The sequence below is a fragment of the Cygnus olor genome, chromosome 5, assembly GCF_009769625.2.
Source record: "Cygnus olor isolate bCygOlo1 chromosome 5, bCygOlo1.pri.v2, whole genome shotgun sequence".
In the NCBI taxonomy this organism is placed as follows: Eukaryota; Metazoa; Chordata; class Aves; order Anseriformes; family Anatidae; genus Cygnus; species Cygnus olor.
In genome coordinates, this window is record NC_049173.1 from 55,245,433 (window position 1) to 56,377,936 (window position 1,132,504).

The window sequence follows — 1,132,504 nt, forward strand, 5'->3', positions numbered from 1 at the left end:
CCAGTTTTGCTGCAAAATAGTCTTGGTTGTCAAGAAACTGTTTGAAATGCTTGCTGCACTTGAGAAACTATTTTCACTGAAAATAAGCTATGGTGATCCCTTTTGATCCATCATTATGTGACAGGATACTTACTCAGGTTTTTGGAGATACTTTTTTTTTTCTTTTTATTAGTCCAGATTTTTCAGTATTCTCCTTGATATGGGAAAAGCAAATCCTTGTCTCCCTTCTACATAGTGACTGCCCTAAGCACCATGGTGTAAAACAATGGAGAGGGCAGGGGAGAGGACAGGGGAGAGGAGGCGAGCTTCCCTTCTTTCTTGTAGGTGGTGTTTCATTGTGTATTAAATGAATATTTAGTGAGATAGGAAATGTAAAATAAGAATTGATGAACCTCATGATTAAGACACTGGTCTCAGAGAGTAGATACTCTGGATGCCAGCTTCAAAGGACCATTGATTTTTTAATGCATAATAGAATTGCATTAATATGAGCAATTGGCAATCACAGACTCTCCATGTCATCATATTGCTTGGTAGTTTTAGTGCTTTCTTTAGAAGGCCTTCAGGGCCTTTCAAGAAAAGGAGGAATTTAAACTTAGTCTCCTGAGTGACCTAACCACCAGGCTACTGAAGGGGCTGTAGACATATATCAGCATTTCTCTCAACACAGCCTTTCCCTTTTGTCATCTCCCCCTCCACCCCCCCTCCACCCCCCCACCCCCCCCCGCTTCTTAAAATAAATGAATAAATAAATATTATTCTGAAACATTTCATTTTATCTCTGAATATATATATATATTAATGAAGAAGCTAAAATAATAATAATAATCTAAACTGTACTCTTTGTATCAGTTGAACTGAAAAGTCAGTTACTTGCTTATTTGAGAGGATCAGGCTCCTAGCAGAAAAGCTTTTAGTATGAGGAATTCTCAGTCCTTTCCCAGCAGTCCTGTAGTAAATGTGGATCCTTTCTTCCTTGGGCAGCAGTCCCTGATTTCTCTGGTTGCTGCAGGACTCAGCAGCTTGGGTGAAATTCAGGCCCCACAGAAATTTTGCCTTTGACTACTGCAGGAGCAGGGTCTCAGCTTTTGTCTTTGCTTTGCAGTTTGATAGTGAGGGGGAGGGTAGCAGGAGACACACAAGTTCCCGAAGGAAAGAAAGAAGCCAATTTTTATCTTTTTTCTATTTTTTCTTTTTTCTTTCTCTTTTTTTTTTTTTTCTGTGCAGTTTTAAGACTTGAGTGATTGACTACAAGATGTTAAAAAAAGGCGGGGGGGAATCTCTCTCCCTTGGTTTGCTGTTTTGCCTGAAACAGAGCTTCCAGTACATTTTTGCCAGTGGAAAGAAACTCGAGATGCAAATAGGAGTATGCATAAATTTTGTTTTCCTTTGAAAATGTGGAAAATGATCAAATCTTCTTTTTGAAAAAATTGTGAATGGTCCAGTAAACAAATTCTCACAAAGAGGAGGGGGAAAAAAGCAAGCCAGAAGAATTTGGCAAGTTTGGCTTTTGCATGCAAGGATTTGTAGCACTCTGGTGGTGATACCAGAGGAGTTTTGCAGCTGTAAGAAATATTTGCTCTTTCTACGTTCAGTTTTGTGAGTTCCTGAGTGTTCTGTCTCTCATGGACCAGGCTGTTTCAGGGTACGTTATCTCAGAGATAACCCCTAATGTTGGAGTGCTTTCCTAAATAGGGGTTGAAATAAGCACCGCTGAAGTCTGTGAGGAATTGTGGTGTAGGAGATGAGAAGCAGCATGGTGCCTGCAGTGAGATTACTCAGAAACTGGAATGTGCTTGAAGCATCATCTGGACGTTTCTTCAGGGCTATCTATCCAGTTAGATGGATTTCTAATCATTTTGCAACACTGAAAAATGGATATTGTATGCTTATTCAGGAAAAAAAAAAACAAAAGAAAAAAACCCGCATAAATTTCAGGAGTTATTTTATTAGGTTGTTTTCAGTCTTACTTGCTCTAATAAGCCAAAACTGTACCATAAACACATTTCTTTAGTAGTAAAAACCCCCAGAAAATCAAAAAGATGGATATATGTGAAAGATACATTGTGCAACTGCTTTGAAAGAGAGCTTAAAAGCAGCCCGGCAATACGGCCAGAACAGGCTCAGCGGCTCGGCACATCGCGTGGTGTATATCTACATACATATTAAAATGCACTCAGCCTCAGAACGGGCTTTCTGCACTGCTTCTACCCCACTACCCCCCCATTCTGTGCTGCCTGACAAAAGGTTTTCAACAAAAGAAATTCTTCCTGGTTTGTAAAACAGTTGTGTAAAACTTGGACTGTAAAGCCACAGTTGACTGCTTTAATGTGGAACAGTTGGGAGGGTGGGGAATCGCTGGCAGGTTGGGACAGGACACAGCAATGGTGCCCCTATTCTGTTGAGGGTCTACTTAGTCACACCACCTGCTCCCCCTATTCTTTCAAAGGCAAACCAGTCACGACAGTATGAACAGACGGATGTTTAGCCTCAATACCTTGGACACACGGCACCAGACGGAGCAAGGGGAGTTAAGAAAAGATAAATTAAGTGATCAATAAAGATAAGGGACCTGTTTAGCAGTAAATGGTGGGGATAGAGCCGGCAGAACAAGGGGCGAACGTGTGTTAAATAATGCAAGCGTGTGTTCAGCTAAACTCAAACTTTTGAAATCCATGTATTGTTCCCCAAAAAGCCTTTTTTTTCCCCAGCATTGGTTAATTGTGTTTTAGGTAGATGCAGTACAGTGTCTGCAGGCACATACGAGCTCCCCGGGCCCACGTCTCCTCGGAGTCAGCTGCACTCTTTGGCACTTGGCTCAAGTGCGAGGAAAGGGAAGGGAAGAGAAAGGGGTCTGTGTCTGGGGTTGAGTCAGCGACCTCTTTGCACCTCCTATCTTCCCTATAGAAGGGAAAGTATAGTAAGGAGCAATGAAGTTCTGACAGAGAATAAATAACAGTGTTTTGACAGCTGATTGACAGGTAAATGATCCAAAACCATGGGCTTACTCTAACTGGCTATCACACTCTTTGTCTCAAGGGCACTCCTCTTGTTCCGTCCTTCTGCTTAGCATAGTCAAGGTCTTGACTTCAGGCTTAGACTTAAAGCGTGACTGTAGTTTAATAACAAGCAATAAAATCAGCCTACGGTGTTGATTCACCTTTGGGGTTAAAAGCATTCAGTTGAATAGCTGCAGAAAACTGTGTAGTCTTATGTACCAGTGGTCTGTGCCCCAGAAGAGGTTCTTCCAATTGTTGGTGCCTATGAAATAAGCTACCAATGTAAAGGACCATGCAGAACCCGAAAGAGAGTTGCTTGGGGTTAGGAAAAATCTGTTCTCCTCTAATGCCCCCACAAAATGAGGTTCTTCTTTCTCTGGGAGATTCAGTGTTGAGGCGATTAAACCCACTATCGTGATGCAAATGTTGGTGCATGTTTCCATGCTTCAATTAGTCTGTGGCGGCAGCATGAAAAAGAGAAGCTACCTGGCATTTAGCAGGGATAACGCTGGAGTAACTGTGGGCATACAGGAAGGTGATAGGATGCACTGTAAGTTTATAACATTGCTGGTCTCAGGGCACTTGCTTTGTGTTTTTAGACCACCAGTATCACTCCCTAATTCCGGAAACTGCACTTACTACTAATCTTCAAGTGTCAGCAAGCAACAGGTTCAGTGGGCTAGGACCTTGTGGCTGTCACAGCTGTTATGTTGTGGTTAAAAATAAAATGACTTACGTGTTCCAGACTTGTTGCAAAACAGGAGTGATTGGAAAAACCTTCAACTGCTAGTTTCCCACAGTTAACTGGACTGTCAAAATAGAGAGGTATGTGTGTGTGATTGAATTTCAGCGTCATAGGTTTCATTTTTTTCATGAGAAAAAGCTAATCACCTGCTTCCAAGAGTTTTTGGTTGTGGTTTGACAATTCATTTTTTGCATGCATATGAGAAAAGCTGCTGATAATAAACTGTGGCCTGACAGGTTGGTCTTGAGCCCATACAGAATTAGCTCCAAACCTCCAAGAATTGTCCTCTTACAACCACTCTTAGCAAGCTGACTAATACAGCTACCTTTTCTGCTTGTTGTTATCCTAATATGATTCAAGACATTGTAATTCTCTTTAAATGGTTAATTGCCAGACCATGTTAGACTCTCCTGATTGCACTTCATTGAGTAGATCATATGGGTCCTGTGGCCTCAGCTCCCAACCTTTATCATTTTATCGGTGTATAATGCTACAGCAATGAAATGATACAAGAAATAGAAAAGTACTGTGAGGTTTTATGGTGACGCTTGCCAAAATATCCCAGGAAGTGAACTTTGCCTTGAAGCGGTAAGATGGGATACACATTTCTGTGTTACAGAGTTACATAGAAGTCCATTACTTTTCACTAGGTAAAAGCAAACACAGAGCCCTAGAAGTCATTGGTGGGGACTGTCACTAAAGGGACAGGGAGAAACAGTCAACTCAAAGAGAAGAATGTAATGAGCCACGGTGATTTGGTGATGGCTTGAAAGTGAAGCTGAGCTTCAGCTGTTCTCTCTAGTGTCATCCTGAACCGACACTTTGATTTTTCTTTTAGAGCTGAAATGATTCTCACAGTGTCCTCCCCAGCTGATCCTGAGCAGCTGCGGGGACTTGGGCAGTGGGAACACCCTTCCTGCAGGGAGGGACGCCAGCACAGCTGCACGCAGACAGCTGTCAGCCTTGGGTGGCTCTCATCACTCGGTGAATATGGAGGTGTCCTCCACAAACTGCCCCAGCACTTCATGTTGCAACACGTGCCTCCAGCCACCCTGCCTGTCTCCCTGTGAACCATTCATGAAAATAAAATGCAAGTCTGTGGAAATACTGGCTAGCTCAGATGAGGATTTTGCCTGTGCCGCCAGTAGTGTGCTATCACAGCCTTTCTCTGTTGGCTGCACCAGGTGGTGTGGGTTGCAATGTAAGACAGCTGTTTGAAGGCCCTGAGTGGTGCAGGGGCCCTTTATTTTCATGGTACACAGGTTTTACTGATAATGACAGTTCCAGCATAAGGATGGAAAATGAGGGTAACCTAGAGAATGAGCCTTTTAGGTGGGAGCTGTTAGTCACACTAGGGGTAGCTTGGTATCCGCGGTAGTGATGGAAAGCTGAGTAAGTGTTCAGAATTATTCCATTGCCTGGGGGAATTGATGGTTCTGGACCAATGTCCTTGATGCTGCTCCCTTGTCTTTTCCACCTAAACATTTTTTTCCCCTTCATGAGGCAGCAGAGCTTTCTTTTTGTGTGAGTTCCTTGGTGGCCCGCAGTTGTAGTGCTCAGCCATGCTTGGAGACATGTCTAGATGGGATTTGGTAACACATTTTCCCTGCTTGTATTTTTAATGACTTTCTTGGGCAGCTGGGGTATAAAGGAAGAGGGTATGAAAAAAATCATGGGGAGTGAGGGATATGAATGGTTTCTTGCAGTGCTGTTAAACTCTAGTGTTGTGTCACAGCAGTGCTTGAAAATGGGATGGTGATGCTGACTAGAAACAGAAAATGAATTGTGGAAGCTGGCAGAAATGAAAAATATTAGCAAATAATTTAATGCGAAATGTTTCCAAATGTCTGAAACTGATTTCAGTCTTTGTACAGAAAGGTTTTGAAGAGGGGAGCAATGTAACCCCTTGCCTTCATTCCATACTTGACTCTGTTGTTACTCACAAGGAACACAGTCTGTGGCAAAGCCCAGGGCTGAAAATTTCCAAAACGAGGTTTCTTTCATACCCTTGGGATGAATTAAATGGACAGAAAGACAACAGCTCTGTGTGAGCCAGGCCGTACCGATTTCAGAATTGGGCCCCGTTAAGTATAAGCATGCAGTGAGGATATTTTTTGTTCTTTCCAGTCATCAGTGTTAAGATGTCTGCGTTTGTGCTAAATAAAAGTGGCAGGAGAACGTTCCATGCTGGCAGTTCACTGCCAGTGCTGTAATGAACGTGGGTTGGCTGAATATTGGTGCTCTGTTAGGACCTGATGTGTGCTGGTACAGAGTGATTTCAGCAGCAGGCAACTGCTGCCTGCTTTGTGCAGCAAGAATGTAATCTAACCACAGCCCCATACTCCACAAAACAGATCCCTGGGTTGGTAATTACCTTGCTACATTCTGTGATTAATGATTTGCATCTGTGGGATTATCGGTCATGAGCTTGGCAAGAAAGCTGTTTATTTTTATGAAATATTTTATAATTCCAGCTCCGAGAATGGCATGGTACATTAGTGTTGGTACATCAGCTAAATGTGCACGCAGCATCGTAAGATGATTCAAGCAAACAACTGGGAGCATTACTGTGTGCTCTGGAATTTACCACAGCACAGCCACAGCACGATTCGCTTGGCAGCCTTCTCCTACAGCTTACGGCAGTCGTTTTACAGGGCCATAGGCCTTTTTTTCCACATACAGTCAGCCTGGTAGCAAGATGTATCCCATGAATGAAGTGTGTGACCCTTAATATTAATAGTAATAATAACCAACTCCAAAGTCATTATGAATTCTTAGCAAAGAAATGTTGAAGACAGGCACAACTTCCTTCGCTTCAGAACACAAAGAACACCCTTGTTTCCCCTAAGTAATTTTATTAATTTAAATAGTTTGTTTTTCTGAACTCACTGAATTACGCATTCTGGATTTCAGCTTTTCTTTTTTGGAAAGGTACAGCCCTGATTAGGGGGTCTGAGACCTTTCTCTAATGAGGAGGCTGGTCTCTGCAGGCAGTGTCCTGTTGCTCAGGCTCTTTCTGAAGCTATCAAGTACTTTTGCGTTAACCTTTCTTGCCAGAGCACTCTGTATCGTTCACAGCCTGCTGACTTAACTCTTCTTTCTACTACCTCACTGGACGTAGAGTGAGTGCTGCCATGCTGTCTGTCAGCTGGATCAAAGCTCTGATCCATGAATACCCAAGCAAACCCCACCCCTGAAATCCCCAGGTTTCCTTTGAGCTGGATCAGTTCCTTGATCCAGCCAAACACCTGAGCGCGAGTGCCAGAAGGAAGCTGGAGTGCGATTCAAGGGGTGAGTTGGAGCAGGAGCTGGAGCAAGCTGCGGTTAGTTGGGCTAAGGCAGCAGTGAGACCGCAGGTGGCCATGGCGAGCTCTGTCAGCTCTCTGTGTCACGTCTGAGCTCCGTTCTAATGACTCTGTTCTCTTGTCTAAATCCAACTTCTCACGGGAATTTCACCTGAAGTTTAGCTAGCTGTCTTGTCTGGAGGTGGATCTGCAGGAGTAGAAACCTCAGAGCCTGAGGCCCCAGGAGCTGAGGTTGTGGTACCAGGAGAGTAGAGCCATGGGAGTAACGTTCACATGGATAGGAGGCCGTGAGACCAAAGGCTGTGGGAGTTGAAGCTTAGGGGCTGGAAGCTATTGGAGATGAGGCCAGGGTATTGGAGGCTATAGAAAGGGAGAATGGTATTAAAGGTTATGAAAGCTGAGACCATGAGAATGGAGGCCCCAGGACCAGAGGCCGTGGAGCTGGAGAACATGCAAATCAAACATAAGGGCGCTGAGGTCACAGGCCTGGAGGCTGTGGGATTTGAGGCTAGGGACTGGAGTTTCTGAACTCCAGAGGCAACGAGGGCCAGGCACACAGGAGTGGAGGCTACAGGACCAGAGGCCATGAAAGTTGAAGCCATGCGATGGGCATCCACAGGAGCAAAGGCCATGGGATCAAATTCTATGGGATTGGGGGCTGCAGGAGTGGGAGGATGTGAGACCAGAGGTCACGGAATGGGAGAGCATGGGGCTAGAGGCTACAAGAGTGGAGGCTACGGGAGCTGAGGCCATGGTACCTCTACCATATGTTTCATATTCTGCAGAATAATCAGCTCTAATTCAAGAGGTTACATTATTTCACTAAAAGCTGTATAATAATCCCAAGTGGGATTTTGCAGGCAATGTCTTCTAAAAACACGAGTGCTTATTTCATGCTTTCTCTTTCTTTATGTAATCCACGAAGAAAATGTTTGTAAGTTAACAATTTAACTGGCTTCTTTACGCCATCGCTGGCACTGAGATATTTAGATAGTAATTTGGAGTAAATGGTGAAAACATGCCTGAGCATTTGCTCTTATACAAACAAATGAGAAGTCTTTTTTATTCAAAAGTCACAAAGTCTATGAATTCCTGAATGAGTTCCTCTTGCAAGAAAGGAGCATCAGTTTGGAAGAGACAGAGCCAACCCCAGAGTCTGGTTGCAATCTCCTCTGGTTTTGCAGTAGGTGCACAACGTGTCTGGCTCTCCAGCACAGCACGACTGGCTCAAGGAGTATTTACCTTCTCAGTGCCCATTCTGTTAGGGCAGTGAATGTACTTGTTGGGGCTATGTTATAAACCCAAACACTAAAATAACTGGATTTAAAAGTAAACTTTTCCTGGGGGAATGAGAGGTAGGATGAGAACTTCTAATGCTCCCTTGTCCTTTGGAGCTGGGACCTTACTGGATTCCCCCAGCAGCGACATAGAGCAGAGCACCTAGGGAGCTGTTGAAACATGTACAGCTACAGCTCACCCCAGCACAACATCGTTCCTCTTTGTCACTAGTCCTGGCTGAGCTTGAGTTTCTGGAAACATAATATTTAGACAAATGCGCGTTGTCCTTTCAGCAGCAGTTTGGCAACCACTGCCCTTTCATTAATCATCCACGCGGTGTAGCAGAGACTGGGTTTCCCACAGCCGTGGGGTCGGGCTGTGTGTTATGGACAGCGTTACCCTGCAGGCAAAACCACAGTGGTCAGAGCCGCTGCAGAGGACCTGGCTGGCTGTGTGTGCCTGCTGCAAGAAGGAGAGAGTAGGAAGGAAGGAAATGAAGGGTGCTGCCACACAGGGAGGCAAGCGGTCACTTGCAGAAGCTGCCGGTACCTTGCGTAGCTTCCTGAGATCATCACAATGTCAAAGACAGCCTGCCCAAAGTCTCCCATCTAGCCAGGGATGTGTGGAAGCTGTAAATGAGAAGTGGGTAAAGCCATGGGGAACTGCTTGTTTCTGAAGGCAGATGGGCTGTAGTCAAAGCAGGGAGGGGACAGTACAGGGCAGTACTGTGAAACCTTCTAGAGATACCTGGGTGCAGATACTTTTTTTTTTAATGCAATTCCAGCATTTAATTTTTTGTGGGGGGAAGGAAAAAGATGCAGATTTTGATTTGGCCTTTTGGCTGCTATCTCAGCTGTTGTTTTAAATGAGAAACGGTCAGAGCAGGAGTCCTTGTTTATACACACACATACAGAGGAGCACTGTATTGGATATGATTGTCACCTACAGGAGGCAATGGAGATCGAGTGCAGAGGCACATGAAAATCAGCTCCCTGTACTGTGGGAATCCTCACTGTTAGTGCTGGATCTCGCACTGCCGGTGCCTGGGCATGGGTATGTTCTTGGGGACAAAAGCTGTAGCAGGAGAGCTGCTGTTCCCATCTGGATTTTAGGGGCTCCAGCAGCCAGGTGGGTTGGTCATGCCTGTCCTTGTCCTCTAATGGCTTTGGAGAAAGATGCACTCAGGTGAGATATCTTCTCATGCTCCTGAGCTTCTCACACCACTGGGGCAGCTCACAGCCTGATGCAGGCATTAATCAAACCCATATTACTCAGGTATGGATCACAGAGTAAATATTGGGCTGTCTCTGAGTGAAACGTTCTCCTTTGGATCTAGTGAGGAACACAGTACAGCCTCACCTGGTAAAATCCAGGTGAAAAGCAATAAATGATCATAGTGTCACAACTAAAAATTACACTTGAAAAAGCATGTGATTATATTGACTGTGTACGGAGTTAGATTGAATCGCTGCTTGATAAATAGGCTCTGTGTCATTGCAGTTTCATGCTGTTAAAACTGTTCCAGTGAGGAGATCCTGGAGTAACACAAGGGCAAATCACATGTTATTCCTTAGTGCTGTGCTGCCCCCATGCTTTTGACTTTTCTGAATATTATGGTCTTTAAGGATAAACACATTTTTATTTTATTCACGTTTAACTAGAAGGACTTTTAGTTTCTCTTATCCCATGATTGTCTGCCATTGTCTAGGATAAAAACACTAAATAAAGTGATTATAGAAAAGAAATACTGACTTTACTAGCAAAATGCAGGTAGGTGTAATTACAGAATGTCAGTGTTAAGCTTTAGGTACAGAATAATACTTTTAAAAATCAAGAAAGTGTTGTCTTTGCGCATTCCTTCAGTTATTCCTATTATATCTGAATACTCCCAGCTCCTCTGTGCCCTACAGCTTTATCTGCATGGTGATTTTGTTAAGCTATCCTGATCAGAAGAAAGTCTTTTCCATCTCCAGATTGTTGGCGGAGTGGTGTGGCCGTGCTAGAATGTTTAAAATATTTCTCCCCGAACTGCTGCATTTCTGATCAATATCTGTTGTGTTCAACTTGTGGCTTCACATCCTGTTAAGACTGTCTTTGGCATCACGCTCTTCTGAACTGTTTAGCCTGTTTTCTTGTTGCTGTTGCTGAAGGTGCATTGTTGGCAGTATGGGAGAGACTATCTTGTTGTGATTTTTTTATCATCATCTGTCGCACAGAGTGATTACTCCAGCTGTACAAATAATGTAGGAAATGGATTTTTTTTTTTTGCATCGGAATTATGCAAGCCCAGCAAATACTCTCAACAATCGCTTCTTAAGTCAGTGAAATTTAAAGCCATTCAGTTTGCTTGTAAGGAGCTCACGGCCTCTTTGATGATGAGGTTTGTTAAGCTCAAATGTGAAGAACTAATAAAATAATAAAAAGGCTCCAGAGGTGTTTATAGATTCCAATTATCTCTTGCTTTCTCTCCCAGGATTGGGCTAGGCAGGATTGTGCTGCCCTCAAGTAGTACTTGAGTCCGGGCTGCATTTTATGCTGCCTGTCTCCGAGGTTTCTTCTTTGTGGCTGAATTGCCTTAGTGCGGGTAGTGTACAGAGGTGCTAAGGGCTCGCTGAGACAAAGCAGACATGCTTCACAAAGGCAAAGGAGCAAAAGGAAGCAAAATTGAATCTCTAGCACCCAGCTCCTGGGCAAACAGACAAAACTAATGGATCCACTCTCGCTCCTCCCATCCAATTACTGTGATCCAGTAGAGAGAATATGGCAACATCGGTTCACACAAACTCTAATGCTCTTAATCCTTTCCATACATATAAACCTCACATTCACCAGCGTTGCTTCATTATCGAGCCACCCAGGCAGACGGAGTGTTGGAATGGACCCACCGGCTGCAAAAACCTGCCTCCTTCAGGTTTTAATCAGCTAATGAGGGATATGCAAATGACGAGCTTATGGGATTACAGCTTGTCTAACAGCAGCCCTCCCCACAGTGATACAGTACTAATACAGGTGTTGGTAAACTGGTTATTAGGTGCTGGCTAATTTAGGGCCATTCATGCTGTGATTGCGCTCGCAGCCCTGCCATTTGTAGTGGTGTTTGTGGCCCAGCAGGAGATCTATTAGTGCTGCGGTGGGTCCGACAAGAACTCCTTGCTGGTAGATATGAAGTTAATAAATCCCGTTGGTTTGGGGTTGAGCCATACACAGCAACACATGGCTGAAATGGTGATTGCTCCTCCGCCCTGACTGCCTGGGAAATTGCTGTGGGAGGGCAAAGGGGGAGTTTAATTAACAGCTGCTTAACATTTATACGGACTGCTCGCATACTTTTGAACAAAATGTAGAGCGCAGTAATGTGATTAACCTATATTTTCCCTTGGACACAGCTAGCCAAGTGTCTTCTGTGAACCGGCAAGCAGCCTCAAAGTATACGGTGAGAACAAAATACGCCGCTTCTAGGGATGAGCAATCTATCTGGGGTTTTGGCTGCTTCAGTGGTTCACTGCAACGTTCTGCTTTTTTGTGTTTCTTATTCTGAAGTTTTTTGTTAAAAAGATCCTTCGCTGTACAAGGAATTCTACTTTGCCAAAACTGACATGGACAGTAAATGAACTGCAAAATTTTCCAATGTGGGTGCTATGCCTAAAGTGGAGGGTGACATCAGTACTGTATCGGCATAGCACAGCACGCGGTGTGCACAGTTTGCTGCCTGATACCCCTGCTATTTGTCTAAAACTCTCTTAAGGATACTCATTTCAGAAACAGCAAATATGTCAGACGTGTAAATATACGATGCCAAGTCTATTGTGATTTTCAGTATTTGTCCAAAGGACTTTTGTACAACCCTGCAATAGAAATTAAGATAGGATTAGAACATAATTTTAATGACCTGTGCTTCATGAACAATGAGATGTAGAAGCATAGCTGTGTCCAAGCATGGGAGACCCAGACTACAGTAGAAATCCACAAATGCGTCATTTAGAGAGTGTCGAAGTTAGATAAATAGAAGATGCCCGATGAATGATAACTTTTATCTTCACCATTCATCAGAGGAAAAGATGGATTTAAAAGCAAGTCTTAGTTTAAAGTATATTTGAGGATTTTGTCAAAAAGATGTGATGCTGTGGGGCTTTGTTTTTATTACAATAGCAGCTCCAATTACTCTTTGCTTGATTGAAATAATACTTAAAACTCAGGGACCTCAATAGGCTGTTGAGCTGTCCTCGGAGAAGCTGGATATTCAGGTAGCCTTAAATGAGTTAAAAGCTTTGAGTTCATCTTCACAACTTCTGAGCTGGAATTGTTGTCATTATACGTGGGGAGCCTGAGACAAAGGTTTAAAGGGTAAAGTGTTCAAAAGTGGGTCCACAAATGTAAATACACAAAGCCTCTTAGATTTAATGCATACATAGCTATTGTTCATCTGTTTGTTCTGACTGCCCCTACCTAAACGTATATCTTTAGAAGAAGGTTCTGCATCTGAACTCTTTGTGTCCCTTTCCACATTAAGACATTTGAAAATCAAGCAGATTTTAATTTGTCCAAAATGCGCAGATATGGCATCTTTAGAAAACCCAAGGATTTTGAATAAATGAGGCTGGCTCATCTACTTATTTGGCATTTATTGGAGTTGTCTTGATTTCAAGCCTGTAAGCTGGAAACATCAAGAAGAGATCCCCTCAGCAGGCTGCTGAGGATGATATACAAGCGTGATAGGTGCCTGTGCTTGCATGCAAACTCCTAAATACGGAGGAAGCACAACAAGGAGTCTCACATCGATTCCAGCCCAGTGGAGTCCTGCCAGTGCAGCAGCAGGTTGTTCCCATGCTCTTTGTGGGTAATCAAGGCATTGTGGTCTATTTATCCTTATGCTTTATAGCTGTGCGTTATTGCTTGGAATATAGAGAGGATGAGGAAAGCTTATCTAGTTAGGACCTATTCAAAATCCCAGTATCCAGAGTCCTTGAATGTTCCCAAAGGACATGAATCACCAAAAAGATTAAAGAGGTCTTCAGAAAAGGATATTTTCCTTCTAATGGATATTTCAGTGAAACAACAATCTCTCTGGATGTTGCTAACTCTGTTTTACTTGACAGCGTAGATGGTGAACGATGCTAAATTTGTGAAATGCAATGGAGTTGAATGAATGCAGAAGGCATGGCAGAAAAAAGCCTGGTTGTGCTTTGGCAGAACAGACCAGAGGTTCTGTGGAAACTTTGCTGATAAGCACTGACAATACTGTGAAATTTGTAATAGTTGCCGTAAGCGGGAGCAAAATAATTGTTTCTAAGAGTGCCGAGGTCCACAATAAAGGTGCAAATCGGCCCTTCAGGCTTCCTCTACAGCCAGGTTCCTCAGATCATCTTCTTGACTCAACAGACAGTGATCGCTCACGGTAAATAAGTTAGCGGTCATAATTTGCAAACAAAACCAGTACTGGTACCAGTCAGCTTTGCATGCCAGAGGAGTAAGTCTTAAAAGTCTTAAGAGGCTGGAGGAGAAGGGGTTGTGTGTACTTCAGCTTCTCTCTAGGGACTCCTGTCAGCCTAGCAGTGGTTCAGTTTGCTCGGTAATGTTCATTTGTCCTGGGGAAGTGAACCCTTCAAATGGCAAGTGTCCTTGATTTACTCCTACGGTGTCACCACAGGACTGGTGTGATACTGTCGCTTCAAGAATTCTGCTTTACCCTGGTTAATTGCAAACGCTCTTTGAGTTCTACATAGTGGGCTCTAAGACAGAAACAGCACAATGATAGTGCCATGGTTCACAGCAGTCTTACTGTAAACAGCAGCCTCTTCTAGATTTCAGGAAAATGCATTTTTCAGCCTTCTTACTTTAGGTAACAGTTCTCTTCTTGGTCACCCTCAGAATAATATTTTTTTGCCAGTACTAGTTGGGGGTAGATGAATCCTGCATTTGTTTCCAGGGTTCAATAGTTGTTGGTGTCTATTTATCACCAAATTATTTCCATTTGCGAAGGGAATTCTCCCCTTCACTGGTGACTTTCTAGCTCCACTGAAGTCAGTAGCAGAATTTCCAGTAAGTTCAGCAGGGGCACCATTTCACTTGTTCTTTCAACACAGTGGTTGGAAATGCAGTTAAAGAGAAGGTGAGACCAAAATATACTGATGGTATTTTCTAATATGAAGTGCCAGAAGAAAGCTGTAACTCTGCATCATACGTATAGGTCTCACAGCTCCTTTCAGCACCTTCACTACTGCAACCCAGGCACAAGATAACTGATGTTGGACTCTTTTTCTTATTAAAAGAGAATTTAATATGGTGTGGTAGAGCTATAACTACCTTTATTAAAAACAAAAACATGTTGCCTTATTTGCTTGCAGCAGTGACATTGTTTATTTGTTCTAGATACTTGGTTTATGTTACATAAAAATGTAATGGCATCTGTCCATGTTATATGGGTTGATTTTTGCTGCATGCCTGAAGCAGGACTGTACCTAACTTTTCACCTTTCCCTGTGAACTGACTCTATTATTTGGAAGATCAGTTGTCAGATAAAGTTTACGTTCCCTGTCCCAGGGAAAGTAAATACAGCTTCTTAGGCACTTCTCAATTCTAAATTATTAGTAACTCTTTTTTTTAAAAAAAGGAAAGAAAGAACAAATGAAAAAAAAAAAAAAGACATCAGTTTTCCCACTGCTAAATGGGAACACAAAAAATGAAAAGAAAAAAAAAAGGACCGTAAAAGTTGTTTAAAGCATTGTTTGCAATTGGAAAAAGATGTGAGAAAGTTGCACGCAAAAGTTACCTTCAGAAAATCCTGAGGTCAAATAGCCTTAATGCTACTTCTTGTGTATCTTTGCAGGGAGAATTTTAAGCGGATTCCTCCTGCATGGCAGTACATAGGGTTAAAGGTTAACAACTGACCAATTCCTCGGACAAGGTGTTATTCAAAATCAGGTACTTAAGACATTTGCTAGAGGACTTAGCCATTATAGTTGTTTGGAATCAGTGCATTTTCCTGCAGGGAAAGTATTTAGGGGAACAAAAAGAATGTAGAGATGTGGAATTCCAGAAAGCCTGTCACCACATAAACTAAAAACCACCATTAGGAGCTGAGTTTTCTTTACAAAAATCTGACAGGATCCAAATAGGTTGTGTGGAAATCGTGGTCACTGGAGGACAGGAGAGCTTTCTCTGCAAATAGTTTAGCTTGGCTCTGTTTAAGCTCTGCTTTCAGTGTACGTGAGTTCTCTTTTCCCATGTTGCTTTCCTTTGATGTAGTTATGCATTGATGAGATGCGGAGTTTGTAAAGCAAGAATAAGTTTAAAGTCAGATGGGAGTAAAAAGGAAAAGCTTGTTGGAGGCTTCTGGTCCTGCACTATTTGAAGCAGTATCTCGTCCAGGATTGGATATTTTCTGGGGGAATCCTGAAGTAATAAAAGTTCTCCAGGTCACGTTGTCCTGTTTTGAAGAAGAGTCTATATAAAGTGGGTGGCCAGAAAATATTCATATTGTTTAGCCAATGAGTTCAGCTGTTGGATCTCCTTTCTGGTTTGGGTTGCAAGGTTTCTCTTCTGATCTTGTTTGTGGTCCTGGATCTTCTGGTTCTCGAACAGGTTGGCCATTACAGACAGCATGGCTGTTTTCTTCACTGGATTTGCAAATGTGTGCAGTGGTTTGGGGCAGGGTTTAGGGATGTAATGACGGGCACTTGTACAGCTTTCAAGTAGTAGCAAAATTCTCAGGACTAAAACATTGTGTGTGTAAAGATGAGCATTTTGGAGCCCAGTGCAATGTTTATAGTAGTACTGCTGCTGTTGTGTTAGGGAAGATGTTCATTCTACTTTCTGCTGAATCACTATTTTGATATAAGGAGAGAGATATCAGCCATGCTACTGCTTGCTTTTAGGTACGAGACAACTGTGAGTTAAAAGCATCATGTTTCTAAGGAAGAACAGAAAGTGTTATATGTAGATGTGTTTGGACAAAAAGTGAAGCTAGATAGCAATACAACGCACATGCATGTTTGAGAACTGAATTTATAATTAAATTGGTCCCTTAATGTGCTTGCTTAACGTATTTTCATAGTTGGAGGAATTTTGAAACCCCAATCAAAACCCCAGTTGTGTCTCTAAACAGAGTATAAGAAGACTTCAGTTCACGTATGATTGAAAGACTCACCAAAGTTAACCTGGTGTAACTTTCAAAATATCTTACCGTTTTTTGTCTCAGACTCCTGTCACTATGGAAATAAAATTTACAATACACCTTTCAATGAGACTTTTTAAACCTCTTTATCTCTTCTGATGGCAGGTGTGAAAAAATGAATAGAATGCCAGTCTTGGATATGACTGCCGGGAGCTGGTGTTGTTCTACTGGGAAGTAACCGATAACCTTGGGTGCCATCCAGCTTTGAAATGCACGACATCCATTAAAAATATAATAATAAAAAAATGAAAACCCTAGAACAATTGTTTGCAAAATATTTATTTTGGGAAGCAATAGTAATAATATATAGCTTTAGTTTGCTTTAAAATACTTGGTAGAACTGGACATTCAGACAAAGAAACAAAGATAAAGATAGAGATATAGCTTACCCAATGTCATATATATAGAAAAACAGTGCTGGGATCAGAAACAATAGGCTGGGTTTTGTAGTGTGTAACTTACTTTTTGTCTAAACAGTTATTAACACTGTTGAATGAGATCAGTGTGCCCCATCTTAGCAAGCACAGCAGAAGAATTAGTGGGAATGTGTGTAGAGCAAAGATAAAAAGAAACTTCATCTAATAAGTATTAATTATTTCACTCTATGAAATAGGACCCCGATCTGGATATTCCAGCTCCCCAGACTTGGATGAAGATTTGGGCTCTACCGTATAAAAATATTTTATTTTTTTCTGTTACTATGATCTATAATTTGGTTGAGGTTTCTCTTGCTTTCTTATTGCTGAAGAATGGTCATCTAGAGCACTAGTAATTAAAAAGTTTTTAAATCTCTTTTTACCCCCTGAGTTATGAAGATGATGTGAAGGGAATTGTGGCTTATAGTATAGCTGGACAAGATCAGCAGACAAGGTTAAGCAGAATCACATAACATAGCTAAGGCTAGAAGAGGCCATCTAGAGAGTTGGATGGATGCTCCTGAGTTGATGGGTTTGCTGTTGACTTCAAAGGCCCTGTCTATGTATGTGACACTATTTTTCTCAAGTATTTTTACTCCAGGCTAACCAGGTTTTTAGATCAGAGGGGCGTTGCAACAACGATGCCATCCTCATAGAGGAAAACTGAAGGATGCTGTAGTGAGACATTTGCATGTAGTACACCCTGCGTTGCCCTGCTGCCGTCCTGCAGCATTCCCGCAGCCAGCACCGACAGGAGCTCTGTGCCAGCTGAGGCTGGTCCTGCAGCAGTGGTACGTGTGGATGGGGCGTAAGGGTTATCACGCATGTTGTTGTGAGGAGCATCTGGAAGGAGGAATTCTCCAGGAAGGTGTTGCTTGTTCTGAGACAGGAGCACTGGAGGTAGGCCACCTGCAGAGGGTTTGCAGGGCGAGTTGCGTGCGCAGGTGTGCTGCCCCTGCTTCCCCACTGTCCTCGGCTACATCAGCTAGCTAGCGTGGTTAGAGCTGAACTGGCATAGTGAAGACGTGAGACTTTCCAAAGAAATATAATCTGAGCAGTGCCCAAGAAGCGGTGTGTTTACAGGCTATTGAAGAGCTCACTCTAGGGAAAGTCATGATTGTAGTCCTTTATTTGTAGGGCAATTGGTTTACTTCTCCTAAGACAGTTGTCTAGCTGGAGAATGTGGTTGGAGAAAGGTGAATAAGTGGATTTGTAGAGAGCACGATGCCGCCTGTTGCCAGGGAAGAAAGAGCTAATATGCGTCCTCTGCCAGCATTAACGTTTTCTTAGGTTATTTGGACATGCATCATCTAAATATCTGCTCCACCGACGAAACAGATGCCATCCCAGATGAATAGTTCTTTGGTTGTTCCTTGAAGTAAAGCTATTTCTGCTGTATAATTATGATGACAAATAGGCAAGACACAAACAATTTTGTATGTCCATAACACAAACTAATGAAAAGTAAGAATTATGTCACTTCGCAGCTGAGGGAGGTTTGGATATTGCTTCAGCACAAATCTCCAGGGTGTTAACTAGTATGAATATCATCCTAGATTTAACTTTCCTTTAGATCATTTGTGGTGCTAGTCATATATTAACGTTTCAAAAGTGACAAGAGGAAAAACTACATGCCTTACCAGTGCTGTCCGGAGTTGTGCTCTGACCTCGCTAGGATGTCTGTTTGCCAGTGCAAGGCACAGAACTTGGCCTTCTCTCAATCTGTTATTTTAATCAAAACAACAAGCAATAAGCTCTGTGCCCACTTGCAGGGATGAATTTAGGCATTTACAGTTGTTTGAGCACATAGCTGTGGAGATGACACATCCAGCACAAACTTCAAAACTGTGCAGATGGGCAACCCTGTTCAACACCCGGGTCCTTATGTATTTTCTCCTAAACTCCCACTGCTGTTTTAAAGTGCTTAAGTACCTTGAAAAATTACATAGGAGACTACATTTTCCTGATCCTAATCTTGTCGTCACGGTCACTGGTTTCAAAAGACTGGTTGTGCAAAGAAATTGGAGACATCCTTGGTTGAGGTGGGACCAAACCCTGCAATGGTTGGGCCAGGTACCGACTGTCTCCAGCCTGAGCATGCCACGCTGTTTGCTGGTGCCTCTGCGAGTCCCGTCCAGCTCTGAGCATACTGTCTTTGCCCAGAAAATGAAAGGAAGCATTTCCAGTTGTGCTTATTGTCAACACTATAAGAAAACATTTCTTTGAGGCCACTGTGAGAAAGTGGTGGTGGCTAGGTGTTACTTTTGCAGTCTATTAAGAGCAGTGGAATTAATAAAGCCAGGTGAGTTTTCACCGTTTGAGTCTTGCAGGTATTTTGTCTGCTTTCTCCGTTGTTCTTCGACATTATTAGGGGTATTTAAACAGGTTGGTGACTTTTTTTTTTTCCTCCTGCAGTTCCCCTGCTCCCTGCCAGAGGAGCTAAAATTATGTATTCTTTCCTGCTTTCTAAGAAGATTACCAAGCCAGCTGACCCAAACAGCAGTGGCACCAATTAGACATCATTCAAAATTAATAACCACTATGATGATAACATAAAAAGATTGATTCTTCTGATGTGAGAATCATTTTAATTAATTTAATCCATGTTGAAAGATCAGCTGTGCCCAGTCCTGCTCACCAGTGGGGCCCATTTGTCCCTGTCTGTCCCCATCACCTAAAGCCAGTGAATATGATCAGTAGCCAGCACTTAGGGAACAATAAGAAACAGATTGTACTGTCAGGCTTCATTAAAGATCATCATTAGTATTCCAATTTGGAAACAGTCAATCTATCCCGACCTTTTACCAATTCTTTTCGGCTGCTTTTGTGAAGTTTGGTTCAGCTGCTAAATGTAAAAACGCTGTGCAGGCTTTTTTTCGAGAGCAGGCTGGCTCTGGCTGATGCCTGTCAGGCTGCAGCTTAAGGACAAAGCTCGGGGGAAATATGCGTTATGCAACTGCGCTCCAAATGATATCATGTGCAGCTGCTTATGATTTGAGTATTTATGGGCAATGAAACTTTCTTAAACTGAAGCTTAACAATGATGAATGGAAATGAAATTGATATGGCACTTTCTTTCATCCCGTTGCTGAGCGCGTGGGTCACAAGGGTGGTTGTGCAGGGATGGCTTTCTGGCTGTGCTCTCCGCTCCTCTCCCGAGCGGGCTGCAGAGGGCACTTCGAGCATGTTGATGAGGGAGAGGGAATTCTAGATTTGTTTGCAGTTCACTTTATCTTTTTTGCTAAGGTTACATTGCTTTGTTTATTTGCTCTCGATTTTGACGACTGGAAATAGTTATGGACAAATGGATTATAGGATTTCAAATATATTTCTGTATGGCCATCTCTTTATCTCAGCCGTATCCACTGGCTGCACAGTATTATATGTATCTTGGATTTTAGTCTTCAAAACAGTTTGTCTGCCAGGCAATGATCTCATTACTTCAATATTCTTGACATTTATTATTTGCTAACCTTCACAGTTGTCCAACCAGCTTCCTGAAGATGGTGGGAGGGCATGGCTGTTTCAGGAATGTTCTGCCTGAAATACCAAAAGAAAATACAGTCCTGTCATTTTGAATAATATCTCGCATATATTTTTTGAAAGAGTCTCCATGCTTTTTTCTTTCCTTTTTCTTTATTTTTTTTTCTTTCCTGAAATGTTCTTATGTACCAGGAGTGATTTCGCAAAGATTATGAATGAAAGAAAAATTAGGCCAGTAAAATAGGGGAGGAATGAAAGATTACTTTTCACATTTCATTAAAAAAAAAAAAAAAGCAATAGTTCTTTCTCCAAGTTTGAGTAACAATTACAAATGTTATTATGATTAATGTAACAGAATGACAAGAAGCTAAAAAAAAAAGTTTGAGTCAATGTAGCCTCTGTAAAAGCTCTCATAGTTTTCTGGAGCTTAGTACTCTTATTTTCTGAATGTTTTATACAGCTCAGCAACATACTTAAAATCAATTACTTCAAATAGCTTGTTACTCATTACATCATCATGAAGATTTTGGCTATTTAATTCCCCAAATAAGTGGGTCTTTCTCTACAAAAAAAAAAAGTTGTAGTAAAAGTATGTTTAAGGTTAAAGGAAGCTACTTAGGAATGATGCCCAAAATATAGTTCTGCCACCCTGCCATCTTTAAAGTTTTCCAAAAACAACTAAATAAGTTAAAACATTTTCTCCCCATGGTCAACTATATAAATATGGAAGGAAAAAAATCCTTTAATAGCTAATAGCAACTAAAGCCAATGTTAATGAAGAATCTGCATGAAATTTGATCAATTTTTTTTTTTTTACAAAACGTTGTGCTTGCTGTCTGCGAAGAAAAGCTCAGAGACATCACCTATTTGCTTTAAGAAACACGAAAACTTAATTTTCTGATAAAATACGATACAGAGTGAGCTGAATTTCAGATGTTTCGGTGTACGCTTTTTGCTATAAGTCTTTGTATAATGTAGCTTAATTTTATTCTACCAACACGGCTTTAGTCAAAATTCAAAGGAATTATAGCATCCTACTGAGAAATGACATTCTTTCAAACTACTAATATATTGTGGTTCCTTCCTTTTTTAAACTTGTTTATAATTTTCCAGTGACTGTTTTGATTATTTTGTTCAATTTGCACATTAGAAACCAGTTGCAAAAGGGAAGGCTGGGGGAGCTGCTCCATGTTTTTATACTAGTGAAGCTGATTTCCAAAGCCATAGGTTCCATAAAAGTTCTTTGGTTGTTTCTTCAAATATTATTTTTGATCTGCATAACTGCATCTTCTCAGTTTATTTTTTGTTTTTAAGTTCTTGATTTTGCTGTGATTTTTCTTTTACCACTTGACCTTTAGCCATTTCTTTCCGTATTTTTTATGTCATGAACATATTCAGTGGAATATTATATATTCAGAAGAATGTAAATACACTGTATTATTACCTTGACATTTTCCAAATAATTGTATTTGTGGATCGGGACTTGATGAGAAATTGGTCTCAGGGTTACAGCAGCCAATCTGAGATGCTGCTTGTAAAAGCAGTTCGGTGCTCCCCCCCTGCCCTTAGCAGCACTGTCCCCCCTCTCCTCCTTCCCTGGCACCAGGACGTTTTTAGCCACATGTTGAGGCTGTGCAGAGCCCAACCTGGCTGATATATTTTCTGCAGGTTTTGTTTTCAGATGAATTAGGTTCTCACTCCTACTGGATTGTGTCTGGTAGGAATGTGAAGCTTGGAATGGAAGCAGGGAACCTCCTCTTTTGTTAGAAACACAGAGATCTTGGTTTAAACCTTATGAAGTGCTTGTTTCTCAGAGGTTAAATCATCTGAAGCCAGTGGGAGCTGTGTTTTTTCCGTAAACAGCAGAAAGAGGATTCGTGTCACCACCAGTCATGCTGTACGGTGTCTTTGTAGAGATGCAACTCTATGATTTAAAGCTTTGCTTTTGCAAACCAAAATCTGGCTCCCTGACAACTGTCCCTTTCTCAGCCATGCTGAATGTAGGTTTGTCTTTAAACGAGCCATTGTCAGCATTTCCACACTGTGGATCTTTGTGGTAGATGATTTAACTGTGCTCAATGCTGCAGGTGAAGGTTTCATCCCCTACTGATGTGTAGTAAGCAGGGTCACTACGCCCCAGGACAGAGCACACGGGCGCTTCAGGTCCCAGCTGGGTATAAGGTTGAGCACCTACGGCGCCTAAGAGCTCTTACCTCCACGCTATTGCTCCTCCAGGGAGTTCTCTGAGAGGCTGGTCTGTAAAGATACTCTACTGTTCCAGTAGTGTGTCTTCCCTTTTTTCCCCCTGAGCTGTGTAACTACTTGAAACTCCTTGATTTATTTCTATTTGCTGTAATTTTTAATTTATTTGCCAGAATCATAATGCTGCTTCACAGAATCATAGAATTATAGAATGGCTTGGGTTGGAAGGGACCTTAAAGATAATCTAATTCCAAATCGTCTAATTCTTGCTTCAGGCTAGCGATGAATCAAGGACACCTCACTCTAAATAGCTAGTAAGCTGAAATTAGAAATACAGATCAAGTAAATGCAGAAACATATATTAAGATAAAACGTAGCTGGCTGATATATATATATATATATATATATATATATACACACACACACACGAAATGTAGCTGGCTGCTATAAAACAATATAATGACTGCAAATATCATTAATCATTTCTAAAATTTCTGTATATCTCTCTATGAACATACACAATCCCAAGGAGCAAAACCACCCGTGAAAAAGGTCAAACAGAAAAAACCTAGGAAGTACCACAAATGGATGAGCTTCGGAATTCAATGAAAACTTTTTCCTGAATAAGAATTATTTCAGCACAAACCCTTCTACGGTGATGTCGCTGCAAGAGAGTCTGTGAGATATTGTGTAATGTCAGAGCACGCTGTGCATGCTCTGCGGTACTGCTGGTAGAATGCCACCCCACTCATGGAGCTGTGTGCTGTGGCCTCGAAGCATTTCTCAACGCTGCAGTATGCGCCAGGATCCAGACCGTGAGTAGTGCTGTGGAGGTTTCAAAAACACCACATTCCTCAGGTTCTGCACGCGGCAATGGGGTTTCCCACAGAGCCTAGTTAAAGTCAATATCCTGCTAACAACAGACTTTTGTTCACACTAAATAGCTTCCTTTGCCTCAGTGTGCTGGAAAAAAAAAGTTCTTAAAAAAAAAAAATCACAACAACAGCTATCACAAATTATTGCACCAAACAGGACAATCTTCATTGCCACAAACTACCCAGTCACTTCAGTGACTATTTTGTTTGGGTTGCATTAGGTACTTACTTTGCAAAATGCCTTTTCTCTAAGATATTTGGTTGGAAGGAACGCTGTAAAACGAATAAACTTACTTAAACACAATGAAATACATTTTACAGAGGAAGTTTGAACTTGCTAGCTGGCCCATCAGAATAGAGAACAAATCTGCTCAAAGGGCTATCGGGGAAAAAAAAATCACTTCTTTTTTTTTTTTAAGTGGTTATCTCCTTGACTTACTTCACACATTTTAAAACCATACAACTATTGCTTCTACCTCAAGTAAAATTTCTAAATTATGTTTACACATCAGTTTGTAATCCTGACTGATTGTTTTATGATGTCTTTGAGCCCAGCAGTTTGTTTATGTGCAGGGCAGTTAGGTCTAAAACACCAAACGGGCACAGCGCTGGTATGTGGCACTTCCAGAGTGAGACACATGAACAAAGCTTGAAGAGAGAGCATTACTGTGAGAAGTAAGTCTTCACTGATGTCTGCAACGAAGTCTGTGAAAGCAGACTTTGCCTGTGAAAATATGCACCTCTTCTTTGGTTTGGTTTACTAGTTGTAGTAATGGCTTTTTGACCAATAACAGAAGCTTTTATCTCCTCGGTAAAGATGACATCAAATTGTGGGCAGAACTTTTAGTCTTTCTTTCCAGTAAGCAATTAATTCCATTAGCAATGAGTTTTTCTCAGAAAAAAAACAAAACAAAACAAAAACCAGTACCCTGGCATCCTTTAGCATTGCCTTTTTATTACAGTTCTGAAGCCTCTTAAGCAGCTCTGCCTCTGTATAACTCTATCACGAGTTATACAGTTGTTTTAAGATGTTGAAAAAGGCTGAGGGACGTGTGAGAAAAGGACGTGATTTTTTTCACGTTCACCTCCTGACCGGGACTGGCTGCAGGTGAAAGGCTCCTGCAGTAACCCCTGTCTCAGGGTGACCTCAGGTGCAGGACTGCGGGATGAGTGTGAGGAGGAATGGTGAGTGGTTGCTGCGGTCCCAAGGAAGCTCCAAGAGCTTTATCCTGCTGAGCTGTTACTCAGGGCATTGAAAAGGTCTATTCCAGTCGTGCTCGGTCTGCTTTTGGGTACTGACCCAGGAGGTCTGAGCACTTGCAAGTGGTGATGGCCTCCAAAGCGATTGTGGGTGATCGGCACCTTCCAGGACTTGGTCCTTAATAGCACCAATAGATCCCCTTCATTGCATTTAGGGAAAAAGAGTATTTGTTGATTTATTTTTTTCCCTTTTAGCATTAAATATATTTGGTACAAATGTGGAGGTTGAGGAAGACATCTCTATTTGAAAAGGTATAAATACTTGCGGGTTGCAGTATGCAGTAGTGAGGGAAATAGTAGAAATGATCCTTTAAATGGGATGGGGGCTTTCCTTGGATTTGGGCTGAGCTTGCTGTATGTTAAGCAGACCATCTGTCTAATAGATGTTTGAATCCAAATTAGAGCTGCACTGCCCCCCGGTGTCCTCAAAGGAAGACTGTGTGTGAGAAGGAAAGCGATTAGGGAAAGAAACACTTTCAGGGCATGGAGTTGAGTCCAGTTTGGTACAAAGAATGCTTAAAAAAAAAAAAAAAGAGCCCGGTGATTCCTGTGCCCGGCTGCTTAGGAGGACATATAACCAAATCCGGCTGCTTAGGAGGACATATAACCAAATCCATTTAGTCTGTTCAGGGCAGATTCTGCTCTCAGTTTCACCCACACCATACAGAAAATGTGAAGAGTCAGACCTAACTGCTTGGAGTGTTAACTCCAAATCTTGCTTTCCAAGTATGCATTCCTTGCTGAAATATTTTGGAAGTTATGCTTGATCTGCTTTTATGGACAGCAAATTCAAGCTACAATGAAGCCTTGTGAAAAGACCTTGGGTATGCAGACTGCTTTCTGGCTGTTCGGATTGTGAAGCCATTGCTGAGACTATGTGCAGAGGTAGAAAGCTGCTGGCGTGAGGTTGCCCGGTTGTATCTCGTGATCGTCCAAAATGCTGTGTTTGGGAAATTTAGAAATGTCCAAAAAGTAGAAAAGGCTGAAACCTCTGTAAACCAAAACGGTACAACACAAACGCAGGTGCCCACGCAGCCTCCAGGCTACTGCTGCCAAAGCATGCAGCCCATGGGGTTTAGCCAAAACACTCCTGCGGCATTCACTGCGTCAAGGACAGCCGCGTTTGATGGCCCAGAAGCGAATGGCTTGGCCAATTCCAGCTCAGGGCAGAGCTGCACAGGGATACAAAATGCTGGGGTGTGGAGCGAGTCACCGGGTGACAGCCCCCGGGTGTGCCAGCAGCCCCTTCCCCGGTGCTGCCCGTGGTGGGGCAGGCCCCTGGCCGGCTCCCTCCACTCATGGCAGCTCCGGCTCGCTGATGGCTGAGGAGAAACCTCACCGACTGTTTCTGAGCATTAAAAAAATGGGCTTTACAACACAAACTTGAGCTTTACAATAGATTTACAGTCTGTTCCTGAGAGGATAGGTGTCAGAAGAGCAGCTCACTTTAAAAAGGCAGGTAGTACACTTAAAAGGAATCAGAGTGGCCTGCATGAATAAGTAGATCGTATGGGAAAATCGATGCCACTATATGGCAAATTGTTGCTTGTTATCTGGTGCCCTCTGGTGCTGTGTACAAATCAGGGGTTCACTGGAGGGTCACACCCTCTCTCCTTTAAGTAGCTCAAGCTGCATATTGAGCAGGGCTCTCCTCCCTCTTCTGTGCCTGTATATTTCAGTAATTTCTCTTTCCAATGAATTGGGCTTCTGAAAGGCAAGCACAGAGACCTGTATCTAGCAAAACAGAAATAACGACAGCAGACAGCGAGAGACGGAGGCAGGAGATGGAATGCAGAAATCTGGTAAGGGGCATACAGGCTGCTGGGGCGAGAGGGCACAGATTTGGGATAAAAGAGCAAAGTATTAGTAGTTAAACAGCCTTGTACCCAGTTTGCTGTAGTGGTGACATAAAAGTGGCAATCTTAATTCTGCTGTTTTTTCAAGACAGACTCTTTCATGTTGTTGCACTCACAGATTTTTTTCTAGGGGAAATGTGTGAAAATAACATTAATAGAATTATTTGTTGTCAGATACTTCAACCTGGAAGCTAAAAGGCAAAATAAAACACTACTTTTAAAGCCACTGAAACTCAATTGTAGTTTTATTGAGTTACTATATATCCAGCTGAACCTGCTTGGGAATTATATTTACTGCCGGCTCAGTGCAGTTCTGCCCTGGATCTGGATCCAGATTCAGTTTTGAGCTTCTCTAAGTATCACGTTGTTCAGTTCTAGGATTTTGAAGTTCAGAAGGATGAAGTTTGGCACACAAATGATACAGCCATTAAGCAAAACCAGTCGTACCTACCCAAAACCATGGTGAAGAAAGGCAAATGCCCGATGAATTAATAGGAAAACTGCATAGCTGCACTGTCCGCTGTGCTCTGACTGTTGCCATACAGATGAAGCAGGGGGTTGGGCAGCCCGAGCAAGGCGATAAATCTCCTTCCTGCCCATGTAACTTGGACAACAGCTGCTGAGCATCTGCCGTAGCTTCCGGATGTATGACTTGGCTACCAGTCAGAGAGTTCCAGTAAACAAGTAGGGTGACCTAAACTTGTACCAGGCGTGAGCATCAACGAACACTAAGGCTCAGTTTGTGGAGGCAGGTGACCCCTAGCACCCACCAAGTGAAACGCTACAGGAATTATTCTAAATTGTGACAATTTACAATGATTCACATGGATTATTCTTCCGGGGAAGAACTCTTGACTAACAGTGTTTCTCAGCCTCACAGAAAAAAATGTTATATTTAAATTTGTAAGTAAGTTGTTAGGGGCAGATCAATAAAGAGAAGTGAGATGTGGAAAGTCTTAGAGCTACAGCACATGAAATTTAAGAGGTTTATACACCAGCTCAGATTCACTCTGGTTCCCTGCATTCTCTATGTGCACCACATGTATGGTTTGAAGTTGTCTGAACAAGATGTCAATGTTTTGGTGTTGTTTCTGCTGTTGGAAGGTATTTGCTGTGCACCTGGGGTGGCCACTGTGTTTTAGCATCTTCTCTGTGTCCACCAAGCGGTCTGCAGATCCAAACAACAAATAACAAGTGGGGACTGCAGGAATTCACTTCAAAATCACAGGGCTGGTTTCCAGCTCAAAACAAAATGCTTTGGTAGATGCAGCCACTTCAGGCTTGACATACAGTCAGTACTTGGCAGACTAAGTTCTGTTTTCATTAGAAAATTCACGCATTTGTTGTTTTTCTTTTCCATTGAAAACACTGCCTTTAATGCAAAACCCTGAAGATCTTTTAGGTCAAGCATTTTGAGCAAGAATTGAACAGCTGTCTGTTGCTGGTGTATTAGAGTAAATTGAAGAGTGTAGAGTCTTGTGCTACTCTGGATGGACTTCCTACGCCTCAGTTTGCTTTTATAAACTGCTGCACGTGGGACATATCCAGACCTCACAGTACAGCAAAGGAACTCTTTCTGACTGCCGATACTGATCACCTCTGAATGATAAGATGATGGGTTTCTTTCTTTGCTGTAAAGGAAAATCCTTTCAGGCTTTATTCCTTATGCGTTTTCAAATGTTTAATACTTACAAAGTAATTAGGTGAAAGGAAAAAAAAAGATATTTTAACAAATTATTAGATTAAAATAATTCTGTAAAAAGCAGCTAACCTTTCCTCGAGGTTTCAAACAGTGCGTGCTATTGCACAACAGACCATTTGCAGATTTAATTGTAATTTTTAAAAAAAGAACATGATCATTGCTATGCAGAGTAGCCAGCTTGAGAATGCACTGAAGGCCTGGAAGAGTTTGCACAAAATGCTTATTGTTTTATCCTAGAATGCAAAAGCAGTACAAAGATGTTCAAATCTTGAATTGGCAATAATTTTCTAAAGCTACCCTTAGAAATGCAGCTTTTTGAGAAGGATTTTAAACTACATAAAGTACTTACTGTAGTAAGGTGACTATTAGTGTTAAAAGTCTTTCTTGCTAATCCTTGTTGTTAAGAATGCAAAACTGAAAAACATTCTTCAACCCTTTAAGCCCATTTTTGCCTCTGGCAAACAGACCATACACAGTAGCCAAAAGAGAGTGGAAACAGAAAACACCCTCTGCTTTATTTGGCTTGACAAAAACTTGTATGTTCTGGTCAAAGTGCCTGAGATTTAAAATGTCAAACTTTTTGAAAATAACAAGTAGGTGTATTTTCTGTCAGCATGTTCCAGTCTTTTGATGGATAGCTTTGATAGGATAGATATTTCTCATAACAATAAAAAATATTGGACAAAGAGCGTGAGATAAGGCCTTGAAAGACCTGAGCTTATATGAAAGAGCCATTTAAAACAGATATTATACAGTCCACTCTGGAGCTCTTTTAACATTATGCTCTGAGCAGAAGCATTCACATTTATTGTGCCTGGATATGGAGGAGCACTTCTGGAAGTTACCAATTAGATACTTTGCCTCCAAAACTTTACTTTGATAATCCATTTCAGAACTGGCACTTGGTTGTCAAGGCTGATGAAATAGAAAACCTGTTTTTGTTTCAGTAGATATCCCAGAGGATATAACTTTTCTTCTACTTCATTCAAAATTTGGGCATGTAATGTATGTTTGGGTATATGCAGTGTGTACGGCTGCACAGTGAGCATAAAATGTGTTTACTCGATTTTGGTTTTCAGATAAATCTTTCAGTGCCAACAAGGAGGAGACTAACCTGTTACTAGTTAAGTTTTTCCTACTGAAGAGTGAAGACCACCTATTTCAAGATTTGTTTTGGGCAGGATATGTGCAGTCATTGCTGAGGTGTTACCTCACAACAGTCCTTCTTTTCCCCTTGTCACAGAGGAAGCATGTCCTACAGAACCAGCAGGTAACCCATCGGACCATCGTTTCATTACCAGCTAGTGTGGTTAACATCTCTCAGGTGAAGGCAGGCAAACAGTAGGCAGAAGTGAAGATGGATAAACCCCAGAGGAAGTGCGTGTTTGATGCTGGTCCCCGTGTGCCTTAAAGTAGATATCATCTACTACTACCCAATCAATACACAAACAAAAGGAACCTCAGAGTGTACCTGTACCGAGCCTGCCCAAGGGTTTTGGCCGTGACTTGCACATGAGTGGTACATCGTTCTGTGGTGCAACAGGTAGCTTTGTTAGCATTTTATGTATTGCAGATCAAAGAAACTGACTTTGCTCTTTCTTGCTCCTTATTTGCCAGCCCACAGACTGAGCAAAAATTTGCCATCTTGCCATAAAATTAAAAGGAAGGCTCAGAAGCTCTCTTATTCTTAAGTTTCAAACTGATAGAAGGGAAGTGGAGAAGCTAGTAAATATGCTGAGGGCTTGGTAGCATAGGTTTGATTAGGTTTAAACTGCAGAACTGTGACATTTGTAAGCGTCCAGTTAAAGGCAACGTTAATGACAACAGACCCCTTTTGCTTTTGTGGCTTTGCTTGCCAGCTACAACGTCCCATATCAGAGTGGGAGGGTCAGGAGGAGAGGAGAAAATCCTTCTGAAATTTAGCAGCTTGAAAAAAACCCAAACGTTTATAATCAGCTTGAGAGCTCAGTGGATTTGCGAAATCGTTTGGGATTAACAGGCTATTGATTGCTAATAAAACAATATTTAGCTTTGTCTGATGAACAGCAATGGAGAAAGGTGTGGGCACCTTGTCAAACAAGAGCCATTGAGGATGGATGATGGGTTAAGTGTGGGGGTCTGAGTGGCAGCGTGGGTGCCCGTTCTTCAAGGAGAACTTGTCAGTTGTTAGTGAAGCTGGTGAAAGGAAGGACGCCAGCGCCTGATGGCTGGGGTAGTATTGATGCAAGTTAGCTGACTAATCAGATTGAAAAAGTCCCATGGTATTTATGTCACTTTAATTTTCATCAAACAATTGGAGACGACAGCACTCTATTAAGAAGAGGTTGATCCAGAACTAAAGCTAAATAAATTAGGGTCTCAGTTTAATCAAATTATCCCTCTACTGGCCTTGGATTAGCTGAGGGAGACAGCGTCGGTCTAGGCACTTCTGATTGGCTGATTTATTTTTTTTTAAAAAGGAGCTGGTGCAAAGAATGGGAGATTTAACACACATAGCTACTACTCATAATACCTCAAACAAGCACTTTAAAAAAAAAAGTGGAAATTAATATTTATCAGGACAACTTGCAGTTTTACTGAAGGATGTTTCCATTTTCATGTTAGTGAAATGAGGCAAAAATCTGTCAAGAGAAAAGCTAAAACAGGACAACTTAGAAAAACCTGGCATAAAAATCTAAATACTAGCTAATGCTACTTAATATTTTTGATTTACAACAGATACCTTAGTTTACCTACTTTGTTTTTATTTTATTTTTTAAATCTTTTGATTACACATTTACATTGTGCTATTGTTTACCCCCATTATTTGTTCAGGTTTAAACAATTCTTCCTATTTTCTTTAAACCTCTGAGAGAAGCTTTTGGGGTACCTAGGTCATCTCCAAGAAAATAATTTTCCCAAACTGTCTGGTATCTTCTGGAAAATGTTTTCAAAGTTTTTCAGAGTGTGAAGCCTTGAACTCCTGAAATATTCCCAATTGGTGCATTGTCAAAATCACTGTGTAAGTTCTGTCATTTTTCTAGATACGGAAGCACAGGTAAAATAGCACATCCTTGCTGCAAATAACTAAATTAACAGCCTGTTAACTAAGAAACTTATTTATAAAAAATATAACATGTTTTATACTTCCTGATGTCTTTGTTGAAAAAGCAAAAGCAGTTTTGCAAGAAAAGTAGCGTCAATGGATCTGGTCCTACACTCGATTGTGCTTTTTAATTTTTTTCTCTTTCTCTGACTTTTTCTAACTTGTTTTTGTCTGCTTATGTTTATCAGCATTGTTCCTCATTCTGCTGGGGCAGTCATAAGTTAGGGAGAGTGGAGCTATACAAAGAAATTCTTGTATTTTTATTACATCCAGCAAAATGGAGAGAAAAGTCTGCGCTGTGATCTAATGCACATCAAAGGTAAATCACACTGCATTTGTAAAAGACATGAGAAATATGACTCTATTATGTGGTCCCTCCCTCTTATTCTATAACATTCTATAATCTACAAAATTTCACACTCTTCCTCTACTTCCATCTCAGGTGTGCTTTTAAAGATATCCTTATCAAACCCTGGAAATTTAGGCATTAAGCACTGGATTCCCTAAATGTCTATGAAATACTAATGTTCTTTTCATTTATGATTTCTAATTTTTTGTTCAGAAAAAAAATATTGCTATCTAGGGTTCAAACAATTTGATCCCAGTTTTTGGCACAACTAAAATTTTTGCTTCAGTTAGTTTCTCCCCATGAATACAGAGCCAAGCTGTTTGTGGTGGGTTTGATGTTCTCAGGGCTTAGGTTTCAAAGGAACTTTGAAAAGGTGTTGACAGACAGTTTGTCAAAATACTTAGCATCCGCTATTGTGACACTAAGTATCTCGTAGTTATGTTAAAAATATTATGTCCCAAATAGTTATTTTTGAGGGTTTGTTTTTAATGTACAGAGCTAGCAGTTCCACTAGTTTGACCTGTTAGCAGATCTGAATGCCACAAAATGCCCGTCCTCACTTGTGTTCTTGCTGAGAATGAATTGAGACCATGTTTTTTTCCACAGTAAGATGTGTCCTAACGGTTGATTTTACTTCAGATGAAAATAGGATTTCTTTTGTAGTTTACCAAAACGATCTTTTACTCTGAGTCCAAGTATTATTTTTTTTTCCCCCCTGTGGAAACACAGATATTTAAAGATGAAAAAGAAAGTCTGAATTTGTTACTTAAATATAATCTGTCTTTGAACACTGGCTCATCAGTAACGTGCTTACTTGTAGTTTAGTCTGCATTTACCTTTTGGACATCAACAGTGAAAGTAACTGTGAAGTTCAGTTACTTTCTGTGCCCCTAAGGTTGTTGTGTTTTTTTTTTTTGTTTGTTTGTTTGTTTTATGTTAACTGATAGGCATTAGCTCAGTTGGGCACAGCCTGTGTGCCCAAGCACCTGAATTTGTCCTGTGCTCCTCAGGCTGCTGCACAACGCACGTTTCACGGAGGCACTTCTGTAGTTGTGTGTACTTTATGTCAAAGTAGTACAACTTTTTCTTCGCCATAGTTTTGCAGAGACTGGTTTTGCTCAATCCCTCATTGAAAAATGCTCAATAGCAGTGTCTGTAGAAACAGTGCTACATTTCAGGCTGTACATTCCTGTTATTTGCCATTCCTCCATGCTGAAAGTGAACTTTGCAACTGGGGAGCAGGGAGAGGGACACCGGGCCACTTCAGCCCCTCTGCAGCAGCCGTGCGTTTCCCTGTGCCACCTTGGCAAGCGCAGGTCGCTGGGTGTAAAAATGGCTAGGTTTTGGCCCATTTGGAAGGATAAATCAGGGTAGCAAATGGTCAGATGAGTGAATGCTGGAGATGGTAGGACTCCTCCGCCTGGTAGCAAAAAGGTGTTGGATCATCTTTTCTAATTGTGCCTCGAGACAACATTCACACGTAAGGGTAAAAGCTATGCTCTGAGTTGCAGAGGGACTGGGTGATGGATAGGAAGAGATGCTCGGTGTTTCTGTTGATTTTCTGACAGGTTGAGAAATGCTGCTTGAATGTAAAAACAGAGAAAATAGAGAAAGAACAGTGAGTGATTGGTGAAAATGATCTGTGTAACATAGTGAGTGCCATACTAGGTAACTTAACCCTAACCATAATTTCGGGGGGAATTGTTTTTTTTTGGGAAAAAAAACAGCCAACAGGAACCTGCTGAGATGAAAAACTTAACAGCATGGTTCTTTTTGCATCCCGTACTTTCCACTGGCAGCCCCTGTCCAGCCCCACTAGCTGGAGACGTAGGCTTGCTTTCTCTCTCTTAGGCCTAATCCTCACCCTACCCTAATGTCTGCACGAGCCCTACACAGGGTCCCCTGGGCGTTTGCCCAGATGAAAAAATATCTTACAGCCCACTTATCTCCTTTCAGAATTAAGAGGAATATGGGCACCATTATCAAACTTCTAAAAACTGACTGCATGTAAATCCAGATTAGTGATCCTGCTTTCAATATTAATCATTTTTCCCCTGATGATAATTATAAAAATATTTTTATTACTCTTCTCTGTATCACAGCTTGTTCCCTTCTGCATGCTAAATGGCACTAAAATTTTTCTGATTTATGCTTCATTTAAATCTTTCCATGCTCGTAATTAACAAAATCTAAACTCACCCTTCAGCTGAGAGTGAATAAAGGCGTAAGGAAATCACTGCAATTAATGATGCTTTACTTGCAGTGATGTCCCCCTGCAAAACATGAGGTTTCTGCACCTTCTTCCATTGCACCTATCGCTGCTGTACCTACGCTTTCCATTATAGTGACAGCCTAGTGAGAACCTCCTTGTTGCAACGCATCACAAAGACATACTGGAAAAGGCATTATCTGCTTCTAGACCCCAGACTGCTTGCTACAAAAACTGTGCATAATTAGTTTAATAAAATGTGCAACCAACTGGGATGGGAAGACTGAGTACAAACAGTAATTCCCATCATACTTTGTGGTTTTGAGAGTATCGTTCTTGGCACATACATGTAGCAGGCTGGGTTTTTAGTATCAGAGGATTATAGGATAACATTTCAGATCATTTGGGCTTTCTAGATAGAAAATGCTTCTGAGAAATTGTTTTGAGTCTTGAGCTTTATATTTCCATGTAAAAAATTTCTGTGTTTCTGTTCTGCTGGATACCTTGAGTGGTTAAAACTGAAGAATGTAGCTGATTGCTATGTACGTTTAGACCTATGCAACTAAGAAGCAATTGGGTTTGCTATCATTAATTCTTTTTAACACCCCCCCCATATATTTTACAGAGGGTAAAGTAATTTAATAATAGTTTTCTCAAAAATGTTTTATTTGCTCTGTATGCAGTTTCTGCTAACACACTTTCTGTGCTTTTGAGTAATGACAAGCACTGTGGTGATGCAGGTAGAAAATAAAGTTACATGTGCTTGGAAATCCAGATGAAATACAGCCTACAAGCGATATGACAAGACCATATTTTGTGCGTGAACACCCTCTGACAGCCTGCCCACTGCTGCATTTCCAGAGCTTCAAAAAAAGTTTGAAATGCAGTAAAAAATTGTAAATATTTTAAGTTTCTTCCCCTTGGTCTGGATTATAAAATAGTAATCCATTACATTGTAAATCTTCCTGTACCATGCAAATCCCTTTATAAGGATTAGGAGATGGTAACAAAGATGATCATATTTCAAGAGGTACTGGCGTAAACTATATGCTTCTGCTGTCATACAGTCTTCATACAGTCTTAACCCAACATGTTATATACTTTGTTCCAAATGAACAGGTGCTTTACATTTATTGAGAATCTTAATTCATGCAATGACAAAAAAAAAAAAAAAAAGATTTGGTTACAAGGCTGGGCAGCACATTCAGTCTGTTATTCTCTGAGCGGATTCAACAATAGCTAAGGGCATGCAATGGAGCAAAGACTATGCAATCAGTGACCCCTTGCCCCTTCAGTGGGGGAGAATTTCAGTAAAACACAAAGAAGCTGCTGTTCCTGCTTTTGCTGCTATCAGCCCAGGGACTATGTACAGAACAGTATTGAATCTATTTCTGTGATTAGCTCTTTGAGCAAGAGTGGAGGAAAAGTGTGTTTTATCGTTGTGCCATTTTTCTCACTGGATCAGACCCTGCTTAGGGAGAAGGCAGAAGCATCTGGCTTGCCTAGATTTCTTGTGTACATTAGGGGTATGCAGTGTTTTGCCAGCATTTCGCACTGCTTCCTTGTCAATGAGTACTTAGGAATTGCTATGAAAGGAAAAAATTCTGCGAGGAGCTTCATTTTAGACCGTTAAACAGCATTTGCAGAATCTGTGTTATACTGCTGTATCTGTAGAAGTAATTCTGAATGGATAGGGAATTGAAAAACAAAGCCGGATTTGTGAAGGAGTCTGATTTCATAGCTCTTAGAACAGATTTGTTTTTAAAATCTGTCATTCTGGTCATATCTAAAATCAGTTTCCATGTTTAGATTTTTCATGTTGCAAGATCTAGGCAAGTCTAATCTCTTTATCTAGTACTGTTTTGAAAAGCCTTTCTTGTTAGCTGTGAGACGTAAGCAAATGCAGTTCCAGTATTTCTGGAAATGCTTGTACTAGCACAGATGGGAATTTCAGTGCTTTTTGCTGCTTGAGGGTGGAAATCTGTCACTCTGTGAGCCTGGGGCACGCCATTGGGATGCATGCAGTGCCCCGCTTGGGGCAGAAGGGACAGGTGTGTTTCCCTCAGGCTCAAATTGTGGTGAGGAAGCAGAAGAGCTCTGGTGTAACCTGTCCTACCCACTGTGACCAGTATTATTAGCTGCTTTGAGCCACGAGCTTAGCTTTTCTGTATTTAGGTGCTTCAAACCACTTTTCTGTATTTATGTGAGGCTCGCTGCTGTGGAAGCCTCTGGGTGTGCTATGCTGAGGGGTCACCGCGGGTAGGAGGGCACGATGACGGCACCCAGGTGTGTGCGAGGGGCTGTGCCAGGCTCGCCCCACAAGATGGCGCCGCGGCGGGGGAGGGCGGGCGGCGGCGGCAGCCGCGCGCTCGGCGTTCGAAACGCAACGGTCGGCTCCGCGCGCGGGAGGCCGCCGCTAGGGGGCGCGCTCGTCCCCCCTCCCCCCTCCCCCCCCCACTCGGTCCCGCCCCTGCGGGCGCGCTGCTGACGCGCGGGGCCCGGAAGCGGCGCACGTGGGGCGCGGCGGGCGGATGGGCTCCAGGGCGGCGGGCGGCGGGGAGGGCTGGGGGGGGCAGGGGGGCGACGGGCGGGAGGAGGAGGAGGAGGAGGAGGAGGAGGTGGAGGAGGGAGGCGCCGAGGGCCCGCCGGCACAATGCCTCTTCTGCGCCAGGTCCGCCTGCCCCCCCACTCCACCCCCGTAGGAGCGTCGCGGGCGGTAGGTGCCGGCGGCTAACGGCTGTCTGCCCGCAGGGTGTTCGGCGCCGCCGAGGAGGTGTTCGCGCACTGCAGCGCCCAGCACGGCTTCGACGTCCGGGAGGCGGCCCGGCAGCACGGTGAGGGAAATTTAACGTCGGGTTTTGCTTGAGGCTGCCGTGTATTTAGACCAAGGTGGTGAGTAGAGGGAGGTGCGTGTAGAAGGGTGTGTGTAAAGCTGGGGGCACGGTGATTTGGACTAGTTGAGTGCCAGACTGCCGAGCCTCTAATTCATATCCTGCTGCCTGTAGAGGAACAGTAGAAAGCAGGGGAAGCAGGATTGGAAAGAAAACTTTTCTGAGAGTATGCATTAAAAAATGGAGAAAGATGATGGCATGGGAGCTCTGCAAAGCATTTGGAAATCTGCATGTAAAACTGTAAGATCTGGTCTGCTTGCAATCTAAAACCCACTGGAAAGGATTTTGAGTTTAGATGGTATCCTCTGTTTTCAAGGAAAGTAAATAATTACATGTAAACTATCGCTATTTCTGAGCTAGGAAGCAATTTTAAATAAAAATCAGTGTGTATTCTTGATGAGTAAGAACAGCTTAATTTTCATTAAGTAGAAAGCTGAAAATAGGAACAAAGGAGTACAACAACCTAAAATATCAACAAGGCAGCCTAGTAGGAGATAATGTCCTGATGTAGAGTTGCTTGCCAAATGAAGGAAATCTTTTCTCATAAGCCAAGTTTTCATGTCTTCTGTTCTTAATTTGTGGCAAAGATATCTGTCCTGAAGGTGCACATGTCATGGTTTGCTCCTAGAGAGTGAAATTGTAAATGGGAAATTGAGATAGGAAAATGACATTATTTAATGACGTACATCCCAAGGGGAAGCTGGCCAGTTAAACAAGTAATTAGTATTCATATGATAGTAAAACTTGTGAATTTTCTGTAACATGCTGTCTCTTTTTTCTTTCATTCCAGGACTTGATTTTTATGGATATGTTAAACTAATAAACTTTATTAGACGGAAGGTAAATGTGCCATGTATTACTTTTGTAATTTATGTCTAGAGAATGCAAAATCAAGGTGTTATGTTTTCAGCTTGCTTTTTTAATAATTGTATGAAACTTTATATGCTGGAAATAAGAATTGACCAAAAAATAGCAATCGATTGGTTTCTTTAGGTGCAAGCATAACTGTGAAGTTGTTTTAATTTTAAATGTACTTAATTAATGCAACGTATATCGTTTCCAGAAGAGAATTTTCATATTTGCAAGAAGTCCACGCTATGTTATATCACATTGCTTTGTTAATTCGTCTTGGCCTTCAACTTAGATGTCTTACTCCAGTTACGGGTTCACTTCTTGATGACTAAGTTTCCTAGCTCTCGTGTGTGCTGGTGCAAAAGAATCTTTTCTAGGAGTGTGAGCACACTTCCAGGAAGGACAGCACTTGATCACAGAATGTAAAAATAATCTCTGCTAAAATATCAGAATCAGAAAAGCTGATGTGAACCTATAGGTTTAAGTTAGACTTGGCTACATTTTGTTTTTATCATGACTTTGATGTATGTTCTTTGGTTGTTTCATGTATCTTTAGGTCTATGCTGAAAAGCATCTATACAGTTAAGCGTTTTTTACTTGAATCTTCAATCTTTTACTTAAATCCTTCAACAGTTATTTAAGGTGTTATTAACTACAGAGTAAGTCTTGCAAGTGGAAAAACTGAGGTCCAGAATCTGACCTCTCATTTTCCTAAAAAGTATTACCTGGCCAAATGCAAATACGAGACAATGTAACATTTCTGTAAGGTGCTGTGCATGTAAAAAGACTTAATGCAATTGGGATGTTAGTTTCATTTATTAACTCTGTTGTAAACTGTGAGGCTGACACAGCTGAACACCTGTGTAAACTTGGTTTATGTAATGTAATCCTGAAGGTGTCCTTCAATGTCTGGTAGTCTGCTGTGCTTCACTGCTTGTACTGAGTTCCACAATCCTGTAATTTTCTGGATTTTGCAACACAGACTAGCTTAAAAATGTATTTTTATGCTCATCTCTGGTCGCCATGGTTGTAGTGTCACTATGCTAATGTGAATGCTTGATGTCAGAGCCAGGATGAAAGCTAGAAGTTTATTTCTTTATTGTTCTTGCTAGTTTGGCTTTAAAGCAGTATCTTTCTTGTTATTTGCTATAAAACTACTTTTGTAATACACAACTTATTTTAATGGGTGGAAGAAAAGACCCGTGCCTTGTTTTCTTGATTGGAATTGAAGGTCTGGTGTTTTCAAAGAAACTCACAAGCTCTTCTCCTTTTCTCTAGAAACCAACAGCAGAATATTTGAAATCACTCAGCAGCCCAGTGCCTTGGGATGGAGAGGAGTATCTGAAACCAGAGCTAGAAGATGATCTCCTGCTTCAGTTTGGTAAATAACTGCTTTTCAGTATGATTACACTGTGTCATGGGGTAAATGTGGTATTAAGAGTCTGTGTCACAGAAAGCATCATCGCTACTCCTAAATTAACTTGAGTACTTGAGAAAGTCCACGTAATAATTGAACTAAGGACATTCAGTCACTCTGATATTTTTACCACACATTGTATGCTGATTTTTAATGTCTGAGGTGTTCATAGCTCTGTTTATTATCTGCATTCACGTATAAATATGATGTTCATAGTTGAGATGCCGTATGTGGTAATGAAGCAGGTCAAAGAGGCATTCTACGTAAACTTCAGTGGAAGATGTATGGGGCTTATAAAGCGTCTAAATGCAAATACTTAAAATCAGGTGCTTTGAATCAAAAATGTACAAGTGAGGAGCAAGCAATCTGCTGTGTTTGAAGAGCTTCATATTTTTTAGGTTGGGTCTTCGGACCAACCAAGTGTAAGATAATACAATTGCATAGAAGAGTTCTGCCTTTAGCGGTTCTAATGATCTTTTTGTTAGAAAGTCTTGAGGGAATTCAGTTTGACTTTTGAACTTACTTTTGCTGTCTATGGTCTTCCAACTCTGTATCTGTTTGGCACTTCGCTGTGCATCTTTCTTTCCCCAAAACCATAAGGTACTCAGGGCTTGTGGAATTTTTCTACTCCATATAGTCTGCCCTTTTCTAAACAAGCCCTGCTGCCTGATGGCACAGATAATGTATGCTAGATGCATAACGCATGCATGTCCATACATTGGTTACATCAGGGTTTTCACGTTTCACTGTGTACTTTCCAGCCTAATGTGTGCTCTGTGCCCGTGTTACTGTCTTCTGTAGTGCTTGGTGCTTTCAGCTACCTTAGTGGTTGCTAAGAGTTACAGATAATATGAGCATCTGCAAGTTTTGTTTTAAATATCTGCTTTGTTTCAATCTCATGGAACAATAGTTTGTTTCCTATCATTACAAGATAAGCATAGCTGAATTTTGTTTCAAATTTTTAATGAAGTCTTGTGCCTGACAAGCTGGCAGTAGCTTCATACTACATCCAGAAACATAGCAGCACTCTTTTTTTATCATCTGACATCTTTTGATAAATGCATCTGGTGAATTCAAGAGGTGAATGGGTCCTACTGCTGAATCTAAGTTGTGGTACTTAAAAACAATGTTTCATCTACATTTCTTCTACTTACACTCTTCTGAGTTCTCTGTGTGGAAAAATAGAGAATAGCACTGTAATTAACTAAAGCTAAAGCTAATGTCTTATTTATCAATAATCAAACGCAGGTATCTGAAGAAGTCCAAGTTGTGGATTTATTTGCTTTAACTTTGAGCTCATGTCTGACATCATGCTTTTAGTGAATAGTATTGTGTTCTGCAGTTAGTCCTGTCAAACTCAGTGATGTTTCTTCTAAAATACACTATATTTGCAAACTGTTCAAAGACAGAAATAGTAATGTTGGTAATGTAATGCGTTTATGAGCATATTTTCTTCTCCATTTCATCAGATATAGAAGATGTATGTGAACCTGCCAACACGTGTTCTAATGGTTCAAATGATACAACAGTGCTTGAACAATTAAAATGTGCAGAACACAGAGCAAGACTCGCAGAAGCAGCCTTGGCTAGAGCACAGGAAGATCTTCAAAAAATGAAGTAAGGGCTTGAACTGAGGCTTTTTTTATTTGATGTTTTAGGCATGGTGAGATGTTCATGTTGAAATACCAACAAATTGAAACAAGTGGTAGAACGTAACTATGAAATCAAATTAATATCTTGTGCTGGGAATGGATGTTGGCTTCACTTCTGTCTTGTAGATTATAAGGAAACTAAAAACTGCACGATTGAAAAGAGCAAAGTTAGGAAAGCTGCATAAGCACATGTTTGAAACGCATATTTTGCTCTTTTTTTTTTAAACACGTTTCCGCTAGTCCTGTAAGTCTGAATTTAAATATTGAAGGTAAGCACAGTGGAAGGTAAGCACAATTCAAATAAAGGACTTTAAACATTTTGAAAGACAACTGCAAAAGTTGGAAATGTTTTTTTTCTTGTTTTTTTTTTCTCCACTTGTTTCTACAGTGGAATCTAGTTCCGTCTTGGGTTAACCCTTGATGAAATTTAATAAACCAACTTTTCAGCTACTTTTATTTTTAAGTGTGGGTTCAATTAGTAAGAATATTAAATGTATCGCAAACAGAAATCTAGGCATCCCAATAGCTGTGTCTGATACTTCAAAATCTTGAGGTCTTCAAAAAAAAAACAGATTGATGATGCTCATGCATAAAATGGGAATTTAATGTTCTTTTGAGATTACACAGGATTAAATGTTGTATGAAAACATAATTTCAAGATAACAGCTACAGTGATCAGGGACTGAAAAACTGAAAATGTATTTAACAGACCTAGGAAAACAAGATTTTCTGTTGAAAGGTAAAGCAGAAAAAAGCTTGATTTGTAAAATACATTTGAGGGCTTATTGTATGTTCTGAGAGTACATACTTGATATTGTTAGCAAATAAGTATACCAAACTAAATTAGTTTTATTCAAATCCTAACTACTATCACCAGTTATTTAGACATGTACAAAATGGACAGTTTTGTCTTAAGCAAGGTTTAATTTCTGCAAGTAGTACTTTAAAGCATATGGCACTTCTCTCATATGTGTGTGCATTATGCATAAATTCATCATAAACAATGAGAATGAGAGAAATTTTTCAGTATACGTAGCAAACTTGTTCAACTGGATGCCGTCTTGCCTGACTCTCTTTACCTTGGTTCTTTTTCATTTAAAGCAAAAAGAACATTTTCAGGTCTTCACTTGCCATTTCTTTTCAACTCTCTAAACTTAAATCAGCCTTATATATTTCTTTTAGAGGTTAGCTTATCAAATTATCTGTTCGTGTAAAAGGGACTCCTTAGTTGTTCTTTTTCAGTGCAGGCTCTTTGACTCAGCAGGGATGGGCTGGCAGCAAAAATTAGCCAGATGTAGATCAGGTGAAGCAGACCAGTTGTAAATTATGGGCAGTTGCACTGTAGTAGGCTACATGCTGTAATTCACAGTGATGCTGATTTCTGCTGTAGGTTACTCTATTGAAAGAGATGATGTACAGATGTTTCCTTTCAGGTAGATGATACAGTGCTCCCCTCAACAAAATAAAAGGAGCTCATAAGTGGAATGGAGCAAGAATAGCAAAAGGGACCTTAATCTATGGGAACTTGTTTTTCTGCCGTCTTCTGTCATGGAAATAGGTGTATACCAGTATTTAGAAGGCTGGTTGACTGACGGGCTTCAGGAGTTAAAGCTAGGTCCAGGAGCTTTCTCATGCTTCACCTATCTACAGACCCTTCCTGGGAGACTAACTGTAACTTGTTTCAGTTGCAGTGTGATTGTATTATGCAGATGTTGCTCTTTAAGGTGTGGAAAAAATGTTGGGTGTTTTAATGACTGGTCAGGATCAGTCATGCAGCTCCCTAGACGTTGTTGCCTTCTAAGCATGGGAGTAATAGTATATAAGGACACGGACTAAATGAGTATGAAATAATTCATGCAGAAAGTTTCTCCAAGCTTTCCAGGCTCAGCAGACTTGTTTGTGATGAAATGGAGGGGGATACAATTTCAAGAACAGGTAGCTGGAGGTGTTTTTTTCCTCACAAATGGTAACAGTTATTATATAAATCAGGTCACCTTTAGCATTTGATATAATTTAGAGATAAAAGAGCATGGCTTGTATATCTGATTTTTTTTTATTCCATCTGTGTCCTGTTTAGAGATAATGGCTTTTATTTGTATTTGTTTCTTGATTAAAAAGGTAGAGGGAATCTCCGCATCTAGAGTTCTTGTTTGGTACTTGTGTTGCATGCGTAGGCTGGGGGAACTCTTGGCTGAATCCAGTTAAAGTAATTTCAAATCTGAAATTAAGTTTAAGTTGTACAAAATGTTAATTTTAATCGTATGCCATAGAATTTAAGTTTTATAAGTTGCTATTTTTATAACTTCAGTATTAATAAAAAGTAATAAAACACAAACTAGTATGGTAAAGACCAATATTAAAAATAAGATCTGTGTCCTACCTATATGTCAGGAAGTATAAGAAGTTTCTAATATCAACAGCCTTGTAGTGTGAGTTCCCTTACCACCTTCTCTTCCCCATCCAAACTAAGCACAGAAGTATTTAAAATGTTAGGACTGAAATAGTAATTTTGTTGTCCTGTAAGGATGGTATTGGTAACGAGGTGTTACTTGGAGCTTGTGTAGATTCCTACGTAAGAAAATACGGCTTTAGTTAAAGGTCAGTGTTGGCTGCTTTAGATTGGTCTAGGTCAGACTGTAGAACTTGAAGGAATACCGTTTGGCCAAAGCACTTTTGCTCTTCCGCTTGATTTTATATTGAATTGTCAGTTACAACATTATAGTATGAGTTGTTCAGTTGTCAACCTTTAATTTTAGTTTTCATGATAAAACCGTAGGTATGGGTTCTTTCATCCAAAATTCTTCTAAAATGTTCATCAATTCTTTCTTGGAGAAGTGAGAACATAGCATACGTATAAGGAGTACAAGGCCATGGAAGAGGAAAGTAAGCATGGAATGTGATTAAAAACCAAATTAAAATAACATGAATTTAAAGCTCAGAGTTAGCTTCACTCTGATACTTCCATTTTAAAGTGCTTTCTTCAACCTTCCATGAGTCATTCAGCTATACGTGATTTATAGTTCTGAAGTGTTGTTTGTGGTATTGAGTCCATAACTACATTACATACACAAAACATACGTTGTTGCCCTGTAGACTTTTACCATGGTGGTACTAGCTTTTGTACTAGGAAGTGCCAAACAAGGAGTTGCAACTTAAAAATAGAAATGAAATCTGAATTGGATTAAACTGTGGCTGGCACACAGATGAATACAGCAACTGTTTCACTACTAATACTGCTTAAAATAAGAGAGAAGTGTGGATACCTAATGCGGCAAGTGGTGGATCATCGTGCAGGAGCCTCCAGGAGCCAGCAGAGGGAGATAGTGCACATTTAAAGTCGAAGCCGGGCCCATTGTTGTAAAAGCCCCTGTGCAGTCTGGATTCCTTATCTCTTTCAAGCTCCCTCCCCCCCGCCTCCTTTTCATGGTCCCATAAACATGTCTCAAGGGTGTATTTCAAATTGATTACAGACAATTTGCACAAGATTTCGTGATGAACGTGGATGTTGGTAGCAGCTCGTCATCCAATGCCATTGCAGACCTTCACGAGGATGAGGATGGTGTTTACTTCAGCTCCTACGGGCATTATGGGATACACGAAGAGATGCTAAAGGTTAGAAAGTGATCTCAACTGCATCTGAGTAGGACTAAAGAGGAAAGATGGGATGAAGCGGGCTGTGTGCCTGTAAATATACTGCAGAGTAGCTGCATTTTTAACCCTTTCTATACATGGTATTTCTTTTCCTAGGAGTTGGGCTGAGATCCTTTTTTCAGTTTTATTTCCTTTCTGTGAATCCTTTTCACTGTACAGGAAGCTTTAGGAAAAAAAAATCATTTACTCTAGAGACAGGCTTCAAGGTGCTGCAGTATCTTCCACAACTTTACCTTGCCAGAAGCAGCTTTTTCCTGTATGCTTAAAAGATACATGATATAATGGTGTGGTACAGATGATTAATATTTTTCCTCGGTTTATTTTTCCCGAACAATTAAAATTTGTCAGGCAAGTTATCGTGGTTTCCTATTGCATTAAGTAAAAGCAGAGATTGGTGTCATTTGTATGCCATCCAGCATATTTATAACACGGCATTGAATAGCTGGAAAAATTGTAAGCTCCTTTTTTGTGATTAAGATTAAAAAAAAAAAAAGCCTTAACCCTTAAGGGGAAACATCTTCCTTTTTAAATTAAAAAATAAAAAATAATAAAAATTAAACATCCAATAATTGGCTTGTAAATTAAAACCCCTCGATGCTTCCTTTCTGAGAAAAGGTCATAGTTAGGAAAGTTGTAAGCAGTTTTATCATTTTTATGGCAGAAATAAATGAAATTCCTGCCTAAATGTGTGGATAGAATATGGAGTTGCAAAGTAACTTTGTCCACGCAGGTAGCATATAAAATTTTCTGCTTTGTAAATCATTTAATGGCCCTAATGTAGAAATGTACCTGAACCTGTGTTAAGACTAGTATAAGTGTGAGGTAAATTTCAAGGGAGAGGGAGTGCTGCGGAAGCACAAAGGTCCCTGCAGAGATAGAAGAATGTTTTCCTAAATGAGTAGTCTAGAGAAATATATTGAAAATCTTGAAGATAAATGATAGGAGTTGGTTTTTGTAGGTCAGTTGTATAAATAAAGGTGTCATTTGAGCTGTTAAAGGGTATAGATGAGGAAGTCTTTGATTATGAAGTTCTTTATAATTGTGCATTTCTGCAAATGGAGTTTGGTTTCAGGGAATGTTTGTCAGAATGTTTTTAAGAAGACTTCAGACTTTTTTTCTAACCATAGGAAAACATTGATTTTTACCACACATATATGGAATTTTTTGCTCTATGCCAGGCTTTCACTTTGATTTTTTAGTATGTCAGTATTATATAAATAAATCAGTTTGCTACATCGAAACTTTTAAGAAAGGGGATTTGCTGTGTGTTGTCAGCTTGTTTCTGACAGTGTTATATTTGGAAACCTTTTTTTCCTCATGCCTAGTAGTGTCAGGCTGAAGTTCCGATTTGTTTCTTTTGCTGCAACTACTTCAAAGCTAGGGAAGGATGGTTGTTACTTTACACTGGTCAAATGGCTGGTTTTCCCCCTTGTCTTTTCTCTTCAGAATTTCTTACTTATTGTCTTAATAAGTTTCCCTACCATTTTATTTAAAAACAAGAAAAGTATTGCCTTGAAATGGTGAGTGAAAGAACAGAATTGATGAATAGAGAGACCTGAAGTGAATGACCGTGACAGTAGTGCAGTAGTGCATATAGTAGAGACATGAGCTAGAATTGTATTGATTTAGGTGGGGCAGTGCTGAGGCAATCTGAGTGGGCAGGATGGAAAGCTGAAAGCTTTCCAGCTGGCTGCTTTCTTGATTGATGCTGAACCTTGTGATTTTTTTATACTATTTTGGTTGTTTCAGCAAATCCTATTATATACTGCGATAGAAGTGAACTACTAAAAATAGTTGCTCTCAATGAATTGTCGTAGTAAGCCAACATAATTTTAAAGGATCTGTTTAATTGCATACACTTTGAAAGTAAAATTTTGTAAAATACTCTGTGACTGTTTGGGCCATGTGTGTGGTGATCATCTTAACCGTTAACTGGATTTTAGGGTTTTCAAGCATCAGAATAACCTGGTTTGTCTATATAATTTTTATGAGCATATTCTTTGTTTTGAGTCTCTTTGTGACCTTCTTTCCTAATAAAATAGACTTTGTTCTTTCTCAATATAGAAAATTTCTTTAGTTTTGTTACTTTTTATAAAAATTCTTATTTGCTACAGTAGAAGAATGTAATCTTGAATATAAACAATTCTATTTTCTACTTGAGTATTATTCGTAATCCATCTTTATTAGATAAAGATGACTTAAAAGATACTATTTTGCTTTGCTCTAACATCTGACCTGCAACAGCAATTCCAAAACATATGCTTGGCTGTCAGTTTGTGCACCTGGTGATGCATATTAAGAGGATCAATATATTACCTTGCTGATGGATCAGGCTATGCCACTAGCTTTCATACACGGAGATACTGTAAACGCTTCGTTACATGCTTGAAAACATTCCAGCTTCTCAGATCATGTTGAGTTATAGTTAGATCTCTATTTATTTAATTTAAGCTTTCATAGGATGGGCTGTACAACTTTAATTACTGACTTGTGTTCAGGCTTTCAGATTTGTAGTTTGTTCAGAAATAGAAACAGTTAATATGATCCATGACTCCTTTTGAGGAATCTGCGTGTCATGCAAGTTAAGAGCGTAGAATGATGCAGAAAGTTTTATGAGCTCATCAGTCAAATTTTTACCATCGTATAGAAGGCTGTTGTGTAAAGTTGATGTAGTATTGTCATTCTATTACTGCTGTTCGTGCAAGGTGATGAAGAGGTATTAAGAACTGTGAAGCATCCAAAATCCAATGCAGCAGGTCAGAATAGTGAAAGCTATTTATTTTCTCTTCCAGAGGCTCAGCTGGCTTTATTTGCTTAGGGAATAAATGTTAAAGGATTTTAGTATGGAAAATATCATTATTGGAGAATCCTTATTAAGTACAGTAGCCACAAAACATCTTCAGGCCAAGTTAAAAACAACTTTCTCAGCAATTTTGAACAATATCGTGTATATAAATAGGCCAAGTGAACATTGTTTTTTCTGCTTTAAATCATAGGATAAAGTGCGTACAGAAAGCTATCGTGACTTCATATATCAAAATCCACATATCTTCAAGGACAAGGTAGGTAAAACAGCTCAAAATTCAGTAATTTCTGCAATTTGTTTTTTCTTAAGTGGTAGAAATCCTTCTGACTGGCTACTCTGTAGCTTTGGGTTGGAATATTGCACTGACAAGATTTGATTTAATATACTCTGGCTTTATTAGGTGGTAGAATGTTATTCAGCTGCTGGAGGGTGGACAGTGCTGATAACAGAAGCGCTGATCACTGTTGTCACTGTTATGTGTGCCATGTTGGGATGTTCATTAATTATGTTGGCGGGGTGAAGTTAAACCTTTCTCATCTGGTATATTAAGCAGAATCTATCTTAGAGGCACTCTTTACCAGAATTTAAGTGAATTTCTGTTTGGGCCTGATTCAGTAAAGACATCTTAGAAGCACTGTACAATTAGATCTGGGGAAGAATTCACATGCAACTGACTTGTTGAGTTGGTAGCGTTTAGTATATCCAGACAAGGCTCTTGTTCAAGGACCTGGAACAGGGAACTGCTATTTCCTGTGCAGTGAAGAGAAAAGAGGCCTGTGGATGTTTATGATCCTACTGCGGTTATGACCCCAGTGCAGATGTAATATTCTTCTTGTCTTCTGTGTTTCTGTTCGCTATTTATGATGAGTTTGGTGGCTTCTGTTTTGTGCCGTGTGGACTTTTATTCTGGATTAGCTTTCTTCTACTTACCGCTTACCGTTATTCATCTGACAGGCTTATGGAAGGAAATCACTTCAGATTTTTATTTCGGTTCTGATAAGAGACTTTGTTAATAAGTGGTAACGTAAGTTCTTGAGTTGGAAATTGTCCTAGGTAGTTTTACAGGGGAGGTATTTCTAGGTGGATAGTGCATGCTCTTGATATTTCTCACCTCAGATTTCTTTTAGCAGCTACAGTGGAAAATAATGGTTTGATTTTTGCCTTGGTATCATAAGCCTGTTTCTACTAAACATTGTGAAGCTTCTAGTGATAATGAGAGAACAAGCAAAAGCGTCATTGAAACATGATACTGCCAGTTACTTGAAAGATATGGATGATCAAAGAGCTGGGCGGCTCATCCAACAAAGCAGAAAGATCAATAAAGAAACAAAACTTTCTTTTGAGTAATTAAGTTTCACAGATGCCCCTAGAATTGATAACTACGAATTTTCACAGGATGTGATTGGTCTTAGGAATGTATGTCCTAGTGGAACAGTGTGGTTTGGGTTTCTCCTCTGTTGTATGGACACATACAAAATGCAGGTGAAGAGTTCTAGATAATGTTGCTTAAGACCTACCTACAGATGCACTGGCTCAGGCATTGGCTTGAACTTGTGTGCTTACTTGGTGGTTTTGCTTCGTGTGAAAGCATTCAACTCCTATAGAGAAGGTCATTTATTACTATTACAGCATCTACAAACCGATTTCTGAACTCTGTTTTTGTGGCAGTTTTTTCTTAAAGATAGCTCTTGCCTCAAATCATAGTGTTTCCATCCAAACCCTATGCATAAAGGTTGAATGGAAAGAAAGGTTAACAGTTGCATTGAGTTCCCAGTAGTTTGCATTCAGCTGACCAGTGCTTTTCTCAGTATCTGACCAAATTTTGTGTAGCTGTTGTTTGGTATATTGTTATGGAAAACATGGGATTTTCTCAAAGATCTAGCATTAAAGTGAAATCTGTTGCATATTTCCACTGAAGAAAGTGTTCAATTGTTTGGCTTAATTTATATATCATATGACGCTCTCAGAATGATATCAAGTGACATGCCCAACCTGGGAAAATAGGCTGATTTCCTTTAGAAATTTGATTATAATTAAAAAAAAAAAAAAAAAAACAGCTTCATGTTTTATTTCCTAGACTCCTGTAATATTCTTAGAATTCCCATATGGCATTTCTCGTTAGAAAATAGGTGGCAATGTTTTTCCTTGTTTCTGAAAGGACAACTGTGAGGCTGGCTGTAGAAGTTGATTCAAACAGCTTAGGTGACGTTACTGGCTTTTAATACAAATCTGCAGTATCCCTAAGAGGTGCGTTTGTGTGAGTGGGATGATAACACAGCATCTGTTTGTTTGTGCATACTACATTCAGAACCAGTCAGCTTATTCTTTCAGCCTTCAAAATAAATTATTAAAACTTGAATGAATCCTGTTCTTGTTGTCTTTGCTATAAACCTGTCAAATGTACTTGAGGTGAAAATAGGACAAATTCCTGCTAGGACAATTCCTAACAAATAGTTCAAGTGATCTGTCTTGGTAAAAGGAAATGTGATCCATTTTACAGAAAAAATATTTTTGGTTAAAAACAAATGGTATTTTCATGCTTAAGTTTCTGTTGTGGAATATAAATTCAACACAGGTATCATTGGGATATTGAGGAGAAAAATGTGTTTTTAAACATTATTGCTACTAAAAGTTCATTGATGGAATGAATTAAATTGACCAAATTACTTGACCTTCTGTCTTTCTGAATTTGAAGTAATATTTTCTGTTATGAAAGCTAGCCTATCAGTTTTGATTAGATGGCAGAGAAGGATGTGATGCTGCAGTCTGTAATGGTGTAGTCAAATCACCAGTCCAGCTGTTCCAGATCTCTGGTGAGAGGCCATATGTGATCACTGCAAGAATGCGTTAGCTGTAGACCCTTGTCCTTAGGCTAATTGGTGATCATTTTGCTTGTCTTTCAGTTCCTCAGATGTGTTCCAGCTTGTACATATTCTCTCCTCTGCCTGTTTCTCCATCCCCGTCCCCTGCCTGAGGCTAGATGAGTTCCATCTGGGTTTCTAAGTGACCAGGGCAGCTGTCCAAAGTGTTGTCTGTTTTGATTTTTTTCCTATTTGTGGTGATTGCTCTCTTTCATGCAACTGCACATCAAGAGCATTCTTTCACAGAGGTTTGTTTTTGGCTCTGACTTCCAGCTTTCATGGCTCAGCAGTTCTGTTAACTACCATGTGTAGAGCGCTAGAAGAGATGGTGTTATGGAGCACGAGATATCAACAGCTGCAGGAACGTTGGTTTTTACTTCTTATTCCTGTCTCCAGAAGACTTGAGCCCAGGCACTTCTGTAGCCACTACTACTCATGTGTAACTTGCGAATGGGTCATGGAATTGACTCCCATTAGAACAAAGCTGCAAAGAGTTCAGTCTATCTGCAACTTCTGTTGCCAGCCTCCATGCAAGATGCTGATAAAACCCCATTATGCTAATGTTCTCTTGTCTGCTTCCAGGTTGTAAGTTGGCCTGTGAAGACAGGTGGCATTCAAGTCTCAGTCATGCTTCCCAGTACACCACAGCAGAGGCTAACTTAGATTGTGCTGCGAAGGATAAACGGCTATTTTTATTCATGCTGACTTCAGTTTCATTGCTTTGTATCCATCCTCAAAGCATATAAGTTGTATGCAATGCTAGGCAAACACACCTGATGGACAGAGCATTCATGTGCTTAAATGGGTAGCATTTGTAAAATGAAATTTACAAGTGTAGATGCAAGTTCCTGTTGTGCCAGAAAAAGAGTTCTCAATAGCTCACGAATAAGAGTGCATTATTGCATTGAAATATTTTTGAAAATGGGGTTATAATTCTCAAGTGCAGGATTGATTACTGAGTGATTCAATGCCTCCTTTAGAAAAAGAATGTCATGAAAGCTGTGAGGACTGTTTCACAACACTAGGAGCTGTGCTAAGGAGAGCCACTGAAATAACTTAGTACTCCTTTCTAATAGATGATTTTCATGACTAGTAACTCTGACTTGATATTTGTCTCATCCTAGAGTTATTTTAGTAACTTATATGTGCTCTCCTGTGTGGCAAAGGAAGTCTGTCTTTACAGCTCGGAGTCTGTTAATGCTTAACTGCTGTGCACAATCCGAGTGACTGCGTACTCTTTAGGACTGTACTAGTGTTTTCAGTTTTGAGAACATTTTTGGATCTAGTGATTAGAATTTTTTAAACACCATTAGTAAAGCTTAACTATATTAAGAAGTCTGATAATATGACCATTAGTGAACCGGCCAATTTACAGAACGCACCCTCAGCCAATCTGCAGATAATGCTAAACTGAGAGATGCTTCGTAACCCCCTTGGTTGTGCTGCTGCTCAGAGGGACCCCCACAGGCTGGAGAAGTGGGCCAACGGGAGTCCTCTGCAGTTCATCCAAGGGCTGTGCAAACTCCACATGTGGGGAGGAATAACCCCCCCCCTCCCCTCCCCCCCCCCCCAAGTACAGGCTGGGGACCTGCTGGTTGGAAATTTAGTCATCAAAGCCATGGCTGTTTTGTGGCACTGTGGCCATTTCTAGCAGGGGATTTATGAACTCTTTACAAGGAACATAAAATGATCTGTAGAAGTTTTTATGGACAGTAAATATGAAGAAAGATTCGTCAATCTCGTCTCCTTACAGTTCTTTCCATATAATGAAGTTGGCACGTTCCGTTCTAGAGGCAAAAGGATAGGACACCGCTTTGTTCCTTGGTGTTATGAATGACTAGGGATTTTCTTTCTTTTATATGCTTCTAAAGAAGAATACAGGACTATATGCATCTGAAGAATCATATCCAATTCTTATTGTTGAAGGGGAGAAATAAAAGCATGGAAGTATGACTTAGTCACAGATTTTAGCAGGCAAGGCAGGAACCATTTGTGTAAAATTACTTTGGACCAAGAAGGATTTAGCCAGTGAAGAAGATAAATATATTGATACCGTAAGAATGTTGTGAACGTGCATTCTGAATGTTGAGCAGTCAGAGTGGCTGTGACATTTCTCTTTGGCAAGTAGATAAAGGTAATAAGTGATATCAGATACATGCATATACATAATCCTCCTCTGTGTGCTGTAGTTGGAATGAAACTACTGGAAAGAATTAAATTTTTTGAATAGTTTTAATGAGAAACTGCAGAGGTACAGTATATTTTTTCAGAGTCGATGCTAAATTCAATTGTTAGAATGTTTCATTGATATTAAAATTCTTCAGGCTCTAATGTTCTGTTTCTCCTGTTTATGTAACTTCTTAGTTGTTGCTTAAGTAACTGCTTGCAATTATTTTGCTCATGTGGATGAGTTCATCTGCAGCTGGAGCTAGTCTGCCTCATAGCCTGTCTGTAAAAGGTGGTAGAGGGTACGGAGTTATAAATATGGTTTGGCTTGCATATCTCTGAATATAGCAGTAAGATTTGATGCTGCTACCTTTTCTTCCTTCCTTTAAAGTATGGTATCTCACTGATGTAGAAGGATGTGGGAAAAATCATAGCAAGAGAAATAAATGGGAGCAAAACTAAGTTGCTTACTCATTTCAGGTGGTTTTGGATGTTGGCTGTGGAACTGGAATACTTTCTATGTTTGCTGCCAAAGCAGGTGCGAAGAAAGTGATTGGAGTCGACCAATCTGAAATCATTTATCAGGCCATGGACATCATAAGGTAGGAGAAGTTCTGGAAAAAGTATGGAAATACCACTGTAAAAAGTTATTAAAATACCAGTCTGAGTTAATGATCACATATCACTTGGTAGGTCTTCTATTGAAGTCCTTCTTTGTTCTAAGAACTAACACAGGTTTTGATGCGCAATCATGTTTGCTGTTCTGATAAAGGTAGTAAAAATAGAGCACTAGTTGAGGAAAAATATTTCCCAGATGCTTCTTGATATTGGCATTGGGACCAGCACTGTCACGCTGTGGAGGCTCTAACTGGCTGCTGCCAATGAATTTCCTGTTTTCACTTTGTTCGCTTGAAATGTCGCTACTGGTAAAATTGTTATTTTTTTAAACAACAAACATTAGAGTTGTGACACCTACCTAGACGATATGAGGAACTTCTCTGGCTGCAAAATTTTAAGTTAAGTAAACAGAACTGCTGTAGGTGAACACAGTAAAAGTTTAGTTTTTTATCTAGACGTACACACACACGCTACTGTTTAATTTTATATATATAGAAAATTTCAATAGTTATATAATGTCTATAAATTAATCTTCTAGATTACAGAAAATTAAAATGCATTACTGGGTCCATCTAAATGTATATTTTTTTAGATCGTTGTGTTGGTTAGAACTGTGATGTTTTCAACTAATACATGACACGCTTTTATTTTTTTACCAATTTTAACACCTGCAATGGAGGTGTGAAATGTAGCTTTCTTTGTTGGCAAATTTTGTAGTTATATGGTATTAACCTGTCTTTAGTAAGGTTCTATACACTAGTATATTTAAGGGACACTATGTTTGTGGAGAGTAATAAATGTCTACTACCCCATATTTTGTTTCCTTGGAAACCTCCTTTGCTCTGTTTTTCGTGTTAGCTGGAAAGTGATTACCATTGCACTGTAATATTTTCTATAGTATGAATAAAAAATCAATTTAACAGCATGTACACAGACACATCAGCACACAATCTGTGGGGTCACTGAGAAAAGATGTTTTCAGGAAAATCACAAGGTGTGTGCTGTGTAAACCATCACAGAACTATACAGAATGGAAGGGACCTGTGGAGGGAATCTGGTTCAGCTCACTTTGAGAACAGGCTCAGGTACAGTAGGTGGCTCAAGCATTGTCTGGTCAAGTTCTGAACATTGCCACTTTTGTCTGAACTTCTCTGGCAAATAGCTTGTTTGATTATCTTCGCTTGTGTTTTTCAAATAGCAAATAGAAATTTCCAGGGGTGCAGCTTATGTCCATTGCCTCTCATCCAGTCCCTGTAATATCAGTCAAGAGCTTTGCTTGGTCTTCTCTTCTCCCACACACTAGGCAGAGGTCTTGACACGTTCAAAATGGTTACGGATGTGAATTAGTGTCTTATTTCTAATGTACTATGTGACAAACTCTGGATTGTTCATCTCTTACATAACTGTACAAAAAGTTCTATATGCTTTATACTCAGAGGATGATAGAAGTATCAGCCAACATGTTACCTTTAATGAGGAGAAGGGTGAGCCTTTAAGAAAAACAACAAATCAAAAATGTTTAACTCTTAAAAGTGGTAAATGACCATTTGAATTAAGCAGTGAACCGCCACTAAAGCTACGCATTTGTAGGTAACTGGCTGTAAAAGGTTCAATTCACATTGAAGTCTTAGGTTCATATCAAAACAGTTTGTATTTGCCTTGTTAAACCTCCTTTTCCTAAAGGAATGGAACTGACAAACTTAAAATGAAATAACAAATATTTATGGGAATACTAAACAACTCAGTGTTGCTTAAAAGTAATTACTGCAGTGTGCCTCCACCTATGATTAAAGTACGTGATCAAAAGCATGAGTCCCGTACAGAATTCAGGTTCATTTCTAACACGCTTTAATAAATGCTAGAAATGGTGCAACCAATGTGTATAAGTAAATGGGAATAAGTGGCCGCCGTGGCATTCCCACAGGGCATTTCCTTCTTTCCCAAGGTTTCATAATAAATTTATTAACTATTTGCCCTATCTTTTCTTAATGGGAACAAGAAAAAGCAAAAATTTCAAGTTCAGTGAAGGCTTGATTTTTGTCATTTGTCCTGGTACGCTAGAATAAAAAGTGAAAGTATACTTCTTAATAGCATTCAAGCAGTCTTTCCTACAGTTTGTCGTCTATATTGATGACTTTTTTCCTTTATACATTAAAATTGAAAACAAGTATGTAATAAATTAGTGTTTCTACTCTCTTTGGTTTTAATTATGTCCTTGTAAATGGTCATTTAGGGAGTTATCTGTATGTGCTTTTTTGTTCTTAAAATATTGATATGGTTGATTGCTCTTCAATGTTTTATTTCTCCCTTGAAACTTCTGTTTTAACTTCTGCTTACAAAACTAAATGTGATATTAACGGTGAACTGTTACCCTTCTAAGGGATGACTGTCACACGTAGAGCTTAATTGATGTTTCCAACAGCCCATGTGTTCAAGTAGCCCTATGACCCTTTCCTTTCCCTCCCTATTTTTCTGATCTTTCTCCTATTGTCTTCTAGATTGAATTTTTAATGTGATTAGTGGTCTGCATTGAAAGGCAGACAGCATGCAAGAGTAAGATATCAGGATGGGGGGGGAGGGTAGGGGCAGAGAGATGAGAACTGCTGTGGATAAATAGTTTTTTTTGGTGGGAATACTTTTGTACTCTCTGTAACAGCAGCTATCGTAATAATGGTATACGCAAGAAAGGCTAACGTGGTTTGCCAAGGAGAAAGTACTAAATTTCAAGTATTCAAGTATCTAGCAATTCAACTGTCGTGCAGTTTTTGTTTTTTGTTAGGTTTTTTTTTTTCAGAAAGCTGTGGTCATGTCATAGAAACTTCCTCTGTATACAGTTTGTCCCTTTACTTGCATATGAGGTGGTACTGATGGCTGCAGTTACTGAACAGTGCAGATGACTCTGGCAAAATCACAGTAGGGATGATGCCTTTTTCTGTGGAATAACTATAATATTGACTTACAGGGAATGTTTGTTCTCTGTGACTTTGCAGCTGGTTTTGTTTTTTTTAAAAAAAAAAAGTCATGCAAAATAGCTTTGTATGAAGTTAATTTCCATTTGTATCCTAGTGTGATGAGTAGGCTCTAATCACTCTAGACTTACACTACAAAGGTCAAAGGAGAGCTGGAAACAAGCAACTCTAAATGAAGAGGAGCATCATTTTAAGTTGGCCTCTTCTGTATTTTCCTGGGTTCTGAAGTCTACACACTTGCATTCACAGCACTCGGGAGGCATACAGATCTACTGGCTGCCACCTTTGCTTGGCTCTTAATCTCCTGAAATTTTTGGAAACTTAAAACAGTACCATCTGACATAAAACTGAAAAATAATGTTACATTGTAGTACTTTCCTGATTATTTTAAAAATAATAAAAACTAAAAATTGTTGTTTGAGGGGGAAAGAAGAAATGCAAAATACAGACATGAATACATCTCTTGACAGCATAAAATGGAAATATAAACTAATTGTTTTATATTATTTCTTGCAGATTAAATAAACTTGAAAATATTATTACACTAGTCAAAGGAAGAATTGAAGAAGTAGATCTGCCCTTGGAAAAAGTGGATGTAATTATATCTGAATGGATGGTAAGGTGTATGAATATTCTTTTCAAGACACAGTTTTGGGGACAAAAAAAATTGCATTGATTGATTCAATTTCAGAAATGATTCTTTAAGTGTTGCTATTTTTTAGCCAAAAATTTTTTGTTGCAGCAGTGGTTTTGACAACCTGGTTGATGGGATGGCAGTCTTGATTACATGGTATTTGAATACAACTCCTCCTCTCTGTTGCACCTGCTGTTTCAAGTCAAGGTTCTATAAGTAGTTAAGCTAGTTTGGGTACAGAAGTAATTTTGTGTTATGTGGTTAGTGTGCAAATGTATAGAAGTATTCTGTGCTTCTGAATAATAGTATTGCAGCTGCTCATGTGAAAGTAAAGGAGAAATTTGGTGTTCGTCATGTAGGTAGATCATTCTGATATGTAAAATACCATTAAGTCCATGAGGACAACTGAAGACCATCCTGACCATGCAGGAAAGGTGACAGGAAGGAGCATATACACTGGGAAATCTGTGAATACATGGAGGGAGCTTGAAACAGTGTTTCTTCTGATTGCAGGCTTTTTAGTGTAAGAATGAAATAAAGGTGCATAATGATGATGATGGCCAACAGAAAATGCTCTATGCAGTGCATAAAAAAAACATTTCCTGGAGTCTGTTGGATTTCAGCTTTTGGAGTGTTGACATGCTTTCATGTGTGTGCTTTCAAGCACAGTTGTGCTTACTGCCTGCCACTGAGAAAGAAATCTGTGTGACAAGACCCAGTGCAAGGCTGAATTCCATAGTTGCTAAGTTTGTTACCTGTCAGAATTGTGGTAGGAAGCATCATTTGACCTCTGTTGTGGACTTCTATTCGGTCTCCTGTGTCACAGATGTTCAAAAAGCTCTTCAGAATGGTGTTTTTTCATACTAATCCCCATTGTTTGGACTTGAAGTTAAAGGACAGAAAAGCTTGCTTTTAAGATCAGTAGTGAAAGCTTGTATGTGAAGTTACTTCTTTTTACTTCTAATTAATTTCCAGGTAAAGGTGAAAGTAATTATCTTTTTAAAATATTAAATATTTCAGTGTGCTGGCAATCAACAGATTTTTTTTTCTACAGCCTTGTAAAGAATGTTACCAGAAGCATGAGCTTCATCTAGTGTTGAGGTCACTAGTTTCAAGGGAGACTTAAGCATTTGGTTCTAGTGGATTAAAGCTGGTACGTTATCATCGGTGATCTGTGACAGTATATGACTTCACTTGAAATGTAATTCCTTTTTCAGGGAAACTTCTGATCACTTGCCTAATATGTGCACCGAGAATAATCCTCCCAAAATCAGACTGCTTGTTCTAGAGCGCAGGATTTGTATTCTGAAAGTCACTTGGCCACTTAAGAACCTAAGTCCTGTTGTAAATTAGTGCTTCTAAGGTGAAATAGAGGACTTAGAAAAGCACCTCATGTAAGAAATGACGTACTGAATGTTCTGTTTTTCCCATTTCGGTGCTAATTTACCTTTAAATATTATAATTATATAGACATGTGCATTTCATTTAATGAGGTATTCTAAATGTTTAGGGATGTTAGCATTTTTATAGGTTGCTGCAATACAGAGATAAAGAGGACAATGCTGTGAAAATAAGATTGATAACTGGACAGCACGCAGACTGTTCCAACACTGTCCGGAAAGGAGCATTAGGTTTCCCAGATGCAAATGAAGATTCCTCTTTGTCTATCTTCCTCATGTTGTGCATTTTCACAAGTGTGTGAATTTGCTTTTTTGTTTTCCTTCTCTACATGGTAGTGACCAGTGTGAAATCTTTTTTGTTAAAGTAAGAATGTAAGTGCTTAGAAACAGACCACTAGCTTGAAAATGTTGTAAATGCGCAGTGTGGAACAAAAAGGAGCTCAATATATGTCAGCTCTCAATTCTTTATTTGGAGCACTTGTATAGACTAGCAGGAAACCTCCAATGGGAACAACATTTTTTCTTGGTAACTAAAATATGGAAGGTTGCTGTTCTGCTTAGAAAGCAAACTGCTCATATGCTAGAAAGTACCAAATTCTCTTGTGTAGCCATTGTTATGTTTTGCTTGGTACAGACCAGCGTTAAAGATGAGTACCCTGTAGGCATTTTAGAGCCACGCGTGGAGCATAAGAAAATTATGAACAAGCATGAAGCATTAGAATGGAGGCTGGAGAGAGGAAAAGATGCTACATCACCCTGGCATGTTTCTAGAACAGGCTTTCTGAGAAAGATGGCACAGCGAAAGAGTGTATTGTAAAACGTGCGGGGTTGCTTTATGAACGTTTCCATTGTAGTGGCTGATGATCATTCTGCTTGTGTAAGTGATCTGTGGATTCTGCAGACTGATATTCCTACTTGGTTAATCTTTCAATTTGTTGCCTTAAAATATGCCAAAATGGGACAAACACCTTAAGTGTATGACACTGTGGATAGGTGTGTGGGTGTATAGGTGTGTATATCAGATGTATATGAAGCCAAACTATATTTCACATCTATACTTGTCTTCCAAAATAATGTGTTTCAGTTGTAAAATTGATCTGGATACGTTTTGGTCATGTTCCGGGTTTAGAGGCTGAATTATGAGCAACTGTCTCTTCAGTGGCTTTTATTTTCTTTTTTTTTAGGTCTAGGAAAGAAATTAGCAGACAGGGAACAGTGATCTTGCTTCTGATGTAAAGAGTAAATTAATTGTTTGTGACATTTGAAGTATGTGTGTTAGACATCTTTAAAATCAGACCATAAGCAGGGCGTCTGTGTAATTGCATTCTACTAAAACCAGCATGGAAACAATTTGGAAAGGCAGTGTGGTGAGCTCAGAGCTGTTCTGTTGGTTTCTGAAAGGCAGATTGGTGGAGATTGAGGACCTCTTGGATTACTGGATACCCAGATAAATAAATCCATCTGTTTAGATGCTTTCACTCTGAGGACTGCTGTGAATGCCTTTTAGCAGAACATTGGCTGAGTATGCAGCCTGACACGAGCACTTAAAGGGCTGCAGGCCTGGAGCACAGGAGAGAACAGGTGGACCAAAGACCCATCTCTACTAATGAACCACACAGTCTTGAGGAAGACACAAACGGACAAGTAATAGCCTGTTCTGCTAACCGCACTGATTCTGTAAGATGAAGGTTTTCTGGTTGTTGAAGATGGGTTGTTAGAATGTAAGAATGGGTGAATTTTATACCCGAGCTGACCACCGGCCTTGCTTATAGAAGTTTCCCTGTACAGGATGGTCTGATAATCTGTACCAGGCTGCAAGCTTCTGATGCGTCATCCTGCTTGGAGCTCAGAGGTATACAAAAACATGGTCAGTTAGTAACTCGATCTGAAAATGTTTGGCAAATGACTAAATTTCACTGGAAGTTTAGAATTTTGACTTGAATGCGGTGCCATTTGTATGCAGGTAGAGGGAAAGCATTTAGGTTACCAAGAATCGTGCACACCGTTGCTCTCAGTCAGGATCCCATATATGCCTGCTCTCAAGAGGTCCGGATTTTTAGCAAGCAATGAAGTTTTACTGGAATTAATTTTACACACAGCATATAAGTTTGAAATGGGAGCTGCTGTGGAAAAGTGCTGAAGTTTAGTTTTTGCTTAAATTGAATGTTTGATAGAATGAGATTTGCTAACCATACAAATGTAGCTGGGTTACTCCACATGTGATAACTGTGTAGGCTGGTTATTAAAAGGAAAGGCGCAGAAAACCAGAAAATATAATGTTTTTCTGCGGTGTTCTTGAGCTGCATCCATGTACATTTTTTTTGTCATTATGCTTCAAGTTCTGTTTCTGTAGCTAAGAGTACGAAGCTAGAGGTTGAGAGTTTTGTTCCCTTGAAAAATAACTGCGTTTCTTGACTTCTTTTTTTCAACTGTGAGGGACAATTGTCCGAGCTGGTTGTCTCAAATACAGTGTTAGAACATACTGCATTCTCATAAATGGCTGCCTTATGTAATGCTTTATGATACTGAATTTAATATAATATAGCCTTACTGAAGGAAAAACTAGGAAAGAGATGGATTCTTAATAGAAGCCACGAATAGAATCTGATGCTTGTGTTGTTCAGGTAGCTGATATCACACATTCATTTACTTCGTTGCTTGCTTAATTTTGGTGATTTTGGAATGATATCATGATGGGTCTTGAATGCGAGGTATTCCAAATCTTGGGAGAAGTACTAGGAAGTAAGTGTGTCTGAAGTACTGGAAGTAATCTGTTCTCTGCTTTCTTCCATTTTGATGATGAATATACAGTGGTGGTGCTTTTCTAACACTTAGTAGTATTTCTGTTGTCTTGATATTCTGTATTGTTTCTGTTAATATTTGAGGGATCATTTAGTGAAAACATCCAGTTCCCATATCACAGTAAAAATATAATTTAAAATTCCATGTAAAAACTCTTTTATGCAAAGGAGCATACTAAGTAGCACAGTGCTTTCATTTCTCTACAGTGAAATTTTTTATTAAAGGAATTGTATTTCCTTTTTGTCTGCCCTCTTAATAATGGGTGTCATTTGTCCACTCTTGACATCTTCCCTTTTGGTGTTCTTGCTCATCTTGCTTTTGGTTAAGGGCAAAATGGGGTGTACATAATAAGAGTCAAGCTGTGGTTTTGCAATGTGTGGGCTTGCTCTGACAGCAATGTGTTTTGTTTTGTTTTTTTTGTTGTTGTTGTTGTTGTTTTGAGTTAGAGCATACATTAGAGATCAGCATGAAGGCTCACTTAGTGTGAGGGAAATGGTGCTGCAGCAGACCATGCAGAAGAGTTCACATGTAGCTGCTGCTTCTCATTTAAACATGCAATGTTTTATTTTATTTATTTTGTGGGGTTGTGTTAAGTAAAAAGTGATTTTTCACAAAATCAAGCAGGCCCCATGGGTTTTGTTTATCTATTGATGTGAGACAGCACTTTATGTTAGAAAGTAGAATCTGTTAACTACTGTTTTAGGTATTCTGTAACTTGTTTTACTTTGCAGTCCAATGGAAACCTTGTAGGTAAAAATTTGATTTAAGAAGAAAATGCACATTTTATACTGACAGGGTTTAAAAAAAAAAAATCCACTTGATGAGGCAGTGGTTTGATAGATGCCTTTTATCTCATTAAACATTCAGTTTTGGGCCTTAATGAATCTGACTACCAGACCAGGTTCAGTTGTGTTACAAAAAATAACAAAATCTCTTTGATAAGAGGAGAAAAAGCACCACTTCTTCAAGTAGGTAAACATCGCTTCTCAGTTTTTTCATTGCATGTTTTTTTCTGCTGTACTAAAAATTGTAACGATTTTTGCAATTGTAAGCATGCTAATACCACTTCTTGAAAAGAATCTTTCATTTATATTGATTTCACCAACAAGCAGAAAATATGAACAGCAAAAATGAGTTGAAATAATGTATTTGATAGGAATGGATAAGGGAAATGTACAGGAGGAGATGGTCCTAAACTGAGGTATTTTTTTTTTTAGGCATAGTATTTTTCTTTGGGTGCTTTCCACACAACCAGGTATACTTATTTGAAATTATATATTGTTCTCGTGTCTTAATGCTTTTAAATAGTTTAATCTCATTTTTCTCCATGAAGAATATAACGAATACTGAAGCGGTCTTGTTAAAAAAAAAAAAAAAAAACTTCCCATACTTATATTTTGATCTATTTGCAAAATATTTTACCTAGTTTTGAATTAAAATGAAAAAACTTCAGAGTGGTGTAGTCTGTTTGAATAATTAAGAAAATTTAACAGTACAGGGTATTAAACTGTCCAAGTTCTGTGAGCGTTTTATAATCCTGTTGCAAAACACAAAATATGGATAAAAGGGACATGAGATGTTTTTAGGTGTATTTAGCTACTAGCGGGATGAAATTATTAATATTCTAGAGATCTCTTTGCAATCATTTAATTTTGAGGATGCTAATACACATTGAAGAAGAAAAAACCCCTGAACGTTTTTTGGGGTGGAAGCAAGAGTGCTGCCCCACAGCATCACGGGGACAAAACGTCAGGTATAATTCTCTTTCCAGATGGCACCCTTACAGGTGAGGCAGCAGCCTGTGAAATTGCATTCTAAATTACACTGCAGATGAGCACAGCACACAGAGCAAAACGCTTTGGTATAAGTAATAAATGACTTCAGTACCAGCGATGGTTTACGTAACTTGCAGGAATGCGAAGTTGAATTGGGGATGGGGGGGCAACAGCACTGCTAAAATGGAAGGGTCAGGGAAAGGACGGTGAGAATTTCACTGGATTTCTTGTTAAAAGGTGTGTCTTCAGCTGCACTCCTTAGGCTTGGTTGGCAGGCATTTTAGATAACAGTAATTCTAGTCAGGAAGAAATAAGCAAGGAATTGATCCGTAAAGATGTTGCTTTCTAACTCACTGACTGTTGCTGCTAACTAATCTTAGGATGTATCCTGGAGGTCACATTTTCAGTTAAAAACATCTTAAAAGAATTTCTATGAATCAAACATATCCTATTGTAAAACTGTAAGAATAAGAATTAAAAAAGTGTTTACAGCCTGTGCTTTTGGCTTGCTGGAGGCGTAAAATACTGTCTGTCTGATGCCGTAGGAGCTCCTGGCCTTTTCAGCCATTTTGCTAAGCTTATAAAAATCGTATTGCTCACAAAGCAGTAGTGTTTGTTCTGGAACTTATTCTAAGAGTTTTATAAAAGTTAAGCAGGAAAGTGGCAGAACAGGCAGCATTTGGAAGAAAAGTATGCAGTAGAGCACTGTCCTCTTACCAGAAGAAATAGGATAAGAAGAGGACGTTCGTGTTGTCGTCATCAACACAAATGCATTCTGCTTCAGGTTTCTCATTCTCTGGTTTTGTTTGTTTTTTAGTTCTGAAGGCTGCAATGTGGATGGGGACGTTTATGAGAGCAATCATGAACTTGCTGCATTTTTTAAATTTAGGAACATTAGACGATTAAGGTAGAAGATGACGTAAACTTGAAGCAAACTTGGTATCTTAACAATGCAGTTCACATGCAGTGCTGTCTTACCTTCAGTAGGGTAGCTTGATGAAATGAAAAACAACAGCAACTAAACAAATCACAATTCCAAATACAGAATTGTAGGAAAGATGATGAAAGAAGTCTTTGTAGCTTTGCTTTGTTTGATTACAGCTAACTGGGCTTGTAGGGCTGCAAGTCCAGAGTCTGGACTTGCAGTTATCTTTTTTGTTCTTTCTTACTGGCTATCGGTGCATAAATCAAACCCCATGGCGAAGCAGTGTTTTAAGCCAAATGAGAATTTGGACATAAAGTGAAAAAATGAAATGTATGTTGGTATGATTTGTCATTAAGTGATTTGACGTCCTAAGAATGTGGATGAAACGTGTTGAGAGTATTCAGCAGGAGTAAGGATCATACTCAACCTTGCAAGATAGGAAGAACGTAAAATAGTAAATCCATTGATAAACAAATGGCCATATATCTCTTAGAAATTTGGACTTTAATTTGAAGAGTTGAAACTGAAGGTTTAATTTAAAAGGCTAATTGTATGTAATGTTGTATGTAATGCCAAGGGGAAAGGGATTTTCTTTTTTAATTTTTTTATATGGCACTTCAGAGTTGTGACTACAAAATCGATGCATAGAGCTTTTCTCTTGGGTTTAAGGTAAATTTGATTTCTTTGGATGTTATGGGAGTCAGGTAATTGTTGGATATTCATTGCCTACAGTTTATGAATTTAGTAGATGTTAAGATTTTTGTAGCGTGGGAATTAAAGGTGATGTTTATGTAATTAAACTCTGAAGCGACCATGCTGGTGTTGAGAAACTCACCAGGTGCTGACTCTTACTAAGGGGTATGGGCATGTAAAGCTCTTAAACTGTATTGATAAAGTCAGTCTGTATATTGATTAAATATGCTATGTAAGAAGTGTAATGAATTCTAAATTCTTTCCCTCTTCTGTGAACAGGGTTATTTCCTTCTCTTTGAGTCTATGCTGGATTCTGTCATCTATGCAAAGGACAAGTACCTGGCAGAGGGAGGCTCAGGTTGGTGCGCGTAATTCTTTTAATAAATTTAGCTCTGGGGGAAAGCTAAATGAACTCAGAGACTTGGAATAAGCTATGCATGGATGAGAAAGTTGCCAGTCTAAATGAAAAATGTTACCATTAGTACGAGCTTCGAGGCATTAATTTACTGTATGGGTAGTAGAAGAATATTAGCTGGGGTATCAAGGTCTCAAGTTAATGGTGTTTTTAAGAATAGAAGGGGGTTATTTATTCTTAAGCACAGTCTAAATTTTTCCTCCCTACTTCTTCCCACACCTCTACACAGGAGGGAGGGAGATGGGGGACAGTAGCAAGTTAATAAACTTCATTTCAAGAGTTAACTTCTGTGTTGAAAAATATTATTTTGTTAATCACAGGAGTTGGATGGTAACCTCAAGCTGTAGTACTTAAAGTTAAGACTGGAATGCTGTCTGTATTTTTCCCAGATCCTTTGAGTTGAAAAATAATCAATGTAGCCTATCTGGACAAATAAGGTTTAGAAAAAATGTCTTAAATTACGGTGTTGGACTCTCAAAATCTATGAGGCTAAATAGCAGGTATCAGAAAAGCTTGCATTCATTTTCTTTCCTATAAATACCGGTTTCTGCAAAACTAGAAACAGAGGAATACAATTTTATTGGGTAAGATATAGTACTGTTTGAGTAAGCTACAACTTATATGTAAGATGAAAAGTTCATAATTTTAATCTGTTTTCAGATGAATTAGAGGGAAAGGGAATAGGGTGCATTCCAGGATGGCAGATGATGTGTGAGGAGGACATATAGTTTCAAGCATAAGAAGCCACATGAAATAACTAATGGAATTGCTTTGTTTCAGTTTAGGATATTCATTCCCATTAGGAATATATCTTTTTCTTTGTGGTTGGAGGTTGGGGCAGGGACAGAAGAAAAAATTTATTTTGAAGTAGAGTTCTTTTGTCCTTTTTAAGTAATTAGCTAGAATCATCTTAAGCAGGGTTTAAATGCCTGTGAGTATTTATTACTCATGTGATGCAGCTTTCTGCACAAGCTCTGCATATGCATTATTCCTTTCAGTTAATTCCTTTGTCAGTATTGTATTTCATATTGACCTTTTCAATCGTAGTCATCGGTCTGTTTTTTCCCCCCTTTTGTGCTAACCATGCACATAGTTAGTTTCACTACACTGACTTAATGATTGAATTAATGACTATGTAACTGCGCTTGCTGCAGTGCTTCACTTTGATTGCACTGAGCTTTTGTATGCTAGAGTGCAGCAGAAAAAAGGCTTTTTTATGCAATTGTTCAACATCTGATCGCAAACCTGAATATACAAGGAAGAGATTTACTGTTCATGTATTAAAAGATTTAGAAGCCTCTTGAACAGCATAGCAGAAGAGGAGCTTTTTTTCAGTATTGTAGAACACTGCAGCCATATCTGGAACGCAGTTGGGTGTGTTCTGTATAAATATATGCTAGTCATTTTACATCACAATGTAATTACTAAAATTTTAAGGAATCATTTCCTGTTTAGCTAGTGCTTCCAAAGCTTTCTGAAAAGGGCCAGACGTTTCTGACCTCTGCAGAAACTTTGACAGCATCTTGTTGTCTAGCATCTTCCTGTATTGGTGGTGTGTTTACTAGCGGCTCGAGCCTCCGCAAGTTTTCTTTGAGAGAGAAGGTGTGCTGGCTCTGCAGTGCACTTAACCTTTGTGGTCTGAGAAGGATCTCAGGTTCTTAGTTCACTCTTCCCAAGGCATACTGAATTACAGAGTCACTGATTGGTGCAGCCAGGTTTTAAATAGGACGCTTTTTCCTTCAGATGCTTCCTGTTATTCTCCTCTGCCGGTTTGCATAGCAGGTAAATGGCTGTGCCCGAGCTTTGTGCCAAAATTGCTCAGCAATCAGCAAGACTGCTACTATGCAGTGTGGATGAATAGCAGAACTGTGGGCACATCCAAACAGGGATGAGCTGAAATGAAGAGCTCGTTCTGAGGTGAAGTCGTAAGAGAGAAACTCCTGAACCTGCCGTAAAGCTTAATTCTGTCTCAAGCCACGTAATACTATTGAGCCCAAGATCATTATTTATTGGGGCTGTTTGAAAGCTGAGAACAGCGATAGGAGCAGCTGTGATTTGGCCAGATCTTCCAGTGACTGAAGCAGGAATAGAATCCAAATTTCCAGATTTGTGTGCAGTCAGTCATGTTGTGGCCACTTCAGTTAAGCCTATTGGCATACTGAAGTGTATTATGTCAAACTGTCTAGGGTAATGTGTACAGTATACAATAGCATTGTTTGGGAACACAAAATTCTTGCTGTCCAGGACCCATCTGCTTGTTCTTTACAGCTGTTACTTGCTTGGGTGTATATTTTTCCATATACTTGAGCGTAGCACACATTGGTGAGGGGGTGACGTACGTAAGGAAGTTGTCATTCAAAATGTAATACTGTTAACTTGTTTGAGTCAAAAACATGGTGGTGTTCACTTGGAATTCCTTCTGCATATCCAGAGGACTACTGCCTTACCCTTCAGTGTCGTGAAGTTTGTGAGGCATTGCTAAGGGCTAAAGGATTTCCCCTCATATTCTGTCTACCACGTGAGCTGCTACTAGTGACAGATGACTTGAGGGCACTCAGTCGAGAAGGACACAGATGTCAAAACAATGAATCTGAGGGAGCATGTGCTTTTGTCCAGTCAGCATTTTAGTTGTTTCACCTGTGAGAAAGAATAATTATTAGATTATAGCCTTAATCAGGAAAAAAAAAAGACAAATCTGTCAGGATTGCACAGGCAAATGTTATAAGGTTGCAGGAAAAGCAGAGTTTTTTTGGAGAAACAAGGATTTTTGGTTGAAATGGAAAATGCAGTTTTTAGGCAGGTGATTTTAAACATTGACAAAACTCTGCTGCTTTTAGAAGATTTAGTCTGATACTTAAATAACCTGTTTAGATTTCCAGTCAAACTTCAATGTAGTGTAAGCTTCTGAACAATGGTTGGGTTTGTAAATTTAGAAGTGGATACGTGACTGTAATCTCATACCTGTGCCTTGTTTGTGGAACTCAGATTTATTTTTCTGAAGTCTAACCGGGCTTAGTTTGCTTTTTTATTGCTGTTGATAGAATAAAAATGAAGATAAAATTTGGGCATTAGTTTTTGCCATTTTGCTTGTTTTTAAACACTTAGTATAATCAAACAGAAGTTATGCTCATAATTGAAGGATTGGCTGTGTGGGTAAAGTGATTGAACAAGAAGGGATTACGGTCCCACTCAAATATTTCATGCTTGATAGATGTAGTAAACTTTTTCCTGTTAACACAATGTGCCAGACAGTCAAGCTAGTCAAAGAAAGGAATGTTATAAAACAAATATTTTTTTGCTGTTTTTGTTTGCAGTTTTGCTACCTGTAGCTTGCTATCTCATTTCTGTAATAATGTTCTGTAACTAGAGACATCAGATCTTTTTGTATCCTTTTGTATCCTCTTGCTACCGCCCTTGCATCCTGTAGTCACTTGCTGTTGTTGTCTGTCCCATGCTGTCTTTGGGATGACGTTAGTGGTGGCTTTTGGAGGTTTGCAACACCGAGGTAAAGCCTAATATAACGCAGTTCTCATATCAGTAAACAGTAAATGAGGGCTTTGAGAATTGCAAAACCTTTATCACTAGCTCCAGAAACTACTTGCAAATACTCCTACCGCCAGATTTCTGTGCATGTGACAGCTGTCAGGTGTGCTGGAATCAACTGATCTGTTTCAAACAAGATAGTTGAATGCCTCCCTGTTTTGATTCTCATCAAATTACTTTTTCACTGCTGAGTTAATTGTAGGCTGTTCCTGGAAAAACCTTCTGCTTTCAGTTCTCATCTGCAAAGTGGAGATGGTAGTTTACCAATGGGATTCCAGTTTAAGCTAGCTGGTATTTATTTAGTATTCTGGCTTAAACAGAATGTGAGAAAAATGGCAGTGTGCGCTCATATTTTGCATGATCTAGTCATTCCAGCTGTAGAGGTGGTTGCTTGCTTTAATCTCTTCACATGGAAAAGAATAGCTTCTTTAGAGAAGACTTGCCTTTATAATGTGTATAAGATAATTTCCTTTAGGATAGACATAGTCTCACTATATAACAGGTCTAATACCAGTTTTCTACTTCTATCTTTGCTATTTTACAAGGCAAAAAATAGTACCTTTCTGACCAACGCTATACCAACGCTTTATCCGCATTAGTTTTGATAAACTACAATTTCAAACAGAGCTGAAGACAAAATTAATTTTACACTTCACCAGATTTTTTGGAAGAAGAGAGAAACTTAGCTTCAGTTTCGCTAACACTGCCACATTGATGTATCAGTAAGAAAATAAAGTAAAAATAAGGTGCTTAATAGTAAGCATTCTGCTCTGAAGCCAGATCAAGAATTCAACTTGTGTGACTTGGAAGGCTTTAAAGCTCTAATAGAAAGTGGAAATTTCTTTTTGGAAAGAAGCCTAGTTAAATAGAAGCTTTAAGTTGAGCTTCTCTTAATAGTTGATAGTGCTGTAGACAGCCATATTCAAGGCAGCTGTTCTGTGTGTCTTCGCCAATCAGTAGTGGAAAGAGATTGGCTAGCTTTCCTGTAGGAAGATGTTGAGAAGGAAAACATCAGCCTTGTGCTACTATTTCGAATAAGTGTTCTGAAAATATCCTTGCAAGGAGAGAGCTCAAATGTGAAGACAATGTAAGAAGGAGAGCTGTCATCCTCTTCAATTCTTCCACACAGTTTTAGGAAGTTGTCTTCTGTGTGTTAGATTGCTTCCATGTTGTTCGGGTGCAAATAAAAGAAGAGTGTTCTTTCTCAGTACCCAGAAATCATGTTTAGGTTCTAAGGCACGTAACAGCCAAATAATGACAGGAAACAGAAATAAAATACCCAAGTGAAAATATTTGCTCTGTTCTGGAAATAAGGTCTTTTGGCAGAGATTACTTGTTACTTCAGAGCCCTGACCTGAACTTTCCTCTGGGTATCCATCTGCCTAGTAGTTATTAAGTATGTTTCAGGGCAGTCTCTGTGTAGAAACCAGAATAGGATGTTCCAAAAAACTTTCATCAAACATGAAATTTCCAGTCATGTCCTGGCAGTGGGATTCAACTAAAAGGAAATGTTCTCATGAACGGTTAATACTGTTAGCAGAGTAGCGTGGCAAAATTGAATTTTAGTGTCTAGTCTCTTCTGTGGAAAAGGTGATGCCAGAAAAGAAAGCAGCAGGAAAAGTGTCTTATCTAACAACTGAAAAAGTTCTTTTACGTGTTTTTAAGATGTTAATCATTTAAAAAGAAAAAATGCAAAATTTTTTTGCGTGTCTAAAAATCAATTTTCTCTAATCTGTGTTTTGTTGCTACAGTTTATCCCGATATTTGCACTATTAGTCTAGTAGCTGTAGGGGATATGAATAAACATGCAGACAAGCTGCTCTTCTGGGAAGATGTATATGGCTTTGACATGTCCTGCATGAAGAAGGCTGTAATTCCAGAAGCTGTTGTGGAGGTGCTGGATCCATATACGCTTATATCTACAGCCACTGTTATTAAGGTACCATACCAGATCCTTCTTAATAGTTCAGTAGTCACATCAGAAGTTTCCTTCTATTATTTGTTCTTGTGTGCATCTTTTTTTTTTTCCTCTAAGTATTCCTTATTCATAGATGATAGTCATTATGGATGCCTTACGTTTTACTGTCTCGGCTTATTCGCTAGACTCCCTCTTTAGTCAGTGTAATACACGTTAAGGGGCTTGACATATTTTTGTCTTGAGGACACCTCTAACAACTTGTGTGACTTCAGGTTTACACATATCTGCTCTCTTTGTATGCAAGGAGAGGATAGAATGATCAACACAGCTGTTGAAATATACTTTGTAGACCTGTAATTATAGGGAATGTTAGTGAATTTATGCACACGAAACAGTAGTGTTGAGATAGAGAAAGTGAAGCTGTAGTTAGCTGAGAGGTTTGCTTGTGCTATAGGTGAGACAGAGGTACTTCTCACCTGCATACACCTGTATTTATAGCACTTTGTTATGACTCAAGTGGAAATGAAGTTTGAAAACCTCTTGCAAATGGGTCAAGCTTGGCATGCTAAATGAAGAACATACAATGTGCTCTAAATGAACAACTGGGTGGAAAAGTTGAGCTACTTCAGTTTATTAGACAAGAAAACAACGCATCCTAGCCCAGGAAGTTGATAATAACTATAGTTAAATTTGCCCAGTGCAGCCTACAAGCTGCTGTCATTTTAAAAATGTCCCTTCTTAAGTCTGTATAATTATGAGCAGTCGCTGACCAGCACAGTATGGGCTCATTGAAATTTGTCATTGTATAGCATTTCTAATAACTTCTGTACGTAATGGTTTTATACTCATTTGTTCTCAGTAACAATCATGGTTTTTAAAGTAAACTAAAGGCTATGTATGAGCTCATTGGCTGGAATTACAGTAGAAAGTAGTAAAATTAATGAGTTGAGCAACAGCGGCATTACAGGTAAATTGTTTTAATCAATAGCCATTCCACATAACAAATAGATTGTATTTTTGAGGGAAAATTTAAAAATGTTCCGATTTATCATATGATGATTACCAACGATATTTTAGTGTACTTGTTCGTACTAGCTGCTGCTTGTTTTGAATAGTTAATAATGTAAGTTTTCAGGAAGAAAGATAGTCCCTGGAGAAAGCTGAGGCAGCATCAAGAAATACTGACTAATATTGTATGTAAGATTTAATGTCAACAAAATATGACATTCTTGGATAAAGCATTGTAGGTAAGTAGGCAAACTAAAGTATTTCATACAGGGCTAGTGTGATAGAATTTTCATGAACTGAAGACTGAGGATTTTAACTTTCAAAAATTGATACATATGTCTTTAAAAAAAAAAAACGTTGAAATGGAGGTTGCAGCTTGATCTGTCGGTTTTTATATGTACTGGATGCCATTGTTTTGTGATAAGTGAAAACAAAGAAGCAGTTTTCTGCACCCTGTGCTCTTTCTCATCTGTTGTGTCACACTCACAATTCATATGCTGATACCCCCCCAGTGGTTGTGCTGCTGTTTGGTGGGACCCCCGTAGGCTGGAGAAATGGGTCAAAGAGAGTCCTCTGCAGTTCATCCAAGGGCTGTGAAAACTCCACACCTGGGGAGGAATAACCCCTCCACACCAGTACAGGCTGGGGACCTACTGGCTGGAAAGCAGCTTTGCATAAAGGTGGCTGTGGGCCCTGGTTAAGACCAAGCTGACCGTGAGCCAGCAATGCGCCCTCACAGTAAAGGCAGCCAGACAGCCCCGTGGGCTGCACTAGGAGGACTGCTGCCAGCAGGTCAAGGGGGATGAGCTTTGTCTTCTCGTCAGTTCCAGGGAGCTCACTGGTGGAGTGCAGTGCCCGGTGCTGGGCTTCCTGGCGCCTGAGCGAGCTGGATGTACTGGAGGGAGTCTGATGAAGGACTGCAAAGCTAGTGAAATGACTGGAGCTGTGTCTGTCATGCAGGGATGCAGTTCCACTTAAACATAAGGAAACTTACCTTACTGTGAGGACAACGGAACACTGGCACATGTTGCCCAGATAGGTTGTGGATGTTCGTCCTTGAAGATGCTCAGAAGCCATCTGAACGTGAGCTGGAGCAACCTGCTGTAGTGGATGTGACTTTGATTAAGTGCTTGGATGAAGAGATTTCCAGAGATTCTTTTTGACCTCAATTATTTGGTGATCAATACAAAACTAATCTCACAAATAAAATAATAAAAAAGTTGTCTTCTAACCCAGATCAGTTTCATACTGTAGTCTACTGTGTGGCTACAGGAACAAGGAGTAGAACCGGTGAAGGTAAAGGGTGGGAAGAGGTCTCAAAGAACGCTAAGAGTGCTTCCTCAACAGAAGCGACTTGAGAAATTGTGGCCATATAAACTAATTGTTGTTGAGGATATGTGTATGTATGCCTGTGAATGCTCGTGAATGTCAACTACAGGGAGCTGTCATCAAGAAAGTTACCTAAGAGCAACTTCCTTGAACAGAGTGAGCTACCATGCCTAGTTCCAAACAGCTGCTAGTTGGTATCTGTTTATGTTGACATTGAGGAAGAGCGATTTTATGTATTTGGTCAGTGTGCATATATGATTAGGCTGTTTTTAAGTCTCCTCTTGGCATTTTAAAGAGCTGTATAAGTATTGGTCTGTAAAAGTTGTCTTTTTATGGAGCAACTGAAAAACACGTAAAGGTCATCCAAAGAGACGTGTTAATTTCTTATAAGCACTGTTACTGATGTATTGTTTTTTTCCTTTCAACAGCGTATCAACTGTAATACTGCATCCACTTCAGATTTAGAATTCTCTTCGGAATTCACCCTAACGATTACAATGAGCACGAAGTGCACAGTAAGACAAATTTTATTTCTTTATGCATGGTCAGTATCACATTGAGCTAACAGACAGTGTATTTATCATCAGTCCTTGGCTTGAAACTTTCACTTCAACTTTACAGAAGTGTGAAATGAGCCCTCTCTCTAATGAGAGGTAAATGTTAAACTCCTATAGTGGTGGTATGATATACAGGTACAGGTAAGATGAAGAAGGGAAGGATAATGGGTCTTAGCATTGTTTTTTTTGTTGTTGTTGTTGTTCTCTAGCCCATTTTTGGAAACACAAGATTTCTGTTCAGACAGGTTGTTACCATTGTGCTGAAGAATGTTACAGTCAGTGTTCTCCGAAGAGCTTTTCTGAGTTGAATAAAAATAGATGGGAGACAGATAAACTACAGTTCTTGCAGTAAACACATAGCAGCTCATATGACAAACACAGTTTCTCACACAGGGAAGTTCCTAATCTTCACGTGCAAACACTGAAGGGGAACAAACATCTGGGTGATAGAGTTTTTATTGCGTCTGTCATATGTTTTGTATTTAAGTTAATATATTTATTTGCTGTATGTAAATTAATGACTTACATTCAAAAGAACACTAGTTCTAGAAAGGCTGTGGAATTTCATTGAAGGGGTTATTCTAATAACAGGAGATATGAGCTTATTCATCTTGATATTACAGGCTATGCTGCATTAAATTGAGTGAAGACACTCCAACAAATGGGAGACTGATCTTACCGAATTGAATATTATTTGTCTATGAAACACTAGTCAATATGAAAAGAAAGGGGGAAAAATGTTTTCAGTCTGAGCTTTAGAATGAAGTAAAATCACGGTACCAGGGCATGTTCGAAATACTCTCAAGTTGCACCTACATTGTTCAGTATGAATTTACATAAACGTGTTCATTTTGCTGCTTTTTTTCTTGGTCATTGAGTATCAGTTACTAATGAGAGAACAGAGAAATACTCATTTTTGGATTAGTTGAAAGTGTTCTGTCTTTCTTTCCGCAAGTGCCCATGTGATTTTTATTGTGTGTATTGTTCTGGTTTTGAAGTCAAGGAAGATATTCAAACGCAAAGCTCGTAAAATAAACATTTGAGTGTGAGTGACTTCTGAAGTAAAGATATTTTGAATGTGTTTACATATTCCAACCATAATAATTATAGTTAAAATAGTTAGAAATGTGTAGTTAGGTACCTATGTGGGGATACCTTAGGAATTTGACTTAGTTTTGATGCACAGATTGCATTGTTTACTGGAGTTGCGAAGGAAAGAATCACGTAGAAGGGTGGGTTTTTTTTTTTCCTCTAAAGAAGTTTTAATGAAAAGAATATAAGCGTAGAAAAGGGTGAACATTCCAGTGAATTCTCTAAATGTGAAGCTTGTGAGACTGCAGAAGTATCTGCTTTCCCAATTGCTGGACTATTAGAGGAAGAACAGTTCTGAACTAATTCACGAAACCAAACATTCAGGTATCACAAAGACAATGAATTTTTATGAATAAGAGAAAAGATGAGAACTGGAATTTTCCATCACATTTTGAAAGATTGGTTACATGCCTAAATTTATACAAATATCGCAGCTGGAACTGTCATGTTTCTCAGTCCAGCCTATGAAAGTCTCCAACTTCTTACATATGTACATTATATCTATACTACTTTTGTTTCTGTGATCCAAGGAAACAGCTTCACTTAGGATAAAAAAGTTCAATTCACTGGTTACTTGAGAAAACAAAGGAATAGGGTCAAAACATGTTACTTAGCGTGAAGTGTAAAGAAACATTGGAGAATCCATATGCGGCAGTGCAAATAAAATTTTGCAGTTCAAAGACAGTCAAGCTCATCTCCCACTTGATACCTACAACTTTGGTAAAGAAATGATTTATCCCAAAAAAATGAGTTCTGTTTTTATTGATAGCTCTCAAATTCAAGAGATTATTAAGCAGCTTGCATCAACTTTCTGTGATATCAGAGGGGTTGAGAATGAAGACAAGGTTTGAAAGAGGTATAAAAAATTGAATAAAGAGGAGGAAAAAACAATTATTTGAGGTTAACAAAGGTAAAATCTAACGTGTCTGGAAACTCAGCTTGTACCAATTATCTTGTTGTTCTGTTAACTAGGAATACTAGGAGAAGTTGGAGTCTCAGGTATAGTGGAGGATTGGCAATTTGCCAGTATGTGTTTGTCAGTTCTAAAATATTGAGAGAAACCCTTCTTTTTAAATCCATTCAAGTCTTGGTCAATTAAGAAGCAAGATAGACTGATAGATTTTATATATGTATATATATATACATACACACACAACCACAGAGACTTGTTTACTTTTAGTACAAACCATATGATTGAATTGGCAAGACATACAAATAGGGTAGTGGAAGGCAGACTGAAAAAAATAGCTCCTGGAAACATCTTGGAGCTTCATAGTCAATTATGTATGTATAATATGTTTCCCTTTTTGAATTACGGTGAAAAATTTAGAGAATTACACAGAGTTTTACTGTTTTTTAGTTAGTCATAGATTTACAAAATAAGTCTAGTTGCCTCGGCATGGTCAGCTTTGATTTCAGACTAAAGTCTACTGGAGCCCTGGACTAGTTATCTTAATTTGGCCACTTTTGAATAAGTGATTAGTAAATGGAAATCATTACAAAATCTTGGTGATATTTGATGTTTGCATAGAGTAAAATAGCTTATTTAGTAAAAATCATTTACCCTAGCACTAGACCTTTACAAAAATATAATTTCAATTCTATGCTCCTGATTATGGTATCACTGACATAAATCAAAATGCACACCTGCATTTTACAACTTGAAGGGTGAAGGTGTGGGGAGTAGGGAGAGAACTATGTTTCTGAAATGTTGCAGTGAATGCAGGTTCTAAAAAATGACCAGAACTCTGTAAAGTATTTTGCACTTCATCATTTAGGTTTATTGACACTTTGAGTGAAATTTCTTCTCTTTCTATGATGGATTGTACAAGTTTAGTTGTGAGTTGACAGTTCATCCATCACATCAGGCTGCCTAACCTTGCAGCAAATGAACAATGAAAGTCCATTATTTATATTGAGAATTTTGAGGAGATGTTTTAGGATTGCAATTTGTCCTTTGAAAATAACATTTGACGCTTTTCTTGTTTGCATCTGTTTTTTGTTCTACTGGCTTTTTGTTTTGTTTTTTGTTTTTCTACACAAGAAAACAAACACATTTCCCACAATTCTAGCTTTTTGTACTTGTCTGCTCTGTTTTGTGAATTTTTTTTGCATGTTTAGGTATTAACATTTGAAAATAGTTACAAAGAAAATATTTCACCCAAAATAGCAGTTGGAAAACAAATCCTTGTATGCTTGTGTGTTTTTATTTTGTTTTAGTTCACAACCTAAAATTGATTTCAAAGGAGCTTTTTCTTGGCCCTTTTTCTGTCATGTAGGTGTGAAAACAGATTTAATTGTCCTTTTCCAAGTGCTGCAATCAACAGGAAAGCTAAATTCATACCACTGTTATTGTCAAAACTTGGACTGCTCTTAAACTGGTCTGACTGTTTAAGAAACAAACAAAAAAAAAAAAAAACAACAAATGAAAATCAACCGAAAGACTTAGTTACACTGTGATCTGTGATATATTAGCAATTTGATGGATCCAGTTGCAGATCAGCTACTAGTTCACACTGTTGTTTGAGTTTTGGGGAGTGGGTTTGTGTGCTGCTTCCTTCCAAGGTACTATGTGGGTGCAGAGGAGTATACAATAGATGTTCTTCCATGGAGATGTATTGACAGCTTGGACGGCGTTGTTGCTACTGTTGAACTTGTTTTAGCAGAAGCATAGCGCTGATGATAATTAATTTAGCAAGGACTTGTGGCCTCAGCCAGTTGCACTATGTGATACAAAGTTAATCATTGAAAAGTTGAACTTTTGGCCGGCAATCTGTTGCTTCCTCCCATCAACCTGTTTTCATTTCTGTGGTAACAGGACATTAAGTAGTAAAAGCTGACAGGAATCAAAGCAACAAAGCAGTCTTTTTAGCAACTAATTAGCACATTAGCTTTGATTATGTCTTGGAACAACAGCAGGACCCCTCAAGGAGGAGAGGCTGCCCTAATTTCAGTGGTAAGATGCTCAATACCTCCAAAGTCTGACCTTAGTTTCTCCTTGGTCTTGTTTTTTATCCCCTTTAGCAGATAGTATTTGAAATTGTGCTTGTTTATTTTCAGTCTTGACAGAGAAATTGACCTCTTTATTTCCCCCATACTTAATTCCTGTTGTTGTGAACTGTTCCAGTTATAGCATCTGGATGGGTTTTGTAAAGGCTGAGGGAAAGCTGTTCCATGTTGCTTTGGGGACAGTTAGGAACAGAGTTTTTTTCTGTTCTTTGGCTGGAAGGACCACAGTCAAGGTTCTTTTCAGAGAGGAAAAAAATATGCTAATTTTTATTTTTTCTTCCTGTGGTTTGTTGCTTAGTATTACTTCCTAATAGAAACGTATCTGAGTTGTCTGTCCTTCCATCTGTAAAGGATTTTGAATTACTGTCAGAGTTGGTGTACATATGAGAGAACATAAATATTTATCTAGTAGAGTATTAAATCACACTTAAAACAAATCAGCCTAACATCTCTATATGTGCATCCTAAATGTATCACAAGTGATCCTGAGATGTATTTGTTCAAGCCATACCCTCTAAAAAAGTTTAATGTTCTAAATAGCTTTTCTTCTAGGTGTTCAAGCAATTTGATGAGTCTTCAAGGAAAGAAATCCATATTATCCTGAGAAATATGGAAAGATTGAGTGAAAAAAATTATTTAAGTCTGACAGTGACCTTGTGTGTGATCTTGAGGATTTCAGAAGTTACTCTGGGGTGGGGAGAAGTCAAGGTTTTTCTTGGAGCAAGTATTTTTCCTGTTAATTTTTCTTTTTTTCCCTTCCTACAGTTTACTACTTAATAGTACCTTCTTAGTAGTATCTTAGAGGTATTAGTACTATCTCAGTAGTATCTTAAATGTATTAAGCTTCTTTATCGTTATTTTAGTTTTCAAAGATGGAAGATCTTCGAAGCATGAAGCGACTGCTTAGAATCATTATATTAAATTGATTCGAGGCACTTTTAGTGCAGGTTGACTTGATTTCAGTCTTACGAAGATAATGGCCAAAAATAAATTAAATTAGCTAGCAGAAGTGCGTTTTCCTGGTAAAGAACTAGGGTTTGTCACTGCTGATTTTAATGAGACATCTGGCTAATATCAGTTAGTAGATGCTGCTAGGAAAATATTCCATTAATTGTATTCTAAGTTGATCACTGTGTGAGCTTTTGAGATAAAATATAATGGTGATTACCCTCAGTGCAGAAATCAATTGACAAACTTTCTCTTTTGTTTGCAAGTGTTTCCCCTGTGAGTCCATCAAGGTTGATCTTTCCTAGCTGAATGACAATATCCCTTGGGAGGAAAATGGCAGTCTCTCTTCATTGCTCCCGGGAGATCTTGTCAAAGAGCAGAGGATGCGTATAAAAAGTGGGAGGGAGGAAGGGGATGAAAGAAGGATAATGAACCAGAGGACGTGACTGATATATTAAAACCTTCAGGAAGAGAAAGGGAATTAAGTTGACTCTGGAGAAAATTATTTTGACTACGGAAAATGTATGCTAAAGTTGTCTTATATTTTAGACAGTTTCATTCTTTAATGTCCAGTCTTGCACTTGGGAGCCAAAAGTAACTACTAGCATATCAGTCTTAGGTGACAAACAAAATTTTTTAGATAGCAGTTGGAAATCTGGCTTAGGGTACTGCTGCAAAACACACCTTTAATGCATGGTTTCTGTTTAAAGGAAAGACTACCATATCATGTTATGAAGCAGGATTTGGCCTTTGGAGCTGTTCAGTTATCTTGTAGCCTCCTCCACAGTTGTGTCTGGATTCTTAATTCTTTCTAAAACCCCAAATTGTTAATTTTTTAGTAGCGAGGGTTTTTCATTTTTTCCCCCCTGTGATAAAAACACAGCAACTCTGCCGCATGGGTTACAAACATTCCATCTCCGTGCTTGGATAAACTCCATCAAAAGCATATTATCTCCCGCTTCTGTGGCCAGCTGTCTAATTGTATTTGTTGTAGCCACTCACTGTTGGAACATGATACTAGTGAAGAGCAAGAATGATAAATTACTCACTGTAGGTGATAGTGATGATGATAATTTTTAATTTCCTTGTTCCTAAGTGAATTGGTAAGGTTGCCTTTATGAGCTCTAATAAGGAGTCAAGCACTGTCATTTGTTTTATCCTGTTAAAAAGCCGTATAGAACAGACAGCCATTTTCTGCAGAAAAAGCCTTAGTATTCAGATATATTTGAATTAATTTGATAAATTTAGTCTCTTCTTCCCATTCCAGCTAAGGCTATAAGTCGAAGAGTATAAATAAAGAATATGTACTAATATTCATCTTTTACAGCTGTTAAAGCTTTTTATGATTCAAATATTTTGTACGTGTTACATGAATAAATGAAAATAGGTTCAAGATGAAATTACCTTGAAGGCAAGGAGAGTTTGTGGAAAAAATGAGTCACATTGGGAGGAAGTGCTTCATTTACAGTTCTTTGTATGCTTGCATGAACACCTTAGAAAACCTCTATGATGGGTGAATACATTAAGCTATTTTATGTGAACTCTTTGTCAAAATTGGGTAGATGTTAGTGGCTGCTGTGATGATTTCAGGAATACTTGATTGTAAGTTGCTGAGTGAACTCTTGCTCACCTTGGTAGGATGCTGATTGGCAGTCTCAGTAATGCAGATAGATTCTTAATTATTTCTTTAGCTCTTTATTTAGTCTTCTTAGTTCCCTGCAAAGTAAGTGTAGGCAGTTAGTTCTGGGGTTAGGGTTTTTGTCGTCACAGCTCTGCTTTCCTCCTGGCAATTGATTTGAGAACAGGAAAAATAACATTTCTGCAATGTTTCCCAATAATTAATATCATTTGAGCCTAGACTGGGGCTAGACGCTAGGCTGGAGTTTCAGGGATTAATTACCAGTTTATAAGTCATTATTTTTGTTTTCCTCTTTCATGGTATTCAAGAGACTGGTACTTAAGAGATTCTTCCAGAGAAGGCATATATTACTGATGGTTGATCATTGCTGAACTTGTAAATAAGTTGTCAAAGGTAGAGTGAAAAGATGAAGAAAATCTTCCATCTGCCATGTAAGAAATAACTGTTTATTGTTATGCTTAAAAACAAAGGAAACCAAGGCAGTAGTTAGAAAATGTCACCTAGAACTTAAAGACACTAGTAGCTGCTTTGCTTTTCTTTAGGTTGACTTCCTATAAAAAACAAACAAAAAAAAAACCACCAAGATGACACCCTAAATAAAAATCTGGCCAGCCCTTTATTCCACTGTAATATGCTTGTTTCTGTGAGATGGTTGTGTGTCTGTCACTTGTAAATGACTTTTTTCCCCTTACATTTTGCTGCGTAGATGCAAGTTACATTTTACAACAAAACAGGAGGACTTATTCTTCCTTCAGTCTGTAAGCACTGGCTGGCATTGTCTTAATTTGTAATACTGCATGTTTAATAGAAGCTTGTGATTCACTGTTGTGGCTACTGCACACTCGTTTGTTGTGCTCTAAAGTGAAATGAATGGAAAATGCTTCTAACTTCAATTTTACAGAATTATTTCAGTGAAACATACTTAGAAGTGGAATACACATTGTGCATCTCAGCATAAGTTTTTAATGAAAAAAAAAGTTGAGACGTAAGAGAAGATATCTACTTCTAAAAAGACAGTAATCAATACCTAGCTTTGCATCATCAGTTACTTCAACTTGTTGATTTGTGGAGGTCTTTAAATTTTTGAGATTCTGTTTTCAAATATACAGGATTGTAGACCAAATCACAGAAAGCATTAACTACATCTACTTCACTTTTTTACAAGATATTAGCGTGGAATACAAGAACATCACTGTAGTGGTGCAAAGCTTAAATGTAACTTGAGGATGTGGTGGTGGTGGTTTTGTTTGGATGGTGTTTTTTTTTTGTTGTGTTTGGGCTTTTTAAAGCATTTGGGAGTATTAAAATGGGCTTCTGTAATACTGTCAGAGATTTTAGGTTTTCATAGCTCTTCTTAAAGTGCTGTGTTACTGGCAGGGGAACTCATGCAACCTAGCAGATGAAATCTTCCATGTGAAATCAAGAGGACTAAAGGAGGAGGGTAGAAAATGTAGGCTGGAGATACTGGGAGGCTTTGGGGTAGACTTGACCCCTTAACTTGTGTTTTGGTTTATGCTAAGCCTTGTTTTGTAGTGGTAAATAATGTGCTTCCTAGATCAATGGCTTCGTAGTCTCAACAAAAATCTTAGTAAAAACCTAAACAATTTACAGCACTTGTTAGCTAGGTTTTAATATATGAAAAATGTACTGAAGCTCTGATTACATAAACTGAAGAAAATCTGTTTAACTTAAGATATTCAGACACTTAAGGTTTGTGTGAACAGCGTTTTGTTTAACTTTCTTAATCTTATCTGCAGTTTGAAACCCCGAGATATGCTTCTTATTGGCATCCAAAGAGTTGTGAAAACAGTTGGAAAAAAACACCAACAAACTCAACTCCTTAGATTTCTAAATTGCAATATCTGGTCTTAAAGTTAGTTTTTAAATACTGTATAGACTCTTCTCCTCTGTTTTTAACTTAAAGCGTAGAATTACTATTTAGCTATACATGACTAGGGTCTTTGCTGGTTTTCATAGCTCACCAAAAAGGTGGGACTTTGTTTTTTGTTGGCTCGTTTTTGTTTGTTTTCTGTCAGGTTTTAACGTTCTGGAGGCAGTGTATTGGGAAAGGGATCCGTGCTTTCAGTCAAGAGATGTCAGATCTTAAAACTGAGGAGTTTTGAGGAATGTCTGAAGCTGTTTGCTAGAACTTACCCTTAGGATCTTGGGGAATTATTTTTGTTAGAATATTGTTTTGTTTTGTTTTTAATTTCTGGCTCAACAATTGCTTCAGTAAAGGGAGTAGATCTATTTTAGAACTTAACAAAAAGAATTGAATGGATCAATGTAGAAAAGACTAATTCCTGGAACTCTGCGTAAGATAGTCTTTGTGATGTGTAATACTGTTACTACCTCTTGATTTAAATGGTCCATGTCAAGGTTTCAGTTTTTTCAGTTGCAATGTTTTCTTTCCATTTGCAGTGTAAGGAATAAAGTAATTATTTATCCTGGTCATTTACAGAAGGTGTACAAAATCCTATTTCTCTGAGCACAGGAAAGAAACAGGTAGTAGGGGGATGGTTTCTTTGCTTATAGCTGCAGTCTCCTTTCAGCCTGAACTTGATCCCCCCCAAATATTCATCTGGTGGGGACATTTTCTCAGGGTGGCATGTTGGATGTTTCTGTTACTTCTTGCTGCCAAGCGTATGGCTATTTGTATTTCCCCTAACTGTGGTATGTCTGCTTGGAGTTTTGGGCACTGTCTTTGCTTTTTGCTTGGAAGCGTATCTTGATAGTCTCATTTTCTCTGGAAGCCATTTTTACCCCCCTCGCAATTCTTAATGTATTTTTGTTGTCTCAACCTTTATCTTTCCTTCCCAGTAATCTTATCCTGAATTTTATCTGCAAGCATATCAACAGTATTGACCTGATGATTAAGAGGTGTTTTTGCGGCTTCGGAGATGTCTGACTAGCGTCCAAAAAGATGGTGCATCAGTAAAAGTAGTCTGATGGGTCAATAAAAAAAACTTTGTCAAAACCTCAATCTTCACTGAAAAAGGAATGTTAGAGACAGGGCTGTAATTCAATTGGGAACGAGTTTCTCAACATTGAGTGATAGGGCCTTATGTAAGGGATGGAAGAATCACCATTTCCAACATCTGGTGCTCATTTGTCACGAAGGTCCCATAGTATCTGCGTGGTTCGTTTTGGAGCTTTCCAAGCTTCTCTAGAGTGCCATTAGTTGAAAAGCTAACACAAGTAATTTAACACTTTTTTTTTTTTGCTTTAAGTTGTACTCACATCCGTGTTGTCTGTTCTGGATTTAGACTGGAAAGGGAAAATACCAGAATGGGTTAGCTGTCATTCAGATTACCTAGTACGTAATGATAAAGCCAGATGCCATTCAGTTGTTTTGTTACCGTGATTTTGTAAGTGCGTTTGATGTCTTTATCTTTTTCTTCACAATCTGTCTGAATCGATGTAAAGAGCATGCTGCAGAACTTGGCCTTTGTAACTATTCAAAATAACCACTTTAATAGACTTAAGAGAAAAACACTATTGCTGTGGGAAGAAGGATACAACCATTTGCAGTAAGTGTTCATGCAGCAGGCTTTCCATCACTGAATTGGACAGATAGCTTGTTTGGATATACCGTAGTTATCAGGAGGAGCAGGTCATCCTGCTATCAGAGGGATTGAAGTTCCCTAGCATCTATAGTAGCAGTTTTTCAAAATATCTGTTCTGAGTCATTTCTTCAGACTGACAGAGTAGAAAAGCTTAACTGCCTTGGGTCCGTTTTCAGATTTGCTTTAGCCTTTTCGTAGGAGACAGTAGGAAGCAAAGGTGAGCGTGGATAGCATTTCAGAGTTGAAATGGTGTAGCTGATTGTCTTTTATTAACATCTTCCAGTTCTTTCTTGGAATTTATTTGAATTCTTTGAACTTCTGGGAGTCTAAGGCTTTTTTCATCAAAAAAGCAGGCCATCATTAAAAGGCTGTGTAACTAATAGTGTGGGTATATTTTTTGTGTGCAGATACTTTCTATTTCTTTTCCTACTGAAGCTGGAAGACAAGTCCCACTAGTGAATTATGCACTGAAGAGACAAGCTCTTTGAGGCTAGGAGTGGGATGACAGGAGGGACAGAGCAAATGTTCCAAGGAATCCTATGGAGAGTTACTATTAAAAACTGCTGAAAGGGCCAGCATGAGGTGTTTGTGATTCTTTTTCCTCATCTGTGTATGTAATTAGTGGAAGAAAAATATCCATTGTCTGGTTATGCTCTGCTTCTGTTCTCAGCGAGTTTTTATGGACGATGGTGTTAAGCTATGCAAAGAGTGAATACGTCCCTCATTTTGTATGTCTATTTAGTGTGAGGGTCATGGAAGCTATAGATGACAAGGACTGAAGGACTGAAGTTTATGTGCTTGTGGGCTTGCACGTATAAAAAAGTACTTTTTCATGTGTAATTTCAGTTGTAGTTAGGGTGTGGAGGTTATTTTGGAAACTTAGCCTAAGATTAGATTTGTAATAAAGTGCAATTGCAGGCTGAATATTCTTGAGCAGAAATCACAATAAATAAATACATATATATTCATGATAGTCTTTTTCTCGAATGTCACTATTGCTCCTTTGTCATATTTGCCTTTTCCTATTTTTTACAGGCAGTTGCTGGTTATTTTGATATATTTTTTGAGAAGGATTGTCACAACAAGGTATGTGGGGTTATGGATTTTAAAAACAGCCTTGAAAGATGAGGATTTTTTTGTATGGTTTTTCTACCTCGAGGTGTTTGGCAGCGAGTTTTGTTGTAGAAAACACGCATGTGTGCTTGGTAATTGATTGATGTATTGTGGTATTAAAAATGGTGTTCTTTAATGAAACTCCTGAACTCTTCCAATGCAGGTCTTGTTTTCAACTGGTCCCTGGTGTACCAAAACACACTGGAAACAAACAGTTTTTCTGCTGGAGAAACCAGTTCCTGTAGAAGCAGGTATGTTTAAATTCAGTTGTGGTGCAACAATGGTTGTGTTACACTGCTATTATCATTTAAATGTAAAACAGTTCAAGAATTGTGTGTTAAAAAGAACTAGTAAATACATCTTTCAGCTGCTGTTTAAAAACTTTCTTTGCTTAAGCAAAGCAGTAGGAAATATGTATCTGTATTCTATAAAATCAACGTTAAAAGTATATATATGTGTTTGCACATGTATATTTAAGTGAGCATATGTCTAATGTGTAGCTCCATACTGGTTTTTTATAAGGAATTGGTGTCTCAAAGGATTTCTGTCTGGCACAGGGGAGATGAAAGACTGCAACACTGTTAATAAGGTTCTCTTAATTTTAACGTTAGTTACGTTCTTAAGCATCATATCGATCAAATGATTGCATAGGATTTTTTGTACCACTCATAAGCTATGCTCTATTTCTTGTATAGGTACATGCATGGGTGTGGTACCTGGCACTTGTGGGATTACTCTGTAAATAGAAAAGGGTTTTAAAGAGCTCACAGCCATGAACATGATCCACTGAAGTGTGGGAGATGTGATTTTGATACGCTGAACGCTTTTATGAAGTGAATAACTACTGTAATGTGTTCAATCTTGAGTCTGACACAAGTAAACAAAGCTTTTGTTGTCGCCAGGATAACCCAAAATTCAGATGATAAATTGTTGGAGTAAAGTTTTGAAGATTAAAATGATATGTTAGTGGTTTTAATTAACTGTATTTGGTAAGTTTTGAAAGTACTTTTCCGTGCAAGTAGTAAAGCGTTCCCTGCTTTATAAACATAGAAGTGTGTCCAATGACCATCATGGGTCATCGTTTATAATCGAAGGAAGTCAAATAGCTATATTTATATGCTTGAAAAAGGGCACATTATTTGTCTACGTATCTACTAAATATGTGCTTACCACTATTGAACTCCTCAGCTCATATTGAGGGCTGTTTTTCTTTACAGACTATCAGGAAGGACCTAGAGAGGATCTGGCAATGGGGCTCAGTTCTGCTGGTCAGTTAATTAACTCACAGTATTCCATGGCCTTGAACTGAAAAGTTTACAAATAGGCCAGACATACAGGGGAGAAAGAGCACAGAAACGTATGCGGATCTTGCGAAAGAAATTGAGGTCAAGAGGTTTAGGGATGATTTGGAGGAGTATTGAGGTAGAAGGGGATATTGTCTGCTCTTGATAGATGATAATTATGAATGTACAGTGGTGATAGCAGCACCAAGCCTCAATTAAAACAGCTTTTGTGATTGCTTCATCCATCTAGTAGCCATCACAGCGTTTTAGCAGGAGCGTCTTTCCTGAAGGCATTAAGGACTATGTTATATGACTAATCTTTTTTTTCATCCTTGGAGTTAAAGTTCTTAAATGATTTTTACTTCGCATATTTTTAGATCCTTGGGATGCACATGTGTTTTGGTGCATTTGTGCTTGGCTTGTGTTCTGTTCAGTTTCTCTTTCTAGATGAGGCTAGCTAAGGTCTCCTTGCTGAAATTCATTATATTTCGATGTCATAGTGTGTGAAATGATTTATTTTTTTAGAGTGCAATGACATTTGTTAGAATATGCTCGTTATTTAATATTACATAGATCATTTGACATTTACAAAATGCCCAAAATTACTGGGAGGTGTGTCTGGATCTAGAGTTCTAGTCTAGGTGCTGTGACTTTCTGAAGATAACTGCAGAAACAATGTGCTTTGAAGCAGTGAACACAACCCGGTTGACCTTCAAGATCACTTTTGCCATAACTTCTTTCTTCCTCTTTATAAACTCACATTTTAAAAAATTATTCCTGTACCAAATCTTGTTGCTGCTGTGCTTTTCTTTCTGCTTGCTTCCTTCTCTTAGTAGTTATTTAAGTTCCCGTTTCCCATCTTCTTCTGTTCTCTTTTTATCTTCTATAGAAGATAGAAGTCTAGTTTTCTCTGATTTTAAGCGTAAGAGAAGGTTCTGAGAGAAACACCGACATAATCTCCTTTTCCTTTGTAAATTCAGTGTTAATTTCTGTGGAATTTTGGTTTTTCATGGAGGATGTAACTGCATCAGGGCAAGAAGGTATTTCCTGATAATTATATAAGAATGTTCCTTGATTTGGGTGACTTCTGAAAACATCTTGTTTCTGACTTGGATTCGTTATCATTCCAAAAATCTCTTACAGTAACATGACTTGAATAAAAAGAGATTTCCATATCTTTCAACTTTTCTTGTTTTTTATTCTTTTCAAAATAGTGACTTTTTACTATTAATCTCTGGTAATTCGTGGTTAACCATATTCCTTGATTTCTTCAGTCTTTCTCTTTCTGTTTTACCAGGTAAACTAACTGCTCAAGTCTGTCTTGCAGTATGTCTAAAGTTGTACTTCCAGCTGTTTCTTGTCTGTCACTGAAGTTAATTGATAAATTAGCACAACTTGTCACCATTTGGCCATGTATTGTTTCTGTCTTGCATGGTGAACTGAACTCTACTCCAAGTATTTAGCTTTTTGGGGAGATTTTTTGTCTTCAAATTGACTTTTCTCCATGTGAGTTAGCTGAAGAAAATGGTAAATATATTAGATTAAACACATTTGAATCATTGAAAGACTTGGCTTTTTTGCCTTTCCCTGTACTTACCAATATTCAACTGTCTTATGTATAAATTCTTAGAATAAGGAATTTATGGCACTGGGACACAATGAAAAAGACCCAATTGAGACCAAATAAATTGTTCGAGCCAGGACAATCTCTTCTCGTAGTGCACAATGGAAAATAAATAGAACTAATATCATTTGAATCTTTTAATAATCTGATTAAAAAACAGTGAAGCGCAGTCATAATGCAGTTAAGGAAAGCCGAGGAGGTAAACAGACACACAGAATATGCAAGCTTTGTTCCATTTTTAAAGCCAATATTGAGACAGCTGCTTATTTCAATATTTGGCCAGCTTACTGTGGTGGCATTTGCTTCCAGTGTTTTAATAAGCTGTGAAAGAGGGATTTGTTGGTATAAATACTTTGAAAACATTTTCCTGTTTTGAAAACATGTCTTTTAGGCAGGTTATTTTTTATTTTTTTTCTTTCCCAGTGAAGAAAAGTGGTTCCCTCAAGTTTTTAAGTCTGACTAATAAAGCTGATTTCAAGTTTGAGATGCTTTATAGCTTTTGGGGATATGCCTGATCTGGTCATAAAACTTGATGGTATTTGGATTTGCTCTGCAAAAGAGGTTGAGCTTAGAGCTATCTGAACCTGTTGGGTATTTAACAGAAAAATGCTACTTTGTGCCATGGTAAAATTCCTTTGTTCTACTGTGGTAACTATGTATTTTTTTTCAGCTGTTTGACTCCATGTTATTTTTTGTAAAAGTAGCTCTATTTTCTCATCCGTGGAAAAAAAAAAAAGTGATTTTGATCTTGTTTCTACTAATAACAGAATGAAGCCATTACACGCCAAAGGATGCAGCGTGGAACTAATCCTCCCTGCGTTGCCGTTCCTGCTGCAGCCTGTGCTAGGTGTGCAGGATTTGCAGATCCTCTGAGAGGAAATGGGAGAAACTTAACCTAGTTCCAAAGATCTGGAGACTGGAGCAATAAGAATTGCACGTAATTAATAGAGACTGGAGCAGTAAGAATTACACTTGATTAATACATAGGATTTGCTACTGAATTTCAGTTTCATACATAACTATGATAGATAGGTTTGTGTACAGCTTTAATGGATAATTTTTGCTTATTTTGGTTTAGTTAGGGGACAGGGCAATCTTTTGCTACTAACATATTCTGAAAAGCTAGTTTTCGTCCTCACGGACTGTGACGAGAGACTTAAAGCTCATGTGCGATGAAGTAAAAAGAGCGTCAGCACGTTGGATAGGCTTTAACTGCTTAACATGCAGTAAAAATAAAGAAGCTAGAAAAAGAAGCCAGGTGATATTTTATTGCCAGAAAAATGTTTTTTCTCAGACGAGTATTGTATTGCAGACTCCCTACGGAGTACAAGGCTTCACTTAGCAGCCCTTTGAATAGCTTGAAAAAGTCTTTATTTTAAAAATTGAAATTCAGATGCCAAAGTCGTGTCTTTCTCTTATTAATGGTCCAAACATGGATCTTGTTCTTCCATTTTATGTTGTGATATTGCTGCTAAGTTTCATAAACAGAAAATTACATGCGGAATGTCATTCTCTTTTGGTTGACCGAAGGGTTTACTGAACAGATAAAAACACATACAAGAATGATTTCAAGGGGGTGACAGAATCTGTTTGGTAACAGTGCGTTAAGTTAAAACCCAGATCTGTATGCGAGCAAATTCTATTAGCAGTAAAACAGCATATTGTCAACGTTCTGTGTTCTTGATAGTGCCTTGCAGTGGAAATAAAACCTTGATTTGTTTGTCTGTGGAATTAAAAGGGGCTTGCGTAGTGAAACTGAAGAATGCATATGACTAAGCCCCTGTAAAATCCATGATTATCTTGAACTCCCCAGTCTCCACAATTGGGTAGTTGTTTGTAAGTTTACAAACTTGAAAACATTGATGCGGCTACCTGGAGAGTTTTTTATCAAAAACAAACAAACAACAAAAAAACACTGGCACAAATAATCTGTTTTGATTTTTTTTACTGGAATACTTCAATATTATGTATCCCAGTTGGATCATTTGGTTCAAAATTAAGATTTTACTGTTTGTTTTGCCTGTCTACAGTTGCAATGATGTTGCTTGCTTTTAAAAATTAGTAACTGTTAAAACTTTTTTGAGGTCTGACTAGATCTTGCATGTCTTATGATGTAGCTTCTGAAATCTGATTAAAATCATCCTGAAATCATCCTGCTTACTTTGCAGAAACATCTGTGTGTACATCAGGCACTAATTGGAGAGAGTCTCTTCTCATGGCCTATTTATCTCACTGTAAGTTAGTAAAAGTTCAGTATTTATATAGGAAAAGTTACAGGGGCTTCTTGTGCCATTCTGTGTGGTCCCCTTTGCATGCTCTTGAGACAGCAAGGGGATGTGATGAGTACGGCAGGAAGAACCTAGTTTTCTCAGAATTTTGTTGCAACTGCTGAGAGGAAAATAGAGATAGGATACACAACGCAGGATCTCTATTTCAAAATGTAGTGAATTGAGACTATTTCTAGGTGAGTTAGTTTTGGCTCGTACAACTCTACGTGTTGGAGGACCATGGAGGGGGCCTTCAGTGTTTGTTTCATTTGGCGAGTATTTCTGGTACCTGATCTGTTTTGGGAATCTCGCTGCTCGGCCAGGTGTGGGGTGTACATGTTATCTTAGGCAGCCATACAAGGTTGTCCTAACTGACTCAGCAGGCTGTATAGCCTTCTTCAGAGGTGCCTAGTTTGTGGTTTGACTTGCAGAGTTGAAAGAACAAGTGATAGGAAAACTTGCCAAGGAAAATGCTTAGGGTATATGATGGGTACAGACAGAACCTCAGTATAGTTTCAGAGCGGGGCTATAACAGAAAGGAATCAGTAAACAACTGCTTAATTGATCAAACTAACTGGCCAGTGTAAGAAGGGTGTCACAGATCAGACGTCATCACTGACTTTGGTATTGCTCTGCTCAGTACAGAAAGTGCTCATTGGAAATTACTGGGTTGGTGATGCAGTAAAAAGAGACATGGTCAAATGGGAAGGTGAGCGTTTGTGTACAGCTGCAGGTGCTTGCAGTTTAATTAGATGGGGGGATTAAGGATAAATTACTGAGTTTAAGGAAAATGCTATTGGTTCTGCAACAAATCAGTTGTCTTTCATTCTTTTTTGTTTTCTAAAGATAGACGGTATGTAGAAACTGCTTCCTAGCCAACTCATCCAAAGTAATGCTTTCAAAACTTGTTTTTTACAGTTGCTTGCTAGCCCTCAATGTTATTTAAGATGGTGACTCCAGTGTGTCTAAACTGGGGTGGAAAACGAGATAATGTTTAAATTGTCAGTCTCGAGTGAGCGCAGCCTTATCTTGAAGAGAGGTGTCAAAATGCACTGGTATATAACTGTTAAGGCAAATCTGACTACCCCGTAAAGCCTGTGGTTGTTAAAATGTGGGGGATTGTCACAACCTCAGAGCAGGAATTTGTAAAAGATATTTCTCAACGGCAGTTTGGAAGTTGTCTTTAGCCCAAGTCTACTGCAGTCTTATAGGAGCTCTCTTTGAAACAATTTCAGTGAGATCTTTGAAGTCAAAGGTGTTAAGCTTTAAGGGGGGGGTCAGAAAAAACAATGCTTTGAGTATGTTCATACTTGGCTTGCTGTTAGTTTCATAAAGGTCTTCCACAAGAAGAAAAGAAACAAACTTTGAGAGATCTTGATTGCTAGCTGCTTTCATTAACTCGTTCAATCTTTTTCATAATCAAAAAGTGAGAGGGCACCAAGCTGTATTAAAGGGCAGGAAGCATTACAGGTTCATTGCTATGGATCATGTCAAGCTTTGCATAGATGCTAAGGGTATGTGTGCAGGAGACTGCGCGCAATCTTTGGGTTCAGTCAAGTCATTTCAGGTGAGTCAGGTTACAGACTGAAAAATACTGGAAATAACTGAAGTGACAGAGGCTCTTGCATTGAGAGGTATCTGATCTGAAGAACTTGCCCTATGGATGATGGTGTTGCACAGAACTAAACAATGTTAGTTACAGTTACACTGATGATAAAAGTCAAAACCAAAATCAACTATTTTGGGTGTTCAGAGTTAATGTACACAGGGAGTACTGTAGAGCAGGTAATAGGATGTGTGGTACTTGGCAGTGGGTCAGTATGGAAGTAGGGATGCATTTTTTACCCTGCGCTAGCAAGCTTTTGCGGCGGTTCTGCTGAATTCACTTTCTTTGTGGGACGAATTTCAGGACTCCCCAAAGGCTAATAAAAATGCTGGAAGAGGGTCGTAATGAATTCAGTTTTGTCCTAATCAAACTGCAGTGGCACTGTGTAGTTTACTCGCATTCAGCTGAGCGTGATAAGAGCAAGGTGATACAGCTGAGTCCCCCAGACAGCTTCCTCCAGGCAGTTCATAGGACAGCAGAACGGTGAAAAAACATCAGTCATTTTATATCTACATGACATTGATTAATTGTTCAGAATTGTCTTTCTGTTACTTGGTTGCACTGCTGTTGCTTGGTTCAGCCCTCAGAAAAGACTGTTTAGAAAGGCAGATTTAATGTGGTTACTGCATAAGAAATAGCTGAGAAAAAGGGACAGCTTCATTTCACTAAGTGCATTTAGAAACAGAATCCGAGGGTTCTGTTCTGTAAAGTCAAATGTAATTTTTGAAATTATATTTACGTTTTTACCTTGTTTATTGTACTGTTTTGTATTAAAATGCTTTAAATTATAAGACTGTTACAGGCTGATAGAAGAAGATTTTAATTCTGTTCCTAGATGTTTTTTAGTCTTCTTACAATTTCAAACAGATTCCGTATTACAGAATGTTAACATAATCCAAGTAATTCATTTTGCAATGCAGTTTGGGAAGTCTTTGTGTTGAAACTACCCTAAGATTCCCAGCTGGAGAGGGGCTATAATGCTTTTTTCCCTTTAATTTATTCATGTACTGGTCAGATCTGTCAAAGTAAACTATGAAAACATTCTTTCAATTCTTTGCAAAACACATGGTGTTGTATCAGTCACTTATGTCCTAACAATAAAGCTGCACAGGAATGAAGCTAAATCTGCAACTGTTAAATTATCAAACAGAAGAGCTTTTGGATGTCCCATACAGTATTGCTACCACAGTTAATCTTGCTGGAAAGGTTTTTCTGTTGTGATGCTTAATAAAGTGGATCTTGTGTCAATTCTTTGTTTGTATGCAACTGAGTAACATGTCAAAAGGAGACAGCTAAAAATCTCACATATTGAAAACTGGCCCGGTTTTGGAATTGCTATTTGTTTTTTTTGTTTTTTTCAGTAAGAATATTGAAAATACCCTCTTAACAGGGCATGAATAGTTGGTTTTAAAATCACATTAAGAAACAGCTGGGAAGTACTTGGTATCCAGTGGGATAGAAAAGCAGTAACAGTGGCTGTGGCTGGTGTGAGGGTTGGAGATGGATGGAGTGGAGTGTAATAGAAGAGTAGCAGAGAACTTGATGCTGTAGGCCTGGGTCATTCCTGCTATAGGGTGTTCTGTAGAATCATCTGCTTAAATGCAGCTGTTGTATTTCTCAAGTGATGGTATAAGATGGCTCAGCGGTGGGTTTTTTACGTATTTACAAATATAATTGAAATTACAGGTCTTGTTAAGGACTGAAAATACATCGGGATTTTATTAATTATTTTTTTAAATATCTGCAAGCAACAATCTTTGCAAAAGCATTGTGAAATTGCGAGCTGAGAATTGTGAATTGAGAGCTTCTTGTTAAGCTCATTTGAAAAAGAACTAAAAAGCCCATATAGGTCCTATTTCCTTACAGTGTGAGACAATATCTATATTAGTGGTTTTCTTTCTTGACGTGTTAGAATATTCGCCAATGTATAGTTCGCTCAATACCAAAAAAAAAAAAAAAAATGCAACTTGTACAATGCTCATAAGGCCAGAGCTAGACTGCCCGAACAGAATTTGTAATTCCAGAGCTTTCACAGTGACATGGAACTTGCAGATAAGTTCGAGCCTTAACAAAACCTTAGAGTATCTGATTGAAAGCCACCAAACAGAGTAAGATAGCTTGATTCTGGGAGTACCCCCAACAAGGTGAAAGTCCTCTGACCTCAAAATTAGTCTCTTGCTTGAGCGCTTCATTGCAGAAACCTTCCTTGAAAATGTTAATGCTATTGGCTTAATGGTGCATTTCTTTCTGACATAAACATGACGTTACTTAAAAACCTGACACACTGTCAGATATAAAAAATTAAGATCCATTCTGCCTCTCTGCAGTCCAAGCCTTTGAATTTCACTTGTTCATAAGCAAACAAGTGAAACAAAGTTTTTTTTCCCCCATTCACAGGTAAAATTGTCATATTGGTTCTTTGGGTGGGTCAACTGAGAAAGCATCTACATAACTCAGCACCTCACCAGGTCTAACTGCAGTCACTTAAACGTACGTTCATTTTCAAAACCGTTGGTTGGAGCTTTGGAAACGTATAAGAAACCTTTGTAGACCTGTTTAATTCTGACTAATTGGAAGCAGCTTCTTGTACAACATAAGCATATGTAATGCATCTGTCCGGTTACGTAGGATACACGTAATACACAGTAATTATGCACAGTAATTTCTTTCTTTTTTCTTGCAGGGGAGGCCCTGAGAGGAAAGATAACAGTTCGCAAAAACAGAAAAGATCCGCGATCCCTCTTTATAACTCTTTCGGTGAAGGACACAAAGCAGACCTACAGCCTTCAGTGAAAGTTCTGCGTATAGCTTTGAGAAATGTCAGATATAACTGTTAGATTGAAGAGTTGATAACTGTTTCTAAATATCCAAAAATGGTAAACTCTTGGATTTCTGTATGTGCATGAGAATATGAAAAGCGTACCTGGAACTAGGAGAGTACTGTTTGGATGCTCTTGCAGTGGCATATGGCAGCTGGTGACACAGTGAGATTCTGCTGTGTCTCACGGGATGTGGGGGAAGGAAGGAAAAGCTGGATTTGAGTTTGATGAGACTGCTTGGTGAGAAAAATGCCTTTAAAGTCTTGCTGTGAGGAGCAGTGAGTATTATCTCTGAATATTGTTTTATTCTCCAGCTGGCAAATTTTACCATTAACGAGTAAGCAAAATCCTTGTGCAATTTGTTTTAGGAAAAAAGCTAAATGATGTGCCAGAGCAGTTCAGCAGTAGCTGGAAAATCCCGATGGGAATAAATTTGGATTCCAATTGCAGGATCGCAGCAACAAAGACTTTATTTTTATTACACTTCTATAATTAAAAAGTTGTATCACGTTTCAGTTACATTTATCTAAATAAATGATCCGAGTATGTTGTATAACGCAGTTGCCTGTTTCCTTTTTTTTTTCCACTTAATTGGAAATTCTTTCATCTCTCCAGTGATGGCTCATTTATTTGTGGCTGGTTTTTTTTCCATAGTAGCCTATTGGAGCACAGGTGGATGGAAGCGTGTATTTTATCAGTGTTATGGAAAATACTATGAACAGATAGCGGCAGGTGCTGCAACAGTGGATTTTGTTTGGCTGGTTACAGAAAGTGGCTGTGAACAGTCAAGGATTGATGTGTGTGTCACAATGTTTAAACACCAAACTGCAATTGAGTTTGTACCAAGTGTAACCATAAGCAGTTAATGTGCTTGTATTGTACACGTATTTGTATTGAATACAAATTCATTTTTATGGAATTTTTAAGTTGTTGTTTCAAAAATCATTTCAAGAAGCACAAATGACAGTTTTGCTATTGATCTCCAAACTTCTGTTAAAAAAAATAGATTTTTTTAAAGGACTAAGAAGAGAACAATTCATTTTTTTTCCCCTTGGAGTCTGCTCTTTAAAGTTTGGGTAATTCTATATTGTGTAACTCTTATGCCTGTAACTAAAGATAAGTAGAATGTTATCAGCGATTATGCTAATTTGGCAGAAAAGTGCAAACTTGTATTCCAAAAGCTGAAATTCTCCTGCAACGCAGCACTTTTTTTTTTCCACAGCGAAATGGTCGTTGAATAGGAAGTCACAATCGCTACAGAGCTTCAACATTTTCAATTGAAAACAGACCTGTGGATTTCATTTCATCTTACACTGTTTTATCCTTTTCTGTGGAAACACATAGCTTACTAATTGACATCCAAATAATTTTCTAGGCTTGGGAGGGTGGGGATTCTCTCCTGTGTGAAAAGTATTGAATTACCATTAAACCTATAAATGTCCCGATTAACATCTAGATGTTGGAAAGCTCAGCACACACATGCAGCTTAAGAGGGATGTTCAGGAGTTGAACGCTTACGCTGGTTAACTCATTCGAATGCTGTAAATGAGAGCTTGACCACCAAAAGGATTTAGAGCCATATCGACACCTGGGCTGTTGTGTTCGCCTGGTAATGAGTGCATCATTTGCACTGATTTTTAGATCCTTCCATTTTTTTGAAGTGCAACTGTATGCAGGTGACAAACCAGGTATTTTCAGAAGTTTGTTTTCAGGATAGGCTTAACTGTAAAAAAATAGCAAATGAGAAAATTGAATAAAAGTAAATCCAAGATGCATGATTTATTTCACAGGAGTATCTGACAAATATGAATACTCTACAGTGATATAGCTGATGTATAAATCTGTGTGACCTGCCAGCATTTTTCTAGCTCAATGATGTATATGCCTTTCAAAAACTCATTGTTTATCTTCGTTAAAATGCTTGAGCCTGGTTAACTGAAACTCACACTGTTCAGCTGTGCATAAAAATTTACTGTACAGATGAAATGCCAGCAGTTAGCATTGGACTGATTAATGTAATTTGTGACATAGTTGTCAATATTAGACAATAAATATGCAGGCTGGGGATGGACTGCTACTTTTGTCCTTTTCTGAGAGGCACTGTAGAAATGCAGGATATTGACAGACTAAGCAAAATGCTCATACGGTGTTCTCAGCACTATGCCAACTAGAAGTTGAAAGTATCTGCATCTGAATTTGCTTGTCTGGTATGTAGTTTACTGTGGGAGTTTTGGGTGCTTTGACTGTGACTGATTATTTTGAGATGCTGGCATTGAGCTACACAATGTTGTGAGGTTCCTTCCAACATTAACTTTTCAATGATTTTGTAGAAACGTGTATATTGTGTTTGTGTAAGTGTTGAGATAGAAGACCTACACAGAGCTTGCGTAGCATTTGTTTACAGGTAAGCAAAAATGAAAAAATGGTTGAAGAATGTTTAAAAGAAGAGAAAATGTTAGGTAGCTAAGATGAGGTGATTTGGTACATCCTTATGTCTGCAGGAACAAGGAAGAGTAGGAGATGCACCAAAGAGAAGTTAGACTGATGGACCAGCATGATCAATGCATGTAGCAGGCAGCAAACAAGCAAATAAGGCTGGCTGAGAATCACTTGGAATGCAGTGGTAATATTAGTTAAGAATTTTGGTGCTGTTGGGTATTTACATTTGATAAATCCAGATCTGAAAGATATATGTCATGTACCTTGTTTCTTGTCAAAGCTGGGACAAGGTGTGAGGGAGAGGTTAAAGGTGCTAATGAAGATAACACTTAAGTAACACAACTCAAAGATGGATTGATGCTACTAGGAAAAATGCAGTGTTGTTTCAAAGAACTTCAAATACATGAGTGGAAATTGATCCAATAGCTAATGTTACGCAGCAACCTGTGGGAATAGCCCATCCATTATGGAAGGCTTTTCTCAACGTAGAAATCAAATAATACAAGATTCATCTGACAGCACAATTTGTTACTTAACTTTCCTCATTGTAATACTGAGAAGAAAATATTTTAAGAAATATGATTGGTAAACACTCTTTTAAAGGGACTTCAATGAATGATTCAGAGGCAGAAAATTGGAAAGTAACTGTTTGGAGTAAAACACCCCTGAATGTGTCTGCTCAGAGATAGTAACACTTCATGCAAAATGTGATCCTTTATCCCAAGGCATGTGGTCAAAGGTGCAAACAATTTGTAACTGAACAGGAAAAAAACACTGTGGCAACTTCTCCTCCCCTTCCTTTTGGTGTACTGATAAGTACAGATTAAATTTTTCATGCACGTAACAAGCCCCACTGGTGGTTGGCTGCAGTCCTGTTTACACCATTCATTTTTTCTCTTGTGTTTGTTGTCTGATGTGTTAAGTAGAGATTTTGGCTGTTAGCTTCATTTCAGAGCAAGTCTGTTCTGTCCGTGGCCTCTTGATTTTTTTCCTTTTCTGATTCTGGATTTTTTTTTGGGGGGGGTGGGGTTAGGGGTGGTGGTGTTTGAATTCCTTGCACTGTGCACTTATTCTGACAAGCTTCCTCATGGCTGAAGGCTCTGGCATAAGGCTGTTGCTGGACGGCTTCCCTTCTCCTTGCTCCTTCTTTCGTTCTGAATGGTTGAACGTGCAGTTTCATCCTAAGAGATGCAAAAAAAAAGGCATACGAATGTATGCTTTGATTCAGCAACTGGCACTACGCAGACTGCTTGATTTGCACACCTAGCAGGAACAGGATGCAAATGCAAGTCAGGTATGGACAAAGGGTCGGTACAGGTTTGGGCCTTTAGAATTTATGAATTAGTTCTGGTTGCTAATGGAGAACTGTTAAATTAAAGCATGCTAAAACACACAACTGATTCAGCCTGTGATGCACCTGTAGGGTGATATCAAGAAAATAATACAGATATCCACAATTCCAGGTCAGTGGTCAGATGCATGAAGTAATATGAAACAGTATTATCGTACTTGCTTAAGCTGTGTGTGCAGCATAATGTCAAATGTGGAGCTCAAATCAGGAGAGCAGAATTTGTGTGTGATGAATGCTTGGTACACGTTGACTGGATGACAACGTGCGTTTATCTTTAGATCCCCTAACATTGAGAAGAGACAGAAGATGAGGGAAAAACGTGTAAATCTGGAGAATTGCAGTGGAATTCTGTTGCTGTTGTAAACAAGTAGGGTATAAATGTAGGTGTTTCAGATCATAACCCATCAGCTACGTGATTGCTGTAGATCTTTTTATCGGGTCAACAAATAAGTATTTTCTGATTAATACGGGTCAATCTTAGTCACTTCATGTTTTCCTGCAGTTACTATTGAACTTGAATAGTTATAGTAGTGCTTTAGTGTTCAAGTATTTTCTTTAAATAAAAATCTTGGCGACATTTGGTAAAAAATAAAAAAAAAAAGAGATGTTGATAAGCATTTCTAACTTCGGTCCTAACTTGATATTTCTCTGCAGAATCAAAAAGTGACTGACAACTTCTTTGTTGTAAATGAAAAGGCAGGCTTGGCAGGCTGGGCATTTTAAACATTTTTTAAAATATATCTTGAATGCTCTTAGAGGTGGAAAGCTCTTGTACATTTGTCCATCTGCTCTTTTTAGAGATATTAAAAATATGTGAAGTAGTACATATTTTATATTTCAAACTAAACCATGTAGTTTATATATGATTTTTTTCTCAAAGTTAAAAAGATATTCTGATTTGGCTGTAGGTTTACTTCATGTACTTGTGTTTAAAAAAAAAAAAAAAAAAGAAAAAAAAAGGGCAAAACATTGTCAGTAGTAAAGAAGGTCAGGGTAATTTCCCAGACAAAATCTTTAGCTGCTCAACATGCAGTGTCTGCAACTGGTGAACGTTTTTGTCCATTGTTATAAGTAACAGATTAGTTTTAACATCCCAGGAGAGTAGCTTGGTATTTTAAGCAAGATGCCTGAAAAATTAATCATTACTGATATTTAATGATTAGTTTGCAAGTTAATAACTCAAAAAATGCTGTAGGCTGTTTCAGCTAGCAAATTGATAGACACAGACATTGAAGAAAAAGTTACCCTATTGAAATGTCTTTAACCCATAATTATTTCTATGCTTGCTCTAATGAATGGGAAATCATTTGGAAAAAATGCTTGTTTGGCTATAAATAACAGATTTAATTTTTATTTTGTTAGGAAAGTATGGTTTTGACATGCTTGTATAATGAAGTCCAGGAGTCCTGAAGAACCTTGAAAGTGCATAAGTTGTAAAAAAAAAAAAACTAATCTAACAGCTAATCTTTTTCCCAATAAAAATACTCAAGTATCAATCTTTTTTCATGCTTATGTAGTTTACATTATACTTAGCCCAAGGTCACAGGTGTTAAATTGCCTGGTGAATCTTCAAAGTTCTTCTAATATTCAGATGAAAATGAAGGTTGGGTTCCATTGTCCTGCTTGCACATTTGTGTCCTGAAGTCTTTGTTTATTTACTTGCATATAAATAACTCCGTCTGAAAGGAGTATAGATGCTCACGATTTCATTTCTTATGTAGATGTCAAGCTACATTTTTCCCCCTTTTTGTGATCTGATGTTGATTTAATCTTTCCTGCTTTCTGCAGTGCTTTTAAATGTTTATTTAGCTAAGCTATAAAACTCCCTTCGTGTTTCTACCCATCAGAGAGCAGGTGAGCAAGAAAGACAAACTTGGAAGCTCCTGGTCTTTCAGTATTGAATGTCTCTTGTGTGCACGTCATGCTGGGGTTGCTAATAGGATTTTTCCAAGTGCACCTTAGTTTGATCTTCTCAATTCTGTTCTATGGGGTGTGCTGTAATGAGATAGATCCAGCTTCTGTGATCCAGATAAAAACAAACCCTCAACTTCAAATAGATAAAGCTCTACAGAGGACTCAGAAAGCTGATTAGGGAGATATCTGCTAACTAAAGAAGGTAGGCTGCTAGTTTTTAACTTTTCTTCCAAGGAATTTTCTCTGCCATCGATTTAGTAGTGCCTGAAGTTCCCTTTAGTAATGACTGAACGTTTTCTCTCCCTGGTTGAAATTATATGAAGAAAAAAATCTGGAATGGTGTATCTTTCAAGTGTAGTGGGATGTCACAACCTAGCTATGACTTACTTTCTGAAGAAAGTAGAAAGAGCCCACAGCTATACTGGAAGGGAAGTAGAAGACGGAGAGTTGAAATTAAAGGCTTGTTTGAAGACTAAAGTGGTGACAATTTGATTTTTAGATACCAGATTCTGTATGAAATTTGTTCCTGCTTCTGCAATGTTGATTGATTGCATAGGAATGGGACTTAAGGGTTTTCAAAAGCAACCAAAAGTACATTCAAATCCTGTGCACATCTCCTGATATACCCACTTTGAAAGAGATGTCAAAACGATTTTGTTCTACTCTGTTTATACAGGCATTAACAGGTGCTAACACTAGTGAAAACCTGACATTAGGTTCTAAGACAAATATTGTGTTATATGAGAAGACAAGGGAAAATGTAGGGAATAGCTAACACTTAATGTTATGACCATGGCAGAAAAATTTGCAAAAGAGCTTATGTGGTTTAAAAGGTTTAAAAAGCAGTCAGTTTGAGCTAGGTTTATGTAGTTGGACTAGAAAGCAATCTGAATGTGGTTCAGTTTCCAGGTTCAATAAGAGAGTCCAAGTATTTACTATGTGATGTATTATTTGATGTTGTGTAAAATTCATAGGAAGGTTATTAACTTGACTGTTAAAAGCAGTGCTTTTTAATGACATTGTTTACCAGTGAAGACAGAAGAGGCTAGGAGCATATACGTACTGTTTATATGGAGATTACGTTCCGTTAATGGAATATTTCAGAAGACTGTGCTTTCTCCATATGCAAATCAGTAAGTAGTAGTCTGTTCCTTGATGTGTACCGACTGGTTCAGAATTTTTATTTGCTTTGCTACTGCTCATATATTGAGACAGAAACAAACTTGGCTTATATCCCTTTCTGAATGGCAAGCGTTACTCTGTTTCCTTGACTTACTAATGCCTCTAGCTTCTAGTACTCTCTGGACTCCACCACAATAAATGAAGACGACTCACCCAATGAAAAAATTGTCCCATGTAACAATCAACTTAGAGTTTTATAATGTTTCTATCACTGTTTATGTAACAATTAGCCAAACAAAAATAAAAGACTCTTAATGACAGCAATAACAAATTAAAGAGGAATAAAGCTTACTCAACATGTTAATTCTATTTTCCGCTTGGGTACTACTCAAAACAGCAGTGGAAAAAGAGTGATAAAAAATACGTCCCACGGAAAACAAACAAACTAAAGTTCTTTTCACAAGCAATAGCAACAACCCAAATAAAATAATTCTCCTTGGATTCAATTGGCAGATGCTAAAAAATCCTGTTTTACATGGTGGTTGAGAGGCTTTTCTGATTTGTGACTTTTTTTTTTTTTTTCTCTTCCAAAGGAAGCTAGGCAGAACTGGGGATGCCCGTTTTCATTTTTCTTACTATTCTTGCATCTTGGTATGGGTTACAACATGCGGGAAATGAGGGACAGATTTCTCCAAAGGGACTCACATTATATGGGAGAGATCACACCTTTACACTATAGTAACACACAACGAATAAAAAGGAACAGTGAAATGGGCCATTAAAATACTCTGAAGGTTGTCTGCATTTGGGAAATTTCCAGTGGTGAAAACACACTTCAGGTATAACGCACCATTAGGAGAACGCAGTTTGTGCTATGTAGGCTGCTCTTTGTATCATCACTCTGGGCTTAAAACTATATGCACTTTAGCAGGTGGTTTTCACACCATATAAGATATTCCATGACCTACTAATATGTGAAACTAACAAAATAAATGAATCTGTAAAATAGGGAAACTTCATTTAATACTGTCCAAATGAATCAATTAAAAATTAAAAAAAATAAATTTAAATTAAAAATTAATTAAATGAATTAATACAAATCTGCACCCTCTCTTTAGTACTATCACTCTTCACTACTGCTGTTTGCGGTAGTTTTCATTACAAAGTCAGTTTTACTGTGGACTAACTTTTTATTGCCTTGTATTTCCCTGAGTGTTGCGGCCTGTCTGGATGAAAGGAGGAGTTATAGGTTGGCAGGAGAGAAAGAAAGGTCAGCTGGTAGGAGGGCACACTGAATCTACAGGCCCTGGGTGTCATGTACCATAAAGAGTTCCCTTGAAGCAGTGTTGCTCCCATTTGGATACTGATGGCTCAGGTAATTAAGCCTGCAATAGAAGTAGGATTCAGTAAGTAGAATTGAACTTTGATTAAACCTTCTGATGGGTTATGCAAAGAGAAGAGCACTGCAGAGAAGGAATTTCCTAATAATATTGACTTCTGTCACAGCACTGGACATTGGTGAAACCAAGTCTACTCAACTGGAAAATTGGATGTGAGGAGAAGGACTTCTCTGTAACTCACATGTTACAGTGGCACTACGCTTGTCTGGTTGTAAATTAATATGAAGTCTTACATTGAGAACAGAAGGCAGTAGGAAACACTCATGTTAATGTGTGCATTGCTGTTAATTTTGGAAGCTCTGGGTGTTTATAGCATTCACAGCTATTTTATCTACTTCGACTCTAACATATTTGTAACTTAAACAACAATAGATACCATGCAGTGTCCCCAGAGAGAGAAATAGTGCTCTGGTAATTGATTTGAATGTAATTTTGACCAACTTCATGGCACCAGATGACAATGGCATTAGGCTGTGCAACCTAGCTGGGGATAAGTTGCCCCCCTCTTTTTTTTCTTCTGCCACCTAGAACAGACCAACATCTCTTGGGAGTGGCAGCAAAGAGCAGCAGGGAACGCTACCATATGAAGAAAATGGAAGGTGAATGGTTTCATGTAAATATGCATGTGCCAGGGAAGGTTAATGCTGTCGAAAGAATGTTGAGGAAAAAATGTCAAGCTCTTTAACTAGCAAACTCTTCAACTGTGATCTAAAATTTCTGAAATACCTAGTGATTTTCTTTTCTTTTCTTATTGCTCTGTTGAAACTTCTTTTTCTCCCCCCAAGAGTTTGTCTTTCTGATGAAAATCCTAAATGAGAGCTCCTTGGTAGTGTCTTAAGTGAAAGACAACCATTAGTCTTTTTTGAGAATCAAGGTCATGAATTTTCAGCATTTTTGGACACTTCTCTGATATTCCTGCAGGGGTGACAATAGGTTGCTGTTGTTATGAAGCTGCCAACATCTTGAGAGAGACAGAGAGAATATGGTGAGACATCAAATGAAATTTCTGGGGTAAAATAGAGATTTTAATTCCTGTACGTATGTTAGCAAGGGAAGCCTTTTTTTTTTTATAGACCAATAGTTTAAGATTATTTTCGCTAAAAGAGACTTCCTGAATATTTCTTCATAGCAATCTGCTCTGTGTTTTACTACTTAAAAGATGTCATACTTTTTCTCATCTTCCTATATTTAAAAAACACACACACAAAAAAAAAAAAAAACAGGCAGGGCGACAGGTGATTTAGTGGCTGTATTGAAGTCTGAATTTTTCATGGGTTTTCGAGTGCATTTTAGTCCATGATTTCAGTCAACTCCTTAAGTTAAAAACTGGATGCAATGCCTGGCTAAGGAATATATTATGAAGTTAAGGTGGTTCAGGCCATTCCTTGATGGTATTTTGTTTTTCACACACAAGTATTTTTTAAATCAGATGTTTCATGCCTGATTTAGTCAGCCGTATGACAGTTAATTACACCTGAAGCAATTGAGACATTGCTGAAGAAAGAGAGCTGTCAACAGAAAAGCCTTAGTAAAATCAACACTAAGACCATCTTGTAGTCAGCTTTTGTATGTGCTGTTTGAAACCCTTACTTCAGTCAGCGGAATAAGCAAGCAATGGCTGAGCTGTTATGACCGTCTTAGTGTTTCTCTGAGAACCTAAATTTATTCCTAGCAAGAAATTGTCTTGATAGTCTATAGAGTTGGGAAAAGGCTTCTTAAAGGTGATAAGTTAAGGCAATAAACTTATGGGGGAGTTCAAAGGGGTTTTGGTAAAATATTACTCGTTCATATGTCTGCCGGAACATAGCTGGTTTTCCTGAGTTCTACCACGGCTCCTCTGGGACCTCTCTGTGCTTGAATGTTTTGAATAGCTTGTCGTGTTTGTACATCTGCTTATATAGCACTGCAAACAAAATGGAAGTCATACTCATTAGTCAATATGCCCAACTAATGTATTACCGTACTGTGACCAGCAACGGCTTACTAAAAACAAGGTTTCATCTGTTTTTCAGCAGATTCAGTTATTGTCAGATGTATTTTGAGAGCATTGGAGTTTATGGATCTTTTGGAAGAGGACAGCTATGTATTTTCAAATTATCTTCCCCATCTGTATTCTCTCTATTTGGTGTGTGTAGCTTTCATTATCTGGAGGATAAGAAGGGGTGGTCTGTAATCACATGGATTCGTTGGTTGGGTATTTGTTCTGCATTAGACAATACTTAACCAATCTGTTGGGAAACATGCTGGAACGAATGTTATCTTGTTCCCCTTTCTTGGTTGCTGAATTTTGAATTAGGAATCCAGCGCAGTTTACTGGATTTTCAGGATGGCAGGGCAGAATGATGAGGTGGCGGGCAGGCACTCTGCTGCTGCAACACGGCTGGGGTCTGAAACTAAGCCTCAGCGATGGTGGGAAGGAAAGAACCTTCCAGTCCATACAGGGGGCTGTTTAATTTGTTACTGCCAAGGCTAGTCTTCAAATAAATTCTTTGTTCTAAGAAAATGAAGGAATTGAGATTGGACTTTAGGGTAATTGTTCCCTTAAAAGAAAAAGGGGAGCTGATTCAAATCCTACCTCTGGATCTAAGCATCTTCCCTTTTAGGATTAATTACATAATATTACAGCAGAATTTCAAGCTCTTCAGGAGCTTCTCAGCACATAAAATTCACTTTGGAAATGTTCTGTGGTAGATCCCTCTGCTCTGTGACTATGATGAAGAAAGGTGTGAGAATGTTATAATAATTTAGCTGAATTTTTAGGGACATATCAATTTCAGTGCTTGAACTTTAGTTGTGATTTGAGCATTGAGCTCAGACCAAGAGACAGTACCTGATGTGAATTTTAAGTGTCTAGTGCACTGCAGAAATATTTGAAAACATCTGTAGAGTGGAAGTATGGCAAGATTGACTGGAACAGGCAATTGCACAGTCTAGCACTTGGGTTTCTGTGCGAGATGGGGGCAAGCTGTCATATGTGGCTTGTGTAAAAGCCTAGTCCAGAGGTATAAAATCAGGATTGCTGATGGACAATTATGTAATAAAGCAATGGTCAGAATTTATTTGTAGGTTTACACATTGCTCCTCATCCATATATTTGAACTCCAAGATGGTAAAAAGATATTTGGTCATAAGAATACCGTGAAATGGGAAATGGAAAAGGCCACAAAAACATATTAATCGGCCAACAGGAACAGTGGTAAGTAAAGCCAGTTCTTGAGTGTTGGAGTTGTGCAGGGTGATGAAAAGATGGCTGGGTGTGGAGGAAGAGTGAGGGTGGGGGACTAGGTAGATATATTGTGTGCATTTGCGCATAAAATATCTTCAATAGACAGTCTTCTTCCAGAGTGTCTCACCTATACCTGCTTTTTCCTCCTTTCCCTGGATGAAAATCCAGATGGCGTTAGTCAAATGCAATTTACATTCTCTGTAGAACTGAAGATGAATTAAGGAAAGAGATGCATAAGCCTAGCTCGTAACGAGCATAGATGGTAGGAGGCAATAAAACATCTTCCTGGAACTTGATACAGCAATTATCTCAACTTAGAACTCAATGTGGTTTAACAAAATGTCACCAGATCCTATTACATTTTCCTGTACTTCACAGATGCCTATACAAGTAGATTTTTTTTTCTTTTCACTCCCTACCAACCTCTTGCGGTGTACAGGGAGAAGCTATTTTTCATGATCAGTAGCATGGAAACAGAAGAGAAAGTATGAGCCATCAGCTGGAGGATTTCTACAGGGAGTTAAGGATGAATATGATGAAAGGCCAGCTGTAGATTGTACAGATGACACATAATTGTTGTAGTGCACTGTCTGGACAGGAGTTTGCACTTGCTTGCTTTCCTCTAGTTGTGTGAGATTTAAAAGGGGTGTAAAAACTTGCCGTAAGCGTTAATAGTATTGGCTTCACATGCAAGCTCTCGTAAGCTCAAGGTTTGGTGGTAATCACAACAAAAGTAAACACAGACTGCATATATCTCTCTTTGTTGCTATATGTCAGGTCTGCTTGCCTCTCGTGCAAGGTCTGGGGTTTGCAGCAGTTCTCGATGACCTTGCTAGGTTAAAAATGAGATGAGGAGATTCAGGGTGCCCTGTTTAAACACTGATGACTCTGTTAGCTGATTTGAGCTGTTGGTAGTTTGCAGAACATCTCTGAAGAAAAAACAGTGCCGTCTTGCACATCTTTTTCTACTTCTTGGATTGCACATTCATTTCTAGCCTGTAGGCTGCTTTGTGTTTTTTGTTTTCTTTGTGTCTGACACATGCTCTCAAGCTATGTTTCTGTCTCAGTCAAAATTGCATTAAAGTGTGTGCTTCTATGCTCCTTCACTTGCTCTCAGGTTCTTTGTTTTTCCTCAGCATCAGGGCTGTGTGATATCTGTAATTTGCCTCTGTCTGCTACAGACCAAGCAAACTTGTTTTCTTTGTCTGAAATGAGTCCACTAATAATTGTCAATTCCAGTGGGAAGCTGGAGGAGGGAACGTCTGGTCAAGTTCTGTGAAATTCTCCAGGTTAGTCTCCAGACATCAAAATCAATTTCATTTGTCTATCTAAATGTTACTGCTTGAAATTGAGTAATGATATGTTACTTGAGGATGAGCAAATTGGGTAGAAAGAGGCAGGAGCCTTCCTCTAGATCAGAGGTCTGTTTTGTTACAACTCCTGTAAAGTAACGACTACTGTCCTGAAAAATTTCCTCTGACATAGGAGAGATGAGAATACTGACAGTGAAGTAATTGGTTTGTCTGGGTGGATATATTGCATACATTTGTGCAGGCATAAACCATCTCTGGTCGTTGACCAAACAGCTCACCATACCCTAGTTTAAGCGTCCCTGTAGCCATTTCCTATTCAGTGATGGGAATGGTAACAGTGCAGAAGACTCAGCCCACCTCTTTCTCCTCACCTGGCCAAATCCCCCACCTAGGCTGAGGTGCCAGAACCAGCACTCCCTGACAGAAAAAGCAAATATCTCCACTGTCAGCAAGTCTCTTCCAAGTATATGGTATGACTAAATGCATAGTTTCTATCAGTTTGCCCTGTTGCAATTAAGGGGAGTTGGGGGTGGAATGTGTTTGTGAGTGTAAGAGAGATTATTGCCACAGTGCAGGAGATGCAGGTATGTGAATTGTAGGTTATCCTCTGATTTTTTGATCAACTTGAAGAGGATAGAGAGGTTAGAATAAAAGCAGCAGAGCAAATGATCTTAAGCAAAAAATGGAGAGCCAGGAGAGGAGGAAAAAAAGAAAATTATTCATAGTATCGCTCAATGAACCACTATAATTGAAACCTGTCATCCAAAAAAAATACAATTCTGCAGTAAGGATATCTGGAGATGCTAAGATTTAGCAAATGTCCTTACAAGGCAAGAAGAAACAAAAGTGAACTCCTGTATCTCATACAGATTCATGTCGGCAACCTTACTGCAGATGCCATAGGCCCAGTACACAATGCTATCCGTCTTATAATGTGGAAAATGTCAAGTGCCTAAGAGTGCCTCTTTCACAGTGGTCAAAAGTCTGTGACCATGTTCCACCAGCTGGGCCTGAGCTGGTAAGCCAGGCATTGCAGAAAAGGACTGCAAACTACAAAAAAAAAAAAAAAAAAAAAAAGTAGCTTTGCCAAAGCTGGTGGAGTTGGGCTTGTTGTCAGGATCTCTCCGAACCTTTCTATCTAGGACCAAGCTTCCAGTTTCAGCCAGACAAAAATCTGAGACCTCAGCATATGGAAGCACTGGTTGTTGTGGTGCTAGTTCTTACTCGTTTGAATCCGTTTCTTTTGCCCTAATGCCACTTGACAAGCTTGGCAATTAAGGACCATGAGCAGGGGCAGACGGAAAGCTACTCTTTGACTGCTAAGGTCTAACTTCCAATATGACAACTTCTCCATTAATTTCTAGTACATTTCTATGTTTAACTCTGCCTTAAAGCTCTAGAATATTGCTGACTTGATGGAAACTGCATGAAACAGGTTGATCTGGGCTACTGTTACTTGGGACGAACTTGAAGTTTTTTTGTCTTGTGTTTTGCACTCAAGATGACTTATAGCCTGATCTTGGGATCTGTACAGAATTGGCTGGTGGAATACCTTTTTTTCTCTTTTTTCTTTTTTTTCCTGCAACTCTGAGTAATCAGATTGTGTTGATTCTGATTGTTTTCTAATAATGTCCAGTTATTTTTGGACCTGGTGTTAATCTCCGATGTCAGTGTAAAATGCTACAGTGAAGGGAGAGTGCCAATAAAGCCAGGTCAGCTGATGTTCTGTGCAAAGGACAAGAAATAAATGGACAGATTGGAAGGGAAACATTTAATGCCAACGTGACAAAAACGCTGAAATTTTGAGGAAGGTTTTCTTGCAGTGTGATACAGTTCAGAAAGCACAGTGTGGGTTAACCATTGCACAGTGGCCTCGAGACATAGTCGTGTCGCAGTGTTATGTATCTGGAGATTATAAGGTTATGTAATAAGGACTGATTAGTAAACAGTTTTTATACCAATTTTTCTTTCAGTTAGGGATGGACAGAAGGGGGTTTGGGGGATGTATGGGAAGGAGTAAACTTAATTTGTTAAACTTGTGAAACATTATCCGGGCTGCCAGCATAACAATACTTTATACTCATGCATTTGCCTACAAACTGTAAGATGAGTAATATCTTTAAAAATCATTTACATAATTTTTTTTCTTTTTTTTTTGTTCCCCCAAAACTGTTTGCATCTGTACTGAGAATTCACACAAGAGGGCATTTAAAACTTACTTGGTACCCAAGTGATACCACATTCAGTCAGTTTGAGGCTTCTGGCAGAGCTGAACTCCAGATTCACATTGCCCTTAGTAGGTTCTTCCCTTCTCCAGTCTCATCCATGGGCTGCCTGTACTAGGCCTGTTTTATCTGCTTCTTGAGGTGAAGAAGAGAAATTGTGGTATTTAGCTATATTTTGTTAAGTTCTTTGTGATACGATGTAAAACCATGCTCTGAGTGTCCTAGATATATGTGCCTTTATTTGGAGAGGGTAAAGTGAAAGTAAATGAAAAGGGTATGTGAGAGAAACTGGCTACTGAAATACCTCTGGTGATCTTTTTTCACGTCTTACTGACAAATGTAGGAGTGAGCTTGGAAGCATAATAAGAAAATAGTCTTGACACTGAAGTCTGAGTTCAATTTCCATCCTTCTAGATAGTGGATCACCTTGAAATTTTGATATGACTGAGGCATTAGGTATACTTGGAGCTCAGTGTTGAAGCTGTCCACAATTCCAGAAGATAACCATAGGAATTAGCAAAGTGATCATTTAAACAACAAATCTCACACCTTAGGAAAGTACTGTCATCCTAATTACTCTGAGATGCATGCCCAAGAGAATACTTAAACCTGATTTCTACATGTAGACTGGTAGAAGCTTGCTTGTTTTTTTCTAGCTATTTTAAAGCAATTAAATGTCTTTGTTTTAAATTCAATACACTGAATGCACAGGTTGTCTTAAGGAGTAAATTGAAACTTAATTTTTTGTTGCCAATGTTGTTGTTGTCTGTTAAGAATTAAAATTGAAGGTATGCTGCAATTCGAGGCTGGTTCAGCATGACCAGAAAAACAGCGTGGTTATAGAACATAGGTCTGCTTTTAGTGAAGTGCAGACATGATGGGGTTACGTAGCTTTGACTAACAGCTGAGAAGCCGTTGAAAAACAGCCGCATGTGTACAAGCTGTAAGCCAGATTCTCTGCTGTGATGCCAGCCCCTTTGAGCCATCTGACAGTGTAATGAAGCTGAAAAGTGGCTATGTAATATATCCCTATCTTCCATTCCTCAACCACAGGGTAGTTCCCAGCTGCCACAGTGTTGGCATGCCCTACTCTTTCTCACCCAAGGCTTAGACTCTACTAAAGGGGCTCCGTCTGGACTTAGACTGAGAGCCTACTAAGCAGGATGTGATTAGGTGAAGCGTTTCCACCAGTATATTCCCGCAGAGCTGCTCTGAGTACAGTGGTGGGACTGGTCGGTTTCAGGACGGAGTCGTAACTACGTCTGTCTAATGGATGTGTCCTGGTGACGGTAACTAGCTGAAAACCTGTCCCTAGCATGTACTCTTCAAAATGAAGGAAAACGATTCAACCTATGACCCTGACAGTTTACTGCTCCTCCAAACTACTCACTGACTGAGATTTACATCCCAACATTGTGTTGACTGATCAACGCTGCGAACAGATGGGTTTCTTTATTTGGCACGCTATAGGAAGAAGTGTAGGATTTTGTATTTCATGCTGACAGAGGGATCGCGGTTCAGTCATTATCTCTGTATAACAATCACCATGATCCAATTTGCTATGAATTGGGGGATTTCCCCTTTCACAATGAAATGAGGGAAAAGTCAGTGAGAAGCACTCAACCAAGCAGCTCCTATGAGAGAGCACAGAAAAAGTTTAAGGATTTTTTTTTCCCAGTCAGAAATTCAAAGGATCCAAATGATGATCATGATGTGTCATGTGGAATACTGAAGCAGTTTTATTAGTATATTTGATGTCTTTTTCTTAAAATGGGACTGCATAGTGTTGTGAGGTAGCCTCACGGAGGTGCATGCTACTATTTTTCATTCCTGTAGTGTTTGACTCAACAGTCAAAAGTGATTAAGATGCTGAGTGAAAAGTGCTAAAATGGATGCTATCTGCTAGAATCTGGTTTGTTTTCCCTGTGGTGGTTATGGTGCCCTTCCAGAGGCATCTGACTAGAAAATCAACATTATCTCATTTTTAGGGAAAAACCCTTATGATATTTTTTGCAAACTTCTGATCAGGAATTCAGCCCTGCATATGGTGTCTTCACATGGTAACAATAAAGCATGTGGTGTTTCTGCAGCTGTCCCTGCACAGAGCTATGGTTTAAGGAAGAGCTGGCTTAAGGAAGCTTTTTTTTGTCCGTTCTCTGCGGTAACCATACTTAGGTATTTCTACAGTTTAAAAGAAGCTACTGCTCTTAATCCAGTTTTCAGCACCATGAGTTCCAACAGATGTATTTCTATTGTTTGCAGTGCAAGGACAGGTCATCCTCACCTGAGTCAGGGGAGTGCTGAGGGCAGGGACCGGCTGAGACAAAGCCTGCAGCTCACTGTGGCACTAGAAAAGCTGTGTCCTTGTCCTGATTGCACCGGGGTACATCCCGGGAATATATTTAGAGCTCTAAATAGTTTCCGCTTTTCATTTTGTTCACTAAATATATGTGCTGTTGGCTTTTAAAATATTTTTTCTTAATTTTATTACTTTTAGCCCTTTCCTATCAGCAAGTGGAGGTTCAAACCTGTGTATGTTATGCCCTAGACTGAGATTATGCCCCACAGTTAGGGAAAATGGACAAATGAAGAAACATATATGTATGGGTTAAATAGCTGTTAGGAGCATAAATGCTTGGCCAGTGGTGCAGAAATTTCCTCCAGATGCTTCTGTTCCCCACCACCACCTGATCCCCCTTTCTTCTCATTTCCATTATTTACAGTGGTCTCCACTGAAAGAGTTAAATCTGGCAATTTACGGACTCCTTTTTGGTGAGGATGCCCGACTTTGACAATTTATTGAAAATCCACGGGCCATCCAGCGAGTTATCCAGGTTGGAGCAGATGGAGATGAGCACATCAGAAATTGTACAGTATAGCTAATAAACATCAGGATGAGCCCGAGGCGTTCACGGGAGAAAAATAACAGGTAATTATCACTTTATAGATTTTGACCGTCTCTTCATTATTTGGACATAATGAACTGAGAGAGGCAAAATACTGCAGCCTGGTACGGGGAATAGTTGGCTTAAGAAAGGGTCCGTGGAAAAACGGTGTCCAGCTGAATTAAGGCTATAAAATCAAGCATGTGTGCTTAGAATGAGAAGGGAAAGAGAAGCAGGTGAAGGTGAATATCGCTGTGCAGGAGCTGGCTTCTGGAGACGCGTTTTCCTCTGGGTTTGCCTCCTCGTTGAGCAGGGTGACTGCGATGTTGTGCGGGGCTGCGCCTTGCGCACTACTGGAGTTAAATGGTGACAGCGGGTACAGCCACAGCTATGCGCCAACAAAACCAAAAAAAAACCAAACCCTACATCATCTCAAGGCACAGCACTGCCGTGGGGGCAGTACCTCTGTGCACGGTGGGCAGCGGGATGGGGCCGGGGTCCGTGTTGAGGGGCAAGGAAAAACCCGCAGGGGGCTGCGGGTCGCTCCCCAAAATGCGGGGGGCGGCCGGGGGCGGCCCCTTTTGGCAGCCGCCGTTTGTGCGCATCCTTCCACCCCAGTCACCTTGAATAACAGGGCCGGGCGGTTCCCATCCTCGTTGGGAGGCTGAAATTCGGCTTAAATTCTGGCACCCTTTCCTCCCCTTGCCCCCGGCCTCCTCTTTTCGTTGCGGGGGGGGGGGGGGGGGTGTGCACCGCGGGGTTGCCGAAGGGGGTCCCGCCTCCCCTCTCCCCTTCGTTTGCTTATCTGTAAAAAGGGGGGAAGGAGGAGGGGTGGCGGGCATGAAAAAAAAAAAAAATCAATTGCTATTTTTCATCTTTGACAAAGTAATTAAAACGGAGGCACTCGTTCTTCCGCTCCGCAGGCCGCGGTGGGGAAGGGGGGAGAGTCCCCCTTTTTGGACAGGCTTGTGGGGGGGGTCCCCTTAGTCCCTGTGGGCTCGGGGCTGAGAGGGGCCTCGGAAAACCCAGGCGGAGCTCGGAAAAGCCGCTTTAATGAACTTTCTGGCAGGCGGGGGGGGGGGCAGACCCCCGCTTCTGGGACTTGGCGATGGACCCCCCCTCCCAGCCGTGGCTGAGGACTGGGTGATGGAGACCGCGTCCCCTCCTGGGGGGGACAAAACGGAGTCTGGGTCTTTGGGTTGGGTGCTGCTGGGGAGGCAGGAGCAGGGCTCGGGGCAGGATGTGGCTTGGGATCGACCGCGGGGTCGGCCCGATGCCGCACCAAGAGAGCCCCGCGCTCCTGGAGGAGCTGCGGGGGCTTCCCGACCCGCCTGCTTCTTGGGGCGCTGCCGTGGCGTTTTGATTCGCCCCGTGCCTTCTTCAGAGGCGTTAATGCAACCTGAAGGGCAGCATAACGGGGCTCCCGCCTTGCCCAGGCTGTGGGCAGCCGGCTCTGCGGCTCTCTGCAACAGCGCAGAACCGCTGCCAAGCGCCGCTCGCCTCCCCCCCGAGCCCTGCTCCTGGGGGGCTCTGTGCTGCATACAGGGAGGGGAAGAAACGGGGGAGAAGTCTGCTGGAGAGAGGAACAGAGCGCAGTCTGTATGAAAGGGTCTATGCACAAAACACCTGTATTTCGGTACAATTATGTGCGTGGAAAAACAGATGCTGATGCTTAAGTATATTTTCAGCAGCTGCAGCAGCAGAGGTTAAGGCTAGCTGCGGCGTAAAAACGCTCAGGAGCTCTGCTGCCAGGTGAAAGCATTTATTTTTCCCACCTGGGAAACGCGCTGATCTTTACTGCAGGGGAAAAAAAAAAAAAATTAAACGATTTTTTTAAATGTTCGGCTTTGCTCGTCCCCCTCCCCTCGGCTGTTGCGGTGATCAGGGTGGCACTGCCTGGGGGGGACTTGGTGTCCCCGGGGGCGCGCCGAGCCCCCGCAGTAGGCAAGGACGTACAAAGATGCGTTGGGTGCCGGGGAGCTTAGCCCCCTCCTTCCTCCCCCTAGTAGGTGCACACTGCTTACGCTAAGATGTAAAATAGCCCCGGGAGAAGCTGACGCTAGCAGAGTGTGTGCGGGGGAACAGCAGCTCTTCCTCTGACGCTAAAACAACCAGGAAGGTTGCTTAAGGAGCATCCCGATTTGCCAACGCACTTTTTTTTTCTTTTTTTTTTTTTTTTTTTTTCAGGGTGAAAAAAACTGACTCGTGAGCAACAAATCTCCGAGAAAGCCCCTCAGGTAGCAAATAGCGCGGGAGGTGGTGATGGGTGGATGACTTCGTTGGAAAAACGATTCCAGCGCAACTTCTGGCTTGTAGTGCTGAGAATCTCCCCCCAGTTCTCAAACAAAAAATGCTTTGATGGGTGAGGGCAGAACACCGACGACCTTACTGCAGTTGCCGTCATCTTTGCTCCCTCTTAACTCTTCAGATATCTTTGGTGAAAGAGGAGATGGCTTTATGGCGGGTGTCGTCTTGACTGAGTTGGGGCTGAGGACTTCCCCCATGAGGCATGGTGAAAAGAGAGGGTATGGTGTTGTACGATGGTGTAGGGAGACCAGGGAACACACAATTAAAATGTGTTTGTGCACTATATACGCAGTGAACTTCTCTCTCTGGAAATAGCTATACGGAGATATATATATATATTTATACACATTATATATATATATATATATATAATTTTTTCATATATATAAGCTATTTTAACTTTCGATCCCGTGTGAACTGTAGGAATGCAGAAGACAGATAATGGGATGAACCACACGGGAGGGGGGAGAGGGGCAGAACTGGCCGGTTTCTCCCCCTTTCGCTCATCTTTTGGGCGCAGTAGTACGTGTTTCTCGTGCTGCCCCTAATAACCAGCAAGAAAGTTGTGTGCTCCTGCAGGATCTGGTTTAGTAATCAGCCCCCCATGAGTCACACGGGACACGCAATCCCACTGCCGCATGAGTGACAGCTAGCCGGCGCTCAGGCTTCTGGTTGTCCCTTTAAAATCTGAATCCATGGGTAATGATTTATCAAACTCTTATTATCACGAAAATGTCAAACGAAGGGCACCTTGCTATGCACTGACGCAAACCCAGGCTTTCCCAAGGAAGTATAGAAGCTTTGCTCTGGACTGAGCAAAATCCAGTCTGTCATTTGCCTCTACTGCTGTTTTTACCTCGACCGACTCGATTTAAGACATGGTAAGCGCTTCATTTCTTTCCTTCGACACTTAGAAAGGCTCGAGGGGAGGCTTCGCCGGTGAGTTCTGTGCAGGCTGCCCTGTGCCCGCCTCGCTTCCCTGCCGCTGTCCTCCTTGCCCCGCAAGGCAGAGGGGCGGCTGTCCCCGCAGCCGGGGTAGGGCTGCAGTCGGGGACAGGGGCGTTGCTCCGTGCCCCCGCGGGCTGGGAGAGGAGCCGGAGGTGCTGCAGGTGCGGCCAGGACTTGCGGCAGACACGGCGGAGGCAGTGCTGGGAAGCCTTGCGGAGTGGGGGTCCGGAGAGAGGGTGCGTTGGGAAAGAGAATTTTTAAGGGATGGGAAAGGGAGGCATTGCCCGCGGGGTCCTTAAGGTTTTAAAAAAAAAAAAAAAAAAAAAAAAGACGATACGTTGTGAAATATAATTTTAAACTGGTGGGAAACAGGGGTGCCGTCAGTAATCTATTTAGCGTACAGGAGAACGTTTCAAAGCAATTTTTAGAGGAGTGTGAGTCGAAAACGTAAGAAAAATGAGAAGGAAAGCCAGCTGCTGACGGCCGTGGTTCCGCGGTGGTGGTGCGGTTGTTTCCCCGTTTCCCCGACTTGCTGTCGGGTTGTAAGAGGTGGCAGCCAGCTCAGAAACGCTCCCCAGCACTATTTCGCTGGGTTTTTTAACATCCCTGGCTGCCTACAGGGCAGCTTGTCTATTGCCTGTATGGAAAGAAAAAAAAAAAAAAAAAAGGTTGGGGGGGAGAAAAGCCGATGTGCATTGTTGAATGACAGAAAGGAAATGGGGCGTAAAATTAAAGAATCTTTCTACACTGGTGATAGGGAAGGGAGCATCCTACGCTCGTGATGTGCAATCTAACGAGGTCTGGCGGCGCAGTGCTGTAAGAACATTTATCTAAAACTCCAATTGCGGGTTTGCAGCCGCTGTTTGTTTGTTTGCTTGGTTTTTCGTTCCTCACTGATTTCTCTGCCAGAATATTAACGCTGAACGAGAGGGCAAGCTGGGGAACCGGGCCCCTCGAAATTCACCCACGTTTTAATCCAGATTTTCTAGCAGACACGTTTTGCGTACGAGAGAATCAATCGGTAAAAAAAATCCCTGGGGTTCAAACGTTTTCTTATCCTTTCGGTAAAATATGTGATATTGTTTTAGGATTACGCCAGTCAAAGGGAGATGAACAAGCAGCTCGCGAACAGCCCCGACACGGTTGCTCCTGGACCAAACGAAGGTGCGGGAGCTGGAAGAGGCAGCCCCGAGGAGGGGCCGCAGAATGCCCCGCCGCAAGCCCCCGCCGCGATGGCCAGGCTGCCCCGCTCGCTCTCCAACGACCCCAAAACGCTTCCCTCCGAAGAAGCTAAGCCAAACGATTTCGAGAGGACCAAGGTCGGCATCTGCAAGCTCAGCAGCACCCCGGTGCAAGCCAACTCCACGGTGCGGAGGGAATCCGGGGAGACCTTCCCCTACAAGCACGCCGCTGGGGCCGGGGCCGCCGGGCAGGCTGCGATCCCCCCCTGCAAAATTCCCGCATTGCAAAGCACGGACGGGGACGCTACCCTGAACCTTGGGAAGGGCACGCTGGAGCGAAACAACGCCAAAGGCGCCTGGGTGACCTTGAGCCAGAGCACCGTGGTACTGGGCACGGATGGCAACACTTCTGTCCTTCCCGGCAGAGTGGAGGGGGTAAGAGCCTCCTTCCCGGGGTTCTCGGCCCCCGGGAGTAAGGGATTAAGGGATGCTCGGCCCTCAGCACCCGCTGGGGGCCGAGGCTCCAGTGGGAGAGGTGCGGGAGCAGGTAGGGGATGGGGCTGAGCCGTGGGGCAGGAGCCGGGAAGAGAGGGAAATCCCCCGGTGCTGAGTTACCGCGCCGAGAGCCAGCCGAGGCTCCGGTCCTGCGGAGAGGAGGGGGCGTATGGTCCCGGCTGGGTCTGTCCCGAGAGAAATCGGGGGCAGAAAGCCCTCCGCTGCAGGAGCAGAGCCTGTCCCCAGGGCATCGCCCCCGGCCGGGCGCGGCGCATTGCAGGGGCTGCCCCCCGGGAAGGCAGCGGCGAGCCGAGCCCTGCGCGTTTGGCCCCCGGAGGAGCCAGCTGGGCGCCGGGGGGGCGGGCAGGGGGGACTGTCACAGCCCCCCCATCCCAGGGCTGCAGCAGTCGCTTCCCCTCCCTCGGGAGCCGCCGGAGGGGGGTCCACGACGGAAAAGCCTAATTTCTCCTAATTTCTCGGGCAGAAGCAGCCGCAGGGGAGGGTGCCCCCGGTGCGGCTCCGCGATGCTCGTTTGCAAACGTGGCTCTTGTCTGATCTCTTTTCTTTTTTTTTTTTCCCCCTTTCCCCCCCTTTAGGAAGACGATGTAGGGGATGAAAATAAAGCCCGAGGGAACTGGTCTAGCAAGCTGGATTTCATCCTCTCCATGGTGGGTTATGCAGTGGGGCTGGGCAATGTCTGGAGGTTCCCGTACCTGGCCTTTAAGAATGGGGGAGGTATGATGGCTTTTTCCTGTCTCTCTACCTGCAGTTCCGTACGTGGCTGAGCCGCCCCCCCCCTTTGCGGTGGGGACAAGCACGAGGGGAGCGGAGGTCGGGGACGCCGAGCCGGGCACCCCCGGGACCCACACTGTGCCGTCACACCTGGCGAAAATCCTCACTGGGGGCTTTTTGTTGCTTTCCTTGGCTTTGGTTTGGGGGAAAGCTGGTGTTCAGCAGTCAAAGTAGGCGAGTTCCGACAAGATTTCGTTATAAGGTGGCGCTTGCCCTAAAAAAAACACCTGCAATGAGTTCTGGCCAGGGAGTGAGCAGCTGGGGAGGCCAGCGCGGGGGGCTCTGGACCTTAGAGAGGTCATGCGGGCTCTTCTGAGCTGTTGGAGGTGAGAACTCGCCATTTGGAACACCTCAATATTGAAAAAAAATAAATAAATAAAAGGTAAGCTTGCCTTTAAACATACAAAATAAAAGCATGTGTGGGGGCTGTTCTAATACAACACTGCTGCCTCGAGCAGATGCTGGAAATGCAAAATCCTGCTCTCCCGTTCCTGCCCGGGCTGGGGGTGGCAGGGATGGCTACCCAGGCTGGGGCTGAGCGGGCTGTCATTTCTCCCCCCAAAAGGTGCGTTCCTCATCCCCTATTTGATGATGCTGGCGCTCGCTGGGATCCCCATTTTCTTCCTGGAGGTCTCCCTGGGGCAGTTCGCCAGCCAGGGCCCTGTGTCGGTGTGGAAAGCCATCCCTGCCTTGCAAGGTGAGACCCCCTCTGCCACCTGCACCCCCCCGCGGCTCCCTGTGTGGGCGGTGGTGACGGTGGCCCCCTCTGGGCCCTCTCTGCTCTTTCCTAGGCTGCGGCATCGCGATGCTCATCATCTCCGTCCTGATAGCCATCTACTACAACATCATCCTGTGCTACACACTCTTCTACCTGTTCGCCTCCTTCGTGCCCGTGCTGCCTTGGGCTTCCTGTAACAACCCCTGGAACACGCCAGATTGTAAAGATAAGAACAAACTTTTACTAGGTGAGTTGCTTTTGGGTCTTCCCACCTCTTTCCCTGCTGCCGCTGGGGGCTGTGGTGCCCAGCCCAGGGCAGGGAGTGCCACCCAGGTGGCTTGGAGCAATCCATTTGCTACCTTTTTTTTTTTTTGTAACTTTTTCACCATCAAGGGTAGATGTAAGTTTTGAACTGTAATGTCAAAAAAACAAACAAAGAAATCTTTACAGCTGAAAGGTGCCTGCGCCAGTGCTGTGCAGGTGTTTGGCTTCGGGTAAAATCCTGTCCAGTCTCATCTCCTGTTTCCAGTGACACTGTTTTGGAGCTGAGCTTATGCGCATCCCTGTAGCTGTGTCGACATCGGTGTAGAAAGGAGGACTAGATAGTGACCCCTTTTGCAAGCCCTCACCTGTAACTGCTTTTGGTCCAGACCCTTTAATACCTTGAGCATTTGGGTGTAAAGGGAAAAACCGTGAGACATTTTAAGACCTAGTACTCTCAGAGCCTTACAGCTTTGGCAAATGAGGTACTACAGAAACCTAATGCAGAACTGAAACTCAAGTGATGTGTATGATAGAATGCTTTTTATTGCTGTTTTGCACCCAATCTGTAAATCCAGGCAAGTTATTTTCTTCCTCTTTTTTTTTTTTTTTCCTCTCACAGATTCATGCATTATTGGTGACCAACCAAAAATACAAATCAAGAACTCGACTTTTTGTATGAGTGCCTATCCAAACTTGACTATGGTTAACTTCACCAGTGAAGGAAACAAAACATTTGTCAGCGGAAGTGAAGAATATTTTAAGTAAGATCTTTCATTTGAAATATTATGTTACTTTCTCTAAAATCTCTAGTAAAAATCTCTAGTAATACAGATAATCAACCAGTAATAAAAGAAGTAACTATTTAGAAGACTAGAAATAAAATATTTAAGAATGATAAATGATACGCACTTCTATGCATATTAACAATGAAGGCTAAATTTTAAACACTGCATTATTTTTGTTCTTTTCCTCTGGTGCTTAGCACAGCTGGGGTGTTGGCCCGTGCATGGCATTTTTATCTCCTACTGCAATGCAGACAAATAAAATAATACATGGTGACATTCACTCGAACCTTCTGGAGAAGCCACTGAGAACACTAAAGCAGAACTACGTGCTGTAGGAATTTGCACTGAATTACTGCCTGCAGTTGCTGTCATTATTTTTTTCCTTTTTAATTTTTTATTTCAATTTTATTTTTATTTTAATTTTTAGGTACTTTGTATTGAAGATTTCAGCTGGGATAGAATATCCTGGTGAGATTAGATGGCCCTTGGCATTGTCTCTTTTCCTAGCCTGGGTGATTGTATATGCCTCCCTTGCTAAAGGAATCAAGTCATCAGGAAAAGTAAGAAAAATATTTGCCATCGTACACTTAGAGGAAAGCAGTATCCTGCTTTGAGGGAAATCATGCTCTTGTTTAAGGCACTGAACTACTGAAATTTGGTTTCAACAAATGGCTACGTATTAGTGAAATGCCTTTTTTTTTCTGTTCATGTTTTCCTATCTAGCTAAAATGTTAAAAAGGTAATTTTGGGAATCAGGTTTAACATTTGATCCCTAATACTCAGAAACTTGAAAATGAGCCCTTGAGCTGCGCTTAGCAGTTGGATGGCAGGAACGGTGCCTTCCCTAGTGTGTCTGGCGTTCATCAGAAATCCCCCAGTCACCTCAGGCGTCACTGTAATCTGTGAAATTATGATGTACACTAAGATGTTAAGCAACATGTTTTAAAATCAGAACTGAACTTAAATAATTCTGTGGTGATTATGAGCTGTGACAGTATGTATCCTGTTTTCCCAACTACTTCATGCCTCTTCCTAAAACTTCTCCTTGCGGTAAACCAGCTCCCTTTTTCTGTTTCTGACATCTTCCATCTCCCTCCTATACCTCTGTGTCATGTTCTCCTCTGCCTCTCTGATGTTCAGCTTTCTGCCCTGTATCCTAACCAGCAGCCATACAAAGAGGGAACATGTGCTCTCATGGACATGCAAGTGCAGGCATCCTTATTGTCTCGGCAGCTGTCTGCGCAGGGAAATGCAGCCCTTTTTTTTTCAGCAGCAGCACTGTTTTGGGTGATTTTCATGGCACTTGCAGCAATGCAATATCTGAGACTTCTACTTCAATGCCATTGTAATTAGCTTGTAGGTTAAAAGGTTGGATGATGCTATAGCATAAATGCAGTTTATTTAATAATTGTAGGCTGAAAAAATTCCTCCCCCCAAAAAACAAACAAACAAAAAAACCAACACATGCCAAAAAGAGCTCACAAATGAAACAAAGCAAAATGCCAAGACTGGAATGGAATAACTATATATTTTCTGTGTTAAAGGTAATGCATGTGCAGAGGCAGCTATCAATTTTCTACAATTTGTCACCGGGCATCTAATTTCAAGCCATCCCTTTGCATCTAGAAGCTGACAACATCTGTTGTGAGCTAGCTTGGAAATGAGCAGAAAATCCAGAGACTTGAGTACAAGGGGAAAGTTGACTGTTTTTTGTTTTTTCTTGCATGTAGTGTGACAGGAAAAACTGTTTCATGAAAGGCCAGAGCCAAGAAACAGAAGATGTAGGGGAGAATAACTTGGGTTTGGATGGGGTGGGAGATAGTTAGGTAAGACAGCTGTAGCGGCCAAAAGAAATACTGGCTCCTTGGTGCCAGGGATAGGAAACTGCTATCGATGCTTAGATGATTGTGATGAGGGGGCAAGTGGAAATCCTTCAGGTAACTGTCAATACGTGGCCCTGTGGTTCTTGCTGCCTCCTAACAAAAGCTGTCAGTCTGCAAACAGTTGTCTCTGGCTCCTCAGGCAGCTCTCAGGAAGGTGCCTGCAGTGGTCAATTGCAGCCATGTGGGTCTGTCTATTTAATATGCTGGGGATCAGATGAAGAAAGTCAACTGGTCTTGGAGGACTCGATATTCTGGTTATTACAGTACCATGCGGGGACAACTAACCTACTGAAGAAGTTGTGTAGGTCCTATCTAAGTGACAAAATGGCATCTAGGTTCACCATAAAAACTAGTTGAGCAGGCACAAATCCCTGAGCTATGTGTACCAGGATAGCTTAATTATGTTCCAATTTATTTAAGAATCCTAAAGTAAACTTAATTTAAAATGAAGAGTGGAAACGACGCTCTGCTGGACTAGCTAGATGAAGTCTATGTAAAATCTTTCTTGGGGCTGAAGTAGTGTGAATGCTCCATACAGTCAAGCCTTCTAGATAAGAGTTTCTCTATTGTTTGAGCCATTTGTTTTTTTACTGAAGTTGGAGAGAGACGCTAACGTCACTAAGTTTGATTAGCTAATAGGGGAAAAGCTCTTCTCTTGAAATGAGTGTCTTCATTTTTTTCCGAACGTCGACTTGAGCGATTATAGTAATTTTATTGAACCTTAACAGCTGGTTTCCACTTGCCATTATTGATTTAAACTTAGTTCCTTTCTTAATGAACAGTGATTACATATTAACTGTGTAATGCTGTTTGAGTATTACATTGTTTAAATACCAGTCATAGCAGAAATGATACATTTAAGTACAATAAATAATAATAAAATCCTATCTATGAAGAAAGAAGTAGCTTCCGAAATACAAATGAAGACAAGAATGTGTTATGTCTATACAGACACGTTGCTTCATTGATGTATTTGCACTTTGCTTTAAACTCTGAAGGTATTTCCCAGGAATACTGTTTAGATAGAAATGGATTGATCTCTTCTGACAACTGAGTGGAATTTCATTCACTGCACAAAATGCAGCTTCTTGAAACAGCAAGGAGGAAGTTCGGAAAGCAGTTTCAAAAGCCACCTCAGCTCAGAGGATTCTGGCCCCTGTAAGGCTGCGAGCCTGAAGTGCAAAAGGTTTTTAAATGTTTTTGAACAGAGTGTGCAGCCTAGCTCGTTGCAACTTAGCCATTTTATTTGACTACAGAGAGAGCTCTGCTCTGTACTAGATAATTATGAAGACATTAAGCACACAACCTCTGTTGTGCATTTAACAATCATTTGGTGTATCTTGATTGTTACACTGACTTTTTTTTTCATTGGGCCCATAAACATTGTCATGGTAATATGTAATTATTAGGAGGTACAAACTAATACAAAATCTTTAGGTTGAGTTAAATACAGAGAAATACATTGGGAAAAGATCAGGGCTTTAGGTGTCATTGACTGGCATTGCTCATTTCGTTTCCAGTGAGCTGTGTTAGTTTTTTTCTGGGCAAGGATCAAACACAGTATTTCCATTCAGCTTTAACTTAATACTGCTCTCCAGTCTTTATTCTCATTTTTTTCCCTCTCTATCTAGAATCCCAGATATTATTACCACTGTTGCTATTGATATTATTCCTGTTACTAGCAGCAAGAAGTGCTGTAAAAAATGTTGACTCTGTTAGATATTCTGGGAAATAAGCCTGTTGCCTTGCTAGTCTTATCCCCTGTTGTCTCTGATCCTGAGTAATTACCCTTTTAAGGCCAAAATGGAAGTGCTTCCATTTTTCCCCCCTCTCTTCTCATATAATCCTTTCAATAATCTCTTTGGTCTCTGCAGGTGGTGTACTTTACAGCTACGTTCCCCTATGTAGTTCTCATCATCCTTCTTATAAGAGGTGTAACTCTACCTGGAGCTGGAGCTGGAATCTGGTACTTCATCACACCCAAGTGGGAGAAGCTAATTGATGCTATGGTGGGCTTATTATTGCAATTATAACTCCTGATGGCATGAATAACTCACACAAATTTCTCATTTAGTGTCTGTTGCAAGCATTTTCTGTGTGCAGAGGCAGTATTGTCATCTGTGCAATCTTGTTCTTCACCTCTATGGAGTGCTGTTACAGTGGATGTTTGTCATTTGTGTGCACATACCTTTTATAATTTATGTTGTTATAGATACGGTATTTACTTCGCATTTAACATTTCACCTGAATCTCTCAGACTAAGTGCATTTGGAAAAAGGGGAATTAAAAAGGAGGTACAGATTTTCATGTGTTGGTGTCTGAGTGGATGCTGCTTTGATTTGAGCAAACGCGTGAGGTTTTTAATAGGTAACATAATAAGCCTGTCTGCATTTGTCTGGAAATTTCTTTAGAGATGCTGAGAATATAATGCAGTTCTGAAGACTGACCGTGAGACACGAAACAAAATCAAATTATACAACCTACTCTAACACCTCTTCCCTCAACAGCTGTGATCATTGTACTACCTGTATTATAAGAAATAATGTTATTTTCTGTGTAGTACAGGACAGAATTAAGGAATTTGGTACCTGGCTTTGCTCTTTAGAAAGGATCGACTTGTATGAGTGCTTCAGCTCTGCTTTCTCATTCATGATTTCTACTGAATTCTAAGAGGCTGTTTGTTGCCAATTAAACCAGTAAAACATGCTACAAAAATACACATGGTTTGTATTGGTGTAGACATGAATCCACGCATGGATCGCATACTTGTCTGAAATGCTGCAGGAGCATTTGGCTTCCTAAATTTTATTCTTAACTGTCCTGAGGCTGGAGACTGAATTGAAGCCTGAGCTGAAACTTGGAATTCAGACTCTGTTCTGTAGAAAAAGCAACTTTTAGCAACATCTCAGGAAATCTGTTTCCCCACCTCCTAAGAAATTCCTTCCTCTGTCAATAGCAGTGGGGAATTTTGCAACTGCTAATGTCCTTATCTCTTTAAACAGCAGGTATTTAGGTATTTTAATCCTTTGGTGATAGAGTATTAAATCTTTTGCAAACAATATAGACTTTATGCATTAAGTATGAGCATTTTTGGATTCCCTGGGGTGCAAAAATGGATGTGAGAACTGTTGCCTTTTGCAAAACGGGTCTATCTGTACACACTAGGTGTATAAACCTAGGTAAGTGTTCAAGAACATTCAAGAGAACTTCTGCTTTTAAATTTCTCTGTGGTGTAACATGAATTAATAGCTGTATATTGCACACAGCCAGATGAACCATTGACTCCTTACAGGCTGGTGTCTTTTGAAGTAGCGTCCAAGTAGTACCTTCAAACTAGTTAGTGTGCACAGGTATACCTGAATTTTGTGCATACATGTCCAGCTCCATTTCTGCACTACACACTTTGGTGGAAAATCAGAATTTGTAGGAAAGCTTGTAAATAGAAATACCAGTGCTTGGAACATTTTGAAAATTTTTCAAAAATAAGACCAGTTCCTTGGAAATTCTAGTCAGTTTAGAAATGTTTTATCTAAATGCATTTAAGGCTTTGAAGAACCACCAATATCAAGCAGTATGGAACAAGCAGTACTTTTTTTTTTATTAATTTGAAATTTTATATATTTTTAAAGAGAGACTTGGCTGAGCGTGTGTTATCTTCTGAAGGGAGGAAATAAGGTCCAGTCTGAATGGCCCTATCTTATACTATGCTATGTGATGTACACCTCCCGACAGAAATTTACCCTAATTGGAATGTAATGTCACTCATAAGTAGTACATTCAGCAGTGCTGAGGTTCTTGCTTTTATCAAGAAGATAATGTAAGTGTCGGATAAGCCATCAGTGCCCAATACAGGTTTTTCCTCTTGATTTGTATTTCCTTTAGGCCGATATGTAACAAGTAACATATTGTGTTGAATGGCAAAGGTAATGTTATCATTTCACTTTGGGTGAACAAGAAGAGTACTCCTAATCAAATGGACACTGTGTAGGAGGGCAGGATTTCGCTTGTAAATGCTATTTTATTTACATCCATTTCTCTAAAAGTTATTTCAACTTTTTGCATGTTAATCCCCAACAGTAACAACTAGTGTTACCGGTCTTTCTAATTCTTCTTCCTGAAGCCAATGTTATTTCCTCTCCTCTCTTTCTTACTTAGGTTTGGAAGGATGCTGCCACGCAGATTTTCTTCTCCTTATCTGCAGCATGGGGAGGTCTAATCACTCTCTCGTCTTACAACAAATTCCATAATAATTGCTACAGGTATGTAAGAGTGAAATCCACAAGTCTTACTAAAAGAGTCTTGTCCAAAAATGCCAACATCTTCCAGCTTGCAGCAATCGGATTTGGAATGCTCACCTCTCTGTCTTTTTTCCTTTCTTTTTCTTCTTTTTTTTAATCATGTTTTTGTTGTTTTTTTTTTCTTGGTCCTAATCTACTAGTCTCAGGATGAGCCTTAGCCTTATTATAGTCCCTGTTGACTCTTAATGTTCAGAATTGGCAGTTTTAGCTTGAAAGTCAATCTGGGAAGCTGTCAGCAGCTTTATGAAACATTATGAAACCACGACAGTTGGCAATGTCTGCTGAAGGCAACCAATGTGTTGAATAAGCTGAAGTTGGCTGTTGTTGTACATGCGTGAGTTCAACATGCAATTTCTGTATGTGATTCTCACGTTTTTAATTGTTTTATACGTGTGAATGTATTTCAGGTTGTAAAACTCAAAATCAGGTTTGTTTGAAATCAGTGAAATTTATTTTTGCAAGTAAAGTCATTTCACTAGCGGCATAGTACATTTTTTCAACGAGAAGTGTGCCAGATAAATATCAGCAGACAGAAAAAAACAAAAGCAAGTGACATTAGCAGAACACTTAACTGATGTTTGCTGTCTTTAGAGTAGGTCTTGTTTCTATTGAAGCAAACCTTCATTGATTCCTGTGCAAGGATGCATGTGCTGATTCAGGACAGCATATGCTGCTGGCTAGGCAGGGACTGTCCAATGGCATACTTAAAAACTTTCCTGAATCAAGGCTTAAGAGCACGTGCTCCTTGGGTTTTGAACTCCAATATCCTATCAATATCCTGTAAGTTCTAAGTATTATATACGGAACATACACCTAGGTATCTTTTTTTTAAAAAAAAAAAAAAAAAAAAAAAAGTGGTTCCACATTTTAAAAAGGAATTCCAAAAATATTTGCTACTAGTTTTCAAAACTAATTTTCAAAAGTACTTGAATATACCTTAAAATATGGATGAATAAGTAAAAGCGTTGTTTATTCTGTTACTCCCACCTAATTGTCTTTTGGGTCCTACTTCTGAAAATGCTTGTCCTGTGCTTTGATTTTCTTGGTGATGAATGAATACATTCAGAATATCAGGGCAAAAAATGGGACAGGTGTTATGCTATCTTGCTGCATGAACTTAGCAATGTTTTGTGGCGTTTGAAAATATTAATGACAAATTTGAATGAAATATGTGGTAACAAAATAGAAAAATAATATTATGCTTCTAATGCTGAATTTGTAATTTACCTGTGTTAGAGAGGGATGGGGAGACTGAAGCAGAAATAATTAGAAAAGCTTAATTACTTCTAATGTGGTTAATTTTGCAACACATCTTGAATACTGAAATGAACCTTGGCTATTTTTTCCCATTTCAATTTTTATATCCATTACATTTTAATATTGCGAATAGTATTCTACTTTTCAGTTACATATCCAATTTAAACGTCATCAGATAATCTGTAATTGCAGTGAATTTATATACATTCATTGCATAACATGCACCTAAAATATTTGCTTAAAACTTACCTGGGTTTTGGAAGAAGATTAACCCATAATAATTCCAAACAGAATATTTTTTTTTTTCCTATAAGCCTGAAGAATTAACCTAATCATTCCTCTTGAGGGATGCTCTGTTAGTTTCCAGAAGCTTGCCAGCTCAGTGAGCTTCTTAACAGCTTTTCAGATTGTATTTCATTCTGTTCCTGACAAAGAAATAGCAGTAGGAATAAGCATTTGTAGCCAAGTTTGCAAAACATTTAAAGCAAGTGACTTTCGTTCCTCAGCCCTAGTAGTTCAAGGGGTGTTTTTTGGGGAAAAAAAAATAAAAATTCTAGAACGAATGCAATAATTATGGACAGAGACAGTGATGGCTGGTTTCCTGTTGTGTCACATGGACTTAACCACGATAGCATGGCATTCAGATATGGATTTCTTGAGATTCCCATCCCACCAACAATCATCGAGGGCTGTACCTCTACAGACGGGCAGGTGCTGAAGGGTTCAGAAAGCTTTACCCTGAATGTTGTGTGTAGAAAAATACAGGACAAAAAAATATTTTACCTGAGCAATGGAGGTTAGTCCATATGTAACGTAGTGAGCAGATGGCCACCTTAGGTATAGAGTAAAGCACTCTATTACAAACCTTGTTGTCATTGCTGCTGTCTTCAGAGATTCCAAGAGCAGAAATACTCAATGTCCTCTTTAACCCGTGGCTTCCTTTATGGCATGTGAATGATGGAAACTTGAACATCTGATTTCTGGTGGTGGTGTGAAGACTTCTGCCGTCTCTGAGCAGCATCATATTCACCTGATAAGTGTAAAATTTGCCTTTGTCAGTGTTCCCACAGAATGTGTGCACGCACGCGAGAGACTTTTGAAACATGTCCAATCCCCTCCTGTGTATTACAAACAAGGTGATTGTCTTTTTGTGTTTTCTTTGCAGGGACACATTGATAGTCACATGTACCAACAGTGCCACAAGTATATTTGCAGGCTTTGTCATCTTCTCAGTTATTGGCTTCATGGCAAATGAGCTCAAAGTGAATATTGAAGCTGTTGCAGACCAAGGTAGGGTACACTGCCATTTCATTTCTTAGACCTGATTCTGAAGTGCAGGCACCTGGTGGCACCCTCAGCTCTATTATTAATGATGTTGGCAGTGGAGATGGGAATAGGGGCTTCACAATGCAGTGGCTTAGTAAACCACTTGTGTGCATCTTGATCCAGGAGAAGGTACAGTACTCGGTGTTCCTGGGAAGTCAAGATACTACTTGAGGCCTCCTTACCACTCATTTGGTAAGAGAAAAAGCAAGATGAGACTCATTTCAAATCTTTGTGAATAAATGATTGGGGTGAGATGTCTCTTTCACATAGTGCAAGCAGTCACTGGGTTTCTCATTTGTCTCTGCTGCTGCCTTGTTAGGTCCTGTTCAAGGTAAAAGTCCTCCCTGAGGGGAGAAATCTTGGATGAGACAGTGCTGGGCTTTGCAATGTGGAGGTAGGAGAAGTAGAGCCTGAGATGTGGATCGAGCTTCTGAACTGTGGGGAGCAAGGAGATGCCCCTACAGGGAAATTAAAAATTCCTGCAGAACTGTTACTGTACTGGAGCAGATGAGAAGGCCTTAATGAAGTGAGATGGTTAGAAATGGGGTTCCGTAATGCCTTAATGGGTTCAGCTAAAAGTGGGCAAGAAGAATGTGACTGATGGAAGAATTGGTGCTGTCATGTATGATGTGCTATGAAGCAGCAGGAGATAGGAAGGGTAACTGTTGAGAGAAGCTTGAAGAATTGTAAAAATCTGGTGGAATTATGTAGGGGTAAATATTACCCTAGTTCAGTTCTGTTTCCTGTGAAATGTACAGTACTTTGACTCTAAACCAACCCTGATCTTTAAGATGATTTCAGACTCGGTTAAAAAGATGAATTTGTAATACTTTTGGAATAACATACGTTTTTTCACTTCCCCACCACAGCCATTTCTTTATACACATGAGGGTGCTAAATATTGTATTGTAGTAGCCTTTGGCACAGATACAGCCATTTCCAAGCACTGAAGGAAAGGGATTAATAGATGGAAGGCTTTCCACGCTGTCCCCCGGTTCCCTGTAATAGCACAGAGTAAAAGGAGGCTTTGAACTGGAGGAAGCATGGAGAGTTCAAAAAATGAACATCACATACAGGAGGTGACATTTATACACGAGGTGTCTTGCTGTCTTCGTTAATGTGAAGACACACAACATTTTTCTGATATATTTGTTGTGTACTTAAATTCAGTGCTACACCCTTGTGTTTGAAAAACTCTGTGAGAGTTAGCTAAGGGTCAATCTTCATCTGATAGTTGTATTAAGCTTTTCTTGGCTACATGTCATTTGAATCCAGTCTTGCGACAGGGCTGTAAGACTGGTTTTATCACTGTATGCAGTCTTACCAGCTTTCTGGTTAGCATATCTGTTTTTCACATCCTCACATAATGCTAGTGCTCTTTTGTTAAAGACACACAGAATAACTGTTTGCCAGCAGTTTTGCTCTTACAAATGATGTTCTGAGAGCTTTGTTATGTGCCAGAGGAAGCGCTCACCTCCCAGTTGACAAGGCAGTAGAACATGTCAGGATATCCCTTTTTGTACTTGAGAGCTTTGAAGGTTACAAATGACCAGCTTTTCCTCTAGGCAACACAGAAAGGAACACAGTTCTGTCCCACACAGTCAAAAAACAGGCTATATAATGTGTTTCTGGCTTAGCATGGTAGCATGGGTTTACCCTGGTCTTGCATTCTCAGTTTATGACTGCTCTTCCCTCTAAGGGGCTTCAAAAAAGACACTAGATGAGGAATCACCTCACAGGAGCAAATCCCATCAGTTCAATGGTGAGGTGAGAGGGGGGCATGACACAAGGGCAAATATATCCATCTCTGCTGTATGCACTGCTGTTGGTTAGGAACAAATCCTTTCCTGAAATCTAGAAGGCTCCAAAGGAAAAAAGGACCAGGAGGCACCTTGACACCCAAGTTCTGTGCTATGATTCAGTATAAGGGCTACATAAAATGAAATGGGGAAGTGGAATGAGTATACAGGGAAGTGACCTTGAATTGTTCTGGTATTTTTGGTGAGCCTTTCAAAATGATTATGACTGCAGAGCAACTTGAGCCAGCCTCTGTTGAAGAGCTGCAACAGAATTTATCTAATGAGCGTTTAAATGGAAAGAGCAAGGGTTTTTTTTAGGAGCACCAAGGAAACGTGACCTGAGCAAGTGCAAACCACAGACGCAAGATCTGGGGTTACCTAGCAAATACACGATCCTTTTTCTCCATGTAATTGATGGGAAAGAAACAAAGCAAAACAAACAAAAAACAAGAAGAAAACAAACTAAAGGAGTATTTGGGGTGCAGAATAGGAAGAGAGGGAGAGTTAGTATTTCAAAATATTTCTTACGAATTTGGTTTTAAAAACAGACATCTGCATTTTTGTCTGTGTTGCTTGAATGTGGTTCTCCTTTGTGTTTATTGGTGAGTTATTTATTCCTCTAGAAGTCCACTGACAGAAGAAATAAAGGGCAGCCATTGGGAGTAATTGTTTCCTACAAAATTCAGAAGTCAGCTATTTCTGAACACCTTATTTATCAGGTGCTTTTCTACTGACTGTCAGAAGTATCCTCAGAATCCTTTATGCCTTGCAGAAAGCATTTGGGATGCACTGAAATGGATCACAAAAAGAGCAGAAGCTGTCTGAAGTACTGACTGTGCTTACCAGTGTGGTCCGGTAGTGTACAAAACTTCTGAGGAAAATAAGTTTCATTTTTGGTGTATTTATCTCTTCACACCTTTTTATTCTGGTCTAGCTCTCAAAATTATTTAGATACGTGTCTGTCTTCACTCTCTTGTGCTTATGTAGTCTTGATTCTTTCCTTTTAGTTTGCTAGAAAAATCCATGTTAGAAGGCCAGGTGTTTTAGGAGTAATGTTTCCATTAAACTTTTTGTTTTAGACTTTATGTCCATCATGAAAAAAATAACAAACAAAGCACCCTCAAGTCCAAACTACAGTGCAGTCAGATTATTGTAAGGAGAGCTGTGCTTGGATGAAGCCTCACTGGGAGCTCTGAAGCGACTACAGAGGATGGATGGAGAAAAGTAGCTGGTAGGGGTGGTTGAGGAAACGTTTGTTTAAGTTGGTTCATCTCCCTGGGGATGGCATAATATTTAGTGCAGTAGTTTGCCAACCCTTTTCTGTTGAGTGCTTGCTGGTGGTCTTTGAGTGAGTGACTAGTCACAGGCTGGAGCTCTCTGTTCCCAGCTGTTTCAGCAAATGTTCGAGGGAATGTGGAAAAAGCTGTCACAAGCCAATCTTATTGTAGGGCTGTCAGTTGATCTGTAAAACCCTGTTTAGGCTGTTGAAAATTGTTTCACAATGGTGATGTTGCCCTACACTCTGTGATAGGTGGAAAGAAAATTTAGTCTCACGATAGAAAATTGCATGGTAGGAAGAGTGAAAATGAAGAAAAAATGCAGACTGAGTTAGCATATTGAATTAGCAGAGTTAAGAAGCTGACTCAGCAAGAGGGGAAAAGAACCTCATCCCTCCCTATCTTTTTTTTATTCTAAAGTTGTACTTCTTTTCACAGAGGGGGAAAACAGCAAAAAGTGTGATGATACGTAATCTGCCTTCAGACATTCAAAAAATTGAATGAAATGGTTAATGGTTTAGGGAAGGGATTTTATTTTCTTTTTCCCCCCTAAAATATTAAACTGAAATACTGTGTATTATTTTCAGTTAGAACTTTGCTTTCAGAAAAAAAACATCCTGATGAAAAAATAAGAGCCGTTTCGAAGAGGCAGTATGTTTTGGTTCTACTCTCACAGTTTGATTAAGAATATGCCACAATTGAAAGGCTTTAGTGATTTGAAAATCACTAAAAAGTTCAACGTCATTTGCCTTTTCCATTTCAGCACATGCAAAACCTTGGGAATTTTCCTGGCTTTAAGAGACATTTGAGAGGAGTTAATTCCTGCAGAAGTCTCTGAAGATGGCCAGAGTGGGAGTCAGCCTCCCTGCGCCTGTTTACCTGTGCTTGGATGCTACCAGGCATGTGATACCTTAGAAAGTTATCAGGCGCCAAGATGGAGTGATTGCAATTTCATATTCTGTAATTAAACTTTTCCTAAAAGCGTGATTAATGGGAGATTATTATTTCAAGGCTTAATTTGAACTTGTAAATGCAGGAAGGTGCTGCAAACAGCCTTTATCTCTAACAGTCAAGAAGAAATCTTTAATCAAGAGATGAAAGAACATGTTCATGAATACAAAATTTTTCTTCATTGCACTATCCTCTTCTGAAAAGCCATTTTTCTGCAGCATGTTTTAAAGACAGAACAGCACTGAGTCACGCACAGCGTTATTTTTTTACACTGTTGTTAAATTTAATATTTGTCTTTCGTTCAGAAGAAACTCCTTCAAAATTAACCTGTGGAGATTATTTCATATGCTGCTAAAACTGCATTTTTTTTTCCATTATGTGAGAAAGCAACAGGTCTCCCTTGAAAAGAAACATCATGGGTAGCTACAGGAAATCAGATCCAATAATCCAGATTAGAAATGGCCAGGACAGGGTGAGCTTGGACTCCCCTTCTTGTGGCACAGGTCGTGGAACCAGCACAACTTCTCTCTCATTTATATCTTGCCTGAAGGGAAATATCCTTCAGAGCATTTTAAGTGGGCACTCCTTCAGCTGGGATAAATAGAGAAGTGTCATGTACTGCAATGCTACCATCAAATTCCTGCAGTGTTTTCTCCCAGGCAAATCTAAGCATACTTGTGAAAATAATTTTTCTTGACAGCCAATAAAAATTGTAGTCTAAGATATCAAACTAACAGAAAGGAAAACTCCCAGTTAAATCTTAAAAAAAAAAAAACCAAACACAAACCACAACTCCTTATTCTTTCTGCTGTGTGTTACCTTACCTTTTTTTTTAGTAGTTATTACTACTATGTTATAACACTATTAGATTTTTTGTATTACTACTATATTATAATACTATTAGATTTTTTTTGGTAGTTATTACCACGTGCCAGGTATTAGTTCTGTGCATGTATTATGTTCTCTGTTGCTCATTTGGCTGTGTGTTGCTGCTGAGTTACAGAAGAGCGTTTTCTTTTCCAGTACTGAGGTAGGGATGATTGCTATGCTGGTCAGAGGTCAGGTTGCAAGCTGACAAGGACAGTGGTAGGAATTAGATCGCAGAGCAGGAAAGAACAGCCACAGTGCATGGTTTTGTTTGTATTTGGATCAGCGTATTAGTCTAATGGTTAAATGTGTATTCTGCAACATGGAAACTGGGAGTGTAGAAGTGTTTTGAACCTTATAGCCAAATTAGAAATTATTTGTGTGAGGTCAAATGTTAAGATGGATAAATATTTCTGTAAATACCAGAGACTTAATGTGATCATTTTTACTTTTATCAAGCATAGTAATAGAGCATTATACTTGGAAACGTGTTTTCACATTTCCCTTTTTTACCCATATTTTTTTTCCATACAGCCAATGATGTTAATGCAATAAAAGATATCACAGCCTTTATTTTTATTGTTTCCAGGTCCTGGAATTGCTTTCGTGGTTTACCCGGAAGCCTTAACTAGGCTTCCGCTTTCTCCGTTCTGGGCTATAATTTTCTTTTTGATGCTTCTGACACTTGGATTGGACACGATGGTAAAACTGCTTTCATTTCCTATTCTTTTCTTGTTGCTTCTCCTATTTATTGGTTCTGAGGACCAAGAGATTGCTCACAATTTTCCGTGTGGTCAGTGAACTGATTTGCAAAGAGAGGACTGAATTAAGGCCATCAATACCAAAAAGATGTGGGTGAAGCTTTGGCATTAGCATCTGAGTGTTTTAACACCCAGGATTCTGAATCCTCTGTCTCACTTTCCAGCATACCCAGCTGGACCATTTCATTTACATTGTGTGCTGACATTAATCTTTTTATTTTGTGTTTCAGTTTGCTACTATCGAGACTATAGTGACCTCTGTTTCAGATGAGTTTCCCAAATACTTACGTACGCACAAGGCATTGTTCACTCTTGGGTGCTGCATTTCCTTTTTCATCATGGGATTTCCTATGATCACTCAGGTAATGATACTGTCGTTGAGCATCACTTTCTGTCCCCAGTCCCCCTCTGGTGGCCATTCTCTTCCCTTGCAAGAATCAGTTGCAAAATAATAAGCTGAATTGCACTGAATGAGCGAAGACTTCAGCTGAGTTTGAAAGCTTTTTTTTTGTGTGTGTGGACGCTCTGGCTGAGATGTATTTAATAGACTTGGTTGCTCAAATCTTTCTGAAAACCTGAGTCTCTTAAAATTAATCCTTAGTCAAACATCTCTGAAGTAGTCATATGAACTTTTTAGAAAAATGAATACCTAATTTATATGTCATATAAACCTGCACAATAATTTTGGGTGCCTTCCCTCATGTACAGAGGGGATGTTTACTGATAGTCCTGGCAAACTGTGGAGTTAATAATGAAATTGTCATCTACCATTGAGATAGTCTTTGCTGTCTTTTTTCCACTAGTTCCTCTAGCATTGTAAACACTTAGCAATTTCAAGAGGATGTGCACAGACTCTATTTTTACTCTTTTCATCATCTATTTTTTCTGCCTTTGTCTTTCTTTGCCTCACCTCATCACTCACCAGCCCAACTTTGCTGTTCCAAAGCCTAGGATGGATTCACTCCTTCCTTCACTTGACTTAAACTGCTTAACCTTTATCCTGAAGGTAGGGCATGATGTCCTTTCTGCTAAAGGAATGAATTGGATTCACTACTATTACAGCGTTTCTGGTTTCAATGGTGATTTTTCCTTGGATGCCATACTTAGTGGTTAGACGCTGCAGGTGGAAAATCCAGTTGCAGTTCATTCCTTGATCTGAAAGGACTGAAACCAATGTCTCCTTCTTCACAGGAGCTTTGAGCTAGCAGACTCAGGCATTCCCTCTGCATTTTTCTTGTTGAGGTGCACTGTCATGCAGAAGAAGATTTGATGATCATTTAGCCAGAAGGAAGCAACAACACTGTGGCTTGAGCCTCTGTCCCATCAATGCCTGATGTGTACTTGGGAATGGAGTCTTGCGTCCTGCTCTTGTCCATTTTGCCTACCTTAGTGCTAGCTAGAGGATAGGGATATGAGGACATATGTGGAGAGAGGCTCAAGATTGCTTACCACAAGTAATGGTTCTTTTTTCCTTTTTTCTTTAGGGTGGAATGTATATGTTACAGCTCGTGGACACTTATGCAGCTTCTTATTCTCTTGTCATCATAGCCATCTTTGAACTTGTTGGAGTTTCCTACATTTATGGTAAGAATAGATACTGTTATTGGACCACCTGTGTCAAAGTAGCATTTTAGCATATGGTCAAGTAGATGGTATCTTGGAAAGGTGTAACGTTTCTTTTTATTTTTTTACTAAAAAACCTGAGAATCCAGAAACATGATTTTGAATGGAAGCATAATGGGACTTCATTGCTATAGGATTCCTTTAAATGTGTATATTCAAAAGACCCTTTTATACAGCCTCATGTCCTTTTTCAATCAGTAGCTTAAAGCTGATGTTTTGAGAGTGTATGAACATTCTTAGCAAATAGTAAGCATTGACCAAGCATTTCGTGACACTTAGCCAGGAGCTCTTTTGACACACGAACTGTTTGAGGCTCAGACTTCTTGAGCCAGAGTGGTATCTTGGCATTTAACAACGTTTGAAGGATTTATTTTCCACGCACACATCCAGTTTTCCCTTTAGCCCATCTCTACAACATAAAGTCAAGACTATGCTGCTACTCAGTGATTTATTACGCACAGTGGTAACTGTAGTTATATCAATCCATGTTGACATACATTAAATTTTTAGGAGGATACTCAAATTTGGAAAGCAATGCAATTACTTCGATGCCACTGTAGCTGTGTCAGCTGGTATTAGCTGGTAACTGTTTCCAAACACGCTCAGTGCTTTAAGGAAATTGATTCTCGGAAATGTGGGATCCCAGATGATTGTAGTAGGAAATACAGTGATTTCCTTACATAACAGGTTATTAATTTATGTCTGGAGTACGTTGGTGTCACCGAAGACTTGCCTTCAAAAGTGAAAGAAGTTCTGAGCCTTGGTGTTAGAGAAAACAAAGATAAAGCTGTCTCTGCTGTTGCTATGGCCAGGAATGAACACTATATTTTCTATCAGCTAGTTTTAAACAATTCTGAGATTTTTTGTTGAAGACGTTTACGTATCAGGATGATCTTAGGCCTTAGTCCTGTGCACTGGATACTTAAATCTACTGATGTTGTAGAGTCTACTCTAATATAAATGTATGAAAAATCAGGCATAACTCAAAACATGCAACATCTGCTGCTCTTCCTTGAGGAATGAATATATGGAAAGGACAGGCAATCTGTCCTTTCCTGTTGTCTCAAATTTCATGGAAATGCAGCAGCGTATTTTATCTCCGGTGATATCCAATCCTGTTAGTGGGCTCAAGTGGTTGTAAAGGTACTTCAGGTATGACCTAGGGAGGGAATGTTACAAGACAATGAAAAAGATCAAAACAGAAAGCAAAAAAATGGTTTAGACCATTCATATTTTGGTCGATTTAATTGCTTTTTGGTTTTTAGGTCCCTGAAATGCAAGTATTTTAATTAGAGATGGGTTTAGAAGTGTAATCTCTGTGAGTGAGATGATATTGCTAACTGCTGTCAGCTTTACATTCAGTCTACTCAAAGGACCTGAGTGTAATGCTTTGAGATATCTCCTGAAGTGAAGAGAGAGATTTTTGAGGATTATAGAGCAGAAAGGCTGGTCTGGAAATTGCTGCTGGCCAGTTGCATTGCTTTTCTGTTCTTCAGTTTCCATGAAGATAGGCACAGTTGTCACATTCCTTCCTCCCAGTTTCCACAAGGCTTAGCATTTACCTGTTCCTGTGGAAATATCACGGGGTATGTGTTGCTTGATAGATTAGGTTGGTTACTGTTCCGACCAATTTCCCAGCATGCTTAAAATTAATGCTGTTCTGTAAGAGATGGTGAGTGGGAATGCTCAAGAAGAGTTAAGGTTTTGGGTTTTGTTTTTTTTTCCTTCTTCCTCCTCATCCATTTGCTGAGAGCATGTCTGAACAATGCTATGCTAAAAGTGCTTGATGTCCCTCTTCTTTCCAGTGTTGTCAGTAGCATTGTTTAGTCTGTGTCAAAATGATCATTCCCTCTAAGCCATTGCCATCATGGTGCAAGCTAAAAATTCCTTGCATAGAATATTTTTAAATAGCTCAAAAGCTACTTAGATCTGTGGAATTTCTTTGTTCTGCATGTTCTTAAATAAGTATGAAGATAAATAGGAAGGAAATATTGGCTCTATTCCTCCTCTGAACACTGAGTGGCAGAATAGCTACAAACCTGCCTTTATGGAACAACTTTTTATTAGATTTGCAAACAAAATTGCTCTGGGTAGTGCCTGGTTTGTCCAATGCGTTCAATATTGCTTATAGTTTGAATGAAAACCATAACATAATACAGAAGAGTTACAGCACTCTAAGGAAGGACTTTAGTGGAGGAGTTTTTTTTTTTTTTTTTTTTTTTAGTTACATATTACTTGAAAATAATCAGATGTGGCAAAGATTTGATGAATTGCAAATCATTGTCTCTGTGCTTTGTGTACCAGCTGATTGTTAATCAACAGATGCCAGTCAAGTCTTTGATCTAAATGATTTCAAAGATTATTACCTGGAATTAACCTTTTATTACACTAAAGAGCTTCCACTCTTAGCACAAAAAATGAAGGATTTATTTTACAGTCATTATCCACTTGACTAATGTATCATAGCTACTTCTACCACGTTAAATCTATATACAGCTTGTATATTTGTGATTTGCATGTTGCAAATACAAATGAAGCTGCTGCTCTTGTTCTATTCTTTCAAGCAGTGCTTAAAATTGGTATCATATATTTTCAAGCTCAGACAATTGCTTGTTTTACACTCCACTGACACCTTTCTCTGTATGCTTGTACTCTTTGTAGCAAGCAGGTTGGCATAATAGTGGCAGGCGCTTTTATGATGAAATAAATCTGTCTTTAGCTCTTGTTACATGTTCCACTTGCTGAGCTGGTTGAGATTTTTAAATTAAAAAGAGGCACACTTGATTATTTTCTTGCAATCACTTATTTTTCAGTAGAGTCAATGCTACATTATCCAGTCAAATGCAGTTCTTTATTTCACATGCTGCTATAGATGTTTATTCTCTGATTGTTTAGATTATGATGTATGATTGGTAAAGAATAGCTTACAGCTCTGGGTATTAATTTAATCATCAGCATAATTCCCACTGCTGCATTTTGCAACGCAAAGCTAAATACAGAGATCTTTGTGCTTGAGTGAAACACCGTAGGAAACTGCTTGAAATTGAAAATGCATTACCTTAACTTTATTCGTGCTCCTTCTAGACCTGTTTTTTGACAGTCTGTTGTTGGGAAGGTTCGTCATCAGAGTGAGTGGTAACGGCTGCAGTGTATATGTAGAGAGTATGTTAGTAATTCTCAATGTTTTACCTGTGGCAGAATATTCAAGTAGATGTCTGTCTTAGCTTGCATTCCACTTTTTAATGGATTTTATATCTGCAGCACTTTGAATGTATCATACTACCTTTGAGAGTGGAAACTGAAATATGGAATATCATATTGTTTATTTACAAAAGTCATTCAACAGGCTTGACTGATCTGAAAGGGAAACCACTAAGATTTAATCAGTGTTTTATTAACTGAAGCATCCTTTGCAATTTTCTGTGGAACTTTTGAATCTATTTTCAATCATTCACTGAGAAATAGATGCCTACTGTGTAATCTCTGTATCTGTTTACATACATTTGGCTCCTGAACCGCTAATGTTTAAAAATACCTGAAGCTCAATATCTGCCAACAATTCCAAGAAGGAACTATCTTTTCTTTTGGAGTTTCAGACAAATCTGTGCAGATCTGCACAGAACTTGCTCAAATTTTGAAGGCAGAAGCCCATGGTAACCATCCAATGAGGTATACCTCCATTGCAGCAGCAGCAAGAAGGGACAGTGGGGGGCGGGAGGGGGAAGAAGTATCACAGTCCCTCTGGATTAATTTTCTGATCTCATATCCGCTGCAGGTTGTACTTCTTTCCCCAAATGCAGATCTTGCAATACCACCTTATTGTTTAACTTTGAGATTTTTCTCCTCTATTTCTTAAAATAACACTGTTCTTAGCTTTTTTCTTGTATGATATCTGCCTATGCTGGCTTACTCTGTGCTCACCCCCCCAAGCTCGGTTCTAGGGCTGTCCTAGCACCTAGCCCTGTTGTTTTCTTAAAGGTGCATCAGAAGATACTGAACATGGAGTCGTTACTTTTTATGTGGTGGTCCATCAATTCTTAATTCTTAGAACAGTCAGGTGGATAGTTTAATTTCTTTTCCGTATCAACAGAAAGGCTTCAAAATTAGGTGGATCAAGCCTGGGGATTATCCCTTCTTAAATTCAGCAGCTGCAGTGACTGACTATAAGGGCATTAAGAACATAAAGCGGTTTATTACTTCTCTTCCGAGTATTTCCTCCCTTACCGAATGACTTCTCTCGAATATTTAAGCTCCATCCCTGTCTCCACATCACACAAGTTAGATGAAATGCTGTAGTACAATGCTGAGTAAAATCTAAATGGCAGAGACAATCACCTGTTTTATCGAATAAAATTGGGCCGGGTTTGAAATGTTTGTGTGACGGGCGAGCTCAGCCTTGGACCCCAGACTTCCCGCTTCTCATCACCGTTAGAAAAGCTGGAGCAGGCTTCAATTTCATTTTTATTACTTTTGGGGAAATCACTAATGGATGTGCTAGTGAGTAGGGGCTACTGACCTAAACAGTTATGCAGAGGAAGACTGAAATGTAGGCTGGCTTTTGTTAGGTGGGTAATGGCAGCAGTGGGGCTAGCATGCCTTTTCCAGTCGCATGGCATAACCAAGGAGCTAATTGCAGAAATGGCTGAAATTGCATTTTCCAATCCTGTGCATTTTATTAACTCAAGTAACTACACAGGTACAATCAATACAATAATGGGAAGAATTAACATGTCAGTCAATCCATTTAATCAAATAACATTAAATAGAATTTTAAATATTTATTGGTGCTCTCTAATAGTTCTAAGTATTGCTTAAACATCAGTTGAAAAATAACAGGACATTATCATTTCCAATGTTAAGTGATATAATCATACTCCAGTCACATAGTTGGTATAAAGAAGCTCAGATATTGCCTATGCTGACACAGGTATGCAGCTGGCAGTTTTTAATGGCCATGTATAGTGTATGTAGGTCATAGATAGTTTATTTTAAAATTAATAAGGTTTTTCTTTACAGTGAAATAGAACAATGATGCATAGAATTGCAGCTAACCAGCACGTGCTATCAGTACCTCAGTCTGAGATGTATTCAGTATGTAATACATTTAATCTCTGTGTAAAAGGTCTTCATGTTTATTTTTATTTTTACTCCATAGGAAGTAAATATTTTATCTGAATGGTTCCCAATATAACGGTGTCATTTGTTACTTTGTGGTTAGATCTTTCATTGAAGTTTTCAACAAACATATCAGGATTTGTTATTGTAATTAGACACAAGGAAAATCACAAAAGCTGTGTTGCGAATTGCAGCTGTTTGCTTTGACCCCCCCCACAATTGCATTTACGTTCGCTGCTTACAGGATTGCAAAGATTTTGTGAAGATATAGAAATGATGATTGGATTCCAGCCAAGTAAATTCTGGCGAGTCTGTTGGGCTTTCGTGACCCCTACTATCTTAACGGTAAGCAAAAACATTGTGAATGTCTTCTTCTAAGATGTTGTTGTTTCTTGGTTGTCTGTGATGTTTCTGAATGGTAGTAATGACCTCTTGGGTACACGTACATGGATAGACGTGCATTTGAACGTGTTCTTGTATGTTTGTAGTGGATGAAATAGAGCTTAAGTTATGGTATTTTGGTAGAGAGGGACAGTAAGTCTCCAAATGCTGCTATTGTAGTCTTTCCATCTGTACAAAGTGCTGGGATGGCGTGCCATTGCATGCCTGCAGTTTTTCATTGTTCTGTACATGTCTGTGTGTAGTATTTAAGTGTGTGTATTTATTATATACAGGTATATTTACACATACACTTAAATATGTGTGGAGGGAGAGAGAAAGTGACATAATCTTCCTTTCTCTTCTCAGGTTGAATCATACAATCCTAGTTAGGGAAAAACATTTTACGGACTCATTTAACTAATCTAAGAGACAGGCTTTGGAAAGACTTGTGTGGCAATGTGAGTGACGTGATCTTGCTTGCAAAGATGGAGCTATTTCTGCAGAGGTCGAAATATTTACGTTCTTAATAACGCCTATAAATCAGCCCCGCAGTTTCTCTCTTCTTTCCCTCCATCCTTTTTCAAAAGGAGCTTTTCTTTCCCAATGCCTAGGCCCGAGGCGGCCTGCACTCGGCGGGGCCGCGGGGCCGGGCGGTGGCGCTGCGCCACTGCGGGAAGCGGCTGCGGCCTGCGCGCACGGCACTGCACGGCCCGCGGGGCACAGCGGGGCGGAAAGCAGCAATATAACACCACAGTAATACATGTGTTATATGGTATTTCCACATCGCAGTCTAGAATAATGCATTACTTCAGATCTAGAGCTCCACTGAATCTAAAAGAAGGCATGCTCTCAATTTTACCCAAGCACGTTTTCTTCAGGTAGTCCTCGAAGTGTAACAGCTGTGTGGTTCCTGTCTGGTGCTCTAACACAGCGTTCCTAAATTTGCATTTCTAAATGCAGATACAGTCCTTGATTGTGTCATGTTGTGGCACTAGAATGAAATAGTTCTTTTAGCTCTCTCGGAAACCTCATTATTTTACAGGGAGCTACACTTCATACAGGTATTCATAGATGTAAATATGCAAGATAAGCACAAATACTAGAGCTCCTGAAGGGACTCACATTTTGAAACGATGAGTATGATGTCAACTGGGTGAGGTAGAGACGCAAAATGGTGACTGATTTTGTCGTTTAGTCATTTGCAGTCACTTTGTTCAGAGAGGTTGGGCCTCAGCTTACGTGCTGGAAAGCTCCTGTGTTTGTAGTTCTTGAGCAGATCTTGTTGGTAAGTCTTTGTTTCAGGATAGCCATCTATCCTGAAATAGAGGCCGCTTGGGTAGGTAGTTACTTCTTTCAAGTGTTTGTCAATTTAAGAGTGACGTAATTTCTTCTGAAAACTGAAAAAGGAATACCTGTGTGAAGGGACTGGTTTCTTTTGGTTTTTGGTTAACTCAACAAGATCCTGAGTTGTGAGGGAAAGAAACTTCCTGTGCTGAGAAGAATTTCTCCAGCAGGCCTAATGCAGGTATTGTACCTTCCTGTGCAGATTTTCTTGACCAGTTCGTTGTCATCACTCAAGTGCAGTGGTGTTGTGTGTGGAAAAGAGGTAGATCAACCTTACCTATGTGTCGGTGACTGTTCTTTGATTTTGGCAACATTTAGGTATAGTTTGTGAATCCATTTTTGAAAAGTTTGAAGGCGTAGCTCAGTTTAATCAATAGTATTAGCACAGCGTAAATGGGAACATATGTTTTCTCGAGGGCCTTGTTAAAATGAAGATGTGTGCATGTTTTTTTCTCTGATTTCTTCCAATGGCTGTTTTCAAGATCCTGTCTTAGAACCATTGTTAGACTTCTGAGGGGAATTATAAGGCTTTTCTGCAAATTACTTGGTTACTTTACTGATCAGACTTGCACGCTTAGCTACTGCCAGTAATCACAACTAGGGAATAGGAAATTATGTTGTCTCTTACGGAAAGCAAATTTGGAAAGCAAACGAGGTCCAGTCAAGCTTGCATGTTCTGTTGCTGTTCCCTCAAACTGTAATATTTAGTCAACTTAGGGTAAGAAATAATTTGAGACTGATCAGTCATAATTCAATTTTTGTGGAATGGAAATGGACAAAGCAAACCCGACCAATACATTTTTTTCTATTATGGCCTCTGTAAAGCTAATATTTGATACATTTGTATAGTCTAATATTAGACTTACAATTACTCCACATATCTGGAAATAAAACTGATCGTTTTATATGTGCCTTCACCTAGCTATACTGCTATAAATCTTCTGCGTGCAATTATTGTTAGCACAGGCATTTCCCGAAAGTTACTGAATTATGCACAAATGTAAGCAGATGTATTGCTATTCATACTGTAAATGAAATGGACTAACTTAGCATAATTACATTAGGTAAAACTGCCAATAGACCATGTAATAAAGCCTGTTACTCTAGGGGCAAGATTCTAATTTCAGTTCTTCTGCCATAAATGCGGTAATTTTTGTGGGGTTTTGCAGGATTTCCACAAAGCTCATTAGATTCAGTTTCAGACCTGTTTGTTACAGTTGGCAAGAGCACCCTGCCTAGGTTCATGTACTTTTATCTATATTCCACATAGAGCAGCTATGTGCGTGAATGCTTACTGAGTGCTGCAAAGCAGGTTTGTTTTCCTTACTCAAACATTTATTTTCCTTCCTTGTTTCCAGTTTATTCTTTGCTTCAGTTTTTACCAATGGGAACCAATGACTTACGGAGCTTACCACTACCCGGGCTGGTCAATGGTGCTTGGATGGCTGATGCTGGCCTGCTCGGTTATTTGGATCCCAGTTATGTTTGTGATAAAAATGCATCTAGCCCCGGGCAAGTTTATTGAGGTAATTCTTGTGTCTTTTTGCTGCTTAAAAATATGGTCACAGGAGACTGTCTGTTTTATTTTACATTGATTTTTGTAATATTGAATGGCTAATGGTGATAAGATTGCTTTCTGGTAAGCTAGTTATTGTGTTGCAAAAAGATGCTCGGTTGATTTAAAATGCAGACCTTCTATTCCCTATTCCTCAACAAAATGCTCCTAAATTGTTAAGTGATTGCTTTTATGAGAACTAGAAGAAGTCACAAATTTCATAAGCCCTGAAAATGGTGCCAGTGGAAGAAAGTTGTTTTCCTAGCTTTGCCAGCCTTTTTGCAAAGTCATGCGGGGGGCAGGCGTTACAGAAGGTTGTGCCGCTTCATGACATCCAAGAATAAGAAAGATGAAAAGACATCATGCTCTACAGCTCAAACGAGTTATTATAAACCTTAGCTGACTGAATAAACTGTTCCTCTCTGGCACCTGGGCTTGAAAAACAAAAGAACAGGTGGCATTTTATTTTTATGCTGTGGTATGCAGCAGGTCCATGCTGCTTCCCCACACCACTCCGAAAGTGTGGCGGTCCCCTTCTGCTCTGTTTCTCTGTGCCCAGCACTGCAGCTGCTGCCACCACTGCCTCTCCACGAGTGTTCCTGTCCTGCTGGCTCCCCAATTCCTTGTGGGCTGCAGCACAGAGAAGTCTTTCCCACGTCAGCATTTCACTCCTTCATTGCCTTCACCTTGTCATCTGAAGAAGTTCAGTGCTTTTGTTTGTGGCCTTAGAGGCTTTCTCAGTTGTGCCCTCTCCTCGCTGCATGCTGCTTGTGCTGTTCCCGCCTTGGGATAAGGAACAGACAGTCATCTCCTCTTTTCATAGCAGTTTTTGCAGTTCAGCTCTCCTGCAAAATCCATCGGGGCTGTTATACGCCTAAAAGATGGAAAGGAGAGAAAATGTACTAAAATAGAATAATCTCTTGGTCTCTCAATATGTCACGCTACAATGCCTAAGGGAGAAGATCATGTTTTTCCATTTCATACAGAGCAAAGGAGTTTAATATTAAATGGCAGGACACCCTGGGGAGAGCATCCAAGTACACAGTTGGCACTAGGCAACAAGGCCACTTGTCTAAAGCTTTCAGCCCTTGTGTAGAGCATGTTGGAGCACATAGGGCAGGAGAGATAACTACTCCTACTGGAAATGAGCTGATATGAAATTAGACTTGTTTGTTCATCTATTCATAAGTCTCTCTTACTGAGATAAATAGCTCTCCTTCAAATCTTCCAACTCACCTGTGTGGGACGGGAGTATGTAATGCCTCAAAAAATAGGATGCTTTATTTACTGTCCCTCCAGTAGTGCACCCAAAGAAACACCAAAAAGTCTGATCTATTTTGAAGGGGCTTTTGCTGCACTTATTTCAGCCCTAGCCCAGTATTTTTTGAACATGGAGTCTGCTGCATAAAATTATTATGGTTGATCTGGGAGGTAAGGGTTGCAAACTGGTAATTAAGCAGAGATTAAAATAACTGATAGAGAGGCCTGATTCACTTTATTAGGTAATAAACCTATAATTGTTCCCGCTTAAGTCATCAGAAATATGTTTTCTTTCCTTTTTATCTGTAAATAGCCAATCATATTATATATTCAATAAAAAAAAATCAGCGGAAAGATGAGAAGATTTTGGTTGTTTGCCAGATTAACGTTCTCCTCTTTCTTTCTGCTGCAAGTAGAAGTGAAATAGTTTGTCATCTCAAAATTAAAATTTTTGTTTGTTCATAGCATTGTACTACTTTTTGGTCATTTGTATACTTCTGGGAAATATGCTAAACAGAAATCCAATTATTTTAATGCAGTTACCCACTGCTTAGACAATTGGGCTAAGTAATTGTGCACATGTCCTTCAGCAACTGAGCCTGGCAATCTGCAGCAGTAGGTCTGAGCTCCCCTCATGTGGTGTGAGGGAGAATGTATAATTAAAATCTGGGCACTTTATCCTCTATTAATCTTGCAAACTTTGTGCAAAACAAACACTGAGCAGTGGAGCATTGCAGGGTCGTTGTCAATAACCTCAAATGAGCCTCCTCTTATTTCTTCCGCACTGTAATTCTGCTCAGTAACTTCAAATGAGACTCTTCTTTCTCTCTCTAACATTGCAGCGACTCAAGTTGGTGTGCTCTCCGCAGCCAGACTGGGGCCCGTTTTTGGCCAAGCACCGTGGTGAACGTTACATGAATATGATCGATCCACTGGGAACATCTTCCCTGGGACTTAAACTGCCAGTGAAGGATATAGAATTGGGGACCCAATGCTAATAATTATTACATTGGTGACAATAACATTGTCAGCCTTTTCAGCTATTTTTTCCAATTTATTTCCCCGCCATTTTTTCCTGTTTATTTTTCTTCTTTTTCCACAGTGCCTGAAAGTGGCTGCTTAGGAAAGTAGGACTGACTGTTGCATGCCATAGGGAGACCTATCTAGACCACTTCCAGGTGCAGGTGACGCTCATTCTGTTTTGGGTGAAATAGCAAAAGCATGTTGCACAGTGGGTTACGTACCAGTATTTTTCAGGTTATATGTAAATAAACAAACAAACAAAAAAACAACAGAAAAAACTTTAAAGGAAATTATGTGCAAAATTTGACCAGTTTCATGCAAGCATCCTTGTAACAGCCAAAGATGGGACTAGGATTTTGTTTTTGTTACCCATGTAATCAATGGGAGGTTCAGCTCTCAGGATGGAAGTGAGAGCAGGAGGAGATCTCCTGTAGCCCTGGTGTGAGTCCAGCATGAGGCTGTTGTGATAAGTGGAGTCGCTTTGTCTACACTGACAGCAGGCCTTGACTCATTGTCACACACTTTTTGTGTAAGTATGAATTATACTAACTTTGAGGACTTGCTGAGGACTAGCAGACACCCTTTAAATAGCATGCCAGTAGGCAATATGTGGGATCAGAACAGAAACACAATGGTCCGTTTGGTGTTTTTGAGTAGGAAAAAAAAAAAAAGCAAAATTTAGGAAAAAAATCATTTGAGATTGGGGTAAACTGTATTTGAACCTATAAGTGGTTTAGAAAGCATGCCAGACAGGATTATGGGCATCAGTTGAAAGTACTGTCATACGTTTCTTTCTGTAATTTGATATCTGTCATTTCAATTGGAAATGACTCAGTTACACCATGTGTCCGAAACCTGGCTCCGCTGGCAAACTGTATGTACTTGAAGTGCTACTGCGGTTTTACTCACTGAACTCCAATACTTTTGAACATAGCTTTCCTTGTTTCTCTGCTTTTGTTTACAGTATCTCCTCAAGAAGCCATCATATAATTTGTGCCTAACTTTGTATTCTTACAGTGGTAAGTGTAGTCTGGTTACCACCTGACAGCAGTTATTAGAAGTTAGATGTGCTGTTCAGCTTTGTTACTCCCCATTCATTCTCTTTACACAACCTTTAGATGTATTCTTCTCTTTCAACCAACGGGGAAATAGCAGAACCCCAGTTGTCTATATATTATATATATAGCACGTAAATTCTTCAAACTGGTATCCTCTGGAATGTACATAGTTTTCTTTCTATGTTTTTCCATTTAGAACGCCTTCATCATGTAGAAACAAAAAACCCCACAATAATTAACAAATGCAGTTATCAACATGGATGCAGCATTAGATATACAAAATGCAAGGGCTGGAGGGAGAGGACGATATATTATACGGCCATGGTAACACTGAAGAGCGATAGGACATTCTAAATCATTACATTTTAGACATCAGATACGTGGCAATATGAATGTTAGACTCAAATAGTTGTTACTTACTGGGCAGAGTAAAAATAGAGCTTTTTAGGAGCACATTTATTTATCTGAATAGAAAATTAGCCCATTTTTATTGTAAATGCACTAGAATGAGGGAGAAAAATATATCTTCAATAATTGGCACAACTGTAACCTTTACGATCTTGTTAGATCCTATACATACAGATATGATATTTTTTACCAGTGATCAGTGTTCACATAGTATGTATTAGTGATGTTTTATGTCCCTATAAGTATCTTATCGACCAGTGTAGAGATGGTGAGCTTAGAGTAGTTTTAGCCTGTTTTCCCTCCCCACACACACTTGTAGTAGCCAATAAATGTTCTTTCCTTTCAGGGGACTGTTTCTATCCTGTTCTTTTGTCTGTCTGTCTGCATATTACAGGGTCTCAGGTAAATCCTCAGTTAATGTGTGTCTGTAGATCAGTAGCTGTGTTGTTTCATCCTGTTGAAGAAAACAAAGCAAAAACTAAACCTTAACGTAATACTTCCACAAATCAACTTACTTTCTCTGTGTGTGTATATATATATGTATATTAAATATATTAATCATTTTGCTGAACTTCCTCTTTCACGGGGCAATTAGTGTTGCCAGTTATAGGCACTGCTGGAGACCTTTAATCCTCATGCAGGACAGGCGGAATGCCATCAGGGGTTGTCACTGAGCGAGACAAGGATGGATTTTGCCACAGTTTGGGCTGGCCCCTGAATCTCTGCCCCAGGGGCTCTGCCGCTCCTTGTCTCGCAGGGCAGCAAGATGGGACCCTTCTGTGAGTTTCTCTGCCTTAAAGCTGTTGCCCCCTTGTTTTGGCTTTGCCAGCTGTTTTAATAAGGGTGTTACTATTCTTTTGCCTCTTATTTTCTTGGCAGAGGCAGGTGTGAGAAGCCATACTCTGACACAATGGAAATTTGGCCCCCACGTCTAATTGGGGCTGAGGGCATTTCTCTGGGTGAAGGAAGGAACTTAAGTCAGTGAGCAGTGGCAATTACACATTTTTGTCAGGATAAATAGCTTCAGGCCTCTTTACCAATTTTACCTAGCATCTTGGTTTGATATCTGGAGTCCAGTCTAGTTTGCTTTTGTTACTCTTGTGACGAAAAGTAATGCATGTATAGGTTTGTTCCCCTTAAAAAGGGGAAGAAAAAGGAAAGCACCCAAATCGCTTAATAGCTCTGAATCCTTTTAACTTTGTAACTTTTTGTCTCAGTACATGCATTGGAACTGGAATTAACTACTTGCAATAAAATGGCCTCAGTATAAGGATGTCAGTTACTGTCTATGCTAAGTGTAAAAGCGGTATCTTTTGAAGGAGTACTGCTAGGTTATGATATCTTACCTTTGGCTTGGATTACCAAAATGGAATGCATATGAAAAATTGAATTGCTTTCCATGAGTTAGGTAATTAACATGCTTGCTTTTAATTTAGGTGTTGTTCCTGTGATTGTTAGTTAAGTCATTAGCACAGGATTAGTCCTGACTTAGAAACTCTGAAAGCAGATAATAGAGAGTGATTTTTTTTCTGGTTGATTTTTGTCTTTAGCTTTGACGTTCAATGCTGGGCTTGCAAAAACATTTGGAGAAGGGGGAGAAATGAATTCAAAAGTCAGAGAAGACATGAAGTTTTTATAGTATGTTAAAAACAGAAGTTTTTTTCGTGCTACACTTCTTAAACAGTATTTTACTGGCCAAATCCGAGCATTGAGATTAAATGAACCAGCAGTGGCCTCTTTAAATGAGAAGTAACCTTGCAGTTTGGGAATGCACTTCATTTACTATGTTCTAGAAAAGTTTGCATGTGCTTTGATAATTTTCTAAAAATAAATTTAATAACTAATTAAGTACCAGTAAAGATCTTTACAAATAAAAAGGAGGGGAAAAAGCCATATTAGTAAAAATGTGATGTACGTACTTGCAGATCTATCTAACTTGTGAGTAAAAATGTTCAAATTTGGTGAGAATTACTTATGTTGCATATTTTTTCTTTGAAATGAAATTGAACTTCTGGATGAGCTGAGACACACTGTTGTATGCATTAAAGATCACACTTAATGCAAATGCTTGCCATCTTCAAATCCTTTGGGGTCTTCCTAGTGTTTTTAATATGCAATGTTCAAAACCTGTGTTTCAGCTAGACATGGCAGCACTTTGTTCCCAAAAGAAGGGTTTAACAAAATGACCTTTAAATGAGAAAGACTTGGATTGTCTTTATATGTTTCAATTGGGTCAAAGTATTCTTTTGATTAGGTTCTGCTCCACTGACCACATTAGATGTGCCTCAGCACTGAAGATCATCGCTTCCGATACACTGTGGCTATCCTGTACCATGAAATTCCAAATACTGATTTATTTTAGATATCTTCTGGCCTTTTTGAATATATGTACAGTTGTATGGATAGTATGATTTCTTGCTGCCTATGGTAAAAGCGATTGCTTATTTGTGGCAAAGATCGGTTTCCTATTGGTTTCTTATTCTGCAGCTCCACTTTTTCTTGCAGTCAAAGAAAGATGTGAACGGAGTGTGGGTTGCAGGCTGCAGATCTTTTGGCAAGTGGCCTCCCAGAATGTGCCTCTGTTTTGCTAGTAATGCTGTTCTATCTGGCATGATTACGAGACACTTGTTTCTTAGTTTGTAGTTAAATGGCGTGCACATAGGATAATTGTCAAATGGTCAGATCTTGATATTCCAGAGGGACTCAGGGTGTTGATTTGAGGGGGGAGGGTAGGGGTATTTGTGGTTTCTGCCTTCATCACCCTCAGGCAGCCTATCACCAAAGAGAGAAGGTTTTCCTGATGGGTTTAACTTAATGCGAGAACCAGGCTGGACCTTATAGCTTGCAATATTATTATTTGCCCATAATATTTAAATACATCATCAGGTAACCATTTGCCTTATAGCTATCTTCCATTGTTAAGAAAATTATTGATCGACTAAAACACGTTGTTATCTGTCATTTATATTATATAGTATTACCTTGTAAGGTGGATGCTTAGCTGGTCTAAATTGTCACAGCTTGGTTTGGAGCTGTGACAGTTTATACCAGCTGAGAATTTGCTCCCTGTGTCCTATGGCACTTTATTACAGACCCATCGCTGATGGGTTAAATCTTAATTACTTGCGTAATGTCATATATAAATATATATATATATTTACAGGCATTCTATAGGGTACTGCTGCCTATGGATAAAGATTTGTACCCTAACAAGGTCATTTATTTTTTTCGTTACCTATATGTGGAGAAGATGCATTATGTTACAAAGGATGCACCATATATATCTCATGTAGTGCATATTATAATGCTGTATGTTATTCATTTAAGAAGTCATTATTCTTGAGGCCCTACCTCAAATTTTGTATTTATGTGTACAAATGCAATTTATTGTATTATATATTTGCCTATTATATTTGGATGTGATAAATTAAAATTATTCAATAATGTATGGGCTCCAAGTCTCTAAATAAATGTCCAGTGTTTAAAACAAAATATGCTAACATGTTCTGGTGAATAGAATTTCTCTTTTTCAACACTCTTTGCCCACCCAATGCACACCACAAACATCATTCTTACTTAACACACGGCCTTAAGGTATCTGCAGAATTGATCCATTTGATTGTTAGAAACCTTGAGCAGCAACTGGAAACAGCCCTCTTGGGAAATGGAGATATTGCACGGCTGCAGAAACAAGTATCAATTAAATGGCTGGATTCTTAACTATTTGAGTGCTCTGTAGCTTGTAGAATAATAGATTGCTTATCAGAGGACTTACTGGATTTCTTTAAATCCTTTTTATCCTCTCAATTCAGTCACCCCAAAGACAGTTGAACTGTTAAAACAAGAGAGGTTCTGATGGAGACTTAAATGAAAGGCGGAAGGGACTAGTAAAGAATGAAAGCGTAAGCAGATGTTTGATGATGTTATGGCACCTTTTGTTTAAAGCTGAATTTCTGCAGCGTGGTGAGTGTGATGCAAAGCAGTGAGCGTGCCACAAAACCCATGTGCTAAGCTGACTCTGCGTACCAGTACCTTGGTATTGAAATGGTACCGATCCGACCTACTTCTCTGCTGGAAAACAAGAGCATTCCCCAGATATGATAGATGAAGTGTGATACTCGATCACAACGTGGCATCAAGCACGGTAGTGAAAGATACCCTAGTGCTATGCCAACAATGGGATAGCAATTCCAGGCAAGGGCCTAGTCCAGAAGGTGACTCAACAGCTATGTGGCAGGACTGCTTCAGCAGCTCTGGTAATGAGTTCCCAAAGGAAAAAGCACTTTGTTCTGTCTGTAAACTTGCCTTTCTCTGAGATGTGTGTGTGCAGATGAAGGAGGAGGCAGGACCTAATGATGGAGGACTACAGGAATTCTTGGTGCGTGTAAGACAGATTTCATCTTGGAGAAGGCTGCAGTTGTCAGCATGCACCGTATGAGCCCTGGGAGGTAGGTAAGTGTCATTAGTCCCCTCTCCAGGAGGCAAATGGGAGGCACGTGGAGTCTGTCAGATCTCCAAAGTCAAACAGTGTGAGTCAGTGATACAACACATTGATTTGGGGACTAAGAGACAGTCCTTTGCTGTCACCTTTAGGCACTATTGCTTTAAATCTTTACGCTCATGGGAGCAGATAAAAATCCATGTCCTTTTAACTTGGTTGTATGGATTCACCCAGGCTGCACTTGAAACCAATGTACATTATGTTACATAGATGACTAGAAGACAGGCACATCCTCTGTTGCGGTGCTAGCCAGACGCATTTAGTTGGAAATAATTTTACTCCTTTGGGTATTGAAATGGCAATATTCAGAGTGCAGACCCAAGGGCACATCTTGTATCCACCTAATGGATTAGTCAGTTGCAAAGTTTAATTTAGACTTTACAGTTATCAGACATTACCTAGCCATGCACTTGGAAATTAAAAAAGCAGTAGGTAGTGCTCCATGACAGAGTAGTGAAGCAGACAGAGTTTCTCTTGGCAAGGCCTCATTCTGGTGGATTTGTTGGCTGCTTACATAGTAATACAGCTTAACGTGGACACTGCCAACCTGCTGGACTGATACCATACAGTCCATTACAACTGTTTGGTAGTGGGTAGGACAGAACGGCAGGCAGTATTCATACAGAATTTCCCATCCCCTCACATCCTCTTCTCAGTATTTAGGTGTAAGTGCTATTGCGAATTATTGCCCTCTGCTGGCTGCGAAGTATGCTTGGCCCGTGTGAACTGCAAGTTCCCATTTGGAAACTGGCTTTCGAGGACAAGCCTTATTAGTTATGAAAAGCAAAGATCTGCTATTCCATGAGGTACGAGGTGTTTTTTCAGGTGTGACCACAGTCAGCTCTCTAGTGTGTGCATTTCTGCTGGTGGGTGAGCCCCCCCGTTCGGCTGCGCTTAAAGTAACACATAGCACTTGTAATTTACTTTTGTCCAGGGGATGCAAACAGCATTGCAACTGCGATGAGAGATATCGGGCCTAGTCAAAAATACTTCATCAAGCTACGAAGTGCCACAAGCTTTTTGGCTGAAAGGACTAGCAGCTTAACACCACAGTTAGCAACATCACAAAAATTTAGGTCACAATCAAGAAGCATCCAATGTCCAACTGGGAGTGCAAGAGCTATCTTTCACAGGAATATTATTTGAGCTGAAATCCATCTAGCTTGCCAGGAACAACGCTTTCCTCTTGTAAAAGTGCCATCATTTTTTTTTTTTTAACTGCTATGAATGTTCAGGAACACAGCTTATTTAAATGTCATGCCTTTTGGCTATTTTTATTTCCAGCAAGATCATATCAGAATATCAGATTTTTTTGGGTGACGAAGATGATGCGTTGCCACTACAGGAAGTGTGAGAAGCGTGTTGGCTGGGAGAATTTTTTTTTAATTATTTTTTTTATTTGTCCATCCTGTCTACCCTTTTCTGATACAAGCTGAAAGCGCTTGTGAGGTAACTGATGCTCTCCCAGAGCATGACCGTTTGAGCACAGTGCTGGTCTATGGGAGGACCAGCTTTTGTGGACCAGCTCAGTTTGGAGCGCTTCTGGCCAAGTTGGGTGTTACTTGCCGCAGTGCCTGTGGGACATTTGTGGCTAACAGAAGAACAAGACAGGGATGGTGAGAGCAGTGCCTGTCCATAACAGAGTTCAGGGTGTGCTTGAAGCTATGCTTTGAAGCCAAAATTTTGCTTGTACCCGTTGTAATTTTTTAAGTAGCATTTAATCCAGATTTAAGTTAAGCTAATAACCTGTTTGAGAATCTATGTCTGATCAACTGAGATTGTATAGCCACTAAAGGCTCTGCACCAGTTCAGTTTAAGACTGGAATCTTCAGTGAAACTTAGTTGAACTTAATTCAATTTTGTGTGTAGATAAACCCTAGATTTATCATTAGATAAACACAAACATAGCTAAGCTAACGTGAATTGAATGTATAGTTCATTTCATAGAAAGAAAGTTCCTCTTAAATCAGGGAGTAAAGCTATGCAGAAAAATGATTTTATCGGGATGGGATAGAAGGCTGTGCCTTCACCTGAGGATGTGCTGTTGCCTCCTGTTTTTGGTGCTGTGGATACATAATGTGTACGTAGTTGTATACCGTGTATATGCATGTCTCACGGCTCACGGCTAAAAGCGGTACTAATAACACGACACCCTAGACGAAAGTGAGAATATACCAAGTTATATTTGGACTAGAGCTACTGGAGATGAATTAGGAGATGCTTTTGGAATGACCACCCCAGAGATTTCCTGGAGTGCATGCCTTGCTTACAGCCATGAGCAGCTGTTTTCAGTGATCTTACTAAATTAGTAATTAGGCAGTCATGCTATACTCTGATCATGCTATTGTAAGTGTGCACAAGTGCAACTGCTCCCTAAAAAAGGCTTTTTTTTTTTCTTTTCTTGGTGTCATCCTTACTTTATCGAAATGTACAGGTTAATGTTTTTCATTTCAGAGGGCCTAAATTTGCATTATGCAGAACCGAACCCAATGTGATGAGAGGAGGCAGCAGCGAGGGGGATCCTGTGGCTTTACAGCCGCTAGGGTTTGGTGTGAACTGCAGTAAAACTGGATCAGGTGCGAATCTCTCTCTGATTCTGGTCATTGGGATGGGAGCTTCAGCTGGAGCCAACAATCTCTACTTCAAATTTAGATCAGGCGCTCTAGGGTGGAGAGTCATTAAATATAATCGATGAGGGTGTGTGTGTGGGGGGTTGTTTCTTGCCAAGAACTGAGCCAAGTTCGGGGCTGGAGAGGAGAAGTGTTTAAGTGTAGAACAGCTACGGGAGTAGATTCTGCGCTGGCTCTTAGGTATCCTTCACTCCTTTCCCTCTTTTACCCTTCACAAACGCAAAAGCGGGGAACTGACTTGAGCAAGGACGCTCCCTCAGCCCGAGCTCGGGTCCAGATTTCCGCACCGCCTCCCGCACCGTGCGCTGGTTACTGCGGCCGGGCACGCGTTACTGCCGAGCGCCGGGAGCTCCAGAGGGTCGCTTCTCCCCGCTTGTGCCCGCGGCGGCGGCAGGGCGGTGCGGAGCGGGGCCGGGGGTCCCGGGAGCGCTCCCCGCTCCGTGTCGCGGCCGGGCGGCGGCGCTGGCGAGGCCCGGGGGGGCCGCGCGTCACGGCGGGGGGCGGGCGGGGAGCCCCAGCCGCGGGGGCGTCGGGGCCGCGCCTGGGCAGCGGGCGGAGCCGGAGCCGCTCCGCGCCTGGGAGCCTGCGCTCGGCTCGGCTCGGCTCCCCAGCAGCTTGCCGGCACGGAGGGAGGCGGGCGCCGCCGCCGCGCCGCGCCGATGGGTCTGCTCCTGCTCCTCTGGGCGTGGGCGGCCGCCGCCGGGGCAGGTGAGGGGACGGGATGGGACGGGACGGGGGTTGCCGCCCGCTCCCCCGGGAAGAAACTTCCCTGGGTGCGGCGGGTCGGGCCCCCCTTGGCCAGGCGCGGTCCCAACGGGGGGCTCCGGGCGCGGCCGCTCGGTGGGCGTGGGAAAGTTTGCTGGGAGCGGCGCCCCCCGGGGCCGAGCCGGGCCGAACTGACCCGGGCTGGGGTCCCGGAGCTGTCCGCGGTACCGTCCCGGGGAGCCGCGGCGGGGCGAGAGGCGGCCGCCGGTGCGCGGTGCCGGCCGGTGCCGTTCCCGCTGCGGGGCCGGGCGCCGTGCCCTGCTCCCGGTGGGGCTTTGTTCTCGCCCCTGCCCCGGGGCCGCCCTGCGTCCCTCCGTGCTGCTCGCGGCTGTGCCCGGGGAAATCGCTCTACGCGATTATGGGAAGGATTAAGCGATTAAGGAATTGCTGCTTTAAAATCGTTTTTAGGGTTACCTCGCCAAAACGCACCGATCTTGAGAGGTACGGCATAGAAGTAGTTGGGAGAAGGTAGCGCTCACCCTTTGCTCAGTGGCGTTACCGCTAGGGAGCAGACAGACGTTTGGAAGGGTCAGCGGCTCCGAAAGTCCTCCGCTCGGCATCGCGAAGCCACTCGGAAAGTTCTTTGTGTGCAACAATTGCCGCCGAAGCTGCGAGAGGGACGAGCAAAACGCCCCTCGCTGAGCCTGCTCTTTCCCGTCTGAACGACCGTACATGGATGGGGGGGACACGACTCGGCTGTGCCGAGCTAAAAGTTTCTCCATCCCCAAATAGCTCCTGTATAGAGTGCCACAGAAATCAGGAGCGTGCTGCATACATTGCGTGGCTGCACGCTGGCTAGATGGAGCGTGGTGTGACTGCTAGTGTTTGGGCTCTGGTGATAAAGGCACGAGCAGAGAACACGAGCTGTCGGAGCCGTAAGGCGGAATTAATTTCGTTTAGGGATTTCCTAGTGACATCATTCATAATTATACAGCTTAATCCTCTAATCTACTGTACTGCCTTCGGTTCACGTTGGGCCAAATCCACCACGTCCTGAGATGATTTCTGCACCCACCCCCTGTCTGAATTAGTTGGAGTCTTGCTTGTGTAAGCACGTAGTTTAAGGAGAATGGCCCAATTACTTTAAGTAGGAATTGAAAGCAACATCAGTCAGAATCAGGCCCGAGCTTTGCACGGTTCTCCAGTAAGAGCTTACAGGTTGACGGTTAATTTTTAGTTCAGAAAGGAGGAGTATTTCCAGCCTCCTCTTTTGCTGAAGGGAGGCAGCATAAAACACTAGGTGTAAGTGCCATTGATGTGCCTGTGGTATCTTTCTGATAGACTGTGGGAGACCACAGGGGAAAAGGAGACTTAGTTATCGCACTGAAGCTGCTGATTTGTTGTTTATTAATTATTAACTAGGCTTTTGAGTGCCTGCTGCAGCTTGAAGAGGCAGCACAGGAAAATGACTAAAAATGACTAAGTATTTAAAGCAATGCTAGGCTCTTGCTAAATAGTTGCTGTGACATTAAAGATAGTCTTTTTTTTTTTTTTTTTTGGAAAGCATTTCGAAAGCTGGAAGGGGGCACGCTGAAGTTGTCACACAAGACCCTTCACTGGCATAAATTGAAGTCTGTGGAGCCACAGTGGTCTATGTATACTTGTTGAGCTCCAGGTACTCAGGCTGGAATAAACAGCTTTAATGGAGTAACGGAGCTACTGTGATTTATAGGAGGGCATATGCTTGCTAGATGCGGTTTCTGTCCTCATCCTGTTGATGTCAGTGGCGGAGCTTTCACTGATGTTAATGGGGTCAAGATTTGTCTTGCTGGATGTTGTTTGTCCTCTCCATTGAGCAAGTTTTAGTCCCTGCTCAGTCTGCCTTCGTATCAGTAGGTTCTTGCTGCTCTGGATAGATCTAACCCCTTTCAAACAAGGAACAGCATAGTCTGCTCTCAGCAGGGAAAGCAGACTCTCAGATGAGTAAGTTCACACAATTGACAGCGTGCTGCTTTTCTTCTGAATAAAATCCTTTGGTAGAAATAAGTAGTTGTTAGGTTTTTATTCTAAAACATCCTTTGCTTTTATGATTTTGGCCAGAAAGGTTGCTCCCTCTAATAATATATACAAATCTGTGTCTGGGGGTCACAGCCCTTGCATTAGAAGAGTTGCTGTGGGTTGGGAATTGAGCGGTAGGTAGGTTCTCTCGATGACTGGAGGCAGGTGTGCTAAAAGCAAGTAGTCGCTGGCTAATGTTGGCTACAGCAGGACGTGTGTGTATTTTCAGTAGCATTTTGACTGTGTGAGGGCGGTTTGGGACCAGAAGAGCTGGCTGGCTGTGCTTTCCGTGCCTGTGTTTTTCCCAGAAGGGGAAGGTGTTCTTGGTCCATCAGCGTGCACAGCATCAGTGGTAGCTTTTTGCTGCTTGAGCATCTGATAGTAAAACCTGATGACGTTGATGGGTATCTGGGAAGATTTTGCTTTTGGAGAAGTCCATCTGGGGTCGTATTCTCTAATTTAAAGTTTCTACAAAAAGGTACTTATCCCCACATCCTTATGAAAGCACTGTATATGTCTGCACTTTGACATGTCAGCGTTCTTGGAGGTTCAGTTTGGCTAGATGCTTCTAGGTGTTGATTTTCATTGTAGAGTAAGGTTGATGGAGACCTTGTAAAGCTGTCTTTTCAAGGTTTTTTGCTACTCAGCTCGATGTGCACTAGTGTCCTCTGTATTAGTACAGCTTGCTATCCTGACAAGTTTTAATACCCAAGCAAAAGAAAGGAGAAACACTGTGGTACAGTGGATTTATGAGTAGAATAGGTAACTTCTTGTTCATTCTGTATACCTCAGTAATTTCTTAGAGCCTTTCAAAGAATCAAAGTAGAGTATTTGCAGCTTAACTGATCCAGAAGCATAGTACTGGAATACTAAACGAATCAATTTAGACCTGAACATGGCGTCCACTCAGTGGAAATCAATCTGGATGTGCTTTGCAGGTAATATCCTTGCTCCTCAGAAGTCTGTGGGAGTTTTACCATTGACTTTGGCTGTATCAGGCTTTTGTTCTCAGATCCTGTAACTAATGATGTTAGCAAAAAAAAATAAATCATTAGGAAAGCACTTGGATCTTGTATGAGATTTTTTGACCTATGTCTCAGGCACAGGTCTCATATGATATTTATTGCTATGTTGAGAGGGACCGTGGTAAGGCTGGCCTCTTTCCATCCCTTGAAAAAGGAGGTAAGTTGAAAGAATTTGGTGTGCCATAGCCATAACGTTGCCCTGAACTTTTGAACATAGTAACTTCAAACTGCTTGAATATGTGTCTTTTCTGTCAATTCTATTAGTTCTCCCGTCAATTCAAGGAGCAGCAGCCTTTTCCTGGGCATGAGCCCTTCCTAAATCTTGGGCTTATACTGGTGCTTCTGCAGTATGTGCTACTGCAGACCAGAAGGTGCTACTGCTGGTTTAGGTAAATGAATGTCCCATATTTGTAGGTAGGCTTTGACATGCTCTGCAGGCACTGGCTGTGCTTAAATGCAGAAGACACGGTTCATAAGTGTTATCAAACAATTTTGTGAATCACTCAGGGCTCTTTGATTATGGAATCTTTTGTCCTGCTACCATATCTCCTCCAGGGTCATTTTGTCCAGTTGGGAAAATAGATAATGTTTATACCGAGCCGTAGGGCCTGTTCTGTTAGTCACAGCTAGGTATGAAATGTGAGAGGAATTTTCAGCCCTCATGTCTCCCTGGAAATCATGTAGCCAATAGATGAGTGTTGCAAATCTCTTTCATCTTTTTGCATAGGTGCTTATGCTTTCATTTATTTATTACTTTTCAGCCTCAAAAAGATGCTGAATTAATGTACCAGTTTTATAATGTTTTAACTTGTGCACAGTAAAATCTGTAGAAAGAAAAGAGTTTAATTGAAAGAATTAGAAAAGAATATCTTCTCTCTTTTCTGCAGCAGAGTTACTGCCTTGTAAGCAATTACTGTATACAGTGTGTGTGTGAAAATACTAGAAACGCCTGTACTTCTCCCTTCTTTTCATTACCTGATTTGAAATAAAAATTTATCTAACTTCAAGTCTCTCTCTCTTCTTCTCTCCCTCCAACAGCTGTGGGATTTGGAATGGATCCTGACTTACAGATTGATATAATCACAGAACTGGATCTTGTGAATACAACCCTTGGGGTAACGCAAGTGTCAGGACTACACAATGCCAGCAAAGCATTTTTATTTCAAGGTAAGACACACGTCCTTGGTTCTCTTTTCCCATTTCTGCCTTCGTGAGCTCCTAAGAGCTTTGGTGCCCGATTCCCTGTAATGGTAGTCTTAACTGTCATTCTTTTGCTGAAATGCATGTGGCGTTTTTTTTGTGGGCTGTCAGGTCACTGAGATTAGAGGTCTCTAGGGGAAGTAGTTTGAGTAGGTTTACAACACTTCCAGTACTTTTTTTCAGAGTAAGCATGTCCAAGTGCTTCCAAGGAGTGGACTCTGTTGTATTCTTTGGCACTCTCTCTCTGTCATTGTACAGATGCAAGAGACACACAGAGCTGAAGCTATGTAGGTAAGAGAAGGCAGTTAATGTTTTGAACACCAGTTAGTAACAAGTAGCAAACCTTTCATCAACTTTGTGAGAACTGTTAAAGTGAGAAAATTGGACCATGCTTAACTGTCAGAGATCAGTACCAGGCACAGAATAAGTCACTTTGAATTGTAATATGATTCTTCATTCAATATTCTAAGATAATGCTTGTGAGGTGTTCTTTTTTCTTCTTTTTATTTTTTTTCCCCCTCTTCTCTAAGTGGGTGAAATGTGGCATATTTTATGGTGGTCTTAGGTGAGACCGAGATGAAGAGACCAAGTCCTACGAAGTGGTAGACAGGTTTTATTAGGGTTTATTACAACAGGGTTTATTAGGGGAGAGAGACATTTATATCACTTGGGATTAACAGAAACATTAAAGCACAGTTAGGAGCACTTATTATTGTGGAGACTTCTTATGTTTGTTTTTTCTTTACTGTGCTTTTATTATGTATTCAGGTGGGTATGTTAGTGTCTTAATTTTTGATCTCTCTCCTCTGTAGCTGTTCTTAGAGGCAAAAGATTATGATCTCATTTTGTTTTACTTCTGGATTTGCAATACCAACTGCCTTTATTACAAGTAATAAGAGAAGTGGGTCTAAAGTCTTAGTTGACTTTTACCTGGCCAAAGCCGGTTTAGGTGCCATAGCAGATGCTTCTGGAGACCTTTGAAGATCTTGTTAGTCATATTTCCAATCTGTGCTATGCTGAGTAGCAGAATTTTCACTGTTTGCCAGATCGATGCCCAGAAGATGGGCATTAAGTTAATCATAGAAAGTTAATCATAACCATTTAAATATACCGATTGTTTTGCTTCTAATACCCCTGACTACAGCTTTATGCGTCGTGGATGAACAATATTGAAGTACAGTCATTCCTCTAAAGACTGCAAAGGCCTGACTGACTTCAGATATGTTAGTATTTCCAATTGCTGTTCTGTGCAGCTAATTACAACTGCCCTGATGAACTCTCACAGTGAGCTTTCACAGATTGGTGCTCAGAGCTGCAGAGAGAAGGACTGAGGCGTGTTTCTGGGGACTGAAACCCTCAATACTGAAAGTAGTTTTGAAAGGCTAGAGGTGAAGATGTTATGCTTATTTTTTTTTTTTTGACTTGAAAGACTGCACCTGTAGTTTACAAACCTAAAGGCCAGTTTAAAAAACATACAGCATGTAAAGTTCACGTGAGCAGATAAATACAAAGATAGATGTTCACAGAAGGACTAAACGGAAGTTCACAATATGAAGTGAATATACAATTCAGAATCTCTAAGTAAATAAAGTTGTTTTCTAATTCCTCAAACAGAAATTCTCCTTGTAAATGCACACAGAAATAGCTGTATGCTTGGATATTGCCCCCATACACAGTTTCTTGGAAGATGATTTGGGAAAGATACCGTCTTCACTTAAGCCCTTGGGCTAGGAGACGACTGGAGACCTTTGGAGTATTACTCCATCCTGATAGAGGTCTGTGAGGGATCTTTTGCTACTGCCGTCAGGCAGGATGGAAGTCTGAGGCTGCCCGTTGGCTGCTTCCCTTCTTGTTCATGTCTGTTATTTGTTAAATGTCACCAGTATGTCAGCAGCTGTATGAATTCCCTTTTAGTAACAGGTGACTTACTTTACAGCTACAGTTAGGCTGCGTGCCAGGCCTTTGCCTGGAACCTGGAGATACTTATACTTAATTTTGATTCTTATCTTGCCATACAGTAAAACCAGTACAGAACCCAGAGGGATGTACGGGCAACTGCTATGTCTCAGGTAGAAGGAATCATACTTTTTCCTGTAGAGGTTCGCAAAAATCCCGACAAGGTGACAGTCCCGGGGAGAGGAAAGACTGGAAGTTAGTGCTTTGTTCAGAAACGTCTGTATCCTCTTGGACCTGCTGCTCCAGTGTCAAAGAGGGAGCCCTTTCTTTAAGCAGAGCTTTGCTTTGATCAGTTCTCACCGCATGCCAGTAGTCGGTGAGCGCTGTGCCTCGCTGCTCTGGCGTCACCTCTGGGGCTCTGGGCAGGGGAGATCTTGCCTCACCTGGCAGGCTGATTGCTGAACAGGGAGCTGCGGCAGGAGACCTCTTCACTTGTGTGCTTTTACCACTCAGGATTTCCTAGTTTAGGAAAAGAAAAGACTATTTTGTGAGCGTGTTCTTTGGCATACAGCTTTCATGGGGCAGTTTTGCCCCCCTTCTTTTGCCATGTCCTTCCAGCAATGTAATGGGACTCTGAGCTTACACAAAGGCTCCCCAAGGAACACTTTGTCTTGTAAGATGTATTTTCTAAAATGACTTTACTAGAGCTGTTCAAACTGAGTGTGTTGCTTTGTGCATCCCTGGAAGTCTATATCTGTGAGGGAGAGAAATGGTAATTTTACCCCCACCCAGACAGTTCTACATACTGTTGTAGTGGCAGTGTGAATTGTTTTCCTAGGCAAGATTATTTTTCTGTGAATTGAGCTTTTTGATAACGAAAGCTTTATGAGTTTTGGGCACTCTCTGAGTTGTGTTTAGAGGCCCCCCCCAAAAAAAAAAAAAAAAGAAAAAAAGATGATGGGAAGAAAGAAAGGCATGGGAGAAAGTGAAACTATTATTTTTATTAAGACTACCTTTTTTTTTTTTATCTGTGATGTTAGCTCTGTTAAGGAAAGTGCTTTGTTTGTTACAAAGATTCTGGGGAGTACCTCATGATTTGATTGGTACTAGAGAAAATACAGAAGGACTCTTTTCCCTGGAAGGTTGGCAATTTCAGTCCAAGGTGACCTCAGTGAAGTATTCTGATTTGATAATAACATTGGTAGTAAGAGCTGAGACTCAGATTTCCATGTAAAACAGTTTTACAGGCAAAGAATCAAATTCAGCTCCGTTGCAAATTGTGTGACAGCGAGATAGAACCGAAGTGGCAATTGAGAGTTGTGGGTTGCCTTTGGACAAGCAAGTCTGTTCCTAATTCAGAAAAACATAGAAACCTGTAATTAAGTGCAATCATCTGAGTGATCCTGTTGGGCTTTATCTTCAATTATTAGAGTCTTTCAGCTGGATTTTTGATTGATCAGTTCAATTATTTGTGTTTCAGTTCCATTCTCTGTGAAATGGGGGTGAGGGAATAATAATAATAATAATAAAAAAAAAAAACAAAAAATGCCAAACAAAGCCGTCTGAGTGCTGACAGTGAGAATTAGATGAAATCTGGTTATCTAACTCACAGTTGCAATTCTGAAAACGGTCTAACTCATAAGATCCCTAAAATTCTGGTCTTACTTATCATTAATTTTACAGAAGGAGTGGGGAAAAAATCTTTGTGTCCAGATTGGTTGTCCCAGCAGGAAGGGACAAAGGAGAGTGAGTGAAGAGTTGTGACTGGAGTGCTCTTGGGAAACGGGGCTCCCACAGTCCTGGTGTCCAACCCCACATCTCCTTGCTTCCAGCCAGAAGCCGAAAGAATTCAGGGAACCAGTTATGTGGGTGGGCTGGAAATCTTTCTTAAAGAAATATATTGAAAATATTGTTCATCCACATAAAGCATTGAGACAATGTCTTACAAACACTGCATAAAAACATTTGTGAATCCTATCTTTCCAACGTCACAAGAAGATACTGAATTTCCTCGAACAGGACCACGGTATACGTTTTAGTATGTCAAGAAGCAGGCTGAGCAATGGCCTGCGTAGCGGAACTCAAACCCATGCTCTGTTTCAGGTAGCAGAGAAGTAGGGCTTGTTTTGCACCTGTAGGTGGAAACCTCAACAGAACCTTGAGTTCAGTGGCAGAGAAAGGCTTTCGTCATAAATCAGGCAGGAGTTGGTGTTGAACTGGTCATCCTGCTCCTAGGCAGTGAGCCCAGACTTCAGCCTAACTGTTACATTATGTGATTATCATAAGCAGTGACTTTTGTTCAGTGCTCTCTTCTTGTGGAAGTAAAATTTTATTCCTTTTATAACCTGTCAGCTGCGCACATTTCTTTTTAATTCTTCTTCCCTCAGCATCTCTTTTGAACTGATAGAGGCTTAAAGCCTTTACTTAAAGAGCAATTCCCACAAGAAGTTTATCAAGGTTTTCTTGTTCCCCTTCTTCACAATCTGGCAGTATTTTTCAACTTTGCCTTTAAATTAGGAACTATCTTTTTACTATGTATACTATATGTAGCACTTGGCAACTTAGACCACCAAGAACTGTCCAAAGTCTACCTATATATAGTCCTTTCTCCCTTGTCTGTTTCATTTTTTTTTTTGTATTAAACAACTGCTGGATTTATAAGGGAAACACCCAGCCTGCAGGTCCTGCAGCATAGAATTTGGTTGTGCTCCTTCTTCCCACTTTACTGGTGACTGCTGTTTTTTTCGGTACAGTCACAGCTCGGACAGGAAAGGTGAAAGAATGAGTATCTTGAAGAACAGAGAAAGGTGATCTTTTTGTGAGAAACGAGTGAATCTTGATGTGTTCCTGAAATGAGAGGGCTGTCCTGCTTCAGGCCAAAAGAGAGAGCAAAGCTGCAGCCCTGGGGGGTAAGAGGTGCCTCCTGGCAGGCTCCCTTGCACTTCCAGATGTGGTACATTGCTCTCCGTAGGTGTTTCCTCTCAGGATGTTATGGATTCTGATTTTTAGTTAGCTTCCTCCTTGACTTGCTAATGACATGCTTAGAGAGTGGAGGTGTTTCCAGACCCCATTCAAGGGTCAGGAGAGTAGGCTGCTGCCTTGGTTTGTCAGTGTGTGTGTCTTCTCACCTGAGCCTGTGGGCTGTGCCCTTCAGCTGAGGCTTTGTTCCACACCAGGCATTGAAGCTCAGTGGTGCCAGTGTGATGTGCAAGGTGTGTCGGCTGCGGATCTCAGAAAGGAGCCAGGGACTGCATGAAAGCCAGCAGATAATGGCTCAGGGAGGAAACGTGCAATTGCTCTTCCTGGGGTGGACGGCACAGAGAATTGTATTGAGCGGGAGAGGTAAAGTTTAATTTTAGAGTTTAGGGTGTTTGTACCTTCATACATAAGGCAGTCAACCAGGGTCATTGGTTTTGGTGATCTCTCCGGTATGTTTATAGCAAATGAGAAGTGTAAGCAATATTGTTTTTACAAAGCAGGAATCTTTCAGAAGAAGCAGGGAGGCACACCATGGCTGGCTCAGTCTTGATCCTGCCTTCAGCTCCGGTGAGGCAGAGCAGCTCTGTTGCTGCTTCCTCGCACAGTGGTGTCTGAGGCATCCTGCCTCACTGGGGTGCTGCAGAGGTTTTGGGCAGCACCGGTGCTGAGCCTCCGTAGGCCTCTCCCTGCTGTGTCCCTCCCTTCTGTGCTCGGGAGAGCTCTCCAAAGCACACAGGTGCTCTTGCATGTGTGGAAAGGCAAGAAACTTCTTTTTTTATACTTTTTTTTTTTTTTAATCAGGTAGAGCCCATCACTTGCCTCAGCTCATAGCTGAGTGCCTGTGTGGCCACTTGCTCATGGCACCCCTCATGCATGTGGGTTTTTGCCCTTTCTTCAGCACACTTTCCCCAGGGCACCACCAACCTGAAAGAGGGGCTGAGTGGGGCCCTCGGAACGTCCAGAACCTTCTGGAACCGGCTGCGTCCAGCAGGGGCAGTCCCATGTCTCCTCACAGAGGCCCTGCAGCCCCTCTGCTGCCAGCCCCTCAGCACTCACCTCTGGTACAGTTATATCTTCATGGAAACTCTGAAAGCTCCTCAAACTTGTGGAGTTTTTATTTATTTCTTTATTTATTTTTTATTTGAAGGTGGGCAGTGAGGTGTTTTCCTCTCTTATGTGCCCTGTTGTCAGTCAATGCCAGTTTTGACTGGGGTGGTGTGGATTTTGGATTTTACCTCATGTTTGCTGTGATGCCCAAGTCTAGAGTTAAAGGAACCTCAGGAGGGAAGGTCTGCAATGGTAAAAATAAAAATCCTTTCTATTTGTATGTAAAAACAGTATGTAAGCCAGCCTCTTGCCCTGATCCTGCAGTAACGTTTCCTTCAGAGTTGCTGGAGAGTTCCCTCCTCTTTCAGCTCTTTGTCAAAGCTGTGCTGTAAAGAACTGATAAATTAAGAGTTGAAATAAATACCAGAGGGTTTTAGTGGCTAAATACAAGAGATGGACGGTTTGTGCGGCTGGGTGTGCGTTGTTCTTTGGTGGCTCTGCACGCCGCTGTTCCTGCGGAGCAGCTAGGCCAGCTGTGCCTGAGGGTGATGGAGCAAAGTGTGGCTTGTGGCTGTCAGCAGGACAGAGAGCAAGGACTTGATCTCTTTTGGGGATTGTGGTTGTTCTGCAGCTTTCCACCCTTCCTCCCCAGACCTCTGTGAAAGCTTGAAAAGAAGAGGAAATCAAGCTGGGAATTTAGGGGCGAGGACTGGGTGTGTGAAGAGACGATAAATGCAGCTGGGGTGAATGGGCTCCTCTGAGAGCTGGTGAGGGACACAGGCTGGTGCTGGGAGGTTGGTGGTGAGCAGCAGTCAGATGAGATTAACTGTGACAGGCAGGGCAGGAAGACTGGGACTCAAACTGGGAGGTGGAGGGGAGAGGAGAGAAGCAGCTGTGGTGAGGAGCATGAGGCCAAGAGGCAAACTGGTGACGGCCGGGCAGAGCAGTGACAAGGACGGTACAAGGACACTGAGCTGAGGGGAAGGGAGTCGGGTGCAGGGATGAAGAACATGGTGAAGGGAACCATGGACAGTGGTGGGGAGAAGCAGCTTGAACAGAGGTGAGGGGCTTGTGCTCGAATGAGAAACCTGAGGGCTGAGGTCTCAGGCTGGCTGGGTGAGACTTGGGTAAAGGTTTGTTTACAGCAGAGACAGTGTCAGGGCAGCGTAACAGGGAGCAAGCACTGGAAGCTCAGATTTGGCAGTGATTTAGGGTGTCTGCGATGTGCTAATTTTTAACAAATGTTTTTGGAGGATAAAACTAGGATAATGTGTATTTAATTAATGACTTGGAACCTTAATTTTGCTCTGCTTGGGTTGTTCACCTGTAAAGCTGAGGTACTAATACCCTTTCCTCTAACAACAGTGGTGTGAAAAGAATTAATTAATTGCCGAGTTCCAGATACTGCGCTAGAATAATTAACTTGGTAATGGTCTGTTCCGTCTTCAGAGAAGGATTTGAATTTGGTAGATTTACTGTTCAAGGTCTGCCTTGAATAGTAAAAATAAAACATCAAATCCTTGTTTGTCACACAGGTATTGTTTTCTCTTTGTTCTTTACTTTGTGCACTGACTGAGGCAGGGACCCTCTGGAAAGCAGCATGTGATCCTGCAATTGAAAGTGGTACTGTAATGCGTACCTCTGGAGGGCTGAGCTAGGTGTCCCTCTGAGACTTGAAAGCTGACATCCATCGAACTTCTTGTTTATATTTGTTCTTTTAATATAGCTAATCTTTTAATGTGTTTTGTATATGCAGTGTAAATTTTTTTTATGTGGCAATGAAATAATTAGTCAAAGTGGGTTTTTATCTTGTGTAAAACTGACCCTTTTCATCAGAGAGAAATGACTGGAGTCAAAATAAAGTGAGCTGGGTGGGAATGAGTGAAATGAATTATCTCTCCAGTGGAAGAAATTAAAGGTCACTCGAGACATAATTATTAAACAATGCTCTGAGGCTCTGAAGATAGATAAACTATTGCTAACTTTGTCAGTGCCCAGAAGTAGTTTTTAGAATACTCATATATACCCATCCAGTGCTGGCTGTTTCCACTCTTGTTCAAATTTGAATTATGATAGAGCCTTGTCTAGGAGGAAAATGTATCCAACACACTGATATGAAGATATAATTATAAATCCTTGCAAAGTTTCTTGTTCAGTATACCCTAATTTATCCCCCCCCTCCCCTCCAAAAAAAGCTAAGTGTAAACTAAAACAAACTTAGTTGCACTGAACTACAGTGACCAATTTCCAATTTTTTTCCCCATCCTGAATGTTGTCATGCTGCCTTCTGTTACTTGACATTTTTTGGTTTTCCCATCATGTCTGTAATGATTAGGAAAGAATTCTGAGCACACATTGACTCTGTCCTTGGCAGTTATTTTTGCTTTCCTGGGAGACAATAATTGTGCTGCTTGTCTATCTTCATTGCCACTGTGGTAAGTACAAAGGGGGATGTGGGAGAAGCACTTCAGTATTTCTGTAATATGCTAAAAGCCTCAAATGCTTCTGGCAACCTGTTGACAAAGTCCTGTAATGAAGATAAGCAGAAAGAAAACAAAAGATCTCGACTCTTCGGTGGGCAGAGAGGGGGCTAGAGAAATTAGTTCCTGACTTTACCAGTGAGTGTCGCATGCTTCCCCACGGCATTACCATCTAGGTCCCTAAAATGGAAGTAAATCAATTTAGATAAAAGAAAGAATAACAGTCTGAGTTTCTTCTATCTTTGTCAGAATGGAAACACAACAAAAATTGCCTCTTTTCTTCAAAGGATTTTGGTGAGCTGATGCTCTTAAGTCTTATCATTCTGCCTGCAATCAGGTTTTATTAAGTACTTGTTTAGAAAGGGAGGTTTAAACCAGAGGAAGGATGTCATTCTGAAATATCGTACAGTGCAGGCTTGAGTGCCAGCCACAGCCCTGGGGGGCTATGGCGCCAGAGCTGAGCCTGCTCCTTGGAGCGAGTACCGCACAGTGCCGAGTATCTCTTGGGGGGAATCCTGCCTGAGCTCAGGGCAAGCCCGTGCCACGGCCTGACGCTGCGGGTCTGGGCTGCTGGACGGGCGCTGGGGTAAAGGAGAGGAAATGGAGCGGTGCTTGGCTCTGTGGAATGAACACTTCTCAAAATGCAGAGGGAGGGAAAAGCAGCGCTGAAGAACTGGGTTCTCGCTGCAGGCCATGAAGGCAAGTGGCCCTTTATGGGTGCTTTTGTCCCCAGGAGGGGACTTCTAATTTTCAAAACAATTTGAACGGAAATTTATTAATATCTATTTGAGAGGAGTATTTACGTTTGTTCTGCTTGATTAAATTAGTTCTAAAGAGAGCTACATCTTTTGCCTGGAAAGACGTGATGCTATTTAAAATTACTGTCAGATGAATGTAATGATGATGATGATTGTTTTTTAAGATTTTGTGCCTTAAAAAGGTACACAAAGGCAGATACAATCAGACTAAATGCAAGAGCCAGGCATGGACCACTTCCCATGGTGAAAAACCCTGCTGCTTTCAACTAACTATCAAGAATAAAAATTAGATGCTACTTGAGGCCTCAACCTACTCCTTCTATGCCAAATTTTAGATTAATCTTGCCACCTGCAGTGTGGGTGTATAAATGACACGAGGGGGACGTTTTCTCTCTTATTTTTCATTTTTGCCACATAAATGGTGTGCAGTAATCATATCATACTGTGCTGGTTTGTGGCATTATATCATGTGATCGTCTTGCATTTTGTAGCCTATTCAATGATATAAAATGTGGAACATTAGAATTTTTTTAATAAACGGACAAAAAGTGCTTTTGGCACCTGGTGTCCACTAAAACATTAATCTAAATCAGTAGTTATGTAGGCTGTGTACCTGCTAAAATGAGAGAGCTGATTCTGTGGTTCTGACAACAGAGGGATCTGTGATCATTGATGTGACTGCGGTACTTGACAATAAACCCAATAAACCCTGTGGCTGAGCGCTGGTGTTCTCGCTTCTCCAAAATCTCACATGGCAGTCTTCTTGTCCCCCATCCTCCCACCCAGCTTGATAGTGTTTCTTGTACAGTTACAGCTGTGTCTCCCATTGATCCACCATGCTATAAATAGGAAAAAATAGTATAGGATTACTTTACTGAGCCCAAGCCCCCCCTGAGCATCCGGGTGACTCCTCCCTTTGAAGCTGGGAGTTTTCCACTTGGCATCAGTGGGAACAGGCACCTCCTGCAGTGTACAAGCTTCTGTTGTAAAGCTTTGTTGTGTTTCTTGCTCCCCATCACCCCCCCCCCCCCCCCTTTCTTTTTCTTTTTGTATTTTGTAACCCATAAGGCAGCAAAGACTCTCAAGAGTGCAACAAGCATAAAACCGAATCTCAGAGGTTAAATGCTCATTGTTTCTATGACGAAAGACCATCTACAGATGGCATACAGACCTGCCTCTGCTTCTGTCTCCCCACTTTGGCTCATTGTGCATAATGATATTGAAATTTTAGAGCCTGTTCTTGGGAGTAGGGAAAATAACCAAGCCAAGATGTGTGGGAGGAGAGTGGGCTTTATGCTTGTGTGTCATGGTTTTTCTTGGTCTGTGGAGGTCTCCACAGATATTCATCATGCTGTTTAGAAAATGAAGTGGCACAGCCTTAAAATGTGGCATCTAGAGAATAATTTAGTAAATGCTGATGATTTGGAAACCTCACATACTACACTTTATCTCAAGTCTTTCTCTTAAGGCAATCTGCTGACAAGTTGAGGGAGCAGGGCTCTGTGCAGTATTGGTTACAGTCATCTTCTTATGAAAATAAGGGAAGTTATTTAGGTTTACTTCACTGTAATTAATTATGAAGCCAGGAAAAAATGTTCCTTTTTTTATAATAGCATTGCCCACACATTTAAAAGTCACGGTCCTCTGTGTTAGCCTTTTGTTCTCTGATGCCGGTAGTGCTTTTAATGCTTTTTGATGTCTTGTGAGTACCAGCTTTCAGATGGGATATTCTGCTTTTCTAGCTTTATGCCATCCTAATTGTTTCAAAATGTAGTCATTAAAAGAAAAGTAAACATTATTGCTGGTGTTATTGCTAATGGCAAGAAATGCAAAAAAGGGGGACACATGTGGTGGTTCTATTTAAATAAAAGCTTATTTTCAGAAACAAAGGCTTATGGAGCAAAAGGGAGCTGTTAGTACCCCAAGCACGTTTGCTGTTACGGATGAACCCACAGCGATGGATGCTATCAAAGTTGTCATATTTTATTCATGAGTTGTGGTATGCTTGGATGAAATAAGAAAAGCAATGCTCCAAATCATAATTATGGTGTAAAAAGATAAAACAGTTATTATTGTGATATTTTTGAAAATTCTTAAATCTCTCAAATAATTCACATAAAACTTGTGGAGAATGACTAAGTATGTTAGCTGTGGCTACGATTCTTTGTTGGGGGGTTGTGTGGAACACTTCACAGAGGTGGAATTTATACAGATTTGGGGAGAAAATATAAATGTGTGCTTATGTGTGTTCCAAGAAACAAAGACAGCTAGAGTGTTGAATATAAACATAATTGTAAAGAGGCTGACAGCTGAAATTATACTTCAGTAGAGAGGGGCTTTGACAAATGTATTATGCCCCATGTTGTTATCACGCAGTTAATAAATAAAGCAGACACCCAGGATTTAATTTTCTTTAGCAATACCGCGGAAGTGATTTTTCTGAGGTAAAGAAAACAGAAGGGAAAATTAATTCATGAAACACATTTGGTTAGTGTTTGTACAAATTGCAGAGAGAGAATAAGGAAAAAAACCATAAGATTTGAGTAATAAATGAGCTAAATGTTTTAAAAGTAATTAAACAACTGTTTAGAGTGTCACATCACTGGAATTTTTGAACCATGAGCGCACATCAGCATATGCTTACTTTGAACTTTACGGATAATTTCATTGCCTCGAGTTGGGTTATTCTTGTGATATGGACTGGAAATTGGGAGCTCTGGGTAGGCGTAGGCAGGTCTGTTAGCTGCCATAAGCAGCATTAGGCATTGTAATCTCTCTCTGCACATGAAGAAACTGAGTCAGAGGTTGCTGAAACTTCCCTGTTGACGAACTACTGAATTCTGGTGTTTTGAAGTGTGTCTTTGAGAACACAAGTCTTCAGCAGGGAGGCAAATTCTGCTTTCTTTGTGGCCCTGCTGAGCTAGACTGGGATTCTCAGCACAGCCAAAATAATTTGGGCATTTTGGCCTCTTCTGCTTCTCTGGGATCTGGTACTTAAAATTCCTTTGAACGTCTAGGTTCTGGGTTACCTGTGACTCTATCTCTCACATTCCTGTTAAACTTTGGAAACTTAAAGCAGGTGTACTTGATACTATTTATTTTTAACACCTTGTCACAAAGTATGAGCAGCGTTAATTATCACCTCAAAGAAAGAAGAGTACTAAATGAGAAACCAGAATTATTACATATAGCTTAAAAATACGAATAGATCGTTCTCTGTACAGTCTATCGACAAAGCTGAAATTTGTTTCCAGATTATAAAGCGCTAAGGGTTATAGTGGGAGTAAGGTGGTCCAAGCTGCAGTTATTTGTAAAACTTACCTTCTGTGTCTGATTTTTGGTTCTAGATGCTCCTCACCTTCTGGTACTGTCTTCACTTAGATGTGAACTTGTTCTAAATATGGCTGAAGAATATGTTTGTCAAGTTCAGTATGTGTTTGCATTTTTCAAAAATAATTTCCGATTTGTTGGGACTGTGATTTTGAGCTTATCTGAAAGTGTTTTGTGGAAGGGGAGTAAAAATTGCTTGGGTTTGCTTTTGCGCGAAGTCAGAACAGGAACAGTATTTTTAGGTGGCTCATTATCTTGTGTGGCATTAGCATTTAACATACTCTAAAATAAATCCCTGAAATGGACAGTGCTTCTGCAAAACGGCCAGCGTTTCAGTAATGAGTCTTAGGAATTACTGCTCCTTCATGCTAACGTTGCAGACATTGCTACTGGCTCTGTTCAGACTTCTCCTCATGACTGGATTGCTACTGTAATCCTTACTTTTTTTGTTTAACTGTGGTTATTTTCAAAGTTTGAAAATAGCAACCTTTACCTTCATAGTCACAGTGATGTGACGTGCTAGCTAATATAGATAAACAGTGGAAAAGAAGTTATAATCAGTGACTCCTGCACTAATTAACTAACAAGGCATGTAATTTGATTAACTCACATGATTTAAGAGCAGATGATGTGCTGTTAGCAGTAGCGTAACTTCTGGAGCATTTCTACCAGCACCAGAATAAGCAGTTAATTTAAGGGATCATCCACTTGTAAATAGTCTTGATTTCAGCACGAGTCCCTCGAGGAAACAGCTGAGCCAACTTGAGAAGGCAAGCCTGAGCCTAGTAGCTGCTTAAAATGAACCAAGGGAAAGGGGCTGCCCGAGCAACAGGTGATGTGTAGCGCTCCTCATGTTGAGCAGCGTGGCTGTTCGTGTCAGGAAGCCTGGGGCAAAGCCAGTTGGCTCACTCAGGTTGTCTGCTTTTGCTCTGTACGAGCCACGTGGTCTGAAGTCGGTGTCAGTTCCTGTGTGATACACGTGCCCGGGCCTGCTGCTCATGCGTCTGTTGCCACAGAGACAACTCCAACGCTTGCCTTGGTTGTTTGGTCTGTCTGGGTGGAAAGACAAGGGCCCGGGAGACAGGAAGCCCATAGGCAGCAGAAGAGGGCAGCCCCTGCAGCGTAGGCTTTGCTCTGTGCTCTCTGCTCTACCGCTCTCTGCTGCCTTGCTTTCTCTGTCCCCTAGAGGACCTTGTTTTGGCTGGGACTTGAGGAAGCAGGTGGCTGCCTTCTCTCATGGCACGTATTCATTTCCAAGTCTTGTGCAGTATCTGGTGCTGTGCTTGCTGCGGAATGCTCAGTTTCCTTGGTTCAGTTAGAAATGCTGATAAAACAAACAAGAGACTTAGACTTTGACAACTACCTTATGAACTGCAGCGTGGTCATTCTAGCCAGTGCTCAAGTTGGGCCAGCTTTCAGGAAGTGAAGAGTCTGACATTAAGCTCCTAAATCAACTAAATTATTGCTGGGGAAGAAATGGTGAATTGATAAGCAGTCCCTGATTTTGGTAGCCACTCAAAAATCTGACTTTTAGAACTGGGTTTGCAATAGCTTTGCAAAAAGAATGGAATATCTATATAATTTCAAATGCTAGATGAATGTTGTTAGGTGAGGCCTAGTCATAAAGTAGTTTACAAATGTACATCACCATGACAGCAATATATGAACACTTACTGCTAGGGTAGTTTTGCATCATGCAGAAGGAGAGTTTACTTTTGAATTATATTGTTTTCCCACCTTCTTTAGCAGAACTGCTTTTGCTGTATAGTCATGGGAACTTACCTTTGTAACATTAGCTATTCACCCTGGTAATTGCTCCATCCTCTAATTTAATGAAAACCCATTAAACCGAAACAATAATTAAAATGAGACATCATCTCTGTAGGAGGTTTGCATTTTAAAATCACCGAGCATTTCACTGCAGATGGATCTTATTCTTGAGAAACAGTGTTTGAAGCAACGTGTAAAAAGTGATTTATAATGAATAATCATAATTTAGAAAGCTGTGCTGTTGAACATAATTTCTTACTGTTTATTACTGACTCTGAGTGGAGCTAGCAAGGCAGAAGCAAGTAGAGCATTTAGAATGACTTTTCGTGCTGGTGGGAACACCTAGAAGCGAAGAGGTACTGGTGAGAAAACGTCCTGCCTTCTTTGAGCCTCTCTGGTAGCATAGTTTTGAAGAGCAGGGAGGGGATTTTTGACCCCTCCCTGGGTTACTGGCAGGGGTCCCTGGGGAGCAGCATGATGCCTGCTCAGCACCTGCACACAAGCGTGCGTTTGTTTTCCTCCCCTGCCTTGGAAGCAGTGCGGGCGATCAGCAGGCATGCTGTCGGCTCTGCGCTCAGGTGACAACCAAGCACGCTGCTGCGCGGCCATGGGCTCTGCGGCACCGTGGGGCTGTCTCGGGCCCTAACGGTGACAGCCGAATCGAGCTTCCGAGGTGCTCTGAGGGATTCGTGCCTCTCTGCCTGTTCCCGTGACAGGAGTATATTGCCAAGTCTTGCCTTCTGTTGGCATGTGAGGAGAAATGGTGTGAATCTTCCTCCTGCAGCTTCAAAAAAAAAAAAAAAAAAAAAGCTGTTGTCTAGTGAGAACTGCATTTTGCCCTTGCTAGGCAGGGAAGGACAACTACCTGAAGGGTCTTCCTGCTTGGCAGTGAAATGACTTCTTCCTGAGGAGGATCCCCGTGGCTGCTGTTAGCATCCTTCAGTAGACTTCTGGATCAGTTTGTGGCCTGTCTGGGCCGAGGAAAGGTTTTAGAGGAGCAGGAAGCAATGGGCATCAGGAGCTCTGTCACCAGTAGTGTGTGGGGGTGGTTTGTTTGTTTTGTTTTTGTTTTTGACCATTTGTTAGAAAGAAGAATTGTGTGGACCGATGTGCAGAAAGGAGTCTGTGCACTGGATCCTGCTTGGACATGGAAGCTTTGATGAAGCTCCTGCCTTCATTGAGAAAGGGTCACAAAACCTGTCTTGTGTTTCCATCCTGGGCAACTTCTGGAAATGGCCTACGCTTGTTTTGGATCCCATTTCTACTCTGTTCCATTTTTGGAAAGCTGGTGTCTTAAAAATTGAGCACTGTGTTTTTTCTTTTTTTTTTCCCCTTTATGGGGAGATTTAAGTCTTATTGGATCTTGCCAATAGCAAGGTAAAATCCAATATGCTGCAATATTCAGTTCTCTAATGGCTGTCACTGAGATCTGGATTCTCTGTTGTAGGGTTAATTTCTACTTGCTTGGCTGGTGTGACTGTGCAAAGGCTATTCTGAAAGTGTATTTAAACACCTAACTTTGAAATGATTGAAGTTAGCAATAAAGCACTGTGTTTTGCGTTCCCTACCAAAGTAAGGAAGTAAAAGGAAAAAGTATTCAAGCAGGCTAGTTAATGCTGAAACATATCTATTGTTTCAGAAAATATGATCTGGTTTAGAACTGAATTTCAGTATTTTCCTCTAAAGGAAACCTTTAATAAAGAATAATGATTTCTCGGCTGGATTGGGATTCAGCTTGCAAGAACAGATGTATATTTTTCTTTGCTTAAAACTCTAGCCCAAATGGTCACATAATTCCCTTCCCCTTCATACCATGGATTATTGACAGTGACATCCAAGTAAGCTTGGCAAGAACTTTGCCTACTTTCTTTGCATCATTTTTTTTTTTTTCTTTCTCTGACTGCTTTTGTCAGCTTCTTTGGGGTGTTTGTTTTCTTGCCCTGTTTCCAGTGGAGCTGGAGCCAGCATCTCCCTCTCTCTTACTTGGGCCCTCTAACTCAATCGAAGCTACAAGTGACAGAAGTCTGAGGATTTAATTCTTAGTTCCCTGAGCTACTGATATGTAGAACAGTGGAAACCCCCAGAAAGATGCAAACTGAGGGCAAAAATCAGCTTGCAAGAGCTGATCTCAATCCCGAGTAGTGAAATAACGGGAACTGGAGTAACCCATGTCTGATTCAGGCAGGTGGCTGAGCGTGGGAGCTTGCTGCCATGCAGCAGGGGCTGGCAGCTGCCTCCGCTGATCCCAGCCACAGTCCCGGTGCCGGATCCTGTCCTGGCTCCTTCTGGCCTGGGTAGGGCTAGGCTGGGGCTGAGCCAGCTTGTGGGGTACCGGGCAGCCGGGGAGGCACGGCTGTGTCCCTGGGGATGGCACCCGCAGGGAGGTGCTGGGCATAGCTGGGTTGGCTCTCCTGGCACACTGTGCACGCTTTGTGTTTGGTGCTTCTTCCCTGGACCTGTGGTTTACATGGCAGGGAGGAGGTATGAAATCAAACAGTGGATATGCGCTCTCTTTGTCATAGGGGTGTCTTCTGCTTCTCTGTTTTGCTGAAGGTAGAAAGTTTACTTGATGCTCTGGATGATTTCTATCTGTTGAACTTTAAAATAACTGTGTAAGCCTAGTTTTTTTTTGCTTGTTTTCTTTTAGAAGCATTCTACTATGTTTAAAAAAACCCTCCAGACAGTCAGTATTTCAGATTAAGAAAATATAATCACATAGAAGGGCATATGAAAGTCGTATCTACTTTTATTTATTTATATTATTTATTGCTGAGATTGTATTATCATTCAAGCATGAAGCGGTGTTTCACCGAAGATTACTGTATAAACCTATATTGTTCTATATTATGTAGGAAATACGGCATTTCATTACAAGCAGACAGTTATTTTTATAGACAGTATAAAATGTATTTTCCCCCTCAGGCACCTGCAGTGAGGAGGTGTATCCTTTCTCAGGTTGGTAGTGTTGTTGTTTTCTTTTTTAAAGCATGAAAATCAACTTGCAAATAGAAAGCTCTTACTCCAAGTGGATCATAACTTCCAATTCATGAGTGTGGTACTTTCTGCAGAAATCAAGCAGAACACAGCCCAGTGACATACCAGGAGGTGGTGCAGTACTGCCGGAGAGGTGCCAGGGCGCTGTCCCATGGGGCAGGGGACTGGGGCCGATGTGGAGCCACCTGGGCCCTGTCTTCGATGAAGCCTCATGCAGCTCCAGACTGCGAAGAGTGCGCTTGGCACCCCAGCAGCCCGTCACCTCCATAAAGCCCCATGGAAGCAGATTTCTACATCCTCGCAAACCTCCGTGGGCTCCTCTGCTCACAAATCCAAGCGCCAGCTATTGCGTTGCATCTGCCACATCACTGCAGAACTGCTGGGGAACCCCCCCTTGTTGCAGTTACTGAGGTTTCCTTATGTTGAAGTAATCTCTGCTGGGGTTTCTGTCCCTGCGAGTGTGGTTTTTTGGCTGTCCAGCGAGGGGATGTTCCTGTGCACTGGGACCTCCTTAGCCTGGCAATGAGTAGAGCTACTCCAAATGAGTAGCACTGGATTTAGAAACGTGTTAATTTTAAAAAGCCCAGTTAAATAACCACCTTCTTATGGATTATATTAGAATAGTGTTGCAAATCAGGACCTAAGTAATGTTTGCTGTTTAGTGGTTTGAACCCAAGATTCTGGAACTTGACGATTGCAGATCTATGGCATATACTGATTTTAACCAACAGAGAGCTAATGGAAGGTGTATTTATGCTGTGTTCAGGACTGTGAACTGGTCTAGAATATAACATGGTATTTCAAAGTATGTTTCTAACTGGAGTAGTCAGTGCTTTGGTTATTCAGTGGTGATTCTGACTAAGGAGCCCTAGGTTTTTTGTAGAAGGTTGGGTGGATAGATGAGGGGATGTGGCTTTATAACTTGGTCCCTCTGTGATGAGAAAATACTGGATTTTTTCCAAGGCTTGACTGATTTTTTTACATGTATGTTTCACTGACAGCACTGCCTATGTTTTCATGTGAAAATTTTTTTGAGAACTTCAAATAAGCAATATTTTATTTCTTATGATTGTAACACTTAAATAAAATAAAAAAAGGAAAAAAAAAACACAAGATTTTGTAAGATATAAAGGTTCTTAACATTCAAAACAAGAATAACTCTCCTCAGCTCTCAGTATTTGGAAATTCTGTCTCTGAGTCTCAGTTGCATCTTGGTACTTGGTTGTCTGTCTGTGTAGATAGCCGACTGTCTGTGTGTTTTAAATTGGAGTCATTTACAGCCAAAAGTGAGTTAAGTTAGTGGGGTAGAGAGTACGCTTACCCGTTCAGTGTAAGAGGGGAGAACTTCCTGATTTATGAGACACAGTTCTGTGTATCCTGTCAGCTGTTCCAAAGAGGACTAGGGAGTATTTATGACCACTAATAAGATCTGCTAGGTAAGGATAGGTGAGGATAATGATACAGTTAATGAAATCTTGTAGGTGAATGCAAAATCTACTCTTCTGTGTTGGATACTTTCTCCTTCTGTTCCCCTTTATGTTGGCTGTGGAAACTATTTCTGTTCTCTGAAGCTTTGTCCTCTTATGATACAAGTGGCATTGGAGAGACGAATAGCTTGATGCTGTAAAGTGGACCTTATATTTATTTATCAGGTGAATTTGAGCCTCTGGCAAAGATTTTTAAATGATGACTGGTGATTTTTGATGTCTAATTTGCAGTACTTTTCAGAGGTGAGCTTCTCAAAGCACAAGTGCGTTATGCATTCTGAGTGTGTAGGCTCATTTGAAGGGCTGTAAGCTGTGCGGAAGAAATGGAGACACCCAATTACAAAACATACTTGAATACTTTTTCCTTGGAGTTTGGTTTCAGTCCATGGCATTCCCCCAGTAGTCTGTATTTCTGAGTTTCAGGCAGTTTTCAAGCCAGTCTCTTCTCTTTCAGTCTGCAAAGCCTCATTTAATGATACTTTTTTTTTTTTTTTTTCCTCCCCTGCAGTGGAATTCTGAATTGTAAATCTTGTCACTCCTTTGTGTGTTATGGCATTCATGCTGGGCCAGATTCTCAGGATTCAGTAGAGTTATATGGTTTTCTACCAGCTGAGAATGTGTGTTGGCATTTCTGGCTTCAAAGTAAACCTTTCTGAAGGAAGCGCACTGGGCTTCTAATTGATTGTGACATCCAGAAACTGCGAGTGGCACAGGTCTTGCAAACATGTGACAAAGGCCCAGCATGCAAAACAAGGCAAGGGGTGGGAAGGTTGAAATGCTGTGATTTCTCCTTTTTGTCATTAATCATAAGTGGTGGTGATGGTACATTGCAAATAAAAGGATGAAATAAAAATGAATGTGTTGGGAGACAGTGCATTTGAATCTTAGAAGATCAAATATGAGAAGGCATGCTGCCGCTTGGACATCAGAAGGGTTAGTGAGGCTGAAATATTTCTGGATCTGCCTGGTCAGACTGTAGTTGAATAAATATTGCATGAGCTGTCACGCTTTGCTTGTTTAAACTGAGAAATCCCTGAAACGGTAGCAGATTGCAAGCGTGTCTTGTATTTATTTCTTGGGCAGAAGCTCAGCCATATAGCATTATTAGCAATAATACATCTCTGCCTTACACAGTGCAAGGACAAGTTTCCTCTGATGTACGATGGAAAGATGGTAACGGATTTGGTGGTAAAAACTGAAACTGGAGCTTGGTGAATTGTGTTGGGAGAGGCAGTGCCTGAGATTTCTCAGAGTTTAGGAGCACATTTATTTGACTGCAGCACACCTTCTTTACAACAACTTAATCTGCTCACAGCAGACACAAATGGTTCAGCATCCCATTAAAAATTGTCAGAAAATCAGTAGCTGACCAGTTGTGAACTTGTCAAAGTGACAAGTGGGAATGCTGACGGAGGCAACATTGGGGTTTTTGCACTAAACAACTGCAATGGTCATGTGTGGTAGGTGACTCTCAAAAATGAAAAATCTCGACGGCAAAATGAAAAATGTAATCTGAATCTTTCTGACTTAGCACTTCTACTGGACTGTTGTTTCCACTCTCCTCCCCTTTTATTTATTTATTTTTTTTGAATAAAATTCTTAGATATAGAAAGAGAAATCCATGCAGCGCCCCATGTGAGTGAGAAGTTAATTCAGCTCTTTCGGAATAAAAGTGAGTTCACGTTTCTGGCCACCCTGCAACAGAAGGCATCGACTTCTGGAGTTATACTGTCCATCCGTGAGTTAGAGCACAGGTAAGAGGAAATTATTTCTATCTAGTAGTTGCAGTCTAAACGGTACTGAATGCTCAGTACTCCGTTGGTGGCTGTGTTGAAATGGTAGGTTTATAATCTGACATGTAAGTTAAAGCCTCTTGACGTAATTTGTGACTTGCTAGTTTTTTCTTATTTATTTATTTTTTTTTAGCAGGAGGAATGCATTATTTATGTATTCTGGTCTGTAAAATAAATTAAGAAACAAGATCAAAACCACGTTGCATAGACAACATACATTTTGGAAATTGCAAACCTCGTAATGCAATTTCTCCTATTTATCATGTGCACTCTGGAGTTTGCTTTTTCATAAAAGTTAAACTTGCATTCTCATGTTTTTCTGTGTTTTTAAAAATGTTTTAAAATATGTTTGCTTTTTTTGAAATTCAGCTCTTATGCTATATTTCAAACCTGTGCTTCCATATGGCGATGTGTATGTTTGCTTCCTGGCATGAAAACAATATATTCTTTTTTTTTTTTTTTATTGTCAGTGTTGGAGAAAAAGAAGAGGTCATTTTCATTAGCTGTTATAGTGGCAGACATCAGTTTGTTTAAAAACAACAACAACAAAAACCACACCAAAATTATACCTTCTATTATAGGTCATAATGATTTCTCTGATGTTTTAATGTTTCAAACTGCGTGTTGTGTCAAATAGTCTCCTGCTATCTTGAACTTCTAACTTTGGAAAGATCAGTTTGCCATATTAACGGATTTTTTTTTTCCATTTTTCATTTAAGAAAGAGTACACTGAGGATAGCCATTGATACAGTGTCACGTTTGGGGACACATACATGTACTTGTCAATCCAAGGTCATTCTAGACAGGCAATATTATACAATGGAAGGCACATAGTTTTTAAATATGGCCTCTACTGAGTTTAGCTGCTTAACTTCTCTCTATTGGCGGTCAGAGACAGCGGCTGGTAGAGAGATGCATTGTGCAGGAGTAATCTTGATTGAATAAAATGCACTGCTGATGTCCTTGGCCCTGAGGTTATCTCTAGTATTTCATATTAATAGACATCCATTTAAAACTATGTATAGTTGAAGGATTGGATGCTAGTCTCACTTAAATCTTTGTACTTGTATGCAGGAGCCAAAGTAGTTTTAAAGTCTGTGTAGTTCTGTGTAATCGCCAGAACAGACATGGCCAGCATTGCTAATGACTGCTCCTACATTCTGAAAGTCAGATGGATTACTGCAATTATCCGTCTTTTCCAGGCTTACTGTGCATCACTTAAAACAGACTCATTGTTTCTTTCCCCAGTGTCTTAAGTTGCTACTTGAACCTTGATAAGGATAGTGCTTCCAGACGCGTGGGTCTGAAATGACAGAAATTAATAAAGTGGAAGAAAATGGAGGAAAAAGCTTTTTAAGGCTGGAAAAGAAGAGTGGAGAACAAAGATTGGGGGCACCGCTGAAAAGTACCCTGGTTACATTATAATCAGTGTAATGGCAGAACATTCAGCTTGTTGTTGTTTTTATATTTTTGGGTGCACCAGCTGCTCAGGTCACCCTAGACTTCAGCCTCACATGTGTGCTGAAATGTGCCCAGGCCACTGACGCACTGGTAAACATTTTTAAAAATTGTTGCTCTATTTAAATTACTGTTGCTCAATCAAAATTACCGATTTTGATAATTATTTTGATAATCTGTTCATGTTCTTTTTTAAGCTTTTTTCATCCTTCTATGTGTCTGTGAAAATAGACAGTACAAAGAGATTAGTTTAAAAAAAAAAAAAAAGATTGTTACATTTCAGTGTGATTAAGACCTGTGAAAACAAGTATAAGGGTATCTTATTACCTAGCCAGTATAGTTTTTGACCATGGAAATGCGATAACTTTCCTCTGATGTACAAAATAGGAAATATTTTAGTTATGGCATAGGGATTTTCAACTTATTAGTATACCCCAAATTGCACAATTAAAAGTTTGAGACTACAGGACATGCAGGAGGTCAACAAGACCTGAATAAAAGCAGCAGCTGTGTTAGTTGTTGGTACAGGAGTTCGTATCTTATGCAAGACCTTTTTTTTTTTTTTTGCACACAGGTTTAGTAGTTGGCATAAATATTTCATGGACTAAAACCTATTTTATATATAAATATATATAAAATCTAAGTTACATATGCCAGCGTAATTAGTTCAGAACGCTGTTTTACATGATGTTCAGAGTGGAGATAATCACCATAAGGTACAAGAGAGAACTTTTTGCCTTTCTGTAGTGCATATTAGCAGGAGTTTGTTCTTCATAAATAGCATGGAACTTTGAAACCAAGATATCTACGGTGTTTTAGAAATACGTAGGTAAATGGATCTTAAATCTTGACAAATAACAAACAGAAATTGAATGTAAAAGGTATTAAAATAAGATGAAAACACCTTTCCTTGAAGTCAGTCATTCAGATAAGCTGTTTTGTTATACTAAGTGGGTATCTCTCAACATTTAGAGATTAGTTGTTAATTTATATGATCCTTTGGACAGGATTTATATTGCATAGAAGATGATAAATGCGTCTTTGTTAATATTTTATCTTGTTGAATCAGCTTGATGATAAAGATTTTGTTTTCATGATCCAAATGTATTAATATACAGCTTGGGAAATGGAAAGCTTAATTAACACAGATTAAGTCTAATTGAACAGTCTGTTAGTATGTGCAGACTGTACTAGTTATCTGGAATACAAAGGGAAATCTGCAGATTATATTTTTTTTTCTAAATTTCAGAGGACAAAATGTAATACAAGATGTAGAAACATGTTACTTGGGGATGCAGGAACTATTATCTTTGTTGGATAACTATGCTAGCTTTTTCTTTCTTGAAGATCTCGGTGAGATGTTTTGATCACAGCTTTTGATTCCTTCAACCACCAAGAAGCTTGGAAAAGGCCATTGAGATAATTGAAAACCCATCCATAAAGAGTCCTTATTTGAACAGTGATTTAGTATAGTTTCACCCAAAGTTGTATGGTTGCTCCTTACATGCTTTGGTCTTGCATGGTCCAAAGCCCCATAACATAAATTAAATGGGAGTCAGCATTGCCTCTGTGCTGTTTACTCCCTGGACTTGAGGCGTAGTCATAGCTCCATCCTACTGCTGTCCGAGATGGGTGTCTGGAGAGATCTGTCAGGGATGCTCAGTTACCCAGGCTAGTGTCCTTCTGGCTGTCACCAAAGGAGCTGACTATGATTTCCTGACCTCTCGGGGGCACAATTTAAAAAGAATTGGCTGCTGTAATATTTTTTTCTTGCTGCTGTGAAAATTTTGGCCACAAATACTAGTAATAAAATAATTAAAAAAAAAAAAAAAGCTATAAACTTTTCATTTAATATTGGATGACTGAGTGGGCAAATAAAGCATTTGTTTACTTAGCAGACACCAAGAATGTACAAAATGAAGAGTTTTGGTGCTTGGAAAGAGTGGGTAAGGCACCCAATGAAAACAGTGAGCATGGGTCTGTGTTACTGGCCATCCCACTGACTAGCTTATAACATTTTCAAATGATTTACTGCCTAAGTTTTCAATAATGATATTTTAATGGGTTTTGTTCTGTGTTAGAGAAACTATTATTCATGTCCTAGGCCTCTTTGGCCTTAAGGTATCAGGAAGGTTTGAATCCAGAACACTTTTTTTTTTTTTTTTTTTTTTTTTGCTATTGTACAGATCTGAACCTTCTCAAATCACATGGGTAGAACAAATACACATCCCCTGTGGTTCTGGTACTTGCCTGAAAGGAAGCAAGAGGAAATAGTCTTGACTGAAGGTTACCCATGAGGTGGCAGCTGGCAGCCAAGCTGTTACCTGGTTGTGATGTGGGAGGTAATAACTCTGAATCAGATTTTCTAACCTTTCATCAGACAAAATTCCCTTTTGACTTTTTGAAAGTAACCTGTCAGGTATTTGCTTGCTCTGTAACAAGCTGCCCTCCAAAGAAAGATGTTCTTCATAACCATTGGTTTTATTTTTGTGGAAAGCAGAGAAGTTGGACATTGTTTTGCATAGTGAGTGAAAATAAACTAGTAAGCGAGTAAGGAGCCATCGCCCAGGAGATACTCATGAGAAATAAAATAAAACTCTTATTGACCTTCTCCTCAAGGTCTTGTTATACACATTTTTCGAAGTCCCTGAGTCTTGAGTGGAACTTAGTTTCTTTCCCTCCCTTTTCTTCCCACAGAACCTATTGTTGCTTTTGTCAGTCAACTAAAGAAGCTGGAAGAAAAAAAAACAACTTTGTTGTACTGTTTTGTGTGTGTGTGTCCTGGGTCTCTCTTCTCTCTTTGCTTTATGTTTATCAGTACTAACTTTCTGTCCACATGTGGTGTTATTATTTCTGTAGGGTTTTCAGAATTGAGAGGTTCCTCCCCCTCATGACAGAACTAGAGAGCGAGTTATGAAAATGGATGTTTCTATGATTGTCTGACAGGGAGCACTAAAAACTTTTTATTATTTTTATGTTTTTATTCTTTTAATTTTTTAACATGAACCTAAGCTTAGGAACTGACCTTCAGAAACTTTGTCATGGCAGATATTTGGAAAGTTGCAAGCTAATTGTACTGCTATAGTGAAATGGATTTACTGAGTGGAGAATTTGGCCCTTCGGTATGTAACAGCCAGATGTATTGGTATAAATATTCTGAGGGATGCTGATAAATGTGTTAGGCTGGGAGTGAAATAGCAAGTCAGTTTTGGGTGGGGAGGGGAGACGGGTGAGACTTACTAATAAATTAATATTTCCCCCCAGTTACACTGTAAACAGCTTCTCAGACTGTAGAGGAGTAGATAGAAAGCTCTACATTCAAAAATAACAAATGGAAGGCTCCTGGGCCTTCCATGATGTTAGATTTGAAACATAAATGGGAAACAATCTAGTTAAACACTGAAACCTAATTAATAGAAAGAAACCTGTGCAAGTGACTTCTGACCCCAGTTGTAAGCCTGAAAGACTGGATGTACTCCATGCTACATTTTAGATGAATCTCTGCAAGATGTGTATTAGCATAGTGGATTCTGAGATGCCCAGTATTCAAAACAAAGGGAAGGAAAAACTCTGAAAATGCTTCCATTTTACTTTATCTTTTAGGGTAAAGGTCACATCTTCATCAATATTGATTTGTAGAATTGCTAAATTGGCAAGCTGATTAGAGAATGCAAAGATCCAGCTTTACTTCTGTCCCTCTGAACTAGGTAATGTGAAATATGAGAGGCACCTACACACTTTCCCTCGTGCCTCCCAGAGAGACACAAGCAGGTGAGTTTGTTTTCTTCCAGATATTTTTTTTTCCCAAAAGCATTTTAGAGATGCAAGCGGAAAGAGAATTGTGCCCTCCTGCTACTGTCCTCTGGGTTCAAGTATGCAAAAGAGAGAAGTGAAGCAGAAAAGTTATATTATATACATGTTCCACTGATTTAAGTGTTGTGAAGGAGTTACTGCTTGAGGAGCTACCTTCCGTCTTGTGGCTCCCTGCTGAGAGCAGGTGTTTTATGTACCATAGGATGGCAATTGTTGTCTCTCGGAAGCATTAACATGCTGCTGATAACCAGCTGTTGAAGCACATTGTTTGGACCTTGTTAGCAATTGAGGCAGAATGGCTGATAGTTGGAAACTCTTTAAAACTGGATTTGGACAGTGCAGAAATGTTGTGGTTAGCCACGAGCAGGATGTGTGGGTCCCCTTGGAGTCTTCTCCAACATGCCGAGTTATTTTGTTTGCTTGTTTTATGATCCTCTGATAGAGGCAAGGCACTGAAATGTTTCTAATTTAGGCTGAAGGCAACTTTCTGCAAACTGCATCCTCTGAATTTTGGCTGCTCGCTGAGAATGTAACTTTCCTAGTTAACAGGAGGCTTAGACGTTCACAGGACATTGTTCATGGAGGGTCACTTTCTTGGTTGGATGCTAGGCAGGCACTGCACTGTGGACAGGAGAGGGTCACAGTGCCTGCCTGAAGGACTCCCAGTTGTGGCAAGCTGCCAGTGCCTTGGTGGCACTGGGGAGAGTAGGAGGGAAGCTGGTGGGGCAGCAGAGGCTGGGGGTGCCCTGAGCAGAGCTGGGAGCAGCCATGTTGCTGGGCCTTAAGGGAGTGGAGTGGGAAAGGTTTTTGCTGGGAATCTAGCAGAAACGTATGGCACTTGCCATAACGCAAGAAATCACTGGAAAGCTGCTGAATTTCAGAGCAAGATCAGAGGGAAGAACCTGCCTTCTAAGCACATACCAATTAGGACAGGATAATTTGTTTTCAAATATTTTAGTTTGACTCTCAGGTGGCAGATTTCATTAGTTTAAAAGGCTATGCTATTCTCTTTTGTTTCATTAAAATCTGGTATTTAAGGATTGTGGGTCTGGGGATCCCCTGAGCTGAGTTCTTGCCGCAGCGGTGGGCGCTGGGGAGGGACTGAGCAGGGTTGTGCTCTGCTTTGCTTACAGCTCTGCTGGGGGCTTTCTGGTCACGCTGGCACCTCCAGGCTTCTGCATACCCACAGTGACCCTTCAGCTAATGCTGCCTTGGAGTCCTGTGGTTAGCCTCAGAAAAATTGGCAGTTCCTATTTAGAAAGCCCTTAGATACAAATACTTCGTGGACTGCAGATGGTCCGCTGGAGCACTGGGGAAAATAACCCTCAGTCCAGGCATTTTAGGTGATGAGCCCTTCAAGGACCACTTGAGTAACCCACAGAGTGCAACTGTGGATTGCATTCTTTGCTACAGACACAGTGATTGTGAGAGTGCTAAGTGACCTGGTTCTGGAGCAGTGATACCTGAAGAAGTAATTCTTTGTTGTTGTTCTTGTCGGGTTTCTTTGCTATCGGATTAGCTCCTCGGGTTGACCTGCCTTAGTGCAACCGAGTGGCTAAATCTGGTGCAAAGTATAAGGTAGGAGTAAGCATGCAAGAGAGTGAGGCCATCCCTTGCGGGGTGGTTACACTAGGCTGCAACCTTTACTGCAAGATCAACACCTGCTTTTTGTGAGGGGACGAAATCAAAATTTCTCCCATTATTTGGCTGCATGGTCACTTCTTGCAGGAACTTAATTTAGCAGAGATGTCTTGATTATTGTTTCTGTTTATATGTGCATGAGGACTATTTATTTATTTATTTATTTATTTATTTATTTATTTTGGTTGTAGCAGCCTAAGGAGTTAGGATTTTACCATACTTCAAGTAATGGGCTCTCTTCAGCCCTACTGACTGTGCTAGTTCTGAAGCCTGCTGAGATGCTGTACTATTATCAGGTGCATTGTGTTACTACCTACTAGTTTTGCTATGAACAGGGGAGGGACCTTGTCTTTCAGACAGTCGGCAGGTAGCACCCACAGCGAAGACAGATGTTTAGGCACGAGAAATGGAAACAAAAATGAATAAGTGCAGTCCTTACAACACATGCCACAGAAATGAGTAGCTGCTTTGTACCTTGAGCTGCATTTTAGCTGGCAAGCAGATGTTGGGGTCACTTTTTTCTTTATCTGATCAAAGAAGAAAGTAAATTTGTATTTGTCTGACTTATGCTTAGTTGCAGGTACACACATACATATGTTGAACATTGTAAGTGTTCTAATGCCTTGCAGCTTGCGTGCCCAGCTGCTGTGTAGATTTGTAGAACAAAAGACAAAATGTTTATTACAGCACATGTCACTTGTGGGTGGTTATTGGTAAGTTTTTCAAGGTAGGCTGATGTAATGCGATTCCCATTGTCCTCGGAGTAATCAGAATGGAAAAAGAAAGATGTTTAATGGACTGGGTTTTGTTCCTTGTATTTGAAATAAAAGGATACAAATGTTTGAAAGAATTGTGTTTAGGTAGACAACAGCACAGTGAAGTTGAACTTCAGTGTTTTTGGAGATTTGAAAGAAATTAACATTTTAACTTTTGGCTTGTATTGGATTTGCTGGTATAGGAGTAATACTTTGGAGTTGTAGGTGATCAGAGTCTTTGTGAAACGTGGGATTTTGCATTTTCTTTTGTAGAAAGTTTATCTGTTTTTTCAGCAAGATACCTTCACTGTTACAGATGATCCCTTTTCTATTCAGCATACCTTTTGTGCTACCTGATGGCAGTCTGATTTTGATCAGAGGCTTTGATATCAGTACATAATCTCTGCCATTGTACTAAGTCTTTAATGCCACGTAAGTGAAGATTTGCTATGCATGGTTTTGCTATGCAGCCTCTCAGTCTGTCCAAATTTAAAACCAGCTGCAGAAGGTAGCTGTGTGGTTTGTGAGTATGCATATGTAGCAGAGGACTAGATCTATACACTTGAGCGTGTAAGAGCATTTCTTGAAAATCTAGTGGTTGACAGTGCTTCAGAGCTTGGGATCTTGATCCTGTCACTTTTTAGTAACTAGGGGTACAAAAACAGTGCCTGTGGAAGCAACAGAGATATTTGCCTTGACAGCTGTAGCTTGCTCTAGTTTTTGCATCCTTATGGAACTGTGGTGACAACTGCAAGGTGAGTGTTTACTTCTGTTTGAAGTCAGATGCCTGTCTTGTTTCCGAGACACTGCTCCTGCTCAGTATGGCTTCATTGACAGTGGTGATAGTCTTGGGCACAGGCCTGCCGGTTTACCTGCAGAATTTAGCATAGCATTGCGAGTGCCTGCTGTCAGCCTGACTTGCTTTCCACCAGGGGAGCGTTAGAACAAGATCTCAATTTATTTTCTGCTGTTGTCCAAGCTGAGACACTTGGCTGCCCAACCAAAATAACAGTGTGTGTGCGTACCACTGTGCACGCAGACTCAGTGGTCAGGAACACTAAAAAGCCAAAAGCCAATGATCTGTGATTCATCACAGAACTTCTGTAGATGGAAAATCATGCAGTCAGCGTGGTAATGGGTAGAGATTGTTGGCTGTTGTTTCTGAATACATCCAGAAGTGGTTCTGAAAAGATGTTAAAACACAGTCTTGCCTGAAGCCATTTTGATTACTAAACATCATTAAATGTTCTGATATTCTGCTTGGCATAATGCTATTAAATGAGGAGGCTGCATGCACAAACACGTGCAAAGAGGCAAATGTGTGTAGAAGCTTCCTGAATTTAATTTCTAGTTGTTGACGTCAAATGGGCTGGACTTAGGACTTTCCTTGAATTTGTTTTGCTATTTAAAAAAGAAAAAAGGGGAAAACGAGTGCCTTGATCAGACTGACAGAACTTGCCAGAATCTTGTGTTCAATAACATCATTGAACAAGCCTGATTCTTGTTATGGCAGTGACTTTTCCAGCAGTTGAGAGAGCTGATGTTGCAGTGTCGCTGCAGCACGTGCCAGGTGAACGGTGACTCCATCCTTGAACTCCTGTGATTTTTGTGACCTTATCCCATTAAGCAGATGCACAAGTGTTTTGACTAGATGATAACCCCAAGTTTGTACATAATCGCAGGGATGCCATCTGTGCCTGCTGCCTTGCCCTGGGACATCTGTTCAGTAGCTCTAAGAGCATCTGCTGCAAGTGCTGGTGCTGCTCCTTGAAAGAGGCTGTGGGGCTTCATTTGGCACTTGATCAGGGATGACGGAAGTTGTAAAGTCAGAACGAAAACTCTGCTTTATTTATGTTTGGAAGTGATAAAGGGGAAGATTTCCTGAATGAAATGCAAAAAGTAGTCACGCCTTAGTTCTTAGAGCTCTTATTGAAGCACTTAATCAGGATTGCGCTTACCAGATGGTGCTCTGTCTTCATTGTGCAATGTTTTAGTGTCTCATGATAGGTGCTAGCGTCATAGGCATCAGAACAAAAAGTGCTGTACGCACTCTAAAGGTGTTCACAAGAACATGTATCCTGGAGCTGTACTCAGGGTTCTGTCTTGTTTGGAATCTGTGAGCCCTCCCTCCTTTGGCCACTTTGACACCCTGAGATCAGTAACATCTTTGAATGAAATGTCGTGTTCTTTTGTCACAGGTAAAACTCCCTGCTCTGGTAAATATGATGAATGCATGAATATGTTTCTTTAATGCAGATGATGGATTAAAACAACTCATAAAAAGACTTGGGGCTTTCAGCTTCAGGTTTCTTACATGTTTTTACTTAACATCGATGCTGACTTTTACGTTTTCTGGGGTCATGGCATCCACATCATCTGTTTCCAACTTACTGCGTACTTTTAGGAACCTGAAGCCTTTTTTCCTCATCTGGAAGTGAAATGAGCTGTCAAACACACAGGTAGATCTTTGCTATGATTGTGGAAAAATTAAAGAGAAAAAAAGAGTAAACATCAGTAAGTCAGGCATTATTTTCTCCTAAAAATAGCCAGGCATTATCTTCTCATAACAGTACCCTTATGTAAGGTACGTAGGGGTTGAAAAAATTGTCAAGAAGAATTGTAAAGCAACTTGAGTTGATTGTGGAATGATGTCCTTCTGTAAAGCACATTCCACGATCTTAAAATAACCCAGCTTTTTGATGTGCATAAAATTCATCTGAATTTAGAAACATGTTTTTTCTTTTTTCTCTTACACATCATGATTTGAATGAGAGGGACTGCTGACAGATATAGAGAAGGATTCCAATTCTATAATTGTGTAAAAGAAGCCAGTAGTAACCTACATGCTTAGCAAATATGGATATTATAGCAGTGGAATAGTTTCAGCCAAGGTCATATACTCCTCTGTATTGCTCTTCCATAAACAGTGTTTTTTCTCGATACATGTGTTCTGAGAATTTAATCTGTCAAAACAGATGTTTCTTTTTAAACAGACATGATCAAAAGTAATAAAATACAAAACATTGAGAAATAACAAATGAAACAAGAAACCATCCCTTTGTGCTAACAAGCTGACAAATAGGTGACTGTCGCACATGTCTCTTGGAAAAGGTCGCAATGAAGGCAGCAGGGAGGCTAACCATAGCAGGAAGTTGACACACAGAGATATCTTAGACCCATCCCAGACTTCATGCGGTTGTGATGCAGCAGCAGAACTGGTTGTAACACTCAGCAGTCTCCCTTGGGCTATTGATATGGATCTTATAGCAACATGGAAAGTTCACGCTTGTCTGCTGCTGATGTGTTTATTCAGGCAGTACAAGTGTGGAAGACCAGCATGATTTTTCCTAGACGCTTTCATCCTTTCAGGATCCCAGACTTGTTTGGTTCCTGCATTTTCTTCTTCCTGGTAAAATATTGGGAAGAACCTATAAGAAGGTGTGCATGTTAGAGACTAATTCATTTTCTTTCCTCTTGTATGGTAGCTTCTGTTCATGTCCCCCCTCCTCCCATTTACCTGTCAATTTACAGTAGATGAAAACTTGTGCAACAGCATGCCAAAAAGCTGAGATAGATTTTAAAGAGTAAAATAAAAAATCATTTTCTCACAGGTTGATGATTCCTTGCCTGAACTTGTGTTTTGCCACTCATTTGCTTTCCATTCCACTACTTGCAGATTAGAACTTGAACACAGAATAAGCACATTTACTTCAGCAGTGAGTGGCCTTTATGTTGTAGCTTTTCTCTAGAGTCTAGCTGGAGGAGGAAAGAAAAGATGTTTGCTATTGAGAAAGCTATTTGCAAATCAATTATGTTCATATGGTATATTCAGAGAATAGACAACCGCATCTTCTAAGATGTGAACGTGGTGATGTGTGTGTATAGTCAAGATGTTTGTGTGAATTTGTACATCTCCCCTCTCCTCATCCCCCAAATAAAATAATAAATAAATAAAGGAAATCAATGCAGGCATGCTGGCTTATGCTGCCTTGCACTATTTAAATACTAGAGAATACAAACGGGGCTATCCAGCCAATTTCTCCTGTTGGGGTTTTGTTGACTGTTGTTTGCTGATGTTTGAGTGTAACTGCTTCTGATTTGCACTTGTTGAAGGGAGGTGAAAAATAGGTGCAGAATTTGTTTGCTGTCATCTTCTTTTCACATAGCTGAAGAGGTAAAATATGGTGTTTTATACCACCCTGTGGCATTCAGCCACAGGTGTAGGTGTACATATATAGTAAGCACTGGCTACTGCAGTAAGCTTTAATCACTTCTGTCTTACATAAAATGAGTCCAGAGACTGACAACAAGCTCTGTGCATAAGCAACAAGCTGTTTTTAGTCCAGAAGTAACTACTGACACTAAAGCTTCTGAGATGGGAAACTATGTTGCTTTGCAGTTTCCTATATAGTTCACATGATAACGCATACATGATTAAGTACAGTGTCTGACTGACCTTTCCAGGGCTGGCATACTGCCTTTTTTATTAACAGATGAAGCGTTGTGTAGTAAATGATCAGCTCCGTGGCTATAAGGCAGTATGAAGAATGACTGCAGGAAGCCAAGTGCTTCCCATGACAGAAGCTTGTCTTGCTCTCAGGCTCTTACGCCTCTATTATCAGCCATGTAAACATATGTATTTATACTAATACTTTGTATGTGAGAAAGATGTTGTGTAGATCTTCTTTTGTCTTTTTTGATTTTTTTTAGTGTCTCGGTGTTGCTCATTTGAACAAGAGCAAAAGAAGTTCTTTTTAATGACTTCCATTTGTGCTTTGACAGCAGATGGCAATTAAGGAACATGTAACTTTTTAAGTATGACTTCACTGATGGTACTTGCCCTAGTACTTTCCTGGCTTGCAAAATACCAGAACCAGTATCTTCTGTATGTTGACTGAGCTTTTACGGAATATCAAGACAAAATAATAAAAACATCGTCTCCAAATTTCTATGAGTGTAATTTAGGTATTTTAAAGGTATTTAGGTGGTGGAGGTTATCAAGATTCTGCTCTTCTGTTTAGAGAAATCCTGTTCCTCTGCTCTCCTTATGCTTTTACGTGTATGAAACCAGCTAGTTCCTTCACAACACCGGCCTTTCCTATTTTTTCGTCCCTGTACTGAATATATTTTTGTACGTCTGCCTTGCTTTCATTCCATTTTAGTTTTGCCTTTATCTGCCTGTGACTGTTTTTACTTTGCACTTGGGTCTTTGATTCGGGTGACCTGATAATGCTCATGTTGTATGTGAAAAATCTTGCAATCTTCCGGCTGTCTGAACAGCAAGGCATTGTCAGGATGGAGGAGGGTTTGAGTTTTGCTTTGGGCCAAGCTTTGTCTTGATGTTCCCCTTCCCAGTCTGTTGTGATCTGTTGCATATGTCCCCAGCTACCATTTTATCTCAGAACCTAGTTCCTCCCAAAGATCTCCATTCTTCAGTTTTTGTGTTCTAAATAGCCTCCGCTTCACTGGTGAGAATCATTCTTGAAGTACACACACCTTGTGAAGAAATTCTTGTCCATACTGGCTATTAAGGTCTGTGAAAACAATAATTGACAACTGGGTGTTGATTATTTTGTGTTGTAGTATTTTTATATATGTATGTATTAATTTATTTTTTAAACCCCAAACTAGCATCCGTCTTGCAACCGCCATGTTAAATTGCTGTTGTCCAGTAGGGAAAAACATGACACTTTAGAGGCAGACAGGGGTAGGGGATAGCTGGAAAACCTAACATCTGTACTTAGTTGTAGAGGTTTCTCTGCTCTAAGAGAAGGTCTGTATAACCACCTTTGTATATCTAGGACTTCGTTTTGCAAGAAAAATGAGCACCTTGATTTCATAAGCTGTAAATTTTCTGTTATCTGAGGGTCAAGACAAGGCTTCGCTATTTCTGCTACCAATGTGTTGCCACCAGGGCAAAATTCACCCTAGAAAGACAGCTGCCTTCTCCCGCCAGCATGAGGCCAATTAATAACTTTACTTTGTTAACTCAACAGTACTGTCCAAGGGCTGTTCCCTTATGACAAGTGTGTGAAGGTTTTGATTGCTAATGCCAGGTGTTGAGACACCTGATCTATCCAGGAGGCTTTGTTCCCTTGTAAAGCTGAACAATTACAGCTGTAAAAATAAAATTGAGAAAATGAATTAAACACAATTGCATGTAGGGGAGTCCTAAAAGTAAACAATTTTTAAAGTAGATTTGCAAATAGTGAGTACAAATTCCACAATTACTTGATGCTTTCTTACCTTAATGGCTTTTTGTTTTTTTCATTGGTAATGATACATATGGTCCTTTATTTTTGCATTGCCTACAAATCCTGCATTCATACAGAATGTCTTGGTGAATAGAATAGGGATCATTTTCTTGTCATTGAACCTGTTCTGTGGATAAAAAGAGGACTTCAATTTCCAGGACAATCAAATGGTTTTGAACATGAGCTGTTTTCATGTAAATGGTATTGTGATTTTTATAATGCGCTGAATGCGTAGTACTTGTCTCTCTACTTCTTTTTAAAAAATGACCTAGTAAATCCATGCTGAGTAACGTCTTTAGATTGTGACCTTCCGTGTGGTGTTTGCTTAAGGAACTCTACGAACTAAGAAGAAAGTGACAGAAGCAATGAATAGACCAAAAATGGAACTAATTCTTCATGTTTTACCTACAGCTATTTTGAACTGGAGAGCAGTGGACTACGGGATGAGGTTAGGTATCACTACAGGTTTAATGGGAAGTCAAGAACAGAGGTGTTCCCCTACCGGCTGGCAGATGGACAGTGGCACAAGATTGCTGTATCACTTAGTGCATCTCACCTTCTGCTCCACGTGGACTGCAACAGGTAAGAAAACGTCTTCAGTAATTTAATTCTTTTAAAAATGCTCTCTATTTACAGGGCAAGACTAAAACTGCAAAAGGAGATTAAAAAATGCTTAATTAAAAAAGTGCAGCAGACTGTAATAGAATAAGAAAAGGAAAATAAAGCATTAAAATATTACATTACATTGTGATTATGAACAAACGTGGAAAAGGTTGATTGCTGACTGGGGAGTATTAAATGCATCTCTGTTGTTTAGGCACTTGCTGATGTTATGTTTGACTGTGATTACATTTAAGAGTGATAGATTGCTGTGCAGTCTGTTCTGTTCTGAACTGCTTCACTCAGCATACCTGTAAACTTGAAGAATAGATAGATGTGTCAGAGGCATTTTAATTTTATATTACATAATCAAGCAATGCACTTCTTGCTGATTTTTCCACCCACTGCCCTACTTGGAAAGTTCCAAGAAACCTGGCAGCTTCTTTTCACATGTATAGAACTGACGCTGCGTGTTTTTGGAGGGGTGTTCTGTCTGTCATTGAACTTTTTTTCCTTAAAAAGTTGCAAAGAGCACAAGAACAAGATGGCGGATTGTCAGGATTTCAAGGCATAAAAAGGCAATGACCCAGGAATCTCTCTTCTGTTGGGACGTGATCTCACAACGTATTGAAGACTGGCTTTTGCTAACTTAGTGGTTGATGAGGGAACTCAGAAAACTCGAAATTGGGACCTTCGCAAATAGTCTTAAGGAGTGAGGAAAATGAACTGTTACTTTCAGATATTTCTGCACTGAAACAAGTGTGAAAATATTTTTTGTATTTGGTGAGAGGATCAGTCTACTGTATGCGTTTTGGAATTGTTGGACTTAAATGGATAGGGTGATGGTAGCTGATATTTCTTCCTAAAGTCCTCATTTCAGGCAGGCAGAATAAAGTTACGGGACTTTTATGGCAGGACGTGCTAATTGGAACATTTGGCAAAGTTTTAAAACTGCCCAAAGTAGTTATGAAGTACTGTCTTAAAAGGAATGTTACAACCATTTTCTGCAACTGCATTAACTACTGACAGTAAAAACCTAATCTCAAGGAAGGTTGCTTATTGAATCTTTTTTGTTTGTACCCTAAAAACAATTATATGCCTAGTGCAGTTTCAATTTCATTCAGGCATGAAATTTATGATTTTTAAAGATTGTCTTCGTTTTGGTCTTCGGATTTGTTTATCTTACCATTATTTTTTTATTGGTTATAATTTCTATTTTCTTTTCTGTTTATTGACATATTGGGTTTTGGGACAGATTCCTCATCTCCTATGTTTTATTTATTGTTTGTGTATATATATATATATATATATATAAAAGATATATTTATGAACAGCAAATGTGTTATAGGAAGACCTGCTTAGATTTTTTTTTTTTTTCTGACTGCCTTCTTGCATGTGATGTTAAAGGAAGATGACATAAAATGCCTGTCTGGTACAGAAGTCTATCCAGGGACAAGAGAGCTGCATAGTGTCGTGGTTGATGTTCTTTACAGTAACAAGAAGCAATAGATAAATACAATTACAGAATAAGCTGTGCTGTCATATGAGGTGATAAATATGTATAGATGTCTCTGTCAGGTAGCCCTAAAGAGGGCTGATGGATCTAAGAGTGTCCCCTTGGCTGCTCCCAGCATAGCTCCATACCTAAATATCTATTTGGCCGTGCATTTGTGGCAGTTTATGACAACTCCTGCATAAAGTAATAGGAATAGTTTTGAAAGCAAGACTTGTATACAAATCATAGTAAAAATTTAAATGGTGAGGGAAAAAGAAAAAAGAGGTTTTTAAGTTCCTGACTCAGCTGTGTCATTTCTGTTCAGTTAATTAGAGACTTTTTTGAATGTTGGTGTTGTGGTTTGTTTTTTATTTTAGCCCCCTACATCTTTGCACTCAAAGGAGGAGTCAACATATTTTTTATCTTTGCACTGGCATTTCTGGTTGACACTACAATAAATGTCAAAAGATGTGAAAATGAAATGCTTGGTCTAAAGAAGGGCAAGCCAATGAAGCATATTTCTGAGCCACTAACAAAACCCCTAAGTCTTCCTAAAATTAGAGTTAAGAAAACTGCAGCTGAAAGTATGCACAGAATCCAGTGTTAAGGACTGTAGACTTTATATGTAAATGTCACCCTTTTAGGCTGTGCGCAGATGCCTAACGAGAAGCGATGCTTTTGCAGACTTAACAAGTAAGTCGCAGGGAAGGAGAATACAACTGCATTCAATAGATTCACCTGTCCAACCTCCTGCAGATATTCGGGTTTTGCTTCTCTTTTGGAGAGTTCATCGGAACAAAAACTAGCTTCAAGTGTACCTGTGTAGTGAAAGGGGTTCTGCACTTCCGTCTTACTGTTTCCCCACCCTTGTTTAAGGGGTGGGGTGGGGTGTGGGGATAAAAATGATGAAAAAATCACAGAGAATCACAGAATGGTTGAGATTGGAAGGGACCTCCAGAGATCATCTAGTCCAACTCCCCTGCTCAAGCAGGGTCGCCTAGAACATGTTACACAGGATTGCATTCAGGCAGGTTTTGATTATTTTCGGAGAAGGAGACTCCACAGCCTCTCTGGGCAGCCTGTTCCAGTGCTCTGTCACCTGAACTGTAAACAAGTTCTTTCTCATATGGTGATGAAACCTCCAGTGGTTCAGTTTATACCCATTACCCCTTGTCCTATCACTAGCTACCACTAAGAAGAGTTTGGCTCATCATCTTTACATTGTCCCCTCAGGTATTTGTAGAGGTTGATAAGATCCCCTCTGAATCTCCTCCTCTCTAGGCTAAACAGGCCCAGCTCGCTTAGTCTTTCCTCATAAGACAGATGCTCCAATCCCTTCATCATCTTCATGGCTCTATGCTGGACCCTGTCTAGAAGTTCTGTGTCCACCCTTTGGATTCCTATGGGATTTCTTTAAGGGGGTTGCAACTTTGCATCCTTACAAATGTGCATGAATTTGTATAAACGTGTTACTCCTTTTGTTTTCGGCTGCAGTAATATACTATATGTTTGAAAGACTATTCTGGATAAGTGACTTGTGAATATGGTGTTATTAAAGTTAGCCTGCATGTGAAATTGCACTGAAAGTATTTGCATTGGGAAAAATATCCAGACATAACATAATTTTGCTACAGGATTTACATCGATACCCAAATCCAGCCTCTGGCTTCTAAAAACTGCAGTGCATCGGAAAGCAATTGGATATGAATCTTTTAAGTTGTAAAGAGAGTCAAATCTACTTGTATTCTTCCCAGTCTTACCACCCGCATTAATCTGGTTTGTAAAATTGCTTTGATATTTGGTACTTGATTGTCTTTTGGATTCAATTCAAAGTTTTTTCTGTTTTTCACACCTAGATAGGTTAGGGTAGGCTACCTGAGAACTGGTAAAAGCCTTTAGTGCTTTTAAGAGTCATTTTTAAAACTGTATAATTGCCTCTATTCTAATGATACGTAACATGGTGGGGGAGGCATATGTATCAAAGGAGGTATATCTGCACAAGTACAAAAGTGTCCTTTTAAAATCAGCTCCTACTGTGCCTTACGTGCTGCTTTTGGTGCTCTTTGATGAACAGGGAGTAAGAATTGTTGCTAAGTTTGATGCTCAAGCTTAGAGCTGCTGGCACAGGAAAATGCTTGAGAGTCCAGGCTAAAAACCCACTGAAAATCACTGGACTCTTTTTTCACTGACATTGAGAGCCGTTGCATCGGATCTAGGAGGTAGCCTCTAGCCAGGGATACAGTTCAGACTTTTGGCATAAGCAGTGGGTGTATATGCACACCTGTAACATTTTGGTAAGGTTCAGAAAGCTTAGAAAAAATGAAAAGACTATATTCATTATGAACGTCCAACTGATGCACAAATAAAACCTATGCTGAAAGCAACACGGAAATGAATTTCACTGCTGTTGCTTTCCTTCCTGATGTTACACCTTCAGCGCTAAGTCCATTAGTGGTATGCAACTCTTGTTTTGAAACATTGGTTATGCTTTGGATCTGTGCTTTCTTACTGCAGAGAAAAGGGAGTTGTCACGGGCTGTCTTTCTGGTGAACACTTAGGCTGATCTAGAGCAACTGTCAGAGGGTCCTGTGGTCCTAAAGGGTTATTGTGTTGTGAAATAGGCTCTGTCAAGCACCTTCCCAGATTTGTTCTCTTTGGGGAGCAGAGGTAAGGATCCTGCTGTGCATAGCTGCATTGTCAGGAGGTTTTCAGCCCCAGGAGATTGTCAAGGCCTATTTTAAGTTGGCATTTGTTTTCAGTTTGATGGGAATTAGTTTCAGCTGTAGAAGGTGTGTAATGTTGCCCAAGAGTGAGGGAATAGCATCGGGGCTACAATGTAAGAGGTGGTGGGAACTGTATTAAAATGCATTTATTGATAATTTATTAAAGAAATATAAATTCCAAATAGTTCTCAAGGTATCTAATTCATCTGGGGAGGTGATCTGAAGGCTGCTTGCTTTTTATTTTTATTTTTGCTGTATTTCTTGTCAACCATATTGCTGCAAAGGTATGCACCTGTCCAAAGAGCATAAGTATTTCTTTCCTTGAACTCTGTCTGCAGGCATAAAAGGTAGAAGGCAATTTGATGCAAAAATAAATGCTTTCCAGTAAAAATATGTGCTAAAGTGCATTTTATTATGAATACAGCCTGTAGTTTTGATGGATACTCGTAGCTGTTTGATGGGAGGAGTTGGTAAGTGTATAAGAGAATAGATTATAAAACTGGAGCAGGCTAGGAAGTAGTCTTCCTCTGAAAAACATATTGTTGTCTTTTATATTTCTTCTGTTAGAACAGGGCATTAAGGAATAAAAAATGCATGAGCAGTGAGAACTTTTTAATTGGAAAAATAAATAAATTAAAGCAATGTTGTCCAACTATGGGAACCCAATACCTCTGAGTCCTTATAAATAAAATCTTCCAGCTGCCAGTGTGACGTTTTTAACTTCTCTAGATAAACTCCAGTGACTTTGATTAAAGCATAATAAATAAAAGAACATTTAAAGTGATCCCTTTGAAAGAGATTCACCACATTACTTACTGTAAAACACTTGCTGTTGAAAGAGGAGATGGCAAGGTGGTAGTGTTATGGAGTCGGGTAATTTATTCTCAAAACAGTTGAATATGATCTTGTGACCGAGATTGCTTCTCTGCTCTATGCTGTAGCAAAAACTGTCACAGAACTGGTTACTTAGGTAGAGTACTATAATTGTGCATTACAGGTGCACCCAACAGCTGATTTGTGGTATTCTGGATTGGAAGTTAATTTTCACCTACTGATTGTCCCTCTTGTTTGACAGAAAGGCAATAAACTCTTTAGCATAAGAGAGATCTCCATCTGGCTTATCACGTCAGCTGCTGTCAGGCCTGTATCATTATAGTTATTGTAGTTAAGCTGCAAGGAAGTGTTCAAGATGCATTCAGTGTGACTCAAGAGAAGATGTTTTCAAAAACAAGGAAAAAAGTTTTTTTTTAATTATTTTAATTATTTAATTTTAATTATTTTTTAATAGCCAGGGTTTTTCATTAGATAGCCAACACAGCAGAATGGTAGTATGGATGTGATTGAAGACTGAAAAATGTTCTCTCTTAACCCGGTCTCTGTTTATGACAAATTCTTTTTAAATCCTAGATGAATCAGGAAAAATTCATTTTTATTTGTGTACACTGCATTGATAGAATGGCAAGAAGATCATGAGCATGCAAGTGCTGAAAATGTACTGTAGAAAACAAAAACAAATTATAATCTGTGGCTGTGCCCGGCTGTCTTAGATCCTTTGCCTTCCCCTAGAAGAAGCAGATAACACGTGGAATTGGTACGAGCAGTGTCATCAGCTGGCTACCGTATGCGGGGCACTGTGCTGCAGCAGAGGGGCCTTACATAGCTCCCTGTAGCTCCTGTTGGGAGCAGAGAATGTAGCTGCTTTGGTTGCGTGAAGGAGTTTATCCAGGTCCTGCTGATGTTGGTTATTGAAGAGGCTCCAGGGTTCAGTTAAGGGCCTAAAATGGGACCTTGTGTCAGTCCCCAGAGTCTGACAGTTTGGTGGAGCCAGTGTTTGGTAGCTGCAGAGCCCAGCTGCTGCTGAATACTTAACAGTGTTTCTAATTGCTTTTTTACATTTAGATTTGGGGCTTGTGGTGCTATCCAGTGAAAATGTTGACAGACAGGTTCACGACTTCAACAGGGTAGGAATGATGTGTTATGCTTTGCTATTGGCATCTTGCATTCATCATATTTATGTGCTGTGGGTGTGTCAGAGGATGGAGAAGGGCGGAGGAAATCATTCTAAATCAGAACTGGCAAGCTTCAGTTGAGTTTGTCATTTCCTAAACCATGTGAATAGGTGTATTATCCCGTTCTCTCTCTCTTTGTTTTTGGTTGTTTGTCCAACATACTTTATTTATTTTTAACATCAAAGCAATAATCCCTTAAATTGGGGGTGATTAATTACAAGAGCAGTCCCTGAAAAATTTAGCATGCATGTATGCAGAGAAATGTATGTGGAGCTTTGTTTCTGCAGATATTTTTTTTCAGGGCAAATCTCCTATTACTTGACTCTATTTTCTGTTCATTTGTCGGAGTGCTAATGGGGTCATATGGACAGAAAGATCATCATGATTTGAGAATCAACCACATAAAGAAAATATTTTGGGTTTTCCCTTTCAGATTATAGAAATGATTGTCTTTCACCAACCGGGCAGATCAACTGAGATCCAAAACATAAATGAACTCTCCCTTGTGAAATGATTAGCTAAACTCTGGAGTTCACAACTGGAAGTCACAGAGGATAACACTGGAGCTGAATTGAAAAATGGTTGTGTAATTTCAGTAAAATACTTTTATAAAAAGCGTTGGACCTGGGCCAAATTGCAGATGAGAACCCCTCTGAACTCTTCAGAAGTTGTCTTGAGATCTGAGTCTCCGTATAGCAAATAATCCAGTCTGAGCACTGTGGGGTGTGAGAGAATGACTGAGAAAACAGCGGTGAGGCTGCTCAAGTCTGTGAAACTAACCCAGAGTTTTCTGAAGTGTTTTAGTTCTTGGGGAAACTTTCTTTGACAATTTGAAACAGGAATAATTCCCAAAAGGTAATTGTTTTTGGAAATCTAAACTTGTCAAAATCCTCAAGTTGCTGCAGCAAGGTGGAGGCTGCTTGAATCGGTTGCTGCTACCCAAAATCTGACGTTTCCCATTGCCGTACTACTTGGTGACCAAGCAAACCAGCAGTGGTGTAGGAGCGGTCACCTTTGTTCCCCAGCTGCAGGGAGCTGGGAGGCAGTGGGGTGCTTGGAGGTGGAAGGTGGCAAGGCTTGGAGATGCCGTGTGTGTGGCCATCGTGGCTCTGGGTGTGAGGTGGTAGCAAGGACATTGGTGCAGTGGTGGTACGCTGTCCTCTCGTGCTTCGCATCACACACACAGCCACTCAGCATATTTGCAGACTTCGCTGTATGTGGGAGAGCTGTGTCCAGGCCCCCAGTATGTTTAAATGGTCTTGGTGAGTCCAAGGGGCGCAAGTGGGCTCAGCACTGAGTGCGGGGGCAACTGAGTGCCTGGTTCTGCGCTGTGAGGTGAGAGCTGCTTTGTAGATATGCTGACTGAGAGAATGGCACAGGCAGTCCAGCCTCATGTTTCAGTACTTCATGGGTAAGTGTTTAGTGAGCTGTGTCTTCTTCTTTCTTCTTCTTTTTTTTTTTTAATAAAACATCAGATGTTGGCTACTGTTTTAGTTTTTTAATAATATGAAGAACTGCTGTTAGTATCAATGCAATGATACTCGAAGGAGCAGTGAGGTGAAAGCTGGTAGCTTGATCCTCAGCACTGCAGTAAGGTAACATGCTCTTTCTAGTTCTATGGCTTGTTTTCATATCTCAGTCCAGTCTCTAATGAAAGAATCAATAGAAGCTGCGTTACATAATTGTGCTGCAATTCTAGCGGCATTCCCTTCAGTAGGACAAAAATGAAAGCAAATAACTGTGTCAACTAATGCAACTAAAAGAAATTCTTCAGCCCCAGATGACTCTTTCTGTGTCACGCCAGCCACTTACCTTAAGCTTGACTAAAGGATGTGCTGTGCAGTGTCCCTGGGGTGAAATTCTTGCCCCATTGAAGTCTGCAGTGCAAACTCTCATCGAGTTCAGCTGAGCCGTGCATTCAGCTTTAGAGCATGTCAGATGCTGAGAGAAATGAGCTCCAAACCCGAATGTTGTCCCTGGAGAGTGCTTTTCTGTCTGTCTGCCTGGCAGTTTCCATCAAAACTTAATTTTAGAACCAATATAATGGCTTGTTCTGTGTTTACTGTATGTTTCATGCACTTCCTCAGTCATGGCCAATTAGTTATTATGGGGAGAGAGTAATGTTATCTTTCAAACCACCGAGGCTAAAATGGGCAGTTGAAAAATACCATGGGAGAATGGAGATGAGGGTTATCTGATGAACCTGCAGTAAGAACTGGGGAATGTGGAATGAATCGGACCTCTGTGGGGTTACCGAAATGGCGGCTAATGGGGAGTACTGGCAGCTCTGGGGAGAGCCACGTGCCATTGCACAGTGCTGAGACAAAACTAATGAGAGGGCTCTGGTGGGAGCGTGGAAGCGAAGGCAGAGCGTTAACAAGCAAAACTTGCGGTCCTCAGCCTGTAGTTACCTTCAGTCGTGAACAGAAATTGGCTATGGAATATGGCTGAGATTATTTTATGATGATGTACAAATCATTTAGTGATGACATATACCCCTTGACGAGATGATCCTGTGACAAGGTACTCTGCAAGGCAATTAATTCTCAGCAGACTATTCTTTTGGGGGTAGGGAGGGGGGGAAGAAGCTGTTTAGTAGAAACGTTGCTTGTGGCTGGCTTATTTTTAAATTTACTTTTTGTACCTGTGCAGAAAGGACTTGAATCTTCTTGCAGTCGTATCTGTCTTACCATACTAGATAAAGTGACTTGGGTGTTGAGAATGAAACAGAAAAGAGGACTTTTGTGAAGAAGGGTTGTTTCTAGGCAGTAAACTTAGTGTGCTTTAGTTTCTGTTCTAAGTGCCAGCTGTGGAGGCCTGTGTGCTGCAGATCTCGGGCCAGGGACCAGCATGTCCTTGTATAATTTATGTAGATGTAATGGAAGCAAAATTTCTGCACTGCCAGTTCTCACTTAAAAAATGTTTTATGAAAAACACCAACAGTAATCTTAACTTTTCCATGACAAAAACGAGATGAAATAAGCCCTGTAACCATGATTTTACCTCTTTGTTCTGGTAGAATTTTATATATGGGTTAATTTTGCTGCGAGATCTGAAGTACCAGTGTCGCTTTGTGCCATTATGATGATGAATGTTTCTACCCTATTGCTTTTTGATACAAGATAGGCTTAATTATTTACTACTTGTTTCATAGATACTTCAATGTAGTTTTTTTTTTTAATCTTGTATGTATCTCACTTTAAGATCTTCTTGTTCAGTTTGTGGGGAGAAGAGCTTTTCTTAATATCATCACTTGGAAGAACTGATTGAATTCATTTCTCCCTCTTTCCAGAATCTTTTTTAAATGCTTAGTCTTCTGTTACTGATACTTGGCAGCTGGGATGTGTATGAGCTTTTGGTACGATGTTTAGTAGGGTAACAAGTGAGAGTGCTGTGCCTTCTTTTTAACAGCCTGCTTTAATCAGTGTTGTGGTTTAGAAGCTGATTCAAAACTTGCTGATGTTAAAAGGTGTCTTTTAGTGACCCTATGAGTTTGTCTTCTATTTATTATAAGTAGAGTTGTCTCCTTGTGTGTAGTGGATGTTTGTGCACATCATATAAACCCCCTATTGCTACATGTTTTATGCTCTGGTACTCAAATAGCGATAGTTGCTCACAAGTGGTAAAACAACTGCCAAAATATCTTTGGTAAGTTAGATATTTATTTGAGAGGTGGTATTTGAGCTGTGCGTCCCTTGACTCTCTATTGAGATGTTTAAAGATAAGTAAACTAAACTGAATTTGTGGGTGGTGGGTCTTGATTTTTTTTGAAGAAAAGTCTGTGCGTGTAGATGACATCTCTTTCAGCATTCACAGTATTTTTTTTTTCCTTTGGACCCAAACACTACCTTATGCTCTGCTGTGGCCAAGCAGGTTGAATATGGTAAAGTCAGCATCTTCACCAGAAACAGAGGCAACTGCATTTCTCTTACGCTTCTGCTACCTGCAAATTATGTGCAAATTTTTTGGGCAAAACCAAGATCATGAGCCACATGCTGTTGGCCTCAGGTGTAACAGGTCAAGATGGACTTCAAGGAAAGACATAAAAAAAGAAAAAGGTTGCCAAATCTGAAATGTGCAATAACCATCTGGGTATCAAGTTAACGGGTTTTATACTGAGAACCCAGTATTTTTATCGGGGGGGGGTGCGAGGGGAATGGGGTGGGGAAGGAAAGTGCAAAGTGTTCTGAATACATCATATGTAAGACACAGTTGACCTCATAGTTTGCCCTATTTTTTTTCCCCACAACTCTTGAAAATCCTAATCCAATGGCCAAATTACTATTTCCAACTAGAGTAAACTTTCTGGGGAATGGAGGTACTTGCCATCTCAGTGTAGGATCTGTTTCCTTATATGTTGTAGGCATTGGCATATTTTTGCCTCACTATGTTTGATTTTGGTTATTTTCTGGATTTCTCATACTTTCAGGAGTGCTTGTTCATTATATGAAGACAGGCAAGCACCATAGCCTTGTAGGCAGGCTGTTAACCTGGTACTGAGGCACTCCGAATACTGTTACCGTCAGGAACTAATTGTATCTTTTTTTTCCTATCTTCAAATTAAAGTTAATAATACTGACCTCATTTGTAAAGATGTCTGAATTCACCTCAGGATTTCTAGATGTATGATATGCTACTGAGTGTTCTGAGGAAGACTGATTTCTGTCCTTCATGTGGCCAATGCTGTGTAACTTAATGGGTCCACTCCTCTACTTTGAATCAGTAACAGCGATCCGTTTTAGTTTAATGTGAAAAATCATTAATAGTTTTGTAGAAAACTGCAAAGCCTATTTTATTTATTTATTTATCTTAAAGAAAGCTTCATGTAGACAGATAACATTTACCTGTGGAGATTGTGTGGAGAAGGACCGCCCGAAACCTGACAGCAAAATGTGTGCTTCTAACCATCTTTCCTTTCATTTTTTTCATTTCTTCCTGTTGCTGGAGGATCTTAAAAGTTAATTTGCATCTCTTGAATGAAAAAAGAGGTTACTTACAGAGGTTTAATTACATACTTTTTTGTTTTTCAGTTTAGATTTTGTAGTCAAAATAATAAAACTGAGACGTACATTCACTTATCTCAGTGATTATATAGGAAAATCAGTGAAATCATTTGGGTGCCATAGAATTTGAGAAGAACTCAAAAACTGAGCATGAGCTCTTTAGTCTTTTACCTCACATATACTGTTACTGGACAGCTATTTTTTTCTACCAGAGCTGGAAAGTAACTTTTGATTAACTAGTTTGCAGTTACTATAGTATGTTCAAAATTTAATAACAAAAGGCTTCCCTCAAAACCTGATATTTTAATCTAAATTGCTTTTCCCTGTTAAGTGTTTTGAACTCCTATCTTATGACAGAAGAGAGAGCACGAAAAATCAAAATTTCCCTCAGGAAAATTATTTTTCTGAAATACAGTGCTGGAAAGTGAATGAATAATTTAGTTAAAGTTGCTCTAGAGCTGAATACTTGTCAAATAGTGCATCCTGTCTGTAAACACTATTAAAAAAAAGTCATGTTGGTGTTGACACATTTTCACTGGGAAATATATAAGAAAATGAAATGAAAATATCTGATATCCTCGTATTTCTTTTCAAGACTTAGACTAACGCCAGTGTTGTCTGTTAAAGCTAGGTACTGATGTATCATCAGTTTCTCCATGCAGCTGGGATCCAGGAAACACGTTGGACAAAGTTTTAGAAGTGGCTGGTTATTTCATGCAGTGGGCTGTGTTAGGAGGTATGACGCTTGCGCTGTCAGATGTATGGAATTTTTGCAGCTTCAGCTGGAGATCATAGCAAGGATCTAGGTGGTCCGCATCTCTGTGAATTACCTCTGGAGGAAAAAAACTAGTGCAAAACATGGGGGAACCTCCCCATCTCCCAATTTATTTCTGTTTATTAAATTGAGAAAGTTTAGAGCGCTATAACAGTGCGTTGTTGTATGTGACTTACCCCTACCTTCTGGGTTATTTAAAGGATCTGAGGATACAGTTGGATCTATATAGGTTGAGGGAATGTCAGTTTTGTTGAGGATCAGGTTCTGAATTGCAAAAATGTGCTTCAGTGACTCACCCTGATGTCAGAATGTGCTCCTGTGCAGGGGCTTGCAGAGGCTGATTAACGTACAGTAAGATGAATCATACCCTAGAAACAGTTATGTCTCTTCATTAACGAAAGTGAGTCTAGAGGATGAGCTCCACTGCAGGTGTAAACTTCTGCAGCATCTAAAATGGGGTGTGATTAATTCAACACCTGGTTGCTACATAAATATTGATAGCTTTATGTGAGTAAATCAAATATATAAGCCTGTTCTTTGATTAGTGGAGACCAGAGGCTGGGAAATGAGGTTCCTGCCATGCCTCAGTCACCGCAACATTAGACTGCAACTATTAGTTTCTTAACGATACCCCTAATAGAAGACATCTCTTGGGCTTGAATCTAGCCTACAAATTGGATAATGCATATTTGTATTTGAGCAACCTACTCATGCTTTAGACCTGAAAGAATTTGGAAATTCCATGATTTGCGAAGCTAGTTCGCAAGCAAATGTTGAAATTAGAATCTATTTTATGTTCAGCAGTTGCATTTCTTGATCAGCCTATGTTGATTTATGCATTCTAATGCAAACAGACACAAAGTTTATTTTCTTGTTCCACTAAATATTTCAGCTATTTCTAAAATGCTTCTGGCATGGCAAATATTATATGTATAAAGTAGATACTCCACCTCAAAAGTGGACATACTCACCCAAGTGTGAACTTTCACTTGTTAAAGTTGCACGTAAGAAACCTACTTTAATACATGAGAAAACTGTCTTTTTTTTTCTTTTTTTCTCCCCAGAAGAAACATGGCCTAGTGTGTGAGATGCTCCGTCTAATGTCTGAGATCTTGAGCAGTGTCCCTCTCTGACTCAGTCTTTGTGATCTTGGTTAATCAGTTGGTCTTTCTGTCTATCAGTCTGCACACATGTAGAATGAGGGTAACAGAGTTCCCCTATTCTATATATATATAAAGAATCATTTTAAATCGAACGGAAGGTAACTGTCTCCTTGCTTGATTTTTAGAGGGTCTTCCTATATGCAGCGAAAGGTTTGTGTCTGTGTATTTATTTCCATGCAGATATTTTAGATATGCTTCCCTTCAGGAACCCACTGATTCTTTTCCAGATATTCTTTCTGTATTACTGTATTCATTATGTCACAGATGGCTCTTAGGAATGCGTCTTTGAAAAACGTGTTTCTGAGGATTCCGTAAGAGTACTTCATAAATCAAACTGCAGATAGAGTAGATATATAAATTAAAACAAACAAACAAAAAAGCAAAACAAACAAACAGAAAACAACAACAACAAAAGACCACAAGGATATCATGGGTCTTTGTCAATTAGTTTTTTTTCTTATTATGTTTAGCTAAGAGGGTCAGCGGTTAGTAAATATATACTGAGCATGGGCATTTCAAGAAAGGAATGGTTTACAGTTGTATTCTTCTGTGTCTATGGTTTAGCTCCTTTGAAATACATTGACATAAAGTAGGGACAAAGCAAACTCACTCTTGGAAAGTGAATGCAGTAGTCATAAATCTGAAAGTCTAAAGCTTCTATTAACCTAGAGACCTGGGTCTCCTGATGCTGGAGGGTCTGTTCAGTGTGCAGTAATTTGAGAGACCACAGTTCCCTGGATTTTTTTAACTAAAAAAACCTGTTTTTGTGAAGTGTATTGCATATTTCTCCATGTGAGTATCAAAGCCAAGCATATTGGGAACTGATATCTCAGGAGCTCTAGACCAGTACTTAATAAACTGGAAGTGTAGTAGGTACAGTTCAGCTACTTTTATGCCAAATACAAAGTATTGGCCAAACTGACCAATAGTGATGCTCCTCTGTCCAGAAAATCAAGTAAGGAAATGAGAATGAGGTGAAAGCTTAATGGAGCTGTAAAAACAAACAGACAAAAGAAAAACACAAAACAAAAAATCCATTTATTTCTGTTCAGCCTGAAAAACACTTTTTTCTTGCACAAGAAAATCAATGCAGGAAAGGGGAGTGGAGAAAAGTCTTTTTTCCTAATTTAACAAACAATAATTGAAATAGAATTTGATCTTTAGGTAGTAACTTCTGTCATTATGCTTTGAGATAGATTACAAAATGTTTGTGCTCCATAGGTTTTTCACAGTGTAGAAACCGCCTGAAAATAACCTGAACGATCACTAGCTCATGATAGATTTCTAAGTGGTGTTTGTCCATGGATAATCTAAATGTCTGGGTGATACCCTGTTCCCCACAACTTACACAAGTAACACCTTAATCTTTTCCTGTGGACAGGGGTCTTCAGTACCCACTTAGTCTCTCCCCTTCTGAAAAACCTGCTTTAGGAATGGTGCACCACTTCTGTTCCTGTGATTTTAAACAAGACCCTGGCAGCCAGGAGACATGCCCAGCTCCTGGATTGGCTTCAGTTGCACACCCATGAGCCCCGTTGGTCTCAGTTGCCAATGCCTGGAGCTGGTGCTGCATTGTTCACTGATGTTTAAAAACATTTATTTTTACCTTTATGACATCCACTGATTGTGAGTGAGTAAATTTGACGTGTTTCTTGGCTCATACTGATTGAAAAGCTGCTTTTGTTTGGTTCCAGTTTTTCTCATCTGTGGCAGTTTTGCATTTGAGTAGCTGCTTCTAGCCTTGCTGGGAAAGTCCCATGGATTTATTTATTATTTCTTAATCACTCTACCTTTTTGTCAGGAGTTGCAGTTTTTTTAATTATTATTATTTTTTTCTTCATTTTTAATTCATTAGTGAAGTAGTATGTTGTGAGCCATGTTTTTGGTAGTCTGCTACGGTTTTTTATTCACTGTTACGAATTCACATGCACTTTTTGACCTTTTCATTTGCCAAGACTGTAGAGAGTATTACAGTGATAGCAATAGGCTGTGTGCCTGCTTACTGGGGCCTTTTTGCTGATGTTTAACATCATACAGTAATAAAGTTCACATTGTTCATGAACCCAGTAGTATGATCCAAAACATCCTTTTATGTAGAAAGGTAAGTACTGATCTACTTTGCTTGCATCCTAAACCTGTTACTTATTGGGCAGATCCATGGAGAAGATATATATATATATAACTGCAGGCAGGTATTGTAGAGTTCCTTTATAACCTTTAACTTGGGGTAACTAAAATATTCTTCAATAAGTAGTGTTGTTGAACCTGTTTTGTTGCTTTTTTTTTTTTAAGCATTGGGGTTTTGCCAGAAGTGGAGTTCTTGATGGAATACTGACTAGTCATGCATTTATTTATTTGTTTAGATAAGATGTTTTTCAGTGAGGACATTATTAATCTAAGTCATGATTGAAGACATGCTACGTATCTGAAGAGAAATTCCTAACATGGTAGTGTAATTCATTGATTGGCTTTCTTGAGCACCTTGATTCTTTGTTCCTTGTTCAGCATTTTACAGCAGTTTTGCATTTGAGTAGATCTTTAATTTTGCATGAGGTGTGGCAAAAAAGGTTCTGCTTACGCTTTAAAATATTGATAGAGATACTGCATGTGAAATTCCTATAATTCTCAAAACGTGGTTTAAAAGAATGCCATCTTGTTTTTGCTATTTTAACAGGTAAAACAGCTCAACGTGGTCATTTTTATAGATAGTAAGTAATTAACTAGTAGAGGAAGAAATTTCCAGGAGCTTTGAATGTATCATGCTGATGGAAAGTGATGAATTGGGGCTGATTATAATAAATTTGAACAATAAAATGATAACTATTAGAAGTCTTTTGACTACTTTGCTGACATTTTAAAACTGGAATTTTTACTTAACTGTTTGTGGTGGTGTTTTTTTTTTTTAAGGAAACAATAAGTGGTGTTTTGTTTTTTTTTTTGTTTTTAAGATTGCTTCCATTTAGTTTTGGCAACTGATGACCTTCTTTTCTGCATTAGCAAAAATGAGTGGGATATATGACTCTTTGTAGTTAACTCTGTAAGAACTTCCTTGAAGTTCTTAATACTTGGAGGCCATTTCAGGCCTCTGCAAATCTGTAAGTTTTTCAATGGCACGGCAACTTACAGTACAAAAATTGATGATTATGCTAGGTGGGCCTAAGCTAGAAATGCTTGGAGTGTAAATGGGAAGATAACTGTGCAATGAGTTGTGTTGAATGACTTGTATTTTTTCTTGGTGTTCATTTTTCATGTTCATTTTAAAGCTTTAAAGAAAGGAAAAAAATCCCCACTCTAAGCACATAAATACTTCACAGGACTTGGCATGTTAAGAGTCTTTTCTATTGGCTGTCATGCTGGTGTGATTAAAGAGCAACACGTAATCCCTTTGAGCTGGACAGTAATGGAAACATATTTCATCATCTTCTCAGTATTCCTTATTAAAAGTGCTGGTTTTATTATGGAGCAGTAGGTTCATGACTCTCACCTGTGGAAGATGGCAATAGGAGAATCCATGGTCCGTGACTTCTTTGGTCTTGAATTTTTCATAATCTAAAATGATGATATTGTCATTGTAGTAGCCTGAGTTCCTGAATAAGGTATTATGTAAACTTCATTACTGCTTTCTTAAAAATAAGCAATTAAAAAAAGCAAAACCTTTTAACAATTACAGATATTTAGTTCTTGAATTTAAAAAAAAGAAATGTTACAGCTGTTTATCATGAATTAATTTTAGAAATTTGTGGTGGATATTACCGCATTCACGTGCAAGTTTATGCAGTATATAAAGCTTGCTTATGGACCTGATGTTATTTGTTATTTATTATTGCTATTATTTGTAGATCCTTGAAAAACAACTGATAAAATATCTCTGTAAGACTAGGTACTGAACACAGACAAAGAGGTCCTGCTCTGTACCAGACCTGTGCCAGTGACATGGGCAAGCTGGATGTGCAGGGGTGGAAGCACACATGTGGAACACCCAGGCCAAATGAATTCAGCAGAAGCCAAGAGGGAAGAAGTGCATAAAGTGAAAGGTCCAGGCAACAGGGACAGATAAGGGATGCAGAGCCAAAAAGGCTGTGGGAGTAGGAGGTGGAATAAACTGTCTTTGTGGAGTCTATTCAAGATTCTGAACAGTATGAAAATCCCACGGTGTTGTTTCTCTGGTTGTATCTCATTTGTGACTGCTCTTTTTTTTCCTCATGACTGGTAGTTGAATTTGAAGGAGGCTCTGAAGATAGGATGGTTCTCCATTTTATTGTTTTCCCTAGCAGGGTGGGTTCTGGCATTGTGTTTCTTCAGCCTAATTCTGCACAGTTGGAGAAGAGAAATTGCAACTTTGTTCAGTCTTTGTTTTTTAACACATCAAGTGGTTTGAAAAGTTTTTGTTTTCCTGTTTCATTGTTGCTTTTAAAGTTATAATATGCCTTCAAAAATATCGATGATAAACATGAAGCGTTTAACAAAGGTGTTTTTGTTTTGTTCTACTTTGCATCTTTTGTTGATAAATGACTTGGACTAGCAACTTTTAAGAGGGAAAATATGATTCGAGTAACGGCACTATATTCCCTCTACAGGATTTATGAACGTATCATTGATCCCCCAGAAACAAATTTGACACCTGAAAGCAATTTATGGCTTGGACAGAGAAACAGGAAGCACGGTTTCTTTAAGGTAAGCAGATATGAAATAGCCCATGAAGGAAATCAGTAAGTAGGTGGCCAAATACTCCTGATTAGTTGTCTTACACTCCTGAAGTCTGATTTGTATGAATTTCAGTGTAAACCATGGGCCTGGGTTTTGAGGCAGGTGCAACACTTAGAGAAAAGAATCTGTTCTTGCAAGGTAGAATACTGTAGTTACTGACTGTAGTGCCCAATATTCAGGTTTTTGTTTGGGTTCCTTACTTTCGGTTTCAACCAACTGCTGTGCACCTCCTTGCCACTCCTGTGGACGTAATGAGACAGCATTGGAGTTGATTCTTGGCTTTCAGCTTGAAAACTTGCCAAAGCAACAGCTGAGCCACGGTCTTCTGGCTGAACAGTAGTGTCCTTGACTGCTCTTGGAGGCCAGGCACTCCTTGATTTTGTTTGCATAATACCCATGCCCTGATGCTGTTTGCCTCAGGTGGCTTTTTCTTGTTGCATCTGTCAGCATTGCCTTCCAGAGTAGAGGAGGTCTTCTAGCCTGTGGTCCTTCAGGCTTTGGCATATGCTAGCTGTTGTAAGAAGCGTGTGTGCCTTGCTGTAAAACAGTAGATTTTCTGTTTCTGGAGTCTGCTGTACTTTCCAAAAAGTTCATTTCTCTATATTTCCCTCAGATAAGGATGTCACTGTATTTCTCAGCAGTGAGTTGATAATGGGTCATTGGGTTTTGCTGATAAGCTGCTTTGTCCTTGGGAGCTTCTGTTCCTTCCAAATAGCCCACGCTGTTTGAAAGGCTGACTTGCTGGCAGGACAGGGGTTGCTCCTACCTTCTAGTAGGAAAGCCTTTTTTGCCATTAATGAGGCTCCCCAAGATACCATTATTGAGTAGGCCGGTAGGGGCATGAGAATTAAAAATTGCAAAGAAAAGAGAAATGACCTAAGACTTCAGAAGTCCTCACCTGTGTGTTTTCTTCCATTGGTTTTGCCCCCTGGTGAGTCTATATGATGTTATGGTTGAAGCTGAATTGCAGAACCAACCAACAAAAAAAAACACACCCCTCCCCTATAAAAATTAACACTTCAGCTTTATAAGTAATTTACAGAAAAGCTGCTGATAGTTCTTAAGGTTTTGGTTAACAAGCCCCATGGTGTTTATATCAATAAAAGAGCCTATAGTGTAGTGATAAGCCAATGTGTGTATCCTTGATATTGGCATGGATTTGTTGCCAAGGTGATTTACCACCCACTCAGTTTTCCTTTGAAGCAGTCAGTTTGTAAGATGCTTCTGCAAGTTGCTGGTTTTCTGAGGACCTCACCTCAAAGTCCCTAATTTTTAACGAGCTAGGGAAAATATTTTATGCTAAAATAAATTAGGGTAGGATTGTTGCAGTAACTAACAATTTTAATTAAGAAAAAGAAGTTAAATCTAACTTTTCTTTTGACTCAAACTATGGTTTGAGAGTTGCTGTGAACCCAGAGTTCATTTCATCTTCTGGCAGCTGAGCTGTCACTGTGAAGTGAAATTGATAGTATTATTTTATTCTACAGCTGTTGTTTTTTTACCTCAGCTGCTTCCCATAATTCCACAGATGGTAAACATATGTTTATAGCGACATAGGAAAGAAAGAAGTTGTATTGGATTCGTCTATCTTAAATTCTTATTTTATGCAGGCAGTCAGTGCCTCAGAACTCTGGGATATTATATGTTGGTAAATTAATATTTCTACGCATTAACACTTTGGGAACAGCAGGGTAGCTAATGATATGCTAATGAGCTGACAGATTTTATTGATCGTAATGAAAGCCGACAAGTGCCTTACTTTGCTTTATGCATGCTTGAATATTTTACTAACTTTCTTCAGGGCAGAAATATAATTGGTTGCATATTTTTAATTCTGCAGGCGTGTTTCAGAAATCTTACATTTTTATGTTACACATTACAAAAACTTGGGATTTGGGCAGTTTGTAAAGAGTACACATCTCTTTCCATATATTTACATGCTCAGCAGGGTCGCCCATTCTCTTTTAAAGCAATTTGTTTCACCATTTTAGCGTATAAATAAATAGATCTGTTTTCCTTAATGTAAACAGAGATCTGCAGGGAAATAAGAGCATTAAAAAAGAATTAGCATTTTTGGATGTATGTTAGATTCATGATAATGTATGTATAAAAAAGCAGTGGATATTGTTCTGAACATCATCTTCGCTGTTCCAAAAATATTCTTATTTTAATGGCAGCTAGTTAGTTAATTGTTGTGCTTGTCCTTGCTCCACTCCATAAACATTATCAGGGCCCTTTCTGGGCCATATTCTCATGTCAAATTTAAATGATAATTCTTCAATATATCAGAAGTTTTGTGTGACCCAAAAGCAAGCTGTGTTTTAGTGCTGAAGAATACTGTTCTAATTAGATTGGGAAACAAAAGTAAATGCAAATGAAAGGAGGAAGATGGTGATACCAGATAGCCAGGGGACGCTCAGTCTAGGATGGATCTGATGACTGTTGGTATCAGAATTTGCAAAATTTGTTGTATTGTTGAGGAGAACCCTTTCCCCTGAGGGTCCCTCCAACAGTCTGCTGCAGAAATGTCAGTGCATTGCTGTCTAGGTGATTCGTGTCGAAAGATGGTAATACTCATGCCTGCTCTAGAAGGCTCTGTTAATCTTACAGCCCTGCTGCTCCATCTGGGGACTGTACGGCTAGTGGTTGGCATTCTCATTGCACAGCATCAGGTGTACATTTTGGGCCTCTGTGGCCATTTGGTCTAGGAGTCATACAGACTAAGGTGAAGTAAATGCAGTGCCAAGGGCAACTGTTCAACTGCCTGGCATGGGGCACATCTGCCCTGTGTAAAGGAGCATAACGCTGATGTGATGGCGGTCTGGTGGGGTTGGTGTAGCATTGCCCAGACACAGGCTTTGGGAACATCTGCCGGTGCATCTTTGAAGAGCCGTTTACCAGCTCTGGCCAATGCAACTGACACAACTACAAGGCACGCACCACCTTTGGGGCAGAAGCAGGCTTTAAAGAGGATGACAGGTAGTGGAGGAAATCAAAATGCAAAAATGGAGAGGTTGTGGAATACATGGGCCTTTTCACAGAAAGTCGGAGAAGTCCTCCACTTAATAGAAACTTGAGAAATGCAATAAAGAGGGCTTTTGTATTTGTACATCCTCACGGGATGGGCTTGGTACTTACTGCTGCAGGCCTGAATTTAGTCTTAGAGCTGGTGCACAGATGAAGGATCTTCAAGCTAGTGCATCCTGAAGCTTTTGGTTGTAATTAGCCAAATGCTTAAATGGGTAAGATAAATGGTGATGTCCATTTGGGAAAAGAAAAGAAAACAAACAAAAATAAAACAAGATTTTGACCACTGACATCTCCCTGTCGAGGCCAAGGTTTCATGTCTTTCATACAATGCGGACTAAAGAACTCTGCCCTGTGCCAAACTGGACCAGAGTGCTGGGCTTGCCCCCAGGGAAATGTGCATGCTGATTCCCCTTCTGGCTGCGGCTGTAGAAAGCTCTCAGCAACTAGATTTAATGCTGAAGGAGGAATAGTCCAAGTTGGTTCATATGTGTTGCAATAATTGTGGCCGTAATAAACATTTGTGTATAATGAAGTCTTTCTATTAATAAAATACGTCAGTGAAATCTGGGCTCTATGAAGTTCACCTCTGTATTTGATCATATTAATTCTGTTTGTTTCAGAGGGTTTATGGACATAGAAGACACCTATACCTGTGAATTGAAGTTTATACAGTTTCCCACAGTAACATGTTTCATGTAGCCAGAAAAAGGGGGAAGAAAAAAAAAAGGTTGTTTCCTCTTCAGGTTTTAGTGTTGGAACTGCTAAAGCTCACAGAAGACAACTTAAAAGTTTTAGCAAAAAAGGTTTCCTGCCCCCTCCCCTTTTATTTGTATTTAAATGCGAATCTATCCAAATAACAGTAGAGCAGTGGGGCTCTGATGCAATAAACATAATTGAAGTTCCATGTGCACTTAAGGAGAAAAAAAAGAAAAAGAGGAAAACATCACTTCTCTCTGGGTGATGTCTCGTTAGCTGTGTGATATGGTACAGTGAAACACTGTAAACTTGTTTATTCTTGTTTAAGCTTTTCACTAGAGAGACTTAAGCATTGAAATATGTTTTTGTGCCTTGGCTTCTAATTTCTCACTGATGACTACTAGCAGAAAGTGTATAAAATGGCTTTCAGAATGTTTCTTTTCCAGTGACAGTATTACTTCTCATTATTATGGTGGTTTATTATTATGGTGGTTTCATTTCATAGATGAAAATGTTAATAAATGTATACACTTCTGCAAAAAAGACAGTGTGATCTGATTATGTCTTAATATTTTCAGTTAATATTTCATCATAAAACAGTAGGCAGGGAACAGTGCTGCTGATTACCTTCTGTTGTTTTAGAAAGTGAATATGTAAATGTGAAATGTTACTGCATTTGCAAGGCTTCAAGCACTATCTAAGGCCTATGTTTTATTTATGGATTGAGATGAACATTTTGAGCAAGTGACTGTCCTCACTCTGCAAAATTTACTTTATTGCAATTTAACTGAAAACTAAAACATAGGCTTACAGATCACTAATTTAATTAGATAATAACTGCTGCCATCTTTGATTTGAAAGGAAATTGATCAAATTCTTCTGTGTCTGGGAGGAGATGGAACCTTGTCACTCTGTCTAATTAATGGTCAGGGAAATGCAAATAGCAACACCTGAAGTCCCTTGGTTTTCTTTGCCCCGCCTAATTAATGACTATGACATCATTAAAGTTACTGGATGTTACAAAGTAAGTATGTTACGCAGTAAAAGATGGAGCAAGAGCTTTGCACTGAGTGAATGTGAGCCCCAGCGTTTTCTGGGCTTTCCATTTTCTGACAAATCTAGGGTTCCTCAGGAGCAAGGTGTGCAGGGATGTCAGGCAGTCCTTTCTGTCTCCTGCCTATGTCAGGGACGTCCTTGCAACTCGGGGATAATGAAAGACACAGCTGGCACTGGACCTTTTGGTCCTTCTTCTCTTACATCCTGCTTGGTTTGGTCTCTGGGCCTCACATGACCTGCACAACCTGGTTCTGACCTTACAGCCTGATTTCTGCCAGCTCTGCACAGGGGATCTTTCCATCTGCCTGGGTTAGAGAGAGGGTTTAATCCAACTGATGGTGCGATTACATGAACTGCCTGTTCAGATAAAAGCTAGCAGGCTACACCAAACCAAACAGTCAAAGTACAGACTTTTACTTACCTCTTGCAGTAGATAGTTTTCTTTGCATAATGCTAGATTTCACAGTCCTGTCCAGCTAAATCACTGAAGAGTGTTGCTGTGGTTTTGTGTGCGTGTGTCTCATGGGCTTGAATAATGGATATTACTTCACAGCTTTTTTCACTGGTTTCATCCCATTTTAAGACGTTTAAGCAGCTTATGTTGATTGCAAAACACAAAACAAGCAAACAAAAAAAGCATGTTATGAAAGTAAATATCCAAATGCGCAGGAAGATAGGGAGGTGTTGTTATATTTTGTCCATCTTCAGTTATTCCCCTCATGAGTAGACTGAGCTGGTACCCACTGAAGTGGGTACTTCTTTGTACCCGCTCAATAAATGACTTGTGCCATAGCTTGTACAGATCAAAGTGAATATTTGTGTTCTGTATTACCAGCTATCTCTTCTTTTACAAAGGGTGTGATTCAAGATGTGAAAGTTGTCTTTATACCTAATGGATATATAATGCAGTGTCCTAACCTGAATCGCAGTAAGTAGCAGTTATTATTATAATATCAATTTTAGTTTTTTTTAAATGTGAATTATTTCTTTATTTTAAAAATAATATTTTCAGGCTTGCCATTTTTGCATGTGCTGACTTCCAGAAGGCAAAAATTCTGTGTAAACAGATTGAATTTAATATTCAGATAACCAGCATTTGACATTTTAGCTACATGACAGACTTGATTTATTTACGGGTTATTGTGTCTTTTTCTCTCTTCCTTTCCTTTTCTTTTCAACTTCCTTTTTTGAGCATGCCCAACCTGCAGTGATTTCTTAAGTCTGGTGCAAGGAATCATGGATTTACAAGAACTCCTGGCAAAAATGACTGCAAAAGTAGGTACCTAAGCTTCTTGTCAATTCTGTTTTCTTCTGGGCTAAGACCAACATAAAAGTATTTATTCCTCTTGCAATTATTTTCAAGGTAGAGCTTTTTTTTTTTCCCTCTTTCTGCCAGTAGCCTTATATGCAATGGGTTTAAGGAGATAGCGTCACAAATGTTGTGTCTCATACAGCTTCTATTGGCTGCCTCCCTATTTGGTAGATAGTGACAAGATGCCCAAGGTCTGATTTCTGTAAGAAGCCTTAGCGTGATTTCCCTTCCATGCTGAGGGATAAATGCAGAAACAAAGGAGTGAAATCCCTCAACAATTTCCTCACTGTGTGACGCTGTCAGAGGGTGTGATTTTGCCTGTGGGAAGTCCTGTGAAATCTTCAGGACTGGCATAGTAACTCCCTGGGAACTGAATGAGGCCCCAAAATGGAAATGCCTATGAAGCTGCAGGCTGTGTTGATCTCGACATCACCTTTGATCAATGGCTTTTACAGTGTAGAAGTTAACCAATCTCTATGTTATGTGGTTTGGTGTTTTTCTTTTTGTTTTCCCCTTCTAGTTTGGGTTTTGAACATGATGAATGGAAAGATAGAGTGATTTTTGCTTGGGATTTTGGGGATTTTCCTTAGGCTGTGCTCCTATACTATGCAGTCAACCTCTGCCTTAGGCAAGGCGCTTCAGCTAAGTATTGTGGTCAAGTTCCAGGTAGGAAGCTGTGTTTTAGAAGTGACTGAACCTGGTTTGTACGAAAGGGTCTGTGAACACTTTTTTAGGTTAATGTTGGTGAACCATCTGTTCTGTGGTAAAAGGCAATTAATTGTCTCATCTGAAACAGCATTTGCGTGCTAATTACTTGTAGATTTAACTGCAACAAAAAACAACCTCTGGTACCTTTAATCTCAGTGTTGTTACAGAAAAGGAGTTTCAAAAATGGGATTTACGTAGTAGTTCTACTAGCGAAAAAGCAATATATGCGTGATACTTGTTATTGTGCTGCCTCTGAGTGCTCTTTTTCTTCCTAACAGGGGAGGGGAAACTTTTTTTTAAGAGAGTGTATGCATTATACTGACAATCCACTTAGCCAACTGATGTGCTTTGGCCAGGCTGACTCTGAATAAGAAATATGAAGCTTTTAGTTCAGTTTGTTGCTTATACTGTGAAACAGAGGCAATTATTTTGAGCCCTGCTGGTGGCATGAGCAAGTTCCAATTATGCACTGTACTGAGTAACTTGCTTTCTCTGCTGTTAATTATATTTTTGCTTGCTAGTGCTTTACAAGGGGAAGCAAATAACACAGCATTTGTACTGCAAAGACTCTCTACTTCCAGAAAGTGGTGCTGGGATAATTCTTCATTGCATGTTCCTTTTCTGTTATAGTAGTGCCCTGACTGTTTTGTTGCAGTGGGTACAGAAATACTGTTCAGGAAAAATGCATGCAATAGGAATGGAAGTTAATTTGGTAGACAGATGCGAAATAAATAGAGGGGCTTGAGAGAAGCATTAAGGATTTTATCTGTCTTTTCAGTCCTGGGGTTAATAGCCACAAGTGATACTAATGTAAATGCAAGTATATTATATGGGGTGATGTATGGCATGCAAAGAGCAGGGTTTAGAAGGGCTGTGGAGTGGCCTGTAGAGTTCTCATTTGACAGGGCATGTGGTCAGGGACCAGCTTGCAGTGAGGCAAGCAACCTACATGAGCAGTGATGCTTGGTTCCTGGCCCTGCACCGAGATGCAGAGAATGAACATGTTTTGGAAAAGCAGGCACTATTTCAAGTCCAGCTGTAGCTTTTAGCCTTAGCTCTGTCTAGAGTTTCAGTTTCTCCCTCAATCTGTGCTTGGTTACAGATGTATTACAGCACTGAATAAACCAGTGAATGTTGTTTGCAGCGAATATTTATGTGCAGTTTATATAATGTAAAACTATGAAGACTCAGTCCAGGGCTTTTTTGGGAAGAAAACATCAGACCTAGTGGCTTTGGGGCCAACTAATTTTGGTAGCAGTACAAATTATGCTGTACACAGGGGAAAGGAGTACTCTCTCCCGTGAGCTATAGCTCAGGGCCCCAGTATGTTGTGCTGGCTCAGCATGGGACATGGGGGCTATGAAAGGGGCCTAGCAGAGTGCTGTCTACAGCAAGCTGTCATGGAGTGCTGTGTACAGGAGGAGTATCTGATGATGACCTGTAACCAGCTAACCATTGTTGTATCCTCTTCCTACCAACATTTTGCAAAGATGTAGCTTTTTAAGCCTGTGTGATTTTTTGACGTCATTTGAATGAAGTCTGAGTCTTTCCAGTAAATAAGTTTAATTGATTTAATCTTCTGTCCTTAAACAGAGAAACACTGTAGCTCAGTGTGTTAGGAATCCAGCTGAAATGTTAATTTGCTGCAGGTGGGAATGGATTGTGTTATGTTTTAGCCTTTCTAACCACTATGCTGCAATATTGTTGGTTCCTCTTTAAATACGGTGGGTAAAATAGTTCATGCAACTTTTAACAGTCTACGGAATTCAATGTGGGCATCTCTTGCATTTATTTCAGTGGAATACAATGTATTTTTGGTAAATTATGGGCCCACACTAGGGTGTGCTTTTATGCAGATGTGATGGTTGTTGGGGCTGGAGAGATGCTCTGAAGACTTCCAGCACAAAAACTTTAGAGCAACTTCTTCCTTCACTGAGGTCAGAAAGGCTGAGGCTTGAGTTTGATTTAAAACCGAGAAAATCAAGCTCTTGAGTTCATTGATGGAATAGTTTATCTGGGTTGTTTCTAACATGGATTGATATAACCACAAATACTTCCATGAACAATTTTCCTTGTAAAATTTGATATTTTTTTGTTTGTTTTGGATACATTTGTTACTGATTTTGCCAGAAGCAATACATTTTAAACAGAAATTTGTCATCTTTTGGTTATTTTTATGGGCAGAGGAGAACCAAGGAAAATAAGCTATGTGAATAACAGATAATATTCCTGAATGTTAAGAACTTAGATATTGGTTAGTATATGGAAAATATTTGGTATGGTATGGGCTGCTTCTCCCTCATTAGTGTATTTCTGTTCATATGCTAAAGAATAGGAGAAGCTTCAGGATTTTCCAGCAACATTTTAAATGTTTAACAAATCTAGTTGTGTGCATTTGGCAACATTGGAGAAAATATATCAACTAATTTTAAAGAATTCATTGTTTTATTGATTTCAATAGAAAATTGTCAATTAACAGGATGTTTCTAGTCACTCTAGTATAGCAGATAACATTTAATTGATCTAGTGTGTTTAAAGATGCTTCTTGGAATAGTATGTAAATGATATTGAAATAAATAAAACTTACTCAGCAAGATAATTGAAATGATTGTCCTGGTTTCAGTTAGGATAGAGTTAATTTTCCTCCTAGTAGCTGGTAGGGTGCTATGTTTTGGATTAGGATGAGAAGAGTGCTGGTAACATGCTGATGTTTTAATTGTTGCAGAGCAGTGCTTACACTAAGCCAAGGACTTTTCAGCTTCTCGCTCTGTCCTGCCAGCGGGCAGGCTGGGGGTGCAGCAGGAGCTGGGAGGGGACAGACCCAGGACAGCTGACCCAAACTGGCCAAAGGGGTATTCCATACCATCTGACGTCATGCTAAACAATATATAGGGGTGGCTAGCCAGGGTGGGGGCCCGGCTGCTCAGGGATAGTCGGGGCATCGGTTAGAGGGTGGTGAGCAATTGCATTGTCCATCACTTATTTCGTACACATTATTAGTAGTAGTACTATTATTATTATTATTGTTAGTATTATTTTCCTGTCTTAATAAACTGTCTTCATCTCAACTCATGGGCTTCACTTTCCCGTTTCTCTCCCCCATCCCAGAGAGGGAGGGGGAAGGGTGAGCGAACGGCTGTGTGGTGTTTAGCTGCCAACCGGGTTAAACCACAACAAATGATATAAAAAGCTAATAAATGGAAAATATTCTCTCATTTTATCATTTTCCTGGAATAATTTATAAAGGATGATAGTACTTACCATTTTCAAAAATGGGTATTCCAAGAAACCTCTATTTTAAAAATGTGTATAGACCGCTTGTATGGGAATGTTCATTTTTAATTCATTTGTTTAAAAAAAAAATACAAGGTACGTGAATCAAGTAGAAGCATAAGACAAACCAAACACCCTTTTAACAAATCTGAATGTTTTATACACTGTAAATATAATGACTAAATATAATGACCTGAAAAGAAGTTCTGCTGAATACAAGCAGTTTAGTAAGACAATGTTTTTGCCTCTAAAATGCGAAAAGCAGTTTTGAAATCACCAGATCATGATGAGTTTGGGGGAGATGAATATTATCTCAGAATAACAACTTAAGACATAACTGTTATTCAGAGCTTTCTCTCATGAGGACTGCAGAGGAAAAAAAAAAAAAAAAAGAAAAAGAAACCCACAGCAACTTGCCAAGTATTTCTTTGCTTTTTCTTCCCCTAAATATTTTGCTCTTTTACTGGCAGATATGAAAAAAGACACTAGAATACTTTCATGTAAAGTGGATGGAATTTTAGGGGATGGAAATGTGTGAATATCCGGTATATGTCGTTATGTAAAAAATAACTTAGAGCACTGTGCATTCATTTTTTTTCAAATTTTCTACTATTAAAGTGTAGCAACCTACGATGTAGAATAATGGAATTGTATTTATAACAGAATTAAGTATGCATTAATTTGTTCATGTGCCAGATTCTGGTAGCCTCTCTGTTTGCAGCGGCTTTAGTGTGATGGCTCATATACATAAGACAAATGTCAATGTTAAAAATAAAAACCTTGAGAAACTCTTATAAAGCTGCACCAGGGCAATTTTTAGAGCAATGGCAGTTTTGGAGCCTGAAGAACGCACATATTTACTTCTAAAGATTAAGACTTTTTTTTTGTAAATGAGGAAGTCACTTGGAATTCTGTTAGGGTTTAGAGATGATGGCAGGTATACAGGCATACCAGGTATGCATAGTGGGAAGGGTGTTCTTACCTGGAGGAATTCCAGTTTAGGATCATCCCTAGGTAGGTCTGTGATGGTGGGGTGGTTCAAAAAGCCTTTTCTACTTCTACATGAACGAGCATTTCCCCTGCTAATTATTACGTAGTATCTCATCAGGAAATATAGCAATTGCTAGCATGCAGATGTAACACTTGGAAAAGGTGCATCAGTTTTAACTTCTTTATATGCATTTTAGTAGCTGGAGTTGAGGAGGTAATGGGAACAGCAAAGAACATTAAGAGAGAGTCACCAGACTAGGGCTTACTCCAGGAACATGACTTTTCTCCATGAATCAGTCTTGGGAATACTCATATTACACTATGTTAAAACGCTGTAAATGTTACTTATGGTTATAAGGTTAAGACCTTTGTGAAAGCTAGAAAGTATTAGTTTGGCTGTTGCTTGACAAAGAGGAGGTGGAAATAATTAGGAAAAGTCAGTCAGCCAGTCTTTATGCTTTATGATTTATAATCAGGTTGATGGACCATTAAGAATTTTGATTTAAAAACAATTGTATTTGTGTGCTTTTAGTGGTAGTGCCTAGACCTTCCTGAGGAGATCTTAGTGGCGTTCATTAAAATACAAGAGACACTTGCATAAATCATAAGCTGTTGTTAGTTTGCACAGGTAGCTCTGTCAAAGTCAGAGGAGTAGTGCTATTTTATACCTGTTGACATCCTAGTTCAGCATTTCAAAGGTAGTTAAACTTGGTTCAGATAAAAATAACTGTAATGTTTTCTTACACTTGCGTTTTAAAAATCGTGTTTAAATTGCAGAAATCTCATCAAGTTACTTTCGTTTATAGCTAAATTATGCAGAAACGAGACTGAGTCAATTGGAAGACTGTCACTGTGAGAAGACTTGTCAAGTAAATGGATTGATCTATAGAGACAAAGACTCTTGGGTTGAAGATGATCACTGCAGGAATTGCACATGCAAAGTAAGAAATTTTAAAGAGTTTAAGGAGAAGGATCTAATTAAAATGTGAAAATGGTCCTTGAATACATAGTGTGCACTCTAAAGAATTTGTATGTTTTTAGTATGTATCTAGTGACAGTATTACCGATAGGAAGGGAAATGGTAAAAATAAATAAGTGAAAAATTGACATTTCCTGTGTGGAAGCTTCATAAATAAAATCTGGTTTCCCTTGACAGTGCTGTCTTATTTGTTCTATTTATATCTGTGAGGACTTCATGGTTTTAGAACGAGATCGGGCGTTGTCTGTATTTGGTTTGGAATTGTTTCACTGCATTTTTTTTTTTCTTCCCAAAAATGGAGGCATTATCTTAATAGTATTCATAGGTGCTCGGTTCCATCTTGAATGGTAACAACTTGCAGATTCTGTTTTCAGTGTTTATCACTACGAAAATGGAGGAACAGAAGAGTATTAGTATGTAAATCTTGTCTCGTTGAAATTATTTGATAAATATCTGAAGAGAGTCTGTATTTGCTCATGAAAAATAGAAAACTGTTAAAAAATCTAGATGATGATTGGCACAGCTTACAGAGCGTAGTGTTTATGTTGCTGTAAAGATGGGCTTATGTTCTCTATTTAATGTGCTTTGTTCAGGGAAAGTGGGATAAAACTAGTAATAAGTACCAACACATAGGGGTGGTTCACCTTCAAATGCATTTTGATTCAAGTCTGTAGTTAGGATTAAAGTTGTTACGCAAGTATGGGTCTGAAATTCACAATGCTAGTTTCATTTACTTAGTTTTCTGTATGCTCTATTTTGTAAAAAATAGTCACCAGTTACAACAATCGTAGCTGAATCTTGTCTTAAAACATTTGTTTAGAGTGGAGTTGTAGAATGCCGAAAGATGTCCTGTCCCCCTCTCGATTGTCCTCCTGATGCTCTCCCAGTGCATGTGGAAAGCCAGTGCTGTAAAATATGCAAGGGTGAGTACATCACAGAGACCCTCCCCTCCCCCCCCTGTTAAGCAGATTTGAGTTTGTCCTGAAAACAGGCATATTTTATAAAGGCTTTCAAAGGTCCTGGTAATTCTGGTAACAGGAAACACAGTGGCAAACTTGCCACTTAGGAAGAAAATAAATACTTGCTGAAAAATGAATAAGCATTGTAAATGTTTAAGATTCTCTTGCTGTGTATTGTCAGTATAAAAGTATTCTTTTACTTGTTTTTGGAAAAGAAAAACCACAAAAACAAACAAACCAGACTTGGCTTCAGCTTGTACATCCTGCTGATGTTGAGGAGCAGCAGTCTTTTGGTCTAAGCTCTTCATAGTGATTAGTAATAAACTGAGGTGTTATCTGTGTTTTTGTGTCTATGTTTTTCAGGTTGGAAGATTGTTGTTTAAAATAAACATGATAGAATTTCAGACCTTGAGTTAATATCACTGTGTAGAGTGATAGTTTCTTTTAACTCATTTTGAAATAAGATAATGAGAAGAGAGAAATCTTGTGATTAGTTTTATTATCAGCCTTCTGGAAATGTAAGCCATAAAGTAACATTGCTGGAAGGAATAGTTAATATTTGATGCCTTAATGATAGTATAAGGGACAGAGGCAATTCATATATGGAAATTTTGGCTGAATACTGATGCTAGTCTTGCCTTAAGTAGCAGCATTTTTTTCCCCACTTTCTTCTTGGAGACTAGTAAACTTCATGCATGAGTTTTGCTATAGTTATAGGAGAGGGATGTTGAATTATTTAAAGATTTAGTTGGAGAAGAATAACACTTGTCTAGACCTCTTTTGGCTTTCTTCAGTCAGTGAATTAATTAGTCCCAAACACTAATGTCTCCGAGCTGTGATTTTGCACTTGCTCTTGTTTACTTGTGCTATCTCATTTCTCTGTTATATTTTGTCATGAGTATTCTGCTTATGAAAAGACATTTACGTACAGAGAACTTAGGTGGAAAAGCAGCCCTGCCTGAATGATTTTTATATGTTTTCTTTTGTCTCAAAATATTTTTATTTGTAACACAGTCTAGAAATTTCCTTCACAGACCTGAGGTGCTGGATGCTTCCCTTGATGCTCATTTGCTGACAATGAGTGTAGGAACAACAGTCAAAACTGGACATGAAAGAATTGCAAGGCACTAAATTGTAGATTCAATGTATGTCCCCATGAATAAGCTGTTCCTGGTATTTGTAATGGAAAGATGAACAATCAGACTTGCCTTTTGTCAGTGATTGGCACAAACTTGACTTGTTATTCTGACAAGAACTCAGTGTGTCAGTCAATGGGAAGAGATGTATGGAAGTTGATTGAAATTGATTGTAAATGCCAGCTCCTTGACAGAATGATATGCTAGGGCCGCAGTCGGTCACTTTTTGGTATATAGTAGTAATTGCAGAGAGTTTCCAAAGAGCTGCACCACAGGTGTTAATTTCTCTATGCTTTTCTTATTTAGCTCTGATAGAATCATCTGTTGTAATTTGCTGTCTCTAGGGATTATTGAATGGCTGGATTATTGAAGTTTCCTGCCTCAGCTGTGGGTTAACGAACAAAGTAGTTCTAGTGTGTGATATGTTAAGGGTTTTAAAAATGAGGTAGTTCTGTTTTGATCCCTGCCATCTTGTGTTAGCCTTTAGATGACTATCTGACAAAAGGCTATAATTCTGTTTAAAATCTCATCATTTTTCTGAGTTGTGGATTAACTCGATTTGCTTTTCTGGTGTGTCTGTGATTTTCTTAAAAGCAGTGAAGTCAGGAGAATAGACAGAATGAAAAAAGAAATTTCTCTAATTCATTTTCTCCCAAAAAAAGTTTATTGGATTCCTAATTGAAACAAAGCTTCCTGATCAGATGTTTTTCTCATAAATGAGTTCACAACTCAGGCATATAAACTAGGGCAGCTTGGAAAAATCAATAAAACTGGGATACCAAAAGAAAGAAGTCTGATTTTAAAATGTGTTGTGGACAATTAAATGAGTTCTTTTTGTAAACTTTTTTTTTGAGCAGTTTTAAGTGTGTAAATTTAAACAAGGTCTTTAGAAACACACTTATGTACTAAAGATTCTGAAGATTGATCTAGTACTCATTTTAAAGTTTTTTTTGGAATCAAACTGGCTATGATCACGCTATCTATATTTGATTGTGAGTACTTATTTTCTTTTGTGTTATGCTTTGCTTTTGTTTACTAATTAAAAACTGTATTTATTGATTTATTTTTAATCCCTCACCTTCTCTTCTTAAATTACAGCAAAGTGTATCTATGGAGGCAAAGTGCTAGCGGAAGGTCAACGAGTATTAACCAAGAGCTGCAGGGAATGTCGAGTAAGTTTCATTTGTATAATTTTTTTCTGATTTTAAATGCATGTGTGGTGTTCAAAAGTGACAATGGTAAGTTAGTGTATTTTTTTAGGCTTTCTTCACGTAAAGGTGATGTCCATTGTCTTGAAACGGTGACCGTGAAGTGACTGAAAGCCACAGACATGTAAACAAGGCAGGAATACGCCTCTTGCAGGGTAATAACAACATGCACAATGACTTGGACAGATATTTTCTCTTTCATCTCTGGCTTTCACGGGGTCTAGAAAGAGGCAGAAGCATCTTGAGGCTGTTGCTAACTTAAGCTATATCTTGTAAAATTTGTAGCAACCTGGCTTTCATTGTTTGAATTACTATAGGCTTTCCCTAGTATTACTTGAACTATCAATCTGGCCTTACTACAAGCTGAGGTAAATTACTAAAATTATTAAGAACTGGACTGGGGTCTCTGTCAAATTTGTAATGCTTCTGCAACTACAGTCAGTATTTAGACAAAAGCATTCATAATAGGGAGTGTTAGTGAATAACTAAGTGCTGCATGTGGTGTGTAAGTGTGGCAGAAACCGATCTTTGTCAAGACTTGCCTTAGGAGAAGAGAGTAGTAGTAGATGATGATAAAAGGCCCATTGCTTTGCTGAGACGTGTTTGTTGTAATTTGAGTATGTCTATGCCTGAAATATGATTTATAGCTTCAGAAAGGCACAGCTATTTTAAATATATTTGTGCTCTCATATAATTTTCAAGTATTTTTGTTTTTTACATCTTGTTGAATTTGTGGAGGGGGAAGGTGATAAAGGGAAGGCTTACAAATGTCATTGACAGATCAGTATGCTAGAACAATTATGAAAAACATTTGGAAAAGATTACAATGATCTGGTTATTGTTGTGCTTGTGGCTGAGTGTACAGAGTAGCAATTTTATGTTCACTAATGGAAATGGACAATAACTGGTTGCAGATGTTGTGAAAGCAGCTTGTTGTGAGAAATTACTTAGCTGCTGTTAGTGTTTGGCTGTGTAGGGGTGCTCAACATTGTATATACAAATATGTGGGCAAGGTCATTGCCTTGAAGACAGACTAAGGTGCCTGTTATATTTATAATATGACATAGAATGTTTATTTGGGAGGGAAACTGCCTGTATGAAATAAGATGAGAATGGGAGGATTTTCGCATTAAAGTGAAAACAGAGTGATCTAAATTATGGTTCTGGAACTCCTCTATGCTATCAATAAGAGCATTATATTCATCGTTATGAGTATGATAAAACATTTGTGAAGATTAAAAGCAAACGCTGACCATAAAATATTTCTCATGTTAGAGATGATAGAAATAATAATGAAAAGAGCTTTGCATTTTACTTATTGTTGAAGGAAGTTCATATGGCAATGCTAATTGCAGTAATGTTACAGTTTGTATTATCAATACTCTTCATTAAGATATAAATAAGTATTTGAAAAAACATATGCTAATGGGATATCTCAAAAAAATGGGCTTATGCCTCAAAAAAAAAAGATATTTCTACAGCTGTGTTTCAAGAAGACATCAAACCTCACTGGCAAATCTTGTCATTCTGACTTTGGAGAGTATTTAAGTGGGTGCTTACCTTTGCTTCTACAACAGGACCTGTATGTAGACAGGAGGATCATTCAGTGTGCCTTAAGCATGACCTCTTAAAGCCTTAAGCGAAACACCTGCTTATTTACTGCCTCAATTAAGGAATGCTTGCTAGATGAAGTTTGAATGGTATTGAGTTGCACTGTTGCTGTAGTAATCGTTTTCTATTCCATGCAGACCTGCTGGTGGACAAGGTGAGGAGATTTTGGCTGCTTTTGCCACTACTGTTGAATAACTAAAGAAAAGGCTTTGTGCTAGCGGAATGACTCATTTAAAAAAAAAAGTGTGTGTGTGTTAATTTTTCAGACTTGAAAAACAGACATCAAGTTTGAAAAGCTGTTGATCAATGAAAGACATACAGCAGGGGATAGAGGTCAACTGTCAATTTATGAGGGAAAAAAGTCTCAGGGAGTAGTTCCTGTGTCTGTAAAGGAGGATGTATTTGTAGGTGCATTAATGTGAAGTCGAAGTTGAAATTTCATGTTTTAATTTTTATTTGAAGATAGAGTTATTTTATTTCTTGCATAGGTACTGATCCAAGCTTAAGAGGCTTTTAACTTAGATTTATCCTATCTAACAAAAATAATAATAATGATGGATCCAGATGGATCAAAGTTTTTCTTTATCAGGCTGTGAGCAGTTCTTTTTATTTTTGAAAACTAATCCAGACTAAAAGATGTATTTATGGTGCACATCCTCTTAACCGTAAGCACAGATGCTACTGATAGACAGCCATTTGCTTGTTCCCAGCTGGAATCCTGCCCTCTCTCTAGATTAATCTATAAAGAGAAAATGATGAAAATGAGTGCACATGTGTTCCTAAGAATCATGGAACGGTTGAGGGTGGAAGTGACCTCTGGAGGTCACCTGGTCCAACCTTCCTGCTCGAACAGGGACACCCAGAGCAGGTTGCTCAGGACCATGCTTTTGAATACTCCAAGCAGGGAGACTCCACAGCTTCTCTGGGCAACCCATGTCAGTGCTCAGTCACCCCCACAGTAAAGAAGTGCTTCGTGATGGTCAGAGGGAACCTCCTGTGTTTCAGTTTGTGCCCATTGCCTCTTGTTCTGTCACCGAACACCACTGAAAAGAACATGGCTCTGCCATCATTGAATCCTTTGTTCAGATAGTCATACACATGAATAAGAACCCCCTGATCCTTGCCTTCTGTAGGCTAAATGGTCCTAGTTCTCAGCTTTTCCTCACAGGAGAGACATTCCAGTCTCTTATCCTAGTGACACTTTGCTGGTCTCTTCTCCGCTGTTTCATTTCTCGTATGTACTGGGGAACTGAACGCAGTACTCCAGGTGTGGATCCAGCAGTGCTGAGTAGAGAATACCTCCCTCCACCAACTGACAATACTTGGCCTAACACAGCACAGGATACCCTTAGCCTTCTTTGCAACGCAAGCACGCTGCTGGCTCATATTAAACTTGGTGTCCACCAGGCCTCCCAGGTCCTTTTCTGCTGAGCTGCTCTCCAGCCGTGCATCCCCTAGCATATACTGGTGCATGGGGTCGTTCCTTCCCAGGTTCAGGACTTGGCACTTCTCCTTGTTTTTGAGACTCCTGTCTGTCCATTTCTCCAGCCTGTTGAGGTCACTCTAGAAAATGCAAGTGTGTCAGTGATTCAGAAAACAGCACCTTGATGTATTCAGTGAATGGTTATTTCACTTTGTGGATTTCAACAATGTGATAGCATGGCTCATTTGAAGACAATGGAAAGAATTCTATAACGTTTGTTGGATTGGGAATTTCCAGCTGATCAGCTGACTTCTGGGTTAATGCCTGTGAATTACATGATGCCTATTCAAAACTGGCCAATGTGTGACAACAAAAGGTGCAAGAACAAATTCTTGCTCATTGATGGCTGGGAGTGGTGAGTTGGAATGCCATACAAATGCTAGAAAGATGGACAGGGCTCTACTGACTTTGAGAAAGCTGAATTTAAAAGCTTTTTGCAAAAATAAGGGGCAATGTGGTGCCCCCCCCCAAAAAAAAAAAACAAAAAACCCTGATATCTGGCTATTATTTTCCAAAGTTAGTCATCTGAGCCTGTGGTTCCAATTTCCAGTGCATGTCACTGTTTAGGCTTTGACTCTTTTTTTTTATTGTTATTTTTGTACTTGTCCTTGTAATTACAAGAAACGTAATTGTCTTGTAAATGTTTGATTCCAGATCTCATTGTTTGTAGACTACATGCCACAGTTGGAGCTTGACCTATTTATTCCAGAAGATTAGGGCTTTTTAACATCTATGTCTGTCCAGATTCTGTGAATACATATGTGGACAGAGTATAAGAAGTCAACCATTTTTCGAAGGCATCCTGAAGCAGTAATTCTCAAGTGTGAACTACTCTTATTTATCTCCGTGGATAAAATCTGAAATCTAATGATGATAATTCTTATAATTGGATCTGTATGGGTTTGTACCAAATTGATTGTAATCCAAAGAATATTCATCATGGAAACATTTTTATTATTCTATAACATTTGTTGGATTTGTTTTAACCAGCTGCAAGTTTTGCAGAAAACAGGAAACTTTAGGGAAATAAAATCTTAGCTGTCAGTTAATAGAATTCTCATTTTTTTTAAACCTTCTTATGATTCACTAAAGAGCATGAACGTGGCTTACATTTCTCTCTCTCTCTCTCTCTCTTTTTTTTCTTAGCATTTTGGTTTATCCAGATCACCGATTTGACTTTCATACTATTTCTTGATTTCTTGCTGTTTATTTGATTGGATTTATCGTCAGTGAACACTTTGTTCATATGATGACATATTGTACCCCTTCTGTGATTGTCTTGTCCAAGCTTGAATAAGTGATAAGTTATAGCTAGAGCTTTTTCAGCTGGTAGTTTGATAACATGATAGGAAATGACGGCTCACTGTGTCTGGTTCTTTTATCACCTTTGCTGCTGTTGTTGCACAGGCAACCATGGGGGATTCTTCCCTTTCACTTATGGAAGTGAGATCAGGAGACCTAATACCTCCATTAACTTCATTGCTCTTGTGTGGGCACTTGCTTGGATGATGCATGCTGAATGATACCGTAGGGAGACTTTAAAAAACAAACAAACAGAAAAACACAAAACACAAGGAAAAAACTAATGTGGGTTTATTTTATTTTATTTTTCATGACAGCAACTTGCCAGTTAAGACAAATAGGCAGCAAGAAAAATGACTTGACCCTGCTTAGGCTTAAGAATGCAGTCTCATGGGCAGTCACTAGCTGTGTCTGTAGAACGGTCACTTTTCACTCGCTGCTGCTGCAATTCTCAGTTTTAAGTCTTGCTAGCTACTGGGCACCTTGTACATCATTTGCACCTTGTAGACTCAGTAAGCATTTCTGTGTTCATAACTGTGTAGGACAATTTGATGCCGTGAAAGCTAATTCTGGAGTCTGAAGTGACACAGCTGAATCAGCGTGGCCTTGTTGGTGAGGTTAATTACCAGCAAAGAGTTTTAACCGTACGGTTTCTGACACCTGAGCTAGTCCTTCAGCATGGTGTGGCACAGTGTCTTGTAGATGAAACAAGCTTCGGGCTAGCAAGGGTGTCTCTCCATAGAGATGTTTCTTCATACCAGATAGATGCATAGGTATTATCAACATGTTCTCTGCAAGGTCATGTATCTGACCCCTCGGATTATGAGATTCGTGGCTTTAGTAACATGTTTTGTCTTTTTTTTTATAAGTTGTCCAATACTTTCTTAGCCCTAGATGCATTTGGGTTATATTTTTAAAGTTTCTTCTGCAATCATGATAGCTAGAATGTGTCAATTTATTTTGAGAAAGCTCAAACTCTCAAATCATCTTTTTGCTCTGCCATGTGAGGCACCACGATAAGCATTTTGGGAGAAGTGTGGCTAGGTTCATATTCAAATGGTTTATTGGCAATATAACAGGCTACCTGTGTTCTTAGTAGAGGTTCATAGTGCTTGGGAAAATAGAATCACTCAAGTGTGGACAGTCCTGTGGGATAGATAAAGATGTTTCCAACTCAGCAAAGAATTGGTTGTTGGTCTCTGATCCATGAGGTAAATAAAGGTATAGGGAAGGCTGGAGGGTGAGAAAAGAAAAGGGAAGGCTGGAGGGTGAGAAAAGAAAAGAGAAGGCTATTTTGGGGCAAGATGTTAAGAGTCATCTAACTGAAGAGCAGGAGATCTGTTTGGTCTGCAGTTATAATGAAACTGATTTCCTGGTTGGGAAGAAGATGGAGTAAAATTATGGTGCAAAATCTCCCCAGCTCTGTTCTTTGTCAAGTACTTCAGAAAATCCCTACCGGCAACTAGACCTCCTGTACAATCTAAATCTACCAGAAATCAAAGGCATGGGAACGTCTTTACCTTGTTTTACATTTTATATGGCTATCTCTGTATGGATACCTCAAGATGGGATTTCTGCCTTGCCATAGCTTTGAAGGACCTGATTTGTGGAAATTAGGTGATCAGTACTTCTAAAGAACAGACCTTTTAATTGGACACAGAAGGACAATACATGACATCTGAAAACATCTATCTGTTGTGAGTGCTTGAGCTTAGCAGTGAGATATGTAGAATATGAACTAAGAGGAGTTAAACTTGGACTTGCACAAAGCTGAAAGGCTGTCTTTAACAAAAACCTAGAGAGAAGTTCTTTAATTTCTTCAAATACTTGTGTCTTTTTTTTTTTTTTTTTTTTCCAACTGTGGGCATAGACATCCAATGGAATTACTTGAGATTCTGGTTTATGGTATAAAAATAAATTTAGCTTGCTGCCTACTAGTTTACTCTTGTTGTTATTAGAGGTTGCCAGAGTTGTAGATGGAAAATTGTGATCCTAGCCATTGCACGTGTTTTCATTCAAGTCATTTAAAAAACATGTTATTTGTTTTCAGAATGGAGTTTTAGTAAAAGTAACAGAGACTTGTCCGCCATTGAACTGCTCAGAAAAAGATCATGTTCTTCCAGAGAACCAATGTTGCAGTGTTTGCAGAGGTAAGCCGGAGACTATGCATGCTTAGAAGGAATGTATGTTGCTGATTCAATGGGGGGGGTTACACTGGAAGGAACAATTCTTTTTAATGAGATATTAGTTACTCCTATGAACCCTGAGTCTGTAATTAGCCTTCACATAAAGCCAGTCTGTAATATTCCTTTGAGTAGAAGACTTACCAGCAACGTAGCTGTAATTGCTCTGAATTACAGAAGGGCAGGGAGAAAAGAACTGGGGAAGAAAGGGTCCAGTATCTCTTATGAATTCCCATTGTGAATAAATTGTTTAAAATAGGAGGTACCTTACATTGCTTGAACTTGCAATTGCACTAAATGTACAGGGTTCCAAGCTTTTGGGGAGTGAACTTTTGAGCGTTCTCAATCCTAAAATAACAATAATAATGTTAAGATGCCAGTTTGATGCATGCTTTGAAGCTGATTTAGTTTTGAGTTCTCTCAGGACTCATTTATGGATTGAGCTGGACAATTACAGAATAAAAATGAAAAAATAACCTTAATGCCCAGAATCCCTTTTGTTCTTCTTCCATTGTGGTGTTGAGATGCAGGTTCCTCTTGTATATTCCCTTGCATCCTTGGTGAATCGTGGTTGCATGCTGGATCAGACTGAACAAGCCATGGCTAATATCTTAGCTGAGGAAATCACTTCAAGTGAGGAAAACGTGGATTTCACAAGGCTAGGGAACTTGAATAAGCTTTCTTCTTAAAGTGTGTTGTAATGAGTGAGCTGCTGGGTGAAAGGTGTTACAATCGTTCCTTGGATATGCCTGTATGGTACCTCTGTTCCATACCTTTCCTTTGGCACTGATTCTCAGCTGAGCTTAAGGGGACTCTAGTCTCTCAGAGCAGGTCTTGTGTGCCAGCTGTTAGTGCTGAACCTCAGAAATGCTCAAGCAAGAGGCATGCCAAATGAGCATTAGATATTTCCAGACTTAGATGGTTATCTTGGACTATGGATATGGATGGACTGCTTTCTTGCCTGTATGAAAATTTCTCCAGTGTCATTGTAGATGCCAAGGAACGCTGAATCTGTCCCCTCTGGTCAGTAAAAATTAATTAATAAATATGTGTAGTTAAATATTTACTAAGGCCTTGAACTTGGAAGTGAATGCCGGGGCCAGCATGTTTGAGACTGCTTGCTGGATGATGGACTAAGAATATAAACATGATTTTTTTCAAGCACTTTCTAGAACCATCTGTAACTATTTAAGCAAGCAGTAAATGTTACTTCTCTGTCCCTTAGAGGGCTCAATGTCTTAATGATACTTCTTAACAGATGGCCTAGTTTGATGTAGTGTAGTACTGAAAAATTAGCTTCATTACTTAAAAGTGTTAGAAAGCTGAAAGCTTCAAAGTTGATGAAAGATAAGTTCTATAATTATTCAATCCTATATTATTGTTAATGATAGGTACTCCTTTTTAGATATTCATCCCCAGACTGTTTTTATTATTTATAAAATAGCATGAATATGTATACTTACGTGGTGGTCTCCAGAAGCAGAGGAAGGAATTGTACTTTCACTTCCTATGAATTCTGATAAACTTTCAAACTGATACACCAAACTTCCATGCCAGTTCTGCTTTTGCTTTCTACTAAAACACTATGTTCTTCATTTTATTTCTTGCTTTTTAAAATTATTTTCAAAATTATGCTTAAATTTGTGATTAGTTTTGTCAATGTTGTAAGGCGATAAATTGAAGTTAGCACTCCTCAGTTGCCTTTTAGATCTTGCAATAGAATATATGCTTGACATTTTGGCTTTGGTTCCATGCAACCTAAATTAGTAGTGTATAATTTCATCATATGCAGAGCACTGGTGTTTAAAACAAACAAAAAAAAAAGGAATATTTGTTCAGAATTTCTTGTTTCTCATGGCTATAGTTTCTGGTCTTGTCATGTTCCAACATGTCCTTTATTGGGAAGGGATAGAGTACTTCTCTGTTTTGTAGTAATGATTTCCTTAAGAGACTATGTTTATCTTTCGTTGTCCAAGAAGAAAAGCAGTGAGGAAAAAACACAGTAGTAAATATAATACCAGGTAATCAAAAATTATTGGAAACCCACACGGATCATTTGCACATCATGTGCAAATTTCACATTATATGTATGATGACAAATGGCATTAGAGTTTAACTGTAACAGTCAACAAGATGATTAGTAAAACTTTAATAGTAATGTTAAATGAGACCAATGATGCTATGCAAAGTTTATCTGTACGTGCTATTGACTGGAAGGTTTTGTTTTTATATTGTTTTTATATTTTATTATTGTTTTTAGTATCTAGTTGTTGAAATATGGAAAACCTCTATTGAATTTCATGTTCTGTAGAGTTATAAAATACCTTTGCTGAACATTTGCTAAAATCCCTTTGCTCAGTAATATCTACCACAATAACAGCTAAATGCTTAAAATAAAACAGGTTATGCAAGGGAAAAAAAAAAAACCACAAAAAACACCACACAAAAAACTGTGGTGTTTATGGTGGTGGAAACTGTGAGTCAGCAAAGGACTGAATTGAATACTGTAATGTACACAGCTGGTGAGCTTCCTAGATAGTCATTATTGGTCATAAATGGTTAGAAAAGTAAAAACAGCAAATGACACCATTTCTTCCTCAGGTTTGCTACATGATTTTAAAATATGGTAGAAGTACTATTATGAAACTAATATGATAAAAGTCAATGTATACATTTCAGTAAAATGTCTGTATAAGGAGTGCAGCAAAGTGGACATAGTATGGAAGTACTTTGCTGTACAATGACAGTTTATTTTTGTGATTTGATGGGCCTGAACGCAAAAATGGGCCTCAACAGATCTGTACGTAGGGTCTCTTCCTGACTGTAATGTGGACTACATGTTGTTTTGCCCTTAATCTGAGTGCTTTAATACAAATATCTGTTTACACGATGTGGCTACTTTATACTTTTTAGCAGGACATATGGTATTATTAAGCTCTCTTTTAGGCTTACAAAAAGTTTAGTTAATTGTAAAATTTTACAAAGAACCATTGTGTGCTAAAATATATTTTTTTTACTCCCTTTTTGCGAATCACTCTTTTTCTTACAGCATGCTTACTACATTTTTTATGGCCCAGGGACAAATCTAATACAAAAAATAGTGTCATAAAAGTGTTTTATTGTTCCCTTCAGCTGTTTTTCTCCTTGCCAAAGACAGTGTATAATTTTTGAAAGAGTGGATTTTTCCTCTTTTGAATGAGTGATACAAATAAATTTCATGAGAGAATTTTTATGTTGTTATGCTCATAATTTTGGTATGTTAGAACAGTCTCAACAGCCCCTAGCTCCTTCAGTCATGCTCTCTAAACGAGAGGGTGTGAGGAAATAATGAAGTAGTGAGAGCTGTTTGCTTTCTGGAAAAAGTAATTTTTATTTGCTATCCTGTAATATGGTTTGGCTGATGGATTTAGATAGACTGATACTGGTTAGCAGGAAGGGGAGAATGCTACTGATGAGCTGGAGCATGCATTTCTGCAGAAACAGCATTATAGTCTAAAAATGAGGCTTCTGCTATCCTCACTTGTACTGCGTGTTGTAAGGGGATTTCAGTTCTTTCAGTTGGAACATGAGAAGGCCCTTCAATTAGCATATTTCTCATCTCTCCCTGTCTAGCTCTGAACCTGAGGTTTTTTTTTTTTTCAGAAATAAAATGTTTCTCTTTCATTGCTGTAAAGTATGAATTATTTCGAGGTTTTACTTTTATTAAGATATAATGGAGGTTGATAAATATGAATTAGTTACTTGCTATGCTTAGTTATAACAATATTTAGGATTTAGAAGACCTTTATATTTGCAAAAAGAAAAAAAATCTTCAGAAGTTTGCTAGGCCGTGCAGTGCCATTATTCTAATGCACACAAATAAACAGTGCATAATAAGGTCTGCAATCATATAGCAGCTTAAAAGAATTTATGAAGTTACTGCTTTATGTCAGACCACTATGTTCTGGGACCACAGTCTCAGAAGACATAAAAACTGCTTTTCAAAGAGTTTCATTGCTCATGACTCATTTAAAAACTGATTCAGATCATGAAAGGGCATAATTGCTAGTGCAAATTTTATGACTCTTCCAATGATTTGTTCCCCAATTTTACTTTATATGTTTACATGGTAAGTGTGGGTCTAAACCGTAATTACTGTGAAGATTTTGAGGGTGAAATGACCTTGGACCTTTTGGGCATTACTCATGCTATTAATGTAAGTAGCCCCAGCATTCTTTTAAGAAGCCTCTAACGTGTGAAATAATGAAACGTGGTTTGCTGAAGGATAGATTCTTGAAGAGCAAGAGAAGGGGAGTTTAGAGTTTCTGAAGTAAGCAGCAAGGGAAACTGAATGTACAAAAAGCATTACAGATGTTTTAAGGAAACCATCAGAAAAGTGGGAGGCGCAGCAGTGCTGTCTCTAAAAAAAACGTGAGGAGATATAGGATATATATTGACTCCAATAATACTTTTGAATGTGTTCTTGCATTCTTCAATTGATAATTAAACCAAATTACTAAACATGTCAGGTACTTAAAAAATCCTCAATGAGAGCACAAAACAGTTGAGCATACTGCTCTGGGAAAGCAGATTCTGGGAACCAGAATGTGAAGAGGTTAAGAAGGCTGGAAAAAATTAGAGCAATTTTTAGGTGACTCCAAATGGAATAAGTGATTAATTTTAGATGATTTTACTTGGGACAGCCATGTAGTGCACTTTCTGATGGTGCAGAAGGGATAATTTTATGTCTGGTATCATGAAATCTGACCTCTTTCATACTTGTTTTAGTACATTTATGAATGGTCTTTTTACAGTCAAATATTGGGAGTTGAAAGATATGAATAATGTTCTATGATCCCATGTTCTGTAGAAAAATTGGAGCAAACATTACAGCAGCCTTGATAAAGAAGAGAGTAACATTGTCAGAAATGTTTCGGGAAGGAACAGAGATCATCATGCCTATCAAAAATGTGAACAACTCTTCGATATTTAATTCCCCTGTTGGTAGTATCTAATTTTATCATGAATGACTTGAATGACTTTGCAGGGCTGTTGTGAACATTGACAACTGTGTGCGTATGTCTGGGGAAAATGGTTTCTGACATCTGTTCTGAATGTGTTTGTCTGTAATTTTAATCCATGCTCGTTTGCCTTGTCATCTGAGTTATCCTGAAATGAGTTGAGATTATCAGAACTATTTAAGCTTTTCCAAACTTCTGTCAAATCCACTCCAATTGTCTGCTTGCTCATGTTTGATGATTCTATTTTAAACTTTTTCTATATTTAGAGAAGAGCTGACCATCTCAGACAAGACTTGGCTGAATATTCTGAAGTCTTGGTAATTCGGCTATTTTCACCTGGGCAATAGGAATGAATGCCCTCAGCTAGCTGCCATCCATGATTGGCATTCAGACACCTATTGCAGTATCATCGAGTGGTTTTGACAACTGTGTTGGTATTTTGAAGGAAACTATTGTTGCCATTTCGCAGTGAAGAACTAATAATTATCAGATATTTGCATTCTTTTCCATTGTGCTTACTTGGCAATAAGTAATTGCTTCCATCAATAGAGTGACATTTTAGTCAGTGCTTAGGTCCCGCCCTGCTTAGTCAGGAGTATGTATAAGCAGTCTTAATTGGTCAGTGGCCCTGGATGCATTCCTGGCGGTTTTGCTGAATATGAATGAATTTAAATGTTTATCTAAATTAGATGTTGAACTGGGGTTGTTAAAGGTGGAAAAAACAGGTAGCTTACTTTTTCACATTAGAGCCAAATAACTAGTTGGCCTTTATTGCCCGAAGAATAGGAAAAGCACTCAGATTCAATATCACCTAAGAAAGAGTAGGTAGTATTTTATTCTTTGTTTGCTTCCAAAAATACCAGCTGGAGATAATGCAGACTGGGGTCTAGGAAATGTAAGAACCACACTTCTTGAGTATGTGACTCTTGGCTCTTTTAAAGTGCTAAATGTGTGTCTTCACTTAAAAAAAAAAAAAAAAAAAAAAAAAGCACTTGCTAGAGCCTCTGATCCAGTGGCATGTCTACTCTGACCCAGGCACAGTGACCCCTTGCCATTCTGTACAATCATCTATGTTCTGCTCGTCAACCTTAAATTAAGTTTGTTTTGTAAAAGCTTGAAAACTTAGAGAATTGAAGCACCATGCATGCTCTTAACAGGATAGACATGCTACTTTCCACTTGTGGAGGTGTGGAACAAATTTTCTGAAATGCTGTGGGAAATAGAGGTTGAGTCACTTTTAGTCAACATTTTTAAAGGCAAGAAACAGTGTTTCACACGTCTCAAAATAACAAATGCTAAAGCAATCTAGAGAAGTAGTAGGTGTTCTCTCATTGTGTATTCCTAATGAGAGGAGAACAAAGAAAAGTTCTTCGGAGCCCCCAGTTACATATACCTAAGTTATAGAACTGGAGCATTACTTTTTTCTTCTATGCTCTTTTAACAGCATTCAAACTTGGAAACACAAGTCTGCTTCTGAATGGAGAAGCAGACTCCAGTCCGAGGAGGTTCATGTTGCATACAGTTGGTAATAAGGGAATGAAAGCGATATAATTTTTTTCTAGAAAGTTTAAAAAAAAAAAAGAAAAAGGCAGCCTTACTGGTGCTAAATGGATAGTTAGTGTAGTCATAGTATGTACTGATGAATTTCAGAGGTGATAAAATATAAACAGTGAAGAATTATTAGAACTATTCTAAGCTTGTCAGGGTGTTGTGCTTTGGAGCAAGTCCTGTTAGAAATGCATGGTTGACTTGGGACTTGTGATGAAAGTTGACCCTGAGGGGCTTTCCCATTGGCTAATTATGAGTATTAAAGTTGTCAAAAAATGATCACAGGTTAAAAGATGGACTCTTTGGGTTAGACAACCTAAATCATTTCTGTATTATTGTTTATGTCTATATTAGATAAACCTCAAATCCTAGTACAATAGTAACAATACACACTAAATTAAAGTATTTTATAGTGCTCAGGCTAACACACTGGTATTATCTTGGCTCTTAGTTGTACTATCTACCAGTAATAATTAAATACAAAACTAATACTGTGTATGAGTTCAAGGGAGGATTATTATTCTAAAGGAGCAGGAAATAGTCTAGGATGTCACAGTCTTAGGGGAAACAGCGACAAAGGAAATATTATAAAAAAAAACACACAGTTGTCTCTTGGATATTATCCAGAATGCTAACAGAATAGTAATCTTGCTTGGAGAGTATAAATTAGGTGCTGAATGGAGAAGTTTGGGAAGATGAGTTCTGGTGTTCAGTTTCAATTAAAATTATAAAGGTAGAAACAAGAAGGCAAATACTGAGATTGCAGTTACGCTGCCTTTAGCCATTTATACACCCTTTTTTTAAAAAAACAAAACAAAAAAACATGTAAAATGTACCCAGGCTTGACAAGGCTGTATCTGGAATACTTGAGTGTTTTTTTACCAGACTGTGAAATAATGAAGGTTAGAAGGAATATCTGCAGTTGTCATTAACAGAGACCAAAGGAGATGCAAAGACATCATTTTTTTTTAAATGCAAGTTAGATTACAGTGAAAGAACAACTTAGCACAAGGAAGATACCCTTGTTGCTAGTAAAATTAAAATGAAGTTTAAGTGCAGAGTTGGACATTAACCCCGAGAATGTGTTCTCATTACTGATAAGTATTACATTTTCTTAAGGTGACCTCACAGCCCAATATTAGGTGATCAATCCTGGCCAGACTCATAGAATCTGAGTTCACTAAAGTGACAAAATCTGAGTTTTAAGTTAATAGATGACTGAAGTGCGTGTTTAAAAACAAATATAAACCCATGAACAAAAAACAGCTTCAGGGTAGCTCTATGAAATTTTGCTTATGGTAGAAAAAATTGTATTTAGTACAAGCTAAAGTCTTATGAAGTTCCCTAAAGAACATCAGAGGAAAGGATATGAATGAAGATCTGCACCTGGCAGTTAGGTCTTAGAAGTCTAGATCAACTTTTTTTTTTTCCTCTTAGCTGTCTTTAAGGGATTTTAGAAACTTTAGGATGAATGAACTGGAACTTTCAGTTTGCTCCTTTATGACCAATCAGAACTGGCAGAAACTGTTCTTGTGTATTGATATAAGAAAAATTAGAGTGCACGTAGTCTGAATTTCTGGTATAGCACACACATACCTGTAAACATTTCTGTTTTCTTTCCGCAAAAATAAGGCTTTTTTTTTTTTTTTTAAAAAAAAAAAGGCTGAAAAACAAAACAAAACAAAAAAAAGAATTTTTCCCTCCTCCAAGGAGGGAAAATAAAGGAAAAATAAGTACCATGCTGTTTATATGTATCAAGGAAATAAAATAGATTCCTGGATGTTAACAGAGAAAAATCCACCAAAAAATACTCTGGTGAGGTGGAATTCCTGTTAAGTTCCGTAAGGTATTTAGTTATCACTTACAGTATCTCCAATGGAGTGCCTTTAAAGGGTTAAAATTACAATTATTTTCTTTTTAAACTTCAGCAGAGAGAGATTTTGATACATCTTAGAGAACTATTGAATGAAGAACTTCAGCCAGTTGTGAGTTTTTCGGAGAGACTAGGAAAGTTCATGATGCTATTAGAAATGTCAACATGTGGGATAGAAGAAGGTGTTCGCAAAAAAGCTATTGAGAATTTGTGTCAAGGAAAATGAGAGATAAATAAAAAATCTGCACTACAAAACATGATATGTGGATTAATTATAGACTGCAAAAACAATCCAGCTAGTTTTTCATGGCAGGATTAAAAGACAGTGCTTGCGATTGTCTTGATTATCAACACAGTTTTGTGTTCTAATGCAAGGTCTTGTTTTGCTCGCCTGAACAAGTACTTGATTATGCACAGTAAGAGAATTGTGAACTTTTTATTATTACACTTGATTATACTTTTTGGTGTAAGTTACTGTTATATTTTGTGTCAGTCAGAGATAATCCTGCATAGATTCTGTTGGAGACTAATGTATTGACATGGTTTCCTGCTTTGAAGTTCTTTTCTCCTTACTAAAGTGAGTCATACAAATATGTTTTTGAACAAAATGACTTTACTTGAGTACAGATTCATTGGAGGAATCCAAAAAGCCTGTTTGCGCCAGATTGGTTTATAGAGGGAATTTGTACTAGGTAGCATGCCAAAGCTTCTCAGAGAATAATACAATCGATATAAATATAAAACCTTAATACCTGAACTAAACATATTTTAATAACTTTTTGTATGTTCCTTGATTTCAGGCCATAACTTCTGTGCAGAGGGACACAGATGTGGTGAAAATTCAGAGTGCAAAAACTGGAACACAAAAGCTACTTGTGAATGCAAGAATGGTTACCTCTCTGTCCAAGGGGACTCTGCATATTGTGAAGGTAAACAAAATGCTAAAAGGCCTGTCCCCTTAACAATGTACTTAGAAACATAGTACTGAACAAATGGTTGAAGAATGAATTCTATTGCAAAGTTCGGTTTCATGATGGTAAATATCATAGGGACCTTTTTTTCCAACATATAAATATGAATTAGGCATTACAAAAAAAGGTGAAAGTGATGCTGGACTGTTCAGATTACCTACCTATTGCTGTACTTCATTGTTGTAGTCTTATCTTGGCATGCCATGGTCATGCTGTCATTATAAGTTTCAAAACACCATTTTTTAGACAATAGCATCTACCTTGTAAAGTATTTTCTAGAGAGCGACGTCTTTATGAGATGTATTAACTTCGGAAGAGGATATTTTGCAGGCAATTGTGAGAAAGGTAAGTGTGAAGGGGTGTTGAGGCTTGAATACAGAAATGGTATTACACATCTGCAATGCTTCCTGAAGTACTTCTGTGGGTCGGGTACTTTACTGAAATGGTCTTCCTATGGTACAAAAGAGACCTGTTTCTGAGAAGAGTGTAGCTGAGGTACTTCTGTTGATGTATTATATCACCATAGGAATGGCTGCAATGGAGCATTATTCTTTCTGTTTCTCAGTGTTTTCTATAGTTTGCTGTTGTTCGTAGCTATGATCTACTTAATAAAAAATAAATTGATTAATCAATGTATACCACATTTCTTCCTGCCTTTGCCTACTGTTTTTTTTTTTTTTGAATGCCCTTGTATATATTAAGCTACAATATGTAATCTTTTGGCCATCATAGAAAGTTTTAGAACTACTTTGTCAAAAATATTTCGCTAGGTTTTTCTTCCAACAGTAGTGGTGATGAAATGGACATCTTTGACAAGCTGTTAAAATTCACTAAGAATTGGAAGACTGGATGGAAGAATAAAAAAGGCATGCATGGACTAGGCTTAAATAATCCCACTTCCATAAAAAGACTTTTTAGTATGCATAAGTGAACAAGACTGCTTTAATATTTCATAAAGCTATTCAGTAACTTGCAGTTATAAATCTCATGGCATTTAGTCAGTTCTCTGCAAACTATAATTTGAATGGTCCTATATGTGAACTTTCACTGACTGGGAAAACAGTTGCCGAGTGTTTTTTTTAAAGGCAGGCAGCAGAGATACAGTACCTTATGAATCTTTTTTTTTCTACAAAAAGAAAAGCTGCGAGAAGAGCTGCTATATAGGTACTGCAAGACCTATTCAGAAATCAAAAGACAGTAATGAGGCACTTTATCAGCCATGATGCAGAAATCAGTACTTGTTATTTTTTGCCTTTTTAAGTAAAATCAATGTTGAGTGTTTTTATTAATCTAGTAGCAGATTGTCTCTCTTTTCGTTTTTTCTTCTATGGCAGAAGTTTAAAAACCTTGACGCAAGTAATTTTGGAGATGTTGCCAGTATATTACTAATGGCAGTGGCGGTCCTTCTTTTTGAAGAAATTAGCTTGAATTATGTCTCGTCTGTGTTGCATTGAGTTTTGGAAGGGCAGCCCGAATCCCTGGCTGCTCTGTGTGTGGTTGAAGCATGAGGCAACTGAATAAATACTGCTTTTCTGCTGCCTGAGACAGTGGGATAGACAAAAGTGTATTTATAGCTGTTATGAAATGATAAATTTGCTAGATGTAGAGTAGTTTTTAGGAGGTAATGTCAAGAAGAGAAGGGGCTTTAACAAGGGCAACTACAGATTGACAAATCAATTAGCCAAGAGGTGAAGCTCTGTGAAGGGCTTTCTTTTGCTCCTTAGAACAGCTTTCTGCAAAATTGCTTTATGTGCCTTTCTAATCTAATTTCTCTCATCTGTGTTTAATCTGCTAAACAGAATAATTTCATAGTTGGCTGTATAATGTGCTCAGCTTCACGGTGAAGCTGTTACTCAAATCAATGAAGCCATAGGCATGCATCTGATGGTAGAATTTAGCAGGATGTTAGTATAGTATGTGTTGCTTCTGTGTGTGTGTAGTTCTGGATTTCTGTGTTATTGTGTAAGAACTGAATACAAAAAACACCCGAACAGGAAGTAATAAATATACAAAACATCAGTGGAAGCAAGGAAGATATTCTCAGCTGTAATTCTGATTTTGTCTTTGTGATTCCTAAGCCCTTAAACTTAAAAGGCGTACAAGATTACTATTTCCTTTCAGAAGGTGAGGTTAAACTAGTTTGTATTTGTGACATGTACTGGTAGGTGGCACCTTAGTTCAGAATGCTCCAGATCTTTAACTTGAAAGCACTTTCCACATTTCTTGTGTCTTCCACTGTACTTGAAAAAACTTGTGCATGCGAATTCTAATGTACGGTGTTATTTTACCTTCCCTGGGTTTTTTCCTGTTATTTGTGCTCACTCTTATTCACTTTTATCCTGGCTGGACCTCATGGCATCATTTCAGTCTTGTAAGATCTATGAAGAATTGCATTTGAGTCCCCTTTATGTTTTCACATGTATTTGTGTCCTTCCACCCTCTCCCCTCCTAACATTCCATATTCACATTTGTAGTAGAGTGGGAAAAAAAATAGAAAACTTCTGATGTTTGTCAGGGAGTTGGCATTAGCAAAATTGGGAAATAAATTACAAAATTAATCCTGGAATGCTCTTACTGTTCATTCCCACTAATTACTCTTAAAATGGTTAGCAGCTCTTCATGTCAAAATATACAGGTGGCATAACTATTAGTATTCCTTTTTTTTTTTTTTTGAAATAACATAGGTGTCTTTAGGGAAGACAGTTTCTGAAAACAAATGCATAAAGCTTGTAATGAATGAAGGCGGTACTTGGAGGTTCTGTGTGTTCTGTAAATGCAATATATTCAATTTAAAAATTGAAAAGCAATTTTCTGTTAATTTGCCTGTTGCATTTTTGTTATGTAGTTATAGCATTTGCCATTTGCAGAGAGACGTATAGAAATATTTCCATTAACCACATTGATGGAGGTTCAACTACAGATGGGATACTTAGGCAAAAGCATTAAACCAGTGTCTGTTTATTTCTGTCACATATGCATGGATAAACTCTGGGAATGGCCCAAATAGCCAGAGAGCCCAGTGTCTGCAGGATGCAAGCACGGTGAACACTTGCAGCTATGACTTCTTAGCATATGTCATAAAAGCACCTGTGTGAGGGCTGCAAGCTGCATGCAGGAGCGTTAGTTACAAATGGTGCGGTATTTCAGTCGCAAAAGCAGGACCAAAATGGGTAATTCATTTGATTTTCTGCCATGCTGTTTCTTCCAGGCATGTTATGTGATGTGTACAGTAGACAAGCAAATTGTCAATACACTGTTAAAGCTAGAAAGCTCTGGACTCTGTGACTACTTCACAAATACCAATAGGACCATCCTGAAAATGCTAGTAAGAGAGAGGAAAGTGTTTGCAAATAGGAGAGTCTTGAAGTCTAGAGATGAAATGAGAAAAAGCAAGCCAAATCAGCTAAAAGTAATGCTTGTCTCTAGTATGATTATCCTTATGTTCTAGGTGCTAAGAAGCAGAGTGACATCTTTCTGAAAATAATTCTGTGAGATTCTGCTGTGTATTTCCTAGTAAACAAAAGCAAGAATCACTTTTTCCCCCTCCACATATCAGTTCTGCATTCTTTGCTACCTTCTGCTTGAATACTAACAGTCCTTTTCTGCCTGCAAAGTTAGGTTGGTGCAAAAGTGATTATTACCTAATGGAAGTTGAGTTCTGATTCATTGTAAGAGCCGTTTAAATCTGAAGTGGGATGAATCTCCCAGTTAGGATAATGCATGTCTATTCTTGCTGACAAGAGTGCATCAAACAAGAAAATTAGTATATTTTTCGTTCATATGCGCAACTACTCGTCCCCCCAAGAAGCAGCTAGTAAAAGTGATAGGGTAGCATACCACGAGATGTCTTGTCATGCTACACAGCAGTATTTTTCCCTTTTCTGGTTCACCACTGTCACCCCAGAACACTATTGTGGTGATGGATATAATATAAAAGTGGATCCACTGACTGAAGTGGGCCTGTAAAGATTAATATTCTCACTGTATTACTTAATTGTAGGGCTTCTTCCCCCTTTATACTGCAGTGGGACGACACATGCTCTCTAGGATATCTTCTAGTTTTTGGTGTTAAAGAGTATAAACAAGCTGTGTGAATCTGAGTTGTTTTTTTAGGAGCAGATGACAAAATAAAGCTGTTTTATAAGAATATAAAGAAAACGTGTGGCAGAAGCAGCTTGTTGCAGTGTTTAGGACAGGATGTCTTGGGTGAGACTGTTTTACCCTTAAAGAAGCTGAAAGTTCTGAGGCCAAATGTACTGTTGAGAATGCCTGGTGCTGCTTTTTTTTTTGTTTGTTTGTTTTCTCCTCCTCCTTTACTGGTTAAGTTGCTAGTGACAGAAGATAATCTGTGAGAAATGTGTTTATGTGAGATTAATTCAGGCAGCATAGCTAGTTTCCTTATATGCCCTCTCAAGGTCACCTTGCTGATGTTACCTCAGCTTAAAGAGTTAACAAATTAAATGCCTTAAATTTTGTGAGAACTGTTCCCATATTTTGTCCTGATAGTGTGCTCTAGGGTCCCTCAAGACTTTCATTCAGAAGGCATGTAACTAAATCACTCTTGCCCTTTCTGTACGCCAAACATTTTATCTTAATTTGTTATAAAATTATTGCTCATTATTGCTCGTTTCAAAAACATCACAGAAGCCATGAATTGCTACCCAAAGACTAAGTACTTGTCAGAAAACCTGCTCATTTTGTAGTAATGCAATGTTATTTTCCTTATATACTTTTTTCCCGTTACAGTAAGCTAACTAGTACTGGAATACCTGTGCTTCAGCACAACAATAAAACACACCTACAGAAGTAGGCTGCATACAACCTTTTCGTAGTTGATAGTGTACTCAGATCAGTCCATGATAGGCTGTCTTCTACAGAATATTTGCCAAGTTAGGAAGTAGAAAAGAAATTGAGATAGATGTGTTTTTTTTTTTTAAACACAGAGAAATACTAAATTGCATTTTTGATTTTGAAGCATTTATTACCTTTTAGATCACTTATCTATCTGTGCAGTGAAACATTAACTACATATTGAATCCTGAAAATGGATGATTGCCTGTACTTAAGTATGTTGCTATATTCTCACTGTATAACACCTCTGTCTTGCTTAGTGTGTCCTTCTATATGCAATTTCATAATCACAAGGTTAGAGGCAAATATAAAGAATTAACAGAGAGACTTAAATATGTTTTTAATCTTTTGTTATTCTTAGTTGATTAATTCATTGTAACTTGCCACATACAGAAGTGTTTCAAAAGTATTGATCTTTCCCCACTGTCTCTTCCTGTTAGTTAATAGGTGGATGTAAATTAGAGGATTAATGGGAAATTTCTAGGTCCTTCTGTGATCTTGCTGACTGAACTCGGTCTCTATTTAACTCAGTGTCTTTTTTATATTCAATACTGCATAGCTGTTGTACTGCTTAACTGTTGAACTCTTCCTATCCATTTGACTTATAAAACTTTTAAAATTGTGGCCTAGAATTATGTGCCTAGAAGTGGAATTTTTGTAGATGATAACATAATTTCTTGAAGTAGGCTAAATGTCCTGAAGCTGATTGTTAACATTTCCGCATATGTTCACAGTTTAATGAACAATCACTCATTTGAATATACCTTCTATAATCTGAAATGCTAATTCTTTATTTATGTTTATGCTTATCTATGTTAAAGTTAGCAGTTACTATGCTAGTAGTAGTGCTTATTAAATCTTGTTGTGGTAATGAGATGGCACAGGTAGGGTGAAGTGTGATCATTAGATCCAGGTTCTTTGTTCCCATTTGAGGCCCTAAAAACAAAAATCCCAGTCTTTTCTGAAGTTCATTCAGCTAAAGATGTGAAAGAATTTTAAATAATTTATTGTTTTACAATATAATTCATCATTATGTAAATTACAGTGGTCCAAGTTTGTGGCTCATAAAATCAAAAAGAGGGAAACTAAATGAAAGCAAATTGGAGAGTCGTGCTTGAGAGGCCAGAAACGGAATGGCATAAAACTCTTTTCAAGCTTTAAGCAGTTGATGTATGTCAGCTGTTTGGGGTTTCTTCTTTGACTAATGATCAAGTATAGCTGTTCATAGAGTTTGTAACAATCTAAATTGCAGGAGACCTTTCTTAGGACATTGCAGTCCCACCAAAAAGAGTATAACATTTTGCAGAATTATGTCCTGAATAATGAAGAACAGGTTGCTGTAATCCCATTATCCTCATCAATGCTGCCTTTAATCTCACACCTGAGGCCAATCCTGTTAAGATTCAAGCTAATATAAGAGAAAAACATGAGCGCCTTGAGGTGAAAAATGAGCACTTATATGCCCCTGCGCATGGACCCAAACATCCAACATGGACAGACCAGGTAAACTGTCTGCCTGATGTACTATACTGCTGCCTTCTATAGCTTCTTCTCCCTTACTAGGCATTTGGTCTCTTTTATGCCACAGCCTGATACTGCACATGACATCATGAGGGCTGTAGGCAGGTGGTGTGCATAGGGTTAGAGACATCTCCACTTCATGGTGGGGCTGGAAGCTCTGCTCTTTGCCCTAGGCCTCTGATGGCAGGCTAGATAAAGCTTGGTGTCTCACTTATTTAAGAACACAACTCTAAGGCTAATACTTTTCTCTTTCTCTCTCTCTCATTTTTTTGTTCCTCTCTTCTCATTTTGTGCGTTTTGATTTAGAGCTTTGCAGGTGAATTATTTAAGTATTTAAGCTTGTAAAGCAGGTGATGCCATTCTTTCTTATTTTAGGTTTGCGGAACAATATTGTTTCCTGTGAGGTAATGAGATTACACAAGAAAATTGTTTAACTTACATACATAAGGCTAGTTAGCTCTCAGTCTGAGACAATAAGCTTTGAACTTGAGGATTCTGCTGCTAATTTTCAAACTAAAGCAGCATTTAGTTTCCTTGTAACTTGTGTGTCCCAGACACACATGGAATCCCTTTGCTTTGTTTCTTTTCATTTGAGCTTAATGTTGTTAGACATAATCAGGAAATCATTTACAGAAAGGTAGATATATAAATATGTTGTAAAATTCCACTCTGAAGATGCTTATGTTGATGGAGGTTTTGCCAGAAAACCTACTTGTTTTCTGAAAGTCATGTAGAAAGGAAAGCAAAATGCAGAGGGAAAAGATTTTTTTTTTTTTTGGTTGACCCCATCCTCATCAAAATCAGGAAAAAATAATGGCTTGTTCGAAATGCAAAGACCAAATGCAAAAACCAGCACAGTTTTAATGAAAAAAAAAAGTTTTTCTGTTGCAAAACACACAGGAACAAGGAAACCTTTCATCGTAGAATCTAAGTTCTGCTGTGGTTCTTAAGATGAGAGAGTTTCATAAATCTTACCTCTTATGTGTAATTCTTTGACCATTCTCATCCTGTAGCCAATGACTCTTTAGTGTACAAAAGTTTTCACAAGCAGTTTAAACCGAGTAAGAAGTAAACTCCAGTGCATATGGCCTTCAGAGCACAAGTCAGATGGGAAACCTCAGCTGATGCTTTTCTTGCTGTAAAATTAATTAATCTATTGTGGAATTCCACATGTGCACGCACTGTTTTCATTGCATTTGTTTTAATTTCACTTCATTGTGGCTTGGGAAGTGACATGAACATTATGTAGTATCACATAAACCTGCGTGGCATTGATATATGTCTATGGTTTTGGATCATTTCCATCGACTTGACTTCTGGATCAGCTTTTAATGATAATTTTTCTCTTTGTTGTCTTCTCAAAAAACCTTTCTCACAAGATGCCAAAACTCACAATTGTTATTCGCTGCATGATGTAATAAGCTTATGTTCTGTGCTGTATAGATGCACATATATGCATAAGTGTATGCGCAGGATACTTCATGAAATTACACAAAGGTAAGAAAATGGGACTTCTGTTGGTGGGAAATCATTGTGTTCATTGCAAATATATTGTATTTTTCTCTATGTTGAAACTGAAACAAAGAGAAGAGTGGGAGAAGAGAATGTGAAAGTGTTACAGTTGAGATCACCATCTGCTGCAAAGAGTACCTCAATGGCGATGTTTCAATCAGCCCTCACGTGGAAACTTAATAAATAAATAACGTAACAATCAAAAAAACTACTCCCCTGTTTCATAAATGTGGGACTTGAAAGCATTTTTTTTGTATATAGTTCATAGTTTCTTTAAACAACGCTTATTAACCTACTTTTCAAGACTTCAGTTACTTGGCAGTGCCCATTTTAAATTTCCACTCATGTATGTAATTCTATTTACTGGTGAAAGTCCCTTTTCTTGGTGATAGAACCCAAATTGTACTTTTTTTTTAATGTGCTTTAGTAAATGAGATTGCAGTTTCCTTGTACTATGAGCTGTTACTGGAGGAGACAGAATTTAAAATGAAACAAACATCCTTTCCCAAGGTAATTACATACATTGATAGGCAGAGATGATATACTTGCTGGTGGACAGAAAGTTTTCGAAGAGAAAATGTCAACATTTTTATACTAAGTAGATTTAGAAGCTTGTTGGAAAGTGTTTATGTGCTATATGACTCTAGATGGATTATTTGTGTTGTCAAAACTGCTTTTATACTTAAAAGAAAATTAGTTGAAATTCATATTCCAACTAGCAAGCTGTGGAACAGTATAAGTGAAATTACTTGCCATCCTCTGGAGTAACTTAAATTCTTTTGGTGTCATGTCATGCTGAGATTTATATGAAAATGAATTTTAATTTCTAATAAGGTAACCATATGCTTTAGAGTTGTTGTAATGAAGTGTCATAAATAATTATGGCTCCTAAGAAATTCAACTTTGGAACTGTCAGTTCTTATGTTAGTAAGTTGCATTTGAATACATTATAATCATTGCTATTAAAGGAGATCTCACCCCCTCAGAATGGCAATGAAAAACCTATTGTGAAGCTGTTGAGAGTTTTGTTCATATGGAGAGGCATGGGGATGCTGTCTCCCCTTCAACAAACACTCTTACATGTCAGAGTTCCATTCTCCTGAGTTGTATTGAACATAATTGGATATCTCTTATATAAAATTTGGCTTTTTTACCTTATTTTTTCTTTTTTTTTCTTTTGCCAAGAATAAGCTAATGACTTCTAATATACAATGGAACAAAGGTGTTCATTGTCAGTCGTCGCTGTTTTTCCAATCTATAGTTGAATTCCCCCTTCAATGTGATAGCTCAAGATGTTTTTGTGTTCCAAGACTCCAGATTAAGGGACAGAGGTACGTTCGTGTCATTTTGGATTTGTGGAGGGGGTTAGGTAGGAATAGATGTGGAGCAGATTACATTATAAACTGCGCTTTCACAGCCTCCATTTTTATTTACTTTTGAAAAAATAACTTCATCTCACTTTTGAATGTGCTAAACAAAAACCTGGTGATGTTGTTGGTTACTAATTGTAAAAGCTGACCAGTAGGAGAAGAAAAATATTATTGTATCTTCCTGCTGGGTCAGCATCAGTATCCTTACTCTGTAATGACCCTTGTAACAAATTGTTCTCATTACATGTACCAGCACTGAAAGAGCGAGAATTTCATGCCAGAAATGGTGGCATTATAAGTCTTTCTTAGTCATCGTGAGCAGAAGGAGCTCTTGCTGCTCTTTACCCATTAAGACCTTGTATGCATCCTGATATTGCCAACATTCTTTCTTCAAATTATTAGAGAAGCTCCTTACCTCATGCAAACTCTGACATTTCTGCTGACATCAGTGGAGAAGGAAAAATCTGAAAATTTTTAGTGGAGCTGTGTCAGTTTAGACCAAGTAAGTGTTTGTCTCAAACAGATGGAGCAAAGCGAAAACAAAAGTCTGAGTGCTTTTTCCAATGACCATCAGAAGTTCGCTTATGGCTGAGCCAAACTATAAAATGTTGAAGTATTTGTATATGATGAAAACATTGTTCGAACTTGAATCGAAGTCACCAGTACCTTTATACAAGTTGCTAAAAATTGTGCACTTAGCTTGTAAAACATAATTTTTGTTGTGCTGAGGTTTTGCCTTTTTTAAATTTTGGAGTATAACTGGAATTGATCAAAAATGACACAAGTTTTGCATCTGTGATGTATGTGTGTGCATATATTCAAAACTGTTTTCCTATTGTAGCACAAAAGATTTGAGTTATACAAGATATGACCGAATAGCAACTTTCTCATACACCTACGAAGTCAACGTGAAGACTGCAAGAATTGCATGTGGATTGTGTGTTTAGGAAATTCTGTGGACTAGTAAAGTGCTTTTGAGTCATAGGGTCCTATCTTTCATTGGCTTCTTGTGTTATAAAGCCAAATTTTACGTACAAATTTTATCCACAGATTACATATGAGGCACTATATTTGGGAAAAGACTGTGACAGGACAACAGTCTCTTAGGTTGCTGTGATTTGACATAGCTCCAAAGCCAGCTGTTTTCATCTAGAGGTCTCCCCACTTCAGAGAGGAATTCATATCAGATTTTTTCCTTCCTCCTTTAAAGTACTTTTTTTTTTTTAATATTAGAAAGTGTAAGAAATCATATTATCTTGAGGCCATTTTCTCTTGATAATAGCGAAGAGCATTAACGATTAAAGTTGATCTAAAATCTTTTGGGTTGCATACTAAACGAGCTGTCTCTGAATTCCCTTTTGAATGCAGGATAGTCAGAAACCGTAGCTTCTACTCTGAGGAACATACAGAGTGGGCTCAAAAGGGCTTGTACAGATGCTTTTACCGATCTATACAGTCTGAGCATTTGAGAGAAGTGATGGGATTAAGTACTACAGCCAAGTCCAACTAGCTACAATAGCACAAAACAGCAAGAGCAATACATTTTCAGGACATGGTTTTAAGTTGTAGGAAATGGAAATGTCAATCAACACAAGATAAGGTTACTTTGGCTGTCCTTTTCTTTTGTTATGATACCTGTTTTGTGAAGGAAATCATTACTCTGGAGTGTATCACTAATTGTTTTTCACTACCTGGAAGGTCATTTCTTTTAAAAGCTAGCGGATATTTAACTTGACAAGAAACAAGTTCAATAACAAAAGTATTAGATGAAAAACACTCACAGGTAACGGGACAGTACATTTATTTTGGATGACTGAACAAGTCTTGTCTAGCATGATTTGGAGGATATTTCTGGAATGTATTCTGGCTGTGTCTGGGCAGTTGCTGTAATTTTAAAGAACTGTGTACCTATGGTTAGATGGACCCTATGTAACCAGATGTCCAAAGTTAGCCCAGCTTTCTAAAAGAGGTCGGACTAGGCAACCTCTGAGGACCCTTCCAACTTTTTTTTTTTTTTGGTGATTCCGTTATCTCTTATCCTATACAGTATTGTATTTTGCATCAGGAGCACTGGAGGGACATCAGATGCTGTTAATTTTCTATGGATACTTCTTGCAGTGTTTGGGAGTGCAGAGAGGGTAACTATTTTGCACAGGTGAAAGTTTAGAAATGAGAAGAAAATCTGTTTTAATCACTAGCACTTGTAAACTTTGTCAGCTACTTGAAAGTAACTTGATGTTCAGTTTTGGTGCTCAAGCCACTGCTCTTTAACAGTGGCTTTGGTGGCATGGAAGCCTTTGTCCAAATAACAGCCTGTTCATAAACACATTGTTGGATGGGGCTTCAATTGTGGTTGTGAAAATGAGCTTGTAAATGATGTCTTCTAGCTACTTCAAGGTCTGTGCTGGCAGTATGTCAGTAGAACAACAGCTCTGATTTTAGGTAGTCTAAACTATAAGGTTGTCATGGGCAGGCCAGAGGAGGGAAGGATGTGCTCTTTTCCTATAGCTATTATAAGCTGAAAAGGAAAAACAAAACAAAAACAAAAAAACCACCCACCACCACCACCAAATGCTGATCAGTTTTGGGAATGCAAGAAAAAACTTAATTCATTAGAGGACCCTTACGAAGGACTGAGGATTCTGATTTGAACCTAGAGTATCGGTTGAGTCCAGAGGAAATGGAGGCAGTCAAGTATGTGTAGAAAGTCATTTTGTTCAGCTTTGTTCAAAGATGTTAGGAATCATGGGAAAAAAAATAGCATCACACTCCTCAGGGAGGATTTTAGGAACAGTTCTGATTACTGTGGTGTGTCAGAGAAACCTTTGTTTTTTAAACTGTTGTAAGAAGTTTCAACTTTTTTTGCACAGGTGAGTCTGAGGTTCTGGTGCTTCTTGAACAGACACTGGACCACAAATGAGTAGAGATGCCAGTGAGGACAGTGGCAGAAGGACAGGCAGCCAAACCATTCCCCCTCAGTTTGGGAGAAGGTTACTGAGATGAGTGTCTATAAAAAAGGTGGAAGTGAAAGGCTAGGGGGGAGGATGATTTTGGGGAGCCAGGAAACTTAGAGTGCCCAGGGTCTGTAATGTTGGGTCTGTAATGTTGGTCACAAGCTTTGCTGCATACAGAGAAGGACATCTACCAGGTATTTTGTGTTCACCGGTTGCAGGATTAAAATTCAAGGCCTTGGTATACCGTGAAGCTAGTTTCAAAAACAAGCAAGCAAACAAAAAATGCCAACAAACTAAACTTCTCCCTACAACTTTAAAAAAAAAAAAAAATAAGTAAAATAAATTAAGTTTTAACATTTGGTCAAAAATACTAAATGGAGAAATCATTCAGTTTCTTGTCAAACTACTTATTTTCTATTATTTTTAATAGAAAATGTGTTTTGCCATTGTTAATAGCATAACTGAAGGCTATTTCAGCAAATATTATCTGTTGCCTTTTTCTTTGTGTGTATATGTATTGTTTCCAGTAGATGGAAAAAGAAATTTGTTTAAAAAACAAACAAACAAACCACCAAGCCACAAGTCTAAATCCATGATATATGTCAGTTTGTACTGACACGTTTTCTCCACAAGATCTAGTGAGTGTCTTACTGATATGGTTCTGCTTATTCAAAACTGATGTGCATTATAAAAACAAAGCAAAAAAGGTAAGCAACTATTGGAAAGTAAATTATTGCTAACCTAAGGCTTTGCTCTATGGTTAACTCTATTTCCTTTTTCAAATTTCAGCATGCACGCTTTACATCCTATCAGGGCATTTCTCCATATGGCTTTTTTTTTTTTTTTCAGATAAATTTTGAATCGAGTGGTGCGCTGATTGTACAGAGTATTTAAGTGCAAACCACTCTGCTTTTATTAAGAAGAATTCATCTTTTGACATAATCCAGATGTAGTAGAGTTACACTAGTTTATAGCAATTTTAATACGTTTCTCCTCATTACTGAAATTGAGACCTATTTGTTTTATATATTTGTATTAAGTTTTATTTCTGAATAATCAGTTCCATGCTTTTTCAGTGTAATTCATTTATGGAAACACATAATTTTAATAAAGAAAAAAACCAATATGTTACTGTATTACTGTATCGCATGAGAAGCCGTATTGGAACTGAAACTTAAAATGAGACTGGTTTGTCCAATTGCACTGTCCTAATAAGAAAAGGAAGCTTTACTGTGGGTCTTTGTGGATGTAGGATCTCCCCATTTTCTTGTGTATCTCTGTGCAGGTATTTCCGTTTTGGTTTTCTGTCTGGAAGCTCTGATAATGGTGTTAACAAAATCCTTCGTTGTCTTCCTGGGGTATTGTGAGGCTTACTGGATGACGGTGATTGATAACAAACAGCATGGTAATGCAAGGAAGTAGGCTGAAGTAGGTGTAGAAAAGTAAGCTAACTGCTTATACAATAAGAAATAAGTTTTCTTTTATATTTCTTTTTTTCCATTTTTATTTACTATATGTTATTGACAACTGAGGAAATGTATTCAATAAAATATTGAAGTGTATATTTAATTTGTGGAACAATTCCTCTTGTTCTGTAAGATTTTTGACAGACAAATTTGGTTTAGGTATTTAGGTGCCTTAGAAAGTCTCTCAAAAAGTACATTTTTCTAAGGCATCTACGTTTATTTAATCTTCTTTGAAACTGGAAAAAAAGTTAAAAAGAAACAGAGATTCAAGTAATCGAATTGAGTACAAAAGTGCTTACAGTATCTGAAGGTAACTCTTACATTGTTTCCTATTGATCTGTGACTCTTACATTTTTTTAATATTCAAATTTTTTTTTCCACTAAGGTACCCTGCCATTCTTTGAGTTAGCATGGCAGTTACCCTAGGTAAAGGGTAAGTGTCTAAACCCCCTTTGGTTATTCTAGGAACTTCTTCACTGTCTTTCTTGTTTTAATTTCGTCCTTCAACTTCTTGATTAGACATCACTGTTTTTGTTTTTAGTATTTCTGATTACTTGCATTTCATTAATCTAAAATTGTTTTTGTTTGTTCTGTTGAAGATTTTTACTGGCTTTTATGCCTTGTCCTGAACTCTCTCACTGAAACTGCATATGCCTCATACCAGTTGTATCACTGTATTTCAAAGGTAGAAAATGATTTTCTTTATACTTACAGGCTTAAGAAAGTTCTTCAAAAATTATTAGGATGAATTTGGCTATGTTAAATGTGACCTAGGTTTACATGTTCTCAGTTTTAATTTTTTTTTCCTTTCTTCGGATTCCTTTAAATATATTATTGTTTTGCTTAATGTGCACTAAAACAAAAAAAAATCCTTTCCCCTGAAATTCAAACTCTTTCTCTCTCTGATCTTTCTTAGGATTGTTTACCTCTCATTTTCATTATTTTGTTTCCCTGATTCTTATGAGTCATGTATTCCCTTCAAGCTTTCACCAGAGAATATATCTGTACATATTGGTAGCTATTAGTGCTGAGATAATTATATGAACACAGAATAACATCTTCAGATGTGAATGTGAGTTAGTGTTAGCTCAGAGATGTACTGTGTTCTGCAAAAAGAGAGATCTAATTTGCAAAGAGGTTGTACTGAAAAAGTACTGGCTGCTTCAGGGCTGGCTCTAGGCACAGGTAAAGCAGGAAATTTCCCAGGGCAGCAGACCTTCACAATGGCTATTTGGCCATGCACCTACTCTCCCCTTTCCGTGCATAAGACACAAGACTTAGTTTGGTGGCGCTTTTGCTTCTGCTGCCCAGGACAGAGATGATAAAGTTGGGCTTATCACAGGTGATGTTCAAGAAGTAGCTGATGTTTTTTCCGCCTTCTTTGTTTTCTCAGGAGCTGATTGTTCAGACCTTTGTTCCCTTGCTTTCCAGTCTCCATCCGTAAGGAAATAAACCTCCATTCTGTGCACAGATAATTCTGTGCTTCACAATGTCATGACTATGCTGCTAGTTGTCTTATATTTCTTTTTCTCCAAACTGTCTCGAAGACTACAGTACAACATTGGGGCAATGAGGATCCCATGGCACACTGAAATTGTTATTAATGCATTCCTGTTTCCTGAAGTAGGAGCGATCCTGATTATTTTCTCTCCACAAAGCTCTTCCTTGCCATCTAAAATATGGGCATTGTTTTCCATTGTGAATTTCTTAAGCAAAACAGAAAGGATTTTGTGGTACTTATATGGACTTGTAACAACTGACAGAAAGGAAGACTGCACAAATATATTGGGGAGATGAAGATCATTGCTAGATATTAGTATCCAGGTAACTGACATTTAGGCTGATACAGACTCTGGCTTTAGAGAGGCCAGGTTCATGCACACAAATTATTTTTTCAGTTAAAAATGCTGTTTCTCTGGAATTGTAATTTCTCTGTAAGAACAACTGCATTGGTAATGAAAAGTTTCCTCCATTTACTTTGGCACAAGTGATGTTAACCTTTGAAGGTCAGGCCTTCTGCTCTGTTCTGCAGCTTGCTTTAACCTGTTAGCCCTTAGGGGTGACTTTATTTGCTTTTTGGCTTCCAGTCTAGCTAGTTGAATCAATGCTGTTGTGAAAAGGTCAGCAGCCATCTGAAGTCAGTTTATGAAAGAATGTAAGGCACAATTGCCAGTCTTTCTTTGCTATGAGAATCAATTCAGAACCTGGCACTGCAACTGTGTGGTTTTCATATAATGATTTTTCTGTACAAACAGTAATATCAAATTTGGGTAAAACATGACACATCTTTGTGGCTGATAGGGTAGCTGATGCTTGTCAACACAATGTCTGCAGTGCACCAACATACCTTTTAGTAATTAGCACCTTGCTGTCTTTGTTTTTACTGTCACTGCTATTCTACCTAAAAGGCTACAAAACCGGGGGTTGTATAAAGACATCCAGCTTTTGCTAGTGTAGGAAACTGCATATTCTGTGCCAGTTGGCTGGAGTACTTTTGTGTCACAGGCATGCAGGGGAAGGGGCAACTCACCTCTGTCTGTGCGCTAACAGATTCTGGCAGTTGTTTCTCAGTTAGTATTGACATTATTGGATATTCATTAATGTGCAACCGATGATGAATGTGGAGGTGGACTGAGCCATCCTCTCCCATTAAACACTGGGAAACAAATGAATTTTCATTTCAGGTGAGTAGAATTATTTTTTGCTTAGTTAACGCTAAATAAATAACTGGAGCTCGGTTACATCTCTTTTGCAATTCACATAAATCTTGAACTAACGAGGAAGATGGAAAAGGGAACCGTATCTTGGACAAGACAGGAATCTAATCAATATGAGTTCCCATGAGCTGTATCTGTTCTGTGCTAGGTTCCCATTGATTTTGTAAACATTTTAGTGTTAGCCATAATCCCGTTTGAATATAAATAATTCCCTGGTAGTTTCTCCTGTATTTTAATTAATTCTAAAGTGACTGACTTGAGAACTCTTCCTTTGGTGTTATTACTAAAAGAACGAAATTCTCACTCATTGTTTTTACAGCCCTAATCTCTGACTGCTGTGAAATCAGTAAGCATATTAGGTTTTCAGGAGTTGGCGATTCTGAGAAAACCACAGACAGCTAGGAAGCGTCCAAATTGGATGCTGCAAGAAAAGCAGAAATCTTGAGGGAAAACCAATCCATTTGCAGTAACGAGTTGTATTTTATTAATTTGTATAGGTTTGTATAGTTAGTAACTCCCTGTCCTTCTAAAGAAAGACCTGAAGCAGATTGAGATGGCATCCAGTCTGGGACTGAAGATCTGAGGCATTGGCATGGTATGCTCCTTCTGGACTAGGGATACGGGGTGGGGGGCATGAGCTGTCTCTTGCCTTTTGAAATTGAATTAGTTGAAAAAATGTTTTTGAATCTATAACCTGGTTGATTGGTTCAACTTCAATTGGTTCAATTTCTTTGACTTCAAAGTCTTGGAAAATAATAAAGTTCAGGTCACGATACTGAAATTGTTTTGTTGTGACAGAGAAACAAGCATCCAGCAACTAATGTAAGTTAGCTGGTGTTGTTTTCCTTGAAATATATGTACATATAATGGCAGGTGGTGTTTTGTCCTGTAAATAGAAGGACTTTATCATCTGTTAAGCAGTTTGGAGCTACAGGGGATAAACCGAGTTAGGGATGTTTTAACTGTGGCAACAGTAGATGCTATTCTTGATGTTCTTGATTAGGGCTGCATTTATACCCTAGGAGATATTTTTAACGTATGTCTGTTGTATGTCTTATCATAGGTTGGCTTTATGTAGTGGGGTGTATTAGATTATTGCTTGGCGCTATCAAGAAAAAATGCTTCACTTCTTAGAGAAATTGCAAATATATTTCTGTTCTAGTTGTTGAAACAACAGCAAGGCTAAACTGCTGTGTCATGCTTAGCAGAGTTGCAGGAATAATATGAATTTTTTGTTAAGTGTATAGATAGGAAAACACCCGTATATTTGTAGAAGTTTACATATTATTAACTTAACCTGGATTGATGTGCTCATGGTATGCCACTGAAGTTCCAGTGTTTTGGTTTTGCTTGTTTTATAGTCAGCCTCCCTTAAGAAAAGCCACTGTAGATAGAGGTTAGCTCTAGGCCCATTTTAGTCTTGGGGTCTTCTCTTACTCATGGTTAGATATATCAGTAAGTGTGTATATATCGTACGGCATGGGAAGACTAAAGATAGAAGAGCTATAAAATCGTATAGCTGCTTTTATTTTTACAGTGTCTAGGACTTCTGTTTTTGCATTCAGGCTATCACTGTGGTAGGTGTTACTCAGATGTATAATGAAAATGAGATCTTTTCCAGTAGGCTTTATAATCCAGCTGTAAGACGAGAGACAGTATCCTTGGTAGGAGGGAAAAGAAAATGTGGGAATGTGATTTGAAGCTGAAATCCTGGAACAGCCCCTTTTTTTTTTTTTTTTATTTTCCCATTATGTAGAATCCTATTTTTTAAGTGAGTAAGTTTTGCTTTAAAATATATTTTTGTAAACCTAGAATAGTTGCATTGATGTGTTGGTTATGGTAATGAAAGGAAGGCAGAGGTGTATTTCTCTCTGAAAAGCAGGAAATTGTGCTGAATTGCTGAATGAAAGCTGCAAGCCTGTCCCCAAGTGAAGGAGCCCCTGATGCCCAGTTTAAGATCGGATCTCAGCAAGGGTTTCCTGTCCATCCTGCTCCGTAGGGCTGGCAGTTGTTTGAAGAGAGTAGCAGCTCCCATCCACCCCAGGGAGAGCTGCAGTATTTGTCAGGGTTTTTAGGCACCATGGAGAAGGATTATTCCAAGGAGGTTTTGAACGGAATTATATGCTTGTAGTGATACTGTTAACTCCGAGCTAATCTCAAGTACAATGTGAGAGACTGAGTGACTGTGCTTGTGGGATTTTTGGTTGTTTTTAGCAATGAATTGTCCAAGGTGATTGTCATGATCTAATTCTAGTTGCAAGTCAACGTCTTGGTGCCAAATGAATGATTATAGATAAAATTGGAAAAGTCCATGGTAGCCCTTAAAAGTGAAGACAAACATGATAGAAAATGGTTCATCAGTCAAGGAAACTATAGAGAAGGTATGATTAAATCTTTTATTGAATCTAAACGGTATGAACTTGGACTCACATATCGACTTGTATAGAGTCACATGATTCAACAGATAAAAATGGTGAGAGTAGGGCTGATAAGTGCTATGCGGTATGTCCTCTCCATGTGTTGCTTCCATGCTGGCCACTGAGGAAGAAGCTAGAGCTGAAAGCTGTTTGCTGTTTCACTTCTGCTGATTTTCTGATATGAGAAGTAGCATTGGTTAGACTTGGGAGGACTTCTCTGCAGCACACAGCTTCTTGATTTCTGTAGCCTTTCTGGGCTCAGTTTGTATGCTGGTGTCTTTATTGCTCATGAGATGGCTTGTGGTAATAGTGTGTGGACATGATAGTCTATGTGCAGATGACGTACGACTTAAAAGTTTTTTGAGTTTTCTCCTGTGAGCGTCTGGCACTGTAGTGCAGAACAGAATCACAGAGCAGAGCCCTTGGTGTATAGTGAGGTGGTGATTATACTTGGATTGCAGCTGTGAAGTAATGACCTGAACATTTCCTAAAGAGTTCAGATACATTTTGGCTTAAATGCAGTGTTTTGTTCTCATGTTCTTCTGTACTTAGAGGCTAACTCTTTTAATATTTAACCATTATGGTTGGATCGAATGATGTGTGAACAGAGAGAGGTAAGCGTGAGAATAGTTGTTAGTGTATGATTGAATCATTACGTGCTTAACAGTTGGTGTGTTGCTTGCTACCATTTAAGGACTACAACTATCTCGCACCAAGTTTCATGAGTTGTTACCTTAGTCACTTTGTAGTGAGGAGGAACAATTCTGAAGGCTGTTTGCAAACTAAATGTGAAGGCACCAGAAAAGGTGCTTAAAATAGTTCTAAGCTTTGATCATAGGAGTTGCTTATTTATGAAAAGAAGCATCATCCATCACTGCACGCGTACTCATGCATATTTATACACTAGTATATTTTAAATGTTAGATACATCCGTACCTTTAGGCTGTTGTTTTGTCTGTTATACTCATGTTGCAATAATTAAAACAGAAACAAACAAAAACTCATTTTAATGTAGTAGAGCTTACGAAGCCTGACAGACAGAAATCATTATTTTTTTTCATGGAAAGCATACAATAAGACTGCTATCAAAACTGTACTGTAACCAAACTGTGTGTCAAGGAGGTACTGAGTACACTTGAACTGTATTTGTTGCATTGTTTACTAACTTCTCACTTACTGCAAATGGTATCATTCCATGCAAAAGGTGCCAGTCATTTTTTTCCCTAAGTGTCTCATCCAACTTTATGCAATCCCCAGAGTCTTAATTTGTGATTGACTTTTATTCATTTGGACGGGTTACCTGTGTAGACTTTCCATCAATTTGTATTTTTTTTTTGATTTTTAGCTGAGGTTTATGAGAACTTTGTATGCTATGATAAACATATATTTACACCTTAGACCAGTGGTTTTACCCATTAGTCACTGGCCCTAGGACTAGAAGTAAATTGTTAAGCATTCTGCTTTTAGCTGTGCTTGCTCTCCTGCGTATTGGTGGGCATGGTGTGAGAGTTAAACTATTTCTGAGTGGTTCAAGCAGAATACACACATTTTCCCAAGCTGTTTATCATTCTTTTTTCCATTGTCTGTGCATTGACATTATTTTTCTCGTGTCTTATTTTTTTGACCAGTCACATTAAATACTGTTCTTAAGGTCAGCAAATGAGTTTTTTTTTCAGGAGTTCAATATATAATAGGAAACTATTATTAAACTCATAACAGAGCATATCTGTTCACAGTTCCCTGATTTGGCAACTGAAATGAAGTCATTCTCTGTTTTGTAATGTGTTTCTTTTCCTCTTATCTTCAGTATGTTGTTATGGTGTTTTGAACATGTGGGTCCAGATCTTTTAAAAGAACTTCTATGAAAGTTTTTCCAGGCTACCCAGCTAAGCAATCGCTCTGTTTTTGTTTCTCAAGAGGGTGAAAATTAGTGAGAATGGCCGCAGCCCATTTAGGATCAAACTTTTAGTAGCCAGAATGTGTTTTATCAAGAGGAGAAAACAGTTGAGTTTCTTCCGTACAAATAGTGTACCAGTTAAAGCATGAAAATGAGCACAGCATAAATATAATGTACAATTCTCATGCTAGAGACCAGCTGTCAGTGCTTTTCCCTTGCCTTGGTAAATGCCTTGGCCATTAGCCTTGCAAGGCAAATTTTCTTCTCTCCTGATGAATCTTTTTATGAGCAAATATAAAACAGCTCTAACTTCACCTGCTGATGAGTTTACTTTGTTGGAATGGTGGCTGGGGAAATGGCAGTTTGAATCCCCCGAAATGTACGAGTGACCTGGACACTAAGCTTGTCTGAACACATTAAATGGCTGGGCTGTAGCACAAACAACAAACTGCTGCTTTCTCCTCTATTGAAAGGTGGTGGTGGGAGAGTTGTTGCCTTTTGAAGGGGGAGAGAGAGGGAGGGAGAAAGGGAGGAAGGCAGGATCAAACCCTAAAGATATTTCAGAGCTTTATCTTCTATTTAAATCCTTGAATTCTCATGACTTGAATGGGTTTTAAGTGCTTAAGTAGGAATTAGGAGCCTACATGCTTTGGCCTGTTGTGCTTAAGTTCTCAGGAAAATGTTAAGTGAACATAAGTTTGAATGGAGTGAGTCCTCTAAGCCTTGAGGAGAGGTGGAATTTCATCCAAACTCTTGTCATTATGGTTTTCTGTCGACTAACGGGGGCAGCTTCCCACTCAGCTGGATCACTGATGTGAATCCCATGCTGTTAAACATCGTTTATACATGGATCCTGGATATCTGTCTTAGGGTTACTGATTTTGGTATAGAAACTAGACACCTGCACATCTTAGGAAGCTAGTAATACTTAGTGACCTCTAAAATAGCAGTTTAGACCCAAGCATTTGTTATGTTCACCACTATGTTATTTGACTGAACAATTCTAATATTTGGAAAGACACTGTGTGTGTGTGCATATGAGACAAGTTTTATTTATTAATACCCTAAGGAGTAAACACTTGCAGTAATTATCTGAAGTGTCAGTTTAGCATTGCTCTTGGCCAGCTCAGCATAAAGATCAAAATTAGGGTACTAATTTAGGAAAGCGTATAATTTTTTGTATTTAAAGATGACGAAAATAAGCTGAAGTGAACCAAGCCTTTTCTGAGGTTTGTTTTCTACTGAAAAGGTCATTCATTCCAGCAAATAGATTTCATTTATATATCTCCATAAATAAAATCAATGTGTGATTTATGTATGCACTCATATTATCAGCTGATGCAGTCAGTTTTCCTGGAATTAGAGATGAAGGTAAATTGAGGGCTGTCCTAGTTAAAGATCTTAAGTTAGGCGCACAATATAGATTCTTACATTCTAAATGTTATAGCACATTTGGAGAATTTGTTGCGATGTGAATTAATTTTAAGGAGATGTGGGAGACCTCTGCAGTATATTTGAGTGGTGGATGATTTAGATGCATGAATAACATCCTTGAAACTCGTTATTGAGATTATTGAAAGAAGATGATGATAAGAAATAAGTGCATCAAGAATAGGCAATTTCAGTGTGCATTGTTTAGAGAATTGCCATGTGCAATATTTAACTACTGTCCTTAATCATTGTATTTAATTGTTCAAAAAGGTGAAGCCCCATCCAGAGGGAAAAAAACACACAAGGAAACAACAGCAACAACAAAAACAAAGCCAAAAACCAAGCTAACAAACAAAGCCAAAAATCTCCAGTGAAAGAAAACTAGAAGTATGTGTCTGTGTGTGCTGGTATTTCTTGTCTGGAAGGGTGATGTTTCATTCACCTCCATTGAGACGACAAATGCAGGTATATGAGTTTTCTGATTGGTGGCTTTAGAAGCAGTAAACAAGAGAAAGTAGGAACTTCATTTTGAAATAGAAGCAATAGGAATCTGGTGTTATGTTGGAATTTGAATTTCATCAGACTTCTGTAATATTCAGCTGTCTTATAGCTCATGCTTCATTTACTGTCTTCATTAAAGGCTGAGTAACTTTATATTGTAACTTGAAAAAATTTGCAGAAGTTAAAATTGAAATTGTTTGGCTCAGAGTATTTATAAGCTTGGTTGTTTGAGTTCTTTTATTCCATTTGAGAACAGAATACTCTTTTTTTTAATGCCAAGTTTCATGAGTTGGATTTAAAAAGTGCTATTTTTTTTTACCACCTACAGAGATCCAAGGTCTTTCAGAAGTCCTTCCAGTTTTTCACAGATCATTTGAAATAGAATATTGGGGACACTTTTGCAGCACAGAGTTCTTGTCTGTACTACGTTTTATCCATTACAACACTGTCTAAGCAGAATCAACACTGGTATCCAAGATTTTGTACCTGTTCTCACAAATTAGCACCTACCACACTACTTCTGCAGCCTCACCTCCATAATGAGATCTGAGATTTGTGAAAATGCCAGTAGATGTTCCACCCACACATCAAAGTTGTCTTTCTGTTGAAGTTGGCTCCTGAGGAACTGTATTAAGTTCCTCATAATTTCTTGTAATTTATACCTCAAACAGCTATTTGCTGATCATCTTCAAGGGGAATTTAAAGAAACAGCTTTGTGCGGAAGGGGGAAAAGGGACTGTTTGCCAGTGTGTGTGTATATATATCTCTTTATATATATATCTTATAAAAATATACTGAGTTTTTGGGGTCATGCTGATATTTCCCTTATTTGCTTTTCTGTTAGGGTGTTTGGGTTAAATTTTGATGATTCGTACAAGCTTTCAAGAGTTGGTTGTATGGTTGTCCCCTGTTTGGGCAGAGAATGCTCAGGTGCACTGGCAGAGCCATGTAGCTATGAAGGATGAACAATAATATTAATCAGCCTCGCTTGTCATTTTCTCCATATATTTTTTTTTTGTATTTCCACTTAAGCTTTTATGTGAGAAGCCAGTGCTGAAGGATAGGAAACAGGCCTGAGAGACCAGGTTTGTACGATTTGCTTGTTCAGCAATGGATTAGCTTAACAAAACCACTCTCATATGTTTGTCTAACTTTGTCTTAAAACACTTCTAGAGATGGAAACTCTACAGCTTCCCCTCAGAAATGTGTTCAACTGCTTTTGTGCTCTTACCATTTGATAACTTTTTCTAATAACTAATGTATGCTGCAGCATCAATCCTAATCACCATAGATACTTAAAATGGACTATTTCATACTTCTTCGCAGCAGCCTTTTATGCACTTAAAGATTGTTACCATGAGTCCGTGTTTTCAGAGCCTAACACCCCCAGATCTTTCAGTGAAGGTTATATTAGCTTATTGTCTAGATATTCCCTGGATTTGTTCCAGTGAGTCCAAATCTGACATGTAGTGTCTGAATCTGGAGGAGATGCTCTAAGCAATGTGTTCCAATGCTGAGGGGAGCAAAAAGATGTATTACAGTTTGTGCGTCTTTCATGATTGCCTAATTAGGCAATAGTATGATACTGACTCATCGGACTATTTGATATACACTGACTCTCAAAACCCTTGAGAGACAATTATTTTTTTTGCAAAATGGCTCTTTTTTTGCTCCTATCCAGTATCAGTGTAGTTTATTATTTACGTGTACACATATAACCTTTCCCTTTTTGAATTGCATTCTGGTTTAAGAAATTGGTTCTCCAGTTTGTCAAGGTAGCTTGGAATTCTTGTGTCCATCGCCACCATTCCTGTAAGTCCTGCCAGGTTAGCATTGCTGGTAAATTTTGTCTGTATACTCTTTATTTCATTATCTAGGTGAAAGCACTAAATAATATGAGCATCAAGGCTAACTCTGTGTAAACAGTGTTTAATAATACTGTTGTATTAGTAAAATTCAGGTTTCACAAACAGCTGAGAAATTGTTTTAGAACAAAATGTATATCACAAGCTAACCTTGGAGTCTTAGTTATCTGTTAGTGTCTGAAAATAACTATGGGGTCATCAGCGGCAAATGTAAGATGCAAAGGGCTAAGATGTCCTGTATCCTATCATGGTTAAAGTAACTTCTGTGCTAGGACTTCCACATAATGTTCATTCTCACTTCAAACTATATATATTTTATTGACTGTGTCCATTGCTGTATAAAAGCTTATTGCGATCACTGCAACCTTAAGGAGTTATGAAGGTGGCTGCTCAGTTGATGCAACTGAATCATTGTTTCAGAGTCTGACTCCGACTCCTATGTCTCAGTTCAGGTATCTGAGTCAGGTTTGGTTTTAGCTTTTAATCTTGTGAATAGTCCCTCTGAGTTATCTGGAACCACTCAGGTACTTAAAGTTGAATACATGGTGAAGTGCTTTGCCAGTCTGTAGCTTTGCACTTCATGATTGTTACGCACTTTGAAGATATTTCTGCTGAATGAAGATATGGTCTTGAAAACTTTCAGCTTGGTGGAATCACGACTTTCTGAACGTCGGGCATTAGAAAACTCTTGTGCATGGGACCCTAAATAGTTTGCAACTCCTGCTAGCTGCTGTAACTTCTACTGTAAAACCTCATTTTGTAGTGGTGCAGAGAAAGCTGGAGTCATCTTTATACTATGTAGAAGCTGTATCTTAATTTACTCACCTTCTGTTCATTCAGTCATTGTTGAAATGCATTGGGTTTGTCACCAGTATCATCCCTTTTTATAGCTTAATCAAGCTCACACCTGGAAGCAGTTTGAAATTTAAAGTAGAGTATCTTTGAGGATTAAAATGTATTAATTATGCATATTGGTGAAGATGGCTAAAGATCCTTCTGGATTTTGAAGTCCGACTTGGACTGTCGGTTGTGGTTGTCAGGCTCGAAGAAAGTCTGTACAGCAGTTGGTTTGTATTTGGAACCTCCCTGTGCTGCATTGTTAAAATAAAAAAATGATCTTATATATAAGCAACTGCTATTTTTTGTGTCTTGTATGGCTTAAACTTTTCCCATTTAAAATAAAATGAAAAATTCAAAGCAGTGAATTCTTGATTCAAGAGTTGCATACTGAAATCTGGTTGAAAGAAAATATTTAATTGTAGGCTTTTGACACAGTGATAAGAGAATCAGTCAACATGTAAGTTGTATGTATTCATTATCTTTTCCATATGGTACCTGTTAATAGCAAGTCTCTAATGATGCGTCAAACTGTGGTTTTAAAGTAAGTTGAAATGAAAAACAAAAACAACAAAACAAGGAATACCTGTTAGAAGTGAATGCTGTGCTATTCCTGAATGCCTGGTTAGAGCAGATTATTGTTTTATCTTCTCAAAGCACACAAAAACACCCTCTTAAATTAAGTGGAAGGTGGGCATGACTAATAATGTTTAATCTCTCAAATTCCAATGTGTCTTTGTTATTAATGACACCAGCCTGTTTGGTGATTCCAAGCAACATTTTAAAGTTAAGGTAAAAGGTGTTGGTAGGGGGAAAATAGAAGAAACTTAATAAAACGTTAGCATGACAATAAGTGAATCTGCTAGAAACACAAAAGTCAGCGACATTCATAAATTGCAAGTTAAAAGCACTGGAAGCTTCTCTCATATCAGAAAAAGAAAATAATTGGTGTCTGCTATTGTCAGCAGTATTATTTATTTTCAGTATTTTCCCTTTTGTTGCTTGAGATGATCCATGTAATTTCTTTCTCCCTTAGCCTTGAAAATGGAGAACAGAAGGAAAGCCAGAAAAGCAAAGGAAAGGAAGCTTTGAGTGGTGTTATAACTTGGTGGTGGTGTATAATATAATTTCTCCAAAAATGAGAGTTGAGATAGAATGTACTCAGGAGTCATGCATTATATAAACTTAGTTTTCAGAATAACATGAATTTTGAATTGCTTCTTCTCAAAAGCTGACTTAATCGCTACGTGCAGTCTTCTGTAGAAAAGAGCTGAGCTAAAGCATGTGCACTGTTGGTCAATTCAACAGAAAAAAACCCCTCTCTATTTACAGCATTTTTTTCTGTGTATAAAAGTATTCTTACGTGCACATGGATCTATAGCTGAGATTTTCCTTTTTCTTTTCCTTCCTCTCTTCCTTGATAACTAGGTTGGGTTAGGCTATTTCTGGGTATAATATTTCAAAACTGCACAAAGAAATATTGATATCAGCTTTCATTTTGCAATTTAAGCCATCCTCACAGCTAGGAAGTAAGATACATGCCACCTTATGGCCCTCTTTTAAGGTCTGTTAGCCTCAGTATCTTGGCTAGTAACTGGGTTTGGCCATTTTGTTGTGGCCCATTTTTATTCTGTTTTTGAAATTGAACCTGCATCTAGTATTACCGACTTCATTCCAAAAAGCACTGGATTGTCCTAAGTGGAGAATGATTGCTTTATGTTTAAAGCATACGTTTTGCAGTGCTGTATAATCATAGCTGGGCTTAATATAGATATTACTGGGTAAAGAAACAGAATAATAGATGGGAACCCAATTCTGGAGTTCAGGGGCTGTAGTGAAGTTACTTTCCTTGTCTAAAAATTACTTTTCTGTTGTACCTTTGCAAAAGTATTTAATTTCTCAAGGGAAGGTATTTTGTTGCTCAGGAGAATGCTGTACCCCAGGTGCTATTGTGGTTGCCATGGCAGTTTGCTAGCAAGCAACCTCTTAAATACATTACCACTGGCAAAGAAATGGTGTCTTTTTGATTGCTTTGACAGATGCTCATTTTATAGAATATTCTACACTGAGCAGTTTGATTTTGGGGATAAAATATCCTTTTTTTTTTTCTGAAAGGTACTTTTAGATAAGTAAGTTTCTGAGTAAGCTTTCACATTATTTTATTCAATTTATACAGAAACCACCTATCCTCTTTCCCCCAGTCTGTCTCATTTTTAGCATCTGCTTTAATAACTGATATACAAGGGTGATTGAGCCAAGCTGGCCTCACTTAAATAATCTTACTAGGAAATGAATTTTCAGACATGTGACTTGCTTGCTGAGAATACCTGCTTTTTTTTTTCTTTTTTTTTTCCTTTTTCCAATCGGTCCCGTTTCCATTGCTAAGTTCTGGGATGTAAAAGAGCTTGTGTGCACACGTGTATAGGTGGCTGTGGAGACAACACGTTGGGTAGAAGGAAGTGGGCTACTTCTTGTTTAATAACTGAGCCTGCTTTTTTCTTTTCCTCTTCTGAGCTGCCTGAAAAAAAAAAAATTAAGCTTATTTTTTTTCAGACTAATGTATAACTGTCGTATCTTAAGCAAAGAAAAAGATGCGGGAATTTCTTTTGAAAGTGAGGATATTAGTATTCTTCGCACCTAAGTATCCAAGGTAATGGAATTAAAAGGAAAGGACTTAAGGATAAACTGTCCCTTTTGACACTTGCCTGAACAAGAAGTGCTACTTAGACCAAATAGCTAAGGATTATCACAGAAGGTGTTGTGGCCCAGGAACCTCTCTCCCGGAGACCCTGTTCCCATATTGCAGGGCTTTGCAAGCAATGGGGAAATGAAAAATGACAAACCTGCAGAAGAGTGCAGAGGGAGGACTGGCTCCTGTGTGGAGAGCTATGGAGGTGGGATATTTCATTCTTCACATTTCTAGTCCACCTCCTTTAGGTGGGAAGGTGTTGGCATCTCCTGCAAGAGTGGATTTATTATGCCATATAGCATAAGTTGAAGTCACAGTAAAGCCCTTAAGCGAGGTTTGATTTAGCTGCTCACAGTTTTCGATGAGGGCTGTCATGAAACTTAGTCGGAAGGTTATTCTAATCCTGTTCCACAATATGAAAATAGAAGTGTAATTTAAAACAAATGACTCACCAGACATTGAATGCCTGGTGAACTTCTGCTAGTCCCTAGTGAAGGAGGTCATCAAATCAAATATTGTGGCTGAATTCTTGAAATGCTTGAATAATTTTATGACCAATAGTAGCATTTGTAGTTATGAAAGGTAAGATAAAGATCATCAGCTCTCATGCTTCAAGGCATAAGGTAATCACTGCAGTGTTACAGGAGGGATATTTCCCTGCTGAGCAGCATTACACAGTTGGTTATGTACATTATGAGGTGTGTTCTTTCTTTCGATCTAAGCCATTAGCCAAAGAGGTGACACTTGATGTGTGAACAGGTTACTAAGAGAAATCTTCTATTTGCTGTAGAGGAGATATATGTTTCCGTATGAAAGGATTTTGTTGGATCACAATTCAAGCTGTTGCGTATGGGAATGTTGATTCACTAAAAATCTTAGAAAGGTGAGGGATTCCCGTTTTGGGCTCGGTAACACTGTAGCTGCTGTTGAGATGGTTACTGTTGTTATATTAAGTGCACCATTGTTTGTTTGCTTAGTTGATGCTCTCTCTTGCCTTACTCCCATTTGGAGTTTCAGATCACAGTCTGCAGGCGTTCAGTTTTTGATTTCACAGTAATTGGTAGATAGACTCTTGGTGGGTCTGAGAGCAGAAGCTAGATCCTGACTCTGGATGTGGTCACTGACAAGGTTGTCAGGTACTGTTGGTTCCTGTCCAAGGTCTTCCCTGCCCTGATAGATTAGACTAGGCTTCCAAATGACTATTTAATACTTCCGCATTCTGTCTGTATTTAGAGTTAGACATGAGGGAAAAAAAAAAACAAACAAAAAAAACCTGATCACAGCTCCTGCATTGCATGAAGGAGTCCGAAGTGCTACATCAAAAGCTAAACTGGGACAACAATACTTCCTGTTACCTGAGCCATTCTGAGGTGAGAATAAAAGATTCTCTGTGGTGAAGAAAAAAATAGACAAGAAAAAAGCCATGTAATAAGAAGTGGGATTTGCTTACTAGAGCATGCTTTGAAAATTGTTCATCTGTTTTGAATCTGAGTCGTTGAATAAAATGGTAACAGTATAGGGACTAGGATGCTGAGCTTCATCTTCCCAGTATTTGGCTTGTATATCTTTTCCAAAGCTTTGCTCATTGATTAGATATTACCTTCCAATTTGTAGTCTGTTAGTTCATACAGAAGCTATGGCCATTTGATCATGTGCCAGAATTGGTCTTTTACTGTCTGTACTTCTCTTCTTCCTGTTTTCCGCAGGATTTATCCTTTGATATAATAATAATGAAAAATAATTATCTATATTCTGAGTCTTTCTTTAAATGGGCTAACAGGGCTAGGGTTTCATTGATTCTTCTCATGAAAGTTAGTTTCCCACTTTGTAGTCACCACAGAAGCCCTTTTCTGGATACATTTACTATTATTATTATTAATAATGAATTGAAAACAAATGCTAGTTTGTATGATATCTGATAACTCCTTCTGAGTAGCGTGAAGATGTCTTAAATATCCCAGAATTTTGTTAGACCTTTTTACAGCTGCAGTACCTTGGTACCTCAAAATCATTCTATCGACCAGCTTTCTTCTCCTCCATTTTTTACAATTTACGAACCTCCATTTTAAAGCAGAAATCCTTGTTTATTAGTTTGTCTTGCTGTGATGTTGCACTTATTTGCTTCTAAATTGTCTCATTCATTTTTTTTAGGTCACAAGGTCATCTCATCCATCCTGTTGGATGATCGTGTCCTCTTCCATGGTGACAACTTTGTCATCTTCGCATTTCATAATCTAGCCCTTGAACCAAGGTTACTCATAAATATATTTGGCAGGATCAATTCCAAGAGTGATTCCTGGGAGATACTAAGTTTTCTCCATCTTGAGACCTGCTTTGTCAGTATAGACTATAGTGCACCGCATAGATAATTTTCTGTCTGTATTATGATGTATTCTTATATTATTTCACATCACCTGCATTTTAAGTTATTATTTCTTATGGGACACTATCAGATGTTCAGTTTAAATCTATTGTATTGTAAGATGTACTGGATGCCCTTGATTGCTGTCTCTTCCAAAATCTGCCATATTCAGTGTCAAAACGAATATATGTTTACCCAGATCACTTCTCCCTTCTTGGAATGTAGGTCCTATGTTTGGTATTCTCCAGTGCTATAGTTGCTTTAGCAATGATGATCTGTGAGGCACAAAACAATTTTCAAGTAAAGGTTTGTGAGACTAACTAGTGTAATAGGAAAACTTTGAAGCTTATGGATTTTGTTAAAAACTTGCTATTGAATTTCTATATTGATGTTCTAGTTCTTTCAGTATGCTGGAAATGCTCTTTGTTGTTATGAGAAAATAGGTCTTTCTTGCAGGTTTGGGTCTACACAGAGATAGCTTTTAATTGGATTTAAACTTTGGTAACTAGTGGTTCTGTTTATTTTTCTCATTCTGTTCTGCTTAGGTGAAAAAGAGCCTTTCACCATTCATTCTATTTTCCTTTGAAAGATCCAGCTCAGGTACTGTTTCCACCCTGTGGCTAATTTAGGACGCATGGCCTATCTTGTTAGTCAGTCTCTCTTTTGTATCCTTGTACGTTTTTTGCTTACTCCTCTTTGAAGTGCTTTTGTGATCCTTGTGTGTGTTTTTTCTCACTTATTCCAGATAGTTGCAGTCTTTTATTGAAGTAATTTCTTTATGTTGTCCTCGTTCAAATTCTTGAGCTCAGTGCAGTCCAATCAGTTTCTTAGGTACTCAGTTGACCCTGTTAAATACCAAACCTTTTTTGTTTCGTAGACTCATTTTTATATAGAGAGTCATAGAATAGTTGGGAATTGGAAGGGATCTTAAAGGTCATCTAGTTCCAACCCCCTTGCCATGGGCAGGGATACCTTGCATTAGACCTGTGATCAGAGGTAAAGAACAAGCCTCAAGACTTCACCTCATGGGTAAAATAAAGTAAAAAATTGCAAACTGTCAACAACAATAACAAAAATAACCTAAAAAAAAAAGTTTAGTTGGTTCTTGTTTGATTTATTTCCAACAAGTAGGACATGATGATAGGGTTACTCACAGATTCACATGGATTAGGACAGTTTTCCATTTTGTACTTTGATTGATAAACATCACAAGTTGCATCTTTTAATAAGATATTATATTTCATTTAGAGTTATCTTCATTTTCATTTCAGATTTGTAAATATAGTTAATCAAATTCTGCTGCATCTTAATTCACATTGGAATGTTTTTTAGCAATGAGATAATGAATTTACACAATCTGGTCATGCATAAGAGCTTCTTATCTGAACCACTTGTAGTTTTACAACATGACCTGAATAATGGGTGTATCATTTAGTACTAAGACCTATCGTTAAAAATGAGATAAGTGAGAACAAATGGCTTATAGGCTTATTTGAAGTGCTGTTAGAAGCAGAAAAAATATTATAATAAGGGTCTTCTACATAATTATTGTATCCACAATCAAAGTATTTCACTTATTGGTACAATTCTGTCATTTCTGTGGAGGGCCATGGATAGTTGGTGCGACAACTCTGTGGCTATGCTGCATCATTCTTTTTGTTTCCTATTGAAAAACGTCAAACTCCACTGAATCAGTTTGAAAATTAGATGTTAAATGCTGTAATAGAGATGTTCCAGAAGAAAGGAGACCCACTGGCTCTTATTATCCTTTGGAATTAATTGTCCAGCTAAGAGAGCTGATTTCCAGAACAGCTCTTTTTCAGATGAGGCAGGCATTGCATACTGGCCATCTTTGTTTTTTTTTTTATTTTTTTTATTCAAGATTTATCCTACCCAGATTTTGGAAAGCTTTCTATATAAATTCTGACCCAGACTTCCCTGCCTCAGACTGTGGAATCTGACAACTTCATAGACTTACATGTAAAAGCTTTTTACATGGAAATCTGCCATAATTTTTCCTCATAAGCCATATTTTGAAGACTAGGTTAGTAGTGACAAACTCTAGATCTTAAAACATATAAAAAATCAATATGTAAGTCTTCAGGAGAACAATCTGCTCACGAATTACTCAGGTCTCCGAGATTTGCCCTAACCAAGGGAATTTAAACATTCAGGTTTTAGACGTTAGATTTATAGAATGTCTTACATTTTTAAGCAGTTTCTATATCTGTAGACTGGACTAGAAAGAAGAATATAAGGTTAACATTACCTTTGCAGGCAGGTTCCCCTTGAAGAGAAGACAGAGACAGTTCAAAATTCATAAAAGACTGATGAAGAAAGCAATGCAGTGCACAGGATGGAGGTATTGGATAGACAGATGCTGTGGAAGTCTGTCAGATCAAAAAAAAAAAAAAAGTCATGCAAGAGGAGTAATAACTATAAGGTGACCTGAGTAATGTGTATGTTTCAAGGCTCATAATTTGGTGTCATGAGAAGGCCAAACTTCCAATTCTTCTAAGAACAGTAATTAACTTGTGTATGTGTCTATTTAAATTACTTTTGTTAATTTCTATAAAAAAACAGCTGTGACTCCTTAGATATACACCTATGAAATGTGTATCAGAAGATTGATCTGAAACTATTATTCTTCAAGTTACGCTACAGAATCAGTAGCACGTAATTCAGTTTATAAAATAGGAAGGTGTTAAGAAATGTATAGAAATGGGATGAAGAATTATAATTGTTTGGGGAATGTCATAAACCAACAAACTAAAAGTCCACTACAGAGTAACGTCATCACCCCAAACAGGACGACCTTCTGCTACTGCCTCCAAAATGTGGTTGGGATGATGTCCTGGTGGGAGAGACCCTTGTTCAAGCCTGTTGACATCTTCTTTTGTGTGGTGCCACTTGTTCCCTTACAAGGCTGAAAGAAGTTATTTCAGAAATATCGCACCCTTCAAAAACTATTTTATAATTTATATTATGAGCTCTGCTTTCTTACTTTGTTCTAAATTCATGAATGATTTCTGGTGAGCTGGAACTATATAACTATATTTTTGGCACATGACCTGTTCACATAAAAAAAAAAAAAGTTAACAGTCATCCAGCCCTGCTAATACCGCCCCAAAATCTAATAAATAATTGTTAGCACTGAACTTTTTTGCTCTTTTTGATTTGTGAGAGATTGATTCAGGTTTTGTGAGCTGTGTGTTCCTGAAAAGCTGCCTATACTGCATTCCACGTACAGACAGTCTGTATTTATATTTTGTTTCTTCTTGTACCAAATCTGTCTGCATCCATTCCTCAGGGAGAAGCTGGAGGTTTTGTCCGTGGTCTTTGGAAAACTCTCTAAAATATTTAGTAGTTTGGAAATGACTGGCAGTCTCTCTGTTCGTCATGGTACGAGTTGGGGTTATTAGATTGATAGGGAATCAACATTATGCTTTTTCTTTGTGTCTGCATTGAGTTGCTACAGGCAATTTTTATAGGCCCTTTTCACGTAACTAGCTAATAAGGAGAAATAGATGTAGAATAATGAAAGTTTCACACTTACTTGCTACAGCTATGATAACACACACTACAGTAGACTGTGAACCTTACTACCCTGGAAAAAAAAAAAAGCTATGGAGAAATAGTCGGAGGAATAAAGCAAGGTCTTGCTACTGTCTGGCAGTAAGTGTCACTTTTAATGTGTGAGTATTGATGTTTCCAAAAAAAAAAAAGATAGCCTGATTAAGATCTGTGAGTAAATCTGCTTATTAAACACACACATATAGCTATCAGCTCAAAAATTTGAGAAGTTGCCAGATGAGAAAGAAAAATTCCTCCCCATCTGCCTTTGCCCACTGAGAAAAAGAGATAATGGCAGTGAGTGTGAAGGACTGAACAATGCTGAATCTTTTGATCTTAACCTCCCTCTTTTTCTGTAAAATGAGAGGTTTTTTTATCTTTCATTCAGAGGCTTAGAGGAAAATAGCATCTGAGCAGAGGCAAATATACCTTACCAGTGGTCTGTTCATTGCATTTGAAATAGTTTCATAGTGTGGAAACCATTTGCTGACATGCTTTCAGAAGTTGTCACTTCCTCTGCGAGATCACAGGTACTGTACCTCATAGAGCACTGTGTTTGAGACACAGAAGTGATGGCAGACTGTTTATACAACTGCTCTTACTAGCCATGTTGATAGGCTAAGCTGTTGTCAGAATTCAGGGAAGACTTACAAACCGATTTCTGCTGCAAATATGTGGTCATGTGTAGGTTGCTTTTTCCTCTCTCGAATTTGGAAGGGATTACCCTAATTTCTTCCTGAATTGCGTGAGACAGCATGTTGACTTTTGGGCCATTCTAGGTGGTTTGTTTTCAAAGGAAGCTGATGGTCCACAGCCTCCTGCCAATGTAAAGACAGTTGTCTTTAATGTTGGAAAAACAAAGGTATGGTTAATGTAGTCAGAAATGAGAAAGGGGTCATCGCGTTCCCCCTCTGGTGCTGTTGGCATGATTCTCTACAGTGTTTGGTTCATTTTAAATAGCTGTTCTCAGGGAAGTGCTCCCTGGAGCCATTCCCAGGGAGCTGTTCCCAGGCTGGTTTGCCACATATGCCACTGTGTTCAATGGGTTTGTCCTTATAGTTAACTTGGCTTTTGTGGAGGACTTAGGATCTCCTCTGTTCAGTTGTTAACTCCCTCACTATAGGGCAAGTAGATGATCTGAAGTGGGTGGGCCTGTTATGCTCCCTGTCTTCATTAACTGGAGAGTTCCCTGGGGCAGGCCTTCAGTTGAAGCTTTCAGGCTAAGCAGAACATCATGATCAACTTACGCTGGTGGAGCCTACGGAGTCTAGACTCAGGCTGTTACCACATGTCTTGCAGTGTATGTGCCCCATTAAATTTTTATCCAGGAGTACATCTCATGGGAATTACAGAAGTCTTTGCTACATCTGGCAAGGCTGGAATATGCTTACATGGTTTATGATCCTGTGTTTCTGCAATGCAGACACTAATCTAGGCAGCAATGGCAGTCAACATAGCAGCTCTGTTCTTTATTGTGGAAATGTTGTTGTGAATACTGTGGATTTGTTTGAGGCAAACAGTCAGGTAGCAAGGAACAAACTAATCCTTAAATTGTGTAATTTTTCTCTCTAACAATACAATGAAGTGATTTTGTCTTTAAAAGTATAACTAAGACATCAAAAGCCATCCTGTGGATACCAGGACTTTCCTTTTTCTTTATACTGCACTGTAGCGGGTATTCGTGCCACTCTGACACCAATACTTGGATGAATAGTCTAGTCCGACTAGGTGGAAGATATCAAGCTGGAGAGCCTGTCTCTGTGGAGGACATCATGGCTTTGGTCTGCAGCTGCGTAGACTTCTCATGGAAGGCTTGATTTCTTTGCCTGCTTGTTCGTCCCGTTTTACTGGTACCGACATAACTGCTTGCAATTATCTCTTCTGAAATGAATACAAATGTATCCGTCCAAAAGTGTTTTTGAGTTCAGAAATGTCTTGTGTGGCTTATGGCTAATTTGGAAGTCTGTCAGTTTCTAAGAAAACGCTGCTGGAAGACAATTGTTTAAAGCCATAATATGCGTTTCTTCTTATTGTACATCGATATCTGTTGTCAAACCAATTCCTTTATGCATTCAAGATGTTTGGGCCTTTTGTGTAGAATGTAAGACATCACCTGTCACTATTGCCTTACATGGACTCTAGATAAAACGGCACGTTAAAGATTGTTAAATTGCAACACTGCAAAATATAAACCAGTGAGATGCTGTGAGCAAAGGAAGAATTTCAAGGCACTAATAAGTTGGCTACGTCTAAGGGAAATTCAATAAGGAATATAAATCACTTTGGTCACCTTGGAAACCAGCTGCTCATCTGTCAGTAGCTATTTGAATTATTATTTAAATATTTTATTATTATTATATCAACAACAAGACTAATCATATGCTTTAATATGTGATGCTGTAGCACATTAATTTGCTGACACAACACCAAATATGGAATTTAGCATATGTGTTATAATGCTCTTTGTATTTACTAGCCAGTTCTTAAAAACTCCCTGTGACTGAATTAAGATGGATGCTTTTGAATTTTGTGTCAACTTTGTGTTAGTGCTTCTTTTGTTGCTGATTCTTGAGCAAATTACAGTATTTGGTGTCCCTTTAATTATATGCCTGTACTTAGGATATCAGGATAGAGACTTGCAGGGTTTTAAAGTGAGAAAGAACACCTGTATTTAAAATGAGCATGGCATGCACAGGTAGCATAGCTTCTTCTGCACCTACTTGTGGGAATTAAGGGTTTTTTTAATTGACATATATTTGAGTGTGTGTGTGTGTGTATACACTGATTATTTAAATAGTACTGATGATAGCTATTACTTTTATCAGCTTGAGATTTTGTGTGTGTGAATTCTAGTGTGCCTCATGGTCTGAGTCTTGTCCTTAAGTCAAAGAGAACATCCTTGGGATGGTACGTTTTCCTTGTGTTTTAAGTAATAGTAGTTTTATGGGAGATTTATCAGATTACAAGAACCTTGTACCTAGTTGGAAAACAGGAAGATGATTTGTATAACCTAGAATGTGTAGATTGCGTGCTGTATTATTATACTCTTCTTATAAATACGATCATGTAGCACAATTTGTTTCAGTCTTCCTTTGGTTAGGAGTTCTTTATGCCACTGCATAAACCTCAAAATAATTTAAGCAGGGATTTCAATATCCCTATATCATTTAAAAAAAATTTTTTTTCTTAATGCTCTCTCTAAAATCATTTTAACAGTGTCTGGTACTGGGATAATTTTCTAAAGTCGAAGTGGCATAAAATTTTACCCTTCTAAAACCTTTGTGATGCTTCAGAAGCAGAGTTCAGAGCATATGACAAGTTGAGGCAAGTGGCATGTGCAGTTAAGATATTTTAAAATTAATAAACAGAAAGCTATTCAGAACAGACTGTAAAAAAATGATGAAAGGGTTGTAGGGACTGATTTATGAGGCAAGACTAGAAGTTAAATGCATATAGTTTGGTTGAAAGCATAGAAGGAACATAAGTATCTTCAGGAATGTACAGGAATAAACAATTGGAATGCATTTTTTTGTAAATTCAGGATCAACGACTAGACAAAAGAACCATTTTAGGTGCTGAGATAATGGGAAAGTAGAACTACGGAACATTTTTTAATTTTTGAGGTTTCTGAAATACTGGAAGATAAGTAGAAACTGAGTCTTAAGGAGATATTTTCAGCTTTGTTAGGTCAGAGGATTGATTAGTCTATTGTGCTGATAGATTATTTCACTTCTTCATATTTGGATTTGTGAAAGCACTACAGGAGGACAAGAAACTGTTCTTTGTTGCAAGAAAGCAGATGACTTTAAAACAAAGTATTTTTTTAATCTTGAATATCAGTGTTTTGTGAGAAAGCAGCATGTGTTCTGTGTACAAATCTTGTTATTGTGCATTACTCATTTTTCCTTGACATTTATTGTACTCAGAAACAGTGATGCAGTCTAGATAGGGTAGTCACACCTTTCCCTTTGATTTAATAGAATGTCAAATGAATTATCTCAAAAAGGCTGCTAGTTGTATTAAATGATGCTTTTATGACTCAATAGGGTTTCAATGCATCACTCACCGTAATGAAAAACAATGCCTAGCTAATTAAAATTGCATCTATCAGCTGTTAAAATTACAGTTATTAGCATCATTCTTGCAGGACTTAAGTAGAGTGGAAACTTGAAAATTCTTGAGTTTGCCTTTCCATCTTAAATGGCTGTCTGATTCTTTGTTCTTTAGTACTTAAGAAATACCAAACGTGGTAATACAATTGGTTAGATTACTTTTTCCCTGGCTAAAGGAAATAAAGTTCTTAGTGTAAAATCATAGAATCACAGAGTATCCTGAGTTGGAAAGGACCCACAAGGATCATCAAGTCCAACTCCTGGGTCTGCAGCCAAAAATCAGGCCGGACATCTGAGAGTGTTGTCCAAATGCTTCTTGAACTCTTAGTCCACCTGGGTCACAGAGGCCATTATCAGTGTTGAAGACAAAGGCAAAGAAGGCATTGAACATTTCTCCTTTGTCTATGTCCCTGTTTGTGAGGTGATCATCCTCATCAAGTAATGGACCAATGTTTATTCTGGTCTTCCTTTTGCTGTTAACATATCTAAAAACAACAACACTTTTTGTCTCCCACAGTACTGGCCAGTATAAACACTTAAAATAAGAGAGTTTTGCTTAGAAGTACTACTACTTTTGGTACTATTGTTACTATTACAGAAATCCTATTAAACCAAAAATGCTTAGACCAAAACACAGAGGATGTATTAAGGTGAGTTCAGTTGTTAATTTTTACTTAGGTTGTAACCTTCTTGGTATAGGTATAATTGTATGTGGTGTAATTGCCTAAAGTAACTAGGAAAATAAAACTAATATTCACGTTAAAGAAAATGTACAGCATTGAAGAGGCTTTCAGGGTAGGGCGTAGCTGCATTACCTGAGTGTTCCCTAAGCTTCCAACCTTAGATACTGTCGCACTGGGGGAACCTGGTGTGCTGACTCTAAGGAACAGTACAGAGCACAGAGTGGAGTGGAGACACTACAGCTAGGCTCTGTAACTAGGTGGGGACTTGATTATTCTTGTGCATACCGAGACCAATATGCCGCACTTTTTGCTACCCTGAGCCAACAACCTGTCATGTTTTGACAAATGCTGTACTCTAGTGTACTTTTGTTCATTATAATATCATTATAATACCAAAACACATCTCCATCCCCAAAGCTACCCGCATCCAGGGCGCGACCACCCCTCACTGAGCATGCGCTCTGAATTTCTCGGGGCCTATTCCTTTAAAAGGAGACGGGAAATCTTTTCACCAATCATAACTAAGATATGCTTGACTAGAGTCACTCAAGCTCCACTTTATATTTTATAGAATATAAATTGGCCTAAGAGAGAGGGGATGTTAGGGAAGATTCCATCGTTAGGGAGGATACCACCATCACAGGAGATACCATCACGAGGGAATACACCATCCCGAGGACCTACTGACTCCTGGTATCAGTTGACGGGCTGAGCCTCTTTTCCCCCCAAATTGTGGGATGCCTTTGGGTGAGATTTGAATGCTTTATTATACTGTGTGTCTCCGCGGAAACTTAGAAATCTCTATAGAGTCTTTGTGTCTTTTAACGCATTAATTTCCAGGCTGCGCACAAGTGTATGTGATGCATGCTAGCTTGCATTTGTAGACAGTAAATTATCGCTGGCAATCCAAAGAGCCTGTGTACCTGTTGCTGTAATAAATTGCACTTGATTGCATTGTTCCTAGCCGTGATAGTTCTCATTGAACGCGACTAGAGTAAGGGCAGTTATATGTTTTTGGTGAATCCGTGACCATGGTAGTTCAGTGCTAAGGGCGGTTATACGTTGTTGGTGAATCTGTGATTGTGATTGTCAGTTTGGACTTGATTGGAGTTGAACTTGATGATCCTTATGGGTCCCTTCCAACTCGGGATATTCTATGATTCTATGATTGTGATAGTTCAGTGTCCTGAATACGACCTGACCCATAACGGTTAATCGGCTACACCCCTTAACGCAACATTGTAGCACTTTGATATAGTGAAGCTATAGCTGGTATCTTGCTTTGTCTTGGACGTATGTGGATTAAAGCCACGGAATTGCTTCCGTGTAGTAGTTTGACCATGACTGCACGAGCTAGCATTAGATATAGTTGAACCAAGCCCAGGAATGTGTTAATTATGCTTTTTCCTCTTAATAGTGTCTTTCACACACACAATTGTATGAAGATCTTCCATATATTCTCCATTTTATACCAATAATCAGAGATACAATTATAGGTCCTGGGTAGGTAGTCAAAACTTAGAAATCTGATGTGCTGTTATGATGGCCACTAGTAGTTAAACACAGTGATTATTTTCAAATAATCTCAGCAATTTTAATGTGGAACACAGGAATAGAGGAAGTTTCAGCTTCTCCAAAGGATTACATAGATTTGGGAAAGCGAAGAGACAAGGTTGCATTATGTGAGAAACTAGATGTAAGGGAATTGTTCATTATTCAAAGACACTAAGTATGAAGAAGAACCGTCCTGTAGGAGAAAGAGAAATAAAGGCTATACATTCGTAGAGGAAAAGTACTATAAACCGCAGGGCAGAAGATAAATCACAGCTACATGCATTTAAAGGAGCCTGGAAAAAGGAAGTCAGATTTCATGGACTTAAATGTAAAGCTGGTGCTAATTCAGTATCTGGATCACTATATATTCAAGCAGGAGGAAGCAAAGGTTAAGGTGAAAGTATTTACAGCCTTTCATCTCTAATGACACTAGTATTTATTTCCATATGTGCTTCTCTGAAAATTCTGCAGAAAGCCACGTGTCTAACTGATCGTGACATTGCTTCTGAAATTGTTCTTTTTCTATGCTTTCTCAGCAAAATGACACATTCTAATTACAGTTTTGAGAAAGAAAAACATCCTTGGACTGTGATACAAGGGCTTTCGATTGTGTAAATGGAATGTCTTGAGTTCATCTCCTTCCTGTTATACCATCTCAGTCTTGTTTTACAGCCCCTCACCAGAAGTTGTAGTCTGTCTCCTTTGCTCCATAACAGTCTTCGCATATGTACTCCTTGTTGTTTTTTTCCTAATGCCTAGACCGTAGCTTGGTTTCCTATCTTTATTTTTGTTTATTGTCTTTGTCCAAACAGTAAGGTTATTTCTCCTTTTTGGTTAACGTTCTCACTTTGAACTTAATTGAGAGGCTCCCTCCCTTTTCTCTCAAAGGATACACCTTAGGGATGGAAACAGTGATTTCTTGTTCTCGTCTTTACCCCAGTCCTAAAAGGGCTGTTTTTCCTCTTGTTAGCAGAAGAGGAGGTTTCCATAGTGTGTCTCCTTATCTTTGCCTTCATGGAGGCCATTCTGTGCAGCTGTGCAGGGATGTGTGTGTATTAGAGAGTTTGTCCTCTATGCCTGTGCCTGCTTTTCTGCTCAGTTTTTGCTAGGTGCTGGTGAATTAACCAGCTGTCATTCTGTTTAACCTTTCACCAAAAGCTCATTGAAAGTATAGGTTCTCCTGTATAAACAGAGCACAGAATTTAAACCAGTAATACTGGCTCAACTCTTTTTTTTCTTTTTTTTTTTTTTCCTTCTCATTCAGTGTGAGATCTTTGTAGACTAAGGTTATTTTGACAGCTGTTAAGCTAGCAATAGCAGCCGTACAAAACCACACACAGATAAGAAGCAGTTTAGGGGTGCAACGGATAAAAACGATAGGGACAGTTGAACAGAGCACAGATTTGTGGCACAGTGTACATTAATCCAGGAACTTGCTAAGGTACAAAATATGATTTGTGAAAAATGTTTTGTCCAGGATTCGAGGGCAGTGTAGTCATTTGCAACTTCCAGGCCTGTGAGGGGACCTTGACGTGCCAGTTCCACTTAGTTCTCTCATCTGGTCTTGGCAGATAAAAATTGGTATTTCTGATTACATCCTGGTAAAGTCATGTTGATTTTCATTGATAGAGGGTTTGTATTATCAATTACTTTTTCAATAAGAAAGATCAGAAACTCGCGTTAAGAAAACAACTCTCAAAGATACTTCAAAGTGTGGTCTTCACAATCTTGTGAATTCTGTGGACCACTTTACTTTTGATAGTCATCACCTTTCTGGCTTTTAGATGTCTCTGGCAATGCTAGTATGTTTTCGTAAAGCAGAGAGTATCCTGTCTGGCTGTACTATATGGGTGACTTCTTGTTTTTGGTTAAAATGTGAGTAGGTTATATTGCTATTAATTAAAAGAATAATAGTTGGAAAAATTTGTGGAGGGAAGAGAATATTGGAAACTGCTGGAAATGAGTATTCTTTTGCTCAGCTTTTAGATATTGCCGATCTAGTCACAGCTTGTTTAGTTGTGCTCTTTCTTTAATTTTTCATAGTTTGTTTACAACTAATGCAGAATCACAAAAGAAATCAGACTAGAATTTTGCTTTTTAATAGAGATGGTGTAAATGCATTTCATATATAAAGAGAAATCTCCACCCTTATAGAGACAGTGGAAGCTCACATTTTTTTCGTAATGTTTTTCTCTATTTGGGGGGAAAGAAAACCATGAAGTTTTCGTCAGCTGCAGTCTGACTGTTTTGCTTTTAAATAAAACTTAATCTAGCTTCAAAAATTGAGATACCTAGCTTTGGAAACAGACCCCAGCAGTTGAAACCAGTGATGCAGATTCACCTCTCTTTTTTTTTTGTTCCCTTCCTTCAGTGGGAGATTTTTCTAGACTGTTTACCACCTCAGCAGTGTGCTTATGTGTATATGTGCGCATGCATATGTATACACATGCTCTTTAACATATCCATGAATTGGGATTTATCATCATTTGTTTTTTGTTTTTTTTTTTCAGTGCTGCAGGTTGATTTAAAGATCATTGAACTTAGAATATCTTCCTCTCGAATTTCACAAGGATTAGTTCAACCTGCTGTGTGCTTCTGACACTGTCCTTTATTTCAGAGAATTTCACTGCGTTTTGATGTTGCTGCTTACAGTTGGTTAGTCAGTGCTTATAGGTGAAAGCCTGCCTTGCTTGCTCATGCTAGAATTAGGCCTTATTGCTGGTAAAGTGCTCTGAAATGTACATAATGGTATCAGTAATAAAATAATAATAGAGTATCGTGAGTAACACTGTAATACTGACTCTGTTCCAGACCTCCACTCTCAAAGGTCAGGATGCTGTGTACTGGAAATTAAAATTCTGCTTCTGGGAGGGTCCCAGAAAGCTTGTTTGCATTAAGACTCTTTTCCATTATTAGACATTGAATTCTCACCCAAACAAGACATGCTTACAGTTAGCTTTCACGGACAAGGAGGGTTGGGTTTGCATCTCTCTGGTGATCTTTCATTCTTTGTACTCTGCCTGCTCGTCCCAGTGGGACTTGACGGAGTCTGAGTGAATGAATTTCTCAGCAGGTGATACTGTTAAAGGAAATGGGAAGGAACACTTTATTGACTCCTTATGATGATACCGGATATGGTCATTCAGAGTTATTAGAATGGAAAGACTAGGGGCATGTGTTCCAATTTCATGTTACTTAACTGCAGCTAAGCTTGGACTATGTTATCAAAGGGGAAAGCATTAAATCACCAGTTCAATTTCATAGCCAAAAGCAAAGCAATTAAAATAAAATTTAGTACTAAGCATTGAGGCAGGAATTAGGGTTGCAGGTGAAGAATATTTTTTATGATCATCTGTTGGATATATTTCTTTCTTTTACTGCTCCTCTTGTTTAGCTCACCTCAGGTTATGCCTAAGGAACACAGTATTGTTACAATCTCCAAAGCAGAAATGCCTCTCTCAGTAACTTGTGCTGTAAATCACATCTGATTACCATATTTGCTAGGATGAGAAATACATCTTGCATTTTCCAATTATGTCAATTAAGGTTATGTTTGTAAGGAAAAATTATTTATAATACCTAAAATTAAGGGGTTTTGTTCTGCTGCTGTCTTCTACGTATTTATTTTTACATTACAAATTAAATTTAAAAAAGCACAAACAACAAGACTAGATAGTATAGTAAGGACATAGAACAAAGAAAGGTGTTTAGCATGGCTTAGAGGTATGCTTGGAAGAGAACTGATCTGAAGTGATCTATAATTTTCTTACCTGAATAAGACGTTTGTCTCTAATCCTCTGTGGAACCTGGTTAAGACAGAATAGTCCGTACCCATGAAAATAACATCACTAAATCCTCTGTTATGTTAAACCAACTGGTTTAGCTTCTGCAACATTCTATCTGAATATTGGAAGGCACTTTTTTTACTGGGAGGGTCACAGAGCACTGGAACAGGTTGCCCAGAGAGGTTGTAGAGTCTCCTCTGGAATTATTCAAAACCTGCCTGTGTGCCATCCTGGGATGTATGCTCTAGATGATCCTGCTTGGCCAGGGGGGTTGGACGAAGATGATCTGGAGATCTTCCCTTCCAACCCCAACCATTCTGTGATTCTCTTGAAGTGGTGTGGTTGCCAATTTAACAATGGTGATGAGTATGCCACTTTAAGTCAATATTTCCACAAGTATTTTTAGCAGTTGGGGACAGGAAAAAAAAAAGATAGAAATATATGAGTAATAAATGGTTGAAAAGACAGAGAGAGAGAACATGTAGGAAGATGCAAATACTATTGTGAAGGCCATAAATAGAGAAGATAGGGCACTGTGTGTGTTTACCAACACGGGAGAGTACTTGTTATTACCTGTGTACTGCTTTGCGCTGCACAAATGATCACGGAGTGAGCAAATTACTGTAGTGTGAAAATAGCAGATTATTAATTTTGTGTGACTTTTTGCTGCAAACATATCACAGGTCTCATTTATTTTAACAGTGTATATTAAAAGTCATTATAGAATGCAAGAGCAGTAGTTCTGTAGGGACTGTAGATATTTTTAGGCATGGTAAAGACAAAAAAAAAAAGTTGTCACCAGCATTTAATTTTTCAGAGAGATGTAGTGTCCTTCAAAATGCCACAGTAAAAGGTTGCCGTGGGCACAGGGATTCTAGATCAATTATATGGGTAGCTTTCTACAATTTATCATTTGAAGATAGCATCTGTGTGGATTTGAAAGAGTAAGCCAGTCAATATCCCAGGACATAGATAGGACGAGACAAACTGGGTAAGAGTATTAGGGATAAAAATAGAGCAGTGAAGTAAAAATTGTGGACGATGGTATAAGACAAGTGCTAATGGAGTCAGGTATTTAATGTAATTGCTCTCAGTATAGCAGCATGAGGAAAGAATTGTTCATTTTGATACAGTAATCCATTGTTAACCCTTAGCCATTAGTACTATCTGATAGAAGAGACTCAAAAGGTAAGGTAATAGCTGAATGAAAGTGGATATTATTTCAATGTATCATATTGCTTGGCTAATGAAGGTGAAAGGAAGATTACAGAAAAGCAACGCTCCCCTCGCTTCTTGCCTGCTGTGCCCTCCCCTCCCCCTCCCCAATATAGGCATGCACTGGTATTACTAAGGATGTTTGGAAAGGTTTTAAAAATAACAATAAATAAGGAGGTGAATCTATTACAGAAATCTGACAGTGCTTTTCCAACAGCAGTATTTATTTTACTAGTGAGTACTGAGATCCGAAAGGGGTTTCTTTCATAAGTGAAATCAAAGCCAAAGCAAACAGGGCTTTGGGACTACATCTATATAATCAGTAAACCAGAGGCAATCTTTCTAGGGAACAGAGCTATTTCTGTAAGAATGAGGTGATTATATTGCTTTGTTTTCTAATGGGCTCTAATATATTTGGGAACAGTAGTAGCATAACCTTTTATTTGACGTAGACTTATGTAATGGTAACTGTTACAGCCAAGCATGCAGTAGTTAGATTTAGAATAAAATCTCATGCATTAAGAACCTTTGAAGAAGAAAAATGGGCAAAAGATCGGTACTAAATACTAAGAGAGAGTAGTCCAGTTAGATTTGTTATGTATAACTTCCTTCTTCTGTCCCTGTGGTAATTTGTTGAGGTTTCTGTCATGGGTTCTAGCCAGGGAAAGCAGTTAACTCTCTGTGTCGTGAACAGGCCAGCTGTATTGTACTGATGAGTACCAGTTGTGTAAGTGAATAGACTTTACAGATGATTCACATTTTTGTTAGCTATAGGTTCGTTGAATGAGCATGGTGCAGATTGGATCTTCGTCATCGTGCTCAGGGTTTTAGCAAGGCAGTAATGGAGAGCAGTGTCAAACTGCTGATGCCAAACTGGAAAGCTTGCAGTTGACCATGGCTGTGCCATGCTGATGGACCGTGGCAGTACAGCTGTAATTTATTGTTTGCCTTATGAAATCATATTTGATGGCAAGAATTTCCCACGTGGGCCTTGTGATGAGCCTTGTTTTTTTCACCACCTTCTCCTCAACATTTAGGAGATTCCCAAAACATCTCAAGCTGTAAGGAAAGCTATGTAGAATGCCTAGGGAGGAATATCATCATTTTTTCATCTTCTGTTGCCTACAGCAGGATGGGAAGAACCAGTAGCTTTTTATGTTTTGTGTACTGTTTCATTTGTGATGAACTGCCAAACATGACTGTGTTGAAGTTAAGCAATCTTTTCTTTATTGAGATACATGTTACCATAACCATGCAGCCATTTATGCCGTTTAAAAGGATGAAGCTTGGGTAGCCCAACATCTTACCACATTTAGGAATTTTTTATTCCTAAATTAGCATTTGGAGTGAAGCTTAACAAAACTTCTGATCTGAAAGAAGGGTAGCATGTACAAATGTGATTATTTCCTAACTTCACATAGTTGTGGGTAATGAATGAATGAATTTATAACGTAAACTAGTGAACGTGCTACTCCTAAAAAGGACGGTAAACAGTTTTTCAGCTGTTTTTTAAGGCAAGGCTAATAGGAAAGAGCAAGCTGACACCATCATGGGACTTAGAGCCACACGGGCTTACATCAAATTTCATATTTTTATAAGAGAGGAGTTCAAAATGCATCATACTTGAATTGTATCCCTTTTTGAGCTTATCTTTCATCATTCTCTGAATTTAACCCTTACCTGTTGCAGTGTTCTTGGTAATATTGTCAAGAAGATTACTCTGACTATAGGCAGAGATAGTGTTTCACTATATAGTCCTGTTCTTGAGTGATACAGCAGTAGTTCTGTATCCCGTGAAATCCCTTGTGTACTGTGTCTGAGAGTAGACGACTTCTCTTGTTGTCAGTTTGCTCCTGCAAAGTTCTGAGAGCCAACTACTCCTGTGGGGCCAGCACCGGCTTATACGGGATCAACTCCATTTTAGTTGAAGTGGTCTCATTATAATCAGAAGCAGTGACATCTCACTTATTACTCTTCAGAGTGCTTTATACAGCTTGAGAGGGCATAGTAGTGTTCTTTGTTTTTTTTTTTTTTTTTTTTCTGGTAGACACCAGGTCACTTCCCTGAAATGCAGATTTCTTTTCTTGAAGTAGCTGCTGGTATGCCTGAGTTTGTTAAAATACCTTTGGATGATGAAGAACTTTTCTGTGTGCCATAATGGCCATGAGAGGACGCTATGAACGTTACTCAGAATCCATGAATGGCACAATGTTGCTCAAAGACATTGGTCTGCTCTGGATCAGCAGCTGGAGAGCAGGGATGGTGACACTTAGGTAAAAGCTATGAATCCTCCTGGCCTAACGGACTGTGAAACTGAGAAGAAGCTTGCTTGCTGCATAGTCTGTCATAATCCAGTTAATTATAGAGCTGATTCAGTAATGTATTAAGAGAAAAGTCTCTACACCTACTCAGGCACACTACTTAGTAATCTCATTGTGCTGCCTTGTGTTCTAAGTACAAGTATCAGTATCTTTTCAGAGAATAATTAGAAAAAAAAAAAAAGGCTGAATAATCCAGGGTAAGGCAATCTGGATTCCAGTAAATTCTAAACATCATAGTGTCTGCTGTTATACAAGATGAATCTTGTCTTGTTTTTGCTAGTTGCTTTGGCATGTTTGAGCGAATGACAAAGATGCTGTTGTTAGCCAAAACCTGTTCCCCCAAATGTTCCATTCTGCTTTTTGTGATTATTTTTAATGTGTTCTCTAAGCTACATTATCATATGTGAATTCTGACTGAATATTTTAAAAAATAATTTATTTGCAACTGTCAGAGTTGCCTTATGAATAAATTATCAACTATCCCTAAGAACTATAGCTGCACACATTAAACGAAAAAATTATAAGACGATGAACATTTTCTGTTAATGTATTTATCAAACGAATGAAGTTATTCGCTTAGGGTTAAGAAAACAACTCCTTTCTGTTACAAGTAATGCGTTGTTTTTATTTTCTTCACTGTTAACATGTCAGTGGCAGCTTTCTAACTGATTTAAATGATCTCTTGCAGAAACCTCAGTTTAATAGACAGCTTTTATCCTAGGAGATGTCAAGGCTCTTGAGGACCATACCCCCAAACCAACCACAGACGTTTAATAATACACTGTAAATTGCCAACCTAATGATGGAAAATACAAGGGAGGAGTGGAACTGCAAGTTTTCAGTTTGGCTGACAGGAGCCAATTCAGTAGAATTGTAAAAGAAAAATCTTCTAACTAGAGGGACACTAGATAGTCTGGACAGCAAGCATTAAAGAGTCTGGTACTGACTTTGATCATACGATGGTGGTATTTTGAGGAATGATGAGAAAAATTACTGTAGCTGAAATATCTTGGCTCCAAAGATTTGGTCACATTAGTGAGGACTCAGGTTATGGGAAGCTCTATTTTTTAATTTTCATAGTTAAGGCAAAAAAATGTAACATAAAGCAATGAGAGTAATGATTTGTATATTGGTGAAAGCATTATCAGGGATGGTAAAAAGGATCTCATCTTGTGTCTAGGCAATGTTTTAATGTCTAGGGCTTAATTTCACCAGAGGGGATTTTAGAAAGCAACCGCTTTACCGTATGACTGCTGTGTGGACAATTTTCTAATGTAGCTGGAAAAGACGTACCGAAAGAGTGCTTGTATTGTGATCTTGGAGAATGAAGAGTCACTTGCTAGAGTATGTTTGGTTTAACCCTAAAAGTGGTGAAATAAACAGCTGGGGCTTTGGGGTGGAGAGGGGAGGTGACTTTACTTGAATATCCTGTTGTCCTTCTCAGGATTGTTATGTTAGTTCAGACATGGCCTGCTCTGCTCTGGAAAGTATGACTATTTGAGTGTGATTTGCATGTAAATGTATGTTTTAATGCTTATTTGTGTGTTTAACCTGATAGTTATACAGTTGTAATCCCTAGAGGGGCAGTTAAATTGATAGAACGCAGATATGGAATACTGATACTTGTCTTGATCGTAAAATAGGTATATCAGTGTAAAGCACTTTTACGCTGCCCAGAGGAAGAGGTTACATTGTTTTAATGAAGCTCTCAAAGTGATAGTACTTTCTGATGGTATATTTATAGTTATTATTATTGCTTATGGATTCCCAGGTGATGCTACACCAGCCCTAATTTACAGAGGCATTTTCAGCTAGCTACTTACTTTTGACGCTAGGGTAGCATTTCTCAGCCTTGTTGAAATGGAGGTTTTCCTTTGGCTTATCTGCTTTTGTTAGTTTTTTCCCTGTCTGTAACTGGCCAGCAAGTCTGTCCCTCTAAGCCAGAAATGGTGAGGGTTGTCTTTGTTTGCAGCGCTGCCCTGCCTTGGAGGACATGAATTGCTACCAAGGAGTCCAAGTTGGTAAACAAGTTTAAGGCTAGCTTAAACATTTGCAGCCAACAACTAGTTTTTTTTTCCCTCTTCTGACTGAGGGAACCTGAGCTGCTGCCAGCTCACAGGGAGCTGCTGACTGCTGCTCTCTCATGCTTTACGGCTCCCTGAAATCTTTTTGCGGAGGGTTGCATTGCACAGTTTGCAAAAAAAAAATCTTGTGCTAAAGGTTAAAAACAAAATAAAACCCAAAAAACAACAACTGCAAATGGGTATTGGTTATGTGAGATATATGCAAAAGAGGAAAGACGATAGGAGCAGGGGGGGAAAAAAGAGAAGCAGAGCTGAAGTCCAGTGAGTCTGGCAGCGGAAAGGAGATGAGAATAGGAGAGAACAGAATCAGGGAGAATTCAGAGAGTAAAAAATAAATATAATGAACAAGGAACTGCTAAATCAGTAGAGTGAAAACAGCATGTGTTTGTTTTTGCATAAGCATAGGGTGACTGAAATTTTAGGACCTCTCTTCCTCAACTGCTGTTGTGCTCTGCTATTTTGAAAGCTCTGTTTTATTTGATTCCATCAGCTTGTGAATATATTGTAAGATTTAAAATCTAAAGAACAACAGAGGTTGGTTTTACATATTTAAAAATCTAGATTATTTAGACTAGAGTTGAATACAGCTGAAATCATGGCTTAGTAATAACTTGAATAAAAGGGGGGCTGGCTGGGGAGACACTCTCTTGCCACGATGAATAATAATGTTTTCTATTAAGGAATCAAGAATTAGAGATCAGAGCTTTCTGAAAAGCTATCCTTATATTCCTGCCTTTCCTTTTCTGTCTATGCTTCACTATGGAGTGCTTGAAAATTGGAATTAAAGTTGGGAAAATATGCTTTCCAACCAGAAAGCAAGTAAATGCAAGACAGTTGCAAGTAGAGTAATTGATTCTGATACTTAATAGATTTCCAAATAAATCATCTGATAATGCTCTGGAACACTGCATAGTTCATTTCATTTTGTTTTGATTTTAATGTTATTGTCTTCTATTATTTAAACTGTGAAGCCCCAAACAATGGATGATGATACTTGATGTGACTTTGATTGGAGGAGACAAATGGAGACAAGAACCTCTTGTTGTGATTTGGTTTCTCATTGTAATCTATGTTTAAATATTTAGCAATAGGATTCCAAGTGGGACATGAAGAGGGTCAAGTGGTTTGTAAAGTTTGTAAAGTACATTTGTAGATGAGAAACTCTTTCACTGGTTGGTTGGCTTGGTCATTTTCCCTGCATTAAAGCTTTTTCTTTTCTTGTTTTTATTTTTTTATTGTTTTTTTAAATGATCAGAAATTACCTGAGGCTTTACATCCAAAGTGTTCGTTTTTCCTGTTTACTATCTCTGTGTTGCAGCAAAGATTTAACTTATTCATTTCTTCCTTCCCCTGTGCAGAGTGGACATGCACCAAATGTCTTTTTTTACTGTATTTTGCAGTTTAATAAGCCAAATACTTTAATCAGAAGTGTTTACTTTGGTTTAATTAGATTTTTTATAGAAATAAAATTCATTTTCCTTTGAACAGCCATTTTTTTTTGCCCCAAATTGTGATTTGTATGTCAGACAGAGGCAGTACCATCATGTGTCAAAACATAACACAACTTGTATTGTATTTCTGTCTTGTTTTGGTTGGTATGAGATGACGAGTGCTTCTGGTGCAGCAAAAAAAAAAAATCACATCAGGTGCTAAGCAGGTAGTTCCGCTGAGGTAAATTTGCTTTGTACTCAGAATGTACTCAGAGCATTGCTGGGTGTGCTGGCACCGATGATAGAAGATAACATGCATATGTTTCCCTTTAAGTTCATGAACACTATTTAGAACTGTAAGGAGTAATGGTAATTCCTGATTAGCTGTAGGGTAGGTGAGTACTGCAGTAGAGAGAGCTCGGTGGAGGTAATGAACACTATTTTGGTAACTGTTAAGGAAACCCTTCAAGCCAGTAGAACAGCACTCACTGAATCAACCTACTCAGTAATGTAACAGTCCTTACTGAAAAGCTGAAGCCCAAATGCCTTTGTTGTTGCAAAGAAGTAGCTTATGTAGATGGAAGCTGGTGATATGTGAATGATCATTATGCTGTGTCAAGTCTCATTTTAAAGACCATAAGTATACCTTTTAAAAAGAAAAACAAACTACTTCACCAATCTGGAGAGAAACATTAATCATGTATTTTTATCACCTCAAAAGACCACTAGAAGATGAGCTCTAATATTTCAAATGTGACACGCAATCTATACTCATGAATCACAATTTGAGTTCCATTACAACTGAGCTGGTATATACCACTGTGTGCTTTATAGATTTTACTCTAACAATATTAAGTAAAAACCCAAGGCTTTTTGTGATGAATACCTAACCTTTTACAAGAATTTGTGAAATTGTGGCCCAAAACAACAGCTTTAGCATTGCCCTTCAGGCTTTAATAACAAAGTACTACTGCTGGTTTTGACCTCTCAAAATTATTCTCTGTAAAGGAAACACGTGTGTTAGTAGAAGGTTAATACTGCAAAGGTAAAAGAAAATGTGAAATACTGAAAGGATATATGGAAAATGCACAGAGAAACACTGTGAAAACAATTAAATGAGTAAAGTTTGAAGAAAGGGATCTTTTCTTCCTTCTGCTTCTTTTGTTAGGCCCAGTTCTTCCTGGACTCGAGAACTTCTGCTGTAACCCAGTGTTGGTTGTTCTCAGTTCCTCTGTTTATAGTTAAGCCATCAATTCAAGTTCTTATTCTCCTTTTGAGAAATTCATATTGGTTGTGGATTTTCTTTTATACCTGGGAATTCTCATACTTGGTGTTACAGTTCAATTCCTCCATCTCTGAGAGTTTTAATCCTCTTGCTTCTCTTTGGGGGAAGAAAGAGGAGGATTGTTGTCCAGTGAATCTGGGGAGGAAGCTGGGGATAGAGGGTAGAAGCACATCAGGTTAATTTTCAAGAGAATTCATTGCTATTTAGGTATTATAGATTTATTTTCAGACATCTTTTTGTTCCTCTCCCTTTAATGCCAGAAAATTATTAGATATGCAAGAATAAAACTCCTCAAAGCTATATTCCAAAAGCCTATTAAAAAGAGTCTGCAAGCAGAACAGTGTGAACACGCATCAACACCTGAGTGTTTCCCAAGTGGCTATGGCACTCGGTGGTGTGATAACAAGACGTGTGGGAGGATTTTTCTTGGCTTTTATCTTCTGTATATTGATGCCTCTGACTTTTTAAAATTCATTTCATCAAGTGTCACTGCAACAGAAACAACAGAAATGCAGGAGCGAGATAGTTCAAGGTGTTTGCAGTGGTATACAAAGTCTTGCCTCCAGGCCATCATTTTTAATTCAGCCCAAGTTGGTAGCAGTTGGAAATCACTCCCAACTGATAGCTGTCTGGTGGCCAACATGAAGTGATTTAGTTCATGGTTCCTACTGGACAGACGGCTGTGGTATATAGGAAGTGTAAGCAGAGCTGGCATGGGTTTTGTTTTCAAGGCTGGAAAACATGGCTGTATTTCTACTGCAGCTACTGCTGTTTAGGGAAGTTAAATAGGTTACCTGAATTTAAGCAACTAAGCAATTTAACTAACTCAATATTTGCACAATTAAGGCCTCCCTTCAGAGATTAAATGCTGACGATGTTGTACTAATTTCTATCAGCACTGCTATTGCATCTTCATACGCACCATGTGTTGAGGGGTGGGGGAGCCTGTAGCTTGGTGTCTGCATGTGGCTTTGCAGAGGGGTGTGCTAGGAGATCTCTCACTGTGGGGTGACCAGCTCGGCTGAACTAGCTAAGGAAGTTCTCCAGCTGTGTTATTAGTTACTAGCTTTCTTGAGTGTGAGCAATCAATAACAAGGAGAAAGAGATACGGGAAAAATGAGTGTGATTCTTTTTTCTTTTGTGTGAACATATGTAATACTAGAATTAATCTTTTGAAAGCCATGAATTACTTTATGTAAAATCTGTGCTACTAAGCAGAAAATCTATCCTGCTGAGAGAAAAAAAACAGAATTCTTCAGTATAATATCTGGTTTTGTGGGGAAGGAAGGGAGAATATTTTACAGTTTACAGTATCACTTTGGGATATTTAGACAGGCTAGTAAATGATAGGTTTATTCTCCATTGTGAAAACAACAATTTTGAATTTTGGATTTGCAATAGCAGGAGAGATTGCTCAAGCAAACAGAGATATGAGGCGAAACTACTGCCATTCCTAAGTCATCCTTTTTTTTAATTATTATTATTATTTTTTTATTGGGATAATGTAAAGAAAACTAAAAATGGTCTTAGGCAAGTGGCTTGATCTTCTTCTACCTGTGTGGGATGTGGAAGCGGAGCAGAGTGCTGTTCAGTAATAGTGCTGAACAGTGCTGTCCAGTAACAGTGCTGTTCTGTTCTTTGAGCAGAAGTTTGTTTCACAGACAGCTGGAATACTCACTGATCAGCTCTTCATTTGAATTTGCCTTATTGTCATGCCATATCTGTTCAGCAGTACAACCGGTAGCATGTTGTGCAGTTACCATGCCTTAATAATTTTGGCTACCTATGAGTCAGAGTTAGGATTTTCAGTGTTGCATATTTCTGATACCGTTTTATGCATTTGAAAACTGCATCAGTTTGATTTTTAATTAATGTAAAAAAAAAAAAAAAAGTTTGTTACTTTTCCAGAGTTTTAATTTAAGAAAAAATATTTTTCTATTTTTTATTAAGAGCAAGGGAAGGAACCCCTTCATTACTGTGTTGCAGGAGTTCTGACTCTATTTTAAGGAAGAATTTTCCACTAACTTTGCCTTGTTCTTTGTTATTTAATGTTGGAGTTAAACCAGATCACATTTGGAGTTGTAAATGAAATTTATCTTCTCTTATTTTAATGTTATGTCATATTATTTATTTAATTGAGCTTGACTGTGGCTTTCCTTGGTTCTTCTTCCCTGCAGATATTGATGAGTGTGCTGCCAAGATGCATTACTGTCATGCCAATACTGTGTGTGTTAATTTGCCTGGATCCTATCGTTGTGACTGCGTCAAGGGATATGTCCGAATAGATGATTTCTCATGTACAGGTGAGCTCTTATGTATATAGCAATAGTGTTATCATACTCTGTGTGCTTTGTGTATTCCTCACTTTCTAATAAGTCCCCAGGCCATACCAAAAGCAATGTACTAGTTGACCCACGGCTGGTATAATAGACACAAGTGTGATAGATAAAAACAGTATGAGGCATGTTTCCTATGTATGCACCCTTTGGGATTAACTGGAGGGTGGCTCAGGAAGATTTGTGGTGCATGCACCTGAGTGCTGTTGTCAACCAGGACATTGTCTGTTCATGTCCTACCTCTGGATTGCATGTGAGGTGGACAGCTGGAGATCAGGTCATGTCAGGTTCCTAGCACTGATGTGCCTATCACCTTTCTCCAAAGTTTCAGTCCTACCTCTTCACGAGAGAATAACTCATCCAAATCATTGGACCTGCTTGATTTTAGCAAGGACATGAAAAGGATTCGCGTATAGTGAGAAGAAATGATGTTTTATTACGTATAGTATAAACTGGTCAATGGACTGAAACATCAGAAATTAGCTAAGAGGAAAATTTTTGTAGACAAAGCTGAGATAAACAAATATATAAAAACAAAACTGAAAATGTATCATTACATGGTGTGAAAATTGTTGCTGTTAATGCTGAGAATTAATGTCTCCAGGACTACTGCACGTTATTTAGAAAAGAGAAGTGGTACACTAGCATTAGATAATAAATCCAGTGATGCTTTTTTTTTTTTTAAATACTTGTCAGCAAAATGAGCCCTAAAAATTCTTAGGGAAAGGTAAATAGGTCTCCTTTCCATCTACAGGTTTTTAAGAAACCTTCCCTGGCAATCTTTGTTAAAAATGTGAGAAGTTACTGAAATGCCTTGGTAAACTATACTTAACTGGATAACATCTGTCAGCCACAATCTTCCAGAAAGGCTGATCTCAGCATTATTTTCATGGTGCACCTATCTGGCAAGGAAGGAAAATATAAGACAGATTTATTGAAATGGCAATAAGCAAGCTTGACACAATACCAGGTTTAGAATTGTATTAGGTGAGCTATTCTCTCAAGTGGAAGGATGGCACAGGAGTATTCAATATGAGAATGATTTCCAGTGCAAAATAATTACTTTGTAATGCTCTCCTTGTCCTTAGGGAAGGTCATAGTAAATGTTGACTTTCATGATGACAGCATGTCTTGGAGCCATGATCGTGTGGTTCATAAAAACTTCAGGAGGTCCTGCTCACCTCTTGAGGGAGGCTGATACTAAGCAGTTGCCAGGAAACTCATTCTTAGTTGGCCCAGAGAGCCGTTATTTCTATATAAGTTCTGTCCTTGGAGTTTTTCTTGATCTTTTATGTGTCAGAAAAGTTTCAGAACTTAAACTTCATTATGTGTAACTGCTGTCTGAGGTAGCAGCCTTCAGTGATGGGGAAAGCGTTTTTGATAATTGCCAATTGCTTTCCATATATGTGCTACTAATTTTCTAATGTTCCTTTCCTTCTGGCAAGGCAGTATCATTAGGCATGCAAATCTTTTAGAAAGCAGGGTATTTGTGATTTACAGCAAACCTGTGTGTTAGTAAGACGAGTTGCTTTACAGTAATCGGTGAACATTCTTTTAATGTGCATGCATGCAAACACAAAAAAAAATCCAGGACCTGTATAAGAAAGAAATAATGGAAAGAGTGAGATAAATATTTCTTGCAGTTTTTATTATCTTACTAAAATGACTTCTTTTGACATCACAGTTACAAAGCACAGCGAGTATGTAATGTAACTGAGAAGCTTGCTTCATTGTCTGTTGTATCTATGAATAATAGTACGTTACAATAACAAATGTATTTAAAATAAGAGTGCAATAGAAGAAAAAAAGCAGGTAGCAAATACTTAACTAGTTCACTCTCATGCTGGCACCATTGTGTGTCAGACATGAGCAAAACAGATTCTAGCTATTACTCCATTTTTAATTTTTTATTCAAAAGAAATGAGAAATTATCTTTTATTGAACTATGATTTTGGGGACAAATCTGAAAGCTGAGTGAATTAGCATTCAGATTGCAGTTGAATATTGTGTATGTGGGATCAGGCTGTAATGGGCTCAAGATAAAGGTTAACAAGATTCAAATGTAAATGCTTAAGGCATGTGTACAGCTTTGCATGCGTTTTACGCTATGTTGACTCAAAACCAGAGATATTTTCAGAGTAAGAGGTATCATTCTTTGGGAAGACTGACTCTAATTCATCGAGGTACAAAGAGTCCTCAACTGAGGTGTGGGCTATTGAGAAAGTTCAGTGTTGCTGGCCAGCCCTATGCTTGCTGGCCCCTGTGCTCTGGTGGCTTTCAGAAGTTGAGAATAAGTGATTTGTGGAAGCCTTAAGTGAGAAACATTTCTTTTGATCTGAACAGCGTATTTCAATTTGATATTGGGGTTTTTATCTTTTCAAAAAGAAATGAAGTGAAAATTGAAATGCTAGGTCAACTTGAACTGGGCAAAATGAGATGCTCAGTTTGCATATTGCTGAATTTTAAATATTCAGTTTCCTGTGTCTTTTCTCAAATTAAACACATTTGTACTGTTTTGCTGTTGATGAAACTCTTTTTTTTCCTCCAAACATTTGTTGAATAATATTTCTTGGTTCTGATCTTGACAACTGTTGGGGCAGTAACTTCCCAATGTTATCTGTGAAAAAGTTACTATACTGGAAGCTGTGCTGAGTCCTTAGCAAAAGCAGTCACACTGACAAAGTAGTAACAAAAATAGTATTCTGAATGAAGTCTACAATTATATTAAAATCTGAAATATGATTTTAAATGAGTAGTGGATATTTTTGTATATAATCAATTTTAAGTCTTGCATAAGCAAAAGACCTGGTGTGCTGAGGTTCACCCCATGCTATTTTGTGATAGATTAATCAGCCTACCAATAGCTTGGACCAAGGAAAGTAGATTAATGAAAGAAAGATACATTTATGATTTTGTGCTTTCCTGTTCCTGGAGCTTGGAGTTGTGAATGTTAATTAAGTTGTTCAGTGAGAGATGGTTTTATTAAGAGAAGTTACCCTTGAACAGGAAGCTTCTTTCACTCTCTTCCCATGACACTGACAGCTTGTTTATGTATTCTGCAGTAAATCACAGTCTTGCCCATTCTGAAAATGGCAGCAAGATTTGCTGCACTGGATACTCTGGTTTACTGGAATCTACCGATTTAAAGCATTTTATTGACTTGCACAGTTTTTTACTCCTCTTGCTTGTTGAAAAATAAGTTCTCTTGGATTGCTTTTTTCTAACATAGCATTACGGGTGTTTGCTTCAAATGCTTTTTGAAACATTATAAATTTCATATTAAAAATCCCGTGTTTTTATTTCTGGTGGGCTGCATCTGTTCTCTGGTATGATTTTGGAAGTGTGTGTGTAGGTCTGTTCTTCTTCAGTTGGAAACAATATATTGTTTTTATGCCTCACTGCCATTGAATCAAGTGAGCAAATGCTGTTTTATTGTAATAGGCTTTAAGTTATCCATATAAACTAGGTATATTGTGGTGACATGAAGAAGAAATGGTGTAGATGGGTCTCATCTGTTTCTGCATATTACTGGCGTTTTCTATGGAGATGATAGTGATAAAAATACCTGGCCTTTAACATAGAATCATAGAATGGCCTGGGTTGGAAGGGATCTTAAGGATCATCTAATTCCAACCCTCCTGCCATAGGCAGGGATGCCACCCACTAGATTAGGTTGCTCAGGGCCTCATCTAACTGGGTCTTCGACACCTCCAGGAATAGGGCAACCACAAACTCTCTGGGCCACCTGTTCCAGTGCCTCACCACCCTCTGAGTGAAAAATTTCCTTCTAACCTCTAATCTAAATCTCCCGTCTTTTAGTTTAAAACCATTCCCCCTTGTCCTATCATTATCTACCTGAGGAAAGAGTCCTTCTACCTCCTTTTTATAAGACCACTTTAAGTATCTTTAACAGCTGTGATAGCCATTTAAAGAAATACATTATTATTTCTCAATGTTTTCCTTGGGGCCACATGGGACACTGAAAACTCCGTAAAATCTAGCAGTCGTTCAAAGAGTAAGTTTCTTTGTTTGTTTTATAGTTGCATTTGAGCTTGGATGCTCCATTTTGGGTTGAAAATTTTTACAACTTCCTCCAAGTATTTGCTAATGATCTAATGATACACGAAAGCTTAAAAAAAAGTGTTCAAATGAGAATGCAAATACTTTTTTTTTAACTGTTCTTGTAACTCAATGTCCTCTAGCAAAATGAAGAAACTTCCTTTGGGCTTGAGAATTACTTTTCCAATTTTGTTCTGGGGACATCTATTCAAGAAATAGGATGGAAAGCTATGTGGCCACTAAGCATGTGTCAGTGGCATGTTCTGCCAAAATGTGTTGCAAGCTATATGCAAACATTTTCCTCTTTATGCACCAAACTAGCCTGACAGGTGTTCTTCCTCCACGAAAGAAACCCAGCTCCAGATTTTACTGTGGACTTGTGCAGTTCTGCATGATGTTTGACTATTGGACTGTGCCTTTAACCCTTTCTCAGTCCTCATTTTGTGATAAAATTCAAAGAACTTCTCTTACCTTTGGCTCCTCTAAGCAAAGAGTCACTAAAACATTACTTGGAAAAGACAAGCCTTTACTTACCACAGAAACATTTGTATTTTGAAAATAAGTTACTTTGCATTTTCATCCTATGAAAAAATTGATGTTATGTAGAAATATATTGTTTAGGAAATAAAAACAACCTTAGAATTTAAATGTTTCTTAATCTGTACTTTATATGTTAATCTGATTTACAGTATGGATAGGGAAAAGAAAGTAGGAAAACCTAATGGTTTGGAAGGATCATCTCACAAGCCCCTTTTAGTACTTTCTGGAGGAGCATTCAGTTTTGAATACAATGCCCTTTCAGAACAAGCCTTTCTGCAGTATGTTGGCTGTGAACATGCAAGCATATATAGCAATCTTTCCAATGTAGCATATTTAAAGATTGTGCCTAAAGCATAGACAGATGTGGAGTTCTGCAAAATCTAAATTTCAAGGAAAAATAAACAGCAGCTCCCTTCTGCTCTTCCTTCCTCCCCTCCCCCATCCAAGAAAGGTAACTCAACTGCAGAAATTTCCTGCAATGGTTAGAGCAAAAATTGTTCAAATTGTTTGCTATCACTGAAATTGATGCCTTGAGATTTTTGTTGCTGGAGTTTACCTGTCAGGTTCAAGATGGTGTATTTGACCCCATAATAATACCAATAATGCAGCAAGCTTCACAGTGGCGAGGTGGCAATCTCAAAGGGCAGGCTCCTGGCCTGTCATCCAGGACCACGGTGTGTGTTTGAAAAAGACCTGAATAGAAGCTTTTAGGCAGCCAATTGGTAATATAGTCACTCTTGGAAAGAAAGTGCTGTTACTGCAATCTAACCTACTGACCCTCTTTTCTACCACCTCCTTTTTGGTGAACTAAATTAGCATTCAAGAAAGAAACATTAATATTTTGTTGTGGCACTTGGACTTTCCAAGTATTGTGCAGGGTCTTGCATGTTCAGAGGTCAGTAAATAAATGTTACCGCTATTCAGATGATGGACAAAATAGACACGTCTGCTAGCTGAAAACATGAAATCTGGGTCAGTAGGCAGTCAAGATAGGTCTGTAGTGGAATTGTTTTCAGGCACGTTCAGGGGAAGTGCCCTCTTCAGATGTTGCTGTTCTAAAGTATATCACTGGTGGTTATCTTACCTAGCATGACATAATTTTAAGAGAAACATTATGAAAAATATGAATTGAGTTTAGGTCATAGTCACGTATCACCATTTACAGATTAGGTAGCAGATGTTCAGCACAGTGGATACTACTGGGCGTAAGGACCTCAGTAAGATCTGGACCCTCCTGATTTTGTTTGATGCTAATATATTAATATATACTGCTCTGAAGCATTCCCTGCTTTGGAGTCCACTCTGTCCTCTACATGCTGAGGACAGCCCATTGTCCTTCTGTGACCTTGACTTGCTTGCTTGTTGTCTTGCTGCAGCTATCTTCAGGGCAATACTTGGACGTCTCCAAATGCATTTGGAAATTGGTTTTAAGTAACCCTGAATGGATGTTGCTATAATTGTATTAACTCAGCAGGCACAAAACACTCTGATGCTAGTCTCTTCTTTCCTGAGGTCCTTATTTGTCAAGTGCTAAAAGGCAGGACAGGAATTAGCTCTCAGCGTTAAGCAGTACTCTTTTGTTTGAACTACAGTCAATAGCATCTATGTTCCCAGAACTGTGAAGGAAAATGTTTAGTTTCAGGTGCCTTGAAATGCAGAAACATTTGTTTCAAGTTCCTAAGAGGGCTGTTGGCCAAGTTCAGCAGCAGGTAATCTATGTGCCGGTGGGTATTACCTGCATCAGAGAGCATTTCTTTGCTCTGCAGGACAAGTCAACAGATGACTAGAAGAGTACTGAGTCAATCCAGCAAAACAAAAGCAGAGTGAATCTGTGTCAGATGACTGATACTCACACAGGTCTTGACTCAGAACCCATTAACTCAATGGAAAGCTTTCAATTGCATTCATTTTGGCTTTAGATAAGTCCTGTAGAGAGATAACTACTGCACTCTTGCCACAGGAAGCTCTATTGATAATAATACTAAACAGGATAATTCTTTAGTACTGTCAGAAAATGCTGTATTAACATGGATAAGGTAGATTTTCAATGCATCCCTGGACAGCTGATAAGTATTTAATTGCTGTTTTGGAAAAGGGGTAGTTGAGGTAAGGAGAAGTGGAGCATCTAACCCAAATTCATGGTGGCACAAATGTGACACTGGTAGCTTTGAAGATTCTAGTAAATGGAGTCTGAAAAATGAGGTGTGGGAAAAACACAGACATACCAACAAGGATCAGTATTTTCACTGGAAACAATAGCGATTCTTCGAAGCGCAATGTGCATAGGCCTTGAGTAGTAACCATGTGACCTTCGTGTTGTAAATCTTCTTCTTGTTCTTTCTATGAAGTTCTGTAACATCTTCTGTTACTTAGGAATTGAATTATTCCCCTGTCCTCTACTTTTTAAATGCTGTGTTACATTCTGTTGTTCCTGACTTCACCTTCATTTAGTAATTTAACTGCAACATTTTTTACATTCCTTCCTTTAAAAAATGCCATTGGGGAACTGCATATTATTTGCTTCTAAGTGCTTTCAATCTGGGAAAAAATGTGTTCAAAATGTAATATTTAGAGTGATTTAAATTCCTCACTGGTAAATAGTTTAATTAAACATCTTTGTGCTTTCTTGTGCTCGAGGCATGGATGTGTTGCTAATTTGTCCAGAATAGTTGGTAATCCTTTCAAGTCCTTCTGACACATTGATTTTCTCTAACTTTATTAATAGTAAAATTAATTAAACAGCTGACCACAAGTCATGCTGATAGTTGTATTTCTGGACTTAGGGATAATTAGCATTTTTACATGATTTTTTAGGTGCAGCCTTTGGTGCTGTTGCATATGATATAATTTAGTATTTCAAATTGCATGTGCATGCTCAGTGGCTTAAAAATCGTGATTTTGATTTAATACTCATTCAAGACTGATAAATGAAGCTGTCTATCTAAAGAACAAGTAAGGGTAATTTTTTCCACGTCACCCAGTCAGTATTTGTCCTGAGCTCCTTTACGGAGGATTTCTTCTTGATTCAACAGGACTAAATCAATTTCTGTGGTCTGTGAGACTTGATCTCTATCCTAAACCTAGCAATTACTACAAATGGTTCATGAGGTGAGAGCTGGAATGGAGAGCCACCACACCAATGTGTTAGTGGGAACATGCCCTCTTCAAAACATGCAGAGGATGCTGGATCAGTGTCAGTGGCTGGAAGCAAAAAGCTCTCATGTTTTAGTCATCCACTTCCACAGTAGATGTAACTTGATTTTGGGAAAGATGTTATTCAATCAAATTCTGATCTTTTTGGACCTCTAACAGCCAGGACTCGTCATCTTATCTGATACATTCCCTCAACACCATATCCTGTTTATAGAAACCATTCGGTTGCATTCCCTTACCAAATAATGGAAAAAACTGAATCATGGAAAGGACATCTGGTTCACCACCCTGCCTCGAGGCAGGATCCATGGTACCTAAAACATCCTTAGTCTCACCCGTTCTTAGAGGAAAAAAAAAACCACACACAAAACAAAACAGGGAATTCCTTAACATCTTTCCCTCTTCGCTGTACTGAGCCATTTGGAAAGGCTTGCTTAATGGCTAACTTAAATCTCCCTTGCTACAAGTTAAGCCTGTCACCTTTTGTCATATTCTCAGTGAACATGAAGAATGCTTTGACCTTTCTATTTGCAGTCCTTGTTAATATTTAAAACCTCTTTTCATGAATGTGCTTTACTCTTCCCGTCTTTAACCTAAAATAACCTATCTTTAGGTTTATGGCCAAGCAGTGCAGAAGTATTCCAAGTTTTTATCCTAACTTCATGTTTTCCCCTCGGAAAGATCTGGGCCTGTGCTCTGCCCCTACCCCCCTCTCTCCACAGCATCCTTTTGGTGTCTTAAAGAAGCTTTTTTTTTTTTTGGCATTTAGCTGCAAGATGGTGTGTGTGTGTGTGTGTAAGGGAAGAAGCTCTAAAGCATGATCCCAAGTAAGATGCATGGTGTGTATATGGTCAGCAATTCAGATGGGCACATGTGGCCTAACCCACCAATACCAATTAAAAGATTCCCAGGCTGTGTTCATATCTACTGCCAAAGGCTGGTTAGCTAGGCACAACACTGACCATGCTGGATGGGAGTTCTCTATTTTCCTTGCTATATCCTTTTTTTCTGCTTAAACAGATTGTTCAAGTAGATGAAGATGAAATTTTACGTGGATGACTAATGGCTAGACAGAGATTCTGTACAGTGTTTCTTGTGCCGCATGAATGGGTTATATGGCTGGTCTATTTGCAGTAGCAATGACTAACATACTACTGGCAGGAAATCTTACAGAAAAAAAGGCTCGAGTGCTCTTCCAGTATGCTTACGTATATGTTGTGTGTGGCATCTGTGGTCTGGTGTGACCAAAATCTGTGTAGTGTATGGCACTTACATACACATCTCTTCCAGAGAAATCCCACGCTGAGGAAGCGGAGCCCTTCCTTGGTGGAGCGTGGGAGTGCCAAATTCCTACCACTTTTATTTAAGAAAGATTTAAGAAATGATGGAAATGATCAGGGATGCCATTGCTAGAGCCCTAGAAGGACCAGGGACTTGCAGTATATTAACTTGGATTTGACAGATGTGTGACTTGGGGATTTCCTCCTGAAAGGTGGTGTGCCATGGTAGATGAGACCAGTCTGCCAATGAACAACTGGCATATCCGTGAAATGTGCAGCACGTAGCAGATCTACTATTGTATCTTGTATTTGCTGCTTGGATTTAAGATTTGCAGAATAAGGCCTTTATTTCTGAAACAAAGGAATTATATGCAGCTTGTTAAGTTTAACAGAATTTTTTCTGTAAAATACATGCTGCTTATGTCTGATATTTTTTTTTGTCAGTGACAAATATGTATGACAAAAGTTTTTCCAAGTCTTGTTTTTTCCTTTTTACTCTAAATATGTGTTTTACACTCAGAAATATTTCATTAATATTTCTCACTTCAGTATGGTATCATTTTTGTACCTGTGCTGAATATTTCATAGATGTGTGGATATTGATTGGGAAAACTTAATATTTTATTAACAGTTATTGATTTTTGAATATCAATTACTGTATGCAAGTGATCAAAGAATTGCCTTCTGAGTAATCTTAGATACTGAAAAGACCTTAGGACCCTGGTTCAATGATGGCTGCGTTCTTTGTTTGAAGTGTCTGGGGTGGTGTAAGCCCTGTTTAGGCATGTGTTGTAAATTATCCAACTCTTGCTTTGCTAGTTCTGTGGATTCCCAGATAACTTAATAATAATAAAAATTCAGCAGAAACGTGTTTATGGAGGGGTGGTGGATGGGGCAGATTTTCTCTTGCTCTGAAGGTGTGCAATGTGGTCTGTCCTTTGGGGTGGTTTGGTACTGTTTTTGGAACATCTTTATGTTCTGTCCATCAACAAGAATATTGATATGGGTAATTAGTATTGGTAATATTTGGAGGTGAATGCTAGTACGTCTGATAACCTCGATAACTTAAATGAATTTCTGTGTTTGTAAACTTGAATGAATAACCATAAATCTGGTAGTGTTGCCTTTCTGAACGGTTGATAAAATAATTTTAAAGACTGTGGAGAAGCTGCCACTGGCAAGCAGACTTTCTTGGTCCTTAAGACATGCAGCCTTTGGGAATAGCACAGAGGGGAGTGGGAAAGAGATGCTTTGATGTCTCACTTTGTAGTTAATATTTTAATTCTTTCTACTGTAGGCTTTTTGTCTCATAGTATGAAAATATGCCAGTTCAGTTACATGATTGCTTGCAGTAATTGCTTAAATTGGGGATCCGTAACTGTTTTAGGAATAACTTTCATCGTTCACTGTCAGAGAAGCGGGACAGAGCTAGACAAACGAATGACCCAGCATCGCTAATCATTCGATTAGTTTATTGCCAGTGCGTGGAATGTTTTCTTTTCACAGTTAACAAATGAAGTTCATTTTTAGAAAATATCATTTAGGTGTTTTGGGGAAGGCTTTCCTGCCATGGCAGATGATAGCAGAAAGGGCTCTGAAGCAAAGCATAAGGGTGAAACAGAAAAAGAGCTTAATGACCTGTAAGAGTAAAATTTTTTTTCTTATTTATTTACGGTGAAGAAAAGTTTCCAAGCTACAAAACATTTTCAGGATCGTAGGGATTTGATTTAGTTTCCTTTGCGCGTCTCATAATGGAAGGTCCTATTTTGAAAAAAATAATGTACGTAAGCTTTCATAATGTTGAACTATCAAATAATGTTTGTCCTTTTTGCTAGTTTTTGGCTTGCATTTTTTTTCCTTTTCTTCTAAAATAGCACAGATGTTTTCATTGGTATGTGGAATATCTGGCATAGCAAATTCTTCTTCAAGCAGCAAATTAAGAATGTACATATTTATGCACATATGCAGTCCACAAAGGGGCGAAGGAATCCACTGAGTTTTTGGAGCCTTGCTTTCAGATGGATTCCTTGGTATCTATCCAGTCCTGAGCTGCATCCCATATTTTACTTAGGCCATAAATGTGGCTTTGAAATAAAGCAAAGACGTTCAAACTGTAATCACTTTCCAGCACAACATAAAATGTCACTGTCTTGTGACACTGTCTAGCATGAGCTAGCAGTATCTACTCAGTACAGAGCTAAATAAATGTTCTGCCCTTTTACCTCACTTTGTACATGCTTTTAAGAATTACACAAATACTATAATGCATTATGCAAAGTCATAGAAACACAGAATCATAGAATGGCTCGGGTTGGAAGGGGCCTTAAAGACCACCTGGTTCCACTCCCCCCGGCCATAGGCAGGGATGCCACCCACTAGACCAGGTTGCACAGGCCCCATCCAGCCTGGCCTTGAACACCTCCGGGGATGGGGCAACCACAGCTTCTCTGGGCAACCTGTTCCAGTGCCTCACCACCCTCTGAGTGAAGAATTTCCTCTTAACATCTAATCCAAATCTCTTGTCTTTTAGTTTAAAACCATTCCCCCTTGCCCTGTCATTATCTGCCCAGGTAAAAAGTTGCTCTATTTTTTTTATAAACCCTCTCTAAGTACCAAAAAGCTGCAATGAGGTCTCTGCGGAGCCTTCTCTTCTTCAGGCTGAACAGCCCCAGCTTTCTCAGTTTTCAATTATAAGTGATGAATGGAAAAGGTAAGCAGTGGTCTTGTATGGTTTTACAGTGTCCAGATGCGTTTCTCAATGGTAATGGGGAAAGAAAGAAGATAGACTCCATCCGATCTTGCTATACTTCATACATCCTTCTCTTCTGAGTAGGCCCTTTTACTCATTGCCTTGCTGCATCTTCAGTACTCTCTCCAGTTTTGGGACCAAGAGCTTGCACATGCAGAGATCTTCAGTTGAAATGTCTTAAAGGTTTTCTGTGACCTAGTGGAGCAGATTTTATATATGAGCATGCATGAGCCCCACTCTGTGAGGGGCTGCACACTGCCAGCTCCCAAGGCACGAGCAGGCTAACAGGATATGTCAGATCATTGTCAACAGTGCAGGAAACTTCAAGTTTTTCAGACCATGACAAAATCCTGGAGCTGATTATATGATCTGAGCATGGACCAGAGTGTGCCTCTTGAGGAAGAGTGCACTGTGATATGGATGGCACCCTTCATTACTAGTAAGGAAGGCCTCCAGCTTGAGGTTCAGTCTTAGGCATGAGGGTTATTTCTTTCTCTCTAGGAACAAGGGTAGCCTAACGCATTGAAAGCATATTCATTTCCCTGTTTCTCTGCCTGGCATGCTAAAATCACAACTATCTTTTGATCACTTCACACTTAGGAAATGAGGCTTATTTTAGTTCCTGGTGAAGATTAAAAATCCACAGTCCAAGTGACTCTTCTCTGCCCTGATCTGGGCTCTGTAACTGTTGTAAGCTGACGTAAAATTTCTATGGCATCTGATGATGAAGGCTTCTCTGTATTTTTGTGTGTTGCTGCTGTTAGACTTGAACCACTGACTGGGCTTACTAAAATGAAAAAGCTGCAGATGAAAATAACAACAGTTACATTCTTAGCTGATGTTTAATGTGTGACAGTAACAGAAATCGTACATCTTGCAGAATTGTTTGCTTAGGGCACTGGTGAGAGTGAAATGTATAAACATACATACGTCTTTCATGGCTGATGCTTTCAGAAGACACTGAAAGGACCTTTTTTTTAAGGGCAACTGAGCAGTGTTCCAACTGGTATTGCTAAAATGGATGACCAGTTCTCAGTGATTGAGTACCCACAGCTGAATGTTATTGATGATACTTGTAAAGGCAGCAATGGGTTTCTTTATTGCACAGAGATTGAAGAAGTTGTGTAAAAAGTCAGCTGGAAAGACTTAATCCAAGGCATTAATTGAATTGGAAATGTAACTTTTTTTAAACGGAACTTTAGAAACAAAAAGCGATAATGAGATAGGAGAATTTAATGCTCCTTTAATATTCTGATATGTAATCTATGTAGACTCCTTTTCCAAGGAGCCAGCTTTTTTGCATATGTTTTATAAACAAATAGTCAAATAAGCATTTTTGACTTGGAATGAACTCAATGCAAAAATAAGTAGGGATTTTTTTTCTTACATGTGTTTTTATATATATATATATATATGTATGTATGTATATATATATATAAATAAATGTTATGGCTAAATATTCAGGTAGTAATCAACACTGAGGTTGCTAAAAGTGAGGTTAGCTAGCAATCTGAAAAATCCAGAAGCTGGGTTTATAGCTTGTAGAAATGAAATTATATGTTTATTCAGGTCTCCTGTCAAACTGGACTTAGAATAAGTCTCTCTTTAAGTCACTGCTGCTTTTGATTTGGTGCTCTGAGATTGTTGATTTATTAAAAATCATCTATGCCATTAGACTGCCTGTCAGGATCCATAAATTGGATTGGGAACCAAGGGCAGTTATTACTCTATGTGGATTTTGGTTTTGTGTTGGAGAAAAGAGGCTAATGAATTCACTGACAAAATGATTTCTTACTTCTTTAGAAATATGAAGCCCTCACCTGATATTTTTTCAGAAGTCCTTAGAGGTATTTGTTTTTCTTATGTTATTTCAGTGGGTTAACTGCCTTTATGGTCCAAATTGCTGTTCCAATGGAAAGTTTAGTGTTCTTAACATGGTTAGAGATGTTGAGATTAAAACAAATTAGTGAAGTACAGTGAACTTGAGAAACTAATGCTGCATGAAGGTTAAGTGCTTATTGTGCTTGGTGTATGAGTACATTCAGACAGCTCTTGAAGGATGTTAACAGATCAATTTTGAATCCTGTGCTGTAGATTGTCCCAGTTATATAGGTTTTCCAGCAACAGATGGTTTAAGAATAAATCACTATTAAAATGAAAAAGCTTTTATTCTTGTCTTATTAGCATAGTGCAGCTCTTAACAGTTCATGATCTGCGTACTAAATAAACGCAATATGCAGATATGTCTCATGGAAACTGAGGACAAGACTTAACTACTTATCAGAAAGATTTTGTAAGGTGCTGAGCTGCTGATTGCTACTGGATTGTTTCTGCAGGCCTGTGTTGGCTCTCCAGTCAGAAATAATACTTCTCAAGCTGGATCTGAGCCTGCAAATTATTAAGCATCTGCTGCAAAATTTTTAATTTCTTCCCTTTGTGCACATTAATGTGGGTACTGGGTTGTCAGCAAATCTCCAGAAGGACTCTGTACTATATATATTTTGGACTTTGTTTTGAACTTTTCTGTCTCTCCTTTCTATGTGCTGCATGGGAATAGAAAGCAAGTTTAAGTAGCGACTGAGGACTTCCACTCTGTAAACATCTGGACCTAGAACTGTTAGTGTTTTAGTCTTTTAATGTCTCATTTTTTTCCTCAACCAAAAAAAAAAAAAAGGCAAAAAAAGCCCCAAGAAACAAAACAAAACAAAATCTGTGACAATGTTTAATAAAGCAACAAACTTTGTAATAGATTTCTACTGTGTGAAATTCCATGAGGATAAGTTTCTTTAATGACTACTGCTTATGTTTCTCCTTGTCTGACAGCTCTACAGGCACCATAATTCTGTGCAAGAAAGGTCTTCTGACCTTCTCTTTTCCTCTGTATTTTCTGAAAACATCACTTTGGGTGATTGTCTCTGAACCTTTTTAAAAAATATTCTTTAATTAAGTCTTCGCTGAGGAACATAAAGCTACAGTCACTTATTTGAGCAATTCCTAGCTTATGAAATTTACACAGGTGGTGGTGTTCACCATATTTTTATTCATCATTATTATTATGAAATCCTAGTATTGGATGTAGTTTTTTTTAGAGATACCAGATTTGCCATTTAAGCAATGTTAGTCTGCTGTCTGTGACAGATTTTTCACTCTCTGATTACATCACAATTCAATGCAATGTTACTTTTTAGAAACAAACATTGTCAGGATAGGAGATGACGTACTACTGGAAGAATAACCTCAAACTATTCCTCTTGTAGATTGTCCACTTGTATGGCACAGAGTAGTTTGAAATGATACAGCAGTACTGAATTAGTACAGCCCTGTACAGGCTAACTTACACTACTTGTCAAAATTGTTCTGGAAGTTCTTTAAGACCAGCATTACAGAGACTAAAACTAAAAGTCCTCTCCACTATTATGAGAAATTTAATAAGTTCTACCCAATGACTTGCTTTCCCTAAAATGAAAGACTATCATTTTTGTTCATTGAGTACGTTAAATCTTTATATAGGGCAGCAGAACACATCAGCATTTCTAGTGCTAAGAAATCAGAAAATTCCTTTTACTCAGTGCTTCCTGACAAAGAACATGCAGATCTGATCTTTGAAGTCCATGCTATCCTTTTGCCCTCAATGGTGTCTATACTTGCATGATTCATAGGTAACCACACACCTGCCCTTTCTGTTTTCGCTAAGAATCAGCAGAAAGTAGGGTATGGAATACACTTTCAGGTTTTCCTCTAGTGTAGCACCTCCTTGAGTCAATTCAAGTAGTTCTATACTACTGCATGTGGTGATATGGCTAACCTCAGATGAAGGCAAGAAGGCCAGCTGGACAGAGTTCCTTCTTCCCTCATCCAAACTGAATGTAAAGTTGATCTGTCAGTCCAACTCATGAAGAGCAAATAATGAAAGTAGTGTAAACTGGAATGTCTCCTACTGCATAAATTAATCCCAGATATTATGCTACCCAAGAATTCTTCAAATAAGTGTAAATTTTTTTTTTTAAATAGAAACTGGCACCTTGCACTCCTATTGATCTAGTATTTATTCTCTGACAGCAATTGTGGTTGCCTCAGAGAAAATATAGGCCTCCATGCAAGCTGAACATCGAAGGAGTCTCTTTCCTTTGTTCCATCTAATGGTCATTTTGTGCCTTGAAACATAACGATCAATAGTTTCATAATTAAATTGTTGCTGATGAAACTACTCATGTTATTCATGTGCATAAAAGAGCTTCTATTCTGAGTATCATTGGGTTCAATATCATCTGAAATCTTTAGATGTCAGTTAGACATGTTCTGTAAAATGATTATTTCTCTGTCCACTCTGATATTTTGCCTTTAATTTCATCAAGCAAGAGAGCCTTATATGTATATTTATATATATTAAAAATGTTTACATACATATATATAAATATCGGGGAAAATATTTTTCTGTATTCTGTTGCTCATTTAACATACCTTTGTTATAGCTTCTGTTCATGTTCCCCTAAGTACTGAATAATAATAATCTTTTAAATCTTTTTATTCGTTTCTTTAAAGAAAACAAATGGGACCTTCCAAGGAAGAAAGTTAAGTAGATACATGAATATTATAGTGATCTCAGAAAAATAATCATTTTTATCACTTTCATGCTTCACCAAGAAGAGGATAATTGCTGCTATCTGTTTAAATCCTACAGATGCTATTTGTTGGTATAATTTCAATTGGCCACAATACCTTATTTTCAATGTACTTGCATTTTTAACTCAAATATAAAAATATGATTACTTAACGTGATAAAAGTAAAATTGTTTCTGGAAAGGCAGGCAGGTTATTATGGAATATCTAATCTAATTAGATTAGGTGAACTTGATGTGACTTAAACCATCAGTTAGATGCAACAAAGTCAGAGGAAAATAACATCCAGAGTATTTAACAACAGCAGCAGCAGTAATAATTATAGTCCTAGAATATTTCCACTTGAATCCTTCAAGATTCTTCAAAACAAAAGTGCATTGCACATCTTAGTATTTTTGTGAATCAGTTATCTTAATCTTATCAGTTACGTTAGAATGAAGCACAAATTATACGTAAAGTCTTATTCCAGCGATTTTTTTTTTGCTCCTATCAATTTTTTTTTCTTTTTAAATTTTTGGTCTGTAACTGTTCAAATGCTAACCCTTAAACTGCCTGTAACTGTAGTGGGAGGGTAGGAGAGTTTACCCTTAGTGAAATAAGAATTTCAGGTATTGTAAAATGATGATGTCTACATTTTTTCTGTGGTTTCCTGTGAAATTGTGAGTCAATGCAGACAGTGTTGCTCCTGATTCTCCTCTGCTTTTTATATGCTATATTATCTTTCTTTTACAGTAACTGAAAAGCATATGAAAGACTTCTTAAGAATTCCAGTGGTTCATGTAGAGATATATTCCTGTATGTTTAGGTATTTTCAGTCACCAAAGTAAGCGCTTTTATTTTACAATAGAGAAAATATTGTTACATATTCTAATCTAGTTCATCTCAGTTCATTTTCATTTGAGTTTATTCTTTTTGAAGCTCGATATTACCTGTGGTTTTTTTGTACTAAATTGTATTTGCTACTCATTATACTCACTCATTAGCTCATTTTTAGAATATAAAGTTATTTGTAGTCTATTATATTGATTCCATGGCTTAGTCCTCCTGTATATTTTTTTATTAGCAAATGGATAATAATCCATATCTTATTCCTCTGCTTCCTCATCTTTCTGTGTACACCTGATTGAAATTTGAGTTACAAGGTTTTCTCCATTGTATGTATTGTTCAGAACGATCCTATTTTCATTTCTTTTTCCTGTGGTGCTGCTTATCATCTTTTAATATTGTTATGTTCCTATGTCTGGCCCAATGGTTATCATACCGGCATTGATCCAGAGGTGTGGTGATCCCTTCCAGCCTAGACAGAAACTGAGAAAAGCCCATCCCAAAATGAGGTGGTAATCCTACTGCAGTTAATGATCTTTTGATAGCTATATGGTTATTATACAACTTACATTGTGCCTTCTCAAGCAAGAAATGGCCCTCAGTGAGCATCACAGAATAACTGTTTCTTTTTGAAAGGGTTTTTGAAAACCTTACAAAACCACATCGTGGGCTGTAATAATGCCAAGTATTTCAAAGGGAATAACCTGGAAATAGGAATCTTCACCAGGAATTGTTCAGAAAGAGAATGGAAAATAGGACCATAAGCCAAAAATCATTACTGCTCTTTGTGTTAGAAACAAAAGATTGAATGTGGGGTGCAAAATGAACCATTGGTTCACCCATTGTGAAGATACCACTTCCCCAAAAATGCTCGGGCTAGTGAATTTTTAGAGAAACGCTGAAGTTAGAAAATGCCTTGCGTAGCTGACTCTTCCTTGCAGGATGCCACATCTTAAGCCACCATTTGTCCATGTTCAACTCAAATTTTAAGATGCGTTTCTCCTTTATTGTGCCATAGCTATTCACTCAAGTTCTTTGAAAAGGAAAGGAGGCATCTTCTGATGCTTGTTTTCTCCTTATATTCCCTCATTGCTATTCCCCTTGGCAAAGACCTGCTGAGCTGTATTGGGCTATTTCCAAAAGCCCCCACCTTGACCCGCGTCTTGTTGGAAGTAAGAATTTAACACTGGGCTGCGTTGTCATTCAGGTCTCTTGTATGGTTAACGCAACTGAACTTTTCCTCCTACTTTGAATGTCTGCTTTTGTAAGCTCTATGGAAACACAGCAGGTTTGCCAATGTTGGTAGCATCACTGGTGACAGGACTAGTTGACATCATTCATCTTTCCCAGTAGGGGTGCTTACAATGCCAAACATTTGTTAATTAGAAAAGTTGTTTCTCGTTGAAAACTATCATTTTTCTCTCATTACAGGAGAGTTAAAAGAATTAATACTGTTTATGTATATTTTTTTCAGCTGAATTCCTGGTTGGACCTTATCTTGTCTCTTGTTAAATATTTGAAACACATTTTTATCCTATTAATTTTCTAAACTGCACGTGAATCCAGTGAGGTGTACCCCACAAGATGAATCCCTTGGGTTATAGTGGCATAAGGTATTCCATTAAAATTAAATTTGTGGTTCCAGCTGATTGTTTTGTTACACTAATTTGTTTCACCTGTCATCTTTGCAGAGTGGTCACCTAGGATGAAGGGTCAAATTAGTATCAAAAGAAATCCTTTCTGTTCCTTCCAAATTAAACTATTAATATTTAACTATTCAAATCACTATTAATTTTTAACATCGTAATTCAGTGATCTTTACCTGTAGCATTGTCAGCGTTATTCGCAGAGATGCTGCTGCTTTCACTGTAAAATGGAGATTAGATGGAGGGCTCCTATCTGACATCCAATCTGTGTGTATGGGAGCTTGTGGAAGGAGATTTGCTCTAGGGAATTCATCACCGTGATGCCGCAGGCCCTGTCTGTGTGCTCAGGTTTTCTAAGGAGTGGTTAAAATCAAAAGTTCCATTGCCTTTTGTGGGAGAGAGTTGCTTAATTTCTGTAATGCTGATTTAGTGCTGATACCAGCACTTGTACAACATTCTTTGGAAAGACATACACCTCTTCTCTGCAACAGTATTCACTGTTCTCAGACATCTGTCACCTGTGTCACAGAAGTGACACATAAGACACTGATCACTAATGATAATAATTGGGTTTGAGCCCCTTTAGATGGAAAATATTAAAGGACTGCGATTATAGTTTTTATCAAAACTATGTTCCAGCTGTAATTATATTGCTTCCTTTCATTCCCCCTCCTGTAGGACACTGTGATGAAGGGGAGGCTCCAGAGGAACTGGAGAACATTTTTTTTCTTCTCTGTATAGGGGTGTTCATCTAGGAAATCGGCAATGAAGACAGCAAACATCTTTGTAAGGGTTAGAAATGGTATCTAGAGCAGGATTATTATTTGCTGTGTAAAGTATGTCTTCATTCAAATCATAAAAGCATTTTATTATTGTTTATTTTGATACAGAAAGTCTCTGAAGCCAATGTCTGAGTATATCCCTCCTGACACCTTCCCCCCAATAATTTTACTGTGATTGTCTGTCTAGTGCTTAACCTGGGATAAGTTTACATCTATCACTTTCCCAGTGGGCTTTTGTCAGGCTTGTTTCAGCCATTCCTTGTACGTGATTACCAGCAACCCTTTAAAATTGTCTCTTGATTACTTGCTATCTTTTGTATATATGAGCTATCCCTGAAAGGTCAGTAGTGTTCCAGTATATGAAGTGTTCACCTGTTACCTAACACTGACATATGTCAGGTTTCTTCTAGATTCTTACCTTTTTGTTCAAGTGGTTCAAATATTCCAGAGCCGGTCTCTTCTCAGTTCTTGTTTTTACAGTGTAAATTGTAAACAATTTCAATATATTAGGTTAATTTTGTACTGACATAGCATTTTTCTAAGCATTGCTTTACAGAAGAGGTAACACAAGTATCTTAGTCACCAAATCATGCAGACAGTTAATGAGAGAGGGGTGGAATTAGGATTGTGCCATATGTGCTTGCCGCTGGATTGTGATTTCTCAAACTCTAGGCATGTTCTTTAGGAAGATCTGTGCTCCATTTATCTAACAGCAACATTGCTCCTTTCTCTGTGCTGGAGTGCTCTCTATAATCCTACTCTTCTTCTCTGAAATATATGTTGTAATTAGATTCTAAGCAACACAATAGCATGTAATACGCATAGGTACTGGTGTTTTGTGGAGGTTGTTTTCCTTTGTTTTCCATATTTTTTTTTAAATCCATTTTAGGATGATCGTATTGTGGAATTTATTCTTTATTCTGGATGACTTGCAACCATTTTCTCACTTTCCCTTAATGAAGTACCATCCTATTTATAGGAATATGTTTTCATTGACATTATTAGAATGTGGATACTGTTTGGGGTGAAGAGGTTATCAAATAAAAGTTCTAAGCCCTCCCTCCCTCCCGATGTTCAGCATTAATGCCAAGGCTTCTTTATGGTTGTTTACATTTTATTTTGGGGACTGGAAGTAAGAAGTCCGTGTGGAGGATTGCTTGTTCTGCTCTCCTGTGGGGAATGTGTAAGCAAGGACTTGAGCTAGGTGTTGGGAAAAGGCTCAGGTTGGACAGCTTGCATCAGAGCCAGTAGGCATTGCACAACTGAGGACTGGCCTCAGGACTTCTGGGTAAAACCAGTGAACAGCCCACTAGAGGGAAGCGTTTGTTAAAGAAAATGTGGGGCACAGAGGGTCAGGTCAAAGGATAGATGGTACAGTATAGGGGAAATAACGTAAAATAGAGAGGATTTGAAATACTAGATGCTCAGGGCATGTGCTTTCAGGCAGTCCTGAAGAGTAAAGGGGCATCATTCAGACAGAAAAAGGAATTTAAGGTATAAGTGTAGGCCTTTGATACATGCTGAACTTCGAATTTTTCCATAGCATGGAGCAAAAGAAGTTCCTGTGTTGGTATTTCACCATGATATTAGAGGGAAAATTTCTTTCTGACACAGGTTTTGACTCAAATTAAAATACTCTTTTTTGTTGCTTTTTAAAAACAGCAATGAACGGAAAAGTACAGGATTGTCAGAAAATACATGCTTCTTCAGCCAACTTGCTCTGTAGACCTAGCAACATTATGGAAGAGATAGATGTTTGCTTTCCTGAAAAACAAAACAAAACACTGAGAAAAAATAAATAAATTAGATTTTCCTTGTGATATTATTCTGTAGTATAAAAACTATAAAAACATGGAAAATATGGATAATACTAAAAAAAAAAAAAAAAAAACAACCAAAAAAGCAAATAAACAAAAAGGGTATGCCTTTATTCTGATTTATTATTTATTTATTTGGGTGTCCTTGATGCTTATTTAAAATCTCTAGCTATACAGATGTTGATGTTGCTTTTTGTTGGAAGGAAGAGGCAGTTTCCAGGTTCACCATTGCTTGATTCTCATCTTCTCTCTTTTGTTCGACTTTGTCTCACATTTTCTAACCCCAATCATGAAGTTTTATGCTTCCTTCATTGTTTGTGGTCATTTAATCTCACTTCCTAGGTCTTCTTGGATGCATATTTGTATGGACTGGTTTTGTTAGTATTAGGTACTCAAGCTGAGCATGGAATTTCATTGTGCCTTCTATAAACTGATTTTTGAAGATGTTCCTTGCATGGTGTTTTGCTTCTCTTCCTAATTACTTCATGGTTTGCCAAAAGCTGTGTGCAGTATCCTACTACCTGCAGCAGAGAGGCCTTGGGTAATTCTTAGTGAGTCAGCTGCTGGTTAATGCTGAAAAGGGAGCCAGAAAAAACGTATGTGACTTAGTATCCTCGAGACCCTTGCTTTGAATCTCTGGTGTGTTTCTGCAGTGCTTACCATGGTGTTTGATGATGTGAGGTTACTGCCTCTATCCTCCCTAAAATTCTGTGCTAAATTTTCGTGGAGGAGACACCTTTCTTATATCATCAGCTCTCTGCATAATCCTGTACTTAAATTCCTGATTTACTTGTATAATAATACATACCATTTGCTGTCACTTTGCTGTGACTGCTAGTGACTTTTTCATACGTTTGGAGTAGAAGTCTCTTAGAGAAGAATTCCCTCTTTGAATAAACCTCAATCAATCTTTTTTTTTTTTCATTTAGTCTAATAGAGATGTTTGCATGTCTAAGTAATTTTTATTAAATTATTTTTTTTACTGAAGTGTTGAAAGTGCAAAATAAAGTTGTACTGTCATTATCCTGTAGTTAGTTGTGAAAGCCTGAGCAATGGACAGCATGTGCATTCTGTTTGATCTATCTTTTGTCTCAGCAGTGGCATCTTCACACTGCATAGTGTTTTGCTGTTAGAAGAAGGCATAGGTGCAGCCAAAGAAGCTCAGGTTGTGATCTTGTCAGATCTCATAAGACAAGTATGGTCTAGCATGATCACTATTATTGTAGAATATCTCCAGGGAAAAACATAAGTGCCTTAGGAAATGATGATTCACTAGTTGCTGTTTCTGCTTACAAATCCGAATTGATTCTCTTTGTTGAGAATAAATGTAATGCTGAAGTTGCACTCTTCAAGGGGTAAAATTATTTGATCACTTCCTTCCATTTACTAATTCTGTGGTATTTTTGTGAGGCCAAAGGAGTAAACTGAAGACTAATACTGAAGAGTGACATAAATAGGATTACTACTATTTTTTTTTCTTTCAAGTACTGAGAACCTATTTGTCCTAGTTAAACACATTGACGCAAGTTAGGTTTTTAGTAACTTCGATGCCTGAATACTGTTTTTACACATGCATTTTTAATAATCTTAGTCCACACTCCCTGAGTTAGTTGGGTGTGCTGCAGCTAGATCCGTGTTCTATTTACTTCAGTAAGAAACAACATTCCATCCCTAATTTGTCAAAATTTGAAAATGTACTGGTCTCTGTCACTTTTGCAGAATTTGTTTGATTAGAAACTTGTACATGAAATACAAAGGTGCTAAGTCTATGGGGGCACCTAACAGTTTGACTCTAACTTTTTAAATGGAAAGTTGAGAAAAGTAAGTCTGAGTCTCTGTAACTTTCATATCCCCTGTAATACATGCTCCAACACTGCAAGCCTTTTTATTGCATCTCTAATAGGTGTAAAGAAATAATAGGCGTCCTGTCCTCAGTATACTTGAACTCTGCTACAAAACCTTAACTGTGATGTTCTGTTCTTGTATGAGCAGATTGACACTTCTGTCATACTTGCAGTTACATTTATGAACAGTTCCACATTAATATATTGCAATTGCTCTAATACACTTTTGTGCAAGTTTGAAATGGGCATTGTATTGCATTTTGTAATTTTTTTAAATGTTGAAGTTAAAGCACATTTTCAAAGTGCTGAAATAAAAACTCTTTTGAACTCATTTTGCCAATATAAATTCATTAAGCTATGATGAAATGTTGACTAAAAATTGCATTCAAAGGTCAATCGGATATGTTATGTATTAGTGATATTGAGAGTTCTGCAAAACAAAGCTTGCAACTATTGTTGAACTGAAAATACCTGAAAGATACCAGCTTCATATAATATGTATCTTTCACAATTTTATGGATAAAAAGCATCCTTTCCTTTTAGATTGTTATATTGCTATATAAATAAATCAGTACTATATTGCTTTAGGGTTTCTTTTTTTTTTTTTTTGACACAAAAAGCAGGTATTTGCACTGTACTCAGCTTATAGTAAAACAGAGGCAAAATAAAACCGGATCTTAAGATCTAATGGTAACAGGCATCTCTTCTGCAAACTGTAAATTTGGCAGTGGCAACTTCTCGACAGTTTCAGGTTCTGGTGTTATGTGTTCTTTATTTTTCTAAGTGAATGTCCTATGATTTAGAGAAGCTGAGAACTTCACAGAATTGTTCTTTCCACTTCCTCTGTCAACATTAGTGATTCACGGCTCCAGTCTAGCTGGAACTGTATAGTTGGCTTTCTTTCTGCATGGTACATCATAATGAGTTCCAAGGCTTTAGTTGCTCTCTGTATGAAATTCTCTCATAATTGTGTCAAGAAAAGCAATAGCTACTCTGAGAAATTTGGAATAATGGTTTACAAAACCATTTAGTTAATGGTTTGCAAAAATACAAACCAATATACACAGATTGTGGGTCTGGTCCTGAGATGTTTGTCTTTATGGGTATAGCTCCCAAGTCCACAGATGTCAATTGTAAAAATCACGTTCACCATTTGGGATCTGGCTGGAGATCATTGAAGGTGTCAGCTACAAAAAAAGAGTTTGAGACTGGCATGTAGACCTGGTAACTGCAGAACTCTAGACATGCAGTGCATAAATTGATCATAAATCCAATACAGAGAAAGACCTTTAAGATGTTTTGGATCTCATAGTTGAGGGTATAGTTCTTTTCTCTACAACTCCACATCTCTATCACGTGTAGAGTATTATGTTTTTGATAGCTTTGTTATCAAAATAACCATTTCTATTTCCATTGTGACTTTGGCTTGATCATTAATATTCCTTAGTCTTCAAGAAAACGTGGTATATATTGCACCATGTTTCGTTACCAATGCTCTGTATGTTCCCTTCACCCTGTGCAAAAGTTTACATGAAGGATTCAGTCTATGCGGTAGTACTGGAAAGGGAGCTCCTATGCACTCTATTACCATTAAAGTTAGGAATTACTCCGAATCTTTAAGATTGAAACTAGGCAATCCCTACTACTTGGTTTAAGTTCTGAAAGATGTTCTGATCTCTGTGGAGTTCATCCTCAGTGCTGTGAAGCTGAAGACTCTGAGTCTTATGGATATACAGCACTTTGTTCAGCGAGAGCAGTTGCAAAAGAGTTCGTTCTTCTGGTAGTATGAAGTTGCAACATCTTTGAAGCCTAAAGATAACTAAAGAGCTTTAATTTTTTTTTTCCCTTCTATAGAGTGGGGTTTCTGCTGTAACGTAGTTTATTTATTTATTTATTTTTTATTTGCATCTCTAAATCTGTAATATGCAGTCCTCTCCAAAATCTTGTAATTAGTTTCTTCGCTAGATCTGATCTGAATTGAATTCGATTCCTGTCTCTGTGATTGGACTCAAAGTTTGGTGGCAAGCTTTAGCATTAAATATACACATCTCGGTGCACTTCACATATTAGGTTTCTGTATATTAAATCAAGGTTGTGTAAAAGGGTGGGAAAGTTCCTTATGAAAAGCATTGGTTTATGAGACGTTCTATATACTACAACTCTTTCTGGAAAAACTTGTCCTCTTCTTTTACAGTACATCTTTTTGTCATACTGGGTTCTTCTTACTTCTGTCTATGTATATAAGATAAAAGTGGAAATGGTGGGTTTCTAGGAATAAGGTTCATCAGAAAAGCCAACATATGGCAATGAACAGTGAAGTCTCTATATACTGGAACAGAACATAAACCTTCATGTTTATTTCTGCTTTCTGCTTCTTGCTGAGGGGAAAATAAGGAAGTCTGAATATCTCAGTGCAGGAGGCATGTGCTGTAAAGACATCACCCACTGGATGTTGAAATCATACAAATTGATGTACAGGTGTTGTTATTTCCCATGTTTGCACACTAACTTCTTTAGGATGAGACAGTAGTTTTAGTCCATATTCCCCTAGATATATCCTTATCATGTTAGCTATGATAAACATTAAGTGTATGAATCAGATTACATTGGTTTTGTTTATAATCTTTGAATACATGATTACGAAGATGATTTCATTGTGGAGTTAAAAATCTGAACTAAACCAACTAATAATTGAAGTTGATGAAGAGGAAATTGTCAGACCAATCTCAGTGATTCTCTCTGAATACCAGTTAGAGAACATGGATCTTATTATTTTGTTACACTGGTTTCTAAACAGTACTAGGTAGGCTGCTTTATTAGACTAAATTAGAACAAAACTGAATAAAAAGCATCAGCATGGCTTATATTAGTAGTTTCTTTTATAAACTTAATTGTAGATAGGCAATTGTGACCAAAATCTAACGAGGTGCCAGGAAACCAAAGGAAGTAATTTAGTTTATTACTCAAAAGTAAACATTCAAGAGGCATTATTCAGACAGGCAAATGCATGCACATTCAGAATTTTATATTCAAATTAAATCTCACTATTTCTTCCTAATTACCCAAGGGTAGCATATGTCTACTCTTTTAAAAGGCAGTCTAAATAATTTGGTGTTAAACACCAGAAGCTGTTCATCGTGTCTTAAATTACAATGGCATTTTAGTTTCTTACTAAAAGAACTGCAAATCTGATATCTCTGCAAGTAGTTTTGTATGTTTTACTGCTCGTAAGGATAAACTTGCAGTACATCCTTATGGTAAAGAAGATTTTGTTGTTGTTCTGAGTCCTGTGTCGCCTGTTTCTTTGTGGCAATGAACAGGGTGAGCTTGTATGACTGATGTTCAGAGTGGACATAGATCAGCCTTAGTTTGCTTCTACAATTCTCATGGGTAGGCAAAAATACAGATTTTTTTTAGAGTTGTCAGGATTCACAGGTAGCTATATAGTCTTTCACAGGTAGCACAATAGTCTTTCACCATCTTATCTGCAATGTAATTTATTGCACATACGTTGTTTGACATATGAATCATGTTTCTAATTGCCCTGGTTTTCTAGGGGAGGGTCTTCCTGTGTGTTCACAGTCAAGTTTCCTTTTATTCAGTCTATTTCAAAGCTATCCTTTTATTTCATCAGAACTTCTTATGAGCTGAAGTCCTTATTCCTCTAAGTCCCCAGTTCTTCTCAAATTCAAAATTTTTCATCTCTCATTTTTAAAGCCTTAATAATTAAATAGACATTTGAATCCTAATGCCATGCAACAAAGTGTTGCTTGCTCTTTTAAAAGTATTCGGAGAGATGGCTTTCTCCTTTCCAAGTTTTCAAAGGCCATTGCTTACGTGTTGCTTGGCAGCTAATTATTTTTACATTAGGACATATTCTATACAAATGGTCTCTGTATTAATAAACAGTGGCAGCATCTGATGACATTGCTGTTCTTGAACTGAGTTGTGTCTCTGTTGTATACCTCTGCCATACAGCAAAGTTTGTTGCATTTGCGCTTACATACCCCAGAAGCAGATTTTCATCTCTCAATTTAGAGATCAACTTAGATTTCTTTTCAATGTTGCAAAAGTAAGAATAAATAGAAATAGCATCTATGCACAATGTTTTCCAACGATGAATGTTTTTTTGTTAAAGAATGAAGGTCTGGGGAGCTAATGGAAGGAAATCACCACAATATAAAATGTTCCTATCTATCTCAGATGGTTTAAACTGGGACCTTTTCTTGTAACACGAAGTGAGAGTGGCTATGGTGAAGGACCACTCAATGGGATATGTCTTTAGTAATTGCATTCAAGTGTCTGTCCTTTTTAGAAGGACATTCTTATTAAAAAAAAAAAATCAAGTAAACACACTTTTTCTGAAAAGTAAATCCTGTATCAGATATACCTTTTTACCTTTTAGAAATTATATGTCGGAAAACCATTATGGACTTCTGAACTGTGCAAGGGAAAGCTATCCCCATGTTACAGTTACTTAGAACTCTTATCTAAAAGGCTCTTAGCTTTACCATGTGTATAAATTTTCAAACTGTGGTTCCAATTTTCTATTAGAATTTTTTCTATTTCTGTTTTCTGTACAAATTGAATAACAACCCAAATATTTGATTTTTTTTCCCAAGTATGTACAGGAAGAAAAAAAAAAAAAAAGCACAATCCAGGTAGATTCTACCTTCAGAGCCCATACAAATCCAGTAAGCCTATTGGTGTTGTTTCTTTCAGCAAGGGAAAGCAGAAACATCCTAGAAACTATGTTGTACCTCTGAAGAATGCATTTTTAAAAATGTATGCCCAGTACATAAGTAGAAGCTATCTTTCTCATGTAGAATTAATATAAAAAAATTATTGAAAATATTTCTTCAGTAAAAATGTGGATATTTATATTACCTAAAAAAAAAAAACAAACACACACTACAAGAGTACAGCAATATGCCATTTTTTATTACTGACCATTCTTCTGATGCTAATTGTCAGAGCTGCCTAGAACCTTTCACAAGTACTGTATTTCATGTACACACAAATGGAGAAAAATAGTGCTTACCTCTAACTGTTTAGTTATAAATTCATGCATTTGTGCATCTGTATTTATAAATGTATGGCAAATCGTTTTTTTTTATTTGTATGTGTTCTGAATTATTTTTATGTAGTGGTTTTTGACTTGCAAACAATTTTGCAGTATGGTTTGGATGGCTTCGTGCAGGACACAGTACCTCAGGCAGCAAAAATCTTTGCATGGTACTCCTCTCTCCCTAGTGTGTTTCCTGCTGCATTCTTGCAGCTCATTTTAACCCAGAACAGAGGTGTGTATATATATTTTTTTTAAACTAACACTAAACAAAAGTAGTTTCGTGATTCCTCAGTAAGATTGGGCTAGAAAAACGGGGATATGGAACATTTGACAGGAATACAGAATTGCTGACTTTTTTGTCCTTGTTGGACTATTCCTATTCATACTTCACACTGAAGTGATCAGCTGTCAACAGTGTTACATATTAATGGGCAGCAGCTGGAATGCATGCTTGTCTGAGGTACACCAAAGCACAAGCTTCTACAGCCTGCAGATGCTTTAACTTCACCAGCCTTAATAGTTACCTGTGTTTTGAAGAAAGTTGAAGGTTTGTTTAAAATTTAAACTAGTGGCGTCACAGCTGAGATGCATCATGATCGATTATTCTGGTGTTGGTTAAGGTGTAGCTAAGATAGCTATTAGTAGAGGTTTGACCTTTTATAGTGAATGCTTTATTTACAGATATGGAGTTCAGTTGTGTTTGTGGTCTCCTGCTACATGCTGTTGCCTTCTACTTATGTGCACAGTAAATGCTGGCTGCTGGTGTTGGGGGTGTTGGTGTCCTGTTTGCTTGGGCAGGGTCAGTCTGCTTTGAACATGCAACACCAGTACAGGGGGATGCAGAGTGGTCACAGCTCTCTGTGGCACTCTGGTAACTGGGCTTTTTTCAGTAGTTTCCTATTCAGTTACATTACTGAGACTTTCGCAGGAAGTGGTCTGTATTTTCCCATTGCACTCAAACTAGTTTCTCCTCTGGCATTTCAGGAAAAAGGAGGTACTGTGTGCACCCTAATGTCAACGTGCATACACACCAGCCTGGTATTTAGAATAAGGAGGTTTTCTGCAATTTGTAGGATGCATTGCTGCTTCATAATAAGATATGCAACTAACTGTCTACTTGAAACTATTTTCTGGTGGATTAACTTTGCTTTTTATGTAATTGTTATCTTTGTAAGACCATGTAAGATTGAAACAAATTCTGTCAGACAGCTCCTGGGTATTCAATTCATCAAGATAAACTTATTTTATTAGGTTGTCTGTGAACAAAGCAGAGATAACTACAATGCTTATCTTTAACAGCTGCGCATGCACCATCATGCAACAATACCAACGTATAAACATCAGTGTCCCCAGATCCATAGTGCTGTCAGAGTGGACTTGTGTTCGAGCTGATGCAATTTCATTTTTTTGAAGCAAGTAGTTAGCGTGTTTTTTTTTTTAACTGTCCAATGACAGCTTTTTCAAATACAAGTTTTCTGTAGAGATTTTGTTTTAAAAGTCTTCCTCAAAACTGACACCTTGGTTAATGTATGCATAGAGTGCACCCGCACTTGATACATGCCATAATTCTACAGTCATACAACAGAGGCAGCAGAGATATTATTGTAAAAAAAGATGACTGATTTCTTACCAGTGATCTTTCAAGTGCTTATGGAGGCAAATGGCCTTCTTCATAAAGCTTGGAAGAAGAATGAACTTGTTATTCGTTGCTTCACAAGCTGGCCTAGTTCAAATATACTAGCGAGTCCAGAGAAGGGCGACCAAGCTGGTGAGGGGTCTGGAGAACAAGTCTTACGAGGAGCGGCTGAGGGAGCTGGGATTGTTCAGCCTGGAGAAGAGGAGGCTCAGGGGCGACCTTATCGCTCTCTACAGTTACCTTAAAGGAGGCTGTAGAGAGGTGGGGGTTGGTCTATTCTCCCACGTGCCTGGTGACAGGACGAGGGGGAATGGGCGAAAGTTGCGACAGGGGAGTTTTAGGTTGGATGTTAGGAAGTACTTCTTTACCGAAAGGGTTATTAAGCATTGGAACGGGCTGCCCAGGGAGGTGGTGGAGTCACCATCCCTGGAGGTCTTTAAAAGACGTTTAGATGTAGAGCTTAGCGATATGGTTTAGTGGAGTACTTAGTGTTAGGAGGTTGGACTCGGAGGTTGGACTCGATGATCTTGAGGTCTCTTCCAACCTAGAAATCTGTGTCTGTGTCTATAAGCTTTGAAAACACGGGCTCTTAAGGATTTTGGAAAAGTCCGTGGAACCTTTTGGAAATGTGACAAAGTTTTGGTCTAGAAATAAAATACTAGGCTTAGACATGTAGTTTGCTAGCTGTGGTTGTAGCCTGGTGGCTAGGAGTCAAGAATGTGATCTGAAGCTTCAGAGATAATTTGTCTTTTCATAACCCCCTTCTGCTTTTAGGAAAGAAGAATTAAGCAGAAGGAAAACCGGCAGTTGGTATTTGATTTTTGTTTGTTTTTACTATAGGAGATTGATATGTATATATTTTTAATCTAAGGTCTTTAACATTTGAGGATTTCGAAAGAAGGACAAATACTAAAAAAAATGTATAGAATCTTGTAATAGTCTCATTTAATACAGGGAAATAGAGGCATAAAAAATAAATAATCCTTTGGCCTTACCCCAGACAAAGCACAGAATATAGGTGGCAATAACCAGAATATTTAAGTAACAGAAATACTAATACTGAAGACAGTTTGCAGAGATTTTATAAATAAACTAAATTGTCTGTAAGCAAAGAATAGTGTTGTAATTCAACTATTCTTCTGAAATGCTACCTATTACTTGAAATGGATATTAATAATCCAGGGGAATGAGCATGGGTCCTGGGAACTTCATCCTACTGCAGTGACCTTCTCAGTAAGCCTGCCAGTTCTTCTTGTCTTTGATCACAATCTCCTGTTGTGTTACATAATAGTAACAAAAGTCACATGGAGATAGATGAATTCAGTCAAATTTATGATGACAGTTTCATTCCTGAGCTGTCATTCCATGGCAGCATGTTTATATATATACGTACGTACATACAGAATCACAGAATCATCCAGGTTGGAATAGACTTCCAAGATCACTGAATCCAACCTCTGACATAACACTAACAAGTCCTCCACTAAACCATATCACTAAGCTCTAAATCTAAACGTCTTTTAAAGACCTCCAAAAATTAGAATCCCATTTCTTGTGCTGCTTATTTTCAGCTGAAAGTGAAATTGTCAAAATAAGATATGACTTGAAGTTTTTGTTTCAGCTCTCCTTTGTTGGAATGGCACTGTTTGTCACTCCCTTCCATTTGTTTTTCAGCGTTTTTTCCTTCCATGCTTTGGTATCTATTTAGGTAGCTTTAACTGTAATGTTAAAGGAAAAGCACATTCTCTCTGATCAGCGCTTGAATGGGAGATTTTGGAAAGTGATATTCTTTGCAAATCAGTCATAATCTCCTTTAAGATTACACAAAACACGAGTCCACCTTCCACCCTCACTTTCCTATGTGAATACCAGGTGTTCCAAAGGGTGCTATCTTGTGAGGGAGAAGAAAACCAAAAATAACTCGCTACTGACAGAATCTGAGGGATTTTTCCATTTTGAATAAAAGATTTTTGTAGGTTGACAGAAAATCAATGCTTTCTCATTCTTATTAGGACTGGAGTAACGTCATCTATAGACATCCCTACACCAGGGAAAATTTCATTTAAAGTTCCCATCATAGCAGCCAAACAATCTTGGGATTCCTCATGCAGATGAAGGTCTCTTAGTCCTTTTTGTGCTAAGAATATCAGGATCTCTGATGAAGAGCATATTCCCATGGTTAGCTCTGTTGCTATCTCTTCAAACTTATATCTGCCTAGAAAAACTGACCTCTGTTTTAGGCACAGCTGTATGAACGCAACTTTGTCAGTGCTAAATCTTTCAACGTTGCTAGCATCTGTACATGTGCAGGAGTGGTAAATAGAATTGTTTACTTTGTCAAAGTCCTGGAACAACACAACAGAGTATAATCTCTTTTGTATTTTGGCAAAGCACAAACGTTACCTCTGAGAAATCGTTTGTTTACATTTGAAGTGCTGAGAAGGTAATCAAGTAGTTTTGGCAATTGAGTAGAAATATTCTGTATATATGAGCTTATCACGAAGGCCCTCTCATTGTAGTTTGAATTACCAACACAAAATCTAAAGGCAATGACTAGTAAAAGTAGTAAGAGGAGGAAGAGACCATGGAGAAAGCCTGCCTTTTAAAAGAAAGTAACATTCAATTTCAACTGCCTGCTAAGCACTTCTTGGAGGGTAGCTTGATACTTGTGTCTGACGCAGCAGTCTGAGCACCATGAGACCAGGAGTGGCACGAATCAGGTTAGGGTAGGGTTTCTTAAAAGATGAAGGAGAGAACAAACAGCCCTGAAGAAGCCTAAAACTCAGAATATCGGAGGCATCTGAAAATTAGAAAGGAGCTCAAGTGAATTACTGAACAGAGCCAGGGATCAACACAAACTAACAAGTATAAATGTAAGCCTAAATTTATCAGCAAAAGCCAGGCATGTATGACTGTGTGCGTATGAGAGTTTCTTGCTGAAAGCAAACAGGGAGTGAGTGACATATTGCTTTGATGCTCTTTAAGAGAAAATGATGGCAATCCATATCATTTACCTGTCAAATATATTTGGGGGGAAAAAAAAAAGCAAGCATGTCAGATATATGTTCTGCAAACAGTTATCAAGGGTGTTTCTTTGATATTGGTTTGGTTATTTGGTTTGGAGCATTCCTTGGAATCTACCATTCAAATCTATATATGTCTTGATTTACCTTGAAATTGACTGTCATCCTGTGATACAGAAAAGTGAGGGCAATACAAAGGTTAACGTAAGGCTGGAGAAGCCTTTGGTCTTGCTGTTAATGAAGGGGCTCTTCCAAAGGGGTTCACTTCAGAGTAAGTAAAAATGAGTATTTTCCTCATGTTTTAGAGGCACTGCTTCTTTCTGGTCTATAAAAGGCTAAATTTAGCCCGTGATCCTTTGAGCACCCCATATTTACTAGTATATTTAAGCTTATCTTTGGTTCCAGACAGAAATGCCATTTACCTCTGAGTATATGGATGTTAGCCAGATGATTGCACTTGCATAAATGAAGATTACCAAGAAGGATTCCAGATTGACATTTATGATTAGGTCTGTTGTCGAAACCCTTTGCATGACCTGAAGAAATTTGACTGCATTCTCTTTATTCTGCTGAACAAAGCTGTAAATCCACCAGCGCAAAGGTGTAAAACATTCAGGTTTTCTTTTTGCAATCCAACTGCGTAAGGGAAGCTCCCAGTAATTGGAGGAAGAAGCAAGAAACTTCAGGGTCAGGTAGGTCACCACCTCTAACTGATGCCTTACTACAACAGAATAAAACAGGAGAGTAAAGTGCAAGAGCTGCAGCAAATTAGGCTCAGTGGCAGCAGTTACAGTTGCTGGATGAAAGCAAAATATGGCCCATATGTCTGGAAGTCTCGTTGAGATCCAGTGGTAGGAATGGTGCTCTGAAGATATTAAATGTTGTTATGCATTATTAGAGAAAGATTCAGCTCAGCTTGCATTAGAGCTAGTGTCTGTGACAACTGAATTGTGCCTTCTATAAAGATTGTGTTGATAGAGTCCCATTTCCTTTGTTCACTTCCCTTGTATTTGCTTATTGCTGTTTAGTGACGGACAGCAATGTATGGGTTAGTCTTCACAGTAGATACTCTTCTATGATAATCTTCTTCGTTTTTTTTTTTTTTGTGGTCTTATTTGTGCTTTGCCTCCTCGCTGATTCTTTTTTTACTATTTTTGAACATAAATAATCATCATGCACATGCTGAGTCTTGTAATTGAAGCAGAGCCATAGATGACTCCCAGACCAGACTTCTAGCATTCAGCCATAGTGCCAACCTTGTTACTCCACTTGGTTTTCAAATGCCACATCATCAAACTGAAAAGCTCACTGTCTCGTATATTTTTTTTCCACTTGTAGAGCATGATGAATGCGGCAGCGGACAGCATAACTGTGATGAGAATGCAATCTGTACTAACACTGTCAGGGGACACAGCTGTACCTGCAAACCTGGATATGTGGGGAATGGGACCATCTGCCGAGGTAAGTCTGTTACTCTAGAAACAACGTGAAAGTGGCAGACTCTATTAATATTTTCTGACAGTCCCCTACATTTCACTAACTTGTGATGGCTGGATTCTGTCAACAATCCACTGTCTGATTTATCATCTGGCAACTGAAGTATGCATGGAGATGATGGGAATTGATTTGTGCATAACTTCTGAGCAATAAGGAAGTATTTCTGGAATGCTAGGAGAAAAGGACTTTCCATTTACTGCCATTGAATACTGTCATTTGAGCTACTATCTTTCAGCTTAAAATTAACGTTCATTGCTTTGGTAATTGTAGATAGTATGTGCTATCACCTTTAGCATTGAAAATTTAATCAGGTGTGTTTTAAATTAGGGTAATCAACTCATATTTTAACATATTGCTGTGTTTTGACTACTCACAATAGGATACTTTTTTTTTTTTGAACCTTACCTTTAAATGTTTATTTTGAAGTTTTCTCTGTGATGTAAACAAGAAATACCTAGCATCAGCTATGCTTTCTGTGAGGTGATAGGTCATTGATTTAGGAACTTTGGGGGGCTTGTTTCTGTGGAGAAGGACAAACAATGATGTTTAATAAAGACAGAGCAGTGAATATATTGACCAGTTGGCTTAGAGAGGGCTGTGTCATGAAGGTGCTTCATGAGTTCTACTTCTGTATTTATGAATTACCTCGTCTCATGAAAAGCTATTTATTTATTAATTTGCCATGTCTGGTGCTGCGTAATTTCTGACTCTCTAAATAGAATTGCAATTACAGGAAAACTAGCTTTTACATTTTTGAGATGACAGTTACTGAAATTGAGAAAATTCTGTACTTAGTCTGTAGGCACAGGACACTGGATATTAATTTTTAGAATGTTGTAAATTGGCCAAGGAATCCCCTAAAGGAGTACAAAGATTCATATCATTCTTGTTTCAAGCTAAAGACCTTCAGGAAGGTTAGCCTGTCAGCTGTTGAAGGTTTTTTTTTTTTTTTTGAAGGATTTTTTTTTTTGAAGATTGCTTTTTGATCTGACTGTCTTTGGGTACTGTCCATCTGCACGACAGCATTGCTGTATTTAAAACTGTAAAATGATTTGCAGTGATTTAACAAGGATCACAAAAAGGTTATGAAAATGATGGCCAAGTTAAACCTTCCATCCATATTGCGGTTCTGTCACCTCCTCAGGTGATACAGGGGAGAAATTCATTCTAGTACCTTTTACTCTATTACAATAAATGCAAATTACACCATACACAAATGTTTTCAGAAAAGTCTGAGTAAACAGGCTGGCTGTGTTCAACTGTGATTTTTTTTTTTCTGAGGATAATATAACAAGATGAACCCTTAATCATTCTTCTGTGAAACAGGGATGTTTGAATTAGTTCATACAAAACATGTTTTCACAGTGGTTTTCTTCATTTGCACACCTGATGTTGGGTTTAATGTGCCAAAAATTCAAAGTAAAACTCCTGCTTCGTGGTCATTAATCCAGTAATGTTGAAGTAATGAAATTACACTGGAAAAATGCAACGAAGTTTTTATCCTCAAAATTTTGTTGAACTCTGAGTTGTGGTTAAAAATACTTTTTGTTTGTTTTTGCACAAGAAAATGTTCTTATGGTTGCCTTTCTGAGACAGTTATACATGGAAATAGAGGACACAGTGAGTTCTTACATTCTGACTAGCAAGCATAAATTGAGGGGAAGACTGGAGATTATAGGAAAGTGGCTTGCAGTCTAATTATTATATTCACTAGGGATGAGAATAGTCTGTCATTACATTGGAATAGTTAGTACTGTAAAGCAGATAATATTAGAATGCTGTTGTGTTTTAGTAAATGGTAAAACTCCACATAAAGAAGTGGTCTGAGCGTCTCAGCCTGCGGTTCTGTGGTCACTTGAGGTTTTTACAGTTTGGGCAGCTAATCTAAGGAACATTTCCATTCTACCCGTGGTAACCCCAGGGACACCAGTACTGCCTCTCTTTTGTTGGGTTTAAGGGCAATATGTTGTAAGTGAAACATGGCTAAAAAAAGAAGTGACAACAGAAAAATTACCAGTTAGCCATCGCATCAGTTTCCTCACACAAGTGCTAGACTTGGCACAAGGAAAGAGGTCTGGATACAGCAGGACAGCTATAAACAGTTTATGTTGTCTTTTAGTAATTGTGGGGCTTCATCTTCAAGCAACATATATATATATATTTTTTTTTAAATGATATGAGCCAAGGTGATAAGTTTAGTATAATACCATCTGAAGTTGATAAACATCAGTGTTCTCCTTTAACCACCTGTAAGGGTTTACATTACAGACATTTACGTGCACAAAATGGTTGTTTCAACTGCTACTGAAGTAATATCTCTGTAGTTCCGTAAGAAATCTTATTAATATTGTCCAGCAACACTGAAAATAGAATAGTAATGTTATGATCAAGAATAGGATTTGCTTTTCTGCCCAATTGTACAATATATTTAATATCATTGTTTTCATGACGTTATAAAATCAGAATAATGCTGTTCTTTGACTTCACTGACTAGTACTTTGATAATGTCTTCATAAGAAAACAAAATACTGGTATTTGTGTTTTAGGAAATGTATGCACATTTAAATGAAATTGCATGGTGAAATACTGGTAAATACAATGAAATTACTCTGGCAGGCAAATTTGTGACATCTGCAATTTTTGTGGAAAGTATGGAGAAATAAAAATGACAAATAATCTGAACGTGAATATTATGATTGCTGTTGATTTAGAAATAAAAGCAAAGAAAAAGAAGAGGAAAGCAAGTAACTAAAAAATCTCTAGAATCAGGCTGTCTCCTTTCTTGAGTAGAAAAATAAAGGAGGAAGAATTCTGTGCTTTTCTGTAAAAGTTGTAGACTAGTCTGTGTAATTAAGAAGTGGATTTTGTCAAACTAGATGTGGAAACTGTCACGAGGAAAGCGGTAGAAAAGGGCATAGTCTAATACCAAATGCTCTTCTGCTTTAAAATAGATACAGCTATAGTTTAAGTGACATTGAAACGGAAAGAGAAGTGAAAATGAACACAAGCAAATTTTTATAAATACATAGGTACCAAAACGTAGGCAGTGAGATCGTATAAAACAGTAGAGGAAAATGAGACTTTTCCTATGGGTGTGCATGTGTTGCCAATTTCACTGTAAGAAGTGGGCTTTAGCATCTCAGACAGATACTGAAATTTTGCTGATAGATCGGGGAAAAAAAGAGGCTGAGTTGAGATGAAATGGCAATTTCAATGCTGTGCCATCACCGTTAGCAAATTTGACAGAGCACTGGACTCAGCATCAAATAGATTATGTCTCAATATTTCTAGAGAAAATAAAAAGTAAAATAAGGAAGCATTTGCTGGAAGAAATTAGAGCACAAAAGGCAGAGGATAGAGGTAAAACGAGTTGAATAGATATTCAGAAGAATTTACAGATCTATTAAGCTGCTTTTTTTGTATGAAGAATACTTTGAAAAAAATATCGAACTAATACTGATGAAGGAAATAGAAGTCATAGGTAGGTAACTCACACCATGCCCATTTACTTGAATTCTGTGAATGAATTCACGGATGAGGGTGAAGTTAAGGCCAATTTAGAAAAAAATCACTGAACTTCAGGATAAGATTCAATAGTGCAGTATAAAGGCAATTAACTTATCAGGGCCGAAGGGAAAGGTGATTCAAAAAAAAAGTTGAGTAAATGAATTGGGGTGTGTGGTGGGGGGAGGGGGGTAAATGGCTACCCCATACAACAGTGTTGCCTGCCAGGATGGGCCATGTAGGAAATTAGTGGTAATGTCTAGATGAAAGAAGAGACTAGGATAACAAGGTTTCTCGTTGAGTAACGTGTCACCTGTAGACAGTTTTTAAGTGTGAAAGTAAAACTCTGTCATATGTAAAACGAGTAAAACTCGATGTTGTGACTGTAGCTGAAGAGCCAGGGATGTTGAATGCAGAGATTTATAATTTAGACTATAGAGGCTCTTGGTCTGTGTATTATTGCAGTGTTTCTGGGTGAAATCTTGGCAGGGCTTGAATCCTGAAGCTTGGTAAATGTATGTAAGGAGAACATCTTTCTCTGTTTTTTGTCTTCTTAAGTTCTAGTTTCAGTTCTGTTTGGTAGCCTTGCACCACATGGTGTAGAAGTGATGTTGTGCAAAGTACAAGTCACCATCAATGTCTTGTTGCAATCAGTTGTCTTCTTGTTTTACACAAAGACACCCAGAAGGACTGTATGAGTCTTGTCCTAGCTCTTGATAGTTTGTTTCAAATGTTTGTTTAAGAGTAAATTCTGCCCCTAGAGGTATTTATCTAGAAACAGAAAATAGCAGTGGCCTTTTTTTAGTGTACTTAGATGGTAAAACACTAGACATTCTCCTGAAATATAGACAAGCTGAATTTGCTAAACCTTTTTTCATGTGTCTCACTAATGCAGAACAACCAGGAGTCTAGCGCTCAAACAAGCGTGGGTATTTTTCATTTTACTTCGGTGTTTTGTTTTACCTGTTTTGTCTGTGTAACAGACTATATTTGGTGTGCTATTAATATTTAGTGGTTTTTACTGAGATGTAGATTTATTAGAATGATTAAATGGGGTGGATTTAGTTAGTCATAAACCTTAAAGCGTGTGCAATATGACTGATGCCAGGGAAGAGAGACATCAGGTGTTGTGATATAAAAGTCAAAACAATGTTTGTTCTAATTAGTATTCAGGTTGTGGAATGGTTTATTTCTGTCAGAGTATGGAATAGGATTTTTTCTTCCTGTTCTATTCCCCTGCAGCATTTCTCAGGAAACACTCGGGATTACAACTCAGTGTATAGTGGAGTCTTAAAGAAGAAAGCCATTATTTTAAAATGAAAATGTCTCAGTTCTTCTAGTTTAATTTGGAAGTCCGAATTAATGTTAATTGTACTGCAGTTCTTCCTGTATATGTACCTTGGAAGGTGTGTTTTGGAGTGTGGTTGTCACCAATGAACTAATCGGTTCCTTCATGAACAACTTACAGTGATGCTGGTATGGAAAAGTGACCAGATTTTGAACAGATTTGTTGTTGTTTTTTTGTTTTGTTTTAAGGTAATGGGAATAATTGTATGGAGTATTTATTCATAATACATTCAAAATTTTTACTGATGACGAGAGTACATCAGAGGCTTGAAAATTACTTCTGTCCAGTGTAAATCACTGAGTCGGCCTATTTCACACTATCTTAATCTCAAACGGTAATTGGATGGGTGTATTAATTTTTTTTTAACAAATGGCAGTTCGAGAGCTATCTTTCATTGCAGTTTTCTCCTTTGTTTCCAAGCAGGTACTTTTTTAGTAATGTAATTCTTAGCCTGAAATATGCTTAATAACCTGAAAGAAGTGCAAGTGAAAGAAATGTATGCCTTCCAATGTGTAGGTAATGTGTTGACGGTGTAGCAAACAGGTGGCTAAAGACAACTTTTCATCATCTGTTATGAAAAATAGTCAAGAATAGTATGAGAAAGAAGAAAACAAAAACAACAACAACAAAACCCTGGCTTTATGGGTTATTCCTGTTCTGGGTTCTCTGCTTTTCTTTGTGTCTTTCTTACATTGACATCAGCAAATGCCAGCAATGTGAGACTGTCTGATGTGCTGATGTTTTAGTATAAAAGCATATCTGATCACTCCAAGGTGACTAACTACCACTTAGGTTTAGATTCTGTGTGTGTATATGTCTGTCTGTTGGAGGTGGAGTTTAAAGCCTTTGATGGTGCATTGGAATGTGTTATGAATAATATGTAGGTAAGCACAGCAGTGGAAAAGAATGAACAGGTCTTTCCCCTTAGCCTCTGGTGTTCGTAGTTGTAAGGCTTGGAATGGTTGATATGCCTTCTCAAGGCTTTAAATGCTGTTTTGTTTTAATATGCATAAGTCTCATTAAAGAATATGGGAGGTTTGACTCATTTTGAGGTTTTGATCCTCATTCTTTCTTCACCGCCTTGAACTTTGTGTAGTTGTTTATACCTAATACATAGTATATAAATCATTGCAAAAGCAAATATGTACACTCGAATGTGTTTTGGTGTCACTTGACACGTGCAAGATACCACGTGAAGTGTAAGACACGGGATAGTCATACATTTGGGTGAAACATTCTAGACATAACTGATTTAATAATTTTAAAACAATATACAGATATACAACAGTGAGATCAGAATTCCTATAGAGTTTTCATTCTAAAACTAGCAGAGCTGGACTAAATCCACTGTACTAATAAAAGTGAAAATTTGAAATTTTAATGTAATAATCTTTGTGATTTTGTTCATGATTAGTTAGTTATCAAGATGATATATCAATATATCAATATGATATATTGATAACTAACATATCTATAACACATCTCATTTGTGTATTCGTTTTGAAGTTATATAAACACCCTTCGTAAATTACTAGCCACTTTTAAAGCTACTTCAGTTCTAATGGTGTTGCTTTGCTTTTGGACTGTAATGATTTAAATCAATTGTGTTGAAATTAAGATTGTTTAGGATAATTTTTTCTTGTCCTTAAAAGATCATCATCTAGATTTAGTCATGTGAGATTTTGAAATTTGGGTGTAATTATGTCTGTATTAAGAGTTAAGCTATGCATATTCACCATTATGCAGTTGAATTTTACAGCCTCTCTGAGGGCAGAATATTTCCTGCTGACGAGATCCTGTTCTGTGTGGGAGATTGTTCAAGATGATTTAGAAAGCACATCAGTTATGGAAATAGATAATTTAAAAAGCATGATTAATGCATCTTGTTAGAATCTGGATCCTGATCTCTTTGCTGTCACAGATTATCTCCCTACTCTAGATTTACAACTAATGTAAAATGAGTGTCGTACTGATTTATGTTTGCTGAGTAAGTGGTCCAGTCCAGACCAACTATTGTATCTGTGTATTGTATCTGTATAAAAGGAAGTAAATCCTGTAGTTATCACATGTGAAATATTTTAAAACTTGATCTTACAGGTTTGTTTGCTTGTGTGAGTCTAAAGGGCTCAGTAGGCCTACTCCTGAGCGTTTGTGAGTGTTCCTAGGTGTACATTCTGAAATGGAGATTCTTTTGTTGACCTGGTTGCCTGGTTGCCTATTGTCTCCTATTGCTTTGGTTAACATTGGTTCTTTTAGACTCAGCAGTTCACTGTAGGATAAGCATCCCATACAGTGTGTACGAAAGAGTCAGAAGGTGATTACAAAAGTTAATGGAAATGTTCCCTGTGATTTCCTGGGCAGTAAACTACTTTGGCTTTGCAAGATCCTCCAGTTGTGTCTTTTTCACATGCTTGTTTTGTCTTTTTCTATCTGAATTATTCCCAGAGTGACTTTCAAATGCAACAATTGCATTAAGTAATAAGAAGACAGTTTTTAATGTTAGTAGCTTCTCTTCATTATTTTTACGTTACGTTCAAAATGAAAATACTGTTTCTAAAGAAGAGGAATCGTATTGAACTTCATTAATACAATAACATGTTAGGCTGGGAAGCAGTTCTGGAAAAAAAATCATAAAGTTTTCTCTCTTTACTGCTTTTAGTTTACGTAGATTATTCAGTTAAATTCCAAATATTGCAATTTTATTTAACAGGTTGTGGGCCTCTGTTAACAAACAGGACTGATACAGAGGTTCCTTACTTAATGGGGTTCAGATGATACATTTCATTTAGCTTCTAGGACAATTTCAATATTCATTGCTTTCTTTTTTAAAGCAGTACATCAAAACAAAAATGTCAAGTCCTTGCTCTATATTTAATGTCTGCACCATCCATTTTTTTTGGCATTGATTTTCTACCCTTTTTGAGATCATCTCAATCAGTAACTTCTTCAGTTTGCAGCAGGTGTTATTGCCTCCCAGGTCTCTGTTGCAGAACACCATAAGGAATGCAATTCAAAGTCTCCTGATGTTGAGAGGAAGCTTTCAAATGTTGCTAGAATGGTTCGTTCATGTTATCCAGACAGATACTTTTGTTCAAATTTTAGATTTTAAAAAGAAAAAAATTATCAGCTATTAAATCCTCAAACACACCCTTCCTTGAAAGAAATAATTTGATCTGCTCTACTGCTTTTCTGACAGTAGAGCAATAGAAATCATGGCCAGTCATTTGGGTCTGCAGTGCTCGCTGGTTCAAATTTGTAATCCTTATGATGAGTTAAACCCAGTCTATTTAGATCTGCAACCCTACTGGCCTACCTTCAGAGCCTGCTGTGCACTTATTTGGAAGAAAGTATTTTTTTTTTAATAGTGGGTGGAAAAAATCAGTTCAGTAAGAGCATCCTGAAATATCTAAGCACAAAACTTAGTGCAGCGTGGACTTGATTCTGTAGCAGTGCAGAGCTCTGTGTCTCTAGTGAAATCAGTGAGCGTGCAATGATTTCTGGACTAATTTATGTGGAATGGGCATGAAAAGGCAAAAGGATGCCACAAACATGAAATTCTTTGGATTCTCTGTAGGAAACAATCAAGCAATATTAAAAAAAGAAACATCTTGCCTGAATGTAAAGTAAGACCATTGTAGGTTTGTTTTGGCATCACTGGGATACCTTCGCGGCCGCACCAATGAGAAAGGAAGTACTTTTTCACAGAACATATAATCAAATTGCAGAACCCTTGACCACAGGATGGTTAGGAGGCTAGGAGGATCGAAAAAGCTGCATCACATCTCATAACAGATGAGAATCCCAATTGGTGGGTGCCCAGTCTTAGGTTTGAGGAATGTCATGGGGACTCCTTGAGAAGTGTCACCATATATCTTTGCCATGTTCTTTCCCTTGGCATTCATTATGAGAACAGAGAGAGAGGATGCTGGGCTAGCAGGCCCTCTGGAACAACCAGATTGATTTACTGTTATGTTCTCACCAAGATTATTCATAGAGCAATTGCTTTTAGATAAAGATAGTATAATTCATTTATTTATACATTTTTAGTTGCACAAAAGGGTTACCGAGATTTTCAAAGGGATCTGTTCCTTACCATAGCGGAGGAACAGACTACAGACAGAAAACTTCTTTCAGCCTCCTATTTTGCTGAATTTCCCACACTACAATAAACCAAGGTAAAAACACTGTGATTTGTCAAATGTGACAAGTGTAGGCAGTACCTGATCCAGGTTTCAAACTCTGTTCCTAAACTACCGGGCTGTGTTTTTTCCAGCAGAACTATTGAAAGTATTTTAAAAATACCCAAAGTATTTTAAAAATACCCCAAAGAAATATTGAGACTGCAAGGTCAATCATGTTAAAATTTTGGGGATATTTAATATTTAGGTAACTTATTCAATCTTAAGTCACTCATATCCATTGCAGTAATATGGTCTTTACTGACAAAATCACAGGTTTTTTTTTCTGACCTTCTTACCCATTCAATGCACAGTATAGGCCATCAATAGGTGAAAGGGATGAAGTCCTGAAAGGAAGTACTCAATGTTTATTGAATGCATTCTCTGTGTCCAAGTGTGGCATAGGGACAAGAGGGAGTCTCAAAACAAAGAAACAACCCCCCCCCCCCACCAAAAAAAAAAAAAAAAAAAAAAAAAAAAAAACAGTACAAAACAACAACAACCAAACGAAAAATCCAGCACCCAAACTACCTTTAACTTACTTTAAGAAATAAAAGGACTTTTTTTTCTGCAATGCAGCTTCTGGTAGATATTCAGTGCAGGAAAAACTTGGCAACAAATGGCTTATTTGATCATGTTTCTGAAAACGGTATCTTAGAGTCAGGAGAACTTGCATGGTCCTGCATGTAGATTTTGCTTTCTTTGTTTGCATGAGTTACGTTGGTTGGCCTACTAGTTTTGGAGGTTGCATTTATTTGTTTAGCACTGGAAATGGCAAATCTGGAAGCTATGTAGGCTGTCTGATGGGATAATTTGCATATTTCTATCTGAAACAATTCTTCAGTTTGCAACCGTTTCACAGTGGTGCTGGTATTTTAGCCTCTGAAACATGCTGAAAAGTTGAGGCACCCCTGTGTGTGTATAGAGTTCTTATCTAAAGTGTTCAACGATAAAAATAATAAATGTGGCTATGCTAAGCGAGCATATGCTAAGCACAAGACTAATGACAAGCTTAAACAGCATACTGTGAATGGTACCTGAAAGAAATGTTGCAGTGAAAAAGAATCTATTCCAGAACCTACTGAAAAAATAAAAATAAAAGTGGTGCTTTGAAGATTGTATCATCAAAATGAATTATTGGGTGAATTCAGTATACGAACTACAGGAAGAATGTGAATTAAAATAGCTTAGAACACATTAAGTGCAGAGGGAATTAGAAGTTAAAGTAAACCAAGAAGAGATGGGAATTGAAGGGGTCCTGCTTTTCAACATGATTTAAATGTCAGTCATCCAAGAGTGAAAATGAACAATTTGTATGTCATAGAAACTAGGAGTTTTTCTTTAGGTATTCCTGAAGGGGCAGAGCTGCGTGACCTATGTTATTATTCCGCTGATAAATACTCAAGCATCTTAGTGTGTCACCTTGATGGTGCTTGCGGTTTTCTCTCTTTTTTCAATTGTGTGCTTAAAGACAGGAATTGTCAGGCTCGATTTTTGAAGCTAAACTTCAAAACTGACTGTTTATTTGAAGGCTACATGGTGCACAGGCCTATCAAGCAGGGCTTGAAATTTTAAAATGATGTAAAATTTGCAAACATACCTTTGTTGTTTTTAAAAAAAATTTAAAGCAGTACAAGTCCATATCTTTCTGCACACCTACCTTACCCATCTTTCTCTGTAGCCTGTTAATTATGTTGTAGCCTCAAGGGTATAATATGTGTATGCCTCACGTAGACTATGGGATGCATTTGCTGCTACTGATGAACAGACTGGATGACTGTTCTCAACTGTCACTTGTACTATTAAAATGTATCGAAACCATTCCCTCGAGCATATGATTTCAGTGCCTGATGGCTTTGCGAAGGAGCTGCTGTGAGTGGAAAGCCCTGGGATGGAATAAAATGGCAGTTGGGTGTGGAGCTACAGGAATGCGTGCAGAGCTTAAATAGGCAATATCCATTCCCCTGCATTAATTATAATGGTTTATGGATGCTCATTAATATGCCACTTTTATTACTGAGACACATGGTTGCACTGCTTTCCTGACACCTATTATTTCCTCCCTCTGAACAGAACAAAGGAAACAATAGTCGTCTGACATTGCCATGACATATGTTATTTCCCAATAAAAGACTGAGGTAATCAAATCAGTCCTGCATGCGCAACACAGTATTCCCTTAGCCTTAGGAGAGAGGCAAGTGAGAAAATTCTTAATGTGGTAATTTTAGACCTGACTGGGCAAGGTATGTGTCTAACTGAAAGTAAGCAATTGATTCCAGTGAGACTATGTATGTAACTAGGTGCTTAAGTTTTTACTTTCATGCCAAATATGTTTTGCTGTGTTTGTCACATGGGTTAGGATGATCACAGACAGTAAGCATTCATCTTTTGCTGTGGATATCAAGTGGAGGTTGAATTTGTCATATCTGCAGAATAGCTGACCAGCCAAACCCACCTATTGCTCATCTTGGAATCCTCAGCAGAGTGAGCTGATACTTCTACTTAATACTAAAGTTCATTCAAGATCCATTAGAAGCAGTACTTAGTATTATGTTAAAAAATAATCAATATGTTTCTGTAGAAATTTAATCAGTCAGTGTAAGGTTATAAGATAACAAGACTTAGAAACTAATTTTCAGTGACATCACAGGATGTAGTTGGAGCCAAAATAAAAATGAGTGGGAATCTGCAAGTGGTTGCTAATGGTTATTGGCCAAGTGATTCTGAGGGCTCCATTATTTATTTATTCTTTTACTGCTATAGAAGCTCTGAAATTCAGAAATAGCTCAGATGGCAAGGTCTGATCCACTGAGTATTTGTACCCATTGCTTTAAATGTTTATCAGGTGAAAGAAAAGAAGTGAAAAAGCACCTGCACACAGCATCATAGAGGACAGGTGATAGATATCTCATCTTCTGGCCACTTGGTGTAACCACTAGCACAGGGAGTTGTGTAACCTTGCACTTGCTTCCCTGCTCCTGTGTTTCCCACATGCCTAGCTGTGGAATGAGAGAGATGAAGATGGGAAAACCTCCTCTCTCACTTCCTTTGCTGTCGTGTCTTTTTCCTGAAAGAAATGGAGCTGTGCTTTTCATTTATTCCAGCGAAGGGGCGAGTTAACCTTCTCCCCACCCTGCCCTCCACCACTTTCCAGGCAAGTGCTTCATCAGCAGAGCACTCTGCAGGACGTGGGCGATGGCATGTCCCCTTGCCTTGCTTTGCATGGGCCCGGGTGGGTTTTGTATGGAGGCTCTTTGTGGAAGTTGGGGCTTTCTGTGGGATGTCCTGGTGTGCTCTTAGGTGCTTGGGCATGAGGACAGTGGGGTTGGGAGTCCGTCATGACCTGAGGGAGCTTCATTTCTGCTTATTCCAGCTGACAGCACCTGGTTCTGTGCCAAAGGTTTGTGCCTTGTCTCAAGGTTTCTGTGCAAAAGGCAGGTGCCTGGCATCTCTAATGGGGCTCAGTGGGTAGGATGATGAGAAGAGCCAAGGAAGAGCACTGAATGACATTTTTAGAAGTCCTAACTGAAATTCTGTCCATACTGTATTTGAGGCATGCGAGTGCTTTTTAAGATCTTTTCCTTTGTGTTTGGCTGTTCGATATTGTTTTTGTGGTTCTTGTTGGTCTGAATGTCTTCTTGGGAGAGTTACACCTAGGGATACAATGAATTACACCTAATGCGTGAAATCAGATGCATGAAAACAAGTTTAATCAACTGATACTGACAAAGGTAGATGTTAGAAATTTGCAAGTGGTGTTTCTTCATGCCGAGTGCTTAAAACTGAAGATTGCACATTAAACAGAAGCATGATACACCTCTAGAAGTATAATATCAGGTACTTTTATGATGCGTTTCTAAGCCCTGAACTGTGATTTTTATATAGGCTTCAAAATCTTTTATAAAGATATAAATCTTTTCATAAAATCTTTTATATCACTGTATATATCACTGTATATATATTATATCACTTCTATATCACTGAGAAATATGATGGCCTTCAATGCAAATAAACTGCTGTAGAATGAAACTGAGCTTAAAGTAAGCAAACTTGGCATACTGTATTTGCATCTGAATATGGTTACCTAATTCTTATTTAAATCTTAATGTTCTTTTTGACCTGATAAACCCTGTCAACTATGTCTCCTAGGTTGTACCAGACAGGTCCAGTCAGGCTCACATCTGTTCTAGGCAGGCATTCTAGGCACATGTTAATGAGATAATATGTAAAATGACAGTCTGTTCTTGCCATGAATACATTTGACAGATAGTATTTCAAACTACAGGTATCATGAGAAGAAGCATCTTCACTAGAAATTTTTTTTATGCCATCTAAAGAACGGATGCACTCTTGAGACACTTAGTACTGTTTATTTGTAACACACTGCAATGCTGAAATGCTCCACAAGACCAATTGCCCTTAAGTGTCATAGGCTGCATTTGTGTGTCTCATACTGGTGACTTCAACAGACTGCAAAAGCAACATTTATCTCCGCTTAGCTGAGCCACTTAAACGCTTCTTTCATCCACAGACTGCCTGCAGTACAAGGATGAGAATACTTCTAATTTAAGGGAAATTATTTTAACCCTGCAGTTGGTAACACACTAGTTTATAAAATGTACAGTAGATAGAGGATGCGGAAGTCGGTGTCTACTGAGGCAGTTATTCACATTTACGTGGACGGTGACATTTGTTCATTAGGACTGTTGAACACACATTCAGAGGCTTTAACACAGCCTTTTCAGCATGTGCAGTGATAGATGGCTGTAGACGTAGAAACACAGGAGGAAAGTTGAAACTTTCATGCAGTGATATTGCAATTCCACTTACAGTTAGGAAAAGGGAAAGACTGAGAGCATCTCCGTATCGTGCAGTGGAGCATGGCCCAGTATTGCTGCCAGCCTTGACTGTGCTGTGGTATGCAGAGCGTGCAAAGGGCGCAGGGTGCAGAAGGCTGGGGACTATCTGAGCCCCAGGCATGGCGGGCGCTGCCAAGCTCCAGCAGTCCGCTCCGAGCCAAGGATGGCACTGCTTTGCTGCCTCCAGCGTCATGCCTGGTTGCCTGCTCAGTGCTACCTTAGGTATCTCTGCGCTATTGTGAAAGGTACATTTTTAATTTGTGCTTAGTAACCTCAAGCCATGTTAATATTTTTTGTCATGATTCCAGTATTATTTGTATGTAATTAAAATGCTAATATAATTACAAGAGTGCCTGTTTAACCCAGCCTACTGCCTTTTCATGGAAGTCCCCAGTTAGATAATCAAGCTTATTCAGTCATGTTAGGTATTTCTTATTAAACTATAATAATTTGAGAAGTTTTCCTGTAAGTCAGGTGAGACTTTTGTATGAATGTATGGTAATTATATCAGTGATGGACCATATGAAAGTATCTTCTGCTAGCTCTGTATTTGCATTTCACTAGTGATGTTGATTAGCTGGCATGAAATCTCTTTTCTTTTTATTGCATTGCTTTGAGGATGCAGGGAAGCAACTATTAGGTATAAAACAACATGATCTTGTAAAACAATGCAGACCTTGTAAGTTTGAGCCACCACAAAGCTTAATGTGACTTTTGTTTTCCAAGCCAAAAATCAGTGCAGACGTGGGACATTCAAATCTCATCCTCAACAGTTACAGGTATCGTATGTATTAATCTCAGTTGTCTAGTTAAACAATGCCTATGGAAGCATTTCTGCAACATAATTGCAGTGTTCTTGTGATGTTTGAATTGTGACTGCTGGGTTGCCAAAATAAGGTTTTATTGCAGATTTGTTTCCTCAAAAACGCATGTTAGAAGCCAGAATGTGTACTGTTAAATGCAATGTAGGAAATAAAAGTACATTTCAGTGTAGGACAGTAATAATTTGTTGAGCTAGTCATGTACTTTCAAACCAGTGAGAATTACATAAATCAAAAAGTTAACTCTAGCTTCTTTTGACGTGACACTGTTTTCTTTGTGCTGTTAAAGACATACTGAGATCAATTTTTAAGGTATGGAGCAGCTATCATGGCATGTATCACTTGAAAAGGCAATTGATACAGCTTCCACTTTGTCTATTGGTGTAAGAATAAATCACAAATGGTCCGCCTGCAAGTCTGTAAGCTCAATACTGCAGTGCTGTTGCACTGAGTTGTGTGTGATTGTGACAGCAATTATTTGGATCTTGGGACAAGGTAACATAATGATTTTTTTTTGCTTGTTTTGACTGTGACATTTCCTTTGCAATGTTGTATGGATTTGATTTATTGATAACATTCTGTGGAATTTCTGTGTTAGGAGAAATTTTCTGAAACTGACACCACCTTTTGTGAAGTTCCTTATAGTTCTTGCATGCAGATGAGGGTGATGCTAAACCTGGCTTGCTGAGTGCCAGCTCTGTGGGTGGGCTGCATTTGCTTTTAGTCTGCCTTTTTTGTGTAGTCCCTTCACTTACAGGTTGTGTGAGTTGTGTGTTGTTGTGGTGTGCTGCTGACTCTTGTTCCGGAGGAACCCTGTATGTTTTTGTGTAATGTGATCAATAGTGGCTTGACAATATATAGGGGGAGGGAGAAGAGGGAGGGGAGGGAAAGTCAAGCGAGTTCAGTAGCTCTGTGAGATGTAGAAGAATCCTCATCCCCACTCTGCATGCACACATACTTATCGAATCAGTCAGATCAGTCAGGCCAAAATTGTCTCCTGTCCTCTGCAGGAGCCCCGGCTTCACCCAGTTGTTCACAGCTTCTGTACTCAGAACAAATTGAGACTATCTGCTGTAAGCGTTGTTGTCAATGTCTTAGAACACAAGTTAATAAGGGCAGGGAACCAAGTCTATTACTAATGCATGCCACTGCCTGCAGCCATTGCTACAGTGCGTGGACTGGCAAGAAACAAGAGAGGATAATCCAAGGAAGCAACGTATGCAATTGTCTGTATCCCTTCTTGTTTCATATTATCCTTTCTGATTTTAATGACACAGTCAGCAGACAGCCTCTAGTCCTTGGAGTTATTATGGATTCTCTTAGATTTTTCTTTCATTTCTTCCTAACTTCCAGATTGCTACCATCATTGCCTAGGAGCTTCTGCTGAAAGGGCAGGACCTGTGGCCTATCCTGAGCGTGTCCTTTATATTGGTTCATACAACAGTCAGCTAGCTGAGACGCAGAGCAGAGGCTTCAGGTTAGCTCTTCCCCACAATGAAACATATTAACTGTTTCAGTGCATTTGTTTTCCACTAGCTTCAGGAAAGGAGTATATTAAGGTCACTTTTTTCCCGAATCTCCCAGCTGGCAACATAAAATGTTACTTCACCCCTAGGGCAGCATTTCTTTTGTTGTCATGTGATTCTGGGGAGTTAGTCTTGTTTTTCACCTGGTCAGGTAGAAGGATATGTCTGTGTATTGGGTTTATTAATTTTCAAAAATACAGACTATGAAATTAAAGAAGTAGTTAAATATTAAATTGATGGGAAGAAATGTCCCTTTAGTGCTTTTATGTTTCCTCTTCCTAAGTAAGATAACTTGTAAATCTTCTGGTTGGAAACTTGCATTTCAAAGTTCTTTTCCAAAACTTGGTCACAGAATGTCAATTTTACACATTCCAAGACAGATACTTTTCTCTTACGCTGATTATTTCTCTTCCAACATTAGAAACATCTCTAATTGTGAACTTTAAATAGGAGTACAAGTGTGGCTAGCTTGTATGGTGAGGAAATGTTTAATTTCCAATTAAGTTTTGGGGGCAGCTGTGCCTTGGGGGCAGAAGGGGAAGAAAGGAGTGGAATTTGTCAGTGGTATTTGCTGACTGGGTGATTATTAGCGATAGGAGATGCTGAAAGTTAATTAGAGTTTCTGATCTGGAACGGTGTATTAGGTTTAATTATGTCTGGAAGTCTAGTATTTTGCACTTTTTCTTTTAATTAAAATGTATGAATTTAAGAAGCAAAACTTCTAAATCTTACAGTCTGAGTAGACCAAAAGCAAGAAGTAACTACACTGTCTACATTATGCCATTTAAAAAAAAAAAAAAAAGGAAAAGGCATTAGAAACTAAGGAAGATAGGGGGGAAAAAAGGGCTTAAGTGTCTGACTTGTAAGAAATGAAATGTGTTTATAATAGTGTACACAACCAGGCTTCTTAGCAGAACTCTAGCTGATACCTATGTGATCTGATATGGAATCACAGAATCATCCAGGTTGGAAAAGACCTTCCAGATCACCAAGTCTAACCACCAACCTGACCTACCGAGTTCCATCACCAAACTATGTCTTTTGGGCCCTGTCCACATGTGTCTTAAGTACTTCTAGGGAAATACGCCCAGGGATTGGGACTACACCACTTCCCTGGGCAGCTCATTCCAATGCTTGACTGCCCTGTGCATGAAGAAATTCTTCCTAATATATGCAGTCTAAACCTCCCTTGGTGCAACTTGTGGCCGTTGCCTCATGTCCTATCTCTTGTCACGGAGAAAAGAGACTGACACCTTCCTTGCTGCAACCTCCTTTCAGATAGTTGTAGAGAGCACTGAGGTCTCCTCCTCTTGTCCAGAGTGAACAATGCCAATTCCCTCAGCCACTCCTCATAAGTAGCAACTTTTCCTATTCTGTGCTGTCATAGGGTCACAGTATGCTGTTGATGTTCCCATTTTCATGTGAAACATAAATATCAAAGATCCAGTACTGAGAGCATTTAGGATCATGCAGATGTGATCCCTGAGTGTCCTGGGGAAATTCCAGTTGCTGTTCAGTGTTGTCGAGCTCCAGAGAACTGTATCTCAACATTGAATAAAACAATTCCTCCCCTAGGTTTTTACAGCATGGTTTCAGGTTTAGGGGTGTTACCAAGTAAGTCGCTATGTGAGATAAAGCATGCAATTTAAAAATTAAAAGGATGAAGTAATATAGGGAAATGTACACTTACACTGATGAAAGTAAGTACTCCTAAGGTTACTCTAATTACCTCCAGTAACAAAGTATAGGAATAAAAATGACACCTACTACAATATGAACTTAAGTGATCAGTCTGAGTTACTTCTTACATTTTAATCTATCTTGAAAGGGAGTGATACATGACGAAGAAGTAGCTGACGGTGGTGATAAATGCAGACCATTTCAGCAATTCTTTCTGTCTTGACAGCTCTACTCACTCATCTGTGGCTCTTGGACTGCTGGGATATATCTCCCTGGGGTTTGTTTTGTATCTCAGCAGATCTTCTCTCTCAAATGACACTTTCTTTTTTTTGTTTGGAGAGACCGTGTTTATTCCCCCTTGGAGTCTGGATAGAACGGCACAAATAGAGTAACTTCTCACATAAACCAAGTTCAGCTTGTTCTTTTTTCTGTTTCCAATCTTAATTCCAAGTGAAGTAAGGTCTATACTTAGCACAGGTCAGAGTTTTAAGCTGAATGTGGGTGCTAATACAACTTTCGTTCAACAGATGGACCGAGAAATGGGGCATGAATTGAGGTGTAAGCATTTTAGCTGCATTAATATTCTTTGTAGAATTCGACGGGTGACTGTAAAGCACAGAGGAAGCAAGCAAATGCAAGCTATAGGCAGGCTATGGGGAATGACTGATGTGCTCATGGGGTAGTCTGAGAGGCTTTCTTCAGCTGCTGGAAACACATGGAAGAGAATTGTGCACTACTGGGGGGAACTGGTAAGCCGTGATGCCCTAATGTATTCCAGGGACATCTATACTGCTACTGAAATCTCTGCACTATTATTTTGCTGATGTCCCTCTCCCTGGGGTCATGAAATTCCATTCTTATTTGCACGTACCTAGGAGCAGTTGAATATACTCCACAGAGGCAATATTCTGATAAAACATGTGCTGGATGAAAAGCCTTTTGAACTGCAACACTCTACGTGTTATAGGGACATATGGGAAGCAAATGAATGCAGGAGAACAAAAGTAAGATCCTCCTGGGTGACAGTGAGTCAGTGGTTTTGTTCTGTTCATTCTCTCTGGGTTAGGTATAGGCACGGACAGTCTGCTTGCGGATGTCTGGAGAGCAGGGCAGGCACATGGAAGCAAGAGCTTATTGGAAAAACAGGTATTGTTTTGTAGGTGACTTGAAAAATAAGTAGACTGAAGATCATGAACTCTGGGTTTTAGTAATATTGACATAAGCTGTAACTTTAAAAACTGCCTACTTCCTGTGTTTAAATTGCATAGTTGAGTATCACAGTACAGCAAATAGCAGTCCATAAGCCTGTAGGGGAAAAAAAAAAAGAAACAAAAAGAAACCCATTTGAATTTATGGCAGTGACTTGTCATAGTGTACAGTGGTTTCTACATCCTCCTGCTGTACCAGTCACCAACAGAGTAAGATTTTGGGAATTGCAGAAAGTGGAGCTAGAGAAGTTTTTTAAACCAGAGGCCTGCAATCATTTAAACATCTCCAGAGATATGAGCTTTGATTCAGACTTGTTCTTGTCTTTACCAGTGCAGAATATTTTCATACTCTGTATTTCTAGTATGTGTAAACGAGAGATGATTATTGTTTGCATTACATAACAAAATTGTCTATTAAACCTAAACATTGGTAGAAAAGCTTACAAATGGTTGTGACAGCAGCAGCCACTGTAGTATGACAAAATGTTTTGAATCATTGTATTCTACCGAGACTTAAGTGAGTTACAGCAAGGTTAAAACTTTGTCCTCTGTAATGTCCATAATTCACAACTTTCTTGTAATAATATCATAACAGCAGAGAAATGATTCCCACTTGTAGCATCCAAGACTTGAACGTGATCTCTCAGATCTTTCTCTCTTTACTATCACAAAGTCAGCTTCAGATAAAGCAATACCTTATATGAAGATGTTGTTAATGAGTTAATTAGTACAATGAACATAAAGATATAGTAGCTATAGTTGTAGTGCATGAATGTATCAGATTTATATCACCTTATAATAACTACTTTTTCTTTATTAGAAGTACTGCTCAGACTGTTGGAAAATGAGCTCTTTTGAGTTGAACTATCCCTTTTCTCTCCTGTATTTGCAATACTGGTTTTGCTTTGCAATACATGTTTTGTTTAGGCACCCATTATGGTGGTTTTATATGATGGTAGCTGTGTTCAGTGGGGATTATAAAATCCAAAGAATTTAATATTTGTTCAATTTCTATTTTTTTTTTTTTTTGCACTTTGGAATTTACGTAGGTATTGCTCCATGCTGATATGCTTGAATTGGAAAGATTGATTTTTGAAAGACTAGCATTTTTTTTTTCTTGGTGGTGGTAAATTGCATATGGAATTGAAAAGAATGGCAGACTTCTGTTGTCTATTGGCAGCACGACAGTAATCTTAAAAAGCAATCTCTGCCGACAAATGATTTTGTAGAAAGAAAACTTTGCACTCAGCTTCCTCATTACTGCAACTTCTGCATAAAATAGACAAGTACAGAGAGCTTTGTTTTGAAAGCTCAGCCTCTCCTGAACTTAGAGGCAGTGACTTGCAACATGAAAGTGTATTGTGTTTGGAGAAATGTTAATGGCTGCCCTGTATAAAATCTCTGCATTTGGCTTTGGAAAAATACACATGCTTAGTACCTGCTGCTTATATTTTAGCAGTCTGTTTCCCACAAGGTTTTACAGCACCATGGTTTGACATTTTGCTACCATGTGAATCCTTGTCTTTGGGTAAAGTTCTTTATTGCAGTTGTTGGAATGATCCCCGAGAAGAGTCTGTTGAGGTCTACAAAATTGCTGATGAGCGTAGGTCTAAGTAGTTTTGAAAGGCAAAATGCTTGTTGGGAATGTTGTTACATCTATATACTAAAACGTGGAGCGCTCTTTTCAGCAACGTTAACTGTGTCACAACCTCTAAGGGCCTCATTCAAGTCGGCGTAATTCAGGAGGGGAATTCAGGAGGGGCGTTTGCAGGGAATTAGCAGGGATGGATCTAGGCAGGGAGTTGATCAATTAGAGGGTTGTACTGAAAGCATGGTGTGAAAGCTGTTAAATAGCATGGTAGGTCACTATTCAAAATACCAAAAATGTCTCATTAATCTTAAGAATTAGCATATTAATGACTTTTTTTTTTGGTGAAGACTTTCACCCTGAGTTCTCCTCCAGGAAGAATTATATGACCTTGTACATTAGAGTAATCATCCACTTTAAATACTATAATAACCTAAGAACTCTTAGGAGCTGATTACAGGGAATTTTCTTGTACAGCTGGGGCTCCTCAGTTTGAATCAACACAGACAGGGAGCTGGTATTGGGCTGCTGGTTGACTGGGAGGTGTGTGTGAGCTGCTGCTGTGATGCAACTGGGAGAAAGGTGAGGTAGTTTTACTAGATGCAGAGAAGCTTTAATACCATAGTACAAGAAATCATGTAAAACCTAACTGGAGATACTACGTGTATTTCTTTCATGCTTGTTCTTAAAAGATGGGTTTAAACTGGAAATGTGTTCAGAGATGGCTGCAAGGATGTTTGCAAGAATGGAGAAACCATCTGATAAAATGGATTAAGAGAGAGTTTCTTTTTTAAGCCTAGCAAAATGAACTTTGCAGTGAGTTGTTCTTACTGTGTACAAATTGAGTGAGGGACCAAGGAAGATGAGGGTTTTAGAGGACGCTATTGTTACAAGAGCAAATGATATAAAATAGTTGAGTAAATTTGACTTGGAAATTAGGTTTCTGACCACTCAAGAAGTAAAGATAGCAGATTTTTTTTAGTGAGCATTTCCATATATGGTTATATCATGGACAAATCTTGGAGGAGAACTGCCTTGGGACATGAAGGGACAGAGATGGGCTGGAAGGATTTGGTAATTTCTTGTGTTGCCTCATTTGCAGCTGGAACAACGCTTCTGAGCAAAGCTTTAATCAAGCCTTTTCTTAATAAGGAGGTGTAAAATGCTGAGTGCTTTTTAGATGAATTGTGGTGTTTTAAGGGTTTGAAAAGTCCCAGTAAAGACATGTTTTGCATTTCACAAAAAGAACCAAAATAAGAAAATCCCCACTTACGTTTAATAAATGGATTATTGAATAAGAAATCTAATGAAACAGTTAAAAGCAATGAATAAAAAAAGTGAATGAAACTATTTGGGGAAAAACAGCAAATGAAGAGGTGGGAATATTTGTGTCATATTTCAGACAGAAACTTGAAGTTTAGAGAACCGGAAGGTTTGTTTTTGTGGCACAAATAACAGTGTGTTGGGAGGTAGCATGAGGATCATGCAACATATCTGACTTTCTCCTCAGAACATGTTCTGAGTGTTAACTCAGATGTGATTAATAGGAAGGCAGTTGTGGTTTAAGATGTTACTTTATCTAGATATTTTATGTGGCTGCTTTCATTCTTTTATCTGTGGTACATACATGGATCTCAGTATCTAGGTAGATACATAGAAGATCTAAGTGGAAGAAAATGTTTACTGTATTCCTTCATTGAAAGAAAACGCTCAATGAAAAACTCCTCAGTTCATCTGCTGACTGGAAGGGACTTTGTGTACAGATGAAGTGCAGCTCTTCGGTGCAGTGGTCACATGCAACAATCTTTAAAGCAAGAAATGAGGAAAAGTGGCCTACCTGACTGAGTCTGAGCTGAAAAAACCAAACATCCCTCTGCAGCTATCCTGTACTTATATGAAAACTAATTTTACAGAATAAACCAATGTTTTCCATTGATACATTTATTCTGAACTGTGTTAAGAGATGCTAAAAAGAGAAATCACAGTCAGTGACCTGACCTGAATGAGGAAAAATAAAATTAATGGGATAAAAGTTACTGGGGAAAAAACAAAACAAAACAATTCAGATCTCACCAGCGTGTATGCAAATGTTTAGGAATCAATACAACCCAAGCCAGAGCAGTAAATAAAGATGAGCACTGCAGTCAGCTCTTGTATCATTTAAGCATCTGGTCTACTACAGTTAATGCCAAATTTAGTTCATGTAAAATAGATGTAAATGAATGTCTGTTGCAAAGGAGACTAAAAAGTAAATATCTGCTAAATGGAATTTTGCTGCGGCCGAGTGACACAAAAAGAGATTTCAGAGTTATTGTGCAGAAATCCCAAAAGCCAACAGCATTTTCTGCAGCTGCAATTGGGATAACAAACAGGATTCCAGCATCTCTTTGGAAGAAATGCAGTCAATGTTTCAGGAAAATACATTTTTGCTATTTAAGAGACTGGTGAAGCCGTATCTATTATCTTTTGTCTACTTCCAGTCAGTATTCTAAATATACAATTTCTCTTCCAGGGCTAAGAGCAAACTAACACAGTATCTATCTTAGAGAAAGATTTTCCTTTCTGCTTCCCACAATGTCATGTCGGCTCTAACATCAATCTGGACAGAAGGGCTACGAGCGCTTCAGTGCATGGTGCTCTTGAGCAGATGGGCAGGCTAACAACAGAAACGCCAGGTCTGAGCCAGGAGGCAAAAGGGAGTTGGCCAGTCCCAGTAAAGACTATAGAAATTCTTCCTGTCCTCTCCTTCCTCCCCTGCCACAAAGCTTGCAAAGAGGTCACAAATTTGGAACTGAAAAAGTCACGTTTCCTCCCTGCAGTTTCTCCCTTGGACCATAAGGAAAAATGTAACTTAATCTCAGGTCTAGGTACTTCTGAAAGTGACAAACATCCCTTTTACAGTACTAGTAGGAGGATTTTATGATAGAAATAGTTTCTGTGGCTTAATTTATTGTTGTTGTTGCAGTATTTACATGTTGAAAGGTTTGCAACAATAGCTGTCAGAATCTTTCCCTTTTGTCTGGGTGGTTGAAGCTGTCCAAGTCCTGGAATTTGTACTTTTGTTATGCAACATCAGAACAATTTCCTCCCTTTCACTTCTCTGGCTGTCCATCACTAATTGAATGTCAAAATTTCAAAGGAAGGATTATTTCTGTTATTAAAAATACTGTCATGCAAGTGGACCAAGAATCTTTTCCTTCCTATTTTCTCTATCTTTTCAGTGGGATCTTGGTTTTCAGGTGATCCTTGGCTGCACATTATTTGTTATCATGGCTGCTAAGGAGCAATAGGACCTTGGCCTATGGTCACAGCTATGAAGTTCTGAATAATGAGGTAAAATAACTTTTTAGCTTAATAAACTGAACAGCAAAACATGATGTATGAAAGCTAAGTTGCAGTTTCTTGCCTATGTGTTTTAAACTTCTTTATCAGAATTTAAAAATCCCACTGTTAGAAGCACAGAAATTCTCAGAAATCCAGCGGAGTACTTTCTCGTGAGTGTATCACAATGATATCTTATTATTTTTGCTCCTGATCAAAATGTTCATGACTGTCCTTGTAATAGCAAATGAGCAAGAGAGTAGGTTACCTTTAGTAGTTTACCTTTGTGTGAAGAATCACATACAGGGGACAGCAAATCATGGGGAATGCCTATACTCTATTAGCTACTTCTATTTCCAGCTGTTGTTTCCTCAAAAGATATAAGCATAGGCAAATCAGAGAACTGAAATCTACAGGTTCTTCAGACACCTGCTCAATAAGGGCATCATGCAAAAATATTAGAGGCTTCGTGATTATATTCTTCTTTGTTCAACTTAGATTCCACGGCAGCAAGTAGAAGCTTTATGTCCATCTGACTAGTTCTGAAACCTGTGTACTTCCTTTTTTTCCTGTACTTTTTTCAGAAAGAAAACATACATGCCTAAAAGACTTCAGAGTACAGATGAGTAGGAACCTCACAAAAGAAAACCAAAACCTAAGTCATTATTGCATTTTTGAAGCTCCTTTTAAATATGCTTGTTTATCGTCTTGGTCAGTACCAAGACTGAAAAGCTTCTTCTGGAGAGATCAAATCCAGTAGCATTACTGGATAGTTTGGTCTTGGAGAGAAACTGAAGCATTTCATCAATGTGCTGGCTGCTTCCCAGTTGCTTCCCTTGTTTTCACAGTATCTGGTAACATCGATGTGAATACCAGCAAGATGTGCTCTAAATCTATTGAAACTTTCCGTTAATGAATGTCCCAGGGATGTCCCTTTCAGCCTCTACCCAGCTCCGATGTCTTCCAGGTTTGGAATCACTGCTGCAGCCATACTTTTAGTTCTCCTGACAGTGAGTGATGGACTGGTTCAGACAGCAGCTGTGTCCTGAAGGAGAGGAAATCTTGTTTAAATATGGGTAGTTCTCTCTTTGAAAGACTTCCCTATGAAAGCAAGGTCCTGAATGGAAGTAGTAGAAGAGGCTCTGGGTACTGGTAGGACAGAATGCTTAGAACTGGGCTGAGCAGTCATTTGTGACTAATTTGCTATTTTTAAAAGGCTATATCAGAATACCAACCTAGATCTGTACTAGCCTGGCTATACTACTTTGTACTCTGTTTTACTTTGACTGAGTCTCTTGTTTCAGCTTCACTGAAATTCATCTTGCTGTAAGGCTTTTTTGTTGTTTTCGTTGTTTCAGTATATTAGAGGTCATTTCACATTATCTAGCGCTAAGAGAATTTGCTCTTCTGTTTAATCCCTCAGTTTAATTCTGATGTTTATGTATTTTAACAGTGAGACAACAACCTCTGACCAGGTATACAACAGGTATTGTGCTCTGCGTCCCCTCTACCTATCCACAGGCTTACCTATAGATTCCCTGTTCACGGTGACCTCTTGGTTACTGATAGGTATGTGTTACATGCTCTTGTAGGCAGGCAAAGCAGGTATGTGTTACATGCTCTTGTAGGCAGGCAAAGCTAGTCTTGAACATGGTCTTAAAAGTCCTTAACAAGCATGTTTCTGTGCAAACATTATTTTCTCGCTTCTGAAGATTCTTCTATATGGCTGGTGATTTTTTTCTAACTTTTAGGAGAGAATAAGGTATACTGTAGATTACTATAGATAATATTTAGCCGTCCTCTTTTCAACTTGAATATCTTATTCTTTATATCTCACTTGAAATTTAACTTAAAGGTTAAATTTTGTCCATCAGTGATACATCTACTTATCAAAGCTGCAGTAGGCTTTGGGGAAAAGCTATGATGCATATTAGAAATATATGATGTTAGCTTTATTGCAGGACTGCACCACTTGAATTGCCACCCGTTACATCTGTGGCCATCATTAAATGTGCAAAAGGCCAAGCTGTAACTAAACAGTACTGTATCTGTGCTGGGGATGTGCCAGTGACATAAATGTGGAAGACAACAGCATGCAATAGCCTTCTGGACTCAAAAGCATTATGAGCTTAGACTGAGCTGCCAACTCGGATGCTTACGTGGGAGAGAAGTCACTGGAGTTTCAGTCACTGTAGCTGATATTTGTTATTCTCACCAGACCTACAGACTGTTTTTCAGTTACTAGTAGTGGCATCTGCGCTGACAGTTTATGAAGTACACGTATGTGTAACAACTTTGCTACAAAATATCTTGAAGAGCTGTAACCATGATCAATTTGTAAATGCTAGAAGTAGTGGAACAATATTTTTACCCTTAATTTTACGGTTGAAATATTTTCATTTTGTGTAGGGCTGAGAATTAGAATTAAAAACAGGACCATAGTTTTATATCTGTTCTGGTCACCCTTTACTCGTAGTATTTATGAAACTTCTCTTTCAGACGTGTTTTATTCTTATGCACGTCACATATATAATGAGGTAGTGACTTTGTCCTTCTTGTCTTTTCTGAAGATAAGTGTTTTTTCTTTTCAGCACAGTTTTAGGTGTTGCAGGTTAATTGTTCTCTATGATTGTTCTGGCTTTCGAAGCTAGCAAGCACCTACCTCTGATTTTAATAAAATAAACTATTAAAAGATGTGGACTGAATTTCTGTGTGGCCAAAAGTATTCTATTTTTCTGGTGATTGCCAATCAGATTTAAGGCATGTAGGGGTACTCTCTCTTTCTATTTTTTTCTTTTTTTTTTTCCTCTCAATGTAGTTTGACAATTTCACACTTCTTCCACACTTTCACACTTCCCAGCTTCTTTTGTTTCATCTGCTTTCTCCTTCCTCTGCTCCTTTCTGCTTTGCGGTGCTTCCTGAAACTTTTGGAAAGGAGAAATGCAATGCATCTGTCCCTTCTCTTGCACAGTTTGAGCAAGAGCAGAGTTTTCTGCTGGAGATTCTCACTCCTCTTTAAGCCCAGCTGGCATTTCTTCTCTTTAGAAATAGCTCAAGAAGATTGTATTTGAAATGCTACTCAAAGAGGCCCCTTGGCCATTTCATTCTTGGGTCTGGGATGCTTTGTCCTCTCACATCTAATTTAGAGTGTGTTTACCAAGAAGTGCTCTATTCAGCCCCATCCACTGTGACACCTGCCAATGCTGATGGGCCCTTTTCAGAAACAGAGAAAAAAAGGTGGAATCAATGCCGTGCTGCCAGCCAAAGACTTCCACAAGCCTTTTATAAAGGAAAATCTTTCTAATGAGGATTGACTCCATCTTGTTACCTTAGATACACTCTTCCTTTTGTGTGCAGTGACTTGCTATCTGGAAGATGGATCAGTAAACTTCCATTTTTTGAGATAAAGGTTTAGATTGAATTTGCAGCTCAGTGTTGCAACTTGCTTGCTCTCAGGATATTAGCAGTACTTTGCCACAGTTATAGTTCTTATATGGAGTGGCAACAGCTTTTACAGACAGGCTGAACTTCACAGAAACCTAACTTAAAATGCACGGAATGAGAAAAATGCCGCTCTTGTAGGACTCCTGCTGAGCTGATAACAGTCTACAGGAAGACATCTATTTAAACAGAAATAAACATGCCTTAGGATGCTTGGATCCTATTTTCAGTTTTATTAAGCTATTTTCAGCTTTATTAAGAATGCTGTGTTTAATTTTTCCAGCATTTCCAGCCCCATTAATTTAGTTTACACTGCATTTGGATCAATTAGTGCACTTGATGATAATGTACTAGTTGCCTCTGCCTATTTAAAACAAGAGAAACAACAGGATGGATTTTCAGTGTGTTAAAGAATCTGGAGTTCCTCCAAGGACTCTGATTAGCACAAATGGCGTATCTCAGAGCCTGGCCAAGTGGAAATAAAAATTTCATGTTGGGTAACCGTCCAGTGGATGGAGATATATATATATATATTCGTTCCAGTGACTTCTCAAACCTGTTCTGCTAGCAAAATCTTGTATTCAGATTTTTTTTTTTCTCCATTAGGCATATTCTCATAAAGAACTACTTAACAGGTATACAAACAAGTTCATTGTAATAGAGGTAGAGTCACGGAATGTCCAGGGAGGTGAAAAAAACACCTGCTATCAAATGGCAAAGGTTTAGAAAGGCTTCCTGATGTGATTGCAGTGCCGTTAGAAACCAGTTGACAAGGCATTCAGCTTTCCTTTCATCAGTAAACATCTTTATACATTTTTTTTTCTTGGACATTAAAAAACTCAGGGATTGCAACAAGAGGGAAGGGAACTTCTCCAAACTTAAGCTGTATGATCTTACTTGGTGCTCAACCAAAACGCTGATGTGTTAGATTTCAGTGTCATTTGATCTCTGTGAGCTACCAGATGTCATAAAAAGGGGGTCAAAGAATTTCCAAATTTTCATGTTTCATTTTGTTTTAGAAAAGAGCCAGCTATAAAAAGCAAATGGAAGTCGTCAGTTTTATTACACTTTTTGAAGGGTATATATACTGTAGCTTCAGGTCCTAATACCAACTGTCCCTGCCCTCTGCTTGAGCATTGGCAGCATTGAATTGTAGTTATTAGTGTAAAGCAATGCTTGCTACAGTTGTATTGGTGACATATATGTTATAAAACACTGAAGTATCACGGAACAATATGTGATGTTTTTCTGCTAGAGACTGTGGTTAAGATGACTCAACTTGGAGAAACTACCTCTCTTTGTCTTTGCTGCAAAATGATTTTGGGGGTTGTTATATTGAGTTATGGCATGGTTCTTTTGCATGAGTGAATAACATCACATTCTGCGTGGGTCTTTTGAGCATTTATCATTCCCATGGGGTACCTTGTTTATTTGCCTTGCTTCTGGTTCACCAAAACATTTTTAGTTTGACGCAGATTGCTTACAAGTTTGCACATGGCAAGTCTTATAATCTCATTTGCTTCACCAAATTTCATATGCAGCTCTGGGAAACATTCCCATTTCACTGAAGTACCTTCTCAGTGGCATAATACAGATAGACAGATACAAGTCACTGTAAAAATTGTATTATGTTTCTGGATTTGTTGATTTATTCAACAGTAACAAAACATAAAGCAATAGGTGAACGACCTAGACTGAATCCTCTTGAGTGTCTAACTGATGTAGAAATATTTTATTCCGTTATGCTTCTTTTGGAAATGGCAGGAATCCGTGTTCTCCTAAGTATCAGTGTTCCACTTCTTAATATCTTAAATGTGTATTTCAATGCCCTGGTGCTGGTCAATTAAATAAATGTGGTTGTGGATCCTGAAGAAGCAGAGCTTTCTAATATAAGTTGCAAAAAGACAGTATTATTTTTATATGATACTCCACTGAAAGAGATGCACTATCTTTATCTTACCCGATAGTTTTTGATGTTCTGCCAACCCCCTAGAGCTTGAGAATTACTGTGCTGGCTGACATGCCACATAGACCACAGTTTAAAAGGTTCATTTTAGATAGATGCAATAGTCTGCAGTAGTAGACTTATGGGCATGGCAGTCTAAGAAATCTTGCGTTGCTGCCGACACCAACTATTCTGTGGATAAACAGATGGCTTCAGACTCTAGGTTGTCATTCAGAAGAGAGAAACCACACACCTGTCAGGCTGTGCACTCCTATGCAGTACATTTCTCTCTCTAAAGGTTCAGGTCTGCTGTCCATTACTTTCCTTAAGCCTCTTTGGTGTCTGTACAAACACCAGAACTCTGGCTTTGTAATGGCACATCAGCACGTCAGCTGCAATGCACACAAGAATGATGCTCAGGTTTACTAGAAGCTTGCTTTCTGTTTAGTGTATATTTTTATTTAAAGCTTTCTGTTTATGTAATAGCAGGACACCGTTATTCTGACTCTGTCCATCTGCAGTAATTGTCATTTGCTATTAATGACTGGTTATATACACTAGGAGAGATTTATTTTCTTCTGGTATGCAATACTATTTGTAGAGTAGAACAAACCTAGTAACTGTACGGAGAATTTCTGAAAACAAACAAGTAATGGCATAAAAATAGCATGCATAAAGTTTCACAAAGCTCTTCAGAGAGCTACTTTTCCCCATGATTTGACTTGTCTTGTCAGTGTATGTTAGAGAGGACCAGTTGATTGCTCCTTGGGGGAACCATACCTTTTTTAAAAGATCAAACCTTATTTGACTCAAAAAGTGTCTTTAAACAGAAATGGCTTCTGTTCTCAGCCGGATGCATGAGAAAATTCTAAGTTCAAGATTTCATTTTTGTTTTATTTTATTTTTATTTGAATGAAGATGAGGCAATTTCGAGAGGTTTCTTAACTATTCTAGAGCTGGTATTAGTGAGGCAATAGAGTATTAAATACTCTCATTGCTTGTTCTTTGATTACTTTTTCTACCTGGCATTATTAGGTGTGTTTTGAGCTTAGCACATGTATAATTGTAAACACGAATGTCTTCAAAATAAACAAAATGGTAGTGTCTGGTATCTGTCTCCATGCTATGCATATATAGCTCATTCTTGGCTTGAGCAATATGCTTTGGTGTTAAGCTGACTGTCATTTAGAATTATGCTTAGGATACACTGATTTCCAGTGAGATACTTGAAGACTAGATACTATACTAGAGAATATACTATAGTGTATTATGTTTATTATGATTTCATGAATCATGGCATTCTACTGCTCAATTTCCATCTGTGATGAATGGCATTTTAATATGGAAGTAAGAACCAAAATGTTGCACCCTTGCTCTGCATGGTACCTTCTCCTTTAGCCTTGTTTGTACTGGATATATAAAACAAACTCGACTTGAAAGTAGTTTCCTTTCTTGTCCAGGTTCTGATTGCTCCCAATGATGTTGAAATGTTTGAAGGTGCCTTTGCATCAGTACATAAATCTAACTTTTTTTTTATTTTTAAATTTTCATCTACTTGTATTTCCTCTCTATCTGTCTGCTGGTGCTTGAACCACCGTATATTAAACCAGTTAATTCTGACAGGAGTCACTCCTCCTATCTGTGACTTGCTTCAAAGAACACATGCTTTGTGGAGCTCATTTACTTGTTCTTTTAAGATGATACTTGTAGATTGAAAACGTTTTCTGAAAATGTTTTTAGAACAAAGATTTTGGTGAAGCCTATATAGACTCCAGTAAGCTGCATTGAAGGGCATGAAGTGAGGGGGTTCAGATTGCATTTTGTAAATCTGGGAGCTCATTATTTGCCAGAGTTGCTGGTATCAGATTGCTGAAACCCGTAGTGTGAGGGATATTGAGAATGAAAACATGCACGTGCAGAATGAGTAACTGTTTTCAAAACTATCTTTTATAGAAGTCAGGCATAGGAGGCAGCTGGAAAAGCTAACAAGCCTTACCTTCTTTCACATCACAACTTATATAAAGAAGAACTTCTAGGTTGTCCAACGTGCTAGTTTCTCTTCTCTTGAATGACTTCTTACGCCTGATTGTTGGTATGATGTCTGCAATAGGCTGCACAGTTGTATGGCTGCTATGCGGCTTTTGGAGAGTCCCCAAAGCCATTCATCTCTGAGAGGTGTGAAACACATGCATGATTTTCTCTGAATTTAGTCAAGGAATATTACAATTACATTATTTTCTCTCTAAGGCTTTCCAATGTAGAATAAAATTTAATTTCTTGTCAGGACATGAATAGATGAAATGTCTAACTCACGAAAGAGGCTAACCCCTCCCAAGCTGAAGACCGAATTTCATATTGTGGAAGAGTTTTGAATATTAAAGTTTATGTTTGTCAGTAATTTCTTATTTACAAAACACTCCCCTTACTCTTGTAATTTTTATGTGCTTTAGGTTGTGTAGCTGGGAAAATTTTTTGTGCGTAACCACCAAATGTATGAAGAATATACATATATAGTGTGCTTAAGATCAAGCCTGCTGAGAGCAGGCTAAGCTGTTTGTTGTTATTCAGGGAGGCATGATGTTATGAGCAGTAGATGGGTGTGCTACAACAAAAATAAAAGCCATAGCCTTGCTTGTTCCCCACACAGCACTTAATGGGTATGTGGCAGTTTAGTCACGATACTGAGGAACTGATACATCTGTTAAGAGAAAATGCATTCTATGCACCATAAAATTAAATGTTGCATTGCCAAGCAATATAGCAAGTATTCTTTTAGTCAGTTTTTGTAAACTAAATATTGTGAAATGGTATAAGAAGGTGGCACTGGAAATCTGTTTTGAAAAGATATTCCATTGGGAACACATACTGCTTGATAGGAAGATTACAGCTGCCATTTATGCTGCTTTTTTTTTTTTTTTTTTTTAACATTAAAAATATAGTGTGTACTGTTAGCAGGTTATAGCACAAGAAAGATATTTCACATTTATGTTGAACCTTATCATTCTAAATTAATCCAATGTACTAAAAATATCTATACAGCATATGCTCTGTGGCACTACTGAAGCACTCTTGACAGGTTGTGAGGCAAACACACACTATGTGGAATGTTTTGCGTACATCGGGGAAGAAAATTTCAGCCAGACACACCAAGCTTGAACTTCTGTGCACCTTTGAAAAATTCTATCACCTTTAAAGCACATCCAGTCCAGTTACAGATTTTTTCATTATTGGATTTTTCCTGAAGCCCGCAAAATTGTGATGGGGTCCATACAGCAAAATACAGGGCAGTTGATACAGAGACATTGAAGTTAGGCTTGTGCCCACAGTGACATTTTTCTGTAAGAACCAACCGAGGATTTGTATTTTATCTTCATGTCCTTTTATAATTCCTCTACTTTTTAGTACTCAGTGAGGTCTCTCTAGAAAAATATTGGACAGAGGAAGCAGGTGGCAGAAACTGAAGTCAGCATTGTGCATACTTCCTAGAAATTAACCAAAATGTTTGTGTGATTATGTGTATATGTAAGAACACAAGTCAACAGTGTGCTCTTATAAATTGTCACAGAAATGTACTCCTCAGAGTCTTGTTGCCTAAGAATGTAGGGAGTAAATTCTAAGTCACCGTGTAAATTGATTTAGTTTTACTAATTGACACTACCAGAGTGTGTAGAAACCCTTGGGTTTCTACAATGCTCTTGGCTCAGCCAAAAATCTTACGCACACAGATTATATTTGCTGTTCTGCTTTTACTTGTTAAATGTGTACTTTATTAAATTATATTTCTGTACTTAACTCTTTCCTAAAAAAAGTGCCTAGCAGGTCCAGGTTCTTGATGCATCTACCTCACTGGGGGGTTGTAAAGCTTAATTGTTTATAATGTGTAAAAGCTTGAGATGAAAGGAATTATGTAGAAGCAATGTATTATGATGACTATAAGCCTGATGGTGATGCATATCACACCTGCTGTCACACCAGCTTGAGCTGCCTTTATACTGGAATTTCTGTATAACTGTGAGAACAATACCAGGGTTTTCAGTGATTTTTCAGACAAGTTTTTAGTGTTTCTTTTTTCACTGTTAAAGAATCTGGTGGCTCTCTCAGATACCTAAGTTTATTCTCTTTTCTTTTGGATAAGCCTTGCATCTCAGGATAAAACTTACCTGGTAAGACTACTCAAGGTAAACTGAGATGGTAGCATGAACAGGTCTTTGGCCACTGAGAAAATTAAAATAATTGCTAAAAATCTACATTGTTTTTGAGAAAACTCAGCTTTTGTGGTGATATTTTAGGTACTGAAAAACTTCCTGATTTAAAATGCAGATTAGCACTGACATTAATTCCATCCTATTAATAGTTATTTGCATTCTCATTTTAATCCAACAAATGCAAAGGTCAGAAGAAGTGCAAAAGAGTGCAAAAGTTACCATACCTAAGAGATTTAATTATTTACTGTGGTATATTTTAGCAGTGTATTTGAATCTTTGTGTTTTTTTTTTTTTTTTTTTCCTTCTTCATTGTTTTATTTATCGTTCTTGCTTTCCCTAATATAAACTTCATATGAATGAGATAGAAAGCCCTAGAGTATTGCTAATGGGATACGGAGCTTTTCATCTCTGGGTTGCCAGTTTGGCAGTCTTTTTAGTTAATATAGACCTTTATCTGTTAGATACTGCAAGGTAAGCTAGATTTTGTAAATGGAGATTAACTTCCTCTCCTTAGTGGCAAACCATCTATATCTAACGTGGCATCTTTCTTGATAAAGAGTAAAAACTGGATGGGTATTGTGGCTGAACTCTGAATGCTTCAAACTGAAAGAAAACAGGCAGAGTGAGTCCTTCCTGTAATCAGAGGACTCTGATCTCTGGAACTGACAAGTCCCATCTTTCCTGTGTTGTTCAACAGAACACAATCATCCTTTGAAAAAAGGTATTTTATTGTGGGTGGAGTTGCTTGGCAAAATGAGTGAGATTTAAAAGATGGTGCAAAAGCCCATTAAAAATTGTTTTCAGAGATAGCGCTGAAAACATTACTTTCAGATAACCAGAAGTATAATGTTAGGACAATGAGAGATAATGCCTAAATTTAAATGTGCTTGTTTCAAGTTACTGCTTAACATCTCTTAATCTCTTTATAAGATGTCTTTGCATATCTTTGATTCACCAGAAAAACCAATGTTGTTTTATATCATATTTTCCTCTTCCTTTCAGTATTGTCACTATCAGATTGCTGCACAGAATGTGCAGTAGTAAAACAAGGGATTATTGATAGCATTCAGCTATCAAACCAAGTATTTGTTTTCAGTTTCAATTGTTATGCTTGTAGTAAGGTTCCAGCAGCCTTCAAAATAATACTTCTGAATCTAACATAGTAGAACAACAAGCTCACTTTCAGTCACAAGTAAAAATGCTCGTTCTAAAGCTTCTTTACAATTTCAAAACACAGCAATCCTCATACAGACAGATATCCTAAAATGATGTTTTATTGATGTTAGGAATGTTTTGTACAACTATTCAACATTCCAGTCTTTTTAATAACACAGTTACTTGAGGTTGCTAGTAGCTTTTCATTTAAGTTATATAGACTGTCATTCACACTGTTTCTTACAGTAAATAGATCTATGTTTTATTGGTTAAGGCCCCAGTCAGTTGTACTAGGGAATGCACGACGAATGAGTTTAGTCGGTATACCTGTTACATGTGGGTAGAATCCAGTGCTGAAAGTATCTGGAATGGAAGGCTAATATCCAATGAACTGCATAACATACACAGATAGAAAACTACTTTTACATTGTTTGAATATTACACGTACTGCACTAGGGCCTAACCGACCCTATTTGCTTATTGTATCCATTTTTTTTTTTCGATGAGTTCAGTGGGATTTGAATCAAAATCTCCTTAAGGCTGTTATAACATATCAGATTAGGCAAGGGAAAATGCTTCTGTTGTGCTTCTGGAACATGCTTTTTTATCTTTAATTTGAGATTGATTAAGCATAACTGATTTCCAAAGAAAATGAGCCATATTATCACAGCCACAGTGGAAGCAGGTCAGAAGGTTCGCATCTTCTCTTTCTTTTTCTGCTGTATGTTGGGAAAAAAAGAACTGTTCCGCGTTGTGATAATTTATTGTCCTTAGTTTTCCCAGTTAGGTGTTGCTGAAGAGGAGTATCTTGCTCTAATTACTGCACTTTTTTATGTGCTTCAAAGAAAAACTCCAGTAATATGGTATGTCACGTGTCATTTTTCAAAGCAAATTTCAGTTCGGTTTTACATTTTTAACTGTTGACCTGAATTTTGAAAGATGTTTAGTTGGTTTCTGGAAGAAGTTTTCCACCCTATTTTTTCGTACTTAGTATTAGGTTACTAGACAGACAGATTCAGTTGACTTAAAATGGTGCACTAAAAATGTTGAGGAGTCTAGCCTTGAGGAAGCAGGGTAGTAAAGTGGCAACAACATTTACTTTGCACAGAATCATCTGAGGGTGTGAGAGATGGTTTCAAAAGTATAATATAACACAGGACAAATTTTATTATATTACTTTTGTCTTTTACTGTTTCTATTGATCTTATATACATTTTAGAAAATTGTCACAAAGCTGTCCTCAGAGCCATAAAATAAACTTGATATCAATAAGTATTTCATATATGTATTTCACCAATAGGTAGAATGGACATATCTGTTTGCTTGATATCTTTTCTGAATTAATTTAATAACATCCATCTTGTTCGTTAGAAAATATTTTAGGTGAAAATTTTATTAATCATGTTGGATAACTTGTGCATTCAAAAGTAAGTCCTGTTATTGGAGTAATACAAAAGAAAAATTAGTGTTTATTACTGTGATTCATTGTACTAATTTTAAGGAGTTGATGTTTCATTCTTCAGAAAAACAAAACGCTACCAACCAACCACAGAGAAGCAAACAAACAAACAAAAAAAAAACAACCACCAAGAACCAGCATTTCCAGCCAAACTGCACTTGATCCCACCCTGCAAAGCATCCAGATGAATGGCCTGCTTCTTCAGTACAAATGGCCACAACTTGATGACGTGTCAGTCAAGCAAAACACTAAACAGCAAGAGAATTTAACATCATGTAACAGCAAAGAAAGGGCCTGCTTCTAAGAGTTCAGTGTTTTCTGAGAGATATGCTCAGGCTTCCAAATTGACTTCAGTCTTAATTTTTGAAGTGCTGTGTGACAAAGTACCGGGTTCTTGAAAAGACTGACTGCTTAAGCAGCCTAAATAGCCTAATGCCAGTGTCTACAACATTAGTTCACCATTTTGATAAATACTACATCAGATGGAAATATATGCACACACAAAGTCATACACGTGCACACACACAGTAGATGTGTGTATGCCTAAAACCAATATTTAGCCATCATTTCTTCATGATACGTTCATTATTACTTACAATCTGTCGGGGTACTTTTCTGTGTTGGCGTTTTCCCTGGACTGTTAGTGTGTGTTGCCTCACAAATTTGAAAGAACTTCATGCTTTTCTGAGTGCTTTGAAAAAAACACTTCTCCAAACCCTAATTCCAAGGTCGCTGATCTTTGTTCATACTTAGCTGTAAGTAATAGTTTTGTACTGCCAGGATTAGACTACAGTAGGTGGGCATTATGCTAATTACATTTATGTATACCTCTTGTATGTGCAATCTCTATAAATATAAATCAGGAATAGTAATTTTACAATCAGCTATTAGAAGGCCTACGACTTACAGCTTGTTCCAGGAGTGAACTAGCCCTCATACATACCATGTATAAAATCTAAAGTGCAAATTGGGTTGGGAGTCACTCACAAATGTGATGAACTGCTCAGCTAAGGAGTTATCTTCCAGTCTCAGATGTATTCACATGCTGATTGCCATACTGACCTATGCTCCCCTTTCTTCTCCAACATGTTGGATGAAAATTTTCCAGGAGGTTCTTTTGCCCAAAGTTTGTTCCCACCAAATATGTCCTTCTCTGACTCCAGCCAGCTGTAAAAGGACTCCAGTGGCATTTGGCAGACTTTGTGTTAAATAAGTCATGCCCTTCATTGAACGGTTGCAGTTCACTGAACCAAAAGTTTTGTACTTTTATAAATGATAGTGTCACACTTGAGTACAGGGAAAAAGAGCAGAACCTCTCCTGTTCCCTTATTTTGTTTGTGTGCTTTTTCCTTCCTTTCTCAGCTGTCCTCTAAATCTACCTTGGCAACTGGCATCATCTGATTATTCTGGTACTTGGCTTACATAGTTGGATTGTTATCAACTACGACCTTGTGTGTACTTGGCTGAGTAAATTCAATCAGCTAATGAAATTGTGGTCTTTCCATCAATTGATTATCAAATTGCTTGTGTGGTTCAGCTAGCCCATCTCTTTTCCAAAGCCAGTACGTTTTTGTTTACCTGGGCAGTCCATGCCTGACCCCTTTCTCACCTTTCCTGAATATCGTTTTTTTTCACTTGACGTGCATATAATCTTTGAATTTAGACAAATATCCCTGGACTTCATGGTCATTTTACTGACCACCCTGTTGAAGATAAATCAGTAAAAGAAATATTTCAAAAGTAGAAGAGAAGCCACTATGCCTTTCTCTTTTATACTGCACAGCATAGCAGTCCCCAGACACCTCCTGATGTACAAGGAGAGCAATGATAACGTCAAGAGAGGATTAGTGCTTGCTGAGGCAGTGACCAGAAGGAGCTGTGGTCTATATTTTGGGTAGGGAACACAGCGCTGAGCAAAAGCCTGCAGTGGGTACCTGAAAAGGATGTATTTGCTGATGCTTTTTTTTTTTCCTTCTCCCCCCCCTCCCCCCCCACTCCTGTAACTCTCTGTACCAATGCACAATCTTTGAAGTGAAGGTGGAAGGTGTCAGGCTGAAGTCCCATTGAACTGAAGTCTTCTAGAAAACTGCTGTAGGTTTACTTATCGGGCAGCACTGGCATTATACCTGCTTCTATTTGACCATGAAGAACGTTTTCCTCTCTTCGCTGTAGGTGCTTACACAGTGAAGTTGACATGCGCCTGTGAGGCAAGGTACCAGATAGTTTTGCATGAATGTGAGCACCCAGTATGTAGGGGTCAAAATGCAAAGAAGTGCTACTACGCTATAGAAACTGGTGTCTTGTATGCTTCCTAGAGGGCACAGTCTGACCTTGAGCTACATTGCAATTGCTGCTACAAAGTAGGCTAACAGTTACCCCACACTGCAAGTGTCCTGACAATTTACAGTATACCTTGACTATGGAAAGAAACTGGTTAATCTCTGATAAACTGAACTTAATGCAGTAATAGGTATGGTTTTGATTCATAGAAATGCCTAATTTACATGAATTTATATTTGAACAAAAAATTTATATTTGAATAACACTGTTTTCTTTCTTTAATTGATAGCTTCTCTTCATTGTGATATATGGCACAAGAGTTTTTGTTGTTGTTCTTGTTGTGTTTTTGGTATTGCTGTGTTTCCTTTTATGCAAGCTATGGTATGGTTTATTTATTTTTTATGTAGTACTGCATAAAGACGATAGTAAGACAGTACTGCATATTTGAAACTATAGCAGCCTGGCTTTCGTACTGACTCTCTTATGCATTAGTGCCTAGATCCAGGAAAGAAACAAAAAGAACTTACAAGAACGACAGCCAAATTCCACACCTTTCATGAAAAGAGGCTCTAGCACTGCTAAATGCTTCTTTTTGTTCCTGAGGATGTCCATAATGCTCTAACTTGGGGAGGAGATAATTGAATTTAACTGGACAAAGTAAAACAGACTGTATCCTGTAAATATGCTGACAGTGGGTATTCAACTTGAGGGTGTGCAGGAGCATGATACCAAGTCTGTGGGCGTATTCCTGCTGCTCCTTATGGAGCTGCGCAGTAAGACTTCCCTGTCCCTACAACATATCACAAAAATGGCGAATCCAGCAGATTGCTCATTTTGGCTGATTACATACTCTGCTGATCCATCATTGAGGAGGAAATACTTCAAAAATAAAACTCTGCAGAGAAATTATGTCTATTTATGAAAGGTCTTTATATGAAAAAGGCTTTTACTTTGGAGGAAGAAGCCTGCAAATACTTTGAGATCGGATCTATTTATGGCAATACATTAAAAAAAGTATGATCCAACCATGATTTATCTTTCTTTGTTAACTTGCTCTAAGTAGGAGGGAGCCTGCAGTTGAAGTTTATAACTGGTAGTTTTGTGGTATTGTTGGGGCCTTCCCCCCCATAACAGAGTTTTGATTTTGAAGGGTCTAAACCACAGTGCAACTCTTAGACCCCACAGCCCATAAGATGTATGACAAAGCATAAGCACTAAAGCAGGTAGTTTTATGAGAGCCTGGGCACTCCAGTTGATTTACTATCCAGTCACTGAGCTGCTCCCTGTTGGGTCCTCTTGTCTATCAATAAGACATAGGTACAGAAGTGTTGTAAAGATTTTCCTTAATTAATCTCTCCTATTGAGAGGATAAAGAAAAAATATCTTTGTTGGAAAAGAGTGATTTTTGATAAAAATGTTCTTAAAGGTTTCAGCTAGCAGCAGAAACCTATTAGAGAAAATAGTTCAAATGAGTGAAGTTTGAAACTGGGTTCCTATCATGAGAGGCTTTGAGCATTCTTAAAATTTGGAGTTGTGCTATCAGTGCTGCCTTATAATACTGTGGGCTCTTTTCCTGGCAATTAAGGAAAGTGGCCTTAGACAAACATTTTGATTTTGTAACGATGTTTGGAGATTTGTGTTTTTGACATTCCCACTTCCTGCAAACCTACAGTACAGGAATTAGAGAGTTTTTAGGAAAGCTGTTTGGGATAATTGTGGTTGTTTTCATTGGCATTTTATTTTCTTGCATAAAAATGTAAGAAATAATGTCCTCCCCAAAATCCACCAAAGCCTGAGGAACCAAGAGAAACCATTCAGAACAGCTGGTCTGGATTGCAGAGGCCTTTTCAGCTTCTGCAAAAATTGAAAAACAGCATTCAGTTCTTTTCTTCAACAGCCATTGCCCAGCTTCTTTGCCAACTCCATCCTCCCTCTTACATCCATGTGACAGGCTAGTGACTCAGTGATTCCTTGTGCACTTGGGCAGCAGAGTCCCTTCTCACAGGAACTTGTAATACAGTGATCCCTAGTTTGTTTGTTTGTTTGTTTTTCTTTTCTACATTGCTACTGTTATTGTGTGACATATTAAGGAGAGGTGAATTTCAAAATGCTTAACAAATGCTAGCACATTTGGATACATGTACAAGAGGTGTGTTTGCATACGGATATGCAGGAAGGAATAGAAGGACAGAGAGAGCTTTGACCTATGGCGTTGCAGTCTTTCTCTCCCAGATGTGAACGCCATAGCTACCTGTGCCTGTGGATGTTGAGACCTGGCTGCTGCAGACAACATAGTTTTTAGACTAATGAGAAAATCTCTTAAATAGCCAATACCACCTTGTAAACCTTTTTATCTTATTTATCTTGAAAGAGAACAGAAGAAAACACCAGCTTACTATGCATGCCTATGAATAGGATTTATTGTAAGAAGCAAACATTTCACATTAGTAAATTTGCAGTATCGGTTATGGTGGCAAAGTCTGTGAGTGCTCTTAGTGAAGCCCTCTTACCCCTCCCCATCAGTAAATGTGTCTCCCTCCAGCTCTAATGACCTAAACTTTTTTTTCCCCCTCATCTTACTTCTTTTTATTTTAAGAACACTGTAGTTTTTTCCCAATTCAATGTGGCATATGTTATGGAGAAACTATTCCTTTTTGTCAGTGAAGCTGATTTTATATATATATATATATATTTATATATATTTATATATATATATATTTTCCCTTTATATCTGCTCTGCCACAATTTCTAATTCTTTTGTAGTCATCCAGAAATTTATTACTAATTCAGGATAGTCTCTGCTGCCTCTTGTTTTCAAACCAGAAAAAATGTAGGTGAAGAATTTAACTTGCACATCCTCTGAGAATGCCGAGACCAGAAGTGAGCGTTTTTTCAAGAGCTACAGAAGGCACCTTTTAAATTTTATCGTGTTTTTCATAATTTTTCAGCTGTATTTCATACTAGTTACTTTCAACTGTGTGCAAAATTATACTTTTCTACAAATATTTATATGAAAAAATGACAATGTTTTTCTTAAACCATATTTCTCTTTTGAGCGGTTTCAAAATAGACATATTTCAGAAGATTCTCACATGGAGTGCCCACATCAATGAGCAGGAAGTGTTACTGGGCAAGAACAGTACTTTCTCCCACCACTGCCTTGCACCAGTCGTAGGAGAGCTTATGTTCTCTTACTACCATCTTCTCTAAAACACTTCAGCATTCCTCTCCCCGTGTTATTCTCCATAAAACAGTATGACATGCTACAAATTATACTAGAGCATAGCGGTCTATGAGTTCAGTCAAGGTATAATGATGTGTTCTTTTGCCTCTAAGTGGTTAACAGTTACAAAAGATTCTTCCTAATCCTCAGTACTTTCCTCTCTTTATTTTTCTTTTTAGTGCGTTGAAAAATAAATCTAAAACATTTCTTCTGTTATCTAGCACTTTAAGCTTTTTCATAGCATTTGTAACATCTCTTTGCCAACACTCCATCTGTGATTTTAGTTTGCAGAAAACACTTTGCAATTCTGTTATTAGCTTAGATGCAGAGAGCTGCTGTTTAAATATTAATTGTAACTTCCCTCATAAGTGCAGTTAAGCCCACTGAGTAACTTGTGAAGTTCAATACATACCTAGGAGAGGGTTGGGAGAGTGTTTGTGGGTACAGGTCCTGAGCTTAGCCTCAGCAAAGTTTTTACTGGCATTAACAGTGCAAAATTGATCGTGCCCTGATGCTTGCAGTTTCCTTTCTTACCCTAGTTCCTCTCTTTGTACACATGTGACAAAAGGGAAGAAAAAATAGCATTAAATTTCAAGCATACTTCTTGCACAGTTAGCGGACTTTCTGCTAAACTTACATGTGTGAGAGGAACACCACACTGCTTGCTAGAAAAGCTGAGATCTATCATTTGTTTTGACACTTAGATATCTGACAAGTGCACTTCTGAAGTACTTGTGCATTTTTGTCAAGAACCACACTTCGATAGAGGTGCTGTTTTGTGGTTGACCCCTTCTCTGTTTTCAGTCATAAGCCTCCCCTTAATTAATTTTTTGATTCCACAAAATGTGATTTACACTTACAAATAATTTTTTTAAAAATGAAAAAGGCTACGTTTACAGACCTTTCAATGAAGTGTATTATTTGGCAGAAGTGAGAAACAAGTAGTTAATACCATCTGACCAGCCTGTTATCTGTGGATCACCAGAGCATTGTAATTGTAATATTCAAATTGGGTATAATTGAAAGATCAGCCCCATTAAAATTGCATGCTGTATTTTTCCCTCTCTTCTTCTTCCAGATGGTTATTAATCTTTTATTGGTGAGGTAGTTTGCCTATGGTGTAATCTGAAATTTTTCCTCATATCATTTAAGTGAGTAACTTCTCTTTGTGTTTGCAGGTGGATTGAATTTTAATATGCTGAATTCTGTTAATTGCTTAGAATTAGGAAGCTTTTCTTAGTAGCTTGCAAATGTGTAATAGGCTGAAAAAAATTAAGTAGTATCACATGTTCTTTTGATTTTTCAGCATTCTGTGAAGAGGGATGCAGATATGGTGGAACTTGTGTAGCCCCTAACAAATGTGTCTGCCCTTCTGGATTCACAGGAAGTCATTGTGAGAAAGGTAAAACTTTTTGCTGAAACAGCTTCTTCTTCTTTCGTAATAAGAAATACGATATGCTGCATTAAGAAATACTTGCTTTAAATTGTAATCTTTTCAATTCAATCTTCCTGAAATTTTCTCTGCAGTGAAGATACGTGTTTTGGCTGTTCCATAACTGCCTTTTCCTAACTGAAAGATAGTCTTACATTAAACATGGACATTTTTAAATGACTGGGGATGTGTCTGATTTTGCTTCCAGTGGACACTTTTAATTAATTACAGAGGAAGGTAAATGAAAAATATTTACTCCACCTATCTTCTGTGATGCAAGCTCAAGGTCACCTTTTGTTTTTTCTGAATCTATTTGACACATTGGACCCGAATTTGGATGCTTGCTTTTCACTGGAATTCTTGTTAAATAATTCTACTTAATTCAAGCTGTTGGATTTTTAAGATTTGCTTTGTTTCCAAGTCACTGAGGACATTGATTTCCATAGGACCATAAGTTGTTGAAATGTATCTTACTGGTGATTCTTTGATTCCTTTCAGCCTTATCTCAAATCTTTTCCATTTCAAGATCTGCTCCTGGCAGCCTCTTCCATTGGTCCACCTTTCTGTTTTTCTCACAGAGATCTGGTTCCTTGTCTACCTTAAGTTAGAAGGATGGAATATTATAGGATTCCATATAGTACTTTGATTAGGTTCTCTAAAAAGCAGATTTTATATTTTCTTTTGGTCTGTATTTATTGCAATTGAATTTCATTTAAATAACCCAGTGATAGTTTTCTGTTTAGCAAGTTCGTTAGTAAACCTTTATACTTTACTGGTGGAAATAAAGAGAATGGTTAACACAAGTTGGATGATGCTAGTATGGGTGAGATTATAATTGACAAGCTGTTTTTTTTTTATGGAAGAAAAAAAAGAAATAACCATTAAAGGGCACGTTAAATCACTGGAACCACTTGTTATCCAGAGACTGTCCAATAATTAGTGTATAACGGTGTCTGTATAATACGTGTCTGTTCTGCTATAATAGAAAGTAATTTAAACCCAATTGTCAACAAATGTGCTTTGAGTAGCTTCTGAAAACTCCTAAAGCTTTTTATGGATGTGCTTAAATCACTGTATAATAAAATCCTATAGTTTCTAGTTGTCAGCATTGTTTCTAATGATTTGGGAATGAACTAGGACATGAATTTTTTCATATCATCTTGAATTAATTTGAGTACTGCATTTTGCTGCCTATAGCCTTTGGGTTATTTGTTTTGAACAGAACTAAGCTCCCAAGCCTCCTGACATTCAGCAAAAAGTGCAGACAATATATGTAGGGAGGTAATACAAGAAAAACCTGCCTTAGAGCCCCACTCTAATCCTGCTAGTTAGCCTCTTTCATGTATAGTTTGTACATTCCTTTCCAAAATGTCTGTAATTCAGAGGGTACAAGTACATTCAGAGTGATTCAGGATACCTGGGATGTGTTGTATGGATGTGTAAATATGGTTCTACAAAACCAGCACCTGCTTTGCCCAAGGTTCCCTGCTGACTCAGGGAGCTGGTGGCTTTAGGCCAGCTTTCAGCTCAACCGCCTGTCTTTCACACATGAAACTTTAAAGCATCTTTCTTCTTATTGCTGTAAAGGGATTCCCGTAACTAGAATACAGAGTCTTTAAATTGATGAAGCAATGGTTTAAGATTGATAAACGGATGACATAACCACAATTGAAGGCTATGTTTTTCACGGTTTTGTATTTTTTTTGATCTAAAGTGTGAGTCAGCGCACCAAGTAAAGGAAACATGGCAGACATGGGACACTCGGTAGGTATATTAGTAAATTTAGAGGTATATGTCAGAAGGAGCTAGCTTCTGTGTATAAAATCTATATGACTGGAACCAGAAGGAAGATTTTTTTGTTCTTTGGAGATGTGTAGGATTTGTCGATAGTCTACCACTCAAGCTAATGATGGTAACATTGAGAAATTTGAATTTCCTTTGAATATGAGAAGTCATATTTTAGTTGTATTAGACAGTGTGTTTGAAAGCTTTAGCTGATATACGTTATGTTGTATATGTATTTCAGTAGCTAAGTGAATGTCAGGTCGCTGATAACAGCTTCAGCCATCTGAAGGTACGTGTCCTGGAAAAGCTACAAAAAACTGTGTATTGAGAGTAGAAAGGTGATGAACCATCTTTGAAGCAGACCCTTTTGCTTACCTACTTGTTCCTGGAAGATGCAATAGTGTCAGGAATGTGAGGTCAGAGAAGACTTCCTTCATAGTCTCACTTCATTTTGCTGCAGTTTTATTGGAGGACGTCTAAGGTATTCAGAAAACATTTGTTTCTTTATTTGTTTTTTTTCTGTTGTATGTAATGTTAGAAATTAACAGTTGTGTTTAACATATGGTAGCACTCCCTGAATCATGACATAGTTTGAAGGCTGTGAAATGGTGGGACATGACTTTAAATCAAACATTCCTGGTAAAATCTTGTCTGATGGAAACTCATGGTGGGATGATGCATATCTGAAGTTAAGTGATGTGTTTGGGTAATGTATTCTATTCACCAAGCTGCATTTAAAGATGTCCTTCAAACCAACAGCACAGCAATCCTTTATACATTATTTGTGAGCTGAAAGGACTCCTTGCTAGCTAAAAACAGTGTGACCCAAATTGGCTTTAACGTCATGGAAAGGGTAAAACAAACCATAAATTAGAAAGGTCATTGAAAAGCAGGTGCGTTTCCTTCTGAATATAAATCATATGTTACTCATTTGTTCTGACTGTCTGGTTGAAATGATATTAGGTTAATTAAAAAATCAGAGATATTTGAGAAGACTGGGATATATAGTGGTAATTTACTCAGTCGAAAAGGTGAAATTAAAATACATATTTAAGGTGTATGTATAAATACATAATTCAGCGTGCTGCTAAGAAGAATTAGCTATTACCAGTTGTTTTACCTGAAATGCAGAATTCGCATAACACTGTTGTGGGGCTGCCTTTTCTTTTTGCATGCAATGTGAACTGCAGATTGTTATCCAGAGATACTGTCAAGTATCTCTTTCAATCCCTTCTTTATAAATGCTTTTTCTATAACTGTGAGCTTGATGCTTTTTACAGACTTTTTGTCATTTTCTGTTTAGCGACTGATTCTATTTTCTGGTTAAGTTTTTTATTTGTCTGTTTTGTTTAGCTGGCCACGGCTGAAATAAATGATCTGTGTGATCATTACCATTTGTGATAACTAACATAGTTGTGATGCCTATGCTAGGAAGTTTTTGTGTTAGAATTTTTGCTTACATTGCTGTATGGTTCCAGCATATATACACCTGGCTTCTGAGCTGGAGATGTGCATCCTTAAGTGTATGTGATTCTGTTGGCTTAAGCCCAGGTGCATTCTTGGCAGGGATCCCTGTTAAATGCTTCCAAGAGACATTTTGCTGTGCAGAGAGGAGTGCAAACACAGTGCTCTGAGAGCAGTTGGCAGCATGGAGTCAAATGCCCTAGTTTTTAATCCAGGAATGTTTTCTCCGTCTCATGTTTTAGCAGTATTTTAAAATAAAGAAAATCCCATCATTCATTGAGCTGCTTTTCTGTCTCAGTGGGTGAGCCACAGGTCAGTGGAGTTGTAACGTTGGTTTTGTAGACAGGCTCTGCTGTTATTCTGTATTTGTGGAATGCTAGTCATTACTCCCACTGATGAAGCACTGAGAATGAGTTAGGCATAACAATGTAGAACATCAAAAGATGGGAGTAAACAAATGATTGAAACTGCAATATGTTGCAGGTACCCCTCGAACACCTACATGCACATGAAGGAGTTCTGTGTATGGGCCTAAGAAATACCCACCATCTTCAATACAGCTCTGTGATGGTGTCCAGTGGTTACAGACATTTCAGTTAAGGAAGTTAGATCCTGGCATTACACAGCAAGTTGAGAGTAGGTTTCCAGCACAGAAACACGGGAGGAGAGTAGCCATGGGAAAGCAGACTGTCATCCTGGGCTAGATACCCCAGACTCCAGCTGGTTCCTAGGCACAATCCAGTTGTTACTCAAATATAAGCCACCTCTTTACAGTACCTCCTGCATGAATTATAACTTCAGGCAATAAGAAGGAAAGAGCAAAAAGGTTTGAAGAAGCAGGTTCCTAGCTAGAGGCAAGTTGAACAAAGTTTTTTTTTTTTTTTTTTTTTTTTTTTCCCCCCCAAAGCTGCAGGAGGGCTTTTGCACTGCTCGAGCAACATGTCCAAAATTGCACCAAATCTTTGTTCCCCTGGCTTATGAAAGCTATTGTCTGAGCTGGTATATACTGCATGAGGAATATGATTCTGGTAGATTAGAAGGACTGTGTATTGACTAGAGCTCAGAGAGGTAAATGTTTTTGTTGTAGTTTTGTCTAATCTTTCTAAAGTGAAGGTAAACTTTTTTTTTCCTTATCAAATGGGTGAATGGTATCAAAGAATTGCCTGCTGACTGTAAACAGTCAGAAGTAAGGCGAAGACATGGCAGAGAAGCATCAGGAGGTGATAATTACTGAGGTTATATTTTTGTGTGTGGTTTTGGACTGTGTGTGCAAAAGATCATCTGACGTTGCGGGGAGAGGTAATTTTTCGGTATGTACCATGGCTGAGAAATGTGCTCTGAATCCCAGTGATCATACTTGTGAATGACAAAAAATCAACGCTTGCAGTGCTGTATTAGTTACGTAAGGATTCTTCAGTGCAGTGTGGTTTTCACAGGTGCACAATGGAATGTTGAAATGCTTATATCTTGAAGTTGGATATGTCATGTAACTGTCAGGAAAATGAGGAGGCCTTTAGTTTGTTTGTTTCATATTAGTGTGCAGTATCTGGAGTTGTTGTCTAGACGCTGTGTACTGCTTTGTTGACTCATCCCTTAAATTGCTTCTTTTGGAATTTCTTGTCTTCTGCAGTCCTTTGGGTAAAAATCCATATAGTCTATTCCTTTGGACCCTGGAAATAGAAAGAAATGTGAGAACTGTCTTTCCATGTGCTACTTCTTTGATTCTCCTGAGCTGGATCAATCTTTAGGTGTGTAGCTATCAAAGACATTTCAGTTGAGGAACCTGGTTTAAAAAAAAATAAACAAACAAAACCCAAAGCAAAACTGAGAAAGAGATTTTCAGTGAGTACAGTAAGCTAAATGTCAAAACTCCCTACTTTCTCTGTCTAAAGATGTTTTGTAAAATATGAAGCAAGGTTTATTTTGGGAAACAAACCAGCTGTGCAGCTGTAGGCACAAGGCTTTGCATTAGATTCTTTCTAAAGCCTCTCATTTCAAGGTGAGGTAAAGCCTGTACAGTGCGATATAGGAGGGCTGAAGTGAGCGATGCTTAACTTATTACAGAAAATGGTGATTGTGGCTGATACAACACTCCTGAGAGTGTGACAGATCCAGAGAAGGCAGATGCTCCAGGTGGCTGAGGTTACCCTCCTCCATTTGCTGCCAAGCTGTTTACAGCATTTGCCCCAGTGGTGCTTATTGCAAAATGGCAAGAGGTGATATCTTAATATGATAGAAGAAACAAAGTTGTCATTTGTAAAGATATCAGGGAGTAGATGAAAGAATATCTACTAAAAAAATCTGATTAAGACAGTCTCTAAGGATCAAGGGGACATCTGTCTGCAAATCAACAAATAACTCTCAATGGGGGGGGGGGGGAGTTCTTTCTCACACTGCCAAGCCAAAGAAAAGTGAAATCTCCCAGGCCAGGAACAGCACTTATTCTCATGGCTGGGGAGATTGGACTTGTTTCTTGTAGTGCTTACAATGCCTCGTGTACTGCAAAAATTGAAGTTTAAAAGCCAGGAGAAACATTAAGCAGTGACTGCATTTATTTATTTATAAGGGATATTTTTATGTTGCTGTATTTGTAATATTCAGGTGTCTGAGCATATATACTTTTCCTTGATTTTAATGAAAGGAATATCTGCTATATTAATCTCTACTGTTAGCTGAGATGATATCTTGACATTCCAACTAACAAATGATTCTAATATTCTAATGTTTTATTACTTGTATGACTTGTGGTCATAAAATCTCTTTCATAGTCTTCTGACTTGGTGAGAGGGAGTTTTGTTTTTTATTTTTTACTTTTTATTTTCTTTAAGTCAGAGAAAATTGTTTTCTATTCTCTTAGGTCCCCAAAACTTGTACTTAAAAATAGGGTTGTATAATTTTGCATATCCTGGTTGGGATAATGCACACTATTCTAGGTTCCCACAATTCGAATTTCTCCACTCAAATTCTACTTTCCTCCCCCAGCCAGTGTCTATATGCCAACTGTACATGTCAGGTATCACTTAAGGATGCAGTTTTATTCAGAGAAGAGAAAGGCAAGGTTTAGATAGTTGACATCTAATTTGCATTTGGATTGATACAGAACAATGTATTGAAGAGGTAATTTCTGTTGATCAAACTTTATACTGCAAAGAAGATCCAAGCCCAGATTTTAAAATTTTTGTTCTCTTGCCTTATACGTTTACAAAAATACCTTTAGATGGTGTCTTGGCTGGCCATCTTTGTATCCCAATTCCCGTTCAAGATGTTCTTGGATTAGCATCTTGTGAAGATCAACTGTAGAACTTATTATAGAGCTTACAAAAATAGCTACTATATATTATTCTTCTGTAGTACCTTAGCAGTGAAATGAAAATAAGTGGCATATTTAAAGAAATGAATGGATGCATCTCTAGGAAGTCAGTGGCTTTGCATATTCCTTTTGTAATGGAGTAATATATTTAACTCCTTCATTGTGTCTGTCCTACTGAAAAGCAGGCAGTGAAAAATCTAAAAATAAAATGACAAAGTACTTTGGAAGGGAAGGAAAAGAGTGGGAAACTTAGGAATAAAGTGATGGTTCACCTAGATCTTCTTTAGATTCATATACCTTGCCAAAGCATTGGATGGTAACCTGTTTTCAGTCTTCTTAGATAGCTATTAGAAATTGTCTTGAAATTAGAGATGAGTGAGCCTTTTAGCAGTATGGAGGGAACTGATTGAAATTATATGAAAACTTGACTTTCTGGTGTGATGGGGACTAAAAACCATAGCTTAAACCATTAAAGCAAAAATAGTTCTTTAGTGCATCAGAGTTCAGTTGATTCAGTCAAGTCTTACATGAGAAACATCCTCAGCCACAATAGAGCTGAACTTTCAAATGGCCCTTCACAGAACAAGGCTGCATAAACGCTATGAAGTTGAAGAAAATGCAGGAGCATGAGAGCACCATTCAAACGAATGCTCACATGCGCTGTACTAGTTGGAACATGGGTGTGAGCATCATTCCCCTGAACATGTCCAGTGAGCCCCTTGTGCGCCCCCATTCCCATCTCACTAGTCACATGTGGTGACCAGTGAAGACAGCCACTGTTGTCTGGCTTGGAGTAACTTCCAAGTAGAAAGAGAGTTCTTGTGTTCCCCCAGGGCTGGGGGTGCTGCACATACTGCGCCTTAGTGAGCCTCTCAGAAAAGACAATGCTCCTTATACTACTTGGGCATCGTCACACAGTGGCACACCTTTGTGAAGAAGAACTTGTCTTCCAGAGCTGAAGTGATGCATGTCAAAAGGAGATGGTGCATTTCCTCAGGTTGATGTACCTACACAAAAAGAAGGTTGCCTGTGTGGCTGGTCTCAGTAACATTGCTGGAAGATGCAGAGCATGAGGCGGAAAACAGTGTTCACAGGCTAAAAGGACATGCCTTTCTTTCCTAGCTGAGAGAAGAGTGTGCTCTGAGGAATGTGGGCTAGTCTAGCTAAACAGGTAGAAATTGTTAGGGCCTCTCTTTGCCCTCTAGTGCCTGGAAATCTCGGAAAAAAACAAGGTTTGCTTATTCCTGTTGTCTTTGTTTGTTTGGGCTGCTGCTAATCAGTATTATACGATTACTTGTCCATAAGTTCTAATTACACAGTACAGAAGGAAAATCATGCATAGAAAGAGACAGGGAAATCAAACAATAGCAAACTCCTAAGCTCTAAATAAAGGCTTTGTATTCCTTCTGAACATCCTAGAGCTTACAGCCTACAGAGCAAAATTTTGTTCAAAAGCCTTGCTCAAACTGAGGCTGTGGAGATTGTTTGCTGCTTTAGGCCTTGTTACTTCTGCCCTTTTTTGATGTGCTCAGTCCCTAACTTAGCATTCATCCAGTTTATCACCAGGAACATCTCCCACACCGTCTATGCAGTTGTACCTGCTACAGTTTCTTCTTGGATTCAGAGGACCCAGGCAATGTGATTTAAATTTGTTTCAAGTGGCAGAATCATTACTTGAATATAGTATAGAAAACAGACTTACAAAGCACTCAAAAATATGAGCAAATATTTATATTTGAGCAAATATATTCATATATTTATGAAAGTTCCATTTGACAACTAGGAAGTTTCCATATGTGAAGCAATCCTATATGGATGTGAGCTAAAAAAAATAGTTGCTTTAAAATATATAATTCATGATGAATTAGCCAGATGAGTCATTTTACTCTGGTTAATAAAAAACAAACAAAAAAAAACCAACAAAACCAACCAACCAACTCCCCAAAAACCAGGCCTGCTCTGAATGCAGTGCACTACTGCTAATTTTATAACATTTAATGCTATAGTTTGTCAGGATAGTCTGACACCCTTCTATGCTTCCTTAGGGCAGATACCTATATGTGAAAAACAGAATATTTCTATGGAAAGATATCAGAATAGATAGTGAACTAACTAAATATTAAATAAAAACTGCCTTAGTCTGTCTGACTACAGGCAATATTTAGGGGACGTTACTGAGTTTAATAAGCTCTCTACCATCTTTTTCTTATCAATAACCTGCTGTAGACTGGGGAATCAACTGTGAATATTGAAATTTACTGATAACCTAGAAATATTACTTAAAATGTACAGAGTGTGCATAGAGATGAACTTGCATTTTTTTTTAAGGCAATTCCTCTTGGTTTCAGGGAGAATTTCACCTGCATGAAAGCCTGAGGATCTGGTGCAGCTGAATTAGGTGAAATGAAAAATAAATTGCTCTAGTGAAATAAAAGAACATTTGGGGCGGGCGGTTATGTAGAATTAGCTGTGTTAGTTGCATTTGCAATGATAAATATGCCACCTTTAACCCATTGATCTATGGTGCAAATCTTACTAACCTAGTCTAGGGGTAAGGTCCTATTCAAGCTGGGGAGATAATTCAGTCTTGACAAAAATTGTGCAGCTCAGAAGTTTACCATATAGAGCCACATTTCAGCCAAAGTTTAATATGATGAGTTATTTCATAGCATATTTCATGAGTGATCTCATTCAAGTTATTCAAGACGTAGTGAGAGAAAATGTACCTCTGTAACCAGAACCAGCATCTCAGCATTATTTCTTTGAGAAATAATGTGATGTAAAAGGAGTGGAGCAAAACAACATGCTGTTGCTCTAGTGGTATTGGATACCTAATTCAGGTTTTCCTTTTTTAATTTCTTTTTTTTTTTTTCACCTGAAAAATTATGGTGTGAGAAGGACACTGTAAGCTGATGGAAGTTATACAACAGAAAAACAAGTAGGGGTAACCGGCAAGATCTTTTTCCCTTTATTGATGGTAATTCAACACCACAAAATCAACAGCCACCTATGCTTGCTTTCATTGGGTTGATATTCAGAGGAAGAGATCACATCCATGTTCATATAATACTCGGAAAGCAAATAAAATGGCATAGATCATTATCCCTGTTATATGATTTATGTAGATTGTAGCTCCTGTACAATAGGATAAATATACCAGTTATTTTGCTCTAGAAGAAGGGGTGAGAATGAGTTAAAACATTGCTGGAATGCCATCCTTTCATTATGAACTGAAGTACCCTCTGTAGCACCTAAAGTTATTCTGAATTTCAGTAGCCCCCTTTTTAAATAGTTTGCTCTAGCAGGGTTGCAGAATGGAGTTATACACCCCTACAACGAAAAAAAGCCTACAACAGAAGGAGCTAAATTAAAATCAGTTTATGGACCCAAGAAAACAAGTCCTTCTTAAGGATTGTACTCACGTGTTTTAACAGACAAGAAAAGAAATAGAAGGCTTTACTGATCTAGAATGTTACAAACTTGCTTTTCCATTCCAAAGCTTTTTCAGCATCAGGTGAAACATTTTCATTGTTGTTTGTTTGTTTGATAGTGACATGTCTGTTCTGCTGCAGAAAGTACATGATGTTTCAGAAGACCTCTTTTAGCTTTGGAATTTTTTCTGGATAATCCATTGTATTATGGATGATGAATAACCAAAAAAAAATCAGTAGAGTAATACCTATTGGGTGTGAAAAAGACCTCTGAATCCATCTCCTGGAAAGTGTGGTGTTAAAATCTGTTCTAGATTCAGAGCTCGTGAACTCTGTGCAGATCCTGTTGTTTTCATTAGGCAACGTTTGTGCCTGTAGACCCTGGTGAAAGAAAACACAAGGTGTTAAAGGAATGCTTCACTTAATGTAAGGTTCATACGAAGCATAAAAGTAATGTGGATTGTTCTGGTTGAATGTTTTCTTTGCTAGTTCCTTTATGGTTGAGGTAGCTGTAAAATAACAGTCATAATCTACCTCGAGGAACTATGTGGCAAAGGTTTTTTTTTTTTTTCAAACTTTTTATAAAGTTCTGATAAAAATCTGTTTGGTCCTTCACGTTTGCAGAAATAGAGCTCTTCTCAAATACACCAATCGTTTTTTGCTTTTAAAAAGAGAATCTCTGGTTTAGCAAGTCAGTTCAATAGCTGGAGTTTTCCACTATTTAAGCAGTGTAACATCGGAATTATTTCTTTCAACATCTAGTATCTACTATGTAGATCGGTCACTTCAGACGCAAACATAAATGACAGGGGTTTTATGTGAAAGAGTAAAATTTCCTTTCTTATTTGATTTTTCTGAAGAGACATTTTCTGTATGCTGGCAATCTAATCTTTGGAAAGGTACTCATTTATCCTTTGAATGAGGCATAAAATGAAAGGTCTAAACACTTCTGGTCATTAAAGTTCCTGTTGAACCTGTATCCTATTTCAGCTTGGGTAATTACATTGTGCCTTCTTTAGCAGTGTCAGTCAGAGAAATCACTCATATGAAATAGCTGTCTGGTTAGCATGGAGTAGCACCTATGCTTTAACTTCAGGGATAGCTACGTTTCTGTGATAGATTACAGATCCTTTCAGCTTTTGATAGCAGTTACATGGTTGTAAATGTGAATGATTCTTAAGTGGAATTCAGACTTGTAGGCTCAGCTCATCCACTGTCCTCATTGCATCGTCTTGGAAGTAGTGATATTTCTATCACGGATGGCAGAGTTCACCAGCAGGTAGAGATTCTTGCACACCTACTGGATCTTCTTGTGGGTAAGCAGTCAGGCTCTTTGATGAGCTGCAAAAAGAGGAGAGGCACCCAAACTCTGCTTAGGATCCCATGTGTCCCCTTTGCATGTGCTGCAGCCACTCAGCTCATTTATAAGAACCTACAGGTTTAACAGGGCATCCAAACCATTGACAGCTTCGAGTTGTCAGTGTAGGTACTCCTCAGTTAAAGGGAGATTAAATAGATTGTTTTCATTTCATTTTAAACACAGCATTTTTATTTTTATTTTTATTTATTTTTTTAACAAGGAGCCAGGGTGGGCAACAGGCTTTCTCTTGCAGTTGAGTCACTAACCTTGGAAAGCAATGAAAGTTTTTGGGCTCAGAACTGAATTATTTTAAGAAGAAAGTTCCTTCTTCTCTTGAGTGCTCAGAAAATATTTAAATTGGCCTGCTGTTGATCAGTCAGAAGGTGTGGCCAGTACATGTATTTCACTTGTTTATATGACCTGTTACAACAACTGAGTTCCAATTACAAGATGCTTTATGAAGATCCCCCTTAGGCCAGGGGGGTGTGAGAAAAATTGCTTTAGGGAGTTCTTTGGCCAGAAGTAATTGTGCTTACATTTCCTAGAAAGAGAGTTAGGGAATCTAAGAACGTCCATCACAGAATTTTTCATTTTTATTTTTTTCAGTTTACTGTGTGGAGAAAGTAGAGATGTAATTCATACCTCAGAATATTTTTTTTTCATCTTCTCATCTCAAATCTTGTTTCTCTTCCAACTTCATATAGAGAGTTCACAGCTGATGCAGTTTGTGAGATGTGTGTGCTGATAGCAATAATAACTCCCTCAGTGCTTCCATTAATTATTTATAGGCTATTGAGTCAGATATGGTGTGATAATGCCTAGATATTCCTAAGGTCTCCCTTTTGAGTCATATGTTTCTTTTTAAAGAGAGCTCTTTGAGGGTGTTTTTTTTTGACCCCCTTCCCCCCATCTTTTCTCAGCAGGCTTTATTAGGTATATTCGATACTCAAAATACTCAATAAGATGAAAGAAAGTTGTATGTATAGCTAGATGATAGTAGGTCACTTAGGATACAGAGTCTGATCAATAATAACCACGATTTGCTGATACCTAATGTCTGTCTGACAGCTTAGACTGTGGGGGATTTTCTCAGATCCCTCCATCATACGTGGTTTACATGTGTAAAAAAAAAAAAAAAATTACACAAGAAGGAAATAGTCCACTAGTCACTACAAAAGGTATATCCGTTTGTTAAAGTTTTTGGGTTGTCACAGCACTATTAAGTTTCCTTACTGAGTGTTAACTAAATTAATTAGTGTCTTAAATGCATTAGTATGCCTTCTTGCTACAACTAGCAAAATGAAACTGGTCAATTATTAGTCCACTTAGAATCATAGAATCATGGAATATCCCGAGTTGGAAGGGACCCATAAGGATCATCAAGTCCAACTCCTGGCACCGCACAGGTCTGCCCAAAGGTTTAGACCATGTGACTAAGTGCACAGTCCAATCTCTTCTTAAATTCAGACAGGCTTGGTGCAGTGACTACTTCACTGGGGAGCCTGTTCCAGTGTGCAACCACCCTTTCGGTGAAGAACCTCTTCCTGATGTCCAGCCTAAACTTCCCCTGCCTCAGCTTCACACCGTTCCCACAGGTCCTGTCACTGGTGATAATGGAGAATAGGTCATCTGCCTCTCCACTCCCTCTCACGAGGAAGTTGTAGACTGCGATGAGGTCCCCCCTCAGCCTCCTCTTCTCCAGGCTCAACAGGCCCAGTGACCTCAGCCGCTCCTCATACGTCTTCCCTTCTAGGCCCTTCACCATCTTCGTCGCCCTCCTCTGGACACTCTCCAACAGTTTAATGTCCTTTTTGTACTGTGGTGCCCAGAACTGCACACAGTACTCGAGGTGAGGCCGCACCAGCGCAGAGTAGAGCCGGACAATCACTTCCCTCCACCGACTAGCGATGCCGTGCTTGATGCACCCCAGGATACGGTTGGCCCTCCTGGCTGCCAGGGCACACTGCTGGCTCATATTCAGCTTGCTGTCAACCGCAACCCCCAGATCCCTCTCTGCAGGGCTGCTCTCCAGCGTCTCGTCGCCCAGTCTGTACGTATAGCCAGGGTTGCCCCGTCCCAGGTGCAGGACCCGGCACTTGCTTTTGTTAAACTTCATGTGGTTGGTGATCGCCCAGCTCTCCAATCTGTCCAGATCTCTCTGCAAGGCCTTCCCACCCTCATCCGAGTCCACAACTCCTCCAAGTTTGGTGTCATCGGCAAATTTGCTTCAAAACACCTTCTAGTCCTACATCCAAATCATTTATAAAAACATTGAAGAGGACTGGCCCTAAAATGGAGCCTTGAGAGACCCCACTAGTGACCATCCGCCAGCCAGATGTGGCCCCATTTACCACAACCCTTTGAGCCCTGCCCGTCAGCCAATTGCTCACCCATCGCATGATGTTTTTGTTTAGCTGTATGCTGGACATTTTGTCCAGTAGGATCCTATGGGAAACCGTGTCAAAAGCTTTGCTGAAGTCCAAAAAGACCACATCAGCTGGTTTCCCTTGATCGACTAGATGGGTGATCTTATCATAAAAAGAAATCAAATTTGTTAGGCAGGACCTACCCCTCATGAACCCATGTTGGCTGGGACCAATGACTGCATTGTCCCCAGGGTGCGCTTCAATAACTTCAAGGATCATCCTCTCCATAATTTTACCAGGCACTGACGTGAGACTGACAGGCCTGTAATTGCTAGGGTCTTCTTTCTTATCCTTCTTGAAAATTGGCACAACATTTGCCAGCTTCTAGTCCAATGGGACCCCTCCAGATTCCCAAGATCGTTGAAAAATAATTGAGAGAGGTCCCGCGATGACGTCAGCCAGCTCTTTAAGCACCCTGGGACGAATCCCATCCAGACCCATGGACTTGTATGGATCCAGGTGGAGCAGCAAATCCCGCACACGTTCAGGGTCGGTTGGGAGTTTGTCATTCCCACCGTCATGGTCCTCCAGCTCAGGGTACCCTGGGTCCCGAAGCCCATCATCAGCGTTGAAGACAGAGGCGAAGAAGGCGTTAAACGTCTCTGGTTTGCCTATGTCATTGTCTGTGAGGAGACCCTCCCCATCTAGTAGCAGACCTATGTTTTCTTTGGTTCTCCTGTTTCTGTTCACATATCTAAAAAAACCTTTTTTTATTGTCTCCCACAGACATGGCCAGCTTCAACTCTAGTTGGGCTTTGGCCACACGAATTTTCTCCCTACAAACACGAACAGCATCCCCATATTCCTTCATCGTCGCCTGACTCTCCTTCCAGCAGCCGTACACTTTCTTTTTTCGCCTTAGCTCCAGTAGAAGATCCCTGGTCAGCCAGGCCGGCCTTCTGCCCCACTTGCCTGACTTCCGATATTTTGGAATCGCCTGATCTTGTGCTTTTAGGAGGCAGTGCTTAAAGACTGACCAGCACTGATGGACGCCAATGCCTTCAAAAGCAGTTTCCCAGGGGACCTTGCTGACTAATTCCCTGAGCAGCGTGAAGTCTGCTTTCCCCACATCCAGGGCTGAAGTTTTGGTGACAGTTTTCCTTCTGTCACCATAAATTCTAAACTCAACCACTTCATGGTCACTATGACCGAGACGGCCGCCAGTTGCCAGGTCTCCCACAAGACCCTCTCTGTTCTCCAGCAACAGATCTAGGAGGGCACCTTTCCTAGTTGGTTCTCTTAGCACCTGCACCAAGAAGTTATCATCTGGGTGCTTTACAAACCTCCTGGACTTGCTCGTGTCAGCCGTGTGGTGATCCCAGTTGACGTCTGGCAAGTTGAAATCCCCCATTAGGACAAGGGGAGTCGATCTCGAGGCATCTCTTAGTTCTGCAAAGAATAATTCATCGGCGTTGTCGTCCTGGCCTGGTGGTCTGTAATAGACTCCCACAACAACATCCCCTTTATCTGTTCGTCCCTTAATCCTTACCCAGAGGCTCTCAACTTTGCCATCGCCAACTTGAAGTTCCACACAGTCCAGCCCATGCTTCACACACATAGCCACCCCGCCACCTCGCCTACCCTGCCTGTCCCTCCTGAAGAGCCTGTAACCATCTGTTGCAACACACCAGCCACAGGACTCATCCCACCAGGTTTCGCTTATGCCGATGATGTCGTAGCTGTGGGACTGGGCAAAGACTTCTAGCTCATCCATTTTATTCCTCATACTGAGTGCGTTTGTGTAGAAGCACTTCAAATGCGCCTCCCTACACGCAGCACCTTGCGTGGCCGACCGAAGGGCCTCACTAGCACACAGTCCCTCTGATTCTAGCACACCATCCCTTAGCTCATCGCTGGCGTGCCTGGTTTTACCCCCTTCCCCCTTCGACTCTAGTTTAAAGCCCTATCTATCAGCCCAGCCAACTCCTGAGCAAAAATCCTCATCCCTCTCTGAGAGAGGCGCATCCCATCTGGTGCCAGCAGGCCCGGGGTCGCGTAGACCTTCCCGTGATCAAAAAACCCCAAATTCTGCCAGTTGCACCAGTCCCGAAGCCACGTGTTAATGTGATGAGTCTGCTTGACAGCTTCGATCCCTCCTATCGGAAGGACAGAGGCAAACACAACCTGTGCCCCTGATCCTTTAAGTAGTTGCCCCAAAGCCCTAAAGTCCCTTACTGAACAGTTTCATCAGTGAGCTGAATCACTGTAAAATAATTTGCAATGGCCCCTTTGGAAGGATGTTCTTCAGGGGGAAGAAACTTCCAAAATGGGAAATGGAATACCTTTGACATTGCTACTCTGTTGATTCTTGTGGAGAACTGTAAGACACCTCACTTGATTGCATTTAATGTGATATTTTTCATGAATACTAAACTCAGTCTAGCTGAAGAAATTTATATATCGTATATTTTCATTTCTAGATTTCATATTTCATTCTTCACATTACTGTGTATTAACTGCCAGATTTAAAGGGCATAGGCAAGGTTTCTAGGCCAAATTGAGAAATAAAATTGGGAAAGAATTAAGGGAACGGTTTTGTGCCAATCAAAGCTAAAAAAATGACAAACGTCATACACTGCTTTTATGAGTAACTATGAAACAACAATTTTCAGTTTTCTGCTGAAGGAAAGATAATATTTTTGAGACATGAAGAAAAGGGTCCAACCAAACCAGGAAATAACTGTGTATGTTTGTTTGTTTGTTTGCCCTGTTTGTATGTATCACTTTCAAATATAAATGAAATGTAAATGAACCTTAATGTAAAACTCCAAATACTTGTGTCTTTGAAGATATAAAACATTACAGGATTTTTGTTTTCCATAATCTTTTGATTTATACCAATTTCAACTGTATTGAAACAGGTTGAGAATCTTGACCTTTTAAGTTTGGTGAAAAGGGTTATTATAGAACTTAATTTAGCTGACAGTCATAAAATGCTTTGTCAGTCTTTACCTCTCTGAGTTGTCTTACGGTATGAGTAGTCATACTGATTTCAGTTGTCTAGTAGTGATGCAAAGAGCAGTTCACTGTAAGAGCAGCTGTCTGTAAGTGCTAGTCAAGGGTAAATTAATACAAAAGAATAAAGTGATAATATATATTGATAACAATATTTTGTAACAGAATATCTGTATCATTTGTCTGATACTATAATCAAATATATATATATATATTTAAACAGTGTGTATAAAGTTTAAGAATTGTACTCAGCTTTTTCACAGATACTTAGATTATTCCAGACTTCTGGACTCAAGATAATGCTCTCATTTGATCCACAAGTTCAAACTGTTCTAGTAAATAAATAAGTACTCGCTGAAACTAGGAGCCACTGAGTTAGCACAGAACATGTCTTACGAAGTTGATTGCATCATATATGACTATATAGTCTGTTTTAATCCCATTTAGTGTCTATAAATAAGTAAGATTATTGACAAATTAGGTATTCCAGCAGAATAACAGTAGATTCCAACTTTGAGCATGGCAGCCATAATGATGCAACTTAATTGTCATGTTGATTTAAAAAATAGCTTGGGTCTTGTTATACCATATAAAATAGCAGCTACATGAGGGACCATGGCACTTTATGGACATAGAGATTATTTTCTCTTTGGAAACGGCTTAATGAATTTGTCATATAAAAAGGATGGATATCATACGTAGCTGTTTCTTCTAGCTGATTTTAGTAATCAGCTGTTCTATGAAATTGCCTGCGGTTGTTCTCCTAAGGCACCTGGCAAGTACATTGTGAGACAAGGGGAGGAAAAAGATCTAATATAGAGTCTTGGGTTCCCTTACATGAGTAAAGGTCCCGTAGAATTTGGCAAGGTTGTAGGTTATGGCACTAAGGACATAGCCATATTAGAGCGTAGACAGAAGTTTTTCTGTGGGCTTGTGTTTTTAACAACCAAGGTAAAGTCTTCTGCAAAGAGAAGTTTATACTGGACAGACAAATGGGTTACACAGCTATCAAGGGCTGATTCAGCTGTGCTTCCTCCTACTTCCAGAAAGTAGCAACCCATTTAGTTGTACCTATATATTTTGTGGATATGTAATGTATAACGTGTGTATAATGCAGTTTGTATTTGACTAAAGCAATGTGTATTTTAAGAATTTTTGAGAAAGGGGTGCAAAAAATACTTGTAAATGTTGGCAGATAATCACAGTATTCATGAATTCTCATTTATTTTTCTTATACTTCCTTCTTGAAAACACCCAGTGTTGCTGTGAGCATCCTGTTACTTCCAGAAAGTAATTTGAAAGTGAGATAATCTAATCTAAATTCAGTGTAAATATAAATACTGTTAAAATATGCTTTCAAGACTAATAGGATTATATGTGTAGTGTGGGGTATAGGTCATCCCTTGTTTTCAGAAAACAAGTATTTCTGTGTCTAAGTTGTATTTTACTGATTCTAAAGTATAGTTTTGTCATTTCTGCATATGTTTGCTCTGTGGAGATCAGTTCAAACAAAATACTATCTAGTTAGCTATTGCCAATGCATTTTTTTGAGTTTTCTAATAACGTATATCTGTGCTGAAACAATATATCCCAGAAGTTTAGAATTAGACAATTCCTTCTGGGAAGGAATTCTTACCTAGCAGTGAAGTAGAATAAAAATAATATTTGTATTATTCTACTTCCATGTTTCATGTGTGCTACCTTTGTGCATGTCTACAAATTTTAGAGTGGTGTGGAAGGGAGAGGATGGCGGACAAGGGGCATAAAGGGCTGCACAATCAAGTAAAAATAAGTGAGAAAAAGAGAACTCGTCTTTTTCATCTAGTCGTTCTGTGTGCATTGGTGTTAGAGGCAGCACCATTATTTGCAACATTGATGTTATAATTTTTCAGACTTGGGACATTTCCCTAACACATTTCTCTATCAGCACCTTCATGGCTGTAAATACAGCTCCACAAGAAAACAGCATGCTGATACAGTGCAAAACAGTTTCTAGATATCTATTGAACTTTCCATGATTTATTGTTTTATCCAGATGGGGATAATGATAATACAAAATCTCTTTAGAAGACCCTTGCCAAGGCAATCGGCTCCGGGGCAGACGCGTTCTGCAGCGGAGCGGGGGATCAGGACAGGCAGGGCTTTTTTTCCGGCATTGAGGCCACTCGAGGGAGCCGCCAGGACCCGGCAGCCCTCGCGAGGGAGGCTGACGAGGCGTAGGCGGAGCCAGCAGCGCCCCTTCCCCGGCTGTTCCAAAGCAGCCCCTATGGAGCGCGGCGAACAGGGCGTGGCACGTCAGAAGGGCGTGGCGCGGCAGTTTGCGCGGCAGTTCATGCAGGGAGGGCCCCTTGCCTGTCTTTTACAGCGGTCTTTCCCTTTGGTACCTGTAACCTGCCTGCGAGGAACCTGGCCATGGTATCAACCAGGCAGAAAACCATGGCCTCCGCATCTCTTGCGGCCTTTCCAGCCTCTGTCACCGATGTAGCTACTCAGACGGAGGGCTTGGGGAAACACACAGCCGTCCAGGTCTTATGCTGCAGGGTGTGCCCGAGTCTTCTGTTGGTATCCAACAGCAGTGGTGAAGGGTATGCCTGTGGGAGGTGTGTCCAGGTTGAAGAGCTGCTCAGCCAGGTAGCGGAGCTTCGGGAGGAGGTGAGCAGGCTCAGAAGCATCAGGGAGTCAGAGAGGGAAATTGACTGGTGGAGGTGTACTCTGCCCTCTCTGAGACAGACTCACGAGCCTGCCATAGCACAAATGTCTCCTGCTACGCAGAAGACAAAAGTTCCCTCATCCCGCCAGGCAGCAGGAGGGGACCTAAGCCAAGGGGGGGAATGGAGGCAGGTTCCTGTTCGGGGTGGTAGGCGAGCCCTGTCCCTGCCCACCTCACCTTCCCATCTACCCTTATATAACAGGTACGAAGCTCTAGAACATGACAACCAGAACAACGAAGCAGGTCAAAGCCTGTCCCGGTTGGTGAGGATGCCTAAGGCAAGGTCCCCTACCCCCCACATTGCTACATCAGCTCTCAAAAAAGAAAGAAGGGTTATTGTCATGGGGGACTCCCTTTTGAAAGGGACAGAGGACCCAATATGCCAACCGGACCCTACCCACAGGGAAGCCTGTTGCCTCCCTGGGGCTTGGGTGAGAGACTTCGCTAGGAAAGTCAAGCGCCTGGTACGGCCCATGGACTACTACCCGCTAATGGTCTTTCAGGCTGTTAATGACGAGGTAGCAACGAGAAGTCCGAGAGCGATCAAAAGGGACTTTAGTGCGACTACTTAAAGGATCAGGGGAACAGGTTGTGTTTGCCTCTGTCCTTCCGATAGGAGGGATCGAAGCTGTCAAGCAGACTCATCACATTAACACGTGGCTTCGGGACTGGTGCAACTGGCAGAATTTGGGGTTTTTTGATCACGGGAAGGTCTACGCGACCCCGGGCCTGCTGGCACCAGATGGGATGCGCCTCTCTCAGAGAGGGATGAGGATTTTTGCTCAGGAGTTGGCTGGGCTGATAGATAGGGCTTTAAACTAGAGTCGAAGGGGGAAGGGGGTAAAACCAGGCACGCCAGCGATGAGCTAAGGGATGGTGTGCTAGAATCAGAGGGACTGTGTGCTAGTGAGGCCCTTCGGTCGGCCACGCAAGGTGCTGCGTGTAGGGAGGCGCATTTGAAGTGCTTCTACACAAACGCACGCAGTATGAGGAATAAAATGGATGAGCTAGAAGTCTTTGCCCAGTCCCACAGCTACGACATCATCGGCATAAGCGAAACCTGGTGGGATGAGTCCTGTGGCTGGTGTGTTGCAACAGATGGTTACAGGCTCTTCAGGAGGGACAGGCAGGGTAGGCGAGGTGGCGGGGTGGCTATGTGTGTGAAGCATGGGCTGGACTGTGTGGAACTTCAAGTTGGCGATGGCAAAGTTGAGAGCCTCTGGGTAAGGATTAAGGGACGAACAGATAAAGGGGATGTTGTTGTGGGAGTCTATTACAGACCACCAGGCCAGGACGACAACGCCGATGAATTATTCTTTGCAGAACTAAGAGATGCCTCGAGATCGACTCCCCTTGTCCTAATGGGGGATTTCAACTTGCCAGACGTCAACTGGGATCACCACACGGCTGACACGAGCAAGTCCAGGAGGTTTGTAAAGCACCCAGATGATAACTTCTTGGTGCAGGTGCTAAGAGAACCAACTAGGAAAGGTGCCCTCCTAGATCTGTTGCTGGAGAACAGAGAGGGTCTTGTGGGAGACCTGGCAACTGGCGGCCGTCTCGGTCATAGTGACCATGAAGTGGTTGAGTTTAGAATTTATGGTGACAGAAGGAAAACTGTCACCAAAACTTCAGCCCTGGATGTGGGGAAAGCAGACTTCACGCTGCTCAGGGAATTAGTCAGCAAGGTCCCCTGGGAAACTGCTTTTGAAGGCATTGGCGTCCATCAGTGCTGGTCAGTCTTTAAGCACTGCCTCCTAAAAGCACAAGATCAGGCGATTCCAAAATATCGGAAGTCAGGCAAGTGGGGCAGAAGGCCGGCCTGGCTGACCAGGGATCTTCTACTGGAGCTAAGGCGAAAAAAGAAAGTGTACGGCTGCTGGAAGGAGAGTCAGGCGACGATGAAGGAATATGGGGATGCTGTTCGTGTTTGTAGGGAGAAAATTCGTGTGGCCAAAGCCCAACTAGAGTTGAAGCTGGCCATGTCTGTGGGAGACAATAAAAAAAGGTTTTTTTAGATATGTGAACAGAAACAGGAGAACCAAAGAAAACATAGGTCTGCTACTAGATGGGGAGGGTCTCCTCACAGACAATGACATAGGCAAACCAGAGACGTTTAACGCCTTCTTCGCCTCTGTCTTCAACGCTGATGATGGGCTTCGGGACCCAGGGTACCCTGAGCTGGAGGACCATGACGGTGGGAATGACAAACTCCCAACCGACCCTGAACGTGTGCGGGATTTGCTGCTCCACCTGGATCCATACAAGTCCATGGGTCTGGATGGGATTCGTCCCAGGGTGCTTAAAGAGCTGGCTGACGTCATCGCGGGACCTCTCTCAATTATTTTTCAACGATCTTGGGAATCTGGAGGGGTCCCATTGGACTAGAAGCTGGCAAATGTTGTGCCAATTTTCAAGAAGGATAAGAAAGAAGACCCTAGCAATTACAGGCCTGTCAGTCTCACGTCAGTGCCTGGTAAAATTATGGAGAGGATGATCCTTGAAGTTATTGAAGCGCACCCTGGGGACAATGCAGTCATTGGTCCCAGCCAACATGGGTTCATGAGGGGTAGGTCCTGCCTAACAAATTTGATTTCTTTTTATGATAAGATCACCCATCTAGTCGATCAAGGGAAACCAGCTGATGTGGTCTTTTTGGACTTCAGCAAAGCTTTTGACACGGTTTCCCATAGGATCCTACTGGACAAAATGTCCAGCATACAGCTAAACAAAAACATCATGCGATGGGTGAGCAATTGGCTGACGGGCAGGGCTCAAAGGGTTGTGGTAAATGGGGCCACATCTGGCTGGCGGATGGTCACTAGTGGGGTCTCTCAAGGCTCCATTTTAGGGCCAGTCCTCTTCAATGTTTTTATAAATGATTTGGATGTAGGACTAGAAGGTGTTTTGAAGCAAATTTGCCGATGACACCAAACTTGGAGGAGTTGTGGACTCGGATGAGGGTGGGAAGGCCTTGCAGAGAGATCTGGACAGATTGGAGAGCTGGGCGATCACCAACCACATGAAGTTTAACAAAAGCAAGTGCCGGGTCCTGCACCTGGGACGGGGCAACCCTGGCTATACGTACAGACTGGGCGACGAGACACTGGAGAGCAGCCCTGCAGAGAGGGATCTGGGGGTTGCGGTTGACAGCAAGCTGAATATGAGCCAGCAGTGTGCCCTGGCAGCCAGGAGGGCCAACCGTATCCTGGGGTGCATCAAGCACGGCATCGCTAGTCGGTGGAGGGAAGTGATTGTCCCGCTCTACTCTGCGCTGGTGCGGCCTCACCTCGAGTACTGTGTGCAGTTCTGGGCACCACAGTACAAAAAGGACATTAAACTGTTGGAGAGTGTCCAGAGGAGGGCGACGAAGATGGTGAAGGGCCTAGAAGGGAAGACGTATGAGGAGCGGCTGAGGTCACTGGGCCTGTTGAGCCTGGAGAAGAGGAGGCTGAGGGGGGACCTCATCGCAGTCTACAACTTCCTCGTGAGAGGGAGTGGAGAGGCAGATGACCTATTCTCCATTATCACCAGTGACAGGACCTGTGGGAACGGTGTGAAGCTGAGGCAGGGGAAGTTTAGGCTGGACATCAGGAAGAGGTTCTTCACCGAAAGGGTGGTTGCACACTGGAACAGGCTCCCCAGTGAAGTAGTCACTGCACCAAGCCTGTCTGAATTTAAGAAGAGATTGGACTGTGCACTTAGTCACATGGTCTAAACCTTTGGGCAGACCTGTGCGGTGCCAGGAGTTGGACTTGATGATCCTTATGGGTCCCTTCCAACTCGGGATATTCCATGATTCTATGACCCTATGAGGGGATAAATATGAATGTTGGGCAGGTTTGCATTAGGAAGGAGTGTGAATTCCTTTTCTTTGGAGCTGAGGAAGGTGTCTGCAGTGCTTGAAGAGTAGTACCTAAGTGGTGAAAAGAGTTAAGTTGCTCTTGAATTGTGATTTTTTTACATCTGCCTCTTTGGTTAGATGGATTGCGTGGTCATGTGGATAGATAATGTAGCACAGATGATACTATCTTTATGGTGCTTCATATATTAAGGTTTTGATTTCTTTGTTTGCACTGAGCATTGATACTGAGAGTATTATAGCATTTAGATGGGAGAATTTCTAACGTGGTGTACTGCAAATTTGGCTTCAGACTGTGAACATGTAACCCTATAAGATTTATCAAATAAATAATACTGTGAAAATATTTTGGATTTGAAAAACAGCAACCAATCACCCAAGTCATGGACTTCTTATTGTAATTTAGAATTCAGTATAAAAAAAATCAGTATAAAAAGCTGCTTATTAATATTCAAAAGGAGAGTCTTTTATTTAAAATGAATGAGTAGATGTAATTATTTGTTTTAGCAAAGAGGTTTAAAAATGAGGAATTGTCTGCTGGTTTGAAACTGTTCTAACGCCGCTGGCTATGAATATATTATAGAGCTATATGTTTATAGAAAACATTTCCATCCTGTCATCTTCATTTAATACAGTCATTTTCTGCTTTATTCATTTCACCTGGGTTAGACTTTGTTTACACTGTAATGCAATTTATGTTATTGGATATGATTCTCTCTGGTCCCTTATTCTGAAAGATTCTTACAGTGCAAGCCTGTAACTTGCCTTCAGTTTTACTGTCTTTATTACTGAAAACTGCTTACATCAGAAGTATACAAGTAATGAAGCTGGCAAGAAGTTAATATAATGGAAAATAATCTCTGAATGAAAGCCACTAATTTTGTGCATGTATGTCATGTGTGACTTCTTAGGCCTTGTATTACACTATCCATATTACTTGTTTGCACTAAACCAATAGGGGAATATGCAGCTAAAGATACTCCTGCACCAAGTATTCAAAGTTTTAAAATTGAAAGATGTGTATTTCCTTTGATTAGCCGTTTCATTGACTTCAGGCTGGTTTGGCAGACTTTCTTACTCAACATAATTTGCTCTTGACAGATACTAGTATTAAATGATATTTTGAAATGCTATATGTTGTTTCTAGTATTAAGCTAGATTGTAGAAATGAATTTCAAGATTTCTGAAAGGAATGTATTTCTGCACAGAAAGCAATGAAGTCTCACGACCCAATATTTTCATGAGAAAAAAAAGTTTGTTGCATGTCTCATTTCAGAGAATGCAGGCAATTCCCTAGCTTTATCTTCTTTGTTCTTCAGTATTCTGGAGACTTTTACATTTTGAGTAGGTGTGAAGTTTCTGACAGCAGAGCAAGGGCAGCAATGGCTAGGACTCAATGCATGCACACGAGTGGCAGGGTAAACATCCTGCACATGGTTCTTGTTATTTGAGCCATCAGACTTCCCTGACACTCTTTCATGCCACATTTTGTGCTGGTTATTTTTGTCTGCAAGTGACAAAGATTGACTGTAGCTTGCCCATACACTGTTCAACGTGACCTGTCTGGAGCGAGGCTGTAATATATGTCTCTGTCCAAAAGGAGAGGAATTCTATATTACCAGCATGTAGACAGAGGATGGAGCGAGCTCTCAGTCTATGAACATGATGATTTTTAACTTCTCTCTAAATGAAAACACTTGTGATTATCTTGTGACCTCTTGTTTTCACCATACTGGTAGGGAAGTGTCATCATTTACTGTTAAATTAGTCTAATATAACAGGGAGATGACTAATACTGCATTAAGCGCAGTAAAATTCAGATATTTGTTGTCACCTGTTAGGTTCACTGAGGCCCGTGATTAACAGGTGTGTGTTTTGCGTGTGCAAGGGAGATATAATGCAAATAAAAAACCAGAACAAAACAACAACAAAAAAAAAGAAGCTCCCCATGCAGAATGACAGTGTATGAGTGCTAGGATGGTTTACTGAAACGTGGGACATTTCTCTTCAACTATGAGTACTGCTTCCTGGGAGAGTGCTTACCCGCATTTTATTATGTGAAATATAGATGTTAGTTTTTAAATTGCAACTGGATGTCTTGAGGAGGAAAGCATGGGAGATGTGCCAGTGGTTTGACCACTGGACTTCTGAGCAAGAGCTGTTTACAACTGTTCTCAGAGTTTCATTTTTGTCAACAGATTTTTATTATTATTTTTTTTTTTTGCCTCCCTAAGTACTATGGCAGCTGCTCCTCCCAAATTGTCATTTGTGTCTGCTACAAAAGCAATGCAAAATGAAGAACTGTCATACCACATGTGTTATCTCTTTTCACAGCTTCCAATTGAACTCACACTCAACTTCATACATTCCGCTGCCTTACTGATTTTTTGTCTGTGTGAGGGGAGATGGGTTGGGGAAGAATCGGAAGAAAAATAATACTAAAACATGGATTGTACAAACCCCTTTGATATGAGCTGTAAACTGTAATTGTTCTTTTGTCTTTGCCTCCTCTTCCTTTCCTATGTGAGTGTAATATGAAAAATGGTCCCATAATTGAAAAGACTCCATGCAATCTTTGTCAACAAAGATCTCTTGACTCCTGTAGCTGTTTCTACCTACTGTAGACTTTGTGTTGGATTTTGCAGGGCATATCCAGAAGTAGAGCATTTCATAAATCGAATGGCAGCCAGCTTATCTGCGAGTGAGTGTTCTTCTTGGTGCTGAAAATTGTGAACTTCTTGGCTATTGTTGTTTGACGTTTTTCTTTTTACTGAAGGAAGGTTAGTAGAGCTGGGCATGCCTCTTCACAGTACTGATGAGAACATAATCTTCAGTGTGGCTCACCCTTTTGTGGGCTATTGTCTTGATGCAAAAAGACTGACTTACTCAGAGCTGAAAGAATCAAGATGCTTTCTCCACATTTAGAAAAGACAATTGAATGTGTTGGTATGTAACTGATACAAGGAGGCACCTTCATCAGTTTTAAGCACTCTGTGATTGATGGCTTTCAACTGTAGTGTAGCCTGCTTGCTTCTGGATTAAGGATGTTGTGCTGCTGACTCATATTTACTGATCTTTTTACTCGATTTTGTGTGTGCTTCATTCTTGGTGAGCCAAGGCATTCAAGCTATTTTTGACTTTCTTATCCATTTCCTCTGCCCTTTACTGTTTTTGTTAATCTCCACAGCTAAACAGTGTATTTCTTTGGCATTTACCTTATCTTACAGAATCAAAATAGGAGAGAGGGGGGAAAAGGAAGGGAAACCTTAAGTATTTCAACTTTAACAAACAGCAAAACTAGAGACTTAAATTGTTTCAAATCCGTATAATGTTCAGGGAATGCTGCATTCAGTTCTATGAGTACTAATTAGATATGATAGTACATGTATTTTTGTGACTCGATTCTTAAAATGCAGTGAATAGTGTCTGTGGAGGGTTGGGAGAGGCTGCTTTGTGAAGACAGATTCTTGTGCTTTGTGACTAAAATAAATGATGGCTCTTTTGGGTTTGAAGTATACATTATTTTGGTTGCTCGTAGATATCCTGCTGCTCGAGCACACTGGGAAACAAATGCATTTCTTCTATAAGAAAATAAAACCCGGAGTTGGTTTTCTCAAAGCTTGTTTTGATCCTCAGCTGAAAACAAGATTATTGTCTGTTTTCACTGCACACCCCAGGTTGTCTGTTGATCTTACCTCATCTGGTCTGAGACCATGTAATGGAAATGATTAAAAAGGGATGGCCATATCAAGGAGATTTATAAGTCTTGAATTTCAGAAAACACTCTCCTTGTTAATTAGCATTCCAGATAAATTACTTTTTTCCAAAGGAAAAAAAAAGTATATTTTGCCATGCAAAATTACCGCATCATTATCAATTATACATTTTTTTTTCTGAAGGAAGGACAATAATCTCAGATTTATGTCAGGCTTCAACTTGAATCAATATATATATAAAGAGAAGCATAAGTATGTATCCTATAAGACTGATTATTCTTATTCTATTAAGACTGATTCTTCTAGACAAGGATGCATCCTTTCTAGGCAAGGATGCAGTCCTTGCTGTGCAAATCAAAAGCCATACATAATCTCCTGAATATCAGATCATTTTTCCTGGTACTTTGAATCTGAATGTTTTGGACACTAAAATGCTATTATTCAGCTATTACTGTTGTACTTGTATGTAGCAGGTACGGGTGGAGTTTTTGCGTTTTCACCCAGAACATGCAGTGTGATTTAACTTTTTCTTTGAAACACTGTATTTTTGGAGATTTTTCAGTCTTCTGAAGTCTAAACAAACCAATTGAGCACCAAGAGAGCTAAATAAATGGTATAAAAATGTGTTGCCTTACGTGAGGTGTGCCATTTTGTGTTCTTTGTTTTCTTTATGTCTGACCCACCAATCTGATGGAACACAAACTGGTAGCAGCTCAGTCTGCTGCTGAAGAGAGAACCCAGAGAGTCATGCATAGAGTGAGTGAATCAGTAATATTCTGGTTCAGAACTCAGTTACTCCAGTGCCAGAAACTGACACCCATACCTCCTTTAGAAACTCACAGAAAACACGGAGGGTTTAGCTGGATGATAGGATATTAAGTGTTTTTAAAATAGCAGAGACTTGGCAAGTAGATTTTGTCACTCTTAGTATGTTATCTGTATATTCTTAACTTGAAAATCCTACTAAAATGTTTCTTTGTGCAGAATGCATGGCCACTCGCTGACCAAAATCTTGTTCTCAAGACTGCCCTGTTTCTGTTTTTAAAGTGCCATTAAGGCTGTTGAATGAGATGTAGGGCAAACTGGCAGTCTCTGGATGAGTTGGACTGAAATTCAGCAAGCAAGTGGTGGGAAAGACAAAGCTGCTTTCTGGGCAGGTTGTAAAGCTTAGAGATTTCATGATCTGTCCCTGAGAGCAGGCTGACCTGGTCTGAGGCTTGGAAAAGGTGTTACTGGAATTTTTTTTCTTTCTTTAATTGCAAGCATTGTGACAGTTCTGATTTTATGTGTATTTCAAAACTATCTGTCTTGAACAATGTGTCAGTGCATTTTAGATGTCAAGATGAGCAAGGTCAGAAGTAGTGCTTCTTTACAGTACAGAAGAATGCAGTGGTATCATTACTGTTGTTAAAAATTGCTATCTCGACAAGATATCCTACATCCAATTTTGCTATCACAAAATCTAATATGACCAGACATCCATGGAAACAATTTGTGAAAACTAACCTTTACAGCCCTTTGATTTTGAAAGAGCTGTGTGGAGAAACCACTTTTGTTTGTTTGTTTTTGTTTTTGTTTTATTTTATTTTTCATGTAGGGTAATGTATGATCTAGAGAGAAATGTAGTTGTATTGACAAAATGCATGTGGAGTGATGTGATAGGACTACAGCTATTAATTGATATGAGAGCATTGTTCTTTCATGTAAAAAGTTTCTTAGAAAATTCCTTGCAATTAAAAGGCAATGATTATTTGCCATTTCAAAATGACCCCCCTGCCGCCCCCCCCCCCCCCAGTATGTTCATTTTGATAGTGTTTAAGAGTCATCGAAAAGCACACTTATGACTAACTATAGGGAATATGACATGATTTTTAGGAGACTGGGTAAATCTGTACAAGTGCAAGGTAAAGAGAGAAACATATCTAATTCAGAAATTATTAAAATAAGTCCAAATGAGAGCCTAGCTTGCAATACATTCACTTGACCTTGCGAACAGTAGGAGGCTTGAATTCTGGGAATATGCAAAGCTCCTCAATGAATTTTCTTGGTCTGGGTAACCTGCCAATTAGCTGCCTTGTATTGTTCACACGTTGCTTGAAAAATCTCGCTAAATACTGATGTCATAATTTTGCATGGAAGTAGTTACAGACGGTGACTGACACTTCTATTAAAACCCTCTGTTTTCAGGGCCTGTTATATAGCCATAAAAATCACTTGACATTCAAGGTCTCTGCCTGGGAGTCCTTTTTTTCCTTCCTTAATATAAAACTTGAGAAGATATACTTTACTATTTTGACCTCTGTAATAAAAGAAGAAAATATATTGGGTTTTTGAGACACCACCTTCTTATATACCAATCATTACTAAGTTTTAGCCAGAAGTTTTGATGTTTACAACCATATAGTGTTTATCCTTTTTGTAGGAGTGCCCCAAATGGTGTGTTATGCTTCAGGTTAGGTTTACTCTCAGTTTTATCACTGCCAAGCGACTGCCTGTGTCACCTGCTGCTGTAAAGGCCAGCCCAGCTGGGAGGAGATAGCTCAACAGGTTCACCTCTCCCCGGGCGCAGAGCCAGTCTGCGGGTTCACCCATCTCGGTGCTGTCCCGGGGAGGTAGGAGCACTCCTAATATTATTCCTTGCCCAGGAACAGGGTCCCATTGCAGCCAGCCTCTGTGGAGACATGCTGCTGGCTGCTGCTGTGAGGCCCTGCTGCAGGCCTGGGCCTCCTTGCCGTGCCCCTGCTGGGAGCGTTTCACAGCCAGGAGAGCTATCTGTCGCCTCTTGCAGATCGGAGAAAGGGGAAGGGCTTTTGAATTTGTCTCTTACCACAGCTTAGAAGAGGCAAATAATAGCATAGAAGCAGTAAGATCCGTTTTCTCAACTTCCTCTCAGAAATGGGCTAACACCTTTAGACAGCCTAACACTGCTTAGCAAGGCATTAAACGCTCCGACTGGGAAAGGTTTAAACACTCTGACTGGGAAATGAGATGAGAAAGGGCATAAACTTAGGCTTAACACCTGCCTGACAGTATCACTCCACTCCAAAAAACAGGGTGTGTTCTAGCAATTGAAAAATGTACGTAGAGGCATTGGGAGTAGGTTTGTTCTTTCTTTTTTACCACCTTGCGCCTCCATGTCAGTTAGGTTTGTGGTTAAACTTGACTCTCTTCAATTCTGGTTCTTCGCTTTCATTGCTACTTCTGTGAAGGAGCTTATCTTTCTTTCCAAGCACAATATCACCTTGCTAGCTACAGTCCTTTTTATAAAGTCATAAAAAATGTAAACTGGAGATGCGTGTGTTTAATTAAGAATCAGATGTTATCTAGGAGTTAACAGACACCATTCTAGACAATAGCAGAGCTGTCAGCTTCTTCAGTGAAAATGCTGTGGTGATAGCTTTCAACACATTTTAATTTAATGTATATATTCCATTTTATGTATCGTTGTGGCACTTGGCATCTAACACTTAAAATGAATATTTACCCAATAAAGAATATAGTAACTGTCCTCCAATGTGATCAAATATATTGCTATCTTTGAGGAAAATAATTTGATTTTATTCTGACTTGAACTGATTTTATAACTACTGTTACTTTTGTTGAGTTAGTTGGCAGTAACAAATTACAGTGGAGCAAATTTTCTTGGAATCTGTGATGACATTTTTTTTCATCCTTCTATTGCTGTTTCTCTTTGACATGATGTGTAATGCTTCAGCTGTGAACCTAGCTGAACAGAAATGTCATCCTCTGCTCTGGAGGCTGTTAGATCCTGCTTCTAGGGAACTGGCAAGGTCTAGTTCTCTGAGCTAAAACTCTTTAATGGGAACATTCTTCAGCAAAATCCCAGATACTTTGTGATCAAATACTATGGGAAATCTAAGGTAAAAAGCTGAAAAAAGAAAAGAATCCTGCCAAGTTTGATTTGATGAGCTTGTAACAAAAGCAAGCTACTGAGTTGTTCTTGCTATTGTGGGAGGGTACAAGAGAAAGAAGACTTGGAGGGCGTCTACAAACCTGTGCTTAATTTCATAGTAGAGTCTATGAAGGTGTCTCATAATGGGCCAGAAAGAATTTTAAACACAATATGTAGGATATCTGGCTCCTTCTTTTCTTTGATACCAAGATCTGAATTGAGGAATCTGTGTTGCCTTATCTTATTCTTCCTCTCCAGATAACTGCATTTAGCTGAACACTGAAGTAATGAAATAAGCATAGGGAAACAATGTGGTTTATTTTGTTTATTTTTTTATTTGTCTGTTTTTCTCCCAGTGCTGTGTTCACTGAAATCAGTAACTGGCTAAGGAGAACTGAGACAACAGCATGACTTAGGATCAAATATGCCTGTACAAAGACAAATTTAGAGTCAGAAAATAAGTCTGGAATGAACCTCAGACCGATCTTTTTGACATGTCACAGGATGAGCTGCACCTTTTCTTCACACATGTTATGTACCATCTTTCAAAACTTACATGGATGCAGATTGCACAGCTGCCCTAGAAAGCCTGTTCATGTAATTCTCTATCTTAGCATTTTTTTTCTTAAGGTCTTAAATCTATGTTATATTTTAAGCATACTACTTCAGTCCTCTTCATGATTGAGGCCTATTTTCACATGTACAATTTGTATTCATCTGTATATTATTCTCATCTCTTATTTTCCTCCCATATTCCCTTGAAGTTTTGTTTTCTAGGCCTCTGGTTATTCTTGTTATCCTCTCCTCTGGATCTTCTGTTGGTCTGTATCTCCCATTAAGCTCGTTGCCTGCTCTTTGGTGGACATATTACTGCAGCTAAGACCCTACCAGAGTGCTGAGCAGAAGGGAAGGATATGCAGTACTTGCGTGCATTTCTTCCAAGGTGGTGGTGGCATTGCTTTTGTTTTCGTATGGTGTCATGCTCAGATTGCTCTCTGTGTTTTACTATGATGTGTAGTTTCCCTTTGCTCAGGGAGTAGGTGTTGGACTGGTACCAATGTTCAGGGCAGAACAGCCCGAGCACAATAACTCATCTCTATGTCATCTGTATTAATTTACTGAAAATTGGCCTGTATTATTTCCCCATTCTGTGCTAAGCGAATAAAAAAATCTGCATGTCATTGCTGCTTAGCAGTCTTCTTAATGAACACTGGAAGATGATCTTTTATAACCTTGAGCCTTTAACTTTCCAATATTTTTTTATTTTTTTTTTGTCAGAGGGACAAATGTTTGGTTAAATGAACAATTTCTATTTTCCAGTAGAAATTTTTTATTCTCTCTGCACACATACAGAGCTTAATTAACAGCACACCAAGATTTCATGTATGGCTATTCCACATGGGGAGATCCTATGTACTTTTGTATCTGTTTGGAAGTCTATTAAGGCCTCTGCAGGCTATTGAAACCTTTGTAAATGTTTCCAATTTTAAGTGTGAAACAGCTTTTACGAACCCTTGAAAACATTAAAATAATGCTAGAAAATAAATGAAGCACTATTTGACCTGAAGCATGCTTATTTCCCACTCCAGTGTTGCAAGCAAGTAAACAGCCCAGTTATTCTGACCCGCTCTACTTAAAATGTTAATTGTGTAATATAAAGTTTAGAGTTCTTCTGCCATCGCTAATCTCAATCTTCATTTCTCTTCTTAATTGCACATTTGAACAAGAAATTGTAAAGTTTTTAAATTAGCTCTTGCAACCATTGGGTCTTATGTGATAGAGAAGATAGTTACTTGTAAACTATGTGGTTTATGTGTAGATAGACCTGGCTGATTCCCAGAAACATCGTAGGAGAAGTTGCAAATGTAAAATGTTTTTGGAAAGTATGTATTGAAACATCAATAGCTCTCCTTTCCCCAGCCCTTTCTGTCTTTTCCAGTCTCAAAAGAAAAACAAACAAACCATGTTTTGTATTCAAAGATCTGTTAGGCAAGTCTAGGGATAAATAAGTATTCTTAGTCTGTGTTAGCTAATTCTTGATGGCTAACAGAACAAAATTACAATGGAAATCAGGCAGTTCCTTGTTACACAGAAAAGGGGAGGAGGATCACAGGGTTTACCCTGTGGTATCTGTATTATATGAAGAATAAACAGTCCTGTCTTTAGAATTTTATCATAGATTAATAATTGTCATTAACAAAGTAATAAAATATCTAGCATTTTACACAGCACAGGGGACTTCCAGATGATTTAGTTTAGTTCCCACTTACCATAGGTGACTCTGCCACTTAAACATATTGATGGATTTTTCAGACCTGTCCTAAAATCAGCTATTTCTTTTAACAGAAAACAACAAAACATTAGCCTGCTACTTTTTTTTTCCATGATCTGATTTTTTATTTTTATTTTTTTCATGATCTAATTTTCTTTTGGGAACCCAGGAGTTGGACTCGATCATCCTTGTGGGTCCCTTCCAACTCATATATTCTATGATACTTCCTCTGGAAAGCTATTCTAGACAGTGCTGTTTTTATGGCTAGGAACCTTCCACTGATTTCCTGACTGTTAATACCCATTTTCATTGGTGTTTTGACACTTGTTGTTCTTTGTCTTAAATAATCTTTCCCTTGTTTGACCCCCGAAGGAGCTTACACAAAGGAATCGTATCACCCCATGGTGTTCAATGTGCTAGTCCAAATAAGCGAGGAATGCTACATTTTATAAAACAGATTCTTAATTCACCCGTATGTCCTGGTGTCTCTGTTGAGGGTTCATACTTTTTTTTTTTTCTGAGCAGAAGTGACAAAAATTGTATTGAGATGTCACTATGCCTTGTTTTATGGTATTAAGGTTTTTGTGTTACAAATTAAAACAATTTTTATTTTAAAATTTTTATTTTATTTTTACAAGTTCTACAATTGATTACATTCTAGAACAGTTTTACCTTTCTCAATAAAACTAGTACTACCTGCCCCATAATCCTGTGATTGATTAATATGGTCTTTATCCTCCCCAGTCATTTCTCACTGATAATTTCCTATCTTTTAACAGAAATGCTCATTACTAGGCTCTCAGACAGAATGACAAGGCACTTTATATCGTTACTTTTAATTCCATTCCTATTAGTCACGTCCTTATGACTTTTCCCTCCTTTCAGAATGAAATTCCAGTATTCCCTGGCATTGGCAGTGCTTTCCAAAGTTGTACCAGTTGTGCCAACCACAGCTGTCTCTCCCTTATTTGTGTCTTTGCTGAAAATATGAGATGAACTCCAAGAAAAATTCTTGAAGAAATTCTGTCTTCGAGTTCTCTTATTAGTAGGCTTCCAGGAACTTTAAGGATACAGTTAATCCAAGTTTACTGGTGAGCGTAATGAGATGGCATAGTAGGAAAAGCCCAGATCTCCAAGGGAATTTAGCCATTTTTATCGTGGCTGTGACAACGTTAGGTGTCCTGCTGTGTAATCCCCTATTAGGAGCTGTAACTAGGTGTCTATGAACATTCTTGTTTTCACAGGCAAACCGTTCTGGACACCTGAAGTTTCACTTCTGTTTATATCTGATTTATCTGTCTTAGCAGAAATGACCAGCCCTGCACTTACTTCAGACCAAAACCATTGTAATTAAATCCCCCAATAAGCTTTTTTGAGACACAGCAAACAAACTCAGAGCACTCCAAGACTATGGACCAAGGGTTGTGTTTGTGGCACAATGCACCCTTGACTCAACAGCAGCTTCTGTGTTTGGTCAGAGACATTAAGCTGCACATTTTTGTTTGTAGGTGTATGTGGCTTGTGGCCTAATGTACATAGTATATGATAATACGTAATCAGATATTATATAGCATATGTATTATATACTAATATATATTATATATATCATAATATTTAATATCTAATGTGTATTAGGGCACAGATATTTTTAACGTCACATTTTTGAGTTAGGTTGAGTGTGCTTGAGCTGTTGCACATCTCTCTCTCACATCCCAGGGAAGTGTCTGCAGGAGGGTCCCCTTTAAAGTTTCCTGACAGTGTTGTTCCACACTGCAGAAAGCAATGAAGATTGATTTGTCCAGGAAAATAAACATGGACATAGTTTTCTAGGAGGGTGGTTAAGTGATTCTGCTGGCCTCCGGTGGCAATAACTGTTTAGTCCAGGGATGGTTACCTATCTGTGTTTCTCTCTCTGCTGGTCTCTCTCAGTCTCTCATGTGCTGCCTGAGGATTGAGAGCGATGTTCCTGTTTGTTCTCTACCTCTTCCTATTCTCATTCTGAAAGTCTTTGGAAATGTAAGCACAAATAGATTAATGTTCTGCCCATCATTATCCAGCAGAACAGTGACACTGCCAACACTAGGACACAAGGGTTGAAATGCTTTCCCTTTTCCATTTTGCTGGCAAAAATATATTTTTGTTGGCAAAATACCAATATCAAAGAGGTATTTTTGGCAAAATACCTAGGGAAAAGGGGTGCATGAGAAGTTCCTTGTTACTTTAAATCATGCTCCTTTGTGGTTGCATTAGCTTGCCACTGTTGGAGCTACAGGAGTAAGGTATGGAATGGTCTTTAAACAAGGTTTTGAAATAGATTAATTTCAGAGTAGAAATTTCTTCCTTATTAGAAGTACTGATACATAGAAATATGTCTTTATAAAGATTGACTATTTGGTACTGAACTGGCCTGTTATCATTTCACATGTACTTTCTGTAACTTCACCATTTGTACTCATTTTTTTCTGTTTTCTTTCACTGGCCACTTTGCTTCCCAGAAATTAAAGGGCCAAAATGGTGCACGTTAAGTACTTCCATTGTTCGTGGAAAGTATCGTATAGTTTAATTATAATGCAAATATAAAATCTAGAAAAGACACAAGACCATATAGCAGAGATGAAAATGACTCTATCTTCCATCTATGAAATTATACAGTCTTTGCAGTATGGCAAATTTTGTTCAGGCTGCTTAATACAGTTTAAAGTTCTGTATTAAACACTAAGTGGTATCCAAACTAACATTTACAAAGTGTTGCTGTGTTTGTGTGTGTGCGGGGGTGTAATTTAGTGTCTACAGTCAGGAAATAAATTCATAGACTGTAGATATTACTCCTGACTAGTCCACTGACTTAAGTGATTGAAGGTTCTTCCCTCATTTTTCCCGGCTCATTTTCCTCTCTCTGTGAAACATATATCATTACAGGTGCCTATAACATGTTTGGTGTATGACTTAAGATGTTAATGCAAATAAGAAATTGGAATTTACAGAAAATGTTAATGTGTTGAAAATTAAGTGTTGATATGAAGCATTTTGTCCTGTGAATCTAAAAACATTTTCAAAAATTCTTTGTGCATCTTAAAATTTCATTCTTGGTATTGTTGTTCTGTTTGTATGTTGCTCTCTCTTGTTCCTCTAGGGAACCTGCTTTGGCATGGGGGTTGGACCTGATGATCTCTTGAGGTCCCTACAATTCTGTGATTCTGTGATTGTATCTCATTATTCTTGTTGGCTTTTCATGGCTTGCCAGTGTTAGTAGTGTGTGTATTAGTGTTAAGCCATTTAATTATAGTAGAAAATGGAGAAGCAATACCAAGTAGCAACTGCCCATATTCTCCTAAAGATTTAAAGGAATTAAAATGCTGTATGTCATCACTAGGACTGCATACGGTGTTATGAAGTAATAGAAAACAAGAGAAACACAATATTTCAAGTTCACGTAAGTGACTTTTCAAAAGACAGTGATGGAACATAGGATTTACTTAAGTTTTTTGTTGTATGAGAAAACAGAATTTGACAACCAATGCTATGGAATGTGCATCAGATATTTTCTGATATTGTACAGGTACATTTTCAATGAAAATTTAAATTATTGAATTAGCTGTTTTGGTGTCCTCTTACTAATGCCTATCAGTTAAATAGTCCCTACTTATCAATACAGTCATCACTAGGTAATTATAGATCAATTAAGACCACAAGCTTTAGGCATGAGCTATGCAGTAATAGAGAAAAAAAAAAACGTACCATTATACTGCTCAAGAGGCAAAGCTTCATGGATTTGTCGAGTCCAATGGGACATTTAAAATTAAAAGAAAAATATATGGTGTTCTCATGCCAAAAAGAGTAGCACAGACGAATAATAAGGTGGTGGTGAATAATAAGGACGATAATTGATGTGAATCTGAGCAATCCAACTGGTTAATTGCACATGAAAGTGTTTTCAGTTTTCGTGGAAATGATAAAAACTGTTTCAACATAAAAAGAGCAACCAGCAGCATGATCCGTGTTTCTCAGCAGTTTCAGAGTTGAGTCCTCTGAAGAGCTAAAACAGCAATGTGCTATACTCTCCCTCAGTTACAGTCATTGCAGTTGTGTTATAAAGGAGTAGGAAAAAAAATATTATATCGGATTTATTTTAATTTGAATATTCAGGAGCGCTAGTGCAGTGTCTGACTTTCTAATATTTTGCAAATTAAAAACGAGAGAGAAAGATTGTAAAGATATTTGACTGAACATGTTTGGTAATTGTCCTCTTTAGAGATGCAAGGGTGACTCTTATTCAGGTGAATGTATCCGTCTCCCTCTGTGCATCCCACTGTAGCTGAATCCATGTGTTGTCCCTGAGCCCTGATGGGGAGGCTAATTGCCTTCTGGAGCTGGGAAGGGCTCAGAAGAGGATCAGGTCTGATTTGATGTTAACCTGTGGAGACTATTTATCTAGGGCAGAAGACAGTGCTGTGGGCTTATCATCTGGGGACAGGCTCAAGGCCAAATCTTTATACCCTTTTTGTTTTCATTGATGTTCAGCTCAGGACATTCATGTTCTTAAACTCTAATTTCATCAAAGAAGGTACTTGAGTGATGATCTTTAGACCTGTCACTGTTGCCTTGCGTAGTGTTCTCTGATAGAAGCACCAAATAACTGTTCCACAGGAAATGTCTCTATTTCAAAAGGTTGTTTTAGTATTCATTTCTGTCTTGCTTGATAACATGTCAGTAACAGGAATATAATGATATGGGTTACTTTCAGTGATGCATCATAACATGAAATTACAATTTGGGTAATCTATTTCTAAAATATTATGGGTAGCTACTTAGTAATGACTAAAGTGCTTTATACACACACACACTCACATCAAAGCATTTCTTATTAGTGTTGCTGTGAAACAATTTGACACTTCAGTTTCAGTACAACACAGCCAGGAGACGCTTTGATCTGTGCTGAACTGCTCCTTTGCAACAAACAGGAGACACTTTGATGTGGTAAAAAAAAAAATAAAAAAAAATGGAAGTTTCATTTAGAAGTAAGTTTTCCATGATGGCTTTGTTTGTTTGTTTATAATTTATTTTTTATGACAGATAATATTTGCAAGGTAGTGCTCCATCTACAGTATAGCATGTCCTTCCTGAAACTTCTGTCCATGAAGCTCAAGCATGGCACTGTAAATCCACCTCAGGATGGGAATTGCATTAGGGGACACAGTACCTGTCCAGTTGTTATACAGTGGTGAAAGCACAGCAGATTTGAGATGTGAAGTTGAACTTTTTTGATGATGGTCTGGTCTAAGGCATTGACAGAACCTGGGATGGAGTCTTGAAAAATTCCCATTTGGAAAATTACACTTTACAAATTGGACCTAATTTCTGTGGTCATGGCCACTTTCTCTTTGCCCTTGCCTGCATAACTATGTGCTGTGAATAGCTGCTGTAGACAGTTCTGGGGCTGGCAGTGATTGGTAAAGGAATTTCTTTGTGTACTGTCTACCGTTGTAAATGGCTTTCAATGGAGTAAGCAAAACATGTTCCTCTTTTTTTTTAATTATTATTATTATTTGAATTTAGTCACAGCCTGAAAAATAAATACATGCATATTAAGTTCTCCCCAGGAAGTCCAGTTCTTATCTCATTGTCATTGGTATAATTCTACCAACTTAAAAAAAAAAAAAAGAAAAAAGAAAAAAAGGCACTTTTGACTTAGAGCAATATTAATGAAGGTAAAAATTTAAACATTGATGAGAAAAATTATAAAATATGAAAGCTATTAAAGCAGTTCAGAAGATTCTAGTCCCACCTCAGAAATAGATACATTTCTTTTAAAAGAGGACTATGGTCTATGAGTGCTTAAGCCAAAAAAAAAAAATTTTTGTTGTAGAGGTGTTTTTAAAAGAAGAATTAAATCAAGGGGTGAATGATGACTGCCATGTACAAGCAGTCACAGAGCTTGTTCATGCATTTGTCAGTAGAGCACGTATGGGTTGTTTAGCTTTGAAAAGGGTTGGAATACTCTTCTGGAATTGAGCAAAAACAGGAACAAAAATAGTCAAGACAAAGCCCCAAAGCATGTTCAAGAAAAGGAAAGCTGTTTTGTTGGTCGGTATGTCTGAAATCCTTCTTTGCACTAGGATTAGGAGCTCTTCTTTGTAATGTCACCTGAACTTTTTATTCTGTACCAGAAAAGGGGGGAAGAAACAGGGAAAACAGGAAGGTGTATGAGAATGCATAAAGAACAATAAAAAGCAGGCAAGGTCTTATTGTAAAATAGCTCCCCTAAAGCATCATAAGAAGCATTGTTTTCATGTCTTTCAAACTGCTTCCTTCATCAAGTGTCTCCCACTGGAGCATTAAAGAGGCCAAAACAGCCCCAGTAGCCTACTTGCCTACGTGCCCGCCAAACACCACCACCTTGGAGATGATCTGATTCATCTTCAGCCTGCTGAACAAATGACCTCGTGTTGGTCCTGTGGAGCCTTTCCTTATAGCTGATGCAGGCTATTACAGTTATTGCTGCCAGGGCAGAAGGAGTGCATCAGCTGACAACGTGATGGCTCAAGAGGGCACATCTAAACAGGAGGCCAACATCCACAGAGCAACAAGCAGAGCGGAAGGAAGCATGAAACAAGTCTTTAAAATACCTGCAGTGGCCAGGGAGGAGACAGCTGCTTGGAGGGAATTAATCAGAAGGAGACAGCCAGCTCTGGGGGTGACCATAACAGACACAAAAGGAGGATTATCTCAGTGGGAGGCTGTATTAACAGGAGCAGAACAAGGAGGTTGAGGGCAGTAATTATTGGCCTCATACTCAGTACTCCTGAGGCTACATCTGGAATACTGTGTCCTCTTTTGCACCACTGCCGCCCCCCCCCCCCCCCCCCCCCCCCCCCCCCCCCCCACAAAAAAAAAGAAGAAAAACATCGAAAACCTGCAACTAGAATAGAGGAGAGCGACCAAGGTGATGGGTGCTGAAGCACTTACCCTACGCAGGGAGGCTGAGAAATGGGGCTTAATCAGCCTGGAGAAGATACAGCTTCAGCGGGACCTAACAGCAGCTGCCCAGCAGCAGCTGCCCAGCACCTACCAGAAGCTACTGCGAAAACGAAGCCAAGCTTTTTACAGTTTCATGGAGGGGAGATGGAAGATGATGAACGTAAATTGGAGCAAGAGAGGTTCCAACCTTTTCCTCATGAGGAAAAAGCAGTGACCCAGGCTGCCCAGGAGCGCTGTGCAGTCTCCATCCATAGAAGTTTTCAAGACCTGTGTAAATACAGCCCTGAGCAGCCCGGTCTGTCCTCACTGCATGCCCTGCCAGGAGCAGAGGTTGGGCCAGAGACCTCTGAAGGCCCCAGTCAGCCTGAAGTAGTCTGAGATTCTGATGCATAACTTAGAGTTACAAATCCCTATGGCATAGTTGTCACTGATTCCTTTTCGTGTAGATGAATACATTGCCAGGTGAAATAGAATTTGTCTTATCCTGTTCTAATGGGAGAGATTGTGGCTGTCTGCCTGAGGTAAGCTAAACAACTTTTATAGTCCGTGGAAAGAAATATGTATTTCTAACACATCATGCATTGTCTTCTAAGGAGGCATCTAAAGTAGGTGTTAGATGAATTGTAGTGTAAAAGCGTTCAGCTCTCCATTGATGATAAATGGGGACCAGATAAATACCTCTAAGACAGATAGCTTTTTCTATCCGTCTAATGCTAGGTGAGATGAATCTCACTGTATAATATTTTTGCTTTAAGGGGTTTGGATGTCCTTTGTGGGAATCAAGATTGTGGTGGGAATATGGAACACTATCAGACCTCTACAGCTTGCTTTGGTTGTACAGGATGAGCAACAGGTGATTGTCCCCTGTTGGAAACTAAGATCTTTAAAAATCATTTCAAAAATGAGGAACTGATTTTCTTCTGTACTAAGCAGAGGCAAGATAATGCCTTTTTGCTCTAGGATTTGTTTGTCATTGTTGTCTGCTTTTTTTCTTTTTCTAAAGCAAAAGGGACTATGCATAACATTTGGTGTCTGACTGCTAAGCCAATGGCAGTGTAATAGCTAACTCTCAGTTAAATGTTTCTTTGGGAACAAAATGTCATTAAAAGGTAGGTAGCAATGAACTTTGTATGCAAGTGCTTCATTGTAAGGTCAATATCAAACTAACTTAAAAAGAAGGAATTGTGAATTTGGTTCATTAGGCTTCTGTGAGCTCCTTCTGTAACTTGTGCAACACAGAAGACTGCAGTGCCACCCCAGCTGTGGGTGTCATCCTGCCCTTACTCTAAATACGTTCCTCACAGGCACTGCCTCCCTCCACCATGGTCACTCTGCCCAACAAATGCTTTCAATTTGGCACAGGTGAGGCTGCCAGTCTCTGTGAACTAGCAGTTGGTGGCCCTCAGCCTTTTTATTTCTGATTTTGTAAGATAAAAGCTGAGCTACCCTAATGAAATACACACAGTCTTTGATGAGGTAAGGAATTGCACTTATATGTGTTTGCTCAGTAATGCTGGTTCCTTCCCAGCTACACTTCAGAGAGGCAGAGCCAGCTGAAGTGGAAGAGGACTGTAAATATTCTCTTATTATTCCAATTCCTTCTTGTAAGCTAGTACCTTCCCTGTTTCACCTTTCCTGGTACTTTGTTTATCACCCCAACAGGATGATTCTGCAGGAGCTTCTTGTTAAAATATGGGTGTAAATATCACTCTTTTAAACCATATGAAGGCAATGTTAAGGTAGTAACTTTTTTATCAACAGTTGAAGTGAATATTTTGGGTGGGATTATAATTTAAGCGTGTGTTTGGGTGCATTTCTGAAGCAGCTCTATGCAGGCTATAATGTTTGAACTGAAATTATTTTGATGACTAAAAAGCTGCGAGACCAGAGATTGCATTTTCACTTAATGTAAACTGTGGTAATTTTACCAAGAAAACATCCCTAAGGAGCATAATACATGTCCTCTATTAAACAAACAAACAAGCAAACTTATGTTAAAGAAAATAACACTTCCATTCGAAAGACTGGCTAATTTTGGGGTAGCATTTTAGTTAACTGAAGGGTAAGTAATGAAGACATCCTTTTACTGCATTCAATAAATTAGAAGATAGTCTGTAGGATTTCTGAGCTGACACAGATTAAAAAGTAAATGTAACAGGAACCTCATAATTTGCCTTTTCTTCACTAAGTTTCACAAGCAGCGTATGTGTGAAAAGCTTGTTTTGGAAAACCAGGTATTATACATCTTTTGTGGTGGTCCCAAGTTCCTTGACAATTATATGCAGCATGATTTACTTGTATTTAGCACTCATCGATTTTTGAGCGACCCTTGGCCTCAGTCCCTGTCAGGCAGCAAGCACGTTTTCCACCGACTCTCAAGCAATGCACACCTTACAGACTGTGACATATTAGTTACTTTCCTGTAGCCCTAAGAATAATTTCCACTACCCATTACCATTTGTTGATATAGGTCATATTTCTCACTGTGACTTTTTTTTTTAATTGGTGCATGGCCATCCCCTGCAACCCTTTTCTTGCTCATATTCTCTGATGTTCATGGTTACAATTGTCCTTGTCCATATTATCCAGACTGAGTCATTTGTCTTTGATCTTCATCTAGTGTGCATGATGGACACCTTAATTTTCATAGAAAAAACATAATCTTCATGTGAAAAGGAACATATCCAATGCGATTAGGGAAAAAAACAAACAAACTAAAGGGACGGTGTATGCACTCCGTTTTCAAGCAGTAGTCTTCCGCCTAAATGCATACATATGTATAGGACACCATTTCCCAGAGGTGCTCACTCTTTTTCTTTTTTTTTGAGTTCTTGTTGTTCTAGTATCCTGTGTGCCATAAGTCAAATTTATTTCACTGATAATGAAACTCAAAACCAGAGACTCAGAATATATGTATTTACACATATTTGAAAACTCTTTGTAGAATGATTATATTCTATATGATTCATGTATCAATGTATTCATTAATGTCCATACTATCTGTATATTTAGTATATCCTGAAGAGCTGCTGAAGATTTTGTAGTATCAAAAAATTGTGTTTACAAGGAAACAGAAATTCAGGGGACAGAATTGTCTAGACTAAACACAGCAGCAGTAGTAGTACCACTGATAAACTTGAGGTAGCTGCTCCTTCCAGTCCTTGATTTACGCAGCTCACTTGATTCTCTGAGCCTTTGGAACAACCCAGAAACCCCAAACGCTGATACTGAAATCATGTAGCCATTTGAGATGGTACAAAATCAAAGTTCAGAATGATTCTCCCAGTACAATAGAATCAATTTTAAGTGCCAGTTCTTACAGATAAGTTTTTGTGGAGCAATTGTGTAGGTTAGGACATTTTAAGGGAGTGGATTACATTGTGGTGTCAAATAATAAAATCAGTGTGAGGAGTTCCTAACTGTGGGAGTCCTGTTGAAAAGCATTTACATTCAATTTATGTATAATAAAACTTAGTCAATTCAATGAGCAGAGGGCTTATTCATGCAATGACAAGTGGCAACTGTATCTTCATCCTGAAAAGTAAAAAATCTTTTAGATAATTTTCACCACCCACCCCCACCCCCCCAAAGTATTTGAGTATTACATAATGCTTAGGAAATGTTTTGAAATCACAGGATGAAATGCAGTATAGAAGTACAATGTATTTATTAGTATTATTATTAACATTTGATGAGTCCTCTGGCTTTTCTTTCAGGATTTTCTACTTAATTCAGTTACACAATTTTAATTGCTTGGAGAAATGATTTAGTCATATCTCAGAGTTGGTTTAATTGGAATTATTGATGTCTGAAGCAGCACCCAGTCTGGGAAAAGTGGGGTCTGATCAAAGTCTGCAACTAATGGTTTAGTGAAGTTATAAATTCAGTCTGTAATTAAAAAATGAAACAGAGAGCATGTGCTTCAAAGTGCACATTTTGTGCTCAGGAAACAGTCACTTGTTATTTGTTTGGAAATACTCATTGTAGTATTTAAAAAGAGATGTAGCAGTAATAACTAAAGGTTTTAATCCCAAATATTTGTTGAGTTTTTCACTTGGAGGTTTTTACTGGAAGCAGCACTGGGCTTTCATATGTGCTGGTATACTTTATTCTCTTCAGTTATGTTTAAAACTGGATGTAAGATGATAATTTCCTTTTAATATATATATATATATATATATATATATGTATTTTCAATGTAAACCAAGAACTTTGAATTTTCCATAGGGGATTTTTTTATCTTGATTGAAAATAGATATATACGTTTACAATTTTTAAATGCTTAATGCGTTATATAGAACAAATATGCTTAACAATAAATGAATTTTGATTCAAGTTGATAAAAAAGATAGATATTAAGCAGTCAGCATTAGCCTTTGAAAGTCCCTATCCAGTTCATTGACTACTGAGGTGCACAGGATAGTTGAATGTCTCTAGTCACATAGGACTAATCCTGGCCATTCTGCATGTTTGAGTGGGATGGTTGGAGTGTTCTGTTTGTTTAGTTAATTTTGCTAGATTTCTTAGAACATTTTGACTCTGATTATTTAGTGCAATGAAATATGGTGCTGTCCAAGTTAACCAGGAAAGCACACTTCTCTCATGCTTCTCAATATACTTACTGCATTGTGCATGGGCAATCACAAGAAACATTTTATCATTCTGCCCATGGCATGATCGAGCCTAGGAATCTGGATAAATATAACATCAATAGGAGGCAGGGGTGGGTGGACGCATGCATGGTGTTGGGATTGGAGAAAAACTTCAAGCAGACCAAAGTAGAGAATGGCCTTTACCTACACTATGAACAAAAAGAGAGAGGTGATGCAACGATGTGATGTAAGAGTTTTGCTTTCTCTTAAACAATTCTTACAGTCTTTTTTTGTTTGATATCTCAAAGGATCTTTTTGCGTAGCCTTACTGTTATCAAAAGTAAGTATGTGTACATTCCAGAGTGGACAGACGTCTTCCACAGAATGAGAATATTTTGAACCTAGTGTAGTGTCTGGAAGACCCAACACAAATTTCATCCTTCTTATCCTCCTGTGTTCATACATTCTCCAACATATCCATTTTTATCATCTGTTCTGTATTGAACAGCACTTTCTGAACCATTTTCTTTCCTAATTAAGGATGCAGAGAGCTTTGCATTATTCTGTTTATGATCTCAAGAGCTCTTTTTACACTGTTTTTTGGGGGATTTGCTTCCTTGGGAGAGTTCTTTACTGTATGAATGTTAAATGCTTTTTCTGAAGCTGTTAATCATTTCACGATTTAGGAAAACTAATTGAGAATATTTGCCATTATCGCTAAACTCTCAGGGGTGCTACGGGATGTGTACAAAATCTGAACCTGCAATTTAGCTTTGCTTCTATTGCCTTTTGGAACTGTAGTTTGCGTGGGAATTTAGAAAAGAGTGGCTGAAACTCCTTCACCCCAGCCATAGTGAAGAAAATGTGCTTTTTTATCATTTTCTCATCAGCTGCAGCCTCCTGTTAACAGTGAAATTGTTTTGACAAGAGTTATTTTGTCTGAACCATATTCAATTAGGGTAGGGCTCAAAATAATCAAAAAAAAAAATCCCAACATTGTGGACTATTGGACTGCAATATAATCTTCCCAATGAAGTGGAGGAGGACTTATCATGCATGTCATTTTAAAATTGTTTGAGGCAAATCACTGAAGAATGTATGGTAGGGAGCATTTCTTTTCTGTCACAGGATGTACTAGATAAAATAATAGGCTATTTCTACGGCTCTTTGATGTTGAACTTTAGCATTTCAAGTGCTAGACAGAGTGATATATTGGTTATGTATTATACCTAAAGATTGTGCATGAAGTCATCTGCTAGCATTGGATAATAATGCTAAGGCTCATCAATGAAGCTTTTATAGGTACAGCTAGTGTCATTTGAATGATTCTTTTTGTGCAATGCACTGGATTGCAGACAATTGGTATGTTGGGTAGAGAATGCTGCTTGTCAGTGTCCTGTTTTATAAGAAGCTACATTCGTCTTTTGTAACTCTGATCAACCAGTCTGCAGCCTGTATACAGTTTCTTTTAGTAGTTTTATTTGGAGTGAGCATTCCTTTTCAGACCATCAAATATTTTGTTTTAATGTATGTCTACATGAGGTGATTCTCAAATTCTGTGATCTTGGCAAGGAACGTGCAACTCTTCAATTGCAGTATGCCAAAATCAATTGTCAAAATGATTTTTATTCTGGTTGATGAACTAATCTTTTTATCAGACACATGATGTATTTTGCCATGTTGATTTTCTGAAATGGAATTCTGCAATCTGTAATATATTTTTAGTATGGTTGTACTCATCACTGTAAATTAAATGAATCTGAATTTACAGCATTTATGCTTTAAACTAGCTTTAAGGAGCTTTGTGCATAAAAATACTGTGCTATTAAGGATAGGTTTGAATACGTATTTTTTTAAATGTACAAAATCCTAACTTTATAGAAAGTGTTCTGTGTGTGCTGAGGGCTTCATTGGTTACAGGCTATTGACATGAAAGGTCTCTCCCGTAGATCTTGTTCTCTCATTGTATTCTAGTATGTGTATCTAATATTCTGAATAATTGCTCTGTATATAATAACTGCAGATGCAAATCCACTATTCCAATTTACTTGAATTAGCAGTCAGGGATAAAGATACTGAATATTTCCTCAAAAATTAAGCCCATACTAAAGTCATGAGGGGAGTGAAGGTTGTCCTTGCCTCTACCTGGCTATTTGAGAACATCTTTGTAGAGGATAGAGAAAACGTAACCTAAAAGTTAGGACTCTGGACTGGAATAGAAAAGCTGAGGAGCTTCATACGCTTTGGCTTTGGGCTGCTTTGTGCAGTTTGCTGTATCTCTCTTTGTTGTAGTCATCTCACCTGTAAATTGTGCGTGATGCCTCTATCATACTCGTGAAAATCTTACAAATGAATTGAATAAATATCACTGAACTAATGGTCTGCAAGTGACTTGCTGTACAAAATGTTACCAGACTAGGTGTACATGGGTAACTTTAGGTTGGAGACCATGCACTGTTGGTACCTATTTCTACATAATTTGGAACGGTTTCCTTGGGATGGCAGTTTCCTTTCAAGACATGTAAAGAGCCCAAATATGATAAACTTTGGCCTAATAGCACTTCTGTTTCCACAATTATGTAGTTTGAAAGACATATTGACCATAGGCCTCAAATCTGACAAAGAATCTCTGCCTCAGTTTGAAACTTAACCTATTAATTGTGAAGTCAGTCTCTTTCCTTCTGACTTGTAGAGTGATACTTACAATCCTGTTTGCAACAGAAACTCAAAATGCAACATTAAATATGAAATAGTTGTTCACCTTGCGTTGTATGTTCCCGCCATGCTTTTCACTGAGCAGTCTGGCTGTGTCACCCAGAAATCTCTAAATATGGGAATCAAAAACTCTTGTTTCATCTCCAATGTTGTGAATTGACATTTATTTGTATCATCCAAGAGCATTAGGTTGCAAACTCCAAGCGTGCTGCATATTTAGCATACAAATAGACAAGAGTGTGGGAGAAAGGCATGCACTAAACTGATAAAGACATCAGCTTGGAGTGTGTATTAAAAATGAGTTTCAGTAAATTAAATGTTATATATTAGAAGAATTAATCTTAAAAATTGCTGGTACCACTAGTCTGTTATTATTCTGATATGAATTTAATTCCATTTTTTTTCTTGTTAAACTCAGCATTCTAAATTTGCACTTCTGTTTGAGATGATTAAAAATCTTGATAAAGTCAATCTAGAATTACACGATAAAGCACATTACAGCTGTTCTTTAATTATAATGAGTGGTGGGCACACCTTTAATCCTTGAAAGCCGTCTAGTACCATTAAACTGTTGTGTGAGTTTGATTATTCCTGAATTTGAGTTGTATTTACTATCTCAACAAATCTGAAGCATTATAGTTTACTGCTGTGTCCTCAAAATAGAAAAATGGACCAAAGCCTGTACCATTTACTCAGGCAAGACTATTCCTGCCTGAGAAGGAACTGTAAAAGCCAATATAAATATAATGCAATTAAAATCAGTCTGTGAAAACAGCCGTGACTGCTGAGGAGAGAGGAATATGTTATCTGGTGCTGGTTGTTTGCCCAAAATCTCCTAATGAGTTAAAATGAAAGTAATTAAAAAAGAGGCTAAATGTCAAGGAAGAATTTTGCGAGCAACTATTCCAAAGCCTGCTACTAGCTTTAGTCAGCAAGAAGTGGGCTCTCTGTCACCTTAATTTATGAGACAAGAAATTGATTATTAAAAATGTCAATAGGTAGGGCTCAGATAGATGCATTTCCTGTCCTTTCTGATTTTTAGCATCTCTGTGGTCTTAATAGTGAACTGGCCCCATGAGATTGAGCAACAACCATGAGTCATTATTCAAATGTAACTAAATTATACAGTTATCTGTGTTATTCTAAGTTACCGTTTGCTTAACAACTAAATTGTTATACTTCGCTGTGTCATTGGTATTCCAGGCATGCTAGGTTGTAAACCTGTGACAAGGTCAGTCTTGTAGCATTTTCTACTTTGCACTGGGAAAAAACAGTAGACTTTAAGGATAGCTATTGTCAATGTATTACTGCTTTGTATTGTGTATGTATAAAAATAGATGCAATGCCTTCCTGATAATTGTGGAGAACTCACAAAGCCAATATAGAGTGTTAACAAGTCACCTGATAAAAGAGTTAATAGTATCAGGTAAAATTCAGCCTTAATATAAGTTTATGTAAAACAAAAGAATTATGATATGCTTACACATACTGAATTTGGCATAAAGGTAGTAATGTGGGAGATTTTTTTAGAGAGAGACTTTTATCTCTTCTCATCCAAAGTAGTTGTCTTTGCTTTTGGGGTTTATTTGAAGTAGTTGGATGACTCCTTTGCAGCAGGAAAGCTGTTTGCATAGTGCTGTCAGTGACATCCCTTTCTTGCTATCTCTGTCTCCTGGAAGTGGGGCTTGTGAAAGTAGAAGATGAGAAGAGACTGCATTGTACATATAACTTATGCCTCGGTTGGCTGGCTGAATTTTTCTGGTGTTTTTATGTTGAAGAAACATATTGTAAGGTGGAACATAAAGCTATAGTACTCTGGAAATAATGGAGTTAACTGCCAGGGTATGATATTAATTCAGTAACCCTGAGACGTGTATGATCCTCTCCTGTTAGTACAAACATTTCTTGCTTATAGGTCTCCCGATCAACAGAGAGCTAAAGATAAGGATTGTGTATTTTTTTTTTTTTCATGAAAAAGAGTACTGTAGGAGTTTGAGGAACAGACACTTTTATAATAAAACTCTTCTGTCTCATTGAAACGGTAGATTGTTAGCTATTACAACACACTGAGCAGTTTTCCTTTCAGTATTATTACACAGTGACTTAAATATGATGAAGCATTAGAAAAGATTGAATTATTTTAATTTTACTTTTTCACTAGGTCTGAAGCCATTGTGTTTTATTTGGAGGTAAATTATCCTATTTATCTTGCATGCATAAATACATTTATGAATAATGCAAGAAGCTGGGATGGTAAAAGTAAAAATTATAGACCTTTTCCGTAAAGGACTGGATTAACATCCTGCAAGAGCTTATTCAAAACCAACTGGTGCTGCCTTTCTTATACAATACAAAAATGTGCCATTTTTGGGCTTTGGCAAAGCCATTATAACGGAGTGTTGCCAGTTCCATTAACAGTTCTGTACTAATGACAGTTAAATAACTGCATTGGGGTAAAAGCAGCAACGACCTGTACAGGATCTCCTTTTACATGGATGTTGTAAGAAAGCTTGAATATTAAAACCCTGCAAAAATAGTTCCACAGGGGGTAATACAGCTATGTCGGATGTTGTGTTGCAACTAGAAAAGAAAAATGTTACACTCAGTGTAAAGGTAGAATAGATATTTAGCTGAAGACTAGAGAGGAAAATTAAGGATATGGGAAATTTTCAGTTCCCAAGGAAATATTAAATTGGCTGTTTCTCACAAATACTCTATTTGTTTTGGACTATGTAGCTATTAGCACAGATTTTTAGAAAGCCCAGACAAATCAGGGAGTCAGTGAATGTGTTTTCACTGACATCTGTGAGCATGGTTTAGCCACATGGGATGACAAGGTGAAGATGTGCATGTAAAGACCCAGGCTCCTCCATCCATGGCAGGATGCCCGGATGCTGTGCGAAGGCAGAGCCTGGAGCCCTGACAGCCATGTGCTCGCTCTGTTGCCAAGAGCGCCAAGAGAAGGCAAGACCTAAGGCATGGGAACACAGCCAAAAAATGTCCAACTGTTGTTTCTTCTGGCCTGTGTCATTACAGGATTTCTGGATAGGTTTTTCTGTGCTCCTTTGAAGTTTGGTTATAATTTTTGTACTGTTTTTACTTCCACATCAGAGGTACGCACTTTCATTTCAGCTTTGCCCAGGGAAGTGGTTGAGTCACCATCCCTGGAGGTCTTTAAAAGACGTTTAGATTTAGAGCTTAGTGATATGGTTTAGTGGAGGACTTGTTAGTGTTAGGTCAGAGGTTGCACTAGATGATCTTGGAGGTCTCTTCCAACCTAGATGATTCTGTGATTAATATTATGTGATAAAAAAGGTAGAACATACGCTGGTGAGTGTCCGCACACAACACACACACATAAATAGTGTATATGTAGTTCAAATTCCGTAGCAAAACCCCAAATCAGACTTGAACAGAAGGCTATCCATTCTAAGACAAGTATGCAACATAGAGTGTTAGCATCTGAAGATGGAAAAGCAAAGATAAAGAAAGGCGAATTGATTCAAACTCCCTGACCAAGCTATTATGTGTAGCAAAATCTTCCTGTATAGATTCCTCTAAAAAGTGTTATCAAAGCCATACGTCAAGATGGAAATGATCTATTAGGTGAACTAAGCAGTGTCACGGTGTATGACATGCCATTTTATAGAGCTGTTGTTTGCAGTTGCCTCTTTGTGTTATGAGCATCTTAAATCATTCTGAAGTTTCTAAAACAAATCCATAATATTTTCCTATACCTGCAGAAATACATTTATCCATATGCTACAAATAATGGACTGGATGTCAGGAGATTCTTACAGACCTAATCATAATGTTTTCTTCCCTTATATTTTTTATGGACATAATTTTAAGCATGGAATAAGAACCTGTGATGTATTAGACAAGTGGAAAAGCCCCTAATGTGTTTTTTTTTTTTTCTTCCATTTATGTTGCTCTTCATGCATATTGTTCTATATGGTGCTGTTAAATGACATGTTGTCAAAGGAATACTAACTTGCTGCAGAAGCAGGGGAAGGTTTGCTTCCCCATTCTCCTGCCTGCACCAACAGCCCAGCATGCACACATGCAGCACATACCATGCAGGGGAAAGCTGGGCCAGGGAGCAAGGAGAGGTGCTGAGTTTCACTGGAGGGGGAAGAGCAGGGAACCACCTGTAAGCTGCAAATGGCTCTGGGAGAGGAGACGTAGTGATACAGAGTAGAGCTTGAAGGATTTTTTATATATATATTTTTTTTCTGGTAGTTGTTTCAGCAACAACAGTGGCTTTCATGGCATGCACTCCCAAAGCAGCCAGCAGTGCACCTCCTTTTGCCTTGCCTCCTGTCCCTGGCATGGGTAAGGCCCTGCTGGTGTAACTCTACTGGTTTATGGAGATCAAGGAATAAAGGAAGAATTGATACAACTGGAAGGGTGTCATGTTTTTCCAGCTCTGCTGGCTTAAGAAATCGTTTTGTCTCCCTAAAAATCGTTGGACAAAAGCTATTGACAGAATACTGCCATAAGAAAGTCAGGTAGTCTTGAAATAGTTGTATGTATTATTTTACTTTTTTGATGTAATGTACAGAGACTTAGACACTAATGTTCTTCCATTAAGCAAGCTGCTGCTCAGCTTTGGTATCCTGGCAGACAGGCTTTCTGAAAAGTAATTTACCAGTCAATTAATATCCTATACCATGAGTCTAAACCAAATGCACTTTCAAAAGGGCTTAACTTCAGAAGTGAACTTTAGAAAAACTCCATTGATTTTGTAAATTAAAAATTGTAAAATTGAATATAAAGAGGCCCAGTACAGGACTGACCCACAGAAGCAATCTTTGAACGGGAACATTCTCAGATTGAACGCAGGGGAAGAAAAGAAAGCAGGAAGGATTCATTTGCAATTGACCTGCAATAGCAAAGTCGTTCGCTTTCCAAATAGGATTAAACTTGTTCCATCAGCCATGACGTGTGAAAAGATCATGGTTATAAATTCCATTTGCTGTAATGAATTGAAAGTGTCTGAGTTTGCAAGCAGCACTCATCATTGATGGACAGCTAGATTTGTGCAGTGTTTTAACACTAAAATTAGCTTCTACAAAATAAAAAGTACAGAAAAGGTGGCAGCAATGACAGATTTTAAAGCGTAAAAAATTGACTTTATTGTTAGATGGAAGCTGAATAAAGCTTCAAATAAATAGTGGTTGTAACCCTGTTATACAGATAACTTGCTTCGTTCTTGAGGGAATGTGAACTCAAAACTGAAAAAAGGCTTTTGTTTAGGCTTCTTAACCATATTTAACAAGAATAAACACTGTTACTTAAATGAGGAAAAAGTAAACTTTTCTATGGTGTTGTTTACAAGATGTAAACAAAGAAAAAGGAGAGAAAAAAAGGAAGATCTGAGGGATATTGAAGATTGAAGGATACTTCATTCAAATTGATTTCAACATGACTCCCTGCTGTCAATAAAACCATATTGGTGTTTGTATTCTGTATATTGAGATAAAAACTACATTCTGTGGTTACTTAGTAACCCTAACTTAATCTTGCCTCAGGATCAGACAATGTTTCTTCTTTGATGCTTGCAGAACTAAATGCAGATTGAGAATCTAATTGCACCAAATTTGTGTGTTCAGTATAGACAATTTTATGAGTATTTTAACTGTGCCAATGGCCAAGAAAAAATCTCAATGGGTGACAACAGCTAATATTTGGAAGTGATTTGAGATTCTTTTCAATTGATAAGGTATGCAGCTGAAAAATAACCAAGATGGGGAGGAAAAAAAATAAAAAGTCAAACAGTCTGAGCTAAAAAGAGGAATCAAAATATAATAGTTTCTTAAATTACTGCAAGGTTAACATATAATTAATTTGCTAATTTTAATTGCAACCCTACAAAATGTGCTGGAAAAATGCTCAGAGGGGAGAAACAGCCAAGTGTCAGCCATGATTAACCAAGGTTACTAGCAATTATGAGGTCTCTATTAACCATGTTATGGAAATTTGTAAAAAACCCTTTATAAAAACAGCACATTTATTGAAACTCAACAGGGTGTTTCACTTGCTGTACCTTTCCACTGCTACAGACTTACTGGTATGGTGTCATTTGCTTCATTCTTTTCCAGCTAAATGTTTTATTGCAGCTGAAACATAGACTGCCTTTTCTTTTTGTTGCACACTGTTATACGTGTACTAGGTATTTATTTTGATCATTTTAACGCAAAAGATTAATTATTGTTTGCAAAGTGCCCTGAACACGTTAAGTGCCAGAGAGCTACAAAGTACCACAGCTGAACCCTGGGAACACATCCTGAAGAGAAGGTTTTTTCTTTCCAAGGTATCCTGGGACGTGCAGTCAGTAAAGCAGCAATGTTGCTGCAAGTGCCTTTTCAGTTGAGAACCTGCTCTACGATGCTTTGCATGTGCAGACGAATCTGATTTAAAACAATCAGACAAACAAAAAACCATGCCAACAACACAACGAACAAAATTTCTGTACGTTTGCTTTGCATTTTAAACAAAGCATGCTGTAAACAAGTGTCTTATATGTATCGAATTCCATGATGTACTGTTCTGTTTTATTGTTGTTATGTCAGTCATGTTGAAGTGTCTGTTGTTTGGAACTGTAATAAACCATGATCCATTAGAGGAAGACTTTAAAAAGCAAAAACAAAAACCTAAAGCATTGGTGTCAAAGGAAATTAATTTCCTGGCTGGCTTGTGTTTTTCTCTGAGGCAGATATTGATGAGTGTGCAGAGGGGATCATTGAGTGTCACAACCATTCACGCTGTGTTAACCTCCCAGGGTGGTACCACTGTGAGTGCAGAAGCGGTTTCCATGACAATGGAACCTATTCTCTTTCCGGGGAGTCCTGTGTTGGTAAGCAATGATCAGCATAGTGCTTTTTTTTTTTCCGCGTTTTGCATGGTGTTATAAAGTGACTACTGAGACACTGTCCTGAGCTGTTGCTGTGTTTGAGGCTAAAATGAGAATGCAAGCAAGCGTGTCTGTGTTTGGCAGCATCCCCAGCCCCGCAGCCTGGGTGCTAGTTTAAGACGCATCACGTTTTAGAACGGTTATTACAGCAGGGAGGCAGTCAGAGATCCAGAGTGTGACTTACTGTGCCTTGCCATTTATCATAATAAGTCGCTTTAAAATCTGAAGTGAAAGCAGGCTTTCTGGGGAGCATAATAGGCCACAAAAGGGGAAGAGTTGGCTTTCAGATTTCAGCACAGCAGCATGAGAACACATTTGGTGTATGTCTGTATTGCTTTGATATGTTTGGTTTGCATTGTTTCATATCTTCATCATTTTATTTTTAGAGTTATGCAAATAGCGTAAAGCACTTTATGTACTGTATTTGGAGAATAACGCCCTAAGAGCACGAAGGGAAAGGAATGTTTAAGGGGTGCAGAGGAATTTGTCTGTTGTTTCTGTGGGAGGAGAAAGAGTGAGGCTCCATGAGGATTTAGTGCTGGTTCTTGCAGTCTGGGTGCCCTTGACTGTCCGTAGATTTTGTGTGCCACCACAGCAAGTAAGCACCAACAAAATCATAGCGAGGTGTCAATTGTGTTCTACCTCTGATTTTCAATTTTTACACCTATTTACTTATTCTCGGAAGCCTTGTGTGTAATTTCTATACGATATTTTATTATATGAGTTTAAAACAATGCAGAAAGGATCCCATTGTAACTACTGTTTTGAGATACAGGTGTACTTTTCTTCATTCTATATCCTTTCTTTGGAATTCCATTTATTTCATCTCTACTCAGTTCCATGAATTTTCTATAAAAACATTTTTGCTTTTCTGCTTCTTCTGTGAAAGACTTTGTTTTAACACTGTAAAACTTACTCATCATATGTAAGTGCAAAGGGCTCTATCTAAGATTTGAATTATACAGTTGAAGTAAAATATATTTTTTCATATGAATTTATATATGTAGTTCTAACTTGTAACATAAAGTCTAATCTTTTACGAATTGCAGCTATTATAGCACTGTGATTTAAACATGCAGAGAAAAAAAATTATTTGCAAAAGCAATATTTTGTAGATTGTCCAGCCGAACTATACTAGCTTCTTATGTATTGATACATTGTCCTAAGCTGACCAGGGAACACAACAAAATCTCAACAGTGAGCTTGCCTGACGAGGCTGTGTTTAAATAAAAAAAAAAAAAAAAAAAAAAAAAAAAAGGAAATTGAAAAATTTTACAGCATTTTGTGACTTAATATTGAAAGTACTTTATCAAAAGTCAAAGCAACATGAAGTAGCCTTTGAAAGCCCCGAGAGAAATGGGGATAAATAGCATTTGTAGCATTCCTGATGTCTATCTGTGCTGCTACCATGGCGATCTCCGTCCCTTTTCAGGCTGACCTTAGGTAGCTGTTTTCTGTCTAAGAAAATGCAAGGCTTAGGCTGGGCTCAGCAAAAGACAGATGCACAGACAAGACCGTGGTTTGACGTGGCCCACAGATAGGCTCAGTTGCTGAAAAAGCCAGTATTGCTAATAAAGGGAAGGACACTTGGTTACCTCTGAGATAATAAAAAGAGCCCCAAATGCTCTACATACTGTGGAAACTGAAAGGATGAGTTTTGGTGCAAACAAATTGCCCTCGTTTTGACCTGCACAGCACACTGGAAATCTGTGAGGTGAGGTGCTCTTCTTGCCATATGCAAGTTGTAAATGGAATGTGAAATGAATGAGGTTATTTTAACTAAATAGCTTTTCTGAACTATCTGCTGCGGGGTACCACTGATGAAGAGAATAAACCAGTTTCTTTTGTTTCATTATACTGGTTAAGCAGTTAAAATTAATTGAAAGACTTTGCTAATCCATATAACAAAGAGATTTAAAACTGTGATGTTTATTTAAAAGCACAGCTAAGAAGTGGTTAAAATAAGAGATGATAGTGCATATTCTCACTAAAACTTGGTTACTTAAACGTTGACTTTCATTATGTTACAGAGCTTATTTGCACGGCGGAGTATTTAGAGTCAAGGCCAGAGCCGTTCACTCTGTTTCAGATAAAAGAGGGTTCATCTGCTTAGCAACAGCATTTTGGCCTATTATATTTTGCAGACTGTTTACTGAGATCCTAGTATGTACCTGAGCTGGGTTTGGCTCAGCGCCCTTCAGTATGTATTGAAGCATTTCTTCCTTCCTGAAGGACAAATCTTGGAGAACAATAAACAGGCTAAAAGCATAATAAAAATTAAAAATAAAATAGAAAGGTAAAAAAAAAAAAAAAAAAAAAAGACAAACCAACAAAATAATAACGTATGAAAATCATAAGACAGGAAGGAGTACTCAACTCTGGCAGATAGTCCAAAGCCTGGGTAGGTGGTTGCTGCTGCTGGATGCATTTGTATCTCTCACAGAAATTCCCCTTTCCCTCTGTTTATGTGGAGGTGGTCTTGGTGCTGACTTGTTGCTTGCAGGGTCTCATTAGTGCTTGCAGAACATTTTAAAACATGTATACATTTGAGTAGCATTGTGGTAGCTCAGGGCTTCTAAAAGCTTTTACCTTGTTGCCTGTAAGAGTGGAGTTTGTCACCTGGCAAGGGACAAATTTGTAAATTAGGAAAGTCATAATATTGTATGAGAGCTTGGGCAATAAGGATGGATGACTTAGCCAGGTCGCTTCAAGCTTCAGAAAATTCTTTATTGCTCAAAATATCAAGCATAGACAGCTTTGAAAAGGGAATATATTTCCACAGCCACACTTTTATAAAAGATGTCAGCTTCATAAAGAGATGGTAAGCAGGCTCAAATTAAGAGAATGTAATTTAATTACCAGCAGTAGCGTTTTTATGAGGCACTGGCCTTTCACAATATGTTATTAAGAATACTGCTTGCAGACAAAAGGCAATTGCTATAACTAAGATGCTACCAAAGTTTCCTTGGCAATTAAAATATGTAGCCTATAGTTGCTGTGTTTTTCTTTTTCTTTTATTTTTTTTTCACTCTTTTTTCCTTTCTTAATAGGGATTTTGCTACACGTTAAAGTAAACACACGAAAATGCTTTACAGAGAACTATGACTTGTCATATGATACATATCCCAGTATTAACAACAATCCACAGATATATCACAATCCGTGTTGAAGCAACTGGCATACGTTGCTGTTTCCCTGCACTAAGTGCCTGTTGACAAACATTATTACCACATAAGGTAATTACCCTCACTGTTGAATTTTCTGTGACAATCTTTGAGATTATCAGAACCAAAAGAAGGTAAAAAATGACAAAGAAAATGCTGTCTTATGAGAAGTAAATAGCGTGCCACAAAGCTCACTCATATCTGCAGGAGAAAAATAAAAGCAAATTAAGATAAATTATGCATACTTATCTCCATCTCTCTTTAAGTGAGATGCTTCTGGTCTGTAAAGAACTGTTCAGGCCTGGAGTGCTGAATTCCTGATTCTTTTTTTTTTCCCTTCCCTAAAATGGTTTCGTTTTCCAAGTCTTTATGCTGTGACTTGCAAGCACAGAGGGAACAATGAAGACAGCGGTCTCTGTTGGTTGTCTTTGTCTTTTCTTCAAGAATCAGTGCAAACTTTGTAGGGAAGCTTAACATGGATCCTCCCCCCACCAAAAAAACCCACAGGATTCACCGTGTTTAGCATGCTGAAAGGTTGTATAGCTCAGCCTAACTGCAGGGTTAGAGTAGCTGTTGCTGGGATATGAAATCTGGAATACAGTAGGATGCAGCAGCTTGTGAGAGAAAACTCCATGTGTGTTAGTCTCCCATAAAAGTTGGGTGCAGCAATGCGTCAGGGTTAAGTCTGAACAGTTTTAAAAGCAATCACTGAAGCTTTAATATACTACGTGGTATGCTGCAGTGTTCTCTGTTTCCTAGGTTTGAAAGTGATGGAAAAGCAGTTCTGTTCTTTATTATTTCTTTACTGTGACAGTGGTGAGGCACTGGAACAGGTTGAACAGAGGAGCTGTGGATGCCCCATCGCTGGAGGTGTTCAAGGCCAAGCTGGATGCGGCTTTGAGCAACCTGGTCTTGGTGGAAGGTGTCCCTGCCCATGGCAGAGAAGTGGAACTAGATGGTCTCTACGGTCCCATCCCACTCAAACTATTCTATGATTCTATTGTGCCCCCTTTTTCTGTCAACAAAAGGCTAGACCCACCCTTCCAAAATCTTCCTGTATGCCTGAGAATTGCTTTTCTGCCATTAGAGAAGTGGTATGTAGACAGAAAGGTTTACATATGGTGCAGAATATCCAAGACCATCTCTAGAATCTGCTGTTTTACAACTTTATTCTGCTCGTAAACTTTAGTAAAACTCATAACGTCAGTCTCTACAAAATGAAAATAGTCTCTTGCTTACTTTCCATTTAGTAATTCTGATTCTTGTGTTCTAGGAGTTTCATATCTTCAAGGTAATTGTGCTTAGTCACTTCTGTATTTCTAGAAAGCATTAGTAAATCCTATGTTCTGAATCTAATTTACCATAGTGTTCTTTAATACATCATGATGTCTCTGTAGAATAGAAGTACTATCATAAAATTTCTAAGTAAAAATGAATCTGTTTAGTGATTTTTCAAAGATGAGTCCAAATCACTTCATTTGGTTTAGGAGGAAGGCAAATACATTATTTTGTGACAAATTGCATGTGAAAAATGATTTGTCAAAACAGTGTTTAGTTAACTTGTACACACATTAGTTTGGGAGCTGAGTATACATTTTTCACATAACATACTGTAATGGTTTAATGTACCATAGCAGTTAAAATTAGCACATTAGTAGAGTTCTTCTACAACAGCTTATCATGATATTACAGAGCACCACACTGCGTGACATGCTTGCACACATTTATTAAGGTGCTGTAGAAAAGTCACACCATTAAAACCTGAATAGCCTGGAAAACTAAGAAGTGAAGTAACTAGGGATTGGTTTAAAATTTCAGTGAAACCTAGTTAACGAACTTGTGTTGATATGTACGGTCATGCTTGTCTTCCGCCCCATTCAAATGCAGTGGCTATGGGACATCTCACAATATCTGAAGCAAATTACTTCTCGTTACAGCCAAAAAGGATGGAAAAGGAAATTGCATCTCAGGGGATTATTCTATTCCATTTTGATTCTGCTTTCTTGTCTGCCCATGTTACCAAGTAATATTTATGTATTTCAAAAGCATATAGGAAATAAGCATGTCTTGGATGGTTTGTTTTCTTCTTTTTTTCCCATCCACAAAATGTCACTAGTTGCATTGCAGCTAAAATACATATCAGGTACTTTTTGCTGTACGCTTGTTTAGAGAAGCACAGATTGAAGGTATTTGAACAGTGAAGATCTTGATCAGTTTTATGATAGTCCTGTGCAATGTTTGAGGTGGCATGTCTCAGCAACAAACACTTTGCTGCTGGTGATATATTGTTGATATAAAATAGCAGAAGGCTAGCTTTACAAAGAAGTTTCTGATTATGGTCATTTCTGTTCTATTCTCTATTCTCACCACTCTATTCTCTCTTGAAGAGAAACGGTGTTGAGGGGAGAAGTGAAGCTCTGCCAGTTTTGCTTGAGTTAATTAGTGGTTTATGCCACAGATTATCTCAATTTAATGAATAATCTTGCAAAGTCATACCAGGTATGGAGAGGAAAATGAGATGGTTTTCACAGGTTTATAGGCTACATGGAAGAACTAATTGCCCCAAAAGTCAAGAAAGACTTCTTGTTCTTGTGTTATACATAGGGGTAAACTATGGCGTGTCCATGCTGTTTTGTATATGTACTTGTCCATTGTTCTTAAAAGTTGCTTAGTTTTATAGTTGAATATTTCATATTCTGCCTGGCATTGTTATAATGGGCAATAAGGTTTGTGTACGGTTTTGCCTTGTCCTTCGTTAGATGTTACAGTTTTGGGCCAACGCCTTCTGAGAGCAGTTGTGGGAAAGCAAATGAAACCTGATGGGAGTGTGGGGAATTTGAGCTGAGCAAGGATTTGAATAATATAAAAAATAATCTGTATGCAAAAGCCTTATCATACAATTTTCATATTCATTAGAATATTGTTTTGGACATGTTCAGAATTTTAAACTATGCTAAGTTTTCAACAGCTAAATAGACACATTGATTCCAATTGTTAAAAGAAATTGCACAGTAAATACAAGCACTTTGTTCTGTTTTGCACAGCCATCTACATGCTCATCTCACATCAATATGAGCAATTCCATGTGATCTCCATTAAGCTAAAACACTTTTTTAAGCTAACTATGAGCTAAAAATATGGGAACATTTGTCTTCTTTTTTCTTCTGTATCTTTTTTTTTTTTTTCTTAAAGAGTGAAAGGGACAAAAATACACTTATAACTTATTTTCCTCAAGTTACTGGGAACACTGGCTGTTTGTTCTGACTTTTAGAAATGCAGTCAGTGACAAGAAAATGCTGCCAAAGGGAGGTTCTCAGAAAATTAGCTTTATTAAAAGTTCAGCTGGAAATGAGTGTAGTGTCCAAGCATTTTATATTTGATTAATGGCTAAAACTTTTAAATAATAAATGCCGTAAAATAATAAGAAACCATCATTTGCATAAAGAAAAAAAAAAGAGCAAACTGAGTAGCAATTAGGAATTTATGTTCACGCTATGTTACTCAGCTTTTCTTGATGGCTTACTTTGTAAAGAATGTCCCATTTACCAGGTTGGGTCCCTGTTAATAGGGCATCCTTTTCATGTGTGCTAAACCTAACACAGCAGCAGCAGTACATAAATAGGGTGTTCTTCCCTTTTGGATATATATAACATATTAAGTTGACTTCGTGCAGTATGAACAGGTCTGTACTACTGAGAATATGAATAATGTTAGTTTCTATAATTGCTAACATCTGGCTTTCCATAAATCTGTTAAATTACATGGAAGCCGAATTAGATTTCTGTGTCATAGTAAGCAATTACATGGAACTCTGTAGGCAATATGGCTTTATATTCATCTGTGAAATCCTTTTAGTTTTGAACTGTGAAAGCTACCCTTCTAATTTGCACTGTGATCCTGCTGCATACTATATATATGCTGCTCAAAAAGCCCTTAATACGACAAAGAAAATATTGGCAATTGAATATCACTTTGTGAAATCACCAAAAAGCGAATGCCGCATTTATGCCTTGATCTTCAACAACAACAGCCAAAGAAATACAAGCCAAAGTCTATCAAAAGGAAAATAGGGTATTTTAAAGAATATTTTAAGCCTCACTGTAGTTGTTTGAATATAATGCATTTGATAACAGTTTAGTCATAACTCTCTTCATGTCACTCTTCATGGCCTTTACCTTCTGTGATACTCTGGCACCTGTTAATCAATGAACAGCAAGTTTTAATTTCTCTTAGTGCAATCCCTTTTACACCACTGGTAGTGGACCTTTCAAATTCTCAGTAGTGCTACGGTATGCATTAGAGCAATAATGTTCTTTTTTTGGTGATTAAGACCATCAAAGCAGCAAAATGCACCAATTTTAGGGAAGTCTGAGTGATGAGCAATTGAATCAAGCTATCAGGCCACTGGGAACATCTCTGACAAAGGACTGGCCCACAGCCCAGGAGTGAAGCCCTTCTGCAGTGTAATTGCCTTCTGGCTTCCCTTTTGGTCTGTGAGCAGAAAGGAGAACAGCAGTTTTCTCAGGCCCTAAGCCCCAGACTCATGTTGTGGTGGCCGATTTTGCTTTTGAACAAACACAAGGGGACTAAAACATTTCCAGTTGTTCCTGGAGTATTTGTGAACTGAAACCAGCAAGTTTACTATCCAGGCCAGAGGAAATGTAGTGATTTGGTTGTTAATAGATAGTTTCCTTCAGCTAATTGAGAGAATTCTTAACGTCTTTATTTAAGTTCTGGCTTTCTGAGGAGATGACTGAGGAGATCCATGGCACTCTACCCATGAGGTAGGGCAGCTAGCCATGAGATCCCACTTAATTAGAGTTTAGGTAATTTTTCTTCTTTAATTCTATTAACTTTTAAAAATTGTTGTTTTAGAGAGGAATTAAAAGTACTCTTGGATAATATTGTGAAGAGTTATAAAATTTCACCCTAGCAATAAAGGCATTTTAAATGGTAAGCGTGAGGATTCTTCCTTGTAATTTCTGAATTTGTATAACACTCTTTTGGAATTTTCATGATAGAAATCCTTGGATACTTGTAAAGGACTTTCTTCTCTAGCCTTCTTCCCACTGTTTCTTATAGCTTTCATTATTAATGTTGCAACAAAAAAGCCCCACCAGTTTACTGGTATTTTATCTGGACAATCTGTCAATATATTGTTTAAGAGCAGTCCAAAGTTATTTTCTGAAAGAAATACCTGCTTTCCACAATGTGTTTATAAAGCTCATGGCTTTCACTGCAAGAAAAAGAATGCTGTATAAACTCCCTAGGTAAATCCGTATTGCATAATTATATGTTACCCTCCAAAAGCAATTTTAATGGGGTTCTGTAATTTACTTTTCTCCAGTGTATAATGATTTTCTTTTGTTGCTTACTTCTTTGTGTCATTGCTAAATCATGGTTTTCCCACATAGCTTTGTTCTAAATTTTTTTGTTGTTGTTGTTCTATAGGGTGCCTCTTTTTTTTATTTTATCTTTTAAATTCTCTTATACCTTCCAGCAATGGGAATAGGATGCAGTTGATAGCTGTTAGTGTGGAAATGTTGATCATGCTAGGAGCGTATGAAGAATAGTGCCTTTCTGTTTTGGTGTAAAATCCAGAACAGAGAGTGGTCCAACAGATGGAAGGTAATTCTCTTCACTAGTTGCCAGTGACTGGAAACACACTATACACCCTGTTCAAGTTCATTGGTGATATATAGTTCCACTAGTTCTGTCAGTCTCAGCTTTTATAATTAAGCCTGCTGGTGATAGTTTAAGAATTCTTGGTGGAATCAAAACAAACAGTAGATAAGTTTACAAAATCAGCGTTTAATATCTATCAAATACATACGGAAGATATCAGAAAGAAGGTACCCACCAGCAAGGCAGATGAGTAATACTTAATATAGAAATAGCATTTGCCCTGTGAAAACAAATGTCCAAAGTAGTATAAATCTGCTGTCTTGCAGATATCGATGAGTGTGCCTTAAAGACCCACACCTGCTGGAATGACTCAGCCTGCGTGAACCTGGCAGGAGGGTTTGATTGCCTCTGTCCATCTGGACCATCTTGTACTGGAGACTGTCCCCACGAAGGTGGCTTCAAGCGGAATGGGCAGGTGTGGACCCTGAGGGAGGACAGATGCTCCGTTTGTTCCTGCAAGGTGAGATCCTGGTGTTCTGGATTTCAGGAGTTCTTTAATTCTCTGGGCTCATGTCAGACACCCCATATTGCAGTGCCACTGGCATTGGCAAAACGATAGCCTAAGCCCAAGGCGCTGAGGCAGAAGGTAAGCTCTGCTGAGGGGCACTGAAGTTGTGACTGGGAAATTTTTCTGGGACAGTCTTTTTTCCTTTTGTGCAAAACTGAACACAACTGAATAGCAGCTAACACTGGAGGGCTTCTACTGTGTCATCCTGTGGGCCAGAGCCACTCAGGGCATGCCTCTGTGAGGACCTCACATTGCCCTTTAAGACAATTTGCAGGCAATCAATGTGCTTATTCTAGATGTTAAAAACGGTTTTCAATTTCTGTTTCATATGAATATGCATCTCTTAGGGCAAGTACTGTATGTAGCCAACAGTGGCCCTCTTGATGGTGTTGCCCTTTAGTTGGAATACCTATCAATTAACTTGACATGATTCCAAGGTTAGAGGACTTAGCAGTAGGCACTAAATTTCCTCCAGTGGAGAGGGGTGAAGGCCAGCTTTCTCCTTCGCATTCCAGCTTGTCTCTGTCAGCAGTTCTCCCCCCTTGGGCAGTGCACCATTCTCTGCACCTTTAGAGAAGCCAGGCACAGTAGAAGTAGATCTACTTCAGCAATCACAGAACAGTTTTTTCTTCATTTTTTATTATTATTGTTGTTGTTGTTGGCCACCCCTCGCCCCCCCAGAAACTGACCATTCTTTTCTGACTGTGGTAATCAACTTAAAAGACCATTTGACCTCTCCTTTCTTCCTTTTCACTGTTTTAAAGACGGGTGCTGTCAGTGAAACCACTAGAATTTTAGAAAGGCACCAATTTGCAAAATGGTTGATCTTTTATGGCCACTTTGACCTGATGTGTTCATAGTACTGGTAAAGCTATGCTTAGATACAGCAGGAACACTATTGGCTCTCGCATCTGTAAAATGAAATTTTGGCCACTGTGAAAATCTGAACATAAATAATGAGAAGTAGCCTATCTGTCCCCTGGTTGTGAGCTGCGGAAGCTCTAGAGAGTTTGGAGGGGTGATGAGGGGTGAGGTATTTTGAAGTTACGAGAAGCTGAAAGCCTCATCATTTCTGTATTGCAGTAGTATATCAGAAGGGGAAATCAACACTTGAGAGTGAATAGAACCCACAAACCTCAGCACTGTTTGGGGCTCAAATGGGAATATAGTCTTGTTAGTTGCTATATTTTTTACTTCAAGTAGCCTTAAGCTCCCTAAAACTCCTCCCTTCAGAAGCTGAAATGTACAACTCCACTGAATACATATAAAGCTTTTATTGTAATCTTGGGGAACAGGCTGGCTTATGAAAGGATTTCCAGTCAATAGAATAAACAGTTTAATGTATGTGAAGACATCTGTTCTGCCTTTGCAGAGCTATAACTATTAGTATTCCCATTTTAGATTGCTTATAATTTGTTTTCTTTGCCATTTCTCATTGCGCTTATTTCTTATGTTGAATGCCCTTATTAGTATATGAAAATACACAAAATGATTAACTAGTACATAGATATTTTAAGTAAGCTTGGCAGTGTTTGTTGCTGTGACTCTTCCTTTATATCTTCCTCATTTTCCATTTTTTTTTTTCCTCTGTGAATTAAGATTTGCATTTTATTTCATGTCAGTAGCTGCCTTGTTTCAAGAGCCAAATTCTTTGCTGTAGAACAGGGAAAACAAGGAGAGCTTTGCCTCCATCTTGTCCAACCAGAAAGTAAAGTCTTCTCTCAGTATTTGTTGAAATTATTATTGAACATATTTTATAAATTGTGGTAGCTCCCAGTACACCAGACTTCTCAAACCTACTGCAGGGCTCTACTATTTTCATGTAGTTCCATGGAGGGCCGGTGCTACTTGTCCCTTTGCAGCTTGCTGGTTTTGGTGAGGAAAAGGGCAGAGTATAACTAAATCATTCCTTGTATTTCTTACTCTAACTTTGAAATGATCCTATTGACTTGTTTTCTCTTGGAGACAAATCAGTGTTTCAGCTTTAAAATAATGTTTTCTTTTAGCTTTTGTTTTGGTATAGTTATTTCAGGAAAGGTCAGAGGGATGTATAATGTGCAGTGGCTGGAAGACATGGATCCTGTCTTGAAAATATTTTAACTTCAAATGGAAATCGAGTAGCATGCTTAACTTTGAAGTTCATTAAGTGATGCTATTTGTGGAGTAGAATGCTGTGAAATACAAGAAGTTACATTACTTCAGTAGTATACTGAAGCAGAGTGTCATTATGGAAGCACAAGGGATTCCAGTGTTCCATCAGACCCAGTCTCTTCAAACTGTCCTCATTCACCAGAATGGGGACAAAGTTTACATAAACACAAACTTTTGAAACTTAATTAGCTGACTGTATAATTAACGTAATACCTTAAGTATATTTGATGCATCCTCTACAAGTATCTTCCTGAACTCTTGTGGATTTAATGCACGAGACACAGAAATTTGAAGGGGAGTGGGTAGTTGTTCCCTTCTCCCAAGGGGGAGGTGGGGGGGGAAAGCTTGGCTGTATGGTCTGGCTATATGTGGGCTTTTGAGTCTGTCCCCTAATTCAGATAACCCTCCATTCCCAATGTGAAAAAAGTCTGGGAGGTAAGCACAGCACTGGGAATAGTGGGATGTGCAACGGTGAAGGGTGTTCCTGATGGTGAGAACAGCGAGGTGGTTTGGTTTGGTTTCTGCAGGGTCTGACTTCTGTCTGGTCGGCTTTGGGGTTCTGTGAAAACTTGGGTCACCCTTTACATTGATTCTCTTGTGTGTCAGTTTTTCCCTTGGTAGGAATAATTTTGTGTTCATATCACTGATGCTTCTGAAACATGTAGAACTGCTTCAGTGAGGAAGGCTGAGAGAGAGGTACTAACAAGATGCTATATGTAATTATCCCATCAAAAGGAAATGAATTATTTTCTGTGTATTTCTCAGTTTTTGCTACCAGAAAAACAAAACAAACAACCAAAAAAGCCCAAACCACAATGCTAATATAGAACTGCAAAGACAAAAGTAAGATGTAGCTTAAGAGGCTTTATGTCACTGCAGTATAGGGATAAAAATGTTTTTTGAAAGGCATGGAACTAATGAGGTTGTAGATAAAACACAGATGCTTAAATAATAGAGATTAGCAGTGTATTATTAGCAGTGTATTATGATTACCAAAAGGTCTCTGGCAAAATCATCAAGCTTTGTCAGTGTTCTGAAATACAAAGAGTGAAGGCAACGTAAAAGGGTAGCTGCTCCCCAGAGGTAACAACACAGTAGCTCAGAGTAGTGAAGTACCAGCACCATCACCAGCTGAAAGGGGAATTTGAAAAATAATCTTGAAAGCTTGGAAAGTAAATTGGGCTCGGGCAGAAAGGTTATTGCTAATCATTATTAATCAGCACTCCATTATGGAGAGGAGAGAGACTGCCATTGTTGGCTGCATCAGGCTGCCGAGACACCTGGCACAACTCACCTGGAGCTGGTCATCCTGGCAGAGCATTTGTGCTGGACTTCTGCTTGATGTCCTCCCTCAAAGGGGTGGAAGATACTTGTGCCTTTCCACCTGTGAGAACAGAGATCTGGTCATAACTTGGCAGTAGGGAAGATTTTTTTTTTTTTTTTTGGTGGTTTTATTCCCCATGCTGCATCTGGACCTATCCAGCAGGTGTGGGTAAGGAACTTGGTCACAGGCCATCTTCCTTACTTTGTGATTTACTCAAACTGCTGAGTAGGGAAGCAAAGCTTTATTTATTACTATGGCCTCAGTGAGGAATCAGCCACAAGTACGGAATCCTTAGTTATCTTAATTTGATGCAAAGCTGACTAGAGACTGTAAGGCAGTCTAGCCTTATGCCTTGTGGCTAGGAAAATCACTTGAGAACCATGTTGAGCTAGCATGTTTTCTGCACTTCTGTAATTTTATGTTCTCTTTAGCTTTCCTTGTTAGGCATAACAAGACATTTTAATCATTCTTATAACAGAAAGCAATATGTTAATCAATCCAAAAATACTATGAAATGCATCAGTGATGCTGACTGACATGGGCATTATGAGTCAAAATACATTCCTCAAAATAGAAACAGAACAGCCTCCTCCTATGTTGTATGCTGAGGTTATGGCTTTTCTGTCTGCCTGTGGAAAAGACATCCGGGCCTGCTGTGCTTCTTTTTAGTAATCACATTTTAAAAGATTCAAGAGGAAATAAATTTCTTTGCTTTGATAGGTATCCCTTTTTTTGGTGGCAATGAAAAAACTTCTGCTTACATCAGATACAGGTTTATAGATTCAGAACAAGGTTCTGCTGACAATATGAAAAAACTCCATTGAAGTGAGAGCAGTTGTTTTGCAAATGGTACAACTGTGGTTCATTCCTCTCTCTACACTACCTTCAAATTGGCTACAGGTGATGTTTTGTTTGAATAAGGAGTAATCCAATTATCTGCATTAAATGCAAAAGAATTTAATGTCAAAACTCTTCAATAATCTTCTCATTGTTAACTTTGATTTCAGTTCCAAGTCTACATGTGGCATATCAGTATGTTGGCTCACCTATAGTAAACGCTATAATTTCAAACACAATAGCTCCCCTAGTTTTCATAACTAGAATTAAAATCAATTTAGCTTTCTCTGATGCAGAGAGAATATATCCTTTCCTCTTTAATGCTGAAGCAAATCCTCTGTTTATCTCACACAGTTCTGTTTAATAGCATTTAACAAAATGTGCCATCCAATACAGTAAGTAAATATTTAGCAAAATCGTATTTTGGAGAGCCTGTGGAATACAGGCCCTCTTTAGTACATGAACAGAATTATAAGGAGTGGTGATAGTTTGTACTCCATTTAGCTTTATGCTGGTGTACAGTAGGTCCAGATATGGAACAGAACCAGTTGTGAATTCAGAGTAAAGAACGATTAGTATCACTCTGATTTTGCTGTATGGTGCTACTATGAAGTTAAAGGGACCACCCTCATATCTTCCATATATTTATTCAAGTTATTTTCTTCACAATTCCACAGTTAGTCAAAATAAAAGCTAAACAAATATTGCATGTACTAAAGAGGCTACTGGTTGGAGAGTTTGTTGATGTAACTAATGAGAAAGAAGATTGTTTCACATTTCATCTGAGGTACTGATTTATTTTAAATTCAATTAGTTGCAGACGAAAAACACCACTCACATTCAGACAGCATTCAATCAATGCACTGACAGAAACTGGGGACAATACTGGTATTTGAGGTTTCACAACTTGCATGATCGAGTCCTTATGTCGGTAACATCTAATACATTAAGAACTTCATATTTTTCTGATATGCCAAAGGCATGCTCTTTGATATATGTAGTGTGGGGCTTTTTTTGGGACACTGATCTGGGTTGCTGTCTGGTGGTTGTGGTTGACAGCAGGGCAATGTGTATTTGCAGGATGGGAGAATTTTCTGCCGGAGAACAGCCTGTGATTGTGAGAACCCCAGTGCTGATCTCTTCTGCTGCCCAGAGTGTGACACTCGCGTCACCAGCCAGTGCCTCGACCAAACGGGGCACAAGCTCTACCGCAGTGGGGACAACTGGACCTACAGCTGTCAGCAGTGCCGTTGCCTGGTATGGGCAAAGTGTTTTGGAGGGGAGCAAGAATAATGATTGTCGTTTTTAGCAAAATGTACTTGGAAGCAGGTTGTTTGCTCTCTCTTCACCTGCTTTTCAGACTAAGAATGATACTAAAGCATTTAAAGAGCATGCACCAAATGACGCACCATCAGTTTTCTTCCTACTGCTGAATAAGTAGGTCTAATGACTGAAAAGAAAAGCTTGACAAAAGCTTGGAAACCTTGACACTATATTAACTTTTTTTTTTAGAGTGTTTGTCTACTTCTGACAACTTTTATAACGTCCATCTGATCTTTAAATAATTTTTAAAGATTCTTTCACATGTGATGGATTTTGATGGAAGAGTTTCAGTTTTTAATTGCAACAGCCGATGTACCTGTCTTATGAAATGGACAGGGCAATTTTCTTTTTTAATTCCGCAAAAGTTGGAAAAATGGAGTGCCAGTGCCACGTGGTGAATTAGAAAAGAAAAGAAAAAAAATAAAACCAAAATTACTAGACAAACATACAAAATAAAGAACATTCTTTTCTCATTAAGCACTGTAGATTATCTCCCTACAGCTTTAATTTTTGCACAGATATACTAATTAGTGCAGCAGTGAACTTCATTAAAATTATCAATTTTCCATGTATAGCTGTCTGTATAATATTGTTTTTACATGTTGTATTAATCAAGAGGCGTCTGAGCATCAGGAAACAAATTACATTCAAAGCTAAGTTACTGTTAAGAGATAATTATCTGTAACATAGAGCAGTAAGTATTGTATTTTGTATTCTCCTAAAATGGTTTTAATGTTGGCAAAAGAACAGCAAGAAACTTTTGCAGACAGCAGCAATGGCAAATATTAAATGTGATGTGTTTTACAAAGGATGCTGAGTTTGTGGTCAGCATTTCTTTGCCTAATGTTATGATTAGGTTAACAAACATACAGAACTAAAAGACACTGATTCAGTAAATCAGTGCTATATCTAAGGTTAGGTGCAGTGTAGATGTTATCAACATCTGAAGTGCTTACCAAGTTGCCTAATGCAAGTTTAGTTTAGTTTATGCTCAGATCCTACAGCAATACTCTACAGAAATAACTGCCTTTTTTTTTTTTTTTAAGTTAAGTTCCACTAAGTGGAACTAGTTAGATCTATGTTCAGTGCTTCTCAAACATGCTAACTTAGATCTATTTGCATTGTTAATTTCCTATTTAAACAGTTGCTGTGATTGCACAGAGATTTTATGTGACCATGCCCTATAAGGGCGTAAGTCTGCAAGGCCATCACTGCAAAAATTGTAGTTTATGGAAAGTTATTGTAAACCAGTATTTAATGCTGTCTTTAAAAACCCCAAAGAACTCAAGTTCTCTTCCTATAGTGTTTTTTTTTAAGTCAAGAAACAAGAAAATGATACTTTGCTACATTTAGAAAACTTTGTTTCAGTATTCAAATATGCAGTTACATGATCAACCAGGCTGAGAAGCTGATCCATTAAATCTATTTCAATGCTGGCGAAAGAAATGTTTTCCATTTGACAGGATGCAAAGTTAGCTAACAAATGGAAATATATTCAGTGGGCTTTGTTTCAATTTTACAGGAAGGGGAAGTGGACTGTTGGCCTCTTTTGTGCCCCAATCTAAACTGCGAGTACACAGCCATTTCAGAAGGAGAGTGCTGTCCCCACTGCGTCAGTGACCCCTGCCTAGCTGACAACATCACCTATGACATCAGGAAAACCTGCCTAGATGGCTATGGGATTACAAGACTTAGTGGTGCCATATGGACCATGGTGGGATCTCCTTGTACAACCTGCAAATGCAAGGTACGATGGACAAGGTTGAATGGTAACGGAAATGATTGTTACTACATAAAAGCAGGGTCATTTTCTGCCCTTGGAAGCTCATATTCAGATTGCTGTGAAGTGAATCAGACCTGAGGGCAGAAAAAGTAGCATACCGAAAAAATGTGTCTTATGTGGTCTGCAGGGTGGAAACAGAACAATCTGTGCTTGTTTTCTTCGAAATGTTAAGCACAGCTATGTAATATCCTAGCACAATTTACAGACATTCTGTTGGCGAGCCTTTCAGGCATTCTTAGTATGAAACTGGGCTAACATTTTAATAATTAATTCATGTGAATGTTTATGAAAATGTCTTTTGCAGAGCTGGTAAGCAGAGTCAAGAATACTAATACAAGTTTCACCAGCAAATATACAAGTAGAAACCCCATACGAAGGCACTTCCATAAGAGAAGTGGGAGGGAAATGTCATAGTTTCTATTCCCTATTAGTTTCTATTCTATTGTCATGTATTTTGTCCAGTGGCTCTAAGGCAAAAGAACAGTCTGTCTCCCCTTTTCCATGCAGTGATGATCCCACTGGGCTACTTTTCTATGACCCCTCTTGCTTACTATCCCTGATCTCAAAAATTTTGTATGGTTTTCTAATCAGTGGGCCAGCATGAACAGGAAGAGAGCAAGGGCACGCCTGCTTTATTTGCCACTCTCTGAGTAGATCAGAGAGGTCACTGTGTAGGGAGTACTCTAACCCATAAGTATGTACATAATGAACACTGCCACTGCCAGCAGCTTTCCAGAGAAAGGGTAAAGGCAATTGTCTATAAACAAGGTAGATAATGCAGAGCAGTGTGTGCCAGGAGGAGCGCCAGGCCAGCAAGGTCAGCCTCCCAAAGTGCCTGCTTTGGGGCTGCCCTAATGTAGGAGGGACCAGGACTTTAGAAAAATTATTTTCCAGCATTTTCTGGGAGTTGGTTCAGGCATTGTTTCCCCAGCTGTTCTCCTATCACAGTGTATGCAGTGTGGACCTTGTGTCTGGATGCTGCACTTCCCCATTTACTGAGCTTACAGTTTGAAATTGTAACCTTTATGGCATCTGGTCTGGTCCACTAGGTTCTTGCTTGCTCCTGCCCTTTGCCACAGTTCACTGCCCTTCAGCTGTACATGAGTAAATGTTTTAGAGGCTGTGATGTAAGCAGAAATGGCAAAATGGTCCAGATTAAAAAGTGCAATTTTCTGTAAAGTTATTTCTATATTTATACAAAGGTGATGCTAGTGATCCATAATATGGTGTTCCTCAAAAAAAAAAAAAAAAAAAAAAAAGTGAATATCAACTAATTTCTAAGTGGTCAGGAAAAAGTATCTTAAGGTAGTTGTCACCAAAGCCAGTCGCTGTAGACTTAAGGCTGTAGTAGATATATTCTGTTTACAAAGGACTAATAAAAACCAGATGACAGTATCCTGTTTGCTGCTATCTTCAGACTCCATGGAAGCTGAACCATGAATTCTGTGCTTTGTATCACTCTAACTGAAAACTGATCTTCTCTTGCTTTTAACAAAAATTAATGAACAGAATTATGAAAATACTGCTTTGTATTACATAAAATATTCTTGTGTTCACTGTGGGAAACCAAGCTGTTTTTTCAGGGCTGTAAATTATTGAAGTTAGCTTTTCTGCCATTCTTCAGAGTTTTTCATATTGATTAAACCAAGAATCTGAAAGATGGGCATATTTCAGAAAAATTGAGAGCTTCCCAGTATGGATCAGATTAAAACTCTCTCCGTTAACTTTCTTGCATGGGACAAACCAACTCAAATCATCTTTGTTGCTGTTGTACTGTGTTCTATCTTGAGGACCACTGAGTTGTTTACAACCAGATTTGTAGTTCATGTGTAGTTCAGGTTAATTCTGTCTGTTGGTAGATACAGTCTGTACAGAGAGAAAAAGAACAGATAATTATAGTGCTACTTAGAAAAGCAGCCTCCTTAAAAAGCCATCCATGTTGGGATCTACGAGGACAACCTGGGATGATGGCTTAAGCAGGTGTTTTTTGTGTGCGGTAGAATTACCTCTGCCAGCTACGATCCCCTTTGCTCTTTGTACCTTGTTCTGCAGCAGTGATTGACACCTGCTTGTTTGTCTGTGCAGAATGGGAATGTCTGCTGCTCGGTGGATTTAGAGTGTCTCAACAATAACTGATGTACTTGGACTGGACTGTGCTGGGGGAGGAACAATGATGAAGTTAACATCTGAAATGAAGCCGTATGCGTTGGTGTTTTATACAACAGACAATTACCAAAGTCTCCGCATGAGGAAGATGTTTGGGAGTTGCCTTTGGGACCTATCACTATGCTCATCCTTGCTAGCCTTGTCCGGGTGACTTACAGTACAGCGCATATAAGTCAATGGTTGTTAAAAGTTTTCAGTGTTGTAAATTACACACTTTTCCTGTCAAGACATTTGCAAATATGTTTAAATTATTTCATGGGTAAACTAATGCTGTATTTTTGTTTTAATTTGTGTATTGACAACATGATAGAAATCAGCTCTTCTTCCTTTGGATCTAGATTTTACAAACGAAACAGCCTGTTGTGGTTTTGTCCCATGATATCACATACTTAGTTCCAAGGTCCCTGTCAGATGTATTTATGAAAATATGTATGTATGTACAGTCAAATTGCATAGTACTTATATTTCACATCTGTCCAACATTTTAAAACATTCAAAGGTATATTTGATTGGACAGAATGGAAGTAATCAAAGTCTGTCTTAAAAAATATAAAAATAAATGCCATTAACTTAGTGAAACAGCAAAAAAACACTTTCTTTTCCAATGTTGTGAAGCAGCAGCAAGACTCCTATAGTGAGAAATGGTACTGAAAATTTCCACCACCATTTCAACACATGTTCAGAAAAGAACCATTAGTCTTTATCAGTGTTCTGTTTTGCAAGAGAAACTACAAATGCTGCAAAAGGGTATAATTCTTCTGAACTGTGCAACGATAAAACAGTCAGCCTTAAGATGATATAATTTAAATTGACTAGGTTAGTTTTTGCTGTCAGTTATAACATCATTGATTAGTTCAGAGTTTTTTCTTTTTTGTATTTGCAGTAATAATGATGTCCACCATTCTCAGTTACTGCTACCATAATGACAAAGTGCAGAAGCAGCTCTACTGGTGACATGCGGGACAGTAGACCTTAACGCTTGGTAATTCTCATTACCCAATTAACAGTTCAGAAACAGATTTTCTCTTTTCTTATTTTATGACATTTAAAAATATTTAGTTTTTAATTTACTACGCACACGGTGTCTTTTAATACATAAGTTTAGAAATACAAATGAAAACTCTTAGCCCTATATTGAGGTTAGAGTTTAGATTCTCTTCAGCTTATGTCTGTTTTTTTCATGAGGCTAGAAAGTTTGTGGCATTAGAACAGGAATATATTTCTATGATGATAGTACCTACAGCTTAACATCACCTTTTTAATGTGCTGTTGTGTTTTGTTCTGCTCATTTGTGTAGTGTTTTTTGCTTTTCATTTAATTAAGCACTGAGTATGTGGAAAAGAGTGCAGAAATAAGTATAGTGAATACAGTCTGGAAAGTCAACATTTGTGAGGTTTTCATCGTTTCATGCAGAAAAACTTGAAACAGATAAATAAGAATGAAGTGTGACTATAAAGTGAAAAAATTCAAGTCTTTTAAATCAAGTACTATCATGTTTCTTATAAGGAGAAAAGTGGAAAAAATATAAAAATGACTTGCTATCGTTCAGATAATTTTATTCCATTTTTTAAACATTATTTGTTTTATCTAACAGGTCTGTGTGGTAAAGGTAAATTTATTTTCTTAAAATACCCCATCATTTTCAGCTACTAATGTATTTGACTATATTTGCATTGCCCTAATGATTGTATAATAAGGGAAACAGTTGTGTTTTATATGATACTCAAAGGATGTTTGTAAATCATGTCAGCTCATTTTGTATATCACATTGTAAAACCCAATGGTAATTCAGTTGGATGAGATATCCAGTGGGCTGAGATATAAAGGGGAATGATTTAAGACTTGTGGGCATCTAAATAAACTCCTATGTACAGATAACTTTCCTTTATTTTTATTAACAGAATTTTAAAACACTAATCACTGTCCTTTCCAGACGTGAATTTGTGATGTTGCTAAAAGGAGAAGGAGTGTTTGTCTCGAGATGTCGTATCATAATTGTAAGAAATACTTTGTTATACTTAGTAAGACAAAATCTTGTATTCCAGTCTGTCACATACCATGGATTTCTGAAGCTTTGTGAATGGGATTAATGACAGCACAGGGTTTCAAAATCATTCTTTTCCAATTTAACTCTCAATAGTGAAGCCCTTTCCCAAGATGGTTTCTGGAAGCTCCAGACCTTGTTACAATGGTATTCAATAGGAGCACAGAACTTCATACTTTTTCACTGTGCATTTTGATTTCCTTCTAGAACCCAAATGCAGATTAATTCAATAACACCTTTTCAGAGGATTTTATACAAAATTATGTCATTATCTTCAGAGTGATATGGCTTGAATTGTTTACACAAAGTCAAGATATTGGCACAGGCTTCTTTGTTTACGTTGCATTTTAAGCAGTTATGCTGACGGTGATGAACTTTTCCTTATGAAGCAACGTGATCACTAGCCACATAACATTTACCTTTAGACTACTCAGAAGCTACAGCCTCAGCTCAAAGATCAGACTGAGGCACAAAATTTAATTCACCGTGTTCTTCTGTTACTAAGGTAAGACCTTTCAAAACCTCTTTCAGGAGGCCTTGATGAGGATCCCTAATCCCTATAAAACTATCGGCACTACAGTAAAAATGCTGAGAAATATTGATGTTTATTATTTATAAGAGGTACAGTTACAGGAAACAAGATTTCTGGAAATCTCTGTGAGATGATCTTTCTCTGTGCTCAGTAAAGAAGAACAGTGGTATTAACATGAGGAGGACTGCCACCAGACCTTCTGTGAAAGGCAACTTCCTGCCAGTTAAGGGACTTGCTCCAAACTCTTACTATAGGTAGGTGGAATTTTGTAGCTGTTTCTACTTATTTAGCAATATTTACACTGCGTGTAATATTTCTGATGACAAAAACTGAGAAACAGAAAAGGAGATGTCTTTTCCTTCCCCTTTTGGTAAAAAGCTCAGCCTAGGTTCTAGACCAGGACATTGTATTGTGTCATGCACCTCTTGTGAGGGAAGTGACCACTCTGTTCTGCTCATGGTATATTTGCAAACCCACCTGCTGAGACAAAGCAAGTGCACCTCTGTGTTCCAGTATGGTGGCTTATAACCACTCTAGTCACTATTTCAGACCAAAGAAAATCCAAAGTATTGCACGGAAATGCTAATACCTCCCTAGTTCACAGGAGTGTGTGGGAGATTTATTAATGTCTCTGTATTGCCTCAGAGACCTAAATAACAACTGTCTTCTAGTAACATACCTTCTAAGAGGTAGCAGTTAGTTTTCAAGTATAATTGTGTGCAACATTTAATTAATAATATCTTTCCAATCAGATTGCAATCACAAAATATTTTGTGGTTTTGTTTTTTATTTGTTTTGTTTTGTTTTTCTTCTGAGGCAAACAATGATGTTTTACAAAACCAAATTTACAATGTCAGCAGTGATTACACAAATGGCAGAATAGATTGTAACAGAATTAAGTCGTAAGTCCTATGAGCAGTATGGTAAAGTCTCCTCACATCTAATGCTACTTACAGAATCATCACTAATGAGGGGATTTTAAAAGGGCCCCATGGTACAGATCGAAGTAAAATCTTGAGTGAGTGTTGTGATGAGACATAATTGTTTGAGGAACATATTCTGGTATCAGAAATATATACCTGCCAACAAGCTACTGTTCCTCTTAAGGTGGATCTTTGGAGCTCATCCAGATTTAAAGTGGTACAAGGAAGATAAAAATCAGGTTCTGATCTTTCTGCATCAAAATACCTGTAAGCAAAAAACTCACAGCGGCATAAATTAGAGAAAAAAAAAAAAGAAAAAAAGGAAAAGTCCAAGCTGAGGGTCTGAATACTTCAAATTCAGTTCTCCTATCTTCCTGGTAAAAATCAGCAGTAATTCTGTTTCAGCTGGTCTTTGATTTCAGAGAGGTGTTAGTGAAGCACTGGTATTGCTTGTAATCTGCAAATGTTTTGTGCGGATGATAACAGTATTATTTCTTGCTGCCAGTGAGCAGTCCCACATAAGAAGATTTAGGTATACCTGAGAAGGTTGTATACCAATAATCTGATAAAAAGGATCAAATTCAAGGTTTTTAATGAAACTGTCACCAGCAGATTCACAGCACGTGGGAAAAGAATGTGACCTTCCCCAGTTAAAAATATAAAAAAAAAAGGTTCCAAAATCATGTACATGTCATTTAAATCCTTTAGTGCTACTTCAGCCGCATGGTGTGAGGGATGCGTTGAATTTTCATGAGTGGATTTCTGGCTGGTAACCAAGTCTTTGCTTTGGCAGTACCTCGTGCTTCAATTATTTTTTCTTCCTAAATTTGTAGATGAGATTGTTTTAAGTGAATTGAGTGGGTTTGAGTGGTGTTTGGAAGTAAGCCTTATCACGTTCTCAATGCTACAACAGAATCTGAAGCAATACAGGCTTCTTTCTAGTATGTGCCTTTATCCTGGCTGGGAGAGAGGGCTGTGGGGACAGGCACCGAGGTAGCTCACCTAGCCCCAGCTCACCTGTAGTTGTGTGGCACTGTCGCTGCTCACGGGTTTACAGCATTGTGACGGTATTTGCCTTGGATACAGTAACAGATGCACACACGCTCCAATAGTGTTTTTTGGTTGCTATTCTCTCTTCTGTAGTTTGTTCCAAATGACTAGTCATGTCATCCATACGTAGACCATGAAATGTTTGCCTATCCCAGAGCTCTTTATTATTGAATGCCTGTGTGGTTATATGCATACACATATAGATTATCCATGCGCTTCAATGAAGGGAGGCTTGGAGGTTCTGCAGCACATCATACTACTGCCCAAATACAAAGCAGAGAGCAGGGGTTTATCTGTGCCAAACAGTTGAAAAATCCTGTTTTCTAATGATGCGATTGATTGATTGCTGTCTGATGAGCTGCAAATCTGCTTTTTTCCTGTCACAACATCTGAAAATGTATTTGATTTAATCCAATGCTTCTTTGTACTCATTTTAACAGATTCCCTTTCACATGTTTCAGCATAAAATATGCAGATTTGTTTCCCTACCTGAATATTATGCAAAATTCTCATCTGGGTGCTGGAATGTGCAGTCTTCACTACTGTTGTGATTTTAGACTCGGAGTAGGCATACCTTTTTTCAATGTTACTGATGATATAATTACGTATCTTAAGGTAAGCAGTAGCTTTAAAGGTAAACTTTTACCAGTCCAACTAAGGGTTAAGAAAAAAAATGAGTAGGTATTTTAAAAGTACATTTGCAGCTGTAAAGTTTTTTTCAGCCTGACCACAACTGTGTCCATTTACTCACATTTGTATTAAATCATTAGCTGATTAACTTCACTCTTTAGCCACATATATTTTGTTTTTCAGGGTAATAGATAACTTTGAGAACAAAGTAAGTACTGCATGAAGTCATCCTGGTAAGTAGGCAAAAATATTGTTTGTTAGAAGCTGCTACAGGAACACCACCAGAACTTTCTCAAAATCACAGGCAAACGTTTCATGTGTGGTGCTGGGCAGTGTGCTTTTGCATTGCTTTCTTTTTCCTGCCTGCACAGGATAGGAGGTGTGTGGAGAGTGGTTGGACTGCTTAGATAAAACACTCTCTAACTGCTGCTTTGGCTCTTCGCTTATGCGTGAGTTACCTCTGGCTGCAAGTGTGGTTGTGGGAGGAGGTAGGAGCTGTTGGTGCAGTGTGCTGAGGGTGGCCGTGCTGGCACCAGAGAGGAATGTGTGGCAGCGGTGGCTGCAGAGGTCCATGTGCTGGTGGGTCTGGAAGAGACCCTCATAAACTGTTAGCAGCAGCAGGGCAGCAATCATGTGTTGTTTCTTCTCAATGGGTGAAGCAAAATAGAGAAATAACCATGATCCTCCCCGTCTCCCTCCAAAATAAAGAAAAAAAAAACTTTGACAAGTATCTTCTGCTGGTGCCTTGGCAATATTAGAAATGCTGGGAGTGATCTGCTTTTCTTGGTGTGTGGGAAGACTTCCCAGGCAGTGTCTGGGACTGGATGAATGCATAACAAAGCATTCCTTAAGTCAGTAGGGTAGTTAGTGATGACAACAGGTATACTTTTTTTTTTTTTAATTGAACTATTTTTAATTCTACTAAAACAAAACCCAAAGTGACTGTTCCCTTCCTTACAGCCCATTCTTCTTTCTTGATTCATTTACTGATTCTCAGGCCTTCCCACCACTACAGTCTTCTAACTTGAGCAGTGACCAAGAAGATAGTGTGAATACTAAGCAAAAGAAGTATTTGCTTTCATGCCAATAAGAAAAGGAAATTTGGAACCTAACTGATTTTTTTTTTTTCTTTCAAAAGTCATATTTTTATACTAGTCATAGAAAGCTAGAAGTATTGTGTAGTTTGGACCTCAGTCTCAAAAAACAAAACAAAACAAAAACCCAACTACCTGTTAATACTGAAGAAATCCAGACTAAATCAGTTACCTAACTTGCAGGTGCAACACCCTTAAATTTATTTATTTATTTATTAAGACCTTTCACTTAAATATTTATCCCCTTAGGGAATAAAGGAACTGTATCACCTATCATTTGTAAGAATGACTCCAGGCTGCCCCTGATCAGGGTCTGTTCAATGCCCTTTTTGTGTGGAGTTCACAGAACCACCTCAGCATCCTCTGAAAATGCAGGCATCTCAAAACAACCCTTAACAAGAATTCAGACATCACTGAAAAGCATTTAAGCATCTGTAGGATGATTTAAGTCACAAATATTGGCTGCCCCTTCTATGTGCCTGCCAAGTTCAGAGGCGTTAAGCTGAAGGTTTTCATTGTTTTAGTATTGTTCAAAGCTATCTGTCTTTCCGACTTAAAACATTACAAAAATGTAAGCTATATGGGATTATAATATACACATACTATATTCTCTACAGTTAGGAAAAGAGAAATTATCCCTGATGACCTTTTCGCTTCTGTGTAGCCATCTCATTCTGAGTCAATATGTGAGAAATTATTCGACAAATGTAGCAATCCCTGAAAATTGTCCCTTGTATCAGTAACAAAGCAAACTTGTCCAGTGTAAGTAGTATTATCTCAAGTGAATTTAAATGTATGCCATCTGTTTTGGGTGAGTACATATACTACAAGAGTAGCAATGAGAAATGTCAGTCCCACATGTTCAATAATTATACCCCAGATGCACTAAAATTAAGAGATAAGCTGTAGAAAAGTATGGGATTTGAAAATACACTTTTTTCAACGGTCCAGGGGTTTCTGTGATGAACTTGTATTATTACTGACTTCTGTGCTGAACTTGTATTATTACTGTTGGTAAGAGTCCAGTCTGACACTAGAAAGATGCCCAAATAACTACAATTTCTGCAGGGAGAGAATAGGCCAGGAAAACAAGGGGACGTGTAGAGTGGGCCTTTCCCTGTGTGTCCGCAGTGTGGGCTGCAGAGAGCCCCCGGCTCCCGGGACAGGCTGAGCGTGCGGAGGCAGGGGGCTGTGAGCCCAGCTGTTCTCCAAGGAGAGCAGCGTTTGGGTGGTTTCAGGAGGGGGGCATGGTCCAATTGCTGGTCTAAAAGATTGATGCTTGTGGTACAGGCCAAGCTCAGCGTGACAGGACTGAATACACATCTGAGCCTTCATCTGAAATAATGGGCTAGAGATATCTAACTCCCTCCGTGGGAGTTTGAGAACTCTGGGGAGGCAGACAGATGCACATTTACAAAAGAGTGAAGCATGGTGCATGTGCTGACCTACTTTCAGTGTTTTTACTCTGAATTTATGCGAAAAGGTGACCAATTCTTGTGCTTAAGTAGGAGCAGGAAGGAAATTTACTAGGAAAGACCCTCCTGCTAAAAAGCAGAAAAAATCTAAGGAGAATCACATTAAATCTTTGTCACTGAGCAGACAAATACAGAAGTGAATACATTATGCCATTTTTAGTTCATAATGGGTATGCCATAGTGTAGTAGCAGTGCCAAACTTATAATACTGGCTTTAAAACAGAAAAACTAGTGTAGCGCTGTGCCAGTAAGTCATAGTGTGGTCTAACTGGGCACCGTGACATAACATAAAAGTGCATCCAGAAACATTTTCCACCCAGAAAATATGTGCTATCCAAAAAGTATCTTTTAATAAGTGTAGTCAATGTGAAATAAATTGATCAGCCAAATGTTAAATTAAAAAAAAATGTTGTGTGTGACTGGCGTATGTGATTATCAGATCTTACTTTGAAAAAGCTGAATATTTGTGATAGCTTACAAATAAGAGTATTAGGACCTTGAATAACAAAGCTGTTTAGGTAGTTCAGAGGAAGACAAAAGAATTGCAGAGTGGTATAGTAAAAAAAAATAAATAAATAAAATAAAATCCTGGTTAATGGAATTTGCTCTGTATATGCAGTGATATTCAGTAACTGAGGCAAAAGAAATCATTATGCCAAAGCTTGCAAATGGAAGGCAGAGAACCAAATGGAAAATAAAGCATTATGTCAAAGCGAGCAGTAACTCCAGAATGAGATTTCTACATTTTTTATGATGTGAATATACTGCCTATAGCAAAAATAACTGGTTTATTAAGCTCAGGCTATCACCAGATGCAAAAAAGAGGTAACAGTTCACAAACTGAAAAGCCATTATCAAATATGTAATGGGACATCACTGAATATTTTAGGTTACAAGCATTCTTTTGGCTTTCTGCATGAGAGAAAAGTGGAACTGTCAAACAAATCAAACTAATATTACGTAATGTTGGATATACAGGCATTGGGCAGTTTAAATTAGAAGAGGAGTGTGCAAGGGAAACACACAGGCTGAAGAGACAGGTAATATAAACACAGGCAATGATGCTTATAGCAAAGACAAATGAATTCACGAAGCAGGTGACACTAAATGTGGAAGTGATTTATAGCAGACACTATTAAGTCAAGAAAACCAAAAAAGTAGTCCAAAGGAGTCACTAAAATACGCCACAAGATTATTAGAGTTTTTAACATTTCTTTAGAATATGGGCACTCAAATTTTGAAGGTGCTTCAGCCTTCTATGCTGTGTTTTTGTTTGAAAACAAACTCTGACAGCACCTGGTGGCCGGGTTGTGGTAAGTGGCTGCTTACCCCGCTGTCTGTGAGGGGGCCTGAGAGCACAAATCTTGGAGCTGCAGCTTCCCATGTTGGGGGGATGTGCTGGCAGGGGGCACAGCACTTGGGTGCCCTTTGCTGCTCCCCAGCCACACTGTGCATGAGCAGAGCAGGAGGCTGGAGCAAGATGTTGCTGTGTTTTAATATAGATGTGCGGGCAGAAATTATTTACAGAAGACAAGGGGGAGAGAACTCAGTTTATAAGATTAATGAAGGCTTAGGATGCCTGGGATGAGTGCGGTGAGAGGGGGCTGGTGCTGGGGATGGGAAAGCAGAGCCGACAGCCAGCAGTGTGGCATTTCCTCACCACCCGGCTGGAGTTGTGAAGGCAAGATTTATTGGTGAAGCACAGGGCTGTGAGTAAAATACGGCAGGACTGGGATCTTGAGTCTCTGCATTGCTCATTTCTTTCTAATGAGCAGTCAACTCGCTGAGGAAACCAGTGGCTCTATTGGCAGTTTAAAAGTGATTACTGAAAACTCGAACCTTTGTAAGCCTCCAAATTAAGTTCTCGTTGTAGTGTTACCCTCCACATCCCCACCTTCATCCCTGGTAGAACATGTCTTAAAGATTCTGCAGGATGCCTGGGACTTTACAGTGATTATATAGTTGTTCTCAAATGTTAGATATTTAATGAAACAGTACCACAAAATGAATGCTGAGGTCCTCAGATGATCAGGGAAGAACAGTAGGGCCCCTGCAAGGACTCGTGGATGACTTAATTTAGGCAGGTAAGCTGAGCAGTCACTTCTGGACAGACCTATGCAGAGGGAGAACTCTCCGGAGCAAGGTCAGTGTACGATGCTATAAACAGCACTTCTTGGGCCTGCTCCCATAAGATGATAAATAGTAATAATAAAATTACTATGTAGGATCTAATAATGTAATATAGCATATGATCACGCCTATACATTTGAAAGATAAAATATTTCTGATGTGGGTGAACCTTCACAGGGAGTTGCAACTTAGCTCTTTCTGCAGAATTTCTGTATAGCCTAAACATTTCACTCACTTAAATAATAAGGCAATTAGAAACCTTTTGATAAAACATTGTCTTAGACTTTATAAAAGAAATTGTTTGATAGTATGGCAGGGGAGGCTTTGCTGCAATAGAGGATGCTTTGCAATGATAGAAGCAGATGGTTTACAGAGTTACTGAATAAGAACTGATTATTGATTTGCTATCCTCTAACAACATCAATGTTGAGTGATAATGTACTGTACTGCTTGTTACAGAGTAAATAGCCATTTTTATATTACTTGCTTTCTTGCAAATTGGCTACTGGCAGGGAAAGTAAAATATATGGCTGCTAATATCTTGAAGCAGTGAACAAATTGCACTGGGGGAACATCAGGGAAGCGCTGCAGAATACTTGCTGATATTTACAACTTCTGCCTCTGTCAGAAGACTCAAAATCAAAAGTTCACAAAGTTTCTAAAAGCAGATATAGTCAGGGCCCTATTTTTTCCCCTATTTGCTTTCAACACATATAGTTAGTTTAGAAAAATATGAAATAAGTTCTGTTTTAGCAGAACTTGAGAGGACAGTCAGGGGATTTTTAGCAGCCACAAGGATACAGTGATGTATTAGGTTCAGTATTGTTTCCCTGCCCAATTTACTCTCTTGGTTTGAAGAAAAGGAAATTCTGGAAGGTTAAAAATGCAGCTAGAAGCAGGAGTGATATTATAACTCAAGGTGACTGTGTAGCATGTGTAAATAAACATGCAGTAAATATTTTGCCTCTTGCATTCTGGTAGCTTTTATTAGCTGCTTGGCTGGGGCTGGGGGAAGGGAGACCACGATCTCTTGACAAGGTTGTTTTCACTCAAGCTGTCATTCCTCTAAGCAAACAGGCTTCTTACAAACCAGTGACCCGTTCCCACCGTGAGTTATGCACCCAGACTCTGTGGTGGACACACGGATGCTAATAGGTTTTTCACTATCAGTTTAACTCAGTGTTTGATCGTTGCCCCTTTTGTGGGTTAGAGTCTCAAATGTGCTGGATGCAAGCTGGAGACTCTAACCTGCCCCCCCATCCTCTCTGCCCATCTGTCCACAGATGTGGCTTCCGGGTCCAAAAGTTAACAGCTTCCTCTGCCTGGTGCGGGCATTGCAAAGGGTTAAGGTGGCTCAGAGTAAATATGGGGGAGAAGAAAAAAATCTGTTTTTGCAAAAGAAGAAAGGATCTGTCTTTTCATGATACTAATCGAGGATGAGGACTCAGGGTCTTTTGATCTTGCTGTACAATTTCTTCTCTGGTTTTTAAACACAGTGTTTTTATTTACAGCTAGCTCAGGAAGGCACAGTAACCTATCCTCTTCACACACAGTAAAGCGAACACATACAAGTTATTAGGGCATACTATGTTTACTGATTAGGTAATAACATGGCAAGGCAAATAAAAGATTTTATGACAAATTTAAATAGCAGGGGATTAAAGTTCAGGGGACTGGGGATTAAGAAAAGGGACTTCATCTGGTCATGGTAGATAGTGGCCATTAAACTGTGCTCTGGGAGATTTGCTGAGCCTTGAATAATAGTAACATATTTGTGTGTGCATGACTTGCCACACCTTGTTTTTCTTAATTGGATGCAGTCTAGAGCAATTCCTAAGGTGTGCCTCCCTCCTCTGCCTGCTTCCTACCCCCCATTGGCTTTCTTTGGTCTGTTTATGGACTTTTAAGTGGAAAATATAGCTTAATTGACTGCTTGTACTATATTGAACATAGTGACATACCTAAATCCAGTTATGCAGGGGAAAATAATGAATACCTACTCATCCGTAAGGTGCATTACTGTCAGCATTGTCCACCCTGTTTTCATTTCTTTGTGTTTGCTACAGTGACTGTGGTATAGCCGGGTGAAGGGACAACTGTTCCATAATACATATGTAAAAATGCTTTGTGCCTAAGACCGTGTTTCCCTGTTTTTGTATATTTGAAGTGCTCAAGTTCATAGAAGATCTGGTTGTGCTAATTAGAATGCTCCAGCAAAACCTCCGCTACTGGAACCACACTGATAAATCCCAATGCATTTTCTTTAAAAAAGTGTTGACTCATTTCTTGAGTGCATCTTTTTTAAGCCATGCAATTTTTTGAAAGTGCACAGGGATTTATTTTGAAGCACATCTTGACTTTTAATAAATATATCAAAAGTGCTTTAAAAGATATCATAGCTAATTTTGCTCTCTCACAAATCCATCAATTTTTATTACCTTTAACAAACCTTTTTCTATGAGAGAGAGGAAATGGTTCAAATCTCTCTGTGGTACGTTTTCCTTTCAATTTTCCTGGTAGTCAGTGTTTAGGGGAAACAGCGCTCAGAAAAATCTACCAATATATCAACCCTAGAGGAAGGATGCAGAGAAATGGGTTGCTTCATGACAACTGGAATAAGTGGAGTAAAGGCACAAGGTAAAACAGCAATGCTGGAACAGCTTACTGTGCACAGTGTCAGTTTAGGAAACCCACTTCATGTGGCTGGCAGATTGCTGTGATGGAGAGGTCCAGGACTGAAAAACTCTCTATGGGAGCAAACCTGGATTTAGTTTGCGTATGAGCCTCTTGCATTTCTCATGTTGCCTGGGCTTTCCTTAGTGTTGTTTATGTAACAAGAGAAGTACCTGCAGTTCCAACTCCAGTGCTTGGGCCTTTAATGGCATTCAGGTAATGCTTGGCAAGTATGATTATAACAATCATTCTGTTGCTTAATCCTCACCAGTGCCAAGGGTTGTTAGGTAGGGACTGCAAACAAGATGAAAAATTGGAAATTTTCTATGCTACGGGCTGAATGGGAGAATCTCCAAGTGGCTTAATTTTTGATTTTTTTTTTCTTTTTTCCTATGGTAAATGTTAGATTATCAAACCAAGTGTCATCCCCCTCCCCCCCCCAAAAAAAAATAAAAATTAAAAAAAAGAGCTCTAGCTGAGTAATCTTTTCACTTAAACCTTGAGAAAATTCACTGGAAAATGACAGTACAAGCTGCCTGTTGCCACAGCACCGAAATGGACACGCAGAATTGTGTAGGTGTTTAAGAAATAATCTGACCATCCCCCCCCCCCCCCCCCCCCCCCCCCCCCCAATGTGCATCTAAGATGGATCTCCAAGGCATACGTGTGGGATTTCCCACTTTTCTTCCCTTCTGAAAGCTTTGTGCTCCATTGCGTAGTTCAAAAGGGGAAGAGAAAAACTTTGCTTCATGGAAGGCAATGGGGAGGTGAGTTAGGAGCTGTAGTTTTGGGTTTGCCACCTTCATGCTTCCAGTCCAGGCCAAATAGCTGCAGGGTTTCAGAGCTGCCGGTCTCTGCAGCTGTTGCAGGCAGTATTTGCAGCTGTATATGGCCTACGAGAGGTGGTGGTACGATCCCTGTAAGCCTTGTTCTAGCGTACGGGAGCATGCATGTAAGAAGGGACGGCAAAATGCCAGAGAGATTGTTCCTGGGAGACTGGATACCCATCTTAATTTGTGCTCAGCAGTTTGGGAGGAGCTCTGCCTGCAGCAGCGAGGCTTGTGATCCGCAAGGAGAAACCTGCTTTATCAGGCATTGAGCCTCACAGGGCCTGGCAACGTTTCAGTGTCATCTCACCAGTGAGATAGCAGTTTCCACATACGAAGCAGACAGCAGCTTTAATGGAAGGCATTTCATGACATGGAGCTTTAAAAGTTATTCCATTATCCTGTAGTTACACAATTAGAATATTCTGTAGCATGCAACATGCTACAGTTGTGAGGGCTGCAATGTGTCATCGCTTTCTTCAACTTACAGATAAGATGTGCCAGAGACTGATATTTCTGGGCAACACGTGTGCTTCTGAGATGTCCTTGGATTACCAAAGTTGCTTTATATACAAGGAAGTCAGAGTAAAGCGTGGGATACCTGAACTAATTACCTAGAAATGGCAGCCTGAGGCTGGCTGAAGCCTGATCTGATTAGCATTCTGTGTCAGTGCTGGCAAATGATGAGGAACAGAAACTAACAGAGCAACAAAAAGATGAAAGGGAAGTGCTTCCTACCTGTCATTCAGACATTTCTCCCTAATGAACCCCCCTCTGCAGCACTCGCAGCCTGTTCAGGAGGTGGCTCACCGACGGGAAGCAGCGCTGGGCAGTTGGGTGACCGTGTGGTTTAGGGCACGTGGGCACCAGCCAAATCAAAGCCGCATGTCCACAGGGCTTTGGGAGGCAAAGGGGTAGAAGGGGTGGTGAGACAGAGCCCAGGCTGGGCACTGGTGGGCAGCCAGAGTCTGGCCAGGGCAGCCAGCAAACATCAAGGACTTCAAGTGCTTGCTGTCCGAAATGGGGAGGTAAGAAATGCAGTGTCCTTTGTGAACTATAACGCCATTTCCACCATTAGTTTCTAAATCTAATAACCACAACTTAGAGTCGCTGGTAGCTGGGGGGGGGGGGGAAGAAAAGAAAAAAGGCCCATGCTTTGTGCAGAATAATTACTAATTTATTTAAAAAACAAAATCAAGGCTGTCTGTGATTTGGGTCTAATTTCACATTTATTTTTCATAGTTTGTTTGCTTAGTAGCTTCTGCAGTAAGACAGTGATTAGTTAAATCAGTTATACATAAATTCAAAGACTTGTTCTTCATTTTAGATGCTCAGACTTAATTGGATCTAAATCAGATTAAAAAGTGACTTCGGAGGGAAAAATACCCCCAGGCATGAAAAGATGGTGGTTTTTTTTTCCTTTTTTTTTTTTTTTTTTAACTTATCACTTAAATGGCAGTAGAGATTTCTATCTTTACATTTATTGCCTGATACAACATACAATTCTATTTAACATTTAAAGAAAATACTTATATATTAAAACATTAGCAGCACAGGGTAGGAGGAAGACAATAACTTACGTTCCTCAGAATAAACAGCTTCTTAGTCCAGAGTATTTTCTTGAGATTGTAATGGAAATTTGAACTTAAATGTTATGAAAGGAGGTCATTCTACAAGTTTATTAGAATATATTTATTGCTGTGAAATCATATAACACAAGCTGTATTAAAACTGTGGAAGATTCTGCTCCTCTCGCGGGAGATGCCCAAGCAGATCCGGCAGCAGAAAGTTTGGATGAGGATGGAGTAGATTTCATTGCTGGAAAAGTGGGTGGTTGTACTTTGGGAGCTCTAGAAACATCTGCAAACCCAGCAGAGGAAGATCCTTGTAAAGGAGTAGGGCACATCCTGGCTGTCAGAGCACAGATTGTGCCACGGGGCGATAGCATTTGTTGCTTGGCCTTTTGCCTAGCTTGCTGACTGAGAGTGTTTTTGGCATTTGGACAAACAGGTCAGCTGTGGGATCAGCTGTCTCCATGGCTTACCAGGACCCTTGTGAAGCAGAAGATGGAGGACTTGATGCAAAATCAGGTACTTAACCGTATTGTGAGGCTGGGGGAATGTGTAGATTTTGAAGGAGTGAGCAGAGATTGGTATTAAGATAATTCTATATCTGGAATGATCCAAGGCTGAGCAATTCAAGTCATCTCCCCCAAAATGTGTGTTCTCCAGGCGGTTTGACAGAGAGTACCGCAAAGATGAGAAAGGCAGAAGGATAACAACCGTTGACTCCAAATGTCTATGTTCATCTTTCTCATCAATTATTCAGACAAGAAAGATTTACATGAAAATTAATCATTAAATTTTGAATTGCTTCTTTACATCAATAATGAAAAAGCTGCATCAAATACAAACAGATAAAGAGAATAGGATAAGAAATCGTCCTTAATACACAAAAGGAGAAGTAATATTTTAATGAAACTATAAAGCTCATTACTGCTTTACAGGAAGGGTTATTGTCAGTGACCTAGAATAGAGAGCTTTATATGCTGAACATGAAACCTCCTGTTTAATCTATGATATTTGATGCTGGCATATGAAAAATTGTGGGCTGGATTCTGCTATATTCCATAAAACAGTACTTGTTGTAACCACAATAATTTTCATAGTCAGAAGGTTGTCTTTTGAGTGTGTGTATGCAAAATTAACATGGAAAACATTGAATTCCAGCAACATAACTTTAAAAAAATTTTAAACCGTTTCTGTCAAGTATATTTCAGTCTGAGAGTAAGCCTGCAAAATGCAAGTTCCTTGGTAATTTCCAAACTAATGTGAATTGCTGTGACGATATCTTTAATCTAAAAATGCTGGTAGAAGGGCTTGGTACGCTTCTTGTTGCGCCAGCTGAAATGCAATAACCTAAAATTTTAGCTTCTTTTGCCCCTACTTGCCAAGTAAATTTTTTAATGCTTCTATCCAGAAAAAAAAAAATAAATGCCTGGGAAGCAAGAAGAGCGTGCAACCTGTATGCATAAAAATCTGCAAGTAAATATAATGGCATCATTATTTTACTGTGTATTTACATTATTGTTTAAATAACATCGTGTTGGTGTTACCATTAGGGGTTTTGCATGTTCAGTGATGAGAAAGCAGCAAACTAAGTCAGATGCAGCATTGAACCGAAAAGCATTGAGACCTTGCAGTATTTTTGGTAGGTACAAATGCTTTTCCAAATTCCATTGCTTTTAACTTGCTATTGGATCTTTTCAAAGGCTTGTGTGTGACAGCTGCTTCCAAAAGCACACTGTGCCCTACATCTGTGAGTATAACACTAAAGAAATGGTGAGCATCGCTATGGCTAAATAACTTAGATAATGTGGATGTGTCTAGGGGAGTACTGTGTAATTATAAATCAGGTAACAATGCACGCTGCTCTGGTGTAAGTTCTGTTCAAACCTGGAAGAAACCTGGCATCAGGCCCAGCAGCCAATCTGTACATTTGTGCAAGCTGATTCCTTCGGCACAAAGTTTGAATCTTGTCATCTGGAATGAGTCTGAGAAAGTGCATTTTGATATGGGACTGCCCTGCACTCAGATTTTGTCCTTCCTTCTTGCCTTCCCCTCCTCACCACCTCTCCTCCTTTTCCAGCTGTGAGCATTTCTGTGCTCTCAAGGCCTTTTCCAGGCACTGCCGTGGACCTGCAGTTTGCTGACCACAGCAGCTGACAGATGTGAATTTTGGATCAGCTGACAGGATGGACTGCTCAGGAAGAGCATCCTTAGCCTTTCCTCACTTGTGAGGTAGACATCAAGGCTAATCTGTCCTGTGTCACCCTCGTGACAAGCTGATCAGGTCAAGTAAAGCCTGGCTAGAGTGAAGGCAATTTCATTAACATTAAGCCACTTCACGCACAGTTCTTCCCCCACTTAGCCATATGAGGGTAGTGCTTTGTTTTCACCCCAGACCAGTGCTAGAATAGTTGTCTAGATGCTCTAAAACAGCATGTGTATGTTCAGTGCATCTGCGAGAAACCAACCAGGGAAGTTAGGAAGATAGGCACTACTTCCTGACCTCTTCCAACTCCTTCATTTAATGTTGACCTCATTTTGATATGGGTTTGTCTTGCCATTTCTCTTCGTTATTTCACCAGATTGGTACCTGTATTGACTTAAAGGGAAAACAAGTATAAAGTCAATTGCACTTGCTGTAATTACCTAGCTGTTAAAAGGGAAAGACATTTATTTAATTTGCTTTGCAACTTGTGAGCTCATGAGGTTCATTAATTTTGTAGGAAGTAAATAAGTTCCAGTGTTTTGTTCTGGAATTTATCACTTTTTGTCTATTTCCATTTTAACTCGTAGTTCAAGCTCTGCGTCCTGCTTGACTATGCTCTGTGACAGACCACGTCTGGGCCTTTGCAGCCTGGGGGACACTTGTGCAGAAAAATTAGAGGTATTTGTTGCCTCATTGCTATTGCAATTGGTACCGCATGGGTCCAGGAGCACAGGTAGCAGGGTTGCATTTGCAATATCTGTCTTTTACTGATAGAGGGGTGGGCTTCTTGGGCATGGATGCTAGTGGTCTTGGGATACTTGCCTCTCACTGAGTGGCATGAGGAGTGCTCATGGGCGTGTCAGCCAGATAGGCATCTTGTAGCCAGGAAGAGAAAAGTGTAGCATACTTGTGCGCTGTCTTCTAGCAGACAGGAAGCACAACTGGATGAAGAAGCTTCATTTAAAAGAATAGGAGTTCTCCTGAGGCCAATATATCAGGAGTGCTGGTGGGGAGGGGGAGAGGAGGGTGGGATACGTTAGATATTGAAGATCATTTCCCATTCTATTATTTTAAGTAGAGATAAAAATGCAGACTGATTATCTCTATAAATTTTTTCCCCCCCTTTTTTTTTAGTATACTATTTTACCACCCAAAGCAAATGCCACACAAAGAGTTGTGGTTAGGAGGCATACAGTTATTTATCTCAGTCAAAATGTCTCAGTTAAAAAGCTATCAGTAGGAGATAATAATAATAAATACATGTGGCATTTGGCTAGATGAATACAAGATTATTCTAAACAGAACATATTCCTGAAAAGAATTATTGTAACCAATTAGAAATCTCCAGTTATGCTTAGAGTTGTAAGAATGTGAAATCAAATTTAATTATGCAAGGTCCCATTTGTGCCAGAGGTGTTATAAAGAATGTCTGTACAGAAACATTCAGTATAAGAAGATGATTTGGTGCTATTATTAGCATGCTCAGTTGCACATTTTTTTTATAGTAGTTCAGAGTTTAATGATGGTATTTGTAGGGCTAATTACTGAGAATCTGCGCAGCAGACATTGGGGTAGCCATACAAAAAGCATCTGTTTTTGCACTGGCAAGTTATTCATAACTCCAAAGCGAGCTTTGACTAAACTCTTTGTATTAGGTATATGTACAAACAGGTTCTTGAAAGTGGAAATACCTCTTGTTGCTTTGCAAGCCTGATCAGTGAGCATCGTTCCTTCACTCGTGCGTGCTAGCAGAGGACTGCTGGCAAGCCATCAGCGCTTTCTGGGTTCAGCAGTAATCTGGGAGATGTTCCACAGAGCACATCTTGGGTGATAGGAATGGTCTGGAGACAGGGAGCAGGGAAACGTGGACAGAAAGGAAGGCAAGCAGTCAATATTCATATAAATATTCCTTCATAGCCAATTTTCTAGGAATGGTGAGAAGGAAAGCTAAGGCATCAGGTGTGGTCATAATAGCCCAAGATAAAATCCTGGCGCACAGCAAGGATATCGTGCATCTTGGGCCTGAGGACAAGGAGTTAGCTGGGCCACTCTGAGTGTGAACCAAGCACTTTTCCAGCAGCACTCAGTGTATTCTGATCCTGGAGACCATGGTCTCCCATGGAGAAAGCAGCTTAGGTGACACTGCTCACCAGTGTAGTTGCGGAGGAGAAGTGATCATGAGAAATAAGCTGTGATATTAGAGGAATGTGGGAAGAAAACTTGATGAAAACCCGTTACGTTTGGAATTGACACAGAAGTCAGGTATGGCTCCTGGTTATGGCTCTGCTGCCCAAATGGTTTTCCCATCCTCTCCGCATGGAAGGAATCTGCTCCCCCTTCTCCCCCCCACAGCATCTCTGGAGGCGATGCTAGCAACATAGGTGAATTAAGCTTTCAAAACCATGCAAGTCTTCCCACTGATACCATCAGGCCCTGTGAGGCTAAGTCTTTTCTTCTCAGTTATGAGAGCTTTCCTTTCAAAGAGTGCTATGTGATTCCCAGCCCCAGAGATGGCTGTCTGCTGCCAGTAACAATCCCCGCAGGCCACAGCAAAGCAGTTTCATCTTTCAGCCCTCCTGACCTGGCACAGAGGGACCGTCTTTCTTCTCCTCCACCTACCTGGAACGTAATCACAAGGCATCCATCTGTCTCAGTACCACTCCTCTCCCCTGCCTGGCCAGCTTCTGTGGAGGTGCAGCTAGAATTGGGATTGAAAATCTCTGGGTTTGGGTCCTCTGATCTGCTCAAACAAACCTGAGCAGTGACAGGAGCTGTGCTGCGGAGCTCAGCCTTGCCTTGTGTGTTCCCGGGCTTCGTAGTCGAGTAACTGGGGTTCAGCCAGGGGAAGGCAGAGAAGCACAACACAAGTGCTTCTCCCAGCTGATCTTTCAACCTTGTTGGAAGAGGAGGGTCGAATCAGCTGGATCAAGGGGTCATTCCTGCTACTGAGAGTGACTGACAGGAACCTGAGCTGGGATTCACTTCTTGTATCTCAGAAATCTACAGCTGAGCTGGGCACTCCAGGCTTCCCTTATTAGTTAATGGAGAGGTTTAGGTATTTTTAGGCATGACTCACCTGGCCTATTTTAGCTCTTTGTTTTAGTGCATGATGAACTGTACTTTATCCATTAACTGTAAAGAGTGTCTAATCCAAGTAGCTCAGATGTGGACCTGTTAATTGATTTATTCAGTTGAATTCTACCCCGTGTGCCAAGGTCTTTAAAGCATCAGCTGACTTTCAAGGCTGAAGCGGGGACAACCAGAAAGAGAGAGGCAGTACAGAAAGCTGCTCTTTGCTTGAATTTTTTATTTTTTTTTTCCAGGTAGTGGCATCTCTTCAGGTGTGATTGTTGGTAGCCAGACACTTGAGATGGCTATGGTCATTTTGTACTCTGAAGGTACTGGTCCTCCTAGTTTAGGAGCAATGCAGTCTCCTCCACCTGTACGACCTCCATCTATCTGGTGAGAAAAAGAAGAGTTTCAGTTGCTTTCTCTCTGAAACATCTGCTTTCCTGTGGACAAACCCTTCTCTCTCTTGCTCTATCCCTGCCCTCATTTTCCTCACAGCCCTCCATCTTGACCCCTCACGATGCAGCCAAAACTGACGGTTCTCTGCAGCTTCTCCAAGGCTGCTACCTTCCTTACCTTTTGCTGGAGTTAAGCAGAGAGGTTCCCCGGCACAGGGGCAAGAAGAGCTGCTGCACCTCTGTAGTGCAGCCAGTGAGACCAGCAGCAGCAGCATACTCCGCTCGTGTCCCGTACCCCTGCCACTCCCTGCAGAAGAGGCTGCAAGAGAGGAGGCTGGGTAAGGGCTTGGCTGGTCCACAGGAACTCCCCAGGGGCGGTTCCTGTGCAGGGGCCAGCCTGGGACCAGACAAAGGCAGCGAAGCACATCCTCGGGAGTGAAGTATGGAAATGATGAAGCATGCCTTGCATGCCACCATCGTATCGTAGCTTATCGTACCGATAGGAACAAGGGCATCCTCCTTTAGCTTTCTGAAGCTGACATGGGACAATGCCATTTTCCCCTTGGGTGGAATTGACATGTGGCACAACACCGAGCCTCTGGCTGCGTGGGGAGCTGTACAAGCTCCCTGCTGACTCTGCAGGCTGCACACCACGGGCAGCCGCTGGCTCCCGTACCCTGCCTCACAAAGCGCTAGAACGATCAGCTGGCAGCACCATGCTGGCTCTCCCGGTGGTGGTCTCTGTAATGACATTCTTGGGGTGAGGACCTGGGAATATAAACTAGGGGTAGTTTATTTGCAGAGTGAGGAATGAGGCATTATTGATAAATTCTGGTGTCTGATAGAAGAAGGATGGAAATTCTCATTTCTAAGCCTTGCTTGTAACCTCAATGTTGGTGCACCTCTTCCTTCCCTTGCTCTGTTGTCTGGAGGATTTAGCTTCATCTTTTCTCGTCCCTTCTCATATCACATAGTTGTCGGTGGCTGAACACTCTACTTGCTATTTCTCTGATCTCATCCTTGGCCTTTGTGTCCATACCAGCTGTCTAATGATGGCACAATCATGAGCTCTGAGGGCTGTCATCCCTAAACTCATTCTTACTGAATCCAGTACCTGCTCTAAACTGTCACTACACACACACACGATGAGTTTCTGCTTGCTCTTGTCCCAGCTAACATAAGGAATCATAGCTGGACTGAGCACACTGAATCCCCTTTTGTTTTGCTCACCTTTTTGCACTCTGATTTCAGGCCATTGTTCCAAGAGAGCTGAGGAACTCGGCCTGTACAGGCTCATTGAAGGCTGGGGTAAGCATTTTGATGAACTGCAGAGTCTTTGGATTAAGGACAAACACTGATATGGACAGAAGGGATTTGTTCTCTACAGGAGAAATGTAGATGTCCAAGGACCTGCAGGATGCAGAGAATTCATCTTGTGCAGCTGACACTTCATAAATCGGGGTTCAGGGTGCATGTCCAGCTGTTGGTGTACAGGAACGACAGTGGTGCAACTCCCAGCGGGCATTGTCTTTCTTCCTTCTGGATCTTTCCACAATAGAAAGGGAAGATGGCAGGAAAATCTTTCCTGCCATCACCTGAGCTTCTTCAAGCTCCCTGTGCTAGTGCAAGATGGTCCTGTAAGATGTCTAATACTGAGTGCTGTGTCCATGTCCTGGGACCATTTCCCAGTTATTTACTTCTTAAGAAGGAGAAGAGAACGCACACGTGGCAGGTCCTATGTCAACTACTGCACATCTGAAATGTGTCAGATGCTAGAACTTCTGCAAGATAGCATTAAATATATAACATACAAGTTGTTTGGCAATACAAGTCAATTGGCACACTCGGGGAGCTCTGTCCTACAATTCTTTCTCCTTTCACTTCTCTTTTTGTTAATGAAACAGCTGTTCTTTGGTTTCAGGCTTAAATATATTTTTTAGATTGCTTTTATGCTGCTGGCCCTTGGAAATGCATGAAGTGCTGTGAAAGAAAGCCATTGCTGGGAGGCAAGAGGAAGGCCTGTAGGTGAAATCATGTCTCGTAATAACAGTCTGCATCTCACGTATTCATCTCATCCCTTCCTTTGTTTCTGTAAAGGGTCTCAGCTCCCTTGGGCACATGGTTGCACGCCTTTTCTGCCTTATTTAAGCATTTACAGTGATATCAGCCAAGGTCCTTCACTAGCACAGCACCAGCTACTGGGTTGTTCCTTTGGGGGCTGTTTTCTTCACGGCTCGAGGCTGCAGAGCCCATGTGGTCTCAGTGCACAGTCCTGCTCCCACCATAGGAAACATGCTGGTCTGAAGAGAAAAGGGGGTGGAGGAGCTTGAATGTCAAGGAGAGAAGCTGGAGAACAGCACAGGAAGAAGGTGGGTATTAGATGGTGGATGAAACAATGCATAGGGAAAGTAGGATTTATTTATTGGATGAGCAGTAAGACCACGTTTCTTTGAGCTGATGGATTCTAACTGGGATGTCACGTTGTGTTTGTGCACTAGGGTTTCACATAAAGGGGTGTGGGTGGGCAAATAAAGTATAATGATCTAAATAGTCAAGTTATCCCAATGATTGTGAATCCAGAACCAATTAATTGGTGTATGCAACTGCTCTGTATACTATGGTATGACCACATATGTTAGGAGTACTGTGGTTTTAAATGTGATATAAATAATTGCATAACTTCATTAGTTATTTACTACCTACAATGAATTAGTTCAGCACTAAACTACCTTAAGCAGTACTTCCTTACGGGATTTACACTTTGTAGGCTGAATGCCCGGCTGTGTCTTAGCTGACAGTAATGAACATGCTGTGGCTAATTGAAGTGGGAGGTGTTATGGTTGCAGTACTCGGCTGACTCAGTGTTGACAACTTAGTCATTTCTTTAAAAAAAACAAGTCAGACTCAGCATGTGTTGGCTGACTAAAACAAAACAAAACAAATAGTTTTGTGTCTTGCATTCCAAGTTTTAGGCTCCCGAAAAAAGGTTTCTGAGCTGACAAAATAAAATTTTTTTCCAGACCTTTCTTCTCATTGCTGCAGCCATAGCCACCTTGAGGGGGAAGAGGACTTGTGTTTGCTCTGCGTCCCTGCACTAACACAGTGTTTTACTGGAATCTCTGTCACCTCCAAAGTATCAGTTAAATCCTGCCTAAAGATAAGGAGGCCTCCACGGAGCAGGGTTTGGTTTTCTTTTTATGGTAGAAAAATGTGGTTTCACTTCTGTGCTACAGAGGAGATCTAGCACTAAAGTGAGTCTCTGAGCAGCAATGGTGGCTACTGCTGCAGTCTCATACAACCTTGGTTACGGATGGGTAAGTTTGTACAAAGGAAATGAGGAACAGTCTGTAACACTCATGGTGCCCTGTGGGCTCTGTGTGGGTTCTGCCACTCATGAAACTGAATTTTAAGTTGGATTTTTCAGGACGCGTGTATGCAGTATCACATATATTGCAACTAACTGCCATGGTTTCTCCTGTCTAGAATAAAACTGTGACACCTGTATGAGTATTTGCATGCTCGCTTATACAGAAGACTACGCAGTCCAGAAGAGTTGGGAAACATCATCCTTTCTAAAATTATCAGTTCTAAATCTTAGCTGCTTTTCTTGCCCCAGCGCTCAGTATCTTAAGAAAATGATAGGCATTTGCTGTCATCCCACAATGCAGTTGAAAACACCACAGCATTAAAACAGTGTTGGATGAATGGAATATAAGGTCTAATAAAAGTGATCGATGGGAGCAGCTTCAGAGACAGTGAATATGTCTGACTTTTTTTTTTAATAAATAACAGTGGAATAAAATAAATTTGTATTTTTATAATTTTGTGTTTGACACAATCCCCACTATCAAGTCTATTTTATGTCATTGTATAACAGTCAAGAGAGACTCTCGTTTTTATAAATTAATCTGTTTCAGGCCATACATTTCTGAAGCTGACGTAGAATTGCAAGAAAAAATACCAATAATGGTTTTTTAATTGACCACCATCAGAGATCACTGCAGCTGGGAAGGGGTCTTGACTGTCCTTTTGCCAGGGAGCTCAGTTTCTTAGAGGAAATGTTTTGTGCAGAGCAGGCAGATTAATGAAAACTAAGGCTTCTCTAAAGGCCAGCAGCTGCCTGAGCCGGCTGAGCCGGGTTGGTTTTGTTCTATTTTCCCCAGGCGTAGCACTCTTTGCATTTTAAGTAGTCAGCCAAATAATGGCTGGGAATTCAAGCCAGAAAGCAAAAGCAATTTGATGACGTGAAAGGGGAAAAACAAAAGACAGAAAGGCACAACAAACTACTGTAATGTGAGAGAAGGGGAGCCACGCACAGGAGAGGAAGCACTGGGGTACTGCTGCTGCATAAAGGGTGTGCAAGAAGCAGCGTGCGGGGTGTGGGTGCGGGGCTGGGGCTGGTTAACAAGGTGCTGGAGGCAGAAAGGGGAGCAGCACAGCAGAGGAGCTTAGAAACCATCTGCTGCAGTGGCACCCCTGTCTCCACAATTCAATTGGAGACCGAGGGAAGGAGCTGGAAGAAAAAGATGTGTGTGTGCAAACAAATCCTGAGCTGTGGGAGCACAGCAGAGCGCAAAGGCCCATGAGGCCACCTCCTCTGGGGGCGTGAGGATGTGCCTGGCCCCAGCTGCGGTGCTGTTTTCCAACTGAAAAGCTGAAGACCAGTTGAGGAAAGGGAATGCAGCAAAGATGTACCAAGGGGAGCACCCCGGGTGGTACCCCAACCTCTGCCATGCTCACAGCAGATAAGGGCAGAGAGGGAGTGCGCAGACGGACTGGGGCTGGGGATGATGAACCCCACCACTGATGACACCCTCAAAATATCAGTTGAGAGCTGACCTTCTCTGTCAAACCTGCCCAGCACTGGGACAGAGGGACCTCAGGAGCGACCCAAACTGAAGCCAAAACAACACAGTGACCCAAACTGAAGCCATGTGTAACGCACACCAATGGGGATGGAAGCAGGACGTGCAAGGGTCACAGACAGAGGGCAGCAACACGGAGCTCAGCTGGCACCACCCCACCCTGCCAAATACATGGTGTTAAGAACCCAGAAATGTTACTCAAAACCTTAGGCCTCATGTGACCTCTAGTAACCCCATGAGTTAATTGGGTGACCTCAGATGACAATTGTTGACCTCAAATAACACCAGAACCCAAAAAACTTAGCAGAGCTGCCCTCAGATGACCCCAGGGCCAATTGGTGACCTCAAATGATGCCAGAACTGAAAGAATTGAGGAGTGGTGACCTCAGATGACCTCGCAGGCTAATTGGTGACCACAAATGACCCCTGGATGAAATGTCAGGCTTCACTTGACCCCCAGTAACCCTCCGAGTTTATTGAGTGACCTCAGATGACCTATATCCAAAATTTCAGATTTTCCCCCCCCGAGTGTTTGGGTTACTTGGATTTCTCCACTGTCTCCTCTGTGGTTGTTTGTATTCTCTGATGACTCCCCCTGCTGTGGTCATCTGGGGCCTCATCAGCAGTGCAGTGGCCTCCAGCGTTTTCCTGCAATACCCACAGAGTCATTTCAGATCTTCTGTGCTCTGGTTTCACTTTTAAGATGTTGGACTGGGATGAAACCACTTTAAGATCGTATTTTCCAGCTTCAGCTGTCACACTCTAGCTGGATGAAGCTTTCAGGCAAGATCGTTTGAGTATAGCATGTCATGAGAAAGAAGGGAGACTTGCATCAATCTTCCCTGCTAACTACCTTCAAGGAACGTACAGATAAACTATGAGTTGTCAAAAATGGAAAACAGGCACCAGCCCATTTTTATTTCATGAAGGAACAACAAGAGGCTGCTTGTTTTACTAAGAAAATTTTTATGTGGTACATATAAAACAACTTCCATCTGCACAGCCGCCTTATATTGTACAGAGTCTATGAAGCTTTTGCAGAGTATCAACCGCTGAATGATGCTGATTTCATCCAGGCCTTCAGCAACAGGCTGCATGTCGCTCACTGCCACACCCATCTTCTCCATGCGTGTTGATTGACTCCATTCAGCTTCCATTCTGTCAGCATTCACCTCTTGGGTTTGGTTAATAAAAACTGTTAATGTTTGCTCACCTCAAGCCAAGCAGGACACTATCTGCTTTGTAATTATCTTGGTGACACCGCATTAAAATACAAGACAAATAAGGTTTCAGACTGAGCCATGCTTCGCTGAAAAGCGCATCATACCCAGCTGGGTTATATTACTCCTGTATGCAGTACTGCACATGTGTTTGTCATCTAACCAGCTCAGATTAGCAAACTGACCAGAACACAGAGCAAAGGCATCTTACTCACTAACAGTTGCTTGTAAGGAGGAAGCCAGGAAGGGAATACATTTCCTGATATGAATGCATATTGCTGGAGAAGCAGCAACATCTGCTTGGAGGCTCTGTGCCTTTCACAAGCAGCTGCCCCTCCCCCACCACCACCACTTGGAGACCCCTGTGAGTTCTTTAAAGTGGGATTCAGCATTGCTTCAAGTGAGGGGCCTGGATGAAAAAAACAAACAAACAAAAAAAAGTAAATTATTCCAAGAGGGGAGGAGAGAGACTGGCTACAAGGAAGAACAATGATACAATGCACAGTCCAAATGTTCATTTCCAAACACCCAGGCTTTTAATAGCACTAGCTGAAGCCAAAAGAGCTCTGTTTCCAGCTTCTCACTCCTTGCTTTTCTGTAAGCCATGTCCTGATTAAGAGTTATTTATAACACAGGGAACAAAAAACTCAGAAGCCCAAGATGACCAGTTTCTATTCAGGTACCAAAATACAGATTCTTCCATTCTGTGTGAACCTGTTGAGAAAAGACAGAACAAGCCCATAAGCATCCAGCAAACCCTCAGGGGTCCTGGGGGAGTGTGTGGGGGGGTGAACTGTAGGGCAGGGGAGCTGGGGCAGCAGAGGGCACCCACCGGGCAAGAAAAGCAGGGCTGGGACAGCAACCAGGGCTGGCCAGGACCCTTAGGCCCCCAGACCCAGCTGCGGTGGGGAGCAGGGTTTAGGTCCAGCCGGGAGCCAAGGCAGGGACGGGGATGTGCAGCTAGCCGAGCACAGGCACGGTGCGACTCAGGTAGAAGGGCAAACACCGGGGGTGCAAATGCAGGGCCTGGCCAGGGGCAGAGGGTGCCCAGGTGCCACCCCCAGCAACGGCTGCTCAGGGCAATCGGAGCCTCTTGGGGCACCTAGGGCCCTGATGCATGCTGAAAATATAGCCTTACGCATAAACATGCATAAGTGATACAGAACATGGTCTTTCCTCTATCAAAATTAGCATAAACCGGGCACAACCTTAATGAAGACAATAAACAGTGTTGCAGCATTTTCAGGGTGCGTATTAGAGGATGAGTAGATCCCTAAATGGTAGTATGCTTGCAATGCCTTGTGCCATGAAAGGTACCACAGGTCACATCCCGCTCCCTTCAAATCAACAGCAGAACACATACCAACAGCACTGCAGCTGGTACGTGGCCATTTCGGAAAACACCATCAGTTTTGAGTTTTGGGTTCAGTCTCTATTCCGTGTTTAATAGGTTTGCTCATCCTGTTGGAAAAAAAAATTATTCTGCTGTGACTTCAACAAAACCAGTGGTCAGAGCAGAGCATCAGATGGTGTTAATGAACTTTATGAATTTGCCATACACTTACTCAGAAAGCAATGTCCAGGAAAGTGAAATACCAGGCCCTCAGCTAAACTGTGGGCAAGCGAGGTAATACCAAAGGTGTTGGTTTGGTTGACCAAATAAATGTTGTTTGGACCTTTATTTAATAGTTTAGTTACATAGCAGACTGCTTTTCAATACCATTTTAAATAGACATTATCACTAGAGTTAATAAATTTGAGGGCATTTTTATCCTTCAGCAACAGGATATTCTGTTTTTCTCTGACATCTTACTCATATTTATTTTTTCCTAGAACTTGGCAATAAAACATCCAGGAGAACCATGTACTTGTGAAAGGATGGAGCTGCAAGTGAACACCTACCTGGTAGCAGAGAACGAGAAGCCACGCTTAGCTCCCAGCTGACAGTGCCTGTCAGTCTGCAACTCTGCTGTAAAATCCACAGAATCTAGAGAATTCTCATCTTACTGAAATTTAATGGTTTGGTAATCCTAGTTGCTCCTCAGAGACTCTGGGCTTAGTCTGTATAAATATCTCAGCTTGCAGGATCTGGGGCCTAAACTGAGTTCCTCGGAAAAAAGCCCCATTGAACTTGCAAGGGTGAAGGAAGAAGCCTGGAAATAAACAGCAGCGGAAGAGACACGGATAAGTGAATTCAGTGGGTCTTTGTAGTGTTACTTTTAGGAAACTTACAGCAACTTAGCCATGTGAATGGAAGAACATTTCTTGAAGAAGTGGAGCATAACTTTCTTACTTAAAAGTATTGATTAACTGAAGTGGGAATATTCAAACCAGATTTTTCTCCTAGTGAGCAACTACCAGCTGCCTCCTCAGAAAGCAGCGAAGGAGAGCTGATGCTGTCCCTGCATCCCTAGCTGTTTCCCTTCCCTGTGGGGCTACAGTCTCGGTGTGGTCAAAGAGCACACCAAAGGCTGCCCTGGACTCTGCCACCTGGTAACAGTTCCCAGAGAATGAGAGTTGGTGGTGACAACACCCTTCCCCTTTCCTGCCATGATAAGACTTCAGAAATTTCTTATGCATGTGGGATGCCTTTCAGATCTACCAGCATTATTTTAATAAGTGGAAAATTCAGGCATGCCATGGCATCTCCAACTAGAAAAACAGCTAGTTACCTTCCCTGCTACCTCTGCATCAATAAAGCTACTACTCAAGCTTTGGTGTTTAGAGTAGTTTTTGCTACCCTTTGAATAGTTTGTTGGGAGCCAGGAGTTATTAAATGATAAAATGGAATAAATGTGACATCAGCAGCTAAGGATTCAAACATCAGAGAACGAATTTTACAAACTACTGAATGATGTTAAAAATAGTGACGTGGTTGGTTTCATAGCAGAAAACCTGACAAAAAAAAATGTATCACTATATAGAATTAATTCCCAGAGGAAATGTTGGCAGCCCATTGACTGAACAGTCAAACACAGACTTATGGAAACATGAGAAATTCAGTGCAAGACAGAGGAAATACTTAGTGAAAGTCATCTCAGAAGTGTGTGCCATTTCTAACTTCTGTTAATGCTGAGTGCCATGGAAGTATAACTTCTGAGCAAGTTGTAATTAGAAAGCAAGGCAGGCCCCAGAAATTACTCTTATTTCAGCAGTTTCTAAGGGCACTTTTAATTGGCATTATTCAAATGCAAATGCCCCCGGATACAAGTAAGGATGTAGTCTTAAACTCTAAATTATTCCAAGTTTCTCAGTGAGACATTCTTTCAGTATGGGCTAGTTATCTCTTGCTGACCATTTAAAATAATAATAGCAACTTTGGTAAATTCTGAGCTAAGCCTTCTTGAAACTGATTTGCAGCAAAAAAGAGAGAGAGGAGGGAGTCAGTGAATCATCAGCAGAAAGACTGTTGGTAGGCAAAGCTTCAACACGTTCAGAAGATTGTGAGCACGTAGATACAAGTGTATGTATCTATAACCACCCCCAAGAGAATCAACAACCACCCTTAAGGTTGGTGGTCTGGCTGGAGAAGAGGTTTGCAGCCATGAGCAGACAGCTGTTGTTGTATCCCTCTCACATTTGAAACGGCCCGTCCTTGTGACTGAATAATAATTCATCAAAGATGTCTAACGCTATCACCACTTGCTACGTTTAATCAAAATAAAGCATCCTCCCATTAGTCACTCATATCAAAAGGATAATAATACTTAAAAGAAATTCCTTATTTTCCAGAGAGCTCACTATTACTTAGATAGTTCTTAACATGACTGTTTTGTTGGTTATTGCATCACAACATAGGATGCAATGACTTTGAGCAATGACTTTCTCTTATCTTACATTTGTGAAGCAAAACTGTTTCCTGATGTAAATTAACAGCAGCAGCTTGTACGAAGCACAAAACTGATGCATGCTAGTAAACTATTTATTTTATTAAGCTAAACAACAGACCCTGCCAGATGCATTCAGTGACTAATACAACTCAGTGAAGATAAAAAACAAGAACTGAAAAAAAAAAAAAAAAAAAAAAAAGTAAAAGACCTTGTCTCCTAATCAGCTCAGTTTGGCAGTACTGAAATTTCGCCCTGAGTAGTAATACATACTGCTGGAATGTATCATTTCACAGAGAGATGTTGTAGAGGAAGCAAAGAGGTGCGAGGCAGGCAGGACCTGTTATAATTTATACTTCATTGAAATTTAATTTGCAGATTGGCTGGTGTTTTCCAATTATCTGAAAATTGTCACATACTAAATAGCAGCAGAACACACAGTACATTACAAACAGCATGCACCACCAAAGGCCTGTTTGTATTTTAGTACAAATCCAAACCTCTAACAGCTTGAAACAAAGCCCCCTCTGTGGTTTCATGGGCTGTAGATAAAGTTATTATGCTCTCAAAGCAAGTTTTGAAATTTCTGACAGAGAGGAATTGGCATTGTCAGACCTGCTTGAGCCATCAAGGAAAACTGAAGGCCGTACTTCTCCTGCTTTAGGCATTTATCAGCACAACAGGGTCACAAGGTCTGAGATGCACCTCTTTTCCCTTAATTTGTTTTTCCTTTCACTTAGGATAAGCTCCCTTTTGAACACTGCTTGTTCCAGACAGGATCTCTGAAGCAAACTGCAAACAGAGCAGCCACCTGCAACAACTTCGTGCTACCTTAATATAGCACTGATAGCACAGGAGTTACAGTATAGCTCATCTATCCTTCTGAAGGTTGAAGAAACAGCTATAACTTACAGGAAAAAATGCTCAGCCTTTACATTAGGTGTTGGTAGCATTTTTAGGTAATCTCTGAATTTTTAAATAATAATAATAATAACAAAATGTAATGTTTTAAATGCTCAGTTCATACAGACTTCCAACTCCCTCGCCCCACTCCCCATCCCGTAGCTTACAAATCCTGCAGCTGGAAGTCACATCTATCCACAAGAGCTGCATCTTCCATGACTGGGATGCCTCTGTCTTACTGTTCATGGGAAAGCTTCTGCACTTGTGGAACACAGTCTGGGTCTCTCTCCAAGTCCCCCTTTCCCAAAGACGCTGCTTTGCTCTACCCTGTTAGCCACCATAAATGTCTCTTACAGAAAAACGTGAATTTAGTTACAATACATCACACAGACCTAGGAATGAGTCAGCATGGTTCATCCGACCGCATCCAGCATCTCACAATGAAAATGACAAGGGGAGTCACAACAGTGACCTTACTTTGGGTTCCAGAGTAAAAATAAATAAATAAATAAAATTCTATGTTTCGCGTAAATTAGGGCTGAACTTCAGGTTTAACTCATCAGTGAGGTAATTACTACAAGCAAATATTGTTTTCAGGTCCAGACCTAAGTATCTCCAAAATATCTGAATTTGTTATTTTGGTTCAGATGTGCTTCTAATGATTACTTATGCACTGGAAATGTAAAGGATTACATAATAATGTAAGAAATAGGCACCTATGAGATAGGTGTTTATTCTCAGTATTCTCCCTGTAATGAGATGCGGTACTCTTACTTCAAGGTCAACTGTTTGGTTCAGTGGTGTCAAGTGCCTTAGGAATGCCACCAAGTAGGTACATTTATCAATAAAAATCAGGCAGTTGTACTGAGCAGTTTTTACAGTAGCTCTTCCAGAATGCAAAGTTAACAGGGTGGCAATGGCGCCTGTATTCACATCCCCCACCCATTTAAAAGATCACTACATTTCTACTTCACCACATTTAAAATACAAATGAATTTCAGATATTAGATTGAAATCCATGCACAATTATGAAAAAAAAAAAATGAGCCAAATGTCATTATCACTATATTAGAAAACTGGAGTATCATTGCTTTGGTAACATAGCAGAAATGGACCTGTAATTGACACAGGATAGATAGCTGGAAAGGAAAATAATGAAGCTGCCCAGGGTGAATTTGAAGCAGCAAACTCTTTTAACTAAAGACAAAATAATTGGAAAGTTTTAGCTGAGAAATAATGGGAAAATGAACAGAAGCCTACCATAGAAATAGTTTGTGTAGGCTTAGACAAAAAATAGAGCAACTGAGACTTGAAGACAGCATTGGCAGTGATTAGAAAAGTACATACAGAAAATTAGAGAAAATGACAAAATGTTATGCATAGATGCCACCCTCTTTCAAGTCATCATTTTCTATAGAGTTGTTCAGAAACTCAAGTGTGAGTTGGGAAAAGGGGTGAAGAAATGAGACTGCACCATTTTAGAGGCAATCTTCCTTTACTAAAGAGTAAATTGTCTCCAGATTGATGTTTTCCTGTGGTGCTGGGGTGCATAACCACTTATCTGCACCGTTCTGTTTTTTCGTTTGTCAGACCTTGGATAGAAATACAGGCACAAATCGCAGTGTTTCCAAGCCTGCACATGTGCATCACCACTGCTAAGCACGTGCATGATAAGTCGCCAAGCACTAGACTTAGCACCCACACACAGCAATGCTACTTGGTAACAACGGTGCATCAAGCACATTTTGCAGCCCAAACCTAATGGGCTTGTTGCATAGGTCCAGTTCAATGGAGCAGCTGATCTGGGTATAGGGAATGGCGTTTCTCTCCAATCCTCAGTTAAAACTACTCTCTCCTGGGAGCTGCCAAGCAATCTGAAGGATTAGTTACATCACTAAGTTAATCTTTTCTATCTCTTTTTTTTTTTTTTTTTTTTTTTGCCTGGACAAATTTCTGAGAAAGTAAGAGTACACCTCTGGGACAACGTGTATGGCATCTCTAAGCCTGTTACTGGGACCCGTAGGATTCATTCGCACTGTCACCACTGTTATTTTGCTTGTCACACCCCAATTTTTGGCCAGTTAAATCCTTGAAATAAACCAGGAAGAGAAATAGAATCACATAAGCAAAATAATGTTCTGTGCTCCACAGCAATTTTGCAAACTGTTTGCACAGACTTCAATGCCAAAATTGCATGAGCATTATAATTAAGGTAGCTTGGCAATTGTCCCACTTGTTAATAGGGTGGTTTGGTCATAGACCTCATGCTTGGCTCAGCACCCAGCCTGTGACTTGATTGGGATGCAGAGTTGATTTCATTCTCCCCACAAGTATTCCTTATTCAAGAGTAAACCATCACCTGATGTAAGAGAAAACAGCCTCAAATTCCCTGACCTCTCTTGGCTTCCTAAGGGGTCATACAGTTGGTGTGAGGCTGCTCCAGACACCCCTGCTTCTGGGTCCACTTCACCAGTGAGAATGAAGTGGCCTGGGGCTACAGCTCTGTCCTGTAACCACCACATTACACTCTCAGGAGATCTTCAAGCTGCTGTCACCTCCCCTGTGCCCCTTCCCAAAGGCAGTCTATAAACTGGAACAGCATATAGGGCAACATTTAAAATAATGTAGTACCTTTGGCATATTGTGCATGATGAGCAACAATATGCCTAACTTCCTCATAAGAAATAGTTACAGTAGCAACATTTGTTAATCAGCTAATCCTAATGGTCCCAGCTTTCTGCAGATTGTCCAGTCTCTGCCTAGATTTTCATTTGTTCCAAATTTGATTTTCTACGGATTGGTGCAGATGTGCTTGCAGACGGATTTTTAATTAATCTATGCAGCTAACTCACAACTAAAATGTTGCCAGGAGTGCTACAGCCTTTTTAATAGATGATCCTTTCCTAAAAGATGCATTTAAAACCATCAGCAATAACCACAATCAAATATATAGAGTACACTTATAGAAAAGAAACATCCTTTCCTACAACAGTTAAAGATCTCAGATGAATGTTTCTGAACTTGATAATATGCAGACATGTCAGCAGCCTCCAGTATCTGTTCATTCAGTGTTAAAATTGATTGAAGATGTTTACTAATATCCACATTGTCTGCTCCTCCCTATTCTCTCCACTCTTTTCAATATCCATTAAAATACTTCATATAAGATTTTTCCTTCGTTGTTTCTACCCCAAGATTAAATCTTTTTATTTCCACCCAGGAGCTGAAAACAGAGTTTTGAAATAAGCAGTACTGGTTGAAGAACTGGAGCAAGGTTGGATGAACAATTAAGATAATGGCTGGACTATCCAGCTGAATAATCATTTAGATAATGATCGCTGTCTTGGAACATTTTATGAGGTATGGAATAAAAAGGAAAATCAAAAGGAATTCCCTTTGAGTAGATGTTTGGCATAGCTGAGTGCTGCTGCAGCGTATCTGAATGTTAAAGGATGTTCAGTAAGACAAAAGCAGTATTCTTTGCTGGAGAAGAGGAGGATTTAATTTATTGCTTTTCTTTCCCTCTCCAGATTGATATTACAAATGCAAAGTGTTCCTTTCTTGGAGGCTCAGTTATTGTTCGAAAGGATATGCTCCATAAGAAAAATGAAGGACCAAATAGTGCTTTCACCTTTGTTGTGCCAGAGCACAGAGGTAGAAACAAGCTGCAGAGAGGATGTACTTGCGAAGTCCTTACAGGAGGAAACAATCTTTGTGCTGATTCTCTCCAAGGCAACGGATAACAGCTTGAGGCAGAAAGAATACGGGCTATAAGCTGTGTTTGATTACCTGGTTAGCTGGGCGTGTAGACTTCCTGGGGCAGGTATAATACTATTGCATACCCTCATTTGAATGTGCTAATCCAATAGTCTTTCATTCTCTGAGAAGTGGGATTCCAGATCCATTAACTACAATTTTTTCTCGGGGAGCCCAGTTTTAACCTTTATGTTTCACTCCCAGCTGCTGTCAGACACTGAGGTGTCATAGACATGAATGCACTGAAAGCCTTAAGTATTTATTACTGTGGCACCACCTTTTGCAGCCCATCAGTCTTCTCAAGTTCATAGATTATTATTATTTTTTTTTTACTTGAAATAACTTTTGATCCATATTGTGTGTTGAATTAGTTGTAATTTGTTGGCTTTTTAAATAATAGCTTACTAATCAAATTCCTGGACTATGCTTGTTAATACAGTAGGTTCAAATTTCCCAGCTCTAAAAATCTGTTATTTTGGACTGGAGGGAAACAATCCATTCTTTTGCCTCAGTCTCCAGGAGAACCAGGCCCTCCCTTTTAGTTAACCTTAATGAGCCAGCAGTCTATCCCCAAAGCCCAAACAACATTTTTCTGAAATAGTTCAGGCAGAATGTATTGAACATGCATCCTTTGCAATATAGTTGCTAACAAAAGTAAATATTTCAAATGACCTTTGACAGGTCCTGTGCTTACCAGGGGTATTAATTAAACTTCCATAAAAACCTCCACAAAGGGTTCCATGAGAACCAGGAATAACCTCCCTCTGACATACCTAGCCTGTTTTGGGTGTCATTTAACTGACAGTACAAGCTATTTCTGACCTTGTCCAGGAAAGCGTACTCCTGTCACTGCTGAAATCTTAAATGAGAGATGCCTTTGTGAATACCTTGCTCGTATCACATGGCAGACTTTGCCCACTGGGCTGTACAGAACAGGATGCATGATTCTGTATAAACCTCATGAAGATATCTCTAAGTTTGCTTTCCCAATGAAGTTTAAACTCACAACAGGCAGGAGCTGAATATCTCATCTAATTCATTAATCCAATGTTTTACATTTTTATTTGAAAAGCACTGTCAAAGCATGCTAAAATTGGATATAAAGAAAACAAAGGGTGGAAACAAAAGCTTAGAGAGACAGATAATCTACTTCAAGATACGAAGAAATTCAAATCTCCTGTGAATACTTTGGAAAACATACTGGAGAGTTTAAATGACTGAACCTAATTTCTTTTGTTATCACTCTCAATAAGTTGAGAGATTTTTTGTTTTACTCTCCCTTCATGTATTTACGGAATAGTCTTTGTGGCAATTTAAAGATACTTACATGTTCTTCTGAGAAGTCTGAATCATTGGCCTTTTTTAAAATTATCCAGTTTATAAGAGAAAAGATTGAATCAGACCTCCACAGTAGGGAGTGACAAATGGAGTTTTCTCCTGAAATGATTCCTCGTTGAATCTTGTTGCAATAAAATTATGATTAAACCATAGCAACGAGGAGGCATATGTGTATAGGGACCGCTATTTCACATAAACAAAACTATAACTCCCAGTATTTTATTTTGATCACAACTATCATACAAATGTTCTCCTGGATGACATCTTGGATCCAATAGGGAGATAATTGCAGATAGGTGCTAATGTCTTGTCAAAGTTACACAGATTCTTTTTGAAAAAGACATCTGGTTTAAGTGTTCAATGCCAACTGAAATCTTATAACCAAAGGCAGTAATTGTTTGCTGCTGATGTGCATCCATGAATAATTTAAGGACTTGCCTTTCTTTAGCCCTACATTGGCTCCTGGGATTGAAGGAACCCAGGCTTTGCATTTATTAAATAGATCTAATCTTGTTTTTATTTAATTTCCATTTTTATTGCATTTCTCCTCTCGGTTCTCATTCATGTTAACATCCTTTCCCTATTGTTACACACAAAGCTGCATGTTTAACTGCACCAAAACAAAAAGGTGCTCTTGTTTCTATGCTTGCATTTCTTCAAAAAACACAAATTGGTGGGTTTCCAGGGGAATCTGTCTGAAATATCTATAGAAGTGCTCTTCAAATGCCAAAATGGCATTTACAACAAATCACACTAGTCAGTAGGGTTTCCTTTCCTTGTAAGTGAAGAAAGTGAAAGGACTTGTTACAAGGAAATGTGTTACATTTCATGTTGCATTTTGTTTGTTTGTTGTTGTTGTTTTTTAAATCAAGAAACTGCAAATATGATAAGTTAAGTTTCCTTTTCTTTATGCAGACTTAGAATGTGCTACAGGCTAGCAAGCTGATGTTTTCCTTATGTCTATTAAATCCAATGTCCAAAGAGGTATGTTTATTCTTGAGATGATATCCTTATCAGAACCTCTGCATGTGATTTTTAAAACAGCATTTTACCTTATCAGTAGAGCAAGAGTCATTTTAGTATTCAATGAAAAGAAAGAGCCTGAAGATAATTTTGTTTACACACACAAACATACACACACATAGAGAGAGATATAAAATATATGAATGTTGTCTTTTATATCTGTTTAGTCTCAGACAAAGGTTGTTAACAGGTACCTGTCATTGTATGCACAGACCAAGTACAAATGCCAATACTGGAAGGAATTTCACCCTTTTCTAAACACACAGTACTAAAGAAACGACTCCTTATCTGGGCTTTCTCCTGCTTCCATTTAACTCAGAGTCAAAAGTGTCAAGAGGAAGAATATTAGATTCATTATAGTCTTTAAAAACATGCAAAGTGCTATATACTTCAGCTGTTAACCAAAGCTAAACGCAACTTAACAGACTAAATGAATGCAGCATGTAAAATTTATATACGTCCTTGCAGTTTTTTAAGAATATGCTATACATTATTTAAAGAATAGTAATGTTAGACCTTTGGTAGCCATGCAGAATGAAGGTTTAATTATCTGGGACTAGAAAATAGCTGAATATGCCAACACAGCTTTCTTACCCTTTTTGAGCAGTAATTTAAGAAAAGTTTTCTACATCATGTTTGAAACCTTATTTTTACAAATAGTCAGCACTCCCTAAGAAATCCAGAAAAGAAAATGCTCTAAAGAATAAATGGATTAAGACCAAAAAAATAAAAAATAAAAATAGTTTTCTTTCTCTACCTCATCTCCCTTTCTATCTTATAAACTATCAGTTCCAGATAGAAGAAATAGATATACAATTCTTTGTTAAAGAGGAATGAAATAAATACTTAGGATTTTTCCCTTGTTTGTATGCAATTTGCAGGTAAAATAGAAGTTACTTCAGTAGCTCTGTACATCACAGTAAGTTGCTGGTGACTATTTCATCAAATTCTCAATAGAGTCATCTTTATAGAAGATGTTGAAAAGGACTCTCTGCTCAAAATCACCTGTAATGCCATGGTTGGGATATTCCCTTTTAGTATTGGACCCATTGGTTCAAATCTCTGCTCCTGACCAGGTAAGGAAGGGATATCAAAACATCAGATGAGTATTCTGGCACACAGAGAGGGGTAACACCGTCTTCTATCTCATTTTCAAGGAGGGATGGGTACCGCTTACTCACCTAACTGCATGCAGGAAAGGAAGCCCAAGATAATAAAACGGCACAGACACAGAAACAGTCACAGTGGAATAACAGAAAAATTAAGTGTTCATGCCCTTGATCAGAGAGAGGCATAACAGCATGAAAACAGATAAACTACCTTGCATTTGCCAAATTTATCACAGGAAAATAGCAGGCACGTTGAAGGTTATCACAAAACCAGCTGCTTTAGCTACATCAACAGCAAGTTACCTCCTGGTAACTCCTTGTATCTCAAAGCCTTACCTCCTTTCCTGGGTACGATTTAAGCCACAGCCTCTCCTTAGGATTATAAGAGGCTATCTCAAATACCTCTCTGTTCAATGCAACTGAGTTTTTTATTATGTACACCAGTTATGTGTGCAAAATTTTCTTTTTGCTTTGTATGGGAAAGTCTAAGTGCCTTTTACAGAGGACAAGGCCTTTGTGGGGAGCAATGAGAACTTCACCTGCTTTTGAAGTAGGATACCAAGGCTCTGAAACTTCCATATGACCTACAAATACCAAACAGCCTATTTCCATTGTTCATGCCATACCTACACAAAGACATTTGGCAACCTGTTTGTAAAATGCTGAGTGTAAACACATATTAAGGAAAAGTAGAAAACAATATTTTTGATGGAGCTTGTTTTGATCTGGGCTACTGCCTTCCTTAGCAGATCTGGAGCCTATTGATAAGAACTCTCTGTCCTTGGGCTGATAACTGAACACATGACATTTTTGCTAATGCTGTTAATCTCGTTAGATATCTGCTCAGAAGTTTTTCCACAGCAAAAAGAGTCAGAGAATAGAATGGGTATGGATTTTTTGTTAACTTGTGAGACATTTTCCCCATCTTTGGAGCATTCACAGACACCAAAATGAAACCGTTTATACTCTGCAAAACCCTGTAAGCCCAGCATATCTTACTACGTGAGGCAATTCCAACTCATTCAATGAAGTGAAGGCTACTTTCAATTTGTTAGAATGGTGCATAGATCGCTTTCTACAGAAGAATTTAGGTTATTTCGATAGACTGTTCACATTTAGCTGAGTTGTCACCATCTGTTCTATCTTATAGTCACAAATGCAAGCAAACATTGTTCACTGTTTCAGCTGGGGTGTATTCTGTGTCCTGCATGGAACAAGACATATATCTTTTCTGGGGAGAATTTAGGCCCAAATTGGGAAAACTTTCCTATTCTGGTACTACAAATTCTTTGAAAAGACCATAGCAGTTTTCAGATCAAAATGCAGTGTTTGTGATGACCACTGCATAAGGACAACACGTATAAGTGAAGTTTGAGAGCACCAGTCTTTTTGTTTGCCTGATATATCATAAAATCCACTGGTGAGGAAAACAACTCCAATGCAAAAAGCAAAAAGGAGATACTGTGACATATTCTCCTTGCCTTTTCTAATATTATAAAATTACACACGCACAAAAGAAAATGAATAATAACCCAGCACGCTGAGAATCTAAATAATGCTCACTCTTTTTCTGAAACTATGGTGCTTTAAAGAATTAACTTCAAAGCACCAGTCCAAGTAGATCTCGGCCCTTTTGTACCGAGGAAGCTGTGGCTTAACAGAATTGGCATCTGCATACATCAATACACATTGCTCTTTAAAGAAGCATCTCTTTCAGGTCTTTTAAAAAAATTAAAATGAGTTCTCATAAAGCCTAGAAGCATTTTCCTGTTTGTATCTTCTTTCTCCTAACATTGCAAAAGTGTAGTATTAATCTCTAGCCCACTCCGCATGTAAAAGGCAGCCTTACAAAATGATAGGTATGGGTCACACAGTAGTTGCACTTACTGAGCTGTCAATATTCAACTGTTAATTAGTTGCTAATGGTACAATTTGCCCTGACAATATTCCAGCAAAAGAAAATCTACTGTTTCAATACTCTTGACAATCTTATTTCTTGACATATTTAAGACCAGAGCAATGAAGTCTGTTATTATTTCTGTCTTCATTTCTTCACCCAAAGATTTCCTTTGAGACAGTGAGGTGATGGGTAGTGGGAGACAAAGTCTCTCATCTATAGAATTCTAGCTTGAATTCAGACAGGGATGCTAGTAACCAGAAACCTATTATTTTCCATCACTAGATTTTAGTGTGTCTTGCAGTAGAACATGTTTATCACAAAAAACACCACTGCAATTGCTGTCTATCCTAGACAGCTTACCTATGCTAGGTTGCAGAATTTATAGCCTTGCCAGAATTGCAGGTTACATTCAAGGAAAGATTGGGAGGGCCTTTTTCCTGTTATAGTTCAGCCTATTTCTAGAACACAATAATTAGAGCTGGCTAAGAAGTATAATAGGCATCAACAGAACAGCTTTTTGCTCTTGAATATTTTGCCTTTTTGATGGGAAAAGCTAGAGTAGTATTCTGTGGCAGAGTTGTTGACGATGACAAAATTTTCATTGTTAAAAAAAATGAAATACTATATTTGAACTCATTTAGCTTTTTCTATATGTTCTCTTTAAAACCTGTGGTTGGATATTGGGGAGGTGAAACACAACATTGTTCAGACCTGATAAAAATAGCACTAGAATTATGAGTTACTCACTTAGTATATCAAACTATCTCGCATTATCCTATGGGACATCTCAGACCTCTGGTGAATTTAGAGACATCCCTGCATAGGGATCATCCCTACTGATCCCTTGAGCAAACAAGCTCTACAGCTCTCCAGAGTTTATCAGAAAAGACCAAAACATATGAGAAGACTTCAATCTCCCACAATAGAACATGAAAAAGGCTGTAGACTAATGGTGATGATGATCATAGGCTTCTGAAAGAGCCAAAAGGATGGATTAGTTCATGAATTAGACATTTTAGCAGTTATGTGAAATAGATAAGTGTTATTAACTCTAAATTAGACAAGGATAAATGGAAGGGCCAAACTTCCATGACTTAGATCTTGGCAGTCTATATTTCATAGCCAAGGCTTGATTCTGAGAGCGACTGGGTACATACAGAGCAACTGAAGATGCTTAGGAACTGCAAGATGTTGATATTTCTGCATACTGCTCAGCCAAGAGCTGGACAATTGTATGTAGAGCTTAGGTAATTTCTTAAAAATTGAACAACGTGCCTTGACAAAAACAGAACATAGAGCTTAATTTCTTCATAAATTTCTAAAGCAATACAAACTATAGGAAATAAAAATTTAAAAGTTCACTATGGGCTCTACAGGTAAAAGAGGTATGAATTAAAGGCATAGTATCTTGAATATCTGTGTAAATGGATGTGGATGAAAAAGAAGTTATAATCACATTTTTTATGATCATCATGAATACACTATCTGGGTGACAACTGATTTTCTTGTACTATACATAGTACTGACTTTTTTGGATGACCGAATTTACACCTTATTCATTGCTGGATGTATTATCAGATGCAACAATGAGGACAGTAGGACTACAGCTGATCATGGACCCTACGGAAATAATTTTGTCTTTCGCTCATCAAACTCTAGAGACCTATTATAGAGAAAGAGGAAGAAGGATGCCTTTGTAACAAACAAGTCTGCTAAAACAGACTCATCAAAATATATATTTTCAATCTTAATCAGAAAGTTAACATGACAACCAGGCAAGATTTGGTTATAACTCCTAACAAACAACAAATTTACTCTTATAGACACCACGAATCATCTGTAGCACAAGATTTAAGTACAGTTGGCTTTTATACAATATTTTTTGTCAGTTCCACTAAACAACGTTACCTAACATATATATATATATCTTACTCACTTCTGATTGCTATCTTATGCTTAATTACAGATTCCTTTTAAAGACTTACTTTTCTCTCCTGTTGACAAAGGAAATAAGCATACAATCTGGATGCATCCCTATGGTCCTGCTATTCTCTGAGGCTGTTCCAAGCCCAGAGATAAGTAGAAGGAAGCCATACAAATACTTCAACTCAGGAGCTGCCTATTTTTCCATCTTAAACTTAAGTGAATCAGGTCTTAGGCCACTGTAACAACTGAATCTTTTCAGATGAGATTACATGCTGAAGACACCCTGATTTGCACGGTCATCAAGACACAAAATTTATGCACGAATGGGTATGTTTGCCCCTGTGTCCTAAGCAGTGTTATTTTGCATTTTGTTCACTCTCCTTCAATTTTTAATTTATATTGGAAACATTTTCCTATATTTCCTACTAACTTTTGTATAAGTTATATTCTCTGAGACACCAACTGCCTTTTTACTCTTGAGGGACTAAAACAATCTCAGTGACTATGTTCACGTAAAAGAGCTAAGCAGAGGCTCACCATACCTAACCCTAAGTGCCCTGCTATTGTCCAGGCCGTAATCTCCACAATACAAGAGCTAAAATTATATTAATCCAGAGAAGATGGCACTCTCGGTTATCTCAACTCTTTACAGGGAATCCCAAGGAGATGGGCTTAAGTTTCACCTCCTAAGAAGGAAAGGGCTGCAGGAAGGCTTCGATAGCAGAAATTTTAAGAACTTTATCTCTGTCTGTGCAAGCGCATGCTCCTAGAAGCAGATGCCTGCTTTAAGCAAACAATAGGAGGATTTGAAGCTCATTTTCTCACCCTTCAAGAGGAAGCTATAAGCGCCAGGTTGTAAGTAAAAAAGAAGGGAAATGCACAACATTCCTCTGTTCAGTATGAAATCTCACCTGGCTTTCCACTCTAAGAGTATTCATTTGATCAGTCTTTGCAGGTGTTATGGGGAAGGGAAGTTTTCATTGCTGAATCCTGCTAGAGATTAAGCACCACGCTGCTCACTAAAGAAAAGACTTATGTGTTGGCTCGTCAGATGAGTACTGAGGTATCAGAGCAGACAAGTAGGCCTTTGCAGGGTTAAGTAGTCACTGAGAAGACTTTTGGGAATCTATATTTTGGATTTAGCCCTTAAAAAAATAGTTGAGCTTTGTCTACTCTGCAGTTATAAGAAAATTCACTAGCCACAGTTAAATGTAGTACCATACTTTCCTTAATGTGTGTACATCAAAAGGAGTCAATGGGGCTTTCTCTTTTAATTGGGATCTGCGTGTTGTTGATTGCTGATAAATTGGTTCCCCATATTCCGACAAAGACTCTCTGTATTGCTCAATTAGTCCAAAGTTATATAACGTGATCTGGATTTCTGTGTAGTGAAATGTATTTATGAAATTGATTTCATATATTACAATAAGTTTTCGTAAATACTATAACACTTACCCTAGTATTTTGGTAACAGATGCTTTAGGAAAATGAATGTAAGTGCTTGTAGTTATCTAGATTGCACACATCCTCATGAAAAGGGATCAAAGAGGTTACTTGCTGATAGTTGTTCAGTAATTTTATAATGCTGTCTGGTTTCACCCAATGTCCTGTGAAGTACTATGCAAACCACAGCAACACTCCCCCTAACTAGTTCTACTTATTATCTTTTTGACTACTTTCTGCAAGCTGAGTCTGCAAAGACATCAAGGAATTTTCACATGGTGAACCAAACAGCCCTACTGGCATGCTTGTGCTCAGAAAAAAAAATGAAAGAATCAGGTCTTTCCAAGAGCATAATACAAGTGAATTAAGATGTCAAAACCAGAATTAAAGATATTCATTTACAAAACAGGAAGTCAATAGGTGACAAGGAATTATATTTTTTTCCCCCCTAAAAATTTTCCTTTTCTAACCTTAAACAACATGTGAACACAAACTCAGATTTTTATTCACATAAATCTGTGTCAATGACTGATAACATTCAAAAAACTTCACAACAGTAGTATCAATAAATTCCTTGCACACATATATATTACTGTAGTCATGCACATGTTAAGAAGAGAAAAGAAAGTAAAAAAGAAGTTAGAGGATTTTTGGTGACATCATTTTCATCCACTACAATTTGGCATAAATAATTTTCATTTATTTTTTTGGCCTGTCCTGAGTCTGAGCTTTCCAAATATTGATGGCGTAGGTTTGGTTAAGAATTCCATGTCCTGTTCTGGTTGCTGGTAACTTTGCAGTCTTTCAGATTTCAAATCAGTTCTCTCTCCCTTCAACTTTAATTTACAGATTTGATTACTTTTTAAAATATTGGAATAAAGTGTATTTTCAACAGTTTGACTTATGTTGACTAAAGACATTTTTAAAGAGTTCTCTGCCTTGCTATATCTAACTAGGGAACATTTTAGTTTTTAGTTTGTATTTTGTACTCCAAATATCATTCTGTACAGTCATTGAACTGTAACTAAAACGATCTGCTTTTAAATCCAAATCCAAGCCCGTTTGCTTGGTAAATTTTTGGTACACGAATTAGTTACATACTACCTACATACAAGCCTGTTACAGGTAAGTCGAAAAATATGTAAAATTTAAAGGAAAAATGGCACTTTTTTTCATGAAAGGTCTGATCATATAAGTTTGTGTGCTGTGACTCAGGGTCACCTGAAGCTCAGAGCTTAATGAACTGCCATTAGACAAGGAAAAATCCAGATACTTCTAAAACCCACCCCAAACATTTAGGTTCAACCTCTCCTCCTCATTTTCCATGTCACTTCCTTGTGCCACAGTAAGTCCTTAAACTGACTTCTTTCTTGCTTTATTCGTTGCCCAGCTGACCTTTTCTTGAAGAAAAAACAGTATATACCTGGTGAGTCTGACTGTGCCACCTTTAGTTAGATGTCATTTTGTCTCTCTCTCTCCACACCGGCCTCGGATAATCTGTCGGACACTTGAATTAGGGATATGAATTTATGAAGTTTCTTTTTTAAAAATGCATGCATACCGTCAATGAACAGTAATTGCAATATGTAACTACACACACAAACACAATTAGACCAGGCATTTGAATGTATAAATATTCCACTTGCTTATTCAGAAAAGGTTGCTCTAAGTGAATGTTAGTCGAATAATAGCACATTTGTTTTGCAAGTGCAATTATGTAATGAGTTTTGCTTCTCTGACTGAAATCACCAGGTTTTGTTAGATGTTATAAGTCAAATAACGTTCATTTTATTCTTGGTCTACATAATCATAACATATATATTCTTGGTTTAGCACTGAACGTAGGATTAACTGATACGCTTTGAAACACTGAGTTATGAACCAGCAACCTTTGCTTTTATATTTTTCTCTCTTTGTTTTCACTAATTATTATGTGAGAAAACTTGGCATCTCATATACTAGAGGACACATCAATTCTGTTCTGTTATTGATACACAAAAAAGCAGATCTTTCTGAAGGGCTCCAGGGAATAGTGCTTTCTGCTCTGCACAGTGGAGCAAATGTGCACCATTTTCTTGCGTCAGAAAGTCCTCTGTACCTACCGAAGTGAGCTCAAGGGGTCAGGTTCTGCAGAGCTCTATGTCAGTGCTTGCAATGTACAAATCAGACTTTATAATGCCAACTGGGGAAAAAAAAGAAAGTCCAATTGCTTTAATCTTTATTTTCACTACATTCCTGATTTCAAAGCCAAGGACTGTAAAGAATTACATTAAATCCAGCTGAGCAAGTGTCATAACCCCATCATTACAGGCATGTTGCCACCATTTAGAAAATATCAACAATTACATACATACTAAATTCAGTTAGTGAGACTAAGGAGGAAAAATTCTGCTTGGTATTGCAAGATATTTAGAAATCAAATTAGTTGCTTGGGTACAACTGTTTTTTTTTCAGGCAAAAGAAATATGTTGTCCATGTGAATATTAAATCAAATTAGGAGTAGTTTAAAGTACATTCACAGGAGCAGTAACTGCAACAAAGCATCTGTACTGTATTCTTTTAAAAATGTATAACATAATGAATTAGAGAAAACCTGTCCATCTTTTGCCATGATAATCTCAGAAAGGTCAAGAATTTTATTCAGACTGGATTCAGCCTTAATGTAAATCCAGTTTGAAGGCACACGATAATTTTAAATGAAAAACTAGCTGAATTCAGCTTTCTTGTCATTGTTACAGCAAAACTGGCATTTTGCTGCCTTCAGTCACTGGTTTAAATTGGAAGCCTGGGAAGAATAAATTCATCTAAAATGGGGCCAGATACAACTGTGAATCTAGTTTAACAAATGGAGAATGTCACAAAGGCAACAGCTTCCCTTCGCTCCCTCACATCTCCCCCCCTCTTCTTTAAAAAAAAAAAAAAAAAAAAAAAAAAAAGAACAGTTGGATGAGCTTTAGCAGTTCTTTGACATTGAGAAACTCTGTGTCCTGGATGTCACCTGGAAAAAAGGTAATTTTTGCTGAATTCAAAGATAACCTAGTACACTGGGCAGGTCTCAAGCATCCTACAGACTTGCTGGCTTTGGTTTTCATTGTGGGCTTTTATTCTTAGGAATGAACTATTCTCGCACATTTCTTCAATCTTTTAGTAGTGATGGGCCTGAGCTGTAAAGTCAGAATTGAGAATAAGACCTGAATCTCATCTCTCATTCATTTAAAAAAGGAGCCTTACTACTGCATTCAGAGTTATCAAATAGTTTTGGAATTACTGAGAGAAAGATCAGAACCACGTACTGCCTGGGCTTATCTTGACTGATTAAACATTTGCATCCAGCAACCTTGAGGCATTGTGCTTCCTAATTCTACCTTGTTATTTTCTTGGTCTAGCTCTTTTTTTAGCCAAGTACATAGCAATTTTATTTCTCCTTGCAAAATATTGAGTCCACTTAAAACCGTGGAGCCAAATTACGTCAGCAGAGGAAACCACACCGCTCTTTTCCTTATGAGTATCTTTTGATCTACATTGCCACAAACCAGCCAGCAGAACTTGCTCTGAAAGTGTATTTCCCGCCTTCTGCTGTCAATAACGATGATTCACAGTACTTCTGGGGGAAGCAATAACATATAACATTTTGCACATCAAAGTGAAATGTACAAGGAACACCCATTTGAAAGGATTACGTTGTTGGCTTTTCCCTGTCACAGTAATGGGAATGATCATTTCTTGTATATATCTTGATGGGACCAAATTGTGCAGCGAAGCAATATACTGTGAAATGCAAGCACCTTTCTGCATTGCTTTTGGAGGGAGAGGAGAACCTCTGTGCTTTTGTCCTTACTGCAAAGATGAGCACTACAAGAGTCGTCATTGTGAAGAACATTTTGTCAGATTCAGCTCTATAGGAAAACATAGAAGGAATGTAGGAGACTTTGAGATCTGTTTTAGAAAAGCCAGTGGAATAGTCACACAGTTATTGTGATTCACAGATACATTTAAGTTGTACAATGGTACGATCAATTGCCGTCTTATAGTCTGTTGCATGGCTGTCGAAAGAATTTGAGTTGGAAATACAGGCCACATGTCTGCCTGACTCTACCAAAGGTCAGTCAGAATAATGAGAGTGGCAAATGAAGAATCAGAATAGACCTCTTAATCTGCTGACTACTGCTCCTCCCAAACTGGTTTTCACTGAGTTCTTGTTCTCACCTGTGATTATTTGAAAGGGAAAAGCAAAAGAAGCACACTTCCAATTAAATTCAAACATTTAGACTGCCCTAATACATTGCACGAGAGAATTGATCAATTAAAAATTGATTAGGGAGATATGACAGGTTCAGTCAAGAACAGAAGAAAATGCTTTGAAACAGCAGAACATTGAGATAATGCACAAAAGCAACCAAAGGAGCAAATGCTCCATGGGAGGCTTCTGTGGCAACCAGTTCTCCTGGGTTTTTGAGCCCCACAGCACCCACGTCATTTGAGAGCCCCCACGACACTGGATGCAACAACTATCTAATCTGGAAATTAACAGGAGCAGCACACACGATTTCAGGCCCAGCATTTTAGCCTGCATGTTGCTGAGTTGTAATATGGTAAAAGCCTAAAAACTGGCAGTAGAAGCTCTCTAGAACATCTGTTTTCACTGAAGACTTTCTCTGAAACCCATTGCTTTAACTGTAGCTTTCCATTTCTATTTTTTAACTTTAGATCAACCACAGTAACAGTATTGGAACTGTGGAGGACCTTGAGGACCAGGTCCATTCTATCTTCCTTAGATGTCCCCATTGTGGCCAGCTGTATTTTCACTAGTCAAGTCAATCCACTTGAGAGTTAGTAGAGGGAAATGAGCATTTCCGGAGCACAACTCATCTGCCTTTATTTACATATTCACTCCAAGAAGAAATGAATCATGCACAAGTAGCTTTTTCTTTCCTCTGCCTAGAAATGTAAGCAATTAGTTCAGATGTTGATAAAAATAGATATATCAGCATTACGTGATACATATCCTAACCCAAGTCTTGTTCTTTTCACACCTTTTCACCTTTAGGCCACTTTCTTTCCCCCCAGAGTACTATAGCAGATATTTTTCCAAAATTTCTTCTGCCAAATATTCATGTACTATACAGGAATGCACTATGTGGTTCCCTCATCACACACACACAATTTCCCAGCCCTACTGCTTCTAGTCTCTGTTAACATTCATTTGCACTTTGTGTCCATCTTTCTCAATGTTAACTCCGGTTGCGATCATCTCTGCAACAATTTATTCCAAAATATTATGATTGGGAAGCCAAGGTTTACTTCAAACAGCAAAGCTCAAAAGACGTTTAAGGTTTTTATACAAACCAGAAATGTCCTGCATTGTAGTCATGTCTATGCTTCCTTTATGTTTCATATAACAAAATGAAGCAGCATTAGTTAGTGTCTTTTGATTGTAGATAAAGATAACTGATGCATAAGATTAATGTATATTCATGAGTAGAATTATAGCTGTGCATGAAAGCACTACATTAGTGCTTGGTAATCAACATCTACTTCACTTTTTTTTTTTTTTTTTTCCTTTTTAAAGTTAGCACAGTCACTAATCAAAGATAATTACACCACTGCCATTTGAAATGTTTATCAGGAGTTCTGTAGGAAGAAGAACAAGAAGTGCAATTTTTTCTCTACAGTGACATGCAGTACTAACTAAAGCTGGGCCAACAATACTGCAATTTGGCTTTGCAAAGCTTATTTGTAGAGTTTTGTCATGGAAATAATAATTGCAGAGAAGTAATATTTTATATCTGAATGCAGCCTTGTACCTAAGTATCACAAGGTGACAGCAAATTTTTTGGCCAACCTCTTTTCAGCGGTTTGTGGGGACAGGACAAGGGGTAATGGCCACAAAATGGAGCACAGGAAGTTCTGCACCAACATGAGAAAGAAATTCTTCACGGTGAGGGTGACGGAGCACTGGAACAGGCTGACCAGGGAGGTTGTGGAGTCTCCTTCTCTGGAGATATTCAAGGCCCGTCTGGATGCCTACCTGGGCAGCCTGCTCTAAGGAACCTGCTTTGGCAGGGGGGTTGGACCCGATGATCTTTCAAGGTCCCTTCCAACCCCTACAATTCTGTGATTCTGTGTGATTCTGTGAAATATTAATAAACTAATTATCACTATCTGCAATATGAGGTACAGAGGTACTGGAACTCCTACTTAATGGTAGGCACAGAATAGACCAAATTTCCAAAGAAATCAATCAGTAGCAAAATCAAGGACAACATTCAAATCTCCTTATTGTCACTCCTCAGATTTGGGCAACTTTCTGAAAACATGAATGAAAAGGAAGAATAATTTCCATTCTGTCCAAACCAGAGAGGAACAGGATAACAAAGTTTTAATTTTGGGCTACAGCACATTAACTATATAAGTAAGCTGTAAAGAAGACAGCTAAATAATACTTTATTTTAAAATTAAAAAAAAAATAATCATAAATCCTATGGAGGAGGTGGTGATCAAAAATGTTCTAAATTTGGAATTTAGGTAATGCTTCCATCTACACAGATTACCTTGGTAATTTCTCTACTAATCTGCTTTTTCTCTTTCTTCTCCTGTCTCACAAACTGCAAAACTCTTTGTGCAGAAGACTCCACCACTCAAAAAAACCCACAGTATTTTACATGGTAATAATTTTTACTGGAGAATCCATCCTCTTTCTCTTCTTCCATCAATCATTTTCATTAGCCTGTTATAGTTGTTGATTCTTTAAGTGGGAAGACAGAAAGAAAGACTCAACCTTTTTGCTCTAGTCCTTTCTCCTGATCTTATATGAACCATAGCAAGACAGCTTTCTATTGTGGCAGAACCCAGGATATACAGACAGAACTGGGGTTATACTTCTTGTATGCAATAGTATTTCCACTAATATTGACTTTAGGGTGATGCAAAGAACATTTAAGAAGTCCTAGTCCTTCCTTTTCCTGAGGTTTTTCACATCAGGTGTGAGGGAGGAGCGGGGCAAGGGGAGAGGCTGTTCGAGAGAAGAGGATAGAAGTCAAACACTTTCCTTTCTTGGTTCCCAAAAGCTACAGAATAGCATGATTTATTCAAGCACCTCAAGAGCTCATTTATAATTTGCCTGTTATTCATAAGCAAAGGTTAAAGTTTTTGGACTATCAGAAAAGTATTTCAAAATAACAATTACTTAATCCTAGAGTCAAGTGCAAGAGTTTACTAGGTTGTGGGGTCATGAGAAGGTACACAAGGTACGTGGTTGTTCTACTGGTTCTTTACTGCTTCTTACTTTAAAATCCCATTTTCCCAAAAATAACACAAATATGTTCATTCTAATTGGAAAAGAAATTACACTTTCAGACTGATTATCAGACGTGCTGAGCACAACCTGCCTGCCATTAATTGACTGGTAGCCAACAGTAACAAAAATCAGAATTGCCTAGTGTTAACCACTGTCACTCACCTTCATAAGCAAGGCACTAACTGGCTGCTATATAGCTTTATCAACTCCTGAATTCATTTCAGGTGTAATGAGATAATACCGGAGTACCGCTCAGAACACAGAACTGTCAGAGTCATAACAGTTAAATTGTGCAGGCCAGTCACAGCACCACCATATCACTTTGTTCTTTCAAAGATTATGTATTGCAAAGGTGGCTAAATACTTGCTTGTGTATGTACTTATAGTTAATTTGGCTTGTAAAATGATCCAAAACTTTGCTGCATTTTGTTCAGCTATTTAAACTGAGAGCACAATAGCTTACCATTTGTGCATAGCAAATCCTGGAGTAGGAATGTGTAATTATAATAGGTGAAAATGGTAAACTTTTAATATTGCCTGTTATACTTGGAAATCTTAAACATAGACTAGCATCTAAATGACATACACTGCTTTTAAAGAGTTCCCCTGCCATCCATTAACAGAGACAGATTTGTTCCCCTAAAAACATCAGACCAGGAGCTATTCGCAAGAGGTATATAAGTACCGAAGACTGTCATTATGGCTTTATTGGCACAGCCCTGAGGCTTGCACTACCTGTGCCCCCACAAAATCCTGGTTCAAATCCAGGCAGAGCCACCTCAGTCCTTTAAACTTTGGGAGCAGTAAAATAAGCTGCTTGCAATTTACTGGGGAAGGATCATTCAGAATCAGTCTCTAAAACCAAGATGCTATCAACAACCTGTGAATGGTAATGATCTTCTGGCAGTTTTCAGATAAGTCTTGTTTGAACATCTAACTATAAAAGCCATTTGTGAGAACTGTGCTCCACTGCCTGACTTCACTTTCCATTCTGTGATTCTTCTTTTACTAGCAATTCAAACTCCAATAAAACCCCCAAAACAGCCACAGTGTGAATTTTCCTCCAAAGTCTAATGTACTGCCTAGGTTTCCTTTCAGGTTTCTCAGCTGCAGACCTCTTTTTGTTTTGGTCATTAACAAGTGCAGGGTTAATACATCACCTTGGTAATCAATAACTACCTCTAGTGAAAGCTCAAGGTCTCGAGGTTTACTGGTACAATGTGTTTTGAGATCTGCCCGATGGCCATCCAGATGGGTGCCTCAGGAACAGCTTGTGCTCTACCTGCTCTGATGGCAGAGGCAAAGAAGGTGCCTCGTGCGCCAGGGGCATAGACCTCGCTCTGTGCACGGGCTGGAGAAAGACCTTCTGCCATCTACAGAGGGTTGATTACCAGAGGGGCTCTGCTTGGGAGGGTCCCTGATTCACAAAACGGTGGTTTGGACTGAAGAGCAGCACTCACAAATCAAGGTTAAGAGTCCTTCTGAGTTGATGTTTTTAAGCAAAATTTTAATATGTGATAACACGGAGAATTGAGAGAGAAGTCCACCATCCTGTTGCAGCATGGACTAAGAGACATCTGTATATCAACTGGTTGCCATATGGTAGCGATGGAGCTAGGCCAGGCTCTTCTGCCAACGCCAGCAGAGATCTCTGTGACAGGAAGACTCTAGCAGAAGGCAATGTAGCATTGCAGCAATTAAAAAGTCCTGCACACCCGAGGCCTGCACAGAACCCACGCTGGCTCAAAAGTGGCTAACGCTTACCAGGAAGTGAACACAGCTGATGCATCAAATAGTCAGACAACTAGTGAAGGGTAACAAGGGAAACAGCATAATCCCTGTTCTCTGTGCCTCCATGTGTTATTTTTCAGGAACAGTATCTTCTCTATCACATTTATGAGAACACTAGGCTCTCTCAGCCAGGGATACAACCTTACTACCTCCCAAAGAAAGTGTAATTAAAACACCATCAGGAATCACTGTCTGAAACAGAATAATCCCTAAACATGCTTAATATGAAACTCAAATATTCCATGATATAGTCTTTCACACCTTAATATAAGGCTACTTGAAGAATTAGCAACAGAGAAATTCTGTTTGAATAGCAGGTTGATATCAACCAATCTCTAGACAAGGGCTTTTTGGGGTCTTAGATAAGGCCTCATTTTTGTTAGTCTACAGCTACGGAGGTGGTGATGAGAACTGCAAAAAGAAACGAGAAACAGCACTGAACTCGACTGTGGAGTAATAAACACATCAACATGCCACTTATAAGCAGAAATTACTGCAATCTCAGTGCTTGAAAATTAATGGTGGGGGGAGGTGACATGCACAGCATTCACTGAAAGCAGTGTAGGCTTTTTATTGGCAGTATCCACCCATTTATTCTGGAAGTTCAAATCCCTCATATGCATGATAATTAGAGTCCATTAACTGGGAGGGGGGAAAGAAGAAGAATTTTCATGAATTGTGGCAGCACGCAGGGGGGAGGAGTGAGGAGAATACACAATTATTTGTTTTCTAAGAACAAAACCTGCTATTTCCATGAAAATGGGCTTAATTTTTTTTAATTTTTCTTTTTAATCTATGCGTTCAGAACCACACTATTCAGGATTTAATAGTACAGCTGCTCTGTGAATCTTCACATCTCTTAAAAAAGACTAATGCAGCTGCCTGTAAAAACTGGAGCAGTGACCCACAAATGGGAATATGCTGTTGATAGCCTCTGAGCAGGCTGGCTAATCTCACAGAGAACCCTGAGTTTGTTGCAGACAAAGGAGAACTGTGTTCCCTGGTGCTATTTAACCTCAGAGTGACGTATAAAGCAACAGGATGCTGTGTGGCATCCCACTGGGAAAGGAGAAGAAGAAGAATGGCATGTAGTGTATCAGGAACGCTGGGCTGAGAAACAGCACCTCTTCATTTCTAGGTACACTCTAACTTGATTAAGCCAATGCCCCATCTCTTACAGCTTCAAACTGGGAGTAGCAAATATAATTAATTGCCTCAAGTGATTAATTACACATTTGTGTTAATTAATGCTGTATTATAAATTGAAAATTTGCTCCAAAGATTGACACTTCAAGACAAGCCTAACTGGCTCCTGGTCAGCACACTGCTAAGTTTCAATTCCCAAACTTCTACATGGTTCCTAATTAAGTAGTCACAGCAGCAAAGCTTTCGTCTCTCCTGTATCTTATGTCTTTCTAGCTGGGCAGAAAAGAAATTCATTTGATTGACTGGAGGAAGCTCTGATCAATCATGCAAATTTTCTCCTGTCACTTGCATATATGGTTAGGCCTCAATTAAAAACCAGACATCTGAGGCCAATATGTGCTTTAAAAAAATCTTTAAAATAAATACATTAATTAAAAAGCTTGGAAGCGCAGGATCGTATGTGTACAACTAAAAGCAGTTGTGAGCCAGAGAACAAACTGCAGAACCAATCCAATTTGCTTATAAACTGAAAGGCTTTTTGCCAGATCTAATATGCCCTTTATGATGATACATATGATGAGAGTGATACTACTCTCATGTAATAATTACTGCTAATTTTATGCACCTCCTGGAGTAATTTAGGTTGCACCATTATCAAACATTTCCAAAGTTTCCAGTCTCTTAGAAACTACACTCACTGATAAATTTCTGGTTAGCTTAGTATGCATTTCAAAGTGCAGTGAGCTGTTTCCATTTAGCCATTTTAATTATGCAAGGCCATAAGCTGCTTTATGAATTACATTATAAAAAGCATTTTCATTCTTATATTGCAATTACACAGTGAATGGGAAATCAAATGAGAATGCTGTGGTTCGAAGTCAGATTAGCAGAAATACATACATCTTCAAGAGAGATACCATCACCAGTCAATGAGCCAAGAGCTGCAAGTGGGGGCAACTGCTCAGAGCTGCCTGAATGCCAGTGGTAAATTCAGCCCCTGTTTGAAAAGGCATTTATTTGAGTCCATTTATTTCATTTTGTGGCTGCCTGTATGGCTGTTTCCTTACTCATATCACAGAGGAGCCTTCGTTCTCCGTCTATTTCATGCACAGATTAAACAAAATCGTTTCCTAGATCTCCTGAACTAAGAGTTTTCTGACTTGTATGTGATAATGTCTTCTAATAAACTGAGGTGAGGAGAGGCCTGAGATGACAAGTGAGTAGAATTGCCAAAGCAACTTTCTTGCTACCAAAAGGAGGAAGACTCCCAGACTAGTCGTCAGAGAAGTACTGCAGAAAGAATAAGGGCATAATTCTGAGTGTAGAACGGCAGTAATGATATCATTTCTTACATCTACTCTTGGGACAGGAAAATCTTACACAGAGAATCCATAACATTCTCCCACAAGTGAGGTGTGACATCTTCAGTACTCTGAATGAAATCTTTTTTTTTTTTCCCCCATTGTAAAAGTCTTACATTTTCTGAGGCTAATTCTCCACACCTGTCATCCTAGCTTTAGGCAGCAAAGTCAAACATTCTCAGAATAGGATGTCAGAACACATTAAAGCGATGAAATAATGTTAAGAAAATGCCCAGCAAATGCAGTGTCAGAAAATGGTGATTAAGAAGAAAGTCAGCGTTAAACGAATGTACAATGGCGCACTTTGATTCTCACGTCAAGTACTTGGAGTAAGGCTGTATCCACTGTCAGGAAGATGGTGCTGAAAAATTCGTAACTTGTCTTTATGCAAAGACTGGGATATTCACAGAATTACAGATATTCAAGGTGAGCAAAACCACCATATAAATTCCTAAATTTTTAGTAGTGAAAGTGAGGCAGAATAGCTCTCCCTATACCATACTGCGAGCATATCCTTCAGAAGAAAGAAACAACAGCAGAAGAGAGCTGTTTGGACAAGACCAGAAGAGGAGAGGAGAAAGGAAAAACAAAGAAAGCTTTATTGAGGGGCATTACCCTTCTTTTGTTAAGACTCTCTTAAAGACATTTTGAAGACATTGCTTATGTAGAAGCTGGAAATTAAGAGGCACGTTAGCCCTGTTGCGGAATAGGACTAACACTGACTGATGTGAAGGAATACAGCTCATGGTGTTTCTGGAACTTAACAGAGAGAGGCAAGATCAGGCCTGAGAATTTCTTTCAATTCTTCCCTTCTTAGTTTACTTCATGGAAGCATAAAATAAAAAATGTTATTACGTGTAAAACAAAATTAAAATTAAGGCAATTCTTTATTCCAACAAACAAACCTTCCTTCATAAGTAGGTGCTATGCTAATCAATTCACTGGGCTTTGACCTTTCTGGAGGAAATGGTCTTATGCTACAAAATTTATCACAGATCTTTTAACATGCTGGTAGATATGGTATCTCCTCTAGGAGGTATGCAAACAAAATGGAATACCATGATCACTTTTCCCCTGTATAAGGGCTCACAACTGGATTAGAAAAAAGGTCAGGGAAGTGTTATTTCTGAATATATTATGTCTATTAAGGCAATAGAAGTGGGAGCAACAAAGCCTAAATATGTTTTCTTTGCCAGAACTGCGAATCTGACGGTTTCCCCGCCCTTTGTTTTTTCATACACTTTGTACTGATTTGTGCAATAATCTGAATGGTTGCATTCATCTGAACCATGGTGCATTATTAAGACTCCCTTCCTTTCTTGAGTCCCTCTCGGTAATGCAGCTTTTCAATTATTTTTTGAAAGTCTATACTAAAATGAATCAATATACTGATGTTCTAATTAAAATAACAAAGAACTCATCAACCAATAGAAGCATTTTCCCCATGTTATCAGTCATCTCACATAACACTTGATGAAGCACAATTATTATTATGACTGAGAAAATACCAGTTCTAATTTAGCTTGAGAAAGACTATGCTTTCTATACAAATGGTTAAGTGTATTCTATGGGTTTGTTACCATCAGCAGCCTTACTAATATACTGGTGATGTGTGGTGTTTCACTTAAAAGTCAATAGCAAAGAATGTGAAGCAAAAACTACTTCAAAGATTTAAAGTATGTAACAACTTCTCTTACTCAAAATCACAAAACATGCAAGTACAGAGGAGCAGAAGTTGTGGACAATGCGACTGTTGCTTTCCCCACGTGAACTAATGACAGTGCTTACACCTGTTCCTAAAAGATTTAACATTAATTCGGTGGATTACTGCAAAAGTATAGTCCCGTAATGGATTACTGATTCTGAAAGAAACTGCAATACTGGAATTCACTTGTACTAACTTGACACTGGTTTGACTGAAGTGACTCACACTGGAGTCAGACTTTCCATGTCCAGTCAATTGAAGGACACATTTGAAGTTAGCCTAACCCAGTGATTTACGGACCCACTGATGGACTATATCTGGAGTAAAAACTTTTCAACATTAAACATAATGATGGCTATGCTAAAACATGTAAAATATAGGTCTTATAAATCTTACAAGATTAAGTCTATGAAGTGGAAATGCTCAAATTTAAGCTTCCCAAATCTCACCTGTTCCTTGAGTAAAACATTCATTCTTCAATGTGAAGAGTCTTCTAAAGATTAAAATCTACTTTCAGGTTAACAGATGCTTATTGACTAAGAAGAAAAGGAATGAAAACAGTTAAAGTTTGTGTCACAGTTTGTCACTTCTCCACTCACAGCCTATCAATACAGAAATTAAACACTTTTGCCTGTGTAAGGATAATCATTCCGTTATGTTATTGTCTACAGGTTCCACTCTCAGTAGGAACATGTTTTAATCAATAAAGCCCCAGAATTATCAGGTAGGATGATAATAAGATTCTGCACTGTCTGCTTTTCTCAAGGTCCATGAACGTATTACAGAAAACCTCTATATGCAAACTCAGACTGTATCCACTTCTCAAACCCACACTCTTTTGTGGTGCTGTGACTTTATTAAGATGCCGACAAGATCTTTTGGCTAGCAAGGTGTTCAGAGCAGGGCTGGAGCTTCTTTGCAGAAGTTAATAGTTCAGATCATGCACGCTAATGGTTCTTAGTAAATTGATATGTTATTATTGCTTAATTTTGGTAAACATTCTTACCGGAAAGTAGTCTCTCAATTGCAGCCCATCTAAAATAAGCTCATTTATGCTAATGTCTTTCTCCTTGACACTCAGTAAATTCTTCCTAATGCATTAATTATGACTCCAGATAGACCAATGATTATTTCATATATGCTAATTAGGAATCATTTTATTCAGCCTGCCACACACATCAGTAAACAAGTGGAATGAATTCCCCATGGAGAAGATAAAAAGACAATGATTTTCTTTCAAATGTGGCTTAGAGAATTTACCCCACAATCAAGAAGTAATTAGAGAAGAAATGAGGAGTTAGAAAATACACCTACAGGTGTGAGAGACACCAAGCACAAGTTCTTTCTCAATGGCAGAATAAAAGCCAATAGTTTCTCAGCTAATGAGTTTTTACTGTATATGATTAAGAAGTGTAATCTCTGTCTATAAAGTAAATAAAAATACAATCAAATTAGTTCCATTTATAGGAGAGCAACTTGATACGAAAAAGTGTAAAAGCCATTTCTGCCCTAGGTTTGAAAAAGATAGGAGGCTGAAGAAGATCATGTGATACATTATTCTTATTTCTACAGTTGTAGTTTAACCTGGCTGGCAGCTAAACACCACACAGCTGTTCACTCACTCTCCCCCCTCCCTCTCTGAGTTGGGGCAGAGAAACGGGAAAGTGAAGCCTGTGAGTTGAGATAGTTTATTAAGACATTTTATTAAGACAGGAAAATAATAATAATAATAATAACAACAATAACAGTACTACTAATAATAATGTGTACGAAACAAGTGATGCACAATGCAGTTGCTCACCACCCACTGACCAATGCCCAGCCTATCCCCAAGCAGCCAGCCACCCCACCCTGGCTAGCCACCCCTATATATTGTTTAGCATGACATCAGATGGTACGGAATACCCCTTTGGCCACTTTGGGTCAGCTGTCCTGGGTCTGTCCCCTCCCAGCTCCTGCTGCACTCCCAGCCTGCCCGCTGGCAGGACAGAGCGAGAAGCTGAAAAGTCCTTGGCTTGGTGTAAGCACTGCTCTGCAACAATTAAAACATCAGCATGTTATCAGCACTCTTCTCATCCTAATCCAAAACATAGCACCCTACCAGCTACTAGGAGGAAAATTAACTCTGTCCTAACTGAAACCAGGACATCTACTCACTGAATGTCAAAGTAAAGACGCAGTGGAGAACTTCATTTGCTCCTAATGCTTATGATCCTTAGAGCTACTAAAGTCCTCATTTCTAAAACCAGATCATGTACGCCTCTTCTTTGTGACTTTTGTAAAACTACTAAGGATTTCTCTGTAAAAACAATTTCAGGCTTGGAACTAATCAAAGATAAACATAAAATCAAGAGTAAAAAATAATATAATCGGGATATATATTGTTAAGCACAAACTCTTAGATCCTCATGATGTAAATGATAATATATTGTAGCATGAACGCTAACAGTATTTATGTTCAGATCTGCTCCCTGTGTACACATTTAAGTTTTTACTTGGAGAAAAATTTTTTGTGTATATGAGAACTTGTATTTTGTTTTTCTCTCTGTCTTTCAAATCAACTTAACTCATTTTATAAGTATACGTACTGAGGGCCTAGAGTCCTGCTGGGTGCTTTCTGCAAACATGAATAAATAATACAGCAGACTCTGTGATCTGAATTCAACTATCAGTTTTGATGTGTGAGCCAATCTACAAACTAAATCAGTCTTCCAAAATCAGATATTTCAGTGTTTGAAGGTTGACTGGTTAAAATGGATGAATTATTCCAACAATATCCAGAACACCTAGAAAAATAGCATGAAGACATTATTGAATGAACTAATCAAGTACGGTTCAGAGTAAGAGAATTACTCTGGATGTATAAACTGTTAGGGGTATGACATTTTTGTATGGTCTCTCAATCATGATTATGTCTATATTAAATATATATATATACGCAGGCAAGCAATTGCTTGCAAGAAATGTGCATCAAACTCATACCTAATGCTATCCTGAAGCTTAATCACCAAAATAATTAGATGAAGGGCTGCAAACATAGCTTTGCATCTACTTCGTCCTAAAAGAGATGCCTACTGTCATCTGAGTGGAAATAGAGTATGAATTTTTATCTTGATTATTCTAGAGTCCAGGAGTATTGGGATGAAATCTGAGCCAAATTCTGGAACCTAATGAAGTGAATTTCATCCTATAAAGATCCCAAAGAATACCATTCTAGTTAATCCTGTCAGAAGTACTTTTGTGGCTGAAGAAAATGAAACTGCCTTTCTTTAAGCAGATGGATATAAATTTATAGTGACTACAAATGAGCGTAGTTCATGTCCTAAAGAACATGTAGGTCCTGGATCTCATTTTCTACGGCAATGACAAGACTATGAAAGTGTTTAAATTTATCTTGCATATCAAAATGTAGTGTGCAATATCTTTTTTTAAAATTTAACTTAGGGACTTTGTAGAACACTCTTAAAAAACTTTGAAACTGCATATAGCGCAGTATTGAGGATATACCATTAAATGCAAAAGTCTACGCCTGAAATCATCCCTCTACATTTACATTACTATCATCATATTCTTTTTCTGAGCTGGGCAACTCCTTGCCCTAAGGATCAGCAGGGATACAGAATTGTTCCTAATGGAGGGGGAAAAAAAAAAAAAAGACTAACTCTGCTAATGACTCTCTGAAACAATAAGGGATATAAGTCTAGGATTATTAAAACTAATATCAATCAGTTCAGACAGAAAATCCTTAACTGTCCAGTTAGATTACTCAGCCATTCAAACTCCTTGAAGATAAGGGTTGCTTACAGACTGTTTTAACTATACTACAGTTTTAATAAGTGCAGAATAGATGATTTTGGAAAGCACCTTGAAAAACTCTGGAAAATGTAAATTTTAATTTAATTCATGCACTTCTGCCTATTGGGGCTGCTGTTTGGTTGGGTGGTTGTTAGAGTTTAGGAAAATGGTAATGAAAGATCAGATGGATACTGTTCAAGAGCATTACCCATAATGATCACATTGTAAGCTATTAGCAGTTTTAAATATATAAATACATAGCTGCTAATGAGATGTGTTTATGACACCATATCAAGATTATTTTGCCACTAATGATTATTTAAAGAGCAGAAAGTGAAATCCCAAGTTTTCTGCATACTGCAGTATTTAAAGGGGAGGCCATTCCCTTAATGTTCATTTCAACGAAGTTATGAAGAGCCAAGTTAAAATAACTCGCAGACAACATACTGAAAACTGATGAAACAATAGCGATGGTCCCTTGCTGGTGGTACAGCAGCAGCATGCTTCATTTGTCTTTCAATACACTGTTCTAAGATTCAGATATATCTGTCTCACAGAACATTAAATGAAGCCACATGGGAACCAAAATTTCAAGTGAGTTTTAGTATAAAAATTAGGGGAAATTTCAATGAACTATTTTATTTTATTTTATTTTAGTCCTTTGTGGAAATCAAAAGCTACAGGAAATCTTTAAAATTCTGTTTGCATCTTTGACATTCATCTTGACACCAGCAGTTTCCATAGCTATGATCATTGTCTAAATATCTGCTTTTGAAACAAAGGAATTAAAACAAATAAATGAAAGCAGGTAACCACCTTATTAACACCTATTTAATGTTACCCACATGAGTTACTGGCTTCTGGGAAGGCTTTGCCATCCCAAAAGGGATTCTTTGTAATACCACATGGGCACAACATTTTCACCTGCATGGTGGTTATTGCAAGCACTATGGCATCTGCTTGGAAAAGATGCAAAATTGTAGAAGACAGGGATACTTTGCTACTAATTCCACTATCCTCTTTAGAATTTCACATCTTTTGTGGTATCACTACTCACTTGAGTTTGAGTTCTGTGTTTTTTTCACATACCCCATGAATAAAACAGCACAATGCCAGGTAAGGTGAGCTGAAGAAAGACAGGCATCCCTGGTTAGGCAAAGAATACACAAAGAATTGTTATAAAGCCTATTAGCAAAAGCCTTTTGAATGCAAATCTCTGAAAAGTCAACATGAATAGAGGCTCCAACCCCAAACAGCATTTATAAAACATTGACAGAACAGAGTCATTTCAACATCGCTCAACTCAATGCTACACATGTAAGACTAATTTTGCCATCAATATATTTATATTTGCATTAGGTATTGAGGACCTTTCTATCTTTGGTATATTTCATACAAATATAAACATAGAAGAAACTGATTTCTTGGTCAAAAGTTGCATTTGTATTTTGACATTCAAACTAGTTTCATTTGTTTATGCAAAATCTTGTTCACTACCGCTAGCTTTTTCAAGAAAATGGTATCACTGTGCTCTTTATAATATTGCACAGGGATAGGATCTGGAAAGCATAATCCAAAAATACTTCGCCACATTTTAAACAACCTTCAAAAGCACAGAATTTGTTTTCAAGCCATTTATGATTTGCATACTTTCACTGAGGGAGTGCAGAGGAGGGAGAGGGTGTGATAGAAGCTAGGCACTTTTTTCAAATCTGGGAATAATATTAATTTTCAGTGTGGACAAAACCTTCTCCCTGGACAAGAACAACATCAGTTATGTGGGAATTTTTCAGAGTATTCAACATAAAGGATAATAGTCTTAATTACTTTAATATATAATCGCCTGACAACTAATTCCAATCACGACTATGTGTTTTTTTTTTATATTATCACTACCAGACACAAAATGAACATTCAAGTATAATTGTTTATCTGAAAAACAAAACAAAACACTACCACCAACATCAAGCCTATGCTTTAATTGTAATTGCATTTTGTGCAGTTTATTGAGAATTTTAAAATTACAAAAGAGCTTAAAAGATATGGATTTAACAGGGATTTGGTACGTCGAGCATCATAACTTATAAAATTTACAGCATTAACTAAATCTGCTACCTACAGCAATTCCCAGCTAAAAAAAAAAAAAAAAAGTCAAAATAATTGGAAGGCCACATGAAATTTAAATTGGAAAATGAGGAATCACTTTTGTGGATGCTACCTTTGACAGAGAATCCTTGCTATTCAATATCCTTTTTACCTTAATTGAGTATTGCCAAACTGGTGCTCCTTCATGACATTTCATGTGTTGTGAACTCCTAAACTATGACGTTTTAACCTCAAACGAGATCTTGTAGTTGATTCACAAAACATCTGAGTACTTGAAATGCAAGTGGAAGTACAAAAGACAAGAGAAGTAACAATAGAAAACTTCATGAAAAACTGTGCTATTCATTCAATTTCATGTATTCATTACAGAGCATAACTGAAGCTTGGCACCAGTATGTGTGTTCCTCATACACAGAGGATTACTTGAGGTATCAATATTACACTCGGTTACTTCGCCTGAAATTGTACACTGGTCAGTAAAGACTAAACTTGTTGTCACAATTTCCACAGTCATGATGTCAACATGGTATCCCATTACATCCTTGTAGCTAGCTATGGAGAACCAGGGTAGACATCTGGCTGGACCTTCGAACTCACAGGGCAGCGGTGAAATGGTCAAAGTCTAACCAGAGGTCAGCTTGGAGTGGCTTTACTCAGGAGTTGATATTGAGGCTAATACTGTGCAACATCAGCAACAACCGCGATAAGAGAAAGCTTCCTCAGAAAGCTTGAAGATGATGCAAAGGGAGGGGCTGATCCATCAGTGATCCCAGATGCAGTTCAGAGAAACTGCGACAAGCTGGAGAAATACTGACAAAAATGTTATGAAATGAAATAATGCAAAAGTTACACACCTGAAACAGAGTAAGTCCATGTGGCAATATAGGGAAGGAATCCACCTATCTAGAGAGCAAATTCACAGAAAAAAAAACTCAGGATCCCTGTGAACAAGTTGAACATCAGTCAACAGAGACTTTGTGGTGATGAAGAGCAACTGTTAGTGGGCTACATTAGCAAAAGCATGGCTAGTAGATGGTTCGCCTCTGTGCAATGCCTGTGAAAATACAATTGATCTGTGTCCATTTTTGAGCCTCCCAGTACAAGCGAAACATTGCCTAGTTAGATCAAGTCTAGTAGAAGGCCATGAGGATGTTTAGGTGGCTGGAATACATGAGGTATGATAATGGTTTGCTTGACCTTAGGAAAAAAGGATAAGAGGGTACCTAACTGCAGTCTTCCACTGCCTGAGGGAGGATTATAGACAGAAAGGAGGGCCAGACTCTCCTCAGAGGCACACAGAAAATAGACAAGAAGCAATGAGAAGCTATAACATAGAAAATCCGACTAGTTATAAGGCAAAATATTTTCATAGTCAGAGTGGTGAAGAACTGCTTGCTCACTCTGTCATTGGAAATAATTAAAATCTCACCAAGACATGGCCCTGAGCAACCTGAGCAACTTCAAAGTTGGTCCTGCTTTGATCAAGAGGTTGGACTAGATCGCCCTCAGAGGTCCCCTACAGCCTAAGTTATTTAATGATCAGTAAAGAAATAAAAATTCATGAAATGTTGCTATACATAAGTTATGTGTAGTATCGGAGCAAAGAACAGAAAAAATAAATTAGCAAGGTAATTTCTCTTTTGCATCTAGGCCCCACTGAATTCTGGTAAAGGCAGGATTAACAGAGCTATCTTTGCATGTCTGCCCATAATTTTAGAGTATAAGAGAAAAGACTGGCAGCATGGAGATGACATTGGAGTACCAACAGAGCACAGTACTGTTTAGCCATCTAAACTCACTCCCAATATACTCCTATACTGAGGTAAGAGAAGATCTTACACTAAGGCACCCTCTTGGAGCTTTCCTCAGACAGCTCCTGGGAGAATCCAATCCTCTCTTCAGCTCTAATCTTCGGCACTGCATGAATAGGATTGCATGCAAAAAACATAATGGCTTTGATCCAAAGTGAGAGCTTGACTTAAGGATGTAAAAATGTCAGATGCTCTGTTGAGAATAACTCTATGAAAGGAGTGTGGGTCTTGAGAAATATCTAGAAATCAGTCACAGATCACTCTTCTATTATGTTAGGAGCTGTACAAACAACCAACAAAAACAAACAAACAAACAAACCCCCTGTTGCTTATCTAAAAGTAGATTAGAAAAGTATACAGGTAATACTAGAGAAAGTTCACCTTTGTAGATTGTTTAATAAGATGTTTATAATGTATGGCTTTATACGTAAAGCATTCAAAAGTAAGTCAAAAAGAGATGTCAGCAGATGGAGAATGCAAACAAATCGGCCTAAGCAAAGGACTGTAGGAAGAATGAACTCTACATCCACACTGAGAGCTGACCGGTTTAGGAAACCACCCAATAGAACGATTAGGTCTAAACTGCTTAGAAACAGCCTGAAAACTCTAAATACACACACTTAATACACAAATTTACTGTATTGGCAGTAAAATGCCTTGTACTTGTCATTACACCATCTGAGAAACTCTGTCCTGGAGCAGGGTTCCCCCAGTACCAAACTCATACCCACACTGAAGTTCCCATCCACAGGTGCAAAGACATCCCTCTCTCCTTGCAGCTTACCCCATGGCCAGCCCCCTACTAGTGTGTTTTGACCCCAAACCATTCAGTATCAGGACTCTCCTATTCCATTAAGTTTATAAAAATATTTCACTTAAACATTTCTTTAACACAGTATTTACCGACATTATTTTGTTATATTTAATCATCACATTAAAGTTTTTTAAAATCTGGTGGCTTTTTTGTCTGTTTTTTTGTTTGTTTGTTTGTTTTTGATTATTTTATTTTCTCCTGGGAACTGTTTTCCCCACTTTTATTTGGGGGTCCAGTGGATATTGCTCAAACATGAAAGCTGACCTTGCTCAGGTGACAAGTCTCACTGGAAAATAAAATGCAACAAAACTGGCATGATTATTAACCAAAATGAGTAAGAATCAAGTCCCACAATATCCATGTATGACAGCGAGAACACTCAACATTCTTACTGAAAAATGAAAAAAAGTAAATATTCAGCAAAATATCATATACCATGAAGAGCAAAATCAAAAGCGCACTGATTAGAAAGAGGCTTTGCAGCAAACTGCAATCAAAGTTTTGATTTAAGTTTTTGCTTCTTTGGCTGTTTCCAAGGCCTCTTCATTCTCCAACATAATATTAGAAAATGCAACAGAAGAAAGCTGAATGGGCGTGAGGAACTTTGGACTTGCTCTTTACCTTGTCTATCATTACAGTTCCTAGAATTTCAGGGAAATGTACCCAGCTTCAATACATCTTCAGATTGCTTGGCTGAAATGCTGTAAATCTACAAATCACCAAAATGTACATTTGTGAACAGAACATCTTTGGGAAAAAAAAAAGAAGAAAAGAAAAGAAATATAATCCTCCTACTTCCCATGCAGATTGCAAACCCCCACCAAAAAAAAAAATAATAAAAAATTAGCATAACAACATACAGAACTAATTCTAGCCATTCATGTCTTTCATGCATGTTAGTTGAACATTCCCTTTGCTCCACACCTGCCTTTATAATCACTGCAAAGTATGACTGGAACATCAGACTGTGTTCTTCTGTGATTAGAAGGTAATTAGTTTTAATTTGTTGTTAATGATAAAAGAACCAGCATTGGGGTTTTGTTTAAAACTCTGAATCTTTTTTACTGTGATTTTCAGTAAGCCCCATTTTTTATGATGATATAAGACTGCTATTCCTGATTACATTACCCCTTCTTGTTCATATGGGCATTAATCTTTCATGGATAATGTGGCCTGTTTCTAATGAAAGCCTTAAGCCTTAGACTAAAAGCACTCAATTTAGGTGCTTTAGAAATAGTATGTCATTGAAACTGCATAGGAGGCTGGTTAAATACCTTGCTGTCCAAATGACTTGGGAAAATTAATGGACCAAACTGAAGTAAAAACCTCTATGTTCTTTTCTTGTAACAAAATAAGGACACCGTAAATGTAAAAAATTGCCAGGGAGATTATATAAGCAATCAGCTGCTAACAATGCTTTTCTAAGTGAGCCAATATATCAACATTATTCAGAATTCAGGCTTTATTCAGGCTTCATTGGGAAGAGCAATTATATCTGAGAAAAATACTGGTATTTTCTGTCTTGTTAATTAAAGGGCAGTAGTCATTTTTTGGCAGTTATTATACCTGTGAGATATTAAGACGAGGTGTTTTCAGAACCAGAAATGAAAACTCACAAAAATGTAGATCCATCATTTTTGCGTATCTCAAATACCTGGATGTCGGTTTCCAGAAAGGTGAAACGATATCAACATCAGTTTCTGATACCTGTTCTATTCTACATGTTAAGCATGTATCTAAATACGCCCACATGGAGATCATTTCATTGTATTTCACATTGCTTTCAAGGCAGAAAGGTTGCCCACCAGCTTACTGAAAGATCACTGAAAAACCATCAGGATAGCATTCTAGGCTTACCTGACTTTTTTATTTAGATTTTCTTTACACTATGTGTTTTGGGGAGCAAAATGTGTCTATTTATTCAGTATCTGATTCAACGGAGCTCCCTCTGAGATCTGTTGATGCTACCAAACTACACAATAGAACTGAAAATCTTCGAATAGAACTGCCAGTGAGGGTTTTTGATTGCAGAGAAAAGACTGAAATGAATTGGGGAGTATTCTTCATGAATATTTTGCCAAGCCAGCCCTGTGCTCTTACAGATCTACACTCAGATGACAAACTGACAGTCAAAAAATGAAGCAATTAGAAGAATGGACTCTTGTTACTACCGATATCGCATAGAACTGCAGAAGATCACTAAAGCTGAAAAAACTGGAACAAAGGTAAATAACACCAGTGTGCTCTGAATCAGGCATTTCAGAGGAGGGGCCAAAGAAAGACACCGAGGGCTCACACTAGAAGATATGCTGAAAGATTTCCTAGAATGTATACCTATTTAGCAACAGAAAATAGCTTTAGGCAAAAGTCTAAGTAAGTTTGTGCAACAACAAGCTGACGGTATGTGGCTGTGAAAAAGAGATCTCCACAAGCAGATTGAGCGTCTACAATTAAACTTCAGAGCCTTAGGTCCCTAGGATCAGCAAAGCACTGTGAGATTAATCTGGAGAGAGAAATCAATTGACTGGCTTTCATGCAAAAAATTATCAAGGCGCAGGAAGTGCACAAAGGAGCATGCTGTTGTGGAGTCGCTTTGCAAAGCTGAGCAATCACTACAGCTCCCCATGTATTTTTTACATTATCCATCTCATCCCATGGCTAAAATTAAAAATCAGGCTCCCACTTCCACAGTTGAGTAGGCTTCTGTGTTTAAATGAAGTTCATTAATTTCAGCGGTCAGAATCAGGACTTCAGGCTGCAGAAGGCTCTACAAAAGAGACTGTTTTAATTTTCCAAATTTCTCAAGGAAACAAAGAATTTTAGCCATAAGTTTTCCTGTAATGAAATGTATTGTTAGAAAATGTAGCTCTTAAAGAGTAAACTAATGTTGTGTCAAGTAAAAATTCTTAAGTTTCTTTCCTTTCATGAATGAAAGCAGTGCTACATATAAAATGTTACATTTTCTCCAACAGCCCATCTCTAATGTGAAAATTAATATGCCCTGCCTGAGAACCTCTGAAATAATACTGAAGGCATTAAAAATTGCTGTTTCTATTTGATACTGTTAGCTTTTAAAGCTATAAAATGGCTATCCACAATTGCATTTTATTGATTTAGGCTTTTAGTTACATTTTGCATAACAAAATTAATTTGCAAATGATTACCTAGTTGCCAAATATTTTAGCTAATTACGAGATTTAAAAAACCTTTCATATGAAGTGAGATAGGAAAAAGTGAAAGCATTTCAAAACTAGTTTTCTATTAGCTGCCAGAATTGTTTAAATAGTGTGGGAATACTGATCAAGCCTAAAAGCCCCAAAACATGCCAAGCACCACAACAGTTAAAATAACCACACAAATCTTTTATCACTTTTTTTTTTTTAAATGGCTAAGAAGTAAGGACAACCTTTATACTTTTTCAAGAGGAAATGAAAGAAATATGCTAACAACCTTATCTTGAATTCATTCTAGCTTTTGTTTTGGAAATAAAAAACATGAGGAAAAATACTCATGTGAAGAAATTAATAGCTAGAAGGTGTTGGGGAAAAGGGCAGATTTCCTTCTCTAAGTATTTATATTAATCCAGTATTGTTTTTGATGCAACAAAATTTCACAAAACTCATGTAAGAATAATAGGAATTTTGCAGCTGCAAATACATTTCTTTTCCTTATTCCTTGCAAGTAAGCAAACCAACAAACAGTGAAATACAACACAAAATTGTGTGTAGCTAAGATCTCTCAGTCTTTGAATTTGTTAGAACCAATTAGCACTGAATTTAGACGGACAAAATAAACTTTACAGAGGTGTTCCCTATATTTATTTTTACTTGTACTATCAATTTTAGAGGCCTCTACCTCCACAGCCCAGCCTGCACTCCTGTGAGCTACGTATATGCCACCAAAGCTGCTCCAACCCCACAGAGCGGTTCCTTGGCAAGTGGGCAGCATCCCCAAGAGGCGGCAGCTCTCAGGTCAGGCGGGCACCATTACCAAGGCCAAACCACGCTTATCTCCTCCCCAGGTGAGTTCAGCAAGCAAGCAGCAGAAGATATTCCTGTTGCATGCTGCCTCTGAGGCAGTTTTGAAGGAACCCACATTTTCTGCACCCACAGGCTGCTGAGCACAGGTTTAGGCCTGAGCAGCAAGGATGCACCTTGAATCTACAGAATGGGTTTGGACTTGAACACAGGCTCAAGATGGTACTCAAATATAAACCACACCAGACTTCAGAGGCATAAATGAACTCTTCAACAGTATGTGGAGGAGAAGCAATCAATCTGAATGTTCAGCAGCCATTTGCAGAATCAAATACCCAGAAAGGGTTTGAAGTACAACATCTGAGAAGATTTTGTAAATGAGGAGAGCACATCTACTTGCAAACACCAGTAAATCATTCCCATCCCTTTGATTACATCAGATACTCTAGGAATGTTTCAAGTCTGATGCTCACAGAAGTGGATCTACTTTTTATGAGAACAAGACAATCTCAGTGTTATATTTGTCTGTACTGTACCAAATCATTTGAAAATGGTGCAGCACTTTTTCATGCTTAATTCTATCTAAATTTTCTTATGCTTTGATTTATTCTAGCTAAATCAGTTCTGTGATAATACCATGTATGATTTTTTTTATTTTATTATTTTTTTTCTTTTATAAAACTGGTCTTAATGTACTCATTTACTTCAGAGCCTTACAAAGTGAATTGCTAAAATTAAATCTCTGTCTCCATATCTGATCTACTTCGGAAGTGTCCATGGTATGGCATTAACTGAAGTGACCTACTTGAGAGATAATTCCTCATTAGCTGGTTATGAGGGAGAACAGCCTCCTGACAGAATAAGAATAGTATAGTCTTTGGAGAGTTTGCCTTTCTGTTTGATGATTCAATTTGCACTGTACTCACTCATGAGACACACTGAGATTTTAAGGGGCATGCCCTATTGTTCAGAGTGCCACAGCAAATTGTTCACAGGCACATTCTAATATTGGACTTTAATACTTTCTTGGGATATTGTGGAACAGTATGTATGACTTCTTCTGGCACATATAACGAACAGCAGATGATACACTAATAGTATACCTCCTTTACTGCCAAGGAAAGCCCCCAAAAGCCCAGGGGACAGTTTGACAGGAAACTACATGGTATTAGTGTATTTTCTAAGCGATAAAACCGGTACTCAAATTCAGATTTCTGCATGATTCTTTGTGCTTTGTGTTTATTATATCAACACTGTCTGTTCAACAAACATCATAAAGCGCAGAGATAAGGAGGCATTCAGGCCTCTTGTATTTGAATTAGATAATAAATGTAACAGAGCAACTTTAAATCTCTTTTGTAAGATACAGGGGACCCACTAAATTCGGCTCAGCCAATGTGCCAGCAGCAGAATTCAAGTAGCCCAGTGTGGGAACTGCACTCCCAGCCATCCTCCTTTTTCCACTCACAAAGTATCAGGAGAGGAGGGTTGGTACCAAAGACCATTCAGAGATGACAGCCAGGAAAATCTCCCACCTGGCATTACCGAGGGATTTGGATATAGTATTCCAAGAATATAAGCAACCGATCTTCATGATTGACAAACATATCTAATAAGGATCCTGCTTTCAAGGAGGAGTGAACCTGTTGCAGTCATGTGGCAGGATGACTGCAGAGGCAGACTGCAGGACATGATGAAGACCAAGGTAGCATGACACAGCCCACTACAGAAGTCATCACAGACACCAAGGCCGCAGGTGGGCAAGCACACACCCACCTAACAAGTAGATTCACAAAGCAGTAGCCAGAGACAGGGGTCCTAAGCACAGCAGGGCACTTCATGGTCTGATACAGACTTAGAACAGCAGTTCAGACACAACGGTTGAGTGGCCATCGTGCTCAGGCAGCTGCAAGTACCAATCACCACTGAATGCTGCTGCCAAGAGACAGATGACTAAAACAGACACACAACAAGCAAGCTTACAGAAATCCTAGCCATCAAGTGGGTTAATACAAAAGAAACTGTAAAGCTGGTGTAACAGAAGCTCCATGGTTCATGTTTACAGGTAGGCTGAACACTGACTGCGTGCCAGGGCCTGATTTTGACTATTTACTCTGTTTTAAAGGGCTTGATCATAGACAGGGAGAGTGCCAGGTCTGGATAATGAGGGGATCAGCACTGCATGGACACATGGCAATGTAGATGGAACTAGAGTGCACAAATGAGAAGTCTCCTAAAGAAACAGTCATAGTGCTGAGAAAATCCGTCATCAAATTTGAGACTACAGATGAGAAGCCCAACACCTGCCCAAAAGTCTGCCTACTGGAAGGATAATGAAGCATGAGAGGATACAGTGGTCCACCAGAAGACTAAACCTGTGCAATCTATTGCAATAGAGTCCTTTGGTTAAAGCAACCAAGCAGATGTTAATAAAAAGAAAGCTACAGGGCTTGTATTTCAAACAAAGGTTGCAAACAGAGTGCAATTTGGAGGAAGTAGCACAGTAGCAAGGACTTTGGAATAGGTACCATGAAGTCCATCTGCTCACATTAAGCTTGAGAGCTAACTGCTGTTGAATAATTTATAACAAGTTTCATCATTAACTAGTTTAGATTTAGATACATGCAGGTCTCTCAGGTAACTATCTAATGTAAAACACACAGAGCAGTGGACACAAACAGAAAAGGTACGTTCCCTACAGCTCACAATGTCAAATGCTTTTCAGTTCCAGGCTTTAATCTACAGTCTTTATTCCAGGTGGTGGCAAGGCACAGATCCAAGATACAGTATGGTTTGCACCAGATGTTGGCACTCATGCAAATCTAATTTTGGCAAGCAGGGGAAGAGGCAGGACACGAGACGCTGTGGCAGACATTCTGGTGTTGGCTTGGTGCCTTGAGAACACGGCAGCATTTCATGTGCACGTCAGGCCTGGATTCTTCTCTGTTATTCTGTGTTCTCTAAAGCAAACCAAGTCTCCAGCTGTTACGGTTTTCAAGCAACTTTAAACAATCAAATGAGTGTAACCAATACAGAAATATGCAGAAATGCCTGAATTGGCAGAGTCTGAAACTATATTTCTGTATTCCTATACACTATGCACTTGAGCCCGTATTCATTTTGATGGGCAGTGATGGTATTGTAATTACAAGTATTACTAATTTTGGCATCTATTCGGTACAGTGTTAAGTCAAGACATAACTTGAACATTTGTACAACAAAATCAAGTACTTCTATAAACTTCAAATAGCTGGCCTATGAAAATAAATAAATAAATAAATACAGCTCAAGTACTCAAGTACTACTGATGTTTGAATTAGCAGCATCATGCAAAAGCAGCTACAGATTACAAGCTGAAATGAGCAAATTCAATTGCTAAGCATAGATCATATGCTGTTTTATTATTTGGCTATTCTCTCTCATGCAGTCTGGATTGAATAGAGCAACTTCAATACAGCAACTGCTGACACGAAGCCAAAGAGTGTTCCACTGCTTACAAAAGGAAGTGAGAAAGCAAGCAGAGCATCATAAAATGAAGACTTGAACCAACATTCCTCCACGTTGGAGCTGAGAGAGCGAAAGAGAAAAATTAAGGACTACCTGCTGCACATGGAAGGCATAGAGGATTAGGGACATTTTATTGACACCTGGCAAAGCAGCAGGCTTGTCATTTATTTTATCCTCCTGAAGCCTGAGCGAACATCCAGGCAATACGGTAGAAGGGCAGGAAGATTATTGGCTGATCTCTTTTGCATTTTGAAACCCTATTCCTCACTGAAATTGTTGCAACTTCAAGTCTCATTGGTGGACATGGCTTGTAACTTTAACAGAATTGTGTGAGGATCTATTCTCTAAAAAACAGTGTGGAAGGGAATTGGGATACTTTAAGACAAGTTCTCTTCTAATGGATCCCAGTCAGAAGAACGGACACATACCCTCTTACTGACATGCTGAGAGGCCTTATCCTGGGAACAGTACAGCAGCGATCCAGGTACACGGACAAATCTTTTCATTTAATCACTTGACAAGGGAGAGAACAAGGGATTCAAAGAGAGGAGGCATTAGGGAGCACTAAAACTGTAGTTTTGTTTGCTCTTACAAAAGACCAAAACACTACTACCAAAAAACCCTGTTTCATCCACAGTGAACATTACTATTAGATGTTTAAGTTAAAACTTTTTAGTTAACAATTCTAGCAATAATTCTGAGGACTCTCTATTGATGGAAGATGTCACAGTTGAGTATTTTTCGTGCAATAAATTATTTATCCAGTATACTGAGTATTTGTTACTAGGTCCCTGTGCATCTAGCTGTTTTTCTCTTAAGATTTTTACCTTAAGTGACCTCCAGAATCCTTTTAAGTAGTTTTGCGTGCAGAAATTCTGCTAATGGTACTCATCATAGGAACAATTTCAAATGAGGTAACAGTGGCAGGTTTAGAACATCATACTCTTTTTTCTGAATTTCCTCTGCTTTTTCATTGTTGTTGACTTCTCTCTGACAGGCACACTATTCTTTGTATACAATAGACTGGATCAGATGGCCCAAAATACCTGACCTGAATAGTCTTGCTTAGCAGAGGTAATGAAAGCACATCTGCTGAACTGGTGGAAAAGTCATAAAAATCAGAAGTTAAAGACAGCGCTCAAATAGCTGAAAAGTAAACAACAAAAAACTATCAATATTTTAAATCCTAGCTTGGAAGTCTGTGAAGATAAACGTGATTTTCAATGTAGGCTTATCCAAACCATCAGTTTCAGGGATGCAGACACTACTTTTTAGTAACAAATATTATGAGAGAAAGGATTTTTGAAAGAGTCTGGGGGAAGGAGGAATGCAGGACATTGGCTATTAGGTCATCAAAAGGTTTTCAAAACTAATGTTTATAGCTGAATTAAAGTCACATTCATTAAACATGGTTTTGTTTTATGCTTACAAGCTGTAGGCACAGAATAAAATCAGGTTTTGAAACTCTGCTTGTCATTCCAATAATCTGTATTAGTTTTGTTTCATTTTTACAATGTATTAAAAAGGATTCTATGAAGCACAGTTTCATTAAAATGTTTAGCATCTCTCTATAAACAAGAAAGATAAAATACCATATCATTTCAGCCTCAACATGTTTTAAGGGAAGCAACAGGTAATAACAAAATGCATGCCTGTGTGCTGGGTGTAGGGGTATTTCTGCATGCATGTATGCATGCACACACCGTGAAGCAGAAATCTGATTTTATTAGATGGATCTCTGTGCCAGCAAATTATTGGTACCAGTGAAAATTGCAGAAGCTTTTGATCTCTAATTCCAAGCAAAGGGGGAACAAATTAGCTACCAACTTAGGCATTCTCCACACACTGTTTTGTGTTTTCCACAAATTCCACGCTGAGGTCAGCCATTTGAAAAGAGAATACACACAGGTTGCAGGAGGAAGAAATATGAAATACTCTCTACTCCTCAGAAGAGAATTCATGAACAGGTGGCTTGAGTGGAGCTTGCAGCCTACGCAAGAGTAATGGAAAACTCCCATGTGACTTATTTCTAAATGAATTTGGCAAAAATTGGCCCAGCCACATCCTCTTGAAATTAGTTCCGTAAGGTGAACAAACAGGCCTTCACTTTTTTTTTTTTTTTAAATCTTTTCTGGACTGATGGTCATGTCTGGAGCTATCGATTTTTATATTCATGAAGTCAAATTTCTTCGAAAACATGAATATGGCCACTGGGTGTGGTACCTCTATGCCCAGGACTGTATAACAGATGCTAAGAGGGTGCTAGAAAATGATTTCAGAACGAGGCAATCACACCATATTACTTTCCAAGTACTTTCACTATTTCCAGACCAAGAAGTCATCTCTGCATACACAGGAACACCTCTTCTCTAAACCTCTCTAGCTTCTGCTTGATCCCATATGAAATTTTAGCAGCCCCAAACCAATGACTTTGCCAGCTACCTTGCCAACACTGCTAGTGAAAAGTGTAGAAAAATAGCAGATCCTCAGCTGCTGAAACAGGAATGTGAAAAGGTTGATTGACACAGATTTCTATCATTTGCAATTGTGAAGCAACCAAGGTTCTGAACAACAAAAAATCCTACTTTTAAAATAACGATTTATAGTCAGGCTCAGCTTTAGCTGACTAAAAGTTATATCTCTAGCCTTAATTAGTTCATTAGGGTATTGCCAATATATATAGGAAGGCAACTCAAACCCATCCTACCATTAAGAGGGATGAGCTGGATTCTAGAAGTGCCTACGAAATTAACAGAAGCATCTCTGTAGAAAAATCTTACTATTTGCCTCATTCGTTAAAAATTTTTATGCCTGTTTACCTAAAATAATTGTTTATAACAAAATATTAAAATCATTTCCTACTAAAATACTCCGTAAAATATTGCTGTGGGAGTCTCCAAAAAGCTACAGAATAAACCAGTGCTGTACGGGAAAGATGAAGTTAAGGCAAAAGCACATAAATAGCATTTATTTTTTTGCCAAAAGAAATGTCTGATATCAGAGTTTTTCTTTAAAGGAAACATTACCCTTGGTTACTAAAGGAGAGATTATATCACTAGAAGTCCAGTACTGGGTAACATTTATGATTCCTTCACACTTAAATGGGTTTCCTGGAGTAATTCTACAGAGCACCTGGCTTTCCAGAGATATGATATAATCTTCTGCTATTTAATTGAGCACCTGAACTTGGTGGAACATTCAGGAGGGGCTGTTCAGCTGCAGCTTATCTCAACCATAAGATCTAGATGTCTATATGCTGCATTAGATTTTCCTAAGCAGGTTTTTATTTCTTAATTCAAATCTCCTTTTTTTTTTTTTCATTGTCAAATATTTGCAGCTCTTATTACAGTAATTTTGCTACAGGCCACAGTACAGTTGAAGGTAAATCACCATAGAAAATAAGAACTCTGGTCCTTCATACTGGAAAAAAGATTTCATTTTGCTTGGCTGTTAGGTTAATACACTATAATTCTTAGCACTTTGACTGTTTTGTTTTGTCTTGTTTTCATGTTTCAGAACTGCAGCTACAAAAGCAAAAGCCTGAAAAGAAATCTTCTTCAATACATAGGGTGGTACCATCAGGCAATGACAAATGTGCCAGTGTGCCACATATGAACCATCTCAATATGTGGAAGACTCAAAGTCCTTTGGCTTTGTTCTTCTTCTGTGAAATTCAGCAAAGATTTTCAGATAAACATGCATCTTAAATTGTTTTATGCTTTCTATCCAATCATATGTTTCTGTTTGTAGCAACACTAGCATTGCCATGACATGCCAAACAATTTGTTGCTTAACTCTGAAAAACCCAGAAGTTGGAATGATGGTCTGTATGTATTCCTGATCTAAACGTTAAACAGTATGCTGAAAGCAGACTACCTTATGAGAAAGCAGGAAAGCCATCAGCACTCAGAAATTAAATAAAAGATTGCATTTTAAGTGATATTCTATTAACTTACAGTAATAAATAATTATACACTTACATCTTTGGAAAAAAATACACCACACCTATATTCATCACAGCTATAAATGTGATTCAATTTGCTGTTACACAATTTTAAATTAGGATTTACTTAACTGAAGCCTGTGTAATTCTGCTGGCAAACTGACAGGACTTTAGCTGATCCCTCAAGAGCTGAGTCCCTCTGTACTGTCAGGTTGGTTGGCCTGTTTTTCCTCTAATGTACTGGTCCCATGGACCAGACTTAATGTGCGCATGTTAGCTCCCAGGTGCCACACGGGAGCAAAGAAATCAGTTAACCTACCAGGGACATGTCAAACCCCGGAGGAAGATGGCCTCAGGCTCCCCCCTTTCTGCAGAGCAGGTCCCCAGCAGCCCCTCCTCAGGTGCACCAAGGTGTAGGTGTGAAACTGAAGAGAAACAACTGGTTCTTCCATGAAGTCCTGTCCTATGCCCTGCTCTGCTCTCATGGTTCTGTGAGCCAGATACCTCTCTTGGCCATTCTCCTACAGGCTCCCAGTCTATACAGCAGCAGAAATGCAGATGTATAAATTGTGACCACAGGAACTCGATACTCCTTCCAGGTTAGGAAGGTTTGATACCACTAGATAGCTCTTGTGCCACCATGGCTGGATCTCCTCACCTCCCACCCAGTCAGTAGCATGCAAACTCTGCACTAGGATCTCCTGAGAGGTTTTTACAGTATTTCAATGGTCTACAAGATGTTTATTTATTTCTTAATTTATTGCAGGAATGAAGTGGGGAGATATTTTTATTGTGTTTATATCAGCCTAATCAAGCGCTGACCTTCCTCTGACAGACTGTTAAAGGCCTTTTTTGGCTGCACATTCAGCGCCCACACCAGATCAGATTCTTCTTTCTCCCTCGTCTTTTAGCAGCTTGAATTCCTCACTTCTAGTTTCCTTCCCTAACAGACTCATGAACTTCTATTTCCCTTTCCTGATCCAAAACAGAGCTGCAGAGAGAACTACCTATTCCATCCATCATTTGGTTCCCTAACTCTACTCCTTTTTCTTCTGAAATTCATGAGAATTATTACCTGCAGATAGATTTCTTCACCTCTTTGCCCTGGAAATCTTCCCATTTTAAAAATTAAGTCAGATGTCTACCTCATCATAATCAATATATTCTGAAATATTGAAAGAAATTTCAACAAAACCAAAAGACATTTTAAGAAACAGAAAAAGAGACATGAAATATATTAGGATGCTTTCTGTCTGAGAACTATTTATATGTAAAGAACTTTGGATAGCTGAAAAACAAAAGTAACTGCAAAACAGTACTTGGCTTTAAATCTGTCAATGTCTGTTCTGTTTTCACATTCTACTGTAGACCAGATCGTAAGATTTTAGCTTATATGCATATGAGAAATATTCCCAAAGACACTCACTAGGGACATATTATCTGGTTATGTGAAAATAAAAAATGACTTTGTAATAATTGTGACAAAGAGAATGCACTAAGCTTTGGAAAAAGAAATATGTAATGATTCTAGTTATATATCATTTAAGATGTATCACCACCTAAACAGGTACTAAGCAAGCACTGCTTTCTGCAACTCCACCAAACAGATGCCTGTGTGAGGTTAATCTTTTTACTCATAAGTTTAGTGCTAAGTGCTTTTACAATCTTAGAGTATATACTACACGCAACCTTTGCAGAAATCAAACATATGCACAGGAAGCATCCAACAGTAATGTCTGTTTATAGTACAAAATAAATTCAGTTAAATCTTAAATGCTGCTTAAAGATATGCAAAGTCACTCAAGAAGAGTTAGTTTATCTCATCTCTTCCAGAAACTGCTTATTTTTGGTTAAAAAAAATGAAAATCAGGAGTTTTGAGGAAAAAACGTGATTTTCGATTAAAAATAGTTTACATAAGATGCAAATCGGTCAAATTAAATGACCATTTTCAAGCAAATGGGCTAGCTAACCTTCTCTTTTGCTAAGCCATGAAAAAACACATCCTAATAACAGTGAATCAAAAAGAGATCTAGTTTAGATCCCACCCATAACACATGAAAAGAAGCTATCTTGTTGCTAATGACCAGTGGCACTCATTTTTTAAAGCATACGAAAAACTATAAATATAAACGATTACTTTCTCATACTCATCACACCCGACATCACAAAAAACAGAGATACATTACATTGCATCTGTACTTTCAGGCACTAGAGGAATGCAACCTTTCAGCAATGCCTATCACATTTGGAAAGGTGGGGCAGGAAGAATTCTTCCCAAAAAGAAAATCAGAAAGCCATTTAAAGTTTTAAAACTTAATATTGCAGCTGTAAAATTGTTTTAGGTCAGATGCTTAGGAATTTACTACATGGGATGTGACTAGTATCTGATTTAGTGGTAATTCACATACACCTCTGTGACAATACTAATGATCCCAGTCCTGTAAAAAGCATGCAGTTATATGGCTTCAGCCTCAAACTGAATAATTCTTTTAGTTAATGAGAACCCCATACTGTTACCTTGGGGAATTGTAAAAGTCAACACTAAATGATCCATTTTATCTGTAATTCTGAAAGTACCAGTCAGGATTAAACTGTAATCATGACTTGTTATTAGATCAGTATATTTCTGACTAATGCTTGGCTGCAGGAGGATTTATCACAGGTTCAGTTACATCTAATGCTTTCCCACTTGGATTGCTCCCTGCAGAGCTAATCGGATCTCAATAGAAGTTTATGGGAAATTCAGACACTAAATTGACAGACGTACGAGTCTCTGTCCCTTCCTTCTGACCTCTCTCTCTATATATATACATGTATTTACTTTTCCTCAAAAGGATCATTTTTTAGGTTTACTTCTGCCACTGGTTTTGGTCTGTATTCATTCCCTTTTTTTCCCTCCTCTGTTTCTTCTTTCATTGTTTTATTTTCTAAGCTAGCTGTAGCTCGCTGTAGCCCAAAGTTGAGGCAGATCATAGTTACATCATAACATCAGAAGAATATTCCCTCCTTTCTTCAGCTTTACACACAATTCCTGAAAGACATACCCTTTATAATGACTCAAACCAGGGAAAGTGAGATGCACGGGGAGAAGGCCATCCTTTCATGGGCAATGATATACATGCACTCCCACAGCAAGCTAGAGCAGGAATCTGGAGCCGCCAGTTTCTAATTTTATGGACAGTGCAAGCAACACTCCAGAAACATCTGCAAAAGACCAAGCAGGATATAGCCTTGAAAGTAAGTATCCTTATTGCACCTATATGCTCATCCTCATGCGTTTTGGATTACTATAGTTGAACAAATGAATACGCAGGCAGCAGGAACAATTTTGCCTGATACTGCAATCTGTATGATTCTGAATTTTTATGGACTCTGCACATTCAGAGAGACTTGAAAAATACACATATTCAGTTATGAGAGCCTCAATATTCCAGATACATCTGAAATATATAGCTACACTTTTGCCTGTTGTAAATCAGTGTCTACCTGTTGTTTGAAGTTAAACTATATATCATCCAGCTGAGGATGAAAATGAGTCAGGTTACATAGAATCCCAACGCACTGGCTAGCAAGGGTGCTATTATTAGTTGAAAATAATAAATCAACTGAAAATAATAATCAACTGAAAAGCTGATTTATTAGGAACCAGAGTCACTGTCAATCATTCTAGTAGGCACTTTCTTAATTACCAGCAGTACAATGAAGTTACAAGAAAGTACTGTGGTATATAAAAATTTACCCTACTCCTACTGAGATTAACTTGCTGCTGATGTTGTGCATGGAAGTATTCACACTTCCCCTATGAATCTTTACATATCAAGGATTCATTTTCATCACTGAGGCTTAACAGATGTGGTACGGCACCTTGCCACTACTACAACTAACAGATCAAATATACAAAAGCTATGCAAGAAAAAAAAAGGCCAAACAAAAGGAGCAGGCTGCCAAAATGAGATCAGAGCACTAGCATTTAAAAGGGTATAGGAGCATTTTTTTTGTTTCTATTTTATAGAGATGGAAGATGGGAGAGACTGGGAGAGCTGATAAGTGGAGAATACATGTTGAGATATTTTTCTAGTAATAAAGTGATAAAAACTCCATCTCAGATAAAAATGGAAAAAGCCAACTAAGGTAGGAAATAATGAACACTTCTAAAGAAAATGTAATTAAGCAAGACATGCAAAAATCGGGAGCCAAATCAAGACCAAGTGAATTTATTACAAACGCTAGCTGGTCTAAAAGGTCTAGTATCAGGAAGAGCACTTAAATAAGGATAATGATGGAATCCTTAAACAAGAAAAATAATGGAAGAAATCCACTGGGAATTTGGTATAAGGATTATAACAAAAAGGATTATAATGTTAGGATAAAAACTAAGTACAATTGAAAGCCTGGACCATACCAACAGAGGAGAAGGGCAAAAATTAAAGAATAGTTATAGTCAAGGAATGTGAATAAGTGATTGCATTAACTATACCGTAGAATGTAACAACTGCCAATCAGTACCCAAACAGGAAATTCTGTAGTACTAAATACCTAATCAGAACACGGCAGTAAAAATCAAATGCAGAGGAAAGCTAGAGTGGCTGTGAAGGTGGTAAAGACACCTCCAGATAAACTACTCAAATATCAGATAGTGATGCAGAACATATGATTTTACATATCATACAAATGTTGAGTAGAAATTCTGTTTTAAGAATCTATTTTTAATTTAATGACTACTAGCCAGAGAACCCATACGAAGAGGAACAACCCTTCTTGAATAGTTCACAGACATTGTTTAAGGGCTACTGAACAGCATTGGCTGTTGAATAGTATAAAAATCTTCTTTAGGATACAATGTACAAAAATCCATTCTGTAATAATGTCTATAATATATTTGAATGTATTGGTTTTTGTAGGCAAGAAAAAAACCCACAACATTTAAAGATAAGGGATAGCTTTAAAAAGGAAAGCCATGTAAAAATGAGATACGTTATAAGAAAAATAAAATAAAGAGTTAAAAGGATAAAATACTTGTAAGCAGCATGAAGCTGGTTATGGGTTTTCATCACCTTACAGTGAGTATATGAGATTTCAGAAATGAACAAAAACCACCAAAAATGAGATAAAACATACACTGGAAAATTAAAGAACATTGCAATAATTAAAGTAAAAAATAAAATGCTAAAATGAGAGAAACAGAGCAAACGATTAACTTTGAATAATTAAAAATGGAACCAGATATGTCAGACTTTAAAAGACACTGAGCAGCAAAGCATAAAGGGGCACAAAGCATAAACAGCTGCGCACCCTGTACTTTATATCCACCTATTATCAAAACACTTCAGAAAAAGGAAAGCTCCCAGGTGGGGCTATTAGAAGATCAATGCATAAAAGGAGCACTCAAAAATAATGCAGTAGCAGAAAAGTTAAATTAATTTCTTGTGGTAGTGTTCACTAACTGAATCAGCGAGATCTCCCGATCACACACCCTAAAGATACTTTACTAAAAGAACTGTCTTAAAACAGAACTGTCAGTAGAGACAGTTTAAGATGAAATCAACAAAATGAACAATAAAAAAAATCCCCTGTACTACTACAAGGCCTTCATCCTAGGAACCTGAATATGAAACTTATAAGCAACAGGCTGTGGTACACAAGTCATCACTTCTACGATCTTCAGTTTCAGAGGAACAGAAGGTAACAAATAAAATCATCTTTATTAAACATGTGGATGGAGATGATACACAGAAAGAATGATCACTGCTTTCATAGAAAAAAAAATGATTTCCTACAAATCTCTTAGTTTGAAGGAGTAAATAATCATATTAATGAGTAGATTGCAACAGAATACTTTGAATGCCAAAAATGTTTTGGCAAGTTTTGCCATGAAATGTTGTTTAAGTGCACTGGATAAGAGAGAAGGCTTTTTCATACATATATAACAGCAACTAGGGTCAAAATAAAACAAAAAATAAATAATTGTTTTCACAAAACAAGGAGATCAAGAAAGCAAGGTTTTCAGGAGCATCTCTTGAAAAAAAAACAACTCTGAAGGGAGTGAATATTGCAGTAAGAAATTTTCCTTATCATAGAAAATGACTTCAGATAACCAAATCTAAAAGCTAAGTGTGAAGAGTCACAGAAGGGTCTCATGATACTGAATGGCTATTAATAAACTGGCAGATGAAATTGCTTGTCAGTAAACTCGCATTAGTAAATATGGGAAAAAAATGTCAAAGGCTAACTACATACACAGAATGACCGGCTCTGTTTCTTATCGAAAAGAATTCTTAAAGATATGGTGCATGAATCTTTAGATACGTAATCTGAATGCTCAGCAGAAGTCAAAATAGCAGAGAACGATATAATTTTCTTACAGGAAAGGAATAGAGACTGAAACATAACATACTGTTAATACTACCTTATAAATAGATGTACATATTTCCTTTACTCTGAATGTATGGGAATCACTTTTGCTAATGTAATACATTCTTTGAAACACATATCATAGAAGGACAACACAAATGATTGGAAGCATTCAACAGCTTTTCTGAGGAACAATTACACTGACTTTTCACATACTGCTGAGGAGAACTATATAATCATGAATGACCTGGAATAGGTGACAGCATTACAGTTATTTGCCTTTTCTCCTAGTACATAATTAAATAGCACATGATTATTGGGAAGCAGAGAAACTGTGTTTTCTTCCACACAACACAAAAAATGAGTTGGGGCACTGCCATAAGCTATCATGAAAACCAGGATATGTGTGTGCTCAAAAAATCAATGAGAAATTTATGAAAGTTAGGTCCAATTAAATGTCATAGCCCAGATGACATTTCTGACACAGAAATTTCTTGAACTGCTGGTTGCTGGAAGCTGAGAAACTGAACAAGGCACAATCAGTATAAACTTGCTCTGTTTTTGATAAATTTTTCCTAAGCATCTACTAGTGGTCACCATCCGAGATGACAGGAGAGCTAGCCCCTCCCTTGCTCTGACCCATTAATGTAATTCTCACATGCACTAACTTCCATGCAGCAATTCACAAATCTGAAAAGGTACAAAACCCTGAGGATCAAGCATGACACTACAGAACATGATTAGAAAGCTTTAGTGCAGGAAAGAACACAAAAACACTCTCAATAACTAAAGGCATCACTTGGGTTTTGATTCTCAGCAGAATCAATTGGCACCTTTGTGCCAAATATATACAGCTGTCAGTGTTACCATCAGTCCACCTGCTGCACAAGCCATATGTCAGTTGCTTTATTTAAGGTGGTTAGGGAGAGACAGGGAGATATCCTGAAAGGCAAATTAATTTGAATTTCTGTGAATCTTAAAAACTATTACAAACCTTAACTTGTTAAGTAATATACTTATTGAAATGATGTGCATACTAAGAAGCAATTCACACAAGAATTGTATTAATTATGCAGTGGTACAGAAACTGGCTGTAAAATTTCACATCAGTCAATGCAAACACAACTCTGGAGTTGCTGCCAACCACTTCACCCACACAACTAACCTTCCTGCTGTGCTTTTTGCTTTTATCCTGCATTTCTTCCATGTTTTCCTTATTCCATTTCAACAAAGCTTATTGCTTAGAGCTGTTTCACAAAATTCTTCCAAAAGACATTTCTAGTCTACACTTTGTGAAGAGAAAAACTTAAAGTTTTTCTCGTTTAGCCCTAAGTATGACGCTATTCAAACGTGATTTTTTTTTTTTTTAATTTCCACATCACATTCCCTGACTGTATTCCCATTTAGGTTGGAATTCTTCAAAAAAAATAACTTTCCTTATTGTTTGCAAGCTGTGTAGAATGTACATGAGATTTTCAAAACAACAAATCAATATACTTTGAGCTATTTCTCCTTTCTTCTTCTTCAAAGTCTTCTAGAAAACAGAATTTAAGAATCATCCAAAAGAGAATGATGTTATTGCTATGGTACATATCCGTATTTTCAGATGAATTCAAAGCCACCAATAATCTTTTTTTTTTCTTTTTTTTTTCTAAACTGTCTTGGAAATAATAGGATTGAAGCATGTTTTTGTTAACAATTGAGGAGCAGAAAGAAATCAGATTTCAGAACCTAGCTATTTCTCCATTTCCTTCCATATTCCTCATTTAAGAATCAAGAAATGAACTGACATAGTAACTCTACCACCCAACGACCCTCCTCACACACGCTATCATCACATTGTGGGAAATCCTGAAGGATTTAATTCTGCTTGAGCTTTATCATCTATTTGTAGAAGGAGAAAGAAGAAGAAACATCATACATACAAAAACGGGGGGTGGGGGTAGGGGGTCTTCATATGTTTCCAAAGTATGTTTCTAGCACTAAAATTAAAATGCCCAACCTTTAGTTGAGTCAGAAGGGTTTTCTTAAAGCCCTATTTGCTTCAGCTTAAAGAGCACTGCTTTCAAATTGTTCATAGATGGGACTTGGCCATTCTTCTAAACAGAAGAATATTCATTAAGAACTAAGTCCTCGTTTTAAAAAATGGCAAAACGATTAACATAAGATGCATTAGAAATCATTCAACAGGTTTACAACTCATTTGCTTGAAAACACTTGCTTTAGGTCAGTTATGAATAGTATAAACCAAAATGTTCAAAGTCACAATTACTTTAAAATTAGGGCAAAATAAGCCTTAGTCATCTGTACTGTATGTGTTCATTACTAAAGTCATTGTTTATTCAGGTGTGATCAGATGTTTGCCTGCACTTTCCAGATGCTTTGTGCCAGCCAGATCCTGCAGAGCAATATAGCTCAGACCCACCTACCAGACAGGAAGACATTCCATTTTAAACTGGGATAAAGTAGCATAAACAACTTTAGAACAACCGCTCCTAGGTCTAAAGCCTTCACCTCAATGATGAGGGCAAATCAGTAGCAAAGCAAATAAATATTTTGTGAGTTCTCAACAGGTTGATGTTTGAAATTACTTCGCATAAGTTAGAGAAGTCCCAAAGCCACTGAATCCAGCAATTCAACATGTCTCCTGACACAAGTGCCTTGCAACCCAGGACAAGATCTGGATTAGCTACTTCACGGTGGTTTCTCTAAATTTAGAGTAGTAAGTGCTGTCTTTTTACCAATTTATTTGTAGCAAGACAGGTGTCCAATAGGAAAAGCAGGAGAGTGCTAGCAGCAACTGAAATCCCTGCTGACAGCCTCAAAGGAAATGCCATGACTAGCTGAGTTCCCCCAGGACAGATTAAGGTGTATTAGCAGAGCAGCACGAGGCAAACTGGCGCTGCTGCTGATGGCCTTACTGATTTCATGGATATGGAATTTCAGTCCAGATCTTTCAGCCCCAGAATTTTTAACCAGCAGTAATCAATCAGTCTCACTTCTGAAATAACTGCAGTATTAGATCTGAAAAAAAAACGAACAGAGGATTCCTCAGGTAGCTTTTAATGGGTATTTCTATCTTCCCCCTTTCTCTTCATAGAATCATCAATGTATGGGCATTTATGCAATTAGCATGCAGAAGCTTATCATAACACAGATTATAAAATATACAAATACAGAAATATTAGACAAAATAACATGTAACAGTTCTACTACTTTAAAAGAAAATAAATAGAAAATTCCCTGAAAAGTCTGTTCTCTATTTAGCATATCAGATTTGCATATGTAGTGATCCATTTCAGAGTTGGATCAAACCATCAAACCATAGTAGGCTAATTTATCCAATAATGTTATAATCAACCATATCAAATGCTCAGATCCTTAGAGGTGGCATAAGAAGGAAAAAAACAATAAGTATTCATACATTTTTTTGCCTCATACAATATAATACAGATCAGGGTAGAAAACATTGGTGAACACAAGTGTGATGTGCTCCTCTTCTACAGATAGATTCTTCTTCAAATAACGAATTTTGAGTGCTTTGTTTATGCTATTATTTTTCATTCAATGAGACACTGGTGTTATCCAAAAGTTAATAGCAGGAATGTGTCTGTGTGACAAAAACAAATATAGCTTGAGCCCTATAGTGGTTTATATCAGAAGTAGTTTGCAATAGAGTGCATGCCTGACACACACAAGTCACAAAACAGTATAGAAATGTGTTATTGTGCTCTTCTCTTAATAGAACAAAAATGCTATTATCTGGCACTGTTTCCCTCTCTCCAGATTAGATTTTCGTAAATAAATGGAAGCTTCAGAAGAGGTTTCAGAAAAACAACAACAACAAAACAACAACCTGCAGCAGGTGAATCATCATCATAACTCATTTTACTTATTGACTTGTTTGACTTGTATAGGTAATCATATTGCTGTTGTTCAAATTGCCTCTTGGCATCAATCAGGCATATGCTAAGTCTATGTAAAGACTCATACCTTCGCATATTCCTTTTTTCAGGCACTATGCATGGTTTAAACAGAACCCTAGAAATCTGACAGGTACCTAAAATCAGGGATAAAACTGAGTCTTTCTGTAACCAACAGCTCTAAGCCCCATTAACAGCTGTGGACATTGGCTGATAGAATGAGCCGATGCAATTTTTTGTCCCTACCTTATATTCCCTTCAAAACGGTGCTGTCTGGGCCACAAGGGCACAATTTCTAACATCTATAAACTGGAACTTGTTCTGAGTGGTGATGTCTTTAATGCAAGCTTTCTTCTTTTTTCTTTTAGAAGCCAAGTTGTTTCTAACAGCTTCCATTTCTTCTTAAGATGATAATAACTACAAGATGCTCTTAATATACCATACTGTTTTCAGGTATGGGGTTCAAATTCTGGGAACTCCTGACTTTTGTGGATTGTCTTTCAATGCATCATGAAATCTCCCTTTGGCAGCCCAGTAACAGTTATAGAGCAGTTGTTCATTACACGTCACTGTAAAATTATTGTATATGTAATGTATATGTACTGTTTCCACTTCTTCCTCCCTAAGAGCCAGTTCTCCTAGCTCATTTAAATCACACCAGTTCCTCACCAGATTCACAAAAAAACTTCAATTTGCCTTCTACTGAAAACAATCTCACACTAGAGATGCATTTTTAGGGAAAAAAAAAGTCTCAGAAAATTAGGGGGAAAGTTCTCATTTGTGGGGAGAAGAAGAAAACATTAAAATCCAAAAAGCTGATGTGTGAGCTTTTTGAAGTGCTCTAGAGGCTAAGAGTGTTTCAGAAGTTATCAGCATAGGTATACTAGTGAACAGAGAACAGCTGACCTATTGAAAGATGAATGGCAGTTACTTTTATCACATCGCTTTTGTTTTATTATAGAACTTTCAGAAGGATTCAGTATTTTCCCTTGTAAATATTTCACTTCATGGGTAGTAAATGGCTCCTACTTGCAAGCAGAGCAATCATTCCAGAAGAATATTATGGTAAAGTGATGGAACTTACAAAAATTAAAAACAATTAAAGATAAGAAATGATGAAAACTTTTAAAAGGCTAAAGCAGGAGAACAGAATGAATGCAAAATTTTGGAGGGAAAAAGCAAGAACCTCTCCATGAATCCTGAGAAGTTTTTAGCTAGAAGAAAATAAGAGCCGTTGAGTTCTTAATTTTGCATGAAGATCTATTATATCTTACAGTCACAGTAAGTCCCATTTGTAACAAAACTGTCTCTGGAAAGAAACCACTGGATTATGCTACAGTGTGGAATACATCATTTTTGGTTTGTTCTCACATAACATCTTGTGAAACAACACCAGTTCTTAGCTACATGGAGTGACTAATAAGGTCATATATATTTAGTATTGTATATTGCTGTATATATAACAGTGCACTGGGCCATTCACAGCTATCTTATAAATTTAAAGTACTAGAACCTTAAGGTCATTTGTAGAGCTTCTAAGAAAGGATCATCCCCTTTCTATTGGAAAAAAATAAATTTTGGATTTTATCATCTAGTGTATCTCATTAGCTTATGATCATGCTGTGACAGAAGTGCAGGAGTTATTAAGGAAATAAAAGAATTATCCATCCTCTCACCTATTGTGCATTATGTGTGTTCTGGGGTGCCCAAAGGTGCCAGTCAAGATTGAAAGCTAATTGCTCTTGGACTGTAAAAACATGAACTGAGATACTACTTCTGACAATAACATCAATAGGAGATTACACCTGGGTCTACTAGTGGAATAATACACCACTTCCAGGTACGTGGCAAACGTGACAAAGGAGTAAAGGATGAAATAGGTTCAAGGTGAAAACTGATCAACTGATCAGGGCCTCCATAATGAGGGATAAGTAATACGAACCTGCCAGCAAGTCTTCCATCAAGTAGGTTTACCTGGAAGAAGCCAGTGAAACAATTTGGAGGCAGAGGTATCAAGGTAGATTAAGAAAATTATTTTAGCAGCTGAGTGACATTTCAAGAGGATTAAGATGAAAAAATAGGCCAAAAACATAACTTACCTTGGTTAGATGATACTTTTGCTTTTAGAAACCAATCTCAATCTCAATCTGGCTTTTTATGCATGGCTACTGTCCAGATATGCAAAGTCTATGTCTCTTAGTCAGTTATAACTCAGCACCTAGTAATTGGCCATATAATTTAGAGAGCAGTTGGTTAAAAACCTTAAATTAATCTGGTTCTTTAGAATAGAGAATGTCACTGGCAGCATCATCCTTGAGCATCGTGCTTGGCTGGTATCTTTAATTAACAAAGTTAAGCACCTTACAACATTAGTCCAGGACAAAATTAGTAAAGCAAATTTGACAGAAGGGAAGTCTGTTATCTAAGATTCTTGAATAATGAAGGGACAATTACAGCAATTAAAATCCACTGTAACTTTACTGCCATGAGCATACACTTATAACACTCATGAACATGGATGTAATCATTTAAACTGTATGGACAAAAACCTCTACCAAAAATCACTATTTAATTGATATTAATTGATTATTCTCATAAGCCCTCAAATATCTTCTGTGAAATTTGCATACCATTAGTTTTCACCAAAAAGGTTTAGATGAACACAATCAAAAAAGCTATTTTTTTGGAGATTACTTTTATTTTCCTTTACACTTGAATATTACTCAGTTCCAGGTGAATCCTAGCCAGCTATATCTTTTATATGTCTGGACATGAAGCCAGAAATAGACAGCAAGGAAAAAATAATGTGAGATTTGACACTTGAAATGAAGGATCTGTGTTGACTATGTTGACATTAAACTTCACTATGAAACCTCATCCAGCTCTTATCTGCCTTTCTGTAATACAAGAAATCTCTAAGTTTTACCCTAAGGCACTTGCCCTCTCAAAGCTGTAAGTTCTGTCTAATTTTTTAGACTTTAGGTCAACCTTTGGACAAGAAACATCTTCCTCCCTAGCCCATCCTTCTCTGAAGCATGCTTGCATTGTGTATTTTGTACACTGGAATGCCACAGAACAATCCCAGTTTCCCGCTTCCATCTTTCAACCTACCCAGTCTCTAAAGGGGAAAGCAGCAAATCAGAGATCCCTGCTTCTGCTTTGCTTGGGCTGGCCTTGCTAGGCTCTCATGGTATGGCTGGCTTTGGTCCAAAGACAAAATCTGCATGTAGAACTGCTGTATAACCTGGCAAGAAATGGTTGAGGATGACCTCAGGTTTGACACTAAATATTAGTACAGACTTGCCCTGTCTTCCAGATGGTAAATTACTTTGTTTTACGTGGTTTTCTTTTGCTTGTGGTACTGTTTGTTGACGTTTGCAGAAGTGTAGTATCAGTGCAGTACAGCATTTGTAGAGCTTATTTCAAAGCCATGTGTTACAAGTAGGCAAGAAGCAGTTAATGATGTAAGTGAGCCTTCTAGCATCAAAACCCATCTGACTGTCAATCACTGAACTTATCTGAAAGGACAAGACTGGCCTTTACAAAAGGTTTAAAAGGCCAAGAAGACAGCAATAAAGATGTTTAACAGAGCAGTGCAGCTGGTTTGCAGGCAGGGTTAATTTCTTTTTGCCTTTTACCTATAGGGAGGGTAAGAAGTTTAACAGGGATGAAAAGCACAAGAGATAATAACTGAACTTTTTTTTTTTTCCTGTGAAAACGGAGGGCAGGAAGGATCTTGAGTTCTTGCTGATCAAGAGAGGCATATGGCTCTATCATGCAATATCTCTAGGAAAAAAGCGATCCTAATACGTATGCATCTGAAGAGAGATTGTGAGCAAAGGGAAGCAGCAGTGCTGCTACAAAAGGTGAAGACTACACATTTCAGAAGAGTGGGTTCAGTCTGGCTCCCATCCTAGTACTGTATGTTTAATTCACATATGAATTCAAACTGGAACAGAGGAGGTCTACTAGGACAATCAGGGGAGCAGAGTCTGTCATTCAAAAGATGATTAAGAATACTGCCAGCTAAATGGAAGTCCAGCCTACACGTGTCCAGACTTACAGAGCATCAGCATTGTAAACACACTCCAGCTTAAACAAATTCAAGCTTAACTCCAGAATGCCCTACAGGGAAAGTCAGAGCACAGTCAGTGTCTCAATGCACTCTCTAGTTCCCATTCGAGAGGTCTGTATCCATAAAAGTTAGAGCAGCTCAGCTTACCAGAAAGACCCTGGGTATTTAATATCTAAGCACAAGGCGAATTTTTGTACTCAAGCTACATTTTAGCTACACCTAAATCACGGCCAGGAATAAGGGTGGAGAGCATATGAATCTTTTTGATGTCATCCTTATAGGCGTTCTTACACTACATGGTATGTAGCCAGAAAAACCTTATTTAGCTTAGGAAAATGAATGCTAAAAGTCAGAAAAAGAAAAATCCACACCATTTATACCAACTGATAATATGTTCAACAATAACAGTGGTCATAATCTGGTCATAAAAACACGAACTGGAAGAGAGAAGTTATAAACACTAGAGAAGTGTGTTTCAGTAGTAGGAGAAAAATACCACTATTTTCAAGGAGAAACTTACACAATTGAAAGGATTTTATGACATGGCTGCCTGTAAAAGCAGGGAATAGAATTAATAATCAAGGGTCCCTTTTGGTCACAAGCTTGCATCAGTTCTCATTTTAGAGACCCACCTCTACTCAGTCTCAGCAGAACTATGCTGTACAGTACACCCATTTTTTTCCTTGATGACAGTCACCATTCTAATAGTTAATGATTTTTCATTAATCACTATTCTAATAGTTAATGAATGCTCAGGTTGTGGAAGATAAATGCTTGTGCCTTTGCAATGAGACAACTGAACTCAGTGAACTAGATGACAAATTTCATTTTTATTTGTGGCTAGTAACTAAAACCAAGAGCATGTGTATGAAGCCTGAAGTCAAATGTTTAGAGCATGACAGATTTTTGAAAGGATGCAAAAATGAGGACCTCAAATATGAAATTCCATGATGTTCCTTTAAATAGCCTTAAAAGAGGTATGAAAAGCTACCAATGCATAAAATTAATTGAAACCACTGGTGCTCAGCTACCAGAGAATTTGGCTTAGTCATGTGTATTAGAAACATAAATCTGTGACAATCAAATACTACAATTTAATCAAAAACAATGTTAAATTAAGCATCAGGTTACTTATCTTTAATTTTAAGATAATAAATTTTGAAAAATGTCTCTGCTTCTTTGTTTTTTAAACATAAAGCCCTAAAAGCAACAGTTTAGCAGCCTCAGCACTTCAACTCGAGATAGGAAAAAAATAAGTTCTTTTCTGCACTAAGTGGTTTATGTATAATTATGTCTTAAAGGATAAGTTCTCAAAGTGTGGGCATTTCATACTGGATGTTAATAAGAAACTGCTAGTCTCAAACAGCAGTGATATATTACATAGCATAGAATTACTCAGAAAAGGTGAGTCTGTGGAATGAGGTACATAGAACAGACACAACCCATTAAGAAGAGTTGCGGCAGGAATTCCACTAGATTCAGCTGAGCTGAGTCTACTTAATTCCAGTGATACCACTGAGAAAAATGGAGAGAAGAAAGAGAAGTCTGGACTTTTCTGTTAGTCTTCAACAAGGAGGAAAGAGTATGAAAACCTAAGAGACTGGTAACTATAAAGTAAGTTAGAACAAAGGTTTATGAGGGAAACTAAACTACCAGATTTATTTGAGGATTGCACTCTCAACTACTTAACCAGGCCAAGGCAAAGCAACAGACAGAGGCCACCCATTCACGAATTAAATAAAGTTGTTCTGTTTATCTCCTGTATTCATCAGAACTACACGTGTGTCTGAAATACAGATATAAATGCTGATCAGAGACTTACCAATTAAAAGTTAGAGCTACAAATCAAATGAACACTATTGAGTCGCCTGGTTATCATCACTGAAAATCTGCACTTATTGCTGATAATTCACAGAAGAAAAGCATTTATTTTAATAGTAATACCCCACGTCTATTATTAAAAAGAACAATCCTACCTTCAAAACCCCTATGATATAGATACTGGACCTCATAACTGGGGTATCAAGTGTCACCAAGTGCTACTATGTCCTAATACAAGTTCTATAACCTTGGAAGATGTAATTTATGTGGTATATCACTGCAATTCTGTCTGTGTAGATTAGTCAAATGTCAATAAATGCTGTTTGCTCTACCTGTATTAAATATGACCAAGAGTTTAAAATGAGAAAGTAGCATTTAAACATGCAATATAATTATTAATGACATAAGGCTATTAGGCATCTAGTCGTTCAACTGAGGTAGTCTAAATGCTTCAGTACTGAAAACGCGGGAAAAAGGAACCCTATCATTTTACTCACTGAGACGCTGTGTGAACTTTACTGAAATAGTATGGCAATTTGCAAAGTGCTTCTTCCAGTGAATGCAACTATTTCCACAGCTATTGCCTTCAAAGTCTGCTTGTACTGGTTATTTTCTTAAATGAACCAGTATTTTCCTTGGACATAATGTTTAAAAAAAGAGAAAGAGAAGGGAGAGAAGGGGGAGCAGGGGGAGCAGGGAGCAGGGAGAAGAGAACAAAGAAGAAAAAAGAAAAAAAGAAAAAAAGAAAAAAGCTAGCAGAAGCATCACAGAGCAACAAACCAAATTGAAAAAAAAAAATCTAAAGCCACGAAGCCATGAAGAACAGAATCTAGAATGCACCATGAAATATTTACCTAAAGGAGCCACAAAAGCATCATCAGCTGACATTTACTTGGGCTTAATACTGCACAATATTACTGCTCAAAGAAAGGAGACTGGTGGATAAATCTTGTGTATGTGAAGAGTCTTACTCAGATCAGTCAGCACTCTTTTCAGAAAGATGAGTAGCATTTGACATACATGTATTACCACTTTTAAAGGACCCGATTGTGAAATTTTGCTTTACTGAATGATTTCAATAAAATACAAAGTCTTCCCATGGTGTTCCCACACTTACCGCTATTCCCTACACTCAAATATGCGATGTTACCTTATCCACTGTTTCTTTCATTATTTGGCTGCTCCATATAGTCCTCCCACTGCTAACCCCATTTTGGATGTCTTTTCTGCTGCTAAATGGACAAAACTATCAAAAAGCCTATCAAATATATGGAATTAATGTTCCCATGACCTTGTCTTATCTGGAGAAGAACTATATAACACTGCAAAGCCATTTTGGAACAGTCATCTAGGAGATCCAATTCCAATGCCAGGAGCAGGCCATGTACTTCAAACACAGCACAACAAAATTATGAACATGAAGTTGTTCAGAACTGGAAATTCAGACTGTTGGAGCGACACCTGACACTACCCAGGCTCTAATGACTACCAGAGACACCCCTTTTTTTCTGGTTCTGACCTACATACAGAGTGAGAAAATACTCTTGAGAAGAGTGGATGACCCTCAGTCCAGCTCCAGCTGCTGCTAACAAACACCACGCTAAACTACATGCCCTGAGATGCTCCTGGGCCAGGATGAATCCTGGGCTGGCCCCAGAATTCACAAACACACCACAGAAAGTACTGCCTACATCTGCACACTGCTCAGGAAGCTATGGATTGAAGAGCGGGGAGGTTCCTGGATTATACGAAATGCGTCCACTGTTAAAGAGATTATATTCCTGCAAGCAGTTACAATATATTCCGGCCACTTGCTCCCTCTTTCCCACCATGTTCCCCTGCTAAGGCCTATTCCCAACCTGGCGTGTGTTCAAAACTGTCTTACAAGTGTAAGGAAGCAAAAGAAAACCAACGTGGCTGGTTTCAGTGCTAGCTTTACCGTTATCACTTATTATGGAATCATTGATCTTACAAGCATGATTATTCATCTGCAGGCAGCTTGCAATTTCTGAATGTGTTGCACAAATGCAGTTGCTTTTATTTATATCCTTACTGTCAGAATTTAAGTTTCACTGGACTCATCAGAGTTTGATTTCATTCCAAATGTTTCAGTCATGAAGCACCAGTGGACTCTTTTCAGGGAGGTCTAACAATCTCCCAGATCCTCGTGGCATGAATAAAATTCATTATGACCATAAATTAAGGAAGTTATTGGCAGTGAAACATCCAGACTTCTATTGTTAGGCACCCTTTTCTGTCCTTTCAAGTGAAACTTGTGCTGCTTTTGTAAAGGGAAGGGTTAGTGGCAGTCTGTGGTTATCAATCATCCCCTGCTTAGTTCAGCATTTCATCCAAGTTCCTCCTGATTTTTCTGTAATCCTGGAAGGCAATGCTTGCAAATTTTTCATGCAGCAGGAATCTTAGCATCAAAGCAGGTCCATTTCTGCAACCCATTAGACCCTTCTTCCCTCTAATAATCTGTTCTGTCCTCAGGCTCCTAAAAACCTCCTCTGTATCCATCATTGGAATAGCAAGGCTTGCCTGAAATATCACAACTCTTCACCATTCTGAAACTTTTAATAACCTTGTCTTCAGTGGAACATGCACTTGAGAAGAAAGACCCAGTGCTTTAAAATAGCTTCTCAGAATATATGGTAGATATCAGAACATATGGCAGATATATTAGGGAGAAAGACAGTACAGCTGGTACCATTGGCAAAAAATGCCATGCCTAACAAAAGTCTTGCTTTTCTTCTGGCTTTTCCCATTCTATTTCAGCCTCTTGACTTAATGGACTTAGGTATGTTTCCTATGGCTTTACATTTGTACAGTAATACACTAAAAGTGTAATGGGCAGTTGTTCTGTCATTGCTTTCCTGCTGTTTCCCTTGAAGGGACTGTTTTATATAATAAACTTCCAGCTGATTTTTTTTTTTTTTTTAACCAGAACTGATAACAGGCAAAAGAGCAGGTAAGTTGTAAGAATAAAACTGTACTCATCACAAACCAAACTTTCATTGTGGACAATATACTTACTAGAAATTGCAATTGTTCTCATTTTTCATCATTTAACTATACACAAAAACTAAACGACAAGCGATAAACGAAAAACGTATCTCATGCTTTCTTACAGGTACAAAAGTAAGTGTTTCTAAAGAGACACCAAGAGTAGTCTTTATAAAAGCAGTAACAGTATTTCCAGTTGCTTTAAAAAAAAAAAAAAAAACAACAAAAAAAACAATTTTCTTTGTTATTTTAGAGCATTACAGAACTGATATCTATATTTACAGGAAATTAAAATTTGTAAACATAGTTTACATCAGAGTCCAATGCTCATTCAACTCTGATAAGATTATGCCATATACAGCCAAAAAAACGGAGTCTCAAATATTCCTAGACCATTTTTAAACAGATCAAGAGTAATTCAAATAGCTTTATTTTGAAACAAAGAAATTCAATCTGTTTCTGAGCAATTCATAAGGAAAGAGAAATAAGCAAAATTCATTAAAGTTACTATTCATTTTATAGTTGGCTTCTGTTTAGCTCTTATTTTAAAAGCTCATGGTGCTTCATTATAAGCAATTTAAACAGATATACTCAACAGAAACTTCTGCAGAGTTCCAAGACTTCGCTTGCGTTGGCAAAATTAAATAGACTTCAAACCAGTGTAAAACAGACCTTCGTTCTCCCCTTTTCATTCCTCCACAATAGTGGTTGGTGCACCGGATACATTTGTCACTGGTACAGTAAGAACATAAGGATTTTTATAGCTTTTGCTTGTCAAGTTAATAACTTTTTTCCTATGACAGGTCCATCAGATTTGGAATCCATTTCATTCACATTTTAGTGATGATTAAACTTTTTATTCTATTGAATTTCTCATGTAATCTGTCAAGAATTTTGTGGACACTAATAACCTATCATTGCAAAGGTGCATTAATTAAAGGCCTTGTTTTGGCTGAATTGTTACAATCCTGGTACCCTGCAACAAAAGTGAGAAAAGCAATTTATTTGCAAACGAGAAGCTAAATATCTTCACACTTGGAGCTGGAAAATGCTCTGCTACTTTACTGTAAGGTGTAATTTTACGTGTTTCTGTAATGGAAGCAGACAATACGATTAAATTCTTTTCAGAAAGTATGGGAAAAAGCCAAACTAGAATAGTCCTTTTTATCTGGGCTAAATTTTTGCAATTCATAGCAAATAGTTGCTGTTACACATTTAGTGATTTATTCATCAGCATAACACTGTGAGGGCACTTTGCATCAACACAGAAAAAGTAAGCAAGGCTTGCTAGTGTTACTACTTTGCTGAAGAAATATAAGAAAAGTCTTAGATTTTATTTGCTTAACCTAGTTGGAGGGGAAGTGGGGAGAATAGAGGCATATTACTATACAGCAAGATTTTGTGATTTCCAATATGAAATGAATATATGAACTCCCTACAGAGGGTCTTGCAAGTTATTAAAATAACAGTGATTGAATGTTTTTTCCATATGAGGATTTCCTGTAAATGCTAGACAGTGAACTCAGAGTCTAATTTCTGAGGTTATATTGTTCTGCCTGTCTGGTAATAATTTTATTTTATTTTTGCATTTTATTTATATTTTAAGGCTTTTCCTGAGCTTAGCTATGAGAAGCCAATGAAAGATTCTAATAAAATCTTATATATTTCAAGCTACTGCCCAAAATATTAGATTGAACAACAAAAGATTATCCAAAACTCATCAAGTCTGTTTTATTCTCAGTCCATATACAATGAAGCAGCTACAATAAAACCTGCTAAGGAACAAGGCTGAAGAATCACATCAAGATGTAATCTTATGAAAGATTAAGAGTCTATGAATGAAGATGCAATGTTTATTAAGAATCGGGATAATAAATGGAATTATTCACATACAGGTGTAGAGGTTGAAACTACATTTCAGTGGAGACCATCTCTCCTGTGCAATGCTGATGAATACATCAATATATTCAGTTTAGATTGCAGGGAGAATTGAAAGATATAAACTGTTCATGGAAAGGGTTCAGCACCTTCTAAGACTGCACCTGCATTTTTTTTGGCACAACCTTATTATATAACAGCCTTTAGTTAGACACACTACTAGATTAATTTTTGTCTTGTTTGAATATGATTAAAAACGTACCTGCAAAATGAAATCCAGTCATGCAGTAACTGCCTGATGCAAGCACTGTCCGAGGATTTAGCTTTGCTACATAACCCAGAGGCTACATGGCTACATCATTAGTGTAAGCACATACTCTGTGAGCTCATGCATTTTTTTTTTAAATTTTTATTTTTAAATAACACACAAACAAAAACCAGGCCAGTAACTGCTTCTTTGCACAGTGCTCCTGAGGATAATACCAGATTCCCATTTCACAACCACCTCTCTGACATCTTTTACAACACCACATGAAATACATTGACATATCTCAGAAGTGCATGACTGGCAGGGGACACCCACTAAATTGATGCTCTTAACATAATAAAAGTGTAGCAATTTACTGATAATATCAATAAGAAAGAACAAGAAACTCACAGCTAAATGCAAGCATTTGCAAACAGGCTACCGTCTGCTTCTATGACACAGCTGTGTTTGTTTAATTAATATATGAGTTAGTTACATTTATGCAAGACCTGTTTGCATGAAACACTGTTTTAAACTTTTGTTCTATCTTCAATTATGTATGTGCGATTTGGTGTAAGGCTACTTAAAAATTAGTCCCATCACTCCAGTAGTACAAGAAAGGCTGATACTCTTTCCCCATATGAAGTGGACCAAACCCATGGAAGTAGGATATTTGGTACAAATATCCCCTGTAAAGCACTTCTTTTTCCCCTGTAAAGCATGTCTGTCCCCAGTGCCACCTGCGGTTCCAGGAAATGATGGGGGAGAGACACCTAAGATAAAAATGATCCTGCAAGTCCTCTCTGCCTAGGGTTATTGCTGCTTAAGTGGGAAACCTGCAGATGGGGGACTTTTTGGAAAGGACATGGGGGTCAATCAGAGACATTTTGGTGAAATGTATGGATATAATTTCTCAGAAATTCTGTTAATTCCCCCACATTAACACTTATTTCTGTAAGGAGGATAAATTTAATAAGTCCCAAGAGCTTAACAAAGAAGCTCTAGAGGGATATGCTGGCTTCCTGCAGGTCCAAACCCTCCATGCAGTTTTTTTTTTTTTTTTGCTGTTTTTTTTTTTTTTTAATCAAACTCACTGGAAAAAAAGGGGCAAACTCCTGAGCAGAAATTCATCTGTCTGTCACAGTTCACTTGACAGTCCTTGACTTTGCCACTTACCTTGGCTTCTGTTGGAAAGATAATAATGCCTCTAAGCGCAGATGGCAATCGTCTACAGAAGAACCATAGAGCCATACAAGCTGTAATGCACCTGACAGTCTGGTAAAACAGAAAGGAAGAAATTCTAACTTGCAAGAGTTGTGTGGTTAGTACAAATACAGAATTTGTTAAAATAAAACTTGAATTTGGAGAAATTCTTTTATGCAAGAATGGTACCTGACAGTACAAGGAAAATTTACAACTGCTCACAGTATAATTTTTAACTTCTGGTAATAAGTACAAGATTTTCATACGCATTGATACACTATCTAAAATGTGCTAACTTTTCTTAAAAGGATTCTTTTTCCCTTTGTTTCTGCTAATAAACCATCCATCAAGAAAATTTCTACTTATTACTACATTTTCAGCCATCACAACAGGGAGATGAGATGGTAAACAGAGTGAAAGCAGAAGAAATATTTAGTTAAGACCTTCTGCAAAACAATGTATTTCACCTTCCCATCACATCTGTATTTGCTTTTTTATTTTCGTGTAATAAAATTTACTTGTATTTACTTGTATTTACTAGTGGGAAGTCAATGCTATATCATCATGATAGTTCACATTTTGCATTTTAATGCCGGTAAATGGAATTATTGATAGCAATGTTGAGCAAGGATTTGGCAGGTAGGGAAATGTTGAGCCAACTAATCTTACTTCAGCCTACTGAGTTCTGACACAGCATTGTGTGTCTCTATGGTTTCATTATCAGTAACAAATTGCTAGGGCTGTGTAAATAGTATGTATCAACAGGATTTAGGGTCTTGGCTAAATCTGAAGGATCTGAGCTGTGCAATTAAATGCTAGTCATTTTTGCTAGCGTAGTATTTGTAAATCTTTGTAAAAACTTGGGAAAGTCACGTAGTAAGCTAGCTGTCTTTTATTTACTTATTTTCAGCCAGTATTGTGCCTGAGAAATGCGTAATTCTTCTGACAAAGCATAAAAGTAGCATTATGAAACAGCCCCAGTAGCCCTTCTGCTCTACACAACACTGATAAACTTCACCTGAAGTCCTGGGTCAAGACTGGGACATCCCACTTGAAAAGACATGGGAACCCATTTAAGAAAATTCACGCACAAGCACCAAATATAATCAGAATTCTAGAAAATGCACTCAAGGGAAAACAGGAAATACAAGTAAGTCTAGACTGTAGACAACTGAGGGGACGGCACCAGGTACTAAAATGCTGACAAAAAGAGGAAGGTAATAAACTGTTCTCCATATTTAATTTGAAAATGAAACAAACAAACAAAAAAACAACACCAACCAATGGGCATAAATTGAAGCAGACACTTGGCTTATGTACTAAAATGAAGTCTTCTACTGGAAGCTGAGAACAGACCGGACAAACAGCCAGGAATGGTTTATCTACAGCTAATTAGCTTCCTGTAGTCCTTTCTCAGTCACTTTTTCTTTGCTTCTGACTCAATAATATGAACATTTCAAATGATGTTACTCATTTGGGCTTGAAAGGAAAGAATCTTTGCTTCCTTGAGCAGAAGAAAGAGGACTAACATAGAAAGAAGAAAATAGGACAACAGCACAAAGGTGGAGAAACAGGAGTTTCCATTTTCATTATGAAGATCCTCTCTGTCACGAAAAGGAATAAATGCCTTGACCCAATAAATTATCTACTAGGTTACTTATTCATATCATTTGATATATTTATTACCCCCAAAGCATTTACAGTAACCACTCTGGAATACTGAAAGCACACTCATACGCAGACCCCACTGTCATCAATTCTGGACCCTATATGCGTCAACAGTGGCAATGACGAGTAACATGCCCCTCCTCTCCAGAAAAAGCAGGCCAGAAACTAGAGTCATTTTCTTCTTCTACGATTCCTGAGCCAAGGTAGGAGACAGAAGCAGCTCTTTGCTTTGTGTGTTTCACAGCCACAGACTTCAAAATGACAATTGATTTTCTAGAAAGAGGAGTCATAAAACTTCTGAAGTTCAGATAGACTAAATCTGCTGCATTTCTTTGAAAAATCAGTTGGCATACTTACAGCCATTTGATTATTCAGACAATTTATCTTTGGTTCATTTTGTACCCTTTTTTCTTTATCTCTTTTTCTTTAATTACATATCCTTAGACCACAGCAATTATAACAACCCTATAACTGCTCTCATTATCTCTTCCTTCAAGATCTGCTTTAAATTCTTGCATTTTGTTGAGGTCAGACAAATGACACCATAGTTGTCCAGATCACTATTTTACAGTGCCACACAAAGTTGGACATGATACGGATTAGAAATCGAACAGAAAATAAACAAGATGAAATGCACTGAGGAGAGGTCAAAAGGGAATATGAGGCTACAATTGAAAACCTTAAGTATTGGATTTGTAAGACTGTAAATTTTCATTCGTGGTCCTGAAACAAAAAGTAGGAATGTTCTAACAGGATTTGCAGACAATGAGCACGTAAGAGGTATTGCCAATCTTCGAGAGAATTAATATATCATGCTGTAAAACTCTGAAATAGAAAAGGAATGAAGTTCAAATATACACTGTGCAAGATCAAATTCTGGGCAAAATGCCCAAACTTTTTACAAGTTGGGAGCTCAATCTGAAATGCCTAAGGACGAGAATGACTTAGAAAATCAAAAATTACCAAGAAACACAAAGATGGCTGTAAAAACAGAAAAGGTAGTATCCCTTTAGAATTGCACATCCTTCATTACTTTTACAGCACTGGTAGCAATCTAACGTAAAGAAGATACCTTACTGTAGCTCTGGAAACATTAGTACGATTGGAGCACTGATGAAATTTCACCTAGAATATAGCTTTACAAATAGATAAACTGAATTGAAACAAGTATAAAGGCCTGCTTAGATGGAAAGAGGAATTGAAAGTTTGTTTTGAAGCAGACCCTAAAAAAGACTGACTTGATTAGTCAATTAAAAAAAAAAAAAGAAAATGAGGAGGCTGAGCGTTAACATCATTACTTGCCTAAATGTATTTCTATCAGTACAAATGTAGATAGGTACAGAACAATTGTGAATAAAATGCAACAAGAAATTAGAAGTTTTAATTTTTGATATAGTCAGATGATGACACAGCCTTCCAGCAGAGAGTGGTGTGGGAGTCCCTGAGAACAGATTGCTTTTAAAAAGAGGAAAAATATAAATCTAATTAAAAGGTATAGCAATCAGCAGGATAGAAGTAAATTCAGGGCAGATTTAGCACGATAATCTTCTATCTACAAGAGAAATTGATAGCTGTGGTAGAATGACCATATCACCCATGCTGGAAGCAAAATACATGGTACAGAAAGGAAGCCAGCAGCAAAGGCAAGAGAAGATAAAAAGAAAATTAGTCCAAATACTTTACATTTATATAGTGACTTTTCAGGTTTACATGAAGAAAGAATGCATTGGTAACTCCTTGCAACTTAAGCATGTTTCCCCTGTGTAAAAATAATCAAAGTTAGGCCACTCAGATATTAGTTTCACTGAAATAACTGTCAAGACATTGCGACTTGAAGACACAAGACCTACCTACAGCACTACAATGAAATAAATTTTAATTTGCACTTAAATATAAAGAGTTTGACTGCTAAAACTAATTCATTGTGCTTTCTCATTTGCCTCCATAAAAACTTAAGACACTATAGAGGAAAGATAGTGAGATAACGAAACTGCGTAACAACTCAGTAAGACTGTTTTAAAACAGCTGGCAATCAAACACGTAAGACAGTATTCTCCTGTTCACAACCTCTAAAATGGATTAACGCTGCTATGTTCATCAAAGCTGCTGAGGAAAAAGAGGGATGAGGAAAACAATGAAAAAAACATGGAAATACAGTGCAAACATTTCTGAGCAAACTACACATGAAGGAATTTTTCTCCAGATGACATGCACTTCCTAATGCAAGCCATTAAGAGACCGAGGGGAGCACACTTTTGAGTGACCCTAAACAAAAGCATTCATTAGACAGCACGTTGATAGATGTGAGTATAAACTGTATGTCAGAAAATCCCTGTGCATCTCAAAAAAATAAGCTAGCATAACGCTTGCATGATCTGTCATCAGCTCCATCCTGTAGCTTTTCCAGCATTTTATGTAGTAGAAAATTACAATGCTGATAACTATATTTTTATGGCACTATGTACCACTTTTGTTCTTAGCAAAGAGTCAACCTGTAATAACAAATCGCATTCGATTTTATTTTCAGAATCCTTCTTGTACAACACAATTTACAAGCTTCCCTGTTCTTGGGGATCCTCTGTCCCATATAGTAATGCAGATATGTGATTGAGTCTGGTAAAGTGATAGATTGCACTGACATACAAAAATAATATTCCTTCAAAAGCTTAGACATTGAAATTTCTAACTCAAGTAATATCATATCATAAATTGACATTATGGAAAAAATAGCATTTAAGTAAAAATGTTTGCCAGTTCATACTACTGTTTATTATGGCTCATGCCCAAATCTGAATTTGGGAAAATTAAATATGTTGAGCACATTTAAATGCTGTTCTCTGTAGGGTGAACAGTGCTGTTTACAGTAAGAATCCAATACTAAATTATTTGGTACAAATCAGCATAGACACAGTAGCGTTAGAGGAGGAACATCAATTTAAACAAGCAAAGAAACCAGACATTTACACAAACCTTTTCAAGGATATTTCCAAAGTGAAGCTTTGTGAAACAGATAGCAATCATACATATCATGCATGTTTTTGTAAGATTAGTTTTGACCTTGTTTTGCTGAGAGAGCAAATGTAAAACTATTAACATTTTCAGTTACTGTTTTCATGGTGGAGATCAATTATTTTTGTAAAACGAGATTTCATGTTACATGTATTTAAAGGTGTCAGGCAAGAATGCGTTTACCTAGACAAACATTCTTACTGAAATTCTAATAAATTCAAATAATTGATCCTTCGGATAATATTAACTTTAATAAATATGAGTATACTGACTGAGCACATTTAGTTTTCAGATTTTCCTTGTCTAAGAATTGCACACACGTTGATTTCTGTCCATTATTCAGAGAACACCCCATACATACAGAAATAAAGGTGTCTTCCTGATTATAGAAACGTATACACATAATAGAAAAACTCTATTCAATTTAGCTTCTGTGTACAAATACAAGTAATCATTTCAGATATACTAAGTACATATTTAGAAAAGAGCTTTATGTGTGGAAGAAAAATTGCATTTCCAAATTAAGAAAACATACATAATTTAAGAGGTAATTGACCAAAAAATGTTGTGTGTGATTCTGTTTAACCCAATTACATATGTCATTTATAAAGTGGGAATATAGCTAAACTCATCATTGCCAAGGCAGTATAAATAGCAATTAAGAACAGTTTAGATGTTTGCCTGCTTTCCTGTAATCTTCCCTTACAGATGTCGTAAGAAAAAAGGAGAGGACAACAGTCTTGCTACAAAGTCTAAGCATGAAGTTTCATTTTAGATTTGAGGCATATGCTTCTGAAGGAAGTCCTGCACTCTGCCCAAGAAAGATTCAACTGTATAACCACGTCCTTAGGGAACATATTTCCAAGGAAGATCTAGGGGTAATAAAACAGCCATTCATCCTTCAGCACTAGGCCACTCGCGTATCATGCCAATGCTGTCACCTTTCCAATGAGAAAGAAACACAAAGTCTTAACAAATCTGGACATGAAGAATGTCACTGCATTTTGTCCGGTAATATAACAGCCAGCAGCAGCCTGGCTCAATGCTTTTGTGTGGTTTATTCATCAAAACCAAAACAATCTTAACCGGCAAACTTCCACATTCTGTGCTGTGGCACAGCAGGACGTGTAAAAGCTACTGCCCTTGGCTCCATTTCTGTGATAAGCAAAAAGAATACGACAGACAGAGCCCTCCATATTTAACTGCTGCTTTTTTAAAATACTCTAAAATACATGTGATTATTAGGACCGTCCTGAAATCTTCTGAGTCTTAAGAATGCAGGAACTGAACGTTCATATTACACGTATCTTTTATATATATATATATATATATATATATATATATATATGCTCTTATCAATCACACTTGCACTCTCTGGCCCAGTGAATATCAATTTGCAGCAAATGGAAAAACTCCAAGTGGATAGATAAAAGCAGAAAAAAAGCCAAATTCAACTCCAATTTGAATGTCGCTTTGACTTGGGTTTCTGACATTGCAGGTGAATGTCTTTACTGGAAGGTATTCTCTCCTCATTGTACACATAGCTTAGAAAAGTCTTCATTTAATCCGACTTTGGTATAGAACAACTTATGAGACCTTCAGGAAAGATGCCACAAGTGGACAACAGTTCCCATACATTACTTTGTGAGACAATAGATTGAATGCTGCATTTGCATGTGCAGCAGCCCTGACTTTGCATTTTCTCATTCCTGGGAGCTGGGTGCACTCGAACAGTCTGCACTCCCTTGCTACCAGTACACCAAGCACTCTTCAGTGGGCAGTCATGGTTTAGTTACTTCTGCAGAAAGGGAAAGCACTGGAACACAAAGCTTGTGGTGCTACTTCATCTTTGCTCCTTTACGAGCCTATTATGAGCGAATTCTCAGAAATTTCCCTGCAATTCTAAATGGTTCAACAGCTCACCTGTGTTTTGACTGGGCCCGCATACCATACAGTAGCTATCACTACAAGGTGTTCTACACAGCAAAAATATATATTGTTATCTAAATTTTGCTGTGATAATTTTAACTTCCCTCATTTATGCTCAGAACTTCTAGCTGAACTGTTACCCGTACTGGAGAGTAATCTTCCCTATGAACTAAAACAGGATGAAAGTAGAATAATTTAAGTAAATACATAATTGGCAGAGGGACACAAGTTCAAGCCACATGGGGGAAACTGCTGTACAAGAACTGAAGCAACCCCATTTTCATCCGTATAACAGAGTGGGAAGTTCTGCAGGTATAGGAGAAACAATGTGTTCACGTAGTATGTATGAGGTTAGTCAGAAGAATCACTTTGTACCTGGCACAGCAGCATGTGATAGCTTGATTAGAAATTCTTATTTATCATTTCTTTTTTTCAGAGAGAGATAAACCCTGCCCATGTATTACCACTCTTTGCCATACATATTCCTCTGAGGAAAACGCGTTTTGTGCAAGTCTTGGATCTGAATACCGATTCAACCACAAGAACAAAAGTCTAAGTTTCCCTTCGAAAAACTGTGGTAACATTTAAAATATAATTGCTTTTGGAAAATGACAACTAATTATCCAAAAGCAAAATGCACATTAGGCATTTAAATAATTAAATGCCAGTCAATATAATAAAAGTGTCGTTTTTCACTTTTTGCTTTCGGAAATCATTTTACTTCATTTTAAAATTAATCTATCTACATATATTGGCACATGCATTTTGTGATTATGCCTGTTCACATAAAATAAAGTCTTAATAAATCACATTATTTCTACCTACAGACTTCCTGCTTGTGTCCTTTAACTACAACTGCTATTTTTAAAGGTACAGATATCGCTATTACTACAAGCTGTTTCAGCCTGCATTTGATTTTACGTGCTCTCCCCATTATCTTGCTGCATGCCAAGGGGATTTTCTATCCGCTGCTGATCACTAGAACAATTATTTCACTGTGTTATGAATCTGTAAATCAGATATCATTACACAGAGGAAGTGAACCATGTTAGCATTACCATTGTGGAGTCTGAAAAAGCGGTCCACTGTGGAGCTGTAAGAATTACTCATCTGAAGGATGTGTACTATTTCCCTGTCTAATCTGAAGCAGATTTTTTATGAAGCAAGATTAAATAATAATAATATGGATATATAACTCAACAGATGTTTTTAACACTGAAGAAATGTAGGTTAAGTGCACAGTTAAGGTCGCATTCAGCACTATATTCCCTAGACACATCATTCCTAGTTCTTCTCATCAGGTCCTTTAACGTCTCATCTCATTTGTGAGGCTAACTCCCACCTGCAACTCCCCTCAGGATCCACCACTTAGCAACCCCTTGCTCCTGCTGTTAAACATCGCCAAGGGAGGAGCTGCTCAAGGCTTCCTTATCACACCTTTATCATCTCTTTGGGGCAGAAAGGCTGCTTCTTCCCCACGTATTTCTCTTTACATACTTATTCCCTGTGGTAGGAGGGCATGGGCATATCACACAACATCAGGAACTTAATTTCTTCCACTTATCAAGTTATCAAAAAATAAAAAATAAAAAAAATAAAATATGGAAATATGGCAGTGAAATAGTGAAATTGAGAAGGCATTCCCTGAATGAGTGCAACAGTCTCCTTCACAACCCAGCACAAATGTCTATTTTAGAGAGTCCTAGCTATCCTGTCAAATGTGTGTTGGAATAAATGCATGTACACAGTAGATTCACATATACGGCCTGCATATATTCAGGTACATACAGAGAGATTCATATTAAAAGAATTTAAATAATGTCTAAGTATTTATATATATTTTATAAGGACATGTAGGTGAATGCATGTGCATACATAGTGCATATTCTCTGCGAGGGTGCAAGCACAGGTGTGTACATACATATACAGGTACATTAGGACTGAATACCTCTGGGAAAAAAAACAGGACTATGGCTGCATTCTCACAGATAAACTTTAGAGTTTGTGCACAGGTAACTACATTGGTCTTAATACAACCACATCGGAAATTGTTCTCGAACAATGAACCGGGATTCATAGTAATCAAAAGAAAGGTTTTTCCCCGGTTATATTAATGCAAAAATCTACTCAACAAAAATGATGCAGATGTACCACTGCTACTCATGCTGCAATAGCATATTTTAACAGTTTGGGAGAATGAAATAAAATATACTGTATTTCAATAAATTCAGAAAAACATCCCTGTTCCAAACATGTCCATTACTATACCTGTAAGCCATTCTGTTTAAGCACTGGCCCTACTCACATGTAGCACTGTGAACATGACTGCATTTCTTCCATAAATTGGCTATAACAGGGTAACAGTAGCTACTGTAACTGTGGCTGGCAGATTGTTTCCACTAGATAGTTAATGTTTGGTCCAAAGTCTTCCGTTTCCTGTCTCTATTGAAATATATACTTTTTTTCTATTTAATAATTTACCCTCACCTGTTCTGTAACTTGAGCAAGATATTCCACTTTTTTCTTATTGTGACGAGAATAAAAATATTTTGCATTATAAGAAAGAGCAGAAATTTTTTGGGACAACAATTTAACATAAAGAAAAAAATTAAAGAGTTCTAATTTGTCAACATGATAGCCCCTGCTGAAAAACAGGAATAGCATTATGGAAAAACAAGGCTTTGATGTGACTGAATTAAGTGCTTTGGGGAAATACTGGGCAGAGTTTGTGTAAAATTTACTAGGTGGGCAATGCACTACACGCATTTGTAGCTATCCAGTAAACTGCCTAACTTACACACGTAAATTTAATCATGTTATAGAAAATCCATTACTCTTTGTACTCTTCAGTCCTCTTCAATGCCTCTTTGGTCATTTAAAAACAAAAGATTGTGAATCGTTCCGTCGTCATGTTGATATGATTGAACTTCTTTATTTGGCCTATAGCCCTAATTTAATGAGGCTTCCATGAAATTCTAGTCCAATTCATATGTTCACTCACACAGTACCCTGCAGGCATCATCTCAATAATCTCCTTCAGGTGATCTACAAGACTTCATTGAAGCTCCCTCCTCCGCTCCCTGAGCACCCGTGTTTAATTTCAATGGACAGCAGACAGCACAGTGAATCTCCTGGTCACATCTTGTGGTGTAGGTGCGTATCAGAGGACCAGAGCTATAACCAGGTATGCATACAGTTTATAGGTCATGGATACAGAAACATGTCATAAAGCCAAGATTCAGAGTTACCTTCAACTTTAATATTTCTAGATTTGTTTGAAAGCTTAAAAATACATCCTTTCTTCTTTGAAAGACAATTGTGATCGGGCAGATCAGTTATGTTGTTGATTTTGTTTCATTAACAGAAGATAAACAGCTATTTCAGGAAGACTTTCACGTAAGAAAATGTAATATTAGCAAATGAAGACAACCTGTTCTGGTAAGTGTTTGTGCCTGCAATATGCAACAAGGCAAGAGTCTCTTACAGATAACACAAGAAAGGTAGAAGTATGACTATTCACTGTGCAAGGCGGGGATTTTAGTAGCTGATTTCCGAGGTATTCGTCAAGCTCTTCTTGCAACACAATTTGAACAAGATGAAGAATGGCTGGATAAACATCTCCTTGCCGCTTCTATCAAAGAACAGACAGAACTTGCCCCCATTTTAAATATCCACAAAGCTCATCATTATGAAGATTTCCCCGGTGTTTTGATGCTAGGTTGATACCACTGTGGTTATTGGAATCACTTGCAAGGGAAGTGAACGTGCAAGAAACACTGTCATGTATTATTTCCATGTGAAAACGGGGAGATGGAGCAGACATTCAGCAGATGCTCTCACTGGCCTGCCTGTTCCCCCTCACCTTCCTATATTCATTCCTGAGGTTCAGGATATGTAATAACGTTGTTTAGGAGATGAGTGAGCTCTGACTGGTTCATAGCAGGTTTTTTCAGTAAACCAATTTTATTTTTTAGTAACACTAAGCAGAGCAATCATAAACAGAAGGAATGACTTTGTGATGACAGCGATGAATTTCTTGCAATTTCCTCTATCACAGTAAGAAAATGGGAAATATATCCAAATACTATTTCCTTTTACAGATTTATTATCACTAGATCATATTTTATTGCTATTCTATGAAGACTGTATTTAGATACTTGTGCTCATAGAAAACCTCCTCATTTTTGGCAATTTCCCTTTTTTACAACTCTTTAATCCCAGCTAATTTCTGCCTCATTACTTTAATATAATTCCTCACTGATGAGGATCTTAAAAGGAGAGACACACTTTATGACATCAGTGCCTCTCCATGCAAAGAGAACGTAAAAATAAGTATGAAAGTAATTGAGTCCAGCAGAAGGACAGGTATTAGAGCCTCAGACCTTAGTTATTTAAAAAAGAACTATCCTCATTTATTCCACAGAGGGACTAAAAGAACCAAAGGCATCTTACGTTAAGGAAAAAAAAGCTATAAAAGATCATATTACGAGATTGATTTCAATTTAATAGAACCACCAACTCCTCATAGGGATAAAAGATCAAGGCCTGGAACTTATATTAAAACTAACCTGATAAAAGAGACTCAACAGACTAATGACTAACAACTAGATCAGCCATAGTTCTGGTTTCCAAGTTGAGAACATTTAAGTGGTATCACCATCCTGAAATACATGCAGGGTAGAAAAATCAAAACCTCTGCATCCTAACAGCCAAGCAGAAATCATTTTAGAACACCACAGTCCTTCCTCATTCACAGTATACAATTATTCCTCTCCTCCTATTTATAACCCTAGCCTCATCTCATATCAAGCATCCTTGGCACTAAAATGTCACTAGGAAGAACCAATGAACAGTCAAGTACCCATTTCTCAAGAGACCTCTTGTTTTACATATTTTTATATTCATGAAACACAGCTGTCAGATCGAGCCTTCAATAGCTTAACAAGCACCCAGATCTTTTCTCCAGGTTCAACAGTTGCTTGCAGAGAGTCTGCTTTCAATCCATTTGGGGGGCTGAACTCTTGCTTCTTCCCTAGAAGCAGTCTTGCAAAATTACCTCAACTGGATTTCAGTCAATGCCACCTAAATTTTTCTCTCTGCCTATAAAGGAATAGAATTAGTTGAAGGCTTTGCCTTAATTCGTGAAAGCGATTTTGCAGTTTACCTCACAACGCGTAAAAAAATCACGGTTTCTACCTTCTCAGATATTTGAGGGATGTCAAGGGATCATATAATAATGGCACGGTCAACAGCTTCAGTGCTACCACTTCACAACTAACACGAGACTTGTTAGAACATGAACCGAATAGAAATACTGTCAGGGCTAAAACCTTTTATGGACCAAGGGGAAGAAGTAGGAAAGGAAGAAATGACAAGTTTGATAGTACCTATTGTGGTAGCCATTCTCTTGGTGATGTGTCACTAAGAACAATCCCTGGCAAAGACAGGAAGTAAAGTGGGTGCTTACAGTGGGTCAACTCACCCAAAATACTGAGGCAGAGGAATTCTGCTGATTATAGACAGAAGGAAAAGCAATTCTAACAGGATCCCATTTGCAGCTGTTCAAAAAATCTGTGCACATACAGTGAACCTGTGGATTTTTTTTTGGCACCATTATCAAATATCATCCTCAGAAGTCTGCAAGGAAGACGACACGGGTCCCCTAGTGAGCACCTTCTTAAGATCACCACCACAAAGAAACCACTCCAGGTCTCATGATAAAGTATAATTGCTGAACTTTCACTAATAGTATGCCTTCCCAAGGCTCTGGGAGTTGAATGCCTCCACAGTTCAATGGAGGATCTCCGAGTAATAAAAATTGAAAAGGAGTCAGATTAGTAATCAAGGTGGTAGTTCACTACTGCAAACTTAAATTGTTTATAACACTACACAGACCAAAAGTGACCAGCAGCTGAGCTGACCCCTACCGCCTACAGCGAAAGAAACCTTCAATTCATACATCCTCTAAAGCCATTTTCAGTATCATAATTGACCCGATGATATAGGAAATAGTGTGTATGGGGGGGTGTCTTTCTCTTGGAAATGCTGCTGCTAAAACAAAGGGGTCAAGGTTTCACAGTCTATATCAGGACATCATCCCTGTAGTATCTTGTTTCAGATGGCAGGACACCATCACCATAGCACCTTGTTTCAGATGTCAGGATACCACTCCTATAGTATCTTGTTTCACTTGTAAAACACTGTCATAAAATTTAACACTGCCACAGCAGCAGAGAACACGCCAAGGAGGCTCTGCTGGGCTGAAGTGTATCCAAAATACCTAAACCTCTGGCATCTATAAAATCTGTCTGGAAATTCCATGACAAGCTTCCCAGCACTAGCACGCTGGGATATGAAGAGTTATCTTCTCATTTGCTTCCTAACTCTTTGATTTAAACCCACTTCTGCGTGCATCCCAATTAAGTCACATACCACTCAATTACACAGTACTATAGAATGTGTCCCCACTTAGGCACATGGTTTTCCATTAGAGTGAAATAAAAAAAGGCTACATACAAGCAGCGCTGAAGGTAATTTATTGTTAAAGACCTAAGCTTGCTTTCCTTTTTTTAAAAAAGGAAAAAGGAAACTGTCCATTTTTCCAGGAGCTTAGTTATGTTTTATTTGACCACGAGAACACTAGCAGTTAAATGTTTGTCTGTAATAAATCTTAAAGAAATACATCAGATGAATACCTTCAGAAGAAAAAAAACATAGAAGCAAATTTCACCAATGAACCTGTTTTGACATAGGTATAGCATGGAGCAAAAGTTGCCAAACAGGACTAGAACACAGCTACAGTTACATACTGAAATAAGTTTACATTAGCAGGTCTCAGAAAACTTCGATAGTATTATAGCAAAAGAAACTCATTCTGGTAGAAATGTTAACATATAAACACAGATCATTCTACTTTCTGACTGGTCCTTCAATAATTGCCATTTGCAATTAGCTCCTAGTTCTCCTGCCCAGCACCGAAGCCAGTCATGATTGAGGATGGACAGGCTGATCAGTTTCTAAAAGATGGTGATGGACAGTTCCAAGTTCACTTCTGAGCTCAATTCTTCCCTCAAAGATAATATCAGTATTCTCTCCTCAGTTTTTTTTTTTTTATTTTTAAACTTGGTTATTTTGAAGTTGGAGACAAATTACAACAGCATACATCTCAAGTGTACAGACATTGACAGATATAACGGCCAAAGACCTGACATCCACAAAGAAAAAAGCCCTTTTTTATTTTACTAAATCTACAAAGTATGAACATGTCTTGGGCTTAAACAATGAAGATAGTTTTTGAGGACAAGAACAAGGTGAACTTCTTAAAATCCCCAACTACAAGGACAAATATGCTCTTTTGAAAGCTACCAAGGCAATTGTACACACACTGCAAAGTATAATATTTGGTTCACTGATTATTTCCATCTGATCAGTTCCTTACATCAAATCAGCCATCCCTTGTCAGGAGATATCCACAGAACCCAAAGTTTCATTACATCTCCATTGTTTGGTTTCAGCTGTACAGAAACCACAGCTCTATTTGTCAAAGCATTCTGGAGAACGGTTACAGTTGGAAACTTTATGAGAACAACTGCTTGGATTCACCTCTATATAAACCTTGTAAGCATAACTTCACTGGAAAATGCAAGCATCAACATATCCCAGAAGGAATTTGTCTTCTCCTTAGTAGAAGTCCCCAGAGTGACGGTGAGAAAATGAGAACCTGATATGACCAGTGATTACTCATCTTTCTCATCTTAGAAAGATTATGTATTACAAGATAAATGCAAATAATAGCTTTATATTTCATTATTGTTTAAAAAAAGAGAAAGTACAAACTGTAAAACCAAAAAAAGTCATTTAGCTCCTCTTATACATCATTAAATGGCTAAGTTAACCATCAATCCTGGATAATGACTTGCTCATTTCTTTTGCCAGCAGAAATCATGTCCCATTTCTGGGTGGATTATCGATAAGAGTCCTGGTTAAAAGGAAAACAATTGCTTCTTCCATTTCTTTATACAAGGTTAAGAAAGGACTACACTCTCACAGAAATAAAATATTTTCATCAGATTTCATGTAGAGTTTTTTTTTTTTACAGTAGAAATTTGAATTAGGCAAGCTACTGCTACTGTGATAGGAAGTTGATTTGATCTGTTCTTCATCAGCCTCACAAAGTTGCAGTGATTTACTGACATGGACATTTAACTCTTGCTTTCTTGTTTATTAGTTCAATAAAATCTTGACACTTGACCCTGTTACCTCAGGGCAGAGGCAATTTCACCAAGGAATTGGAGAGAAACACCTGGCTCAGTTTCTTAAGCTTTTCTCTTTCACCCTTTTGTCCTTAATAAGGGCAACAGATCCAGTTTACATAAAAACTACAGGCCTATACTACCTATAAGGTTAAAAAAAATCACCTTGATGAGGTGCCCAGCAATTAATAGGATTTTGGAATGAAGGCTCATGTTTTGCACTGACTTTTTACACTGTCAACTTCCACCCCTCAGATCCCCACATGAAGTCTGCCTTGCTGTGGAACAGGAAGAACGTCACATAGGAGCGGAGGATCCTGTTAGCAAGTGCGCGCTCCCACAGGACTACATGCTGCAGTACTCCCCTTGCTTGCAACCCTCTCTCTAAGCCCTTCCACTGTAGCCAGACTAGCAATCCAGAGCAGAAAGAAGGTCACTGCTACCGCACAGCACATGTGAGCTAGACATCATATTATGGAAACATCATGCAGGTTCCTTTTGAATAAATGTGGGAATTGACATTTTAGTCCATACAATTTCCATACAAAGCTGACATCTATCAACTTTTTGCATTTTATCGCTGAGATGTTTCATCCTTAGAGAAGATGAGAAACATACTTTATGACACTGCAGTGGGTTTGTTATTTTCAGTTTTCTCTCCAGATCTGTATCTTGCAGGACCACTGAAAGAAACAAATTTATTTTGAAAACTTACCTGCAGAGCTGGTGCTTCACGAGTGCAGACTGGACTTGGATGTTCCAGCAGGCCCTTTGTGAACATCATATGCAGATAAGGGCTCCCTGAAGAATAAGACAAGACATTTTAAGGGAATCATTATAATGCATCAACATGGAAATAAAACGTTAGGCCATGTTTTCCATTTCCCCTTATGTTTTTTGTTAATTGGAGTATTTGCCAAGTCAGCTAATGCAATGAAAAACACACAAGTCCCACGTGAATTCATATATATGAAGGTTTGGAGGTTTCCACAGCACTCCTCAGCAAGCAAATAAGAAATACATGCATTTTTACCTAAAATACCTGTCCACATTCTGACAAATGTATACTTATGCAGCCCACTGTATGCTGCAGAAACTCATCAGGAGGGGAGGCAGGGGACAACAGTTGTCTTGTAGCCAGGAGAACCTTAAAACGCTTTCTCATGGCATCAACCGTGGTTGATCTGTTTAGCAGAGCCATAGAGAAAGAAAATCTTCAATTCTCTAAAAAGCTCCTTAAGTTTTTTTGCTACAGAAAGAGGAAAACACATATATTCCCAGTAAGTCAACAACAGCTTTTACTGTGAGCCATGATTTGTCCACTGACAGAAAACAGCTCCTCACAGTGGACCTTTTTGGGAACATGTGCCTAAAAGGTGGGGGGAAAAGCGGGGGCCATGTAGGCCACAACAGAATTAGACTTAATCATCTAACCTTTCAACCTGCACAAGCCAGGACAGGCATCACAGTCTCACACTTGCACTTGGTTTAGAATTTAGGCTAGAATTTGGCATAAGGCACTCATGCCTCTTACAAGCACCCAGGATTGAGAATATATTTCAGCTGTGGTGAGCACATCCCCTAACAGGGCCTACAGGAAAGGTGGGGAGGAACTCCCCAGGGAGAGTAGTGATAGGACAAGGGGGAATAGCTTTAAACCAAAAGAGAGTAGGTTTAAATTACACATCAGGAAGAAGTTCTTTACTCAGAGGGCACTGAGGCACTGGAACAGGTTTCCCACAAGCTGTGGATGCCCCGTCCCTCAAAATGTTCAAGGCCAGGCTGGATGAGACTTTGAGGATCCTGGTCTGGTGGGAGGTGTTCCTGCCCCTGGAAGGGGGGTTGGAATTACATCATATTTTAGGTCCCTCCCAACCCAAACCAGTCTGTGAATCTGCAACAGTGGTAGCTCAGCATAAGGCAGCTAAAAAGTTCACCGGTATTTTGAACTCTACACTGCTACTGCTACAGTGCTGTTCCAGAGTCAGATTTGATAAAGCCTCAGAACAGAATGTAAATATATGCTTCAGAATGTAACTTCAGTACAAGTCCGAGACTTTTTTCTGGATTAAAAGCAGTTCAGAGGCACAAAATAGCATTGTAAATTACAAGTGTTCCAGTCAAAATAGCCATCTATGGTCCTCAGTGACATCTCCTGATGGTGCACACACCAAGATGCATACTTAGAGAACTCATCTACATTCAGATTTCACCATCTCTGGGTATTAATACTGTGCATTTTCTTGATCACCTTAAAAACATACAATGTGCTTAGCAGATTATGCCAGGAGAACAAGAAAAATCACTCAACTTCTCAGAATGTCCTAATCCCCCACCTCACCCCAGTCATACCAGTACACTCATTTGCTTGTCACCAGTAACATCATCTTCCTGCATTAACCCTAAGCCCAAAAAGGAAAACATTTGCATGAACTTCTCCAGTATAAAAAGTGATTATAAAATAGAATAAATTATTACATCTCTAAACTTTACTACCCATGGGAAACAGATTAAAGTGATGGATAGTATGTGACCTTCAGTTTATTAATGATTTAGCACAGTCAACTGTGATTACTTGTACAGAGACAAGAGCATTTGAATTCACACCAGGAACCCTGCTCACAGACTGCTTCCACTTTCCTCCGCAATACACATATCCTTACTTTAAACTAGACTGTAATTCATTCAAAGACATCAAACTTGGTATATCAAAAACTCATTCAACTGAGCAGCTCAGTTTTAGGGCATTTGCACATTTAAATGGCTGCAGCATCATATGGCTCAAAGCTTTTTACTTGTGTATTGATGTTTCAAGTTCTGCTGGACTTGTATTCTACATAATTTGCTTACAGAGTATTACCGGAAAGGAAAGTGAACTTTATCAAACATGAGAATGTATGTGAAGGATAGGGTAGAGCGTTTTGACTAATCACAGTGAAGAAAAAGTTATAACAGTTTTTAAAAGCAGCTAGAAACAACTGACATTATTATTATTTTTTTAATTCAAAACTCACACCAAGTTCAGTCATTTGGGAAAATCATCTCAGTGTAATTGCCATACAAACACCATTTAGCATGCTCCTTTCCCTTTCTTCCTCTGATTGAAATATACGTCAAGTAATTACATACAATTAAATGTATTCTTTACAATGCTCTTCCTTAGTTCCTTTTTTGATTTCACTACAATTACTGCAAGCTTTCTTTTACTAATCAACTTGCACTTTTCAAACAATTTTGCATGCATTTCCCACATCAAGAGGAACAATACAAAATTTTGTTGCTCTTACAGAATTGTCACCTTGGTCATCACTCTTTACATTGGAAGCAAATCAACTAAAAAGCTACTTAGATACTAGTCTTTCAACTGTTTTGTTTATTCTAAATGAAATTTGGACAAGACCCTTTCAAGAAACAGGATATTTGTAGTCTTCCCTGACAGAAGGTTATTGCATATTGGAAATTTGTCCTGCCTGACAAGGGTCTTGTAATGGGGTCCACACAGTGGAACGAATTAAATAGTTAAACTGCAGCACAAAATGGATTTTCTTCCTTTTACTGCAAGTTAGCATTTACTTGAAACACTAACTAAAATGGAACTTCACAAGCTACAGTATTGTAAAACAACTCTTCACTTGAGACATGAACATAAGAAACACACAGCATTCTCCAGAAGAACACACTCCATCTCTGCTACATTGAATTAAGTCTTGCAGTAAAGACTACCTTTTGCTATGTTCTTAAGCCTGAATATGTCCTAAGGTCTAGAAATACCACAATGCAAACAACAATAAACGCTCATAAGTCAACATAAACACAGGATCTCCCTCCATTATCAAATCATAATTGTGGACATCTTCCTGATCCCCTGCGTTCTAGGAACACAAATCCTTTCCAGCCACCATTAAGCATTGTGTTACTGTCATCTCTCTATTGCCAAGACACTCAAAGTATGCTACAGCCTCAATTATGATAGTTATAAGTCCCACTCCTTTTTTTCAGAGGTTGCCTGTCCAAATACCAGTAAAACAAAATAGTAGCTGCTGCTACTGCCACCTGAAATGCATAGAGATTAGTGTAACTGCTAACAAACCTTTTCTTTTTGGCTTCTTTCAAGACTATCACAATTGTTTCCACTCTTTTCAGCAAGTAGATTGCCACAAAAAAAAAAAAAAAAAAAAAAAAAAAAAAAAAAAAAAAGGAACCTATAGAGCTGGAAAACATCCACTCCCAACAATTCAGGCCTTCATTCCTTCTTAAAGCTCAACAAACTGTCCAAAGACACCAATATACCTTAAGCTGGACCAGTTCCCTCTAAAATAACCACCACTAAAAATACCTAATGAACAAAGTAAGGCTTATGGAGCTTGCTTCTATATATAGCATACTGATGAGCTCCACCCAAAATGCTGCATCCAATAGTTGTATCATGGTGATGGAAGCTCACCTGTTTGACTGACTGCTGAAACGAAAGGGAAGGCTGGTAACAGAGGCTGTAATTAGAGAGAAGAAGGTATTAGAATCAACTGGAAGCTCTGATAGGTGTTAGCTCCCCACCTGAGCTCATGCTCCTAAGGTACTTGTTACTTGTTTTGTTCTAAATCTTATTATTTCACTGTTCTGAGAAGAGTTATTTTCAGATCAGAAACAGCCACTGGTGCTGCGTTGTAGAAAACCAGATGCTGTTATCTATAGGTGGGGTGTGTTTTTGATTGTATTGTAATTTTGAAAACACAATAAAAATAAATAAAAACAAAAAATAATAATTAAAAAAAAACACACAGGGAGAGCAGCTGTGGCATGGTCCTGGGTTCAGTCTTGGGTCACTGTGAATGACTTAGGGAAGCCACTGAAGTATTGCAACCAATCATAACTTGTCTGCTAAAACAAAGGTGTGCTGTTCCTCCATTCCCAGGCTCATATAACCCAGAAAACTGCCCATTCCATTTCCATTGCATGATGGTCCTTTCTTGGAGTCAGTCCAGTAATCAGAAATAAGACACTATGAAAATAAGTATCAATTAAAGGAATAGTATTGCTTTATATAATGTACTGGCAACTTAATTTAGCTGTATCTTCTAATGCACATAGACATATTAGCAGCATGTAGTTCATTTTTGGCCGTTTTTTCTCTGGAAATAGTTGAAGTAAAGGGTTATGTCAGAGCTTAAAGTTAGCTAAAGCTTAGAAAACTGTATCTTCAGCAGCTGAGATAATGTTTAGATCCTACAGATGACAGCAAATAAGTAAAATGGATAATGATAATATATTCATTTTTTCCCCTGCACTTCCCTGGACGTTTTTAGGTTTTAATTTTAATTTGGTGAGAGCACAGTCTTGGAGATGAAAGACAACAGCTGATCTTAATAGCCTGATTTTTCAAAAACCGGAAAATTAGAGATCACTCATCAAAAATATCTAATAATATTATTATTTATTTCCCTCTTTTGCAAAATGGACTCCTGTATCTGCTGTGTGATTTCCTGAGACAGCTGTTTTCTGTGCTGTAATACTTCCCGCCCCCCCTCCCCCAAGACATGCTCTGGCACCTCTGAGAGTCTGTGTCACCTGCTGCTGTTAATGTATAATGCTTTCAACAGTATCCTCATACTTTGCCCTCTGCAAAACTACAGAATGTATGACTATCATTCCAATTTTCTACTTAAAGAAAATTACTCACTGATTTCACTGTATTTTGCCATTAATCTCTGAATACAGTATTTCATGAATATTCTTTGACCAGATACGTATAAAAATAAAATTCAGAGAAAAAATTATACATGATGAAGTATTGTGAACCCTTGAAATTCTAGTTTAAATTAGCTAATATGTATGAACTTGCATGAAACACTGAGAAGCAGCTTCTAATAAGTAGTCTTTAGTTCTCATTAACTCAACCCATGAGTTTGCCTTGCATAAAGATAAAGACAAACTACCTTTCTACACAGGAAATGCTGTGGGTGCACAGAAAGCCCTTAGAGGACATTTAGGGCTATATTTTGGTTCCCAAGGCATTTTTACCTCAAGTCCAACTGATTTATAGGGGCCCAGCCTCTCACTGTTGCCTCTGATTGCTGCCTCCAATTCTTCCCAGTTGTTCTCTCAGAAAAGGTTTAACTCAGAACAAGTGCTTTCACCTTGTATTTTCCTTTGAAAAATTATTCTTCTATTCTGCATCTGAAGAAGTCATCAGTAATATTAATGGGTATAGGAAAATACGTTCTTTTTCCCCATGAACCTATGATATTGTTAAACAAGTTCATGAGGAAAAGTTTCTTTTGCCTTTCAGACATTAGGCATTGGCCAGTGTTCAAGGAAGCACATCCATCCAGATGAACAGGCTTGTTCCTGTACTAAGCAGCCAAACTCATCCCTGGAGTAATACCAATTAATATTTATAAGGGATATATGGCAGACATGAATTTACCCCATCAGAAGAGGCAAAATTGGTGTATCATATATTCTGGCAGGACATACTAGTAGGTTATGTTCTGCAGAAAAAAGTTATATGTAGACCTGAGATACATATAGGTTTTATTTTTAACATACATTTTAAAAAGCAATTTTGGCAGCCGCAGCTCCATTAAGTATAAATCTCCTCAAAACAAAATTCCCAAAGTACCTTCAGCTTCTTTCCTCAACTCGTTTCAGACAGAATATGGATGGATGCATGCCAAAAATATCTTTACATATGATTTAGAAAGAAAGCACTGAAGCCTTGCTTCAGAAGTAAATATTAGACCATGCATCCACCATCAATAACTGTGCAGAAGCATATACTGAACACTGAATCTCTGCCACTAAGGGCTGGATTCTTTATGGACTTGTGATGATTCATAGTTACCATCTGGAGAATAATAAACACTGGGAAATCCATACGCTACAGTTCACTGTCTCCCACGTGGGGGGAAATGATCATACTGGGAAAAGGAAATTGCGGTGAAGGAACGTGCCATGAAATTGCAATGTAATGTCATAGGACTTGCATCAAGGGAGTATTCCAGCCTCTGTAACTTAGAGCGTCCCTGAAATTGTGCTAAATTACCACCTGGATTTACTGTCTGGTTGACTTTTCTTGAGAATGATTATTAAACTTTATTATTTGAGCTGTAGGGATACTTGGTCATGACCTTAATGGCATAAACTGAGTTTTCATACTTACTGGGTATGACAGCAGGAAAATTTCCACTTTCTTTGTCTTGCAATGGTGTAAATTAATTTCAAAAACTGGACATGGAAATGACATGCCCCAAAGACCAAAGAATTTGCATTGTACTTCATAAACTGTGATGCAGTGAGACAAAGTGAATTTCTGCATCAAGCTGACAGTCACCTGCAATATCTTGGAGTCACATGGACAGAACTTTCTGTTATGTTTGCAGTCTGGAAAATACCAATAAAAAAGGAGAGCTTAGGTAAATATCACTCAGAAGCCAGCTAGCACTAAATAGAACTCCCATAAATACCCTTAGGATTTCAATGGAAATTCTCACCCTGTCTCCAGCAGGAAGGTGTCCGCTTGTTTGATTTGAGAGTCCATATATGAGATTCTCAGACACTAAAATTAGAAAGCTTTGAAAGTGACAAGTAGCATATTATGCTTGGTTCAATCACCTGGCTTTCATTATTGCTGACTACTGGACCAGAAAATATTATACATGAAGCATCTGCATTATTGAAGTATCCAAAAAAAGAGGGATAATAGATATATTTTGCTATAAAATGCTATAAAAACCACAACGCCTAGATCTTTTAAGCAGATATATATCTCATTTTTGGTTGTAATAAAGGACTTCTGAGTTGGTAGTGTTGAACACCTGCAACATATCATGGAACGAGTCCTTTCGAGCCATATTCCTGGGCACCTCGAGGAGAAGAAGGTGCTCAGGAACAGTCAGCATGGGCTTGCCAAGGATAAACGATGCCTGACCAACCTGATTGCTCTCAATAATAAAATGCCTAGATTTGTGGACAGGGGGAAAGCTGTAGCTATCGTTTACCTTGACTTTAGCAAGAGTTTCAATGCTGTCTGCCACTGTGTTTTTGTAGTCCAGTTAGGACATTATGGTCTGGATAGGTGGACAGCTAGGTAACTAAAAATACTGGCTGGCTGGCTGGGTTCAGCAGGAAGCAGTTAATGGCCATTTTCTACCTGGATGTGGTAGACTCCCTGGCAGGGGTCTACAGTGTGCCAAAGTATCACCTCAGGAGACTGTAATGGGATCTGTCCTGTTTAACACCTCTGTCAGTGTTCACTCATTTCTTCCAATGACCAGAAAGAGGTGGAGAAAGGATCTCAGCAAGTTTACAGATGACTATAAATGGGGCCCAGCTGATGCTCTCAATGCCAGGGTAGGCAGGATGGTCATTCAGAAGGACCTAGACATGCTGGATGCACAGGAACATCATGAAATTCAACAAAGATAAATGAAAAGTCCTGCAAAGAAATAACCCCTTGCAACAAAAGCATAGTCTAGAATATCCCGTTTTAGGACTCCCAGTTGATGACAGACATCAAGAAACTGAAGCAAATTTAGCAGAGGGCCAACAAGATGCTCAGGAGGCTGGAGCACTGTCTCTGTGAGGAGAAACAGAGAAACACGGCTTGTTCAGTCTGGAGAAAAGACAACTTCTGAGGGATTGAACACCAGCTTTCCAATACCTGTAAAGAGATCTTCAAGAAGACAGAGCCAGGCTATTTGCAGTGTTTCATGGCAGTAAGATGAAAGGAAACATATCTCTGATGATATTAATTCTAGAATACACGCTTCTGTGGGAAGCAAAAGGAATTAATCACATTTCTTCAGGTTTTATTGAAGAGATAGGAAACCTTTGCATGACTTCATAATCTGTCAGGCATTTCAAAATGCTGTATCAAGGAATTTTTTCTTCCTTGTCCCCTAATCTCCGCTATGTAAAGTCTGTCCATAGGTGAAGATACGATCCACAATTATTGCACATATCTCACAGTGGAATAAACTATGAATTTCTAGCAAAATAATTGCTCTTCACAGTCATGTCATATTTCCTCGGTACAATTTTGCAAAAACATGTTTTAGGAATTATTCATCGGCACAGTTTCTCAGCAGAGGTTTACCTAGATGGTCTGATTTCTTATAACTGTTTGTGTCTGGGGAGGAAATAAACTCTGAGATTTCCAGGATTAGCATGCAAATTATTATTTTCAGTTTCAGTTTCAGGTCCTTGCTTGCTCATGATACACTATGTTTTCCAACTGTGAAGGGGCATTTCCTTTGCTAGCCATCAGCGTGAAAGAGTTAAAATGCGAACTGTAACCTGTGAGAAGAAAGAAGAACCATTTTAAAGCTCAGAAGCTCCATGACCCTTTCTCTCACATCTTGAGTTTGGCAGGACAAATACGGGTTTACTTTTGGTTTGCTTGTTAAACCAGGGTCATGTCCACTAAGTCCAGAGAATCACTTATCTGAGATCAAGTCACAACACAGTGGAATCAGAACCAGCAGAAGGAAAACACAAGTAGAGACTTTTCGTTTTATGGATTTAAACAACAGCTACATGATAGCAATAGGAGAGGCCAAGGAAGAGCAAATCTAGTGCTTTTTACCTACCAGCTACAACTGCAAACAGCTAGACCAATTGGGTGAAGCAAATGTAAAGGAATGTAGCATGCACCATTTCCCTTACATTTCAGAAGTCTGTAATAAAAGAGGATTCTTTGACCAGATGTCTAAAATCCTCTCTTCGCAGGCAGGAAGCACGAATGGGGCTTAAGTGGAACAGCACATGCAAAGACTCTATAGAGGAGAGGATTTTATCAAAGACAAGTATCTCTTAAACAGATGTCCAAAACTCTTCTGTGGATAATTTTATTTTTATTTTTTGTATAATACTGTTTTTTGTGTATGCCATATGCATATTATGTCATAATTGGTAGCTACTCCATAATTAATATATGTAGGCCCGTAATTATATGGTTGCATTGATGCAGTGCCAGAAACTTAAACCAAGATGGGGAAAAAAAAAGTCACAGACTGTTACAAAACAAAAGACTACCTTATGGAATCTTTGGCTTTAAAAAAAAAAAAAAAATATTTTTCAATCTTCATAAAAGACAATGAGTTTTGAGTCGTGACTTTTGGATGCTTATGAGAAATGAGGCTGTTCTACACTTGATTAGACTCTTACTGCTAGTGTTGCCTCAACTGCACTAGTAAATAAAAATGGACCAGGATCTACCTGGCAATGTATGGATCATGTGTGTAGAGTTAAATTTTCTTTCTTTCCAAAACAGAGAGGTTGTGGTCAAATTACCTATTCCTGTTAGTCCCTAGCTCATGCTAATCCTCAAACTGAGACTGGGAATTGTCTGGGAGTTTTCTCATTGTCAGGAGGCAAGACCATGCCAAGAACTGTACTTATAACTTAGCAACTGCAGGAAATGATTCAACACCGTGCCTCTGCACTATTTATTTTACCACTAAGAAGCAGCTGAAATGCATAAAGGTGCAATAATGAAAGGAATATACACCATTTTCTGAATCTTGCTTGAGAAAAAAATAATATATAAATCTTGTAGCCTATGTAATCAGGCCAGGCCTGTGAATATCTCACTGAATCAGTGGGTTTGGGCGGAAGGGGTCAAAGATCATAACATCTTATTTTGAATTGAACCATGTTGGTATAATGACAATGATCTGAAAAATGTTGTTCTTAATCTGCTCTGATAATGCAAAGAAAACAATTGAGATCAGTATGAATGTGGAGCTTTCCTATGCATATATCCACCCATTTAGAGAAAATAGTATCTTGTTTCTTCCTGTGCTATATTATTCTGATGTTCAGTTTTGTCTTCTCTCCTGCTAATATGCTTCTCTCTTATCTGTTATCAACGGATACTCTGAAACATGGTTCTCCTTTAATTGATTTCTATCACAACTGCTTAACAAACTTTCCACAATGCCAAACATACTATGTTATAAATAACCAGCTGAGAAACACAAAATATGTTTATAGAGTGTCAGACAGCATCTTCCTTAAGCTATCAATATAAAATACATTAAAAAATTTCTAAGCAACCATTTTGTCACTTACATGAAAATAGTAGCAGAAATTCACTCCTGTGGGACTTCACAAAATCTAGAAAATTCTGCATTTTCAGTCAAGCCATTGTATATCATGCAACATAGAAGCTGTGCACAAGGTACCTCTGGGGAGCTATTAGCTCACACACTCTGAGCTGCTTTGTCTAAAAATTATTCTTATACATGCCTGAAGAGTTCATGCCCATTGAGTAAGCTGATGCATGTTGAACATCTCAAATGGTGAAATTCTTATGCCTTCACACTGAAAAAATCTTTTAAATGTATTCTACCTTAAACATATTTTAGTTGGATGCGTTGCTGTCCCAAAATTTCACCATAGGTCTTTCAGCTTTACACTGGTAGAAGTGAAAAAGGGGAAAGGGGATTTATCTGGCTCTGTGGACTACATTTTCTTCTATAGTCAATGAAATATGGAACAGCAAATGTTGCTCAAAATTTTTGGAGTTTTTCAGAATGTAATTCATTGTCTTACTGACAGTCTTTGCATTGTCACATAAGCATTGTTACAGAACCAAATGCTAAATTGGAGGAATATTTTTAACATAGAGAAGAGTTCTGCTACAAGGTGCAAACCAGCTGCAGACACATTAAAAAAAAATGATTTATGCTTGTTTTATGATCTACTAATTGGAGTCCAGCCCTGCTGCTTCCTCTATTTCGTTTTCCCTACAGTACCTGGGGCTTGGATCAATTGACTCCTCCAAACCCAGGTGGACTTTATCAAATCTCTTACTATAATCTGTCAGGCACTTCTAATCATATTAGTGATTTCCCATCATATAACATCAGTAATTATATTATTAGACTTGTTTTTTTCTCCCCTGATCTGATATAAAATTACCTCTGCATATTAATAGCTTTTCTATCATGAGACTTTAATGAAGCAGAATATCAATGAGATGTGATGGAGTGGAAAACTGTTAGTGATATAAAAGATGTTCATGTTTTAGAATAAGCATGTCATTCTGCATTATTAGATTTCTCTCTCTCTTTTTTTTTTTTTTTAATGAGCAGAGGTCTCTCTTGCCTTTTTCTTCTTTCATTTCCCTTGATGTGGGACAACTGTAAAACTTTATTTACAGTTCTTATGGAGGATGATCAAGTAGCTTTAATTCTCTGTATGTTGAACAGCACTGCAAATCATGAAGGCATTCACTTGGTAAGAAGAAATTACAGTGATATTGTCTCATCCTCAGCATCATTTGTTACTTTAAAAAACATAAGAAAGTATGTCAAACTGTGGCAGAGATTGTAGTTTTATCAAAAATAAACTTATTAAAGTAGACAGATTTTTTATTAACAAGTCAGAAACCAAATGATTAAACAGCTTTCTCTCTGTCTGGATACCAAACAAAAATCAATGTACATTATACAGCAGTGGCAGCTGAGATTGCAGAAGATCCAAGGATGGCATAAAGACTGTAATTTACTGAAAATATTTCACCAGGGCAACAGCCATAAGATGAAGTCTAGTTTTGCCCATGGAATGCATTCTCTTGCTCTTTTCAATATGAATTTAGAAAACTTACTTGCATAAGCCATAAAAAGGTGGTATTTTTGTTACAAATCCATAACTGTCAAGCTAAAAAGAATTGTTTCTACACCCTAAGCAGTTGCTCTAGAAAGCCTTATGGAACATTATGTATTGCTGCTCAATGGCAGATAAAGTCAACAACTTTATTACTGCTGGTTGTGACAATTCCCAAGCAACACAATAGAAAACCTAACTGCAGAACACTGTTTCTATAATTTCCCTGTAACGTTCACGAGAAAACAACAAAAAAGTCTATGTACACCCAGTTTTCACAGTAATTCACTCACTACATATCAGCTTCATGTAGAACTTCATGGATAGAGCATACAGAGAATTTCAGTCTACCCATTCAAACAATTATAGCGTGATTTCCATGTCACATCACTATCAAAGGACCTATACCGTACAGTAGCATACATGAAAGTTCAAGTACTTCAATAAATATGCATCATTTTTGGTTTACTATAGCTGTCTATGTGGCAGATATGTAAAATGGCACATGGAAATGGTAAACTATTTTCCTGAAACAAAAATGTGAGATTTTTACATAGTTTCACATTATCCTTGTTCTTCTTTTTCACTTGGTAGATTTAACCTGGTAGAACTGGGAAAAAAAAAAAAAAAAAAAAAAAAGAATGTGGGGCACAGTGGCTGATAGTAAAAAAGTAAATAATAAAATGTTGGAGATGTACCAAAGAAGTTAAAAGAATATGGAAATATACTAATCACCATGAAAGACAAACAAAACAAAACAAAACAACAACAAACAAACAAACAAAAAGAAAAAACGCAAACTTTTTTTTTTTTCTCAAAGAATTATTATGATTCTGTTATTTCAACTTCAACAACATAATTGGAAATGATTTAGCACTAATTTTCAACATATTACCTAACCAACGTAAAACAATATCACGTGGAGAAGTCTGTGTTTTTGTAAGTGGCTTGGTGAAGATATTCATGTACATCACACAACTCATACAACTTCCCCTAGCCACTACCCACATATGCGAGCCTAAAAAAAAGTAACTGTAGAAATGCCCTGGATAAAATAATTATAGTGTAATTGTATACTGTACAATCGGTTTGGAAATATTAAGGCTATAGACAAATGCCATCTGATTTATAATACATAAGATTGTATTGACTACAGTGGCAAATACTTATCATAAGCCAATGCAGCATATTGGTGATGCAAAACAGATCATATGCTTGCTAGGTCTAAGCGATAGATTTTATTGAAGTAACACAAATCCAGAGAGTATGCAAGCATCAAGAAAATGCATTTAAGCTGCAATTATTCATAGTCCACAAAGATGCATAGTTTACTATATATGTTCCTCTCTTTTTCTTAACTCTTCTACAGCAATTTATTCACCATCTGAAGCCAAGTGAACAATTCCAGGCACTGTCTCACCAGTTTAAAGAAACAGAAGAGGAACTACTCTCTGGCTCTTGGGTCACCTGTTCACATCCATGCAGCTGAAGTGCCCTACTTCCCAAAACAGCATGACCACATCTAACCCGCACAGTGTGAATAGGCTACAGCCTGTGCTGGGCATTTCTGGGGACAGTCCTACTTGGTATAAGCCACCTCTACTAGCCAAAACACAAATGGTTTAATGGTATGGATGATTTGGGGCTGGTTCCCTCGCCCTACAGTAGCTGTGTGGGAGACACCACGAAGCTCCATCTGTCGCAAGTCGGTATCAGTCTATAACACACATTAAAAGTATTTGGAATGGGAAAAGTAAATGTGGTTTTAAACAAACAGTGTATTTTAGGCAGCAGGTGGACTTTACAGCTTTCCCTTGCTGACTGTTTTTCTCAAAAGTTTAGTGGCGTTCTCATTGTATATCAGAGTTTATGCTACCCTAAATTACAGCTCAGGTACAATATCATTTCATCACTGGACATATGAGATGTTCCTGTGTCATGGCAGCGCACAGTAATTCCCATTGGTTGTCATGGAAATTATATGCATATCTTGCAGTGGGAGAAAAGGGTTTTGTAATGTCAAATGATAACAGAATTCTTCGTAACTTAGGATATCCTCTCTAATTTTCAAAAGCTATCAGAATTTACTACTGTCAATACCCAAACAATTTTAAAATGCTAGTCCCCTTCAGGTAAATTATTGTCCTATTTTCTCTAATGCTCCTTTAGTTTCCAAGCACCTCATTCTATTAATGTTCAGGTAATAAAATATTGTTTCTGTATTTTTAATAGTTATATCTACTGTACACAAAGACTATGTCTACAACTTGGAGATAGTTAATAATCATGAAAAAGTCTGCTATGTTTCTAATGAGAGTTTCAAATGAAAATGTGGAGCCTTGTAGAAATGGGAATACCTGGTGATAATTGGTTGTTTTGCATTATATAAACTACCTTAACTTTATGAAACACAGGAAAAGCAGTAGAGGAAAGACCAGATGTCTGAGCCATTTCTTGAAAAATATGTTTGAGAAGGATCTCATGATTTTATTTGATATTTGACTAGACAGGACTGTCACCATCTAGAATTTCTCCTAAGGCAGCACAGATGATGACTCTCAGAGACATCACTCACTGTACTAGATATGTAAGAAGAAGCCCTAAACATTCACAGAATTATCAGAAGTTTCTAAAAAAGGTTTTTGGCAATGCTATAAATATACTTACACTGTTGTAGTATTATTTTAGGATTAGGAATTGTGTAGGATTCATTCTCTTAAATATTGTCAGAGAACTCTCTTTGCAGGAAAAAATACCTGTTTAGACCAAACATTTGCACTATCCAGAACACCATTTTAATTTTTTAATATATACACATAAGTATATAAGTGTCAACAACTGCAAATAAGATGAAATGTATACTGGGACACAGCAGAGTGGCTTTATATTGTAATAATTATTGGACCCTAAACATTCCAGGTAAAATCAAAATCCCCTAAATATGTTTGCCAAGCAAGTAAAAGTGCAAGAGAAAAGATAGGCAGAATGAGCATAGGAAAATAGAGACCAAAAAAAAAAAAAATACAAAAGAAAACAAAACCAACGAAACAAAAAAAACCCCACCCAACCAACATATCAGTAACACATTGTAAGCCAGTGGCAGAGATACTAGAGACCGGAATAACCTCCTTTTCCCTCCCTACCCGCCCCCCACTTCTCAGCATTTTCGCTCCTTTCTGTTTTGTGTTGCTTTTTATACTCTTAGGGGAATACAACAACTCGGTAGAACCTGGTTTTAAAACTATGTTTGGAATAAAGTGCTAGGATATGTAGCAGATAATTCTGCAAACTCAAAAGTCATGTGATGAGGATAATTGTTTTAAACAATGTTGATGATTTTACAGTCTTTAATTCCACTAAGTCGTAGGGCAACTCTGCCCCTAGACGGCTTTGGTTTTTTAAAAAGATATTCCTTCAAAGTAACATATCAACCGCTAAACAAACAGATAGATCAGAACCTGTTAGCAAAAAGAATAAAATCGACGGGTGTTCATAACTGAGAAAAAGTGTTACTCGATCATAATACTCTGTGGAACATATTTGTCCCAAACAAGCATCAACAAACGAAGAGTGGTTTTCGATTTTTTTTTTTCATCCCTATGCAGAACAGCAGTACGGCCAACTGTATTAATTTATCTGCTATTGTGACAAAGTACCTTTAACATCTAGACCACTATCTAGGCTATATGCAATGTAAGTCAGTTGTAAGTTCACAGTTTAGATATGAATCAACATCATAAAGAGAAAATAACCAAAACAGAAATGATACCCAGCTGTTGTTAGCACAGTTATGCTCAGCATCACATAAATCTGATCCTTACTAACTAGTCCAAAAATCTGCAGGATTGATACTATTAGGCAACAAGACTGGTGAGATGTGTGCAATAGCTTATACAATGAAGCCAGTATTAGCTCCTACTCAGAATGCCTAGAATCTGTATTAAGAAAATTCTCAAAAACTAAATTTTCAATGGGAGCTGTATGATTTCAGAATTTGGAGAGTGTAATGACTGTGCCTGGCTTAGTTACCCTGTGTAGTAATTTGTGAAGTTTGAGAGGGCAAGACTACAAGCATGGAAGGCACAACTAAGCCAAATAACATTTTTAACAACTTAAAAAGAATTTATTTTAGAGTCTGGCACATTCCAGTGTTCTATCCCAATACGTGAAAAACACTACTAATCTGGAGAACATTAGCACCATAAAAATATATACAGCTAAGAGGACTAAATTATAAAGGGGAACTGAGAGAGTTAGTGTAGAAAACATGGCTAAGTGGTGACTGAAGGATGTAAGAAGTGATAAGAAATGATTATAGCAGACACCGATCTATAAAATCCTGAAGTAGTAAAGAAAAAAAGAATAGTTGAAAGTTGAACAACAAAAAAAGTTCAAAATGGGGTCTATTACTCAAGAAAATACTGATGGGCTTCGGTACCTAGTCTCACATTGGTACTGTGTCTTTGAAGGACCAAGCCTTTGTTGTATGTTGACAAGTAGAATGTGTTGCAGACTGTTTTTTTTGTTTGTTTGTTTGTTTGTTTTTTCCTTTTCTGAAGGGGAGGGGTTGCCTATATGAACTCCATGGAACAGGGAACAAAGTCTTTTTGTACTCTTTTTTCCAAATAAAGCAAAATGAAATGGGGCTCTGTCACTTAGTATGTCTGACTTGACTGCAGCAGTGTTAGTGGGATGGCAACACAAGCTTTGTCTATTCAAAAACGAAGTGCAAACTTGAGCCCGCACTGCTAGCTAACTACCAATTCAAACTGATTTGCTTTGCACATGTTCTGCAATTTGAATGATGAGAAAACTTGAGTTTTCTCTGATCCAGCAGCCTTCAAGGTCCAAATGTAGAAGAGAAAATGGATGAAATTGGGAAAATTATATGTGCATTCAGTATATAAAATAAAGAACAATCAAGAAACATGTCAACATAAAATAGAAGGTAATTCAGATTTCCAATTCTTTTTGAGCTTCCTCTCTTCCAAGTAGTTACTAAGTTAAGAGACAAACATACTCATTGTAACGTTTGAAAAACAGTCTCTGAGCTGAATTGAGAATTCTCCAGTGAGTTGTTACTCACTGTTGCTTGTATGGCATACTTCCAGGCCACAAATACTGCTAAAAGCCTTGGAGCAATTATTAAGCAATGTCCAATATCCATTATGGATTCCTTGAAAACACTTACAAAGCCCCTTTTCTGGTAACCAGTAAGTTGAAAAATTTTGAGTAAACCAGAGAAAGCAGATCCATTCAAATATTTACTTAAGCTGGAAGTTAAAACTTGTTGGAAGTACTTTTTCTATATGATTTAGGGATATAATGAAAAACACACACAAAAAAAACTTTCTTCCTACAGCATTTGGTAAGCAACAGGAAAAAAAAGACTGAACAGCTTCTTCCTACCACCCACTAGGATCATGTTGTTCTCATTGCTAATATCCCCCAACCGTTTGAAAAGGCACCTTGAAACTGACAACACAAGTGTGATCCTTCTCGTGCCATTTGTTTAGTATGTGATTAAAGCGATTCTGAAACAACTACGAAGTGTCTTTCAAGCTGTACTCCGGAACTTCGCTATCAGTGGAAGGCTTAAAAGTGAGGAGTACATGTTAAAATACTGCATTAGCGGCGTGCCAAGAGCAAGGTTTCACACACCATACTACTATCTAATGAAGACACCAGCAGATAATTGGAAGGATGGTCTCATGAACAGCTACTGCTCTTCTGCTGCTGCTTCTTTACACTCCACTCTTCCTGCAACAATTTGCTCCTGCAGCAATTTGCTTAATAAACTAATATATTAACAGACACTTTGCTGAATGAGCATCAGCTACAAACAATATATTAATGTTCTCAATAACAAGCTTCAAATTAAATAAATAAAAGCTGTTGCAGCTGTATAAATGTTTGTAAGGTTCAAAGATTTTAAGGATTAAGACATCGGATAACTTCCTAGATTCCCTGGAGTTGAAGATTAAGTTAGGCCAGACCCTTACTAAAGAGAAGACATCTTTGACAGTGATGGCTACTGATTTCTTTTGGCACACGGAAGATTCAAATTGTGATTCTTGGTTTCAGTGAAAGACTATGTGAGAATAAAGTGAAATAATTTTCCAAAGCTTCACATACAGATTACTTCAGCAGGAAAGAACAGAAACCTGAATGTACTTGAGGTGGAGAATTAAAAGTATTACAGTGTTCTGGAAATGACTTTCTATTTAGAAGAATTCTTGGTTTTCCTTATGTTTGAAACATCCTAGTTTGCTACCAGTTCTCCCCCAAAAAAGCAGAGGAAAGGCTTAAGCAAAAAGACATGGATTTAAGATGGCTAGATGACTTTTTTCCCTGCTACTATTTAATACAAATTCTAAGAAACACACCATGCACTGGATGATACAATCAGCCATTGCATGAGGACAGTAAGCCTCCTATTCCACTAGGATAATGCCTGCATCCACTTTTAGATATATACAGATGATTCAACAGTACATGGACACTAGGAAGTTGTTTCCCACTTGAAAAGTTCAATATCTATCTGCATAGAGCTAAGCCCATTTACCATAATCAAATATATTTTCTAAAGACTTAGCGATGGACAGGACAGTCTATGAGGACAAAGTCACTGCAAGCAATTCTCAAAAGAAGTTAAATATAGTCTTTTTTTTTTCTTTTTTCTTTTTCTTTTCCCTCAATATCCTAGGTGGTAGTAAGATATTCAGGACAAGGTCACTCTGTGCAGAACTGTATTTCCATAAGAAAGGGGCTCTCCTGACTCAGATTCATAGAAAGCACTTCTCAGGAGGATCTTCTGTAGTTCAAAATAACTATCTAGTTGTAAAGACTGATGTCTGCATTCAAACACCTTCCCTTTTGTGAAGAGAAGTTCATGCTGCTGGTGATGGTAGGTAGCTCCATGGACTCCTTGTGCTCCTGTAAGAGCTCAAGACTCGTAGGGTCGAGCCACTGAGAATCCTCCATACAGCTCTTAAGCAGTCCTTCTGTGAGGTTAGGGCAATGTAAGCCCACAGCACCCGTATCAGCTGCTGGGAAGATGGAAGCTAACTGACTTCACTTTGGAGATTCACAGTTTATTATTTGGTAAGCACCATGCCTATGTCTCCATAGCCACTAATGGTCTTGCTAACAGTAAAAGGTTTCCAGTCTACTTGTAGAAGGTTCCAGGACCCTTCAGTTTATAGAAATAGGAGATATTTTCCCACGCTCAACTCCTGTCATAGTGGCACAGTTCTTTTATACACTTCTCTCACAGTAAAACATACTTTCTGGTGATGTAGTCATGGACAGGATCAGACAGAAAGACAAAGGCAGTGCAACCAGTTGTCAAGAGAACATAAGTCCTTGTGCTGATCCACCTTCACATTTTGTCCTGTTTCTACTGGGGATTCACTTAATGGAAAGAAATTTCATTAGCAGTGAAGTAGTCAAGAACAAAGCTTCTAGGTTTGTAAGACTAGGCAAGCAATAAAATAATGCTATCCAGCTCTTAACCAAACTTCCTGTTTAATATATGGCACTTTTTGTTTGTTCAGTTATCAAAACTATTATTAGTGAACCAGATATTAAGTACAATGAGTAAACAATGATGTAAGACTTAAATATGATGATAATCTTACTGGATCCAGGAACCTACAGGAATAAAAATAGTTGCATTTCATGGCTATTCTTAGCTATAATCTATTCTTTTTTCATGGATCAAAAACAAGATTCAAGGGCTACGTACAATCACTTTTTCATTGTTGCACTGATCATTTAATACAAATGCTTATCCTGAAAATTGGGCCATTTTCTAGGCATTGTAAATTAATCTTCCAGCCACACAATTAAAGACATTATGCTGATGAATGAGGTAGTAATGCTGATTTACATTCAGCAGTTATGTGACTCAAAGATATGATGTACAATATCTTTGCCTCCTCAGCAGAAGCAGCAGGCAGTCTGAAAACCATTGTCCGACAGGTTTCTTTGTTATCAGTCTCACTGAGAAACCTGTAATGCTTAAGATAGCAGAGAATTTGCTAACAGTAGAAATAGTTTCCTTCTTTATTACCTGTTATAAAAGCAAATGAAATACATATTGATGACATCAAACTGATGGTCTTGAGGACAGATTATTTATTTTACTCAGAGGATTGTCACACCATAGGCAGAACCTGGACTGGTTTTCTTTCCCACTGCAGCAAATCAACCTTGGCCACATACAGCTATTCTGAAAAGGATGGATAGCATTCCTCTTCAGGCCTATTCAGTTCTGGATCTCACTATAGAAACTGCCAAAAAATGTGTTAATTAGAGACAATATAATTCTGTAGATGCTGCTGCCATTGGAACAGAAGCATTAGAATTTGTCTGAACTTGACAGGTGTCTTTCATTTGAAACAAAATGGTGGAAATGCTCCAAGAACAGGCACATGAGTACCTATAATGAATGTATAAGAGCTTTCAGCTGTGACTTCTCCTTCTAGGTTGCATCTCTTTATCATTTAGAATGGAGATCTGCTGCTCTTTAAAAATCATCCGTCAAATTCCAGATCTATACGAGGGTGTGGGGGCAGGGGGGAGGTAGCAGGAAGAAGAGGAGACTTGTACATACTCAAGGTCAGAGTGGGGATTTACCCAAGACTAGCTGTGGGAGGATTTCAAAGAGACAAAGGAAAACGAGGCGGATGTCACAACAAGGTGCTGGCAGGGTTTTTCTTCTGTTTCCCCTCACTTGGGACCAAAACCATCCAGATTCAGGCCTGTTTGAGTAGGAGAAGGAAACTCTTCCCAAGCCAGGCCGATTCTGGAAGAATGGGCAGCAGAACCAGGGAGCAAGGGGCAAGTGAGTCCAGTTTTCACAACCAGCTATGCTTTCAACAGCAGGTTCCAACAAAGGCACCGTAAATGCCTATATTGAGGAGAAAACTGCAAACCAAACCAGGTATCCGCTAATGTTTTAATGACTTTAAAAGCATGTGACACATGGTTTAACTATATAAAATTTACAGTGTGACTCCTCACATACTCTTTATGTCAGATATTCAGCAATTATTTTTTGATAGCTATGTTGTGTGATTCATCATTTACGTCTATGCACTTTATATACTTCCAGATGAAACAGACGGCCATTCTTGAAACTAGGAAAAAACAAAGAAGAAATTCATGGATCAGTAATTATTTATAGTAGAATATGTGGAACTTCAATGGGTTACAAAAATTTGTAAGGAATTCCTGAGAGGCACAGGAGGTCCATAAACAGCACAATTGCAACTGCTATATAACTCAGTGGAGTTAGGAACATGCTACATTAACACTGGGCCTTAGTATTTCCTGCCATGTGCAGTATGTACACCTTCTCTTACGTTTTTAATCTTCACCAAAAGAATTAAAGGAAATAGGGAAGATTTAAGGACTGTAGGCATTATAATACTAACATCACGTTCAGATGATTAAAATTCTTCATGGAGGTTTTAGATCCTGCTGAATAGCTCATCACTTGTTGGTGGTTAATATACAAAGGAGCACTTTGACACAATTTTAGAAAGGATAAATGAAACAGTCATAGATGTTTTTGGCGCTTAAAACAAGTATTAATGTAATTGCTCTAAAATATTTAAAAGAGCTGAAGGTCACTTGCTGACCCTTCACGTCTAAGAATATATTGCAGTTGGCCTCTGTCTCTTGACAATAAACGCATCAAGACTTTGCAATATCCAGATATAATGCTGTCTGCCAACACTCTTGCAGTTAAGGATTTATCACAGGATTTTCCTTGTCATTCCATGGTTTTGGAGATTTATAACTCCATTTCCTCATCCTTTAATATTAATGCAGTAAACTTGCCATCATGTGAAATGGGATTTAATTACTAGCTTTTTTTTTTCATTTGTAGAGGGGACAAGTCAGATTATTTTCAATTTTCAGAAAAATACTGCTTTTTAGATTAGAGGTCAGCACACAGACTTCTGCAGATGTCTAACATTCAGCATTACCCATCATTCTGCTTTCTTATATATGTGGAATAAAAAGGAAAATCACAGTTATTTTAGTTCAGCACCATCTTAGGTATCTGATAAGATGCACTGACAAACCAATGGATATCTCACATGCCCAATTTTCTGTTTCATACTAGATAAATTCAGAGCCTATGCAAAGCTGCCTATGTCCCTCAAGCCTCAAAGTGCCCTGTATTCAAAGGTTTTGAAAAGCAGCCGCTACTCCCACTAACATCATTAAGAGATCTTGGCATTTGACACTTTAGAAAGCCGGGAACTTTAATGTGGGGCTTTTGTGAGGCACAAGCGCTACAGGGATTCTTGAACAGCACCTTTGAACTGGTTATAGTTAATTCTTCTAGGGTTGAATTTTGCTTTCAGTATGTAGTAATTAGATTCTTAATCTTGGTATCCATATAAAAATACACTACAGATCAATACATGGGGATGAATTTCACTCCCTACGCATGATGAATCTTAATTACATTCTTTTCCACATCGCAGATTTCCCCATTGGAAAGCTGTGATCACTCTTTTAGGTTGGATAAAGGAACACTTCTCTGAATGGGTTTCATAACAACAAAATCCTTTTAGATCCAGTCAGTAATACTGCCACATACTGGCCTCATGCAATACGATTTTGTATAAACAAGGAAACACATTTTTCACAATATGTTATAATCAGTTGTAAGGGAAAACAGGTCATGATACTTGGCATTTATTCTTTGCTTTGTATCTTAAAGTATTTCAGAAGCAACTAATTAATCCTCTAAGTAATTAATACTAATTATTTTGTAGATGATAATTATGGTAGTCTATTGCTTTAAGCTAATTAGTTGTAAATGTTTTCATGATATACTATAACATTTTATATGCAACTGTTATGGTCTGCTGGGCTCTAATGCATATCTTTGGATATTTTATCTAATGCATATTTCAAAATGGTTCTCTGTGGATTTATATGGCAGGTCACAGCTTTCAAAGGATGATCAGATGAAACTCCCCCACAGGCTAAAGGACCAGGTACACACCAAGACTCATGTGCTGGGAATGTCATTACACTAACTGGAATCCAGAGCAAAGAATGAAGTACTCAGGCCTCCTACACTATGCATGGAAACAGTAAGGACTTCAAAATTAGGGGGTTGAGCTATATGATAATACACACTCACGGCACACCTCACCAGCTGGGTAAGGATGGCTGAATTTTCCTTTTGAGAAAACTGACAAAGAAAAATGAAAAAGAAAAGTGCATCCCTGATTCAACATGTGCTGTTTGTGAACCCTCTGTAGGGCATAAATCAGCGTTAGGACTTGGGGGCATATATTCATTTGATGTTTTTGTTTATTTGTTTTTTAATTCAGGAAGGGCAACTGACAAAGGTTAGCCCATAACTAAAGAAAGAGAAGCTCACAAACAAGTAAGATGTATGAACAATCATCTAAGACAAACAAGAAACTAGAACGTCCTGGGGTGTGAGAGGAAGGGCACCCCCTTGCGTGACTGGAAAAGGTGGCTCCAACCCTGTTCAGTAAATGTGAATCAAGCTGAGTCTCCCACATGCTGCAGGAATGCTCTTATCCCTATGCCTTCCTGGCATGCTTTTGGCAGAGCTTCTTCAACAGATTTCATCAAGTGTTTCCTATGGTTGAGGTGGGCATTGAAATGCCTGATTTGTGAAACCCAGCCAGGCTTGGAGATGAGAAAGGCACTGAGCTGCTCTGCACTGCCAGGATCGAAGAATGTCTAAGCCCGTGCTGGAGACAGTGACATCTTTTTGCCTTTAACCACTGCTTTGACAGTAAACAGCTTAGCATCGTTTGAATGGCAGTAGTATTTCAACAGCACAACAAAGCAAAGTTTTAGCTTTAGAATGTGTTCAGAGCAAGAAAAGCAGAACGGAATTCAGCTCAGCCCCCTACAAAATCACTGCTTCAGTACCAACTATAATAAAAAGTTGGATTCCTACTGCAAATGAAACATAAAAAACTTAAAGACCACCAGGCTACTATTTTATGAAAATGAAAACACACTTTCTAAGCATTCCCCTTCAAACACAGACTTTCACTATTTAACCTTCTCCAACATAAAAGAATCATCATGAAAATAAATTAATGTGAGGCTGAAGCCAGAATTGTGGCTTACTATATACATATTTATAGGGACACAAAGGGGATTGATTCACTGAGTTCACAATTAGGCATTGCAATGCTTTCACACATTACAGCATTTGAAGTCTAGAAAAGCCCATTTTAACTATGTACACTCTAACCTCCTGTTTAGCAGTGGCTGATTTTCATGCAGTAATTCCATCCTCACAGGCCAATGGCTGGGTTTGAACAAGACATTGTTTTTCAGAAATACAATCGGATTTGACTTTACTATTTCCCAGTGATGAAAAATGCACCAGAATACTTCATAAACTGCTATGATTATTAATTAGCCTCATGATTTAACATATACATATGACAACATCCTTAAAACTATCTCTCATGACTTTTAGCCTTTTGATTTGATTTTGTTCCTCAAAATGTCTGTGTTTTTCCAAAATGTATAGACAATCAATATTATCAATCCAGAAAGCTCTTTCGCTAACTGTTTTAAAACTCATTTCATGAAGGTTAGATTTTAAGATGTTTAGCATTCCTAGTTACTCTTGTAACAGAAAGCATGACATCACGATTTTTAATATAAATACATATGTAAATATATAAAAATATATGTGTAATATGACAAACATATTTTTATATATATAATCTGTAGCAGCATTTTAGAATTTGTACTGGGGAGATGAATGAGAATTATACAGTCCCAGCCCTACTGTAAGCTGAGTACAGATGTTTAAGTGACACGTAGATATTGCGTAGAAACAATGCTCTGGGGAGATTCTTTATTATTTTATTGTTTTATCAAAATGTCCTATTCAATATTTTTGACCACTTATCAGTATGTCTGTAATATTGGATGTTACCTGGAGCTACGTCGGTGGGCTCTGTCAACTGAACATTTTCAGAGAAAAGTTCTAGATAAGTCTAGTAGCTTTTAAGAGGCCCTGTTTTAAGTTATGGTTCTAGTTATCAGACAAAACAAAATCTGAAGAAGAAAGTGCCATCAGACATCTTCTGGTAACTATTTGCTTAAGCTCACATATGTTTGCATGCTTAGTTTTCCTGAGTACTCTGGTTTTTCAGAAAAGTAATCTTTGCCTACATACTCTAAACCACAGTTTAATTAACATAGTTTAAGTGAAATTTAAAGTTGAATTGAAATGTGACTTCAGCGTTTTTCTGTAACTATTAGATCAGTGAAATATTTGGATTTTACTTATCCTCTAGATCTGTTCTCTTCAGGGAACATAAACCGTACTGTTAGGTTGACTGTTTGGCTGAAAATATAGTTCTCCAGTGAACTGTTGCGTCCTGAGGATAAATTAGCATTCCAAGCATATCCGAAATTCCAGAGCCATTCTTCTAAATATCCTTCTGGAGTTTTTCAAATTATTTCCCCTTTAGAGAAGGGCAGAAAATACACTGTGCATTTTTAACTTCTCTATGGAATAAATACATTATAGTGAAACTTGTTTTTCCTCCAGATCTTAACTGACAGTCGAACATAGTGGTCATCAGGAAACAACCAAAACAAGTGAAAGCAGGTGAAAGAGACAGAATAATAAGCTAAGTATTTTTGCTTAGTATATAAAAAAAAAAATCCCAGACGGAAGAAAAATTTGAGTAAAATTGAATTAAAAATTTTGAAGAAGGGTAAACAGAAGAGGCTAACAATCAAAAGGTATAGTCAGGGGAGAACACTTCATATAATAGCTGTGTTTCTTTATTCTAAAATGAAGTTCATACTTTCTTATTCAAGGAGAGAGTTTTTTTCAAGGTACCTTCATGGACAAAAAATCTACTGAATCTAATACTAATGAATCTAGTTGGATGATACACATTTTTAAGTGTTCTATATTTATGACTTGAAAAACCCTTTTGTTTTATACAGAACAATGTGTTTTCCTGCAAGCTTTATTCTTGTTGTTTTAGAGTTTCACTTTGATTACTTCACTTCTATTGGATGCTCAAATAGCAGTGGGAAGCCAACAACACATTTTCTCTCTTATCTAGAAAGAAAATTGGGACCGTCTTTCCAAAACAATCCTCTTTATAATAAACCATACTTCCTTTGTCACAACAGGATTAAAGCTATTGTGTTAATTCTACAGAAAGCATGGGGGAGTTATTCAGACAAACTTTTCAGTGCACATTGAAATTTTGTCCTTGAATTTTACTTCCCACTCAGGCACTGTTTCTATTAAATAAACTCGACCCTCCCACCCCACCCCACCAATTCTAAAAGTAGTTTCATCCTTTTCTTCTATGAACACATTCTATAATCTAGCTTTGTCATCTTGTACCTCAAATGCTGAAGCCTCTTGTCTTTGTTAATTATTTTCCTTTTTTTTTTCTTTTTTTCAAATTGCAGTTCTTCCACTCCCATTAAATCATCCTCTCACCTTGACTTGTCTGAGTGTCTTCAATACTTTCTGACACTTCCCATATCAGCATGAAGCTCTTCTTATTTATCTGAAAAGTTATGTGGAGGTCTAGGATGTAAACTTCTCAGCTTTTATGTCTTACTGCCATCCTCCATATTATTTCTTATCTCAAAATTCCTTTCCCCCCTGCCCCACCTCCCATTCTTGTTACTTACACTTGGACTATCAACCTTTTTCCTCAAAAAAAAAAAAGTACTTTCATCTTTGTCCTTCCAAGATCCTCATCAAATAGACTTTTTAAAACATCCTAGCACAGAAATTCCCTCAGTAGATTATGAGGGTTACTATCTATTCCTGTGCCTCTCCATTAAATACATACAACCAAACTTTATGATTTCTTTTCAGTGAAAAAATTATCTTCTTTTAAGACCATTCTCTCTTTCTTCATGATCTGTTCCCATGTCCTATTGTCATGCTCTTTGTAATATTTTTATAAACATGATTCTAATCTTCTTAAATATATGAGGTGCAAAACACTTTTTTTTTTTTAATTAGCTCAATAAGTGTCCTGAGAAGTATGCCTTTTTTTTTTTTTTTTTTTTTTCTGATCAAAAGACTAGCTCTGCTTCAGGATTTTTTGGCTCTTTCAAATTTCAAGTTCCTACTGTAATTCATTGAGATATTACAGTTTTTCAAAATAAGGAAGAAAAAAAAATATAGCAGAAAGTACAGAGAGACTAAATATAAGTTTCACTCCCATTGCCTATAATAAACTTTCACGAGCCTTACTGTTACTTTGCAAAGAATACCTGCAATGTAAGATGAATTTTGCAAAAATTCATACAGTTTTAACAATATGAATACCTGTGCTGTATTTATATTGCACAAAACTTTCATTCTTTTCACTCCAAGAAGAAGTTACAATTCTTGGCAAACCTGAAAATAATGTATTTCAACAGTACAAAAAAAAAAAGTGCTGATGACATATTTGAACTGCTCAATATATATGCTTTTTTATAATAAATATTGTGTCACAATCACCTCACATCCAACCCACAGAAATCTCAGCTGAGTCTCAAGGTGGTATAGAAAAACATTAAAAACAGACAAACAAACAAAAAACCACGAACCCAAGATTTTCAAAAAATCTTGAATTATTTTCATTAAGAAAGTTTCCACTTTACATTCTTGGGGTATGACCTTGCAAGGTCAAGCAGGTACCTTGCAGGTGTGGGCTGCAAATACACAGGATTATATATGTTTTTACCTGCAGCAATAGATTACTGGCGTAACTCTAATAACTGCAGTAGAGATTTTTCCAGTTTTCTCTAGTGTGGCTAATGGAATTTCTTCATTAAAAATATTACTTTTTAAAAAAGCTTTTTGCTTCAGCAATTCAGCTGAGCTGACCACAACAGCATGGTTCTCCACACTGAATATTAGTTTGTAAGAAATGGCTTGGAGGACTGTACACCTTCCAAGTAGGTTACTAAAATGAACAAGGTGAAATTAGATCATTTTTCCTATATGCAGTTTTGAGAGCTCTAGGCTGCCTCAATCAATCTGCTCCTTCCAGTCTTTCAGAACCACAATTATCAAAACTTGGTTTCACTCTCAAAGGCTAGGACAGTAAAATACAATATATTCCTGTAAACCTGGCTCCACAGCCAGCTGCTTTTCACTCCTCTATTTCACACATGCAGAAATACTTTGCAAACCACTGTCTCTCTGCCACCTAGCAGGAAGCCAGATTTTACAATTGTCTTTGAACTACTTCCCAGTAAAAATATGATCATGGAATCCTTCACCAACATAAACCTTGAAAAAGATCTCTGGTGAGCCTTCTGAAAGCATGGTCAATGTATGAAAGGTGCCTATGCTCTAAATTACAGGGAAAGTTGCACACACAAGGCTTTAAGGTATTGTATTGCTGCTGAAAGGGTAAAGGTAGACTGAAATAAATCAGAGTTTTTCAAATGTTTACATAGCACAGAGCTTCTAAGCATGATTCATTCCTGAAATAACCATAGTACAATCCTGGTATACTTGTTTGTGTTGTTAGTGTGTTTGCTTATAGGTTTCCTGTTCTGAAGATGGAATATCATCAAGTCTGTTCTTTCTCAAATTATATTACAAGCAAAAATGGATGTAGATCAAGACTAGGAAAATTGTTAGAACGTTATTAAAAAAATTATTTGCCATATTATGGTGATGATAGTGCTTGATGATCTATACATTTAAAGAAAACAAAACCTACTTCCCATCTCTCTATGTATCTGTTGTCTAAAGTCTTTAACTATCCAACTGGGCCAACACTAAAGATCAAGTCTTGGCAATTGTCCCCAGTTCTACAAGGATGAAAACAATCAGAACTCACGTCCTGTGTATTTGTCTCTGCTGCTTGTGCTTTCTTAAGTTCATCAAGTCAATGGCCATTTTTATGTTTCATGTACCTTGAATTAAACTGCTTGCAAATGGCACAGGGTCATACTAACTGGATTCAAGCTACCAGTGTTGCAGACTACTCTTTAATTTATTTCATACTTACTTGATCTCTCAGACATGTTACCAAATCATTGCAGAGCTAAAAATACAGATGGTTAACAGCTGAGCATCTTCTGATTTTGGACGGGCTAAATGTACAATACAAGACGAGGTAGGGACAGAGATTTGTAAAGCTTGACTTTGGGTGTTGACCTCAAAGCTTGACTCTGGAGGTTGACCTCAATTACTTCAAGACATGGCTGAGCAGACTTGGGCAATACAGAAGTGTGAATGCAGTGGAACACCAGAACATTGGTCTTCATGAGCTACAGGTGCAAAACTGAAGATTGAAAGAGTCAGGAGATCTTTTGGGGGTCAGAGGATATAACCACTGGAGAAGATTAACTGACATCAGGAATTAAAAAAAAAAAAAAAAAGTATTAATCGTGAATGAGAACTATTATTATTTGCAACCAGTACTTGAACCTGTAGTATATCAATAAACAGCAACCTTAAATATTTACAGAAACTCTCCATTATACATACAAAATAAAATTCTTCTTTGTGAAAAAGCTCACAGACACAAGCCAAACGCAAACAAGCACCTAGAGCCAAAAGGAGAATATTCAAGAGAGCCTGAGTTAAATGCTTTATATATCTTTACTCTCTGCTGTTCAGAATATGTAAGAACCTCAGCTATTTGTTACCAGTCTTCTTACCTCAAGTCGACAGAGTTTGGCATATTGTATAAGATGTACTCAAATGCACTGTGTTACTGTTTGTACTATAACAGGCAAACAGCATAACACAGCTCTCTCATCTGCTAGCTAACATGAAGCATCATGACATTTTTCAGGCTGTTACACGGAAAGAAAATTACCCATGTCCGCATGTCCCCCTCCTACAGAACAGATTTATTTAAACAGAAATCTCCTCTCCAATTTTCCATCTTACCTTAATATCCTTCTGATGCTGCATTTTGTCTAGAAGAGGGCTTCAAGCAATCATTCTTAATTCTTCAAATTTAATAGAGATGGAAATGGTGATTCATTAGTTGTCAGTTCTCTACCAGCTCTTGGTTTTGGTCCTTTTCCAGTATTTCAGTGAGGTTAAAGAGAAAGGAAATCAAAGAAAGTCCTTAATCGTGTTCCAGAATATCACAGTTATTCTCAGCTTGGCATTCATTGAAATGGTGCTGGCATGAATTCATTGCCTGAAGACGCAACTTGCAAGTGGAAGTGGGTCAAGGAAGACCCTCACTAGATTTGCCAAAGGACTGCTTTGATGAAAAGACAGAAAATGCATTTGATTCATCTTTCATTTCCCCAAAGTCAATTCAAGTCTGTTACACAAAGGTAAGTGATTAGAAAAAAAAAAAAATGGCCTAACAGCTTTCAGTGTTTCTACTGAGCTAGGAAATATCTGTATTCTGCTTAATAGTACTAACTTTTGGAGACTTTCCATCCACTGAATACTGTTTCAAAAGCACTTTGATATTTATAACAATTTCTCCTTCCATAGCTTGTTTCCATTCCTCAGGCAGACAACAGCTATACTAGAAAAGCATCTTCCATATTTAGATTACACATACAATACAATATAATAGTCAATGTGATTTTTAAAAATGCTAAGCCAATAATTTTCCTGGTCTCTGCAATATTGGTCTATACCAATACTATGAATTGTGTCACTTTCCAGTTACATAGAGCATATTCTGACAAAGGAAGCATGCACTGTGATTTATGGTGCACTGATCCAAATTATATTGACTCAGCTATGTTGGTTAAACATGAGGCTTATTGTAAGAAGCACTGGACTGGTATAACAGGAATAGATAAGACAGAACAGCCTAAGCTTACATCTATACAATAGGGGCATCCATTATTGCCCGCAATGTAAACATATGTTGGTAGCATTATGAAACTACAGAAAGTCATCTTTTCTTTCTTCCTTTTTTTCCATTTCCCCAGTCAAGCAAACTGAGTTTTATGTATGTACCTCACTCATTAATTTCTCCATACCAATCATCACTTCAATATTACTTTAAAAAAAAAACAAAAAAAAACTTTTTATGGCAATTTCCAAACCGCATATAGTAAATTAACATGCAGTCCTCAGCAAAGATTCTTAGGATGATGAAATGGCAGTTGCAGGCAATTAAGATAAAGCCTAACATAATAACAAAAATCTGGTGAAGAAAGGTCTGAGGTGATCATGTCTTCCATAGTTCCATATAGATGTTGTCCAGCCCGCTAATCCTCAAAGGCTACCTTGTGGAAACACAGCATATTGTAACTCTCCATAAGAAGTGAAGATGCTAGTATCATAGTTGTGTTTCTAATCTCTCTCATACTAGACATTTTGAAGTTTACTAACAGCTTAATAATACAATTATGAAGAAACAACATGACCTCACAAGTTTATTTTTTTTCTCACTGAGAGATCATAATTTAAAGGACAGCATTCCAAACTATCCATAAGACTGGAATGACTGTCATTGCAGTCCATGGTATAATTGAGAAAGAGGTATGCTTATATAATTACACTCACAAAGTGTTAATGACAAATAACCACAAATTGTTAAGAACACGGGCGAAGTATTGGCTTTGAGAACCAAGGGGAAAAAAAATCTGTTACAGGAAACTGACCACTGCATTTGCACATAATCAAGTTAAAATGTTAGTAGTCTGAAGGAAGGAGAGGGCATGAAGGCAACTAAATTTGATAATGAGTCTAATATAGAGGGAATGGTCAATAAAAATCAGGAGGGCAATAAAATTCAAACTTGCTTAAATTGACTTGAAGCATGGGCACACTAAGCAATTAAGCATTTTGAAAGGCAAGGTAATGAGTCTGTGGGGAAAAAAAGGAAGGGAAATTTATACATAATGGCCATACGTTCCAAAACTTTGAGCAGAAGTAGAATGTAGTATGATGGTGGATAAAACTAAATATTCTTGGTACAGTGTTTGTGACTGCTAAAAAGAAAATCAAAATAATGCAGGATAAAATTTCAGAAGATATTGGAACAAATTCAGCTCTGGTATGAGGAGGTGAAATTCCCACAAGGAATAGTTCTCTAGTACAACATGACATATTTTGCCTAAATATAGGCCAAGAAGGCTTAGGTGAAATTTCAGGACATATGAGTCTAATGTTACACAAATTTCCTGCATGTCTCTATATGAAGATTTCTATTTTCTCCATTTTACTTATGATTCATCAACTTTTCATGAGAAATTCTTGGCCCAAATTGTGAAATTCATTAATTCATCAATCATGTAACTTATGCATACGTTTCCATTCTCTGAGCAGAAAATAATTTTTAGAATCAGGTTTTTAAAAGGAATGTTTTGAGCAAGCCTTTATATATTTTCTTTCACTGATAAGAGCACAGTGTAAATAAATTAAAAAAATATAAAAAAAAAAATTATCTGACACTAGCCCCATAATATACTCCTATTTAATTTAACAGAACCTATTGGTCATTAAAGATATACAGAACTCTCTTGGCTTTGTTCTGCATTATCCTGTTTGGTATGCTGTAAATATCTGAACACAAAGACATTAAATTAAGAGTACAATAAAAAATGAGAGTTCTGGTTATGGATTGTTTCTAAATCGTGTTGTTACTTTGTTTAATTTCCATTCTGTTCTAGGTTAAAAGATCCTATGTTGAACTATTTGTGAATATTGGTATAAAGTAACATCAAAGAAACAGCTGAAATTTTCTTTTTATATAAGATTTCCTACACTTTAAGTAATAAAAATACTACACATTGGCACAATGCATCATACTTTGGAGCACTCTGAATGTCTCAGAGCAATAAAAGTTATTATGTATTTTCTCATGAGGAGTGGCATGCACGAAGTTGATAATGTAATAGCATTTACTGAACCCAGAAATAAATCCCAATATACAATCTCTTAAGACAAAGTTGTATCTTTTTCACTTGTGTCCCTATATCGAATAATATGAAATGCAATACTATAATTTAAATAATAATTAATATAGACAAATGGCAAACCCCACATATTTTTGAGAAATCTTTTGTATTATTCAAAAGGAAATTATAAAAGTCCAAAATGTGAAAATACGAGATAAATAAAAACAGGATAAATGCCCATGATGTTAGTGTTTCTCAATATTAAGAAAAAATATCTAAAGGCAAACACATTATATTTTTTAAAGTTTGTTTTTCCACAACAAACACAAGATGACAATTTCTATCAGGAACTGTGGATACCAGAAAGGTTCCACTGAAATACTGTAGATTTTAGACTTGGCTATTTTGATATACTCAGAGATTACTGAAATAGAAATACATTCAAATCCATAACTTTCAGCTGAAGACAGCCTGAATAACCCCAAAAGTACAGAGATTATAATTTTGACTAGATCTACCTAGCTCAAAAATATTTAAAACCTTCTACTTCTATAGACAATTTTGTCAAATTTAGTTATTTATCAAGAATAATCAAATATTGCCAATAGAACTGATGTTTATAGGAAGCTAATCTCTTTGGGTAAATTGGCAATATTAGATTTTCAGCTGTTGCAACTTTTTCCTATCTGATCTGCATTTTTGTCACACATTTCATCTAAACTGCTTCTTGTAGATGAGAAGTCTTCTGTGCATCTCCACAAACCACATAGGAGATTTAAAGTTACCCATTCAGTGTATCTCAATCTCATAGAGCTTGTTTTATACTTTCTGACATTTTTTTTTCTTAGAGTTAATGCAAGAGTATTCTCCAATTCACCCACCTATCTTCCTAGCTTATGTTATTAATTAAAGGTTTGGATTTTTTTCCACTATTTTTTTTTTTCCCTTACAAATACAGATGAGAAGTCTATCCTGTCTGGTAGCCTAACTGAAAAATACGGGAAGCGAATGTCAGATTTTCCAGTAATCTTATATTTCATTATTAAGATTAGCTATTTTTTCACTCATTACTAGATAAGGTTCCCTAACTTCTTTTAAACCCACGTGCTGATTTTTCCCCATTTTCCTTTCTATTTCTTAATTGCAACATTCTACATAGAAAAACAAAGACTTGTAGTTTCTTTGTATATTCTTGAATGGGATTACTTGCAAATACTAGTCCTCTGTTCTCTGTGTTGTTTTTTTTTTTGTTGTTGGTGGTGGTGATGGTGTGTTGTGTTTTTTTTTTTAATATATATATATATAGCACTGCATTTCTTTTCACTGATTGGTTAGTACAGTGCTTTGGCATACTCTAAACACTGACTTGAAATAAACCTAGGATAAACATTATCTTTTGCTGATTCAGAAGGCTGCAGGGTGCCTTTGAGATGAAGGATGCATTAAACTGGACTGACAGCTTGTTTAAGTCATGGCGATTTGATAAATGTGTGATACAATAATTTGTTATTAACAATAATTAATATGGAATATTTTGGGCTACTATCATTCTTTCTGATGACAGGAAAGTGTTGCTCAAAACTATAGTTTTTGTTTGTGTTTGCTCCCCAAAATTCATCCTTGTAGGATGCACTTTTGTCTCAAGATGTTTAGCCCCATGTCTTCAGAATGCTTTGCTCATGACTTGGGTGCAATCTGAAGTGCTTTTGCTCTAACTTTTAGCAATATTTGGCATCAACAGATCCACTTCAAGACAATGAAAACTGTGAGTTTATGGTACTCACCAAAAATCTAGTTCCCTAGGGTTGAATACTTACATCTCCAAATATGACCCAATAAAGGACTATATGCCCCCAAATGTGTCTATTTTCTAACTCTATCAGTTAGTCTGATGAGAAATATCTTTTTTTAAATATTTTGCCATTCTAAGTCCGCTTATGTTGCCTTAGGTAATGACCTTATAAGAAAGGGACCCCTTGGGCATGAGAATAAAGCTTCTACCACTAAACCTAAAGAGAGAGTAAGCTTTCCTGTACCAGCAGTACACTGATACCGTTCTCACTGGTGAGAAACTTATCACACATAGGGCACCTTTCCATTATCGTCTTAGGACAGTGGATTCAATGTCAATCTCTTAAACATCCCCACTTACTGCTCTTCAATTCTCACTGCAGTGTGATTTTGGACTGCATGGATTGGTCCTTCTTCAGGCAGAAATAAATCCAAAGATGTGCACACCTAATGACCCTGAACTACCTATGGGCGCTTATTCCACAGGACCCAGAATTAGACTACTATCAAGTAAAACGTCCTGAAATTCATACAGTGTTATTATGCACAGCTATATACATTAGTTCCTCCATTCCCCAGAGCTGCTGCCTGCAGTCTGTGGCACTTGCGAATGCACACATACCCATAGTAAACAAGTGGCCCTTCTTAATACCTGTTAATACTAGAATTCTCTTATTAGGTACCCAGCAGCAGCAGATGGTTAAAAATGTCGTCTTCAATAACAAGTTTTAAATGTCTGCAGACAAGCTGAAATACATCTGTACAATCATCATTCCCAGTACTCTACACTATTTGGTAGTATCTCTTATCTTACTTGAAGTTAGCAAAAATTAATTGCTAATGTCAAATTCTGAGAAAAATATATATGTTCTTCAACACTATTAATAGGGAAAAATCACTATTATAAATGAAGAAGTAGTCAAGACAAGCTCAGTTTCCAGAAGTAAAGCAACAAAGGTAGGTCACAGTGAAAGATGCAACAAAGTCAATGTCCCAGCCCCTCCTCCAGGCATTGGTTGTGAATTATTGTTATAGAATATACTCTAGGTAATAGCTACAATTCAAGATAATTAAAAACCATTCAGTTTCTTCCCTCAGATTAATTTTAATCAAGCTAAAACATGATGCAGAGGAAGAATTGACTGAATATATGTAATCATTACATTTTGAAATATTTTATTAAGCAGGAGGCATTCAATCTATTAATTAGTGTATTGTTACAGGCAATTGGAAAGCACGGGTCTTAATCCAAACAGAGTAATTTACAAATGGAGAAATACTGGATTACCATTCGCACAGACATTTTGATGTTGACTTACAGCATTGTTTCCTCAATTCAATGATGTATGGGAAGAAATTAATAAGTGAAAATTAAAAGGAAGATATTTCATTATAATGTGATGCAGATACTCCTCTTTGACACAGACATTATTGGTAATGGCCTTGAGCCAATATCTGGCTGTTATCTAACTTGTACAAGGCTGCACTTGAAAATCAGGAACAATAACTGAGAATGCATTATTTTATTCAGTTCAATCATTTTGGTTCCTTCTCCAACATTGGATTTGTGCAGTGGATGCTCAGTATGCTTACCTGAAAAATCACAAGGCCTACACAACAACTTAAATCCCATTAAACCTTCGCAGTGGGACTTCAGTGGTGCATCAGCCTGTTACACATGAGTGACTTTCACCATAAATAATGACCCTTTTGGAGCAAGGTTTTCAACTCTAATTAGAAAACATTTTTGTTACTCTCCAAGTGGAAAGCTTTTTGCTGTCTCAACGGTGTATCCTTTTCTCTGCCCGGGACTGCAGTGGCTCTGAAACATGGATTCCTGCCATCAGCAACTGCATATAGATAGATTGGGGTATAATTCAGAGTAAATTTTTAGGTGCTCACTTAAAGAAATGCATAGAATTTATCTACTGCATGGAAATTTTTTTCTTTCTTTTCTTTTTTCTTTTCCTTTCTTTTCTTTTCTTTTCTTTTCTTTTGTCTTTTTTTCTGTTATTTTCTTTTCTTTTCTTTTCTTTTCTTTTCTTTTCTTTTCTTTTCTTTTCTTTTCTTTTCTTTTCTTTTTTCTTTTTTTTCCTCTTACCAGACAGAATTTATAGTAAGCTGAGGAAATGTTTATCAGGGCTGGATGATTTCTCAGCATCTGTTTTCTGTGTTTCATCCATTCTTAGTGGCTTTCTCACCAGGTTTACTTTTCAGGCTGATCTCTATATTGTCTCATTCTCTCTCATTTCAAATCTACTGGCAAAAATAAGGGGATATTTGAAGAAATTTGAAGCTTTGCATAACTTCCTGACTGAGTCAGATTAGACTTTTATTACAGTCTCAGTGAATTCTGTATAAGCCTCTCCTAACAATGCTACAACATCTTTTGTTGTAGCTGTTTCATCCCCTCTCTGTACCATAAACTCACCGAGCAGTGTAAATGTAGTAGAGCAACTAATTATATTGGAAATTAAAACTAGTAATGTATTCAGAAATTCAATCCAAGAAACCATATAGGCAGGTATATAATGTGCAACAGCAGCTGAATTAGCAGGATGTTAGAAATCTTATCTCAAAAAGAACACAATCATTTTTTGTATTTTTTGCATTTCTGGCTCAAATTCAGACTGTATAACTGTAAACGAACAAGAATAGGAATAATTTTAAATTAGGAGCCCTGTTTCTCCGGTTGAGGAACAGGCAGTTGTGTATAAATAGAAGGGATGATGGCATTATGTAATGTGCCTATAATTGAAGGGAAGGACATATTCTTGATACAAAACTTCAGCTTAGAGTCCTTACTGTATTTCTTTAGTATTATAAAATTCAGACATATACTCTTTGATTAAGGTAAATTCTGGAGAAATTTCTAGAATGCTTAAATAACCATTAACCTCTCCTTATTTTCTATTGGGATTATTATCCCAACAGACCTTTGTAATTATTGATACTATTTCCAGATTTTGTGTGTTGTTTTTTTTTTTTTTTTTTTTTTTCCAGCTTATTGGTGGCTGGAATTGGGCTTCTCTCCAAGAGTAATAACTCTGCCTTTTTAGAGAGAAATTATTTAATAAGCAGAATATTTTATATGACAGGAACACCATACACTACAAAACTGTTCTCTTTGCACTTGACCATTGACTTTCAGCACGCTAGACTTAAATTCAGCATTTATCTCTCCTCTGCTTTTGCACTATATAGATTAATATAGTAATTATCTCAAGTGAAAATTCAAAAAAAAAGAAAAAGAAGCAACATCTATGTATGTGAAACAGACGAAATTCAATGCTTATGCTTTGGGACACTTTTCATTTAAGTCTTTGTCTTTTAAATAGGCCTTTCAAACTCTGTCCAAGGTTATGTGAGGTAAAGGAGGAAAACTGAGATGTTCACTGGGAAAGAGGGTAGGGAGTGGGGTGAGCAGAATCAGCCTAAAGAATCTACTATCTCATTTGAGAGAGAGAGAGAGAGAATTACTCTATTACAATGAAAAAAGATTTCACTCTATAAAATAAGGAGAGATTGTTGCCATGGTAGCAGCAAAATTTCTCCTTCACTTAAATGCACACACATGAACTTTTCTTGACAGAATAAAATTATAAATGTGCAAGGCAAAATATTTTCTATTATACTTCCTCACAGCATTTTAAACAGATATTTGCATTATATTTAGATGAAATCATATAGGTAATCATCTCTTGCAGATCTCTTCCAAAGCAAAGCAACAAATATTGTATTGACATGGAAATGCATGGCCTCGGAAGGCACTAGGTAATTCAAGGCACACAGAAGGGTATATATTCACTTCTAAGATGTTCACCAACAAAGATGGATTTCTTGGGGATGGGAAACTCTTAACCTAGACACAAAGCCACGTTCAACAAATATGCAACTGGCTCAAAGTTGTTCTCTGGAATGACTGAATGATTTGGAGTCACGTTCCTGGGGTTTGTTCCTCATACACCTACCTTTATTATTACTCTATGGGCTGATATAGTATAATCTTATGTTACAGATTGTTTGTCTTTACAACACATGGTATTTTGTGACAATTTCCTCAAGTGCTCTGAGCACTTAGCAGACGAACTTTTCACAGAATCACAGAATCACAAAATCACCTAGGTTGGAAGAGACCTCCAAGATCACCTAGTCCAACCTCTGACCTAACACTAGCAAGTCCTCCACTAAACCATCTCACCAAGCACTACATCTAAACATCTTTTAAGGACCTCTAGGGCTGGTGACTCAACCACTTCCCTGGGCACCCCATTTTATTACAGAGTTCTGAGACCCACAATCAGGTAGCTAGCTATTCAGGGGCCTAAAGTCAAAAGGCACTGCTAGATTTTCATTGAACTTGTCCACTTCATGCATAAAGATTTTACACTAGTCCTTAATGTCAATACAAGGTTTGACTTCATTTGGTGGTATTATACCATATTTAACCTACGATTGGCCCTTGCAGTTAAAGTATATTTAAGGACATTTTGAAGACAAGAGGGACCACCTACTGACACTCAAATCATCTTTGTTTTTGCATAAAACATGACAGATAATTGTCCCTTATGCTAATTTCTGGATAAGGGAGAAATGTATATTTTCAAAAAGATCACTGATTTGTTGACGATCAGAAGTCACTAGAAAACCACCAATCTTTGAATAAGGTCTTTCATAGTTTTCGGTTGTTTGGTTGGTTGGCTGTTTTTTAAATTTATATACTCATTTACAAATGTGAGCATAATTTCTAAATGAGTTTGGTTAGAAATGAATGTCTAGCCATTAGACTGTGTTGCACTTGCAGTCATCTTAAGCCTTCCCCCAATGTAACACACAGATGTGATAAAGTACCTTTAAAATTCTCTTTGGTAGAAAGGCTGTGCTTCTTTAGGATGCAAAAGAACATTTGCATCCTTCTGGACAACAGAATTGGACATAACAACCCCAAAGTAATTTCACTAAGGCCATATGTACAGGTAATATCACTTTCTAATTCCCAAAGGAAAATTCCTTCTCCATAAACCCTCTGAACACATTAGTTCTCATAGCCAGAGCTCTGCACAGGAAGTTCACAGTTGTTTGATTATCCATTATGACCAGAAAGTCATTTCTAGAGGCAACATTGTTCTGAACATAGTTCCTTCAGCCTGACAATTTGACATACATTCACCATCTCTAGATGCATAATGTTGTATTTGGTTATATTAAAGTTGAAGCTGGACTTATTTGATGAGGAAACCAAGATGTTCAGGTAATTGGCTTGTCCCTTACCAGATGGAATTTGAAACTTTACATTCCCTCTGCAGGATCTGTAGCCTTTTTCTGTAAAGAAAAGACTTTATCCTCCAGCGCTCCCTACTTCACAATTCTCACCAGCACGACGTTCTTAGAAAAGTATAATGAGAGGGAAAAAGATTGCAACTTCATATAGTGATGTATTTCACCCTTTATTTTGTCAGTTATCAATCTGCATCCCGCCATTTCATCTCCCTGGTGCTAAAGCCACCCACTATGGATGTATGAGCAATGCTGCACAGATCTAGAACGTGCATTCACTGCACTGCCCCATCAGTCTTCCCTTTTTTCTTTCTGTAAGCAATCCAGAGGAAAAACAGACTCAGTATTGTGCTTTGCTGCATTCTTTCTAACATGTTGCGTGTTACAGACTGACAAGAAAGATTATAAATAGAACTGAGCTTCTTTCTCATTACAGCGATTGTAATGAGAATGATAAATGGGTTCAAATAAAACCATTCAGGCTCCAGTGATAAGATTGCTATCTCTTCCAATGCTGTATCTAACCCAATTTCATGATGTCATTATCTTCCCCGAAATGTAATGGAATTTATGGCAATTTAAAGGATCAATCCTAGTATATTTTATATATGCTGTGTTTTCTCTGGCACAGGAAAACTCCTTTCACTTGATCTTCATTATGACTCTGCTTTCAGGTATCTCTGCTCACAAATGATAAAATAGGTAGCTACAGATTAACATGTACATTGATCTGTGCAAACGTAAGACACTTGCCTCTTGGTTGTTGCGTACTCCTAAAAGATCAGTGATCTTCTGTTACGACTTGTACTGATTTGAGTAATATAATTAAACAACACCCAGGAGAAAGAGGAATAAAGAAAGAAACTCATTTGTTTTTCAGATTTTTTTTTCAAAAAAAGACTGCCAAACTCACTACCTCAGTACAACAATCGCCAACACAAAGCTTAGATGTGAAAAATAGATAAATCACTGTGAAACTTTCTCATAAATATTTTCTAACAGAAGGTTAGAGAGAGGTGGAAGTTTGTGAGTTACATTATTAGTACAGAGAAGGCATACGTCAAGGTGAAAGAACAGAGGGCTTAAATCTCAGCAATGACAAACTCAAGGCAAGGATTTCTGCCACAATCACATTAAAAGCTATTGTTTCCTTCCATCATCATCCTAGAAATCGTGTGTGTTGCTTCATGTTTTCTCCTGGTCCCATGTAAGAAAAGAGGTATACTAGGTCTGCAAAACTAAGCTGTCATCTCCTAACAGCTTGAGTACTTGTACGTCTTTGTGAATTGTTGGTTATCATCTGTTTTGATGTATCTGATGTTTTCATTCATATTTCCTTATGCAAATGTTAATCTGAGAACATATAAACAGTCTGAGAAGTCACAAAATGCATCTTTTTTTTACACCTCTTTTTGGGACCCTGGTTTTTGATTTTCTCTGAAACAGATGAGCTATGCAACGCTGCAGCCATAATGCTGCTTCACTGAGAGTTTCATACAACATCCCTGCGTTCTTGGTAAACGCCAGAAATTGTACAAAAATTGGAGACAACCTTACCGATTTTCATTGAAACTAGCAGTGAATAAATACTAGTGCCATACAGAGCCATCTTTCACCTAAAATATTCATGTCATTGCTAAAGCCTAATATGGGAGATAGAACACCTCTTTTCCCCTCTCCTCCTTTCTTGCTGTGTCTCATTTTCAGGCTTACACTTACCTAGTGATAATCTAATTGTTTTAAGGTGATATAAGTATATTGTTTCTTGTGTATACAAGGAGACCGGAGGAGAAAGTAGACTTCTCTGGACTTAGCATATTATGCACTGCTACCTATTATTAGAGACAATTAGACTCAATAATACAGTTGTTCCTTTAGTACTGTATTCTTATAGCTCTAAAACTTTGAGTTAATTGTTGGATCTTAATTCTTATGCTAGTAACTTTTTCCAGCAATACTACAGCTCTGTGTACTTAAAACTTGACATGACTTTTCCACATAGGAAATTTTGTTCTTTTCCCTTCTTCTTCTGTTAAGTTTGTCAATCTCATTAGCCAGTGCACAGAAAGATATACAGTTAATATATACCATTTTCTATGACTTTGTGGACTAAATACTCATTGAGTTTTTACAGAAACATAATCCTGAATGTTTATCACAATATTTATACAGCTTTTTGTTCTTTGCAGAATGATGAAGTCTGTATTGTGCACTGATATTGGGATGAAATTCTCCCCTGCTGACTTAACTAAATACAAAATAAGGAAATAAACAATATTAACAAAAACCTCTGATTCGGGCCTTCATTAAGCACTAGGTTTTCAAAAGCACTCGCTTTACGTCAAAAATGTCAGAGCTTTTTTCATTACGGCTGAAATTATGGAACGAAAATAACTCCTCTTCTCTGCGCTCCAGGAAGGCCCTCAATCACCTCTTCATTCCAGAGATGGCTAATAATTCCTGCCTGTATCATGTGCATGCATGAAAGTGCTTCAAGACAGAAAGTGCTGTATAAATGTAAGCTACTATTAATTATGGTACTCAAAGGAACATTCAGAGAGCTTAGTTTTCAAACTGAGCCTACGTTAACGTTTCTGTATGTTCTAAAGTTCATTTTCTCCATGCCTCTTAATTTGCCACTCTGTCCTCAAAGAAACAGAAATTCACTATTCCTACACACCTCTAAACACAGATATATTCTCCCTGCTGATTCAACTGCAACAATTGACTAATATGTATTATTTCTGGTGCTCAGCTGAGGCTATTGTGAGGCAAAGACTCAGAAAGAAAGATGAGATTATTTTTTTTATATATACATAAGAATATATATATTTTACCACATATGAGCAAGAACACTGAGAAGGGATATCAAGAGTGAAGTGGCTATGCAGCGATTTTCTTCAAATTTCCAAGAAATTACCATAAAATGTGGCAATTAAAAGAGAGGCAGAAGATGATAAGGATTATAATCAAACTTGTTCTTCTAGAAGACCTTCAAACCAGTGATCTCAAAGCACTTCATTAAAGAATCAAATCTTACTTGACCTAAGTCTGCTAAGGAACAAAAAAGTATTTTTGTCCATCACCGGGATGACCACCTGGTAAATAAACACTCAAAAAAAAAACACAACTGGAGAATAAAGAATACGAAGAAGTCAATCTTTAAACAAGATTAGGGCAAGAAGTCCTCAGCAGGATTCAACTGGCCAAGGCAGTAGCCCTAACATCCCAAGTGCTGCAGTAAGTGCCATGGGACTTTTGCCCCATAGTAGCATTAGGCTTTTTGAATGCAGGTTAATATAGAACTGATTAGTTTCTATGATCAGTGGCAGGAAAGCAATTTTGACTGCCAAATATTTTTGACGGTCATAACATATCAATAACCTCATTATTTGATAATCTGTGTCTCCCTTAAGCTTTTTGGGTTCTCCCTTTGCGTGCAACCCTTATTACTTACCAAAATTAGCTTGATTACACACTTTTTGTATGGAGCTGTCCTTTCAAATCTTTATAGATAAAGCTGAAGAACTAGTTTTATTAACTTGAGCATCTTGCTGGAAGCATGTGACAGCTACAATCTTTTGTATGACCGAGAGTCCCACTGAGATGTACACCTCTTCCATCCCAAACTTCCCTTTGCTAGGAAACCTGCTCAGTATGGACCTTTCATATCACAAACAGTGGGCGGCTGTCAGAATGTTTTCTACAAGGTCTTGTTCCCTTTTTGATCTGGGCCAAGTGAAAATTACATCAGGTTTGGTGGCTTTCAGACTGGGCAGATAGATTTTTTCACATGCTGAGGCAAGAGGCAATCCTGTCTACAACTGAATGATTACATTAATACGTCAGAGATTTAAGCTGCATTGTTAATGTGCATCACAGTACTAGCAACCCAGGCGCTATAAATACTCAAAATTTGTAACTCTGCAGGATCGGTAAGCACACCATTCTCCCCGAGCACAGATACAAGCACTAGATGTGGGTAGGACAGACTGCCAGGAAGCAGCTCTAGAGTTCTCTTTGCAGGGTTCCATCTTTAAAGTGGAAGGCATCGCTTTCATTCTTTTACACTTCTCCATAGGAAGGTGACACATGCAAATGCTAGGAAACTAGGGTTTCCTTCTTGATGCATATCCAAACACAAAGGCAAAGAATGGAAAAGTGTTTCCTATCTCATACCAGCTCACTGAAATCTCATTGTCTTCCTTGCTGAGGCTGTTACAGTGACTTAATTGTTTTCTGTTATTTCTCCTCTGCTGTCTTACACGTTATACTTGGGTTTGGGTGGATGGATATTTCATTGCTAGGAGGTAATTCAGAACTGGAGATTTTAAACCAAATGCTGACATTGCCTGTAGGACAAGCTTCTGGACCAAACCCTGCCCAACAGTCATACGTCTGCCTCATTTTCATCTCTTCAGAAGTCAAGCCTGCCCAAGCCCCATCCTGGCTCTGACAGCATGTTCCTGCTCTTTAAGCACACAGCATCAAAATTGCATGGCACAGCGGAAAAGAACTGAAAAGAGTCATCAGCCATGCTTTATCAAATGCCTAATCTAAGCTGTTGTTGTTTTCTTGTTGTTTGTTGTTTTTGTTCCTAATTTTCACTTGATGCAAATGAAAAAAATGGATATGTAGTTGCTAGCCTTCAAATTCCTTTATTTCACATTACAAGATGCAACAGCAAGATTATTGACTCAAAATTATTTCTTAACTGGATGAAAAATAGTTGACTTCTCAAAGTATAAGCCAATGTTCAGAAAATGCCTTTCCTGAACACTTATGTTAAGAATAAATGATTTCCCGGCAGCTTTGTTTGTGGCAAAAGAAAAAATTTATTACCATTGTCAATTGTCACTCATCCAGAGCGATTTACAGGGACAATCCATTTTGCAGCCCAAAATAGCACAGCTTTTAATTCACTGGGTAACAGTCTATGCTTTTATAGCCAGAGTATGCATTTCATTTCTCCCCCTTTGGCCAATATTGATGAAGCAAGACAATCACCTTGTTATCTTCTGTAAATCTAGCCTCACACAAAATTACAATTTAGAAATCTACAACATTCTCTAGATAAAAAGCTTCTGCAATTCAGGACATTGTCCGTCCCTCTTAACAGTCAGAGAATGTCATGTTCTCATTTAATCTAAGTACCATGGATGATTCAGATTCAGTTCTGATTAGAGCTGTGGATTGGAAGCTGCAGATAAAGACTAAAAGATGGATGTTAAAATTGGATTTTACTATGTGCATAGTTTGGGTGGGCACAGATGTGTTAAATAACTTAGCAAAAGTCTGACAGTCTGACACCTGTAGTCCAGAAGAACTCCCAAGACATTTTTCTACTCTAATTGTTAAGCAAGTCTTACCCAAACATGAGCTATACTACACGTAAAGACCCCAATAGGTGACTTTTTGTTGTTCTACAAGTAACTGCTACATTAAGGGACATAGATTCCATCATACTGGCATTCCCAGCTTTAATTTGCACAGGATTAGTTTGTTTTTTCTTCTTAGAACTCTAAGATGTTATGGTGCTTTAATGAGTAACTAAAAGAGATCCAGACTCGGTAAGCCTCTGACAGATGTTGTTTAATATCATCATCTTTCTTGGTCTTTTCAGAGACTAGACAATTGGGTTATATTTTGTAGTCTGGTATGTGATTTTTATTAGAATTTAACTATTTCATTAGCTCATCATATGAAGATGCTATGTTGATGGCTGCTGTTCCTGCTTAATTGTTGCTGATTATTTTTTCCCTCCCCTTGCATTTCCACAAGCATAGCTACACTGTGTATCCTGTGCATCACCTGTGTTTACTTTCAATGAGATAACAAGGCTTGCCAAACAGTGACATTCTGCAACTGACAAGATGTCAGCCAGTAAGTTTTTGCTGCTGTATACACTTTGATAACATGATGCCCTTCCTTTGGATATATTGATCATATTCACTTCTTCTTCATTTACATTAGTGTACTGTTGTCTGTGCAGAAACAGGACTAATTTCATTTTCTGATAGCTGTCCTGGTTTCAGGTAGGACAGAGTTAATTTTCCTCCTAGTAGCCGGCAGGGTGCTATGTTTTGGATTAGAATGAGAAGAGCGCTGATAACACGCTGATGTTTTAATTGTTGTAGAGCAGTGCTTACACCAAGCCAAGGACTTTTCAGCTTCTCGCTCTGTCCTGCTAGCGAGCAGGCTAGGGATGCAGCAGGAGCTGGGAGGGGACAGACCCAGGACAGCTGACCCAAACTGGCCAAAGGGGTATTCCATACCATCTGACGTCATGCTGAACAATATATAGGGGTGGCTAGCCGGGGTGGAGGGGGGGCCGGCTGCTCGGGGATAGGCTGGGCATCGGTCAACGGGTGGTGAGCAATTGCATTGTGCATCACTTATTTCGTACACATTATTACTATTAATACTATTATTATTATTATTGTTGTTGTTATTCTTTTCCCTGTCTTAATAAACTGTCTTTATCTCAACTCACAGACTTCACTTTCCCGTTTCTCTCCCCCATCCCGGAGAGGGAGGGGGGAGGGTGAGCGAACGGCTGTGTGGTGTTTGGCTGCCAGCCGGGCTAAACCACAACAATAGCGTAAGCACTACGTTCAGTTCTATCTCAGAAAAATATGCCTATAAGTCTGGGGAGGAAGTGTGGCAGACACAGAATAAGAGAAACATGATAAAGCTGAGCACACCAAGGTGGCACAGATGAAAAGACGTACCTAGATACTAGATATCCTACTCTAGTATTTTTACCAGAACCCTAGCTTTTTTCTTTTTTTCCTGCAGGAAATTAAAAACAATAAATAATAATAAAAAGGGGATTTTGAGATTGCTTTAGGAAAATGAAAACAGTGTAGATATCTATCATTCTCTTCCTTCCTGGCAGAGCAACCAAACATTATGTACCTACTTAGAGTAACTCATGTAAATCACACAGTCCTCCAAATAGGACACAAAATTGATCCTCGAGCTTCAGCTAAAAAGCACACTTCAGATACTAGCACCAGCTGTCTATGTATTGACTTTATTGGCTCCTACAACTAACAGCATTATGGAATATTTCCAGGTAACTTGTTTGTAGCCAGTAAGGCAAGGTTACCTACAAGAAAAAATGTTCTGTAATGCTATTACCTTTGCTGCCTACCTGTCTGCAGGTTCCTTGCTAATAACCTGGTAAAGCTCCCTTTCTGGAAGTATCACCTCCCTACCATACAAGCCTCTCACAGATTTTCTTCTTAGAAGAAGTTCATTGCCTTTTTTATTCCTTCTGAATGGTGGAAAAAAAAAATCTCAAATAATATTGAAAAGTCTGTTGGTTTTTTTTGAAAAATGATCATGCCCTTGCTTACCCACCTTAAAAAAAAAAAAGTTCGAAGAGCCACAGATCTTTGATTACTTGTAACTCATTTAACATATTTTTGTTTTACTAGTTTAGTGGGGTGCCTTATTTATAAATTTGTTTATTAAAGCTCAGTGGTAGCTCTCTAGCCTGTTTTTGTAATAACTGCAGCTGACTCAAAGTGATACTTTATAAGGTTCAACAAGAGGACACTTCCCAGAATCCAATCAGGTTTTCTCATTAATCAAACTGCTTGAGTGCTGGATGTTTCCTGTTCCCTAATCACGTGTGAATGCTGCTAGCTCCAACCACTTCTCCTTTTGAAGTGGACTGAAAACATCATATTTAACCATGTATTTTTTTACAGGGCTTAAATACAATTTCATGGAAAGAGTGAATGATTTTCCTGTTTCTATTTCTTTCTCTTCTCCATGTTATGTGAGGTTGTCATATAGCCATGTCTTTACATACCTCAGTTCACAGTGCTTTTTTCCCCCACCAAGTGCTCTCTCTTTCCTATTTCCATATTTTGCTGCCATCTGTTATTTTCCTTCCTTCCTTCCTCCCTCCCTTCCTTCCTTCACCCCAGGTTTCTTCAACAGAGACAAGGGGAAAGAGGATCTAAGCTCAGCGTAAGGCTATTCCTCTGTTTACAAGTTGTACAAGTCAACAGGAACTTATGGGCAGAGCAAAATAGCTGTTGCTGGAGAACTGGTATCCACACTATACAAGTTTCAGGAGTTTTACTTCAGAGTAATTACAATGAAAACCCATTAATAACCAGAGTCCATTAGGTGCAATTCTTGAATACACCTACCACTTCAGTTTCATTGGAAAGGAAATGAGTCTGCATATTCAGAGACCACCCCAAGATACAAAACAGCATAGTAAAAGAAGAGATTATTGATTTGTTTTAAAAACAGACTCCCAAGCTAAGTCGTTCAGGTAGACATACCCTAAGTCACCAAAACCAAAGTAATTCAAGTCCTGAAGGTACAATTTTCACACAGTCAACTTCATCAAAAAACACAGTTAAAGGATGCTGGACCTCAGTTATTGAATAATGGCATAGAGCTTTTATCCAGGAGACAAGAGAGCTGACTACACTTACCACTTCACATGAGGAGCTTCAGTCACTATATACAGCCACTCAGACTATGTAATCACTGGCTAATGCAGCAAGAAGAAATGAAGTATACGTGCTCACTTCCATAGAAGTTGAACTGAATTCAAGATTCAGAGGACCAAAACAAATGTAGACTGGAAGACAGGTCAGTCAGCTAGGAAGAAAATCAGAAGGCTTGCATTTTGTTCCCACAACTGTTCATATATTTTAGCCCAGTCACTGGCTAAAGAAAGCAGAAACCACAGTGTGAGCAAGTTCCAAACTGAGGTAAAGTATACAGTTCCCTGTCTGACAGAGAGTAGTGAACTGGATGTCAGGCTTGAAGCAATCCTTGCACGTGAAGGACACTTATACTTGCCGCTCAGAGACTGAAGGCAGAATTTAGGCTGCTTTGCACATTGCTTTTGGCCTGCAGCAGAGCAAGGCAGGTATTCCACACAATCACCTCTCTCTTCAATTTCTCCAAATAAGTTCATGCTCAAAAACCTCAGGAATGCTGCGCTTCAGAAAGTAAGTACTTCTAGGGTTTTAAAGGTACTGCAAAATGAGCTATATAGATTGCTTCCTAGACCTGGATATCTACATTCCTCCGTGTCCTACAGACAAAAAAAAAAAAAAAAAAAAAGTAGGGACTGAGGCACCTACTCTGACAAGTATCATCACCGCTGAAACATCATCCTTTACATTCCCCCCTCCTTCTTTCTCTCGGTGGCATTGAGAAGCCATCAATTTCTCACATCCTTTGCTTTTGGCTTTGTTTAAAGCTAAAAGGCCCTGTGACTCAAGAGATGCTTATGTCTGTCTCATCCTGAGTCGTAAGGGTGAACAGTAAATTGGAGAGAAGCTAGCAAATAAGAGAGGTCTCGATTTTAGCTTTAATTTTAAAAGAACTGACTCTTCTACTAATGGAGCTTATTAAATACCAAGGGATCCTTAAAAACACGAGGAAGTAAAATTTTTATGATTATTCTTTTGAATAGCAAATATTTTTCTTCGGGGTAAAGTGCTGGACTGGTAACACATCACAATTTATTACAGTAAAACAAATACAAATATGGACTTGAGAAGAATTCACTGTCACAAGTCTTTGAAAAGGATCGCTTGCACCCAGGGAATGTTTCTGTTTGTTGGTTTAAAAGGCCTTTTAATCTGCATCCAATTTTGTCCTAAATATTAAAGCAGTTTTTTCACAAAATGTAGTGTGATGCAAGACATACACATAATTTTACCCTGGCTCAGGCTTTGAGTTAACTGCTAGCAGTACTGGAGTAAGGAGCTGCCATGTGCTGTGCCATTTCAGACTGAAAGCAGTTACTCTTTGGGTTCTCTGTGGTCAGTGTCACTGGAGTTGGAGTCTCTCCTCTAATACAGGTGAAAATCCTGTGAAGAATCACACTATCTGTCCTGGCTTCACACTTTCCCCTGGCCACCCGATGTCGGCTACTGTTAGAGATACTGCACTAGATGGATCTGACAATGGATGCTGTTATGGTTTTTGTGTTTTTCTGAAGTTTTAACAGATCATAACTACCTCACATTGTCACAGGACCCCTTAAGTTGCACCTTCAGCTGAGCTCAGTGAAAAGGCCAAAGCCTGATATTCTTCCCACCATAAGCAATGCAATTTTTCTTGTTGCATTAGGTTTTAACACAGAAACTTGTAGAACAAAGAACCTGAAGTGTTTTGTCCTTCTCCAAGGTTATCTTCTGGATCAGATTGAGTCTTTTCAGACGACAATAATCTCCTTCTAACTACCCAAAGGGAATGGCAGAAAAGTGGTGCTAGTCATGTGAGCAGGGACTCCTCATGTAACAACATCCTTCCTGAGAAACCGGCAGAGAGATCAGCACAAAGCTTCTGTGTCAGCTGAACTACCATAAGACATTGTCAGGCAAAAAACTTGCAGGAATATATATATATACACGCTGTGTAAGAAGAAAACATACTTAACCAAACCTTATCCCTAGGTCTACATACAGAAATGATATTGCTATCAAAGATAGTTACACATATAGATCCAAAGGCAGAATAAAGATGCTAGCTAGCATTTCACTGTAGAGCTGTAATTATTCACATTGGGTTTTTTTGCAAAGTACTTGCAGGTTAACTGTAAAAGTGTGTAGTGAATAGGATAAATTCTACCTTCTGTCTGGAACGATTCCAAGCTCAGATGCTTCCTGGTGAGTACATAAAAAAGTTTGTCAATCAGTGAAACTATGACGTGCTATTGAAATGCCATTTCAGAGTCTTGTGGACAGCACACAGAAAAAATGCTATTGGTTATTTTATTTAGTGTTCGATTTTCTTTTGTTATGGAGTAGTTATTTTGTATTTCCTCCCAGTTAGAGGGAAAGGTTCACACGAAGTCCAATCTTTGTCTAAATTACATTATCTACAAGTTCTCAGGCTTTTTTTGCTGTTTACGATGTTAATTGCAAATGTCAGGGATCCAAGGCTCTGGCATTCATCAGTCAGCACACAAGAGACTGGTTTCTGAACTCAGCTAAACAGCAGAAATCCAAAGGCACACTACTACCTGTCTCCAAAGCAAAACTTTCCCATATAAGAAATCATCAGCCTTTGTTCAACAGTCTTTGCCAAAATCTCTTAATCTGGCACTCAAAATGATCAGTTGGTTGAAACTACTATAACTCCAGTGGCGTACAAAAAATATCAGCTGGGGCTTAGAGTAAATCTTGGTCCTAATGAAGTTAATGGCAGAATTCCCACTGATCACAATGGGACCTGAGACAGAATGCGACAGCTGCATATAAACCAGGGCAGACTGGTAACAGCCTTTCAGCTCACTGTACTTCCTTGGAAACACACAGAGGCTTTCATAAGTCCTTTTGTCCACTCCAGCACCTCAAAGGAGATTTAAAATTACCTCGAGGCTAACGCTGAGCAGCACAGATGCAACTGATTTTTAGTTCTCTGCTGTGTAAGAAAAATAAAAATGAAATGTTGTCTCAAGACTACCTCAGATGAATATTTCATGAACTTTCCAGACAATTAAAATTCTAAAAATTACTAATTGGGCAAACATCTGTACGATTTAAAATGTTTTGCAATGCTGTTTAAAAATAAAGAAAAGCATTCTGTTTATTCAGTTAAACAAAAAAAGTAATTTTGATTTTAAAACCTAGTAAAGGATTTCTTATAAAAGATTTCACTTCAATTTTGATGTGAGCTAACTGGAACAACGCTTACAAAAGTTGAGGAAACTTCTTTTCCCCAACAGCTCTGGCCAAAAAATCCTAGCTCATTTGTTGAAAATTTGACCTTCAGATGGCATGAGGTTGGCAGGATGGGTCACAAGCTGCTTCTGGACTCCTTCCTAAAGTAAGTGCCTTGTGGTGATCTAAAAACATGTCAAGACAGAAGAGAACTGGGTTTAGTGACCCCAGCTGACAGACTAGTCCTCGTGTTGTGTGGCTACTGTACTGATGGAGGGGCAGCTCAGGACTCCTGGGACAAAACAGAGACTGAAAATGGACTTTGCTTCAACCGGGTTTGTTAAATGCTTACTCCTCCATTGCACTTGCATAGCCAGTGTTCAGAATATCTTCCTTGTCCTTTAACTTCTCTGCTAGCAAACTACTTTAGTACCTCTGCACTGAGCTATACCACTTTGTAGGGTTACCTAATTATACCTACAAAAATGTATTTTATCTTCCCCTTTTACTACTGTATCTTTGTCTTTATAGCCTGTATCACAGGTGTTTATCCAGCAAGAAGAACAAGGTCAGGGTCTTCTAGTTCTCTTTAAAGAGGGTAAAAAAAGCTATTCTGTTTTTTCTTGATTTAATTATCTATTTTGTGAGGAAAGCTCTCACACAGGTTCTATTACTGTTATTTTGCTTCAGTTGCTACTTGGGGCCATTGTATTGTCAGCTTCGGATATACCTCCAGGCAGTTTTGGCCTGCTGAGATCTTTTTTTGACACCCTGAGAACTACTGATGGGTTTTCATACCCCTGCGGCAATGCAACCTGTCTCCTTGGCAGCTAAAAATGACGCTGCACTGGTTGGACTGCTCTCCGGCATGGTTCATGCATTCTTTTCTTGGCACGTAATTTTCAACAGGTGTAATCATGCTCTAAGAGGCCCATGGTAGCAGGCTGTACTACAGTAATTGCTTAAAGGAGCTGCTCTTTTAGAAGAAATGATGCTTGCATTGTCATGCTGGCTGCTGATCATTGCCTGGCACCTCTGCCCTCAAGGCAAGAGTCCAAACAACTTGTGAGAAGGCACTTTGCCATCGCAGCAGATGGACATGAGCATAAGCAGCTTAGGGACTATGTCTGCACATCAAGCATAGGCATTGAAGGCATGATTCCTAGCCAAGAATACTGCAACTGCTGTTTATCTTCTGCTTACCAACCAAGAGTTGTTTATCTTCTGCTTACCAACAAAGAGTTCAGGGAATATGTCATTGCTAATTAAGACTGGGCTGGCCTCAGTTTCAAAGTATAAAATATGACTGTGCAAAACTAGTGTTTGTCTGGCTTGAGTCAGGCAGCAAGTCCTAACAGGGGACGTGGGAGTTACGGGGGTGAAATCTGCACTGGAGCTGACCAAAATGGTCTGTGCAGGAAACGACGCCCCAGAATATTGCCATTTCATCAGATTTGAGAAGAGTAAGGGAAGGGTGAACAGGGATACCACTGTTATTATGGGGGTGAATTTATTTTTGCTCAAAAGAAAAACTTGGCATATAAAGGTATGTAGTTGAAATGGGTTAAAATTTAGACCCAGTATAAGAAAAAATCCTGATTGTAAATTGCATGAATTTATAGAAGAACCTCTGAAAGGAAGATTAAAAGCACTTGTGTTTGGCAATTATAATATCTGAAAAGAAACACTTCCTCTAAATAGGACGACAATATTGCATTCACTAGGAGAAAACCCAGATGATCTAATGGATATTTTCGTCTCTCAGTTCCATGAGTCAGATAAGATGCTACCTGAGGTGCAGTGGGACTACAAGTCCTAGAACACTTTTGAAAGACTGAGCTACAGTGAAGTAATTCAGAGGCCTTGTCCTTGTATGCAGAAGACAAAAAGCAGTCAGGCAACACATTATCTAGATCATGACGTGACACGCTTCTGCCAGTTACAGGCAACCACAATATCAGATGACTAGATCAACGACATGCTGAAAATATAATGGAAATGTGTTAAAAGAGGTTTTTGATCTTCCAGTGTTATCTGAGTTTCAAGCCAAATATTCAGGAAGTATCGTAAAATCTTGCACCCCCTTTACCATTTTAGTATTAAAAATGGTTAGTTATCCTAATTACTAAGAAAAAGGAAAGAGGTCAAGTAGTTGTTTTTCTGATAAAATGGAAATTATAAATAGATATAAGGAAAGTAAGTGATTAAAAACCACAAAACTAAAACAAAGTGTTTCACTGCATGATACTTTAATGAATGCTTGAAACACAGCACCCTAATAGAAAAGGCTGGCCACAGAATTAAAAGCTCAAAGATCAGACACAGACACAGACACAGATTTCTAGGTTGGAAGAGACCTCAAGATCATCGAGTCCAACCTCCGACCTAACACTAAGCACTCCACTAAACCATATCGCTAAGCTCTACATCTAAACGTCTTTTAAAGACCTCCAGGGATGGTGACTCCACCACCTCCCTGGGCAGCCCGTTCCAATGCTTAATAACCCTTTCGGTAAAGAAGTACTTCCTAACATCCAACCTAAAACTCCCCTGTCGCAACTTTCGCCCATTCCCCCTCGTCCTGTCACCAGGCACGTGGGAGAACAGACCAACCCCCACCTCACTACAGCCTCCTTTAAGGTAACTGTAGAGAGCGATGAGGTCTCCCCTGAGCCTCCTCTTCTCCAGGCTGAACAAGCCCAGCTCCCTCAGCCGCTCCTCGTAAGACTTGTTCTCCAGACCCCTCACCAGCTTGGTCGCCCTTCTCTGGACTCGCTCGAGCACGTCCATGTCCTTCCTGTAGCGAGGGGCCCAAAACTGAACACAGTACTCGAGGTGCGGCCTCACCAGAGCCGAGTACAGGGGCACAATCACTTCCCTAGACCTGCTGGCCACACTGCTTCTTATACAGGCCAGGATGCTGTTGGCCTTCTTGGCCACCTGAGCACAGTGCTGGCTCATATTCAGCCGACTATCAACCAATACTCCCAGGTCCTTCTCGGCCAGGCAGCTTTCCAACCACTCATCTCCCAGCCTGTAACTCTGCTTGGGGTTGTTGCGCCCCAGGTGCAGGACCCGGCACTTGGCCTTGTTGAACTTCATACAGTTGATCTCAGCCCATCGCTCCAGCCTATCCAGATCCTCCTGCAGAGCCTTCCTGCCCTCGAGCAGATCGACACACGCACTTAGCTTGGTGTCATCTGCAAACTTACTGAGGGTGCACTGGACGCCCTCATCCAGATCATCGATAAAGATATTAAAGAGGACCGGCCCCAGTACCGAGCCCTGGGGGACACCACTTGTGACCAGCCTCCAACCAGATTTGACTCCATTCACCACAACTCTCTGGGCCCGGCTATCCAGCCAGTTTCTAACCCAGCGAAGCGTACGCCAGTCCAAGCCCCGCGCAGCCAGTTTCTTGAGGAGAATGTTGTGGGGAACGGTGTCAAAAGCCTTACTGAGGTCAAGGTAAACCACATCCACAGCCCTTCCCTCATCCACCAAGCGCGTCACTTTGTCATAGAAGGAGATCAGGTTCGTCAAGCAGGACCTGCCTTTCGTAAACCCATGCTGACTGGGCCTGATCGCCTGCTTGCCCTGCAAGTGCCGCGTGATGACCCTCAAGATAATCTGCTCCATGAGCTTTCCTGGCACTGAGGTCAAACTGACAGGCCTATAGTTCCCCGGGTCTGCCCTCCGGCCCTTCTTATAGACGGGTGTCACATTGGCTAGCCGCCAGTCAACTGGGACCTCCCCCGATAGCCAGGACTGCCGATAAATGATGGAAAGCGGCTCGGCCAGCTCCTCTGCCAGTTCTTTCAGTACCCTCGGGTGCATCCCATCGGGCCCCATCGACTTGCGCACATCCAAGCTCCTTAGCAGGTCGCCAACCATTTCCTCATGAATAGCGAAGGCCACATCCTGCTCCCCATCCCCTTCCACCAGCTCAGGGCACTGGGTGTCCAGAGAACAACCGGTATTGCCGCTAAAGACTGAGGCAAAGGCGGCATTAAGCACCTCAGCCTTTTCCTCATCCTTAGTAACCAGGTTTCCCCTCGCATCCAGTAAAGGATGGAGATTCTCCTTAGTCCTCCGTTTCGCATTGATATATTTGTAAAAGGATTTTTTGTTGTCTTTAATGGCAGTAGCCAGGTTAAGCTCCAGATGAGCTTTGGCCTTTCTAATTTTCTCCCTGCACAGCCTCGCTACATCCTTGTAGTCCTCCTCAGTGGCCTGCCCTTTTTTCCAAAGATTATAAACCCTCTTTTTCCTGCTAAGCACAAGCCGCAACTCTCTGTTGAGCCAGGCCGGTCTTCTTCCACGCCGGCTCGTCTTTGGGCACGTGGGGACGGACCGCTCCTGTGCCATTAAGATTTCCTTCTTGAGGAGCGCCCAGCCTTCCTGGACTCCTCTGCCCTTCAGAACCGCCTCCCAAGGGACTCGGCCAACCAGCGTCCTGAGCAGCTCAAAGTCAGCCCTCCAGAAGTCCAATACAGCAGTTTTACTGGTCCCCTTCCTGGCCTCGCCAACAATAGAGAACTCTACCATTTCGTGGTCACTCTGTCCAAGATGGTTTCCGACCACCACATCTCCCACCAGTCCTTCTCTGTTTGTGAAGAGAAGGTCTAGCGGGGCACCACCCCTGGTAGGTTCACTGACCAGCTGCATCAGGAAGCTATCTCCCACGCTCTCCAGAAACCTCCTAGACTGCTTTCTCTGTGCCGTGTTGTGTTTCCAGGATATATCCGGGAAGTTGAAGTCCCCCACGAGGACAAGCGCCGACGATTTTGCAACTTCTGTCAGTTGCCTATAAAACTCCTCATCCGTCTCCTCATCCTGGTTCGGCAGTCTATAACAGACCCCCACCAGGACGCTAGCCTTGCCGGCCTTCCCACGGATCCTAACCCACAGGGATTCAACCTCATCATTCCCAGCCTGGAGTTCCACAACATCAAAAGATTCTCTAATGTAGAGAGCCACGCCACCACCCCTTCTGTGCTGCCTGTCCCTCCTGAAGAGCTGATAGCCAGGCATTGCAGCACTCCAGTCGTGGGAGCGGTCCCGCCACGTCTCCGTGATGGCAACCAAGTCGTAGCCTTCCTGCTGCACGATGGCTTCCAGCTCCTCCTGTTTGTTACCCATGCTGCGTGCATTAGTGTAGATGCACTTCAGCTGGGCCATCGCCTTCTTCCCCAGCCTAGCCATTGTTTCCCCCGGCACGGCTCCAGCAAGCCTTCTTTGAGCCCCGTCCCCCTTCTTGCCTAGTTTAAAGCTCTCTCTATGAGCCCCGCCAGCTCCTGGCCTAGGATCCGTTTTCCCCTTGGAGATAGGGACCCGTCTGGGGCCATCAGGCCAGGTGCCGAGTAAAGCTCCCCATGGTGAAAAAAAACAAAATTTCTGTGCTGGCACCAGCCTCTGAGCCACCTATTAACCACGTGAGCTTTCCATGTCCTCTCCGTGCCTCTCCCTTCCCCCGTAGGGATAGACGAAAACACCACCTGCACTCCCGCTCCCTCCACCAATCGTCCCAGCCCCCTATAGTCCTGTTTGATAGCCTTCAGGCTTCTCTTTTCAAGATCATCACTGCCAGCCTGGACTATCAAAAGCGGGTAATAGTCAGAGGGGCGAACCAGGTTTGGAAGCTTCCTGGTAACGTCTCTGACCCTGGCCCCAGGGAGGCAGCAGACTTCCCTATGCGTGGGGTCAGGCCGACAAATAGGGCCCTCCGTTCCCCTGAGGAGGGAGTCGCCCACAACAATCACCCTTCTCTCTTTCTTGGTGGAGGCAGTCCTGAGGCGTGGAGCCAACTTCCTCACCTCAGGCATCCTCCTGGGTAGGCTTCCTACCTCATCCTCACCCACCGGTCTCTCAAGCTCCAACAAGTCAGGACCTAGACACAGCATATTCCTGAGATGATAATCTCTCAGTTAGGACACTGATCCCACACTGTGACTAACAGGAATAAGTATTTTACATTATTTTATGTATTTTTATTTATGCCAATGCAGCTATCTTCATCAAGTCAAGTTTGAAAGACTCTATGCTTTTGTGGCAACTGGGATGCAAGAAACTCAAATATTCTCCAAATCTACACAAATACGAATATTCAGACAGGAAAGTTTCTGCATGTTGTATGCTTCCTATAATGCATGCCAATACCAAGCTTGAAACATCTAGCTTCCTTTCCCAGTGCCCTTCATTTACTGCTCTTCATTAGAGAAAAAAACCTACAAGGGAGCAAAGCTAAAGGAAAAGCACAGCACGCATAAGCAGGCGCCGCATGTTCAAACACCCTTCTCTAATGACAGGAGATAAATTTCATCACTTCAGACTGTTCTCCAGCTCTATGCAAAAAGACAGACAGTATTCAAATGTCTTCACCAAAATGTCTTTACACAGTTCTACGAGTTTTCAAAAACAATATATTCCTGACTGCTACTTGCATTATCACTGTATTTGTACCTATATCAATATTTGAATTTATATTTTTTACTTCTATGAGAGGACCTTCATAAATAAGAAGAAAATTTATCAGAAATTTTTTTTGTAGTATCATAAAATGTTGCAAGGCCATCACATCCCCTTGCATCATTTCATGTGATAATGCAGATATTTGGGGATACAAAGTAAATTAGAAGAAATGCATAGTTCTACCCTTCACTGTCTGTTACTGTCGACTTTTTCCTACCATGAATATTTAAAGTCTAACTCAAAATACAGTGAAGTTAGAATTTGCTCAGTGAAATAACTTCTTATTTATCGCTCGTAAGTCACTCCGTTTTCATTTGAATATCCTGTATGCCCGTTGGATTAGTGCAATGCATCTTCTCATACCACTTTGCAGTGCAGCCAGAACCCCTTAAAATACCAACAAAGTCAATTAAATGGATATTTTCTGCTTACGTACAAAATGTAGGTCAGCTATCAAGTTGAAGATGATGCATTAGCCTTATCCTCTCCACTAGTTGGCAGACTATCCAGTCTGGGGAGAGATGATTTGGAAGAAACGTAGAAAAAGATTGCTTTCTGTCACATAACACAAGTACAAGGTAGCATTATGGGGTTTTGTAAGGAATTTTCTCGAAGATGAGCTCTGAGCAGCATTTGAAAAGTATTAGGGAAAACAAAAACTTGAAGAAAGTAACCAGTAGTTGAACAGCAACCAGCTCTAGATGGCACAGACAATGAAAATGTCTATTACCAAAGTAGTACTGTTTTTTTTTTCCTGTTTTATCTTTAGCCTTTTTTTTTTTTATCCCCTCTTCTGTGGCATCAAACCCAAGGCTAACGAGGAGAGGAAGCACCTGCAAGTCAGGCACTCTGCAGTCAGACTTGCCCTCACAAGCGTCTGGCTCTCTGAAAAGTCTCCAGATACTTGCCTAACGGGCCACAGCTGCACAAGCAGTGCACAATGATGGTGACGTACCTTAAAGAAGCTTAAAATACATACATGGTACTAAGGCTAGACACTAGTGTTGTGGTTGTTCTCAAGGTAATTCAGTCCTTCTTCCTGTCTCCTGCTTCTTGTTTTCTTGCAAAATGTTCAGTTTTCAAATGTTCTTGAAAATTACCCACCCTCTCACAAATTTACATACTTCCTCTCTGAGGCTTGCTCCAACTATTCACCTCATCTTCCTTTTCACCAGCCCTCTTCTAGCGTAACCATCCAGACCACCTATTTCTATCTTGCATAAAAATCCTTGTACCTCCAAGCTCCAGCAAAGCAGGTTTTGCACACCAGCCCTCATCTGGGACTCTCACTGCCTACCTGGAAATCAACAGAGCTAAACTCATGCCAAACTTGCACTACGGAGGATTTGTACGGCCTCCCATCACTAACCTCAGGCCTTGTGTCCCCATTCACTGAGACTCTTTGGAAAATTGCCTTTTTCTTGTGTAAACTGTTTTCTCACTGTCCATCTCCATCACTGTGATGCTCACATGTTTTTGTGAGCAGAGATCTGCCAGCAGCACTGGTGCAGCCAGTGCAAGGCCAGGCAGACTGGAGAGAGGCTGTAAGAGAGGCTGCCTGTCCTCACCCAGCTACTGCCACAAGGAGGGAGCACGCTGGAGCCTTGGGTCCTCTGTGTGCCCTCTTCCTCCAGAACGATTAGCCCCCCATGGCTAGTGTATGCTTTTCACATGGCTGCCAGGAAGAGGAAAGAGAGAGGAAAAATGGAAAGGTAGAGTAAATAATCAGATGGTCTTTCCTTAGGCCTGCTTACTGAGGATATATTTCAAAAATTTATTCTGTACTATGGAGGAAGGCAGGGAAGGAGGTGCTTTTTGAAAGCAGCTGTTAGAGGAAACACTAAGCACAAGGATGTGTTTGAAATGCGACCCTGACCTACTCTGCGCTTCACGTTTTGCAGGAAAGTGCTTTTTATCTACTGCAGATCCACAGATTTTAGCCTTTTCCTGAAAGAAAGGGTCTGTGACCTGTCTTTGAAATAGCTAAGCAGGGACTATTCTTTTTCCTTTTAAAACATACTTGAAAGGGGAGATGATGAAACAGCACTGAATAAAATATGAATCCTTGGAACAGAACTCAAGCTATCCATCTATCATGTAGTGCCCCTGCCCATGGAGCTATGTTCATATTCCTATTATCTTACTGGCCCAGTCAATCTTGAGTTCTTTTCAATACAGCAATCCAGATTCACCAGAGTGGCTGGAGAGCACTGCCCATGCATATACCCCATTAACCACAGGCTACAAAACCAGGCAAGAAAATGGGACACGTGGGTCTGAACTCTGTAAGACAGGAAAGGAAGGTGAAACTAACTCTTTTGCAATTACAGGCTACTACAAATAAGGGAAAGAGTAGGGTGAGATGATCTTTTTAAAAGAAAATGACATCTCCTATTGCATTTTGTCCAATCTTTCCAGTTCAAAAGGCATGTAACTAGGTGGAATGCCTTTTGAGACTTAATCACAGGTTTATCTAATTACTGGGTCTTGAACGTGAAGCCCATCAAACCCAAGTTATGAATTCATTGTTACTGCAGGTTGGTATCTGGACAAGGCTGAGTAAGTGTGAACTCTGGCAGAAGAGGGAAAAGAAACGTACTAAAGTATAATCAGTTGTAGCTACACTCTGAAAGTCAACAGCAGTCAAAGGGCCAGCATTCAGATCCTGACATACAGAAGGAGAAGCAAAGGAGCTCCTGGCATGTCTAATCTCATTAAAAAAAAAAAAAAAAAAAAAAAAAAAAAAAAAGGAAGAACTGAAAAAGGGAAAACATATAATAAAAATGTCATCAGTAAACCCTTTTAAGTTTATTATTAAGTGTGGTCAAGCAAAGCAAGTATAACATGAAGTGCCGGTTCACTAGTTAATATGTTAAGTAAATTCTTGGTTCAAAATTCTACTGGGAACAATAGTCATTAGGCACTGCCACCTACTGCAGATGGTTATGAAGAACCTTAATAGAGGAACAGGCTATGAAACCTTTCATCTTAGTAACACCTACCTGCTGTCTTATGGTCTACAAAAAGAGACATAAGAGTTCTCCACAATACATTTATTTAGTAAAAAAGAAAGAACTGCTACTTGCTACAGACTTCTGGCTGATTTTTTTTTCCACTTGTTTTTGTTGCCATTTCACTCCATTTGTTCTGGAAGCATTTACTACTGGAGAGGAAAAATATAGTCTTTACTGAACCAAACCAACAGCTCATGTAGTTTTATGCCCTGTCCTTGGTAGTGGTTAGTATAAGTTACCTCACACAGAACAAGATGGAAGAAGTACAAGAAATACAAGAAATTCTAATTGAAAATTCTGAATAGCAGGCTCAATAAAAAGAATTCTGGCTTAAGCTCAAGACGAATATGCCCTAAAACATCATGATTTATAATAATTTAAATATTGTATCACATTAATACATCAGTTCTTTCTAATTTTAGTTCTAGAAGTTTGGTAATACTGGGACCATTTCAACTCACATATTCCTAAGCAATATTTCACTTCTGTATTGCTTTCTTCTAGTTCACCAGGCATGAGTTAAACTGGTTGAGAAACAGGCTGCTTTCCACCTGCTACCAACTAGTGTGATCTAATACGTTAATTATATTAAAAATCTAGCATTGAAGAGTTTTTTAATAAAGAGATAGAGAACCATTACCACCAGTTTTTCAAGTTAAACTTTTTTTTGGCTCATGGTCTGGTCTAATACTCTGAAGCACACTGACTTGAGTCTTTGAACAGCAAGCCATTAGCTTTTTGTTTAACAGCTATCTGTCTTTTTTGGTTTAGATTCCCAAAGTCAGATGCAAATCCCTCACACTGCTCCCCTTCCTCTTGACTGCTCTGCTCAGATAAATTTCCCCTCACACCACCTCCACCTCTGTTATGCTCTCTAAAGCAGAAATGAAGCACCGATTTGTAACATAAGCAGTACATCTTCGTTCCGGTTAGCCCAACACAGGCAGTCAGGCAAATGGCTTTTGCATTCTGTTCAACATGAGTGTTTTTGAGAACTGATTTGTCCCCACACTTACTTCCGTTCTTCTGGAATTGTGAAAAATCAGTAGCCTTGATTAGGTATTTTGTCAAATACGTTTTGATGAGATGAGTAGCTGTAAGGATATTCGACTAGTTCTGCATCTGTGCTCTCCAGCAGAAACAGCTCATCAGCTTAGCTCATATATTTCAGCAGAAAGAGCAGGATGAAATGTCATGAGGCTGTGCTGGATTATATGCAAGTGTTCCTGACCTGATTCACTTTAATTTTTCCTTTTTTTTTTTTTTTCTTCTCCTTTAATGTAGTATGCTTCAGTAAACATAATATCTGACTTTCATAACTATTTTGGAAATTACAAATCTCTCTTCTATGAAGCACTGTGAAAATTCACTACATCACAAGCCTTACAAAGAGATGCTGAAATAAAACATCTTTCATTAAAAGTGCATTAGGTGCTAAATGAATCTACAAAACTATACTCACAGACCCATACATTGCCCATATGGGGAAAGAGATATATAAAGTTTGTGGCTGGCAATCTGTTATTGAAATGGAACATTAATGTAATAGAAAGTATCTGCTTGTATCAGCAAGACTACCATCATAAACTTTACAGGGTAATCTCTTGTTGTTAATAGCATTTCACAGGAATCACCACAGACAGAACAGAAAACATATCCTCTAGAGAAATATACAGCAATATCCAATGGATAGTCCTTTCTCTTAAATGAATTTAATGCAACCTTAGTGAGGGGATTATTTTTTAAAGTTCAACACTCAAATTTGATTCTGCATCTCAGATCCTCAAAATATGACGGTAGGGTACCAATCTGATCCAAATTTTCCATTTTTTCTTAAAATAAATAAATAAATAATAAAATAAAATTAAAAAAACACTGATATCTGGTATATAAGGAAGAAAAGTTCCTAGGCATGGAGCTTGGTTTCTCCCCCTTATCTTAATATTATGGAACTTAAGTTATACTGGATGTGCAAATTCAACTGAAATCTTCAAGCCAAATCCTTAAACTGGTATAACACAGTTACTGTTCAGACTTAAATGACATCATAGTAACAATACGAGCAACCAGGGAGTAAAAATAATCACAGTGAGAAGGGAAAATTTGCTTAACTATGTCATTTCACTAGGTAAATAAAGTTCCACGTTCCATTAATACCAGCGATAGCAAAGCTCCAAGTGGCATTTAGAAAGATGCTTCTTAAAAATATATCATTTTTATTCTCTTGGTTTCTGAAATAATTGAAGATTCTTTGTCTAGATGTTCTGTTTCATCCTCTATCACTGCAACATGAAGCTGGAAAAATATGTGATGTCTAAAGGTCGGGCTTCATTTACACTTCATAAATGAATGGTGGATAATAGGCTTTTCTGCCCACCTCAAGAATGGAATTCTTTTCTATTTTACTGTCTCCAGGTCTGTGGATCTTCATGCTTAAAAACCACTGTCATTCATAACAGACTTTCTTATTCCTTTCTCACTAAACGTTCTGTTCTGAGCGTGTTCTACTCAATGAAAGAGAGGAGAGAAACCCTCCATTAAGCCATTAGAAGACTTGTTTGGGTACTGGAAAATCAGTTTTAAAAAGTTCAATTGCAGAATAAAACGTGAACCTATCAAGCCCACCAGTAGGACACTAACCCTCTGGAAACTGCGAGAAAATTGATTGAAGCTCTTTTTTTTTTTTTTTGGCACAGAAAATTATTTGTCATTAGTTTGGGATTCATACCGGATAAAAGCAAAACTAATTAAAGTCCTTGAGAAAATTAGTATTGGTTTCTTAAAAGTAAAGCAGTTTCACCAGGGAAGCTGAGGAGGGCCATGTGAGACAGGGAGCTCCCCAAAGGCACTGACAAAGAACTTGCGTCTGTGTCTTCCATTCTGCTAGCCTTTCCCCACCCTTTAGCTGTTTTGCCATTTCTGCATGCTTTTATAAATCTGATTTTTAGGTGTATATTAGATCCAAGTGCTGATGACAGAATTTATAAATTTGTTTCAGGATTATGAGTTCCCTTAGCTTTCTGGGTATGAAAAATAAGGAATTGCATAGGTTAGTACTGCAACAACAGAAATCTCCTCAAGAATCTACCCCCAGTGTCTCAGTTCTGTGCTGCCTGAGAAAGGCCACAGGTCAGAGTATTCTACAGAACAAAACCTCATAATAAAAATAAAATTTTTTTGGCCATATAAATCACTATCGCCTGAGAAAGAAAGCAAATTGTAATCTCTAATTGCAGGTTGTCAGAACCAAGTGTTTTTTCACAGTTCAGTATAATTGGAAGCAATACTGCCAAACTGTACCCACTTCTAAAAATATGTCTTACTGTCTCCTTTTTCTGACTTTGAAAACACTGAAAAGCCTTTGTCTTATTAATAGAGCATACTTTTTCAGAAGTACAAAGTACATATTTGTCCAGAGTATTTCTAGATTAAATTTCAGGACACTCATAAATCTATATTAGAAAATACCCAGGCAAACAGCTAAAGTATGATTGTATGGAATGCTTCAGAGTAATTAGCAGATTAAGCAACATTTTTTAAAAAGGCTCAAATCAAATCTAATCTAATCAAACACAATTCAACTGAACTTCCAGGAGGAAAGGATAGGTGGGTGGTCCAGCTAACTGTCTTCTTCATTTTTTTAAAGGATTTTCAGAAATATGGATATAACTTAGAGACTCACACTCCAAAGCCACTGAGCTCTTGGAAAAGCCATTTATAGTCAAATTTTAATATGCACTTTAATGACTTACGAATGTAAATTGTCTTTTTGAAAGTGAGGTAGGCACTTACAAGCTTAACTCTTCCAAAAATATAAGTGACTCAACATAATAATTCCCCTGTTCTCATGTATATAACCGAAGTAAAATAAGCTGTTTATTTTTAAAGAACAGAATTCTTGCAAATGACAACTATTTTTCTAATGATTTTCAAGCAAATATAGAGACTATGCATACTTTCAACAGACTATTTTTATATTGGAGTCTGAAATTATTTTAGCTTGCAGTGTGTTAAAGGTAATTTTTTTCTCTCATGTAATTTGGGCAAGATCACTTCCACAGCTGTGGGCAGTTTGTAGTAGACTTTTCAAAGAGCATCAGAAACAATCCAGAAAATCTAAATCCTTATTATGAAAATGTTCATATTTAGCATCAGGGTGAATAGTTTAAATAGCTATTTTCACAGAAAGGAACTGCCAGAAAATTAACAAGAACATGGGCAATACTTGTGTGCACACTGCTTGCTAGCTAGGAGATAGAAAGGCAATGTTAATTTCTTTCTACTGTCCCATTCCTTGATAGTCGCCCAAAATCTTAGCAGCAAAACCCCACTCCCCTTCTGCCAAGTAAGAGGGCTGCAAAGGAAACAGTGCATCCAAACCTGTATTCCCTTCCCTTGCCATGCTGTATGATAAAAGATCTGACTCGCTGCTTTCTCAGCCTCAATGTGGAGCTGCCTCCTGGGGACGTGCCTTTCAGTTTTGCTTTTTCCTTGCATCCAGAAATATCGTCGGTGCCTTAGTTTCTCAAAAAGGTCTTCCATCAGCTAAATATCTCAAAAAACATTCAGCAATCCGCTGAGTTTTTGGGCACGATTATTTATTTGAGCGAAGACTTTCCTTTTTCTTCATTTTGTACACAGCTTTGTGCAGTAGGGACCAAACTATATTAATTGTCCTTCACCTCTTAACACTGTAACTTTAAAGGGTCATTTCAGAGATCTGGGTGTTTCCGTCTCTGTCAAGCCTATAACAACCTATTATTCTGAATAAAAAATAAAAATAAATAATAATAAAAAAATCCTGCAAAGCACAACAGCATGGGAGGATCTAGCAGATCATTAAAGATGTAGTTGAGACAATAATACAAATATATCAACCAGTCTGGTTCAATGAAATCACATTTTGTTTTTAGACAGTATTATGTTCCTTGTCTAAAAGAACTGCACTTATCTAATCTGCTGATAACCTTTTCCCATTTCATACAACTCATACATTGTGATAAACTAATAGCAGTAAACATAGGGGAGTTTGGAGGAGAGGAACTTAGGACACACTGTTTCCAAACTCAACAGAACGCTCAAAGCACTAAGTAATGTACCCATGCATAAAAATACACACTACAGGATCCTAAACTTGTAAATAAATGTTATTGAAAAATACTCCTGAGAGAAAGAGTGAAAACAACTGGTTGCCAATAGTGCATTTAAATCAATGAGCTGCTGCAGTATTGGAACTTAATGATGCTTGTGCCCTTTCTGACATTACAGTGCTTGTCCTCCTTGCTTTGCCTGATCAGAGCCTGCAAGCTTTGCTGTTGCTGTATTTCAAGCTGCCGATGAAACAGCCTAAAGAAAACTGGAAACACCTCTTTGAAATGCACAGCAGGATCTCTTAAAAAAGAACAAACAAAATTTTGACAAAACTGCTGCAGTACCAAAAGCAAGAGAAAAAATATATGAGCATTATGAGCGGAAACATATTTTGACATCTGGGAAATGCTAAAACAGGATTAAAATGGAGGACAAACTATCACCAAACAAACAACCAAGTATGGACAAAAGTCCATGCATAGGTATAAGATTCCCCTAGCTAAAAGATGATGCTTTTTCTGATGCCCTCGTGTATCTAGCTTCTAAAATGACAGGAGAGCAACTAACCCTGATTCTTTGCCACAGCCTACATAAAGATATAGGAGCCACTTTATTTCAATTGCAGAAAATCACTTAGTGAAAGTGCATGGCAAAATTCTTCTGCTCAGAAAAAAGGCTGGAGACTGAGGGAACAGAAACTGATGATTTCAAACTGACCATCTCAAACGGTGACGGAGCACTGGAACAGGCTGCCCAGGGAGATTGTGGAGTCTCCTTCTCTGGAGATATTCAAGGCCCATTTGGACGCCTAACTGGGCAACCTGCTCTAGGGAACCTGCTTTGGCAGGGGGGCTGGACCCGATGATCTCTTGAGGTCCCTTTCAACCCCTACAGTTCTGTAATTCTGTGTGATGATTTCATGGTAAGGAAAAATAAAAATAAAAATAAAAATAATAAAAATAGGTCTTCCATTAGCACCGTGCTACCTGAAAATTAAGACATTCTTTCTCAGAAGGTTTTGCTGATATTTTATTACTGGTGACTTTTTGTTGAATACACTGTACAAAAGATGGAGCAGTGTTCTACAAAGCCTGTCACAAAAACCATTCCCAACCAATCCTGGTTCCGTTTAAGGAGAAAAGATTAAGCAGAACCCCACCACTCTCCCTTGCTGCATTCAGAGTTTTCACTGTGGATCTTCTCGCCAAGAACAGTGTTCTAGTCAAAACGTTTTCCGTCTTTCTGCTTCTTTCTGTTGCGCTACACCTGCAGGATACTTTGTAGAAGAGGCGATAACACACAACGTGTACCCGCATAGCGCCAGCCCGACGCTTCCCACACGAGCCACGGGCCCCCAGCGGCCGCGGCGCCCCCAAGCCCCGGCCAGGCCCGGACCGGCCCCGCTGAGGCGGCGGCGCTGGGGCCCGGCGCGTGGTGACAGCGGCCCCTGGCGGCCCCTCCGGGCTGCGCGGCCCCGGCCGGGCCCCGCTTCGGGAGTGGCGCCGGGAGCCCCGGAGAAGCCGAGCCGGACCCGGGCCGCACCGTGCCGGTTCCCAGCGGGGCCCAGAAGCCAACGTGTGGCAGCCGGGCACGTCGCGAACCGCGCTGCCGAGACGCACAGCCGAGGGATGTGTTGGGGGAGGCCCGCTCAGTGCCGCCATTTTGTTCCGCTGGGGGCGTGAAAGGACAATAAAGATTAAAAAGCATAAACTTGATTTGATGGAGTAAGCGTGAGATTTGGGCTCTGGAAATAGTCCTGTACGGGTTTCCTTATGAGGATAGCTGCTAGCTAAAAAACAGCTCAATGAAATAGAGATTTAAGTCATCACAAGGCTTGACTTCTGGCAGGACTGCTTTCACTTATTATAAAAAGAACAGAACAAATTTCCCAAAATGTTTAATGTCAGTACTTGCAGTTCTCCTATAACAGCAGGAGAAAAAAAAAAAAAAAAAAAAACACAAACTTGTCTAATGCCCAGAAATGACATCTGTGAAAAAAAATCTCTGCTAAAAAGGATTAAAAGAACATCTAGTACAGTTTATTCTCAGAAATGCCCTTAATAGACTAAATTTACACCATAAAACTGCTTTTCTACCCAGTTTGTATAATAAAGAAAATTATGTTATTGACACTAGCGCTAAACTAGCTCTGTGCAGTATAGTAAATCACAGTCATGCTGTGCTAAACAGATGGACACATTTCTGTACACGCTGGGGACTGTATCAGTTAGCCATCTGAGAAAGTCTTATCAGCACATTTATCCCTGTCATCTAACCTTCGTTTAAGGGCATCACTAAAATCAGTAGCCGAGATTTAAAAGGTTCAGAAAGAAAAGAGGTCATCAGAACACTGATCTGTTACGCAGCCCATGCCAGGTATTCCTTTCCACAGATTAGAAGCTGTTGCTGCAGGCAGCCAGCCACAGCCTGAATTCAAGTAGCAGCCATCTTCCCAAAGCAGCATCTGAAATTTCACTTGAGGAGGCACATAGTAGAGTCAACCAAATTAACATTTTCACCATTATTGACACTACGAGATTTATTACTCCCTGTTCAATTTAAAAAGATTCCCTGAGGAAATTTTTAAGGGGTGCTTGCTTTATTAGTTGTTATTGAGTTGGACCATTTGACGGCTTGTGTGGAATGTCTGAATAACAAAATCCGTGCTAGAAAGAGATCAAGAGACCCCTGGTGACTGATATGGAGGACATTGATTTGATTTTAGCATGATGCATTTAGTTTCCATTGTTAAATGAGTATAGCAGATTAATTTATAGAATGAAGAGTAACCATATGAACCGTATACACAAAGGAGTATGTGTAGGGCTGCTGCTAAAGCCTCAAGTCTTAGAGTGCACACAGCTCTTGCTCCCCTGGTAAGCAATAAATTTTGGTAAGATTGCTATATAGAGATGGATTACTACGGAGAGGAAGCACTAGGGATGAACCCTAAAACTTCTACATTTGATATTCACAGAATCATTCCCTTAATGTATTATAGTGGATGTGAGGTGGGAAGAAAAATAAAGACAGGAGAGGAAGATTTCTATCTTCTTAGAGCTTGTGAATAATTTTCTTCTAGCAAAAATATAAAGAAATCATGAAACATTCTTGTATAATAAGGATACTGAAACAACAGAAGTGCGGAAAATACAGATATGGGATGAATTAGAGTCATACAGTCGTGCAATCTAAGAGGTATTCTTGGCATTAGAATACAAACCACAAGGCTAGCTAACAAGTAACAAAACAACAATAAGACTGGAACTATTTTATTTTTCTGAGCGATTAGGAGAAAAACAGAGAGAGTCTAGGACATCGGAGAGAGGAAAAAACATGAACATAATGAATTCATCCAGACACTAAAGCTTTTATAGAACCATGTACAAAGACACCAGCTTCCTTTAATATGCTGATAAAAAGAAATTTTAGAAAAGCGGGAGTGCATTAAGTTTACCTCCTTCAACAACATCATTTGCTAATTGCCATAACCCTAAAGCCCTTCATTTCAGATTTAGCCATTACAGTCATAAGTCATATCACTGCTACCAAAATGGCTCTCAACCTCCCAAGAAAGGATTGGTGAATATTCCTGTTACACCAAGAAACAATAAGTAGTGGAGGGACATAATATACGCAAAGATTGTTGATATCAACTCCACTAAAGCTTAAACTAAAAGCTGAAGATTTTTTAAAAGGACTTAAGATACATCCCTAAAAATGCCTTAGAAAGTCTGAGCTGTTTCAATTACAGGTGAAGTTGCTGCTGGATGGGCAGCAGCTATACAGGTTCTAGATGAAGAACTGGATTGAGACCCCTTTACCATGGTTCCAAGCTAACCAGAAATTCCCTAGCCCTGTATATTTATTTTCCTCCCTGACTCTGCCCCTGGCAAAGTCATGGTGACCTGGATGATCATCCCTGCAGTTTTAAACTCTGAGATTGAAAAATTAACGTGTGAACAACACTTTATTCAGTCTGTGATTATTCTGGAGCACATCAGATCTGCATTATCTGGTCTTAGGAGTTCATCTGAGGCTTAATATGAATTGATCATTAACCCAACATCTGTGCTGCATACTGGGCTTTGGCAAAAAAGCATGCCAGGCAAATATTCAGATTCTATAAACCAAAGGAAGCCAGAAATCTGTTTCCCTAAGCACACCAAGGTTACTCAGCAGGAATAGTTTTTGTCCCACTGTTTTTCTACCAGACTATACTTTGCTGTGTATAGCTACTGTAATTATACTTAATCCTCTCTGTGTTACATATGCTAATGTAATTTTCTGTACTGTGTTTGAATCATCCATAATTCACTTCTGTTTTCTAACAAAGCTTTATGCCTGTGGGGCTGGAACATGGAGTGGGTTTTCCAATATAGCAGATGAACACCCAAACAGGTAGATTAGAGTCAGTTTCCTTATCTTTGACTCTGTTGACGACAAGTCTACAAGATGAAACCGTTTTAAGAGCAGGAGATTCCATGGGGTAGGATATATTTACAAGCAATAACTCTGCCACACCATTTCTGGTGATCTGGCATTTCTCCGTTGTCAGGTTAATAACCTGATCATTGGCCTACACAACTACCTTGTAGTAATTTTCTGTTATTTTGATCAGAACAAGAGAAACACTTTTGTTCTATAACAAAAATAGTCTCAAGAATAACAAACTTCTTGCTAAAAGCATCACCTTTACATTATTAACTTTGCTGATGAAAATCAATGTTGGACTGTCCCTGCTGAATTTGAATAGATATGTCTGTTGTTTCAGATCTGAGACCAAAAAAGTCAGTAAGTGACTGCAAATCTCTAAATGGTCACTGAAACAGACAGAAAAATGTTGCAATGTGCTCCCCAAATAAGAGCTCTGCATATCTTCATAACAGAAGTCTAGTGAGTCTGCCTGCAGAGGTACTCTGTGAGGTGCTGCGGTGCAATTCCATTCATTACATACTCTCAGATCACTGTGACAGAGAGACAAAGCATGAATACTTCTCGAAGAGCATTTAACAATGAAGCAAAGAAAGAACACACTTCTTCACATTAAACCAAATCAAAATACCATGTTCAAGAACCTAGCCACAGATGACTAAACACAGCAAATTCAATGATCATATTATGGCAAATTACAGCCATGGGTACCACGCAGCAAGAAGTATCCTGAAACCAAGGAACAGCACATAAGACCAGCCTCATTGAAAGAATGATTGATTGCAAGCAAAGAAGAAAGAAATTACACAGAGTAGTTTTTCTGGGGACAGTATTTTTCTCTGTGCTTTTTAAATCCAAGACAAAGCCTCTGGGAATTCAAGATACTAATTTAAAAGAAATGAAAATGATTTCTACCTTGCCATAACAAACCCTTGTATAAAAGCATTTCCATTCACTCTGTAATGCCTAAAGACCTTCACAATGATATTTGTTTTCTGGTTGATTCTCCTCATCTAAGAAAGAGATACATTGCTATCTAAAAATGAATGCTTCTGACAGGCTTGTTTCTCTTTCTCGATTACATTACAACAGTAACAAACATCTTGAACCATTAACTCTAAAGCAAAATTTATCTAAAAGTGAACCAACTAAGTATTTCAGGATTAGGTCCAAAGAATTACACCATCATTAGATTCAAACATTAATATTTATTCACTGTGAAAAAGTGTTAATGCTTCCAAAGTGACTATGCTGGGAACAAACTATCGGTATTAGTAACAGTCGATAGTAGTTTGATGCTGAAGCAGTTTATATTTTCAGATGTAAAATATCAAGTGCTTGCAGACAAAGAGACAAGGGTGCATCCTGAGAGCCATAAACCAGTTGCTGCTCCCCAAGGGTAACTGCCGAACACCAAGAGATCATTGTGAGAGCACCTAACCCTGGAACCAGAAACCTCTGTTTCAGACAGCAAGGAATCTAGTTTTGCTAGGCAGGAAAAGGGAGAATATGTGGCTGTGTGGGAAAAGAAGGCCACCCGTGGAAGCAGCAGAAATCTTGTACTGTTGCCATACCTTCATTTCCTTCTAAGGGAAAACACTGAAACTCTAAGAAGAGGTAAGGATGTTCAGAGCTGGCTGGAAAGAGAATGATAAACAAACCTGAGTGCTGGAGGGAAGACTGATTAAAGCAGCAATTAAAGAAAGAGGGATATCAGAATCAAGTGGAAGGGGAAGAGATCTGGAGGTGGGAAAGAAGAGCTAGGTAGTACCAGAGGGACAAGATGAGAGAACAGAGGTAGAGAATGAAAAGGCACTGTGAAGCTTAGTTACATGCCAGAGGAATCTTTGTTACAAAAAAAAAAAAGTTTGGCTTCACTGATGTAAAACACTGTACACATGATACAGCAGTAAACCTGCATGAATTATTATTCAAATTACACATAATTTTCACTCTGTGTAGAAGTGTGAGATGTAACAGGAAAAGAACAAAATAAGAGCTGTGAAGTGTGAAAGAAAGTAGAGAGGGGAGGACTTGTTTTCTCGGGTTATATTTTTTATATACAGAGGAAAACATTTTCACTCTGAAAAAATAAGAAAAGCAATTTAAACAACAACAACACAAATTATTCATTAAAAAGAGTACCTCAGTATTACCCTTGTCCATGTAGGAGCTGTAGAGCTTAATGGAGACTGAATACAAACTATAATCTATGTTATACATGTGCATCTCTCTCTACTTGTTAAATTACTAGGAAGTACTTACACTGTTTGTAAGTGTTCACAAATGAGGTATGAATACTTCTTTTTAAATTGTATTTATTTTTGATTTTGTAGGAAGAAATGTATACAGGCAAATAAGAGTATATACTATACTTCCCACACAATTACAGAAGCCTGAAAAAAATGGGGGTGAGGGAACCCATTGTGAAATATATTTTTATGTATTTATGCTATGGAAAGTGAGTTTTATATGGCTTGAATTTGATGGGGAATTACAAACTGTGTCATAGGTTCGCTAACGTTGTTGTTGTTTTACCTAGGAACTGTTAGACTGAATGTGAAGTAATTCGGGTTTTTGGATAACCTAGGTAGGTATGAGCTGGAAGAGATCAATACACAAACTTCAGTAGGAGTAAAGAACTAAGCTATGGTTAGGTTACTCTGGCAGGAGTTAAATACAACACCAGTATGGACCATAATGCTAAGGCAATTGTGAATCCCGTACCTCTTCACAATTCCTGCTGGTTACTTTGCATTTTGAAACAGCAAAATGGGGCTTCAGCCAAGCCATTTGTTTGGATTTGGCTCAGATATGTTTACGCCCCGCTGAACCAACTGATTTCACTGGCAAATTGATAGTAGCTTGAAACATATCACTGGGAATTATTTGTTGCACAAAGCCGAGCTCAGTTGGCCGAGTTCACAATAGGTGTAATAAAGCTAAGGAAAATCTATCATGTTTTTCATACAGCTCACACAGGACCCTATTTCCTGACATACCCCTTAACAGCTAGCTAAGCAACTTCTGAGATGTATAGTATAAAAACAAGAAACAATTCTCCTGTTGTTAATAATTTTATCAATCAAACTGCAGTTGATAATCAATGGACTGTTTCTATAATAGTAGTGATCAGTAGTGACAAGGGGAACTGTACACTAACTGTATCTGGAACAGCAGCTGATGATATTGCTTATCCCATCACTGTCTAAGCCCATTTTTTGTCCAAATTAAAACCAGCAGTGTAATGGTCAGCAAAAGGAATCCACACAGAGAAAATTTTAAATCTAGTTTCTCATTTAGCATATAGTCACGGTGATCACATTCGATGTACCATGTAATCATGGTGGAGAACATGACTGTGTTTCAGTTTCTCATGAGAGAAAATCAATAGAAAAAGTCACAGCCCACAGTCACAGTCCATGCCCCAGCTCTAAAAACAACAAATGACACCAACAAGAAAAAAAATGGGGAACATTTATGGGAGATATGCGAAATGGGTTTCTCAAAACAGAAAAGAAGGGCATGGAATGATGACAGTATTAAAGACTGCAATAAATTTTGGGAAAGAACTGTGAAAAGTTGCTGGCCTTTGGAAAAGGAAGGTCTCTTGTATGAATTAGTAAATGTACCATAGTAAAGGAATACTAATAAGCACTTCTCCACTATCAGATAACACTGCTAAAGAGATTAGTGTTCATAAGGCTTAATTAAAGCAAGTGCTGTAGCTGATGTTGACCCTGACAACGTATGCAATTGTGCTGAATTAGAGAATATGACCACCAGTCTAGTGACAAAGCATGATCTTGAAAATGAATTCAAAACAAATGTTACCAGACGTTTGGATAAAAGCATGATAACAGAATAACAAGAGATTTTAAACATGAATCTTGGAGCATGCAGACAGAAAAATAATAATAGACTCTTATTCCATTAGCATTTCTTTAGGGCTATGGTATGGAGACACTAAACCATAAGTAGACAGATTTTTTTTTTAATTATTTTTTAGATAGATGCTCATAAGTGCAAGAAAAAAAATGCTTTGCCTGTTTCAGTTTTCATTTGAGTATGACAGGAAGAATGTGAGGAGGATATCAATTTTACAAACAGAAATGGGGGGATGAAGCTTAATAGCATCATTACCTTGTGAAAGTACAAAGGAAATGAAGAAAAAAGCTGCTGCAGACCAAGGCAAAGTTAGCTAATACGCATAGAGCCTCATTGGATAATGATTGATAAGAACAGTGATTACTGACAGTTTTAAAAATTGTCATTCTATTTTAATTCTCGAGATGTCAGACTCAGAAAAATTAAATCACATCAGAAACCACAGACCTATTACTAAAAGGCTGATTTTTATGAAACACAAGAATTTTAACAGATTAACTGAAGTCCACTCTATTAACTTGAGGCAGACAAGTTTTAGCAGAGTCATGCAAAAATGGACTTAGAATAGTTGTATTTACAGTTACTGCACAAGGTTTTGATTCTAGTACCCAAGATCACTGAAAATTAAAGAGTAAATGACCTTGGCATTCATATTAGTATTATTATTCCAAACTTCTATCAAAACGTGAAGAAGTGCTCTGAACTGAAAAATGAAGTGGCATCACTTGACTTACTTAATGTAGGAGTGGATCGGGAAAAGCCAGTGCTACCCCTCCTATTTAAAGTCACATTCATTTCTCTAATGCACGTTAGAACTAATGAGGCAAGGCATGCGGCAATTCAAAGCAAGACCACTACACTTGCATATCCTGGTGCTGGAGCTTCTTCACTAACTCAGGAAGGGCATGAAAGATACTACGATCACTGAGTCTTCATGCAATTAACTGCTTTTAAAATCCAGGCCAAAAAGTGCATTTTATACCAGTTCAGTTCTTGATCATGCTCAATTTAAAACTGTGAAAGATAAACTATGCCTTTGAGAAGCTAAGTATGATTGTGCTGGAAAACTGAGAAAATCGAGGAACAAGTTTGATCCGAGAAAAGGAAAGGTTATTCTAGACCTAAAGACCTGTCTTGAAAAGAAAAAACACAATGGGAGTTCCTGAAATATTTTAAAAATAGATCTACTAATATATATTCGCAGTAGGGGAGTATTCTTCTAAATATACTAAGTACTTGGAATGATTATCCAAGAGGACAGAGTTAGAAGTCACAACTAGTTTGTCTTCTGATAAACAATACAATATACAATTCATAAGAAGAACTGTATTACAGACAATAGCAATGATCTCAAGAAAACAGATTTGACTTTTATTAGAGATGACAGAGCTCTTCTTATGAATTCAACGGTTTAATAGGAAAGTAGAATTAACATTCTAAGAGACAGCTACAGAAAAAGTGTTCAAATATCAGATTCGCTGTACCGAAATTACTGAACTCTGCACTGGCCTATTTGCTATTCACACTTGCTATTTTTACACTTCAGTTTTCCTACTTGAAGCCAGAGCTAAACAGCATTAAAATATTTTATGGTTGGCCCTCATAGGCCTATTAGAAGCCAGAGGGAACACAGTAGCACCTTGCCTGTTGAGAGATTTCCTCCATTTCCCCGAAATTTAAAATATAATACTTTCCAAAAAATGAAAGTTTCAATTTGATTTCTTTCTTATTTATTGCTTTGACTTTTTTTTTCACTTTTCATCAGTCTCTGCTACTTCCTGCTTAGAATGTGTACATAAATTTTTAATTATATTGATTTCATCTTACTATTTATACTCCAAAGTAATGATTTTTAGATACATCTTTTCTACTTCACTTTGTCACTTTTCTTTTTGCCTGATCCTTCCTGTTATGTTTGAGGTGGCTGAGAGTACCTGTGTGTTGCACCACTCCTGCTGCTCCTGGATGCTTATCATGTTCACAGAGCGCACGTAACTCATCTATATGCTCAGCCTGTGCTGTGACTAGGATGGACAGGCCAGCTGGGGCAGCCCTGACGACTTTGCACAAGGGTTCCCCTGGGTGGGGAGATAAGTACTACATTTTTCAGACAGGATTTGGTGTAGGAAGCAGATAGAGCTAGAGACTGGGGAAGGGCTGGAAATATTTTACTGTGTATCTCACATAGTTGCACAGAAAAGCTGTGAAAATGAGTACAAAAGGAAACTGAAAGGTTGCAACAAACAAGAACTAGCAGCTCACTGCACAGTTTGATTAGGGTGGAAATCTTCAGCCAAGGGACTAGAACTAAACTGTGGAGCATACCCAAGGAGATGGGCTGAAAAGAGAAGATGTAGTTTGATCATTTGATGTAAGAGATTGCTCAAGTTGTTTTTTAGGGCGCTGTGCATGTGCTCAACATTAAATGGAAGCATTGAAAATTAGGTGTAAATCTACCAAATATGCAGAATTTAAATATAATTTATAACAGCAAAAGTGAAACATTTTTTTAAAGCTTACACTGTAATTTCTATTTTTTTTCACAAAGAATTTTGTAAACAGCAGAGAAGAACACATTCATTCAATACTGTCCACAGGATTAGACAATCACTCGTAGCATCATTTCTATTATTCTCAGCAGCCTGTCAGCTAATAATTTGTGCTTGAATATCCTGCCTTATTAATCAGCATATAGAAGGGCTTATATTTTTCTACTATTTTTTTGACTTAGCTGCTAATCTCTTTATATATTTGTGTAAATTTGCAATAAAATAGGTAACCAAGAACAGCTAAAAATGGGCACATATGAGAGATGTACAAGTCATTAAAAGGTGTGTTGAAAAATTTGTGAGAGATTACATTTTATCTCATACAAAACTGCAATGTTTTGCTCTCTTAATTTTATGGTACCGTTATAATTCAGTTCTGCTTTACTGTCTAAGCTGATTAATGCACACTGAATTGAACTAAAGTTTCCAATATTTTTGCTAGAGCTACTTAGCTCCCTGCAATATTTCAGTGCTCTGGTTTTCACACATCAGCCTCCTCGTTTACTCCATCTACAACCCTCCGTGTTTAAAAAATAATATATATATATAATTTCACTTAATTTTATCCATTTATCACCAAGGGGTAATCAACTGATGCAGAGAAAACTAAAAGAAAAAAAAAAAAGAAGCACGAGGTGTCAGCATATCTAGTTTCACAGGAGAAAACACTATTACCACAAGAGGGCACTAAACCCTGGAAAACTATAATAGCAAGAGAGAGAAAATGGATGATTTCGCTAGAAAGCACGTAGGAACTTACTAAAATGTCCTCAAATTAACATTGTCATTTAAGTGCCAGAACTGATGAAGTAGCCTTATCCCATCCCTACTGCATTCAGTAATCCTTTATATGAACGCACCTATCTGCACAACCGATCAGAATGAAATACTGATCTCCGCTCATCTTTTTAGGAGCAGTTTAGTAAAATCAATGGAACTAAATCCACGAAGACGCAACAAGAGCGAAGAATCACGCCTCACACATAGTTAATGAATAGATTTTTTGCGTATTAGGGTATCCTTATAAAGTCGCTAGCGGCATGAAAGAGATGGATACTCTCTACTCCCCAGTACATAACAATGTAATTTTTTCCTTGTGGTCTTTTTTGTGGTTTCTTTGGGTTATTTCAAGAAGGCTTTGATAGCAGCTGTAAACTGGGGAATCCAGTTATTGGAGTGCAACTGCAAAATGACAGAACTAAAATGTGTGTTTGTGTGTGAAATGGGATATGGGCTTCTGTTAAAACACCAAAATACAGCTTTCTGCTAAGATTACCTTGATCTCTTGCAGCTCTTTCAAAACATCTGTTACTCATGCAAAGGACACAGAACTATTGTTCCTGTTTCATGCTTTCCTCCTCCCAGAGCAGTCAGCACCCTGCAGAGATGTGGCTGGGCTTAGCTGGGACCACACCCATGTAGTTTCCTTGCCCTAGGGTAGAGAACAAACCAGACAGTTGATTTTAGCTCTGCTATGGTAAATTTGCTGTAACTCAGCTCAAGGAAAAAGTAGATTGTAGTCCTCAGAGTTATCTGTTTGTTTAGGTATTGTAGGTGTTATTCTTGCCTGCGCCACTTAGTACAAACAGCTGACTAACTGAAAAGTGTGAAGTAAGAGAAAATGCAGTGAGTAACTAAGTACTTTTGCATACTATGTCAAACTTTCTTTAAGAATCACTTACATTCTGCCACCTAACACCGGAACTGTTTATGGCAGCCTCTTATCATTACCATTTCCTGATGATTTTTAAGGTTTCAAGGCAGCATGCAAATAGAATTAGCTGTCTTCATATACAAATTCAAATGCCTGTTCCATCAGCAAGCATTGCTGTATTTCCTAGGTGCCTGACCCTGGAGTTTTCAGACAGCTGTGTTTAGCCTGAAAGACTGCATATGGTGCAAGGAGAGAGTCAGATATCAAACAACCTCTGAGTAAAACGCAGGAAAAGTTTAGGGAACCCAGACTAAATCTCCAGACAGTAAAAATCTCCCTCAGGCTTTCTCTGAGATCAGGGGCTACTACATTCCTTTCTTTACTGTGGCAACTGTAACAGAAGAGTGTAAGGTACTTCACTCATCATCTCTGTGTCCTGCTTTGCTCCTCAGTTGTTCACCATACCTAACACAGCCTACAGGTTGGTGGTGTGGCACTGCATTAGGAGAGGTCAAATCCCCTTCAGTCACAGTAACTGGTCTGTGAGCTCCAGCATTCCAGGCAAGTGTTGAAGCTTTAACTGATGTTATTGCCCGAGAAAGAGGTATCATGCTTCCGTTCTGGCAGCATTAAAAAAAAAAAAAAAAAAAAAAAAAAAAAAAAAAGCCTATGAAAGTTACAATAGCAAGTGGTAACCAAATGGGAGTTTTGATTATTGTAATGTTGGATTTGAGCACCTAACTTCCATCTGAGTTCAACTTTATCTTTCTAAACCTCTTTGATATCTGGCTCTACTGGTCTCTAGAAGATTAATTTCTTTCCAAATGAGACTATTATTTATATTCTAAAGGGCTAATTCAAAGACAGGGAAAGAAACTTGTTGGCTTTTCAACTTGGAAAGCCTCAAAGACGTTTAATTGCTTGAAGAAGTGGAGGGAGGTGGCAACATCGGCTTCTGGGATGCCATCTGTGTGAACTGAAACCTTACAGCAAAGCAACGCTCCATGGGTTGTAGACTGAAGAGACTGGGAAGGAGATACGATGCTTTACCTTTTCTTACTGTATCTGTTTCAAACTTGTGTTTTCTTACTCTATCTGTTTCAGACTTAAGCTCGCAGTCTGATGTGAGAACTTACTAAAACTGAATATATAAAAAACTTTTCTAAATAAAAGGAGTATGCACAATACACATTTTCCATGGCAGAAAGTTACTGCACCTTCTGAGACTGTGACAGGGATGTATATGTGCATACAGAATCCTGAAAGCACATGGCATCTTAACAGCTTATAGATCCCCAAGTGGTAAAAACAAACAAACAAACAAAACTGTCTATATTATATTCCTTCATGGTGGGTAAATAATAGGTTTTGTTTGTTTGTTTGTTTTTTCAAAGCATTTAACTGCTATACACAAAAGCTTTATTTTTATCATGATTTAGGACCATATATTTCATCTATTTCTATTTAGGCCATATATTTCAAAGATGCTTGGGCACCAAACGATTTAGTCCTCTAACAGGACTTTCAAAAGCTAGGATCTCAAAATGAAAATTGTGCTTTTGAACAGGTTATGGGTTACTTATCTAAGACAATGATGGAAGCAGAGATATCTTTAAAATCTGGCCCTCCAATCCTCCCAATTTTCTGCACTTAACTAAGTTTGAAAATACGATGGCTCCTAAACCAGTTCCATACTTTTGAAAAAGCCTTTATAAGGGCTAAGAATAAAAATAAGGGCTACAAATTATCTGCTTGCCTTTAGTGCACACAGTTAAAAATTACATTTTGCTGCTGAGCATCCTAAGCATAATCACTGCTAGCAATTTCTGGCAATGCATATTAACTACACCTAAAGTCTTCTACTATTTTTATTTTTTGTTTTATATATACACAGTATTAGAAACAGTGTTTGAACCCCAGACCACCGAAAGCAGAAATACAATGGCATTCCTGGTTGTCTTGATATTTAAGGAATAAATTAGTTCTGCCACTGTGTGGTCCCCCATTTCCTTCTCTGTGTTAGCAGTACCTGTTGCTTGCAACGAGTCACAGAACTGAAAACCCCAAAAAAAAAAAAAAAAAAGTCAGCTTAATAGGTTGACCTGACTCACTGCCTTACGAACATCAGTGAAAATGTAAGGTGAGAGTGAGAAAGGCCTGTGATTTTTGTAGGAAGTTTGGTCCTAGATCACTTTGGCATACTCTGAAGCCCCTGAGTAAGACAATGGCTGCTTAAACTCAGGATATCCAAGAAAGCTAAACGCTGGGTACTGCATATACCTCCTGTGTACCTGCTACAGACACAAGGCCTTTTGTATCTCCTGGGGGAGCAGATTTCTGTCCTGTCTCTGACATAAGCCACTGTGTAATTTACACAAATTCAGTGCTTCAAGAAACCATGAACCTGACCAATTACAGAGATCTGCAAAATCATCTTTGGAGTACTTACATAGCTTTAGATATGGTCGGCTTCGCTGCCACACATGCTGGGTGGAGCTGGGAAGAGAAAGCATGCAATTAGAAGGCAAAACCTAGCCATGGCCACTGAAATTCTTGCTGTTTCTGGCTCTTGTTAAATGGTGGAACTCTAATTGCATCTTCTACGGGCATAAAAGCATTTATCCTATATTTAAAGCTCTGATAAAATATAGGGCTTAGAAAACACAGCTTTTAAATTGAACATTCTGGCCTAGTGAATTGTATGCTGTTACAAGTTGTTTAAATGCTTCTCACTTAGCATGCCATTTCTGTAGGCTTTGCTCCCAGTACAGAGATTAAAAAACAAACTAAACGTTTCAGACTTTGGAAAGAAACCAGATATGTTTTTAGGTTTCGCCCCTGACTAAAAATATACTTCTCGAAGCAGTAACGCCATACAGTAAAAATAAAGGCCTAATACCGTACGTAGACTGGAGTGCAGGCCCAGCACCTTAACTGAGGGACTTGCTTGACTTGATTAACTTTACCATTGAGAAATCCTCCATGAAACTGGTGTTGCATGCTAGTTGCTCAAGTAACAAAACCTTGTATGTTTGTTGCATACAATTGTTACATTGTCAGTATACGCCAAATAAACAAAAAAGTTAATCGGTAAAAAGGCCTCAAGATCTGCCCTGAGGGAGTGCAAATGAATAAAAAATATGTGAAACCAGTGTATTGGACAAACAGTACATCGGAAACTACCCCTAGTTACTGAAGGAATGAGAAGATGGGGCTGTTAGGGACATAAAGATGACAGCAGCTCCAGGGCAGTGCGCAGCAGCCGCCATCGGAGCCTTCTGTGGGGGTGTGGGGAGAGGCCTGGTTTGGAGCCCCTGAGGGAGGCCAAAGCAGGCTGGGCCAGACCAAGGGACCAGGACCAAACTGGTGTTGCTTTTCTCTCTTGATCCAACACCCAGATGGAAAGACCTGAGTTTCATCTGCCACCTTTCCATGCCCCGTTTTCCCTTCCTCAGGCTTCGTTCTTATTTCTGTCTGTCTCTCACCTATGACTTTGAAGACCCAAGGACAGCTAGCCAAAACAACGCTTTTACTAGCACTGCTGTGAATCCACAGTCAGGACAGCTGACAGTGATACCTTTTAGCGCCTGATCCAGCAGAGGTGAGGAGCAGCGTGCTGTTCCGCCACCCCTGCAGCAGGACCAGGAGGGCCAGCTTTCCTCCCCAACGAGAAAAAACGAGAACCGCCTGAAGTGAATGTTACTCTATCACACTTCCTTCAACTTCTCTCATAAAAGATACGTTATGATAAAAGACCCAGAAACAAAGACAGCCCTATTGCTGTATCTAAATCGACAAATGACCATTTGTCTTTCCAAACGTGCGGGGAAGGTGCAGGGCGGCCTTCGAGGGCCAGCGGCTGAGAGGGGGGTGATAGTATGGGGAGCGGCTAGGCTGCGTCCCCCTCCGCCCCGTCAGGCAGCCCGCGCCATGGAGCCCCGGCTTCCCCGGGCGGCGGCCGCCCCGCCCCGCGGGCAGTGCGCATGCATGGCCGCCCGCCCGCCCCCTGACTCACCCCGGTCTGCTCCCCACCGCACCGCACCGCACCGCTCCGCTCCGCTCCGGGAGGCGGCCAGCGCCCGGCGCGGGCGAGCAGGGGCCGGGAGGAGCGCGGGGAAGGCGAGCCGCCATGAACCGCCTGGGCAGGAAGGCGAGCGAGACCCTCATCGAGATGGCCCCGTCCGCCGACGGTAGGTGCCCGCGGGGCGGGAGTGGCCGGTCCGAGGCACCGTGCCCGCCGGGCTGGGCAGGGCAGGGCCGGGCCGGGCCGGGCCGGGCGGGACGCAGCCGCCAGCCCCGTTCCGCTGCCGGGCGGCTGGCGCTGAGGGGTCGGGCCCTGCCGGGGCTCCCCGGCTGGGGCTGGGAGCGGGCGGGAGGCGAGAGCCGCGGCTCGGCCGGGCAGCGCCCGCCGCACCTGGCCGGCAGCTGGCGGGGCCTTGCGAGCCCGGCGCCGGGCTGCGAGTGCCGAGCGGGTGGGCAGCGCCGAGCCGGAGCTGGCGGTGCGGTAATGCAGCAACATCCTGAAAACTCGCACGCCCCAAATAAACCCCACGACCCTTTGGCCTAGAAAAAGTTGGTAGGAGCTATGCTTTGGCAGCAGCCGCAAAGGTGCAGCCCCCGCAGGAGGGAAGTACCACCTTTGGATCCGTGCCGGGCTTGGCAGCTGTCTCTTCTCCTTTGTGAGCTTGATGACAGCGTTTGTTTTAGGAAAAAATAAAACGTAATACCATTTTAAACAGCTTAAGCAATAGTGTACGCTCGCAGGTTTCAAAATACTTGACTGATTTGTTTCAGAGAGCTGGCAGCAAACGATGAGTGCAAAACTTGCCCAGAAGCAGCCAGTTGCAGTGACAGCGGCGATGATGTCCCAGCTGTGCCAGCCCAGCCCAGCCTTGGCCTTCCTCGAGGAAGGCCCCCGAGCTGGCAGTCTGGCTGCGGGGTCAGAGCAGGCGGGGTATGGCAGCCTCCCAGCCTGCCAGCTGTTATCCCAGCCCTGCATGGAGGCCAGAGTCACGGCCCAGAAGTGCTCGACCTGTGCTGCGGCGCTGACTGGGGGCTGCTCGGCTGGCGGAGCTTGGGACGGAAAAATAGTTACAGAACGTGTGGTAACTGTGTAGGGAGTGATGTTGGAAGTCTGGTATGTAAACTGAATCCTGTAGCTCTCATTTTTCCCATGAGCATCTTGTGGGGCTTTTTTGGTTTCTTTTTAGTCATAAACACTGAATGTAAGGGGTTTCAGTGAACAAGGATGACATATTAGCTTATACTGTACAGTAGCACATAACTGTGCATCCAAAATCATGTACCTGTTCAATTCACTTCTTAATCAAATACTTTCCTAAAACGGAAAAATAATTTCATATGGGCTGAGTAGACTTTTACAAGTTTGTTAATTGGTTGTCCAAATAAAAGTCTTTGGTTTAAAATAAATGAGGTCTTCCTTCAGTTATGGCCTACAAAAACTATCAATATGTATATATTACCTCTGGGACATCTCAAAGATCTAAACATATGCTTTGTGCTCTGAAGGAGAAGGTGGCCTCTTACACAGGCTTCAAGCCATAGCTGCCTGATGTCTGCTCACACAGTAGGGTCTGTGTGAGTAAATAGGAACAAGGCAGAAGAAAAAATAAGTGCTGCGTCTTTTCCTTAAAGACACATTAATATCTGGGGAGCACACGTGCACTTAGTTCTAGTTTACTACAGCCTTTCATTAAACTTGAATGTTGAAGAACAAGTCAGGGGAATGAAAAGCAACTTACCAGCAGCAGCAGCTAGTTGAGTGTGCAGTCTGTCTGGAGTTCACATGCCAAATCTTCTACCTTGAAGGAAGTTTTCTGGCTTCCTGTTGAATTACACCAGTATGAGGTAATAACTTCCACTTTAAAGTGTGTGATTTTGCTTTTTGTTGTAGCTGTGTGGCATCTACCTAAATATAAAAAAAATAAAAGTAAAGAAAAATCAGGAAAGTAAACTTGGAACAATCAAATATAAGTATCAAAGGAAGAACACCATAGTTTGTTGTTAGGAATATTTCTTTGTCTATGCTGTCGTTCAGCATTATTTTTCCTGCATGAGATGCTCACGCTACAGTATCTCTGTTGGGGAATACACCCCAAGACCGCAGATGTTCTGGAAGCTCACAATTGGCTCGGTGCCGTGTTTTGAGCTGTGCTGCCTTCATATGTGTGGTTCTACAAGAACATGGAACCTGTGTGGGGAGGCCAAACCAGGCTTCTCCTCTGCAAGGCAGAAAGATTATTCATGTTCCCCTTCAGTAGCAGGGGAGTGGACCAAAGCCATGGCTCGTCTTTCTAAGATTTACCTAACTGTTCTAAATTGTAATGCTCACCGAGGTGGTTGGTCATCTTGCCTGTGTTCCCTCCAAGGAAGATACCGAAAAAACAGGAGAAGCTGATGGCGTGACTTCCAAAAAGTGCTTGCGGCAGTGTTGACTTCTAGTAATGCATCACTATTTGGGACCAAATGTTACTATTGTTTAAGAGCATGTTGGTTATTTAATTGAAATTATGATTTATATTAGCAATTTAAAATCAAAACGTAGGCCTATGTTCAAAACTACATCTGTCTTTAATTACTGAAGAAATGTATGTAATAATTTCCAGTCAATTTGTAGAAACAAAGATGGGTTATCATGCTCCCACTAGACTAAAATGGAAGATGTATTAATACAAAAACTGTTTGAAAATGTATTCGCAGGTAATGAAATAAAAGCTCCAAGAAATTTGGGCATAGTTGAGAATATAAAAGGCAGGTGAGGCGATACTCCATTAGCCCCGCCAACCAACGTCTAGAATTTCTTGTGGAATTTCTTTACTGCCTGAGCTGTGTCCCTGCAGGGGCACAGTTTAAATATGTGTTGGGTATCCAAAAGGTAAACCTTGTTTTAAAAGAAAATTACAGTTTGTGGTAGGCAAGTTTGCTTTTTGGAACAGATCCCCATAGCTTGCACAATATTGCCTTGTATCTTAGTGCACGCAAAAAGATATTTTGCTGTAGTGCTTTTAATTAAAAACTGCAAACTTTAACCACTGTAGTGGAGTGGGGTTAAATAGGAATTTCACCCAGTGATTGTCAACTGGAAAAAAAGAAGAAAAGTTACAATGATTTGCCCTTGGACTGGTGAATGAGACCTAACACTTTTCTTTTAGTTCATGACCCTGCGTGTGAGAGTAAAGTCACTTTTGTCAACTTTTTCTGACTGGCAAAGTGGAGCAGCTCCAAAGGGAGCATTAAGTGCTCTCGCCTGCCTTCTTAACCCACTGGCAATTATGTGGGATGTTCAGGCCACTTTTCTGAGAGCTGGGGAATACAGCTGAACTCTGTCAACTGGAAGAGAGAACTGAACTGGTTCTGCCATCTCAGGCCAATGCTGTTTAGCCTTTATATAAAACAGGGTCACTGCTTCACCTTTACAGGACTCATTGAAAGGCAGGTTTCCAATGCATAGGATTTTGCTTTGTGTCTTTCTTTTTTTAGTAAAAAATAGGCTTTAGATCTGACTAAAATTCAAAATTATGAAAGTACATCTACAGTTGGAGGCTTGCCAGTCTCTATTGCTGGTCCATGAAATTTTATGACCCAAGTCTGATATTGTACACCGGAAAGTTTTTGTAGGTAATTCTCAAGTTACTAAACAAAATTCAAAGTTAGTTTGCTTTTCCAACTTTTATTGCACAGATAAATGCAATCTGCCTGGCATTAGTCAGCACCTGTACGAACAGAGAGCTTAGTTGAAATGTAGGGTTTTGTTGTTTGAGAGAAGTCTGTACTCCACAGAAATGAGATAACTATCCTAAATTGGAAGAGCACCTCAACAGCTATGTACAAGTCATTAATAATTACTGAGACTCAAGGAAAAAACTCAGATAAAATGTAAGAGTTCTGCTGAAAATGGACATTTAAAATTAGGCTCAGAAAACTGTTGGCAGATATTTCATCAAAAGAAATTGTTCGTGCTTACTGTCTGTATACTAATTTGTGTGTTGTGCATGTATGCACATGGAGGAGACGTACAGATCACCTAATACAAACATATTCCAAAAGTATTGGAAACATGATCTGGCACACAACACCACTTGGCACCTTTTCACATTTATGTGGCAAGGTAGTAATGCAGTGAACTTTTCTATGTGTTGTTTTATTGTTGTCTGGGGGTGGAACTGAAGAGCAATATGATTGCAGAGGTTGTGCTTTGCTATCTAGCAGTACCTCTGTACTACTAGTAGTTATGTTTGGGGGTAGTTTTTCCACAAGTGCATGTGTATAAATGCACCACAGGGATGAATGGTATTTGTGTCGTATCGCTAGGGATGCTTCTTGCAATTACAGTTCTGTAAAGGGTTTTGAGGTGTTAGCAATCTGCAGAAAGCTGAATAATATGTCAGGAGTTGTTTTTGAGGACTAATAATTCTTGGAGGGGTGTGGTTGACTCCAGATTGGGACTTGGCTACTTGGATTATACTGTAGACACAGACATTTTTCCATGATGAACCTCCTGCGTGGACCTATGACTGTTAACACGTGCTCCTTGCTTTAGCCGGATGCATGCCAAGAAGAGGTATGCTAGCAGGCAAGTTGGTGCTGTGGGCCTAGAATAAGGCAGGCGTTTGGAATCAGTGCTGAGAACTGAGTGCTCTAACTGTGCTGAGGAGCGTGGTAATCAGTAATTACCTTTGGTAACGTAACCTAATACCATTCTGAATTCACCAATCTGGGCAGGGCAAGGGATGCAACATAAATATCTGCTTAAGGGTATTTCTCCAGAACGGCTGAGAAAATAGCTTAATTCCCTACCTAAATTAATACAGTATTGTGGTAATCCAGTAAAGGGTTCAGAATCTATTTATATGTAGTTCGAATACATCCGAGGTTGTGCTGGGATTAGTCTTTTCACACTGCATCAGGAAGGGACTGAGGAGGACGGTTCTGACTGTATCAGGAGATCCAAGCAAAACAAACAGGATGATGACCAGGAGAGCTAATGAAGTTCCAAATTCATTTTTTGGGGAAGTGAGAGTATCTTAAGGTGAAGTGCAGTTTTCTAACTGGAAATCCCACGTGACCTTACTTAGCTGGCTCCCAAGGGTAAATGTGAAATCTGAGGCCTTTGGCAAGGCAGCAGAATGCCAGCAAGCCATGTGGGTAGGGCTCACGATGCAGACCTTTAATTTTCCGCACTAACCCTATATTAGAAAAGGCCCTGGGGTTTGTTATTCCAAAGGCTTTTCTTAATTATCTGGTAGGAAATCAGACAGCCTATATTTGTCCAATTTACAGTGTGCTAGAAATATACCATGTGGACAAGTAATGTCAAACAGATGTGTTTTTGAGGCCACTGGCTAGTTAGTTGTCTTGGCTTACTTGGGTCCTGTTCATTAGCTGGTGCTTACATGAGAAACCCTAAGTGCCAGCAGCTCTGGTCTGTTGCCCTGCTCATTTTGTTGGTTGGTGGGAAATGGGGTGGTGAAGCTGCCCAGTGTCTGAAATGAAGTGTCCAGGTCACAAGCAGCTGAGGCATCCTGCCAGCGGACAGCAAGGCCTGATTTTTGTGGTGTGCTTTTTACTTGCTTAGTAAATACTCACTGAGTAAATACAAGTCATATATGTTCCTCACTTTTGCAAATCCAGTCCCCCCTCTGTTTTCCCACTCTTGCCCCATTTTGAGCTCCTTGTTGACGTGTTGCTTTTCTCTTACAGTCTCTACAGAAGATTTCTTGTGCAAGGATGGGAACGTAATGCCCGTCCATAGAGCAAGCAGTGTGTTGGGCCCCCTGCTGCTTCTAGTGCATGGCGAATGCTGAAAGAAATGAGAGATTGCGTTGCTTCACTATTAAATCAATGATTTCAGTGAAAGTCGGAGCAGTGCATTAATGAATAATGCTGTGAGATTTTAAAGGGGCCTCTGGGAACACTAGGAAAGCAAGTGTGTACATAGCACCTTTTGAAGTGCTTGCCGCTCTTGGGCTGTGATGGAAAGCAATAGGGCAGTTGCCTTCTCTTCCTCTTTTCTGGAGTGAGAGGGGCACACACCTGCCATTTCCATGTATGCGCACAGCAGTTGCTCGAGCTGTTTGTCTGCTTCTGCAGTCAGTGCTGATGAAAAATGGCCCTCGACATATAAATAGTCCAAGTGCAAACAGGCACGGCTGTAGTCCTTCACGAGTTGCCAGGACTTCTGCTGGCTGGTATTTTACTAACCCTGCTTTTCTAAGGTTTATTTGCCATCCTATTCCCCATCACTTATATGCACCTAAATGCAACCCAATGTAAAAATACCTCACTTTATCCAACTATCGCTCGTCTGGGCTTTCTCTTTCAATTGCATTTGAACCCATTAATCACTTGGTATGTGCCGTTCTACAAAATGATAGGTCCCAAAAGGTATAAATGCTACCTTGGGTGCTCACAGCACATTTGATGAACTCACACAGACAGGACTTACAATACAGTAGTGGTTATTGCCCTAACCACATGAAAGGGTCATTCAAGTTCTGTGTTACAACACTATGCTTGTGGTTTTTTGCTAAAACAGATTTACACAACTTTTATTTTTTTAACCCAGTCCCTTCTAATCAAAAGGGGAGGTTTTATGGTCTTTATAAAAGGAAGGCAGCTAGGAGTAAACCTGATGAGCTAGGAGTAAACCTGATTTATAATACACATTTACTATACTAGAGATTCACAGAATCACAGAACTGTAGGGGTTGGAAGGGACCTCGAGAGATCATCGGGTCCAACCCCCCTGCCAAAGCAGGTTCCTTAGAGCAGGCTGCCCAGGTACCCAGGTAGGCGTCCAGACGGGCCTTGAATATCTCCAGAGAAGGAAACTCCACAACCTCCCTGGGCAGCCTGTTCCAGTGCTCCGTCACCCTCACTGTGAAGAAGTTCTTTCACATGTTGGTGCAGAACTTCCTGTGATCCATTTTGTGGCCATTACCCTTGTCCTGTCCCCACAAACCACAGAAAAGAGGTTGGACAAATCCCTCTGTTTGCCACACCTAAGGTATTTATGAACATTGATGAGATCCCCTCTCAGTCTTCTTTTCTCCAGGCTGAGCAGACCCAGGTCTCTCAGCCTTTCCTCATAGGGAAGATGCTCCAGGCCCCGTATCATCTTTGTGGCCCTCCGCTGGACTCTTCCCAGGAGATTCCTGTCTTTTTTGTACCGGGGAGCCCAGAACTGGACACAGTGCTCCAGGTGAGGCCTGACCAGGGTAGAGTAGAGGGGGAGGATCACCTCCCTTGACTTGCTGGCCACACTCCTTTTAATGCATGCCAGGATCCCATTGGCCCTCTTGGCCACCAGGGCACACTGCTGGCTCATGGTCAAAATTAGAGTAGAGGTAAGGACTGTATCTTTTCCAAATTGTTATTGTTAGCATTGATTTTTTTCCCATATATTCATCTGTTTAAAATGCTGCTGTTTTTTATTTTACTACCTACGTGTTGATAAATACCCGTTCTGTGCAATCACTCATTAATAATAAAACAAACGTTGTAAGTTAATATGGCCATGAAGCAGGTAATAATTGAACGCATTTTTTTCTTCCAAGGGGATCATGAAGTTCTTTTAATATGTTCCTACTAAATTATCTTGGGTTTATGGAAAATCGAATGTTGTCATTGTTAAGGAATAGTTTTAAGGAGCAGCCCTGAGTGGGTATAAAGTACTTGAAGCGTAACCTTGAGATTGAATCTTTGGCTCAGGAGTGCAGTTGTTAATCTTCGGATGATGCCAGGTGAAGTAACAGTGTTTATTTAACTTGCTCAGGAGCCAGCAGACTAGGTGGGACCTCAGTTCCCCCAGGCAATGCAGTCATCGAGCTGGGGAGTCTAGTTGGGTCGTGCCGTGATTCCCCTCCAGCGCGTGATCCCAGGCAAGCAGGGCGCAGCGAGTCTGGCTTCACTGCACAGCGGGGCTGTGTCCTGTCAACAGGGTGGATTTGGTCAATATACGCATAAATTTAGTAAATAAGTTAGTTTAAAGCCATGCTTTTCTGAGATATGGAGGCACTTAGAATAATCATTATAAAGCTTATGTGGAATGAACGATGTTATTTCGGAGCAGTAATCTTCAGTATGCATTTTTGTTAGTGATTCATTGCTGAATCAGACTCCTTGAGAGTAGGAATCAGTCAGAGTAGGTCCTAGTCGACAGTTACAGCACTAATCCCATGGAGATCTTGAGGGAGCACAGGACACGGTGCCATAAATACGGTATTGATTTAGCAATATGTAACCATGTTTTTAAATTGATTCCTCTTGTCCCATCAGACAGGCAGGCATATTGAATAATGGCAGGGCTTTATTAAGACGGTATCTTCAGGATATCCAGAAATAAAATTTTCTTTCACTATTTGGTAAGGGTGAATAACTGTTTATTTTCCCTTGTGTCACTTTAAATTTTAGTTTTATAAAATCCATATTAGCAGTATAATCAAAGAGAATTTCCCACTTCCTATCATACTGTCTCAGAACAGTTAGGTCAGTCAAGCAGGCGGTCTTCATCCATTCGTCTGATCTTAGACTTGCAGTCATACTCAAATAGATTGCTTGCTTCCCTAAATTGTGGCTACAGTGGTGCCTTTGAAAAACTGTAAGCATGTCAGCGTCCAGACCGTTAAGGGATTTTTGTCCTTCATCAGGGAATGAACAGATAAGTTTTGAAGGACAGCTTTTTGATTCCTAAATACTAATCATATTAAACTACTTCATTTAACCAATAGGTTCAAACGCGGAATGAAATTGCTTCAATTATTTTTCCTAAAGTGCTGGGTTTGCCGTGTAGAAAAAAGGAAGTGATTCAGGCACTGTGAACAAACTTGGACTATTCCAGAATGACTCACCAGTTCATTACACCCCAAGCCATTTTTCATGCTGGTTATGGAAATAGTAAGATTGCATTAGTAAAAGTACTTTTCTGTGTGTGTGTGGAGCAGACTACAGTTATCCTAACAGGCCAAATCAGTCACGGTTGGATTCTCCAGTCTATTCTCCAGTCTCCAGTTCTGAATGTTGATTTCTGTGAACTGTTTTGGGTTACTGTTGATCATCCAGGTCTGTAATTGACATAGACGTGGTCTGTAATTGTTCAGGGTGGCATACTGCAAGTTTATAAGTAGATTCCCTTGTGGTCGGGTATAGTTTAGGATAGCGTATGTTAATAATACTGCGAAATTACAGGCATAGGAAGCTCACTCATTTCCAGCCATGTCCAACTCCCAGGATGCGTATGTTTAAGGAATTAGAAATAGCTGTGCACGGAATTGTAGGGCTGTTGGAGACCAAAAATAACATAGGGAAAGCAGCATTTCCTTCAGATATGACATGTGCACGCCTATGAAAGGCCAGTAATATGAGTGAACATTGAAACTATTTTAATAGATCTTGATAATCATAGCGTGGTTCTCTGATTAATTTTGAACAAAAAACCAAAATTGCGAGGCCTGACCACAATTCGTACAAGTGAATTTTGAAGGGCTGTGTATGTTTAGCAGATGTTGTCATTCCTTTTGGTGTGCTGATGGTTTTAGATCTTTTTACATAGAGCATGGAGTGTTGAAGAACAAGGCAGTTCCCTTAAAGATGCTGGTTTTATCGGGGTTTTATCAGTATATATCGTTGTACTCCACCTTTAGATAGGAGGATGCAATTTCTTGAATGTGTTTTAAAGGCATTTTCTTGGGTAGGGGAAATTATTAATGTCCTTCCTGCTGCCGATACAGGGAAGTGACATCCTTGCTTCTGTTGCCCAATTAAGTGCCTGGACAAAAGGGCAAATGCAGAGATTTCAAGAGGAGCCTGCTCTGTGCTTTCTGCCTAGGTCACGGGCCTTTGTCACTGCTTGTTCATTTGCTTGGTTATTGGGCCCTTACTGTAAAGGGTGAAGGATGCATATTAAATGGATTCATGTTAGAAGTGGATTGTCCTTAAAAAGGCTTTTGGTTCTTACTGAAGTGTTTTTTCCTTTTAAAGATGACATTGCGGTTCTCACCAAGTTCAAGCTGTTGCAGTCAGAAGGTATTGTACTAGCCAGCGTCCCGCCTTCCTTCCTTTTGTCTGTGCCCTCTGTTGCTTTTTTTTGTTTTTAAAATTCCAAGTGCCTCTTGGAAATCAGACTTCAGTTTATTTGAATCGCTGATGTCACACACAGGCCATTTTTTTTTGCAGTGGGATTTACAAGTCGGTTTTTACTTATCCTCTTGGCTAAGTGCTAGCCTGGCATCTGCATTCGTAGTGCTTGTTGCAGTTCTGCGTTGTGGCTCCCTTACACCTTCCTACATGACATGGACATGCATTTTCTTGTACTGCTGTCTAGGAACCTGCTTATATGTTGTTCAAGGAGCAAACATTTAAGTATGTTGTATTTCTCGGCTTATGTTTTGCATCCTCTTTCTGCCTTCTTGTGTGCTGCACCTGCGTTAACTCAGTTTTATTCCCCTGGATTAGAGCTACTGAGAGGATTTCTTTTCATAAGTTTATTAGCTATGCTACTAGAAGAGCATTTCCCAAGAAAGCTCATAATCATGCTTGTTCCCATGGTTCAATTTTCACAGCTACAGAAATCATAATCCAGAAAATACAACCGCCAAAGCTGTTGTAGGCTGCGGAGTTGGTTCAAGTCCTCTCAGCATCACTGGCAAATTGAACGCCACTGCTCCGGGGATGAGGTGCCAGGCTGCTGCTGCCACGGAAAGTTGGGTGCTGAAACCCTTGGGCCGTTTGCCTCTGGGCCCTGGGCTTGCTACCTTAAGCCAAAGCTCCAGCAGCCAACCTGCTTTCCTGCCTGATGGGCAAAGCAGCCATCAGAGTGCCGTGGTGGTGCTGCCTTTCTCTTGTTTCAGCTGTTCTAGGCAGCTGCCAAGTTTGCGTATGCTTACAGAGCCCTGTATCAAGGTAGAGCCTCTCTCCAGGAATATCCTTGCAGAAACAGTTTCTCAAGCAATTTGTTCTGGATATTTTGATAGTGGCTGTCTTTTGAATAAAGACTGCGGTATTCTTATGATATTCTCCTGTTTTGTACCTTGTGGTTCTCTTGTGTTGAATGTGCTGTTTGGGAAGTAACCTGAGTTCACTTCTGTGCTGAAGCTGTTTCTTAATGCTTTTTCTGCGTTTGATGTTGTCTTGGAGCATAGTCCCTTTAGCATTTATGATAAATTTGGGTAGGAAAAATGAGCCTAAATTAGTTACTTCCACATGATTTAACATTGGTCTCCATGCTGCTGTCAGCATATACAAACACCTTTCTCTAGGTGTGTAAATAAAACTTATCTTTTCAAACTACAAGATACCTACAAATACAGATTGTGCAGGCATGTTTTCCATTAATGAAATAGCATGCAACAACTCTAGGTCTAGTATAATGAAGATGTTTCTGCTGTTATGTATCATTATATACCATTGACCAGTTTCTCATCACATCAGATGTAAGATTAAAAGTCATAAAGACCATTATTTCTAAGCAAGCTTAGATACAGCTTGAGAGCATTTTTTTCTCTTTGTCTCTGTAGTTTATTAAAAACTTTTGAAGAATATTTTTTATTCTGCACAGATGTGATTTTTGACAGGAAGTATTTGCAGCCTCTTTTTTGTTGTTGTTGTTTTTAAACAAATAAAAAACATAGGCTCCTGTTATTTGTAGGAATAAAGTAACTGTAGTTGTCTGAAAGTGCTCTGGTCTAAGCTGTGATATTCTGTCCAGTCTGAGCTACACCCATTGATGCTTTCTTGCTGTTTGATGGAGAGAGGAGCATGATAAATCCTCTTCTGGAAGAAAGAGGCACCTTTATTAGATTCCTGCTGTAGGCATTGATGAGCTGCTTACAAAACCGCTTATCCTTTTCCATTGGCGGGGGAGTTATTTAAATGACTGCTCTGTCTGATCAGCAAGGAGATGGCTGTATACGGAGTCTGCTTAGAGCAGGAGCTGAGCTTATGGGCTCGGAATTGATCTCCAGAGGAAACTGTTGACAGAGGAGGTTCAGAGCCACAAACCCAGCCAACCTCTCAATATGATTTAGGTATTTAAAGATGCTCAGTATAATTTCCCCTATCGTGTTAACATTAAGTAGTAGTCTCCTTGGCAGACTGACTTTTCTGTGGGAAAGGCAGAGCTCAATGCTGCTGTTAAAATTAAGGAACTTTTTAAACGAGCTTTGGTAACTTAAGTTGATATTCTTGATTCTATCATCATATCTCCATTATGTGTCTTTAATCATGAGCTTTACCATCATACCATTAATCCCTTAGAAGCAGAAAACAATTTCTAGCAAACAACCCCAGAGATAACAGAACTTTGAGAAACAAGGCAGCAAAGCTCCAGGTGTTGGACCCTCATTAGACAGTAACTCATAGGACATTTGAGGCAAGAAAGAATTTTATCCTCTCAAATACGCGATTCATCTGGATTTTGCTTGTCACAGTTAGAACTGTTTGTGCGACTGTGAGGTTACAGCCAGTTGGTACAGGCTGAGTGTCTTGTGTCTCAGGGTATTCTTTTTCCCTTCAAAAAATCATTTGTGAAGGTTTTATGTAGCTGAATATCACTTTCCAGCTATTGCTTTTGCTTGTTCATAGTTCCGTGCCTTCAAGTTTCTCTTCACTTTCAAATACAAGGGTATTTTAAAAGGCATGTACTTATATGAATGTTTCTTTGAATATTTTTTAGGGGAAGAAAGCAATGGACCTTTATGTGAAACGCTTTCAACTGCAGGATCAGAGGTCCCAAGCAGCTCAGAGGTAAGGTACAGTACAGGTAGCATTAACACTCTGCTGGTAAAAAGAGAGGGGAACAGTACTGTGAAAGATGAAATTACCTTTGGAAAATAATACTGCTGTTAGATTCTCTCATATGTACATTTTTATCCGTGCACGTTTGTTGTTTTTTCTCCAGTGTTTTGAAGGAGCAAAAGCAAACAAGTAATGCTGCTATTCACTTAGTCTTGTAAGAGACTGCAACACAATACAACTAGCAGTAGTGGAACAGTATGGGGCTTAACAGTGCTCCCAGTGTCAGTCTTGAAAGAAGAATCACATATCGCAGTGTTTTGGTAATTGGAAAAGCATAATACTCTTCCACAACCCCAACACTTGGTTTTATACTACGTGCTATGCTACTAGGAAATCAAGGCACTCTTACACTCCTGTGCTCTAGGTACTTTTTAATAATGCAGCTGTTTATGAGAAAGCCAATTAGAAGAGTTATAAAAATACCTCTTCCTTGCAAGAAATGCAACCCAAAAGTTGGACAATCCGAAAAGCATCAGTTACTTGTTTTTCACAGTACCTCATTGCTTAATACATAAAGTACGCAGTATCTTACATACAGGTGTACGGGTACTCTTCAGTTAAGAAATGGATCTAAAAAGAATATTGAAATTACGTGATCTTGAAATTAGTGTTTTAATTTCTGTTGTCTGATTTCTTCTTTGTTATTGTATGTTTAAGGAACATAGGAAGACTTTTAGCTAAGAATAGAAATAGCTGCTCTGTTGAAATATGGTGTCTTATGTTGGCTGAAAGCATTCCCCAGAAATGATACTGTTGAATTGAACGTTGACAAAATGTAGTTCTATTGAACTTCGAAAGCATAAAACATTTCCTCATCTGCTTTTAAGAGGCAAATTTAGAGATGATCCTGTCAAGACAAAACTCCAAGTTCTTACATTACACAGATGTTTGTCTTGCTAGCACATGCAGCCCGATCATCCAAATGCTTTTATAAATCTACCAAGTTCCATCTTAAAGGACTGTTAGTGTGTTCAGTCTGGTACCTCTCCATCTATTGTGTGATGGACATCTTTTTCTTCCAGAAAAGTTTTGAGCAGACAATATCAATTACTTTACTGAACCCAGGCTGATGCTATCTCAGGTTACAGCGTATGAATCATCATACTATGATAGGCAGCAGTTTGGAGCTGATTCTGGGTTCGTGTTGAGTGTCACTGTTTAGATGAAGATGACCTATTTCACCAGGGCCTGAAAGAATTCACTTCATGACTTCAGCTGTGGGAAAAGACAAGAAACATGGGAGGAAGGGTGTGAGAAGCATTATGTGTAGGGGCATGGGATTTGAACCTTTTTGAAAGGTGGAACATTTATGATTCGTAGGAAAGGAGGCTTTGGTCTTCAGGGTTTTCTTGTCCAGGGGGTAGTCTCCTTATGAAAAGTAGGTCTGGTTATTCTCTCAGAATCTCCTGTTGGTAAAATCATGCTGCATTTTTCTCTTTTTTACTTCCTTACACAATTATTTTTTCTTAATTTGCTCTTAAGTATCACAAAGAAATATCCTAGCATCTCAGTAGTTGACTTTAATTTTCTTCCACTCTCTCCTTCTAAGAGGAGACAGCATACTTGGCTTTAGATAGTTTGTTTCTTCAGGTCAGCTGGTCATCTGATGCTTGCTTACATTTAAGTTAACACTTTCTCTGTGTTTCACATCATCCTACCCCACGTCCCTTAACACGGTCTCATTTACCGAACTTTTGCTTTCTATGCACTAACATGGCATAAAGTTACACGGTTGCTTTTAATCTTCTTGCCCAATTTCATGCTCTTATCTGCCATGACAAGCTTAGTTCCTGATGATTAATGTCCTATATATCCAGGTGAAGTCTATCCTTAAAGTGTTTCCATGAATTGATTCCAACAGTAAGATAGCCTTGGTTTTTTTCTTATAATGCTAATCCTTTATCTTGATATGTCATCTCAACTTCACTTTTCTTCTCTACAGACTGGAAGAATTTCCTTTCCCTCAGTTTGTTGATAGCCTGTCTTTGTCATCCTTAATGCATTCCTGTAGGAGTTGAGTAGGGTCATCAATCCTGGCCTGTGAGAAAACCCGTGCTGTCTCCTCTTTCTACAAAGACCCCTTCAAGCTCAGGTGGATGTACTTTGTTCTTGTTTTGGCCAATAGTGCATTTCTCTATTTTATAAATTTACTCTGATGACAGATGGGTAAATGTCTTGTTACTTAACCATGGACTTCAATTTATATTCCTTTCAACTGGGAAGTATTAGCACTTGACGTCTTAAAAGGATTTAATTCCAGCGATATTAAAACGTAAATGGAATTGATTCATAAAAAGACTAATGGAAAAGATTTACCTGAAATTACATTCTGGTCACAGCTAGAGTATGCTTGCATTGTCTTTTCTTTTGGAAGAGAAAAAACATAACTTGAAATAACAGTATACTTCTGCTCAGCAGTTGGAAGAAAAAGCTAAGGCCTTGATGTTGGTTTAGCAGTGGAGAGGGCAAAAAGATATTTAGCTTCAAATATGTAAAAGAGAAAACATCCATAGTTCATTGGCATATTTTTATCTTTTGCAGTTTATACAGTAATCTGTACATAAGGAATTATGCAAGTAAAATTTAAAAAGGGGAAAAACAGTCTGTCATGAAACCTGCCAACGCATATAGAAAAGTCAGATGAAGTTTAGGATTCAAAAAGCAGTCATGTCTCCAGCCAGCAATGCTTTTGGTCCTTCCTCATAACTTTGCATTTGTGCTTTAATCTGCTTTCCTAATTTTACTGCATGGTTGGTTTTTTTCCTCATCTGCTTCTTGAGTCTCATTTTTCTCCTTTGCTCAATCTCCCATGAGGCCAAAAGAAGCAGGAGCACTTAAAGTTCAACAGTCTTCCATATTAGAAGCTTCACAGCATGAATCATTTCTAGATGCTTGGTCATGACGGGAGGCAAGGAGATTTCAGCAGACTGCAGAGGGGGAAAAAAGGGACATGATAGGGATGTTTTTGTGTAGGCACTGCAAAGGAGACTGCTTCCAATTATGTCATTGTGAAATCAGTAATTCAGACAACCACTCCTGTTAGGGATAGATGACTGTCCTAATTGAATCTTGAAGTAGAATTTACTGAATTAGTCTTTATAGAGTTCCTGTTCCAAGAAATAAATGCCTCTGATAGTCCTTTCAGGCAAATTGGAAAATGAATGAAATAAAAACTGAGAATCTGTTTTTCTTCTGTAGTTTATGCAGAGAGAGAGTATACTATGGGACAATTCTGTTTAATAGCATGTTATGTGGGAGATTGAATCACAAGATAGTTTGTAGTTTATTGACATCTGTAAGAGGCATTCACTAAGGATTATTTGTCTGCTGTTCCAACTCCCTAGTGTAAAGTCACTTAAAATATGTGCAGTGTATGCACGTGGACCCTGAGTTCCTCACCCTCGCAGTTGGTTGTGCTACTTTGCATGAAGCTGTAGGGCTGTGCCCCAGTCTGGCTGTAAGAAGTTAGAAATTCTTTTTTCACAGCTATATATTAAATCTTCTCCTTTTCTGTTAATTTCACACCAACAAAATGCTCACTAAAAATTCTGTTACTCAGTATTTTCCATATTGTAAGTTGATCATGAGAAGACCTGAGAACAAGCAGCTGTTATTCAAACCAGGTTGTTAGCAGAAGTAAATTGGCATAACTCCATCAAATGTGTTAAAGGGATGTATTCTACCAAGATTAGCGGTATGACGCATGGATTTTTTATTTTTTTTTGAGAGCAGCAGGTGCTACTGTAGCTTCTCTAGCTGATTCCAAATGAGTTGATTTTTTTCTGGAAAAATCCCACCATCATAATGTACATTACTGTCATTCTTGTTCAGTTTTCAATGCAAACCAATGGATTTTTGAGTAGAAAGAAAAAAGAAGCACTATTATTAATATCGTGGAAACAGACCAAATCGGTTTCCAAGTCTAGTTGGACATATGAAAAGGCTTCTTTCAGGTGTAACTACAAAACATATTCAGAGGAATATCTGAGAGAGAATATGCTAAAGCCTTCTGAGAGAGGATTGCAAAGTATGAAGGACCAGCTGAACACTGCTACCACTAGTGCCAAAGTGTTTTACTTACTGGCTTTCATCTGAACGAAGTTGGACTATTTGAGTGTTCCTGAAAGCACTGCTTAGCTCTCGTTCTGAGGGCTATGTTTTATCATGGTAGAAGCCCTGTTGTACAGTACATAAACTTTGGCATATAACAGAAAAGTGGTCTCTCTACACCAGTTTGAATGTGTAAGAAAAGGTATGCTGACTGTCAGCAATTTTGAAACACTTAACCCCCATGACTCGAGTTAATTCATTTCAGACAATTGTACTGACAGCGAGAGTAGTTCCCTGGTTTAACAGAAAAGCAGTTGACAAAATGCATAGGAACATACAGAGGGTTTTTAGCTAGACTCTTCCAGCTCTATTTTGGCATTTCAGTTTACCAAGATTTATCCTTGAGTAAAGCAGTGTGGGCAGCTTAGGGCCAGTGGGTGGCTAAAGCCTGCGCCTGCATCTAATCACACACAAGGTGGGAAGCTGTGAGTGGAGGGCGCGCAGGAAGGGGAGGTGGAAGAAAAGCTGAAGGATGGGTGCTGGCTTGGACAGGGGCAGGTCGGGAGTCTCAGGGAGTCTCTCACTTTCACAACACAGTCCTTCTTTTCCTTTGCATCATTTACACTGGTCTGTTGTGATTTTTTTTCAGAAGCAAATCAAAAGATCAGTGTGAGAACTTACTAACAGAATCAGACACTGCAAACCATTATTCTTCCCAGTAGTGAAGCCTGATCTCAAAATCCCTTGCTCAAGCATTCATATAACCGTGGGCCAGGAGCGCAGATAGCTCGTGGCCATGTCTTTGTAGGATAACTGCTTTGTCAAGTCCTCTGTGGTGCTGGCGGTCCTATCACCCAACCCACGTGTGGAGTGTGGCCAGGGGATGTGGCAGCACCCCGCAAGCCCCCGGGCAGGGAAAAAGGGAACACACGGGTCTGGTACAGTGCAAATCGGGGGGGGCCTTGCCTGGCTGTGTATCAAAAGGAAGCTGGAAGTCCTCGCAAATCTCACTAGGGATAACCAATACAGTTACTGATACATATTTGCCTTGTCTACACTACGAGATTCATTATTTGTCTACTTGTATCCATTTTTGTTCAGTGTGTGCATGGTGTATAGTTTGTGTTGAAAAAATAAGTAGGCATCATATTTGTTCTGAATGCAATTGCAGAAGTCTGTTGTGTACATTTTGTCTGATGTTCAAATAAGAAGTATTGCTAGAAGTTGTTCTTTATCAGTTTGTGAACTGCGGTCTGTGCCAGGTTGTTTATGGACTTGAATTTTTATGATGGACATGATGAGGAATACTGTATAGCTTTTATTAAAAGTAATTCTTAATGTTTTAAAATCAATGCTGGCCATGTAAAAGTCAATGGCAGTAGGCTAGCGGCCCAGTTGATCTGAGGAAGTAGAGATCTGCTTAAACTTTGAACAACTGGACTGAAAATCCAGCTGTCACACAGAATAGCTTTGCAGCAACTTAAACCCGAAGCTACACAGTTTTTCCTGAAATAGCCTTTTATTTTAAAGCATCCTTTGCATCATTGCTAACAACGTTATGTTTTTCCCGTGATGCCACTGGCAGCAGGGTCTAAGCAGCACTGAGACTACTTTACTCATCCCTGATCATCAAGTGGTAAGCAGTAAGAAACATTCATGCTTCCTTGCATGAATTTGTGTGGCGTCTTCTATTACCATATGCCAAGAAGTCCCTCACTAAAAAATTTTCCAGTTTCCGGGAAGCCATCCTTTGAAAAACAATTGCTTTCCTAGCATATGAAAATGAATGGGGCTTTTGAGTCTATTCCTAGGCAATGGCTCCATGAGCACATAATGTGATGGCTTAATTGAGAAATTCAAAGTGATTGAAAGGGTTCAAATGGTGAATAAGAGACAAAATTGAAAAGTTAATTATTGGTGGAGAAAACTGGAAAGTTTGCTTTTTTTGACTGTTGTTTTGGGTTTATGGGATATAGGGTGTTCCGACTACGGTGTGACTAACAAATGGGAGATCCCTTTTTATGATGATAATCTGCAGGGCTTTGAGTCAGCATGATACTTGAATGTGTTTTAACCAATCCTGGCATCATTTGAAATGTTGCATATTTTTCTTATTGTAGTAAAAATAATAAGGAAAGGCCCAAAATATCCTTTAACTGAAATTTTCAGATATTATAATTGTGGTAATTATCAAATATGTCAGAAGACTTGAAATCTCCATTATTTTATGGAGAAAAAAAAATATTAACTCATTTAACATAACTGGAGAAGTACATGCTGAGGTGTATTCAGATTGCTTGCTTACATTGGGTTCTGGTGTCTTACATTAACACATGCTCTCTTGGCATCCTTTTTATTTTTCTTTGTTCTATTCTTGTTTAATTTGTTCTTTTGTCCAGAAAGACTTTTACTGCGTATTCAGATTTTAGTGTAAACATCTTGAGTGTCTTAAACTGCTTTGAAATGTATGTTTTCGAGCCTTCAGGTTTTATTGTAGCTCAAAATTAAAAGACAAGTGTGCTAAAGGTGCAAAAATAGCTCCCTGAAGTAGGTGGGGCTTTTCTTGTTTCTTTTGGTGGCAAAGGTTATGGTTTTGAATGCAACTGTGTAGCTTGCACCAAGCATAACTGGAAATGGTGTTGAGTGTGTTGTTAACGCGCTCCTTGGAAGCGGTGAGCGCTGCAGCTACCTGGATTCCTCCGAGGAAGAAGATGGAAGAGAACTTCATGCCGAGTGCCTCTCTGGTCTGACAGCAGCTGAGTTCACTGTGCAGGAACTGCAGAGGAGTTTGCTTTTTTGATTTTCACTAGAGTGCCTGTGTATATGCAAATGTTGTGTAAATGCTTTTACAGGAGCTTTTTTGCTCTTCAACTTCTATCGAACAGGTATGTTTGGCACAGCAGGATGTTACTCAGGATGTTTCTCCTGGAGCTGTCAGCATGTTTGCTGCCATGGAAAGGGCTGGGGTATACGAATATTCAGCTTGCAGTAGGAATGAGTGTGTTAATTTTGTTTTTAAGCCACCGAGTGTTGCTTGCCCTTCCAGGTCTAGAGCTTTTTTCTTGTATTTTGGTTCACATTTCATTTCCTTACGTTTTTGTGATTTTTTTCAGTATTCTGGATTTTTTTTTCCTGCAGTGGGTTGTTAATTTATGAATTGCCTAATTGCTTTATAATGTAGTCATACTGGTTTGTTACGACGTCTGCAATAAAAACTGATTGGGTGCATGATTATCTGAGGTTAAATATACATTTGCTTTGTAAACTGAAGCTTGTAAGGAAGCAAAATATTGCTTGTTTTGGTTTTTCTTGTAATCTCAGGAAGCTTTCTTCTCTGATAAAGGAGTACAGTTAAACACCTGCTAGATATGCTGATGGGGATATTATTGACATGATTGCTTAGAATGCCCATTACTCATAGCTAGAGGTAGTTCATTGTGCTGCATGTTTTGGATTAGTGCTGTTAAGCAGTTTATTGCTGAAATGACTGCTCTAAACGATCTTTCTACTCTGAGATACAAAAAGCAGAAGGTGATGAAAGAAGCTAACCCCTGAACCTCCAGCCCCAATTCTGTAGGGCTTGACCTTTATGAAATAGGAAGCTGGAGGTTGTTTGGGAGGTGCATTTCTCAGCGTAGGCCCCTAAGAAAGCTGCAGTTTTCTGACAGGTTAATCTGAACAGCATTGCTCTAATCAGAGTTCCTCCATCTTTTAACTACAGATATGGAGAGGGCTGGGATATTTAGTAGTGGGGCATATTTGGAGGAAACTCCATAAAAGCGGAGAGTAAGCCTAGCAGTGTGTAACGACATACATTTCTTGTTATGTGGATGACCAGAAATAGAAATCCTTCTGAATCCTGTGTAAATACGAGGGATGAAATCATTCATGCCTGGTATAATGGCACCTGAAAAATATATTTGCTTTTCCAGATACTATAAAACATGAGAGTATTGAAGGAAAGATGACTGTATTAACCAAGGTCAGGTACTTGTGTGTTTGGGTGGGTGAGTAAGGCTAAGGAAATATTTACTACAGTCTCTCACTCAGTTTCAATCCCAAGTTGTTTCTCTGAAGCACTTTCTGTTAGGGTTTCAGTGGCTGATGCCACAGCCAGCAGCTTGCTTTCCCCTCTGCTGTTAGTGGTGGCTGCCTTGTTTGCTTTGGACCTGCAGAAGCGTATCTGAACCACCTGCGGGAGGGAGGTGGCCAAGGCTTATTCATGAAGTATTTGGACAGTATTTAATACGTGCAGAAGTTTTAATGGATTTGAGTTCAGAGCATGACCACCAGCTGGCATTTATGCACTCTACCCAAATCCATTTGGGCAGAAGTCAATGTGATACTTTTGTCTTAAGCTGTGCTTTATTTGTTTCCCTGCTGATGTTGTAGTCTTTCCGGCAACCTGTCCTGTCTGAGTCAGAAGTTCCTGCTGCAGGGCTGCAGTTTGCCTAATGCCAGGACTGCAGTCCGGTTACGTGGGTGGTTGGTTGGTTAAACATGGTCCAACGCACCAACCTCGGGGAGATGTCCAGACGGAAGTTAACAATTCTGGGATCAACTATTAATATTAATGTAATCCCACATGTATCCAGTTAATTTGCACTTACATAGTTAGGTGAAAAGAAAAATTAGCTCTTTATGCTAGACTGTTACAGTGTTCAATTAGTTGATCTGTCCAGATGCTCTGAAGACACTTAGCTCTTACAGAGATTATTGGACTATTAAAACTGAAAAGTTCCTAAGGGAAAATGAGTATTTCTTATAAATCTGCTTTGTGGCTGATAGTTTTATTCATTTTCTGGAAGCCCTGGTAAATGCCAGACACTGGCAGTGATGCTTTCTAGAGTCAATGACTTAGGTTGGAAGGGAGCTCTGGAGGTCTCCTTGGCCAACCTCCCACTCAAGGTGAGGCCTTGAAACTTGGATTGGGTTGCTCAGCTGGGGCCTTGCTTGGTCACGGTGTGCTATCGCTGAGGATGGAGATGACGCGGTCTCTTTGGGCAACTTGTTGTACTTGTTCCTGCTCAGCCACTCCCTCAAATCCAGTAGGAATTTTCCTTGTTGCAACTTGTGGCTGTTGCCTCTTGTGTTTTCACCATATGCCTCTGAGAGGAGACGAGCTCCATTTTTTTGTTGTAATTCCTCATTGGGTATTATTCAGTTATTCAGAAGCTTCTGCTTGCTATCTGTATTGCGCTGAGAACCGTTCATTTGGTTACTGGTATTACAGAAGATGCACATCACAGACTATCTGCTGTGATGAGGGATAACTTAATAACTGTAGGTAGCCCAAGATGACTTAGTTTGAACACAGATCTGAAAAGAGCTGTTCAGAAGTAAAATGTAGTCATCCATAATGTTTTAGAATTCACAAATACAACCAATGCAAATTATCAGCATTTCAGGTACTTCAGCCCTTTAAGTGCACATTTATGCCCAGCATAGCACGAGCATATAAGACTGATCTTTCTTTCCTTGTGAAATCCAAATGGAGAGGAATAATTTATGGGCTTAATAGGTAGGCTTGTCATTATCCATGATGAATAATTCTGTGTGCAGAAGGAGAACTGCTTAGTTGTCATTCTCAAAGCAGATCCAAAGCTGACTACTGCACCTTCTGAAATGCTAGTCGGACCTGTAATGACTGAGCTGGGCTCTGATACATCTTGGAAAACAAGCAACCTTTGAAAACACTAAAGATAAAATATAACTCTAGTTTTTTGAAATGATCTAATTATAATTATACTCCCCAAATAATTGAGACATTTATTTGGCAGGAGCTTTTTTGAAGCATATTATTATTATTGATTTTATTTGCATATATGGCTTTGTTGTTCACTAGGACAAAGTCTGTGTGAGCATCCCTCTGCCTTTATACATGGGTGGTTGAGGTAGCCTGATTTTTATGATGATCCCCAATATTATACATCGCTAGAATGCAGTTTAGGGTTCAGTTATCTGCAATGTTGAATAATAGAAGTACTAGTAATACTGTTTAGGTTTCAGTGTGGCTTTATGTACTAATCAGGTTAATCTAAACAGCTGCAAGTTATAGTCACTTATTTTTTACAGACGAAACTGTAAGCACACAACAGAAAGTGCTGTTCCTTTTCTTTTACTGGATTCCATGATTTTTGTGGGCATCTTAGTCTTGCATGATTGTATACTGCATTTGGAAGCAAAAGCGTTTTCAGAGGTAGCTATCCTGATTTCAGTTCTTAGGAAGTAGTCTGTCATAATTGGTCTGCTGTAAATATTTCTCAAGGAAAAAAAAAAAAGAGAAGCAAACAAAAAACAACAGAAGAATTGCTATAGAGAGAAAGCAGAGGATTGCAGCTTTTTCAGGAAATAATTTATTTTAGCTGTGTTACTCTGACTTGCAGCTTCGTAGCTCCCAAAAGTGCTTCGTAGCTCCCAACAGACTGGTATAGCTTCAGAAATACGGGAAGTCTCCAGAATGCATTTTTGCTTCCAAATGCATTGTTATAATAGCAACATGCATGCTCCATTCATTAGCTGGAGCTTTTACCTTTGCATTACATTCAAAGAAACTTTCTTACTGGTCTTTTAAAATATGCTTAAATGTCCAAATAATGGCAATTAGCATTTTCAGAGTTATTACTTTGAAATACCTGAGATTATTTTCAAAATGAATGTCAGCACAGTTCTCCCTTTAATAAAAAAAAAAAAATGGCCATCCTGTTTGTGGGTGGTTTTGCTTTTTCTAGTACCTGGAGGCTTCTTCTGGCTTGCTTAAGGCCACAGACTTCTCTCTAACTTGAGGCAGGGGGTACTGCTGGAAGCAGTTCCACTTGGGGTCTTGGAGAGGAGCGGTGTGCTTACTAACTACTTGTTGGTTATTCCAGCAGAGTGGAAGGAGATATAATCTGTTCCTGAAGCGACGTCTCAGGGTAAAACAGTGATGAATGATATTGCAAGTGGCTTGGATGGCTGCAGTAATAACATGCTTCACTGTGTGATGTCTTCTGTTAACTGGGAGTTCACAGTCGCAAATATTTTGTGCTTTTTCAGAGAACTTTTTCACATGCATCTTGATATGATTTAAGAGGGAGCAGACAGAGACATATCTCCCTGAATTACTCTTTTTGGTTCCTACTTGAATAAAATGAAAACCCAGTTTGGTCCTTTATTACTAAATGTCAATTTGCTGATGGATGTGATCTAACAACCAAAAACCAAAGCTTCCTTAGCATGAAGTCAAATTTAGTCCAGGGTTCTAGCTTCTAGAGCGAGCACTTTGCTATATGAGCTTCTAATCTTTTAAACAATTTGCTAGAGCTAAATACGAATAAAATAATAAACAATATTACCTAATATTAACTTTTTTAGCAGAGTGAGGCAGTAGTCTTTATTTGCTTAATATTAATTGTTGTAGCTTACTCACCAGAAAAGATCATCTTATTAAACCAATATTCTGGCATGCCGATATGAATGAAAACATGAAGTTTAATTGATCTGTTAGAATATTAATTTTCCTGTTGCATTGATGCATTTTATTTTGTTATTTTTTTCCTCAGTTTTGAAATGTAACCCCTGTATTGTTTATGTGCTCATTTTGTCTGTGATCCTTGCTGGGACATATTTCTCTGTGGTGGTTGACTTTTTGAATTTTCTTATGTAGAAGAAAATGCATGGAGCTTACTTCTTGCCACCTGCTTCAAGCTGATGAACTGTGCCCTAGATTGCTTTGGTGTAGAGTGGCGTTCCTACTAACAGCAGAAGAAATCGCTTGTGTTGATCATTTGTGACACATTCTAAGAACTGTGAAAGAATAAACGATAGCAGTTCACAGGCGTTGCTACACTAACATATATATTATTTATTCTTCAAACCAGTCATTTACATGTAGTGTTTGTGGATATAGGCAGTTAATTTGGAAATAATTTTAGCTGCATATAGCCCTTGTTAAAACTTGCCCGAGTGTACCTTGAGCTATGAAGAAACGGAAAAATAGAGACAATTAGAGGAAACTACATTGTCTTCTGTTATTTTAGAGCAACAGCAATACTTGATTTTTAATTATATGCCTATATCTTCCACAGATTGATAAAAGACATCAAAGCAAAGATTCAATTTTCTTCAGGGATGGAGTCAGGAGAATTGATTTTGTTCTCTCCTATGTGGATGATCTTAATAAAGAATGGGAAAAAAAGCTGGTAAGTTCGCTTTTCTGAGATGTTCCTGATTCTTATCTATCCTAACCTGAGTATCAAATTGTGCAGTCTGTCACATCAGTACACTCAGCTGGAATTGAACTTTGTAAAAACATTTTACAGAAGCCTAAAAAGCTGTTCTGTGTACAGAAATATGTGCAACTTGGTGTTGTGCTTTGAGACTCAATTTTACTAGATTTTTGGAGGCTTTATTTCCTGAATTGATCACTCACCATTGATTAAGGCTGCTCAGTATATCATAGAATCAGCTTAATGCCAAGTAATGCAAATGATTTTGCTTTCTTGATTTAACAGTCTAATAAAAACTGAGGCTTTGGTGAAACTGTATCTGTAAACAGTGTTAAATGAAGGGAAGTTTCTTCTAAATAAACAAAGCATTATCCAAATGAGAAGTAACGATAACATTGTTTATATATTTTATACAAATGGGCTGCGTGTTGATTATTCACCCTTGCCTTCAGTTAGCAGAGAACTAGATCCATGCAAATATCCATGTAATTTTCCTTTTAAGACTTGAAAACTTTTTTTGTTGTTACTCTGAGTAAAACAAGTGCAGCATCTCCTCTTTGAGCTTTTGCCTCTGTTTGATTTGCTCTCTACATATATCCTTGTTGTTCTAGTAAAATATTTAGTGTCTTTGACAAGAGACCTCCTGTGGAACAAAGCACAGCATAACCACCTCCTCCTATGTAACAAGCAAGTTTGGGCTCCCCTCTAAAGTTCCAATTAGTGATCATCCATGAACTTGTCAGCAAGACCCAGTTGCCTGAATGGTAACAAGAGGGTGGACGGAATCAATAAATGACGTGTTGGTTCCTTGCTCTCACTGACATTTGAGCAATACATGAATTCAAGCTACTTAAAAATCCAGTACTACAAGATGCAGTCAGGACAAATAATAAACTTATGTACAGCATAACATTAAAAATAATGCAGGGTTTTTAATTAGTTTGTTTCCTAGTTATTTGCTGCTGTTTTTCTGAGCCAGGAGAGGTTATGTTTGCGCACTACTCTCTCTAATAGGTATTTCCAAAGTTTGCTCTTGAAAAGAAAGGGGGAGGGAAACAAACCACGACCAAAAAGCCATTCTCACATAATCGCATTATTCTGAAAGATAGGGCTTCCTGAAGAAAAAAAAATTATAGTAAAGCTTAGGACAGAATCACAAACAAAACTGAAGGTCTGTGAAGTAAAGAATGTTTTTCATCTACATCTTGTTGTATTAAAGTGTTTCATAATTAAAAATGATAATTTCCTTTGAACAAAACTTGCAAGATTGGGCTGGTAAAAAATTAAATAAATAAATGCTTACTGCTTCCTTTATGAAAGAAATACTGCTTTCGTTAAAGACTTAGACTGCCTATATTTGCATGCGAATATGATCTAGTGTAGAACACAGCCCCTGCCTCTTACTCTTGTTACCATGAAAAAGCAAGAATCTGTGCCATCAGCTGTTTGATGCCTTTCCCTGCTTGGTCATCTCTCAGTTGCCATCTTCAGTTACTCATGTTGGGAGACTTGCTTGGGAGCCAGTGTTACATTATAGCTGTGGCATCATAGGTTTGTACAAAGGCATGCTTTTTCAAACTCACCCTGCTGCTTTATCAGGCTTTGTCGGGCTGTAATCCTAGCTTTTTTTTTTTCTACCATAAAACAAAATGCATTTTAAAAAGAAGGTAGAGGAGGCCAGAAAGCGTAGAGAGAGGAAAAAAATATCCATGCAAAATATGTGAAAGCAACTCTTAAAATAAATATTTTCCATTAGTCATACTCCAATAACACGTGGGAAGAAATGGAGGCTATTTAGGTAATATTTCAAGTTGGAAGGAAAATGGAATCTTAGCCAGAGGAGAGACCATGTACCTGGGTGTCATTATTTACTGAAGGATTGACGTGGAGGGTAGGAAAACCAAGATAACGTTGTGGTTCCTCTTGGAGGTAAAAATGCTTTTAGTTAGGAAGAAGCATCTGTCTTGCAGGAGAGTAGAACACCTACATGAAGTTCTGTGAGATTTCATTCTGTATATGTCTCTTACCAGCAAGAGTTGACAACACCATGGAAGAAGGCCTTGGTTTTGTGGCTCTGCAGGTTAGCTCTGTGCTCCCAGACTGGGCATGTCAATGTTATGGCACATCACTTCTCACATAGTTCTTGGGAATCTGCAGAGAAAGTGACATTTACTCTATATTTATGCTCAGCGTAGGCCTTGATACAGTGAATATGCCAGTAACTTAATATAGACTTGTCAGCTCAGAAGTACTGTGCTGTTGTATTTGTTGGAACAAAATCCAAATATTGACGCAGTGCAGCCTTTGGAATTTGCTTGAGATACTGGACTTATGGTTGTACAGTTGTTGCTGGAAAGAAACGTGCTTTTCTTCTACTGTAGTACAATGATACAGCAAAATCTAATAGCTAAGAATAGAAATGTTTACAAGAAGAGAATAACAGTTGTGACAAAGGGTTTTGTTTCCTTGTCTCGAGGAAACAGCTTTATTCTGCATTTCTAAGAGAGGCATGAAGAACTTCTTTGCGTGCTTCCCCATGGCTCTGATACAGATGTAAGAGGCGGTCTGTTCATCTTCTCCCTTAGCTTCATGCAAAACAAATGCATTAACTTCTTTGATGTTCCCCAGAACCTCTCCAGCTTAAACTCTGTTTTGAATTTGCCTTCTATAAGCTACAGGAATAAATCCTAAACACAAGGTCTCTGTAAACAAAAATGAAGATTACATTTTTGTGAGACAGAAGTTTTATTTTTCCTTAATGCCTCTAGGAGACAGCAGTATAGTATTTTAACTGTATATTAAATATATGAGGATATGGAAAAATAAATAAATTTTGAAAAACACTTTTAAGAAATTATTCGGGTAGTGCCAGGCATGATCTTTATTGCCCATACGTGCATTTCTTCACAAAAAAAAAAAAAACACAAAGCACTGGGACTCTGGGATCTCTGTGCAGAGTAATTGTTGATTTCTGTGTTTACTGGAAGCAAACTCCACCTGTCCTCCGTGAGACCTGGAGACAGAAAGAGACTTTATCTAGACGTCTCCCGCTTTTCAGCATCTCTGGGAGAAAGCAGGAGTTGCTCTGACACCAGGTAGCCCAAAGCCAGGGAGCCAGCAGCTGCAGCAGTCTCAGGTGCTGGCTGCTCCCCCTGCAGCCCGTTGGGTGCCAGCTGGCACCCAGTGCCCAGTGCAGCTGGGTGCAGAATTCACGGGTGCTTTACAGCATGTGGCAGTTCCTACAGGTTGTAGTTGTTTCCCAGTGCCCTACACAAGGTTGTGGTCAGAAGAAGGCTGAGCATCCTGACATGGAAGAGGCATTTGTAAGGCTGGTGTTGCCTGCCTGAAGGGAGGGGAAGAGTACGGAGGGAGTCAGGGGTTTGACTAACCAATGTGTTGAATACCTAAAATGGCTTATTTTTCTGTTTAGTGATTGTTTTTACTTGCAATAGCAGCATTGTTACCAAGGAACAGATCTGTAACAGTTGTCTTTGTATCTTGGGTAGCTAATTATCCAGCGATGCGTCTGCACTGGGCATATTAGTGCTGGTGGACTTTGGATCCTGCTTTGTTAATCTTATCAGGAGGGTTCATTCTGCTGAAGCATGCATTAATGTAAAGTCATCCTGTAGCAGCCTGGCGGTTAGCCACAGTGTGCTGGGAGAGGTGAAGGCTGTATCCCCCACTATGCTTTGTGGGCCACAGTAGTCTCAGAAAATGTGGTTTCTGCCTTTTGCAGATGCTTCTGAGAGGTTTAAGAACTGTATTTAAACGAAATGTGGGGAGGGGAATGAATCCACTATCACTGGCCTAATCACAGGATTATCTTCCATCACCCCCCTGTGACAGCAGGGCAGGGTCTGTAGTGGAATCCCACATATGTGCCCCGAGTGTGGCTTTTTAGGGTTGAGGGAGTGAGCTTAAAATTGTTATGTGTATATATTAAAAACACAAAAAGTGGCACTGGGCCAAGAGTACATTTTGTCCAATGTAAGCCTTTCATAGCAATATGAAGAAATTCAGTATTTGACAAGAAAGGGGACTAATGTTTTAGTTCTGTTTGTTTTTCTGGCAGAATGATTTCCTTTTAAAGGTGGTTGTTTCAAGTGGCTACAAAGTACAGTACATTCACATGTCTTTCAGAGAAGGTGGCTTACTAGAAGAGAGCAAGGTGGTAAAAAGTAATTTCTATTAGAGCACTTCAATTTATCATGCTAAATATATAGTAAGAAGAGCTCAGTAATCAGGGTTGTACCCTTTGGCTCTGTCTATTGCTGAGCGGCACAGATCAAGGAGGAGCTGGCTGCTGAGCATCTGGTGGCAGAGAACCTCTGGGCTGACTCACTTGGATCTCCTCCAGTGTTTGCCAGGGCAAGAACGCATGGCAGTGTGCTTTGTTTGGAGAAAATGTAAGCCAGGATGGCACATAGCTTTGGATACGAGTCTTGAATATCAGCTTTTATATACCACTTCTGAATGTAATTGTAAACCACTTCTTAGTTGTATTGTTTTCTCTTAGATCAATCAGCAGGTCAGCAAACAAGTTCTCTGGTGTTGATACAGGTGCACGTAGGCAGGTTTGTGGGATAGATTAATTAAAAGAAATGCGCAGAATTGCGTTTGCCTCAGTACGCCTCAGGATTCACTGTGATTCCTGAGTTCTTCTAGGTTAGTGTCTAATTTAATAACTAATGATATTTGGCAAAATCAGATGTTAGAGGTTAAAATGCAATGTCAGTAACACAGTAGATAGCACAACACATTTTAGCATAGATCTGAGGGCCATTAAACCTATTCTTCAGTCTATTCATTAATCTGAGTAGTTCGTGCAAACTCCGATGTAACTAGGTCACCTTGCTTCTCACAGAAACACAGCAACATAAAATTGGCTGAAGACTTTCTTTTTTTTTTCCTTCTTGATGTGTGTTGTATAAGGCTATGGTAGAGAACACGTCACATGTCATTGCAGGTTTTAGCTAGAAATCAATTGGTTGTCTAGCTAGTGCTTTCTAATGAGACTACAGCTCAATATTTAGTAGAACTTGTGGTTATTCTGGCAGTTCTTCAGCAAATGTTATGTAATTAAAAGGAAATTAATTCAGTCTCCCAATAGGAGCAAAAATTCTGCAGAGAAGGAGGGGAAGGAGATCTTGCCTAAAGACACTGCCTAGGGATTACTTGGCAAAGAAGCAGAGTTGAAGCAGGATACCTCGGCATCAGACTCACGGAGGTCACGCACCCATCACGCACTGCCACAGGCAGGTTTCCTTATCTGTGCCTCAAGTCCATGCCAATTTTATACAGGCTAAGCACATGTGGGCTTACACGTGGTGATTTCGTACTCTTATCTAGTTTTACAGCTAAGTAGTTGATAAAGCATACTGTCTGAATGGTCTGCGATGGGTACCTGAACATCCACATCAGGCAGGGTTATTAAACTGGTGACGAGATGTCACTGTAAACAATAACAGAGCAGTCTTCTCAAATGCTTCCAGGATTTTTCTTTTTATCCAGTTTTTCCCATTCTCTTAGAAGTACTGCCGAATTGTCATACTAAGCCTCCTAACAACTCAGAAATGCTCAAGGCTGCAGAGTTGAATTGTCAGTTTACCAGGGTGGCACAGTTTATGAGCCTATTCCTAAATAACATGTAAGTTTGGTGTTGTGGGTCAGCACAATTCCCTTTGTGCTGCTGCGAGTCTGCTGGTGTGCTGCAGCTGGCTTGTGTCTGTTGGGCTGGTTGCTTTTACAAAGGTCATGTAGCGTAAAGGGGTCTTTATCAGGATCCCTGGAAGGAGATAAAGTCAGCAGTCACTGATCATTTAGTTACTAACTTCATGGGTGAGTAACGTGTCTTTATTCCTCTTCAGGAAAGAAGAAAAGAATTTGAGAGCAATCTGCAGAAGGCTGGTTTAGAACTAGAAACAGAAGACAAGAAGGTAAAAAAAAAAAAAAAAAGTAAATAAAAAAAGGCATCTGAAGAAAAATTTGTACTAAAGAAACCTGCAAATGGCTAAACATAAAGCACTTGGCCCTGTTAGAAAAATGATGAGATTCTAGCAGATTTCATGGAGCACGACTAACTTAAGTGAAAAAAGGTACATGTCTATTTGAGTTATTTTTCCAGGCAGGCTCCTAAGGATTGTCTAAAGAAAGGTATTTTGTTTCAGGAAGAACTAAATGCTTTTGATTTCATAACAAAAAGAAAACAGTTTCAAAATAGCTGTGAATTCACTTAAACCATGTAAATAGGAAGTATGTTCATAGCTAGGTTTAATCTCATCTAACAACTTGCAAGCCATTTGCAATTCAGTGACTAGATTAACACATGCTCACTGGCTGTTGTAATTACACTGAGGATGCACCCTGGTGTAACGACGTCAGGATGGTTGATTAGTGTCACTGTTTTACTTTGTCAGTGGAGACCAGAGGATGCTGACAGTCAGCACCTTTTTTTTCCTGCCAGAGATGGAGCAGAGCAAAACAACTTCTTGATGAAGTTTAGGCTCTGTAACATCCACAGATGGAGATTCATTGAGCAATATGTTAAAATATGATTGCTGTTTTCTCCTCTGTGTGTGTTTGTGACATGCTGAGCAATGCTACAAGGACATGCGCTGTGGGGTGTGGCCTGCAATAAGATTATTCCTTATCATAGGTGTAAGGCTGTAACAGATCTTGCAGCTCTTGGTAGGGTGTTGTTGCAAGTAGTCTTGTGTGATCTAGTCCACTCTATGAAAACTGCCCCCTCCAGGAAACAGAGCAGCTTTAAAATCTATCACAGTGGCCTGAAGGACAGCTGGATTGCCAAGTGGCCAGCCCTGCACAGCAAACCCTTGCATTTTGAATGCACTCAGAATGTAATGAGTGTGTTCAAGCCTTAGAGTACAAGATAAATGTAGTCTGAAAAGCCTTTGTGAGCATTTAGGAGTGCACAGATTATTTGCGTCTTCAGTCAACCACCCAGATAGGCTATTCAGTGTTTAAAAAAAAAAGTCCTAAAAAAGAAAATCTTTTTTTGAAAGCTTAGAAAAATATTTAAAAGGAAATAAATTGTGTATAACAAGTGTTCTGATAAATCTTTCAATAAAGCACAGTGTAGTCTGATGTCAGATTTAACTCTTCCGGGGCAGGAATCTGAAGATGGCAAAATTTATTTTGTCAAGATCCATGCCCCATGGGAGGTTCTGATCACATACGCAGAAGTGCTGAACATTAAAGTTCCCATCAAGGAAAATGATATTCCCTCGATGGTGGAGAACCCCTTGGACTGTATGCTTACACCATTCAGGCTTCCCGAGAAGGTGATGCACCCTGAGCCGGATTATTTCACTGCACCGTTCAGCAAGGAGAAGCAGGAGCTGTACCTCATTAACGATGAGAGCACTTTCTTCTCACCATCCATGAGAAACAGAATAGTACGTACATGAATTTGTCTACTTCCATTTACAAGTTGATTTGCACTGACTGTAGGAATATACATGCAAGGAAGGAGTATATAAAGTGTTATATCTGTGGGTAAATATGAGGAAGCCTAAATATCTGCTCATCTTTCTTAGAATGCTGAAATAATATTTGTGAGAGTGGGTCTTCTGGACTTTACAGGACAGGCTTGCCCTTCACAGTCTCACAGGGTCAGGCCTTGTGAAGAAATACTTCTTCCTTTGTATATTCTTGCAGATTGTACACAGTGCACAGCCACTGTAGGGTTCTGTTAAGTGGCCTTAAAGCAGGAAAGGATTGAATTTCATGTGTTTGAATCTCAGGTTAATTATATTCTTACACGTTGTCCATATGGAACAGAAGAAGGAAAGAAAAAGTTTGGGATTAAAAGACTGCTAAATAATGGCACATATTCAGCTGCATATCCTCTTCATGATGTAAGTATTTTAGCTTTCTGCTCCCTCGAGCATTTCCCAATGTTTTAATCTTTTACCTGCTGTAACATTGCTGTTTCCAGCAGAAATGAAAATGTACTCAAACCCTTCAGTTTGTCCTGGTAATTCATTCTGTTTTACAATTCACAAGAAATATGTGCCAGCCTCGCTGTTTGACTCTTATGTGCTGAAATGTTTCTTCCTACAGATGAGTTTCTGGGGTGTAACTTAGAAAGTCAGTCACATAATTTGTAGCAAACTTAATGCACAGGAATATACTATAATATTCATGATACAGATTATGCGGTAAAATATTAAGAAGATCCCTTTAAAAAAAAAAAAAGGATAAATGGATATTCTGTAGGTTTATAGGGGATAAGTTGAGCTGATGAGAGTCTAGGCTGTACTGCTACTGGAAGGTATGTCATAGTGTTGGGAGTACCAAAAAACAGGTAATAAAGAGTAGTTGTACAATTATCTTTTCTATACACATACAATCAACCTTAAATTGTAAGACAAACTTTCCAAATCATGAGATAGCCTTACAAATCATTGACAAATTATTTAATACTTTAAGATAGTTTGAGAATTTATGTTATGAAAATTTATGTTACTTATACTTCTTGATTTCTACTTCAACCAATTTGCATGCTTTTCTTGGTGATTAAGAAGCATTCAGAAAAAAAGGAAAAATAAAATCACAAACTGAACCGCCAAATGTTTCTAAACAGCTGAGTTCTATGGCATAAAATTAAAAGAGCTATGAGAAACTATGGTAATTTTATGCCATTTAATTTCTAGGAAACTGACCAAGTTCCTATGTTTCCTTGGTATTTGGCGGGTATATGATAGTGATGACCATTACTGAAGTCAATTAGTGTCAGAATTTCATTTCGCTCCTTCTTGCATTACAACTTCAAAAAACACAGCACTGAGTGCATTATAGTGCAATGTCTAGAGGCTGGAACCAACTTTGATTTATATCCCCCTAGTTTACAACCCTCCGTGAAATGCTACTGCCTGTGGAATTTATATTGAAAGCCTGATTCTGAACTACAGAGAACAGGATTTAAATTTACATCATTTTTACTGAAGCAGGAGTAAAACAGTGGTTTTCTATTTCAGGGAAACTTGAGTTTCTGCTGCTCCATATGCTACACCAGTGTAAAGGAACAAACCATTTATTGCAGTAATCTGCTGGAGTAAATGAGTACACAGTGCCTGTGTTGTACTAGCTCAACATTGGTGTAACATAACACGAAGTGGCTACATGCAGTACAGGTCGACTTCATGTCGAAAATGCATATTATCTTAAAACATTACATATATGAAGAGGTTGCTACTTCAAGTACTGAAGCAGAGTGTGTGATTGAGTGAATATCAGATTATCTTAACTGGCACTAAGTTAAGAGGTGTACATCATTATTAATGCTCACTTCTTTCAATTTAGTGTTTGAATCTGTCGATGAGCTGTTTTGCCTTTCCTCTGATTTGCTCACAGTGTCAGTACTGGAAAAAGGCAAGTGATCCAAACTGTGACAATGAGAGGTACACACTGTATATGGAGTGGGCCCGTTTCTTACGGTTCTACAAAGAGCAGCCTTTGGATCTCATCAGGTAAAATATCATATTCATTTGGTTTTCACTGTAATACAAGCTTATATTGATTTGTAGATGTTTCCAGCTGGGAAATTTTTACTGCTTGTAAGATGAAGATCTGATGAGAACTGGACACTTAATTGGGCTGTAGGGCTTTGGAGGACACGGCATATTTTTTTACTAGCAATTGGAAATGTGCTGTGCTGCAAATTAAGCCTCATACAATCTAGCCAGCACTCCTGATAGATACCTTATAGATAATTAATCTGTAGATGAACACCTATAAAGAATATCTTGAATTTTATCATAAATACCTGCCACAATTTTTTAAAATGGATTTGAAATTTGGAAATTTCGACATAGTTCTGAAAACATGTAGATAAAATCAGTTTCTGAAGCTTGACTCTTAATTCAGTGTTAAACCAAAATTGAAACTAACCTTACCCAACGTTTCTTGGATTCAGTTCACATTATATAACTGCATTGCTTTATTCATGGGTTACAGTTAGCACTTCCATTACACAACCAGTTTTGTTTCTGTGATAAATTACTCTTTAATTCTGACTATGTGATCAGTAAAAAATAAAAACAAAAAGTAAATCTTGATTTGGAAAGGATTTAAAGATGGAGTTTCCCGCTGGGGTGGAGAAAGGGGTTTCAAAGGAAACCATATGTTTTGTTCTTTCAACTTGTATAACTTGCAACAGCTGGCTTTACATATCATATTTACGAGAGTACATCCATGGATTTTCTTATTTCACATGAGAATTTTGCCAACTGATTCATATTGACTCTGGGTAGTTTGTTCTACCACAGTTTTAAACTGTGCTTTGTATCCCCTATTCAGTTGTGATGGTTGTGTTTTTGTTTGTTGTATTCAGGAAATACTACGGTGAGAAGATAGGAATCTATTTTGCCTGGCTAGGATTTTACACTGAGATGCTATTCCTTGCAGCAGTTGTCGGTGTAATCTGCTTTCTTTATGGCTTGTTTACAATGGATGAAAATATGAGCAGGTAAGTTTAATGTTGAAATCTCCTGGGCTTATAATGGTAAAAGTTAAGCAGTATGAAAACATTGCTCATGTAGAAGAATAACAAACTTTTAAACTCAAAGCAGACAAATTTATTCTTTGGCTATCTCTATTGACCTAAATGGTGGTGGATGGCCTGTGTAGAACTGGTAACTATTATCTAGCAAGACTCAACTTGCAGGTGAAAAGCAATATTTTATTGCCATTTGGCAACAACTTCATATATAGGATTCCGTGCAACACGTAAGGTCTACAGAATACTAGTGATGTATCTCCATTTTTTTTTCAAGTGTTAATGGTTGCCTTATGCTTTTATATTTTAATCTATCTTGCAGAGTAGTCTATTGGCCTTTATATGTACGTTGTCATTTTTACTGACTAGCAAAAACATGAGTGTGGTACAGATCAGCAGTATTCTACTGTCAGAGATGGCTCAATTATCTCAGAAACCAGTTTGCTTCTTTTCAAATAAACATTGTATTTGTTTCTTCAAGGATCCCAAGATTTACTATATTCAGGGATGTGGGGTGATATTTCATAGCTTACTGTTTTTTATAAGGATTTGAGAAAATGTTGAGTTTTAACTGTAAAAGATATTTTCATAAATTAAAGCTCAGCAACAGGCATTTTACCTACATTTCTACACAGAATATCACTGCACCCATTCTATTGTATCACGCCATTTTGAGACTTACATGTCTCAAACATAACTTATGTTCAGAATTGACCTGGGAATATTGCTATACATGTTGAAGTATACACAGGATAGTAAAATTCACTCAATGTAGTCATTAAATTGAAATAACAAGTCGCACTAAAGGTATCCAAGTTGAATTAACACCTCTCCTTTTAGGAAAGGTGTTACGAGCACATTACTAACTTGATGGAAAATAACATGGCTTGCTATCTCACCTGAAAGCAGTGCAAGTAATGTACAGCTCCTTACAGACCTCTGATTCATTACTGGAAAAAAAATCAGAAAGCCCATACCAAGTGCAGAGCTCATTCTCTTTCTTGCAGCAGCTGCCTTTACATGGCTTGCCCTAACTGACTGCAGGTTAACGCCAGTGATAATGACAAGGCTTGGCATATTCTCTGTGAAGCTGCAAATACTGAGCTTTGAACAAATCAAACTTCGACATTTTTCTTTTCTGGTGAATGACTTTTATGTAGCAGCTCTTAAGATGCTACAAAAACAGACACTGTGCAACTTTTTTGTCCTCAGCAAAGAAATCTGTGACCCTGCAATTGGAGGAGAAATCATTATGTGTCCTCTTTGTGACCGGGAGTGTGAGTACTGGAGACTAAACACCACCTGCGAGTCCTCAGAGGTCTGTATCTGGTTCTTCAGCCATTTCTCGTTTTTGATCGGGCTGAGCATTGTTTTGTTACTGAACTGTTCCTATGTGTTCTGTTGCAGTATTCCCATTTGTTTGACAACGTGGCGACTCTTTTTTTTGCAATTTTCATGGGCATATGGGGTGAGTACGTTTGCTAACAAGTTTTAAGTTAAGCAATAAAGAGATCTTGGCCAAACTGGTTAGGGACACTGGAGGTGTGAAGGAGGAGGGTGAATGGCTTTGCTTTAATATTCTGCCTCAGATGTAAAAGTGAAAAAAGGACACAAATATAACCAACAAACATGTGTGTGTGTGTATATATGTATATGCACATACACGCACAAATACATAAATATGAAATATAATGAAATCTTCAGTTGGGATACGGAGCTTCCAGTAATACACACAGACATCTGTGCTAATGGAAGGCTAGTTCGTGTATTTGTTATCAAAGGATGTAACTACTAACCTTTTTCAAAGATTTCTCAAAATAATTTTGAATAAGCTGATTTTGTATGGCCGTTTTCCTCAGCTTTTCTTGGTTTTAAGCATGGATTACTCATTCAGGAAGTACCATCAAAAGACTTTAGAATTGCACAAGATAAGGTTTCCTGTGATTGTATGAACCATAAAGTCTCTCCAGCTCAAATAAGAGCAGATTACCCAAGGTTTACATTTTAAAGTAGTTTATAAAAGGCCTTTTAAGCATCATATAATAGTATAACTTTTATAGTTGTTTATGTATGAAGTCAGTTCTCTCCGATATTTAAAAACAAACAAGCTAAACTAATTCTTGACCATGTAAAGCATCAGACATTCCCTGTCTCTATAATGATCACAATTTCAAACAATCATCAAAAAGCAAAACAAATCCTTCAAATGTACAACTCGAAAACAATTCTGCTGATTTGTAGTAGCTGTTCATGTGTTACACATCTATGTGCAAGCAGTTAGTTGAATTATCACAGTTCCTTTGTTAGTTCTGTATTGCTATTTGCATATGAGAATTAAAACTACTTGAACATGGTTGTCATAACCATGGAAATAGCCTTTTTCTGTCTTGGCACCTTCCTTTTCATCCATTTCTGGAATTAGATTAATTAATATACTTAATCTGTATTATGCTCTTAGCTTTGAAATGTAATAGTCATTAAAAATAGATGGGTCACATAGTGAGAGTAAATAATAGACTGAAGAATAGGAGCCAATGCAGAAACAAGTTTAACTTGGTTCATAAAATTGTTTGCTTTTCTTTTATAACTATACTTTAACACTTCTAAATTGCAGTTACACTTTTCTTGGAGTTTTGGAAGAGACGGCAAGCTAGACTGAAATATGAGTGGGATTTGGTTGATTTTGAAGAGGAACAGCAACAACTCCAGCTGAGGCCAGAGTACGAGGCCAAATGTACCCAAAAGAAGAAGAATCCTGTAACTCAGGTAATGTAGATTACTGGGTAGTGTACATTATCTGAATGGACAAGAATGCAAATTCAGTTATGTACCAAAAGATAATTTTGATAGTGCTTGAGTTCTGTATCTAATTGCTAGGTAAAAATTAGTGTGATATATAAGCAGTGCTACTTTCATACTGGAGTAGGGCAGGCCCTCAGCTATTAGATCTCCACACAACATTTGTGATGGCGATCAGCATGGCTTACGTTTGTAGAACATGATCCCAACTACACCCTCTGCAGCCTGACTGAATGCACTGAATACCAAAGCAGCATTTGGTAACACACTGTTTTCTCACTGAAGGCATTCACTTGGCGAGTACTGAGCTTTGCACACCTTGACTAGGGTGAGAGAAAAGTGTGTTAGGTGCTGAAAGCAGCATAGCCTTGTTATCGTCAGTGAGTCCTGCAGCTAACAGCCCCGTGTTTCAGGGCACATGGTGGTGCAGCTGCACTGCTTTCCAGTCTGAGGTTTCTGGTAACTGAGGGCTCTCAGCACGTCAGCCTCTCACACATGAGAGGCACGTCCCGTCTCAGACTGTTGCTGTCTTCCTGCAGATGTCTTTGTTGTCTGGGTTTTTGACAGAGAATGAGAACTTTTTTTTTGCCTCTGGGGTGTGTTTATAATTTTCATTAATTATTTTCTAATGATGTTAATTTCCACGGGAAATAGATATATGAAATCAGGAATACAGAGGTGGAGTTTACATCTTTCAGCATCTGTATGGTGTTCTTTACACTTCAAGATATCAGTCTGAAATCTTCACCTATTTAAAAGCATCCTTTCTCACCCATTTGCAAGAGCAGTCTTCTTGATCTAAAGATATGCAAGCATGGCTAGTTGTGTTTTTTTCTTTTGACACACAAACACGTTATTTGGGAAACACTAGAGAGATGGAAGTTGCTGAAGATTTTTGTCTGAAATCTAACAGAGATATAATTAACCACACTATTGAACTCTTCTTCATTTACATTTAATTTAGGTAAGGAGTTATTTGACAAATTTAGGGATCAGATGGTTGTATTCCAATACAATATCTACCACCTTAATTTGAAGTATTTTGAAATCAACCTTGCTTTTCCTTGAACTGTCTATAAACAATTTATTTTCACTAGTCATGAGTATAATAAGGTGACACAGTCTTCAGAAAAGAAACAGCTTAGCCAGAGCATTGTTATGTAAACAGTAGGCCTGTCTTTCAAGGCTGTCTGCTTAGTTATTAGGAGATATGAGAAGTAAAATTAGCATATAGAAGTTTTTTCCTGTCTCTCCTTCTTCTGCACGTGCAGTATTAATGCTGGTGTTCTTGTACCAGCAACTTGTACACTGTAGTCACACAGAGATCTTTGAGGAGAAGCACTATGATTTTGAGCGCATCTCTGCCAAGGTGTTGCTTTCTGCGTACTCAGGAAAATGCCTTCAGGCAAACCCTAATTTTTGATGAGCTAGTTCAGCTAATTGCAAACAGATTTACTAGTTTACTTGCTAGTTTGCCTCCCTATGTATGCTTAGGTTGAAAACCTCCACTTTCTTACATAACTGCACAGTAACAAAAACCAACTGAACCACAGCGGTTCTGCTGCAGTTGAAGGAAAGAGCAGGGGGAATCACAGAGGCAGTTCAGGGCCCTCATGTGCTCTGAGGTAACATACTGCAGCGATTGTGTGAGGGCAAGGAAGTACTGGACTGGCTCATGGGCAGTGGTTACATATGGCAGGGTCCAAAACCTGTAGTCTGATGAGGTGAACTGGCCACAGCCGATGACAGCCCAGGGTGGCATGGGTTAGGTGCATTTGTGTAACTGTCTTGAGGGAAGAGACTGCTCTCTCTCTAAATTCATGCAGATCTTGTAGATGACTTATTTGGAATTGATTTAGGAAAGAAATAGAAATTGGACCTTGATATATTTTTCTTATCTAAGACTGAGATAGTGCACAGTTCTGTGCTTTATAACTATGCATTAACAGCTGCCATAAAAATCCAATGAATGCATAATCCTCTATTTTATGACGCATACATTTATTACCTTGGTGGATTTTCAGAAGCTTTTGTGCAGCAGGGCTTAGCAGTGATCCTTATCAATGCCCAGTTACAGCAGGTCATACAGGTTAGCCACACCTTAGCATAATTCCGTTTCATTAGATAATATGTAATACTGAACAGTAATTGAAAAAAAATTAATTCTGCAGACTGGGTAAGATGATATGGACACAGGTCACTGAGTTTCTTGCATCCCAAGGCTAGCTTTGCTTCTACCAGAAAATTATTTCTTCATTACTCCTGGCCATGATTCAAGGTTCAAGGTGCACGGAAATTAAAATTTGCCGTCTTCAGGATTGAATTAACGTCTCATTTGCAATTAAAATTGTATTGGTATCATCCTTACGGTGCTGAACTATTTAGCTAGATCATAACTAAAATCTGCCTTTGTTGATTGCAGTTGAATCTATCTAAATAAATAACAAAACATTCCATTCAAAATTACTCAGTCATTATTGTCTGTATTTTGTTCCAAAGTAGAAAACTGTTCAAGAAGCCTAGAATGCAAGACATTTGTTCCCTAGTATAGAACATAAATATTTATTAATGCATAATAAGTATAAAACGTTATGAGCCTACGTAAATTCACCTGATATCTATGCTCATATCTTCTCTTCAGCTGTTTTTATAGTTCTATTGATATAGCGTCAAACTGTTGCCATCATCAAAAAAAACTTGTAATAATCAGAGGCTAAAGTATTTATTGATAAATGTGCTTAGTAAGTATACTTCAGGCAGATATAGGCACTATATTTTACTTTCTCATGAGAGTGCAGCAAATTACACCTGTAACAGTGACATCTGTATCAACCTGCTCATTGGTTAAATAATACTGCCATCAAAAAGCAACAGTAGAACGATTGATATTGCGCTGGCCTGTAGCAATCAAAGTTCCTTCCTCCAAGAGGAAAAGAAGTATGCTACAGTACCCTGGCCCAAAGATTTATTAAATTCAGATTACTTGCCACTAATTTTTTTCTATTGGCGTGGATTTTGAAACAGTCATTTCTTAACACATGTGATCTGATATTTTAGGAATTAGAATTGGTTGCTAAAGAGAAAACTTTACACGAACATGGAAAACTGTTCTTGTGCTATGTGGGAATACTCTTTTGGGTAAGACCTAGCTGCCTGATGCTGCAGCAGCAATTGGCAACTAATGAATGCAGCCATTTCTTCAATACAAAAATAAGTATATTGAAGGAGTGGAAGAAAATGCTTTCTGGCTGTGTGAAAAAACATGGTACATCCAATTACATGATCATTAAGAAACCCTGACACAAATGATTTGTTAAAAACCAGTCCAGTTTTGAACTCAGTGCTGTATGACAGCTGACCTAGCATTACAGTTCTGCCCTGTTCATGCAATGAAGCAGTTGGTCTTTTTCCTTCAGCTACTAATTGATTTTCGCAAAGGTTTAACCATTCTTTCCAGGTACTGTCTTGACTTTTAGCATTGTTATGGCCGCTTTGGTCCTGATCTTTTTGGAATTTTTTTTGTTCAGCACTTTCAAAATGATGTCATACCTGCCCTTGTAGAGAGAGGGGTTGTGAGTGGTTTTCCTTGGATGTGGTCACTTTCCCACAGCTGTTGAGAGCTCTGTGTGCTGCTTGATGTTGGAATAAGTTTATGGATTTGTGAACTATGCTGTGCTTGCTTGACTGTTTCAGGAGATGGAGCCTTACTTGCCTCTAACTAGCCAGGCTGTGCGGTTCTGCATCTCAGGAACTACAGTGTTGTTCTGGGTGAGCATCTTCTTTGAATTATCCCATTAACATTTATCACAGTTACTGATCATCACTAATTATGGCATTAACACATACACTAGTGTGTTAGCTTCGCTTGGATTATTGTCCTGCTGATTTCCTGCGGTCATGCAAAATGCAGTTCAATTCAGTGGACAAAGATAAGAAACCTTGGAAATCTGTCATTAACTAGTAATTTGATGGGACATTTTAGCATAGGGCTAACTTGTTCTCTGGCTTACATGCCATTAGCAAGCAACAGTAAAAAAATGTGCAGTAAAGGTGAAAAAAATATAATATTATTCACTACAATGAAGTAACAACGTATTTCTTTATAGGAATAACTGTAGAGTGAATTTCAGGGTGGACAATATAATCTAACATGTCTTTTCCATCTCCATTTTTGAGTTTATATCCTTCTGCACAGTTTTTTTGAATGTCTGCTTTACTTCTGTTAACAAAAGAATTTTTGTGGCTTTAATGTGTCTAATATAACCAAGTGTTTTACCTGTGGTGTATTTTGCATTCCAGTGCTGCTAAACTCATACCCTTAAGAATAAAATTTAGAGTATAAAGCATGATGATGAACTTATTTCAGAAGATGCATGAGTTTATATCTATACTGAGGTGTGTGTCTGACATCTCTGTCCTTTCCTTAGGTGTCTCTGATCATAGCTAGCATGATAGCTGTGATTGTATATCGTCTTGCAGTGTATGCCGCCTTTGCCAGCCTCATGGAAAACACTCAAACTCTGCAGCCCATCAGTGGATTACTGACCCCTCAGCTGGCAACTTCGGTCACAGCCTCTTGCCTGAACTTTGTCATCATCATGATACTGAATTTCATATATGAGAGAATAGCTATCTGGATTACTGATATGGGTAAGCAGTGTAAACGAAGACAGAACTCTGAAGGAATGGCTAGACGTTGGAGCTATCTAGAAGAGAATAGCTGCAGTTGAAAGGGACCTGCAAAGATCACCGTGTCCAACTGTCTAGGGGTTCTCAGTAATTTTGGACATAAATTTGTGGTTAGCAACAATGACTCAGTTGTATCCATGGCCATGCTAAACATTTTCCTTGCATTTGAATAGTTAGCATAAACTGCTTTATCATATTACAATGTTTGCGTATATTAAAACTAGTCTAACAGAGGTGATCACAGTTCAGAACATAATTAAAAATTCATTATGTTAGAGTCACCGAACAGAACTAAAAACATCTTGACTTCCCAGTATTCCAATTAGAAATCCTGAGGATGTATTCTTAAGAAGAGATTGCAGCTTTTCAACAGACATTGTTTTTAAACAAAACATGAAATAATCATGTTTGTTACTTTGGAGGGAGAAGGGTAGGTAGGAGAATGGGGGATAGGATGGTGTATACGTTTCAGTTTTTTTTTTTACTTAATACACCTTCTCTTAGGTATGGATTTACAGATTTGGAGTTAGATTCAAGGCAGAGATTGAGTAGGTTGAGAAGCAGTTGGGCCGAGGATGTGTCATTGTGGGTATGGCTATTGGCAGCATTATTTTCAGTAGACTCTCTCCAGAGCTGGAGGAGCTTGCTTGCTGGAAGGCAGATGCAGAAAGATCTCCTAGTTTTGTGGCAGGTTTTCTTTGACTGCTGCTTGCTTGGTGGATCTGTCCTTCCCTAGGGACCTTGCTATGTATTTTTTTGTTTTCCCTTAATGATTTATACGTACAAGTCCTTGTAGGTGCTTCACAAGAAGAAGCAACGTTCACAGAATACTCAGCAGGAATGGGGCATGTAGGGAGCTGAAAATTATTGGATATTCGTAGTATGTACAGCTGTCATAAAAGCAGTTGGGTGATCTTTCCTAATGACATTTTACAAGTGGAATTAAGAATTGGAAAGCATGTGTTGCAGAAACTTACCGGGATGTTGAATTGGCTTCATTTTGATTAATTCTGGCCCATCTCATTTCAGATGTGTATTGCTTACCTCACTTGGTCTAATTAGACCAAGGAAAAACAGAACAAGTAATAAGTAAAATTGCCTCTAGCAAAAATAACAGAAATCTTTAGTTTTTCTTTCTTGAAAGGCACGATTTACGAGCATGAAGGCTGTCATGTTGTTTTCCTGCTTCGAAGCGTGGAGGATTGATTTCCCAACTGTCAGCACTGCCAGCAGTGAGCAGATGCAGAGGGAAAGTAATTTATTTACGTCTGTGGGACTGCTGCCCTCCTACGGCAGCTTTAGGAGCTGCAGTTAAGGCTTAGAGAAGTGGCTGAGGATGGGAATATGAAACGTTGACTACATCTGTCAGGAGCGTCTGTTGTAGCTCCCTTAACTCTTAAATTCTTGAAAAAAAGGCTAGGCCAGATTATGCTTGTGGGCAAATGTACAACCCACCTCTTCTGTACTGGACATTGAGTATCTGATGTAAGCATTTGAACAACCCAATGACAATGTGAATATCTTTTTGAGCTGCATCCTAGGAAGACCTCCTCACCTTTCTGAGTACTGCTTCCTCTACAGTGGCCTGTTTTCATGTTCCTAGTAAATACCGCCTGTTCCTCAGTCATGCAAACTTACACCAAACTTGAAAACATTACTCAAATGTGAGATAACTGTACCATAGGGCAGGTGAGGTCATGTTTGCCAGATCCTGACCAATTCAGAGGAATTAGAATTTTTATGGTTTCTTTTCTTCCCCTTTCTTCCAGCTTGAATTGGTTGCATGTTACTATTTTATAAATACTGTGCTTAGGGCTCCCTGATACCTTAAAAAGGTAAATATGATGGAAAATGTGATTATGGAGGCAGCCAAATCTTAAGCCAAGGCTTTGTGATGTTAACTGCCGCCAAGATGACAGAATCATTAGGTTTGAAAAGACCTTCAAGATGACCAAGTCCAACCATCATCCTGACCTACCGAGTCCCATCAACTAAACCACATCCCTTACTGCGACCTCCACACATCTCTTAAATACCTCTAAGGAAAGGGACTCCACCACTTTCCTGGGCAGCCTGTATCCTCACCTGTTCTTCCCCCCACTGTGAGCTTCATAATTCGGAGGCCTGATGTCAATTTAAGTTGCATACATACTGCACATTGAAGAAGCAGTACCGTAACATACTCCTCTGCCACAATGCAAAAATATTCCTTATCTTGTGCATTGCCAACATTAGAATTATCATACTCTAGGAGCCCCTGCTAGTTGATGTTTGAGATGTGCCTGTTTCTGAGATGAAATGTCTGGGGATGCTACAAGTGATAGCAGATAGTATCAAGAAGCCAATAAACATTTCAAGAAGGAATTCCACCTGCCTGTCTACTCAGAACATTGCACTGTAATTAAGGGTAGGGTGTCTGAGGACAGGTGCTCCATCTGCTGAACTGAATTTGGAGGGCTGTTTTTGTTTTCATTTCTTTTGGGATGTAAAGTCACTGTGGGTGATAAGTATTTATGAAACTGTACCCTTTTAAGGGAATAACGGAAAATAAAATTACTGTTTTCTGGTTTCACAGAGATTCCCAGAACTCATATGGAGTATGAGAACAGGCTCACTATGAAAATGTTCCTGTTCCAGTTTGTCAACTACTATTCATCCTGCTTCTATGTGGCATTCTTCAAAGGGAAGTTCGTTGGTTACCCAGGTGCATACACATACATGTTCAATCGCTGGCGAAATGAAGAGGTAGGAATTTTTGATCATGACGTTTTATCATGCACTTTATCAAGCATGTTGAGCATTTAATGTCCTTCTCTAACAGCCTTGGTGAAAAGGATATTTTAACTGACAGTCCAGGTGAAAATTAAGCATTGTCTTAATAATCTTTAAGAACTTCTCTCCTTTCTTTCACTTATAGAGCAGTAAGATGTATTTTATCTGGTTAATGTCAGTTATTCATGTCCATTAATCCCCCAATCTGTCTCTATTAGTGTGATCCTGCAGGCTGCTTGATAGAATTGACGACACAGCTCACCATAGTCATGGCTGGCAAGCAGATCTGGGGAAATATCCAAGAGGCCATTGTACCGTAAGTTCTCTTACACTGAGATGCCTGTGTTGTGGACAGAGGAAATTATTGGAAACAAGAGTTGGCTAGTGAGCATTGCCATATGATGAATCAATAAAAAATACTGTGTGCAAATTAACTGCATAGGAAGTAGACAGTTTTATAACGGCTTTTGCATCTTTTTTTGAAAGCCATGTTTGTAAAAGCATATTGCAACAAGGAGTTTGTTTAGAAAATGGGATCCTTGATCTGTTTGTCTCATTATTAACTTTTTCTGCATGTGCAGTTGGATTTGTAACTGGTGGGGACGACGGAAAGCCAGAAATAATCCAGAAAATTTGTATAGTCGCTGGGAGCAGGACCATGATCTGCAGACATTTGGAGCCTTGGGCCTATTCTATGAATATCTAGAAATGGGTAAGTTTAAAAATATACATTTGGAATGAGGACAAGGCACTTTGTATTGACACTTAGCAGAAAAGTTGTTGAAGGCTGATGGCACCATTTTCATATGGTAAACAGTAAAGGATTAATAGCTGGAAATGATTAAATAGGCCAGCCCAATCTGGAGGAGGAAAAAAAAAAGCTGTCTTTGCATCTTCAAATGCAGGGGATAGAATTTCATAGAAACACTGTGAACACTGTTTCACTCATTCAAATGGTGAACATTATTCTTAGTGCAGCCAGCTGTCTTAGTCTGTATCCCGTTCTTGTTCCCAAGCACATTATCAGCTGATGTCAGTGGAAATTCAAAGCATGGGATGAATGCCAAATATGCTGTGGGGTCTAAGCTGCGGATGTGAGATCTATGAACCAGATCAGAGAGAATCCATTTAGTTTTGGTTTGCGCTGTGCTGTGATACTGTCCAGTAGACCAGCAGAGGGAGCTCAAGTAACAGAAAAAGTTTTTTTCAGGGGTAATGCAAACAGGATCAGCATATGAAATTAGTTTACAAAACCTGAGAAATTAGAAAAAGAAATTCAGAAAACTAAATCTAAAGGATACTTAAAATATATTTATATATATATATATACATACATATATATTTGTCTATTAGAAGGACAAAATTGGTTAAAAAGGGGTCCCTTGTAATTTTAAGTATTCTAGATTGACTGTAATAATAGTGAAGCTATATTATTGTCATTTCGTACACTTGGTGATGTTTCATGAAGGGCTGTGATCTTGTGAAATTCATACTCAAAGAAAAATCAATTTTGTTAGTCATGCCTGTTAATTGATTTCTTTCATTTTGGTAACGACTAAAGTGATCATTTATGTATTTTATTTACAATTCTTAAACTAAGTTAAGACTCCCCAGTGGAAAATTGGCATTAATATTTTGTCTAAAGCATTAACAATAGGTGGAGGTAAGGTTGTGATAAAAATAGAAGTATTTCCTCATTCTTACTTAGGAGTCTAACTGATAGGAAACCCTTTGGGTTTTTACTTAATCTGCACAAACTGCAGGAAAAGAAAAAGAGAAAAAACAGCTTTTTTTTTTCTTTAACTCCTCTCATAATTCAGAAATTTGATGTGTGAGTATGTTCCCCTTCCCCTACAGCTACTTGCCATTTATGAGAACAGAACTGCAGCACCATGAAAGCATTAGTATCCAGCACTGATGGCAGCATCATTTTTCAGGACCTGAATTTCCCTTCCCTTTTGCTGCTGCAGCCTGAAGAGACCAGGCCTGGGACTGGGGCAGTTTGTCACTTTGCTTTGGGCAGAGCTGGAGGAGACTTGTTGTGCTGACAGAAGCTTGCCATTTGTCTGTAAGGGCCAAGTTGAATGTTTCGTTGTCATCCCGAAGGTGCTTTACTTGCTTTACAGCAATTGTCTTTTCTGCCTTGCAGTCATTCAGTTTGGATTCATTACGCTCTTTGTGGCGTCCTTTCCTCTGGCTCCACTTCTTGCTCTGATGAATAATATCCTGGAGATTCGAGTAGATTCCTGGAAATTAACCACTCAGTACAGAAGACCGGTGGCTGCAAAAGCACATAGCATAGGAGTTTGGCAAGAAATTCTGAATGGAATGGCCATCTTGTCTGTTGTCACTAACGTAAGTAAGCTAACTGCGCTAAGTCAGCTTTGACTCTTTTATGGACTCGGAGTTTGCAGATTTAAAAATCAGCTAATGCTTTTTCTCCTTCATCAACAGTATTAATTTTATCACATGCTACCCTATGGAGATAGGGTACAACTGTTTGGCTGATTCAGCTTGTCTGTGTGCTGATGATGTGCATCCATATTTCATTGGACTATAATCTTTCATTCACATGAAATTTTTTTTCAGCATTTTGTAATGGTATAATCCAGTCTGAATCTTAGTCTGATGAAGCACGCTGATCATCCAGAGGGGACCATAAGGGACAAGAGAGGTGGATTAGGTCTGCTTACCAGATGACATTTCTCTCTCATCATTGTAAGGCCTGTTCCGTGGGAATGCTGCTAGTTCAGCTGCTTTTGGATGCCCCTATAGGGGTGGTGGTTTAGGGTACTTCTTACACACTGGAAACAAAATGGTATTTCAGTATTTCATCTTGAATGTAATGTAAAGCAGACCACTGGGCAAAAGAGTTGCTTCTTTTTAATGTAGTGTATTCAGCAGTATCAGATCTGCAAATGTCTTAGGCAACAAAACCACCTGCAGCTATTGCCGAAGTATAGAATCAGAATCGCTCGGGTTGGAAGGGATCTTAAGGATCATCCAACTCCAACCCCCAAGTAGCATGGTACCTGAGCATTTCAAATATCTCATGCTTCCAGGCAAAACGTGCCAGTAGTCATTGTTAACTCTTTCAATACAGCTGGAGAAAATGGCTCCCCTTTTTTCATAAAATAACTTGGCTGATTCACACACTTAATTCAAGTTCGTCTGTTCTTGGAAGAATTCTAGCCTGCATCTCTTTTTTCACCAAGGAGTGTGGTAAATGCTGACAGAAGATGATTCGGTTTAGGGCTGAGAAAGTACAGGAATGTGTCCTGCATTGCATAAAACAGTTGATAACTTAGTAAATGAGAGGAAAGGGAAGAATGACTTTGAAGTCAGAATACTCTTCTAGAGAAAAAGATATTTGGGATTTGGTGCCTCTTAGTGTCACCCTTGCTCAGTGGATCCTGGTTTATGCCACAGCCGGTACCAAAAAGCCTTTATGAATCTGCTCACAATTTTTGTGTAGAACTTGCTTAATTTCTTGTCAAATTCTTTTTCAGGCTTTTATTGTTGCATTCACATCAGACATGATTCCTCGTTTAGTTTACTACTACGCTTATTCTGAAAGTGATGACTCACCGATGTCCGGATACATAAACAATAGTTTGTCAGTGTTTCTAATCTCTGATTTTCCTGAGAGAAATAAGCCTAAAACGAACCCAGAAAATTTTGTCATATGCAGGTTGGTGTTGTTATAATGATAAATATTTTGTGCCTTTATTTAGAGTACAGTAAAAAAAAAAAAAGTTACTGCAGATCTAATTAGTTTACTAGAAATTAAATCATGTCTTTTCATCATTCTGAAATGTAAGGCATAGCATTTAAGCTATTAAAAAGGCAGTGTTTGAGATGGTAAGAGATCATGCCCATAATTAAAAAGAATTTTTTTTTAAGAGACTCTTATGGCTAATGTGGTTTGCTTTTGTGTTTTTTTAGTCAATTAAGCTATTGGTATTTTTTTTGTTTGTTATTTTTTTGAGTGATGGAGGAGATTGATGTCCCTAAGATTGCAACACCAAACTGAATTTTCAAGGTATTTAGGCTGCAGTGCCTCAGTGGCCAAGGAAGCATCATTAAGGGGCAGTTCAGACTCCAAAGCTGAAAATGAGATGCGGTCTTTGAAGTCAATTGTTGCCATACTAAATATCTCTGGAATTGTGGTCCATCCTACTTTCATTTAAAAAAAATAAAAAGAGAAAACAGTCCTTTCTTACCACAAAAATTATCAGAAGCTTCTGGAAGAACTGGGAAAGAATTTCAGAGAAGTCCATGGTAAAAGAGAAGCATTTTGATTTGATTTGGTGAAGAAAAAAAAAATCAAGTTGTTGCTACAGCTTTATGATGCTTTAGTTTTAAAGACATGGGAGTTTTTATCCTACTTATACATGTGAGCAGTGTTAGAACACAAATTCCAGACAGTGCTTCCATTAAGCCCCGCATTATTTCAGTATGTAATCTGTCAACATCTGTTGGATTTATTTAATATTTGTTAATTATTGTGTGATAAATCTCATCACTCCTGCATTATTTGATTATTGCTTGAAAAAAAGAGTAAGCTATGTATAAAAATTTCACACATACTCATCTATATTCTGTTGCTGTGAGTGTGGATGTTTAAGCAAACATAAGATAGAAACAAATGGAGAGGCAACCTTTTTCTGCAGAAGGAAACAGACCATTTAAAAACAAGATGAAAAGGTTCCTTAAGAGACAGCTGTATTTGCCTGTAAGTGTCACTGAGCTTGTAGTCTGTCTCAGACTGAATGACATTTCACCTTCGCATGCCTTTCTATTCAACAGGTACAGAGACTATCGATATCCTCCAGACCACGAGAGGAGATATTTACACACTATGCAGTTTTGGCACATTCTTGCTGCAAAACTGGCCTTTATAATTATTATGGAGGTATGTTACCTATGTTACTCCTTTCTGAAATTAATACCTTTATACATTTGCTAGGTAGCTACTAATGTTACAGAAAACAGAATTGCTGAGAGTACAAAAGAGTTTCTTCCTTAAGTAATCCCAAATACCCGTCTTAAATGAATAGTCTAAGTAGGGCTTTTGACATCAGTAAGTCAACCTCAGAGTAAGAGCAGTAAAAACAACTGATAAGGACACTACTAGATTTGATCTGTATTGAAAATCCTAAAAGCGTTTTGTGGTGATTTATGTAGGATAAAAAACAGCTAAAGAAGCACACATGGGTATTAGAAAGTGATGCTAGGAATTCAGAACCTGACACTTTGCTGTTGGCTTTGCTAATTCATAAATGGTTTGGAAGTAAATTTTCTGTATACCAGGAAATGTTTTAATCTTTGTGCACATCTCATATACACAATATTATTTTTTGCAGCATGTTGTATTCATCGTCAAATTCTTTGTAGCATGGATGATTCCTGATGTCCCTGCAGATGTGAAAGCCAAAATAAAACGTGAAAAGTATTTAACACAGAAAATCCTACATGAGTATGAGCTTGAAAAACTGAAGGAGAGACTGTGTCAAGGTGATAAACGAGCCACAGAAAAAGAGTTCATTGCTACAGAAGGGAAAATGGAGTTATCCAGAGCAATGTAGTTGAAAATACAACTGTTTGGGATTTAGCTCATTTTAGCTTCTTTATCTGTGATTTGCTCAGTATGCATCAACTTGAAAGCTATAGGACAGGTTCAACCCTTTGCTTTCAGTCCAAAGATTTTAGACTTTTCTTTAAAAGTTGTACTGAGCATCCTAGGTTTAGTAAATCTATTTAACTGTAAGACTTGGGCACTGTTCTCTATTTACCCATCACTTCAAATAATCATGTAATCCTAGAATCTAGGTTCCCAATACAGGGAGTGTTACGCTAAAAGGGCTCACAGGATATCATACGGTCATTACCACCAAGCCCTTCCTGTACTGCTAAATGCAAACTTTGAGGCTGTATCCCAGCTGAATGAACAGGATATCATAGAGGATTCCTGCTGTGGAAAAGGCTGAGAAGGATGACTTCGTGACATGATCATTTAAAATCAGACAGTTGATAAGTCCTGATAAAAGGTTTGGGTTGGGGTTTGGGGCTTTTTTGTATCAACTAGGTCTTACAAAACATTTGTTCCTGGCTTTGAACTTCTGTATGCTTTTTAGAAGGATTTTTGTTATTGTTGTTTTTAAGATATACTGGCTTAATTCCACTTGGAATTATTTTAGGGCACAGAATTCAGTTAATATCTATTAGTGAAGGAAAAAAAAAGCCATAATTTATATTAATTAAGATAACATCTGCCAAAGAGTTTGCTCTTTAAATGCAGATTTTGTGGAACCCTCTATTTAAAGTGTTTTCTAAAAGATGTGTACAATTTGGAGAAATGCGGCTAACTTATTTCTCCATCTCAAAAATTGCCATTGGAAGAATTTGCTTGGCATAAGTGTTGGCCAAAACTGCTCCTTTGTATACATTCTTCCCATTTTTGTGAATGTTAACAAAAGGTGTGGTTTTAAAACGATACGTCTGTGCTTGATCCATGCCACAGAGTATGACTTCAGAGTGCAGTGGACTGGGGGCTGGACTGCCGCACTAGCTGATCAAGCTACATGATTGTTCAGAGGTTAGGATTCATATTCAAAAGATTTTAAGAATGCCATGTACTTTGTTTACATTGTTCCTGTCCTTATACATAGGAATCTTTCTTTTTAATCTTCAGGAAGGAATTGTTTTCTGTTTTGTCATGGGATTTTTCTACAAAGTTATTAAGGTTATAAATAGATAAATACTTGTGCAAAGTAGCTACAACCCGTATATGAATGTGCCCTCGGTTTATACTTTTAAGCAGTTATGCATTTTGATGATTTTGCTGTATATTTAAAACATATCAACGCCTCCACGCTTAGTGCCTTGTTTATTTGCATTTGGCAAAAGATGTGAAGATGATCACTATGTGGAAATGTGCATTTCCTAAGTGTGCTTGCAGGCATCATGATACTGTGAACCTGCACACGTAACTATAGCGTTAGCCAAACAATGCCTGCCTTGGCACGCTTCTGTGTGTTAGTGCCACGCAGACCGTTCACAGGAAACAGTTCATACCTAGACTGCTTAGATAAACTAGCACCAGACTGTTGAGCTCTCTCATGCTGAAATACACTAGCTAGAGAGATCAAAGATGTTAATATTTGCACTTTGAAAGTTATACTTCCTTGCAAGTGTACAAGAAAAAAAAATCAGATAGATTTGTATTTGATATCAGCTAAATTATGTACTGTTTACTAGATCCACAACCTACGGTTCCCATATTTCATTTTAGGAGACCTAGCCTGTGTCTTGAAATATTTTGGCTAGTAATCTTAATGTTTTAAGAGAGTTTTAAATTAGTGTCTTCAGTGGAACTGTTATAACTAGCAAAAGTTCTAACATTGAAGTGCCTACCTCGAACAAACATCACCTGGTTTGGCTGCCAGTCAAGGAGTTGAAGCAGATGTACATTTCTCTACTTTTCTGTAAGTTATTCAGCTTTGTTCTGTAAGTTTGCTTGATAAATCACACATATTGGCAATTCATGTTTATGATGAACTGACCATGTTCTTGAATATTCATATACATTTGAAGAAATGGATATACTGCAGGAATGCATGTTTAAATAAGCTATCTCTGCTGCTTAATGTGTAAGCCAAAGAAGAGTATCATTCACCATAATTACGTATGTGACACGTGGATTTATATAATGTTAGCACTTTCCTGCTTCTTACATCTATACAGTTAACTAAACTGCTTAATTTAGTCTTTTTTTTTTTACTGTTAGCAATGCAAACAATTGTTTCAAATAGGTGATGAGATGCAAAATGATAGTTCTATGCAAAATGTACAGATCTGATTGAAGCTGAAAGCAGATCTGAAACAATTAGCATTAGATGCACTATTCCTGCATATGGAACATGAGTTTCTTCAGATCCTGTAATAAAGTGTCCTCATGTACTACACTTGAAAAGTTGTCAGCAAAATAGCTGCATTGTGAATGATTCTTGCTATTTAAAAGCAAGATGGAGGAAAACAAGGAAGCAGCGTAGTTTGGGATACATATAGCAGAGAGATGCAGAAGCCCCATGTGCAGACCTTGAATTTGATTTCATGTTTGGGCCCCCACTTCTTGCTTCTTTCAATTTTGTTTTTTGACATCACTTCCTATTTGATGCTATTGAAACATGTTCTGCGTATGTTGTATCATGCAATAAGAAGTAAAAAAATATCTGGGATCTACTTATTTAAAATATATGTATCTAAAAATATATCATGACACTCCGTAACGTTATTTGTCGGTATAACAGAAACTGTTAAAGAGAAAATGTGTTGTCATATTAAGAGATAATGTCAGAAAATCTAACACCTATTTATGTCATCATTTGCCTTTACTTGTCATTAAGCAGTATTTTGACAAAAGATTATTAGCACGATTAGGATTATAATGGTCCATGCATACATATTTCCTGAAATGTTCTTGAAAAGTGACAAAATAAGAAAAAATGGTCTGGGCAGTTTGGGGCTGTGCTTGTTCTTACTGTTAGAATATTTGGTTTTGATGTGTTTAAAATATGTATCTAAAAGTGTCCTTTAACCAAAGCAAAGCTACTTCTGTGTTGGAACTACTGTAGTTAAAACTACAGTAGATTGCTTCATTAGAGTTAGCTAGAAAATAAAATTGGTCTTTCAAGTGTAATACAATCAGGGAATTTTTTCTTCCAGTTGAAATTTAGTATTTATACATTAGATTGTGTAGTATGATCTAAGCAAATGACTGCAAAATGAGTGCTACTACAAAACACTATACTGTTTATTTCTAGAAGATTTTGTTATGTTTTTACTTTTTTATGTAAGACTATCAGGTTGAGGCAATGGAAAGAGTGAAAATACATGGACTTCAGTACTGTTCTGTGTGTACTGCTTGTTTTGACTTGTACCGTCATGTAATCAGAGTGGCATTTCTGTCGAAGTATGTTGCTGATATATGATACACTAATGTTGGGGTAATTTTTTAAACATTGCATTCAGCTAACTTATATATGTACATTTAATAAGATTTAAACCTTGCGAATAAAGCAGTGTTTATTTTTAATATGCTGTCAACTTGTTTTTTTTTTTAAAAAAAAATCAAGAATTCAGCAAGTTAAATGCCCTGAGAGCCTCATGGAGAAGAGTATTCATAAAGATTTGTTCAACTCATTGCAGGATATTTGGATGCTGTGTACAGGTTTCCTGCAGTGGTCTGAGTAAAAAAAAAAAAAAAAAAAATGGTAAGAAAGCCTACATCTGGTTATCATCTTCCAACTGAATGTTTTGTTAAGAAACTAGTTACTGAGGGAAATATGTACTAAGTTCTGCATATATTGTAAGAAATGCACGTCAGCTGAGATAGCATGTGTATATGATAGCTACCTCATGAGTGATTGTAGCTTCCTGAATTCCTTATGTTAGAAGGCCACAATTCAGTGAACAAGATGGAGTACTTGCATCTTCCTCAAGATATGGTACAAACAGCATGGTAACCTACACTCATTTTTCATCCAGGCTACTTTTTCCTTCATTCTTTGGATACAGTTTTTATTTTCCTGATGTCAGGACGTGAGGTGGCTTCTCAAGCTCTCAGTCACGCACACATTTTTCACACGCAGCGTGAGTGGTTCACGTGTGCTTGGATAGCTTGGAGGATGTATACTGGAGAGTACAATAAAGCTCAAGATTTTTTCAAGGTATTGGTCAAGTCTTAATGTTCATAGATACCTCTACATGGTTTACCTTCTTTTTAAAACTTAATTGTGGCACTGGTGTGGGACTTGGGGTTAAATCACAATGAATCACTTGCCATCACTAGTTAGCACCGGAACTTGTTAACCATGTATCAAAACTCTGGCAACACCACCACCTTCCAGACATAGTAAGTTGCTTTCTTTTGAACTTTAAAAAAATAATTTAAGACAATCACATGAAAGAAATGCGTGAGATGAACAAAACAGTTTAATCTGCACTAAAAAAAAAAAAAAAAAAAAAAAGTAGGCAAGGTGTAATTATGTATTATGCTATCACCATTGTTTGTTACTGAGGTGTGATAGGTTACTTAATTAGGTATCAATAGGAATAATTAAGAAAGATGGGAAAAGAAAACTGATTAGGAAAAAAAAAAAGACAAAGGGAGGTGCTGTTGCTCTGCAGGACATAGGGGATATTCGTGCTTTATAGAAATGTTAAAAGCTTTCAGGCAAATTCAAGATTTGCTCTCGGAGGCGGGCTCATTGCCCACACTGAAACCTGTGGCAAATGGGTAAGGACATTTAATTGAGGCTATGATTTTCATCCAAAAGCAATTGTATTTTATAAGAATGGCATGATAATTTGTCAGATATCCACAAATCCTGGAACATACCTGTTTGTCCTCATGATCAAAAATTGTAGTTACCCTTATGAAGTCTTAACTTCATTTCTTTTGTACTATAAATGAACGGCAGTGTTTGGTGGTTGGTGGCATTTAATTTGCTCAGTATTGTCAGCTACACATATTAAAGGGTCTTTCTAAAAATAAGCTCCTATTTGTGCTATGCAAAATGGTAGAGAGTACTGAAATGGAAGAAAGGTTTTGAACACGTGCATTTCTGTCTATCTTGTACACTGCATATTTCTGTTTTTGTAGGACTATATAAGTAACCCCATTCACCAGTAGATTATTAGAAAAACAAAAAGCAAGCCTTGGAAGAAATGGTATCCCAGAATTTGAAATCTGCACATTTCATGTTTGTTTCAGAAGCACGGGCTCTGCAACAATTAAAATGTCTTGTCTAACATTCCTCAAATTGTTCAAAAATTAAAGAAAACCTACATTTCTGGTAGTGACAGTGAAAATACCTTCAGGTCAGCACAACTCTACCACTGGCAACTCCTGCAAGTCCCAGATGTAACTAAAGCTAGAGTAACAGGCTACTGTTAGAGTAACAGGCTACTACATGAAGCTGGGTCGGGGGGGGGGTGGTCCCAGACCTCTGGTATAGCAAAGAGATGGGATTAAGAGGGCTAATGCAGCCCAAACAAAGGACTAACACATCAAAATGCTTCCTTCCCTATACAGAGGGGAGGCAGTGAAGGGAGAAAAAATGACCATTACTGTATCAATGATTCAAATATTCTGGAAATAACTTTGTAATGTAACGTCATTCAGTCACGGCTACTGTTTCTTGTCTGTCCTCCTGCCTACTCAGGGTCGTCACAATTCTGCAGCATAGTCTTGGTGTCCTTAAAAAGAAAGAGCTAAATTAAATCTTGTTCTGGTTTTAAATAATTACTTGTCCCTACCCAACACTTACATCATTCAGATGCAGCTCAGGAAGGTTTTTTTTTTTTTTTTACATAAGCATGTGTACTGAGAAATCTGCTGGGAGCTGAGTAGGATGTGAAATTCAGCAGCCATATCAATTTTTGGAAGGCACATATGCACATTCCCCTGCAGCAACCAGTGACTATGCTTTCTCAGTCAGAAATGAGTCAACCTAAAACATTTAGTAAGTGTATGACTCTTCCTTAACTCCTCAGCAATACTGTTAACTAGTCAGAAACACGTTTGTATTCGAACTGCTGCCTGACTGAGCTTTCTCATTTGATGGTCCAAAGGCCCACAGCTATTACTTAGCAATCCTGTGCATTAGCTGAATGGTTGCTGCCAGAAATGAATAGAAACCTCAGTAATTCTGTGGTCAAATGTTACATATCTATCTAGCCTAAGGAGAAATAAAGAGAGATTTAAACTCAGGTGGCTTTTTAATATATTATGTAATTTAATCTGAAGATGTAGGCAGTAATGAAGGTATTAAACTAAAAGCACAGGTGCTCTTGCTTTTAAATGGTAATGTTTGTCTGCATGATGGCTCTTTTCAGGATGATCATTGTTCTCTTGGTATCAGGCTCTGATATAGATGTGTGCAGCCCAAAGACAGGGCAATTGCTGTAAAAGACCATGGAGTTACTTGAAATATAAACTCCTCTGAATGACACCTTTAGCCAGCCATGTTTAAATTGCTGTGTTCAAAGGCCAAACAACAAAAGGTGGGACAGTCAAGCAATAAAGCTGGTTTGCTATGGAAGCAGAGCAGCTAAAGAATTAATTAGATCTACAAGTCCCATGATTACAAATTGAGCTGCAAATACATACAAGACCTGTTTCTACTTACGTATGTGCTACTGTAAGAATGGATGAAGTCTATGAGAGTTATCACAGTGTACAGTTTTTTCAGCTGTCTGTATTGAGCTGTGTATACCCTAATGCCTACACAGCCCATGCTCCAACAGTGTGCTGTGAGCCCTCGCTTCCCACAAGGCGGGAACTCCCTCCACACACCATAAGCAAACCTCTGCCTTCTGGTGCTCTTCACATGGTGCACATCTGAAGCAGCCTCGGTGAAGCACCACTGTGGGTCGCTCAGCTGATTGTAACGCTGAAGCATCGCTCCTCACCAGAGCTTTCCTTCTCCCAGAGCTCATTTACACAGCCTCAGTGTGATGGATGGACAGACAAAAGGAAGAGGGAAAAAAAAAAGCACAGTATTATCTTGTTGTGATTTCCAAATGTCCCTGCTCTGTTCCAGGTATTCCTTCCAGGCACACACCATAACTGTCTGTAGGCATTGCAGCAGGAGCACTGTTTGCTACAACAAAGAAATGCAAGCACCTGGTGTTCCCAGTGGCCCGCCATTTTACAGCCAGACAGAAAGGGAATTCAGCAGTGTATTTTCACCCTGAATGATGTACGGGACAGCAGAACTACTTCTCTAGTCAAGAGACATTACATAAATGAGCCTTTTAAACACTGCCACCGTGTTCTTTCTATTCCAGAGTGCATTTGAAATGCTTGATGTGGCTAGGTATCTGGACCATACCGTCTGCAGCAATGAAAAGTGACAGTGGAAAAGTTCTATATCAGATTGCCCCTGGCCACATGCATCTCTTGTGCTGATGGCTTTTACTAATTTGTCTCAAATAGTTCTTGCAGCAATGTAACAGGAGGCCTATGTTCAAGAAGCATGGGCTGCATGCTAGGTGGCTCTTTTAATGTTTCCAGAGGAGGAATAGAAATACTCCAAAGAGAACATTTTAGTATGAGAAACTGAAGGCTGGATTCTCTGCCTTGCTAGAGCCTCATCACAACAGATGTTCTTGCTCTTGGGTTCTCTCGAATAAACATTTCTGTTGACATTATCATATTAGCAGAGTGACAGCAAACAATCATGGTATGGTTGAGCCTGTTTTTTGGTTGTAGTCTCTATATTATTCTTCAGCTAAAATCCTGGGTCCATCTATACTGATGAAAATTTTGCTACCATTCTCCAATGTGGCCAAGAATTCAAAATTTCACTATGAAATCCAGATTTAAAAAAGTTGCTGCAGTAGGTGGGCCAAGAGGTTTACAAAAATACAGCTCACCATATATATGATGGCAATTGTTATTTTTGCGACCGCTAGCAGTACCAGCATTTCTGTGCTGCAAGGTGTCTAGACATCGTGCTGCTGTAAGCAAGCTATGAGTATATTACAATCAGGAAGGATTCCCTGCTTTTTCCCCTTTCACATAGCATTGCTTCTGTATCATGACAGCTTTTTTGGCTTCCTCAGAAGTGGCAGTACTAGCAGACACTGAATCCTAGGTGCCAGGTCACACTTCCATTCATCTGCTAACATTCTTCCTTGCATGGGCTTCTGGTTCCCAAATAGAAATGCAATTCGTATGCCTCCAGAGCATCCTCCCAAGATGCTGCAGAGTGTGAGGTGCACGTGTCCAGATCCCAAACTGCATGAACATTGCAAGAAATATTCCTTGTATCTTGGCCAAGAACTCAAAGCACCCTTTGTTAATGATGTTTCCTGCCACTTCAATGCCACTGAAGCTGGTGTGTGTAGGTTCATGCCAAAGGAACAATGACAGATGATCCTGTGGGGTGTGTCTGGGGTGTTCTCTTAGGAAAAAGCAAACCTTCCAGCACTCTTTTTTTTTTTTCTTCCATTTTTTAATGGAACAGTCTGTTATACCATCATAAAGGGATTTTCACAAAGATTTATAAATAGAAAAATCTCCTGCTCTGAGAGAGGGAACAATGAGATCCTGTGTGTTTCATGGTTCAGCAATAAGCTGCTCAATGCTTTTTCATCACATTGTTGTTGGGCACTCGTCAAAATAGCAAATTGTTCTGTGGCTACAACGAGCCTGTCATGATGACTCGTTTTAATTAGAGGATGCCATAATGTGCCAAGCTGCCATGTATCAATGAACAACATTCAACTTCTTCATCAAATGAACGTACTCTCCCTGGTAAAATGATACAGTTAATGGGGTCACTACTGTGACTGGAGTTCAAAGAGGTGACACGCATAGAGGGTCAACACAGAAAGAAACCTGCTTTGTACTTTTTCCTGTAAGTTCCAAGTGCTAAAGTTATCTGCTGAACTTTACAGGGAACTGATTTTAGCAAGGAACTATGAAGTCCTTATTAACAACCTTATTTTCAAAAGGGGGAGGGTGAATAAATGGAGGTGTAATGGCTCAGGAACTGGAGAAGACAGAAAACCGAGGCAAGAGACAGGCTTGAAGCCAGGCCATGTAAAGAAACATGGACACTTGTTAATACTCAGATGTGTATAAGCCTTTAAATGTAAGTGCTAGTCTGTCAGCAAGTCTCCCCTGCCTAGGAGAGAGGAGCCAATTTTATTAGCAGTTAAGACAGGAACTGAAATGGGGCATCCAAGAGGTTGATTCTGAGGAGGAGGGAAAAGCAGGCTTCCTTCTACCTTTGCAGATGGAAGAAATTAAATGCAAAGAAAGCGTTCGGAGCATTTGCTTCACTTCCAGTGCAAGGGTAAACTCTGCTTCACACGTCCATCCAGCATAACCCCACACCTCCCTGTGCACAGAGCAGCCCCCCTTCTCCTGCACACACCACCAGTGATTTACTCATGCATCCCTTGTTTCCAGGGATCTAACTCATTCCTGGGCACAAGGACAGTCGCAGGAGTAAGCACTTTTGTGAAAAAGCTTAGTGTGTATGATGAGGATGGGGCAAATGCTGAGCTAGGTACTGTCAGTTTCATTTGTGGAAGGAACAATTGCAACTTCCTAGAAAACTATCGTGGTGAGTTTCTTAATTAAAAATAAATGCCAGTTATTTGTGCACAACTGCACAAAATTCTCAGTCATTCAGAAGCCTTATAATTAAGCCTGTATCCTGGAAAAGGGTTGACATTATTTAGCACAGGAAAAGCAAATGCTACAGGATCGATGTCTTCAAAGAACACATTCTTTGTTGCTTTTTAAAGAGTGCTGAAATGGTCCCAGAGTTGCTGTGGCAGGGCCAATCCAAAGGCAAGGCCAATCCAAAGAAGCAGATAGGAATTTTTCTGTTAATTTTAATGCTAATTTTAATGTTAATTTTAATCAGAAAATTGTGATTTGCCAGTGAAATGTCAAAAACCTAAAAAAAAATGAAGCCAGTCCTACCATAAGTCTCTTCTCAAAACTGGCAATACAGATATGACCACCCATAGGATGTTCATGCTAGCTGCAATGCAGAGAGCAGACTTCTGTCAGGTAAAGTGGAATCAGCATGCTTTATGTCTCTGCATTTGGACAGAAAAAGAGACAGGTTTTGTTGAAATGCAGATGCCACCTTGGATACTGTTCACAGGACTCATCTCCATAGGGTTTGCCTCTCCATATGGACAACGGCTAGCCATGCCGACCAGTGCACTAGTCGCTCAGACATCTCCGAACAGCAGAAATATTTGCTCCATCTACACAGCTTCCAGCTTCTCCTCTCTCACACTCCTCCTTTCCTGCGCAGTTTCTGACTGCCTACTGCTCTTTGTTGGCATTTGCTACTGTTAACTGCAGCAGCATCAGTACGCTGACAAACGGAGCCCTCCTTTCCTTTTCTTAAGAGGAAAAACCCACCAGGCTCCGGTTCTCCACTCTGATCGTTTTTGTCTTCCCTTATTTCCTTTAACACTTGTGCAGAAAGACGTGCTTCCATTTGAGAGCATGGTGGCACTCACTGAGGGGGTGGATGTTTTCCGGGGATGGCAGCGTGCAGCCTAAATGCTTGCCTCAATCCTTCCTTCTGCTTCTTAGCTGGGGGGGAATTTGGAGAACATGTTGCCATCAGCGTAGCCTCCTCTTTCTGGAAGAGCACAATTCAGAAAAGCCAGATACTGAGGACATACGTAGATTCATTATAACTCCATCCTCCTGCAGCATTAGCTGAAGAGAGAAGAACTTTTCTGCCATTGAAATCAATGGCAAAACCTGATTGCCTTTCCGAGATGGGATTACACCATATACTGACACCAATGCTTATATTCTAAAGTCTATTGATTCAGGCAATCCGAAGGATCATACAAAATGACTGCAGGTGATAAAACCGTCCATCTCCAACCCTGAATGTTCTTTAATGTTGAATAATGTGAAATAGGCAATGAACAGAGCTAGCAGAAAAATTAAACCCTTGAAAAATATCATGCTTTCACAGTTTTCTTTTGAAGACTCTCAACTGATTTCTTCATCAAGATTTGTTTATTTATTTTCTGTTACTGTTTTCATACATTACATGTACTATTTAAAATGACAGTGAAATGAATTAGCACATTTTGAAACCCCCATTTTTGACAAATGAAATGATTCCTTTGGCTTTCTTTCCAGATTATTAACCCAATTTTTCTAAAATAGGAAGGATATTTCAAAAAAAAACAAACAAAAAAAACCTTCTATGTTGACAGTTTTTAAGCTAAAAAAGCTTTAAATCACACAAGATTTTCTATATGCATGATTAAGTGTGCTTTGGGGAGTATTTTAAAATAATAAGAACAGAAGTTTTCACTATTTTTGATATCGTCAAAGGCAAAAAGTTTTCTGCTTCTTGAGATTCTCAATCTTCTGTCTTGTTCTGCAAGACTGAGTCACCAGTCCCAACACTCAGGTTGTGCGTGCTCAGTTTACTCAGTCCTCCCTCCTGATGCACAGGGAACAAAGAAGTTCTGAGCCTGATTCCTCTTGGAGTAGTGAATAGCAGGAAAACTGATGAAGTTAAACTTTGTTTAAGCATTTCTTACGAATATCAGAATTGGGCCTAAATGTTTAGCAACGTGATCAAGTGTTCATAATTATTTCAATTTTGAAAGTGATCTTTTCCTATTCATGTCCCTCTGGTCTTTGGCAAAATAACGAGGATTAAATTAATAAAAAACTTGGAGAAGAAGGTGATTCAGCTGTCCTGCTCATCAGCCATCCCACTCCTCCTGCTGAACAAACATTCATGCGTATTCTGGGAACCCCCGGGTCTGTAAACTGTTCATCACCCTACTACAGGGAAATGGGGACTAGATGGGAAAATGAGGCATAGAGCATTTTGGAAAAAGAGGAAATATATGTGAAACAGACACCCCCTTTGCCCCCCACAACAGACCTAGTCATAGTATGTTTTCAGGCTGATAACCAGCCTGTGGTGTGGGAAAGCAATTCCAGAACTTGTGTCATTGTAGAGATTTCCTGCAAATATGCTAGAACTCTTGAGAAAGTCCTACTGTATTTAAGATCATGTTCCTTGAAAGTGAGTTTTAGTAGAGAAACCTGGTCTCTTTTTTACGCTGTCTGACCTTCTCTGTACCCCACATGGGCTCAAGAGAGAATCCTGCCCTCTCTTTCCCTCACTGGTCATATTTTCCCATTTCCTTCAGGCTGTATAACTGGTCACCCAACCTTTTAGTGAAGCCGGATTAATGAGAATCATTTTGAAGTCTATTAAAAGTGCTGCAGAGTATAGGGCAGCTTTTGAAAGACAAACAATTGATTTATGAAGCCTTTTGGAAAACACTAGTCAAGGTACAAGATGTGAGTGAAGGAAAGATGCCCAAGTAGACTGGGACAGCAATGTGCTGCGTGAAGCCCTTAGGTGTAATGTTAACCAGATGCAAAAGTACCTCTCAGTGATTTATGATGTGCACTGATGATGAAGCACGCACCATTCAGAGGGTGATTAATATGCTTGTCATAAATGGAAAGAAGGTGGCAGCTAGCCAAGAAAATTTGTCTGTGCAAGCAGACCAGCGCGATTGGCCAAGAGTGATGCAGTAATATGAGACTGATTGAACTCATGGATTCAGTGGAGATTTTTATTAAAGATAAGCACCTCCAGGGAAAGGTGTTTCCATGAGCCATGGGGCCTCACAGCAAACGGGAATGTGGAAGAGAAAAAGATGTGACTGACAGAATGGATTTCAGAGACTACTCATTTCCCAGCCATTCTGTTTGGGGATCTGCAGTTATTTTAGAGCTTTGATTATTATATTATTATTTCTAATAGAAAGTCCAAAACCCATGAACCCTGTCATTCCATAGGCCACAAAAGGTAGACACTGTAATGATTCTGATGCGTTCAGCCCTTCAGAAAGCAGAAAACACTGAAAAAGAAAGGAGTACCTACCAACATATAGGTGTGAATGAATTGGCAGTCTCAGACCAACTTTGAATGGATGTATACATCACTCCAAAATAAATAAATGCATAAAACAAAACAAAACCAAACTAAAATTAAACCACCAGCATTCTGCGCAAAGGAAATCATCAACTACTCTAGCTGATACTCCTGATTCCAGTTTGGGAAGCTGAATCTGCAATAGAGAAGCTGAAGACTGGAGGTACACAAAACCTGGCCAAAATCTAGTCCTAAAGGTGACTTTTTGCATTGGACCTGAAGACGGTGGGGAGATGGGGTGGGAGAAGCATTGTCCTGAGCATGGTACGGCTGACTGTCCGGTTCCTTTCATTTTTATCTACAGAAAGATAGACATAATAGATAGAGCCTCCAGTTCTGTACAGCTTGCACCTTCCTTACCAAAAGAGTTAAAAGTCTATCATGATAAGGGGAAAAAATTCATCTGTGTAGAAAACATATGCCATGATTCAGATCAGTGCAAGAGAATTTAGATTTTTTTTTTTCTGGAAATAGCCCTGGTTATTTTATTCGAGTTTGTATATGAAGCAAGACCTACAGTTTGGAACTGGAGGAAAATATTAAGTGAGAGAGAACATGAAAACAAACAGCTAAATTTAACAAGTTATGTGTTGCAGAAATTAATTACCTAGCTGCAGCCCCCAGGGTGTGATCTCAGGACATCTGGCAAACAGCAATAGAACTGTGCTCATATTCTTTCATATTTATACACAACTCAGTCTTGATCTTTGCTTGGTTGTAGTGTAATGCACATTTTTCATTAGCAAAGCAGGCTTAGTATCTAAGAAATACGCATTCCTCGGCAGGGCTTTAGAACAACCAAATGGTGAGAGGACTTTTGAGGAACTAGCATCACTTCTGCAAGGAAACTGTAGAGGATGTGAAAGTGTCTGGGGGGGTTGTTAGCTAAAGATAGCCTGCTGGTAAAATGCAACATGCACTTTAAAGATAGTTCCATGCAGAAAGCCAAATCCTGAATTCCCTTCTTGATACTCCACAGAGACATGCCTTCTGCTGACTTACGGAGGGTTATAGCCCAAGCAGAGACTTTGACATTTGTCTTTTCTCCTTTCAATTGTTATTTTCTAATGTATTGAGAAGTATCTGTAGCACTAAAACAAAATAGCTAGCACTGTCTCATAAGATCTTTCTATCTACACTCCAGTATCAGCTTTGGCAAACAGAGTGGGGTTCATAGCTCATACACCATAGCATAGAAAGGCAGCATTATGGTAAAACCGATCACTTCTCCAGCTGTGAGAAAATAGGCCATTTAAAAATCTGCCCATTGGACGGTGCCCTTTAGGTAAAAAAGGAAAGCAGCCAGAAAGTCTTTGTCACAGGAGTAGCCAGGAAGCTCCTCAGCTACAGAACGTGAGTCGTAACAATCAGATGTGATGCAGCAAAAGTCCATGGTGATGGGCCCATATGTGTCGGCTGCTCAGGCGAGGACTGCTGAGCTGAAAACCAAATGGCAGAGAAGTGTGTTCTGGCTTTCAGAATTAAAATGCCAACTTAAGAGACAGATAAGCAAATCTTGGGCCTGCAAAGGGCAGAAGGTTTATATATATATAAAGTAAGATGTAAAATAAGGGTCCAGAAGCACAATGCTCATTTCAGCTTGCACGTGTAGAGCCTCCTCCTGCCAGAGCTATGCCACTGTAATATAGCTGTCAAAGCTAGAATCATCCCATGGCATTATGCAGCACACTTGGAGCCACAGCTTCCTCCAGTGGCATCAAGTAGTTAATCCATCAGACGTGTGATGACTTATTTATAACAAACAATAAGAAAAAAATAGATATGAAATATTTACACTGAAATGGCAGATTATAAAATGAAATGAAATGAAATGCATATGAAGTCTAAACTTGAAGGTGTTCCCTCTGACATTTAGAAAAGGGATCTGAATTGAGAAATTGATATTTTAGTTACATTTAGAGATCACAGATGTTTTGAAATGGATTGGTAGAGTGCTTTGGCATAAAGCTAGCTATGTGATACCCTGATCTTCCCCGCATCCCGTGGAACACGGTGTAATCACCATTGAGCTCATTAGCAGTGCCCTAAAATAAAGCAGAGGTTTTCCTGTCATCTTGAATTATGTACTGTTCTAATGTTTTGGAGGGAGGAGGAACATCTTAGGTACTCAGTACAGCAACAGGAATAGCCTCTCTGTGCTCACATTACCTCAACAGTTTTTACAGTCTTTGATTTTCCTTTGTATCTTGTGGTAAGAAGAAGAACACTTGGACTTTTATGCTTTTAGATGCATGGGCATATTGTCCTAAGATGGTATCTAGTATTTATCTTTTAAAATATTTATTGTATAAAACAGGTGAGACCTTTGTGATTTATACAAAGCAAAGGATCTGTTTCTCAAAAGTATTATCAAGGACACCTTCCACTCTCAATGAGACCTGAGATCAACAAAAGCAACAACAAGTGGATTGTTTCAGTTTAGCTTTCTAATGAAATGAGACTTGCACAATTCATTATGTCAGTTTCCCTTTGTCAACACTTTGAACCTATTTCAGTCAAATTGGCCAGAAACATTGAAGTCCCAGAATTAAGAGTTCCCTACAAGTGCCAGAAAAAAATAGTTTACCCAAAGCATTTTTTTATAGAAAAATAAATGAAACACAATAAGGGAGAGGAAAAGGGCATGCCGATGACATGACAGGAACTAAGGGTGCTGACAGGAAAGCATTAAGGAACATGCAGGGGAGAACTGGAGTTCACATATGTCCTGAATAGGTCCTGCTGTGAGGAGGAAGTAGGATAAAGCTAGGATTGCTGAAGACAGGTAAATGGTGCCTCAGAAAGTCAGACACATTCACTCTGATGTTCATATTTGATTTTATATTATAAATAAAATTATGAGAGTCCTTTGACTAAAATACTAGTTATTTGAGGATATGCTGGCATTACTATCTTGGATTAGTGTGATTTGATGCATATGTGAATGTAAGACATAAGAACCCCATCAGATTCCTTATTTTCCTCTTTTGGATCCAGATTAGAGATGACTATACGGGGCTGATTCCACGGAAACTAAAGAGATGAAATATGATCACATTCGGTCTTGAAATCATGTGATGGTTGTCAGCTTGTCAAGAAATGAAACATGAAGGAAATACAGGACAAATGGAAGTCTCTCTCTGTGAAAAACCTGGTTCCTGAGAAGGCATGAGAATTACTGATACCTTTCCACAAGACTCCACTGACCCCAAATATCAACTAAAAACATATGCTTCCTCCTTATTATTATTATTATTGTTACAGTTATGCACTGTTTCAATATCCTTCTACATAGAAAAGTGATGACATAGCAGCTGAAAATACACAAGTGAACCTCTTCTGGCAGAGCCTAGTGGTGATGATGAAATGTGTTGCCTGTCTGTATCACCAGCAAATTATGCTTTGTGGATGTAGTTTACTAATTACAGTTTTACATATGAGTTTCTCCATGGAGAAACATCTTTACATGTAATAGAAATTCCATATATTTTTCCCATGCAGCATTTCATATACATTGGTTTAATTAGGTCTATGGATAAATCAGTATTTGTCCCAAAGAGGGATTGTTCACCATCCTTCACATGCAAGAAACTGAGGCATGGAAAAACTGACTGGCAAATTCAGGCAGTGAGAGCAGTCCCTGACCCAGCACTTTAGTCCATGAGTCTGACCACAAACTCAGATGTCAGTTCCCTGTTATACTAACCACAACTCTTTTTCCAATATCCACTAAGAGCTGTTTTGTTTGTTTGATTGTTTGTTTGTTTGTTTTGTCTGTTTGTTTGTTCTTCCACCAGGAATAGTTTCCTGATCAAATGATGTATGTGAAGTTCCTTTTGGTATCTCTTTAAATGGTTTAAATGGTTAGCCTATTGAATGACTGTCTGTAATAGATTTGAGCCCTGTTCACATTTGTGTACCCTGTGATCTGAATCAACAGCAATTCCTCCCCAAACTTCTCTTAATACATTTTAAAATAATGTTAAGAGACAAGTCAACAGAAAAGAGAGGACTACTGCAGCCTTAGAAAACATGGTTCTTATTTTCTAGTTCTAGCAATAAAAGGCCCCATAATCCATTCTTCAGTTTGTACATTTGCCCCAAGGTTTTAAAATAGTGAAAACAGACCTGACTGTAACTCCTGTGTAAAAGCCTTGCCTATGCTGTTAAACAGTCCAATGGTGGACAAGACAGAACAATAAAATAATGATAGATTAATGATATAAAAGATCATTAAGCATCATATTAATAAAAGATAGGATAATATGCTTCAATGCTTGGCTTGGTTTCATTGTGGGTAATTGCATCCCACTCACCAAGTGTTGCATAGCTTTCCTGAGTACGGAGAGTATTGTTAGTCTGTTTCACCCCCTGAGGTAGGTGCCTTTCTGTCTGCGTAACATGACAGATGGCTTGATGTCCTTAGGGATCCTTTGCATTTAACTCATGGAGCAGTACAGGAATTCAAAGGAACAGATGTTCCTGTAATATCAGGTAAAAAGATAAGCATCTACATCTACTTTTAAGATTAGTTATATCCTACACTTTCAAATTTCTCCACAGACGTATCAAAAATAAATAAATAAATAAACATTAAAAAAATAATACCAATACCATTGCTTTGGCAATTTAAAGGGGATTTACTACCGGATGAATGCTTATTAGATTTTTTATTTTAAATCTCGTTGCTATATTAAAAAACAAATGAGGTTTTAAACAGGAATAGGAGAAGAGAGGAAATAAATAAATCTTGATGCAAAGTAACTGGAAAATTTCCTACTATGCAACAGTTATACATGAGAACTTAATATCACCTGGTGCTTTAGAGGCTTTTACCACTAGAGGGCTGAAGCAACAGCCTCAATAAGACAATGAAAGCTGCCTTTGCTACACAGGAGCCGAACACACCCTGGATTATGTGAAATGTAGGTATTGCCATTAGAGTTAACACTAATATTTTATATGCTTAAAACAATGAATATCTTGACTGAATATTTATTTTCAAGAAATAGTTTATGGAAAAAAGGTTCATGGGAAAAAGAAAAAGAAAAAAAAAAAGAAACAAACAAACAACAACACCAACAACAACAACAAATGAAGAAGCTGTTCCTTGTGGCCTGACAAGCAAGATCGTTATTTTGGCATTGCTTTGGGCTTTTGCAGTTCCATGGTCCCAAAGAAAGTAACAAATTTATTTGAAGGTGACATCAAATTCCATCAGATTCAATGGACAACTGCCATAAACATAAGCAGGAGTTAAATCATGACTTTTGAGGGATGTTTATGCTACCTCAGTCCCCAGTGACTCAACATTACAGACATACATTAAACGACATAACTAAGGTTTCTCAATCATAATTTATTTCCAAAGTCAAGACTATATCAATGAGAACAGTACTGTGTCGCCTTTTAGTAGATAGGGAAGACACAATCTCTTAGCTTGAATGTATGTGATCATAAGAGTTTAAAGTGATGAGCATATGATTATTTTAAAAAATGGATCACAAAATATATATTCATTTGGAACCTCTGTGTGCCTGACACCTAGGAAAGAGCAAATCCATACTGTAGTGTATCAGCAGCAAAGGTAAGGTCAAAAATGAAATTGAAAATTGCATTTTTAAATTACTGGAATGTATAACCAATGAAAATTTTAGTTTTGGGTGTAGTTTGCTTCAGCAAAACTAAATCTTAGAGAAGAGAAATGTATATTTCTGTGTAGATTTTGTAGTCTTCTAAATGGATTATGCTATATTTAGAACCTATTCAGAGGGTTATTATAGAAAAAAATTGAGATTAGATATGGAGTAATATAAAAAACTGAGCAAACAACCACAGTTATAATTTTTCATCTCTTTTTGCTTAATTTGTTGAAATAGCCCAGTCAGAAACTTGTATAAAGGGACTATTTCTAGAAACAAAAGGACAGGTAAGGACTCAGTCCTTTAGCCTTCAAACAAGCAAAAGAAAAAGAAAATCTTATCAGACAAAGAGAATTTTATCTAATTACAAGATTTCATGATTAAACAATCAGCTTTCTGCCCCCATGTGAAAAACTGCAGGCATCTGCTGCATTCTGCTGGATCTACTATGTTATGTTATGTTATGTTATGTTATGTTATGTTATGTTATGTTATGTTATGTTATATGTTATATTAATATCCCTCAGACAGTCTTAGTGCCTTCTTAGGAAAGTGTGTTTTTTTACTGGGTGGCTTTTGACTGAATTTCTTTGCTTCTGGGCGATAGGTGACCATTTAGCAGTGACAGCGAGACTAGAATTTTCTGCATGATGAATTTTCTTCCATTTTACCTGCCCCTGATGCCAGTGGAAAGAACTCACAATGATTTCAATTGAGTTTGAATTAGGCCTTTTGTGAGAGGAGTGTGTATGTGACAGTTATTCATTATAGAAATAATTATTGCTAACAATATTGATAACGTATTGTTATGTGTTGTTTCATCTAGAAATAGCTTACTCTACCAAAATTAAATAATTAATAAATAATGATTAAAAAGTTGACATGTCTGGACATCTTTTACAACGCTACTGACATTCAATTTCTACTATTGTTATTAGTTCCTCATCTGAAACCAGAACAGCTGACTTGGATCAGGATGTGACTCAGTAATATCTGCATATAGTATGTAATAGTCATGAAATTCCTGCTTCAAATGGCTACAGCAGCAGCCTATTCACTATAGCATTTTACTATCCCAAGGTTATTTGCTATTCTGCATGTTTCATACAATTAAAGACTCATTCTCCTCTGTTAAGCATCTGTAACCAGGAATGTCTTATCTGGCCTTTAAATCCATTTGCATTTGGTATGATAGATTATTTCTCTTTTCCAAATCAGTCATAATTTACCTATTAAATGTTATTATTTTAATTATAATTACTACTGCTACATTGAGCCATGGCACCAATGTCAGAGCTGAGCTTTCTAAAAGAGTGCCAGAGCTCCTTCTTGGATGTAGTGTGTAAAGAAATGAAACACCCTTGCCCTGCAGACTTTACAATCTCAAATTCCAGCTGAAAAAAAAGTGCTCAGTAGTATTCTGAAAGGCTTGCTTTATGGAATCCAAACCCGCCTCACCCCTACTAAATTATTTCTTGTTCCTGGTGCCCCTCAGAAAAAAAAAAAAAAACAACAACTATGTACACAGGTTTCCTTTGAGCATCTGCAATGGCACACTGGAGCCACAAACACTGGGAAGACTTGCTTATATAACTGTCTAGGTTTGCATTTACTGGGAAAAAAATCCTTTCAGCAGTGCAATGGTAATAACGATTCCATATGGAAAACTATGCTGAAAACCACATTCAGTAACTACCATGGTGTAGAAAATAGCACTATGTTATGATGCTAATTAGCAGCGTTTCAATTACATATAGTTTTAATATATTTGCTGCTGTACTATTTTGTTGTTCTTTTACAACTCTGAAATACTGAAATTCTACAGAGATTAGTCATTATGGAAATTTCAGTATTAAAATAATTGGCCTTTTATGTATAAACGTGCTTTGCTGCTGTAAAATTTCATTAACCCTCCACCAGAGGGCAACATTAGAAAAAAATATTTATATAAATCCAAAGAGCAGTTGCTTTTAGGATACTGCAGCTACAACATGCATTTTCCTCGGGGAGTCTTACTTTTAATATACGCTGTTTACAATTTGTCACCAACTAGGCAAGTGAAGAAGCTTAATAATTTTAGGAAAAAAATTGTTTAGAACACAAGTTATACTTTTTTTTTTTTTTTTTTTTTTTTTGTAATTAACAAATGTACAGAAACCTTAAGATTAGTATGAAATATAATGGATATGACTTAGAAAGAAATAACATGCTTTGCTTCTACAATCTAGTGCAAAATGATTAAAGTCAGAAAATTACTGCTAGATTCTGGGAAGAAAACTAACTGTGTTATCAGAATATGCCACGCTCATAACAGTGCTGAAAATACCGCATATCAAGTCTAGATGTTGCACTGGCCTATTCCAATGCAGGAACGCAGAGGACACAAAAGATGTGAAAATAGTAAGTGCTTAAGAGAAAGCAGTCGCTAAGGAATGCCTAATGTGATATAAAATAAGCTGCACAAGCGAATATGGGTATAGAGATAAATACACCTTCCAAATGGACGTTACCCATTTATAGCAAGAGCAGTACTACTTGCAGCTAACGCCCTGCTCCCCAGAAGCGCGGCGGACTGCACCAAGGCCATGTCCTTCGCGCGCCCGGCGGAGCAGCGATGCTCGCCCTGTCTCGCCCCAAGTCCCGGGGCGAAGGGGGGGTCCCCACAAGGCCCGTCCGGGGCCCCCCGTGCTCGGGGGCCGGGCGGAGGCGGGGGCGCGGCCCCGGGGCGCGCGCAGCGCGGAGTGGGCGCGGCGCTGTCCGCGGTGCTACCGGGCGCTGTCCGCGGTGCTGAAGGACGGGGCGCAGCGCCCTGGGGGTGCCGCTCGGCGCCGCCGCCGCCTCGGGGCTCGAACCGCTGGTGGGCGGTGGGGCGGTGGGGCGGGAGCAGCGCACAGGCCGGCGCTCCGCGCCCTCCGGCAGCTGTAGCCAAGGGGGAATTTCGGGCTGCCTGCCTACCGCGGCCAACAGCACCCCTCCCCCTCTGGCTTTACAGCCGGGGAAAGCGCCAGCGCCAAACGGAGATTTCTTGGAAACGCTCCCGCGAGGGGGGCTCCGTCCCCTCCCAGCCGGGCATGGCACGCCGCGAGCACGCCACCTCTGAAGCCCGCGGGGCCGAGGAGACTTTCTGACCGTGCCTCGCAACTCCGCGCTGCCCGGAGAGCCGGGGACTGCCTGTGGCGCTCTCAGCCTCCCGCTCGCTGCCGCACACACGCGCGCTCCCTCGCCCTCGCCCTCTCCCCCCCCGGCTCCGCACACCGTCTCTCCCTCTCCCTCTCTCTCTCTCACACGCGCGCACGCTTTCTCTCCCTCTCCCTGTACCCGGAGGTGCACTGATAGCCATTTCATGAGGGGGGGAAAGTTACGAGATTAAACCAATATGAACCACCGTTGCTCGTAGCGGTGCCCTATCCAGAGCAGAGCAGAATCCAGCGAGCACCCCCGCAGGAATGGAGTCGGTAAAACAAAGGATTTTGAACCCTGGCAAGGAGGGATTGAAGAATTTTGCTGGAAAATCTCTTGGTCAACTCTACAGGTAAGACTGAGATCTATTATAGGAGCCTATTTGCTAGAAATAATCGGAAGCTTTTCTTAACCGTCAGCTGCTGAAGGAGGACGAAGAGGTATGCTTTGGGGAGGTTAGTGGCGGAGGGGCTGGGAGCTGTTTAGATATCGCTGAAATAATCTGGATCCTGGAAACTAGTGCTGAAGCTTCTCAATATGGCACCCTCGTAACTTGTCTATCTGATTCGTAGATGGTGTCAGTAAATATGTAGCCAAAGATTACCCCATCTTTCTCGCACAAAAACAGGACCCTATTTCAAATCATGATCAGCAGACAGCAGCTCCCTGTATTTTTTGTTTTGTGTTAATTTTGAAATGTAGTCGCAGGATCTTTATCGCTGCCCTTACGAATCATTAAAAAATAATAATAATAATCTTTCCGAGTTTCGATTAGTCTTGTCCCTTGTGTAATTTGTCGTCAGAGGAAGATAAACACGGAGATGTATAAATAATTGATACCCGAACGATTTTTTTCTTCTGAAGCTGAAACATATAGATGGATGTGTTTAATTATTTATCCATCCGCATTGAGAAGCATCCACTTGTCTTACAAGTAATGCACAACTGCAATTGCTAAACTCATCGGCATCACAGTATGTTTCTGTGTGTACACGTTTCTACCATCTTTAAGCTCTGTACGCACAGATAAACAGACACAAATCCGCGCATCCCTAAAAGGGGTATGTACTAAAGTTGACACATCGTACCCCATCCAATCTAGTGACTTCAGTGACCTCCAGGACGTTTGAGAATAGCCTGTGAAAATCCAATGTATTTTCGATCGCCCCCTGTGCCAGAAATTAGCCCGAAGTTTCCCCGAATTGCAGATTAAAGCTAACTGCGGATTTATCTGCCTATTGTAGGTCACATAAAAGTCTTTTTTCCATACCTATGCGGCAGTATTGGGCACAAGCACAAGGCTGGTCCACAGCATGAGTCACAACTTCTGCTGCCATTTTCGGGGAAGGGGAAATATCAGCGAAGTGATAAGACAAAATTAAAATTTTCATTTTAGCAGGAAAGGTACAATTTTGAAAAGCAGAAAGAACAACTAAACCCAACTACAACATAGTGAAAACCCTACATTTCATCATCCTATTTAAACCATCTTCAGTAATCAGAAAAACAAAAAGGAATAACAGATAATCAGAGAAGCTGCTTTAAAATATCATTAAGGAAACAAACTCTTTTTTTTTTTTTCCCTAAAAGACTTTTCAAAATATAAGTGAAACAAACGAACATGGGTACTGTTTTTTATATCGTACAGTGAGTAATGGAGAAAGGGTTTGTATTTTGCAGCAAAATTCCGTTTGAACTCCCCCGTTAATAAACAAGTACACCATTTACTATTTTTTTTTCAAGGCACAGGACTGAACTATTTTTTTTTCCTATTCTAAGAATTAAAATAGTTTTCACGTCCCTTACACCTTAGCATCTTGCCGCAGGTAAGTCCATTCGGTGAGAAGACACTTCTACATCATTCTTTATTCACACAAACGAATTTTTTAACTTAAAAACACTGTGCTGCATTTTATTTACAACTTTAAGACAGTAAAAAAAATATGCGGTCTTAAAGCATGGAAATAATTCTCCCAGCAAAGAAAAAATCGTCACGATTTCAAATAACTATTAGCGAATATCTCTGCATTTGCTCCAAAACACAGAGAACATTTTGAGCCTGATTCTGCTAATTCTTGCTGCCCCATTAGCCAGATGAGGTAACCTCAAAAAGAAGCTCCTCGGAGGAGAACTTCTGAGGTGAGAAAACACTCCTACAGCGGGGTTAGGGCAGTGCCAGGAGAGTGCCGAGTGTCAGGAAATGATCACGTACTCGCTCCTCAAGAGGATGGAGCTGGGATGGAAGCGGTTAGTGTTTCTATCCTTTAAACATCTCAGCGACTGCAAAAGAAGGTTAAGAGATTCAGCATGGGGCACCTGCTTGATAAACCCGATCTTTCGTATTATCCACACGATGTTTTTAAAGCTTTTCCACCAAAGAAGAGACGCAATGTTCTAAGTCACTTTTCGTGAATGACAGGGTTGGTGGTTTATTTAATTTCTTTTTTTTCCGGCATTTTTCTGTTGATCGGAAATGGCTGCAAACAACCGGTTCCCTTCAGATTCCTGTACACTGGTTTCTCGGAGATAGGATTCCGTGTAAAAACAAGGAAATGGGAGCGATGAGGTCGAGGTTAGAGCTGAGCGGGAAAGGTGAAACCTGCCCAGCGATCACGCACCGCAACATGTCGCTGAGCAGATGCGATCTTTTGCAAAGACTTCTTCGTAGATGTCAGTTCTCCAAAGACAGTCATGTTTTCCTTCACTGCGTGTGACAGCCATTTTGCAAATCTAAAATAAGTAGCAATATCGCCCCCCCACCTCCACCCCTTCTGTTACTATTTCTTTTGTTCCGAGACCAGAAGGAAAATGCACACCAAGCCCGTTCCCCTTGGTGTTTCTGGCACAGCAACGAGAGAATAAAACCTTCTCCAGAAGACTGCTTTAGTTTCCAGCCTATGCCTCTTGGGCTACCCAACATGGCGCCTCTGCAGTGGTTACAGATGATGTCTTCTTAATGCGCCCTACATATTTAAGCAGAAGTCTTTAATGATAGATGAGCAATTCTCAGCTAGAGCTCCTCCCTGGGTTTCTGCGGCGGGGCGGCGGGGGGAGCTGGGGATGACTAATCGTGACTCCCACAGGTCACAGCTGAAGAACGGCTGAAGGTGAACGGAAAACAAGGAGTAAACACTCAAATCGAGCCAAAGCCAGCCAAAGGGGCGGGGGGAGCGGTGAACTTAAGCCTCCGGCTGCCCGAGGTAGCCGTGCATTCAGCCAGGGCGGCAGGGCTGGCGCCGGGGTTTGACTTTCCCTTCTTGTGTCGGGCAGAGTCCTAGAGAAGAGGCAGAAGCCCGGGGACACCATCGAGCTGACAGAAGATGGGAAGCCCATGGAAATGCCAGAGAAGAAAGCCCCGCTCTGCGACTGTACCTGCTTCGGGCTGCCCCGGAGGTACATCATTGCCATCATGAGTGGACTGGGATTCTGCATTTCCTTCGGGATCCGATGTAACTTGGGAGTGGCCATCGTGGACATGGTCAATAACAGCACCATACACCGAGGAGGAAAAATTATTAAAGAGGTGGGAACCCTTCCCCCGTAACTCCTCTGGCCTCTCGGTACAATTCCCAGCCCCAGGTCAGGCACTCGAGCGCAGCCGAGCCGGGCTCCGCCGCTCTCGGGGCGCTTTCCCCGCCTCGGGCCCGGCCCCGCGGCGCTCCCCGGCCCCCCCCGCAGCTCTGACCGGCCCCGCCGCCGCCCTTCGCATCCCGCTGCAGAAGGGGAAGTGCTTTTCACCGACTTCCTATTTTTCCCTTTCATTTCCCAGCCCAAAGCCCTTTTGCGGTACAATTTACGGGCGGATATTTTTATTTTTTTTTTCCTTTGTCGCACACAACCTCGAAAAACGCAGATATCTCATAAAATAACTGTAGGGAAGGGGGAAGGAGGACAGCGAACAACCGACCGCAAGCGGATGTAACGGAGCCGGGGAGGTTGTGCAGGAATGTTTGAAAACACCGGGATGGAAGGATTTGCGTGGAAAAGGCGTCAAATGCCGAGGCTCGCTTTGAAGCGGCTCGGAGCAAGGGGGACAGGAGGAGGCGCTGGGAGCCTGGGGGGCAGGAGGAGGCGCAGGGAATTTGGGGGGCAGGAGGAGTGTTTGCGATGGGGAGAGGGTCGCACCCCGGGCCGAAGCTGCCGCGGGTGCGCGCGTTATCCCGGCCCGATGACAGCCTTCCTCTGCTGTTTCTCTTCTCTCCCGGTCCCTTGCGCTGGAAGAAAGCGAAGTTCAGTTGGGATCCCGAAACAGTTGGCATGATCCACGGCTCTTTTTTCTGGGGATACATAATCACCCAAATCCCCGGCGGGTATATCTCGTCCCGACTGGCAGCGAACAGGTAACGGCAGCCCCAAACCTCCCCGCGTTTCCCCCCGCGGGCATCCGGCCCCGTCCCAGTGACAGGCGCTGTGCAGGAGCAGGGGGGCCCGGGGGGGGGGGGGGTGGGTGCTGGCGGGGTGCTCTGCTCGGGCATGGGGGGCCTCTGAGCTACCTGCCGGAGCGGGCTGGGGGGGAGCGGAGTTCCCTCTCCCCGTAAAAAAAGTTGGCTGGGGAGGTTGTGGCGACGCCAGTCAAAGACCCGCATTCAGAGGCAAGCCCGGAGGTTCGTTATTGCTTCAAAGCTTGAGAGATTTTTTTTTTTCCATTACCGAACGAAAGAATTTTATGATTATTTTTTTTCCTATGAAAAGGAAAAGCATCGGCAGGAATTTTCCATTAACGCAAATGAATTTCGAATGGTCGAAAAACATGTTTCAATGAGACCTACACAATGAAAGGAAAGTGCAGATGGTGCGGGGACTTAAGGACTCGTTTCTATGGTGTCTGGCGATTTTTCAAGCACCCAGGGTGCGATTCTACCTGTTAATTAAATCCGCTGAGTATTCAAGACACATGAGGCTTTCACATCCACACTTAATGCCATAGGCTCCTCGTTCGGAGAAACAGCAAAGGTCCTAGTGCCACTCTTCTAAACAATTATAAACTAAGTGCAAATGGATACTAAAATCAGCAATATATACCTTTAACTCTTCTCAGGAGTGTGCAACATCAAAGGTAGAATAGATTGCCTGGGGAGAAAGCTGGCTTGTATTTGCTGGAGAAAGAGGGGAGTTATGGCAAAAGACTCTCCAAAGGAAATACCTTTTAGACAGATGCCTACATTAACAATAACGAGCATTTTACTAATGGGCAGATCCTCCAGAACTGGGATAACCCTAACGTCCCTCCCTTGGCAAATAAAACCAGAACACAACATTTATTAAGCTGGCGCGTCCATTGTCTGTCAGTTCACGAGTGCCAGCTTTTTGACAACGGTTCGCAAACGTAAAAGGCTACTGCAAACAACAATTAACAGCTCGCTAGAAGGCTCCTCCTTTGAGCGTTTTTGCATCCTTGCACAGTCTGTAACTCTTGAAGATTAACAGGAATTTTGCTTAAAACTGCAGGATTTTACTCAGAGAAACAAAAGTCTGTCCTCATTTGCCCTAGCAATGTCCTTAATTTACATCAATCCAAATGTAAAGTGGTGTAACTACAACGATTTGCAAGACAATGGCTTGGACATCCCCAGGAAAACTCGGTAGTACAAACACACTACCTGGCACAGGTGAATCAAACTCCTCTCCATGAACATTTACACCAGTGAATGCAGACCAGTTCCAGTTGTTAACTTGGATGTACTTTAACTCAGCAATTTTATAGATGAATGGTTAGTTATTAGCACTGTGGAAGCCTAAGAGACAACTCCCACACAAGGCAAATGACCATGTAAACCACAGATTTAAATATGGAACTACCTGTTACATGCCAGCCAGTAAATGCAAATAGTCAAATATGGATAGCGGCTGTGATTTATATTTAGTCTGCAGATAAAAAAATGGCATAGAATGGAGAGCTGAGTTGAGGTTGGAATAACAGGGCACTGAGGAGGCCAAACCCCAAGTTAGTTCCTGAATGCTACAAACAGATTTTGACATCTACATGGTCAACTCGAAATGAACAGAATGACAGGAAGGTTAAGCGGCACACAAAATAGGGTGGAAAGCTTGATGTCCATACCTTTCCCAAGAAATCCTGCATCAGAACAAGTCTGAGCAGTGGGTACATAGGCTTAGAGGCCTACAGTACCATTAGAATATGAGCTACTATAAAAGCCTCTGTTGGTTTACACATGCTCCAGCCTCAGATGGTCCCTTCACACTGTGATGGACAACAGCCAAGTAACATTTTGTTTGTTTGTTTTAATCCTCACTGAATATCTTTGTGCTATCAGTGCTTTCCTTTACATTCAGAGCGTCTGAATTCATACAGAAAAACTAACTGCAGGTGTCCTTCACATAAAAAAAAAATAAATAATAGTCTCTAGACTAGCATAATCAGATTCAAGACAATCCATGAGAAACAGCCTTGAGCTGAAGAAAAATGGAGATTTTCAACAGGGAGAATGATTCATTCCCGGGGAGTGAAGGAAATAATGATTACATTGGAAAGATAGGATGAATGAAAGAAAAATTGCCTCCCGACCGCCGAGAGTGTCATGGAAGGAAACTGGGAAGAGGGTCAAGGTCTGTTTTGTGAGCTTAATTTGCTGTTGACAGGGAGTTGCAGAATGTACAAGACAGAGTTTGCTTGACATAAAGATTCAGTCTAGCAACCAATTATAGAGATTGGGTTGACATAGCTTGAATGTGTCACTAAGGTATAACACTTGGAAGAAACGACCCTCCTGTGGTATCAAGTAAACCTTTCTACACACAATGCATTAATTCCAAGCTGGGCTTGATCCTGCCCCTGTTCTAAAACGTTTATTGCCTATAAAGAATTAGCAACACTGCATTGCTGGGAACTCTCTAACATTTTATTTTTTTTCCCCAATAATTGAGTCTCTCAATGGGTAGCATTTTACTGACATCCTTTGCTAATTGTACAACTCAAGGCTTCTGCTGCATAGTTATTCTGCTCTGCCTTGACCCACTGCTCTTGTCACACACAGCTCTCCATTACTTCTAGCAGATCAGATTTAGTGATTTACAGATTTACAAGTAGTAAATGGACTTTCTCAGGAATTTGTGCTTGCTAGCTTTGGTCTCACTTTATCTCATTTTGTGTAACTGATAATTTTGTTATAGTCTTTTCAGCCCAACTCTAGGAAAAATGCTTTATTTAAAAGAGATATATTTACACTGCTATAGTACCAACAAGATCAAACAAAAATGTCTTTCAAAATTGCAGAGAACATTCAGAAATACCTCTCCTGTACTCTTACCTCTCAGGTGATCAGGAGAAGTTGGGTTAGTGCATTGCAAAGGCTGGTGCTCCTGAACAGTTTCAACCTCTGTTAACTTCTATAGCAATAGGGGACATTCAGCACATTGCAAGACAACATAATTTTTCAAAAGATATGGGTTGGGCCTCAGGTGCCCCCTCATTTGCAATTAGTGAAACTTTAAATTTGCCTCCTTTGAGCAGTGCATGAAAATAGCAGAGAATTTCCTGTTGCTACAAGGCTGGAGACCTCTCCTCCCAGAGGAGGACCTGCCTCTGGAAGGTGCTGGTACAAAATCACTACACAGGCAACCACAGTAGGCTGGAGGAAAAAAGGAAGCCCAACGTGGCGTCCCATGGGTAGGGTTTATTACAGCTATACTATTTCTCAGGGTTAAGTTCTCAATGAACAATCAATTTTGTCAACGATAAAACATTATACAATGAGCAGAGTACTGAGGCATTTTCTAATAGTTTAGAGAAGGCATTTTGTCACATGGACATCCAAGTTTGCAACTGATCTAGGTTATTTCTCATACCTGAACTTATGTAGGACTTTATACTAAAAACAATGCCCTTCTCTCCTGTGCAGGGAGCAGCAATACACTGGGAGTGGAATTAATGGCTCCTGCAGAGATGTTTCTCTAAATATCTTTATCAGGAGAAAATTAGCCATGATTCAGAGGTTTTGAGACCACAGGGGCAAGAACATATGGGCAGATTCCAGATACAAGTCCAAAATTATATAAATGTTTATTGGTTACAACCCATTCTGGTTAGTAATAGTAGAGCTTTCTCACAGAAGAGTGAATAAATAGTGAGACTATTTTTTTGAGATTTCTGGGGATTCAGTGTAATGTTTTTCACTAAAGTTACAATGGATTTTCACTACTGTGAGTGGGATTTTCATGAAGAGGGAACTGAGTTGCTTTTGCATTTTTTATAAGTATTTTTCCTTGAAAAAAAATCAAGAAAACTTGAAAACTTAAGTGTGATGTACTAATATCATGTGTCCAGACTATTTAATCAGCTGAGCTATTACTCATAATGGCAGTTAATGCCATTTAAGAGCACAAAGAACATCTCATTTGAATGCTTTTAAACTACAGGTTTGAATGTCAGCCTTAGAGTGGTTCCCACCAGAGGGGCTATCATTATACAATTACCATGAGATGTGAACAGAAACAGTATGAAATGCTGACAGTCTTCTAACCCCGCCGAGTCTTAATTTCTACTTAGGTCATGAAAAGAACTTTAGCTGGAGCTAATCAGACATCACCTTATCTTGACAAATTCAGAACAAACATACAAACTAAACACTAACAACAATCATTCTCATATGCTGAAATGCCACTAAAAAAAAGAAAAAGAAATTTGTGGTTTGGTAGTTCTTCAACTGTCTTTCCAAATTTGATTTAAGTGGAATGTGAAGGCCAAGATATTCAAACGTTTTAAAACAATTCAAGGAATATAAAATTCTGATATGAAATTCAGAAACAACATTTAAAAAATACATTATTTTATAGTCTCTTAATGACTGTATTGTAAGCAGGTTTGGATGTTTTGATGCTTTGAAATCACTGTCAGCATACAGTCTGGAAACTGGTGCAGATCTTCTTGCCTTTGAGCTCCTCCAAGAGGATCTATACTGTTTAACAAAGCAAGTGAGTTAGGAAGCACTTAAAACCTCAGGTGTATTTTATCACTCCCAAAACATGCTTTTCTCTGCCTGTATACTGTATAGGGACCCCAGATTACTCGGGGTGTTTGCCTAAGTCATCACGTGGTGTGATGGAGCCCCTTCTCTTTGTGTTTTGCACAACCAAGTGGGTGCCTGTAATTGGAAAAGTGATATATTTCATGCTGGTAGACTATAAAGATTAATGTGCTAGTGTTTATGAACACTTCAAGCATTTAGACACTATTATGATAGTGCTGAGTAGTCCTTAAGCAAGATCTACGGAGATGTTGACATTTCTTCAACCATTTCAGAAATACGTATAAATGCTGATAAACTTATGGGTGCAAAATGGACCAGGCAATCAGAAGATATATTAAAGATCACTTGGTAAGCTGGGTTATGTTAAAAATAATACACATGAGGCTTAAGTGCAAGTAACATCGGGGAATGGGAAACCACCCTGGGAAGCTATGACACTGAGTGGGTTCCTAAGCCATTCAGTTCCAGAAACCTGTCATGAGCTTCCAACAAGATGCTCTATTAGGGGAGCCGATATAATCCTGGGATATGTATATTTCTGTATTTAGAGTGGTCAGTGTATTTAGGTCAATGGAAATGACCATGGATTGTTGCAGGTAATTTGAGTACATGTATATTAAGATTAAAAATCAGAGATGGGATGTGGAAGGGTCACAAAATTACATGAAAGATAGAATATAATGTCATATAGTGAAAGAAATAGCAAGAACTATGTATTCAGTATATCAGTACATCAAAAAGAATACTTGGAGGTAATTTGATTCTAAAATATACAATTAACTCCTCTGGAAAAAATTCCTAGGCATAAATGTGTGTTTTAGAAAGACATAGAATGTAGAAAGATATAACAAGAATCAGTAAGCAAAAGCCAGATTAAAAAAAAAAAAAAAAGCATAAATGGTAGTAATAACAGCTAGCACTGGAAAATTATATGCTGAATTCTTCTCTTTTGGGTGTTAGATTACTCTTTTGAAAATTGTATTTTAGCTACTACAAATAAATGCTTTCAGTACAGGGATAATTAGGTGAAATATAAGAGATAATTAAGCAAAATATAAGGTCTAATGTCACAGAGAATGTCAGGCTAGATGAACTAATATTTTCTTGGGCTTAGCATTATTAATTTGTTCTGTCATTAACCTAGAAAAACAACAATTTTATTTAAATTAATATTCCCTATTCCACATTTGTGCAATGAAAAGCTGCAACTGTCTGAATAAACCTCCTGTTGTGCTGTCACATGCATATGGAAAGGTACCAAGCTATACTGTTTTTCACCACCTCACCTCAGGATAATTTAAATACAGTTATATTTTAACTTTTGACTCATGCTTTTTAAAATTCTTTAAAAAACACACTGGAGATCTGTAATAAAACCATTGTCCTATCAAAAGCAGTACCAAAATGCCATGGCAGGATTTCCTCACTGATCACAGTTAGGAAGTTAACAGGTTAAATACTTACCATAAATCAGCAAAGATTCTCTGAAATTGGTCACTGTTAATGGGTCATACAGGCTGGGGAATTCATTCCCAAGAAAACATATTTAAAATACGAATGCAGTTTTTGACTGTACATGCCAAACACTGTTTCAAAAATAGATCTGTAATAATCACAGACTCTTTTTGGTAAAACAAAACTGCTATTTTAGGTCATCTGTGTATCCTTAAGCATTAGAACTCTCATACATAAAGACCTACAGAAAACAGAATAGAATGAAAATTTTTAAAAAACGTAAGTCACATTCTAATTCTGTGATAATGACTTATATTTCCCATTATCTATTAAACCACAAATCCTTGTACTATTCACATTAAGGATCATCCTTACAGAATTACTCTGAATTTCTCTGCAACCTAATTATCTCTCATCTCTGTTAACTCTTCATCATTGTCACGTTCTAACCTGAATGAAAATATATAAATCAACCTTTCACTTCAAATTCTTTTTTGTTTTTAAAGTGCCATTCATCTTGTTATTAAGGGCTAAATCCTTGTGCCCAGCAAGTAATCTGATAGGATTATTTCCATGAATAACCTGAATGATATTTCAGACAACTATATGTCAGAGCATTTTATCTCAGAGTCCCAAAGATTTTCACAGAAAGTGTGTCATTTGTGTATCAGTGAAATTATAATACCTTTCTCCTTAATTCACTCAGTCCTAATGACAGCAAGCATGAAATACATAAGCTAAGTATTGGTTTAGAAATAGAAGTACAAAGATTTCCTGGATCTTTACATCTTTACATTTTCCTGTAGGTAGAGATACTGCGTGAGGTTTATTTCTTTTGCAAACTATATATAGCTCACAGCATAACCAGGGAATGATTAGACAAGAGCCAGCTTCTGAACCTCTGATGATAGAAGCTGACCCTGCACTTTATGAAAGAACCCCTGCTGTTGTACTTGCCAGTTCCACCTTTCACATCCAGTTCAAAACCCTGCAGATTAAACTGGGCTATGAACCCAGGCACTGCTGTTGGGTTCGTCTGTTTCCAGCCAAAGGAGCCAATATTGCGCAAAAAAGCAGGACGATTTTGTCACCTAGCTGCATTGCAGGGTGTTGTAAGCACCAGTCACTGCAAGGAGGGGACTGGGGAGACATCTATGGGTGGCTGGTCCTGCTGCTCCCTCTGCCATATGGCTTGGGGTCTTTCCATTTTTCTGTCATGAATGATGAAGCTGTTTTCACAATTTAATGATGCAACAAGGGATTTGGATGGGGGTTTTGGTTGATGAAAGGGGGCCTCAGATGTGTGACAAAAATTAATAATGTATCCAAGCCCTTATTATACTAGATTAGATGGCGGGAGGTCAGCTTTTACATATTAATGCTTCATGAAGGGCTTATAATAGGATTTAGTATGATGGGCACATAGACACATCCCCCTCCTCCCTTGTACACATATGAATGAAAATAACCTGTTTTATCACATTTCTAAATAGACAAATAAAGCTGCTATGCTATGGCTTCTGGCCACAGACTGTTATGAAAGAGGATTGGTTTTAAGCAATTCTCTCATAAAGCACATTCAGCCTAAGACTGGCACTTGGGAATAAGTGTACCTCTCTAATGTCAAAGGTATCTTATTCTATCTGTTTTGCTGGGCAGCTGAGTTCATCAACGACTCTAATATTCATGGCATAGTCCCAGCTTTGTTAGCTCTGTGCCATTTTATGCAAATTGAGGGCCCGATTCAGAAAACAAAACAAAACAAAACAAAACAAAACAAAACACTACATCCTGTCTATCATTCAAGAAGCCATAAGCTGTCAGGGTGGGCATTTCAGATGAATATGTCTACTGTATGGGGGTCAACAGAGTCATCAGAAAATTAGTCTATACTATAGAAAAGTTAGAGTGATGATATAGTGTCACAGAATAGCTAAATATTGTCTCCTCATAGTGGGTTCAATTTCTCCTAATCCATTTCAAATAAGCAAACAGAAACAGAAAATATCCCAAGAAGGGTAATCAGCATGATTACAAAGTGAAAAGACAACAAGAGTAAGAGAAACATTATCAGGATTATTTAGCTCACAAAGGACATGAATGAGTGACATGAAAGGGACATACTTAATAAACATGAGTTTAAGTAATGTAAATATTCCAAATGAGTGGCTACTTACAGTTTGCAGTCAAGAAGGTAACCACTGAAGCATGGGGAAACAGCTGGAAAAATATAAACAGTTGTCACAATATATTACAGAGGAAAAATGATCTTTTCAGAAGTCAGTAAGAGCACTGTTTACATTTGCATAAATTGAAAGCAAGTAAACCACCATTAATGATGTTAACTATGGAGGGTCCAAGCAAAACTCAAGCAGTAACATTGTAGGCTAAAATACTACGTTATCTGGTGCTGAGAAGCACCTGTGTTACACAAGGTGGATTTTTGGAACTATTAGGATATAGGATGGTAGTGATCGTAGATGATAATATCCTCAAGATACTAAATCCAGGAGTAATTTTGGGACTAAACATAACAATTTCAGAATTTGACTCTGCTTATTCAGATACAGCTAACAAGAGAAGGGTTACATCTGAAATTGGGACTTATTTTTGCATTCCCTCCTCCAATGATCTAAATCCTTTGATTTCATGTTTCTGATGAAATCTGAAAATTTGCCATCTGTAGGAAAGTTGCCACACAGTTTAGATACAATTACAACAGATGAATTCAGAACAAGCTTATAAAGAAAGATTATTTATTGAGATAATATCATCCAGATATGTCAATACTGTTAAAGAACTTTGCTCCCAGTTCCCTCCCAGGTCTTGGGCCTCCAGAATCCCTACTGCATGTACGATACCTCAAAATCAGGGTCCTGTTCACTGGGGAATATCTAATCCCCTCTGAAACAAAATCCATGTGCGTTTCTGGCAGAGTTAATTCCAGACACTTATTGCAACAGACATCCTTAATCACCTCTACCTGCTTTGGTACTCCACCCCAATACACTACATACACTGGATTTCAAGCTACAAAATGTTATTTAGGTTGTCTGCATAAAAAATATTGACGTCACCATCACTTTGCTCTGAAGGAATCCACATTTAACCTGAGCAGTAGGGATGCAGATATCCGTAACGTGTAGTCTGTATGTCACAAAACACTTCACAAAGCAGTACAGATAAAGCCTCTGAGTCCAGTACATAGCAATTATCATCCCAGCCAGATCCACAAAATATTTTAAAGCTGATTTATTTTATAGGTGTATTATATATCTCAAAATCAACAGAGACAGTTATGAATCACAGCCTAAGACCTGGAACTCGGTTAGGTAATTTGAATGAGATGGTCTTGGTTTGAAACACGATCTAGCAGATTACATATTTAAAGAGCAAGCCAACCCAAAGCTAATGAGCTAGAAGGAATGAGTCTGTGTTTTATCCAGACATCTATGGATATAATGAGCTGTAAAATGAAACTACAGGTTTGAGAGATTCCCCAGTAGAATTCAAACAGGAGAGAGAGAGGGTTAGTAGGGTGATCAAATGAATGAAGAATAAGGAAGTTGAGATGGAGAGGGCCCAGCTTGCCTAGTGATGCAAAAGAAAGAAGACAGGATTGCTGCTGGGGTAAAATGCAAATATTAAAACTGTTAAAATAGACAGCATGGGTGCAATATATGTACTGGATGTAGGAAGTCATAAGCTGGAAAGGCTTCCAAAATAAGTAGGGCAAATGCTAATTACTTCTGAGATGGAACCAGGTCTGCTTATGAAAGGATGATGCAATGCACTTGCTGGTAAGAGCAATGATCAGAATTTAATGACCCAGGAGTCTTTTACATTCAGCATCATTTGCTGTGATGCTCTCACCTAACAATGCCAAAGTTCTTCAAAAAACACACACTGTATTAAAAATAAGTCTGTGAACAGCAAATGGAAGGCACAGCCTGAGAACTGTTTGGGGCTTGGTTTGACCTGTATAAGTCAGTGGTATTAATGGGGCTCAAAGAAGGCAGAAGGTGAAAGGGACTTTGTTACTGGTACACATTGACTTAACCTCTGCATGGCATTTTGCTCTGGTGCTTGGACCCATCCTAGAAAGGTCTATTCTACTAAAAGGCTTGGGAATATTTGGGGATTTATTTGTCTTCAAAGCTGGCAGACCAAAACTCAGGTCCTCAAAATGTTCATGTTCTCTATCAAAGTCTTAGAAGACTCTCATCACTCCTAGTCCAGGTGGAGAGACAAATTTGTAAGAAGGAAAGTGTTAATTAGCAGCTAACATCCTGAAATTTCTATACATTCAGACATTGCACAGGTAAAAGAAAAAAATGAAGTTAAAAAAAATGGTCACAAATTGGCATTGCTAGCAACATCTGCAGAAGAAAGGATTCTGAAAAAACTCTGCATGCCTACAGGCATTCAAGCTAGCTTCTGTCCTGTTTCTTCTTAGACTTTATGCTTTACTCAAAAAAAATAAGCATTTTAATCCAGCATTCAGCTTTGCAGTTCCTCTCAGACAAGAAATTCTTTGGGTTGTGGAAGAAAAAGCAGCATAATTGATTCTACGTTGTGTTGCTGGCCTTTTGCAGGAGGAGGTGTGTCAAAGATAAATGATAGGCAGTGGAGTCAGAGCAGAAGATAACAAATTTTAGCAATCTTGAGCTGATAGAATAGTCCACAAAGTCACTCTGCATGACACCCCTGCAGCTGCCCAGAGCTGCTCCTGCTCTGGGACTCTCCCAAACAAGCGTGGTTCAAGAAAGAATATCTAAGGCTAGTCAAGACCTAGATTATTTTTACGTATGTTTCATAAAATAAGTCTTTGTTCTTTAACATATTTTATGTATTTTCTCTAAGGAAGAGAAATGTCAATAACATGCCAGCTGTTTCTCCTGCTTGCCAACTTGAATCCAAATAATTTTATTTTATTTTTTTTAGAATTTTCATCTTCAGACTAGGTTGGGAAAGCTTTGCAAGGAAAATTCATGTTTTCACTCCTCTTTAATTTGTACCCTTACTTAACAAAAGAATCTCATGTAAGACTAGCAAAAATGTTTTACATTCGTTTATGGCAAAATATTCCCTGTTTATTTTGTATGAAGAACTTCCTATAAGCAAGACTTGTGCTCAGTTACCATTAGCTTAGATGATGTAGGACTATGGGAAAAAATGTGGGAAAGCATTCACATCAGTGAAGAGTCATTAAATATTTGTGTTCAAACTAGCTCGTGCACAAGGATGGCACCATCCTGTGAACACCTATGCAGAAAAACATTCACAAGGTGGCAAAAGCAATCAACTAAATGGTTAAAAAAATGTAGACAGTTCATTAAAAGAGAGAATATAGTATTTTATATAAAATGTGCAATATGAATACATTAGCCAATGCAAATAAAGCCTGTATAATGTGATCAGTATTCCTGTAAAACTGTCAAGTACGGAGGTTGTATGTCCTAGAAATTACTATGGGCTACATTTTCCATAGGTTCCTGTTTACAGTCAGAATAATACTCCCATTAGTATTTTGATTTAATTTGCTATAAGAGTGTGGAATGCTGTGCTTTTTCCTCATGATTCTCGTGGAAATCATGACAAAACAAAATTATGAAGCTTTCTTATTCCACAGATCTTCAATGAAATGACGATAGGTGGCTTTTTGGAGGTGAAAAATATTCAGTTACAGTCCTGAATGAATTTCCTGCTGAAGTAACTTAAAACTTGTTTAGGTTATCATGAAAAGTGATGTGAACCCTTTTATGCCTTCATAGCTCTCAATGTAACTCCATTAAAATATACATAGTCTTGTTTTGTAGTTGTCAGTGAACAACATTTACTATTTTTAAATCATTTTGGATTTTAATGAAGTGGCATCCATAGTTCATTAATAAAGCATTTTCTCTTTGAAATAAATAGCTAAAATTGCCATTTTCAACATAAACGTTACCTTTTTTTTAAGGACAAACTTCAGTTAAGGTAATTCATATGCTTTTGGTTTGACATATTATTTAATTTCCATAACAGTTTCTTTTTAATAAAAATGGACCGCAATTATCAGACAGTAAAGAAACACATAATTGTGGACATTGCCAATGATATTAAAGAATGAGATCAATAAAAATGCGCTGGATTTTGACAACTGGGGAATTGAGTCCTACCATGCACATATGAAAGGAGTTTTAGCTTTATGCAGTCATTTTAGCAATTTTTATTCCCAGTCCTTGGGGTAAGAGGATGCTTCCAAGCAGGACTTCTTATTTTCAGATATCATATGTGTAACCCAATATGTCACCCATCTGGCATTCAGCATTTGGCACGCATCTGTATTCCCACTGTTCTCAGTTCACTTTTGAGCTGGCACTTTTTCCAACAAAGTAACAAAATCTGTAACGCACTTCCAGGCAGAATGCTCATGTAATATGAATTGCCTGGAAAAGGTAGATGAGAATGGTGGGGATGCACAGATATGTAGAAATTAGAAATCCAGAGATGAAAATAAATACATTTCTTTCTCTTTAGTTGGTCCCCAAAGAGAAAAATGAGCCAACTAGCTTGAAAACCAAAAAGATTAATTCTTCCTGCAACTTCATTCCGTTCTAAGCATTTTTCCTGACATGTCAGAGTCATTTCCTTCCTCTGTTCCCATCCCAAATGTCTCTTAGTCAAATATGATTTTGCTATTATTACTACTTGTATTACAGGAGGACTAAGGCACAACTCATGACCTTCATATAATGCCAATGTCAGTAAAACACTGAGGATCAATGTTAGATTCTGTCTTCTGGGACTGAGTCTACTGAGTCTAGAAATAGAAATAGATAAGCAAAGCATAATTCTTTGTTTCAGGGCTTCTGGTCACTTCTAAGGTTTAGGATTTACCTTTTTTTTTTTTTTTTCCCCTCCTTGACAAACTACTACTGTTGTTATTCATTTGTCTTCTTCTGTATATGGTTATTTTCTATATATGGGTATATAGAAAATACATCTATATATCTATATACCCTTACATGTCATATATGCCTATATATGGGTACACCGGTTGCTGTTTTTGGGTCAGAAAGGAATTTTCCCCCACATGTAGGGACTGCTTAAGGTATATCATAGCATTTAAATTCCCTCCTAATGCCAAGGCTGAGAATGATGGCATTGTCATTGGCTTCTCCTCTTCTGTCTCTGTGGCATACTGTTTTTTTTCCCAGAGTCTACCTTCAGTCTGCTAAAGCCCTTCAGTTTGTACCATGGAATTAAGATGTTTTGTGGTGTTTGGAATGCACCCACCATGAAATAAATGTTCAGTTAATGTTGTAGCCAAATTGGGCAAATAAGAACTGAAACTCAAGAGTTCATAAAATCAGTAGCTTAATACATGTAACAAAATGCTAAGCAGTAAAAAAAAATACAACATAATTTGGGGGTTTGATATGTGGGTCAGTAAAATACCTCAGAAATGCACCGTATTTAGATCTAAATTATTATAAATGTAGTTAACTGAGATATTTCGAACAATAGAACAGGAACTGTCTACAAAAACCAGAACTATACCACAATAATTCATTAGGAACAAGACTTTAGTGATAGTGGGGATGAAATAAATATACCAAGATAAAAGAGCATGAAAGAGAAATACCAATTATATTTATCAGTATGTCTCGAGAAATGCAAAGCAAATGTAAGAAGCTGTATTTGCTCTTGACTGAGAGTTATAGAGGAAACTAGGTCACTACAATAGCCATACACTAAAATCATGGCACTGCATTTAATTTGGATTCCAGAAAAAAAAAAAAAAAAAAAAAAAGAACAGAAAGGACATTTCTGACATGAATCATAATTTAACTCTAATGTATTCTGCTCTTAAATCCATAGATATTTGGAAAAAAAATGAGTTTGTTTTTGAGAAAGCTGCTTTGATAAAGCATAGCCCTGAGAACTCTGACTTACAAGTGACATTGTGGAATTGTTTCATCACACGGTCCTCAACATAACTGAACATTCACTTGCAGTTGTGTGTCTGAATACAGGCAAGATTTTCATTTCAAAGATGCATGTCTTGGATCATTCTCTAAAACGCATTTTACTTTCTTTTCTAGAAAGAACAAATTCAAAAAAACAGCTTCTCTTTAGTGAACATGAGAACAAGGCAATTCTGGGAAACACAGCCTTCAATTTTGGCAAACAGAAGCTGATTTCAGATGCAGAATTGAAAAATCAGACTAAATTTCCTTGATGAAATAGCTATATACCACAACTATTTTGTAGATCTCATCCCTATAAAGAGATGGTAAATTCCTAATATCTCTGCAGGACTTGAACAGGAACTGTAATTTAGAAAGTGTTGTGCTGATTCACACTAGCTAAGAATCTGCTCCAGCAAGTCTACGCACTGATCCACAAACTTAAAAATATATTGCTGCATTAGAAACCTAGTTAAATATCTATTCAGAAAAGAAATAGAAAAAGCTGCAAACCAAGAAGTGCTTTCTTCTTGCTCACAAAAAAAAACAACGATATTCTCAACGAATCTTTAAAACAGTTACAGTCCATTTTTCTTCAGAAATTGGTAACAGGAGCATCTTACTTTTGAAAAGAATTCATAAAAATCACAAGCAAAGCTCCCCTGAGTCCCACACTATTCTCATTAATAAATATAGAAAAAAATCAAATGAAAACCAAGACACCATAATATTTTATGTGAACATATCAGGGATATTAAAATGTAAGGAAATGAACTGCACTCACTTTTGATGTGATTCACAAAGCTATGAAAGAGAAACTTACACATATAGAAATTAGGAGTAAAGACAGAATTCAGGCCAAGACAGTTCACTCAATGAGACACAAACACACGCACCAGTCAGTCCCGGTGAATGTACTGAACATGCTGCCAAGCAACGGCAGAATCGTGCTGCACAGCGAGCCAGATGTTCTCTGACACAAGATGGGGACACCAGGAGTACAGTGAAGAGATCAGGGTTAGAGCTATTTATTTATTTTTTTTTCTGTACAGCTGCCACTTAATATTTGTCAAACTTTAGCAGTGGAATATGTTTAATTTGCTATTTAAGTATTTTTATCAGGATGTAACTCTAAATAGATGATCTGAAAAATAGATGTATTCAGGAAGAAATTTCCTCTTGAAATTTATCACAGCTTCTTCTTTCCTTAGCCTAAGGTCTGTTTCTCACTAACTTATGGCACCGTACCAATTTCTAAAGAACACATGCTAAGGTTAAAGGTTTCTGTCAAATCAGTTCTACATCAGATACCATGATGTCATATGTTAAGATATCTCCAGGATTTATTTTAGCATTACATAATTTTGTATAAAGAAAGAGGCCAATCAATGCCACTGGGTACATCACTTTGCATAGCTGAATGAACAGAAAAAAAAATAATAATACCGGAGAAAAGGCTTGCTACCACAAGGGGTTCACATTCATTAAATTAAATTAAAATTTAGTCAAAACAGTGTAATTTTGAATATGAATTATTATTTCACACATGTATTTAGACCTTGTAATGTACTTGATTTAAAGCAATTGCTAGGATGTTGTTGGAGGCATAATTATCAATATTCAATGAGCAGCCCCTGAAAAAAAAACAGCAGAAAGAATGATCTCTTTGCTTTGGGCGTGTGCTTGACTTGACACACATTGACTTGCTTTTGTAGCTAAGAAAATATTGTCTCTGTTTGAAATTCTTCCTTCTGCTTTGGCATTTATAAATGTGGATTCTCTTCTGCTTTAAAAGTAGTGAATGTACGTTGCCACTTTTTTACGATGAAAGCATTAATACAAATTTCTCTTTTGCCCAGCCACCCGGTTTAGCAAAATATTTGGAGATTTAATTTCTAACTTCACTAGATGTTGGAGAATAGAATCAGAGTTGGTTGAAATAAAGGCGAAAATTAAGGAAAGGAAAGAGCGGGGATATATAAAGAGAGTAAGATATAGACGTGATTGCACAAGATGTATTTCCTTAGGAAACAATGCTAAATAGATGTATATGTCCATGTGGGTCTTATCACACAGGTTATTACACTAGATGAAAGCAGACACTAACCCAGTCCAGCAGTTAGTAAATCCCCTACATAAATATCATACACTGAAATTTATTGATATGGGTATGTGAACATATGTGGAATATGTCCACTGGAACAATACTGAAGTTGCTTCCTTTACTTGTTTTTTCCACCCTTGCAGAGTGTTTGGTGCTGCTATCCTGCTGACATCCTCTCTCAACATGCTAATACCATCTGCAGCCAGGGTGCATTACGGGTGTGTCATCTTTGTTAGGATCTTGCAGGGCCTTGTGGAGGTATGGAAAAATCATAACATAACCAGTAAAACTGATGCATGTTTATTAGCTTTTAAGCAGCAACTGCCACTTTTTGATAAAAAATAAAAATTGCTTTTAATTTACTCCTGATTTTTAGTGTAATGGGTTACACTGTAAGAATTATGGATTTTCTTTCACCTATGAAATTATGTAGTGAAGTTTTCCCTTGCTGAGAAGCCAGTAATATAAACATTTAACAGTGCAGTTTTACTGAAAACCTGTCCAGCACAGGGCTTATATTGGTGCAATTCTCAACAGTTATTTACTGTCCAGTATCACAGACTAAATCTACAATAATGAATTAAGCTTCTCTTAATGAATTAAGCTTCTCTCACAGCTTCCCCAGCCATGTGAATGAATGAGAGGTTTACAGTGACTGAAGAGAGAAAAATACTGAGCCTGCCTTCTAAAATTGTTTGTTTCAGATTTTAGACATGTGATCACTGCTCCTTCTTCCCAAGCGTTGTGCACTTCTGTTGTGTGAGCTGAATTTATTTCATGCACTTTATTATTTACAAAGGCTCAAAAAGAAGATGTAGAAAGTTAGGTAACTGGCAATTAAGTACTTGAGGTATACATGTGTAAACATAGATCCACTCCTGAAGAGTGCTTTGCATGGACACAGGTGTGCATGACCACAAAGAGGAGAGGAACAGAAGCAAGTGGTTAATTACAAACTAAAATAGCTCTTTCATCACTCATTTTTGTGATACTGTTTTAAGGGATGGCAAATACAAAATATCTCAAGCATTACTGTTTGAAGAAGGTTTACAATAAATCATGGCAATCTTAAGATTGCATCAGATTATTTGGGGGGGGAAGTTAACATAGTTAACAAAAAAGACTAAAATTAACATTAAATTGGTTATAAAATCCCTTTGAATACAAAACAATGTATTTTACAAGCTTTTTGTGTATTCAGAGGGATAATCACAACATTTGCAAGAAGCTATTAATTCTTCTAATTTTTGCAGAGGAAATATAACATCAAATTAAGGGAAAAGTGGCTATATATAACTACACATACATCATAGCAATTCTTACACTTTAATTTTGTGAAAAAGTACAGTACATTTCATATTACTTTTTCTAAAATTTCAACACTACAAGATGTTGTGATTTATTTGTGGTATTTCTATCATGAGTTAAGGCTGGTTTTGAAGAGAGACTCAACCTAAAATGTAACTGGTTTAAAATCAAACCAACTAAGATCATCCAATTCTTTGCTTAAGTGCTCAAAAAGGTTCATTAAAGACTAAGATATAAGATAATATTTTATTTATTTAGAGATTTATTTATTTATTTATAGATTATATAAGATTATATTTTTAAGCTCTTATTGATCTTGTTTTATAGTTTTAGAGCAATGGAAAAGGAAACTGTATTTGCTAAATTATATTTGAAATGCTAGAAGGTCATAAAAAATGTTAGAAGGCCACCAAAACTGTGGGTTGCAGAAATGAGCCCAGCATTAGAAAGACCCCGAAGGATCCATGTTTTCATCCCTCCTTTGACTCCGATACTCGTGCATTAAGATTCTTTCTTTTTAATTCTTCACTGTTCTCTCCTGGAAGGAGGGAGGCAGAGCAAAAAGGAATAATCATGTTTTGTATCTGCTCTGTAAGTCCTCTGAAAAGATTGGTAGTGATGAACAAAACCCAAACTTTTACCAGACTGATTTACCAGAAACAGAAGTTTTTCTACAGCTGTGCTCAGACTTTGCTATAGAAATGTAAAGTGTTCTCAGCTTCCTGTTTGTAGCAGTGTTAAAACAGAAATTCATGCACAATGACCTGACCAACTGCTCAGCATTAGCTGACCTGTGGCACACTCATTCCCCAGGGAGTCACCTACCCTGCCTGCCACGGCATCTGGAGCAAATGGGCCCCCCCATTAGAGAGAAGTAGGTTAGCAACCACTTCCTTTTGTGGTAAGTAAATTTCCATTTTGGTCTTTCTTTCATTTGTAATATAAAAGCATTCTGAGACTGAATTTTTCTCCTTTTTTCATCTACACACATCTTGTTTTGCAGGTTCCTATGCAGGAGCAGTTATTGCAATGCCTTTAGCTGGGATCCTAGTGCAATATACAGGGTGGTCTTCAGTGTTCTATGTGTACGGTACGCGCTTCTCTCATCTCACTCCAATATCATATCACCTTAATCTACCCCATCTAAAGATGTAAAAACTACGCTTAAGAGCCTGCCTCCCCCCGCCGCCTCCCCCCCCCCAAAAAAAAAAAAATGTTTCCATAAAGCCAAACATACGGTCTTGAGAGATAGAAAATAAAATAAAAGAATAGAATTTAATGGAAAGCAACATTATTAAACAATAATGGCAAAACCTTCATCACTTTTAGTATAAGCAGTGCAACCTGCTGTGCAAATCCATAGAATCTCAGATTCTCAGAGGTAACATCGCTCTTTCATTTATACAACTGTAAGTCAAGAGTACCTCTCCTGAATAAGACGTCTTGATTTTTATCTGAAGAGCTACATAACTCTATTCACACTAGTTGTGTGAATACACTGCTGGAAGAAAAATGGCCCAAAGACCCAAAGGCAAATTTTACACATTCTGCAGTGTAAAATTGATGTGAATGAAGGGGAACCCTTTCAGAAACTTAATAAACTACTCAAGAATTCTGTTGTTATGTTGAAAACAGTGCCACAATCTTGTGTTTTGCAGGTAAAAAATTTAGTGCAGTAATCAAACAACGATGGCTTAAAGCAGAATGGAACATCATTTACAACCTGGTAGAACAAAATGGGAGCTATTTCATTGCACTGCATTGTACAAATTGATGTTGAATATCAGTGACCATTCACTTAGAGTGAAGGCACTCCGTAAATGAAACCAAGACTTCACGGTGGTACAGCTCTTCGTGTATTCTGCACAAATATTGTTTGCAGGATCAGGCTGTCAGTAACAGCATTTGCCATTTAAATTGATTACAATTATCCATGTATTTTTTTCTTGTTTGCTCCTTTACTGTGCATTTCTTTTTAAAGTTTTTCTTTCCGTTCCAAAGGGAGCTTTGGTATAGTCTGGTATATGTTCTGGCTTTTGGTTTCATATGAGAGCCCTGCAAAGCATCCTACGATCACAGACGAAGAAAGAAGATACATAGAAGAAAGCATTGGAGAGAGTGCCAACCTCCTAGGTGCAATGGAAGTAAGAATATTACTCATACACTTATTTCCTATGAGGTAGGAACAATGAAAATAAAAAACAAACAAAAAGCCAAAAAGAAACAAAAAAAAAAATCCAATGTGCTACTTCTTTTAGACAGAACAGCACATGTTGAACAATTGAACTTTTTTGGGGCAGGGAGAAGGGGAGATCTAAAATATGCTGATGGATTTCTGGGTGGATATTGCTTCCTTGTGAAGAGAATACAGGTTTCAGAGGATTGCTCATAGAATTTATGTCTGGTCTTTTTCTACTCCAAAATATAAAAGAGAGCTAGAGCTAAAGCTAGAACTACATCTGGAATTGCAGGTTTATTGAGAATTTTATACTACCCTGAGTTCAAATGGTTCATTTCCTTCCTATTTATCCCTTCTAAAGCGTTTTCATCTTCCTAAAAGTAAACTAGAGGAATAGCAGTACTTGGTGTCTACCGAGGTCTTCAGAACACCAGAAAAAGCAAACCCTTTCTACTGTACGTTTCATTTGCAAGAAAGACTGCAAGTTGCATTACAGCATGCTAGTAGAGCCATAAATACACCCCCCATTACAGTGCTGGAAGCATGCTGTCAAGCTGCAGGAATATACCTCCCTCTTCTTAGTCAAAACCTTTGATCCAGATTGAATAGGGAACTGGAAATATTACAGTCTTTTCTTTTTCTTGATAGCTGGATTCAACAGTGTTCATGGTTTCGTACACCCATAAATGCTTTTGAAAATCTTATGTGAAACAAGGTATTTCAATGAATGTTGGTGTAATTTTAGCAGGGCTTGGATATTTCTGTTTATTTTTTATTCTTGCTTTTAATTAAATATTTCTGGAAGTGATTAGTTTGTGTCAATAGTTGCTTCTAAAATACATAAACTGAAATTCTTCCCCAGCTTTCACTTGAGTGCAATTTGATAGGCATACAAAGTGTGACATATCTATCTACCAGGTCAGACTTCTTTGAATAAAAAGCAGTATTCAAGCAGTTTTCAGACACTCATCAGTGTCTGGATTCTGCATTTGTATCAACACAGATGGACTGAACCACGGGCTCACAGAGAAGTGCTGGGACTCAGCAGGATTGTAGTTCTGCCCATCTGTCATCTTTTTTCATTACCCAATTCATTTAAACATATAATAAAACATAGCAAAAATATATTGACGAAACAGCTTCAGCTGAGACCTGCCAAAAAAAACATAATCAAAAAAATCAGAATTTTGGGGTTAAGATCTAGATGCTAAAATACATGCTTAAAATAAATGTGGATGAAATTGTGTACCGACAGTGTAAAACTGACTGTTGACTTATATTCAGCAACATTCTCTGTTAGAGACAATTTTGGACTTCATATCTTTATATTATATGACTGATCTAACAGCATTTGTACATTCATTTTATGATAGAGCTAAGTATCACTGAGTTTCTCCACTTGTGTATTTCATAGTAATTTTTCCTTGTTTATGTTTTTATATTAATAATGTGGATGCATGTACTTTAAGACAAAGTCACTGGAATTCAATGAGTACATGAAGTCATGCATATATTAACTTGTTGGAGTATAGGGAAAAATAACAAAGAGGAAAAGGGAAGATAGATATTTGGTAATGATCCAAATGCTGACTGGATCCCCTTTTTATGTTTCAGAAATACAAAACGCCTTGGAGAAAATTTTTTACATCTATGCCAGTCTATGCAATAATTGTTGCAAACTTCTGTAGGAGCTGGACTTTTTACTTGCTGCTTATTAGTCAGCCTGCCTACTTTGAGGAAGTGTTTGGATTTGAAATAAGCAAGGTATGTAAGAATAATGTAAAAAAATAATAATGTTTTATCTTAGCTAAGCAAGTATCTGAGCAATATTTGTGCTATTTTTTGGAAGACGGAAAAATAAGTGTTCTACATCTTTACCACACGTTTATAGGCCTCAAAAATGATCACTCCAAGTTACTGTTCCCCTTACCAGCACCTATGAGTGAAGTAACAGCAATGGCAAAGGACTGGATAGCAGCAGGTGAAGGCAGGATGGTGTTATTTAGTGACAGCCCCTCCTTGGGGTCCTTATCCTTGTAATAAGCCCTTCAGTTGGGTTCTTGCAGCCAGATCATGCAAGGTGTTCGAACGTATAGTAAGACCCAGTGCACTTCTGTCTCTGACACCCCAGGGTTTGCAGGAAAGCTGTACAGAAACCTGCCCAAGTGTTTACATTTTTCCAAGTGCACTTTGCAAAGCAGGGCCACTTAGTTTTAGGAAGAACAATGCACTCTATCACTGTTCAATGCCCCCCTTTAATGTGGTGAGAGCCACACCTGTGGGTTTTTTTTTCTAATTAAGAAGAGAAATAGATGATGCCAAATATGAGACCTAAATATGGTGCAACGTTCCCCATAATTCATATGAATTTTCAATCAGCCCCTTACCATGAATATGGACACATGCAAGCAAGCCTCAGAGGATCCAGTAAGCTTTCTGCAAATGCTGATTTCCCTCTTCTGAAAGTGATGGCAGCTTGTGCTTTTGAGACATCCATATTCTTTTCATACTGTTCTAGGAGGTATTGAGCCACTCTAAATTGTGATATGAGTGATTTTAGAGCATTTAGAGCATTCTAGTAGCAACCAAAATGTTGCAGTAATACGGGGCATTGTCAAAATTATGTAATGCCATCCTGCATTTAAAGATGGGCTACAGATACAAAATTAATTTTTGGAAATCCAGCTCTCAGAGCTAAGTGTATGAGCCCATTCTAGTATATTAAAACACACAAACAAAAACAAAAACAAAAATCAAACAAAAAACCCTACCTTTTAAAATGAGGCTCAGATTTGGTAATACCCCATCTTCAAAAACCAGAACTGGACTGAACAGGTGTGCTGCTTTAAGACCATTTTCTATATATAGCATGGCACCTGAACATCAAAAAGAGAGTGTAAATGCTTCATGATAATTCCATTACGATGGGCAATAAAGTATTTGGATTTTCAGTCTAAAATTGTTATGTTCTTATGTTGAATGATAAACATAACTTTATCTGTTATGCATGCAGTAAGAATGGTCACATGCTTAATTAATCTGGTCATTTTGTTCCAGAAGATTTTTCTTAGAGTGTATTCAAAGAAATGTGGAGCTTTGTAAACAACAGCAGGAAAGCCAATTTTCATCTTTCCATCTGCTGTGGACATGGATGCTGATAAATGAACAATTATAATTTAAGGAACACCCCACTGCAGTAATTACAATACCATAGTTGCCTTGTAGTTATTATTTGGCTTATTGGGTGAAACACCTATTAACATGAAGCTAGCTACCACCACACAGTCGCCACGTATGTAAACTGCACCAAAATACGCTATTTCACCACTTCAGTGGGAAAGCAAAGACCAATTGTACTCTCCGTGTTCTTGTGAAGTCTGTCTGCTCTGCACACTGACGTAACTCAAGTCAGCCATCGGGCCTGACTGACACACTGTTCAGAAAGGAAATACGCAAAAGCACTGGGTGTAAGCACATTTCCAGATATAGACAGTAATCAGAATTCACCAGTAGAACAAAATGTCATGCCTCCAGAAGCAAACCATCTGCAAGGCAGTTCTGTTGGCAGGAGATAGCAGGTGGCAGCTTGAGCTAGGCACTACTTGGAAGGAATGGTCTTCAAATATATTCTTACAGCTTGGGACAGTCATCGCAGAATTACTGTGTCTTAATTTGCTAATAAGCATAGCATTTTGTATATTGCCAATGGATATTTAGTGTATTATCGTTTGCTATATACAGAGTTTCTCAGACATGTCCTGTGCTTGTGTGGAATTCGCAGCTTGTGGGCTGCTCAGAAATCAAAGGCAAATGGGCACTGCATGTGTGAGGGTGATCCACAGGGAATCTTTTGCAGACCTCACATGTCTGGACGTTTTAGATTTGCTGGGCAATTGCTGTGCCAAACCCATCACCAACTGAAATGTAGCAATTCAGCGAGACACATTTGATCATAAATTTCCTGAAAAGGGAGGGCAGATGAGCTATAAGTTAGGGGAAAAAATAAATAAAGCTATTAGTTTAAATCTGAACTATGAAAACAATCTATAAATGTGAAGTGTCATGGCACCGGAGATTCTTAAAAAGTCCGACTGCCCTTCAGAAAATACAGAGGCAACGTAAGATCAACAGTTTTATTCACTTCATAAACCAAGCCAAGATTCTTAGTTTGAATACATTGTGTGAAATTGAAGAGAAACAATTAGCTAATTGCTGAGTGTTTCCGAAAATGAAAAATCGGTATTTTCTTGCAGCTTTTACTCTGCTATTTCCAATTATTATTTTAGGTGGGTATCTTATCTGCTGTGCCGCATTTAGTGATGACAATTATTGTTCCCATTGGGGGACAAATTGCAGACTTCTTAAGAAGCAAACAGATTCTTTCAACCACTACTGTGAGAAAGATAATGAACTGCGGAGGTAAGCTTTCCTATTTTATTAGAAAAGTTTATTGTACAGATGTAATATCCATACAGAATGCTGTATACAGTAAACAAACTGCATGGTTTTATGTACATACGACATAATCCTTTGTACAGTTTTTGTGTGTTATAGACAGGGTTACTAAATAAAAACAAACACATTTGTTCCTCTGTCTAATTTCAAAAGAGATGTTTGATACTTAAAAAAGCGTTCCGACTCTTAAAGGAGCAGATGAGCTCTTTTGGGGTAATTTGCTTACAAGCAGCTTCTTACAGTGTCTTAACTCCTCATCTGGACACCCTCTGACAATGAGCTGGGATCACCCATCTGACTTCTCAGAGGTTAACCTTACAGGAGATGAATTGTGCCTCTGATGAGAACTTAAACGTTCATAAGCAGGTTGAGTGTATACTCCCATTAGTGCCAGCCCAATTATGGTATTTGATTTGAGCTTAAAACTGGCAGGAAGCAATGATAAGCAAACAAATAATAAAATATGGATTACCTGACATAGCAAGAACACGTGTCTTTTAGGGAGGAAAGAAATACCTGATTATATTGCACTCTAGGGCAACTTTTTGCCTCTGTCTTCCTCTGAAATGTTATGATATCCTAAAGTCTGCAGTATTTGAGGGGGAATTAAAACTGATGCCTGTTTTTCTTTACAATTTCTCAAGGTTTTGGCATGGAAGCAACTCTTCTTCTTGTGGTGGGATATTCTCACAGTAAAGGAGTGGCTATTTCATTCTTAGTACTTGCCGTAGGCTTTAGTGGATTTGCCATATCTGGTAAGATACTACTGCTATTAATGAATTAGATTATTTTAAGATATAAAACACCTCATTTGTTTTTTATTCACTGACAATAATTTAAAACAAACCTCAGAATTCCAGATGTTACTTATGAACATTACAAAGAAAAGTAGGATCAATATCACATCTTTTAGATTCGTTATCTTTGTTCAAATACTCAATCTTTTTCATATTCAATGCAGCAAATTAAACTTCCGTTTCAGTGAGGTGCTAATGTACACCACAGGTTTTTCTTAAAATTAAATGTGTACCACAAATGGATTGATATCGTATGCCAATACCTAAATATATGTCTTTGTTTAGATATAGACCTTTACCATTTTTTCACTGTGTATTATTTAATGCTTTGTTAGTACTGTATTTTTTTTACTGCTTTGGGGCCTAATTATTCACAATTTTTTTTCTGATGTTAAAATCAGTTACTCCCATTTCTTGCTGCTATCTCACCCTTTTGCCTTTGCCTTTCCCAAATGCAAGTGAGCTGGCCTTCCTGTGTTTTCCTGCTGTGATCTTAGTATCCTCTCCCATGCTGGTTCCTTATGTCTAAAGCAGACTCTCTTTTCTTTTGTGCCAAACATCCAAACTCTCCTTCCAAATCTGTCCCTAATACCACATACCAGATCTGCAAGGTATCAAGACTTTTTCATAGAACTTTACAAGTGTGGTATTTTCTAACAGCTATCCATGTCTAAGCACTTGCCTTTTCTCTTTTAATTATGTTCTGATATCCAAAGATCTGGCTTTTGCTTTCGCTTACTTAAGTGCTTATTTGGGAGATAATCAGTTCGGACACTTCATATAGAGCCAGATATTTTTCCTAAGATAATTTAAATCATTACTGCATAAATCCGAAGGGGATTAAGCTGTTGGAAATGCAAGGAAAAAAATATTATGAGAATAATTAATAAATCATTTATAGATAAGCCCTTTTTTTCTCCTCTCATCTTACCACTCAAGAACAGAAGGGAACTAAATCCCTTCTGCTAGTCTGTGAAAGAAAAATTTGGGCAACAGGAAATGAAAGTGGCACAAGCTAGAAGAAGAAATAACGTGTTATTTACACCATGAAAAGGTCATGAATGACACTGTGACAATATGAACCTTACCCTTGTCTAAATATATTCCGGGTTCTCTAAACAATCACTACTAGGATATTTTTAAAAACTCCAGTTTGGGGAACAAAATACATTTAGTATCCTTCTGTAATATGTTATTTTCAAAGAAAAAAAAATAGATGTTTAAGCATTGTAAAGCTTTTAGAGAAAAAATAAATGCAATTAAAGAGCTCAAATATGTCATATTAAAATTTTCATGTGAGAGCATTACTTTTCAGAACCAAAGTATAGCTCTGGTTATGGTACGAATGTTTGCTGACTTTTGCTTTGCAGGATTCAATGTCAACCATTTAGACATTGCCCCAAGGTATGCCAGCATATTAATGGGGATTTCTAATGGAGTCGGGACCTTGTCTGGAATGGTATGCCCTATAATTGTTGGAGCAATGACAAAGAACAAGGTAAGTGGCAATACGGTTTTCAAATCTTCCAGTTCAATACTGTTAGCTTCAATAAAAAGACCTTTCCACAATACAACTTGCCAGAATATCTGAATTGCAGTCTGGGACCTCTAGGGGATAGCATCCTGGAACTTGCAAATTTGAAACATGCTGCACTCACTATATGCTCACAAGGTCAGTGCTTTTGTAGGCTGATGAATAGTGATTTTCAGAGGGAGACGGATGTAAGTAATTGGAAATTGGACACTTATATGTTTTAGTTTTGCTGACAATCACAACCTCAATGCCTAATTTAAGTCTCTCAGCTCAGAAGAGTTGGGTAAGCATAGGCAGTGGTCTGATTTAGCAACTTTCTTCTTTACAGACACGTGAAGAGTGGCAGTATGTCTTCCTCATTGCTGCTTTAGTTCATTATGGAGGTGTTATATTCTATGGCATATTTGCTTCAGGAGAGAAACAACCCTGGGCAGACCCCGAACAGACAAGTGAAGAGAAATGTGGCTTTATTCATGAAGACGAACTAGCTGAAGAGACAGGGGACATTACTCAGAATTATGTAAATTATGGTACCACCAAGTCCTATGGTGCTACAACCCAGGTCAACGGTGGCTGGCCTAATGGTTGGGAGAAAAAAGAGGAATTTGTACAACAGGAAGTACAAGACTCATACAACTACAAGGAAGGAGATTATTCATAACAACCCTAAATATTGGGTATATTTTATAGTGTTTGTGATTAAATTCATTGTGATTGTTTGCACACAGAAATAAAATGTGGTATAAACATGTAAACACATATCAAACAGGAAGGTCTTACTGTAAAAAAAAAAATCCATTAAAGTGCAATCTGTATGAGTTGTGACATGTCATCACTTTCATTAGGTTATATTTGTTCGATAAACATTAGAGTTTTAAGGGTTTACTGGTCAAAACTATACGGGCAATTAGATACTTACAGTATACAAGAGCTAAAACTCATAACTAAGGATTAAAGCACAACTAAGCAACCAAGTTGGCACATCTAATGCTCTTTTTAGAAAGCCAAAATTACTTGATCGTTAAAAATGCACTTATATATTTGTTACACTGTATTGAAAGAGATTGTGTTAAATACACGTTTACTAAGTGCAATGTAGGAATTGTGTGTTTAGTCTAAGACAAGAGCTTTCTTAAAGGAGAAAGGCTGAGTCCTAGGCGTTTACAGAGGCTTGATCCAGTTCCTTTAAGTGTAATTGTATCAAGCCTAACAGAACAAATAGGGCATATTGTATGTTTATTGTGATTACATGCTGCAGGCTACTCTGTGATGAATAATGGAATTATTTAGGAGTTTTATACTGAATGTTCAGGCACAAGTTCTTATTTCTATTCTGCACAGATTCTTATGAAATTATAGGCCTTGTCATGTTCTTCCCTGCATTTATCAACTAATAAAAAAAAATACAATGTTAAGTCTGAATTTTCATGCAGACCGTCAAATCCCTTTATCAAAAATAAGCTTTATTATTCTTTTCTTTGCAGTATATTCCAACTTTGTACTGGCGTCTTTAGGGAGGGAAAAAATAACACAATATAAACTAGAAAAAGATATAGTCTTATAGAAAATTCCAAAGAGAAATGTACTATGAGCAAGTAGCCCTATGAAAAAGGATGTATTTGTTTTGCAGAATATTTTGAAGCCAATAGAAGAAACAGAGAATAATTTAACCCTTATTCTTCCCTTAATAGCATTCATATTTTTACACATCGTGCCACAGTTATATACATAGATATAAGTTTATTGAAGATACTGTAATTATAGAAAATGTTGCTATTTTAGAAATCCCTGAAATAAATAAAAAAATGTATTTGTCTTTCAATTAAACCTAATAATAATGGACACTGAATATAAACTCACAAACCAAAGTGGCAAATAACTAGTGTTGGGTTGAAAGAAGCCAACAAGCATCACGCTTGTCTTTTTAGCATAACTCAACGGTGACTGCAACATTAGTGTACCAAGCAATAAGTGCAATGCATTATGAAGTGCATAATCTTCTAGTCTATATATTAACCTTCATTTAGCTTGTTGTATATATTTGGGGTTGTTGGGATTAAACCAAACCGAACCAAACTGAAGTTAGCAACACCAGACCACTTCTTAATACTCTAAAATGACAACGATGATCCATTTCTTAATTCAATCAAATGATTATTATTGTATGTAATAATCCATTCTGGATTCTTGGTCTGTTCATTGTATCGTGCTAGTGATTGGAAACCCTGCTACCGCAATATACAACTTGAGGATTGTTTCTTCTCCTTTTTTTTTTTTTTTTTTAATGCAAATCATACCTTGACCTTAAGAAAAAAATATTTTGCTTTGTGCCTCAAAGTGATGTAAAATGTGATCATAGCTTTTGCTGTGTTTAATGAAAAAGATGTGGACTGTGTCACTTTTGTTGCTGCAAAAAGTGTTAATAAAATGCTCTATTTATCCTTTTATATAAAAAGGACCATTGTAGTTCCTTGTGATTTTTTTAGAGGTTCTCTAACACCAATGACTAAAACTATACTCCCTACAGAACAAATTCTGTTATCAACACGGAGACACTACCTTACACCTCAGCTAGGCATGATGCTGGATACCCAGCGTCCTGCACTGCCTGCTCTTTCCTCCACCTGCGCACAGATACATGGTGGGCGAGGCACCTGCTGCTGGCTCCCGTTCCTCCTCCCCTAAGGATGGCTGCAGCAGGTGTGAAGGAGAAAGGAGCAGGAGGATCAGGGAGCCAGCCAATGCCACACAACTGGGAAAAACAGACAGCTCCATGTTAGCTGGAGGGCTGTCGTGGATCAGCACTCCCTGAAGCAAATGGGGGGCTAACACGGACTGCTGATTTGGAGTTTGCTTCCTCTCCTGCTCCTGCAACAAGGCTCCTTAACTGAAACGTAACGTTGCTTTCTGTCCACCTCACAGAACTCGGTGAAATTCAACAAATGCTACATTAAAAATAAATCTTCTTCTAACAACATTTTCACTGTTCAGTAATTCTCCCGCGCCCAGCAGAAGAATGTAGAAGCATCAATCTGCACAGAAGCCTGCAAACACCAGCTAGAGCAGAGGTGGGCCCAGTGCCCTGCACCAGTAGGCTAGTTGTCATGAGACACAGACCAGGTAATCCCAACGTTACTGCTAATTGTTTGGATGGACTGCTGTGACGTTGTCGTGGCAACATCCCAAAAGAGTCCAAAGTAGGATAAATAGGGGCTGCAGAAGTACTCTTGTGCTTATCGCACCAAGCGGACAGCTCAGAAAATGAAAATTAATTAACAAAATTAAAATAAATTTGTCTTAATTTTTGGTCTAATGTTACAAGTTCTCTATCTTTTGGAACTGTCTCAACAGTTTCTTTTCATTAAGGACAGGCAATTTTTCTTCTTATTAGCTTGAAACCTTTTAATTACCTCAAGCCAAGGAAAGACTTTAGTCAGGCACTACACCCTGCACAATTCTGCCATGCACACTTCTGTGGGAACTCAACAACTGCTTTACCAAGAACAATACAATCAAACAATTTACAATAGAACCAAGAGGGTGAGGACAAATATTGACTGAAATGCTCAGAATTTTTTTATATTAATGACAGAAAGTGTTTTGTAATTTTTTTTAGCGAGTTTTCATGAAAAATATTTGTGATGCTACTTGAAGTGTAGCTACTTGGCTCTTCTGTCTTCTGAAAATGCATCCTCTCTCATGGTTTGTTTTCTTCTTCCCTTTATTTTAAATGCTACACCACTTCTAAGATTCTCCACTTTCTCTTTCTAGCTCTCTGCTTCTGCTCTGATTCCTTTACTTCCTCTATAAAGGGAAGAAAGGATGAGGAGCATGCCAGATTTTAAGGTTTTTACTTCACAGATTTCCACTCACAGAAAAATACAGGAATCAATCATCAGGAACACAACTGAGAAAGAAAGAGGGAAATGGAGAAACTATTTTATTTCTCACAAAGGATGATTACATGAAGACAAGGACCAACAGTTGGAGCTGGGTTAGGGAAAAGGAGAATTGAGTAGACATGATCCTTCATCTAACTCCTGTATTTCTTCTCAGTAAATACACCTATGCGTCTCCTTTACTACTTCCTATTTATAGAGTAGCATTGCTAAAAAATAACTCTTAAGCCTCTTCTGACCTGTGCCCCCAGATGCTTCTCTTCTGCACTCAGGTTCAAAGACTAGCTCTACAGATGCACTGCACTTGTATGAGGCAGTGTTCCTCTTTTGGAACTCTTTCTAGGTCAAATCACCCATGTTTATCAATCAGGGTGTAGGATCAGGGTTCACAATGACTTTTTTGTCTCTTCCTGTCATCTGTTTCTGTTCTGTTCTGCTCTCTGGTACCCTGTACTCATTATGTTGAAAAAAAAAAAAAAAAGCAAAGTAATCTTTACTCACGTTTTTATTTATCAGTCAGTTATCTTCTCTAAGTGAAGAACCGTAACTTAAAGGAAGGGCGGAATCCTGGCTCCATTAAAATCATTCAAAAATCTGAGTTTAGATGGGTTAGAATATCACCTCAAATGTTCACCTTTATGTCCTCAAAACATTTCAAGTAGATATTATCACTTAACTAGTGACAATATTTTAAATATCTGAATCCACATTGGTCAGATGCCTTCTGTTAACATATACTCTCTCTCGCAGAGATAAAGCTATCATAAAGTGCTCTTTGCTTTCAGAAATGATCATGAAATTCAATGGACCCAATTTCATAAAAACACTTTTCTATGGGGAAAAAGAAAGCCTCAAGGTAAAGGCTGAATAACAGCGACAAAAGAATATCTGCAAATTTGAATGAAGTCCTCTTTCAGCATGAAGCTAGGAATAGGAATGAATGTGGAAGTCAGAATAAATGTCACAGTTCAAAGCTGTACTGTTCGAAAGATAACATCACAGTCTTAGTTGCTGTCTCTGAAAGATAAAATGTTTTGTTCCTTTTAGGATAAGCTGTGAAAGAGTTTGAAGGCTAGTCTAAGTCTTAACTACTTAACAGCAGATGCTTTTGTTCTTATTTTGATTTTGTCTACATTTTTTGATTGAATAATTTTCATTGCACTGGGATATTTAAGAGTAGATAATCAAAGGACCTAGAACTAAAATGAGACATTTTAATTTTAGTTGGATATCTATGGATATCTCCACTGTTCTCATTAAAGTGTCTGATTTTGCTATTCTAGCTTTGCTTAACACTTTTTCACGCTGTAACCCAAAGCATGACAAAGAATGAAATGTGTTATATGGGTGCATATGTACAACTACTGAAGCCTATGCAATCAGTTGTATTGAGGTCTAGCCCTTTGACAGGATCTTCCGTGTTTGAGAACTGATGTTACAAAATGGTTGTTGAGAAATGCATCTTTGGTAAGGCTTTTAACATTAGAAACACATAATTCCCACAATTTTTGCTTTAGATGAAGCTGCATTCTCTCAATTGCTGTGAGTGAGACATTAGAGAACAACAAAAAACAAGATTTCAAGCAACAGTCCAACCTCTGGCAGGCTTTTGTCTATAAGTAAGTAGAAGGCAAGTACGAAAGAGACACCATGTCTCTATTTTTCAATGAGAGAAACATTAAGAAAGGCAAATGTGATATCAGACATGAAATTTAAATATAAGTTAAAAATTAAAGGAAATAAAGTGTTCTAGGAACTTAAAGGAAGGCTTATAGAAGAGCTTCCAGAATTCCTAGCTTTTGCTTATGACAATAATAAGAAGAAAAACCTGAAGTCCTAAATATCTAGGTAAGTCCACACTAACCTTCATCACAAATATGATCAAAATTTGGCTCAGAAGCTGATTACCATGTCCTGGCTGCACCTTATTTTGTCCTAATATTGTTTCTAACACATGGCAGGACCTTGAGGGCACTTACAGGCCTTTATTGCCTTCAGCGAACACCTCTGGGACCCCCACCTGCACCCAGGAGCTCAGGCCTGGACTTCCCTGTCACTAGTCTGTCTCCTCAATAGGAGCTGGATCTCTGCTGTGCTTCTGTCTCCAGTCCTGCCTCTGGTCCCCCCTCCTGCTGCTGTTGAGAGGGCCCTGTAGAGGGACCCTGGGCCTGACTCATTCATTCCTTGCTGCCTCTGGGACTGTCAGTGGAGCTTGTTACTGCCACCCTGCTCAGGTCCCGTGGGACTGCACCCTAGTCAGTGAGGGCACAGCCAGCACCTGGTTCACTGCCCTGCCGAGCTCCCTTCCTGCTCCCTGGGCTCCCTGTTGGACTCCTTCCACGCCGTGCCAGCCCTAAGCCGAGGAGACCTGCTAAGCCTCACCTTAGGAGAGTGCGTGTGGTCAGTTCACTAATTAAGCACCTTTGCCAGTCCCTGAAGAGGTAGAATTGTGGATAACGATCCCATTATTTTCCTAAAATACACCAAATGTACTGATGTGTCAGGCAGGAGATGTAACTTTTTAGATACCACAGCATACTGCCTCAGAAGTAGAGGGTTTGGCATTCCTACTTAAAATCTCTCTCACAGATGTACTTTCCCATCATGGATATACTCATGGTATTAGATTCCTTTTCCAGGAGGAGCTGTGTTTCATTTGGCAGTGAGTCTTTAGGGGACTGAATCAAGTTATCATCCTCGAACCCACTGCAGGCTTCCTTAGCTGTGTACAGGAAGCTGCTATTACTATCCTCAATCCTTCTGCTAGAGAGGATCAGCATTTACTTGTACCAAACTAGCTTTTCAAAACTGGTATGCCTTTACACTACTTCTGTCTGGGCATCATTGCACAAGGGCATAGGGTCTGTTCACAAATCTATGGAAGCAAATAATGCTCTTGATCTTTGCACTACCAGGGTCAGCAGCTAAAACTGGTGATTTGCAAAACTGGCAATTGAGGCATTACAAAGAGTAACTGCTACCTTGTACTACTGACAAGGAGTTGATGACGAGGTGTTGTTTGTACCTTGAAGATCAAATGGCAGGTTCTGTGCACAAGGAATAGCGAATGAGATGAGTATCTGACATGGGCAAGCAGTACAGATATATTTGGCTTAGCAAGATCCCACTTCATAGTAAGCGGTATGAATTCACTCACATCTGCTCTGACTCTGACACTGTGAACTCTCAATATATAATTCATATACATGCAAATTTATTTCCTATACCACTTTTCTTTCAGAACATACAGATTACCTATCTCGTTTACAATCCTAATCAGCAACAGAAATAAATTTACTTCAAACAGTAAATATTTTATAAGAGAAAGATAGCAACAATCAATAAAATAAAATAAATTGTGATTGTAAAACTTCAATTAAAATGTAATGTGAACCACCTTAGAATATTCTTCTAGGTTTATATACACATGCATGTACATATGTGTACATATGTATATATATATATATAAGTACACACAAAGATTTTAGTTCTCTTTTGACTTGATCAAAATCCTAATATATTGTCAGCAAATTCAAACAGCACTGAGTAAGGCTCCACTCAGCCCCCCTATAATTTGCCATGAATGAGGACATCGGCAACAAGTGGCAAGAAATTGAGTCATACATGAGAAGCTTAGTTGTATTTGTTCTCTCTGAGAAGACTTTCAAGTCTGTTAGCTTGTGGGAAATTCAGAACAACAATCTAACTGTTGAGGGTCTGTATAACTGGATGGGGGCATTAGCAGGAACCAGTTTGTGTTGTATTTCTTATCTTGAACCTCCTTGAACCTTGAACCCTCCACTGCTACATTTTCCAGGTCACAAATGCAGAAGAAAAAGTTATTTATTTACGCCATAACAGGAACATGGTCCTTGGTATTTTCTTAAGTTGATATAATTAAGGCTCATAACATTTATAGAGGTATGAATAGCCTAAAACTATTCCCTAATTTCAGGGATGTCCTTGAACTAACATACTTTTTCAGAGGTTATATAATTGTTCTTTGTTGAAACAGAAATGTTAAGAAGAGCTTTCCCTGAAAAATGGAATTTCTTTTACTTATCCAAATGGTTGCAACCTTCCTGCCAGGGTTTTCAAGCTTCCTGAACATTAGAATAGAATAGAATAGAATAGAATAGAACAGAACAGAACAGAACAGAACAGAATAGAGTTCAGCTGGAAGGGCCCTACAAAGATCACCATTCCAACTGCCTGAGCACTTCAGGGCTAAACAGAAGTTCAAGCATATTACTGAGGGCGTTATCCAAATGCCTCCTGAACCCTGACAGGACTCGGGCATCAGCTACCTCTCTAGGAAGCCTGTTCCAGTGTTTGACTCAGCATTTCCATGATATGAGGATAAATAGCATATGCACTGTAAAAGTGTGGTAAGGTCCACACAAACTGTGTCTGGTTTAAATTGATGTTCAGAAAATCCAAGTGGGTGGTTGGATATCCAAGGATCAAGAGGAACACAAAAAGTCCTCATATCTTGAAAACTACTTCTTTGTGATACAAGAAGGCACATCTAGAAGAATCCAGATACATGCACGATGGCCCTACTTATTTATTTCTCTCCACCCTTCTGTAGCATCTGGGGTGGCCAGCAAATTAAAGAGAAAGGTCACTATAGTGCCAAAAACAGATGGAAATAAAAGCAAAAATGATGTTTGCAAGGAGGAGATGAACCACATAAGAAAACATTCCAACAATAAAGGATAGCATTGTTAAAACCGGAAGGCTGCCATTTAATTACAGTTTGTCTTGTATAACCAATTTAATGTGTCAACGCTGTACAATTGCTGTAGATGGCCATGAACTAAATAAATATATGAGGAGGGCATGACAATTTTCTTCAAGGTAAGCATCGGAACAAACAACAGAACGGCTTTCAGTTTTCACCTGGAAAGTGACAATGCTATTTTCTTTTTTGTAGATGTTTTGTGGAATTAAAATTGTATCAAATACTGACAAGGTCAAACAAACCTCAACTTCTTCCTCTGCTGTGTTTTCCCATACAGTTATATCTGACCATAGGATCAATAAAGCACAAAAACAAAGGGAATGTCTTGGAAAAAAAAAAAACACACCATTTTCTAATTCATGTATTTTAATGTCTTAGAATATCTTTATTAGTCTAGAAACTTATTCATATAATGATAGCTTTATTGCAACCGTCATTAGCTGTTTACATTGCTAAATGTAATTACTCCATGTTTTATTTAGAATAAAATCCTCTGGGCCATGAGTGGTTTATTTGTTCTTGTGAATTCATTTGATGTGAGAGGACACAAAAAGTGCTTAGCAGAAAACATACAATCTAAAATAATTGCTGTGAAGTTGGAATACCAGTGATATTCACCAAATCCCATTAACATTTAACAATCAGCACTTATTTAAGATCTATTCCCTAACTGACGCCTTGATGCACAGAATGTGAAACTTCAGGGAACTTGGATCTACTGTCTGTCAAAACAGCCAGTTGGGCTCCCTACAGAGGCAATGGGATTTGAAGACACTGACTTTGGCACAAGGAAGAGAAACCAGGTTTCCTAAGATGTCCACTCTGCTACCCACTGAGCACTGACGTTCTGTTCTGGAAGCGCCATCTCCAGGCAGGAGGTTATCTCCAGTGCTTGCTTGCACTAGATTTCAGCGTATATCCCCGTTTAACAGAGTGGAAGAACTGAAACACAGAGAAAACTCTATGTGTATTTCCCTCAGAATCCAAGTTTCTGGCATCTCTTAGTTCTCTGTCAGAATGAAAGCTTTATCTTCACAGGACTTCACAAGAAAAGCAGAGCAGCTCTAGAGCAGTTCTTGGCAATGGCTGCTGTTGAACCAGTGTCAAATGTAAGCCTCTTGTATCCTAGGCAAATGTTCAAATCCTTCACTCACTGAATTGATCTTATGCAGTCTCCTGATCTCTGCTGTTTGCTTAGCGTGAGTTGGGTAGAGTATCTGAAGCACAGAGAAATGACATCTTTATGACACAGAGCAGAACTTGGAAAGGGAAGGGCCCCAATCGCAGTGTACCTGTAGCTGCAAGGCAGTGCGTCTGTACAATGGATGTTCCTGACATTCTGCTTCTAGTATCAGGTAGGCAATACATCTCAAAACACACCTCAATTTCTGTCGCCAGTGATAACGGTGTCACACATGAAAGACAATCCCATAAAATAATAAATGAAACATGACCTAAAGACATTAACTCATCAGAAAAAACATCTGATTAATAGGTGAACCTGGAGGCACCGCTTGGAAATGCTTATTTTTGTTTTGTTTTGTTTTGTTATTGATTCCTTTAATCTCATCAATCTATCACTTTCAATTGTGTTATAAAAATGAAGTAATGAATCATATGTAAGTTGATTAATGCCAACATCTTGGTAGTACGACTTAATCATTATCTGTGGGATTACTATCTCTTTTCTTGTGTCTTTCGATTCAAGTAATATTGGCTTTCTCTTTCTGCAATGAAATCACAAATTCATGAGATTCCTCCTGGAAGAATCCCATAAAAATAATCAAAAAGGCAAAGAAAAAAAGGAAAATGAAAGTGTGAGAAACAATGAGACAGAAAAGGATCCTCCAACTGAATGATGGGGATGTAAAGGTTACCATCAAAACATGCAAACCAAACATCAATAAAATCAATTTGCAAAATTGTCTCTTAACAACTGGGTATAGAAATGTTATGTATTCAAACACTGCTGGGAAATCTCAATCACTTCCAAAATAAAAAAGTCTAGGTAATTTTTATTAGGAGTTAAAGTTTCTTTTAAAAACTTTTTTGATGTGCAAATGTCAGAGCTTATATGGACAAAAAGTGTTTATGGATTTGCTTGAAACCTGACATCACATTAAGCGTGATTTTGTTTCTGTTGCCTGAATAAACAGTGTAGCACCCACTGAGACTCTGTCATCTGTAGCAAAATGGTGTTGATCTCCCAGGGAAAAATGCTGGAGTCAGTCTTTTCATTTGTTGTGTGTGGCCATTAATTTAATTTGTGATTACTAGCAAAGTACAGGAAGATATACATAGATTAATTATTGATCTGCTCTGGGGCACTAATTAGAACAAGTTTACAGTTCATCTCTGCAGCACTCTATCTTGTATGCAATAAAAATAAAAACAAATTTAATTTGTCCTCTGTTGTTCTTGTGATTAATTGAATGTATGAAAACAAATCAACGTTATATGCCTAACAAGCCATTTGCAAATGCACATTCAGTTTGTGGATACTGTTCTCCACATCTACATGTAGAAACAACAGAGATTGTCTGTACTAACTCCGACAGAAAGCAGGACTTGTGGTAAGTTTTGCTACATGCTAATACACGATTTGCAGCAGATAAAATTCTTCCCAAAGAAAATAGAGCAAAAATTAAACACTTTATAACACTTTATAACACTTTATAAAGTGGTCATTTATTACGGGGTTACATACTGACAATGCCTGTCTCCTTTTCCTTTCTTCTCCCTCCCTTCTCTGAGCTCAGACAAACGTGAAACTCCATGGGAAGCTGCCCCTGCGCCGGGGCTGGGCTCGGGGCACTGCTGCCGTGGGGCTCCCTTCTCCGGCTTCGGAGGCAGCAGCTTCAAACAACAACTTGGGGACGATACACCTTCAAGTAAGGGGCCTGTTCGCCCCTGCTGCCAGCACAAATTTCACATCACGCTTGATCATTAGGATTTGATCTCAGGTTTTGAGTAGCCCATAGTGGTGCCACACCGCCAGGTTAGCAAAAGCACGCTGATTTCTGTATTGCCTTTCAAGTCAATGTTTTTAGCTGATCCTACACTCTGACATGGCACAAAAAAGTGATGTAATTTATGTGTTGATTGGGAGAAATGAAGAAGTCTGCATGAAATAACAATTCTAATTCATTCATCTTCGTTACTTTTAAAACTCTATTAATGTTAATTAAATTCATGTTATGACTTTTGCATTAGCAGTTTACAATTGCCTCACTAATAAGTATTATTAGATTTATTATAATTTAAAGAACAGAAAATCAGAAAATCATCTCTCTGTTTTCTCTTGAGGCTTAATAGCAGGTTTAAGGCCACAGACAGAAGAAGATACAGTCCTTGCATTTCCTCCCATCTTCTGTCCCTTCTGAATGATACTCAGACATCACCCCCAGCATGGGCAACAGACACTCACTACAAATTCTGGTTGCTACACTGCATGTATATGTGCCTATATTTATCTATGTGTGTGTATAAAGATTTAAGATTGCAAAGACAAGTGTTCACTGTTAGGAGGCATTAGAATTAAATTTGCATGTACAACCCAAATCATCTCCTTTTCCACATCTATTCTGAAGCAATGCATGATAACTAATGCATTTTTCTACAAGACCCCTGTGTCACTCAGCACACAAACGAATAGCACACTAATGAGTAGCTATCGGGTGCATTGTTTTATCTTCCTTGTTCAATGCTATCGCTCCATTTAAATCCTGATGTGAAGACAGAATGATTAATTTCCTTATTTACTCTCCAATAATACTCATCACTACAATGTCCTAGTGCTTCAGACGTTGAATTACATTTCTTCAGCACCCATGTAATAAGAGGGCATCGACTGCATACTTAGGTAAAGAACCGTCAAAAAATGAAAATAACTATTTTAGGGTACTGATTTGAGACATTTTCATTTCGATTTTGCAGAACAATTGGCAATAAATAAAACTATCTAGGTTTATAACATAGTCTCCTATATCAGCTGCACTTAAAGTGCTCTAATGTCAGCAGATCAGACTGCATCATCATGCACTCTCCCCCCCAAAATAAGAAATACAATTATTGAATATCTAGGAGAAGTTTTGTTTGTTTTGTTTAATAACTGGTTTAGTAACAATCTAGGACTTTTGGAATGATAATAAAAAAAAAAGAAATCAGTTTATTGGGATGGCATTCAGCAGTCTTGAATAAAACATCATCCACTTTTGCTCTCAGTCCTCTGACTCAGTCACCACGCATTTTTCAACTTAAGCAAGTTGCTTTTCTTCATCTATGGAAACTGTTTTCTGTGCAATGAGTTAGCTGATCATACGAGATGATGGTTATTATGTGCAATCCCCTGCCTCTGTTCCTTGCCTCATTCTCCATTGGTCCAAATCTGCAAACTGCAGTTCCCAGCCCCTTTCTATAATCTCGATTTCTTGTCCCCTCTCCAGCCCCCAGGTTTGTCCTCCTCATCTGCTGTCCTTCCCCAGCCCGGCCTCCAGATCTCTCCTGGCTCCAACTCCCATTCTGCCTTGCTTCCCAATATTCTTTGCCAAACCAGCTCTCTCATGCCCGGGATGAATCAATCTTGGTGAGAAAGCAAAGAAGAGAAGAGACAGACCTTCTGGTTCTAAAATAGGCACTAGTTACTGATCCTGAATACCCCTTGTAATACTGAAGAGAAACTTGGCATGAGTGGCTATTGTACAAGCCTCTTCACCAGTCACAGGGTAAAGAAGGAAAGTAACCAAAATGCTGGAGTCAGAAAATTCAAATAGACAAGTAATTTAAATCCATGACATATTGCTGTTGTCTCTGCTTCTTTTTTCTTAGTTCTCCCTTAAATTAGTGGTATTTTCATGGTCACCACAGAAAATAGCTCACTCCTTCAGTAGTATTTCTGGGATTCACAGTTTACTACCCAGATATCGGCTGCATCTATGTATTTAAGACAGCTTAGTGGGATGGGAGCAAAGGCAGTTTCATTTGCATAGCAAAGATCTCATCTATCCATATTCAAACCTTTCACGCGGCTGTAAGGGCAGCCATAACAGACTGCATCACCCAAAGAACCTTTTTCATGGGGACTTCTCCACTGGCTGGAGCTGGATGAGTCCGTCTCAGTGCAAGCTGATAAACATTTGTGCACTTGAGTGCAATGAGGTGGTGCATCTTTTGCTAAATTTCAGTGGACAAACATGATAACCGTAAATGCCACTCTAGAGCTGAAAGCAGTGCTTTTACTTTAATTTTCTAAGTAATTACCAGTTTCTGGAAGGTTTGCTTCTTGCTGTGTGAAACTTCTTCTTATTTATTTATTTTTTTTCACGTGTATTGCAGAAATGGACAGAAGTGGATTGGCTATGTATAGTAACAAAGTGATATGCTTGCAAAGAGACAGTCATTCAATTTTGGTAGCAGAGCTCTCCTGTCTTCAGATGACTCAGGCCAGTTTGAGAAGGATAAGGATGTGTCCCATCCATCTGCCATTTAAATTTTGGAGGAATTCAGTATGTGCATTTTTGTATGAGTTAACACACACTGAAAAAAGTCAGGCAAAATTCCAAGAAACAAATCAGTTCGAAATTGAAAATGAATATAACAAAATTCTGAACTCCACTACAAAGGAATCCTGTCTTCAGATATCTGGGTTATTTTTCATAGCTATTTACTTGAGAATCAAAAACTGTATGCAGATTTGCAAAAACCATATGTAGAAAAAAAAACATTCAGCAACCAGTGAAACATGTGCAGGCATTCAGTCTAAAAAAGGCAACTCCACAAGGAGCCACTAGAGTATAAGAAATTTCACTTATTTGTAAATTCATGAGAAATATAGTTAGTCAAATCCAGGCAATGAATTATGAATGGTTCTCAGCAAAGGGGAGAAATTGTACATACTGTACAGCTGACAAAGAATATTTTGGCATCCAAATACTGAGCAAAATACTGAATATAAAATAAACAGTAACTGGCAATATGAAAACATTTGTCTATCTCAAAGCTGCCAATCTAGTGGTAAAATATACATTTTGAGGATGTTGTCCTTTTTTTTTTACATAAAGAATGAAATGCTGGCGGCGGGAATTATGTCATCTATCCGTATCTGGTATTTTTCAATTGTCTCACCGTGTTTTAGTTATTATTATCTGTTTTTCTAAACTGCTATTTTGAAAGAGAAAAACCTGCCATTAGCTACACGTTTTGAGTAGATAAAAAAGCAGTGTGGCTATTATATTACATAACATAGCACAAAAGAGCTGGCAATTTGATGTGTCAGAGGTCAAACTCTAAGCATTGTTTTGTATTTCTAGCTACTCCTACTTTAGCAAGTCCTAGAGCTGAGATAGGGATCTGGGTCTTGTACCATTCAGCTCTGATCCCTGGGCACTGCTGGGCCACTCCCTCTTTGAGTCAATTAGATCCAGCATCATATACAATACAGACAGGAGTTTGACGTGACAACTGAATTCCTTTCAGCAACACTTTCAGATAGACTGATAGTTGTGAAGAGAAATAATGCTTCAACTAAAATTTTTACACAGTTTAACACCAGATATGGCAAATGTCTTGAATTTTACTTGCATTCTCTCAGCAGCACACTTTTCCCTATATCCAAAAAAGCTTATTAAACCAAACCTTTTTGCCTTTTCTCTGTTTCAAAAAGCTACTGTCAGAACTCTGGCATAAAGGATCAAGCAAATCCATGGCAACCTGATTTTTGCTATGCATCACCAAAAATAAATGCGCATATGTGGCATCCTCCCCCTCCCCGGTCATATGCTCTGCTGACAAATTCGGCAGGTGGACGGGAAGGGGTTAGTCACTGGAGCAGCGAGGGAGAGCAAACGATTCCTCACAAAGGAATGTGCCTTAAATCCATGTGTCTGTTACTCATCACTCTCTCCACGTGAGAATTCCAAACTACTTGGTGTGTTTCATGGCAAGTGGCCTTTTTAAGAGTAAAATGATGATAATGGGACCTTTCTGACAGCTGCTCTGTGGTGTGGAATATGAACCTCGCCCCAGTGGAGGCAGAACAGGGGGCAGCATGCAGATGAGATGGGGAGAGGTAGAGGGCTGTTAGCCCGAGACATGTATCTCCAAAACTTATCCTTCAGAGCCTTGCCATGTAGCTATGCTGCTGCATTTACATCATCTTGTTAGTTTTGAATGCGTGATCTTTAAAACAGAACATATGTAAAAATATAGATTACATAGCCATTATACACATAATAGATCCAAAACAGCACTGAGGAATCTAGAAAACTTTATGAATATTCTGTATTTTAATTGGGCAGTGTGTTAATTACATGCAGAGGAAAACCCTTCGATCATTTTTTTTTTCTTTTGTAGGTAAATTATCCTCACATTTACCCAAAGCATGCACCGTTACCAAATCCTCCCATTTTTGTTGTAAAGCTTGCTATTCAGGAACAAATACTGCCTGCTAACAGTAATAATCAGCCAACTCATTTCTCTACATGGACAGCCAAGGAATGGATACACTCTGTAGTCCCAGCAGCATCAGCAATTGTACAAAGAACATGTGGAAACTGCTGGCAGTAGCTAAAAAGACTGGGAAACAGGATATGCTATGAGATCAGTAAGAAACATTTCTATTGTGTCAGCCTCTGATGCAGCACACCTGCAGCGCAGCCCAAGTTTCACCTGGCCTACCAGAACACCCTCAGCTCCTTTGCTAAGAGAAGAAGAGAGCTGAGCACTGCTTTGGTGAGGCTGAGTGCCTTTCAGGATGGCGACAGACAACATGGGCTACCGTGGAATTTTTAGTGGCACCTACATCCTGCCTAAGGGCTCACACCCCAGTCTCATAGGATGAGAGGTCTGATAAAACCTTTCATGATAGAAGTCAGCTTCACTTTTTCCTGTTCAAGTTAGTTGATACTGAGTAAATATATACAAAATGCTTACATTCTTAAAAGAATATCTTAACTAAGCACTGACATCTAGGACACACTATAGTTATAGCTGCTTCTGAAATGTCCATTTATCTATCTTTGTGTACATGCACGATACCATTCTTCAAGGAGCACGTGATAAATATTGCACTTACTCTGCACACACAATGTGCAGGTGGAGAATTTCAGGAAGAGCTCTAAAGCTATTTTAAACGTTCATCTTTCAAATATTTGAAGTCCTAAATTATTTGCAACTTAAAAAGTATTTTGTAATGTGCTTTTGCATACATTTTTGCAATATTTTATATTGATATTCAATAAAAGCTTTTCCATCCAGAGAAGCGTGAACCCGAGGATGGTCAATAAATGATCAGCAGAAAACATCAAACACACTTAAGTCCCTTTTTCTCCTTAAAGCACATACCATATGTAACTTGATGCTCAAAAACTTCCCATCGTGCCATGACCCCTGCCAGTCCAGTGTCATACTTGGCAGCTTTCAAAAGTTACACGAAAAGCCACGTGAGCAGGAGGAGAAGGTAACTATTAGTAGATTAATAGTAATATCTTTTTCTCTAAGTAAAATGCAATTCAAGTTTGAGAAAAGAAATATATGCTGGTAACTAATAGAGACACGTGAGTGGAGCCGGTTAGAGTGTACAGCAGGCACTGTCGATGTAACTAATTTAATCACTGGAACTAACTCAAGAAAAAACTCAGTTAATTGTGATCTTATATAAGGAGTGACGCCAGCCCATGTCTCTGTGCTGGGAACTAATGTAGCCTTGTGGGGGTTTTAAATCTGGCAGCTGGCAGACTGTGATGTTGACAAGGAGAAAGACTAGAAGCAAGAGCTATTTTAATTTTAAGTCGGAACTCCCCGTTCAAAGTAGGGAGAGATTTAATATTTATTCCTTTACCTTTTCTTTGCCCTCTGTCAAGTTGGAATTTACACTGAGGCAACTTTGTAGGTTAAAGTGTGGCAACTTAACGGACTGGAGCCTGGGCCATTTAATTTTTCCTATTATCATTTATCTCGTTCAAGTTGCATCATGATTATCCCGATAGAAAACACTAACAGAAGCACAAATCACTGTTCCTTGGGGATCTTTCCCATTATGCAGGTCGTGCCAGTATGTGAACTGGCCACCGCTTGGCACACCCTATGGAGACGTGGCTCAGAGTATGCCGGGCTGACGGTCCAGCAGAGGTGTTGGTCCAGCATTTCATCATGCTGTCTCACTTCTGTGGCCAACTCACTCGTCTGGGCCCAGCATCGTGGGAAAGGAGCAGCCAGCAAAGGAGAAAGGTGTGGACACTCTACGACCAAACTAATATTTTGGTTTGTGAAGAGGGTAACAAAGCTCCTGATTGTTTAAATGCTCCCTGAGTGATCTCAAAGAGGTCTTCACAGAGAAACGAAGGCATTATACTCTCTTACAGGTAGGAAAATCCAAGTACAGCAAACTGAAAGAACCAGGACACACCTGGCCAGTAGGCTACTGGCAGAGCTAGGGACAGCACCGAATTTCCAGCTCTAATGTACCATTGAAGTCAGCTACCTTTCTGGTGAAAGAGAAAAAACTATATGCATAACTGGATTAACTGGATTAGACTTGGATTAATTAAGTACAATATCATTCTTGATCCCAGCAGAGCACTGACTCATCAGAGTCTGAACACTGTGGCTGAATGGCTGGGAATGTCACCTAATGATTCTTTTTTCATTTGCATAAACAGGACTTGGTAACATCAGGCTGTGGGCACTGAAGACATTCAGCATCCCACAGAACTGAGAACTAAGCCATCACACCAAGATCTAAATAATTTGATGGGGAAAAATATTGCTCTGTCTCCTTTTGGAGGCTGCCTTCAAGGGCACAGGCGTGTTTTTCTTATAAAAATTATATTGTTCTCCTTTAAGTGATGAATTACTAGAAACAAAATATTACTGGGCACTCCAATAAACCCGTTTGAGCTGCTTGACTTTACTGACATGCAGTGAATGAGTAAAAAGTGCTCCTTGAAGAATCAGAGCAATTGCCAGTGAATGAGATTACATGCCACATCCTGCTGCTGCTGGCCTGAACTCCACTCACACATAGGAGCTCTAGAGAAAGATATTGGAAATATTGTAAACGTTGGAGGAATATTACTGGGGTATAAACAATTCTAAATACAACTATGATCTGCTAATAAACAACATGTGCGTTTCAGGCTCTACACCGCTTGATATGTAACACCACAAAGAAAAATGCATGAGCAAGCACGGTAATCCTATGAGAGGAAATGACATTTTACTGCATCTTCTTCATTCATATTTCTGAAGAAGCTTAAACGCTGTTTATGATTTTTTTCAAGGAATATCATTCTGTGAATTCCTTTCCTTGAGAAATACGTCCTGTTTCTGCACAAATTTTACAGATGAATACAGAATGCCTAATAGTTTATCATTGAGATAAATGAGCAGAAGATCTCTCTTCTTTCTCATTCCTAAGTGTCAGCAAGTATATTTCTCCGTGCCATAAATCACAAATATGTAAGAAGTGCAGCCAATTAGTTAATAAAATATGCCTCCTTTGGATCTAGTGTCTACCATATAAGCATTCTATCTAAGGCACTGACCATGCTTTTATAACAGTGAGTGATGGAGCTACGCAAATCAAGGGGAGCTGCAACTTGCCTTGCAAACACCTTGTGCAGCTTTTCTTACCCTCTTGTTGTGCTGCTCAGAAAGATGCACACAGGTAGTTACCATGGTAATTCCCTCATCACATGGTAATCTTAGGCTGCTGTAGAGATATAGAGCATCTTCGTAAGGAAGCATGTGCAAATGCAGAGAGATTACAGCTGATATGTTTTAGACAAACTTCCTTGTTGAGTACATTTTAAATTAGATCAGGTTTGACAACATTAGTGCAGAAAAGACCATGTCTAGATCTCCCCAGCTGGGCAACTGTAACAGTGAAAACACATTTGCTTGTAACTAGCTCAGTGGGCACAAATGATTGATCAGATTTTAAAGCTCTGAGACAGAAGTTGTATTAATTTCTTGTACAGTGCAAACACTACCACATATACTTTGCAACTAGCTGTAACAACAATAACTGATTGTTTCCTCTGTAACAGGGCCCTGGAAGCACTTGTTAGATAGGCTAAGAAGGTGTCTGTCTGCATTAAGTAAACTCATATAGTCACATGTAAACAACAGAATTATTCTGATTTTGAAATTCTGGGGCTTTTTCAAAAATGGAAATAACAACTTTCATTGGCAAGGCATGGGTTTTAGTCCCTTTTGGTCACAACCTAAACACAATGCCTGAAGAGAGTATCCCAGTCTGCTCAAACAGAAAAAAAGCATTTCAAGCTTAGGAGTATGACCTTGGCTTAGCTTCTGCATCTGAGAATCTGAGAACAAACAGAGCTTTTTTTTTTTTTTTTTTTTTTTTCTTTTCTTTTCTTTTGGTTTTGAAGCAGCTTGTCTTTGACTGCAAAGCAATCTCAGCAGAAAACTCTTCACTAACGTTCTCATTTAGGTTGATCTAAAGCAATGGCTAGTATGTGACTAGGGAAGGACATGAAAGAATGGAAGAAATATAAAAACACTTCAGTAAAGGATGTTTGCTTACATATGTGGGTTAGAAAAAAGAGGAGGTAGTGTACCTATCCCATCACTTTTCCTGTTCCTCTGATGCAACCACCAAGTTTTTATGTGGCTCGCAACACAAAGTCCGTAAGGCAGCCTTGCTGCTCTTCTCTGCACAATACGGCAAACAAGAATTTTTCTTTTCCAATTTCACATCACTTACAAACATCACTTACAAACTGCCACACTGATTTTTCACAGAATCTTTCTGCACATTGGGCCAGGCACACTAAAAAGAGTAGAAAGACTTGTTGCTACAAACACCTGGCCTCTTTTCCCTTACCAACAAAATGGAAACAATTCAGCACAAAAAAGGGAGGTGATATTGCCTGTCTGCCATCAGGATTTGTCACAAATTTGAAAGTACTAAAAATCAAATTAATCTGGTGGACTTCTCCTGGTGATCCAGTGGCTGCCTTTTAACCCCCAAAACACTGTCTCCTCAGCCAAATTAACTAAATATACCTTATGTCTCTATATCGGATGTTTCAATCCATCTCTGAAATCTCCATCTTAGACCTCTTTAGGTCTACCAGAAATTTTGAACGTATTTTAAAAGGTAAAATCATTACAATATTAAAACAGATACTATACTTCTGCAGTCAGTTACATGCCATACACTGCATTCGTGCATCCTAAGTGGATCTAGTGCTATTGGCTGTACTTATCCCACACCACCTAGTGTAGAGCAATAGTGATGACATTCTATCACCATAAAAGCTTACAAAAACTTTATTTTTTTGCTCCAAGTGGAACCTGTATTACGTAAGTGGTCTATTAGACACCCTGCTTTTGACTGTTCGTGGCCACGTAAATGAAAACTAGTGTCTGGATTTAAGCCAGTGTGCATGATGAGCACAGGTGTAACAGATTTAATGTGAAAACATTGCTGAGTTTTCAAAAAAGTGACACTTTTTTCAGTTTTCTCCATTTTCTAGTGATTTTTAAGGAAAAAAAAAAAAAAGTACATGAAAAATGCATTGTAGAGGGAGTGCTGAAGTTCAGCTGAGAAAGGGTAATTTTACCTTGAAAGCCAAGCCTGGCTTTCTTTCTCAAGTGAAGGTAGAGAGAGGAAAAATGAAACATAGCTCTAATCAGGGACAGAAATTACTAACCTTCGATTCTGTGTATAAGGAACTCTGGAAGAAATTGAGTAGTTCAGCTTGTACCAGTATGCAAAGAGAAGGAGGGGTTATAAGCACTTAGAAATGATTTTTCCAACTTTAGAAAGCTTGTTTTTTTCCCCCCCCATGTTTTCTTTGTCTATTTGCCATATCAGAGCAGAACCCATTTCCCCTGTTCACTGCCATAAGCTACTTACAGTTAACAAAACTTAGTCTCAGGAAAATGTCAAATACAATGAAAAAGAAAGAGGAAAAGTTATAAAAGGGAGAGAAAGTTGGCAACAAGTTCTCCTGTGGGTCACATTCTCACAGGTTCTGCAAGTTCTGTTTCATTCACTAAAAAACCTGCTACCACCTCAGCTGTTCTGCTGCTGCCATTGCTGCTCTGTTTTTTGTCACCAGGGTATTGTCCATAAAAAGAACACGTCCTAAAGCACTGCATAATGTCAGTGGTGGTTGACAAGGTGGAAAAACAGCTTTACTCTTTAAAAACACCAAAAATGAACCACTGGGAGTTTGCCTCTTTTCTTTCTTTACCATGAAGCAGACTCTGAAAGAAACAAAGGAGTATAATGACGCAGATGAAGAAAGAATAAACTATTTATTACTGTAATGTGACATTCAAGGATCATTTTGAGAATTAATAGAACATACGATGGATCCAAAACCTCAGCAGAATCTAGAAAAGAAGGTTTTGAGGTCCTGTACTGGGAAATCCAACACTGGGAACCACGAAGAAAGAGGAAATGGCACTGGTTTGTCAGTCTGATATAATCAGCACAATGGTCTTTGTTCTAGCTCTTGGAAAGATAAAGACATGCACAATTTACAAGAACAAGAATGAAGAATGAGATTAAACTAGGAGCTAGTGAGTAAGTGATAAAAAATAAACAACAAAAAAAAACCAGAAGGTATGTCAGAATATTTACAATATTTTTTAAGTTTCCTGTTGATTCTTTATGTCGACAGCATATATATTTATACCTATATATTTATATATATTTATACCTAAAGTGAAACTCATTCTTAGAAGAATGGAAAAATCACCTATCAACCAGACCCCTACACAGATATCTGAAAATCCCCATAGAGACTCCAAAGACACCTTAGATAATAACTATTTTACTAAGACCTTAAAATGTTCCACAGGGAACATGAAGAACATACTCATACACAACATAACCTAAGTGAACATACTAATAACTGTGGGGAGAAAGTGATGAAAGACTTCTGTTAAAAACAAGAGTCCATCACTTACTGGTGTTTATGAATATATTGTATAGTCGTAGAAATCTGTAAATATGAGCTATCTCAGTATCCCTCAGCTGGAACAGGAATAGGGGGAGTGGTGAAACGTGGAACAATGTAAGGTAAGGACCAAAGTACAAGCCCATTTATAGATTATAGAAATCAGATATCAATCATCTAACCATCTGACCAATGAGATCCTGGAAGAGCTTTCTGCAAGGATGTTGTGGACAAGAACACTAAGCACTTTTAAGATGAAACTCAATCATTTTATAGAAGGTGTATCTGATGTGGTTACATATGAGGACTCACAAATTTATCTCTAGTCCCTGCAACATATAGGATTATTTTTAAAGGACCAAAAAGTAGCCATGTAAAATATTACTAAGGCAGGCATCTAAACATCACATCCACTCTTGTGGCAAATTAATAAATGTCTAGTCTTCAGAAAACATGATGTGACTTTATTATTATTATTTTTTTTTTAAGTGAGCTGGATTCTTTGGTTTTGTTTTACAGTGAATTCCTGAGGCAGAATTGCTATGAACTAATCATTGGGCTGCATAAATGTTGCTCCCCATGTTACTGACCAAGTGGTTATTATAACACTATTAACTGTACCTACTATTACTTTGGAGCTAACATGTATGTCTCTATTTGGCTTTTAGGTTTACACCTCCCACGTGTGGCTGTACCACTCAGTTTTCCATAACTGCTGCTTCAGACTGATAGGTACAACATTATCTGTTCTCTTCTTTTTTGATATGTTTTCTGGTTGTGAAAAATAAATAAATAAATAAATAAATTATTCTCTGAATAACCAAAAAAGTCCTCTAACTTTCAAGAATATCAGAAAGTCTGTGAGGATCAAGATGAATCACTTGACACATGCATATTTCAGTGAGCATGTGGGTGGATGCCAAAATGTTTTACCCTTATTGCTATTAAATTTCAGGCTACACTCCTGTATCAAATTTATGTCATTGATTCCACAGATCCTTCACTAACAAAATTTGTCAGGTGATGACTAAAGAATTAGCCTGAGCTTTGGAAGATTTAGATTCAGCTCCGTGTAGGATGTAGGTTTCCTGTGTGGTCTGGTGCATGCTCCTAAGGTCATTCAAACAGGATGCAGAAAATCTATGTTCTCTCCCTTGTACAAGGGGATTTGTTTCCAGTTCTCTCTGAACAGTTGTCCAGTAATCAAGGAATAATGGTTTGGGTTGGCAACAATCTTTTGACCCATCTTTGCTGCTGAATCACTTCCATATTGCAAGGAAGGATTAAAGAAGCCGAGAACAGCCGTACTTGTTCAGCCCCCATAGCCTACTGCTTTGACTCCCACATTAAACAAAAGTGTATACCTATGGAGGAGTACAAACAAGGCAGGCATATGTGATATCTCCCCTGTTAATACTCTCTCAGCCTCCAGCTGGAAAATTTCCAAAGCCCACTGCTATGTGTCCACTTAGTAATCCTCTTTGAATCTCTCTTCCACATTATCTCGTCTCCTCTTCACAAAATGTATTTTGTCATCTAAAATGTCCTAAAGCAGGTCTAATACAATTTCCTTCTTGATTTTTTTTCTTTTCCTTGGCCATCACTTCCCTAAAGTGATGTTCCTGATTTTTGTTCCTGATTTTTTGTTGTTGTTGTTGAAAATGACAAGGGAAACCTCACGGTGCTACTCATGACTTTAAAGACTTCTGCCTTGATTGAGTTGTCTCCATTTCCACGTTGAAGATTGCTAGCCTATGCAGTCATTCTCTGTGTGGAAGCCATTCCATTCTTTTGAATTCCCTCTCATAAACTTCTCCAGTTCTAGTATATTCTGAGGTCAGAAGACCAAAACTGTCCACAGTATTTATGGTGTCAACAAGCCATGGATTTGTTCAATGGCTTACTGCCTTCTCTTTTCCTACTCTAGCCATTCCTAGTGTTTGATTTTCTTTCTGACCTTTGCTAAGCACTGAGCACAGCATGGCTCTCTATATTATCACTCCAACGTTTTATTCTTAAATGCTAATGGTCATCTCAGAGCCAACATATCACTTAGGATATGTATTACATGAAGGTAGGACAAATTTTCTGATGTACAAAACTTTACAGACAAATACATCCAAATTCTAATACATAGTTTATATACAAATAATTTAGTCCAGAAATGAGAACCAGGAGTAGTAACACAATCAGTGTTACATGGAAAATGGAGAACAGATTCCTAACACCCACTCAGCTAAATAATTAATTTTTTATATTACTTATTGATAGGAAATCAGAAGTATATCTCACCCTTCCTAATTTATTGCTAGCACTAGGCTGCAGGCTCTCCCCTGTGTTTCAAACATGCATTCTCTCTTGCAGACTTCCATAAATATTTAATTGCTCAACTCAGTGCGGATCAGCTTCAGAAGGGACAGACACCACATTATTCCACTGACTAAAACCAATAAGAAGGGAGGAAGGGAGAAACAGAAGATAGAGTGGAGAATAAAAGGGGAATGAGGGAGAGAGGGAAGAGCAAGAGAAAGGAGAGAGAGAGGAGGGAAGAAAGAAGTTAACGTTTGTTAGACAGTATAGGGAGCTGAACTCATAGGCTACCTTAGTCCTTGTACTACTGAGGTAGTGGATAACTTGTGGGGTACCAGTTTCTGCTACCTCTTGAAAGAAAATTGGCCTCGCCTCAGGAAAAAAAACAAATAAACAAACCAAAAAAATGAACTGCTTTATTCCAAGGGAGACTTCAGGATCAAACTGAGAAAAGTAACTCTGATCAGAACATAGATGCCTTTTAATTCCTGGAGATGAGGATAGGAAATGAGCACAAGCTATGGCGTCTCAGTGGTTTCCTGTTGGCATTTTGTGGTTCCTCAGCCCATATTCTCATTTTTGCACAGAACATTATTGCTAAGTCTGACTCTTCACAGGTTGAGCCGGGCCTGAGGGACTTTGCCAGAGGATTCCATGTGGTGGCAAAGCCGCCCCCTTGCTGCTGGAGTCTTTAAGTCTGACTGAAAACCAAATGGGTTTCGGATCAACAGTCTGAAGTGTGATCTTGAAAGTCATTAGACTTCTGTTAAATAAAAATAAAACTGCTAATTATATCTGAAGATTTCGGTGTAAGTAATTCTTTAAATGACAATTAAATTGCTAAAAGAACTAGATACTGAAACAAAGGATGAAGCCATAATAAGGTATTGTTGACAGACAGGATCTTTAGAGCCTCTTCATCAGTTCATTCAGTTTCTCACAAATAAAGCTATTATGGCAATGTTTTCATTCATGCCTCACTTCTATGTGGATTCTATGCTTTTCGGGGGATATGGATTATTTTATACTGTACGTACAGCAACTAGTCTAGTGGGGTCCTAATCACAGTTATGGGCTCTGGGAACTGGCAATATAGTGATCATCTATTTCAGTTATATATGACCTGTTTTTGTCACCACTATCTACTTTTATGATGTCTCTCTTATGGAAAGAAAAAACAAAAACAAAAACAAAAACTTTTAAAGCAGTGGTATTTGTGGACACCACTGCCAGCATACTCATTTAAAATATTTGGTTCCTAATATGTGAAGAAGAAACCTGAATAAAATCGGCAGTCCTTTAAAGTCCTTTGAAAATCCAGGCCTATGGGATTTATGTGTTTATTTCCCATTGAAATAAAAAGTAAATAGTCAAATACCCTGTGCAGCTCTGAAAACCGTATCTTAAGATTTATGGCAATGTCTAAAAAGCTAAAAAGACAATTCTTTCTTCAGCAAGCAAATATATTATTGATGTCCATATTTAGTTATATTTTCATTCTCCAGTAAAGAAGAAAACATTGGTAAGCCTACCAATTTTATTTTTTAATACAATACAGAATTGTTTTCATTAGTAGCAAAATTACTTGTGTTCAGCTATGTACTACGCATTCTCTGCTAAGTTATAATACAAGTCAAAAGCTTCTATTGGGTATGTAAATAGTTTATTATTACTAACAGTTACACGCAGCCAAGTTTAGCTAAAAAAACATGGCTGGATTTAAAGGGCACAAACCCTCCAAATAATCAATTCTTTAGGGGCTTCTGGAGCTTTTAAGTATGTTTCTGCAGAGCAGAAATCTGATGTGGATTATAAAAAGAAAACAGTACCCTAATAGCTTACAGTATTATTTTACATCACAAAATTGTACAATTCCATGTGTACGCTGCATAACACAGGGCCAAAATATGCCCTTGCATGTGTCCCTGTTGGATTTAACAAGACTTAAAGTGTTCAAAACAGAAAGAAAGTTATTGTAAAAAAATTTTGGCTGTAACATTACTGTATTGGGATGCATGGTATTAGCATATTCTGTGCAATACAGCAGAGTTTTCACTTGGACCAAGTCTACCTCTGCCTCCAAAGGTGGAGAGGCCTCCTGGCAGTGCCCCAGGCAGTTCTGCTAACTGAGGAATTACTACATGGGAGCACATTCCCCACCAAATTAAGGGATCGCTACATTTTAGTCCATCAACTGAGCATATGGAATCTGAGGATCCAGAACTTAATACCTGGTCTTTAATCAGGCCGTAAAACATAAGGGTTTAGGGGAAAAAAAAATGGAATTTTAATGAGTTAAAATTTAGTTCCTTAGCTGTTCTCTGGTGCTGTGTGTGGTTTTTTTTGTTTGTTTGTTTGTTTTTTGTTTGTTTGTTTGTTTTTTTTTGCTTTTAGCTCTCTGTATAATAACAATGTCATCACACTGCACTGCCCGGTTTTCTTCCATATGTAGGAGGACTAGGAATTGGCTTTTTCAAGAAAATGGAAGCTTGTGGTTCTCATGAAAATGGCTGAATTGGAGGCCAGTTCTTGAACAAAACCTCTAAGTGTGGTTACACTTCTGCTAAAACGATGACAGTTGAATTAAAGGTAGTTATCTCAATACTGCCTTCCACAGTTTCCCAGAGGGGATGTGCTCAGGCCGTGCTGGCTACATACATCAGGATTCCTCCTCTTCTCAGCCACCCTAAGAACAGAATTGAACCCCATCTGCTTTAGTTGCTCACAGAGCTGAGTCTAAAGCCAATTATTATTATTACCCTGTCTTTGCCACCAGTGTGGATGTCTGACACACTGTAATCCTGCAGAGATGCTAGGATTGGGAAAATATTTTTACACAGAAGTTCAATATTTGCAAAGAATTATGCACAGACCCTGCAGGGCTATAGCTTTGTATATGCAGAGAGGCAGAAGCAATACAGAGAAATTAATACTGCCCATCCAAGACACCTGCCATGGAGTCAGAGCCAAAGGCTTTTCAGTGTGCTTCCAATAGCCAAGTCCTGATGTTAAAGAGAAGTGAATTTCTGGCAAGCACAACACAACTACACAAAAATGAAGCTGTTGTTTAGGAAATATTTAATTGAAGGATTTTGCATAACAATGCACTCCTCTGTCAAAAGCTGAAATGTTCTGATTTCACTGAAATAATATTTATCTGAAAAAATTAAAAGAGTTTTCAAGAAAAAAAGCATTTTATTTTGTCACTTCTGAACTGAAAGTCTGTAGTTTTTCTTATACACAGAATAGAAGCAAAATAAAATGTTTCAGATTCTTTTTTTTTTTTTTTTTTTTTTTTTTTTTTTAATAATTCTCATGTTAGAAATCCAAAGTTTAGATGGTTTTCATCTAAATGGAATAGGATCAACTACTGGAACCTCAGGTTTTCCACAGGCCGAATTTGTCTTCTATGTGGCATTTTCCACCCTCTCAGAAAAGAATGATCAGCTCTTGTGTGTCTTCAGCTTGTTCCCATAATTACAGGCAGGTGGCATAAGGTCAGGAAAGAAAATCTTTTTCCTCAATGTGCAAAGAAAATCCTGATTATATACACATTTATTAAATCAGCTTGTTTGACCACACCTCTGAGTTCACACTACTTGCTACAGGTGGCAAGTGTACCTAATGAGAATAAAGATGTGTAGATGCACACACACCACACAGTCATACAGTAAATAAAAAGAAATCTGTGGTTAAACATGATTGCCGCATGTTTTAAAAAAATAATGCAAACTATTCTACAACCGGGTTCCACCAACCCATAACTAACTGCAGATTTGCCACCAATCATATATCCCTTCTAGGCAAGCTGTTTCCTAACTGTGATAATGCTAGCATATGATGGCAAATGAGTGTTAAACAACATTTTTGTGGAAAATTTAAAAAGTAGGTTTCTTTTTTTTTTTCTTTTTTTTTTCCCCATTAGGTAGAGAGATTTTAGCAACAATTACTCTTTCTGTGGGGGCAGGGTAGGCACAATGTACTGAAGTCCTTAGCTTTTGCCCATCTAACTCAATTCAGGGATGCTGGAAAGGTTTGCTCATTTATCAGGGCACTCTTTGCTCTGCATGGTTTCACAGTAGCTGTGAAACTGGGCTCCAAAGCCGATGCACACCACAGATATTTATGCATATAAAGGGATGGAAGGAAGAGAAAGCTTTCAAAGAGAGGGCTGGCTGCTCCCATCTGGAGCTGTAAATGAGAAGCTTTAGCCTCACGCTGCCCCACAGGGGACATGCACACCAATGCAATAAGGTTTCCTATACATCTTGTTAAGCCAGCATTAGATTGAAAAATGCCAGTTTTCATCCACACACCACCATCTCCTGAGCCCTCAAGCTTGTCCTCAGGTCTCATAAAATACTTGCTTCCACCTGTTTCCACCAGTATCCCCTAGAGTTTACCATGAATTTAATTGCCTGCCAGTTTTTATGTCTGCTTAAACTACAAGACCTTTAAATAATTTATGTCCTAATTACTGTTCATCATTTTTTAACTAGAAGGCTCAATTCCATTCACACAAAAGAAAATTCATGGGATTCATTCTGAGGAAATACTTTCAAGGAGCCATATAAAAATAGCAAGTGTGATCATGGTTTTGAAGAATGAACTTAAACTTACATTAATAAAATGTCATAAAAATATTAATCATTCCCTCCTGATATGGATCATAGTCATTTTAGCACAGTTTCTATTAAATAAGTTCATAGTTCACATGATATGTAATACCTCAGATTCCTGGTAGAGCTTATTTATTGATCATCTCACTCAGGGTTACTATTCTGCTTGCAATTTCTATTCCTCTCTCCCAACAAGCAGGATTAAACCCAACTGATGTTTCAATCAATCTCAACTAACACAACCTCAGGCTATCAAATTCATCTATGATAATTTGGAGCAGAAGCCAGCAATGCCTCTGAGCCACAGTTCAGAATTAAACTTTTTCTTTTTTTTAATCACTCTCCTTTAAAAAAAAAAAAGATTTTTTTTCTCTCTTTTTTTTTTTTTTTTTCAGGACTACAGTATTTCCAGGTACAAGCCAGTAATGCCTAAAGTTGCTCTATGATTTGTGGCAGGGCATCTTAAGGAGAGGGGAAATCGTTCTAATGGAGTGTTATAAGTTTCTTGAGTTCAACAAGTTAATAGAAGACATATGTCTGGAATGATTTTGCTGTTAGCATTTTGTCTGAGAAATATACACAAAGGAAAAACAGAAGATGAAATTATAGGACAAGGGCAGAGTAAAAGCTTTTGAAGTTTTACTGTCGCTACCAGGAATAGCTGTAACTCTTTTACAGGTTTATGGCATTTCTGTTAAGTATATCCTGGCCAATACTTTAAAAATCTGATTGTGAATCCATGCATGATTGCTTCTCTGTTTTTGCCCAGTTGGGCCTATTTAAGAGAGTAGGGGCCAAAAATTCAAACGTTGAAAGCATCCAGAAGCTCCATAAATGAATTCATTGTGAATTTGAAACATACGCGATTTTGTAGACAGAATTAGGAGTTACAGGAGACATTGGTCATTAAAAGGTTTACTTGAGAAAATAAAACTGTTAGGTATTGAGCACTGTAGAAAATGAGAACAAAAATAATCTGGCCATGCAAACATATTTTTGCATAACTTCACTTAAATGAGTGGTGTTGCATTTACGAGGAAATGTTTTCAGAAGCTGGCTCTTAGTTTGTCAATAAAGGGCCGTTCAGCCTCTGCTCTGGCTTACCGATGCAATGCAATGCCTGCTCTCTGATTCCCCCTCCTCAGGAAGCCCTCCAGGCACGACCTACCAGACAAGCTACCTGGCCTTTAGGGCTCAGAAAGGCAACGCCTGTGATCAGAACAGGTGCTTGGCATCGTCACACGAGAACGTTTTCACACATGGATTCAGGAACAGGATGTGGTGGTTGCTACATGCCCCAATGTACATGCACTGACTGCTGGTGACTGTGCATTCGGTCACATACCAGGTGTGCTGGCAGCCATGTAACTGGGGGAAGGAGAACATACGGCTCTCCATTAGCTTCAGAACAGACTATCAGCATTTACCTTTCCCCAAAAGATTGGGCAGAACTGCAACAGTCGGCAAAAAGACAAAAACTTCAAATGCCTACTCAGTTCTGACCATAAGTTATATAGGAGATGAGACATTCCAGATAGTTTTCTGTACACATTCTGGAGCAAAGGTGCTACACACACAAACCTACCAAAACCAAACTGAAACAACAACAACAAAAACCCACCGGTACATTCAGTGATTTACAGAAGTCACTTCTCATTTGCCAACATTTATCTTGTTTGCTTGAATACCTCATCACGTTTGAGCTTTGCCTATCTTAGACTCTGGAAGTGTGATTGCATATTTCACCTAACACTGAGAGAGGTGGAAAAGATCTCTGAGCTGATTTTGCTCCCCAGCTTTCTCCAAAGGTCTAGCAGATACTCTGTTTTTTCCCTTCAGGAAAGGCAACATATGGAAATAATATGGGGCAGATCTCTCTCCAAGACACTTTTATGGTCTTTGAAACCTGACTGTTCAGGTGGTAAAAGTATTTCTTGACATAACAGCTCTCGGCTACTATGTCCTTGTTAAAGCAGTTGATTGTGTTCAGTCCAGCCTGCACAGACACAGTGACCCACATGCTCTTTGGCATTACAGATCTCTCCTCCTACCTCCAGTCAAGGCATATCATCCCTGTCCTGGTGTCTGTTAAGAAACCAGCACACAGCCACTGACAGCAACCTACCTTAGTGCCAATTCTCAGCACTGGGTGACACCGAGGTCTCTTAAAGATAGCTCAATATTTTCCACTTATTTCCAGAGAAATGCATGTTTGTGTGCCAAAGATACAATGAGAATCCCACTTCCACATCTTCTGCCCAGGCTTGGAAGTATCCTGCCCGCAAAGAATGTTTTGCATGGTTTCAAACACACCAGGGGATTACTGGGCCACTCTTTAAAGCAGAATATGGGATTTCATACCTACTTCAGGTATATGCTTTTGATATTTTATTGTTAAAATTAATTTAAATAATATTGTTAAAATTAATTTTTTAAAAATTTATTGTTAAAATTAAAAGAAAGATTTTTATAGTCAAATTGCATCAAATACAACACTTGCTTTCATTGTATCTCTGATTTAAAATCTGATAGCTGTACTCTGTGAAAGGTTTCATTAATGACAGTGTTGATGTGAACTCATAAAAGGAAAGGGACTATATGCAATCTGCTTAGCAATGCTAATATTGCTTTGCCAAATGTTTCATCCCAATAACTTTAGTATTAATAAGGGAATTTCAGAGGATGTTGCTGTAATAAATTACTTTTCCTGAGAGGGATTAGAGTCCTCTGATGGCGCCCCATGTGTTGTAATAACCCTGGGCTACAACAGTTTCATCATATTGAGGTATCCTTTGTTGATTTATTGCTTAGCTAATAGTCTTCCAAGGAGAAACTTGCTAATATTTCATAATTCACTCCACATACATGTGAAAACACAGAATATTATATGCACCATCACACTGTGAATTTCTTATTGTCCCAAAGACTGGCCCAGCAGCAGGCATCATTCCAAGGGCTCATCAGTATCTAAGCTAAGGGTCCTGTTCAGACAGCAAGACACGCATTAGGAAATGAGACTTTTATCTTTCAAAGAGACAAAGACTGAAAATCCTGTAGCAGTTCCTTTACAAGATGTACGATCATAACCCATTCCTCACACAGTAGCAACTAAAGAAAAAAACTAGCCTGCTAGCTAAAAACACAGTTAATTATAACTTTAAAAAGATGTGGTACATCTGTAGTACATGATGGGAAAAAAATCAGTTACTTACTTTGTGGTGTACGTTGTATCTTTTTCTTTTAATCAAAGTTTTTCATGGAATATGAGCCAGAGAATCCAGATTTCTGTGGAAAAAAGAAATCGGGTGTGTGCTTTATATTTACATTAGAAATATTGTTCCTTGAAAAAGGCAAAAAACAAACAACAACAACAACAACAAACATACAAAAAAAAACACAAAAAAAACTTAATTTGTGCAATACATCCATAGAAGATATAAGGGGTTTTAATTTTCTTTAGGCAAATTGTATTTAATCACTGAGTAAAAATTAGACCATTCACTAGGAAAAGGACTCCATACATTTTACAGGAGCCAATTTGTCATTCAATTTTGCAGGCAAAACCCTATTTAAGTTTTTAAAGCCAGAATAAAGAATGCTGAATAGAAACTCATATGAATTCTCATTAAAGAGAGATTGCTGACAGCATTGGTCTGCTTGTGCCTTGAAAACTCATTCTCTCAATGTCCACTTCCTTTGGTGACAGACTCGTCGTCTCTCTAATGAGTCCAATAACAAGCAAGCAGTTTGGGCATTTGCTTATTTGTTGTAGATTATTGCCTTGAAAGAACAGGACCAAAATAGCTAGTTTGCCCCTGTTTCATAATTACTTCTTTCTTGTTAAAACTCTATTTTTTTTCCCCAGTGACTTCTCTGTGGGGCTCTAATGTGAAGTGTTTTGAAAGGCATAGGGACAATATTATTAACTACTATTCATAGCTGGTTTGGTAACGTAGAACAGCAACAAAGCCTTTCCACCTACCCAAGTGTTGTGCTTTAGGATTATATATGTCTTTTCTCTCCTTGTCTTCCTCAACTCACTCATGTGCCAGCTACCCAAAATTGCTATGTATGAAGTTCATCGGTAGAATATATCCATGCTCTGAATACTTTCTGCTCATGCAATAAAAATAGTATTCTAGGAGCTACACTAATGCAAGACATATGATAAATGCAGAGAAGGACGAACTAGCAAGACTCCTTTCTTCCCTCCCTGATGTTTAAAGGACAGCATGGCAGGACAATAGAAAATTAAACAGTAGCTATTGAACTGTCATAAGGTAAGATCAAGGCTACAAGTCTTACTTACGTTTAAAGAATATGTCCCAAAAATTCAGGCAGAAAAAGAAGATGTGGTCTGTGCTCATTCACTACTGGTTTTCTAAAGAAAATCTTATATTTTTTTTTGCTTCAGACCCCATTTCTTCTCTCTCCACAACATACCAATGATAGACATACTAAATCTTGCAGGCAGAAGAGCAGCAGGAGCTATACGAATACCTATTTCATTTTTTTTTTTGACAAACACACACCATTTTCCCATAGCCACTTTCTAAAGACTTTCTAGAGACTGTCACCTTCTCTAGTCTGTATTTCTCCATCGCTTCCACAAGCCGCTATCCAGCAAGCAGCTCCTACACCAAATCTGAAAGTAAATTCTCTTTTGATTTTGGTAGTGTATTCTAGTAAGTTGCTGTACACTTGCTAGATATGTTTACTAGATTCTTATAAAGAATAATGTGGATCAAGCAAAAATAGTTTGTAACATTTTGCAGAGGACTGGCAGAGACCAACCATCCACATAGCAGGTGAATATGAACTTTCCCTTGCTAGGAAATAAAACCATTTTCGTCTCAACCCTTTTTGTCATGCGGGATCGTGCAGGTGCACAAACAGTACTGGCAGTTTTTGATGGCCGTGAAATTTCAGGAGCACAAGAAATCAGAATGGTAGCAGCCCACAGTCATGGCGGCCCACAGTCAATGGCAGCAGAATTTAAGAGCTGGCCCAAGATAAACTAAGTAACATTGAGGTCATCCTTCTACACCCACCAGCAGCTCCATAAGGGAATGGCAGTGTGCCACACAGACTGGCGCCTTCTTTCAGGATAAGGATCCTGAGCTGATTCTGCTAAATGAAAAACTGTGTAACACTGTTCATAGTTCATCTTTTACTTAATCAGCCCCATTTTAAGAGAGAATGTACCCCTAAGAACCTGTTAAAATTCCACCTGGAACGTCATCATCATCCCACTGCTTCCTTAACTCTGCACATTCTCCATGAATGCCCACAGCACAAGAACAGATCTTAGAGTTTTTGTGCTTTCATCAGTGAATACAGTGTGATTCAAAAGTAGCAAGGGAAGGAACAGCAAACTTCAGAGCTGTCTTTTGTGTGCACAATAGCAACTTGGTATAGTAAATGCTAGTGCTGTACAAAGCCTAGTAGCTTTCTCTTGATATATCCTAATTTGTGCCCTAAATGTGAAAATATATGGCAAGCTTACATGTGTTTTTATTTTTAAAAGCAACCTTTCACTACTCAGAGAGAAATTCTTAGAGAGAAAATCTAGAGAGAAAATCTTCTTAGAGAAATTCTCAGAGAGAAATTCTTCACTACTCAGAGAGAAATTCAAGAAATTCATGATTTCAGTGATCCAATTGTTATAAGAAACTACTAACAACCTTGATGATGTGGAAAGAAGAAAAACAAATATATATATTTGTAATGGCATAGATTTAAGGTTCAATTTCTCAAAAAGTTGTTTTTGGGGATGTGCCTGAATCTGTCCGCTGACTTCAATGGGCACCCAAAACCAATAAGCATACAAATTCAGCCTGAATAAATACACCACATTATACTGTAAGCTTCAAAATGAATTCCTGCATTTTATCTAGCCACATAGGATTTTAAAGAATATGCTAAGAAATCCTAAGCCAAGTGTAGTGGGGGTTTGCAGGGGGCACAAGTCTGTAATAGACTTGAGCGCTCTCATTTACATTGCTGAGTGTTATTAAGATAATTAGTCATGAGGATCTAAACTTTTTTTCCCTGTTATCATCCACTGCTCTCCATCAAAAGAAAGGCAGCATCATACCATGAATATGCTCCAATCTCCTCGGCAGGATAAGCCACCCAGGTACTATATGTAGGTCAGTGAGGTAGACACCTTTATTCCATCCAATCCAAGTAAAGTGTACATAAGACAAAAATGACTATTGGGACTCTTCAGCATGATCAAAGTGGTGTTAGTGTTACAGATTTGTTCTCATTCTGGTCACATAACTGTTACTGCCTGTGGCACATATAAAAAATACATGGCACTTTTAGTAAAAGAATGACAGGAAGAATGCTGAGAGAAAAATGCAAGGCTGTGTCCTTTCTAGTTATAAAGAAAACACAACAGAGTTAAAAGGCACAACTAAAACATAAAGATCAAATAATGATCCTTTTCCACTGGCAATCAGTTTTATACCTTTTTCTACAAAAAATCAGCAAGCACAGAATTATTCAGCCTGCACATCTTGCTGTAAAAGTAGGTGCAGACCCAAAGATTAGGCACATACCCAAGATCCAAAATACCCATCTAATAATAGTTTCCAATTGTGTTTTTTTTTTGTTGTTGTTGTTGTTGTTTTGTTTTTGGCAATCAAACAGATCTAGTGAATTTGTAGACCAGATTTGCTCAGATACATAAAGAATATTTTGCCTTTAAACAGATGAAACCAAGTGAAGCAAAGGACAAAGAAGTAGAACACGTTATTACTGAAGAGGTATTTCATAATTGTCTGACACATTTCAGTTTAATCAAATCCCCTGCATGTTACTGGTAGCCCAGTGCAGTGTTCATTTAATCAAGCTGATACAGAGCAGCTGAAATCAAGGCCTGGTTTGACCAGCTTCCTCGACTTAATTTCCTTTCCTTCAAGTTGGACATATTGGCTCCACACACTTTGACACTTCTGCTAATGAAAACACCAATAGCTTGGTGCAGTTGTAATGAAAATATGAATCAAAGCTTCAGGATCAGCCCCTTCGTCTGTTACTGATGGTTGGCAAGAGGGACATGGGAACCTGATGCCAGTGCAGACCTGTGCACCTCGGATGGAAGAACTCCATGCAGTGTTCCCTCCCTTCAGCACGTGGGAGATGGCACCTGGAGTTGTGTGCAATTAGGGATTTCCCAATAAGAAAGACATTGACATGTTAGGACACATTAGTGTGCCTCAAAAATGTAAAACAAAACAAGGAAGAAGTAAGACAATTGGTGAAACGAGCAAGAGATTGAGGACAATTTCTCAATGTGTAATTCACAGTTAATGTCGACTGCATTTAGTCTCTTTATTTTTAAGGACTATGTTCAGGCAGGTTGTGATTTCCTAAAAATGATTCCTTCCTTACCTGATCTAAGGCAATGCACTGAACTTAATGGAAAGACTTCCATTAATAAGGACATCATGATTGTTTTGGCTCTGGGGATTGGCCCTCAAAAAAATCTCTGCAATTAATAGCATTTATAGAAAAGGATGGAAGGGTTATTTTCTAAGGGTCATTTATTACTGCTGTGTCCTTGCACTGCAAGTCATAATAAATATTATTTTCTATTAATATGCAGTATTCTTGGAGATGAGTGGTTCCTGCTGTACGTCGCGCTGCTTTCCATGCTTGCTATAGTACCTCTGTTTTTAAAGGTGACTCAGATGCTTCCTTGTACAATTTTAAACTTTGGTTTCTGCTAAATCATGTTAAGAGTCTGCAAAACCTTGTGTCAATAAAGCCCAGCTCTACAAAGTGGCTACAAAAGGAGTATGAGCTTTGTTAAATGCAATCGCTTACAGAGAGGATATTTAAGTGCAGAGTTCTTACACTGTTAGTGCCATACCCATTCCCATTCAGATCTCTGTTATAGGATCATGAAGCGCAAAGTAAAGCTCTACAGTGTTAACTGCTTTCGTGACCATGCATGCATCCCAAGTGTTTCTTCAATCTGAAATAGAACTTTCAGGAAGATGTTGTCAGTGACAGCTCCTGGGGTAAAATTAACCTTCAGGAAGCACGGATGTGAACATGAAGGCCAGCTATCTATTCTTCAAGTTTTGGCAAACCACGGGGCTCCTCCCTGCACCTTTTGCTCCGCTTTGCTGCTGCTACCAGGCTCTTGATAGATCTGCACTCAAAGAACAGCACAGGATAAATCACTGGTGTAACATTGCTTGAGATGTTTACTTGCTAGCACTCTCCCTGACATAGTTTTGTCCGTGGCCAGCCAGAATTCTCAAAATGCCCGGGCATGGTATGAAACATGGTACTGGGTGAGGATTATCCTCACCAGGCAGCACAAGCCAATGCCGCCTCAAAAGGGAGGAGCACAACCTAGTCCTACAGACACGAATCCTGCTGTGCCAGGGAAAGGGGCTTGGTCGATTTTGCTTGCTTTGACAAAGTCAAAAGGATGAGGGCTTCCTTTTTTGTGAACCTTCCAAAGGTTCAAGGCTTATTTTCCCAGAATCTTCTCCATCTGCTAAATAATGCTGTGACACAGTAATTTCTGTACAAATGAAAACAATCATTTTCCATGCCTTTACTAATGAAGTAAAGTGCTAATTCTACTAGTGAGTTACAGATGAGTTCTGCCGTAGAGTTTCCAAATGAAATATTCATCAGAATTCAACATTATATCAAAATTAGACTGATAATATTGACTAGCCACAATCAGACATTAATTGCTTGTCGTGTTGTGATGAATGTTTTTCTTTATCTATATGATTGTATGTATACACTATGCTGAAGTACTACTGGTCTGTAAGAAGAGTCTGATTTTCTGGGTTAATATGTTCATCCCTTAACAGTATGAAAAAGCTCTGTATTGATTATTTTAAATTCACAGCAGGCTTCTCCCCTGTGACTAATTGTGTATTCTGTTGTGCTTCCAGCCTCCCGTCCCTCTGCACAGCTCCCATGAATCTTTAATTCCCTTCTAACTCAGAGATGCCAGAGTCACTTTTCATCATCACGTCCACTCAGCTGAATTCCAATGATCGCCACAAAACAGAGGACCAAAATATATTTTTGAGATTGATCGTTTCATGAGCTCTATTGTTTCACCAGCTGTACTAAGAGAACATTAATTTTCATTCCACCATGCATTCTTCCTAGCAGGTTTTCAAACAGCATTTTCTCTGATAATTTCAAATACGTGGGAGCAGGGTGGGAAAACAAAAGACCTTTCAATATCAAGAGATCGCTTGGAAAAAATCTCTCCATGAAATGGATCATTTTTCAGTAAGTTCTTTCTTTTCAGGAAGTAAAAGTATTTCATTAAAACTGTAGTGAGAAAGGTTTTTACATATATAGCAAGATTTTTTTCTCCCTCTTTGATCAGCCTCTAGTAGTTGTAACATTTCCTTTATTATTTAGTTATGCTGCTTTTTCTCCCCCATGTTTTTGTAGATTTTTTCAACTGTATTGTATTTATATTTTCCATGAATAAATCATGTCCATTAACTTTCTTTTCTGTATTCAGATAAGGTTTGTTGTTGCTTTCCTCACAGTTGCATTGCTTGTTCCTTTGCGATGAAGTGCAGGAGCAATGCGATTTTGACATCCATTTGCTGTATCTTTAAAATCAATAATTTTTAATACGACAATTTTCTAATGCTGTTATGGAGCTATTGTCTCCTCAGTGCTATTTTTGAAAACAGTAAAGCTGGGAGTATGTGGCATAACTCTTTACAGAGCTATGTATACAGCTGGTGGAACCCTCACAGGAAAACCAAAGTGAGAGGGGAATGCCAAAGGGAGAGCAAACCTTCAGCAAACCCATGGCTTCATTCAGGCTGGACGGCCCAGGGTGAGACATGGCAGACAGCTTCAGCGACCCCAGGAGCATTGGTGGCGAGTCACAGGCCCCTTCCCTGAGAGGGAAACGAGTGGCTCCTGCCTCTGGCGCGAGGAGTGGGCGCCTTCGCCGCTGGCTCTGGCAGCTGAGCCGTAGGGGCTATGGGGGCTGATCCCCCGCGCTCAAACCCCACAGCATGTGCATCAGCATGTGGACATGATGTAAGCAGCAGAGGGAAACTTGTAGGAGGAAAGTGCAGCGTTCTGAACATTTCTATTGCCAGGTAGCCTGCTCTCATAAACAGATGCAAAGCCTCCTTCCTTCCTTCCTTCCTTTCCTTCCTTCCTTCCTTCCCTCCTTCCTTCCTTCCTTCCTTCCTTCCTTCCACTTGTTTTTTTTTCTTCTTTGTCTACAGAAATGACCAGTTCAAGCCATTATATCTGGCTGTATCAGGAATACACACAAGAAACACACAGAACGCTGTACCCACTGACTTATCCCGTACCTGAGATTAAAACCAGAAACAAATCTCATTGTTCCTTCAACATTTCCTTAGACATTTTTATTATAGCTGCAGCTAATAAACAAATTTTTAGATATGGGGCAGTGGACCCTGAAAGCATGGTCTGACCAGATGGGTACAAGCATAGAGACAAATAAGTAATTCAAGATAAATGAGGCTTCATGGCCCCTGCAGGAAACGAGTGACAGATCTCATGCTCAGAGCATTAACATGACATGAATTCAAAAGGCTGGAAATTTATGTGGACCGTTAACACTGCACACATGTGCACAAACACATGCAATTTCTTAATCAGTCCTGGCTCGATTTCCATGTACCAGCCCCAGGTCAGGAAGGGTGAATGCTTGCAATCAATATCCAGTTGTTAGAGTAACAGCCATGTCGGTTCTGGATGGCTGAGTGGGTGAAAACATGTTTGTTCTACTTAATGTGACACAGTCCCGTCAAATTAACAACCACGATGGCAGGAGCAGGCTTGCTTAATGGGCTGAAGTCAGTTCCACAGAGGATTTATTATCAACACTCGACCAATAGATCTGAAACCTCATTACTAAAGGTTTATTTGCCGATAATAACTGAAGGCACACTTTATGTACATAGGCGTTGTCTGATTTTAAAGATACAGCAAGCTACACCGCTTAGCAAACAGACTGCCTCTGAACTACCATAACCTTGAGGTAACACAACACCTGTATGTCAGCTGGGTGCCACAGTTATTTAGCCACCTCCCTGCCCGGTGAAGCTACAATAGGTGCTACCCTTACACATGCAAAGAATTCCTTTTTCCTGCTGTGTGCCCGTGGGGACTGTGCAGGACATGCAAGGAGCCAGAACCCAAGAAGCGAGCCCTAGGCAAGGGCTGAAGCAGCAGCTGGAGCTCCCAGTGCCCAGGCAGAGTGAGCACCCGCCCGTGCCTGGCCATCACCCGCGGCCTGGACCAGCTCCCTGCCTCGGAGCCACAGAGCCACTGCCAGGCGCCTTCTGGAAACCAGGTGCCCACATTCCCTTCTCCTTTCCAACCCTAAGACACCAAAGCTTGGTGGTTACAGGCAGCAGGGCTAATCGCAGACATTCAGAAAAACTCTTTCTAACCAGATATGGCTGGAATTTATCTTACTAGATAAATTTCTCTTACCAGATGCTCAACACTCAGCTTTGGGAGAAAAAACTCAGCTTCTCGGTTAATTGATTTGTACGTAGGGAAGGATTTCTCTTTACCTGACTCTGAAGTGGTGGATAGAAAACTCTGGAAAGGGCTTTGATCCATACTACCACAGGGTCCACATTATAACCACTCCTATTAATAGTTGGGGTAGGAATCATGGTTTTCAGTTTCCCAAAACAAGCATCCTCCTCCATCGGGCAGGCAGCGCATGCCCTTGCCCATGGGAACAGCAAGGTGAAGCCAGTGACGGATGTTTACAGGATGGCTTTGTTCTTCCCATGGGGCAGCCACGGCCGGCCTGGCTCTGAGGCACCCCGAGCATTTTGCTGCCCTCTGGGACTTGTGCTTGGCCGTCACTTAGAGCCAGCCCCGAGCAGCCCTTGTGCACAGGGCAATCTTACATAGCTTGTGGCCTTGCCTATTCCTGGCTGATTTCCACGGGGAAATCAAAATTCCGCAGATTGCAAGATTAATTCCCTGCCATGTTTCAAAAACATACTGTTAACTACAGAAAGGCTTAAAAATGCATAAGGGAAGCCTTAATATTAGTGAACCCCCACCTGACACTGCTCCCAATAGTTTTCATTTCTGCTTCTAAAAATTGTAGATTGAATTAGTAATCCAACACTAAAAAATCAAACAAGATTAAGTTTTAATGAAACAATTAGTTTATGAGAAGATGTAATAAAGGAAAATGTTAGTCCCACATATTACTTTCTCCTATAAGTAGGCTTGAAGGAAGTGTTTCACTGAAAGTATTCAACAGAAATCTATCCAAATTGTTCCACAGAAAAAAATATTTTCAGTTCTTTTAAATTGTTTTTATTCTAACAAGAGGGTCTGTTTTCCGTAGAGCGGTCACAATTTGAGCTGAAAGCTGAGCAGCTTGAAAATGGACTTATTTTGGCTGCAGCTGAACATCCTCTGACTATGAAATGCTGCCACCAGAGAATTCCAGGCTGGGGAGTGCCAGTGCCTGCGAGGAAGATGAGACAGAAAGGCAGAGCTCATGGCTCCATGGTTGTCCCAATTTCTTTATATATTCGTGCCAACCAGCTAAAATATTGCACTTAGGCAATGTCTGATAAAACAGGTATATTTCTGAAAGCTTAAAAAAAAATGAAAAAAAACTAAGGTTTAAGAATGTTTAACCTACATGTCTCACTTGCATAGTTTGTGTTTCAAGCAAATAATTTGTTTAAAATACAATTTTGTATGATAAAAACAAAATCAAATGAATCAATCAAATTAATCAAAGACTGGCAGTATCTTGAATTCACCCCTAAGAACAATGAATTAAGAAAAGCTAATAAAGCTCTATTTAAGAAATAAAGATAATTATTCTAACATTTGGCAGAACTCTCTAAGGATTTTTCCTTAAATTTTTCCTGTTAAAACTTCTTGTGTCTCCTAAATCCCAATTTAATTATCTCTCTGCTTGCGATACCCTGGAAGACATGCTTGAGTCTGTTTTATTCAATTTATATTTGTCTTGGAGTTTTTCAACAACACACACATGCTATCTGTCTGCTGGGGAGCTACCAATACTGCCCACTGCATTCAAAGAAAAGTCAGACAGAAGAAAAAGAAAACGAAAGAAAAAAAAAACATATTAATTTCTCTGATTTGGGACTGATTGTGTGAACATAGTGGGGTGGGTATAGCTCATGCCTGCATTTTGGAGTTGGCTTTCATGGTTGAAGTGTAACCCACATCTAACAGGTTGTGGCTTTATACATCTCATGCTAAAATTCCAATTCATCAGGAATTCTTTTAGGTTAATTAAAGATTTAGGAAGGTGTACACAGAGGAACATTCCGGACCTGAGGCAACATCCTGGCCTTATGAGCTCAGTCAGATTTTGTTACTGATTTAGGTAGGAAAGGATTCCCATCTGGATGGTCTCCCATTTTCTCTTCTTGCGACCGCTCTCATGGTGGCCACATCCTTTGCCAGGCATCATAGCAACAACAGTCTGTTATTAGAAAGTGATGAATTAAGCTGAGGCCTTCAAACAGCTTCGCCACCAGGTAAAAAAAGCACACCTTCGGATTTCATCACAAAAATGAATGATGGAGCACAACGTGCTACGAAATGGGCCGTGAGGGTATCTGTTTTGGAGACAAGGGAGCAAAACGCTTGCTATTCTGTGACATGTGGTAGTCAAAAAGCAGAACTTTTTTTATAGAGATGACAGATACTTGGATGCCTCTACCTGGTAGTAATAACCTCTGAATCTATCAGTGCCAATGAATCAGCCAGAAACAAGACAGAACCATACCAAAATCTCCTTAAAAAAGAGAAGACATAGGGAGAGTTGTAAGAAAAGAGTCTGTAGGATAAGAGAATAATGAGCATAAAATTCATGTGCCTGAAAAGTCAGTAATTTTGCATATTTTCCTTTTGATGTTAGCAAAATGTTTCCTTACAGTACGTCTAAAGTGGGATTGGCTGCATTATGGAAAGCACTGACAGAAGGCCAAAGGAGGTGATGATCCCTGCTCTCTGCTCAGGATGAGTGAGACACAACTGGAGTGCCGGGTCCGATTCTGGGCTCCCACTACCACAGAGACATGGAATAACTGCAGCAAGTCCAAGGAAGGGACACAGACATGACGGAGGGACAGAGCTTCTGTCTCACAAAGAGAGCTGATGACAGCTGGGACTGTCTAGCCTGGAGAAGGTGCCCGGGAGATCTCATCAATGTCTGTAAGTGCTGAGCACTGGGGGAAAAAAGAAGATTGAGCCTGATGCTTCTTGCCAATGCCCAGTGAGAAGAGAAGAGGCAATGGAAGGAAACTGAAACACAAGAAATGCCATTTACATTTAGGAAAGATCCTTTATACCGTGCGGGTGGTCAAACACTGGAAGAGGCGGTACTCCCTGGAGGGATTCACAGGGTGGCTGGACAAGTTCCTGCTGCAGCTCACCCTGCTCTGAGCTGGGCCTTGGGCTGGAGGACTTCCACACTCAGCCGTTTGGTGATTCCGGGACTTTGTAGGGTAAGTGTTTACCCTTCTGCACAAATGTTACTGCACGAAGGAGGCCTGCACCAGACACAGGCTGCATCGTGCTCAGTCCAAGTCCCAAATTTAAGTGGTCCTGGGCTCAGAATCTCCTGTCCCATGGAAGAACTTGTCTGCCCCGTAACTCGATGGAGATACAGAAACTCCCACAGTGCAGAGTATGGTAGTGCAGCACAAAAGAAAGTTGGATTAAGGAAAATGGGTAGGGGTTATTTGTAGAGGAATGTCATTGACACATTTCTGGAAGTATCCACCTGCCTAGAACACCCAGGAAATACATTTAATTAAATTAATTCTAATACAGAAAAGATTTGCCACTGATTGTTATTTTCAGTTTATCAGACTATAATTGTTTAGTTATTTGTTCTTTCATATATCCTTCTAAAGGCTTGCTTCCCCTCGTGGCTGTTTCAAATCAAAATGAGGTTAAAAATGTCACAGCTGTGCAGCTGTGTATTAAGAGCAGAGAGCACAGGTGCAGATCAGTTTCGGCAGTCACCCAGGACAATATTCTGGCCCATAATCCACGGATTCATTGAATGTTGGCAGGAGATTGAAGGGGGAGCTGGAGGCTGTACACATGTAAAAGAGGGTACTCAGAACAGACAGCTGCCACCTTTAGATAGATGCACAGCATCAAAGAAAACCAAGACAATGTAATGTATCTTAGGATGTCAGTGCTTAAGAGAAGGAGCTCTTAAGAACCCCATCTTCAGCCATGAATGTAAATCATTTTCTCAAAACAAAACAAAAAACCAGCATCAGCAAAAAAAAACAAAACACTTTTTGCCTTCCCTAACATCACAACTTATACCTTGGAGAGGTGAAAAGCAAGGGCTGTAGCCAAGCAACAAGAAATAATCTTTAAGACTCCTGTTTTCAAAGCAAAACAGAGCCGCAAGCCGCACCACACCATCCTTCCTTCATCAGCACAGGCAACTACCAGCACAGCCTCCACACAAACAAGCACCAGCCTTTGTGGTTCTTTGTGCCTCCAAACCACCTAAACGAGATTTATGAACAGATTAAGCTCTTTTAACATATTTGGAAATTCTTCATTTCATCAGAATATAGCAAGGCTGACAAGTGAGCTGTTAGGAAACACAGTCTGCTCACGCTGGAAGCACTTTAGATAAACATAGACAAAACTTTTGTGCAGATTCATGTATGCTTCCTCTGTGCAGTAAACCTCAGCCTGTACAATTAATTGATTTGCTGGTTTCCTTGAAATGCATTTTAATAAAAATAAAAAAGGTTAATGCGTCAAAAGAGAAAAGTCCTGACACTGTGAAATTTTGAGTTTTAGATTTAAAGTCAGTTAAGTAATTGAAACAAGAAGACAAGATGGCAAGTCTTCGGAAAAGTCAGGTTTGTTCCCTCCTTACATCTTCTCTTTCTTTTTGGCTGGAAGAGCTATACAAAAGGACACGTGAAGACACAAAGCGTTTGCAGATGTCCATTTGTCAGAAATAGATACTAACATTTTCTGCTCAGCTCTAGCGCAGTCTTGCTCTTGCCTCTCCATGCAGGAATGCTGTGTTTTCCTATCAGGCTCTAGTCCTGGCACTGTTTTTTAAAAAATGTCCAACAGAAATAGTTTCAGAGAGGTTACGGAGCATTACCCATTAACCTCTCGGCTAACCAAACAGAAACACGAACTATTTCCCATTTAGCTGCCATCAGTCCTGCTGGCAAGACACTGTTGTTCCCCTCCCCATGGGAGCAGGGGCCTTGGGAGCACAACCAGTGCTAACACTTCCAAAAAAGATGGTCACCTTTCCCCACCTCAGCTTCCTTGTCTGCAACTTGGAGGGCAGTAAGGATGTGAATTGTACACGGCATTGAGACCTGTTGACAAAGAGATGGGTTTATATACAGCTCTGTCTAACAACAGCTGTCACCACGGCAGGGGACAGCCATCTCCCCAGCCGCAGGTGAGGAGGGAAATGCTGGACACACAGAAACCGCTAGGGACGCTTCCTGGTGGCAGCATGTAAGTGCCTCTCACCGTTATCAAGGTTCTAGGTGAAAAATAAATAGCTGGAATCCTCAAATAGCAATTTTTATATTTTTCCTATACACGCAGAGCTGCTACATACTTTCCAGGTCACCTTTACTTTCAGTTGAGGAGGACAGGCAGGGAAGAAATGATCACTTAATATTAATTTGCAAAATAACTATCTTTGTTTATAACATGCGGACTCTGAAATGGGTGCAAATTAGCAACTGCTTCCAGAGAAGCACACTGCTATAAATAAGTTAATGCACAGACAGACACAAGTGTAGCAGTGAGGTAGCTCACATACTATAAACATTTTTTTGCCACTTTTGATGCTGAAATGTTACGTTGCTTGACTGCATTTTGGCATTTGCTGCTAATAAAGTGAATTGTTAGTTGATGCTCCGTACAGTCTGTGTTATACTTGACTCAACAGTTTGCCATAATAACTTCATCACCTGCTGTTTGGCATGTTCCTTCTCCCACAATTTACTTGTAAGCAACTCCGTATGTCACAACACATTCAGTAGGCAATTATAAAAGGAACATCATAAAACCCACCGCTACGATGAATGTGTTATTCTCAGGGTTTTAGTCAAACCAAATAAATGTCGTTAGGAGAAATCTGACATGAAAGGCATTTTTTCTTATTTAAATACTCTCCCAAAGGGCTGACACAACTTTTCACTGGAAGACGACGCAATGAATGGCAAGCCAGCAACTTAACTGAACTGGAGATATAAAATTTGTTATTGTCAGATACGCAGCTTTAGCGAAGTCACATCCAAACTCCACATTACCTCACATAATCGCTTGTAAGATGTCTCAGGTGAAACCTCTCTTAACCTTCAGAGATAAAAGAAAATTACAACTAACGGATTCTGCTGTAGATTTGTGTGTACCTCTTTGTCTTGGGTTTCAATCAATTTAAATTGATTTCATGAAAAGTATGTGGCAAGCTCTTGGCATGTGGCAGTTCTCTTTGATTAGATATACTCTGCCCTGGCATGGCCTTTTTTTCTTTTGCAGTTGCCTTTTTGGAACATTTTGCAAATAGAAAATAATTTATGGTGAATAGTTTACTTGACAAATTTAAGCAATAGAGACAGAAACCACACAAGGACATGAGAGTCTGTCTTTCGGGAACAAATAGGAGAACCGGCGCATAAATATATCTCTTTGCTGCAAATCTGTTCACAGACCTGTAAGTGTGCTCATCACTTGAAAGTACAGACTGTTCAATGCAATTTGCTATGATCTACCAGTACAACATTCAAAACAAAAAATAATTTTAAACTGCTAAGGGTGACTGTATGTAATCATTAAAAGAAACATTCCTGTCCCTGAAGTAGATGTGTATCACTTCAAAATCCAGGCAGGACTTAAAAAAGCCGTGAAACTTTACAGAAATATATGCCGATGTCAAGTGAGCACTTAAGGATTTTGTAGACAGACCTGTCCTACTTTTGAACTAGCTACTCCAAGTGCACGACAATGAGGCTGAAGATGCGCTGAACACAAAATAGGCTGGAGCTCTATGTAGATAGTCCATTAGCACAAGTTTGCTTGTGTGTGTGGTCCAAAACTTGTGAAATTGTTGACTGCAGCGTGAGCATGCCCTGAGCGTTACTCAGAAGAAAGCAGCAGTTTGGGGAGAACAATGAGATTTGAGAATATGAGTAACTTTTCACACTCCCTAGTGAGGTGTTTTTGTTTTTTTTTTGGATGGTGAGATACAACTTAGATTCGAAGAAGGCAATTTTATCTGATTGCAGTGGTTCCCCTTTCTTTATTGCCTTAAACGTGTATCTGTGGGAGCTGGCATTGACTCTTTCTCTAGGCTGCAATGAGAAGACAAATTATTTAAAATTCTTTTGCATGACTAATGCAGCAGAAAAAGTACATTAGTGCAATTAATGCCCATTAATCTACTATCCTTCCAAAAGGTTCCCTAAAATAATTAGAAAACAGTATCATAGGAGTTCTTTGACTCAAATGTTATCTTTAGTTATGCACAGGCTCCAAAATCTCTGTCTGGTAACTCCAGTGGGAGCTTTTCACCCATTTTCTGGAATCAGAAGGTATTACCTGCTTAATCTTGAGCATCAGCGGATGTGTAGGCTTTACATTTTAGTTTGGATGGTTACCAGTCAAGCCCACATTCACATACATTATTGTTTCTGTAAGAATAACATGCAGTGACTGCAGTCTAAATAAGCTTAGAGGCTATTAAAGAGTGTTCTTCTATTACTGCTGCGTGCTGAGTTCGTGCAGGTCAGTCTGAGACCAGTTAGGGCAGTCCTCAGGCACCAGAAGAGAAAGGAGTACCCCACAGAGAGAGAGAAGAGGGCCTTATCACTGTGGCCCTGCTTCTGGATCCAGACATGGCGACAAAAGAGTCCGTGTAGAGGGCTGATGAGGAGAGGCTCTTGCAATAAAAGAGAAAATCCCCCTCAGCTCGTTAGCATCCTATGGCATCTTTTTTGTTTTTCTTTGCTTATGGAGTTCATTTTGGAGGTGTGAAGATGACTAATATGTATCCCTTTTAAGTGTAACAGATGGTACAGATTCTCTGTAAGGTGTCTTAAAAAGATGATTCAGTCATGCTGAAAATAAGATGACTAAAAGTTTTAGTACTCAAATCACCAGATAATGTTCTCCACAGGAGTCAAAAAACATGAAAATTCAGAAGTGATACATGCATTTTGTCACTAGGGACTCACTTTCACACAAGATCTTATGCTTTTTTAAGGCGCTACAGACACAACAAATAACACAACTGTTTGGACCTCAGGCGGTTCTGTTGAACAAGAAGCTATGGACAGAAATGCAGTAAACCAGGGGATGCTTGTCACTGGTTATAAATGGTACCCAGATTGCTCCGAAAGCCTCTTGCCTTCTACAAAGGCTCATCCATAGTGCCTGCTGTTCTTTGCCCCTCTTGAGGTCTCCCAGAACCTTACAATAAAAATTACTAGAAAGAAGAGAAGAGCCAAGAGCACCAAGGCCAGCACTAGTTCATGTCATCCTACTCCAAACTGGACTGAGTAGCTCGGCTTAGACTTGCGGCCTTAAGGCACATTCCCAGTTTGAAGAAACACGTTGCAATTTAGATGAAGAAAGAGCCCAGGTCTCTAGCAGAACTGGCTGCAAGCACCCTTCCACCCTCATACATCAGCCTTGCATTGTCATGTGGGATTAATAAACGTGCCAATCTCCTGTATTGTTTCCACGTGTATTCTCAAGTCCTATCTACAGACGAAGAGGGAATTGCTAAAAATTTGTTAGATCTACATGACTACACAATCTTAACTCATCAAGACCAATAAATCTCCACATGTAGAGTAGAAAAATACCTACAGATACTGAGAATGTAGCTCTACGTGCCAGCAGCTCTGGAAGCCAAGCGACATTGAGCAGTGCCCACTTCCCTTCAGTCCTCACTGCTCGCTTCTGCCACCCGCAGGGCTGCAGGAAGTCGGAATTAGGTCGGTGATACGAGCAAGGTTTAAAGAGAGGAAAATACAAGAGAGGGAGAACATTCAGAACAATACAGTTTTGTTGTTGATTTAGGACTCAAACATCTACCCTTTCTGGCCTTGCCAGGGGACTGTCTTCTGATTTTAGACAATTTACTTCCTCTCTGCCTCAGGTTGTCTGTACAATAGCAAAATTATTTTTATCTTTTTATAAAATACTTCCAAAGCTATATATCAAGAATGGGTTCTAAAACCCAGGCTCTCATTTTAGTGAACTTAAATTATATTCAGTGTTTCTGCTAAACTATTCCAGAGAACATTTTAAAATTTGAATCCATGTCAATGTTTAATAATTTTTTTTTTTTTAGCTGATAAAAGTTCTTAAGCAGATTTTGTTTCTTTCCATAGAAGAGAAGTGTTTTTTTTTGTTGTTGTTGTTTTGTTTTTGTTTTTCCCTGTATCTGTCAGGTGAACAGGAAAAAGGTTGGTTATTCCCATTTTTTAAGATAATGAAACCAGCCAATCAATTACCTAATTGATAAACTTTTTCACATTGAAAGCCATGGTGAGTGTGTGTGTGAGAGCAGGCTAAATAGCCTGATCTCAACTAGGACCTTTTTCTGCTTTATTAAATTATACTTATATGAATGATAGTTAATTATCCCATTTGACTATCAGTGAAAGAACATCTTATTTTTGATTAACTATTCTGTGAAGTCTTGAGATACATATCACTGAGATTATATGAGATTTTAGCATAACTAAAATGATATTGTGTTGGAAAGAAAATGCATTTTTAATTACCTTGAATCAAAATTCAACAACTTTTGACCAATATATTCCAACAGCATGAAACAATGCAGGGGAAAGAGAGCAAAGAAAGGCAGATCTGAAATTGGGTAAGTCCTGAAACAAATAGTAGTGTTTAAGCTGACTACAAGCCTTACACAGAAGAGTTATGAAAAGCCCCAATATTGAAAACTCTTGCATGCACATAAAACTTAGAATTTATGAATAGTTTCATCCTTTTAATACTCCAGAAACAACAGTGAAAACTGAAATTAAAAATGATCGTCATATCTTTAAGTAAAATCCTGGCTTCACTCTGAATGCTCTATGGATTGCCACTCTGAAAAACAGCATTATGATCAAAAGCACAGGCAATCCTTGCTGAATTGGTGATTTCATTAATGTGGCACTTGGACCTATACCGTGGATGCTACAGAATCATTAAGTTCCCAGTGGTTAGACAAGATAGTGAGATAGCTGAACTCTAAGTACAGCATGGAACTGCTTGAAGAAGGTGAGGTATTTTCACATCAAGCTAGCAGACAGAAACGGGAAATCATTCATAACATCAGCCACATGAAAGTTGACTTCTGCGGAATGACTGCTACACTTCTCAAAAAAGCTAAAAAATGCTGCAAGAAAAGTGAAAACCCGAATCAGAAATCCCAATTCTGAGTCTCACGAGGTACTCTATTTTATTTTATTTTTTTCCCCCAGAGATTTCCTGATTCATTATGCATAATTTCTTGGAGGATAAAGTTTCATTATTTGGTATGCTATCTTATTTCTTTCTTTTGTGGAGACAGTAAGTCAGATGACAGAAGAAAAAAAATCTTACATTACCACTTCTATGGTAATGTGGTTAAAGAGCAAAACTTTATATGCTGTAAACCGCATTTCTTCCATGTATATATCATCTCAGGATGTGCACAATTAGAATAACTTATACCAGCAAATTAGATACCTCTTGTATGCATTATGTGGTGACTACTAGCAGGTGAAAGTCCACAGGAGCTGAAATAATTTCCTAAAAGATACATATTAAAAAAAAAAAAAAAGACTAAGTGACAGTAGATATTTCCTATTAATAAATCAAACAGATATACTTGAAACTAATATTCAGAACAACAACGACAATGAAACCCATACCAGGTGCTGCATTAATTGTCTGAAATGCTCCTGTCAGTGACGGTCAGTTGAAGAGATTTAAGGAGCAATATAAGATCATAATGTGCAGAGAAAACCCATTCAGGAACTTTTCTAGCAATACAGAGAAATGCTCTGAAGAGCTATTGCTATGATATATTCTTATTTACACAATTTTAGGTCCTACCCCAGTCTGAAACTATCATTTGTGAAAAGTGGAGAAATGCAGCAGTGTTATTATACGCTCATACTGCACTCCCAAATTGCATCATGTTATTTCAGTTTAAAGACAAATAAACCAACCAACAAAAAGTCCACTTCCCCAAAGTACATGGAGCATATAGAAAGAGCTCTGAAAGTTCCTGTAGTGCCTTTACAAAGAATGGAAGAAATATTTTTTTCTTCACTGTTTAAAAATACTTTAACAAAAAAGTTGCTGACTCAAATGCCATGTTTGTGGTGTTTTCTGGCCCTTCATGAACTTTAAAGAAAAGTGAGAGAAGGTACACTCTGTGGTTCTTGCCACCAGCGCTCACAATACTGGCCCACCAGGAGACACCATGTCTGAATGAACAAATTTCTGCAGGCTGAGCATTTTGAAAGTCAATGCCACTGGCAAACATTGCTACCAGCTCCCCTCCAGCACCTTGTAGAAGGGAATGGGAGCAGAAAAGTAACATCACCGTGCATCAGAGAAAACAGAAGTTTGGGCTGAAGCTCAAAGACAGCCGCCCAGGGTGATGGCACCGCCGCCGGGTGGTGCCCAGCCCTGCAGCAGAGAGCAGAGCAGCCGTATCCCTCTGCGAGCAGCAAGCCCATGTTTTCGCGGCGTTCTGGTTTTTGGCTTGTCTGCCAAGACTATGAATAACCTTTAAGGCCAACACAATTAAACCATTTCTTGGAAAGCCTTGCTGTGGTTTGCTGTGGTAAGCCAAGTTTAGGCTATATCTGCGCTGCGTTTGTGAGCACATGTGTTGTAGTAATCTTTCAGGGTAATGCATTGGCAGCAGTGGGAGACATTTTTACAATTGCTGGTGCAGTAGAAGCATATTTGTCTGCACTGAAGTACACTTTATAGTTACTCACATTAGGGGAAATTTTCAAAGAGCTGCTAAAGTTTTTGGCCAGGTATGCCACTGCTTTTATTGGGAACTGCATGTGTTAATCTAAGCAATGTGCTTTGAAAAACATACATGCGTTTTCTTTTTCTGAACATTCAGGAATGTCTGATTTCCCCCCCCCATTTTTTAAAGGCAGTTGGCACAACAGCCAGTTTGAAAGATGTGCTGAGAGCCCTCTGACTGCTGCGGCTGAGGATCCTCCCAGTCCGGGAGATCTCCTGGGGTGGGCTGCGGAGGCTGCTGGGCACCGCTGCAGCAGTGCAGAGCAGTGCCAAGGGTCCAGGAGCCAGGTCCAGCTGTAACAGCCAAAGGGAGAGAGATGGGCTAACACGGAGAGAGGGCTAACACGGCACCCTTTCCCCTTCCTCCTCCCCAGGTATGCTCTCTTCACCCGGAATAATCCTATTTTTGTTTTGGAGCATTTTCCTTTCAAATCTGTATGCCTGACTGCAGAGAGGTCTAAGCTGATATTAAAACGTCCCTTTTCCAAGCTGGATGGCGCACCATCAACAAAACCAGAGTATACATTTCATGCAGGCCCTTTGGTGCTCCCGCTGGCTTCGGTCCTGCAGAAACCCTGTCAACTCCAATATCCTGTCAGTTCACAACGGGAGAGCAAGCCAGAGAAGCAGAAGGACTGGAGCGGGGACTGTGTCCTCTTGAACCACATCTGGCAGAACAGCAGCCACCACAAGTTCAGAAACCTCATTTGCTATCCAGTGTTCAAAGATCTCCCTGATTAAGGGCACATCTTAATTGTGGAAAAGGAATATTGTTTCTTGTGACTGTTCCTTTCATAATAATCAAAGAATATTTTAATTTGTAACAATTTTAAAGGCAATAAAAGTGTAATGAATGTTATTGTTTCTGTCTATAATTAAATGCACATTTGGCAATTTGGAATTCAACATGGTCTCCTTAAAACATAAAAGTGCTGGCTAGAAGATATTTAAAAAATATTTGTATGTTCTTTTGAGAGAAAGTGCTCATTACTTGATGCATTAGGATGAAAGCTGGATGTGCAGAGAAAGGGAGACGATCACTATACATCATCCAAGGTGCTACCTCAATGTGTTGATTACTGTTTAACATGAATGCAGACGCTGCTCTAGGCAATTTTCACCCAGCATTTGGAGGAAAAGTTCAGTTTCAATCATAATGAAATGAGGCATGTAAAATTGCACCCCAGCAACTGCACGCGGTACATATGCTGGTGCTGGTTTTAAAAATAGATGAGGACATGTGTAAGGCTTACAAATTTTCTTTTCTTACCCAAACCTTATAGAGCAGCAGATGGTGAACTGGCTTCAAAGAAGCTGCAGAGAAAGGAGTAGCTTTTTTTCCAGGCTGGCATTTTGGTACGAATCAAGTTTATCCAGGTAAGGAGAGGGTAGATCACAGACTATGATCCCAAGAAGAAAGTACCGATATGGTCATTCAGCTCAGAAAACATGCCAGCCCAAGGGGATTCTAGAGGCCCTCTCAGAAGGTAGAACAAATTATTTGTTCTTTTGAAAAAAAAGGCAAAAATGAAAGCTATGAGGGGCAGGCACCTGTAAAGGCCATTGGTTCAATACTGAAAGAAGGGAGTACTTGAATTTAAGATATTCTGGTAAGGCAGTGATTCCTGGTTTTGGTACCTGTAATTGAGCTCAAGACAGGAGAGGCAGACAGAAGAGGTAGCAGATTATTTTGAAGTCTGCATTTGTAATGTGACCACACAACACTAGCATTTTGGATCTTTTCACTTGGCCTGTAAAAACAGCATCAATATAACTGCTAAGCCATATGATAGGAAGCATCCATATGGACTCATCTAAAGGATTAGACTTTTTTTTTTTTTTGTATCTTTTAAATTACCACTTAACCATTAAGAACTAAGAATAAGGTAAGATGAGCTCTACAAGGTTATCATGAGACTAAGATAGTGGGTTTTGACAAGCCTTCTGCTATTATACAGTGAAGAGTCTCAAACAAAGGGCAGAACTTTTCTATGGCTTGAGAACACAAATTCTCTAATCTTGTAAAGCAGTTTTGCTGTTGGAAAGCCACATAATAGTGCTGAAAATATCAATAGAGAGCAGTTCGATATAGCCAGGCTGCTACAAGAAATAAATGAACATAATCCTATTTCAGAAGGGCACTGATGTAAAGAAATAACATGGATTTCAAAAAAATGGAAAGCCAAAGTCTGCTGGCACTAGATTTGATCTATGATCTAGCCTTGAGAAATCAGCAGCAGTATAAAGAAACTGCCGCAAGCTGGAAGAAAATGTTCTTCCTTCTCTCTGTCAGTGCCTTCCTCCAGCGTTCTCAACTGCAGGGAGCTGTCAGCAGCCACCATCAGTACCTGGGCTTTATGTATCTCTCTCCTCTCCTAAACGCACAGCTCGTTAGATAGAACCATAAAACCGACACCATATTGTGTACGTTTCTGAGCAACCTAAAGCACCTTCTTACCAAACCTACTTCAGCAGGTTAAGTTCAATTAGGAGACTTATTTATGGTTCATTTATGGTGGCTGGAGATAGAGTGATGTGCTTCAGGGGAAGCTTTGAAGAAATGTGGAAAGGAGACTGAAAGTTCAATGCCTTCGAGGAATTTCTAAAATCTCAGCCTATTTAAAGAATTACTTTACCCTTGGATATATAGTAGAGGCTGGCAACACAGGTGATCTTCATGTTACTAGGCTCTATTTCAAGGAAAAGTTTTTTATTTTTCTTCCCTGAACTGTTGTTTTTTTATGTATTTCTGTATGTCCATTGGCTTATTTTATCCTTCTGGGTTTAGTTGGAGTGCTGTCTTGATCGCTTCTATACAGCGCTGTGTGATTTGTTAATACAGGGGCTGCTTTGGTGTTGTTTTCTCCCACTCTGAATCCCCTCTGCATGCAGGCAGTGTTTGCTTGGAGCTGGGTGGCAGCATCCTGTCCCTTGCCTATGACATCTGCCTCTGCTCCCCACCTATGCCCAGCAACAAAAAGTGCTGCCTATTTCTTCACCTCGGGTCTTGTACCGAGCGCTGCAGTGCTGGAAGGGCTCGACCTCTTCTCTCGGCAGCAAAGAATGGCAAGAATCAAAGCCTGTTTTCTTCCGGGAGTAGACTATTGTTGAGATGAAGAGGCAAAGCTACGTCAGTGTCTTTCATTTGCTGCAAAGTATTGTTGCTTACTTCAAAGCACAGAAAGGTTTTTCTAGGCAGCTGCGACTCGAGCATGCTGGCCAGGATGCAGAATATCGAAACTGCCTGCGCCAGGACTCAGGATTCCAGAATTGTCTAAGTGCGTGACTAATAGAAAAACATTTCCTTTTGGCTTTTTTGGAGAAGGAATTTTTTGTGGGTACAAAAATATATGATGTATAAAGAAAGTCAGCTCTTTGCTAAGGTAATGTATTTTCTCACATACCATTTCACAATAGCTAGACCATTTTGATTTCAACTTCCAGATATCCTCAGCACCCAAACAATGACTCAAATAGCCGATAGTTACAACATACCTACAACAATAAAGCAACTGGATGTAAATAAATAAAATGGAGGTTGTAAACAGCTTCAGGCTGCACGGTCTTATCGTATTTCATCCCCTCGTTTTCATTCAATACTAACCAAAGCACGGAAATGTTTACCTTTGTCTGATCTTTAATTCCCTAAATTTATGTGGAATCATGCACAGATGCTCTGGAAACCAGCCTGGAAAAGCCTGGCATTTTAATTGATCCCAGAGCCTCCTTCCTCGCGGCCCCTGCTGCTCCGAAGCCTGCTCCCTGCTCCAAAGCCACCGCGCGGTTGCCTAGCCACGGCCATCGGTCGCACAAGGTGGAGGAGCCCAGGGAGGAAGCCACCAATCAATTTTTTAATTTCCCTGGGTAAACAGCAGCAAATCAGGGCAGGTTTTGAAATCTTGTTAGTGGAAAGTGAGACGCGTCGTGTGCCTTTTAACATATGTATTAACTGTATGCAGTGGCGTGTGGCCAGAAATTAGAAGCCATTGGGTACGCTTCACAAAGCTCATTTCAGAAAACAATCTGAATATGCTGTATAAAACTCTGAATGGTTCATAAAGAAAAACAACAACAACAACATTTGTACTCCTTACACTATTGTTTTTTCCTTACACTCTTAGTTTATCTTGTCATAGGAAACATACTTTTCTTTATACCCCACAAGCTCTATACCGGCAGAATTAGGAGGGTGATAGGCAGAACCGAATCCTGCTGTCAGTAAGATTTAGTACAAAAGCAAGCATTGGATGCTTGTCTCCAAAGATTTTCAATTAGCGTTGTCTTGGCACATGAGTGAAAATGAGAGCAAATTTATCAGTGTCGTATCCGCAAGGCAGGGGGGCTGTGACCTCTCTTCAGCTTGCTGCGTATCAGGATGTGTTTAGGTTGGTTCCAGGTGTTGCCCAGGTGTCAGACCCTTTTTGGGGCATGGCAGGTAAGAGATTTCTGGAGGTACTCCATACTTCCTGCCGCAGCATCCCAGTGACTTCCATGAAGAAAGGATCAATGGCTTTTGAATACATTAGACCATAACTAATTTTTATAAAAACACATGTTCTGCTGTGCCACTAGTGGCATGCCACTCCTGCCTTTGGGATCACTACTGCCTTTGCGTAGTTTAAGCAGCTCCCAATTTTAGTCTAACTAACTCAGTCTACATATGCTACACAAAATACCTGATTTTACTGTAAGATGATACCTGAAATGGCTGTACTGATATCTATGGCGTTCTAAAAACTCTGATGCATACAGGCAGCTCTTTACTCCATACAGAATGAATTAAAAGCAAATATATATACACACATACAGCGACCCTGCAGGAAAATGGCTCTTGGACTTTTCACAGGAAAATATAAATTTGCTTCACTAGCTCCCAAAAGAACCCTGTTTGGCACAGTGAAAATATTAAATATGGGCATCCAAAACATTCAGAGATCAATTACTTTTTCAGTACTCTTGGAACAGAGAAAGACATAGCCACACTCAGATCCTGACCTAGCACCAGCACTTCACCCACAGGAGACAAGAGAAGGGCCCTGGAGGAGCAGCCAGGGAAGAGATACAGTGCTCTCCGTTACAGTCTTCTGAATGCTGGGAGCCAGGCTTGGGAACTTCTCGATGAACTGTCTGCCTTTAAGCATAACACGAGTCTTGGTCTAAAGACTGGCAATAGGGAAAGGTGAGTGGAGAAAGGGCCACAGCAAACTGCAGGAGCACTAAAGATACCATCCCCCTCTCCTTGCCCCCAGGCAGGCTCACATGCGTATTGCAGCTTCGCTGGTGATTTCACCTCGCACTCCATCACAAGCCTGAATGCAGACATCTCTAGATGAAAAGAAAGCACATAAAAAAAAATTACTCGTGAGCCAGCAAGAATTCAAAGAATCCCAGCAGCTGAGAGCCAAAGCAGAAGTTGAGGTGCAAGGCAAATCATCTATCTGGTTTTGCATAACCAGAAGGTCTGTTTTATTAATAGTCAATGCCAGCCAAAACCTTGACTTTTCCAACTCCTTCAGAAGTAAGAGGGATAGATTTGATTAAAAAATGCACATGAAAGTCATTTTAAATAATGCTATTCACAGGGTATGAACTTCAACTTAAAAACAACAACAAACGTTTTCTTGACATTTGATGTATGAAAGGCCTTAAAGTACTCATTCTTACATGTGGAGATCTGCATTTAAGTGAAAATGAAATTTGGTCCAGAATTACCAGACAGACTGAAAAGCCTACTCTGAAAATTATGCTTTTCACAGGAAGAACACTGCTTTTCCCAGACTTGGTAAATTTTCCTTGAGTATGACTGATGGACCTCATTGATCTACAAGGAGGGTTGCACACCTGATTTTTACATCAAAATAGTGAGTGAACTGGAGAGCTCTCAGAAGTCACATGACCTCTGTGATTACCGAGACCTCTAACACAAACTAGCATTTGCATGCCCAGACTCACAGTTTTGGCAGAGCTAATAGGGAAAGATGACATTTTCTACGAGCTACAGTTGTCAGGTACCAGGTACGCAGGTTGCAGACAGTCCCACATTTCAGCTGCCCAGGCAGGGTGGCTGTGCCCAGAAGGCAGCGCTATGTTTGACCAGGGACTGTGCACCCACTATGCGTGCTGGAAGAGCAAGTTCCCGGTGCCAGCCAGGATTTATCGGCTCCTTTCTAGACTTGAGCTTACTAACAGCCACCCCGGTCCACTCCGCTCTGTCCCACATGGGGGACACTGATGACGTTGAAAGTGATTAAATTAACTTTCTAAAATAAAAGTGGGAGGAAATCAATTTACAGAGAGTGCACTGCACTTTGTGGTGACTTTCTGAAGTGAATTGCAAAGCTCAGCAAACAGCCCCATGCCAGACCAGACAGCAAAGAGCTCCTTTCATGGCCATTCCCACACGGCTCCACCATCACCCCACTGTGTTGTGCAGGGAAGACACATGTGTTGGTATGAGCTCCTTCAAAGACCATGTGAAGCCCCTCACAAGCCCCTGACATTCAGAGCAATATTTTGCAGGTAAAGCAAGAGTCTGAGTAAGCTAAAGTTATCAGGATAATATGATCTTCATAATGAAGAAAACTAGAGCCAAAAAGGAAAAATCATATTATTTAGAAACTGGCAGTACTGCTATTGTCACTAATTGTCATGGGGAAAAGTGAAGCTTAGTCAGATAATACTCGATTTTGTTATAAGTAAAAGATGAATAAACAAAATTTATTTATTTTTTTTTTAGGAAAAATTCTTTTTGCTGCCTTATGTCTTTATATAGAAAAATGGATATTACTTTACTTGCCCAGCAACAGTGAAAATCAATAAAAATACTGAGTAAACTTCCTTTGGAAAAAATGGAAGAAATTTACTATGCATTAGCTATAAGCAGCAAAATCCTTTTGTTTACGTGACTTCACTTTGATTCACCCTACACAGAAACTGATTTGATTGTGAAGGTCAGCGCAACCTTTCTTTCTGATCCATGACATAAAAATGGTACTTTTACAAGCTCCCTGTCCTTCCCTCCATCACTGCTCAGCAAGAGCAGGGGCAGCACAGGAAGGGGCTCTGACAGGATACTGCAGCCGCAGCAGCCTCTTGTGTCCTTGGCTTCTTTGTTCTGGCCTCCATTCAAATCCCCAACTTGGAGACAAAACGGTAGCAATTTCCTCTTGTAGATGAACATCCAATAGGAAAAAATAGACTGGCTTGTCTATTGTGCAGAAGACCTATGACTTCCAGAGTCTTCAATCACTCTCACCGTAAACTAATTTTCCATTGGTAAGTCAGGTGAGAACAGTTTCACAGGAACACCAGGAAAAATATTTGCTTTTTGTCAGATTCATTTTCAGAATAATGGAGGTCACTGTTAAAATGAAAATCAAAACTTTTAAGTTGAAAATGACTTCAAATAAAAGAAGTATCCATACACTAGCACTTTTTTTTCCTTAGAAGTATTCCTCTACAGTGAACAAAAAGGAGATAAAAATATCTTTTACTCCAAGATCACACGGATGTCACAGTTCAGGCATCTATTTTTATCACCTTTCAAATAGCATGAAAACCACTGAGATGCTTGATCAGTTCTAAAACTTACAATTCAACAACTAGGAAGCACCTTAAATAAGACTTTTCATTTTAAAATATTATTTTGACACATTCATCTCATTAGGTCTGAGGCGCTATGATGAGGAGTAATCCAAAATAATTTTCTTCAGAAGCAGAATTTTTGCAGTCGTTTGAGGGACTTCATTTTAGAATTCCTCTCTTTCCTATTACGAGTCCAGACATTGAATATTTCTCTCCCCCAGCACTCTTCACACCAGTTTCCCAAATGGATTTTCCACTTGTTTACCTTTTTGTCTCTACTTAAACATTCATTTTCCTCCCATTCCATTGTGTGAAACCAGAGAGGTGAAATAATTGTGGATGTCCCCCTTCTTTCACTCTGGTCAGTCAGAGGACTCTTTTCATGCTGACAACATACTCTCAGAAAGCTGGACTTTACTAGTTTTAGCAGACATTTGCTTTTTAAAACTCTTGGAGGGCCCGACCATGTGTTCAGCTCACATTTATACAGCCTGGTTAATTTAACCCTTTAGGGTCTCATAACCGGCTTTAGAAACATTTCATAAGTATATCAGGCTTGTAAAGGTAATTCTATAAAACAAATTTTCAGCGTCAGGACACTCCATTTAGGTTTTCTGTTTAAAATATTTGTTATTTTATGGAAACGGCATAAAGTCTCATGCCAGAAACAATGAAGAAATCCATTTAAATCATGTCTCAAAAACACTGGATATCCCTTCCAGCTTTGATACGGTAACATTGGAGAATTAACTCCCAAAGTACTTTTATTGATCTTTTGGTAAATGATGCTTTTTTCATGATGATGTATTTGATTAGTATTTGCAGATGTTCCCCATGGTAGCTTTTTTGTGCCCCCACCGTACCACTGACATGCTCTGAGAACAGCCAGATTCTCCAGGGACAGGGACAGAAAGCGGTGATTCCTCCCCATCCCTGCTAAAAGCACTCTTTCAAAGCAGGGGAAATGATGGTACTAAAGCTGTCCTTATTCTGCCCCTATTTTGAGGCAGGGAGAGAACTTTGCAAACGAAGGATACCAAAATATTTAGTGATTACTGAGCCTCTTTGCTACATGAAAAACCTTTTGTGCTCCGTTTAGACCCCGGAGAGACACAAGTACCTGGGCTGGGGGACGGGAAGGCTGTGCAGAACACACCAGCCAGGTCCCACAGAGACAGCAAGAGACAGTCCAGTGACTTCCTTCTGCTTCTCTCATCCCCCCCCCCCCCCCAAGTCACCCCTTGGGAGCGTTGATGGAGACAGGCTTAACACTGTGCTGGATCTGGCCTGTCTTGCTGAGGCTGAGCTTTCCCAAAATACTGTGCTTAGCAGTAGCTAACTCTGAATACTCTAAAAAAATCACCCTTGTGTCAGTTTAATTGTTCCTAAGAGTATGACTTCACCATATGTAATAACATGATTACCTGTCACTAATTGCGGTGGCACCTGCAGGACAGCGGGTTCCCTGGGACGCTTCCCGATGAGGGTTGCTGGCTCGACCCCAAGCGGGCAGCACAGAGGACGCATCGTCCCCAGCAAGAAAGTGCCTCGGGTAGTGTCAGACCCACGCCGTACCACTCCTGGTAACGAGACAGAAGCCAGCAAAAACCTTGGGTTTGGGATTATGCTCATAGGGACTGAGTTAGAGAGAGAAAGCAGAACCTAACAGCATTTAATGAGGCTGCTTAATTAAAACACATTCCCTATTACCTTTCTCAATTAAAACGGATAGCGAGCATATGTGGCTGCATGAAATTTTGGATAATGCCTTTACAGGCCATTTTGTTAGACATTTTTAATAAACAAATGAATAAATATTAACTTCCTCAATGTCTGTGGTAAGTGGAAGGCTGAAAGCCTACTTGATAGGAAATTCTGCTTGTAGAAATTAAGCTTCATTGGAAACCCTCATTTTCTGAGCTAATGTTTCATCCTCTCACTATTCTAGCAACCCGGCTGTGAGCCCTAGGAACACGTGCAGGTTACCATTGCTGTTTCTTGCACATTCCTTACTTGCTGACCTAATCCTCAACATAGCTAGGTAATCCAGAAAGCATACTGTCTCCCCAGCTTACTTTCTCAGTGACGGTAGAAAAGCACGACAAGGATCTGATCCCAGCCCTTCATAAATCACAGTCCGAATGTTTTAATTACAAGGTGTTGGGCTTTTTTTCCCAGCCACGGGAGAAGTGAGATGAGATGGCATTTAGGTAGCTCTTCATACCACCTAATTTTGGGAGCTTTGACCCCCTCTCCTCCTATATTAGGGGGAGTACATGTACGCATCTTGGAACCAAATCAAGTCAGAAGCTCATTTCCTCACTGGTAACATGCAGGGCCACTGAAAGCTAGGTTCCTACCGAAGATGCTGCATACAGCTTCTTAAAATTTGGTAGCAGGAATACAGCCCAGATTTTGATTCAGGTCAGGAACTGCCTGGAGTGCTTTGCTCCCAGCCACAGACTGGAGGCACAACACGAAGGCAAAGCACAGGAAGACAAAATGCAAGAAAACGATTCACCACTCAAAACACTTCTGCATGAATTTCTTGATACATGAAAATAACAGAAAAGAGATCTTGCCTCCTATTTGGAGGAAACAGCCAATAAGGACAGCAACTCAGAAAAAACTCCTGATCCAAAAGTAATTCAGCTACTTTCATTTTCACTCATTTCAAGGTGTCTTTGTTATTTAATGCATTTTCGACCAGTAAAGACTGCATTGGAAATCTAAGTCAAACATAATTAAAATATTCCCAGCATTGCAGTAGCATCATATTTAATAATCATAGATCATGACTGCCATGTATATATTTGCCATTATCTATGAAAAATTTCAGACTATATTACAAGAAAAATTATATTTAACTGAAAAATATCTATACTGCACACCTGCATCACTTTCCTTCCTACAACTCCCCACATCCCTCTTCCTCTTCTGCAAGTGAGTTACAATATGAAGTTAAATTCTGATCATGAAGTCATATTTTAGTTTTACTCCAGAAAAATAAAACAGCAACAAAACCTGCTAACTCAGACTGATTTTGGCACACATATCAGTACAGACTTTGGGATAGATACAAATTGTTGTCACAAAATGTACTCGAAAGACCAGCGTTTCTGCATGTTAGTGCAAAAGTCAAACTACAGCATCATTAACATTGTGAAGTGTCCAATAATTCTGTTCTCCCTATGGACAAGGACTGTGCAGAAATAATTACTTGGCAATCACATGCACTTCATCACTTCCAAATTAGATTCTAGTAATCCACCGCTTTATTTCCAGAGTAATCAAATTACCACAATGGAGTTTCCTTCACTTTTTTTTTCTCCTTTCATTCGATATTTCTTGCCACAGATGCAAACCGTGAGTTAGGCAGTCAAGAGATAAACATGATTTGCTGGGAAACAGCTGCACAATGTGTTTTAAAACAAATTTAAATCAAGAAGATCATCCAAATCTTCTCTATTCTAATGTAAACACATTCAGTAAATCAATGGTATAAAAACATGAACCAAAAAGTATTTCTACAGAATACTCTGAAGAGACTGAGATTTTGAAAATAATATATCTTCCAATCACTCAGGAATTCCTCTTTTACTTTTAGCTGTACTCCTACAGTGGAATCTTATTAAAAATTTCATTTAGTCACTTTGGAAAACTGTGGGTGACTTCAATTTTGTTGCTTTGATATCACCAAAAAAAAAGAGATACTTTTATTTTTAATTAAAAAAATTAAACAGCATGTGAGAATTTGAGGTCTTTCTGGACAGCTCTGGATCAGGCAGTTGGCCCACATTTATCAGGTCATGTCTAGTCATCACAGTGTTTAATCGATTGCTTCAATTTAAGCACAAGCCTCCCTGTTATTGAACAAGACCTAAGGAGTTGTTTACATTAAAAAAATATTTAAATCTGCTTTAGCAAATCCCTCATTGAACTACATTTCACATGCTCAGATGTTTTTTGTTCTTTATTTTCGTGGCTGGGGACTTAGTGTTGAATAAAACCTATTAAAATTAATATCAGGTCTCGCAGACCCTCATGGTCCATGCAGCAAGCTGATGATTATTTTTGATTTTTTTTCCTCTTTTCATTGATCCTAAGCCAGACGTATCTATATAGAGAAGTGTAGGTAGATCTAAAGTCCATCAGGATTGTATATCAGTTATTTCTTAGATCATCACTGATTATACTGGTATAATCTGAGAGCACCAGCATCCATGTGGTGAGGACCTGGAGAACCCTTCAGACGAGCTCCTTTTGAGGCCTAAGCACCCCATCTGCAGCATTAGGTTCATGCTTCGGATGTTTCATCTCCCCTACACCAAGAATAAAAACTTGGCTTAGCTAAAATCAATGCAAGTTGTGCTATTGCTCTAAATGGGGACACAATTTCATGCTGCCCTGTGTTTTTCACTTCCTAGCACAGTTAAGTCAGCACTTCCACACAAATTTAGCTTGCAGTTTTACCACTGTGAAACAAGGAAAAAAGCAAGCAAAGAAGTCCCAACCTGAAATCCTCTCTGATCTTTGCATCCTTTTAATGAATGTTTCTTGCTATTGGTAGCGATAGTCATGATCAGATTTTCATCTCTGAACTCAAATACTGGTACAATCACATTAATTACAATTCTGAGAAGAACCGTCAGGATTGTCTCTGATCATACTTGGATTTCCACTCGACATTTGTTAAACAAATTTTAGTGTGACAACCACAAGGGCTCAAATCATCTGTTGGCAAAGTGATTGATATACCTAGAAGCAGAGCTTTCCTTTTTAGACACTGATATTAAAACTGGGTTAAAACCACGCGGACATTTTATCAGAATTCGTACTGCATGAAATTACTGAGGCGAGGGAAGCTACTGCAACCAGTTGGCTCCAACCAAACCTTCTGGTGCACTCTAGCGGCCGAACACTGCGATGTACAATAATTCTGCTATCTGCTTGAAAAAATCCTGGAAAAGAGATTTATTTATTTATTTAAGTCTGGATGCACAGATAAGGAAAGGTTCCTGCATTGTACTAACATGTCCCCACACGTAGGAGGTGAAGCGCCCTTCAGTAGCACTAAGAGACAAAACCCTGCTACCCCATCTCCTGCAGAGCCCAAAGACATCAGACTCGAGGCTCATCCCAGCGCAAGCAAGGAATCACCTGCATCCAAACCCAACTGACCCGGATTCTAGATCTCTCTCCACAACTTGGAGTTTGCTGTCTTTCAGTTTCACTTTTATGACCCGGTGTGTTACTAACACATGGTGAATGTCACAGGCACGTGTGGACAAGAGCGTGATCACATGCACACGTGCAGTTACCAGTCAGTGCACACAGAGTGGAAGCATTGTCTCATCCAAACAGGAAAAGAAACCACATATGCAAGCTGACCCATTAGTTCCCATTCAGAATTTAAGCAAGCCAAAAATGTGGGAAAGAGAGAGGAAGCCAAACAAGGGACTTCGCGTACATCCATTTTGCACCTGCCCCAAAAGCAGCAAAACAAATGCCAGTACGATATTCTGAAGCTTCACAAATGAATGGGCAGTGCCAAAGCTGCACTGATGTATGTGCAAGACTGCCACTGTTGTTAACAAAATAGTTTTTAATTCTTTTTAAAGGCATTTATTTTCAATGACAACATATGGAGCCATGAGGAAGAAATCTCAACTGTCCTTAAGAGAAGGGAGATTCCACACTTACAAGGAAAATTAAGCAAGATTTCTTAGCTAAGAACGCCTCACATAGCACTACTCCAGGAGTTCCTGCATGCAGAAACCGAGATGCAAGATGATGAAGTGTCTTGCCCAAATTCATTTCACTGGGTAATGGCAAAGGTGAATTAGGTCTTAGGTCTCTTGAGTTCCTCTCCAGCTCTTATCCAATAAAGATCGCACCTTAGTGAAAGCACGTATCTTAGATTGAAAACTTAATGGAAAGGTGCTTGCCTTTGTGGAAGCTGTATTAACCGCAATCACTCCAGCTCAGGTTCTCCACGCAAACAGCTCTGAGATGGGCTCTTGTTTAGAAATCACTGTGCAACACAAGGCAGATGCCGGTGACTAAGGATATGATACGACTAGGCATTAACATCTTTACCCAGAACACACTTAGATTAGGACAAAATAAATAGCGTTGCCCATCCTGAGCCTTCAAGAGTCATTGAGAACTGGTCTTTTTTTTCCTCAGATACATAGGTTTGCTCTTCTTTTCACTTGCTTGCTAGTCTCTGAACTGCCAGGTAGTGTTCATTTTCAGAGGCTACAGGTTTTTCCCTGAAGCTTAAGAACAAAGTCTGAAACTTCTAAGAAATGAAAAAATGCATCTAGCTAAAGATGAAAAGAAATAGGCTGGAACAAAGGATAAAAACTCAAAGATTCAATGCACGAAGGACTGCAGAACAAAACAGTACTTGCATAAGCAGACACCACACTGATAGCAGTAAGTTTTATAGCAGCAAAAACAAGTATTGCCACTTCTAGACCACTACTTCCCAAGATAACATCTACTTGATATTACAGAATTGTGATCAGAGCTTCTGATGTGTGTAGACTACCCTGAAACTAGTGAATCTACACAGACAATAAAGATAACATGGGTTGCTCCTGCCTGGGACCTGAGCTCTGTATTCCAGAACAGAAGGCCATGCCGCAGCATCTGCAGCGTCACCTCCAGCCAAACCACACGTAAGAGTCTACCCAAGGAGTGCTCAAATTTATGTATATTAAGGTCCTCTCAAATTTCAAATGCCAACGTGCATTTACCCAGCAGACGTTAATTTGTGGTATCCCTAAACATTGTGGATGCTATTCTGCATCATGAATAAACCCACTGATATCAACGGGATTCCTCAAGAAAAAGATACTATTTAAACTGAAGGAAAGAACCAAAGTCCCCAAACCCCTAATTGTATGCACTAGTTATTTCTACCAGTTCTTTTCTGAAATGCTTACACACAATAATAAATAGATTTTCTAATGTAAAAACAATATTGAGATTATTCGTCAGATGCTGAGAAGCTAAGCGTCATTGCTAGTGCTCAAACATTCACAGCTCCATTTTCAATATGCCATTCTGCGTGATTTTCCAGCAGCCACTTCACTAGCCCCAGCAGAAGTAGATTTTTCAGTTTCTCAACCAACAGAAGTCTCCTCTTTCAGACCATGCAAGAATTATGGCACTGCAGATCCCACTGAAGTCTGAGGATTTTGCTCCAATAAAGGCCTTATTAGGGCATTCCATAATTGGGGCCAATATAAGTTCTCCTAATGACAGTGTTTAATTTTCAAAGCCACTTACTAAGACTTGTTTAAAGAAAAAGTAAAACTAAACAGAAAGCTTCAAGGAGCAGAAATCCCACGTGAACACAAAGAGAAGGAAGTTCCTCAAACCCCAGAAATACCAACCCAGTAGTGTTCCTCACCCATTCTCATGAGAAGAATATCAGACTTCTTAATTCTTGGGGCCTGGGGTCAAAATACTTCGCTTTTCATTTTCTAATGGTCAGGGTGTCTCTTATGACAAATAAAATCAAATGAACCAAAAAATAATCCACTGTGACTTGAATCCCCAGGAAGGTGTGCTGTATTTAGTTCCAGGCCAAAGGAACTTCATTTCTTTCCTTAGTGAAGCCAAGACACAAGATTCATGCTGTGAGCTCTTTCAGAGCATCATCACCTAACATGTCAACATAAAGCCTGAAAAGGGAAAAATCTTCATCAGTGAGTATTGCTTCTTATTTGTCAGTCAGATGAAAGCTCACGCATGCATTAGTCTACTTAACTGCAGTTGTCTGCAATTACTTGCCTCTCCCAAGTTCTCAGAACCTATACAGGGATAAAAGTTCCAAGGCAGTTTATTTTAGATGACTCTTGAACATAAAAAAATAATCTGTAATGAGTATCCCTAAGCCTTCTGAATATAAATTGATATTTTTTACTGGCACAACACCTCATCATGAAACCTGTTGTGTTTCTTGTTGTGTAAATAGAGGAACAAGTCTTCATTTAGGAGTCACACTTAGTTCTATACCAATGTGTTTCTTCCAGCTTCCACTTAGCTTTTAACCCGGGAGCAGAAAGCTGTTTGTGGCGCCTGGTTTCCGTACTGATTCAGGCACAGTTTTTGGTGCCATCTGGATGCTGCCCACAGGTTGGTAGCTCTCCAGACTGCTGGGACAAAGTCAGTTGCTGGCGTTGTACTAGCAGCAGTCTGAGAGGAGCAGCAAGTGCTCCACACACAGAGAATGAGTAACTAATACGCCTGAAATCTGTGGCTTTTAGAGACTGGGTTTCCCAAGCCGCATTGCAGTCTCTGAGAGCATTCTCATGCCAATAACTTGCCAGCCAAAGGACACAGGATTATATGCTGCTCACAGAGGACACATCTTCAGCCTGGCACACTGATGAGAAAGTGGTTCACAAATGTACCAGGAAAGCTTGTAACCCCAGAGAAATAATGGGCTTTACAGGTGGACCTGAGAAAATGAAGAATTCTCCTTGCTCAGTTGAGCAGTGTGTGCACTCAGGGCAGTCACTTCAAACTACAGCAAACCACGCTCAGCCCTGTTTCAGGGGTTAGGATGAAGAAAGGAGCTACGGCAGTCAGCCTGAGGTCTGTTCTCATAAGGGGTTTTTATCATCATTTGAGGCCAGGGAATGCCCACAGGATGCTGTCTGCAAGCCATGCCAGAGCAGACTTGTACTCCAGCAACGCAAAGGAAATTTGTCATTGCGTGGTGATAGAACAATGCCAACAAGAAATTGGAAACTGCACGGACAACCTTTGGATGTGTGCCCTACCCCAAAATCTCAATGATTGCCTTGAGTTTCTCCTATACAGAAAACGTCTCACCATCCAGGCATGCCAGAAGATGCAAGAAAATACTAAAGAAAGGGTTCCCTTTGCTTGGCTGACTTCAGCCTTTGAGGTATGGGAAGGAAAATCTGAAGAAAACTGCATTCCAATTTTTATAGTTAAATGATTTTAAAAAGGAAATGGATGCCAAGTATCAGTATATTTACTACAGCAATGAATAAACAAAGGTTTGTTGGTTTTTTTCCTCCCCCTGAAAGCACAAATATTTTCATTAAAATAAACTTTGTGCAGGTCAGGCCTTGGCGACAGACTCAATGCCTCGGATGCAAATTGATTGAATCTATAGAACATGAAATACAATTTAGGAAAAATATAGACAAACTTTTAATGAGCAATCACATCCATAAAGAACACGTGCCAGATGGCTACACTTGTCTGGGAATATTGAAGCAGAATAAAGAAAACCAACTCTTTTTTCCCAACAGCACACACACACACACAAAATTATAAAAACGTCACCCCAGACTGGTAAGGATTGGATAAAATGGGCTGTGTAATTCCAAAATGAGGCAGCATGGTTTGTGAGTAGTGAGAAACAAACTCTGAAAGGTTTTCTCTCGAGCTCTGCCAAATGCCACCATGCTTGACCTAGATCAAGTAAGTACATTGGACCATATCATTGGCCTTTGCAGGAAATTCATCCAGGTCCAAGCTTCACGAGTTGAGACCATCTATAACTGGCCAGTCCAGAGCTTTAGATCCAAACAGCCTTATGTTACTAGAAAATCTGGCTTTGGACCCAGACTTTTACACTGGCAGCCCTCTCATGTTTATGAGAGGCTCCGAGAACCACAGAAGCACGGGAGAGATAACAACATCAGTCTCGTGAGACCCTGCAAAGTCTTCCCCACAGCTGTGCTGGGATTTCACAACTTCAGCTGAGACAGCTGTGACAGCGGATGTTCATTTTGTTGCTTTTCTTGCTTCTTAACCACAGGTTCTGGCACCTCCACCCTCCCAGGCCGGTGTTTCCCTCTGCTGACTGGCCTCACAGGATAAACAGCAGGCAGCAACCTGGGCAAGCCTGGTCCCTGAAACATACAAGTCCCTCAAAACAGGATTTTGTTCCAATCAGTATTTATGACTCGCAGATATGAAACCAATAGGGAATACTCTGAACACATTTATCTTCTCTGCCCTTTTGGTCTACTCCCCCTTCCTTCCCCTCACCCCCTCCCTCCTCCACCTCAGCATCCAACTTCCACATTGGGATTTTTATCGTTGCTTTCTCTGATTTATGCTTATTATCAATTCCACAAACAAATTTATGTTGCACTTAACATTGCATTTCATATGATGGTAATCATGTGTTTATTTCTGTTTATACTTGATTAAACTTTCCTCCTCGGTTTTTCCGTAGTCCTATTTCTCAGATCTTTGTCTCTTCCTCTTGAATCCTGTTCAACAATGCAGTACATCTATCATTATCACCCTGATATTCTGACTACTTGATGCAAAAGTTATTACAACTTTTCATCAACAGAAACATGGATTGCTTGCTAACTTCTTTCCCTCTGTGAGTTTTAACAAATGTGCCTTATGGAAAACTATTAGCTGAATTTTCTAAAATGTATTTTAGACAATGAATTCATCATTAGGGATTCCTGTTGAGAACTGTTCTATGCATTCAATAAATACCTACCTACCGAAATTACATTTGCAGATTGCAGAAGTGACATTTGCCATGACATGAGGATCGTGTTCCTAAAACAAGTTCCCCTGCCATTTCCAATTCAAAAATCATATCCCATATCCTGCAATATTCTCTTAATGTTTTTCGTGTTAGTTAATAGGTATGTCATTAAGCTGGTTTTCTACAATAATCACAGAAAACAAAACCAGAAGATAAGCATAACAAAATTAATTAATTTTGACAGCTGAATTAATATATATTTGTAGTTTGCATTGCTTGCATTTGGTTAAGTAAAACCATTTCTGTCTTAAGCTATGAATTATGCTACTGTCCTTAACATGTTAAAAAAAGCTGTGAAATTTAGAAATATGACACGGCTTGCTTATGTGTGACAGCTTCCATGAGCAGTGTGGCTTGGACTTATTCAGAAAAGAAAGAAACTAAACTGAGTTCAAGATGTCATCTGAAGTCCTCTTTGAAACCTATGCAGAATTATAGCCGTTATTCTAAAAATTAAGTATCTAACAGCAAGGCCTTAATTGTAGGCTAAATAGAACTAATAGCTGACTGTAAGAAGGTGAAGCTGCAATAAAGTCCATATGGTATTCCCACTTCACAAGGTAATATAATACTTGTCAAAACCAAGGAGGATAAATGCATCTTAGTTTTGTGCTCTGCAGAGACTTGCAAGTTGTCAGAAGTAAATGCAGTCTTTGTTTTCTTGCAATTCTGAAGTTTTACAGGTATTTGCAAACAGTGGTGAAAGTTCTCCCTACAAACACTAATTACCCTTTTAAATTGTACCAATTAGCACACATGTACTTCATTACCAAAAGCAAAACTGAAAAACAGTCCATCTAAAAGATTTGAAAGGTGTAATGTACAAGCTCTCAATTTAAAGAATTTACAACAGTTCCTATTGTGCCCAAAGTGGTCTATTCATATTTTAATCACAACATCACGAAGTGGTTACCAGTGATATTACGTTGTCAAGACGATAAAATGTTCTCAAGCTAACACATCTGCATGCTAAAGCCAATTTTCAAACTGAAACATCTCTGCAGTTACAAAGCTCTAAAAGCTATCTGCAGAGAGGGGTGCTCCTTGCAAAATCTAATGTTTCTTTAATAAGCAAGCAGATTTTGGCGAAACAATCGCAGAGGACTGTCTTGAAATTACCTTTCTGCACTGCTCAGTAACTACAACATAGCTTAAGATATTAAAACCATTTGGGGCTTAAAGAATGCCTTCATGTTGAAAAGCTGACTAGTAAGGTTGTAACCTCATGCAATCTGAAGCAGCTGGGGCAAGAACCTCACAAAATCAGGTGCAGTAATGGGACAAGCATCCCCGTTTCCATTATGAGTGGCATTTTGAGGGAAACAATGGCTTTTCAAGGGACATGGTTGATTACACCAGTGACTTTCCTGAAAGCCCTGGACAGTCTTTGAAAGACTCTACTGAGCTCATACGTACACGTGCACACAAACACATGCCAGCTCTGATAGCAAACAACCCCCCTGCTCAGTATTTCCAGCAGAAATGCTGCTCCTAAATCTGTCAGTCACATACAGCAGGCCTAAATGCTAATATCAGTCTGAAATTCCTCAGATTCAGAGCTCTGCTGCTGCAGTAAGATGGAGGGCCGTGGAAAACAGCTTCCTCCACAGTGGTGCGCAGCCCTGCAGGAAGGAGAAGGTGAGCTTTGTGTGTGGATCACAGAGGAAGGGACTTCCAGAAAGGCAAGGCTCGCTAGCCAACACGAGGACTGGCTTATGCTGTACGCCCATGGTTCTGAACGACCAGGAAGCCATAAATCTGTCAAAAAATGTTGTGATCTCTCCCAGTCCCTAGGAGCTGTGCTAAGGTGGGCTGGGAGCTCGGAACGAGCCCAGGGCCTCCCCGAAGGCTGTGGCAGCGCCGTGTCCCAGGCAGGCACCTCTCGGCCTGTCAGCGTGTGGTGCGAAGCAGCACCAAACCTCCCCGGCTGCAGCCCAGCACGAGAAACTCCCGCAGCATGAGAAACATTTGGGTCACTCAACAATGGCCACAGAGAACAGAAAGCAGCAGGACTCTGCAGTTGCCCCTGACTCTCTGACCTGCTGCCCACAGCAGGGAACAACCAAGTGAGGCGCTGAGAGGCCCCAAGGCAGCTGTGGTCCTGCTACGTCGTAACGACAGACTGAGCTAAAAGAGCCACGGAAATCAGTGTGGGCACAGCAGTAGCTGGAGCCCCAGCACAGAAGTCTGGCAACTATATGATTTCACGGGGCCATCTCAAGGAATCACTGCAATTTAAAATCCTACTGAAATATAGAAGCTGGAGTGCAATTAGTGGAAGGCAAGGGTAGTTCTTAAGTGGTAACAATAAACTAGTGAACCGGCTGGAGTCACAGTGCAGAATCGTTAGTGAGCCTAAAACAGATGGTATCTCATTTTTAGCTATAGGCAAAATGCCAAATGACATGACTAAATAGAAAAAAAATCCCTGTAGTATTGCATTTTTGTGCCTATTGAGCATGGAGACTGAAAGGCAGGAACATTTTTAATAACCTTTCTTTGACAAGCTTAAAGCCATTTAATGCTGAAGCCTGTCCTCGACAAAAAGCCGGGAGAATAGGCCTCCAGAGAAAGCTCGCTGCTGCACAGCTTCACCTCCCAGCAAAACACATTATGCAGCAGAGCCACATAATACTTACTTTCCATTAAAAAACCAGACCCTCATCAGCTATCGCAGTAGTGACCTTTCAATCCAGGCTTCTATAGTATTTATTGGCTGAAAAGTTGTTTCTATGAATAGCAATTGTCTGCTTTAAAAACTGAAAATCTCCTTCCTGTTTCAGGGAATAGCATTTGTAAAGGCAGTGGAGTTCAGGGAAAAAGCCAAGGTACCCCAAAGCAATCCAACGCCACGTGCTCCATGGCCTCAACTAACAACCAGTCGCACTGAGCGGTTTTGCCGATACAGCAATTTCCATCGGAGGACCTTAAGGTAATTCCAAGCACAAAGCCCCTCCACATGAAAGCATTCCAGACGTGAAGGCTTCACAACACCTTGGAGAAATACTCCTGTGACAGACGGGTAAATTAATTAAATAGCAGGCCAGGCTCTGGACTTCATTCTGGCCTGGTTTTTGCTCCTTTGACGACAGCAGGAGGGGGCCAAAAAGCAGCTCCATCTTTCCACCTTCGGATTCACCTGGCACAGAGAAATCTCCAGCTGGTCTACCTGGCACCTACTTAACGCTCACCTGGAGCACAGCATCAAGACCTCTGGGGACACGGGAGAGGCATTACTGCACTGCGGCACTTCCCCAGCTGGCAGCAGGCCCACCGGCGGCTCAAAGGGCGAAGGCCAGATGAGAAGAGCACCAAGCTGGCCAGGGTTTATGCCAGCACTCGGATCAGGACAGGCAGAGCTTGCCCCAAAACCTGAAAAACAGCGGGTTTGCGACTTCCCTCGCTTGTAAGACCAACTTAGCAGGTAACAAGGAACAATTAGAGACTGAGCCCCAAAAGAAAATTCTATGATTCTTTGCCCAGGTATCATGCCGTGCTTCCCCCATAGAGCTAATTGAGCTCAGCATTTCTCAGTCCTGTAAGAAAACATGACTCCTAAAAATGCATGCAGGAAAATATGGGAAAACCACCGGTACTTGGGGTAAAAAGGCTCCAAGTACCATGGTCAAAAGACAGTAATTTTGTAGACCAAAGTCAGAATTAAATTTCTTCTAGTATATAAGCTTTTTCTAGTGTAGTTTAAAGCAACAGCATTAAATTCTGCACTAATTTAATTTTAAGATTATCACAGGCCTTGAATTTATTGGAGATTTATTTCTCTTTTTAAAATCCACGCTCATAAAGTCATATTACTTGAGAATCTTCCATGCTGTGTATTTGACATAGTTGATGTCTTAATAATTGTTTTGCAAATATGGAGGAGTGAATCTCAAAAATACAGGGTTAATTTTTTCCCAGTACAGGTTTTAGCATCACTCAGAACTCCATGAGAAATTTAGGGATCCCTTGGCTTCTATGAGCCCTGGTTATCGGCTTCTTTCATCAACAGATTTCATTTGTTTTTCAAAGAATTGAAGAAAAAGCAGTTCTACAGGTGTTGGGCATTTCCCCCTTGCATTACGGATTTCAACTTGTCTCTGGTGTTTCATTTTCATTCCAGCAACCCAGAGTGTTTCTGCTACACTATGATCTCCAGGTTCCTTCTCATAAGGGCAGAAGGGCACTGAGGTTACTTCCATTCAGAGCTTTCTGATCTCAGTGTTTCATTTAACTCTTGCTGTTTGAGTTAATACGAGACAAACAACTTCTTCCTTCTGCCCCCCAAAAAGGAAAATCCTGATGAGAAGTTACCAATTTTTTTAAAAAATGTGTTTGCTTCAGCTGTACACCGTGAGTGGTCTCAGTTCTGCCACGCTGGTTTAGAAAGAGCAACACTTTGTACTTTTAGTAAGACTGAAGAGGATTAAAAATACTGTCAACATAAAAGCAGCAGCATCTGACATAGCCCAACTAATCTACATACAAAATGTGTTGTAATTGTTTTTTCCACTTACGTACATGTTATCGATCTTTTTTTTCCACCTGCTGCTAAAATTTACTGGAAGATGCTTTGATTCAGAAGAGTGTGCTTTATTCTATTTTTACTAATTTGCTTTTTGATATGTTAAATTACATATGCATGCTGCACTGCACAGGGTACTTTTCCAAAGAGCTCTTCAAAGATAACTTTAAAGGCAGAACACATCTGATAAAGAAAGGTTCAATAATAAACATCATGTTCCTTTTTTCCCAAATAATATAAATATGTATGGCATAATGTATATAAAAGTTTTAATAATATTCACCGTCAGCTAACTCATGCATTAATGGCTGCATTGCCTTGAGATACAGCTATTGCTGCATCTTCTTTAAGGTCCCTTCCAACCCAATGACCAAATCTGTCCCCTCCCTAGCCTGATTTTGGGTACGACAGACTTCATAGGACACAGACTACGGAATACCCTTACTGAAGGCATGAAACACCAGACCAGGCAGTGGCAGCACACCCAGCTGCTCCCTGGACAGGACCTCCCCTGCTGCCTGTGCTACTGCCCCAAGGCACAGCCACAGGGAGGCAGGAATGGTGCTGCAGAAAGCGATGCTTTTACACGACCTTCTTGAAGGTTTCAGTTCAGTTGTCCTTCATTAAATAGAGTGAGGCATTCTGTTACACTGAACTTGCATGACAGGTGTCCCGATAGGCCCAGTAGCTCCTTGCTGGATTTATTCTGTGAATCATTCTGTGAATCACTCAGCTGGTCAGAACATTAGCCCCTCACTGCACTTCCAGGTTTCAAAGTGCCAAGCTCTTCTGTGTCTTTCTGTTTTAAGCCTGCTTCCCAGCTTCCACCAGCATTGAAGCAGAGTAAGGAAGCTCATGGTGGCCTGCCTGATACTAAACGCAGGCGATTTGTCTCCAGCATTACTGATATACAACCCTCTAAAATACATTCCCAATCATCAGGAACTTTAAAAAATAAATAAATAAAAAAGCATATACCTGGAAGCCTTAAGGAAAAACAAAACAAAACAAAACACTAAGAATTCTTGTACCTAGTAGCACTGGCAAGAACATACTGGGAAACATAACCGTGCCAGCGAGCAGTAGCTTTTAGAGCAGAAGCAAGGAGGAGTGGGATGAAGGATGGGCCAGGCTTGCATCCACCCCAAAAGCTGATGAAATGACTTGGCAAGTCAGCAGGAGCATGACACACTCTGCTAGCACTCAGTGTTTGCATACAGAAACTAAGAAGAATTTCAGCTCACAGGGGCTGCAGTTTGTGTGAACCATTCACCCACCCTTCTAACAAAGGGCGAGGATACAAGGGACATAATCCTGCCACTAATAGAATTAAAATTCAAACACCACCACCCAGGATAGGTTGGCATTTTATCTGTTTTTCCACACCCTAGGCACAGAGATCAATTTTCAAATATTAAAGGCACTGCAATTACCTCTTTTTCCTGTACAACATTATAGCCAATATGTTTATCCTGCTACTTAAATGTCTCTATTCTGCTATACTGAACTTGACCCTTGCAGTTATGAATTTACAAATGAAGCTTTTACAATAGGTGACATTTTTTCCCCCTTCCTCTTCAATCAAAGGGACTCTTTCCAAATTTTTTTAAACTCCTTTGTTTTTGGGTTTGGTTTTGTTATTTTCTCACTCAAACATCTTGTCACTGTAATTGCACAAGCAATGCTACAGAAATGGAAAAGGTGAGTTTTTAAGGTGCTTCACCTACCCTGTTACTTTGGAGGCTCTAAAAATTCCCATCGAAGAATGTAACAAGACTGAAGTATCTTCTGGAATAGGAATTCAAGCTAAACATCTTTATTGCTGAACACTGATAAAACACTTATCTCTTGAATTTCTGCATTATTGGTTTTCTTTCAAAAAGAACAACAGTAGCATAAGCATACGCTCTCTGATTCACAACAGAGAAGAAATGAAGTGACATGAGTTCTGTCCTCTACCCCCAAAACACAAAATTAGCCTTAAAAGTTAATTTAGTCTGTTCACTTAACGTAAGTTATATGACAAATTATTCAGCAATCTATTTGGAAATTGTATTAGATGTATTCCATCAAAATGACTTTTTTATTAATGTATCTGGCTACGAATCTTAGAGTGAAAAAAAAGAACTCGGTTCAGACCAAGTCTGAACGTGGTATTTATCTCAAACCCATCCTGTTTGATTATATGGCACTAAAACAATTCAAAGATTAAGAACCTTGGGCTAAAATTTTAACTTCCATCGTTCTTTACAGAAAAGTACATCAGTTAGACCAGACATACCCAACATTCCCAGATTCAGCAATTTTTCCCTGAAGTTTTAACCTACAGTTCCACTCTTGGTATAACCTTCCTGTTCTTTCCCCTGAAAAGTGTTGAGCTAAAGAGTTTTCCAGGCCACCTGAGCATTCTCCAATGGAAAAGAATCCATTACACATTTAATTTAATGACCAACACACAAGATAAATCAGACTAGTCAGAATGGAGACAAGTTTTTAAACTCAGAAAAGAAAGTCAGAAAAATAAATATCAATATTAGAGTAATTTTAAACTATTTTAAACTATTTCCATGCATTACTGTGAAGGTGTACTGGACCTAACAAGTTATAGATACAAATATTTGTTTCCCCTCAATACTTGAGCCAACACGATTGTTTCATTAGTATTGAATAGTATTGATATTGATAGTATTTTTGAAACATTTCAGGATTACTAAGTTTTTTTTCTGAAAAATTCATCTGGTTTCAGAGATGTCTAGTAAACAAGGAAAGCATTGCCAAAATTTCATATGTAAAGAAACTAAAAAAGGAATGAGCAACTGATTCTTACAGAAATCTTGCAAAAGCAGAAGAAAACACACTCTTCATCTGTGTTTAAAACTCAGTTACACAAACATAATTCCACTGCTCTTAGAAATTGGCTAGTGGCTACCACTCTTGTCGATCTAAGTCTTTGGTCAGCAGTTCTGCAGGTCAGAACAGGCTCATGACAGAAAGTCTTTTTTATTTCCTTACACAGCTATGTAAGGCTGAAGTCCCATACCAAGAAAGAGCTGCTTGTATGAAAGGTCCCTGAACAATCACAGTTAATAAATTGCCCTGAAGCTATGAGGGTACCATGAGCACGAACAAAAAATTTACAGGTGTGGAACAGATCCTAACACAGGGGGAGAATCAAGCAAGTGGTGAGTGGAATTTTCTTTACATTTGGCAGAATGTTTATACAGAAAACACCATGGAAAGTGAGAAAAATTCAGAATACTGAATGTATTTTCCTAGTACCTGTGCCAAGAACAGTAAAATGTTGATTATTTACAGCACAAACGCTTGTCATACGTACAAGACCTATGGCACGTCTAACATTATCATATTAGTTATGAGGATAATTATATTACAAGCATGAATCATTATTCTTTCCTGTTTACTTCAATCTAGTAGAGATATAAAATCAATTAAATTTACTGACAGATCAATACATCTGTTAATGAGCCAATAAATTAATGAAATAAATGTATAAATTTATAAATGCATTGATTGCTAAACATATGGATATGTAAATAAAGTCAATTAACTCAAGTTATTAAGATTGTTAATAAAAACTTTTAAAACCTGAAAACTCAAAATAGAAGTTAACTATGAACTTAGAAATTTAGATATTTCTTAATTTTGTTCCCAGAGTGACTATCAAGCTAAACGAGAATTGCCTACTTGTACTGTCTTTAGCCAATAGATACCATAAGAAAAAAGAGACGTGCCTGGTGATGAAGCCAGAAGAGAACAGCGAGTGTTTGCAAAAAGGCTGGATGTCTTTAGTGAAAAGGGATGTTGCGTAGCCTTAGGTTTCCAAAGGAAAATGAGACCAATACAGTATGAACTAAATCAAATTCTGTCCCTGTCAGAAAACTGACTACCTCATAGAAGGTTTTTCATATCTACATTGTCTACAACTCATTTTTGCAATTCTGCGGATCAGCATATTATCAATATCAAGAGTTATGAAGTAGTGTTAAACCTGGAGATCAACATTATGCGAAAGAATGCTATCTGAGGGAGATGGGGAAGTGTCGTTCGCTAGCAGATAGCTTGAGTCTCTCAGATGTCTGAAAAGAAAGAATACATCATCAGTCAAAACAAAAGCTGGTTCATGAACTGCTAAACCAGAAACTGAATGCTCTTGACTGCATGCCAGAGAGGATGCAGTTCATCACAGCTCCACATAGTTAATCTCTATCATTGCGCTCAATACCGTGAAACTTTAGAACAACTCTTCTGCCCCAAGGAGTTGATCATTAAAATTAACAAAAAGCAACTCATGTAGACAATGCAGTTCAAAAATAACACACCATATTTTACATTACAGATGCACTAAAAACACTCATTGTAATTTGATAGTCAAACCAAGCACTACATTACAAAATGACTTAAATCTGTAGAAGATGCAGATGATAGATATGCCCAGACAAACACTTCAGCGGGCATCTCCAGGCGAGTAGTAATAGGCAACTGCTATTGACACCGGCTATACAAGGATAAAAACTTCCAAGGTATCCGTGCGAAAAGTAGTTTTGCTCTGCCAAGCGTGTAAGAATTGTACAAGAAGTCACACTTTCATCATGGATAGAAGCCATAGAAATGAAATTCTCTATCCCCCAGCTAGGGTGTCACCCCTGATAAGTCCATCAGACTGTCCAGGAAGAACATTTTTAGGGCACACTCTAATATGCAGCTACCCTAAAAATTTCAGTGACAAAAAAAATGACAATTACTGTGGTGTAACACAGCCTACAGCTGTTGTTTGCATGTTCCTTAGTCACTCTAAGTAGCAGCAGGGAGTATGCATTTTACACCCTGGCTTATACAAAGCGAAGTGCAGAATGACACAAGATGGTTTCAAAGGTGTCAGAGCACCAGCTACTAAAGGAGAAATATGCTACCGGTGGTGAAAAATACCAGCAGGTTCTGGTTCCCTAATAGATCATTTCAACAAATAAAAAGTCCTGATGTGATTCACATGTTTTCCTCGGGTATAAGCCATTCCTAGCTGTGCAATCACCCAGCTGCATGCATGCCAGTGAGCTCAATTTTAAGATGTTTGTACAAGCACAGTACAGCTGGGAATCTTAAGCTATTTATAATGCAGCTGAGCGACTCAGAACAGTTATTTGTAAAGCTGCAGCCTACCCAGAGCCATGCCAAACCATCCCTGGGTGACTGCATCCTAGCTCTAGCTGCAAAAGGAGCGAGTGCAATGTTGGACTTCTGGAAGGCATGAGAGATTAGTCATCTCTTAAAAACGACTCAGACTTGGAAAAAGCTGCAGAGTGATATCTAAAAGCTGAAGAACTTTGAAGACAATTTTGTTTTTCAATATTTTTCTTCGAATAGAAACCACTGAAATTGGCTCAAATATTTTATTAAAAAAAAAAAAGATTCAACAGGAATTAGGAAAAAATAGGAAAATAAGTTAATGGAGAAGAAGAGAAGACTGCAGTATGATGGTACATACCTTTAATTATACTGATATAACTATGGAACTGAAAATTCTCATCCTGCCTTGGACTGGGGTCGTAGAGTCTGAATCCCAGACAAGTCACTCGGGTGTAAAATGCACCTGGAAAGCACTCCATGGAAACTGTTCTCATCCTCTCACCCTATCCTGAAGCCCACCACTTATCCCGATGCAGGTGAGCTAGTTTACCTCACAGCAGGGAAGCACAAGTCCAGCAAAGATGGTAGCACCACAGGAAACTTGTCCTTCTCTAGATTCACAGTAAGTTAAGTGCCCATATCCCAACACCTGCCTGTAGATGAGCCCTTAAACGCTGACCAAACAAGTGACATGACATTTTAAAGCCTCTGAGGTGAAGGCAATCCTTCTTTGTTCACAGTAGCACTGCTTATATCATAATGAATTTTCAATGTTCTTCCAATGTGTCCCAGTCATTGGTGTCAACTAAAGATCATTAGATAAATATAGTAACTAAATATATTAAAAATTGTTTTTATCACCAGTGTTTTTAATGCAAACAAAAGGCATTTCTAAAGGGTCCACGGTTTCCTTTTGTCCTGGTTTCAGTTAGGACAGAGTTAATTTTCCTCCTAGTAGCTGGCAGGGTGCTATGTTTTGGATTAGGATGAGAAGAGCGCTGATAACATGCTGATGTTTTAATTGTTGCAGAGCAGTGCTTACACCAAGCCAAGGACTTTTCAGCTTCTCGCTCTGTCCTGCCAGCGAGCAGGCTAGGGATGCAGCAGGAGCTGGGAGGGGACAGACCCAGGACAGCTGACCCAAACTGGCCAAAGGGGTATTCCATACCATCTGACGTCATGCTGAACAATATATAGGGGTGGCTAGCCGGGGTGGGGGGGGGGCTGGCTGCTCGGGGATAGGCTGGGCATCGGTCAACGGGTGGTGAGCAATTGCATTGTGCATCACTTATTTCGTACACATTATTACTATTAATACTATTATTATTATTATTATTATTGTTATTCTTTTCCCTGTCTTAATAAACTGTCTTTATCTCAACTCACAGACTTCACTTTCCCATTTCTCTCCCCCATCCTGGAGAGGGAGAGGGGAGGGTGAGCGAACGGCTGTGTGGTGTTTGACTGCCAGCCGGGCTAAACCACAACACCTTTGCACTGCACTACCTGGCCATTGTGTAAGGAACTTGTTATATTCCTTAATTCAGTCAGTAGACAACATTACAGCTTAGTTCACCGCTAACAAAAATCAGACAACATACTAAAAATTATTATTATTACTACTCAAGCTGAATTATAACATAGAGCCTGAAACCTTCACTAGGCCAGATGATCAGCTAAGGTGGCCGTAGCCTACATGTATCTGTTGCCGCAAGGGCAGCTTCCCAACAGGTGCAGACCTCTTCCTGCAGCTGTAACGTCTGACCTGTCCACACAGGGTTGGTGGGGTAGGCTGGAGCTCCTGCTCGGCTCAGTTCATCTGCACTGAAGCTCCATCTGCAGAGCACAGCTCTTGTGACAATGTGCATTCTATTACCAACATGGAAAGCCCATAAAGTTCAATGCTCATTAGGTCTTTGTTTATAACATTATTATGGACACATCTCTACTCCATATTAGCTTGGAAGTCCTCCAGTCATCTCGCGCTGGTTTGTGTCCCAGCAGGACAGACCCTTCTGAAGCCCTCCAAAATTCTGATCTCAATCCTATTTAAAACAGCTGCATATTGCCAGAGCCTTCTCATCAAGGCTGCCCATAAACGGAACAGAGAAAACACTCTGGGAGTACCCAAAAGGCTTATTACATTATGGCACTGGGATACAAAGGCAGTAATGGGGAAAAGAAAAAAAAAAAAAAAAGTGAGCCTCGTAATCTGCCAATATCAGGAGGAAGCTGAAAGGCGCGATCAGAATTGAGGGGAGATGCTTTATTTCAGTATTGCAGACATGAAATAAATAACCATGAACACCATCCACAAATCCCACAACTCAATGGATACAATCCACAAGAACAGAGTCCAAAACGATCTGCCACTTAACAAACCTGAGAGGAATTCAAAGAAATATAAAACACCACCAAAATGTGCATTCAGAGATCTCTTCAAACACGAAAAGCAAAGACAGATGGCTCAAAAATGCAGAGGATTCCTCTGGCCTGAGTAATGGGAATTAGCCACTCTCGACTGGTTCGCACTTGGCTCAGGAATTGGCTGGAAGACCAATCCCATAAAGCTATGCAGGAGAGCAGAGGCAGTTCCTGAGGATGACCAGCAGGCACCCTGCCTTCCTCAGGACCGAAGCAGAGCTGCACCTCCCAGCACAGCCCCAGAGCTCCCTGCAGCAGCTCCAGGCCCAGGGCATGCCGCAGGCACCACGGCTCGGCCCAAGCAAACCGCAGCCCCAGCACCTGGCTCTGGCACTGCCACGCTGGCCCCAAAACCCAGAGCACCCAGCCCACAGGTGGCTGGGGATACCCAGCAACTCCCAGAGGCCTAATGAGTTGCACTGGTACACCGAAGAAACTGCTTGCTCCTAAATTGTTGGCAAAGGGATTTCAAAAGGTCATCTCCATATATTTGCAGTGCTAGCAGTTAAATATCCTACAGAGTTGGATTCAAAATATTTTCCAGACACTTGGAGAATTACGGAAGATCTCTGAAAGTTAGTGAGCAGCACATTTCAAGCAGCACTGCTGCCTGCCCCTAAGAGGGTGGCCCCACGAGGTGTCCCAACAGCACGGCCCCCCTGGGCCTTCTCCCTTTCCCAGCAGCCTGCCACAGGCCCCCCGCTGCCTTCCTGCCCCTTCACTGCTGCTGAACACCCCTTGGGCTTCCAAGAAGAGGGCAAGAGCTTTGTTTTTAGAGAATTCAATGAGGAAATGCACCGCCAGGATCTCAAAAAGCCATAGGAATTTTTAAATCACTATTTTTAAGAACACCAAATTTTCCAATAGAGATTTTGAAGGCCAGGTTTGCACATATGCTCACAGGGGACAGACTTAGAGGGCTCCTGACGGCTCAGCGGGAGGCTTAAAGACAGAGCAGCGCTCCCCACGGTGACTCTGCTGTACAGAGCACCCCACTACCACCCGGCTTCCTCTCTCCTCATCCATCACCCCCGACAGCCAAGCTGGAAGACAAACTGCAGGCTTCTCTTCCTGCCTCCCCCTCGTTACCTTACAGAGAGTGGCAATGTAGTGCTAAGTCTTTTTTATTTCCTTCCTTTATTTATTAGACTTGAAATAATGTGGTACTGTAGGAGCAAGGCCTCACCACTGAAATTTCAGAGAATACCTTTATAAAAGCTACAACTTCAGGCCGAACCAGCAGTCCTCCAAAACATACTCAAGGCAAAAGGCACTCAAGGCTGTGTGTGGTGTTAAAATAAGCAGAGAAGGAAACATTTTAATTAATGAATGCGAATGTCTGAATTCATCATGGGGCTTACAGGAAGAAAAGGAAAAAAGAAAGACAAATTACCATTCTCGGTAAAGACCCCAAGGAAATAAAACAAACAACATTTAGCAGAGCTCAATTTTCATTTGTCACTGAAATAATGAATACTACAATAATAATTAAATGCCCTAAAGATTTCTGTGGTAGCTGGTAATAACTGTATCACAAACCACCTAGTAAATTCCTGTAAATACTAAACCAAGCATTCTGCTGACATCATTGCCCTGGCTTGATGGGACTGGCAACAATTTTGGCTTATGATAGCTACTGGGTATCCCAATCACGAGCATGCAACTTCTCTGCTGTGACACAGTGGCCTTCCAAAAAGTGCCTTGGCCCCTCACTCACACGGCATAAACAATACGCTCCTACAAGTCCCTAAAGAACAGAAACTCTGCTCTCATGTTCTGCCCAGCGTGACTCAAACTCACTCCAAATTTTTCTTCAGTTAAGTTTCTTCTGATGAATTGGATATTATCTTTTTTTGCTACAGGTGTGGAAAATACATTGCTTGATCATGATGTACAGACCTTGGATAAAGAAGTTTCATGAAAAGCAATGAAGATGCTTTATTCAATGCAGTACCTACTTTCTGTACATTAAGTGTATTTGCAAGTATTCTCACCAAATACTGAGCCAATTTCTGCTTTCTAAAAAGAGCAGAGTAGCAAGAAACTGAAAGCATTTGAAGACTGATTTCCACGTTGTTTTACTCTTTATTTAAATAGACAGAAACCCACCCCAGGAACAAAAAGGCAAAGAAAACAGAGATGGTATTGATTGTAGTCATTTTATGAGTGACAAAAAGTCAACATAAAATGAAACGAAGCTCAGCTACAATATTAGAGTGGGATAGATTCAAACATATGAAATAGCCTAAGTAATCTAAGTACGAAGTGCTAAAAACAGAAGGAAATGTGTGCATTTGTAAAATTAAAACATTTCAAAAGGCCACTTCAATACTAAGCTGCCATTAAATCTTATTTTAATTCCAACTTGAATGCTTGAACTGAGAATGAGGTGTGAATAGACCTTATGCTGCCTTTTGCACAAGATTAATTTCAGCCTTATAGCAAAATGCAGAGAGAAATTGGCACTCCTTAAAATGCCATCCTGCTCCTCCTGCTAGAGCCAGTCACCAGCTTTTAAAGAATCTAAACCTAGTCTTGGTGGGTTTTCATTCATGGGAAGGGAAAGCAGACCTCATTACCATAATCAAATGGGTCAGCAAGTGAGCAAGGATGAGAATGACCAGAAGATGTTGTGTAGTTAAAGGTGGCAAAACACCAATTACAATTAAAAATGGGAAGAAGAAGTGAATTACACACACTGTCTGTAGCAGTGGCTGCATGCAGAGCTGCCCAGAGCCCACGTCCCTGCCCCTAGCAGCACAGACCTCTCACCTGCTCCCAAGAAGAGACCCCCCCCCACCTGCCCTCACCCCACGCAGGCGCTAAGTGGGGCTGTCACAGGGAAACCACCCCCTTGCTTCTCCAGCCAGGGGCAGGTAACCCGCTGCCACCCGGCCATTCCCCAGGGCTTCCCAAGGCCGCAGTGCCCTGACAAACTCCATGGTTCTCCCCGGGAAAGCCAAACCGAGTACCCTGCAAGGCTCCTGCCATGTGCAAATCCCGCCTGACACCCCAAAGGCCTGCTTCTGAAATTGCCCCTTATCTACACACGGGTGTTCACATCTGCTCTTTACACATATCAGACCCGCTAACCATTACTTTCACCAGGGGGACTGCAGAATTAATATTCTAATTTTCCACATCACTAAAACCTCTCTGGGTTGTACAAAACATAAGATTTACCCTCTCCTGCAATCCTTTTGTACTTGTGCCTCTGAATTCAACAAGCACAGCTAGTTCAAGGCAGGTATTTTGGAACGGAATCCAAGCTCCATTCCTCTCCAATGCTTTTTTCTTAATCAAAACGTCTCCCCATTCGCTAAACCATCAGTTAGGAACACAGCAAGTACATACCAAGGAGTGTACTTGAAGAAAGCGTAAAATGCTAAGGCTGCCAGCACAAACTGTTGCACGTACTCCCTGCTCCAACCATATGCTCCCACATATGCATCTTCCGCCTTAGCTTGAGACTGCGCTACAGCAATAAGGTGCACCAGAACGGGAAATGATTCAAGTCAAACCTAACGTGCTGGACTAGCAGGGCCTCTCGCCCATGCAACACGACCACACAAACACTTGGCCCCCTCCTAAGAAGGGGAAAGCCAGGCCACCTTTTTTTTTTTTTTTTTTTTTTTTTTCTCTTTTCACAGCAGTAACGCTGACAAGCCTGCAGAAGCTCAGCCTGACCCAGCTGGAAGCGGAGCTGAAGGCCAGCACCATGCAGCGAACCCAAAACACATCAGAGCTGAGCGTACCTGTACCTGATCCTGGCCCCAGCTCTGCGCGGTTGGCAGCAGACAACCCCAGTACCACGGACACAGTCCTCTTGCCCCCTTTCACAGACCCTTGGGTGGATTTACAGGTCGTGGGAACACACTTTCCAGAAGTCAAACAGTGCCAGTGATTTTGTACCAGCAGGACACACAAAAAAAAAGAAAAGCCCCCCCAAGAAATAAAGCATTAGTGTAATGAAATGCCCTGGTAATTGCTTTGGAAGTGAACCAGTGAAGGTACGTGGAAAAATAACACAGGCTGCCAATACAAAAATAAAAACGGATGGAATAGTAAAGTGCCCTCTCAGTAAGTGTATCCAGCAGCAGCATCTTGTCTCACTCTGAAACAGCCTGATGCTAAGCAGGTGTAACCTGCCATGGTTCTGCAGCAATCCTAAATCAGATCAGCTGAGAATCGCCCTTGAATCTCAGAAATTCACATCTGAGTATAAGACATAAAAGAATGCAGTTTCATATATGCCTGAGAGCACTGGCATTTCTGCTAGTACCAGTTGGTTTCTAATGCTGTGTTTCATTACTAAAGCTAAGGGGAAAAAAATACAAGTCAATGACTGGCCCAATGAAAAATTAGGAGAGATGTATTTTAAAAACCTTTGTTTGTTTAGCTGTTACGAAGCTATTGCATAAGTACCCCCATACTAATTTTATTGGCTCACAGCACATATAATTTAAAAGTATTATGTTACCTGCATAAACCATACATATGGCTCAGAATGTCAGAGTAATCTGTCTGTGGGAACTGTAATGTATGGTTCTGGAAGAGAGGTGGTGTACATAAATTATGCAAGGTATTTTCTAATCCCCACAATATTTCAAGGAATGGGACAGCCATTATGTAACAAGAAATGTCTCCTACACCTTCCTGACAGATGGGACACGAACCTTATTGCTTTTCCCTGTTCCTGCAGGGCAGGTCGCTCTCCCAGTTCACTGCAGCAATGTGGCACTAATTCTAAAGGCTTCATCATTCAGATTTCAACATTTCATCATGGTGGAAAAGCTACTATTTTCCATTTGCTACACATGAAGTTAATTACTTCTTATCGAAGGAGTGCCAAAGGAATAAAAAATTGGCCAAGGTGAAGTTTACAACAGTGCATGCAATGAACAGTTTTGTCAGTAACATTAAATGGCTACTTGCTTTTTTTTCTAAAAAAATGGCCCTAGAATCACCGTGAAACACCCAAAACTCCTTCACCCCATAATTAAACAAGGCCAGATTTGTGTTGAGACCAGGAACACTGCTAGCTGCATCAAGCAGCTGCCACAAACTTGCCATACCCCGCTGAACAAGCCCTTTCATTTCTGTGCTTCTCCTTCTTTAGTGCTGAGGCTCATTTCATTTGGAGAATGGAATTGCATTAAAAGATACAAGTTCAGTCTGAACTTTAAAATAAGTGCGTGGTTTGTTCCCCCCCCACATTTAAACCACAAATCCAGACACGTAATTTGGCAATTAGCGTTACGTTGTTAATTCCTAAGAAAAAATTGGCAAGTTTAGAAGTACAGGCAGGTCTACAGAGCGCAATTTAGTAGAATGGTATTCCAAATGTATCGAACAGCACAGCGATTTATATAAGAATATGAAAATACTATTTTCGCCACTACATGTCATTAAGTCCCTTCTTCAGCCCACTTGCTTTAGTTGGACCAAACCACTGTGGTTCTGAATAAGCTACGTTATTGCAGACAACAGGCAGCGAAGGGGAGACAAAAAGAACCAACATTTCCTGCCTCTGCAGCGAGAATTCACTTCGCAAAATGTCATGAAGCTAAATACAAAGAAAAATGAAAACCAAAGGTCTCTTCTAATCTTGGTGGAAAACAGTTCCTTCCAGACCTTAATCAGTAGCCGAACTTTTTACCTCGAGTACATGCGCGGTGTTCACCATCCCCTGAAGTCGCGATCTTCATCATAAAGCCCTAAATGACACCATGCCTGAAGCTTCTGTAGTGACAGGGATTCATCAGGTGTTATGACTGCGTGTCACAGTTGCCAAGAGGATGAAAACCCTTGGCATTTTAAGAGGCTTTGTACTTGAGGTTTATTTGTGTATGCCTTCATCAAAATTAAAGGAGCAAAAAGCTTCATCCAGCATCTGCATTATTTTTCTGTGACTAGAAGACAGCAAAAATCTTCCACCTGTGTGTTTTTTTTTATCTATTATTTTTAATTGCTATTGGAAGAAAATGAAAGATTAACATAGGGACTTTGTCCCCACCAACACATGCTAGTTCTAATTAGTTGGAGAATCAAAACACTCCAAAGACCAGCTCCTCTGCTACCTCGTATGTTGTTTAAAAAAAAAAAAAAAGTTTCAGCTAACCCATTGGTCAGATCAACTGCACAGGATACAGTTTTGTCCCTTCACGTACCTTATAAAAGGACTACAGGCAGCCTAATGAACGACTCAGACAACATTTGTGCTCTCATTTCTTCCAAATTATAATGCAAAATCAAAACACAATGTAAATCATTGTCTTGATTTACTCCTGCTTACAATTTCTTCAGTCTTCTCACCTACTGAGAATTAGCAATGACCATGCTACTGCTTTGTACCAAATATTTCTGGTATTTCACATTTGCTCTGCCAAGGTATAAAGGACTCAACAAAGCACATGGCAAAGGACTATTGGATTCCATGAGCTATAACAATTTAGAAGACCGTCATGTTAAACCATGGAAGGACAAAAACATGTGCAAGTGTTTAGAGGCTGCGCTTCAACACAATACACACACACAAGTCGAGGTCCAGTTCACTGAAGCGTTACAAATCAAAATGCAATCACTTCCTTGAGCTTCGAGTGCTGTATGAGGAACTGAAAGGTTAATGAGCAAGGTGGCTTTAATTGCTTTTTCCTAAATACCTGGCCAATGAACTAAACAACCACCTTTAAAAGCTCCGTATTCCAAATTTCTACAGCAAATGTTCTTCTGTTGGAATTTTCTATTCATGGAACTGGACTATAAATAGGGAAATAATATCTTTAATAGATTGCAGAGACCATACTCTTTTCAAATATCCTGCCTTTACTAGAGGCTGTAATGACAACAGCGAAATAGCTTGGATACCACTGGGAGCAATTTGTCAGAGCAGTGCACAGGGTCTGGGGTTTTCCTGTTGTAATTAGCGCACAGTGCGTGCTCACGGCCAGCTTCAGGTACTGCAGCAATTCCAGATTCAACCCTATGTCCACCGACTAGCAGAGCATGTCCATGTATGTTTGCATAATGCACCTTCTGTAAATTGCTCATTAGTCATTTGCAATTTATTTCAGGCATCCACCTACGGTCTTCAACTGGCTATGTCAGTGACACATGGTTTTCACATTACTGAGACTACAGACAAGAAGAGTTTGTGCCATTTTTCCTTTTCTCAGATTGAACAGGTACAAAACATGTCATACACCATGTCATAGGACAAAGTTCCAGATAATTTCACTTTGATGCAATGTGTGAGGATCTGAGTTTCATGTTACCAGAGTTACAGCTTATGTAGCTTTGCTCACTTACTGAACAGAAACAATCTTTTTTCACTTCTTTTTTCTTTTTTTTTTTTTTTTTTGCTCTAAACCAGAGGAACCCCTGCCCTACACGTTGGTGCAGTCATTCACAAGTACATAATTTTTTCCTGCTTTGCTGGTGATTCTGCCTAGTATATTTCACACAATAATTTCTGCTCGATCTTGCTCAGTTAAATTCAGAAACAAAAATCTAATTGCATTGAAAAGAAAGCTGTATTAAGCTTGATCTAGACAGAACTCATTTTCTCACTTTCACTGGGTAGACTCCAAAATTCTCAAACAACCATGTCTACAAAAATGTCACAACCGCAGCTGTAGGCACTGTGAGCCACATGCACCGCTCCGAGAGGAGGAGCGTGACAAGGTGTGACAACCAGCAGGACGCAGAATGTCCGTGGGTGGCGGGTGGCGGTGAGCACCAAGAACCAGCACAGTGCCTATCAGGACTTGGGCGAGACGTTCTGCAGTGCAGATCAATCAGGTTTTTGTCACGTCATAAAAAGCACAGGTTGGATAACCTTGGAGCGAGGAGCCATGAGGACAGCGATTTGCACCCAATGGTACTGCTGTTCACAGCAAATTCAATACAAAACTCAGTGATTTAACACGTGTGAACAGCCCCATCTTTGCAAACCCTACTTTAGGAAGATGCAGAGGACCCAGAGTTACACCAACAACCAATATACTCAGCTGAGGCTTTTCTTGGCCTCTCATGCAGTTTTTGTAATCCTTACATTTTCCCCCCCAACAAAGGCGACAGGGTTTCACTCTGTCCTACTTTTAGTTTAGAAACTGTTGGTTCAAATAGAAAACCACCATACTTGAGGAAAAAACTGACTCTGCAAAAGATCGTAGGCAAGCAATGAAAGACACAAGGTGTTGATAAAATATGCCAATAAATTGAGAATCTTACCATTACAGAAAACTGAACTTCACTGTTTCAAACTTTCACTTCCTGCTGCTAGATCTCATCTGTGCTTTGTTAGGTTACTGAAAGTTTAGTGTATCATTTGATTTTTTTTTTTCTTGTCACATTTTGGTTCATGCAGTAAATACTATAAATGAATTTAAAAAACAAGAGTATTTTACTTGACTACTCCAGTGACAGTAAGAAATTCTAGCCTCACATTTTAGAAACCATTTTCTTCACTATGGTCTTTTCCTTAGTGTGTATTATCTTTCAACCTGAGCAGGTTGTTGTGCACATTTATGAAGTCTAAGGTGCTTTTTGCATTTCAGGGAAAGCAAAATTGTAAACAAGAAAACATAGTTCTTAAGACAGCAAGAGACAAATTCAGCATTCACACCAACGTGAAACAGACACGATAGGTCAGATTGTTTCAGTGGTAGCATTCAGCAAAAGCATCTTACTCAAGAGCAAGCCTAAGATCTACACATTGATGAACTCATAGCATTTTCTTACTTACTTCCAAGACCTAAAGTTTCCTGTGTAGGTTTTGAGACTCCTAGTTTGAAGAAGAAAGCATTTTCTCCAACCCCACCGAAGTTTCCAAATCAAATCAACACTATGCCTGTTCTCACGAGCACATCAACCCATCTAGGACAGAACAACTGCTTTGGTAGGAAGGACACGAGCACTGCTGCTGTATTCTGTAGGTAGGAAAAAAAACTTCACCTGCTTTCTTCTTTTTGAAAGCTTGGGCCAGACTTGGCGGCTGACTCCCTCTTACCATCAAATTCATCTTTCCTTACACCTTATTTTTATTACAAAGAAGAAATGCAAGCTTGAAGAGAGATACTCTTTACAAGGCAAATACTGAAACAAACAATCGAACTCAGCAACTTCCACATGAAGAGTGATGAGGCTGAGAGAAGGCAGTACACAATTTACTGTCAATAGCATAATGATTCAAAGCCTTTTCCCCACGGCACAGCATCTTTTCCTAGCTGAAAGGGCAAGCTTAGCCTATTGCAACATCAAGCAGCAGATGAATGACCATGTTGCCGCGCTTGTTTTGGGGACTGATCATGTCCAATCAATTCCTAGAAGAAATCAATTGTTCTTACCTAGCTCATTTACATTAATAAGAAAATATTAATGACTTTACTGCTCATACATATTGGAAGTAGAGGTCACATTTATGTTTCAGCTTGATGGTATTTCAAGACAATTCACCATCTCCTAGGAGAGAACAAATAAAACCATGCAATTTTTCTGGTTATTCAGCATTAAAAATCAAGTATTTCTCTGTGCATGTTACTGACAATGGGATCATATGCCAATTAGTCTTGGATTACTGCCTTATTTCCATGGGTGGAATTTTTATCATACACAATAGAAAGCACATAACCATTTGCTTCCATTGCTAGCTTTACGTTGAGCAAAGCACTACGTACAGAAACGTGACCACGGTCACCATTTCCTGTTCAGATAGCCAGAAAGTCCAACACACCGTAAGAAGAACGGTGATATATATGTGCAGGTAAAAGCAGTTCATACCATTTCATTCCCGGAAACCATCCTCAGAAAAGCATTCAGATTGAATCTTTGTGGTGGGATTTAAAACTCATAACAACTGCCAGAAACTTAAATAATGCTTTATCAGACGCTGGGATTAGCCTCTTTGCGAGCTACACACTATGAATAGTACACGTCTGAGCATTCATTCTGGACTTCCTTCTCGAGGGAGAAATATAATAGGAAGGTATTTCAAGACTAAATTCAGAACTTGATTGCATTATTCTGTTCAGCACATACTGCTATCATTTCTGGTAAAGTGTCCTAGTTAAGGGTTACAGTAAATTGATCACATAATACTAAAGGAATTTATCATGTAATAGAAAAGGAATTTAAGAGCTGAATACCTGATATTATTAATAAAACAGGTCTGTGAACAGAGACAGTTAAGGGATACAGCTTATATCATTACCTGATCCTACATTCAATTAGAGTTGGTAAAATCAGACTTGCAAAGTCAAAACAGACTCGCAATCATTTTTTTCCAACTGGAAACTTCTGCCTGGGCAGTGCAAGGGTGGGGATTTGCTCCCTGCATATTTTCTGCCACTACAAGTGGCCCACACGCTTTGCATCTCCTTTTGGATCACAAGTACAAGTCCATCTGTGCAGAGAGGCTCTGCTGCCCCCCTCCGTGGTATCTGACAGGATTCAAAATACTAAGCAAAATGCCGGTCACTCTGAAGACCTATGGACCGAGATCTCTGGCTGTGAAAGAGAAAAGCTGACAACAAAAAGCCATTGGAATACAATTAAACCTGGAAAGCCACCTCAGTAACTCTAAGTAACGGCACACAAGGAATTCAAAGCGTGTAGGCACATGACTGACTTCAGTATTGCGGTACATATATTAACGAGCTTCAAATCCTGTGCTGCTACACTTGAAAGCGATAGAACACATCTCAACCAGGCAGTCACCTCTGCTCTAGCTCATCGCTACTAATGTTTTTGCTGACAGGTTTTAAGATATATAGGTAAGGGAGAACAACATGCAATTGTCTCTAGGTTGTTGATTATCTCTGAAGATTAACTTCGACGCAGGCACAGAACTAATTGAAACTGACGCGTTTAGTCAAAATACGGTTTAATTCCTCATGAGAGGGATACAACACCAAGAACAAACAGCTAGCACAAACGATTTATATCATCTTACTGATAAGCTATTTTTTCAGACCACACGTGTCATTATTCAAGTCTATTTTATACCAGAGCAGATAGGATACTGCTCTTTTGCTCCCATTTCTGAAAGAGCAAACCCCGTTTAAATAAATGCTGCCTCCAACCCTGCACGTGCACGCGCTTTTTCCTCCTTCTCTACCATAATACTCGTGCCTGTTAAACGATCCGCAGCAGTCATTAGGGAAGGCAGATGCTGAGTGCTTTAGCAGAGCAGCCAACAGCAAATCAAGTGTCTTGTGACTGCATTTTTTTTTTATCATGATGTTCAGACTCCATGCTGTACCCAGTGGAGGCAAAGCCACTCCATTTTGGTCAAGGGGAAATTCACCATTGCTCCAGGGGCTTCACAAGGGAACAGTTTTCTGCCTTTCCTCCTCAGCTTCTTAAAATGTTTTAAATTTATTTTTTCTCTTGCTTTGCCCAAACTAAACAAGATACTGAAGTGTATGATTGCCATCCTAGTGGTGCCTCTCCACTGTATTTTACATACTTAGTCACAATCTGCAATGGGTCAAACCGTTAATAAAAGATAGAATTTAACTTTACATTTCCCATTTCTCAGAAAGAGCAAAATTAAGTTTGCCATACATTAACTTCAGCTTTCTAGTTAATATCTAAAATGACTATTACCATATAACCAAGTTACTACAGTATTTCTAATGCACCCTGACCCCCAGAATGTTCCCTTACAGGGAAGAAATCCCTTTTCCTTGTTGCTGATGAACAGGAACATCAGATTGTTATTCTCATAGTCGGGGATGTGCAAAGAGGCCTCACATGCAAAACAAATTCATTTTATTGTATAATTGCGCTTCACATTAGAACCACAGATTTGGAATTTAACACCTTATTGAGTCAATGAAGCTCATATTGACGTGAATGGTACCAGTCTTCCTGTATATTTTCCTAAGTGAACAATTTATTCTACACCATTAATCTATATTCCAGTAACCAGCTGTATACAACGAATTACTAGAAAAAAACACGTAATTTGTTTTTCCTTGAGTTTGCTTAAGATGGTTATTACCAGATAAAATCCATTTCACAATTAAGAAAAAAAAGCAGTTTAGTAACCAGTTGCATCCTATTACCTCACTCCTGGAGAGTTATGGTACTGTCTGACCAAGGGTAAAGCTTCTCCTTAAATACATTTAAAAAATATATCTGCTGTAGCAAAGTATCTGTCTTGCTCTTAAAATCCTCCTGAACCGTGATAAAAAGCAAGGTGTCACAATTCTTGCCCATCTTCTAAAACAGGAATAGAAGAGAAAGAACACCTGATACCTAGCTCATTTTCTTCAACAGTTTCTTCTCATTTTAATATAGAATATACTAGAGAGGTTTGTCTTTTAGTAGATAGTGGAAAGGACGTGTTGGGGAAAAGGTTGTTGTCTGTCATTTCTAATATCTTACCTCCCATGACAGTTCACATTGTTTAGGTGAAGAGTTTACAAGTTTTGGGCTGCAAGCCTCAGCAGGCCAAAATGAGCTGCAAATATATGGAAGGGGAAGATTACAAACATCATGTTTTTTTCCTCTCCTGTTTATACTTCTATTAAAAAAGGAGCTCCAAAACATTTGGTCATTTGCCGCATGGCTACCTGGCAAATGCAACAAGCATGCTGAAACAATAGGGGATGTGAACTGGTGCATTTATTTCAATAAGTGCCATATGTATTTTGGAATTCGGTAATCGTGGATCTGGCACCTCTTTATAATGTATTTGGGACAGATTGGAACATTTTTCTGAGATTGCTACAACCAGGTGCTTCTGCCTGCCTCTGGCTAGCCTACCCTTTTACTGTTCATGTTTCCTGAAAGGACAGGAGTAGAAATAAGCTATGATCTACAACGGCCCATAGAGACACAAATCAAAGCGATACTGCCAGTTTCTGTGTTTTTATTTCTCAATTCCCTTGCCTTCCCCTCCCCAGTTAGTTATTTTCTCAATAGGATCACACTGAAGCACCCATTACCACTACTTCCTAGCTACTGCAGTAGGTGCGCTTAGCTAGGAAGAGGTGCAACGCTGAATTACTTGGAAGACATCTGCCTTTACCAATTGCATTTTGCAAAAGAAAGCTTAAATTGTTCCAAGAGCAAGAGCTGAAATAGTGCAAGTACAAACTCCCTACCAGCATCAGATTTATCCTAGTAGTTAAAAGCTGTCTTAACTCATTGCCAACATGCTGAAGAGATTAAGAAACATCTATCTTGATGAGCAAAAGCAAGATGTCAGTCTCATTGAAATCTGTCAGAGGCTCAGGTACCTGGGAACAATCTATCTTGCAATGGGTAGGACCATCTATCCTTCAATAAGAGAAGGAATTCCAGGAGCTTATGCCCAACCTTTCCCATTAGATCTCCAAGCCAAAAGGAGCACTGGTAAGGTTTGTCGCTGTAATGTTACATTTGTTATGTTACCGCAACATTTGATATTCATACTTCACATGTAGCAGGGCAGGAGGGAACAACTGACTAGCATCTTCAGGTATATCATTCATCAGGAACCTCTGATAGCAAGAAGTATTTTAACAGACAAAATACCCTATGCCTGTTAAAAGCGTTAAGAGTATGCTCAAGTGCAGAGTTTCCACACCAAATGCCAGAACTATATAACACAGGGACCTGTGGCTAGACAACCTAAGTTCAAACTTCATACTTTATACTCTAAGCAGTTTTAAATGCTTATAGACAGCGTTCATATTCCTTTCACAACCACAGAAACACTGACTCAGCCCTGAGATCCCCTGACACCACGCTCTTTTGAGACTGACCACCACCACAAGCACCAGAACAGCCCCAATTAAGAGCCAAACGGTGACTGCCGCAGCTGCTGTATGTTCATCTGCAGATCTCCACAACCTCGCTGCCTCTCTGACATGCTGTAGCAAGGAAGCCAAAGAAAACAGTCATACATCTGATAGAAGACCAGTGTGTCCTTCTAACTTCTTGAAGTGTTACCATTGAGCAGCACTCATGCTTTGAGGGAGGGGGAAGGATAAGGACTCGTTATGCATGTCTTTATTTCCATACAAGTTACAAGAGGCATTACTTACTCCCTCTTCCCAACTCAACCACATTCATCTCCTTGTGCTGTGTGCTTCCATTCCAAAATCACGAGATCCCTCCTTGCTCCTGTTTTGCCTTGTGGCACAGAAATACCTGCCATAGTTTTACATATTATTTGTACACTCTAGCACAGAATATTACACTAATTAGTTTCAATCAATTAGTTTATTTTTCTTTTTAAAGCTTTTAAGCAGAAGCAAAGCACCTAACTCTTCCTAAAGGGACTTCAGCAACAGAAGACAGACAGGTGTTGCAACTCATCCTGGACCTATAGGAACACTGGCTACACCAACTCATTGTCAGGTACTCCACACAGAAGACTAGCAAAGACGTCTTTTTGTGGTATTTGCGTTCCCTTCCCCATCTTCATGGAGCATTCTCATTTCGCATTGTTTGCGCTGATAACACTAGCTTATAGACCTTAGTGCGCAAGATTTCGTTACTTCTGCAATACTTGGTTTAAACGATGGTGATCTGGTCATTTCTTCATTACGTAACCAAGTTCTGTCCACAGAATGTGATTAAACATAAGATTTTTTTTCATCTAATTAACAAAGTTTGTTGTCCCACTCATTTTTACTGTGCAAAAGAAAACCAAAAAACATTTAATGTAACAGACTATGGAAAAGGGAAGAACAACACAGGAACAGAGCATCCTATATTTTACTGCGGTTTTCCTTGGACATGATTTGCATATTAGCACATAGTATGGTAGCTAATAAAGCTTGCTAGTTTGAGGACACTTCAACGAGCTTTCCAGTTAGCTTTCTCTCACCTTCACTTACACCCAGAGGCTGTCATACGCAAGACCTAGAAGCACAAAAAAAAAAAAGCCACCAGGACAGCCTCACGAAGTCCACTACTACTGAATTAACCATGAGTTTGTGGTTTTCAGGTTTTAAACTCCACCTTCCCCTTTTAACATCTGGTGAGCCTCCAGCAAGAAAAGAAACAGGACTACCATGACCAAAACACATTTGAACTGTAATACTTGAAAAAAAAGTAACTCAGTTTTTTGTTGGCAAACATACATTTTATTAGCTGAGAAGTAAGCACTGAAAAGAAAACCATTTCCTGCTGGTGAGCAGGAGAATCAGCAGTGCAATTACGAAGAAGCACCAGGCCTTCCTGGCAGGCTTAACATACAATCATAAACAGTGTTATCATCAGTCCCATCAATATTTGTTTCCAACCCAGATCAACATATAGTGCTCCTGCCTTTCGTATCAAATACAGAGTTAATCAGAATTGCCGAATTTCAAAAGTTTTTTGTGTTGCTTTTGTGTTCACGCATCAGTGCTCTGCTCGTTTCCTCAAATCTTCCTGTACTTCCAACAGTAAGTCAGTCCACACACTTAGGCCACGGACTTGAAAGTCTCCATCCCGTCCCTTCAGGAGTTTGAGAGCAGCTTGGGTCTGTCCCCTGAGCGGCACAGGTCCCTTACACAGGCAGCTGAAGCGCTCCCTCAGCTCCTCCCAGGACAGTTCACCCTCATCGGGGCAGCTTTTAACCCACTGTCCCTGCAAGGGGTCATACAGCAAGCAGCTTCCCCAGTCACTCAAGAGGTCCAAATAACGTTTGCTTATTTGCGAATAGTGAGCAGCTAACGAAGCAAGAAGAGAGCCCGGGAGCTGCTGACAGAAGGCAGCAAACCTCTCCACGTCCTCCAGCAGCCAGGAAAGCAGAGGGTCAGCCCCTGCTTCCTCCTCCTGCCGGGGGCCTCCCCCCTGCCGCAACAGCAACAGCGCTGCCGCCACCACCCGGAAGGCTCTGGGCTGGGGCAGCTGCTGCAGGACCCCTCCGAGCCAGCGGGGCTCCCCCGGGGGCTCGTCCCGCAGGCGGCCCAGCAGCAGCCCCGCTTCGGCGGCCAGCCGCGGCTCCGGGCCCCCGAAGGACGGCGGCGGCGGGGAGCTGCGGAGCGGCTCCAGCAGGCGGGAGGCGGCCTTCCTGCGGGCCAGCAGCGCCAGGCGGCTGGGCCGGGCGGCGGGGGGCTGCAGCAGGCGCTGGAGGAGGCGGCGACAGGCGGCGGGCGGCAGGGCACGGTTCTCCAGCAGCGCCAGGCCCAGCAGCTCTGCGCAGCGCCCCAGCTGCCCGAAGGCGAGCGGAGCGCTCGGCTGGGCCCGCCGCAGCCGCTGCCCCACGGCGTGGCGGAGCCGGGGCCGGGCGCGGAGGCGGTCGTGGAGATGCTGGAAGTAGCGGCCCCAGTCCAGGGCCCGCTCCAGGGTCGGCGGGTCCCAGGCACGCACCAGCGCGGAGCTGCACACGGCCAGCAGCGCCGGTAGCTGCGCCACCTGCCCCAGCACCGCCTCCATATCCCCGCTGCCGCCGAGCCCGCCGCCGCGCCCCAGCCCCGCCTCCCGCCAGAGACCGGGGCCGATCCAAGGCGGCGAGGGAGGGGGGTTAGGGACGCCATTGGCCGAGTCGGGCGTCAATCCGCTGCCTTCCCCTTAAAGAGGAATGGGGCGGGCACCGCGGCCATTACGGGAGGAAAACCCTCAGCACGGGACGAGTAGGGAGCTTTACCACAGTCCACGACGAGTCAATTTGGACGTTAAAAAATAAACAAAACGCACTTGTGGCTCCTATACACAATGTAAAGAAACTAAAGCTATTCACAGGCACCCTGTGTGGGGGTATTTGGCATCTCTTGGAGCAGCCGCATGCCCGAAGGGTGGCCATGTGGCCAGAGGGCAGGCATGTTGTCCCTGCTGGGGCTGGCTCCCAGCCCTGCTCTGAAGACAGCCCACAGCAGAACCCAGCTCACCTGCACCCTACGGTGCCTCACCACTTACAGCCTACATCCTGTCAGCCATGCCCCAACTGGCCACCCTTCCCAAAGCACCATGTCTGTGTCTCAGACAGAGTCCTCTTGGTGCTGAGGGAGCCATGAGCTGCCATCCCGTCCTCTCAACCCCCAAAAATTCGGGAAGGTTCCCTCACAGGCATCTCCCCTGGGGGCAACCTGACCAACACCTCACACAAACCATGGTGTAAACGTGCCATAACTGCTCCCCACACTCAGCGATAGGAGAAAGGCCCTCCTTCCCATCCCTTCCCTTCCCTCCTGTGCCAGCAGGAGCTGAAGGCCATTTTTCCACAGCGCACAAAAAAAAAAAAATAGCGCAAACTGGCATACTTGTGGGATCAGCAGCTCAGAGGGACTTCCTTCGTGCCCGTGTCCTGAAGAGCACCTTACGGAGAACAGCGCGTTTCCCTCTGTCCTCGTGCCTTTGAGGGCTGTACACACAGCACTGCCTCACAGCGCAGCAGGACCAGGCCCGGCCTGCTTCCAGCACCTTCCGTGCGGCCCTGGCAGCTCCTGAGGGCTGGGGAGGCTGCAGGCCTACAGTTTGGGGCGCTCCTCATGGGCACATGGAATTTGTCTGGAAACAGTAGCAGAACCCAAACCTCAAGGACAAAGAATAATGCTCTTCTTAAGTAGATGCCCTGTTTGATTTTCTGTTCTTCCCTACACCCTAGTGCTGAATATATTCCCCCTCTACTCTGCCCTTGTGAGGCCTTGCCTAGAGTACTACAACCAGGTTTGGGGCCCCCAGCACAAGAAAGATGAGGACCTGTGAGAGCAAGTCCAGAGGAGGGCCACAAAGGTGACCAGAAGGCTGGAGCACCTCTCCTATGGAGAAAGGCCAAGAGAACTGGGGCTGTTCAGCCCGGAGAAGAGAAGGCCCTGTAAAGGCCCCACTGCGGCCTTTCATTACTCAAAGGGGGCTTATCAAGAAGGTGGAGAAGGACTATTTGCTAGGGTAGATAATGATAGGACAAGGAGGAATGGTTTTAAATTAAAAGAGAATATATTTAGTCTAGACATTTAGGCAGAAATTCTTCACTGTAAGGGTAGTAAGGCAATGGAAGAGGTTACCAAGAAAAGTTGTGGATGCCTTATCCCTGAAAACATTCAAGGCCAAAATAGATAGGGCCTTGGTCAACCTGATATAGTGTGTAGCATCCCCACCTCTGTCAGAAAAGTTAGAGCTAAATGATCTCAAAGATCCCTTAGAATCTAAGCCATTCTATAGCTTTCTTTGGGTTTTCTAACACAAATCAATTGTTCCCTGGTTACAAACCCCAATCCTAAAGACAACTTCTAGTCATTGAAAACCAGCTTTAATAACATAATGCTTCCAAAATAAATCAACCTAAAAATAAAAACAATCTAAACAGAAGCACGGGTACTACCCTTTGCTACTGAAACCTTTTCCTAGACTGTTCAAGGATAGCGGTTTAGGAACCTTCTGTCTTAAGTACTCTCATGAAAACACGTACCCTTTCACACCTGAGTGCCCTTATCCTATTATTTCAGTTGTCTATTTAGGAAAGGATGGAGTTCACCTGTAAGTTAAGGGCCTAGTACAAAAATTACTGAGTGAAATCTTGTGGCCATTGTTGTTGAAGGAGAATGGTATCTCTCAGTATCTATGAATACACTATAATTAACTGTATCTCTTCTCTTTCTAAATGAGATGTTTTCCTACTGAAAAATCTTTTAAGCTTTCTGTTGATTATTTCTAGAGTAATAAACATAAGATATGCTAAGGTGTTGCATTGACAATAGAATTATTGCTTCTATTGTTAGTTAGTTTATACTTTCCTGTCATCTGCCATGTCTGTCTATTCCAAAGCATATTAGAAACTAATGAAAATAAAAGGAAGGATGGAGCACACAAGCTCTAGTTACATACAGTAAGTAGGTCTCTGTAGAGCTGCCTGAAAAATGGAATTGCTGCTGTATGAAAAACTCTAAATATTTCAACTCTTGGTTCTGTCTCAAATTAGGATAAGAAGTCTAAATATCAGTATTTTTTTCAACAGTGGGATACAGACTGACATCTCTATAATAAAAAGGTTGTGAAAAAAGATGTTTATGTATTTCTAGGTATTGCAGCTGCATTTGGAGTCTTGAGTCATGATGGGGCACAGTTGATGTATATAATAAAAAATATAAAGACTAATCCAAAGAAGTAACAGCATTCTGCATAAGATAACATTAGAAGATGAATTTAAGGAACAAACAAAATGAACAAGGTAATGCTGAGACAGTTATGATTCATATGGTAAATGGTTACATGACAACACAACAATAGTCTCTAAAATAGTCATTCTTGTTCTACACTTACTGTTGAAGGAAATCCCTTTCTGCTACTTTCTTTTTTTGAAAAAAAAGAAAAAGGAAGGGAAGGGAAGAAAGAACGGGGGGGGAAGAGAGAGAGAGGGAGGAAGAGGGGGAACAAGGGGGAGGGAGGGGGAGAGAGAATGCCTGGCCACTCACAGAGTGTGTTTTGAGTTGTTCCACTGCAAGCATGGAGCCTATTGATCTGCTGATGCTGTTGCCATCTAGTAATCAAATTAAATTGAATAAACTTGGTTTCTTTCTCACAGGTTAATTATTTCCTTGTATTTTTAAGTGCTAGTACCTTCACTTTTCTGTTTTAGCTCTAGTAGAGTAATAGCTTGAGTAGTCTTAGGGCTTTTCATTGTACCAGCAGAATTATTCAGTATCAGCTCTTGTTACTTCTGTAGTTATTTTCTATCAATTTATGTTGTCTGTTGTAACTCAATACTATCGCTGAGCAGTTTTGCAAGTATTACTTTGAATTGTTTATACAGTAGTGCTGAGTTGGGTTTCTATAAGAGGAAGAGGAGTGGAAGAGCAAGGAGGCACTTACAAAAGTAAGCAGTGTAAGACAGGATGTGCAGTGTAAGGCAAAGAGATGATGTCAGTAAAGTTATTGTGACTTTGGTCACAATAGCCCTATGCAACGCTACAGGCTTGGGGTAGAGTGGCTCAAAAGCTGTGCAGAGGAAAAAGATCTTGGGGTGCTGGTCAATGCTTGCCTGAACATGAGCTGACAGCGTGCTCAAGTGGCTAAGAAGGCCAACGGCATCCTGGCTTTTGTCAGGAATAGCATAGCCAACCGGACCAGGGAGGTGATTGCCCCCCTGTACTCTGCTCTGGTGTGGCCGCACCTCGAGTACTGTGTTCAGTTTTGGACCCCTCAGTACAAGAAGGACATGGAGGCTCTGGAGCGTGCCCAGAGAAGGGCAGCGAAGCTGGTGAAGGGCCTGGAGCACAAGTTCTGTGAGGAATGGCTGAGGGAACTGGCGTTGTTTAGTCTGGAGAAGAGGAGGCTCAGGGAAGACCTTGCTCTCTACAGCTACCTGAAAGGAAGTTGTGGGGAGCTGGGGGTCGGCCTCTTCTCACAGATAGCTGACCCTGGCAATTACAGGCCTGTCAGTCTCATGTCAGTGCCTGGTAAAATTATGGAGAAGATTATCCCTGAAGTTACTGAAGCGCACCTGGGGGACAATGCAGTCATTGGTCCCAGCCAACATGGGTTCACAAGGGGTAGGTCCTGTTTGACTAACTTGATTTTTTTTTTTTTTTTTTCCCGATAAGATCACCTATCTAGTCGATCAAGGGAAACCAGCTGATGTGATCTTTTTGGACTTTAGCAAAGCTTTTGACACGGTTTCCCATAGGATCCTATTGGACAAAATGTCCAGCATACAGCTAAACAAAAACATCATGCGACGGGTGAGCAATTGGCTGACGGGCAGGACTCAAAGGATTGTGGTAAATAGGGCTGCATCAGGATGGCGGATGGTCACCGGTGGGGTCCCTCAAGGCTCCATTTTAGGGCCAGTCCTCTTCAATGTTTTTATAAATGATTTGGATGTTGGACTAGAAGGTATTTTGAGCAAACTTGTTGATGACACTAAACTTGGGGGAGTTGTGGACTCGGGTGAGGGTGGAAAGGCCTTGCAGAGAGATCTGGACAGATTGGAGAGCTGAGCAATCACCAACCACATGAAGTTTAATAAGAGCAAGTGCTGGGTCCTGCACCTGGGATGGGGCAACCCTGGCTATACGTACAGACTGGGTGACAAGACGCTGGAGAGCAGCCCCAGAGAGAGGGATCTGGGGGTTGTGGTTGACAGCAAGTTGAACATGAGCCAGCAGTGTGCCCTGGAAGCCAGGAGGGCCAACTGTATCCTGGGGTGCATCAAGCATGGCATAGCTAGTCGGTGGAGGGAAGTGATTGTCCCGCTCTACTCTGCGCTGGTGCGGCCTCACCTCGAGTACTGTGTGCAGTTCTGGGCACCACAGTACAAAAAGGACATGAAACTGTTGGAGAGTGTCCAGAGAAGGGCGACGAAGTTGGTGAAGGGCCTAGAGGGGAAGACATATGAGGAGCGGCTGAGGTCACTGGGCCTGTTCAGCCTAGAGAAGAGGAGGCTGAGGGGAGACATCATCGCGGCCTACAGCTTCCTCACGAGGGGGAGTGGAGGGGAAGGCGCTGACCTATTCTCTTTAGTCACCAGTGACAGGACCCGTGGGAATGGTGTCAAGCTGTGGCAGGGAAGGTTTAGGCTGGACATCAGGAAGAGGTTCTTCACTGAGAGGGTTGTCACACACTGGAACAGGCTCCCCAGTGAAGCAGTCACTGCACCAAACCTGTTGGAGTTTAAGAAGTGTTTGGACTGTGCACTTAGTCAGATGGTCTAAACTTTTGGGTAGACCTGTGTGGTGCCAGGAGTTGGACTCGATCCTTTTGGGTCCCTTCCAACTCGGGATATTCTATGATTCTAACTAGTGATAGGACTAGAGGGAACATCCTCAAGTTGCGCCAGGGGAGGTTCCAGTTGGAAATTAGGAGACATTTCTTCTCAAAAAGAGCAGTCAGGCATTGGGACAGGTTGCCCAGGAAGGTGGTGGAGTCACCATCCCTGGGGGTGTTTAAGGAAAGGTTGGATGTGGTGCTTAGGGACAGGGTTTAGTGGGTGACATTGGTGGTAGGGTGATGGTTGGACCAGGTGAGCTTGGAGGTCTTTTCCAACCATAATGATTCTATGAAAGGAATGAGAAATACTGGGTTAGGATGTCAGGGGATGTAGTAGGAGCACATAAATGTGGGGATAGAGTCTTGAGTGGATTTTCAGAGAGCTTTGTGTGGTGTATTCCTGCTTAGCTTGATTTCTTTTTGAAGAAAAATTGAAGGTCTGCTTCTGGGCTTCACACAAGTGTTTGTGATCACGTAAGATCAGTTTGCTTCGGCCATTGATGATTGTAGAAATATCTTACATTGTTTTAGGATGTGTTTAGCTGTGTGTTTCACGTAGGATAAACTGTACGGTCTCCTTATTTTGTCTGACAAATGAAAGCCATGTGGATATTTCAAGGGAGACTGTACAGACTACACATGTGAGTACATGAGGCTTTCTTTTAAGGAGACTGGGGAAGCATGTAACCAGCATTTGTCACCTCATCTGAAAAATTACCACTTCATTTCTCAGGCTGAAAAGTCATGTGGCTGTTTTTTCTGATTTAAAAAAAAAAAAAAAGAGAGAGAAATTGGTGGAAAAAAAGCGTATTTTGTATGGTAGGCCAGAGGACAGACTTAAAATTGCAGCACATCAGACTGTTTAACTCTTCTGGTAGATGCTTCTCCCAGGTAGCTATGATAGTGTGAACAGGGGATAGGTTGGGCTTTTTATTTATTTATTTATTTATTTTTTATAATGTCTATTCTTCACTTTAATGTGTAAAATTAGTGTTAAAATAAGAATAGCATCTTTGAGAATTTTTATCTACTGTTGTGTTAGGCTGTGGTAAATGTATCTGTGTTACAGCTTTTGACTGATAAGATGCACAGCCAAAACGGTGGTTGAGCAAGTATGAAAAATGCCTGATGCAGAATCAGGGTAGTCATTTCCACAGCTCCTTGAACACAAACCCGCTTTTCCATGAAACACTGCAAAACAGTTTCACAAGCCCTGTATTTTATATGAATTACTGTACTGTTTTGTTGAAGCTGAGAAGTCAAGTAAAAGATTTGTATGAAATTTTTGTGAAACTAGTGAGTTTCTTTATTCTGGTTAAGGAGCCAACAAAATGCATTCTGGCAGGAAATACCAGTTTTGAAGCAAAATTGGTCAAGCAAGCCAGAGGTCTGCAGTCCATTGTTGTATTTACCTTCCTCTCAGAAGTCGTATTGGCTATAACAAGATTATACTGTCCCTCCTAAAAATAAAAGGGAAAGGCATTCTGTTTACTCAGTATGCTTAGCAATAGAAAACTCCAAAATGGTTTTTCCTTACATATATTATTTCATAATACAAAAGCCATTGAGTAAATTGAGCAAGATGTATGATCATGTAATATGTTTCTTGTATTAACATCTTTTTCTTAAAAAAAAAAAAAAAGGAAAGAAAAGAAAACAAACCAAGAACCAAAAAAAAAAAAAAAACCAACTGCGGGGAGGGCAATTTACCTGCATCAAATTGCATCGTAGCCACCAGTCATTACATAGTGACTTGTGTATGCTGATGATTGTGAACTCACAGACCATTCTTGTAAAATATCTTACTATTTGTACCACACATTTTATGTAAAATTGAGGTTTTAGTTAAGCCTGTACCTGGCAGAACATGTCACCCCTTTCCCAACTTCTGGTGAAATCCTTTGAAATGTTATGTCAAAATGTCATCTCTCCAATCCCAAAAAATAGCAAAGCCGTGATGTGCTTTTGAAATGAGAACAGAATGAGTGTGTGATTAAATCACATCAGAAAAGTATTGAACCTACAAATTTATAGATCAGTGTGAGCCTCAGAAGCTTTGGAAGGACTATGTTAAGACATGCACAAGATAGAGAGGTGATTTGAGACAGCCAGCACGGCTTCACCAAAGGCAGATCTTGTCTAACCAATCTGCTGGCCTTCTATGATGGAGTGATGGCGTCGGTGGACAAAGGAAGGGCAGAGGATATCATCTACCTGGATTTGAGCAAAGCCTTTGATATGGTCCCTCACCACATTCTTCTCTCTAAATTGGAGAGGTATGGATTTGAAGGATGGACTGTTAGGTGGATAAAGAACTGGTTGGCTGGTGGCAGCCAAAGGGTTGTGGTCAACGGTTCTATGTCTGGGTGGAGGCTGGTCACAAGTGGCATCCCTCAGGGGTCTGTCTTGGGTCCGGTGCTCTTTAACATCTTTATCAACGACATAGACGACGGAATTGAGTGCACCCTCAGCAAGTTTGCAGATGACACCAAGCTGAGCAGTGTAGTCGATACAAGAGAGGGAAGGGACGCCATCCAGAGGGACCTGGACAGGCTAATAAGCTTGTGTATTGCTCTTAAGTATTCTGGAGAAAAAAAAAATAAAGAAAAAAAAAAGTAGAATTACATGGCAAGCTGTGCCACGGTTTTTTAATTGTGAATAATCAGAAGTGGTGAAGCAGTTGCAGACTTAAGAAGCTCCCTCTCACCAGAGGAGCCACATTAAGTAACCACTTGTGTAATCCTAAACCAAATGCCCAAAATGTGTATTAGTTATGACTGGTTTTGCCTAAGGTTGTTTGAGCTAAAGCATTTTAACTTGCATTTGCAGTGGAATGAGAGCATGCATGCAGTCATTTAACATTGATTAGCTAATGAATTTTAAGGTGTTAAGCCGTGTGCTTTGATCATTTGCCATTGTTTGTGAAAACTTAAAGAGTACTTTCATTTGCTGTGTGTTGTGGCCGGGGATTTGATGTGTATTGATTAGAATGTTTCTCTACTTGCCTTTTTCCAGGCTTCTTTTCCTTGAAGCTATGAAAGGTCTTAATTACTTATGTTAACTACTTTTCTTATAGGATCAGTTGTACATACTCAGCCTTTGAGGCAGTCTGAGCCCCTTCCTTCATGGTACTCCCCACTTCCCCCCAGTATCTTTTAGGGTATGTGCTAAGAAGTATCTTAAGGAGGTATCTGTTTCAGAGGGCATCTTACTGGAATCCCTTGAAGATAATAGCTCTATAAAGCTTGTGGCAAACGTCACTGTCTATAGCTAAGGGTTTGTAACTTGGATATAAAATACTGTGGTGCTTGTATGAAGTCAAGCATATGAGGGCTAAGCTAAGTCTAGTGTATTACTAGGCTTCACATTTAACAATGAAATGTCTTTAATAGTGTTGGAACAGAAGTCCATGCACTTAAGAATAGGATGTAAAAGAAATTCTTTCCTATCCGTATATTGTGTGTTTCCATGACAGTTAAATTGCTGTCATTCATAAGAGTACAGGGAGATCTTATAAACACGCTTTCACGTTGGAATTGGTTATATTTTTCACTTAGATATATATATATATATATAAAATTCAGTGCAAGACAACTATGTGTAGAGCTATTTTTTTTATGTATACCTAGGTTCTAATAACATCTCACTTTGATTTTTTCACTTGCATTGCCTAATATCCTGAGAACATTGTAAATAACCAGATGCACTAATAGTGCTCCTTCATAGCTCTGTACAGTATCTTTAAGAATAGTACCTGCCGCTGTGTACACGGAGGTAGATACATTAACACACACACATGCACGTGCTGGATAGACATTTCTTTTTTTTGAGCAGTATGGCTTTTAAGTATCTGTTCTTTCCATTTTCATGTCTCCAAAGCTTTTATGTGAATTCTTCCAGCACATTTCTCATTATTCTCTCAACCTTTCCTCTGCTGGATGGCTGGGGTTTCCAGACATATAACCTGAAATGTCCTGGGAGAATTTACATAAAAACAATAAAGCCAAGGAAATGGAAACCACAGAACATATACATTTTTTTCAGTCTTTGCTAAGTTCGTTGGTTAATATTTACAGAGAAATTCAATTTTCCATATTAACATCCTTTTCACTGTTAGGCAAATGTGGGAGAGTGGGATAGTAAGAATCATTATTTAAGCGAATTTTCTGGGTTGGGGGGGCTATATGTTAATCTCTTTAATGATTCAAAGATTTTACTTTTCTCCATTTCAGTATGTCAAGAAGAACATACCATGACCAAAAAAAAAAAAAAAAAAAAGCAGGTGTTAATCCAAAACTTTGACAGGCCTTTTCTTTCTATTTAAGAAAAGTATAAAGGTTGGTTGTTTATTTGAAGAAATAGAATGGAATACTGGTTTCTGTTATCTTTATATCTAGCATACTCCGAACGCAAATCATTAAAACCAATACAGCTTCTTATAGGTTCAGTTACACAGTAAAACAATTCCAGTTTCTCTTGAGGGCCACTTGTTAATAATGAGTTACGTACCTCTCTGTGAAATGCTTCTGGCTGGTTTAGTCCAGACCGTCCTGATGGTAAGCCTGTAGGATCACAGAAACCACTACCATAAATGCCCTATTGTCCTGATGTCGATATCTTCTGCAGAAAGGGCAGACTTGAACTTCGTTCCTGGCTCCAGAGTTTTTAACCTAAAGGTCTTCTTGTAAGACCAAGTTTTTCCCACACGTTGCAGAAAATGGATGTGCAGAAACGGGATCAGGAAAGCCAAGGCACAGATGGAGCTGAACTTGGCCAAGGATGTGAAGAATAACAAGAAGGGGTTCTACAGATACATAGGCAGGAGAAGACAGGTCAAGGAGAGTGTTCTCCATCTGATAAACAAGACGGGAGAACTGTCTTCCTCAGACATGGAAAAAGCTGAGGTACTCAATAAGTGCTTGCCTTAGTCTACACTGTTGGTCAAGTTTTCTATGTCTGTCAGGACCCTGAACCTCAAGGAGAGGGTGAGAGGAGTGGATTCCATACCACTGTGACAGTGGAACAAGTCTGGGATAGCCTGATGAAATTGGATGTCTAGAAGTCCATGGGGCCAGATGGTATACATACCAGGGTGCTGAGAGAGATGGCTGATGTGGTTGCCGACCCACTCTCCATCATGTTTGAAAAATCATGGCTGTCGGGTGAAGTCCCCGGTGACTGGAAAAAGGGAAACATTACTCCCATTTTTAAGAAAGGGAGAAAGGAAGACCCGGGGAACTACAGGCCGGTGAGCCTCACGTTTGTGCCTGGGAAGATCATGGAGCAGATCCTCCTGGAAGACATGTTAAGGCTTGCACGAGATAGAGAGGTGATTTGAGACAGCCAGCACGGCTTCACCAAAGGCAGATCTTGCCTAACCAATCCGGTGGCCTTCTGTGATGGAGTGACGGCATCGGTGGACAAAGGAAGGGCGATGGATATCATCTACCTGGATTTGAGCAAAGCCTTTGATATGGTCCCTCACCACATTCTTCTCTCTAAATTGGAGAGGTATGGATTTGAAGGATGGACTGTTAGGTGGATAAAGAACTGGTTGGCTGGTGGCAGCCAAAGGGTTGTGGTCAACGGTTCTATGTCTGGGTGGAGGCTGGTCACAAGTGGCATCCCTCAGGGGTCTGTCTTGGGTCCGGTGCTCTTTAACATCTTTATCAACGACACAGACAATGGAATTGAGTGCACCCTCAGCAAGTTTGCAGATGACACCAAGCTGAGCAGTGTAGTCGATACAAGAGAGGGAAGGGACACCATCCAGAGGGACCTGGACAGGCTGGAGAAGTGGGCCCATGAGAACCTAATGAGGTTCAACAAGGCCAAGTGCAAGGTGTTGCACTTGGGCTGGAGCAATCCCGGGTATTTATATAGAATGGGAGAAGAAGAAGTTTAGAGCAGCCATGCAGAGAAGAACTTGGGGGGTCCTGATGGACAAGAAACTGGACATGAGCCGACAGTGAGCGCTTGCAGCTCAGAAGGCCAACTATGTCCTGGGCTGCATTAAAAAAGGGGTGGCCAGCAGGGAGAGGGAGGTGATTGTACCCCTCTGCTCTGCCGTCGTGAGACCCCACTTCGAGTACTGCATGCAGGCCTGAGGCCCCCAGCACAAGAAGGATGTGGAGCTCATGGAACGGGTCAGGAGGAGGGCCACTAAGATGATCAGAGGGCTGGAGCACCTCTCGTATGCAGAAAGGTGGAGGGAACTGGGCTTGTTTAGCTTGCAGAAGAGAAGGCTCCAGGGAGACCTCATTGCGGCCTTCCAGTACTTGAAGGGAGCCTATAAACAGGAGGGGGAATGCCCGTTTACTTGTGTTGGTAGTGATAGGACAAGGGGGAATGACTTTAAACTAAGACGGAAGGTTTAGGTTGGAAATGAGGAGAAAGTTTTTCACTGTGAGGGTGGTGAGGCACCACTGGCAGAGGTTGTCCAGAGATGTTGTGGATGCCCCATCCCTGGAGGCATTCAAGGCCAGGCTGGATGCGGCTCTGGGCAGCCTGCTCTAGTGGTTGGCAACCTTACCCAGAGCAGGCGGGTTGAAACTAGATGGTCTTTAAGGTCCTTTTCAACCCAGTCCATTCTATGATTCTGTGAAAATACAGGTACTTAACTAGTAGAAATGCCAGGAAACCCAAATATTTTCATCTGGTGTTACAGTACTCTACAACAGTGATGACTTGTATTTTTTATATTAATTTCATATTCTTTTGGTTATGAGTTTGTTCCTAGTCCGATGCTAAACCAAAGTTAAGGGCTAGATAACCAAAAAGCATCACAATACACATAATATATTTATTAGAATATGCTAGTTCATAGCTGAACCTGAAATATTGCTGCTGGCTACCTGAATAAGACAGGAAATTATCAGTGTTAAAACAATGAATTATACTTACAGAAAATAAGAGCAATGGGAAAAATGAACAAACAAACAAACAAAAAAACACAGAGTTGAGATGGTAGCACACAGGATATTTGCATAAATCTAAAAGCCATCAGAAAAAAAATCATTGTGGTTCACAGCTGTGGATGGCATGAAGGTGATGGGTGAAGTTGAATTCATGGAATTAAGATAAAGGTCTAAATGAAAGATCTGCTTCATTAAAGATCCCCCCTTCCCCCCCCCCCCCCCCCCTTATTTTTTTTTAAATAAAATTGTAACCGTATTAAACCTGGAAATAATCAAATTCATATTAGTTCAATTACTTCTAATGAAAACACTATTTTCAGTTGAAACCACTGCTGCAAGCGTCTTCATATTTCTTAATGTTACAATAGCCTCCTTTGTTTTAGAGAAATACATTTGAAACTCCTCCAATAATTACTCTCTAATAAATCTATTGGAGTTGTGCACCCTGCACAGAGAAAATAACACAATGGAGTATTATTATTTGTGTCTCTATTTCTGTGAAAAGATGATGCTCATCAATTGTTCAGAAAAGAAGTTCTGTTAACTAACAACTTATGACCCTTAAGGACTGGAATCAGTTCCTTTTTATTTTTAGGAAAAGTTGGATCTATGGATTTAGCAGTATTTAGAAAAGGGACAGTTCAGAGCTAGTCTTCTAGACCTAACTTGCCTACGATTGACGGTTCAAAAACACCTAAGGGAGTCACGTACCTGGATGCAATAGCAAGTCAATGGGAACCAGATGCCTAGGGGTCTTTAAATCTCTCAAAAATTTGTGTGTAAATAGAAATTCTTGCGTCTAGCCTAGGGATCCTCATTTGTCTAACAAAAGCATCCCGTGCACCCAGAAGATATTCAGGATTGAAGCTTTAGACAGGAATTATATTTATGGTGTATACTCTGTGTGTAACTCACCTAAATACTTCATTCCTAATGGACAGATGCTACAAGCTGTAGTATAGAAATGATTCATCTGAAAGAATAGTCCAGAACATTTCTGTGGGAGAAATCTAAGTAGATTTTTAATCTCAAAATTAAATTTGCTTCTGTTTACTTGGGTAGTTAAACAGTAATTTGAGGGGTTAAATTTTTTTACTGAATTAAGTTATTAAATGAAATGACTTGGGATAAATAAAAATATTAGTTTCAAAAGGAAAACAATCTTGTTTAATTTTCTTACCTAGTTTTTAAATGACGATTTAAAATGAAATTATTTATAACATTTAAAAACTGAAATATTTTCTAAAAGCATTCTAATTGTATAGTAACATTGAGGATGTATGGTTACCTTTACCCCCCCAAAATTTTTGTTCTAAGCAAAGCATTTGTTTGGGAGGTTCGACTTCAAGTAAGACACTTTCCAGCCTTCTGTTGGAAAAAAATTAACCTCCCTTTATACTTTTAGTGATTGTTCACTGGTTTGAACTGCTCTTTGCTAACCTGATCAATTCAAAGGGCTCAGAAAAGAAGAAAAGGTCTTGTCTCTCTCCTGTTGAGAGGGTTGCAATAAATGGCCTGGTGGAAAATTATTTTCTGTGGCTGGTGTGGGAAGAACTACAAAAGAGGAAGAATTGTAAATGTAGAGACGGCCTGGTAGGATGCAATGGTTTCTCAGACAGTAGGCTTAGAACCAAAAGATGTTTTTCTCGTTTTGCTTAAGGAGACCGTTGTTTATTATTTCGTTGTTTGTTCCTCTGGTGGAAGATATCATCTTTTCTAACAGTATTTTGTTATTCCTGGTTTCCAAGTCCTTTTCTTTTACAGTCTTGACAAAATTTTCACAGGGGAATGAATTCAAGATGTGTACTTAGGCTTCATACTAAACACGTAAGGCTCAAGTTATACACGCTACATTGGTTCAAAGTAAATTGTACTACAGATATACAGTGTGCAGATGAACGTGTTTTGTCTGCCTAACCTGCTACTTTGGCTAATGCACCGCTATCTCAGATCGTTTGAATTAACTAGTCTGCTGGGAAGTACTGACAAAGGTATTGGTTTAAAAACAAAACAAAACAAAAACCCCACAACTACACAGATGTGATTTCAGTTTTGTTAGTTTTATTACGTGTTGGTTTAATTAGCAAATTGCAAACAGTGACTTCAGTCGTGTTCTGAATATTTCTCCAGTTGTAATACTAACAGAAGTTTATTTGGTCAGATTTGGTCATGAATTTCTTCTTAAATTTGTCTCAAAACAGATTCAGTGCTTCAGTTCTTAACAGCTCACAGAGCACCTCAGTTGTAACTGGTCTTCATGCAAATGGCTGCCATCTTCAACAAAACCCAGTTCATTGTTCCAAGCCCCAGGGGAGAGTTGTTGAACTTTGTAAAACCGGGAGTCTTTGTGAGATTTGAGAATTTTTCACTGTCTTTTCAAGGAGAGAGATTCTGGAATCCTTTTTCCAAAATTTACACATTGTGTGTCTGGCATTCTTTGTATTTGATTTTGTTTTCAAAGTAGTGTAAATCTTTTGGCTTCTTTAACTTTTCTCTTTATTTCTGTATTTTATAGCATTTAATGAAAAAGTATCCCATGAATTCAGACTATATGTAGAATGTGAAATATGATTATCTGCTCCATTTAGACTATCACATTTATTGTGTTTGTAATCTAATTTTTATTATTAGAATAATGAAAATTAAAGCTACCGTAGGGAAGTTGTGATTTCTGTCTATGTCCAGTAAGACTTAGTGTTTGATAAAGCAGAAGATGTGGATCACTGGACATGTCTTAGTAGATAATTCTCTCTCTCTCTCTCTCCCTCTCATATATATATATATATATATATATATATTTTTTTTTTTTTTCTGATCAAAATTTCACATGATTAACTGCTGGTATGGAAATAACATAGTCCTTATGACAGATTTAGACCCTACCATTTGTGTAAACTAAGACTGAAGTATGTCAAAGTACTGTCTTTACCATCTTTTTCACAGAATCACAGAAGCATCTAGGTTGGAAGAGACCTCCAAGATCAGCTAGTCCAACCTCTGACCTAACAGTAACAAGACCTCCACTAAACCATATCACTAAGCTCTAAATCTAAATGTCTTTTAAAGACCTCCAGGGATGGTGACTCAACCACTTCCCTGGGCAGCCTGTTCCAATGCCTAACAACCCTTTCAGTAAAGAAGTTCTTCCTAATATCCAACCTAAACTTCCCCTGGTGCAACTTTAGCCCATTCTCCCTCGTCCTGTCACCAGGCACGTGGGAGAATAGACCAACCCCCACCTCCCTATAGCCTCATTTAAGGTACCTGTGGAGTGCGATAAGGTCGCCCCTGAGCCTTCTCTTTTCCAGGCTAAACAACCCCATTTCCTTCAGCCGCTCCTCGTAAGACTTGTTCTCCAGACCCCTCACCAGCTTCATTGCCCTTTGGTTGAATAAAGCCTGAGGGCCACAGATAAGTAGCGCAGCACTTGATAGCAGATTCCATACAGAGTTACCAGCATTCACATACCTCATACTATCGGATACCTGATCTGAATGTTCAGTCATAGTTGTTTGGTCTCTTTTGTTCCTAATTCTTCTCACTCACCAAGCTTGTGATATTTTGCACGAGTGTTTTTTCACATTTGTCGAATTATTTCTTGATTTAATTATTCTGTGTGCTGTTTATTTGGACTTGAGCCAACATGCTAAATTAAAAGATGACAGAGGATGATTCTTAATATTGGAATTCTGACCCTGGTCTCATTTGCAAGCATGACTGTAGTGTTCACAAGGTAAAACACTAGCTTTCTATCTATAGCTTTCTTGCCTCATTATTGGATTTAGGCATCTGGTTTCAAGGTTGGTCTGAAATTTGATCTTTCTGAAATTCTCTCAATGTGTTTCAGCAACATATGTCATTAATGAAGGGAGTTGAGTAACCGGTCTCACCATCGTTTGTAATTCAGCCTATGACAGGCAGCAGGAAAGCAGAAAAGCTTCAGCCAGCTCCAATTAGGAAAACATGCCCAAGGCCCCGGCTATAGTATAAACAGAGATATGTCAGGCTCCTCCCTAAAAGGAAACCAAAGAGTACACTGGTTTGATGCTTTCTTTGCTTTTGGGCTGAACAAGAAACCTGTTGAACAAAACAAAGTTATTTTGATATTGGTCTGGCTAACAGCAAGGATAAAAAGGCATTCCAAATGAAGAGAGAGAAACTGGAGGAGGATGATCTGTGGATTGCAGATGCTGAAGTAACATCTATGCAAAATAATGTCCTCCTAAATATGAAATTTCCAGGGTTGTATAAGCCTACTGTTGTCTGAAACAAACAGACTGAAAATATAAATGCTAGTCATTTGACAGCAATTAGATATTATCTTATCACATTTCAGATAGCAATGCTGGGATCTGGGAGGATTCTGCTGAAGGAAACTGTCATTCCACAACATGTCCCAACATGAAGAATAATGTCACAGGCAGGGCCAATGCTGGAATTGAGCAACTTCTACACAGCAAGAAGAATGCTTGCAAAAGAGGTAATACATTTAAAGAAGTAATATTCTCATTTCTGTTGAATTCTCAGTCTGTGGCATCAAAATGTTTGAGTCTCTTACCTCACAACTGCCATGACATATTTATATTACATCTTATAGATCAGAAATCTGAAGTGTCTGGAAGGTTAAGTAACTTTTCCAAGATCACAGATTTCTTGTTTTCTTATGATAGCAAACGAGTATCAGAGCCAAAGCTATTCCCAAACCTCCTAACTTCCCTTCTCTAATAGCATATTACCAGATACACAGTTTGCAGTGTAAAGAAGGAGGAAAGACAGAGAAAGAAAATATGTGCAGGACTCTTCAATAAATTAAATTAATATATCGGGCCCATCTTTATAGAATTCTCTCCATTTGTTAATGTTGGACTACTTTACAAGGGGAAGTTTTTATGCATACGCCTATTTTACAGATGGGAAAACTGAAATAAAAAGTAATTTGATGAAACTTGTACAGCAGATTAGTTTGCAGGGCTGGCAAAAGAAACCAAGTCTCCTAACCTCCCACGAGACAGGAATAACTTATTAAATGAGCCTGCATTCATCTTGTCTCATTTTGCAATGTGACATAGGGAATAATGTTCTTTCCATTAGGAATGCTTCCATGATGCTTCTTCCATAGAAGAATGAAAAGGAGTGCTGGAATCAAAGCATTCCCTAAGGTATAAGATCGAGTGAACTGAGCAGTTAGAGGAAAAGGGAACTGGAAAAGAATAGCAATAGTATCTCAAAGAGGGGAAGAAAAACAATAGCTTCTGAGGAGAATGAATTTGAAATGTTGGTGGAGAAAGTATAAGGTTGAGGAAGAATTGCTGAAAAGTAGTGTCAGAAACACCAGGAGAAGGGCTGGAAAAGCTTTGAAGGTAGTATGTAAAGAAAATCAGACTTGAAGAGCGCCAAATTTTCTCCTGTAAGGACCGCTCTGCCTCTCTTTCCTCCAGATTGTTGGACAGGCAATAAAGCTTTTGAATTCTATTGTTACAAAGGCAGGTTTACTAGAGTTACGCATGTTGTGAGCATGCATCACTTCAAATGGGGTAGAATTGTCTGTTACTTTTTACTTCATGAACAGAGCAATCTGCAAAAAGTTGATTTGAACTTGGAAGATAGCCAAAAAATCTGCTGCTTTATGGGGGTTTTCATATGAAAATAAGATCCTGAATTGGACTCTTAAAGTTGCTCCAGTGACCAAAATAATTTCATACGCAGTCCAATAAACATAGGGAATAAGTTACTGGGAGGAGAAATTGAGGCAAGAAATACTAATGATTATAAGAGGAAACCTAGGTATGTGTTATGAGAAGCAAGACATTGAAAGGTGAAGAGAAAATGAGGGAAGGCAGGGTTTTGACCAGCCAGGAGGGAGCAGGTGTTATTAGTCTTTTAGAACATTTTCTGTTTTAAAAATGTTTTGAATTCTTAAGTAATGAATTGGTCTTCTGATATTCTTGGTCTGGAAAATTTGTTACTTTGAAAAAACTGTTGTGTGCATCTGGAATGTTTGCTTTTTGTTTGTAAATTGCTTTCCAAAGCACAGCATCTGTCAGTTAAATCCTATGAAGATTATTTTGTGTTTTTTGAGTCACTATACAAGAATCTGATTTAATATATATATATATATATATATATATATATATATATATATAAACCCCAGAACATTTCTGATACAACAAAGCAATGTTGTTTTGGTAGTTGTTGGCATTCTTGAATCCTCTTTTTCTCACTGGTGCTCTTGTGCTCTTAGTAGCTAAATTCTGATGCTTTAATTTGACTTGAAACAGCATCTTATTTTAATGATTTGTCCATCACAGGAAGAAACCAACTACAAAGTCCTGTTCCATAATATGTATGGAAAGTAGAAGAGATTATTTATGTTTATTTGTGCTCAGTAGCATTGTATATACTAAGCAACGTGGATATAATTGTTATTTCTTTAAATTATTCTGATAGTGAATATGCAAACAGAAAATGTTGATAAAACTGGTTTCAAATTCAAGCTGTTTTAGTCCATAGTAACACTGACAGAATATAGAGAACAGAATGAAATTGATAATATCAATAAGTTCATCTCACCCTGTGGCAGAACTCTCCTTACAGATAAATTTACTTTCTGAGAGGTGTGTGAGAAAAGAAAAGATGATGCACTGAATTAAGTATGATTAATTTGTCTGACCAAGCAGTAGGCAAAATCTGAGAATCAAATATGCATTTTCCCATCACTGTTTACATTTGGGCTGAGAGGTATTTGAGTTGGTTTCAGTTGTATAGTCTTCTGAGTCACTTGAAATTGCTATACTGTCTCATGGAGACAGGAGTGCAGTTACATACATGGCTTGGAGTTTTCTTCTTCAGTTTCAGTTACTTCAGGAAGGAATAAAAGTGCCAAGAGGCCTATGTAATCTCCGTTGTCATTTAAATAATCCTTATCAATGTGATATCTGAGATCCTCCTATTTAAGAAAATAAAATAACAATCTGTCATTCTTGTTAATATTTAAGGTACTGGTTTGTTTGGAGACAGAGTATACTGTTATAATCTAATTGTCAAACAGAACATGGAATTTCTCCTTCTAATCATCGTGTAGTTTTCTTGGAATGACAGCTGTAAGCTCTGTATCCATGAGTAAACTATTATGACCTCAGTCAAAAAATACTTCTCTGTAAAAATCAGAATTGTGACAGCTTCTTGCCAGCGGTGCATATCCGTAAGATGGGTCCCCGAAAGGCTTGTACTATGCACCTTGAGCTTCTAAGCAGTTTATATATGCTGGTGCATGGTACATCAATTCAGGTGTGTGTATTCCATAATGATGGAAAACTGTTCCTGGGTCTAATTTAATCTAGATGCCTACCCTGACACTGACCGAAAGATTAACAATAGGTATGTTTTAATAAACATGATGCAGAGTAAGCAGTTAACTTTTATTTAAGCTTACCATGACAAAAACTTGTTTTTCTCAGATTATAGCTGTTGGTTTCACATATAAAATAGAAAGCAAAGAATTTCATGACAGTTGTAATTGTCGAAGGTAACATAACTGTACGTTGATTAAATTACATTTCTAGCATAGTAAGTTTGCAAGATGGAAGAACAAAGCATTTTACTCTTGTACTGAAGGAATTGTTTGCAGAGTTTTAATAGAGCTTTAAAATGGGTATTCCACTGCAGATTTGATCAAAGTACAATTGATTATAAAATCACTGTGTGCATTGAACTGAATTATTGGAGGATAGAATTAACTTAGAGCAGGCCTTATTTCCATGATAATTAAAATGGAAAATCACTCATGGCTGAATTCATTTCAGCTTTACCCATGGTCCCTTAAGTGGTAAAAAGCACGAAAGTCAACAGGTATGACATTCTGTACTAAATATACACTTTATTCATCATTTCTGCCACTGTGCGTCAGTTGCTCTCTCTATTCTCTTAGCTAACCAAAATGTCCCATTTAATGGCTGTATAGCTACGTGCTTTAAGAGTCTATATAGAATTGGGATGTCTGTCATAAATTACGTTATATCCATTATATATAATTGATATTAGACTAGTCAATTGTGACCACGGTTACATAGTGAAGGAGGAGTACTTGGGGGTTAGAATCCTCTTGAAATATTAATAGATAAGTGTGAGCCTGCTCCAATGCCAAGCTGCAGGACTCTGACTTCTTGTTGAACCGGGAAGGTTCAAAGTCTAGGGATGTGGCAAACATGATGCCTGTGACTCTTCTCTGCCCACCGAGAACTCCAAATGCCTCTCCACATTCTCCCTCTTCCTGCTCCCTTCTCTTCCTCCTATTTAGTGACTGCTGCTTGAGCTGGCTGTGTACTGATAACCCCTTGCTCCAGTTAATTTTCTCTTCCCACCGGTAGCTGACCTGCAAGAATGATATAGCATCTGCTGGCCACCAGGTGTGTTGATTTTAAGACATTTCTAGACCAGGGCTGATGAATTTCATGGAGGAAAATATGCCATTGTAATCGTCCTTGTTGACCTCGTGCTCCAGAATTTCACGTCTAGTTATCCGCATGTCTAGGTTTATAGTGTGGAACCAAGGTGGAGTAAAATTTCTGGAATTTTTGAATCCTGACTTGTGGTCCCAAAACATACGAAGTTTTTCACATCTTTGGATTGAATTTGCTGCATGTAAGCAGATTAGACACCTCTATGTCTATCTCTACAGTCAAAATTATATGTATGGAACCATTTTATCCTAGTTATGGTAACGATTTTGCTCAGGTTTTCTGTGTGACCATATGATTTCCAAACAAGCTCTACCTTCCTCAGTCTCTGTAAGTCATCCTTCTCTTTCTTCTTTCCAAGGCTGTCTTCAAGTCATCGTCTTCATGTGCCCACTCATATCATATCAAACGTATGGAGTGTCAGAAATATGATCAGAATGTATGGATGTTGGAAGTTGAAGGTGTGGAGAGAGAAGTTAGTATATGTGGAAAAAAAGTGAGCAAAGTGCTAACATTTCACAAGGAAATGTTTGTGTATTTCCTCTACAAAGGTTAGCAAGAATGTTATTGAAATAACTTTATGTAAAAAAATGTATTTGTGCTGTGGGGAGTTGTATCAAATTTGAAAGCCAAATTCAAATCGTAAAGCATGAAACAGAAAAGTTGTATTCCTGCTTCAAGTGTGAAGCTCAGTGCACTCGTAACTGTGGTGTCACTGGTGAAACATCCGTAGCATTCATTTAATGTACATTTCAGATGTATACTTGGCACTGTGTTCCACTCAGTCTTGCATGCATAAGATTTGATCTAAGTCACAGGTTTTTGTTCTTCTTAACACTGGTAATGGTGTTGCATTGGCTAGTCTGCTATTGATTCTTTATGGAATGATAGTAAGAGAGAAATATGAGCAAAATGATAATAAGGAGAAAACGATTCACATAGATAATTCATCTGGGAATGTTTGCTCTTCTACTATCAGCATCTGTTAGGTTATTCTTCGGGACAAGCTAACACATCAAGGAGTGCACAACCAACCTGGGCTTTGAGATCTTACAACTGCCCTTTCAGTCCTTTTCACTGCTTCACATGCAAATGTGTGTACAAGATTTATTTCATGAGGTCTGGAAAAGCCTCACCTTAACTCCCTACGTGTAATTAACTTAACTCACCTAAACTCCTTATGTGAAACTCCTAAACTTGTTTGGAGTCCTGTAATTCCAGAGAACACATGAATCTTAAAGCTTTTACTGGAGACATAACTGCTTCTTCATGAAATGCTTTCCAAGTTTGCTATGAAGTCGCAGGACTTCTAACTATGCAGAACGGCGTAACAAAGTTGGTTTTATCTCAAGCTGCTCTTCCTATTAGGGTGACATATAAATTGTATTTAAGCTGTTGCTCATTACTATAAAAAAAAAAAAAATAGTTTCTCAAGGTCAGATAAAACTTCTGCAAGATAATAAAGTGCGTACAGAAGTTTGCTCATCAGTTCGATTCTCACTCTATCCTGTCTTTCTCCCCTTCTCTGGCATATTTTTGGGAAATCTGAGGGCTTTCTTCTCTCTCTCTTTTTTTTTTTTTTTTTTTTTTCCTGACTGAGAAATTGGACCAACCAAAGGAATCTGTCATGCTCAGGGCCATCCACATTTTACTACCCAGAACAAAACTAGGATTCTGTGCAATTCTGTTACCCATCTAGTACATGGCTAGAGCTCTTCATACTTAAATACATCAGCATGCTGATGAAATGCTCTCATTTAAGTAGCACTCATCGCAGCAGTTAATAGTCCATCAGACCAGCATAATACGAGCATAGGAATACAACAAATAACAAAAGATGTGGCCATTCTGATTGGCCACATGAACATCTGCTGCTCAGAGAAGAGGAATTTGCTTACAGTGCAATTATTGAGGAATAGCCCGGCATTAATTGTGCAAATCAAATTTTCCCAGCAGATCAGAGTACAAAGAAATGAATGCAAATGAAAAATAAGGGTCAGCTTGATGTACTTTTCAGCAATCGGGTTAAGACAATTCTTTCAGTATAATTATACGTAATGTGCTCTGGCTAGAACAATTTAATTAAGTGGATCTACACTGTGAAAGAAAAAAATAAGCATGCTGGTTGACTGGAGCACTCTTACGGAAAGTGATAACATGATACCATTAGGAAACTCAACAAGACAATCTACATCCATGCATTAAGAGAAGCAGAAGTCTGAACATCTGTTTCCCGCTATTGAATTCACAAAAGGGGCTTCTCTGTGCAGGGAATAAGTGAATAAACAACAGTTGGAGAAGGTTATCTCTGACGTTTAACAAAATGTTGAAATGTCACGAAAATTAAATAAGGTGAGAAGGAAATAATGACTGCACTGAAGGTGTGCTAAGAGTTAGCTGGGATTCAGCTGGGCAGACGAAGCCCAGACATACATGGACAAGCAAAACCTCTATCCATCACTCTTCTAAAAGCGTAATATAAGAATGATTAATTGAGGAACAGCATACAGTATTTGTTCAAAATGGACTGCAAGGTGGCACAAAATCGTTTTGGAGACATATGGAACAAAGCAGAGTTCCCAAGACACAAAGCTGAAATCCTGCTCCTTTAGCCAGAGGGGAAGAAGGAAAAAAAAAATCAAAACGTGACAATCAAAAGAGGTGCTCTTAAGTGCTTAAAAGTTCCAGCAACAACTATCTGACTTAATGAAAAAGAGAGTTTTTACTTAGGTAGGAAGACTTCCTTTCTCTCTCTCTCTCTCTCGTTTTCTTTTCCACAATCAAGAGTCTTGGAAAGGGAGTAATAATAATAAAAGAGAAATGGACCCCGGCAGTGACTTGCTGCCAAGGGCTGTAATACAATATCTCAGCATTTCAAGGGTAAATCAGTGTCAACTGCCTTTGCCGTCCCTCTGAAAAAAAGTAAGTATTTAACTTCCGTTCAGGCTGCGCGGACTGCTGAAATATAGGAAATCGGGTTCTGAGGAGGGAAGGAAAAAAAAAAAAAAAGAAAAAAGAAACCAAAAAGGCGGCTTTCCCCGAGAGAGAAGCCCGGGCGGAGCGGACAGGAGCATGAGGAGCGGCGGGCGGCTGCTGCCGGGCTGCGCAGGTCGGGGCACGGGGAGGGCTCCGGGGGGCTCCGGGGGCTGGGGGGAGCCGTGCCCGCCCCTTGGGGTCTCTGCCCCGGCTCCGGTAGCCCGGGGCGGCTCCGGGCGCTTGGCCCCTGCCTCCGCGGTTAGAGAAAGGGGAGCGCCGCGGGAAGGTGAGCTGCGAGAGGGAAGGACAGCAGCGGCTGCTGCTGTTGCAGCCGCCTTCCCCGCGGCCAGCTGGGGCTTTTGGGGTCTTCCCCTCCCGCTCTCGGGGCTCCCGGGCTTGGCAAGCGGCTCGGGGGCGCGGCGGGGTCCGCCCGAAGCCCCGCGGCCGGGGCTCGCTGCCGTGGCCGCCCCCGGGCACCCCGCGGCGGCCGCGCTTGGTCCTGCCCCCGAGGGGCAGAGCCGGGAGCGGCGCCGATGGCCAAGGCATTAGCTCAGCCGCGCCGCCGAGGGGCCCCGCCGAGGAACGATCGCAGCCCAGCGCCGAGCCGGGCTCCGCGGCGGGTGAGCGGGGGCGCGGGTCGGGTCCCCCCCCGGGCTCTGGGGCCGCAGGGGAGGCGACGGAGGGACGCGTCCGGCACGGTGGCGGAGCTGGGGGGAAGCGCATGGGAAGGGCTGCGGGAGCCGGCTGCGCCTGCCGGTGCCCTCGGGCTCCGGGGTCAGCTCTCAGGGCGACCTCAAAGCCTTGCCGGGAGGATGCTGCGGCAGCGGTGCGCCCCGCTGAGCCCCGGCTCTCCGGGCTGTGCGCCGCGGGGGCACAAGGGCCGGCTCCCGGGGCACCGGGGAGGATGCGCCGCGGGCTCCCCGTGCAGCTCCTGCACGCCTCTGACGTGACTTGGAAATGAAAAACAACCAACCCACTGTCTGTCCTGCGCTGCCGCGTGTTAACTCCCGAACGGTTGCTTCCCCGCGGGGTAGGTGCCGTGCCAGGTGTCGTGGGTTGGTGACGGTTTTGTGGTGTGCGTTGCGATTTAATAGGAAAGGAGCCGGCACTCCAGAATTGATATCGTGGGGTTCGATAGGCCACCTGATCGCCACTGGAGTGCAGTACCCTGGTTGGAACCACAGCCAACCCAAACCTTGAAGGAAGTGAGGTGAGGAAGACTCAGTGCTGTCCCCAAGCTTGCAGCTCTCACTGACTCACTTGGTCGCTTTATTTTTCTTTTTGTCCACGGTCTTATTTCATGTGGCACGCTTACTGCCTGAAGTACCTTTCTGGCTCCGCAGGAAACCTCTCGGTGGAAGCCTCACACTAATTTCAGGACGGAACAGGGAAATGGAACTTCATAACTAAATGCAATGCAGATGAGGGTCAGTTTGTAACACTGTCTGCATAGTGTGCCTGCAGCAAGAGGTGCACTTCCACCCCTTGTGAGATGTGCTTATGCCAGGTGCGTGTGTATGTGCCTGTCTGGAAGTATTTCCTTTTCTAGCTGAGATCTCAGATGGAGATGGAAACTTCTTTTGTACTAATTTTTAATGGCTATTTTGCTTAGATAAGCAGAAAAACATGTGGTAAGAGCCAGGCAAAGAGAAGTCAACTTGAAAGTTTTTGGACTGTGTTAGGAACCAGCTTGGTTTCCAGAAGTTGTAATTTTATGAGCAGGGAGATATTGAACATTCCTCAGGTTTTGTTTTGGTCTGTGTGAGAAAGACTCGTTGCTTTCCTTTTGGAAGAGGAGACGTTATCAAGGCAACAAAATTGTTTCTACCAGGCATAGTCCTGGAAATGTCTAGGCTTTCAATGATTAGCTCAGATTTTTGTGTGGTTAACTTCATTTTGGTCTGGCCTCAGACCAAGGGCCTTACAGGTCTAAAGTATCAGTGCGCTGCTTCTGCCAGGTTCTGCATCCTCCGCTCCGAGCGCCGCGCGCGTTTGTAGCGAGTATATTCATAAAGGAAAGGACAAAGGCTTCTTGTGATTAAAGTTTACTTTATCAGTGTAGATCACATTTTGATGTAAGCCCTTAAAAATTCTAATTGATTAATGAGTTTCAGATGGTGGTTCCCCTCCAGTGCCCCTCCCCCCGAATACGTACACTATGCTCCAAGTCAATCTGGGAAAGCTCCAGAAACCTTGGGCTAAATTGGTTGTGGTATAGTTTATAAGGATAATAAAATAACTAGAAAAATTGAATTTCCTTTTAAAAATACGCTTGCTGCATCTGTGAGCCTATGTTTTATCTTCTTGTTTATGGTACTGAGAAAACCGAGATTACATATACACACATTTAAGATGATGCAGATAAGAACGACCTGTCGTGCCTTACAGAAGGGAAAGCTCTGTACTAGCTTTTGAAGAGGAGCTGTGAGAGGTAGAATCATAACTTTACAAGTGACTGTGTTTGTTTTTACACATGTAGAATGGCAGAAGGAAAGAGATGACTGTTCTGTGCTAAGCTGAAAACTGCAGGTGACAAAAATTGCCTGTCTCACATTGACCAGTGAGTGATGGGGCTCTGCTTGTATTCCTATGGCTTCTTTTAGTCCATTTGAAGTATTTCAAGTAGGGGAGCTTTCACAACTTGACTTCAAGTTATACCCGTCTAGCAGATCTCACCATTAAGAAGTTTCCTGACACCAAAGACATCAATTACAGAAGTTGTTAGTTACCCTGTGGCTTTCTAAGGAAGGCATTCTCATCTTCCCGCCCACACCCCCAGCTTCTGCATACATGAGTGTGTGTGCACACATATGTATATGGTTGAGGATGTGGAAAAAACAAAAAGCATTCTTTAGTTTGTGGATTTATATTATTCTTTCCACATCTGAAAAACATGTCAACACCAAGGTAGCAAGACAAAAATCAGTGAGTGTGCTTATGCTTAGGCATGCTGTGTGTGCAAGTGGCACTTGCTGCTGCGACAGGGGTGATTGCAAGTACAAATCCCACTTTGTGGGTAGCATCACTTCTGCTCGTAGAAAAGTGTGTTTTGTTACTGCAACTTTATTTATGAACATGGGATCTTTTATTTAAGCTTCTTTTTGCACCCAGCTTACAGTAAGTGAATGCTTTACACAGTCCACTTAAACTCTAGTACAGTTTCAAAAGTTCTGTTCTTTTCCATCTGCTTGAGGTGATTAGGACTAGCAGGGAGATCCAGCAGAGACCCTTGCCAGATACTCATGAGCTCTGTGCTGGCTTTTGATCCTCTGTCTCCTCTCTTTCCAGGATGGCTGCTTTCCAATAGCATTACCTTCTCCCTAAGACAGCAGGAGATTGTCTGCAGTTATAGCCGATACCCCTCCATCAAAGCCAATGCGCAGTCTAGTATTGCTGCTCTCATCTAAGCTGCTGTCTGCTATCTCTACCACTGACAGTGAAGCTATTGCACAGTTGTGTGTGTGCATGGTATCTTCTCTTCTACGACTAGATAGCTAACATGCTTTCTCCTACCATAGTGGGGGAAACATCATTTCACAAGCTTAAAGCCTCAGTATTTACTTCTGTGAAAGGTTGAGGAAATTGCCTTGGACACTGGGTTCCAAGACTGAGTTATGCCATCTTCTGTTCCAGCTCTGTAGAGTGAGTAGGCCACTGAACTGGCATGTGCACAGATTTTCAGTCCTGGGTAACTCTGCTCTGGCTGCCAGCTGAAAGGAGCCAGTCCATTGCCCTGCCTGCTAGGCAGGAGGGCCTAAACACATCTCTGTTGTACTGTCAGGCAACGGGTCTGTGATGCAACTTAGATCAAGCTGGTGTGGTACAAAGGGGACATCATACAGGACCTTTGCATAAGAGATGATCTGATAGATCTCAACACAGTATTTGCTTTATGCTTTTTTCCTTCCTATACAATTTTAACATCTTTTTATTCTTTTCTAACTGAATACAAAGAAAAATGCTTGTTTTGCTAGATATTTCATTTCTATACTAGTTCTTAAAACAAATTGTAAAGAGGAAGTGACTCAGAAAGACTTTATCCCTGACCCGGCAGGACTGTATCATGCAGCAAGTAAAAAGTTAAATCCTCCTTTTGTTTATTGAGACCTAAATGCACGTGCCATAATTAGGAACAAGGCTGAAGCAACAATGAAACTCATCTAACAGAGAGCACTGCAGAGCCAGCAGGTTCTCTGTATAAACCATTATGTATATGTGCTAGGTGGGTAGTTGGGAGTAACAAGTTACTGATTTGCCTGATGAATTCACAGGCTGGGGCACATGTATTTTCTTTATATGTGCATATATATGCATACACCTACACTCGTACACGCTTCTTACAATATAGAGTAAACAATCTTTTCATTCTAATAATGCTCCAATTTGTTGGAAGAGTAGTGTCATGAAAACTTTCTCATAAAGGAAGGTGGTTGGAATCAGGAATGGAATTGAATCCAGGGATATGCAACTGTGGGCGCTTAATTGTTTAATCCAGAAAGTAAGACTGGCCACACAGTTTTTGACTCCTGTGTGTTTTAAATACAGAGTGCATTATTCTCGAATCTTTTTGTTCTACCGGTTAACCCCAACAAAAGCCAGTGGAATTACAGAAGATTACTTGTTTGATTCTCTTTGCTTTCATCTGATGATCACTAACAACAATCAGCAGATAGTATAAGTTACACTGCTGGCAAAACACAAGCAGACAGCTACAATACACAGAAAACTAAATGTACTACTGTAAAGCAAAATAAAAACTTCACTGTTTGGTAGAAGCAAGCAGAGAAAAATATAACCTTTTAGTGTGTTGAATCTGTTACAAGACACTGGGTGTACTGTAAACTATCCTACATTGAATTCTTCAGCTAGACAATAGGTCTGAGAATTTGAGATGTTTTTCTCTTATTGACAGAGGTTGGAAAAAAAAAAAGGAAAAAGAAAGAAAAAGGCTGTGCTGCATAAATGTGACCTGTAACAAAACAGAATGAAAAGTAGTTTAAGACCTTTCCTACTTTGCCTTCAGAATAGGGGGGAAGAAATTGCTTTTTGAGGAACAAAACATTTAGAGGTAAGTTTTAAAGATACTTAGGCATATCTCATGTCAGCTTCAACAGTTCATAGAGAGGTGTAACATATAAAATGAGATATTTGACATGTTTGTGTTGGCTAGTTTTAAAGAGCTCTATATATGGTGATTCGATGTTGCTGTTAGAAAGTAGTGAGATTAAGAAAAACAATATTTTTTTGGCTACTTTGTTCATACCTTGTGTCTGCCAAAAGGAAAGGATGAAATAGTTGTTGGAGCCAAAGCGGATTGCCTCCTCAGCTGTAGCCATGTATCCTTGAATGCTACGGTTTACCTTTGTGGCAAGTTAGGTAATCTCTCTTACCGATATTGCCAATGCTATATTGTCATGACAGTTTTCACTGCCTCACCAAAAAGTAAATATCTTAATACGTCTTAAGGTGGTGAGATGATGGTATAGAATCATAGAATGCTTTGGGTTGCAAGGGACCTAAAAGACCACCTGGTTCCAACCCCCTGCCATGGGCAGGGACACCTCCCACCAGCCCAGGTTGCCCAAAGCCCCATCCAGCCTGGCCTTGAACACCTCCAGGGAGGGGGCAGCCACAGCTTCTCTGGGCAGCCTGTGCCAGTGCCTCACTGCCCTGAGAGTGAAGAATTTTTTCGTAACATCTAAACTAAACCTACCCTCTTTTAGTTTAAAGCCATTCTCCCTTGTCCTATTGCTAAGCTTCCTGATAAAGAGTCTCTCCCCATCTTTCTTGTAGTCCCCCTTTTAGGTACTGGAAGGTTGCTCTAAGGTCTCCCCAGAACGTTTTCTTCTCTAGGCTGAGGTGCAGGTACTTCACTGATGGAGTGTAGGTGCTTCAGTACTGAAATATTGTGGAGGCTTGAGTTAAACTTAGAGGTTCAGTAGCAGTCAGTGTTTGCATAAAGAATATTTAGGAGTTTATAGCTTCTGTCACAATTTGATAGCTGTACCACAGCTATCTCTTGTAGAATTTGTGACAGGAGCTACAGGTGCTACAGGAGTAGTTATGCTCTGTTCCTTGAAGGCTTATTTTTATTTTAAAAATCCAAGGTAGGACTTTCTTGCTCTGATTCTAACAAGGAAGTATTTTACTGAGGTGTAGTGCAGGCTTGCAGAGCAGCAGCAGCAGTGGGGAAGTAGTGGGGAAGAAGAAGAAAATTTCTTCCTCTCAGACACGAAATTAAACTTACAAAGAGATAAAGTTGGATTCTACATGGTTCATCTGCAATTATTCAGGGTTCTTTTCAGCGGAGACTTTTCATCAGTATTGACTTTCTCCTTCTACTGTCCTAACTTTGTCAGCTCTGCAAATTAGCAGAGCTGCAAATCATGCAGTTTTAGTAATTATTGTTAATTCAGGGCTCCTGTTTCAAGCAGACCTAATCCCAGTGTAGAGATGCCCGAATCATTCAGTTTATAGCCCTTTTTGTCTTTCCTCATCTTTCCAACTTGTCCCATTCTGAGAACCTGTGTCTTGTGAAAACCACCTCAAACTCAGACCACTGTTCTTGTGCTGGATCTTAGCTCTTCTTACTAGCCAAGTTATTACCAAACTCAAACATCTATGTATCCTCCAAAGTCAGAGCTCTTTATCCTCCCATTTTCCTTCCTGCACTGAGGCCCAAGTTTCCTGAATGTCATTCAGCTTGGTTGCTGAGTTTTGTAAGACAAGAGACAGGTCAGTATGAAGCATATTTCAAGATAGCTCTGTATTTTAGACCTGAACTCAAATAACATCTCAGATCTGTCATTTCTCTGTTCTGCATTTCCACAGAGAACAATTTGAAGCATAAACAGACTGCAGCGCTTGTTTCACAGACTGACAGGGAAACCCAAATCATCTCCGCGTAGCTGGACCAGGAGACTTCGCTCCCTTTTCTCTGTTCTTTAAACAAACAAACAATAACAACAATTACAAAAAAAAAGGTAGTTTTTCCACTTTTGAGTTAGTCCCACCCCATTGGTGGAAGCCAACTGCAGTGTTGAGGCTGTCTGTCAGGCATATTTTAATGGTGGTTATCAGTTAACTCCACATTTCACATACAAGGTCTTAGGAGTGAAAATGTAGGTGCAGCTTTCCTGAGGTGAAAGGACAGGATTTTGTCTCCCTGGTTTTCCTGTTAGCACAGCCCAGCTCAGGGTGTGTGCCATCCCTTAGGGTCCCATGAAATGTCTGTGGGCCTCCTTGAAACAGCATAGTGTAGGTTGGAAGGGACTTCCAAGGGTCATCAACTCCAACCCTCTCCTCAAAGCCTGTATGAATCTTTAAATTATTTCCAGTGAAGAGGTGCAATGTGTAGTTGTTTCCTTTAGAACAGTGGTACTTCTTATTCCTGGATATATGGTTTTCAATATATTTATCAAAAGAAACAAATTGCAGGACTTTGTTTCCTAAATAGTCAGCTACATAGTTGGTGTTTAACTGGGAAATTGATGAAAACGATGCATTTTTCCCGTGCTTTATTTGTGTATTGTATATGAAACAAACTTTTTTCTTTTTTTTTTTTTTTTTATTATTTTAACTGGTACAATTTCCAAGACAATTAACGAGAATAAACTAGTTTCAATTCTGCTTCTTGCCTCATCAGTGGAGTTGATAGACTCCAGAAATCACACACAAATTATTTTAAAATTACTTTTTTCTGCAAAGAAAGTAACAAGTATTTATCCCTGATTTTTCCCACGTAGTCTTTGAAGACAAGGTGGTGTTAGTTTTCTGTGTTGCTTCTGTTTCCATCTGTCCAAAGAGAAGCAGTGATTTGAAGCATCAGTTGTGTGGTTCCAAGTGACTTCAAACAGCTTTAAATACACTGTCATTATAACTCTGAAGCTGTTCGCATCATTTAGTCAGAAGGAATCCATTTTGTGAGTGACATTCCTGATAACTTTTTGCACAGCCAACAGCCTATTTTTTTTCCCCCCTTGAACAAAATGAACAGGTATAACTTGAATGTAATCAACCAGAAAAACACGAATCCAAGCTGATGTTTGTAACAAGTCAGTTTACAGAACCGAGCTGTGCTTCGTTTACATATTTTAGTCTATCTTAAGATGCTTGGCTTCCAAAGGAATTTTGATACTTAAGGATTTTTCTTGTTAGAAAAATATCAAATATAATGATAATTCAGAAACATGTATTTGTATTAAGGAATAAAACCTTTTTTGCTACCTCTTTCCCACCCCCCTCCCCACCTCCCAACTGAAAACCATCTGATTTCAGTAAGAGGTAGAGTCATAGTGAAAGCTGTGTCCAACTATTTCAAGGACAACTAAAGTTTCAGGGTTTAGGGTGGGAATCGAGGTACTCTCAAGAAGAGCTAAGCAGATGCTTTTGTGAACAAGAAGTTTAGTTACTCAGGGTATGGTTTAAAAAAGGCTGGAGTATTTTAGTGTAAATATTAAAATATCCCAAATAGCTTTTTATGTGTTTGGAAATGCAGGTTACAGCACAGTTTTATGGAAATGCAATTACTTTTTACATTCAGTAAACATTTTCCTTTTGGCAAAGAATTTATTTTAAGTCTTGCTATTCCAAACCACAGTGGAATAGTATAACAAATTGGACTTTTTTTTTTTTAAGTCACTATTACCTCTTACCTGACTTGAAAGGTATGCAACGGCCAGAAAGAAACAGTGTTTGCAATGCTTCATAAGCTGAAGCCAGCTGCCACATATAACCACAGTTAGCATGGGTCACCTGGGACAATAGGCAAAGAACAAATCCTTAGGACTTTTACCCCCTAGCCCATTAATAATCTTTCTCATTTGACCTTCATAAGGCCTTGTTGGTGCAACCGGGTTTTCAGTAGGCGGCTACTGCCTGCCAGGCAAGAAAGCATCCCAGTCATTGCTGCAAGCATTAGGGTTCAGGTCTGATTTTCTTTTCAGAAAAGAAATAACCTTCTTTCTTAGCACATGAATGCCACAGATGGGAGAATTAGTCTTTCAGGAACAGGGATATAGGTCCAATGGGCCTAACGTCCCTGGCCGCTGCAGGAGTCTGAACACTTGACTAATATTTAACACATGACGTATTGTCTTACCTGAAATGAAAGTTTCCAGAAGTTGTCACTGAAGCAGAGGAGTCTTTGTGTAAAAGGTGGAAGTGGGAAATGTGGGTGATCAGTGCTGGCTGTTGTGCTGCTTTCTGAAGAAATAATGTTATTCAGTAAATCCACATGGTATTTTTCCTTTAGTTATTCTAAAGCTGCGGAATACATGGATCCCACCTGGTAACTGCATTTGTTAATTGTTAGTAAGTTTGCTGCAGTAGCGTAACTCAGTTGTTCACATGTTTTGCTTGGGTCTGGTCCAACAATCTTTGAAGCTTTCCATTTGTTTTGAATGGATATTGGATCAGGCACTGTAGTGAGTTGCTAGCTTTGTGTGTTTATTTTCATTTGATTTTAATCATTCCTTGCAGAATATTTGGTTTTGTGATGGCAACATGTGTAGCTTGATGAGTACAAATGAAGTAGACGTTTATCTATGTGATTTAATCAGTGGCAATGTGAGCCATTAACAAAACAAGACTTCAGTTGAAGCGTTTGTCTGACATTTGATTTCTTACATTCATAGTTAACATTGTTGTCTACTACAATTCTAAAAAGAGAACCTGTCAAATTTTATTTGGTGTAATGGAGTGTATTTTTTTTTCTTCTTGATTATCAAACAGGTACAACAAGTGGATAAGCAATGTGCACTGCTCTGAGCCCGAAGGCACGTGGGCCTGGCCTCTCTGATATGCATCAATACAGTCAGTGGCTTGCCAGTAGACATGAGGCCAACTTGTTGCCGATGAAAGAGGATTTGGCCCTGTGGCTCACAAACCTACTGGGTAAGATACAATAGGAGTAATGTAATCACTGGACAGTAAGAGAACTCTATGCACTCTCAGCTGAAAATGCAGATCTTCAGACATCTTTGCATTTCAGAAATAAAGGTGGTTTTGATTAGCTAGCTACCTTCACCTAGTACAATTGTTAGCATGGTCAGAAAAGCTAATAAGTAGTTTGCCTCCACAGTGTTTCGGACGGTAGCATGATTGAACTCTTATTCCCTCCATGTTTGTTCTTCCTCAAATTTCCCTTTCAATTTTCTTTTGCATGTGCTTTCTGCATTAATACTATTAAGCTGGATGGTGCTACTTATTGCCATCAAGTGTGTCTTATAATTTTAGGGGAGACCTCCTACAAACTATGGGTGTAATGGATGTCTTGAATGGAAGAACCTGTTAAATAGTTCTTTGGTGACCAAGCAGTCTAGTGATTGATAATTGCTGCCCAGTGCAATGTGTGCGAAGTCTTCCAGAAGCTTGTGTGTAGAGGGGCCTGACCCCAGGTTATGGCTGGGACCTGGGGAGTTACTGGTTCTGGCTCTACCTCCTGCTGTGTGAAGCAGAAGCATATTGCTCATGAATATACAGGGAATACATCAGGGAAATAGCTGATTTTTGTAATAAATTCCTCATCCTCAAGATGACACTAAGAGAAACACAGCAACGGTTCCCCCTCTTGTTCAAAAAACAGGCGATGCTATTTTAGATGAGGTGTTTACCTGAAAATCTTGCTTATCTTATTTTGGAGGACAATTTGGATGAGCATTTTAAAATTTGGGATTTTTTGTGCAAGTCTCCTCTGGTGAGAATATAGGCAATGTATTGTCTTGGCAGCTGCTGTAGTTGTACCCTTTCAGTGATATCCTACAATAACGAAGTGCCTTTTCTCTGCATGTTCTACATTGCTGCAGTTCATCTTTTCTGAGAGGAAGGGCAATACTGCTATGCTCTGAGAAGTGTAGTAGAAAAATTAGGTGTCAGTAGAATGTACTCAGGACCACAATATTTTGTAGATAGGTGATACCCATTTTAGAGTTGGAATAGTTATGAACTCAAAACTTTAAAACTGGCACCTTAAATTACATCTTATTGTGGTACTTCCATTTAAATTAATGAGTTTCAAATATTAAGTTATCTAGGCAATGCCAGCGCAAAATCGAGAAATCCTGCCTTTTCATTCCAATTACCACATGACAGCGATCCAGAAGACTGCTTTTTGAATCAGAAGAAGCACGTTCCATCAAGGATTTAATGTATTGTTGAAATGTTTTAAACAATGAAGTTTTAGTGAGCCACGTGAAAACAAATAGAAGTTTGTTAGCAGTTCCTAACAGAGCTTTCCCAGTGACAAGTTTAGGAATGAGGTCACTTTTTTTTAGTAGGAAAGTAGCAACCAGCAGGAGGCTCTGAAATGCCAACTGTAATTAACAATCTGATTTTTCATATGGATACTGAACTCTGCACTGTATAACGAAATGGGCTCAGCCTTCTTTTAATTCAGCAGCATACACAGTTCATTTGCTTAATGCATTCCCCCACACCTTCTCACATCCAAGCTTTTTTTTTTCTTAGAGTTTATTTTGAAGAACTAAGTTACAGTGATTTGTTCAAGTGCTTTGAATTCCTATGTAGACATTGTTATTCAAATTAATAATTAAGTTAAAATTCACACTGAAAATAAATTAAGTGTAACTGAATTATATTCATGTAAATATATTCACCCAGAATTCAAATTTGGTTTAATTACTATATAATTGTGGTTAACTTTCATGAGAGGAAGGACAAATGCACATATTGCTGTAGGATAAAATGTTCTGTATATCCATACCCTAGTTTGCTATATGCTTTAACTTGTTGTCTACTTTTAAGTATCTTTATGTCACTTTATTATTTAAATGTCAGCACAATATGACTTCCCAGTTTACACTATAGTAAAAACTAGGATGTACTTAAATTAATTTTTGTCATGTTTGTTCACGTGTTGTTTCATAATATTTTGTTCATTCCTTTGTACTATGGATCAAGAAGGACAAATAATCTTTTCAAATAAATGTAGAATTTTTCAAAAATAGTACAAAGTAATTTAGTAAAGAACAGGGCTGAACCTCTTAGATATAGTTTGATCAACTGACGGCATTTTTGGCATTCTGTGGAGCAGCAAATATGTCCTACGCAGTGTTAGTGGCAGTTAATTTTGCACTAGCAAAGCCTTGTGTGGGTTCAAAATTGCAAACTGGAAAAGATGAAAAGAATATTGACCTTTATAATACGAATTACAGCTTTTGATATTAGATATAAATTAGACATCACAACTAGAATTTGACCTTATATGAGGGACAAATGGGAAGACTGGGATACATGATGAATCTGAAAAATAGCTTTCTAAGAATTTTAACCCTGAGACATCAGACATTTTACTGTAGTTTAGCATGGAGGTTGTTTTCGGGTAGTATCTAGTACATTTGCACACATCTTGCTATTTATTTTTGGATTCACGTCGGAGAAACTCAAAGCTTTTGAGAGAACAGTTTGTCATTACAGCTACATTGCTGAATAGATTTTAGCTGCCTGCATTCCAGGGACTAGAAGAGGGACATCTCAGATGAAATCCATATTTCCGATGGGATTGACTCGTGATGTTTTATGACATAGCCTTTGCAAAATGGGGCGCCTCAGGGTTGCGGCAGGCATGGGATTACATGCTGGATGTTCTATGGATGTTCTGTTTTATAGCCTCACTTCTCTCTGCTGAGCTCTGCTGGCTCAGCTGAGAGATTTTGCAGTGGCAAAGTTGAGGAGATGTATTGTCTTGCAAGGCGTGATCATCTCCTTAGCCTTGTACTTATTGTATATAGAGCCAATGAAGCACAGTAAGCACAATGCTTTCACTGCTGATGCACTCTGAATTGGATAGATAATGCAAGTTTAGTCGAATCCGCTTGCTGACACTGAAACCTGTTTCACCTTGAGCGAGTTTCGCATGGGAACTACAGCTGTTGGGCCACACTAATCTTCTAGTGGAGGCAAAATGACAGTTTGAAGGCAACAGGGGTTTGCTGCCCTCTGTACTCTCCAATACTGTCTCATTTTATCTTAGGTGTCTGGAGAGGTAAAAGGTTTGCCATCAGAAGGAGCAGGCCTCGTGATGAGTTGATAGTTTAGGACAGATACAAAGTGCAAATTTCCCCATTTCCCCTTTGGCTATTGTGAAAAAATTCCTGTTCCTGGGGTCTGTTTACCAGATGCAGGAGATTCCAATACCATAGCTTATTCCATCCCGCTTCATTTAGAACATGGAACTACAAAATAGGCCTTTAAGATGTTCCCTGGTTATGGGAACATGTCTGGGCTTCGGTGCTGAGACCTCTTGCTATCAGAACTTCTGGGCTTCAGAAACTTGTCGGTAAGGAGCTGGAGATTGTCAGATAATGAGGAATTGGACTTGTAGAAGTTGCATGTTGTATGAGGCATGTAAAAGTTGCTTGCCTGGATGAAGAAATGTAGTAGACCTCGAGAAAAGCAATAGTGAGGTGAGGAAGGTCGGAGAGGCATTGAGTTGAGACCAGGTTTGGAATTTAAAGCTGTGTGGAAGGAGGCATAAAGTCTGGGGGATGAAGGTTTGGAAGTCTTCTGTAAGAAAATGGTATTTCTTAGATTCTGAGTTTTAAGCAAAACCTCCTTCAGCTCAGTTATATTACCATCTAAGAGGATTTTGTAACAGTACCTCTATTTTCAACATCTGTGTGTTCAGCTCACGCCAGTGGGAAATACAGGGAAATAATGAATATCTCTGAACATTGAGATATTGATGGTACTGATACTCGTAGTGTTTTTGCTGGCACTGAGTAAATTATTTAGCTGAGAGACGATAATTTTCTTTAGCATCAGCATGCCACTGGGGTTGTTTATGTATTCCATTTCAAGTAAACAATACTGTCAAGGCTATCAACACTATTCCTCTTGCTCTCTGCTATTCTAGGATACACAACAGCCTTCTTGTCAGAAAAGAGGCAGGTTTTTTTATGTGCATAAAATCATTGGCCATTGTTTTCCTCAAATTTTTGTTGTCTCTGGTATGAATGCCACACAAGTGGAGGGTCAAGAGGAATACTTCCACTGCTGCCTCAGTGCAGTACAAGATCATCCTCCTGCTGATATGTTTCAGAGATGTTTCTGCTTCTAAACTATTACTTTTGTTTTATCATTCCAATCTTCACTTCAAATAGTTTATCAGCTAGTTATTGGGCTGGAGCCAGTGTCTTGCATTGTAAGGGTTAAACTGAGTATGGAACAACTCAGGGATAGAATAGAGGAACCAACTAGACTTTGATACCTCTGTTTTAGTATTTGAGTCCCTCCACCTTTTTCTGAAGGTTCTGGTTGTGTGGGGAGGAAGGGGGGCAACAGGGAATGCTTTACCCAGGGCGTGTGCCCAAGAGGCTGAGGATACGGGCTCTTTGCAGTCATTCTTTCACAGACCTCCCAGTCTGCTTGTATGAGGACCCCAGGGCTGGGTGGCTTTGCAGATAGCTGCCCACAGTTCCCAAGCAATAGGCATTCAGGAAAAAGAGCTTCTTTTTTAAGGGGTATCTGGTCACTGTAGTGTAAGAGAGGGTAAGCAATGCTTGTAAGGTTTAAGAAAGACTTCATATTCCTGTTTTTTTTTTTTTCTTCATACTTTTAGTGTTGTTTTTTATTATATTTAATGTTATTACCATTCTATAAAAACATTGCAACTGCTTTCTTGTAATTATAGGGGGAGTTATACATTTTTTAATGGAGTTTAATGTTTTTTCCATACAAATACACAGAGCTGTTTTTTTCCTCAGGCTATGAACATTACTCTCATTTGAATCAATACATTTCAACTGTTAAATATGTCAGAGTGTCTGTTTTAGCAAAGAAATGCCACCTCTTGGAGCCATAAAATACAGTGAATTGAAAGCTGACACCTAATATATTTTTCATTGGATACAGATGTTCAATCCAAAACTCGTTCTTTCAGCTTTCATAAAAGGGAACAGAAATAAAATACTCCAGCTTAGCATACAATATGCAGTGACCAAACTGCTAATGCAGTTCAGCATTAAAAATAGTGTAAACATATTGTTAAATATCAGCAGAAGATAGAAGATCTTTTCCATGTCTGTTTAAAGAGAAGATAGCTTTAAACAGGTTTAAGTGTTGTGGTTTTTGTTATGTTTTGTTTTGTTTTTTTTAAGGCTTGACCAGTAAAATCTATAAATCGCATCTATAAATTATAGGACAGAATAGATTGGTAGGATATGATTTCTCTTTTACCCATGCAAGAGGTAATTGCACATTCCAGAACAAAACTAAAACCTTGCAGAGGTTAGAAATGTTTGAAATAGATTTTTAAAAGAGAAAATGAGTCTATTAAGAAATTCCAATACTTCATTAAAAATGAAGCAGTTCCTATAACATAGTAATATTTCAATTTCAGATTTCTGTTGGTTTATACCTTTTGCCATAAATGCTGATGGCGCAAACGGGAAAAAAACAGAGGCTAGAATGGTGATGGAGTTTTTTGAGGTGCTGAAATGCTCAAATTTTGTGTCTGTGGCCTGTTACATCTTGAGACCCGGCTTTGGCTGAATTAGAGGCACTGCTAAAATCATGTCAGTTATGCATAAGCTACCACGGTGATCAATGTCTGCAGTGCTGCTACTGCTCTTCTGCCTGGAGAAGTAATTTCCGTGTATGGGAGCTATAAAGTGGGCTGTAGGGCAGAGAGAATTAAGGGAGGGGAGAGGAAAAACAAACAAACAAACAGAACCAACTTGACATTAAACAGATATTTCTGGGGAATGCATTTGAAAAAGAAGATTTAACTTCAACCAGAAATGTAAGTCTGTTGTTGTATCTGAAAATGAATTGCTGAAAAGATCTTTGTCTTAATCTTTATTCTGTTACTGACCAAACTGAAAAGACTAGGCATTTTTTTTGTCCAAAGGATGCTGAAGTATCTAACAATTTTCAGGCAAAAGCCTAGACAAATAACCTTTCCTTTAGCATTTTTACTGATATTGCCTTATAATACTGCTATCTTCAATGTTGTAAGTGAACACTGATTATCAGATTACAATGTAATCGCAATATGTTAGAATATAATAATAGTTTCTGATTATGTATTTCATTTTTATTTTTGAATATTTGTTTTCCCTTCTCAATGAAAAAGCTTTAGTTCTTTTTAATCTTTTCATAATTTTCCTATTTTTTTCCTTTTTTTTTTTTTTTTGGCAAAAACATTGTGAACCAGCTCTAAGCACACTAATGCTTTCAGTTTCCAGACATCTCATGGAAAATAAATTTTCCCACACTGACTGGAAAAGTAGAAAACTGATTTGGTCAGGCAGCTGCTTGTTGGTCAAAAACCTGTGGCAAAAAAAAATCAGCCAGCAGTGGGCAGACTTCTACCTACTTTTTTTTTTTTTAAATCAGTTTTGAGTAGCAGGAGTGGATGTGAACGGGATAGGGAACCAATCTCACAACTAGTTGTTTGGGATTGCTGTGTAATAGCCTATGAAAAAATGAGTTGATAGTGTTCCAGTTTCCAAATGACATAGGAAAATATCACCCCCCCCCCCAAAAAAAAAAAAGAAACAAACAAAAACAAACAAACAAACAAACAAAAACAGCACCAAAACAAACAAACAAAAAACGAATAACTAAGTTCTGTCTTAATGGGAAAAGCAAGAATTAGTCTTGTTTCTTTCTTGGTATTAGTAGAAGTTAAGAATGCTGAACAAGTCAGCTGCTGGTCCAAAGAGTCTCCAAAGAGAAGGCAAATTTTTCCAGTAAAAATATGAAAAGCTTCAACAAGAATTATAAATAATTTAATTTGAAAATGATGTCATGATGCTGGGAGTTCAGTTTGAGGTGGCAAATGATTCTCTTCTCAACTGGCCTGTCCAGCCTTGTCAGAAGGCAGGTCTCTCTGTGGGACACTCGGGATCTCCTCCTGCAGGAGGATGCAGTGGCGGAGTCATGGAAGGCAGTTGGCTTTGCTCCAGCCAGCATAATTTGATATTATCAGCCAGAATGGTAATATCAAATCAAACTATAGGTTCTGTTTTTTTGGGTGAAAGTTTTAATTTATGTGGCAAGTAGATACATGACATGAAATTTTGTGATTCTCTCTCTCTCTTTTTTTTAAATGAATCTAACATTTCTTCTGAAAAATGTTTTTCGAAGGGGCTTTTCAGTCATTAGTATTTGGTCACATTTTTGCAGGATCAAGTCTTGAAGTCTCGCTAAAGTGTCATTTCCTTCTTTGCACAGTTCGCTCCTTCTGTTGCAAAATAAGCTGCAGTAATAGTGTTAGCAACTCTTATGCCATAGCTACCCACGTGTACTGGTGTAAACCATCTACCTGCTGCACAGGTAAAAAAGACAGCTAAAAGCACTGGAATTTCTTATGTAAAATGAGGTATGTGTTTTCTTATAGGCTGGAATTGTTTTTTTTGGTAACATACCTTCCCCCCAAAAGCATGTTATTTTTGAATAATTTGCTATATATGTATTGGTAAGATAGTAGTGAGATTATTCACTAAGTGTTGAATGTAATGCAAGTTATTCAGTTAAAGCATGTTTTTTCAAGTTGTCGTCGATGTATTTAGAATGTCTTTTTTTTTTTTTTTTAATAAGTGCAGTCAATACTGTTGCACACTTTTTGCTATGCTAACTTTCTGCTTGCTGTTCAGGTAGAGAAATAACAGCAGAAACCTTTATGGAGAAATTGGATAATGGTGCCTTACTTTGTCGGTTAGCTGAGACCCTGCAGGAGAAATTTAAAGAAAACAGCTTTGAGGCAAACAAGCCTGGTAAAGTAAGTGTCATTAAATGTTCTAGCATGTATTATCATTATCTGAGATATCTCGACTGTTTTGGTACTGAACTTTTCTGTGCAGTTAAGAGTTTTTATTTATGGAGTTTCTGCAAATGGGCAGAGAGTAATGTAAAACTGTGGGAAATGAATGTTTCTTTGGTAATTACTAAAGTAATTACAAGAGGAGGGTACTCAAAAATGACTTTTAACATGTGGAGAATAAGACATTGAAAGGCATCTAGCAGTGTGATATGGTAGCTAATAGAGAAAACGTGATCCTTGTATGTATTTGTGAAGGGTATATTAAGTAGCCAAGGGAGGTGCCATTTCCTCCATAAACAGCTCTAGGGAGGCCGATAATAAAATTCTATGGTTACTTTTGGTGTCTAGAATTTAAAGGTCTTGTGGTGTACTGGAAGGAGTTCAGTCAAGAGCTGCAGAGATAATGTGGAAAACATAAACCTTCAGAAGACACTGAAGAGCTGTGCAAAGATCAGGTTAAGATCTCGCTTGGTCACAACCATAGGCTGACTTTATTGGAAGAAATTAAAGAGTGCAGCAAGTGTCTTTTTGAGAGAAGTTAGATGAGATGGTTGACATTTACATTAATTCATTTGCTCTGAAAGTGTTTTTATTTCTTCTTTTGGAAACAGATACATCTTTCTTTAAACCTAAAAAGGCAAATACACAGGAGGTTTAAAACAAACAAACAAACAAAAACCACCCAAGAACAGAAAGCAAAAAATGCATCTTCTCTTCTTGATGTTCTCATAACTTGTCTGGAGGAGAAATCCAGGCACACCGTTAAGTTTTATCAGCAGTTTTGAGAACTGACAGTGTTGTCAACAGCAGCTGCTCAAGTTGTTTTTTTTTCTAGTTTCCAGGCTTAGAATTGTTGTAGAAAAAAATGTCTACACTAAGGCAGGCTTTTTCATTTTTGTATTTTATTTCCTTCCTCTAAAGAAAAAGGAGGAGATAGCTGTGAGGAGAAGTGATAAGAAGTAAATCAGAGATGGAAGGAAAATTTCTCCCACAAGGATGAAAATACAGCTGGAACTCATATTTCATATTTGACCTTGCAGTCAAGATTTGGCTAGTAGAAATACCGGATGACTTCTGAATTGCTCTTTATAATATGATCCAGCTTGTCTTCACCTAAGGAGTGGTCTGTTAGCTTCACAATAATTCCCAAATTAAGGAAACAAATAAGGCAGTATTTTTGGTTGAGGTTGGGAGCTATCTAGGCAGAAAGAGCTATTACTTTTTTTTTCTTTTTTCTTAAAAATAAGCAAATGAAAAGGTATTGTTGATAACAAAAGCTACTAAAAGCTTCAGTGAATAACCCAAAGGTAAACTTGGCTACAGAATTCTGAAATAATCCCTTTTCATATCTTGCCCAGTTGGCATGCTAGAAAGTCAATTAAATCCTGAATGGCAAGCCATTTTACTTTCTTTTTTAAGATTGACATCTCTGAAAGCCATGTCCTTTTAATATAAAACTGTCAGGAAAATGATAGATGTAAATTAACCAACAACTATAAAATTCCAGTGGATATTCAGAAACTCAAAATATTCATTTTAAAGATATTTGTTTTGTTTTGTTTTGTTTTCTATCATCAGACCTTTATCTGATGCTGGATCATTTTGATAGAGCTGCCATTTGGAAAGATAACCCAGAAATATATCAGTGTTTGGTACTTCTGTGTTCTGCCACTGGAAAGAGGTAGTGCCCCACTCTTAGATTAACTTCTTCAGTGGACAATATGGCCTTCTTTATATCAAATAGCTGATCCCCTTTTTTTTGAACTGAAGTTATATTAGAAGCTGTTTCAACATTTGTAATTACTAAGATTTTTGGTCTTCATTATTCATCAAACTGGTATAACAGGCAATACAACGAAATGGAAAACATGCTCCACTGCTATTTTCTCAATGTATATTATTTCATATTTAGTCTAGTAAGAATTGAAAGAAATGTCAGCATAATAGCTTTGTGTCATTGTAGGTTATTAGGGAACTACTTATCCTTTCAGATTGTAATTCCCTGTGTAGCAGTCCCAGGCAATACGACTTGTATACACGTTGGAAAATCTGACTCGTGGTGCCAAGGAAATTTATAAGAAGATTATACTGTATGAAATTTAGCATAGTAAAAATTCCACAATCGTCCTCTGAATTATTGTTATTATGCTCTCCATTAACAATACATACAGAATTTTGGAACCATTTGGTCATTTCTCTGTGCACAGGAAAACATAACCATTATGGTCTTTCAACCAGGTGCTTTGCAGCAGATGACTTCACTGGCTGGAAGTTCTATAGAGGCAGCCTCTATCAAAATAGATATCATGCTTTTTTATTCATATATGTAACCTGGAATTGTTTGTTTGTTTGTTTATTTATTTTAAGATAGAAGTAGACTGATAGTAAATGAGTGGCTGCCAGAAGGATCAGTTTGCAGGAAGCACCAGGTTGCAACTGAGTGAAGGAGACAGGATAAGGCTGAAGATAAAGATAATGGGGATGGGGGAATCTTACTAAGTCTCTCCACAAGCTTGAAGATTTGGTTTGTTTTCATAAGTCAAATTTTTCCTCATTTATAAGCTACTTCCTAGATGGCAGAGCTCCATAAAATACTTTGGTTTTAGTTTCGTCTTAGAGGAAGATGACATACCCTGTCCTGTTTGATATATACTGCTGATCAGGAATTTGCTTTCGCAGCTTTTTGGAGCTGTCTGGCTAGTTGAGCAGCTACAGCAACATGTGTAAGGATACAATACAAAACTAATTCTGCATACACTGACTGGCCAGTTGTTTGCCATAATTTCTTAAGTTCAGTCTATAGACTGACAGAGGTTATTGCCTCTGAATTAATTACTTGTGCAGTAAGTTGCTATTCACTGTCAGTATTGCAGTTGGTTTCTTAACGTAACTGCATGACTTCCTCTCATGAGGGAGGACTGAATGCTCTTCATCTTTCAGGGCCCCCAGAGGTCAGCATTAGCCTTTTGGAGCGTGAAATAAATTGGGAAAGCATAAACCAAAAAGGCTGTGTCTCCCATAATATCAGGTCTTCCAAATCTGGAAGGAAGAGGCTGGTATTGATATAAACCCTTCCTTTTTGTATCATGTGGAGAAGCTTCAGGATATTGGAAACATTTTCCAGAGTTAGGAAACTGCTGGTAATGTCACTTGGGAATACAGCTTTAAGAAACTGAAAAGGAGATTAAGAAGTGTAGAACAGATGAGTGAAGTCTTCCTTAAGAGTCATAGGAAGGCAACAAAGATCAAGTGAGTAGCTTTTTGTGCAGAGTGTCTACGTAGGTTAGGATTCTTCAGTGTGGAAAGAAGCAGAATGGGTACACTTGATGGAACCTGCAAAATCATGAAGGGTGTGGCAGATGTTCCCAGTTTTTCCTATACAAAACTGACATCTAATGAAGCTGGTAGAAGCCGAACAAACAAAAGGGGATTCTTGTTTATGAAGTGGTTGGAAGTGTCTTGCCAATGAATGTTACCCACTCGTAATGTTGACCTGGGTTCAGGAAAACACCAAATAAGAAAGACCTTAGAAGTCTGAATACGCGGAAAACCCATCAAACCCAGGAAGTCCCCATATCATCAAGTAGTTGGAGCCTGAGAAAGTATTGAGAGGTATCATGTGTCTGCTGTTGTCTTAGTCTTTCCTAGGTTGGAAGGTACCTACTTAAGGCTGGTCTAGTCTAGGTGGACCTTTGGCTGATCCAGTAGGGTTGCTCTTATGTTTTGTGGGTTATCACTTTTGGGGGCTGAACACCTTGCTGGTTGTGCAGGGATCCTTACACAAGGATCACGCTTCACAGAAATCAATTTAAATTAAATTGTACTTGTAGTTCTATATACACATGGAATACCATTTTGCCTTTAGGACTGAAGCCTTATAGCTAAAAATAGCACCTGAGTCAGACTCTGCTTGGTATCTATTATCCAGAACAGTTATATGAGATTGAGAGCACTGGAGTTTGGCAGCCTCTGGTGCTTTTTACGCAGTTTCTGCTCAGTGCCCTCCTGAGCTTAATGTCTTAACAGGTACTTTGGGATGTCAGAATAGATACTGAGTGTTTCTGTCACGAGTCTAACTCCCTGACCTCTGGCATTAGATTAGTTAATCATACAGTAACAGGCTATTAAAAACACTTCCATTTCTAATGATGAGAAAGGTAACAATTGTTCATTTCAAAGGATGTTAGGTGCTAGATTCTTTTGCAAGTCCCAGAAGATAATGTTCTTCCGTGTTCAGCAGCTAAACCATGCTTCAAAACCTAGTGGTTCAGAAAATGTTGATGTTGTATCTGATCCTTTGCTTCAGACAACTTTGAGTTTTGAATGGGGAGTGTGGTGTTTGAGTAGTGTGACTATGTAATATCTGCTTAGAGAAATATTTTTTTTCAGTTCTTTGGAGATCTTACTACTACTAATAATAATAATTACTAATAATATATATAATATGATAATAATTACTACTACTACTACTACTAATGTCTTATGTACATTTACAAAATGACATGGAGATGACTGATATCCATCTTAATAAATGCTGGACACTTAAATGGTAGTAAGTTGATGCAACTACGTGTATTGCTGCTAATGATCTGTGTCTAGAAACTACAGACTTACTATTATAGCAGAGGTTATTCTGTAAAAGTGATTCATGTCACAGGATGCCATTTTTTAATTTTCTCCCATTGGCTTGGATTTCATCTCTATGCTCTCCTGGCAGTCTTTTACTTTTCCTGACAGATAATTAATTTGAGAATCTCACAGCTGTACAAACAAATTTAAAGCATCAAGGCATGTGCACTCTGCATAGAGCCCGCGTTTGCTTGGGCTTAGTTTAGTAAGCCCGTTAATTAAGATTTTAAAGTAAACATGGATAAATTGTGTTAATAGTTATCACCGTTTTAATAGGCAGGGTGTAATAGTCTGCCCACCATCCTTGAAGCCATACATGTATTTATGAATATTCCGCTGCAAACAATGGTTTCATGGCAAATGAATTAAAACAGTTTGAAGCTGAATCATTCCTTGTTTCAGAGTTCTCAGAGGTTAATCAGATAAATTTCAACTCAAATCTCCTCTAGAAATAATTTGGAAAAACAAATCTAAATCTAAAATTCAACCTCATTTTCAAGAAGTCACAATCTAGATGTAATTTGGCATATAAAAGAGGTACAAGTACAAAATAAATCCAGATGCAAATATTTCTGAAGTCTTAAACTATTTAATTCAATTATTCATTTAATTTCATTCTTCCAATGGGAGCTGAGATTATCCTGGTTTAATGTCATTAAACTGAATGTACACTGAAAAAAAGCTGTTGTGTATAAAACACTAAATCTTGCCCTCATAGGTGCATGTGTATTTCCATTGAAACTGTCTGGGAAAGCAGCAATTTATTCATGCACAAGTTCATGTATTTCCTAACGTTAAGAAATTGTGCCCACCTCTTACCCATAGTCCTAGTAACTGAAGTGTATTTTGCAGTGGTTCCACATCCAAAGCTTTCCCTTGTGCCAGGAAATATACTTAGTGAATCTGATACTTGGAGGGTGCAGATCACTGTTACAGCGTTGGCGTCTCTGGAGTCATGCAGATTTGCCTACGGTGAAATTTTGACCAAGGGAGTGCACTGTATGTGTTTTGAGAGTTATAATTAAGAGATCTGGACTGAGATTTTGGGTGAAGATTTCTTGCCCTTAATATCTAATATTGAAGTTGGATCTCAACTAAGAAACCGTTGTTCAGTTACACAACCAAAAATTTAGAGTTTGTTTGAAGTTTTCCACATGTTTGTGCTTCTAAAGAGAATTGTGTATCTGTGGAAGTAGAGGCAGAATTCTGTAAAGCAAAGGACTCTAGAAGGCAGGGAAATGACTTAAATTCTGTCAATATTGAAAGAAGAGACTAATGGCAAAAGAACAAGATTATAAACTGGGGACCATATTCACTTTCAATTTCAACTGTAAGCTTGTTGTTTGCTCTTGGGAGAATACATTCTGTGCTTTCATTTTCCACATCTGTTACCTGGGAATACTATTCACTGTACATTATTGCTTTGATTTGTGAACACTGTAAAGTGCTTTGAGCTCATCTTGTGCCAAACTGTATTACTATCCCACTTGCTGAGCTGTGATCAGTATTAGGTAGTTTCCATTATGAAAACAAGAAATGTTATTTGACTCGGCTCATTCATAGGGAACATGGAAAGCTATGGTTCTGTAAACATTGATAGGAGACAGACCTTAGCTTGCAAATCTACGGCCTCAAAGAGCTTGCTTTCTGCTCTGCAACAAGGCCACAAGGATATCTAGTAAATGTCATATTCCTGGAGAGGAGAATCTGGTTTAGGATTTGACTGATCTCCCAGTCCATTGAGAGTCAGAATCGAGTAACAGCTTTAGGTTGCCCTAACAATTTACAAGAACAAAAGATACATTTATTCTTGTTCTATCTTTTCAATTATTCTTTTGCATCAAGGGAATTAAGTGAATGGAGAAATTATCAGAATCCTGGAAGCTCTTGAGAAGTAGCAAATGACATTTGAATCTCCAAGGAACACACTGAAATGAGGAAAGAAAAAAAAAAGTAAAGGAGGAAACAAAAAAGGAAAGGGGAAGAATAAAGTGAAACCAGATAACTTTATTTTTCTTCTTGAAGAAGAAAAGATCCTGCCTTAATAAAGTCTTTCCTCAAATGATTTAGGTGTTATGCAATGAAAATCAGTACATTTATAGCTTTCTTTCATTAGGTCTTTCTGAATTATAGTAACGCTTTTTGAACGTTAAACAACAAGGTATTTTAAATTAAGAATATGGCTACCAGATTCCTAAACAGAATCAGATTTGCGTGCTTGCTATGAGAACATCCATAGGTACAGCAGAGAGAATTGCATCGATTTTTTTACATTTGGAAAGGTTCTAAGTTTTTCCATGCCTGAAGGTGTAATTCAAGTTCAAAGGGAAAGGGCTAAGAATAAATACTTTCTTTGGGCAGTTTTTTCTCTCTATCTTTGCCTTGAAGTATCTTCCTCTGAAGCACGTGGATCTTGCTCCTCTTATACCCTGGATGGCCAAAACTGAAAGTGTGACCTGATCAACATGGCACACCTGTTTTTACTGCAGGCTTCATTTTCTCAAGGTTACCTGTGTCAAGTAGAAGGAATGAACTTGCAGCAAATATGGTATTCTGTAAGCTTGATGCCTCAAGCCTGTCAGTCCACAGGAAAGCCTCCCCAGCTACCACTTAGGCAACTACGTATGCGCTGCATGGCACAGGAAAGCATTGCACGGCCTTGGCAGGTCTGGTGGTCTCATAGCCCCTGTTCAGGTGCTCTCCGCGAGCTGTAAACCTGACGCTCGAGCCAAGAATTGCATGGATGTGGTCAGGCTATGAACAGATTCTCTGTGGTCTGTGGCAGCAATTTGCTTGTCTGCACACTTGTACTTTCTGGAGACATTTGTTTTCAGCTAAAGCTTGTGGAGCCAATTTCTAATCATACACAGTATAGATATGGCTCTTAGTTACGCGGGAGGGACAAAAATCAAGTACAGCATTGTCTTTTTGTGTATTAGTCTTTATAGTGACACCCTGATGTGGCTAGAAGAGGAAAAGAATAATCTTGTGAAATGACTCATGAGCCCTAATCCATCTGGAAGGAATCATTTCCACAAGACCGTAAAGCTGTTTGTTAGCGAATTCCTTGTACCTTTCTCAGACATGTCAATAGCTTGCTGAGCTTGTGGTCATATGCACAACTGGATTGCTACCAGATTTCTTGCAGATACTGGAAGATTTGCCTGCAAATGGTCATGTGGACAAACCCTATGTGCTTGAGCAAATAATTCTTACAACTCAAGTTTTCCTGCCTGCAGGAGGATTGCATGGTAGCACAGGGTTCTGTTTCTTACCACATGGTAACAGGAGATTTTTCAACAAACTTAGGATATTCTGTGATTGTCTGCCTGGCACTTTCCAGGTGAATGTGTTGAACAGCATAGCGGCTTTTAAGTGCACTTTACGCACCATGTTGAGGACAGTGCTACGCAGCACTGGAAAGAGCTCTGAAGCATCCTGTCTCTCCAAGGTCATTCTTCCTGCTGATGCTCTGTCCTGGGGAAAGAATGGTTTCTTCTCTCTTTTAGCTGGAGTAGATGTGGACATTTAATCACCACGTGAACCGTCCTTGCTCTTCTTGAAAGTGAACCTGAGACAGGGATTCTCTTGCATACCTCTCTCTCTGCCCCTTCCTGAACTTGCAGAAATACTCAAAATTTGCATCTTGTAACTATGACGGAAAAAGTAGTGCATATTTAAGCAACTAATGGCTTGTTAGCTCCTGCTTTGGAAAAGATGCTAATGATTCAGACTGCAAATAGGGTAAAGAAGAGAACGGAATTTTGACTTCTAATAATACCATTTAGCTAGAAATCATGTCTCTCTCTCCCCGCCCCCAATCCCCCCCCTCCCAATCCCCCCCCCCACGGGGATATTTAGTTAACACAGTTTTTAAATGAAATGCCAATACTTAGATTCTTCGCAAAACCTCTGCTCAAACTGGATTTTCTTCATAAAATTTTACCGTTACTCCAGCCTCAGTATTGAAGGACATAGTTTTTGAAAGGAAAGTATAAACAGCCATTTTTAGATTTGCTGGATTTTGCTTCTTATGTGAAATGTATTCTGTTATTATTATTATTTATTTTAAGTCTCTAAGGTAACCTATAAAAATTTTTGCAACTTTCCAACAGATATTTTATGGGGCTTTCTGTATAGACTGTTAGGGAAATGTCTGGAACAGGAGCATAAGATTAGGCACTTGCATACACCTTAGCATTATTATTATTATTATTATTTTTTGTTTGTTTGTTTTTGAGAAAATATAACTTAGACAAACTATCTTTGGCTCAATTGTCCATTTCTTAAGTCAGATTTAGTGTTAGCAGCTTGAAGGAAGTAATAAATGAGTAAGAACTACAGGATTTGATACCAATAGTGAGTCTTGTACTTATAAAAGGAGCAAACATTTCTGAAATGGTACTTGTGAATATAGTGCCACATGTTAAGACTGCAATGCAGAAGGGGAAAAACATTAGTCATTTTCAAGTTTAGACTCCAATTTATAGATATCATAATTATGTTGAATTTGTTTATTTTTATAAGCATGTATTCCCACTTGGGCACGTGTATGTAAATTGGCCCCAAATGCTTCAAGTATAAAGTAAAGCTTTGTTCACAACCTTAGAGAGTGAGTTAAGGCTGGTTTGGAAATTTGGCTGTGTAGATTAACATTCCAACATGTTTTTCAAATCACGGACACTTTTAAATTCTACGCCAGTGTAGAATTCCCAGGGCTCTAGCAGCTTCCTTGTGGTTTCTAATTGGAGAACTTGCAGAAAATCAGTCTTTATCATAAAGGCAAAGACCTAATTTTTCTTTAAAATGATCATGAAGGACTTTGGAGAGTCAGACTTACCTGCAGTGAGCTATGTGTAAAATTATTTCTCAATGTTTTCAGCATTTGCATAAAAATTGTATTTTTGTTATGTATCTGGAAATCCAGAAAGTGAACAGATAAAGCATCTGAAAAAAATAAATCTGTCTTCCTTTAGACTGGGTGATCTTTATCATGGTCTTCCTTGACACTTGGCTCGTGTTAGGTAAAGCACCATTTGGAACTAATCTTACAGAAAGGGCTGGGAAAGCTCCCCATGCCCCATCCCCACCTTGCACTTCAAAGGATCACAAAGCGTGAGATTGATTGTGGAGAGAAAAGGAAGAAGAGGCATGACACAACAGTATACCCAGCACAGTAATAATTACATCTAGGGATTTGAATGACTGGTTACATTTGTTATTCAGGTTGCCGGTGAGATGTTATCCCCTATAATTCCATAGATCGAAGAAATATGTTGGTTGTTTGAACTGCATTACACTACACTCTAAGTGAAAATATGGAAACATCTTTCAATATGAAAATTTTAAACCTATAATGTGTTCTGATGGACTTGAGCTATTCAGACTCAAATTTTCTAAGCATTGTCATGACCTTGGCTTGGATTCTTCTACAATGATTAAGGGGAAAAAGTGACTTTGAAATTTCTGAGACTAAAATATGTTGTTTTTGCCAAAATTTAATATTTTTCATATTCAAGAGAATCATCTACGCTTCAAGAATGTGATATTTGATAAGGGATGGTCATGGGTTAATAAGATGTCTTTTAAAATGTGTGCTGTCAAAGTGCATTCATATTTGAGCAAGTTATATTCCACGGAAAAAATTCAGCTTATACATGCAGTTGCAGTTCATTCACAGGCCCTGTTGCATGATAATGAAATAACCACAAACAGCTTACACAAATGTAGTCCTCCTACGGTTCCCATTAAATTACATATAAATGAGGGAAATTTAGAAGCTGGGATAGTTTAACTTGGTCAACTAACTGTATGTTAATTCAGCTCTGGCTTTGGCAATTGCAGTGGGGAAAAAAGTTTCAAATAGTCTATCAAACATAAGCTGTAGTTACCTTCTGGAAGGGCGAGTGTGAGAATTGCCCCTTTTTGTTCTCATCAGATACCTAAGAAGCCTATTATGAAATGCCAATTTAAAAAAACGCCAGTCAAAACATGAATTCTGGAAACCTAAGGTCTAAAGGCAGTTTTCACAATACTTATTGAATGGCGATGAACTCATAAAGCCAAGGCTTTGCCATGACATACCTTAGTCTCTGTCTTAATTTTTTTGTAAAATGTTACTAATCTTTTTTTTTCCTATTTAGGTTGCAATTTCTTAGGAATTATTTTATAGCATAATAAAACCAAACAATACCTCCCCTTCAGTTTTTGCTTCTGGCCTGCTGGCATTTTCAGAGCATAAATAGAAGTCACGTTTTTTAATTTGTGGTGCGTGTATCTTTGAAGTTTGTCAGTTAATTCTAAATGATCTCTGAGAGATAATTGAGAAAAGTGAATTTGTCAGTAGGCTTAGGTACATTATACGGTTAGATGTCAGGAAACTTTGAAAGACAATTTATAGACCTCCCCAAGCCATTGGACTCCGGTGACTTAATCCCTACCTCAATTACACAAATTGAGCAGGCAGGAGCAGGGTCTGACATCTGTTTATGTGGGCTTTTTGTTGTTGGTTTTCATAAGGGTGGTCCCACCTGCTCTTCAAGGGAAGGGTTCAGGCTGTTGGTCGCAGTGTGTTATCCAGCCACCCAATAGCCATGCCGTGTACGGTACATGCCGGGAGAAGGCTACTTATTTCCTCCTTTGGTTTCTGTTTCCATTTTTTTTTCCCAGATAATTCAGTTGCTGAATAGCTCTTGAATTTTAACAGACACTTAATTCCATGTCATATTTTACTGAGGCTTTTGCTTTCAATTAGATAGTGCTTTTTCTGGCACGTCATGATTTTGCCTCCATATGTTAAAAAGGAAATACCCCTTGACTAAACTTTAATCACGTCTAATTATTTAACTAACTTTAACTGGTGAATGAAGCTTCTGTCATACTACTTTTTGATATTATTTACATCTGGGTATCCGAGTTAACTGGTGCGTTATGTGTGGGTTTAGTAATCTCTTTTATTCTTTGGTTTTCTAAGGCACTGCTAGAAGTAGGAGTTGCTGTGCATTTGTTAGATTAGATTTTCATAACTTTTTTTTTTAACCCCATCTTTTTTGGATGTGAATCAGTGTTCTCATCTCTTGCTACATGAACAGTGAGCTGTATCTTGGACAGAGCTCTTGGAATAACAAAGCCATAAACAAAGTCTTAGCTTTTAAAACTATATTGTTGTTAGAATGTTTATTCTTCATCTACACTTTCTTCTTAAGAAGTTAAAGCTAATGCTACATGGAAGAAATGAGAGAATATGTTTGACTAACACCATGGCTAAACTTAGGTTTGAATTTATTTTAATGTTGTACTCTGTACCTTTATATAAAGCCCTAGTAATGTTAATTATTTCTGTTGTCGTATCATAAATTGGTTGGGTATTCCAAAGCAATCCCAAATGTTTTCTTAAAATCTAGGATGTGGATAAGGTGTGTTTTTTGGAATTTGATGACCTCTACATTGCTTACATAGGGTAAGGATCTGGTTAACATATAATATTTAAACTGTCAACTCTTTAAACTCCTAAGTCTTGAAAATTTCTATGTTAAGTTTTTATTTGTAAAATTTTCCTGTATTTTGACTTTATCTTGTATATTTGGAAGGGCTGGAGGATGTTGTAAATTTTTTTTTCTAAGGTTTTGTTTTTGACATGGGAGAGGTTTCATTTTCTAATTTCAGGTATGTATTTCCATATTCAGAGTTATTTGTATCCAATTTGTGGATTTAGTAAGTTATTTTCATTTGTTGTTCCAATGGTTATACTTTGAAGATGGTTTCTACCAGAGTAAATGAAGTAAGAAGGGGAAGAAAAAAATACACACAAAGGGTCCAGCTGAAAAGTTACTTAAGGTTGCAGGAATTACTTTAGTTTATTCATCATTCAGTTCATACTTGCGTATACTTCATTGCTATTCACTAGATCTGAATCTTGGCACTGTAAAGCAGTCTAAGGTAAACTTTCATTTCTGAAGTGAAAGTCTGGGATGCCAATATTGTGAATTATAATGGGATCTGAAATCTTTTAGGTTCGAGTTTCTGAAGAACTAAGAATAGCAACTGAATAAATGACAGGCAGCTAGATATATTATAATGAGGTGAATTGTAGTAGCTCAACAAGAGTAAGTTCTTGTAGCATGAGCTTTAGTTCACTTATGTTCAACAATTTAATAAAGGACAAGGGGAAAAGCAAATCATATTAACAAAGCAGGCTGTGGCAAAACTTCTGTTTTTGTATTCCCTAGTCTAAGAGCTATTTCAGAGTTTAAGGGGCAGATGGGCATTTCTAAGACTAACAAAGCAGAATTAAGGAAGAATTTAAAAAGGAAAAGAATATCTCTGTGGCCAGTAGCAGGGTTAAAGGCAAATTTGTAAAAAGTTATGAAACAGATGTGTGTTGAGATATACTAGAATTTCTCTAGGAATTTATTCGTGTGTAACACTATATGGTTACCTGAGATACACCGCTACAGTCAGGTACTGCATTCTCCATAGTGTATTCCCCCCATTTTGGTTACTGTGGTTCACCAGGTGATAACAGTAATTTTTTCCTGTGAGTGCCTTGCTGACTGTAACCGTCTTCCATAACAAACAAAATTGCTCATCTTCTTCCTTGTACCCAAGTGGGAGTGACACTTCAAAAAGTTGTGAAATCCCTTATTCAAAGAGGAGGTATGATTTTGAGTCTTCAAAATGTGACACTAATCTGCTATTAAAAATGTTGTTGTTGTTTTTTAACATGTATTTGTGGACTCTCATTTTGGAAAAACAGTTTAAAAATATATTTTTTTCCATGTGGTTCCAGAGCATCAGTGTACAGAGAGTCCCTTTTGGGTTTAGAAGTGAACCTGACAGCATTTTTCCAGGATTGCGTCATATGTTTCACTCACACTTTCACATCCTGCATTAAACCACATGCATGCACATCAACAAGACAAGATTGTAAAAGGAGTGTAACTGGGGAACTGTTTTCATGATATTCGATAGGAGTAATTGCAGCCACTGCTGTTTCAAAGCAACTGTGGTTACACTATACTATGTCAACAAAAGTCACTTTTGCCATATGGAAAGCTAATTACTTCAGAATGATCTGCTAGAAAGCACTTCTGAGATATTCAGGCCATTTATACAAATCGGCAAAGAATACTTGTGCATGAAACCTTTCCTAAATAAGAGCTTTCACATGCTATAGGTTGAATGTTACAGTGAGAGTTTTGGAAATATTGAAAAAGTAGACTTGTATTTAAAAGGTGGTAGGCAAATTTATTAGGTGATAAGAAAATATGAGTATTTCCCTATGATTTCTATGATCAACCTGATTGTGCTGTTGTTGAATACAGAGGAGGTTTTTGCTGTTCTATTCAGCAGGACCCTAATGCTGTGGGAAAAGGGATGAAATATAGAATGCTATATGGTAGTGAGATCATGCAATGCCAGGGATATTTGTCTGTGTAGTATTTATTCCAGAAATGACTGCTAGTTGTGTGCGTGTGTTTTTTTGTTTGTTTGTGCATTTTTCCCCTTCAATAATGTAGGTTTTTCCCTTCTGTAGTCAGTACCAGTACACGTTTTGTTTTTGCATTTGGGCATTTTTCACTTCTGAGCTGTTTAGAGCACCTGTTAATCAGACATTTATCTGTTACTATGAAACTAAAGAATATCCCAATTTTGTTAGGTATGATAGATCTGTGCCTGGACCCTTATTATTCACTGTCAGTAGCAATAACTACAAAAAAGTAGTGTCTAGAAGACACTGGAACCTTGATAATTATAAAGTGAGTGTTGTTAGTTCCAGGAATGTCTATGTTTCACAGTGAAGTTAGGTTGATTGATATACTTAAAGGTCTGTCCTAGTTGTCAAGGTATGGATGTGTTATTGATGGATAGCCCATTATGTAAATGAGGTTTTAGGTGGTTTATTTACTGACTATAACTGCATAGATTTCTGATGCATAAACCATCTGTTCTGAAGTGCTTTTCTTGAAAGCATTTCTATAGACAGTCTTGTCATCTATCTAAATCAACAGATACAAAACATTTAGAAGCAAATTTCTTAATATGCTGTTAATACTGGGGAGCAGCAGCAGACCTGGAGAAAACTCTGGTTTTTTGTCTCTCATGTCAGGTATAGCAATGCCTTCCCCAACAGCCCCTTATAAGAGCAGCAGTGTCAGCTCTCCTGGCAGTCTCCTTGGCTCCAGCTGCTTTTGTTCTGCTGAGGGCATCTGTCCCAGGGAGCAGCCTGGTCTCTGGGGCCGGTGTTGCAGGTGGACTCATGTCCTGTGTGCTCTGCGCTGAGCAGAGTGAGTTGGTAGGGCCCAGGTGTCCTCTGATTGCCAGCTGGCACCCACCAGCTATATAGCACAATAGTTTTGTTTTTTTCTCTTCTTCCTAGTTGAAATTTCCAGAAATAATATGAGGGCTTTAAGACAGGCTTGCAGAACAGTGTTTAATACTGTTAGCATGACATAAAAGAATATAGGTTACTTTTTAGGGGATGCGAGAGGGTGAAGGCACTAAAGGCAAGGAATTGGTTGGGTTGGTGATGGAGAACTGATGGAAGGAAACCCTTTATGATTTCACCCGTAACATTGTTCAGAGCTGTTCCAGGGCTTATGAGCAGTTTTTGACTTGAAGACTAGCTAGACTAGCTGCAAAGGAGAGTCAGAGAACAAAGTAACTTAGATGTTCTGTGGAAAAGCCAGCCATGAGAACTGAGGTGTGAACTGAGAAATGACAGGGTTTCACAATGCAAGGATATTTTCAGAGGAAAATTAGGTGTAGTTTTATCTCCTTTCCATGCTCTCTCGAGTAGCTTATACCTAAGTCTGCAAGTGCCAGGAACACTGGAGCTGGCTTCTGTCATCTTGTTCCTGTTACAGTGCTATGAATCTGTTACAAGGTCATCCAGGATTTGTGCTTTAAGTTGGATGTAGTCATTCAAAAAGTCCGACCGACATAGATTTGTTGGATATAATCTGCTTGGTATCTTTACATTGACCTGTTCGCTCAGTTGATTTAATGTCTGTGTATTGCATCATAAAGATGCTGTGGTCCAAGTGGAGGTATTGTGGTAAAAGAGTTTAATTGTTTGATATTAATGGTGTAGCTTGGGTTTTTCTTTAAAATTTTGTGTAAAACTGGTCAGTGGTTTTGATAATACCATGTAGAAAGGTATTAATATCTCTTTATAAATATTTTGAAACATAATCATTGTTGTGGAGCAAGTAGATAAACGTAAAAAGATGCAGTTGGAATAAGAATCTTCAGGAGCTGAGGGCTAGATGCAGAGCTAACTAAGCAATAGGCCTAAATATTTATAAAGCATGTGTATATGTTTAGGGCAACTTTTAAGCTCACACTGACATAATGATAAGTTAATTGGAATGCTGTTTATTCTGGTAGCCATTCTATTTGTAGTTTACTTGGTTATCAGGTACATGGAGATGACTAGTTCTGTGTCTGCGTATGTATTCTGTAATTACACTGCTGCAATCAGACCTCAAACTGAAAATCATGTATCAACTCGTTCTAAATACTCTTTAAATACTGACATAAGTATGCTACCAGCAGCTCTTGACAAGGGTAGCCTGCTCCCGTGTCTGTCTTCCCTCCCTACGTTTCCAAGAATTACTTGGGACCATTCAAACTAAGATTTGGATATAGATACAGGAACTAGCAGATAAACCATTTTCAGTTTGTTACCTCTTTGCTCGCTTGCCATTGTGTAACTACTGACTCCAGAACAGAAGAAAGTATTTCATAAATCAGCGTAATAGAAAAGCAGCACATTAAAATCAGCATGGAGTCTGAATTGCTCCATGGTTTGATGATTTCTAAAGCTATGTAGTAATAATATATCATTCTTTCTTTGTTTCCCTGTGGATGACATCTATTTTTCATTTTTTGGAAAAGAAACCTTAAATGAGAACTAAATGCTGAAGTATTCTTTGTATGCATCTCAGTAAAATTACCAACGTGAGCAAGAAGTTTGCTGTAATAATTACTGTTGGGTTCAGGTATTGATACGCTATACCAGTAGTGGCTCCTCTGCTGCAGAGTTATGTAGATAGACCTGCTCTGGTACAATGAGAGTCTGGCCCTGTTAGACCTTAATCTTGTAACTAGGCTAGGCTAGATTTCTGGGTTGCGCACAGGGGGCTAGCGTGGTGTTGGGAACAGTAGCATTTCTTACTTATTGGCAGTCTTCAGTCCTCAAGACCTACAATTTTACGCTCATTACCAAGCTATGGGGAAATCTTAAAAACTCTTCTAACATGGAGATTTGAAACTAGACCTAAAGTTGCCCTTAATTTTGGGAAAGTTGGGAAAGTTCTCAGTATAAAATCTCTCTTTACAAAATTTTGGTTTTCTTCTTTTTTAATTGAGTGAACTGGACCAAACATTAAATCTCAAAGCTGTAGTTGCTAATAATAACTTTTTTTTTTTGAAAGAAGTTAATACTAATTCTGATCTGAACTTCACATCACATGTCCAATTACTATGCTTTTGAAGAGTCTCTGTGGTTGACCACTTTGTGCTATTAAATTCCCAACAAAGAATGAAATGGACAGAGAAAATGTTGGTGGCATATTGATTTCAGAATATTTGGGTATTATATTAGGTGGCAGGTATTAATTATCTAAATGGAGAACTTGTGTTTTTCAGACCTTACCAGTACGGAAGATTCCATGCAAAGCCAATGCTGCTTCAGGGTCTTTTTTTGCACGAGACAACACAGCAAATTTCTTATCCTGGTGCAGAGATGTAGGGGTGGATGATACCTGCCTGTTTGAATCGGAAGGTTTGGGTATGTATTTATTTACATAATAGTTGGTAACTATAAAGCATTCTTTTTTTTTTTTTTTTGCCTTGAGAGAATGGCTCTTTTAATAGATTCTGACTCTGAAACTGACCTCTATCTGTGTAGATTCTGCCCCTTATCTGAAGCATAAACAAATGAAGTACACACAACTTAAAATTCATTTAAGTCAATTTTAAGAGGAGCTTGTATAAGACAAAAATCTTAAAATGATTTCTTGCATGCAGATGATTTTTCATGATACACACTTGCTTTTCTGTTCGTGGAATGTTGTTGCTTAGTTCAGCGAATAGGATAGTCCTGTTCTGTTCTGGGAGAGTAGCATATGAGTGCATTCTCAGTTTTTGTTTCTGATATTTACCTGTTAGTGCAGATTCAGCGTGTTGTTCAGGATGCAAGAAAATATGATTTTGTTCTTCATGTCCTATACTGGATCTTTTTTCACCTGATTCACTTGGGCAGCTCTGGAAAAGAATTATCAGTGCTTCAGGGTGCTCTATCAAAAGAATTGGACCATTTAGAAAACCACTGTTGTATCAGTATATATTCTTTATATATTCTTCATGATTTTAACTCCTCTCTTCAAAGGGAAACTTAGGGCTTAGTTACCTCAATGTTTTGTTTCAGACACGTATCATGAAATAAAGAGTCAAATCTGTGCTTATTATCTGAACTCAGATAAAATTATAAAGCAGTTGTGATGATAGACAACTCAATTTCTGTGGAGGATAAATGAACACACTTTACTGTAACAAGAAGCTCTGTCTGGAGTTCTTACCTGTGTTGCAATTGATCTATTCCCCTTCTTTTACAGTCTTGGTCTTCTAGCACAACTATTTCTGAAACATTTTTTTTCATTCGTCCTTTTATCGTGTGAGAGTTATTAAATGAAATGAAGTTGCTTGGTAGAGAAGAAATTAGTATCATAAAGTTGACAAACAGTACTAAGATATATATATTGTCTCTATTTTGTTAGATAAATCCTCAGGATGAATTTTTTCTTGCACACAGTAAATCGAGTATAAGATGAACAATAACCATATTTTCAAAGTTTTGAAATGGTGGAGAAGTTGGACATTTCCTAGAACAAAGAAAATTGCAAACTCCAGAAGAAAGGAAACAGACCTTCAATGGCTTGAGATTAGCAGAGCCGCCTCTGGTTAAGCCAATACCTAAATGAATATAGACTTTCTTCTGCTATGATAAACTCAGCAGTCTGACATTGTTCCAATAACAGGTTAACTGTGTAGTTGAAAGTGTGTCTACAGTTTCCTCCTGCCTTGTTAAGAAATGAGATCTTATTTAGAGGTGAAATCAGCATAGCTGAGATAACATCATTCCCTGTACAAATTAATTCTTACATATATTTTTAGACATATACAGTGCTTTGCTAGCCACAGTATAATATGGAGTGCAAACACAGCTGGAAATTTGGTGTTAAAGATGACTTCTGCTTTCAGAAAACTGAAGTGAACTGTACTCAAATACATAAGCCAGATGTGGCTCTATTAGGTTTGTTTGATTACTGGCTGACTTCACTCACTGATTGAAAATCAGGTTCTGTTCTCTGAGTGTTACTGTGTATGCAAAGTATATGTTGAAAAGACTTATAGTGCTGTAAATAGGTTTAGAACTTGATAATAAGAACTTGACCTATTTTTCTAAAATTGACAGGGTAATGGTGACCGTGCTCTTTCCAAACAAGATAAAAATAGAAGCTACTATTGTCCCTCAGCTTGAGGTGGAACTAGGAAAAGTTTTGATTTTGTTTGAGGTCTTTCAGTACTACTACATTAGAAATAATGATGATTCATAACAGTTACCAATCGAAAGGATTTATGTTTCTCTGTCACTCAAATCACATTTTCTCTTGCACAGAAAATAAAAATTCAGCACAGGTAAGTAGCATAAAAGGTTCTATTTAAAGCAGTGAGGAATGTGTGAGATTGATGTGTAAGTGTTCGCATTGCCTCATGAAAGTTTGCTATGTTCCTGAAAATAAATAACCCTGGTGAAATGGTGTTTACAAAGGTAACTAATTTTTGTTTTCTCCCTCCCCCCCATGGCTAATAAACTGTACTGAAACATAAAAGCCTGTGTAATAAAGCAAATATTTTCTGCCTATATTGAGGAACCTTACTGTTTTAATGTTCTTGCTTGCCTTGATTTTTATTCTCCTTTTTCACTCTGTTCGGCCTGCCTTATGGTATGCAAATGCTTCTAGATGCACATAATGTTTTTTTCTTTATGTATCACAGAAAATATTCCCAAGATCTTTGAAATCACGCAAGACTAACCACACGCATGCATCCAACACTGCCATGTTTTTGGTGCTTAGATGAAGGTTATACAAAGGTGTTCCTTCATATGGAGTTAGAACAGTGGGAAACAGGTGGTATAGCAAATAGGTGCAGCCCATACCTCTAAAGCTTGCAGGCAAGAGATGTTGATGGGAATCTTGAGTGTTCCTAGAGTCTAGGCTCTGCAATGTTTTAAAATTCTAGGGTGGATCCAGACAAGCAGGTGAGTAAACCTACCCGTGTCACTTTGTGTCTTTGTCCATTATTTGTGGACAAGTGCACAGATTTCCCTTCTGCCTGGGCACTACCAGCGCTGACTTTGGAAGCCAGTAGAAAATGGTGTCTTATTCAGATAAGAATAAATTGGTGGTAGTTTGGATTTTGTAGGTATACTCTGATATACATGGATACATGGATATCTCTGGTAGATAATGGTGATTTACTTAATTACATTTTTCTGTGTTTGCATTGAAGTTAGGATTTTGGTATTCAAAATCTTTGTGATAGGATTCTAATAATAAGTGGTGATAAATAGATCAATTCTGATAAATACCCAGTCAGGAAAATAATTAACTCCCAAAAATGAGTCCTTAGACATATCCTGCTTTTATAATGGTTTGTTTTTACAAAGTTCGTACTAAGTTAGTAGTCAGTAATATGATACATAAAAACAAACATCAAATTCAAAATGTAGCTTTTCTGTAATTACTTATAATGCTACCAGAGCTGAATGGTAGCAATCTATACATGTTTTGCCCTTTGCACTTAATGGAGAGACACGGCAGAAAAGTACCAGAGTTGATGGCTCTGACAAGAAAACATGGATGGTGTGCCTGCTTCTATGAGCCACTCAAAAAATTATCATCTTTAACAAATGTAGCAACACTGTATGTAGGGATATTCTTAAATGCTGCAAGGTAGAGGGAAATTTTGCATGCTCCCTGCATTCGTTGATTAATTAAAACTGTTTTTAACAATTATTATTTTGTTGTTGTTGTTGTTAGTGTATTTAAAGAAGGAATTAGCTTAATTGGTAGGGCAAATGATTATCTGAAGTCAAACTTTGCATCTCACAATTTGATCAGATGATGATCGTCTTCGAATGGGGTTCTCAGTTATATCACAGGTCAAAATTTATCCTTTATCTAGAACTTGGAACACGATGCACTCTTTGCAGTCTAAGAAATGTAATACTGTCTGTAACTCCTCTGTTTCCATGTGTCATGTATATTTTGTAAGTTCCCCTTTGTAGGTTTTTAGGGCAGCAGATCCACACAGCTATGATATTTCAGTTTATGGAAGCATTCTTGATGGAGATTCTTGTAATTATGGTGCTCAAGCCTGAAGAGTGTAATACTCGAAGAAAAACTCTTGGCCAAATAGTAAGAATGGTAAGATTTTCTACGATTGCTTCAGTTAACTGAACTTAAAGATGAAGTTATGAACTCATCGTTGGTAATGTAGTATTGTTGGATGATTATAGGATTTGGAACCAATGAATATTCTGCGTCTCTTCTGTGATAAAGAGTCTACCCAGCAAGAAAACGGTTTGCCACTGAGTGTGCCAGCATGCTAATGTGTGTTGTTCATTTTGGGAATTGTTGGATATTGTTGTATTAATGTTTTATGCTTGTATATTCTGTTACTCTGTGTGTGTGTGTGTACACAGTGTGTGACATGGACTTGTTTTGATGCAATTTATTGATTAGAGTTTACTTAACAGGTTCCATAAACAAAAGCATATAGTGCTTTAGTGGAAATAATAGACAGAAACACAAACACCTCTGACCTCTATTCTAATACTGCTTTTCCAATTAAAAACAAAACAAAAAACAAAAACACACAATACTGAAATAACTGCTTAAAAATATTTAATGCGTAGTGGCAAATGGTTTCCTTTTTTTGATTGATTTACTCTAATTTAATCTTTCTATTGAAAAAGGGAAGCATATTTTGACCATTCTTTGAGTGACATATTGCCATCTTACAGTAGCACATGGAATTTTATGTGTAGTTGCATCAGAATAAGGCTACGTCCCATCTTTCACAGCATTTTACTAAACAACTCATTCTATTGTTGAATACATTCTGTTTTGAGGACTATAGAAGCATCCAGGCAGTGTTATTACCATTGGATTATCATCATAATTCTAGTAAATTGTTACTGTTTAGATGATATCTAGATTGATTCTAGATTAGTTCTGTACTATTTATAGATCTATTGTGTGCGACTTTAATTGTTTTGAGACTTCTGTAACTGAAAGAAGGATGGAAGGCTTCAGGCAGACCTCATTGTAGCCTTTCAGAACTTTAAAGGAGGCTTATAAAAAAGATGAAGAGGAAATTTTTACTCGGGCAGGTAATGATAGGACAAGGGGGAATGGTTTTAAGCTAAAAGAGGAGAGATTTAGATGAAATGTTAAGAGGAAATTGTTCACTCAGGGTGGTGAGACCCTGGAACAGGTTGCCCAGAGAAGCTGTGGATACCCTGTCCTTGGAGGTGTTCAAGGCCAGGCTGGATGAGGCCCTGGGCAGCCTGATCTAGTGGGTGGCATCCACGGGTTTGGGACTAGATGATCTTTTAAGTCCCTTCCAATGCAAGCTATTCTATACTTCTGCTATATAGTTCCATTCAGAGAACCCAAATCCTTGATTAAGTATGTCATAGCGTACTTCTTTTTGATGCACAAGAAAGGATATATTGGGATCAGTTCAACAGATGAGGTGTTGTCTAAGCAACATTAAAACACAAAACAAACTACTGTAGAATCTGAAGGAAAAAAAAGTGTTTAAGGAAGAAGTGGAAGACAATACAAAGAAGGATGAACCTTCTCAAAAATCTTCCCTAGGCTTGTGTGAATTATGATGGTAATTGGAAGGGTATGATGACTAATATTAAGCCTCTATCTCTTCATGTCTAGTGAGCTAGGAAATGCTTTAGAAGAATAAATCACATACTTTTTTTTTTTTTTGATTCAGCTGGCTGAGATATAAAATATATAGCTATATATATGTGCGTATATATTATATATGAAAAAAAAAAAAGAACACCACCCTGACTCTGCTAAAAATGGCTTTTAAAATGTTAGGAGCCAAGGCTTTGTTCCTGTATCATGGATGTACATTCTGCAAATTTTAATTAAAAATAAGTAATCATATCTCATGTTTCTTATTCTGAACACTCTTAGTTTAAGTGTGCTCAGCAGCCATGTGCTGTCCATGTGTAGGGTGCATGCTGTCATCTCACAGCCCCAGGGGTGACCAGCACTTCAAAGCAGTGGCTGTTCCTCCTCTGCTCTCTGGCTTCCCCTGCTAGGGTCTGGGCACTGGGGAAGGGAGAGGTGGGAGATGTAGAAATGTGGTGAAAAGCAGGTAGGAAGGAAATGAAACATAAGGAAAGAGAAAAAGGAGTGAGTGAATGGAAGAGGAGAGCCTGTAATAGGAGACATGGGCAGCAAAAAAATGGGGGCAGTGTGGAGAAAGAAGATAGAACTAGAGAGTGGCAGGGATAGAGGTTTGTTAGGAGCTGAAAAGAAAGCATTGTTGAGCAAAAAAATGGCTGGCAATAGCTGGAAAAGATGCAGGCAATGACAACAGATAAGGATTTGAAATAAATGAGATGGAAAGCAAAAGGCCTTGTAATTGTCAGGACATCTAAAATAAGGTGGACTTAATGCACTATTGGTAAATCTTCACACTGCTTTCTTGTCAAGCAAATAACAGGAAGATTCTCTGGCAAGGCAGCTATTTCCCTTCTTCTGCAGTAGATCTATGTAGCATGTATGGCCTCTACATTTACATTTCCTATTTGCAGGCATACAAAATGTATGGCATACAAAATGGCATACAAAAATTGTGTTGATGCAAAGTGAAGTACTTAAGCTATAATTAAGGCTGGCTCTACCACTTTAATTATTTTAACTGTTTGATATATCTATCAACTCTTCATGTGGTCATGGTCTATCTTTTCCCTACAAGAGCTGTGCTCCCTTTGGAATGGACCTTGCTCCTGCCATGTATTGCTAGTGATTGGTTCAGGAAGTGAAGGAAACTGTTACTAGTAGGTCTTCTCCTCACATGCCTCACTTGTTGCAAAAATCTGAAGATGTTGATGTTTGGAGAATAATATAAGATGTTGAAAGACAGCTTTTGGATGTTGCTACTGAATAGCATTTGACAAGTGACTATGGCAGCGGTATGAACCATACCAGACCTTGTAATGGGATCACTGTGATGTGTTGACTTTGCTTTCATAAAAAATGTAATGCTAGGAAACATGAAAGTACCCTGTAGATCAGGCAGTATGTCTCTTTAAATAACACTTAAATTAGTGTGCATTTTTATTTCTAATGCATGTACATTAATTCCGTGTATCAGATGGAGATAATTACACTTGCCTCACAGGAATGTTAGAGAGATCTCCACAGTTGTTTTTTTCTTCAGTTCTTCACACCATACAGTAGCACTGGTGTGGAAATGAGTCATGCTGTAGACTTCAAATGATGTGCAGTGAATGATGTATGTGACTATACCTAGAATGCAGATGGTTTCAAAACATCATTTTCAGCTTTCAGTGCTTACCATGTCTAACTGCATATAAATTGCTTCAGTTTCAAAAAAAAAAAAAAAAAAAAAACACAAAAAAAAAAACAACAAAAAAACCCATAGTAAATGTATGTTTGCCATGTAAAATATCTGGGATTGAGTAACTGGTCATGCTCAAAAGTAGATGTGGTGCCCATTTCCAAAAAGCAAATACTAATGTAGGTTCAAGTAATTCAGAAAAAGATGGATGCCTTTCCCACAGGATATATAACAGAAAACCATATGCACAGTTGTTGCATTTCGACCTGTGCTTGTAACTAATCACCTCGGAAAGAATTGCCTGTTGTCCACAAATGATATTGGCAATATATATGTCTGTACGAATATATGTTAAGAAAACTGTGTACATGTGAGTATACAGTTGTCCATGAACTGCAGTACAATTAGTGTAAGAACTTAATATGAATTACAAGGAATCTTACAGATTTTATTGTTAGTGCCATACTGATTCCAAATGATACAAAAAGTGAATTCCATGCTGTGTAGTGTCTATGAAATAGTTTTTGCCACCTCTTCTATCAGATGTCTCAGACTGCTTTAAAAATATCAACGAATTTGCAACTTCCATATGTAAAACTAAAACAGCAAGAGAAAGAAATGTTGCTTGTTGCATTCTGTAGATGGAAAAAAAATGTAAAGGTAGCTTTTTCCACATAAAGCTGAGGAGACAGCCTTTAGAAAGTGACTTTAAATATCAAGTTTTCAGTTACTGTGGAATAGCTCAAGACGTGAGTTATACTCAAGATGAGTATACTCAGAAATTGAGACACTTGGAAGTGCTACTTGTTCCAAAAGGCAGTCGTCTTGTTTGCTTTGTCAAAGTTACTGAACATCACGACCAGGATAGGTATAGAAATGCAGTCTTTCATATCTGTGGCATTCGCTCTAACTCCTGAACATTCACTAGTGAGGTGGTAGCCCATTATACAGCTGTGCTTTTGGAAAATACCAAAAATTTTGTTTTGAGAATCTTAAATTATTTCCAGTGTGTATTGCAGTATACAAAGAAACACTTGTTTGTCTCTCAAGTACTCAAATACATATGCTGGTATAGTCCTCAGGAATGCTAACATTGCCTTGTGAGAAGCACTGTGTCACCCTGTTCTTATCGCGTGACCAGATGTTTGTTTTTATGCTTGGTTATTGCCTGCACAGCTTTTCATCCTCTAACAATGATTTCACTGTTTCACATTGCTCAGTGTGAAATGCATGAAATGTGTCTAGACTATTTTGAGTCAGATTTGTGAAAGAACTTTGGGTTTCGTTTAGGTAGAAGAGCTTTAAGCATTGACATAAAAATATTATACTTTTCTTATTCAAGTCTTTGTTGAGTAATATCTATGAATCCTTTTGGAAGTAATATTACTTGAGGCTCTCTTTTCCTTCTCCCTTCCAAAAGTTATTCAGATGTGTATATGTGTGAATTGCAATTCAGAAACTCCCTTTGACTATTCCAAAAATGGTTTATTCTACTCGTAGTCTGAGATGTCTTAGTTCTTTAAAATCAAGTTTTATTTTGGAGTAGTCCTAACTGCTTTTAGAATGAAAGCAGCAGAATATCTTTTGAGAGCCATGAATATAACACTTGAAAAATATTGATTGCTAGTGAAGGTTAAATATTTCATAAAATTACTGTGTTGTGGCAAGGAAGAATATTGAGAATAGCTGGATGTCCAAGTCTGCGTCTTTTATATTCTTAATAACAGATGTCTGAAGGATAAAAATACTTTTCCTAGTATATTGCCATTTTAGTTTTCATGCTCTGCAGTTTTACTTCTGGAAATATATTTGGATGAGATTAGAGGGGAAGAATGCATACATCTTGAATTGCTACATATACGCTAGTAAAAGACTTAAGGGCGAGCATTCAACTCACGTAATTTACCACAGATTTATTCAAGTCAGTGGAGCGAGAAGTTGAAGTTGCAGAAACTGAAGATTGGCCCCAGTAGGCATTAGTTATTTAGAGGTGCTTAACTCTGGATTCCAAGTCCGGGTCTCATGCATACGTTATAGGACAAAGCAACGACTTTGAGTTTTAACTAGACATTGAAGTATGTTTTTCAGGTGTATGTGTGTGTGTGTACATATATATATATATTATTTTTTTCCTCATGCATTTCAGTTAGGTGAGTCATTAGACAACCAAAACATTTATACCACAGATGTCTCAGCTTGAACTCATTGAAAACACATAAACTTTGTTGCCCTTTTCTTTTTTTTTTTTCTTCTGATTGGTACAAATATTCACTCAATTATTTTTTTGGTGTCAGTTCAATTGGAAGTATAAGGTACATATCTTTCAGTTAGCATGGGAATTTCTAAAAGCTCAAGTTTATCCAAAATGTGAGGGTTATGCTGCAAGAGGTACTACTGGAGAAATGATGACAATGTACTCATAATTCTCATGGTTCATCTGTTTTTTTCTGTTTTTTTTTTTTTTTTTTTTTTTTTGTTTATTTTGTTTTGTTTTTCTTCTCTTTTCTTGTATTTCTTTGAGGATTTTGTGGGAGTTGATTCCCCAAGGAGTCATGGGCTTTCCTTATATCCTGATTTTGTTTTTTGTTTATATATTTTACTGGACTTCTCAGCAAAACAACCTATCTGAGGTTTAAAAAAAAAAAAAAAGAGAGAGAGAATCTTCTCAGATAATGGTGATATTTCTGAATGAGAAGTACATAGATTCATAGTGTGTTACAGCTTCTTCTGAAGCTTAAAAATTGCAGGTCATGAGGAATTCAAGCATAAAAACTTGCATATTTGCATGTGTGTGTGTATATATATATTACAGGAAGCAAGTTTTTGGTTCGGTTTTCTTATGATGAGCTTAATTCCTAAATTACTCACATTTTTATTTCCTTTGAGAAGAAATGTATGAGAAATTCAGGACCAAACTTACAGTGAGATATATTAATGAAGTCTTGTAGTTTTTCTGATTTAAGTTGGCTAAGAAAAACAGTGATGTAAAGGATATGAATTCTTTTAGTTTATAGGGTTAAAGAAAACAACAAACAAACAAACTTCATTTAAATGTTGCTCATTTATTTTTGATCTTCTTCTAATCTTAGTGTTCTGCCAGAGCTCTTTATTATTTTTAGGATTTTACAAACTGATTGTAGGTTACCAAATAATTTTCCAATGATTTAGAATTTTATGTTCAAAAGAATTAAACGATAACTAAATGGGAACTTCCTAAATCATCTGCACTCTGAGAAACAGTCCTTGATCCCATCCTTTTTGTTCCAGTAAGTAAAATTCCAGTTAGCTAAAGAAAAAAGCAAGTTTTATCTGCATTGAGAGTTATAGATGTTGATGATTCAGTTCTGTTCATCACAAAGATCTCTAAAATAGCTCTTATTTATATGTTTTCCATCTTCATTTTTCTTTTCCAGTTCTCCACAAGCAGCCAAGAGAAGTGTGCCTTTGTTTGCTGGAACTTGGAAGGATTGCAGCAAGGTAGGTGGAAATATTTAAAGAATGAAGAAATATTTACATTCTTGACAGCACTGACTATTGAGAGACTTACTAAATCAGCACATCCCAAGCTAACTTTTATGCTCATTAGGTTCAAGGAAAACCTGATGTCACTCAGGAATATCTTTTAGGCAGTTATAAACACATACAATAAAATATCTATACCTTCACCTCAGTGAGTGTATTTCTTGGCTGTCCTTATATTAGGAGGGGAAACGGTTGAGAATTATTTCTAAATAAAACTTTGATCTGTTTCTTTTTCTAATACTCATGTCTGTCTATAAACAATTGAGATTTCATTAGCTTTGCTGATAATAAATCAGTCTTCAAATATCTTAAATCTGATCTAAACGACACTGACTCTTACCTCATTTATTTAAATAAACTTAGCTCTGATTCTCACCAACAGAATCAAGACAAGAATTGAATTAACAGTCTGCGTTCCATCTCTGTCAGATGCTCCTAGTCAGGCGGGACCCTCAGTACCCTTTAGCATTATTTTTGCCTGCAAGACACCAGTGACTTTTTCTAGACAATCAAAATGACGGTAATTAGAATGCAATTTTTCTGTTTTTGCAGATGCAGAAATAACCAGAGCAGTGCATAAGATTTTCAACAAAATATCTGAACAGCAGTAGTGCTGCCCAGTCATACATGTAACGGCAGTTATACAAAGCCCTGTCTATTGCAGTGGATTGCCTTATTTAAATAGTTTCATTAATTTCAGTAAAATGCCTTTTTTTGTGTGTGTTTACAATCAGTATGAAGGAGGCCTCCACTTATTCCTAGTAAAAGAACTAGTATTTTCATGGCAAAATTTTATTATAGGCATTCGTATTTTATGAATGCAACTCACTTGGGAAGCTGCTTAACTCAACTTGTCTCTTGGTGAAGTTTCAAAAAAGCCTTTGTTGCCAGTGGAAGTTGGCATAGCGATGGTGGTAAGAAAACAACCTGACTTCTACATGGCAGGAATTATTATACATCATTATTATGTTTTACAGATTATATTTATGTTACTGTATTCACTTTTTATTTACAGCTTAGAGGTCAAATAACATATGTCTCTATACTTGTTTCTGCTCCAATATTTCTTCCTTGAAAGCAAGTAAAAATATTTATAATCTCTTAAGTTTATGAAGGGCACAAAAACTCTTCAAGGGGAACATAATTGATGGTTGATAGGTTGATATAAATGAGAAGTACTTATTTGATGGCAATTTTGATTGATCTGTGGTAAACTAAAACTATTATTGAAAAAGAAAATGGACAGTTCCCTCCACTAAGCATAGGAAAGAAAACGTTGTGCTGCTTTAAATGGGAATGAGGCCAGTTGTATGCTTGCTTTGTAAAGCAAACTAGGTCTTTTAACAGCCTTTTGGGGTCTCCTTTCCCGAAGAGTTATCACAGGGATTTTTGAAAAGGTGCCTCTGTGTGCTTCTACAGAATGAGAAGAATGAGACACTGAATAACTTTTTACTTTCCTCTTCTTTCTCTGTTCTAAAAGCACAAAGATATGTTCAAAGCGGCCTATTCGTCACAAGGAGTCAGCTTTGAGAACACTAATGTCCAGCTAGATTACCGTTAGTCTTCAGGGTCTTCTTGGGTTTGATGCACAAATGAAAGAGAATGGGCATCATTCAAGGTAGAGACAGAATTGAGCTCTGTTTTGCTCAACTTGAAGTCATTCAACAGGTTCTCTGTGGATGAGGGTAGACGGTTGCTAATTTACCTATGCTTTAACAGCATTTTAACAACTTTAACAACACATCTCTCGTTGTGTCCTTTTAACCAAATTAGAGAGAGATGAACTAGATGGATGGACTACATGGCAAGTGGAAAACTGTAGTGACTGCTTAGCTCAGAGTGTCAGCCCCACTGGTTACTAATGGCATTTATCAGTGATTTATACTGGTGACACAATTGCTTGAACGTTTTCATTAATGGTCTAGATGGTGTGATGGAAGGCAGCCTCAGCACATTAATAGATGAACAGGATATTGTGGGAACAAGTCCGCACACTGGAGAGCAAAGTTGTCCAGAGGGACCTTGACATGTTGAAAAAATAGAATGACAGAAAAATTCTGGAGTTGGGAAAAAAAAAAAAAAAGGCAAGTGCAAAAGCATGCACCAGGAGTAGAATGCTTATGTACAGGTTAGGAACAGACCATCTCAGCAGCAGCAATGCAAGAAACGGCCTGAGAGTCTGCCAAGAAGTGGCCCGGAGTCATCAGGATACCCGTGTGGCAATGAAGATGACAAATGTGTGTTGGGCTGCATTAGTAAGAGCAAAACAAGCAGCTTGAGCGAAGTGCTTGTTAGTTGGAACAGGTTCTATGTGAGGAAAGGCTGATGGACGTGGATTTCTTCAGACCGTAGAAGAAGACTTGGTGGATGCAGTTGCTGTCTTGTACTACCCAATGGGGGTGCAATGGAGGTGTCTAGTAAAGCCAACTCCTTTAGGGCTATGCTCTGAAATGATGAGAGGCAGCAAGAGAAATTCTGACTGGAAATGCAGCAAAAGGAATGAAGTTCTTACGTAACTATTAAACTCTGGGGGCTAGACAACCCCCATAGATCTCTTGAAATTACTGTTGAGCAATTTTAAGATTTCTGGTATTGTATTCAATTTTTCCTTGGTAAAAATGGGAAGTGGACCTCTAAGAAGTCTGTTGGAGATCATGTTACAGTCCAACGCTGCTTCATTTGTCGTTATGAGAAAGCAGGCTAGAAAAGAGCAGAAAAGGAAATTCTCAGCATACCTTCCAGAACAGAGTTTGCACCTCTACTGCATGACAGAGCCCTCTCAGAAAGATGTGTTTTTACCATTTCAGCTTCCCAGCAGGTTGATCCATTCAGTATCAATACAGGTTGATTCCACGTGTGGAAAAAAAAAAAGCATGTATTTTTGTTTTTTTGTTTGTTTGTTTGTTTTTCAACTCAGCACCAGAGGAATTTAGAACACAACAAGCACGGGGAACTTTAAAAGTCTGTTACAATGATAAAAAATTGGAGATCATGGAAAGCAGCAGAAGTTAAGAAGCAGCATTGCTTAGAAGAGTGGAAGAGTTTTATTTGATGAGTAAGGTTGCATGCAGGTGTAGGCTTAGGGCCCAGCGGGAATTTAATGATTTACAGCCTGTCGGCATCTGCAGACAGACAGGAAGTAAATGGATTGTATATAAGTGCTTGCTTCAATGTTGGCTGACTTTTCATTAGGCAGACTGCACCAGTTATAAGCCAATACAAGCACAGATTTGGTTCTTAGATTTCTTTATATTAATTTACTAGGCAGTAGTGTGATTAAATTAAAATTTATTTAAAAAAAAAAAAGAGACAGTATATGTGTTTATGCCCTTTCTCTGTATGCATTTAACATTATTGTGGAGTATTTAGATTACATGGTAATAATGTGTTTGTTTCCACTCAATATTTCAGTGTCCAGATCTTTACCTAGATAAGTCAGCATAGTTCTGCATCTGGTCTACGGACTTCTCTACAGAAGAAAATATGGTTTCATTTATGCAAGTAGTTTGCTTGCTATGAGAAATCTACATGGCATGATAACTTTATCAAGTTGAAGCCCTACTCCAAAAAAGGAAATCTTTTTTTTTTTTCCTTGTTTTTCTTGTTGTTCTTCAGTGTTGGCACAGAAAAAAGCAGAGGGGAATTATCAGTGATTAGGAAAATAGGATGGGCCTTTGGACTCCTGACATCTGTCCAAGTTCTGTTGCTTGCTGTGAGATACTGACTTAATCATTTGCCATAAAACTTTCAAAAGCAGGCATTGTTTTAAAGAGCTTTGCTCTCCAAGTTCTGTGCTTGAGATGCTCCATGCCAAAGCTGCTTGTATTTGTTTTGGTTGGAGCTGCAAGTATTTTGCCACTGTAAGCAGAGGTCTGAAGATTGGCTGTGAAAAATAGGTTAAAAGAAAAGCACTAGCTGATTCTGAAAAATACTGGCTGTGTGTCCATTTATATGCCTGTAAATTCGGTGCAACACTAGAACCCAGGATAATCTTTAATTCCTTTTCAGCTGTAGTTCTATGAAAAATACTAACAGAAAATCAAAGATGTCAAGTGATTTGAAGAAGAAAAAAAAAAAACAAAACAAAACACAGACCCTTCCCTCCTCCCCCCCCAAGCAACAGCAACAAAAACTGCTAATGTGCTGAACTTGAACCAGTCCTACACAGTAGAGCAATTTTTAAGGCCTACTGTCATTCATAAATTACTCAGTCACTACCATACGTTATCAGACAGAGAAGCTGAAGAACTACACTGGCTGTACATTTAATTAACTGAAAGATATAGCTTAATTTCATTCTTTGTGTTGATTTGGAATGATGGCATCAATGATTGATATATTTTGTACTTGTTTACTAAAGTATGTAGCAATCTATTATTGCACAGTAGTGCGATATAGGAAGTATAAATACTCTCCACCATTTTGTTGTGAAACATTAAATACATAAGGACAAGTAATTTGTTTGTGTGTTTCTAAAAGGTTTGGGGTGGAGCCTCCTGGATTAATAAAGTTGGAAAAAGAGATCGAACAAGAGGAAACGCTTTCAGCCCCCCTCCCATCTCCTTCACCCTCACCAACAAAGTCTCCAGGGAAAAAGAGCACAGGGAAGCTGTTGGATGATGCTGTAAGTTGTGGGGAAAAGCTTCCCATCTGGTCCATTCTTGTATGCACTTACTTGCAAAACACACAGAAGCTTCATTTTTACATCTCACTGTACTTTAGAGATCTGCAGACTGATAGAGTTAATTTATTTTTGACCGCAATTATTTCTGCCAGAAGTTTGGAAAAAATGTAGCATTGTGTAGGAGATATGCAGTTTAGCCTAGCTTAGTGTTTAAGGCCAAGTTCCCTTCTTATTACTCTGTGTTTTTCTGTTCACTTCTTATTCATCAACTCCCACTTGATGTTTTGTCTGAGAAAGGACTGAGTCAGGACTATGAGATTTGGCCCATACTGACTTGTACAGACAGTTAACAAACGCTTTGAAGTTATCTCAGCCTAATTTTTATTCTGCTGTTCTGCATGTTTCTCACATGGTGGTGGTGGGGGAAGATCTTTTCTTCATTGTTAGAAAGCATCTTGCTTTGAATTTTATTAAACTCTGCATTATACTGTAGTGTTCATATCTCTGTTGCAGTCTCTAGAGGGGTTCATTTGAAACTACTGGAATCAGATGAAAAGGACACATTTTGAGAGCAGGAAGAGGTTAAACTTGAAAAGTACAAATATATTCTATAAAAAGAAGCTGTTACTATAGTAACTGTTATATTACAAGGTAGATGTGCCACCTGGGAGTTAAAAAGCACTTCTTGAAAAATCCATGTGCCACTTTTTTGTTAGAAGGAGCAGATGGAATATAATGTTTATTCATTTTATTGAAATACTTTGTACTATTTAGTGCAAATAATTAAACTTTTTTTTTTTGTATTTCTTCCACAACTTTGCAAAAGAACTCATGTATATTTCAACAGAATTGAGAAAGAACAATTATGCGTAGGAGTGTGGTGACTGCATATCTTGTAGGAACAGAAGAGAGAGTATGAAGGTTGTCTCCAACCACCTCCTTTAATTTAGAAAGCAGTAGGGATAGAAACATAATGGAATTCATCCAGCTAGATTCTTGACCCTCACTGCCCCAGACACTTGCACCATAAAATAGCAGCAGTGCTTGTAGAGTCCAGACACAAAATAAAATAGGATATAATTCTTCCCTCTGCTTCCTTATTTGATTTCCAAATTCCACTCAATAATACTGCTGTATCCTTTGGGATTGTAAGGTAATGGAAGCCTCAATAGTAGGATCAGCAACGAAGGTCTCATTATCCGCTGTTTTACACTGGTATAAATCTGTTGGCTTTCATTCTTCACAGCTCTAATAGGGCTCTATTTTGCTTACACAGCTCAAAACAGCCTTGAACCTGTTAGGTCCAACTATGCTGTATTTTTGCTTGCATAGATTATCCCTGGTAGATGTAGTAATTAAGGCATATTTCACCTTACCCATTTTCAGATGGAAATTTCAAGACCATCCTCAGAGGTGATAACTGTGATAGGATATTATGTCAGGAATCCCTGATTATCAAGCAGCATTTAGAGGGCCGTTGTCAAAAGGATAGGGATAGTGTTTAGAGGATGCTACTACATTTCAAGAGATATAGGAATGCACCTTTTGCACCCTCAGAAACCTACCCTGGATTTAAGTCATCGGATCCTTGCTTCACTGATATTATTCCTATCGCAGCTGACCATCTAAATAATTTGATTCTCTAGAAAATGGAGGCTAACACTCAGCATTTGTTCATAAGAATCACTGGAATAACTGGTCTTAAAATAATGCAGTGATTGTACATTGAAACTGAGGACAAAACATCTAATAGTTAAGGAACACTTTTTGTGTCAAATACACAGAATCCCTTTCCTAAGTGAAATTTTTAAATGCAATATTTTTCACAAAAATATAATGCCCTATTTTTAAAGGCAAACAAACAAACAAAAAAGTACGTAGTAAAACTATTCTGCAAGGTAATGAAGTTATTGAGATAACAAGACTGAAGAACTTCAGACATAATTAGATGGCCTTCATGTTGGTAATGAGGGCTGGTTTCAAAAGCATTTTTGTTCACCGGTCCAGTATAGAAAGAATAATTTTGGTTAATGTTTAATTTCTTTCCAGTTTGTTTAACATTCTATGACTTTCTTTTAAAAGCGTATTTGAAAAACTTTGGTTTTACTTCACAAGTATTTTTTTAATTTATTCAAGATAACCAAAATACCTCTTATATTGCCATAGTTTTACCCGTTTTTTTTTTTCTTAAAAAAGTTTAAGATGTTCATTTCTTAGCTGTTCTGAGCAGATTATTTCCCAGTCTTCAGACTGCTTTTACAAGGCCTTGATAGACAATCTGGATTTCAAAACGTCTTTGTAGTATTATTTGACGTGGAGAAAACCTCTAGGAAGTTCCTTCAGCATTTTGCATTGTTTGACACCCACATACTAGGTCAGCTTCCATCAAAGAAAACTGCAGTGTATGAAAATGATGTTCCTGTGTACAATTGGAATGCCAAATAAGTTTCTCAACCGCATCTCTTTTAGCATTGATGGCTGTGCTACTTTTAGATCATTGAAGAGCGCAAAATAAACTTTCACTAAATATTAATGTTTCTGGTAGCATATGCAGGGCCACATTTTCACAAGAGGCTGAAGTCAAGCAGATGTAGCTGACAAAAAGCAGGAAGGTTGTTTTCATCTGTCTTTTCTCAGCTCTTATTGCTGGGGCTATGTAGTCATGTTTGACATTGACGAAGTAGAGCAGCCTTGAGGCCCCTTAAAATTACCCTTGATTGCAATAATGCCCTAACTTGGCGATCATCAAAGGGTAGTTAGCAATATTGAAGAGCATCTTGGCATGACTATGTCAGAATATTCTCTGCTCACCTTTAATTAAGGTACAAGTGCACTATTTGAAAGTGCAAAGTGGAAGTATCGGATAACTTTTATCCAGAAGCCAAAATGCTTCTGTATTTATTGTATTTATTTAGAAGGCAAAATGCATTATTATGACACCCTTGTTTTGTCTGTCAACTGTACTAGTACTTTGACAGTTGAGCTGATTCACCATAAAATACTGAGTATGTATCTACAAAATTTTGATGCTAAACTCAAATTGTCGAAGTGTTTGTAGACTTCAATTAAACACTACAAATTTTATGTTGAACTATGACACTTGTCTCTATTTTTACCCCTTCACAGCTGTAAAATCCTCCTTGACATTGGAAGCACCACAGTCTGGGATTATGGAAATAATTTTAAAAATCAACATTCAAGATCTGTTTTAATATATAAGGCTTATAAGGAACCGTGCATGCATGTGTATATATAATGTTAACATTTTATTTAATTGATTTCACATAGCTTATATTTCAAGGCTAACGTGCGACTGATTCCTGATTCTTGAGTCTGGCTAAATTTGGTGCAGCTCCTGAAAGACATACACGCGCAATCTAAATGTGCACATGAATCTATGCAGCGCTTTCTATAGCCATCCTAAGGCTGAGTGTATTCAGAAGTTACTCTAGATCTTTTTGGTCAGTGAGTGATCTGAAAAGACAGGGAAGCATTCACAGATATTTTTCCTCAGTTTCCAAAGAAGTAAGCAACCCTTTTCAGGTTCTGAATCTTTTAAACAATATTACAGTGGCATTCACATCAGTGCAAGAAGGGCCTAATCCTGAATTCTCATTCAGGATTTTTTCATTCATAATTCATGTGAAATTCTCAATAACTTCAATAGAATTTAGATCTGAGTGAAGGGTTTACAATGCTCCCTTTAAAGAAGTGGTACGTGAAATAGTATTTCTCAAAAACAAATAAATAAAATCAAGACCAAACTATTAAAAAAAGAAAAAAAAAAGAAAAGGTGAAAAGGAAATGAAGAAAAATGAGGAAAATGCCAGCAATGAAGACTTAGATTAATGCTATCATGTCATGGTAAATGTCCTCTTGAATGTTTTGCCACAGATGCTATTTTAAACAGGTTTTGTTAATAACTTTTTTTTTTTTTTATCAGGTTAAACACATTTCTGAAGATCCACCTTGTAAATGCCCTAATAAATTCTGTGTGGAGCGCCTTTCACAAGGAAGATACAGAGTTGGAGAAAAGATCCTCTTCATTAGGGTAAAAGTTTTATTTCTTTTTTTATTTTATAGCAAGTTATAGTGTCTTCTTATGGGCTAAAGTTGCGCCAGGGGAGGTTTAGGTTGGATATTAGGAAGAACTTCTTTACTGAAAGGGTTGTTAGGCATTGGAATGGACTGCCCAGGGAAGTGGTTGAGTCGCCATCCCTGGAGGTCTTTAAAAGACGTTTAGATGTAGTCCTTAGTGATATGGTTTAGTGGAGGTCTTGTTAGTGTTAGGACAGAGGTTGGACTAGATGATCTTGGAGGTCTCTTCCAACCTAGACGATTCTGTGAAACAAGCAACTTCTACCTTCCCCTTTGGAAATATTTTCTTTTTAACCAACATCAACTCAGTTTTATGATGCTGAATAAAGAAATACAGTGGGTTAACTGACTCATGGAATTATTAGCATTTGGTAGGTCCTTCTAATTCTAGGTCATTGAATTTGCTCTGTCTTTGATCAATGGCAACCAGAAGTCTTACAGAGAAGATGACTTCCTCCCACTTCTGTCTGAAAGAACACCTACTTCATCATCACAGCCTTTCCCCCACTTTGTATTGACTGATAGTATTTGACGGGTCCAGAAAAGGATCAAAGACTTCATGATCCTTGAATTAACAAGTCACAACTAAGACATTGCTAAAGTAGGGGGAGCAAAACATTAATGTCCATATTACTTCATGTGATGAGCAGGTATTTCCAAACCCAGTGTTGTATTTCAGACTTCATATGTAGTATATTAACTCCAATCCCAGAATGTAATTGTAAATGTAAATATTTCCTAGCATTAATGTTTGGCTGAATTTAGCACAAATATGTTAGTCAAACTTAATTTTGATCCTCTTTATCTTCTGTATGCATGCTCACGCTAATAATGTGAAAATACTCATCATATGATTTTGTGATAGTGAGGAAAGAATCCGATTCATATTATGCTTCTTTCCATTTTTCTGTTCACACGTGCTGTCCTTGGTAAAGACTGGTTCAAATGATACCTCTTGCTGTCAAAGAACTGTTATCCCTATTTTGCTAAAGACGTGAAACTACAACCTGATAAAACTGAGGATTTAGTACTTCTGAGAACAAAAGTCAGAAAGACTCTTTCCCATCTGTAGAAGTCAAGTTCCCAATTCAACAAAACACCAGAGTGCTTGCTATGTCATAAACGTATGCTTAATTTACATTGAAGTCAAAATTAGATAAGGGTTTAGGTTGTCCCATGTGTATAAAGTTGAGAACATGTTTAAATACTGTGCTGAAAATGGAAACTCCCATTTAATTCAGTAATAGCTAAGAATGAAGAAGAAATACAGGATTTGTCACAGGTAGTTTGAGATTTAACATGCTAGCATAAAGGATTAATAGCTTTTCTGTTTCATAGCCACTGAGACTTCTTTTTAATTCTGCAGTATTTTAGGGTACTGGCTTTACATGACTTTGAAGAAGGTAGTTTCATTAACAAACTAATCTGTAATCTGGAAGAGTTTAACACCTCTGTTTTCTCCCTTTCAATTTTCATTTCAAATAACAATATCAAAGTATTTTAAATGTTCTAGTTTTGATAAACTCATTTTTTTTTCTGCCAGAATGGTGAGCGTCAAATTCCCTTTCGCTGGCTTCTTCATTGTGTAATCTAGTCCAACTCAGATTTTGTTCCAAGTTTGCAAACAAAACACGCTTTTCATATCACGCTACCACATTCCAAAGTAGAATTGTGCCAAAAAATAACAGTAATATAGATTAGACATTGAAATACAGTATTAAAGATCATTCCTATAACATTGATATCAGTGGAAACTTGCCAGGAAGTTCAGTGGGAACAAGCTTATATTAGTAGATTTTGAAAGTCATTTGTCCTGGGTTTTGGTTAGTTTGGATCTCTCTTTGGAACGCTCCACTGGATCGCAGTAAGTTTTGACTCTTCATTCTATGTATTTTTATTGTGTACATGAGTAGATTTATTAGTATCTCTTTGGAATCCTTTGGACATTTCCTTATGAGAAAACACGTTAGAGATGCATAGCTGACTTCTAATTTTGTTGATATTTGGCACCTTGTTCTGGTGCTGCTGAGATAGTTCCTCCTACCTCCTACATTCTGTGTTCTGTATAGAGTGTGACACAACCAGATAGACGCCACTTGTTTATAATCCAGTGTTACAGTTGAACTGAGACAGTTTTTCCTAACTTCTGTAGATCATTCTGTACCAACTGATGAACACGATCACTTCTGAATGGTGCAGCTAGTCAGCTTCAGGCAGAACTGCAGTGTTCTTTATAACCAATATGATTTTGACGGAGCAGGTTTCTATAGAGGCTTATTCTAGTGCTGGATTGTTCAGAGTTTCTGTGATCTGACAGTGCTGGAGAGCCCAGAGAAAAGTCAAGCGCTCTTTCTTTCATGGAGACTTTCAACCTGTGGTTTTCATTCCAGGCTTTTGTAGTATGGAAGTACCTTTTTCTAGTATGGTTGATCACCAAGCACATTTTAAGCAACTGCCATATCTGCAGCCACAGTAAGTTCGTGGTTTCCTTGGTTTTAGCAGCTGAAATCCAAGTAATATGCTTTACTGGTATGAAGACTTGAGTCTCACTGTTGTAGTTACCTTGATCATCTTATTGCAGGTGCCTAAAATTACAGAAAGAATTTCTTAAATGACTATCTGCCCAACCTTGTCCTAAATCCTGCTTTTCATCAATTGTTTCAACTACTAGTGTAAAATTTGCTCAAGTTGTAATTGTTCTCAAAAATAAGATGCTAAGTATCTATGTTGCAAAGGTCCATTTTCCCTTTTATGGGACACTTCTGTACCTTGTAACTATGTTCTTGTATTCATTGCTGTTGATGCCCATCTCTTTGGAAATGGTATCTAAGCTTCACAATCAATTATTTGTCTGTTCAATCTTTGATCCTACCATTATGCCATGAAGTGGTTTGGGGTACAAGTCTTAATCTTACAAAGTAGTATTGAATTAATAAGCCTGTTTGTAAAAATAAAGAATAACAAGACATGAAAACTTCAATTGCACAAAGGCATGTTTTTTAACTTGGAAAACTGAGTCACAGATTTTCAACTGTTTATTTCTTGCAGAAGGCAGCAAAGGAGTTATTTACATGAATACATAATTTTATATTAAGAAATATCAGTCAGGTCATAAAAAAAGGTTATTTTTTAACTATGACTTTCAGTGGCAAGTATTTCAAGCTATCTTGTGGTATAAGGATAAGGATGTATGATTTCTGCAAACTAGCAAGCTTCTCTCACAAAGATGTATACTGTTGATCCACACCCATAATAAAATTGAAAACATTGGGTTCTGCAGAATGAAAAACTGTTTCTCTGCAACTGGAGTCAGATTAGGTGGTATAATGGGTCCTCACTTTCAAGTCTGTCATGTTCCCTGACTTGTGATTGCTCTTTTACTTTTTGACCTTGTTCTTTTAATCATTAGTATCAGTTCTTTGCTTGTGATACTAATGAAACATTTAATTTGATACTAGTTCTATCTGAATCTAAATCCCAGTAAATGAAAGGCATTATTTTCCTGCTATAGCACCGATGTAGAAGCTTTCTTCTGGGACTCACTATCAATACGTGTGAATGCATATAAGATCACCAGTGGCTGCAAACAGCATGGCAGTGTTCTGCCCCTCTATTGCCCATTTTTAGTGAGAAAAACGCACTCCTGTAAGCACACTTGACTCCAAAACATCCAGGTAGAGATGATACACCACTTAAGTATGGAAAAATGGAAAGCAGATGGATTATACAGTTGTCAAGACTCAGTCACCTTCTGCTTTTCCAGACCAAATAAGTAATTCATATTCATAGCTCTAACTGTGCTTTTTGGGTTTGGGTATTTCTTCAGCACTTGGCTCTTTTGTCTTGCTTATTTGAAGGATTATAATAGATTTTCTGCTTTGCCAAGGCCCTCTCACTTCTAATCTTCACAACAGTTTATCTTTCTAGCACAGTAATTCCTTCCCTAGAGCTTTATCCATATCAGATAACTTTCAGTGGTGTTTAAGATGTCAAAAGCATTGGCGGATCAGGACTTCATCAGGATCACTGGACTTCAAGGACAGTGACAGTCATTCACCTCTTCTTTGAGCTTTGAATCCGAGTCCTCTACTGCTATTAGACAAACATACTAATTGTCAGCTCAAGGTTAACTGCTTGAGATGCTGTGAAAGTCACGTCTGAAATCCAGCCCTAATTTATACCCAGGTGTAAGTTGTTTTGTTTGTTTGTGTTTTGTTTTTTATTGTTTTTCTGTTTTGTTTGGAGATGTTCTCGCAGTGGATGGGTGGACTTTTTTTTTTTTTGTTAAACCATGTGCCAGTTCCTATGCCACAGCTTGAGCCTCCCTGAGTATTTGTTGTGTTTCATCCTTATTCTTGCAAGTGAACACTGAATTCTTTCAACCTTCTCAGTTGTTAATTAGTAATTAGTTACCAAATAATTATATAAGAAAATTCTCAATACTTTCAATAAAGCTGGGTAACTGAGCTAGATAAATATGTGAAGTGTTATAGATCTCATTGTTTCAGTTTTTTTTTCCTCCCTAGAATGCTGAGTATATAAAAATAGAGCAAATTACATAAATCCTCTCCTATTTTCCTTCCCTTTTTGGGAAGATGTTCTGCTGACTCAACTGTCCTTTTATATAAAAGGTACTGGATCACCATCTGCATATCTGAGTGCACAGATAGACTGCTAATCAACTCAGCCATGAGTTTACAGACAAAAATTACTTTGCAACATGAAAAACTCTTTATAATTCTTTGTTAAGAATTACAGGTTGGGATCCATAGGTTTATATTGAAAGCAATAGGGGGAAGTATTTCCTTTTTGTTCAGTTATTTACTTCTTGTGCTTCTTCTTCATAGATTAATCTTTTTGTAAGATTCCATTTTGAACTTTACAGCTGTTAATACATTTTACATTAATGATGAGACAGCAGTTAGTGTTCACAGCTGGAAGCTAGTAATCCTGATGTATTGGAACTGGAGATGCAGCTATTTGTAGCGTTACTCTTTAACGAGGTTAGCACCGAGTTTTCTATGCTCTTGTATAAACCTTTTGCCTTCCCTTGCTGAAGTAAAAGGGATCTTGTATTACTGTAATGTGAACACTATTTAATGCAGTCAATGCAAGCACATCTATCTTTTATAAGACTATGCTGCAATGATTTACAAGCTGAGTGAGAGTTAATATTCTTCACTATAGCTTTAGACAAGTAGTAGACTGCTAATTAAAAAATTAACTGAATCTTTAAGGTATCTATTGTGTACAGTATGCTTTTACAGCATATTGTAACGTAACTTATGCTACCATTTAGAGAAATGAAAATAAGTGAGGCTTATGTGGTGTCAGTAAACCAAAGTTTCTGCACAGTTCATTAGAAATTCTCATTGAACATGTAGGATTCAGACATAAAAGTGCATTTTTTATCTCTTGCAGTATTCTTTAGCTTTAGGGTAATGTTCTTAAGGAACTTGAAGCTTTCATGGGGATTTCCACCTAGCCTTTATATATTGAGTAGGGATGATGGTTTTAAATCAAATTGTACTGGCCATGGTTTAACAAAAATGCTACGTAGGCTTTTAAATATTTAATACAACATGGTTTGGCCTTTCCATTCCTGAAATAACATGAAAATTTTAAATTGTATTTTAAAAGGCCTTTTATTTCTTTCACTTTGCTATTCTCTTATCAGCGTGAAATGAATGTTTTTTCCTCCTGTTGCATCCAGTATCACTTTGCGTGCAGCTTAAATTATTCATTTAATGGCAAAGTTTTACTCACACAGGAAATGCTATTGATTACAAAAGCTTATTGCATTGCAATCAATTTCTTCTGATTTAAGTAAAAACTTTTCCCCCTTGAGGATAGTCAAGCCAGGAAACAAGTTGACCAAAGGAGTTGTGCAGTCACCATCTGTGGTGTTTTCTATAAGCCAACTAGTTAAAGCCCTAAGCTACCTGATCTGACCTTATAGCTGACCCTGCTTTAAGCAGAGGGTTAGACTAGGTGACTTCCTGAGCTCCTGTCCAATCTGAATTGTTCTATCTCTTATCAGATAGGACTAGAGCCACGTCAGAATTTTAAATCAAGATCATGGGAACAGACTCAGGTATCCAGGGTATAAATGCTAATAATTCTACTGGAAAAAATAGAGTTCACATATTTTACTGCAAATGTAGGTAAAGCCTGTCTTGCTTGCTAAAAACGGTTTGTATTTACTGTGTTTTATAAATGCCAAATCCTTATGAAATTTATAATTTTAGTTTAAAGTTAAGTTCTGTCACACCTCAGTGGCAACATGCAAGATACATGTCAAGTAGTTTTTACCATATGGGCAGCAGTATTTTGTCCCCTGTGTTCAATGGATTTGTCCTCTATGCTGCTTCTAATTCTGACCAATAGAAAAGTAGAAAATGATATTTGTCCAAATGCTCTTCACCACAGTGAAATATAAAATGTTGTATTTTAATGAGAATATGGTTTGTATACCAATTAGTTTTTCGACCAGTGTTCCATCTGGATGTATTATTTTTTTTGCTTTGGCAGAAGTTGTGAGATGTCCACTAAAGAGACTATGATGACCATGGGGCTATGCTGAGTGTCGGTTTTCTTTTTTTTTTTCTTCTTTTTTTTTTTTTACCTCCCCCTCTTCAAAAGTGAATATTGTTTTTAGAATCTGAGTGCTGTATTCACGTCACCTAGGTTTGATGACTACAGCATTTTTTTCTAATGGTGAGGAACACACAGTACTTCTCTATTTCTATTACATTTATTAACTGGATTGTAAATCAATTTACAGAATTACATGGCTTTTTATATGACATGTTTCTTGGACTAAAATTTTTAAAAATACATTGTCCATTTCACATTTTTCTTTTAGTTTAAATTTTGGGGGAAGTTTTTTGTTTTTAACGATGCTGTTTCCTAAGATTCTGTCTGAAGATGTTATGTTCAAACACTTAAAACAACTTGAGCTGCAAATGCATGGATCAATAGGAATTGATTCTTTTTTCAAAAGCCAAAAAAAGTATTTATCAAGAATAAACCTTTGTGGTGCCGTTCGTTTACCCATAATAGTCACATCCTTGAATTATTTATTAACCTATCTAGAAGCCAAAGGCTATGAAAGTCTCATGATAAATATAGTATGTCTATTTTATATATGTAATTGTAATAATACTGTTTGCATAGAATGAACAATTCTCCTTAAGAACAGATTTTTAGATTTTATGTCATTAAAAATTAATATTTTCATTTGAAATGTAATTTGCAGTTAGTAGTTTAGAACAGTATTAATATTTACTAATTAACTTAATAAAGTTAATTTAATATTTCAAAAAACTGTGGTAAATCTTGCTTACAGTAAAAGGAAATTAAGGACAGAGACTGAGGGCATATGCATGCAAATTTGATTATAAATATATAAATATAATTATATGATTATAAATATACAATATTTGTTCTTATATGATGACAAATTTCCTATTCAAGCTGTTTGTGCTAAGCATAAAGTTTATGATCAAAACACATTAACATATTAAAATGTAGGTCTTAGTTCTCCCTGGGTAACTGTCAGACACTGGACTAACCACATGAAGTTTAACAAACCCCATGAAGTTTAACAAAAGCAAGTGCCGGGTCCTGCACCTGGGACGGGGCAACCCTGGCTATACGTACAGACTGGGTGACAAGACGCTGGAGAGCAGCCCTGCAGAGAGGGATCTGGGGGTTGTGGTTGACAGCAAGCTGAATATGAGCCAGCAGTGTGCCCTGGCAGCCAGGAGGGCCAACCGTATCCTGGGATGCATCAAGCATGGCATTGCTAGTTGGTCAAGGGAAGTGATTGTCACGCTCTATTCTGTGCTGGTGCGGCCTCACCTCGAGTACTGTATGCAGTTCTGGGCACCACAGTACAAAAAGGACATGAAACTGTTGGAGAGTGTCCAGAGAAAGGCGACGAAGATGGTGAAGGGCCTAGAGGGGAAGACATATGAGGAGCGGCTGAGGTCACTGGGCCTGTTCAGCCTGGAGAAGAGGAGGCTGAGGGGGGACCTCATTGCAGTCTACAAGTTCCTTGTGAGGGGGAGTAGAGGGGCAGGAGACCTATTCTCCGTAAACACCAGTGATAGGACCCGTGGGAATGGTGTTAAGCTGAGGCAGGGGAAGTTTAGGCTGGACGTCAGGAAGAGGTTCTTCACCGGGAGAGGGTGGTTGCACACTGGAACAGGCTCCCCAGTGAAGTAGTCACTGCACCAAGCCTGTCTGAATTTAAGAAGTGTTTGGACTGTGCACTTAGTCACATGGTCTAAACTTTTGGACAGACCTGTGCGGTGCCAGGAGTTGGACTTGATGATCCTTATGGGTCCCTTCCAACTCGGGATATTCTATGATTCTATGATTCTAAATCTTATGTCTTACTCTCTCTGCTTGAACGTGCAACCTCTTTTTATGCCAGAAATGGAAATAGTTGCAGCAAATGGCTACCCCAGTTCACAAGGGACCGAAATTATGCTTCTGTGGCTCCTGTTCAAATCAAGAGAAACTGGAAGTGCTTAACCATGGCCAACATTTGAGCCTAACTTTATTTTCTGTGTTTTTGATATTTTTTTTCTTGATACTAGAAGTAGCATTTTTGACTCAAAATCCATTTGTATACTTTGTACATCAATTAACAAATTCTCACTGAAGTTATTTTCTAAATAGCTTTACTCTTTTGGCAATGGAACATTAAAGATACTATAATTACTACCCTTTCATCGTTATGAAATCTTTATTAATTATTGCCAATGCTACAAAACTAAGTGACAACTTAAGGAGACAGACATAAGCTGGTAGACAAACACTGAAGTCAGTCACAGCCCACAGAAGCCAAAGGATAAAAATTCTCACTTCTCCAAAGGTGGAATTTGGAGCTAAATTTGGATATGGATTATTTGGATATTAAAATATGTACCCAGTGCCATTATTTCACCTTTCCTGAAAACAACTTTTTTTTTTTAATATTTTTTTTACATAGATCTAGAAGTGCTTTTTCCTGACTGGCTTGTAAAAATGAACAATATTATTGAGTTATATATGCATATGAAAACAAGTTTTCCAATATGTTATGACTGGGGGGTGAAGAGGCAAACACACAAATTTCTTTAACTAATAACCTTTTTTTTTTTTTTTTTCAACTTCATCTTGTTTTGTGGTCTCATTGAGACCTAGTCTGTGTAAAAATTATCTAAAAGATTTTTTTTTTTTTTAAAAAAAAGGTTGTTAACTCTTTAATGGAAATTTGGGATCATCTCTTCTATTTGTTTTTTTTTTTTTTTGTCATTAATTTTTGAAAGGCAGCAAAACAAGAAGCATCTGGTGCTGTATTAAATACAGTAAATGTTTTCTTTGGCTAAGATTAGTAAACTCTGTAGATCTCATATTAAAAAAAAAAAGAAAAAAAGATACAACTTTATCTGAAGACTGTTCCTCAAGTCAAGTCATAAATCAGCATCATTTGATTGACTGCTTTGAGGTGTGATAGCATGTCTTGTTTTCAATAAGCCAGAAATGAGTTTGAAGGTTGGACTTTATGATCTTGAAGGTGTTTTCCAACTTAAGTGATTCTGTGATTTAACTTACAATTAAAAAAAAAATCATTAAAATTGTAGTATTTGATCAAGTTAGTAATTCAGTCATGGCAACAGATGCTGAAATTTTTACTTAGACTTTACGAACACTCCATTTAGATAAACACATGCGATTCCTTTGTTGAATGTCATGCCTTTGCCTATTGGCCAGTGCTTCAGTCTGTCTAGATCCCGTTTGCTGTCAAAAGTAGGCCTTTTGTGTACACAACTAGATGAAACCCTATTTGTACTTCTTAGAAAGTTGAGAGCCAGAGATATTGTCCTAAACATTGTCCTTTTATATATATGTATATTTATTTATTTATTTATTTTCAATTTGCATGCAGATCTTATTATAAATTATATCACATTACAGTATAAGAAAAAAAGGGGCGGGGGGGCTGCTTCCTCTGATGTATTTACTACGCAAAGACTTTGACAGTCTGGCTTTTCTCATATAATCTTAAACATGTGATCATCTTAAATATAAAAACATTCATGTGAACTTGAGAGCAAGTATTTCCCTATAAAGAGACTTGTTTATAACTATTTGTCAAATGTATAGCCATAACAAATTGCTATCTCATTTAAAGGAAGATTTAACAATCTCAAAGACTTTCTAAATATAAAGGAAGTAACTTTTTTTGTTCAACTGCCTGCGTAATGTAACTATTTTCTACCTCATCTGTGTTCAACACTAACAGGCCCCAGTCTGAAACCTTCCCTTTCCCTGATTTTTATTTTTTTTTTGGTCTAACAGAGGTACCAGAGGTGATCCCAAGCAAAGGCATTGATCTCTACACATCTGAATTTCAGCCTTGATCCCAGACACGGTTTGGAAACTTTCCATTAGAGCAGCAATATTTTTAAGTAGATGTGTGTGGTGCAAGTGGCTCAGATGTGCCACCGAGGCCTACCATTTGCCTCTGCAAGCAGGCCGGAGTGTGGCTGAGGCCTTTCCTCTTAGTAACAGGCAGTTGCCTTATCTCCTGAATGGAAATTCACGTTATTTTACATGTTGCACTAGAAGATGACCTAGTAAAAATTTCTGTTTAAAATATATTTTTTTAGACACACATTTTTATCATGCTGTTACTGTCCTGCTGTAGCATACTGCTTTCAGTGGAAGACATTGGAAGTCAACCTAACTGGTATTTCTCTTTTGGCAAGATGGAGGCCAGTAAGATCTGCACATGGGAAGTAAAATTAATGCCTGAAAATAAACTCCAAACCAGAAATCCCACCTGTAGTGTCAAGCAATAGTTACTATTATGATTTCTTCTCTGTATATGTGTTAAAACACAGAAGTCTATTACAAGGAGTGTAAGGAGAATGCTGGCCTAAAAAGCCTTCTTTGCAAAAAGTGTTTATTTTAAATATCATCAATATGCTGGTGTGTCTAAGGTTTAAAATTACAGTGGTGTTTAGAATTCTTCTAACCAAAGTCACATAAATCAGGTAAAATGACAGCCTGGCATTTTAGTGAAGCCAGTTTTTCAGAAATGACTACGCTGTTTGTGCTAATTTCTTGGTTCATGTTACTTAACTGCTTCCCTATGATTTACTGAGGGGCAAGAGGGAGAAGGAGTCATTTGGCATTTCATAAAGACACAAAGAACCCTGTTTCTGTTCCTGCCCCCTCCCCCCCCAGCCCCCTCAGTCTCTCCAAGTATATATATTAGCAAGCCAAAGAATGATATCATGGCATTTTCGTAGTGAAAGTGTACATTGTTCTTGAGTCTCCCTTCTTTTGCTCTTTGGTCTGTTCCTGGTGGTAGTGTTTTTGTTGTGTGTGGTTTTTATTTTGTTTGTTTGTTTTTATTTAAATCAAATATAGTATTTTAAAAATATCCTGTAGAAAGTCCTACACAAGACAATTCTGAGTATAAGCCCTTATTTGTGAAGGAGTCAATGAAAGCTTGGTCTGCATGTATTGATATTTGTGTTTTATTACCTTAAAGATTCAGGTGTAGTGTAGATACCTTATATAGGGATACCGTGTTACTGGCCTAACTGTAGAACACATTTTCCAATTAAGAAAAAGTAACAGAAAAGTGGTCTTAGGTGTCCATTTGATTTTGTTTTGTTCTTGATCTGATGTAATTTAATTATTTAGTCATGACTTAGGTATTTCCCTTGCAAACAGTGTTTTGAAAAAAAAATTCTCTCTGTAGAGTTAGGTTGGTTCTCAGAGGTTGAAAAAATCTTATCAGTATAGGAAGGCTAGAAACGATGAGTAAACTTGCTGGTAGGTTAAGAGCACTTGAGTATGAGTAGAATAATAGGGGAAAGACCTTTCATTCAATGTCCCTTGTTTCAGTTAGTGAAAAGCATTGCAAAATGTCCATAACATACTGGCTAGGCTTGAATATGATTCTTCAACTCTGTCTTTTCTCTACTGTGGTTTCAATTTTGTCCAAAAAGCTGGCCTGAGGGTTAAGCCAGATGAGATACCTTCAAGCTCAAAGCTTTATACTGTGTAATAGGGTGTCAGTGGCATGAAATATTTGCTGTAGGAAATGTGGAGATCAAGTATTTGATCCAGGTCTGGCAATGTAGTTATATCTGCATAAGATGTTTGTCAGTGAATTCTTCTGTGAAGCCAAGAGTCTGGCTCTATTTGGCTTAAAGCCATCAAGTAATTTTTTGCAGATTCTAGTGAAGATTAATATATTGACATTTCATACTTCAGGAATTGTTACATAATATCCCCATTTTGCTAGTAATGAAGTAAAAAATCCAATATAGAAATAAGACTATACTGATGATGAGAGATGATGTTGGTTTGAAATAATAGAAATCCTTAATTTTTACACTATCATTTTCATAAGAGGAGCTCATTCATGTTTCTTAGCTGTTAAAAATTCATACTACCTGCCTGGAAGCTGTTTTGTGCTGCAAATGATGTGGGAAGAACTTCTCAGAACTGATGCTTAGCATTATGGGTGCTAGTCCAATGGAAAGACCTCTGTAACTTTGTCTCTATCTAAGTTTTCTGTTTGGGGTTATTTATCTCCATATAGAAATTAAAACTAACAGTCTTATCCTAACAATTACTTTATATTTTCAAGGTTAACCTAATAACAAACTGAGCAATTACTGCAGTTCAGATCAAAGTATAAGGCAGACACTGAGCCGGAATTGCATGTTAGACTGCAGCTTCATTTACAATATGCATGCTTATATGTTCTTCCAGGTTTAATTCCTGTGTCAGCTGGGTGATCATATGTTTCCATTCCATGCTGTGCTTTGGTGGTGGCGAAGTCTGTAGGCCTACAGGTTCAGTTTTGAACTTTGTAAGGTAAAGAAGACAAGTTCAAATCTAGAAGTACTCCCCTGATTTTTCTTGATGCTTCAGATTCATCAGTCCTTTTCCAATGTTTACTGTAAATTTATTTATTTATTTATTTATTTATTTATTTATTTATTAGTCAATCCCCAATCTGCCAAGTTGATAGATATTTCCATTCTGAGAAATGCTCTTTACCCATCCCAAAGGCATACTTACTGCCCTAACTGGTCCACAGAATGTCTGTGGCTTCAAGTAAGTTGAGTCCAGCTTTTACTACTCCACCTAGGGTGGTTAGCATCTTCTTTGGAGTTGAACCCCAACGATAAATTAAATATATTGACTGATCTGAGTATGGCAGCCCACACTGCCAAATCCCCACCTTGAACAGCAATCTATGAAATCTCATATTTTGATTATTAATTTTCTCTATCACTTTGGTAATAGAGATATTTTTAAATATTTTTAAACTATTCAAGTTAGTGATATTCAGTCTGCTTTTCATACCATTTTGGGGTGTATATTATCTAAGTCTTTGTTAGACGCCCAGGGAGAATTAAAAGGGATAGCTGTGCCTTTTAGATGTTGCAAATGTAAAAAGGGAAGTTGATTAATTATTCTGGGTTTTGGCACTGAATTGCAAATATTTATTGTCTATGTGCTATTTCCAAATCTAGTCAAACTGTTTTGCAGAACGTATACATTATAGTGAAAAACATCAATTAAAATAGTATGTGTGAGGGACTCTGTGAAAACAAAGATCTGTACACAAGAATTCGGTAGAAATTCATCTGCCCAGTGCCAGTTTGGAAACTGACTTCTCACAAATAGCACCCTTGAAATATGACCTGATTTTTTTTTTTTTTTTGTAAGATGCCAATGTGATGTGTTTTCAAGCAGATATGAGATAGAGCTTGAATGATATGAGTTCATTGCTACTACATGGATGCATCAAATTCCACAGTACACATGGAATGGTCTTAGTCACCATCTAAATTGTCACGCAGTTGCAATGTATTTCTTTCAGGAATCTGGACATGAAGACTTTGGCTTATAATATTTCATTTGAAAGGAAGCACTAATTCACTTGCAATGTTTAATTTTAACAAGTTACGTTTGTAGAATTTCAGTACATGCTTTCAAGAAGTCAAGAACAGTCATGTTTGATGCTTAGATTATACACAGTTTTATACTAATTTGTTTTCTGAGTGGACTAGTGGGCCATACTAAGATACAGTAAGACTTCCGAAATTTAGCAGACCTATAGACTGAACTAAGATTTTTCAGACCTCCAGAACAGTAGTTGCAGTTATGCAATTTGTAGTTAGCCTTACCTATGTTTAGACTGTGAAATAATTTGTGAAATGTATAATAATAATTCACATAATAATGTGAAGAAAAAACAAAAAAAAAAAAAAACAAAAAACAATTATGCTGATCTATTAAACAAAAAGTACTTACCTGAAGGAAATGGAATGTCAGGATCAAGTATGCAAGGAAATAAGGGCATACTAGATTTGTCTGAAGGTATTTATTTTGTTTGGTAGGAAGATATGTTGCTACCCAGAGAAATCATGGTTAAAAAGCATGCATGCAATAGAATGCTGTTTCTTTCTCCCTCTGTTTGCCCACTCTATCTCCTGCAACACAGGAGTAAATGATGAAAAAAAAAATTGTTTGTGCTTCTGAGTACCTGAAAAGGACCTTATGTACTGTAAGACAATGGAGTTACTCAAAGTCAAGCTGTGCACAAATTAGCACAGAGGAAAACACCTCTGTCAGGAGAGTCAGCTCTAAATCAGAATCAAGTTTATATATTAAAAGGATAGAAACTCCAGGCTACTCTGTTACAATAATCAGTACCTTTTTGGCAACTAGTACATTTTCCCATTCCAAGATCTTTGCCAGAACCTAAAAAGATCTTTCTTCTGGTATTTGCGGAAAGATATAAAACCGATGAGTGCAAAGAGATCCAACATGCTAGAATATATACAACAGGGGATTTCCATGCGACTAAATATAAGTCCCGTCAGGTTACAGCTGGCGTCTATCAAAACTAAGCTAAATTATATTACTAATGCTAAATTTAGATAATTCATTCCTGTGTCAAGAGAGTTATCGGAGTCCTAAAATCGTTAAATATTCCAAAGAATAGTGCATGAAAAATGTGTATGCCGTTTGTCTGATTGCTTCTCCCCTTGACCCCATTAGTTCTTTATCTTTACTTCTACACCAAGGAAGTGGCTTTTTTTTGGTAACACTTTCAGCACTTAAATGGATATCAGGCTTGGCCCCTAGTCAGCCACTCACGAGTGCAACAAAAACATTGTACAGTAAACTGTCTTAGAACGCATTCCAAAGATAAAGTTGGAATTCTGCAGAACAAAAGTGATAGTATTACCATGATTTTTCCTGGATCCTTCCCATGGAAAAGTGAGGGTTAGGCACAAAGTTAATATCAGATGTGCAAAGCAGGCATGAAGAGAACAGAAACATCAGAATTTTCTCTTTTATCACCCAAATTTACCAAACCTTGCCAGTTTCATATCCACATAAACTGTATTATCTTGTGTCAAAACAATTTAAAAAAATGTTATGCATCAAACTAGATGAGACTGATTTCAGCTCAGTTTGACTTGTAGTTAGACAGTCAGCTGAAAAATTATGCCTGGTTGAAAGACAGAAACTCTGATTCAGACTTGTACAAGTTAGAACATGAGAACGATTTGTTCAGGTCCCTGAAAACTGAAATCATTGTACTTTGTATGTTCATTTATGTTCTGTAGTGCTGGAGTGATAGTGTAACATTACGTACAGGGTGCTGGTAAGCAGGTCCAAAAATGGACATAATGATTGACAAAATAGTTGTGTGTGAAATGAAATAGTCAGCCTCCGTATGTAAAATCAATACCTTTTGTAAGTTGAAATGCAGATCCTTCATTTCTCTGCAGCATGGAAAACCCATTCTCAGATCAAATGCTTTGGAACTTGGAATCAACATGAGTGCAAGTGCTAATCTGATCCTAGAAAGAAAAGAAAAAAGAGCAAGAAAAGTTGGTACCAGCAAAAAATAATTCAGCCATGTTGCTGTATGTTAACTTGTGCTCACCAATGCAACTAAATTACCCCTGACTTGCATTTGGATGACTGTTTTTTAAAGATGAGAGAGTAACTAGATGTGGGTTTCCTGCTTTCACCTGGTATCAGGAGATTTTTTCCACATAACATTCAAGCTAACATTCTCCAACCATTTGTACTGTTCTCTAGTTTGTTGTACACAGTACATAATTTTCCAGGGTTAGTTATGGTCCCACTAAATTTGGACCAAAGACTTCCAATGCAAGCTGGAATCACTTGAACTATGGTGGACTTGAATTTAGATATTATACTACAGATTGCGCTTGACCAAATCTTCAGTGTCTACAGTCAAGACTGATGATTGCGGTCCCAGATTATTCATTTCTGGTCCATAATATCTTAATTTTATTCTGAGTTACGTATTCCATTCAAACTGATTTAACAATTTTTTACACGTTAGTATAGCTTCAGTTCGTTACTTACAATGTTGGTTTCATAGATTTGAACTGACATAATTTCATTCCAACATAGTAACATCATACCCCATAGATTCACACTGACATCATTTTGAAAACTTTGAGAGGATGCTTTGTACTATTTAAAGGAAATTAAGCCTAAATATAAACATTATCGAACTTAGGATACACTAGTTTTCCCCTCATTTGCCCCAGTTGTAAATTAGAAGGTGCTTTAGTGAAACCCATGGAGTTAAACAAATTTATTTCAGGCCTGTTCGTTTAAAAGAATAATCTCTAGATTTAATTCAAGAAAGATCTGATAAACTAATCTGTTTCTAGATACTTTCCAAATGTAATTTTCTTGATTGTGCATGCAGTTGTATTGATTTAAAAAACAGGAATGGAAGTGGGAGGCAGTTTCCACATCTCTGCATTTTAATTGGTCACATCTGTGACTGGTTTCATACTTTTGGTGTTGCCCTTAACTGTTCTATATAAAGATGGAAAAGAAATCTTGAAACTTTTGTGTTCTTTGTCTGCTGGATCTTATCTAATAGCACATGGACTAAGATTTCTAGCATGACTAAAAATCATAAAACGGAAGGAATCTGAGGTACTCTGTAGACGGCCAACCAGTATCTTGGCTCCTTGGGCCTTGCACTGGTTTTCTTGAGCATCTTACAGAGTCGTGATGGTTCTTCTAAATAAAATCAGCCAGTGACGATTGTTGGAATGTTATCTTAATATTGTCAGCTTGCACATATTTTAATTGTAAGCCTCTTGTCTCAGTTATAGGTGCCAGTAACCAAAAAATCGTTCTTTGAGATAATTTTCCCACAATAGCTATAGTTGTGACACTTCCAGTGATAGGTCAATGTAAACAATTAGACGGCAGAATAGAGTTGGCAGTGTACTTACCACTGGGGATCTTAGCTTTCTCTCCTCTAGGTAATGTTATTCTCTTGTTGTGTTATTTAATTCCAACATACATATAACTAGAAAATGTTTGTATTTTGACTGTACCACATAAGTAAAGGCCTATTGCAATCTGAAAAGAAATTGAGCTGGAATTTGAAAACAGTGAGAACACTGTGTTACTAAATGAGATAAGGATCCATTTTTATGAATTGGCATTAGGATGAGGTACATCTGACAATTATAGTGCAGAGATCCTCTGGCACTCAGGACTAAGAAGCATAAATAGTGTGGAAAAAAAGTGGAAGAAATACAAATAGTGTATTTTTCTAAGATAATTGCTGCATATATAGTCACACCTGTGACTAGTGGTGTTCCCCAGGGGTTGGTGCTGGTTCTGGTCCTGTTCAACATCTTCATCGATGACCTTGACGAGGGAATAGCATCCGCCCTCAGCAAGTACGCCGATGACGCAAAGCTGGGAGGAATGGCTGACACACCAGAAGGCCGTGCTTACATTCAGCGAGATCTGGACAGGCTGGAGAGATGGGCAGGAAGAAACCAAATGAGGTTTAATAAGAGCAAGTGTAGAGTCCTGCACCTGGGAAGGAACAACCACACGTATCAGTACAGACTGGGGTGTGACCTGCTGGAGAGGAGTTCTGAGGAGAAGGACCTGGGGGTCCTGGTGGATGACAGGTTGACCATGAGCCAGCAGTGTGCCCTGGTGGCCAAGAGGGCCAATGGGATCCTGGCATGCATTAAAAGGAGTGTGGACAGCAGGTCAAGGGAGGTGATCCTCCCCCTCTACTCTGCCCTGGTCAGGCCTCACCTGGAGTACTGTGTCCAGTTCTGGGCTCCCTGGTACAAAAAAGACAGGAATCTCCTGGGAAGAGTCCAGTGGAGGGCCACAAAGATGATACGGGGCCTGGAGCATCTTCCCTACGAGGAAAGGCTGAGAGACCTGGGTCTGTTCAGCCTGGAGAAAAGAAGACTGAGAGGGGATCTTATCAATGTTTATAAATACCTGAAGTGTGGGAGACAGAGGGATTTGTCCAACCTCTTTTCTGTGGTTTGTGGGGACAGGACAAGGGGTAATGGCCACAAGATGGATCACAGGAAGTTCCGCACCAACATGTGAAAGAACTTCTTCACAGTGAGGGTGACGGAGCACTGGAACAGGCTGCCCAGGGAGGTTGTGGAGTCTTCTTCTCTGGAGATATTCAAGGCCCGTCTGGACGCCTACCTGGGTACCTGGGCAGCCTGCTCTAAGGAACCTGCTTTGGCAGGGGGGTTGGACCCGATGATCTCTCGAGGTCCCTTCCAACCCCTACAATTCTGTGATTCTGTGATATGTAAAAAAAAAAAAAAAAAAAAAAAAAGGGACTGAAATTAATTTAACAGCTGCTAAAATAAGCGTAAATTACCCTGATATTCAGTATAATTAAGTACTGTTAAATATCAGTTGTTAACTACTATCTGATCACTTGCAACATGACAAATAATAGAGGAAATACAGAATACAGATATCTGCCTGTCATGACCTTTAATCTTAAATGTTGGTCAGCACATGCTCTTTATTTAACCATACTCTGCCTAGCAGGTTTATCAATCTTGGAAGGAATGTTTTCAAAAGAGGAAAAGGATGCCTGGTTGAATGGAGCTGTAGAGGGGGAGCTGTACAAATTTGAAGAAAAGTCATCTTCTTAAGTGTTCTGTCCATTCTTTGTTCTTCTGTTCATGTACCCTTCTTTATATGCATGACATAGACTGGATGAGGCAAGAACGTTATCGGTCTGGAGCCCAGAGTAATTATGCAAAGTTTCCTTGTGATAATTATTGAGTGTAGGGTGCTTAATGCAATGTGGTGCGTTCCTGCCACTCATCGAAGGAAGGAGGTGGTGGAAATGTTCCCATGAGAGAGAGCGTGAGTGGGAGGAGATGGGATTACAGCTCCTGCTACGCTACACCGTGGGGGGAAGCAATCGGAGGCCAAGGCTTCTCTTTGTGAATCAGAACTTCTTGGAAGAGCGTCAGAATAGATCTTTTTCAGTATATTAGGAATTATTTATATGTCTATAGAGTGAGATTGTGCCACTGAGACTTTTGCACAAATCATAGAATCATTTGGGTTGGAAAAGACTTCTAAGCTCATCGAGTCCAACCTTTAACCTAGTACTTTTAGGGTGTGAGTTAGCTGCATGTCAGCTACTCCATGAGTATTCACACACAGGCTTTCACCTTAGGGTAAATGTTAAGCAATTGTCCCTGCTGCACTGGTAATAAAATGATATTGCACCTATATGAGGAATATTCTGGCATCACAGTGTGAAGAGACTGTGACAAGAACTATTCCCTGTGTTCTTCCCCTTGTCCTTTTGGAGTACTGGATTGCCAGGGGCGCTCATAAAGAGAAGGCTTGCACCCTTATCCATTTCTGTACTTGTTCCTCTGCACTTCCATTATTTGGCAGCTTTCAAATTTTCTTGCCTGTAATGCAGAGAACAGACTTCCCTAAAGCTATAGGTTATGGAAAGTGAAGAAAAAAAGCACCCTATAGAGGAAAGATGGAGGAAAAATGGATGGGTTAAATAATTGCAATGTAACCCACCCTTAAATGTGATGCAAGTACCTGGTGGTGTTTACTAATTCTTGTTGCCATTAGAAGAGATTTTGAAAGCAATATCTTCAATGTAGCTACACTTTAATGAGTCTTTTTCATAGAGAGGAGTATAAAGGAATAGTATCCTTCTAACAAAGCATATTGTTAAGTGTATTTAATGATAGGACCAGACAATTACATGTAACCTTTTGAATTAGTCGGAATAAAGGCCCCATGAATTTCTTTACATCTCTCTTCTAGAATCACTAAGCAACCAAGGACAAATGGCTTTATATCTGCATGGCATATTGTATTGCTTTTAAAAGCTTTTTAAATGAATATTAGTTCTTTGGCACAGGAATAAATGGATTGTAAGCATATTACAGCTCTTCTTGAATCACTTCTGTTTTTTGACACGATATCCCCAGGCCAGTGTAGTGACATGGCTGAGGCTTCCCCTGTTTTAGACCTCTTGCTTTAGTAAACTTCAGAACCATCATCACTGCAAAGCATTGTGTTTTGTTGTTGTTTTGAGGCTATTTTTTGTTGTTGTTGTTACAGTTTTGTGGGGTTTTTGTTTGTTTGTGTGATTTTTTTAATTATAAGTAGCTGTCACAGAGAGACAGGGTCTGAGTGTATATTGAAATCGTGCTCTATAGTTGCTGCATTTTTGGAGACGTGGGCAACTAGATATCTATAAGCACAGTCCAGTTTCATCTGAAAACTATCAGTAAGGAGCCACTCTTTCCTATGAGGTCGGTGAGGCACTGATACAGGCTTCCCAGAGAAGCTGTGGATGCCCCATCCCTGGAGGTGTTCAAGGCCAGGTTGGATGGGGCTCTGAGCAACCTGGTCTGGTGGGAGGTGTCCCTGTCCATTGCAGGGGGTCGGAATTAATTGATCCTTAAGTGTTCCTCCCAACCCAAGCCCTTATATTATTCTATAATAATGCATGTGTTACCTACAAATGTTGAAACTGTTTTTAGTTTCTGTTATAGCTCCCCTGTGTTGACTGGTTTACAGCAGTTATTAGAAACTCCAGTTTCTGACAGAGACATTTTATCTGTATATATTCAGATGCCATATCTTTGAATCACTTGCAATTTAGTACACAGAAGAAATAAGTTGTTACGCTCAGCCTAGGAACTCGAAGCATAGAATTCAAGTATATTTACTTGCTAAAGGTCATGCAAGAGATGTGTATGAGAACTTATAATAAAACCTAGATCTCTCACATAAATTTGAGGAAGTGAAATGGTATCATAGCTGTTGTATATTACTTATTGCTATGAGTTGTGTCAGATACCCCATGCCTCTACCATCCCTGAAGGTAATGCCATGAAGAGTTAAGAAGTCTGAGTAATAAAAGTATTATTGAATTTTTCATTAAAAAAAAAAAAAAAAAAAAGGAAATTTCCACATCTGACCATGTATATTCTGTGAATTTCCAGGAAAAAATGCATATCTTATTGGTATTCTTTTTCTGGGGCCCTCACTGCAGAGTGCTTTGTAGATTTTTTATTTGTTTGGTTGGCTGTTTTTGAGTGTTATCGCTGCTTTCCTAGGAAATGATATAATGAAATAACTTCCTATGTACATTTCTAAGGCAATGTCACCTCAATACCTCAAGACTGGAGGTGATGCAGAGATGTTGCTAGAGGCAGAAGCAGACATTGAGGTTGTGAGAACATCCCTTGGTACAGCAGCGAGCTTCTCATGGTGGATGAAGCCAGATACACAGCAGGAGCTGTTGGCATCTGCTTCACGTTCTAGTACAACGGTTCTGCTGTGGTGATTGGCACTTGTGAGAGAATTCAGATTGTGGATATAGGAAGAGAGAAGTAATCTTTTTTTCTTTTTTTTTTTTTCAAAAATTTCTTCGAGCTAAAGGTAAACTTGAATGGAAACTGAAAATAGGGACATGAATATCCTTTCAGATGCCTGTACTGGAAACAATAGCTCTGTATTCTGGTTTAAATCCAGAGACTAGGTTTTCCTGTGTTTCCAGTCATGAGACAGAAATGCTATCCTCTTTTCCATCCTGGAAGTATACAATCTTTGTGGTCTCTATCTCAGAGCTAAGATAGAGGGCATGTTGCCACCACCTCCTTTCTTGAGTCTATCAAAACACCTCTGGCTGTTGTCTTTCCTTTAGCTTACTTCATAGTGTCATGCCAAACAAGGAGGCTACTAATACCAAGTGGGCTCATAGGCTGATGAAAATTATCTAAAGCCAAGGAGCCTGTTATGCTGATCAGTGCAGAAGACTGCTACCGTGTCAAATATTTTTAAGTTCTTTCCAAAGATCGGTCTGCTAACATAAAATACATGGCATTCAGTTTCTTTGAATATTTCAAAGTGTCTGGAAATTTTGTTTTCCTTTACTTTCATTATGCAAGCAAGTGAAGAAGTTTTAACTATCCTTTGTGAGATCCTCACTGGTTCTGAACTTAATTATGGTATTTGTCTGCCTCCTTGTGATTTTCTTTATAATTGCAAACCTGATGTGTAGGTATTTTTCTTTTAATAGGCCATGCTAAACAACTGAGAACAATTGACTCTAGGAATCTCATTTTTAGTTTATTACTCAGAAACACGTAAGAGTGATGCCTTTGAGAGACTCATTAATGAACAGATGAGTGTGATCCCATAGTTAGTCATCATGTTTTTTCTTTGTGTAAGCGATAGCTAATGCTATCATACCTTCCCGTTGCTGACTAGGTTTTAAATCTTGTGACTAAGATGCTATCCTGAAAGTGACTTCATCCTGTGCATGGCTTTTTGCTACTCCAGACAACAACAGTTTCTATTATAAGTCATGTTATTTTTGTAGCACGGGATGTACAGCTCTGAAAAGTAGCTCTTCCATTATAAAAGAAAAGAGGATAAAAAGGTTAGACTCAGATATAACTTAGAAATAAAATTTGAGAATTCTGAATAAATTGTTGTTATACATCTGCTTGTTTAAATGTTAGGAAGGAGTGGTGATATTCTTACAAAACTTCTGTTTGCAATATAAGAAAATGGGACAGTTCTGTTTCCTAATTTCATTAACATTATGTGTTCTCATTTTATTCTGCAGTGGAGTCTGCAGGGCAAAAATCAGGTCTGTCATGCTAGCCACTGTAAAAACTGCTGGCACCATAAAAACTCATACTAAAAGCTGATTCTGTTCAGATTTTCAGATGATCAGATTGGATGAAGTAAATGGATGTGTAGTAAGAGAAAAAAGCATGTGTTAATGGACTTAATTTCTCAAGGTTGTGGAGAAGGTCAGTCATATAAACCTGAAAAATGGCCAGTCGCGTACCCAGTCCTTGATCCTTACTGGCTTACTGAACTGTTTGCATATGAGGTCTGTAGCAGCTCAGAAAGTCACCGAGAAGAGATGTTTAAAATCACCAGGTACTGGGATTTTGTTTTCATGTTGGGGTTTGTGGTTTGGGTTTTTCCTTCCAAAATATTATGACTTCAGGCTTAACACATTAAACTGAAATACTGACAGTCAACTTGAGAACATCGGCATACCTATCTCAATTGAAATTATTATTGAATGCTGGGTAATACCTTAAACAGAATTTTAACACTTATGGGTCATGATTCTTACCACTAAGGAAGCTGGCAGCATCTTGTTTTCAAGAGGAAGTGAAAGATGGGCATATTATTTTTCAACACTGGATGGTTTCAACTGGAAGAAAATCCAGACATTCAAACAGGAAGGGAATTAGGGGACCCAAGTTATGGGGAGTTGTATGGACTTCTTCTAGATGCTGGTGGTTGAAAATAGTCTCTAGCAAATCGAAGTCCATTTGAAATGCAACTCAACCTAACATTGATTGAATTAAGATAACAGATTTCACCCCCTGGCTCTGAGCTGTTAGTGTTCATGAACACTTTATATCAGTAGTTCTGTGTGATAGGCAAAATAGAATTACAGATACTGAAAGCTTTCTTTCAGCAAAAATAAAAATGTTCAGATACTTTACTCAGATGTTGTCTGCTCAAGGAATTTCCAGTCTCCACAACAAATCTGATTGTCATATGCCTTTGTGGAGCAAATGATTTATAATGAAATTTTCCTTCTGTTTCCTCCACACCTGCGAGAAACCACCTTCCACTTGGGTGTTTTTCAGTACTTAGCACGTGCTCCTGCTGCAATATTGCTTCTGAAAGGATCCTTATAGGCTTACTAACTGTAGAAGACTGGGTTTCTGACCGTGAATCTTGTCTTGTCCACTGAGGAAAGCAGTGCTTTGGGAAAAATAGCCTACGGTCACTTCCATGACAAATGTTACAAAGGTCACAGCTACGGGAAAGTTATTGCTGGGTGTGCTGTATTGTTATCTCTGAGGATAGGGATGCCCAATGAAGGAATCAAATCAAACATTTTGCCTCCAGCTTCTGCATTAATCTTGCATAAAGTACAGCAAAGTAGCTGTTTGAAGCAATTTGAAATGTTAAACGTTCCAAGCAGAGTTAGAGTACTGTAAAGGTTGCTGCAGTTGGATGTACGTGATAAATCAAATCAATCTTCTAGACTTGTAACGTGTCTGTGTCACTTATCATATGCGCATCACTTCCATGGGCAGGCATTGAGAAGTCTGTAGAAGAAGCTTTTTAATTGTCATTATTATCAGCTTGCAGGAATTATTTTATTTGGCTTTTTTGAGGCTGTTATTCAGAAATTAGGAGAGACAAAACGAGTCTTGAGAAAATAGCTAGAAAACAGATGGCGCTTTAGGGTTCAAAAGAACATTTTCATGTACTTCTGCAATGCTGTAACACGAGTGTGTTCACAAGCTACCCACGCACATTTGCATGGTGTAATCCTAGATTCACTAAATTCAGTGGCAAAATCTAAACTGATAATCACTCTGTGCATGAATGTGTATTCACACTGTGTAAATGACTTAATATACTGAATGGAATGTAAAATTGGAGAATCTTAATAGTCTGGGTAAAATTGATTCCTTTTGTATTTACAGAGGTTTCTGTTTTAAATTCGTGCACTGCTTATGAGCCTAGCTCATATTTTTATTTCTTATTAGAAACTCATTCCGAGTAGTATCTCGCTGCTCCAATATGTGATTACAGTGGTATTCCTTGAGGGGTAAGAATTTACTTAGATTGAGGAAGTGAAAACAAATTGTCCCCTTAGCTATTTGTTTTCAAGAGAGACTTTGCAAGACTCAAAATGCGTAGCTATCTGCATCTACAGAACAGAAACATCAGCTATCTACAATTAAGAGGAATCAAAAGTATTTTTGATTCAAAGGTAAAAGTAGACTTTTTCTTCTTTTTAATCAGTCACTCATAGATTTATTTTGGCAGCATCATGCTTATGTTTTTGAAATGTTTTTCTGACAGTCTTCCACTCCCCACTTGTTTGATCTTAGCGCATCTGGTTTTCCATGTCTCCATCCAGAGACAGCATTTGCCAGTTTGTACTTTTTTTTTTTTTTCACTTAATCTCATAAACTCTGCCTGATTTCTTTTTCCATATTTAATGTTTGCCATATCGTCTCTTCTCCTGAACGTTGCATAAAATAGTTGTTATGAGTCAGTTCTCTAGCTGGAAGCAGCTAGATTTCTTTTAAACGTCCCACATTTCAGTTGATAGGAAATAGGTCTGCTTTGTGGTTGGCCCCCACATAAAAGTCTGGAGGGGAAGCAGTAAGAAACTGTTGACATCATTGCCTTCATAATCAACCAGGTGCAGGGGCTTGGAAGTGCACAGTCCCTTCACCTCCAAATGCCATTCTGAACATGACTACCGCAACTAATTAATTCTCCACAACGTTATTGCTCCTTGTCCAAGAAAGAAAAGCTTCCACTTGTCAGAAATTCACTTGTCTTTCAATGAATAAACAAGTGTGTTTACTTCTATCTGCATCTGAGTCATTTCTCACACACAAAGTGCTCGCCTACACAGGATACTTTTTCAAACAGCAGCCAAGGTCTAGTGTTAATTAGACACCATAAGCGTACTATTCCCAAATTCTATAAAATTGTGTCAGACAGAAATAAAAAGTAAAGTTTGAGGGAAAGTTTAATGAAGAATGAGAATCCCAAATGTCCAAACCCGCATGTTACTTGTATCAGTGCACATCCAAAAATGTATCTTGGTTTCAGTTAGTCAGGCATACTTGGAGTAAGTCTGTTATACTTTGAAAACAGAAATATGCTTCATTAAGTGCAACGTTTGTTCTACAGACAATACTTTAATTTGACCTCCACCAGTGTCATCGAAATTTTCCACTTTTTTTTTTTTTTTTTTTTTTTTGTAAAAATGTTTTATGCAACTTTGCCTTTTCCTTAACCTCCAGAGCTCATTGGAGGCCATGCAACTTTAGCTGTCTATGCCATTCAAGATTTCCATGGTTGTGGTTTCAACTTCTGAACCAATTCCTGGCCTTTTCAGGTATATGAAAATTGGCTAAACTCTTGTTCTGTTACAATCTAGAGCTTTGCAAACAAGACTGGTTCCCTGTGTGTATATTCAGTCCAGAGCTGAACCAGTGGAACGAGCAATTTGCTTCATTAGTTTCCAGCCACATGCAGTAGTGTTTTGTGCCATTATACTGACCGTATCGGCTTAACTCCTTGCCAAGAATAAATAGAAGGGGAAGGCTGCATTTCCACAATGTGAAAGAGGAAAAATTCCAGTTTTCTCACTCAATTATTTCTTTTGCAGAAGCTGAGATGCCATTTCATGGATTCCAAGTATCTTTTATAATAGAATGGCTGGGGAAATGCTACTCTGTCAAGACTGGACCTCTTCAACTGTTTGTTCCTCAGTGCCTCAGGCCTAATGAGATCTTTCCGTTCATTTCACCATGCAAGTGGACCCTTCTTCTTCCCTACCCCATTCCGATAAAATTCTCTGTCCCTCTGACACCACCTTCCATATATGTCTGTGTGTGTGCCTCAGGTTCTGATGCCAGGTATCATGTGGAATTCCCTTGATCTTGCTCCATAGTTTCAGTCTCTGATTTCTTTTCAAATCATGACGTTAACTAAAGATAATCTTTTTGCTAGATCCTGTAATTATTGGTACAGCATTTTCAGTCACATTTCTAGTTTGTCCTCCGAGTCATTACGATGTTGTTCAATAATTTCAATAATTAATTTTAGTTACCCCTAAGTCTCTCTTTCTGTCTTTTAATATTCCATATCTAACATCAGTACAGGGCTTCATTGTGCTGCTTGATTCTTGGATTCTTGCTTACTGTTAGATGCCTCTTAAAAATAACCTTTTCTTCCCCTGGCTCTTACATATTACTGTCTGTAGTGTTACACTGGGTGTTTCTAGGTCACCTGTTTGTTATTGGCTCAGTCATCCTTGTGTCCTGGGCTTCCTGCCCTCCCGTGCTGTCACGAGGCTGTCATTTGCCATTCTCTTCTTTAAGTGGAGGTCACAGTCCTAGCTGTTCCCCTCAGACTGTATGAAGCTTTAGTCATGTAGCATCCTATTAATTCTGTCTTCTTAGACACCCTACATATTTGTGCTCAAATATATGTTTCCTGGATTGTTTAAAGTCTTTACACAGTGTCCGCTTTCAGCAAATGCATATTGTAAAACCAGTTTGTAACTAAGAAGCTACTTCAACTTTTCCACATGTACCTCCACTAGGGAAAAGCTCTAGAAACAGACAGTGTATTAAATCTTTCCCTTTGGTATTGGGTTTCTATCCCTACTACACTCCAGCTTGCTGAGCTGTGACCACATGTAAATGATTGTTTTCATTTCATGTTGCTGTGGTGCTTGGTGAGGAGGATTTGCCTTCTGCATAAACTATAACAAAGGAGCAACATTTAGCTCTATGTGAGGGCAAAAGGCAAGGAATTGAGATAGTGGTTAGCACTGTCCTCAAATTTTTAAAGGGTTATACATATTTCATTTGCCTTCCCCTTAAGCAGCTAGGATAAAGAATTTACAGTCATGTATGAATTTTGTGTTACTTAAGCAGTGTTAGAATGTTTTAACTTTCTTGAGCAGGTGACCAGATAATATAGGTCATACCTACAAGTTATGTTAATATGCGAAGACTTTGTATTTGAGCTACTGCAGTCTGATTTGAGTTGAATCACTAGACACTTATTTCTGTCTTAGCAGTTTCTGTCATAGCAGGATGCAGATGTGTTCAGTTCCCATCTGAATCATCAGCCCTGTGCTGAAAATGTGACATCTTATAACAGTGTTTCATAAGTCCTATAAAGAAACAGTTTTGACTGATAAGTTAGTTTAACAACGTGTATAAGTATTGGAAAAATCAATTGAAAAGTGGTGAGGTGGAAATCTCAAGTGAGGTCCACAGATCCTCTAGCAGGAACTTGCAAATGAAATTAAAAAGGTTTTGAAAAGGAACTGAGTCCCTTGCGGAAAAGGTGTTCTTGTTTCAGGTCACCTTTAGTTGTGCTTCTTTTGCTTAATTTTTTTTTTAATTTTTATTTATTTTATTTATTTATTTTTACAGAAAGGAGGTGGGTTTTTGGCAGATGGAAGCATTAGCCAAATGGACAGTTGATAAATGAACAATAATGTCAGTCTAGAAAAATGAGAAATCACCACAAAAGCAAAATGACTGTCTGATCAATTAAGTAAGGACGAGTTAGGTGAAAGCGATTCAGTTTGTATTTTAAAAGAAGAGAAATCTCTGCAATGTGATTTAGTGAAGTAAGAAAATTGATGCTATTATGCATCTCTTCATACAAATATCTGTGAGATTAAAAGGAGAATGAGAGGGCTCCTTTTTAAGAGAGTGGATTTAATTAACGAAGGACATAGTGCATACAGTTTTAAAGCCCTTATCCTTAGGGCTTTTCAGAAAAGAAAAAAATCACTCATATTAGCAAAAGGTTCAGGTTTAGATTTCAGAAGAACACAACCCAAAAGACATTTTGAGAAGTTGGCTAAATTCCCATTGTGTTCAGTAGGAACTGGATCAGTCACTTAATGAAAACGTTGTGTAACTGGTCTTATTCGGTTTTATTAGACTTCACTATGTTTCCCTTGAGACCTTTTGGTGCATATGTTAGTTAATCTGCTAGGAGACCAGGAGTTTACTTAGGTATCTCACATGGATCATTTTAATATCAGTGCTTAAGTATTTTGAAGCTTGCAAGCATTATGCTTTAAGTATTGTTCATGAGCCTTCTGGCTTTGTGGCATAATGTTTCAAACACCTTTTCTTTTTCTACTTGCAGATTGGCATTTTCAGGTAGAGGTGGAACAATCTTAAGAATTCAACTTCTGTGATCCCAGAAAACCCTGTGAGCAAGGGAGGGTACATAAAGAAGATAGTTAAATAATTTAATACCCCCCTTTTCTACACAATATTGAAAAAATCCGATAGAGCTCTGCCTTCCAAAACTTCCTCAGTCAGACTGACAAAGGCCAAATTGGCAGGATCATTTTGAGGAGTGAGCGTAAATCATTGTTCAGGCTAGCCAAGCTCTGATCTTTTCTCTAAGCACCAAAAAGAAAACAGGTGATTTACAATTAGGCATTGGCTCTTAGCATTGACACCATCAGCCATTTTACGAAACCTGTGAAGAGCTACATGTTTCAGGTCAGTTCTGGAAAAGCAAAGTGTAAGTAAGAAAATCTCCAAGTACTGCTCACCCAGATTCATTGCATTCTGTGACAAATTTTCACTTTATTAATTCCCGGTTCAATCCTTTCTAAAAATAATAATAAATGGCTAATTTTTTCAATGACAAATGGAAAAAGATACAAAGCTGCACTAATCTTGAGATGGAATAGGAGACAAGACTATATCTGTTATTGAGCCAGCTTTCAAAATGTGGAGAGTCGATCTTCTTTATTTTTTTGTACATTTAAACATTTCCTTTTCTACTTTGTCATAGAATCTGTTAATAGATTTAAATGTAAATAAAAAGTGTAAAATAATAATAATTCTTTCAAGCTGCAATGCTGTCTGTGACAGAGGACATTATTAATTAACACTATTATCTCATTCTTATTGCTGAAGAATAAATAACATGCTACTAACGTGAATCTGATATGTATATCTGAAGCAGTTTGGAGTTAAATATAGTAAATGGTACCAAAATATGTCACTGTGCCCTAAATTCTTATTTGTTATGTGATACTGGACAATCCTGCAGTATATATAGTGAAAGATAGTGCTTGTCTTAAAAATGTTCCTGAACATCTCACTAACACTGAACCGCTAGCATTCCTTCTTCTGTCTTCAGCACTCTGATATAAAAACAGTTCTTGGCTAGGAGAATGTATGGAAATTAGTACTCAGCTCAGTTTTGGAGAAAGATTCACTTAGTAGATTATAACTTCTAAAGAGGTAAGGATAAGCTTAAAATCACTGTCTTGACTTTGGGTGACCTCCTGAATTAAGGTCCTGTCTTCAGAGAGAAAAGTCTGTAGTCTTCTCTGATAAATTTTGGCTGAGTGATGTTAGAGCCAAATTTTGAGAAGAAGAAAAGCAGATGCTTGTGCATTTTCTGTTTTATACTACTGAAACATTTTATGAAACATTTTCTGTTTCATGCTACTCACCTTTAGGTTGACTTTTGGGTATTTGCACGTGCAAATGATTATTTAGATGCCTTCTGTATACAAACTTTGCTTGATCTTTTGATCTGAAACAAACTTTGTACAAATGACTCAGTGAATTACAGGAGGCTTCTGATCTGTCATTGTAAGGCCTGGTCTATATGTACTGTAATTAAATTGTTAGAAGGCTCCATCAGTGTGAGCCTCTATGGCTGCCCCACCTGGAAAATCTATCAGGCTTCAGTGTATCAGCAGCCACTGAAAATCATTCCATCTGGAACTACACTGATACAATTTTTGTATCACCTATTTAAGTCAATGCTTCTTTCATTCCCTGCCCCTGTATGTCAGTCAATAGCCATAGAGAAGTGTGGGTGTTGCTGAAGTGGTTGGGAACTTTATTAGGTTCTACATGAAAACTGAGCTCCTTGCTCAGTGAGAAGTATCACTTGATGTAAAACAATAAATGTTAGTCTGCCCCAAACTGGAGACTTAAGGATTTTGAAGAATGCCTCAGTGCTGGTTTATTTTCCACCAGGAAAAAAAAAAATCAGGAATGTTTGCATTTGATTTGTTTAGAGAATATAGACTTAAACCAGTGAGGCTTCTAACTCATTTGTAAAGTATCGTTCCACTGCGGTCTTTATGTATACAACATAGCATAAGAGATCGCTTCACTTAACAGAGTGAATACCTGTCAACGTGTTTGATATCGCCCACGATATAACATGAAAATACAATTCTTTATAATTCAGGAGTGGTAGTTTTAAAACCCAACTCCAGCACAGTTAGAAATATTGAGACAAGCAATTACCGTGAGCACTTGACAACTTTTTTTCAAGTTGAGCTTTTTTATAATGCTTTTTCCATCTAAGTGAGATTGATGTAGTGTGATTTACTACACATAAGTCCCTGAAAATGAGAGGGAAATGTTAATCCAGTGAGCTGCCTATTTTCCATGTCATTAGTGTGGTTTCTGCAGAGAGGGGAAGCGCGAGCTCCCTTATTGGGGCTTCATAACTATGACACAAAAACTCAGAGGAGGTCCCTAAACAAATCCATATGTAATGACGGGAGCGATATAAGTTGCATTATTTGAAACTTTTAAAAGTAGCACACATAATCCAAACCAGTTTTGTATAATCCTATATTAAGAGGTGGTTAGACAAAACATGACCTAATGAGGGATGACAAAGAAAAACAGAGAGTTCTGTTTTTTCACGTGGGGAAACATCTTTTTTCTTTATATAATCAGATCATAGTATAATTCAGGTTGGAAGGTACTAATATACTCTTGTCTGCCAAAATGCACATTAATATACTCTAAGAAGATTACTTCAGTGGGGATGAATAATTAATATCTGGAATTGACTACATAATTTGCACTTTTCCAGATTTGCAGAGCTGAGGTTCAATTTGAATTCCTTAGATGTACACTTAGGCACACAAATGAGTTCATAAACATTTAAAATCAGCCTTATGTTTTGTCAGACTCCTGCTTTTCTCTGAGAAGACATTAACACCCACAAATTCAATGACAAAAGGAGAACGAGAGCCAAGAAAAATAATAGTTGCAGGGGAGCTGTTTTCCTTCCATATACTCTTGGGGATCGTGCCCATGATTCCTTTTGTCCATAAGGGTGAACTCTACGTATGCAGAGCAATAATACCTCGTATAAATGCATGTTGGAGTGGCTGGAAACTTTTAAAAATAGAAATGTATCTAAATCTAACCTGACTGGTGCTTAAATCTGATGGTATTGCAGAATTTTGCTATAAATTTTATGATGAACTCTAGAGATGAAGTTTCATAATCTCTGCTAACAAGGTAATTTTCAAGTCTGTAATTATATGGCTTGCTGCAATTTATCAGGAGACTATCACATATTCTCAATGGCATTTTCAGGTCACTGAATCCTCAGGGAAGTAGCAAAACTCCACAGAGCAACAATTACCTGCATATTTCTGAAAATTCACTTCCCCATTTGAAAGTATCTAGAAGACTTGGTGCAAATACCTATGTGACTGCATTTACTGTACAGGCATGTACTGGAAACTAATATGCTGTCAGAGTGATAATATTAATGATCATGGAAATACGATGTTACTAAACATCACCATTTAGTACTGCTAATCCACAGGCCACAGGGCAGTACTGCAGCTCTTTTTCTTTTGTCCAGTGCCCTTGGACTGGCTTACATCAGAACTTCTCAAAAACTCCACGGAAGAAGTAGGAATCTGGACCCAAACTGCTGCTGGCTTGCCCCAACCCTAAATCTAAATCCGCAGTTTGGGGCAGATAGCAACCGGCCACTATCAGCATGACCTGCACCTCTATGTAGTTTCTCCCCATTTCTTTTTTTATCAAAGCTGTTTTCAATTTTCAGACCTTTCTCTGACCACTGGCCGGTGCCCACTCAGCTCTCCTCAACGTCGTCATCTCGGCCAGCCCCCAGTCATCACCTGTTTGAACAGAGTATTAGCATTACGTGTTGGCATAGACTTCTCTGTACTTCTCGGTGACCGTCAGAGATGTTGAACTGATATTGTCACAGTTTCTTTTGGAGCGTCCATGAAGGCATACAGCTGGACAGGCTTCTCTGTATATTGCCAGTATTTCTTGGAGTCTTTCTTTGGGCCCTACCAGGCTGGGCTTCACGTGAAGTGACAGATGTGATAATTTTCAGTGGCAAGCTTCAAGAGGACATAGGTAACAGCCAAGCCTGTCATGAAAAATGCTTAGTGACTAATATTGAGACTTGAGAAAGCCATTTTTTGGCATAGACAGGAGGGTAGATCACCAATGTAAATGGTACAGACAAGTTGCAGAGCAAAACGATTGCTAAAGAGCTTCAGCTGCATTTCCAGAAGGAAAAAAAAAAAAAAGTTAAAGTGGTTGAAGTGCCATGACTGAGTGCAAGATACAGGTGTGCTGGTGCTGCTGTGACTGCTGGTGTGACAGCACTGGCCTCGAAGCCTGGCAGGGAGGTGTTCCAGCTTGCTGCAGGTACTGTGCTGACAAAGCAGCGTGTGTTAAGTCTTACAAACACTGGGATCTCTCTCTCTCTCTCTCTCTCCCTCTCTCTCTCTCTCTCTCTCTCTCTCTCTCTCTCTCTCTCTCTCTCTCTCTCTCTCTCTCTCTCTCTCTCTTTTTTTTTTTGTCGCCTGCAATATCTCTGGGGCCACTGTGAAAATATATTCATCTAGAAGCCCATTTAATTATGTGGTTCTGAACACCCATCAAAAAAGGTCCCCTAAATGCTAAGATACAAGAAACAACAGTTTTATCTTCTGATGACAATAAATCTAAATGGCTCATATTCAGGAAAATTTAATTAAAATACATTCAGCTCTTATCTTTCCCAATCTCATTAACTTCATACTTTTGGAGTGCAAAATTTTCTCTGTGCAGCCTCTGGTGTGATGTGCTGCGTTATTTTGCCAAACACCTTTGGATTTTATAGTCAATATACTCTCAGTATGTAGCCTACATCATTTCAGAAGTTGGCCTAAAATCACGCTGACTGACTCCAGACTGCGATGTGCTTTAGGTTGCTGAGTTTGGCTTCCAGAGCCCAGCCCAGTGCCATTAAAGTCAGTAGGATTCTTTCCGTTGGCTTTTGCAGGATTTGGATGAGATCCATCATGTGTAATTCCTCCCCCTGCTTCCCTTCCCCTTCCTGAAATATCCTTAAAGAAAGTTGTAATATAATCTGAAGAATAACAGTTTGGGGCCAGATTTTCAGTTCCTATAAAACCGAATGGATTTTTTCAAGTCAGTAGAGCTATGCTTATTTACATGAGCTTAATATCTTCACGTACAGCCTAATATCTCTCCAATAGTCCACAAAGTTCCCTCAATTCCTTTATGCGAAAACCAAAACAGTTTAAACCATGTTTCGCTTTGATGTCAAAGTCCTATATAGTGACAGCTTACTTTGAACTTCTATCAATTATTTTGCCTGTTATCCCTTCATATAGCCTTAATGCATACCAAAACAATCTATAATTTATTCTGCGATGGTATTGTCTGGTAATTTGGTCATTTGGATGGGTTTTCTCAGCTTTAATTGGCTGGATAGCAGCGTCAAAATACATTAATGTTATGAATTTATCGACCTTGATAACTGACTAATTAAATTTATTACTGTGGTATCCAACTTTTTTCTCAGAGTTCTCATGCAATGGAAAAGCTGAATTGGGGGGATTATAGAATCTCAACCAAAAGTTTCATCTTCAGCTGAAGGGTGTTGCAGTGGAAATGGCTTTTTCAGTTAGAAATTAGAGCAATTATTTATAGATGCAGGAGAAATCCTTTATACTTCTGTGAGTCCGGAGCAATTTTGAAGCTAGCAGATTTATTCTGGATTCGTGCTGGTGTTCCTGAAATCAAAATATGGCCATAGGAATAAAATTGTTGTTTTGTGGCACAGCACAGCATAAACAATGACCATATTTAGGATGCAGGAAAACCCCATCTCTATAGAGAGCAAGCATTCAATGCATTTTATAATATAATAATAATATATTCAAAAAGGAGGAGAAAGACAGAAGATGTATATTTAACCTGAGCATCGGGAAATAGCATACCAGCTGTAGGTTTTATTTGTCTGTGCAGCAGTCCCTAAGGGGAATTGAACCAAATATATTTTTTTTTACTAACTTTCCATTCCTAACTCTTAATCAGAAGTCCAGATACTAACTTCTTTTGGAACGTGAAGCCGCCTCTGACAATATGTGGAAGCTGAAATTCAGCAACACTTAACTCATTCCCACGGCAGCATCACATACTGTGGTGGACTGATGGAGGGTTTAACATGCTTTTACTTTACAAGTTCTGGGGACATTTCTCAAAATGTTTTTTTTTTTTTTTTTTAAAGCATTCAAACAGGAGAAAGCAGCTAAATAAAAGTATGTATACTGTTGTCGTAAGGCACTGTCACTGAACTGCAGTTTTCAATTTGATGTAAAAACCATTTGTTTCTTTCATGATACATTGTCCAGACTAAAGACGTGATTTAAATCTCATGCCACTGAAGGCTGATCATACATTGTAAGTTCAAAACAAAGGCTTGAAACTATTGAACAAAGCTGGAGAGGAAAGACAAAAAGCGTGGCTGATGAAGATGCGAGTCTGATTCTGCTTTCACACCCGTGTGTATTTAGCGAAAAATCTCCCTGTTGCAGAGGGGCTAACTTCCCTGCAATACAGACCAACAGCACACAGTCTCAGTGTCAGAGAGATTCTAATTAAACTAGGAATACTGCAATTTGCTCTCATTTATTTAGGATAGACCAGAAGTAACTGTATTTTTCAGCGTCTATAAAGCTCAATTGACTTCCCAACAAGTTTCACATAAAAAACAAAATGCTGACACGGGAACAATTATTTTCCTCGCACTGAAAAGTTTTAAATGAAAGCTTTCAGACAAGATTTTATCTGCAGCTGCTTGTCCAAATAAAGAGCTTGATTCCTAATAAATTTACTCCATTTTCAAACTTCAGAAAGTTTTACAGGTACTCATTTTCATGTTTTCTCCCCTCCAAATGGATCTGTCAGTTGTAACAGGAGTGAAACTATATCTTTTTAGGCTAAGTTGGGGTGTTCTTATGCTTGTTTTTATTGTTGGTGTGGTGGTGTTTTTATGTTTTCTTTTTTTTTTTTTTTTTTTTTCCCCTAATATTTTTGCCTTTTATTATCCAGGATTTTGTTTGGTTGGGGATTTTTATTCATGTATTTATTTGCTTTGCTGTCTGTACTCTGTGTAGTGATTGTGCACCACTGGGCTATGTTACAAAAGGTCTGTGTGCCACATAACTCTCAGAAGTGCAAATACTGTAAGCCCTCAAGGGAGTTGTGGACGTGTAGGACAATGTAGAGCTGTCTGAGGATGGTGGTCTGGAGGTGGAACTTTCACAAAGCAAATTTTTAATTTCATGTGCTATGGCTAAATGATGTTTTGCAATTCATGAGACGCATTTAATCAAAGCATGTTTCAATGCATGAATTATGACTTGACTAGGTGCAGAGAAGTTACTTTTGTAATTGGTGAAAAGCCTTATTTGAGTTTAGGCAGAAAATAAGCGTGGACCTTGAGGTCCACACTCTACAATAGAGATAGGTACTTAACTGGACAGTTGGATACCTCTGTCTCAACCTAAAATTTCTTTGTAAGTCAAGCACCAGTGTTGCTGGAATAAAGACAGCAAGCATAAGCATTACTGAGATCTTCTCCTAGGATGAGCCTAGGGACTTTTCTTGTATTTTCTTTTACAACTCAGCAGGTATCTCAAAACAGCTACAGATATAGCAGTTTTGATGTCCCTCCTTATAGCATTTTATTTACAATATATGTCAGCAATACTAAATTGTACTTCAAAACTAAACGGTACTTCATTTCTTCATTTTCTTAAATAACTTTTTTTTTTTATATTTTAGGAGATAAAGGAGTTTGTTTTTTTTTTCCCTCACTACTTCATTTATATAGTTCCCTCTCATGTAAACAAAAACCAGTCTCAAAACATATACGATGGTATCTTTACTAATGTATTTTCAAAAAAATCGTCCACGTCCCCTACCATGTTTATACTAACTACGTGAAGAACAGGATCACTCAGTGGCATCAGACTAGGAAAAAAAGTAGTAATGTTTACAGAAAGTATGAAATTTTTTAGTTTTAAATACTATTTCATTTTATTAAAGGTTTTTTTTTTTTAATATTCATAGTTATTGAATTCAAATTAAAAACATTCTACAGTTTTGTTTCTTTTCCTTTTATTGTAAAGCAGATTACTAATATATGTCTGCGACTTTTAATTAAAGTAAGCAGAGCTTTTTCCAGCAGGAAGAATGAAAGCCCAGTGAATGGTTCACCTTGAAGGTGTTTTTTTCCTTTATATGTAATTTCAGATGCTGCACAACAAACATGTGATGGTCCGTGTTGGAGGAGGATGGGAGACTTTTGCAGGTTACTTACTGAAGCATGACCCATGCCGAATGCTGCAGATCTCTCGAGTGGATGGGAAAACTTCTCCAGTTCAGAGCAAGTCTCCAACCCTCAGGGACATGAATCCAGACAATTATCTGGTTGTTTCTGCCCATTACAAAACCAAGAAGGAGATTAAGTGAAATAAGCTTCTCATGTGATTGGGACTCTATCTATGTAGGTCCAAATTATTTTCTCAAGTGTAGCAAAGTTAGTTTATGCTTTAAAAGGACTTCAGAAATTTTCAGACTGGAAATGGCAACCCATTTTGAAGATCTTTGAATTGTAGAAATATTTATTTCTAGTACTGTATCTTTTATAGCAAATTACCCTTGCTAGGCTAATTACTACAATCAGATAAGAAATAGACATATATTTTTAGCCAAATTATTACTCTTTAATACGTGAATGTATACTTAGAGTTACATAAAGGAGTGGATCCTGTTAAAGGAAGAAAATACATAATACAGTATATTTGTATGAAAATCTTATGACATTGAATCCGTGACTGTTAGACTAGTTGAAATATATATATGCAGGTGGAAAATTAGTATTTGTGGAAATTATTTGGTAATGCCTCTTGAAATGAAATCAGAATTGACTATTATTATGGGTTGCAAGATTTTCTTAAGCAATAGAATATAGAGACTTGTTGCATGCCAAACAATTTCCCAAAGTGATTACTTAAAAAAAACATAAAATAGCCCAAGAAGAAAGACCCACAACCCTTCTACTCTTTAAAACAAAAGGCAATACCGAGTGCTAGATCCGCACGTAGATCCTTCCTCTTTCTGACAGAGTTGCCCAATATAGAAGCAGAACGAAGCTGAGAGGTTGCCCCTTCCCCTGTCAGACAACAGAGGTGGCCAGCTGTACTAGCAGGGTGGTGTTTTGCAAGCCGTGAAGGGAAGCAGTAAAAGATGCATGGCCCTTCTACCCAAGGAGGGGCTTCAGAAGAGACTAGTCCCTCCTCCATCACAAAACATTATCCTCTTCTTGAATGTGAGCTTTTCCTTCTCCTTATTTTTCATTCTATTGGTCATGCCAAATACAAAATATTCATTATCCTGTCAGTAGAGTGATTCACATTCTTGGAAATCATTCACACACCTCTAAAATAGCTAAAGACATATTGGGGCTTAGTTCATAATTTTGGCTACTTTTCTTTGTTTATATTTGGTAATTTATGTGCCTTATAACTTCCTACAAAAAATCATTTTATAGGATTATTTCACTGACTGTATAAATTTGAGCAGAACTCAGTTGTTTCATTACAAATGAAATAAACTTTTTTAAAATACTCATATGTTTTCAAAGTCTTGTTTGGTATTTGTAACCTGTATTCCTGCACTTTGCTGCTACTGAGTAGATGCCTATAACGTAGAATTGCTTGCTAACCTAATAATAAGGTAAACAGCAAATGGTGGTGCAAACATTTACTTATGACAGATAGCACAGAAAATACTTGGATTTTGTTTAGAATTAATTTTCCTTTGCAGGGAAAGAACAGAATCAAAAGTGTTCCTGAAGTGTTTTTGTTTTGTTTTTTTTAAGTATCAACTGCTATTTTTCTGTACTTTTTAATTTTAATAAATACCTTTATAATCTGCTCCTGTGGTCTTAAAAATTAAAGGCAAGTTTTCTATTGGCTACAGCAAGACAGGCTCAAGACCTTGTTCCTTCATGCTCAATGCCTTACTAAAACCAGCACTTCTTATCACACATCAGTACAACCATCCTACCTTACTACCTATAAATACCTGCTAAATACTAGCAATACACAGTTGCTTGGTGCACAGTACTAAATAGCAGTACATAACTCTAAACATGTTGCTGGAAAGAAAACTCGTAGACTTTTATTCTTATTTTAAGCTATTTTCTAGGAAAAGTAAACATATACTTGAGCAGTAAGTCCTTCAAAAGGCCATAGGAAAACACAAATCTCATAGAAACAATATATGTAGCCCTAAAAGCAGTAGGGAACAGACCATAAGCAGCACTAATTTTTGTTTTGTTTTGTTTTCAAAAAAGAAAACAAGGAAGCACAGCTAAAAAAAGAAAAAAGTTCCTAATATATGCAGAGAGATCTGTTTTTAAATGAAGAGAGAAGAAAAAAAAAACTGGAAAAAGTGTCAGATGTTTACTTTGCAGTCATGGTTACTCTTTTAAACATAAATAGTTGTTGTGTTTCCATCATCCATGTTTAAGTTTACATTACTATATTTTCTATAACGTATTGGAAGATACGTACATGTTAATAGATTAAGAACAGACGTTTACAATTTTATATATATATGCTATACTTAGATTTATTTTACCATTAAGCATCAACAAATAATCCGAGTAAATCCAAACCGAGATTTTAGATTTAAAAAAAAAATAAATAATAAACTAAGGTATGCATTTGGACTGTAGCTACCAGTCTTTTTTCATTTAGGGTACTCAAGCATCCTAAAATCACATTAAAGTACTACTTGACTTAAAACTTCAACCTAATTGGTGGCATAATAGGAGCCCTATAAAGGATTTTTTTTTAAAGTACTGCCTGCTACTACCTAACTGGAGTAAAACGTTTTCAGGTGGGGCTTCTGTCATTTGATGCACCCGGGATGGGTGTGGAGCAAGGAGAAGGAAGTTAAAGCAGGAGAATCAATAAAATCCTGCAGTAATGTAACTGCTTTTGGAAAGAGGGGCTGGAGGTATCTTATTTAGAAGGTAAGTGTAGTTCATTAGATAAGTAGTGTTTTATTATTGTACTAGGCTCTGAAGCAATGTTGAAGTTGTTGAGTTTTTTTGTGGTTTTCTTTGTTCAGAGGAGTTAGGAGTCTGAAATTCATGTTACAAAGTTAAAGCTGAGCATCCACATCTTGCTGAAGGAGTTAGAGCGCTTATTGTTTGCTAGCGTTGGAACAGAACAGGTTTCTTGAAGAATGTTATCTGTAGAGGGGTAACGAAGTTGGTCGTTAGTTATTCTGGATGATACTTAAACTTTCTGTGGTGTGGTGTGTGGCTAGTAAGGTATCTTGCATAGATTCCTAGGAGACTGAACTGAATATCAGAGTACCACCAGATACTCTGACCTGCAGCGTATCAGATGTGCAAACGTTCTTTTGTATCCTAAGCAAGGCCTGTTGAGACTCTGAAATAGTTCCTTGTTACAACAGTAAGTAGCAAAAAGCTGAAGTGTTGACACATCAATGGAGGTTGACAGTAAGGAAGAGGACCATTTAGTGACTTTAGCTCAACTTATCATCGTGTAACTCTGCAGAGTGTGAGTGTCAGGGAGGCTGAAAGTCTTACAAAGCTGAGCTACTCTCAGCTGGACCAGAGCCTCTTCTTGAAGTGTGAGTTGGGTCATGTAGAAGACAACACGGAAACACTTTTTAGCTGTGAATAAATAATGGTGGTAGAACTCAAGATGATAATCAGCATAAGATGGCTTTTAAAAACTATTATCATATAATGTCAAATAAACATCATAATTCTGGAAACAATTCAGAAATAGCTTTGAAATGTTAATTGTAACACCTGTTAATGTTTATTGCAGAATGTACCTTATGTTACCTTGCTGTTCATATTCTATTTCTTTTTTTTTTTTTTTCCCAAGCAGATTTATTTATATAATTGAGTGGGGACAGTACCTTATTGTAGTGATAATTGAGCCTTCATTTGCGTTACCAACTTTTCTTTTTTCCCCCTCTCCCAACAGCAACTTAAGAGATAAAAATTCTATGGTAACCAGCTCAAGGGCTCTTGGTGGGGATGAGTGAAAGAGTGAGGTGTGAATATATGTGTGGGAAGGTATAGCAAGCTTCTTATAACTGAAGACGCAACACTGAATTCATTATATGTGTTCATTTCAGATCAGTGAGATGAGCTGTTTGCCACAGCACGGTGTTACAGCAGCATCTGCTAGAGATGCTTACGAGGGTTTGGTTCTTCTGGGGCTTATATTGTGTACTGCCGTGTTGGCTGCTGACTGGGAAGGAAGCCAAGTGCCTTTGCTTTGCTTTGTCTCCTTTCTTAGTCTGTGGGTATACTGGGGTCTAAAGTAAGGTGAAACAGACCTTAAGGATCATGCAAACTTTTATGGGGCTGGAGAGGTTTTTCCATCCCAGTCCAGCTGCTGGCACCACTCGTACCTGATGAGCTTTGTCTCCATGATTGAATCTGTCAGGGTGCCCAAACCACACGCTGAAGCCATCTGTTTGGCTAAGGACTCCCAGTGGTGCTACCTGCCTACCCATGGGGAGCCACAGCTTCCGTGTCCTTGCAAACCTCAGCAAGTCCTGCCCCAAACGTTCTCTGCCTGGAATCAGTGTATCTGTACAATACACAGTAGCAGATAGTTTCATTCTGTAACTATTGCTGCAACGACTATTCTATCACTCAGTTTGAGCCCTTTGATGTCAGTTCAGGAGCATTGTTTTCTGACTGCCAGGATTTATTTTTTTCCAAGTGTTTTTGCAAGAAACTAAAAATGCTTTCAGAAGGTAGGTGGAAGAGGTGTACTCATAGTGCTGTAAATCAAACAAGATATCAACCACCTAACTCATCTGAATGTTTTTGAACGGTTTCTGAGGGGAAGTGAATTGATAGGAATGGAGGAAATAAGGACCCAATTCCTATTGAGTTTAATAGCTACTTAGTGCAGCACAAAGTGGTAACAAAGAGGGGCAGTATCTGTTTCTCCAAGTAGAGAGCAGCCTGAATCTGTGTAGCTGTTGGCTTTACCACTTAATAGCACTCTGTAGGTAACTATAAATTGTATGCTACTGAACTGTAGTACGTCTTGCTTTCATTCTGATCTGGCATTAATGTTATCAGAAAACTTAGGAAAACAAGAAGTGTTTTTATTCACCCAAATCATTTCCCAGCTTAGGTTCAGGCTGCGATCACCCAAACAATCAAGTCAGTATGGTGCAGAAAGCTTTTTTTAAAAACAGTTTTATCACTTGGTGACTTGTCATACAGAATAACAGCGCCCCAAATCCTCTCCAGTTTTTCTTTGCTGTAGGAATGAATTTCATGTTCAAAACCAGGTCACTTAAGAAGCATGGACATATCTCTTATTTAGTGAAGGGATGGACAAAGAAGCAAGATTTGCTTCCGTGGTAATTCTGGGTTGCAAAATCTCCTTTAAACACAAGGTCCGCTCAATCAGAGGTGATCTAATTTTCGTTTATTCCCATCTTCCAGCAACATTGCCAGGCCAAGAGCCACAAGTAAGCCAGTTGTTTTGGCTGGACCAGGAATCAATGACAAGTGGTGTGGATGTTCAGCCAGCGTGGTTATCTTTAAAATAAATGTAGAGCACTTTTGCTGGTCCAGATGACTGTACCTGGAGCAGAATAGGCTTACCTTGACCTATCTATAGCAAGTGTGGATAGCACGTCGCAGCACACTAGCATGACAACTTCACACTGCAAATACCTCTTGTTTTGACAAAGAAGAAACTTCAGCAGGTGTCCAGGAATCATAACTTACTTGATGAGGTTATTATGTTGGTTTCCATGAAAATCTTCGTGATCACAATTCAAGTACAGACTCTCTGTTAGGTCAGCTTGCTGATCTTCCCTTATGGTTTTAGGGGAGCAATAAGATGGAGAGTGAGAAGTAAAATGTGTTAGAAATATCCCAAATGACAAGCCCCAGTGCTAAGTACCACCTATATATCTCTATAGGACATCAAATGGGACAGATGTTGGATTGAAATTCACATTGCAAACCTTTTTTTATATCCTTTATTACATCTCAATGCATTTTCATTAGAATTAATTGGTCATAGTAATGTTTTTTAAATGCAGTGAAGAGAACAAGTGCAAACAATCAAAGGAAACTACATGTATTCATCATCTGCCAAGGACACAACTTCTTAACCCTAACAATATCATATTAACATTGTAAGGACTATATTCTTGACTCAATTATGAAGGTTAAGCCAGGAAATTCCCTGTGTCAGGACTGAGCTCCTAAGACGATGTGAGACACAATTTGGGAAGTAAAACAAGTACCTAGTTCAGGGAAGATGAAAAGCCAACATAGGTCAAAATGGGGTCAATGACATGCTGAGCCAAACTTAATGCTTTTCAGGAAAAAGAGGAGCCAGCTTCTTAACGTTGATCATGCTGCAACAAGCTTTCCTTGTCTGTGAAAACAGGGGCTTGAGGTCACTAGTTATACCATAGTTTAGGTAGCTCTAAATAATCCAAGGCAGCTTCACATTTGGGAAGGGAATTACAGACATTCCTGAATACAGAAGAAAAGCGACAGAGCTTCAGGCGTTTGGCCAATGTTAGTGCAGTGTAACAAACCCACCCAGATAGTACAGAAATTTCAGCAAATGAACCAGCCAACAGATGACATAATGGGTCTCTTGCTTTTTTTCAGTCACCTGAAGTGCAGCACTGCCCTCTTGTGTTTAAAAGGAAAAAAACAACAAAACAATGAATTAACTGTTTTTAATTTTTTGTTCCAGTATTCCTTATAAATACTTATATGTTTAAGAGAAATTCACATCTGAAAGTGAGGAGAACGATTATTAGACTCACAATAGAACAGCTTTCTTGCTGTAAGTATACAGGGTTTATAAAGGTATTTTATGCAGTGTCAAAAGGCTTCAGTCTGTAAGGGCCTATCATTGAGTCTGCTTTAGTTGTTTGTTTGTTTTTTTTTTTAAAGGCACTAAATCCTTAAGCAGTTCACAAGTTATTAGAAAACTGAAAAGAAATATGGTAACCTACATATCCAAATACATATTTATGAACTCCATTTTATATAAGGAGTTGGAGAAAAGTTTAATTGTAGAGCTCAAAGTAAGTGTTGAACATCACATGGGCATGTGAACTCTGCCTAAGCTGGCCATAAACAGATGTACCAACTGACCAGACAACATACACACAGACTGACTACAGGGTCAAGACATCACTTCTACGTGAGAAAACCCATCTCACTCCCTTGACAGGGAACCAATAAAACATGCACACAAACAAAAGTTGGCCAAAATCTAGTGTTCAGAGGCTTGAGCTCTTAACTTTCTTAGTACACAATTCCACAACTGCCCTCCTGCAATGGCAAAGTACTGCTGAGTCTTCATATGCAAACAGCAAAAGCCACATGATGAGTAAGTGCCACTCGGCTGCAGAAACTGGCAAGTTACTGGCAGTAAACATCAATCTTCTCTCCAGAAGTCATACTTCTTTATCCAACCTGCCACTAAAGAAAAAAACAACAAAATGCACCACAGGTTTGCATGAAGCTGGGGGGGGGGGGGGGGGGGGAGGGAAATACCCACACCACAAGGTTGTATGAAGACCAACTCCCTTGTCTAATGCAGTTTATATCCAGTGAGTGGTGGACACAAAGCTCACCAGTGGTGGCATATGTGAACTCCCACCCACAGTTTCACTGCTATGAATGCCCTCACATCCAGCAATAGGGGGAAGAGATAATTACTTACAAAGCTTATGTTTCAAGAAATGGATCCACATATTGCCCTGGAGAGCTCCTGCATTAAGTTTCCACCTGGTTTTCTGAGAGTTTATTTAGAAAAGTGGTAGCAATAGCAGCAACCAAGTTTATCAGTAAATATGACAGCATTTTACATTTTTTAGGAAGAGAAAAAGATAGTTGAAACCCCAAGCAATTACTGTACTTAGTTGAATGATATTCTGTAAACTCTGAGCCAAGAGAGCGAGTCTCAAGAGGTACTGAAAAGGGACACTGAGGTCAGGGAGGAGGTTCCCCAGTGCTGAGAGTACCATAAAACTGAAGAGAAGCAGATCATTGGTGCAGAAACTGGGAGAAAGACAGAAAAATAAAGCTCTCTGCCATCCTTGCATCCCAGAAATGAAATCTGCTTGAGAATACACGACACTTGCTTCGATTTCTATTCCATTTCCCTTTCTCTTTTTTTTTCTTGCATTATTCAATCTTGTAGACAACAATAGAACAAAATTGGACTTTTGTCAGTGAATATCAAGACAGTTGCATCATACTGTTTCATCTTTAAACTTACTCTCAGTCCTCCTTCTCCTCCAGAACCTGAAGCTGCAATTCTTTTTTCTATTTCTTCCTGTTTCTTTTTCTTTTGCTCTAAGGAATAAGTGCTCTTAATACCTCGAGAGGAAGCCTGCGAGAAAATATTTGCATAACATCAGTTATTTTTACGGATAGAAGCCAAACTGCGAGTCTTGGCAACAGTACCTTGTGAACTCTGGTCTGCATGTAAAGATGAAAACAGTAAGTAATGCTACCATGATGTCAAACCAGACCTTCTAGGGTACTTCTTTATATTAAGTGCTCTTGTTCTTGCAGCTATGTGAGGGAGTTCTAGTTTGATATTAATATATCCCGGTGAACATACTTGAATGCAATTAAGTGTACCCAGTTTGCATCCCTTAAGACACAAAGACAGAACTTCACTTGCCCAAAAAAAAAGCCCTGGGCTTTTGGTTTGTAGTTTTTTGCAGTGTCAGGGCCTCTTCTTGCCCTCATGAACAGACTTAAGTGGGAAGAGACAATTTTGGCAGGTAGAACTTCTAAGAACTTCAGCTGTTTAATCATCCATTCATGTTTTTCAAATCTTCTTGTCAAATGGAGATGCTACTAAAGTCCCTGGTAAAAGTTTATCTCTTTCTTTTTAAAGAGAGAGTAACTGAGTGATACTTGTTTTTTCTTTAATAGCCTAATAGCTACCACAGAACTTCAAAGCTATCTGCAACCCAAGTTGCTTTGTTTCTCCTTCCTCCCAGGAAACCATTTTAGCCATTTAAGAGCTAGATGAGGACTTCCTTCTCTTATACACTTCTCAAAAGTATATTTCAAGCAGCTATCCTCAAAAACAAAAAAAAAAACACATGAAAGCATTTGAGACTACATATGGATTGCTTTTAATATGTAGTCTGAGACAAAAATGAAAAGTAACAATTTCTACAGAAAGGCTCTGAAGTGTCACTGCTGTTGCTTCAATTACTTATGAAACTCCCTCAAGACCAGGTCAATGTGGTCGCCACCAATAATAGTCAATTCTTAATTTGATATATAATTTCAGTAACACAGAAGTAACACGTGACTCTCTTCATAGATCAGCTGTGTCTTCAGGATATACTTTTTCCTTACTGTCAATTTTGTATGGTTCATCTTTTAGCAACTTTCTTGAAAAGTAAGGATAGGAAGATGGGCTAGCTGGTTCTAGCCACTCTGTTAGATCAATGACATTCTACCTCTTGAAGCTTTACGTATATTGAAACTGTTAAAACCTAGCAGCCTTAAAAAGATGGAAGACTAAGTACATACTTTTACCCTGATAGAATTTAAGCTAAGAAATACATTTGGTTGTTCCCACATTGATAAATCAAACTTGCAAGTGTCCACAATCTGCATTTTTAAGAGATGTAAAATGTACTGTAACTTGAAATTGCCATTGCAGCAGTTGTATGACAACTCTAGTTCTCAGTATTTCTGTCTCTTGCTTTCAAGTCTTATAATGTGTGAAAAAGTAACGGTGAACTTGCTCTTCAATTGTGTAATGGTTTTCAAACTCTTAAAGAACTTTTTCCATCCAAACAAGCTCAGTTACCTTGCAGTGGTCTTTGAGTACTTACCTAGCTGCACAATCTAGTGTAAGTGTGTGTATATATTTAAGTATGGAGGTAAAATATTATCAATACTGTGAAAACTTCATGACAATGCCCACAATCCAACGCGATATCTGGTGTTCCTGCAGAAGCCCTAGCTACTTACCCTGTAAACCAGCTACCCAAATATATTCTGAATAAATAGCATTTAATCAGGCGTTACCTCCATCTGCCTCTTCTCAGCAGCTTCTGCTAGCTGTCTTCTTTTTATTTCCTAAATAAAATGTGAAAGACAGTGAAATTCTATTCCAATACAGTCTGTACCTTCTTTTAAGTCTGAATTTTTAAATGACTCAAATCTGTACTGCAAACTGTCACAAAATGCCAACCTTATGTCAATTAGCATTGTTCTTACCTCCACTGCAAATGTGGGAGAACAAAATGTTTTTAGTGACTAATAGGCTACAGGAGCAGCTGCTGACAGAGCTGCAGTCCAACCCTCCCCCCCTAGAAACCTCTATGGGGCTTTCACTCCCCGAAAAACAAGGCTGTAAGGAGAAGACAGTGATAAATGTCCTTGGCGAAGGTAAAGAAGGGGTTGTCATACTCTTCCTGACTAAAAGCCTCAGGTGGGGAGTGGAAGAGGGAGGACAGGGGTAACCATTCCTGCAGCAGCTCCAGTCACTACAGCCTAAACCTGACCCCGTGAGGCTGGGGGGGAGCCCCCAGCCCTATGTTCAGGCCACCCGCTGCGTTTCTTCCCTTGGCGGGGGAAAAGGAGGCGCGGCCCCGGGGCCGCCCAGCACGGGGGGGCGGACACAGGCGGCGCGGCCTCCAGTGTGGAGCCGGGTCCGGGCGGCCCAGGCCCTTCCTGCCCCGCGGGGGCAGCGCCGGGCGCGGCCTCCACGTTACAGAGGAGCCCTCGGGCCGCTTCCCGGCGGGCCCAGGCCCGCGGCCGCTGGGCCTCACCGCGCTCGCAGGCGGCCGGGCCGGGCCGGGGGGGAAGCGGCCGGGCCGTACTCACCGGGTCGGGCGTCTCTACCACGTCCTTGACTGCGCCCCCCAGGCAGGGCAGGCAGAGCCCCATGGCGGGGCCCACCGCCGGCACGGCTGGCGGCGGCCAGGGAGGAAGAGGAGGAGGAGGTGGCGGCGGCCCCGCCTGCGGCCTCCGCCCGACGCCGCGCTCGGGCAGGGCCCGCCCCGCCTCGGGGCCGTGCGGGGCGGCTGGGGGCGGGCATGGTCAGGCGGCGGGGCCGGGGTGCGGCTAGGGCCGGCCTGCGCTGCCTCTACCCGTGGCTTTCTCTCCCTGGCCCTGGGAGCCGGCCCTGCGAGCTCTACCAGCTTCTGCTGCGGGGCCTCCGTCCTGGGCAGCGGCAGCACCCGGAGCTGCTGCGGTCCCTGGCTGCTTTGTTGGGTCACTGACAGGGTGAACTGAAGAGGTGTTGAAATCACAATCGGTGACACCACCTGAGGAAGGAACTGTCTCCGTGTAGCTAATGTCCAACCGGTGCTGGCAGGCTTGTAGTCATCCCTCTTCAAAGGATAACAGAGTATTCCAGTTCCAATTTGTTCATGACATTAACGTCAATCCCTATTCACTTAAGGACACAAAAAATAAATCCTTCAAAAAGTAAACTACATTACCTTCATTGTATTAGGGCAAGAGGGACAGTAGTCTAATTAATTTCCAGATCGCTCTGCTAGACCTTATACAGGATTTGGAGTTTACTGGAAGTATGCTTAAATGAGAAGTAGCATTTCATTCCCTGGTGTTAGGCTGCCATCCACTGGCCTTGAGCAGGGACAGGCTGCTTCCACACATTGGGTACGTGTATTTTTGGCAAGAAGGTGTTGATGATACTGATACTGTATGTCAGCAGGGGGCTTCCTGGGATCAGTAGAAAGCTCCTGAGGTCCTAATTCACAAACCTGAGACAACTTCCCTCTGACCAGACAAAATTGTATTTAGCTGTCAGTGATAAAGCAAAATTCAGATTGAAGCATTGAGCCACATTATCAGGAGTCATACCCGTATGAGAAGTAGTAATACTTGGTGATCTTTAGCTAATGCACAGTGCCAGTTCTGTCTGATTATATTGGCTTGGCCCAGCTGTATGTTCCAATGCTTGGCAGCCCTTTGGTGCTGTCACGCGTGCTATTGTGAAATGAGAACTTGAAAGTCTCTGGTTTCTGCTGTCCGTAGCACTTCTCCCTATTCCTCCCAACTGGCTTGGTTGGCACTCCCAGGTGAAGCAATTTCTGAGAGATTTCTGATGTAATTTCTGAGAAATTAGCATAAACTGCTAAATGGGATGGAAGCAAGACGCCAGCATCTGCTAGATTTCTAGAAGTGTCAGAATAACTAAAGCTTACACCAGATTTAGTGCGGTCTAAAGATTGCTTTCACTTCATGCTCCAATACGATGTTGGTGGGGTGTCTCAGAGGTCCTGTTGAAAGCTGATGGTGACATGCCTGTTGCTAAACCCTTAAATTCTCTGGCACAATCTTAGCTTGCAGCGATCTCATCAGTGAGCACAGCAAGTGCTTTCGTGCGTGGCGTTTTGCTAAAGAACATAGCATGCTCACACATGTGGAAGGTACGCCAGGAGCAGCAGTGCAGGATGGGGATGGTACTGAGTCTCACAGCCCCCTTCTTGTGCTGAGGCAAGATCTATGGCTATCTCATCGTGCAGCTTTCAGCCCTTTTTGACTTGCATGTATAGCTGCAGAAAAGATTATTCACTTTTCTTTGTTTATCATTTATGTTCATCTTGAGGTGCATTTTCCTATTTTAATATTTTAAAATGCTCACATCCTTTAGAAAGCTCCTAGTCGTAGGTGAATTAGCACTTTATGTTGGATTCAGCCTTTTGTCCCTTTTGAAATGGTTTGCTGTGCTTTGCTTCAGGAACTGCCATGCAAACCTCTTTCTTCCGTGCTGGCCTTGTTTCCCTGTGTTTCCTGATACTGAATTTTCCTAAAGTCTTTTCCTCTTTCCTGTATATTCTTTCTATTCCTTTTTCTTAAAATGTTCCTACCTTCTCTTTTGTCCTAGTTATTTATAGTAGCTATGGCATTACTCTGTTCAACAACATTTCCTGAACTTGCATTTGTCTATACATCCCTTACCAGGGGTTATGTGAAGAGTGTTAGAAGTACTCTTCACAAACAATGCCACATCTGTGCAGTTTCTTTCCTGTCTCAGTGCTATTGAACCAAGTACTTATTTTTGTGTCCATGTTCTTGTCCTGCCATTTATTCCATGAGTACACGATGTCATGTGTTACTGTAATTCTAGCTCTTGTGTCGGTTCCCTGCAGCTCTAATTAGCCATCAGAGAGGATTATTGTGTCGCTAAATGAAATACTCTGAGCAAGTCACAGCATGGCCCTGGGCTTTCTGAAGTGAGCATCAGAAGTGTGGCTGTTTTCCTGGGAGACTGGTCAGGCTGGAGGGAGGGAGCAGGAGGCTCACCTGCCTCCCTCCCTCCTTTGCGGGCGGAGGCTGTCTGCAGGAGGGCACAAAGCCGCAGCAGCGTGGCCAGGCTGTGGTGCTCCACAAGCTGTGGCATGTTCTGGGGTGTTATGATTTAACTTAGTGCTTTGTAATGTTATTGTTATAATTTCTGAGCTTTCAAGGTGCTATGGTTTTATAGTCGTATGGATTAAGCAATTAAGTGATGAGGGCTTGCCAAGCTTCAGGTTAGACCCCAGGGGTTCATGGTTGCTACAGTCCCCTGTATACTCCATCAGTATCATGATAACCCCTGAATACAGCAAAAAGGTGTCTGTCTTGCCTACCAGGTTTAGAGGAAGATATAAACACTATTGAATAAGACTTCTCTGCAGAGAGAGAGAGCGCAGCTTCCTGGTAGTATGAACTGATAAGATATATAACTGAAAAGTGAATGGTCTAACCTAAACTGCACTTCTTTAAAATTGTGTGCATAAGGCACAGAGTGCTGGTTATTGAGAATTAGTAGGAAATATAGTACCAACTTGTTCTCTAACAAAGAATTTAAGGAAATTGCTGAAGTTTAAGGAATAACCTTTCAGTGAATTTGCCTAGTCTGAGGTCCTTTAAGAACTGATTTCTTCTTGAGGCTTCCTGGAATAAGCTTAAAGAAGCCCTGAGTATGTATAGCTTAACATGAAGTCAGCAGGATCTTTGTGTGTTTGGATGCACTGATGCTTGAAAATGACATACACATTGAAATTTTGGGAAATAAGGGCATTATTCAGGGGAGGAGTTAGCTTCAGCACGGGGCAGATGCAGAGCTCCCTGGCTTGAAGCACCGGGGCAGCTGGTTCCCCCAGCCAGGGGCACAACATGACAGTACGACTGAAACACAGAGCTGGCAGCAGGCTGAACTCGTCTGCATTGCCTTTGGAAGCGTTTCTGAAAACAAGCAGTGGTGATCAGCCATCTTTCCCATCCCTCTTAATCCTTCTCTTTAGTCTTTTCAGCCTAAACAGATTCTTTTCATTCTCTGGGAAACTTTCCCCCGTGCTGGGGGTGAGCAGTGCAGAGCATTGCTCTGCTCCTTGCCTGGAAAAGGGGTGACGCTCATCGTCTGTAAACAGCACAGCAGGGATTGCTCGACAGAGTGAAGAGTGCTCTTCTTGATTACAGATGGCAAAGCTCTTCGATTAATTGCACATTGAGGATTTATTGGCAGTGCAAGATCAGTAATATTAATGCCTGGTAGCTCAACAGTAACAGAAAACAGGGGAGGGTTTGGTTTGTTTTAGTTATTTTTTTTGTCCCCTTTCCCCACCCTGCCAAATGGTAGTGCTATGTGTTATTGCATAACACGTTTGTTATGCAGTCACCTTCAAACGAGCAAACAAACCACATATTTTTAACAGTGACATTAACAGGAGTAGCATGTTTCCTGCAGGCGCTTGCTAGACTGATCAATTTGAACTTTTTTTTTTGTTAATGTGATGAATAGTGTGTAGTGTTTTGAGTGTTTTGATTTATCAAAAAATACGTACGACAAATGTCTTTGACCTTTCTGCCGGTCTTTTTGTGGGTCATTAGAAGATCTGGCAGTTCGTTACGTGTTCATTTATAATAGTTATGATGGTGTTTGTGCAAGAATGACATTGATAAAAGTCAGATTAAGATGCAATTAAGGCTCAAATTCTTTGTCTTCTTTAAATCCAGCAGGTGGTACAATTGACACAAACATTTCCTGAATTTCCCAAATCTATACGCGCACCTTCGATTTGTTGTTGTGCTTTGATATTGCAGGCTGTGTGGCTTTGAATGGGAATGAGGACTGTACAATACTACCCATTAGATTTCTGGAAGTGTCAGAAAGTTTTTTTTGGAGAAGAGAAAAAAAAAAAAAAGGAAAATAAGAGTGAGTCCCAACAACGTATGCAAAAAGAAGAAAAACAACCAGAGGCATTTTTTATCCTCCACTATTGTGTATGCAATATAGGGCAGATACAAGGGAAGTGGCTTTAAGAACCCTGGCCAAATGATTTGAAGGTCGATAATGTACACTTACAGGGTGAAAATTATGGGGTAGTTAGTCTACCCCATAAATGCCTCTTTCTCTACAGAAGAACACCTCTTGAAGAGATGTTAACTGCCACAGTAATTGTAGTGCTGATCTTTTAATGTGGGAATTCACTGATAATGGAGAAATAATGGTGTTACTATTGTGTGTAAATCTAGAGAGAACCCCTTTCTGACTGAGAGTTTAACAAGCTGTTGTGATCATTTTATTAAAAAAAAAAACAAAACTTATTAGAGACCAAATTCTAGTTATTGGGAATAATCTCTGGAGTGCCTAGTTAGTTATCGTACCTCTCTTCCAGCTGATAACAATATTTATTTGACTTTTTTAAACTTCTTGAATCTTTCCTCAAGAAAAATGTGAATGGCTGTAAGAGTAGCTGTGACTCGATCATAACTCTGATTGGTGCATCGGCAGTACTTGCTTTCACCATGCAATGTTTTTACAACAACGGAAACATAGCCCCTTACAGGAAAGGCATGGATCAGCTTAGTGCCACGCTGTCTACTGGAAAAGTAATTGCAGCCTCTGTGGACATTTATATAAGCCTTTATGGCCATGATACGTTACTCCGTAGAAATTAGTCATCAGTTTAAATGACACTTGGAAAGGACTGAAGCTAATCAATACAAAGGCTCTCCCTGATTTCTGAGAGCATCCTGCCAGGGCCATGATGTTGCACAGATGGCCGCGGGGCTCCAGGTCTGATGGCCTCCACAGCAGCTCCACCAGGTTGGTCGTGCTTGTGGTGTCTCTTCTCTGGCTCTATTGTTGCATACTGCCATGCTCTGAGTAGTAAAGGGAAGGGGGAAATGAATTTCTGGTTGCAGAATAGTTCTCCCTGTGTAAGTGCCACCCCCAATATAGGAGTGACCTATTCCTACGAATATAGGAAAACCTATGCAGCCCTGTTAGTGAGCAACAAGTGAGGCTAAACAGGACCATTCCCTCAGCCATTCTTCCCTGTTCAGGCCTATGTAATGGGTCTGTAAAATCCGTATAATCCAGCCAGTAAGCAGACTAGCTGCAAGAACCAGGTGGGCTCCGCTATACCTTAGGCACACTGGATATATTCAAGTTGGCAGTCGTGCTGGTTTAGATCCTCAGCTGCTTTGTTCTGGCTCTTTCATTCTCAGCTGGTTCAAGGACAGCCATGTGCAATGGTCCAATGCATGCCAGAGATGCACTGTTTGTTAATTTATTACACCAGTGCTCAGGGCCTGCAAATCATGTGGTTTTTCACTCATAACATTTTTCTTCTCTATGTAGACAGTGATTCCAACCACAGAGATCATGAAACTTTAAGACATCAACTTCGTTCTCAACTCTGTTGGTAATTCCACTAAAGTCCTTGGTGTTTTAATAAATAAGGATCTGTTCTTACTGTTGCCAGACCAAAGTCTTAATTATAATATTTGACTGTGGGGCAAGAGAAAAAAGACAGTTGCATAGAATGAACATGGTTCAGTGACTTAGTATTTTGCCTGTTTTTATAGGACTGTATCTCAAGAGTTATTTCAGATAATAACTCTAGGTTTATGCCTGTCTTGAAACCAAAGACAGGAAAACTTCTAGCTATCGCCTGGTTTGGGACAGTTCAGAAAACTAACTAGCTGTGAAATCACTAGCTTAACATGAAACAAAACATTTTATGTACACGTATTGTAGAATATTAGCAGTAAAATAGTAATGATCTTTAAGTATTCACTATACTTATACGTATGTCTTCACAAAACATAGGGAACCATATGTAAGGAGCATTTTAATGAAAATACTTGATGATGCTTGATAACAGTTTCAATGATATTGAGAACTAGTACATTCAAAAATTTGATTTTTTTTTCAAGAATGTGGCGAGGCAGATTTTGTGAAAAATTGTTTATGACTAACCAGAGGAGGATGAATATGGTGTAGTGCTTGACTATAGAATACAGATGCAGATACTCAGTGATCACTTCATTATTTTCTGCAAATTTCTTTTTATATTTTAGCTTAGGGATTATTGAAAATGTCAGACTGCTGTCCACGCTTTGGAAACTCTCTATTTTGAAAGTACAACTTCTGCTGAGGTCCAGGAAAGCTGACCTTTTTAAAGCCATGTTTAACTTCATAAACTTTCAGTTAATCTCAGTGATTTTGCTTCATTAGCAGTGAATCCCTTGCCATTGGTTTCCCATCTTTCCTAATGGATTGTCACAATCTGCTCTCTGGAAGCAAGGGAGGTGTATGGATGTCACTAGTGGGTGACTAAAACTTGCACGCTGCATACAAACTTCCTTCTATACGTTTTTCTTCTGAGCAAAATCCCATACATTGACATCTCTGGGAAACTCGATGTAAAAATCAATGGCAGCATTTCCTCGAATAAAACCTGTAAACACCTGGAAGTCCTTCTTGATTGACTGTCCAGCACATAGGAATAAATCTTCTGTGGAATCCTGGTGAATCTCCTTCACATGTACAAAGGTCCTGCGCTGAGCACGTTGGCACGATGCACTTACCAGTCTGGAATGCCTTTGTTAGACAGCAATTAGGGGCTGCCAAAAAACCTTCTGTTTACAGTTGCCACTTATAATGAAAAATTTGCATCGTGAAATAGCTTGTGCCTGAGTACAAGGGCAATTAAAACTGAGAAGGAAGACTTTGCTGCTCTTTAAGGTCAATTTGCACTCTGCCTTTGTACAGCTGCACAGTTTGAAAAATCGCTATGCAATAAACTCATTTACATGACATACAGCACTGCGTATACTTTCTCCCTCTAGCACGTTATCAGAGAGAAACATTGAGTTATTGGGCAGAAAATAACTTCTAAAACAAAAAGCAGACTGTTTTCCTGCAACTGGATAAGAAGAGGAGCAGATGATTTTTGGCTTTTGTATATTCTGCTTGGTTTCTGCATGCACCTGATACTGTACACTGCTGCCTCAGGCACCGGTTTCTTATCTTCAGTGCAGCGTGAGGTTCAGCTCTCACACAGCTGGCTTGTGCACGTGTAATAACCCCTGCAGATCTGAGGGGGGCTCACAGTCTGCTCCCTGCCATAGTGCCCGTGTTCCTGAGGACTGGTGTGGCTTTAACATATCTTACTGAGAGGGATGTTCTGACTGAAATTCCATCCTTCTCAAAATTGTCTCCGTGCAGGTACTCTCAGCGCTTTCCTGTTTGCACCTTTTACTGGTTCACTGCTCACTAGTGTGGGTCACATCATACAGCTGATATCGCCTCAGAGGTGAGACATTCATAGGTCCATGCCAAGTGTGGGGCATAAGAGCAGCAGAACACTGAGAGCACGGGTATGTTACAGACTTGTCTACAAACGTTATCGTAAAATATTTGTAAGTTCACCTGCCCTGTTTTTGTGCATGCACACATGTTTTGGCTTTGTTTTGTTTTTGTTTTTTAAACCTCTTGCAGCCACTCAGTGGGGAACATTAGTATTCAGTTACACATTTAAAATCAGCATTGCAGGGCTAAAAATAAAACAAAAGGGGAAGGGCACAGGCATGCATTTCGTTTATTTATTTCCCGTTATCCTGGAAATGTGACTGCAGTTACACCTTTATATTAAGAAGAAAGCAATGAACATTTCTATGTACCAAAACAAAAATTTAAAACCTGATGTTTGCAGTCAGCAGATGCTGGAGTGTCTGACAGTGTACTTGGCAGAAAGCTACTTTTTTTTTTTTTTTCCTTTTTGAGCAGTGCATCAGACTATTCCTAGGGATAAAACTTGTAGTGATATGTAAATTATTCTGTTCCCCAAAACCCATGGGTGCATGTTCTGGCATATATTTGCAATGTTAATATTTCATGGTCTTTTCAATCGTTCTGCAACCTGCTTGTACAATTCCATGAATATTGGAGGTTTTTTTTTTTTTTTTTTTTTTTTTCCCTTAATGATCTCCTTGGACCAAGAGAAGAGCATACCTGAGCTTTACCTAGACTTGTGGACAATATCTACTGATAAATTCCTTAGAAATGATTTTTTGACTTAGTACATTTACAGTGTAATGTAAATGATAGCCTAATAAATAGAAATCAGCAGTGCAATGGAGTTCTAAGAAGTTTCTAGGAAGTTCTAATAACTAAACTTCTCAGAGCCATATGAAAAACAAGAATATTCACTAAAACTGTAGAATAAATGTATGTAATTCCAGTATGCCGCTTGAAGAGGGGAAAAAACAAATAGACACCTAAACTGCAATGCTTCCTTATTCCATATATATTCCATTCCTATAGTGTGTTTTGTAGGAAATATTATATAAAAAATCTTAGAAAATTATGTAAACTTCTGCTTTCAGTGTGGCTGAGTACATATAATAAAGCCTTTAGGAGCAGAAGTCCTTGAGCAGACTGTGGAGGTGCCATCCTGATAGCCCAAGTAAAATTCAGGAAACGAACAAGTCACGGTAAACTCCCAGATTTCACCTGGGTATATTGTCACCAACAAATCTCATTGCAGTAATTTGTCATTATTCGCTGGCATTTACGGAAATAGATGCCATGGTTTTCAGTACACATTTGATTCCTGAGACTGTTAATGTTTTAATCCCATGCTGAAGAGAATGGCGATGGGAAGAGGCTATTCTATTCCTTTACAGTGCCCTGATTTGCATTCATGGTGAATCAATCACATTCTTGCTAATTACCAGATAAAGAGCAAACAAGCAGGCCAGGAGCCAAGTAGGCCTTTCCAGGGAAACAGGAAAAACTCAAACATAGCAGAAATTTGCATGTGTGCATGAACACAGAAATATTTAAGGGTCACAACAGTAAAAAGTTTGCTTAAAGAATAACAAGGGGATTTTTCATTGCTATAGAATCACTTTAGTAATTTCCTCTGTCTTCTAGATAAGAAGCTTGCTGGGTTGAAGCAGGCTGGCAGTAGCACTGCTAATTTGCTTTGGAAAGGACACCTTGTAGCTGTTCATTACCTGAACGAGGAGTCCACTGCTTTAAAATGCTGGCCACGGAAGAGGCCTGGGTATGCCTTGTCAGAGGAAGCTGACGCAATAGTGCTTAATAGCCTCATTCCTCCATCCTGTGACATCTCTGCACTTATACACCCACGTGTTTCGTGTCTAGCTAGTATTTCAACTTCCACGTTCTTTCCCCTCAGCTGCTCCCTGTCTTGTGATTTTGCAGCTGCTTTTGTCATTTGTGATCTTCCAAAGCCCCATGTCCATTTTTCTGACCCTGTGGAGGATTGCTGTCTTAATTCTGCATTTCTCCGTGTGCTTATTGTAGACAGAAGTGTTTGTGTCACTCAGTTGGTTTCCTGACACTTAGCATGAAAAAGGTTTGGGTTTCAGCTTTTTCTAACAGTGCCAAACTCGAGCTGCTTGGATTGAAATTCCTCGTGTGGGTGTTTGCCTCGGGCTGCCTCTCTTTCAGGAACTTCAGCAAAAAGTTCATCTACTATGGAAAGTATTTGGGGAGCACTGAGTTGCGTGTTCAATGCAAATATCCGCCCTGAGAAGATTTTGTGCACCAGAACTCTTGAGCAGAGGTGTTTGTCTCTAACCCTTGTGCCAGGGGTGCGATAGGGTGCTAGCTGCTCAGGATACCTCGTAGCAGTGTGCACACGTGGGACGTTTGACAACTGTTTGCGGAGGAAAAGCTGTGCAGGTGAAAGAAGTGGAAGAGTAACTAAGTGGGAAACAACTGCTTCATGCTGGCTGTCCTTTCAATATTCTTAAGTGCATCTTCAGAAGCAATACTTGCTATTTTTAACTGGCTGTAGCAATTAAAAAGAAGTGCTGTCTTCTTTGTGAACTGTAGATCAGATCTGAATCTTCTTAGTGTAATGTTTCCATGGCAACATTTTGTATGTTTATTCTATATATTTGAGTTCAGATAAACTCTGTTGTGTGCAAGTAACAAGCTATCATTTTAAAAACTGAATTAAAAAAATATATATTGTGCGCAGCTACTGAAGAGTAATGCGTCACTTCTTGGTAGGATATCAACCATATCACTGAACATTGGTCGCTTACAATTCATTGTCGACAATAAATAAATTAAGATTATGAATTTCTCTTCAAGACTGCCCAGCTTATCAGTCAGACTTTCTTGCCTTTATGAACAATTCTTCAGATTATAAAAATATAAATAAAAATTTTCTCCCTATGTTACAGATTACACATACTCTCCTACGAGTCACAGTAATACCATCCATAGAAAAAGGTGATTTGTAGAACTAGGAGGCTTCTCCTCTTGATTCTTAAGGACATGAGGAATCTCAGTGTGATCTATGCTGCAAATTAATCATAAATACATGTATTCTATGATTGCAAGTTTGCAATTTATTCTAATATATTTTCAAACCATATATAAAATGCAAGTTGCACCAAGTGTAAATCTCAGGTGCAGCTGAAATATTAGCTGAGTTAGCACAATCTCATATCATAATACAGGAGCCATTGAATTGCAACAGTATTGGATAGAGTTGGCATTATAGAACAATCAAGTGCTAATAAGCTACCATGGAAATTGCTAACGTTAAGGGCTTTCTGCTAGGGGACTTGCTGAAAAGAAAACCGAAGAAAGGACAATAAAAAGCACGTTACTGTAGATGCATGTACTGCATCTTTTAACTTATCTGCAAAACAGTTGTGCTTCTGGCTTAGTGTGTTGTGTTTTCAATACTGCTGTTATGCTTCTTATTTCTCTCCATTTTAGTTTACTGACTTGATAATGATTGATTTCAGATGGTAGCTAGTGTATTAGCAGAAACATCCAACTGGATTGCCAGGGTGAGAGGTATAATTTGGAGCTCCAGCTAAGGAATTTATTAGACCAGACACTGACTTCAGAGGTATGAACTGTACTCACATGACGGTTTGTGCATCCCGTTAATGGGGAGGGTGTCGCCAAGACAGCATTATTAGTATGCTGTGCAAATTGAAGATGATTGTCCACAACATTTTCAACGTGGTGCATTTTAAAATGGTATTCTAAATTAGCCTTGGGAATATACCATTTTTGGGGGACTTGCAATAGAAATGTACCAACCTTGTAAAGGAATCTACGCATCCTACCACCTCTTTCTCCATATGCGCACGCGCAGACAGTTTTCAATTGTGATATGGTGATGGGTGCTGCCACAGCAGCACATCTTCTCTTGGGTGCTGGTGAGAATGCAAAATAAAGCCAACCAGAAAGGATGCTGGTGGGAAGACTGCAGAAAACCAAGACATGACTTAGAAAAATACTGATGAAAATTGAGCTTCTACCATGAAAATATAAAATGTTATGTGAGAAACAGAAGAGGAACCATACAGGACCGCTAGAGATCTGACTATCTGTGCTGGAATTTAATGACGATCAGATAATCAGCATATCAGTTGAGCACAGATGTTTCTGAGAGTCTTGGGAAGGCCATCTAGATATTGGGAGAACAACTCGTATCTCTGTTCTTAACATGTAATTCTAAAAGCAAGCACCTGATTGTCTGGGCAAAATAAGAGTTTGTAATGATCTATCAGGCATTTATATTTATAATATCAGACCAGTTCCTCTTTGTGACACTGGGCGGCTGCTTCGTCTCGGGGTTCTTGATGCCAAAGAGTCAGAATAGCAAGTACTACACAAAGCTGGTGGTTTGGGGAAAATACATGAGTGTAACTGCTTTATTATGCCTGCACATCCTGCAGTTTTACATAATAATGCACTTAAGATGCATAGGACTTTACTTGTCTTTTTAGAGCTCACGTTGTTTTTCTTCTCACTTGAGACATAAATGCAAAGCAAACCTCATCTATCGAATCTGTTAATCTCTGGATTAACAGAAGTTGTTAAACTGATTTGCAGAGCTTGTTTTTGAGAGCTATTAAGTTTCACCCCTTTCCCTATACTCAACTGAATAGCGATTTTAGGATTATTGAATAGTTTTAATTGTTTCCAGTGTAGAAACCATCTATTTTTTTTTCTTTCTTTCCTTTCTTTTTTTTTTTTTTTTTTAATATTATCATGAATTGCAGTGGAGCAATGCATTTCTATTTACTTGTGAGTGTACGCAGTTCATGGAGTATTTTTATTTTCTCCTCAGGGTTACAGAAGATGAAATTAAACTTAGAGTGAGTTAAAGATATTGGATGCTGTAGAGTTTGTGTGAATGATATGGGTCTGAGTTGAAGTTCATGTCTAATGTTGTAGTTATAATTAAACTGAGCGGAAAAAAATCTCGTAGGAGTTGTTTTCATTTTAAGGCTATACCCCTCCTCTTTAACGTAGGTCAGAAAATGGCTTGTATTAACTCACGGGATTAAATAAACTTAAATGGCATTTTTTTCTTCTGAAATTAATTCCATTATAGAGAGTCCTATGGCATTTAACAGGAATGAAACCAATAAGGTTTTCTACATAAATTACATTAGAAATGTGCATATTTTAAAGGAATTATCTGTTTTTTAAAGAGAATATTTGAACCCTTCTCCAGAATTATATTGCAGGGATATAATTCTTTCTTCAATGCCAGAAGATGCTTTAGGATGAGTCTTAGTTTTGTAATATTTTAATAAACCTTTCCATAAGGGTTTGCATCATAAGCTGTTTTAGGAGAAGGGAATTTGTAACATTTTCTTTTGGGTGAGTCAGGTGTTCTGCAGATATGAATTTAAACATGATGGAAATAGGTTTGCTTTATTTTAGCAGGACCATAGCATAGTGGGTAAGGGAAGGAAGGAGTTTTACCTTTCAGATGTTTGTGATGTGCATGAATCATATCTTGGCTGACCGTGACCTGCTGTGAACCACACTGGGCTAGGAGGAAAGTTACTGGCTTCAGACAGCCTTTCAAGCTTTTAAACATATTAGATGAGTGAAATGTAGCCTGACATCCTCTTGCTCATGAACAGGCTTATGCTAATAGAGAGCAAAAATGTCTTCTGTCTTTTTTATTAGTTTACGAGAAATGCATGCATACACGGAAGTCAAAGTAAATTAATATTTTTATTCATGAGAGGAACTATTACTCATTTTCTGTTCATTGGCTGCATTTCATTTTTACCACGCCCAGTCAACTTGTGAAAACAGCTTTGCTATTTTGTCTGTTGGTGTTTCAGCCAAACTACAGCAGCTGTGATAACACCCTTGAAATACATACATAATGACAGGTTTTAAGGTCAGCTGACAGCTTGGACATTTGGGCAGAAAAGAGCTTAAGGTAAAGTGGGAACCATGTGAGTGTATGATCTGCTCGTACCCTGGGCTTGTGTCCACGAGAATGTCACCTGTGGGGAGTAGAAAATGTGTGATGCCTGTTGTGTGTAACAGAAAGAGGAGGTTTGGTTCTGCTTTTTTCCTTCCTTACTCCCTTTAGGAGACAAGTTGTCATTCAAACCTTCTAGGAGAGGGTTCCAGATATTTGATCCAAGGAAACGTTGAGACGCTGAAGCTCCAAGAGAGCAGAATTCCTCATATGCTTGAACCCTCTTCTTAGTTAAGTCCCTTGCCAGATAAGTGCCTAGCTTTCTCCCTGCCACAGTCTGCTGAGATGCCCAACTTTCTTCCTCTCTGCCTGGGGAGTCTGGTGCCTAACACCAGGTTTGGCATCCTGTTTTGGGGTAGGCACATCCGAGAGAGGTTCTGCAGTGCCTTCTCTGATGTTCCAGTAGCTTTATAGCTATAGTCCTTATGTGACATGAAAACTGGTTACAGCCTAATGCATTGTTGCCAGATACAATGACTTCAGCATGCATGACAGCCTGCAGTTGTGGGCCTCCACTGAATAATTTTCATCTAGTGGATCTTTTCATGACTTCCTCTCAGTACTTTCTTGTTACAAAGGTTGAGATGATAAACTGGAGATAAAAATAATTTTCTGAAGCAAGTCTATTATTAAATAGCCAGAAGCATCAGTAAGGGTTGATTATGCAGCTTGTGTGCAATTGCAATGGTTGCAACATCGTGTCGAAACAGCACAACGTGCGTAGTTGCTCTGGTTGCTGCTCTTTCCTTGTTAGAGAGTGAAAATGCAGTGGATAAGAATAGTTTTTGAGTAATGGCTCCCTTATATATCTCTGAAAAGATTTCAGGGTAAAGAAAACCAAGTTCTGAGCCCCAGGCAGTAACAGGGCTGGAATGAGGGAGGAGGGTGTCGTGGTGTTCTGATTGTCATGGGTCCAAGTGGCCTTACAGGAGAGGCTTTCGTATGCAGGGATTTTTGCAGAGCTCAAACTGTGGCTTATGCCAGACTCCAATCAATACCCACAACACTTGATCTCAGGCTACTCCCTCTCATTTGCTCCTTGCACGATAATGCTATGGGGCTCATACAGTACCCTGGCCTGTATTAAGAAGCTGAAATTTGTATTAATGAAAATGGGAAGAGCACTTTTTGAAAGGGCAAATCTGGGTTATCACTTGACCACTGGGCATTTCTCTACGTGTTGGCTCCCCACTAACCCTTGTGAACCTATTGAAAGTGGGGTCTTTGTACGAGGACGTTTGTAGAGTTCAGTGCACACACCCAAGCCATCTATGCTATTGCAGGATAGCTTGTTTCAGAGTAGACCTACATGTAATAGAGAAAGTAATCAGTGTTGTACTTGAAATCAGAGAAACCTGGTGCTGTGTTAGGCAATGCTATGTGGCACTAGAATGAGAAGGTAAGCTTGGATTTTTTTGCAGGCTCTCTGCATGTGGACTGTGGGAAGGCACTGCATGTTCTTTTTGTGTGCCCCTGGCTGCTTCCTCCTGAGAGCTCTGCTGGCTGCTTCCCACATAGACCACAGCCCATCTCCATCAGCCTTGCTGTGCTTTCAGCAGGGAGACACCCAGGAAAATTCTTTTGCAAGCTAAATGCTCGTATTCTTTGTTCATAAATGCTCTGTCCTTGAGTTCCCTAACTGTTGCAGGTGACATCTGGGACTCAGCTTTTTGTTCCCCATACAAAGCTCATTATTTGAGACATTTTTCTCTGGCATGATTTGGCCTTGTTTTAAAGATCCTCTTTAGGTATCTTTTGGGCAAGAGGTGCTCTGACATAACACAGAAAATGCTGAGCAAATTTGGTTGGAGATCAAGGTGGAAAATAGCGCGTCCCGTTTCCCATGAATATGAGAGTATTCTTTGCTGTAGACCTGAGATGTAATAAACATGCTATGTAGTTTTGACTGGAAAAGTGAGAAATGATAGCAATTCCATCAAAATATTACCATTTAAAACACAAAACACACACTAAAACAAACAAACAAACCAAATCCCTAAGTTTAAAACTTTCAGATTAGTTTTATGGCTTTTTCTTCTCAGTCTAACTTCTGTTGTAAGTTTTGAGTATGTCTGGTTAAAAATACTTCATCTGTACGTATGTGAACAATATTTTGAATTCATTTTTCAAAGTAGCTGTGTATTAGCCTTTAATAAAAGATTCATTTTCTGGTTTGAACATTGTGCCCTTAATATGGAATCCTGACCTCGTACAATTGCCTTCTATAATCTGCTCTGAGGGGTTACTTTTGGTGTTTGTTTTATCTTCTTCACATGCTTGCGCTAACCTTGCAGCTAATCTGATATTGATTTATTTCCCAGGGCTTTATTATTTGCAATTGGAAGTAGGTTTCAGACTGGATGCTATACCAACTCTTCACTGCAAAGGACATGCTCTGTGTGGGTTGCTAGCTGAGATGGTGAGGACAGAGGGTCTACAAGTGTCCCAAGTCTGAGGCCCCCACATGAGGTGTGAGTGGTTCTTGAAATATATAGTCATCCTAGCCAGATTTCATAGGGCTCTAAAACATAAAAGTAATTATAAAATACCTCTAGTCAACACCAGCATGCTCATTGCAATGGGACAGGTTCTGAATTCTGTTACAATTTTACTGCATTGGGATGATTGACTAAAGGCAATTCAATATCATGAAAGCAAAACTGCTTCTCTTCCCTGGGAAAGATTTAGGGGTTTGGTAGTAAGCTAGAGGCAAAGGAAAACTACCTGGAGTCTTTCCCTCCACTGCAGCACTTGCTTTTCAGTCCCAGTATCTCTTGAGTATGTAATGTAGCCTTTCTGACTTGAAACTATGTGTTTTATTTCCCTTTTCAATTACTTTTTAAAATGCATCATCCATCAGAGTGTTTTTAGCATGTGAATAGCCCCAGTGATTGCAGATTGAAACAGATCAGAGTTTACAATAAGACATCTGTTGAGAAAATACACTTATTGACAATGTAAATATTGTATTCGGATACGAATGTGAATCTTCTTGAAATTATGCATTGATTTAGAACAAATGAAATGGCATTTATCTCTTTGGTCTCTCATAGCACTATATACTGCAATATAGGGATGCTGGCTGCCTTCATTATGTGGTTCTTTCCTTGGTGCCTGCATCCTTTCAGACTCCTGTGTTTCCATCAGGAAAAGTAGACTTGTTAGTTGATCTGAATACCATTCTTCATGGTGAAGAACACATCAGCTTGAAACAACTGTAAATCAACTTGTGAGCGAGTCTGTGCTGGAGTTAAGTGTGGTCCAGTTCACTGGAACCAGCTGTTAAAATACCAGCCAGTCCCTGAGCTAGCTGCTAAAGAAATACTGCCTGCAGTAAGCTCTGCTTCTTCCTGCTGCTACTGACGCTTTCAAGAACTGCTGTCAGTGTTTGTTCAGGACTGTTTTGCAAGCTTTGTGTCTAGCTTGTGTTCAGGAGGCCCTGAGTATGGAGGGTCCAGGTTTCCCTGTCTTAGAATGTCTTTACTGCTTTGGCCTGGAATTATTTTGGGAATTCTACCACTATGATGCAGGGGGTGAGCACATAGTCCTTTGTGTCTTTCCCCAGTTTTTCAAAAATGGGTTAAGAGCTGTGCTCCAGATGCCACAGTCGTGACACTGGGGGAGTGTTCCTACAAACATACAAGTAATCTGTCTAACAACTGGAATAATTCAAAGCACTCTAAGTTTCTTTGAGCAAAGGTTTTGTCCTTTTCAGAGTATCTAGCATTTTGTTCCTGAACGTACGTGGGGGCAGCCAACAAAGAAGGCTACAGTTTTATAATGCAATATCCCCCTCAACCCAGCAAAAGACAAGAACAAATAAAAAAGACTTCTGTTCTCACCATGCATGAGAATTCACTGAGTAGTGCATATGAGACCTTTTTTATCTCCCACACAGTACTGCAGGATTGCATTGGGTGTATAGGTATGCAGGTGATATTCAGCTGCAGGGGATTTTTCCCCATGCAGATCCTCTAAATGTACAGCCCCAGCAACAGACCTGTCTCCTGATTCATTCAACACACAACCAGTTTCTTGTCTAGCTGTTTCTGCTGCTATTCAGCCCTCCACCATTTTAAGCTTTACTTTGCTGTGGGGAAAAACAGAAAAATAAAAAAAGGTTCATTTTCCTCTGGCCAGCAGAAACACTTGGAATATATTCTTTACTATGAAGTCCTATCTGCCAACTACTTGGCTCCTGCTGTCATGGGCCGGTGTGCAGGTAGTCAGTTTACAAGGCTGGTGCTCGTGTGGTTTTACCAGAATGGAGGCGCTACGAGCTAAGCATGTTGTTTCTGAAAGTCTGCTGTAAGCCTCGGTGTGGTAATTTCTTTCAGGAGGTCATTTCTTGGTTATTTTTGTGGACTTTTTTTTTTTTTTTTTCAAGAGTATTCCTCCCACGCCAATCCTTTGACAAGAAAGGTGACCCTTATGATGAATGTGAAAACTGACTTTTCAAACAATAGTAGTAAAGCTCCTGCTGAAATTATTTTTCTGCACCTATGTATAGCTCCTTCTCCTACTTTTCATCTGAAATCAGTGTAACATTTTAGCTAGTTCTGTCAAAAACTGAAACAACTGTGCCAGGTTTCTGCCTTGTGCTGATAAAGTTCACCTTCACGAAGTTACAGGTAACAGAAATTGGTTTTGCAATCACCAGTCAGAGAAAGCATATCCTCTATTATCAGAATCGTTTTCCATGTGCATAACAAAACAAAGGGACCAAAACAACCCAACTCCAATAGAAACACCCATAGTGCTGGAACTTGGGTGAGTTTATAAAACTACCAAAACAAGGGTCACACACCTAAGCAGAAATGGTCCCTGCTTGGGCTTTTTTTTTGCTTAAATTAGACAAGCAAAAGCTGTGCCCACAACTGCTTCAGTCTGTGGAAGAAAGGTCTTTTTCAAGCATGAATTCCTTTTTGGACCCCTCTATGCCTTGAAAGACAAGGATGAAAGATGCCGATGAAAAGGTTTTGGACCAAAATCATTGAGCTTTGTGTTACTCTCTTGCTGCTCTAAATCCAGGACTTGCAAGGGCTTTCTGTGGGTTGTGGGTCACTGCAGGGTTGAGGAGCATGGAAATCTCCAGAAGTGTGGGGAGCCAAGGGAGGATTTGTCTGACCATTTTTCTCTTGGAAAGCAATGTGTTTGAACTGTTCTTCATCTTCAGCGTTCTCTGTATTGGCTGATCTGTATAAATGGATTTATTATGAATAATATGTCATTAATAATGAAATAAGCTATCCATCATATTGACTGTTTTGACTAAATGAGCCATTCACAGAGCTCTGCAGTATGTTGAGATATTTTGCAGTATGGCAAGATTTATGCCTATGTATTTTTTTATGATTAAAGATGCTGCTGTTGCATTAGGCAATACAAGCTTGCGATTGCCGCTGATCAGTGTAACAGTTCTGTGCAGGGAGAGTTATGGGTCAGGTACCCTTTGTACTTGTGAAAATTTTCAGGCTTTTGCTGTTTTTAGGTGAGTAACCCCCACAAAATAGTCCTGCCCTTAAAGGGACAGGCTGAATCCTAGAATCCTCTTCCACCTAAAATCTCTACTAAAACCAATAGGGCCAGTCCTGCAGCCAGTATTCAGTGAACGGTTTGCTTACACGAGGCTGGATCCAGCCCTGCCCTAGTTATTTTCATTCAGCAAATGTTCATCCCCTCCTTTCTTTCTCCCAAAGGAAATCTGGCAGCTTGTCTGTTCCAGAGGCTGTGAAATATTGGCAGGTTTCAAAACCGAATGTGTCAGCCTCTCTGACAAGCAGTCATTCCGAGGGCAGGCAGCAATCCTGACGTTCACTCTGAAACCAGCCAGCTCTGTGCATGAGAGAGAGAGAAACCAGCACCATGGAAGTGAGAGCTGCAACAAGATCTTTTCCAAAGGGCTGCCTGAGAACGCGCTCTAACAGTGGAGACTGCAAGCTGCAGCCTCAAGCACACCCCACCGCTTCCAGAAATGCAAGGAAAAGAGCAGATCTGTTCAGCTGCCAGCATTATCTTATGCTGTGGAAGCCCATGCTGGTGGTCTGGCTCTGGGGTTGGGCAGTGCACCCCAGTGGGGAGGCTCCTGTGCAGCTCTGCTCTTGCCCTGGTCCTGGAGGAGCACGCTTGCCTATTCGCCCACTTCTAAATTTTTGAGTTTGCCAATGCTTTGCACAGGGGGTTGGACTCCATGATCAAAAAGGCAATTTTTTTTTTTGAGAGGAAATAACGAAGCATGGTCTTTACGTGCCACACTTTTAACCCTTAGCTTCAGCCAGCTATTGGTGCTTCAGCTTGGAGTGGTGTGGTGTGCTTGGGCAGCAGTTTCTGTTTTGTTTTTTAATTCTGACTAGAGTACCATGAACCCAGTGTTTTCATGTGGTATAGTAGTAATAATTCTGGCATGACATCGCTTAATCATGCAGCCCCTGGCTTATCTGTTGCCTTTTTAAAGCTGTCAGAATAGCATCTTTTTGGAGATTCGCACGTTCTCGTACTTCGTTCCCTTGTCCTGTCCTTGTTACCTTTAAAAGAGGAGTTCCAGTGTTTCCATTAGCAAGGGGATTTCTGCCAGCAATGATTTTAAGTGCTGTAGAATGAACAGTTCATTAAACTGGGAAATGATTTTAAAGTGTTCAAGAGCCTGGGGCTATCATTACAATCACACTTGCAAATGGTCCCCACCTCTAAGGCGTATTTCTTATTATTTAGGAGGATCAGGGATATGAGTACTTTGTGCACCATCACAAAATGTTTTAATTCTGAAATCATCCTTTGTTGTTGATTTCTTTCAGTAAACGAGCTTGCAGGTTTATTCGACTACACTTTTGAGGATGGGGAGGACCTCTGTTCTTTTTTAAAACCAGCTGTCACACATCTTAATAAATTATTGTAATATTCATGAGGCAGAGACTAGAAATACTAAAATACCACAGAGCAGATTGTGTGTATTTCTGGTCCACTTAGAAGCAGGAAGGGGAAATATTTCAACAGATTTGTTTTTGTGAGACTGATAGCCAAATGGTACAGATTTTAGAAGATCTGCTTTAAATAAAAAGTGTTTTAATTGAGGGCATGTTCTTTTTTTTTTTTTTTTTTTAACCACCACCCCCTAGAAGAATTTTAGAGTTCCATCTGTAGGAGTGTTCGCATCAGGAAGGGTGTATGTAGCATTTTGAGAGAGGATTACAGTAAAAATACATTTATGAGGATGTATTATGTAGAAATAGATGTTAATGCATGCAAAGAGTTGGGATTCTGGAAATAACTGAGCTGTGGTATCGTGATAGTCCCTTGAAGTAATACCTCCATGTCAGGAGGAAATACGATGAGTCATGTATATCTGTGGGTAGACTGATACTGTGTGCCATGCTGTGCATCACATTATGTTCTTTGCTGTTCTTTGAACCAAAAAAAAAAAAAAAAAAAAAGAGGCAACTACAAATTTATCTAAAGAGCCTGACAAATATATGGCTAAAGCAAATTTGCCATAAGCCTGAAATAAGGTTCAGAAGGGCAGCAGGGATGTCATGAACAAATGCTGCTGACATTAACTCCTGTGATTGCAAAATGTCAAGAATGATTTTCAGGAAATTCCTTGATGTGTATGGGATTTTCAAAAAGGTTGTCTAAGACTTGTATTTTTCAACAAAGAAGAAAGCATTTTAATAGGGTAATGGTAGTATGTTGGGAAGGATGTTTTTCTTTCACTTCTTCCAGGAAGAAGAAATTAAAAAGGCTTTGTAATGTATTTTCTAAGAGAGTAAGCTTGGCACTGGGGCTCACGATCAGATTTTCAGACTACTTGAACCTCACTCCTGATGAGGCATGTGTTATATCTTTCATCTTTCACTTCAGGGGAAAACTTGCTAGTATTTTATGCATTGAGACAAGAATCACCATAGATTCATGTTCAGCAGATGATGAAAGGGAACTGAAATGATCTAGTTTCTTCCATTATTCTGGTACAAGAGGTTGGTTTTGCTATTGAAGAAATAATATTTTCATTGAAGATTTTTCTTGAAGACGCTGTGTTTAAATGTCAAGTTCCTTAAATCACAGAATGCTTTGTGTGCACCAGGAAGCTAAAAGACTTCTTTTTAATCTATTTTTTTTAATATGCTCATTAACCTACAGCTTTGCTAACTTGCTTATTTGAGCTTCAGACTGTAAGGTATAAATGGAAGCAGCCATGTTTATTTTCAGCATGTGTGAAGATAATCACTTTCTCCTGTGAGTGTGCAGAAGTTTATAATCTCAGTGTTCATAATTACATTTCACCTTCCCTTCTTGCCATGACAAAAATGTTCCCACCTTGGAAGTCAAGATTATTTTATTTATCTTCTGTTTACAAATGGATCACTGTCCATATTTGCTATTTCTATTTGTTTTTTCCATGTGTTCTTAATGAAGCTGAAAACCTTAGTTAGCTAGTGGGGTGCAGAGTAGAGAATGTATTACAGTGATGGTCTGCATGCAGATAGCTATTTTAATGCCAAGGCTCTGTGTTTAAGGATCCTCCTCAAACCGCTGTCTTCACTTTGAGCAAAACCAGTTCAGAAAAAATTACATTTAACTGTGGTGTAGGTCCTGCACAAAATCTATGAGGAGCAGAGAGGAATGTATATTGATGTAGCATTTTCAGTAGTCCAATGAAAAAAAAAAGGGTGTCTGTGACTATGAATTGAGAAGTGAAATTTATTTATTGCGAAGCAGTACACTTAGTCTCCATGAAAGTGACACTGCAAATATAAATCATAGAAACCGTCTGCCAACTTCTTGTTCACTTGCTTTGGGGGAAACTTTACTACTGATCATTATCCTATATTTATCATGTCTTTCTGATACTTCATATATGCTTCTGGCTCCAATCTGTGATTATTATGTTGAAAATAAACTGAAGTCCTGTCTGGGAATATTAGTTTGGTGTAGTTGGACAAATACAAACATGGGATGGTCTAAAAAGTTAGTTTTGTATTTTTCCTTGTTATTTTGTGAGATGTGTGAGGGAAGGAAACGGTACGACTGTAATAGTTTCAATTGACATAAATCCCATTTTAGGAGAAGTTGAATAAAATGAAGTACTTAATAATAATAATAATAATGATGATGATGATGATGATGATGTCAGCCAGCACATGAATGAACGCTACGAATAGCAGTAAATAAAATGATTCACCAGCCAAAGGTCATCATAATGATTTTCAGTGCAAATGCTTGTTTAAAATACAGTACAGAGCCAAATTTAAGTCACAGTGAAGGTAAACAGTATTTGAAAATAACCTTTGTAAATCATTCTGGGCAGAAGAAATTGGATGCAGTATCCACAACATCTTTAAAATGGGACGATCTTACATGGCATTGCTTCTGCTCTCTGTCCCAAAATGCTAGTAATCGTAAAGAACTTCAGGGAGGTGGGGGGAAATCCTCTGTAAGTAGGCTTCATGAAATCTGACTGCTGTTTTGATATACAGATAAAAACCTTCCACTTCCTGACAGCCCAAGGGAAATTTGGTATTCATCACCATACAGAATAATGAAGTATCTTTTCATGCTGGATTTCTTACTTTAGGAGACGTTCTGTTTGCAGTAATGATATGGGAAGGGAAGCAAGTCCCAAGTGGAGGCACAGAGTGAGCAGAGGCAAGCTAACTGCTTGGGAGCATTTTTCAGATTATTAGAAATCATTTTGAAGTTCCAAAGGAAAAAAAAAAAAAGGGGGGGGGGGGAAGGCACTCCAAGTTTAACAGAGTATTAAGGCATTACATTAATTCCTTTGTTTCTTCTAATATAGGTAAATGTTCAATAAAACAAAACAGATTAAGTCAATTCAAATAAAATATGCTCTGTACAGGAGACTTCCTGCTCTATTTAGTTTCCTTAAACACTTGATTAACAAGCATTAATATTATCTCTTGTCACTTCAAAGCACTTAAATCCTTTACTGCTTTCTTTGTTTCCAAATGACTTTAAGAAAGGAATAATGTTTTTGGCAGGAGCAGGATGCTCAGAGTCGAGAGCTGAGCTTTTGTCTACCTGTGGATTTCCTGTACGAGATGTATCTGCAGAGCTTCTGCTGCTGTTTTTCCCAACTGCAAAATGGATATAGTCATCTGCACCATTTTCTGAGAGTCTTATTTGCTTATTTGCACAACATGGTGAGAGCCTCGAGTAGGCAGTTCTGTGGTAGTGCCAGTGACTTGGTAAGGTGCTGCAGTGATCATTATAAATCACAGTGACTGAGCACTGCGTGGGGCAGGTCAGGGGGAAAGGTAGAAAACTTGATCACTAGTGCTGGGCTGGCACCAGTTCCTGTCACAATTAGGCTGCTGCAAGCCCAAAGAAAACAGCCGAAAACTAGTGGGGAGTAAGAGAGCCATCTGGGAAAGTGATGTGTGATCGGAGCCCTTGTCCTTGCTCTTCTGGTGTCTCCCACGCTTAGCTGGCCGGGTGGTGAATTGCTCCTCACTGAGAAAGTCACTCCCCTCTCCTCCTCAAGTAGAGTCCTGCTGAAGCACTGCTTACTGCTGGCGGCTGTGGATGTGATATGCTGGGTCTTACTGTCCAAGGCAGTGCTCAGCCTGCCCAGGGGCAGCTGTAATTAGTGTATGGCATGTCTGGGGCTGACCACTGCAGGGATCCGCCCTTCTCTCTATCACAAAGTGGATCATGGCCTAGCACAGAAAACATCTTTTGTATTCACCTTTGCCCATTTCGTAGTTCCCTCTGGTGACCAAGTGAGTCCCTCCAGCCCAAGCTCAGGTTGAAGAAAGCTTCGTGCCCCAAATGCTTCTTTTCCTTCACGGTGTAAGGCTAGTGCCCATGTGGCAACTGGGCTCCATGTGCTGGGTCTGGCACATGCCCTGATCGCGCGGCCTTGCACACCTCTGGGTGCCTGTCCCCTCCTGCATACCCCTGACTGCACAGCAGACAGCTCTCTTACTTCATTTTACAAAAAGATCAACTGCTTTCTTTCTTGGGAAACTTGGAGACTGCTCTTTTTTCCTCTCTGAACGTCCACCCAAGTAAATCCTAGAGAACAGGCTGCCTGCTGTAATTAGCACACATGTGGGCATGGCAGCAAGGCCTTTCTTTTCCAGAATGGCTATAAACTCCTCGTCTGATGGATGTTAGCAGTCCCCAGGAGGCCAGGATAGATTATACAGAATCATCCTACTAAAGTTACTGCAGCTCAGCTATACCATTTTGCAACAGTAACTATAAAATTAATATGGAGAAAATGTTCAGATAAATCAACACTTGAAAGACGGATAAATAGAGGTTCTCTGAAACAAACAGAAATAGGCTTTAAATACACCAAACATAAAGTGATTCCTATAGAAATGAGGAATGTGAGCTTACTTTAAATGAGAAATTATCCTGGAAGGCAGCAACTGAAAGGATCGGGGAGTAGCAATATACAAGCAACTGAACATATGTTCTCTGTGTGATTTCATAACCAAACAAGGCAATGTGCTCCGCAGGGGAATGAATAAGGGAACAGTAAATAGGAGCAAGGAAGTGACTCTTCGCAGCACCAGCGAGGATGCTAATACAGGTAAATGGCACCGAATTTTCAGTAACTTCTTTTAATGCTGGGACATGCAATCTGGTTGTCTAAAAAGAAAGTCTGACTATTTTTTTTTTTGAAGACATGAAAATTCATTGTAATGAGAAAGAAAGATCAGTCTACTTAGTATGTTAAAATCAAAGAAGAGAGGGAAAAGACAGTGAGAATTGACAGAAAGTATATGAACTTAACAGGAGGAAAAAACATTGAACACCCACTGGTTACCAACATGCTTTACAGTCTGATGGTGCTCAGCAGCTGGAAGCTGAAGCCTGACAAATCTGTGTTGGAATTGGCCTTCTTTTTTCATTGTTTTCCCCATACCCTTACACTGCAAAGTTAGTAGTCAGCTGCTGGAGCTAACTACTTGGGAAGTTGTAATTCTTTTCCTTTATTTTCTGTTGTTTTAAATCAAGACTGACTGCAGCTGTGCTAGAGGTGGTGTAGCAAAAGCATACTTCTGGATTCAGTACAGGAGCAACTGTGTGAAACACTAAAGTCTCTGGTCTTACAGGAGCTCAGGGTAAATTAACTGATGATCCCTTCTCAATTTGTGTGTGCTTTCAGGGCCTGCATGGCCTTTTCTGTCAAATATGCTACTCAGGGATCAGGACTACTTTTTAGGGTACGGGCTGATTAAAAGAATCCATCAAGTCTCTACAATTTATTTGATACCTTTTTGCTTGTACTAAGTGACAGGAGTGATAAAAAATCAACTCCATATATATAGTTTCCCTATTTCCCTATTTGTTTGACTGGACAGCATGGGTTCTCATGATTAAATGGACTACACTGCTTGCTATGGTGCATAATAATTTCACATACTGGATGCTGCTTGAGTCAGTGTACAGCTCGCACACACACGCTTGTATATAAATATATAGGTAAAAATATGGGAATATGTTTATATATATATATAATATACATTAGTAGACTGCAAGGGGAAGGGCAAGTTTTAAAATACTTGCCTCATTTTTAACTTGACTACAAAGCTGATTTTGATGTTATTATAACTAAAGGTACAGGTCTAAAACTTTGCTATGGGTGCCATGTCTCTCTGGATAAGCAGCAATTCTGAATTCCTGCTGTGCTCTCTTTCCTCTGCTCATCAAGGCCTGGTGGTTCTTTGGACATCCACTGTTGGCCATTTAATCTTTAATAATAATAATAATAATAATAATAATAATAATAATAATCTGGTGTTTTATGCACCAGCAACCCCCATCACTGTTGTCCTTTCAATTTGGGGTTTATATGTTAATATCAAAGCAAAATTCATATTAAACCAGTAAGTTTCAAGAACAACAGTGATTTATTTATATATTTTTTTAAACTGGGCGATGTCAAAATCTCTCCAAGCTTTGTGGACTGCTCAGTGGCTGTGAGCCAGGCATTGTAGACTAGATCCTTGGCTGGTGTAAATAGCTTTCATGGTTACTGCATGGTTGATCTGAATGAAACTACCGTGTGTTGTAATAGCTGAGAAGGATCTAGCCTCTCTCTGTTAATCCCAGAGCATGGAAGATTTTGTACAGCTATCAGTCAAATAAATAAATAAATAGAAATCCTCTGTTGCATCCCCACCTGTGCACTGTAGCTATTCTGAAGTGCTGCCATGAACTACTAATAACCTATGTTACCATACGCTTAAAGCGAGTGGCCCAGTGATCTAATTGATGGCAACCAGAGTTCTTCTGTGAAACGTGTGGAAGGAGGAGTACTCTGGCTGTGCCCCTCCAAATTGCTTTCCTCACTGAACTATGTATTTCAATGTGTGCCACGTAACAGTAGAGACAGAAAAAACTGTAATAGGTTTGAGTCCTTAGTCACCATGGCTGAGCTCCTGATACCCTGGACATGCATTGCAAGAAAGAGGTGCATAATGTATGGTTTATTAATTCTGTTCTGCTGGTATTATATAGCTTGCTTGGCCATAGTTTACTGAAGTATGCAAACAGGGGGGTCTGAAAGTGACATTTATTAGAAATGTGTTGACTGACTTGATAAAATTTGAATTCCAGTGCACTGGAACATTTTCTGGTCTGTGCACAAAGCTGATAGTTTGGCACAGGTTTTGCTGTTTTCTACCCAGAAAAAAAGCTTTGCTGATGCTTGTGTTTCCTATGGAAAATATTTCTAGAGAAATTAGTTACTATAAACTTGGATAGCAAACTACTACGTTTTTCTCAGTAAACATGAAGTGAATATTTATGGGAAATCTATCATTCAGCTGTCTATCTGTGAACAGCTTGCAAATACAGATAAGGGGAACTAATGCAACTCTAACATTTCATTCAGCAATCTGCCTAGTGGCAAAACTTATTTTGTTGCAGAAATTAATTTTCATTGTATGCATTGCTAGAGAAGATCCCCACATTACCGTTTTTTTGAGCAAGTCCTTGGGGATCAAACCTACCAAATTCTACTGCCAAAACAGAAATAACAACCATCTGACAAAGTCAGTGTACGTTCAATACAGCAGGCTTTTTTTTTTTTTCTTTCTCTCCATTCAGCTAGGCCTAGGAAAATAATTACAATGGCTTCCAGTTATAGCTCATTCTGGTTATATAAGATCTTTTTCTTATCATTAGCCTAGTGAGGAAATTTAAATGTGGCTTTCTTGCTATGAGTGTATAGTAGTGATTCATTACTATGAGAAGGTGTTTTTCATTTGGATTGTTTCCCTAAAGTAACGTGTAAGTGCACTGCAGCTAACCTGAGGTTTGTCTGGACTATTTTTTGAGTTTTGTAGGGAACAGATATTTCTATATACTGCTTCCCAAAAAGTTATGTCACTGTGTGTGTCATGAATTGATTATAAATATTATAGTATGTCAGTAAATCAATCTTTTGTCAAAGTTGCAGACAATATAGGCTTTAAATTTGGGGTAATAAAAATAACTAGATACTTCTCTACTAACTTGAATTGTGACCAGGTATGTCAGCTTTTCATAAGTGAGCCTATTCAGTTTATGTGGTAATATTTCTTCTTGCTTGGTTTTGTTTCTCGATTCTTTGTTTTTGATGGACATAAGTACAGCATACTCTGCAGCATCAATATACCCTCATGGAAAGAGCTCCCGTCTCCTTAAGCTGATGCCTGTTGTGCAGCAGGACTAAGTATTTGCTGGTGCAGCCAGTGGAGCCGTCACATGTCCAAAGCCCAGTGGCTCTGGTAGTTAGCTGAGAGGACAGGAGACATCCATCCCTGTGTCTGTGCTGTTGAACACTTTCTTTACATTAAGCATTCAGCAGAGCAGTACAGAAAGCAGTGTTTCCCTGGTGAATAATCAGATACCCAAACCAGTGGTCTGTGAAGCCTTTTTCTTCTTTCCTTTGCTCAATGAATATTTAATTTATCCCTGTGAGGTCATTTACCTTCAATAGAAAACATTGATATCAATGCCTTTCCTGCCTCAGACTGGCCTGTATTTGGAGGTTTCAATGTTTCCTGTGACAGGTGGCAGTTTAAGTAAGACAAAAGGTGGAACTGACCTCCTCTGCCCTATCTTGTGTCATTAGTTTGGTGCTTGCAGTAAAAGGATGGAGATGAGAACGCAGAGCAGCACCACGACCACCTTCCTCTGGCACCTCATCCACCAGGCGTCCCTGCAGATTGGATACCAAACATGGGTCCTGCAAAGGCAGTGGATGCACGAGAGCCCAGTTTGATATGACTCTACCGTCAAGTAGTAGCTAGGGCAGGGAGAAAGCTCTGTGCGGATTCGGTTTTTGCTGTCTGAGCCTCATTTCTCTGTAGAGGGAGCTCCTGTCTCTGCCTGCTCTAGAGCAAGGAGGAAACAGGACACAAATACTGAGACTGGCTTTGCTTCTGTAGCACATGCCAAACTGGACTCCAGTTTTGGGTAACAAATAAGTGTGTGATATTTTAGTACCTATCATCAACTGTGCTCTAAAGCTGTTTGCAAATCATGTTGTTTTTTCCTAGCTGTGGGAAGAGAGGTTTATTTTTTGGAGTCTCAGGCTCTGGATAGAACTTGTCAGCATCAGCTTGGATATCGGTTAGTTGGGGACGCAGGTGTGAAGTTAGCCTGGGCTAGGGTCACTGTGGAGAGGAGACTGAAAGCAGCAGATACTGCAAATGGACAATGGGGTCTTCAGGAAGGCTGCTTGATTGCAACAGATGAATGCAGCATGTGCCAACAGTGCACAAATGTTCTTGCTTCTCCTGCGCAATTCAAGAGCAAAACCTTCAGCAGGTCATTGGAGCAGGTTAAAATCGAAAGATCCAGAAAGGAGGAGCTGTATCTGTGCTCACCAGGAGTGCTCCTTAGATCGTGCTTCGCTTCCCCAGTGTTTGTGCCTTGCACTATCATGTCATCTGCCTTATGTTGGCAAAACACATTAATCTCCGTGGGAATAGAAATCAGAATGTGATCACCCACCGTTTGCTTTGTAGTTGGACTGGTATCGCTATCAGAACAGAGGAAGAAAGATGGTTTTCATTTACCCAATGGGGGAAGGACTGCCTCTCAGATTTTGTTTTTGTAGCCTTAACGGTATAGGATGTAACACATCTACTTATACTCATTTGGGATATTAAACAGAAAAAAGGCTGCTCAGAGTATTGGAAAATTCTCCTACTAACCATTGATCTTGTGATTATTTCATGAAACGCTTTTACACATTTCTCTTTAGGACAGGAGCTCTGTGCTTAGATATCTGTCATATGGTAACAGCTGTCGAGCTGGCAGATGCTGTTTGGGTATGTAAGAAAAGGCTTAGAAATATACCAAAAAAAAAAAAAAAAAAGTGGATTTCCTTCTCTGAAACTTTGTTTTATTTCTAGTTAGGTTTAGTACCCAAATGGCTGGGACATGATGAGTGGTTTTTAATCTTATGGAATATAGATTTTAATTGATGCTCTGTAGTGAAGTGCTGTTAAGAAATTTGGAGTTCTAGGCTTTTGACTGATTCTTTGCCTGATCTCATGCCAATCCATGTTTGCAAGCTTTCCTGCAGAAAAGAATATTACATGTACTCTTCTTTTTTCTTTTTTCTTTCTTTTTTTTTTTTTTTTTTCTCCCCTCTCTGTTCCAAAATCCACTGCAAGAGGGCAGTGGCAGAGCAGGCAATTGCTGAGTAGTGTTACTCTCCCCATCACTGTCTCCAGTCGCCTACAGGAGATGTCACACTCCAGTGACTGCAATTAGCTGTTTCTCTCTTCTGGCATTCCATTGACTAGCACTTAAATAGCTGGTTTAAGGTTTTTAAAGGTCAGTGTGGATAATCATTTTTAATTAAAGATGCAGGTGGACAACACAGACGGCAGAGAACGTACTGTATATAACTTGGATCTTGAGAAAGGAAGGAGAAGCCTTATCCCAAAACAGTGCCACAGCCAGTTCAGACAGCTCGGATTCCCATATGTCTGTGTGTGTGCATGCAAGCCCTTTAAAAACAGCTTGGATCTTCAGGTGGATGTCACCAGTTAAACCTGCTTCTTCAGGCTGGGTTGCAGGGAGCTGTGATTTAGCAGAGAGGCAGGCCAGAGATAAACATTCAGTCCTAGTGCTAGCAGTGCTCTTATTTCCCTACCCTAGGCAAGAAATTAACTGGCACTAGAGCCCTGGAGCTTAACTGTGAGACATTAGCAAAAATCTCCCTGGAAGGTCTTTTATATTTCCTTACACTTCGTTATGTTGACTTATGTTACCAGCTCATTAGGCTTGCTGGACTGCCTTTCTGCCTCTGCCTCTATCTCATGTGCTGTATTATATTACGGAGAGCTTAAAAAGCCTGAAGTGTAGTGTTTTTTATAATGAATATTTATACATATGCCTATATGAAATCAACATTCTGTAAATACACCAATATTTCTGTGAGGTTGGATTGATGGGATCCACACAGCCTTTCCTACAGGAGAATGCTACCTCTCAGGTCTCATGTAGGTACTCAACCAGGAAAACCCGGAGTGGTTTGGTCACCTGGAAAATATTTCATACATATTTTGAATAGTACCAGAAATGCACATATCAGCCCTGTGAAATTTCTATTAGGCACACATTGCTCTCAGTTTGGAGGTGATCAAGGATATTTAATTATTCTTTTAAATAATAGAAGGAGCTCACTATTTTCTTGGAAATGACCTGAAATCCAAGTTTTATTGCTTTAAAAAAAAATACTGAGGGCTACTTAGTCATGCAAATTCATGTATAATTAAATGCAACAGCACTTTCTTGAAAGTCAACCGACTCTGAAAGTGAATAATTACATAGGCTGGAGTCCACTGGCAAAACATCACAGCAAGTCACTCCTCTGTTTTCTGCAGGCTTGTGAAAATATTGATGACCCCTGCCAGATCTCCAGTCTTCCTTATATTTTATTTGCTTTGTTCTTGCAGACTACAAAACCCCTTGTTTTGCCACTGTGTTTTTGTGAAATTTCTTTCTGACCTTCTGAAGTTGGCAAATGACTCCTTCATGTAAATGAAATGTAATCACCAAACACTTGACTACTTAGCAAATGAGACGCGCAGTTACATCTAATAGTGAGTCACATCACACTGGGTATTTAGAGCTTGTCTTTGTGTGTTTGCCTGTTGTAAAACAGTGTATGTCAGTGGAAGATGCTTCGAGGTTACATTATAGTATTTCTGCCCTATCTGAGTTCTTTCATTTTGGGGTTTTTGTTTGTGTAATGACTCACCCCTATAGTTTTCAGTGAACTTGGAAAACATGGTATCCTATCTTGTTGTGCTCACCAATTTGATGCATTACTCTATTACAGCCACAAAGAGATACAGTGCTGTCAAAATCTGCTTTGCTCTACAAAAACAGACCCTGACCCAGAGGTATCGCAGTCATAAAGTGATTTTGAAACAGGCTGCGGTGCATTTATCTTTGTGGTTTGGCTCAGAAAGAACATGCAATTTTCCAGCATCTTCTTCCTTTTCACATGGCTTCCATCAGTGTTTGGAACAGGCCAGGTGCCCAAACAAGTCCAGCCCGCAGATACGTGCCACAATTCCTCTTCCATTTGGATCAGCTCGTACTAATTGACTGGGAATTTTGGTGTATTTTGTTACAGTGTCAAGATTCCTTCTAAATAACAAGAACTGAAAGCAACTGCCAGAATGAGGAGAGTGGGGAAAAATACACTGTACAGAGAAATAATAATGAGACATCTGTTTAATGAGTTCTTACTTGCTTTCTCTGAATCTCTACCTAATGCAAATAGTGAACTGCATGCTGAGAAATAGGTTTTGTGCTGTGTGTGTGGACTCCCAGATTTACTGATTGCTGTGCTAATGCCACAGCTGTTTTCCATCTTTCCATCTAAGGAAACACTGGTGGATTTCATAAAAATGATGCTTTACATGGAGACTGCCAGAATCATAAGCTCTCCAGTTCTCTTAATTTTTAAATCATGGTCCAGGGCACTTAAATAATGATATGCTTTCATTTAGTCAGGAATTAGAGCAGGATGCTGAAATAAATAAATAAATAAATATTGGCTGAAATTTCTAATTCATGTGTTTTGCTGGAATGCAGAATGTCTAATACCTATTATTTCTAAGATAGTCCATGTGTGAAAGGCATAAATTAAGAAAACTCTGTATAGGCATGTTCAGAAAATACTTCTTTCTGGGAAGAAGCCAGTCTGTATGAAGAGCAATGTGATTGGATTTGGGTGAACTAAATATTAAATTAACGATTGTGTGGGTAGGCCTGAAAGCTGGAGCAACTGAAATTGTTGTAGTTGCAATTGCACAGCTGTCCATTTGTAAATAATATCCTGGGATTTCTTTATCATAGTTTTCGCTCTTGCTTTCAATTACTAGCCTGTTTATGCACATATGGGGAAAGCAGACAAATTTTTCCTGGCAAGAAAACTTCCTTCCTTTAAATTAGACCTTGCCAGCGATTTATGTGCACAGGTTACAGGAAAAAAAATAAATTAATGTGAGTCTGTTTTTTTTTTTTTCTTTCCACTTTACAAGGACTTCATGGTTAAATTACACAACAAAGTTGCTATTTTATGTAGAATTTCTTTCTCCACCTATCTCAGTAAGCTTAGTAGATTTTGGCCTGACCTGATTCTTCAGATGAACATGTAACTTGTAAGAATCTTGGCATTTGGAAGGACAATAGAGAAGAGGGGATATTTATTCCCATGCATTATTCAAAGCAGAAAAGAGCAATTGCAGCCAAACACTCCTGTGCTCTAACTCATTGCCACGTTCAAATATTTTTAGAAGCAAAGTGGGTGTAAAATATTTTGATAGCAGAGTACTCGCTATCTCTTCTGTGCTGCCACACTATGAGAATTAGGCCTGGCTGATGATCTGGCTGCTTCTTCCTGAGGCGTGGTGGGAAAGGAAGGAATTAAAGAGGCAAAAAGCAGGCTGTGGATATACCACTCCTGCGTAGTTACACAAATAGTCTTTTACACTCCTGTTATAGGAGAACTTTGGACTGGAAAAACCTGAAATACAAATAATGGCGGGTCCTAGGAGGAAAGTTCTAGCTTCAGAACAAGTCAGCTTACATCTCTCATGGGGACGATGTAGTACAGACACATGTTTGTGTGAGTAGATGTGTGTAACACATGTAGGTCTGCTATGCACTTCTGAACTTCCGCATTTGTAAGTCACTCAAGGCAATTCCCTGCAGTTACCAGATATCCCCAGGAGCGCGTAGCTGCACCAGAAATGGGGTTGGAAACCTCACTGTTGTGTTCAAGTGTGGGATGAAAACACAACTGGTCATGCCTGAAAAAGGGAGAGGGTAAAATTCTCTGGTACTGTATTTTTCTGTAGCACATTAGATGAGTATCATTATTTTTTGCCTGAATATGCTAAATGGTAATATCTTGTTTAGTTTGAAGCATCTTTTTTCCCCATACCCTTTTTATGTCCTTTCTTTAACTAGCACAAGATTTCTCAAAAGGCTGAATTGGATTTGTGACACCAGTAGTGATGTCAGACTTGGTTATTTTTGGAAATAAGGTATTTAAGTTTGAGGATGCTCTTGTGCTGAATACTCTGGGAACTTGGGTATCGTTTGTCTAAATCAATGAAGACGTGCATATTTTGTTACTAAAAATGTTTGAGCTGCAGGAAACTAAGCAAGGAAAGCTGTCTTACATATAAGCTTATAAAAAGCCTGGATGTAAAAGCATATTTTGGGGGGTTGTAAAATTGCCAGAAACCTGAGACTGGCAAATATTGTGCTGCCTAATGGTGTTGGAAGAAGGGCATGGAGCTGAAGAACCCATTTTCCTTGGCACTCCTGCAGTCTCCTTGTGCTTTGCTTAAGCTTTGTAGTATACCAATATTGTCATTCTCTCTGACAGATTATGTTTAAATGAGCCAAGATCTGCAGAAGTGATAACAGATATGGCTGGAAAAAAAAACACAGTACAAGTTTTGCACGTATAAGTTTTGATGAAACGAGCAGGTAAAAGCTAGCCTTTCTTTCTCCATCTGTCAGTCAGCATAACAAAGGATCCAGCAAAACTCCCCATTTAATCAAGTTTCTGAGTCTATTAGATTTTTTTTAAGATAGTCTGAAAATGGAAACTAGATTAAATATGTACATAAGAGCCTAGGATATCCCTGTTCTGATCTCAGTGGGCTGTAGTAGTGTTGTACCAGAGTTACCTTCAGATTACATGGCAGGTGTAGGCATTTTATACATATGTTCCAACTTCAGGAAGGATATTTAGGCATATTTTGTGCATTATTGTTATTATTTTGTGGGTATAGAATAATGACTTGGGAAGGAGGTTAAAATAAACTTTGCCTTGAAGTTTTTTGATTTGAGATGCCTTGAATGCACTTGTGTGCATTTTTTATCTAAGCTGTGGTACTATCTCTGTCGGCCAGGAATGCTTGGAGCAGGAAGTCTGGGTTCTGATAGTATTTTGGTTGTCATAGAAAGGGGAGAAAATGTGTGAGAGTCCCTTTGAATAAGGTACATCCAAGGAGGAACCAAGCCTAACAAATGCAGAGAAACGCGTACAAGCAGCAGTGGCATTGTACTCTGGGGCTCAGTTGTATAAGGCTTGTGGCGAGAGATTGGATTTTGCTATCGTTTTTGTTGCTTTGCAAGTCAGTTTTGGCTCAATGAAAATTAAAAGGAGGGTATAATGAGTGGGAGAACAAAGCATTCACTAATCTGTACCATACTGCTTTCCACTCTACAGATGTTCATGAAAATACCTGTGGTACAAAATGAGAAAGGGCCTGCCTTTTTTATTTTTATTTTTTGTTTTTCTTCTTTTTCCTTTAAGAGCTTAATTAAGGCAAGGGAAGAAAAAGCATGAAATGAGAAATAATTAAAAAAAAATATATATCCTGTTAAGATCTCTGATTGAAGAGAGTAAAGGAGGTAACATCTTCTCCCTCTCCCCACCTACACACATTTCTCTGTGGTAGTCTTTTTATGTAAGGCTAATATGAAAGAAGAAAGAATTTTTGTTTCTGTTTATAACTAACAGTTAGCTGTCATAGTTAGTCAATACAAACATCCCCTAATCAATCTAGTCCCTATATATGGGGAGAATTGAGTTTTCAATCTTTTCATATAGTCAAAAACAGCTAAAGCAATTGGATTTTGTGATGGCAGAAGATTGAATTTCTTATCAGGATCAGAAAAGATAGATTTCCTGCCATCCAGAGTGATGTAGAACCTATCATGTCCTGTTTTATAGATTATGATTATTTTAAAGGCTTATATGGTCTTCCTCTCTGTTTATTTCTACACGTTATCTGAAAACAGAAGGATTATGCATCTCTGTATGGAGTTCCCCATTTGAATAATTAACTCCCTGGCACTGCTGCCAATTTGACATGTAAAGTGCTTTTTCCCTATTATTAAGTGAAGAGCAAGCAAAGTAATTCACTTAAAACTTTACTACAAAATTAGGTGTAATTCCCCAAAGTATTGTCTTAAAAAGTGAACTGACATGCATGACTCATTCAGGTAATTTAGAGGTTACTGTGGGGTTTTCTTTTTCCCACGGCAACTTCTCTGAATCCCTCATTATTCACTTGCTGTTTTAAGGCTGCAAAGGAAGTTAACACTCGGCATTAAAAAAAAAAAATCTCTTTGCTATTGGTACACATGCTTTTAATTGGTACTTTTTTCCAGCCACGAAACTCCTGAATTACTTTCAGCATCAGTTTCCTCTGTAGTACTCAGATCAGCTGGAGGTGTAGATGTTGGCATAGAAAGCAAGTAGAGCAATATTTTATGAGGTGGGGGTAGAACTGCAGAGCCTGATATATGGACTTCTTAACTAGTGTTCTCTCTGAATTGGAAACCAATGAGACTGTCTCAGTGGTTACATGGAAGTAAATTTGATTGAGTAACATGTTGTTGAATCTTGCTCATTCTCAGCAGCCTCAGTCTGTCGTGGAACCCTTCCTGTGAATGGTGCCCACGGGGTAGGTGGCTCTGGGCAGTGTGCCGGGTCACTCACTCTCCAGGGACTCCTCCTTCCTCTGTTGTGGGTGGAAATCCCAAGTCATGCTGCTGCTCTGTGCCTGAGGTCTTGGAGCAAATAATCAGCAGAGACGGAGTGGAATAAAAACCTCCAGGCGTGTGTTTCAATACCTAAATCATTTCTTCTGCAGGATGCTGAGAAAAAGGTTGCTCCTTCCATTAGGTAGCAAACTGATCTCTGGCCCTCTGGCCTTCGTACTCTTATAGCCTTGCTTGCAACTTACCTTCAGCATTTGCACTCTGCCATACCCATCACTTCAGCCCTCTTCCCTGCCTGCTTGTCCTCTGCATCACCCCATTACCTCTGCTGCTCACCAACCTTAGCAGTGCAAGACGGTGCCTTTGGGATCCTCTGCCTTGCTTTGAATCCCTGTGCCAGCTCACTTCTCTGCCATCTCAAGGAGAAGTATCCTTTTCAGCCTAGCCCTTCATAACCTCTGTGCTTGCCTCTATTGTACTCCTCCCTCTCTTTATGTGCTCAGTGATGCAAACCTTTCTTGCGGCTTGCTTGAATTGTCGTATATACACCATCTTGTCTCTTAAATCTCTATTCTGTAACTATTCAAATCCTTCCTGATGAGCTACTCTCCTGGATACTTGTCACGCTGAAGAAACTCAGAGAGAATCCGGAGACAAAATTTTTGTTTTCTTTCTTTTTAATTTCTTAAGTGTGTTATCTTTTAGGGCCATATATATATAGAGAGAGATATAGTTCTTTTTTCTGCCCTGTTCTTTTTGTCTCTGTTTGTGACTTTGTTTAACATTTTTTAGCTCCTGGCCTGTGCTTGTCTTTGACATCCTTCTTTCCTTTGGAAGCAGCAACTCCTTCCAGTCAATTTACGCTGAGAATAAAGCTGCCGTCTGTGCCTTCTTGAAAAGATAAAGATTTGGCAGTTGCCAGTCAGTACTAATTTGTAGTTCAAGGGTGAAGGGTATCCCATAAGTACATCTAAACTTCCTTTTTTTCCTCCAAGGACTGTGGTGAGGAGAAACATGTTATAACTCGGGCTCAAGCTAAACACATTAAGTGCTTGCAGGAAATATTTGTAAATACCCCTCATTTCCAGTCTGCTTTGAAACTCCGACTCATAAGGAACCTGAAACACCCGATTTACTAATCTTTCTGGCCTTTGTCTCCAAATAATTTAAACTCCTCTAGCCTGGTTTCTTTGAAAATTGAGTTCTTAATGCTCCCTGTGGAACCTTTTACTCAATGTTTCATCTTGACATCGTGTGATGTTTGTTTGTTTTATTATTTTTTTTTTCCTGCCATCTGTATTCTTAAAAGACCAAAAGCTTCTTTGTTGTTGTTTATTATTATTATTTTAAATTATTCATCCCTATTAATAATAATGATGTGACAGTGTGTGATTATCTCAGCATTTGCTTTCTGTCTACACACATATATTTATTTATTTATTTTTAAATTGGATAAGGTTTACCAGCATCAGCATACATAGCAGGAAAACAAGTCAAGCAGCTTGACTGATTGCTGTCTATCCCCACAGTGCTATTGCTACAGCAGTGGTTCCTTGGTTACATGGCACCAGGGCATCACGTCACTCTGCAGTTGCTTGTCCTATGGGAACCAAAGGATGGCCATTGCCATTAAATAAGCCCGGTGAGCTGAAATTCTTAAAGACATTGAAGTGTTTTGTTGTCATTGGAGAAAAATGGCTGAACATGGCAGAGTTGAGGAGTAAATGAGATCTTTCTTGCACAGTCAGGTATATCATTTTATTTGATTTAGCACATGCTTTTTACAAATAAACCATGTTTTCCCATATCTGTTGAGCACTTGAAAGATCCTGACCAATTCCTGTATATTCAAGATTTCTTTTCAGCAATCTGGACGCCATTATTAGATGCACTACAGGAATGTCTCAGCAAGGATATATCATAGTGAAATATTTTTTTAGTTTGATATTCTGCTGTGCACTCACTCAAGGATTCCATTTGCTTCCATTTCCTTTGTCTTAGCATCTTATTTGTACTTGACTGTTCATTCTCTTACTGTTTTTGATTCTTAAGCTTTCCTGTCATATATATGCTTGGTTCCTGATATCAGTTTGCATTGAACTGTATTCCACATCACTCTTTACCAAGGCTGGAAAAACTGCAGTATGAGATTTCGTGGGAAATAACTGCCTACTTCATCACCTACAAAGCTTTCATCCACTGCGTTTCTAACTTTTTCCATAAGATTCATTAAGATAATGAAAGTACTCTTTCAAGAATAGATCTGAGAGGGACCTTCTTTAGAATAACCTTGATTCAATTCTGCTTACACAGTTTCAATTTCTGTGTTTGTTTTTGTTTTGTTTTTGTTAATCAGTTAGCTGTTTATTTTTAGCTGTTTATTAATAAATGGGATATTAACTTTGTCAGCATTTTTTCAGCTAAAATTATTATTGTTAAGACAATTTATGTACACATTAAGAAATCTATTTACTCAGTAAACACTAATTCTGAACCAGAAAAACACTGAAATTAAAGCTGAATAGATACACTTTACTGATTAAAACAACCTTTGGGAGCAAAGTGGTTTTCTTCATAGCTTATTTATTCCAAGATAAGAACACTGAAATTTCCACTGAATGAGTCTGAAGGTAAAAGTAAATTACTGTCCTACTCTGAATTTGCTTAGCTTGGAATCCAGCTTCATTCATGGCTTTAATTGCATGAATGTCAATTAAATGAAATAATGTTGTCCAGAATATTCTCCTGTTTAGGTTACTAACTCAGCAAAATAATTTTGTCAACCAAAGCTTTTTTTTTTTTTTTTCTTTTTAAATTTTAGAACAACAACAAAAAAAACACTTTAAATATATATATATATATTTGTACTAAATGCATCACCAACTGTCTGCCTAGGTAGGAAGGATGGGGCATTTCTGTCTGGAGACATCTCTTAATGTAAATCATAGGTGTAAAATGTGTTTAGCCTTCTGTTTATAGAATCCTCTCTGCTGTGGGTAAAAAAAAAAAGATATTCGTAGTAAAAACTAAATTAGGACACCTTCAGGTTAGTTTGTATATGGAAGTGTTTCATTTCATCTGCATCTTCTGGATGTTGGAGATGTTTTTTAATATTTTTTTTTCTGAAATCTGTGAAGAAGCATAGTTTTAAAATTCTAATAAATAAATATTTAAGTTGAAGATGAACAATAAAATAGTGATTGAAACTGCTCTTCCACTTGATTTTTTTGATGTTTTCTTCAGCTCCAGGTGATTTATTTTTTATTTTTTCCTGTTTAATGGCAGAGGCTTATAGCTGAATGGAAAAAGTCATACAGGCAAATTGATCTGATGCCTTTCAAGCTTTCAGTGGAACTGCTTCTTCTGACATACCTGCCTAATAGCCTGGGGAGACTCTGATGAAAATTCATCTTACAAGAAGCATATCCACTTGGGTAGTTTGTATGTGTTATGGAGTATTCTCTTTCTCTCTGTTTTTCTCTCTCTTTGTCTGTCTCTCTCTTTTTTTTTTTTTTCCTGATTTTGCGATGGCCTGGATGAATCAAAAGCAGGCAGGATTGAGAGGCAACTGTTGAGAGCTGTTGGATTTTGCTGGTAGCAGAGCCATCGGGCTCTGCTCTGTATGTCCTACTTATGGCCCCAGAATTTGATTCAGGGTATTGATTGGGGATCAATTTCATTATGTGTCAGTAATAATATAACTTAAATATTATGTTTTCTTGAAAAATAGGGAGTCTGCTATCTGACTGACCTGTCCTACTGTGTAAGAATCCAAATGTATTCTGTTTTAAATGAAGAGTGTAACGCTTTGATATAGGATCATTACAAGACAAGTAAAAATAAGAGTATTATCAAGAAAATAGAATGGATCAGTCTGTCTTAACTGGCAACTTTTTCTTGAAAGATTAAAAAAATAAAAGAAAGCACTTATCAGACATACTTTCTCCCTATGCATATACTCATAGACACTAGTTGAAATAGGCTACTGGGCTATTCTTATGCTTTGAAAATAAAATACAGAGCCCTTCACCTATTTCATGCATTAGAGTATCTATGCAGTCATTAAATTGTAGCAAAACAATAAGAACAGGTGAACTTGTGATCATATTGTAAGCTGAAACCTTTTAATCATTTTAGTTGGGGAATACAAGTTTCATAAATAAAAGCATTAATACATTTTTGTTTGGAAAAATCAGCAGTGGCAAATAGGTGAATTTATAATTTTGTGAAAGCTACAGTAAACAGAACTAACTTTTGAGTGAACCGTATTGGGCTACGATAACCAGGTTTGTGACAAACAGGCATTAGTGTTATGTTCTCTTAAAATGTTATTGCAGCACAGCTGATGGAGAGATCCATACAGTCAACTAATCTTTATTCATGTTTTTGTGCTCAGCACAATCTGTTTCAGAAAAGGTCATCTTTATCTATTTTGAAATGATTGAAATTCAATTAAATATGCTGTTATAATCAGAAGAACAACAAAATGTACGTTCTTCATTCTGGAATCCTATCCCATTTCTAAAAAACAGCATAGTTTACAGCAGAAATAATGGAACTAATGATATTATTTCCCATTTTAATTACAATTCTTGATATGTGGTAATTCAAGAGGTTTTCCTTCTGAAACTTTCACAACAAATGTAAGGTGATGGGGATCAGAGCATATAAAGGCAGTTGGACTAGTCCTCGTGAGCAGTAGGGCTGAGCTGCCTTGGCATATAAGCAAACTTTTTCACCTCACTTATTTCTTACTGCTTTTACGGTAAAACAAAAGAGTTGTAAGCAAACCAAAGCAGTTCACCTAGGAAACTGTCTTTGTAATGAAACCCTCATGAAAGAAGAAGTTCAAAGCAGGTTTAGATTTCTTCTTGCATAATCTCAAAGAATATTTTAGAAAGAAAAGAAAGAGATGCTTTCTCACAGAGAAACTGTGAGCATCCAGTCATTTTTGAAGAACCAGATAGGTAATTTCAAGATCAGAGACGAAATTTCTGTCTAATGGAAGAAATACTTTTGCATATTTTGCTGACATTTTAATATTAATTAGGCACACATGATTCTGTTTAGACATTCTCAGAAAGCAGAAACTGCAAAGTTTTTATTAATTGGAGCACACTGAGAAATAGACATAAGTCAAGGTGTTGTGGTTTAGCCCGGCTGGCAGCCAAACACCACACAGCCGTTCGCTCACCTTCCCCCCTCCCTCTCCGGGATGGGGGAGAGAAACGGGAAAGTGAAGCCTGTGAGTTGAGATAAAGACAGTTTATTAAGACAGGAAAAATAACAATAATAATAATAATAATAATAATAGTATTAATAATAATAATGTGTACGAAATAAGTGATGCACAATGCAATTGCTCACCACCTGTTGACCGATGCCCAGCCTATCCCTGAGCAGCCGCCCCCCCCCCGCCCCGGCTAGCCACCCCTATATATTGTTCAGCATGACGTCAGATGGTACGGAATACCCCTTTGGCCAGTTTGGGTCAGTTGTCCTGGGTCTGTCCCCTCCCAGCTCCTGCTGCATCCCTAGCCTGCTTGCTAGCAGAACAGAGCGAGAAGCTGAAAAGTCCTTGGCTTGGTGTAAGCACTGCTCTACAACAATTAAAACATCAGCATGTTATCAGCGCTCTTCTCATCCTAATCCAAAACATAGCACCCTGCCAGCTACTAGGAGGAAAATTAACTCTGTCCTAACTGAAACCAGGACACAAGGTCAACACTGCTTCTGACAAAATACTGCAAAGTATTTCTGAATATTCAAAAGCACATATTAATTCCACTCATATTTGTGACCTGCGTGGCTTTTCTTTGTAAATCACGTTAAAAACAAATTATCCAATGCAAGATTTGGTGTTTGAAGTACTATTTAGACCAATTGGAGTAGACATCAAATTAATGTTTGCATATAATAATGCATTACTTTATTCTGAGGATCAGGAATGGAAATAACATGGGATTAATTTATATCTGTAGCTATTCAAGATGGTAGGAGAGAAGAGAAAGTTCTGGTCTTTGGAAAAATTTGTAGTAATTTTTATAACAATAATAATTTTGATAAGCTGGTTTAAATGGTACCTATAATTTTTTACTTTGTCTTAATTTTTATTAGTGAACAAATAACAGAAAGCTAGACACAGCTGAAGAAAGACTGTAGAGATGGCTACCAAACATCGCAGAACTTCAGACCTTTGTGCCTAGTATTCATTTTCCTGCTTGGGGGCTCTATTTCATTGCTCAGCATTCTTATTTTAAGCATGACTTATGATGACAAAGTGAAACTAGTTCTAGAGGAAGACAATTGTTGTTAATATTGAAAAGCTACAAACTCATGCTGAAAGATTTCTTGTCATGTTTACAAATAAGACTTTCCCTGGAATTTAATAACTTTGAAATTACCCTATGAGAAAGAATATTGTCTTGTTTACCAAGGACATATACAATTTTTCAATCTATTATCTGAATTCAGGAAAAGAGGTGGAAGAAGCAACAGACATGTAAAAACAGTATCCTTGCACTGTCTTGTTTTTAAAGCAACAATAATAATACTGACTACTACCAATAATACTGACTACTACCCGCTACTGGTCTTTCAGGCTGGTAATGATGAGGTAGCAACAAGAAGCCCGAGAGCGATCAAAAGGGACTTTTAGGGCTTTGGGGTGACTACTTAAAGGATCAGGGGCACAGGTTGTGGTTGCCTCTGTCCTTCTGATAGGGGGGATCGATGCTGACAAACAGACTCATCACATTAACACGTGGCTTTGGGACTGGTGCAACCGGCAGAATTTCAGGTTTTTCAATCACGGGAAGGTCTACGCGACACTGGGCCTGCTGGCACCAGATGGGATGCGTCTCTCTCAGAAAGGGGTGAGGATTTTTGCTCAGGAGTTGGCAGGGCTGATAGATAGGGCTTTAAACTAGAGTCGAAGGGAGAAGGGGATAAAACCAGGCATGCCAGTGATGAGCTAAGGGATGGTGTGCTAGAATCAGAGGGACTGTGTGCTAGTGAGGCCCTTTGGTAGGCTACACAAGGTGCTGCGTGTAGGGAGGCGCATTTGAAGTGTTTCTACACAAATGCACGCAGTATGAAGAATAAAATGGATGAGCTAGAAGTCTTGGCCCAGTCCCACAGCTACGACATCATCAGCATAAGCGAAACCTGGTGGGATGAGTTCTGTGGCTGGTGTGTTGCAATAGATGGTTACAGGCTCTTCAGGAGGGACAGGCAGGGTAGGCGGGGTGGCTATGTATGTGAAGCATGGGCTGGACTGTGTGGAACTTCAAGTTGGCGATGGCAAAGTTGAGAGCCTCTGGGTAAGGATTAAGGGACGAACAGATAAAGGGGGTGTCGTTGTGGGAGTCTATTACAGACCACCTGGCCAGGACGACAACGCCGATGAATTATTCTTTGCAGAACTAAGAGATGCCTCGAGATCGACTCCCCTTGTCCTAATGGGGGATTTCAACTTGCCAGATGTTAACTGGGATCACCACATGGCTGACACGAGCAAGTCCAGGAGGTTCGTAAAGCACCCAGATGATAACTTCTTGGTGCAGGTGCTAAGAGAACCAACTAGGAAAGGTGCCTTCCTAGATCTGTTGCTGGAGAACAGAGAGGGTCTTGTGGGAGACCTGGCAATTGGCGGCTGTCTTGGTCATAGCGACCATGAAGTGGTTGAGTTTAGAATTTATGGTGACAGAAGGAAAACTGTCACCAAAACTTCAGCTCTGGATATGGGGAAAGCAGACTTCACGCTGCTCAGGGAACTAGTCAGCAAGGTCCCCTGGGAAACTGCTTTTGAAGGCATTGGCGTCCATCAGTGCTGGTCAGTCTTTAAGCACTGCCTCCTAAAAGCACAAGATCAGGCGATTCCAAAATATCGGAAGTCAGGCAAGCGGGGCAGAAGGCTGAGCTGGCTGACCAGGGATCTTCTACTGGAGCTAAGGCGAAAAAAGAAAGTGTACGGCTGCTGGAAGGAGGGTCAGGCGACGAGGAAGGAATACAGGGGTACTGTTCGTGTTTGTAGGGAGAAAATTTGTGTGGCCAAAGCCCAACTAGAGTTGAAGCTGGCCATGTCTGTGAGAGACAACAAAAAAGGTTTTTTTAGATATGCGAACAGAAAAAGGAGAACCAAAGAAAACACAGGTCCGCTACTAGATGGGGAGGGTCTCCTCACAGACAATGACACAGGCAAAGCAGAGACGTTTAACGCCTTCTTCACCTCTGTCTTCAACACCGATGACGGGCTTTGGGACGCAGGGTACTCTGAGCTGGAGGACCATGACGGTGGGGAATGACAAACTCCCAACCGACCCTGAACGTGTGCGGGATTTGCTGCTCCACCTGGATCCATATAAGTCCATGGGTCCAGAAGGAATTCACCCCAGGGTGCTTAAAGATCTGGCTGACGTCATCGCGGGGCCTCTCTCAATTATTTTTCAATGATCTTGGGAATCTGGAGAGGTCCCATTGGACTGGAAGCTGGCAAATGTTGTGCCAATTTTCAAGAAGGGTAAGAAAGAAGACCCTAGCAATTACAGGCCTGTCAGTCTCACATCAGTGCCTGGTAAAATTATGGAGAGGATGATCCTTGAAGTTATTGAAGCGCACCTGGGGCACAATGCAGTCATTGGTCCCAGCCAGCATGGGTTCATGAGGAGTAGGTCCTGCCCAACAAATTTGATTTCTTTTTATGATAAGATCACCCATCTAGTCGATCAAGGGAAACCAGGTGGTGTGATCTTTTTGGACTTCAGCAAAGCTTTTGACATGGTTTCCCATAGGATCCTACTGGACAAAATGTCCAGCATACAGCTAAACAAAAACATCATGTGATGGGTGAGCAATTGGCTGACGGGCAGGGCTCAAAGGGTTGTGGTAAATGGGGCCACATCTGGCTGGCGGATGGTCTCTAGTGGGATCCCTCAAGGCTCCATTTTAGGGCCAGTCCTCTTCAATGTTTTTATAAATGATTTGGATGTAGGACTAGAAGGTGTTTTGAACAAATTTGCAGACGACACCAAACTTGGAGGAGTTGTGGACTCGGATGAGAGTGGAAAGGCCTTGCAGAGAGATCTGGACAGATTAGAGAGCTGAGCAATCGCCAACCACATGAGGTTTAACAAAAGCAAGTGCCGGGTCCTGCACCTGGGATGGGACAACCCTGGCTATACGTACAGACTGGGTGACAAGACGCTGGAGAGCAGCCCCACAGGGAGGGATCTGGGGGTTGTGGTTGACAGCAAGTTGAACATGAGCCAGCAGTGTGCCCTGGCAGCCAGGAGGGCCAACCGTATCCTGGGATGCATCAAACACAGCATTGCTAGTCGGTGGAGGGAAGTGATTGTCCCGCTCTACTCTGCGCTGGTGCGGCCTCACCTTGAGTACTCTGTGCAGTTCTGGGCACCACAGTACAAAAAGGACATTAAACTGTTGGAGAGTGTCCAGCGGAGGACGACAAAGATGGTGAAAGGCCTAGAGGGGAAGACATATGAGGAGCAGCTGAGGTCACTGGGCCTGTTCAGCTTGGAGAAGAGGAGGCTGAGGGGGGACCTCATCGCAGTCTACAGCTTCCTCACGAGGGGGAGTGGAGAGGCAGGTGACCTATTCTCTGTTATCACCAGTGACAGGACCCGTGGGAATGGTGTTAAGCTGAGGCAGGGGAAGTTTAGGCTGGACATCAGGAAGAGGTTCTTCACCGAGAGGATGGTTGCACACTGGAACAGGCTCCCCAGTGAAGTAGTAACTGCGCCAAGCCTGTCTGAATTTAAGAAGTGTTTGGACTGTGCACTTAGTCACATGGTCTAAACTTTTGGACAGACCTGTGCGGTGCCAGGAGTTGGACTTGATGATCCTTATGGGTCCCTTCCAACTCGGGATATTCTATGATTCTATGAATAATAATAATAATAATAAAAAAGATTACTGTCTGGAACAAGGCAGCAGTGCCAAACTGCTTTTTGATGTCCAGTCCCATTATAAAGACAAAGCGGCAGCTATGCAATTGGCAAATTTTTGTAGTTCAGAGATGGTGAAGAAATTCAAGTGATGTTCAGTGAGGAAGATGAATAATATTCAATATTTTCTTTTGTTCTTTTGTCATTGAACTGTTCCACTGTTCTTTTACAAGAAACCATTTGTTGTAAACAAATGGAGTTATACTGCTTAAAATGAAACAAAACAAAACAAAACCCTGGACTACACAGGGAAAAGAAACAGAAGGAAAAAGAAGATAAAACTCCAAAGCCATGGCAGGGAAGACTTTTAATCTTGAATAACTCCTGTAAACTTTATACAGAATAATTCAAATATGGGGTTTTGAAATGAAAGTGTTTGGTGGATAAATTGGAGAGAAAGGGACCACCTAGATGATAAAGAAATACTTAAAACTGCTTTCTCAAATTTGACATTAGTATATTGATAGCAAGTATTTGGGAGCTACTGTTTATAAATAGTCTGAAAAATGTGTTGAAATTGGTTGGCATCTTTAGAGAGACATTTATATTTATGTAATCTCTCTCAGACATGTAAGACGTGAATTCAGTGTAAACTTTAATTTTCTCTGCATCTCTTACATTCATCCATCCAAAGAAAACAGGCTCCCCACCCACCTCAGATGGCTGCTCTGAAATGTGAAAGACCCTTTTGTGCACCTCAGACCTGTGACTGTTTGTGCTCCTCTGACCACTGGGCAAACCACTCGTGTTCCCTGGGTCCCTCCCTGGGGCACCCATGGCAAGAGCCGGGCAGAGGCAGGGAGCCTTCCCGCTCGGTGCCGAGCAGGAGAGCGGTAGCAGAGCAGGGAAATAAGATGTAGCTGCCTTCGCTCGCAGGTCTCTGTGATGTTTGAAGCATCAGTGCACGCATGGGAACATTAGAGACTAATGTGACTGCCAGTTAAAGTAATTTGCTGATTTGCAGGCAAGCATTCAAGTAATGGGTCAGTCTGACAGGTTTCAACATTCAACAGATTTAAAAGGTTTTCTATTGTATACCCACTCCTGTCCATAAGGGCTTCCATACTCACTCATCTATTTCCAATTTACTTCTTCAAGCTTCTATTGAAAGCAGCATAGATTTTTATTATGAATGAAGAGTTCAGAGGGTTGAGAACAGCCTTTGAAATGTTTCTTCCTATATTAAGTTAATGGACAATATTTCTAACTGTAGTTCCTGAAAAAGAACATTGCATATTTGATTAGAGGGAATTGCAAAACACTTTCCGTGATATATTGCTTCAAAAAAAGCCGATTAAGGTGGAGTGAAACCAGTGGGATAAATTCCTGACTTTGCCTGAAACAGGTGGATAAAAAATTGGGGACGGAGGCAGAAACATGGAAGGATCTGACATATGAGTGCTGGTCCTTGGCCCATTTGCTGTAGAGGAGATGGGAGCAAGATTTTTTTTTGATTTTTACTTCGTAACTTAGAGCTGTCCCATTTTGGGATCCCCAAGGCATTCTTCAGGCTACCCAGGGGAGGATTGATGCCTCCCAGCCACCTTGTCGCAGCCGGTGAAAGGGGTTTGTGTCCTCTTGGCTGGCTGAGCAGCGTGGAAGCTATTGCTGGGTGGAGTGGGCAGCCCCTTAATTCATCACATCTTTACCAGAGTGTGAGTCTTTTGTTTTCAGAGACATGCTAATGGTAACAATCTGCCATTTTTCATTATGATACATGAAAACCCTCCGCCTGTAGAGCTGGTCTGAAGAGTGAATCTCTGAAGGAAAGCATCAATTCAGGGCTTCACATTTATTCTCCCTCACCAATTCCCAGACAAAACCTATTGAATTACTGTAAAAAATATGGCATCGTCTTTTAATGATGAGCTTCACCTGAGTGTGGGACTCAACCCCCAGACTTGTGGCTTTATGGATGAACAGTGAGAATAAGGACTCTAACAGAAGCATCAGTAGTTCGGATAATATTGTTAGAAAGAAAGGAGGCTTTGTTGCAATGGGCGGCTTCAAGGACTGGAGAAAATTGTTCTGCTGTACTTTGCACTGATGGTTTGCCCTCTTAGCTTTGTCATTTCACCTTGATTTGTTTCTGAGTTTCTGTCTAAAGTTAAAATCAATAGACTTCTCTTTTTAGCTTTAAAAACATCATAAATAAAATTCACTTCTTAGAATAGATGCCTTGTGTTTTCTGAAATAACACCATAACTGGGGGGGGGTGGGGGGTGGGGGGTGGAGTGGGGCAGGGGGGCATGGTGGCTGCGATGCTAGTAGCAGTTTAAAGTTCAAGTATCCATACTCAGTCTTCTTTTCTCTCATTCAATGTTTGTTTACAAAGCCTTGCTTTACAGTCTAAACACTTAATCTTCGTGGGGTTTGGTGGTTTCTTTTTCCTCTCTCAGTTCATCATATTACTTGTCCAGACATAATTTGAGTAATCTAACATTCATCACATCCTGCTCTCAGCGCAGAGTAGCAGTCTACAGTCATAATATGAATAAAAGATGCGTTGTTTGGCAGTAGCAGGTATTTCTGCATCAACTAAGCATTTTAATCTCCATCCTACTAGTAAACTGATTTGACCCAAAGTGGCACCAGCTCTGTGTTTAACATGGTACAGGGTTACAGATGCTGCTCACAGGGCGCAGTTTAAAATCCAGGTTTTCAGTACAAGGAGAGCTGGATTCCTCTTGCAGTGGCTACACGTGTATTGACTTAAATAACTACTCAGATTTTGTGAATAGCTGGGGATCTGTTAGATCTCACTCAGAACTGCTGTCTCCCATATGGAAAAAATCCCGTGCAAGTAAATTTCCTCAGGCATTAAATCCATGCAAGACAAAAAAACATCGAAGGGTCTTATTGAGCCAGGCTGGTTTGCATAGCAAAATATATATATATACACAATATATATAGTGTGTGTGTGTATATATATATATATATATATAGTATATACATATATAAATATAATGTGAAAGGCTGGAGGAGAAGTCTCTGTTCAAGGAGCCAAGTGGTGTGGTGGGACCGTGTGGTGACCACAAGCAGCAATAGCATTTTCTGGAGATGGGCAGCCACCGGGCTGGTTAGAGCCTGAGAAAAGTCTGGGTCTTGTGCTGTGGAAAAAAACATTTCTTGGCTCTTCATTCTATTTTTTCCATTATATCTTATGTTTTTCTGATGCAGTCACATACATGGACAAAGAAAAAGACGGACTTCTTTCCCTTCCAGAATGTAATAAGCAGAAGTCTGCAATTTTTAGGCATTCCCTATCTCTCAAGCTTATCCTGAAATAAAAGGCAATGTAAGTATGAATCTGAGTAGCTGCTCTGGGGAGATCCCATGGCTGATAGCAGTATAATTTAGCACGTCAGTGAGTTTGCTGGAAACACGTACCCAGCAGGCAGGGGCAGAATTGTGCTTGTGGTTTTCTTTTTTGTTTGTTTGTTTGTTTGTTTTCTTTTTCATTTCCACTTCCCCTCTGTCCTTCCCTCTTCTCTTGGTATTTCTCCTAGTTAAGATGTCGTTTAATAAAGCCTTGCATTTTTAGTCTAAAAGCTCTTTGCTTCCTGTGGTAGATGACCGTAGGAGGATGTTTAAGCAGATCCCGTAAGCGTGGTTTAACTTGGACCATGCATGTGCTTTTGAAGTGAATCTCTCAGCTCTCCCCATCACTGTGCTGTGGTTTGTGCAAGGCCTCAGGGTGGTCTTGGGGTGCTGGATTTGGACAGATGTGGATTTAGTCATCATGACAACCGGCAGTCTCGGTGGTTTGCTTGTTTGTTTTTCTCAGCGGTACATCCTTACATGGAGGCACAGCCTCAGTATGTTTTGAGGTAGTGCAGATATTAAGCTTTTCTTAGCACTGCGCTATAGGGCTTTCGAAGTGTGGAGTGTGGTTTTGGTTGTATGACTAAATCTGTGGCCTTTGGGTTAGGAGGTGCTATTTGTGAGGTTATCGTTGAAATGGGCAATGGCAATCTTTCTTTTGGTGGAAAATGGTACCAGGAAGAGCAATGCAGGCTGAACACTTGAGATAATGATGAAAAGCATCGTTAAATAACAATAATGAGCAAAATTAGTATGTGCAGAATTTTTCCCTTGATTGGTTTTCTGACAAAATTCCTGCTTCTTTTTTCATGAAAATGTTGTTTGACTGAATGAAATTTAATATTCCATTACATCGGCAACCTTATTTTGCTTACAGTCTTTTTTATATTTTTTTATTATTATTATTTTTTACCTCTCCTTTTCTGCTTTGAAGAGGTAACAATACCTCCTTTGCTCCTGAAACATCAGACTTGTTTTTTAGCTCACATTTCAGGTGCTCAGTCCTCTCACAAGCCTGGCTCACTGAAGAACATCATCTCTTGGCATGCAGTCATGGTCCCAGCTGACCAAAGGGAGGGATATTGTCCCACCAGAAAATATGATGCATAGGAAAAACAGTCTGTACCAGATTACTTCTGTAATATATGCCTCTTGTAAGATGGAAAAAATGCCGGCCAATACTAGTATGAAACAAAATGCAAAGTTTCTGCCTAATTCAAGAAATGGAACATAAGCGTAAAGATTTTATACCAGTTGAAATGCAAAATAATCACTTTTTAAAGGCAAAATTCTTGAGTTAGTGTTCCTGAAAAAAAAATAATTGAACATTTAAAAAAAAATCTGTGTAAGAATTATAAGAATTGATTGCAGTAGAGAAGCTTTGATTTATTTTTTCCTTTACTTGCTTTCTTTTTGTAGTGATTTTACAGGGTAAAACTGATTTAATGTACTTTATGCCACAAAAACCAATGACACCCCCCCGGTATTATTAACAATGTACAGAAGAAGAAACCTCATTAACTGATGTTCTTGAGACCACAGAGGACCAATATGGCAGTTTTATTTACACTAAGTAAAAATAAGGAGTAGATAAATTCCTAAAAATAGTAAATGAAACCATTTGCTTATTTTAATTAAATAGTTAAGGAAGTGTAAAAATCTTCTCTGAGGAGGTCTCCATCTACTTCACTTCAGAGAATCCTTCTTAAGTAAAATGAGACCTTAATTTGCAATGCAATGAGTTTAAATTAATCATCAGTCAACTATATTAGGCTTCAGATCCCTACTTGCAGATGCTTTGATCCACAGTAAATATTTAAATAGATGTTAACATAGAGGCTCATTGTCCACTCCTAAGAAAATTGTTATACTTAAGTAGCTCAACATATAATAATAGAGCTGAAATACACGGGCATTGTCTGTAAATAAAGGCTATTGCAGATTGTTGGATTTGAGGAATAAAAATGAAGATGTCTAGAAATGAGAAAAACATAAAAGCACAATTCCCCCCTATTATATTCCCTTTCTCCTTTGTATTGTCTCTAAACATCTCCAAAAGAGGAATTAACTTACTGCTGGAAATCTCTAATGCAACTGGAACGGTTTCATCAAATACATTCCTGTCACGTATAAAAATGGAGCTTATTGTATTCACCTTGTGCATTGTATTTACTGCTTGCATTCCTTTCAGTGCATTCACTAAGTCAAAATAATACTCTGCATCTTTGCTCTTCTATTAGCGAAGGGTGTCACTAAGCCACTACTTATATTCTTTACATTCACACAAGTGACCAATAAGACTACTCAAAGGCCCACAGAATATGTTAACCATCTTTGGCAGCAATTGGATAAACAGGTTTGCCCAATTCCCAAAGCATCCGGACCGTGCTCATGCAGCCTTTTTGTTGCATCCTAGTGTTCTCTTTCTTAAATTGACAGATGGTAGCAAGAAGCCTTAGTGCATTTTGGTTTCTTCCATTTCAGGTAACAAAAGCAGTGAAATCTGGAAACAGGAGTTGACCTTTGCTGTGCAGAAGATATTGTGGAATAGGGTTGATGCTGATAGTCTGCTCTTATCTGGCCAGGCAGATTTATTTACAGATCTCACATTTCCAGGCTATTTGTAAAAGTCCAACTTGCTGCAATAGGTTGTGTGTGATTCCTCCCACATTTCACACTTTCTTTGCAAGTCCAGGATTTCTGTGCTTTTTTTCACAAACAATTACTTTCAGAGTGAAGGAGTTATTATTGTGGAAGCTTTTACAGCAGCCCACACTGTATCTTGTTTGGAAGAAGCATGTGGGTCACCGATCTGTTTATTTTGTTGTTCAAGATGACAAAATACAAAAAGTTTGAAAAGGTTTCCCCAGCTGAGCTAAAGCACAGCAGCTAATGGGAATACAGAACTTAGGGAATTATGAAATATCTCAGCAAAGGTTCTTTGTTATCCTTGTGCAAGCGCTTCTCAGACAAGATGCAATGAGATTTTTCTGTGAGGACCAGATCAGAGAGGATTCAAGCAGTGGAGGCAGTCAGCTCACTTTGGTAGTAAACTACGAAAGAGCTTAGAGAGAGGTGGTGCTGTGCTGTTTAGCACCTCTGACAGTTAATATCCTTTTCATTGAAATGACTAAATCTGGATTATGTTGCCCAGTTCCGAGTATCCTGGTTTAGTATTTCTGCTGTCAAGGCTAACTAGAGCCACAAAAGCTGCTCTCTCCTTTGTGCTCCCCACTAGGATTCTGCTTCTTGGACCCCACAGTGCTGCAGATCACCCTGGAGAGCAGCCCCATCTCACTGTTCCCAGGATTCTGCAATGAGAGGTATGGGTGCTCTTGGCTAGAGGAGCGTGAGCATTGCTTTGCATGTCACTCGGGGGCACGGCATGAACATCTTGAGTCAATGCAAGGAAAGGATGCAAGCTGCATTGCTGTAAGCTGTCTTGTAAATGGCAATGTTATTATCTGGGGGTCTTCCGTAGCAAAAGGAGCTTGTTCTATTGATATACAGTGCTTTAGGCTGCAGAGGGGTTCTAAGTGTCTTCTTCACAATAGCTTCTTGGCTGTGTCTGGCCAGTACAGGCACACTCTCCTGTGTCTGTAACCTGTAGAAAGGGGATTACAGAACTATTGTCAAAACACCCATGGGAAGCACTGCTGAACTGCTGGGAATGGGGTGAGGAGTAAAGCAAAGGGGCAGGGCGGTACGCGGACTGGAGGGCAAGTTGAACACAAAATCAGCTCAAGTCAAGGCTTTGTCCTGGGCATTGAAAAATCCCATACCACAGTGCCGAGGGGACATGCTGGGGGTAGAGCCATGACAGAGGAGTCAAATGATGACGCAGTTTTTCATTGGTGAAAGATGCTGAGAGAGAGAGCAGAACTCAAACCTGCTTTCATTGGTAATAATTCTCCTTTCAGTGCCTGGTGATGCATTTAGAGGAAGAAAAAAATGAAACCACATACTGTAAGATGTTTAAAGATTATATAAGGCACTGCATTATGTGATGTGGGGACTAGAGGGGACCAATAATGTTGTTTTCTGTGGTTTGGGGGGGGGGGGGGCTGTTACTTACCTTAATCTATTGTGTGTGTATATCTACACCTACATATACACAATGACTGCGTATTGTCCAGGCAAATTATAGGGGAGCAGGGTAGTTATTAATATCTACACTTGCTGACTACATGGCTACACTCGGATCTGTAGGAACAAAGATATCTGTTCAGTAAAGCAGTGCAATCCCAACCAAGGGTAGAGAACTGTGTAGGAAAAAATATAAGCCTTTTGTGGAAAAGGATGCAAATATTACAGTAGGTTTTTTTTTATTTGTTTTTCCATCAGATAAGAGAAATGAAATATTTTGTGCTCAAACAATACGTTTGAATAAGTTGTAGTTTAAAAAAAAACAACAAACACACAGCTGGGATCTGGTTATGCATAGAAAGAAGCATGGGCGAATTTCATGAATGAGAGTAGGTTGTCGAAATCAGAGCTAATGTCAGTACAGGTTCACAACCTTGGGAATTTGCCTCCACTTACTGGGTCATGTGAATAATAGGGTAACAATGCATTTACCACAAAAGCTAATTAAGTTGTTTTTTTATTTCTGCATGGTGCCTTATGAGAAGAGGGAAACTTCACATGAGAGCAGAGCATTTAAATGCCTTTGAAGGTCTGGGCTTTAGTTTCTCTTTCTCAATTTAATAGCCTTATCCAGTGCTATTTTCCATGTAGTCTATTTTAATTAGTGATCAATAATAATGTCCTAGCAGTTTACTACTTCACTCATTTCAGTTGAAGTTGATTGGTTCAAATATATTTTGGGCTGCTTAGTGGGGAGGTTGCTCAGCAACTGTGATGCACAGACAGTAAAATTACATGGACTTGGCCATTAACCATCTTTAGGGATAAGTTTGCTATTGTCCCACCCTAAAGTGACACTAAACTTCTGAAGCCACCTGCAATACCTGCTGTGCTTGAGATGCCTCGTATCAGAGCAAGTCAAAATGGTGCCGTTCCCAAACGAAATGCACTTGTATTGATTCCCATCACCACCGGAAAGAGATGGTTCCTATGGTAAGGAAATTACTTGTTGATCAGGGAAATGGAATGGTAAAAACACTGGAGCAAACCCAAAGAAGGCACTAACCAGAAAACTTTCAAAATAGTTTTTACCAGTCCAAGTATTGACTAGGTGCTTTGATAAGCATGCTAGTGAAATTAAGCGTTGGAAGGGTCAATTGGACCCTTGGACACCTGTCAATTGGAAGGGTACTTTAAGATACTAAAAAGGGTACTAACAGACTGATTGATCCTTCGCTGCTTTGAGTATTTATTCATGAGGCAGAGCAATGCAGCCAGGAAGGTTCATAAGGAAGAGGCATTATGGATTTCCAAGATTAAAAGAAAATCCTGCAGTTTGAAGCAGCTGTGTCTATATATACATTATTTTCTCCTCTGCTCTGGTTTGAGAAAGTCATCTAGAGAAGAAGCTAATAGGCAGACCAAAGAAATAGTCTTCTGACAGATCCTTGGCTGGAGGTCAGTCTCTATGCATGTATTCTCAGGTGCATATTTCACAGTTGCCCTAAATCTCAATTTGTCTTTTGTTTCCAGGTATGTCAAACAGGAAAGTGGCTTAAGATAAAAGGTGAGAGTTTTATTCCTGCCTTTACCTCTGGCCTGCTGTGCAGCTGTGTGGAAACTACACTTGTGTTCATCCTATGGAACGACAATCATGTCGGACTTCTTTGTGCCCTGCAGATGACGATGTCTCTGAGCATCAATGGTGTGGGATTCCTGTGAGCTGGGTGATGCTCCAAGAAGTGGTAATATTACCACAGTGAATGCAGTGCAAAGTATGACAGTGGTAGAGGAGGTTCTCTTGGGAGCTCCAAGGATGGTGGCACTGATGGTTAGAAGCTGAGGTTGAAGATGTATAAGGAAGTATGTCATGTATTTGTCAAATTTTTAACCAGTGAATTGTGCTGGAGAGAAGACGACAAGAGTATATAAAAACAGAAATTAGGGGTTTTCAGATGTTAGACTGTAGTGCTTCATAAACAGTTCAGTGATGTACTGAAGAGTCCATCAGTTTTCATATGCCTAATACTTGTTTAACAACAACAAGAAGAAGCCTGCCTATAAAGGCCTCTGTTTTAACTATTAGATCATCTCTGTGTATCACCAGAAACTCGTCTGCTGTACTTAACATAAAAAAAAAATCCATATTAAAAATGTTTTAAATAAGTTTTAGAAATAAGCCTCAATTCCCTTACAAAAATATAAATGTATACCTAAGAATTCATTTCGCTTGCTTTCACATCAGGTGGACTAGAGGTAGAGAGAGGCTGATGGAGTTTCAGAAGCGAGGAATTTTCCATGCTCGTGCCACAAGTGAGAACTGACAGAGGAAGGCTGCCAGTGCCTGCCCCTTTCCTCCCACACGCAGTGTGGCATTTCCAAGTTACGTCTGAATCCCTTCCAGCTGACATCAATGACCAAGCTTCAATGGACTTGAGGTGGGAGAAGGATGGGGCTTTAGCAGTGACAGTTGCAATTGTGAGCTATAAAAGCAGAAATGCGGTTTTGCTTCACAGTATGAAGCTATTTTTATAGATTTCCAGAATCATCAGGCATGAAATGGTAGATGGTTTTGCAGCTTGTCCATCTCTCCTTACCTTGGCAAAATTGCCTTTGTGAGCTCATTAGCAGATGAACCAAAATTTTCGGGAACAAGAGAGCATCCACTTTACAGCTCCTCAGAAAGTGTTAGATGAATTTATTTTTGATAAGCTATAAAGTAAGCATCATAAAAACTGTGGACCTCTATAGAAGAGAATCAAACACAGCCGTCTTTCCTCTGACTCTAGAGGACCTTGCTTGTGACAGAAGCCACTGGTTTGAGGCGAATTAATTTCTGGGCTGCTTTTGAAGAGGGCTTTTCAATGCACTTTGTGCTCCAGTGCTCAGTTCCTGCATGTTCTTGCTATTTAAAGCTTCAAGGAACTTGGGGTGCTTGGAAACTGCCTTGAGGCAGACCGAGCTGTGATAATTAGGCACTGTCTTTTATGGGGGAGTCAGGGACTCAGTACAGCTGAAATGAACTGGGCAGCGGCTTCTGGCTGGAACTTTTTATCTAAAGTTGCAACTTGCTGAAAAGGAAAATTTTATCAGGGAAGATCTGGTTTCAATTATTGTTATTTTTAAAATATTAATTGAACATATATTTAATATTTCTGTCAGACTGGAAATTTTTGAGACAAAACTGCTGTTTTTCTTCATATGAAGAATAAAGATATGTAAGATATGCAAGTAAAAACAGACTAAAAGCTACAAGACTATTGAAATGAATTATTCTGATTACCACATATGGAAAACATTTCCATATTTGATACTGTTTCATTCTGAGATTTTAAAGGATTTTAAAATATCCAGTTTATCTGTACGACAGGGAAAGCTCCAGTAATCTTCATCAACTTCAGACTTACAGTAAGGGTTTGTGATCTTATCAAGTAATATGGTTCAGGTGGAGAGAAAATTAATGTTTTTGAAGAGTTTCTGTGACTGAATGTTTAGGAGGAGGGAGGAAAAAAATAATCCAGTAAAGAGTGCCTTAAAGATCTTTCATTCACTTATTTTTTTGGATTCTTGTTTTTAATAGATGAGAAAGTGGGTTTTCTTGTCGTTTTTAATTTTGAATATGATGAAAATTTTTGGTGCCCAGAACTCTAGAAATGGAATGCTGTTAGAAAGGCCGCTTCTGTGTGAGTTTGTGTGAGTGGTGTCTATGTGTACCTATAGGTCTGGATGCAGAAATAAATCCTTTGAAAACAGCAGGCTGAAAAGATGAAAAATAAGTAATGTGAAAGTTTCCAAAGGACTGAATAGCTGGGGAGGCTACTGCCCTGGTGACATTTGAAGAACAGGTGGATGCAGAAACCAGGTGCCAGCTGAACCTCTGCCATGCCACGAGTGTACGTGGGGATCAAGAGCAGGGTGTGTAACCTGTATCACAGCCAGCTGTGATTGTGTGCAGACAACAACTAAAACTGTGTGTATATATATATGTATGTATGATGAGACATGAGAGCTTCTAAGAGACGTCCTGATCACCTAGGCGGTCCTGGTGTGTTGGGACACAATCCTGCTCCTCAGCGAGTTGTCCTCCCAACTGCTGCTCTGTGATACCCCATTGGGAAAAAGGGGATTTAAAACTATTTTCAGGGAATTTCAGGTGCATCTGCATTAGTATGGGAAATGGAGAGGAAATCCAAGAGTATAAATGGGATGATGGTTTCATAAATGATGAAACCATTACTCGTTGACCAATTCAATTTACTTCATGATTGCCCCTTGTAAAGACATTGTTCAGAGTTTTTATTGCCATTTTAAGCATTCACGAAATATTATTTTGTGAAAAATTGTAACTAGTTCTCAAAACTTACTAGATAAAAAATGCCAAGTGTTGGTTGATTTGTTAACTCCTTCCAGTTGTGCATAATTTCAAGATTTCTTGGCATATGCAAACTCAATTTTGAAACTGAGATTCTGAATTTAGATCTTACCTGGCAAGTTCGCAATTACACTTAGCTTAATGAAGCTGCATTAGACTATTTGGCAGAGTTACAAAATGTAATAGCCCATGGCTCTGTCTGTCACCTGCAAATTTACTTTTCTTCATTTTGCTGGGTTGAAGCAAGTATTTAAGGGTATTGTCCCAGGAATGCGTTTTTTAGCAAACATACAGTGCAAGTTCACTGGACAATTCTCTTGCCTGGTTGTTTTGTTTTTTTTTTTTTTGGAAGAAAGGCCCATTGGAAAAAAAAATATGGCAGGTTTCAGATTTGATTTTAATTCTCTGTCATAACGAAGGCAAGAGAGACTTGCATGAAATGACAGATCCACAAGTGATGCCCCATCTGCTACACTGTCATGTAGAATATTATTCCTCAAAGTTGAACTTCCAAGATAAAACAACCTTGGGATGTAAAAAAAACCAAAAAACCAAGGGTATATCTCTATAGAATTTTTGATGGTAACGGGGAAAATCAAATATACTGATATTAAGGTGATATTAAGGGGTTGATGGGAGATATCAACATATACCTAGCCGTTTCGTGTATCTCTGTGGTAAGTGTACTGCGTGTTCATCAGGATCTTGAAGGTGTTGAAGCTATAGATTTATTTCTTTGTTTTGCTTAGAAACCTGCACAAAGTAACTTGTCTACCTTGTACTAGCAAGCTAGCTAATACAGCTGGCTGGGATCAGCCACCACATCCGTGCTTTCAGTCTTTTTTCAATGTTATACTCGATGACTGTAGCTGTTGACAGTCATTTCTCTTTTTCTTTCCAACAGTGATGAAAGGAGCACATTTGTTAAGGGGAAAAAAAGGCTATCAAAGCCTATATAAATATTGTATTGTTGGTTTCCAAAACCTCAGGATATATTTACAACTATAGGGATAATTTGCTTGATTTCAGGAAAAAGAATTGGGGGAAATGAGTTTTGGAATAAAAACAAAAAATATTCTGAAAATTACTTTTCCTTACGTTTTCACGGAAAAAGGCTGCTAGTTCAGGGAAATCTTCTGTTTTACTCCAAAATAATTTATTTTATTCTATTTGGATATCTCAAACAACATTGATTTTCATAGGCGGAAACCTGATTGGAAAAGTTTCATCATGAAAATGCTGAAGTGCTGAAAATGCAGTGTCTTGAAGGGATTATAGTTTATTCTTCATATTCAGTCAATTGAGTTAAACCCCAAACAAATTTGAAAATGCTGCAGACCTGAATCTGAATACTTCAGTGAAAGATTGCGTTCAGCTTTAGTTTTCATCAAGTATAGCAGTGAGGGATATTACCATATGCTGTTATGTATAAATTCCAAATTTAAAGTGGAGTCCTGAATAGGATTTAAATTCTGATGAGGGGAGGGGGAAACATAAGAGGAGACCTAAAAAGCACAGGTTTTCCTCCTGTATTTTCAAAATTAGGTGCATTATATATGTTCTTGAGAAACTTCAACGCTGCTTTCTAGATTAGGTTTTTGAGGTTGTGGGAACTTTTTCAATAGCTTTGTAAAATATTTTGAATTTCATATGAAAGAAAGTATAGTATTTCCCAGCTAAGTGCAGCACTAAAGGTGTAAATCCATGTAGTAGTTGCTGAAATGAGTGGTTTGATTTCAGAAGTGCTCAGCATCTTCTGGACTGAAAGAGGGACTAAGGCCTTTGCAATCTTTTTCTGTCGTGTATTGGCATGAGTAATAGTTATTAATGGAGAAATGCACAAGATTTCAGTCTTCACAGATGTCATCAATAATAAATGGTATGTCTCCATTTTAAAGTTATGTATTCTGTTTAATTTTTCATGCAAAAGATTTTTGGCAGGTTTAAAATTGACGCATGAAAAGTTACCATTCACTTCAGGGAAAAATATAAGTGATTTGATGTCAAAAATCACTGTGGTCTCATTGCACATGCGTTAATGTATGTGGAACTCCTTGACAATGTATATCAGAAGCATACTTTGAGGGTTCAGTGGCTCTGGATATAGCTATATTGCAACAGATCAGTAACTCTTCATTATTTTGGCAAAGACATATGCCTCTCATGCAATCTTGTTTGAAATGGAGAGAGTATTTTAATTCTATTAGTAGTCAGGTGCTGATGCAGCAGGTGCTATAAAATCAAGATGGTAGATTTACTGGAGTATATCTGTCTACAAATGTGAGCACTGAGTTGCATTTGAGGAAACACTGCAGCTTTTTGCTTTTTTCAATTTGCATTTTTATGTTATGCCACTCTGGATTCCGCCAATCTGAACGCAAGTTATTAGTGTTATGCTTAGCCCATTTCTCCATTTACTGAGCTTCTTCCCTAGAATTATATCCTTATCTAAGGGAACAAAGACAAATTACAATATGTTTTCAAGACATGCTAACAGCCTTTTGTGATGCTAAATCCGTTTCTGGGAATCAAGCCAGAAAGTTTTGATTAGAGGTAAATACATGCAATTTCACAACTGTGTTACCTTTTCTATACACTTACGTGAGTCCACATGGGGTCTAATTGCTCCTCTTAGAGTTATATTTAGTAACTGATTGCAGATGGCTTTTAGACAGTAGGAAGGAGAAAAATAAAGTTTTCCCTTTCTCTTTTATGTAAAATTATGTTAAAAATTTCAAGGTAGAAATACATTTATTTAAGAGAGGCTGTCACCATGAAAAGTTTTCTTGGATCAACAGTGAGCACTTCTGATTAAAATATTTTATTCTCTTGTTCTTGTTCCCACCTGTTTGCTTATATTCATTTACTATCATCTTATTATTATTATTATTATTTAATTTTAAACCTTTTGAAATACAAACTTCACTGTGACTCCAGAACAAAAGCAAAGTTGTGACTCCCACTCTGGAGTTCCTAAACAATAACACAAGATATATTTATTTTGGTTTACTTCAAAATTTGATATTTCTCATTGGTGTGACATATAAATTATTTTAACATGAGCTCTGTAGGACATTGAAATGCTCGTGGTTTTCATGGCATTTCTTCTTTTATGGGTTGAAGCATCGCTTGTAGTAAGATTTGTGTGTTTTTTTTATATATGTAAAACATATTTAATATTTTTATTAATGAATCAAAAGAGCAAAGCAATAACACCAATAAAAACGAAATACTTTTCTATATCAGAGGGGGAAATGGATGGTGGGGCAAGACTGTGCAGTGGTAAGTAATTGACCCTCAGTGTATTGGTGTGAGTATAGGCCTCCTTGCCAAAGCTTTGCTTCCGTAAAACCTGTGTCATTGTTAATGGTGTGATATAAGCAGCCATAGAAGCAGCAAGATATCAACAAAAAGTCATTCTTCATTTGGATAACAGAGGTTTACATCTAGAGTATGTCATGTGAAACTTTTGATACATGTGCCAAGAATATCCCTTCATGTAAGGGAATAACTTCTAAAAGAGACTGGTCTTTTCCAAGGGGACAGAAATGTACTGATGACAAAGACAAACAGAAAAAAAAAGTCACTGGAAATATCATCTTCTATATACAGTTGCCATGCTGTGGTCTAGCAAAGCTGCTCAGGTGTTTGCCATATATTTAGCAGAAATAGTAACATACCTGACAATGTCAAGCAAGAATTTTCTAACAGTGGTCTTTATTGACAGGAATGACCAGAGTTGTTTGAAGGAGTTTGGATGGCATGGTGGGAGATGCCAGTAAAGTTAGCTGATGATGGGATGCTCTCCTTGACAGCCTATGCAATCTTCAGGTCAGGTAGGTGAAATTTGAAGCATAAGACATGACAAAAGGGAAAAACAAAACAAAACAAAACAAAAAAACTTTCTATTTGCAATTTCCTTAGGCTATCTAGGAACTTTTCAGCTGCTGGCACAAATTTGAACAGCCTAAAAGCTCCTCTGGCTCCTCTCCATCCTAAGGATGGGGCACAGCAGACTGTAGTGTGGGTTAGAGACAGCAAGAATGTGAGGCCGCTGCGTTATTACACTTAGTGTTTTGGGCAAGTTTCCTGTACAGAGTGACCCTAAAGAGACATGGAGCTGGGTTTCTGTGGGTCCCCTGTGGCACAGCTTGTGAGCTGATGAGCAGTGTGCAGCTAGTGACTGAAGATCTGTGTCTGTGTTTTAGTGGCCTCACCATCACTTGGGGTGTATTGCAGCTCTTACTGCTTGAGATAAGTAGTGCAACTGCTCGTTCCTTCCCACTTAGATTAGTGAAACAATCCTGCCAACAGGAATAGACAAAGGAATGGAGCCTAAAAATAAGCAAAATATAATAAAAAGAAAACAGATGCTTCAGGGCTATCTTTCAAGAAAGCTGCAGAGGCAGTGTAAGAGACTTAGGAGGACTAATCGGCACTGTGAAAGCACTGCCTCTCTGATCTGATCTGCTCATCTCTTATGAGAAGGGGAAAGGAAAGGGGATTATTGATATTGCACTCCTTACTTATGGGATTTGAATTCTGAAATGCTTGCACAAAAGCAAAAATGTGACTTTGAGTACTGTGGAGTGACAGTACCATTTCATCAGTGTCATCTTTCTGAAGGCACTGCCGGGCAAACAGAAAACAAACACTTCCTCCCCTTCTCTACCAGTTAAATAAACACCTCAAGCAAACTCCTTAAAATGCACTTTTTTTTTCTTTTTTTCTTTTTTGTTTTTGTTTTCCTTAAAACTGTATCAGTTATCTTGCATGCCATCAAACATCAAAGCAAGAGGGTAGGAGAGAATTTCACTTAGTGCCAGGTCTAAAAGAAGAATCAAGTGAGTGACAAGCTGTGCTGCAATTTTGGTGCAACAGCCCAATGGCTGTATAAATCCAGCTGCTGCAAAAGTGGAAACATCATCGTGTTGTCCTTGAAAAATGCTGACTGAAACAAAATGTTTTTTTTCCCTCTGAGTCTGAATTTGCGCTTTGTTACCTTCATTATTTTCTTAATTATTTTTGTTTGCAAACTGAACAGTGGAAAAAAAAGTCCGTACCATATGTTACATTTTTTTTTCTACTTAAAAGAAGCAGGATATAAAATGCCATAGCCATTTCCTCAGACACTGAACTACAAAGCATTCACATAAAGCTGTTATGCTTTCGGCTCTTACATGTTTGTTCCAGTTGTTCATTTCACATTACAAGAAGATAAAGACAGGGAAAATACATTAGGTCAGGATCAAAATCCTGGCTTAAAATCAACATTTCAAATATTAAGCCATATTATTTCTGTTTATTTTCTGGTTTTGAACATGTGTTTTTATCCTGCCAAAGGTCTTGCTTTTGTTACGTTTTACTTGAACCCTAAGCTTTAGGATCTTAAGGTGCTACAGCATTTGCCTTCTGACAGTCGAGAAAGCTTTAAAATTAAGCTGAAGATTTTTTGTAGGTCAGTGTGACCTTTATATTTTTGTATTATACAGCCTATTAACTGTGGGAATCAAAGCTACAGTTCACAAACATGTTTATAACCGTATAAATGAGGATGTGCATTAAACTGTAGGGCTTGGAAAACGTAAGTAATGAACATTATTTGCACTTTGACAAAGTAAAAATGTGTGATTAAGGATAATTGCAGGTAACTGTCATCATGAGAGAAATGTTTACACAGTCAGAAGTACCAAACAGCATCAAAAGGTTTCTGTAAAGGGAGCAGTAAGAAACTAATGTCTTGAAAATAATTTGACTTAAAGGTTTTCAGATTTTTCACTGTTATGAATTTAGAATAATAGTGATTATTAGTGGGTTTTAATGAGGATTTAGGAATTTTGACTCCCAGTCACATTATCACAAAATTTCTTTTGTTTGAAGGAAACTTCAATTTCCCAAATAAATAATAAAAATGAAATATTTTATAAAAATAAATATATTAAAAAAAATTTCAGGAGGCTGCAGGTGCTGCATTTCCCAAGCAAGCCAGCAGCCCATCACACCGACGTGCAAGGTCGGTTTGTGACTAGCTCGAGTTTAGTAAGGAGACTTCTGGCCATTTTGGTGTAGGATAGAAGTTTGACAAACCTACCTTAATTTTTCAAAAATATGAAGCATTTTTTATATTTGTATACTTAAAATCTTCATTAGTTTATATTAGTTTATTAGTTTATATTTTTGAGGAAGCCTTCTTTATGTTTTCATGTGTTGGGTATTGTCCGTAATGTAAACTCTGGAAAACTTGCATAAGCGGAAAGTACATGGTATAGGAGAAGTAACATCTCAGGCACCAGAAAGATGTCTTGGTGAAAGTTTAGGAGGCCAACTCTTTGAGTTCCTGTTTTTTGAAGGGTTGGAGTGGGGCAAGAAGGGTGGTCTAAGAAGACTGTTGGATTTGCCCTTTCTAGGTGGGTGCAAAAACTGAATCATCTTGCATATCATGTTTTAAAGGGACCCAATTGTGCCTTTTTATTTTATTCATAAGAAAACCTAGAAGAAAGATGATGACTCTTATTTGGAAATAAGCATGTAGACTAATATTTTCTCCAGATAGATTAGATGATATAGAGAAACACATTTTCTCTGGGTGGCTTCAGTCCCAGCTGGAAGCTTGAAAAGCCTAAATCTGGAGAATTTGGAGTAATCTCTGGTAGTGTAAAAGCCTGAAAGACAGGACTGAGAAAAAAAAAATGTTTTTGTTAACTTAAATTCCCCTGAAATGCCTTGTCAGTAACCATTACTTTGCTGTTTGAAGCAAAGATGTTTGTGTTCTGCAGGAAGTGAGGCAGGACAGTCTCTGCAGCTGCTTACGGCCTCAAAATCCATAGAAGGGGAGAAAGGCGGATTTGGGAGCTGAGGTGAATGAGGATTTGGATGCTGGCTAGAAACAGCAGGCTTCATGGGCATAAGATTGTGCTTTGAATTGCGTGACGTTTATTTGCATTGTTATTTATGACATTTTCTAGATTTGTCAGCACATTGATTTTCATGATTTCTCATAAAAAATAAGACACCTTAATGGCTTTTATAGTTATTTCACGCTACACATGTCTTTCAGGCTGCTGACAGGTATGATTTTCGATGTTCCAGCGGTAGACAACAGCACGTCCCCAATAAAGCCAAGGACTGCTTTAAGCAGCTGAGATTCTCACAGTTCTTTCGTTCCCTGCTGATGAACGAACTTTTATAGGAGTGAAATACGATTCTCATTTTGGTTTTATGCTAAGCTATACTTCAAAGCCAGAGGAAATTCAGTGGTCTTGGGATGAGAATGATTCCCAGAAGACAATGGAGGAAAAAAGTTCTGGAGGAAAATGATAACCCCACAGGCAAAAAGGGTGGTTTAGCCAGTGAATATTATAAGGAGTTGTGTGAAAAAAACCCTCTGGTGATAATTAAATGCAGCTTAAATTCCTACAAACCTTGATCAAAATCCATCACTGGGATCAGACTCCCATTACTGAACAGTACAAGATCAGTTCTTGCTGATGATAGAGATGAACAACTGCTCGTGGGCAAGTACTACAGTTGTGCCGTGGTGAGTGCCGACTGGAAAGCCACCTCCTCAACCGATTGAATTGCTTCCAGTTTCAAGCAGATTATATGTGGAAGCTGAGCTTTCTGAAATGCATACTAATACATTTTTATGGGCAGCTTGGCAGGCTTGAACACTGTGCTGCATCCCCAGAAGCGGCAGCAGACTTAATTTGATCTGGAATTATTTTTGCCTGACCAAGATCTTGGTGATGTGGATGTGCAGAGCACACCTTTCCTGCCTGAATTATACGTATTTGCAAGTGAAGCTGTATGATTGAATTAACTGGAATTAATGAAGAAGAAGCACATGTTACACTTGCTCCTGGTCAAGTCCTGAAGGCCAGCCGGTCAGAGGGCAGTGGTTGTTGTTGCCTCTCCCTGGTGCAGTCGGGCTTTTAAGTGGGGGTTTTCACGGTGGGGGAAGCAGTGTCTGCTGTGGAAACCTCATCAGCAGGTGGCACAGGTGCAAGCACTAATTGGGACACAGATGAATAAGCCAGAGCCGGTATGCCAGCCCCTGTATCTGCATCCACATCAGCATTGCTGGTGCTTTGTTCACTGTAGAGGCTGGGTATGGGAGTGTGATGGGGAAGGTTTACACAAGCATGGAGGTGCACTGGCAGAGCTGTTGCAGGCTTGGAAAATGTTCATCTCATGCATACTGTCTCCCAAGAAGCAACCAGAAAGGCCTAAAGGAAACGAGCGGAATAAGACAAGGGAAAATAATCCCTCAAAAAGCTTTTTGTGATCCGTTGCTTGCACAATCTTGCTGCATTAAAACCAGACCAGTGCACCCTAGGTAATGTTGAAAAGCACTGCCTTCCCAGCTGGGTCTTCCTGTGTTCCCACTAGGTTCTGTTGCTTCCTATTTTTCTGTTTCGTTGCTCATTTTCTAGGAGGGTTGCAACTTAAGGTCTACAACCTGCTCTTTCTCACCTTGAAATTGTAATTCTATATGTGCAGCACTACTTTTGATTGCAGAGAAGCAGTGCTGGCTAACAATCACTGGAATATCCCTTTGAAGGGCTACAAGCCCACTTGCATAAACAAATAAGTTTGCTAGGGCAAGTTGCTCGAGAAACAATGCTTCATTTGCTGGGGAATGCAACCAGACTGCGACTTCAGGCCCCAGCTTTCATGGTGAAACCGCTAAATTATGAGAAATGTATTTCCTGCATATTAGTAAGACCACCCATGCAGACATATGGAGCAAAAAGGGGTTTCCTTTTAAAAGGAGTAGTCTGCCACTCTCAAACTGTGAAAGTGTTACAGTTCATGGAAATGCTGGGTGTTGTAGCAGCTCCCTAACTACTCTTCAGCCCAAGGTAGGCTGCATGGTGGGCAGCCTTGCTCTAGGGTGTCCCTGCATTGGGAAGATCAGATTTTCTTGATTAACAGTGATAACAGAGCTTAATAACAGAAGGCAGCTCTCTGCTGCCTTCTTTGAATGCACACTCACAAAAATAATCCTGGAAATATTCTTTATTTGAATATATGTTTGGCTGTGAGCGGGAAAACCTGTAAAGATAATGAACTCATAAAGGAAAAAAAAATAATTCTGTATGTACTTTCTATTTAGAAATATAGAGTGCTTTTAAAATATTCAGAAAACATGAAACATCATCAGGAATCTTGCTAGACAGAGCGTTTCTTTAGTACAGAGTGCCTGCAAAACTTTCTAAAGATAAATAAACCTGTGCCTGTTTATGGACGATATTTCAGTTGTGGCTAAGACATGATTTAAAATAATTGATTAAGCATTTCATCCATGAAAACCAAAGAGTTTAATTAAAAATGTAACAGTGTTAAAGTGAGATCATGCTTGACAGATGAAAAATTAGACATCGATGAAATGACCAAGAGAAGCAATTTGCATTAAAAAAAATACAAAGAGAGAAGCAGAGGTAAGAAGAGACTGACGTAAATCTCCCTTCCCTACCAGAAAAATGTTATGCTGAACTGAGGAACTTTAGCCTTTAATTCCTGCTCTTGGACCATTGGCCCCTTACGGTGTTTGTTTTTGTGTCCTGAATAACAAACAGGAGGAAAAACAAAGCAAAAGTAACCAAAACCCTAAAGCTCTGATTTTGTGGATCATAAAATATTTTGTTTTGTGAAGATTACATTTTTTTTTTAGTTCTGTTCACTTCTGTATTTCACAAGACAAAGGAGTAGGATTCTTCTGTCTTTTCATATCGATGTACATCCTAATCCCTCACGTGTTTAAAATGTCAAAACGCTAGAAAAAGAACTTCCACGGACTTCATGGCAGGTACCCTCAGGGAAAATGTATGCTGTTTGGGTTAGGGACAGCCTGTTGGCCACTCTTGCTCTTTGTATGCCTACAGTGTCCCAAAGGCGCTGGCATGCGGCCTCCCCAGCCACCTTTCTGTCACTACAAGAGGAACTCAGCGGGGCTGGGAACCCCACTCTTCTTCAGGCTTTGTTGGGAGCACACTCACCCCTCACTGCCGTGAAGTGGCAAACCTCATGCCTCATCACCTCATGCTGGAAGTGCCAGAAAAATGGATTTTCTTGCTCTTTACTAATGGTATTGTGGGTGCGTATGGGCACGTGTGATTTTTTAAAAATGAAATGTCAACCAAAAAAAATCACTGAAACAGTGTAATAGGTATTCTATTCGATTTAAAATGCTACTGGAAAATTCTTGATAGCATGGTGATTGTAGTATTATTTTATTCAGTCTGATGAGATCTGAAATGCTGCTGCCAGCTCAGAAGCTTTTCAAAAGATTTATGTAGGTCTTAAATTTTTTTGGATTGCCTCAGACACTGTATTGAATACAACTCCTGAGTCAAAACTCAGACATTACATATGGAAACTATTTTAATCTGCAGTATATATTATGAATTGATTGTCATTTGCAGCTTTAAAGGTGACGTGTCTGTTTTCACTCTTTTCCTTTTTCTCTCTGTCTCTCTCTCTTCTTTTTTTTAAATGATGATAACCTTTTGATGCTTGTGTCTTATAATTCATAATCCTTCTTTTGCCTAAGAAGTAGAACATATAAATTCTGCAATGTTAGGTCTGTGGTCTGGCGGGGCCAAGAGTTTACTCCGGAGTTTAGACTTGAACCTGATTGTGGTCTATTCTGGTTCTGGCCCTCACTGGAAAGGCTGTTGCTGTAAAACCTCAATTTTAATTTGAAATTAAAATTCATGTCCTTGACATTTCTGACAGAAAACGTTTCAGCCTACTTGTTGTATCAACTTCAGCGAAGAATGTCATGTCTATGGAATATTAAAGGACTACATCAAACACTACAGCAAACAGTACTGGGCATCCTTGCATGATGTTCCCAGGGTCATTGACTGAAATTATACCAGGTTGCTCCATGCTTTATGTTTTGCTTCATCAGAAATGACCAAATTCATACTGATGGATTTCCACTGTGTTTGTGGGGACCGTGTAGCAAAGTAAGCTGTGGTGGGGCTTGGAACAGCTGCTCACCCAGCGGTACCATTCAGTATTGCAGAGCCCCAGGGAGCTTATACCTCCATGTGGCTGTAATTATTTTCCTGAATAAATCTGTCTGTTAGATTGTAGCTGTCTTCTGAAAAGACCTGTCTTAATTTGCCCAGTTAAATTCCAGAGGTAAAACTCCACTGTAATTTTTAAGACCAACTCACTTAATTGTGCGGAGGCAAGGGTCAACACCAAACAGAAATTATAACTGCTGCTGCTCTCTGATGGGGAGGATGATACCGTTATTATATTAAACAGTGGATGAAGGCACAATTATGTGCAATTTTGGCCATTTATCCCCCAAGATATCATCAATATATACAAGCTACCTTCTGCCCCCAGCTGAACTTCAGAAACTTCCTCAACCTGTTGCACCTGCAATTCATTAACCAGTAGTTTTTACACTCATAAGGTTTGTCAAAATGAGGGAAATAAAAGTAATTGCTGCTAAAAGGACATACGCAGTAGCTCTTTGCAGCAAAAATCTTTACACAGAAGGAAGTTTCCCGACATATCTGTTAGCTCCTGTCAGGTGCAGGATGAGAAATTGCCATAGGCTATTAAAATGTATTTATTAACTTTTGTGACTTTTGTAATAATGATTATGACACATATATCAATTGAAAGTTTAGCCATTTAAATTGCCTTAGTTTAGTTTGAAGGTAACATCTGCTCTGAGATGGACACAAAAGATACTGTTTTATTTTCCTGAAATGGAGATACAAATTTCCATCGCAAGCCCTAATTCCTTTGTTTCAGAAAAGGATTTTCCATGCTTGAAGCAACTCAGAAAAAAAAAAAAAAAATCAAATTTTTCATACCTGAAGCCTCCCGAGAGCCAGAGCTGTACTTGGAGGTCATTGCTAGGGTCCTGAACTGGTCTCATACCAGAGTCAGGGCAATTGCTGGTGCTGCATAGGGAAAGTCTCAGGGCAGCTGGGCTGGGTGGTTGTGCGTGTGACAGGGAGAGATGAGGCCTGGGATAGAAACATTACTTAGCCTATGAAACCCTTTTGACAATGTTTCTGCTGCAGTCAGTTTTGCTTTCTGTTACTGTGTAATATGGCTGCAGCTGATACTGGTTTTATTTTGGAATAATAATAAAAATCAAATCTACTTGTTAATAAGTTCTAGTTAATAATTCTAGTTAAACTGTATTTGCTAGCACTCTTCCTAAAGGTATAATTTTGTATGCTGAACAGGATCCAAGGAAAATTGTGGGAGTATTGCCATGGGGGCCGACAAGCACCATGGTTGGTGATAACATCGGACAATTAATGATGAGGCCATGAGGAATGTAAAGAGTTTAGAAGGAATAAAGAAGGGTAGTTCAGGGCTTGCTGTCTCGGACTGCTTGTTTTTACAGCCATTAAGACATGGAAGTTGCTGGGTGTTTGCTGTTGATGGGCAAAGTTGGTTGACCAACGAATAGTTAGTGGAAAAGTACTGCTGTAAAGCTAAAAGTATAAGAAAGGAGCCTGTCCTCAGTAAAAGGAGTTGAAGTTATGTCCTCAATAAAGATGTAGAAGTTATGGATCCTTAAAGTACCGTGGCCTCCGTGTGGTCTTTTTGCCACAAATGGTGCCCGAACAGGGACATGAAGAACGGTACGCCACAAATGGCGAATGAACAGGGACCACCTGAAGAACAGGGACAACCTGAAGAGCAGGGACAGGCCAACAGAACAGGGACCAGAGCAGGAACAGGGACACTGATTGCCTCATGCAGATAGGTTCAGCCGAACTCAGAGAACGGCTCAGAGAAGTTCATACTGAAAGTCGCTGAAAGGAAGCACACCCAAGCTGAGAGGAAGCTGAAGCTGAGAGAAGCGGACCTGTGCACACAACTGCCCCTCACGGGCTGAAGGTAAGCAGTTGCGCGCTATGGGGAATCATATGTCCTTAGAACCAAAGAAAGTCCTGGTAACCTTCTAGTTTATTCCCTTTATTACAAATCAGACAGTTTATGATCCTGAAACATGGGACCAAATTGAGGTCAAGCTTTGGGACTCTGCTACTGAAAATGACAAGGTTGTGGCAGGACTGCTCGGCACCTGGCGAGCAATCTCTGAGGCATTAAAGAGTCATGTGGGACCACAATCAGAAACATGTGGTTTGCCAGACAGTTAGGGAGCTAGCTGTGGGCTCATCCACTGATCCGCCTGCTATGCCATCCGCCCCCTCACCGCTACTGCCATCACAGGCCTTTGCTGTTATGCCCTGTGGGTTAAGTACATGACTTCAATATTTCTCTAGTATTCTGCTACAAAAGTTAGGAAGAGCTTTCCTGGCACAATGGCATTCATAGAGATGGGCAGAGAAAAACAGCTGGAGAATTCCAGCAGGAACCACTAGTGCTATAGCCAGCAACTAGTGCTATAGCCAGTAACGGTCCTCAGAAATAAAGTGGGTTGTGCAGAAAGGATAAGGAGTCATATCCATTTTGTAAAACTGGGTGATGCATATACAGCAGATATATGTGCTACTAATAAATATGCAGCATTAAACAAATGCTGTTTGACCACTGAATTGAAATGCTGATATATTCTGAGGAAGGGAAACATGAGAGATGGTAACACAGGTAAAATCAAGATAAAAGAAAGTGCTCTTACAAATCGTGTGGCTAAGAATAAGCACATTCTCACAACACTTGCCATGTAATGATACATGTACCTGGGTTAATTGCAACACAAAGGTTTGCTGTAAATCTAATCTGAGCTAGGAATCAGCACATTGCTTGCCAGACTGAATGGCAATTTGAAAGGAAAATACAAAGCTGCAGCTAGGACAGGCACATACCTGGGAAAAGACAAGCTAAAAAGAGAAATCATTCGAGACAGGAGAAAGAAAGCATGTATAGTCAGTTGCAGCACACAGCTGGGACTGCTGTGAAGATAACTGAAGTCTTTCCCAATATCATGGTGCTGCTGGAGGTAATCTGAGAAGCTCATTTCAGAAGTGTCCTGCTAGTTATTTCTGGGACATTTCTTTAATAAAATATATTTAGATATATAATTGGTTAACTCTCACCCTGCATCAAGTGAGTAGGCAAGTACATTTTAGATATTGGAAAAGGCTAATACAGAAATTACAGGAACTTTCTAACAATGCAATGAGGAAATATCTTTTTGCATACATGGTTACCCACAAAGACTTCCCAGAAATTAATTTATAAAAAATTTCTCAGGAAAAATATGAGTGACAGCTACAGAAAACATAGCTTTTTTGAATAGCTACATAGCAAGAAAGGGGAGAAATGAGGAAAATATATAATTAAGCAAGTATAATGCAGGGACTTATTAAATGACAAAATAACAAAGAGGTATTTTGATTGTTATGGGGTAAAAGCTTATAATGGTTACAAGTTATTTCACCTGAAGTAAGTAAAAATTATTAACATACACTGGTAACAAAATGGACAAAAAATGAGAAGAAAATGAACATTTCCTTTTCTCTATATTTTTCCATGCTAAAGAAAAAACAGTTAATAACCTGGGTGTTCATTTCCCTGCTGGCCACATAACACCGACCATATAGCAAATTGAAAGCTAAATTAATGGGTTTTATCTTTATTTTCTAATGCTGTTGCAATTATTGGAGAAATCTCTAGTGGATAGTGTAGTGCAGTGACAAAAAAAAGGCTGCATTAAAAGCAGTAAGGCATTATATATTTGCCGACTGCAGATTAGCTACAGGAATGGCTGAGATTGAGGTTATAACTTTTGGTTAGTGTAAGAGTTACATTTGCAACAGGAAGATTTTCATGAGGGGACAGGGTGGGTTTGTGCACAGAACCTGCGGAATCTGATGTTGGGTAAGTTATCATCCTTCTCCTTTAGATATTACTATCTCTTAAACAGCAGTGCATAGTGCCTACAGAAAACAATCAAAGCTGAAGCTTTTTTTGAGTGTTTCATTTAGTGTATTAGATAAAAATCAGACACCCGCTAGCTCATGACGCTTCCATCACAGCTCCAGATGATGTGAACAACATTTTTTTCACTTTGAGAAACAAGTAAAATTACCCTGGCTGTAGAAGAAAACAAACAAATCCATTTAAAGTAAACCACCTAATGGTCATTCTCTTAGTCAGCTAACAATAAGTTGCTGATCATCAAGAATTTAAGAACCAGTGAACAATGAATAATCGTCCGGAGATTAGAAAAGGAAAGGGTGAAAACTGATATGCTATACAAAATGGATTATTTTTGCATACAATATGACTTGTGTTTGAAGTACTTACTGCAATGTAGGTTTGGCTGTGAGTTCTCATTTTCTGGGCAGGGTTATCTGTCATAGGAAATACCCTGCAGGTGGGTGAGCATTGAGGGATGTGGGGTGGGAATTGAAGCTGCCTGTAGGAGCACTACGTAATGGCTGGGGTCTTGTTGCAGGAGAGCCTGGTGCTGCTGCAGGGGTCCTGAGGAGGAGGTAAGAGGTGGTTAGCCCATGGCACTCCTCAAGTGGCATTGTAAAAACAGTGCTCTCAACTGAAATATTGAGTCATAGAGGGGGAAAAAAGCTGAGAGCTGAAATGTAAAATGACAAAGAAAGCATGCTGTTAGCCTTAAAACTGTAAATTGTACATTGTGTTTCATGTATTACAAACTTTATAGGTTAGTGGGGATTTTCTACTACCCAACATCAGTTTTAGGGCATATTAATCTATACCGTATACCTAAGATTTATTTGGCTTTGTATGTTTATCATATATGTTGAACTTGTATGTAATTTTTTAAAAAACATATAGTATTTTTTTCCTATTAGATTTCCTATGAAAAGCACCCAAACTGCCTGTGCTTTATAAACAACTTTTGGTAATTCAGCAAACCTTCTTAATATCTGTAAAAGAAATTGCTTGTAAAGTGATTGTCTAATTAAAGATCTACTTTTATCAATTGTGGTTTACAATCCACTTGAGCTTTCAAAGTTTCAGTAAAGCACTTGAATTTTAAAACTTGTGGATTATTGCTTTGAACACCAGGGATAAAAGCAATAATACCACCATTAAATCTCATGGTACTTACCCGTCTCTCGAACTGTTGATAAGCAGTATTTTAATTCCTCACTTAAATTAGCTACTTCTTCTAAACTGGAGATTATTCCTCCTGTAGCTTCATTTAAGGGGCAGGACTTTCAAAGGAGAGTGCTTTAAACACCTTATTTTGTCAGTGGCCATTAGCAGTAACCATTGGAAGATTATTGACTCCCTTACTGTCTCGAAATATGTGGAGAGCTGTATAAGTGGCTTTGAACAGTGCTAAGTGCTTAATGTGAAGTATTATAATGACTGTTTAGTTGCATTTTTAATAAGTTTGTTAGGCAGCTTTGTATGGAAGACTGAGAACATATGGCAGAGTTGGACCTAATATCTCTTTGTAAGATGAGTGGTAAAACCTACTGCTACCATGGCAAAGTGTTCAGGGATTAGCAAAGAACACAGAGAAAGGCAGGTTGCTTCAGTAATCTTCCAGCAGCTATCTGGTTTCAGCACTGGGACCTTCCTGGGTCAGATGCGGTAGTTGATGTACTTAGTGATCGCTGAACACAAGCAGCATTTGTCAGCTTTAGGAAGGGATTCGATTTGTTTATAGACCTGGCACTTCTGACTGCTGACACTGATATCTTGTCTTCCCCAAAGGTTCATTTACTGCTTCAAGGCCAAACGAGCCATCACCAAAGACAAATGAGCCACAACCAAAGCCAAAAAGGGGGAACTTCTGGATGGAGGGGCAGCAAGAAAAAAACAAGACCAATGTGAAGATATGAGTGAAATGCTGTAGTTTTTCATGTAAAATAGTGTGAGATATTCTACAAAGGACATACAGTCCAACAGCCAGATGACATCATGCTGTTGTGCAGTTTTGAGGTACAAGACATCTGTTAGTCTATGCCTCTGGTTTCTACAGATTTTACAGTCAATATATGAATGTAGCCAAGCCCATCTGCATATGAAACCTACTGCAAAATTGAGTTTCCATGCAAAGGAGCTTTAGATAAAAGGGAATGAACAAATAGACAAATGGTATTTAAATTAGGCTATTTGCAAAATAGAAATAGCTAAAGATAACATGAGAGAACTAGAAAGTTCTGCGGTAAACTTCACTTTTCTTATCCTTTTTATTTATTTCTCTTTTATTTCTCAATTCCAACCAAGGAGGTCAGAAGAAAATCAGTCATTGCTGGATGCTTGACCTGCATGACTGCCAGTTCTATTTCAAGTCCCCCAAGCATGTTTTAACACTAATAAGTTATTATTTTTAACAGAAAACTCTTCTGGTGGATAGTGGAACCATACTTCAGTTCCTCACCAATGTTTCTGGAGTGGGATACTTAGTGCATTTGGGAAGTGCTTTGATTATATTACAAAGATGCCCTGAAAGGGTGAAGAAGTCAGTTGAAATATCTTGTCTAAATAAGTCTTTACTTCCATACGCGTTGAACTTGATTGTTAATTTTTGAAGCCTTATCATTATCTTGTCTGTGCCTGGGTTATATGCTCTTTTCCCCATGATTAAATATTATATACAACTCTAATTTTTAGTTTCTTATGACTTTATTTACCATGTCTTTTGTGGACCAAAGAGCTAGGGCAGAGGCTGTTGGTTCTGCATTTGAAGTATCCTGTATCTTATGCAATGCTTAGTTATCCTAGTTATGAGTAAATAATCTCTCCAAATGTAGAATGTACCAGACTGCAGTCTTTAAACAGTTTTCAGTGTTTGCAACCCAGAGGTCGAGTACTTTTATTGCATCACTAGCATTTATTAGACTCAAACTTCATCACATGTCAGGAACAAGAGAGAAGTAATTAAGTAAATGAAATGTTGATGGTTACTTTAGATGGAAAGTTGATGCTTGCTTTTTTGTTTTTGTTGTTTTGTTTTGTTTGCTTGCTTTTTAAACAAAACTCTTCCAAACTCTTGGCCTTTGCAGTATCAGGCAATTATCAGCCTCGTGATCCTGATTTAGGCCATAGACCTCAGGGAAGCCAATAGGTCAAAGCTAGATACTTGCTTCAGTGACATGTCTAATCTAAGAGGTAGAAAAGGTGTTACTCTAAAAGCCAAGCATAGTAGATGGTAGTAAATTCATGCAACAAGCTGTGTGGAACGTAATTAAAGGATTTAGCCTATTAAGGAAAAGTACTTTACTCTAAGAATTATTTTCTTGATCTGCTTCTCTGTTTCTGAGCATAACAAACCTGCATGTAAAACTGATGGTAGACAGGGCCATAGCAAGGCTGGGTGGTGGGGTGTCCCAGCAAGATGAGCACCCACTGAATTGCCTTCCTGCAATCCTGCCCGACCTTGGCTTGGTCCCACGACAGGGAGATCAGAGGTTCACCAAGTGTCTAATACCTAAGAAAGGTGTATTGTGCACCTGGTGAATGCTGGCTTACCCATATTTTATATGTCGTTTATGAATACAGATGTCCATAAGTACATACACTCTTATGAGGAATATAAATATTGAACTTCCACGGAAACATTGGTCTGATTAATGATGGAAATTTGAAACAAAAGGCTCTGAAGTGCTCTTACAACAGCCTGTTAATCTATCTGCAGTAATGGTAAAACCTTTAAACTAGTGTGTTGTAATTACAGCACTAAGTAATTAGTACATTTAAAGGGCGAAAATAGCACTGTGCCTGAATGTAGTGGAGGGTAGCCAGGCAACAATATAAAGTGGTATTTTGTGAGGCAAATGCGAGGCAGTGCACTCTGTCCTGAAATATAATTATCTTTATATGGATGAAACTGTCCAGATGCTTTTATTAAGGGAGTGTTGGGCTCTGAAAAGCTGGGAGTGTCTGAAACCATAAAATATATGTGGTATACATCAGACATGTGATCTGATCTTCCTCTCTGAAAGGCTTCCAATTTCTTAAATAGTTGGCTAAGGCAAAGCTAAAGCAGCTGGGCAGCTGCTGAAAGTGGGGAACAGTGGGGGAGGGAGAGGAGAGCTGGACAAGGGTGAGTGCAGGCAGCATGCTGAAGAAGATGCTGGATGAGCCAGGCAGCTCTGATTCTCTTGTGAACCTGCAACTGACGTCTGGGAATGATGGCTTTTCTTCTCTTGATGTAGACAGTAATAGCTTTATTTTAAATGTTGCATTGTATGTGTGTGGTTTCAGTGGTCTTTGCCTAAATGTGAAAGAAAAACAGAACCCTTGTTCTCTTACAACTCTTTTCATATAGTAGTTTCAAAGATGTTTATAGTACATCGGCTAGACCTCAGGATCTCTGTTTTCTTAAGATAGCATAATGTAACCTCCTTTGACTCCAAACGTGCATTACCTACAGTCAGATTCTTAAATCCAGAGCAAACTGTAGGCATTCAGAAAACTAAAAATAGAGACCATTTTGCCCGTCGTACTACCATTGACAAAATGAGAGCTTGGACAGCAGTGCCCTGACTTCAAATCTCCTGCTGTGGATACAAGACCACAGTTATTTAGATTACATAGAAGAGGTCTGACATACGTTGCTGCAGCTGTAACATGACAAGGGATAAGCACTAGTCAAAAATAGTCAAAATCATTTTGGAAATATAATGGAGAAGGTTATTCAATTTACTTACATAAGAGGGGTTCATTTTATTTTTTTCCCTAAAAGTTTTGTTTTAGAAATTTTCTTTTTAATTGCTACATCTTTGGATTCACAGTCTTTCTGAAAACAATTTTAACCTATCGCTTGCTGGAAAAGGGAAAGCATAAGCATATGGCCAAGAAGAATACTGAAAAATATGTATTTTTCCAAGTTAGCTAGCTCTTAGAAAATAATGCTAGAGGGTTTTCTGGGGGGAATTTTACTCTTTTTGAAAAGGTATTATTTTTTTTTAAATACAGACACTTGTATACACACAAATACACTTTATAGTTCTCATAAAGAATGTAATTTCATAGCGAACAATCACTGCACAAGTTTGCCACTCTAGTCCCAGTAGTATTTCATTTACAGGTAAGTGATTGTATTTTATGTATAAATTTTTTTTTTCATCATGTGAACATGCTGTGAGGTAGGAAATAGAGTATAAGCTGACAACAAACTAAAATAAATATAATTTTGAGAACTTAATATAATTGCAGGTGAGTTTCATTATAATATCAGACTATTAAAAGTGACCTCTATTGGAGTTACAGGAGGAAATGAAATCTGAATGAGAGCTCTTGTGTTATCTGTCTGGAAGTTACTTAGAGGAGTTGCTTGAAGTATTTAGGAGCTAAATACTGTTCATGCTGTGTAAGGGCTGGGTACTTGGTTAGTCAGAATAGAAATGTTTGTTCAGCTACCATATGGAGCATTAAGCTACAGTAAAAGCATGATCCCACAGGGCAGGGATGCATACAGGAACAAGGACAAGGAGAGTCACAGACATCTCCTGCGCTCCCTTTAGGTTAGAGTGTCATGGATGAAGTTTATACACTTTGCTCATAAGAGAGAAGCTGCATGATATTTATTGATATCATGTAGTGAACTAACCAAACTTAATCATAAATAAGATTTGAGACGGCAAGGTATGCTTGATTATTTACTGCACAGAGGACAGGGTAAGTCAGATGTGTCAGGACGACCCTTGTTTTGAGTCACGAGGTTCAGAGTGCACCCCCTTGATTTCTAAACCCCTTGAGCCAAAGAGGCGAGGAACCTAGGTGCGGCTGAATCCACTCCTAGTCCCAGACTTGGTCAATGGCTTATGGCTAAAAGTTTGATGATTATATGTGCACAATCAGTCTACGTTACAGTCTTAGCAGCGTTTAGGAAGGTTAGTAAGCTATTAATCGTCTACTAGGGATCTGTTGTGGTAAGGAACCTCTCGTGAGGAGAACTCACACTGTGGTTGCTATCTGCATGAGCAAGGCCTCGGGTGTAGCCAGGACACTGGTTGCTATCTGCATGAGCAAGGCCAGCGTCTGAGCAAGGGAATGGCCAGACTGATGGTAAGAAGTGGTGGTGGCAGGAGAGCACGCCGTCACAGAGAGTCATAACATCTGTGCATATACCAGCAAGTAGTCAGGACCAAAGGGAGCTGGTCTGAAGCAAAACAGCTGGAGCTGAGGGCCTCTCCCCTGCATTGGCAAAGGTTTTCATTTTGCCTCGTTCTAGTCCTGTTAAGGGATGTCCATGGGGCGCTAGGGTGTGCTGACACATGCTGGAGTGCAGTTGCCAGTTGAGTTTCATCCAAAAGAGATCAAAACTGCATGCTCTGAGATGGATCTGTGGAGAAAACCACAGCAAAGGTAGAGGGTAAAACTGAGAGACCTGTTTCCATACGCTCTTCTGATTCAAGCTGCAGTGCTGATGTAAGTGTACTTATGATGTCCATGTAGCTATTTCTGCTGAGAATGGGATGAAATTTCCTGTTCACAGTGTATAAAGATTGGAATAAGGGTTTGATGCTTGTTCAGTCAGAGAGGGAACAGTTTTTTAAAAAGAAAGCAACCTTGGCTGAGTCATCACCTCTGGGAACAACAGCATTAGTGAAGCAGAATCGAAAGATAAAGCATGGAGTAATGTGGAAGATTAATGGAGACCATTGCTGTGTTTCACTTTCTGATCTTGCCTCTTCAGCAAAAGTCTAGAAGGCTGCTGTGATCGTTTTTAGGCTGTTCATATTTTGAAAACCAGGAAGAAATCCAAATTCATATCTTAACTAACCACCTTACTGTACAAAATTACCTCAAACTGATGGAGGTGAGAAACAGCTTTGGTCTGCTTTTTAACAACTGATCTTAGATGCTGCAAACAGTAACATCCTTTCTTACGGATTGTTACAGGATGCTTGAAACAGGGCAGACAAAATTATTACCTTGCCTGTTAGGCCCTGATTTGTGGGTGCATATTGTGTATGTGCATGTCAGACATGGACAATTTTTTTTTTTGAAGGGCTCAGCAGAATGAAGTTCTGAGGATGCCTGCTAAACTTTCTAAGTGCTATTGTTGGATATATGGATTTTTCTAGAGCTGTGCTTTAACACTTTAGTTCCCATTGTACAGGAGGTGCAAAAGTGTCACCTTCGTAGTTGTTAGTTTTGGGTATAATTTCTACTCAGAAATTAACTACTCATTTCAAACTTTTTTCAAGTTTTCAATACTTTCAAGAACCCCTGATGCATGTAAAGAATACAAATAAAACAAATTAAAATTCAGTTCAGACTCATCGCAAATTGTATTATATAACATAACATGCTTTTAAAGATAAAGGTTAATTGAAAAGTATGTCGGCCAAGTCATTTCTCTGAAGATTATCCCTGTGTGTCACAAGCAGCCAGCAGCTGCTGGATTACAAGCGGGTTCTGGCTGTGCGTCGGGGCTGTGTGTAGACGGGGGGACAGCATTGGCTGAGCACCACATGCTGGCAGGTTCCCATCTAGTCAATGCGGACAAAGCTTGTTTTGCTTACCCTTTGGAATCAGAACCTGTGATTTGCTGGAGGAACAAGTTGTGCATGGGAAGGTGCAGCATGCAGGCATAGGGGTGATCTGCACAGTGCCTGAGGATGTCTTTGAGCTGGTGATAACCATACCGAGATCAGGGCTGCCTTCATTGTACTAGTTAGTATAGGGATCGCGTTAGTTCCTTCAGAACCTGTGACAAAATTGCTTTTATCCACTACTGTGTTCCTTGATGAGTGCTGGGCCTGAACAGAGAAGGTGTTCAATATATTGTCTTTCCTGATTAAACCCTTCCCAGGTCAGTTCCTTTCAGTTTCAGCAGACCCAACTGGCTTTATCCTTTGCATATGTAGACATTCCCATCTGCTTTAGCTTCCATAAGAGGCTTAGATATTGAGTGAAAGGGAGAAGGGAAAAAAGTATAGAATTCCTTGTCATCTGAGTCTGCCTGTGTATACTTGTATGAAATACACTTGGTACAGTTTTTACCCAGTCATGTAAAGTTTTCAGGCCTTACTTCCCCATGTCAGTGAATTGATTCCTCTGGGACTCTGTATTGTAGTGCTGGTACATGTGTCTTCATAGAACTGATTTAATTTAAATTTACTATTAGATATCATTGACTGTATCCGTGCAGTGAAGAATCCACCTGGAGCCCAGATCATTGCCAATCTATGCTATCTATCTACTGGAGTACTTGTGGAGCATAGGAAATGGGCGAGAGAGAATTTGAGCAACTTCTCTATATTTAAGGTTTCCTGCAAGGATGAATTTGTCTCCTCAGAGAAGAGCCACAGCACAGTACACCTGTTACAGTACAGTAAGTTGAGATGATTTCAAACAGAGTATAGTTAAAATGTGAAGTCAAAGGCACTAACTGGTGGGATCACTGTGAAGCTTACTCTGTGATAAAGAACGAAAGATGAGAGACTCGGTATGTGTTTTCTTTGTAGTAAAATATGTATAAATGTGCCCCATGTCTGGCATATGAGTTGCTATGTTAAAAACTTTTATTTTTAACTCATTACTGTGGCTGAATGACCACAGTGAAAATCCTTTCCATTTATAGCTTCGATATATTTACATTAAAATATAGACATACATCGCGTAATATTTTGATTGAATATTCCTCAAAATTTCCCATTTCTTTTTTTATTCTTTATTTTTAATGTAGTATTAGCACACAAATACTACAGAATCTTCGCATTCTTCTTGTCAGTGTTATTGTTATGCTGCAGAAAGATCAGTTACCTATTTTGTACCTGCAGTCATTTTTATGGAAACTCTTTCTCTCTGACTACTAAGAATGAATCAATAAAAAGTGAAAGCTTAAAAATATTCCCAAGCTGCATGTAAAACAAATGGGATTTTTAAATGCTGAGCTGACATCCCTTCCCACCATACCTCTGAATGAGATATAAAACTAAGGTCCTGACCACTTGTAGTCATTAAACAGATCCCATGGCACTTCGTTCAAGAGTAGAGGTGAAAGCTGCAATGTCGTGGCTTAATTTCAATGAGATAATTACATTCTGCCTACTTAAAAATTCCTCACTAGCTTCTGTTAGAAAAGATATTCTTCATTTCTTCTCCTAAACTGTTGTGTTGTGCATTGCTAAAAGGCTTTTGCCCTTTGGCCCAGTAGAAATGCTTATTCCTGGACATTTCAGTAATGAGTGAAGCTATCCTTATGTATCTAATTTGTAATAAAATTTCCTAAAGCTTCTCAAATGCCACAGGAATTGCAGAAATATAGCAGCTGATCTCCTCTGCCTCTTACAGACTGTTCAGTACACCTCGTTGTTACCTGCTTTGAAAGAGTGGTTAAGAAGAGTAAGAATAGAAGTAACAGGTGAAATATTTCTTGTAAAAATACGTTTGGAATTATACCTAGCTTGTGGGTGGCATTTGCAGCTCAAGCATGTGCATAACAGCTACACCTGCTTATAGTATAAACTGGTCTAAGATATAGGGTTAAAGCTTTTTTTTAATCTCATCTGACAACGCCCTTCTAAATATACTGACAGTGCCTCTCACACATGCGAAACAATTCTGCTTGATGTTCCTGAGAGCTTTGTAAACCAGAGTGCAACAAAAGCATGACATGGCTGAAGCCCAATGTCTGTGGGAGACCCCTAGGGCCACGAGAACACCTGAGTGTTTCGAAGTGTGGCTTCACCGTGTGAGGATGATGCTTTGTGAGCTGCGCAAATGAACGGTGGAAATTCAGTCTAGTGCCTGCTTTTGCCTGAGTAAGGAGATAACCTGGAAAAACCTGGAGGCTGTGCGTGCTATTTAGGTGCTCTGAATCATCCCGTGTGATGTTTAGCTCCAATAGGAACAAAGGTATTTTAAGGCTAGTAGTCTCCCAACTGAAACATCTGAAGTGTGGTTGCATGTTCTAGTTTGAGCTTTTCTAAAAGCACGCTGAAAAAAAGATAAAGCCTGTTTTTTTTCCCTCTCCCAGGCATGTTTCTGCTCCTTGCCTTGTAATGTCTGTGACACTTGCCAGGCCTAAGTTGTTTTTACAGTGCATACAGGCCATGCAGGACTAGACCCTCTAAATGAAGACTTTGCCTCTGATGGGGGGCAAAAGTGGCTAGTCAGGGAAGGACAGAAAAATCGGGTAGTTATACTTCTTTCAAACACCCTGCAGCAATTTCTGGCTCTGAGACTTCCTGAGCCAGAAGAGGGATGAGATGGATTTTGAATGGATTTTCCGATCAGAGGAATTGTCAGGGTGACAAAAAAGACTCACCCAGTCCTTCCTTGAATCCTGATGAGCTTCTGTCACTCACAGCACCCCATGGGTGGGAGTCAAAGATTAGGTGCATAACCATCAAAGAACCATCTCCTTTTGTTGACTTTGAACCTGCAACCTGGTGGAAACTAGGCAATACCCTCTCCATCACCAACAGGTGATCTCCTGCTATCCTCTGTATGACACACAAGGCTACAAAAAGATTTCTCTCCCCTCGCTCACCTATTTTCCAGGCTGAGAAGTCATAACCATGTCTGTTCTTTGAACACAGGTTGTTCCTAAACTATGATTGTTCATTGCAATCTTCTCTGAACCTTTTCAAGATCTCCTTGATCACTTTTGAGATGGGAGAGTCAGACCACATTAGCCATTGGTCGGAAGTTCTCTGTTTTGTTCCCTTTTTCTTGACTTGTAATTCCTAAGACCTGACGTGCTTTTAGAATGCTGTTGCTCTCTGTGATGGAGTTATCTGTCATAATTCTGGGATCGCCTTCCTGGTAAAGGTCAACTCAAAGCCCATTATTTTATTTCTGAATGTAGGATTGCTTTCTGTCACCTGTGCCGTATATTATTCTACACTGAATTCAGTTTGCCTTTTGACACAAAGCTGCTCAGTGTCCTAAAGTCTTTCCAGATTTCTTTGCAGTCAGCTCTCATCCTTTCTACTCAGAGTAACTTTTTATCATCAACAAATTGTGCTACCTTGCTAATCAGTGCATTTCTGTGACACTAAAAATGCATCAATATTTACAGGTGTCAATGCAGGATAGTATGAAACTCCACTGGAGAGCACTTAATGGAAGTGCTCTCAAAATTATGCCATTTTTCAAACATGGAAATACAAGTCCAGGGGAGGTTTTCCATGTGTATTTAGGGGAATTCCTGGAACAGAAACATTTTATGGCCTGCTGTACAAGGTAGTGGGTAAAGTATATATTTCTGGAGTCTTTTCTCAATTTTAACCACACAAACATATGTAGGTGTGGGGACCCAGGTATTATCCTTGTGCCTGGCTTTTCTTGTAGTTGGTAAAAGCAGGGAAGAGAGCTATGTATTCTCAGATCCCTTTCAAATAAGGCAGACATTTGTTAATCTGTTATGGGACAGCATGTTTACAAGTTGTCTTCTATTAAATAACAGTCCATGTGAGAAATTGTTAAAGGTGAAGTTCTTTGGACTAATGGAGTAATAGGTGTATCTTCTAGGTGCACCCTAGACTCCATTTAATTCTTCTGACAGATTGAGTTATTTACAGGGGCTTAAAACCTTGAATTGAGTTTTCAAAGCAAAAGTTAGTTAATTCATTTAAAAAAAAAGAATTGAGCTGTTGTAAAAATAGGCTCATGTTATTGCAGTACCATACAGTATAAGTTATCTATTTATAAAATATACACGGTAAAAAAAAAAAAAAAGAGAAAAGTCATCCTTGCTGACTCAAATGCCCTACTGAATTCAAACAAACGAAAATATAAATTAGTCTTTTTTTTTTTTTTTTTTTTCTCTGTGAATGCAGAAAGAGTGTGAAGATAAACTTCAAAGGTTTTGATGACTGTCCCATTTTCTCCTGGGGAGCTTGAGAACACCATTATAATGTGCAAGTTTAAGATAAAAATTATGTACTTGCTTGCCTAGGCTATTGTACTTTGATTTTTAGTTAACATCAAACACCTAAATTAAGTAAATTTGAAGGTCTTTGATGTTTTCTTACTGCTATGGTGTTCTAAGAATAGTTTGTTTAATAGATGTAACCAAATTCTTTTTACGCAGTAAATTTAACCTTTTGAAACCTAAAAAATACTCCTTTGGTTAGAGCTATTTTGTTCTGTTGTTTACTGTTTCCCCTCCTCTCCCCTCCCCTTTCCTCTACTTCAGAAAATGTTTGTAGTTTCCTGTATTTTGAATACAGTAAAAATGCTTTCATTTGAGTCCAGCTGCCAGAGGTTACTCATGAACTAGAACTCTTTTATGAGATTTTTAATGTCTGTCTTTTTTTGTAAGCTGTATCCAAATTTTCTGGAGAAAAGTGAAAACCAATAAATTCCACAGCAACTAGCTTCTTTATTTCTAGATCTTTATTTAGAGAGTCATCAGTATTTTGACTCATACATCAGACAAGTTGTACTTATAGGTCCTTATATCTGTTTTATTTTTCCACATTAAAGTAAGTTGAATAAAGACAAATGTAATAAAGAAATACAAATATATATGTAACTTCCAGTTTGGCAAAAATTTGCCCTTATTGAATGTGGTTGTAATGTCCCATAAGGTGGCTGCTATTAGTCCCCTGTGGCATATTGGAAGAGAATGAACCATATGCCAGGTCTGCCTTTTACTGATCTGTTGCAGTATCTAATGTTAGAAAAGATCAATATCTGCTGGTCTGCACATTTAAAAATGTAAATAGAAAGCTTTATGGCAAGCTATGTAGGAGCACTGAATTCAGCAAGGCAGAAGACGTGTTGCAGCCCTGAGGGATTCAGAGCACCTTGCCAAACTGCTTAATCAGCTGTCCTGCTAGTAAAATCATCCTGAAAAGGTGAGCCACTACTAGACTGAGTAATATACCAGGTTATTTATGAGGTGTGGGAAAGAACTGGCATCTCTGAGGTATTGCTGGGTTTTCATATGCCTTTCACTTCCAAAGTGATCAGACCTGCCAAAAGACAGAAACCTTTGTTTGTCTCAGAGGTGAAATTTCTTTCTCTCATGATGCTAGAGCACAAACAAGCTGTATTTTTGCTCAGTTCCTCTGAAGGAAATTGCCTTTTTCCATGTCACTATCTTGATAGGAAGTCATCTCCTCCTGTGACACTATTTTGTTTGCAGGTTTGTCTAGGGACCGTGGCAGAGCCCTGAATTTCAGCCTGTCCCTTAGACGGTCAGGCTAGGGCTGACAGACCCTTCTGAAATACAAAAATAAGATAGCATGTCAATAAATAATAATATGTGTTTGTGTTGGTTCCTGTTGATTTTTTTTCTTTGTTTGTTTTGTTTTTCCTGCCCTGCTGTCCTTTACAATAGATTCTGTGTGACGTGCTTTGCCTGTTATGTTGCCAAACGGTACTAAAATCTGCTAAAATGCCTGCAGTAACTGGTAACAGGCTGTGGTTTCTTTTATTCTGTGTTCTGGTTACTTTTGCTCTGGATTTGTGCTGATTCCTTTAATATTAGAAGAGTTTTATTTAATGAACCTACCTATCTATTTTTAATGCAATAAACAGCATGAAAGTCTCATTGCTGGTTTCCCCACTGGTGAGTCTAGAAGTAATGAATATCTGCATTTTAATGGTTTCTTAGCCTATATACGTGGATCTCTATAGATTTAAAGTTGCTTTTGAAGTCAGCGAGAATGTTACATAAAACTAATGGTCTGTGTTCACTCCTGTCAAATGGAAACTAAGCTGGTGTGTGACACTTGGTATCTAGGTTGTGCTTTCCAATGGCATAAAAATTGATGGCGCTCTTGTGTGTCACAGTAAACAACAAGCATTGATGTCCTGTGGTTTTTTGTTTATTTTTAAGAATATTTTTGCATTGACAGTGTCTCTTCCAAATTATTTTGCTGGATTTAATGACTACCTCTTCTCTGTTGCACCTTATCTGTGCTGCTGGAATCCACCTGGAATGAAGTTGGTTGCTGCCCTCAATGACCATGTAATGGTAAATGTGGCAGTAAGAGGGCTGGTGGCTTTTTACTGAAGTTCATGTACTTCGAATCATTAGACTTACTTGAGTCATTACCGTGTGTTTTTCTCTAGATTGTCTCTCTCCGTCACCTAAATCAAGTTGTGTATTGCTACTCTTTCTTCCTGGGATTTTTCGTTTGAGCTTCTACACTTCTGTTCTTCTAATGCTTACCAGACACCTTTTTCTTGGCATTTCTGCATGTGGGTGGAATGCTGTGCTTTACAGATGGTCGGTTCCCCCTCTGCCTAGAGCTTCCCTTGGTCTCCAGAACTGTGCTCAGGTGTCAGAAGTCTGGTATCTATGACATCGCAGTAATAGAAGTTGCATCTTTTTGTTTCAAGTAACATACCCCACCCTATACCATGCCTTAGATTTTATCTGCAGATATCATATCCTCTTATGGCTCTCATCAGATTTTTCCCATCTCTCAGCATTTTGTGGCATGGCTTTGTGGTGGTCGTGTTTTTTTTGTTTGTTTCATTTTGGTATTAGTTTGGCAATACAGGGCATGTCCATACTGTACAGCACAAATCACAGACTTGTAATACTAGCACTAATTAAACCATTCTGGAACTGGAATTTGTTTAGTGCTGCACTCAAACTGACTAGTCATGCTGAGAGTTGACAGTAGTTATTTTTCGGACAGAAATGATAGTACCCTTGCTATACTTTCTTTTCCTTGCATAAAGTATGGTCTGTTTTTTCCCTACTTACGAAAGCTGATGCAAAATTTATGTATGTCCATCCTCTCAGGCTTTAGAGTTAGCTGACACATGGAGCTTACATTCACTTTCTGAAAAGGGATTAAATTCCTTTCATGAACTAACATTTCAGGGTAAATAAGCAGACTGCATAAAGATTGTCACTTGAAAGGTAAAGTTACTGCAGCATCTGAACTAAATAACTTTGTTGAGGATATACTGAGCATTAATTTTTCTCTTATTAAAACTAAATCACAACTTGCACATTTTAGGAAGAGTTCATTAGAACTTGTCTTATCTACTTAATTAAAGGCAAGTGTCCCTATGTAGAGACAGACAAACAAATTAACATAATATGCCTCAGCTTCTCCTAAGGAATGCAATATCCTTATCTTTAGAACACTAATTGCTGTAGTTGGGGTTTTGTTAACAATGAATTGATATTTGCTAGGAGTACAGATATGACAGATGCAGAAAAAATGAGTAACTAGAACAGCGTTCTGATACTCAGATGAAACAAGGTATTTAAATGTTAATACAGTGTTGTTCTAATAAAAGGAAAATATTAGTTTAGCAAATTAATCCCAATGCATTGATGTCTTTCATGGGATTGTAGTGCTTTGTTAATCTATCCTATTACAGAAAGATTTGAAATAAAAGCTATTTCTTTCATGGAGAACTGTTGCAACATGTGTAATATCAGGGAAGATTAGTTTCTGCCTACACAATTAGGCAATGTATTGACTTAATACAGTTCATGCACATACATAATAAATTGGAGTTTATTATAATATGCATGTAGCCATCTTGAATATGCTGATTAGCAACGTAATGCAATCAAACATAATCATATATATTTGTATTTTGTGAAGTGCAAATTAAGTCAACGTGTTCCAGTGTTCTGTATCGGCTGTGTTAAGTAGGCAAGCTGTATGGACACTAAAGAAATTGATATTTATTTCAATAAATCCTTCCTTAAATTGACAAGTAAATATTCTATAGACTACAGATCTCCTTGAGAAGAACTGAAGCACATACCAAATTAGAAAGGCACGAGTAACTATTGAAATGATTTTATTTTTTTCGTGGGTCTCCAGTGGGAAGCCACAAATCTGTCTGCTGGGACGCAGAGCACGAGCAGCTCTGCAGATGACTGAGAGGCACTCTTTGCCTAGACCTTCTTGCAGAATATTTAGCTTTGGTGTATGCAGCCTGTCAGGTGTTCTTACTCCCATTTTACTGGTAAGGCAATGACTGGCCTGAGTCTTTTAGAAGATATGCTAGAAAGAAGAGATCCCTGGCTCCCAGGAGACAGGGCATGTGATGCATTCCAGGCTAAGGCAATTGCTTCTAGTCCTTGGCTTCTTTAGTATGGCCCAGAAATGAAGTCCCCATGGATAGCTCTCTATATCCTAATTCAGGGAGTTTATACCCTTTCCTCACGGGTCCTGCTGTCATCTACTTGTCTCAACTACTTGACCAGGATGGTAGTATCTATCTAACATGCCTTACCAGCTATGTTCTTTGCTAGTGGTATTGATGTCCTTCTGCTAGGGACATGTGTGTTGTAGCAGAGGGATGACTCCTTTGCGTGCCATAGATATGAGAGCAGCTGACCCAGGATGTTTAATTTTCTCATCCTTGCTGGGTGTGCTATGCGGTCATGAACAGCTTCTGTAGGTCATGAAATCAGTGGGGCTGATAGCTCTTCTTGATCTTAAAGGTATTTTGTTTCTTGTAATTTGTTGCTGTTAGCAAAACAACACAACGCTCTAAACAAGAAATAAAGTAATTGGTCTGTAGGAAGAGAAATCTCTGCTACTTGGAAGACATTTTTGTGGTCAGTTTTGTTTACTTAATTTTCCTCTTGGAGCAATTGACCTGTGAATGCAATTTCCTTCATCATGGCTTATCCTAATGAAATGAAATTAATATCTGTTTTCTGTGTGGCAGAAACATATATCTATATATTCTATCTATAAATAATACACATATTAAAATCATAGAACAATCATACTAAAATATCTATTAGTGCAGAGATTTTTGTTAAGCAGTGAATAGATTTTTATTGGTTATCATAGACATGTTAACACATAATTAACTCAGATAACAGATTAGTATGAAGGACCATTGTTTGGAAGTTTATGTTCAAATTGCTCTTACTCTCCAAAAAAGTTGGTCTAGGCTTTCCTATTCACTACACAAAGAAAACATTTTTCTTCATTGAAACATAGCAGTGACATTCTTTGTAAAAGTGTTGTGTTTGTTGTTGTTTGTTTGTTTGATTGTTTGGCTTTTTTTTTTTTTTTTTGGTCTGTTTAACAGTTAGTACTGTAGAAACCTAGTTTTGGAGGGGCTTATAGCTACTTAAATACTACCAGAACTCCATTTTACCTAATGCATATCTAGGGTTTGGGGGGATCACACATCTTTCAGCAGCAGAGGTGCCAGAATGCAGCACAAGCGCCTATTAAAGTATTTTGAGTTTCAAAATAGGAATAGACATATTACACAGCCCTTAATGGAATCTTCCAGTGGTAGCAAATATATGAATATGACTTCTGTACTGAAATTCAAGCGTTATGCATACTTGAACACTGCCTACCAATTAAAACGCAATTTGAGATAAGTAACAGCATCCTCGGTGTCAAGGGAGCCAAGATTCATGGTCTTAACTGACGGACTTCCCGGCTGTGGCTTCAGAGCTATGCATTTCAGCAACACACAATTTATAAGACGGAGCCATGTTATATGAGTTATGTAAATGATTCTAAATTATTATTCTGCCATCAATAATACAGCAATTTTAGAAACTCCTAATTTACCCGGTAGGAGAGGGTTTTATGTGACATATGGAAATGAATGAGCCAGACATGTTTCTCTTGCTTAAAACAGAAAACTTTGGGTTGTGTGATAAGCCTATAATATTCTGATTTTGTCTACAAAGAGAAATGTCACAAAAGATTTTTCTAAACAGTAAAGCATCTGACCTTGGTAGTAAAGATAGGAAGAGGAGTCCCACTTAAAAAAAGGGGGAGAACCGTTCTAGTTTGTGGCTTCGTTTACATAGTGCAGTCTTGTTTTGAATCTTTCCTGAAAATAACCAAATTTTGTCAGTGTGGGTATTATACTCATTTTATGTATAGAAGCTGCATTCATTATAATATAAATGCTAGATTTTTTTTTCCATTAAAAAGTAACATTAAAACATAGGGGCTAGATCTTTCGACTTGGTATAAACTGACAGTTCTTTTCACTCCAGGTGATATTGAACTGCTCTGTAACAACTAAGGATCTGGTCTTTAACAGAAATATCAAAACAAATAAAAATAATAAAATAATTCATCAACTAATCTGGACTTCTAATGAGAAAAAAAAAAAAGAATTAGAATGGTATCAGGTGACATTCTTTACAGATATTTTAAACTGAAAATTCTTAAACAGTATCTGTCCTTGAACATAACCATGGATCCTGACAAATGCCGAGCTCCAGGAAAAAAATGATATTAAAAAGCTGTGATAAGTCGTGTGCATTTAAGTTAGAAGAACATGGGTTTGTTCTTAATTAAAAAATAATAATAATAATAAAAGGAATCCATTTGTGAATTTAAGAAAAAAATCAATATTTAATTTAGTAATCTGGTGACTCAAAGTATACTTGAGGTGTTTATGGAGATTATCTGCAGTTTGGACTCAGGGAAATAAGGTTATAAATGTATTTATTATAGGCATTTAAAAAGTAATTTCTAACTTATTGCTTAAAGAAAAGCTATGAAAACACTCTTAAGTACCCTTGTAGTATTGCTGGTTCTTTAAGGCAGAAGCCAGAAAAACTACAAGACTGAAAAATAGTGAAGGAAAATAAGCTGTTTAAAATCTTATATTTAGAAATAAATACTGGGTCACTATAATTAAGCGCCTTAAGCACGTGAAGTAGATGAGGGTGAATAGATGGCTTATGTGGGAGTTGTCATGATTTTTTTTTTAATATCTATTTTTAATATTTTTTGTTTAAAATTAGGAAACCCATATTGATCTCAAAGTTGACCTAAAAGTGACACGTGCAATGGTATCTCAATGTGTGTGCCACTGAGAATAAGAATTGTATTATGATTGACTGTTCTGTCCAGAAAAATCGCCCCAAATCTGACGAATTTCCATAAGAGAGGGTAATGTTTTTGCAATGTGCCTTGTTCGCATAACAAGAAGGTGGAGTTGTAAATTTAGCTATTCTTCCTTTTCCTACCAAGGAGACTTCCACAATGAGATGGGGAAGTACAGATGGCTGCTGGGATTTCAAGGAATCGTGGGATTTGAGTTTTGCAATGAGCTTGCATTGGACTACCATAACATCCACGACTGTAAATGATATAACAAAGCATTGCCTACTCAACTTGGAAATAGCTGAAGGAAAATAAACACACAGAAAACCAAGTAACAAAACAATGAAGAAGAATTAGTGGATGATGAATGAGTCATTCAGCCAGAACAGCCCATAAAAGCGTGGATCTATTATACCATGAGAGGAAAACTTTTATTGTCGTTATCATAATTCTTTTCAGTAAAGTACTGAAGTGGGCAACTTCAATTTCTAAAATGATGAACAGAGCCAACATTTCAAATATTTGGAATGAACACTGAAGAAAATAAAGACTGAGAAACTGGAAGTTAGAGGACTTGAGTATCTGAATTTTATTGGGTTTCATTCTGACTGTTTTTTGAGTCTCTGGCAGCCCCAGGAGTAGCCTTTTCTAAAGTAGATTGATTCAAGGAGCTAAACAGCAGCACAGTGACTGCATCCCCTTGGTGTGGGATCTGGGGTAAAACCGCTTCAAGTAGGCTGGCTGGTGGTATCTTGAGTTTTGATTTTACGGGAGAAACAGAAATCAGGTCTAGTGTACTTGGGTCTACTGTGCCTATAAGTACCTGATTTGCTGCTGCTGGTCTCTTTCCTCTTCATTAATTACTACTGTTTTTCCATTAACTTTTCATGCAGCCAATGTTAGACGTTCCAGTACAAATGAATCTGACTACACTATACAAGATAATTAAATGTTCCTCTGAAATATCTTTGGCCTGAAATCCTTGGATCAAAATAACACAACCTCAACTCTTTTATGAAATAACATAAATACCTGTGTTAGTATCTTATATTTTATCAGCTTGCTGCTTTATTCATGACATGGAATTTATTCTCTCTTGATTTCATGCTCCAAGCATGATGAATGCATATAGTCTGAATTTCTCATAGGGAGAGTAGCAAGCAGTGTAATAGGTAAATTCAGAGCACATTGAAAAGAAAAGTGCAATGAGCCGTATTTAGGACTCCAACCATTTTCCTTTCTTCTCATCATTTTGACTGATGAAAATGGAACAGTATGAGATCTCTATTTTTTTATTATTTTTTTTTTAAATTTGGGAGGCTTCAAACAGCACCTGGGCTTTTGAAATGGTATGATCATGACTGAATCACACATTGCCAAGAAGAATTCAATTTTTCTAAGAACACGGTAAAGTAAAATTACTGAGATTATAAATAAGTTATGTTTTATTTGAGCCAGGAGAAAGACAGCTACACACTGACCATTTTATCAGCTTTTTTTTTTTTCTCATTGCTGCATGCAGTTTAACATCTGCACATTCCTATTAACTTTCCAATTTATTTCTGAAGATGGTATTATGCATGGTCTAGTAGAAATAAGCTTGTTTTTATCAGGAAGACTGATAGAGAAAAATTGATGGACAGACACTGACTAGTGTTTTGAACACTGCTTTAGATCAGTATTTTCATTTAGGGAGTAGGGAAAATTTAACTCAAAACAGTATAGCTCTAGATCTTTAAAAAATTTGTCTTGAATTTAAAAATTTTGTCTTGAAGAGGCCTCAAGTCTTTCAGGTAAACTTTCTTAATCCCACTAGAATCAGGGGAAAAAAAAAGTGTTTCTGAAGAAAATAAGTGTTAAATGGTAGGCTGGTGTATTACTTTACAAGTTATATTATCTAAATTTCAGTGTGAGTAATTGTTCCAACAACAGGCCTGTCTGGACGCCTACCTGGGCAACCTGCTCTAGGGAACCTGCTTTGCCTGGGGGGTCGGACACAATGCCCTCTTGAGGTTCCTTCCAACCCCTACAATTCTAAATTTTCACATGGGGCTGGTAAGACTATAACTGTAACAGGCTTTCATGTGGTATGCTTTTGTCCTTTTTAAAGGACTAGACATATTGTTTACAGTTTCTCTCACAGAGGTTTTTTTTTTGAAGCCAATGTTACATTTTTTTATGTCTTGCTGCCCTGCCACCTTTTACTCATCCTCTGCTCCTTCTACGTGTGTTGCCCAGCTCCTGTTCTTCCTCAAAGCTATATATGCTCTCTGTTCCTCCGGTGTGGCAGCACCTACAAATGCGTGTATCCAACAGTGAGTAGGACTGCCACCATTCATGATGACTTATCTGAGGCTGTTTCATGTGAAAATGAGTATATGCCAAAACCCTTCCTCCAAAAGGATGTGATTGTTACTTGGAATGAGGGGGCAAGGGTGAACAGATATATATATATATATATATATATATATATATATATATATATATATATATATTTGTAAAAACTGTCCCTTTATAATTAAACGATTTGTCTCTCTATTTTCAATGCTTTCTACATTTATTGAAAATCTTCCCTACCTTATCATACTGACAGATTACTAGATTAGGTTGAAGAATTCCAGATTCTATCAAAATATAAATGCATTAATGTTATCTGTCTTTGTTTTTGAAAGCAGACATATTCTAACATAGCTCACTACTTCAGTCTCTAGTTCAAAATATTATGAACAGTTATTCTCTTTCTACTATACTAGCAAGTTTGTTGGTTTGTTTTAATAGACTCCTTTGGTATTAAAAGAAAAACATCAACTGCAGTTGGATTCTGGTCCCTGACTTTTATTGTTTGAAGATTATATCATCTATAACTCTGCCACTGACCACAGTGGGCTCAGGATTCTACAGAATATGTAGACTGACTGCAGTCATTCAGAAGGTCTATCTGGTATCTTTAATGAAGTGCAAATAGCACCAATTGCTGCTCTAGCTTATTCAATAGCTTTAAATAAAATAGTGTATATTTCTAGTAGTGGTTGTATATAGCACATTTTCATGTATTTACATATGTGTATCCACTTCAGGAGCATATATAATAAATAATGGTTTGGACTTGCACTTGCTTTTTGTTTGTATTAATGAAAAATCTGCATATATTTGAGAGGGGTAAGACGGGAAGTAGTTAGGAAGACAAGGTTATACCTCCATACACACATGCGGAGGCAACGATGATGGAGTTGTCACCATTTTTCACTTTTTATTGAGATCAAACTATTAGGTGCTATTTATTTTTCTTGACTACTGAGGCATTTTGCATTATTATCAACATACTATTGTATAACCAACACGATAGACTACTGAAGCAGTAATATAGAGCTATATATAGGCCCCAAAATACATGTCAGATTCACATTTTATTTGCATAGAATCTTCTAGCTATTCCTATAAAAGAAGTATGTTTTAATATATAAATTATTTGCTCAAAGAAGAGATAGCAAGGCTTAAGAAGTAAATGTTTTACTTAATAAGAATAAGGCTGTGTTGCTTTCAAAGATGATGCTCTTAAAATTACAGAAGTGTCATAAGAACTTCCCTTGATCATGGAAATCCTGTATTTGTCGCAAGCACTGTAATCTGCAGACACATAAGTAGAGATGATAGAAGCATTATTAGCTGTGCAGAAGTAGTCTATGGTAGCTAATCCAGGATACTCCTACAGGCAATTGAGAGATGCAAGATGCTTGACATGCCAGTTTAAATCCTCCATCTCCCACTCACCTGGAGATGCCTGCCTGTCCTCACTACAGAAGGGGCATAAACAAAGAATTTAGCTAAGGTGGCTATTCTTTACTTAATGCTTTATTACGGGAACAGTGGAGCTCCTTTTTTTTTTTTTTTTTTCCCAGACACACACAAAATTCCTGATTAAGAAGCTAAAAACTCCCTTTGTAACAGTATTATTAAATGTTGAATTCAAACAATTAAATACAGTGGTAATGCGCATAGGTGTTCCACGACAATAATATTATGCAAAAAAAATGCACATGTAGGATCAATAACTTTTCTATTGATTGCCTGATATTCTTAGGTGTATCATATCAACTGCATTTGGGAAATGAATTGACACATTAGTGATAAATCAAACTTGGGAAACAGTTTCTTCTTCCTTGGTAATGCATCTAATATGTGTTGCACACTAATGCATCCAATAAAGTTGATTGTTTTCCAAAGGCACAAATATTTAAAAAAAAAAAAAAAAAGATATTAGAGAGCTGAGAGTCTACTTATATGGGGATGCTTGTAATTTAACAGCGTATGTAGTTTACCGTGACTTTTAGTACTGCGATATTATAGCAATGCAGTTCTTCCTCAGCATGTTGTCCTACTCTGTTAGCTTGATGAAAACCAGGAAGAGATTGCTTCCAAGAGATGACAAAGAAACTCATTTATATTAGAAGCTACTAGAACTGCACTAAATAAACATTAGTATGTTTCCTGGGGTGGTTCTTTTTATGTTTCTTTTTGTTTCAGTTAGATCTCTAGAGCTGTCAGAAAAAAAAAAAAAAAAAGACTTCAATTTAGCAATTCAATAAAATCCCTATTTTATAGTGAGTTGTTCTTTGTCTCCCCCCACCCCATGCCTCTTGGCTAAAAGTTGCCATTCTGTAGTGACTGATAACTCACTTTGCTCCTTTGATTTCATGTCACACATACTTGAAGAGCATCTTCTAACTTACTCGGGGCTTGTTTTCCTTTCTGCTTCCAATTGGTTTTGCTCTATGTTTATTTTGTTACCTGTGCCCAAAGGCTGCTTCCTTATGTGGGAACAGCCCATGCATCTTCTGATTTTTGCCATATGGTGTGTTGTACTCCTCTTTGTGGTATTCTTGTGATTATATACATCAGCACATTCCCTAAGTGGCGATTTTGACAGTGTGTGTACAGCAGTAAGCATTTGCATATGGTGTTTGAAGTTACCAAACTCGCCCTGGCAGCATGAGTTCTCCCTTCTCATCCGCTTCCCCCGGCAGTGTGTTTTGGAGGCATATGAACTTGCTTCGGGAAGAAACTTGTGGTACCTGCATGTGAAATGCATTGCTGTGCAGACCAGGACAAGGAAGATCAAGCTTGTGATTAATTAAGGAGAGGGAATTACGGGAAGAGAGATTTGCTAGGCTATAAGCTCCTCATCTCTTTCCAAAACCAGAACACACTAATCTTCTCCTAGGTGAAACTCTTTCTGAGAAGAAAGACTACAGAAACCTAAAATTTATTTTATGCCCCGTTTCAGTTGATAATACAGTCCCTCTGTATTATATTTGATTAAGCTTTACATTTTTACAGAAAATAAGGATCATCAATATAAACACCTTGTTTAAATACAACTAACTTCGTGGACTAAACCTCATCAAGGATATTGTCAAATTATTTGAGGCAGTTTTAAATAAAAAGATCTTGAGTTTTGTGTCTGCGAGTAATGCAAGATTTTGTGTCGTGTTGTTATACAACGTGCCTGTGGTGGCACTTTCATCTATTACCCCTCATTTCTAATACAAGAGTTTTCCATAGCTATGCATGTGTTTACCAAATTTTATTGGCTAATAAGTGATTTTGCTCAGCCAGTTATTCTCATTCCTTACCTCCCACTGTGTTTTGGCTGCCTTCCAAAACTGGGCGCAACTTGCATCCTTTACAAGCAGTGACACCAAAAAAAAAAATCTCTCTCCAGTTCAGATCGTCCTCTAGCATTTCTTGGTCAAAGCACTGAACAGTTTGAGCTCTTTCTCCAGCGGAGCTCTGCAACACAGGGCAGTGAGTCCTGTGGCCAATAGGGGAAAATCGGTCCCTGAGCTAGCCATTGCAACTGGAATGAATCTGCCTCATCTTGCTTACTGAGAATGCACAAAAAGTAATACTGCAGTGGCATAAGAAATATTATTGTTTGTAGGTGTCATAGTGGAGGAACAAATCTGCATCTGGGAGCAGTGAAAGGTACGGTTTTCATTTCAGCCCATGTTGGCTGGCTAGATTAGCTCAAAGCCTTGTCCTTCAAAGATACAAATTCCAGTTGTCCTCCCTTGGTTTTTTCCCACATGTATTACTTTGTTAGACTGCTTTGGGACAAATTAACTCGATGTCCATAAAAACAGACTATTTATTGTTACTTCCTTCTGTGTAATCACAAAAATTAACATCCAGTCTCACTTAGGAAATGATTTCTGGGTAATCGCTATGTGAGCCAGAGCCTATTTAGGAAATCTTTTGGTAAACTGTTTTGTTTTTCCACCATGAAAAGAGAGTTCATGTCCCAAAGCTGACAGTGGAGGAAACTTCTAATGAGTACCTGCTGCTATGCTCAGGTGAACTCAGTACATCAACACCTTATGGAGAGTGGAAAGTTTGTCTGGAGATCCCTGATCCCTGTGCTCCTAATGCTACTGGAGAGAGAAAGGATGTAGGCAAAAGATTAATCTTAACAACCTCATTTCTGAGCCTTTAATTCAAGCCCTCATGAGATAATTTTGCACACAAAATAAATGCACAACACTCAGAGGACATGGTATTACTAGTGATAGATGCTCACTAGAATAAATCAACTGTTTTTTCTTTATGTGATTTCATGAAACAGGAAAGCAAGAGCTGTGAGCATGTACTGCCATGAATCTGAAGCTTGTTGTTGTTGAAACGAGAGCTGTGGCATTTGTTTGGCTTGCTGTGGAATTAGCTCATGGATTGGTGTGTGAAGATAATTGGCTGATTGGCACTGATTGTGAGTTACCTCAGTTTGCTGGCTGATAAATGGCGGTGGATAAACACCTGTTTTAGATGTGGTTCTATGAGAAGATGGTGGGAGTGTGATGTAAAGTATGAACCCCTACAGCTATACAAAGTCAAGGTAGTTCTCTTCTTTATCCCTGGCTCTTCTATAAAGCTCTGAAATACTTAAGTTGTTCTTTAGTGCAGTAGAAGGTTAAAATGCCAGCACATAACTGTTGCTCATGTGAGAATAATAATGTTCATGTGTCTATTGCTTTTGAGTGGAATTCTCTTTTTTTTTTTCTTAGATGTGAAATTACTCAAGGATACATTTCTGCTTTAAGTGTGCATTTTTGCTGTTCCGTTTTAATGGAGTTTATCAACTTTTTGTATTTGCTTGCAGTATGAGATATATTATCTTTCAAGAAAAATTTCTGTAAGAGAAATAAAGGTAACTATAGTCCTTTTCAAGCAAAAGTATTGTTGCAAAGAAAGGGACTTTGAAAATCACGGAAGAACGTGTGCAAAGATTCACATTAAATTAAGAAATCAGAGCAGGTCAGAAGATAGAAAAAGCTTTCACTTTTGTTTTTAATCTTATGTGCAGCTGAATGTTGCTTGAGTGTTCTGGTTAAAACAAGAAAAGCCTAGGTGTTCTGATAGCGCAGTGATGGACCGGATGTTCTTTTCCCTTGGTCAACTCCCTGTTTTTTGCAACTCACCATGCCACCTTGCAACAGCATGCTGCCTCTGAGAACAATGTGCAGATAAATCTGTGATCCAGATAGATATTTCCAAAGAGCACATGTATTTGCCTTTGATAAACACTCAATTTCAACAAATGCCTGACATTCTCAAATAATTTCCCTAGGGGTCCAACACGCGAGCTCCTTTACTGTAGTGTTATCTTACATTGGCAGATTCCTCAACTCTTCAATGTTTTCAGTTCTAACAAGTTGCCCACGTTATGTGTACCTGCCAAATAAAAGATGGCAGTGGGGTCCTCACTGTCATACATAACCTTTAAATGTCAGAAAAGTATCATCCTGATATGTAATAGGTGTGAGATAACTTATTTACCCACCCTATGTTATGCCTTCATTACACAAAGAAAGAGGTTCTGGGTAGTCGTTGCACAAGATCAGGTTTTGTTCTTGTATTACTTTGCACAGGGGGGAACCCTCAAAAAATAGTTACATTATTAAAAATAGCAATGCAACTCACGGGATATTAAAGTAAACTTCCCTAATTACTATAATTTAAATTTACAACATTAATACCCAGAAAACCTATTATGAATAAAAGCTCCTAAGCAGGAAAGAATTAAACCCCCTAAATTCCATTAGTGACATCTGATATAGAAACACATTAAGAAGGCTAAATACCACACTGGTTGCTTAGTTAGTTTAATCCATTAGCATTAAATACATTCATTTCATCAGCTGCTTGGTTCAAGGGATCCAAGATGAAATATGTTCTTTTGAACCGAATAAGGTGATTTCTTTCAGAGGGAAGAGGTAAACAGTGACTGTTATGTCATGGGTTTTGCGTGCTATGTGCATACCTTATCATTACAAAAGAATATGCAATTTTTACTTAACAGCTTTCAAATACATGAATGTTGAGAAAAATGTATGCTTTAAAATGTGAAGTAGAAATTGGCATAGTCTAGAAATAGACCTCTTTTAGTTTATTAACCCTTTAAAGAAAACACCACTGAAAATCAACTGAGAAAGAGACTAATGGTATTCTTATGGAGCTCAGTCTAAAGCACAGAGAAGCAAATAGAAATCACTTAGTTCCTTTGGGTTTAATCAGGCTTGGGTTTTGTTTGCTTTTAACGAAGTCACACAATAAAGAGAAAATTAAACAGATCTACAGCAGTACGTAGGAAAGCCTGGTGCATCAGGATGCTCACAAATCTTAAGTGGAAAATGTCTTAAAACAACAAAAGCAATATGGGGAAAGCAATGGAAGTATCTAGTGGGGAAAAAAGGGCCTGCTGTATCACCTGTAGAGAGAGAAGAACTGGGGAAAACAATTAAATGGGAATGGAAGACAATCACTGGCATTACGATGGGAACCGTGGTGGGAGGTCAGGCGCTGGTTGTCCAGTGCCAGTCAGGGGCTGAGAAGGCTTCTGAAAATCTCCCCCATGAAATACCAAGTCAAGCAGTTTGACATTTTTCTCTGCACTTAATATAATTTCCGCCTGCTCCTTTAGAACTGTGGTGCTGCTTTCTGTGAACTGAATGGACAGAATATTGACCCAACTATTGTTTCTTGGATTTGGAGCGTGTTTTGACTTTGGGTACTGTAAACATACCATCCATGGTTCCTCCAGTGCCAGCTAAGTTTCCTTTTTCCATAACTGGATCACCTGAGAATGATGCTGGATGGTGCATTAAAATTCTCCGTTACTGTCTGTTTTATTCAGAGTTTTCTAGGAGAGTAGAAAGTTAAACTCAACCTGTCACCTGCTTGAGCTTTGTGGCTTTGTTGTTTGACTATATAAATAGATAATTTCTGTGAATTGCATATGCTTAGCAAGGAAAAGAAACAGTTCTTTTGCATAGAGGTGATCTATAGGCCCTTTGCAGACCACACTAGGAATATATTTTCATAATTAATATGAATGTTATATGTTGCAAGATATCAAAGATCAATGCTTGTAAAGCAATTCCTCCACTCAGACAAAATAAATTCATCCATCATTATTTTACAATGACTATTACGTTCTGTGTTGTTTGGATTAATTGGGAAGTCTTAGAGCAGTATATTAACAGTAAATACAATTTTATTGCATTATGCTTTGGAGTTTATCCATTAGAGAAATGTCTTGGAAGATAATTAGTGTCAGATCAGTTCAAGGGTGAAGGAGAGGGAGAAAGAAATTCGAGAAAATAATTAAAACAGGAATGGAGAGCAATCATCATTGTAGAGGATTACCAGGAAGAAGACAAGTAGTGACTACTGGGAAGTCAGCTGTTGAGTGTTCAAAGCCAGGGACAATCAGAAAAGGTATCTGAATAATCCTCCCATACAACTGCTATTAACCATACCTGAATAGACATATGTCTAAGAAAATCCCAAAGTCAATTTCAGTGGTTCTGTCTCTTACCAGGGACAATGCCAATTGCCATCGTGGAAATTGGGGAAAAAAATAATGTGCATATATATATGTGTGTGTGTGTGTGTGTGTGTGTGTATATATATATATATATATATATATATATATATATGTATTTGTGGGCTGGGTATGCTTTTCTATATGGAAAGTATGGCACCTAGGACAATAGCTCTCCAGCACTGGCTTCAGCAATTTGGGTGTTAGCACTGCATAAATATTGAGTAATAATTGGAGCCACATACCCTGTGTTACCTGAACCCTTTGTAGTTCAGCTCATACCACCTTTATATTGTACTGTGTTTATTGATCACCTCCTTTTCAAATGGCTCAAGGAAATGAAGCGCTTAACTCCACTAGCTATAGAATTCACACTACATGTAGAAATTAAGAGGACTTTTTTTATTATTACTAATTTTATTTAAATATATTAGGAAATATTCTAATGAATGCAGTCTACGTGGTGCCACCATGAATGCTGCTAAAAAGATGAGTAATTTCTGCTAAGGTACTTATATAATTTTTTTGCCTTAAATCATAGATACTTTCAAGCATTTGTTTTGCCAGACATGATTTTTCATGAGTGTTTGGGGTACAGATTAAAATTATTATGCTATCATTAGCAGATTGCTTTTTTGTTGGATTTAGAGATAATTATACTTAATGCTGTGATTATTTCAATTATCCTGTGTACGCAGTTGATATTCTATGTACTTAGTTTGGTTTATAATCCAGCAACTGGTGTGTGAATTGTGTTATACTCTTCGGTCCCACTTTCTATTAGTGCATTGATGTTCATTTTATGTAATGTGGGGGTCCTTCCAAAATTAACTCTTAGGCAGCTATGGACTGCTGCCACACACTTAAACCAAAACTTTTATTTTATTTTATTTTATTTTATTTTATTTTATTTTATTTTATTTTATTTTATTTTATTTTATTTTATTTTAATTGTAAAATACTTTTAGCTTTTTGGTTAGTGTTGGGGGAGGGAGCTTTTTTAACCATTCTGTTCAGCATTTTCATGAATTTGAACTTATAATTACAGATAAAAATGGAAGTATTAAAGCACAACGAAAATTGAGCTGTCTGTATCTAGCCATTCTTATCACCCCGTTACGTGACTGCCTTACCAAGTCTTCAGAACATGAACAAGAAACTACTTATTTTTCTACTTCCTCTTGTAATAGTTATGTATTTACTGATATCTCTTTATGAAGAGGCCTTAAACAGTAAAATTGACAGTGAAGGTAACAAAATATAAGGGGGAAATAAGCATATTAATGAGTGTTTGCGTAGATTTTCCAGTTCAGGAATAATGCTTGATAAATGGCATCTAAATCGATGGAGGAACATCTACAACAGTCTCATTATAAAACATATCTCTTTCTAAATATTGCTTTTTGCAAACATCTGTTAGTGATTTCCCTGCAGGTTTCTAAGGTCCATTCTAAATGAGGTCCTCTCTCCTGCTTTGAGACCTTCTAAGTAATGTTGATACTCAACATTATATATATACATACTCATATGTGTATATATATACATACTCTGATAAAGCAAGAGTCTTTGTGTTTTTCTTACTTCCACCAACTACGAATGGGAAAGAAAATTCCAAGAAGTGGATTTAAAATTAGAAGTTGCAAAAGATTTACAGAGGAGTTTAGTTTACTCTAGGAACCCTCCCAGACCTTCCTTTTTGTTTCCCTAGCACAAGATACTTTTATTATTACTATTACTTCAGAAGTCCAAAGTTTCTCAGTTTGCCTAGATGTTTTTTGTCACTTCTGAGAAGTGCCAAGTCTATCTTGTGATGCATAAATTATTCCACTGCATTGCCTGAGAGGATCTATACACTCCTGTTACATCCAGTTCTGCAGGAAGAAGCATCTTTGGTAGTTACAGGAGTTCAGCAGTCGGTGGTTTTTCACTTTCCTGTGGTCTTTCTCTCTCCCTTCTGCCACAGTAACCTGGTGGTTTGCATAGCAGAATCAAAACTTCAATGATTCAGGAAAACTGGATTCGATCTTGAGCTATCGGAGTGGGGACTTCTTAGGAACAGGTGAGATATGTGATCACGATTCAATCAGGGATTTATCAATACAGGGCTGGAACTGCTTAGATGTGTTTACAGAAAAGCTAGACATGAGCAGTCTTGTGCATAGCCAGCTCATATATCTGCACATGTATTTTCCTCTCCTTGCTCTGAATGTAGTCTATGCAAAGTATTTCTGAGTTTGTGGTAGATGTGACATTTTGGGACCTGGCCTTGTTTCAAAGTCATGTGAAATCCAGGCACAGGAGTAGCAATGTAATGGTAAAGACATGGATTATAAAAGGGGGGTGGGGAGGATTATCTGTATCTTTCTGTCCAGATGGTGTTTTTCTTTTTGATCAGAAATGGTTGTTGGTTTAATTCCTGAATTGTTGGCAGGTCTGCAGTTGCTTTGTAAAAGATCTGACAGAGCAGACATAGAACTAAAATATAAGCAGCTTGGGAAACATAGCATAGGCAGCAGATCAGGTAAGAAGAATAAACTGTATGCCATTGCTACTTCCAGAATCATAACTTCTTTGGGTTGATAAAGTATTGTTCTGTGTAAAAGGACTTAAGAGGAACATTTCTGTTCTGCTATGTTTGGAATAGAAGTAGGCTTATTCCTAAATATCTGGGGGTTTTACAGTGTTTCTGTGAACAACAGGAGGCAAATCTGTGGGCTTTTCCCATTAAATTCATGCTGGTATGTACTTGTCTGTATACTTTATCTTGGATAATGATAGTGTCCAAGGTGCAAAAGCCAGCCTTTTGATGTAAAATATACATGAGAAGGGTATTTGGGATACAAACCATAAGCCTTTTGGCTAGGAACTGTATGTCTACGCTGACTATAAAATGTGATACTCATAGCCTTTTTGGAGACTAAATATTTTTCAGGCATCATACAGATACTATCAGAGAAAGATAAATACACATTTTCCAAAGACATACCAATATCACAAATATATCCCTTTATTCAAGGAAACATTTGAAGACCTGGCCTGTAAAAGGCAGTTTCTAGGACACTTGGATCAGTGTCTTATGCCCTGCTGGGGTATCCCTGCTGGATCCTGTGTGGTCATCACTACAGGATGAAATGTTGAAGGGAACACTGAAAGAAACCACAGAAAATAATGATGGTGGATGCGCAGCAGCATTAGCATAAGGTTATAGGAAGAAAAAAGAAACTGCTGAAATATAACAGTGGTTTCTTCAAGAAGACATCACCTTCCTTTGAGGGGAATTGTGGGGGGATGCATTCCTTCTTATCAGTTATCACTGTTAACAAATTCAGGATGAAATAAAGGCAAAGCATTTCATAGGATGAGAGCTTGCTACTTCTGTGTTTTGTTTTGCTGGCTAGGGTGAGGTAAAAATACAGCCTTCTCCTAGTAAAACCATACTGCATTTTGAGCCAATGAAGTCTTTCCCACTCCAGACATTTCAGGGAAGGAGATGAACCAATGAATGGGAGAGATGGCTGGAAGAGAAGCATAGGAAGAAAAAAAAAAAGTACCTAACTTAGTCAAGATGTTCCCAGATACTAATTCATCCATTGGAGAATGAGTAAGAAAAAGTAGCACTTCTACTGATCCATTGTTTTTTGTACAGTCTCTTATTTTACTAATTTAACACCAAATTTACCCAAAGTGGGATTAGGTGTAGGATCAATCAGAACTTAAATAACAGGCAAAAAAATATATACTTGTTCTGTCCTGTGCAGAATGAATGAATTAGTCAATTTTCTATCGACTTGGAAGAGAATTGAAGTTTTCTTAACTTCCTACTTGGGTGCAAACTCAGAGAGACGTGTCTTAAAACTCTTATGCTTTTGGAGAATACTTATTTGTTTGCTCTTCATGGGGTTTTTCATATGAAGTTGCATCTGTACCATAACACATTACTATAATTACCTGTGTGGGATTTATTCCTAGGACTGAAATAAGCAGTGCGTCAAGTTCAGCTCAGTGCTGAGATTTTTCAGCCTCCTTGACCTAAAAAGTGTGTTAATGATGGCTGAAGTGTAGATTGGTCTCTACAGTTCTACTGTCCATCTAACTATATATCTAGAGTTTGAAACTTCTGTATTTTCCTCATCACACCAAGCAAAGAGTTGCAACAAGACAACGAGTGATGGGAGGCTGCTCTTGGCTTCTTAGGCTGAGGTGGAAATGTAAACAGGCATGTGAAAGGTGTGCTTACTACTGCAGTTAGTTTTCTAGCTGGACTAGAAGGAGCTGATTTCATTGCACAGTAAATTAGGGAGGAAGCTTAGTAAGTGGTCATTCATGATGGGTTCTCAGGAACACAAACAACATTTGAGAGTAAGGGTAGATAGACAGCTGGGGAGAGTGACTTATATAATTAGGTCCTCACAAGGTGAGGAATGAATAATTTCAGAATACAATGTGGCAGAATTTAAAATTTCAGGCCACGGAGATACAAAAAGAAAGGCCAGGACTTGGAGAGATGCTCTGCAAGTCGGTAGTGGGTTGAAAGAGTGCAGAGAGTAATGAGCATTCAGGACAAGTTGTAGTGTAGCCAAAGGTTTTGTGTGTGTCATATAGCAACAACAACAAAAAAAAAAAAATCAGAGAAAGGAAATTGAATACAGTGCAAGAAGAAAATAAAATTAAGAAAAAACACACCAAGTTTTATTCCAGAAAGAATATTACAGTAAACAATATGAAGACGTTTGCGGAACAAGCGTGCCTTGAAATTAAATTAAGAGTTGCATGGAAGGATAAGCAATTAAGAATGCATTTGCAGTGTTTGTGTGCACGTGTGTACTAGTGTGTGTATACATGCACATAAGGGCATTGAGGTTTCTGAAAGACAGAGCTGATAACATAGTTATGGTGGAGAGAAACTTCCTGGCACTGCAACCTAGCTGTGTTTCTTGGTGCTCTCAGGAGGGTTGTAGGCAAAATATCAGTAGAATAAATATGTTTTTCATAGTAGGGAGAAGATACATTGCTAAATTCAAAATTGCACCAGAAATCATTAATCAGATGCTGAGTTTAAATTGCCAAGTGTTACATGTGCTCAGGCTTTATTTCAGACCCTTGAAGCTGGGTTCCAAGTACTTGAAACATTTGTAGAAATAAAGTAAAACATCTTGGGAAGCCTGTAACTTTAAGCTGAAGTTTCTGTTTCTTTCCTTCAGAAAATAGAAAGAGAAGGAAATAGGTGGGTTTCTGTCTAGTTTTATAGTCCCCAAGAGGTCATACATTTGGATGTCGTGTTTTATTTTTTATTTTTTTTAAAAAAAGGAAATATCCAGAACACAATTTCACATCAAGTAATGTAGTAGGAAGGGTTGCTCTTTTATATTGCTTTAAACTCCATTGTGCCATAGAAAGTACCTTCAGCTAGCACAACAGAAAAGATTCTGATATTCTCTCCCCCTTCAGGTTACCTCCAGTGATAATACTTTAGGACTGAGGTACAACTTGGTGTTAGTTGCAATCTCAAAATCAAGCTTTACAATAGATGAATACTTGATTGAATCAAATCCTAATGCTTTCATTCATCTTGGACTATATATACATAATGACAGAAATATCTCTCATTTCAACACAGTCAATTTTAAGTAGAAGTTGGAATATGAGCAGACATAAGTAGTCCTGAGTGAGTCTCCAAAGGATGTCTTAGTGATAGAAATTCTCTTGCAAATCTGTGCCAAAATATTACTTCATAGCCTGTCAACCGTTTAGCCATAATTACAGCTTCTCTATTTGGTCCCTACATGAGAATTTTTCTCTTATAATTTTTAATTTCCCAGGAGCTCTCATTAATGGTTGAAACCATTTGCTTGACTTCCTTTTATTGAATATACTGAAAAGTCAGCTGCCTTGGGAATAAAATACAATTTCATAATTAGGAATACGTGTTTATTCCCTGTGCTATGTTTCTGCTTTATTCTTGTTTCCTTCTGTTCTCTGAAAGTCCAAGTTTATTTACAATCTTAAATGTTTAAACAAACAATTATTTTTTTTTCTGGATTTTTCTCCCAATTGTTTTAATATTTCCAGTGTAGTAGGTATTTTTGTTGAATTATTTACAAAATTAGTAGGGTAATGAAGTGCAAATTTAAAGTATATGGTAATATTTAGTCTTATAGTGAGGGCTATTCATTATGGCAAATTTTTTCCTTTTTTTTTCAGTCTACTACATAGTCCTTTGTTCTGTGACAGTAAGTCCCCCCACACCCCAGCCCTTTTTTTTTCCTTGGTCTAAAGAAGATAGAGCATAGCAGTAATGAAATAGCTAACTGACCTGCAGATTCTCATGATGTATCTTTATTCTTTCTATCAGTATCTTTTATGGAGTTTGAAACTTCTTTCTCCTCTAAGTTAATATTGTTACCACTTCTTATTTATATTCTGGTATCATCCATAAAACCTAATGTAGGCTGTTTGTCCTACTGTGATAATACTGGGTGTGGACAGTGATCCACACCTGGAAATTATAGTACTGAGAACTGAAGTCACTTGCCCAGGGTGACAAATGTAAGTTAAAAAATTAATCTTGCTTAATTACACATTGATTACATAATATGTCAGACCACACTGCCTACGCTGGTAAACGACATGCCTTTATTTTGAAGTTCTGTTTTGCTCCAAATATAGCAGTTGTCTTTAATTGCAAACTCAAGGTTTTACTATTTTCCTATTGACAGAATACTGATTATTGTGATGATCATTATAGACTTCATCCCTTCCCCTGCTGCTGCTTTGTGACTTCTCGTATGCAGATCTCTGTAGTCTTAGCAGTTAAACATTGCTTTTTTATTTATTCATTTGTCGATTCAGTAACACAATGGAGATTTCAAGTGCAGAGATTGTTGTGAGAATGAATAGGAGACCAGAGACCCTGAGGACAGATGGTTTGTTTTCCTGTTTTCTTCTTTAGACTTTTGGACTTAGCATGCTTGGAAAGTCATGACTAAAATGGGACCAAAAAGACAAGAGGAGAAAAACTGTAGCACGTTAGCCTGGGTGTTAATTTTATTATTATAGTTACTGTTTATAACAACCTAGAAGAGGTCAGTTTGAGACCTACATTGAGTTCCCTCCTCTGCCTGGTGAAATACCTGGCACAGACTTCTGCACCAGAAGAGACCCCTGCATGTCTGTGTGATTGAATGCCAAGTCAGTTTCTGCAGGAGAAGTCAGTAGGCAGCAGGGAGCTAAAGCAAGTATTGCAGCTTCCATGAGCTCCCTAAAGAAAACCCATGGTGTGGGGCATGTTACACTGCTTTCTGCCCTGTAATATCTACGAGGAAACTGCAGGTTACCTTGCAGTGGGAGCCTGGAAAAAAGGCTGGGTCCTTCAGGAGCACTTTGTTTGTGTTGCTCCATTAAGAAAGCTGAATTAATTTTCTGTTTCTCTTTGGAGGTTCCCATCTGGTGTGTGGCTGTGAATAGCCGCAATGGGGAGAGCCAGAGGAGTGTTTTGCTAGCTGGCTGAGTAGGAAACCTTGGAGCGCAAGTTATTAAGAGAGGTTGTCTTGCAGCAAGAGCCTTTTCTGTCCTCCCTGCCCTGAGCTCAGACAGCTGGAGCAGGGAGCTCTGATGGATCTACTGGAGGCGGTCTGAGGAAGTTTGTGATAATTAAGTGCTCTTTGGATTCCCTTGGGTCTGGCTTGCAGCATGGAATCTTTGCCAGTGACGTGTGGATAGGCTGGGAACAAACGGTATGTCAATAAAAAGGATTGCTGACACTTTGTACAGTCGGTGGATAGATTCCTGGAGATTTTCTCACCAGCTCTGCTATATCATGAGAAGTCTTTCTAAATACACGTACAAATCCCAGTTCCTGTGAAGACAGTTTATCCTTTCCTTTAGCACTCGCCATATCCAAATGATAGTTTCAGCATCAGAGATTTAGTGTATCTTTCTTTTGGTGGAGCTATTTAAAGCTCTGGATATGACTGTTTCCTCCTGTGTGAAACCATTCAGTGGTGGAGCTCAGAATACCCTGCAAACATAAGCTTTTTATTATATTCATTATACCTGTAATTTAGGCAGGGTAAGTGATGCATAAAATTTACATGCAATTAAATGAAGGTCAGGAAGTGCTGCAAATGACTCAGATTGGTTGGGAAGAGATCTAAAACTGCTGTCAATCAAAAAATGAGACAAGTAATTATTATCTGCTGCAATACCTCCAAATCGGACACCTGGTGATGAAGTAGACTTGAGATCTACAACTGAGGTGCCCAAACCCCCTTACAGAGCAAGGGGAAAGAAACTAGGGAATCCATTTGAAAAATGGCATTGTGAAATTGCTGTTTCCAGGTTCTTCCTCAAGGGGTATAGGCTCTGTATCTTCAGGATTTCTCTCTTTAAAACTGAATTTGCAACCTTAAATGAGGACAGATATCTCTGAGATCTTCTGAAGACTGGAGCAAAGGAAACTCTTTGCTCTTATTTTACTTATCGTCTTTTTAAACAAAATGACTTCCCTCTCATCCTGTCCCTGCCTTACTGCTCCCAGGGGGTTGGAGTGGAAGATGGGGCTCTGCAGTGCCTTTCTGTTACAGGACAGCTTATGTTGCTTTCTGCTGCATGGCCGTTGATCAGGTTTGCCTGAGATTTCCTCATAAAGCACCTGTGGGAGGTAGATAGCATGTGTTCCCTTTCTGCCAGGCAGAGATCAGCATCTCACAGGCTCAGGGTAAAGTAGACAGGCTTGCCGCTGTGTAGTAGGCTGAGGAGGTGGCAGTCTCGGAACTGTTGCTGGGTCATAGATAACTCAATTTGGTTGATTTCTGTTGAGTTCTCTGAAGATGCCTGATGTCCTGATTGCCACAGTGGAAGAAAGCCTGTATTTTGTGTGTATGTGTGGTGGTTTTTTTGTTTGTTTTGTTTTGTTTTCCCTTTCCATTAAATTTAACCATGATCTTAGTGTTAACATTTTCAGCTCTCTTACTGCTGATATATCTTGCGTGTTTACGGGGCCTTTGTGACCATATCACACACCGGCAGAACTGAATTTCAGCCAACTGAGCTTGCAGTCACTCTCTTGGGCAGCCCGCCTTGCGATAGCTACGTGTTCAGTGTTAGCCACTTACCGGCTCTGACCATCAGACGCTGCTGCTTGGATGTCCTTTATCCCTTCATCCACAGCCTGAAACTTTCAGTTAAACTTCTAAAATTAACTTCCTGGGTGGCTAAAAGAAATGCTGACTTCACTACTTCCAAAACACATCTATATCCCTGCTGTGACTGTCTATTTAATATCCTAAGGGGGCAATGAGATGATAATAAAGCGTATCATTCACTTGAAAAGGTGTCCTGGTTTCAGTTAGGACAGAGTTAATTTTCCTCCTAGTAGCTGGCAGGGTGCTATGTTTTGGATTAGGATGAGAAGAGCGCTGATAACATGCTGATGTTTTAATTGTTGTAGAGCAGTGCTTACACCAAGCCAAGGACTTTTCAGCCTCTCTCTGTCCTGCTAGCGAGCAGGCTAGGGATGCAGCAGAAGCTGGGAGGGGACAGACCCAGGACAGCTGACCCAAACTGGCCAAAGGGGTATTCCATACCATCTGACGTCATGCTGAACAATATATAGGGGTGGCTAGCCGGGGTGGAGGGGTGGCCGGCTGCTCGGGGATAGGCTGGGCATCGGTCAACGGGTGGTGAGCAATTGCATTGTGCATCACTTATTTCGTACACATTATTACTATTAATACTATTATTATTATTATTATTGTTGTTATTCTTTTCCCTTCTTAATAAACTGTCTTTATCTCAACTCACAGGCTTCACTTTCCCGTTTCTCTCCCCCATCCCGGAGAGGGAGGGGGGAGGGTGAGCGAACGGCTGTGTGGTGTTTGACTGCCAGCCGGGCTAAACCACAACAGCCCATTTGGCGCCCAACGTGGGGCTCGAAGGGTTGAGATATCGACAGATTTGACCAGAGTGTGTTAAACTAAAATTGGTATAAGTATTCGACCTGCTTAATAGTTGCTAGTCACAATGTTGATTGCCTTAATCTCAAGTCTGCTGTGCCTGTTTCCCAAATTGAGTTTTATAGCAAGTTACTTTCTGTATGTGCTCCCTGTCGTGCTGTTTACCCTTTCCGGGCCCTGGTTTAAGATTGTTATGGTACTGTGTGGTGTACGATGGCTTATGAAATGATGAAGTATCTGGTCATGACTCTACCTGGTATTTGTACTCAGCACTGTCGTCGACTCTATACTTCGGAAACCATATCTCAGAAACTATTAGCAATTACACCTATTGCCTTTTTTCATCAGGGAGTCAATCTCTGGAGGGGACAGGGGAAGATATTTTTTTCCTACCTGTTCACTCTCCCTTCCTCCTTCACCACCCTCTTATCCCCCGAGCTAGTTACGGTAGCTCTCCAAGATGTTGAATATCCTTGGGATACTCAGACCAGCATGTTCTTGTTGTTATGTCTCCTGAATGCGCTTCAGGTTTTGTTTAAGGTTAAACAACTACTTAGGAATCTCATCCGGAGATCTGTCTTGAGGCGGGATATTTGCGAGTGGCAGGGAGTGTGGGAGGATATGGGCAGGTTTCTAGGGCAGTGGGCACCTCCAGTGTTTGGACATTCACCCCTGAACAACTGCAAAATCCTAAAAAACTGGTAGAATGCTTGAAAAAAAGGTGTCATGACTCTGGCAGTTCCAAAGTGACACAAATCACTGTGGCGTGCTGGGGTCTGGCTTGTGCCTATCGAGCTGCAATTGATGCTACTATCAACCTAGTGACAGACCCTGCGGCCGTTCCAGTCCCGGCTCCTGCAGCCACTCCAGCTCCAGCTCCCGCACCGTCCCAGCTCCAGCTCCAGCTCCCGCAGCTTTCCCGGCTCCAGCTCCCGCAGCCGTTCCAGCTCCCGCAGCCGTTCCAGCTCCCGCAGCTGTCCCGGCTCCAGCTCCCGCAGCCGTCCCGGCTCCAGCTCCCGCAGCCGTCCCGGCTCCAGCTCCCGCAGCCGTCCCGGCTCCAGCTCCCGCAGCCGTCCCGGCTCCAGCTCCCGCAGCCATTCCGGCTCCAGCTCCCGCAGCCATTCCCACTCCTGTGGCTGGGTCAGAGAAACGAACTGTAGCAGTGCAAGTTGCCCCTGCAGAGGGTACTCCAACCCCTGTGGCAGACCCTGTGGCTGGGTCGGAGAAACGAACTGTAGCAGTGCAAGTTGACCCTGCAGAGGGTATTCCAATCCCTGTGGCAGACCCTGTGGCTGGGTCGGAGAGGCGAGCTGTAGCAGTGCAAGTTGCCCCTGTAGACAAGGTGAAAAAATGGTATAGAGACGCAGGTCGTTTAGAACGCAGAAAGTCTTCTGCTAAGTCTGGGTCTGGAGAAGACGAGGCTGGGCCATCAAGTGTGCAGGAGGATGAGATGAGGATGAGGATGTCAGTAAGTCAACAGTAACTACCCGAACCCTATACCAGCGTGAGCTACGAGATGTGCGAAAAGATTTTGGTCGCTGTATAGGTGAACAGCTTGTCACCTGGCTGCTCCGGTGCTGGGACACTGGAGCCAATGGTGTGAAATTAGAGGGCAGGGAAGCCAAGCGGTTGGGATCCCTTGCTAGAGATGCAAGCATTGACAAAGCAATTGGAGATGGTGCACGATCTCACAGCCTCTGGAGGCGTCTCCTGTTAGCTGTGAAGGGAAGGTATCCCTACAAGGAAGAACTTGTATGTGTACCAGTCAAGTGACCACCATGGAGAAGGGAATTCAGTACCTGAGGGAATTAGCCGGACGGGAAGTAATTTATAAGGACTTAAACGATGCACAAACATCCACAGATCCAGATGAAGTCCAGTGTACTCGACCCATATGGCGGAAGTTTGTACGGAATGCACCATCAACATGGGCCAGCACATTGGCAATAATAACCTGGAAAAACGGTGAAGATCCCACAGTGGGTGACATGGCTAAACAACTCCGGGAGAACGAAGGAAATCTCTCCTCTCCCTACAGGCCTGCGTCTCTGCTGTGGAGAAACTCTCTGAAGAGTTCCACCAACTTAAAGAGAATTTATCTTCCCCCCCACCTGAACAAACCAGTGGCCACCAACTAAAAGAGAATACTTTGGAGAAACTTTTTGAAGAGGTCCAGCAACTTAAAGAGAGTGTATTTTCTTCCCCACCTGTACAAACCAGCGTCTCAGCTATTAGGGGTAAACGTGCATCCATGCAAAGAAGACAATATGGTGGGTACACACCCCGCACCACCCTGTGGTTTACCTACGTGACCATGGAGAGGACATGAGAAAATGGGATGGAAAATCTACTGAGACCCTAGAGGCACGGGTACGTGAGTTGCAAAAGGAAACAATTGGGAGAAAGGGGTTCTCTGAAAAGTTTGCTGCTCCAACTTCTAGCAGGCAGTCCTTTAAACACAGAAATGAAGATTCTGACCAGGACTAGAGGGGCCCTGCCTCCAGCCAGGGGGAGGAAGGGACAATCGAGTTTATTGGACTGTGTGGATTCGATGGCCTGGCACATCTGACGCACAGAAGTATAAGGCTCTAGTAGACACCGGTGCACAATGTACTCTAATGCCATCAAGCTGTAAAGGGCCAGAGCCCATCTGTATTTATGGCGTGACAGGGGGATCCCAGCAGTTAACTGTATTGGAGCTGAAGTGAGTCTAACCGGAAATGAGTGGCAAAAGCACCGTATTGTGACTGGCCCGGATGCTCCGTGCATCCTTGGCATAGACTATCTTAGAAAGGATATTTCAAGGACCCAAAAGGGTTCCGCTGGGCTTTTGGCATAGCTGCCTTAGAGACGAGGACATTAAACAGTTGTCTACCTTGCCCGGTCTCTCAGAGGACCCTTCTGTTGTGGGGTTGCTGAGGGTTGAAGACAGCAAGTGCCAATCGCTACCACAACTGTGCACCGGCGGCAATATCGCACCAACCGAGACTCCCTGATTCCCATCCACGAGCTAATTCGTCAACTGGAGAGCCAAGGAGTGATCAGCAAGACCCATTCACCTTTTAATAGTCCCATATGGCCAGTGCGAAAGTCTAATGGTGAGTGGAGACTAACAGTGGACTATCGTGGCCTGAACGAAGTCACGCCACCACTGAGTGCTGCAGTGCCGGACATGCTAGAACTCCAGTACGAACTGGAATCAAAGGCAGCCAAGTGGTATGCCACAATTGATATTGCTATGCATTTTTCTCCATCCCTCTAGCAGCAGAGTGCAGGCCACAGTTTGCTTTCACTTGGAGGGGAGTCCAATATACTTGGAATCGGCTGCCCCAGGGGTGGAAACATAGCCCTACCATTTGCCATGGTCTGATCCAGTCTGCGCTGGAGCAGGGGAGGCTCCTGAACACCTGCAGTACATCGATGACATCATTGTGTGGGGTGACACTGCAGAGGAAGTTTTCGAGAAAGGGAAGAAAATAGTCCAAATCCTTCTGAAGGCCGGTTTTGCCATAAAACAAATAAAGTTAAAGGACCTGCACGAGAGATCCAGTTTTTAGGAATAAAATGGCAAGATGGACGTCGTCAAATTCCATGGATGTGATCAACAAAATAACAGCTATGTCTCCACCAACTAGCAAGAAGGAAACACAAACTTTCCTAGGTGTCGTGGGGTTTTGGAGAATGCATATTCCAAATTACAGTCTGATTGTAAACCCGCTCTACCAAGTAACTCGTAAGAAGAATGCTTTTGAATGGGGCCCTGAGCAACGACAAGCCTTTGAACAAATTAAACAGAAATAGTTCATGCAGTAGCCCTTGGGCCAGTCCGAACAGGACCAGATGTAAAGAATGTGCTCTACACCGCAGCCGGGGAGAATGGCCCCACCTGGAGCCTCTGGCAGAAAGAACCTGGGGAAACTCGAGGTCGACCCCTGGGGTTTTGGAGTCGGGGATACAGAGGATCTGAGGCCCGCTATACTCCAACCGAAAAGGAGATATTGGCAGCATATGAGGGAGTTCGATCTGCTTCGGAAGTGGTCGGTACTGAAGCGCAGCTCCTCCTGGCACCCCGACTGCCGGTACTGGGTTGGATGTTCAGAGGAAGGGTCCCCTCTACACATCATGCAACTGATGCTACATGGAGCAAGTGGGTTGCACTGATTACTCAGCGGGCTCAAATAGGAAACCCCAGTCGCCCAGGAATCCTGGAAGTGATTATGGACTGGCCAGAAGGCAAGTACTTTGGGATATCGTCAGAGGAGGAGGTAGTCCGTGCTGAAGAAGCCCCACTGTACAACAAGCTACCAGAAAATGAGAAGAAATATGCCCTGTTCACTGATGGGTCCTGTCGTATTGTGGGAAAGCATCGGAGATGGAAAGCTGCTGTATGGAGTCCTACACGACGAGTTGCAGAAGCTGCTGAGGGAGAAGGTGAATCGAGTCAGTTTGCAGAAGTGAAAGCCGTTCAGCTGGCCTTAGATATTGCTGAACGAGAAAAGTGGTCAGTTCTCTATCTCTATACTGATTCATGGATGGTAGCAAATGCCCTGTGGGGGTGGCTACAACAATGGAAGCAGAACAACTGGGAACGCCGGGGCAAACCCATCTGGGCTGCTGCATTGTGGCAAGATATTGCTGCCCGGGTAGAGAACCTGGTTGTAAAGGTACGCCATGTAGATGCTCATGTGCCCAAGAATCGGGCTACTGAAGAACATCAAAACAACCAGCAGGTGGATCAGGCTGCTAAGATTGAAGTGGCTCAGGTGGACCTGGACTGGCAACATAAAGGTGAATTATTTATAGCCCGATGGGCCCATGACACCTCAGGCCATCAAGGTAGAGATGCAACATACAGATGGGCTCGTGACCGAGGGGTGGACCTGACCATGGACACTATAGCACAGGTTATTCATGATTGTGAAACATGTGCTGCAATAAAACAAGCCAAACGGTCAAAGCCTCTCTGGTATGGAGGACGATGGCTGAAATACAAATATTGAGAGGCCTGGCAGATTGATTACATCACACTCCCCCAAACCCACAACGGCAAGCGCCACGTACTTACAATGGTGGAAGCAACCACCGGATGGCTGGAAACATATCCTGTGCCCCATGCCACCGCCCGGAACACTATCCTGGGCCTTGAAAAGCAAGTCCTATGGCGACATGGCACCCCAGAAAGAATTGAGTCAGACAATGGGACTCATTTCCGAAACAACCTTATAGACACTTGGGCCAAAGAACATGGTATTGAGTGGGTGTATCACATCCCTTATCATGCACCAGCCTCCGGGAAAGTTGAACGATACAATGGACTGTTAAAGACTACACTGAAAGCAATGGGTGCTGGGACATTCAAAAATTGGGAAACACATCTGGCAAAGGCCACCTGGTTAGTCAATACTAGAGGATCTGCCAACCGAGCTGGACCTTCCCAATCAAACCTGTTACGCACTGTAGAAGTGGATAAAGTTCCTGTAGTGCACGTAAGAAACATGCTGGGTAAGACAGTCTGGGCTACTCCGGCCTCAGGAAAAGGCAAGCCCATTCGTGGGATTGCTTTTGCTCGGGGACCTGGATGCACTTGGTGGGTAATGCAAGAGAATGGGGAGGTCCGGTGTGTACCTCAAGGGGACCTAATACTGGGTGAGAATAGCCCATGAGTTGAATTATAATATGTTAATTATCATATAACACTGTATGTCATCGCTACCATGGTTGCTATATATCCTAGATGAAAATGGTGATTAATTAGAAAGTATGGAAAGAGTGTAACCTGAGCATGACATAAATGGTATGGAATAAGGGGTGGATATCTGTCCTGGTTTCAGTTAGGACAGAGTTAATTTTCCTCCTAGTAGCTGGCAGGGTGCTATGTTTTGGATTAGGATGAGAAGAGCGCTGATAACATGCTGATGTTTTAATTGTTGTAGAGCAGTGCTTACACCAAGCCAAGGACTTTTCAGCCTCTCTCTGTCCTGCTAGCGAGCAGGCTAGGGATGCAGCAGAAGCTGGGAGGGGACAGACCCAGGACAGCTGACCCAAACTGGCCAAAGGGGTATTCCATACCATCTGACGTCATGCGGAACAATATATAGGGGTGGCTAGCCGGGGTGGAGGGGTGGCCGGCTGCTCGGGGATAGGCTGGGCATCGGTCAACGGGTGGTGAGCAATTGCATTGTGCATCACTTATTTCGTACACATTATTACTATTAATACTATTATTATTATTATTATTGTTATTCTTTTCCCTGTCTTAATAAACTGTCTTATCTCAACTCACAGACTTCACTTTCCCGTTTCTCTCCCCCATCCCGGAGAGGGAGGGGGGAGGGTGAGCGAACGGCTGTGTGGTGTTTGACTGCCAGCCGGGCTAAACCACAACAAAAGGTATGAAAAAACATGCGTAATTAGGATCACCAACTTTCCCTTATTACGAATGAAGCATGGTGAAAGTAATAAAAATAGAATTGACTTAACAGATCTTGAGATTTCTCTGGCTTTGGACCTGGAAATCGGATTCTATGAAATGCAGAAGTAGAGCTGTGTGAACTGATGCAAAGATGATCAATAACAGAAAACTCACAGGAAATACTCTTAATAAGCCTTGTGAAAGCTATACTAGTATTTATCCCAGCGTAGTTAGCACCAGTTACTTGTTCCCCTTATTATTAAGGGGAGTAAAGTTGGCTTTGTAAATCATATATTAGAGGATGCATCTGCTTTCTGCCACATTTTGCAAAGTAATAAAACAGTTGCTGATTCAGTGTTTAGAGAAAATGTTACTAATAAATGATACCTAACTTCAGAAAATTAAGACCCCACGAGTTCAGATTTAACCTTTGTGTGTCTTGGAGGAAGTCGGTCCATAAATCTGTAAGGTCTTGTTCTCACATTCAGACTGTATTTTGGAAGGTAAACCTGAAATGAAAGCACAATGGTGAGCTTACTTGTGTGTGTGAGAGAGAAGAATCTTCTTGAACCTTGTTCTGCTAGTGGTTCTGTACTGGTTTTGGCTAGGGTCAATTTTCGTCCTAGCAGCTGGTCTGGTGCTGTATTTTGGTTTTAGGATGAGAATAACATTGATAACATGCTGATGTTTTAATTGTTGCAGAGCAGTGCTTACATTAAGCCAAGGACTTTTCAGCTTCTCGCTCTGTCCTGCCAGCGAGCAGGCTGGGGGTGCAACAGAAGTTGGGAGGGGACAGACCCAGAACAGCTGACCCAAACTGGCCAAAGGGGTATTCCGTACCATCTGACGTCTTGCTGGACAATTAATATGGGATGGTTGGCCGGGGTGGGGGGGGGGGCGGCTGCTCAGGGATAGGCTGGGCATTGGTCAGCAGGTGGTGAGCAATTGCATTGTGCATCACTTGTTTGTACACATTATTAGTAGCAGTATTGTTATCATTGTTATTATTTTCCTTCTTTTCTGTCCTAAAGAACTGTCTTTATCTCAACCCATGAGCTTTCACCTTTTTTTTTCTTTTCCCTGATTCACTCCCCCATGCCACCAAGGGACGTGGGGGAGAGTGTGAGCAAATGGCTGTGTGGTGCTTACCTGCCAGCCAGGTTAAACCACAACAGGCTCACATCAAGAAGCACTGGACTGCATAAGCAACTCCATTAGAGTAGTACTTGGGTGCTGAAAATCGTAAAGGTTTTCCAGTTTTGCACTGCTTTTAACAGGAGTATAGAAACTAGTTTATTTTGATGGAGCACACAGAATGCTTGTAATGGAGACAACATCAAATCTTTGATATCCTATTGTTATTACAATGTATTCCTGTTTTGAGGAACTGGATACATGTGCTTATAACTCTTGCCCTTCAAATATTCCTGTGAGAAATTGAAAATAAATGCTTTCTCCTTTTCTTGTCAGGTGCGTGATAAGACAGAGACACTGAAAACTCACAAACAAACAGCAGCAAAAAAAACACCACTTAAAAAAAAAACCCACCCCATTTGTCAATAGAAAGTTATGCTAATGATTGTCTGGAAATATAACAGATATTTATAAACACTCCCTGAATTGGAAAGGAATGTGTGCATGGTCCTGAATATACAAAGCATCGAGGCATAAGATATTGGTTAAATGCTGACATAAAGCTGAGACAGCTGATAGCTGCCAAGCTGTTTACTGCTAGACATATTCCAATGCAATGAACATTACACTTGAAAAGATAAAACAGTACAATGTGCTATAACATAAAAGAGAAAAAAATACATTGTTTTCTTCTCCCATGAGGTTTAGCAACTACTGTGTTCCTATTTTGTTAGGCTATTCCGTGACTTCACTTGGGGGTAAAAAAGAAAAAAAAAAAAAAAAAAAGGATGAATGAGGTTGGGTCTCTATACTCCTTGCTGCATGAAATTATCCAGCAACTGGCTCTTTAGATGAACTACAATGTCCAGCTCAGTATAGAGACCTATAGCATATCTCCCAGGAAAATAGGACTGGAAAAATATCTAACTTTGGGATTTATGTTTAAATCTCTCCGTTGTCAGTTCCTTCATGTGAAATGTAGAATGAGAAAGGAAGATTTTAGTTTTTTTTTTTTAGGTTAGAATTTTAAAAGAACAGATAGAAAATACACAGCAGCTGTAGTGCTTTTAGGTAAGGTATCAGTTCTCAATAGAGAAGTGTTTGAAAGATTACCTCTCTGCACATCTGCGACTATTTTGGGTGATGGTTGGATGGAGGTCTCATTTTTTCCAGGGAATTCACCAGCCCATTAAAGGCAGTTCAGACTTGCTCTCGTGATTATCTTCCAGCAACAGATGTACAGCATCTTCTTGTGCAGTTAAATATTAATACCACCTCCTGGAATGCTTCATACAGTTTCTTGTGTCCACGTTAGCGTTACCTGCATCATTCTTCCAGAGAAATAAAATGTCAAGTGAAAAGGTATTGAGAGCTCTTTGATACTGGGAATTTATTATCTTCCTTAGATATACCTTCAGTACCTGGGTTAGGTAGTCTTCCTTTTCCATTGATTGAGGAATACAAGTTAGAAGCAAGTCCAGAAAGAAACATATAATGGGTATTAGAGCAGTGTTTTAATACTGCGTGAGTCCATAGCATCTGTGTGCATTAGGTAAGTGAGCAGTTTAGCATTATGGAATGTGGTGTCTGTCACAGCTCAGTCCCAGAACCTCTAAAATTGTCTTTAATAACTTCATATTGCTCACTTCTGGGTTTCATTAGGTGATATTCTTCTGTTACACAGCATAGGAGAACTGTATGCAGGAACCTTAAAAAGCGTATATTCCAGTTTTGCGTTTGTACCTTGTTAGTGCATTTTAACCCATTCTGATGCTGAACAAGATTTAAAAAAAAAAAGTATGAAAAACATTGCAGTGATTACTGAAGCAAGTTTCATGCTGTGGATTATGCTCATTATTCATAATTATCTCTTCACGATTAGCCACCTGAGTGACATATTGTTTTTCTTCTCCAGTTTGGATGATTAGAACTGTAAGAAAACAGAGTGATAAGTATTAGCCAATGGAATTGTGATTCTCCCAAAGAAAGGGATATAGATAGTTCTGGGAGCAGAATCCATTTATTGCATCAGGGTTCAGGAGCTATGCATTATTTTTTCTCCTTTTGAATAGAACCTTTTGCAAAGAAATAAAAAAATATTCCTTGGGGGAAAAAAACTAGAGGGAGGTAATTAGAATTCAAACTTAATTCTCTGTATGCTTCTCTATGAACAGAACATAATTTATCTAGCATTAATATAAAGCGAAGGGAGGGAAAGGACGTAATGTGATGAATCTGATTTTCTAATTAATCTAAATGTTGAGAAATATGTTTTTGCACTTCAGAATTGATTTCTGTTAATAGCATAGAATCATAATGCTTCAGTCACTGAAGAAACACTTTCTTTTAAGGAAGGTATTTTTGGGAAAAGAAAAATCAAATGAGTTAAACATGAGGAAATATAAGTTAAACATGAAATAATAAGTTAAACATCAAATAAGTTAAACATGAGGAAAACTGGGGAAGCTAGTTTATATATATATAAGTATTGATATGATCTTTTCCATTACAGGAGAATTTGATATCTAGGACTTTTCACTTATTGTCCCTGCTATTTCTCCCCATCCCATTCTTTGTCTAGAACTATAGTTTCTAGTTCGACAACAGTGAATAAATAAACCTGGGAACAAAAAAATAATGTAGAATTTGCAGCAGCTTTAATGGATGTAACTTCAGAATTAATAGTTGTTGGTATTTTGGAGCATTTGCTTTAAACCAAATATTCTAATCCTTACCTACAGGCCAGTAATTCCTCCTGTAAAAGCCCTAACTTTACCCCAAAGCCAGGAGTATAATCACAGATCCAAATACATTTCATCTGACTGCAGAGGCAGAACTGAAGTGTCTAGATGGCTCACACCACCTCCTTGGTGGTCTCTCGGGCTCACCCTCAGCTCCCAGTAGCTGGTGGCAACTGTCTCATCACCTGTAAATGCTGTGGTGTCTTCAGCCTTTAGGAGATGGAGGTAAGGCAGCAACTGGTCTTTGGCCAGTTATAACCATTTCAAAAGGATTTTTAAATTGACCACTGTGCATGCAGATACAGGGGCAATCATAGTGCAATGGCAACTTGAATGAAAGCTTACAAGCATTTACAGAAATCATTGATGATATAAGCATGAGTGGAGTGGGTAGGCTTGCCTTTTCCACCTCCAATAGAGCTATTACAGCCCTGTCATCATATGGTATAAAACTCTCCTTCACATGGCTTTGTCTTTTCAGTTTTATTAGCATTTCTAAATGTGTAGAGTGATGCTATTGTGTTATATCAGTTCATTGCAGTCTCCATTTTTTGGACTATTTGCCTAGTTTTCATCTTCATTCTTTGCCTTCGCAATGAATACAGCCTGACATTATTACTTCAGTCACGTCTTTCTCCATTAGATCATGGTGACTGTCACTTCTTTTTAATTTGAAGAGCTGTTTTGGACACTGAAAGAGAGTGGCTATTATGTTTCACACAAAACCAATTTGGAATTTGGTTGTGAAAGGATATTTTAGTGAAACAGCATGATAATGCAGGAAGAAGACAAGGGAGAAAGGAAAACTCAGCAAATAAAATAAAATAATGTAGCCCCCAAATCAACATTATGAGAAGAATGTGTAATGGCAATTATGTGGTGTGCAATGTGCTCTGGAAAAAAATGAGCAAATAATTTGCAATGAATAATTCATTGTACTAATTTGGCTGTTTATTGCTCTGTGGAATATTTGCAAGCAGGTTGTAGTGTCCTCAAATCTTAACTCTCTGGGAATGAAGTTTCTCAGGGAAAAAACAAGATCAAGTTCAACATTAATTAGTTAGACCATGAAGACAGGTATGATTTTGTGGGCCCCTTCAGTGAGGGCAATGCATGCTGTTATTGAGCCTACTTGAATTTGTCCTTCAGTAAGGAGAGACTAAGGTGATTGTGAGAAATGAATAACTGAAGAGTGTTTATTTAAAAAAAAAATATATATATATAGTGGAGAATTCCTAAGTTCTAAAGCTTAAAAATATATATGTTTAAATAAAAAGGGAAAATACATTGGGGGAGCTAGAACAAAGAACTCTGTTAATTAGCAGCAATAAAAATAACCATGCTTTTCCTTCAAAAGTAATTATATGCAAAAATATAGTCTGTGTACAAAGGAATAATTAACATAGGAAATGCATAATTGCATTACATACACAAGAATAATTAAATCTGAAGTCTTAAATGCCTTATGAACAACTTCTACAAGAAATGGCTACATTTTTGGTGCCAGTAAGAATAGCAAATTTCACGGTGAAACTATTCATGCTACTATTGCTGCTTTCCCTCTTAGAAGAGAAACTGAATTAGGAAATTGTCCTTACGAAGGGATTCAGACACATTAGCAAGGTTATGTGAGATAAAGATGAGCCAATGAATGCAGATGGCTTGATATCTCCTCCATGGTTGTGTAAATCTTTCACTTCTGTTAGAAGCTAAACCATGTTAAAATGAAATGCTAGTGCCAATGGAGCCTACCACCAACTCTACGTCTGTCAATGGGAATTATATATCAGGTTCCTGTTGAAACTCCTGATCTGTTTGGAACTGGAGCTAGGCTGAATCTTCACCAGGCAAAGGCTGCCAGATCCTGGGGAGCGAGATGTCTTAGCATCGAGGCTGCAGGTGGATCTGCTGGGGGCTCAGCCCTGCTCACCTGGAGGAGCAGCCACATGGTTTGCAGTTTGCATCTAGATGTTTGCTGAACCCTGTGCTTACTATGGTGGGCTAAGTCAGCTGATCAGCATTTCACACAATCGAGACTTGTAAGAAAATCTTGAAGTTGGCTTGCTACAATGAAGTGAAACAATTCCAGGAAATGCATTATGAACAGTTTCCATACACTAGATTTCACTTGGTTTCAAAAAGTAGCTCTGGAGTATGTTTTGTGCTTCAAATTCCAGAGCAAGCTGTGGCATTGCTTGTTAATTTCAATGGGCTATTATCATGAACAGAAAGAAAGTGTAATCTCTTTGTGAGTGACAGAGAATGGCTGATTTAAAAACAAAACCAAACAGCACCAAACCAAAACCAAACAAAAATAGAAAACAACACTTCCCAGCCAAAATTCTGAATGTTCAGGTAAGCCATTCCTGGCAAATATTGACAAATCTAAAAAATGTTGACAGATCATAATGTTGAAAGATGAAAAATCAGTGGGATTACTCATAAAATAGATGCTAGTGCAATGATTTAATTTATTCAGTCAGAAAAAATGAGTTTCAATCTTCAAAGATACTTAGGTAGCCAATCTCTGTTGGATTAATGAGAAGAAGCATGAAGTTGATTTAGACATCTTGCAGTATTGGGATGCTTATGAACTTATGATTTAGTAATCTTTGGATATCCCCAGACAATTTAGTTTAATTGATTTTTTTTCCCTGAATATCTCTGAGTCCTAGAAACATTATTTCTTGAAATTGTTCTTCACCTAAGCCTCTGATAGAAAAATAAATGAAAATGTACCTTCTGATACTCTCTTTAAATCTTTACTATAAGAATGAGTTATTACACAATTTTAAAGCCTAGTTTAGTGTGTAAATTATGGGGTTGAATGGTGTTTGTGTGTTTGTAAAGTACTCTGTTCATTGCCTGGTAAACAAAAACTATAGGAAAATAATAGTTCAGAAACTAAAAGAGAAATAGATAAAATGGAAAATGCTTCAGATTACCTATATGTTCTTATGTGATTACAAAAATCTTTCTTTCCAAATAGGTATATTATTGTTACAGGTAAAAAGGCCACATTAAGGGGAGCTGTAGGCAAGCTATAATGTTTTCTTTTACTAACACCTGTTTATCCGTATACATTTTATTAAATGTTCATGAGGCATAGGCGGTCTGAAACAGCAAATCTGAACAAAAAGTTGCCTTATGGCTCAAACTGACAAGCTGATACAGTTCCTTTCACTTGTGTAACTATGCAATCATAAGTTTTTCAGATGACTTAAGATAAAACCACAATCTGCATGTTCTCTGTGTTCAAGTTCTATATTTGACAAGTATGCCATACTAGCCTAGGACCTCCAACAGGGATAGCAGCACTAACATTGAGGAATTACTGCACAGCAAGGTTGTGACGATTTTGCTTTTGCACTGTTCCTACTGGCATCAATGTTGCTAGATCCAACCTTAAAATCTTTAGAAATTAGATGAAAAATATCACAACAATCTCACATCATACTGTCTCTCAGTGATTTTGCAGGAGGTAGGATATTTATTTTTACCCAGCTAATCAATGCTGAACATTTTAGTTTGTAATTCTGTAAAAGTAATTGCCAGAGCATTGCTGCCGCTGAAACGGGATCCTAAGATGTATATGATACCTTCCAAATTGCAGCTAGAAGCCTTCAAACCTAGAAAAGGCTCCAATTGTAAAAATACATGGCTGCTGCAAATCAGTGATGTTTCCTACAAATACGTAATTTGGATGCTGTGTTTGTGCAAAAAGATTTAGTGGAAGGTCAACTTAATTTCATAAGGTTTTATCTAAAACCTTTGATCTCAGCTCCATAGATTGTGTATCATTTTAATAGAGTTCAGCTTCTGCAATAAAAATAAATAAATAATAATAATAATAAAAGGAACGGGCTTCTGGGGAATAAATGTGGTGGGAGACTGACAAACAGAAGTGAAGAAACACAGTAAAACTTGTCCCAGGGGGCAGTGGAAGTGGCTAACTTGCTCTCTATTAAAAAGAAAGTGGTAATATCAGCAATTGAGGCAGCTAGTGGGGTTGTCTGGGTTATTTTAATGTACGTTTGGACAAGACTATAAAACTCAGCACAGATATTCCAAATATTCAATGCAGAATAAGTGTTGATTGCAAGGATCCTATTATTATGGGTGATAAGAACTTATTGGATATTATGATTAAGACTGAAATGTAAATTTAAGAAGCGGCACAGACTTTACAGAAGTTTTAGAAAAGTACATTTTACATGCCAGACTTTCAAGCTGGTTAACAGCCCTGTTCTTGTGGCTTAAGAGTACCAAATTGTTTCAGAAGGTTAACTTATTCTTCTAATACTTCAGGCAAATACCTCATTTACAAAACTTGGTTCAGGGAAGGGCTAAATACACCCCAGTTTAAACATGGGAGTAGTCTGAATAAATTCTTCAGAATTATTGTGTGTGGAGTGACATAAATAATGAATTCATGGCTTCATAATTCATTTATACATTACTCATTGCACACTGAAACACAGCCGAATCAAAGCTTCAGTTCCAAAACCCTCTCTGATCTCAATGGTGCAAAATGATAATTTGACGTCCTGCCATACTAACAGCATGTTAGACAGATTGGTTTTGATTTCTTCTTAAATGTTTCATGTTCTAATTGGATGGTGATGGCACATGATTAGTACATTCTTCCTACTGCCCTTTTCATGTTGTCTTCTACTTTTCAGTGCTTTCTTTCAGGGTTAGGCTATCATCCTGAAACTCTGTCTTTCTTTCGTTGCATGAGGGATCTTGTGCAGTCATTTAATGTTATTTGAATGTCCATATCCCCTCACATTCTACTGCTTTTACAAATTTGTGCTGCAGCCTGTTAAACTCAAAGAAAATTCATTTACTTCAGTGGACTTTAGATGACTGAGTTGTTCCTTCTGGCCTACCCAGTCATAAGCACTACAGGTGATATGTGGATGGCTGAGACCTTGCTTAGGGCAGAGTTGTTCTGCAAGGATTTATATTTAAATAATTAAACCTGAGGTATGGAGTCAAATATTGCTACTCTTTTACACTGGATGATGCTCTAGACCTGCCAGGACAGGAGGTGATGCTGGGTTATTGCCAGCTGGCTTCTGCTCCCCTTCTGTGTCCCCTTGAAAATGCTACAGGACATGCCAGAAGTCTTTAAAAATTTGTAGGGACGAAATAGTCGTGAAGTACTTTAATAACAGAAAGATTTGTGAGAGTTAGCTTTCCACACTGTTGCAGAGTGTTCTTCCAAGTTGTTTTGAAATGGGTGTTTTCCAGCACTCTTGCTTCTTGCCCATGTCTGTCATTAAGCTCAAGATGCAGAGTGTTGTGCAAGTCAGAGGCGTTTACTTTTCTTTCCCATTTAGGCAAGAAAGCAATGAGTGGTAAAATCTGGCAGAAAGATTGGTAGCTTATTCATAACTTTCTTGCAATAGTTGTGAATATTCCTGGAGCCTTGTGAATCTGTCACCCTTTCATATATATATATTTCATGATTTTTCTTCTACTGTATTCATTGTAGTACAGTTCCGGTAGCTCCCTTTAAATAGAAGAGATGAAGAAAAGACTGGAAGGTAAAGAAAAGGGTGGGTTCCTAAACATATCCTAAGTCATAAGAACTCATTTTTTCTAGCAAACACCTCCCTGAAGCTTTCCTGATCTCATACTGGGTTTCTTCCTTAAGACATCAGAGTTTGTTTTCTCCAAAATAGAATAATCTGTCCTCGTTGTGGACAACTGTATTTTACTTCATACCTGCTTTTGGTTTTGATGCTCACTAGAGAGAGAGAAAGAATGAGTGAGTGTACACTGTATGGTCTGAAGTTTAGACTAAGATGAAATACAAAAAATGAACCACATCAGAAGTGAGAGATTGCATCCTTAATTTCTGAAGGATTATGTTGTTAAAGAATAGATTAGGAAGTGATATTAGACTGATTTAAGCCTTCACTTTTTTGATACATCTGACTGGATGCAGTATTGATATTACAGCATGTTATTAAATGTCATGTTATTCTTAATAGTTAGTGATAATTACTCCAGAATTCCAGAGTTGAGACAATGCTAACCTTTTGAAAATATTATTTCCTCGAACAGCCAGGCAAGCCACTAGACCTTAAAAGTAAATGAATACAGTTATAAGCCAATACAATTTTGTAGAAATAAATCTAAGATTACCTGTCAACTGATGAACAATAACGTTTGAAATCAGATTGGCAGCCTAAAAAGAACAATAGATCTTTAAGATCTCAGACATTTTGCATATTAACGTGATCCAGAAGGTTGTTAACAGGGCAAAGCACTATCAATACAGACAGATGGTAGGTTACATGGACTGCTCCTCTTGGCTGCAAGGCCCGTCTAGGTCTTTCAGATGTGAGAGGCCACCGAACGGCTTTAATTTTTTTGTTTTCTATTTTATTTTATTTTTTATAGAGAGCTTTCTATAGGTGATAGAGACTAATAAAAACAGCCTTATTTAAAGCTAAGGAAATTACTAAGAATTCAGATGGTAATTATCCAAAGGTAGGCTTCGGTGTCTAGTAAAGCATGATCCAGAGAACCCTTGAAGGCGTGGAAAAATTTCCTCCAAATGTACCACGTGTGAATTCAATGGCCTATTTCACTGAACATTTAAAGCTTTGTAACAATTTCTTGAAGGCCTGTTCTGCATGAACTTACTGGACCAGTCATTTCAGTTGTGTGGTTCAAGTTGAATATGTGCTGAACTTTTCTGCTTAAAGCCTAATCCTGCATAACTGTTACTATGGACATCTTATGTAAATCCACTCAAGTGAATGAGAGATTCTTAGGGCTGAGGTCTGAGAGGAAGATTCCAAGTGTTATGTAACATTTCTACTTTAGGAAGCATATTTTATTTAATTGTCCAATCTTACTAAATCATTGAACTGAGCATTAGACAGGTGCATCATTGGGTAAACCACATCTGTAAGGTGAACAGGATTCTCTAATTCTGTATACACGGATATTGGAGTTTCAGAGAAAAACAACAGGAAAAAATCTGTGGTTCTAGGATTCTACTGGTAAAATTGTCGATTATTTCATGCTAAAATGTGGTTTCTGGGGGACAGTATATGGTATAAACTTTTATTTAAGCTATAATTTTGAATTTACCTTCATGTGCCATCGTAACATCTAAATTTACAAAAGAGAAATGCAGTGAGTGTTATAGATAAGAAATGCATGCATTTATAACTCATCTTTTTGGCTATTCATCCACTGAATGTCATCCCGAGATTTGTTAAAACCTCCACATAAGTATGCATATTTCATTATAGAGCTTATCCAGCTCTGAGCTGAAGACGCTGGCCTGTTTTCTCATTTTTTTCCCCATTAACCTCCCTCTAATGCTACCAACTTATTTACACAGCTTCTCTTCTGTATCCTCTCAGAGATAATTTAAACTTAAAAACAGGATATAATGTCTGAAACTTCATGTTGTCAACATAATGCCGAATAGCCTGAGAGGCACTTCTGAGAAATGAAGAAACCCATAAAAAAAAGATGAAGCTCTTACGAGAAAGAGGAAAGTCACAAGTAATAGCCTGGTAATTTTCCACATCTTTTTATCTATAGATAGGCAAGAAAATCAGGCAATCAAGTATTTAAGTTAAATAAATAAATAAATAAAAATCTTAATTTAATAATGGTTATCTTTGCCGGTTAGAATTATTTAGGAATATAGTTTCTTCATTTTGGTTTAAATGTGTAGTTGCACATTTCTTGCTTTTTCTTTAAAGCTTACATAGTTTCCTAATAGGACGCATTATAACAGTTGCAAACATTAAGTGTGACTGGAAACTTGAAGCACATTTATTCTAAAGGCTCTTTGTATTAACTCAGTGACATTGCTGCTAAATATCAACAGTGAGCAATAAAGAATGTCATATTTTGCTTCTCAAGCTTCCTTGTTTCCTTCTAATAGTATAAATTGAAAGAGCAAGCCAGTTCCAGTATTTGAAAACCAGTTTATGTAGCATCCCACTGAGTTCTGGCCCATGTGAACAGGGTTTTTATGATAACGTACAGCACCAGGTTCAAGAACCCAGGTTCAAAAAGGGTTGAACAAGGTTCAGCTATAATGCAAGTGTAGAATTTGGTCGAAAACATTTTGGTCCAAAACTCTGTCTCTTCAGTACCACTCATTTCTGTGGATGAGCTATATGAATTGGCGAGGCGTTTGCTTGGCAATGAAACAAATTACGAATGCTTTACTCTTATTGGAGAAAAGCTACTCAGAGAAGTAATTCCTCCAGCTCAAACCGCTTGGGTGAGTTGAACATAGAAGACATTTACAGTTGAATTATTGGCTTTATGAATACAATATGGCCATCTTTATTGTCCCTCCTTCTGGCAGCATTCATTTTGACAGCTCAAAACTCCCTCAGATCAGTATATTGCTGGTGCTCAACAAATGGTTCTAGTCACATTCTTTTCCAAATTTTCATAGGGCCATTAGCTTTATGAAAGGTGGTCTGGTTCAGCTCAGCTCGGCTGAGGCTTAAACCAAAGGAGAAGCATTCTTATTTAAAACAGTGATACACTGCTTTGTAAAAAGACTTTTAATTAACGGGAATGTAAACTTTCTGGGTCACTTTCTTGAAGGAGGGCTGGTCTTAGCAGCCTCCGTGAGAAATGGGAATTGAAAGTAGGAAGTCATTATGTTGCTGTAGTATAGAGATGGTGCCCGCTTAGGAATTTGCTCTGGGAGGCTGATGCTCCAGTGCTATACAGCTTCTCCTTCCCATTAAAATAAGATTTGCTCTGTCTAGCAGACATTCATTAGCATAAACCTTTGATCAGTGTAATTATCTCTAGGCAAAAAAAACCCTCTTTTTTTCTTTCATATTAAGTAATGAGCAGAATATCATCATTTCAGGAAATGTGCCCCCAACCTCATTTAAAAACTGTACCTAATACATGTTGCAGAGTACTGACAGAGTAATCCTCTTTTGTAAATCCTCTTTCTGTCATTGATTTGTCACAGGTTTTTTTTCATCAGTCTCATAGCCAAGGTGAACCTTTACTCTAATGGTTTTTTCTTGTTTTATTTAAAATGACCTTTTCTTTTTTTTTTTTCCCCCTCCCTCCTCCCCCACTCCTAGATTCACCTCTGGAGCAAAATCAGTGAAGTCATGAATGTTAGATCAGAGACAAACTTGGCATGGTGTTCCTTGTATTACTTGATATAAGTCAAAGTGAGCATACAACAAGGAAAAAAAAAAACACTTTTCATTGAAGTGTTCAGACCCCTTCAAGCCAACTGTATTGCTTTAGTATGTTGTCATCTTATGCTGCTTGAGAGAAAAGAAAAAAGCTGGACTATGCTGGGGGGGTGTCGATGGTAAGACCTGATTGCTAGGACGTGCAGAGAAGGGAAGAGCTGTACTCAGTCTGGACTTTCATCTCTGCTTCCAGGGACTACTCGTTCCTCAAAAGAAAAAAGGAGAGGCAGCTTTGTGAGCCTTCTTCTTGTAAGAAAGTATGAAATTATTATAATTAAAAAAAAAAAAAAAGATAAAATCGTTGACTCTCCCCCTTCCTTTTGTCAGGAAATATATTTGCACCACTTTACTTGCTTATTTAAGGTAACTCCAGTTTCATTCATATATGTTTCTGAATTGCCTGTATCCTGACAGTGTTTATTCATCAAAATTATGAATCATCTAGGTTGGAAAAGATCTTCAAGATCACCAAGTCCAACCATCAACCTGACCTACCAAGTCAGATCACTAAACAAAATAGTGACCCCTGTTCTACATCTTTTGTATACTGCAAATTAATCTTTTTGTCTTTTCCTTACCTGCTTAGAGTTGTGTATTGCATTCACATCTTGCCTTGTGAGATGTTTCTTATAACTCATTTCCAAGGCTTTTGGATTTATTCCCAATAAATGTATTGTGTATTTTTTAATTTCACCATATGTTTAGATAAGAGAAACACCTGTGCAACCTGACTCAATGTTTAATTATCCTCATTATTAAGTGTTTTCCCAATGTCCAGCTGGAACTTGCTGTAAACTGTGACTTTGGTTTCTAGTCCTGTAGAGTATATTTTCCACATGTTGCATTATGGAACTTGTGGGTAAGTAAATGTAACAAGTATGATGAATATGTGCTATGACACCACGAAACTGTTACCCATCCTTCCCCACTCACATCCCTCAAAGCTTTCTCACATTAGTGGTGTCAGTTAGGAGCTTTAGGCATCAGTGCTAGGGAGATGTGGCCTAGCTGAAGTAGGCTTGTGCCACTGACTGGGGGGGCAACACACATGCTGTTTTCTGGCCAAATAAATGTGTTAGCCAGAAACAAGTAGACAGATTGCTCTCTCTTGAAAGCCTGTCATGCAGAGGCATCATCTAAGAAGAAAACAAGTCACAAATGCACAAATAATATCAAGGCCAACATTTTCAGGAATGACCAGTATTTATACGTCCTTTGGAATGTTTGCTTTTTTCATGTATTCCTTGACAAATTCAGTTTGATGAGTAATTTTGAAAATGCTGTTCTATATTCCTTTTCAGTTTCAGTTGTCTCTGCACATAAAACACGAGCCATGGCCACTGTCACAACAAATCAGTGGAAGTTACCCAGAGCAGTGGCCCAGCTGTGGGTCTGGCTGAATAAAAACAAATCAGGAAGAGTTTTATTCAGACGAATGAAAATCTTCAGTAAATAGATTGTGAGGAATTTGTGAAATGTCTAGCTATAGAAATTATGTATATATTACAAAAAAAAACACTGGCAGAATTTATGCTAACTATGCATTTGTGAGCAAAATTATCTTAAACTTCCAACTACTTTTAATAAAAACATGTGAACTAAGCAATGAGAATGAAGAACTCCAAAAGGCAATTTTATCGTCTAGCTTAAAAAAAAAGGAATGTAGGTCTGGAGCTACTGGATTTTGAGTTCTGGCCTATTCTGTTCTGTTGTCAGAGGTTGCTTCAATATAGCAGAATCTCATATTTTTCTAAAATACAGATAAAATAAATGAAAAATAGAAAAATAAATATTTACACAGTCTCCGATATGTATTTTCTATTTGACTGTAGAAAAACTATGAAGCTATTTTTCTGAAAGGAAGGCTTACATACTATTTAAAATGGTGTAGCTTGATTTCATGTTTTAGCATGTAGTTCATGAAATGATTTTGTCTAGGAGACTGTTTTACAGAGACCTGTGGAGATTGGCTCTACACAATATTCTCTACTTTATAAAGAACTTGCTGAGGAGGCAAGAAGAGAGTTACCAGAGATTTGGTAACTGAAAGCAGTCTAAGATTGTGGCATCAAACACAGCTTGTTGTTATATTATCCCCAGAGAGCACTAGGCACAGAAATAAAGACTGTAATGCAATTCGATTCTAAACAATGACAACTCTCACTGATTTCAGTGAGTTACTTCTACTTATACCAGAGCTGTATTTGCTTATTTGATGGTGTATTATTGACAGTTACTTTCCTTGAATGTACTTGTCACACAGCAGAGGAAAACACAACTGTAGGGGAGAGGAGATTCCATATTTCTAAACTTTTTTTTTTTTTTGTCCTGAGAAAAGTGAGAGGAAATTTCAAGAAAGTTTTTGATATGAATTGGTCTAAAAATATTATATATATATATATATATATATATATATATATATATATAAAAACACGCTGATTTCAACAGGACAAGCCTGATTCTGGAAAACATTTGAGAAAATTCATAGCTCTAAGCATATACTTCAATCCCATGGTATTTTTGAACACAGATTTTCAGGCAGCTTTAGCATTGGTGATGTCAAGGAAGTGTATTATGTTCATTTTCTATCATTTTCATTAGGTTTGACCAGAAATCCTTCACAAGTATTTGTGTGGTTTTAGTTTGATCTCTTCTTTTTTGCTGGATGCGTTGCTTACAGCCATTCTGAGAGTAGTTTTCCTTTGATCTGTGTGCTGCAGCACAGGCTCTGTGCATCATGCTTAGACAACTCTTATCTTTGCCAAATGCTAATTTACAAACTTGAATTTGTATACAGGAATATCTTAGAGGAAGATCAGAGCTGAGCATATGCAAAGGTGACAGGGAAGAGGGAGGACAGCTTGAATTCTGCCTGGCAAGCAGCGAAATGTACCTATTGCAAGCGGAGACTCCCTCTGTGGTCAAAAGGGTACAGAGCTCAGAGACAAAGACAGCCACATGGAAACTTGATCAAAATATTTATATTGAGGTATAAAGTATCTTCATGGTATTTATTCTCTACAAGAATGGTGTGTACTGATTGAAGAAAATATCCTGTAGTTCATACTGGTAGGTTTTTCAAAGGTACTGCCCACTGTATTAACCTTGCTTTTGCCTAAGGAACTTTCTCAGAAAATTGTCATAATTGGTGTAAAATTTCCCAAATTTTTGCAGTTGTAATCCTTGTTCATTAGCAAAAACTAGCGGAACTGGAGCGTAACCTCCTTGAACAGAGACTAAATTGGACCCAGTTCCAGTTATATCTTCTGTGAGTTAATCCCATCATGGAAGAAATAAACAATAAATCAAGTCGGATATGATTATAATAATCAGTATGTTTAGTAAATCAAACCAGCCGCACTAATCCAGGAACATAAATAAGGAGGAAAGTCTTTTCTCCTTTGAGGTATTAAATTACAAATATTTGGCTTCTTACACAAAAGCAGATCTATGAATTACTTAATTCAAAGCTGTGTATGCTGGCAGTGGGGAAGTGGTCATCAGCTCTTTGCTACATTTATTGCTGTTCCTGTATAGAGCAAACCATTAGTATTATCACTTTACATACTATTTTTGACATTTATAAATGTGGAGCAAGTTTCTTGGAATTGTGCCCTGCTTTGAAATGTTGCTTTTCAAGTCTTGTCCTTCTGGATATAAGGAAGAACATAAACTTTTATTTATTTATTTTAATGATCATAAAATGTTTTGCCCAAACACTTCAGTTCTACCTCATTTTTTTTTAATTTTTTATTTTTTAAATTGAAAATATAATATGACCAAAAAACCATCCAACCAACCAAAAAACAAACCTAAAAATTTTCAAGTGGCATTGCTGAACATTTTCAGGTGAACTGATGACATGCTGATACTTCTCAGACAGAATGCAAAATACATATACTGAAAAGGGGAAGGATTTCCTAAGAACACTATGTGAAACCAAGAGCACATCCATGCCACCTGTGTAGATTACCTGATTTTGATTTGAAAGGTAGCTGGGCCTTCTCAAGGGCAAAACTGAAGATGCTTGAAAACACTCATGATATTATAACTGACATCTAGGTAATATGCTGCACACTTAACCTTTCTTTCACCATCCTGTGTAGCAGCCAATACAAAATAAGCTGTCAAAAGGTCAAAGAAGTAAAAGTAAATGTGAGAATTCAATCTGAGTAGGTTTTAATTGCCATTTCTGCTAATATCACTTGACATTTGTGATTATTTTTAAAATGTATTATATTGTGAAATTCAGAGCAATAGATGCAACAAGAATTCAGTTCCAACATCATCCTTGTCAAGGGCTCTGTTCTCAGCAGGCACTGGTCACACTGTTCTGCTGCCTGCCATTGTGTGGGCTACTCATAACCATGCAACAAACCTATACTGTAAGGTACTGAGCAACAGTTTGTGTTTTAAAACTGGCATGATTAATGATGAAGCAGTTTTGCTAATTGTTGATGAGCATTGCATTTGGAAATGGACATTTCCATGCATGTGGTAACTCCCAACTGTAAAATGAAGCACGTCAAAAACATGGATTTAGTGGCATCAGCTCTGTACAAGTGGAATGAACTGAACTGAGAGAGACAGAGAGCTCTGAAACCCCATTCTTCTTGCACATGAGGTATTGTCAGAGGACAAATGTTTTGCTGGAGAAGGGATGATCTAATTGAAACACTCTTACTTTTTGTTTGTTTGTTTGTATATACATATATTCTTATTCTTATTTACACATCTGAATTAATATGTATACTTCGTGCATTTCCTCTTCTTTTCCACCCTTCACATGTGGATGTGGCTCCCTCTCTGGTTAAGATCAGAAATGTTGCCTCTTGAAGACAGGGCAGTTTACACTTGCTGTGAGAGACCTAGAAGAAACTTTGTTACAGGAACTGATGGAATGTATAATACAGTTAAAGAGTTGTACGAACTTCTTACTGTCAAAAAATTGGTGTTGCTTTTCCTCATCTGAAGTTATTGCCAGATGACCTGTTCCTACAGCTTACAAAACAAGCTGATATGCTAGCTGACCCCTCCACCTTCCCCCCAGGGGAATGAGATTGCGAGGGAAAAGATGTAGCTCTGTATCATTCTTTCTATAATTAACATATGTGATAATGTGGGTTACTTTCACAGCTGTCATTTGAAGCTGTGAAATTTCTCACTGGAAATGACTAGTCCTTTATCTAGTGAGAAGAGTTCTGCATAAAAATTAATGGCAATGGCCCCAAGATCTCATGAAAGAATTGAACTGTTTCACAGCTACTGCTTTATGCAATCTACAGTAAGTGTAACTCCATCATTTTGGACATGTGCACTCAGGCACATGTTACATATGTTAAGTACAAGTATGAAGTTATTTTGGGTCATTTGTCTGATTCATTGCTAATTCCTTATTTCGGGGCCTTTGAGACTGGGTACTTCTGTAAGAGCTCCTTCCTATTGAGTAGTGCACGAAGGAAATCAATTTCCATTCTTAAATTCTTGCTTTCATAAGCAATAATTAATCATGTCAAACTACCGGTATAAAAACAGATGATGTGTAAAATAACTTCTTAATTTCCCTCCAGGCCTGTTTCTACTTTGCATGGAATTTAACTTAATTTTATGTTACTGGAAATTTCTTTCATGGACTGGTGTGGTTACTTCCCCCACAATAATAGATTAACAGTTTTGATTCATTTTACAGCTTTTGCTGCACAGCTTCTCCTATTTGCAGTCTTTTATTCCTCCAGGGATGCAATCAGTGTCTCCTTAGACCCAATCTATTCCTTCTCGGTGATGCAACTGGTTCTTTTGAGCTGTGATTTTAGAATTTATCTCACCTAGATCTTCAGATTATGTTCTTATTCACAGTGAAATTTCAAACGTTGTTGGACTTGGGAATTTCAGTTTAACCTGGTGTTAAAATAGATGCTTCTTCATAATTTAGGTATGTAATAAAAATCTTTAAGAATATTTAGAATTGGGTAACTTGGTTTCTGATCACCAGACTGGACTGTTTTCCACATCGATTTTTGGTCTGGATTAGATTGTGTTAATGATGGGAGCATACCTCAAAACTGTGAAATTCTCTTTTCGATGTTGTTGATTCATCCTGAAACACCTTTTTAGCATTCAATTGTAGGTGATAAAAGGATCTCACAAAGACCACCTCTGTCTTTTTACAAACTGAACATTTTAGACTCCAGGAAATCCGCCCTCTCTCTTTTTTCCTCATTTACATTTCCAGGAAGGAGTGATGGGCAGTGATGAGCCAATCGTTAGCTTAATACCATTACTGAGTTGGCAGGGAAGATTTTTCTGCGGTTATACCGAGCGAAAAGGGCATGACAGACCACAAAGCCTCCTATCAGATGCCACTTTTTTCTTTTCCAGTGTATAGGAAATAGGTGTGTATACGTATGTGTATATATCTATACACAAACATCATGAGATTTATGTAACAACTAATTTCGGACTCTTTTCATCATCCTTAAGAGATTTTGAGCTGCTCCCTTAATCTAATGTTGGAAAGAGATTTTATTTTTCTGCATAAATTGTATTAGACAGTCCAGGATTTTATTTTTTTTTTTTTTTTTTGGGGGGGGGGGGGGGGGGGGACTTTCTGGTTCTTTTTGTTTGTTTTCAAAAAGAATTCTGACCGCTTGCAAAGCTATACCATTTTTTGAAAATTCTGCTAAATCAGAATTTAGCCAGTGGGTTAATTATCACACACACACAAAATGCTCATGAAACACAAATACATGATAATCCCATTTTATCTGTAATGCTTTGTCCTAAGTGTAGAATGAAGCCTGCAGGAGGTCTGTTTGTTTTATACTGCAGTTTTGATCATGCTCTGATCTTGCATGTTGAACCATCGACTGTTGGATTTACAAGTTTTTGTATTGTTTTAATTTTTGGAAATATTTCATGTCAAAATCTGTCATATAATGATTTCTACTTTGCTTGAGAAGGATGTTTTTATTCATTGATATAATCATGGTGTAAAGTAATAGATCAGTTACGCTGAATTAAGGACTAATACCTTTTTGCTGTCCTCATTTGTTGAAATGATGTTATCAAGATGTTCTGTTTTGTTAATAACCATGAAAGCATGAGGCTTTTCTGCTCTCTGTGACATATGCTGAAACCACATATATATGAGGTACACATTACATTTTCTACATAAAGATGAGTATGCTATTGGTTATAAAATGTAATGCTGAAATCTCAAATCAGATGATTATTCTACTATAAATAACAGTAAGTTGAGGCTACGCCAAGTCTTTCTCTGAAGAACTGGAGAGCAAGTTGTGTTTCTCTTCTGTGTTTTCAGCTTTGCAAGGCACAGACAGAAATCTGATTTTCAGTATTGACATACTGGGGACTTAAAGTAACAAAAAACCAAAATGTCATGGGAGTTACTTACAGATCATGACTGACTCCCTATAGCCAAGGAGCACAAGTCAGACTTTGGTCTCCTCTTCCATTTCCTGTAGTGCAGGGGGTTCCCCACTGTTTTTTTCCTGCTTCTGTATTCTGTTAGATGTCACTAAATGATTTCTACCATGTAGTATCTAAGAAGATAGAAGATATATATAATTCATCAAATCATTCCTTCCAAAAATGAATAAAATATTCACATCCAAGTAGGCATCAAAAAGCTTCCTATTCTCTTGAAAAGCTAACAATTACTACCTCTCAAGAGGTCTGTGCAGCACTATTGGATGGTGAGATTCCTCTTTTGTGTACTGTACATTTTGTTCAGCTAGAGACCAAAGAACACTTTTTCCACATTTTCTTATCAAGGAGTAAAAGAATTCCACTTTTTTTTTTTTTTTCTTCTTGTGGAGGTTCTGTTTAGAGAACTACCAAAGAGAAAGTGCAGCAAAAAGAGCATAACAACTACATTTTGTATGATAAATGAACACTATTGATTTTCATATAGGGCCTTTCATAATGATCTGTATATAAATGGAGTCAATTAAACATGACATTAAATATAAAGGTTTAAAGCTGTTATTTAAATTGACAGATTTCACAGGAAAGACACTGAAAAAGCAGCTCAGGTTTAATTGTATCCCCTCCCAGCTATGAAGATAGATATGGAAGGCTTAAAAAAATAAAGGAAATGCAAAGAATCATAGTAAGCAGTCAAGATTGATAAGAAGTCAGCAAGTAAAGCCATGACATGCCCAATGGTTTGAAAAAGTTGTAGGAACGTTTTCACTCAGATTGGTTGGTGGAGAAGTTGTTAGAGGAAGAGAGAATGACAGAGAGCCATGTATTTTTTTTTTCCTGAAACTCTGAGATAAACTTAACCTGTTCCACTGCAATGTGATGGGAAAGATGATGGTAGGAAGCGTAAGTACAGTTCTGGGAAGGAACAATTTTCAGTCTATTCAAATAAAGTGTCATAGAGAGAAACAATAAAGGCTGCTAACCTTTGTGTGCTGTTGGTACTATAATTATTATAAATGAATACATTATAAGACTTTGTAAGAACATTTTCCAGAAAAGAAAACTACTTATTAATTTCATAAAATAGTTTCCATACTGGTTATTTGAAACACAGCATTACCAATATTTTAGTTTGCAGGTTTTTTTTTTTTTTTTTTTTTTTGGGGGGGGGGGGTGAGGAGGGGTGGGAGGAGGGGTACAATTGTTCTTGAGTATTGCTTTGTGCTATGTCACAATAGCTAAGCTATTTAAGAGCTTCCTTCTCATTTCTAGAAATAACTTCGGTGCTTTGAAGCCTAAGATTCATTTTTACTTAGGTTTTTGCTTAAGTCACTTTTGAAAGTGAAGCACAGCTTTCATCTTGCCTAGCTTTAATGACAGGAAGAAAAAACAAAAAAAAAAACAAAAAACTAGTCTAATCTAGTTTGGGGGTTCTTGTGTAAAGATTAGACAGAGACATAGGGGGGCCTTTTTATCTCAATTGTTATAAGCCCCTTTCACCCCAAGATCTCTTTATCTTTCTGGTCATAAGGGAGAATCCTTTATAATAGGGTTATTATTTCTGTCATGTTTTATAGTAGCTGTATAATAATGCTTCCTATATCAGTCCAACACTGCACTCTCTGTGGCTTGGATTCTATGGGAAACTAAAGGCTCTGAATCATGTAGATTTGCAAAGGCTTTCAACATTCATTCTCCCTGGATGGTGGCGAAAATTACAGACCTTTTTAATAATTTGTATCATTAAATTACTACATTTAGAAAATGACAGTAAAAATGTATCTGTGCATCTATACTTCCACTAACTTCAAGAAATACATATATTTTCCTAAGGAATATAAATCACGTGCTAAATGATGGGAGTCAGCTTATCCTAGTGGGAAATTTTTCCAGTGTTTAGAATTGCTCAGTACTTTGGCACATTCACCTGACACATCTGACTGAGGAAACCCAAGAGGAGACTCATCTGACCTGGTACGTATGGCAATGGTTGTCTTTTATAATTATTTTATTGTAGCTAACAAGGTTTATGCATTTACATTGCATAACCCTCCTTTGAAGATTTTCTCTGCTTTGGAGGGGAGTCCATCAGTATTTGTAACCGTCTCATGTATAATTGTACTTTTTCAACTTCCTATTTTCATACTATATTTAAAAAATTTCTAAGCATACCTATTCATTTAAGTGCCTATGGCCTAACTCTGTTTAAAGCATTTTAAGAGGTATTTTGTAAACACTTTTTTTTCCCCCGTTAGGTTTTCTATATTCTTATAATCTTACTTATAAATAGTTACATGTGTTGAGTCTGGATTCATTTGAATTACGCACTGGAAAGCATGACGTTCTTGTTTCTTTAAAATTTTCATTTAGATTTATTTCTGATTGTAAGCAACCCCTCGAAGTCTAAGTATGCGATGCACAGCATCCTATTAGTTTTTCATATAGATTAGGGAAGAAAAAAAAAGTCTTTTAAAGTATTACTGAGAGATGCACGGATAGTAGATATAAGTTACTAAGAAGCAATTGGAATGTAATGATTGATGGAGTAAATTAACTAATGCAAAACAGAGAAATTCGGATATAGTCCTGTCGCAAACCTTACCCCGCTATGTCTGCAAATCCTGCAGCTTTCAACACTGCACAATACCTTCATTTCACTTCTAATTTAGAGAGTTATTGACTCCAGGGTTTTGTAATACAGCTTCAGTAAAAGTTGGCACTTGAAAAACTTTCCAGTTTAAATGAGAAATTTGCTGTCTCTCTAAAAATAGGTATGACTGTAGTAACAGGAATACAATCTTCCTTGTCAGTATTTTGCAGTGGTTCAGCATTCAGAAGTTAAAATTATAATAAAGCAATATTAACGGAAGAGCACACATCCCAGTTTCCACACTCATTTAGTATTAGCTCCTGACTGAGAACAGGTGTGCCAGTAATAGCAATGTTTTCTACATCACGATAAGTATTAGCAGCTCATAAAGAGCTAAATGCCATAGCCAAAGAGTTGTCATCTAATTTTTTATTTATTTTTTTCCCAATAATTTCACTTATTCTAAGTGAATGATGCAGTTTGGCCAGATCCAGAGATGATTTGAACAGCAGAAGAGGTTTATCTGCCCAGTCTCTCCTGTGATGTGACTGGAGTTAATGCACACCCTCAGTGCAGCTGTCTTCAGGTGCCCAGTGCTTTCTAGAAGTGACAAGTGCAGGCAGTGATGCTCTTGCACAACATTCCATTTGCAGAAAGGATGTAACTGTCATCTCCCATATTTTCCTTTTCTAGGGAAAGAAAATAACCCAAAGATGTGCTGCAATTACCATGTCAGGTGTTTTTGTCAGAAGAAGTTACTGTGGCTTGTGCTTAGCAATTGCACAGTAGTTGCAGAATGACTTCTAGATATGACTGCTTTTTCTGGCAGCAGCTGCTTCTTCAGCTGTCATCATTCCTGGAGGTTTGGGGACATATTCTTGTTCTGCATCTGGGCACGTGCGAAGAAACATGAAAGTGAACGGGAGATGCCTGTCTCCAGTGTGGACCCCAAGAAATAAGGTTTCCAGGAATAGAATATAGGGCAGGGTTCTTAGAGGTTGAAAGCCTCTCCCTGAGGGACATTTTGGAAAGAATATAGGGACAGCCTCTGTGTCACATAGATTATCCCAGTGGGAATTCTACTCTAAAGCATTTAAAACAAAGGTGAAACTGAACCAAAATCTCAGAAATATACTCTGTCCTTTTTTACATTATTAGCTCTCTCAGTTTGCCAGTCTGGATATTGTAAAAGGTCAGTTGCCTTGTCTGATAACTTTCCAGTATTGCTTTCTTCTTGTCAAGCAGAAAGGAATATTGGCTTTATTCATTCCAACTATCAGATTTGCAAATATTGCTACAACCTCAAATGATATTATTTATTGATGATTTTTTTTTTGTCCTTAGAATTGATGAAAGGGATATTTACAAATGATTCAATTTATTTATTTTAATTTCTAAAGGATGTTCTAGTTCATTCTGTTATGAAATATTTTGAGGGAAAAAATCATACATTTTATAAGAGTTTATCTATTCCTGCTCTATATCAAAAAGATTCATTCCTATAATCATTTATTTTGAGCAGGAGTGACATGCAAACATTTTTATTTCATATACTAACTAATTTTCAATAAAAAGTGATGTGGATTCTTTTTTCCATTCAAAAGTAATATGAAAGCAAAGGGAATATTATGGCACTTCTCTCCAGTTCCTCTGAGGAATTTATTCCGTTTTTATTCCACTCTTCCTATTGTAATGGGATTCATCTAGTCAGGGGTAGATATATACAGTGTTGCTATTTCTGAGTTATTTGCCTATATTTCCTTCAGAGTTGATTGAGACAAACTTGTGTTTCCATGGCATGTTATCTTATTTATAAAATCTAAAATAATTCAAACCAGGTTTATCATATTCTGTTTTATAAAGAATGGTAACAAGATTTGTTAGGTATCATGGATCTCAAAAGTTCCTTAGGTGACAGCTAATTAGCCCTAGCAGCCCACCTACGCTGCTGTGCACCCCAGACTGGAAATCTACTTTCAAAGACGAATGAACGCTTTTTTCATTTACATGTGAATTCTGTCTTTGTATGTAAAAAGCAAGAAACAACTTTTCAACTTATTAATGCTGAGATGCACAAAATTTTACATTTCTAGGAGGAGAAATATCTTCATATGTAATACTTACTGGTATAGGTGGGTGGTCACAACATCCAGCCTAGATATCTGATATTTCCATTAGCAAACTATTCCATTTATAACAGTAGAGTGAGTACCTGTGCCTTTTATTTTTGGTCATTGTTGACAGTAATGAGCACTTGCAGAAGGGCAATTTCAATAGGATCATAGCCCCATGGAATCAATGGTACTGTGACTTGCTGCCGTAATTTCCTGCAATAAAAATGCCATTGATTATAACATTAAGAATATATTAGGAGACTGGGAACTTGGTCATTCATATGCTTGTTTTGTTTTCCAGTGTGTCATGATGAGGCTTTAAATTTTATTTGAAGACAAATGTGTTTTTTGTTTTGTTTTGTTTTGTTTTTTCTTCCTGGTGTAACAAGTAAAGCTCTCTTTTTTTTTTCTCTCCCCCCTCCCTTCCCCTCCCTTCCCCTCCCTTCCCCTCCCTTCCCCTCCCTTCCCCTCCCTTCCCCTCCCTTCCCCTCCCTTCCCCTCCCTTCCCCTCCCTTCCCCTCCCTTCCCTCTTCTTTTTTTCTCTTTTATTTCTGTTTTTTCTCTTCACATAATAAATTTACAAATTGTTTAGTCACTGTGATCATGTGTGTAACTGTGTGCTGTGCTGCTAAAGATCAAATATCATACAAAGACATTTAGAGGGGCAAGAACTTTCTGTCTATGTTGACACTATTATTGTTTCTGTAATAAAGTTCTGTCTGAAGTATGAAGTAGATAGGTAGTGCTATTGCAATTTTATTTCTGCAGGTTCTCAACAAACCCTGTTGTACATAGTAAGAACTTAGCTGCATGTTCACGTTAGCTTTCCACAGATAATGTCACAGATGAGGTAGGACTGATGGCATGACAAAACATCTAGAAGTAGCTATGTTTGCTCCCTCACCTGAGAAGGAGAAGCTGTATGGGCACTTGTTGTGGTTTAGCCCGGCTGGCAGCTAAACACCACAGAGCCGTTCGCTCACCCTCCCCCCTCCCTCTCTGGGATGGGGGAGAGAAATTCAACCCTCAGCAACCCCACAACAGAAGGGTCCTCTGAGAGACCGGGCAAGGTAGACAACTGTTTAATGTCCTCTGTCTCTAAGGCAGCTATGCCAAAAGCCCAGCGGAACCCTTTTGGGTCCTTGAAATATCCTCTTCTAAGATAGTCTATGCCAAGGATGCACGGAGCATCCGGGCCAGTCACAATACGGTGCTTTTGCCACTCATTTCCGGTTAGACTCACTTCAGCCTCCAATACAGTTAACTGCTGGGATCCCCCTGTCACGCCATAAATACAGATGGGCTCTGGCCCTTTACAGCTTGATGGCATTAGAGTACATTGTGCACCGGTGTCTACTAAAGCCTTATACTTCTGTGCATCAGATGTGCCAGGCCATCGAATCCACACAGTCCAATAAACTCGATTGTCCCTTTCCTCCCCCTGGCTGGAGGCAGGGCCCCTCTAGTCCTGGTCAGAATCTTCATTTCTGTGTTTAAAGGACTGCCTGCTAGAAGTTGGAGCAGCAAACTTTTCAGAGAACCCCTTTCTCCCAATTGTTTCCTTTTGCAACTCACGTACCCGTGCCTCTAGGGTCTCAGTAGATTTTCCATCCCATTTTCTCATGTCCTCTCCATGGTCACATAGGTAAAACCACAGGGTGGCACGGGACAACCGTATTGTCTTCCTTGCACGGATGAACGTTTACCCCTAATAGCCGAGACACTGGTTTGTACAGGTGGGGAAGAAAATAAACTCTCTTTAAGTTGGTGGACCTCTTCATAAAGTTTCTCCAAAGTATTCTCTTTTAGTTGATGGCCACTGGTTCATTCAGGTGGGGAGGAAGATAAATTCTCTTTAAGTTGGTGGACCTCTTCAAAAAGTTTCTCCAAAGTATTCTCTTTTAGTTGATGGCCACTGGTTCGTTCAGGTGGGGGGGAAGATAAATTCTCTTTAAGTTGGTGGAACTCTTCAGAGAGTTTCTCCACACCCAAGACGCAGGGCCTGTAGGGAAGAGGAGAGATTTTCTTCATACTGCCGGAGTTGTTTAGCCATTTCACCCACTGTGGGGTCTTCACCATCTTTCCAGGTTATTATTGCCAATGAGCTGGCCCATGATGATGGTGCAGTCCGTATAAACTTCCGCCACAGGGGTTGAGTACACTGGACTTCATCTGGATCTGTGGATATTTGTGCGTCGTCTAGGTCCTTATAAATTACTTCCCGTACGGCTAATTCCCTCAGGTACTGAATTCCCTTCTCCATGGTGGTCCACTTGACTGGTAGACATACAAGTTCTTCCTTGTAGGGATACCTTTCCCTCACAGCTAACAGGAGACGCCTCCAGAGGCTGTGAGATTGTGCTCCATCTCCAATTGCTTTGTCAATGCCTGCGTCTCTAGGAAGGGATCCCAGCCGCCTGGCTTCCCTGCCCTCTAATTCCACACCATTGGCTCCAGTGTCCCAGCACCGGAGCAGCCAGGTGACAAGCTGCTCACCTGTACAGCGACCAAATCTTTTCGCACATCTCGTAGCTCACACTGGTATAGGGTTCGGGTAGTTACTGTTGATTTTTCGACATCCTCATCCTCATCTTCATCCTCCTGCACATTTGATGGCCCAGCCCCGTCTTCTCCAGACCCAGACTTAGCAGAAGACTGTCTGCGTTCTAAACGACCTGAGTCTCTATACCATTTTTTCACCTTGTCTACAGGGGCAACTTGCACTGCTACAGCTCGCTTCTCTGACCCAGCTACAGGGTCTGCCACAGGGGTTGGAATACCCTCTGCAGGGACAACTTGCACTGCTACAGTTCGTTTCTCTGACCCAGCCACAGGAGTGGGAGCGGCTGCAGGAGCTGGAGCAGCTGCAGGGGCTGGAACGGCTACGGGAGCTGGAGCTGGAACGGGAGCTGGAGCCGAGACTGGAATGGCCGCAGGGTCTGTCACTAGGTTGATAGTAGCATCAATTGCAGCTCAATAGGCACAAGCCAGACCCCAGCATGCCACAGTGATTTGTGTCACTTTGGAACTGCCAGAGTCATGACACCTTTTTTTCAAGCATTCTACCAGTTTTTTAGGATTTTGCAGTTGTTCAGGGGTGAATGTCCAAAACACTGGAGGTGCCCACTGCTCTAGAAACCTGCCCATATCCTTCCACACTCCCTGCCACTCGCAACTATCCTGCCTCAAGACAGATCTCCAGATGAGATTCCTAAGTAGTTGTTTAACCTTAAACAAAACCTGAAGCGCGTTCAGGAGACATAACAACAGGAACATGCTGGTCTGAGTATCCCAAGGATATTCAACATCTTGGAGAGCTACCGTAACTAGCTCGGGGGATAAGAGGGTGGTGAAGGAGGAAGGGAGAGTGAACAGGTAGGAAAAAAATATCTTCCCCGTCCCCTCCACAGATTGACTCCCTGATGAAAAAAGGCAATAGGTGTAATTGCTAATAGTTTCTGAGATATGGTTTCCGAAGTATAGAGTCGACGACAGTGCTGAGTACAAATACCAGGTTAGAGTCATGACCAGAAATCTCATCATTTCATAAGCCATCGTTACACCACACAGTACCATAACAATCTTAAACCAGGGCCCGGAAAGGATAAACAGCGCGACAGGGAGCACATACAGAAAGTAACGTGCTATAAAACTCAATTTGGGAAACAGGCACAGCAGACTTGAGATTAAGGCAATCAACATTGTGACTAGCAACTATTAAGCAGGTCGAATACTTATACCAATTTTAGTTTAACACACTCTGGTCAAATCTGTCATTATCTCAACCCTTCGAGCCCCACGTTGGGCGCCAAATGGACTGTTGTGGTTTAGCCCGGCTGGCAGCTAAACACCACACAGCCGTTCGCTCACCCTCCCCCCTCCCTCTCTGGGATGGGGGAGAGAAATGGGAAAGTGAAGCCTGTGAGTTGAGATAAAGACAGTTTATTAAGACAGGAAAAATAATAACAATAACAATAATAATAATAATAGTATTAATAATAATAATGTGTACGAAATAAGTGATGCACAATGCAATTGCTCACCACCTGTTGACCGATGCCCAGCCTATCCCCGAGCAGCCGCACCCCCCCCCTCCACCCCGGCTAGCCACCCCTATATATTGTTCAGCATGACGTCAGATGGTATGGAATACCCCTTTGGCCAGTTTGGGTCAGCTGTCCTGGGTCTGTCCCCTCCCAGCTCCTGCTGCATCCCTAGCCTGCTCGCTAGCAGGACAGAGCGAGAAGCTGAAAAGTCCTTGGCTTGGTGTAAGCACTACTCTACAACAATTAAAACATCAGCATGTTATCAGCGCTCTTCTCATCCTAATCCAAAACATAGCACCCTGCCAGCTACTAGGAGGAAAATTAACTCTGTCCTAACTGAAACCAGGACAGCACTGTTTTCAGAACCGTCTTCTGTCTACAGAATTGTCTCCTTTACCCCTTTCACATACTGAATATATTATAGAACAACCTCACATAACATAAAAGTTTGTTTCTTTGTTTTTAAATATCATAGGCATGACTAGTTTTGAAAGACTTCAGTCTTGGCCATTGAGAACAATAGTATTGTCCTTCTTCATTTTCCAACGTAGCCAGCAGAATTAATCCCAGGGACAAGGTTTAAGACCAGCCATTTAGAGTTTGTACTGTTTGTTTTCCCCGAGGTATAAAAGATAGGGATCAGTCCTGGAAAGAGGCAAACCCTTTTTGTTTTTACAATATCAAGTGCATTTTAATTCCAGGACAGCACAGAAAATATTTCAAGGAGCTATAAAACTTAGGTAGATATAGGAAAAACAAACAAACAAACAAACAAAACAAAACAAAACAAAACAAAACAAAAAAGAAACCACTTTTGCATTCTTAATGGAATACAAAGAAAATATAATCTTACACCGAAAAAAAAAAAATTCCTATTTCCACTTTGTACCATCAGAACATTTTATTTAAATTATAGCTTTCAAGCCCCTGATATTGTATTTTTCCAAGAAATATGTATAACGCTTTCTTCTTTTAAATGCACTGTATATAGTAAAGCTAGGAATCATATGAGTCTGTAACTAGCTGAGTGATAGACATCATTCTAATTTTATTTTTATTTTTTTATGAATTTTGAATCATTATCTTATTCACCCTTAAAATAGTTCTTGCAATGAAGAATAAGACTGGACAATGTAAGAAATATGATTTCATAGTTTATTTCTAAAAAAAAAAAAAGCATGAAATAAAAACACGTGGTGTAACAGCAATTTCAACTTATTCATTACATTTAAAATATACTTAAGAATATTACATCAATGTCACACTTCTGGAGATGAATGGCTTCTATTCTTAAACAGTAAGATTAAAACTGCACAGACAGCCCAAACTGCCCCTAATTTGGAATAGCATGAATTTCTACCCAGCAAAATGGACTTTTTTTTTTTTTAATGAGAATCCACCAGATGGCATGGGAAAATGAACCTCATTAATAGAATTCTGTAAATGGTGATATTTCAGGTTTGCTGGCTTACTTTGTCAAAAGTCTTGTTTTGAGGCAAAAAATCTTGTGATATTAAAATGTTCTAAAATCAAGCATTGTCTTAAAAAAAATATGCCACAAAATCTGTTTTTTTTCCTTTGTCATCTTTCAATTTTTTAAATTTTTTTTAGTATAATGATTTAAAGGCATTTTGTGTCACCAAAGTTCTGTTTAATTCTGACTGAATACATTTAAGCAATACATTTAAGCATGTTCCTAGCTTTAAATACTCCAACGTGAAGCTTATGTTTAAGAACATTGTTGAACTGGGGACCCAAATGGTAAAGTCTTTAAATTAGTGAGCTCATAAATATTGTCTTAGATTTAAGTCATAGATGATGGTCAGAAAAGGGCTGTGGCAGGCTCTGTACGGTCATTAACACTTCAGATTATTGTGTTAACTTCAAGACAGATGTAGAGTATTAATAATCGAATTGGCATCCTTCCAATGTAACTATGGAAAAGTCTTAAAAAAAAAAAAAAAATCTCTCAAGAAACCACCTGTATTGATCTTCCATCACTGCATTCAGTGATTTTGGAAAGAAGTGCAAGTGAATAAAATTTCTACTTTTTTTTCCTTAATTTTTATTAACTCTTTTAACAGTTTTTTTTTTTTTTTTTTTTCCCCCTAGAGTTGAGAAAAGCCTATGAAATGGAATTGCAGTGAGCTAAATAAGTACAGTAGCCTCAGGAAGATATTAATTTTTAACATCAATATATCCCTATATAAGTCACATTTAATTGTTTCTAAGTTCAATCTACATCATTTTTACTGAAGCTAAAATAGGGTCAAGATTTAAATGTATGACTTTTTCAGGTTCATCTGTAATTAAACCCAAAATACTACACTTATGACCACAGTGCAGAACTATTGCTCAAAGCCTGATCTCCCTAACCCTAACATCAAGCAAAAATTCCTTCTGACTTTACATGGAATACTATCAAATATCAACACTCAGCAAAAATTTCTTTGAATTCAATACAACAGCATTGGCCATTCAGGCCATACCTACATTAGAAAATAGAGAAGCACAGTAGGAGGAGATCTCCAGAGCAAAGCAGCTGGTGCTGACGACTCAAAATCTCTAGATTCTGCAGAATAGCTCTAGCTCGGTTCTGTGTGTTCTGGAGCCTTTGATAGGTGGCATGAATTAGTCAGTTTTGGTGGTTGTTGTGGTTTAGCCCGGCTGGCAGTCAAACACCACACAGCCGTTCGCTCACCCTCCCCCCTCCCTCTCCGGGATGGGGGAGAGAAACGGGAAAGTGAAGCCTGTGAGTTGAGATAAAGACAGTTTATTAAGACAGGGAAAAGAATAACAATAATAATAATAATAATAATAATAATAATAATAATAATAGTATTAATAGTAATAATGTGTACGAAATAAGTGATGCACAATGCAATTGCTCACCACCCGTTGACCGATGCCCAGCCTATCTCCGAGCAGCCGGCCCCCCCCCCTCCACCCCGGCTAGCCACCCCTATATATTGTTCAGCATGACGTCAGATGGTATGGAATACCCCTTTGGCCAGTTTGGGTCAGCTGTCCTGGGTCTGTCCCCTCCCAGCTCCTGCTGCATCCCTAACCTGCTCACTAGCAGGACAGAGAGAGGCTGAAAAGTCCTTGGCTTGGTGTAAGCACTGCTCTACAACAATTAAAACATCAGCATGTTATCAGCGCTCTTCTCATTCTAATCCAAAACATAGCACCCTGCCAGCTACTAGTAGGAAAATTAACTCTGTCCTAACTGAAACCAGGACAGTGGTACATTCTCCACTGGAGTTTTTTTTTCAGTGAGGTTCAGGACACCTTTAAAGCAAACGCTTGTTAAGAAAGAACAAACAGGACACTTGCTTCAGAAATATACTCTAGAGCTGAACTAAAATGCTAGTGTGAATGAACTGTTTCAGAGGACATTTGGTTTGGGTGAGGAGGACTGACAGATTTTTCTCTTTATTTGCTTTACAGTGAATTTCAAACTTTCAAAAACAAAAAGAAAACAAAACAAAACTGAGCAATCCCCACAGGTGTGTTCTGTCTCACCTCTGACTTGTTATGAATATTTTTATGACTCTAAATTTGATAACATAATAAGATTCTCATACACTTTCTTCCCACAGATATTTGTCTGAATATTAAATAAGAAAGGTCAACAAATTCTGGCATCTTTCCTTTTCCCTTGTTCTATTTACCTCAGAAGGAGTTGAATATTACAATTGAGGATCTTAGACTGAAGTCTCGATGCATTTTTCACTTTTACTTCTGAAAAATGTACTCATCTTTGGTTCAATGTAGATGGCTACGGTCATCGTTTCTGGAGAAATACAGGCCCAGTTTTTGACCCCCACCTCAATGAAAAATTTATGTTCTATATGTTCAAACAGATTTTCCCATATTCCAACTTAAGTCTGCTGCCTCTCATCCTCCCACTGTCTATATTTGAGAAGAGCGTGGCTGCATCTTCTTTCAACCCTCCCATTACATTGTTTCAGATAGCTCTGAGAATTCCCTCTAACTTTAACCCAACCTTCCCTCAGGCTGAGTGAGCCCTGCCCTTTCAACAAGTGCTCCAGCCTCTCACCTTCTTATTAACCCAATAATGCCAACAAGACTGATGTGCTCCATTATTCCATTGCACTGGGGAGCCCCAAACTGGACGCAAAGCTCCAGATGTGGTCTCAGTTCCAGAAATACTGTCTTTGCTTGAGGTGTTATAAAATATATAGAAAAAGCCTTGGGTGATACATGTGCAACTTTCTGTCCGATGACATCTCTGCACTAAGTATTGCAGGTGACTGGAGCCATGACTATTTTTTTTCTGTGAGTGTAGGCATCTTGATGTAACTTAGAGATTGCCTCCTGAAGTTTTGCTGCAGTCCTTTTCTCCCTCTGCTCCAGGCAGCTCTACCAACCTTTGTTAAACTAACAAGGATCAGACCTTGTGGTGATATTATCCATTCTTCTGCTTTCATAAAGAAGACAGCTTGGCTGAACCTGAAAGTTACAGGATGAAAAAAAAAACTAAAGATAGTTGCAACTTTAAGAAGCCATCTCACAAAGGCTATGGTATGTAGATAAGGATTTCTGAGTCTGAAGTGAGTGAGTGGGTTCAGTCAGGGCTCTTGTGTTGATTGTTGTATTGCAGTTATGACTTTTCAAGGGAAATAAATTGCTATTTATTGTTCTTATTTGGAAAGGATCAGTAGGCCCAACAGCAGCTGCGAATGAGTCCCATGGTGTTTCTGTGCGCATGTGTGCATGTATAGTAGAGTGCCTGCCCTCAGTTTCTTAAAAATCTAAATTACCAAGGAAGCCGGCAGGTGGAAGAGGTGAGTGGGGTGCCTTGCAGGATCAATGCCAAACTTTGTATCTTACACTGACTAAAGCTACAGTACAGTCTACCTACGTATTGGAGGGTCTTCCTCTTAATCATGCTTTAACTCTCACATGGATGGAGTGACAGCAAGAAGTCAAAAGGTCTACTCAGTTCTGTTAAGCGCATAACAGCTCTTGCTGTGTTGTGAATTATTCAGACAAAAAGTTAAATTCAGGCTGAATTTTAGTCCTCAACGCAAGAGAACATGTAGCAAGATAAACTGATAATAGCAAAACAGGCCTACAGAAATAACTCAGATAATCCTATCATCATCTGATTGCATAAATTAGAACACACACAAAGTAGGAGTTTTTTGTTGTTGTTGTTGTTGTTTTGTTTTTGATTGTCAGTTTTAGACAGATGAATTTGTCATGAGACAATCAGGACACTGATTTTTTTAATTTAATTTTCATTTTTTTTAACTATAAAAGTGAATTGTAAGGAATTATTGCCAGTTTTTTGCACAGATAAATGCATATATGCATATTCTTTGCAAACAATGACAGTGGTGCAGGTGTATCTGATATATCACTCTTCATCAGCAACACCTGATGAAGGCATCAGCCCATACAGAAAGTTTAAAAGGCACATTGAGAGCAAAAAGATAATGTGCAGTAGTAAAAAATATACATCTCTCAGATCAAACCAAAGTTGTGTGTTCCTCTATATTGATGACCCTTAAAAAAAAAAAAAAAAAAAAAAAAAAAAAAACTTTTTTTTCTCCCAGTTCTGGTTGGGATAAAAATATAAAACCTTGAAAGTTTGCTGGAATGAGAAAATAACTATTTGGACAATTGTACTTTCCTGATTCTGGCTATCCGTGCTGCAAATTTCAAGCTGAGAATAACTTTCTAAAGCAGAAAAGCAACTCGCTGCTTTAACTAGTTTAAAGATAGGTATAACTGAAACATGGCTTTACACTGGGGGAATTCATCATAGTTCAGCAGTGCTTAATGTAATGGTTTTGTTTTTAACCAAAATAGGGAAACCCAACTAATAGTGAAAGCTGCTGATTATAAAAGTGGGACTCTGTTATTGACCACAGATGGAAAGCTCATGACATTCACAATTGCTGATCCTAAATTTAAAGTTAAGATTATTATCAAACAACAACAAAAATGTCATTTTCTACACTGTGTTTTTTCATTTTCGGTTCTTATTTATGATTGTTCATATTTTCACATCATAGTATTATTTTTTGATGTTTTCTTTGGGCATCTTTCACAAAAGTTCATCAGCAAATGAAATGTTTTTCACCTTTGGAATGCCTCAGTAAATTAAAAATTGTCTAGTTATTATTAGCAACTTCTAAATGGCACTAATCCTACAATTTGACATCAATTTTCTGTCATGAGTAATGCTGAAAGTTGACATGACAAATAAATCTTTGTTTTCAGTTTTAGCGAATGAGAGCAATGTAAGAACAATGAACTGTGGCAGCGAGACTAATCTTTGGTTTAGCTGTCTGTCTCCCAACAGTCTTTAAAGCATCAAACATGTTTCTTCCCAGTTGCATGACTAATAGTCAACTCCTACAGAGAAAAATTATACTCTGGGACAAATCTACATTTATTTATTGCACTACAAGTAAAAAATAAAAAGAAATCTGACACCCCCCCCCGTTTCTACACATCACCATTAGAGAAAATAGTTTTCCCCACTGAGATTTTTTTTTTTTGAGGGAACAGAGTGATTTGCACTGGGATTTGTCTCAAAATTATCATAAGAAACACTAAAAAGTTATTCTAAATCACAGTTTAAATAACTAGGATAGATTTTTTTTTCCAATTTTGTTAAAGAAAGTCAATTCTGATACCAAACCAATTTTGAGGAAGAAAACCTTTCTAATATTAAAATTGCCATTTACCAAAGATAATGAGACAAATTCTGCTTTCCTTTTATCTGGTTATTTTTCTCTAAATTAGGAGAATTAAGAGAATACTTCCATCTCAATTTAAAAACCTGATTTTAAAATGCAGTGATAAGAAAAAACTTAAAATCCCTCATTTAAAAAAAGTTTTTTTTTTTTTAATTTAATTTTAGTCTAGTATTCACATCAAAATTTGGAACATAGTAGATCTTTCTTTAGATTTAGAGAGATATTTTCAGATGTGCCTACTCCAAGTGGTTAATTGTGAACAGTTCTTGATTGTCTCTTTCCTAATGTAAACGTTTCTTTAGTCTTTCACTTCAAGGGATAATGTCCTGATGTGTAGTTGTGTCTGTAGTTCTTTTTTTGAACTCTTTCCCATGTATCTAGTTCCTATACCTGAGAGCTTTTTTTTTTTTTTTTTTTCCTACAGTAACTTCTGATTGCAGAAACTGATAGCAGACCTCACTTTGTCTGTGTGACTACGCATATTAAACCTATGGTTTATACTGAAAAATTGGTGAATTCCTGTTCAGCATTCCAAAAATATTGGATGCAATCAGCATATTTTCACAGTAGTTTAGAATAGCAAAAGCAATTCAAGCAGCGTTAAGAAAATAACTTATTTTTTCTTATGTGACATGGATTTTTATTCTGGTTATTCTACACTACAGTATAGATCATGTTGTCCCGTGCTGATCCATAGAAATTTTATGAAATACTTAGGAATGTTTTAGGGGAATGATATTTTCTGATGTTATCAGATTTCTTTTGTAATCAGGCAATGGCTTGAGGACCAGGGCACTTGAAATGTACATTTATAATTTCCTAATTCAACACTTCTTTTTCTTTCAATCATTTATGACCAATAATTATCAGCATATCCTTTTGAAAATTTCTTCAGGATTTCCATCCATTCCATACAAAGAAATGAAACCTGCGTCTTGAAGCATTTCTTAAATGTAAATTACTAACTTGTTTCTGTCAATAACACCTTAATTTTGTCTTTATTTTAGTTTTAATGCTTTTCACAACATTACTATTTTCAGCTATTAACTGCTTGTCATATCTGACTTTCTCCTGTGTAACATTGTAATTGTATTTGTAAACTACTTATATTCTTACAAAGAGATTGTTCTGAATATTTAATTACAAATAACTTACAACTTTGCTAGAAGTAGAGTTGACAGGACATAGGAAATTTTGAGTGTCCGCATATAAGCACTTGTAGTATATCTCTGAAACCTGTTACTGAGTTGTAACTTTAAGAGGAAAGCATGGGTATCCATGCATCTGGAGACCTGAGCATATTTCAGACATTTCAGAGAACCTTGGCACCAATGCAAGGTGTATTTTCATTGTGTGCATTCACATCCATTGTCATTTGCTTATAGACATTCTATAATGTATTGTGTGTTATAATAAAGTGATTATTGCACGAAATCCCACTTTATCAAGGACATATTTTAATTATGTGCCATAAACTGGTTAAAATACTTTTTTTT

At 39.0% G+C, this 1,132,504-nt stretch overlaps 8 protein-coding genes and 6 long non-coding RNA genes across 39 annotated transcripts; 9 read left to right on the forward strand and 5 right to left on the reverse strand.

Annotated features, from left to right (window-relative positions):
* Window positions 1–36,447: 36,447 nt before the first annotated feature.
* On the forward strand, window positions 36,448–94,336 carry PRMT3 (protein arginine methyltransferase 3). Of its 2 annotated transcripts, XM_040558697.1 has the most exons (16): window positions 36,448–36,608; window positions 36,689–36,771; window positions 37,619–37,668; window positions 38,959–39,061; window positions 40,567–40,714; window positions 44,220–44,361; window positions 47,397–47,462; window positions 52,714–52,835; window positions 56,337–56,436; window positions 64,329–64,407; window positions 69,759–69,946; window positions 72,691–72,777; window positions 84,109–84,159; window positions 84,350–84,437; window positions 85,404–85,454; window positions 93,650–94,336. In XM_040558697.1, exons 1-16 carry the CDS (start codon window positions 36,469–36,471, stop codon window positions 93,757–93,759), a joined length of 1,608 nt encoding a protein of 535 aa, XP_040414631.1. In that variant the 5' UTR covers window positions 36,448–36,468; the 3' UTR covers window positions 93,760–94,336. The 2 variants fall into 2 exon arrangements, with proteins under 2 accessions (XP_040414631.1, XP_040414632.1); XM_040558698.1 differs by lacking the exon at window positions 85,404–85,454.
* Window positions 94,337–116,049: 21,713 nt separating this feature from the next.
* Window positions 116,050–147,859, forward strand: SLC6A5 (solute carrier family 6 member 5). Its single transcript, XM_040559669.1, has 15 exons — window positions 116,050–116,531; window positions 117,188–117,326; window positions 117,949–118,080; window positions 118,175–118,348; window positions 118,985–119,126; window positions 119,578–119,710; window positions 122,908–123,042; window positions 125,189–125,292; window positions 127,754–127,878; window positions 133,398–133,510; window positions 133,800–133,931; window positions 135,054–135,153; window positions 140,552–140,652; window positions 143,391–143,558; window positions 145,690–147,859. The coding sequence occupies exons 1-15, from the start codon at window positions 116,148–116,150 to the stop codon at window positions 145,843–145,845; spliced, it is 2,238 nt and encodes a 745-aa protein (XP_040415603.1). The 5' UTR covers window positions 116,050–116,147; the 3' UTR covers window positions 145,846–147,859.
* Window positions 147,860–154,552: 6,693 nt separating this feature from the next.
* On the reverse strand, window positions 154,553–159,408 carry LOC121071315. Its single transcript, XR_005820525.1, has 3 exons — window positions 159,292–159,408; window positions 154,755–154,757; window positions 154,553–154,642 (listed from the first exon to the last, which is right to left on the reverse strand). It is a non-coding gene; the product is annotated as an uncharacterized LOC121071315 (long non-coding RNA).
* NELL1 (neural EGFL like 1) lies at window positions 155,036–452,017 on the forward strand. 4 transcript variants are annotated; one of them, XM_040559538.1, is made up of 20 exons: window positions 155,036–155,175; window positions 159,294–159,422; window positions 179,800–179,950; window positions 194,322–194,492; window positions 212,256–212,352; window positions 218,023–218,095; window positions 218,360–218,442; window positions 224,257–224,391; window positions 225,250–225,352; window positions 227,623–227,696; window positions 234,179–234,278; window positions 243,533–243,661; window positions 298,313–298,438; window positions 332,852–332,974; window positions 376,058–376,153; window positions 430,391–430,531; window positions 439,704–439,897; window positions 445,338–445,514; window positions 447,103–447,327; window positions 450,413–452,017. In XM_040559538.1, the coding sequence occupies exons 1-20, from the start codon at window positions 155,127–155,129 to the stop codon at window positions 450,413–450,415; spliced, it is 2,379 nt and encodes a 792-aa protein (XP_040415472.1). In that variant the 5' UTR covers window positions 155,036–155,126; the 3' UTR covers window positions 450,416–452,017. The 4 variants fall into 4 exon arrangements, with proteins under 4 accessions (XP_040415472.1, XP_040415471.1, XP_040415475.1 ...); XM_040559537.1 differs by having other exon boundaries at window positions 449,449–451,683; XM_040559541.1 differs by lacking the exon at window positions 445,338–445,514 and having other exon boundaries at window positions 449,449–451,689.
* A 14,150-nt stretch (window positions 452,018–466,167) lies between these two features.
* LOC121071314 lies at window positions 466,168–473,899 on the forward strand. Of its 3 annotated transcripts, XR_005820524.1 has the most exons (3): window positions 466,168–470,908; window positions 471,400–471,456; window positions 471,536–473,899. It is a non-coding gene; the product is annotated as an uncharacterized LOC121071314 (long non-coding RNA). The 3 variants fall into 3 exon arrangements; XR_005820523.1 differs by having other exon boundaries at window positions 471,400–473,899; XR_005820522.1 differs by having other exon boundaries at window positions 466,168–470,143; window positions 471,400–473,899.
* A 1,998-nt stretch (window positions 473,900–475,897) lies between these two features.
* On the reverse strand, window positions 475,898–851,746 carry LOC121071320. 2 transcript variants are annotated; one of them, XR_005820526.1, is made up of 11 exons: window positions 851,380–851,746; window positions 784,073–784,145; window positions 733,200–733,242; window positions 674,468–674,591; window positions 649,134–649,300; window positions 642,994–643,149; window positions 564,790–564,875; window positions 549,190–549,288; window positions 478,136–478,386; window positions 477,597–477,694; window positions 475,898–476,947 (listed from the first exon to the last, which is right to left on the reverse strand). It is a non-coding gene; the product is annotated as an uncharacterized LOC121071320 (long non-coding RNA). The 2 variants fall into 2 exon arrangements; XR_005820527.1 differs by lacking the exons at window positions 475,898–476,947; window positions 477,597–477,694; window positions 478,136–478,386; window positions 549,190–549,288 and adding an exon at window positions 562,409–563,800.
* On the forward strand, window positions 585,125–589,347 carry LOC121071321. The gene is made up of 3 exons (XR_005820528.1): window positions 585,125–585,630; window positions 587,653–587,875; window positions 588,050–589,347. It is a non-coding gene; the product is annotated as an uncharacterized LOC121071321 (long non-coding RNA).
* On the forward strand, window positions 647,335–702,317 carry ANO5 (anoctamin 5). 12 transcript variants are annotated; one of them, XM_040559542.1, is made up of 22 exons: window positions 647,358–647,561; window positions 657,370–657,414; window positions 660,062–660,132; window positions 665,819–665,869; window positions 672,300–672,413; window positions 678,311–678,379; window positions 679,574–679,858; window positions 680,207–680,320; window positions 681,768–681,934; window positions 682,798–682,932; window positions 684,175–684,280; window positions 684,370–684,430; window positions 685,577–685,728; window positions 689,455–689,529; window positions 690,189–690,411; window positions 693,026–693,195; window positions 693,441–693,538; window positions 693,804–693,934; window positions 695,372–695,577; window positions 696,732–696,913; window positions 698,032–698,137; window positions 698,589–702,317. In XM_040559542.1, exons 1-22 carry the CDS (start codon window positions 647,501–647,503, stop codon window positions 698,808–698,810), a joined length of 2,844 nt encoding a protein of 947 aa, XP_040415476.1. In that variant the 5' UTR covers window positions 647,358–647,500; the 3' UTR covers window positions 698,811–702,317. The 12 variants fall into 12 exon arrangements, with proteins under 12 accessions (XP_040415486.1, XP_040415487.1, XP_040415476.1 ...); XM_040559546.1 differs by having other exon boundaries at window positions 681,819–681,934; XM_040559543.1 differs by having other exon boundaries at window positions 665,822–665,869.
* On the forward strand, window positions 720,313–753,812 carry SLC17A6 (solute carrier family 17 member 6). The gene is made up of 12 exons (XM_040559555.1): window positions 720,313–720,932; window positions 723,851–724,103; window positions 724,802–724,920; window positions 741,225–741,339; window positions 743,203–743,290; window positions 743,393–743,479; window positions 744,391–744,533; window positions 746,183–746,332; window positions 748,855–748,987; window positions 749,668–749,778; window positions 751,191–751,318; window positions 751,683–753,812. The coding sequence occupies exons 1-12, from the start codon at window positions 720,847–720,849 to the stop codon at window positions 752,013–752,015; spliced, it is 1,746 nt and encodes a 581-aa protein (XP_040415489.1). The 5' UTR covers window positions 720,313–720,846; the 3' UTR covers window positions 752,016–753,812.
* FANCF (FA complementation group F) lies at window positions 849,254–851,332 on the reverse strand. Its single transcript, XM_040559556.1, has one exon. The coding sequence runs from the start codon at window positions 850,553–850,555 to the stop codon at window positions 849,536–849,538; it is 1,020 nt and encodes a 339-aa protein (XP_040415490.1). The 5' UTR covers window positions 850,556–851,332; the 3' UTR covers window positions 849,254–849,535.
* Window positions 851,747–873,988: 22,242 nt separating the features above from the next.
* Window positions 873,989–967,275, forward strand: GAS2 (growth arrest specific 2). Of its 5 annotated transcripts, none has more exons than XM_040558381.1 (8): window positions 873,989–874,118; window positions 883,905–884,066; window positions 891,791–891,915; window positions 909,238–909,379; window positions 919,689–919,752; window positions 924,277–924,421; window positions 928,365–928,472; window positions 965,902–967,275. In XM_040558381.1, exons 2-8 carry the CDS (start codon window positions 883,925–883,927, stop codon window positions 966,118–966,120), a joined length of 945 nt encoding a protein of 314 aa, XP_040414315.1. In that variant the 5' UTR covers window positions 873,989–874,118; window positions 883,905–883,924; the 3' UTR covers window positions 966,121–967,275. The 5 variants fall into 5 exon arrangements, with proteins under 5 accessions (XP_040414315.1, XP_040414313.1, XP_040414316.1 ...); XM_040558379.1 differs by lacking the exon at window positions 873,989–874,118 and adding an exon at window positions 874,150–874,305; XM_040558382.1 differs by lacking the exon at window positions 873,989–874,118 and adding an exon at window positions 874,373–874,458.
* Window positions 887,111–914,567, reverse strand: LOC121070771. The gene is made up of 3 exons (XR_005820196.1): window positions 910,238–914,567; window positions 903,419–903,420; window positions 887,111–887,122 (listed from the first exon to the last, which is right to left on the reverse strand). It is a non-coding gene; the product is annotated as an uncharacterized LOC121070771 (long non-coding RNA).
* An 826-nt stretch (window positions 967,276–968,101) lies between the features above and the next one.
* On the forward strand, window positions 968,102–1,044,489 carry LOC121070770. Of its 4 annotated transcripts, XR_005820192.1 has the most exons (6): window positions 1,029,842–1,029,928; window positions 1,032,225–1,032,258; window positions 1,032,372–1,032,554; window positions 1,032,937–1,033,129; window positions 1,038,791–1,038,899; window positions 1,042,121–1,044,489. It is a non-coding gene; the product is annotated as an uncharacterized LOC121070770 (long non-coding RNA). The 4 variants fall into 4 exon arrangements; XR_005820194.1 differs by lacking the exons at window positions 1,029,842–1,029,928; window positions 1,032,372–1,032,554 and adding an exon at window positions 968,102–968,692; XR_005820193.1 differs by lacking the exon at window positions 1,032,372–1,032,554.
* Window positions 972,425–976,777, reverse strand: LOC121070769 (small VCP interacting protein). The gene is made up of 4 exons (XM_040558383.1): window positions 976,580–976,777; window positions 975,779–975,829; window positions 973,995–974,108; window positions 972,425–973,192 (listed from the first exon to the last, which is right to left on the reverse strand). The coding sequence occupies exons 1-4, from the start codon at window positions 976,640–976,642 to the stop codon at window positions 973,178–973,180; spliced, it is 243 nt and encodes an 80-aa protein (XP_040414317.1). The 5' UTR covers window positions 976,643–976,777; the 3' UTR covers window positions 972,425–973,177.
* Window positions 1,044,490–1,132,504: the final 88,015 nt, after the last annotated feature.

What these genes read in the sequence shown, in the direction of transcription:
- PRMT3 (XM_040558697.1), top strand. Translation starts at nt 36,469, where the DNA reads ATGGGCTCCAGGGCGGCGGGCGGCGGGGAGGGCTGGGGGGGGCAGGGG. An exon ending in ACCAGTTCCTGTAGAAGCAG is followed by an intron (nt 84,438 to 85,403) that starts GTATGTTTAAAT and finishes TTTTCTTTACAG; the next exon opens with ACTATCAGGAAGGACCTAGA. An exon ending in AATGGGGCTCAGTTCTGCTG is followed by an intron (nt 85,455 to 93,649) that starts GTCAGTTAATTA and finishes TTTTTCTTGCAG; the next exon opens with GGGAGGCCCTGAGAGGAAAG.
- SLC6A5 (XM_040559669.1), top strand. Translation starts at nt 116,148, where the DNA reads ATGGCCAGGCTGCCCCGCTCGCTCTCCAACGACCCCAAAACGCTTCCC. An exon ending in TTCCATAATAATTGCTACAG is followed by an intron (nt 125,293 to 127,753) that starts GTATGTAAGAGT and finishes TTTTCTTTGCAG; the next exon opens with GGACACATTGATAGTCACAT. An exon ending in CACTTGGATTGGACACGATG is followed by an intron (nt 133,511 to 133,799) that starts GTAAAACTGCTT and finishes TTTGTGTTTCAG; the next exon opens with TTTGCTACTATCGAGACTAT.
- NELL1 (XM_040559537.1), top strand. Translation starts at nt 155,127, where the DNA reads ATGGGTCTGCTCCTGCTCCTCTGGGCGTGGGCGGCCGCCGCCGGGGCA. An exon ending in GGCGGCCGCCGCCGGGGCAG is followed by an intron (nt 155,176 to 159,293) that starts GTGAGGGGACGG and finishes TCCCTCCAACAG; the next exon opens with CTGTGGGATTTGGAATGGAT. An exon ending in GGACTCTGCATATTGTGAAG is followed by an intron (nt 243,662 to 298,312) that starts GTAAACAAAATG and finishes TCTTCCCTGCAG; the next exon opens with ATATTGATGAGTGTGCTGCC.
- ANO5 (XM_040559542.1), top strand. Translation starts at nt 647,501, where the DNA reads ATGAACCGCCTGGGCAGGAAGGCGAGCGAGACCCTCATCGAGATGGCC. An exon ending in ATGGATGAAAATATGAGCAG is followed by an intron (nt 682,933 to 684,174) that starts GTAAGTTTAATG and finishes TTTTGTCCTCAG; the next exon opens with CAAAGAAATCTGTGACCCTG. An exon ending in CCACCTGCGAGTCCTCAGAG is followed by an intron (nt 684,281 to 684,369) that starts GTCTGTATCTGG and finishes GTTCTGTTGCAG; the next exon opens with TATTCCCATTTGTTTGACAA.
- SLC17A6 (XM_040559555.1), top strand. Translation starts at nt 720,847, where the DNA reads ATGGAGTCGGTAAAACAAAGGATTTTGAACCCTGGCAAGGAGGGATTG. An exon ending in TCTTGCAGGGCCTTGTGGAG is followed by an intron (nt 741,340 to 743,202) that starts GTATGGAAAAAT and finishes CTCATTCCCCAG; the next exon opens with GGAGTCACCTACCCTGCCTG. An exon ending in AAAGATAATGAACTGCGGAG is followed by an intron (nt 748,988 to 749,667) that starts GTAAGCTTTCCT and finishes CAATTTCTCAAG; the next exon opens with GTTTTGGCATGGAAGCAACT.
- FANCF (XM_040559556.1), bottom strand. Translation starts at nt 850,555, where the DNA reads ATGGAGGCGGTGCTGGGGCAGGTGGCGCAGCTACCGGCGCTGCTGGCC.
- GAS2 (XM_040558381.1), top strand. Translation starts at nt 883,925, where the DNA reads ATGTGCACTGCTCTGAGCCCGAAGGCACGTGGGCCTGGCCTCTCTGAT. An exon ending in GTGGCTCACAAACCTACTGG is followed by an intron (nt 884,067 to 891,790) that starts GTAAGATACAAT and finishes CTTGCTGTTCAG; the next exon opens with GTAGAGAAATAACAGCAGAA. An exon ending in GGAAGCTGTTGGATGATGCT is followed by an intron (nt 924,422 to 928,364) that starts GTAAGTTGTGGG and finishes TTTTTTTATCAG; the next exon opens with GTTAAACACATTTCTGAAGA.
- LOC121070769 (XM_040558383.1), bottom strand. Translation starts at nt 976,642, where the DNA reads ATGGGGCTCTGCCTGCCCTGCCTGGGGGGCGCAGTCAAGGACGTGGTA. An exon ending in TGGTAGAGACGCCCGACCCG is followed by an intron (nt 975,830 to 976,579) that starts GTGAGTACGGCC and finishes CATTTTATTTAG; the next exon opens with GAAATAAAAAGAAGACAGCT. An exon ending in CTGAGAAGAGGCAGATGGAG is followed by an intron (nt 974,109 to 975,778) that starts GTAACGCCTGAT and finishes ATTTTCTCGCAG; the next exon opens with GCTTCCTCTCGAGGTATTAA.